The sequence below is a fragment of the Lissotriton helveticus genome, chromosome 12 (genome assembly GCF_964261635.1).
Source record: "Lissotriton helveticus chromosome 12, aLisHel1.1, whole genome shotgun sequence".
In the NCBI taxonomy this organism is placed as follows: domain Eukaryota; kingdom Metazoa; phylum Chordata; class Amphibia; order Caudata; family Salamandridae; genus Lissotriton; species Lissotriton helveticus.
Genome location: NC_136073.1, coordinates 633,515,203 through 634,490,377, shown reverse-complemented (window position 1 = coordinate 634,490,377; position 975,175 = coordinate 633,515,203). Strand labels below are relative to the sequence as shown.

Here is a 975,175-nt window from a genome sequence, read left to right as displayed (position 1 = left end):
GACGAGAAGGTAGCACTAGGGTGGGGCACTCATGTTTATTTAAAAGGTGCTTGGGATTTAACTCTAAACCACGAAGGGAAAGCAGCTCCTCGGCAGAGTACACCCAGGTGGATGGGCGCCCAGCAGGTGGACTGGCCCCTGGTCCCGGCCGTGCGCGGACGGGCGCAGACGGGCTTGCCTTTCGCCGGCGCGCCCGCTGCGCGCATCCGCTCCGCGTTGTTGCCTGCATCGGGTTTTAAGGAGAGAAAGGTTGGAGCGCTAGACCGCTCACCTCCTCCGACCGGAAGTGCCTGAAACCCCAGGAAGTGTCACTGCCAATGGGCTCCCTCCACAACTCATCTTATTAATGAAATAATTCGGATGATTTGCGCAGCATTACAAATTGAGCAAAAGCTGCATTGTGCCTATCAACCAGAAGAATCAGGAGTGGTCAAACATATTAATGGCACATTTAAGTCTAGACCATCAAAAGTGTGTGCATCTACAACACTGAAATGGCCAGACGTTTACCCCTGGTATTGAGGAGTCTTGGAAGCATTCTTGATAAAAAGACTGGATTAAGTCCTCACGAAAATTTGATGGGGAGAGCAATAAGACAAGCAATTGTACCAGCAAACAAACTAATGAATATTACTGATGACCTAGTGCTTGATTATTGCAAAGGATTGGCTGATATGGTGCATTCTGTGTCTCATCAGGTTGGAGAAACTGCAACCACAACACAGCCGGATCAAGCACATGATTTGACATATTGGGAGGAGGAAGTCGTGTTTAGAACCCAGATGGAATAGACCATACCAAATTAGATTAACAACTACAGCAGTAAAGTGTGGTGGCTTGCTAAACTGGATTCATGCAAGTCACACAAGAAGAGTCCCAAGTCCACATGAAAGACAAGAAGAAGAGCAGCAACTAGTAGAGAAAAGAAAAGAACCAGAAGCTGAATGACATGAAGCTATAGAATCTAGTGTTACAGATTCTGAAAAAGCTGAAGAAGAACCAAGCACAAGTCGAATAAAGTGGGCATCAGCTACTGGATCTCAAGAGACTGCTGTTGAGAAAAAAAAGGAGAAAGTGACTAATGAGAATCAAGAGCAAGTGCAACAAAGAAAATAACTGAATAAAAGAACTTCCGAACTTGACAACGAAGGTGAAGAAGCAGTTCAAGTTAAGAAAGCAAGAAAAGGTGATGTGAGGCCAAAAGGAGTGAAAAGACTGAATTAAACTCTAGACAATAAATGAAATATCAAGTCAAACTACACAAAGTGATTCAGAAGAAGAATTGGTACGAAAAACAAAAAGAATAAGAATTCAGAGTAAGACATACACAGCTACAGAATGGACATATGTGGTGTTGGAAGAAATTTAAAACACATATAAAAAAGAAGAAGGTGGTCCTGATCAAAGTGATGAAAGCAAATCGAGACCACCTTAAAAGGAACTGTGAAAATTAAAATGTAATAAATGTGATGAAGACTATTTATGAGTTTCCAAAAGAAGATGTATGATAGAAAAAAAAGAAAAAGGGGTGAAGAAGAGAGGCATAAAGTGTAAGCATTCACTACTTTAGATGGTCTTTGGAAACGTTTTTAAAGTTTTGAAAAGGTTGAGGTTTATTCTTAGATTTTACATTTTTTTAATATAGTGTCTAAAATGGCAAATGTAACAGAGACTGGATATCAAAATCATAGTTTTAAAGGTAGATGTATTAATGCTTGCTTATGTGGTGTCTTATTACTAATGTTGGTGTGTTTAACACTGATACCATTGTCTGTCTCAGAGTGGGTGACTTTGCATCACCTACCTTTAACTCATGGTGTGCCTTGTAGTGTTTTAACCAGTTTGTTCTATGAGAGGGAAGGACTAGAGTAGTATTACTCTAATTTTGATTTAATATTTCCAGAAATTCCTGTTAGGAAAGATTTGGAAAATGTTTATGGTCCCATTAATGCAGCATACATGGGAGATTTTTTCATTAGTAACAAACCAATAGATACAATAGATGCACATAGAAATGATCTAACTTGTAAACTACGACATGAAGAAATAGAATTTATGAATATGGTAGAAAATAGAAGACAAGATTTCAGAAACAAAGTTGCTGAGCAAAAGTCGCATGTACCTCCACGGGCTTTCATAGTGTGATTACAAAAAAGATGAGACTTACCCTGCCATGACTCTAGATTTTCAAAATAGTGGAAAGCTTTGTGTGCTTAGAGAAAAGACTGATCTTAATGTTGAAAATACAACCAATGCTTTACTTCTATCCCTGACATGAGTAAACATTTTGAGGGGTATATTAAAAATAGGACAGAACTTCATGAAGATTTGACTGAAATGAAGGGTAATGGGAGAAACGTGGTAAGAGTTTTACCTCAGTGGGAAATTGGTTTTCTACTTTAGGGAGAAGCTCATTATGGAAAATATTAATATCTGTTACTTCAATAGTTATAGTGATATTAAAGATTATTGTGATTTACAAATGTTGCAAATGTAGAAGGAAAGAGACATCAGATCTTAAACGTACAGCTAGAAAGAGAGAACAGATAGAATTAGGGGACATGAGAGGAAATTAAGTTGAGATCATGAAAAACTTCGATGGAAGAATGATAAAACACGAACGAAGTACAGAATTTTAAATAAGCGGCAATTTGTATTTGTAGGGTATTTTTATGATGGCTCAAAAACACCATCAAGGGGGGGATTGATGGAGCAGAGTTTTGCGGAAATAGAACCTGCTCAGATTGAACCCTCAGTAACATTCATTAACAGTGCGGTGTGACAAATATTATTAAAGAACGCTAAAATAAGGGGAAATGCTTTTGCTCATGTGTGTACTAATGCATGGAACTAGGTCACAAGTGCCTATTGCTAAAGAAAATAAAACTAATGCTGTTTTTATGCAGGTTAATAATGGTTGCTAGGAAATATAATACGGGTTGCGCATGGATGGGTTAGTGCATTGCTGGGATCGTGGGCAATGAAATTACATTCCATAAAAATAATAAATGTGTGTATTTACTTTCTTTAATAAACCATGCATGGGCCTACTTTCCTGCAAACTAATTTGGGGTCAATATTTGGTTGAAAACGTAAAATGTCCAAAAGAAGGATTCGAATGGGAAGAGAGAATGCAAAAGCTAAATGTGACTTTCGTGGTGCACTGTGTGACTGTCAAACTTCGGAAAAGAAATTAAGATATCAGTGCAAACAAACAACGTCCTTCAAAAGATGGCCGAAGCAAACAATGGAAGTGCAGAGTTGCAACATGTAGTGAACAGCAGGAAATATTTACTATGATTATGTTCAAAGTTGTTTACTAAGAAGAATATGTTGTAATGCTGAATGTTCAAGACAGAGAGAAATTGAATAAAATGGTCATGATGAGTGGTGTGACAGAACACCCTCATCATTAGCCAATGAGAGACAGAGTTTGTTCTCATATTGAAACATATGTGGGTTAGACATTTAGGTATTAGGGTATAATTGAAAGTCCCCGGTGGGTGTGGTTGTTTGGTCGGCTGGTGTTTAGGTAGCGGGAGATTGTCGCTGTTGTCAGTTTGCGGTCTCCAGATAGAGGCCTACCTGTTTTCTGATTCCTGACTTATGCTTTGCCACTCTGCTTTTCTTGAGCTGCCTTACTGGGCTTCTAGGCAAGAGGGTAGTTTTCCCTGATTTTTGGGTTAGTATGGGCAATAGCCTGAATTTGCATATTTATTTGCAAATGTATTTTGTCTCTGAAACTTTTCTCTCTTCACCTATCCACTCCTTCAATGCATTGTTTATTTGACATAAGTTTGTTTCTATACATTGCTAATATTTCCTCTGCGTGATAATCTTTATTTTTGCATTGTGTGACTGTCCTTGAAGAGCATTCATTTCCAATATTATTTACGATAAACATTATAAATTACAAACTGAGTCGGTTATTTTTTTAGTAATATAAATAGGTACATAATTATTGCTATCAGCTTCTCAAGGTTCCTCGCCACAAATATATACATATTATAAAAGGAAATGCTGGTTCTATTACGTAAGGTAATTAAGGCATAAACTTGCATCACACCGAACCCCAGCGTGAAGGGATTAGTTGGGTAGTGTAAATAGGCATTTGTTTGTGAAAAATGATTGATCCCTGATCACTCGATCATCATCAGATCTTATTTGAAATTGCTTGATAACCCTTTGTTGTACAGCGTTTTGTTATTTACATTTTTATACTCTTACACTCACTTGAGCACTGCATCGTTTGCACTTTGTATATAATAGTACATTGATGATTAAGGATAATTTGGAGAATACATATCAGCAAAGAAACCCTTGTCATACCTTTTCAGTTGAAATTAAGAAATAATCTCTATACTGTATTAGTCATTACATTGAATGCAGGAGTTACTGACTTGTGGTGTGATTTCCACCTACTAAATGATGGCCACTGCACTTTGTATGAAAAACATTACATTTCATATATGTTCTTGGGAACGTGAGTACTGGACCTCTCTTTTTCTGCTCCTTGTCCCTATCTCTGTGAGGTGTGCACTGCACTTTGTATACAAATATAATAGTTACCCTGGTCCCAGTGGGCGTAAAGGGTTGTCCTTGTTACACATTACTTATCTGTGAGTAGAGGGCCAAGCGGATCCATGTATAGGCTGAAGATGACAGGAGACAGTATGTAGCTCTGGTTGTGGGGGGATTGGGTGGGGCAGAGGGGAGAGAAGGGGACTTCAACAGTGATGGGGATCTTTTGTGACCTGGATTTGTCCATGTGAACAAACCGGTGTTGGTTGGAAAGATATGGGGAGAAGTTAAGGACATTTTCGGTGATTCCCGTTCGAGACTTCAGGATGGGTATGAGGGTGGGATGGTCCACTGTGTCAAAGGCTGCTGAGAGGTCCAGCAAAAAGGCAGGGGTCATCTTAATCTGAAGTCAAGAGGGCATAATGTACGAAGCGTACGGTATCGGTTTCTGTGCTGCAGCGTGTGTAAATATACCTCATTTATTACCACTGGAAGCAGTTTACAATCATGCCCCAGGTGTTAAAATACTTAGCTGGGTGAAAATAGAATGTAATCGTGATTTAGAAGCATGTGATTGATAAGGCACCTGTCTCTGATTTAACATAAATGATAAAACGGCACAAATACTTTTTTTGCATTTTCTCCTATTTTTTTTTAAACTCCTAGAACCCTTACAGAAGATCAGCTCGTGGGTCTGTATGTATTCCTGTGCATTTATTAGCTGTACAATTCATTTGAACTCAAATCCGTCACTCGTTAACAGTTATAATCTTTATGTTTGATCACTAAAAGAATGAAAAAATATCAGACATTACAACTAAGTACAAAATGCATCAATGTATAGTCCATTTGCTACATTGAAAAAGCTGCTTTAAAAGCAGTGCATACAAGAAAATTCCGTACTGACATCAGCAAGCAGTGACTATAAAAATCTTAAATGGTTTTCTTGCTCGACATGTGACATGTTCTTAAACATCTCAAATACAGGTATTTCACATTATTGTCTTTTAAAAGTCTAACTGCTTTTAAGTATTCCAAAATAACTAATTGCTGACCTAATAACAGCTACCCTGCCCAGGATTCAAAAGTCTGAAGCATCAATCCATGACTACAAACTTTCTGCCTTGTGAAGCGATTCCAGCACACTGTGAAATGTATTAAAACAAAATACATAAACTGGAGCATAAAAAGAAAAAAGCATCATTGCGTCATTACGTTGGGAGTCAAATGCACCGTCTCCCAGCTGGGGTTCCGCTTGAGGCAAATGACAGTCAGGCCTGATTTTAAATCAGTTCCAGCGTTCACATGATTGGCTTTGACAGTCTTTCTGGAAACATTTACAAGCCATCAAAACCAGTATTTCAGAAAACACTGACGAAATATTACCCACTCCCTCCAACATTTTATTCAATTGAACATGATTAAAAGCTAATAAGAAATTAAGCCTGGTCATCGCAGGGATGTTCTCCGCAATTAATCAGTAAAGACAAACCACTAACTAAACTTGCATTCAGCAGGTCACTTTCTGCACGTTCCGGCTCCTAAGACCAAATGTAAAAGGTAAATAGCTAAAAAATTGAAAATGTCTAGTTTTAGCCAAGCTGATGCCCAGCAGTGCACTTGATTTAGCACATTAAGCACACTGCCATCCAATTTACTCTTGTGCTAAATGTAATTTTTAATTGCTCATCTGTATCAATTGAAACAGGTCCACTATCTTCGCTTCAGATTAGTATAAATTGTCAACATGGGGCATTGTGTTTATGAGAAAACTGTTAAAACCTTAGCTCCCGCCATAATTCCAATTAAATATATTAAAAGACTCCACTGGGGATAACAAATGAAAAAAAGCAAAGGACTGAAAGGCAAAACGGGCAATGTGAAAAGGCAGTTTGTTAAAGTTAAATGGTTTCTTCGTCGGCTTTTCTTGTGGGCAAAAAATACTCAGATTTTTGCAGTGTTTTAGGATTTCATAAACATAAAATGGAACACACCATGTAGCAAATAAAATCTTAATGTTCTCCCATCGGACCACCTTATATATGTATGTCCATGATCTCCTAAAGATAAAAGAAAATTGAAAAAATTCCGCTGTACATCACACCCAAAGCCATTTTCAAGGTTCATCCTTGGTGCGATAAAGGTTTTGAAACCTGATGCATTTCCCTAAAGTTGAGGGGGAATAATTAATGGAGCCGTTTAAACGCAGCCCAAAGCAGTTCTGTCAACAGATTGCTGCTATCTTACATCACCGGTCCATCATGCTAAGTATCATCTCTGGCGTGAGCTCCCCATTGGGAACCTCCACTGAATTCGGTTGCGCTCGTGCATCTTCCAAAGGATCAAGGCCTGGTTCTTTCTTTACTTCTACAATAATGTTCTCGATGGCACCAGTGTCCTGGTCTTCCACTTGAATGATTGCTGCAGCTGTAGAAGAGAAAGCACACAATTCACTATAGCATATACAGTGTTTGTAAAATGAGAGAACAACTAGTCTAGTTATAACTGATAAAGCCAAAACCTTATCACAGTGAGCATATAGAGTGCTTGGTTAAATGAGAAACCAGCTGGTTTATTTACAACTGATAAAGCTAAGTTTTCACCACAGCGACAATTATGGGATGTGTAGGACCATAAGAACAAGTTACTTACCTTCAGTAACGCATTATCTGGTAGAGACAATATTCAGCTTCAGATTTCTTACCTTTGAATTTCCCAAGCGTCCGACTCGATCCGGAAACCTTTCTCTGAGCAGTACCCCTGCACGCCGCTCGGCTCAGCATGGTGTCGTCAGCACCAGATATGATGTTGCTGTCACCTATACAGGCGTCAATCAGGTGTGCGGACATCAGTTACTTCTCACTGTTTCCGTGTCAGAAGCGCAGAGCCATGAAATGAACTGACTAGCGCGTGTCAAAACTAGCGCCCTGAAAAGGGATCAAACCTAAATGAATCCGCAGAATGACGAGGCATGGGTGGGTCTGTAAGGAATCTGCAATTAGATATTGTCTCTACTGGATAATGCGTTACCAAAGTTAAGTAACTTGTTCATCTGATGGAGACGTCTTGCTATAGAGTTAGCGTTGAAGAGATACCCAATCCATACTTCCTGGTGGTGGGATGCAGACAGATTACTAGACTAGAAAGTCCTGCAGGACCAAAAGGGTGAAATGCCCGTCCCTGCTGATCTGACTGATCACAAGGCAGTAGTGTTTAGCAAACATGGGCAGTGAAGCCCACGTTACAGTCTGGCAGGTCTGGTATTTCCATGAGCTAGCCCAAATGTTGAGTGAGAAATGGCCCAATAGGCATGCAGTGTTCACCGACCGCAATGCCAGGCTGGCAGAAGAAAACATTTTCTTCCCAAGTGCATCCAGCACATTGGATTACCTGTCCTGGGGAGGGGAAGGGAAGGCGCTGTGGGAGGTCGAGTCTTGGACCACTAAGCTCTCAGGAGTAGGATGTTGACTTTAAAAAACTTGGGTCACCCGGTACAGGGAGATGGCGGCATGCTATACTCCTGTTCACAGGAGCCCCTGCGCTAGGCTTGGACCATGAACTTAGAAGGACATGCGTTAGAGCCTCATTAAAGGGTAAAAGGGGTTCAGATAAGGAAGCCCCAGGCTTAAACACTTCAGTAAAGAGATTAGTCTTGACTGAGAGCAGCTCCAGGCCAAGGACCACTGCTGCACTCTTTACCACCATAGCATAAGACGTTTCCTCCTTCATAGCCACAGTAGGTAGAGAGCCTTCCAGTATCTGAAGAGGTGTCCAGACCACTGGCCTCAGCAACCTCCTTATACCAGTCCAAATCCTCACCAGGATTGTCTAACTGTTCTAACTTCTAAAGTGACCAAAGTTCCTTCCCACATGCCAGAAACCACTTAAAAATATACAGGCAACGAACACGAGCTCAATTGGCGCTAGAGTCGACGTTCACCGGATTTGCAGAGAAACAGAATGGGGTTGGCAGCACCGTGAGGATTTACTTCGGGACCAGCACCAGGGAAGGTCGCATTCGAACAATCGGCGTTGACCCCGATCTGATGCATGAGACCCCACAGGCACAGAGGCTGGAGCAGTGGGCACGGAACCGGATGGGGCTTCACCGACCCGCATGGTCCAATGGCGCACCAGAGGAGTTGGCCAGCACAAATACTCGTAGCATGGACTCGCTAAACTAGAGCGGGGGTCGCTCTGGCTCACAGACACAGGGGTGGTGAGGAATCAAAGCTGGCTGCGCAGAACCATGCCTTGAATGTCCATGTTCCTCCCTCATCTCACCACTCCTCAATAGACAAAGTAAAGTCGAAGTCCTCCTAGACTTCTTCTCGTGCCTCTTCCCCAAGTGTCACGTGGACCTAGAGTACCACGAACAGAACTTGGGGCACCTGGAGTGGTACTGCAACCTTCTCTTCCTCGATCAGGACTGGACTCAGAGGAGTCATGCTCGATGGCGTCAACTGCTGGGCCGCATAGAGCATCATGGACTGCTCCATCGAGGCCTTCAGCGCCATGGCCCAGCAGTCCGAATAAGATGTCAAATCCTGGTCGCGCTCGAGACACCATAAGCACACAAGATGTGGGTCGATGACCAACATGGCGCTGTGACAGACTTCTAGAGGGAATGCCTCAACAAATTTGACAAAACGGCAAAAAAAGTCTGGCAAAAAGAGAGAGGTGTAGGGCTTCTCCGGATCAGCACTAACTAGCGTGGAAAGAACTGACATCCGCGTGCCTTGGTGGTGCCTATATAGGTGACCGCAACATCATACGCGATGTCGAGGACGGCACACGGAGCAGAACGAATAGTTTACCTGTCGGTGTAGTTTTGCAGCTTGAGGATCTTTCTGGATTCACTATGCTGTGCGTTATTCCGCGGTCTAGTGGTTGGGTCTAGAATCGTAGTCTTTTCTTTCTTTTTTTCCCGTAACCCAGGTAGGCGTCGACGTCCCACCTTCTGGTGTACTTCCTGTGACGTCGGCACGCTTCCTGCGGAAGCTCCCACCTTCTGATTTTAGTTTGTGTTCTGTTCGTGAATCCGTGGCAATGTTTTCAAGTTCTTCCTTAAAGTAAATGATTTTCCACTTCGCCTCTTCAAGTGTCTGTTTGTATATTAAACCTTGTATTTCCACCTTCTTCTCCTGCCTCATTTTTCTGGCGGAGGTGGGTGGGTTCGCTAGTGAATCCAGAAAGATCTTCAAGCTGCAAAACTACACCGACAGGTAAGAAACTATTCGTTTTGCAGCGTGAATTTTTCTGGATTCACTATGCTGTGCATAGATTTTGTAGCGGTTTGTTAGGTTTGTGGCGGCTGGGTGGAAGATGAGCGCTGGTTGTTGAATATGTGTTGAAGCACTTTCTGTCCTACTTGTGCTTCCTTGTTCATTTGTATATCCACGCAGTAGTGCTTAGTGAACGTGTGCATTGAAGCCAATGATGCCGCCAGGAAGGCTATTGTTGCTCCCTTCTTTCTGGTAGAATGGGCTTGTCCCCCCTCTGATAGTTCTGGCCCTGCCTGATTGTGGCAGAATTGTATCGTTAGAGCGATCCATCGTGCAATGGTGTCCTTTGTTACTGGTCTACCCAGGAAACTGGTTGCGAAGGACACAAAGAACTGCTTTATTTTCCTGTGCTCCTTCGTCCTTTCTATGCAATGCATCACTGTCCTCCTTGCGTTTAGAGAATGCAGTGCCCTCTCTGCGCTTGTGGATGGTTTCTGAAAATAGCTCGGTATTTGTATTGTTTGGTTAATGTGGAACCTTGACACCACCTTTGGCATGAAGTGTGGGTCCATTCTCATTACCACCCTGTCATTGTGTATTTGGATGTAGGGCTCTTGCAGCGTTAGAGCTTGCAGCTCGCTTACCCTGCGCAGCGAGGTGACTGCCACCAGGAAGGCTGTCTTCATTGTTAGCATTTGTAGTGAGGCCTTGAGGATGGGTTCAAAGGGTGCTTTCATAAGCTCTGTTAGAGCTAAATTAAGGTTCCATGCCGGCGGCGGCATCCTCTTTGGTGGTGCGATCTTTTTTGCCCCTTCAAGGAATCTCTTTACTACTTGTGATGTAAAGAAGATCCTTCCTGTCTCTCCTTTTGTGTAGACTACTATCGCCACTAGGTGTACCCTCAGCGAGGATGAGCTTAGTTTTGCTTTCAGCAGGTGTGTGAGGTATCTTAGCACCACTGATTCCCTTGTCATCTTTTTGTGCAGTTTTTTCCTGCTGCACCATTGTGGGAACCTTTTCCATTTTGCCACATACCATTTTCGTGTGGTAGGTTTCCTTGCCTCTCGTAGAACCCGCAGGGTGCTCTCGGGTAGTCCTAGATGTGCAAACTCTATGTCCCCAGGAGCCACGCCGCTAGGCTGAGGCTCTCCGGGTCTGGGTGCAGTACTTCTCCGTTTTGCATGGAGAGTAAGGGGCAGATGTATCAACCGTTTTGCGACTCGCAAAGGCCGAAATTCGCAGGATTTCGGCCTTTGCGACTCGCAAAGCACAAGTTACTACTTGTGTAACGATATATCTGTAAGAGACATTAGTTAGTGATAGATTCCTTACCTTATAATATCCCCAGGCGTCAGACTGGATCCGGAAATTTTTGCGTAGCAATACCCCTGCGCGTCGGTAGGCGTCGTCCGCGTCCGTCGTCGCCGTCGGAGTACTTAGACGCCGCCCATGCGCGCCGACGTCAGTTCTGATACACAGCTTTTCCGCGCCAGATACGCAGAGCCATGATAGAACCAACACTGGTGCCAAGAAACTAGGGCCCTGAAAGGGGATGACCTTAACCCTAGATATCGGTTCGCAGAACGGGGAGGATGGGTGGGTCGGTAAGGAATCTATCACTAACTAATGTCTCTTACAGATATATCGTTACACAAGTAGTAACTTGTGCATCTGAAAGACACGTTAGTGATAGATTCCTTACCTTAGAATAGATAGCCCAGCAATACCAACCCCGGTGGTGGGTCTGCGAACCAATAATCACACCAGAAAGTCCTGGAGGACGGAACGGCCAAAGAAGCCATCCCTCCGGACTTGACTGTCCAGGCAGTAGTGTCGCGCGAACGTGTGCAACGAGGCCCACGTAGCTGCCTGGCAAATGTACCCCCCGGCCCAGGGTAGTAGTAGTCGCCGTGGCCCGAGTGGAATGAGCCCTCAATCCAAAAGGGGGCTCCTTCTTAGCCATGGAGTAACATGCCTGGATACACAAGATGATCCACCGGGAGAAGGTCCGCTTGTGTACCGCCTTCCCATTCTTAGCGCCCACGTAACCAACAAAGAGTTGGTCATCCACCCGGAACTGACGTGTGCGATCCAAGTAAAATGAGAGCGCACGTTTTGGGTCCAGACGGTGGAGCCGCTCTTCCTCTTTAGAGGGATGCGGAGGCGGAAAGAAGGTTGGCAAGATGATGGACTGCCCGATGTGGAAGGCCGAGACAACCTTGGGCAGGAAAGATGGCTTGGTACGCAACACAACCTTGTCCGGATGGACAGAAAGGAAAGGAGGAGTACAAGAAAGGGCCTGGAGCTCACTCACTCTCCTGGCAGAGGTGATGGCAACCAGGAAAGCAGTCTTCAGAGTCAGAAGGCGAAGAGGACAGTTGTGAAGTGGCTCAAAGGGAGCGCACATCAGGAAAGTAAGAACAAGGTTCAAGTCCCACTGGGGCATCACGAAGGGAACAGGAGGGAACATGTGTGTGATGCCCTTAAGAAATCTATTTACAATAGGCACTTGAACAGAGAAGGCTGATCAGGCAGCCTCAAGAAGGCAGAAAGGGCAGAAAGGTAGCCCTTGACAGTGCCCAGAGCAGAGCCCTGCTGGGCAAGAGACAGAAGAAAGAGGAGAACCTCAGAAAGGGGGGCAGAGAGTGGGTCCACAGCCTTTGTTGTGCACCATGCCACAAATCTCTTCCACCAGCAGGCGTATACCGACTTTGGGGAAGGACGCCTGGCTGCCAGAATGACATTACAGACTTCAGGAGGCAAGTCAAATGGCCTCAACTGTCGCAGCTCAATCTCCAAGCTTGTAGGTGGAGACTGGACAGGTTCGGATGGAGGACCGTCCCCTGCTGCTGCGACAGAAGGCCCTCCCGAAGAGCCAGACGAATCGGGGGATCGACTGACATGCTGAGTAGCTCGGGATACCAGTATCTTCGTGCCCAGTCCGGAGCCACAAGGATAATCTGGGCCCGGTCACGCCTGATCTTCTTCAGCACTCTGGGCAGAAGTGGTATAGGCGGAAAGTCGTACAATAGACCGCAACTCCACCCGCGACGAAAAGCATCTCCGAGCGAGCGCCGCCTTGGAAATTCCAACGAGCAGAACTGATGACATTGCGCGTTCTCTTCGGTGGCGAATAGATCTAACCAAGGCTCTCCCCACTGCTGAAAGAGGCCTTGCGCCACGTCCGAGCTCAGACGCCATTCGTGATCCATCATGCACCGACGGCTGAGTTCGTCCGCCCTGGCAGTCAGAGAACCTGCCAGGTGTTAAACCACCAGGGTCACGCCCTGATGTTCCAGCCACTGCCAGAGGCGCAGAGCCTCCTGGCATAGGGTCCACGACCCCACCCCGTTTGTTTTTCTGCCGAGATGCCGCCTCTGGAGGTCGGAGTTCCGCAGGGCTCGATTCTGAGCCAGTCGCTCTTCAACATTTATATGACCCCTTTGGCGGCACTTGCGGAGGATTGTGGAGCCCAGATCGTGTCATACGCTGACGACACCCAACTCCTGTTCACATGCGACAGGGGTCACGACTTTGATGGGGCATCCATTCGGGGCTGCCTTGGGGCTGTATTCGACTGGTTTAGTCGCCACAGCCTCAAGTGCAACTCCGATAAATCCGAGGTGCTCTTCTTCGGATGCCCCGCTGACCCCAAAAGGAAGGAGTGGTGGCCGCCAGCCATGTTTCCTCCTGTCAGCGACTCAGGGGCTGCTAAAAACCTGGGTATTCAGGTCGATAATTGCCTCTCTTTCAGGGCTCAGGTGTCGGGCCTAGCCGGCAAATGTTTTGCCATCCTGAGGATGTTGAGAAAGTTCCAACCGCTCCTATCCCTGGAGCACAGAAAGACCACCGTCCAGGCTTTAATTGGTTCGCGGTTGGACTACTCCAACGTCCTCTACGTAGGACTACCACAATACCTTCTCTCACGTCTCCAGGTTGTGCAGAACTCGGCGGCTCGTGCCATCTTTGGCCTCACCAGGAGAGCCAGGGCCAGTGAGCTCCTTAGAACCCTTCACTGGCTGCCCATGAAGAAGCAAATTACTTTCAAGGCCCTGACCATCGCTTTTAAAGCCGTTCATGGCACAGGTGCCCGCTATCTTCAGAAATGGATCAGTTTCTATTTGCCATCTAGATCCCTGCGCTCTTCTACTCAGGCCAAGGCAGTTACTCCAAGGATACGTCGTGCCCGCTGTGGCGGGCACTCGTTCAAACATCTCGCCCCCCGGCTGTGGAACGACCTTCCTCTTTCTCTCAGATCTAGTTCCAATCTTCTGGCTTTCAGGAAAGATCTAAAAACCCTGCTTTTTTTGCAATAATCACCACCTTCTGAATTATGCCCCTTTCATTTTGCCCTATTTTTCCCATCTCTGGACCTTTGAGGCTCCGACAGCGCCGGGACTCTCCTCGGAGTAGCCGTGCGCTATAGAACCACCCCCTTTAACATAACATAACATTTGTTGCAGTACCACATGGCGGTGGTGTTGTCCGTGAACACCTGCACTACACTCCCCCGGACAGAGGGGAGGAATGCCTTCAGTGCTAGACGAATCGCCCGTAACTCCAACAGGTTGATGTGGAGCCGGGCCTCCGCCGGAGACCAGAGTCCTCTGATCTCCGCCTCTCCCATGTGGCCACCCCAGCCCTGGAGGGACGCGTCCGTCACAACTACGTGCTCCGGGTGGGGTAGGGAAAGGGATCTGCCTCTGACCCAATCGCGGGCCGTGAGCCACCACTGCAACTGTCTTGCAGTGCCCTCCGAGATCAAGACATGGTCGGACAAGTTGCCCTGATGCTGGTCCCACTGAAACTTCAGGTCCCACTGCAGAGCCCGCATCCGCCACCGGGCGTGACGCACCAGAAGGATGCAGGAGGCCATCAGTCCCAGAAGCCGCAGCGTCAACCTGGCCGAGACTCGGGATAAAGGCTGGAAGATTGGAATCAGAGCCTGAATATCCCGAACCCGCTGTTCGGGAGGGTAAACCCGAAACTGCGCCGAGTCCAGAACCGCTCCGATGAAGAGGAGCTTCTGAGAGGGACACAGGTGCGACTTCGGCACATTGATGGAGAACCCCAGCAAGTGCAGGAGGTCGGCCGTAGTCTGGAGGTGGCTGACGACTGTCTGGGGCGAGCCCGCCTTCAACAACCAGTCGTCGAGGTAGGGGAAGACTGACACCCCTAACCTGCGCAGATGAGCTGCGACCACCGCCATCACCTTCGTGAACACCCGTGGGGCGCTGGTAAGGCCGAAGGGGAGCACGGTAAACTGAAAATGCTCGTGGCCTACCGTAAACCGCAGGTAACGCCGATGGGCCGGCAGGACGGGGATGTGAAAATAAGCGTCCTGCAAGTCCTACGCTACCATCCAGTCTCTGGGGTCCAGGGCAGCTAAGACCTGAGCCAAAGTCAGCATCTTGAACTTCTCTTGTCGGAGGAAGCCGTTGACGTTCCGTCGATCCAAGATAGGGCGCAGGACCCCCTTGCCCTTCTTGGGCACCAGAAAGTAGTGGGAGTAACATCCACACCCTACTTCTGGCCCAGGAACGCGCTCGATGGCCCCCTTGGCCAAGAGGGCCGTGACTTCCTCTTGCAGAAGTTGCAAGTGAACCCCCGACACGCGGTGGAATTGCGGTGGCATGGCTGGAGGGGTCGCCTCGAAGGGGAGGGAGTAGCCCCTTCGGACAATTTGCAGCACCCACCTGTCCGACGTGACAGTGCGCCAGTGGGAGTGGTGATGGCGAACCCTGCCTCCCACAGGCGTCACATGGGCCTGAAAACTCTGAAGGTTTTGAAGCAGATGCTGCGGAGGGAGGTGTGGACTGGCCTCGCCGCTGACCCCGACCGCCGCCACGGTGGTTACCACGGCCGCCACCGCGCTGCTGGGCATTCTGCGGTGCGTGGCTGGCAGCACGTGTGGGGACGCCCCTTCCGTGGCCACGAAAGGAGCGAAAGGCACCCGATTGCTGGCGCGTGGCCGAAAGGCCTAAGGACTTGGCCGTAGCCCTGGAGTCCTTAAAGCGCTCCAGCGCATGGTCTGCCTTGTCGCCAAAAAGGCGACGGCCATCGAACGGCATGTCCAGAAGAGTGGCCTGGATATCGGCCGAAAAGTTGGCGGACCTCAACCAGGCGTGGCGTCTAACTGCCACCGTCGTTGCCATCGCCCTACCCAGTGAGTCCGTGGTATCCAGCCCACACCGGATAGAGTATTGTGCCGCATCTCGACCCTCCACAAGGGCTTGGGCGAGTTTAGCCCGGACCTCCTCCGGGCATTTGTGGCAGCACGTCCGCAACCGTGTCCCACAGGGTGTGGGTGTAGCGGCCCAAGAGACACGCGGTATTGACAGACCGCAGTCCCAAACTCAGGGGCGAGAACACCTTCTTTCCAAACTGTTCATATCTCTTTGATTCCCGATCGGGCGGGGCCGTCGGGAATGCGGTCTGGGAAGTGGAGGCCTGGATAACCAGGCTCTCGGGGGTGGGATGGGTGGACAAAAAGCAAGGGTCGCCCGGAGCCGGGCGGTAGCGTCTGGCCACGTTCCTATCCACAGGCGGACCTGTGGCGGGCTTGGACCAAGTGCCCACAAGAACGTCACATAAGGCTTTATTAAACGGCAGCAGAGGCTCACTGGAGCTTGCCTGCGGTTTAAGAACCTCAATGAGGAGGTTAGTCCTCACGGCCGCAACGGGGAGCTCAAGGCCCAAGGCCTTGGCTGCCCTCGTCAACACTACGCTATAAGCAGCCCCTCCTCCGTAGCCACGGTGGGAGGGGAGACAAATCCAGTGTCTGGCGAGGTGTCAATACCACTGGCCTCCCCAAGCTCATATGTCCAGTCCTCTTGAGACTGGCACTCCTGTGCCAGAGGGTCCTCAGACCCCTCCCAATCACCTCCGTCACCAGTCTCCTGTAACCCAGGGTCAACAGACTGAGCCTCCTCATCGAAATAAAAATCTCTAAAGGCCATTTGAAGCGGCGCCCAACGGCGCCGTTCCGGCGCCAGAGTCGGACTGAAGGGAAGATTGGGGACGGCGTCCACAATGGGCGCCGGGGGCGACACCCTCGGGGCCGGCGCCGGTGAGGTCGACCGGCGACGCCCCGGATCCGGTGAGGTCCTGCGGCGCCGGGACCCAAGTCGCCGGCGGCGCCGGGGCTGAAGCACCCGGCGGCGTCGGGGCCGAAGCGCCCGACCCGCTAGGGCCTCCAGCCGGGACCGCTGGGCCCGAAGGCGCCGCGGGACCCGGCTGAGGAGGGAGGGACCTCATGGCCATGAGGTACCGCTCGACCTCCTCCGGCGTCGCGCCGTGCCGTGCCCAGGGACCCGAAGGTGTGGGGCAGGCGGCGACGCTTGCGACTCTTGGAGCCGCGTGGGCGGTGTCGCCCGAACCCCCGGCCGCATCGTGCGAGCGTCGGGGTGGGTCGGAGGAGTGATGATGCCGCTCCGACCTCTCATGCCTCTTACCTGAGGACTTGGATCCCGACGACCGATGTCCACTCCCGGAGCTGCGGGGACTCCGACCCCGCGACCGGTTCCTCGACCTCCCGAGGGACCGGGACCTGGAATGGGGCGGGCCGACTGCCGGAGCTCGAGCCGCTTGCAGGACCGCTCCCGCCTAGCCTTCGACGTCAGGGCCCGGCAGTCGGAGCAGGTGCGGTCGCCGTGGTCGAGGCCTAAGCACTTCAGGCACCGGCGATGGGGGTCCGTGACCGACATCAGTCGGTCACACTTCGAACAGGGCTTGAACCCGGGCATCCCTACCGTCAGAGTCGAAGACTCGAGTAGAGAAATGATCAAAAAGATCAAAAAGTTTAGTCAAAAAATGACAAGGGGTAGAGCTTCTCCGGATCTGCGCTAGCTGGCGCGGAAAAAAGAAGAACTGACGTCAGCGCGCATGGGCGGCATCTAAGTACTCCGACAACGTCATTCCGGCGCTAACGACACCGGACGCGGAGCCGCCTACCGACGCGCAGGGGTATTGCTACGCAAAAATTTCCGGATCCAGTCTGACGCCTGGGGATATTCTAAGGTAAGGAATCTATCACTAACGTGTCTCTTTCAGATTGGTTGTTTTTTATGTTTTTGAATGTATCAAAAATTCGCAAATTAAGAAATCGCAAAGATTTGCGATTCCTTAATTTGCCATAGCATTTAAGGAATCGCAAATTTTGCAATTCCTTAAATGCAATGTATGAAGCATTTTTCTTTTGCGAATTTTTGTTAAGGAATCGCAAATTACCACCAACTTGTAGTTGATGGTAATTTGCGAAGTCCTCAACAAATGCACAATTTTGCTTTTTTTTTAAAGTGGCATGTGACGCACACACATGCCCATGGGGCATGTATGTGCGCCATATACACACACATGTACATTTCAGGGGTGCAGCAGGGTGTCTTTCAGACACTCCTGCACCCTTGAAATAATTCTCAAATTGCGATTAGCAAATTGCGAATTCGCAATTTGAGAATTAGTTCAAAATCATTCCTATGGGCCTCCTGGCCCATAGGAATACATGGGAAATTATTCCTTATTTGCGAATTCGCAAATAAGGAATCGCAAAAAAATAGCGATTTTTTTCATACATTCCATTTTGCGATTTATAAATAGCGATTCCTTAAAAATCGCTATTTAGGAATCGCAAAATTGAATCTTGATACATCTGCCCCCAAGTCTTTTCTTTTCCCGAACTTGTGGGGTGGTCCCTGTGCCATTTCCATTATTTGTGAGTACCAGGTCTGCCTTGCCCACTGTGGTGCCACCAGGATCAGTGTCATGTTGCTGGTTCTGCACTTGTTGAGTACCCTGGGTATCAAGGAAAAAGCGTAGGCAAATGTTTTCGACCAGCTTATCCATAGGGCATTCCCCTGGGATCGTACCCCTGGTTGCCTGGATGCGAAGTTTCGGCATTTTGCATTCTGGCGCGTTGCAAATAGGTCTATTGTCTGTGTTCCCCACCTCCTGAATAGCCTTTGCGTTTCCTGTGCGTTGAGTTCCCACTCGTGGGATGCTGATGTCTGTCTGCTGAGCCTGTCCGCTTCCACACTGTCCTTCCCTGGTAGGTGTATGGCTAGCAGATCTATTTTGAGCGGGATGCCCATCTCCATATCTCCTGTGCTAGGTTGGATAGTGGGGCTGATTGTGTTCCTCCCTGCTGGTTGATGTAGAACATCGTTGTTGTGTTGTCTGTTTGTATCAACACTCTCTGGTTGTACAGTTTTTTCTGGAAGGCCTTCAGGGCGAGGAACACATTCTTCAGTTCCAGATAGTTGATGTGTCTGACCGCATCTGCTGGAGTCCACAGACCCCTCACCCTGAGCTTGCTCATATGTGCTCCCCATCCCATCTGGGATGCGTCTGTGGTGATGGTCACCGTTGGAGTTGTTGGTGTTAAAGGCTTCCCCTTTGTGATGTTCTCCTTGTTCCACCATGTTATCTCCTACTGCACTGCGTGCGCTACAACCACTAGATCTTCCCAACTTCCTGTAGCTTGTGACTATTGGTGTTGCAGCCATTCCTGGAATGGTCTCATGTGGAGCCGTATATTGGGGACCAGGTGTATGCAGGACGCCATCATCCCCATGATCTTGCTCGCTGTCCTCAATGTCAGAGCTCGCCCCTTCTGGTAGAGGCGTGTCTCCTTCAGTGGGGCCAGTGTTCTCTTGTCGCTGGGGAACACTTTGCTCTGTATGGTGTTGATCTGTGCCCCCAGGAAGATCTTCACTTGCTCTGGTTTCATTGAGGATTTTCCCCTGTGTATGGAGAATCTTAGATCCGTTAGCAATTTTTGTGACCCGCTGTGCGTGCTCTTTGCAGGTCTTGTGAGAGCTTGCTTTTATGAGCCAGTCGTCGAGGTAAGGGTATACATGAATCCCTTCCCTCCGCAGGTACGCTGCCACAGCTGCCAGGCATTTGGTGAAGACCCTTGGTGCGGATTTTAGTCCGAAGGCCAGGGCTGTGAACTGGTAGTGTTCTTTGTTGATGGTAAATCTTAGTAGATGCTTGTGTTGCCTGTTCATGGGAATGTGCAGGTAGGCATCTTTGAGGTCTAGGGTGGACATGAAGTTTCCGTCCCTTATCTGAGGAATGACCTCCTGTAGGGACGTCATTTTGAATTTTTGCGTCTTTATGTACTTGTTCAGGAACCTTAGGTCCAGGATGGGTCTTAGCGTTTCGTCCACTTTTGGTACCAGGAAATAGTTTGAGTACACTCCCTTGTTCCTTTCTCTGAATGGGACTGGTTCGATGGCCTCCTTTTGGAGGAGTTCTTGTGCTTCTTCTAGGAGTAGCGCTCGCCCTTCATTTTGGTTTTCTGTTCGGCGGTCTCTTTTCCAACTCTATGCAGTATTCGAACGGTATGATGTTGAGTATCCATTTGTCTGTAGTTTATTTTCTTCCACTCCTGGAACAAATGTTTTAGCCTGCCTCCTACTGGTGTTACATGTTCGTTGACGTTTGATTTGTGTAACCCTCTCTTTTTGGTCTTGTTGTGCACCACCCTCGGAGGAGTTGCGTGGGTGGGCACGCTTTGCGTGGCAGGGTCACTTTGAGGTGGGTTGTTGGCCCCCTCTTCTCGTCTGTCCACGACCATTCGCCCTCCCGCAAAAGGACTGGCCCCGAGGCTGGTACTGCCAATTTTGTTTTTGCTGTCCCTGCTGGGCTTGACTGTCGCCCTGGTGGGTTTGCTGGAATGTCTGGTGTGACGTTCCGGGCTGGTTTCCACCTCTTCCGTTCGGTCTCCGTGTCGGGGTATCCCTTCTCATCCCTCTGAATTGTAAGGCCCCCATGGACCTTGCACTTTCGTTTTCTTTATTGAGCAGTGAGTTTTTCATCGCCCCAAACAGTGCCTCTCCATTGAAGGGAGTGCTCAGAATGTTCTGTACTTTTGGCTTGAAGCCTGAGATCCTTGAGCCAGGCATTTCTTCTCTCTGTGATTCCTATCATCATCAGCCTGCTGGATGTGTCAGCCCCATCCAAGGCTGTTTTCAGGCAAGTATTTGCAATGTTCTTTCCTTCCTCCACCAGGTGTGAAGCTCTTTGCTGATATTGCTCGGGGAGGTGCTTGAGCAGCTGTCCGACCTCGTCCCAGTGTTGGTACTGGTGCCTGTTCAGTAGGGCATTTGAGTTTGCCATGCGCCAGTGTATCGCTGCGTTCCTCTCTATTTTTCTCTCAGTTAGGTCCATCCTCCTGCTTTCTTTGTCTGGCGGTGGGCCTGATGTTGTTGGGATGTTTGCCCTCTTCCTGGCTGTTGGCGCAATAATGGAGTCCGCTGCGACGGATCCTCGGATGTAGGGAGGGTCCTTAGAGGAGTGCTTATACTTCTTCTCTGTCCGAGGCGTGACTGACCTGCATGTCACTGGGTCTTTGAACAACTCCCTCCCTTGGTCCACGACACTCTGAAACATGGGGAGGAACAGGCTCCTTGTTTGAGTGGGGAGCAGGGTCTCCAAGAGGAAGTCAGCCTTTGGTTTTTCCTCATCTAGCTTGACTCCAAAAGCCGTTGCTGCGTTCCTGATGACCATGTTATAGGCCCCAATGTCATCTGGCTGCGGATGTCTCGAAGGATACACCTCCACGGGCTCTTCTGGATTTTCGGCATCGAGGTCCTGCCACGCCAGGTCCTGTGTCATCAAGGATGCCGAGCCGAAGCTAGTTCCCATATCATCGTCGCCCTCTTCCTCGTAGTAGAGGCCCTCTTCCTCTGGTTGTTCCTGGGGTTCGGGTGTTTTCGGCGGCTCTTCGGCGTCAAACTCCTTTTCCCCCTCTATTTTGATGACGGTGGTCGACGGCTTCGACGGAATCGTGAATCTTTTCATTTTCTCGTCGGACTGTCTCTTCCTTTGCAGGATGTTCTCCATTTCAGTCTCGACCCTTCTCTTCTTTCTCTCCAGCTCGGCGACATGCTCAGCGTCAAGCGTTTCGGCCGATCTCTTCGACGTAGACGTCAACGTCGAAGCACCCTTCGAGTCATTCTCTTTCGAAGTCGAGCGGTCCTTTTCGGGGACGTGCTTCGACGACCTTGGCTTTTCGCCGGTCCTCGCCGCCTGGGAGTCCTTTTGGAAGGATCTGCTGGGCTGCTTGTCCTTGGATGCAGCTACGGCCGTCGGAATTTTTGGCGCCGGTGCTCCCTTCGACTCTGTTTTTCGAGAGTCTGGTTCAGGCCTTCGAGGCTCTATCGAGGGTTTAGGGGTCGACGTCTCGCCTACCTCTTTAGACGTTTTGTTATCAGTCTCTACGACCGTGTAGTCATCTGGTCCCTCGACAATGTTGTCCTCTTCGTCGCTGGAGAGGCCCAGGTTCCGAAGCGACGGATGTTGGCCCTTGCCTTGCATGTCGTAGTTGGCTCTTCTCTGTCTCTCTCTAACCCTGAGTGTTTTCGGGGTGAAGGCGGAGCAGGCATTGCAATCCTTGTTCTCGTGGTCGACCGGCAGGCAGAGGTTGCAGACCGGGTGATGGTCCTTTTGCGCGTATTTGTGGTGGCAGTTACGGCAGAATTAAAAAAGTTTCTTGTCCATTCCTGCGCTCAGGAGGCCCCCTGTGTGAGCATTCTGTGTTGGACGTCAAAGATCTCGAAGTTCTCCTCCTTCTTAGTCGTTCCGGCTTGGTGATCTTGTTCTTCGGTATCTTCTCCAAACTTTTCTGTGAAAATTTAGTCTTTTTCCTCTTCTTTCTTCCCCAAAACTCTGGAGCTTCTCGGAGACGATCCAGACCCAACAGTGGAAAAAAGTATCTTTAGATGGCGCCCAAAGGTGGGAGCTTCTGCAGGAAGCGTGCCGACTTCATAGGAAATACACCAGAAGGTGGGACGTCGACGCCCACCTGGGCTACGAAAAACAAAATAAAAAAATCTACGATTCCGGACCCAACCACTAGACCGCGGAATAATGCACAGCATAGTGAATCCAGAAAGATTCACGCTGCAAAACTGAGGTACCAGATGGCGTATATGATTACTGGTCACGCGAAAGGTTCTGGACCCAGTCTGACACCTGGGAATATCGAAAGTAAGGAATCTGCAGCTAGAATTCGATCGGATACTATTCTGACTGGAGAATTTTTAAAATATTTCTTAAAGTGTTTGAAACACAAATTGGTGCTACTCTGCTGCATAATTCCAGTGACCCTGCATATAAGACAGTCCATTGGGTTTATTTATTTATTTATTTATTTATAGGCTTATAACGCGCCGGCATCACACCCGAAGGTGTATCTCCGCGCGGTGCTGTGAAGTAAACAGGTCGAGCAGCGCTCCTCCTAGAATAGTGCTGTCTTTAGGCATTTCCTGAAAACTAAGTGACTAGGGCATTCTCTGAGGGAAAGGGGAAGATTGTTCCATAGACGTGGGCCCATGATGGAGAGGGCGCGGCCTCCCTGTCTGGTTTTGTAATGTCTGGGAACCTGAAGTAACAGTTGGTTACTGGACCTGAGATTGCGGGAAGGGCGGTGATACACACATTTCTCTGCCAGATAGTGAGGTCCCAGGTTGTGGAGACTCTCATGTACCACACAGCAGATCTTGAATTCCACCCGTTTCCGGATGGGAAGCCAGTGGAGGGCCTTGAGGAGGGGCAGGGACGGCGTTCTGGGGGGGGTATTAGTTACCAGCCGTGCCGCGGTGTTCTGAACCACCTGCAATTTATTGAGCACTCCTTCGTTGGCTGCTAAGAATAGGCCATTACAATAGTCCAGGCGGCTCAGAACGAGGGCCTGGACCAAGGTCTTCCGTGTATTGTCTGGTAGAAGGGGGAACACTTTCCGAAGGAGGCTAATAATGTGGAAGCAGGACCCTGCCGTGGTACTGGCATGATGGAAGAGGGTAAGGTCATGGTCTAAACGGACCCCCAGGTTTTTTACTACCTGTTTCGGGAGAGGGGCCTGACCCAGGCTGGGGGGCCACCAGTCGGGGGTCCACAGGATTTTTGCCTCTCCGAATAGCATGACCTCTGACTTTCCCACGTTACACTGGAGAAAGTTCTTGGCCATCCAGCTGGCGATCGCAGTCATGCCGTTGGAGAAAGCTTGTCTTATCTCCGGGGTAAAGGTCTTAAAAGTGAACAGCAGCTGCGTGTCGTCAGCGTAAGAGATAGGCATAAACCCGAAAGACCTCGTCATGTTGGCCAGAGAGGAGACATATACGTTAAACAACGTAGGGCTGAGACAGGAGCCCTGCGGGACTCCTCTGATGATACTGGCAGAAGTGGAGCTAAAAGAGCCCATATTCACCTTCTGGGTACGCTCAGAGAGAAAGCTGGTGAACCACGCCAAGGCAGATCTGTCAATGCCTATCTCCTTTAATCTGGTGAGGAGGATGGCGTGGGATATGGTGTCGAATGCTGCGGATAAGTCCAGCAGCACCAACACCACTGACAGCCCTCTGTCCAGGGACAGGCGTATGGCATCCGTGACGGAAAGAAGAGCCGTCTCGGTGCTATGCCTAGGCCTGAACCCGGACTGAGAGTGATCCAGACTGCCAGTCTGCTCAATGAAGCTGGAAAGGTGGTGATTAACATGCTTCTCCATCAGTTTGCCGACGAACGGCAGAAGGGAGATTGGCCTCAGATTGGTCATGTCTGACCAGGGGATGGAGGTGTTTTTCCTGATAGGCTTGACCATGGCCTCTTTCCACTCCCGGGGGACCAGTCCCTCGGAGAGGGAGCGGTTGATCACCGTCAGAATGGAGGGATTGAGGACACTCCCAATGAGGTGCATGACACGGGCAGGTACAGGGTCCACTGGGTTGCCTGATTTAATGGTCCCAATCAGGGAGTTGACTTGGTCCAAGGTTATCTCGGGGATGAAGGACAGCACAGCTGGAGCAGCGCAGGCTATTCCAGGCTGAAGGCTAGAAGAGGAGTCCTTTCCATCAGCGGATGGACTTGATTGGGAAATGTTTCGATAAATGGCATCGATTTTATCGGAAAAAAACCCAGCAGTATCATCACACAGTTTTTGGGTCAGCACTTCTGGGCTGTCGCAAGCAACGGGCTTAGTGAATGTGCAGAGAACCTGGTACAGCAGTTTAGGGTCATTGCCAGCCTCAGAGAGTTGGGAGACAATATGGGACTTACGGGCAGCTCTGATGTTTTTGTGATAGAGTCTCATGGCTGAGCCATAACGGTCTCTATCGACAGTGCTGCGCGAGAATCTCCAGGATTTCTCCAACTTCCTGCAGGCCTTTTTCTCCGCACGCAGTAAGTCCGAGTACCATGGTTCCTGCTTGCGGTCAGAGCGCCGATTGCAGCGTCTTAGGGGGGCAATAAGGTTGACCGCCGTACTCAAGGCATCATTGAATTTGGACAGGGCCGAACTGGGGGAGTTTGAGGGAAGAAAGTCAGGAGGTATAAAAGCCGTTTTAAAAGTGTCAGCGGACATCTTGTGCCACTGCCTGCGCCATAACGGAAGGGGGGCAGGGAGGGGATGTTCTTCGGAGAGAATGGGGAGGGAAAAATTAATTATAAAGTGGTCGGTCCATTCCACCTGCGTTGGGGGATAACAAGTCAGGAAGTGCGAGTTGGACAGAATTATATCGAGGGTATGGCCAGCCTGATGGGTCGGACCCTGGTTGCACTGTTTAAAGCCTAGGGCCGATAAGTCAGCCAGCAGGTTGCGCGCTTCTGCATTGTCAAATAGTTCACTGTGGACATTGAAATCTCCAAGGAGTACAAAATTGGTCCCTATGCTGATATGAGGAGCTAGTGTCTCCAGAAGGAGGGTCGAGGCCTCGGTATAGGGGCCCGGGGGGCGGTACACCAATGCTCCCTTCCAGCAAGCTTGAGATGTGGAACCAATTTTGAAAACCAGAATTTCAATGTCACTAGTACAACATTGGTCGAGAAAGGTAACAGTGAAAGTGTCTTTATAGATTACAGCGACCCCGCCACCGGTTTTGACAGGGCGGTCTAGCCTAAGAATCTTGTACCCCAAAGGGACCCCCAAGGTGATAGCAGGGACCAGGTGGGGTTTAAGCCAGGTCTCCGTACAGAAGCAGTAATCAGGGCGGGTTGAGTGAATTAAGTCCCAGACCTCCGAGTGATGCTTCGGGAGGGATCTTATGTTACAGAGTATGCTGTTGCCCCTAGGGGGCATGGGGCTACGGTCATCAGGGGTAGGTGTGCCTACAAGGGGAGGACAAGGATATGACTGATAGTGACAATGCTTGCAGGAAAACGGGCCCCCGGGACATGGGCCGGAATCCTGTGCGCAGCCTTTTGGCGGCGGGTGCCACAGATTGCTTAAGTCATTAGAAGAGTACCTTATTCTGTCCGCTACACTACAGGTAGAGGCTGCAGAAATAGGGGTCATGGCCCCTGGCCCCGTTCGGTCACGGACGGGCACAGACGGGCTCCTCTCTGGCTCGTCTCAGGCGCGACTAAGGCGCCCACTGCGCGCAACCGCTGCGCGCTTGGGCGACGAGAGGGCTTAAATGCCCTGCCTGATGTGATCTGCTAGAGCGCTAACAGCGCGATAGTCTGGGTGGGGTCACTGGCTCTTCCTGTCCCGCCCTCCGCTCAATCGGCACTGGTTACCGTGTCGGAACGGGGCGGGGCAGGGGAAGAATCGAGCGCAGGCCCAGGAAGTCAGCACAATAATAACAGTGAGTATCCCAATATTTTTTAAAATGTAGTAATCACAGATTAAAAGTAAAACTGTGCAGGTTAGTGTGCCTGTTGCAGTTGTGCTGTTTAACATGCAGATTTTGTGTTTGAATTCTGGAATAATTGGCTGTGCTTTTCATCCTTTTAAGGTCAATAAATAACATTCTTTAATTTGTGGACTAGTTCCATCTATGACATAGTGCCATCAGACTATCATACTATTATAAAGTACTGCACGCTTTCTTGAAACGCAGTAAAAGGTTGTTGTGAAATAAACTAATAGTGTGAATACTGTTGACAGTTTATAGTTAATTTGACTTTTGATTAAGGATCTGAGAACCTTAATCAAAAGTCAAATTAACTATGAAAGGTCAACAGTATTCACACTATTAGTTATTTCACAAATGCCTCTTGGAGCAGGATCCGGGAGCGCCTCTAACCATCATACTTGTGCATGGTATTTACCATCACTTTTCCAGCACGGAGCAGGAGAAAAGGCATATCTTTATGTAACTAATTTCCAATGTTACGGTGGGACGGCCAGCTTCTTTTTCTTTTCAGGAACACCCGGGGCTGCTTCCTACATCGCACAGGCTCGGGCTGCTCCATTCTCCATTGGCCCGGTCTGCTGACAACAACGTACGTGAGGGCCCCGCCTAAGGCTTGTGCTTCGAGGAGCGGGCGTTCCAACCGCAACTAGGCTACTGCCCTGCTGGTAAATTCCACCACAGAGCCACAATTGCAGAAGGCAGTGGGGGCGCGAATAAAAAGAACGCACCCTGTATGGGAAGATCAGTCCTGAAATTGCTACACTCCAGGAAGGCAGCAGATATTTTTACAGCTGCCCCAGAATCTGCCATGGTGGAGATGCTGTTGGAGGCGGTACAGCTTGGGCTTTGAGGGCGGCCCGATGGAGATTCTGCTAGGGGCGAAGAACAGCGTCTTACTACACAGCTGAATACCGAGCAACGCGAGGTGTCGCCTTCTATGGGGGGACCAGCCCCTGTAGCACACCCAACACCTCAACAGCCACCGGCTTCACAGGTATGCCAAACAGAGAGGAGTGCTGGTGCTTTTGATATATGCCTGAATACTGTGGACTCTATTATCTCTGCAAACACAGTCAACAGCACAGGTCCTGACTAGTTGAAACTGCTAGTCATAAGGAAGCCAGTTTACTGCCTGAAAACGACCGGGGGTGCACAAAAATAACAGCACAGGCAGATACTCCTCTCTCAGAGCCATTGTGGCCCTTATCCGCTGATGTACTAGATCTAGAGGTTGATAAGTACTCAAATGATCTCTCTAATGATTTTTCTCCTGAGCAATCCGCTCTAGTGGATACTTCACCTTCCTCATGTTTCCCCTCGCCGAATACAGAAGACTCATCAGTTAGAGGGCTCAGCTAGCCTTCCTTCCGCTAAAATGAAACGCAATTTTAAATCTGCTAAGTCTATCAGATGTCCTAAAATGTTAGCTGAACATTTTTATAGGGCACAACTTCAAGGTACTGTCTCAGGGCACTCCAAAACAAAGACAGAGAGCAGACCCTTACGTAAATGGGTCACTTCAAAGAGAGAGGTCAAAGCTATCATCTCAAGTCTTTCTAACACTGGACAAGGTGCGGGACTTAATAATAGTCAAAATGCCTCTCCCTACCAAACTGCAAATAACACCATGACGCACGCACCGAAAAGCGATCTGTTGACTGTGGGCTCTCCTCTTCTACTTTCTGCTATATCTAATCCAACAGAATATGAAACTTTATTATCTTTAAGCAAGGTGCCAGGTGTAGCTGCAGCAACACCGGCGATTGCAGAACCACCTGAACCGTCACTAAACACCATTCTGCAGGCACTTCTGGCACAAGGAACCGAGGCTCAGGAACACTATGTACAGCTTAGAGCAGACAATGCTATGATTCCGCAATAATTAGCAGCAGTAACCAACAAGGTGGCCACTCTTACTAACAACATGATGGAATTACAGCAACAGTTAGCAGATAATGAAGAGGCAGTAACACAATCCACTAGTCTTGTCTGGGATCAGGATAGTCAACTTGTGGCCGTGCAAGGGAAAACTGAGGACATGAAAAACCTGCAGCGCCGGAACAATCTAAGAGTGTTTGGAAACCCAGAAAGGAGGGCTTTGATCCGCAGGCTTTCAGTGTTCAGCTATTCCAGAAGGCCTTTCGTGATTTAGCTGATTGGGACTGGGACTCTCAAATCCAAAGAGCTCATCGGCTACTAATCTTCCTGAACCAAACGGAACATGTTGGCAACTTCTTACCTCGCCAGGGTATCGCCATCAAAGTTAGACCTACTTCACCTGTGGTTGTCGAGTCAGTTTCTCACTGTGAGATCAGATCTTTGAAGGATCATGATGGATAAAAGATGGAAGATGCGGCAGCTCATTGACCCTTGGAAAGCAATCGGGGCCCAGGTCTACTTGCAGGAACCGGCTCGCTTGAAGTTTATCAATGATGGCCATTCACACATCCATCATTTGGATAAGGAGGCAAAACTGGTGCTGTCTAGATGGCAGCAACATTCTAAAGAATGATCTGAACAGGATGAACGCTCTCTTTACAAGAAATTTTTATTTTATTAAACTTTATTTATTCTGAATAAATAAAGTCCTGTTGCACAAGTTACTACTTGTGTAACGATATATCTGTAAGAGACATTAGTTAGTGATAGATTCCTTACCTTAGAATATCCCCAGGCGTCAGACTGGATCCGGAAAATTTTGCGTAGCAATACCCCTGCACGCCAGCAGGCGTCGTCCGCGGCTCCGCGTCCGTCGTCGGCTACGTTAGCGCCGGAATGACGTCAGAGTACTTAGACGCCGCCCTCGCGCGCTGACGTCCTTTCAGATGCACAGTTTTTCCGCGCCAGATATGCAGAGCCATGATGGAACCAACACGGGTGCCATGAAACTAGGGCCCTGAAAGGGGATGACCTTAACCCTAGATATCGGTTCGCAGAACGGGGAGGATGGGTGGGTCGGTAAGGAATCTATCACTAACTAATGTCTCTTACAGATATATCGTTACACAAGTAGTAAGTTGTGCATCTGAAAGAGACACGTTAGTGATAGATTCCTTACCTTAGAATAGATACCCCAGCAATACCAACCCCGGTGGTGGGTCTGCGAACCAATAATCACACCAGAAAGTCCTGGAGGACGGAACGGCCAAAGAAGCCATCCCTCCGGACTTGGCTGCCCAAGCAGTAGTGTCTTGCAAACGTGTGCAGCGAGGCCCACGTAGCCGCTTGGCAAATTTCCTGCTAGGGCACACCTTGACCCAGGGCAGTGGTAGTCGCCTGGCCCGAGTGGAATGAGCCCTCAGCCCAACAGGGGGTTAGGGGGTTCCTTCTTAGCCAAGGAGTAACATGCCTGGATACACAAGATGATCCACCGGGAGATGGTCCGCTTGTGCACCGCCTTACCCTTCTTAGCGCCCACGTAATCAACGAAGAGTTAGTCATCCACCCGGAACTGGTGTGTGCGATCCAGGTAGTAAGAGAGCGCATGTTTTGGGTCCAGACGGTGGAGCCGCTCTTCCTCTTTCGGGGGATGCGGAGGCGGAAAGAAAGTGGGCAAGGTAATGGACTGCCCGATGTGGAAGGCCATGACAACCTTGGGCAGGAAAGAGGGTCTAGTCCGCAATACAACCTTGTCTGGATGGACAGAGAGGAAAGGAGGTTTGAAAGAAAGAGCCTGGAGCTCACTCACTCTCCTGGCAGAGGTGATGGCAACCAGGAAAGCAGTCTTCAAAGTAAGAAGACGGAGAGGACAGTTATGGAGCGGCTCAAAGGGAGCACACATTAGGTAAGTAAGAACAAGGTTCAAGTCCCACTGGGGCATCATGAAAGGAACAGGAGGAAACATGTGTGTGATGCCCTTCAAAAACCTATTTACAATTGGGGACTTGAACAAGGAAGGCTGATCAGGTAGCCTCAAGAAGGCGGAAAGGGCAGAAAGGTAGCCCTTGACAGTGCCCAGAGCAGAGCCCTGCTGGGCAAGAGAAAGAAGGAAGAGGAGAACCTCAGAAAGGGGTGCAGAGAGTGGATCCACAGCCTTTGCTGTGCACCATGCCACAAACCTGTTCCACCTGCAGGCGTATACCGACTTTGTGGAGGGACGCCTGGCTGCCAGAATGAAATTACAGATTTCAGGAGGCAAGTCAAATGGCCTCAACTGTCGCCGCTCAATCTCCAAGCTTGTAGGTGGAGACTGGACAGGTTCGGGTGGAGGACCGTCCCCTGCTGCTGCGACAGAAGGTCCTCCCGAAGAGCCAGACGAATCGGGGGATCGACTGACATGCTGAGTAGCTCGGGATACCAGTATCTTCGTGCCCAGTCTGGAGCCACAAGGATAACCTGGGCCCGGTCTCGCCTGATCTTCAGCACTCTGGGCAGAAGTAGTATAGGCGGAAAGGCATACAATAGACCGCAACTCCACTCGCGACGAAAAGCGTCTCCGAGCGAGTGCAGCCTTGGAAATTCCAAGAGACCTTGCGCCACGTCCGAGTTCAGATGCCTATCGTGATCCATCATGCACCAACGGCTGAGTTCGTCCGCCCTGGCGTTCAGAGAACCTGCCAGGTGTTGAACCACCAGGGTCACGCCCTGATGTTCCAGCCACTGCCAGAGGCACGGAGCCTCCTGGCACAGGGTCCACGACCCCACCCCGCCCTGTTTGTTGCAGTACCACATGGCGGTGGTGTTGTCCATGAACACCTGCACTACACTCCCCCGGACAGAGGGGAGGAATGCCTTCAGTGCAAGCTGGATCGCCCGCAGCTACAGAAGGTTGATGTGGAGCTGGGACTCCGCCGGAGACCAGAGGCCTCTGATCTCCGCCTCTCCCATGTGGCCCCCCCAGCCCAGGAGGGACGCGTCCGTCACAACCACGTGCTCCGGGTGGGGTAGGGAGAGGGATCTGCCACTGACCCAATCACGGTCCGTGAGCCACCACTGCAACTGCCTTGCAGTGCCCTCCAAGATCAAGACATGGTCGGACATGTTGCCCTGATGCTGGGCCCACTGAAACTTCAGGTCCCACTGCAGAGGCCGCATCCGCCACCGGGCGTGATGCACCAGAAGGATGCAGGAGGCCATCAGCCCCAGAAGCCGCAGCGTCAACCTGACCGAGACTCGGGATAAAGGTTGAAAGTTCGGAATCAGAGCCTGAATATCCCAAACCCGCTGTTCGGGAGGATAAACCCGAAACTGCGCCGAGTCCAGAACCGCTCCGATGAAGAGGAGCTTCTGAGAGGGACACAGGTGTGACTTCGGCACGCTGATGGAGAACCCCAGCAGGTGCAGGTGGCTGACGACTGTCTGGGGCGAGCCCGCCTTCAACAACCAGTCGTCGAGGTAGGGGAAAACTGATACCCCTAACCTGCGCAGATGAGATGCGACCACCGCCATCACTTTCGTGAACACCCGTCGGGCGCTGGTAAGGCCGAAGAGGAGCACGGTAAACTGAAAGTGCTCGTGGCCTACCGTGAACCGCAGGAATTGCCGGTGGGCCGGAAGGACGGGGATGTGAAAATACGCGTCCTGCAAGTCCAACGCTACCATCCAGTCTCTGGGGTCCAGGGCATCTAAGACCTGAGCCAAAGTCAGCATCTTGAGCTTCTCCTTCTGGAGGAAGCCGTTGACGTTCTGTAGGTCCAAGATAGGACGTAGGCCCCCTTTGCCCTTCATGGGTATCAGAAAGTAGTGGGAGTAACAACCACATCCTACTTCCGGCCCAGGAACGCGCTCGATGGCCCCCTTGGCCAAGAGGGCCGTGACTTCCTCTTGCAGAAGTTGTAAGTGATCCCCCGACACGCGGTGGAATTGCGGTGGCATGACTGGAGGGGTCGCCTCTAAGGGGAGGGAGTAGCCCCTTCGGGCGATTTGCAGCACCCACCTGTCCGACGTCACAGTGCGCCAGTGGAAGAGGTGATGGCGAACCCTGCACCCCACTGGCGTCACATGGGCCTGAAAGCACGGACTAGGAGGGTTTTGAGGCAGGTGCTGCGGGGGAAGGTGTGGACTGGCCTCGCCGTTGTCCCCGACCGGCGCTACGGCGGTTTCCACGGCCGCCACCGCGCTGTTAAACATTCTGCGGTGCGTGGCTGGCGGCACGTGTGGGGGCGCCCCTTCCGTGGCCACGAAAGGAGCGAAAGGCACCAGATTGCTGGCGTGGGGCCGAGAGGCCCAAGGACTTGGCCGTAGCCCTGGAGTCCTTAAAACGCTCAAGCGCACGGTCTGCCTTGTCGCCAAAGAGGCGACGGCCATCAAACGGCATGTCCAGAAGAGTGGCCTGGACATCGGCCGAAAAGTTGGCGGACCTCAACCAGGCGTGGCGTCGAACCGCCACAGTCGTTGCCATCGCCCTGCCCAGTGAGTCCGTGGTATCCAGCCCACACCGGATGGAATATCGCGCTGCATCTCGACCCTCCGCAAGGGCTTGGGCGAGTTTTGCCCGGACCTCCTCCGGACATTGTGGCAGCACGTCCGCGACCGTGTCCCACAGGGTGTGAGTGTAGCAGCCCAAGAGGCATGCGGTATTGACTGACCGCAGTTCCAAAGTCAGGGAAGAGAACACCTTCTTCCCGAATTGTTCATACCTCTTGGATTCCCGATCGGGCGGAGCCGCCAGGAATGCTGTTTGGGAAGTTGAGGCCTGGATGACCAGGCTCTCGGGGGTGGGATGGGAGGACAAAAAGCAAGGGTCGCCCGGGGCCGGGCGGTAGCGTCTGGCCATGTTCCTATCCACAGGCGGACCTGTGGCGGGCTTGGACCAAGTGTCCACAAGAACGTCACACAAGGCCTCATTAAACGGCAGCAGAGGCTCTGTGGAGCTTGCCTGCGGTTTAAGGACCTCAGTGAGGAGGTTAGTCCTCACGGCCGCGACGGGGAGCTCAAGGTGTAAGGCCTTGGCCGCCCGCGTCCACACTACACTGTAAGCTGCCCCCTCCTCCGTAGCCACGGTGGGAGGGGAGACAAATCCAGTGTCTGGCGAAGTGTCAAGTCCACTGGCCTCCCCAAGCTCATATGTCCAGTCCTGTTGAGACTGGCACTCCTGTGCCAGAGGGTCCACAGACTCCTCCCAATCACCCTCGTCACCCATCTCCTGCATCTCCAGGTCAACAGATGGGGCCGGTTCGTGGAAATAGAAATCTCCAAACTACGTCGAGAGCGGCGTCCAGCGGTGTCTCGCCGGAAACGGACCGAGGGTAGGATCGGGGACGGCGTCCATTGCAGGCGCCAGGGGTGACACCCGCAGGGCCGGCGCCGGTGAGGTCGACCAGCGACGACCCGGATCCGGATCCAGTGAGGGCCTGCGGCGCCGGGACCGAAGTCGCCGGCGGCCGAAGCACCCGACCCTCTAGGCCCTTCAGCCGGAGCTGTTGGGCCCAGAGGCGCCACGGAACCCGGCTGAGGAGGGAGGGACCTCATGGCCATGAGGTACCGCTTGATCTCCTCTGGCGTCGCGTCATGCCCAGGGACCCGAAGGTGTGGGGCAGGCGGCGACGTCCGCGACTCCGTCGGAGCCGCGTGGGTGGTGTCACCCGAACCCCCGGCCACATTGCGCGAGCGTCGGGGCTGGGTTGGAGGAACGATGACGTCTCTCCGACCTCTCATGCCTCTCACCTGAGGACTTGGATCCTGACGACCGATGTCCACTCCCGAAGCTGCGAGGGCTCCGACCCCGCGACCGGTCCCTCGACCTCCTGTGGGACCGGGACCTGGAGCGGCACGGGGCCGACTGCCGGAGCTCAAGTCACTTGCGGGACCGCTCCTGCCTAGCTTTAGACGTCAGGGCCCGGCAGTCGGAGCAGGTGCGGTCGTCGTGGTCGAGGCCTGAACACTTGACACCGGCGATGGGGGTCGATAACCGACATCAGTCGGTCGCACTTGGAACAGGGTTTAAACCTGGGCATCCCTACCGGCACCGTCAGAGTCGAAGACTCGAGTAGAGAAATGATCAAAAAGATCAAAAAGTTTTGTCAAAAAAAGACTAAGGGGTAGAGCTTCTCTGGATCTGCGCTAGCTGGCGCGGAAAAAAGAAGAACCGGCGCCAGCGCGCGAGGGCGGTGTAGGAAGGTAGATCCCTGACTATGGTTGCCCCCAACTTTTTGCCTGGTGTTTTGCTGGTTTTCTGACTTAGTTGACCTGGGGCCCTGCTATTCAGGACCCCAGGCCTACTGCTCTCTCTGTAAAATGGATTCCATGTACCCTAGGTACATATCTAATTGGATACTGAGTCACCTTATCAGTCCCTGTACAGTGTACCTTAGGTACCCAGGGCATAGGTGTAACCAGGGCCTACCAGGGGCTGCAGCATGTATTATGCCACCCCTGGCTGGCCATCCAGATCTGACACAACTGGCTGCACGACAGCTGGGGCAAGGTGGTGTAATCACCCTTTGCTTTAGATATAGTATACCTATATCTAACCCTAAAATGGACACACAGATCTCCTATCAGTCACTCCTATGGCAGGCCTTAACAATCCTGAAGGCAGAGTGCTTGGAATCGTGTGAGATAGTGCTCTGGCATGAGCTGAGCCTGTCTGCGGCTTTCGGGATCCATCCCTTAGCCGTTTCCATGATATCGCATACCATATACTCTTATGTGCATTATAATCCTCGCGGTTATATGCCAACTCTGGTATCGCTTTATCAAAACATGTCGAGTAAGGTGTCATACGAATTGGAATACTAACCCCTCGCCAATTCTGGCGACGGGGTTAGCATTCCACCCTTCTAGAGGGACACGACATGTATGTAACCTGTAACCCCGGTTAAAGTTAGACAGAGCCTTAGCTCCACAAAATGGATGCTGCCACCGAGACACAAGTCTGCCCTCCTGCTGCTGGGAGTCCTCCCAGCCCAGGAGGCAAGGACAAAGGGTTTCCTGCCAGGGGCGGTGCCAGCACCGTCCCAGACAGGATTTTGTGTATTCTAGGTAGGCAGGGCTTTAGAGGAAGGTGACTGCAAGTGGCACCCCGGTGCTCACTGTGCATAGGCCGGCTGGAACCAGTTCCAGGGGCACTCCAGCCCCTGGCCTGGGGAAAGCCCGCCAAAGGAGAGGGGTGTAACCACCCCCCTCCTAGTCCCACCCATAGGGCAGGACTTAGTCGCGTGCCAGCCCCTTTTTGCAGGATAAAGGTAGGAACTGGCCCCCTTCCAAATCAGATCATCTTTGAATCCTGAAACTACTTTCCACGAAAGGAACTCAAGACTTCTTCCCAAGATTCCCCCTTGTGACTAAGGAGTAGTCACCCTGCAGCAGCAGGCACCAACCAAGCATCGCGGTTTGTTGCCAGTCTCTCCTTCGGATCAAGACTGCTCCAGCACGACGAGAACCGGCTTCCCTGGCACCTCTGACCTCAACCTACATCATCAGCCCAGCTGTGATCCGTGGGTGTGATGAGACCTCGAGGGACCGGCCATCTTCAGAACTGCACGACGCTTGTCCAGCACGACTCCCGAGTGACCCTCGACTGAGTGCTTTGGGGTAAGAGAAGCCCCGACCCTGAGCAGCTCCAGCACCGAAGTTCAGCCCCCCTGCATCCACGAGATCTGCGTGGGGCCCTTCTGCTCTTTGCTGCCAACCGCGTTGTCCAGGTCACTTGCCCGTTGGCTAGTGACCCCTTCACGACGCTCCACGACGACAACTACTGCTGGTCTGGTTGCTCCAGACTAGCCCTTGCTCCCCTCCAAAAGAGGAGCACCCTGGACCCTCCTGGTCCACTCAAGACGCCATTTTAGGTCCACCGCGTGGGCCTTGCATTTGCCAAGACTTGTTGCCCAATCCTGGGTCCAGCGACGTCGACAGCAAGAACCTTCGTGGGCCAGCTCGCACCTCCATCCTGGTCGCCGACAACGCCTCCTGGTCCGAGAGACTGCAGAGCCCAGCAGCGCCCACTCACCTGGCTGAGGTGACTTCGTCCGGTGCCATCCTGGTGCCCACTCAAATCACTGGCTAGTGATTCAGAACTTGGTCCCCTCTGCTTACAGGTTTCTTCTTCCCTGATCCAGGCTTGGATCACTCCGAACTTTCTTCACTGGCCGCCTGCCAGCAACTCTTTCTTCAGGCTCCTGGATCTTCAACGAGGGTTTCCGACGCAACTTCAACCCTATACAGCCGCAGCCCCTGGGCTAGGTAACCTGAGTACTCCGGTGCTCCAGCATAGTCCAACACCCTAAGTGTTCGGATCCACTCTTGTTTTCGACCCACCTAGTCGGGTTCGCCCGAGAACAGTAACTTTGCAACTGCTAGCCTCCATAGACTTTTTCCCGCCTTACGCGTGAGAGTTCCCACTCTGCACACGACGTCCACAGGCCTCCTGCATCTAATCTCAGTGTTTAGAATTGTAGGCCTAGCGATTCCTAAGTCTAGAAAAGTACTACTTACCTGCTAGCAAGTTCGCATTCCACTTACTGAGTATATGGTTTTTCGTGCCCCTCGGGCATTTGTGTAAATTGTGCGACTTAAAGTATTTTCGTAAGAGTTTTGTTGTGTGCTTAGCTCCCTGACTCAAAGAGTTCAGGGTAGTCTTGTTATAAATAAATATCTGTTTATTTTCATAACAACTTGTGTGGTGTCCTTTCACTTGGTGTTCAAGGGGTAATGTGATGGTAAAACAGCTGGCTTAACACGCCCTCTAGAGTTTTAGCCTTAGACTGCTCGTATCCATGCTACTAGGATAGCTGGTCTATAAGGTTGACTTACAACCAATCATCAATAAGGGTTGTTTGGACTGATACATAGTGATCACTAGAATAGTGAGCACTGCATATCAGGTCAACTTCTCACATTGGTGAGCAGCGGTTGGGATTTGAGCTTGCTGTTGTTTTACCACACATATCCTAAGAATATCATTTGAAAGATCACATAAGTACTAAGGTACATATAACTTAGCTTAGAATACTCTGAGTTCTACTGAACCAGCTGTTGTAGCTCCTAGGGCCTAGCACACCCTAAACTACAACTCTAGCAAGGGATCAGTAGGTAAACATATAGTGTAGGTAAGTGCACCACTTACACCTCACTAGAAAAGCATGTCTACCCATGGAGAGTCTACTGAGACTCCCCTTGTGGCAGTTGACCCTCCACAGGTCACTTCAAGATATGCAGCTCTCAGTTTCCAGGAGATGAGACAAGTGTGTACCTCCAGGAAACTGAAACAGGGGTCTAACCCCACCATTCCCTTTCTGATAGGTCTCTTAGAGACATATGATGCGAGAAAGATTTCTCAGCTACATGGGAATATGCCAGCCTTAGAGGGTACCACTGGGGATCCAGACCTCCACAACACTGTAAATGCAGTTGAGGAGGAGGACCCTGAGGAACTCTCTGGGGATGAGGCAGACAAAGGTCTTGAGGTAGTCAGAAGGCTAACTAGGGCCAACATAGACTTGCTTGGGCTAGGATCTGGGGGACCCCCAGTACTGACCCTAAGTAGGCCTAACCTTGGAGTTAGGAGAGATAGATCTCTTTCTAGGGACTCCATTAGATCTCTGCACTCTAATGCCTCTTCTCAGAGGAGAAGGAACTCTCCCCAGAGGAGATTGACTTCCCCTCAGAGAAGAGAGCATGAAGCAAGGATGAGACAAGCTAAACTGAGGATTGAAAGGGAAGAACTTGCCCTGGCCAAAGAGAAGCTTGCCTTTGCTAGAGAGCAGCAGATGAGTGGGACAGTTCCCACTGGTGGCAGCAATCTCCCAAGAGATAGAGAGAAGGGTTTAGATACTAAACACCTGACTAAGATAGTGCCCCCCTTTAAACAAGGGGATGACATCCAGAAATGGATGGCTGCTTTGGAGAGGGCCTGCACTGTGCAGTGCATTCCCCAGAGTCAGTGGGCAGCTATACTGTGGCTCTCCTTTGATGGCAAAGGTAGAGATAAGCTCCTCACTACTAGAGTTGAGGATGCTAATAATTACCAAGTCCTGAAAAATGCACTGGTTGATGGGTTTGGCTTAACCACTGAGCAGTACAGGTTGCTGTTCAGGGATACCCAGAAAACTCAGTCTCAGGATTGGGCTGACTTTGTTGATTGTGCCACTAAGGCTTTGGAAGGCTGGCTACTGGGTAGCAAGGTTACTGACTTCACAGGATTGTATAATCTTATTATGAGAGAGCAAGTCTTAAATAATTGTCAGAACCAGTTATTACACCAGCACCTGGTAGACTCTGATCTGACCTCTCCACAAGAATTGGGTAAGAGGGCAGACAAGTGGGTCAGAACCAGGATTAGGCCTAAGAACCAAGGTGGTGACCAGAAAAAGGAATCAACCAAGCCTCAAGAGAAGGGTGGGAATAAATCTTCAGATCAAACCACATCAGGGCCCCAAAAATCCTCTGAGGGGGGTGGGTCCCAGAATCCTTCTAATAACCAGAAGAAACCTTATTGTTATCCCTGTAAACAGGTGGGTCATTTGAAAACTGACAGCAGTTGCCCAAAGAATAACAATAAGGAGAACATACCCCCAAGTAACATTCCCAAACCTCCTGTTACTATTAGTAGTAATCCCCCAGGTGGTGGGAGTGCCCCCAAGAATTTGGGTGCATTTACTTTGGGAGTTCCTGGGGACTCTGGCCTAACCAGGTCCCCAAACTTACATACTCTTGTCTGTGAGACTGGCATGGGGTTTGCCAACTTCAGAACTTGTCTCAACACTTTGGGCAAGTACAGACAGGAGCCCCTCATCAATGGTATAAAAGTTGAGGCCTATAGAGACACAGGGGCTAGCATCACTATGGTGACTGAGAGTCTAGTCCCCTCAAGGCAACTTTTACCTGGTGCCACATACCAGGTGACCAATATTGATGGAGTACAGAGAGATCATCCCATGGCAGTGGTCAATCTCAGCTGGGGAGGTGTCACTGGCCACAAGAGAGTGGCAGTGTCACCAAACTTGCCTGTAGATTGCCTACTGGGGAATGATTTAGAGCTCTCAGCCTGGGCTGAAGTAGAGCAAGAAACCCATTCTAAAATGGTAAACTTCCATGGTAAGGTTAGTGGGGCAGTGGTAGCCACAGCCCCAGTCCAAGATGTCCTCCCTGAACAGATCAGGAGGGCTGTGCCAGTCACAGCCCAATCTCAGACAACTTCCTTCCCAGAACAGGTTGTAAAGGCTGTGATGGTCACAGCCCACACCCAAACTGAGCCCCCTCCTGAAAAGGTTGGGAGAGTTGTGATGGCCACAGCTCAAACTCAGACAGATGATAGTGTTGTGAAGCCTGAAACTATGGATCACTCCACTCAGACAGAGAGCATTGAGGAGGAAGAGAAATCTCCCTCCCACCAGACTTTAGGAAAGGATCAGCCTACTCAGGGAACTGATCTGACCCCTTGTGAAGGAACTGCCCCAGAGGTAGTCAGGCCTAGCCTGGCAGAGCCCCTGATGTCAGTGGACCCTTCCAAGGTGGGACCCAGTCTGGAGCAGGTAACCTGCCCCGCTCTACCCTGCCTCAGTCAGCCCAGGGCTGTAGAGGTCAGGGAGGCCAGTGGTGGACCCAAAGGGCCCCCTGTCCAAAAGAACTTCCCAATCAACAGATTAAGGGCACTGAAGCTAGTAATCCTAGCCAAGTGAAAATAAAACAGACTCCTGAGGGATCCCCCTTAAATTTAGTTAGGGACCTCCCACAGATGGACACTGTTGGGCACAGCCAAACCTGGGACCTGAGGGCCCCAAACCTGACCTGTCCCTCCAGTAAGCCAAACAGAGGGACCCAACCTCCAGCTGTAGGTAGCCAGAGGTTGACCATGAGAGCCCAAAACAACTCAGTCTTTGAAAGAAAGGCCTCTATGGTGGAAAATGATTGGAGGAAGCTGAGCCCAAAATTAGTGGAGCCTCACTTCAGTACTCCATTTCAGCACCAGCCTTTTACTTTGCCAAAGCACACCACAGGTAGGGATTCCCTATGGTGGAGACCCTCAGACACCCTTAGGGTGAGGGATTGCTTAGTGGACCATGAGATAGGGGGTAACCATGCCAGTGCTGGCACTTCCTTATATGGCCACTCAGGCAATATAGGCTTACCTGGCAAGGATAGCCTTATCTCCTTTCATTTGGGGGGGGGTTATGTAGGAAGGTAGATCCCGGACTATGGTTGCCCCCAACTTTTTGCCTGGTGTTTTGCTGGTTTTCTGACTTAGTTGACCTGGGGCCCTGCTATTCAGGACCCCAGGCCTACTGCTCTCTCTGTAAAATGGATTCCATGTACCCTAGGTACATATCTAATTGGATACTGAGTCACCTTATCAGTCCCTGTACAGTGTACCTTAGGTACCCAGGGCATAGGTGTAACCAGGGCCTACCAGGGGCTGCAGCATGTATTATGCCACCCCTGGCTGGCCATCCAGATCTGACACAACTGGCTGCACGACAGCTGGGGCAAGGTGGTGTAATCACCCTTTGCTTTAGATATAGTATACCTATATCTAACCCTAAAATGGATACACAGATCTCCCATCAGTCACTCCTATGGCAGGCCTTAACAATCCTGAAGGCAGAGTGCTTGGAATCGTGTGAGATAGTGCTCTGGCATGAGCTGAGCCTGTCTGCGGCTTTCGGGATCCATCCCTTAGCCGTTTCCATGATATCGCATACCATATACTCTTATGTGCATTATAATCCTCGCGGTTATATGCCAACTCTGGTATCGCTTTATCAAAACATGTCGAGTAAGGTGTCATACGAATTGGAATACTAACCCCTCGGCAATTCTGGCGACGGGGTTAGCATTCCACCCTTCTAGAGGGACACGACATGTATGTAACCTGTAACCCCGGTTAAAGTTAAACAGAGCCTTAGCTCCACAAAATGGATGCTGCCACCGAGACACAAGTCTGCCCTCCTGCTGCTGGGAGTCCTCCCAGCCCAGGAGGCAAGGACAAAGGGTTTCCTGCCAGGGGCGGTGCCAGCACCGTCCCAGACAGGATTTTGTGTATTCTAGGTAGGCAGGGCTTTAGAGGAAGGTGACTGCAAGTGGCACCCCGGTGCTCACTGTGCATAGGCCGGCTGGAACCAGTTCCAGGGGCACTCCAGCCCCTGGCCTGGGGAAAGCCCGCCAAAGGAGAGGGGTGTAACCACCCCCCTCCTAGTCCCACCCATAGGGCAGGACTTAGTCGCGTGCCAGCCCCTTTTTGCAGGATAAAGGTAGGAACTGGCCCCCTTCCAAATCAGATCTTTGAATCCTGAAACTACTTTCCACGAAAGGAACTCAAGACTTCTTCCCAAGATTCTCCCTTGTGACTAAGGAGTAGTCACCCTGCAGCAGCAGGCACCAACCAAGCATCGCGGTTTGTTGCCAGTCTCTCCTTCGGATCAAGACTGCTCCAGCACGACGAGAACCGGCTTCCCTGGCACCTCTGACCTCAACCTACATCATCAGCCCAGCTGTGATCCGTGGGTGTGACGAGACCTCGAGGGACCGGCCATCTTCAGAACTGCACGACGCTTGTCCAGCACGACTCCCGAGTGACCCTCGACTGAGTGCTTTGGGGTAAGAGAAGCCCCGACCCTGAGCAGCTCCAGCACCGAAGTTCAGCCCCCCTGCATCCACGAGATCTGCGTGGGGCCCTTCTGCTCTTTGCTGCCAACCGCGTTGTCCAGGTCACTTGCCCGTTGACTAGTGACCCCTTCACGACGCTCCACGACGACAACTACTGCTGGTCTGGTTGCTCCAGACTAGCCCTTGCTCCCCTCCAAAAGAGGAGCACCCTGGACCCTCCTGGTCCACTCAAGACGCCATTTTAGGTCCACCGCGTGGGCCTTGCATTTGCCAAGACTTGTTGCCCAATCCTGGGTCCAGCGACGTCGACAGCAAGAACCTTCGTGGGACAGCTCGCACCTCCATCCTGGTCGCCGACAACGCCTCCTGGTCCGAGAAACTGCAGAGCCCAGCAGCGCCCACTCACCTGGCTGAGGTGACTTCGTCCGGTGCCATCCTGGTGCCCACTCAAATCACTGGCTAGTGATTCAGAACTTGGTCCCCTCTGCTTACAGGTTTCTTCTTCCCTGATCCAGGCTTGGATCACTCCGAACTTTCTTCACTGGCCGCCTGCCAGCAACTCTTTCTTCAGGCTCCTGGATCTTCAACGAGGGTTTCCGACGCAACTTCAACCCTATGCAGCCGCAGCCCCTGGGCTAGGTAACCTGAGTACTCCGGTGCTCCAGCACAGTCCAACACCCTAAGTGTTCGGATCCACTCTTGTTTTCGACCCACCTAGTCGGGTTCGCCCGAGAACAGTAACTTTGCAACTGCTAGCCTCCATAGGCTTTTTCCCGCCTTACGCGTGAGAGTTCCCACTCTGCACACGACGTCCACAGGCCTCCTGCATCTAATCCCAGTGTTTAGAATTGTAGGCCTAGCGATTCCTAAGTCTAGAAAAGTACTACTTACCTGCTAGCAAGTTCGCATTCCACTTACTGAGTATATGGTTTTTCGTGCCCCTCGGGCATTTGTGTAAATTGTGCGACTTAAAGTATTTTCGTAAGAGTTTTGTTGTGTGCTTAGCTCCCTGACTCAAAGAGTTCAGGGTAGTCTTGTTATAAATAAATATCTGTTTATTTTCATAACAACTTGTGTGGTGTCCTTTCACTTGGTGTTCAAGGGGTAATGTGATGGTAAAACAGCTGGCTTAACACGCCCTCTAGAGTTTTAGCCTTAGACTGCTCGTATCCATGCTACTAGGATAGCTGGTCTATAAGGTTGACTTACAACCAATCATCAATAAGGGTTGTTTGGACTGATACATAGTGATCACTAGAATAGTGAGCACTGCATATCAGGCCAACTTCTCACAGGCGGCATCTAAGTACTCCGACAACGTCATTCCGGAGCTAACGACGCCGAACGCGGACGACGCTTGCCGGCACGCAGGGGTATTGCTACGCAAAATTTTCTGGATCCAGTCGGACGCCTGGGGATATTCTAAGGTAAGGAATCTATCACTAACGTGTCTCTTTCAGATTAGCATTTTTCAAAACTGACCCTTAACTGGTATGATAGGGGAATTGGTCTTCCAGACCTTAAAAAATACTATTGGGCATCTCAGCTGGCAGCCATCAACCATGGGATCTATGGGCACCCAGAAGACCCCGGGTACGCTATGGACAGGTGGCTGCTCCCAGGGGGTGATTATACTAGAGCGCTATATTCCAAACTCCATAGATTCCCACTGACTGGTCCTACTGCGCACGCTGTCCAGGTATGGCACACAGTCACCAAATACCTGAAATGGGAGAATAAACTCAAACTAGCCACACCATTATGGAGCTCGGAGAAGTTGGGAAGTCTCTGGAAATCCAAGGGTTTCGATAAGTGGGACCTCATAGGGATCTCACGAATCAAAGACATCTGGGGGGGAGGGACAGTTATACCATTTGAGTCTCTCAAAACACAGTACAGCCTGACAGACACTGAGCACTACCGATACCTCCAAGTCCGCCATGCATTACTCACTCACATCCCTAGAGACACAGCACTCCCAGAAGCCTCCCCCCTGGAGGACAGGGTGCTAGATGGACATCTCCCAGAGAAGACCATATCACTAATATACAGAAAACTGATTAACAGCATGGAAGACCCATTGCTGACGCTCAGGGGGAAGTGGAACGGAGACGGATTAGAGCTTGATGATGAAGACTGGCAAGAGTCGGTTTCCTCCCCACGAGTAGTTGCAATCCAGGCCAGACTGAGATTACTACAGCTCAAAATACTGCATAGAATCTATGTAACGGGACCCGGCCTGGTACTTATGGGACGGGCGGAGAGCGCAGAAGGGGGTGTGGGGGAACTAGGAACGTTAATCCACATACTGTGGAACTGCCAGCAGATACAGTAATACTGCAGAGACATCCACCACACACTGCGGTCTGTACTGGGGGTCGACATGCAGCCAGAAGCCCGAAGGTGCTTATTAAATGTCTGGGAGCCCACAGATCAACATCTACACTTCGCAATGGGCAACGCTAGCATATATGATAGCAAAACGTAACATTGCTCAGCAGTAGGGTGCTAGTCACCCGCCCCAATTGAGGAGGTGGAAGGAAGATTTAGATTGGTGCATGTACAGGGAGAAGTTGGTCTTCATTGCTAGAGGATGCCCTGGCGAATGGCTTAAGGTGTGGGGAGCTTGGAACAGTTATAGAGGTGACATCTTTCTTCCACCTGTTCCACATAATGATGCCGACGTTATTGATACCCCTTGATCTACTTAATATTATAACGGTAAGGACTTTTGTATAATATTCAATGTCACTGTAAGAGATGAAGTTGCCTGCTTGTACTCAATTGATGTGCCTTTTGTCAAACTGTTCAATAAAAAGAAATATATATTTAAAAAAAAGTGACAGTCTATGCCACTCAGGAGAGACCAGGAGGAACCGAAGATGGATGCCCACCTATGACCAGTGTTGCAGGAGCTGAAGGTGCCCTTGAAGTTGCAACTGTGCGGACCAGGCGATGCTGTGGAAGACCTGGAGCCGTTTACAAACTGTTCCACAGCGGATGTCAAGAGCCAGGGGGTCGGTGTCCGTCGGAAGCACCAACAAGCCTTGGCGTCAGCAATAAACGTAGCAGACAAAAAAGGTGCAGTGTCAGGACCAGCAAGGTCCAAGTGACTCACCATGAGTCCCTAATTCAGAGCAGGCCTGAACACGCAGGGGAGCCCACTGGAGGTAAAAAGACCCTCCAGAGGACCCACAGGAAAGAGGCAAAGGAGACACAAGAGGACCTCAAGCAGCTCACCAAGGATGAAGGCCCACAGTGCACAGGATGTGGTAAGGATGAAGATCTTGGTAGCAAGAGAAGATGGAGGCTGGAGCTTCTAGGGGCCCGAAGATCTCTGGAGGAGAGAGTCAACAAGCCTTGGCAAAGGGAAGTCGATGCAGTACACAGGAATACTGCTCCGGGAATTCCGAAGAGGGATACTGGCTTTGTAATCTACCGTGTGTTCTCGGGGTCGGGTAGGACTTGCAAACACAACAACAGGGATACACCAAGGGTTAGTTTCCCAATAGTATTTATTGGTTTGTAAGCATAATGAAAAGAAAGCAATAAAGAAATACTAAAGTGTAGTCAACGATACCCATTAGCCGCCCCAGTTCTCAAGTAGGGCTAAGGTCCAACCGTCCTCCGCATGAACACCGGTCCCGGTGTTCCTCCAACGGAGGGCACTGTGCAAAGCAACGGCCGGAAATGCCGCTCGAAAGTGGCTAATGGGATCTCTTGGTATCCTGTGTACCACTCTGGTGAACAAACAGGTAGGGCGCTATCATAGACGAACACGGGAATGCCCAGCCGGGCACTCTACCGCGTTGTTCGTAACGGGATGTCAGGGAGCAGCCGCTCGACCTCCCAAGCCCTTAGCCCATGTAACGGGACGCCAATCCTTACTCCAGTGTAGTGCTCGAATGTCTGACGCACCTACACCCACTGTTGCGATCCTGGGCTATCAGCACACTACACCCAAGCAGAGACGCGGCAAACACCTCCGTGGTGTGCGTCTCTGCCCAATCCTTTCTCGGGAGCGTATCAACAAACGCTCGACCGAGACGAGGTAACGCGAGCAGCCGCTCCTTCTTACCTCCAAAACGTTGCTTCGAATTCCAAACAGAGTTCTCGGAACAGGAACAGGAAGCACAGGTCCGTAGTCTGCACACAACAGAAGGCCGCCATGGATCTCAATATCCGACGCCATTCCATGAGTGGGTACGCCTTTTATGGGCGTTGCTGATCTGCACGCCGATCGCGCACAGCATGCTGGCTCCCGTAGTTCCTTCCCCTGTGACAGGCTAGGCTGCTGTTACAGAATCACTGCGTGCGCGGGGAGGGTGGGGCGGGGAGTTTCGGAGGGATCCATGACAGGCTTCAAGCTGTGAAGACAGTGCAGGACTTGAGGTAGTTGCAGAACCACCACCTGTGTGAAGCTTTCAGAGTCCGTGGGATGTCAGAAACAGCAGACCGGTCAGCCTTGTTGCAGTGTCTGCTGATGCAGGGGAGTGACTCCTTCCCTCCAAGGGCCCCCATCCTGACCCAATACACTAAGTCTTGTCTGGGAGGTGGTCACACCTCTGTGTGACAGGAAACCTATTGTCCTGCCTTCCCCTGCTTGATCTTGGCTCAGCAGCAGGAGGGCAGAATCGGGTCTTTGGTCGGCAGCAGCCATACTTTGCTGTCTGGGTCTAGAAGACTGGTACCCGGGAGCACTGAGGGCCTCACAGAGGAGTTTTACAGTACATGGAAGAAATTAGTTACGTTCTTGTAACTACAGTTATCCATTATTGGTATCTTTTATAGATTCACACAGATTTCCCCTTTTTCTTGTTGTCCTTCTTCATCTTCATCTGTAGATAGAAGCTGTTGCACAGATACATGAGACATAGGAAGGGGTGGAGGCTGACTTTGCACCACAGGAGGTGTAGAAAACGCTGGACCCAGAGATGGTGCAGATGTAGGAAACCTCTTTTTGTAGTCTGTCAGAATGAAATGTAGATCAGTTAACAGAGCAGAAGGAAGACAAACGATCTCTGGCTGCAGTTGCTGCTGACATCGTTGGTCAGAGTAGTCTGTATGTTGGTCATAGAATTGGTTTTCATCATCGGAGTCTTCTTGTATTTGACATTCAACTCTGAGGGTCTCTGTGTAGCCCCAAACAAGTGGTCTTCGTCCGAGTCCTCATCATCATCCAATAAACGAGTTAGCAATAAGGCTTGAACCCTACTAGGAAAGGTTAATGAGGGTGTCATTTTCTCTCTCTGAAATTTTGCTGGGAAAATAGTTTTCCTGCTCTGATGTCACTGACGAGGTCATCGTTGGTACACATACCGTCGTCGAGAAACAGTCAACAGGCATTGGTATCGATGCCCCAGACGTAACTGGCGCAGATGACAATACTGTCGTCGATAATGCATCTCTCGTCATTGAGGCAGTCGATGACGCAATGGGAGAAACCGTCGATGAGAGGGACGACTTGTCGACGCAGGCACCCCAATTGACGAAGCACTCACCGGCATCAGAATCTTAATCGACGTTGACTATTTCTTGACTATCTTTATCGTTGACGACAAAGGAGCTGGACTCGTCGATGACGATGAAATAAACGCCAACGAGACTGAAATTGTGGCAACGGTTGTCGTCGAGGAAGTTACTATGCCGTCAGTCAGTGGAGTTCTTGGTGTCGTCGGTACTATCATTCGACGAGCTGTCCGTCGACAGGGCTGAGAAAGGCTTTTAAAAGTATGTTTCACCTTCACCGGAAGAGTAGGAGGGTCCGAAGCTGATTTCTACATGATTTTTTGATAGAAATCAAACTTTGATGGAAAGGAGACCCGCTGGAGGGCAGATTTTGTTTCTTGGTAGCCTCTGAAGACTTTGTGTGTCTTCTTTGAAGGTTGCTAAGAGGAGTGAACTGGAGAGACGTCCAGTGGTCTTCTTTGAGGAGTCTTTGAGGAGGATCTTGAGGAACCTTCACGCTCCTCAGAATATACAGGGTCCTCCCTGTCTTTAAGCCTCTGCAGCCATAATTACAGCCTCCCCTCACAGTCCTTTAAAGTCTTTGTAAAACAAGTGCAACATACCTTGCAATCCTTTGGTTTGTGATCCGGCTAAAGGCAGTAAAGACAGTCTTTATGGGGGATCATCAATGTGCAGTCTTTTCTTTCTGCAGGGACCAAAGGGACTAAAAAGGCGTTTTAGGTGTGTCCGACATGAAGAAATCAGAGAAATTCACTCAGGCAACGGAAATATAGATGAAAATACGATGAATCCAAGAGAAAACCTGAAGACAAAGATAATTAGAAGTCAAGATGAGAAAACTGAGCACAGCTCAGTGGAGACTCCCTGAGCACGACATACTGTAGAAAATCTGAGGTACTGGTGCTCCTTCCAGGAAGGTTCTAAAGGGTGGCGTTAGCTGATTTGTTGTTTTCTTAAGTTTGGTCCTTTTTTAAATAAGGACTTAGATATGTTACTAAATATAAGGCCTAAGGCCTGTTACCTTCTATGTCTAATGTGACATTACCCTTATAAATGTACCGGGGACTCCCATCTCGACGACGGGGAATGATTCAAGCATGTGAATCTATGAAAGATACCCTATACTGGATCATCATAACTCCAACACTGTTTACGGTGTTGGGGTATGGTTCCAACATATTTGATACCAAACATGAAAAAAGGTTTGTTACAGCCAGTTTAGAGTAAACCATTGCGTAATGACGCATGGCCCCTCTATGTATCGTAACGGCTGATGCACTTACAAACCTGGAGAATGGACTCCGTGGGTTGTAGGGGTGTCCTGCTCATGCAGAGGTACACTCACACTTATAAACAAGTACCCTGCCATCAGGATTGAAAGGCCTTCCTTAGGGGGGACATAGGTTTTAAGGGCAGTGACCTCAGATATAAGGAAACCTATATCTGTTGTAAGTGGTGCTAGCACCAGCTTACACGGGCTGCAATGGCAGGCCTGTAGTCATAATTTGAGTGGTCTCCCATGGGTGGCATAATACATGCTTCAGCCCATGGGGGACTCCTGGTGCACCTATGCCCTGGGAACCCAAGTACCATATAATAGGGACTTACAAGGGTACACCAGTAGCCAATCTGGGGTGTATCCAAGTACTCACCATTTCCAATTTAAGGAAGAAGCACAGAGACTGGGGTTCTGATTAGCAGGGTCCCAGTCAGACTAGTCAAAAAACATAACGACACCAGCAAAAAATAAATGGGGGGGGGGGGGGACCATAAAAGCAGATTTTACTTCTCTACAAACCTGCTATTAAGCAGGAGCATACCTCAAACCTGTGCCCGGTGGAAAAACAATTGATTGTCTAACCGAAAGTAATCCACATTCTTCAATTAGATTCTGTTTCAACAGCACTTGTGCTGTCTAAATTAGCAGCTAAAAAGGATGGCTTAAAAAGCTGCAATGTTAGAGGCTGGTTTGCTGATGAAGGGCAGAGTCAATTGAGAGGTGGAATGGTGGCAACAGGCTTTTGGGGTACTAACTCAAATGCCATTGTTGACACAAATATAATTTTAAAATCAAGAGCTCTATCACCATACAAAAAAATTAATGGGTTAGTCAAAACTGCAGCCTGATCTGAAGCTTCTTTCCTGCATCCTGTGTAAAGATGGCCTCCTGTAAATGGACACACCTTCTGGATTACAATCCAAGGAGGCCCTAGCTACTCCAAAAACTTTCACAAAGACAAGAAACTCACTGCTAAAATATGGGTTATGCTTCAACCAATTAAGTACTATGGAGACCTAATCAAACCACTCCCAAAACAGTTCTGCCTTACCCATTTGTAATACCTTTAGTGCTGATGAAATTACACAAAGAAAGAAATCTGTAACAAATATTTAACATCAGAATTAATATTGAGCACATGAAAAGGTATGTGAATTACGTACGCTGAACTGGTTTTGACTGGTTTAACTTTCCAGGTGGTCGACCTCTTCGCTTCTTTGTAGGCGGTGATAAGGGAGTCATGTGCTCTATCTCTGGCTCAGCTTCAATTTCTACTGGCAACATTTCCTCCTCTTCATGGTCATCTAGTTCAGGCTCTGCATTTTCCTCTATGAACACACAAATCAGAATAATAAGTTCAGTGAAACCAGTCATTTAGTAAGAACTCACTGTCTAAGTGCTCACATTCACTGGGAGGCCCAATGTAGAGGTTTACAGTGAAACCGTAGATAAATATTGCACCAAACACATGCCCAAATCATGCAGAGTAGCTTTCTAATCAGACTGGAGAACTTCCAGAAACAGGCTTATATTTGAAAAAAAATTAAATTAATAAAAAATATATATCTTTTCTCAAACACACATTTTCCTGCTGTGTTTTTTTTTATGGCTATCATTTGGTTACATAGAGCATTTAAGCTTCTGTTGAACAAAAATGCTATAGCATCCACAGCTTTCAGGAGTGTGAAGCAGAAGCATGTGCTTGGACTGCTTTTAGGTGGAGATTCGAGGTTAAAAATAACATGTGTACTTCAGGTATTTACTTTTTGTAGTTGTGGATGTCTCTTTACCAATAATGAGAGGCTGGAACATTTTGGAAAACAAACTCTGTTAGGACTCTGCCCACACGCATGGGAAATACCTCCCCATCACAACACACAACCATCTCAGTGTCTTATTTTTTTCCATGATGTAGAGAGTAGGCATAAATAGCCTAGAAGCTACAGTGAGATTCTAGTGGTTCATGTTAAGTGAGACTGAAACACAGTACAGCAGTGCTCACAGTGAGCAACTTACTTCCAATGCTCCACTTTCAATTTCATGCATGGGACTCTTCTTAAGCATTTCGAAAAATGAGGTGGAGGAGAGTTCAGCCAAAGGTGTATTTTAGCATGGCATAGCCAAGGAAAGCATAATTTTTTAAGTGAACATTCACCAAATGGTATAATGCGGTATCCCTCTTAGCAAGGGCCAAATGCAGGCCCATCATATGGTACGAAGCATTATCCATCTCAGCTGGAGACAAATGTAAACAATCGAACAAGTTACTTACCTTTGGTAACAATATATAAGAAATATAGGTTAGTTATAGATTCCTTACCTTAAAATGACCCCCAGGTGTCAGACTGGATCCGGAAGGTTTTTCGACAGCAGTACCCCTGCGTGTCGGAAGGTAGCATCCGTCGGCTCCGTGTTTGTCGTTGCGGGCGTGGTGGCCAGGATGACGTTGCGGTAGCTACATAGATGCCACCATCGCGTGCTGTCAGTTCTGTACACGACTTTCACGCCAAAAGCGCACAGCCATGCAAGACACTGACCACTGGTGCACAAAACTAGGGCCATGAAAGGAAGTCCTTAACCCTAGAAGTCAGTTCGTAGAATGGGGAGGATGGGTGGCGGGGGTAAGGAATCTACAACTAACCTATGTTTCTTAAAGATATATCGTTACCAAAGGTAAGTAACTTGTTCATCTGAAAGAAACAGCTAGTTATAGATTCCTTACCTTAGAATACATACCCCAGCAATACCAACTCCGGAGGTGGGTCTGCATATTAAGTTCACACCAGAAAGTCCTGTAGAACAAAACGGCCAAAGAAGCAGTCTTTCCGGCCTTGGCTGTCCAGGTAGTAGTGTCTAGTAAACGTGTGCAGCGAAGCCCACGTAGCTGCCTGACAGATGTCATTAAGGGGAACTCCCTGTCCCAAAGCAGTAGTAGCTGCTGTCGCCCTGGTGGAATCAACAAAGAGCTGGTCGTCCACCCGGAATTGTTTGGTGCGATCCAGGTACAAGTAAAGCACAAGGTATGGATCCAGACAGTGGAGCCTCTCTTCCTCGTTCTAAGGAAGCAGAGGTGGAAAGAAGGCAGGAAAAATGATGGTTTGGCCAATGTGGAAAGAAGTAACCACCTTGGGAAGAAAGGAAGGTCTAGTTCTGAGGACGACCGTGTACAGATGGACAGCCAGAAAGGGAGGTTTGGAAGAAAGAGCTTGCATCTCACTCACCCTGCACGCAGAGGTGATGGCCACCAGAAAGACAGTTTTCAAAGTTAGAAGCCTGAGAGGACAGTTATGTAGCGGCTCAAAGGGAGCACACTTAAGATATGCAAGAACCAAATTGAAGTCCCACTGGGGCATTACACGAATGTAACAGGAGGAAAAAGAGGAGTAATGCCCTTAAGGAAGCAATTTACAACAGGGGACTTGAAAAGAGAAGGCTGATCAGGAAGCCTAATGAAGGCTGAAATGGCCAAGAGTTAGCCCTTTAGAGTGTCCAGAGCAGAGCGCTGCTGGGCCAAAGAAAGGAGGAACAAGAGAACCTCAGAAAGAAGGGCGGAAAAGGGTTTCAGAGCCTTTGCTGTGCAAAATTGAAAAAACCAATAGCAAGCTTCTATTTAACCAAAAATAAGATGGTGACCAAGAGATGCGAAGCGAATCGCTGATATCACGGACCGCAATTTCATCGAAAATCAAAGCATCACAAAGAATTGATGATTCCGTTATTCACCATGTCTTAAATTGAGTGCATATCTGGCACCTAGATCCATTTGCAGGAAACTTTTCATTTTCAACTATATAACGTATTGTGCCGTATAACGCCCAACAAGGATTATGTCCCAGGTCTACGAATAATATTTAGCTCTACCTACAGGAACGAGAGAGATTTTCTCCCCATAGGATTCAAGTTCATCGAGGTCTGAATTCAGCCCCTCGCTTATGATCAACAAAAATAGCTACCAGTAGGACCTACAGATTCCTCCCTAATGAATTTTATGGCAACCTTTTTGGGCAATGGTTTATGACAGTTAATCGTCATTCAAGTTTTCATCCATTTGATTACTTTGCAAAAGACGGTTCCCTGATGAAGGCAGTAGTGCCGAAACACGCGTAGTCCCCATCTACCGCTTGTCCTACTCAAGTTTTCATCTTCTGCTTGTCCTATCTAACCTATTAAGGATTATTCTAAATGATTATTGAAAGCACTAACTTGATGATAACAAAAAAGATTTTTCTCTGTCATCATCCCATTTTATGTGCTGTTGTTCTCATTTAATATCAATATTTAAAAACCTTTTTTTGTGTCTTGAACAAAAGAATCTAACTTAAATGAATGAACAAACAAAGCTGTTTATATAGATAAAAAATAAATTGAAAAAGGAAATTGCTACTTACCAGTATGCATCTGTTCTTGGCATGTAGAGCTGCAGAGTTACACACTATGCATAGATGGCCACCTAGTGTTGGGCCCGGATGTTTGCAGTTTGTTTTGTTGTAGAAAAGTCTTTGGAAGTCACGGGATAGGGGACTCCTCCTTTGGAGAATACTGCGCATGGGCATCGGCTCCATCCCCAGATTGTTTTTTTCCGCCACCGGGCTCGGATGTGTTTCCAGCGCTCTGTGTTGGAACCGATTTCCTTCGGCACGCAATCCTCACCAACTTACAGAAATTAAGTTTTGAACGCTTTTCCAGTCGACGCTACTCTTTAACCTTGAAAACTTCGATTCCGGTCGTCGTCGACGGCCTGACTAGGCCTGGACTCCAGCTCATGGAAAGGACGCCATTTAAAAAATGTCCTCAATGTGGGTCGAAGTTTCCCCACACCGACCTTCATGAAGTGTGTAACTTTTGCTTCTCCCCGGAGCACGAGGCCAAAGACTGTTCCGCTTGTGCCTCTTTCCACTCCAAGAAGACTATCCGGGACTGAAGAGCGAGGCGAACAATGGCTCGATCTTCAGCTTCGATTCCGGACGACATCTTCGAGGAAGGCGTCAATGTTCCAGAACAACATGACGTTGATAGCAATTCCGAGGCAGAAGACTCCGAAGTCGAAGAAAGCGCTCCAGCACAGCGGGTCTTAAGTAAGACAGTCGACCCCAACCCTTCCTTGACACACCCAAAGAAGGCCTCAGCACACCCTCGCGTGCACACAGACACACTGCTTCTACTGCCCCACCTTCGGGCACGGCTAAGAAGCTAATAAAGCCTTCAGGTGACTCGGGCTCGAGTCGGCCTTCGCACGGTGCCGGCGCACACTTACCAGCACTGAAAAAGACAACTTCACCGGCCACGCCGACATCCAAACAATTGGCGTTGAAACATACCACTACTCCTTCTGCACCGGAACCCAGGTCGGAAGCAAGCAAACCCGCTTTAGATTGGAAAAAAACACCGGAACCGAAAAAACCATTGGATAAAAAAAACATACCGGAGCCGAAAAAATCCTCGGAACCGAAAAAAGCTTCGGAGCCGAAAAAGACTCCTGCTTCTCCGGTTAAAGACATTGCCAGAATACCTATTGTTTGAATACCTAGGCGTCAAACTCACTACCAAGGACACCCCACCCATCAAATTCCACACCATCTACCACCCTCCAGGAGAGCATACCCTTTCCCCCGAATAACTAACAGACCTAATAACACGTTTCTCGTTGACAGACACCAAAGATGTGTTCTTGGGTGACCTCAATATCCACTGGAACGACCCAGAAGACTCCACTGTCCTGAACCTTTTCAACCTTCTGGAAATATTTAACCTCAAGCAACTCTGCAATAAACCAACTCGCATCAAAGGTGCAACACTAGATGCGATCAAAACAAACAACAATCTGATCTCCTTGAGAGAGATTACTCCCATTGACTGGTCCGACCACCAACTCATTCTGTTCAAGATTGACACACTTGCCTGCAGCCTCCAACCTATTTGTGTTGTCAAACCTAAACTCTTAACCAGAAACATCAAAGAAATACCTTTATCCGAACTTGAAGCCAAGATTCATCCCCATCTTCAACTCCATCCCTCATCATTGACGGCTGATGACCTCACTTCAACTCAAGAATGACCAAGTAACTCCTCTCAAACAACTGAGGAGAACCACATCAAAACCCTGGTTTAACGTGGAGTTGAATGATGAACGGCGCCAATTCAGAAAAACGGAAAGGTCTTGGAGACAAAACCCCTCGTCCCTGCACCCAACACATCTTAGATCTGCTTGACGGTCATACAAAAAAACTAATCTTCAGTGAAAAGGCATCTTTTTTTCGCAGCCAACTAGATCTGGCGAAAAACAGACCAGGAGAATTCTTCAACATTGTTAACAGCCAAACTAACTGCACTCCCTCTCAAGAAATCGAAGCCACCAATGAGCGATTGCCACCTTCTTCATCAATAAAGTCTCTAAAATTGATCAATCCTTCTTACAAACTGCTAATCCCCTTTCCCCCTTAACCTGCCCCCCTTCAACCTCCCTGGACCACTCGGAAAGAGCTCTTAACAAGGACAATCATACCTTCCTCCAGCTAAAGAACAATGCCCATTGGTCCGACTTTGAGCTAATGTCGGTAAACGTGGTCTTCAATATAATTTCCAATCTAAAACCTTCCTCCCACACCATGGACCCCTTCCCTTCCACAATCATAAAAGAACTCAACCACACCATTTCCCCTTTCTGGACAAAAATCATCAACGCCTCTCTCACCTCAGGCTGTGTCCCAGACTCCCTTCAACTAGGACAAATCACACCCATTCTCAAGAAACCTGGGGCTGATCCTAATGATCTTAACTTCAGACCTATCTCTAACCTCCCATTCCTTGTAAAATCATTAGAGAAATGTGTTCTCCTCCAACTAAATAAACACATTGATGAGTTCAACCTCCGACGCCTTTCAAACTGGTTTCAGAAAAGGCTGTAGCACGGAAACAGCTATGCTCAACGTCTCCGACGACATTCACAAGGCCCTAGACGAATATGATGCCTACCTACTCATCCTTATTGACCTATCTGCGGCATTCGACACAGTAAACCATCCAGCCCTTTTGGAGACCCTGTCGAAACGGTCCGGCATTAATAGCACAGTACTAACATGGTTCACCTCCTTCCTTCAACACCGCTCGCAACAAATTAAAATTAACTCCTGTCTCTCAAAACCAACTAAAGTCACACTTGGGGTCCCGCTCGATCCTCCCCCCGTCCCTCTTCAATCTCTTCATGGAGCCCCTCACAATCATATTGACAAAAGCCGGAGTGAATTACCACCTTTACGCGGGCGACTCCCAAATCTATTTCAGGATCAAGTCTCCCAGCGACATCCAACTCAATACCACCCTAACCGAGATCCAAACTTGGCTCAACGTTAACTACTTAAAGCTCAACCCAGACAAAACGGAACTAATCCTATTCTCTCCAAAAAGTAACCATCGTCCAATCTGAGAATGGCTCAAGAATCTGGTTGCCCTAAAATGCCCCTTACCCTATCCGACTCAGTTAAGTCTCCAGGCATCACCCTTGACAAGAACTTATCAATGGAGGCCCACATCAAAAACTCTGAAAAAGTGCTCTTTTCTCTCTAAAACCCCTCAAGAAACTGAAACCTTTCCTACCCCACGATGACCTCAAGACAGTAGTCCAATCCCTAGTTCTCTCTAAAATCGACTACGGGAACGCCATCCTTACAGGGACTCCAAAGCTCACCTAGCCCCTCTAAGAGCAGTGCTGAACATTTCCGCTCTACTCGTAGCTGGAGTTAAAAGATTTGAACACATCACTCCAGCTCTCAACTGCCTCAATTAGCTTCTATGGAAGGGAGATGTATCTATAAATTGGCCTGCATCACACACAAAACCATTCACTCTCCTGCCCCCAACTACCTAAATAACAAACTGATTAGAGCAGGTCAATCCAGAACACTAAGAAGCTCCAACTCACTCCTTCTTATTCCTCCGAAATTGAAAAACAAAACCCCCCAATACCGATCGTTTTCTGGCAACGCTCCCAGGATATGGAACGCTCTTCCTGGAGTCCTCAGATGCAACCCCTCCGTCTCTTGTTTCAAAAGGGACCTGAAACTCCAACTCCAATGTCAACTAACCTAGTCTTCTTTATCCAAGTTGTCTCCTCTCTCCCTGGATATTCAAGGATAGTGGGTGACCGGACTATGTCATTCTCGCCTTTTCTTTCATTGCTCTCTCCCCCTTTGCTGCACTGCATATTTATTTCCCATGCTTATTTTTTTCTGTGGTTTGCTTCCTTACTGCCGGCCTACTATGTAATGTAATGTCCTTCTGCTGTTTACTGTGTGTTTGTACAGCGCTCCGATACCTACGGGTCAAGCTAGCGCTATATAAAACTTTAAAAATAAATAAAACCACTGTGAACTCTGGTTGGGGAAGGGAGAGGGATCTGCTGTCGAACCAATCCTGGTTCGTCAGCCACCAGCGGAACAGGTGTGCAGTGCCCTCCGAAATCTGGACACAATCGGACAGGTTCCACTGATATTGGGCCCACTGGAACTTCAGGTCCCACTGCAGAGCCCGCATATGCCATCTGGCATATGCGGTCTACCAGCAGGAAGCAGGAGGCCATCAGGCCCAGTAGCCTGAGGGTCATCCTGACCGAAAAGCGGGATAGAGGCTGAATGATCAGAAACATAGCCCCAATATCCCAGACTCGCTGCTCGGGAGGATAGACCCAAAACAGTGTTGTGTCCAGAACCGCTCCGATGAAGAGGAGCATCTGAGAGGGAGTTAGGTGTCACTTTGGCACGTGATAGAGAACCTGAGCAAATGCAGGAGGTCGTCCGTAGTCTGGAGGTGGGAGACGACAGCCTGGGGCGAGCCTGCCTTCAGCAGCCAGTCATTGAGATAGGGGAAGACTGCAACCCCTGGTCTGCGCACATGAGCTGCGACCACTGCCATCACTTTCGTGAACACCCGAGGGGCGCTGGTAAGGCCAAAGTGGAACACGGTAAACTGAAAGTGCTCGTGGCCTACCGTGAATCGCAGGTGATGCCGGTGGGCCGGGAATGTGAAAATAAGCGTCCTACAAGTCCAACACTACCATCCGGTCTCCAGGGTTGAAGGCAGGCAGGACCTGAGCGAGCATCAATATGGATTAGTTACTTACCTGTAATCCTAGTTCTCTTCCAGGGGTATCCTCATCAAAGTCATAAGCATTAGAATATTCCCGCCTATGCGCGGGACCCCGGAAACACTATATTATATGTACCCTATTTATATATATATATATATATATATATATATATATATATATATATATATAAGCAATTGCAGCCAAAATAACCATAGAGCTGCATTATGCTGTAAAGAATTTCCACCATACATGAAACATATGCATTAGAAACATGAAAAACAACATCAAAGATTGTTTTGAAACTGTTTTAATGCTGAAAAAACTGTAGAAATTCTCATTATATCCTGAAAGCGTAGAAAGCTCCCAGGCTGCATTGCAAACACACAGTCTTAAAGACTGAAAAGCTAACCTGTAGCTGCATGCTACAAAAAACTGACACTGTGCCTTTAAGGCACTCATGACCCCCAGTATCCCATCATGCCTCAGGGGCGACAGTTGGGTCAGTTGTTCTTTTCGGACACTGAAAAACCATGGAAACAAATAGGTTAACAATATCTCCAAATTAATAAAGATCCTTTGCCCGGGGAGGCGGGAGGGTTGCTTATGACTTTGATGAGGATACCCCTGGAAGAGAACTAGGATTACAGGTAAGTAACTAATCCTTCTCTTCCAGGGGATCCTCATCAATAGTCATAAGCATTAGAATAGAATAGCGAGCCTCACCTCATCTCCCTGCGGGCAAAGGAGTAACAAAACAGCAATAACATTACCAAGCCTAGAAAAACTAAGCTTGTACAGGCCGCAGGCTACCCAAATAGATTGCTCAAAGAGACTTGTCCTCCTTGAGTATCAGTCCTGGAATCAGATTCTAGGCAGTAATGCCTTGTAAAGGTATGAACTGATCTCCAGGTTGCAGCCTTGCAAATCTCTGACATAGGGACATCATGCAGGAAAACTACTGTTGCTGCTTTCCCCCTAGTAGAGTGTGCTTTAGGTGACAAAAGTAAGGGCTTGCCTGCAAGCTGATAAGTCAATTTAATACAGGAGACGATCCATCTGGAGATGGATCTTTTGGCAGCTGAAAAGCCCGTCCTCAGTGGACCGTAGTTGATAAACAATTGGTCCGTCTTCCTACTCTCTTTGGTTTTTTTCCAAATAAAATTTAAGGACTCTTTTGAGATCTAAAGAGTGCAGCACCCGCTCAGGCGGGGTCGTAGGGTTTGGAAAAAAGAAGCAAGAGAAATAGACTGATTTATATGAAAATCAGAGACAACCTTAGGTAAAAAGGATGGACGCGCCCTCAAGATTACTCTGTTATGATGGAAAACAGTGTAGCGTTCTTTTGTACATAGCGCCTGTATCTCATTTACTCTGTGCGCTGATGTAATTGTAACAAGAAAAGCGGCCTTCCACAATAGGTGTTGCAAGGAAGCTCTGTGGATGGGTTCAAAGGGTGGGCCCATCAACTTAGACAACACTAGGTTTAATTCCCACGGAGGAGAAGGGTTTCTAACAGGGGGGTACACTTTCTTCAACCCCTGTAAGAAATCCTTGACCACCTCCATCTGGAAGAAGGAGGGCTGAGTAGGAGACTGCCTATAAGCCGTGATGGCCGAGAGGTGCACCCTGATCGAAGCATATTTAAGACCAGACCTTGCTAAGTACAACAAGTAAGGCAGAATCACCTCTTCCTGTGCTGAAGAGGGATCAAAGTGACGTTCTCTGCACCAAAGAAAAAACCTCTTCCACTTAAACGCATACGACGTTCTCGTGGAGGGTCGTTTTGCTTCCTTTAAAATGTGCATATAATCAGATGGCAAATTTAAATGTCCGTATTGTATGATCTCAGGAGCCATGCTGTTAGGTGCAGTGAGGGAAGGTTGGGATGAAGAATCCTCCCCCCCCATCTTGGTCAACAGGTCCGGCCTGCAGGGCAGTCTCCTGGGTGGAAGGACCGACAGCTGTAGAAGGTCCGGGTACCACCACTGCCGAGGCCAGTCCGGGGCTACCAGGATCATGGTCATGCTGGATCTGATGAGTTTGGACACCACCTTCGGAATCAGGGGCAGGGGAGGAAATGCGTAAGCAAATGTCCCTGACCAGTCCATCAAAAAGGCATTCCCCCTTGTCCCTGGATGGTGGAATCTGGACGCAAAGGCGTGGCATTTTGAGTTTTCGTCGTCCGCGAACAGGTCTATTTCTGGATGACCCCAGCGATGGAAGAGGTATGCCACCACCTCGTCGTGCAGCACCCAGTCTGGCTGATCTTCGAAGTGCCTGCTGAGTGCGTCGGCCTTGATATTTAGCTCTCCTGGGAGGTGCACCGCCACTACTGTGAGGTTCCGGGCAAGCAGCCAGTGTCATATGGCTTGTGCCTCCAGAGAGATAGGACGCGACCGAGTTCCGCCCTGCTTGTTCAGGTAGAACATGGTCGTTGTGTTGTCCGTTTGAATCAGAACTGAGTGTGATTCGAGAGCAGGAAGGAAGGACTTCAGAGCCAGATGGACCACTCAAAGCTCCAGCATGTTGATATGGTAGGTCTGTTCTTTTGCTGACCACCTTCCTTGAATCTGCAGACACCCCATGTGTGCTCCCCAGCCCTGGAGAGACACGTCTGTGACTATAGACTGTGTCGGGAGAGGTTGGTGAAAAGGCACTCCCACCAGAAGGTTGCAAGGGTGAGTCCACCATTTGATGGAGGTCTTCGTCACCTGGGAAAGATGGATCCGGTCTTCCCAGAGCCCTGTCGACTGATCCCATTGATCCTCCAGAGCCTGCTGCCAAGGTCGCATCCTCAGCCTGGCGTGAGGAATCAGGAAAATGCAGGACGCCATGGAACCCAGCAGAGACGCCAATTGACGCGCTGTTGGATTCTGGGACTGTAGTAGAAGTTTGCACTTCTGCTGCATAGAAAATAGTATCTCCTCCAAAGGATACGCTTTTCCCAGTTTTGTATCCAGAACGGAGCCCAGGTAGTGTATGGATTGGGTCGGTAGTTCCACTGACTTCTCCATGTTGACGTGGAGGCAGAGTCTGTGCAATTGTAGCAGGCAAAGGCGGAAGTCGTTATCTACCTGCTGCGGAGATAGGCCTTTTAGGAGCCAGTCGTCTAGGTAGTGGTAGACGAAAAATCCTTTCTTGTGCAGGAAGGCTGCCACCACTGCCATACATTTGGTGAAGACTCTGGGCGCTGACTTTAGCCCGAAAGGCAGGACCCTGTACTGGTAGTGCTTGGTGCCTATCAGAAACCTTAAGAAATTCCGATGTCGCGTGGCAATTGGAATGTGGAAGTAAGCATCTTGCAAGTCCATCGAACACATCCAATCTCCTACTTGCAGGTGTGGACATATTTGGTGAAGAGCAAGCATGCGGAACTTCTCCTTGACTATGTTCTTGTTCAGAACACGAAGATCCAGGATGGGCCGGAACTTGTTTTCCTGATCCTTTTTGGGGACAAGAAAGTATCTGGAGTAGACTCCTTTTCCCCTTTGAGAGGGAGGCACTTCTTCTATAGCTCTTTTTTGGAGAAGAGCCTTCACCTCTTTTCGGAGCAGATCGAGTTGGTGCGGACAAGATCTCTTTGGGGGAATGTCCTGTTGAGGCGCACGGAAACGAAGAGCATATCCATTGCGCAGTGTATTCAGCACCCACCGATCTTTCGTGATGCTGTCCCACTCTGCCAGATGTTTTGAAACACTTCCTCCCACTGGAGTAGACAACGGCGCCAGAGGAAGCCAGTGCTCATTGTTTTCCTCCTCTAGTAGAGGACTGCTGGTGACCTCCTCTACCTCGGTTGGCTTTACCACCCCGAAACTGGGTCTTGCCCTGGGGTTTGTTCTGGGACCACTGAGGGGTTTGAACCCTCTGTTGAGCCCCTCTGCCTCTGTTGGTCTTGAAACGCCGTTTGAACTCTTTCTTTTTCTCTAGGCCGACTGCCTTGACGGTGTCGAACTCGGCTTTCATCCGACTCATTTCATCATCCGTGTGCTGGCCAAAGAGAGATGTGCCGGTAACCGGGAGGTTCAGAATGCGTTGTTGCGCATCGGGCTTGAGGCCCGTCAGGCGCAGCCACGAAGAACGTCTGGCACATACTCCATGAGCATAGGTATGTCCCGCCAGTATCGCTCCATCTGCAGCAGTGCTAATCATTTGATTAGCTACAAGACTTCCTTCCGTCAGGGTCTCCTCGAAGTCTTGCTGGTCCTCCTTAGGTAATTTGGATTTAAAACGTTTCATTGAGTCCCATAAGGCTCTGTCGTACCTGCCCAAAAGCGCAGCCGCGCTAGAAACCTTCAGTGTCGAAGTGGCAGAACTGCAAACCTTGCGGCCCCACGAGTCTTGCAACCTGCTGTCCTTATCAGGAGGAGTTGAGGAGGATGGAGAGACTGAGTGGGTCTTTCGTGCTGCTGCCACAACTACTGAGTCGGCGGGAGGGTCCGTTTTCACAAAGGTCGGATCAGATGGTGCGGCCTTATACTTTTTCTGGATCCGAGCCGGCACCGATCTTACTGATGCTGGAGCTAAGAACACATCATTGACAGGATCCATGATCCCTGGGACCAACGGTAACACTGGACGAGAACCCGACTTTTGGTGAAGGGTCTCAACGATCACAGTCGTGGAGACCTGTGGCACAGACATCTCGATGTTTAATTTCAATGCACCCCTCTGTAGGACATCATGGTAGGTGTTGATATCCACCGGGGAAATCCTAGAAACAGGGCTATCCACCAAGGTAGGAGAGTAATCCCGCGTGGAAGAGCGGGTAGAAGAGGTAGAAGAAGTAGCTGGTGTTCAAGCTCTTCTTTCTCGGGATCTTCTGGCTGGTACCTCCCGCCTAGGGGAACGATTGCGTCTCGTGAGACCTCCCAGAACGCTCTTCTCGTGCAGGGGAACGAGATGCGGCTTGTCTCACAGGCGATCTTTCTCTGCGCCTGGGTGGACTGCGTCTATCCGCTTCGTCGACCAGTCTTTGCAGAGGAGATCTGTGCACTGGGCTGAGATATTCCTGCAGCTGTCTTGTGGCCCCCGAGTCTCGCCAATGGTGAAGAGGCCTATTCCATCTGGGAGACAACTGCACACCCTCAGTGGGGGGTCTGCGGGCAGGACTTCTAGATCTGCGAGGACTTCTGGATCTCGATCTGGAAGAACCAGAAGAATGACGGGAAGCTGATTCAGTCACTAGGATCACTGAAACCTCCCTGGATCCTCGTTCATGGTGTCTCGACGTCGATCTGGAGCGTCTCGACGTCGAATCCTCAGAAGGTGCATGTCTTGACTGAGCGATGATGAGCTCTCTTTTTTTTTTTGTGTCCTCATTTGCCTGTACCCCATTACCAGAAATTATATAGCCAACCACCTATTCGTGCGACGGAAATGGAGCGCACTCTCCACCACCATAACCTTATACACCAGCCTGGCGGGAGACTAGATCTGGGTTAACTGAGGCATTGATGACGAGTGGCAAGCTGCCAAACCCATCCCAGACTCCGTCAAGGTAGAAACTACCACCAGGCCCAGCTCATATCTATCGAAACCACCACAAAGGACCTTGGAGTTTGGAGTCATAATCATAGGACCCGGGGGAAAAAAAACCAATAAAAAAAAAATACCCCGGTGTTGGACACTCGACCACTAACTCCAAAAAATCAAAAGATTCCAAAAGGTGAGGTTGTTGCTACTACATGGTCTGGCCAGATCGGCTTTTTAGGTTTCATATAGGGATGATAACCAGCTGGCATGTGTTGGCGCCTTAGAATCGACCCAAAATTTACATATCTGTCGCCGCGCGAGTAAGATTGCATAAAACAACAGCGGCCTTGCTAAGCCAGTGACATTGTCATCCATCCCAGAGATTACCAGTGTTAATGTGCAGGGTAAGGTTGCTTTGAGTATCGAGCCCAAAGTAGACAGGACTTCTGCCCAGAAAGCCTTGATTGGGGGACATTCCATGAACATGTGAACATCTGAGGCGCCCTGGAGACTACACTTGTTGCAGCATTTTCCGGGTTGAAACTTCGCAAGCCTTTGTGGTGACCAATAGGCTTGATGAACCGAGAACAGGTGATTCCGCCTCAACCAAGCAGGCTTGACAGTTTTATAAAGAAGAGCGAATGATCTTATCCACCAGTCCTCCCCTCGAAGATCCATGTCCTCAGCCCACAGTTCATCTGGGAGGTCAAAGTCCCCATCCACCTCCTCCAGGATTGCCCAATACCAGTGCGCCACCTCCTTGCCCCCCGGAGGTTTCTCCACAAGCTGTTGTTCTAGCACACTACACCTCCCCACTAGGGCGTTATTTTGAAGGAGCTCTCTAGACCAGCTTACAAGTTGTATAATCTTGGGCCGACCCTTTCATACAATTTGTCCCACTGTATTAGTACCCCGCCTGTTATTAAGTCACACCATCTCAGTATCCCCCCTCTCTTAGGGGTATCGAGAGGTTGTTGCCCAGGCACGGGGGGAGCCCCGGAGACCCCCAGATTGGAGCCAGATTTGAATAATAAGCCAACCCTGCCGTCCTCTTAATCCTTGTCCAGGCCCTGGCCAGTGACTGCAAGACCTTCACCCTCACCTTTTTGAAAAACTTCTGTTCCCCAAATTTAAATAAAAAAACGTCCATTGGCAAGCCTGTTCCAGTTAACATGGCCCTGTACATTCTCCCTGCTGATGAGTCTGTTGGAGTTTTCAGCAACATTCTGGAGAATGATAGCTGAAAGGCCCAAGCGTAGTACTGTTATGTTATGTTATGATGAATTTATTGAGCGCACTGTCACCGTGAGTTTCCTGGCGCTAAACAGACTAGGAGAGGGGAAAGAGGAGACAGAAAAGATGAGAAAAATTAGTGGGGGGGAGGGAAAAGTAGTGTTTTTAATGATTTCCTGAAGGAAAGGAGGGAGCAAGAAGACTTAAGTGGGAGTGGGAGGGAGTTCCACAGCTTAGGTGCTAGGCAAGAAAAGCTGCGGCCGCCCGATCTAGAAAGTTTGAAACGAGGAACAACTAGAAGTTGGAGATGAGTAGACCTAAGAGTGCGAGAAGGACGGTAAGGGGTGATTAAGGACTTAAGGAAGGCAGGGGAGGGGCCAACAAGGGCTTTGAAGACCAGACAATGAACCTTAAAAGTGATTCTGTCACTGACTGGTAACCAGTGAAGATGGCGTAGCAGAGGTTGAGCCGACTGCCATTTGGGGATCCTGAAAGCAAGCCGAGCTGCCTGGTTTTGCACGATCTGTAACCTGGCCAGCTGAGATTTGGGAAGACCGTAATAGATTAAGAGTTGGAAAAGTCCAACCGGGACATCACCAGGGCAATTAGGACTTGCAACAAGGCTTCAGGCGACAGGAAGTGAGCGACTTTCCGTATCCTGTAGAGCTGGAACATGCAGGAAGATGTTACTGCGCTCACTTGTGCCTTGAGAGAGAGTCCGGAATCAATCAGGACCCGAGGCTTTTTACACACCCAGCAGGAGAAGGAGGTGTTCCGAGCTCAACCGGCCAGTACTGAGGGCCCCAAAAAGGGGCACTTCTCCCAGGAAGGAGAAGCTCAGTCTTGCTCGGATTGAGCTTGAGTTGGTTTTGATTCGTCCAATGCTGGATGTGCAACAAGACTGTCTGAAAGTTTTTGGCGGCGTCGGGAGTGGTGAGGGGAAAAATAATCTGTAGATCATCCGCGTAGTTGAACACGGTGATGTCCCACTTACCTAAAGAGTGAAGGAGGGGTTGAAGATACAAATTAAAAAGGAGGGGAGACAGGGAAGAACCTTGAGGGACCCCGCAAGATGATGAGACGCTGGTGGCACGGAAGGGGCCCATGCTGACTGCCTGGGATCTCTCCTCTAAAAAGGATTTGATCCAGGACAGAGCAACCCCACAGACTCCGGCGGACTCGACACGGTGGATTAAGATGTTATGGTCCACCGTGTCGAATGCCGCCGATAGATCGAGCAAGACTAATGCCAGGGGTTGCCCTCTATCATCATTGCGTCTAAGGTTGTCCAACACGGCAAGGATCACAGCCTCCGTGGAATGGGCTGGTCTGAACCCAGCCTGGTTGGGCGCCAAAAAGTTGGTCTCCTCAATAAAATGCGAGAGGCAGGTCGTAACGTGAGCCTCCAGTATTTTAGAAAAAAAGGGCAAGAGGGATATAGGGCGATAATTGGTCAGGGTCGCTGAATCAGCGCCAGGTTTTTTTAAGAGAGGCAACAGCACGGCCTCCTTAAATGAACTGGGAACTATGCCCGAAGAAAGGGAGGAGTTAAGAAAAGGGAGAATGCAATGTGGGAGGGTTTGGCAGATATCGCGGAGCACAGAGGGAGGGCAGCAGTCCTTGGGGGATCCAGATTTCACGCGAGTGGACAGTTTAACAAGAGATTCCAAGTCAAGCGCGGGGAACTGAGGGAAGGTAGAAGTGTTTAAAAGGGGGGTGCTACAGTTATTAGGGGAGGAACGTAAGGAATGGAATTTTTAATGGCAATGATTTTGTCGATGAAAAATGAATTTAAGGCAGTGCATGACTCTGAGGAAGGGGATGAGCTCGGAAGTGTCCTGGCGTCCGATGTCAGTTCGCCAAGGACTTTAAAGATCTCCTTGGATCTGTTGGGGGCTGTTAGAATTCTATTGGAAATAAAAGCAGTCTTGGTAGAAGTGATTGTGGCTTTGTAAGCTTTACGCGCGGAGACGTAAGCTTCCCTGTCGGAACTGAGATAGTTGCGCCGCCATCTACGTTCCAGTCGGCGCAGCTCCAGATGTTGTAATTTTAAAGTGGAGTTGTACCATTTGTGGGACTTGTTGGGGTGTGTGCGGGAAAAACGGGAAAGAGGTGCGCATACGTCGCTAGCCGTCGTGAGCCAATGTGAGATGTTGGCGTCCATGGTGTTGACATCTAGGGAGTCAGAGAGTACAGGCTGAGTCTTCGCGAGAAGAGCGAGGAAAGCGGATGGATCGAGAGACTTCCAATTTCGAGCGACCCCTCCGTGCCGGGAGGGGGGCCTGACCCGGCCCTTTATAAGAATGGATGACGCGATCAGTAAATGATCAGACCAGACACAGGGGGAGATGGTCAAGTTGGAGAGCGACACCCCCTGTGTCCAGATATGGTCTAGAATGTTGCCCCCAATATGAGTGGGGGAAGTGACATGCTGCGTCAAGAACTGTATGTCTTTAAGAGAGAGCCCGCCCTTTTCCCTCCTCCTCCTCAGTTTCTTCCAAGCAATCCTAGTGGACTTGTAGTTCCAAATAAATGAGTTGATCTCCTGTTGACATTTCATGATTTGCTTTGGCTCAAAGGCTAGAGGAATGCTGTTAAAAATGAATGTGAGCTTAGGTAAAATTGACATTTTTATTAGACTCACTCTCCCGTAGATGGTCAAAGGGAGAAAGGTCCATGCTTTTAAAAGCGCCCGACATTCACGGGAAACCCGATCCAAATTGACCTGTGCTATATTCCCAACCTCCTGGGTGATCTTAATTTCCAAGTAGCGCATTGAGAAGGTTAGGTCCAGTTGTGTGTTGTTGATATTCCACACCATTATCTCCGTTTTCCCCACATTTATCTCATACCCCGAGATCTGCCCGAATTCTTCTGCTCTCCTGATTACTGTCTGGAAGGCCTGAACGGGATCTGACGTATAAATAAGGATGTCATCCGCATACATACTCAGACACTTCACCCATCCGCTATACTCAAAAGGGGTGATATTATGTTCCTCCCTCAGTATCTGCACAAAAGGCTCTAGATATAAGTTAAACAGGAGTGGGGAAAGGGGACAGCCCTGCCTGGTTCCCCGTGATATTTTAAATGGCTCTGTGAGTGTACCTTTGACTAAAAGCTTAGCCATGGGGGCTCTGTACAGGAGCTGGATGGTTCGACAGAAGTTCTTGCCTAGCTGAAACTTCCTTAATACTGCCGCCAGGTAGGGCCAATTGACCCTATTGAAGGCCCTAGTGGCGTCTAGGGTTAATGTAGCCAAGGGTAAGGTGAAAGTTGTGGCGATATCTATCGCCGCAACCAGGTCCCGGGTTAAGTCTGCCAACTGGCGCCCCCTAATAAAGCCCTTTTGATCTTCATGAATTATCGAGCCGATCTCACTTGCCAACCGCGCTGATAACACTGCGGCGAAGATCTTATAATCATTATTTAAAAGCGAGATCGGCCGATAGGACCCGCAATCAGCTGGGTCCTTACCCGGTTTCAGTATGAGGACTATGGTTGCTTCACTCCACGAGTGCGGTGGGACTAACCCATTTATAAAAATGTCATTAAATAGCGCAGTCAATGTTGTTACTAGGACCGGACACAAAACCCAGTATAATTCCCCGGGTAAGCCATCTGGCCCTGCCGCCTTCCCTTGCTTCAGTTGACCTATCGCCTTACTTACTTCAACCTCCGATATATCCCTGTCGAGGCGTTCTGTCTGATCACCTGTAAGGGTGGGCAGTTGGATCCTGCCTAGCCATGAGTTTCTTGCCAGGGGATCATCTTCGATATCCTCAGTGTAAATATTTTGAAAGAACTCCTGAAAAGCGCTACCAATCTCAGTATTGGTAGTCCTGACGGTTGGGTCCCCCTCCTTTCGAATTCCCCTTATAAACTTTTTTGGATTGATCTGTTTTTATCTTCCAAGCCAAGACCTTACCAGCTGCCTCCCCATATTCAAAATTCGATGATGATGACCGCTCGACGTCGACCGGTGCTGTTCCACCGTCGACGGAGTCTTTTCCTTCGACGCCAACTGTCTCTGTGGCGCCGGTGGATCAGGCGATCTCGACGTCGTATGCCTCCAACGTGAGGAATAGTCCCTCGACGTCGAGCGGCGTGATGCTGTCGACGACGGAGCTGCCTTTGGCTTCGTATGTCTACATGACGACGGCGGAGGTGTATTGGTCGCCCTCGACGCCGAACATCGATGCGACGTCGACGAAGATGTCCTCCTCGACGGCGGAGGACTTGGGGCTCTCGACGTCGGTCGCTTAACCTGCGACGACGGAGGTGAGCCAGCTCTCGACGCCAAACGTCGTGATGACGACGAAGGCTCCTTACCCCTCGACGCCGAACGTCGCCTGGTTGACGTCGGCGGAGGTGTAATGCCCCTCGACGCCGGTCGCCGCCTGGTTGACGATGGCGGAGGGGTCTTACCTCTCGACGCCGATTGTCGCTGAGTTGACGATGGCGGAGGGTCTTGACATCTGGACGACGACATACCTGTTCTTGACGGCGAGCCCGCCGTCGACGGTCGTTTTTTCGACGAATGACCCACCGTTTGCTCCTTTCTCAGCGCCGAGCCCGACGCTGAAGCTTCTCTGGGCCTCTTGGAGCTCTTTTTGGTTGGAGACCTCCCTCTAGAAGACCTATGGGCTAGCCCATAGACACGAATCCTCTCTCTGTCTTTTAAAGTTCTTGATGACAGAGACTCACAGTGAGGGCAGGTCCTTGGGTCATGGTCTTCAGGTAAGAACAGGATGCATACCTCATGGCTGTCCGTCTTTGCCTTCTTTTTGCCACAAGAAGGGCATTTGTCAAAAAGGGAAGGCATTTTCAGAAGAAAAAGCCTACCAACAAGAGAAAACCTACTTGACTGGATGAAAAACGTCGAAGTAAGGTAAAAAAAGTAGAAATCTGAGAGAATTTTCTGTCAGAAAACAGAAAAGAGTGGAGCTGTGAATCCAGGATCCTTCCTGAAGGAGCCAGAAAGAACAACTGACCCAACTGTCACCCCTGAGGCATGATGGGATACTGGGGGTTAAAGGCACGGTGTCAGTTTTTTGTAGCATGCAGCTACAGGTTAGCGTTTCAGTCTTTTAGACTGTGTGTTTGCAATGCAGCCTGGGAGCTTTCTATGCTTTCAGGATATAATGAGAATTTCTACTGTTTTTTCAGCATTAAAACAGTTTCAAAACAATCTGATGTTGTTTTTCATGTTTCTAATGCATGTGTTTCATGTATGGTGGAAATTCTTTACAGCATAATCCAGCTCTATGGTTATTTTGGCTGCAATTGCATATATATATGTTCACAGTTGCCCCCAAGGCGACGCGCACTCCAAGTTCGGCATGTCTCCGGTTTTGGAAAGTAAGGCACACTCGGCATCTGCAGTGCCTGACAAGGTTTCGGGTCTTGCACCCTTCTTCATAGGCTCTCTGCTCCCCCAATGACTGCCAACATACGGATTTGCCAGACTGTGTCCCAAATTTTATTCACATCAAACAATCACAGGTGAGTTCCTTTATTACAGATGCATTGTGGGGCTGGAAGTCCAAAAATAACACCCCAGTGGGCTGGAAGCAGTTCAAAAGGGTAAAGTAAAAATATGTCACGGGTGTGCCCCGTGCATCTTCCCATAATATGCCATATGCCAGGGTCGTCTTGCTGCGCTGAACAAAATCCAGCAGCGGAACCGTTACAATCAACGGCGATGCGCTTCACGGCCGGGCCGGCCGTTACATATTGAAGTTCACAGTTGCCCCCAAGGCGAAGCGCACTCCAAGTTCGGCATGTCTCCGGTTTTGGAAAGTAAGGCACACTCGGCATCTGCAGTGCCTTACTTTCCAAAACCGGAGACATGCCGAACTTGGAGTGCGCTTCGCCTTGGGGGCAACTGTGAACTTCAATATATATATATATATATATATATATATATATATGAGTATATATATGTGAGGCACATATAATATAGTGTTTCCGGGATCCCGCGCATGGGCGGGAATATTCTAATGCTTATGACTATTGATGAGGATCCCCTGGAAGAGAACTTGAACTTCTCCTTCCGGGGGAAACGGTTGACGTTCCGGACATGCAAGATAGGACGCAGGCCACCTGAAAGTAGTTGGAATAGCAACCACGACCTACTTCTGGGAGAGGAACTCGCTCGTTGGCTCCCTTGGCCAAGAGTGCAGAAACTTCCAATTGGAGAAGGGCCAGATGATTCTCCGACATGCGATGGTACTGAGGTGGCATGGCGGGAGGGGCAGTCTCGAAGGGGAGGGAGTATCCCTTTCGCACTATTTGCAAAACCCACCTGTCCGACATGATGGTGCGCCCGTGGGGGAGGTGATGGCGAATCCTGCCCCCCCACTGGCGTTTGGCGGCCCTGAAAGGTCAGACTAGGAAGGTATGGAGGCTGCTGCAGATGGGGCTGTGATGGACTGGCCGGCCGGCCCCCAGAACCACCGCGGTGGTTCCCATGTCCCTGGCCGTGCAGTGGCTTAACAGCTTGTGCTGGCCGATGGGTTTGGCGGGGCACCCCTTCCGTAGCCACGAAAGAGGCGAAAAGCAGACTGCGCAGGGCAGGTGGTGGAGAGGCCTAAGGACCTGGCCGTAGCTCGAGAGTCCTTAAAGCGCTCTGGGGTGTTGTCTGCTTTGTCACTGAATAGGCGACGGCCATCAAAGGGCATGTCCATAAGCGTGTATTGGACATCCCCTGAAAAAACAGTTGACCGCAACCAGGCGTATCGTCGAAGGGCTACCATCGTGGAAATGATCCTGCTTAGTGAGTCGGCAGTATCCAGCCCACAGCGGATGGTAAACTTTGCTGTGTCTCTCCCTTCGGCTACTGCCCGAGAGAGTGCGGCCTGGGCATCCTTCGGGCACAGAGGCAGAACTTGCACAACCGTGTCCCACACGGAGTGGGTGTAACGGCCTAAAAGACATGCAGTGTTTAGCGACCGCAGTCCCAACCTGGAGGAAGAAAACATCTTCCCAAGATGGTCCAGCTTTTTGGATTCGACCAATAAGCTCTCAGAGGTGGGGTTTTGGGAGAGGAAAGTGGGGTCACCCAGGGCCGGGCGGTGGAGTCGGGCAATCATCCTGTCCACAGGGGCCCTTGTGTTAGGCCTGGACCAGGTTCCCAAAAGGATGTCGGTTAGGGCTTCATTAAACGGCAGCAGGGGCTCCGAAGAGCTCGCTGCCGGTTGAAGCACCTCTGTCAGGAGTTTAGTCCTGACTGCCACCGTAGGGAGCTCGAGACTAAGAGCCTTGGCCGCCCTAAGCAACACCACTGCATACGACGCCCCCTCCTCCGTAGCCATGGTAGGAGGAGACAACATACCAAGGTCTGGTGAGGTATGTGGACCACTGGCTTACCCCAGTTCCTCTCTCCAGTCCGGTTCATAACCTAAACGGTCAGTCAAAGGGTCTCCAGACCCCTCCCAGTCCTCACCCTCCTCTGGCTGCCAATCTGGTCTCAAAGAGCCAGGGTAGAAAAGGGCACAAAAGTTCCCTTTGGTGCCGGATCTGGCGTCGGTTGGCGTCGGTCGACGTCGGTCCAGCTCCGTTTCTACCTCGAGGTGCAGGCCGGAGTCGCCGCAGGCTGGGGACAGAGCTGACGCCAGCTGCAGACGTGGTGCGGGTGGAATCGGCGTCGGGGAGGTGTAACAAGGTCGACCAGCGCAAATTCGGATCCAAGCCTGGATCCAAGGGGACCCTGCAGTGCCGAGGCTGGAGCCGCCGGCGTCGAATGTCCAGGGCCCCCAGCCGAGTCCGGGGGTCCAAAGGCGCCCTGGTTGGGTCGGGCCTCCCACAGATGGCGTGCATCGCTTTGTAAAAATGACGAAGCTGGGCAGGGTCGCTTCAGGTCCTGGAAAGGGTGGGGGGGGGAACCCGGAGTCGGCCCTTCGGGCTCCGCACGCGGGAGGGGCACCACCCACATCCCTCGTCGCGTCGGCCAACGGACGGGGAGAAGTCAAAGACAGACGATGCTTCTTCGACTTCTTCTTGTGCTTCGACTTACCTGACCCCGAGTGCAAAGACTTGAAAGAAGAATGAGGGTGTCTACGTGACCGGTCCCTCGACCTCCAATGCGTCCGGGACCTCAAGCGGCACGGAGCCGACTGCTGGGCCTCGAGAAGCTTTCGGGACCACTTCCGCAAAGACTTCGAGTTCATGGTCCGGCAGTCGGAGCACGTCGTGGTCGGGCTCCAGTCAGAATAGGCACACGCGGTGCAGATCTGTTACCGACATAAGTTGGCTACAGGAACCACAAGCCTTGAAGCCGGGCATCCCTCGTGCACCAGGAGTCGATGGACTCCAAAAACGATGTCGACAAAAGTTGAGAAAAAGTCAGTCATAAAAGTGACTGGAAGGTACCGCTCTCTCCGGATCTGCGCTTGCTGGCACGGAAAAAGAAAGAACTGACGTCAGTGTGTGAGGGCGGAATCTATGTAGCAACCGCAACGTCATCCCAGCGACCACGACGCCAACGATGAATGCTGAGCTGACCAACGCCACCTCCCAAAACGCAGGGGTACTGCGGCCGAAAAACTTTCTGGATCCAGTCTGATGCATGGGGGTAATTTAAAGGTAAGGAATCTATAACTGTTTCTTTCAGATATTAAAAGTGTGCCATAAAGAAAATGAATGTCAAGGAAAGAGTTTGTAACTGGCCAGTTGTGGAGATATATTTTGGAGCAGTTGGAGGAATGATAGAGACTAATGAGGTAGATGTTAGAATATTTTGTTTAGGTGACATTAGATAGTATTACAGTTGAGACAGCAGAGAAAAGGAACCCAAGAAAACATGGTGATTTGGTAAGAAATGCCACAGGTCAAAGAAATGTTTAAGAATATTCTTAGGAGCTTATGTCCAAACAGCCTGTACTTCATCATTGACCAACTAAATACATAAATTAAAAAACGTATAAAGGTATGGTAAGGGGAAAAAAAAAAGGGATTGCTAAGTACAGGCAGGTAATGCAAATGGTATTAGAACAAAAATATCTACCATGTTCTGTAACTTTGTAAAGGAGGGTTTTGCTCAGAAGCATGAAATTACTGCATTAGCTGTTTCACACAATACAATGGCATGACTACATTAAATCATTATCAAGCTACTAATGGAGCAGAGGACTACAAAAACTGTTATTTGTCATAAAGTCTTTTTAAAGTCTCGCATCAAATTACTTAAATTACTGCAAGGATTAGTAATAGTAAATCGACAGGACCAGATGGTGTTTCAAAGTTTGGTTGTTAATGTAAATCCCCTTATGCGGTCTCATATACAGCGTCCAGATTTCCTGGAAAGGGACGACTATCAAACTCGTTTTAAAAACAAGGGTAGCATTCAAGATTCCGCAACGTTGTAACTTCAATATAACTGCTCAAACATTCAAAACATTTGCAAAAATATTTTTGAGGCACTGGGAGAATGGGTATAACCTGGGGAACATATCCAAACTGAACGGGTTGAATTTAGTCCTGGGTGGGTCACCAACCATCAGATATTTATCCTAAATGATAAAAATGTAAAAGTATTCATGAAACGGAAAACGTTCTGAGCAGTTTGTGGACTACCAACCAGCATTTTATAGTACTGATTGTCGATAAACTAGATGGTTTATCACGGTTATGTGGGTTTCTTGTCACCTCCACGAAAAAAACCTGGGCTCAAGTGCAAATGGATTCCAAAAAAACTAAAGTCTGGAATTATGTAAGCTGGAAATGGTTTAAAGTAGGGATGTTCCTTTGTTCCTTTACGGTTTACTTTATTTCTATCAGATTTGCCCTCAGTACTGAGTAGGATTAATGATAAAGTGGAAGTTAGAGCAAGCAACATTCTATGTGGATGATTTGGGGCTCATGGGCCTCATGCTGATAGAGTTTCAGACTGTGTTAAATGTGTTACCAACTTATTGTGAAATAAATAAGACAAAAAAAGGTGGGCATGGTATAACTATTGTAATTTAGAAAAAGTGGATCACTTAAGTTCACTGTAGAGAATGAATGAGTCTTTAAAACTAAATGCTACAAATATTCAGATCTAATTATTGATAAGGTCATTAATTAAGAACACCAGAATTTGTTCTAAAAAAAATGCCTTATCTGCTTTGAATGGGTTATGCAGATTTAATCAGTTATTTGATGGTCATTCTCTTCAGTCAGCAATGTCTACTTGCAAAATATTTATTTATTTTAACATTTCTAAAGCTCTTGGTTACGCCCACGGCGTGTCCCCGCGCTGAACAGACTCGGTAATTAGAAACGACTATAGTCACTTCACAAATTTTTTTACCAACTAATACATTCCTGTGGCTCTCCTTTACTTTAGTAAGCAGAGGAAAATAGCCATGTTTTTTACTTCTTCCTAAATTTACCTTCGCACGATTCCATTCTTATAGTTTCCGGGAGCCCGTTTCAATACTTTGCCACAAGATAACTGAAGGACCGTGCCCCCATCCTGGCACTCCGAACTCTAGGAACCTTCACTAGCGACCTTCCTTTTGATCGCAGATTGCGGCCTGGGATATATTGAGAAATTAGATGATGCAGGGAACGTGGTCCTTTTTTTGCAAGTATTTTATGGCAGTAGCACATTGACTTAAAAAGGACCCTTTCCTCCACCGGCAACCAGTGCAAGTCTTTCAGGGCTTTCCTTGTGGAAGCTCTTCTAGGGAGACTCAATATAAGCCTTGCAGCCGCATTTTGCACCACCTGTAATTTGGCTACCCCCCTTTTATGTGCTCCCAAATACAGTATATTTCCATAGTCCAATTGTGCTGTCACCAGGGCATGCACTATGGTTTTCCTTGCAATAGGTGGTAGAAGGTCCAGCATTTTCCTCAGAATTTTTAGGATTCCAAACCATTTACCCACTACTTTCTGTATTTGGGCCTCAAAAGACAGTTTAGGATCAAACCAAATTTTTAACTTCCGTTTTGGGAGTAGGAAATTGTCCCAATGTTTTCGGCCACCATGCAGAGGACCATATGTTCGGTGCATTGCCCACTATCATTACCTCTGTTTTATTACTGTTCAATTTCAGGCAATGATCGGACATCCATCCTGCTACCTCTTCTAAGCACCTGGTAAAATTGAGCGCTTTCGGTTTATTGTTTCCTGATAGTGTCACAATTAGCGGAGTATCATCAGCGTACGATACGACGGTAACATGATGTTTTTCCACTAACTCTGCCAGTGGTCCCATATACAGATTAAATAACGTGGGACTCAAAATTGATCCTTGTGGGACTCCCTGTGGCAACATGATACTCTTAGAAAGTTGTGACTGCTGTAAAACTTGGAAACTGCGTAACGATAGGAAGGATGTCATCCAGCGTAATACGGTACCATCTATACCGCATTCCTCTAGTCTATTCAGAAGCAGCCCATGTGAGACGGTATCGAACGCCGCACTTAGGACCAGTAAGATCATTGCTGTGGTCTGCCCCTTATCCACGCAAAGTCTCATTGTGTCAGTGGCCAGGAGCAGAGCTGATTCTGTCGAGTGGGCTGTTCTGAAGCCAGACTGGGAGGGGTGTAGTAGATCATTTTCCTGGATACGATTGGTTAGCGGTTTATTAGCTACCTTTTCTGCAATCTTTGCGACGAATGGTAGCAACTAAATTGGGCGCAGATTTCTAAGACTACTTGGTCTACTGACGATTTTTTTTTCAGTGAACGTACTATTGCTTGTTTCCAGCTAGTGGGGACTTCTCCCTTCTTGAAGGAGGTAGTAATGAGCTCATACATGTACGGCATTATAAGATCTGCTCCCATCAGTAGTTGTTCTGGGCGGGCCGGATCTCGGGGGGAACCGGAATTCCTTTGGCTATTATTTTTAATTCTTCTAGTTCTGGCATTTTAAATTCGTTGAACCAGTCCTCTGTAAAATTCCTCTCTTTCTTAGCTGCTGAGCTCTTCCCCTGGCATGCTTTTACTGGGAAGGCATTATATATTTTCGCCACCTTCTCTGCAAAGAATTCAGCAATTTTATTGCAGATTTCCACTGAGGAGGTTCCTTCGTCCATTTGGTTATCATAGGATTTGAGCGACTTTAGTATAGTGAACATTTCTTTGGATGAACGCCTCGCTTTTTCTATTTTCCCCGTATAGAACTTGCACCTCGTTTTCTTAATTAATGTATGGTATTTTTTAATTTCACTTTTATATTGATCTTTGGCCTTGTCACATATGTTTTTACGCCAAATCCGTTCCAGTTTCTTGCACTCTTTTAGATTTGGCAAGAATTTCATTATACCAAGGAGCTGATGGACTCTCTTAGGACTCCTAGTGGACCAGGGGGCTATCTCATCTATGGCACCGGTTACCCATTTCTCAAATTGGTCATTGGCCATATTTATATCCGTTCCTAATATCGGTTTATTTTTTGCCAATGCCTGTGAAAAGGAGCTGGGATTAAAGCCGATCCATTTCCTATATGTGGCTTTTGCCCCCAGTCCTTCTATCCTTAAACTACTGACATGTATTGAGAATGGGATTAGATAGTGGTCCGTCCAAGGGATAGGCCACGGTGATTCCACCTCTATTTCCTTTTGGTTAGTAAAAATAGAGTCAAGATTATGGCCCTTTTTGTGCATTGCTGATTTCACCTGTTGAATAAGGTTCATTGCCATCAGATCACTAAATAGGGATTGGACTTCCTTGTTCTCATTATTATCAAAGTGCAAGTTCAAATCCCCTAGTATATAGAAGTTTTTATAGCGTAAGGCAGGTTGAACGGTTCTTTCTCCTAAGCTTGCTATAAATTGGGCAGCTGGGCCAGGTGGACGGTATATTAGGAAGCCTGCTATGGTCATATCATCCGTCACTGAAAGTTTAAAAAGGAGTGCTTCACAGTGTTCTATATTTGCTTCCCTTATACTACACTTCAAGGATGCTTTATGAATAGTTGCAGTTTCTCCCCCTCTTTACTTCCTATCTTGCCTTAGAATGTCATAGCCCTCTGGGAGAGCATTTACGATATCCGGATCAGAGCTATCATTAAGCCAGGTCTCTGTTAGAAATACAGTGTCTGTTTTTTTATCTTTTAAAATGTCACATCTCGTATTTATGCCAATTATTTCATATGGTACTGGTGATTTATACCTCAAGTCAAATTCAGATAAAAAAAAAAATACATTTATAAAACATATATGTTATCTAGGCAAAATGCAGTACCACTATAATTTCTACAAATTCAGCATGGATTGTGCAATTTAGAAGCAGAAATACTAAAACGCACATTTATTACAAGGTAGTTAAGGATTAGTTACTTACCTGTAATCCTAGTTCTCTTCCAGGGGTATCCTCATCAAAGTCATAAGCACTGAATATTCCCGCCCATGTGCGGGACCCCGGAAACAATATAAAAAATATATATGTAAAAAACACATATATCTCGCTCCACATATATGTATGCACATATATCATTTTTCTCACACCAATGCAGCTCCACGACTGAGGCTAAAAACAATGTAAACACATATACATGCACTGCAATTAGTAAGGAAACAAAAAACACATTAGGTCAAATAACCCTTGAACTTTGTGTTTTAATGAGTAAAATCACTCATAAATCCTGAAAATTGCTTATAAATAGACATTGTTAGCCCTCAGGCTGCATTGTAAAACAATAGCATAGAAAATGAAACCATTTTCAACAAAAAACTGGCACCGTGCCTTTAAGGCAGCCATGACCCCAGGCTTCCCATCATGCCTCAGGGGTGACAGTTAGGTCAGTTGTTCTTTGCATAACCCTGAAGACAGGGCTCAACCACAAGAGTGACATAGTACCAAATCTCATTTACCTGGGGAGGCGGGTGGGTTGCTTATGACTTTGATGAGGATACCCCTGGAAGAGAACTAGGATTACAGGTAAGTAACTAATCCTTCTCTTCCAGGGGATCCTCATCAACAGTCATAAGCACTGAATAGAATAGCAAGCCCATCAACCACCTGCAGGTAAATGAGAAGTACATGACCCAACAAAAACCATCACAGCCAATAACTCAGCTGTTAAACAGATTCCTCAGTGAGGCTTGGCCCACCTGGGTATCTGCTCTAGTGTCAGAATCAAGACAGTAATGTCTGGTAAATGTATGGACAGACCTCCAGGTCGCCGCTTTACAAATCTCAGACATGGGCACATCATGTAGATAAGCCGTAGTGGCCGCTCTACCTCTGGTTGAATGTGCTTTAGGAGTAAACCCCAGAGGTTTCTGCGCCAATTGGTAAGCAAGCTTGATACACGAAACGATCCACCTGGAAATGGAACGTTTCGATGCTGCATGGCCAGTTCTGATCGATCCGTAGTTAATAAACAATTGATCAGAATGTCGAATAGACTTGGACCTGTCCAGATAGAATTTCAAAACCCTTTTCAGGTCCAACGAGTGTAAAGCCCTCTCAGCTGGAGTAGAGGGATTAGGAAAGAAAGTGGGTAAAGAGATAGACTGATTGACATGAAACTCTGACACCACTTTCGGCAGGAAAGAAGGGTGCGTTCTGAGCACCACTCTGTTCAAATGAAAAACTGTATACGGTTCTTTAGTACATAGGGCCTGAATTTCGCTCACCCTACGGGCTGACGTAATTGCTACCAAAAAAGCCGCTTTCCAGGAAATATGCTGTAAAGTAGCTTTATGAATGGGCTCAAAAGGAGGGCCCATCAACTTTGATAGTACTAGGTTCAGCTCCCAGGGAGGAGAAGGAGGCCGTACAGGAGGATACACCTTTTTCAGACCTTGCAGGAAATCTTTTACTGCTGGCAACTGGAAAAAAGAGGTTTGCGAGGGTGATCGCCTATAAGCAGTTATAGCGGCTAGAGCACCTTAATGGAGTTAAACTTCAAACCTGCTTTGGCCAGATACAGCAAGTATGGAAGAACTGCTTCTTCCTGACTCTTCACCGGATTGTGACCATTCTGCACACACCACATATAGAACCTCTTCCACTTGCATGCGTAAGAATGTCTCGTGGAAGGACGTCGTGCTTCTCTCAGAATGGACATGCAGTCTTGTGGCAGTCCTAGATGGCCGTACTGAATGACCTCAGGAGCCATGCTGCCAAGTTCAGTGATGGAAGGTTGGGATGGTGAATCCTCCCGTTCATCTTCGATAATAGGTCCGGCCTGCAAGGAAGCCTCTTGTGAGGAGACACTGACAGGTGAAGTAGGTCCGTGTACCACCATTGCCTCGGCCAGTCGGGGGCAATCAGGATCATCGTTGTGCACGAGTGGTTCAGCTTGCTCACCACCTTCGGGATCAGCGGAAGTGGTGGAAAGGCGTACACAAATTCCTCTGACCACTCGATCAAAAGAGCATTCCCTCTCGTTCCTGGTCGGTAAAACCTTGAGGCGAAGCTTGGGCATTTGCCGTTTACGTCGTCCGCGAAAAGATCTATGGAAGGACGACCCCAAGACTGGAAAACGTCGTCTAGCACTTCGTCGTTGAGAACCCAGTCTTCTCTGTCCTCGAAGTGCCGACTTAGTGCGTCCGCCCTCACATTCTGCTCTCCTGGGAGGTGGACTGCTTGAACAGACAACTTGCGAGCCAGAAGCCAATGCCAGATGCTCTGAGCTTCTAGTGACAGTGTCCTTGAGCGTGTCCCTCCCTGTTTGTTTAAATAGTACATAGTGGTGGTGTTGTCTGTTTGTACTAGAACCACCTTTTCCTGAAGCGAGGGAAGGAACGCTTTGCGAGCCAGGTGGACTGCTCTCAACTCCAGCAAGTTGATGTGGTAGGTGCTTTCCTTGGGAGACCACAGACCCTGCACCTGAAGAGGGCCCATGTGCGCCCCCCAGCCTTGTAATGACGCATCTGTGATGATCGTCTGTGTAGGAGGAGGCTGATGGAAGAGAATTCCCACTTGCATGTTCTGCTTCTTCATCCACCACTGAATGGAGGACCGTGCCACCTCCGACAAAGTGATCTGATCGTCCCAGCGATCTGATTGCTGATCCCATTTGTCCTCCAGATCCTGCTGAAGAGGACGCATCCGAAGCCTGGCGTTCGGTACCAAGAATATGCAGGAAGCCATCGATCCTAAGAGAGAGGCTATCTTTCGCACTTTCTGAGACCTGTTGCGAAGAACTTGCTGGCACTTGAGTGCTATTGAAGACTGTCTCTCCTCCGAAGGAAACACTTTTCCTACCTCGGAGTCTAGCAGAGCTCCTAGGAAGTGAATCTTCTGAGTGGGATGGGAGACCGACTTCTTGTAGTTGACATGCAGGCCTAGATGTTGACAAAGTTCTATGCATGTCCGAAATTGATTCCTCACGCTGTCTGGAGTTGGACCTTTCAACAGCCAATCGTCTAAGTATGGGTATACGAAGACTCCCCTGCGGCGTAGAGCTGCCGCTACCACTGCGACACACTTTGTGAACACTCTGGGGGCCGACTTCAACCCAAACGGGAGGACTTTGAACTGGTAGTGAGAGGTCCCCACCCGAAAACAAAGGAATCTTCAGTGGTCTGGACGTATCGGGACATGAAAATATGCGTCTTGAAGGTCCACCGAACACATCCAATCCCCCTTCCTGAGATGTGGATATATCTGGTGAAGCGCCAACATGCGAAATTTTTCTTTTCGTACATGTAGATTGAGCGTTCTCAAGTCCAGAATGGGCCTGTATTCCTCTTTCTGGCCCTTTTTTCTGACCAGAAAATACCTCGAGTATACTCCTTTCCCCCTTTGCACCACCGGCACTCTCTCGATGGCTGATTTCTCGAGGAGTGTCGCTACTTCTTTCTGTAACTTTTGTAGCTGGTGACTTGATGTTGACATCGGAGGAACGGGTGGAGGTAGACGATGGAAACGAAGACAGTACCCATTCTGCAGCGTAGACAACACCCATTGATCTTTTGTAATGGTCTGCCACTCTGTCCTGTGATGCGCAATGCTTCCCCCCACTGGAGTGGACAACGGCGCTGGGGGAAGTGAAGGCTCATTGCTTCTGCTGAGATTTATTGAAGTTGTTGCCTTGTCGCTGATTCCCATTGCCTTTGGAATTGCGCTTGCCTTTGTATTGCGACTTTTGTTGACCTTGCTGGTTCTGGCCCTTCTGCCATTGAGGGGTTTGAACCCTCTGCTTCGAAGAGCCCTTGTTGTCCGAACGGAATTTCTTACGGAATTCCTTCTTCTTTTCAAGCCCCACGGCTTTGAGGGTGTCTAACTCCGTCTTCATCCTCTGCATCTCCTCATCAGCACTCGCTCCAAAGAGAGACTTGCCTGAAAAAGGAAGATTTAGAATCCTGGCTTGAGCCTCGGGTTTCAATGCTGTTAGTCGCAACCATGAGGATCTCCTCGCTGTGATTCCATGCGCATAACCATGCGCAGCCAGCGTTGCGCCATCTGCCGCCGCTCCTATCATCTGATTGGAGACTTGACCGCCCTCCAACAGAATCTCCTCAAAATCCTTCCTATCTTCCGGAGGAAGTTTCTCAGAAAATCTCTGAAGTGAGTCCCACAGAGATCTATCATACCTGCCAAGCAGCGCCTCAGCATTAGAGACCTTAAGGAAAGAAGCCGAGGTGTTACAAACTCTTCTCCCCCATGAGTCTTGCTGCTTGCTGTCCTTATCCGGCGGTACTGTGGATGACGAAGCTACCGCATTGGATTTTCTAGCCGCCGCAATGATTACTGAATCAGGTGGGGGATCAGATTTTAGGAACAAAGGATCCTCCTCAGGAGGACGATACTTCTTGAGAATTCTAGCTGGGACGGACTTCACCGTTGCCGGAGTCAGGAAGACTTCATTCACTGGGTCCATTATACCCGGAACCAACGGCAACAACGGTTTGGGTGTCGTTCTGTGCTGTAGGGTTTCAAATATGACTGTCGTCTTGATCTGCGGAGCAGTCATAGGCACTCCTAGCTTCAGGGCTTCCCTGCCCAAGATGTCCTGGAACGAGAAGATATCCTCAGTTGGAGATACCCTCGAGCGTGGACTGTTCGTCAAGGTCGGAGAGTAATCCCTGTGAGAACGGTTCCTCGAAGAACCTGAAGAGCTACGGGTCCTCCTGGACCTAGATCTTCTACTTGAACGTGTTCTAGATGGAGATCTATCTCTGTGACGAGATTTTTTCGCACTTGAATGTCTAGAACGAGACTGCTCTTTACGGGGAAGAGCCTGGTCTCGATATGCCTTTAGCCGATCAGCCATCGCCTTGTCCTCGGCCCAGTGGTGAAGGGGTCTATTCCACCTTGGAGAAAGATGAATAGAAGGAGATTTGTGAGTGGGATCCTGCACAGGTGAACGTGGCCGTGAAGGTTGATCCACTTGATCCTGTTGCGATCCTGCAGGGGACTTGGATCTCTCCCTAAGTGAACCGCTGTTTCGTCCACCTGAAGACCCGCCACTGTGAGATGATGAGGAAGACGAGGATCGGCTCCTTTGAGATCTAGAGGAAGATCCCGACCGAGATCTCCTTTCTGCGATCCTCCTTTTCTTGGCAGGGGGTTCATGCACCGGAGATTGTCCCACCTCCGCAGCCGATGCCGATCCTGGAGAACCGAATTGAGACCGAGACTGGTCCAATGGTTCACCTTCCGTCTCCTGCAGCACCTGCCTCAAAGGCGACCTCTCCTGTGATCTTGTAGGAGTGAGGCTCACTGGCTGGGAAACACTCTGTTCTCTGGCTCTCCGCTGATCCATAGACAGTGGCTGCATCGACGCCGAGCGCTGAGCTGATATACGCTCTCTCGACGTCGACCGTGGCTTCGTCGACACCGATCCCTTCGGCATAGAGCATCTCGCTGTTGAAGGACGTCCACTCGACGACGACTGAGGCTGCTTCGACGCCGATCGCCTGTGCTCTGTCGGCGATGGGGTGTGCCTCGAGGCCGAATGCCGCTTGCTTGAATGCGACGGAGGCTGCCTCGACGTCGAACGCCATTGATCGGGCGTCGACGTGGGCTGCTTCGACGTCGATCGACTATGTGTCGACGAAGGCTCCCTCGACGCCGAACGACCATGACTAGTCGTCGACGGAGGATGACTCGACGTCGAACGCCGTTGACCTGGCGTCGACGGAGAATGCCTCGACGTCGCAGCATGACGATGCTGCTTCGACGTCATGTGGATCGCCGTCAAACTCTTCCGCTTCGACGGCGACCTATCCCTCGACGCTGTCTGTCGCGGAGGTACCTTGGATGTTGACGCTGAAGACATCTTCGTCACCGTCGACGCCGACTGCGAACCGGTCGGGGCTTCTTTCGACGTCGACCGCGTCTTCCGACTTTTCTGCTTCTTGGGAGATCTTCCTCTCTCAGAAAGCCCATAAACACGAATCCTCTCACGTTCTTTAAGAGTTCTGGATGATAAAACCTGGCAGTGTTCACAGGTTTTCGAAGAATGAGAAGCTGGTAGGCACAGGATACACACTGAATGAGTGTCAGTCTTGGCCATCTTCCTTCCACATGAAGGGCACTTGTCAAAGAGAGAAGGCATCTTTGACAGAAAAATCACCTTTTTTGAGCCCAAAAAAGGTAGCAGTAACACCCTAAGTCCAAAAGACGTCGAGTGAAAGCAAAAAATTGTAGTTAACAAGAGTATTTTTTGACAAAAAGCCAAAAAGAAAAGGGAGCTGTTTCACAAGGGTCCTGACTGAAGGAGCCGGAAAGAACAACTGACCTAACTGTCACCCCTGAGGCATGATGGGAAGCCTGGGGTCATGGCTGCCTTAAAGGCACGGTGCCAGTTTTTTGTTGAAAATGATTTCATTTTCTATGCTATTGTTTTACAATGCAGCCTGAGGGCTAACAATGTCTATTTATAAGCAATTTTCAGGATTTATGAGTGATTTTACTCATTAAAACACAAAGTTCAAGGGTTATTTGACCTAATGTGTTTTTTGTTTCCTTACTAATTGCAGTGCATGTATATGTGTTTACATTGTTTTTAGCCTCAGTCGTGGAGCTGCATTGGTGTGAGAAAAATGATATATGTGCATACATATATGTGGAGCGAGATATATGTGTTTTTTACATATATATTTTTTATATTGTTTCCGGGGTCCCGCACATGGGCGGGAATATTCAGTGCTTATGACTTTTGTAGGAGAGTAGGGTCTGCAATCCTATGATCACCCAGATTTTTTGCTTTTTGCTGCACTGGTTTACGACTTTCCCTGGCTGTGGGCCTGCTAATCAGACCCACAGCCTAGCTGTTCTCTCTATCCAAATTGTACTCAGGTACTGAATTGGCACTGGGCCCTCTCCAAGTCCCTGTACCCAGGGCTGAGGTGCACCCAGAAGTCTCCCAGGGGCTGAAGCATGTATTGTGCCACCCCTGGATTGACTAACTAAAACTGACACAACTGGCTGCACGACAGCTGGGGCAAGGTGGTGTACTCACCCTTTGCTTTAGATATAGGATACCTATATCTAACCCTAAAATGGACACACAGATCTCCTATCAGTCACTCCTATGGCAGGCCTTAACAATCCTGAAGGCAGAGTGCTTGGAATCGTGTGAGATGGTGCTCTGGCATGAGCTGAGCCTGTCTGCGGCTTTCGGGATCCATCCCTTAGCCGTTTCCATGATATCGCATACCATATACTCTTAAGTGCATTATAATCCTCGCGGTTATGTGCCAACTCTGGTATCGCTTTATCAAAACATGTCGAGTAAGGTGTCATACGAATTGGAATACTAACCCCTCGCCAATTCTGGCGACGGGGTTAGCATTCCACCCTTCTAGAGGGACACGACATGCATGTAACCTATAACCCGGTTAAAAGTCAGACAGAGCCTTAGCATCCACAAAATGGATGCTGCCACCGAGACACAAGTCTGCCCTCCTGCTGCTGGGAGTCCTCCCAGAGCAGGAGATAAGGACAAAGGGTTTCCTGCCAGGGGCGGTGCCAGCACCGTCCCAGACAGGGTTTTGTGTATTGTAGGTAGGCAGGGCTTTAGAGGAAGGTGACTGCACGTGGCACCCCGGTGCTCACTGTGCATAGGCTGGCTGGAACCAGTTCCAGGGTCACTCCAGACCCTGTGCTGGGGAAAAGCCCGCCAAGGAAGTGGGTGTAACCACCCCCCTCCTAGTCCCACCCATAGGGCAGGACTTAGTCGCGTGCCAGCCCCTTTTTACAGGATAAAGGTAGAGACTGGCCCCCTTCCAAATCAGATCATCTTTGAATCCTGAAACTACTTTCTGCGAAAGGAACTCAAGACTTCTTCCTAAGATTTCTCCCTTGTGACTAAGGAGTAGTCACCCTGCATCCGCAGGCACCATCTAAGAACACTGCGGTCTGCTGCCAGTCCTTCCTCCGGAATCCGACTGCCCAGCTCGACGAGAACCGGCTTCCCTGGCACCTCTGACCTCTACCTGCATCATCAGTCACGCTGAGATTCGTGGGTGTGACGAGACCTCGAGGGACCGGCCATCTTCAAGACTGCACGACTTCTTTCCAGCAAGCCCGCCGAGTGAATTCCTGGTGAGTGCTTTGGGGTCCGAGAAGCCCCCACCCTGAGCAGCTCCAGCACCGAAGAGCAGCCCCCCAGCATCTCCACGATCTGCGTGGGGCCCTTCTGCTTTTTGCTGCTCACCGCGTTGTTTGGCTACTAGCCCGCTGGCTTGTGGCCTTCCTGACGACGCCCGACGACATTTCTGCTGCTGGTCTGGTTGCTCCAGACTGGCCCTTGCTTCCCTCCATCGGAGAAGTACCCTGGACCCTCCTGGTCCACCCAAGACGACATTTTAGGTCCACCGCGTGGGCCTTGCATTTGCCAAGACTTGTTGCCCAATCCTGGGTCCAGCGACGTCGACAGCAAGAACCTTCGTGGGACAGCTCGCACCTCCATCCTGGTCGCCGACAACGCCTCCTGGTCCGAGAGACTGCAGAGCCCAGCAGCGCCCACTCACCTGACTGCGGTGACTTCGCCCGGTGCCATCCTGGTGCCCATTTAATCACTGGCTAGTGATTCAAGAACTTGGTCCCCTCTGCTTTCAGGTTTCCTTCTTCCTTGATCCAGGCTTGGATCCATCGAACTTTTCTTCACTGGTCGCCTGCCAGCAACTTCTTCCTTCCAGGCTCCTGGTCCGGCAACGAGATCCCCGACGTCTTTTCAGACCTATGCAGCTGCAGCCCCTGGGCTAGGTAACTTCGGCACTTCGGTGTCCCAGCATAGCCTCACTATCCTAGGGTCAGGATCCACTGTCGTTTTCTTCCTACCAGGTCGGGTTCGCCCGTGAACACTAACTTTGCCTTTACTAGCCTCCATAGACTTTGTCCCGCATCCCGCGTGAGAGTGCACACTCTGCACCCGAGTCCCCTGGGCCTCCTAGTAGTAATCTAACGATTCCCTAGTCAAGTCCTAGCGATTCCAAAGCCTATTAGAACTGTTACTTACCTGCTAGTAATTCGCATTCCACTTTTAAAGTATATGGTTTTTCGTGCCCCTCGGGCATTTGTGTATACCGTGCTAACTTAAGTATTTTCGTAAGAGTTTTGTTGTGTGCCTAGCACCCTGTCCTCATAAAGAGTACAGGGTTGTTGTGATTCTAATAAATACACTGTTTATTTTCATAACACTTGTGTGGTGTCCTTTCACTGGGTGTTCAAGGGGTAATGTGATGGTAAAACAGCTGGCTTAACACGCCCTCTAGAGTCTTAGCCTTAGACTGCTCGTATCCATGCTACTAGGATAGCTGGTCTATAAGGTTGACTTACAACCAATCATCAATAAGGGTTGTTTGGACTGATATATAGTGATCACTAGAATAGTGAGCACTGCACATCAGGCCAACTTCTCACATTGGTGAGCAGCGGTTGGGATTTGAGCTTGCTGTTGTTTTACCACACATATCCTAAGAATATCTTGTGAAAGATGACATAAGTACTCAAGGTACATATAACTTAGCTTAGAATACTCTGAGTTCTACTGAACCAGCTGTTGTAGCTCCTAGGGCCTAGCACACCCTAAACTACAACTCTAGCAAGGGATCAGTAGGCAAACATATAGTGTAGGTAAGTGCACCCCTTACACCTCACTAGAAAAGCATGTCTACCCAGGGAGAATCTACTGAGACTCCCCTGGTCAGTGTTGACCCTCCACAGGTCACTTCAAGATATGCAGCTCTCAGTTTCCAGGAGATGAGACAGATCTGTGTCTCCAGAAAACTGAAGCAGGGGTCTAACCCCACCATTCCCTTTCTGATAGGTCTCTTAGAGACATATGATGCCAGAAAGCTTTCTCAGTTACATGAGAACATGCCAGCCTTAGAGGGAACCTCTGGGGATCCAGACCTCCCCAACACTGATTCAGCAGTTGAGGAGGAGGATCAAGAGGTACTCTCTGGGGATGAGGTAGACAAAGGTCTTGAGGTAGTCAGAAGGCTAACTAGGACCAACTTAGACTTACTTGGGCTAGGATCTGGGGGACCCCCAGTACTAACCCGAAGTGGGCCTAACCTTGGAGTTAGGAGAGATAGATCTCTTTCTAGGGACTCCAATAGATCTCTGCACTCTAATGCCTCTTCTCAGGGGAGAAGGAATCCTCCACAGAGGAGATTCACTTCCCCTCAGAGAAGGGAGCATGAAGCTAGGATGAGACAAGCTGAACTGAGGATTGAAAGGGAAGAACTTGCCCTGGCCAAAGAGAAGCTTGCCTTTGCTAGAGAGCAGCAGATAAGTGGGTTAGCACCCACTGGTGGCAGCAATCTCCCAAGAGATAGAGAGAAGGGTTTAGATACTAAACACCTGACTAAAATAGTGCCCCCCTTTAAGCAAGGGGATGATATCCAGAAATGGATGGCTGCTCTGGAGAGGGCCTGCACTGTGCAGGGCATTCCCCAGAGTCAGTGGGCAGCTATACTGTGGCTCTCCTTTGATGGTAAAGGTAGAGATAAGCTCCTCACTACAAGAGTGGAGGATGCTAACAATTACCAGGTCCTGAAGAATACACTGGTTGATGGGTTTGGTTTAACCACTGAGCAGTACAGGTTGCTGTTCAGAGACACCCAGAAAACTCAGTCTCAGGACTGGTCTGATTTTGTGGATTGTGCCACTAAGGCTTTGGAGGGCTGGTTGCTGGGTAGCAAGGTTACAGATTACACAGGATTGTATAATCTAATGATGAGAGAACAAATTTTGAACAATTGTCAGAACCAGTTGCTGCACCAGCACCTTGTTGATTCAGATCTGACCTCTCCCCAAGAATTGGGAAAGAAGGCAGACAAATGGGTCAGGACAAGGATCAAGCAGAACCAGAACCAGAACCAGGGTGGTCAGAAGAAAGCAGACCAGAAGGGTAATGTTAAGAATGAGCAAAATGACCAGAAGTCTTCACCAGGTCCCCAACAAACCAAAGAGGGTGGGGGTCAGGCTTCCCAGAAGAAGAAGACTCAAGAAGGCCAGTCCAAAAGGTGGTGCCAGTACTGTAAAAGTAAATCTCACTGGTTTAGTGAGTGCACCAAAAGAGGAGGAGGACAAACTCCTGCCACTACAGCTCCTAAAGCAACTGCACCCCCTAGTACAGTCAGTAGTGGTAGTGTCACTCCCAAGGCATTAGTTGGGTTAACCTTGGGTACTGAGGGGTCTGACAACTTAGTTGGCACACTCACTCAGGCTGTCCTTGTCTGTACAGGGGATATGGATATGTCCCCTGAAATAGGTCCCAATACCTTGGGCAAATACAGGCAGACACCTTTGATAAATGGCAAAATGGCTCAGGCCTATAGGGACACTTGTGCCAGTGTCACCATGGTGACACCTAACTTTGTGGACCCTGGACAGATCATGCCAGGTACTGATTTCCTGGTGACCAATGCCAGCAATGTCACTACTAGTCATAGTGTGGCAATTGTGGCTTTCTCCTGGGGTGGAGTGAAGGGACAAAAGAAAGTTGTAGTCAGTTCAGACCTCCCAGTTGATTGTTTGTTGGGCAATGATTTGGAGTCATCACAATGGTCAGAAGTGGAGCAGAGGACTCACATGGAGATGTTAGGCTTGCCAGCACATGTGCTTGCTGTGACTAGGTCACAGGCCAGAAAATGCCCCACTGAACAGGTGCTGGGTCCTGAAATTATGGACCAGACACCTCCCAAGAAGAAGAGCAGTAAGGGTAAGGCTTTGCCTTCCCCCTTGCCCCAGGTTGAGGATCAAGTCTCTGAGGAGGCTGATCTGAGAGAGCTGAGGGAAACTGAGCCTAAAGAGCTTGAACTTGATCAAGTTGAGTTTCTGGGCTCAGGGGGACCCTCCAGAGCAGACCTGGGGAAGGAACAGTTAAGCTGCCCTTCCCTTGAACCCCTCAGACAGCAGGCTGCTGCTGAGGCTGCAGGGAATGCCACAGGTGCCCACAGGGTATACTGGGAAGATGGACTCCTGTACTCTGAGTCAAGAGACCCCAAGCCTGGTGCAACCAGGAGGCTGGTCATCCCCTTGTCTCTGAGAGGTTTCCTTCTCACCTTGGCCCATGAGATTCCCCTTGCAGGTCATTTAGGTCAGACAAAGACTTGGGACAGGCTTGTCTCACACTTTCACTGGCCCCATATGAATGAGAATACCAAGGAGTTTTGTCGCTCATGTGTCACTTGCCAAGCTAGTGGTAAGTCAGGTGGCACAACAAAGGCCCCCCTCATACCACTACCTGTGGTGGGGGTTCCCTTTGAAAGAGTGGGGATTGACATTGTTGGTCCAATGGAACCCCAGACAGCATCAGGACACAAGTTTATACTGGTGGTGGTGGACCATGCCACCAGGTATCCTGAGGCTATTCCCCTTAGGACCACTACAGCCCCTGTAGTGGCAAGAGCCCTAGTTGGAGTGTTCTCCAGAGTGGGTTTCCCTAAGGAGGTCGTTTCTGACAGAGGTACAAACTTCATGTCAGGATATCTGACTGCCATGTGGAAAGAGTGTGGTGTGAACTACAAGTTCACCACACCCTATCATCCACAATGCAATGGGCTTGTTGAGAGATTCAACAGGACCCTCAAAGGGATGATTCATGGACTACCTGAAACTCTTAGGAGAAGATGGGATGTCCTGATCCCCTGCCTCTTGTTTGCTTACAGAGAGGTCCCACAGAAGGGGGTTGGCTACAGCCCTTTTGAGCTTCTGTATGGGCATCCTGTAAGAGGACCCCTGTGTTTGGTGAAGGAAGGATGGGAGAGACCTCTCAAAAAGCCTGCAACCAACATAGTGGACTATGTACTTGGTCTCCGCTCCAGGATGGCTGAGTATATGGAGAAGGCATCTAAAAACCTTGAGGCCAGCCAGGAACTTCAAAAAGCTTGGCATGACCAAAAGGCTGTACTGACTGTGTACCAGCCAGGACAGAAGGTGTGGGTGCTGGAGCCAGTGGCCCCAGCAGCTCTGAAAGACAAATGGTCTGGGCCCCACACCATCATTGAGCAAAAGGGAGAGGTTACCTACTTGGTGGACCTTGGAACTCCCAGGAGCCCTCTCAGAGTGCTCCATGTTAACAGGCTCAAGGCATATGTTGACAGGAAGGACATGAGCTTGCTCATGGCCACAGATGAGGGACAGGAGGAAGAGAGTGACCCTCTCCCAGACCTGCTCACTCAGAATCCTGATGATGGATCAGTTGATGGTGTTGTCTTTTGTGGCAGCCTCACTGAACATCAGCAACAGGATTGCAGGCAAGTCTTGCAATCCTTCAGACATATGTTCTCTCTGACACCCAGCCAAACTGATTGGTGTACCCATGATGTTGACACTGGAGACAGTCTGCCTGTCAAGAGTAAAATCTACAGACAGCCTGATCATGTTAGAGACTGCATCAAAACTGAAGTGCAGAAAATGTTGGAACTGGGAGTCATTGAGCCCTCAGATAGCCCTTGGGCTAGCCCAGTAGTTCTAGTGCCAAAGCCTCACACCCAGGGTGGTAAGAGAGAGATGAGGTTTTGCGTAGACTACAGAGGCCTCAATGCAGTCACTAAGACTGATGCCCATCCAATACCAAGAGCAGATGAGCTTATAGATAGATTGGCTTCTGCCAACTTCTTAAGCACATTTGATTTGACAGCTGGGTATTGGCAAATCAGGTTAGCTGAGGAAGCCAAACCCAAGACAGCATTTTCTACCCCTGGAGGGCATTATCAATTTGTGGTAATGCCCTTTGGACTGAAAAATGCACCTGCCACCTTCCAAAGGTTGGTGAATCAAGTCCTCACTGGGCTGGATGACTTCTGTGCAGCATATCTGGACGATATTGCTGTCTTTAGCTCCACCTGGGAGGATCACCTGGTCCACCTGAGGAAAGTGTTAGAGGCCCTGCAAAAGGCAGGCCTCACTATCAAGGCCACAAAGTGCCAGATAGGGCAGACACAGGTTGTATACCTGGGCCACCTTGTAGGTGGAGGCCAGGTTCAGCCACTGGAGAGTAAGATACAGGCCATCAAGGACTGGACTCCTCCAATCACCCAGACTCAGGTTCGAGCTTTCTTGGGCCTGACTGGGTACTATAGGAAGTTTGTCAGAAATTATGGGTCCATAGTGACCCCCCTTAATGACCTGACAAGCAAGAAGATGCCAAAGAAAGTTCAGTGGACAGCAAGCTGTCAGAAAGCATTCAATGACCTAAAGCAGGCCATGTGCACAGCACCTATCCTCAAGAGTCCAGATTACTCCAAGCCATTCATTGTCCAAACAGATGCTTCTGAGTTGGGTGTGGGAGCTGTTCTGTCTCAACTGAATTTTGATGGTAATGATCAGCCTATTGCTTTCATTAGTAGGAGGTTGACACCCAGAGAGAAAAATTGGTCAGCTATTGAGAGGGAGGCCTTTGCTGTGGTCTGGGCCCTGAAGAAGCTGAGGGCCTACTTGTTTGGCACTCACTTCACCATTCAGACAGACCATAAGCCCCTCTTGTGGCTAAATCAGATGAAGGGTGAAAACCCCAAACTGCTTAGGTGGTCCATTTCCCTACAGGGGATGGATTTTACAGTGGAGCATAGACCTGGGACTGATCACAGCAATGCTGATGGGCTCTCCAGGTATTTCCACTTAGAGCAAGAAGACTCACCTGGTCAAGGTTAGTTTATTGTCCCAAAGTTTGGGGGGGGGGGTCATGTAGGAGAGTAGGGTCTGCAATCCTATGATCACCCAGATTTTTTGCTTTTTGCTGCACTGGTTTACGACTTTCCCTGGCTGTGGGCCTGCTAATCAGACCCACAGCCTAGCTGTTCTCTCTATCCAAATTGTACTCAGGTACTGAATTGGCACTGGGCCCTCTCCAAGTCCCTGTACCCAGGGCTGAGGTGCACCCAGAAGTCTCCCAGGGGCTGAAGCATGTATTGTGCCACCCCTGGATTGACTAACTAAAACTGACACAACTGGCTGCACGACAGCTGGGGCAAGGTGGTGTACTCACCCTTTGCTTTAGATATAGGATACCTATATCTAACCCTAAAATGGACACACAGATCTCCTATCAGTCACTCCTATGGCAGGCCTTAACAATCCTGAAGGCAGAGTGCTTGGAATCGTGTGAGATGGTGCTCTGGCATGAGCTGAGCCTGTCTGCGGCTTTCGGGATCCATCCCTTAGCCGTTTCCATGATATCGCATACCATATACTCTTAAGTGCATTATAATCCTCGCGGTTATGTGCCAACTCTGGTATCGCTTTATCAAAACATGTCGAGTAAGGTGTCATACGAATTGGAATACTAACCCCTCGCCAATTCTGGCGACGGGGTTAGCAGTCCACCCTTCTAGAGGGACACGACATGCATGTAACCTATAACCCGGTTAAAAGTCAGACAGAGCCTTAGCATCCACAAAATGGATGCTGCCACCGAGACACAAGTCTGCCCTCCTGCTGCTGGGAGTCCTCCCAGAGCAGGAGATAAGGACAAAGGGTTTCCTGCCAGGGGCGGTGCCAGCACCGTCCCAGACAGGGTTTTGTGTATTGTAGGTAGGCAGGGCTTTAGAGGAAGGTGACTGCACGTGGCACCCCGGTGCTCACTGTGCATAGGCTGGCTGGAACCAGTTCCAGGGTCACTCCAGACCCTGTGCTGGGGAAAAGCCCGCCAAGGAAGTGGGTGTAACCACCCCCCTCCTAGTCCCACCCATAGGGCAGGACTTAGTCGCGTGCCAGCCCCTTTTTACAGGATAAAGGTAGAGACTGGCCCCCTTCCAAATCAGATCATCTTTGAATCCTGAAACTACTTTCTGCGAAAGGAACTCAAGACTTCTTCCTAAGATTTCTCCCTTGTGACTAAGGAGTAGTCACCCTGCATCCGCAGGCACCATCTAACACCACTGCGGTCTGCTGCCAGTCCTTCCTCCGGAATCCGACTGCCCAGCTCGACGAGAACCGGCTTCCCTGGCACCTCTGACCTCTACCTGCATCATCAGTCACGCTGAGATTCGTGGGTGTGACGAGACCTCGAGGGACCGGCCATCTTCAAGACTGCACGACTTCTTTCCAGCAAGCCCGCCGAGTGAATTCCTGGTGAGTGCTTTGGGGTCCGAGAAGCCCCCACCCTGAGCAGCTCCAGCACCGAAGAGCAGCCCCCCAGCATCTCCACGATCTGCGTGGGGCCCTTCTGCTTTTTGCTGCTCACCGCGTTGTTTGGCTACTAGCCCGCTGGCTTGTGGCCTTCCTGACGACGCCCGACGACATTTCTGCTGCTGGTCTGGTTGCTCCAGACTGGCCCTTGCTTCCCTCCATCGGAGAAGTACCCTGGACCCTCCTGGTCCACCCAAGACGCCATTTTAGGTCCACCGCGTGGGCCTTGCATTTGCCAAGACTTGTTGCCCAATCCTGGGTCCAGCGACGTCGACAGCAAGAACCTTCGTGGGACAGCTCGCACCTCCATCCTGGTCGCCGACAACGCCTCCTGGTCCGAGAGACTGCAGAGCCCAGCAGCGCCCACTCACCTGACTGCGGTGACTTCGCCCGGTGCCATCCTGGTGCCCATTTAATCACTGGCTAGTGATTCAAGAACTTGGTCCCCTCTGCTTTCAGGTTTCCTTCTTCCTTGATCCAGGCTTGGATCCATCGAACTTTTCTTCACTGGTCGCCTGCCAGCAACTTCTTCCTTCCAGGCTCCTGGTCCGGCAACGAGATCCCCGACGTCTTTTCAGACCTATGCAGCTGCAGCCCCTGGGCTAGGTAACTTCGGCACTTCGGTGTCCCAGCATAGCCTCACTATCCTAGGGTCAGGATCCACTGTCGTTTTCTTCCTACCAGGTCGGGTTCGCCCGTGAACACTAACTTTGCCTTTACTAGCCTCCATAGACTTTGTCCCGCATCCCGCGTGAGAGTGCACACTCTGCACCCGAGTCCCCTGGGCCTCCTAGTAGTAATCTAACGATTCCCTAGTCAAGTCCTAGCGATTCCAAAGCCTATTAGAACTGTTACTTACCTGCTAGTAATTCGCATTCCACTTTTAAAGTATATGGTTTTTCGTGCCCCTCGGGCATTTGTGTATACCGTGCTAACTTAAGTATTTTCGTAAGAGTTTTGTTGTGTGCCTAGCACCCTGTCCTCATAAAGAGTACAGGGTTGTTGTGATTCTAATAAATACACTGTTTATTTTCATAACACTTGTGTGGTGTCCTTTCACTGGGTGTTCAAGGGGTAATGTGATGGTAAAACAGCTGGCTTAACACGCCCTCTAGAGTCTTAGCCTTAGACTGCTCGTATCCATGCTACTAGGATAGCTGGTCTATAAGGTTGACTTACAACCAATCATCAATAAGGGTTGTTTGGACTGATATATAGTGATCACTAGAATAGTGAGCACTGCACATCAGGCCAACTTCTCACAACTTTGATGAGGATCCCCTGGAAGAGAATTTAGATATTCCATCAGCTGTTGCAATGTGTTGGAGGGACCAATAGCATACTAAAAAAACAATGCCTAAAGCTTGCCCATTTTCACTTGAATTAGTTGATAACATTGGGATTGACTTTCACAAGGTAGTAACTTTCCATGCTGTACACAATACTTTGAGGAAGAAAGTGTAAATATGCTTTTGTTTTTGGGTGTTACAAAGAATATAAGTGGTAAAGAAAACAAATGTATTCAGCGTTTGTTAAATCTAAAGACTAGTTGTGGTATTCCGGTGTATCTATCATTAGCTATGCAACAGACTACATGTAGAAGAATTGCAATATGGGCAAGCCCATTAGCTCTAAAGCTGAACTCTCCAACAGACTAGGAAACCAGTGGAGAAAGATTAATCTGTCACAAAAGAAAACATACAGTTGAATGCATGCTCTGCTGCTCTACTCTAGGTTTATTCGTGAATGGAAAATTCATATTAAGCCCTTTTGTTTTTTTTAATCAGACAAAAGTTAAAACTATTTACATACCTTTTGGTTAGTTTTGTGAGTGTATCAAATGCTATTTATGTCTTTATTTCTACCACATTGGGAAGTAGATTTTAAAGGTCAAATTATTATTATTATGCAAGAGGTTTATGTGGACATAAAAATCTTTATAAACATTATAAAAAATTAAAAAAAATACAGTATTCAGGGAAGGTGTGTAGTGTTATGCAGGTGGATTTCCTGTGGATAAAATAAACAGGAAAGGGTGGTTGGAAAGCCAGGAGTATGGTACCATGCAGGACAGATACGTGTTACTTACCTTTAAGAATAAGTTTGCAGCTTGGGGCGCGTGTTCTACAATGCTGTGGGCTGGAGGTGGGACTCAATTTTTCTAAACTCACCCATCTGTCAGAAGGCAGGAGACTCTGAGCTAGTGCCAGGCGGGTGGATACTAAGCAGCTGTGAAGCTCGGTCCAAGAGCGGCCGTCTGAGCCCGGAGAAGGCTGGGCTCTTCCCGTTTCATCTTTTTACCGAGGACTGTGCTGCCAGGGTGAGGGTAAGTGACCTTGAGGATATTTTTATTTTAATATGCTATTACGGGAGCTATGCCTCATGAGTGGTGCCCTAGCACTGTCTTCTTTTTTTGGGGGGTCCTGGGGGGGATTGTCGGGCTCAGGATTCTTTGTTTAAATCAGTTTATTGAATTTTGTATTACAATCTTTGTATGCGGGTTGCACATCTGGTATAATACCTTGCATAGTATAAATAAGTGCAGCATTACAGGACTTGCACACAAGTTATACAGTAGGTGGTTTGAGCAGTTAGTTGTAGCAAAAGAGATGTATAAGTAATAGTGCTTATAAGGATGACCAGTAGCAGTTTACTAGTCCAGATAATCTGTGTACCCCCAAATAAACAGGTGAACGGAGTAAAAAGAAAGAGAAACCATAACCTAACATAAGTAGACCCTCTGCTCATTTTGGCCCACCCCTCAATTTTATTACAACGTTTTGTATTATTATACATTCATATGCAAGCATTTGAAAAAATGATCAGGCACATTCACAAGCAATGGGTATTCCATTAAAAGCACAGTTGTCATACATAAAACAGTCAACATATTGTATACATTGTATCTATTACAATGCAGTGAGCATTCTGATGCAGACTTTTATCAATAGAAGGGGAGAGCAGTTCCTTGCGTTTTGCATCCGGCCTTGTCACGGTTTGCGTCTCCAGCTTTAGTAGTTTGCGTTCGATTTTTCCTATGGCGTCATCAAGGTGCCTACGGATATTCCACCTGATTCCAGGGAACCACCCCCTCATGGTTACCTTAAAGGCCTCACTTTCAATGAGTTTGTTATAAGTGGAGCCCTCATTGAGTTCAAAGAATATGGCTGATGCATAATTTACTGCTTCCAGGAATGGCAAATCCTCCAGGGCAGAGGCTAGGAGGCAGAATTGTGGTATGACCTGCGGGGATGATGTTTGGGGGTAGGGGTGAGTTCCAGGCAGTAACCATAATGGATAATTTGTCTTACCCACTTGTCTGTTGTGATTGAATTCCAGACAGGTAGGAACTGTGAGAGACGTCGCCCGACAGGAGTGGAATGATCGGGGGTAGTGGAGGGAAGTCACTGTTTGGTGGTAGGGGAAGTGCGGGTGGAGTTTCCCCTGCCTCTTCCTCTATTGTTATTACCTCTGTATCCTCCCTGAAAATACCCTTTGGATGAGGAGGATTGATTGGGGCTTTTAAGAGACGAGGAGGTATTTTCTGATGCAGCCGTCTTTGAGTCACCCCTATACAAGGAGTGACGAAAAGAACCTCTATTAGAGGGAAGGTTTAATGCCCCCATGGTTTTAGCAGGATAGGTGTCTTTCTTCATTTTTTTCAATGAGGAATCGACTGTGGGGCCAAAAAGATGTTCTTGATCAAATGGCTGATTAAGAAGTGCTGACTGTACTTCTTGTTTGAATCCTGAGATTTGAAGCCAAGCGTGTCGGCGTAGCAAAAGCACAAGTTACTTACTTGTGTAACGATATATCTGTAAGAGCCATTAGTTAGTGAGATTCCTTACCTTAGAATATCCCCAGGCGTCAGAATGGATCTGGAAAGTTTTTCTGCTTAGCAGTACCTCTGCGCGGCAGTAGGTGGAGTCCTGCGGCAGTCACTGGTGTCGTAGGCGCCAAGATGACGTCATGGAGAGTAGTTAGGCGCCACCCATGCACAATGACGTCAGTTCTGTACACAACTATTCCGAGCCGAAACGCAGAGCCATACAAGATACTGACAATTGGTGCATACAACTAGGGCCCTAAAAGGGATGACCTTAACCCTAGTAATCAGTTCGCAGAATGGGGAGGATGGTCGGGGCGGTAAGGAGTCGATCACTAACTAATGTCTCTTACAGATTAACAAGTTACACAAGTGAGTAACTTGTGCATCTGAAAGAGACACGTTAATGATAGATTCCTTACCTTAGAATAGATAACCCAGCAATACCAACCCCGATGGTGGGTCTGCGAAAGAGATTACACCAGAAAGTCACTGCAAGGGAACATCACGTCCCAAGGCAGTAGTTGCTGCAGTTGCCCTGGTCGAATGGGCACGTAGCCCCACAGGAGGCTGCTTCTTGGCCAAGGAGTAACACGCTTTGATGCACAATACGGCCCACCGCAAGATGGTTCGTTTGTGTATGGCCCTACCGTTTTTGACGCCCGCGTAGCCAACAAAGAGCTGATCATCCACCTGGAACTGCTGTGTACGCTGCCGATAGAATGCGAGCGCACGTATTGGGTCCAGACGGTGGAGCCTCTCCTCTTCCCTTGAAGGATGCAGAGGCAGAAAGAAGGTTGGGCAAAGTGATTGTCTGCCCGATGTGGAAGGGCGTGACAACCTTGTGAGAAGTTGGCCTGATATATGATGCTCACTAGTTCTAGTGATCACCTTGTATCAGTCCAAACAACCCGTATGGTGATTGGTTGTAAGTCAACCTTATAGACCAGCTATCCTAATGGTAGCATGGACAAAGCAGTCTTAGGCTAAACTCTTTTGGCATGTGAAGCCAGCTGTTTTACCACAATATAACCCCTTGAATACAAGATGAAAGGACACCACACAGGTTGTTATGAAAATAAACAGTATATTTATTAATAACAACACCTCTGAACTCTTTATGAGGTTAGAGGGCTAAGCACATGACAATCTCTTGAGAAAAATACGATAAGTTGCACAAAATTACGATGGTGCCCTAGGGGCACGACAAACCATATACTAAGTAAGTGGAATGTGAAAGTCGATAAAAGGAATGGAGCTGTCCAGAGGCTGTAGGATCGATGGGACCACACTACACTAACGCTAGGTAAGTAATAGGAGGCCCACGGAACGCGTGTGCAGAGTGTGAACTCACACGCGAGATGCGTAACAACGTCTATGGACAGTACAGTTCAAGTAAAAGGTGAGTACGGACAATCCTGACTAGGTAGGACTAAAATGACTGTGGAACTGGACACTAGGACAGTTAAACTACCCTTGAGCACCGAAATGCTCACGTTACCTCACCCACGGGCTGCGGGTGCATAGGTGTCAAAGTGTGTCGGGTTCTCGCGTTGAAGTCAATGGAGCCTGAAAGAAAAGATGCTGCAGGCGACCAGGAGGAAGATGTCCGGTGCGATCCAAGGGTGGATCGGTGAAGAAGAGGACCTGAAAGCAGAGGGGACAGTGTTCAAAGTCACTAGCCAGTGACCAGTGTGGAACCAGGAAGGAACCAGGTGCTGTCGTCGCGATCAGGTGAAGAGTGGACGCTTGACTCTGCAGCCACGTGGACCAGCAGGTGTCTTCGACGACCAGGATGGAGGCACGAGCTGTCCCACGCAGGCTCTCGCTGTCGGCAGTGTCGGATCCGGAATTGGAGTCAACAGGCCTTGGTAAAGGCAACCCACGCGGTGAGTGAAAAAGGCATCTGGTGCGGACTAGGAGAGTCCGGGGTGCCCCTGTTTTGGAAGGGAGCAAGGGCCAGTCTGGAGCAACCAGACCAGCAGCAAATATTTCAAAGTTAGTCGTCTAGGAGGCCACTAGCCAGCCGGCAAGTGACCAGACAACGCGTCGAGCAGCAGACAAGCAGAAGGGCTCCACGCAGATCTCGTGGATGCTCGAGGGCTGATCTTCGGTGCAGGGGCTGCTCGGGGCTGGGGCTAATCAGTCCCCAAAGCACTTGGTCGAGTTTACCTCGGGAGTCGTGCTGGAAGCGAAGTGCAGGTTCGTTCAAGATGGCCGGTCCCACGTGTCTAGTCGCACCCACAAGTCTCAGCTTTGCTGCAGATGTAGGTAGAGGTCGGAGAGGTCTGGGAATCCGGCTCTCGTCGGGCTCTGAAGTCTGGATCCTCGAGGGAAGACGACAAAGTGAAGCCGCTGGACGCTTGATGGTGCCTGCAGTTGCAGGGTGGACACTCCTTGTGTCCTGTGGAGCAGAACGTCGAAGGCCAGAGTTTCTTCTTGATGAATAGTTCAGGATAATCTAATTTGGAATGGGACCAGCTCCTACCTTTATTCTCCTAAAGGGGGCTGCACTACTGACTAGGTCTCTCCCCTGGGTGGGACCAGGAAGGGGGGTGGCTACACCCCTATCTTTTGTCCGGTTTCCCGCCAGAGCTGGGGCAGGGATGCCCCAGCAACTGGTTTGAACCGGTGTATGCACAGGACACCTTGTGTGCCCCAGGCATGTCTCATTCCTTTCAAGCCTGTCCTACCCAATACACAAAATCCTGTCTGGGGTGGTGCTAGCACCTCCCAAGGCAGGAAACCCTTTGTCCAAGCCTCCCTCGCTGGAAGGACTCCCAGCAGCAGGAGGTCAGACTTGTGTCTGTGGTGGCAGCATCCATTTTGTGATGCCAAGGCTCGAGTTAACTTTAACCGGGGTTCACAGTTACATACATGTCGTGTCCCTCTAGAAGGGTGGAATGCTACCCCCGTCGCCAGAATTGGCGAGGGGGTAGTATTCCAATTCGTATGACACCTTACTCGACATGTTTTGATAATGTTATACCAGAGTTAGCATTTAACCGCGAGGTTGATAATGCACTTAAGAGTATATGGTATAGCGTTATCATGGAACAGCTATTGGGACTTGGTTCCGCAAGCTGCAGACGGGCTCAGCTCATGCCAGAGCACCATCTCACATAATTCCAAGCACTCTGCCTTCAGGATTGATAAGGCCTGCCATAGGAGTGGCTGATAGGAATATATGTGTCCATTTTAGGGTTAGATATAGGTATACTATCTCTACAGCAAAGGGTGTTTACACACCTTGCCCCAGCTGTCGTGCAGCCAGTTGTGTCAGTTTTAGATGGCCAGCCAGGGGTGGCATAATACATGCTTCAGCCCCTGGTAGGTAGGCTCTGGGTACACCTATGCCCTGGATACCTAAGGTACACTGTACAGGGACTGATAAGGTGGCCCAGTACCAATTGGTAAATGCACCTAAAGTACATGGTTGTCAATTTAGAGAGAGAACAGCTAGGCTGTGGGTCTGATTAGCAGGCCCACAGCCAGGGAAAGTCGTAAACCAGTGAAGCAAAAAGCAAAAATCTGGGGTGACCATAGGATTGCAGACCCCACTCTCCTACAAACCTTTGGTAAGAAAGAAGGACGGGTCCTCAGAACCACCTTGTCCAAATGGACAGAAAGGAAAGGAGGTTTGGAAGAAAGAGCCTAAAGCTCACTCAATCTTCTGGTAGATGTGATAGCTACCAGGAAAGCCGCCTTTGAGAGTAAGAAGATGTAAGGGACAGTTATGAAGGGGCTCAAAGGGAGCGTGTAGGAGAGTGGGGTCTACAATCCTATGGTCACCCCAGATTTTTGCTTTTTGCTTCACTGGTTTACGACTTTCCCTGGCTGTGGGCCTGCTAATCAGACCCACAGCCTAGCTGTTCTCTCTCTAAATTGACATCCATGTACTTTAGGTGCATTTACCAATTGGTACTGGGCCACCTTATCAGTCCCTGTACACAGGGCATAGGTGTACCCAGGGCCTACCAGAGGCTGAAGCATGTATTATGCCAACCCTGGCTGGCCATCTAAATCTGACACAACTGGCTGCATGACAGCTGGGGCAAGGTGGTGTAAACACCCTTTGCTGTAGATATAGTATACCTATATCTAACCCTAAAATGGACACATATATTCCTATCAGTCACTCCTATGGAAGGCCTTATCAATCCTGAAGGCAGAGTGCTTGGAATTATGTGAGATGGTGCTCTGGCATGAGCTGAGCCCGATTGCAGCTTGAGGAAACAAGTCCTAATAGCTGTTCCATGATAACACTCTTCACATGATCGCGACGACGACATCTGGTTCCTTCCTGGTTCCACTCCAGTCACTGGCTAGTGACTGTGAACATTATCCCCTCTGCTTTCAGGTCTCCTTCAACAATCCACCCTTGGATTGCACCGGACATCTTCCTCCTGGTCGCCTGCAGCATCTTTTCTTTCAGGCTCCATTGACTTCAACGCGAGTACCCGACGCACTTTGACACCTATGCACCCGCAGCCCGTGGGTGAGGTAACGAGCATTTCGGTGCTCAAGGGTAGTTTAACTGTCCTAGTGTCCAGTTCCACAGTCGTTTTAGTCCTATCTAGTCAGGATTGTCCGTACTCACCTTTTACTTGAACTGTACTGTCCATAGACGTTGTTACGCATCTCGCGTGTGAGTTCACACTCTGCACACGCGTTCCGTGGGCCTCCTATTACTTACCTGAAGTTAGTGTAGCGTGGTCCCATCGATCCTACAGCCTCTGGACAGCTCCATTCCTTTTATCGACTCTCACATTCCACTTACTTAGTATATGGTTTGTTGTGCCCCTAGGGCACCATTGTAATTTTGTGCAACTTGTAGTATTTTTCGTAAGAGATTGTCATGTGCTTAGCCCTCTGACCTCATAAAGAGTTCAGAGGTGTTGTTATTATTAAATATACTGTTTATTTTCATAACAACCTGTGTGGTGTCCTTTCACTTGGTATTCAAGGGGTTATATTGTGGTAAAACAGCTGGCTTCACATGCCAAAAGAGTTTAGCCTAAGACTGCTTTGTCCATGCTACCATTAGGATAGCTGGTCTATAAGCTTAACTTACAACCAATCACCATAAGGGTTGTTTGGACTGATACAAGGTGATCACTAGAACTAGTGAGCATCATATATCAGGCCAACTTCTCACAGAGCGCACATCAGAAAAGTCAAGACAAGATTCAAGTCTCACTGAGGCAATATGAAGGGCACCGGTGGAAACGTATGCGTAATGCCTTTAAGGAAACAACCGGATACTTAAAAAGAGAAGGCTGATCTGGAAGCCGTAGAAAGACAGAGATGGCCGAAAGATAACCTTTGAGAGTGCCGAGAGCAGAGCCCTGCTGGGCCAAAGATAGAAGGAACAGAAGGATCTCAGAAAGAGGGGCAGAAAGGGGATCCACAGCCTTCGCTGTGCACCATGCCACAAATCTGTTCCCCCTAAAGGTGTATACCGTTTTGGTGGAGGGACGCCTGGCTACCAGAATGATATCACAGACTTTGGGAGGAAGATCGAAAAGTGTCAACTGACGCCGCTCAATCTCCACGCATGGAGGTGAAGGCTGGACAGGTTCGGGTGGAGGACCGTCCCCTGCTGCTGCGACAGAAGATCCTCCCGAAGAGGCAGATGGATCGGAGGATCGATGCTCATACTGAGTAGCTCGGGATACCAAACTCTTCGAGCCCAGTCCGGAGCCACAAGAATTACTTGGGACCGGTCGCGCCTGATCTTCTTCAGCACTCTGGGCAGAAGTGGTATAGGCGGAAAGGCGTACAAGAGACCGCAACTCCACTCGGGACAAAAAGCGTCACTGAGCGAGTGCCGCCTTGGAAATTCCAGCACGCAGAACTGCTGACATTGCGCTTTCTCTTCGGTGGCGAATCGATCAAACCGAGCTCTCCCCACTGCAGAAAGGGACCTTGCACCACGTCCGAGCTCAGACGCCATTTATGATCCATCAAGCACCGGCGGCTGAGTTTGTCCGCCCTGTAGTTACAAGAACCTGCCAGGTGTTGAACCACCAAGGTAATGCCTTGACGCACAAGTTACTACTTGTGTAACGATATATCTGTAAGAGACATTAGTTAGTATTAGATTCCTTACCTTAGAATATCCCCAGGCGTCAGACTGGATCCGTAAACTTTTGCGTAGCAGTACCCTTGCGCGTCGGTAGGCGTCTTCTGCGGCTCCGCGTGCGTCGTCGTGGGCGCCGTGATGACGTCGTCGGAGTACTTAGACGCCGCCTCCGCGTGCTGACGTCAGTTCTTAGACACAGCTTTTCCGCGCCAGAAACGCAGAGCCATGTTAAAAACCAACACTGGTGCCATTTAAACTAGGGCCCTGAAAGGGGGTAACCCTAACCCTAGATATCGGTTCGCAGAACGGGGAGGATGGGTGGGTCGGTAAGGAATCTAATACTAATGAATATGCTACTTACCAGTATGCATCTGTTCTTGGCATGTAGGGCTGCTAACATTCATATCTTATGCATAGATCGCCGCCTAGTGTTGGGTCCGGATGATTGCACATTGTTGTCCTGGAAGAGTCTTCGAAGTATCACGAGATAGGTGGCTCCTCCCCTGGACTACAGTGCGCATGGGCATCGACTCCATCCCCAGATTGTTTTTAGCCATTGTGGCAGAGATGGAGTGAAATAGTGTAAAGGATGTCCATGCTAATGATGAATTTATAGAGAGTATCTGCAGCCGCTACGGGCACCGGGGAGGAGGGCGGGCGATATGAATGTTAGCAGCCCTACATGCCAAGAACAGATGCATACTTGGTAAGTAGCATATTCAGTTCGAGGCATGTGGGCTGCTAAATTCATATCTTATGCATAGAGTACACAGCAGTCCCTACATTAAGGGCGGTTGCCCGTGCCAGCTGCAGAAGCTTGAAAAAGTGTCTTGAGAACAGCCTGTCCTACAGCTGCTTGCTGTTTTGAATGCACATCTACACAGTAATGTTTGGTAAATGTGTGTGGTGTAGACCATGTGGCTGCTCTACAAATGTCTTCTAAGGGAATGTTCCCCAGGAAAGCCATGGAGGCCCCCAATTTGAGTGTGGAGTGCGCCCTTGGGGGTATTGTTAAAGTACGTTTAGCCTTTTGATAACAGATTTGAATGCACTTAACAATCCATCTGGCTATTCCTGCTTTGGAAATGGGGTTGCCTTTGTGCTGTGCTGAGAAGGCAACAAAAAGTTGTCGTGTCTTTCTAAAGTGTTGTGTTCTGTCAATGTAGTACATTAGCGCCCTCCTAACGCCTAATGTATGAAGCATTCTTTCTGCTACTGTTTGTGGGTTTTGGAAGAATGCAGGCAGGTCAATAGTTTGGTTGATATGAAACTGTGACACCACCTTAGGAAGGAATTTGGGGTTAGTGCGGAGCACTACCCTGTTGGAATGTATCTGGATGAATGGCTCTTGGATTGTGAGCGCCTGCAGCTCACTAACACGTCTGAGCGATATGAGAGCAATGAGAAAAGCCACTTTCCATGTGAGAAACTGAATCTCGCAGGAGTGCAGTGGCTCAAAAGGTGGGCCCATCAGCCTAGTGAGGACCACATTGAGGTTCCACACTGGAGCTGGTGGTGTTCTTGGAGGAATGACTCGCTTCAGTCCTTCTAGGAAGGCTTTAATGGCAGGCACCCTGAAAACAGAGAGGTGTTGCCTATTCTGGAGATAAGCCGCTATGGCGGATAAATGTATCCGAATGGAAGCGTACGCTAGATTGCATTTGTAAAGATGTAACAAATAGCAGATGATGTTAGGAATGGATGCATCTAGCGGGTTGATATTGTTGTCTGTACAGTACATGACAAACCGCTTCCATTTTGCTGCATAGCAAGCTCGGGTAGTGGGCTTTGTTGCCTCCTGGATGATGTCCATGCATTCTGGAGGCAGGTTGAGGTAGCCAAATTCTAAGACTTCAGGAGCCAGATCGCCAGATTGAGCTGTCGCGGATCTGGATGCTGAATGTCGCCATGGTTCTGCGTCAAGAGCCTGGATGTGAGATGCAGCCTTTGATGCGGTACCACGGAAAGTTCTAGAAACGTGGTGTACCATGGTTGGCGTGCCCATGTTGGAGCAACCAGGATGAGAGTCATCGAGTGTTGCTTTAGCTTTCTTGCCACCAGCGGAATGAGAGGCGCTGGGGGAAAAGCGTACGCAAATTTGCCTGACCAGTTCATCCATATCGCATTCCCTTGCGATTCCGGGTGAGGGAACCTGGCGGCAAAGCTTTGGCATTTTGCGTTTTCCCTTGTGGCAAACAGGTCTATCTCTGGATGACCCCACTGCTGGAAGTACGGGTGGAGTACTGATGGATGTATCTCCCACTCGTGCATTTGATGGCTGTATCTGCTGAGCAGATCTGCCATCTGATTGTCCTTTCCTGGGAGGTGTTCCGCCATGAGGAAAATGTTCCTCTGAATGGCCCACTTCCACATGCTCTGAGCCAGATGAGACAGCTGTGGTGAGTGAGTACCTCCCTGCTTTTGGATGTAGTACATGGCTGTCATGTTGTCCGTCCGGATCAACACGACTTTGTTGCACAAATGTACTTTGAAGGACTTTATCGCCATGAAGATTGCCATCAATTCCAGGTAGTTGATGTGCAACTTCTGCTGCTGGGTGGACCACAGTCCCTGCACAGTGTAGTGGAGCACATGAGCTCCCCACCCTTGGAGAGATGCGTCCGTTGTTAGGATTATCTGTGGCACTGGCTCTTGGAACGGTCGTCCCTTGCAAAGGTTGTGTGGATTCCACCAATGCAGAGAATTGTATGCCCGACCGGTCACCAACACTAGGTCTGTCAGCTGTCCCCGAGCCTGTGTCCACTGATTTGCCAAGCATTCTTGGAGCGGGCGCATGTGCAACCTCGCGTGCGGGACTATGAAGATGCAGGAGGCCATCATGCCTATCAACTGCATGAACACTCTCGCTGGCAGGGAGTGTTGCGGTCTGAACTTTTGGATCAGCGACTGAATGCTGTTGATTCTGACTGGGTTTGGCTGAGCCATAGCAGTCAGGGTGTTTATTGTCGCGCCCAGATACTGCCGCACATGGTTTGGCTGAAGGTGCGACTTCGGGTAGTTTAGCGAGAACCCCAGGCTGTGAAGGAGTTGAATAGTGTGGGACATGTCCGCGGCGCACTGTTGTTCCGACTTTGCTTGAACAAGCCAGTCGTCTAGGTACGGGTAGACATGTATGTTCTGTCTCCTGAGGTGCGCCGCCACTGTCGCCAGACACTTTGTAAACACTCTGGGGGCAGTAGTCACCCCGAAGGGTAGGACTTTGAACTGATAGTGCCTGTTTTGGATGGTAAACCTGAGGTATTTTCTGTGGGATGGGTGGAGTGGGATGTGGAAATAAGCATCCTTGAGGTCCAAGGTTGCTAGGAAGTCCCCTTGATTGAGCAGGGGAAGGATTTGTTGCAGTGTCAGCATGTGAAAGTGTTCTGACAGTATGTACATGTTGAGGGGGCGTAGATCCAGAATAGGTCTAAGGGATCCGTCCTTTTTTGGGATGAGGAAGTACAGGGAATAGACCCCCTGTGCCTTCCTCTTCCACTGGTATGAGCTCGATTGCGCCTTTTTGCAGCATCACCAGTACTTCCTGCTGCAATAAGTGCAAGTGCTCTGCCGACATAGGACGGTGTCTTGGGGGAATGTTGGGAGGAGTGGATGTTAACTCCAAACAGTAACCGTACTGGATAAGTTTTCTCACCCACCTGTCTGTGGTGATGGACGTCCAGACTGGCAGGAACTGCTGGAGTCTCCGCCCGACAGGTGTTGTATGGGCGGGGGGCAGTGACAGAGAGTCACTGTTTGTTGGCGGCAGAGGAACGGGAGTTGTTGTTCCCTCTGCCTCGGCCCTTGGCACTGTTACCTCTGTAACCCCCTCTACCCTGCTTGGGGTACGAGGATTGCGCACCACCCTTTGTGAATTGTGTTTGTTGACCCAAGTGTCCTCTGGTAACACCACGTGCTCCTGAGCGACGAAAAGTGCTTCCCCTGAATTGTTGTGACTGAAGCGCCCCCATGGACTTAGCAGTCTCGTTGCCCTTTTTAATCTTTTCAAGGGTGGTGTCTACATCTGGACCAAACAGTCTGTCAGGATTGACGGGCTGGTTGAGGATTGTAGTTTGAATGTCAGGCTTAAATCCAGATATACGAAGCCAAGCTTGTCGCCTTAACATGACGCTAGTGTTAATTCCCCTAGCCGCTGTATCTGCCACATCAAGTGCACACTTTATTGCAGCGTTTGAGATAAGCTTTCCCTCTTGTATGAGCATTTCGGCTGCTTCCTTAAACTCATCAGGTAGGTGTTGAAGGAGCTGTTCTAGGGTGTCGTAATGCGCCCTATCGTATCGTGCCAATAGTGCCTGTGTGTTTGCTATACTGCCATACATTGGCAGCTTGCGCAGCCACCCTTTTGCCGGATGCCTGAAGCACCTTCGACTCCTTGTCTGGGGGAGGAGCTTCACCCGTGGTTTGGGAGTTTGCCCTCTTGCGGGCATTGGCGACCACCAACGAGTCCAGAGGCAACTGTCCCCGAATATAGGCAGGATCTCCAGGTGCTGGCCTGTATTTTTTCTCGATACGTGGGTTCACCACTCTCGCCCTGGTAGGTTCCTTAAAGATCTCCGGGGCATGTTTAAGGACACCTTTAAGCATAGGAAGTATTTTAACTGTTCTTTCAGAGACAGAGAAAGTGTCAAACAAAAAATCTTCCTCCACCGGGTCAGCATGCATGTCCACATCATGATTTGCTGCTGCCCGTTCTATTAAAGCATTAAATGCTGCAGAATCCTCTGTTGGAGATGTACGTGTCCCAAAACCTTGTGGATCTTGTACCACCTGATGTCCACCTTGGTCCCCAGTGTCGTCATACGAGTCCTGCAGAACATCAGGGTCATTGTCAACTGGGAAATTGTATTGGTCATCTTGTCCATCATCCTCTCCTCCTGATTGGTTGGGTGAAGGAGATGGACTTCTTCTTGGTGGTGGCAGAATAGGTTCAACAAGGGCAGGAATGTCCTGTTCCGGCCTCTTCTTCTTTAGTGGAATAACATAGGATTCCAGCGGTTGGGAAGTGATTTTCCTCTTGTAGAGGGTCAATTTCCCTGTTTGGGCATCGATGTAATGCTCAGAATGGTCTTCTGAGGCTTAATGTTGATCCGAGCGTCCCTTTTGCGTCGAAGGATCCGACGTGTTAGCGATTTTCGGCACCGATCTTGGTGCAAATGCTTTCGGTGCCACCCTAGGTGGCAGAGTGTAGAGAAGCTTGGTCGAGGTCTTTGGAGGCGATGCCGTTGACGACAAAGTCTTCTCCCGAATACGTTTGAGGGAGTCGGTCACCTGCTTTGTGAAGGAGGCAGAGGGTTTGGTAACCGACGGCCGATGTTCGGTGGCGTCGGACTCTCCCGGTGTGGTCGAGATTTGCCTCGACGAACCTTCGGCTGCAACGTGTCGCGGCTCCGTTGGAGTCTTAGGCGCCGACGCCGTTGTAGTGCCTGCGGCCTTCGGGTCGTGGCTTTTAGTGGACTTTGATTCTACTGCGCGTTTACTTGACGGCGCCGTAGGAGCGTCCGAAGGCGTGTCAACAGACTTAGATGTCCGTGCCGGAACAACTGTGCTTGACACTTGATGGACGGCCTTCTTAGAGGATGGTTCCTTCCGCACCTTTTGCGACGCTGTCGACTCGACAGCCTTCTTCGACTTCGGTGGGCCTGAGGGCGACGGAGCCGATGAAGGAACAGGCTTCGATATTTTTTGTTGGACGTCGGCCATTTTAGGTTTGGTCGATTCCGAAGGTTTCGGTTTCGATTTTGGCTGGACGTCGGCCATCTTTGGTGCCGTCGGATCCGAAGGTTTCGGTTTCGATATCGGAGATGGCGGCTCCGCTTGAGTGTCCGTGGCCGGGCCAGAAGGCGGGGCCGGGGATAGCGGTGCAGGGTCGTGGGTAAGGCCGAGTGGCGATCCCGTGACCTGAGCCTGAATAATGTAGACTTCGGGGCATAGCTCTTCCTCTGAGCTATCTTCCGCGGCCCCATAAACTTCTTCGTCGTCCCCTACCTCCTCGACGTATTCAAGGTCGTGGCTTTGTCCCTCGACAAGTTCCTCGGGATCGGCTTGGACCTCCGTCGACGGTGGTGAAATCTGGAGATGATGGCTGCCGCCGTCTTCCGCGGGGTCGTCGAATATGTCGTCTGGTGCCGGCGCCGCTCGCTGGGCCTCGAGGCGCGCCGCGCGCCGATGCTTGAGCGTCTTCTTCGACCTGAACTTAGAGCAGGCCATGCAGTTTTCTTCGTTGTGGTCCGGTGATAGGCATTTATTACAGACCGGATGCACATCGATATGTGGATATTTGGATCCACAGACGGGGCAGAACTTAAACGGGCTCCGCTCCATGTTAAGTTCGTCGGGTCTTGCTGCGACGAGAGGGACTCGATCGAAGAGTTACTTGACTCCGTAGATGTCCGGCTCAGAGAGTCGGACGACGCTCGAGACCGTACGCAAACAATACCGCAGGTAACGAAGGCCTTTTGGCCTTAAGAACAAAGTAGTTTTCGGTTCCGACACGGAGACGTCGAAACCACATCCGAACCCAATGGCGGAAAAAAACAATCTGGGGATGGAGTCGATGCCCATGCGCACTGTAGTCCAGGGGAGGAGCCACCTATCTCGTGATACTTCGAAGACTCTTCCAGGACAACAATGTGCAATCATCCGGACCCAACACTAGGCGGCGATCTATGCACTAGATATGAGTTTAGCAGCCCACATGCCTCGAACCTAATGTCTTACAGATATATTGTTACACAAGTAGTAACTTGTGCATCTGAAAGAGACACGTTAGTATTAGATTCCTTACCTTAGAATAGATACCCCAGCAATACCAACCCCGGTGGTGGGTCTGCGAACCAATAATCACACCAGAAAGTCCTGGAGGACGGAACGGCCAAAGAAGCCATCCCTCCGGACTTGGCTGTCCAGGCAGTAGTGTCTTGCAAACGTGTGCAGCGATGCCCACGTAGCAGCCTGACAGACGTCTTGTAAGGGCACTCCCCGGCCCAGGGCAGTTGTAGTTGCCGTGGCTCGGGTGGAATGAGCCCGCAATCCAACAGGGGGCTCCTTTTTAGCCAAGGAGTAACATGCCTGGATACACAAGATGATCCACCGGGAGATGGTCCTCTTGTGCACCGCTTTCCCCTTCTTAGCGCCCACGTAACCAACAAAGAGTTGGTCATCCACCCGGAACTGGCGTGTGCGATCCAAGTAAAATGAGAGCGCACGTTTTGGGTCCAGACGTGGAGCCGCTCTTCCTCTTTAGAGGGATGCGGTGGCGGGAAGAAGGTTGGCAAGGTGATAGACTGCCCGATGTGGAAGGCCGTGACAACCTTGGGCAGGAAAGATGGCGTAGTACGCAACACCACTTTGTCCGGATGGACAGAAAGGAAAGGTGGAGTACAAGAAAGGGCCTGGAGCTCACTCACTCTCCTGGCAGAGGTGATGGCAACCAGGAAAGCAGTCTTCAGAGTTAGAAGGCGGAGAGGACAGTTGTGAAGTGGCTCAAAGGGAGCGCACATCAGAAATGTAAGAACCAGGTTCAAGTCCCACTGGGGCATCACAAACGGAACAGGAGGAAACGTGTGTGTGATGCCCTTAAGAAATCTATTTACAATAGGGGACTTGAACAAAGAAGGTTGATCAGGCAGCCTCAGAAAGGCTGAAAGGGCAGAAAGGTAGCCCTTGATAGTGCCCAGAGCAGAGCCCTGCTGGGCAAGAGAAAGAAGAGAAGATAAGAACCTCAGAAAGAGGGGCAGCAAGAGGATCCACAGCCTTTGCTGTGCACCATGCCACAAATCTGTTCCACCTGCAGGCGTAAACCGACTTTGTGGAGGGACGCCTGGCTGCCAGAATGACGTTACAGACTTCAGGAGGCAAGTCAAATGGCCTCAACTGTCGCCGCTCAATCTCCAAGCATGGAGGTGGAGACTGGACAGGTTCGGGTGGAGGACCGTCCCCTGCTGCTGCGACAGAAGGTCCTCCTGAAGAGGCAGACGAACCGGGGGATCGACTGACATACTGAGTAGCTCTGGATACCAGTACCTTCGAGCCCAGTCCGGAGCCACAAGGATGACTTGGGCCCGGTCGCGCTTGATCTTCTTCAGCACTCTGGGCAGAAGTGGTATAGGCAGAAAGGCGTACAGTATACCGCAGCTCCACTCGCGTCGAAAAGCGTCTCCGAGCGAGTGCCGCCTTGGAAATTCCAACACCCAGAACTGATGACATTGCGCGTTCTCTTCGGTGGCGAATAGATCTAACCAAGGCTCTCCCCATTGCTGAAAGAGGCCTTGCGCCACGTCCGAGTTCAGACGCCATTCGTGATCAATCATGCACCGACGGCTGAGCTCGTCCGCCCTGGCGTTCAGAGAACCTGCCAGGTGTTGAGCCACCAGGGTCACGCCCTGGCGTTCCAGCCATTGCCAGAGGCGCAGAGCCTCCTGGCAAAGGGTCCACGACCCCACCCCGCCCTGTTTGTTGCAGTACCACATGGCGGTGGTGTTGTCCGTGAACACCTGCACTACACTCCCCCGGACAGAGGGGAGGAATGCTTTCAGTGCTAGACGAATCGCCCGTAACTCCAACAGGTTGATGTGGAGCCGGGCCTCCGCCAGAGACAGGAGGCCTCTGATCTCCGCCTCTCCCATGTGGCCTCCCCAGCCCTGGAGGGACGCATCCGTCACAACTACGTGCTTCGGTTGGGGAAGGGAGAGGGATCTGCCGCTGACCCAATCGCGGTCCGTGAGCCACCACTGCAGCTGTCTCGCAGAGGCCTCCGAGATCAGGACGTGGTCGGATAGGTTGCCCTGATGCTGGGCCCACTGAAACTTCAGGTCCCACTGCAGAGCCCGCACCGTCACCTGGCGTGATGCACCAGCAGGATGCAGGAGGCCATCAGCCCCAGAAGCTGCAGCGTCAACCTGACCGAGACCCGGGATAACGGCTGAAAGATGGGAATCAGAGCCTGAATATCCCGGACCCGCTGTTCGGGTGGATAAACCCGAAACCGCGCCGAGTCGAGAACCGCTCCGATGAAAAGGAGCTTCTGAGAGGGGCACAGGTGTGACTTCGGCACATTGATGGAGAACCCCAGCCGGTGCAGGAGATCTGCCGTAGTCTGGAGGTGGCTGACGACTGTCTTGGGCGAGCCCGCCTTCAACAACCAGTCGTCGAGGTAGGGGAAGACTGAAACCCCTAACCTGCGCAGATGAGCTGCGAACACCGCCATCACCTTTGTGAACACCCGTGGGGCGCTGGTAAGGCCGAAGGGAAGCACGGTATACTGAAAGTGCTCGTGGCCAACCGTGAACCGCAGGTAGCGCCGGTGGGCCGGCAGGACGGGGATGTGGAAATAAGCGTCCTGCAAGTTCAACGCTACCATCCAGTCTCCTGGGTCCAGGGCAGCTAGGAACCGAGCCAGTGTCAGCATCTTGAACTTCTCCTTCCGGAGGAAGCCGTTGACGTCCCTTAGGTCCAAGATAGGGCGTAGGCCCCCTTTGCCCTTCTTGGGTACCAGAAAGTAGTGGGAGTAGCAACCACACCCTACTTCTGGCCCAGGAACGCGCTCGATGGCCCCCTTGGCCAAGAGGGCCGTAACTTCCTCCTGCAGAAGTCGTAAATGATCCCCCGATACACGGTGGTTCTGCGGTGGCATGGCTGGAGGAGTCGCCTCGAAGGGGAGGGACTAGCCCCTTCGGACGATCTGCAGCATCCACCTGTCCGAAGTGACCGTGCGCCAGTGGAGGTGGTGATGGCGAACCCTGCCCCCCACTGGCGTCACATGGGCCTGAAAGCACGGACTAGGAGGGTTTTGAGGCGGATGCTGCGGGGGAAGGTGTGGACTGACCTCGCCGTTGTCCCCGACCGCCGAAAGCACGGACTAGGAGGGTTTTGAGGCGGATGCTGCGGGGGAAGGTGTGGACTGACCTCGCTGTTGTCCCCGACCGCCGGGACGGCGGTTCCCACGGCCGCCACCGCGTTGGGTATTACCCTGCGTAGCGTGGCTGGCAGCACGTGTGGGTGCACCCCTTCCGTGGCCACAAAAGGAATGAAAGGCAGCCGATTGCTGGCGCGGGGCCGAGAGGCCCAAGGACTTGGCCGTAGCCCTGGAGTCCTTAAAGCGCTCAAACGCATGGTCTGCCTTGTCGCCAAAGAGGCGACGGCCATCAAACGGCATGTCCATCAAGGTGTTCTGGACATCGGCCGAAAAGTTGGCAGACCTCAACCAGGCGTGACGTCGGACCGCCACCGTCGTTGCCATCGCTCTACCTAGTGAGTCGGTGGTATCCAGCCCACACCGTATAGAATATTTGGCTGCATCCCGGCCCTCCACAAGGGCTTGGCAGAGTGTGGACCGCTCCCGCCTGGCTTTCGAAGAGAGGGCCCGGCAGTCGGAGCAGGCCTTGCCGTCGTGATCGACGCCTAGACAAGTTAAACACAGGTGGTGAGGATCCATGACCGACATCGTGCAATCCTCGCAGTGCTTAAAGCCGGGCATCCCCACGGCACCAATCGGAGTTGAAAGACTTGGAGAAATGATCAAAAAACGATCAAAAAGTTAGTCAAAAATTGACTAGGGTTACTGCTTTTTCCAGATCTGCGCTTGCTGGCGCGGAAAAAAGAAAAACTGACGTCAGCACGCGGAGGCGGTGTCTAAGTACTCCGACGACGGACGCGGAGCCGCAGACGACGCCTACCGACGCGCAAGGGTACTGCTACGCAAAAGTTTCCGGATCCAGCCTGACGCCTGGGGATATTCTAAGGTAAGGAATCTAATACTAACGTGTCTCTTTCAGATGTTCCAGCCATGTCCAGAGGTGCAGGGCATCCTGACAAAGGGTCCAGGACCCCACAACGCCCTGCTTGTTGCAATACCACATGACGGTGGTGTTGTCCGTGAACACCTGCACCACACTTCCCCGGACAGAGGGAAGGAATGCCTTCAGTGCAAGTCAGATCGCCCACAGCTTCAGAAGGTTGATATGGAGCAGGGACTCCGCCGAAGACCAGAGCACTCTGATCTCCCATGTGGCCTCCCCATCCCAGGAGGGACGCATCCATCACCACAGTGTGCTCCGGTTGGGGAAGGGGGAGGGATCTGCCACTGACACAATTGCGATTTGTGAGCCACCACTGCAACTCTTGTGCTGCGCCCTCCGAAATCTGGACGTGATCGGACAGGTTGCCCTGATGCTGTGCCCACTGGAACTTTAGGTCCCACTGCAGAGCCCGCATATGCCACCTTGCATGTGTCACCAGCAGGATACAGGAGGCCATCAGTCCCAGAAGCCGGAGGGTCATCCTGACTGAAACCCGGGATAGAGGCTGAAAGAGCGGAATCATAGCCTGAATATCCTGGACTCGCTGCTTGGGAGGATAAACCCGAAACAGCGTCGAATCCAGAACTGCTCCGATGAAAGGGAGCATCTAAGAGGGACTCAGGTGAGACTTCGGCACGAAATCGAAAATATTTTCTGTTAGCATAAACTGAAGCCATCTTGTCTGTGGCATCCATTTTGTTAGCTATGTAATTCTTCTGTCTTCACTGCTGCTTGCACTCTATTCTGCTTGAGTCATCAACTTTAGTTAACTCCTTCTGTACTGGGCCAAAGCAATGTATATGCTGAGCAAAGGCCTGTAGCTGCTGAAATGCACCTGGTTAAAGATGTAACTGTCCACTATTTGTGGCTGCTGTACGCAGTTCTGTTCCCCCTCCCACTTTGCTGACTAAGTGATTACTCATCTGCCCATGTCTGGCTGTAACTATTTTTGTGTAGGCCTGTACCTTCTATTAGTATCTACATGCTTACTCTGCAACAAAGTCTGTATATAATCACCATGGTCTGTGTAATCAATGTACTAACTCCTGGGACACTTGAAGGCATTGTATTGACGTAGTCCTACTCATGAGTGATTAATAAACGTGTTATTTGAATTCCAGCTTCAGTGCCAATCTCCATTTTGTTGGTCTATGGACCCGTGGACAAGATAAGGGTGAACCCTGCACCGGTGTGCTCATTGAAAGGCACATTTCTTACCAGTAGACATCTGTCTTGGCATGTAGAGCTGCAGAATCACATGCTATGCATAGATAGCCATCTGTTGTTGGGCCCGGATCTTTGCAGTTTGTTTTTCTTCGAAGAAGTCTTTACATTCACGAGGCCTGGGACTCCTCCTTTCGGTGATAATGCGTATGGGCATTGACTGCATTGTTACACTGTTTGCCGTCATAGGGTGATAATGGAGTTAGTAGTGTATAGAGATGACCATGAATATGTATTTAAGAAGTATTGAATTAGAAGATTGTAACTGCAACAGGTATAGGTACCCGGGTGGGCGCATGTGACTCTACATGCCAAAAACCGATGTCTACTAGTAAGTAACATTTTTCGTTCGAGGCATGTGAGCTGTAGAACACATGCTATGCATACACTACACAGGAGTTGTTCCCAAAGCGTTGGATAACCTCTAGCTGTTGCAGTTGCCTGAAATAATGTTTTGAGTACTGTTTGGCCTACATTAGACTGTTGTCTGGTGAACATATCTATACAGTAGTGTTTAGTAAATGTGTGTGGAGTAGACCATGTTGCAGCTTTGCAGATATCTGTAATGGGAATATTGCCTAAAAAAGCCATAGTAGCCCCCAATTTGCATGTGGAATGAGCTCTAGGGGGTGTAGGTAAAGTCCTTTTTGCTTTAGCATAACAAATTCGGATACATTTTACTATCCATCTTGCAATGCCAGACTTTGAAATTGCATTGCCTTCATGCGATGGTGCAAAAGCAACAAATAGTTGCTTGGTTTTAAGAAATGGTTTTGTACTTTCAATTTAATAAAGAAATGCTCGTTTAACGTATAATTTGTTAAGAGCTCTTTCAGCCACTGAATCTGGTTGAGGGAAGAAGCGGGCAACTCTACAGATTGGTTCAAATGAAAGGCAGAAAATACCTTTAGTAGAAATTTTGGGTTGGTATGAAGAACCACTTTGTCATTGTGTAAGCGAAAAAATTGTTCTTCGATTGAAAATGCCTGTAGCTCACCAACTCTCCTCAGTGATGTAATGGCTACAAGGAAAGCAACTTTCCATGTGAAAAATTGCAGCTCACATTTGTGCAACGGTTCTAATGGTGGACCCATTAATTTAGTAAGGACAATTTCTGATAGATACATCTGCCGTGTGGATTCCTCACCTTGTGAATATCCCCTTGCGTCAGCAACATTCGGAAATTCTTTTTGTAGCTTCGCGCCGACGAGGATCCGGACGTCACAGAGGCACGGCATCGCTTGCGACTCCGCTGACGTCACCGACGCCTATAATAGGCCCACGCCGGCGTGATGACATCAGTTCCCTTTTTTCCGCGTCGTCGACGCTAACGGTTTTCTGGGATCGTACTGTAGCTTTCTAGTAACTTAGTTACTCTTGTTCTATTATTACGGTTTCTATTTTCTTCGAGATGTCGTCGAAGAAGTCTGGCTTTAAGGCTTGCGGAGAATGTGGCAAGACAATGTCTATTACTGACCCGCATGAATGCTGCGTCTGGTACCGGAGTTCCGACCATGACGTCGAGAATTGCCCTTGTTGTAAGAAGATGACCCCAAAGGCCTTACGAGAAAGGGAAACGAAACTCCTCGTGGCAAAACTGAAAAGTAAGAAAGTTAAAAAGACTTCGAAGTCTCGATCTCGACGTTCGAGGTCGAGGTCTCGATCGAAGTCGCGCTCGGAGTCGTCTTCAGCTCATGTTTCAAGATCCTCAAGGAAAAAACATAAGAAGAGGAGTCATGAATCACGTCATCACTCAGGAAAGGACTCTGGTTCGAGGCCGAAGTCGCAGGTCAAACTTCTTAATAAGGAAGTGGAGGTTTCGGCGTCGGAGGATCAGGACTCTGTTGGTGAAGCTTCACATCCGAATTCGCCCGAGTTACCGAAGCAGGTCCATTCTCCAGATCCAATCAATCCTTCTGGTCAGGAGGATGAAGGTGAGGTGCAGGCGGCTGGTGAGGCCGAGGTTCCGGTGCCTGCGGGTTCGTCGACCCCGGTTCCAGGACTCGAGGAAGAGGTCGACGTTGTGTCGACTCCGCCTCCTCGGGAACAGCCCGGAGGACCGTATCCTGATTTTCCGGCTCCAGGTCAGGATCCATCCCATTTCCTGAACGCCATGTTTGGTGTTTATTCTAGGGCGATGTACCCGTCTGGTGCACCTGTTGGTCCCACGGGTCCTATGTCTTTTAACTTGGGTGTTCCCCAAGCTTATGCTCCTGCGCCCTTCATGCCTTTTATGCCGGCTCTACCACCGCATTGGCATTTTCCGACACCGCCTGTGTCGTCGACGCCGAAGCGTACGACGCCGACTCCGGTTCCGTCGACGCCGGTGCCTACGACTCCGAAGCAGGAATCTGTTCGACCTCGTTTGAAACGACCTCATCCGACTTCGGGTTCGACGCCGGCCCCGGCGAAGTCGATTCCGGATCCTTCGACTTCTATCGTGAAGGAAAGGTCACGGAGAGAAGCCCAGAGACTTCTGGAGGAAGAACAATATCGATATGCAGATATGGAGGAAGGAGAGTTACAGGATTCTGAAGATCCTTTTGAGGACCTGAATGAGGTCAGTGGGCTTGAACTGTCCCCCGAGTGGGATTTGGCTTCAGAGGGTCGAATGTGCCTTCAAAGGATGTGGTACCTTATCACACTTATCAAAAATGCGTCAAATTTGTTGAACATTACTCTGCCCGCTGCTGATTATAAGCCAAATCTTCTGACTGAAGTTCTTCATTCACCCTCCTCTATCATTGAGCCAATGTTGCCCTTTAATGATGCGTTAGCTGTACCCATCTATGAGGTTTGGAAGAAGCCTTTGTCTGCTCCTGCAGTTTCTAGGACAGTGGCGAGGAGGTACAGGGTTGCACCTGGTGACCCTGAATTTTTGTCAACACACCCCCTGCCTGAGAGTTTAGTTGTGCAGGCTGCCTGCTCGAAGAGGTCTGCTGGTGCTTTTCCGCAGGTTCCTGGGGATAAAGAGTCCAGAAAGCAGGATCAGGCTGCCAAGAAGGTCTTCTCCTCAGCCAGTATGGCGTTAAAGTCAACCAACGCAACTTGTCTGATGGGACGGTATGTCCATGCCTTAATGGATTCTGTCAAACAGTTGGTTCCGAAAATCCCTGAGGAGGATAGAAAGGATTTTCAGGAGGTGATATCGGACACTCAGGCGGCTGCGAGGCAGGTGATTCAGAGTGGACTGGACACTGCTGATTCGGTAGCGAGGGTCATGGGCTCTTCCGTGGCCACTAGGAGGGCCGCATGGCTTAAAACATCGGAGTTCTCTACAGATGTTCAGTCTGTTATGATGGACTTGCCTTTGGATGGTCCAGGATTGTTTGGCAAGAAGGCTGATGCTGCCTTCGAACGTTTTAAAGACAGTAGGGCCACTGCGAAATCTTTGGGCCTTCAGTCCAGGGGTACTACTGGAAGGCGTTTCAGAGGATTTGGCAGATCTTCCTTTCGTTCCTACAGACCATCTCAGCAGCAGCCACAGCAACAGCAAGATACGCTGTACAAGTCGTACAGGGGCAGGCAAAGAGCCCGTCCTAGAGGCCGTCAAGCTTCCTCCTCCTCCTCCTCTTCTTCCCCTTCCCAGCCCCCTGCCAACGCAGCAAAGCAGCCCTAGATCCGCCATTCCGGATCATGTGGTCCCAGTGGGGGGTCGGCTTACCCATTTTCTACAAGATTGGGAATTGATTACATCGGATCTTTGGGTTCTCAATCTTGTGGAGAATGGCTATGCTCTTCCTTTTCAGGAGTTTCCCCCAAATTACCCTCCTTGCCAGGGTTATTGTTCGGAGGACCATCTGCTTCTCTTGCAGGAAGAAGTCCTGGCACTGTTTCGAAAAGGTGCGATAGAGGTGGTTCCGGAGCAGGAGAGGGGTCAGGGGTGCTACACCCGGTATTTCCTGATCCCCAAATAGGATGGCAGACTTCGGCCAATTCTGGATCTCAGGATCTTGAACCTTTACCTGAAACAGGAAAAGTTCAAGATGCTCACTCTTGCACAGGTTCTTCAAGCGCTGCTGGAAGAAGACTGGATGGTGTCAATCGATTTGCAGGATGCGTATTTTCATATTCCCATCTTGAAGTCGCACAGAAAGTATCTCCGTTTTACGGTTAGGTCGCAACACTACCAGTTTGCGTTCCTTCCGTTTGGCCTTACTACTGCGCCTCGAGTCTTCACCAAGGTGATGGCAGTGGTGGCAGCTCATCTCAGGAGGTCAGGGATACCTGTATTCCCGTATCTGGACGACTGGCTGATCAAAGCGGTGTCGCCGGAGAAGGTGCTCCATCATTTGCAGGAGACAACTCAGTTGTTGCACAGGTTGGGTTTTTCGATAAATGTACCCATGTCTCACCTGGTGCCCTCCCAGCGCAACCTGTTCATAGGTGCGGTACTGGACACTACTGTGTGTCGTGCATTCCCTCCTCCTCAAAGGATTCGCTACATACAGGAAATGATTCCTTTGTTCTACAATGGAGCGGTCGTTCCAGTCCTGAAGGTTCTTCGCCTGCTCGGTCTGATGGCTTCTTGCATTCTGTTGGTCAGTCATGCACGCTGGCACATGAGGGCACTCCAGTGGTGCCTCCGCAGGCAGTGGTATCAGCACAACGGAGATCTCAGGGAGTCAGTGAGGATCTCCAGAGAAGCTGCAGCGGATCTGTCTTGGTGGAGCGTGGAAGGCAATCTGTCACAAGGAAAGCCTTTTCAACTTCCTCCATCGGTGGCCACAGTGATAACGGATGCATCCACTCTCGGGTGGGGTGCTCATCTGGGAGACCTGGAGGTCAAGGGTCTTTGGTCTCCAGAGGAAAGGTTGCTTCACATCAACCTTCTAGAGTTGCGGGCGATACGTCTGGCACTCAAGGCCTTCCTCCCTTCCCTTCCCTTCCCTTCACGGTGTGTCAGTGCAGGTCCTGACGGACAACACGACCGCGATGTGGTACATCAACAAGCAGGGAGGAGTGGGGTCGCAGTGTCTCTGCAGAGAGGCTCTGCGCCTCTGGTCCTGGGTTCAGGACCATCAGATATGTCTGATGGCAAATCATCTGGCCGGGGTTCAGAACGTTCGTGCAGACAGTCTCAGTTGGCAGTTCTCTGCCGATCACGAGTGGAGGCTTCACCCGGAGGTGGTTCGCGACATCTTTCTGATGTGGGGGACTCCTCGGGTGGACCTGTTTGCCACTCGCGAGAATGCTCACTGCCTGTCATTCTGCAGTCTCTAGTATCCGATGCAAGGAGCCTTGGGGGACGCGTTTCAGTTGAGTTGGAACTCGCAACTCCTTTACGCGTTTCCTCCCATAACTTTGATTCCTCGGGTTCTGATGAAAATTCGCCAAGACCGGGCCCAAGTTATATTGATCGCACCAGATTGGCCAAGAAGGGTGTGGTACTCAGACTTTCTCCACCTCTCCTCTCACCCGCCGCTCCGTCTCCCTCACAGGGCAGATCTCCTCTCCCAGATGGAGGGGCAGGTTCTACACCCCCACCTCCAGACCTTACACCTTCATGCTTGGAGATTGAACGGGGCAACCTGAGTTCTTTTTCTCTCCCGCCTAATGTAGTGGATGTCATTTTGTCAGCCAGGCGTGACTCCACTAAGTCCATCTATTCTTATAGGTGGTCAAAATGTGTTACTTGGTGCAGGGAGAAGTCTATAGACCCTTTGAGGGCCCATTTATCTGATGTTCTCCAGTTTGCCCTTTCTCTGGCACAGCAGGGGCTTGCTGTTGCCACGGTGAAGGGATATCTTTCAGCGCTGTCGGTTTTTATCTGTTTGCCTGACCAGCCCTCTCTTTTTAAATCTCCTGTAGTTTTGAGGTTTTTGAGGGGCCTCACAAATAAGTTCCCTCCTACTCCTTTTATTGTGCCTCAGTGGGACTTAAATCTTGTATTGACCTTTTTGATGGGTGCTCCCTTTGAGCCTCTTCACAAATGTCCTATGAGGCTTCTGACTCTCAAAACAGTCTTCCTCATTGCTATAACCTCGGCAAGGAGGGTAAGTGAGCTTCAAGCTCTTAGTCACAAGCCCCCTTTCTTGACCATTCATGCTGATCGAATGGTTCTTAGGACCAGGGCTGCTTTTCTGCCTAAAGTGGTGACTCCTTTCCACCTTGGTCCATCTATTACCCTGCCTACCTTTTATCCACCCCCACACCCTTCCAAGGAGGAGGAGAGATTACACCGTCTGGACCCCAAGAGGGCGGTGTCTTTTTACCTGGACAGAACTAAAGACTGTCGATTGGACGACCAGCTCTTCGTTGGCTTTGCTGGCTGCAAGAGAGGAAGAGCAGTCCATAAGAGGATTTTGTCAAGATGGATCGTCCTCTGTATTAAGATCTGCTACTCTTTGGCCGGTAAGGAACCACCAGAGGGTATAAGGGCTCATTCTACTAGAGCTAAGTCTTCGACCTCTGCATTAGCTAGAGGTGTGCCTGTAGAGGATATTTGTAGAGCGGCAACTTGGTCTTCCCTCCACACATTCGCGAAGCATTACTGCTTGGATTCCGAAGTGAGGAGGGACGGTCACTTTGCACGCTCTGTCCTCCAGGATTTCCTGGTCTAGAAGAGTGGACACCCTCCTCTGGGAGTGGGGACTGCTGTGGGACTCTATTCACAAGGTGAGGAATCCACACGGCAGATGTATCTATCAGAAGAACAAGTTACTTACCTTTGGTAACGCTTTTTCTGGTAGATACAATATCTGCCTGTGGATTCCTCACTGACCCACCCGCCTCCCCGTTGTCCACTCTTCTATGCCAGAGTTTCTATTATGTATTTGTTTATTTCAAATGTTTTGTTGCATTTGCTTCACACTGTGTGTGTGTTACCTTGATATTTGTACTGCGTTAACTGTGCATATATCTACTGTCATTGGTCCGTCCGTGTGCCTCGAAGGCACGGAAAAAAGGGCGGAACTGATGTCATCACGCCGGCGTGGGCCTACTATAAGCGTCGGTGACGTCAGCGGAGTCGCGAGCGATGCCGTGCCTCTGTGACGTCCGGATCCACATCGGCGCGAAGCTACAAATTTTTTTTCCGAATGTTGCTGACGCAAGGGGATATTCACAAGGTGAGGAATCCACAGGCAGATATTGTATCTACCAGAAAAAGCGTTACCGAAGGTAAGTAACTTGTTCATTTAGGTTCCACGCGGGTGCAAGTCTTGGTGGAATCACTCATTTTAGTTCTTCCATGAATGCTTTAATTACGGGGACTCCGAAAAGAGAGAAATGCGGTCTGTTCTGCAGATATGCAGCAATGGCAGCTAGAGGTAACCATATAGATGTATACGCTAAATTTGAGCATTGTAAATAGAGTAAGTAACATATGATGCTTTCTACTGAATCATCAAGTGGGTTAATATGGTTGTTATTGCAGTATATTACAAATTGTTTCCATTTGGCTGCATAGCAGGCCCTAGTGGTAGGTCTTCTAGCCTCTTTAATGATGTTCATACAGTCTTGTGGGAGGTTTAGATAACCAAACTATGATTTCAGGAGACAGACCGCAAGATTGAGCTCCTTTGGCTTTGGATGCCTACGGTCTCCATGCCTGTGCATGAGGAGATTGGGTGTGAGGTCCAGCCTTTGATGTGGTACCACCGACAGTTCTAGCAGGGTTGTGAACCACGGCTGCCAAGCCCATTTAGAAGCAATCAGAGTCAGGGATGCTTGACTGAGCCTCCTAACCACTAATGGAAGCAGTGGGAGAGGCGGAAAAGCATAAGCAAACCTCCCTGACCAATTCATCCCTAGGGCATTGCCTTTGGATTGTGGATGTGGATACCTGGCAGCGAAGTTTGGGCATTTTGCGTTGAGGTGAGTCGCAAACAATTCTATTTCCGGAACCCCCCCACCGAAGGAGAACTTGAGGATGAAGTTCCCACTTATGGATCTATTGCTTTTGCCAGCTGTGCAGGTCTATTTGATTGCTTTTTCCTGATAGGTGTTCTGCCACGAGATAGATCTTTTGAGGAATGGCCCACCTCCAAATAGTCTGTGCAAGATGTGACAGATGGAGAGTGTGTCCCTCCCTGTTTTGGTACTTAGTACAATGCTGTCATGTTGTCTGTAAGAATCAAGACAGCTTTGCACTTGAGGTGGGTCTGAAAAGCTTTCAGTGCCAGGAAAATTGCAAGCAATTCTAGGCGATTGATATGCAGCTGCTTCTGCTCCAGACTCCTTGGATGGTTAGAGTCTGGAGATGTGCTCCCCAACCTGTTAGCGACGCGTCTGCCATTAAGATCGTATGTGGAATTGGGTTGCTGAATGGCCGCCCTTTGGACAAGTTCTGTGGATTCCACCACTGCAGAGAGCAATGGGTGCGGCCGTCCACCAACACCAGATCTTTCAGTTGACCCTGTGACTGATTCCACTAACTAGCTAAACATTCCTGAAGGGGACGCATTTGAAGTCTTGTATGTGGGCATATTGTAATGTAGGTTGCCATCATTCCTAGCAATTGCATGAGCACTCTTGCAGGAAGCGGTTGGTTGGCTTGGAATTGGGAGACAAGGGTTTGAATTGAATATGCTACTTACCAGTATGCATCTGTTCTTGGCATGTAGGGCTGCTAACATTCATATCTATGCATAGATCGCCGCCTAGTGTTGGGTCCGGATGATTGCACATTGTTGTCCTGGAAGAGTCTTCGAAGTATCACGAGATAGGTGGCTCCTCCCCTGGACTACAGTGCGCATGGGCATCGACTCCATCCCCAGATTGTTTTTAGCCATTGTGGCAGAGATGGAGTGAAATAGTGTAAAGCATGTCCATGCTAATGATGAATGTAAGAGTGTGTCTGCAGCCGCTACGGGCACCGGGGAGGAGGGGGGGCGATATGAATGTTAGCAGCCCTACATGCCAAGAACAGATGCATACTGGTAAGTAGCATATTCAGTTCGAGGCATGTGGGCTGCTAAATTCATATCTATGCATAGAATACATAGCAGTCCCTCCATTAAGGGCGGTTGCCCGTGCCAGCTGCAGAAGTCTGAAAGAGTGTCTTGAGAACAGCCTGTCCTACAGCTGCTTGCTGCTTGGAATGCACATATACACAGTAATGCTTGGTAAATGTGTGTGGTGTAGACCATGTGGCTGCTCTACAAATGTGTTCCAAGGGAATGTTCCCCAGGAAAGCCATAGAGGCCGCCAATTTGCGTTTGGAGTGCGCCCTTGGGGGTATTGTTAAAGTGCGTTTAGCCTTTTGATAACAGATTTGAATGCATTTAACAATCCATCTGGCTATTCCTGCTTTGGAAATGGGGTTGCCTTTGTGCTGTGCTGAGAAGGCAACAAAAAGTTGTTGTGTCTTTCTAAAGGGTTGTGTTCTGTCAATGTAGTACATTAGCGCCCTTCCAACGTCTAATGTATGAAGCATTCTTTCTGCTACCGTTTGTGGGTTTTGGAAAAATGCAGGCAGGTCAATAGTCTGGTTGATATGAAACTGTGACACCACCTTAGGAAGGAATTTGGGGTTAGTGCGGAGCACCACCCTGTTAGAATGTATTTGGATGAATGGCTCTTGGATTGTGAGCGCTTGCAGCTCACTAACACGTCTGAGGGACGTGATAGCAATGAGAAAAGCCACTTTCCACGTTAGGAACTGAATGTCGCAGGAGTGCAGTGGCTCGAAAGGCGGGCCCATCAGCCTAGTGAGGACCACATTGAGGTTCCACACCGGAGCTGGTGGTGTTCTTGGAGGAATGACTCGCTTCAGTCCCTCTAGGAAGGCTTTAATGGCAGGCACCCTGAAAACAGAGAGATGCTGCCTATTCTGTAGATAAGCCGCTATGGCGGATAAATGTATCCGAATAGAAGCGTACGCTCGATTGCATTTGTAAAGATGTAACAAATAGCAGATGATGTTAGGAATGGATGCATTGAGCGGGTTGATATTGTTGTCCGCACAGTAAATGACAAACCACTTCCATTTTGCAGCATAGCAAGCTCTGGTAGTGGGCTTTCTTGCCTCCCGGATGATGTCCATGCATTCAGGAGGCAGGTTGAGGTAGCCAAATTCTAAGACTTCAGGAGCCAGATCGCCAGATTGAGCTGTTGCGGATCTGGATGCTGAATGTCGCCATGGTTCTGCGTCAAGAGCCTGGATGTGAGATGCAGTCTTTGATGCGGCACCACGGAAAGTTCTAGAAACGTGGTGTACCATGGTTGGCGTGCCCATGTTGGAGCAACCAGGATGAGAGTCATCGAGTGTTGCTTTAGCTTTCTTGCCACCAGCAGAATAAGAGGCGCTGGGGGAAAAGCGTACGCAAATTTGCCTGACCAGTTCATCCATATCGCATTCCCCAGCGATTCTGGGTGAGGGAACCTGGCGGCAAAGCTTTGGTATTTTGCGTTTTCCCTTGTGGCAAACAGGTCTATCTCCGGATGACCCCACTGCTGGAAGTACGGGTGGAGTACTGATGGATGTATCTCCCACTCGTGCATTTGATGGCTGTACCTGCTGAGCAGATCCGCCATCTGATTGTCCTTGCCTGGGAGGTGTTCCGCCATGAGGAAAATGTTCCTCTGAATGGCCCACTTCCACATGCTCTGAGCCAGGTGAGACAGCTGTGGTGAGTGAGTACCTCCCTGCTTTTGTATGTAGTACATGGCAGTCATGTTGTCCGTCCGGATCAACACGACCTTGTTGCACAAATGTACTTTGAAGGATTTCATCGCCATGAAGATTGCCATCAATTCCAGGTAGTTGATGTGCAACTTCTGTTGCTGGGTGGACCACAGTCCCTGCACAGTGTAGTGGAGCACATGAGCTCCCCACCCTTGGAGAGATGCGTCCGTCGTCAGGATAATCTGTGGCACTGGCTCTTGGAACGGTCGTCCCTTGCAAAGGTTGTGTGGATTCCACCAATGCAGAGAGTTGTATGCCCGACCGGTCACCAACAGTAGGTCTGTCAGTTGTCCCCGAGCCTGTGTCCACTGATTTGCCAAGCACTCTTGGAGCGGGCGCATGTGCAACCTCGCGTGCGGGACTATGAAGATGCAGGAGGCCATCATGCCTATCAACTGCATGAACACTCTCGCTGGGAGGGAGTGTTGCGGTCTGAACCTTTGGATCAGCGACTGAACGTTGTCGATCCTGACCGGGCTTGGCTGAGCCATAGCAGTCACGTTGTTTATTGTCGCGCCCAGATACTGCCGTACATGGGCTGGTTGAAGGTGTGACTTTGGGTAGTTTAGGGAGAACCCCAGACTGTGAAGGAGGTGAATAGTGTGGGACATGTCCGCGGCGCACTGTTGTTCCGACTTGGCTTGAACAAGCCAGTCGTCCAGGTACGGGTAGACATGTATGTTTTGTCTTCTGAGGTGCGCCGCCACTGTCGCCAGACACTTTGTAAACACTCTGGGGGCAGTAGTCACCCCGAAGGGTAGAACTTTGAATTGATAGTGCCTGTTTAGAATGGTGAACCTGAGGTATTTCCTGTGGGATGGGTGGAGTGGGATGTGGAAGTAAGCATCCTTGAGGTCCAAGGTTGCTAGGAAGTCCCCTTGATTTAGCAGGGGAAGAATTTGTTGTAGTGTCAGCATGTGGAAGTGTTCTGACAGTATGTACATGTTGAGGGGGCGCAGATCCAGAATAGGTCTGAGGGATCCGTCCTTTTTTGGGATGAGGAAGTACAGGGAATAGACTCCTGCGCCTTCCTCTGCCACTGGTACGAGCTCGATTGCGCCTTTTTGCAGCATCACCAAGACTTCCTGCTGCAATAAGTGCAAGTGCTCTGCCGACATAGGACGGTGTCTTGGGGGAATGTTGGGGGGAGTGGATGTTCACTCCAAACAATAACCGTACTGGATAAGTTCTCACCCACCTGTCTGTGGTGATGGACGTCCAGACTGGCAGTAACTGCTGGAGTCTCCCCCCGACAGGTGTTGGATGGTCGGGGGGCAGTGACAGAGAGTCACTGTTTATTGGCGGCAGAGGAACGGGAGTTGTTGTTCCCTCTGCCTCTGCCCTTGGCACTTACCTCTGTAACCCCCTCTACCCTGCTTGGGGTACGAGGATTGTGCACCACCCTTCGTGTATTGTGATTGCTGACCCAAGTGTCCTCTGGTAACACCACGCGCTCCTGAGCGACGAAAAGTGCTTCCCCTGAACTGTTGTGACTGAAGCGCCCCATGGACTTAGCAGTCTCGTTGTCCTTTTTAATTTTTTCAAGGGTGGTGTCTACATCTGGACCAAACAGTCTGTCAGGATTGACGGGCTGGTTGAGGATTGTAGTCTGGATGTCAGGCTTAAATCCAGATATGCGAAGCCAAGCTTGTCGCCTCAACATGACGCTAGTGTTAATCCCCCTAGCCGCTGTATCTGCCACATCAAGTGCACACTTTATTGCAGCGTTTGAGATAAGCTTTCCCTCTTGTAGGAGCATTTCGGCCGCTTCCTTAAACTCATCAGGTAGGTGTTGAAGGAGCTGTTCTAGGGTGTCGTAATGCGCCCTATCGTATCGTGCCAATAGTGCCTGTGTGTTTGCAATACGCCATACATTGGCAGCCTGCGCCGCCACCCTCTTGCCGGATGCCTCAAGCACTTTCGACTCCTTGTCTGGGGGAGGAGCTTCACCCGTGGTTTGGGAGTTTGCCCTCTTGCGGGCATTGGCGACCACCAACGAGTCTAGAGGCAACTGTCCTCGAATATATGCAGGATCTCCAGGTGCTGGCCTGTATTTTTTCTCGATACGTGGGTTCACCACTCTCGCCCTGGTAGGTTCCTTAAAGATCTCTGGGGCATGTTTAAGGACACCTTTAAGCATAGGAAGTATTTTAACTGTTCTTTCTGAGACAGAGAAAGTGTCAAACAAAAAGTCTTCCTCCACCGGGTCAGCATGCATGTCCACATTATGATTTGCTGCTGCCCGTTCGATTAAAGCATTAAATGCTGCAGAATCCTCTGTTGGAGATGTACGTGCCCCAAAACCCTGTGGATCTTGTACCACCTGATGTCCACCTTGGTCCCCAGTGTCGTCATACGAGTCCTGCTGAACATCAGGGTCATTGTCAACTGGGAAATTGTATTGGTCCTCTTGTTCATCATCCTCTCCTCCTGATTGGTTGGGGGAAGGTGATGGACTCCTTCTCGGTGGTGGCAGAATAGGCTCAATAAGGGAAGGAATGTCCTGTGCTGGCCTCTTCTTCTTCAGTGGAATAACATAGGATTCCAGTGGTTGGGAAGTGATTTTCCTCTTATAAAGGGTCAATTTCCCTGTTTTGGCATCGATGCAATGCTCAGATTGGTCTTCTGAGGCTTGATAGTGATCTGAGCGGCTCTTTTGCGTCGACGGATCCGACGGTTTTGGCACCGATGTTGTTGCAAATGCCTTTGGGGCCACCTTCGGTGGCAGAGTGTAAAGAAGCTTGCTCGAGGACTTCGGAGGTGTGTCCACCGATTTTGGAGCCGATGGCGTGGAAGCCGTGGACGACAAAGTCTTCTCCCGAATACGTTTCAGGGAGTCGGTGACCTGCTTTATGAAGGAGGTAGAGGGTTTCGTAACCGACGGCCGATGTTCGGTGGCGTCGGAGTCCCTTGGTGTCGACGGTATTTGCGTCGACGAATCTTCGGCTGCAATGTGTCGCGGCTCCGTTGAAGGCTTTGGCGCCGACGCCGTTGCTGCAGATCCGGCATCCTTGTGCCGATGTGTTGTGCCAGCGGCCTTCGGGTCGTGGCTTTTAGTCGACTTTGGGTCGACTGGGCGTTTACTTGACGGCGCCGTAGGAGCGTCCGAAGGCGTGTCAACAGTTTTAGATGTCTGCGCCGGAGCAACCGTGGTCGACGCCTGATGGACGGCCTTCTTGGAGGAGGGTTCCTTGTGCACCTTCTGCGGCGCTGTCGACTCGACAGCCTTCTTCGACTTTTGTGGGCCGAAGGGCGACGGAGTCGATGAAGGAGCAGGCTTCGATATTTTTTGTAGGACGTCGGCCATTTTAGGTGTTGTCGAATCCGTAGGTTTCGATTTCGGCTGGACGTCGGCTATCTTGGGTGCCGTAGAATCCGAAGGTTTCGGTTTCGATACGGGCAATGGCGGCTCCGCTTGAGTGTCCGTGGCCGGGCCAGAAGGCGGGGCCTGGGATAGCGGTGCAGGGTCGTGGGTAAGGCCGAGTGGCGATCCCGTGACCTGAGCCTGAATACTGTAGACTTCGGGGCATAGCTCTTCCTCTGAGCTATCTTCCGCGGCCCCATAAACTTCTTCGTCGTCCCCTACCGCCTCGACGTATTCAAGGTCTTGGGCCTGTCCTTCGACGTATTCCTCTGGATCGGCCTGGACCTCCGTCGACGGTGGCGAAATCTGGAGATGATGGCTATCGCCTTCTTCCGCGGGGTCGTCGAATATGTTGTCGGGTGCCGGTGTCGCTCGCTGGGCCTCCAGGCGCGCCGCGCGCCGATGCTTGAGCGTCTTCTTGGACCTGAACTTAGAGCAGGCCATGCAGTTTTCTTCGTTGTGGTCCGGTGACAGGCATTTATTACAGACCGGATGCACATCGATGTGTGGATATTTGGATCCACAGACGGGGCAGAACTTGAACGGGCTCCGCTCCATGTTAAGTTCGTCGGGGTCTTGCTGCGACGAGAGGGCCTCGATGTCCGAGGAGTTACTTGACTCCGTAGATTTCCGGCTCAGAGAGTCGGACGACGCTCGAGACCGTACGCAAACAATACCGACGCAGGTAACGAAGGCCTTTTGGCCTTAAGATCAAAGTTTATCGGTTCCGACACGGAGACGTCGAAACCACATCCGAACCCAATGGCGGAAAAAAACAATCTGGGGATGGAGTCGATGCCCATGCGCACTGTAGTCCAGGGGAGGAGCCACCTATCTCGTGATACTTCGAAGACTCTTCCAGGACAACAATGTGCAATCATCCGGACCCAACACTAGGCGGCGATCTATGCATAGATATGAATTTAGCAGCCCACATACCTCGAACATTGTGTATTCTGGTCACAGTTGGAAATGCTAGAGCTGTTTGAGTATCTACAGAGTCCCCCAAGTATGTCTGAGACATGGAGGGCTGTCAATGTGATTTCGTCAGATTGACTGTGAAGCCCAGACTGTGTAACAGTTCTAGCGTAATCTGTGTGTGCTGGAGACGTTTTTGGTGGGAGATGGCTTTGATGAGCCAGGTGTCCAGATACGGGAAAACATGTATTTTTTCTCTCTTAAGATGAGCTGCGACTATTGCCAAACATTTGGTAAACATTCTGGGAGCAGTGGTGACTCCGAAAGGAAGCACTCTGAACTGGTAGTGATGACCCGCTACCACAAACCTTAGGTATTTGCGATGAGCGGGATGGATTGGGATGTGGAAGTATGCGTCCTTTAAGTTCAGAGTGGACATAAAGTCGCCCTGTTGCAGCAGTGGAAACACTTGTTGTAAAGTGACCATATGGAAGTGGTCGGAAGGAATGTAGAGGTTTAAGTCCTTGACATCCAAAATGGGTTTGAGTGACACGTCCTTCTTGGGAATCAAGAAGTAAAGGAAATAGACGCCTTTCCATTGATATTTTAATGTGACTGGCTCTATTGCCCTTTTCTCCAGAAGAGATTGAACCTCTTGTTTTAAAAGGTAAAAGTGTTCTAGAGACAGTTTGGGTGCTTTTGCTGGAATGTTTGGAGGGTTGTAGGTAAGCTCCAGGCAATAACCAGATAGGATAATTTGTAATACCCATTTGTCTGATGTGTTGGTATTCCAGACTGGGAGAAATTCAGTAAGACGTCCCCCGACAGGAGTGGAATGGTCTGGGGGTAGCGAGAAAAAGTCACTGTTTGGTATTTAAAGGGGAAGTGCATGTTGAGTTGCCTTTACCTCTTCCCTTTCCATTGTTTCCTCTAAATCCACCTCTGAAATAGCCTCTTGAGGAGGGCGATTGACTATTGCCCTTGTGAGAGGAGGAGGGATTTTCGGTTGATATACTCTTTGAGCCTGCCCTATAATAGGAGCGATGAAAGGAACCCCTACCTGAAGGTGATCCCAAAAATCCCATGAACTTAGCGACCCCAGTGTCTTTTTTCATCTTTTACAGAGAGGTGTTAACTGCTGGACCAAAGAGGTGTTCCTTATCGAATGGTTGGTTAAGAATGGAGGCTTGCACCTCAGGTTTGAAACCTGAAACTCTCAACCAAGCATGTCCGAGTAGTAGGCCCGGGCCGCTGTGTCTGCTACGTCTAAAGCGCATCTAATAGAGGTATTAGTAATGAGCTTGCCCTCTTGAATAAGATCATAAGCCTTAGATTTGTGCTCACCAGGTAAAAATTGCATCAGCTACTCTAACTCGTCATAGTGGGCTCTATTGTAACGAGCTAATAAGGCTTGAGTATTAGCAATGTGCCAGTGATTGGCTGCCTGCGACGCCACTCTTTTGCCTAAAGCATCAATTAACTTGGACTTCTTATCAGGAGGAGGGGCTTTAATTGTGGTCTGCGAGTTAGTTCTTTTGTATGCATTAGAAACTACAAGAGAGTCTAAAGGCACCTGACATTTGATGTAGACAGGGTCAGTAGGTGCAGGTTTCTCTTTTCTATCTTCTCTAGGTGTGATTATTCTTGCCCTTCCAAGATGTTTAAAAATCTCGTCAGCATGTTTAAGCACTCCCCTTAACATCGGTAATGTAGGAGTGGTTCTTTGAGTGGTACTAGGGGTTTCAAATAGAAAATCCTCTTCTAAGTTTTCTTTATATAATTCCACCCCGTGATAATGAGCAGCCCTGTTAAGTAGCTCATTGTATCCTATGTAATCATCAGGTGGAGAGGGTTTAGACGGATATAGATCCGGGTCATTATCAGTGTTGTTGTCATTATCATAATGTTCCCATGGGTCAGGGTCTGCTGGACTACCCTGATCATGGTCCCCATCCCCCTCATACTGTGGGTCAGGTGATGGTGGTGAGTTTGTAGGTGAAACGAACAATTTTGGATCAATGAGTAGAGGAGATGGAATGTAAGGTGGGGAAGGGTTAGTGCTCACATTTTTCTTTTTCAGAGGTATGTGGACATCCTCTTGAAGGCCCATTTTCCTCTTTAGATGTAATTTGGCAACATGCCCAGTATCTGGATTTATTTCCAGCTCTTTTTGTTTCGGATCTGAAGATGGAACTTCGGAACGAAGTTCTTTAGAGAGAGTCTTTAATAATGTGGCCAGCGTCCAACCACTTGGTCATTTTAAAAGCAGAGGGACTTGCCGTGATAAAGGCTCGGTGGAGCAGAAACACGTTTCTGTTTGCATGTCTCAGAGATATATAAAATGCTTGAAAACATCACAGCAGGTGTTGGTGTACTACTTCTCAGGAGAAAAGGAGTGTTTGTTGGGATGTATCTACGAGAGGCCCTGTGCTCGTAACACTGACCTGCCCTGCGCTCATAACACTGACTCGCCCTGCTAGCGGTCTGAGGCTCTTGTTCACAGAGCAAGTGTGTTGGATTAAAGTAAAGGAGCTGACCCGCCCGTTTTTGCCGAGTAATGACAGGATAAGCCTACTGGAAATCGTTGTGAAAACTGACAAGAAGGAAGATTTCGACTTGCTGGCTGGGTGTGTGGATAACGTGAATCCTGATATGTACAAGCGGAAATTAACAGGTCGGCAAACTAAATATGGCGCAAATAATGTACTAATATCAAAGGAAAGATAGCAGGCATGGACATTGGACTTAAAAAATGTAATCAAGCTGCTTTCTGTAATGAAATTTTTCACTTTATTGAACACTCTGAATAGTAATATGAGCAGAGTCATCAAACCATGTGGTCATTTTAAAAGCAGAGAGACATACCCGTGATCAAGGCTCAGTGGAGCAGAAAGGCATTGGGGCAGTGAGCTACCTGTTTAAATATCTCAGAGTTATATAAAGTGCTTGAAACAATCAAAGCAGGTGTCGGTTTACGACTCAGTAGAAAAGGAGTGTTTGCTGGGAAATATATATATATGTTTGAGGGTACTTCGTAATTTTAATTCTTTAAACATACATTTATATACATGTATTTATTTATATGCTCCAGGGTCCCGCACATGGGTGGGACTATTCAGTGCTTATGACTACTGACGAGTTTCCCCTTGGAAAAAACTACTGGCTTTGCAGTGTGTTTTAGACATGTTGTGCACCATGGCGCAGAGTGGCATGGAGTGGACTGTATTGGGGTGGATCAGGGCGTGGAGATGAGGGGTGTGGATAAGAGCAGAGTGGAGATGAGTGGTGATGAGTGGTGTGGATCAGAGCGGGCTGGATAACAGCGGGCTGGATCAGAGTATATTAGAGCAGAGTGTATTAAGAGTTCAGTGGAGTAGATGAGGGGGAATTGGATCAAGGTAGAGGGGATTAGAGGGAACTGGGTTAGAGTGGAGTGGATGATTGTTGCTCTGTCTGGACCCTTGTCTGAAGTCCTTCTGTTTGCTCTCTCCCTTGCCTGGTAAGTCTTTGCTTTGGTCACAGTTAAAGGAGGCATATGCACAGCTACCTTCTAAGGCTCCTAACTCTGAAATCAGTCTTCTGTGAGGCGGTAACATCTGCCAGGAGGGTTTGGGAACTGCTCCATTCTTACCCGACAAGCTGGTTCTTCGAACGAGGGCACCTTTCTTGCCATAGGTGGTCACACCTTTTCACATTGAGCAAAACATCACTCCCTCATCCTTCAAAAGAAGAGGACAGGCTCCACAGCCTGGATCCAAAAAGAGCGGTAGGGTTCCATATTGATAGCACCAAAGAATTACAGGTGGGGATTCAAATCTTTGTTGGATTTGCAGGAATAAAGAAAGTGAAACAATTCAGAAGGGAACCATCTCTAAATGGATTATCCTCTGCATTAAGATCTGCTATGCAATGGCCAAGAAACAGCCGCCTGAGGGCTTACAAGCTCACTCTACCAGCGCTACAGCTGCAACCATTGCATTTGCTAGAGGAGTCCCACTCCTGGACAAGGTAGGCAGCTACGTGGGCATTATTGTGTACGTCTGCTAAACACTATTGCCTCGACAGTCAGGTCTTTTGAGATGGGTATTTTGCCTGTTCGGTCCTCCGGGACTTTTGAGCTTATAAGTGTTCGCAGACTCACTTACGGGGAGTGATTGCTTTGGTATCCACTGTAAGGTAAAGAATCAGTGGCTAGAAGTCTATCAGATGAACAAGTTACTTACCTTCAGTAAAGCTTTATCTGGTAGAGACTATCTAGCAACAAATTCCTTACTAACCACCCCACCCTGGCTGTTCTGCGAATTATCTTTTCATATTCAGAGATCCTTTTGGACCTCACATGCACACTAGTCATTCCTCCTCAGCTTGGCTCCATGCTTCTGGTGCAGACAAAGAAGTCAAGAACTGAGGTCAGCACGCGGGGTGGCATTTATTTACACACTGCGCACTTCACTTCGGGCATGGACAACGCCAACAAAGCCAAGCAGAGATGAACAATGCAATCTACAGGCATGCAAGGGGGACTGCAACAAACATTTCCGGATCAAGTCCGACACCTGGGAAAATTCTAAGGCAGAGAAACTGCGGCTAGATAGAATCTTTATTAGATGAAATGTCCCCGAAGAGAAGTGACTTGATCATCTGCATTAATCTGTTCAGAAATATCCTCGAAATATCCTCCAGTGATTAAGTCCTCTAGATTCAGTACAACCACCAAGCGATGTCTGCAAACAGTCCCAAAAGGCCAAGTAATTGGTCAACAATGGGCATTAGAAATATTCAGTAATATAATTTCTATAGTGAAACTAAAACCAAGGGATCGAGATTGTATTTCAACAATAAAGTGATTTTATAAATGGTTTTCAAAACGTGCATGAGTGTAGCTTTGCTAAACAATCATCTTACCACTGTCAGAGGAATTCTCTTTTTTTGATCGCATCTTTCTCTTCCGTCCTCGCTTTCCTTTCTTGGGCATTGGCTCTGGTTCTTCGCCCCCATTTTCTCCATCTGTCCCATCTGGTCCAGTGCAGTGATCAGAATGCCTGGCCATTGTGTTCTGATCAATATAGGAAAACAAAATAAAACAAACTAAGTACTCTACTTCCACTGAAATTATTGTATAAAACACTAGGTTGGAAAAACCATGCTAAAGAACAAGTGATATGTGTCTCTTAATAGCAATATAAATGAAGAATGGTCAAATTAGCACTGTAGCACAATGATAAAGTGAAGCACAAACAAGGCAGGCAAACACACTAACATACACGTGCATAGATATGAAAGCTGGTCCACGGTCGATTCCTGTATCCCACAGACACACATTAAGACAATAAGAAAATGGCTAACACACAGACACATTTTACCTCAATGTAAAAAATCAGTAAACACGATTTGGAAACTATTTCAACTACTGCTGAACGAGTCGCCTAGGCACAAGGAACATTTTCTTACCTGTAACTCCAGTTCTTTTCTAGGGGTATTTCCATGATAAGTCATAAGCACTTGAACAGTCCCGCCCACGTGCTGGGACCCCAGAGCACTTCTTTAGAGACATCTTCTTAAGTGGAAATGTTTTCGCCTTTCTTCAAGAAGGCCTGCAAAGACACTTAAGAGATAACAAGCATTTACAATGCAATAGGTCTCGCAGTTGTTAGAGTTTGAGCTATTGGCATTGTAAATGGCAATGTCTTTTATTTATGTGTTGGTTTTTAAAACATAAATAAAAGGCATTGTCATTTACAATGCCAATAGGTTAAACTCTCGCAAATGCGAGACCTATTGCATTGCAAATGCTTTTTTTTTATGTAGTTGTCTGTGAAGTTACACTTGCAAGTCATGGAGCACGCCCAGGTCAAGCAGAATCTGTGGTGTTTCTAGACAACTGAAACAGCCAATTGTTTTATGGCCATTTCTTGCAGGGGCTTCACAAAAAACAACCACGAGGACTGACAGGGGAGACCCCTCAGCAATCCTGCATATTAATGTTTTAGGAGAAAAGATAGCTGCAAAAAAATACTAGGCGTGACCGTCTGGACAAGATTGGACAAAACCAAAGAAAAACAGCAGTCTTTTCCACGTTTGGGGTGTCTTTAAAGCCCTAGCCTAGCAACATTTTAACTGCACTATGCATCGGCACTCTGCATCTGCACTCTGAATCTTGAATCTGCACGCTGCACTCACACTCTGCACTCTGAATCTTGAATCTGCACGCTGCACTCACACTCTGAATCTTGAATCTGCACGCTGCACTCACACTCTGAATCTTGAATCTGCACGCTGCACTCTGAAACTGCACTCTGAAACTGCACTCTGAAACTGCACTCTGTAAGTGTGCTTACCCCTCTTCTAGTGCACTTCCTCAGAGGTAAGAAGCACTATATACATTCAGCTACAATACAATACACGCCTTTCGCGAAATTATTTTCTTCCTTTGGTTGTCTGCCCTGGACTATATATATATATATATATATATATATATATATATATATATATATATATATATATATATATATATATATATATATATATATATAGATATATATATATACTACGTGTAGAAAACAAAAAAAAGCTTAACACAAAAAAGAGACAGGACGCTTTATTACAGTTTTATAAACATCAACTTTATCGACTGTTAACACCTCTCTTGGATCCGAAAAACCCAAACAGGAAATCACGATGATCATCACAAAATATGTAATTGCGCAGACAAAGCTTGAGAATACTTTCATCGTTAATAGCCCATAGCCAACAGCAAGATCTCAAATACTCTGTACCCAACAATACCTAGGGTACACTGCTAGATTGATTTAGTATGGCACTGGAAGGGGAGGTGTGTGTACGAGGCCTATCATACTGTCTTCATAAATGTAAAAAGCCTACCTGTTGTGCTGTTCGGTAACTTTGCCCTACGGCTCCGACAATATTTGCTGAAAGAACAAGCGGGAGGCGGCTCGGGCGCAGCACGTCTTCCGGACACGTGCGCGTCCACAGAGCTGAGTCGGCTCGTGCACAGGCCAGTAGCGGCTCGTGCACAGCTCTAGACTCCCTTGCCAGTGAACACGGCGACTATAGAACTTGCTGGCGGGAGCGCTTCGCGCTCCAACGCCAGCTCGACCTAAAAAACAATAATGCAGCTTAAAAAAATAGGCTAAAATGCCTGTATCTTCATCTTGTAGTGAAAAAAGAGAGCCACATTTTGTGCCATTTTTGTGGTGTTTGACCCACGGAAAACTGCTTCACAAAACCCTTTTTTTCATGATAGATGAAAAGGAGAGGACAGAAAGCCCATAGGCTGCCATTATACATCAACACATTAGAAGCTGTGCCTTTAAGAATCCAGAGATCACCAGTATTCCATCATGCACAGCCAGTGGCAGTTACTTCAGTTCTTTTTTAAGGCGATGAGAAGTGAATGCATATTCCATGTTATGGATCCGTCTGTGTATTCCACCGGGGAGGAGGGCGGGTTGCTTATGACTAATCATGGAAATACCCCTACAAGAGAACTGGAGTTACAGGTAAGAAACTGTTCCTCCTCTTGTAGGGTATTTCCATGTATGGTCATAAGCACTTGAATAGATTAGCAAGCCCACCCCTACCAAACACAGTGAAAGAGACAGATAAGTTGTTGTAAATTTAAGAAAATAGATTCCGAAGGGAAGCCTGCCCTTCTTTTGCATCTGCTTTGGCATCAGAGTCCAGGCAGTAGTGTTTAGCGAAGGTATGAACGGACTTTCAGGTAGGGGCCTTGCAAATCTTAGCAATGGGTATTTTACGAAGCAAGGCCGCAGTAGCTGCTTTCCCTCTGGTAGAGTGAGCTTTAGGATTACTGGAAAGGGATTTGTTAGCTTTTTGGTAACCAAGTAATATACAGGAAACAATCCACCTGGAGATGGACTGCTTGGAAGTCGAAAGACCTGTCTGGAGAGAGCCACAATTTACAAATAACTGGTCAGATCTCCGTAGATCCTTAGTTTTATACAGATAGAATTTTAAAAGCCTTCTAACATTCAGGGAATGAAGAAATCTCTGACCTGGAGTAGATGGATGTTGGAAAAAAAAGTAGGTCAGGAAATAGTTTGGTTTACATAAAAATCCGAAACCACCTAAAGGAGGAATTCTGGATGAGTCCTCATAACCACTTTAGAAGCATGAAAAACCGTGTATGTTATGTTATTAGGGACTTATAAAGCGCACGGCTACTCGAAAGAGTGTCCGGGCTAAACCTTCAGGAAAAGGGCTAATAGTGGGCTCTAGGCTAGCTGATTTACACTATAATTGAAATAGCCAGGTTTTCAATAGCTTCCTAAAAGGAAGAAGATCCTGCATCTGTCTGAGTTCCAAAGGAAACTTATTCCAAAGCTGTGCTGCTTGAACCTGAAAGGAGCGACCACCAATTTGAGTATGGAAAGATTTGGGAATGCAAGCTAACTGAAGTGCAGCAGATCCCAGAGCACGACGTGAGTAATAGAATTTCACTCTCTTCCTAAGGTACGGGCCCCCATCCAATGGAGAGATGTAAAGGTTAGGCCAAGGTCTTAAATATTATCCTCTTATGGATCGGCAGCCAGTGCATGGCTTGCAGATGGGTAGACATTCGTGTTCTGGGCCCGAGCATAAGTATTGCCCTAGCCGCAGCATTATGGACCACCTGTAGGCGTGTCAACAAGTATTCAGGGATTCCCAAATAAAGACTATTGACGTAGTCCAGTCTGGATAAAACTAGCGCCTGGACCTCAGTTTTGCTGTGTGCTACCGACAGAAGGGGCAAGAACTGCTTACGCATTTTAAGCATTCCAAAACAAGAGCCCACTACAGCTTGAACCTGAGAGTTCATGGACAAGTTATCCTCAATCCTGACTCCCAGATTTTTGACAGACTTAACCGAGGCGATGGGGGAGACATGTCCTGTGGCTACCAATTCCGCCACACGTTATCTAATGGAAGACTAAAGAGGATTATTTCCGATTTAGCTGGGTTACACTTAAATTGGCGTGATTGGAAACATGAAAACACCTCTCAACGAGGCAGGCGTTTATTGCTTCTCCTTTGAAGTTAGACTTCTTATCATAGGTGAATAGCAATTGTGTATCGTCGGCATACAATACAATTGTGGCTCCGTGGGCTTCTGCCAGATGCGCCAAAGGGGTCATATAAAAGTTTAAAAGTGTGGGACCAAGGATTGAGCCCTGCGGAACCCCCTCCTTTAAGGAAGGAATGGGCGCTGCAAAAGGGGGAGACCGGACCGTTTGTTGGCGGTTATCCAGAAACAAGGCGAACCACCGGAGTACCATGCCCCCACAACCACATTCTTGAAGTCTCAACAAGAGCTGATCGTGACCTGAAGCCGGACTGACTCTGGTGGAATACTTGATGGGTTTCCGCATATGTGGTGATGACACCATTACCATATGGCTCTTGACAGCAAAGTGCTTGGATCTCACTAATACTGCGGGCTGAGGTGATAGCTACAAGGAAAGCGGTCTTCCAAGACAGATGTTGAAGAGAAGCTCTATGTCTGGGTTCAATGGGCTCTTGCATAAGCCAAGAGAGGACCACATTAAGCTCCCAAGGAGGAGAAGGACTTTTAAAGGGGGGACGTTCTTCAAGCCCTCCAAGAAATCTTTGATGACAGAAGTTCTGAAAAAGGAGGTTTGTGAAGGGCATTTCCTGTTGGCAGTGAGAGCTGCCAAGTGAAGCTTAATGGAAGAAAATTGAAGGCCAGATTGTGCTTTATGAAGCAAGTATGAAATGCTGACACCTTCCTGGCAAGAGGTAGGATCCCCATTCTTCGATGAGCACCAAATACAGAATCTCTTCCATTTATGAGCATAAGTGGAACGTGTGGATGGCCGCTTAGCATCCTTAAGAATGTCCAAGCAGTTCAGGTAAGTATAAAATGTCCATACTGCACTAGCTCAGGAGCCATGCTGCCAAATTCGAAGAGGAGAGGTGGGGATACACCATCTGTCCTCCGAATTTCGTGAGTAGGTCTGATTTGCATGGAAGCTTGAGATGTGGACGGATAGACCGGTGAATGAGGCCTGTGAACCATCACGGACGTGGCCACTCCGGGGCTGAGTATCATTTTGGCCCGTGACTGTGAGAGCTTGATGAGGACTGCCAGGACCAGGCGAACTGGAGGAAAGTGTAGAGAAATCTGACTGACCAGTTGATCCATAGGATATTCCCCAGGGTTCCCAGTTAGTAGAAACTAGACGCGAAGCTTTGGCATTTGCAGTGGCGAACAAATCGACCTCCATAGTACCCCATTTTCCAAAAATATCTTGGACCACGTCGTCGTTTAAGACCCACTCGTGATTTTCCTGCTGGAGCCTGCTGAGAGAGTCGGCCTGAGCATTTTGAACACCTGGGAGGTGAGTTGCTGTTATGGTCAGGTTTCTGTCTAAAATGCCACTTCCAGGTCGTTTGGGATTCCTGAGATAATGATCTGGATCTAGAGCCTCCTTGTTTGTCGAGGTAGAACATTGTTGTTGTATTGTCCGTCTGGATAAACAAGGAGATGGCACGGAATGATGGCTGAAAAGATTTCAGAGTCATTTGAACTGATCATAGCTCTATCAGATTGATGTGGTAAGTGGATTCCTTGTGTGACCATTTGCCCTGAATTTGAAAATGAGCTGTATGGGTTCCCCATCCCAGGAGAGAGGCATCCTTGACTAAGGTTTGAACATGTATCTACTTGTGAAAAGGAATCCCTCGTAGGAGATTGGTGAGCAAACACCACCATGTGATGGACCAGAGGGCGTGTTGAGACAGTTGAATCCGGTCTTACCAATCTCCTGTGCACTGGTACCATTGGTCTTCCAGACTTTCCTGCAGGGGTCTCATGTGGAGACGTGTACTTGGGGTGAGGCATATGCAAGATGCCATCGAGCCCAGAAGAGAGGGAGGAGACCTTCCTTCACAGTTGGGTGAGGCATTGTCATGAGATCCTGAGCCTTCCGAAGGATCGATAAGCGCCTCTCCTCCAAAGGGGACACGTTTGCCCTATGAGTATCAATGGATGCTACCAGATATTGTAGGCACTGTACAGGCGTCTAGGTAGACTTTGTTTGGTTGACATGAAGACCCAATCGAAGAAGGTCGGAGGTCCACTGGAAGTGTAGCTGATCCTCCTGATATGTGGATGCCTTCATTAGCCAATCGTCTAGATAGGGGTAGACTAACACCTTGTGTTTCCTCAGATGGGCAGCTACCACCGCCATGCACTTGGAGAAGGTCCTGAGTGCAGATTTCAGGCTGAATTTAAGTATGCAGTATTGGTAGGGGTTGTTCCCCACTGCAAACCTCAAGAACTTGTGATGCTTCCCTATGATGGAAATGTTAAAGTATGCATCTTGCAAGTCGATTTCGATGTAGCAGAGGTAGTTCTGGTGTAATGCTAGCATCCAGAATCTCTCTCTCCGAATCCACTTGTTGGCCTTCCTTAGATCAAGAATGGGTCTGAACTGGTGACTCAAAAAAGAAGTTGACAAAAGTCGCTCAAAAAGTTCAGTCAAAAAAATGACTGGAAGGTACCGCTTTCTCAGAGTCTACGCTGGCTGGTGCGGAAAAAGAAAGAACTGACGTACGCATGCAACGTCATCTCGGCGACCATGACGGACGCAGAGCCGACAGGCGCCACCTTCCGACGCGCAGAGGTACTGCTGACTAAAAAACTTTCCGGATCCAGTCTGATGCCGGGGGTAATTCTAAGGTAAGGAATCTATAACTAACGAGTTTCTTTCAGATACCTTTGATCACAGGGATTATGAAGAGAGGCTGTGTTTTCTATTCTGCGTGGATGCCGCAATAGCTGTTAGGTGTATGGTGATTGAGGTATAAACCAAGCAGGACTTTTGAAGATGTAGAAGGTAAAAAATGATATCCTGCACCTCAGAGGTGATTGAGTTAGTTATTTAGGGTACAGTAACACATAAAAGGTTTCCAGTTAGCAGTGTAGCAGGTGGTTTACAAGCTTCTCTCAGGATCCACGCATTCCAGTGGCAATCAAACTCTGACTTCAGTAGACAAATTTCTAGGTTGAGCTGGGTGTCTGACTCTGCCCTGATCTGGAGTACGAAGGTCTGGCCTGTTGGGAAGCTTCTTGTGCAGGTCAACGGACATAGAGTAGGGTGGAGAACAATGGTTGTTTGGCCCATGTCAGAGCCACCAGGATGGGGTAAGGGGTGTTTATCTCAACTTTCTGACCACATTTGGAATCAGTGGGAGAGGAGGAAAAGCATAGGCAAAAATCCTTGACCAGTTGATCTACTGTGCATTCACTATGGATTGGGGTGTGGAAAACTTGGGGTGAAGTTTTGGCATTTTGCATTTTTCGCTGTGGCAAACAGATCTATGCCTGGGGTGCCCCACCCAAGTAACTATGGGATAGGACTTGTGCGTGGAATTTCCACTCGTGGACATGTTGCTGTGTCTTGAGCAGCTCTGCAAAGTCGTTGTCCACTCCCGGTAAGTATCCTGCCAGGAGATAAACTCTGATGGTTGGCCAGATTTGTTGGGTTCGGCCGACAGAAGAGGCAAGTGAGTGCCCCAGTTTCCACAGGCAGAACATGGCAGTTAGGCTGTCTGTATGCACCAAGACTATTTTGCCTTTGATTTGGAGGAGAAACGCCCACAGTGCTGGTTGAATGGCTAAGAGCTCCAAGTGGTTGATGTGGAAACCCCACTGATGAGGTGGCCAAAGACCTTTGACCATGTTGTTAGAGTGTGCCCGCAGCCAGCTAAGGATGCGTCTGTGGTGATGGGCACTTCCAGAATAGAGACAGCAAAGGACCTGCCCTGTCTGGCAACAAATTGTTGTACCACCAATGCAGAAAGTGATATGTGCTTGCCATTACCAACACTTGACCTTTCATGTGACCATACACTTGTGACAATTGGCTGGAGAGCCACTCCTAAAGTAGGCGCCTATGAAGCCTGGCATGGGGCACTATATCAATGCATGAGACCATCATTCCCAGAAGACTCATAACAGTGCAAATTGAAATGTGAACGAGTGTCTGAAAAAGAGGTGGCAGTTGTAGGGAACACCGCATTCCCTGATGGCTGGGTAATGAAACTCCCACTACTGAATTGACGACTGCCCCTGGGAAGGCTTGGACCTTAACAGGTTCTAAGTGGGACTTTGTGGCATTCACTGAAGCTTTGAAGGAGGGAGACTGGTTGGGGTGTGAGCCAGGCATTCGTGTCTGCTTGCATTCTTGATTATAATGGTTTTCTTATAACAAAATAAAGTGGACAAATATAGATGCAGATGTTGGGTATTTGATTGTGTTCATTTAGGATTAGAAATACGGTCTATGTTAGTTTATCACATGAATAATTTGGGTATGATGTAAGCACTGGTTCTTGAGGGAAGGGTTACAATGCATTTTGGGAGATGGAGTTTGTTGCATAAACAGTTTGTAGTTCAGCTAGGCACAGATACACGTGATTAACCACCGGAGGGAAGTTAGGAAGGAGGATAAACCTGAACAGATTTTGAACAATTGATGCTGTTTCTCACCGTAAGAGATGAGCGCGCCTCGGCACGCAATTAAATTGAAATACGAATAGTGTTATGGAACTTGGTATGCTGTTTAAAAAGGAAACGGGCATCTTGTAAAATCAGCACTACAATGAGAGACGCATTTCAGCATATGTCACGGTAAGCGTGATTAGAAGCAAAGTTGAGTAAAGGCAAATGAATTGGTAACAAAATGTTAGTTTAACATATTAAGATTCACTGATTATATACAACATTTTTAAGTATATGGGTGTTTTGAAAAAAGGATCATTGCTTACAACATTGGAATAAGTGTCTTAAAATATATTTGCAATGCTGTTTTTAATGACTATTTGTAAAAAAATTGTTGAGAAAAACTGAAGTAATTTAGTTGTCAGTTGTATTGGGAGTATAATGCTAATGCTGATAGCATCATGTAAAATTATTTTCTTGCATTTTAGATACCCCTGATGAAGGGATTGTTATCCCGAAATGCATTGGGTTTCTTTTAATAAAATCGTGACATGTGGAACTCAATGGCGCTTCTGTAATTGTGAGAACATCGTCGCATGCTACTGGAATGAATAAAACAGATTGAACAAACATTGAAACAAAGAAGGATTAAACGTAAAGGTTGAAAAATATGGAGAAATAGAGGATTTAAATAGTAGAATTTAATTCATTCGATTCATTCAGTGATATGGCTGTGCAGTTTGGTGGAATCTTAATAGGTTCCCCTCGTGTTTTGTTGCATTCTTGATCAGCCAAGTGTAGAAGTGATGGACTATGTGGATTCCCTTCCTCAAGGGAGCTGCCACCACTGCTTAAAATATAGAGAAGTCCCTTGCAGCCATTGAGCCTTTAAAGGGCAACGCTTTGCACTGCAAGTGTTGACCATTGACCATGAAGCGTAGATAGCTTAGATGAGCTGGGAGGCTAGGAGGAATGTGAAGGAGTAGTTTCTGTCCTGTAACTCCAGTTCTGTAGTAAGGGTATCTCTGTTATAGTCATAATCTAGTGAATAGTCCCGCCCATGTGCGTGGACCCCGGAGCAATCAAAAATAATCTCTTAAGTTGTCAAAAAATGCAGAACTGCACAGACACTTAAGAGAGAATTTAAAGACAGATAATGCAGCCTATATCCACAGGCTACACTGTCCAGTACTTCAACTAGAAATTCCACCAAAAATCCACAAACAGCACAGCCTGTCCAGATTTCTCCACAGAAAAAAACCTTGCCTTAACAGCAAAACCCTCTGGAATGATAGAGAGGAAGAAAATGGACAGACAAGCCCCATAGGCTGCCATTATGTGGCTCAGAACAGGATACTGTGCCTTTAAGAGAACTTCACAGTATCCCAGAATGCATTGCAGGTCCCTTTTACTTTCAGTTCTTTTTGAAGGCGTAACACGCCAGACCTGTAGCATTCCTTACATGAATATCTCTCTCCACCGGGGAGGAGGGCGGGCGCTTATGACTAGAACAGAGATACCCCTACTGCAGAACTGGAGTTACAGGACAGAAACTACTCCTTCTGTAGTAGGGGATCTCTGTGTATAGTCATAATCTAGTGAATAGAATGGCAAGCCCATCCCCACACCAAAGCGGCGGTGGAGAAAAGATGAAATAACACCACTACTGTGCGAACAGATTTCGCAGCGAAGCCTGCCCAACCTGAGCGTCTGTCCGGGCATCAGTGTCCAGACAGTAATGCTTAGCAAAGGTATGGACCGGCTTCCAAGTGGCTGCCTTGCAGATTTCTGCAATTGGAACATTACGTAGGAAAGCAGTCGTGGCAGCTTTGCCCCTGGTGGAATGAGCCTTAGGTTTACCCCCTAAGGTCTTATTAGCCTTTTGATAACACAATTGTATACAGGACACAATCCACCTCGAGATAGATTGTTTTGAGGTAGCAAGACCGGTCCGGACTGATCCATAATTGATGAACAATTGGTCTGACCTACGAATATCCTCGGTTTTATCCAGATAAAATTTAACACCGACCTAACATCCAGGGTATGCAAGGACCTTTCCGCTGGAGATGAAGGATTCTGAAAAAACGTAGGTAAAGTTATGGTCTGGTTAACGTGGAAATCAGATATAACCTTTGGAAGAAATTTAGGGTGAGTACGCATAACAACCTTAGCAGCATGAAATACAGTATAAGGTTCTTGGCAACACAACGCCTGAATTTCACTCACCCTGCGGGTCGAAGTAATGGCCACGAGGAACGCCGCCTTCCAGGACAGGTGCTGCAACGAAGCCTTATGAATAGGTTCAAAAGGCTCCTTCATCAATCTGGACAGCACCACGTTCAATTCCCATGAAGGCGAAGGATGTCGGACAGGAGGGAACACTTTCTTCAAGCCTTCCAAAAAATCTTTGATCACAGGGATCTGGAAGAAGAAGTCTGTGAAGGGCATTTCCTGTAGGCAGTCAGCGCAGCGAGATGAACCTTAACGCAATGAACATTAAGGCCAGACTGCCCCAAATGTAGAAGATATGGAAGGATGACATCTTCCTTACATGTTGTTGGGTCATAGTTCTTGGACTTACACCTGATGCAAAATCTCTTCCACTTGTAAGCATAGGAAGCCCTAGTGGAAGGTCGCTTAGCCTCCTTCAGTATGTCCATACAATCTTCTGGTAGATTCAAATGGCCATATTGCACTATCTCAGGAGCCATGCCGCCAAACTCAAAGACGAGAGGTTGGGGTGCACCATCTGCCCCCCGAACTTCGTGAGAAGGTCCGGCCGACACGGCAGCCGTATGTGAGGAAGAAGAGACCGCTGAAGCAGGTCCATGAATCACCACTGCCTGGGCCATTCCGGGGCAATCAGGATCATCTGCGCCCTGGACTGGGACAGCTTGATGAGCACCGCCGGAATCAGGGGAATGGGTGGAAAAGCATACAGAAAGCTGTTCGACCAGTTGATCCATAACCCATTCCCCAGCGTCCCCTGCTGGTAGTACCTGGAGGCGAAGTCTCGGCATTTGCTGTTTTCGGCGGTGGCGAACAGATCTAAGTCTGGAGTCCCCCACCTTGCGAATACTTCTCCTAGTACTTCGTTGTTTATGACCCATTCGTGGTTTTCCTGAATCAGTCTGCTCAGTGCGTCGGCCTGAACATTCTGCACACCTGGTAGATGGGTAGCCGTTATCGTCAGTCCTTTGGCTAGAAGCCAGCGCCAGATCGCCTGCGCCTCCTGCGACAGAGTGCGCGTTCTCGAGCCCCCCTGCTTGTTGAGGTAATACATCGTGGTCATATTGTCCGTCTGTACAAGCAGAGAGTTGGTGGTGGAAGGACGGATGAAAGGCCTTCCGTGCCAAGTGAACAGCTCTGAGTTCCAGGAAATTGATGTGATACGTGGACTCAGTCGGGGACCACGTTCCTTGAATCTGTAAGTCTCCGGAGTGCGCCCCCCAGCCGTGGAGAGACGCATCCGTCACGATAGTCTGTTTGGGAATGTCCTTGTGGAAGGGAACCCCTCTGAGGAGATTCTCCGCTGAACACCACCACTTCAGAGACTGAAGAGCATGCAGAGACAGTCGTATCTTGTCGTCCCAAGATCCTTTCCTCTGATCCCACTGATCCTCCAAGCACACCTGCAATGGTCTCATGTGCAGCTGTGCGTGTGGCGTGAGGAAGATACAAGAGGCCATCGACCCCAGTAGAGAAGACACCGTCCTCACTGTTGTAGATGGAGCGGTCATAAGAGCCTGAGCCTTCCGAAGGAGTGATAATCGTCTCTCCTCCGAAAGAGACACGCTTGCTGACAGCGTATTGATGGAGGCTCCCAAGTACTGTATGCACTGGACAGACGTGGACATGTTGATGTGCAACCCCGGCTTGTTCAAGAGAACGCACATCTTCTGGAAGTGTGCTTGAGCTTCAGAGAAGGACGAGGCCTTGATCAACCAATCGTCCATGTACGGGTAGACAAACACCTTGTTCTTCCTCAGGTGTGCAGCTACCACTGCCATGCACTTAATGTTCTGGGCGCAGACTTCAGCCCGAATGGCAGTACTGTGTACTGATAATGATTGGCGCCGACTTGGAATCGCAGAAACTTCCTGTGTTTGTGTGCAATGGGCACATGGAAGTACGCATCCTGTAGGTCTATAGCACATAGTCAGTCTCCCTGTTGCAGCTGAGGATAAATCTGATCACCGGTGACTATTTCGTCGTCGTCTTAGTCAGCGTCGTCGAGTAATCGATGTCGAGAGGTGGCCCGGTGTCGGCGCCCGCCGTCGAGAGAGAGGCGCTCGCCGTCGAGAGAGAGGCGCTCGCCGTCGAGGAGGAGGCCCTCGCCGTCGAGGGGCCGACGCTCGCCGTCGGGCCGACGTTCGACGCCAAAGAGGCGCAGAAGGAGTTCTGGCGCCAGGAGTCAGTCTAGCCGGCGCCAGGTGCCGATAGGGGATTCTCCAACGCCCCAGCCTAGAAAGGAAGGCGGATCACCGGGCTCGGTGTACTCTGAAGTGTATACACCTTCTAGGCCGAAGTCGGTTACGCCTCCTCCTCCTTTGCCCAGGGGACCTCCTCCGTGGGCTCCCACCCCGCCTCCACTTCCACCTCCACCTCCACCTCAACCTCAGCCTCAACCTCAACCTCAACCTCAGCTTCCGGCTGACAGGCCTCCTCCGATTCCTCAGAGGACGGCTTCGCTGCCTAGATATCCAACGCCTCCTAAGGGGACCCCTTGGCCAAGGGCCCCAGCCAGGCCAAAGTAGCCGACTCCTGTGAGGCCGGCGGAGCATCCGAAGCCAAGGAGGTCGCGGTCTCGCTCCGGTCGGAGGGAGAGATCGCGGAGTCGTCACAGGTCATCAACGAGATCAAGACGGCGCCACAGGAGGCGCAGATCACGGTCCCGCACGGACTCTTCCGGGACCAGAACCTACTCACCGACTTTGTCGGAATCCCCGGGGACGAGAGTGTCTCCGGTGGACGACATCAGCACATTCCAGGATGTTCTCCTGAGAGGTGCAGCTAAGTTGGGTATCACGGTGACGGTGCCTACTCCCACGACGTCCGTGATTTTCGAGACACTTCATAAGCACCTGTCTCGACCTTTACTGCCTCTAGTACCAGGATTGGTAGAGCCCGCAGAGGAGTTGTTTCTCACTCCTGCGGTGACTAAGGCCGCTCCCTTAAGAAGTACAGAGCCCCGGATTCTGACCCGGCTTTTCTTCGGATGGATCCGACTCCGGACTCTGTCATAGTGACAGCGGCTAGGAAACAACATGCCACCTCCCAGTCTTCTACTGTACCTCCTGATAAGGAGAGCCGATGGATCGACTCGGCAGGCAGAAAGGTCTGTGGGACGGCATCTACTGAGATGAAGGCGGCTAGCGCTGCGGCTTTGCTAGGGCTATACGATCGTGCCCTATGGGAGTCCCTCCAGCAATTCGCTGAGTTCCTTCCCGAGAGAAGAAAGAGGATTTTCAAGAGATCCTGAAGGAGGGGATGCTGGTGTCGAACCAGCTCATCAGCGCGGCTGCTGATGCGTCTCTTCTGGCGGCCCATGGGCACTGTCATGGTGTCAACCAACGCTTGGCTTCGACTTACATCGCTCAAGCGGGAAGCTCAGCAGCGGGTGGCCAATCTGCCTTTCTCGGGGGAAACCCTGTTTGGCAAGCATGCGGATGACGAAATGGCCCGCATGAAGGCGGAGGCCGAGACCCTGACGGCGGTGGGGTTGGAGAAGCCCAAGGAGAAGACGACCTACCGCCCATTCCAGAGACGGTTTGGGGCGCAGGGCAGAGGGCGTGGGCAGACTTCGGGACAGCAGCAACAACAGCAGCAGCTCCGGAAGCCCTTCCAGAAGCGCCAGAAGGGTAGAGGCGGCCAGCAGTCCGCGGCAGCGAACAAAGGCCCAGCTGGGTCTCGACCCGGAGCAGTTACTTCCCCTACATCAGTTACCCACTCCGGTGGGGGGAAGCATTCAATTTTTTCTGGCAGAGTGGAGAAAAATTACTCAGGACAAGTGGGTGCTGAATATTGTTTGCAATGGATACAGTCTTCGGTTGACCAGCCCGCCTCCAGCGATTCCACTGGTCAGCTCGCAGTTTCAACTGCGCGAGCTCCAGGCGGAGGCCGATATTCTGTTAAGAAAAAGGGCGATAGAAGACGTACCTCTGTCTCAAAGAGGGAGAGGTCTGTACTCCCGGTTCTTTCTGGCGATGCTGTTGGATAATCGGGACATGAAAGTAGGCGTCTTGAAGGTCTATGGTGGTCATGAAATCCCCGCTGGATAGAAGACGCAGGATTTCCAGTAATGTCAGCATGCGGAAAGATTGGCTTTTGATGAATTGGTGGAGCGCCCTCAAATCCAGAATGGGTCGCCAATCTCCGGTCTTCTTGAGTATGAGGAAGAATCGAGAGTAAAACCCTTCTCCTCTTTGATGCACCGGGACCACTTCGACTGCACCTTTTTGAACAAGAAGACAGACTTGATGGTAAAGCTCCTTGAGGTGTGGAGGAGGCGGGCCAGATGGTGGAGTACGAGGAGGAATCTCGAAGAACTCTAAGGTATGACCCCTTCGTACAATGTCTAAAACCCAGCGGTCCGAGGTGATGGAGGACCACTGAGAATAAAACAGAGATTCGACCTCCAACACCTTGGGGATGACAAAAGTCATTGGCGCTTAGGAGTGGATCTGCGATAGGAGGACTTTCCCTTATAGGGTTTGGAGGACTGCTGACGATTGGACTGCTGCTGATTGGATGCGTAACGCTGGTTGCCCTGATTGTAGGAGCGGTACTGTTGTCCTCCTCGAAAAGTGGAAGAAGTGCCGCGTCCGCGCGCACTTCGAAAGGGCTGCTTCCGGAATTGCAACATGCCCAATGACTTTGCTGTATCGGTGTCCTTCTTAATGGACTCCAGAGCGTCATCTATGTGAGACCCGAATAGCGATTCACCATCATATGGCATATCAAGGATCTTGGATTGGACTTCCTGCCGGAAGGAGGTGGATTTTAACCAACCCTGGCGTCGGAGGGCAGCTGCACTTGCAAGCAGACGGAAATCTGTACCAGCAATATCAACAGCACAGTCTATCATTTCTTCCGATGCCCTCTACCCATCCTGAAGAATCTGCTGAGCGTCCGCCTTGGTATCAGATCTACTAGAGCAGATATGTCCGACCACATCTGCCGGTCATAGCGTCCCATAATGGCTAAGGCATCGGCTGCTCGAACAAAAGTGGAGGCCATGGTAGAAAACTTGCGGCCAATAGCGTCTAGGCGCCGATCCTCTATCGGGAGGCGCGGTGATTTGAGACGCTGGGTTCCGGGCTCTACGCTGTGCAGCTTGAGTTACTACTGAGTACGGCTTAGGGTGAGAGATCAAGCATGCCGGAAAACCGGTTGGGGCTTTGTATTTCTTCTCAAGGCGCGGTACTTGAGCAGGTAACGTGTTTGGAGCCTGCATGAGTTTAATGCCTTCCATCCAAATAAAATAGATTATTGGAATCGTGTGGACTTGTTTGTAAGGCTTATTTTTAAAATCGTAGAGGAAACAGTCCTCCTCACGTTGCGTTCTAGGTAATTTGAAACGCTGAGCCGCTTTATCCATTAGTAGATGGAAACTGGCGATATCCATAGGAGGTGAATCACCAGAGTCTCCTGGTGGAGGAGAGGGCGTCTGCATTCGGTAATCGTCCCACTCCGCCATACCGTGTTCGCCTGCATCCTCATACGAATCCTCAGGGACCTCTCCGTCCTCTCGTTCTGGAATCGCCTCATCATCCGCATCCTGCGGATAAACAGTCGTATGAATTCTGATGGACGTCTGAACCTGGGGCGAAGTTGTGGGCGGCAAAGTTGGTGGAAGAGACGGTGGAGGCAGTACAACGGCAGCAGGAGATTGCACAGGAGTACCTTGCGGCGTTGCTGGGAAACTACGGTTGTAATTGTCCAGCATATGCTGGAGATTGGAGATCAAGGACAAGGGCAACGTAGCCATAGGGACTTGGACAAACTGTTCCTCAGGTTGAGAATCTTGGTCTCCGCCATCTTCGTCAGTGTCAGACTCCTGACTTTTGATGATCAAATCAGAGGGACTCTGGGCTGCCCCAAACGTGTCACCTTCATTCTCAGAATCAGTGTAATGCTCAGAGGTAGTGGCAAACATTGGAGAAGGTGGTTGCAGCTGTGGAGCAGATAACTGGTGGCACGGAGCCTTACTGCGACGTTGGGGAAAATCAGCAGTGCCAGAGGATCCCGAGGTCTTCAAAGGCACTAAAGGCAACGAGGCAAAGGAAGCCGGTGCCACCGTCGACGCTATTGTCAACGGTGCTGATTCGACTGTCGACTAAGACAATTTGGAAGAATCCATCGTCGACGGTGTGACCGTCGACGGAGTCGCCGTCAGAGGTACCGTCGACGGGCGATCCATCGTAGACTAAGTCGTCGACGGTACAGTCGTCGACGTAGACGGAGCCCTCGTCGACGGGGCTTTGGTCGACGGAATCTTAGTCGACGAGGAAGATTTCTTAGAGGTTTTCGTCGACGAGGAATTCTTCGTCGACGAGACAGGCTGGGAAGGCAAAGATACTCATCGACGTGAAGGCTGACGACGAGACCGTCGTCGACGAAGAAAAAGCTGATGTCGTCATCGACGATGAAGACATTGCTGTTCTCGTCGTCGGAACGCTCGTAGACGCTCCCGTCGACGACGGAACTCTAAGAGGCGTGGAAACACTCCTAGAGGCAGCAGAAGACGCCTGAGAGCCAGGTCTCGTGGGCGTAGCGGTAGTAGGAGTGGTAGGAGACACCACAGAAGCCAGAGGCAGGGCCAGTTTCTTCTTTTTGAGGAAAGGAGAAGGAACATCCTGTACACTACCACGCTTAGAGGCTGCTGTAGAAGGACCAGATTGAAAACTTTCTGCATCTGACAGAGCAGAATCCTTGTCTTTAAGACGTTGGAGCCAAAGGAGAAGACGGCCTTCTCTGTCCTTCAGAGTCTTTGTAGAAAAAGTACTACAGAACTTGCAGCTGCCAACTTCATGATCAGGGTATAGACAAATACACTTCTGGTGGGGATCCTTTTCAAAAAGACGCAGCTTCCCACAAGAAGAGGAAGGTCTGAATAAAGACTTCTTACTTGACATGTAGAAAAGAACTGCAACTAGAAGATTTGAGGTAAAGAACTGAGCAGAGCTCAGGGAGACTCCCTTCACACGACGTGCAGTAGAAAATCTGAGGACTGGAGCTTCTGAGGAGAAGGTTCTAGAGGGTGCTTGCGCCTGATTGGCTGTAGTTTGGACTAACATAATGACACTAATGTGTTACAAATTGTTTTTTCTCTTTACCATGCATTCCTATGTAGGAATTGTTTTGGAGATTTTTCAGTTGTATTTTCCTCTTCTTTATTATGTATTATGTGTATATATATATATATATATATATATATATATATATATATTACCCACTGGCGGTCGCCAGTAGGTAGTTATAGTTAGGATCGTTTTCCATAGGAAATCCGCAACATTCTGTTGGGAAAAACTTTGGCGCCGAATGAGGGATCTGCCTGTAATTTTCCTTAACTTTGCCTCGCTCCGCTCCTTCCCTGAAAGTTTCGGGGGGATCCGTCAAGCGGGGGCAGAGATAAAAGGGGGGTCCTAAAAAACATGTTTTCCCCATGTTAATTTCCATAGGTCGGTTGGACTCACTTTTAGCCCGAACGGCTGAATGGATTTCCACCAAACTTGGCAAAATTGTAGGGACTGGTACCCCGATGTGCCTTTGCTATGTCTCAAGATATATGCTCCAGTGGTTTTTACGAAAATTAACTTTGAGAAAATATATATTGGGCTATATATATGTTAGAGCCCAAATGTAGCCCAATATAGCCCAAAGATGGCCACCAGAGACAAAAAAAATAACAAATGTAGCCCAAATATCAGCCAGATGTAGCCCAACTATAGCCCAATGACAGAATGTCCCAGAGTGTTCTAAAGAACAACTAGAACGCTAACAGTCTTACTTATGACAAAAGTATGGCACACCTGAAGTCATCTTGATTGGAATAAAGTGGTAACACTTAATACATTTAATTTGAAAAGGAACAAAATGAGGGGTTTCATTTTGCCATAGAAATTTTATGTATATATATATATATATATATATATATATATATATATATATATATATATATATATATATATATATATATATATATATTCACTGAAAAAACCATAGGTTTCTCACCAGTTATAGTTAGGAATTAGCATTTAAAAAACCTATTAAATTCACTGAAAAAAACCATAGGTTTCACACCAGTTATAGTTAGGTGGAAATTTTACTCGCATAAAACCATTGAAATTCCCACGTTATAGTTAATTGGACTCACTATAACTTGCACGTGCAATGCACTGCTGATGACGTCACATATTACATCACTCATGACATGGTCAGTGACATCACTCATGACATCACTGATGACATCTCAAATGACATCACTGATGACATCATCCAGTGAATGTGTATCTTTCTGAAAAATAAATATTTTTTATATATGTATATCTAAAGGTTGATGGAAGAATAAATGGGTAAATAAATGTCTAAATGGATTTTTTTTGTGTAAAATTGATTGGTTAACTGACTTATTAAATGTATCTTAGTGAATACATATATTAGCGAGTAATGTTTAAATATTTAAAATATCTGTATCTGTATCTGTGTCTCACTTTGTGTATAAGTGGCTGCATGGGTTGGTAAGTAGCTACATGAGTGTGTATATGGGTTATTAGTTGTTTTTTTGAGTATCAGTATCAGTAACTGTATGGTTCGGTGGGGGATATTACTTAGAGCACAGATGCATGAATGAGTGACTCACTATTTGTATGTATTTTGAAGACAGCATGTGTGCAAGACTGTATGGGTGGATGATTGTGTGTATGGGTGAGTTAGTGAGTATGTGTTTTTATAATTGATTGTTTAAGAGTAAATATGTTTCCGTTTCTGTAGAAGTATGTGTAGTGGTGTGTATATAGCAGTATAATCAAGTAAATGTTTTTTTGATAGTTTATTTGCATGTGTGAATTTGTGTGTGAGTAACTATATGGATGAGTATTAGTGTGTAACAGGATGTATAGGTGTATGAGTACATATGATGAGTATGTACATGCATGAGTGACTATATAGAACTGTTGGTGAATGAGTGGATGTGTATGTAGATGTTGGAATTACCTAATAAGTTGTTGTAATTGGTATTGGTTTCTCCTTTTTTAAGAAAATGTTAGTTTCTATTTTTGAATGTGTGTGTCAAAGGTTATTTTATGCTGATAGGAGGTCTGCCACTTTGTCACAAGGATGTTGTGATCAGTGATGTCATTTGAGATGTCATCAGTGATGTCATGAGTGATGTCACTGACCATGTCATGAGTGATGTAATATGTGACGTCATCAGCAGTGCATTGCACGCGCAAGTTATAGTGAGTCCAACTAACTATAACGTGGGAATTTCAATGGTTTTATGCGAGTAAAATTTCCACCTAACTATAACTGGTGTGAAACCTATGGTTTTTTCAGTGAATATATATATATATATATATATATATATATATATATATATATATATATATATATATATATATATATATATATATATATATATATATATATTTATTTAGCATTATTGCTATTTTATGTACCGTGGGACTCCCACTTCGACGACGGGGAATATTCAAGCATGTGAATCTATGAAAGACACCCCTAATACTGGAGAAACTGATGTATACAGATCACTGGAAATTGATTTGACGAAAAAAAGGACAGTATGTAACTAACTCACAGATATTACAGTTACAGATAGGGCACATCATAAACCTTCTCTCACCCAACTATTTACAGCTTTCCCATTATAGTCTCAATAACTGACTTAAATCCTAGCATTAGTGTTAAAAGCTACGAATCAATATGCTACCATATCCTTCGGAAAACTAAAAAAGTTAATTAAACAGTCTGGATGTAAACTATTGTTTTAGTATGGGATGTGGTAGATCATTGGAATCTACAAATATTCAGGTGGGTGGATTTATTCTTAGTATTCTCCATGGCACCAACCTGTTTCCACAATTCTTGATAAATTGTACAAGAAAAAAATAATAATGAACTAAAATACCTTGAGAGTAAAGCGGATCATTTGTAATTTTTTCCAAACATCTTTTTAATTGTATGTTTGTGCCCTTCAATCACATTACAACTTAAAACAATTAATACTTAATCTCACCCCATTTCCGTACCGAAGTAGTATCCAAACAATCTCAATGTAGTTTAATAAACACTCCCCCCATTCCCGTACAAGTGTTCCATCTTCAAATATCAAGAGAAAACTGTACCATCACTCTCCAACTTAAAGGGCATAATTCCCTAATTGCCCTCAAATTCAGGCGGAGCTCCTTCCACTCTGCGCATTAAAGGCTTTTTAGCACGAAGCAACCATATGCACGTCTACAAAACAACCTGGTGCTTTTTAGTTATTGATCAAAGTTGGAGTTCCTGAACAAGAAAAAACAGCAAACACCTCTCTTTTTTGGAGGGTGGGGTGTGGGGAGGGAGGGGGACGAGGGGGACGGGGGGGGGGGGGGGACAACATGTGAGAAGAAAGACTGAGGCCATCCCATGGTCGTGTTCCTGGCATAAGCAGGGAAAAGACAGCAAAACAAGTAGGGGGAGGAGGGACAGTATCACCAAGGAAGACAACTATAACACATGCATACTCATGGAGGATATACTCAACAGGAGGGGCAAAGACATTCAGGATGGCGATAACAAACAAAGTCAACAAATAGAAAACAAGCACATGTGAATGGCACAAACAAAGCCAGTGGTAAGCTATGGGTGTAATGCATTCCTAGGTAAGCTTTCTGCATATCACAATACGGCTTTGCAAACAGACAGCTGTGCTGTCTGGTAGGTTTTGACCTCAAAAGAAAAAGCACAGTCACAAGATCACGAGCGGAGAAAATAAATGACTTACCCTCCGTGTAAATGTTTTTCCACATTTTGAACACACAAAAGCAGCTGGAACGAAGTTAGGGTCATGATAGCGTTTGAAGTGCATATCGAGGAGCTGCTTCTGCCGGAAAGTTTTGTCACAATGGCTACAGGCGTAGGGCTTTTCTCCAGTGTGTGTTCGTTTATGCATGATCATATGGCGCTCCTAAAAGAGAATAAGACCTTTAAAAATTGAAGCACCTATTTCAACATATATTTAGGCTAATAGAGGTAAAACGCTCGAGAGAGGGGCGCAGTACTAAATCACATCAGTCTCTGTTGAAATAAACACGATGCACAAAACTAAAAATTGAAGCATTTGGTTAGTGGTGTTCATACAGATGAGCAACTTATACGGCAAAGCAGCACTCCAACTTAACTTTAGGATGTAAATATGTGAATCCTCTAGCAACAATCGCTTAAAAATTAGCACTAAACACATGAACTTGAAATGGGTCGCACATGCCTGATCTAGGTTATTAACATCATGTTATTCATGAAGACCACTGGAAGGAAGTGGCTACTGGCTACTCACCTTGGGTAGTTCCCTGCTTCCCCCGGGGTCCACCAACCTTGGATACTAGTCCCGTTTTGGAACTCACCTCGCATTCCATTAATTTGGTATAAGGTTTGGCCCTCCCTGGTCGGGCCCTATGTGTTTTTTCTAAGCTACTTACCTGTTTTCTAAGTATTCTTTGTGTGTAATTCAGATCTCAGGGTAGGAGAAATACCAAGAAAGGACTGTAGTAATAAATATAAAGTATTTTTCTACTCACCTGGTGTGGTTCTTTGTATGAAAAGCAACTTATACGGCAAAGCAGCACTTCATCTTAACTTTAGGATGTAAATATGTGAATCCTCTAGCAACAATGGCTTAAAAATTAGCACTAAACACATGAACTTGAAATGGGTCACACATCCCTGATCTCGGTTATTAACATCATGTTATTCATGAAGACCACTGGAAGGAAGTGGCTACTGGCTACTCACCATGGGTAGTTCCCTGCTTCCCCTGGGGTCCACCAACCTTGGATACTAGTCCCGTTTTTGGAACTCACCTCGCATCCCATTAACTTGGTATAAGGTTTGGCCCTCCCTGGTCGGGCCCTATGTGTTTTTCTAAGCTACTTACCTGTTTTCTAAGTATTCTTTGTGTGTAATTGAGAGCTCGGGGTAGGAGAAATACCAAGATAGGACTGTAGTAATAAATATAAAGTATTTTTCTACTCACCTGGTGTGGTTCTTTGTATGAAAAGCTTACTGACCAACATAGTGGTACATGCAACTGCTTTACACCCCACTGGATAAGCCTTAGTTGCTCTCCAGAGCTATCTTTTGAGAGCTTTGGCTTTCAGAGACTTTTTTTTAAAAATAGTTTCATTTATTGATTTTTGGCTTTTGGAGATTTAAACCCTATCTCCAAGGGTTGCCTGAACTCAGTGCCTCACTATAGGTAGACACTATATACTGAGTCAGCCTACATTGGTGGTACAGCGATTGGGATAAAGACTTTCATTGCTATACCACTTTATCCTAAGTAAGGTTTCCATAAAAAAAACACTACTACCCTTGGTAATTACACAATACTTATAGGTATGATTTTTTTTGCTAAACGTTTAGGTAGGTGTCAATGGTCTAGCATAGCCCTTTTTCCAAACATGAAAGTTTAGATTGCTGGAGTAGAGTAGGCTAAACTAGCATCAAGTCCACTACTGGGGAATCTAGCCAGACTAAGGAGTGAGTATAGGTACAATGCCCTTAGGTTCAATCAACTCAGGACGTTATGCAAATCTAGAGCACTTAAGACGGGTAGAAATCCCGATAGGTCTTTTCTGTTATAATTACAACTCGAAGATGACATCCAGAATTCTGAGTCCTCACTGAAGGAAGAAGGCCTTGGAGAGGGAGGTGAACATGAAGAGCAAGAGGTACACAGTGCCACTGGCCCCATCAATGAACGTAGTCAGGAGGAACCTTGTGTGAAAAGCTTACCGACCAACATAGCGGTACATGCAACTGCTTTACACCCCACTGGATAAGCCTTAGTTGCTCTCCATAGCTATCTTTTGGAGCTTTGGCTGTCAGGGACTTTAAAAAAAAAAAAATAGTTTATTTATTGATTTTTGGCTTTCGGAGACTTAAACACTATCTCCAAGGGTTGCCTGAACTCAGTGCCTCACTATAGGTAGACACTATATACCGAGTCAGCCCACATTGGTGGTACAGCGGTTGGGATAAAGACTTTCATTGCTATACCACTTTGTCATAAGTAAGGTTTCCATAAAAAAACACTTCTACCCTTGGTAATTACACAATACTTATAGGTATGATTTTATTTTGCTAAACGTTTAGGTAGAGAGACACTCGAGGTGAGACTGAGTGTGCGCTAACGTCCGTAATATTGCTGTGATTTTTAAACTTGGACTGTATGTTTTTAAGGTCACACATGCTTTTAAATTGCACTAGCTCTTGATAGTGAGCTTTTTACACAACGTAAGAAGGGGAAGTATTACTAACCTCTTTTTGCCTGCTCGCCCCGGTCCACCCCGGCTGTGTGCCGTTTGTGTGGAGGGCGGAGCAGAGTGTGTCACATCCGGTCTGGCATGCAGAGGCGCTCCTTCCACCTCAATTCCCCCCCTCTATTTACATCAATGTGCCCGCGACCGCGCAATGGACGCGCCGATGGCACGCCAAAGGCAAGCCCGGCTGCGCCCGGCTGGGACCAGGGGCCACGAACCCTGGCCCTGTGAGGTCTTTAGAGCGAATCAAGTACTCTAAAGAGGCACTACTAAAACTGAACAAGCCAATCAGCGCTAACTGCAGGCATACAATATAGCCTGATAACAGGGCACTAACATGCAAGCACTGCAATACTACTTTTAGCCGCCAGACACACACCACAGGGGAACCAAAAACACAGCTGGCCCCACTCAACTGTAGATCCATGGCTAAACACAAGTACGAGATGCACGATCTACTAGAGGAAAACTCATTAGACGCCTTGTTCCTGACCGAAATATGGCTTAATGAAACCTCAACACCTGATGTGATAGACGCCATCCATAACGGCTACTGCCTAATCAGGCGAGATAGGGTAGGTCAAAGAGGAGGTGGAATTGCCATAATCCATAAAGAAGAGATAAAATGTGAGGTCCAACAAAGTGACCTAGATAGCTGCGAGGGACTCTTCTTCAAGATATCAAAAACAAAAGAAAACACCATAACAGGCTTCCTCATCTACCGCCCACCCGGTCACAGTACAACATTTACGACAAGTCTGGAGGATAAAGTAGTCCATCCAGCACTGAGATATAACACGTTTTTGGTATTAGGGGATTTAAATATACATTTCGACGATACAGACAACAAAGAAGCAAATGCTACTTGCAAAGACCTTCTCGCACTTAATCTTATACAAAAAGTGGAGTCACAAACACATCAAGGGGGGCACATTCTAGACCCGATATTTACCAATTGCACTGAATTTAAAATAGGAACGCCCTGGCCAATTCTGTGGTCCGATCATTATTTAGTCCCTTTTTCCTTACCCTCTCAGAGAATGAAGACAACACCATAGAGAACCAATCACTACTAGAAAGTGGGCTAAATTTAACTCCACCTCTTTCTCACGAACTCTTGAGACTCAGAAGCCAATGTTAGACCCGGACATTAAGAAAGCCAATGACCAGATAGAGACCTGGATTACCAATGCTCTAGATGAAGTGGCACCCTGGAGCACAAGAATACCAAAAAGACCTAAGACAACGGCCCCTTGGTACAACAAGGAATTAAGAAAGGCTAGGAAAGCATCAAAAAGAGCAGAACGAACCAGGAGGAAAGATTACTCTAACAAATCTAAGGAAGATTATAAAAAGGAACTGAAAACCTATCACTCACTGATTAAGAAAACCAGGTGTGAATTCTACACACACAAAATAGACACAGCCAACAACTCACATAAAGAAATATTCATCATCCTAAAATCCCTTGAAATTCAAAAAGAAAAAACAGCCGATATCCCAGACACCAAAGAAAGCTGCAACGAGATAGCTGAATTCTTTTCTAACAAAGTAACTAAAATATACGAGACCTTTCCGGAAGAGGCACGGCTAGGGACTACCATGCACGCTGGTGAAATGACAACCTCAGTTAAAGTAACTCTAGAGAGTTTTACAATACCAGAAAGCACGGAACTACAAGCCATAATAAAAAGTATAAAATCAGGTTCGCCCAGAGACCCGGCGCAACCTGATAAAATGAGGGAGGGGATGGAAACAATCCTACCCTACATTAGGGATCTCATTCTGAGCTCCTTCCAGACGGGTATAGTCCCTAGGAAATGGAAGCAAGCCATTGTTAGATCGCTGAAGAAAAAACCCACTCTAGATTTCACCAGACTAGACCATCTGCGCCCAATCTCGCTTCTCCCATTCGTGGCTAAAATTGCAGAAAAAATCATTAATAAACAGCTAGTGGACCACATCAATATGAACGACTTAATACATCACTCACAATCAGGCTTTAGAATGGCACACTCAACAGAATCAGCACTGTTAATGGCGACAGAGGCTCTGAGGAAACATGTGGATGAGGGACAAACAGCTGCGCTGATCCTTTTGGACCTCAGCGCGGCATTTGACACCGTCCTTCAGAGATTAGAGACCTGCGGCATTAGGAGTACAGCCCTGAAATGGCCGACTTCATTCCTAGAGAAACTGAGCTTCCAAGTGGCCCAAGGTACACACCTGTCTGATAGCTACCCTCTGCCTAAAGGAGTACCACAAGGATCAATATTAAGCCCCACACTCTTTAATCTGTATGTGGGTCCACTGGCAGACTGTGTAGAGAAACACGACGTGTCAATAGTATCCTATGCTGACGACACAGAACTAATTGTAAAGCTATCCCAAAACAAAGACCTGGCAGCAACTCGATTTGCTAATTGTCTTTAAGAAGTGGCTGACTGGATGTCAAACCACTGCCTCCGGTTAAATGGTAATAAAACGGAGGTATTAGTGGTAGGGAAGACAGCCACCATTTGGTCACCTGCTTGGTGGCCAGAAGTACTGGGCCAAGTCCCCCTCCCCAAAGCTGAGGTGAAAAACCTTGGAATCTGGTTAGACCACAAACTATCCTTCGACAATCAAATCCAGAAGGTAACGGGGAAATGCTATGGTGCCATTAAAACCCTCAGGAAAGTTATAGATCTACTTCCTGCCAATACTAGAAAGACCATAGTCCACGCAGTCATCACCTCACAACTGGACTATGGAAATGTATTGTACCTAGGAGCCTCAAAAAAGTGGCCTAGCCAAACTACAACGTGTACAAAATGCCGTGGCACGGTTGTTTCTCAGTCTCCCAAAGAGAACAAACACTAGGAAGGCCCTGGACACCCTACACTGGTTGCCAGTAGAGAAAAGAGCCATGTTCAAGGCGATGTGCTACTGCCACCGCATCCTCTCTCACAAGGGTCCTAGATACCTGCAACCACTGCTGACTAGATACATCCCCGGTCGTAACCTAAGGTCCATGAACTTGGCGTTAGTATAAGTCCCCAGAATCTTCAAAGCCTGTACGGGAGCCAGTTCCTTCAGGTACCTGGCAGCCAAAATCTGGAACACCCTACCAATCTCGACAAGGTTGGAACCCAGCGAAAGAGTATTCAGGAAACAGCTGAAGACTTGGCTATTCTCCAATACATTTGAGGGAAGACTGTAGGACACTCAGAAACACCTTCACTCATCTTGATTATGTCTTAGCGCGGGGACACACCGTAGGTGTAACCATGCGCTCTACAAATGAATAAATAAATAAATATAAATAAGTAGGTGTCAATGGTCTAGCATAGCCCTTTCTCCAAACATATGAAAGTTTAGATTGCTGGAGTAGATTACACTAGACTAGCATCAAGTCCACTACTGGGGAATCTAGCCAGACTAAGGAGTGAGTATAGGTACAATGCCCTTAGTTCAATCAACTCAGGACGCCAAGCAAAGCTATAGCACTTAAGACAGGTAGAAATCCCAATATGTCTTTGTGAGAAGTTGGCCTGATGTATGATGTCCACAATTCTGTGGGCACCTTGTATCAGTCCAAACAATCCCTTATGGTGGTGGTTGTAAGTCAACCTTAATAGACAAGCTATCCTAATGGTAGCATGGACTAAGCAGCCTAAAGGCTTAACTCAAGAGGGCATGTGAAGCCAGCTGTTTTACCATATGCAATCCTATAATATCAAATGAAAGGACACCACACAAGTTATATATTATAAAAAAATATATATTTATTACTAGAATAATCCCCTATACTCTTTATAAGTATAGAAGCACAAGCGTTTAAACAAAAGCACAGTTAAACATATGAAAGTTACACAAGTATGGATGAGGCCGGTGGCCACTCAAACCATATATCAAAAAAGTGGTATAAGTATCACTTTACGAACAGTGGTAAGGCCTGGGGCCTTGGGAATCGCTGGGACTACACTGGACTAACAGCAGTTAGGACGGGAGAAGCCCGCGGGATTCGGGTGGAACGCTAAAAGCACACGCATGCACCAAATGCAAAGTCAATGGTGCGCAAACGTTATCGAGTTATAGTTTTAGGAGTCTTCCGACTGGAATAGAATTACCACACTTTAAACTTAGACACTAGAGGTGTAAACCACTACAAGAGCACCGGTGTTAGATCGTTACCTCACCCACAGGAAGCGGGTGCATAGGTGCCAAAGTGTGTCGGGTTTTGTTGTGTAGATCTATGGAGCCTGGAGATGAAGATGCTGCAGGCGGCCAGGAGAGAAGAGTCCGGTTGGATCCAAGAGTGGATCGAAGATGTAGAGTACCTGAAAGCAGAGGGGACAGAGTCTGGGTCACTCAGCAGTGACCAGGATGGAACCAGGAAGGAACCAAGCAATGTTGGGCGCAATTAGGTGGTTGATGGGAAGCTTGTCTCCGCTGCCACGTGGACTCTGGGGCATCGAGGGCGTCCAGAAGTGGATCACGAGCTGTCCCACGAAGGCTCTCGCTGTCAGCGGTGACGGCTTCCGGATTGGAGTCAACAAGCCTTGGCAAAGGCAACCCACGCAGGAATGGAAAATCGCTTCTCGTTCGGACCAGAAGGTCAGATAGATTGCTCCTTTTCAGGGGAGCGAGGGCCAGTCTGGAGCAACTAGACCAGCAGTGTAAATTCTTTGGTTCGTCGGTTCTGGGGCCACTAGCCAACGGGCAAGCGACCGGACCAACGCGTCGAGCAGGAAAATGCAAAAGGGCCCCACGCAGCACTATGTGTGGAGGGGAGATCTTCGGTGCAAGAGCTGCTCGGGGCTGGGGCTTCTCAAACCCCAATGCCCAGCTTCGAGGGTGCCTTGGGAGCTGCACGGTCAGCACTTCGTGGTTTTTCCAAGATGGCCGGCCCCACGCTTCACGTCGCCTCCACTGGTCTCAGATTCGCTGGGACTGTGGATCGGGCTGTTAGAAGTCAGGGGAGCTGGGTCTCGTCGATCTCTGTCGCTCGAGTTCCGGCGGGAACTGCAACAAAGCAAACGTTGAGGTGCTGGATGGTGCCCGTTTGCACAGGGTGGTCACTCCTTGACCACAAGGGAGATTCTTCAGTCTTCCACGTTGAGTGGGATGTCGAAGGGTCCAGAGTTTCGTTTCAAAGTTTCAGTCAGGATGATCTGAGGTGCATTGGCACAGCTCCTACCTTTATTCCAAATCAAGGGGCTATATCTCCTGCTAGGTCCCTCATATGGGTGGGACCCAGGAAGGGGGTGGTTACACCCCTTTCCCTTTGTCCAGTTTTGCGCCAGGACTGGGGCTGGAGTGCCCCAGAACCGGTTTGACTGGAATTTGCCTGGGACACCTTGTGTGCCCCAGGCAGTGTCTACTTTCATTCAACCCTCCCTGCTCCAATCCACTACCTCCTGTCTGGGGAGGTGTAGCACCTCCCTGTGACAGGAAACTCTTTGTCCAGGCCTCCCCTGCCCGGTTTCGGTCAGCAGCAGGAGGCCAGACTTGTGTCGGGGCAGCAGCATCCATTTTGTGATGCTGAGGCTCTGGTTAGGATTAACCGCGTCTTAAGTAAAGTAACATGTCTTCTCCCTCTAGAAGGGTGAAATGCTACCCCCGTCGCCAGAACTGGCGAGGGGGTAGTATTCCAAAGTGTAGGACTCCTTACACTACATGTTTTGATAAAGCCAAACCAAAGTTAGCAATAACCGCAAGGATTATAATGCACCTAAGAGTATATGGTATGGCAATATCACTGGAACAGCAGTAAGGAAATGGCTCCGAACGCTGCAGACAGGCTCAGCTCATGATAGAGCACCATCTCCCATAAAACCAAGCACTCTGCCTCCAGGATTGTTAAGGCCTGCCATAGGAGTGACTTATAGGTATATGTGTCCAGATAGGTTTAGATATAGGTATACTATATCTAAGCAATGGGTGATTACACCACCTTGCCTCAGCGGAGTGATCAGCCAGTTGTGTCTGTTTGGATGGCCAGCCAGGGGTGGCAAAAGATATGCTGCAGCCCCTGGCAGGCCTTGGATGCATCTATGCCCTAGGTACCTATAGTACACTGTACAGGGGCTGATAAGGTGACCCAATCCAATTTAGTTATGCACCTAGGGTACATGGAGTCCATTTTAAAGAGAGAGCAGATAGCCTGGGGCCCTGATTAGCAGGATCCCAGGCCAACCAAGTCGAAAACCAGCTAAACACTGGGCAAAAAAAATCTGGGGTAACCATAGTCAGGTATCCACCTTCCTACAGTCTTTTCTGTTGGAATTACAACTGCAAGATGACATCCAGAAGTCTGAGTCGTCACTGAAGGAGGAAGGCCTTGGTGAGGGAGGTGAATATGATGAGCAACAGGTACACAGTACCACTGGCCCCATCAATGAACATGGTCAGGAGGAACCTGGAGGACTTTACACCTGTAGAGGGGGGTACTGATGGTACTGGAAGGGTTCATGACAGTAGGCCCACTTTCACTTCCCCTGGGTTGCTTCACAGGATTCCTAGGAAGAGGTCTTCCTCAGTATCATTGCTGGATCCACGGATTCTAATTTAGATAAGGCCATCCTAGCTAGAGGGTACAGTTTGCTCAAGCTTGAGAAAGCCAAACTCATGCTGAAGAGGGAGTGGTTGGCCCTTGAAAGTTATGCCCTAGAAGTGGTGAAAGAGAGGAAGTATTTGGGGGGTTCACCCCAATGGTGGCAGCACTAAAGAGACTACACACAGGGAGGAACACATTGACTCTAGGAATCTTTGGAGGATAGTGCCCCTTTCTAAAACTTGGGAGGATATCCACAAGTGGATTACTGCTATCGGGAGGGCCTCCTAGCAGTAAGGGAAGAGGATGCAGACAATTATGAGGTTTTGAAAGAGGCACTTATTGAAGGGTTAGGAGTTACTTGTGAGGAATACAGTATTAAGTCAGGGATACCCAGAAGGCCTCATCAGGGTTGTAATGTAAAGAGTAGAAAATCAAAATCCAACCTTTAACATCCCCAAAAAATGTACATTATAAATTACACGTAAATAGATCTAAAGGTGCGGATGGTATCCCCTGATGATGTCCCGGATGGGGATGAAACGTGTTGGCTGTGAAAAGTATTAAAGGCTGTGAAAAGTATTAACTGTTTTTCAAGTTGGCTGACATTGATGATTGATTGGATGCAAAATAAAGAAAAGAATTTGACAGCAGACACTTAGAGGATCTTCTTTTGAAATTTTATACTTAACTGTGGAAAATTTCTTGAAAATAGTAACGCTCATTCTAGATTAGAGGGTCTTGTGGAGTGAGCCTTTGCTATCCTTTCCAAAGTTCGGTTAGCTTTGATGTGATAGAACTGTATCGCAGACGATATCTATCTTGCTATAGTGGCCTTTGTTATTGTAGTCCCTTCTCTGCCTTGGCCATTGACAAAAAACAATTGATCAGTTTTTCGAATGTCCGCTGTTCTCTGAAGGTAGAAATTCAGGCAACGTTTGACATCCAAAGTATATAGTGTTTGTTCTGCAGGCGTTGATGGTTGCGGAATGAAGGACCGGAGGCTCATTGAAGTGGAATTGTGACGGCACTTTAGGAATAAATGTAGGATTGGTCCTTAGAATCACAGGATCGTCTTCAAATATTAATAATAAGTTTTCCTAATGATGAAAGCTTGGATTTTGCATTCTCTTCTGTTTGAGCTAAGGGCCAGCAAAAGGGTGACTTTCCACGTTAAGAATTTCATTCAGCTTTGTGGATGGGTTTGGATGGTCTTCTCATGATTTGTGCAAGGACCACATTGAGGTTCCATTCTGGCGGATGTGCTCGCACTGGAGGAAAAGTACAGACCGTCACTTCATAAATTGTTGGTCCCTTCTTAGTGAGCGCAGTACGCCCGACTGCTTGGCGATGCGCTCACCTCTAATGATAGATTTGAATGCTTCCCACAGTGTGGAGAAGGCGTTTACTGTGCCTGTGTTTACTGTAAAGTACTCTGTTATGACAGAACGGACTGCATCTTTGAAGCCCTGGTCCTGAAGTGCTCCAGGGGGGTTGTCTCCAGCTGAAGGCCCTATTAGGAGCACCCGGGTGCGAGAGCTTGGGTAGCGCTAGGGCATGGTCGGAGAGGGTTAGAGCAAGGTGGGTAGCACCGGACACCCATGCATCTACATCCCTCGATGTCAACCAGTAGTCCATACTGAACCGGGTGGGGCCAGCTGCGGACATGCACGTGCCCTCTATTTTGTGCAAGTGGCGGCGCCGCCAGATGTCTACCAGCTCGTGGCCCTTCATGATAGTCTGCAGTTGCACCGCAGCCCGTGTATGGGGTCGATGAGAATCCCCGATCTGTCCTTGTCCGGGTCCAGTTTTACATAAAAGTCTCCTCCCCACAGGACAGCGCCAGGTCTCAGAGTCTGTCAGGCGCCACAACTTGCTGAAGAAGTTTGGGTCGTCCATGTTAGGGCCATTTACCAAGATCAGCCTGACCAGGTGTCCCCCCCCAACACACCTACCACAACAACGTATCTCCCTTGTGGGTCGCAAAGCGCAGTGTGCGTGCGCCAAGGTAGTCCTTTTCTGAGAATAATCGCAGTGCCTTTCGCATAGTTGGAGTAGCCGGCAATACATTTCTCTCCTATCCACCCCGCTCACATTCGCACGCAGTTGGTTCTGCTCAGATGCAACTCTTGCAAAGAGCAAATGTCGGCACCATGGCAATTTAGATCTGCCGCAACCAGCTGCGCATTTCTGCAGTCATTCAGGCCACAAACATTCCATGTCACACCGTTAACAGACCCGCCCAGACATACGATGGCCCTGTACCTTGTGTACCTGCATTAAGGCTGTCGGTCACATGGCGAAGGGAGACCAGAGAGGGGGAAGAAGGGGAAGGAAGGGAGAGAGTACAGAAACATCGCAGCCATTCTGCGCTTCTCAACACCCAAGAAAACCACCCCCCTCCCACTAGAGCCTCCCAACATGGCTGAAAAGTGATACCCTTACCCCAAAAATGCGTCAAGTAGCCAACTGTTAGGAACAACGTAGGACTCATCCCAAAGGGGAACACTAGAGGCTCGGCATATCCCAGCTGGTTGATGCTGGGTGGCTAGGCAAAATGGGCCTAGTAGGAAAATCCCCACAGGCATCTGGGCAAACATGTTAAATCAATAAAATGTTGTAAGGGTGAAAGCCATCCTGAGAGAGGGACAAGCGGGGGGCTTACCCCATCAGACAGGAGGGATTACATCACAGAAAGCAGGTACACAAGGAGGTACACAAAACCGTGGGGTGCAGAAATCCTAAGTCAAATGGGAGCTTATACAGGCCGATTCTAGCTTGCCAGTGTGCGTTGACTAGGGTTTGGCTGGCGGTGATGGGGAGCAGGTAGTATTTCTTCTCCTTGTGGTTTTGTGTACCCCCTTATGTCAAAAGGGAGCTTATACATGCCTATTCTAGGTTGGCAGTGTGTGTGGACTAGGGTTTGGCTGGCGCTGATGGAGAGCAGGTAGTATTTCTGCTCCCCGTGGTTTTGTGTACCCCCTTATGACAAAAGGGAGCTTATACAGGCCGATTCTTGCTTGCCAGTGTGCGTTCACTAGGGTTTGGCTGGTGCTGATGGGGAGCAGGTAGTATTTCTGCTCCCCACAGTTTTGTGTACCCCCTTATGACAAAAGGGAGCTTATACAGGCCGATGCTAGCTTGTCAGTGTGCGTTGACTAGGGTTTGGCTGGTGCTGCTGGGGAGCAGGTAGCATTTCTGCTCCCCACGGTTTTGTGTGCCCCCTTATGAGAAAAGGGAGCTTATACAGGCCGATGCTACCTTGCCAGTGTGCGTTGACTAGGGTTTGGCTGGCGCTGATGGGGAGCAGATAGTATATCTGCTCCCTGTGGTTTTGTGTACCCCCTAAGTCAAAAGGGAGCTTATACAGGCCTATTTTAGTTTGCCAGTGTGCGTTGACTAGGGTTTGACTGGCGGTGATGGGGAGCAGATAGTATATCTGCTCCCTGTGGTTTTGTGTACCCCCTAAGTCAAAAGGGAGCTTATACAGGCCTATTTTAGTTTGCCAGTGTGCGTTGACTAGGGTTTGACTGGCGGTGATGGGGAGCAGATAGGATTTCTGCTCCCCGTGGTTTTGTGTACCCCCCCTATGTCAAAAGGGAGCTTATACAGGCCGATTCTAGCTTACTAGTGTGCGTTGACTAGGGTTTGGCTGGCGGTGATGGGGAGCAGATAGTATTTATGCTCCCTGTGGTTTTGTGTACCCCCTCATGTCAAAAGGGAGCTTATACAGGCCTATTCTAGGTTGGCAGTGTGCGTTGACTAGGGTTTGGCTGGCGGTGATGGGGAGCAGGTAGTATTTCTGCTCGTGTACGCACTTATGTCAAAAGAACAAGTTACTTACCTTCGGTAATGCTTTTTCTGGTAGATACAGTATCTGCCTGTGGATTTCTCACCTTGTGAATATCCCCCTTGCGCCAGCAACATCCGGAAATTCTTTTTGTAGCTTCTCGCCGACGACGTAATAGAGGCACGGCATCGCACGCGACTCCGATGACGTCACCGACACCATAATAGGCCCACGCCGGCGTGATGACGTCAGTTCCGCCCTTTTTTCCGTGCCTTCAAGGCACACGGACGGACCAACGACAGTAGATATATACACAGTGTACACAGTACATAAATGTCAAGATAACACACACAGTGTGAAGCAAATGCAAGAAAGCAAATGAAACCGAACATTTCCTTGACAATAAAATATATATACAATACAAAACAGCAACTCAAGTATAGAAGAGTGGACAACGGGGAGGCGGGTGGGTCAGGGAGGAATCCACAGGCAGATACTGTATCTACCAGAAAAAGTGTTACCGAAGGTAAGTAACTTGTTCTTCTGATAGATACATCTGCCAGTGGATTCCTCACCTTGTGAATAGATTCCCACAGCAGTCCCTACTCCCGGAGGAGGGTGTCCACTCTTCTATACCAGAAAATCATGAAGGACAGAGCGCGCAAGATGACCGTCCCTCCTCACTCACTATCTAAGCAGTAATGCTTTGCAAAAGTGTGGAGGGAGGCCCATGTAGCTGCTCTACAAATGTCCTCTACAGGTACACCCCTAGACAAAGCAGATGTTGATGACTTTGCTCTAGTAGAGTGAGCTCTTATACCCTCTGGAGGGTCCTTACCCGAAAAGGAGTAGCAGATCTTGATGCAAAGAATAATCCATCTTGAAAGAGTGTGCTTGTGCACTGCTCTTCCTTTCTTGCAGCCAGCAAATCCCACAAAGAGCTGGTCATCCACACAATAGTATTTTGTTCTATCGAGATAAAAGCTCACCGCCCTCTTAGGCTCCAGACGGTGTAGTCTCTCCTCCTCCTTGGAAGGGTGAGGGGGGAGGATAGAAGGTAGGGAGGGTAATGGGACTGTCCTAGATGGAAGGGAGTTACCACCTTAGGCAGAAAAGCAGCCCTGGTCCTAAGAACCATTCGTTCAGCATGAATGGTCAAGAATGGGGGCTTTGAACTATGAGCTTGAAGCTCACTTACCCTCCTTGCCGAGGTAATTGCGACCAGGAAGACCGTCTTAAAAGACAAAAGTCTCATGGGACACTTGTGCAAGGGTTCAAAGGGAGAACCCATCAAGTATGTTAAGACAAGATTTAAGTCCCATTGAGGCACAATAAAGGGAGTAGGAGGGAATTTATTAGTGAGACCCTTAATAAATCTTAGAACCACAGGAGATTTGAACAATGACGGCTGATCCGGCAAGCAGAGAAATGCCGACAAAGCCGAAAGATAACCCTTAACTGTGGAAACAGCAAACCCTTGTTGCGCCAAAGAAAGAGCAAACTGCAGAATATCAGACAAATGAGCCTTCAAAGGGCCAACGGATTTCTCCCCGCACCAAGAGACAAATTTAGACTATCTGTACGAATATATAGATTTAGTGGAGTCACGCCTGGCAGAAAGAATGACATCCACCACATCATGTGGGAGAGAAAAGGAATTCAGGTTGCCCCGTTCAATCTCCAGGCATGAAGGTGTAAGGTCTGGAGGTGGGGGTGTAGAACCTGCCCCTCCATCTGAGAGAGGAGATCTGCCCTGAAAGGGAGACGGAGCGGCGGGCACGAGGAGAGGTGGAGAAGATCTGTGGACTACACCCTTCTTGGCCAATCCCGGTTGTGCTGATACCACTGCCTGCGGAGGCACCACTGGAGCGCCCTCATGTGCCAGCGTGCATGGTTGACTAACAGAATGCAGGAAGCCATCAGACCGAGCAGGCGAAGGACCTTCAGGACTGGAACGACCGCTCCATTGTGAAATAAAGCAATCAACTCCTGTATGTCGCAAATCCTTTGAGGTGGAGGGAATGCACGACACACAGTTGTGTCCAGTACCGCACCTATGAACAGGTTGCGCTGGGAGGGCACCAGGTGAGATTTGGGTACATTTATTGAAAAACCCAACCTGTGTAACAACTGAGATGTTTCTTGCAAATGATGGAGCACTATCTCTGGGGATTGGGCCTTGATCATCTAATCGTCCAGATACGGGAATCCCGGTATCCTCGATCTTCTGAGATGAGCAGCCACCACAGCCATCACCTTGGTGAAAACTCGAGGCGCAGTAGTAAGACCAAACGGTAGGACCACAAACTGGTAGTGTTGTGAACCCACCGTAAAGCGGAAATACATCCTGTGAGACTGCAGGATATGGATGTGAAAATATGTATCCTGCAAGTCTATTGAAACCATCCAGTCTTCTTCCATCAGCGCCTGAAGAACCTGTGCAAGGGTGAGCATCTTGAACTTCTCCTGTTTCAGGTAAAGGTTCAAGATTCTGAGATCCAGGATTGGACGAAGCCTGCCATCCTTCTTGGGGATCAGGAAATATCGGGAGTAGCATCCCTGACCCCTTTCCTGCTCTGGAACGATCTCTATCGCACCCTTTTTCAACAGTGTCTGGACTTCCTCCTGTAGGAGTAACAGGTGTTCCTCCGTGCAAAAACCTTGGCAAGGAGGGTAATTCGGAGGGAATTCTCGAAAGGAAAGAGCATACCCATTTTCTACGAGATTGAGAACCCAAAGATCAGATGTAACCGATTCCCAATCCAGTAGAAAATAGGCAAGCCGACCCCCTACAGGACCCACATGATCCTGAATGGCGGATCTAGGGCTGCTTTTCTGTGGCTGGGGGGTTGGAAGAGGTAGAGGAGGAGGAGACCTGACATCCTAGAGGACGAGCCCTTTGCTTACCCCTGTAAGACCTATACAAGGGGTTCTGTTGCTACTGCTGCTGTTGCTGCTGACCTTGCCGGTAGGGGCGAAAGGAAGAACGTCCAAAACCTCTATACCTTTTGGTAGAAGAACCCCTGGTTTGCTGCAGTCCCAATGATTTGGCAGTAGCCCTACTGTCCTTAAATCTCTCTAAGGCTGCGTCAGCTTTTTTTCCAAAAAGTCCAACACCATCAAAAGGCAGATCCAATAATGCGGCCTGAACGTCCACCGAAAAGTCCGATGACTTCAACCAGGCTGATCTCCTAGAGGCAACAGCGATTCCCATGATGCGAGCAACCGAATCCGCAGTGTCTAGCCCACTCTGGATTACCTGGCGTGCAGCCGCCTGTGCGTCAGTCAACACTTCCTCAAAATCCTTTCTGTTGTCATCAGGAATTTTAGGAGCCAACAGACGCAGCAAATCCATAAGGGCATGATATGTATCTCCCCATAAGACAAGTGGCATTAGTTGACTTTAAAGCCATACTTGCTGAAGAAAAGGACTTCTTAGCAGTATGGTCCTGTTTTTTGGCATCCTTATCCCCAGGCACTTGGGGAAATGCGCCCACAGTCTTTTTAGAACAAGCTGCCTGAATTACAAGACTTTCTGACGAAGGATGAGACGTTAAAAATTCAGGGTCCCCAGGTGCCACTCTATACCTCCTTGCAACACTTTTAGAGACTGCAGGAGCCGTTAGAGACTTGCTCCAAACCTCCAAAATAGGCTCAGTTAAAGCCTCATTAAAAGGAAGCAACGGCTCAATCACAGAACTAGGGGAATGGAGAACCTCAGTCAGGAGATTAGATGTAAATTCGACCATAGGCAAGGTTAAATTCAAAAGTTCTGCAGCCTTCCTCATGACCAAGTGGTAAGGCTTAACATCCTTTGAAGGAGCATCAGATACAGATGGCAGCTCCCATTCAGGAGAGAACTCCAAACCACTAGCCTCCGCTAGATCTTCAAAACAATCATCCTGAAGCTCACCTTCCTCAATCTCCGCTTCAGCCTCCCTATACCTTTGTTCTTCCAAGAGACGCTGAGCATCCCTCCTGGACCTCTCCTTTAACAGCCGCGCCGTCGGATCCGTGAACGAGTCTGACGGAGCCTGGATCGACGTCGGGATCGACTCCGAAGGCCCAGGACGCGGTTCACGAGGTCGACTCGGAGCAGGCGACGTCGGTACCGGCGTCGACGACCTCGGCGGAGCCGAGTACTGCCAAAGCGGTGTTAGAGCCGGCATGAAAGACATAAAGGGAGCCGGAGCATAGGAGTGGTGAACTCCCAAATTAAAAGCCAGAGGACCCATAGGACCCGAAGGTGCACCAGAGGGGTACCATTGCCTGGAAAAGACACCATACATAGCATTAAAAAATGCCGATGGGTCTTGACCCGGGGCCGGGAAAGGAGGGTGAGAGCCCTCAAACTGACCCCATATAGGTTCTGGATTCGCCTCCTTTTCCACAGGAACCGAACCTTCACCCATAGGGACCTCTTCATCCTCTCGAGCCGGGGACGGCACCGGAGATGGATTCGGAACCGGAGTCGTTGAACGAGCTCGCGATTCTAAAGGCAAAGCCTCACCTTCTGGTTCCAAGTTCACCAGCGATGGGGAAACAAAATCCTTCCCATGCCTCTTCGTAGGCGACTTCGGTCTCGAGTCCGAACTCTTACCGGAGTGATGTCGAGACCCATGCCTTCGTTTCTTATGTTTTTTCTTCGACTTCGAAGCATGATCAGAAGAAGACCTCGATGGTGACGCCGTACGGGATCTTGACCGCGACCTCGACCTCACCCTTTTCGAACGACATCTCGAAGTCTTCTTTTCCTTACTTCCTCTCAACTTCGCCATCAGAAGCTTGGTCTCCCTCTCACGAAGCGCCTTTGGGTTCATTTTTCTACAAGAAGAGCAGCCGTCGACATCATGGTCCGGACTCAGGCCCCAGATACAATCCTCGTGCGGGTCGGTGATCGACATCATTTTGCCGCACTCTCCACAAGGCTTGCACCCGGTCTTCTTAGTAGACATCGCTGGAGACACAAAGAAGAAAGAAAATCGAGAAGATAGCAACAAAGTTACTAAACAGCTACAGAGATTCCCCGAAACCATTAGCGTCGACGACGCGGAAAAAAGGGAACTGACGTCATCACGCCGGCGTGGGCCTATTATGGTGTCGGTGACGTCATCGGAGTCGCATGCGATGCCGTGCCTCTATGACGTCGTCCACGTCGGCGCGAAGCTACAAAAAGAATTTCCGGATGTTGCTGGCGCAAGGGGGGATATTCACAAGGTGATGAATCCACTGGTAGATGTATCTATCAGAAGGGAGCTTATACAGGCCTATTCTAGGTTGGCAGTGTGTGTGAACTAGGGTTTGCCTGGCGCTGATGGGGGAGCAGGTAGTATTTCTGCTCCCCGTGGTTTTGTGTACCCCCTTATGACAAAAGGGAGCTTATACAGGCCGATTCTTGCTTGCCAGTGTGCGTTCACTAGGGTTTGGCTGGTGCTGATGGGGAGCAGGTAGTATTTCTGCTCCCCTCGCTTTTGTGTACCCCCTTATGACAAAAAGGAGCTTATACAGGTCGATGCTAGCTTGCCAGTGTGCGTTGACTAGGGTTTTGCTGGTGCTGCTGGGGAGCAGGTAGTATTTCTGCTCCCCACGCTTTTGTGTATCCCCTTATGGCAAAAGGGAGCTTATACAGGCCTATTCTAGTTTGGCAGTGTGCGTTGACTAGGGTTTTGCTGGCGTTGATGGGGAACAGGTAGTATTTCTGCTCCCCGTGGTTTTGTGTACCCCCTAAGTCAAAAGGGAGCTTATACAGGCCGATGCTAGCTTGCCAGTGTGCGTTGACTAGGGTTTGGTAGTATTTCTGCTCCCCACGGTTTTCTGTACCCCCTTATGACAAAAGGGAGCTTATACAGGCTGATTCTTGCTTGCCAGTGTGCGTTGACTAGGGTTTGGCTGGTGCTGATAGGGAGCAGGTAGTATTTCTGCTCCCCACGGTTTTGTGTACCCCCTTATGACAAAAGGGAGCTTATACAGGCCGATGCTAGCTTGCCAGTGTGCGCTGACTAGGGCTTGGCTGATGCTGATGGGGAGCAGGTATTTCTGCTCTCTGTGGTTGTGTACCCCCTAAGTCAAAAGGGAGCTTATACAGGCCAATTGTAGGTCGGCAGTGTGCGTTGACTAGGGTTTGGCTGACGGAGATGGGGAGCAAATAGTATTTCTGCTCCCTGTGGTTTTGTGTACCCCCTCAGTCAAAAGTGAGCTTATTCATGCTTATTCTAGTTTGGCAGTGTGCGTTGACTAGGGATTTGCTGGCGTTGATGGGGAGCAGGTAGTATTTCTGCTCCCCATGGTTTTGTGTAACCCCCCCCGTGGTTTTGTGTACCCCCTAAGTCAAAAGGGAGCTTATACAGGCCGATGCTAGCTTGCCAGTGTGCATTGACTAGGGTTTGGCTGGCGTTGATGGTGATCAGATAGTATTTCTGCTCCCCACGGTTGTGTGTACCCCCTGTCAAAAGGGAGCTTATACAGGCCTATTCTAGTTTGCCAGTGTGCGTTGACGAGGGTTTGGTAGTATTTCTGCTCCCCACTGTTTTCTGTACCCCCTTATGACAAAAGGGAGCTTATACAGGCCGATTCTTGCTTGCCAGTGTGCGTTGACTAGGGTTTGGCTGGTGCTGATAGGGAGCAGGTAGTATTTCTGCTCCCTGTGGTTTTGTGTACCCCCCAAGTCAAAAGGGAGCTTATACAGGCCTACTGTAGGTCGGCAGTGTGCATTGACTAGGGTTTGGCTGACGGAGATGGGGAGCAGATAGTATTTCTGCTCCCTGTGGTTTTGTGTACCCCCTCAGTCAAAAGTGAGCTTATTCATGCTTATTCTTGGTTGGCAGTGTGCGTGGACTATGGTTTGGCTGGAGGTGATGGGGAACAGATAGTCTTTCTGCTCCCCGTGGTTTTGTTTACTCCCTAAGTCAAAAGGGAGCTTATACAGGCCTAATCTTGGTTGACAGTGTGTGTTGACTAGGGTGATGGTGTTTGTGTACCCCCTTTGCAGCTCCTTAATCATTCTAACATATAATTTCTTCACTAAGCCTTTCTGTTTTGGACCAAAGAGTGTTACCCTAGTGTATTGTCATCATGTACGATATCTTTTTCACCTTTTTAGGGCTCGCAAGCGAAAGGCCCTTTTACTAGGCTTTCAAAAATGGACCTTGAAATTCCACATACCTCGTGCATGTGCATTTCAAGGTCCATTTTGATTGGCTTTGCATGCGTGCTGTTTTATAACAGAACACGCAATAGGCCATTGGCGGTCTCGTAGCTCCGCCTATGGCCTATTGGTGTCTGTTACGCGCACCAAAGCCCATATGTCTTCAATTATGGCGGCCAGACTCGGCCGCCATAATTGAAGACATATGCTCACAGTGGCGCACGGCGCCACCACAAACAAGCTTTTTTTTTAAAATCTATTTCACGGCCAAAGCAACTAAACGCTGACGTCTTGTTTCATTTCTGACGGTGGCTCGGTATCGGGGCTCCTGAGGGTCCTCCTTGTCTAGACACTCAGCGCCCCACCGAGCGATGTGTCTCTACATCTGTGAGCCAAAACCGTTCCCATGGCAACCCCATCACCATCAGGCATGAAGAAAGCCCTAGGAAGGGGGATGAAGGGGCTGCTTGGGGGAGGGGGCAGGATGCTGTAGGACACAGAAGTGAGATGGATTCTGAGAACATGTATGTACATACCATGGTCACGACACTCAATGTTTCAAAGCAGGCCTCTCAAAGGCCAGTACACGTGGGGTAGAGTCAGTCAATCTACCAACTGGACCATGCCCCCAGTCGGCCTGGGGTTAACTGTCAGGTGTCAGGCGAGTGAGGTGCGGGGCCAAAAGGGATCGACGTTCAAGCATGTTCCTTCTCTCACGAAGAGTCTCAAATCTCGCCCAAATAAATGCACTCTCCCCCTCTCACTGTCTCTCTCTATCGCTTTCTCCTTCTCTCTGCTTTTCTCTCTTTATGTCGCTGTCTCTTTATCCCCTCAATCTTTTTTATTTCTCTCTCACTGTCTCGCACTCACCCCTCTCACTTTGTTTCTCTCTGCATCTCCCTTTCGCTTCCCTCTCTTGCTCGACCCCACCTCTCAGTTTTTCTCTCTGCTTCTTTGGCTGTCTCTCTGTCTTCTCTCCTTTTCCCGTTTTTTCTCCCCCCCTTCCCTCTGCTTTGGACAGTTATTGGTCACTTGACTTGATTTGTTCTGTAGTGCAGAATTAATGTAGCACTGTATAACCCTGGCGGGGATGTAAGGCACTATCTTCCTCGCTCACTCTCTTTCTACCCATCGTTTCCTCTTTCTCTCTGCTTTTCTGTCTTTCTGCCACTATCTCTTTTTTCCCTCACTCTTCTTCATTTCTCTCACTGCCTCACACTCACCCCTCTCACTTTGTTTCTCTCTGCCTCTCCCTTTCGCTTATCTCTCTTGCTCTACTCCACCTTTCAGTTTCTCTGTCTTTGCTTATCTGGCTGTCTCTCTGCATTCTATCGTGTTCTTGTTCTTCTTTCTCTACCCCTATCCCTCTGCCTCAGACAGTTATTGGTCACTTGACTTGATTTGTTCTGTATTGCAGAATTAATATAGCGCTTTATACCACTGGTGATGATGTAAGGTGCTCTCTGATTGACAACAGGGTCTAGGGAGGCTCTTTCGGTGTGCATGGCTGAAAGAATGTGGGATGTAATCTGGCTTTTATGGGAAGTACTGAGCGTGATTTGTGTGAGGATCAGAGACATTGTAAAATCATTGTGCGGCAAATATGTACCTGCCCTTAAATCTGAAATGGTGGAAAAAGATGGGAGTACAGATGGGGTCGTGCATGCGAGTGCACAAGGACGTACCTTCGGGAGGGGGGGTGTTTGTGGTGCTACAGCCCCCTAATAAATGAATTTTCTGGTAAATAGTTGGGTACAGATGCTTTAAGTCGGGTATGGTGAGGTGTCTGTCGGATTTCTCCAGGAATGTTTGCAAACAAAAAATACACTGTCTCCCTCTCGGTTTTGAAAGTCTTCATAAATGTTGGTTATTTTACAAAATATTGTGTTTTCTCTCACTTAGTACCGCTACCCATCCTCATTTGTCTCCCTTTCCACTGCCACTTTAGCCCCTCTCATGCACCCTGCTTGTTGTATAATTATTATAACATTAAATGCCTGCGCAATGGTTAGCAAATCTGAAGCTCACCCCCCCAATCTTACTGACCAAAGTACACCTCTGTGCAAACCCGTGCCCCCTGCGCTTTAGCAGCGTGCTGTCTCACAGCTTCAAGGAACTATAAACAGCCAGGTTTGAAGGCTTTCAAAGTTTGAGGTGGTTGTCAATTCTTCTTGCAGGAATTGAGTTTGAGGTGCCGACCTGGCCTGAGAAGGAGCTTGCAGCAGTGCAGGACTTCCTGAAGGAAGTCATCCTGTGTGAAGTTTAGACATTTTGGGGGGGGGGGGGGGGGGGGGGGGGGGGGGGAGTGTTATTTAGATATAGCGCGAACTAGACCTGAAGGCATCAGAGCGCTTTACATGAGCACCAGTTGTGTAACAGACGGACACATACATTTTTAGGTCTCACTGAACCAATGTGTAAGCCACAGCTTTCCAAACTTTTTATGTTGGGGACACACTTTTTGGAGATGCATAATGTTTGGACACAGTAAGGCAGTGTAGCGAGCCCGAACCACCTAAGGGGGATTCGGGGGCGGTTATCACTCTCTCTCTCTCTCTCTCCCTCCCTCCCTAACTGTCTCCCTCTCCGTCTCCCTCCCTCCTTCCGTCTCCCTCCCTCCTTTCGTCTCCCTCCCTCCTTTCGTCTCCCTCCCTCCTTCCGTCTCCCTCCCTCCTTCCGTCTCCCTCCCTCCTTCCGTCTCCCTCCCTCCTTCCGTCTCCCTCCCTCCTTCCGTCTCCCTCCATCCTTCCGTCTCCCTCCATCCTTCCGTCTCCCTCCATCCTTCCGTCTCCCTCCTCCTGTCTCCCTCCTCCTGTCTCCGTCCCTCTGTCTGTCTCCCTCCTCCTGTCTCCGTCCCTCTGTCTGTCTCACTCTGTCTCCCTCTGTCTGTCTCCCTTTCTCTCTCGGTCTCCCTCCCTCCCTCTCTCTCTCTCTCTCTCTCTCCCTCTCCCTTATTTATTTATTTTATTTTTGCATTTTTATATGCATAAAAATCCCTCTCCCTCTCTCTCTCTCTGTCTCTGTCTCCCTCTCTGCCTCTGTCTCTGTCTCCCTCCCTCTGTCTCCGTCTGTCTCTATTTGTCTGCCCCTGTCCCTGCCTCTATTTGTCTGCCCCTGTCGCTGCCTCTATTTGTCTGCCCCTGTCCCTGCCTCTATTTGTCTCGGTCTGTCCCTGTCTCTATCTCGGTCTGTCTCTCTCACTCCCTCTCTCGCTGTCTTCCTACCTCTATCTTGCTCCCTCAGTCTCACTCTCTCTCTGTCTCCCTCACTCTCTCTGTCTCCCACCCTCTCTCTCTCTCTATCTCTCCCTCTGTCTCTTGTCTGTCTCCCTCCATCTGTTGCCCTCCCCATCTGTCGCCCTCCCCCTCTGTCGCCCTCCCCCCTCTGTCGCCCTCCCCCCTCTGTCGCCCTCCCCCCTCTTACTATATTCGCTGGTTCACAAAATTAATTTTCATTCGCAAAAAGACGGTATGCAATTTGCACCCACTTTTTGCAATTGGGAAATCCGTACATTAGGCCCTATAACATTCTGAATTATATTGCATTTTTCATATATTACTCTCTCATTAAAAGTCCACTTTAATGCATTTTGTTATTTCTCAGCTCCTCCAAACGTGCTAGCAAGCAATAAAAGAAATGCGTTACTTACCTGTAACTGCAGTTATCCAGTATTGGTGTCTTTCATAGATTCACATGCCTGAATCATTCCCCGTCGTCGAGACGGGAGTCTCCGGTACATAGAAAAGTAATGTCTTATAGACATACATAGAGAATAGTAGGCCTAAAGGCCTCACCTTAGTAACATATCCATGTCCTTTTGTAAAAAGGACCAAACTCTAGAGAAGAGCCAATCAGCGATCACCTCCCTCTAGAACCTTCCTGGCAGGAGCCTCAGTTCCTCAGATTTTCGTACGCACTAAGCTAAGTAGGCGTGACACAGACAGTTAGGTGAGTCCTTCCAGGGGAGGCGGGAGGGTTGCATGTGAATCTATGAAAGACACCAATACTGGATAACTGCAGTTACAGGTAAGTAACGCATTTCTTATCCAGTATTATGGGTGTCTTTCATAGATTCACATGCCTGAATCAGAGTAGCAAGCAATGCAGACTGCACATTTCTGATGGAACAGCATATACAAGTCCTTAGATAAGACACATCATGCGAGCAAGAACCATCATTAGACCTCCACAATAAGTATTACAAAAGAAATGTGCACACCAGAGTAGGATGGAGGGACGGAGGAAGGCTCACCTTACTGAAAAGATGGCGTAACACTGATTGTCTCACTGCTGCATCATTCATCAGCTCCATATCCAGGCAGTAGTGCCTAGTGAAGGTATGCGGCGAATTCCATGTTGCCGCCCTGCAAATGTCAATGACTGGCACCCCTGCAAAGAGAGCTAAAGAAGTGGACATGGCTCTCGTGGAGTGCGCTCTCACTTTGGAATGCAATGGCTGTCCAGCTTGGTCATGACAGAAAGCAATGGCTGCAGAAATCCATCTAGAGATGCTCTGCTTGGCAAGCGGTAGACATTTTCTAGGTCTGCTGTAAGCTATGAATAGCTGGTTAGATTTCCTGAATGTTTTCGTTTTGTCAGTGTAAACTTCAAGCATCGCTTGAGATCCAAAGAAAGCAACGATCTCTCAGCTGCCGTGCTTGGGTTCGGAAAGAAGGAACGCAGAACCACAGGTTCATTTAGGTGGAAGTCCAACGGGACATTTGAGATAAACCTAGGATTGGTTCTCAGGATTGCTCTGTCGTTATTAAACTGTAGAAAAAGATCCTGGATTGAAAACGCCTGTAGCTCACTGACCCCCCTTGTAGATGTGAGCGTCAGGAGGAGTGCTGATTTCCACGAGGCATACTTTAGGTCAGCTCTGTGCACTGGTTTGAACGGATGTTTCATGAGCTGGTTAAGAACCACATTGAGATGCCAGGCAGGTGGCAACATCCTTACTGGCGGGAAAGATCTGTATAATAGTTTTAGAAATTGCTTAATCAACCCGCTTGACCAGAGCGATGGACTCGTTGAAGTTCTTTATAACGAGATATTGCCGCTAAGTGTACTTTAATGGAGGAGTGGGCTAGGCCCGACTGTGCCAGATGTAATAGATAAGGTAATATTTGCTCCGGTGATGTGGAGAAAGGCCGAATCCCGTGATCTGCACACCAAACACAAAAGCGCTTCCATTTCAGGGAATACGTCTTGGTCGTGCTATCCACCCTTGCTCTGGCAAGAATGTCTACAGTCTTGTGGAATATTCAGATTGTGGAACTCTCTGAACTCAGGAGCCAGGCGACTAACCTGAGAGACCTCAGATCCAGATGTTGAACTTTATTGTTGTTCATTGTAAGCAGAGATAGATACTGCCGCAGGTGGACCGGCGGCTCCAGGGATAGACGGTGGAGCTCTGTGAACCAATGTTGCCTCGGCCAAGTTGGGGCTATTAAAATTAGAGTACAAGGCTCCACCTAAATTTTCCTGAGGACTCTGGGAAGCATTGGGAATGGCAGAAAGGCGTACGCAACGACGTTGCGCCATGCGATGGAAGATGCATTCCCTAGAGACCCTGACTGGGGATGCCAACTTGCGAAGTGTGGGCATTTGGTGTCCATTGTCGTCGCAAATAGATCAATTTGCGGCGTGCCCCATCTGGAGAAGATCTGGTCGATAATTTGTTGATCTAGCTCCCACTCGTGTGACGATGTTTTCTGCCTGCTCAACAAGTCGGAGAGCACATTGTCCGTGCCTGGGACATATTCCGCTCTTAGGGTTATATTGTGGAGTATGAGCCAATTCCAGATTATTTTTTGCAACTCGCGATAGTGTGTCAGCGAGCGTGTCCCTCCCTCTTTATTGAGGTAGTGCTTAGTCGTGGTGTTGTCTGTCCGGATGAGCACCAGGGAATGTTTCATTCTTGGCAGGAAAGCTTGAAGGGCCAGGAAGACTGCCCGCAGTTCGAGCAGATTGATATGTAGTTTCTTCTCCATAGGAGACCACTACCCGCTTATCTGTAGCTCTTGCAGAAAAGCTCCCCAGCCTTCCAAGGAGCCGCCTGTTGTGACAACATGAGGAGCAGCCGGAAGCAGGAATGACAAGCCTTGAGAGAGGTTTTGAGATGACATCCACCATTGCAGGGCTCCGACCATCTGAGGATTCACTTTTATGTGGTCGTCGAATGACCCTGTGCATTGGACCCACTGCTTCAAGAGCGCCTCCTGTAGATTCCTCATTCGTAGTCGACAGTGAGGAATCAGGAGGATACACGCTGACATCCCCAGGAGGGATTTGAAGTGACGGACTGTCAAGACTTTCTTCGAGGCTACTATAGCAGCTAGTGCAAGGGGCTTGTACATCCTCTCTCTGGATGGGAAAGCTTTTGCTGACCGTGTGTCCAGGGTTGCACCTAGGAAACTGATGCACTGAGAAGGTTGTAGGACCGATTTTCCTGATTGAGGGTGAGACCCTAGCAATCGAAAAGCTTTAAACAGGCGTTGGAAGACCTGGACGCGTCTTCTAAGGATGGAGTCCTGACCAGCCAGTCATCCAGATACGGAAAGACTTGGTGATGGCACTGTCTGAGATATGCCACCACCGGGGTACGACATTTCGTGAATATGTGCGGTGCAGACTTGAGCCCGAAGGGCAGAACGCAAAACTGCATGTGTCTGCCCGCTATTGCAAATCGCAAGTACCTTTTGTGATTCCTGAGAAATGGGATATGGAAGTAAGCGTCCTGTATGTCTAAGGACGCCCTAAAATCCTGCTGTTACAGTAGTTGCAAGACCTCCTGGATCGTTACCATGCGAAACGACTACCTCTTAGGAATTTGTTGAGGGCCCTAAGGTCCAAGATTGGTCTCCACTTCTTGTCTTTTTCCTGGATCAAAAGAAGCAAGAATAAAACCCTTTTCCCTTCTGAGATGGAGGTACTCTCTCTATTGCTCCTTTCTGCAGCATAATCGAGATCTCTCATAGAAGCAGCCATAGATTTTTGTTATTTCCGCTGTCCTGTACCTTGAAAGGACGACCTCCCAAAAGAGGATTGCTTGTTTTGCTGTTGTTGGCGCTGTTGATATTGCGGTCTACTCTGGCCTGAAGAGCAGGAAGACCTGTATTAATAATTTCCTCTGTAGGAAGACTGTCCTCTTCCTCTATTTCTACAACAGGACTGGTTCTTATACTGTAGAGTGCCCAAAGGTCTCGCAGTGTCTGCTTCATCAATTTTTCGTGCCAAATAGTAACTGGCTAACATATGGCATGCCCAAAATCTTTGTTTGCACCTCAGGACGGAAAGAGGTTGCCTTTAGCCATCCTTGGAGCCACAAGACTGCTGCTCCAGCCAACTGGCCGAACCCTGTCATAGCGATATCCATCACGCAGTCTATAGTTTCTGACGTCGATGCTTCATCATCTAGCAGAATCCTCTTTACTTCCTCTTTGGATGAATCTGGCAATTCCGACAGCTAAGGGCTATGTGTGCCCACAATTGCCTATTATAGCGTCCCAAGGGCGCTAGGGCGTTCGCGGCCTTTACAGTCATTGCCGATATTGAGGAAAACCTGTTCCCAATGTTGTCCACTCTTCTTACCTCCTTACCAGGAGGAAGCGACAAAGGGGCCGAAGGATTCCTGGAGATCTTCTAGGCCGCCTGTGTCACCACGGAGTCCGGCTTAGGATGCCCTGTTAAACACGCGGGTGCTGTATCTGGCGCCCTATACTTCTTATCCAACTGAGGGATCACTGGTGATACAGAGGAGGGGTTCTGCATGACCTTTACCCCTTCTGACTATAGGTAATCGATAATCGGTATTGACCTTACTGCCTTCTTGAGAGGTTCTGTGAAGTCATACAAGAAGCAGACCGGTTCTTGAGAGACCATTGAGATCTTAAAACGTTGAGCAGCCCTCTCTACCACATTATAAGAGATTCCCAAATTGTCAGAATTTCCCTCGTCGACGGGTCCGCCGATGAGATCGGCGTCATAGACTATGCCGTCGTAGACGAGCAGTCATAGACGAGGCCGTCGTAGGCGACATCATAGACGATCCGTCATAGACGAGGCAGTCGATGAGGAGCCATCGTAGAGGAGCAATCGTAGATGAGGCCATGGTAGACGAGGCCATGGTAGACGAGGCCATGGTAGACGAGGCCATGGTAGACGAGGCCATGGTAGACGAGGCCATGGTAGACGAGGCCATGGTAGACGAGGCCATGGTAGACGAGGCCATGGTAGACGAGGCCATGGTAGACGAGGCCATCATCGACGCCGTAGACAGGCCGTTGTAGACGAGCAGTCATAGACGAGGCCGTCGATGACGATGCCGTCGTAGATGAGCCATCGAAGACAAGCCCTCGTAAATGAGGCCATCGTAGATGAGGCCATCGTAGACGAGGCCATCGTCGACGCCATAGACAGGCCGTCGTAGACGAGCAGTCATAGACGAGGCCGTCGTCGACGACGCAGTCATAGACTAGGCCATCGTAGACGAGGCCATCGTAGACTAGGCCATCGCCGATGCCGTAAACAGGCCGTCATAGACGAGCAGTCATAGACGAGGCCGTCGTCGTCGAGGAGCAGTCGTAGACGAGCCATCATAGACGAGCCGTCGTAGACGAGCCATTGTAGATGAGCCATCGTAGATGAGGCCATCGTAGATGAGGCCGTCGTCGACGCTGTAAACAGGCTGTCGTCGACGCTGTAAACAGGCCATCGTCGACGAGCCGTCGTCGACGAGCCGTCGTCGACTAGCCGTCGTCGACGAGCCATCATAGACGAGCCATCGTAGACGAGCCATCGTAGACGAGCCATCGTAGACGAGCCATCGTAGACGAGCCATCGTAGACGAGCCATCGTAGACGAGCCATCGTAGACGAGCCGCCGTAGACGAGCCATCGTAGACGAGGCCATCGTAGACGAGGCCATCGTAGACGAGGCCATCGTAGACGAGGCCATCGTAGACGAGCCCATCGTAGACGAGGCCATCGTAGACGAGGCCATCGTAGACGAGGCCATCGTAGATGAGGCCGTCGTCGACGCTGTAAACAGGCCATCGTCGACGAGCCGTCGTCGACGAGCCATCGTCGACGAGCCGTCGTAGACGAGCCGTCGTAGACGAGGCCATCGTAGACGAGGCCATCGTAGACGAGGCCATCGTAGACGAGGCCATCGTAGACGAGGCCATCGTAGACGAGGCCATCGTAGACGAGGCCATCGTAGACGAGGCCATCGTAGACGAGGCCATCGTAGACGAAGAGGCTGTAATAGGCAATGATGATGGTTTCTTTGTCGACGATCCTGTTGACGATGTTGGCTTCTTAGTCTTTACCTCAGGAGGAATAGAAGACGCCTTCCTGAAGGGTCCTATGACCAGAGGAGGTGATTTTGACGGCTCAGAAGTCGCCTTTTTTACATGATTTTTCTCCAAAAGCAAGTCCTTTACTCTCCTTATCCACAGAGTGAAGAGATTTTTAAGAACTGTGCCCAGAAGACCCATGAGTGGTCTTTTTGAGGGCCTTCTCAGGATGTTCCCCTGAGGAATGAGTCTGAGGAGATTCTCTTCTCTTTTGAGGTCTCCTAGACGTTGAGGATAACGCCTCATCACGGTCACTGGAGAAAATAAAAAACCTCCTTTCTGGTCTTAGTGTTTGACACCATATTAAAAATCACCCTTCACAACCTCTCAAAAACTTACTTGAGAAAGTGCGACATACCTTGTAGTCTTTGGCCTGTACCAGACCTTCTTTAAAGAATGTATTTGAAGATAATCCATAGTAGAAAAGAATCCTTGACAACAAAGTCATTTAATGGAGTGAAAAAACACAGAATCTGAGCAGAGCTCAGAGGAGACTCCCTTAGCACAACGTGCGGTAGAAAATCTGAGGAACTGAGGCTCCTGCCAGGAAGGTTCTAGAGGGAGGTGATAGCTGATTGGCTCTTCACTAGAGTTTGGTCCTTTTTACAAAAGGACATGGATATGTTACTAAGGTGAGGCCTTTAGGCCTACTATTCTCTATGTATGTCTATAAGACATTACTTTTCTATGTACCGGAGACTCCCGTCTCGACGACGGGGAATGATTCAGGCATGTGAATCTATGAAAGACACCCATAATACTGGATAACTTCTCTATTTTATGGCCTCCCCAGGACATGTCATTTCACCTTCTCTTGCATAACGTTGGAGTTTTGCATTCTTGCACTAACTTTGCGGTGGTGTTTAAAGAACCCAACCTATTTATTTTTATCACCAGAGACAAATCGGGTGTAATCCAATTCATTCTAAATCATTAATCACATCTGCTTGTATGTTTAGTATACACATATGCACATTTCAATGCATGGGTCTTATTCGCACATACACCAAGGAAGTAGTCGGGCATTAAATTACAGCAGGAATCTTCTCACTACTTCAAATGTGCTCTGTTAGTTTACTTAACAAAGGCACTCGAATTACCACAGTGGTGCGGCTCATCACTGAGGTCTCCGCAGTCATCGTATCCATCGCACACAAAGCTGACATCAGACACTTCCCATCTGTCACCACACCCCAGCTTCCCGGGCACACACACAGCCGCACAGAGTACTTTGCAGGTCTTTAAAAGACCATTTACTTGTTAATGGGGCTTTGTTGTGAATCGCCCGGCCCCCATAGAGCAGGGTGTCTTGGAGTCCGCGCTGCTGTGGCGGACTCCGAGACACTCTTTCAAAGGAATGCCTCCTAATTAGCAGCACTTATGTGCTAATTGCTCTTAATACTGGTGTCATCCTGTGACACACCCACAATTTGCAGGGGACACAGTACTGTGTCGGGACACACAATTTGGAAAGCTCTGGTGTAAGCATTGTTCGGCGAGATTATAGTAAGGCTTCCGAAAAGTCTCCCCAAACTGCAGATTCGATACAGTTCATGTGAGCCACGCGTGTGCACATCGCCAGCCACATCCCACACCATGCCTCGGCATCAGACTTCAGAGGAAGCCGCTCCCCCGCCCCCCCCCCAATCAGATCTCAAAGGAAGCCGCTGCCCCCCCAATCAGACCTCAAAGGAAGCCGCTGCCCCGCCCCCCTCCGCGCAATGCCAGAGCTTGTTTTTCTCGATTTTTTTCTGGTATTCTTTGCGGACTGGCCGCGCGGCCAATGCTTCATTCCACCTACCACTTTACACTGACTTGTTCACTTTCCTTCCATTTCTATCTCCTCCTCTCAGTCTCCTCCTTCGTGTATTCCTCTTTGTCAATCTCCCTGTCTCCCATTCTTCATCTTCGATGCATCTTTTATTTTCTTACATGCTTGTGTACTTTATCCTTTCTTCCCCTTATTTTCTACAACTTTATCACCTGTATTCTCATATCTTCTTTATTACTGCCTTCCTTATTTGATTTCCTCTTCTTTATTCCACCTTCCTTGTTCTCGGTCCTGTTTTCTCTTTCTTACCTCATTCCTCGTTCTTTGCAACATTGCCCATCCTCTTCTATCTTTCTTTCTCTCTGTGCTTCTGCCTTTCTCTGTCTCTCCTTCTGCTCATTACTTCTAGTGTCCCCCATGTGCAGCTTTCCGTCTTTATTCCTTCCATTCTCTTCTTCTATCCTGTCGATCTTTACCCTCTATTACTTCCACCCTGCATGCCTGCCTCTACTGCTTCCTTCGAGCTTTATTTCCTTAGTCTTTATTCTGTCAATCCACTTCTATTCTCCTCCCTCATAACCTCCACCTTTTATCCCTCTCTTCTCTCGCTGCCCCTCCTCCTTCCTTATCTCATTTTCTTCCTCCTCTCCTTTCCTCCCTCGTCTTCCCCTCTCTTTCTTGCTTCCTCGGTTCCTCCGTTCGTGTCCGTGTCGGTGTCCAGCCCCCTCTCCCTGGCACCTCCGACCTTTCCCGCTGCCTCCTGACCGCCCTGACAGTCGGGAGCTGGTGCCTGCGGGCGCAGAGTCCATCACTGCAGTCCCCCCTGATTAAAATTCAGCTCCGCCCCCCAGACTGCAGCACTACACAAATGGAATATTCTACATAATTTCCGAAAATGCTTGTTTTTTTGACCTTGTGTGATGTAACTAGTGTTCATTTAAAGCGCTGCAATACCTTCCGATAGAGTTCGCGCTAAATAAAAGTGCAGAAAAAACACACAAGAAAAATCAAATGCTTTAAAGCAAGAAAGGAACACCTCGGTGGGTGAGTCCCCCAGCTGGTGTCACAAGGCCCCCATAGGCAGAGCGGATGTTTCTTGCCATCCCCAGAGCCCAGCTCTGCTGATTATCCAGCAGCTACTAGGCCTTACAGTGACACCTCGTCCCCCAGAAAACCCTCAACCCCCTCTCCAATCTCACACCTCACCAAAGAGCCTTTGATCAGCATTGAACAGGCCAGTGCTCCCCCCTGGGGCGCCATCTCCGGCCATTAAAAGACCCAAAGCGTTGAAGTATAACACTGCATACCGTAGCCTGGAAAAGGCACTGTCTCCGCACAGACAGCACCTCCGGGACCATAGAGCGCTACAGCTAGCACGTTTCACTACGGTGACGTCACTAGCTTATCTCACCCGACGCTGCACAGGCAGAGTGAGCTGGACTGGGGGCAGCTTTATGGAGCACAAGCTGGACCGGAAGAACACCAGTTACATTCACATTCATTTTATGTTATTATTTTTATAGGAAAGGGGAGATAAAGTGATTTGCCCAGAATCACAGGATGTTGAGCTAACGCCGAGATTGGAACCAGATTCCCAATTCCAAAGTGATCAGCTCTGGCCGTAGCACCACATCCTCCCCCACATTAGACTAAGCCCCCACCCCGTTCAGTATTGGCCTACACATTGTGGGCAGTTTCTGAGAATGTCCGATTCCCAGTTACGCCCCAAGGTGGGCTGTAGGTAACTGTGCACACAAGACAGCCAGCAGTTCCCAGAGTTAGAAGAGCAGGCCAGGGAGGCAGACCCCTGCCCCTACATTATTTCAGCAATATGGAAGGGAACCAGGTGCCCTCCTCACCCCCAGCCCCCTCCCCAACATCCCACACACACTCCAAACAATACCACTCAGTGCCACATAATTACAAGCCACACAATTACACTGCACTCAATGCAACATACACTCCAAATACCACTCATTGCCACATAATTACAAGCCACATAATTACACTGCGCTCAACGCAACATACACTCCAAATACCACTCAGTGCCACATAATTACACGCCACATAACTACACTATATATCGCCCCTCACTCTACCAATCGCCCTCTCCATCTATCAATCTATCGCCCTCTCCATCTACCAATCTATCGCCCTCTCCATCTACCAATCTATCGCCCTCTCCATCTATCAATCTATCGCCCTCTCCATCTACCAATCTATCGCCCTCTCCATCTATCAATCTATCGCCCTCTCCATCTATCAATCTATCGCCCTCTCCATCTATCTATCGCCCTCTCCATCTATCAATCTATCGCCCTCTCCATCTATCTATCGCCCTCTCCATCTATCTATCGCCCTCTCCATCTATCTATCGCCCTATCTATCGCCCTCTCCATCTATCTATCGCCCTCTCCATCTATCTATCGCCCTCTCCATCTATCTATCGCCCTCTCCATCTATCTATCGCCCTCTCCATCTATCTATCGCCCTCTCCATCTATCTATCGCCCTCTCCATCTATCTATCGCCCTCTCCATCTATCTATCGCCCTCTCCATCTATCTATCGCCCTATCTATCGCCCTCTCCATCTATCTATCGCCCTATCTATCGCCCTCTCCATCTATCTATCGCCCTATCTATCGCCCTCTCCATCTATCTATCGCCCTATCTATCGCCCTCTCCATCTATCTATCGCCCTCTCCATCTATCTATCGCCCTCTCCATCTATCTATCGCCCTCTCCATCTATCTATCGCCCTCTCCATCTATCTATCGCCCTCTCCATCTATCTATCGCCCTCTCCATCTATCTATCGCCCTCTCCATCTATCTATCGCCCTATCTATCGCCCTATCTATCGCCCTATCTATCGCCCTCTCCATCTATCTATCGCCCTCTCCATCTATCTATCGCCCTCTCCATCTATCTATCGCCCTCTCCATCTATCTATCGCCCTCTCCATCTATCTATCGCCCTCTCCATCTATCTATCGCCCTCTCCATCTATCTATCGCCCTCTCCATCTATCTATCGCCCTCTCCATCTATCTATCGCCCTCTCCATCTATCTATCGCCCTCTCCATCTATCTATCGCCCTCTCCATCTATCTATCGCCCTCTCCATCTATCTATCGCCCTCTCCATCTATCTATCGCCCTCTCCATCTATCTACCGCCCTCACTCCCTCTACCGCCCTCACTCCCTCTACCGCCCTCACTCACTCTACCGCCCTCACTCACTCTACCGCCCTCACTCACTCTACCGCCCTCACTCACTCTACCGCCCTCACTCACTCTACCGCCCTCACTCACTCTACCGCCCTCACTCACTCACTCTACCGCCCTCACTCACTCACTCTACCGCCCTCACTCACTCACTCTACCGCCCTCACTCACTCACTCACCCGCCCTCACTCACTCACTCACCCGCCCTCACTCACTCACCCGCCCTCACTCACCCGCCCTCACTCACTCACTCTACCGCCCTCACTCACTCTACCGCCCTCACTCACTCTACCGCCCTCACTCACTGAGTTAGAGAAGGAGGCGGTGGAAGGGAACAGCAGATCAGCACAGGAGAAGAGAACAGGGAGTTAAAGAAGGAGGCGGGGTAGAAGAGAGCAGCAGATCAGCACGGGAGAAGAGAACAGGGAGTTAAAGAAGGAGGCGGGTGGAAGAGAGCAGCAGATCAGGATGGGAGAACAGAACAGGGAGTTAAAGAAGGAGGCGGGTGGAAGAGAACAGCAGATTAGCACAGGAGAAGAGAAGAGAAGAAACAAGTTACTTACCTGTAACTTTAGTTCTCCAGTATTGGTAACTTTCATAGATTCCCATTGCTTGTATCATTCCCCGTCGTCGGACTGGGAGCCTCGGTAATAATAAATATATATATATATAAATATATACTTAGGTAAATACACCCTAATAGGTGTAAAAAGTAAAAAATTAGGCCTAGGCCTCATTATATTTTGTAGCCTATAGGTGTCCTTATGTAAAAGGACCCAAACTCACATTAGCACCCAATCAGATTAGCCTCACCCTGTGGAACCTTCCTGAGAAAGCTCAGAGCCTCAGATTTTCGTAGCCGTTGCTTTGCCACATAATCACCTAGCCCAGAAGTGAGCTTTCCCAGGGGAGGCGGGTGGGCGCATGGGAATCTATGAAAGTTACCAATACTGGAGAACTAAAGTTACAGGTAAGTAACTTGTTTCTTACTCCAGTATTGGAACTTTCATAGATTCCCATTGCTTGTATCAGAGTAGATAGCAGTTAGCATACCTCAAACATTTCGTGCATAGTTATAGAACCATTATAAACCAATGATATTATACATCATAACAACATATAAATCAGTAACCATATCATAATAAACGAAATGTTTGAAAAAACAGGAGGAGGGAAGAGAGGAAAGCTCACCTCTTACTGGAAGAGATTTCTCAGGACTGCTTGTCCAACAGCCGAATCCCCCTTTGCAGCCGCCTCCAGGCAGTAGTGCCTCGTGAATGAGTGAGTACTGCTCCAGGTGGCCGCTCTGCAAATATCCTTTATCGATACTCCAGCAAACAGCGCTGTTGACGATGAGATCGATCTTGTGGAGTGCGCCTTCACCTGTCCTTCCAACGGTTTGCCTGCCGCCTGGTGGCAGAAACGGATCGCACTTGATATCCATCTGGAAATTCCCTGCTTTGACAAAGGAAATCCTTTTCTTGGGGCCCCGAAGGCCACAAACAGCTGGGGCGTCTTCCGAAATCCAGCTGTGCGTTGCAGATAAAATTTCAGACATCTCTGAACGTCCAGAGAATGAAGTGTCCTCTCAGCCTGAGTGGAAGGCCGAGGAAAAAAAGAATTCAGAACCACCGGTTCATTCAGATGAAAGTCTGTCGGTACCTTCGGAATGAATTTGGGGTTCATTCGTAGGATCAATGTATCATTCTTGAACTGCAAGAAAGGTTCTTTGATAGTTAAAGCCTGTAGTTCCCCTACTCTCCTTGCAGATGTGAGTGCCAGAAGAAGCGCCACTTTCCATGATAGGAACTTCAGTTCAACCCTATGAATAGGCTCAAATGGCGATCTCATCAGTTGAGCCAGGACCACATTCAAGTGCCAAACCGGAGGTGGGGGCCTGACTGGCGGAAAAACTCTAAACAGCCCTTTCAGGAATTGCTTAATTACCCTTGCTGATAGTAAAGAAGGGCCCGATCTTGTCCTTCTGTACCTGGAAATAGCTGCCAAGTGGACCTTGATGGAAGCATGAGCCAGACCTGCCCGTGCCAAAGATAGAATGTATGGCAAGAGCTGATGCGGAGCTGATGAGAATGGATGCACTCCATCCCTCTGGCACCATAAATAGAACCTTTTCCATTTCGCTCTATATGTCTTATTAGTGCTAGGAGCTCGTGCCTGTGACAAAATGTTCCTGCATTCTTCTGAAATGTCTAAATCCTTAAACTCTCTGTGTTCAGGAGCCAAGCTGTCAACTGAAGCGAGCTCGGGTTCGGGTGGAGAACCTGGCCGTTGTACATTGATAGAAGGGTCTGGTTGGGGTGCAGATGAATGGGCCGCTTTTCCGATAGAAGAAGCAACTCCGTGAACCAGAACTGGCGAGCCCAGGCAGGCGCTATTAGTATCATCCTGCACTTGTCCAGCTTGAGCTTCTTGAGGACACGAGGAATCAGGGGAAATGGCGGAAAGGCGTAAACAAATGCGCCGGACCAAGACATCAAAAGGGCATTCCCCAGTGACCCTCGATGGTGTTCCCTGCTCGCATAACACCGGCATTTCTTGTTCCTCGGTGTTGCAAACAGGTCGATCGCTGGGGTTCCCCAACGGGAGAAGATGTCCTTGACCACTGTGTTGTCCAGTTCCCACTCGTGTGAGACTGCCCTCAAGCGGCTTAGCGTATCTGCCTTCGTGTTGCATACTCCTGGAAGGTGTTCCACCACGAGCGTGATGTTCTGTGAGATCACCCACTCCCACAGCAACTGGGCTTCCTGAGAAAGCAGTTGTGATCTTGTGCCGCCCTGCTTGTTGACGTAATGCATTGCGGTGGTGTTGTCCGTACGCACCAGGATGGCCGAATTTGAAATCCTTGGAAGGAACGCCAACATTGCCAATCGAATAGCCCTTAGCTCCAGAACGTTGATATGCAAGCGACGTTCTAATGGTGTCCAATGGCCACTGACCTGGAGATCTTGCATGACCGCTCCCCAACCCTGAAGGGAGGCGTCTGTGGTAATGACGCGAGGAGCCGGTGCCGCTCTGAAACTGAGACCCACTGCGAGGTGAGATTTCTTCATCCACCATGAAACCGTCCGTTTCATCTGCTGGGTGACCGTTACCTTGTCGTCGAACGACCCTTCCACTTGTCTCCACTGAAGGTCCAGTTCCTCCTGCAAGGGGCGCATTCGCAGCCTGCAGTGCGGAATCAATTGAATACAGGATGAAATCGACCCTAGAAGAGATTTGTACATCCTGACTGTCATCCAAGTTTTCCTCTGCAGCCGAGCGGCTGAAGACATGAGTTTCAACTGTCTCTCTTCCGATGGGAAGGCTTTGCACAACTGAGTATCGAGGATCGCTCCCAAGAACTTCACCATACCTGACGGTTGAAGAACCGATTTCTCTCTGTTGAGTTGCAAACCCAGATGAATGAAGAGGCTCAAGCATGTGTCCACTGCTTCTGTTGCCTCTTGGAAGCTTGGTGCCTTCAGCAGCCAGTCGTCTAAGTACGGGAATACTTCCAGCGACTGTCTTCTCAGAAAAGCTGCTACCGGGGCCAGCACCTTTGTGAATATCCGAGGAGCGGATTTTAATCCAAATGGGAGCACCATGAACTGGAAGTGACTCTTGCCCACTGTGAAGCGAAGATAACGTCTGTGAGCCGGATGGATCGGGATATGAAAATAGGCATCTTCCAGGTCTAGTGTAGCCATGAAATCGCCTGGATTCAAGAGGCGCAATATGTCCTGGAGTGAAATCATCCGAAACGACAGCTTCACGAGATAGGTATTGAGCTCCCTTAAGTCCAGGATCGGACGCCACTTTAGTTTCGTTTTTCGGATCAGAAAAAATCTTGAATAGAAACCTTCTCCTCTTTGTGATAGGGGAACACGTTGGATCGCCCCCTTCCGAAGCATTTGTTGAACTTCCAATTGCAGAAGGTTTAGATGTTTTGAAGTAGTGGCGTGGGGAGCTCTTGTAGGTGGAAACTCCTGGAATTCTAGAGTATGCCCATGTCGGATGATGTTCAATACCCACTGATCCGATGTTATTTCTTCCCAGCTGCTCAGATGTTGAGATATCCTGCCGCCCACTGGAGATACCAGAGGCGGAGGAACAGTTGGCAGAGTCAGGAGGCCGCTATTGACGCTTGCCAGCGTCTTTGCCCTGACGCCCCTGACGTCCACGAGCGTTCTGACGAGAGAACGATTGAGACTGTGACTGTCTCTGATAATATTGATTGCCGTACTGTGGTCTGTACGACTGCGACTGCTGCGAGTATCGCTGTTGTTGATAACCACCTCTTGGAGAAGTGAAGCCTCTTCCTCTCGCTCCACGGAATGGTGTCTTTCTATATTGTAGGTTCCCCAGAGCCCTTGCTGTCTCTGTGTCCTTCTTTATTCCCTGTAGGGTGTCATCGACATGTTTCCCAAATAACATGTCCCCATCAAAGGGCAAGTCCAGAATCTTATTTTGGACCTCTGGTCGAAAATAGGTCGCTCGTAGCCACCCCTGCCGTCGAAGAACAGCCGCGCTGCCCAGAGCACGGAAAGAAACGGTGGCGATGTCCATCGCACAATCAATCATCTCAGAAGAAGACCGTTGTCCTTCTTCCAGAAGTTTCCGAGCTTCAGCTCTAGGGTCATCCGCCAGTAATTCCACATAGTGCGCAACATCACTCCACATCTGGCGGTCATATCTTGCTAGAATCGCCAAGGCATTGGCCGCCCTGACCAACAAACTAGCCATAGAAGAAAATCGCTTTCCAGCGTTGTCTAACCTTCTACCCTCCTTGTCCGGTGGAGTTGTGAGGGTGGCCGAAGGATTCCGTGATTTCTTCTGCGCCGCCTGCGATATGACTGAGTCTGGTCTAGGTTGTCCAATCAAGCAGGCGGGACTGTCATCCGGAGCTTTATACTTTTTCTCCAAGCGTGGAAGTGTTGGAATGACTGTCGCTGGAGACTGCATCACCTTCTTTCCTTCATCCCAAATGTGCTCTACAATGGGAATCGAACGCACTGTCTTACGGTATGCCTCTTTAAAATCATACAAAAAACAATCCGTAGATGTTGCCGGCATGGCTAGCTTAAAGCGTGCCGTGGCTCTTTCCATCAAGCTGAAGAAACCTCCCACATCCGCCGGAGGTGAATCTACCGGGTCCGGCACCGGAGAAGCCGGATCCTGTGCTATATACTGGTTCCATTCGTTATCAGGATTCTGATCCTGGTTCTGTTCATCCTCATCCGAGGTATCATCCTGGACCTGTGTCTGCCGAGGATATTCCCTCTCCTCTTCCCCCTGTGAAGGGGCCACAGACTGAACTGCCATCACCTGAGGCTGAACATGCGCCTGACCTTCCACTGGTCGCGACCCTTGCCTGCTTCTATACTCCTCCAGCATTGCTCTCAAGTCCGTCAAAAGACTCATAGGCATTGTAACCGTGCCCTGTTGTGCCTGAGTTTCCTGGTATGCGACCTGTTGTTGATGTCGCTGCTCCTGCCCATAATAGTACTCATCATCCTGGTCAGAATCGTGGTATTTCAGATGCAACTGAGATGGGCTATATGCATCCCCATACATCTCATTCTCCGAGTACTCATCCTCATCCAACAACAGGGCTGGGGGTAATGATGACACCTTTCTAGGTGAAGTCATATCCGGCGTTATTCTCCTCTTCCTGGTGCCTCTATCACCTGCCGTCGACGGCATCTCCATAGTCTGAACCGTCGTCGACGGGACCGTCGACGAGACAAACTTCACCGTCGACGGGATCGCCATCGTCGACGGGCTCGTCATCGTCGACGGGTTCGTCATCGTCGACGGAACTGCCATCGTCGACGGGCTCACCCTCGTCGACGAGATCGTCGTCGTCGACGAGATTGCCACCGTCGACGGGATAGTCATCGTCGACGGAATTGTCTTCGTCGACGAGGTGGTAACCGTCGACGTAGTCATCGTCGTCGACGCTGTAGTCGACCCAGTCTTCGTCGACGGCATCGTCGTCGAAGTCCTCGTCGACGCTGTCGTCGTCGTCATCCTCGTCGTCGATGGATGGCTCGTCGATGTATGAGGAGACAAAGTCACCACAGAGGCTTTGGCGCCTTTTTTGACCACTGTTGAAGCCTCTACAGTTGGTTTCTTGAAGGACTTAGAAACTTTCTCCTGATGTGAAGGCCCAGCCGAGCCCTCATCCAGTTTTGCCTTCAGCACCTGAGGTGCTAGCCTTTCCCTCTCCTTTACACTCACGTGAGGAGATTCGCTAGGCCCGGGCTTGCCAGACCTATCAGAGGTCCCACGCAAAGCCTTTGAGGGGGGTTCAGATGAAACTTCCTCAGATGGTACACCCCTCTTCAAAGATGTCTTGGAAGATGATGATCTGGCATCTTCATCATCACTAGAAACCACTTCTTCCTTCTTTTCCAACTTTCTCAGCCAAAGAAGTAACCGACCTTCACGATCTCGAAGAGTCTTAACAGACATCATCCTGCATATCTTACAACCCTCTGGCTTGTGGTCAGGGTATAAACAGTATATACAATCCTTATGTTTATCCTCAGTATAAAGTCGTTTTTTGCCACAAGTGGCACAAGGCCTGAAAAGGCTCTTCTTTTCCTTATCAGCCATAGTAAGAATTTAAAGGAATCCTGTCAAAAAACAGCTTAAATAGTACCTCAACGTAGAAGTTAGAGCAGAGCTCTAAAGAGACTCCCTGTCATCAACGATGCGGTAGAAAATCTGAGGCTCTGAGCTTTCTCAGGAAGGTTCCACAGGGTGAGGCTAATCTGATTGGGTGCTAATGTGAGTTTGGGTCCTTTTACATAAGGACACCTATAGGCTACAAAATATAATGAGGCCTAGGCCTAATTTTTTACTTTTTACACCTATTAGGGTGTATTTACCTAAGTATATATTTATATATATATATATTTATTATTACCGAGGCTCCCAGTCCGACGACGGGGAATGATACAAGCAATGGGAATCTATGAAAGTTCCAATACTGGAGTAACAGGGAGTTAAAGAAGGAGGCGGGTGGAAGAGAGCAGCAGATCAGGAAGGGAGAACAGAACAGGGAGTTAAAGAAGGAGGCGGGTGGAAGAGAACAGCAGATTAGCACAGGAGAAGAGAAGAGAACAGGGAGTTAAAGAAGGAGGCGGGTGGAAGAGAGCAGCAGATCAGGATGGGAGAACAGAACAGGGAGTTAAAGAAGGAGGTGGGGTGGAAGAGAGCAGCAGATTAGCACAGGAGAAGAGAAGAGAACAGGGAGTTAGAGAAGGAGGTGGGTGGAAGAGAGTGAGGGGGGTAGAGTGAGGGCGGTAGAGTGAGGGCGATAGAGAGAGTGAGTGAGGGCGATAGAGAGAGTGAGTGCGATAGAGTGAATGCGATAGTTAGAAAGAGTGAGGGCGATAGATAGAGAGAGTGAGGGCGATAGATAGAGAGAGTGAGGGCGATAGATAGAGAGAGTGAGGGCGATAGATAGAGAGAGTGAGGGCGATAGATAGAGAGAGTGAGGGCGATAGATAGAGAGAGTGAGGGCGATAGATAGAGAGAGTGAGGGCGATAGATAGAGAGAGTGAGGGCGATAGATAGAGAGAGTGAGGGCGATAGATAGAGAGAGTGAGGGCGATAGATAGAGAGAGTGAGGGCGATAGATAGAGAGAGTGAGGGCGATAGATAGAGAGAGTGAGGGCGATAGATAGAGAGAGTGAGGGCGATAGATAGAGAGTGAGGGCGATAGATAGAGAGTGAGGGCGATAGATAGAGAGTGAGGGCGATAGATAGAGAGTGAGGGCGATAGATAGAGAGTGAGGGCGATAGATAGAGAGTGAGGGCGATAGATAGAGAGTGAGGGCGATAGATAGAGAGAGTGAGGGCGATAGATAGAGAGAGTGAGGGCGATAGATAGAGAGAGTGAGGGCGATAGATAGAGAGAGTGAGGGCGATAGAGAGAGTGAGGGCGATAGATAGAGAGAGTGAGGGCGATAGATAGAGAGAGTGAGGGCGATAGATAGAGAGAGTGAGGGCGATAGATAGAGAGAGTGAGGGCGATAGATAGAGAGAGTGAGGGCGATAGATAGAGAGAGTGAGGGCGATAGATAGAGAGAGTGAGGGCGATAGATAGAGAGAGTGAGGGCGATAGATAGAGAGAGTGAGGGCGATAGATAGAGAGAGTGAGGGCGATAGAGAGAGTGAGTGCGATAGATAGAGAGAGTGAGGGCGATAGATAGAGAGAGTGAGGGCAATAGATAGAGAGAGTGAGGGCAATAGATAGAGAGAGTGAGGGCGATAGATAGAAAGAGTGAGGGCGATAGATAGACGTTACGTTAAAATATTTGTACCGCGCACTTACACCAACGGTTTCTTGGCGCTCTTAACAAACTGCAGAGATCATGGTGAAGGAGTTACTCATATGCTGACTGAAAAAGGAGGGTTTTTAGCTGTCTGCGGAAGCAGTCATAGCTGGGACAGAGACGGAGTGTGGAAGGCAAGGAGTTCCAGGTAGAGGGGGCTAAAACAGAGAAACTAGAACCTCCATGCTTTTTCCGTTTAAATTTGGGGACCACAAGGAGATTGAGAGATGTGGAGCGGAGGGCTCTAAGGGGGATGTAACGAGTCAGGCAAGATGATACAAAGGCAGGAGCTGCCTCAGTAAGTGCTTTAAACACCGTACAACCCATCTTGAAGAGACACCGCTTGGAAACAGGGAGCCAGTGGAGGCTGCGAAGGAGGGGGGTAACGTGATGGTGCTTGGGTTGGTGAAAGATCAGGCGAGCAGCCTGATTCTGCACCAATTGCAGCTGATGGAGGTGGCATGCCGGGGTCCCCACATACAGCAGGTTGGCGTAATCAAGCCTGGAGGTGATGAGGGCGATGACCACTAAAATCAGGGCATGTCTTGTAAGAAACCTACTAATTTTGCGGATCTTCCTGAGTTGGAAAAAACAAGAGGAAGTAACTGATTTTATTTGTGGTCTCATCGAAAGATCTTCAGAGATCATCACCCCCAGGCTCTTCACTGTGCTCACCGGAATAGGTGCCATCCCTAGGGATGGTGGCCAAAAGGTGGTGTTCCACGGATTAGTGGGCCCACCCGTGAGTACCAGCTCAGTCTTTGAGGGGTTTAATTTTAGTTGGCTATGACACATCCACTCTGAAATAGCCAGCATAATGGACTGAAAATTAAAACAGGAGGAAGGGTGGGAATCGATGGGAAAAATTAACTGGAGATAGTCTGCGTAGTTAAAGACTGTGACCGGAAAATTTCTGAGGGAGACTAGAAGGGGTTGGAGGTACAAATTAAATAAAAGAGGAGATAATGCAGAGCCCTGAGGGACCCCGCAGTTTAAAGATATATAGGGTGCAGAGAAGGAGGACAAGTGGACAGCTTGAGTACGCTGGTCGAGAAAGGAACTTAACCAGTCGAGTGCCACTCCCTGTATGCCAGCATTGTAGACACGGTCGATCAGGATGGCATGATCGACCGTGTCGAATGCCGCTGAAAGGTCTAAAAGGACAAGGGCCTGAAAGATGTTTTTATCGGCGCCTGTCCTGAGGGCATCCATGACTGCTACTATTACTGCCTCGGTTGAGTGGAGGGATCTGAATCCAGCTTGTTGGGCATCCAGGAAGGAGGATTTCTCTATGAAAGAGCTCAGACAGCGGGTAACATACGTCTCCAAGAACTTTCCAAGATAAGGGAGAAGGGATATGGGTCGGTAGTTACTTAGAGTGGTGGGGTCCGCGTTGGTTTTTTTCAAGATTGGTAAAACAGCTGCTTGTTTAAAGGAGCGAGGGACCACTCCAGTGGCCAAGGAGTTGTTAAGCAAGGCTAGAGGAGGGTCCGGACAGGCCAGAAAGGCTTCCCTCAAGATCATAGGAGGGCAGCAGTCATTGGGTGAGCCTGAGCTAACTTTAAGAAGCAGTGAAGAGAATTCTTTTAAAGAAATAGGCGGGAACTCTGTCAAGAAGCTAGTATTCCTGGGGGGGGGGGGAGGAAGGGAGGAAGGGACAGAAGGGATAGGGATATTGTTTTTTATAGTTATATAATTTTTCAATAAAATAAGAATTTAAAGAATCACAGAGGATTTGGGTTGGCTGAGGTTGGGGAGTAACCCTATCCGGCAGGGAAAGCTCATTGACGATTGAAAAGATCTCTTTGGTCTTATTATTGGAGTCAATTATCTTTAGGGAAAAATAGGCAGTTTTGGCTGTGAGGATCGATTGTTTGTAAGACTGTAAGGTATCCACATAAACAATTTTAAGCAGCGGATCGTAGTTGCGCCTCCAACGACGTTCGGCTTGCCGAAGGGCAAGTTTGTCGGCTTTAAGTTGGTCGGAGAACCAACGTTGAGCGTTGTGGGGGCGCTTGGCTTTAATTGTTTTAAAAGGGGCAGCTTTATCGCTGGCGAGGCGTAGCCATTCATCCAAATGATCAGCCTGATCAGCCAGTGAGATCGCAGGGGTAGGTGAGGTGGAGGCCAATATGGTATGAAAGTCTGACAGATTAGCCCTTTTCCAGTTGCGAGCAGAGAGATTCTTTGCAAGGGGAGGAAGGCAGGTAGTGTGGAGGTGTAGATGAAAGGAGATAAGATAATGGTCAGACCATGGGCAGGGAAGAACACCAAGGGAGGAGATGTCTAGATTAACCGTCCAGACCTGGTCCAGGGTGTGACCTTTCTGGTGGGTAGGGGTGTGGACGTGCTGGTAGAAGTTCATACTGGTTAAAAAAAAAAATCGGTAAATTCCACAGAAGATTGACTTTCACGGACATCAGACGGCCAATAATTAAAATCGCCGATAATCATAATATTGGCGTGATTGATCTCTTGATAGAGAGAGTGAGGGCGATAGATAGAGTGAGGGCGATAGATAGAGAGTGAGGGCGATAGTTAGAAAGAGTGAGGGCGATAGATAGAGAGTGAGGGCGATAGATAGAGAGTGAGGGCGATAGATAGAGAGTGAGGGCGATAGATAGAGAGTGAGGGTGATAGATAGAGAGTGAGGGTGATAGAGAGTGAGGGCGATAGATAGAGAGTGAGGGCGATAGATAGAGAGTGAGGGCGATAGAGAGTGAGGGCGATAGATAGAGAGTGAGGGCGATAGATAGAGAGTGAGGGCGATAGATAGAGAGTGAGGGCGATAGATAGAGAGTGAGGGCGATAGATAGAGAGTGAGGGTGATAGAGAGTGAGGGCGATAGATAGAGAGTGAGGGCGATAGATAGAGAGTGAGGGCGATAGAGAGAGTGAGGGCGATAGATAGAGAGTGAGGGCGATAGATAGAGAGAGTGAGGGCGATAGATAGAGAGAGTGAGGGCGATAGATAGAGAGAGTGAGGGCGATAGATAGAGAGAGTGAGGGCGATAGATAGAGAGAGTGAGGGCGATAGATAGAGAGAGTGAGGGCGATAGATAGAGAGAGTGAGGGCGATAGATAGAGAGAGTGAGGGCGATAGTTAGAAAGAGTGAGGGCGATAGATAGAGAGTGAGGGTGATAGAGAGTGAGGGCGATAGATAGAGAGTGAGGGCGATAGATAGAGAGAGTGAGGGCGATAGATAGAGAGAGTGAGGGCGATAGATAGAGAGAGTGAGGGCGATAGATAGAGAGTGAGGGCGATAGAGTGAATGCGATAGTTAGAAAGAGTGAGGGCTGTAGGAGAGTGGGGTCTGCAATCCTATGGTCACCCCAGATTTTTGCTTTTTGCTTCACTGGTTTACGACTGCTAATCAGACCCACAGCCTAGCTGTTCTCTCTCTAAATTGACAACCATGTACTTTAGGTGCATTTACCAATTGGTACTGGGCCACCTTATCAGTCCCTGTACAGTGTACCTTAGGTATCCAGGGCATATGTGTACCCAGGGCCTACCAGGGGCTGAAGCATGTATTATGCCACCCCTGGCTGGCCATCTAAAACTGACAACTGGCTGCATGACAGCTGGGGCAAGGTGGTGTAATCACCCTTTGCTGTAGATATAGTATACATATATCTAACCCTAAAATGGACACATATATTCCTATCAGTCACTCCTATGGCAGGCCTTATCAATCCTGAAGGCAGAGTGCTTGGAATTATGTGAGATGGTGCTCTGGCATGAGCTGAGCCCGTTTGCAGCTTGCGGAACCAAGTCCTAATAGCTGTTCCATGATAACGCTATACCATATATTCTTAAGTGCATTATCAACCTCGCGGTTAAATGCTAACTCTGGTATAACATCATCAAAACATGTCGAGTAAGGGGTCATACGAATTGGAATACTACCCCCTCGCCAATTCTGGCGACGGGGGTCGCATTCCACCCTTCTAGAGGGACACGACATGTATGTAACTGTGAACCCCGGTTAAAGTTAACTCGAGCCTTGGCATCACAAAATGGATGCTGCCACCACAGACACAAGTCTGACCTCCTGCTGCTTGGAGTCCTTCCAGCGAGGGCGGCTTGGACAAAGGGTTTCCTGCCTTGGGAGGTGCTAGCACCACCCCAGACAGGATTTTGTGTATTAGGTAGGATAGGCCTGAAAGGAATGAAACATGCCTGGGGCACACAAGGTGCCCTGTGCATACACCGGTTCAAACCAGTTGCTGGGGCACTCCAGCCCCAGCTCTGGTGGGAAATCGGACAAAGGATAGGGGGTGTAACCACCCAGGGGAGGGACCTAGTCAGTAGTGCAGCCCCCTTTAGCAGGATAAAGGTAGGAGCTGGTCCCATTCCAAATTAGATTAATCCTGAACTACTCTACAAGAAGAAACTCTGGACTTCGACGTTCTGCTCCACAGAAGACTGAAGAAATCTCCCTTGTGGGCAAGGAGTGTCCACCCTGCAACTGCAGGCACCATCAAGCGTCCAGCGGCTTCCCTTTGTCGTCTTCCTTCCAGGATCCAGACTTCAGAGCCCGACGAAACCCGGATTCCCTGACCTCAACCTACATCTGCAGCACAGCTGAGATCCGTGGGTGCGACGAGACATGTGGGACCGGCCATCTTGAAAGAAATTGCACTTCGCTTCCAGCACGACTACCGAGGTAAGCTCGACCAAGTGCTTTGGGGACTGAGAAGCCCCAGCCCCGAGCAGCCCCTGCACCGAAGATCAGCCCTCCAGCATCCACGAGATCTGCGTGGGGCCCTTCTGCTTGTCTGCTGCTCGACGCGTTGTCTGGTCACTTGCCGGCTGGCTAGTGGCCTCCTAGACGACGAACTTTGAAATCTTTGCTGCTGGTCTGGTTGCTCCAGACTGGCCCTTGCTCCCTTCCAAAAGAGGGGCACCCCGGACTCTCCTAGTCCGCACCAGACGCTTTCTCCACTCACCGCGTGAGTTGCCTTTGTCAAGGCCTGTTGACGCCGATTCCGGATCCAACACCGCCGACAGCGAGAGCCTGCGTGGGACAGCTCGTGCCTCCATCCTGGTCGTCAAAGACACCTCCTGGTCCACGTGGCTGCAGAGTCAAGCGTCCACTCTTCACCTGATCGCGGCAACAGTACCTGGTTCCTTCCTGGTTCCACACCGGTCACTGGCTCGTGACTTTGAACACTGTCCCCTCTGCTTTCAGGTCCTCTTCTTCACCGATCCACCCTTGGATCGCACCGGACAACTTCCTCCTGGTCGCCTGCAGCATCTTTTCTTCCAGGCTCCATAGACTTCAACGCGAGAACCCGACACACTGACACCTATGCACCCGCAGCCCGTGGGTGAGGTAACGAGAGCATTTCGGAGCTCAAGGGTAGTTTAACTGTCTTAGTGTCCAGTTCCACAGTCGTTTTAGTCCTACCTAGTCAGGATTGTCCGTACTCACCTTTAACTTGAACTGTACTGTCCATAGACGTTGTTACGCATCTCGCGTGTGAGTTCACACTCTGCACACGCGTCCCGTGGGCCTCCTATTACTTACCTAAGGTGAAGATAGCGTAGTCCTAGCGAACCTCCAGCCTCTGGACAGCTCCATTCTTTTTATCGACTTTCACATTCCACTTACTTAGTATATGGTTTGTCGTGCCTCTAGGGCACCATTGTAATTTTGTGCAACTTATCATATTTTTCTTAAGAGATTGTCATGTGTTTAGCCCTCTGACCTCATAAAGAGTTCAGAGGTGTTGTTATTAATACATATACTGTTTATTTTCATAACAACCTGTGTGGTGTCCTTTCATCTGGTATTCAAGGGGTTATATTGTGGTAAAACAGCTGGCTTCACATGCCAAAAGAGTTTAGCCTAAGACTGCTTTGTCCATGCTACCATTAGGATAGCTGGTCTATAAGGTTGACTTACAACCAATCACCATTAGGGTTGTTTGGACTGATATATGATGCTCACTAGTTCTAGTTATCACCTTGTATCAGGCCAACTTCTCACACTGGTGTGCAGCGGTTGGGATTTGAGCTTGCTGTTGTTTTTACCACATGTAATCTTGAAATATCATTTGAAAGATCACATAAGGTACTCTAGGTACATATAACAAGCTTAGAAATACTTTGAGTTCTACTGAACCAGTTGTTGTAGTAGAAAGGGTCTAGCACACCCTGACTACAACTCTTAGCAAGGGATCAGTAGGAAAACCCATAGTGTAGGTAGGTGCATCACTTACACCTCACTAGAAAGCATGTCTACCCATGGAGAGTCTTCAGAGACTCCCCTAGTGGTTAGTGACCCTCCACAGGTCCTTTCCAGATATGGAGCTCTCAGTTTCCAGGAGATGAGACAATTGTGTACCTCCAGGAAACTGAAACAGGGTTCTAACCCTACCACTCCTTTTCTGTTAGGTCTCTTAGAGACATATGATGCCAGAAGGGCTGCTGACACAGACCCCTCTAATCCAGATAGGAGCATGCCCCCCTTAGAAGGTACTCGTGGTGATCCAGATCTCCCTGAAACAGAGAATGTAGATGAGGAGGAGGAAGAAGAGGAACCATCTGGGGATGAGGCAGACAAAGGTTCTGTGATAGTCAGCAGACTCACAAGGGCCAATTTAGGCCTACATAGGGAAGGAACTGGGGGACCCCCAGTGCTGAACCTAAGCAGGCCTAACTATGGAGTTAGAAGAGATAGATCTCATTCTAGGGACTCCAGTAGATCTGTGCACTCTCGTGCCTCTCATGCATCTGCTCAGAGGAGGATGACTTCCCCTCAGAGGAGAGAGCATAAGGCAAAGATGAAGGAAGCTAATCTGAGGATCCAAAGGGAAGAACTTGCCCTGGCCAAAGAGAAGCTTGCCTTTGCTAGAGAGCAACAGTTGAGTGGGGTAGTCCCCACTGGTGGCAGCACTATCCCTAGGGATAGAGAAAGGGGTTTTGATACTAGAAACCTGAGTAAAATAGTGCCCTCCTATAAGACAGGAGATGATATCCACAAGTGAATAACTGCTTTGGAGAGAGCCTGCAAAGTACAGCAGGTACCCCAGAGTCAGTGGGCAGCTATATTGGGGCTCTCCTTTGAAGGTAAAGGTAGAGATAAGCTCCTCACTGTTAGAGATGAGGATGCTAATGATTACCAAGTCTTGAAAATGCACTGATTGATGGGTTTGGCTTAACCACTGAACAGTACAGGTTAATGTTCAGAGACACCCAGAAAACTCAGGCTCAAGATTGGATTGACTTTGTGGATTGTGCCACAAAGGCTCTGGAGGGCTGGTTACTGGGAAGTAAAGTTACTGATTACACAGGATTGTATAATCGAATTATGAGAGAGAAAATCTTAAATAATTGTCAGAACCAGTTGTTGCATCAGCACTAGATTGGCTCAGATCTGACCTCGCCCCAAGAATTGGGAAAGAAGGCAGACAGATGGGTCAGGACAAGGGTCAAGCAGCAGAACCAAAACCAGGGTGGTGGCCAGAAGAAAGCAGACCAGAAGGGTAATGAGAATAAGCAAAATGACCAGAAGTCTTCAACAGGGCCCCAACAACCTAAGGAGGGTGGGTCCCAAAATTCCCAAAAGAAGAAGAATGATGGTCCTAAGAAACCATGGTGCCAATACTGTAAAAGTAAAACTCACTGGTTTAGTGAGTGCACCAAGAAAGGCCAAGCTCCTACCACTACTGTCCCTAAGACACCTGCACCCCCTAGTACAGTTAGTAGTGGTAGTGTACCTCCCAAGGCTATAGTTGGGTTAACCCTGGGAACTGAGGTGGGTTCTGACTTAGTCATAATTCCTACTCAGGCAGTTCTTGTTTGTACTGGGGACATGGATATGACCCCTACTGTAAGTCCTAGTACTCTAGGCAAACACAGACAAACGCCTTTAGACAATGAAAAAATGGCTCAGGCCTACAGGGACACATGTGCCAGTGTCACCATGGTGACACCAACATTTGTGGACCCTGACCAGATCATGCTAGGTTCAGATTACCTAGTGACCAATGCTAGCAATGTCACTACCAATCACAGTATGGCAGTTGTTAATTTCTCCTGGGGAGGGGTAACTGGCCTCAAAAGGGTTGTAGTTAGTTCAGACCTCCCAGTAGATTGTCTTTTGGGCAATGATTTGGAATCCTCACTGTGGTCAGATGTGGAGTACAGGACTCATGTAGAAATGCTAGGTCTCTCCTCACATGTCCTTGCTGTGACTAGGTCACAGGCCAAGAAATGCCCGGCTGACCAAGTGCTGGATCCTGGGAGAATGGACCAGACACTACCCAAGAGAAGGAATGGTAGGGTTAAGGCAGAGCCTTCCCCCCTGCCTCAGGTTGAGGATCAGCCCTCTCAGGAGGCTGACCCAGAGACCCCAGAAGGAACTGTCCTAGAAGAGCTTGAACCTGATCAGGTTGAGTTTCTTGGGACAGGGGGACCTTCCAGGGCAGACTTGAGACAGGCCCAATTAGACTGTTCCTCTCTTGAACCCCTCAGACAGCAGGCTGCTGCTGAGGCTGCAGGGAATGCTACAGGTGCCCATAAAGTATATTGGGAAGATGGACTCCTATACTCTGAGGCAAGAGACCCCAAGCCTGGTGCTACCAGGAGGCTGGTCATCCCCTTGTCTCTTAGAGGTTTCCTTCTCACCTTAGCCCATGAGATTCCCCTTGCAGGTCACTTAGGCCAGAACAGGACTTGGGACAGACTTGCCCCACACTTTCACTGGCCTCATATGTCTGAAGACACTAAAGAGTTTTGTCGCTCATGTGTCACTTGCCAAGCCAGTGGCAAATCAGGTGCCACAACAAAGGCGCCCCTCATACCACTACCTGTGGTGGGGGTACCCTTTGAAAGAGTGGGGATAGACATTGTTGGACCAATGGACCCCCCAACAGCATCTGGGCATAGATTTATACTGGTGGTAGTGGATCATGCCACCAGGTATCCAGAAGCTATTCCCCTTAGGACCACTACAGCTCCTGTTGTGGCCAGGGCCCTGCTTGGAGTTTCTCCAGAGTGGGGTTTCCTAAGGAGGTTGTCTCTGACAGAGGTGCAAACTTCATGTCAGGATACTTGACTGCAATGTGGAAGGAGTGTGGTGTCAATTATAAATTCACCACACCCTATCACCCACAATGCAATGGGCTTGTTGAGAGATTCAACAAGACCCTCAAAGGGATGATAAAAGGGTTACCTGAAAAGCTTAGGCAAAGATGAAACATCCTTTTACCCTGCCTCCTGTTTGCTTACAGAGAGGTCCCACAGAAGGGGGTTGGTTACAGCCCTTTTGAGCTTGTGTTTGGGCATCCTGTAAGAGGGCATCCTGTAAGAGGACCCCCTATGTCTGGTGAAGGAAGGATGGGAGTTACCTCTCTAAAAGCCTAAACTTGACATAGTGGACTATGTACTTGGTCTCCGCTCCAGGATGGCAGAGTACATGGAGAAGGCATCTAAAAACCTTGAGGCCAGCCAAGAACTTCAAAAACCTTGGCATGACCAAAAGGCTGTCCTAACTGTTTACCATGCAGGACAGAAGGTGTGGGTGTTGGAGCCAGTGGCCCCAGCAGCTCTCCAAGACAAATGGTCTGGACCCCATACCATCATTGAGCAAAAGGGAGAAGTCACCTACTTGGTGGACATGGGAACTCCCAGGAGCCCCCACAGGGTGCTTCATGTAAACAGGCTCAAGGCATTTGTCAACAGGGAGGACATGGGCTTGCTCATGGCCACAGATGAAGGACAGGAGGAAGAGAGTGACCCTCTCCCAGACCTGCTCACTCAGAACCCTGATAATGGATCAGTAGATGGTGTAGTCTTTTCTGACAGCCTCTCTGAACATCAACAAGAGGATTGTAAACAGGTTCTTCAATCCTTTAGAAAAATGTTCTCACTGACCCCCAGTCAGACAAACTGGTGCACCCATGAGGTGGACACTGGTGACAGTCTGCCTGTCAAGAGTAAAATCTACAGGCAACCTGACCACGTCAGGGACTTCATTAAGAAAGAAGTCCAAAAGATGTTGGAATTGGGAGTCATTGAACCATCAGAGAGCCCTTGGGCTAGTCATGTAGTTCTAGTGCCAAAACCTCACACCCAGGATGGTAAGAGAGAGATGAGGTTTTGTGTAGACTACAGGGGTCTCAATGCTGTCACTAAGACAGATGCCCATCCAATACCTAGAGCAGATGAACTGATAGACAAGTTGGCTTCTGCAACTTTCTTAAGTACATTTGACCTAACAGCTGGTTATTGGCAGATCAGGTTAGCTGAGGATGCCAAGGACAAAACAGCATTTTCTACCCCAGGAGGTCATTACCAATTTGTGGTGATGCCCTTTGGTTTGAAAAATGCACCTGCCACTTTTCAAAGGTTGGTGAACCAAGTTCTCACTGGGTTGGATGACTTTTGTGCAGCATATCTAGATGATATTGCTGTCTTTAGTTCCACCTGGGAGGATCACCTGAGGAAAGTTTTGGAGGCCCTGCAAAAGGCAGGCCTCACTATCAAGGCCACCAAGTGCCAGATAGGGCAGAGTCAGGTTGTGTACCTGGGCCACCTTGTGGGTGGAGGCCAGGTTCAACCATTGGAGAGCAAGATACAGGCCATAAAGGACTGGGCTCCTCCAACCACCCAGACACAGGTCAGAGCTTTCTTGGGCCTGTCTGGTTACTATAGGAAGTTTGTCAAGAATTATGGGTCCATCGTGACACCACTTAATGAACTGACAAGCAAGAAAATGCAAAGAAAGTTCAGTGGACAGTTAGCTGTCAGAAGGCATTTGATGACCTAAAGCAGGCCATGTGTACTGCACCTATTCTCAAGAGTCCTGACTACTCCAAAACCTTAATTGTCCAAACAGATGCATCTGAGTTGGTGTGGGAGCTGTTCTATCTCAACTGAATATTGATGGTCATGACCAGCCCATTGCTTTTATAAGCAGAAGGCTGACCCCTAGAGAGAAACGTTGGTCAGCTATTGAGAGGGAGGCCTTTGCTGTGGTTTGGGCCCTGAAGTAGTTGAGGCCATACGTGTTTGGAACTCACTTCAAGATTCAGACCGACCATAAGCCCCTCTTATGGCTAAATCAGATGAAGGGTGAAAACCCCAAACTTCTTAGGTGGTCCATTTCCCTACAGGGGATGGACTTTACAGTGGAGCACAGACCAGGGACTGACCATGGCAATGCAGATGGTCTCTCCAGGTATTTCCACTTAGAACAGGAAGACTCACCTGGTCAAGGTTAGTTTAATGTCCCTAAGTTTGGGGGGGGGGGGGTTATGTAGGAGAGTGGGGTCTGCAATCCTATGGTCACCCCAGATTTTTGCTTTTTGCTTCACTGGTTTACGACTTTCCCTGGCTGTGGGCCTGCTAATCAGACCCACAGCCTAGCTGTTCTCTCTCTAAATTGACAACCATGTACTTTAGGTGCATTTACCAATTGGTACTGGGCCACCTTATCAGTCCCTGTACAGTGTACCTTAGGTATCCAGGGCATAGGTGTACCCAGGTCCTACCAGGGGCTGAAGCATGTATTATGCCACCCCTGGCTGGCCATCTAAAACTGACAACTGGCTGAATGACAGCTGGGGCAAGGTGGTGTAATCACCCTTTGCTGTAGATATAGTATACCTATATCTAACCCTAAAATGGACACATATATTCCTATCAGTCACTCCTATGGCAGGCCTTATCAATCCTGAAGGCAGAGTGCTTGGAATTATGTGAGATGGTGCTCTGGCATGAGCTGAGCCCGTTTGCAGCTTGCGGAACCAAGTCCTAATAGCTGTTCCATGATAACGCTATACCATATACTCTTAAGTGCATTATCAACCTCGCGGTTAAATGCTAACTCTGGTATAACATTATCAAAACATGTCGAGTAAGGTGTCATACGAATTGGAATACTACCCCCTCGCCAATTCTGGCGACGGGGGTAGCATTCCACCCTTCTAGAGGGACACGACATGTATGTAACTGTGAACCCCGGTTAAAGTTAACTCGCGCCTTGGCATCACAAAATGGATGCTGCAACCACAGACACAAGTCTGACCTCCTGCTGCTGGGAGTCCTTCCAGCGAGGGCGGCTTGGACAAAGGGTTTCCTGCCTTGGGAGGTGCTAGCACCACCCCAGACAGGATTTTGTGTATTGGGTAGGATAGGCTTGAAAGGAATGAGACATGCCTGGGGCACACAAGGTGCCCTTTGCATACACCGGTTCAAACCAGTTGCTGGGGCACTCCAGCCCCAGCTCTGGCGGGAAACCGGACAAAGGATAGGGGGTGTAACCACCCCCCTTCCTGGTCCCACCCAGGGGAGGGACTTAGTCAGTAGTGCAGCCCCCTTTAGCAGGATAAAGGTAGGAGCTGGTCCCATTCCAAATTAGATTAATCCTGAACTACTCTACAAGAAGAAACTCTGGATTTCGACGTTCTGCTCCACAGAAGACTGAAGAAATCTCCCTTGTGGGCAAGGAGTGTCCACCCTGCAACTGCAGGCACCATCAAGCGTCCAGCGGCTTCCCTTTGTCGTCTTCCTTCCAGGATCCAGACTTCAGAGCCCGACGAGACCAGGATTCCCAGACCTCTCTGACCTCAACCTACATCTGCAGCACAGCTGAGATCCGTGGGTGCGACGAGACACGTGGGACCGGCCATCTTGAAAGAAACTGCACTTCGCTTCCAGCACAACTCCAGAGGAAAACTCGACCAAGTGCTTTGGGGACTGAGAAGCCCCAGCCCCGAGCAGCCCCTGCACCGAAGATCAGCCCTCCAGCATCCACGAGATCTGCGTGGGGCCCTTCTGCTTGTCTGCTGCTCGACGCGTTGTCTGGTCACTTGCCGGCTGGCTAGTGGCCTCCTAGACGACGAATCTTGAAATCTTTGCTGCTGGTCTGGTTGCTCCAGACTGGCCCTTGCTCCCTTCCAAAAGAGGGGCACCCCGGACTCTCCTAGTCCGCACCAGACGCTTTCTCCACTCACCGCGTGGGTTGCCTTTGCCAAGGCCTGTTGACGCCGATTCCGGATCCAACACCGCCGACAGCGAGAGCCTGCGTGGGACAGCTCGTGCCTCCACCCTGGTCGTCGAAGACACCTCCTGGTCCACGTGGCTGCAGAGTCAAGCGTCCACTCTTCACCTGATCGCGACGACAGCACTTGGTTCCTTCCTGGTTCCACACCGGTCACTGGCTCGTGACTTTGAACACTGTCCCCTCTGCTTTCAGGTCCTCTTCACCGATCCACCCTTGGATCGCACCGGACATCTTCCTCCTGGTCGCCTGCAGCATCTTTTCTTCCAGGCTCCATAGACTTCAACGCGAGAACCCGACACACTTTGACACCTATGCACCCGCAGCCCGTGGGTGAGGTAACGAGAGCATTTCGGTGCTCAAGGGTAGTTTAACTGTCCTAGTGTCCAGTTCCACAGTCGTTTTAGTCCTACCTAGTCAGGATTGTCCGTACTCACCGTTAACTTGAACTGTACTGTCCATAGACGTTGTTACGCATCTCGCGTGTGAGTTCACACTCTGCACACGCGTCCCGTGGGCCTCCTATTACTTACCTAAGGTGAAGATAGCATAGTCCTAGCGAACCTCCAGCCTCTGGACAGCTCCATTCTTTTTATCGACTTTCACATTCCACTTACTTAGTATATGGTTTGTCGTGCCCCTAGGGCACCATTGTAATTTTGTGCAACTTATCGTATTTTTCTTAAAAGATTGTCATGTGCTTAGCCCTCTAACCTCATAAAGAGTTCAGAGGTGTTGCTATTAATAAATATACTGTTTATTTTCATAACAACCACTGTGGTGTCCTTTCATCTGCTATTCAAGGGGTTATATTGTGGTAAAAAAGCTGGCTTCACATGCCAAAAGAGTTGAGCCTAAGACTGCTTTGCCCATGCTACCATTAGGATAGCTGGTCTATAAGGTTGACTTACAACCAATCACCATAAGGGTCGTTTGGACTGATACAAGGTGATCACTAGAACTAGTGAGCATCATATATCAGGCCAACTTCTCACAAGGGCGACAGAGTGAGGGCGACAGAGTGAGGGCGACAGAGTGAGGGCGACAGAGTGAGGGCGACAGAGTGAGGGCGACAGAGTGAGGGCGACAGAGTGAGGGCGACAGAGTGAGGGCGACAGAGTGAGGGCGACAGAGTGAGGGCGACAGAGTGAGGGCGACAGAGTGAGGGCGACAGATAGAGAGAGTGAGGGCGACAGAGAGAGAGAGTGAGGGCGACAGAGAGAGAGAGTGAGGGCGATAGAGAGAGAGAGTGAGGGCGATAGAGCGAGAGAGTGAGGGCGATAGAGCGAGAGAGTGAGGGCGATAGAGCGAGAGAGTGAGGGCGATAGAGCGAGTGAGGGAGGGCGATAGAGAGAGAGAGAGTGAGGGAGGGCGATAGAGAGAGAGAGAGAGAGTGAGGGAGGGCGATAGAGAGAGAGAGAGAGAGTGAGGGAGGGCGATAGAGAGAGAGAGTGAGGGAGGGCGATAGAGAGAGAGAGTGAGGGAGGGCGATAGAGAGAGAGAGTGAGGGAGGGCGATAGAGAGAGAGAGTGAGGGAGGGCGATAGAGAGAGAGAGTGAGGGAGGGCGATAGAGAGAGAGAGTGAGGGCGATAGAGCGAGAGAGTGAGGGCGATAGAGCGAGGGCGATAGAGCGAGAGAGTGAGGGCGATAGAGCGAGGGCGATAGAGCGAGAGAGTGAGGGCGATAGAGCGAGAGAGTGAGGGCGATAGAGCGAGAGAGTGAGGGCGATAGAGCGAGAGAGTGAGGGCGATAGAGCGAGGGCGATAGAGCGAGGGCGATAGAGCGAGAGAGCGAGGGCGATAGAGCGAGGGCGATAGAGCGAGAGAGCGAGGGCGATAGAGCGAGAGAGCGAGGGCGATAGAGCGAGGGCGATAGAGAGAGAGTGAGGGCGATAGAGAGAGAGTGAGGGCGATAGAGAGAGAGTGAGGGCGATAGAGAGAGAGAGTGAGGGCGATAGAGAGAGAGAGTGAGGGCGATAGAGAGAGAGAGTGAGGGCGATAGAGAGAGAGAGTGAGGGCGATAGAGAGAGTGAGGGCGATAGAGAGAGTGAGGGCGATAGAGAGAGTGAGGGCGATAGAGAGAGTGAGGGCGATAGAGAGAGTGAGGGCGATAGAGAGAGCGAGGGCGATAGAGAGAGCGAGGGCGATAGAGAGAGAGAGCGAGGGCGATAGAGAGAGAGAGCGAGGGCGATAGAGAGAGAGAGCGAGGGCGATAGAGAGAGAGAGAGTGAGGGCAATAGAGAGAGAGAGTGAGGGCGATAGAGAGAGAGAGTGAGGGCGATAGAGAGAGAGAGAGTGAGGGCGATAGAGAGAGAGAGTGAGGCCGATAGAGAGAGAGAGTGAGGCCGATAGAGAGAGAGAGTGAGGGCGATAGAGAGAGAGAGTGAGGGCGATAGAGAGAGAGAGTGAGGGCGATAGAGAGAGAGAGTGAGGGCGATAGAGAGAGAGTGAGGGCGATAGAGAGAGAGTGAGGGCGATAGAGAGAGAGTGAGGGCGATAGAGAGAGAGAGTGAGGGCGATAGAGAGAGAGAGTGAGGGCGATAGAGAGAGAGAGTGAGGGCGATAGAGAGAGAGAGTGAGGGCGATAGAGAGAGAGAGTGAGGGCGATAGAGAGAGTGAGGGCGATAGAGAGAGTGAGGGCGATAGAGAGAGTGAGGGCGATAGAGAGAGTGAGGGCGATAGAGTGAGGGCGATAGAGTGAGGGCGATAGAGTGAGGGCGATAGAGTGAGGGCGATAGAGTGAGGGCGATAGAGTGAGGGCGATAGAGTGAGGGCGATAGGTAGAGAGTGAGGGCGATAGGTAGAGAGAGTGAGGGCGATAGGTAGAGAGAGTGAGGGCGATAGGTAGAGAGAGTGAGGGCGATAGGTAGAGAGAGTGAGGGCGATAGGTAGAGAGAGTGAGGGCGATAGGTAGAGAGAGTGAGGGCGATAGGTAGAGAGAGTGAGGGCGATAGGTAGAGAGAGTGAGGGCGATAGGTAGAGAGAGTGAGGGCGATAGGTAGAGAGAGTGAGGGCGATAGGTAGAGAGAGTGAGGGCGATAGGTAGAGAGAGTGAGGGCGATAGGTAGAGAGAGTGAGGGCGATAGGTAGAGAGAGTGAGGGCGATCGGTAGAGAGAGTGAGGGCGATAGGTAGAGAGAGTGAGGGCGATAGGTAGAGAGAGTGAGGGCGATCGGTAGAGAGAGTGAGGGCGATCGGTAGAGAGAGTGAGGGCGATCGGTAGAGAGAGTGAGGGCGATCGGTAGAGAGAGTGAGGGCGATAGGTAGAGAGAGTGAGGGCGATAGGTAGAGAGAGTGAGGGCGATAGGTAGAGAGAGTGAGGGCGATAGGTAGAGAGAGTGAGGGCGATAGGTAGAGAGAGTGAGGGCGGTAGAGAGAGAGTGAGGGCGGTAGAGAGAGAGTGAGGGCGGTAGAGAGAGGGTGAGGGCGGTAGAGAGAGGGTGAGGGCGGTAGAGAGAGGGTGAGGGCGCTAGATAGAGGGCGCTAGATAGAGAGGGTGAGGGCGCTAGAGAGGGTGAGGGCGCTAGATAGAGACAGTGAGGGCGGTAGATAGAGAGAGTGAGGGCGGTAGATAGAGAGAGTGAGGGCGGTAGATAGAGAGAGAGTGAGGGCGGTAGATAGAGAGAGAGTGAGGGCGGTAGATAGAGAGAGAGTGAGGGCGGTAGATAGAGAGAGTGAGGGCGGTAGATAGAGAGAGTGAGGGCGGTAGATAGAGAGAGTGAGGGCGGTAGATAGAGAGAGTGAGGGCGGTAGATAGAGAGAGTGAGGGCGGTAGATAGAGAGTGAGGGCGATAGATAGAGAGTGAGGGCGATAGAGAGAGTGAGGGGGATAGAGAGAGTGAGGGGGATAGAGAGAGTGAGGGCGGTAGATAGAGAGAGTGAGGGCGGTAGATAGAGAGAGTGAGGGCGGTAGAGTGAGGGCGATAGAGAGAGTGAGGGCGGTTGAGTGAGGGCGATAGATCAGAGGTCTTCAATCTGTGGGGCGCGACCCCCAGGGGGGTCGTGGAGTCCTGGGAAGGGGGTCGCAGATTCTGTCAGAGAGTGCAGTTCCTGTGCCTTAGTGGCGTCGGACTGTTTGAGGGTGCTCACGGCAGAGGCCTAATTCACACTGAAGGGTGAAAAACATCAAAGCCTCATTAACAAGTAAAAGTTCTTTTAAAGACCTGTGAAGTACTCAGGCGTGCCTTTGTGAGTGTCCCTGAAGCTGTTTCAGCACGGCTCACATACACGAAGAGGTGGGCTGTCGGGGGAGGGGGGGCTGGGGGAGGAGGTTGCAGCCCTTTGAGTTAAATGGCACACCTGGAGCTGTGGGTCACACAGTTTATTTATTTATGCGGATTTAACCGGAAGGTGTCAGAGCGCTTCACAATAGGAACAGAACTGATACATGAGAACATTACAAGTGAACAAATTACAAAAGCAAACGTTACATTACATGAGGCAAAAGTGAAAATCGTAGCAAACAAAATACAAGAGGTAGCAAACGGTGCATTACAGGAGGAAAAAGTGACGTGTGCAGGTTACAAAAAGCGTACAAAGTACAAGTAGAGGTATAATACTGCAATAAATAGAGGACACTCAAACACAAGAACAAACGTTACATAGGCAATGCTGGCACTTGTAAAGTAAAGTACAGTAAAGAACGTGAAAGGTCCTCCCCCCCCCCCTCCGACACATCCCATAAATCATTGGTTCAAGTCCCAGGAGCCCTCATATCTGTTCTTCACTGTGAGATGTTGTTACAGCACAGAGATGCCCTCCCATGACAGAGGAAGACGCAGAGAGATACCGACCCCCCCCCCCTCCCATGAGAGAGGCACAGAAAAGGTGGGTGGATGGATGGATGAAAAGGTGGATGGATGAAAGGGTGGATGGAAGGATGAAAGGGTGGACGGATGAAGGATAGATGGAAGGATGAAAAGGTGGATGGATGAAGGATGAGTGGATAGATGAATGGATGGAAGGATGGATGGATGAAGGATGGATGGATGGATGAAGGATGTTTGTATGGATAGAAGGATGAAAGGGTAGATGGATGAAGGATGGATGTATGGATAAAAGGTTGCATAGCTGAATGATGGATAAATGTGTGAAAAGGTGGGTGGATGAATGATGGGTGAATGGATGGATGAAAGGGTGGATGGATGAAGGATGGTTGGATGGATAAAAGGTTGCATGGATGAATGATGCATGGGTGTGTGAAAAGGTGGGGGATGAATGATGGGTGGGTGGATGGATGGATGAAAGGGTGGGTGTATGAAGGATGGATATATGGATGGAATGATGAAAGGGTAGATGGATTAAGGATGGGTGGTTGGAAGGATGAAAATGTGGATGAAGGGTGGATGTATGGATGGATAAAAGGTTGCATGGATGAATGATGCATGGGTGTGTGAAAAGGTGGGGGAATGAATGATGGGTGGATGGATGGATGAAAGGGTGGATGGATGAAAGGGTGGATGGATGAAAGGGTGGATGGATGAAAGGGTGGATGGATGAAAGGGTGGATGGATGAAAGGGTGGATGGATGAAAGGGTGGCTGGATGAAAGGGTGGCTGGATGAAAGGGTGGCTGGATGAAAGGGTGGCTGGATGAAAGGGTGGCTGGATGAAAGGGTGGCTGGATGAAAGGGTGGATGTGTGGATGGATGAAGGATGGATGTGTGGATGGATGAAGGATGGATGTGTGGATGGATGAAGGATGGATGTATGGATGGATAAAAGGTTGCATGGACGAATGATGATGGATAGGTGAAAAGGTGGATGAATGATGGATGAAAGGGTGGATGGATGTAGGATGGATGTATGGATGAAAGGGTGGATGGATGAAGGGTGGATGTATGGATGGAAAGCTGAAAGGGTGGATGGATGAAGGATGGATGGATGGAAGGATGAAAGGGTGGATGGATGAATGATGCATAAAAGGTTACATGGATGAATGATGCATGGATGTGTGAAAAGGTGGGTGGATAAATGGTGGATGGATGGAAGGGTGGATGGGTAAAGGATGGATGTATGGATGGAAGGATGAAAGGGTGGATGGATGAAGGATGTATGGATGGATGGAAGGATGAAAGGGTGGATGGATGAAGGATGGATGGATGTGTGGAAGTGTGGGTGGATGAATGATGGATGGATGTGATGAGATCTAACAGGCGCATTTATGTTTGCCAAAAGTTGATGATAAGGAGTACCAGTTTCTAGAAACTTTTGTCGGAAGGGGGTCCTTACGCCTAAAAAGGGTTTACAAGGGGGTCTCGGCATCAAAAAGTTTGAAGACCTCTGCGATAGATAGAGAGAGTGAGGGCGGTAGAGTGAGGGTGGTAGAGTGAGGGCGGTAGAGTGAGAGAGTGAGGGCGGTAGAGTGAAAGAGTGAGGGCGGTAGAGTGAGAGAGTGAGGGCGGTAGAGTGAGAGAGTGAGGGCGGTAGAGTGAGAGAGTGAGGGCTGTAGAGTGAGGGAGTGAGGGCGGTAGAGTGAGGGAGTGAGGGAGGTAGAGAGAGGGGGTGAGTGCGGTAGAGTGAGAGTGTGGGCGGTAGAGTGAGGGAGTGAGAGTGAGGGAGGTAGAGAGAGGGAGTGAGGGCAGTAGAGTGAGGGCAGTAGAGTGAGAGAGGTAGAGTGAGGGAGTGAGGGCGGTAGAGTGAGGGCGGTAGAGTGGGTGGGAGCTGCAGGACTCTCCAGACCTGGGATCCTGCAGAGGCAGGGACTGTTCCAGGGCAACAGTGGGAGCTGCAGGACTCTCCAGCCATGGGGGCCCTTCAGAGGTAAAGACTGTACCAGGGCCATTGTGGGAGCTGCAGGACTCTCCAGACCTGGGGGTCCTGCAGAGATAGGGACTGTACTAGGGCCACGATGGAAGCCACAGGACTCTCCAGCCCTGGGGCCCTGCTGAGGAAGGGACTGTATCATGGCAACAGTGGGAGCTGCAGGACTCTCCAGCCATGGGGGCCCTGCAGAGGTAAAGACTGTACCAGGGCCATTGTGGGAGCTGCAGGACTCTCCAGACCTGGGGGTCCTGCAGAGATGGGGACTGTACTAGGGTCACGATGGAAGCCACAGGACTCTCCAGCCCTGGGGCCCTGCTGAGGAAGGGACTGTATCATGGCCATGGTGGAAGCTGCAGGACTCTCCAGCCATGGGGGGCCTGCAGAGGTAGGGAGTGTACCATGGCGGGAGCTGAGGGACTCTCCAGCCATGGGGGCCCTGCAGAGGCAGGGACCGTACCAAGGCCACGATGGGAGCCGCAAGGCTCTACAGACCTGGGGGTCCTGCAGAGGAAGGGACTGTACCAGGGCCTTGATGGGAGCTGCAGGACTCTCCAGACCTTAGGGGCCTGCAGAGGAAGGGACTGTACTAAGTCCAAGGTGGGAGCTGCAGGACTGTCCAGATCTGTAGACTGTGCACGTGGTGTGTGTGTGTGTGTGTGTGTGTAGGGAGGGGCAATGTTTTGGTGGGAGCTGCAAAGGTGGTCTGACCTGAGGGGACCTGTGAAGCAGGGGCTATTCTGTCTTATTGTGGGCTAAAGGGTTGTTCTGTGGGAAGGAAGTGCACTGGTGGGACCATGGGGTGTTCAGGTCTGGTCGCTGATGGTCCGCAGAGAAGGGACTGTACCACTACTGGTGCAAGCTGCAGGTGTTCAGACCAGTGCACCAATACCTCTAGGAGTGACATAGTGGTGCTTTACAAATGTTGATTGTGGCCCTGCAGAGGAGGGACTGGGGGCGGGGGTCCAAGGGTTTCCAGACCTAGTGGTCTTATAGAGGATGGGCTGTACCACTGGTGGAAGTTGCAGAGGGGGGAGGAGGGGCGCTGTACCACTTCACTGCTGGAGCTGCGGAGGTGTCCAAGTCTGGATACCGTCTTCAGGAGGGGGCAGTACCACTGCAGTAGTGCAAGGCTTGTGAGTGCCTGACCCGAGGGCCCTTCTAGGGATGGACCTGTGTGGTTTGCCTAATATTGGTGCCTGTGATGCGTAGTGCCGCAGACTGGCCCTACGGGGAGAGCGTAGGTCTGGAGGAGGGAGGGTTGCAGTGCTTTACTGATGTTGGTTCTGCTCTCCTGAAGTCAGCAGCTGGGATGGAGGTTGTGCGTTTTCTGTACATGTGTAGCTTTTAAGGGCGTTTGGAAGTGTGGAGACACATTTTTTTTTTTAAATAGCACTTTTAATTAAATCCATCACAGACATAGACCACTTCATCGACCATTGGATAGACAAGCTTACCACTGAAATCCTCCTCGGTGCCCCCCCCCATTCCCAACGATCCCCAATCTATATAAATTACTGAGCTACAGTGACCCTGACCCCCACATTCCCAACAATCCCCTATCTATATAAATTACTGAGCTACAGTGATCCCCCCCATTCCCAACGATCCCCAATCTATATAAATTACTGAGCTACAGTGACCCCCCCCCCCGTTCTCACTTTTATCCCGCTTATGAAGTCTGTCCCCAAATAACCTAACTCCTTCAGCGATAAAGAAGGGTCTGCCGATGCCTCCACTCCATGGGGCTTGGTTCTCCCAGCGACCGGTTCCCTCCTCGGAAGCCTCCAGTTCACCTGCTCTGGGCAGCACCCTGTGGTTGTCACTGGGTCGCAGCCCTCATTGGCACATGGGCTCCATATCCACGTCATGATGAAGGCAGAGGTGGCTGAGCTCCAGAAAGAGCGGCTGCCATGTTCGGTGGTGTGACAAAGCAGGCTAGAATATGGGCCGCTGAGCCAAACAACTATATAGCGGTCACTCCTAAAGCTGCGCGATTAAATCGCACGGAAAAAAAATACATCTACATCAGCTCCAGCTTTCATACCTTAGGCAAGATGTTAATGGCTACCAAAAGAGCTTATGTTCGTCCAACCGGAGGCGGTGATCAGTGAAAGGAAGTCAGTTACAAGCAGTCCCTTATATAAATATAGATCTGTCTGGATAGGTTGGGAGAACACAGTTCCGCTGACTAGCAGTTGATGAGCCAATGAATAAAGTGTTTACACATGTTATGTTATAAAATTTCATAGAGCGCGCAGCTGCCCCAGCGAAGGGGCGTCCCGGCGCTAAACTCCAAAGCAGAAAAAGAACCACGAGCGAAGTTGAGGATGAGCGTCTCCAGCCAAATATTTACAGAAACAGATGAGTTTTTATAGCTTTCCTGAAAACAGACAGACTTTGAATTTCTCTAATGTAGGATGGAAGAGCGTTCCAGGCTTTAGCTGCCAGGAAGCGAAAAGAACGTCCTCCCGCTCTACTATGTTTGACCCGAGGCACTTCGACCAAATTTTGGCCAGCAGAGCGTAATGTACGCAAAGGAGCATACAAGTTCAGAAGCGGGCAGAGCATCTTGGGAGTAGTCAGTCTTAAGATTTTAAACGAAATACAGAGAGTCTTAAACTGTATTCTTTGGGCTACGGGTAGCCAGTGGAGCCTTTGGATGGTCGCAGAAATCGGGCTTAATTTAGGCAGGCCTACTAGAACTCTGGCCGCTGCATTTTGAATGCGTTGCATTCGTACGATTTCTGCCTGATTTACACCCAGCAGTAATGAACAGGCATAGTCAAGTCTCGACATCACTGTGGCCTGAATTATCATCTGCCTGGTCTCAGAGTCAATAAAACAAAAAGATGCACACAGTTCCCCTGGAGTGGGGTAATATCGTAGTACGGTATGCTGTCTTCCTCTCTGCATGAGGTGCAAAGGCGTTAATGTACCTAAGTGAAACAGGGAAAGGTATCCCTTGTCGGAACTAGGGATGCCTCACACAACAGGCTGGTTTAACGGCTGTTGTCATGTCACCAGCTAGTCGTATCGTGTCATCATCGGCTTCCTGCTCCAACGTCAAGCCGGCGCTGCAATGCCTGACGGGTAGCACGAAGTGCTACACTTTTGTGGAGATCTTTTGTTCCTTGCCGGTGAATGAGTGGGTGTGAGGGCCCTAGTGTGTGAAGTAGTGAGCGTGAGTGAAGTGAGTTAAAAAAGGTTGGTGTGGTCTACTCCCTTGTCTTTATTCGTGTAGTTCACCACCTTATTAAAACGAGAGGGGCAATGGGACTACAGTAGCTAAGAAAAGTTAGTCCCGTTCAACCCTCATTTGTGAACAGGTCAACATGTTTCATGCCCTATTGGCAATTCTTCAGGACCAACAAAGTGCTCATAAACTTAGTGATGTGCCCCGCATAAGGCTGAGGCATATGAAGGATACAACCTGGACGGTTGCCGAATCCAGCCAAAGGGGGGTTTCTGCGTCATAAGGATACCCTGTGGGGAGAGAAATAAACTTCAGCTGGTGATTCTTATCCCCAGGTTACCCAAAGGGGGATTCAACTTTATTTCCGTTAAACAATACAGGATTATAAAGTGAGGAGAGAGGAAGGACAGAAATTGGTTACTACGCATAAAAAATATAATTGAAAACAATGCTGGGTAATAGGGTTACAGCAGACATTAAGTGTCTCAACCAACTGGTTGTGTATTTAGACATTACATTGACAGGATCTGACGCCAGCCGGCGTTTTACTAAAAGTAGAAGTAGAACGGGGTATTGGACAAGAGTCCGAAGTTCAATAGGAACTTACCCTCACTGGCGGTCGTTAATGCCCCAAGGCTGCTCCCGTGGGGTCTGCGTGATTTGGCAGTTATCTGGAGGGTATACAAGGTAAAATCAATTTGATTGTGAGGTAATTAGCCATTCGAGGGGGAGGGGGGGTAGGTGGGTTGGTATATGCCAACGGGTGGGACATCCGGGGAGGAGTAAGCGACCTAAGCTAGATCAGCGGCGGTCTCACCAGGAGCCCGGTGGTCCCAGGAAATTCACACCACCCGAAGAGGTCGCAGCCTGGATGGGGGCCGAGGCAACGAGTGGCGGGGCCCCGCTGGTCCCGCGGTAGCACTAGGTGCGGCAGCAGCCGCTTGACCGGTGGGGGAGGCGCCGCTTGCCACCACCCCCGCCCACCCTCACGACCCCATGCGACCCAGTGACCCTGTCACCTGCTCAATTCCACCAAAACGGTGCATTTCGGTCGTGTGGCGGGGGCGGGGGGGGGGGGGGGGAAGCGTGCTCGTGGACGCACATCTCAACTCCCACCCTGGCGGTCGGGACCCCCACGCTCACAACCTGGTCACCCAACTCTGCAGACGGCCTCGGAGGGGGCCGAAACCTGTGGTCCCTAGGGGATGGTGCGACAACACCGGGGACCCAGCCAGGGCGTCAGGGCTCCTGTCAGTCCAGGCGCCCGCCTCACAGCGCTACCGGGCCAGTCACCTTACCTCATAGGAGCGGGCGGGTGACCTCTTCACCTAATCCCACGTTCCAGCGCGATGTATCGCGTAGAGCAGCCGTGGGTGTCTGTCCGTGGCGCTCGTTGATATACATTCGGGTCAACACCGGAGGCGTATCTGGGCAGCAACTCGGCCGCAACGTTGCGCCGGGATGACGTCAGAGCGCCCTAGTGTCACGGCCCGCCGCCATCTTTGAGAGGGGTTGAGAGAGCGGAATTCAGGGTAACCGGCAAGGTGGCCGTCCCATACCAATAAAGGACGTGTTGAAAAAGGGCCAAACATGGTAGAATATTCAAGTTCTAAAAACATTCCGTAGCTGTGAGGTAATTAATCAGACAGGTTTGCTAGGTGATTAAAGAGGATTCGTGTCAGGTAGCAAAGTCTGAGTAGCTGAGTGGCGTGCCATTTTGCGATGGGTCAGGGAATCCCTGTCGATGTGCTTGTGCGGGCTACGGTGATTGAGGCAAGCCCTAGGTATGGTATGGTCGCAAGGCATTAATGAGCTAGAGTCAATGTTCGGTGGAGTGGCTCATTAATCAGGCAGTGAACGATTCAATGGCATTAGTGGTCACCTATTAGTGGTCATCTGGGTGATAGGCACCTGGGTGGTTTCCGCTATTGGTGCGGATGGGCGGCTGTGGGAGTAACTGTACACTCAAGGTGTTGTGTTGGCAAGGAATGTGCATGTACTGGCAACAGAATTGATTGTTCTGGGAATTCATGACCAGGACTGGGGAGAGGCAATCTATCTAGACAGTGTGTTCCACGGGACGGAATCATTGAGCCCCTCAGTGTCTAAATGTAAGCGGTGTACCCATCTTTGTTCCATCCTATATAGGGCCTGTTGGTTTAATGAAGGATGCCATTCTAGCACGACCCATTTAATGTCCTCAGCCACATGCTCCTGTTGTTGGCAGTGTGCATAAAGGCGGGTATGTGTTTTTTTGCAGCGAATGTTGCTGTTATGTTCCATAATTCGTATTTTCACTGTGCGGGTCGTCATCCCAATGTACTTTAGTCCGCAGGGACAGGTCAGCATATAGACACAATTACTGCTGTTGCAGTTGGTGTGTCGGTTCAAACACCATTTGAAGGTCTCAGAAAGTTGGACTGTTTTAGTTTGTGTTGTTTGAGAACACACCACACAATTGCCACACCGGTAGTGTCCCGTGACAGGGGGCAGATCCCACAGAGTATTCTGCGGACGGATGTGAGTCTTCTTTGGTCGAGTATGGACTAGTTGGTCCTTCAGGCTGCTGGTTCTTTTGAAGGCGAACCGAGGGCGAGGGATGTCCAAAGACACAGAATTCAAAATGCCCCAGTGAGCATTCACTGTTTTCTTGATGTAAGGGGAATTTTTCGTGAAGGATGTCACGCAGGTGATGATGTCCTCTCTTTCTTTGATATGGGTTTCCAGAAGGGATTCTCTGTTGTTGTTCTGGGCTCTCTTCATGGATCGTTTCAATAGTCTAGTCGGGTAGCCCCTCTCCTGGAGTTTGTGTTGTAAGGATTGTGCCTCGCGTTGGTAATCGGAGATGGCGGTACAGTTTCTCCGGAGTCTGAGAAATTGTCCAAACGGTAAACTGTCCCTCAATGCCTTGGTGTGATGGCTATTGTAGAGCAAGAGGCTGTTCCTATTGGTCTCTTTCTTGTAGAGAGTAGTGGTGATTCCTGTGGGGTCTAACATGATTGTCAGATCAAGGAATGGTATAGAGTCCTCAGCGATCGTCCCTGTAAATTTCAGAAAGGGATCCTGTTGGTTGATCCAGGAGCAAAAAGCATTGCAGCTCGTTCGATCCCCCTTCCAAAATATCAGGATATCGTCTATATAGCGACGCCACAGGGTTAAATTCTCGAGAAATGGGTTGCGTTCAGGGGAATAGATGAAATAGTTCTCGAATGTGGCCATGTATATACAGGCCACGCTCGGCGCGAAGGTCGAACCCATTGATGTCCCCCGGATCTGGTGGTACAGTTGTGTGTCATACTTGAAGAAATTTTCCGTCAAAGCTATGTTAGCCAATTCCATGACGAATGAGATGGGGGTGGGGGATGTCCATTCCTCCAGTCTCAGAGTGGATTCTACTGCCTCTAAAGTTGCCTGTTGTGGGATGTTCGTATACAAGGCTTCCACGTCTAAGGTCAGTAGTAGGTCCACATCAGTGCTGCCGTCCATCTCGTTAATTAAGCGAAGGACATCTCTGGTGTCTTGAAGATATGAAGGAATTTTCTTCACTACCGGTTGTAAGAAAACGTCACAGAACTGTGACAGCGGTTCCAGAAGAGAGCCGATGCCGGAGACAATCGGTCTGCCGGGGACGGGGGTGGTGCCTTTGTGGATTTTGGGGAGGGTGTAGAAGTATGGTGTGATTGGATCCAGAGTCGTGAGAAAGTCAGCTTCTTTCCTGGTAATCCATTCATTGGTTTCCCCCTCGATCACTAGGCTCATAATGGAAGTAGCCAAGCGTTTGGTCGGATCCACAGAGAGGGGCCTATAATGAGTGGTATTAGAGAGTTGTCGTCTGCATTCCAGGTCATAGTCATGGTGATCCTGTAAGACTGTGGCTCCCCCTTTATCTGCTTGTTTGATCACAATCGCACCATCATTACCCAAGGTGATTGAGGCTTGTCTTTCCGCATTCGTCAGATTGTGGAATTGGTTGATGTGTGGTTTTTGTTTGAGGCTTGAGAGAACAGCTCGCTCAAAAGTCAGCACCTCTGGAGGGACCATCCCATCAGTGGGGGTGAAGGTGGACGGTTTCCTAAGGCCGGAATCCAGTGTAGGGGGTTGGTGTGTCCCATCGAAGAAGGCTCGTAATCGTATCTTCCTGAAGAGATTCTTAATCTCAATCATTTCCTGGAAACTGTCTGGGATGGGTGTAGGGACAAAACCCAATCCTTTCTCCAGGACGCTGGTTTCTGCAGGGGTCAAGGTTCTCGTAGAGAGGTTAACAATCAAACTCTTCTCCCTCTGGTGGTGAAGCTCCGTGTTTCCATCATGTTCGGAGGTGCCGATTGGTCGGACCACTGGACACCTTTCTGCCCTCCTCGCTTGCGCCCTCTTCCTCTGCCCCAACCTCTGCCTTGAAAAGGTGGCGGATTCAAAGGGTAGAATTGAGGTGGACCCTGTGGAAAGAAGGGATATTGCCAAGGCGGTGCCATGTGAGGGGGGCCGTGGAACATTGGGCCCGGTTGGTACCCTTGTTGCCAATTTGGTTGCTGTTGCATCCGGTTGTTTCTGGGGGTTTGACCTCCACTCGAGTCACTGCTAGAGGATCCTCGTCTGTTGTTCCCGTCCGAGTTGTCGTCTGAAGAGTAGTTGGTCTTTTTACTCTTGAAATCGTCTTTGAGATAAGGGTAAACCTTCTCTTTATCAAACTTGGAGATGTCTTTCTGTAGTTTATCTGTTTTCTGTTTTAACAGATATTCGTGATGGTCTGCCATCTCTTGGTTGAAGTCGGCCAATTTGGAGGTAAAGGCGGTTTTGCTGTTCTTATTAACAGCACTCTTCATTGTAGCCTCTATGCTTGAGATCTTATCCTGTAGGGCATCCGCGAGACGTTTCGCTGTTTGGGATATCAGGAATAGCAGATCTTTAGTACACTTCCAAGATACCTGGCACCAGTCCGTTTTGAATTGTTTGTCTATCAGGAACAATCTTGGTATGATGTTCACAATCAATCCTTGTGGGGCTATGTTGTATCTGAGGTATTCTGTCATCATCACCCCGTGCAGCGTGATCCTTATCAAATACTTTTTCAGCTCCATGAGGGTAGCCCAGTCATCATTGGATGTGCCCGAAGCAGAGGCAGTGGGATTATTCAGTATCGACGGAGCTGCTCTCAGTGCTTCGGCTATGGCATCCTCTTCAAAGCTAAGGCCCGGTACATCCTCCATAGTGTTGGGAGGGTGAGCGGGAAGGTAATACAAATAATGAATCAACCACAAGCAGATATATGTGGTTGAGGTGTTGGGCCAAGGTAGTGAAGAAGTTTCACTCTTGGTAGCCTAAATAGTCCCGTGGGGGTGACCCACGCAAATTCAGTCAACAACAGGGAGGGACATTGGGGGGGACAATATTTATAGGGGTCGAGTGTGCGTGTCCCATCAATCTATAAAACAAAAAGATGCACACAGTTCCCCTGGAGTGGGGTAATATCGTAGTACGGTATGCTGTCTTCCTCTCTGCATGAGGTGCAAAGGCGTTAATGTACCTAAGTGAAACAGGGAAAGGTATCCCTTGTCGGAACTAGGGATGCCTCACACAACAGGCTGGTTTAACGGCTGTTGTCATGTCACCAGCTAGTCGTATCATCATCGGCTTCCTGCTCCAACGTCAAGCCGGCGCTGCAATGCCTGACGGGTAGCACGAAGTGCTACACTTTTGTGGAGATCTTTTGTTCCTTGCCGGTGAATGAGTGGGTGTGAGGGCCCTAGTGTGTGAAGTAGTGAGCGTGAGTGAAGTGAGTTAAAAAAGGTTGGTGTGGTCTACTCAATAGTCTTTATTCGTGTAGTTCACCACCTTATTAAAACGAGAGGGGCAATGGGACTACAGTAGCTAAGAAAAGTTAGTCCCGTTCAACCCTCATTTGTGAACAGGTCAACATGTTTCATGCCCTATTGGCAATTCTTCAGGACCAACAAAGTGCTCATAAACTTAGTGATGTGCCCCGCATAAGGCTGAGGCATATGAAGGATACAACCTGGACGGTTGCCGAATCCAGCCAAAGGGGGGTTTCTGAGTCATAAGGATACCCTGTGGGGAGAGAAATAAACTTCAGCTGGTGATTCTTATCCCCAGGTTACCCAAAGGGGGATTCAACTTTATTTCCGTTAAACAATACAGGATTATAAAGTGAGGAGAGAGGAAGGACAGAAATTGGTTACTACGCATAAAAAATATAATTGAAAACAATGCTGGGTAATAGTGTTACAGCAGACATTAAGTGTCTCAACCAACTGGTTGTGTATTTAGACATTACATTGACAGGATCTGACGCCAGCCGGCGTTTTACTAAAAGTAGAAGTAGAACGGGGTATTGGACAAGAGTCCGAAGTTCAATAGGAACTTACCCTCACTGGCGGTCGTTAATGCCCCAAGGCTGCTCCCGTGGGGTCTGCGTGATTTGGCAGTTATCTGGAGGGTATACAAGGTAAAATCAATTTGATTGTGAGGTAATTAGCCATTCGAGGGGGAGGGGGGTAGGTGGGTTGGTATATGCCAACGGGTGGGACATCCGGGGAGGAGTAAGCGACCTAAGCTAGATCAGCGGCGGTCTCACCAGGAGCCCGGTGGTCCCAGGAAATTCACACCACCCGAAGAGGTCGCAGCCTGGATGGGGGCCGAGGCAACGAGTGGCGGGGCCCCGCTGGTCCCGCGGTAGCACTAGGTGCGGCAGCAGCCGCTTGACCGGTGGGGGAGGCGCCGCTTGCCACCACCCCCGCCCACCCTCACGACCCCATGCGACCCAGTGACCCTGTCACCTGCTCAATTCCACCAAAACGGTGCATTTCGGTCGTGTGGCGGGGGCGGGGGAAAAGCGTGCTCGTGGACGCACATCTCAACTCCCACCCTGGCGGTCGGGACCCCCACGCTCACAACCTGGTCACCCAACTCTGCAGACGGCCTCGGAGGGGGCCGAAACCTGTGGTCCCTAGGGGATGGTGCGACAACACCGGGGACCCAGCCAGGGCGTCAGGGCTCCTGTCAGTCCAGGCGCCCGCCTCACAGCGCTACCGGGCCAGTCACCTTACCTCATAGGAGCGGGCGGGTGACCTCTTCACCTAATCCCACGTTCCAGCGCGATGTATCGCGTAGAGCAGCCGTGGGTGTCTGTCCGTGGCGCTCGTTGATATACATTCGGGTCAACACCGGAGGCGTGTCTGGGCAGCAACTCGGCCGCAACGTTTCGCCGGGATGACGTCAGAGCGCCCTAGTGTCACGGCCCGCCGCCATCTTTGAGAGGGGTTGAGAGAGCGGAATTCAGGGTAACCGGCAAGGTGGCCGTCCCATACCAATAAAGGACGTGTTGAAAAAGGGCCAAACATGGTAGAATATTCAAGTTCTAAAAACATTCCGTAGCTGTGAGGTAATTAATCAGACAGGTTTGCTAGGTGATTAAAGAGGATTCGTGTCAGGTAGCAAAGTCTGAGTAGCTGAGTGGCGTGAATGGCGCGCCATTTTGCGATGGGTCAGGGAATCCCTGTGGATGTGCTTGTTCACCGGCAAGGAACAAAAGATCTCCACAAAAGTGTAGCACTTCGTGCTACCCGTCAGACATTGCAGCGCCGGCTTGACGTTGGAGCAGGAAGCCGATGATGACACGATACGACTAGCTGGTGACATGACAACAGCCGTTAAACCAGCCTGTTGTGTGAGGCATCCCTAGTTCCGACAAGGGATACCTTTCCCTGTTTCACTTAGGTACATTAACGCCTTTGCACCTCATGCAGAGAGGAAGACAGCATACGGTACTACAATATTACCCCACTCCAGGGGAACTGTGTGCATCTTTTTGTTTTATAGATTGATGGGACACGCACACTGGACCCCTATAAATATTGTCCCCCCCAATGTCCCTCCCTGCTGTTGACTGGTCTCAGAGTCAGAAAATTTTAAGACCGGTTTCAGACTACGCAGGATGCCAAAACAGGTGGCGGCAACTTTCTTTGTATGGGTGGAAAAGCTAAGAGTCGAATCTAGCCAGACTCCGACATTTTTCACTTCTGTCTTCGGTTCTGGAGCCTTCCCCAAAGTAACTGGCCACCAATAGTCTCCCCATAAATAGGTGTTCCTGCCAACCAGTAGAACCTCAGTCTTGGCCACGTTAAGCTGTAAGCAATTGGCTGTCAACCAGTCAGCCACTGCAGACAGTCCGGCTCTAAATCTGACATGATCTCCGGTTACCTCCTCCGATAGGGCAACCATCAGCTGCGTGTCGTCCGCGTATGAGACGATGTTAAGGTCCCATAACTTGCCGACCGCAGCAAGCGGCTGCACATAAAGGTTGAACAAGGTGGGACTCAAGGCAGAGCCCTAAGGAACACCCTGCTCGATGGAATATGCCTTAGAAAGAAAAGGAGGGGTAGAAACACGAAAAGATCTTCCTGACAGGAAAGATCTAAACCATGTAAGTGCCAGATCCGTGACCCCCGCTTCCTCGAGCCGATGGAGTAGGATCTGATGTGAAACAGTGTCAAAAGCGGCCCTCAAGTCCAATAGGACTATTGCCGCCGTTTGACCCTGATCAAGAGTTAAGCGAAGATGCTCAGTCATAGCAAGCAACGCTGTCTCAGTGCTATGACCGGCGCGGAACCCATGTTGAGTATTATCCAAGATGTTATTGGTATACAGTAAGGTGGAAAGAACAGAGTTTACATAGGATTCCGCAATCTTCGCTGCCCATGGGAGCAGGGAAATCGGTCTAAAATTTTCCGGCTTCAGAGGGTCCAAAGTAGGTTTTTTTAAATATAGGAGAGACCCATGCCTGCTTTCATTTAGCTGGGACGATAGCCGTAGAACAACTGGCCCACACTTACGTAAATGTGCGAACAGGGGATACACACCCCGATGGGCGGGCAAATAATGAGCCTGCGCACACATCAAGCGAAACACGCATGCGCAAAGCGTAGGGGGTACAGAGCTCGATGGGGTACAGAGCTCGATAGGGTACACAGCTCGATAGTACACCGGCACGGCATTCACGGGACATGGTGGAGTCACATGAATGCAACTAACAGTGTGCCACTTCACGAACAGAGCAGTTAGCCGTCCAAGTGCAGGCCCTGTGTCTGCTAAGGAGCCGAGCCTGCAGAGGCAGGCAGCCTGCTTCGGTAGCCTGGGGCACACGAACGTGCCTGTCCAGTGGGTTGAACTTGAGAATGATTGAGAAACACAAGAAGCTGATGTACAGCTTGTGTGTGTGTCAGCTGCAGTAAATATGACCGCGGCCCCACCGATTCAATTGCCGAGGGAGGGAGTGAGTTGCGCAGCAACAGTTGGTAAGTCAAGGTCACTAGAAGTGGCCGTGCCGGTAGTTTACGGTATTGTCAACATGCGTCAGGGGTGTGGAACTCAATCTGCACCAAGAACGTGGCGGAACACCCATGCAGAGTTTGGCTTGACAGCACTGCAGACTTTGGTTTTTCAAGTGTGTAAGGATGAGTAGCATCGCTCATTCACCCCCAGGAGTGCTCCGGAAGCCAGCCCCTTAATCTTAGATTTATGTAATCGTTTAGTGGGCCAACGGATGTGGGGCTGCAGTGCTGTGCCTTTGCCATACTCGAGAACATCAGACCTGCCACATTTAGTATGCTGCCAAGCTGGCTGTGTTTTTGTCCAAAACAGTTTCTCTTACCTCCTTGACTGGGAAATTGTGTGGAAAAAAAGACGTTGCATTTTCTTTTTCGAAAGACAGACCTAGGGTTCCGTTTTCTGGAGAAGAAAACCAAGGCAAACGACACACACTCTTTGTCTCTCATTTTGCCCAGCATGTTAGGATACTTGTGGACTTTTGCTGTCCACAGCAACAGTGCTTTACATGCTAGTCGCAGATGGGGATTTGGTGTCCGAGGGGCCCACTTCCCCCAAGTTGGATGGATCCTGCAGGGACTTTCTTCCCAGCATCTGCTCTAAGCAACACTTTCCACCAGCAGAGCCGAGCGTGGCTCCTTGTCAGGAAACCACTTCCCCTGACCTTTAATTCAGCGGGTTACCGTCGAGATGTGCTTGAGAACCACCAATATTCGGCATGTATTTTGTTACACAGCCGGAGTAAAACGATGCCCTTCATCCACAAGATAGAATAGGTGGGGAGCTCTGTCCGTGAGAAGGAAGAGAGCCATGAAATCTGAATGCTCAAGTGTCACAACTTAGGTGATAAACAACCGGTTTTATGGCAGTTTCAACTGCTACCGATTCCTCTGGATAGTCCTGCGGAATTTTTATCCAAGGCCAAAGGTCAACCTGCAGGTTATAGTGGCTTCTCCTCGAGAAAAGAGGTTGCAGCTGAGCTGGTTAGAAAATAAATAAATAATTAGAAACCGGTGATTTTTGGGGGGGGTTTGTTGCAGTTTTATAAATTGGGAACTCAAGCCGAAGGTATCGGAGCACCTTACATAGGCACCTGTCACATTTCAAAAAGGCGCTTTCATTTTTGTATTTAGGCAGGGGAGATAAAGTGATTTGCCCAGAATCGCGTGGATGTTGAGCGGACGCTGAGACTTGAACCTGCTTCCACAGTCTACAGATCTGGCCCTTACACCGCACCCTCTTTCATAGATAATAGATACATCGGCTTTCCACTTCAGTCTGCACACAGCAGTCGATTGAGCTAATAGTATGTAAGAAACACACGTGTTTTTTAAATGTTTCAATGCAGTTGTGTTTTAAGAGGTGAACTAAGATAGCGCAGAGCACTCACAGGAAGAAATCCGCAGCTGAGCCTGGCACAGGAAGAGATCTCTTTATGAGTTGAGCGACTGACTAGCAGTTGATGAGCCAATGAATAAAGTGTTTACACCTGGCAACGTAGAACAACTGGCCCCACCTACACTTACGTAAATGTGCGAACAGGCGATACACACCTCGATGGGGGGGCGAATAATGCGCCTGCGCACACAACATCAAGCGAAACACGCATGCGCAACGCAATGCGCAAAGCATAGGGGGTACAGAGCTCGATAGGGTACACAGCTCGATAGTACACCGGCAGTCTGTGCCGCCCAGCAGTCGACGTATGTCTCCATTACGCCAGACTCACCCTTCGTGCTGTGCGCGGGCAACTCACTCTGGGCAGAGGAGTGCTGATGGCACTAAGCAGTGCCGCTCGTCTCTCTCTCTCGCTCGCTCTCCTTTTCCGGCCAGTTAGTCGAGGCTGGGGGAGGCGGCGAAGCCAGCACAGTCTCGATCCAATGTCAGAGCAGATCGCCCAGCTCTGTTGCGTACGCTCGGATCACTGCTGAGCCGCCATCTTTCCTTCACTCTCGGCTCCACGTCCCATTGGCCACAGCTCAATCCGTGAGCTGCAGGCGGTCCTGGGCTCAATTATTCAATGCCACAAGTGTCGTGTGACATTCCTCCATGTTTAGGGCTTTTGCGGTCTTCCCGGGATGCTGGATTTGTAATGGATCGTCCGTCCTGCCTGCAGAGCCTCACGAGGTGGCCGCCATCTTGCAGCCAGCACTCTAACACCCCTCAACTGGAGGAGGTGGAAGCACAAAAAAATAGGAAAAATAGGCTATGTACCAGTAAATTGTCAAAATTGTGTAGAAAATGTAAGTTTTCTGACAAAGGTCTGCCTGCTTCTTAAAGCTGGGAAGATGGTGATTTTAGCACCACAAACCCTTCTTTGATACCATTTGCAGGGAAGAAACAATACTTTCTTCTGCAGCACTTATTCCATGTCCCCCCCAAAATTCCAAATTTAGCTGTATGTCTCAGTCCCCTCAATTTTCTTTGTCAGGTTGTTGGAAAGAAAGAATTCACATTTGGCGTGGATACCCTATGTGGACAAAAAGTTATGGGGCCAAAAGCGCAAACTACCCCAAATAGTCAAAAAAGGGCATCAGAGCGAAGGAGTTACATTATTTTATTATTGTGTTTGGGTGTGAGGGTTGCGGTCCTACGTAAAGATGTTTTATGTTAAAATTTCATGAACCACTAACAATAAATCTTACAAATTGGTGTAGAGTCCAAAACAGAAAAACAGAACACTTTTTAAATCAAAGAACAATTACATTTATTTCTTGAATATACCAATACAATACTAATTTAATGTTGTACAGCCAAAGTGTGTTTCGTGGCTTAATATGAACTGCTGCTTCTTCAGGGCTTAATCAAATCCCCTCACGTACCAATAGAGAAGGCATATCCTTTCTAACACTGAAAAGTTATCTGTTAGTTCCACCACCACATTAATCCGTTCAAAACCAGCCAATTGGAAAAGGATAATGTTAATTACCCAGTAAGCATCTGTTCTTGGCATATATAGCTGTAGATTCACATGCTTTGCATACTCCTGACATTTAGTTTTGGGGCCGGATGTTTGCAAGCTGTTTTTCTTCGAAGACGTCTTTACAGTTACGAGGTAGGTGACTCCTCCTTTTGGTGATAGTGCGCATGGGCATCGACTCCATTGTTAGATTGTTTTCCCGCAGAGGGTGAGAATGGAGTTAAAAAAAGTAGAATAGAGATGATCATGCGTATGTATGTAAAGTAAGAGAGAACTGCAACAGGTATAGGTACCCGCGGATGCGGGTGGGCGCATTGGAATCTACAGCCCTACATGCCAAGAACATGTTTACTGGGTAAGTAACATTATCCATTCGAGGCATTTGAACTATAGATCACATGGTTTGCATAGACGATATAGCAGAATTCTCCCAAAGTGGTGGCTAAACTGTAGCTGTTGCAGTAGTCTGAAATAGTGTGCTAAGTACTGCCTGGCCTACATTAGCTTGTTGTCTTGCTAACACATCTACACAATAGCTATTGGTGAATGTGTGGTGTATGTTGCAGTCTTACAAAAGTCAACTTTGGGAATGTTTCCTAAGAAAGCCATGGTAGCCCCTGTTTAGCGAGTGGAATGCGCTATAGGGGGTATTGTTAAAGTTCTCTTTGCTTTTGCATAACAAGTCTGAATACATTTAACAATCCACCTAGCAATGCCTGATTTGTAAATAGGATTGCCCTTGGTGGAGCAAAAGCAACAAAAAGTTGTTAAGTCTTACAGAATCACTTTTTTCTATGAAGTATAAGAGGGCTCTTCTGACATCTAAAGTGTGTAGAGCTCGTTCTGCTATTGAATCTGGTTGAGGAAAGAGCACGGGTAACTTAACAGATTGGTTGATATGAAAGGCAGAAACTACCTTAGGTAGAAATTTAGGATTGGTACAAAGAATCACTTTGTCTTTGTGAAGCTGGAAGAAACGTTCTTCTATTGTTAGTGCCTTTAGCTCACCCACTCTCCTCAATGAAATGATTGCAAAGAGGAAAGCGATTTTCCACAAGAGAAATTGCAGTTCACACCTATGCTTGGGTTCAAAAGGTGGGCCCATTAATCGTGTGAGGACTATGATAAGATTCAACACTCGGGCAGGTGGAAGTCTTGGTTGTATAACTTTTTAGTCCTTCCATAAAAGCTTTGATAACTGGTACTCTAAAGAGAGATAAGTGTTGCCTGTTTTGCAGATACGCAGCTATCGCAGTGACATGTAAATGGATATAAGTGTAAGCTATTTGTGACCGCTGTAACAAATAATATATGATATTTTGTATGGAAACATCAAGAGGATTGATGTTATTATTCCAATGTATAACAAAACACTTCAATTTAGCTCTTGTAGTAGGTCTTCTGGCCTCTCTAATAATGTTCATACAGTCTGGTGGAAGATTCAGATAACTAAACTATGACTTCAGGAGCCAGATCACTAGGTTCAGTTCTTTGGGATCTGGGTGTTTGATTTCTCCATGGCTCTGTGTGAGGAGATTGGATGTGAGATGCAGCTTTTGATGTGGAACTACTGATAGCTCCAGCATGGTCGTGAACCAAGGTTGACGGGCCCATGTGGGAGCTACTAAATTCAGTCTGAGGAATATTTGCCCGAGTTTCCGAACCACTGATGGAATGAGTGGGAGAGGCGGAAAAGTGTAGGCAAATATCCCTGACCAGTACCTCCATAGCGCATTGCATTTGGAGAGTGGGGGTTGAACCCCTAATTTTGAAAGTGCGTGAGGAGAACTTGAGGGTGAAGTTCCCACTCGTGGATTTGCTGCTTCTGTCTGCTGAGAAGGTCAGCAATCTGATTGTTTAATCCTGGGAGGTGTTCTTTTAGGAGATAAGATTTTGTGGTGTAAAGCCCATTTTCAAATGTCTTGAGCTAGGTGTGACAGTTGGATAGAGTGTCCCCCGACCGTTTTTGTATATAATACATAGCTGTCATGTTGTCGGTGCAAACTAGGACAGCTTTGCCTAAAAGATTAATTTGAAAGGCTTTGAGCGCTAGAAACACTGCTAGCAGCTCTAGATGATTTATGTGGGGAGGTTTTTGCTTTTGACTCCACAAGCCTTGAATTGTGTTTGTGGAGATGAGCTACCCAACCAGTGAGCGACGCGTCTGCCGTTAGTATGGTCTGTGGAAGAGGGTCTATGAAGGGCCGTCCTTTTAACAAGTTTTGTGGGTTTCACCTCTGCAGAGAGCGAGGAGTACGGTTGTTTACCAACACTAGATTGATTAAGAGACCCTGCGACTGGTTCCACTAACTTGCTAAGCATTCCTGAAGGCGACACATGTGAAGCTTGGCATGGGGAACAATCATGATGCAAGAGGCCATCATTCCCTGCAGCTGCATATACACTCGAGCTAGTAGTGAGTGAATGGGCTGAAATTGAAGAATCAGAGCCTGAATATTGCAAATTCTAGCTGTATTGGGGAAAGACAGAGCTTTTTGAGTATTTAAAGTGGCTCCTAGATAGTTTTGAGTGTTGGAAGGTTGACGATGCGATTTCAACACATTGACTGTGAACCCCCAGTTGGTGCAGTAGCTGCAGTGTTAAGTGAGTGTGCGGAAACACTTTGGGTACGTACTGGCTTTGATGAGCCAGTCGTCCAAGTATGGGAAGACATGAATGTGTTGTCTTCGTAGGTGAGCAGCGACTACTGCCAGACATTTCGTAAAGACTCTGGGAGCCATGGTGAAGCCAAATAGAAATACCTTGAACTGGTAATGCTGCCCCGCTATCACAAATCTGAAAAATTTGCGATGAGCGGGATTTATTGGAATGTGGAAATACGTGTCCTTCAGGTCTAGAGCAGACATAAAGTCGCCCTGTTGTAACAGTGGGAGCACTTGTTGCAGGGTCACTATGTGAAAGTGGCCTAATTGTATGTAAAGGTTTAATTCTCTGAGGTCTAAAATAGGTCTGAGAGAACCATCCTTTTTGGGTTTGAGAAAGTTCAAGGAGTATACACCCGACCTCTGATATTGCAATGGTATGGGCTCTATGGCTCCCTTCAAAAGGAGAGAATGAACCTCTGGTTTGAGGAGGTGTATCTGGTGACATTTTGTGTGAACGTGGAGGAATGTTTGGAAGATTGTTAGTAAGCTCCAGACAATAACCAGAACGGATAATTCCCTAGCACCCATTTGTCTGTTGATTGCCAGATAGATGTTACATGATTGGGGGGGAAGGGTAGGCACTGTTTGGCATTTGAGGGGGAGATGTCTGTGTGTTGGAACCTCTACCTCCACCTTTGCCATTGTTGCCTCTGTAGTCTCCTCTGAAGAAAACCTGGGAAGCAGAGGGCTGATAGTTGCCTTTATACGGTGTAGAGGCAGTGCCTGAGGAGCTATTCCTGGACCCCCATGATAGCAGGAACGCCGAAAGGAACCTGGACCAGAAGGGGACTGTAGGGCTCCCATAGGTTTTGCCACATCTGTGTCCTTTTTCATCTTTTCTAAGGACAATAATTGCAAAAAAGATTAATTACAGGGACAGAGACGCAGTCCTCCAAGCAGCACGGTCAAAAGGTGACATACAGTACGAAAAAGCCCGAATCAGTTCCCCCCCCCCCCCAACCCCCCCTCCGACTTCACGCTACAAGTTCAGCCCCAACAGAGGAGCTTTGAATAAATGAGAGACAGGGAATTCCAGTACAAGATGCTCTATCTGGCAAAACTGAGTAATTGTAGAAGAAAAAACCTGGCACTTTACAACACTGATGGAAGCCTGGACGTGGCTGGACAGGTGGAGCACAGTGAGCAGGAAACGATCCAAAGCACCAAAACGAAGCTGTGAGATTCCTGAGTAGAGTTCGGAGACAACGGAATTGCAGGTGGGGAGTACACCAGAGACTGATCCATCGGATCAACGGGGGCAAAGAAATTTGGGAAAATGAGCAACTAGAAAGGTGAGAGGGAACAACAGTTTTAGCATACCAAAGGGGGAATACTACATAGAGCAGAGAGGAATGATATGTACAGTCATACGAGAACTGTACCAAAGAGGCAAGCTACCCAGTTTAGATCCTTCTGGCCTGGAACCTTTTGGGACTAAGCAATAAAGTGGTATATTGACAGGGGGTGTAAAACGTTAAACCGGTACAGTGTCCTGTAGTAGCTAGGACATCCCTTTTCTGTTTAATGTTCTGGTACGACAGGTGCTCTGCGGGTTGGGTAGTTGGGGGAAACACAACTAAGATAGCAGGGTGGGGGAAGGGTCACAGTTACACAAGGTTCTATGTTGATATATGCGTTGCCCATACACAGACCAGAACGAGAGGTCAGAGTAGAGACAGCAGGGCCACGGGGCTAGAGCAGTCTCTAGCTAGCAGGCAGGTGAAAAGGTGGGGAGCTAAACAAGCACTACAATGGTCGACCCACAGATACAAAGAATGAAAGTCTGGTCCTGGAATGTTAACAGCCTAAACGGCAAAATCACGAGGTCAGTAGTAATGAACTTCATAAAAAACACATGCTCCAGATATTGTCCTATTGCAGGAAACACAACTAAAAAGGCAGCCAATGTAATGCACTAAATAGTATGGGATATACACTATTGGCGCATGCAGGGTATACAACAGGATCTCGAGAGGTGGGGTAACTAGGTAAGAAGTAATTCCCCTTTGTGCCCAAAGAAACCCTGACAGATCACTGGGGAGATTTGAAGTGGAAGGCAGTCATTGGGAGGGGCGATTACTCAAATTCTGCTCGATCTAAGTGCCACCTAAGCTGCAGACATCAACATTAAATGACTTGGTTGCGTTACTCCTGGAGGGACTATTAATAGTAGGGGGAGATATGAATGACAGGATCTTCGCAGACATGGATGGACTGGGGGGCGGGGGTCATTAACAGGGCGTATGTTGGGAACTCTAGGAGACTTCCTAGACACTATGGGATTGGGCCATATATGGCACCATCACCCGACACTTAAACAATATGCACACGTCAACAGCTCATGGAGGGTTCTCCAGGTTGGACTTCCTGATCACACAGTTCAACTACCTGGGACACTTTAGGGGAGTAACACATGTTGCGCAGGGTATATCTGACCACTTTCCAGTAGGGGCTCCGTTGATAGGTCAAGAAAGGGACCACATATTACCACCAAGGATCGACCCAACGAACCTAAAAGATGCACAGCTAAAAGACAACATAAGACTTGGTGTGGAACAGTTCTTCATAGAAAATTTGAGATCAGTAGACTCCAGGGCAACGATATGGGGTGCGTTCAAAGCTGTAACACAGGGCTACACCGGGCCCAAATAGGTGCCCAGAAAATGGAACAGGTATTACAATGTCACCCCCTAGAACGGACCATAGTAAACTAGAAGACCAAGTAAGAAAGGGGGGGGGGGGGGGGTAGGAGTCCCAGCAGGGGCGGAACATCGTATAAGGCTACACCAATGGGAGCTAATGGAAAATAGTGCTAGGGCACAGGTGTTGGCCACACAACACAGATTATATGAAGTGGGAGACAAAGCCAACAATGGTTAGCATGGCTAGAGAAAAAATAAATGGGTCCCTGGAATCATAGACAAGGAGGGGGTGTGATTTGAAACAAGGGCACAGATAGCAGAAGCATTTGCAACCTATTATTAAGCACTATACGCGCCCTGGACAAGGTGCTCCGAAGCAGACAGAGGACTTAGTGGGACAAATGCATCTCTCTATATGCAGATGATATTCTGCTATATGTAAAGAAGCCGAGACAGTATCGACAGGATACCCCAAATCTTTCGTACCATCGGGGAATACTCTGGGTACCGAAAAAATTGGGACAAGCCCCTGTTCCCATTGGTAGGCGCCCTCCCAAAACGAACATCCAGGTGTCATGTCCCATTGGAGACGAAGGGGTTCAACTATCTTTGGATACATATGTCAAGGAACCTGCAAGAGTTCTATGAACAAAACTTGGCAATGCAACTGAGGACATTTATTAGAAACACCGAGCGTTGGCAGACCCCTTCCACTTACTTTGATGGGCCAAGCGGCACTATTCAAGATGATGACACTACCCCACGTTATGTGTCTTGTAGAATACACCATATCAGGTACCGCCACTCTTTTTCCAGAAACTTGAGGCCAAACTAAAAACCCTGAACTTGAGTGGAGGAGCACCCCGCATTGCCATGCGTAAATTGCAGAGAGGGGTATATGACGGGGCTGGCGGTACTAGATGTCAAACTGTACTACTGGGCCTCACAACTAGTAACAGTGTATGGGTGGGCGATCGGAGACTGAGGGGGACCAGCATATAGAGTTGACAGAGCCGCAATGGGAGCCAAAGGCCACCTACCTTTGCTCTATAAAAGGAAGGCAGAGCTAAACCTTCCTATACACACACAACATTGGGGAGAGGAGCCACAAAATACCCAGGTAGGGAGGATAAGTTAACAGCAATGACCCCGCTTTGGGACTGTAATAAACTCAAAGTAAAGGGGTTATGTAGCACTAGTAAATGGGAGCTTACTGGAATGGAGTCCCCGGGTGATGTCTGGAGAGGCAGACCTACATTACGCTCGATACCATACAAAGGGAATATGAGTTGCATAAAGGTGAATGGCTGAGATATTTACAGCTAGGACATGCAATAAGGAACTATATCCGGAAAGGGGGGGAACTGGCGGAAGTGTTGCCCCTGGAAAACCCTTTAACAAAACCCCTGGAGGAAAAGGTAATTTTGCTCATATATAGGAAAATAGTAACTAATACCCCAGACCCCCTGAGAGCAGCATGGGAAACTGATTAAGGCCTCATCGAAGACTAGGAGTTGAAAAAAGTCAAGCAGGGCCCCAGAGAAGTAGTCATGCGATCCCGATTCAACTAAAAGTATTCCACCGAATATACTACCCTGAGCATTACTGTATCGATTAAGTGGGTGAGTAACGCACTATGTCAGAGAGGGTGCAGACAAGAGGGTGCCTACTACCATTTGTTATGGGAGTGCCTGGAATATTGGAAGACAGTAGGAAAAACTGTGGCGGAGGTTGTTGAGGTGGTGGTCGCAGTAAAGCGGAAGCGGCTCCTCCTGTTGATCTCGGGCGATGAAACATGCCCAAAGTTAAGGCTGGCTCTACCGGCAGCAGTGGCAAAGCGGAATATTGTATTTTTTTGGGGATCCCCAACATTGCCTAGAGTGGTAGACTGGGAAAGCAACCTTGACTGGTGCAGGCAAGCAGAGTACACAATCTACCCGAGTAGAGGATGTCCGAAGAAGTGGGAAAAAATCTGGGGGAGCTGGCAGGGCTATAGAGGATTACGAGAGGATGGGAACGGAGTGACTCTGTTGCCTCTATATGTAGACTATTCATGTATTACCAAAACCTCTTAAATGTAAATCTGTATACCAGAAAATGCGTACATTTGTATTCTGTATTTCTGTTGTTTGACAACAATACAATAAAAAGATGTTTAAATAATAAAACAATGTGGCTGTCGAGGTGGTTGGACATGTGACCGCCAACGCCGTTGGTATCTACGAAAACAGTGTGCATGGACATTTTCCCAGACTGAACTGCCAGGACAGTTCCTCTATGAAATAGAACAAACACAACCCAGGACAGGTTTTGCCCTTATTAGGGGTAATCAGATAGGTATAGCTTGGCACCAGTGGCACTGCATGCACAGGACCCACGTTTCTGAAGAACCATCCCACTGAGGCCATCACACTAAATTATGCCAAAAAGTGCTGGATGGAATGCTTCAATTAATCTCAGCCACTGAACATTACTCTGGCCTCATCCCAATCCATTGTTATTTTGCACAACATGCCCCTTTAGTTTGGGCCCAGCCATATGCAAATACATCTTGACCCTGCTGGAATGGGATTCAGCCTGAGCAACAGCCAGTGGCTGAGTTTAATTCAAATAGTCTATCCATCACCATGTTTTTGATGCCCCAAGTGTGATGGATTTACAGCTTAGTCGAAGGTATTCAGGTACTGAAATTGAGGTACAATTTCCATAACTCTCAGCTACAGTATATTATGCCATCATGTACTACTAAGAATAACAATTTTATGTACAATACTCACTCATCTAAGAAAAGAACGCTTCTGGGAATACATGGAGATCAAACGTCACATATTCATGAGGTGCATTAATCAAGCAACAGCACCACACAATGGTTTTGGATGAGCCTTAAAAAGAGAAGTGCTTCCAGTGAAAGGACTTCAACCCAGATATAACAAACTACTTAATTATGTCCGAAGTATAAATCGAAAGCTGTAACGAAAAGTCAGAAAGGGGAGTTTGGTAGAACATGTTTTATTTGGAAAACCAAGACACTTCAAGAGTGAAACACATTAGCATGAAAAGACCAACCGTAGGCAAACTGCACACATTCACTTACTTGTCTGCAAGCGTATTCACACTGGTCGCACTTATAGCGTTTCTCGTTCTTATGAGACTTCTGATGTTGGATGAGGGCATATCGCTCATGGAACACAGCATCACAATAACGACATTTTCTTCCTAGCTCAATATAGGAATGCTGTTTTCTCAAATGGACACCTACATGCAAGACAAAAATAAGCCTTCCAATATATCCTTTGAGCAAATAAAGAAACATGTGCAAGTACTCTCCTTTATTTAGTGATAGGATTTGTATTTTAGATCAACATTTTATCATGCTGCTTTTGCCTTTTCATCCCCAGGTCGGGTTGTCTTCTCTCAACTAGTCTTCACATACATATCGAACTGCTCCCTTTACTTAATCAAAATGACTTTGCCCACAATGGTGGTTTAACTCCTCCGCCACCTATTTCTATTTCATGTGCCTGTAGTTCTTAAGGACATCTGGCAGTTAAAGATCAAAAAAATGTATGGAAATTAGTCAGAACAGTTATACTACTGAAAATCACTATTGATGAGTATCCCCTGGAATATAAGTTACTTACCTGCAACTGCAGTTATCCAGTATTGGTATATTTCATAGATTCACATGCAAGAATCATTCCCTGTCGTCGAGATGGGAGTCCAACGGTAAAATATTCAAGCAGTGCTTTAAAGATTTCATAGGCTATAATGGCCTTAAGCCATGTCAATAGTAGCCTATGTCCTTTTTAAAAAAGGACCTAATGTTGGAACCCAGCCAATCAGCTGCCAGCACCCTCCAGAACACTCAGCAGAGGTAGATTCTCTCAGATTTATTAAGCACAAGTGGGAAGTAAGAATCCCAAAAAGTAAAGAGATCTTCCTCTAGGGGGAGGAGGGTGGATACATCTATGAAAGATACCAATACTGGATAACCACAGTTACAGGTAAGAAACGTATTTTCTTATCCAGTATTGTGGTATCTTTCATAGATTCACATGCCTGAATCAGAATAGCAAGTGTGAGAAGTTGGCCTGATATGCAGTGCTCACTATTCTAGTGATCACTATGTATCAGTCCAAACAACCCTTATTGATGATTGGTTGTAAGTCAACCTTATAGACCAGCTATCCTAGTAGCATGGATACGAGCAGTCTAAGGCTAAGACTCTAGAGGGCGTATTAAGCCAGCTGTTTTACCATCACATTACCCCTTGAACACCAAGTGAAAGGACACCACACAAGTTGTTATCAAAAATAAAGTGTATTTATTTATAACCGGACTACCCTGGCTCTTTATGAGACAGGGAGCTAAGCACACAACAAAACTCTTAAAGAATTACTGAAAGTCGCACAATTTACACAAATGCCCGAGGGGCACGAAAGACCATATACACAAGAAGTGGAATGCGAAGTTACTAGCAGGTAAGTAATACTTTTCTAGACTGTAGAAACGCTAGGCCTACAATGCTGAACCCTTGGATTAGAAGCAGGAGGCCTAGGGACGCCGTGTGCAGAGTGGGAACTCTCACGCGTAATGCGGGAACAAGTCTATGGATACTAGCAATTGCAAAGTTACTGTTCTCGGGCGAACCCGACTAGGTGTGTCGAAAACAAGGGTGGATCCGAACACTTAGAGTGTTGGACTATGCTGAAGCACCGGAGTACTTGGTTTACCTAGCCCAGGGGCTGCGGCTGCATAGGGTTCAAGTTGCGTCGGAAACCCTTGTTGAAGATCCAGGAGCCTGAAGAAAGAAGTTGCTGGCAGGCGGCCAGTGAAGAAGTTCGTGGTGATCCAAGCCTGGATCAGGGAAGAAGAAGACCTGTAAGCAGAGGGGACCAAGTTCTGAATCACTAGCCAGTGATTTAGGTGGGCACCAGGATGGCACCGGACGAAGTCACCTCAGCCAGGTGAGTGGGCGCTGCTGGGCTCTGCAGTCTCTCGGACCAGGAGGCGTTGTCGGCGACCAGGATGGAGGTGCGAGCTGTCCCACGAAGGTCTCTGCTGTCGACGTCGCTGGACCCAGGATTGGGGCAACAAGTCTTGGCAAATGCAAGGCCCACGCGGTGGACCTAAAACGGCGTCTTGAGTGGACCAGGAGGGTCCAGGGTACTTCTCTGAAGGAGGGAAGCAAGGGCCAGTCTGGAGCAACCAGACCAGCGGTGTTTGTCGTCGTGGAGCGTCGTGAGGGGGCCACTAGCCAACGGGCAAGTGACCTGGACAACGCGGGGAGCAGCAAAGAGCAGAAGGGCCCCACGCAGATCTCGTGGATGCAGGGGGGCTGAACATCGGTGCTGGAGCTGCTCAGGGTCGGGGCTTCTCTTACCCCAAAGCACTCGGTCGAGGGTCACTCGGTGGTCGTGCTGGACAAGCGTCGTGCAGTTCTGAAGATGGCCGGTCCCTTGAGGTCTCGTCGCACCCACGGAGCACAGCTGGGCTGATGATGTAGGTTGAGGTCAGAGGTGCCAGGGAAGCCGGTTCTCGTCGTGCTGGAGCAGTCTTGATCCGGAGGAGAGACTGGCAACAAACCGCGATGCTTGGTTGGTGCCTGCTGTAAATGTATATGTATGTAAATGTATTGCGTCTTATATAGCGCACGTATCACCCGAAGGTATCAAGGCGCTTGCTTAGGGAACCCGTCCTGGTATTCCCCTGTGAGATACCCCGGAGGAGAGACTTACAGCAGACCGCGATGCTTGGATGGTGCCTGCTGCTGCAGGGTGACTACTCCTTAGTCACAAGGGAGAAATCTTGAGAAGAGTCTTGAGTTCTTCGTGTAGAAGGTCGGTTCAGGATTCAAAGATTGATCTCATTTGGAAGGGGGCCAGTTCCTACCTTTATCCTGCAAAAAGGGGCTGGCACGCGTCTAAGTCCTGCCCTATGGGTGGGACTAGGAGGGGGGTGGTTACACCCTTCTCCTTTGGCGGGCTTTCCCCAGATCAGGGGCTGGAGTGCCCCTGGAACTGGTTCAAGCCGGCCTATGCACAGTGAGCACCGGGGTGCCACTTGCAGTCACCTTCCTCTAAAGCCCTGCCTACCTAGAATACACAAAATCCTGTCTGGGACGGTGCTGGCACCGCCCCTGGCAGGAAACCCTTTGTCCTTGCCTCCTGTGCTGGAAGGACTCCCAGCAGCAGGAGGGCAGACTTGTGTCTCGGTGGCAGCATCCATCTTGTGGAGCTGAGGCTATGTCTGACTTTAACCGGGGTTACAGGTTACATACATGTCGTGTCCGTCTAGAAGGGTGGAATGCTAACCCCGTCGCCAGAATTGGCGAGGGGTTAGTATTCCAATTCGTAGGACACCTTACTCGACATGTTTTGATAAAGCGATACCAGAGTTGGCATTTAACCGCGAGGATTATAATGCACTTAAGAGTATATGGTATGCGTTATCATGGAACAGCTATTAGGACTTGGTTCCGCAAGCTGCAAACGGGCTCAGCTCATGCCAGAGCACCATTTCACATTATTCCATGCACTCTGCCTTCAGGATTGTTAAGGCCTGCCATAGGAGTGACTGATAGGAATATATGTGTCCATTTTAGGGTTAGATATAGGAATCCTATATCTAAAGCAAAGGGTGATTACACCACCTTGCCCCAGCTGTCGTGCAGCCAGTTGTGTCATATTTGGATGGCCAGCCAGGGGTGGCATAATACATGCTGCAGCCCCTGGTAGGCCCTGGGTACACCTATGCCCTGGGCACCTAAGGTACTCTGTACAGGGACTGATAAGGTGACTCAGTATCCAATTAGGTATGTACCTAAGGTACATGGAATCAATTTTAACAGAGAGAGCAGTGGGCCTAGGGTCCTGAATAGCAGGGCCCCAGGTCAACTAAGTCAGAAAACCAGCAAAACACCAGGCAAAAAGTTGGGGGCCAACCATAGTCAGGGATCTACCTTCCTACAGCAAGCAATACCCAAAATTGTACTGTTAGAGGAAGGAGGGAGACATGTAAATCATAACCCCCAAGTTACTGAAATTTAACAGTGACATCTGTAACCATCTATATACTCTTTCAAATTCTATACAGCTTTAAAAAGATGCCTAGAAACAAAACATACTTAAAAAATACTTAAGATGTATCCAATGAAGTATTTGGTAGAATAAAATAGTAGAACAATTAAGACACTGATGAACTTCCGGCGTTATACAAAAAATTACATTAGCGACAGATAGCAAGCCAAGTTATGCATGTTAAGTAAGATATATAAAATTCCTCTTTTATCAAAAGAGGCCTTCCTTAATTGAAGAGATGATGCATTACCGCTTGGCACACAGCTGCACTCTCACGTTGTGTAGATTGGAGACAGGAATGCTGCGTAAAAGTGTGGACTGTCCACACCTTTATGCAGCATTCCGGTCTCTAATCTACGCAACTTGAGGGTGATGGCCAATGCATTTGCTGCCCTGATCATAACTGCAGCTATAGAAGCGAAACGTTTCCCTAAAAGGTCCATCTTGTACCCTTCCTTATCGGGAGGAGTAGTGGTAGGGGTAGAAGGGCTCTTGGAAAGTCTTTGTGCCGCTTGAGAGAGGAGTCTGGCTTGGGGTGCCCAATGAGGCAAGATGGACACCTCTGGCGCCTTATACTTCTTCTCAATGAGGTAGCACAGGTGGTATGGTTGTTGGTGTCTTCATAATTTTGATGCCTTCCTGTCATATATGGACTATAATTAGTATGGAGAGTACAAATTTCCTGGTGTCCTTGGTCTGCTTGACCGTAATGAGCAGATTAAACCTGCTGGCTGCCCTCTGCATTAAAATATTAAATCCCCCAGGGGAGAATCTAATGAGAAGTACGGAGGAGTGGAGGGAGTTGGTATGACAACCGTCCCAAGTATCAGGAGCAGAGATTGAATCCAGCAGCTCACCTTCTTCTCTATCGTCATCCGAAGAGGAGGCATCCAGTGCTCCAGGGCCAGTTGGCCCGGGTCAGGAGTATTTACAGGTGTGATTGGCCGCTGAGCAGCTGGTGTACCTGGAGAACTGACTGAGGTACCGGACTGTCTGGCTGATCCTGTTGTGGCGGGAACTGCGGCCGGGAATCTGCCAACATAGCCTGCACATCCAGTATAGATGGCGGTTGCAGATGAGCCATGTCCCTGGGACGCAGCTCTGGCCGAAAACCATATGAATCGTAACGGTGACATGGACGAAACAGTTAAGTATGCAAATGACATGGAGCCATATATCCCTGCTGATAGTATTGTGATTCATCATGGTAGTCTTCATCCTCTTCTTCCTTATCGTTCTGACATTTTACTTGGAGCTCAGATGGACTGTGAGCCACACCATAAAGACCATCCTAGTCATTATCATCTTCATCATATTCCACATACCCCCCCCCTCCCAGCAGATGCAACAGGATTAACGGTGAAACCTTACTGTATTCCTGCATGATTGGACGTAGGAAAGTCTTGGTCACTCTGGTAACCTTAGTAACCCTCGTCAACGGTGGCGTTGATGGTGCAGATATAAAAGTGAAAGAAAATTCCATCGGCAACGGTGTCGTCATCAAGGGTGTCAACAGTCTTCGACGATGGAGTTTTCTATGTAGATGGGCTTCTGGAGACTCGTAGACTGTACCGGAGCCAGGATTGCCGTAGTCGTCGACGATGTAACACTCATTGTCGTTGACGAGTGATTTTTTAAAGAGATTTCCGCCCCACAGGAAGAGGAGGCTCTTAGGCAATCACTTTCCTTACTAGACGATGTAGAAGGCACGGACAACTCAATTTCCTTAGAGTGTTTAGCTCCTTTGTCTTTTTTGGAGCTCTTGGTGCCCTGGTAAGGCTTATGATGTTTCCTACCTTCCCCTGAGGAACGCTCTTTAGATCTGGACCTCTATGAGATGTAGAGGATCTCTCACTCACCTGCTCCTCCGAAGGCATCTGGTGTTTTGTGGTCTAAAGCCAGAGCAACAACCTTCCCTCTATATCTTTGAGGGTTTTAGACGAAAAGGTGCAGCATATTTTGCATTATCTCACCTCACGCCTTGGATAAAGGTAGTAAATACACTCATTATGTGGATCATCCACATGGACGATTTTATTGCCACAGGTCTTACATGGGCAGAAAAGGCCTTTCTTGGCATACATGATGCCAAGATTTGTAAGAGTTGTAGAAAAAGTGAGTAGCACTCATGGAGACTCCCTTCCATACGACGTGCGGTGAAAATCTGGGAGAATCTACCTCTGCTGAGTGTGCTCGAGGGTGATGGCAGCTGATTGGCTGGTTTCAAACATTAGGTCCTGTTTTTAAAAAGGACATAGATAGGCGACTATTGACATGGCTTAAGGCCATTATAGCCTATGAGATTTTTAAAGCACTGATTGAATATTTTACCATGGGACTCCAAACTAGACGACAGAGAATGATTCAGGCATGTGAATCAATGAAAGATACCCCAATACTGGATAACACTAGTGCTAGGGCCTGCTTAACAGGGTCCCAGCATGCCCTCAGTCAAGTTGGCGTCAGGTATCTGGGAATAAGTTATGTGGGAACCATGCAAAAAGGGCACTTTCCTACACCCGTCATGCCACCTCAGTTTGAACCAAGCCATATGCATATATAAGAGTCTTGTCCTTGCTTCAATGGGAACAGTCAAGCCCAAAGTTTGCGATAGTGGGGCAAGGTGTTTGGTTCAGTCAGCCTGGTGCAATGTGTAAAGGACGTGATGGACCACCTCCGGATGAAGCTGCCACGTGTGTTTGGCTAAGACTGTCCGCACGCACATTCAGCACTCCGGCCAAATGATTTGCAATCACGCAAATCTGATGGTCCCGTGCCCAGGATTAGAGTCGCGGAGCCTCTCTGCTGAGACGTTACAACCCTACTCATCCCTGCTTGTTGATGTACATCACGATAGTGTTGTCTGCCAGGACCAGAACTGGCTGTCCTAAAGAGCCTGTATCTATTTAAAGGAAGATCAAGCAGAGTGGCTTGCACATCCGGAGAACACCCCGAACTTCTCAACCAGGCATGCCTCCTGGAAGCTACTGAAGAGCCCATCAACCTGGCGACAGAGTCTGCTATATACAGACCCAACAATCACTTGACGGGCTGCAGCCTGCGTATCAGTCAATACCTCCATAAAGTGCCCTAGTACATCATCCGGCAGCTTAGGAGCCACCTGTTTGGGCTGAGTCCATCAAAGCGTGGATATAACTTACCAACAAGCGTGTGGCGTTCATAGATTTTAAGGCCATGCTTGCCGAAGAAAACATCTTTTTAGCTGACTGCTCCAGCTTTTTGGAGTCCCTATCCCCAGGGTGGTTGGGAAGGATCCTGCCGACTGTCTGGACGAACATGAAGCTGAACCACCAAGCTCTCCGGAGAAAGGTGAGATTAGAATCCCACGAAGCAGGCTTATAGCGTCTTGCCACTGCACTTGAAACTGCCGGGGCAGACAAAGGCTTCTGCCACAGTTTTAAAATTGGCTCTGTTAATGCCGCATTGGAAGGAAGCAAGCTCAACCACCGAAGCAGGAGAGGGCAAAACTTCAGTCAGATTATGAGACCTGACCCAAACTGTAGGCAACTGCAGATCCAACAGGGCAGCAGCCTTGCTGATGACAGTGTGATAAGGAGCCACATCCTGAAAAGGCACTGCATTAGGGGAAGATAGCTTCCAATCCTGGGAAGTGTCCAAACCACTGGCCTCCTGAAGAACCTCAAAGTCATCCCCAGAGACAAGGATTTCCCCCTCTTCAGCTTGCTCCTGCTGTCCCAGGAACTCCTTTTCTTCCAGCAGCCTTTAGGCCTTTCTCCTGGAGCACAACTTCGGGGTTGGTGGCGTCAGGCATAGCGTCGGTGACATCAGCGTCGAATGAAGAACCTCAATAGCGGTCAGCCGAGCTGCACGACGCCGGGAAAGAGTCTGCTCAAAACCAGACAGCAACAGTGATTGTGGTAACGTCAGAGGATCTCAGCACCGGGAGGTGCCAGGATGGAGTCATTAGCATGTAAGGCACTAATGGTGCCGGAGCATAATGTTGGGGGATGCCCAAATTATATGCAAGCAGACCCACAGGCCAGCCTGTGTGCCAGATGGGTAAGCCGTTTTGGCAAACATGCCAAACATCACATCAAGAAAATGCAATGGACCCGAACCCGGACGCAGAAAAGGTAGGTAAGGATCCGGAGCCGCCAGGTCGGGATCCGACCGAGGCCAAGAGGTGGGTTACGGCTGCGGCGCCGGTGACACCGGGGCTGGGGCAGAAGAAGCCGGAGGAGCTGGAGACCACTACCTGGGTGTCGACAAATCCCTTGGCATCGGAAGACAGACCGGAGTCGCCTGGGGGGAAGGAGAGAAGGTGAGATGTCATCTTTACTATGACGCAGCTCTACCGGAGATGCCGATCTCGAAGACTTGCCTTTCGAAGAACGACACCAGGACCCATGGCGACGCGTCTTTTTGTGCTTCTTCGACGACCTCGAGGTGTGGGGGGTTTGTCGACTTCGACTTGGAACTTTTGCGACCTCTCTTCTCCTGTCTCGCCAAGGCCATAAACAACTCCTTCTCCTTAAGTGCCTTTGGATTCCTCCTTCGACAAGACGCACACCCTTCGACATTGTGATCGGATGACAGGCACCAAAGGCAATCTTTGTGGGTGTCAGTGATGAACATATGACTCCCACACTCCCTACAAGGTTTGAACCCCGAGTTCTTTTGTGTAGCCATAGCACTGCTACACCACAGATGGAAAGTGAAGCAATGTAATATCCTAAAGAAATGGAAAGTCCCAGAAATAACCGTTACGCGTCACGAGTGCGGAAAAAGGGAACGGACGTCACCACGCTGATGAGATCTTCTTATTGCTCTGTTTATACAAGTCGCGAGCGGAGCCGTGCTATTGTGACGTCCTTGTCGACATGTGAGAGCTATGAAAACGTTTCTGAGGAATGCTGGCGCAGGTGTAATTCCAAAGGTGAGTAATCCACAGGCAGATGTAACCATCACAAATTTCTATACTCCTTTTTAGGGTGACAGGGTAAAATAGAACCCTAACGTATTCTGGTTTGGTCACAGACAACAGAAGATAATAAGGAAGAGGATTTTCTCTCAGGAGTTTATTGTCTGGTAAAAAAGATCCAAACTTCCAATCTGGTCTCCTCTTCACCTGCAGCAAGGAGCAAGAATGACATTCTCAACAGGCTTCATGAGGCAAGAGACCAAGACATCAGTGGGTCATTTCAATCGTTTTGTTGAAAGGGTGTCTTTGCGCCTTGTTCCTGTCCAAGGAGATTCTAAAAGAAAAATACTGGGATCTGGTGACTCTAAACATTTATAGAAACAGTAACACGTGCTCACTCAAGGGAAGATTTTTAGAAGTTAAACCATCCCCAAGCCTGGAGCAGTATTGGGATACAAGAACTAAACCACACGATCGGAAGCTATTCTTCCAATTTAGTGTGGGCTCACTGCCAATAAGATCCTACACAGCAAGATGAGTCACCCTAGACGACAGAACGTGTCCCGCTTGTCAGGCCCAACTGGAGTTACTGGCCCACCTATTGTGGGTCTGCCCAGCATATGAAGCCCCCCGTCGAGTGTGGCTCACGCAAATTTGTAGGTCACTGGGCACCAGAAGGAGTGGTGATTCGCAAAGAATATTGTGTACGGACACATCCCCCATTGCTATTGCAGTATCAATTTTTCTGGGATAGACCTGGGCTATTAGATCGCAGTCACTCCATGGACATTGAAGGTTTTTATTTGCCAAATCTAATTTGCACAGGCACATATAACAAATGTGAATACGTGTAACCGCTTGTGATTCAACCTCTGTACCTCAGTATTATTTACTATTATGAATTGCAATTGCTTTTACACTTTAGCTATTCCAGTCGTTTTAAAACTCTTTTGTGTTTTATTAACCCTGATCTCAGTTTTTAAGTACCATAAAAATGGTTTTAACTGTGTTTTTGTATTATGTCTCATTAATACTTATAGTATGTATTGTGCTTTTAAGGCATAAAAGTCGAATAAAGCTTGTTGGATTGGACTTTAATACTTTCCTTGCTGGCTTGTTTGTGACCAGGTGGAAGACTGCTACATCATACACTGGTGAACGTCTAGACAATATTTAATCAAATGTACAAGGAGGAAGCTCTTCAGACAAGATTCTAAATCCATAACCATGGTAGCATGAACAGAAGGAGGGAGCAAGTGTCTTGCATTTGCAACTGGATGGAAGTAATCAAATTCAGCAGAGGGGAGTACATCTTCTTAAGACTCTTTCAAATGTCACTTGCCACACAGTATGCACCCATCACCTTTTCTCTCATTGAATGACAATTTTATCTCTCTACAATCTTGTAGGAGTGATTCCTTTGAATACCTTCGATCAGTGACAAGTGGAAGTGCTAGCTATCAATCTGTAGAAATAGGAGCAAGTGTGAGAAGAACAAGTTACTTACCTTCGGTAACGCTTTTTCTGGTGGATACGGTGTTTCTGCCTGTGGATTCCTCACCTTGTGAATATCTCCTTGCGTCAGCAACGTTTGGAAAATTCTTTTGTAGCACGCCGGCGTGGACGACGTGATAGGAGCATGGCATCGCGCGCGACTCCGACTGACGTCACTGACTCCTTATTAGGCCTACGTCGGCGTGATGACATCAGTTCCGCCCTTTTTTCCGTGTCTTCGAGGCACCCGGACGGACCAATGACAGTAGATATATACATATACAGTGTACACAATACATAATATCCAAAATTACACATGTAGTGTGAAGACAATGCATGAAAAACACAATATATCCAAATATATATACACACAACTATATATATATATATATATATTTATCTCGGCAAAGTGATCCTTCACCACAATGCGCTCAGCTGCGGGTGCTCTGCAAAGGGGCTGAATCCTGGCCCATCCAAACAAGTTTTCCAAGGATGCGGCACACAGGTAAGGTAGTTTATCACAAAACGTATCTTTATTCACTCCATGCTCGGACCAACGCGTGTCAGCCTAGCATAGGCTTTGAACAAAGCCTATGCTAGGCTGAAACGCGTTGGTCCGAGCATGGAGTGAATAAAGGTGTGTGTGTAGGTGTGTGTGTGTAGGTGTGTGTATATATATATATATATATATATATATATATATATATATATATATATATATATATATATATATATATACATATACATATACATATACATATACTAGCAGCCCGTCCCGACCTTCTCCGGGAGCAATCAGGCTTCCCGACCCCCGCCTGCCCCGACATTGTCCAGCATTTCGGGGCCCCGACATTGTCCCCGAAGCCTTAAAAAGGCGACATATGATAGTCACAGCAGTGCACTATAATGTAAAACCGTCTCACTGTATTGCAGCTATTACTCCAGCCTTCGCCTGGAAATTACCATTTCCATGTGTTTAGAGTGGGGATAAACGGAACCAGATTTCCTGGCTTTCCTTCGGGCTGCTTGCTTTCCCTGTCCCCGCCTGCCCCGACCCCCACCTGCACCTGCACCGACATTGTCCCCCGGAGCCTCGAAAATGCGACATATATGATAGTCACAGCAGCGCGCTTCGGGCTGTTTGCTTTCCCCGTCCACATGAAAAGTACCACGAAAAAAGGGCACATTTAAACACGGCTCCGAGGTTGACGGATCACTTTCACCTGTGGGGTCTCTTTGAGCGGGGTTTACCCTTGACGGAGCTCGGCGTGGCGAGATTCCAGCATGGTAACTTAGTGCCCGCGTGTCAACCTAATGACCCTTAAAGCTGAAACGCGGGCGCTCTGCAGTGAAACTTCCTGAGCTGTTATGAGCGTGATCGTGGTAGTTTGGAGCCTTACATCACCCTGTCCCCCGCCTGCCCCAACCCCCGCTGCCTTACCTCAGCCGCCGCTCCTCAGTCCACCGCTCCTCGCCGCTCGTCACCGCTCCTCCCCCGTGCCATGTCCGCTGCTCCTGGACGCCGCTCCTCCCCGTGCCCCTGACGTCAGCACGCAGGTCGCAGCCGGCGCTACTTCGAGGGGACTACTTTTTTTATAATGTAAATTTTTTAAATATAACGTATTTTTTAACTTTATATAGCCTATGTCCATCTGCACACCCTGAGGATTCCAACGATGTATCGGGTGTGTGGATTGGCGCTGTGGTTCCCGAGTTTACCCGCCTCAAAGCCTCAAAGTTCTTCCTTTATAATAATAGTATATACACATATATATATATATATATATATATATATATACACACACACATATACATACATACACACACATATACATATAAATACATACATACACACACACATATACATACAAATACATTTAAATATTGTCATAAACTCCGGTATAGAAGAGTGGACAACGGGGAGGCAGGTGGGCATGTGAGGAATCCACAGGCAGATACCGTATCCACCAGAAAAAGCGTTACCCAAGGTAAGTAACTTGTTCTTCTGATGGATACATCTGCCAGTGAATTCCTCACCTTGTGAATAGATTCCCACAGCAGTCCCCACTCCCGGAGGAGGGTGTCCACTCTCCTATACCAGAAAATCCTGGAGGACACAACGCGCAAAGTGGCCGTCCCTCCTCACTTCGGAATCTAAGCAGTAATGCTTCGCAAAAGTGTGGAGCGAAGCCAAAGTCGAAGCTCTACAAATGTCCTCTACAGGTACACCCCTAGACAAAGCAGATGTAGAAGACTTTGCTCTAATAGAGTGAGCTCTTATACCCTCTGGAGGCTCCTTACCCACCAGGGAGTAGCATATCTTGATGCATAGTATAAACCATCTTGAAAGTAAGCGCTTGTGCACAGCTCTTCCTTTTCTGCAGCCAGCAAATCCAACAAAGAGCTGGTCATCCACTCGATAGTCTCTTGTCCTATCAAGATAAAAGCTCACCGCCCTCTTAGGGTCCAGACGGTGAAGTCTCTCCTCCTCCTTGGAAGGGTGAGGGGGAGGATAGAAGGTAGGTAGGGTAATGAACTGTCCTAGATGGAAGGGAGTTACCACCTTAGGCAGAAAAGCAGCCCTGGTCCTAAGAACCATTCGTTCAGCATGAATGGTCGAGAGTGGGGGCTTTGAACTAAGAGCTTGAAGCTCACTTACTCTCCTTGCAGAGGTAATTGCAACCAGGAAGACCGTCTTAAAAGATAAAAGTCTCATGGGACACTTGTGAAAGGTTCGAAGGGAGAACCCATCAGAAAAGTTAGCACAAGATTCAAGTCTCATCGAGGCACAATAAAGGGAGAAGGAGGACATTTATTTGTAAGACCCTTCAGAAACCTTAGAACCACAGGAGATTTAAATAAGGACGGCTGATCTGGCAGGCAGATAAAAGCTGACAAAGCTGAAAGATAACCTTTGACCGTAGCCTCTGCAAACCCTTGCTGAGCCAATGTAAGTGCAAACTGAAGAATATCAGACAACCGAGCCTTCAAAGGATCAACAGACTTCTCCCCACACCAAGTAACAAATTTAGACCATCTATAAGAATAGATAGATTTGGTGGAATCACGCCAGGCCGATAGAATGACATCCACCACGTCATGTGGGAGAGAAAAAGAAATCAGGTTGCCCCGTTCAATCTCCAGGCATGAAGATGTAAGCTCTGGAGGTGGGGATGTAGAACCTGCCCCTCCATCTGAGAGAGGAGATCGGCCCTGAGAGGGAGACAGAGCGGTGGGCACGAGGAGAGGTGGCGAAGATCTGTGTACCACACCCTTCTTGGCCAATACGGGGCGATTAAAATAACTTGGGCCCGGTCTTGGCGAATCTTCCTCAGAACCCGAGGAATTAAGGGTATGGGAGGAAACGCGTAAAGGAGTTGTGAGTCCCAAGTCAACTGATATGCGTCCCCCAAGGCTCCCTGTATCGGAAACTGGAGACTGCAGAATGACAGGCAATGGGCATTCTCGTGACTGGCGAACAGGTCCACCCGAGGAGTTCCCCACGTCCGAAAGACGTGATGAACTACCTCTGGATGAAGCCTCCACTCCTGGTCGGCTGAGAACTGCCGACAGACTTCTGCACGCAGGTTCAGAACTCCGGCCAGATGATTTGCCATCAGACAAATCTGATGATCTTGAACCCAGGACCAGAGACGCAGAGCCTCTCTGCAGAGACATTGCGACCCTACTCTTCCCTGCTTGTTGACATACCACATCGCGGTGGTGTTGTCCGTCAGGACCTGAACCGACCGACCGCGAAGGGAAGGGAGGAAGGCCTTGAGAGCTATACGTATCGCCCGCAACTCTAGAAGGTTGATGTGAAGCAACCTTTCCTCTGGAGACCAAAGACCCTTGATCTCCAGATCCCCCAGATGAGCACCCCACCCTAGAGTGGATACATCCGTTATTACCGTGGCCACCGATGGAGGTAGTTGGAAGGGCTTTCCTTGAGACAGATTGCCCTCCACGCTCCACCAAGACAGATCCGCTGCAGTTTCTCTGGAGATCCTGATCGACTCCCTGAGATCTCCGTTGTGTTTATACAACTGCCTGCGGAGGCCCCACTGGAGTGCCCACATGTGCCAGCGTGCATGTTTAACCAGCAGAATGCAGGAAGCCATCAGACCGATCAGACGAAGGACCTTGTAGACTGGAACGACCACTACATTGTGAAATAAAGGAATTATTTCCTGTATGTCGCGAATCCGTTGTGGAGGAGGGAATGCCCGACATACAACTGTATCCAGTACTGCACCAATGAACAGGTTGCGCTGGGAGGGCACCAGGTGAGATTTGGGTACATTTATCGAAAAACCCAACCTGTACAACAACTGAGTTGTGACTTGCAGATGATGGAGCACTTTCTCTGGAGATTCCATCTTGATTAGCCAATCGTCGAGATAAGCGAATACCAGAATCCCTGACCTTCTGAGATGTGCCGCCACCACAGTCATCACCTTGGTAAAGACTCGAGACGCAGTAGTAAGACCAAACGGAAGGACCTCAAACTGGTAATGCTGCGATCCCACCGTTAAACAGGGATACTTCCTGTGCGACTTCAGGATTGGGAGGTGAAAATATGCATCCTGCAAGTCGATCGACACCATCCAGTCTTCTTCCAGCAGCGCTTGAAGAACCTGCGCAAGGGTGAGCATCTTGAACTTCTCCTGCTTCAGGTAAAGGTTCAAGATCCTGAGATCCAGGATCGGACGAAGTCTGCCATCCTTCTTGGGGATCAGGAAATACCGGGAGTAGCATACCTGACCCCTTTCTTGCTTTGGAACCACCTCTATTGCACCCTTTCTCAACAATGCCAGGACTTCCTCCTGCAGAAGTAGCAGGTGGTCCTCAGAGCAAAACCTTGGCAAGGAGGGTAATTCAGAGGCAATTCCCGAAAGGGAAGTGCATACCCATTCTCCACGAGATTGGGAACCCAAAGGTCCGACGTGACAGATTCCCAATCCTGTAGAAAATAGGTAAGCCGACCCCCTACAGGACCCGCATGATCCAAAATGGCGGATCTAGGGCTGCTTTGCTGTAGTAGGAGGGGGGTGGGTAGAGGAAGACGAAGAGGAGTAGGAGACATGACGTCCTCGGGGCACGAGCTCTTTGTTTTCCCCTGCAAGATTTATACAACGGATTTTGTTGCTGCTGCTGTTGTTGCTGTGATTGCTTGTAGGGACGAAAAGAAGATCTTCCAAAGCCCCTATATCTTTTGCCCACAGATCCTCTAGTTTGCAAACCTAAAGATCTGGCTGTAGTCCTGCTGTCCTTGAACCTCTCCAATGCAGCATCAGCCTTTTTACCAAAAAGGCCTGAGCCATCAACGGGCAAATCCATTAAAGCAGCCTGAACATCCGCAGAGAACTCGGAAGTCTTCAGCCAAGCAGCTCTTCTGGTGGCAATCGAAGACCCCATGACTCTAGCCACCGAATCCGCTGTGTCCATACCACTCTGTATGACCTGCCGAGCAGCAGCCTGCATGTCAGAAACCACTTCATTACAGACAGCTGCTTAACAGTATCCATCAAAGCATGGATATATCGACCCAGCAACAAGTGGCATTCGTAGATTTTAGGGCCACACTGCCCGACGGTCCTGCTTCTTGGAGTCCTTATCACCAGGTACCTGGGGAAAAGCACCTGCAGATCTTTTAGAACAGGCAGCTTGTAGAACCAAACTCTCTGGTAAGGGATGAGTAGACAAAAATTCAGGGTCGCCAGGAGCCAATCTATAACGCCTTGCAACAGCTTTAGAAACTGCAGGAGCCGTAAGTGGTCTATTCCATACCTCCAAGACGGGATCCGTTAGAGCCTCAGTAAAAGGAAGTATAGGCTCAACCACAGATGGAGAATGGAGGACTTCAGCCAGAATGTTCGATTTATCCATACTAATATTATAAAGAGAGAGCCCAATCCTTTGAGGCGGGTAATCTCAATAACCACAGCACCAATCACAACACCCAATACAGCGTTGGAAAGGGCAGTTGCAGCAGAAGGACATAGGCTATGCAGACGGCCACCATATACATTTAAAAGGTAAAAGAACCGTGCCAGCAAAGTAGTCCCTTGTGGGCGTGTCTGCGTTGTGCTGTGGGTGTGGGCGTGACTAGCGCTGGGGGCGTGTGGTACGGCCATCATATCGTGGGCTGTGGGCGTGTGCTGGGGGCGTGACAAACGCTGGGGGCGTGTGTCCGTCCTTCATGCCATGAGAGTCGTACAAACAAGCGCCAATTACGTTGCTGTCCTGCATCAAGGGGGCACGCTGGGGGCGTGAGAAAATCTGGGGGCGTGTATCCGGCCTTCATGCCATGTGAACGCAATTGCGCCGCATCAAGGGGCTCGCTGGGGGTGTGAGAAACGCCGGGGGCGTGTGCTATGTTCTGCCCTTCATGCCATGTGGGTCGTACATTAATCAAAAGATTGTTTGCTGTGGCCGTGTGCTGGGGGCGTGACAAACGCGTTCAGCTAGAGGCGTGGTAAGTAACGTTACTGCAGCCTCTCCTGCGCGCTGTTACTGAACTCTCTCATTCAACTAAATTACACGCACCTGCTACCATCAATCAGGGCTCTAGCCGGGCTCAGGCTGCGGATCAGTACACTAATTACACGCGCCTGATAACATCAACCAGGGCTGCCGCTGGGCCTCAAGCGGGGGAACACGCAAATGAGCGTGTCTGCAGGGACAATTACTGCAGCCTCTCCTACTCGCTGTCACTCAACTCTCTCATTAAACAGATTTACCCACGACTGATAACTCTCTCATTCAACGACATTACACGCGCCTGCTAACATCAACCAGGGCTGTAGCCGGGCTCAGGCAGCGGATCACTACACCAATTACACGCGCCTGCTAACATCAACCAGGGCTGCAGCTGGGCCTTCTCCATCCTGATTCTAATGAAACAAAAAATGTTGTCTACCGCGAGATTTTAAAATAAATTGCCCTTGCCAAATACACACATTACACACATTCTATTTCATACCCGGACAACGTTGGGACGGGCTGCTAGTACTCAATAGATGGCAAAGTCCAATTCAACAGTTCTGCAGCCTTTTTAATTACCACATGGTAGGGAGCCACATCTTTAGAAGGAGCATCAGACACCGTGGCCAACTCCCAATCAGGAGACAGTTCTAGACCACTTGCCTCTCGTAGATCGTCAAAATAATCCTCCTGATCTTGAAGCTCACCTTCTTCAATTTCAGCTTCCCCATAACTCTTCTCCTCCAAAAGACGCTGCGCTTTACGCCTCAACCACTCCATTCGAACCGACGATGTTGGATCCGGTATCGACTCCGAAGGAGCCGGAGCCGGCGTCTAATGCGGAGCTGGCGTCAAATGTGGAGCTGGAGAGGGCCTCGAACCTCGAGTTGGATCTCGAGGTTGTTCCGGAGCCAGTGAAGCCGTAAACTGAGTCGATGACTTCGGCGGCGCCGAGAGATGCCAAGGTGGAGCCAGAGCTGGCATAAACGGCATGAACGGCGCTGGAGCATAGGCTTGGGGAACCCCCAAATTGTATGCCAACGGACCCATGGGACCAGCCGGCGCTCCAGAGGGGTTCATGGCTCTCGCATAAACACCATACATGGCGTTTAAAAAATGCGAAGGGTCCTGTCCTGGACCCGGAAAAGGAGGGTACGAACCCACCAGCTGCTCCTGAGGAGGCTGCACCGGAATCGACTCCTCTTGTTCCTCAGGTTGGTGAACCGGAGTCGTCGAACCCTGAGCAACAGGAACTTCCTCTTCTTCCTCATGTCCCGAAGACTGAGACAGATCCGGAGACGGATTCGACACCAGAGCCGGTGAATGCTCCCGTGACTCCAAAGGCGAGGCCTCACCTACAGGATTCTGAACTGGAGAGGGAGATACCATGTCCTTACGATGCCTTCTAGAAGACGACTTCGTTTTCGAATCAGACTCCTTACCGGAATGGCGCCTTGAACTATGCTTCTTTCTCTTATGCTTTTTCTTAGATGATCTGGAAGCATGTCCCGAAGTCGACTTCGAAGCCGACCTCGACTTTGACTTTGGGCGTCTCGATCTCGAACTCTTCCTGGCATCTTTACCTTTCAATTTGGCAACAAGAGGTTTTGCCTCACGTTCCCGAAGAACCTTTGGGTTCATCTTCAAACGTGATCCGAACCCAGACACCATAGACAGTCACCATGCGGATCTGTAATGGACATCATCTTTCCGCATGAATCACACGGCTTAAACCCAGTCTTCTTCGACAACATCACGACAGAAGACAGCAACGCCGAAGATACAGAAAAACTCACAATAGTAACAAAGTTAATATCAACTCAACAGAAGATCCCTCGAAACCGTTAGCGTCGACGACGCGGAAAAAAGGGACCTGATGTCATCAACCCGACGTAGGCCTAATAAGGAGTCAGTGACGTCAGTCGGAGTCGCGCGGGATGCCGTGCTCCTATGACGTCGTCCACGCCGGCATGCTACAAAATAATTTTCCGAACATTGCTGACGCAGGGGGATATTCATAAGGTGAGGAATCCACTGGCCGATGTATCCATCAGAAAGTGGCTCTATATATACTGGACTAGAATGAAGTACAGTGTGTATAGAGTCCACCAACCCCAGAAGTATAACAGAGGTTAAAGTCAGAACTGACCTTACTCTCCAAAGTGGTAGCTTGGTCGAGCAGTAAGGCAGTACCAGAGGACAGTGTAAAGCATTTGTTGTACACACTCAGTCAGAAAAAGGTTTCACGCACTCAAGGACTGAACTCCAGGCCAATTGTTTTTATATCCACAGATATAGTTGTTTTATTTTTAGAACCAACAGTTATAAAAATATACTTTTCTGGTTAGGAGTACTCTCATTTAAATACTTTGCAAAGGGGCAATAAAGGTTGTACACACAATGATTACAGTATTAATAGTAAGCAACACAGTCCTGAAACACACTTTAGCAATGAGTTTTCTACAAATAAGTACAGTTGATTACTTTATAGATTACTTTGGAAGGTCCAGGACTAGGTCTTAGATTCAGTCCTGGGGTTTAAGCTGAAACCAGATTAGCATAAACGTTTTAGTTACTGTCGTGAATTTTCATGAATATAAAGCGTTTTTAAAAGTTCACACTCAGAAACTTTTCAATGTAAATCTCACACTGTTATTCAATGGGAGGAAATTCAGGTTGAGGGTCAAGTACGATTGCGTTATTTTTGTAACCGAGCACTGGTCTCCTAGGGCCAGCTCTAGGGGCTTAACTCAAAACAGGTAGGTAATTGCGTTTCAGTATTTCGTATGATTTTTAAAGAATATTTGCAGTTTTCAAAAGTAGACACTTAGAAGAAATTTCATAGAAAAGCAGACAATGGGTTTCCTATGGAGAAAATACAGATTACTAGTAAACCCGCTAGGGATTACTTTTGCGGTTCAGTACTGGGCTGAAAGGTACAGTACTGGCTTCTCCCCTGAACCCAGCTGAGTACTTCGGAATTTGGTTGATTTTATAGGAATATTCTCCGTTTTCAAAACTTCACACTCAAAATGAGAATGTTATCCAATGGCAGGTAAGTGAATTACCGGTTTCCAGGTGAGTACTTGGTTGTTGAAGGTAAGGTTCTGGGCATAGACTCAGGGGTCTCCAAGAGTCAGGTAAGTACAGTGAGATCAGTCCCAGCGGAACAGGGGCGGCCGGGTGCAGAGGTAGGTAGGCCCCATGATATCCAATGAGGGAAAGGGGGCCTTCGGTTGGTGACTGCTGGCTAGCAGGCCACGCGGCTCTGGGAGCTGGGCTCCTGGTCACTTGCTCAGGGCAAGGAGGGGAAGTAGGATAGGACAAAGAGGTCACAGCCAGCGGCACTCGGGCGGTTGGGTGCAGGGTGCTTTTGAGCCGTCGGGCGCTCAATGTTATCCAATGAGGATCTTGAAAAGGGAACAAATGCTGCAGGCTCGAGACGGAGACTCTCCAGGGGCGACCAGCACTTTGAGAGGTAAGTTGGGATGTTGCGGCACAGGGAGGCACAGGGGGCTGTAGGGCGCCGGGTGCAGGGGTGTTGGAAAAGCTTACCCTCCACTGGTCGCGGTTGGGGTTGCCCCTGGTTCTGAGTCAGCAGGCGTCATCTGGTTCGTCGAGGTGGGTCTTTGGGCACTAGACTTTGGGTCCCAGTCGCCGGGGGGGACGTCCTCGTGGTCTTTGTTCGGTTGGGCCTGGCCCGGGCTCGGCTGGTGCAGAGTGGGTTGGTCCGGAGCTTCCTGTCTGGCGCCAGGTGGGTTGTTGCAGCAGAGCCTCTGCTGATGGGAGTCACAATCTTCAAGAGGGTCAAGGCAGGCAGGTCCTCTGGGTGTCCCAAGGTTGCTTTCTGCGGGGCTCGCCGGGTTTAGGCAGGAGCAGGTTCCAGATCAACAGGCCGGTAGGGCTGGGGCCAAGTCAGTTGTTGTTGTCCTGTTAGCAGCTGCATGGCGGGTCGTCGTCTTCTTGAGCTTCTTTCTTCTTGGTATCGGAATCTGAGGAAGGAAGGTTCAGGGAGCCCCTAAATACTAAATTTAGGGGCGTTACAGGTAGGGCAAGGGCAGGGACCAATGGGTCCCTGTCCTGGGGTGAGGACACCCCCTAGCCTGCTCCTCTCCTGTGGGAGGGGGGCAGGAGCCTAGCTGGGATTGGGCAGGGCTCCCCATCTACAAGATGGCCGGAGCCCGGGGTCGTGCTTCACCTCGCCTCCTCCACCTGAAGGGTGGAGGCGAGCGGCCCGGCAGCGGCCCGGCAAGCCTTCCCTGGCGGCCCGCGGACCTTGCAGACATCGTACCCATGTTTTAAAAACACATTTTTTAAGAGTGTCTGCAACTGGAGCGAGACTCTGCTGCTCTGTGGGGGTCGGTGATTCATTCCGCTGATAGGCAGAGCGGTGCTGCAGGGGCCTAAGAGGTGGGATACAAGAAAGCCCCATTAACATGCATATGGTCTTTTAAAGACCTGTGAAGTGCTCGGGTGCGGCTTTGTGTGTGTGTGCCCGGAAGCTGTCTCAGCCGGGCGACACACAGGGTGAGATGTCGTTCCTATGGCAGGCTGACTCATCGCTGAACATAGGGCTCGCAGCATCAGTCTAGCAGAGGGAAAAGGACTGCAACCCCAAAGCTAAGAAGTCAGCAGCAAGAAATTCCTCAAGTTGGGGGCGCAGAGGGGAGCTACCATGACTGACATTACTATTGTCAAGGAAGGCTGGGAGTAGAAGAGGGTTAAGTGTAAAAACGGAAGCATTCGCTCTGTGTCAAAAACAGTCAATCTCAACAACATGGAAGCAGTTCTGTGACCACATTTAGAGGAATGACTAATCGATGAAAAAGGCAGTGAAGGGATGAGAAATGTGTTGTTTGACCAGCAGGGTTGACGGTCAAGTGACACATGAATTATATATTGTGCCTGGAGGGGCACAATGTCTGTTTCTGTAATGTGTGTCTTCTTTCCTGTGTTATGCAGGGCAAGATCCGTTTCTGCCTTGTTTCTGCAAAGATAGTTTGCCTCTTATGGACAGGGTAGGGCGGTGTGTTGTTTTTGATTTGTAACAGATGATTTATTTTATAAGGGGTTAGCTGTTTTTGTATTCACTTGTCTGCAAGCATGTCTCTTCTGGCAATCCTTCTTGAAATGAGGACTTTGTAAAAGTAGTGTTGTTTTGTATTATTTTGGTCAGCCCGTTTAAACGCAGAAGCCTACCATAATCTGTTTTAGAAATTAAACATTTACAGTGTTTTGTTCCCATCAACCAAAAACAAATTTGTGTGCACCCTGCCAGCCGTAAGATTTTCATCGCCAACAAAACAGAAAATGAATGATTTGCTTCTGTTTTGCTATTATTGGAAGGAATTGTTTTGTTTCTAGCATTCAAATCTACTGATTCCTGAGGCCCAGCTCTGTATCCTTTGTTGTGGAAGGTATTGATGACATCTAATATCGTTTTCCCATGGGTACACAGTGGGTATTTTTCACTTGCTTTTTGCACCCTCTCGGCATCTGAATCTGGAATCTGGAACTCACTCCCTCCACCGCTCCGTGTCACCATTTCTATCCGGATCTTCAAAGCGGACCTCAAATCTCTTCTATTCCAAAGACACTTTCAGAACTAATTTATAAAAATGCATAAATAAATAAATAAATGACAGAGGGTGACAAAGGGAAGCAGAGGGAGGGAAGGAGGTAAAGGGAGGGAGAGGGAGATGGAGGGAGGGAAACGGAGGGAGACAGAGGGAGAGGGAGGGAAAGGGAGGGAGACCGAGAAATGGAGACCGAGAAATGGAGACCGAGAAGAAAACAAGTTACTTACCTGTAACTTTGGTTCCCCAGTATTGGTAACTTTCATAGATTCCCATGCTTTTGTATCATTCCCCGTCGTCGGAATGGGAGTCTCGGTAACAAAAATACCATAGCTGTAGGTACAAAAGATAAAGGCCTAGGCCTCATTCCCTTTTGTAGCATATCACCCTCTTTTTGTAAAAGAGACCAAACTTAGGCATCAGCCAATCAGAAGTGCCTCACCCCTTAGAACCTTCCTGAAGGAACCTCAGATCCTCAGATTTTCGTAGCCGTTGTGTACTTAGACACCATATCTGTTGTAGGCTGAGCTTTCCTCGGGGAGGTGGGTGGGCGCATGGGAATCTATGAAAGTTACCAATACTGGGGAACCAAAGTTACAGGTAAGTAACTTGTTTTCTTACCCCAGTATTGGAACTTTCATAGATTCCCATGCTTTTGTATTGGAGTAGCAAGCAGTTAGCAACAAAACCACATTATGCATCATATAATTATAGCAATAGGCAACCTGACATAAAGATACAAAATGTGTAATACGGAAGGTGGGATAGAAAGGAAAGCTCACCAATTATTGGAAGAGGTTCCGCAGGACAGCCTGTCCTACTGCCGCATCATCTTGTTGTAAGGACTCCAAGCAGTAATGCTTGGTAAAGGTGTGAACGCTGCTCCAGGTAGCAGCTCTGCAAATGTCTTTAATCTGTACCCCGCGAAGAGGGCTGTCGAAGAAGCCACAGATCTTGTGGAATTTGCTCGAATCCTGCCAGTCAGAGGTTTTCCTGCAGCAGTGTGACAATGCAGAATGGCACTCATGATCCATCTTGAAATGCCCTGTTTGAAAGTGGCAGGCCCTTGCTTGGACCTCCGAAGGCAACAAATAACTGTGAGGATTTCCGAAATCCCTTAGTAAGTTCCAAACAAATTTCAAGCACCGTCGCACATCTAAGGAATGCAATGTTCTTTCTGCTGGTGTAGCCGGTTGAGGAAAGAACGCCTTCAGAATGACCGGCTCATTCAAGTGGAAGTCCGAGGGCACCTTAGGCATAAACCTAGGATTAGTTCTCATGATTACAGTGTTTCTCTTGAATTGGAGGAAAGATTCTTGGATAGTCAAGGCCTGCAATTCTCTAACACGCCTAACCGACGTGAGAGTGAGGAAGAGAGCCAATTTCCATGAAAGGTATTTCATGTCAGAACGATGAATTGGTTCAAATGGGCCTTTCATGAGTTGAGAAAGGACTAGATTTAAATGCCATGTAGGAGGAGGTGGTCTCACTGGTGGATAGACTCTGAACAAGCCTTTAAGAAAGTGCTTAACAATTCTGGAAGACCACAAGGAAGGCCCAGACCCAGTCCTTCTGAACCTCGATATTGCCGCCAAATGGACTTTAATCGATGAATGGGCTAGTCCAGACTTAGCCAAGGACAGCAGATAAGGCAGGAGCTGATGAGGCTTGGAAGTGAAAGGATCAATATTTTCTCTCCTACACCAGCAACAAAATCTTTTCCACTTAAGACGGTAAGTCTTGTTCGTTGAAGGAGCCCTTGCCTGGGAAAGGACCTCCTTAATCTCTCTTGAAATGGGTAGATTCATAAACTCTCGCTGCTCAGGAGCCATGCTGTCAGGTGTAATGACTGCGGATCTGGGTGCCAAACTTGTCCTTCGGACATTGTGAGGAGATCTGGTATAATCCTCAAAGGAAGAGGAGGGGCTATCGACAACAGATGGAGTTCCGTGTACCAGAACTGTCTCGGCCAAGCAGGGGCTATCAGGATCATCCTGCACGGCTCCACCTTGATCTTCCTGATGAGCCGTGGGATCAGAGGTATGGGAGGAAAGGCGTAGACAAATGTCCTTGACCATGCTATCGAAAGCGCACTCCCCAGAGAACCTCGATGGTGAAGCCTGCTTGCATAAGACCGGCATTTCTTGTTGGTCGGTGTGGCAAAAAGATCGACCTCCGGTCTGCCCCACTGGCTGAATACCTCCTCCAAAACTCTCTGATTCAATTCCCATTCGTGGCTGACTGAGGATGACCTGCTCAGTCTGTCGGCATTTTTGTTTAGGACCCCTGGCAAGTGTTCTGCCTTCAGCGATATCCCGTGAAGGATCGCCCATTCCCAGATCTGTTGAGCTTCTTGCGACAATGGACGAGATCTGGTTCCTCCTTCCTTGTTCACATAGTGCATGGCCGTGGTGTTGTCCGCCCTGATAAGCACTTGCGAACCTTCCAGGCGAGGAAGAAAAGCTTGCAGAGCCAGTCTTATCGCCCTTAGCTCCAAGAGATTGATATGGAGACGTTTCTCCTGGGGCGACCAATGACCGCTGACATGCAACCCTCCAATGACGCGTCCGTTGTCACTACTTGTGGAGACGGGTCGCTTACGAAGGATAGACCTTGGGACAAGTTGTTTTGATCTGTCCACCATAAGGCCGCTTTTTTCATCATTGGAGTGACAGTCACCTTGTCCTCGAAGGAACCGTGGACCTGTTTCCACTGGTTGTCTAGTTGCTCCTGCAGAGGACGCATTCTTAGTCTGCAATGGGGAATCAGGGGAATACACAATGAAATCACTCCCAGTAGAGACTTGTAGAGGCGTACTGAAAGACACCTTCTTGCTTGTAAGTCCCGAGCCAAGGTCTGTAATTTCTCCCTCCTTTCCAGAGCAGGGAAGGCTCTTGAGAGCTTTTAATCCAAGATGGCTCCCAGGAAGCGAGCCTTTCTGGACGGGACCAGGGAGGACTTTTCGTTGTTTAGAGTGAGTCCCAGATTCTGAAACAAATTTGTACAAGCCTGAACAGCATCCAGCGCTGCCTACCTGGACGGAGCTTTCAACAACCAGTCGTCCAGGTAGGGGAAGACTTGGAAATGGTTCCTTCGCAGGAAAGCTGCTACTGGCGCCAGCACCTTTGTAAAAATCCTCGGGGCTGAGCGGAGTCCAAAGGGTAAAACCCTGAACTGAAAATGGCTCTTGGCTACTGTGAATCGCAGAAACCTTCTGTGTGCTGGGTGAATCGGAACGTGGAAGTACGCATCATCGAGGTCGAGCGTGGCCATGAAGTCCCCTGGACTGATTAGCTTTAAGATGTCCTGGAGAGAGACCATCCGGAAGGACAGGGAGATGAGATAGGTGTTTAGGTTCCTGAGGTCTAAAATGGGGCGCCATTTCTCTAGCGTCTTCCTCACCAGGAAGAACCTGGAATAGAATCCTTGTCCCCTTTGGTTTGAGGGGACCGGCTCTATCGCTCCCTTCCGAAGCATATGTTGGACCTCGAGCCGCAGGAGACGCTGGTGTTTCGATGGAATGGCTGCCGGGGGGTTGGGTGGAGGGACTTGCGTGAATTCCAAGGTATGCCCTTTCCGAATGATGTTGAGCACCCAAAGGTCCGATGTTATCCTGGACCAGTTTTGAAGGAATTTGGTGACCCTGCCTCCAACTGATAGTAGTTTGTAGACTGGCCCTGCCGCTGTTGATAAGGCTGACGGTATTGCTGGGAACCTGAGTCCGTGGAGGAATAGCGCTGCTGTTGAAAGGATCCCTTGTAGTTACTACCTCTGCCTCTGGATCCCTTAAAAGGAGACTTGCGGTATTGAAGGGTCCCCAAGGACCTGGCAGTCTCTGTGTCCTTTTTTATTTCTTGAAGAGTGCAGTCAATGAATTTCCCGAATAATGCCTCACCATCAAAGGGAAGATTCAGGACCTTGTTTTGGATCTCAGGCCGAAACCAAGTAGCCTTGAGCCATCCTTGGCGACGGAGGACCGCCGCCCCAGCCAAGGAACGAAACGCTGTTGTTGCAATGTCCATTGCATAGTCAATGATCTCCATTGACGTCGCTTCTCCCTCTTGCAAGATCTTTTTTTACCTCTGATGTTGACTCCGGAGGCAGCTGGTCATGGTACGGGCGACAGCACACCAAAGTTGGCGGTCGTATCTACCCAAGATCGCCAGGGCATTTGCAGCTCGCACTAGCAAACTCGCCATCGATGAGAATCTTTTCCCCGCATTATCCAATCTCCGCCCTTCCTTGTCCGGAGGAGTTGTTAAGGGAGCAGAGGGGTTACGGGAGTCTGGTCTTGGATGATCCGTTTAGGCCGCCGGACCATCGGCGGGTGTCTTGTATTTCTTATCCAGACGCGGTAGCACAGGGACCACCGTCGCTGGGTTCTTCATAGCCTTTAGGCCCTCCTTCCACAGATGATCTACAATAGGAATGGACCTAGTTGATTTCCTAAAGGTTTCCTTGAAATCATAAAGGAAATAATCCGTAGTCACCTTAGGCAAGGCCAATTTGAATCTGCCAGCTGCTCTCTCCATCAACTGATGGAAGCCCCCAATGTCAGCTGGCCGGGAATCAGCCAGATCCGGAACTGGTGATGAGGGATCTGGAATGATATATTCATCATATTCAGTATTAGGCACAGAGTCATGATCCGACTGCTGAGCCTCATCCGAGGAATCATCATGGGCCTCTGCCAGCCCGGAGGAATCCTGTTGGAAGGATGTTTGAGGCTGAGGAGAAACTTGAGCCGGTAAATTTGGCGTCACTGATGAGGCCGAAATCACTGTAGGTGCAGCAGGCGCCGTCGGGACCAGAATTGGCCTATTCGCTTTAGATTTGTAGTCCTGCAGCATCTTATGCAGATCTTGAAGAAAAAAAGATGGCACTGTAACCATATCCTGCCCAGAATGGTGTTGCGTCTGGGCCGTCTGATGATGACCAACTTCCTCGTGGTCGTGTTCGCCCTCAGAGTCCGTCTCCTGGCACTTGACTAGAAGCTGGGAGGGACTATTGGCATAGCTGTACGAGTCTTGGTCATCCTCCTACCGACTCCCCCTCTTGAAAAAGCATGGTTGGTAGTAGGGGAGACACACTCCTCGGAGAAGTCATCTCCGGCGTGATTCTTGTTACGGAAATCGTAATTCTCTTTTCAGAGGACAATATCGTCGACGGTTCCGTCGTCGACGGTTGTACATGCGTCGACGAGATCGGGGTCGTCGACGATAAAACTGTCGACGCTCCAGCTGTCGTCATTGTCAAAGTCGTCGATGCCCTCGTCGACGAGACCGTCGTCTTCGAAGTAGTCACCATCGTCGTCGGCAACACTGTTACTTTCGGCGTCTTCGTCGACTTCGTCGTCGGCGGCGTCTTCATCGTCGATGCCTTCGCCGTCTGCAAATCTTCGGTTAACGCTGATGAACCCCTGTCGACGATAGCAATTTAGATTTCGATTTTATTCGTCGACGGAACCTCCGTCGTCGACGTCTTCGGCGTCGAGGACTTAGAACTCCTTCTAAGAAGAATGGGAAGAAGGTTTCTTGAAGGCTGAGGCAGTCTTCTCACCTTTGGAAGGCGTAGCAGGTCCTACCCTCTCCTTTTCACCTCGATGAGGAGATTTGCTGGGACTCAGGCTCTCAGACTCACCGGGGGTCTTTTTAGAGGCCTTACAAGATCTTTCCACAGAAGGAGAAGGGGAACCCCTACCCCTCTTCACTGACCTTCTTGAGGAAGACATCGACGCTGCATCCTCACTGTCACTAGAGACAGTCTCCTTCTTGGATTTCAGCGTCTGGAGCCATGTCAAAAGTCTACCCTCACGGTCCCGGAGGGTCTTGGTCGAAAAGGTGCGACAGGATCTTGCGGTCCGCAGCTTGGTGGTCAGGATAGAGGCAATAGATGCAGTCTTTGTGCTTTTCCTCCACAAAAAGCCTTTTCTTGCCACAGGTGGAACATGGCTTGAAAAGGGCCTTTTTCTTCTGCATTTCAGACATCCTAGAAGGCAGCTAACAATCCTGAAGTGAATCTGAAAGATTCTGAAGAAAAAATCCTGAAGAAATTCCTTTGAAGAGTAAAAGTTGAGCAGAGCTCAAAGGAGACTCCCTAAGCAAATCTAAGGCTCTGAGGTTCCTTCAGGAAGGTTCTAAGGGGTGAGGCACTTCTGATTGGCTGATGCCTAAGTTTGGTCTCTTTTACAAAAAGAGGGTGATATGCTAAAAAAGGGAATGAGGCCTAGGCCTTTTTCCTTCATCTTTTGTACCTACAGCTATGGTATTTTTGTTACCGAGAGTCCCATTCCGACGACGGGGAATGATACAAAAGCATGGGAATCTATGAAAGTTCCAATACTGGGGTAAATGGAGACAGACAGAGGGAGGAGGGCGACAGAGGGAGGCGGCGTGAGGGAGGCGGGGGAGGGAGGCAGAAGTGAGGGAGTAAGGGAAGGGGAGTAAGGGAAGGGGAGTGAGGGAAGGGGAGTGAGGGAAGGGGAGTGAGGGAGTGAGGGGAGTGAGGGAGTGAGGCGGAAGTGAGGGAAGGGGAGGGAGGCAGAAGTGAGGGAGTAAGGGAAGGGGAGTGAGGGAAGGGGAGGGAGGGAGGCGGAGTGAGGGAGTGAGGGAGTCGGAGGGAAGGAGGCGGAAGTGAGGGAGGGAGTGGGGGAGTGAGGGAAGGGGAGTGGGGGAGGGAGAGAGGGAAGGGGAGTGGGGGATGGAGTGAAGGAAGGGGAATGAGGGAGGGAGGGAGTGAAGGAGGCGGAAGTAAGGGAGTGAGGGAAGGGGAGTGAGGGAGGGAGTGGGGGAGTGAGGGAGGGAGGCGGAAGTGAGGGAAGGGGAGGGAGGCAGAAGTGAGAGAGTGAGGGAGGGGAGTAAGGGAGTGAGGGATGGGGAGGGAGTGAGGGGAGGGAGAGAGGGAAGGGGAGGGGGGGAGAGAGGGAAGGGGAGGGAGGGAGGGAGAGAGGGAAGGGGAGGGAGGGAGGGATAGAGAGAGGGAAGGGGAGGGATGGAGAGAGGGAAGGAAGGGGAGTGGGGGAGGAAGAGAGAGAGGGAAGGGAGTGAAGAGGGAGACTGGGGGAGGGAGAGAGGGAAGGGGAGTGAGGGTGAGGGAAGGGGAGTGAGGGAGGGAGATGGAAAGGGAGTGAGTGAGAGGGAAGGGGATGGAGGGGGAGGGGAGAGGGAAGAAGAGGGAGGGTGAGGGAAGGTGAGGGAGGGAGAAGGAGGGAGAGGGAGGGGGAGGGGGAGAGGTGAGGAGAGAGAAGGAGTGAGACAGTCAGAGTGTGGGAGAGTGAGGGAGAGGGAGTGGGGGAGGGAGAGAGGGAAGGTGAGTGAGGGAAGGGGAGTGAGGGAAGGGGGATGAGGGAGGGTTAGTGAGGGTGAGGGAGGGTGGGTGAGGGGAGTGAGGGAGAGGGAAGGGGAGTGAGGGGGAGAAGAGAGGGAAGGCGAGGGAGAGAAGGAGAGGGAGAGGGAGAGAAGGAGAGGGAGAGGGAGAGGAGAGGGAGAGAAGGAGAGGGAGAAGGAGGGAGAGGGAGTGGGAGAAGGAGGGAGAGGGAGTGGGAGAGGTGAGGAGAGAGAGAGAGACAGAGAGAAGGAGTGAGACAGTCAGAGTGAGGGAGAGAGAGGGAGTGAGACAGTCAGAGTGAGGGAGACAGAGGGAGTGAGACAGTCAGAGTGAGGGAGACAGAGGGAGACAGGGAGAAAGGGGGATGGAGGGAGGGAGACAGAGATAGAGGGAAGGAGACAGAGAGAGATAGAGGGAGAGAGCGATAGATATATAGAGAGAGAGGGATGGAGGGAGACAGAGAGAGAGAGAGAGAGAGAGAGCGAGAGATGTGTGTATGCCGGGTCTGGTGGCTCAGTGGACGAAGGCGTCCGCTGCAGGGACCTGTGTCCAACCTCATGGTCACCGTTTTTTTGTTGTTGCTCTAGCCCCGCCCCCCTCCCCCCGCCCCCACCGGTGCGGCCCTCGGACACAAACCACACTGTATATTTGGCCACCGAGAGAAAGTTTCTGAATACCCATGGTTTAGACCCATAGTCCCCAACATAGGGAGTATGCATCAACCCGTGGGACAGTTTATAAATACCTACAACCAAGCGTAGTTCAAATGGCCACATTTGTTAAGGATACGACGGACCTATTTTACAAATTACAAATATTAGACATCACATTGGAAGAACATCTGATACTATGTACAATGGATGTGGGGGCACTTTATACCTCCATAACCCAAAACAAGGGTATTGAAGCAGTTGAACATGCTCTTTTACAAACGAACCTAGAAACGGACATGAAGGGGTTTATCATGGAATTACTAGAATTTACATTACAGCACAGCTATTTTAAGTGGAAAGAACAGTTCTTTAAACAACTAACTGGAACAGCCATGGGAAATTCAGCAGCTCCTGCCTACGCGAATTTATTTATGTCTCAGTATGAAAAAGAACACATATTGACAAAGGAGCCATGGAAGACACACACAAAAATGATTCTACGTTACATTGATGATGTATTCTTAGTATGGAATGGTTCAACATCAACACTGACTCAAGCCATTGAGGATCTTAACAAAACAGACGACCGCATCCAATTTACATGGGAAATACAGGAAACTACCATAAATTTCATAGATGTGGAAATCAGCAAAACCGAACAAGGATTCAAGACGGACCTCTTTCGTAAACCAACAGATAGGAATAATGTTCTGCACTACCACAGCTTCCATCAGGAAAGTCTCAAAAACCACCTTCCTTTTTCACAGATGTTAAGAGTGAAACGAATCGTCTGTACAATAACGACAGCAGAACTACGCATAGAGAAAATGGAATTAAGATTCGAGGAAAGGGGGTACCCCAAGGATATATTGGCAGCTGTAAAACAAAGATGCAACCAAAAAAACAGAGAACAGCTACTTCAACACAGTAAGAAAAAAATCTAAAACCAGAATAGTAGCAGTATCTAAATACTCAACCAAGAGCAAAACATTTCAAAACATCATAAAAAGACATTGGACAATATTAACGCAGGAAACAGATTTCAATAACATTTTCTGCAAGATGCCAATCTTCGCCTAACAAAGAGCAAAAAACTTGGGTGAGATCCTCAAATCAAACACAACACAAACAACAGTCAAATATAGTGGAACAGTCCTGTGTCATAATTGCAACAATTGCAACAACATACTAAAAGGAACTACCATAACACATCCAAGAAAAGGTCACAGTATCAATTTAAAGGTCACAGCAACATGTGATACGAAGAATGTTATCTACCTACTGAAATGTCCCTGCGGCTACGGATACGTGGGGAAAACAGCCAGAAAAGTAAAAACAAGAATAAATGAGCATAAATCTAACATCAGCATGCCATTTTATGGAAAAAGCGCACACTCTCAGCCAACTTCGGTATGTAATTTTGGAGGTTATCCCGTATATAGAAGGGATGGACAATAACCAACAATTACTGAAAAGAGAGAACTTTTGAATATATTCCCTAGAGACCCTCAAGCCTCACGGAATGAATGACAGAGTCAAATTTAGTTGCCATTTATAGACTTTCATGGTATTAAGTTTATCCCCCTATTCCTGTGTAACTGACGAGTGTGGACAGTACCTGCAGTTCGGGGGAGCTGAACGCCCGCTGCTTTCCCGCTGCCGCACCTTCAAGATCCTCGGTGTGGCCGCTGTGAGGCGTGAGGGACTACAATCCCCATAATTCCCGGCATGTCCACATCGCGCTAGGAGGCGCATTAAATCTGGGACAGCCCCGTCTTGCGGGACGCCGGGCGAAGCCCGGGCAAAGGACGGGCCGTCTACGGCCGATCAAGGCTGGGCTGGGCTAGCCCTCTAAAGTCTTCACTTTTGGGTAAGCCCTCTCTTGATCCATCTATCTCGTCCCTGACTGCTCCTGATATATTTTCTGGATATGGAGGGGGGGCGTTGCCTTACGCCTGCTCACGCTGGGGGAAGACCAACTGGGACCCTCGATGACTTTTTTTCTAGAGCTGCCGGAGTTGTGGGTAGAGAAATCGCTCTAACAGAGAAGCGTTTGTCCATGGAACTTCTGAGTGCCAAGCGCTCCTCCTTAGGCGGTTTGATAAATGCTATCTCACCGGTCAACTCCGCACCAACTACTCTACTCACGTGTAGCCCTATTGACTTGGATAAACTTGACCTACAATTTGATTATCTCTCAGGGGGTGAGGCCGCTCCACCTTTGAATGTTTCTTCCTGTAGTAGCGCCTCCTCCGTGGGGTTTTACCCGATTGAACCAAGGAAAAGCCTACAGCCAATAGATACTCCTTTGGCTCTAGAAATAGTACCATCATGCTCAAAGCTAAATGGGAAAAGGAAAAGGAGGGGGGACGTCAAGTGTGTAGAAAACCCAAGGTTTCAAGGATTTCTATCTATCCAAATGTACCACTCTTAAAGAAACCTAGTAATATATCTAAAAAAATGAAAAAGTCCACTAAAGTCCCATTAGTCCCTAGTGCCCATACCGGGCAGATGGAAAAGACAGCCACAAACCCCAAAGAAGAGGACGAGTTAGTGCTATCTTTTACCAACATGACGCACTTGTTGCGTTCGTTTACCCGCCCCTGATTGAAAGGCTGAAAGCTATAAATAGGAAGATTGATAACCTGAGCGAATTAGTCAATGATAACACACGTAGGCTTGATGTATTAACATCATCTAAGTCAAGCATTGATAAGGGGAACTTGTCGAGCACTAACATAGATCCTAAAGCCCCTATACCAAACACCATAAATACGGCTCGCACAGGCCGTATAAGCAATACTGCCCAAATTCTACTCCCTTTAGCAAGTAAACCCCAAGAACCAAATCCAGTCACCACTCTACTATCTGATACAGAGAAGAATAAGGACACGGGGGGGATTGTAGAATCCAGAAGGACAGCACAGGTTGCCTTGCCAGTAATCAACCTCCCGCCTGAATCAGCACCCCTGGTATTAGTGCTAGTGAACGTCCCTGTTTTGAATGAAGGCACGAGGGAGAACTTTGGCCAGCTAAAAAACAAGGCGGTTCACTGGATTACAAAGAACACCTCAGAGGGCAATATCATCTGGCGGGATATTATTATGGCTCGTAGAGTGTCATGGATAGGGAAAACTAAAAAGAACAAAGCAGGGGATTGTATTGTTTTGAATTTTAGAAGACCTGACCCTGTTAGACGTATCACGAGTGCGATGTCGTTTAATGCTAGGGCACATTGGAGGGGTATTGACATTCTCCCTCTTGAATACTTTTACAGGGAGTTGAATAGATCTAACCTAAGCAGAGCAAATGACCAGGGATACAATAGGCATATGCAAAAACCAACTAGTCACGGCTGGGAAATTCCTACTAAATTTTTCTCTAACCACCAACGTAGAAGAGCAGATGCACACCTCCCTAGCTTTGAAGGGATTAATCGCTACTCGGTTTTGAGGGGGCTTGATGGAGTCGACTGACGACAAACCAACAGAAATAGGGAGGATTTAAGAACAGGCCTAGAAACTGTGGCAGAAGCAGCTGTGGTATTTTGTGAGAGTTACCCCCACAGGGAAAAGCCCTTGCTGGAGACATTGGAGGTACCTCCCCAGATTAGAACTGAACATCAAATGGTAGATAGTGAGGGTGGTTGCATATTAGGAAATCTATCTAATGATCAACCAGGGGCATCCCCTTTGAAAGGAACGAGGTTTGCTTTCTGGGATATTGCAGGACTCCGCTCAAAAATAGACAATCCAATTTGGTCTGACTTTATTAAGGACATAGACATACTGTGCCTCCAGGAGACTTGGTCACGTGAAGCCATTCATATCAACGGGTTTAAAACATTCCACGTACCAGCAAGTCCTTCCAGACATGGGAGGTGCAAAGGCGGTCTGACTGTCTGTATCTAACCTGTTGGAGGTTTTATCTGTGAAATCGGAGGGTTCATCTAGTGAGTATCAAATTATTGTAATTCAGGTGACCCCCAAGGCAGAGGTAATAATCATTAACATGTATAACAATACTGAAAAGGGGTTGGTTAATGAGATGATAAAAGCCCTTATTAAGGAAACTAGAAAGTTGGTGGATAATACAGCGAGGGACTCTATCCTGATATGGGGAGGCGATTTTAATCATCATCTATGCAGGCAGTATCAGAGCGGTTGTGGCGATCATGAAATTTACAAGTCGGAAAATCAGCCACACTTTGAGCACAATAATGGGGGTGATGCACTCAACGACATGATGGCCTCTTTTAACATGGGTTTCGTAAATCTGCAATGTAGCTCCCCGTTGGATTTTAGTCCCACATATGTGGGGAGAGGGCATAATACATTGATAGATTTTGTCACAATCACTAACTCCCATTCTAACCGCCTAATTGATTTTACAACCTACACTATTGGATTGAGCGACCATCTCCCTCTCGGCTTTGGTATCCAGCTCCCTGCAAGCAAAGACTGTTCCATGATAGAAAGATTGGCCTGGACAAGTAATTGTAGTTTAAGCAAACAGAATTTTAAGAGGGCATTGAGCAAAAATCCAATAATTCAGGTTGAAATAACCCAGTGCAGGTGTGAATATAATTTGGCAAGAAAATCCCGGAAACGTAATATAAAGAATGAAGCCTGGGTAATTTTACACGAGGCTTCATTGAAAAGGGACGGTTCTGCCTTTGGGCAGCTGTCAAGGCTCCGTTTTTTAATTCAGGAGATAATGCCAGATTAGAAGTAGCGATATCGGAAGACTCTTGGACAGACTTCTTCGCAGAGGTCTATAACCCGGGTGGGGTGCAGAAATTGGTAGATATGGGGAGAAAAACAGTGGGGGATGGTGGGGGTGGCTTTACCCCAATTGACCTACAGGCATCTGTATATGAAATTCAAGATGCCATCGCTCAAAGTTGTGGTAATAAAGCGAGTGGTGACGGTATCCCTATCGGTATCCCCATCGATTTATTTAAATATCAGCCTGAGCTATGGTCCCCGCTATTAAAGCGTGTTCTTGATGCTAGTTGTGAACTGGGATTTATTGATACTTGGCCGGAATCAAAAATTATTCCTATATTTAAAAAAGGGGATCGGGAAAATCCCGCGTGTTACCGCCCCATATCTCTCCTGGACTCCTTCATGAAAGTTACAGGGAGGGTAATTTTAAATCGTCTACAACAATGGGCTGAAGATAACAACATCTTAACCCATGTGCAATATGGGTTCAGGGAGGGGAGGGGTACCGTAGAACAGGTTTTAAATTTCTCTATGCTCCTAGGAAAGTACACCCAGGCTAAGGAAGGCAAACTTTTCGCAGTGTTTGTCGACTTAAGCGCTGCGTTTGACTGTGTTATTCATGACCAACTATGGCAGATACTGAGGGACATGAAGGTGGAAGAAGTGGTAATGTCCTTTTTAAGACAACTTTATGCTGGGGCCAGGGCCAAAGTTAGGTTTGGCACAAAAGGAGAATGTACCAAGCCTTTTAAGGTAAAACGGGGAGTCAGGCAAGGGTGTGTACTCGCCCCATTTCTTTTTAATCTATATACGAATGATTTAGAAAAAGAATTAGTGGCTGAAGTACGTGACTCCCCACAAGTTAACCACCAACAAATTGTGTCCCTCTTGTACACAGACGACGCCGTGATTATGTCACGGACACAAAAAGGTTTACAAGTGGCCTTGAATACATATCTAAATTTCATGGACAGCAGGGGCCTTAAATGTATCCAAAACCTTTGTAATGACGTGTGGAAGATCTAGGAACAAAGAGTGTCGTCTGTTTGCCGGGAATGAAAAAATCGCTAACACCAAATCTTTTTCTTATTTAGGTATTGTGCTTGAAGAAACTGGGTTCTGGGGGTCAGCCATCAGAAACAGGATTTTGATGTTTAAGAGCTACAGCGGCACTTATGTCGTTCTCTAAAAAGAGACCTCCAGAAATTTTGTTAAAAATTTACCAAGCCAAGTGCATCAGCACAGCCATTTATGGAGCAGGTATCTGGGGTATCGACATCGACAAGTGTTATGAAATACAAAAGGTTGAGAATGTCTTTTTAAGATTTATCCTGGCAATCCCAGTAAGCTCCCCTGTTTTTAATTGTCATGCAGAGCTGGGGATTCGATAAATCACTGACCTGATTAGCATACAACCGGTCTTGCTTTGGCACCAAATTTGGACTACTCCTGTGCTTCTGTTAAATAGAAACATTATAAAGGATTGCATGGGGCTGGACAAGGCCTGTAAGATACCCTGGCGGATGTATATTCTTAAATTTACCAGGGACTTTAGAAGACCAGAGTATTACCATCAACCAGACTCACTGCTTAAGATTTCAAGAAAGGACTTGAAGCAGTTATGCTGGTATCATGCTGAATCCCTGAGACTAGGTGTGGAAATTAATAAAAAACTCGTAATACAGCACCATCTCACCCTAGTCACATACACAATTCAGCCCTATTTAATTTGGTGCCTGGAGGCTTATGATCGCTATCTTTTAACAAGGTTCAGGTTTGATGTTTTCTTTAGTTTAATTTCATTCCCTAAAGTAAATGATTGGGGTAGAAATTTGAGTAAATGCCCATGCGACAATTTGTCTACCCAATCTACGCTGCATGCAATATGTTTTTGTAAATGTTATACATTGGAAAGGTCTAGATGGATCAAACCTTTTTAAAAAAAACATGGTACTTGGAGGCAATGCCGCCCAGCTTTACTATTTTTATTGTCTTTAAATGATGTAACTTGTGTAGCTGTTATGCTGGGTTTTTAAAAAAAGTATTTTAAAGAAAAGGAAAAGCTTAATCACCTCTTAAAATATATGTACTTTTTAAACTGTAATGTTACTGTAATGAACTTGTTGCTTTTATGATTTTATGTATTTTAAAATCGAATAAAGCTTTTTCATTCATTATCCCCCTATTAGAAAGGTATTTCGCTTATTTTTCTGTTTTTTATTTTTAAATGTGGATGTATATGGTGAAACTATAGCACAAGTTACTACTTGTGTAACGATATATCTGTAAGAGACATTAGTTAGTATTAGATTTCTTACCTTAGAATATCCCCAGGCGTCAGACTGGATCCGGAAATTTTTGCGTAGCAGTACCCTTGCGCGTCGGTAGGCGTCGTCTGCGGCTCCGCGTCCGTCGTCGGCGTCGTGATGACGTCAGTTCTTAGACACAGCTTTTCCGCGCCAGAAACGCAGAGCCATGTTAAAAACCAACACTGGTGCCATTGAAACTAGGGCCCTGAAGGGGACAACCCTAACCCTAGATATTGGTTCGCAGAACGGGGAGGATGGGTGGGTCGGTAAGGAATCTAATACTAACTAATGTCTCTTACAGATATATCGTTACACAAGTAGTAACTTGTGCATCTGAAAGAGACACGTTAGTATTAGATTCCTTACCTTAGAATAGATACCCCAGCAATACCAATCCCGGTGGTGGGTCTGCGAACCAATAATCACACCAGAAAGTCCTGGAGGACGGAACGGCCAAAGAAGCCATTCCTCCGGACTTGGCTGTCCAGGCAGTAGTGTCTCGCAAACGTGTGCAGCGATGCCCACGTAGCTGCCTGACAGATGTCTTGTAAGGGCACACCTCTGCCCAGGGCAGTGGTGGTCGCCGTCGCTCGGGTAGAATGAGCCCGCAGTCCAACCGGGGGCTCCTTCCTAGCCAAGGAGTAGCAAGCCTGGATACACAGGATGATCCACCGGGAGATGGTCCTCTTGTGCACCGCTTTCCCCTTCTTAGCGCCCACGTAACCAACAAAGAGTTGGTCATCCACCCGGAACTGGCGTGTGCGATCCAAATAGAATGAGAGCGCACGTTTTGGGTCCAGACGGTGGAGCCGCTCTTCCTCTTTAGAGGGATGCGGTGGCGGGAAGAAGGTTGGCAAGGTGATAGACTGCCCGATGTGAAAGGCCGTGACAACCTTGGGCAGGAAAGAAGGTTTGGTACGAAGCACCACTTTGTCCGGATGGACAGAAAGGAAAGGTGGAGTACAAGAAAGAGCCTGGAGCTCACTCACTCTCCTGGCAGAGGTGATGGCAACCAGGAAAGCAGTCTTCAACGTCAGAAGGCGAAGAGGACAGTTGTGAAGTGGCTCAAAGGGAGCGCACATCAGGAATGTTAAAACCAGGTTCAAGTCCCACTGAGGCATCACAAACGGAACAGGGGGAAACGTGTGAGTGATGCCCTTAAGAAATCTGTTAACAATAGGGGACTTGAACAAAGAAGGCTGATCAGGTAGCCTGAGAAAGGCTGAAAGGGCAGAAAGGTAGCCCTTGATAGTGCCCAGAGCAGAGCCCTGCTGGGCAAGAGAAAGAAGGAAGAGAAGAACCTCAGAAAGAGGGGCAGAAAGTGGATCCACAGCCTTTGCTGTGCACCATGCCACAAATCTGTTCCACCTGCAGGCGTATACCGACTTTGTGGAGGGACGCCTGGCTGCCAGAATGATGTTACAGACTTCAGGAGGCAAGTCAAATGGCCGCAACTGTCGCCGCTCAATCTCCAAGCATGGAGGTGGAGACTGGACAGGTTCGGGTGGAGGACCGTCCCCTGCTGCTGCGACAGAAGGTCCTCCTGAAGAGGCAGACGAACCGGGGGATCGACTGGGTAGCTCTGGATACCAGTACCTTCGTGCCCAGTCCGGAGCCACAAGGATGACTTGGGCCCGGTCGCGCTTGATCTTCTTCAGCACTCTGGGCAGAAGTGGTATAGGCGGAAAGGCGTACAACAGACCGCAACTCCACTCGCGACGAAAAGCGTCTCCGAGCGAGTGCCGCCTTGGAAATTCCAACGCGCAGAACTGATGACATTGCGCGTTCTCTTCGTTGGCGAATAGATCTAACCAAGGCTCTCCCCATTGCTGAAAGAGGCCTTGCGCCACTTCCGAGTTCAGACGCCATTCGTGATCCATCATGCACCGACGGCTGAGCTCGTCCGCCCTGGCGTTCAGAGAACCTGCCAGGTGTTGAGCCACCAGGGTCACGCCCTGGCGTTCCAGCCATTGCCAAAGGCGAAGAGACTCTTGACAAAGGATCCACGACCCCACCCCGCCTTGTTTGTTGCAGTACCACATGGCGGTGGTGTTGTCCGTTAACACCTGCACTACACTCTCCCGGACAGAGGGGAGGAATGCCTTCAGCGCTAGACGAATCGCCCTGAGCTCCAACAGGTTGATGTGGAGCCGGGTCTCCGCCGGAGACCAGAGGCCTCTGATCTCCGCCTCTCCCATGTGGCCTCCCCAGCCCTGGAGAGACGCGTCCGTCACAACTACGTGCTCCGGTTGGGGAAGGGAGAGGGATCTGCCGCTGACCCAATCGCGGTCCGTAAGCCACCACTGCAGCACTCTCGCAGTGCCCTCCGAGATCAGGACGTGGTCGGATAGGTTGCGCTGATGCTGGGCCCACTGAAACTTCAGGTCCCACTGCAGAGCCCGCATCCGCCACCTGGCGTGATGCACCAGTAGGATGCAGGAGGCCATCAGCCCAAGAAGCCGCAGCGTCAACCTGACCGAAACCCGGGATAACGGCTGAAAGATGGGAATCAAAGCCTGAATATCCCGGACCCGCTGTTCGGGCGGATAAACCCGAAACCTCGCCGAGTCCAGAACCGCTCCGATGAAGAGGCGCTTCTGAGAGGGACACAGGTGTGACTTCGGCACATTGACCCCAGCTGGTGCAGGAGGTCTGCCGTCGTCTGGAGGTGGCTGACGACTGTCTGGGGCGAGCCCGCCTTCAACAACCAGTCGTCGAGGTAGGGGAAGACTGAAACCCCTAACCTGCGCAGATGAGCTGCGACCACCGCCATCACCTTCGTGAACACCGTGGGGCGCTGGTAAGGCCGAAGGGGAGCACGGTAAACTGAAAGTGCTCGTGGTCCACCATGAACCGCAGGTAGCGCCGGTGGGCAGGCAGGACGGGGATATGAAAATAAGCGTCCTGCAAGTCCAACGCTACCATCCAGTCTCCTGGGTCCAGGGCAGCCAGGACCTGAGCCAGTGTCAGCATCTTGAACTTCTCCTTCCGGAGGAAGCCGTTGACGTCCCGGAGGTCCAAGATAGGGCGTAGGCCCCCTTTGCCCTTCTTGGGTACCAGAAAGTAGTGGGAGTAGCAACCACACCCTACTTCTGGCCCATGAACGCGCTCGATGGCCCCCTTGGCCAAGAGGGCCGTAACTTCCTCCCGCAGAAGTTGCAAGTGATCCCCCGATACACGGTGGTTCTGCGGTGGCATGGCTGGAGGAGTCGCCTCGAAGGGGAGGGAGTAGCCCCTTCAGACGATTTGCAGCACCCACCTGTCCGACGTGACAGTGCGCCAGTGAAGGTGGTGATGGCGAACCCTGCCTCCCACTGGCGTCACATGGGCCTGAAAGCACGGACTAGGAGGGTTTAGAGGCGGATGCTGCGGGGGAAGGTGTGGACTGACCTCGCCGCTGCCCCCGACCACCAGGACGGCGGTTCCCACGGCCGCCACCGCGTTGGGTATTGCCCTGCGGTGCGTGGCTGGCGGCACGTGTGGGCGCACCCCTTCCGTGGCCACGAAAGGAGTGATAGGCAGCCGATTGCTGGCGCTGGCCCGAGAGGCCTAAGGACTTGGCCGTAGCCCTGGAGTCCTTAAAACGCTCAAGCGCATGGTCTGCCTTGTCGCCAAAGAGGCGACGGCGATCGAACGGCATGTCCATAAGCGTGCTCTGGACATCTGCAGAGAAGTTGGCGGACCTCAGCCAGGCGTGGCGTCTGACCGCCACCGTCGTTGCCATCGCTCTACCCAGCGAGTCAGTGGTATCCAGCCCACACCGGATGGAATATTTGGCTGCATCCCGGCCCTCCACAAGGGCTTGGCCGAGTTTGGCCCGTACCTCCAACGGACACTCTGGCAGCACTTCCGCGACCTTATCCCACACAGAGTGGGTGTAACGTCCCAAGAGGCAGGCGGTGTTAGAAGACCGCAGGCCGAGGCTAATAGAGGAGAAGATCTTTCCATACTGGTTATACCTCTTGGATTCCCGGTCCGGGGATGCGGACGGGAATGCGGTCTGGGAATTGGAGGCCTGGATGACCAGGCTCTCGGGGGTAGGGTGGGAGGACAGAAAACATGGGTCGCCCGGGGCCGTGCGGTGGCGTCTGGCCACGTTCCTATCTACGGGCGAACCCGTAGCGGGCTTGGACCAAGTGCCCAGCAGAACGTCGGTCAAGGCCTCATTAAAAGGCAGCAGAGGCTCGGCCGAGCTTGACTGCGGTTTAAGGACCTCAGTGAGGAGGTTAGTCCTCACGGCCGCGACGGGGAGCTCAAGGCCCAAGGCCTTGGCAGCCCTCATCAGCACCACACCATATGTTGCCCCCTCCTCCGAAGCCACGGTAGGAGGGGAGACAAACCCAGTGTCTGGAGAGGTGTCCAGGCCACTGGCCTCCCCAAGGTCTTCTGTCCAGTCCTCACGAGACTGACACTCTCTGGTCAGAGGGTCCTCAGACCCCTCCCAGTCCTCTCCTTCACCCATCTCCTGAAATTCAGGGTCCTCAACCAATGGGGCCTGTTCAGCAAAGTGAAAATCACCCAATGGCGTCTGGAGCGGCGCCCAACGGGGCCGTCCCGACGGCCGAACAGGAACGGAAGGAGGACCGGGGTCGGCGCCGCCCGAGGACGGCACCGGAGGCGACACCTGAGGGTCCGACGCCGGGGAGGTCGTCAGATCCACCGGCGACGAACCAGATCCCGAAGGAGGACCAGCGGCGTCCTGCGGTGCCGGGCCCGAAGGCGCCGGCGGCGTCGGAACAACTGGACCCCTCGGCGCCGGGCCCTCGGCGCCGTCGGGATAACAGGGACCTGCGGCGCCGGGCCCGAAGGCATCGGCGGCGTCGGGGCCGGAGCCGCCGACCCGCTAGGGCTCCCAGATGGGTCCGCTGGGCCCGGAGGCGCCGCGGAGCCCGTCGGAGGAGAGAGTTTCCTCATGGCCATGAGGAAGCGCTCGACCTCCTCCGGCGACGCGTTGAGCCCAGGGACCGTAGGGTATGGGGCTGGACGCGGCGCCCGCGACTCCGACGGAGCCGCGTGGGCGGTGTCACCCGAACTCCCGGCCGCATCGCGCGAGCGTCGGGGGGAGTCCGAGGAGCGATGACGCCGCTTGGACTTCTTGTGCCTCGACCCGGAGGAGTGCGGCCTACTCTCGGAGCTGTGGTGGCTCCTGTCCCTCGACCTCCCATGGGATCGGGACCTCTCGCGGCGCGGGACCGACTGCCGGAGTTCGAGGCGCCTACGGGACCGCTCCCGCCTGGCTTTCGAAGAGAGGGCCCGGCAGTCGGAGCAGGCCTTGTCGTCGTGGTCGACGCCCAAACACGACAAACAGACGCGGTGAGGATCCGTGACCGACATCAGCCGGTCGCAATCGTCACAAGGTTTGAAGCCGGGCATCCCTATCGGCACCTTTTCGGAGTCGAGAGACTTCGAAACAGTAATCAAAAAGGATCAAAAAAGTTTAGTCAAAATTGACTAGGGTTACTGCTTTTTCCAGATCTGCGCTTGCTGGCGCGGAAAAAAGAAGAACTGACGTCAGCACGCGGAGGCGGCGTCTAAGTACTCCGACGACGTCATCACGGCGCCGACGACGGACGCGGAGCCGCAGACGACGCCTACCGACGCGCAAGGGTACTGCTACGCAAAAATTTCCGGATCCAGTCTGACGCCTGGGGATATTCTAAGGTAAGGAATCTAATACTAACGTGTCTCTTTCAGATAATGAGATTTAAGAGCATATGAAGTGGGCAAATCACGATACTGAGTATGGCATTACCAACATGATTTTTGTTTTTTTAGATCATTATTTTTTGTTTATTTAAAATTAAGGGAAGATTTCAACATGACATTAGTCTATACGAGTAATTTATGGTTTACCCCTAGGTTTACTATAGCAGTGATGAAAATATACTTTCAAGATGGCGCTCACTTAGAGTCCTTCACTTATATTTATCACTTCTAACAGCTAACATCACTTCCGGTATTAAGATACTTGTCCGGTCCACTTGTAAACAAGCGAATACCGGGAAGAATTACAGGCGCGATAGAGAGGACGCGAGATTTAAAAGTTTTGCCACATCTTTTATTAAAGTAAGTTGATCTAGGAGAACGGGGGAAACCTTAAAGTCTTGAGTTTGGATTTGTAACACTCACGTTTATATTTGTTTTTCGTCTGCATCACTATTAAAATAACAATGCACACTATAGACGTATACGAACTATCGAGCGATGACTAACCAATTACACAACGGGTTTTTATGAGGAATCTTAGCTCAGTTTAATTTCACACATTTATTCGATATGTCTCCACCTTTCACTCAATCGAAAAAAAAGATTGATTTCACTATTACCAACACCACGATGAATGAAAAGCATAGAGCACTTGGAAAAGAGTCATTTATTTACGGTTTATTCAGATTACCTCGTGTATAAACGGCCGCATTTTGTTTCTAGAACTATTCTCTGATGATGGCTAAATGTGCAAGCCGAAATGCATTGGAATAACAAAGAAAATGGAAATGATATAATAAAAAATGGAATAATGAAAAAAAAACGCACGCTAAAAACTTTAGAAGAGTTGTTTTATGAATAAAATTCGTCAAAAGTATAAAGCACCTACAACCCTACTTAAAGGGACTAAGGCAGTGACCGGAGGACGGCACTCCAAGGTCAGGGCGACGCAGCTACCCACACCAGGTTCGTAATCCACGCTGCGTCTCCAGGCCAGCGGACTCTCCAACCAGAGCAGCGGAGAAAGGGGAGCCCCTCCAGACTTCAGATGGCACCCAAGGGTGCCCGCTTGTAGTATATATGCAGGATTATGTGGCGGGCGGGTTGGCCGGGAGCCTTAGGAGCTCACGTCCTGTCGGCCATGTTGCTTGGCCACGCCAAACCAACTCCATTTTTAGATTGTTTTACGTTTTGCGGGTGAGGGTGGAGTGAAAGGATAGTGTATCCCAAGTATGGGATCATGTAATATTGTAATAAATAAAATATACAAATGCATTAGACACAAGTCACTGGGGAGAAGGGTGGGCGCATGTGAATAAACAGCACTACATGCCACAAACAGATGCTTACAGGGTAAGTAACATTCACCATTTGGTGGCATGTGGGGCTGTAGATACACACGCTTAGCATAGAATACAAAGCAGTCCCTCTTATAAGTGGTGATTTACTTGTGCCAGGTGCATTTGTGAAATAATGTGCGTAGTCCTTCTTCACCAACATTAGCTTGTTGTCATGCCATAACATCTACACAGTTATGTTTTGTAAATGTAAGGGGTATAGTCCATGTAGAGTGACAGTAATCCATTTAGCTGCATAGCATGCACGGGTTGTGAGCCTTCTTGCTTCTTTTAAACTATCCATACAATCTTGTGGTAGATTTAGATATCCAAATTCTAAGACCTCAGGAGCCAAACTGGAAGATTGAGTGATCTGGGATTTGTATCTCTTACTGCTACCTGGTTCTGAGAGAGTAGGCCCTGTCTGTTGGGTAGTAGCTGATGTGGGAACTACTGCCAGTAACGTTTTGTACCAAGGTTGTCTGGGCCAGGTGGGAGCAACAAGGAGGAGCGCCAGGGATGTCTGCCGTAATTTGTGAATCAAAATGGAAGCAGAGGGAGAGGTGGAAAAGGTTAAGCAAATATATCTGACCAAGTGATCCATAGGGCATTGCCTTTGGAATGTGGATGTAGGAATCTGCAGGCAAAAGTTTGGCATTTTGCTCTCTCTGGTGTTGCAAACAGGTCTAGGTCCGGTTTTCGCAGTTGTCATAAGAACGGGTGTAGGACGTGTATGTTGAGTTACTATTCGTGTACTTAATGGCGTATCCTGCGGAGGAGATCCGCCAAATCGTTGTCCACTTCTGGAATTTTTTGTTAGCACAAAAAATGTTTTTTGTTGTAGATCAAATTTTTATATTTTTTTATGCTAGGAGACAATGAATATGCTACTTACCAGTATGCATCTGTTCTTGGCATGTAGGGCTGCTAACATTCATATCTAGTGCATAGATCGCCGCCTAGTGTTGGGTCCGGATGATTGCACATTGTTGTCCTGGAAGAGTCTTCGAAGTATCACGAGATAGGTGGCTCCTCCCCTGGACTACAGTGCGCATGGGCATCGACTCCATCCCCAGATTGTTTTTAGCCATTGCGGCAAAGATGGAGTATGACAGTGTTAAAGATGTCCATGCTAATGATTGAATGCAAGAAGCAATCTGCAGCTGCTACAGGCGCCGGGGAGGAGGGTGGGCGATATGAATGTTAGCAGCCCTACATGCCAAGAACAGATGCATACTGGTAAGTAGCATATTCAGTTCGAGGCATGTGGGCTGCTAAATTCATATCTAGTGCATAGAATATATAGCAGTCCCTCTATTAACGGCGGCCGCCCGTGCCAGCTGCAGAAGTCTGAAATAGAGTCTTGAGAACAGCTTGTCCTACAGCTGCCTGCTGTTTGGAATGCACGTCTACGCAGTAATGTTTGGTAAACGTGTGTGGTGTGGACCACGTGGCTGCTCTGCAAATGTCTTCTAAAGGAATGTTTCCCAGGAATGCCATGGAGGCTCCTAACTTGCGTGTGGAGTGTGCTCTGGGTGGGATTGTTAAAGTGCGTTTAGCTTTCTGATAGCAAATCTGAATACATTTAACGATCCACCTGGCTATTCCCGCTTTGGAAATGGGGTTGCCCTTGTGCTGAGCTGAAAAGGCAACGAATAGTTGTTGTGTTTTTCTAAATGGTTGTGTTCTGTCAATATAATACATCAACGCCCTTTTAACGTCCAAGGTATGGAGCATTCTTTCCGCTACCGTCTCTGGATTTGGAAAGAATGCGGGCAGTTCAATTGACTGATTGACGTGAAAATGTGACACCACCTTTGGAAGGAACTTGGGGTTAGTGCGGAGCACCACCCTGTTGGAATGAACCTGAATAAATGGCTCTTGTATTGTGAGCACCTGTAGCTCACTAACACATCTGAGAGACGTGATGGCAATGAGGAAAGCCACTTTCCATGTCAGGAATTGAATCTCACATGAATGTAGAGGCTCAAAGGGTGGACCCATCAACCTAGTGAGGACCACGTTGAGATTCCATACTGGAGCGGGTGGGGTCCTGGGAGGAATGACCCGCTTCAGCCCTTCTAGAAAAGCTTTAATGGCAGGCCCCCTGAAAACAGAGAGGTGCTGCCTGTTCTGAAGATAAGCTGCTATGGCTGACAAGTGTATTCGAATGGAAGCGTACGCTAGATTGCATTTGTAAAGATGTAACAAGTAGCAAATGATGTTTGGAATGGATGCATCTAGCGGATTTATGTTATGCTCTGTACAGTAGATGACAAAACGCTTCCATTTCGCAGCATAGCAAGCTCGGGTAGTGGGTTTTCTTGCCTCTCTGATGATGTCCATGCATTCAGGAGGCAGATTAAGGTAGCCAAACTCTAGGACTTCAGGAGCCAGATCGCCAGATTGAGCTGTTGCGGGTCTGGATGCTGAATGTCGCCATGGTTCTGCGTCAAGAGCCTGGGTGTGAGGTGCAGCCTTTGATGCGGTACCACGGAGAGTTCTAGAAACGTGGTGTACCATGGTCGGCGTGCCCACGTTGGAGCAACCAGGATGAGCGTCATCGAGTGTTGCTTTAGCTTTCTTGCCACCAGCGGAATTAGAGGTGCTGGGGGAAAAGCGTACGCAAAGCTGCTTGACCAGGTCATCCATATCGCATTGCCTTGCGACTGTGGGTGAGCGAACCTGGCAGCAAAGCTTTGGCATTTTGCGTTTTCCTTTGTGGCAAACAGGTCTATCTCCGGATGACCCCACTGCTGGAAGTACGGGCGGAGTACAGATGGATGTATCTCCCACTCGTGCATTTGATGGCTGTACCTTCTGAGCAGATCCGCCATCTGGTTGTCCTTGCCCGGAAGGTGTTCCGCCATGAGGAAGATGTTCCTCTGAATGGCCCACTTCCACATGCTCTGAGCCAGATGAGACAGCTGTGGTGAGTGAGTACCTCCCTGCTTTTGGATGTAGTACATGGCTGTCATGTTGTCCGTCCGGATCAACACGACTTTGTTGCACAAATGTACTTTGAAGGACTTTATCGCCATGAAGATTGCCATCAATTCCAGGTAGTTGATGTGCAACTTCTGCTGCTGGGTGGACCACAGTCCCTGCACAGTGTAGTGGAGCACATGAGCCCCCCAACCCTGGAGAGAGGCGTCCGTCGTGAGGATGATCTGTGGTACAGGCTCTTGGAACGGTCGGCCCTTGCAAAGGTTGTGTGGAGTCCACCAATGCAGAGAGTTGTATGCCCGACCGGTTACCAACACTAGGTCTTTCAACTGTCCATGAGCCTGCGTCCACTGATGTGCTAGACATTCCTGGAGCGGACGCATATGCAGTCTCGCGTGCGGGACTATGAAGATGCAGGAGGCCATCATGCCTATCAACTGCATGAACACTCTCGCTGGGAGTGAGTGTTGGGGTCTGAACCTCTGGATTAGCGACTGGATGTTGTCGATCCTCGCCGGGTTTGGCTGTGCTGTGGCAGCCAGAGTATTGATGGTCGCGCCCAGATACTGCCGCACGTGGGCAGGTTGGAGGTGTGACTTTGGATAGTTTAACGAGAACCCCAGACTGTGAAGGAGGTGAATAGTGTGGGACATGTCCGCGGCGCACTGTTGTTCCGACTTGGCTTGAACGAGCCAGTCGTCCAGGTAAGGGTAGACATGTATGTTTTGTCTCCTGAGGTGCGCCGCCACGGTCGCCAGACACTTTGTGAACACTTTGGGGGCAGTGGTCACTCCGAAGGGTAGGACCTTGAACTGGTAATGCCTGTTCTGTATGGTAAACCTGAGGTACTTTCTGTGGGATGGGTGGAGTGGTATGTGAAAATAAGCATCCTTGAGGTCCAAGGTTGCGAGGAAGTCTCCCTGGTTTAATAGTGGAAGAACCTGTTGTAGCGTGAACATGTGAAAATGTTCTGAGAGTATGTATAGATTGAGGGGGCGTAGGTCCAGAATGGGTCTGAGTGAGCCGTCCTTCTTTGGTATTAAGAAGTACAGGGAATAAACCCCTGTGCCTTCCTCCTCCACTGGCACGAGCTCTATTGCTCCTTTTTGCAGCATTACGAGAACCTCCTGCTGCAACAAGTGCAAGTGCTCTGCTGACATAGGAAGTTGTCTTGGGGGTATGTTGGGGGGAGTGGACGTTAACTCCAAACAATACCCGAACTGGATAAGCTCCCTTACCCACCTGTCTGTGGTGATGTGTTTCCAGACTGGCAGGAACTGTTGGAGTCTTCCCCCGACAGGTGATGGATGGTCGGGGGGCAGTGACAGGGAGTCACTGTTTGTTGGCAGCAGAGGAACGGGAAGTATTGTTGCCTCTGCCTCTGCCCTTGGCGCTGTTTCCTCTGTAAACACCTCTATTCTGTTTGGGGTAAGAGGCCTGGGCGCCTCCTTTATGGAAACTTGTCTGCTGTGCCAAGTGTCCTCTGGCAACACCCCTTGTACTTGAGCGACGAAAATTGTTGCCCCTGTATTGCTGAGACTGAAGTGCACCCATGGACTTAGCTGTCTCAGTGTCTTTTTTAATCTTCTCAAGGGTGGTGTCAACCTCCGGGCCAAACTGTCTGTCTGGATTGACGGGTTGGTTGAGGATAGTTGTTTGGATCTCGGGCTTGAACCCTGAGATGCAGAGCCAAGCCTGACGCCTCAACATAACACTAGTGTTCACCGCCCTTGCTGCTGTATCTGCAACATCAAGCGCACATTTAATCGCAGCATTAGAAATGAGCTTGCCCTCTTGGATCAACATTTCAGCTCCTTCTTTGAACTTGTCTGGAAGGTGTTGCAAAAGCTGTTCCAAGGTGTCATAATGCGCCCTATCATATCTAGCCAACAGGGCTTGTGTATTGGATATGCGCCATGTTTGCAGCCTGTGCTGCCACCCTTTTGCCCCCTGCCTCCAGCACTTTTGACTCTTTGTCCGGGGGAGGAGCTTCACCCGTTGTCTGTGAATTCGCCCGCTTTCGGGCATTGGAGACGACCAAAGAGTCCAGAGGCAACTGGCCTCGTATATAAGCAGGGTCCCCAGGTGCCGGTCTGTATTTCTTCTCTATACGTGGGTTGACCACCCGTGCCCTGGTGGGTTCCTTGAAAATGTCATTGGCATGTTTGAGAACCCCTTTAAGCATTGGCAGTGTTTTGACAGTCTTTTCTGATGCAGAGAATGTATCAAACAAAAAGTCAACTTCCACAGGGTCGGCATGCATCTCCACCTTGTGATTTGCAGCCGCCCGTTCAATTAAGGCATTAAATGACGCCGAGTCTTCAGTAGGAGAAGTCTTTATTCCATAAAGCTGTGGGTCACTAACCACCTGTTGGTCACCCTGGTCACCAGTGTCTATCCATGAGTCCTGCTGTTCATCAGGGTCATTATTGGCAGGGAAGGTATACTCATCATTCTGTTCATTTCCATCCCCATCTGAGTAGGTGGGTGAAGGTGTTGGACTCCTCCTAGGCTGTTGAGGAATGGGTTCCACAAGCTCTGGAGTATCTGGTGCAGGCCTTTTCTTTTTTAGAGGGATTACATGGAGTCCACCGGCTGGGATGTAATTTTCCTCTTGTAGAGCAGTAATTTGCCCGTGTCGGCGTCGATAAAATGCTCCGAATCGTCGTCCTGCGAAAGTGGTCGAGCAGAGCTTCCAGTACGCTGAGTCTGCTGCAGCCCCTCTGAGTCATCGGGCACCGTACGAGGTGCGAAAGCCTTCGGCGCTACCTTTGGCGGCAGAGTATAGAGGATTGGCGTCGAAGTCTTCTTTAGCGGGACAGCCGCCGTTGGTACCGAGGACGTTTTCGGTTCCGACGCCTTGTCCCGTATCCTCTTCAGGGAGTCCGCGACCTGCTTAGTAAAAGAAGCGGACGGCTTCGTCGATCCGACCGAGGCCCTCGATCCACCACCAGGTGATGATCCGAGCGTTGACGACTTCTGTTTGGGCGCGGACGCACTCTCGACAGCAAGGGTCCGGTCCCCTGTCTTGGCCTTAGGCGTCGACGCCGCCGGCTTCGGATCGGCAGGATTTCCCCTTTGCATCGTGGTTTCAGAGTTCGGCACGGCAGTCTTGGGTGAAGGTTTCTCGACAGTCTTCTTCGACGTCGACTCCACCACCTTACTCGACACATGCTAGACGACTTTCTTTGAGCCGGCCTCCTTGGCCCCTTTGGGTGCCTTTTCGTGGTCGACTGCCTTTTTTGGCTTGGAAGCCTCCGAAGACGACGGTTTTGAAGCCGTCTCTGCCGTCTTCGGTTTCGATGGTGTGTCGGCCATCTTAGAAGAAGTCTAAGCCGATGGTTTCGGTTTCGTTTTCTGTAACGGAGGCTCCGCTGAAATGTCTGTAGCCGGGCCAGAAGGCGGGGCCGAGGACTTAGGTGGAGGGTCGTGAGTAAGGCCGAGTGGCGATCCCGTGACCTGAGCCTTAGTTCACTGCTCCATCAGGATACAAGCAAGCCGGGCCGACGACGGCTGTAATGCCAGAAACCGGTCCCCGGAAGCTTGTCTCCTTTCTGGTGAAGAATTGGCTTGGTAGTTTGGTCTGCCCTGTTCCCTTGATGCACTGGGCCAGGGACAGACTAATTTGCATATAGCCAGGTTCTGAGCTGGGATGGGGCAGTGAGCTAAATAACGGTGATGGATCAAGCCCTGATCTTTGGACTGGGTAAGAGTGGTCTGCTTAATTCAGACACTCTGTTCATCACCACCCTCTTTTCTGAATCGTTTTTGGCCACTATAGGTGTGGCAGGGTATACTCAGACATGAGTCCCTTGCTCACTGCTCCATCAGGATACAAGCAAGCCGGGCCGACGACGGCTGTAATGCCAGAAACCGGTCCCCGGAAGCTTGTCTCCTTTCTGGTGAAGAATTGGCTTGGTAGTTTGGTCTGCCCTGTTCCCTTGATGCACTGGGCCAGGGACAGACTAATTTGCATATAGCCAGGTTCTGAGCTGGGATGGGGCAGTGACCAAAATCACGGTGATGGATCAAGCCCTGATCTTTGGACTGGGTAAGAGTGGTCTGCTTAATTCAGACACTCTGTTCATCACCACCCTCTTTTCTGAATCGTTTTTGGCCACTATAGGTGTGGCAGGGTATACTCAGACATGAGTCCCTTGCTCACTGCTCCATCAGGATACAAGCAAGCCGGGCCGACGACGGCTGTAATGCCAGAAACCGGTCCCCGGAAGCTTGTCTCCTTTCTGGTGAAGAATTGGCTTGGTAGTTTGGTCTGCCCTGTTCCCTTGATGCACTGGGCCAGGGACAGACTAATTTGCATATAGCCAGGTTCTGAGCTGGGATGGGGCAGTGAGCTAAATAATGGTGATGGATCAAGCCCTGATCTTTGGACTGGGTAAGAGTGGTCTGCTTAATTCAGACACTCTGTTCATCACCACCCTATTTTCTGAATCGTTTTTGGCCACTATAGGTGTGGCAGGGTATACTCAGACATGAGTCCCTTGCTCACTGCTCCATCAGGATACAAGCAAGCCGGGCCGACGACGGCTGTAATGCCAGAAACCGGTCCCCGGAAGCTTGTCTCCTTTCTGGTGAAGAATTGGCTTGGTAGTTTGGTCTGCCCTGTTCCCTTGATGCACTGGGCCAGGGACAGACTAATTTGCATATAGCCAGGTTCTGAGCTGGGATGGGGCAGTGAGCTAAATAACGGTGATGGATCAAGCCCTGATCTTTGGACTGGGTAAGAGTGGTCTGCTTAATTCAGACACTCTGTTCATCACCACCCTCTTTTCTGAATAGTTATGGTACGGACGGGGCATAGCTCTTCCTCTGAGCTATCTTCCGCGGCCCCATAAACTTCCTTGTCATCCCCTACCTCCTCGACGTATTCGTCTAGGTCCAGGCCCTCCACGGCCTCTCCGTAGTCGGCCTCGACCTCCGCCGATGGAGGCGAGATCTGAAGCTGAAGCTCTTGCTCGTCTGCTTCGGGGTCGTTGAAGATGTCCACCGGGGCCGGTGCGGATCGCTGCCTCAAGGCGCGCCACGCGCCGAATCTTGAGCGTCTTCTTCGACCTGAACTTCGAACAGGCCATACAGTCGGCCTCGTTGTGGTCCGGCGACAGGCACTTGTTGCATACAGGATGCACGTCGATGTGTGGGTACTTCGAACCGCACACGGGACACTTTTTGAACGGACTTCGTTCCATTGTAGTTACGTCGGGGTCTTGCTGCGTCAAAGGGCCTCGATGACCGAAGAGTCACGTGACTCCCCAGAAAACCGACTCGAAGAGTTGGAGTATACATGAGAACCGAACGCCAACAATACCGACGAGGTTAGAAAGCCTTTTGGCCTTCAGAGAACAGTTTTTATCGATTCCGACAGGAGACGTCGAAATCACATCCGAACCCAATGGCGGAAAAAAACAATCTGGGGATGGAGTCGATGCCCATGCGCACTGTAGTCCAGGGGAGGAGCCACCTATCTCGTGATACTTCGAAGACTCTTCCAGGACAACAATGTGCAATCATCCGGACCCAACACTAGGCGGCGATCTATGCACTAGATATGAATTTAGCAGCCCACATGCCTCGAACCTATAGAGATCTGGTCATCCTCCCCCAGTTTTTGCAGGTAATACATGGTTAGTAATATTGTCTTTTTTGATTAAGACTACTTTGCTTAATAGATGAAACAGGAATACTTTCAGGACTAGATGAACAGCGAGCAGCTCTAGGTGATTGATATGTAGTAGGGATTTACAATTTCCAGTGCCCATGTACAAACCTTTGTTGTAGGTGTGCATCCCATGCAGTCATTGAGGAGTCCGCTGTTATGGTTATTTGAGGAATTGGGTTTAAAAACAGCCATTCCTGTCATAGATTTTTGGTGTTCCACCATTGCAGAGACTGGCAGACTTGATGCTGATCCACACTAGATCGTCTAATTGACCCTCCGCTCGAGACCATTGTTGCAGAGGGTGTAAATGGAGTCTGGCATAAGGTATTATGGCCATACATAATGCCATTGTTCCTAGGAGGCTCATAACTGTTCTCACTGATAACCAATTTTGAGGTTGAAACAGTAAGACCAGGTTGTTAAAGGTTTGTACTCTGGCTGCTTTGGGTAGGCTACTGCTGTGACATTTTAGTATGGCTCCCAAGTAAGGCTGTGTTTGAAGAGGATACAGGTGTGACTTTACGGCATGTATTGTAAAACATAGTTGATGTAGTAAGTTTATTGTTGTTTGAGTGTGTTGCAAACAGTTGTGATATGTATTGCTTTTGATGAGTCAGTCATCTAGATATTGAAAGAAGTGAATGTTTTACCTTCACAAGTGGGCTGCTACCACTGCTAGACATTTGGTAAACACCCTGGGTGCTGTGGTGACCCTGAACAGAAGGACTTTAAGATAAAAGTGTTATTCGTTTAAGGCAAATCTGATGTATTGCCTGTATGGTGAACGGTAAGTCTCCCTGTTGGAGAAATGATATGATGTCTTCAAGAGTGACCATATGAAAAAGTTCTGAAAGAATGTATTTGTTTAGAGGTCTGAAATCTAATATGAGTCTTAGAGCTTCATCCTTTTTGGTTATAGGAAGTAAAGGGAGAGGAGTTGGCCTAACGGCTAGGGCACTCGACCTCAGACCTGGGCATCTGGGTTCGAATCTCAGTAACGACGCCAAAAAAACCTCCTGTGATTCTGGGCAAATCACTTAATCTCCCAGTGCCTAAAAATGAATGTGTGTCCTCATGTAACATAACTAGTGCTATGTAAAGCGCTCTGATACCTGATTCAGTTCGGGTCTAGTTCGCGCTATATAAGACTCTGCAAAAAAAAAAGGGAATAGACTCCTGTGCCAAGTTGTAGTGGCACTATTTCTACTGCTCATTTGTTCAATAAAGCTCGAATTTCCTCTTTGGGTAGCTTTTGATGGTCTGTTGATACTCTGTGAGTGTGAGGTGGAATGTTTGGATGTCACTGACGATGGAGTTGTGCACTACCAGAATATCCAAAAAATGAAGCTCAATCAGTTTCTTCGTTGCAAAAGTCTTTATTTAATATAATTCCAAAATATAAAAGCAACAGCCTGTTTGGATTTGTTGAAGTGAGCTCCAGATAATAACCATGTTGGATAATATCCAACACCCATTGATCGTATGTGATATTTATCCATATGTGATCTGGGGGGTTGACGATAGGCGAGTCAAGCCTTGCTGTTGGTAGAGGAATTGGTTGTGTTAAAACCACCTTTACTTCTGCCTCTATTATTGTTTCCCATGTAGAACCCCCAATAATATCCTCTAGGAGAGTTTTTTTCAGTTTGTGCTTTATTATAGGAAGTGGATTTGTCAGTGGAGGTTGTTTTTAATTCACTGCGATATGAGGAGCTACGAACAGTGCCCCTATGAGACTGTGTTTGCAGGGTTCTCATTGACTTAGATGTCTCATTGTGATTTTTAATCTTTTCTAAGACTATCTACCTGCGGTGCAAAAAGATGCTCTCCATCGAATAGAAGGCCTAGTAAATTATTTGTACTTCTGGTTTAAAACCGGATACTCTTATCCAGGCATGTCTTCTTAATATACGGCTAGTGTTTATTCCTCTAGCTGCTGTGTCAGCAGCATCAAGGGCACATCTTATGTTTGTATTATAAATAAGTTTACCCTCTGCTGCAATTTGATATGCCCTTTTTAGGTTGAGCCTAGACCAGCGCATGCGCTGCTTGCTCGACTTTTAGTAAAGGGGTTAAAAAAATGCTGCCATGGCCGGCCTAGAGCTTGAGTGCATGTGCCCGGGCGCACGCTTTGCGCGCCTCTCTCCGCGCTTCAATTTCCTCCCCCTCCACAGATCTCCACTTTCGCGCGCACACTCCAGTTCGTGGCCGTACATCTTGTTTTTATCTACTTTTGCACCTGCACTGAGAGTGCATCAGTGCATGTGTCTGCAGTCTCCTTCAGCCCTGCACTCCTCCTGGTCTCCAACTCTGAGTTGTTTTGATTCAAGACAACCCTTCTCCTGCTTCACGTTGATCCTTTACCTGCTGTCTATTGCATCTTGACCCACACAGGGGCCCCCTTGGCCCCCCCTTTCTTCTTCAAAATCTGTCGGTCCTCTGACCTTGATTACGATCTGCTTTCCATTTCATCCGTCTCTCCCCGCTGCCTTACTGCTTCCTCCATCCTGCCCTCCCACACTCCTCACTACTCAGTCAGGCTCTTTTAATCCTTGTTTTCATGGCTGCTATTTTTTTTCCACCAGTCTGAGTCCCCCTGATCACTGTCCTGGTTTTGCCCATCCGTGCAGTTAGCTGGCCATGGCTGTGCACATTTTTTGTTTTTTTTATAAGAATGCGAAACTCGCAAGTTGGAGCTGACTTTTTAGTTTCAAGATGTGCGGGGAGCACGCCTCGCGGCCGCACGTCTTGTTTTCCTTTTCGCACTCACCAGCCTAATACTAGTTTTAAATGGGTCCCGGTTTCCTGCAGCGCTTCCTTTAAAGTTACCTTGTATACAAGCGCTAGGTCCACGGCCATTTTTATTATCAATCAATCAAAACAATTATATAGCGCACTACTCACCCGGAGGGTCTCAAGGCGCTTGGGGGAGGGGGTCCGCTACTGCTCGAACAGCCAGGTCTTGAGCTGCTTCCTGAAGGAGAGGTTGTCTTGGGTCAGGCGGAGGTGGGTCGGGAGGGAGTTCCAGGTCTTGGCGGCCAGGAAGGAGAAGGACCTTCCTCCTGTGGTGGCTCTTCGCATGCGGGGGACGGCGGCGAGGGCGTGGCTGGTCGATCGAAGCTGGCGAGAGGGAGTGTAGAAGTTGAGGCGGCTGTTGAGGTATCCTGGGCCTTGGTTGTGTAGGGCTTTGTGTGCGTGGGCGAGGAGACGGAAGGTGATTCTCTTGTTGACCGGGAGCCAGTGCAGGTCTCTCAGGTGTCCGGAGATGTGGCTGTGTCGGGGGATGTCGAGGATGAGTCTTGCTGAGGCGTTCTGGATCCGCTGGAGTCTCTTCTGGAGCTTGGCGGTGGTTCCGGCGTAGAGGGCGTTGCCGTAGTCCAGTCGGCTGGTGACGAGGGCCTGGGTGACCGTCTTCCTGGTCTCGGTGGGGATCCACCGGAAGATCTTGCGTAGCATGCGTAGGATGTTGAAGCAAGACGAGGAGACGGCGTTGACTTGTCTGGTCATGGAGAGGGAGGAGTCCAGGATGAAGCCCAGGTTGCGTGCGTGGTCTGTTGGTTTGGGTGCGCTGCCCAGGGCGGGCGGCCACCAGGAGTCGTCCCAGGCGGAGGGCGAGGAGCCCAGGATGAGAACTTCCGTCTTGTCTGAGTTCAGTTTCAGGCGGCTGTTCATCATCCACTCGGCTACGTCTTTCATCCCTTCGTGTAGGTTGGTTCTGGCGGTGGCGGGGTCGTTGGTGAGGGAGAGGATCAGCTGGGTGTCCATGTTCAGCATGCAGCGCCCTCCGAGGCGCTCAAGGCTTATCACGCGCCTGGACTAGTGGAATAGAAAGAAGGCGGACACCCATTGGTCATGGCCCTAGTAACATCTTCCTTGCAGGGTCACAGGGTTGTCTTAAATGCCGATCAAACCCGCCAACCTTGACCCTAGCAGGCCTTTTGAAGAGAGACATTGGAGTCAGCAGCAGGTTTTCTCTACCTGTCACAGCTTTGTTGTGTGTCCCTAATGTGTTTCACACTCCTCGCTGGCTCTGTCTAGACGGAAATCAGTCTTATTTACAAACCTCACCGGGCTGCTTTGTGGATTAATAGCCAGTCACAGCACGTGACTTCAGGGCAACATGGGAGTCTGTCTGATTACCTGCGCTGCTCTCTGCTGCGGCCCCGTTCCGGTCTGCACTGACTGAGCACCTCAAAGATGAGTCTGCGCTGGAAAGAAGAGGGTGAATCACGGGCCAGCTGTGTATGCCGCAGCCATTGCTCAGCTGTCTGCAGGAAGCCGCATACCAGATGGAATTACTGCGAGGCTGGTGCCTGTTTAATGGCACGTTCAATGGTTAATACATAAAAGCCATTGTTCGAACATGACAGTTTGACACTCTGAGAAGACAAGATTCCGATGATTACACATTTAGCCGGCGGTGACGCAATCTTCCGTGACCGTGTACATTTCAGCAACTCCCCCCCCCTTCCAACCACGCACTACCTCGTAGGCTCACTCGTTGCCCCTCCGACAGTGCTCTTCGGCGCCTTGCAAGGGGTATAAAGTGCTACTTTAATGCACTTAGCATTACGCTGCTTGGTTCTTCCGCCCCTTTCTCTCCTTTCTCACGGTCCTAGCTTTACAGTGCATGTTCATCCCCGTTCACACTTCCCCGTTCCTTTCCTTTCAGTCTCACCTTCGGTTTATTTTTCCCTTTCTCTATCATTGACTGTCCTTCATTTACAGCCTCCCTCTCGTCCCTATTTTTCTTTCTGCCCCCTTCATTAAGCTCTATTTTCTGTTTGTCTTTCATTTCTTTACCAAAGTCCATCTCCTAGCTGAGCTGCCATAATGACAATGGAGTAATGCGGCAGTGTTGCTGTCCTATGCTGCCGCATCCTCACCTTTTGGTGCGTCTGCTGCATATGCATATTCCCTCTGCCTGGATGGAATACATGTAGAAGTGTCTTTATAAAATATGAAATCTGCATTGAAATAAATAATGGAATCCGTACTTCAGAAAAACAAACCCTTGCGCTCGAAGTGGACTGTGTAGACATCCGTCTGTGCTACACTGGAGCTCTGAGCTCCACGCTGTCCCGCCTCGCCCCAAGGGTTTCTTACAGTTTGGTGACTTTTTGACCCCCACCCCTAGTAGATCGGTCTGTCTCCACCTTCCCAGCTCCCACGATCTAATCGAACAAGACAACAGCAGCTGCTCTTAGCCTGGAGGAATGTCACACTGGTGTCCACATCTCCTCTGCTCCCCCCATGATAGTGCCAGGGGACACCAGTGTCCGAGTCCCATACCTCAGCCTGCCCCCTCTAGGGAGCCACCTGCCTGCTTTTATGGAAGCTTAGTTATATATAGCGCCTTCAATGGAAAACAAGCATTGGCATAGCCAATAGGTCTCGCCTTTAGGACCTTATAAGTGTTTTGCTATGCAACAGTTAATGTTGTTGCACCAAGGATATTGTGCTGCATAACTAAATACTTATAAGGTCCCAAAAACGAGACCTAATGGCTATGCCAATGCTTGTTTATGTTCTTCTGGGAGATGTTGTAAAATTTCTTCCATTTTGTCTCAGTGTGTCCTATCACATCTTGATAATAGGCCTATTGAATTATCAATCCCCGATTATTTAGATGATTGGGCTGCCACTCTTTTCCCTGCCGCATCTATAAGTTTGCTCTCTTTCTCTGGTTGTGGAGTGTCACCAGTTGCTTGAGAGTTTGCTCTTTTGGAGCAGTAGCTACAACCAAAGAGGCTGGTGTAAGTTGACTCCTAATGTAAATAGAGTCTGCTGGAGAAGGCTCATATTTTTTATAAGCTCTAGGAGTGCTAATTCTAGATGTGGCAGGGTTATTGAATATATCAGAAGAATGCCCCAGCATTCCTTTTAACATAGGGAGATACTATGTAGATGTCTGTGTTGAAGAAAGCCTCAAACAAAAAAGCATTATCTATTTCCTCAGTATGTAATGGTATATTATGGAAGTTACCTGCCCTACTGATATGCTCACGATATGTAGTGGCATCATCTGGTGGAGAGGGTTTAGATGGTTAAAGATCAGTATCTGTATTTGTAAGAAAGTGCCCTATGTTGCATGGTTGCCCCCTCTTTCTGCTAAACTGCTTATGTGCTTTGACGGGGTGTGCCCTGGGTTCCTGCCAAAGAGGTACCCAGTGTCTGTGTTCTTTCCCTAAACTGCATTGTAAACAAAACCCAATTGACACTCTCTGGCCACAGATCAGTCCCTTGTAAATGGTACCACAGGTACCAAGGGCACTGTGGCCAGGGATGGCCTGTAAGGGCTGCAGCAATTATTGTGCCACACTTGGAGGCCCTGTACCTTTACACACACACACACACACACACACACACACACACACCGCCCTTGCAGGCTGTGTGTCGTGGTGCAGAACAAAGTAGAGTCGACATGGCACACATACCTGTGTGCCATGCCTACAACCCACTGCCCTGGCCACCCCTCTAGCTGGGTGCACTATACCAGTGGTGATGGTAAAGGTGCATGAGCCCTGTACCCCTAGTGTCTAGACTAATTCTTAGACATGGTGAGTGCAGTAATGCCATTAAGAGTATATGGTAAAGGAAGTTTGTCATTAGGAACTCCACAGCACCATAATGGCTTTACTTAAAAATGGTAAGTTTGGTATCAAACTTCGCAGCACATAAGGCCAAGTTGCCAGTGTGGGATTTAATAAGAAAATGCACACAGAGGGCATATTAGAGATGCCCCCTGAAAAACGGCTTGACACTAGTGTCCAGGCTGAACGGCTGCTCGCCAGCTGCCACCACCAGACATGTTTCTGGACCCCTGGGTCGAGAGCCTGCTGCTCTCAGGGGTCTGAAACAATGCACATCCGTCCGAACAAGGTGCCAAACTTCCATCCCCAGAATGGGCAGGATCCACAAAGGGGAAGCTTCAAAGGCTTGCCGCCTTTGTGAGCTTCCCCAGGCCTTTGCAGATCCCAGCAACTGGCAGCCACCGGTTCTGACCCCCACTTTGGGCGGGAGAATCGGCGGGGAAACCAAGTGAGGAAGGGAGGGAGGTTTGCCCGCATTTGCCAACCCCACCCTCCTGACACCAAACCAGTACCCTGCAACAAGCCGCCCTTGCGCAGCTGCGGGTGTACTTTGGGTGCTAAAACGGAACCCCTTTGCCCTGAGCTAAACCCCAGGAGCTTTGCTCCCACAACCTTGAGGCCTGCTCATGGTACCCTCTCGATGGCTGATTTCGAGGAGTGTCGCTACTTCTTTCTTTAACATTTGTAGCTGGTGGCTTGACGTTGACATCGGAGGAACGGGTGGAGGTAGACGATGGAAACGAAGACAGTACCCATTCTGCAGCGTAGACAACACTCATTGATCTTTTGTAATGGCCTGCCACTCTGTCCTGTGATGCGCAATGCTTCCCCCCACTGGAGTGGACAACGGCGCTAGGGGAAGTGAAGACTCATTGCTTCTGCTGAGACTTATTGAAGTTGTTGCCTTGTCGCTGATTTCCATTTCCTTTGGAATTGCGCTTGCCTTTGTATTGCGACTTTTGTTGGCCTTGCTGGTTCTGGCCCTTCTGCCAGTGAGGGGTTTGAACCCTCTGCTTCGAAGAGCCCTTGTTGTCCGAACAGAATTTCTTCCGGAATTCCTTTTTCTTTTCAAGCCCCACGGCTTTGAGGGTGTCTAACTCAGTCTTCATCCGCTGCATCTCCTCATCAGCACTCGCACCAAAGAGAGACGTGCCCGAAAAAGGAAGATTTAGAATACTGGCTTGAGCCTCGGGTTTCAATGCCGTAAGGCGCAACCATGAGGATCTCCTCGCTGTGATTCCATGCGCATAACCATGCGCAGCCAACGTTGCCCCATCTGCCGCCGCTCCTATAATCTGATTGGAGACTTGACTGCCCTCCAACAGAACCTCCTCAAAGTCCTTTCTATCTTCCTGAGGAAGTTTTTCAGAAAACCTCTGAAGTGAGTCCCACAGAGATCTATCATATCTGCCGAGCAGCGCTTCCGCATTGGAGACCTTGAGGAAAGAAGCTGAGGTGTTACAGACTCTTCTCCCCCATGAGTCTTGCACCTTGCTGTCCTTATCCGGCGGTACCGTGGATGAGGATGCTACCGCATTGGATTTTCTTGCCGCCGCAATGATTACTGAATCAGGCGGGGGATCAGACTTGAGGAACAGAGGATCCTCATCAGGAGGACGATACTTCTTGAGAATCCTCGCTGGGACGGACTTCACCGTTGCCGGAGTCAGGCAGACTTCATTCACTGGGTCCATTATACCCGGGACCAACGGCAACAAAGGTTTGGGTGTCGTTCTGTGCTGTAGGGTTTCAAATATGACCGTCGTCTTGATCTGCGGAGCAGTCATAGGCACTCCTAGCTTCAGGGCTCCCCTGCCCAAGATGTCTTGGAACGAGAAAATATCTTCAGTTGGAGATATCCTCGAGCGTGGACTGTTTGTCAGGGTCGGAGAGTAATCCCTGTGAGATCGGGTCCTCGAAGAACTTGAAGAGCTACGGGTCCTCCTGGACCTAGATCTTCTACTTGAGCGCGTTCTAGAATGAGATCGGTCTCTGTGACGAGATCTTCTATTACTTGAATGCCTAGAACGAGACCGTTCCTTGCGGCGGGTAGCCTGGTCTTGATACGCCTTCAGCCGATCTGCCGTCTCCTTGTCCTTGGCCCAGTGGTGAAGAGGTCTATACCACCTTGGGGAAAGACGAATAGGAGGAGATTTGTGTGTGGGGTTCTTCACTGGTGAACGTGACCGTGGAGGCTGATCCGCTTGATCCTGTTGCGATCTTGCAGGGGACTTGGACCTCTCCCTATCCGAATCCCTGTTTTGTCCATCCAAAGATCTGCCACTGCGAGATGCTGAAGAAGATGAGGATAGGCTCACTAGAGATCTAGAGGAAGACCTCGACCGAGATCTCTCTTCTGCGACCCTCCTTCTCTTGGCAGGAGGATCCTGCACTGGAGATTGTCCCACCTCCGCAGCCGATGCTGATCCTGGAGAACCTAACTGAGGCCTTAGGACTGGTCCAATGGTTCACCCTCTTTCTCCTGCAGCACCTGCTTCAAAGGCGACCTCTCCTGTGACCTTGCAGGAGAGATGTTCACTGGCTGCGAAACGCTCCGTTCCCTGGATCTCCGCTGATCCATCGACGGTGGCTGTATCGACGCAGAGCGCTGAGCAGATAAACGCTCTCTCGACGTCGACCGTGGTTTCCTCGACGCCGACCTCGGGTGGCGATGACTGTCCTTCGGCATAGAGCATCTCGCCGTTGAAGGCTGTCTACTCGACGACGACGACTGAGGCTGTTTCGACGCCGATCGCCGGTGCTCTGTCGGCGACTGGGTGTGCCTCGAGGCCGAATGCCGCTTGTCTGAATGCGACGGAGGCTGCCTCGACGTCTAACGCCATTGATCGGGGGTCGACGTGGGCTGCTTCGACGTCGATCGACTATGTGTCGACAGAGGCTCCCTCGACGGCGAACGACCATGACTAGTCGTCAACGGAGGATGTTTCGACGCCGAACGCCGGTGGCCAGGCTTCGACGGAGAATGCCTCGACGTCACAGCATGACGATGCTGTTTCGACGTCAGGTGGCTCGCCGTCGAACTCTTCTGCTTCGACGGTGACCTATCCCTCGACGCTGTCTGTAGCGGAGGTACCTTGGATGTTGATGCTGAAGACATCTTCGTCGCCGTCGACTGCTTCTCCAACGCCGATCGACGCCGAATGTGAACCAGTCGGGGCTTCTTTCGACGTCGACCGCGCCTTACGACTTTTCTGCTTCTTGGGAGATCTTCCTCTCTCAGAAAGTCCATAAACACGAATCCTCTCACGTTCTTTCAGAGTTCTGGATGATAAAACCTGGCAGTGTTCACAGGTTTTCGAGGAATGAGAGTCTGGTAGGCACAGGATACACACTGAATGAGTGTCAGTCTTGGCCAGCTTCCTTCCACATGAAGGGCATTTGTCAAAGAGTGAAGGCATCTGACAGAAAACTCACCTTTTTTAAGCCTAAAAAAGGTAGCAGTAACACCCTAGGCCAAAAAGACGAGGAGTGAAAGCAAAAAATTGTAGGTAACAAGAATATTTTTGACAAAAAGCCAAAAAGAAAAGGGAGCTGTTTCACCAGGGTCCTGACTGAAGGAGCCGGAAAGAACAACTGACCTAACTGTCACCCCTGAGGCATGATGGGAAGCCTGGGGTCATGGCTGCCTTAAAGGCACGGTGCCAGTTTTTTGTTGAAAATGGTTTCATTTTCTATGCTATTGTTTTGTAATGCAGCCTGAGGGCTAACAATGTCTATTTACAAGCAATTTTCAGGATTTATGAGTGGTCTACTCATTAAAACACAAAGTTCAAAGGTTATTTGACCTAATGCGTTTTTCTTTTACTTCCTTACTAATTGCAGTGCATGTATATGTGTTTACATTGTTTTAGCCTCAGTTATGGAGCTGCATTGGTGTGAGAAAAATAATATATGTACATACATATATGTGGAGCGAGATATGTTTTTTACATATATATTTTTATATTGTTTCCAGGGTCCCGCAAATGGGCGGGAATATTCAGTGCTTATGACTATTGATGAGGATCCCCTGGAAGAGAAATATATATATATATATCATTATTGCTATTTTATTTACCGTGGGACTTCCACTTCGACGACGTGGAATATTCAAGCATGTGAATCTATGAAAGACACCCCTAATACTGGAGAAGAAAACAAGTTACTTACCTGTAACTACAGTTATCCAGTATTGGTATCTTTCATAGATTCACATGCCTGAATCATTCCCCGTCGTCGAGGGGGGAATGATTCAGGCATGTGAATCTATGAAAGATACCCCAATACTGGATAAGAAAACAAGTTACTTACCTGTAACTACAGTTATCCAGTATTGGTATCTTTCATAGATTCACATGCCTGAATCATTCCCCCCTCGACGACGGGGAATGATTCAGGCATGTGAATCTATGAAAGATACCCCAATACTGGAGAAATATATATCTACACACATACATACATACCCTCCCACCCACTGGGGTCACGACAGACAACCAATAACAAAACCAAGTGAAGCTACAGTTATGCATGGTTTCTGTAGTTCCGAATCTCACAAATTAACAAACAAATGCTACATACAATCTTACCCAAGTCACTTTTCCTTGCAATCACTGTGTCACAGTGGGGACAATGGAATTTGGCCACATTCTCTGTGTGCTTCTGTAAAATGTGCATCTTCATTGTGCCGCTCTGAGTAAATCTGGCATGGCAAATATAACATTCGTATGGCTTCTCACCTGAAACAAGATAGTGCACAAATATTTAGCACTTTGACCAAGGACAGACTACATCTATGCACACATTTCATCTGTACAAATGGTATTTAGAGACACAACTAAGGGCCAATTAGCTATTTGCGACATTCGCTGGGCAATGAATGCAGAGCAACTGATGTCAAATTCAATGAGGCAGTACGTTTGGGATATTGCTGCTGATGAGGATATCTCTTTACCTTTTTTTTTTTAGTTCAAGAATATTTTATGTTAAAAACAGAATTTAACACTGGAAAGTTAAAAAAAGAGTCACAGATTTAAAATTGTAAGCATCTCTGTAATACAACTGCAGCTGAAAATCAAAACACTGAACAAATAATGTCTAAAAGAGAAACAAACAAGAGACTATAAATGATTAGTAGCAATCCCCTAGTTAGTTTACTAGAAACGTGGGTACACATTGGCAGAGGTACCAGTAAAGGAGCATTTATACATATGCAAATCTAAATTCTCATTCCACAAAAATGATATAGAAATGCCATCTAGAAAATTAAGTGTACCTACAATAGGATTTTCCTTATGTTTCTTCGAATGCTCATTTACATTGCAATTTGGAGACACCTTCAGTTAAAAACACCCACTAAGTTGGAGAATCAAATTTCTATCAGATGGAAATAAAACTTTGATCGCCGGCCTCCAAGACTTCAACTAGCCACATTCAACAGCATACTTCACTGTGGCTGATGAAGAAACATTCTGAAAAAATACAACACATCACTAGCACGTTTGGTGGAGCCTTTTACTGCATCGCCTTCAAAGATAACTGTGTAGTCATCAGGGTTCTCCAAAGAACCTAGAACACAAGATAAAGATATCTTGTGGTTACACAACACCCACAGAAGGAACTCTGTCAGACCAGAGATGGCAAAGTGCAGTAAGGTTCCAGGATTTCACATGTGTAGGAAGGTAGATCCCTGACTATGGTTGCCCCCAACTTTTTTGCCTGGTGTTTTGCTGGTTTTCTGACTTAGTTGACCTGGGACCCTGCTATTCAGGGCCCCAGGCCTACTGCTCTCTCTGTAAAATGGATTCCATGTACCTTAGGTACATATCTAAATTGGATACTGAGTCACCTTTTCAGTCCCTGTACAGTGTACCTTAGGTACCCAGGGCATAGGTGTACCCAGGGCCTACCAGGGGCTGCAGCATGTATTATGCCACCCCTGGCTGGCCATCCAAATCTGACACAACTGGCTGCACGACAGCTGGGGCAAAGTGGTGTACTCACCCTTTGCTTTAGATATAGTATACCTATATCTAACCCTAAAATGGACACACAGATCTCCTATCAGTCACTCCTATGGCAGGCCTTAACAATCCTGAAGGCAGAGTGCTTGGAATCGTGTGAGATGGTGCTCTGGCATGAGCTGAGCCTGTCTGCGGCTTTCGGGATCCATCCCTTAGCCGTTTCCATGATATCGCATACCATATACTCTTAAAGTGCATTATAATCCTCGCGGTTATATGCCAACTCTGGTATCGCTTTATCAAAACATGTCGAGTAAGGTGTCATACGAATTGGAATACTAACCCCTCGCCAATTCTGGCGACGGGGTTAGCATTCCACCCTTCTAGAGGGACACGACATGTATGTAACCCCTAACCCCGGTTAAAGTCAAACAGAGCCTCAGCTCCACAAAATGGATGCTGCCACCGAGACACAAGTCTGCCCTCCTGCTGCTGGGAGTCCTCCCAGAGCAGGAGATAAGGACAAAGGGTTTCCTGCCAGGGGCGGTGCCAGCACCGTCCCAGACAGGGTTTTGTGTATTGTAGGTAGGCAGGGCTTTAGAGGAAGGTGACTGCACGTGGCACCCCGGTGCTCACTGTGCATAGGCTGGCTGGAACCAGTTCCAGGGTCACTCCAGACCCTGTGCTGGGGAAAAGCCCGCCAAGGAAGTGGGTGTACCCACCCCCCTCCTAGTCCCACCCCTAGGGCAGGACTTAGTCGCGTGCCAGCCCCTTTTTACAGGATAAAGGTAGGAACTGGCCCCCTTCCAAATCAGATCATCTTTGAATCCTGAAACTACTTTCCACGAAAGGAACTCAAGACTTCTTCCTAAGATTTCTCCCTTGTGACTAAGGAGTAGTCACCCTGCATCCGCAGGCACCATCTAAAGAACACTGCGGTCTGCTGCAAGTCCTTCCTCCGGAATCCGACTGCCCAGCTCAACGAGAACCGGCTTCCCTGGCACCTCTGACCTCTACCTACATCATCAGTCACGCTGAGATTCGTGGGTGTGACGAGACCTTGAGGGACCGGCCATCTTCAAGACTGCACGACTTCTTTCCAGCAAGCCCGCCGAGTGAATTCCTGGTGAGTGCTTTGGGGTCCGAGAAGCCCCCACCCTGAGCAGCTCCAGCACCGAAGAGCAGCCCCCCAGCATCTCCACGATCTGCGTGGGGCCCTTCTGCTTTTTACTGCTCACCGCGTTGTTTGGCTACTAGCCCGCTGGCTTGTGGCCTTCCTGACGACGCCCGACGACATTTCTGCTGCTGGTCTGGTTGCTCCAGACTGGCCCTTGCTTCCCTCCATCGGAGAAGTACCCTGGACCCTCCTGGTCCACCCAAGACGCCATTTTAGGTCCACCGCGTGGGCCTTGCATTTGCCAAGACTTGTTGCCCAATCCTGGGTCCAGCGACGTCGACAGCAAGAACCTTCGTGGGACAGCTCGCACCTCCATCCTGGTCGCCGGCAACGCCTCCTGGTCCGAGAGACTGCAGAGCCCAGCAGCGCCCACTCACCTGACTGCGGTGACTTCGCCCGGTGCCATCCTGGTGCCCACTTAGTCACTGGCTAGTGATTCAAGAACTTGGTCCCCTCTGCTTTCAGGTTTTCTTCTTCCTTGATCCAGGCTTGGATCCATCGAACTTTCCTTCACTGGTCGCCTGCCAGCAACTTCTTCCTTCCAGGCTCCTGGTCCGGCAACAAGATCCCCGACGTCTTTTCAGACCTATGCAGCTGCAGCCCCTGGGCTAGGTAACTTCGGCACTTCGGTGTCCCAGCATAGCCTCACTATCCAAGGGTCAGGATCCACTGTAGTTTTCTCCCTACCAGGTCGGGTTCGCCCGTGAACACTAACTTTGCCTTTACTAGCCTCCATAGACTTTGTCCCGCATCCCGCGTGAGAGTGCACACTCTGCACCCGAGTCCCCTAGGTCTCCTAGAAGTAATCTAACGATTCTATAGTCAAGTCCTAGCGATTCCAAAGCCTATTAGTACTGTACTTACCTGCTAGTAATTTCGCATTCCACTTTTAGAATATATGGTTTTTCGTGCCCCTCGGGCATTTGTGTATAACGTGCTAACTTAAGTATTTTCGTAAGAGTTTTGTTGTGTGCCTAGCATCCTGTCCTCATAAAGAGTACAGGGTTGTTGTGATTCTAATAAATACACTGTTTATTTTCATAACACTTGTGTGGTGTCCTTTCACTGGGTGTTCAAGGGGTAATGTGATGGTAAAACAGCTGGCTTAACACGCCCTCTAGAGTCTTAGCCTTAGACTGCTCGTATCCATGCTACTAGGATAGCTGGTCTATAAGGTTGACTTACAACCAATCATCAATAAGGGTTGTTTGGACTGATATATAGTGATCACTAGAATAGTGAACACTGCACATCAGGCCAACTTCTCACAACATGCTACACACCCAGTACCAGCACATGATGCATGTTAATCTTTACAATACCAGGAATGGTATCCTACCAAGTTACTTGGAGTATATATTTCATAGCACTATTTCAATGGGGTGGAGTGAAGTTAGGGCGAAATCAAGTATTTTCAAACGAAAAGATTCCTTTTTAGGTCTCGCCTAGGCAGCACTTGTTGCACTCCTTCGAGACATGCTGTAGTCAAGATATGCAAGATATACAACAGCGGTGATGCACTCAATATTCTTTGTGAACTTGCTTTATCAATGAATCAAAAACTTCTCAAAGTTGATGCGAGCCCTCTGTGGTGGTTTCACCCCTCCACACATTCAAAATTGGAACAACAAATCTAGGACAAAGTCTTCGACAGAGAACACACTACCTTGTGCACACAAATTAAGTGCTTTAACACAATGTTAATCAATAGCTTTAAATCACAAGTATTACACAAATAGACAGTTATCAAATACACAAAAAGTTGCACATTTACGAAAAAATTAAATAGAATGACTTCATGTAGATTCAAGTCTTCAACTTGTTTTATGCACAGATTAAAACTTCGGCAAATTTTCTTGAAGATTAATAAATTCAGTAATGCATTCGGACATGGATTTCATCACTCCCAATGCATTTCGGGTGCAAAACCACCCTTCGTCAGGGGAAATTTATAAATGAACATATGTACAATATGATAACTTAGTTATATATAACAAGAAGAAGAATTGGCCTTTAATCTCCAGGATGGTAGGTAATTGCGACTCAAACGAGTGGCAGGTGCTAAATGAGTGACTTTTGACCATGAATCATTGCCATAGGGATTAACCATACATGAAGCGTGATAAGAAACGAGAGATAGAGTAAAGATGTGACTGATAGATCAGAAGCAAGCCGTGAATATAAAGCCCAATTAGACATGCCTTAATCAATCACCTGAAAAACATACTTATCACCCGCGCTAACAAACTAAATGGAATATTAAAACCAAACACAATACCTCCATTGCAATGCGAATGCAATAATGTCAGATTGACTGCCCATACAAATATTCACTGCCCTGTGAGTCAGGGTATCTAATACAACCAGGGAATCCTACCTGCCATAAAAACACGAAACATGCGTAAACACTATAGCCATCACAGACTCAACTTGAATTATGCGGAGTCAAAAGAATGTCAGCCTGTTACTTAATTATGCAAAGAATGTTGGAGCCCAGTGTTCTGCCCAAATACTCGTGATAAATAGAGAAGTCCTCTTCCTAAAAGTCTGCAACAAGCTGCAAAAACGTCAAAGAGAAACGCAGTGAATTACCACTTAAAATAAAACCCAGTGAAAATCAGCAGCTAGTGCCGAGTTTAGGTACACGTGGTGGCTTAGCAAAATTACAAAAGCAAGCGGATGAACAGCAACCGCCTAGTACATCAAATCTTTATGGAAAATTAATCGTGGCTTGCCTTACGCCGGGACCAGGTCTTGTACTGTAAAAATAGAAGAAACGACCATAGAAAACCTCTCGCTCACCTATTACGAGCATTAATGTACTCAAGTGAAAGTACACTTACCGAACCGTGCCGCGAAAAGTATCCCTTGCGTGTTGCAAACCTGGGTGGTTTAGTGCAACCTTTGCATCATGTTTTTAAATCAACGAGGCGTCCCCAGTAAATTACGTAACGCGCAAGCTAAGCATGCAGAAAGTGAAAATGAAAATAAAGGTAGGACTGCAGTAAAACATTCAATAGTTGAATGTGTAAATGTGTGGCCATCTTGATGGTCAAATACAAACATGGAGTACTTCTACTCCAATGATTTATGACAATAATGCAGCTTAAAAAACGGACCAAAATATTAGTATGCACAATACAATTGTGCTATAGTAAGACCCTGAAAAAATGAAAATAGTACGAAGCATCGAGTCATCACATTCTGATAAATGTGAAAATATGTTGCTATACAATAGAGACATGAATATGTACTAGAGTGTTTCCTACGTTGTAAATTCTCTGGTTATAAAATGATTTAGTACACATCCAAACTACTACCTCCTCCCTCCTCCCCTCCCTCCCCACACACACCACCAGAAAATCTCAGTTTAGATAATGCACAAGTGGGGCGAGATACTTTGGGGCCAACATGAGTTACATTGCTTATGCTTTTCACAATACCCTTCTGAAGAATAGTGTCAGCTGATGTCTTGCTCATGTGGCCCAATAACACACACTGCTGATTCTACCAAAGGTATGTCTTTGATATATGTGAAAATCTAGCGAAAGAATTCTGGGTTAAGGAAGGCCCAGAACACTAGCATTATGGGCTTTGCAAGGAATTCATTTATTGATTTCTGGATGTGAGTGGTACACTAAAAGTGTACACTTTAAGTATATTACACACCTCCAAAGAGAATACAAAAGAATATTCAAACAGGTTTGTGCTTGTGCCATTACACATTTGCAGACTGTCCACGGAGCCACATGTCAACCAGTGATGGCTTTCTAGTGTCATATCCCTAAAGAACAAGTTACTTACCTTCGGTAAAGCATTATATGGTAAAGACTATCTAGCTTCAGATTTCTTATTTTTGAATTTACCATTCGTCTGGCTGGATCCGGAACCTTTATCTGAGCAATACCCCTTGAGCGCAGCGTCGGGTGGCTCCATTCGGGTCCATATGACGTAGGAGGCGTAGGTAGCGTGGGTTATCGTCACGGTGTTTATATAGGCGCCAACCAGGCACGCAGACATCAGTACTTTTCATTTCTCCCATGCCAGAAGCACAGAGCTACAAAATAATTGATGTAGTCGTGTGTAAAACTAGGGCCCTGAACAGAGGAGTAACCCTAGCCCTACAATATTAGTCCGCAAATCGGGCAAGCATGGGTGGGGCTGTAAGGAATCTGTAGCTAAATAGAGTCTAACAGATAATGTGTAACAGAAGGTAAGTAACTTGTTCATCTGATAGAGACTTCTAGCTGCAGATTCCTTACCTTTGAATTAGATACCCAAGCCATACTATCCCGGCAGTGGTCTGTAGATCAATATCCTATACTAGGAAGTCCTGCAGGATAGAGCAGGCAAAGTACCTGCCCCGGCAGACATGACCGTCCAGGCAATAGTGCTTTTCAAACATGTGCAACAATGCCAACATTGATGCCTGACAGATGCCTTGGATTGGGACACCCCAAGCCATGGCCGTAGTCGTAGCCTTTCCCCTAGTGGAAAGGGCCCTTAATCCCTCAGGGGGCCGCTTCTATTTCAAGGCATAACAGATCTTGATGCAGAGAACCACCCAGCGAGAGATGGTCCTTTTCCGCAATGCTCTTCTCTTCTTTGCTCCCACATACCCCACAAGAGCTAGTCGTCCAACCGAAATTCTTTAGTGCGACAATGCTCATTTTGGGTCCAGGCGGTGGAGACGCTCCTCTTCCTTAGAAGGATGCAGGGGAGCAAAGAAGGTGGGCAACATGATGGACTGACCCAGACGGAAAGGGGTCACAACATATGGTAAAAAAAGATGCCCGGGAGTGAAGCACCACTTTGTCGGGAAAGGAGATAAGATAAGGAGGCGATCAAGATGACGCCTGCAACTCACTCATTCTCTGGGCCGTCGCCACTAAGAAGGATGTTTTGATGGTCAACAGCCAGAGGGGACAATTGTGTAAAGGCTCAAAGGGAGAGCACAACAGATAGGTGTGGACCACATTAAGTTCCCACTGCGGCATAACAAAGGGCGTAGGTGGAAACAGGTGAGCCAGCCCTTTCAGAAATCTATGCACAATGAGAGATTTGAAGAGAGGGCTGGTTTGGCAGCTGCAAAAAGGTAGACAGAGCATTGCGATAACCCTTGAGCGTTCCCAAAGCAGAGGTTTAAACATTGGAATAATAACCTGAATGTCCTGGACTTGCAGCTCGGGAGGATAAGCCTGAAACTGCACTGTGTCCACAATTGCCTCAGTGAAAGGGGGCATCTGAGAAGGTGTCATGTGTGACTTCAGCACGTTTATAGAGAACCCCAGCGAATGCAGGAGGTCAGGCGTAGTCTGAAGGTGGGAGAAGACTGCCGAGGGCGACTTCAACTGCCAGTCGTCACGATAGGGGAAGACTGACATCCCTAACCTGCGCAGATGAGCTGTGACTACCGGCATCACTTTTAACACCTGAGGGGCACAGGTAAGGCCTACAACCCACTGCCCTGGTATAGGTCAGCTACCTCTCTAGCTGGGTACACTATACTAGTGGTGAGTGTACAGGTGCATGAGCCACGCACCCCTACAGTGTCTAATCCAATTCTTAGACATTGTAAGTGCAGTATTGCCATTAAGAGTATATGGTGCTGGGAGTTTCTCATTACGAATTCCACAGGACCATAATGGCTTTACTTTAAACTTGTAAGTTTGGTATCGAAATTCTCAGCACTTTAAACCCACACTGATGCCAGTATGGGATTTAATGAAAAACGCACTGAGAGGGGATCTTAAACCTGAAAAACGGCCAGCCTCTGGTGGGTTACCTGCACGTACCGCAAAATCCAGCGCGCCGTGAGGGGAACGGTCAGCACACTGCAAACCACGCCGTGAGGGGAACGGCAGAGGTCCCAGCTACTCCAGCAGTCCCAGCAGCCCCAGCACACGCCGGTCCCACCAGCAGTGGGACACTACAACTCCCAGCTGCCCTGGGGACCGGCGCAAGATCGATGACGGCACCAAGGCGCCCGGAGGCACTTTAAGAGGAAGGAACGCCTCTCACCCCGCGAGTCGCGCGCGGGAGAAGCCCGGGACAAGGGCGGGGCCATCTGTTGCCATCAGGGGCCAGAGGAGGCCGGGTCGGGCCACCCCTCTTCGCAGGGCGCCACAATTATGGGTAAGAGAAAGCTACACACATCACTGGACCAGGGGGGAGTAAAATCCAAAATACCCAGGAATGCTTCAACTATTTTATCCTACTTAACATCAGCAGTGGGCGCCCTGTCATCAGAAATTGCTACAGCAGAAAAGGAACTAGGGTTGGACCATAATGTTATTGAGCTATTAGGCTCCCCTAGTGCGATACCCATTCTGGAAAATCACGTCCCATTGGAGCCCTGGGTAGTCATCGACAACCGAAAGGGGTCAAAGGATTCTGCTATTTCAGCCGTAGATGCTGTAGAAGCCTGCCTAACAAGGAACATCTCCAGTAAGTCCCTGACTTCGACAGTGGTAATTAAAGATCAATCAAAGCCCCAAAACCAGTCACAGAAAAAGGGACAAAAGGGAGGTTCAAAGCATAAGACTCATAGCAATAACTCTAAGCTGCTTGTAGACCAAGGAGACATATGCAATTTAGAGTCCATTATTCGGGACCCTAAGGTCAATAGCCCATTGGCTACTGACCTCAAGACCCCTAAAACTCTCCCTAAATATAGTGTTTAGGGGGCAGCCATGAACCAAGACGGACTCCCACAATCTACGAAGAAGGACGAAAGAACGCCAAGCAGAGGAGACTACAGCAAACAAATGACTTGGCCTTAGCCCTACCGGCTTGTCTGCAGTTTCCAGAGATCCTGTGCTAAAATTCGCATTGTCCTGCAACCAGCATCCTCCAGAACCCCTGGGAGGAACGACTGCCTTCAACAAAGACCGGATCTCCTGTGAACAGCAGCTCTGTTAAATTTTTTTTTTAAAAACGCCCAAGACAGACTCTGAGCCTGCTGAGTACAAAGAAACCTGACACCTAGAACCACCACTGTACATGACGCCTTCAGCCCAAATCCGGGTGGCCCACCGGTCCCAGCAAGGTCCCCCTGTGCTCCAGAGTCCGAGTGCATCATTGGTTGACCCCTCCAGGGCTTCCTAACGTCACCCACAGCCTCTGCACAGAGACCCCCACAAATATGAGTGGCCCAGTAAGGTGAAATCCAACCTCAAAAGACACTCCTGCATCCAGCCGCCCTGCGCCCAGAAGAAGAGAACCCGAGCTGCACCTACGTCCTTGAGCCCTCCAACTTACCTACCCAGCTGTTGGTTCCTCCCAGAAGTCTTCCTGGACCGAGCCGGCAGACAAAATCCAAAACTAGCAACTCCCATTGAAAATAACAGGGTACCCGCCGCCAAAACAGCACCCTGCACCTGCGGGTGCACCTTGTGTTCCAACTCGGATCCCCCTTGGCCCCGAGACTAACACCAGCGGCTTTGCTCCTACAACATTGTGGGCTGCTTGTGATCAGCTACCAACCGGAGGCCGCCTATACCCAACTGGATAACATTGGGCCTCCGCACTCTACACCCGCCTGCCCTAGTGCACCTGAGGGCGCTTTGAGTGCATACTTGACCCTGGAGGAACCCTGGTTGTAACCCCAGAATACCAACTCCCAAACCAAAGTACTTACCTTGAAACCGATTACCAGATTTCTTCCCATAAGACTGCATGGACTGCTTTCTTGTGAAAATTGTTCCAAGTGTGGAGTTGGTTTTGTATGAGAACTTGAAAAACTGCAAATATCTAAAAACTGCTTTACTTACCTTTTCTCTAGGAAATGTCCCAGTGTGATATCTAGGCACAGAGTAGAAAAAGTAATCTGAGAAGTATTCAAAAGTAATATCACAGTAACTTCCACTGTATTGAAAGTATTTACAACCCTGTAATAAAGTCATTTTCATTCAGCTTGCTTGTATTGTTCAACCTACCTTGAAAAGTATCATTTACACTTACCTGTACCAGGCTTGCTTGGTTCTAAAAAATAAATATAACTAAAAAATATTTTTATACAAACAAATGAGTCTGAGTGTGTGACATCATTTGCTGCCTGAGTGTGTACAACAAATGCTTAACACTACCATGTGATAAAGCCTTGCTGCTCTCCCACCCTACCACAAAAAGAGAGTAATGTGCTATGTACTTTTACCTCTGCCTACCTCATTTTGGTATAGTATATACAGAGCCAGCTTCCTACAGATGCTCAGTAGCCAAATATTTATTCCTACAGCTAGGAGAGCCATCCATGTGTTCATGAGTTAGTTTCTCATAGTAAACGAAACTGAGCATTTCATGTCCGAACGGTGATACACTGTACTGTCTTATACTGTAATGACAACTGATGAAAGCGATAAAGGAGCTGTGAAAATATGGTTCAGCATTCAATCCTTGTGCTAAATTAACATCCAAATCCAGAATCCTTTATATACGAGCACAAAGTAGGTCAAATGATATTACATTATGGAAAGAGCACAATGGTTTTGACTGGTGCAAATTAGCAATAAAAATATATACCAGAGTGAGTCCTCATGTGTCGTTTCAGTTTGTATGTATCTCTGCTGGCGTAGCTACACAAGCTGCACTGGAAAGGGCGTTCTCCAGTGTGAGAACGGATGTGGCGCTTCAATTTGCTCACCTGAGAATAAGAAAACATTTGCATGAATATACTGTTGGGCAAAATTATTTTTTTGCAGTTAAAGACAAATTTCTTTTAATAGCCTCGAGTGCTAAAAACAGGATGGTCACGTACCGAACAGTACCACTTAGGGGCTAAAAAGTTTCCAACGTCCATATCCTAGCATTGGAAGGCAGGGACAATTGTCGCCTTTGCACCAAGGACTTCCACACTTTGTGTCCTTACCTGAGGCTGCAACAAAATATGCTTCTGCTGTCGTCCTAAGGCCTTCCCGTAGGAGATTAATATTATCATTGGAAGCTGTTGCCACTGCTAAATCGTGGAGTTTTAGTAAGACCTGCAGGAGGCCCAGAAAGCACAATACATCTTCCTGAGGCCATGCAAAACAGATACCTAGAAAGGGTAGACTTCGTTTTTTCAGTAGAGTGTGTCGGGGTTGGATTTCTGCTTGGGAAACAAACCATGGACCAGCAAAAAGGGACTCAAAGCACCACATTTCCTATCACTCTCGATTGGGGGGCGAGAGAAACACCCTCCTCTCGCTACCATACAGGAAGTCCAGATGGAGAGGATCATCACTTTCGAAGAGTCTCCCATACGGAATGATGGACTATGCAACAATGCAATGGAACTTGTTCCTCTTGATACAGAAAATCAAAATGAAACACAAATTTCAATTCAACCGAACAAGGTCTACATCAACATGCCTCAACAAGAGCAATCTACAAGTTCAACATAAGCTGCTGAGCTACCAAAAATAGATCGAACAGCATCTGGCTATTTCATCGACTTTGATACCTTTCCATTGGATCCGAGTGAACCTGAAACAACGTCAACCGCAATTTCTCGTGAACAACAAATCAAAGACTCTTCATTCTCTTCTGGTTAGGCTTAGTAACAATTTTCTGCCTACTAATTAATGGAACTCGGGTTACTGGATATTTAAATATAAAATAGATGCCAACTTCTTTTTTTTGTATTATTTCTCAATCGAATTAACCTGCAAGCTAAGATATGAGCAAAAGTGTGCTTTTCAAGAAGGGAAAACATCTGCGATGCTGGGAAAAAAAAAATTCCCAGAGCACCAGTTATACTTGTCCCGGTCATGATATCCCTCTCCCAATACACACTCACGAGCAGGCTACTTCCTGATCGCACATTGATGCCATAGGAAGGAATAGTAATGCCCAAAGAGAGGCTTTTACTTCTTAAATAAGCAGCAGTAAAACAGCGCATTCTTACAAGCAGTGCGTTATATCAGGTCCACCACACCCAGTAAAACCGAACCTTGTTGTTTAAATAGCACCTCAACTTCTTATCAGAGATAGAGTGCGCTATATAGGCAATTGCACTACAATGCTTTGCGCGGATTGAAGGGATTTAAAGTCCGGAGTCTCAGGGATAAGATTTCAGTAACAGGGCCCCTGGAGGAGAGGCCATTCATGTGTGACGCACAACCCGTAGTGCCAAACTGTCATAAGAGGCTTGGGTTATGCACAACACGTCACCCGGTAGCCTCTTCGGTCGTACGTGCCAACATTTGGGAACACCTCGGTTTGATTTCTAGGTAAGGGAACTGGGGCGGCACAATGTCCCTATTGGTTTACAGTAAAGTGCATGAAGCTAGAGAGTACTCATTCTGCCAAAAATGAAACAGTACACATTTTGCTACTTTATAGGGAACATGTATGGCTGCATAACAAAGCACGTACGTACAAATGTGTCAATGAAGAAGGAAGGGTGGCGGCAAGGGTTACCTTTTAGCGGTCAACGTTGGAAGGACGCTACTTTTGGAAAACAAGTAACCTGATACTAGAATTCAGCCTGCCGTCCAGCTGGCACACTGCGCGCTGCTGATGATTGCGCTTGCTCCTGAGACACATAGGCTATAGGAGGGAACTTTGAAAGTTAAGGCGGGACATACCCGACCCTTTGGCCATTTGCGTGCTTTCTTTTGTGGAAGCCTTACGCAAATGGCCAATCAATTGCGTGGCCAGAAGAAAAGAACAAGCATTGAAAATGCAATAGGTCTCGCCTTTGATTAAGTTAAAGACATTTGCTTTGCTAATGATATTGTATAGCAAACCAAATTGCTTCAACTTAATGAAAGGCGAGACCTATTGCATTTTTAATGCTTGCAAGGGTGGCTCTCAGGACAAAGGCGCGGCCTGGTCACAGAGAGCAGGCAGTGGGTGACCACATAAAATCAATTTTGGTCAGACTGTCTGAGGCAGGACATGGTTCAAATAGTTACGAGGAAAGGTTAGGCAAAAATTCGATTGCGATCCTTAGCTAAAGCTCAGTGTCTTCTGCATCCTGGCGAAAGCGGATGTCTGTTTACCAGAAAGATTCCCACCAGTATTACATATAAGTTTCAAATTACTCATGAGAGGAGAGAGCCTTGGGGGATTTCACCTGCTATCGAGAGGAGTCAATAGGAACTCCTGTGGACAATTAGGCTGTATTTGTCAGTTATTTAGGGCAGTGCTTTGAACCACATTCAATGTGCCAGCATTTTAGGGGGTTGTGCAGAGCATGGTACTGAATGCTTCAGAGAAGGTAAGAAAGAGAAAGAGGTGAAAATGTATGCAATATGCAGGCTGCCGACCACTTGTCGTGTCAGTAACATGCCGGACACCCAATCTGCAGTATGATGACATCTCCACTCAGCTTCCTGGTCCACACTTAATAGCCAGCACTCACACTCCTCCCATTCCAAAAACACAGCATCATGATATAGGCTGAGCAAGGATAGACAGAAGCTCAAATAGACAAGAACACACACTCATTCACATGGACGACAGGGCCTGACCAATGAAAGCAGGCACGAGGGGGCCACAAACTGCACCACAGATTTTAGCTCCAAGAGCAGTCAGGGTGTGCCACCTGACAGCTGATATGGTCCTGGCTCACAAACTAAACAGGTCAGAGAGTGGCCCTCGAAAGCCTGCAAGTTGTGACCATAATGCACAAACTCAAAAGGGTAGCATCAGAGCTCAAGCATTGTTACTGCTCCCACTGGGAAGGGGTTGTGTGTGTGTGTGGGGGGCGGGGTCCACAGGCCCACTTTCTCCCCACCCGAGGGGTGTCCCAGACAGCACAATGACTATGCCCCACCTATTTGTGACACACAGTCAGTCTGCCCAAAGCCAGATCATTTGCCTCTCTGCCTGTGTCCAAGATGCATATGAGTGCAGAGACAAAGTGTTTCCTCATTTGCATGGGGCCAGAACGCCTCTTGAAATTGTGCCGGCGCTACGTGTGTTCTGACGCAATCTGTGTTACAGATGGGCCACACAAGTATCACCTGCCCCTTCTGTAATACTCCTAGTATGCAAAAGCAGACAGACACACACACAACCATTCCGCCTTTGGGACACGTTTTGTAATACGGCCCCTGGACAGTATCAGAGTCTAAGCTCAACCAACCATTCTTTGTGTTTTAATCAGACTATTTTCCATTTTGGAATTTGTTGTTTCACTTTTCCTCTCAGAAATATAGTTTTAAAATTCACAGTTCACTTACTTTGTGTTTGGTAAAAGTCAGTACTGAACAAATTGGTTACATATTTAGAGGGCCATTTAACAATTACTTAGATGGCAAGGGAGATGAACTATGCCACAGTAAATGTGCTAAGAAATGCAGTACTGGACCATGTGCGGGCACTAGTGGGAACAAGTGGAGGGCTGCTTACACATGAAAGAGATGGATTGGTGGCATCCACTCCTGTGCAGTGAGGGTGGAAAGACTGCAGCAACAACAAGTTAAAAGACATTCACAAAAGCAGTGGACTAAACCCCAGCCACTGAAAGGAGGGGGGACACCCAGAGACCCTTGAAAGACATACTCAAGGAAATGCATACATTCAAGAAAAGAGACAACCACATACACTCGGGAGACTCACTGAAGTAAAAGGGGCCCAGGGAGAGGAGTCACTTTCGCAGTTTTGTTTATAAAGCGCGAACCCAGCCCTGAGGTATTGGAGCACTTTACATGAGCACCCGTTATATTACACAATGACATTCATTTTCGGTAATCACGGGAGATTAAGTGATTTGACTCTTAAGGTAAAATTCTCAAATGCCGAAGAGGGAATACCAGGGGACAGCACATTGACAGACAAACTGTTTCCACAATGAGAATCATGTAGAGTGCCAATCCACGGGCACTGTCCCTCCAACAAACACACATATTCCGGGCAGTAGGAAAACCTGTCTCAGACCCAGCCCTTTGACCTCTTGCCTACCTCTTCCTGCCAGGCCTGCATTCTGACCTCCATACGCAGTCAGACAAAGTTTCTTTGTGTGTCCGCCTCACACACAGAGGGGATGGGGGGGGGGGCTGAGACAGAAGCAGCCCGCGCATCCGCTGTCTCAGAGAGCAGGGGCCGTGAGCACAGATCTCACCGCCGCCGCCATCTCTTGCCGTTAGAGATGGGGGTGGGCTGTACGTGAACACAGGGGCGCGCGATGATCACTGCGGTTTGTTGTTGTGGTTTGGGAGGCATAGAGAGCCCAGCTGCTTCCTGGACCTCCGAAGGCAGCGTTTAAAGCCAGCCCGTTGATGAAACTACGTGCATCGTAGACACTAGAACGTGAACGATACGGTCACCTCCGTTTTAAGTGTATGAAACCTACATGTGAAGAGCGCGGCTTGCACCCTTTACTGACCCTTTCCTGTACCTAGAGTCCCAACAGCATCTAAAGTGGTTGGACAGAGCAATCAAGCTTTGTGAATTCTTTGGAGAGATTACTAAGTGGTAAACATAATAAAAGTAACATCACATTGACCTTAAACCCCGAGGACTACAGAAGCATAAGCGATTAAAAATGAACAAGATGTGCGGCGTCAATATTGGTTATGTAAATAAAAAAAGCAACAAGTTGGCGAGTCGCGTGGGATAGACTTGCGCCGCCATTATTTAACAAATAAAACAAGCGCGGTACCGCAAAGGCAGCCCTCTGTTTATTTTCGCATCGCGCTTTCACTTTAAGTGAAAGCGCGATGCGAAAATAAACAGGCGGCTGACTTTGCCAAAGTCGAGTGAGATGAAAAAAGTGCGTACCAACTAATGAAGGAGAGAGTGTCACGCCGCCAGTAAACGATCCAATCCTGGTGGGCGGGGTCAAAAGGAGACAAGATGGCAACAAGGAGGGACTAAATAGCCTCCTTCACAATCAGAAGCCACCATTTTGCATGGAAGATGACGCTAAACAAGTAAAAAGATGGGTGGGGTTTCAAGTCCCCTTCCAATTCCGTATTGATTTTAAGAAGCTCTCGAATGCCAAGAGCAGCGCATTTGCGCTGCTATCACCAGCTGAGACCTAAAAACATGAGGTAAAGATGTGTGAGAGGCTCAGGCGAGACCTAACAAGAAGAAATACGACAATTCCAGACACAACCGCTAGATGGCGGAATAATGCACAGCATAGTGAATCCAGAAAGTTTCATGCTGCAAAAAACTTGCTGCGGCCTGTGGCTCTTGGCAGGACGTAGCGGGGCACCCCATCATTAGCCACAAAAGGGGCGAAAAGCAGGCTGCGCAGGGCGAGGGGGAGAGGCCCAAGGGCTTGGTTGTAGCCCGCGAGTCCTTGAAACGCTCTAGAACGTTGTCTGCTTTGACGCCAAAAGGCGACGGCCATCAAAGGGCATGTCCATCAAGGTGTTCTGGACATCCACTGAAAAAACAGTCAACCTCATCCAGGCGTAGCGACAAAGTGCTACTGACGTTGGAATGGTTCTGCCCAGAGAGTCGGCGGTGTCCAGCTCTCAACGTATCACAAACTTCACTGCATCGCTCCCGCCGGCAACAGCCTGGGAGAGCACTGCCCGGACCTCCTCCAGGTACTGAGGCAGCACGTGTACCACCGTATCCCACAATAATAACGGCCCAAGAGACACGCAGCGTTTATGGACCACAGTCCTAAGCTGGCAGAAGAGAACACTTTCTTTATAAGGTGGTCCTGCTTCTTGGATTCCCTTTCCGGTGGAGCGGTAGGGAAGGCGCTTTTGGAAGTGGAGGCTTGGGCCACCAAGCTCTCAGGGGTAGGGTGTTGGGAAAGGAAAGTAGGTTCGCGTAGAGCTGGGCGGTGGCGTCTGGCAATCATCATGTCCACGGGAGTCCCCATGTTGGGCTTGGACCATGTGCCCAAAAGGTTGTCGGTGAGGGCCTCATTAAACGGTAGCAAGGGCCGGTTGAAGCACCTCTGTCAGGAGGTTAGTCCTGACCGCCACCGTAGGAAGCTTGAGGTTAAGAGCCTCGGCCACCCTACGCAACACCACTGCGTCCGACGCTCCCTCCTCCGTAGCCACGGTAAGAGGAGACAACATGCCACGGTCAGGAGAGGTGGCCAAACCACTGGCATCCCCCAGTTCCTCTCTCCAGTCCTGCTCACTGTCCACCTGGTCATTTAGAGGGTCACCTGACCCCTTCCAGTCCTCCTCCTCATCATCTGGGTGCCATTCTGGTTTAAAAGGGGCCCCAGGAGTGAACAGGGGCATTAAAAACCCTCTCAGCGCCGGATCCGGCGTTGGATGGCGCCAGTCCACGCCGGGATGGAGACCGGGGTCGACGCGGTAGTGGTGCCGGAGGAGGCGTAATCAGGTCAACCGGCGCTTATCTGGATCCAAGGAGGGGACCTCCCCAACAGAGTCCGCAGGGCCCGAAGACGGGTTTGGGCCGCCCACAGATGGCATGCATGGCCACGTAGAACGTACACAGGTGGGCGGGAGTCGCTCCGGGTCTCGAAAAGGGAGAAAAACGCAGAGCCGCAGGAGGGGCACCACCTGTGTCCCTCGTCGGGGAGAAGTGGAAGAGCGACAATGCTTCTTTGACTTACCCGACCCAGAGTGCGAAGACTTGGAGCCCGAATGATGGTGGCTCCGCGACCGGTCCCTCGACCTCCCTCGTGACGGGACCTCGAACGGTGCGGAGCAGACTGCCTGTACTCAAGTAGCTTTCAGGACCGCTTCTGCAAAGCCTTCGGAACCATCTACCGGTAGTCGTGGTCGCGCTCCAGGCAAAAAAAGGCACACGCGGTGGCATCCGTCATCCACATCATACGATGACAGGAACCCCACGGCTTGTAGTCGGGCATCCCTCGTGTAGCGTAGCAGTCGAAGACTCGAAAAAGAAGAAGTCAACAAAAGTCAAGAAAAAGTCAGTCAAAAAATGACTGGAGGTACCGCTCTTCCCAGATCAGTGCTGGCTGGCGCGGAAAAAGAAAGAACTGACGTCAGCGTGCGAGGGCGGCATCTAAGTAGCTACAGCAACGTCATCCCGGCGACCACAACGCCAAGGACGGAGCCGACCGACGCCACCTTCCGACGCGCAAATGTACTGCTGATGAAAAACTTTCCGGATCCAGTCTGACGCCTGGGGGTAATTCGAAGGTATGGAATCTATAACTAATGTGTTTTTGTTTCAGATTAAGACACTCAAAATGCCCTAAACATTGATTTCTCTGAAACTAGGGTTGGTGGAAGAGTTTCACAGAAAGATTGGGATGAGGTAAACACAATCTGTGGTAATATGACAGCAATAGCCATAGATGAGCAGATTTAAGGATATAGAATCTAATAAAATCACCTATTAAGATAAAAGGACATTTGAAGACCATTTCCTAACTATGATAGGGAATTTTACTGCAAATTAAACTACATGAAACATACTTATGTAAAATATGACAAATTGCCCCATTTCACTTTTTTTTAACCAAAAAAGGAAGCTTTTCTCTCCACAGCATAATAAAAACAAAATATATGAACTCTAACAAACTAAGCCACAATTCAGGGAGAAGACAAATACATTTTTAATGTGAATCATGCTTCATATTATCTTTACTCTCAAATATAAAATTTGACAACATTCAAGTTGTTTACAAAGCCTTCAGCCCATTCAGGTGACGAGGGAAATTAAAAAAAAAAACTTACCTCCACACTTGCATAATCACACATGGAGCACTTGAAAGGCTTTTCGTGAGTGTGTTTGTAACGCCGATGCCTAACCAACTCGCCACTGGTCACAAAGGCCATATCGCAGTCAGTGCATTTGTGAGGTCGAGTACCTAAAAGCATGGCACAAGTACAGATCTCTTAAGTGCAATTTATCAGTTTCTGATTTCAATCATCAGTTGCTCAATATCACATGCAACAAAAATGTTCACAATTAAGCTGCAGATGGAATTCTACATTTAAAGTAATTGAGTGTTAGAAAAGTATGCCTTATTCATATACAAGTCTTGTCTGTTGCAAAAGCACTAGCATTTTATCCAAATAGTTAGCTATAACAGAGACAAACTTCTTTGTGTGATAGCTGGAGACAGACTTCACATTCTCTTTCATGGAATTCTCCGATTTTCATTTACAGTGAAGTACCTGCATGTGCTGAATCCCAGAGCACATTTTTAAATAAATATCCAAATGCAAAAATGTATAGAATAGAGAAATTCTACCTCTAGAACGAATAGTTTTCTTACCTGTCAGTATAGTTTTGCAGCTTGAAGATCTTTCTGGATTCACTATGCTGTGCATTATTCCGCGGTCTTGTGGTTGGGTCCGGATTCATTTTTTATTTTTATTTTTTTCGTAGCCCAGGTGGGCGTCGGCGTCACACCTCCTTGGGTGTATTTCCGGTGACGTCGGCATGCTTCCTGCAGAAGCTCCCACTCTTGGGCGCCATCTTCGGATTCTTTTTTTCCGTGTTTGTTTTGTTTCCGAAGTAATGGCAATGTTCCATTAAGTGATTTACCGCTTGTAACCTTGAAAGTCCTTTCTTTTTTTAATTTTTTTAAAATGTCTCTGTTTTTAACCACCTTTCCCTCTCCTGCCTCATCTTTCTGGCGGAGGTGGGTGGGTTCGCTAGTGAATCCAGAAAGATCTTCAAGCTGCAAAACTATACCGACAGGTAAGAAAACAATTCGTTTTGCAGCGTGAATCTTTCTGGATTCACTATGCTGTGCATAGATTTTGTAGCGGTTTCTCATTTCTGTGGCGGCTGGGTGGAAGATGAGCGTTCGTTATTGAATATGTGTTGGAGCACCTTTTGTCAGACTTGTGCTTCCTTGTTCATTTGTATATCCACACAGTAGTGCTTCGTGAACGTGTGCAATGAAGCCCATGTTGCCGCCAGGCATATGTCCTGTATGGGTGTGTTAGCCAGGAAGGCTATTGTAGCACCCTTTTTCCTAGTGGAGTGGGCACGTGTCCCTTCTGCTAGTTCCTGTCCTGCTCGCTTGTGGCAGAGCTGAATTGTTCGTGCGATCCATCGTGCAATAGTGTCCTTGGTTACTGCTTTCCCCATGAAACTGTTGGCGAATGACACAAAGAACTGTTTTGTTTTTCTGTGTCCCTTCGTTCTCTCAATGTAGTGCATTTATTTTATTTATTTTGAAAGTTTTATATAGCGCGGACAAGATCCTTGCAGATATCAGAGCGCTTTACATAGAAGGGGTACATGAGGGAGCATAGTCAGACAGATAAATCAATAGAACAAACAGTACAAATAGGTGGCTGCAAAGCCAATCATGTGAGTAATAAGACAGCTAATACAGATAAGCAAAGGGGTCAAACATGTGGTACAGATCGGTACAGAGTATTAACAGAGTTCGAGATAATAGTTCAAGTGTATTTAGCCATGAGGATAGCTTTTACTTCATTTTTAAAGAGTGTAGTGGAAGAGATAAGCCTGGTTTCGGGAGGGAGTGAGTTCCAGATCCTAGGCACCATTCCTGAGAAGGAGCGCTTATATGTTTTTTCCTTCCGGAATCTTCGAGGTTTCAGCAGAAGATTGTTTGTGCCTCTAGTGTTTCTAGCTCCGCCAGAGATTGTCAGCTTCTGAGCGAGGTAGCCGGGTGAGTTTAGGTGTACCGCCTTGTGTGTCATGCAGGCGATTTTCAGATGTATTCTGGCTTCAAAAGGTAGCCAGTTCAGGGATTTCAAGTCAGGGGTAATATGGGAGTGCTTTTTTGACCCAGTGATGAGTCTCGCTGCAGCGTTTAGAGAAGCTCTTAGGGGTGCGGTTGTAGTTAGGGGGAGTCCGCAGAGGGCGATGCTGCCGTATTCTATTCGAGGGAGGACTAGTGCTTGTACTGCGGTTTGGAAGTCTTTGGCTGGGAGGAAGGGTTTAAGTTTCCTCAGCGTATTGATTTGGAAGTTCGCTCCCTTTGTTGCCTTGCTGATATGTTGCTGCATGTTGAGATTGGTGTCGAGTGTTATGCCTAAAGATTTTGCTGAGTCCACGATGGTGGGTTGGACATTAAGTGCGGTTAGGTGTTTAAGCCAAATTTGAGTGATGGAGATCTTCGCTGGGGGTGAAATCAGAAGGAACTCTGTTTTCAGGGCATTGAGTTTGAGATGATTATCGGCAAGCCAGGATTGGGTGCCTCTGATCGTTGAGTTCAGGAGCAGGATGTCTTTGGGGGATTGTAATTTGAGATAAAGTTGGGTGTCATCGGCGTACATGTGAAAGTGTACATTGGATGCTTGTAGCAAGGTGGTCAGAGGTTCCATAACTAGGTTGAACAGAGTTGGGGATAGAGAGGATCCTTGGGGGACGCCTAGCGTTACAGGTATTGGCGAGGACATCAGGTTGTTGCTCTTAAATTTCTGAGACCTGTTGTGAAGAAAGGAAGTGAACCACTTGAGAACAGTTCCAGATAAACCCATTCTTGTGTTTAGTAGTTCTAGTAAATTCTCATGTTTAACGGTGTCGAATGCTGAAGAGAGATCAAGAAGGATGAGGAGGCAGGTGTCGTTTTGGTCTAGCATTTGAAGTGCGTCGTCAATTATGTGAGTCATAGCAGTTTCTGTACTGTGTCCTGCTCGGAAGCCTGACTGGTGAGGATTGAGGAGATCAAATTGTTCAATGTGTTTAGTCAATTGTAGTTGTGCGCATTTTTCCAGCAGTTTGGCGAGAGTGGGAATATTGGTAATGGGACGGTAATTGTTGAGATCAGAGGGGTCGGCTGTAGGTTTCTTTAGAAGAGGTGTGACTTGTCCAACTTTGAGAGAGTCAGGTATGCTTCCTTGTTGGAGAGAGCTGTTGATAATTTTAGTCCAGAGAGGGAGAAGCAAAGGAGTAATGTCTTTTACTGCGGTAGCAGGAAGGGGGTCCGTGAGGTGATTGGATGGTTTCAGGGTGCTGAGCAGTTTGCCAATTTCTTCTTCCGTGTATGTGCCAAAGGTTGACCATGTAGCATTGTTTTTTGGTTCAATGGGTGCTAAGCACTGGGGTTTGGAATAGAGGCTTGCGTCAATGAGGAGATCGCTCTTTATGTTGTCAGTTTTTTGGATAAAGAAAGCAGCGAAGTCTTCACAGGAGGGTGCTTCACGCCCAGTGTTGAGTGGTAGGGGTTGATCCTTGGATTGTGATCTGATTAGCTCAGTTTTCTCGGGCGGTTTTTTGCTTGGTCGAGCTGGAGGCTGAAGAAATCTGATTGAGCGTTTTATTTTCCTGAAGTAGGCGTTTCTCTTTTCCTTCAGAGCTTTTAGGTGCAGTGCAGAGGGAGCTGATCTCCAGGTGCGTTCTGGCATTCGCATGTCTCGTCTATCCTCATTGAGACTCCCGTCGTACCATGGATTGGAGATTTTAGTAGAGACTCTTTTTAGCTGCATAGGTGCAGCCTCATTAATTAATGAGGTCATAGCGTTGAGATAGTGGTCAGTCAGGGTTTGAACGTCCGTAGCGCCTGTCAGTGGGAGTAGGAGATTGCGACTGTTAGGGGGCAAAGAGCCTGGGTTGAGTTTTTTCATGTCTCTTTTCCAGACTTTGGGCTTGGCGGGTTGAGCCGGGTTAACTTTAACTTTTTCATTGATGAAGAATGTGACAATATGATGATCTGACCAGTCACAGGGTTGGATGGACTCGAGTTGGATAGAGTCCTCTTTGGAGATGATCAGGTCGAGGATAGATCCTTTCTCGTGGTTCGGGCTGTTACATATTTGGGTGAGGTTAAGGGCATCGAGGAAATTTTTAAGACTATTTACCACCGCGTCATTGCAATCGTTCCAGTGGAGGTTGAAGTCACCAAGGTATATTTGGGTGAGCTGCCGTCCGGAATTGGTTGAGATCATATCCATGATTTGTTGGGAAAAGGTGAGGTTGTCCCTGGGTGGGTGGTAAATGCTGTGAAGAGAGCATATCGGTTTGCCTTCACTAATAATGTCGAGGCAGATGTATTCCCAGGATGTTGGGGATGGTAGGGAGGTGGAATTGACTTTCAGAACAGAGAGGTTGTTCCTGTAGATGCATGCGATTCCACCCCCTATTTTGCCTGATCTGTCGAGCCTGATAATGTGGTAGTTGGGAGGAACCAGAATGTCCATTATAGGTGACGAAGATTCAGTTAGCCAGGTTTCAGTCAGGATGATTAGGTCAAGGTCCAGCGATAAGAGGAGATCAGCAATGGCGGCGGAATGTTTCGAGGCCGATCTGCAGTTGAGGAGAGTGCATTTGAGACGGGGTGTGTTGAGGGTGGTAGAGGGTTCTAGAGAGAGAGGGACTTTTCTAAGGTTATTGGGGATGGAGAATCTGCTGTTTAGTGTGGGGGGTCTAAGGGGATTTGAGTGTATCGCGGGAATGGTGAGGTGTGAGGTGGTTGCGTGATTTTGGGGGGCTGGGTCATAGGAGCGGAGAAGGGTGAGTGTGTCGAGGTCAGAAGTAGGGTTGTGGGTGCGACGAGGGCGGTTGTTGCGATTGCGAGCTGGGATTGAGGTCCGGTGTGGAGAGAGTTGAGTGAGAGAGTTAATCGGAAGGGAGGGGGACAAGTTGGGCGGGGAGGTGTAGGTGTGTGAGGGGTTGCAGGGGCGACGAGGGGGACGAGGGCGGTTGCTGCGAATATGAGCAGGGATTGACGCCCGGTGTGGGGCATGTTGCGTGAGGGAGTCAGCCGGAGGGGTAGGGGAAAAGTTGGGAGGGGAGGAGGAGGTGGGTGAGGGGTGTATGGGGTGTGTGGAGAGTAGTTCTTTGATGATGTGTATGTCTTCTTTGATCTGAGTGAGGGTGGCCATGATGTTGTCCATCGTGGGGTAGGTGGTGGAGGTGGGGGTGGCAGTCAAAGGTGAATGACTGACCAGGGAATTCGCGTGCAGGTGGGAGAGTTCTGGTGGGCTGGTGTTCGAGCCGGGCTGCGTTGTGTTAGTGTACGGGATGGTGTTAGGGAAGAGAGAGGTTTTGGGCGGGAGGGGTGTGGATGAGGTAGGGAGGAGGTTGGTGATATGAGTGGGGGCATTGATGGTAGGCGGGGGATCAAGGTGTAGGCTGGGAGACTGATAGTAGTGGTGGGGGTGCAGGAAGGGTAATGGGGGCTGAGAGTAGGAGGGGAAATGGGATTGGAGATGGTCCTGTTGTGGGGAGGGGGAGTTAAATTAAGAGGAGGTGTGTTCTGCGTAGTTAGTTAGAGGGTAATGGGGACTGAGAATGGGGGGGATAAAGGGAGGGATTTGTCGATGTGCGCGTCGTTCTGGTGCAGAACTGGGTTAGGTGTGTTGTGGGTGGGAGCTGTGCTGTCAGGGGTGAGAGGAGTGTTAATGACAGCTGTGGGTGTGAGAGGAGTGTTGATGGTATGTGTGGAGGTCCGAGGGTTGGTAGAGGTGGTGGGGGTGTGAGTGGTGTATGAGGGGGAGCGATCTGTGTCTGTGTTTGAGGCGTGTATGGCAACTGCCTGGTGCTGAACTGGGATAGAGGGGTTGTGGGTGGGAGATGAGAGGTCAAGGGTGGTAGGTGTGTCCCTGATTGAGGAGTATGTAGTAGCTAACTGGCGCTGAAATAGGTTGGAAGGGTTGTGGGAGCTGTGAGGTCATGGTTGGTGGGACTGGAGGAGATATGAGTGTTGGTCCGCGAATTGGAGAGGTGCTCTTTGAAAGTGGGGAACAAGTTGTCTAGTAGTTCCAGGTTCCTGTCTGTGGATTGAGATAGGACAATCCCGTTATTGTAAATAGTGATGGTGGCTCTGCCTGGAAAGAGTTGGGATGGTGTGATGGAGAGAGTTAGGCTGTGAGCTGATTTCCTAGTGGAGGAGACGGTGAGTAAGGTGAGGAACGCTTTTCTCCATTGAGCTCTGCGTGTGGTGTGGAAGATGATATCGGTGTTCAGGGATGATATCGGTGTTGCATGACTGCCCTTCTGGCGTCCAGGGTGTGCAGAGCTCGCTCTGCGCTAGTTGTTGGTTTTTGGAAAAAACTCGGTATCTGTATAGATTGGTTCATGTGGAATTTGGACACCACCTTTGGCATGAAGTGTGGGTCGGTTCTCAACACAACCCTATCATTATGTATTTGTATGTAGGGCTGTTGTAGCGTCAGTGCCTGAAGTTCGCTTACTCTGCGTAGGGACGTTATTGCAACCAGGAAAGCTGTTTTCATAGTTAGCATCTCTAGGGAGGCCTTGTGAAGTGGTTCAAAGGGTTCTTTCATGAGTTCCGTAAGGACTATGTTCAAGTTCCATGCCGGTGGAGGCACCCGCTTTGGTGGTGCGATCCTTTTTGCTCCTTCCAGGAATCTTTTCACCACCTGTGAAGTGAAGAAACTCCTGCACGTTTCTCCCCTTGTGTAGGCGACTATCGCTGCCAAGTGGACTCTTAACGAGGATGAACTTAGGTTATTCTCCAGCAGGTGCGTGAGGTACTTTAGCACCGTGGAGTCCTTCTTCATTTTATTGTGAAGTTTTTCTCTTCTGCACCACATTGTGAACCTTTTCCACTTTGCCACATAGCACTTTCGAGTGCTGGGTTTTCGTGCCTCCCGAAGAACCCTTAGGGTGCTTTCTGGTAGTTTCAAATGTGCAAACTCTATGTCCTCAGGAGCCATGCCACTAGGCTCATGCTCTCTGACTCTGGGTGCAGCACCTCCCCGTTCTGCATGGAGAGCAGGTCTTTCCTTTTGCCGAATCTGTGGGGTGCACACTGTGTCATCTCCATTATCTGCGAGTACCATGTCTGTCTGGCCCACTTCGGCGCGACCAGTATCAGAGTCATGTTGCTCGCTCTGCATTTGCTCAGCACTCTGTGCATCAGTGGTATCGGGGGAAAAGCGTAAGCAAATGTCCCGGACCAATCTATCCATAGGGCATTCCCCAGGGATCCCTCCTCGGGCTGTCTGGATGCGAAGTTTTGGCATTTTGCATTCTGGAGTGTGGCAAAAAGGTCCACTGATGGCGTTCCCCATCTGTCGAACAACCAACTTGTCTCTTGGGCATTGAGCTCCCATTCGTGGGATGCCGATGTCTGTCTGCTGAGCCAGTCTGCTTGTATGTTGTCCTTCCCTGGTAGGTGTATGGCCAGCAGGTCTATCCTGAGTGGGATGGCCCATCTCCATATCTCCTGCGCTAGCGATGAAAGCATGGTGGACTGTGTCCCACCCTGCTTGTTGATGTAGAACATCGCTGTGGTGTTGTCTGTTTGTAGCAATACCTTGTGCTTGTACAGTCTCGTCTGGAAAGCTTTCAGTGCAAGGAAGATGGTCTTAAATTCCAGGTAATTGATGTGCTTTGTCGCATCCGCTGGTGTCCAGAGACCTCTCACTTTGAGTTCCTCCATGTGAGTGCCCCATCCCTTGAGGGATGCGTCTGTGGTGATGGTCACTGTTGGTGTTGGGGGCGTTAGAGGCTTTCCCCTTGTTATGTTCTCCATGTTCCACCATGTCATTTCCTTTTGCACTGAGTGCGTTACAACCACTAGATCCTCCCAACTGCCTGTAGCTTGTGACCATTGCTCCTGTAGCCATTCTTGAATGGGTCTCATGTGGAGTCGTACATTTGGTACTAGGTGGATGCATGATGCCATCATACCCATGATCTTGCTCGCAGTCCTCACTGTCCGAGCTTGCCCCTTCTGGTAGAGGCGAGTTTCCTTCACCAGCGCTCTCGCCCTCTTCTCGCTGGGGACCACCTTGCCCTATAAGGTGTTGATCTGTGCTCCTAGGAAGATTTTCACTTGTTCCGGCTCCATTGATGATTTCTTCCAATGGATGGAGAACCCCAGGTTTAGGAGTGTGGTCGTCACTGTGTGTGCGTCCCGCTTGCATTTCTGGTATGACTTTGCTTTCACTAGCCAGTCGTCCAGGTAAGGGTATACGTGTATTCCTTGCCTTCGTAGGTGCGCTGCGACTGCTGCGAGGCACTTTGTGAAGACCCTTGGTGCTGACTTCAGTCTGAAGGCTAGTGTTATGAACTGGTAGTGGTTTTCTCCGATGGTGAACCTGAGCATATGTTTGTGCTTTCTGTTCATTGGGATGTGCAGGTAGGCGTCTTTGAGGTCTATCGTGACCATGAAATCCCCGATTTGCAACTGTGGGAACACCTCTTGTAGGGAGGTCATTTTGAACTTTTGCGTTCTTATGAATTTGTTCAGGAACCTTAGGTCCAGAATGGGTCTCATTGTTTCGTCTACTTTTGGTACCAGGAAGTACTTGAATATACCCCCTTGTTCCTTTCCCTGAAGGGGACTGGTTCTATGGCCTGCTTCTGCAGGAGCTCCTTTGCTTCTTCCTGAAGGCGCTCTAGCTGTTTGTTTGCTAGTTGTCTTCTTTTTGATTTTCTGCTTGTTGGCATCCCCTCCAACTCTATGCAGTATCCAAATTGGATGATGTTGAGAATCCACTTGTCTGATGTGATTTCTCTCCATTCTTGAAGGTAAAATCGTAATCTTCCTCCCACTGGTGTTATGTGGTCGTAGGTGTCTAGTTTGTGTAACACCTGATCCCTCCGTACGTGTTGCCCCCTGGGATCTTTCCTGTGGGGGGGCACACGGGGTTTTGCGAAGTCACTTAGAGGCGGGCTGGTGGCCCCCTCTTTTATTCTGTCCACGTCCATTTCCTCTCCCTCGAAAGGACTGGCCTCTTGGCTGGTATTGCCAGGACTGCTTATGCTGACCCTGCTGTGCTTGTGAGTCTGTCTGGTGCGTTTGTTGGAAAACCTGGTGTGATGTACCCGGCTGGTTTCCACCTCTGCCTCCGGGCCTCCGTGACGGGGCACCCCTTTTGCTACCTCTGAACTGCAATGCTACCATGGATCTCGCAGTTTCGTTATCCTTTTTCAGTTGACTGAGCTTCTCATCAACTGTTGTTCCAAACAGTGTTTCGCCGTTGAACGGTGTGTTCAGGATGCTGTGTTACACTTCTGGTTTAAAACCTGAAACCCTGAGCTAGACGTGTCTCCTCTCCGTGATGCCCATCATCATGAGCCTGCTGGAGGTGTCTGCCCCATCCAGGGCCGTCTTGAGGCAAGAATTTGCCGCGTTCTTCCCCTCCTCCACCAGTCTTTCGGCCTTTTGTTTGACCTCCTGGGGCAGGTCTTTCACCAACTGACCCAGTTCCTCCATGATCTGGTACATGTGCCTGTTGATCAGGGCGTTGGAATTTGGCATGCGCCATTGTGTTGCGGCATTCCGTTCAATCCTTCTGCCCACCAGGTCCATCCTCTTGCTCTCCTTATCTGGGGGCGGCCCAGAAGTAGTGGGCACGTTAGCCCTCTTTCTTGCTGTGGCTGTGATGATTGAGTCTGCTGAGACCGTGCCCTGAATGTAGGGTGGGTCTTTTGAGGAATGTTTGTATTTTTTCTCCGTTCTAGGAGTGACCGCCTTGCATGTTGCGGGCTCCTTGAATGCTTCCCTTCCTTGGGCCAAGACACTGTCGAGCATGGGCAGGTACTGGCTCTTTGTTTGAGTGGGGAGCAATGTCTCCAGAAGGAAGTCCGCTTTCTGCTTCTCTTCGTCGAGCTGGAGTCTGAATGCTGCTGCGGCAGTTTTTATCACCGAGTTGTAGGCTCCGATGTCGTCCGGCGGCGAGGGCCTCGAGGGATACGAGTCGACCGCCTCCTCTGGGCTTAGGGTGTCGACCTCCAGATAATCCACCTCCAGTGAGTCGGAGGGAGCCAACCCGGCGTCCGTCCTGTTGTCCTCTTCCTCCTCATAGTCGTAACTATAGTAGGGACTCTCTTCGTTTTCCTGGTCGTCGATCTCCTCGACGTCCGGTGCCTGTTCATAGGCGTCATCGTCTTCCTCCTCGACAACCTCCACCACCTGTGGCTTTGTCTTGTGGGGAATCGTGAAGGCCTTCATCTTGGCGTCGAATTCCTTCTTCCGCTGCAAGATATTTTCCATTTCGGCCTCGAGGCGCCTTTTCTTTTTCTCCATCTCGGCTGCGTGTTCCGCGTCGGATGGTTCAGCCGCCCTTTTTCGGTGGTTGGCTCGGCGCCGAGCTGGTCTTCGGCGCCTAAGTTTTCGACGGCGAACCGTGTTTCGGCGTTGGTGCTTTAGGGTCCTTCTCCCTCGATCGATCCTTTTCGGGTACGATTTTCGACGGCTTTTGCTGTTCAACAGCTCTCGGCGCCGGGGACTCCTTCTCAGAGGATCCGCTGGGCCTGGGTGTAGCCGCGGGCACCGGCGCTTTCGAGGCCTTGCCCTCGTTCTTTTGAGACTCAGGGTCTCTCGTGCTCTTAGGGGCCGTAGAGTCTCCTACCTTATCAGAAGTCTTGGTGTAATCGGTCTCTACGACCGTGTAGCTGACGTCTTCGGCGGCAGCGTTGTCCTCTTCCTCGGAAGACATCCCCAGCTCGTAAAGGGATGGAGTCGGGGATTTTTCCTGCAGGGTGGCGTGCGCTACCCTCTGCCTCTCTCTCACACGAAGGGTCTTCGAGGTGAAGGCGGAGCAGGCGTTGCAGTCCTTGCTTTCGTGATCTACCGGTAGGCAAAGGTTGCAAACCGGGTGCTGGTCCTTCCGCGCGTACTTGTGGCGGCAGTTATGGCAGAACTTGAACGGCGTGTTGTCCATCTGAGCGCTCAGGGGCCCCCAGGTCGTACGTTAGTCGACGGGCGTCGAAGTTCTCGAAGATTTCTCCTTCTTCTTCGATGGCCCTTGGTTGATTAAGTCTCCTGGAGTCTTCTGAGATGTTTTCCTTCCAATTTCTGTATTCTTCTTCTTTCTCCAAAAATGTCTGGAGCCCAAACGGGAACGATCCAGACCCGACCGCGGAAAAAAGAATCTGAAGATGGCGCCCAAGAGTGGGAGCTTCTGCAGGAAGCATGCCGACGTCACCGGAAATACACCCAAGGAGGTGTGACGCCGACGCCCACCTGGGCTACGAAAAAAAACAAAAAAAAACAAAGAAAAGACTACGAATCCGGACCCAACCACAAGACCGCGGAATAATGCACAGCATAGTGAATCCAGAAAGATTCACGCTGCAAAACGAATCATTCCAATGAGGTCAAAAAAGAAAATCGGCCACCAAGTACAATTAGACTAACATTACCACTTCCAAATGACGCTCCTAAAAAGCTACAAAACAACTTTAATAAGCTGCTGTATCCTATCATGCACAGCAAGGTCAGTCACATACAGTTGGTTTTCGGCTCACCATACAACATAATCTTTATAAAAGGATTGCTTTTGATTGAGAAATTCCTCCCACAGGTTTTGTTTTTTTTAAATTCTCAAGCCAACTACCTTCTTGTAAGCTTTTTTTCCCCGAAGACGTTAGCTATATATGCTATCCAATTTCTAGGTCTCTTTGCATGAGTGTGCAGTAGTTGCTGACAGTTCTGGATTGAGCTACAGTTCAATAGAAGGAATGTCTGTAGAAAAAAAAGCCTAGACGTGCTCCTCCGCCCACCCTTCCCCCCAATTGGTAAAAGTGGCAAATTAAGGAAGTGTGTTTTCCCTGTGAATGTGTTCGCTGTGAAGGGTGGTCTCATGGCTTGCCCTTAAACCAGTCTGGAGGGGGTGTTACATTTGAGCAGTGTTAAAATCACAGGGGAGTCCAGATCTACTGACCCTCACCTAACCAGTCAGTTGAGGAGTTCAAAATCAGATGTCTGATGTCCCGTTTAACATATAAATGCAAGCTGTGACAGGTTTCACCCAATTGTTGGTTCAACTGGTTACGTCATGGTCAAGAAAGGTGCAGGTTGTCGCTAAAACTGGTGTGGATGTTCTTTATGTAAGCCTAGAGCTGGGATATTAATAGGGAGTTCTGTTCTTTTCTACAGCGATGGGAGTCTAGCTCAGAATGGTTGTGTGAAATCAATCTTCATGTGTAAGGGGTGTTTTACTTGGCCCAGTGACAGAAAATTTGAATGATTATGCTGCTCTACTGGTTGGTCTCTTTGCATCTTTCAATATGTTCATACATTCTTTCAATATATTTATACAGCCATATTGCATTTACTGAAGAGCCATTCTACCAATTTCAACGATGCCAGATGGAGATGCAACTGCATGCCCTTAACCCTAGAAAGAAAGTCTGGTGTGCAAGCAAGTCTCTTAGGAGCCCTTTATGATACCTGCAGTAGATCAGTGAACTACCATTGTCTAGGTTATTCCCTAAAAATGAGAAAAGCATTGGTCTTAGAATGCTTCAACTTTTTTAAAGTGGATGGTATGAGCGCAATTCAGGGTGGTGCTGGGGTGGCAAGCATAAAGAAATCTCCCTGATCAATTCATGAAAATAGCACTGCCCCCCCCCCCCCCCCGACCCCCCCTTACGCCTCGGTACCCGGTACCTAGAAGCAGATATTTGGCATTTTGTGTTTTCTGCTGTGGGTGTGAAAAACTCTGTTCCCCGACAATGTATTAAAGGACTTTACTTTAAACACCATCTTGTGATTTTCTTGGTAGATATTGGACTAAATGTTCACTCACAGAAGAGGCATTATTCTGATTGACAGACCTCTTGGAATGGGCAATCTTGAACTGAATCGGTTTACAGTGTAAGGGTTCTGGATTAGCTCTCTTTTGACTAATGTGTGACAAAAAAGGATGCCAACCTCCTTCTCTGATCAAGATGCCGGTATACCCTATATTCTAGGTTTTTTTTCATTGTGCATCTCAGGTAGGACTCCCCTGAGCACATTAGTATTCTCTTATCCATCACAATTTTCTCTCCTCACTATAGATGCAGGCAAAAAGGGGCACCAGAGGAAGGTAGGGATCCTTGGCCCTGATGAATGCTCCAGACCCGGATGGGCTTATAGGGATGTGCACAAACATGTTGGCCTGACTATTTTACAGCAGTGTGAGTCATTGCTCTCCTACTACCGCCCCTCCAGATTTTACCCTTACCCAATATACCCACTAGTAAAGGCAATTAGCAGGGATACATTAAGGCAGTGGTCTTCAAACTTCTTGATGCTGCCCGCCCCCCGAAAAAAAACTCATCTGGGCCCACCCACAATTGTTTCACACTTATGCTGCTAAATTGGTAATCTTTAAATAAGTCTAAACCTATTTAAACATTGCAGTTCAGCTCTCTCACCCTTTTTACACATACTCCCAGTCAGGATATACATGACAAAAGTCATTTGTGATGGCCCATTACACATTGGCTTACTGCCGCTCATGTTAAGACTCAAAGGAAAGCATGATGCTTCTCTTGGCCAAAGACTGCCCCCCCACACTCCCCCCCCTCCCCATCACTTAAGCCCCCCCCCCCCAGTTTGAAGACTTCTGCATTAAGGTATTTTTAACTTATCTGGATCCCTCTATTGTCTGCGCAGAGTCCAAACAGGAGGGGAAGTTAGCCCTGGAGGCCCTGCCCTTACAGGGTGGGGAGAGGATGAACTTCCTTCCCTCTCTTTAGCACTCCCACAGAGATTATGTGACTGTCCAAATGGGACCTTTTGGTTGTCTGTCTCTAGGCAGGAATACCAATTGCGTATTCTACCTGAAGCTTCTGTACTTTTTGTGGTAACCACGTCAAGAATACCAGCGTCAAATGGGTCAAACTTTTGACTAAAGTAAAAGCAGATTTCTGACCTTCAGCCCAAATTATTTTGTAAGAGGCTGCAAATAATTGAAGATTTTTAAAACGGTCTGCAGATTGTTGCCCAGATCAACAAGTTACTTACCTTTAGAAACACTCTGTTGGATAAGCTAACTGCAGATTGCTTATCTAATGATATTCCCCAGGTGTCAGACTGGGTCCTAAAACTCAATTGCTGCACTCCTGCACGCCAATAGGTGAGGTCATTCCACTTTGGGAGCACACAGTGAAACCGTATATATGCTTGTTCGCACCCTAAGAGGCAGATCGCATCAGCAAATTGGCCTTACTAGTATTCAGATCTCAAATGAGGGACTTTTTTTTACATGGAAGAGAGTCTATTCCACAGAACGGGGAGGTGGGATGCTGATGGGGAATCTATGGTTAGAATATCTACCAAAACGATCATTACCAAAAGTAAATAATTTGCCCTTCAGATGTATACTTCGAAACGCAGAATCCTCACATTATGAATAGATACCAAAGCAGTATCTTCCCAGATGGTGGGTCTGTGGAATGACTCCGATAAGAAAAGAAAAAAAAAGTCTTTCAGGACCTTACGAGCAAAACACCCATCCGACTGACCGGACTATCAGGCAATAAGTACTTCGTGAACTTGTGCACTGATGCCCAGATAGCATCCTGACAAACGTCTACAACAGCAACGCCACGTTCTAGAGCAGTAGTAGCAAGTGGGATGAGCCCCTAATTCTTCAAGAGGCTGCTTCTTAGCTAACACATTGCAGCTTTTAATGCAGAGCACCATCCTAAAGATGGTTCTTTTCTTTGTTCCTAAGTAACCCACAAAACGTTCATCATCCACCCAATGATCCCTGTACGATCCATGTAGAAACTGAGGGCTCTCCTGGGGTCCAAACGATGGAGTTCCTCAGACTCCTTTGAGGGGTGAAGCATAGCAAAGATAGTCAGACCGATAGCATGTCCCACATGGAAAGGTTTGAACACTTTTCTAAAAAATGTCCCTCAGTTTTCAACACCAGATTTTCTGGTAAAAATGTTCCGTACAGATCCTGGACTAAGAGTGCCTGCCGCTCACTAATGCGAAAAGCTGACGTATCGCAACCAAAAATAGAGTTTTTAGCATCAAGTGACGTAGTGCAAAACTGCGTATTGGCTGAAATGTGGTGCACATTGGAAAAGTGAGAACCAAATCCAAGTCCTGCCAATCACACATGGGCTTCAGTGGAAACATGCCGCAAACCTTTGAGAAATCTCATTACAATATGGGGGTTAAAGGAAGTGGGCTGATCCGCCAACCTTAAGAATGCTGAAAGGGAGGCACAATCTTCAAAAGTGCCTACTGGACTAACAACAAAACAAACACTTCAGACAGACTAGCTTGTGGTGGGTCAATCTGATAAGCACTGCTCCAAGTCACAAATCTGTCCCACTGCCAGCATACAGAGTTCGTAGATGGTTTCTTACAGCCAGAATATCAGCAACCTCAGGAAGAAGCTCAACGGAAACTAGCTGCTGCAGCTCAATCTCCACTAATGGGGGCGTAGTTTGCAGAAGCCTGGATGCAGGACCCTGCCCTGTTACTGCAACAGCAGGTCCTCTTGAAGCAAAAGCTTGATCGGAGGACAGATGCTCTGGTCTAAAAGTTCTAGATACCACACCCTCCTGTCTCAATCCAGAGCCACTAGGGAGACTTTGACCCAATCAGTCTTGATCTTCAGAACTCGAGCCATGGAGGAGTTGAAGGGAAGGCATACAGTCTATAGCTCCATTCTAGGTGGAACAATGGTGTTTTGGGGGGTAACATATTTCCCTTGCACACTGGTGCAAAACAAAAAAACTTGTCAGACTAGAGCAGTCTGAAGGCACGGATGAAAAGGAAGTGACGTCAGCACACTTGAGTGGCACTCATGTGCCGCCCAGCTTGTCGGTGAGAGCTGCATGATACCACCTACCAGCGCCTAGGAGTACTACTTTTTAGTTTCCAGGTCCAGTTTGGTGCCCAAGGTAACATTCACAAGGTAAGGAATATATGTGGTTAGAAATACCCATTAAAACAGTTTATTGTCACAGGCAGCAGAGACAGTCGCTGTTTCAGTTAGAAGCGCAAATCATGAGGTTAGAGTGTCTGGCTCGAGACAGAGAAGGGGCTGCGACACGTCGGCAGCTTCACCTAGTTCAGCAACAATACCAGGGTGAGCTCTTGGACGAGACGCGGGGAGCGCAGCTCACCACAGAGTAGAATTTATCAATGGGGAGACAAGTTCGGGAGACTCCTCTATAGGCTATGCCAACAGGCACAAACATACACTCCACTTCCAGGTATCCGTGATTCCAATAGCGTACTGGTGACAGACCCTATGGTGCTTTCGGATAGTTTCACGGCATATTACCAGTCGTTATATACAGCCCGCAAAGTTCTTGATACCCCCGTAATTGTACAGTTCTTTGATGATATCCCTCCGAATGACTTCTCTGCAGAGGCTCGGAGGTCCCTCAAGCCCCCTCTGACACTGCAGGAACTCACCACTGCACAGGCTGATCTGCGCACTGGGAAGGCACCTGGCCCAAACGGCCTCCCCAGGCAATTTTACAAAACCTACATGGCCCAGCTTGGCCATACTTATAGGGCAGCCGCACAAGAAGAAGCCCAGGCTGCATGCATGCCCCCAGACTGGAGGCACGCAGAAATCTTTCCGCTTCAGAAGCTGGGTCGACCTCCGGAGCTCCTTGCCTCCTATCGCCCAATCTCCCTCTTAAACGTTGAGGCGAAGCTTCTCGCCAAAGTGCTTGCCACCAGACTCCTGGCTCACTTTCCTGATCTGATTCACCCGGCGGAGGCGGGTTTTACGACCCGGCGCGCCACACAACATAACTTACTTTGAGTCAACAATGCGATCACCGCCGTGGATTGCCTTCATCGCCCAGCGGCTCTTCTTTTGGCCAACATCGACAGATCGTTCGACTCAGTCAGTTGGACCTATTTATTTATCCTCCAGGAGCATTTAAATTTCGGCCGCAAATTCATATCATACATACTTATGTTATGCCATGGACTGACTGCATCAATGCGTATAGCTGGTAGTGTGTCTCCACCCTTCTCAATTGGCCGAGCACCATGCAGGGTTGCCTACTTTCTCCATTATTGTTTGCCTAGGCCATCGAGCCGCTTGCGGCCTGGGTACGTCTGGATGGCCAAGTCAGGGGCTTTGAGTAAGCCACTGAAATCTCAGATCAAATAGCACTGTATGCAGACAATGTTCTCTTCTTAATGACAGATCATCATAGGTCAGGCCCCCAAATCTTTCAAATCATGAGGATATTTGGTGAGACTTCGGGTCTTTTTATGAATATGAATAAGTCCAAACTGTGGACTCTACGTGGTCCTCGGGCGATTATAGATGGGCTGCGGATCTCTATCGGACACAGGTTGGCATGAAATATCTGGGGGTCTTCATAACGGACAGACAGGAGCTCTCCAAGGGGCGAAATATTGCCATGGTTCTGGCTAAGGTTAAAACAGAGCTAAGTCTAGGCGTGTTTGCCCTTATCCTTGTATGGCCGTTCAGCAATCTATAAATATCTCTCCCATGGCTCCAAATACAAAATCACCCCTACCCCATTCCGCAGATATGGTTCAGACGGATCAACTCCATGCTAAATGGGTTCCTGTGGGGGTGTGGAGCGGTCAGACTGGTGCTTCGCACCTTCTTTCTCGCCACTTATTGTGGGGGGATCGCGGCCGACGATGTGCTGTCGTACTACGCGGCCTCTCACCTACAAGTTCTAAATGACTGGTGTCATGGTCCAAGAGACGAACCAGCATACGCCATTGAGAGATGGCTGCTAGGGGACACTTCACTATACAAATAAATATTCGGCAGTCTGAATACCTGCCCCGCCCCCCCTTCCCGGCCACTAAAGTACTATTGACAACATGGCGACAGTTACTTCTCCGTATAGACTGGCTGAACAGTCTTATGCGCGAGGCCCTACTATAGTGTAATAGCCTCATTCCACACTTGCAACACCTACAGGGCTTCAAAGGCTGGGACCGAGTCGGAATTTCCTCACTGGGAGACGTTCTCCAAGGCCTCACTCTTAAATCCCTTTCAGACCTACATGCTGCAAACTCAATTCTACAAATATGTACAATCCCGCACGCCTTTGCACCCTATCCTAGCGACCTTACAGCCCTTCCTGAAGTTAGCCCACTGGAAGGGAAACTCCTCATGAGGGACCTAGAGGACCATAAAATCTCCAAAATATACCAGGCACTAGTCACTCATAGCGCCTCCACGCTGGAGACACTTAGAGAAACCTGGCAAACTGAGATGGGTCCTATTGACAACAACGACTGGAGAGAGGCTCTTGAGTCCCCTGTGGGGGCTGTAGTTTCTTCGCGCTTGAGTTTGATCCAGCTAAAGTACTTACATAGAGCATTTTACACACGCCAGAGGTTTTGGAGGGCAGGGCTCATTGCCTCCCCAGCGTGCTTACGCTGTGGGGCAGAAGAAATTACATTCTTACACACGGTATTGACATGTCCAGCTCTTGATAGGTTCTGGAAAGGAGTATTTCGGTGCCTGGGTGAGTTGCTGGGGTGTACCTTACACAGCACACCATGACTTATTACATATTTCTGAAGAGGTCGGGGGCAACAGGTACAAACGCCACCTGCTGTTCCTGGGCCTGACCTTGGCTAAACACAACATAGCCCTCTCTTGGAAAGCAGAATCCCCACCCCTGCTGGAAGTTTGGAAACAAGGATTAGATTTCTGTATGGGGTTGGAGGAGCCTGTGTTTAAGACTCGGGATGTCCTCAAAAACACGCATTCATATGGCAGTACTGGGCAGACTACAGAGGCATTGCCCTGACACCACAGCCCACATCTTCAGACTTATAGCTTGTAGATGAAAGAGGGGCTTAAACAAACCAAGGTAACATTAGGTGGTACCACTAAGCTTGAGCCTTAGTTGGGTTCTAAAGATGTTTTCTTTTCTTAAATATCCACTGTGTTCTGAGAAGCTAGTCCTAACGAAGACCTACACATAGTGAGTCCATGACAATATGAAGATGTTGGATCAGTCACCTCTAGAACATTATAACACTTGTCCTTCTGAATGTCTTTCACAAATGTTTGAATGAATTCCCACGAAGATCAATCATAACAGCCCAGCAGCTTTCAGTGTTGTTCACGCTGTTGCACAAAAATTTCTCCCAATGCAACCAAAGCCTTTGCTCTTCCTTTCCGTAGGTGTGGATGCCTGGCATTTTCTGTCCACTGATACAAACACCAAATCTGGTTTCAAGCCTGCTCTGCAATCTTGTTCAGGAGGCTTATATTTAGGTAGATTTTGGTCTGTTACTTTTGTTTTTCTAGTGTAAAAAATATATACTCTAAATTAACAGAATTCAGGGACAAGAGGGAGAAGAGCTAGCTTCAAACCCTGGCAAAAGTCAAAGGAATTACAGTACAGATGGGAAATTATCCCTTAGAAAGCAGTTTCATCTCTTCTCTTCTCAGAACCTCAGGGGCTGTGGTAATGTCATGTATAGGAAAGGAACTGAACATAGACCAAGGAGTTGAAGGAAGTGTAAAAGGCGGTTAATCAATGTTAGTGCTTCTATCAATGCATCTTCTGTAATGCGATGCCTTAAACATTCTCTTTCTTGTAGAAGGAGGTAGATCCTCAAGCAAGTGAATAATTCACACTACTGACAGCCACAGGTTAAGGTAGACCTCGGACTGGAAAGAAGACCAAGGCAACACTTTGCACAATTATCAATTTTGAAGGAAACTCATGTTCACTTAAAGAAGCTTTTTCTATTGGGTCACTAAATAAAAGTGAACATTGGAGCAGGAGAGTACAACATATCTACTGACCCTCACCTAACCAGTCAGCTAAGGAGTGAAAAATCAGATGTTTAATGTCCCATTGAACCTATAGATGTAAGTTGTGACAGCTTTTGCCCAATTGTTGGTCAACTAGTTAGGGGATGGTCAAGGGAGGTGTAGGTTGCTGCTAAAACTAGTGTGGATGTTTTTTATAAGAGCATAGAGCTGGCATATTAATAAGGAGTTCTGTTCTTTTCTACAGCGATATAGTCTAGCTCAGAATGGTTGTGTGAAATCAATCTTCACGTCTAAGGGGTGTTTTACCTGTCCCAGTACTCGGAGTCGCTTGTATACTGTGAACCATGTCCTACAACATTTACCCACAGACAGTTTAAGTATTGTGAGGTCTCCTGAGAGTTGATCTGTGGTGTAGAGGTTTGAAAGTGGTGTGTTTCTTTTAAAGTATTTAATGAAAAGCCAGCAAGCTAAGCATCAGTTCGTGGTTGTATCTGGTCTGGGTAGTGATCTTCCTTGGTTTGAATGCTCATTAGCATGACAATACTCCTTCGTTACCTTGGACATGCCCAAATCCTTTGCCTCTTTATAAATCTGACAAAGAGAATACAGATGATAGAAAGTTAACAGCTTGACTGCTTCTACCCATCAAATAACAGATAACTTACATCCCCGGAACAGGCATGCAATATTGCAAACAAACAGTGCATGAAGTTCAAAACACTATGCATGATACAAATGGTTTTCCATGATATGGGTCATTATTTTTTTACATCTCAAAAAAGACAGAACATTTGAATGATTATGCTGCTCTACTGGCTGGTCTCTTTACATCTTTCAATATGTTCATATATTTTTCAACATATTTATACAGCATATTGTATTTACTGAAGAGGCAATCTAATCATTTCAACTATGTCAGATTAAGATGTAAAGAGAAGTAAAGAATTTTTCTCATCACTGAACATTTATGCTCAGATGTGGTCAATTTCTGTACTGAATGAAGCAATACTGAAGGAGAAGATTCAAATCTTGCCAGCAAAGGAATTCGAAGTCAAGGGATAGTTTCAAATCAATGTGAAGTTCGAAAATGTCTTTTTTTATGGCAAAAATGTATTGACACAAAACAGGGATTGCCACTCAAACACGTAAACCCGCCACTGTACATTTGATACACACACCACCCATGTGTGTACCAATATACACATGCTGCTAGCCCAATGTTTTGGGAGTACACATAACAGCAGAACTATAAACAAAATGGGCCAGTAGGTTTCACTGTCAGGCAAAAATATCTGGCCAAGCTTTTTATATTCCAATGCCCTATATAACCACCACTTTATGAGCTGTAATCATGGCAGGGACAGTAGCCTCTGCCCACAATGAAGGCACACTTGTTGCACCCCTCAAGGTCACTGGACGGGTCCAGGACTAGTCATGGAGAGGCCTAGACCTCTGTGCACACGCTTGGAATAGTATGAAGAAAGGGACAACATAAAAACAGGATACAAGTTATGCATGAGGTGGGGCACTTAGACTCGTGACACAGGAGAATGCCCATATATGATGCAGAGGACATTCCAGTGTTATCAGTTCTCAGCTAGCAACATACACACTGGAGGGCATATGTACTCTCGAACACTGAGAATGTTTAAAAGTAAATTGCCAAGACAATTCACAAAATGCCTCCAAATAAATTAAAGGGATTAGAACAAGATCTATCCAACACTATGGCACAGCGACAGTGCTGGCTTATTCAGAGTCTCATTGTGATAAAAAAATAAAAGCTGCACGAAACTGAGTCCATACATAAACGTAGACTGCAATTAGTCAAAGACTTGACTGAAATATAACTCTGGTATTTTAATTAAAATAAGAAATGTGGCATAATCAGAGCTTTGATAGAATTCATACCTCCAAATCATACAAAAGAGTAATAATAGAGCTCAGATATAGAATGAGCACTGCAAACAATTGTCACCTCCCTCTATGGCACCAAATGTGACAGCGGATTTTTATACAAAGCAAGTAGATTTCTCAAGTATCCAATCTCTTGTACAAGTAGAAATTTTATAAAATATCACATCCCCGACAGTGAATCTTAATTATTATATTATGCCAAAACAATTATCAACTGATGTGGTGCCACAGCACGTTTGCTGTATTTTAAACAAAGTTCAGACTTTAATGAAATATTTATTTCTTCCATGAATACTTTACCTGTGTGCGTGTTTAAGTGATTCCGCAGGAGCGTGACTGTTCTGAACGCCCTACCACATAAATGACATTTGTGTGGTCTTTCATCGGTGTGGCTTTTCATGTGTCGATCAAGGTTAGATCGCCTGGGACAGGTATAACTGCACAGCTCACATTGGAATGTTTTTTTTACACCTACAAATAAAAATTGCAACACTTAAAAATGATAACCCACTTTCTATACAACCAAAACAGCTATTACTAAAACCATTAACAAGGATAGATATTAAACATTATTATTAAGACGTCACTCATTTAACTATCAGTCATGTTGGCTGGAATGGCAGGCGGATGCCGAGGGATGAGCCTTCAGAGGCAATCTACTGGTACTGAGTTTCCCAGAGGACGCATCTCAAATGTTTTCTGGAATGATGGCTACAGGACTTAATCCAAGAAAAAACTGTCAGCGTGTTTTATTATTGAGCAAACGATTTGTTGTTGAATAAACTTATAGGACTTTCACTAAAAAAATCATTAAAATGCTATGGGATAGGGACACGGTTTAATAGGGAACTTCCAGAATAAGGATGTTTTAGAATAGAACAGACTGGACCAGACCCCAGACTTGACGAGATATTATCTCTACAACAAGTCAAAGATGACCTCCTAACTCTACTTGACCTGATTCTACACCAACCCAAAATCAAACGATATGAACAAGACTAACACAAACCTCCACAGTGACCACTCCAAATTCACCCAACAGCTGCACGAACGCTCTCCGAAACATCAGCCCCTAAGGTGGAGAACAGAGCCCTTCCCGAAAGCTCCACTCGTCCGATCCGAAGGAAAAAACACTTATCGGCTGAAGATATACTCTCCCTACTCCGCTCCTATGATGTTCCGCATCTCACCATTAACAGACTTCTAGAGGTATAGTTGTAAGAAAGTGGCTCTATATATACTGGACCAAAGTAAGGTACAGTGTGTATAGAGTTCCCAGTCTTCAGAGGTATAGCAGAGGTTAAAGTTAGATATAACGTTACTCTTTAAAGTGGTAGCTTGGTCGAACAGTAAGGCAGCATTAGAGGACAGTGTAAAGCATTTGTTGTACATACTCAGTCAGCAAATGGTCTCACACACGCAAGAACTAAACTCTAGGCCAATTGTTTTGTATCAAAAGATATAGTTGTTTTATTTTAGAACCAACAGGTATCAAAATATACTTGTGGGGTGCGCATCTGTCTTGGTGACAGAGGTGAGTGCTTTAAAGTCCACACAAAACCTCATCTCTCTCTTTCCACCCTGTGGATGAGGCTTGGGGACCAGAACCACTGGGCTAGTCCAGGGGCTCTCAGAGGGTTCAATAACCCCTAACTCCAGCATCTTGTCGACCTCAGCTTTGATGCTTTCCTTGACTTGGTTTGATTGTCTATAAATCTTGTTTTTGACAGGGTTACTGTCACCAGTGTCCACATCATGGGTACACCAGTTGGTCAGACAAGGGGTCAGGGAAAAGTGACTAGCAAACTGTTGCAAGACTGGCTAGCAATCAGTCTGCTGTTGGGCAGAGAGGGTGTCTGAAAAGACCACTCCATCCACTGACCCATCTTTTGGGCTATAGGAGAGGAGATCAGGAAGAGGTTCACTCTCTGCTTCCTGTTCCTCATCAGTCACCATCAGCATGGTGATGCCAGCCCCATCATTGTAGAGCTTAAAGAGGTTTACATGGATAACCCTTTTGGGTGTTTGGGTGTCCTGCTTGTCCCGTGGTCAACTAAGGAATATGCTACTTACCAGTATGCATCTGTTCTTGGCATGTAGGGCTGCTGACATTCATATCTGTGCATAGATCGCCACCTAGTGTTGGGTCCGGATGATTGCACATTGTTGTCCTGGAAGAGTCTTCGAAGTATCACGAGATAGGTGGCTCCTCCCTCGGACTACAGTGCACATGGGCATCCTCAGATTGTTTTTAGCCATTGTGGCAGAGATGGAGTATAGTACAGAAAGAGATGTCCATGCAAAGAGTGAATGCTGCAGCTGCGACAGGCACCGGGGAGGCGATATGAATGTCAGCAGCCCTACATGCCAAGAACAGATGCATACTGGTAAGTAGCATATTCCGTTCGAGGCATGTGGGCTGCTGAATTCATATCTGTGCATAGAATGTATAGCAGTATCTCCCCTAGCGGTGGCTACCTGTGTCAGCTGCAGCAGTCTGGAAAGAGTTTTGAGAACAGCCTATCCTACAGCAGCTTGCGGTTGTGTTGTTGACCATGTGGCTGCTCTGCAAATGTCATGTAGAGGAATATTTCCCAGGAAAGCCATGGACGCCCCTCGCTTACGTGTGGCATGCGCTCTAGGGGGGACTGTTAAGGTGCGTTTTGCCTTCAAATAACATATTTGTATGCACTTAACTATCCATCTGGCTATCCCTGATTTTGAAATAGGGTTACCCTTGTGTTGTGGCGAGAAGGCAACAAACAATTGTTTTGTCTTGCGAAATGTTTTAGTTCTGTCTATGTAATATAGCAGAGCTCTTTTGACATCAAGGGTATGCAAGGCCCTTTCAGCTACTGTTTGTGGGTTCTGAAAGAACACCGACAGGTCTATAGTCTGATTGATATGGAAATGGGATACCACCTTTGGCATGAACTTAGGGTTTGTTCTAAGAACTACTCTATTTGCATGTACTTGAATGAATGGCTCTTGAATAGTTAGGGCTTGCAGCTCACTAACTCTTCGAAGCGAAGTAATGGCAATAAGAAAAGCGACTTTCCAAGTAAGAACTTGTAGTTCGCATGAGTGCAGTGGCTCAAAAGGTGGTCCCATTAGTCTGGTTAAAACAATGTTTAGATTCCAGACTGGTGAAGGTGGGTGTTTTGGAGGAATTACGCATTTGAGTCCTTCCATAAATGCTTTAATTGCTGGCACCCTGAATAGTGAAAGGTGTTGCCTGTTTTGCAGATATGCTGCTAACGCAGCTAGGTGTATTCTGATGGAAGAAAAAACTAAATTGCAGCATTGGAGGTGCAATAGGTAGCAAATGATGTTTTGAGTGGAAGCATCAAGAGGGTCAATGTCATTGTTATTACAGTAAATGACGAAACGTTTCCACTTTGCTGCATAGCATGCTCTGGTAGTGGGTTTTCTTGCCTCTTTGATAATATTCATTCAGTGTGGAGGCAAGTTGAGGTATCCAAATTTTAAGATTTCAGGAGTAAGATCGCCAGGTTCAGCTGTTGTGGATCTGGGTGTTGGATTTCGCCATGGTTCTGCGTTAGAAGACTGGGTGTTAGGTGCAGTCTTTGATGAGGCACCACTGACCGTTCTAGGAACGTTGTGTACCATGGTTGCCTCGCCCACGTGGGAGCAACTAGGATTCGCGTCAGCGAATGTTGGCGCATTTTGCGTGCCACCAGCGGTATTAGTGGAGCTGGGGGAAAAGCGTACGCAAATTTGCCTGACCAGTTCATCCATATCGCATTGCCTTGCGACTGCGGATGTGGGAACCTGGCGGCAAAGTACTGGCATTTTGCGTTTTCGCTTGTGGCAAACAGATCTATTTCCGGGTGTCCCCACTTCCGGAAGAATGGTTGGAGCACTTTGGGATTAATTTCCCATTCGTGTATCTGTTGGCTGTGCCTGCTTAGGAGGTCGGACACTTGGTTGTCCTTGCCTGGGAGGTGTTCTGCCATGAGGAAAATGTTTCTTTGAATGGCCCATTTCCACATTGCTTGAGCTAGGTGCGACAGCTGTGGCGAGTGTGCGCCTCCCTGTTTTTTAATGTAATACATAGCGGTCATGTTGTCCGTCCGGATCAACACAGTTTTGTTGCGCAAGTGTGTCGCGAAAGCTTTCAGGGCTAGAAAGATGGCCATCAACTCCAGGAGGTTGATATGCATTTTCTTTTGCTGTACAGTCCAGAGTCCCTGCACTGTGTAGTGTAGGACATGGGCTCCCCATCCTAGTAGGGATGCGTCCGCTGTTAACACTATTTGTGGGACAGGCTCCTGGAACAGTCGACCTTTGCAAAGGTTTTGTGGATTCCACCAATGCAGAGAGTTGTATGCACGACTGGTCACCAACACTAGGTCTTTTAATTGCCCGTGAGCCTGGTTCCACTGCCTTGCTAGGCACTCTTGTAGCGGGCGCATATGTAGTCTGGCGTGAGGGACTATGAATATGCAGGAGGCCATCATGCCTATTAGCTGCATAAACACTCTAGCTGGTAGTGAGTGTTGGGGTCTGAACTTTTGTATCAGCGACTGCATTCCCTGGACTCGTGCTGTGTTGGGATATGCTTTTGCTGACAGTGTATCTATTGTCGCTCCCAGGTACTGTTGGACGTGGGAGGGTTGTAGGTGTGACTTTGGGTAGTTTAGTGAGAAACCTAAACTGTGCAGTAGGTGTATGGTGTTTGACATGTTGTTGGCACATTGCTGGGCTGTTTGCGCGTGTATGAGCCAGTCGTCCAGATAAGGGTACACATGTATGTGTTGCCTTCTGAGATGTGCTGCTACTGTAGCTAGACATTTGGCGAACACTCTTGGAGCTGTTGTCACCCCGAATGGCAGGACCTTGAACTGGTAGTGTTGCCCCTGAATGGTGAACCTCAAGTACTTTCTGTGAGCAGGGTGTATTGGAATATGAACGTATGGGTCTTTGAGGTCTAGAGTTGCTAGGAAGTCTCCCTGGCGAAGCAACGGTAAGACTTGCTGGAGAGTGAGCATATGAAAATGCTCTGACAGAATGTAAAGGTTGAGGGGCCTGAGGTCCAATATTAGTCTGAGAGACCCGTCCTTCTTTGGAATCAGGAAGTACAGGGAGTATACTCCTGTGCCCTGATGTTGCAGTGGGACTGGTTCTAAGGCCCCCTTTTGCAGCATACTGATGACCTCTTGCTGAAGTAGCGTTATATGTTCCTGTGACATAGGATGGCGCACGGGTGGTATGTTGGGTGGAGTTGAGGTGAGCTCTAGGCAATAGCCATGTTGGATAATTTGCCTGACCCACTTGTCTGTGGTGATATTTAACCAGACTTGTTGAAATTGTTGTATTCTTCCCCCGACTGGTGTTATGTGGTCTGGGGGGAGTGTCAAGAAGTCACTGCTTTGTGTTAGTGGAGGATCTATTTGCATTGCCTCCACAACCTCTGCCCTTGGTATTGTTTCCTCTATAACCACCCCTGCTGGTGTTTTTGTTATATGTGGTTTGTGTGTTACTCTTGGAGGATTGCTGTGATGTTCCTCGCGCTCCTCCCCTATAATTGGAGCGACGAAAGGAGCCCCGGTGTTGTTGGGACTGAAGAGCTCCCATTGATTTTGCAGTTTCTGCATCCTTTTTCATTTTGTCCAGAATTGAATCAACTGCTGGACCAAATAAAAAGTCTGGGTTGATTGGCTGATTAAGAATTGTAGATTGGACCTCATTCTTAAAGCCTGATATACGAAGCCACGCGTGTCGCCTTATGAGCACGCTGGTATTGATGGATCTGGCAGCTGTGTCTGCTGCGTCTAGTGCACACTTAATGGATGCATTGGTGATGAGCTTTCCCTCTTGTATAAGTTCATCTGCTTGTTGTTTGTAGGGATCAGGTAAATGTTGGATAATTTCTTCCAAATTGTCGTAGTGCGTCATATCTGGCTAGCAAGGCCTGTGTATTCGCCAGGAGTTTGCTGCCTGAGCCGCCACTCTTTTGCCTGATGCCTCAAATATTTTGGATTCTTTGTCTGGAGGTGCAGCCTCACCAGTAGTCTGTGAGTTTGCACGCTTACGTGCGTTTGAAACCACTAAGGAATCTAGGGTTAGCTGTCCTTTGATGTATGTAGGATCTATAGGTGCAGCTCTGTATTTTTTTTTTCAATTTTAGGGTTTATGACCCGGGCTCTAGCAGTGTCCTTAAAAATGTCACCTGCGTGTTTTTACACCCCTTTTAGCATTGGGCGTGTTCTAATGTGTCTTTCAGATGTTGTGAGTGTATCAAAGAGGAAGTCTTCCTCAATAGCATCAGAGTGCATCTCTACATTGTGGTAGGTTGCTGCTCTATCTAACAGAGAATTAAATGAAACTGTATCCTCTGTGGGTGATGGCTTAGTAAGGTATACTGCAGGGTCTGTAATAGGCAGAATCCCTTCATTGTCTGGTTCCCCTCCTCCATCCCATGGCTGTGTATCTGGCTCTGTATGTGGGTTTTGTTGATAACCAAACCCTACATCTGCGTCCTGATCCTCATAAGGGTTGTAGTCAGAGCGTGTTGGTGAGGTTGGGGTATAAGGAGTGGTAGGCATAGCAGGAGTGATAGGTTCAAAGAGTATAGGAGAGGTAGCACAGTCTCTCTTCTTTAGGGGGATCCTGGGAAGGTCTTCAGTTGGTAGAGGCCTTTTCTTTTTAGTGTAGACAGTCACTTTACCAGTGTTGGGATCAATGTAGATTTTAGACTGGTTGTCTGTGGAGGGATCTGGGGGAAGAAGCTCCTCTTCCACAGTCCTTGGTTTTGGTGTTACAATTTTTGTTTTTTGTTTCTTTGGGTCGATGGTTTTTGGTGCCTCGACCGCTTTTGGTGGTTGTATCGCTTTCGGTTGTTTTTCAACAGGTTTTGTCTGTTGAACATCCTTTGCTGGCTTCACAACTTTTGTCGGACCGAGCGGATTTGTCGGTTCGACAGTCTCTTTATTTTGTTTTGGAGCCTGCTGTTTCGGGTCGACGCCCTTCTTCGGGTCGATGGGCTTCGGCTCGACTGATTTATTGTCGTCCACCTTCGGTTTCGTTTTCGGTTCGACTGCAGTTTTGGGAGTAGTCCGTGTTCTGTCGTCGATTGGTTTCTTCCCCTTGTCGATACCTGAGGCTGATTTGCTCGATTCGACGTGCTTTTTGGGGGTCGATTCGACGTGTTTTTGTTTTTGTGTCGAATCAACGTGTTTTGGCTTCGAGGTGGACTCGACGGCCTTCGACTTGGAGCTCGACTCGACTGCTTTTGTCTTGGATGTCGACTCGACGGTCTTCGGTTTCGAAGGTAGCAGTAGTACTGTGGCCTTCGGGTCGACGCCTTTTGGCTTTGATACCTTCGGGTCGACGTAATTCGGTCCGAAGACAGTATTGTCGACAAGTTTTGGTTTCGATGGAACAGATGTTGTGTGACGTGTCTCAGAGGGCTCTCTCGATATGTTCTTAGCCGGGCGTTATGGCAGGGCTGTAGAACGAGGTTGTTGGTCTCGGCTAAGGCCTGCTGACGATGCCTCGACCTGAGTCTCTGATAGAGGTGTAGTGTCTATATGGGGCGGTGTACTCACGGTTCGCCCCTCGCCGTCATCGGAGTTGTCTCCAACTGCTACGATGTCCTGATCATAGTCCTCGAGATCGACTATCAGTTCTCCCTCCTCGGGGTAATATTCGGAGCCGGGCTCCGAGTATTGTCCGTCGTCTCGATCTGAGTCGTCGGCGCTCGCTAGATCTTCTTCGTCCCCGAAGATGTTATCGGGCTCTGGTGCCGCCCGTCGCATTTCTTGCCTCGCCGCCCGTCGATTCCGAATAGTCTTTTTTGATCGGAACTGGGCACAGGCTAGGCAACTATCTTCATTGTGATCTGGAGATAGGCATTTGTTGCACACTGGATGCTTGTCTGTGTGCGGAAACTTCGAGATGCATTGAGGGCAGTACTTGAACGGACTGCGTTCCATCGACGGTCGGTCCACGTGGCGTCGAGAAGGCCTCACGGCCCGATTCGACGACTGGAGTGCAACCGAGTTGTAAAAAGTGTATCGGCACCGAGCGCTGAACAATACCGACGGATCCGAAGGCCTTTTGAGAAGTTTTATTGATTCCGAACCTGGAGAGTAGGAAAGTACATCCGAACCCAATGGCGGAGAAAAACAACCTGAGGATGGAGAGGATGCCCATGCGCACTGTAGTCCGAGGGAGGAGCCACCTATCTTGTGATACTTCGAAGACTCTTCCAGGACAACAATGTGCAATCATCCGGACCCAACACTAGGCGGCGATCTATGCACAGATATGAATTCAGCAGCCCACATGCCTCGAACGTAAGTGACCTCACTCTTTTTTCTAGGATAGGGTAAGGGCTCTCCATCTATCCTGGAGAGCTCTTGGTGCCACTAGTTCCAACACCCACACCTGTTGCCCAGGTTGAAATTGAACCAGTGCAGCTTTTTGGTCATACCAGGGCTTCTGAAGCTCCTGGCTAGCCTCAAGATTCTTGGATGCCTTTTCTATATACTCAGCCATTCTGGACCTTAGGCCAAGAACATAGTCCACAATGTCTTGTTTGGGTTCTTGGAGAGGCCTCTCCCAACCCTCTTTCACAAGACAAAGTGATGCCCTTACAGGATGACCAAACAGAAGTTCAAAGGGGGAAAACCCTACTTCCTTCTGTGGCACTTCTCCTATAAACAAAAAGCAGGCATGGCAACAGGACATCCCATTTCCTTTTTTCAGAGAGTCCCATGATCATACCTTTCAACGTCTTGTTGAATCTCTCAACAAGGCCATTGGTTTGTGGATGGTATGGGGTAGTAAACTTGTACTGCACATCACACTCCTTACACATGTGCTTCAGGTAAGCAGATATGAAGTTGGAACCTCTGTCTGAAACCACCTCCTTAGGAAACCCTACCCAGGTGAAGACACCCAGGAGGGCCTTAGCTACTGCAGGAGCTGTAGTAGTCCTAAGTGGAATTGCTTCAGGGTACCTAGTAGCATGATCCACTACTACAAGAATGTATTTGTTCCCTGAGGCTGTGGGAGGTTCAAGTGGACCCACAATGTCCACACCTACCCTTTCAAAGGGAACCCCCACCACTGGCAGTGGTATCAGGGGGGCCTTTGGGTGACCACCTGTCTTGCCACTGGCCTGACCAGTAATACAGGAGCTCACAAACTCCTTCACCTTTTGATGCATCTGGGGCCAGTAGAAGTGACTAACTAGCCTTTCCCAAGTTTTGGTTTGCTCCAGATGTCCAGCGAGGGAGATGTCATGAGCCAAAGTTAGGAGGAACTCCCTGTACTTCTACGGCACTACCACTCTCCTGGTGGCTGGAGGAGTGGGGTTTCTTGCCTCAGCATACAGTAATCCCTCTTCCCAATAAGCTCTGTGGGTACCACTGACATCTCCATGTGCTTCTGAAACAGTTCCCTCTAGGGTTTCCAAGTCCTTTTCCTGAGGAGAGGGGTCCTGAGAGGTCTGCTGTGTAGAAGCTGGTTCCACAGTCTTCTTGCTTTTTCTCTTGGTTTGTAAGGCCATACTTTCAGGCTCCAAACCTACTTGTTCACCCTTCTTTTTGCTCTGTGCTTTTGTTTGCACACACCCCAATTCAGGGATACCCAGCATGGCTGCATGGGTTACTTGCTCAACTTCAGCCCAGGCTGAGGTTTCTAGGTAATTTCCAAGCAGACAGTCAGCTGACAACTTCTGAGAGACCACTATCTGTTTCAGGCCAGTAAACCCCCCCCCCAGCCTAATGTCACCATAGCCATAGGATGATTAGTGGTAACACTGTCAGCATTGGTGACTGGGTACGTTCTCCAATCAAGGATTGCTCTGGGGAAACCAGTGTCTTTACTGAGTAATCTACAAATTCTATCCAGGACTGGGTCTGGGTTTTGCGAGCCCCCCTGAACCTAATTCTGTACTCCTCAGTAGTGAGCCCAAAACCCTCAATCAGAGTCGTCTTCATGAGATCATAGGACCCTGCATCCGGCCCAGAGAGGATCAGAAGCCTGTCCCTGCAGTTACCAGAGAACAGTTCCCACAGGAGTGCCCCAAGAGAGGTTTCTTTAACTTTCTCATATTACAAGCCCTCTCAAAAGACCATGAACCACTTGGTGATGTCATCACCTTCCTCAAATTTAGGGACAATCCATTTGGGGATTTTAGGATCATAAGATTGCTCTTTATCCTTATTATTGGTATTGCTGCCACCAGAGATGGGTGCTAAACCCATCTCTTTCCTTTCCTTTTCTAGTGCCAGGAGTCTGGACTCTAGATCTAATCTCTTGGCCAACTTTGCTAAGAAGTTGTCCTCTTCATTGGGGCTCTCCCCAATGTGTTCTCTGTGACCTGGTTCACCGGTGTGATTCCTAGGCTCCCAGAGATTGACTCTTGGAGTCAAGGGTATTGGAACCCTCACTTCCCTAGAGATGGGGGGGGAGGGTCTTCTTCTTCTTCCTCTGATATATGAATATAACATTGAGCTCAATGTGTTTTGCTAGATAAATGCAGTTGATTACTTTATGGATTACTTTTTTAACCACAGGACTGGATCCTAGACTCAGTCCCGGGACATATGCTGTAAACAGTTAAGTAAAAATGTTTTAGTTATAGTAGTGAATTTTAAAGAATATAAATGTATTTTCAAAGTTGACACTTAGAAACTTTTCAGTGAAAACCAAGCAGTGTTATCCTATGGGAAGACATTCAAGTTACTGGTAAGTACAGTTATAATGAATGAATATCTTTATTCGGCAATTTTTCACCATAAAAGAATGCACATACATAAACATTTCATACCAATAAAAGATTATAAAATACAGTAAAAACATGGACACATCATTCATCATATGGCAATCAGTAAAAATCATCCTCAGCTAGTAATATCTTCAGTTTGTGGTTTCAGTAACCGGGAACGTGTCAACCACGCACTTCCTAAAAACTTAGCCACCCCACAGATCATACTGGCAGATGAGGAATCTGTAGAAAGGACACGTAGTGCCTGGCTGTGGCACCTCAGCCCCATTTCCCTGCAGACAGGTTTCAACCAAAATTTCCGTGCCCCTTTGTAAGCTGGGCAGGCAAAAAACAAGTGAGCCACCGATTCCTTAGGGGCCGCACAGCCCGGGCAACCATGGGAGCAAACATCTGTATTCAGCCATCTCACCGTAAACTCATTCACCGGGAGCGTCCCATATCGCAGTTTAAGGTACAGCGCTCGGTCCAATGGTTTGGTTATTAAGTCTAAAAAGGGTTCCAGTTTACGCACAGACTTAATAGACAAAAACTGGTCAGTGAGTGAACCCAAATTCATAGACCTCATAGTATTATTCTGTACCCAATCCCAGTACAGTTTTTTTAAAACGTCTTTTGGTGGTGGTGACTGCGACTCCCATGCCTCTCTAAGACCCAAGCTAAAAACCAATTCTTTCAATTTGTTTAACCATCTTATTTTTTTACAGGTATCCAATAGTAGCAGTTCATCCAGCCCTTCTGCGTACTTTGCGAGCTCCTCAGTTCTTCTTAGTCGGGACCAGAATAACAATGGGCGAAGCCTCACTAAATCCTTTACTGTTTTCCTGCCCAGATCTAATCTAAGAGGGATCATAGGGGTGGAAGTGGGGAGAGCTACCACATTCCTAAAAAATTTGTTTTCCGCTCTCATCAAGGCAGAAACCCCTTCAAATCCCCACAGTTCAGAGCCATAGAGTGCTGCAGGAAGGATCTGGCCCTCGTAGATGGTCATAGCTGGGGAGACCGGTTTGCTGGTTGACTCCCGAATCTCCTTCAACGTCACCCCAGATACTCTATGATGGTTTAATAGCATCTTAGACAAATGATCCTTCCAAGTCATGTGACTGTTAATTCGGACACCAAGATAGTCAAAAGACTCGACCAGCTCAAGGGGGGCGCTATTAAGCACAAAATTATTTCTAAATCTTCTTGAGGGTGCAAAAGCCATCAGTTTGGTTTTCGATGTATTGATAGTTAGACCTCGATTGGTACAAAAGGAGCTAAACCGATTTAAGAGTTTCTGCAAGCCCACCGGGGATTTAGAAATTAATAGGGTGTCGTCAGCGAAGAGAAGTGTGGGGATTTTCTCCCCCGCCAGGGATGGGGCATCCGACTCCTCCCCCATCAGATGGTCAACCACTCCATTTACGAATAGGGAGAAGAGGGTCGGAGCCATGACACAGCCCTGACGCACTCCTCTTCGCACAGGGATCCTATCAGTAAGTTGACCCTGGGATCCCCATCTCACCCTCGCATAATTCCCTTCGTGCAGCTTGACGATTAGGCTCAGAAGACCACTGGGAATACCCATCTCTCCTAGAATTCCCCAAAGTTTAGTACGAGGGACCAGGTCGAAGGCGGTTTTAAGATCAATGAAGGCCATATACAAACTACCCTTCATGATAGTAACCGCCTTCCAATAGATGGCATACAATCGAAAGACCTGGTCCATCGTACCTACCTTCCTTCTGAACCCCGCTTGTAAATGGGAGAGAATACTAACCTCCTCTATCCAATCGCCTACTCTTGAAATGATGACCCTGCCGACCACTTTCTGGATTATGTCTATCAGACTGATGGGTCTGTAATTTGCAGGGTCATCTCTAGCCCCCTTCTTGTACACGGTAACTACCTCGGCCCCTTTCCAGGAGTCTGGAACCTGGTGTCCCCTCATAATCAGGTTCATTATAATCGCGATTAGTTTAGCCCAGGCCTCAGGCTCCACCAACAATAGATCCCCTGGGATCCCATCCTGCCCAGCGGCTTTTTTGGGGGTTAGGTGTCTAATCGCCAATACTACCTCTCCCGTTGAAAACTGAAGCTCGGTATCATCCACGGGGGCCCCTTCACCCAGGCTATTCACCCCAGGACTAGTTGTTTCTTCCGAGTCTCCATATAGGGATGAGAAGTGTGTAAACCATTGCTGGCAAGTTATATGATCAGACAATGGTTGCGATTTTCTCTGCCTTGATCTATTAACTAGTTCCCAAAAGAGGTTTGGATTCCTACCACTCACTGCATTGGAAAGATCCTGCCAATGCTGTTCCTCCCACTCCCGTTTGGCCGATGACAGTTCTTTCAGGTAATCCTTCCTGGCCGCTCTAACCAGTGGAGGGTCCCCTGAAAGTAGAGCTTCTGTCAATTTTTTCCTTTTGCTTTTACAAAGTTCATTATACCAAACTTTGCTAAGAGTAGAGGGTATAGCAGGAGCCCTATTACTTTTCCCCTTTGAGATAAAAAATTTCCCAACTTGGTCTATTGTGGATTTATAGGCAGAGTCAAGGGAGGGGTATTGGGAACCAACGGTCCTATTTTCACCAGCCCATATTTCTAAGGTGGAAGACAAACCCTCAACCATTTCTTTGATGCTCCCTATGTCGCCCTCATTAAGCTTAGCCTTATCCCATTTCAATCTACGGTTGTTATTAAATGGGATAACTTCTTTTGTTGTTTTTAGGGTGACCATTGCACACCTGTCATTCCGAATGCCCCAATGGAATTTACAACACAAGGGGTTGTGGTCACTATCCTGGCTTGGAACGACCTCCATATCAATTAGGTCCGGCCAGAATCCAACATCCATTAGGATGTAATCGATTCGGGACGGACCGGAAAGTCTATTAAAGGTCCAAGCCCCTGACTGATCTGATAAGGTCCTGCCATTAAGGGCTCTTAGTTTATGGTCCCTTGTCAGTGCATTAATTTGTATGGCCCTAGACGACCACTTCCTAACAGGGGACAGGGAAAGAGTTGGAATAGACCATTTTGAGTCCTCCTCTTCGATTCCTAAAGGGTCGTCTCCGAGGAGGGGTTCAAAGGTACAATTAAAATCACCCCCCACCAGAATTTTAGCTAAGCTGGGGCAATTGGCTAAGGCCAAGTCCAGGGATGTTAGGGTCAAAGAGGGGGAGTCACCCTGTGTCCCTCTTGCATAAACATTAAAAAGGTCAAACCTATCAACAACCTCCCCTCCTTTTGCCGAGAGGTGGAGTATATCATTACACTCCACGATATGTCTTGTAACCACCCAATTCAGATCTATTTTTATCCAGATAATGAGCCCGCCCGATGGTCTGCCCTTGCCCTTACTTACTGCGGGCACACAGTGGGTGGTATACCCCGATTTATGTAATGGAACTAAACTCCATGTCTCCTGGAACAGGCAGACATCAAACTGCTCAATTTGTATATGCCACTCTGGAATATCTAACTTCCTCTTTAGCCCAGCAATATTCCAAGAGAGGAGGTTTATTACCCTCCTTCCTCTGGGCATGGAAGTATAATCCACCATTGGCAACCTCTCATTAACAACCCTAGTCAAAGGGCACCCCCCCTCCTGGGCCAATGAAGTCACGGCTACAGAACAGTCCACCGTACTCATCACGGGCCCAATTGGCCTAAAATCCTCATTAATGACAATGGTGGTCACCATGTGGTCTGTAGGTAGAATAGCTTCTTTAGTAACAGTGCTACCCCAGATTGGACGAGGATCCTCCACCCCTAGAGATTCGTTGTCAGTTTCCCCCCCCCCATGGCCCCACCTTCAATCGCAATCTTCCAGCCCTGACAGCTGAGAAAACCGATTGTAGGTGTCCAATGGGGTAAAGGGCATCAAATGGTTCATGCTGGGACCTTGGTTCTGCCTATGTCCATGAGGGACTATGGACCAGGCGGAGTGTAGATCGGGCACCCTAGTCAGCTGATGACCATACTGAGGTTGATTATTAATATAGGGCGGAATAAAGGGAGGCCTATAAAGTTGTGGTCTGTTTAAATATTTAGAGTTGGTAATTTTTGCCCTGGGATAAAAGTATGTTAAAGCCCGTGGGATAACACAGGTTTCCCCACTCCCAGGTGGCCAGTTTAGGATGTAATCAACTGCCCGAGGGTCTCTAAAGTTGACCACCACTAGGTCCCCCTCAATATCTTTAGTTCTACTCCCCAGCCAATTGGTCCGTCTAACATGAACTATGTCCCCATCTATATTAGGTGCTATCGGCCTGTGCAACCGCAACCAATGGATAATTTTATTTTTAAGGTCGACAAATCCCTCCTTCTTATTTTCAGTTAGCTGCGGGACCCCAGTTAGGATCGCCACATAGGGCACAGCTTCAGGGGGGATCTCTATTGGTGGAACCCTTTTCTGAGGCATTCTGCTTTTCCCATCATCCCCCTGTGCACTCTGATTGCTACTCGTCGGGGCCTTTAGAGATGGGTTGGAGGGGTCTGCTCCCAACCCTGTAGCTGGGGCTTTAGGTTGTTTAGGCTGCGGTGTATTATGGGTTGGGGGCACAGCTCCCCCCGGCAGCTGGCAATTTTGCTTAGCCGGAGCAGGGACAGGAGGCATTCTAGATTTACTTTGAAGTCCGGTAGAAGGGGGTTTGGGATGTACCGCCACACTTCCTTTATTTTTGGTATGAGTAGACATACTAGTTATGGCGGCTTCCAATATGGTTAGTCTAATTTCCACCTTTTTAATTGACTCATTAATGGGTAGAAGGAGAGATCTTAGCAAGAATTCCAGATTCCCTGTTACTGAAGAAGGAAGTGCAGGTGAAGTGATAGGTGGGGCGACTCTAGTGTTCTTATCGAGAGCCTCAACTTGTATGGTTACTGAAGATGGACTATGACCCGGTGAATCAACTACCTGTGGAGTATGTTCCTGGCCTATTACTATAGGAGTCTCAGTTGTAACCGGGATTATTATCCCTTTACCAAAATCAGTGTGCGATGTTTTTGCTTTACCTGCTACCACCCTTTGCTTCCTTCTTTTTTTACTAGGGGGCGGGCGGTGGATCTGGGCTGCAGGAAAAATATTAACTTCCTGCTTCCTAGCTTTGGCTTTATCGGCCATACAACTACCACTAGGGGTGGGTGAAACAGTTATAACATTATTATTATCTGCAGGCAGACAAGGAGTAGCTACAAAGTCACGAAACAATAGTGGGACTCCATCTTGACTTACATTATCCTCACTTAGGCCAGTCATATCACCTTCACGATTTAATTCAAGTAGGCTATCGGTGAGGGGTCTGTGTTTCATATTTTCAACAGAGCGACGCCGCTCTGCCCTACGCTCCGCTAGGGTGGAATCCTTTTCTCCCTCGCTCCTCTTGGGAAAATAGTTCTCCAGGGATCCATTGCGTAACCTTGATTTTTTCCCCGGGGTTTCTTCCTCTGTTGCCTTATCCATTATATGATGAACAATGTCCTCCGGACTGCAAGCGAAAGAGAGCAGGCCCAGCCCGGCCTCCTCCGGCCCCGGACGGCCACAGACGGTCCCGCCCTTGTCCCGGGCTTCTCCCGGTCGCTCCCGCGCGCTCCCGCGCAGCGGGGGTTCGGCCCACCTTTAGGTGTTGTAGCTATGTGATAGGCGGGGGGGCGTGGCCAGCGGGGAGAGCAGCCCAGGTGTTGCTAATTGGGCGTGCAGGGGCTCCTGGTCGCTGGAGTCCCCTGCTAGCTCGCAGCCCCGCTGGTTCTCTTACCTACCCCCGCACTCCTCCTTGGCTCCTTCTGGTCAATCCTTTGGTGGACGACGCGCTGCGGGACCCGCGGAGCGGGTCCGGCGAGTCGTGGGGGTAAAAGCAGGTCCGCTGGGCAGCTGGTGTAACGCGCTCCTCCTTCAAACAGCAAGGTGCGTGGAAAGTGTCCCACAAACACAGGGACAACAGCAGCTTTAGGCTCCGTTGGCGGGGGGCGTGGCCAGCGGGGAGAGCAGCCCAGGTGTTGCTAATTGGGCGTGCAGGGGCTCCTGGTCGCTGGAGTCCCCTGCTAGCTCGCAGCCCCGCTGGTTCTCTTACCTACCCCCGCACTCCTCCTTGGCTCCTTCTGGTCAATCCTTTGGTGGACGACGCGCTGCGGGACCTGCGGAGCGGGTCCGGCGAGTCGTGGGGGTAAAAGCAGGTCCGCTGGGCAGCTGGTGTAACGCGCTCCTCCTTCAAACAGCAAGGTGCGTGGAAAGTGTACAGTTATAATTACTTTTTCAGTTCAGTACTGGGCTAAATGTACAGTACTGGCTGCTCTCCTGATCACATGTGAGTAATTCGGAATTCCTTATTCAGCTGATTTTAGATGAATATTTTAAAGTTTCAAAACTCCACACTTCCAAGTGAAACCAGTCAATGTTAACCTGTGGAAGGGAAATGAGTTATCACCTTTTAGGGAAGTACTCGACTGGTAGAGTTAAGGTTCTGGGCATAGACTTAGGGGTCTCCCACGGTCTCCCAGGGTCGGAAAGGTACAGTTGTTACACCCTCAGCGTCACAGGGGCAGCCGGGTGCAGAGAGAGTAGGCCCAATGCAATCCTATGGAGGATAGGGGGCCTTCTGTTGGTGGCTGCAAGCAAGTAGGCCACGCGGCTGTGGGAGCTGAGCTCCTGGTCACTTACTCAGGGCAAGTAAAGTAGAGTAGTTGCTGCACTTCCAGCGGCACCGGGCGGCTGGGTGCAGGTGGCTTTGGAGCCGTCTGGTACTCAATGTTAATCAATGGGAACATTAAAAAGTGAACAAAGGCTGCAGACTCGGGGACGGTGATTCTTCAGGTGCGACCACCACTTCGAGAGATAAGTTGGGATCTTGGAGAAGAGGGAGGTACCCCAAAGGAAGGCACAGGGGGCCGCAGGGCGCCGGGTGTGTCTTTTGGTGTCGGGAAATCTTACCCTCAGCTGGTCGCGGTTGGAGGGGTCCCTGTTTATGAGGCTGCAGGCGTCGTCTGGTTCGTCGAGGAGGGTCTTTGGGCCGGGACTCCAGGTCACAGTTGCCAGGGAGGATCTCGTGGTCTTGGATCACTCGGGCACGGGCCGTGCTCGGTGGGTAAGGAGTGTGCTGGATTCGCGGTTCCTGGCTGGCACCAGGGGTATTGCTGTTTGAGCAGAACCACTGCTCGTGGGAGTCACAGTCTTTTGGAAGGTTCAAGGCAGGCAGGTCCTCCGGGGTTTTCGCAATTAAGTCTAGTATATTCAGTAGAGACCTAGTCGACTTCAGTCCTACGTCTAAACCACAGGATATACTATTCCAATGCGCAGAGCCTATTGGGAATATAGGAACTACACTACAGTACCTTACCGTAAAAGCACAGAAACCACAAAGAGATCAGGTTTTCAGGGTATTGAGATGTTTTATATAAATTGCATCATTTATATATACCCACATATAAGGAATTTTTGTATATACACGGCTGCCAACAAGGTGAAAATTAAAGAGAGATGTGATCAAGTGACATATTGTGCTCAGTGACACAGTTGAGTGTGTAATATGTGCAAGGTGATTACAATATATACAAGTTTGGAAGAGGCCAGGGTAAACAGAAGCACAATGACCCTGCTGTTGTGTCTGAAGGTGGATCCCTTGACCGTCAGTGGGCAGGCATTGCAGTGACCACATTTGTAGTGACCAATTATTGGTGGCAAACCCAAATGGCTTCTCAAGTTCAGTGGTCTTCTGCCTGTCAGACGTGCTTAGGCTGGCGGACGTAATGTGGATGCCTGGTAGGAGTCACAACTGCCTTTGCGTTTGATTACCAGACTTGGCCCCATAAATAACTCTGCAGGAGAGCGGAACATAGGTTATATTTAGAAATGCGCACTATCCTTTAACTAATGAGCACGAGTAACTGGCGCTTTCATTTTGGGTTTTTTCACAGAAGTGAACGTGTATTTTTACCTCACTTCAGAACCCGGATTAGCGTGACTGGCTCAATACGAGATCTATATGGGTGAGTTTTTTGCCACGTACCTTTGTCGAACCTGGGGCTGTCTAATTAAACCTCTCCCCTTGATTGCCCCCTTAACTTAACGTGATGGGTATTATCTCCAAACTAAAGGGGAGCAACTAACCAGCGCTTTCGTCTTTTCAAATTCAAATTCAAAATATCTTTATTTCGGCATAGTTGCCATAAAAGAGTCACTACACATTCATATAATAAAAAAACATTTAACATAAAGAACAATCGACTAAAATACATTCATAATAAAAGTAAATCAAAGCACAAACATCAATAAGATACTAGAAAAAGAAAAAGACCCCCACTAGTTGCTATATTATTCCTGTTTTTATGAATAAACTTTATTCACAACTGTTGACCCTTTTTTTTTCCTCAGGAAAAAGATTGAATATAAGAATCTACCAATACTAAATATTATTGTTTGGTTTGTTAGTTATAAGGATTCTCAGAGCCTGTGTACATGATCTCACACCCAACAATAGGCATATTGGTTTTATCCATCTTTTCCTGGCCAGTACATAAGCAGGACAAAAGAAGAAAATATGAGACTCATTTTCAATCTGGTGGCATTCACACATGGAACAAATTTCATCAATCACTAAGGATGGGGCATTAGGCCTCTTTGCCCAGCGTGCCAAAGTTGTTTTTAGTAAAAGATTCCCGTACCTTAATTTTAAGAATAAAGTTTTGGCAAGAGGGGGCTCTATCTCATCCATAAAGGTCTCAAATAGTGGTGCATTCTTAAAGCTAAGAAAATGTGTTACTATGGTCCCAGCAGTTGAGGCACTTGTTGTCATATTAGCAATACAGCTCCAGAAAGCCCTTTTTAGGGCTCGGGGCGGAGCGCCGAGATCCTATTAGTACAGAAAGAAAAAAAAGTGTGTTAGGGGCTTTGGAAAGACACATTCCAGACTTTTTTTTATTATCTGAATGGTGATTTGTCTTCGCAGTGATGTATTTTTAGTAGTCTTGATGCTATTGGGCAGTTGTAATTTTCCGGCGCCATTTTGGGCATTTTTCCTGCGGTTACGTGCTCGGAAGTGCATTCATCTTAATTAGGAGCTGTCAGGGTGGCCGTGTAATGCATTCCAGATGGTGTGCGCGTGTTCACCATAGAGCAGTGCGTTTGTCGGGCGCGCGGCGCGTCCTCCTCACTGCTGGCTGGGAGCTGATCGCGGCGCATGCTGCAAGCACTTCCATTGGACTCATGGGAAATTCACTTTCCGAGGCGTCCAGTTAGGTCATCACCGTCACGGTGACAGCATGGAAGAAAGTCAGCTCGAGGCTCATGCCATGTATCAGGCTGGCACGAGCGCCCATCTTTTCGGAATTGTCATTCCCAGCCTTGTGCGCACACGCGAAAGACGCACGTTCGGCATCTGGGCAATGTTTACAAAGCGCGCGCGGTTGTTTCATAAGAGCAGTTGGAGGCTGGTTCCATTGAGGAAGCAACTGGATAGCCAGACATCCCCTGAACCTCAGGGAACGGCAGTCCTCTGTCTTTGCTCTCGACGATGGCTGCCCCTCGAGTACTCCCTTTCAAATTAAAGGAGAGGCATTCAGAGACTGACAATCATACCCATTTTAGAATCTGCATTGAAAAAAATAAAAGCAGTACCCCATTTAAGCGTTTCTGAGTGGCAGTGGTCAAACTACCCTCTTCATGTTAGCTAAAGATGTTGCATAGACATGCAGATGGTGTAGCCAGATTTGCTGGTTTAATGTTCTCGGTCACAATAGGACCGCGTAATTAGTTTTTGATATAGCGCTGAGAAGTCCGCGACTTTAGCTGAGCTGTTGTGGGATACATTTCCAAAATATCCGAAAGTCGATGCAGATATAACTTAAAATGTACCAAGACAGCATGAGCGTTCAAAAACCTCAGCAGTAATGAAGTACGCGTGTCTTCTACGCAATCCATTGATCAAGAAAGTTAAACTTTGTTTCTGAAACATTTCAGCACACATTCCGTGGAGAAAACAGATTCTTTCAAGCGCGGAAGGTTACACTCATAGGCACGCGGACCCAGGACTACTCTCCGCCAGGGGACCCCTCTATTCCCCCCCCCTCCCCCCCCCCTGTCTCGTCAGCCGGTGAGAGCAGACAGTGGCGCCTGCGAGCGGCGCAGCTGACTCTCATATGAGCCCATTGTAGGTGTGACAGCCCTCCGAGAATGCCATAAATTCTCCCAGAGGTGCCGTTTCAGGCCTCGGCTATATTAATGGTAAAGGCTGCAAAATATTTGCAGAACGTTTTTTTTTTTTTGTTGCTCGCTGTCTGTGGGACTGCCTCTTTACAGGTTTAATTTTCAACATTTCTAAAGATTTTTTTTCCGTCTGAGACACAGTCAGAGCAAAATAATTGCAGTAATGAGCTAAGGCAATCTTCTGCAGACACGCCATGGCTCCAGAGAGGCTGTAGGTGGGGGCAAGGCGGAACTTCTATCATAGAACACATATCACTGATTGTTCACAATGATGTCTTCATAAACCACTTCTGGCATATCCTAGGCGCCTTCCTGGCGCTCTCTCTCTCCCTTCCCCCTCCCCTCTCGCGCTCTGTCCTTTATTTTGTGTTTTCTTCCTTGCTCTGCCTTTCTTGTCTCTGTTTTTTTATCTTTCTTTTGCTACTTGTTCTTCATATCTTTCATTATTTTTCTCTTTATTTCTGATGTGGTGCTTCTGTCTCTCATTTCTCTGCCTGTTTTTTATATTTTCCACGTTTGTTTCTTTTCGTCTTGCTTTACTTCTATTTTTTGTTCACTACTTATTTGTTCTGACTTTTAAGACTTCTACTCCTCAAACGCTTTCTTTTGTTTCTTCTTTCTTATCTATCCATCTATTTATCTATCTTTCTCTCACCTTTTTTACCCTTTTCTCTTTTTTCTATATTTCTTCCTACCTCCCCTCTTTTATTTCAAATATCCTTGATTTTATCTTGTTCACTAACTACCATCATTTATTCCTTCCTTCCTCCCTCCATTTCCATGCAACGTGCTCCCTCCATTTCCATTCAATATATATATATTCTTCGCTATAAAGTTAGCCCCTAAGAGAATAATGAGTGGAGTGACTTGTACGTCCGCTCGCTCCCCCTCTGCGATGCGTCAGTCCGTACATTGCATCTTCACTGATCGAAGTTACTGCACTGAATGCTGCTTCATGCAATGCTTCTGAGGGCTGACACTGCGCATGTAGTAGTGAGTAGTGAGTAGAGTAGAGTAGTGAGTAGAGTAGTGAGTGCAGAGTAGTGAGTATAGTGAGTAGAGTAGTGAGTAGAGTAGTGAGTAGTGAGTGCAGAGTAGTGAGTAGTGAGTAGTGAGTAGAGTAGTGAGTGGGACATCACAGGCAGCAGCTGTGCAAGCTTCTTACACTCACAAGGAGACCACAGGCAGCTGAGTTGCAAGCTTCTCCCACTCACAAGAAGGACATCACAAACAGCAGCGGTGCAAGCTTCTCACACTCACAAGAAGGACATCACAAACAGCAGCGGTGCAAGCTTGTCACACTCACAAGAACGACATCACAGGCAGCAGCAGTGCAAGCTTCTTACACTCACAAGGAGACCACAGGCAGCAGCGGTGCAAGCTTCTCACACTCACAAGAAGGACATCACAGGCAGCAGCTGTGCAAGCTTCTTACACTCACAAGGAGACCACAGGCAGCTGAGGTGCAAGCTTCTCCCACTCACAAGAAGGACATCACAGGCAGCAGCAGTGCAAGCTTCTTACACTCACAAGGAGACCACAGGCAGCAGAGGTGCAAGCTTCTCACACTCACAAGAAGGACATCACAGGCAGTAACGGTGCAATATTCTCACACTCACAAGGAGATCACTGGCAGTACACACCACATGAACATACTCCATAACACATAGCAACAATACATTGGCATTTACAATGCCATTAGCTCAAACTCAAATAAATCCGAGCCCGATTGCATTTCTAATGCTTGTTAAAATTAGTTTCGAGTTGGGCGGTAATTGCTCAGGGTTCTCCCAGAAGTGTTTTAGGCCTATTTTACTGAACCAGTTTTTAACGTGCTTTAACCATGGGATAGTTTTTGAATTATCTAACTCCATGATTTCTTTTAGCCCGTCCCTATAGTCGTGTAATTCTGGCACCCGCCATAGTCTGACCCATAACATCAGTGGCCGGATTATAGTGTGGTGATCGGTTCTTTTGATGTTTAGGTCTAATTGAAGGGGCACTAGAGGAGTGCCTCTTGGGACCCTTACCAGGCTTCTCATGAATTTATTGTCCAGGACACTAAAAGTATCCTTAGACCCTGGTCCCCATATTTCTGCGCCATATAACACTGCTGGTTGTACCTTAAATTTAAAAAGTTCAATCGCCGGAGACACAGCTTTGCTAGTGCTCAGACTTTGCTCCCTAAGGATTGGCTTTGCATTCTGAGCGAATGCCACTTTACTTTTTTCCATTTGTGCTTTCCATGAAAATTTGGAATCCAATGTGACCCCTAGATATGAGAATTGGGAGACCGATTCTAGTCTTACTCCTTCCAAGAATAAGCAGCCTTTATCAGTTTTTGTTGGATTTAGGGTCATACATTTAGTCTTTTTCCCATTTATCTCCAGTCCTTTCTTGCTACAGTATTCGCTAAAAGAATTCAGTAGTGCCTGGAGTCCTTTCTTAGTTTGGGAAATCAAAATAGTGTCATCAGCAAATAGTAGAGATGTTACCCTTTCTCCATTCAATTTTGGAGAATCATTTTTGCATCCCTCTAGGTGTGACGGGATGTCATTCACAAAAAGAGAAAAGAGCGTGGGGGCCAGTACGCAGCCTTGGCGAACACCGCGCTCGATAGGGATTTTTTGGGTTAGTTCCCCACTTGGGCCCCATCGAATTTTCGCAAAATTCCCTTCATGTAACTCTTTTATCTGAACTAATAAACTAGTTGGCATCCCTACTCCACTCAGCATTTTCCATAAGAGGTTGCGTGGCACTAAATCAAATGCTGCCCTCAAATCAACAAAAGCAACATATAAGTGACCCTTTTTAATTAAAACGTATTTCCAATAAAGGCAACAAAATCTAAATATCTGATCAATTGTGCTTACTTTACATCGGAAACCAGCTTGGAATTTAGTTAGAATTGCATTTCCCTCCATCCAATCACTGACACGAGATAGAATGTGTCGTGAGTAAATTTTATGGAGGATATCCATCAGGCTGATTGGCCGATAATTGGAGGGATCCATCCTATCCCCTTTTTTAAAAATTAAAACAATTTCAGCTCCCCTCCAACTTTCGGGGAAATCTAAAGTAAGGGATAACTTATTGCACAAAAGGTTAATGTATGGTACCCATACTTTTAAATCGTGCTTGTATAAATCCCCAGGGATCTTGTCTAGACCTGGTGCTTTGCCAGACTTTATTTGGTTAATTGCCAGCTCGGTTTCTCCTAAAGTGAAACCCAGGCAATCTGTGGGGTGATCGTAGCATGGGACATCCGAATCCATATGAGCATCATCATATTTTTTATAAAGACTAGTAAAGTGATTAGTCCATGTTAGCTCATCCAGGTAGATGTCCTTGGCCACTCTCCCTATGTGGTTTCCGTTGGCTACTAGCCTCCAGAAGCCTACGTTATCTCTTGTTTTAGCAGCCAGCAACATATCAGCCCATTTTTCTTCCTCCCAGGCTATTTTAGATACCCTTTGAACTATCTTATAGTTATTCCTTGCTGTTTTTATGTCCAAAGGGGACTTAGATTTGATTGCTGATAAAAGAGCCCTTTTGGATTCTCTACAGGATCTGCCATACCAAGGTTTACTATGAGACAGATTCTGTGTCTTTTGTTGGTTCTTCTTGGGCATTTTAGTAACTACAATTTTTATTTCATTAAAAAAGTTTTTGTGTAGTGACATAAAGTGAATTGGATTTACCTCCTCTATCATAAGACCTATGTATAAACCAAAGGTTTCTGCAAAGAGAGTGTATATTTCTGCGAGGATCTCACCATGGTCTAGTATAAATGGCCATTGGAGTGCTCGTCTGTTGCTTATATGGATCTCAGCGTTGTCGATATTACTACCATCTGCTAGAGGAGAGGAAATTACTCCTTCGAACAAGGAGGCTTCCATTGAAAGACTTACAGGAAAGTGATCGCTTTCTAGCCTATCCTTTACCTCAAAGTCTAGAATGTTCGGCCAGATGGATATGGAAGCAATCACAAAGTCCAAATTGCTTCTGCAATTATTCCTACTAAAGGTTGGTCTTTTCAAGCTGTCAGACGGAAAATGTCCATTGCAAGCCCTAAGGCAATACTCCGTACATAATTTTGTTATTTGGAGTGCCAAAACCGAACATTTTACGGGTTTCGAATTCTCCAAGGCAGGGATATTATTGGCTTGATCTTCCTCTTCGAAAATATCACATAGACCCAAGATTGGTTCATAGTTACAATTTAGATCACCTGCCAAGATAACATAGACCTCCCTACCCTCTAATGTATTTAAAAAACAATATAATTTGGATAATGTTAGTGAGTCTCTTGATGAGGATGTTGGTCTATTATAGACATTTATTAGGACAAATTTTTTCCCTTCATATGAAATTATTTTTAAAGCTAATATAGCAAGAGAATTTGCATCCAACACCTCAATTTGTACCCTTAGGTTTACTTTCACCCAAATTAAAAGTCCACCCGAAGGCCTTCCACTTCTAGATTGAATAGCACCTATTCCAAAAGACTTATAACCAAGTCTATGTGGTGAGACTACTGCCCAAGTTTCCTGTAGCAAACAAAAGTCAAAAACATCAATGAAGCTTGCCCATTCTGGGTCCCTTAAGTTTTTTACAACTCCAGCTATATTCCAAGAGACCAATTTTACAGGCTCCCTTGTTCTAACTAGGATCTCTGGGGCTAAGTTAGATAACTCCCTTTGTCTAACTGGGATCTCAGGTTGGGTCACCAAGGGTACTTCCCCAGTTGTTAACATTGTACGGCCCTCCCCCTGAATAATTCCATCCCTCACAACCAGATTGAAAACCCAGTATTCCCCAACACTTCAACTCCATTGACAACACCCTTTACTTTCCTCGCCCCCCATACTCAAAAAACATCAATCACAATCATCTAGGCCACTAAATATGTCAAATCTATTCATGGTCTCTAGAGGTGTGAATGGTTTTAGATGATCCATTCTCCTGTTGTTTACATTGTTGGGTCTGGCTGGTACATAGTTCCACCCATAGGGATCTGGGGTTGGCAGGGGATAGGGCACATATTGGGGGTTCCTGACACTCTGTGCAATCAAGGGATAGGTGTTCAGATAGGTTTGTGATGTTATAAGATTGGGTGGTTGGTGCTGGGTTGGAAACACCACTGATCTTGGATAAAAGTATGTCAATGGTCTGGGAATTTTACGATTATTACTGTTACCTGGTGGCCAATTTAATATAAATTGTATGGCATTTGGGCCCCTGAAGTTTACTACCACCACATCACCCTCGGTATCCTTGGGTCTGCCCCCCAACCACTGAAGACGGCGAACGTGGACAATGTCGCCACTGATGTTATTTATAAGTGGCCTAAATAGACTCAGCCAATGCATAATCTTGTTCTTCAGTTGTGCAAACCCCTCCCGCTTATTTGGTTCCAACACAGGCACCCCTGTCAAAACTACAACAAAAGGTACGGCCTCTGGTGGGAGTTCTGGGAGTGGAACCCGTTTGGGTCTCCCCCAGTTGTACCTAGTACCATCCGCCTCCCTTGTTGGTCTCCCCGATAGTAAACTCGCCATGCCCTCGTGTGGTTTACTGGCTGGGATAGCCGAAATCTGGTCGGGTTTATCTTGTGGGAGCTTGGAGGGTGGGTTATGATGTTTGGTAATCTTATTTTCAGGGTGCTTCGAAGTAGATGGATTCGTATTCTGAGCAAGTTTTGGGGCAGTTACAATAGGTTGGATTGGCAATGTAGTGGATTGTAAGACATTACTTGCAGCTGATTTAATGGCAGCTCCCTTACTTCCCAATTCCCGTTCGATTTTCCCTAATCTATCCTCCACTTTGTTCAGTCTCTCTAAGATTGCAACTGAATAGCTTCTGATTAAGCTCTCTATACTGTGCAGTGTAACGAGTTCCTGAGCTGCTTGGGGCACGTTATCAGCCACACTAATATCTAGGCTGGCCACCTTATCTATCAACATGCTCGATGAGGGTGGAGGTAGAGTATTAATTCCTTCTGTCGTGGCTATTAAGGCCTTAGCACTTTCAGCTGAAGTTTTTGACTTTTTTCCAAAATCAGAATGGCTCAACTTTATTTGTTGTAATTCCCCTATTTTCCGCCGTTTTTTATACGGGGGTGGGCCATATGTTTTAGGCATAGGCATTATTTTTTTACCCCTATATCGCGTTGTTTTGCCTGGAATAGGAGCAGGGGCAATCGGTGGCTTCATTGTTTTAGGAGTGCTAGTATGATTAATAGACGGGGGGCCATTCATACTCAATGTGGGGCAAGTGTTGTGTATATGCGTGGTATCTTTCAATGCTATTGACTGGCTTTCCAGCAAAAATACACTGTCATTAACATTCTGGCTGCCCTCATCAGAAGAAATAGCAGGTAAGGATGAAACAATCACTGGCCTGTTCTTCATGCTTTCTACAGAACGGCGGCGTTCCGCTCGTCGCTCTTCTAGGGTGGTTCCCTCGATGTTAGCAGCAGGCTTTGTAAAATAATTGGCCAGAGTTCTATTTAGCAAACCCCCTTGCTTATCCGGCATAGCTAAATCAGAGCTTAACAGAGAAAATGACATTTAGCAAACAATGACAGCTATTAATAATCAAGCACAGTGGACCCTGTTACAATGAGGCAGGAATGGCTGTAGGCCAGAGGGTTGTGCCCAGTCCAGTCTCTTCAGGCCTCTGAGGGCCACATAGGGCCCGCCCTTTGCCCGGGCTTGGCCCCGGGCGCTCCCGCGCAGCAGGAAACTTGGATTACTTATATAGTAACCTCCAATTGAGAGAGGGGGGCGGGGCGGAGAGGGAGAGCAGCCCAGGTGTGACGGGCGCGGGTTATCCAGGGACTCCTGGGAAAGAGAGTCCTAACCCGATTGCTCGCAGCCCTCCTGCCCAGGTCCTCCCAGGCAGCAGCTCCCAGACGTGGATCACAGACCCCAGACGATGCGGGACCCGCGAAGCGGGTACCGCGAGTTGTAGAGATTAAAAACAGTCCGTTCGGCAACAGGCGTCAGCAACAGGCGTTAAGAGGGTCGTCTTTTCAATTTTCACTTAATTGAACGCATATTAATTACCATTTCTCATGGGTGATTCCTAAGCCACATGCACTGGACCAACTTGGGGTTGTTCAATTAATTCTCTACCCCCTTGCCTCTTGGTATTGCCTCTTGAAAGTAACATGTTGGTCAATACATTCAACTCTGACCTGAACTTATTATAACACCCAGAAATTAACATGATGGGCCCTCTAACAACACGGACTTGAGCTTAACCAGGATTCAATCTGGTTATTGTTAGGCGAGTTGTTACCACTTTGGCCTCACTACAATGGTAATTCTTTGTGGTTGTTGGAACACACCGAACTTTTAAATTCAATGTCCTTAACGCGTGTTCTATCTGCAGGCTGTCATCCCTCTCCCTCACCATAGTCCTGATGAAGACCCGCTTTGACTATACAATATCGCGCATATAGGGTTGAAACGTAGACGGTACCTCCCGGTCCATTTCAAGACCTTGCTTGCAAAAATATTGAAATTGAATAGAGCAGCAGGGTCATTGTGCTTCTATTTACCCTGGCTCTTCCAAACTTGTATATATTTTAATCACCTTGTACATATTACGCACTCAACTGTGTCACTGAGCACAATATGTCACTTGATCACAACTCACTTCAATTTTCACCTTGTTGGCAGCCGTGTACACAAAAATTCCTTATATGTGGGTATATATAAACGATGCAATTTATATAAAACATCTCAATACCCTGAAAACCTGATTTCTTTGTGATTTGTGTTCTTAGGGTGTTTGCACTGCAAACGCTTTAACATTAAACTTGTGCATAAAATATCTTGTTTTAAATTGAATTGTATTTATAAGAAATATTTGGTTACACCCAACAGAACCACTGTACTTTTTGCTTTACTATACCCAGGTTCTCAGGGACACAGGGTCACCCCATTGTTTGCTGAGTAGGCCTAACTACCAAGGCATACAGATGCCAGTTAGGGCAGGGAACAGTTGTACACTTGGGCCACCTGGTCGGTGGAGGCATACTGCAACCTTTACAACCCAAGAGCCAGGTCATCCTGGGGTGGGAAGCTCCAACAACCCAGACCCAAGTCTGTGTATTCCTTGGCTTGACTTGGTACTACAGGAGGTTTGTGAAAGGGTGTGGATCCAGTGCGACACCCCTCACAGAACTCACCTCCAAGAAGATGCCCAAAAAGGTAAACTGGACAGTTAGCTGTCAAAAGGCTTTTGACAGCCTGAAGGAGGCAATGTGCTCAGCACCAGTTCTCAAACCTCCAGACTACACCAAGCAGTTCGTTGTGCAAACTGATGCCACTGAGCTAGGGATGGGAGCGGTCCTAATTCGGATCATTGACGAAGGCCAAGACCAGCCTGTTGCTTTTATAAGCACAAGGTTACTCCCCAGGAAGCAGTGTTGGAGTGCCATTGAGGGGGAGGCCTTTGCTGTGGTTTGGACCCTGGAGAAGTTGAGACGATACTTGTTTGGTGTTCACTTGACAGTTCAACCTTACCACAGACCTCTCAAATGGCTAATACAAATGAAAGGTGAACATCCTAAACTTGTGAGGTGGTCCATCTCCCTACAGGGAATGGATCTTACAGTGGAACATAGACCTTGGACTGCTCATGCCAATGCAGATGGACTTTTCAGGTACTTCCACTTAGACAATAAAGACTCTGAAGGGAAAGGTTAGTCTCATCCTCTTTCATTGGGGTGGGGGGTGGGGTATAGCAAAGTGCCTCTTTTTGCATGATTGCCTCACACTTTTTGCCTAATGTTGATGTACTTTGACTAAGTGTGCCCTGGGTTCCTGCCAACCAGGTACCCAGGGCCTATGTTCAGTCCCTAAACTGTACTGATGCAAAACCCAATTGGCAACTCTCTGGCCACATGTAAGACCCTTGTAAAAGGTACCACGGGTACCAAGGGCACTGTGACCAGGGAAGACCTCTAAGGGCTGCAGCACTTATATTGCCACTCTTAGAGGTCCTGTACCTTTACACCCACACACTGCCATTACAGGCTGCATGTTCAGGTGCAGAGCAAAGTGAAGAGTCGACATGGCACAAATCCATGAGTACCATACCTATAGCCCACTGCACTGGCATAGGTAGACCACCCCTCTAGCTGGGTGCACTATACCAGTGGTGAGGATACAGGTGCATGAGCTCTGTACCCCTACTGTGCCTAAGCCAATTCTTCGACATTGTAAGTGTAGTAATGCCATAAAGAGTATATGGTGCTGGGAGTTTGTCATTAAGAACTCCACAGCAAAATAATGGCTTTACTGAAAACTAGGAAGTTTGGTATCAATCTTCTCAGCACATTAAAGCCACTCTGATGCCAGTGCGGGATTTATTGAAAAATGCACTCAGAGGGAATCTTAGAGATGCCCCCTGAAAAACAACCTAACTCTAGTGTTCTGGCTGAGTGGCAGCTCGCCAGCTTCCACCACCAGACATGTTTCTGGACCCCTAGGTCTAGAGCCTGCCACTCTCGGGGTCCTGGGACAAGGTGCCAAGCCTGCTCCCCTGGGACGGGCAGGGTCCACGAAGGAGAATCTTCAAAAGTTTGCCGTGTTTGTGAGCTACCCAAGCTATTTGCTGCTCCCAGCAAATGGTCCCCACCGGTTCTGACCCCCACTTTGGGCAGGAGAATAGGCAGGAAAACCGAATCAGGAGGAGAGGTATGCCCACCTTTGTCAACCCCACCCCTCAGGTGGGGGGAGGCGAGGTGAAGAACAACTCTCAGTCCCCACCATCTTGCAGATGGGGGAACCCAGCCAACCAGAGTGAGGCTTATGCCCGCCCTCCCACTGACGGGTGGCATAATAGGGGGAGAAGAAGAAGACTACTGATTTGGCCCCCAGCTCTACCGACCTGTCCCAACCTCAACTGACTACAGCAAAATCCTGTTGTGTCCAGCATCCAGCAGTTCCCAAGAACCTGGAGGACCTGCCATGCCTACCCTAACCAGACTTTGTCTCCTGTAATAACTGGATTGGCTCACCAGCAGACTCCGGCTCTGGCCAAAGAAGCGAGTCTGCACCACTCTGAGCCAGACGCCCACGGCCCTAGTTCGAGTGGCCCAACACCACGAGCAGGTCTCCCCGGCGATCTTGACCTGGGATCTGGTGATCCCGGACCAGAAAACCAACTCCAAAATGTAAGTACTTACCATTAAACCGATAACACTGCAACCGGGTCATACGGGGTGAAACTGTGCACAGCGGGGCCGACGGACTCCATTCCCCAGGCTCCTCCACTCCTTGCTCCCTGCTAGTCATCGCCAGCTGCGCCCGGAGGCCCTTTTAACCACCGGCGGGTTCTCGCAGTGTGGGACACTCCAGCAACCGGGGTGAGAGAGCCATGCACAGCAGGTCCGACGAACTCCATGCCCCAGGCTCCTCCGCTCCTTGCTCGTCATTGCCAGCAGCGTCTGGAGGCGCTTTTAACCACCGGTGGGCTCCCGCAGCGAAGGACGTGCGCGGTCGAGCCCGGGCCAAGGGCGGGCCCGTCCGCGCCCGAAGGAGGCTGGGCTGGGCCACCCCTCTGACACGTTCCATCCACTAAGTTCTGTTGAGGTGAGTCATACATACCTAATAACTGGGAGTGCTGAAATACCACGTTAGGGGTAAACGTACAATCATAACAAGCTCCCGTCCATTTACCGCCATAGACAGCATGCTGGAGAGAGCAGTTAATATTGTTGCCACTGAGATAGAGTTAACCGAGAGGCGACTGTCCTTGGGACTGGCAGCTCCACAGACTGCTCATTTAGCAGGGGAGGGTCAAGACGATTGTATTAGCCCCCACACGCCGAACTTATTTGTCAGCACCACCAGGCACTCACCAACTTTGGGAAATGGCTGTAACAAAGAAAGTAATCATGTTAATGAGGGCAATGGGGCTATTGAGGGCTTCCCAGCAGTGGCTTGCAACAAGGATATCGTACCAAATATGGAGGTCTCCCAAAGCCAGTAATCACAGGGGAAAAAAGAAAAAGAAAACTGACTAAACCCATCAGCTCCAAGAGGAAACAACCTCCCCGTTTAAAACAACAACGCACCGCCCTGAGCTCATGGATTCAAGGTCTGGCGACCCCTGTGAACACGGAGACTGCTGATGTCACTGTCGATTTAACGTAATCTGAAACATTAAATCACTCCATCCACACTCAGACTGAGTCCACAGCAGCCCCTCCTACTCGTTTTAGACTTGGTGATTCATCAATTGACATTAAAGTGGATACTGTACATGAGCGGAGACCTCGAAGATAAGAATTACACTGCACTTTGGAAACGCTTAGATTGTTTGGAGTCATTGACAAAAAGTACACACACCAATATTCCTAAATCGACCGTCCAACAAGGGGAGGTCTCCAAATTGCAGTCCTTTAGTGCAATGAGCTCAAATCAACAAAGGCAATTCCGGACACCTATGCCCCTTCCCTCTATCAGTGCCTGTGATACTTGTAGCAAAGTCAAGGAATTTTTTTCATCTAAACCCATTCGTGCCAGAAACAAATCACAGACTACAGGATGCACTAATAGTCCATACCCTCCAACTCATCCAGCCGATTATGCTGCCACCACAAATCCCGCAAATAAAGCCACTCCAGGGTGTAACACTCCAAGCGTGACCAGCACTATCGAAAACCATGCTAGCGGGAGGTTTGCTGAGGCCAGTAAAGTCCTTAGCCTACCACTGGCAGCATGTCCCTAGTCTTAGCAGGCGTCCCACCACCCTAAGAAAAGATCAGACTGAGACTTGGGAACAATTGCGAAATAAAAGTGCTGGTTGGCCTGTCAAAAAAAGGGTTTAGGGTGACAAACATTAGCGACATCATAATGGTACGTAGGGTAGGGTGGGTTGGATCCTCACCAAAGAACATGAAGGGAGACTGTGTTGTCATTAACTTTCGACGACTGCCACTGGTAAGATCGATACTAATGACACAGGAACTCAGCAGAACTATCCCAACTCTTATATGGTCACTGCCCCTAGATTTTTTCTAAAAAACGACCGGGGCCAAACACCTTTGTAATTTCCCCGCATGCGGTGCAGAACAGGTTTTCCGCCCTGTCTGGTTTACACAGCCTGGATTGACTGTTGCCTATTCTAACATTAGTTGAGCCAGTTCCCACTAAACCCAAACTCAATTCCTTAGGTAATGACATTTCAGAACCACATGACCCAAACTTACATGTGCTAAGCTGGAACGTTGCCACCTCAGCTTCTAAAATAGGCTGTGAAGATTGGGTAAACTTAGTCCAAAAATATGACATCCACAAGTTTCAAGAAACTTGGGCCATAAGGGATTTATATTTAGAAGGGTTTGCATGGTTTAACAACCCAAAGTAGGCCGCCTATCTGGAGGACTTTCTATTTGGGTCAACATTTCCTCAGTTGGTAGTGCTAAGACTCTTGCCACAAACAACAATAACTTTCAAGCCCTGATCTACACAGGGGGTCCCACTTTGCTTCATTAACTTTTATAACAACAACTCCCCGCCCTACTGTGTGCGGATGGTGCGGTCCTAATGGGCTGCACACCGAACGCACTGCACACTTTAGTTAGGGGCTTTGTAGATTTTATGGCTGGTTTAGATCTTTGCACTCATTTTAAAAAATTGTTTATAATAACCTGTGGTCCCAAAAAGCACCCTATCAACTCAATTAACACAGGATCTGAACGCTCCTTACTCATTTGCACCTTCTCCTATTTGGGGCTAGTATTTTCAGGCAATGTCTCTTGGGCAGCCCATGTGGTTCATAGTAGGAGTAAATTTCTAAAGGCCACAAACTCAATTTTGTGCCTCCCACAACATAAAAGAACTGAGGTAGTGTAATCTATAACTAAAATGTATAAAACACAGTGCATCCCCACCGCAGCATACGGTGCTAAAGTTTGGGGCTTTACAAAATGCAGTAGTATTCAGGGAGAGGAAAATATATTCTGTAGGAAACTTCTGGGGGCCCCAATTTCATCCTCACATTTTGTTTGCCACAAGGAACTAAAACTGGTTTATATTGAAGACTATATTAGGGCTCCTCCTGCCATATTTTGGCTAAAGGTTTGGCAAAACCTGTCAGCGACCTTAACAAGAGACATAAAAGCTGATCGCCTTAAATGTGGTACGGGCCTGATTCTGTTTTACCTACCGGTTGTGTGCTATTGCTGGCCCGCTGCTCCTGGGGGTTCCTTGACTCACTGCCACTGCCTCAGGTTGGGACGCTGCTGCTGACTGCTGTTTGGCGTGAGGCACGGGTGCGTGGGGGACCGCCATTACCGTTGACAGCGCACAGACTACAATACCCAAAGTTCTGTGCGGCGCGCACGGCATCGCTGAGCGCCAGGAGGAGCTCAAAAGGGGCCCAGGGCTCCCGCGGGGTGGGAGCTCGCTTCTGTTTTACCTACCGGTTGTGTGCTATTTCTGGCCCGCTGCTCCAGCTGACTGCTGTTTGGCGTGAGGCACGGGCGCGTGGGGGACCGCCATTACCGTTGACAGCGCACAGACTACAATACCCAGGGCTCCCGCAGCGCGGGACAAGCGCGGGTGTGCCCGCGCCGCGCCAAGGGCGGACCCGTCTGCGCTAGTCGGCGACAGGAAGAGGCAGGGCAGGGCCACGCCCCTGAGCTGTTGCATAGTCCTCTTCTATGCCGCATATTGAAGGGCACTCTGTTTTGGATTTCAGTCAGGTGATATCAAGGAGAACAGCGCTCGTTACCAGAAGGCGCTGAGAAGGGGCCAGGGCGGGCCCTTATGAGACTGGTAAGGTTGGGCTGGGCCACCTTATGATCCTTTGACTATTGTTACTTTCTTGGTGTTAGGATACTGTATTAACTCATTGATTTGGGCAATGTCTTCAGGGGGGAAGAGGCCCTCATGTAAGTGCAAATTAGGGGCGGGAGGGGTCGCGGGAACGCTTGATGCCTTCCTGTCTAGAGCAGAATCGGTTTTGATGCATGAGATTCAGATAACCGAGCGAAGGCTATCCTTAGAACCCTTACCTCCAAACCCAAATTTGAGGGTAAGTCCCCAGGTATTGGCGACATGTATAGGCCCCCAACCTTCACCCTCTCCAATGGTCGAAGCCAGCAAAGTTGTGGCTCTGAGATCTTATTGGAATACCCACCTCCTCCCGCTACTAACTCATGCCCAGTAATGGTTACCACACAGGGCAAAAAAGCCCTGCAGGCTGGCCAAGGTGAACCCCCATCGAAGAAAAGGAAAGGACGGGCCCATCTAAGGCTATTCCACAGTCTACCGCTGGAGAGAAACGGAAGTCAGTACAGAGGGAGCAGGATGGATGTATCCAATCTAATCCATCTGGCAGAGAAGTCAGCAGCCCAATAAACATGTCTGAGGTTTCCCTTTATAAGCGACTGATGCAGGGCATGGTCGATCTTCTCGCACCCCTGACACAAATTAGAACAGGTTTTATTACAATCTCCCCCCATCCAAGCCACATCTCAGATAGCAGGTAGGTGTGGGGATTTACATGGGGGAAGTGGTGAACAGCCAGCAAGAGGGATGGTCCTGGAAGAACTAAATGTCCCTGGTCTAGCCTTTGATTCTAGTCATCCAGCCACAGATCTACAGGGGGGAGGGGGAGGGGGGGGGGGGTTTGGCCTTCTTTAATAGGGCTGAAATCCGCCTCAATGACTTCCCGATTACATCCCTCCTTCCCATTGGGTCCCTTAGATGCTCCAAATGAGCCCTCCTTTTTGCACCTTCCCCCGGAGGCCACCCCTTATACCATAGTTTTGGGCAATGTCCCTAAGTTGGCGCCGTTGGTAACTGAAGGCTGGCCGGCTCTAAAAAATAAGGCCTCACACCTACTGAGTTTAAGGACGGGGCTTAACAACCAACTGTTTAAAGAATTTAAAATGGTTCACAGAGTCCCCTGGGTTGCGCAGGCGCACAAGTCACTCCGGGGTGATTGTGTGGTTCTAAGCTTTGGTTCCCCTGGTTGGGTTCAGCAAATTCTGGAGAGGACGGGGGCTGTTATTGCCCGAGATGGTATTTCTGTCCTTCCCCTGGGGTATTTTTACCGTCCTATACTCGTTCCTTGCTATGACGGAAGGCGAAGGCCCTTGCAGCCACTTGGCCATAGCAACCGTTCCATTCCCCTTCATAATCGATTTAATGCCTTAGCCTCACTTGAAGATATTGACTGACTGCCGAGCTCTGATATTAGTACCCCCACTGGACACCGTCCTCCCAGGGTCACGAAGAGCCCTGGACACGGCCCCTCCTCTTGCAAAACTCCGAAGCTCCCCATCAGATACAGAGAAATCCCTCTAGCGAGGGATGCAACGCAAACTAATTAAGGGTATGAAGGTAGAGACTGTTCTTTTCATGAAAGACAGGATAGGGAAGTGCAGGCAAAAAAAGGTCACTCAGTATCCATCGGGCCATACACTTATTCAGTCCCCTCCGGGTTGTGGTATTCAGGTGGAGAAGGAACCAAAGTCCCCCTCCCCCCCAGGGTATTCCAGGTTAGACTATCCTCTGTCCATTATGACAGTTGGTTCCTGGAACATCGCAGGTTTACAATCCAAAACTGTATCGGAGGAATGGGTCGGGTTTGTCGAACAGTCTGATCTTCTGGCTCTCCAGGAGACCTGGTGTGTAGACCAGGTCCACCATCCTGGGCTTTTAAAATTCTCGAAGCCAGCGATAGGGGGGCAGAGGGGTAGACCTTCTGGTGGTCTCATCTGCTAGGTGAGACAGCAAAGTGGGTTAATGGTTGAGGAGGTCACCATTGACAGCCTGGATATCCTGGCCCTACGGCTTCGGGTAAACCACGCCCCGCAATCCTGGTTATTAATGTGTACGCCAGAGGACTTTCGGGAGGGAAGCGCTCCGAGACGGTTGATCACCTGGAAAGCCTCACAGAGCATCGGAGGGCAGGGTGCAATTTGATAATTATGGATGACTTTAATTGCACCTTTGAACCGTTGGATTCAGAGGATTGTAACTTAAGTGCAGATGAGGACAAGCAGTGGGGAATTCCGTGTTTAGATCTGTGCCCAGTTAAGAAATGGACAGAAGCAGCCCTTCAACTTAAAGGGTTGTGTTTGGAAAGGGGTGTGCGTGCCGTTAATGGGAGGACCGACTGATAGGATGGGTGCTTCCACTTACAACAACAGTGGGAGGAGTAGTCGCATTGACTATATTTTCCTAAATGTTGAATCCTGGAACTCCTTAATTGATATGAGGGTTCAGGTACGGCCGGAAAGTGACCATGATCCACTGATCCTGCTAATAAAGGCCTGGACATATTACAACTACCGTATAGAGCAGCTAGGCGATCCCCTGCCAGCAATTTCCCTATCTAAGGACATGAGGAGAGTAAGATGGTCCAAGATTATTGACAATGAAGGGGATCTCGCTGTAATGAAGGACCTGGTTGCCCAATCAATCTCCATCTTCCAAAGCTGCCCCACACAGGCGAACATTGATTTAATTTCCCTGCTGGTCCATTGTGACCTGTTCTCCAATTTAAAAAACTTTTTTACTAAAACATGTAAAAAAAATATATAAAAAAAAGGTAGAGGTTGGGGCTATAAAGGCCTCCTGGTACAATAAAAACTGCAGAGAGTCGTATTGCACGTTGTCTAGGGCCATCAGATCCAAAGACATGGGTGAGGTGAAGGCCGCCAGGGCCAATTACAAGGCAATCCAACTTAAGGCTAAAAAAGAGTGGGATGAGGATCGTTGGAACGATCTTCTCCTAGCGAGCAAAGAGAAGAACATGACCAACTTCTGGCAGCTGGTGAAACGGGGGAGCGACAGGACACCTTTTAAACCAATCAATTATGTCCCGCCAGATCAGTGGGCCGAGAATTTTAAGGCCCAGTTCTCAATCACCAATACCAATTTAGATGGATTCAAAATAACCTGTCCAATTCCAGCTTTGACATTTAGCAACTCTGAGGGTGAGACTGTCCTTTCCCTTGTTCCAAGAGGCAGGGCCCCGGGCCCGATTGCGTGCCTCCGGATTTATTCATCCATGATAAGGACAACTGGGTGATTTATATTGCTTACTTGGCTAATTCCATTGCCAGTGGTGTGCGTATCCCTGATACTTGGACTGGAGCGGTAATCATACCGGTTTACAAAAAGGGGGACCGAGCGTTGCCAGGTAAATACAGGCCCATCAGCTTGCTAGATTGTATACAGAAAATCGTTGCTAGTCTAGTCTTATGCCGGATCCAATCATGGGTAGACGATGCTAAGATTTTATCCCCCGTGCAGGCAGGGTTCCAGCCCTGTACTAGCACAATCAACCAGGTATTGAGGTTTGCGATGATATATTGGAGGGTTGTCCTCGTAGGTGGTGGCACGCTATATGCGGCATTTATGGATTTAAAGTCAGCTTTTGACCTCGTCCCACGTAATAAAATGTGGAGAGCCTTCTTAGAAGTGGGAATGCCCCTGGAGCTCCTATCGATGCTAGTTAAGCTTCATGATTCCAACTATGCCCAGGTTAGAAGATGGGGTTCACAAGGAGAGGTCACTGACAAATTCCCGGTGAAAAAGGGCGTGCGCCAAGGTTGCGTCCTCGCGCCTACCTTGTTTTCCCTATTTATAGACAGGGTAGGGCAATTTAATTTAAGTATTTTTATTGGTGTCTTTTGATACATACTACAAGCCCCTATTTGCCCACTGCTTTTTATAATGTGCATGGTCTACAAATGTATGTATTTCTGATGTTATTTTGACCTGTGCTTTTATGGATATTTTATATCCGAATAAAGATTTATTGAATTGAACGGACTGCTTTTCTGTGAAAAAATCTTTTAAGTGTGGAGTTGGTTTGTATGAAACCGTAAGAAACTGCAAATGTACAAAAGCTGAATTACTTTTTTCTATAGGAAATGTCCCAGTGCGATATCTAGGCATACCACACTGAGTAGAAAAAGTAACTTGCCACACCCCAGCATAGATCCAATAACAGGTCTATAGTACGGTGGATAATCAATGTTTTCTTTTTATGGCAAGTACTGTATAACGAGGTCTGTTTTGAGTGATGCTTTTATGGATGTTTTTTATACTTCTGAATGAAGTTATTTACCAAAAGTAAACTTAAAAAGTAATCTGAAAAGTAACATACAAAGTAATCTCAAAAGAAACTAAAGTAATTTTGACTGTTGACTTACCTGTAAACAATCGCATCCAACTGCATTTCAATTGTATTTCAACAGCAATATACATGCATAGTTACATGCCTTTTCTCTAGGAAATGTCCCAGTGTGATATCTAGGCATTTCACACCGAGTAGAAAAAGTAACTTAAAAGTAATCTGAAGATTAACGTACAATGTAATCTCAAAAGTTAATGTAAAGTAATTTGACTGTTGACTTACCTGTAAACAAACCAATTGCATCCAAATGCATTTCAATTATTGTATTTCAACTGCAACACACCTACAAAGTATTATTGCACTTACCTGCACCAGGCCTCACTTGGCTCTAGAAATAAATAACTAAATATTTCTATACAAACAAATTGGTGTGTGTTCAGTCTTTGTGAATGTGACGTCCCTTCTTGCCAGAGTGTGTACAATTAATGTTAACACTACCCTCTGATAAAGCCTTACTGCTCGCCCACACTACCACAAGTAGAGAGTAAGATATTATCTACTTTCACCTCTGCCTACCATTGGGGATCCACTGGACTCTGTATATATATACCAAAGCAAGGTATAGTGTGCACAGAGCCAGCTTCCTACAGTAGACATATCCCTTTAGCACTTAAATCATCAAGCCTGGCTACACAAGATATGGGATATTATGAGAATGGAGGAGATGGCTGGCTCTACAGCACGGGGTCCAAAAGCTTTAAACAAAAAAAACCAAAAAAAAAAAAAAAAGAAGACTGTGCCCCAGTTTTGGGTTATTTAGCCCAAAAATGTATTGAGCAGATTTGCCTTAATCACTTACAAGTACGTTGTATTACACAAGACAACACCAGGAAATGAGACAGCATAAGGAGGGGCACTTCAAGTGTGTCCTTTCTATAGGTTGCTAACAGCGCAAGTACATTTAATTTAGCAACTAGAGCTTATAGTAGTAGGTCAAGGTCAAGGTTTATACCGGTTTGTGTTTTTTTGTTCTATTTACCTGCAGACTGGTGGATCTTAACACTTAAAGATACAGGGGGGAAACAAGCAATGGCAAAGCCCACAAGTCTCACCTTTGGGCCTTGTTGGCTTTGCCAGTGGTTTTTAGCGATACTAATACTATACAGCATACCCCCATGCCATCTAGCATGGTTAAAGAGAAATGTAAAAAGCAGCCAATGATGCGGCAGTAGGCAACATTTTGTAGGCAGTACAACACTTGCCAACAAAATGACACAGGTGTTTTATTTTTATTTATTTGCCGATTCCAGTTAGTTCAGTAAATAATAAGAAAAACAATTGCAAAAGTGTTTTATTAAGCATGTGTGGGAAGCAACACTGTGGGCTAGAAGCAGTGGGTGCCACAGATGAGGGGATGAGAGCTAGGAGCATCACGGGGGGACAGTGGGGGAAGCAACTCAGAGTATGGGTTGGGGGGGAAAAAAGCAAATAGGAGAGAGAGCAGTATGGAGTTCTGGGTGGGGAAGAGAAGCCAAAAGGACGACAGAGTGCAACTGGAGCCTGGCGGTAGAAGCACAAAGGCAAGAAAGGAATGTAGGAGGAGAAGGCATATGGGGGCAACGGGGGAGTAGCAAACGGGTGAGAGAGCAACAGCGAGCGCACTGGAAGTAAGAGAAGCACACTACGGAGACCAGTGGCAAATTGATGCATTCTTGTGAGGTGCTTAAAACAAAAGTAAAAAAAAAGGAGTTACCTAAAAGTAAGCAACAGCAGGACACAAGTAAATTGTCCATGCTGCACTGGATGAATAGACAAAAGATGGACAGGGCAAGCCATCAAATAAGCAGACAAACAAAGTGACAGCAAAGCCAAACAATGGTACGCCATGGGTAGGCTGAAGCCCCTCTGTTCTTGGAAAGCCGATAATGTGTTTAAGGCAACCAGACAGTTGTGCTGTCTAGTAGGCTCGCTCTAAAAAGATTTATATCCTAAAGAGCAGCAGACGACAGATGCTGTGAGACTTAGGGCCATATGTAGATAATCTACATTTACCGATTCTAAAATACCGAATTTTACAGATTCGGTATTTTAGAATCGGTAAATGCTATGTAGGAAAAAAAAAAAATCGGTACAATTCGGTAATTACCGATTCGGTATTTACAGATTCGGTAATTCCCATTCATTCCTATGGGCCTGGAGGCCCACAGGAATGAACGAGAATGACCGATTCGGTAAATACCGAATCGGTAATAGGGAGAAGACTTACAAGGGTGGTAGGGTGTCACACTGACACTCTGTTGCACACCTGAATAGTGCATGGGTGCACATGTGGCACACATACACGCCCTAAGGGCATGTATGTCTGCCACATGGCACTTTTGGAAAAGCACAAATTTGCTTTTTCAAAGGTTTTCGATATTTACCACCAACTTGTAGTTGAGTGCTCCCTATATTAAGGATTCGGTAATTTACAGAATCAGTATTTAAGAATTCGGTAATTTACTGATTCCTTAAATTACCGTTCGGTAAATTACCAAATCCTTAAACCTGCCTCCTACATCTCAAATGCCCAATACCGGTCGGTAACGGACGAAATTCGGTAATTTCGGCTGTTACCGACCGGTATTGGGCTACCTACATCTGGCCAAAAATCTGTTCTATATTATCTGGACTTGGTTCTTAAAATAGACGATTTTGTAGTGCAAATCCTATTCCAGGAAATGTAATCTAGGCCCAGATGTAGGTAAAATAGATTTACCGATTTTTAATTACCGAATTTTACCGATTCGGTAATTAAAAATCGGTAAATCTAAGAGGTGGATATGTAGGTATTCCAGATGTGCTGGAATACCGATTCTGAAAAATTCGGTATTAATCGGTATTGCCCATTCATACCTATGGGCTTTGAAGCCCATAGGAATGAATGGGCATTACCGATTCGGTATTTACCGAATCGGTAAATACCGATTTGCACAAGGGTGCAGGGGGTGTCACTTTGACACCCTCTGGCACCCCCAAAACAGGCTCGGGTGCCATGTGGCAGGCATACATGCCCTAAGGGCAGGTCTGCCTGTCACATGGCATAGGTGTGCATGCACACATGTGCATGCACACCGGAATCGGTATTTTACCATCAAATTGGATTTGATGGTAAAATACCGATTCTGTAAGGCCTCTGGGACTCTGAAGAGTCCCACCTACATCTCGGTGCCTCAGAATCGGTAAATTTACCGATTTTTTATTTTACCGAATCGGTAAAATTACCGAATCGGTAATTTTACCGATTCGTTAAAATAATGCCCCCTACATACCTGTCACCCATATACCGGTCGGTAACGGCCGAAAATACCGATTTTCGGCCGTTACCGACCGACCTACATCTGGCCCCTAGTGATTCATATTTTGGGTCTTAATAGTTTGGAAATTTGAGTTAGGTCAAACTAAGAAAATGTGACTTTACCCAGCTTCTACAAATCTCTCCTGAACGCTGGATCATACATGTTTTCAAGTCTTATTTGCCTCAGAATGTGATAGATACTATATGTCCATACATAATAGAAAACAATCTATGCCTCATCACCTAGCCACTGAGACATCATATTCCATTTCTCAAGTCAGGAGAACCTCACCTATCTCAAGCCAACCATCACCTCCCTTACTCCGCCAGCTCCCAGTAAAAAAGACAATTTTGCATGCACAGAATTAAATAGGTCCCCTTTAAATAATTGTCCATTGTTCCAAACAAATTATTTGCTATGGCAAGTATACATTATCTTTTCATTTATTTTGACACACAGACAAACTCGTCATCAGTATTTACCTTTCTTTTTAATTTTTGTCGGCTTTGGTGGTTTCATGTTTCCAACGACTTTCTCTGCATTAACATCAGAAAGCAAACCTTCCTGCTGTTCCTCTTCAAAGTCATACACAGACACATCAACATCTTTGCCTTCCTCTGTGTAACGCAGTTTGCTTTTTTTCATTCTCTTTAATTTTTTGGTTGGTGGTTGATAGTCTGGATCTTTATGCCAGGTATTTTCTTCCTGGGGCTGAAGATCGGTTTGTTCCAAAGTCTCAACTTCACCATTTGCACCCACCTTCACCACCTGGAATCCTTCTGGTAAGGGTAAGGTATGACAGATCATAGGCTCTCCATCCTGAAGGCCATCTTTATTAATTTCATGTTCAAAAGCAGCATGAAGCCCTTCTACTGTGGTAGTGCCATCCGAGACATTCATCGACATTGGCACTTGGACAAGCTGAAGCTCCCCAAGGTTTATAGGCTGTTCTTCCATGTTGACAACCTGCAGTGTGATTATCTGGGTATCATCCACAGACGGGTCACCTTCCTGATGGATTCCTCCCTCCAGGACTTCAGTCTTCATCTGGAGCAGTGTCGGATCAAGCTGTTCCATCATCACCATCTGAACACTGCTATTGATATTGTGAGTCACCTCATGTCCATCCATTTGAGTTTGTACCATGCCACATACTTCATCCTCTTGCCCCCCTTCCCTGCGTCGATGATAGGTTTTTCTTTCTTTGCCTTTCATGAAGGACTCAGACTCATCCATCATGGCTGCCACCAACTCTTGATCCATTGTGTCAATCTTAGAAATAAAACACAATTATAAATCAGCATAATTTAAACACAAAAGGGATTAGCTTTTCTGAAAAAGAACCTTATTCTGCATATGAAAGTGATACTATTTGCAATTTTTTACTGAGATCAAATGACCCACTCCTATTACAAAGACATTGTAAGCTGTGCAAGGCCAGAATTATTTGTATAATATCCCTGTTTTTGTTACCAAAGTAGCATTAGAATCAGTCCAATGAGTACTCCCCCAACTACTACTGCTTCCATTCATGCATTTACCATTGTGACCCGGCTCCTGTACAAAATAACTGTCTCTTATTGTTCAAATGGAAACATTATTGGGTTAGGAAGGGCAGTGCTATCCACTGGGAGAAGACTGCAATACAAGCCTAAAGAGAGAGTAATAGCTATATTTATTGAAATTGAAAAGTTGCAGGAGAAAAACAAGTGCTGGTTTTTAAGTTGGTTTAGTAAGCATACTACTTGAGAAAGCCAAGGTAAGCATCATATAACAAAAAAAAAAAACATACAAGAAAACCTTCCAGATAAACCAAAAATAAAATAAACAAGCATTTACAATGCAATGGTTTCGCCTTTGGAAAAGTTAGAGCTATTGGCATTGTAAATGACAAAATTTGTATATGTGTTGGTTTTGTCATTTACATTGCCATTAGCTTAATCTCTCGCAATGTGAGACCTATTGTACCCTACGGACGAGCTCAGCAGACAGCAATTACTACCACACACACACCCAGAGCCAGCCACACACACACACACCCAGAGCCAGCCACACACACACGCCCAGAGCCACACACACACACACCTGTGTGTGTGTGTGTGCTGAGTTGTTGGGCAAATGTGTCATCTGTTTATTTGAATGGACATGTGGGAGAGGAAGAACAACTCCACAATATTCAGGTGTGAAGGGAAGCACAGAAGAATATTTTCCCTAAAACAAAAAGACCTACACAATCTCACAACTTCCAAGTGTGATGTGATGTTTTGCAGGTTAAATAATTTGCCATGCTTGATGCAGAAATGTGCAAAGTTAGTGAAGGTCATCCTCAACTATCAGTAGCGCACACTTTGGGAATATCTTTAGAACAGAATTGTCAGGTACTCTGTTGGGAGGATGAGGGAAAGAAAACATTTGGGAAGTGTGCTCCAGTCATCGGCAGGACAGATGAGGCTGGAGAAAAAAAATGTGAATGGAGCCCAGGCAGCTCAAACAATGATCACGGTGGTGGTACTAACAAGCAGGGACGTCTGCCCCTCAAAATGTAGGGCCTGGTGACGTATAACTATGTCCCTTTGAAGCTGAGGTGGGTATAACAGTAGAAGCCCAGGGATTTGGTTCGGTTTATCCAATCTGGCACTAGCATACTTCCTAGCCTGCTCATATTCTCTGCTTGGCAGTCGACCAGAACGTGCTAGGAGTTAATGTTGCTTAGACAGAATTTTGTGACACCACTCAAAGCTTCGTTGAACGAAACAGCTCAGTTTTGTATTCGTAATGCCGATCCCACCTACATAAACCTCAGGAAGGCACAATGATGATTTCTGCTAGTATAAGCTGGGACAAAGTAGCCATCTTAAGCTGCACAGAGCAGAGTTGTCGCCCTCCAGACTCTTGGGGGTGAAGGTGTGATCCTGTTCTGTGCATTGCTTGTATGCAGAGCTGAGACCACTTGCGCAGCTTGGCATGAGCAGTTCTGCAGGTGTGCGAATGTGGTCTTCCTGTACATGACTGCATTATGGAGAGATGCTGGACGTTTTGAAGACCCTGGTCTGGTCCCTTCTACTTCTTTTGCAGTTATTACCTGCCAAAAAAAGTAAACCAGATTGAAACTGATGGAGTAACTCTAGAGCCACAGAACATGTTGTGACCTCAGGGCCTTCGATTTGGTGATACAGCCTTCCCCTAATTAGTTACCCCGACAAAAAAAAACCTCTTTTGGGTCCTGCATAATAACTTGTGTACCCCGCACTGCCTCCTCCTCTTCCTACCATCACCCACTTAAAGCGCCTTGATTCAAGACCAGTCCAGAGCACCACTGATCTCTCACACGAACATGCTTTCACATGACCACACTGCAAGTACATGCCCTTTCTAACCAACCTCTTCCTCGCCTTGTAGCGTGATACCAATCCAGAAGAGCACTCCAACCCCCCCCCCCCCGTTCTCCCTCCCCCCCTCCATTCCCCCCGCCCCCCGGTTCTCCCTCCCCTCTCCCCCCCCCCCTAAAGGGACACGAAACGTTATACAAAGGAAGTTTCAATTGTAAGAAATCCAAGAAGAAAAATGCAATGTATGTGCCCAGTGATGCAGAAGCGCGTGGTCAGAGAGCTTGTTTCAGTTCCCATTTTTCACCTTAAAAAAGAAACGGACGAGTGTGCACACTCAAGCTAAGGGAAGTGGGCGGGCTCTTTCGTACTAACAAGACTTAGTGCAAAACGCTAAAATGCGCCTACTTTGAAAACACGTTCACATACGAGATGAGGGCGAATTAATAATGTAATGTTCCCTCGTCCTCTGTAGAATCCTTCCACCCACCGCTCTAACCTGCACCGGCCGTTCCTGGCTAGGCGTGAGGGTACCCCTTGTTTGGAAACGGACACAGGCCGTCGGAGTGCTGCTGTGTCGTCTGCCTCATTCCTGGTCCCTCAGTTGAAAGCTGTACCAGCTAGGATCTAGATTTGGCTAGCCTTGTAACATTACCTTGGTGCTGCATTCTGGGCTCCGGTTGCATCATGACGACTGATGCTTCCTAAAGAACTCGTTTTTCTTGTATTAGCTTGTGCTTTCTGTTAGCAGCATCCTTGCCCAGGCTCGAGGTATCACTCTGTCGCCTTCACTGTCGCCTGGTAAGTACGTAGCATGGATGCCCTTGGCAGTTGTCCCTCATGGTAGGGTGCACCGGAGTAGGTGTCTGTCAAGCTGCTGCTGTGTATGTGAAGGGCTTCTCCGTCAACCAGAGCACAGATGCTGCTGTATCAGGTGTGGGGGGCCTGGTTTGCCTTAATGTAAGGAATGCAGCTTAATCCGAGTACAAGGACTTTCACTGGCACCCGCGTAGCCCCGTTTCCTTCTCTCTGTAGTTGGCAGGTATCGGGGACAGTACTGTTACCCCATCTCCTCCTTTCGCTTCCACCGGTGGGCCCCTCCGCTTCTGAATGCCCCCCCCCCCCCCCCCCCCACTGATGCTTGCGCTCTGATCCCATTGTACCCGCACACACTTTGTCATAAGGGTTCAGTGTCGGTGAGAGTTTTTGGGTTATGCTCGCTGGGGGCACATAGGTTGCAATCCATGGCTCGCACCCTTACTGGCCCCTGCACACCATAATGCGTCCTCTAAATGGTTGCTTCACCAGAGCCTTAGAGTTGCTCTCGGTAACCTTTAAGCATTGACACACGGAGAGTTGGAGACAGACCCTTGTCTGCTGTCTCCTGGACAAATCGAACGAGACCCCCACAGGGCTGCATAGACTACCTGTGACTAGTTGGCCCCAAGTCCTGTATTCTCCTGTGTGCGAGATGAGCTCGCTTTACCAATTTATTCATTTTTATGTAGTGCGTACCCCACCTGAAGGTACTATAGAGCTTTATAACCGCATTAGATGTTACAAAAGGCTACATAGATTTTTCATTATCCAGTCCATACAAATGTAATGTAATGCAATGACATTCAAATTCAAATCAATAAACCCAGAAGGAGAGTATGAATCGAATTACTTATCAAGAAGGCCCGTGCTCAGACCTGTCGGTTCTAGATGCGAGCCCCCCCCCTCCCATCCAACAAAAATAGAATTCCCTTTCATTACAATCTCACAGAGCACCTTCTCACTTTTAAGAACATCTTTAAATTCATCCTGTTTACCACAACAGTTTGTCAGCCCTTCGCCTCCATGCAGTTGTTTAATTAGCGACGTCTGTTCCAGTGTTAAGAGTTGCTATGTAACCTGCTTAAACTTGGAAATGCACTTTCACGAATTTTAGTTTCGAGTTATAAGGCGACCAGTCCTGAGCTGACGTCTTGCCAGAAGGTACCCGAGGGGAGGGGGCACGGGCTCACGGACAGCGGGAGGGAGGGCGGGTTAACGGGCACACGGACAGCGGGAGGGAGGGCGGGTTAACGGGCACACGGACAGCGGGAGGGGGGGCGGGAACGGGCTCACGGACAGCGAGAGGGGGTGGCGGGAACGGACAGCGGGACATCGCACAACCTACCCCTGCAAAGGACACTTCCAAAATGGCGAAAAACAAAGCTTTAAAAAAAAAAAAATAATAATAATAACCACCGCCCGCCGCCGCATGACATGGGCAAAAGCCTAAAATTCTCGGGAACACCCACAAATCTGCTCCGGCATTGACGGACAGATCTCTGTTCCAATGGCTAGCCTCCATTTATGGAGCTAGCCAATGGAACAGAGGGGCGGGACTACATACACATACAGATTTCGCCTGCGCGAAAAGCTGCGCAGTGCGCAGCTTTCAACAGGCGAAACCTAAAAAGGGGGGTGATTGGGCATAGTCCATGATACAGCTTCTTTGAAATAGTGCATCTCGCACTGTAACGGCCTATAAATGGTTCTCTTTTTAGCTAATCAAATTCTATATCAACATATTTCAACCTCCCCTCACAGTTACAGGCTATTTAGGCAATACAATGCCTTGCACAACACAAAGTTATTAAATGTTAAAACCTGTTGAAGCATGCCTTTCAATCTTAAAAAAATACAGTGGCAGTCTCAAAATCGGCATAGGGATATACCATGGTGAGCAAGGATAAAGCTCCCTCTTCTGAAATGGTGCTCAGATAACTTTTCAACCATAAATCCAGCAGTTTTGTAATTAGTCAACTGCACATTCAGCCCTCCTTCACATGTACTTTCACCATATGCATATCGCCACAAAATAATTAACCATATCAAAACACATGCAGTCCTTGAATTTGCAGAAGAGTTTGTGCTTACTCAGCTACATTTGCCTACAAGAAGCTAGAGACGTTTTTTTCTTCTACCTGATGCATAGCAAGGATTTAACTACACTCATGTTATGTTTTAACATCAACAATGATGTGAAGGGGCGTGACCAAAAAAGAGGGCAGCGTAGATGTGCCATGTTGAAGCTCCCAACGTGGAGGACCAAATATATGATCGATCCTGTGGCACTGCTTGAGCCAAGTCCCTGCAGAGTGAGGCGTTATACCCCTGCACCATGGCTGCATTTAGGGACAGGGCCCCTATGCTTGGCAGCGGGCCGGTGGACGGTTATGAGACTAGGCCGATGGTAGTCTGGTGCGACACTGTGCTATCAGGGGTCGGAGTTACCAGGGAACAGACTGGAGTGCACGGAAGCGAGATGCTTGCGCTGAGTGCCGAGAGGTGGCACCTGGGCTATCGGTGAGCTGTTCCCTAGCCGCTGGAGAACGAAGGATAGGCGAGGCAGGGTCTTGTGCTGCAGCGGAGGAACGGGAAGGCATCCCGTGTGAGTTCTCAACAGGCGGATCGCCAACAGGGAACCAATCTGTATAAGGTGCCTCTGCCCTATTCAGAACTGCCTCACGCCTGGAAGAGGGTGTGGATGGCTCCCAGACACAAATGGGCGGGAGCAGGCTGCATTGGTCGCACGCGGCACAGCGAACCGGCTTTGGCACCCCATGCCCCTTCTTGTATCTGATGGAGGTGGTGTGTACTGGCAAGCACACGAGCACACACAGCACGAACGGAGGAGTGGGCCACTGGACCCGACATTGTGGCAAAGACTGACGTAACTTCTGGGAAGAGGGGCCTTTGCTGTGGCACAGACTGCTACCTGAGCGTGATCCCTAGAGGGTGGCAGTGACGAGGGGCCTGGAGGATGCAGAAGTCCTCACGGGTGATTGGTTCGGGGGGGCGTGTGGGAAGGGGTTGTGTCTTAGGACTACCCTACCACGAGTTGCGAGCCAACTAAAGGGCACAGGTGGTCTCCCGTGGGGGGGAGGGGGGGGCCACATTGATACCGCCGGGCTCACTGAACTTACCCTGAGAGCTTTTTACCACCTGCAGGTGACGTCTCAAATGTGGCGGCCCATCCTATTGCTGGTGGGTTGGAGTGCAGCGGCAGGACATCTCGGGTGTGCAATACTGCCCGGAGGAACCTGGCCGAAGAGCATATGCCCAGCTGAAAAGGCACCAGACTAGAGGGTGCCTGGCCCACAGGTAGAGGCCCGATGGCACAGAATTCGACATGGTAAAAGACAAGGGCTCAAAAACTGCGCAAGCATGGTACCCGGCTCTCAGGATAAAGGAAAGGGACCCAGGATGGCCCATGAGCCCGCAGACCGTACACCAGACACGGAACTGACTGCGATACAGAGCTCCCCAACAGGCGCTGAAATCAAAAATGGATGCCATGTCCATGGACATAAAACACCTTTGGCTAGACCTCCGCATGGTAGCCAAAAGAGTCAGGAACACTGAAGAGGACGTTGTTTCTCCTAAAAAGGAGATTAAGGGCTTACAGGCTGTTGTTGAAAGACTGAAAGGATTAGTTACTTACCTGTAATCCTAGTTCTCTTCCAGGGGTATCCTCATCAAAGTCATAAACATTAGAATATTCCCGCCCATGCGCGGGACCCCGGAAACATTATATTATATGTGCCCCAGATATATATATACACATATATACACACAAGCAATTGCAGCCAAATTCACAATAAAGCTGGATTATGCTGTAAAGAATTTCCACCATACATGAAACATATGCATTAGAAACAAGAAAAACAACACCAAAGATTGTTTTGAAACTGTTTTAATGCTGAAAAAGCAGTAGAAATTCTTATTATATCCTGAAAGCATAGAAAGCTCCCAGGCTGCATTGCAAACACACAGTCTAAAAAGACTGAAAAGCTAACCTGTAGCTGCATGCTACAAAAAGTGACACCATGCCTTTAAGGCACTCATGACCCCCAGTATCCCATCATGCCTCAGGGGTGACAGTTGGGTCAGTTGTTCTTTTCGGAGACTGAAAAACCATGGAAACAAATAGGTTAACAATATCTCCAAATTAATAAAGATCCTTTGCCAGGGGAGGCGGGAGGGTTGCTTATGACTTTGATGAGGATACCCCTGGAAGAGAACTAGGATTACAGGTAAATAACTAATCCTTCTCTTCCAGGGGATCCTCATCAATCGTCATAAGCATTAGAATAGAATAGCGAGCCTCACCTCATCTCCCTGCAGGCAAAGGAGTAACAATACAGTAATAACATTACTAAGCCTAGCAAAACTAAGCTTGTACGGGTCGCAGGCTACCCAAATAGATTCCTCAAAGAGGCTTGTTCTACTTGAGTATCAGTCCTGGAATCAGATTCTAGACAGTAATGCCTTGTAAAGGTATGAACTGATCTCCAGGTTGCAGTCTTGCAAATCTCTGATATAGGGACATCATGCAGGAAAGCTACTGTGGCCGCTTTCCCCCTAGTAGAGTGTGCTTTAGGTGACAAAAGTAAGGGCTTGTGTGGGAAGTTGGCCTGATATATGATGCTCACTAGTTCTAGTAATCACCTTGTATCAGTCCAAACAACCCTTATGGTGATTGGTTGTAAGTCAACCTTATAGACCAGCTATCCTAATGGTAGCATGGACAAAGCAATCTTAGGCTAAACTCTTTTGGCATGTGAAGCCAGCTGCTTTACCACAATATAACCCCTTGAATACCAGATGAAAGGACACCACACAGGTTGTTATGAAAATAAACAATATATTCACTAATAAAAAACACCTCTGAACTCTTTAGGAGGTCAGAGGGCTAAGCACATGACAATCTCTTAGGAAAAATACGATAAGTTGCACAAAATTACAATGGTGCCCTAGGGGCACGGCAAACCATATACTAAGTAAATGGAATGTGAAAGTCGATAGAAGGAATGGAGCTGTCCAGAGGCTGTAGGATCGTTGGGACCACGCTACCCTAACTCTAGGTAAGTAATAGGAGGCCCAGGGAACACGTGTGCAGAGTGTGAACTCACACGTGAGATGCGTAACAACGTCTATGGACAGTACAGTTCAAGGAAAAGGTAAGTACGGACAATTCTGACTAGTTAGGACTAAAACGACTGTGGAACTGGACACTAGGAGAGTCAATCTACCCTTGAGCACCGAAATGCTCTTGTTACCTCACCCACGGGCTGCGGGTGCATAGGTGCAAAGTCGTGTCGGGTTCCGGTGTTGAAGTCTATGGAGCCTGGAGGACAAGATGCTGCAGGCGACCAGGAGGAAGATGTCCGGTGTGATCCAAGTGTGGATCAGAGATGCTGAAGACCTGAAAGCAGAGGGGACAATGTTCACAGTCACTAGCCAGTGACTGGAGTGGAACCAGGAAGGAACCAGATGTCGTTGTCGCGATCAAGTGAAGAGTGGACGCTTGACTCTGTAGCCACGTGGACCAGAAGGTGTCTTCGACGACCAGGATGGAGGCACGAGCTGTCCCACGCAGGCTCTCGCTGTCGGCGGTGTCGGATCCGGGATTGGAGTCAACAGGCCTTGGCAAAGGCAACCCACGCGGTGAGTGGAAAAAGCGTCTGGTGCGGACTAGGAGAGTCCGGGGTGCCCCTCTTTTGGAAGGGAGCAAGGGCCAGTCTGGAGCAACCAGACCAGCAGTGAAGATTTCAAGGTTCGTCGTCTAGGAGGCCACTAGCCAGCCGGCAAGTGACCAGACAACGCGTTAAGCAGCAAACAAGCAGAAGGGCCCCATGCAGATCTCGTGGAAGCTGGAGGGCTGATCTTCGGTGCAGGAGCTGGTCGGGGCTGGGGCTTCTCAATCCCCAAAGCACTTGGTCGAGTTTACCTCGGGAGTCGTGCTGGAAGCGAAGTGCAGTTTCTTTCAAGATGGCCGGTCCCACGTGTCTCATGGCACCCACGGGTCTCAGCTTTGCTGCAGATGTGAGTTGAGGTCGGAGAGGTCTGGGAATCCGGGTCTCGTCGGGCTCTGAAGTCTGGATCCTCGAGGGAAGACGACAAAGTGAAGCCGCTGGACGCTTGATGGTGCCTGCAGTTGCAGGGTGGACACTCCTTGCCCCCAAGGGAGATTCTTCAGTCTTCTGTGGAGCAGAACGTCGAAGTCCAGTTTTTCTTCTTGTAAAGTTGTTCAGGATAATCTGATTTGGAATGGGACCAGCTCCTACCTTCATTCTCCTAAAGGGGGCTGCACTACTGACTAGGTCCCTCCCCTGGGTGGGACCAGGAAGGGGGGTGGCTACACCCCCTATCCTTTGTCCGGTTTCGCGCCAGAGCTGGGCAGGGATGCCCCAGCAACTGGTTTGAACCGGTGTATGCACAGGACACCTTGTGTGCCCCAGGCAGGTCTCATTCCTTTCAGGCCTGTCCTACCCAATACACAAAATCCTGTCTGGGGTGGTGCTAGCAACCCTTTGTCCAAGCCTCCCTCGCTGGAAGGACTCCCAGCAGCAGGAGGTCAGACTTGTGTCTGTGGTGGCAGCATCCATTTTGTGATGCCAAGGCTAGAGTTAACTTTAACCGGGGTTCTCAGTTACATACATGTCGTGTCCCTCTAGAAGGGTGGAATGCTGCCCCCGTCGCCAGAATTGGCGAGGGGGTAGTATTCCAATCCGTATGACACCTTACTCGACATGTTTTGATAATGTTATACCAGAGTTAGCGTTTAACCGCGAGGTTGATAATGCACTTAAGAGTATATGGTATAGCGTTATCATGGAACAGCTATTAGGACTTGGTTCTGCAAGCTGCAGAAGGGCTTAGCTCATGCCAGAGCACCATCTCACATAATTCCAAGCACTCTGCCTTCAGGATTGATAAGGCCTGCCATAGGAGTGACTGATAGGAATATATGTGTCCATTTTAGGGTTAGATATATGTATACTATATCTACAGCAAAGGGTGATTACACCACCTTGCCCCAGCTGTCATGCAGCCAGTTGTCAGTTTTAGATGGCCATCCAGGGGTGGCATAATACATGCTTCAGCCCCATGTAGGCCCTGGGTACACCTATGCCCTGGGTACCTGAGGTACACTGTACAGGGACTGATAAGGTGGCCCAGTACCAATGGGTAAATGCACCTAAAGTACATGGAGTCCATTTTCACAGAGAGCAGGAAGCCTGGGGTCCTGAATAGCAGGATCCCAGGCCAACTAAGTCAAAAACCAGCAAAACACTAGGCAAAAAGTTGGGGGTAACCATAGTCAGATATCCACCTTCCTACAGCTTGCCTGCAAGCTGATAAGCCAATTTAATACAGGAGACGATCCATCTGGAGATGAATCTCTTGACAGCTGGAAAACCCGTTCTCAGTGGACCGTAGTTGATAAACATTTGGTCCGTCTTCCTACTCTCCTTGGTCTTTTCCAAATAAAATTTAAAGACTCTTTTGAGATCTAAAGAGTGCAGCGACTGCTCAGCCGGGGTCGTAGGGTTTGGAAAAAAAGAAGGAAGAGAAATAGACTGATTTATATGAAAATCAGAGACAACCTTAGGTAAAAAGGATGATGTGCCCTTAAGACTACTCTGTTTTGATGGAAAACAGTGTAGGGTTCTTTTGTACACAGCGCTTGTATCTCACATACTCTGCGCGCTGATGTAATTGCAACTAGAAAGGCGGCCTTCCATGATAGGTGTTGCAAGCAAGCTCTGTGGATGGGTTCAAAGGGGGGGGCCCATCAACTTAGACAACACTAGGTTTAATTCCCACGGAGGAGAAGGGTTTCTAACAGGGGGGTACACTTTCTTCAACCCCTGTAAGAAGTCCTTGACCACATCCATCTGGAAGAAGGAAGGCTGAGAAGGAGACATTCTATAAGCCGTAATGGCCGAGAGGTGCACCTTGATCGAAGCATATTTAAGACCAGATCTTGCTAGGTACAACAGGTAAGGCAGAATCACATCCTCCTGTGCTGATGAGGGATCAAAGTGACGTTCTCTGCACCAAAGAAAAAACCTCTTCCACTTAAACGCATAAGACGTTCTTGTGGAGGGTCGTTTCGCTTCCTTTAAAATGTGTATACAATCAGGAGGCAAATTTAAATGTCCGTATTGTAGGACCTCAGGAGCCATGCTGTTAAGTGCAGTGAGGGAAGGTTGGGATGAAGAATCCTCCCCCCCCCCCATCTTGGTCAGCATGTACGGCCTGCAGGGCAGTCTCCTGGGTGGAAGCACGGACAGCTGTAGAAGGTCCGGGTACCACCACTTCCGAGGCCAGTCTGGGGCTACCAGGATCATGGTCATGCTGGGATCTGATGAGTTTGAACACCACCTTCGGAATCAGGGGCAGAGGAGGAAATGCGTAAGCAAATGTCCCCGACCAGTCCATCAAAAGGGCATTCCCCCTTGTTCCCGGACGGTGGAATCTGGACGCGAAGGCGTGGCATTTTGAGTTTTCGTCGTCCGCGAACAGATCTATTTCTGGACGAACCCAGCGATGGAAGAGGTCTGCCACCACCTAGTCGTGCAGCACCCAGTCTGGCTGATCTTCGAAGTGCCTGCTGAGTGCGTCGGCCTCGATATTTAGCTCTCCTGGGAGGTGCACCGCCACTACTGTGAGGTTCCGGGCAAGCAGCCAGTGCCATATGGCTTGTGCCTCCAGAGAGAGAGGACGCGACCGAGTTCCGCCCTGCTTGTTCAGGTAGAATATGGTCGTCGTGTTGTACGTTTAGATCAGAACTGAGTGTGATTCGAGTGCAGGAAGGAAGGACTTTAGAGCCAGATGGACTGCTCGAAGCTCCAGCATGTTGATATGGTAGGTCTGTTCTTTTGCTGACCACCTTCCTTGAATCTGTAGACACCCCATGTGTGCTCCCCAGCCTTGGAGAGACGCGTCTGTGACTATAGACTGTCGGAAGAGGTTGGTGAAAAGGCACTCCCACCAGAAGGTTGCGAGGGTGAGTCCACCATTTGTTGGAGGTCTTCGTCACCTGGGAAAGATAGATCCGGTCTTCCCAGAGCGCGGTCGACTGATCCCATTGATCCTCCAGAGCCTGCTGCAAAGGTCGCATCCTCAGCCTGGCGTGAGGAATTAGGAAGATGCAGGACGCCATGGAACCCAGCAGAGACGCTACTTGACGCGCTGTTGGATTCTGGGACAGTAGTAGAACTCTGCACTTTTGCTGCATAGAAAATAGTCTCTCCTCCGAAGGATACGCTTTTCCCAATTTTGTATCCAGAACGGAGCCCAGGTAGTGAATGGATTGGGTCGGTAGTTGTACTGACTTCTCCATGTTGACGTGGAGGCCGAGCCTGTGCAATTGCAGCAGGCGAAGGTGGAAGTCGTTCTCTACCTGTTGAGGAGATGGGCCTTTTATAAGCCAGTCGTCTAGGTAGGTTTAGACGAAAAGTCCTCTTTTGTGCAGGAAGGCTGCCACCACTGCCATGCATTTGGGGAAGACTCTCGGCGCTGACTTTAGCCCGAAAGGCAGGACCATGTACTGGTAGTGTTTGCTGCCCACCAGAAACCTCAAGAACTTCCGATGTCGCATGGCAATTGGAATGTGGAAGTAGGCATCTTGCAAGTCCATTGAACACATCCAATCTCCTACTTGCAGATGTGGACATATTTGGTGAAGAGCAAGCATGCAGAACTTCTCCTTGACTATGTTCTTGTTCAGAACGCGAAGATCCAGGATAGGCCAGAACTTGTTTTCCTGATCCTTTTTGGGGACAAGAAAGTATCTGGAGTAGACTCCTTTTCCCCTTTGTGAGGGAGGCACCTCTTCTATAGCTTGTTTTTGGAGAAGAGCCCTCACCTCTTTTCGGAGCAGATCGAGTTGGTGCGGACGAGATTTCTTTGGGGGAATGTCCTGTTGAGGCGCACGGAAACGAAGAGTATATCCATTGCGCAGTGTATTCAGCACCCACCGATCGTTCGTGATGCTGCCCCACTCTGCCAGATGTTTTGAAACACTTCCTCCTACTGGAGTGGACAACGGCGACAGAGGAAGCCAGAGCTCATTGTTTTCCTCCTCTCGTCGAGGTAGAGGACTGCTGGTGACCTCCTCTACCTCGGCTGGCTTCACCACCCCGAAACTGGGTTTTTCCCTGGGTCTTGTTTTGGGACCACTGAGGGGTTTGACACTCTGTTGAGCCCTTCTGCCTCTGTTGGTCTTGAAACGGCGTTTAAACTCTCTTTTTTTCTAAGCCGACTGCCTTGACGGTGTCGAGCTCGGCTTTCATCCGGCTCATCTCGTCGTCCGTGTGCTGGCCAAAGAGATGTTCCGGTAAACGGGAGGTTCAGAATGCGCGGTTGTGCATCGGGCTTGAGGCCTGTCAGGCGCAGCCACGATGAACGTCTGGCACATACCCCATGGGCATATGTATGTCCCGCCAGTATTGCTCCATCTACAGCAGTGCTAATTATCTGATTAGCCACCAGACTTCCTTCCGTCAGGGTCTCCTCGAAGTCTTGTTGGTCCTCCTTAAGCAATTTTGATTTAAAACGCTCCATGGAGTCCCATGAGGCTCTATCGTACCTGCCTAAAAGCGCAGCCGCGCTAGAAACCTTCAGCGTCGAAGCGGCAGAACTGCAGACCTTGTGGCCCCACGAGTCTTGCAACTTTCTGTCCTTATCAGGAGGAGTTTAGGAGGAGGGAGAGACTGAGTGGGTTTTTCGTGCCACCGCCACGACAAATGAGTCGGCGGGCGGGTCCGCTTTCACAAAGATCGGGTCAGAGGGTGCGGCCTTATACTTCTTTTGGATGCGAGCCGGCACCGCTTTTGCCGATGCTGGAGCCAGGAACACATCATTGACAGGATCCATGATCCCTGGGACCAACGGTAGCACTGGACGAGACCCCGACTTTTGGTGAAGAGTCTCAAAGATCACTGTCGTGGAGACCTGTGGCACAGACAGATCGATGTTTAATTTCAGTGCACCCCTCTGTAGGACATCATGATAGGTGTTGCTATCGTCCACCGGGGAAACCCTAGAGACAGGGCTATCAACCAAAGTCGGGGAGTAATCCCGTATGGAAGAGCGGGTAGAGGAGGTAGGAGAAGTAGCTGGTGTTCGAGCTCTCCTTTCGAGAGATCTTCTGGCGGGTACCTCCCGTCTAGGGAAACGATTGCGCCTCCTCTCGTGAGACCTCCCTGAGCGCTTTTCTCATGCAGGGGAACGAGATGCAGCTCGCCTCACAGGCGATCTTTCTCTGCGCCTGGGAGGGCTGCGTCTGTCCACTTCCTCGACCAGTCTTTGCAGAGGAGATCTGTGTACTGGGCTGACATATTCCTGCAGCCTTCTTGTAGCCCCTGAGTCTCGCCAACTGTGCAGAGGCATATTCCATCTGGGAGACAACTGCACACCATCAGCGGGAGTTCTGCGAGCAGGACTTCTAGATCTGCGGGTAGGACTTCTGGATCGTGACGGGGATCTGGAAGAACCAGAAGGGTGACAGGAGGCTGATTCAGTCACTAGGATCACTGAACCATCCCTTGATCTCGACCTAGCTCGTTAATTGTGTCTCGACGTCGACCTAGACCGTTCATGGCGCCTCGACGTCGAATGCTCTGAAGGCGCATGCCTCGACTCCAATGACAGCAGGTAAGCAGAGCAGCCTAGGTGCACAGGGCCTCCAATTGAGCACGGTGCGGCGAGAAGGGTGGGGTGCATCAGCCTCGCTGCGCAGGTGCGAACAAACGATATTGCTGTGCGTAATGATGTGGTCTCTGACCTCATTCAGTCTCATCTCTGTCTCATTTTAAAGACCTGCTGGACCGTACTGTAGGCCTGAGCCAGCAGGCAGCACTGCCCTACAGACACCTCTTTAGCGCGGTGCTGTGAGAGGGGTGGGATGCATCAGCCAGACTGCACACGTGCGAATAAGCGATATTGCCATTTGTTATGATGTGATCTTTGTCACATCTCTGTCTCATTCTAAAGACCAGCTGTACCATAAGGTAGGCCTGAGCCTACGGGCAGCGCTGACCTACAGACACCCGTTCAGGGCGGTTCTGCGGGAGGGGTGGGGTGCATCAACCTGAGTGTGTAAGTGCGGAAAAGCGGTGTTGCCGTCCGCAATGATGTGATCTCTGACCTCATTCAGTCACATCGGTCTAATTTTAAGGACCTGCTGGACTGTACTGTAGACCTGAGCCAGCGGGCAGCGCTGCCCTTCAGGCACGTGGCGTTGGCTTTTAGGGCACTGTAGTGAGCTCCTTATTCAGTGCACATGCACACAGGCTCCCGTCACTGCATTACACGCGAACATTATGCTTCTAACATGCGCAATATTCCTTTGTATGTGAACCTTGCCATAACATATTATTTAACCTTGTGTATTCTTGTGCACTCCAACTCCTCTTTGAACCACGATTACCACTAACAATTGGTTGATCGTACTTCAAAAACAAAGGATGCACTCAACTCCTATTTTCTATCAAGCTTGAAATAAACCTTCATTTACCTCCAGACGTTTACACCATAAAATTATTTCTCCCTTTACAGAAATTCCATAGATTGGCTCAAGACGGGCTGAGCGGGAGCTCTCCCCGCAATGATGCCCTGAGCCTTCTAACACCTTCCATGGCAATATCAAGACACTGTTCCATTTTGGAGACCTGGTCTACCATACAAACATACCCGAACTAAGAGCTTGCACCACCACGTCGTGGGACACACAAGTGATCGCAAGTGAGCAGTGAAGTCTTGGTGTGTAAGACCTACAATTGAACACAGTGCGGGATGGAAGGGGTTGGGGTGCAGCACCTGGATGCACAGGTGCATGCAAGCGATTTTCCCGCAGCTAATAATGTAGGACTATATTATCAAAGAACAGCGATAACATTATCACTACTTTAGCGACAGGAAACTGCCGCTAAATCATCGATAAGGGGTTGATAATATGCCCTTGTGAATTCCCATAGAAGCCCAGGTTCACACCAAAACTTGAGCTTCTAAGGGAATTCACAAGGGCATATTATCAACCCCTTATCACCGCTTTAGCGGCAGTTTCCTGCCGCTAGAGCGGCCATAATGTTATCGCCCTTCCTCCATAATATGGCCCATAATCTCTGGCTTCATGTATTTAATTTTAACGACTTCCTAAACCGCACTCTCTCGCAAACCCCAGCGTCCTAGACAAACGGGTGACGGAGGGTAAACACTAAGGACAGAGTGCAATAGGCCAACGCTCGATCTCCTCCTCCCTCTCTTCTTTGGTCTCCCCCTTCCACCCACTCCCCCTTCCTTCCATTTTCACTATGGTCCTTTCATTCGAACTAGCTTTCTTTACCTCTTCCACATAGCACCCATACTTATGTTTCATTTTTGTCTTGCAGGTTTCCTTCGCTACTTCCACTGGAGTCCAACCCATGTTTTTTTTTATTATACTGTTCTATTAAAGTTACATATCTATTTATTTCTGTTTTAATAAAAGTCCTTTTGAAAAAAACTGAGTGTATGTCTTCTTTTTCTAACAACACTTGTCTATTATTTATTGTGATAATCTTCTGTTTATAGGAGATTTTCAAGACAACATTATTTAATATTAGAGTGCACCTACAAAACATAATCTAACTGTTAGACAAATGAAGCCAGGGTAATTGTACAACTGCAAAAGTTCTAAGAGTGTATCACTTTATAACTCCACAAGTACTGCCCGTGTGATGACAGAACAAATAAGGCACTGCCTAGGACCACCGAGGCTTCAGGGACTGCCGAGACCCAACCCTGCATCTATATCTATACTACTATTATAAAGAGAGAGCTGAAACCTTTGAGGCAGGTAATCTCAAGAAGTACAGCACCAATCACAACTACCAATACAGCATTGTAAAGGGGAGTTGCAGCAGACATAGGCTACACAGCTGGCCACCATATACAATAGAAAGGTCAAAGAACCTTAGGGGTAAAGTAGTCCCTTGTGGGCGTTGGCGTTATGCTGTCAGAGATGGGCGTGTCAAAGTAGCGATGGGCGTCTCAAACTACACTTCACATTACTCCTTTGTGGGCGTCACCGTTGTCAGAGGGGCATGGCCCAAAACAAAAAACAAATAAAAAATGGGCACGGATTTCACTGTGTGCGCCCATTCACGCACCATTACTGATAACACTCACAGTACTTGCCGCGCTAACTGCAGACTTGCCGCGCTAACAAAAACAAAGCTTTACTCATTTGTGAGCCTCTGCGTTGTCAGAGGGGGCTGGCCTAAAAAAGAGGGGCGTGTCTTTCACAAGCGCGGAATTCACTCGGCGCCACATTCACGCCTTTGTGGGCGTCACCGTTGTCAGGAGGGCCTGGCACAAAAAAAAAAAATGTGCGTGGACTTCACTGTGCGGGCACATTTACGCTTCATTACTGATAACACTCACAGTACTTGCGGCACTAACAAAAACAAACCTTTACTCATTTGTGAGCCTCAGCGTTGTCAGAGGGGGCTTGCCTAAAAAAAGGGGCACGGCTTTCACAAGCGCGGAATTCACTCGACGCCACATTCACGCCTTTGTGGGCGTCACCGTTGTCAGAGGGGCCTGGCACAAAAATGTGCGCGGAATTTACTGTGCACACATTCACGCTCCATTACTGATAACACGTACAGTACTTGCGGCGATAACAAAAACAAACCTTTACTCATTTGTGAGCCTCGGCGTGGTCAGAGGGGGCAGGCCTAAAAAAACAGGCGCGGCTTTCAGAACCGCGGAATTGACTCGGCGCCACATAAATTAGGATTTACTATTACAAACATTGCACACATTACATTTCATCCCCGGACAACGTCTGTACGGGCTGCTAGTATTTAAATAAAGACCCGGAGTATGGCGATCCCTGGACTTAAGTTGGCCTCGAAGCCCCGAACAATTAGTAAACAAAACCCGGTAAGGTGGCGCTCTCCTAGACTGCAAAACGTCTCTGTGCCCTTCCGCGCCCAATTCACATGTAACATTAAGATCCCCAATCCTACAGAGACCCCGCAATACAATATTTGGATTGGCAACGAAACACCCACCAGGGGCCTTATTTAAAAGAACGGGCGAGACCCCACTTTTATTTTTTGTTCTTTCTCTCCATTTTTACCATCCGCATCCCGTCTATTAAATCGATACAAGGTTTTCCTCCTCTCGCTTCAAGTAGTCGAACACGTATTTGCTAACACAGGGTGGAAGCCATGCACCCGCCCTCTAATAGCAAACACAAATGTCCAGCGAATGCACACCCCGAGACATTGTAGGAGCTGCGCCTGAGAGGTCGCCCTCCCTAGGACCATAATGCATTTGTTAGTATAAACGCATACTAACACTACTTACACACGTGTAGTACAGCGACCAGTGTAGTGAAGCAGAGGAAGCACAAAATATAAAAATATAAAAATCGTACCAGAAGTCGGATGACATCGCTCAATGAGCCGACGACCCTGGCATGAGTAGAAACAGCTACACTAACAAAACGGGTCTTTAGCACAACGCAAGCAATTTTTAAATATTGGTGAGTAGTGACTTCTTTTTGCCTTTTCCCGCTCGTCGCCAAATTTATGTACTGAAGAGGCAGACAGCAGTGGATCCAATAAGTAGATTTATTACAAGAAAACTAGACACCTGAAACAACCACCAACAGGAGCACACAGCAAAGCAACCGTCTAATCCAGCACCGTGTACAAACTCCGCAAGGTTCCCCTCATGACAGCCCTACATTCTAACATTACATACGGAGGGCCATATTATCAATGAACAGCGTTAAGATGATCGCTGCTTTAGCGACAGGAAACTACCACTAAAACGGCGATAATGGGCTTGATAATATGCCGTCGAAAATTCCAATAGAAGCCCATGTTCTGGTGTTAACATGGGCTTCTATTGTCAGTTTCCTGCCGCTAAAGCAGTGATAATTTTAACGCCATTTCTTGATAATATGCCCGTTAGATTCTAGTGGAATAACATACTAACTTTCTACAATGACTTACAATGGAACACTACACAGAGCACATGACTTTACAGCAATGAGCTCATGGTTTCATCCACGAGTTTTGAGACCAGTAGGGGTAAGTCTTTCGCTTCCCACTCCCTATACTATATAAACGTAAACTAACACTTCTTCCACAGTTATGCTACAGCGCCCAGAGCACATCACTTTACAGCAATGATCTCACAATTTAGGCTCACGGTTTAATCCCCGAGTCTTCACACCAGTAGATAGGAAACATGCTTTTAAAACCAGAAACATGCACCCTATTTTTCAGTGTATAATATAACAGCCAATCATTTCTATTCTTTGTTTAAAAACTAAAATGGTGGATAAGATGCAGTTTTGAACGGCCCATTTCACATACAGACACCTTCTGAGTGCATCCAGACCTCCCTTCAAGATGCTTAGAGTGTGGATTGTGGGACACAGCTATATTTTCTGGAGCCAAAGGTAAGCAGAAAACAGAGGTATTGACAAAGACCTCACTTTGCCAAATGTAGACATTAAATGGATTGGACAGAGAGGATTTAAGTGGCACCAATTGATGCCATTGGTTAAAACCTTTTTGCATCTCCAACACCCTGACCTCATAATTGTGCACTGTAGTGGCAATGACCTAGGCACTTTGACTGGGGTAGGTCTGGAAATGCTTATGAAGGACACCTTTGGAGAATTGATGTCACTTTTCCGCCAATCTGCCTTTGTCTATTCTAACATATGCCAAAGACAAATGGAACTGGTCCAATCAATTTTATCCACAGATTGAGAAAGCTAGGAAACATGTCATAAATCCGTTTCTGCTTATCTCCGAGATTATAGGATGGGGTCCATTCACCACAACAATCTGCGTTTTAATAGGGATGCCATCTATAGGAGAGATGGTGAAAATTTTACAGATGAGGGTAACAGAGTCTTCCTCATCAACTTTAGACGCTGCATAGTGTAGGAAGGTGGATATCTGACTATGGTTACCCCCAACATTTTGCCTAGTGTTTAGCTGGTTTTCGGCCTAGTTGGCCTGGGGCCCTGCTATTCAGGACCCCAGACTAATTGCTCTCTCTGTAAAATGGACTCCATGTACTTTAGGTGCATTTACCAACTGGTACTGGGCCACCTTATCAGTCCCTGTACAGTGTACCTTAGGTACCCAGGGCATAGGTGAACCCAGGGCCTACCAGGGGCTGAAGCATGTATTATGCCACCCCTGGCTGGCCATCTAAACAGACACAACTGGCTGGTAAGACAGCTGGGGCATGGTGGTGTAATCACCCTTTGCTCTAGATATAGTTACCTATATCGAACCCCAAAATGGACACATATATTCCTATCAATCACTCCTATGGCAGGCCTTATCAATCCTGAAGGCAGAGTGCTTGGAATTATGTGAGATTGTGCTCTGGCATGAGCTGAGCCTGTCTGCAGCTTGCGGAACCAAGTCCTTATAGCTGTTCCATGATAACGCGATACCATATACTCTTAAGTGCATTATAATCCTCTCAGTTAAATGCTAACTTTGGTATAGCATTATCAAAACATGTCGAGTAAGGTGTCATACGAATTGGAATACTACCCCCTCGCCAATTCTGGCGACGGGGGTAGCATTCCACCCTTCTAGAGGGAAACGACATGTATGTAACAGTGAACCCCGGTTAAAGTTAACTCGAGCCTTGGCATCACAAAATGGATGCAGCCACCACAGACACAAGTCTGACCTCCTGCTGCTGGGAGTCCTTCCAGTGAGGGAGGCTTGGACCAAGGGTTTCCTGCCTTGGGAGGTGCTAGCACCACCCCAGACAGGATTTTGTGTATTGGGTAGGATAGGCCTGAAAGGAATGAGACATGCCTGGGGCACACAAGGTGTCCCGTGCATACACCGGTTCAAACCAGTTGCTGGGGCATCCCTGCCCCAGCTCTGGCGCGAAACCGGACAAAGGATAGGGGGTGTAACCACCCCCTTCCTGGTCCCACCCAGGGGAGGGACCTAGTCACCAGTACAGCCCCCTTTAGCAGGGTAAAGGTAGGAGCTGGTCCCATTCCAAATTAGATTAATCCTGAACTACTCTACAAGAAGAAACTCTGGACTTCGACGTTCTGCTCCACAGAAGACTGAAGAAATCTCCCTTGTGGGCAAGGAGTGTCCACCCTGCAACTGCAGGCACCATCAAGCGTCCAGCGGCTTCACTTTGTCGTCTTCCCTTCAGGATCCAGACTTCAGAGCCCGACGAGACCCGGATTACCAGACCTCTCCGACCTTAACTCACTTCTGCAGCACAGCGGAGACCCGTGGGTGCCACGAGACACGTGGGACCGGCCATCTTGAAAGAAACTGCACTTCGCTTCCAGCACGACTCCCGAGGTAAACTCGACCAAGTGCTTTGGGGATTGAGAAGCCCCAGCCCGACCAGCTCCTGCACCGAAGATCAGCCCTCCAGCATCCACGAGATCTGCGTGGGGCCCTTTTGCCTGTTTGCTGCTCGACGCGTTGTCTGGTCACTTGCCGGCTGGCTAGTGCCCTCCTAGACGACGAACCTTGAAATCTTCACTGCTGGTCTGGTTGCTCCAGACTGGCCCTTGCTTCCTTCCAAAAGAGGAGCACCCCGGACCCTCCTGGTACACTCCAGACGCCGTTTCCACTCACCGCGTGGGTTGCCTTTGCCAAGGCCTGTTGACTCCAAATCCGGATCCGACACCGCCGACAGCGAGAGTCTGCGTGGGACAGCTCGTGCCTCCATCCTGGTCGTCGAAGACACCACCTGGTCCACGTGGCTGCAGAGACAAGCGTCCACTCTTCACCTGATCGCGACGACAGCATCTGGTTCCCTCCTGGTTCCACACCGGTCACTGGCTAGTGACTTTGAACACTGTCCCCTCTGCTTTCAGGTCCTCTTCTTCCTCGAACCACCCGTGGATCGCACCGGACATCTTCCTCCTGGCCGCCTGCAGCATCTTTTCTTCCAGGCTCCATAGACTTCAACGCAGAAACCCGACACGACTTCGCACCTATGCACCCGCAGCCCGTGGGTGAGGTAACAAGAGCATTTTGGTGCTCAAGGGTAGCTTGACTCTCCTAGTGTCCAGATTCACAGTCGTTTTAGTCCTAACTAGTCAGGATTGTCCGTACTCACCTTTTTCTTGAACTGTACTGTCCATAGACGTTGTTACGCATCTCGCGTGTGAGTTCACACTCTGCACACGCGTCCCGTGGGCCTCCTATTACTTACCTAAAGTTAGGATAGTGTAGTTCCAGCGATCCTACAGCCTCTGGACAGCTCCATTCCTTCTATCGATTTCCTTATACCATTTACTTAGTATATGGTTTGCCGTGCACCTAGGGCACCATTGTAATTTTGTGCAACTTATCGTATTTTTCCTAAGAGATTGTCATGTGCTTAGCCCTCTGACTTCATAAAGAGTTCAGAGGTGTTTGTTATTAATAAATATACTGTTTATTTTTTATAACAACCTGTATGGTGTACTTTCATCTGGTATTCAAGGGGTTATATGTGGTAAAACAGCTGGCTTCACATGCCAAAAGAGTTTAGCCTAAGACTGCTTTGTCCATGCTATCATTAGGATAGCTGGTCTATAAGGTTGACTTACAACCAATCACCATAAGGGTTGTTTTGACTGACACAAGGTGATCACAAGAACTAGTGAGCATCATATATCAGGCAAACTTCTCACACATAGGTTCTTACTTTTAGGTACCAAAATCTCTCAATAAACACAAGGGCTCTTTTTAGAGCCACCTAAGATCTAAACACATAAGCTTAATGTATATTTAAAAAATATTAAAAAAATGTTCGCTCACCCAACGCGTTCACAGCAGGAGGCCGCACTGAGCGCCGCGTGCGCGACTCCTCATTTTACCGTTTTTACCCGGGCCTATATACAACGTTGCGGACCTTTACTAGTGAAGCCCTGTGGGGTGGAGTTCCCGGGGGGGGGGGGGGCTTTGAGCCACCCCCCACCCATCTATTTTGTAGCCCAGGGAATTGCGGTCCCCGGGGCTAGGGGGGCTGTGAGCCCCCCCCCCCACACACATATTTCATAAAAGCCCCGGAGGTGGCGGTTCCCAGGGCAGGGGGGCCCCTCTGGGCCCCCCAGTACATTAAATATGTTTGCCCCCGGGATTTGGCCCTCCCCGGGGGCTAATTAATAAAGAAGCGCGGGAGCCGGGCTTCGGTTTTTTTCCATGGCAGGATCCGTGCACCCTGTGCGGATTTTCGAGTTTTTAAAAAAAAAATTTTTTTCCCTTGGGGTCCTTGTGGGACTCCCTAAACATGCCTAGGGGGTCAGGGAGTTTCTACCCTGCCCCCTTTTTACGTTTTGCGCACTTGTTGCACTGATTTCTTGTGCCTCAGTTCTACCGAGGCACAAAATAGCTGCCAACAATTCCTGGTTTGGAGTGTTGACAGCAGTAAGCATGCAGCTCGTGATTGGGAGGGTGCGCGCAGGGTGCGCGGACCCACCGCGGCCATAGATACATAAGTGATTTTACTTTTGATTTTCTCAGCAACTACTAAACGGATTTACACCATTTTACAAAAAGTGCTCTTTCTGAAGCAAGGGCTACATCTTTGCCAAATTTGGTGTAATTCCGTTCTGCAGTTCGGGCTCTAGCCGTGTCTAAAGTTTCCTATGGAAATTGCATGGGGAAAACGCGTTTTTGGACTGTCCTTTTTTCTCAGCCCTTGCTTGACAAATCACCCTGAGACTTTCAGGAAAGGAGCAGACCGGAGCTGGCCATAAGTTTTAAAAATTTCGCGAAGATTCGTCAACGAGCGCCAAAGTTATTGCAAATCGAATGTTGTGGATTTCCTATGGAAAACAGGCCTAACTATAACTACCTACTGGCGACCGCCAGTAGGATGGAGATAAAATATATATATATAAAAATATATATTTCATTAACTTGGCTGGCGCTTCTTTGACCGGTGCAGTACTCCTCGGCAGAGCCCCACCGTAATTTATGAATACACCTCCTTTGCAGGAACGAATACGCACTCACAGGATCTTCCGTGTTTTCAAATTTTAATCTTTAGCAGTTTCCAGCATAGTGTAAATACCGACACGTTTCGCCACCAAACTGGAGGCTTGTCCACTGTGAACAAAAAAAATACGGAATGCATATTCATTCCTGCAAAGGAGGTGTGTATATAACTGAATTCCTTCCAAGAAAAGATCGGAGGCCACAAGGGGAATTCGAAGCAGAAAACACCTTTAATAGAAATTCAGTGGCGGCGGATGCATTTCGGCATAGGTTGCCTTCCTCAGAGCCCAACACTGTCCCTGATTAGCTCCTCCTGTGTGAAATACCATCTTGCACCCGAGTCCCCTCCCCCTAATGCAGTCGGCACACCAATGAATGTTCGCGTTGATTGTGACGAACTCCATGTCCCAGCATGCACCGTATGGGCATTGTCGAGTCGGTGGCATGGGGGAGTGGGAAGAACATTATGCCGTTGCAAGTTCCAGGTGAGTCGGGTGGGTTATGGACTGCCTCGGGTCCCCTTGATCTGCTGCGCCAGTCCTTGCAGGATAGTGAATGGGTGGCGGCAGTCAAATGGAGACACACGCCCCGTCGAGATATATATATATATATATACATACACATACACACACACACACACACCAAACCCCTCCAGTCAAGAAAGGTAGAGGCCACGCAGGGGATTTCCTCGGAGATGTGTATTAAAACAGCATTGTGGCATGATGCATTTCGGCTGCCTTCAGCCTTCTTCGGATGCCGCTGTAGATCAAAGTAATGCCCCACCTGCGTCCTTTAATAGTCCAGCTCCTTCCCATTGGCGGGGGTTTCTGACCGTCCCTCATCACCTGACAAGCAAACTACGGGAGTGCTGGAAGTACTACATCTCCCAGGTGACACCTTGCTGGAACCGATGCTGTGAGGGAATGGACTTGTTAGTATCAGTCCAGTTGAATACATGCAGAGCAGGAATAGGGCGCAGAGTGTCTGATACTGGAAATGTCTTTGATGAAAAAACAAACTCTCCATCGAGTCCCCATAACATTCCAGCCTCAAAAATAAGTTACCACCGGGCCATGAACAGGAAAACAATGCTACCTGCTCCTCGTAGAATCACGAGCTGTAAGCACAGAAGCCCTAGCTTTTCTCACTCTTAGAGGCGGGCTGAGGTAAATCCAATACCTTGGAAACGAAAACGGTGCTGCCGCAGAAGCCAGTAATACCTCAGCCAACTTGTAGGATGGGGCCTCTAAACAAGCCTCTGGCCGGCGTGAAAATATGCACCAAACCCCTCCAGTCAAGAAAGGTAAAGGCCACGCAGGGGATTTCCTTGGAGATGTGAATCAAAGTAATGCCGCACCTAGATCCTTTAATAGTCCTGCTCCCTCCCATTGGCGGGAGTTTCTGACCGTCCCTCATTATATATATATATATATATATATATATATATATACATACATATATACATACATACACATACATACACATACACACACATATATATGTACATGCACACACACATACATACATATTTTACAGTATATTTAACAGCTGGGATTTAATAGTGTACTTTTCAAACTCCTATTTTGGTAGTGAGTTTGCAGAAAAATCATCTTCAAACACTATTTTATGATTTCACAAAGACAGCGGAGATCGCAATGAAGTCGGTAATTGCGATCCCCGCGGACAGGTAACAATAACAGAAAACAAAATCAGACATTCAATGACCACCAACACATCCAAAAATAATATGCGCAAAATCCATTCTGAAAATTGAACTACACATATTACTACATACATACTTCTTTCAAAGCACGTTTAAACTAATTTGTCTACTAAGTTTCTTTAAAAACCATATTTCAGACCTATTCTCCATTTTCACGGTTATTCAAGATGTCGGTAACCACTACGATTGCGCCTTTTCCATTAAGTCTACAACACATATAGCCACATACTTCAGTACTTTTCACACATGGGGTATCCTACAGTATTCTCTAAAATCATGTTTTTCTACAGAGTTTCTATAAAAACACCATCTCTAAAACCTATTTTCTGTTTTTGCAGTGACTCCTGAGATCTCAAGGACATCGTTAAACTCAATCCCCGCGGACACATTGCGAAAATTCAAAGAAAAAGCAGGAATTCAATAGCCACCACCACATTTAAGAATTAGAACAATCTTACTAATAATTCTAACCATCACACTAGATAAATGTTTTTATGGAGTTAATTAAATAGTGATTTATCAGTATCTCAACACCTCGATAATAGTCTGTATTAATGATTCACTCGGTTATGTGAGTGCATACTAAGTCTGAGTGGGTCTGTCACTGCATATATAAAACTGAGTGAATATGAGTAGACTCATGAGTCTTTCAGTAAGTGGTCACTGGCTGCATAAGTCTCGGCGTGCATCTCTCTATCAGTGAATATATCAGTGGAAGTTAAGTCTCTCAGTGGGTCTATGAGTCGATGCATGAATGTCTGAGTGAAATTCGGGGTGCATGAGTGGGTGCAGGAGTGTCTGAATAGGTCTGTGGCTGTACGAGTCTCTGACTGCTTATGTGAATGGATACATGAGCCTGTGACTGGATCTATGAATTGGTGCATAAGTGTCTGAGTGGGTCTGTCCATCAGTGAGCATGTCAGTAGAAGCAAAAGTCTCACACTGGGTCTGTAAGTTGGTTTATGAGTGTCTGAATGGGTCTGTACAAGTGACTGAAAGTGCGTGCATGAGTACCTGAATGGGTATGACAGTGGGTACATCAGTATCCGAGTGGGTATGTGTGAGAAGTTAGCCTGGCATATGATGTCCACTAGTGCTAGTGGGCACCTTGCACCAGTCTAATCGACCCTTATTGATGGTTGTAAAGTCAACCTTATAGAAAGCTATCCTAGTGGTAGCATGGACCTGCAGTCATCAGGCTAAGACTTCAGAGAGCGCATTAAGCAAGTTGTTTTACCAATTATAATCCCTTGAGTACCAAATGAAAGGACACCACACATATCAAATATATATGTATTTATTCTAAACACAACCCTTCTGCACTCTTTATGAGGTCAGAGATAAAAGTACAATACAAGTTACTTAATTAGCATACGATAAGTTGCACAGTATACGTTTTGCCCTAGAGGCATCACAAACCATATACTAAAATAGTGGTATAAGAACCACGTCTGAGATAGAAAGTAAGCCTAGGGCATCGCTGGGGCTACTCTAAACAACCAAACGTTAGGAAGTAGGAGGCCCATGGGAGACACGTGCAGTGTCTAAACACAGCCGCGAGTTACCATTGACTTTCTATGGGAAACAAACAAGTTACAAAATGTACAATTTAAGGTCACTTCCAGGTGGACTATGATGAACTATGATGAAACCCCTTTACACTAGGACACTTCAAGAGCCAAGACTCACCGGAGCACTCGTGTTACCTCACCCAGGGAAGCCGGATGCATAGGAGCCTTTTGGTGTTGGGTTTCGTCGTCGTTTTCAATGGAGAGCTGCAAAGAAGTGCTGCATGCGATCAGAGGAAAAGTTTCCGGGTGGATCAAAGGGTGGATCGAAGATCTGAAGAACCTGAAAGCAGAAGAGACAGAGCCTAGGTCACTTGCCAGTGATCAGGATGGAACCAGGAAGGAACAAGGCGATCTCGGGTGATTCCAGGTGAAAAGGTGAAGTTTGTCTCTTCAGCCGTGAGGTCCAGGAGGTGTCGACGACGACCAGGAGCTGGATTCGAGCTGTCCCACGAAGGATCTAGTTGACTGCGGTGTCTGTATCCAGATTGGACCCAAGAAGCCTTGGCAAACGCAATCCGCACAAGATGTTGAGAATGGTTTCGGGGCAGACCAGCAAGGTCTGTGGCGCTTCTCCTTTGTAGGGAAGCTGGAGCAAGCCTGGAGCAACCAGGAAAGCAAGTTAGATTCAAAATGGAGTCTTCAGGGGGCTCACTAGCCAACGGACTAGGAACCGGGAAGACGCGTCGAGCTGTAATGCAAGAGCGGGCCCCACGGGACACTCGTGGAGTGTGGAGGCCTGAGCTTCGGTGCAAATGGTGCTCGGGCTGGGGCTTCAAGTACCCCAATGCACAACTGTGAGATTCCTCGGGAGTCGATGCAGTTAGCAAAATGCAGGATGTCCAGGAGTTCCGGTCCCACGTCTCTCGTGTCCGCCACGGGTCTCAGCTTTGCTGGGAACTTCGAGCAGCGTCAGAGATGTCTGGAAGTCTGTGTCCTGTGTCGCAGAGTCTTCGAGTTCCGGCGGGAGCCTCGACAATGCAGACCGGCAAAGTTGCTTGTGGTGCCTGTTTGAACAGGGTGGTCACTCCTTGACCACAAGGGAGAGGTCTTCCGTCTTCCAGTCGAAATGGAATGTCGAAGGTCCAGGATATATGTTTCAAAGTTTCATCCAGGGTAATCTAAAGTCCTAGGGACACAGCTCCTATACTTATACTAAGTTTAGGGGTTGGACTACCTGAAAGGTCCCTCCTATGGGTGGACCTGGGAAGGGGGTGGTTACACCCCTATCCCTTTGTCCAGTTTCGCGCCGGGGCCGAGTGCCCCAGCAACTGGTTTGAACCGGGCTATGCATGTAGCACCTTGTGTGCCCCAGGCAGTGTCTGGAAAGCATTCATTGAATGCAGCCCTCCCTGCCCCCAATAGACTAAAGCCTGTCTGGGGAGGTGCCAGCACCTCCATGGACAGGAAACCTATTGTCCAGGCCTCCCTTGCCTGAGTTTCGTTCAGCAGCAGGAGGTCAGACTCGTGTCTGTGGCAGCAGCATCCGTTTTGTGATGCTGGGGTTCTGTTTAACTTTAACCGGGTTTACCAGTAACTACATGTCTTCTCCCTCTAGAAGGGTGGAATGCTAACCCCGCCGCCAGTACAGGGGGGGGGGGGGGAAGAGGGTGAGGATTCAAAAGTGTATTACACCTTACACGACATGTTTTGATAAAGCCAAACCAAAGTTAGCATTAACCGCGAGGATTATAATGCACTTCTGAGTATATGGTGTGGCTATCATAGAACAGCTATAAGGAGACGGTTCCGAAAGCTGCAGAGGGGCTCAGCTCATGCTAGGGCACCCTCTCACATAAAACTAAGCACTCTGCCTCCATGATTGTTAAGGCCTGCCATAGGAGTGGCTTCTAGGTTACTATGTGTCTATATATAAGGTAGATATAGATATACTATATCCAAGTAAGGGGTGATTACACCACTTTACCCAGGCTGTGTGAACAGACCTGTGGTGTCAGTTTGGAAGGCAAACCAGGGGTGGCACAATACATGCTGCAGCCCCTGGTAGGCCTAGGGTGCACCTATGCCCTGGGTACCTAGGGTACACTATACAGGGTCTCACAAGGGTGACCCAGTAACCAATCTGGTATGTACCTAAAGTACATGGTATCAATTTAGAGAGAGAACAGCTAGGCTGTGGGCCTGATTAGCATGGCCACAGCCAGACTAAAGTCGAAAAACCAGAGAATCAGAAGTGGGGGTAACCAGAGGAAGCAGACCCTACTCTCCTACAGTATGTGACTGGATATACAAGTGTGTGAGTGGGTATGTGAAGGGGTGTATAAGATAAGTGTCCGAGTAAATATCTGAGTAGGTACACAAGTGTGTGAGTCCTGGCTAATATATATATATATATATTCCAACAGGAAACAACATCCGGGAACCCCCAAATGAATTTGCAGTGGCACACCACGGACCAGGCACAATAATACGTTTTATTGTCTCACAAAACAGAACAACGCGTTTCGGCGAAGCCTTTATCAGGTCAATGACCTGCACCCAATTTCCCTTAGAAATACAGGTCAGTGTTCATGAAGACTGAAGAAACATCGCAACTTCAAATTAAACATTACTCAGGAATTTTCATCCAATCTGTACAAATAATAGCACCAATACTTTGCTGTATAATTCATCATATAGTACTGTACAAATGCTCATGAATTTAAAAATGATTATACATACATTGTACAACCAGCCAGTGCTCTTCGGATCACGAGGATGTGGCGTAGTCGCAAATATCTAACAAATTAAATAATCTATTTTGGGCACAACTTGTGTAGCTAACATCCCTATTCCTCAAACATTGGGTCAGAGTACCTCTACTCTGACCCCTGACCTTTGCTTTTTTCAGATTTTCAGCCCCAGGAACCGTTCCAGATCAATAAAATGGAGGTAGCAACTTTCTGTTCAGGTTCAGTCTAGCTAATCAGGGCATTCCTGTCGGCGTGTGCATTCATGAGTAATCGCGAAACAGTCACGAAATATCTGCAACCAGTGATATCACTATAATTTTTGGCATAAATTAACCAAAAACTACTGAACGGATTTACATCAAATACGCAAAAGGCACTTCCTTGAACCAACATCTACCTCCATGCCAGATTTGGTGTAAGTTCATTCAGCAGTTGGGGCTGTAGATGCGGCTAAAGGTTGCTATGGGCATTAAAATTACAAACGCACCCTTATTTCGCAGCCCACTGCACGGATCACCCCCAAACTTTCCGTGACAACCAGAACCTATCTTGACACTTTTTGGGGAAAATTTCATGAACATTGGTCAAACGACATCAAAGTTTTAGGCAAGTCAAAAAATCTTTTCCTATGGAAAGTAGGTCATACACTAAAACTACCTACTGGCTATATATCTCAGCCCCACTCCTGTTTTCAGCATTCAAGAAACGGGTATTGACACACTGGGCGAGAGTTTTATCTGTAATTATTCACAGAAGGTTCTTGACGTGCTTTGGTAGTAAAACCACCTTGCTTACATAGCGAGGTGTCATTACAGAGTTGTTTTTATATTGTCATGGTAACCATGTTCTAGACATGGACAGAAAATAAATACTATAAACTTCCATTTGCATGTAAAAAAAACACAGTGTAATACATAAATTGAATTACATTAAATATCATAACTTCAAATTAAATGAATTTGCTTATACAGTGGTACCTGTTAGGTTGACAAAACACCTATGTTAGACGAATAAGGGCATGTCTCTATTCCTCCTCACAGGGTCCAAAATCCATAGTAGATAGTGCATCTCCCAATGCCGGCCAGCCCACTAATACTGTGTCTTCACGTTCACTAGGTGTGAAAAAATAAGATAAAATTCAAATTCAATACAAAATACTGCGTAAAAATACTGGATGTAGAGCTAACTGACACCCAGTGGGCGAGAATTCACTAATCTTCACATATTTTAGCTACTATTCAATATTCTGCACTAAAGTAGACGACCAAACAAGTCTTATGTACACATATAGGGTTGGACAAATTTTATTCTGCGGGGGTGTTGGATGTTATACCTACACAATCCTACACTTTCAAATAAGGACCACGCAAGTATCATGCAAACTATGCTCATGAGCAGTATACTGACAAAGTGTCTAATCTGAAGATGCACAAAATAATTTTAACAAAATGTAGAAAACAAAATAAATTAAACCATGACACAGATTCATTATCATAAACTAGGGCACACTACTCATGGCTTCTAAAGAACGGTAAGGATATCTACAAATATGCAAATAATTTTTCAGCCCAGTTTAATCCAAGTAGAATTTTGTTTGTCAAGATTACTATATGCCATGATTCAAGTCTCCTAAATTGCAGCTCCCTGTTCCCTACTCAAGGATTATTTTGTATTGAATCTATGATATAGTAGACCAATTCATTGGCATTGCCAATATGATGCTCATGTACATGGCGTGCAATGTATAGCTTTTGTCATCATTGGCTATGGCCAGTAGGTGTTGTAGTATTCTAACATGACCCATGTGAACGGTACTCCTACGTACAATTTTGGACATGAACATTGTAGCACAAAGACCACATACTCACTTCTGCAATTGAAAGCCACGCCTATGGTTATGGGGGTATTTTGTAAAGGTGTCTGAATAACCTTGGTGTTTCGGCCAGATCGACAAGCTTTGCATCTGTGTCATTTTTGGAAACCTGCACCACCCCAAGCCAAACGACGTTGAAGTTATTTTGTGGGCAATTCTTCACCAACTCATTACTCATCAATTTTGCTTGTCTAAATGATATTAAAGGGGGGGCGTGGCCAAGATGGCGACCGGAGCAGACGCGTAGTCGGAGAGCTCCCCGTCCCGATCCCCCTTCAGTGCCCCTTGCTCATAGCTAAGCCCCCTGCAGACCGGGCGAGTGGCGGTCCTGGGTGAGCGGTCCAGCGACGACCAGGCCGATGTCAAGGAGGAGCCTGTGCTCCGTCCCGGGAGCCGCACCCAGAGCAGACCGGTGAGAGGCCGCGGCGAGGGTCGGGCCCGCCGGTGGCGCACCAGCGAGCAACTCCGGGGCCCTGCACCGCCTGAAGCCCAGCGGGGTGCTGCCTCCCGGTGGCCGCTGCTCGGCCGCAGCAGAGGGGTAGACTGCGGTTGGCGTGCCTGGGCCCTGCCGGCTCCGGCCAGTCGGAGCGAACCCAGTCACAAGACGCCGCTAATCTAGACCCCGGCTTGGGCCTAGGCGGGCGAATACAGCGGAGGCGGCTCAGCGCGGCCCCGGGCGGGCTGCAGAGGTGAGGAGCGGACGGCGGGGCGACCCCCGGGGATCTAGCAGACCGTGCCCCAGCCGGAGCGGGGGGTGCTTAGAGGGAGGCGCCCGAGGCCGACCCACCGCACCACGTGTGACCGCCGCCAGTGAAACCGAGGCCTACAGACCCAGCGCTACTTGAGGCGGTGCACTAAGGCGACCGGGAGGCGAAGCGGCTTGGTTGCGCCCTGTCCGTGGGGCCATACGATCTCGGGGGGCAGTGATCGAGCCCCCGGCGCGGGACCCTCCGCGGCCTACCTCGGGGGGCATAAATCGAGTCCCCGGCGTGGGGCCTACTGCGGCCTGCCTGGCGCCTGGGGGAAGGGCGCAGCTGAGGCGCGGAACCGGACGCGGGCGAATACCACAAACCACCATAAGGGGCCGCGAAGTGAAGTGGAAGCCAAGCAGCCTTCGGAGGCCTAGCAGCTGGGCCCCCGGCAAGCGGAGCAGAGCGGGGAGTGGAGGCCCCCTGGGTGGCAGGCCGGCTGCAACGCGAATTGGAGCCTAGCAGGGCTCGCATGAAGTGAGCGAGGTGAGCTGCGGGGTGGTCCATTGGCAGCCAGAGAACAAAGCCACAGTGGAGATAGAGACGGCACTGCCCTAAGAGACTGCATCAGGGTCGGGGGCAGGAATTGAACCCCTGAGTACTGGGGGAGCCTCCCTGTCTCAAACCCAGACAACTTGCGGGGGTGACCCCCAGTGAAGCCACAGATTCGGCGGTGTCGGCCTGTGAGAGTGGCCCTTTGAAAGCGAGGGGCCCAATCCGGAAGAGGACTCCGCGCGAAGGGGCACCGGACGCTTCAGGAGTGGCCCACGGAGCCCCGGGCGGGACTGTGAAGAGCACCATGTCGAACCGCAAAGGAGGACGGTCAATCACCGACATGCTGACCACGGGCACCCCAAAGGGGGCGAAGAGCTCGGAGCACAGCCCCCCACCGCAGCAACCTAAGGTGCGCTCGGAAGAGGAGATTCCTATCACAAGGGCCTTCATGGAAAAACTTTTCAGTACACTAAGGGAGGACTTCCAAACCCTTAAACAAGAAATGACAGGGGAGTATAAGAAGCTCAAGCGGGACGTAGATGGCCTAGGTGAACGCGTAGTGGCCGTGGAGAAATCGCTGAGCAACAGAAGTGGCGAGATCGAACTCCTGCAGCAGGAGATCATTCGGCTCCAGGACCAACACACAGACCAACAGGCGCACAACGAGGACCTCGAGAACCGCTCCCGACGCAATAATATACGGGTCCGGGGTGTGCCATCCAAATCAGAAGGAGACGACGTAGCAGCATTCCTACAGGAGCTATTCCGGAGCATTTGGGGGGAGCAGGAGGACTTCGTGATCCGGATCGATCGAGCACACCGGGTGGGCCTGACACGCCGGGCCCCAGCCCCACCGCCTGACATCCTGGCATTCCTGCCGGATTACCCTCTGAAGGAACGCATTCTCCACATGGCGAGGCAGAAACAACCTCTCCAGTTCCGTGGCCATGCGGTGGCGTTATATCAAGACCTGTCGGCCATCACGCTGCAGAAGAGGAGGTCGTTTAAAGTGGCCACGGCCTTCCTGAGAGAAAAAGGAATCCCTTACTCCTGGGGCCACCCCTTTAGACTTATCTTTAAATGGGAAGGGGTCCTCCGGCAACTTCGATCTCTCCAGGACACTTGTGCGCTGCTGGGCATCACCCTAGAGGCAGAGGACGATGAAGAGAACTCATCCAGACGGTCCTCCCCGGCACCCTCCCAGTCCAGAACCGGGGACGGATGGCAACGAGTGAGACGTAGACGGACCCACAAGAATGTCCGCAAGCCAGACCCCGAGACCATAGCTCAAGAACACGCGGCTGCGGTCCGAGTGGTCGCCAAGGACACTTCCACGGAGCTGTGATATGCCTACATGAGGGGGTGTGAATGACTATCTTCGCATACCGGTGGGCCTTGCGGGACGGGACGGGGGCGACCGGGGTTGCCTCGACGACACGCTTTCCCCCTTTCGATCTGATAACCTCACCACAGGTCCAGCTGGACAGTTGACTGGCCCTGGGACAATGTTTGCTACTGACTCACTCACAGTTGGGTCAGAGGGAGGGGAACGCGGGAGGGAGAAGTGGGAGTTTGGGGTGTAGGGGTGTTGGGGGCGGGGAAGGAGAGGGGAGGGGGGGGGGGAATCTCCTTGTCCATGGGCTTTTGAATCCGCAATACAGATCCATGGGCGGACCCACATCAGGAGAGGTACGGCCTCACCACAGATGCCTGCAGGCCAGATGCCGTGCATAGCTGACCCTGCGACTCACTTACAATGACACATTCCTTGACAATTCTCTCGCTTAACGGGAGAGGTCTTAATAACCCGATCAAGCGCAAAGCGGTGCTGTCCTTCTTGGAACACTCGAAGGCAGACGTCTGCCTCCTGCAGGAAACCCATTTGGTACCTAAGGATCAACATAGACTAAAGTACCGATCCTTTCCCTGGCAGTTTTTCTCGTCCGCCCATAAAAAGGTGGCAGGTGTAGCGATACTGGTAGCCAAATCCTTTGGGGGGGAGAGTCCTGCAGAAAAAAGCTAAGGTTAAAGGGAGGTTACTTGTCCATCGCTTCCAAATAGCGAGCCACACGTTGCTAGTGGGCTCTGTATACGCTCCCAACGAAGGTCAAGAGAAATTTTTGCACACTGCCTTAGAGGCAGCGACAGCCACCACACACCCACACTTACTACTCGGGGGGGACCTCAATCTTGTGTTTCACAACACTGCAGACCGCTCTGGCCAGCGGTTCGGCCAGGTCGGGGTGCTGTCGGCATCGGGGCACGCGCACATTTCGGATCTAGGTCTCGTTGATCTGTGGAGACATGCTCACCCACACACGACGGCGTACACGTACTACTCAGCGGCCCACAAAACGTACGCGCGGCTGGATTATTTCTTGTGTTCTTCCCAACTGACCTCTCGGACACAGGACGTAGAGATACTTCCAGCCTCTTTATCTGAGCATTCGCCAGTGGTGGCGTCTTTTCGCGTCGCGGCCACGCCAGGTCCCCAGAGGCATTGGTGACTGCGAGATAGTCTCTTGCGGGCTCCAGCCGCACTGGAACGGATCAAAACAGCGCTCGCTCAGTTTCTGATGCACAACGCCAACGAGGACACAACTAAAGCCACGCAATGGGCGGCCCTTAAAGCGGTCCTCCGCGGTGAATTCATTTTGCTAGCTACAGCTGATAATAAGGAACGTGCACAGAAGAGAGCCGAACTCACTCAACGCGTGGCGGAACTGGAGCGGATGCATCAGCGCACCGGGGCGGCACGGGCGTGGCGCCAACTGTGCACTGAAAGGAAAATGCTGGCGGCCCTGGACCAGGACGTGGCGGAGTACGCCGCCATGCGCCTCAAACATGTGTTCTACACCGGAGGAGACTGCTGCGGGAAACTGCTGGCGAGTAGGCTGTGGGAGCAGCGCCAGAGGCAGCATATACGATCCCTCCAGACTAGCCAAGGTGCCGCCATCACCGAGGATGCGGCCATCGCCGCAGCCTTTGGCGACTATTACGCTGCCCTCTACGCCGCTGACCATCTCGACCCACAGGTTAGCCTGGACTACCTGCAGGGTGCGACGCTCCCATCCCTGAATGAGGCGCAAGCAGAGTTTCTTGACCGCCCCATAGGCCTGGAGGAGGTCATTTCAGCGATTTCCCGCCTTAAATTAGGGAAATCCCCAGGTCCGGACGGCTACACGGCGGCCTTTTATAAAACCTTTTGCTCGCAAGTGGCCCCCCTGTTACGCGACCTCTTTAACACATTCGATCAGCCCGGCGCCATACCCCCTGACCTCCTAGAAGCGGCCATCTCAGTAATACCCAAACCCGGGCACGACCCCACCTGCTGCAGCTCATATCGGCCAATCTCCTTGTTGAACATCAATCTGAAGCTTTATACCGGCATCCTTGCAGGTCGTCTAGCACCATATATGCAGCAATTAGTGGAGCCTGACCAAGCGGGCTTCATCCCACAAAGAGACGAGTGACAATAGCAGGCGGGTTCTTCATCTCATCGAGGCCGTGGCACGCACGAGACCGGGCTGTATGCTTCTGACCATCGATGCAGAGAAGGCATTTGATAGGGTGCATTGCCCCTATCTAGACCTGTTGCTACAGCGCTTCGGAGTAGGAGAGACCCTCCGCAACCGTTTATTTAATTGTTATCTCCGGCCTAATGCAGCAGTGCGGGTTAATGGACATACCTCCCCGCGGTTTGCAATCGGCAGAGGGACCAGGCAGGGGTGCCCACTCTCCCCCCTCCTGTTCACGCTCTATATGGAGCCATTGGCACAGCGGGTGCGGCAGCACAACCTTATTTCTGGCATTCCCTTCGGCGGGGACACGCGCAAGTTAAGTCTATATGCGGATGATATCTTATTATCCCTGACCGACCCAATGCAATCCCTACGGGCCCTCTTTGTAGAGCTCCACACCTTTGCGCTAGCGTCGGGCTTCAAGATCAATGTGGCAAAATCGGAGGCCCTGAATGTATCGCTATCACCGGAGGTCCTGGAGGACGCCAAGGCGGAGTTCGACTTGCAGTGGTCGGAGACCACCATCCCTTACCTGGGGGTCCTGTTGGCGCCGACGGTGCAGGCCACCACGGTGGCCAACTACACTAGACTTAGCGTGAAACTCCAAGACAACCTCAGGAGGTGGAAACACCTCACCCTGTCATGGCTTGGCCGGATCGCGGCCACCAAGATGACCCTGCTGCCCCAGATTCTTTACATATTCCAGACCCTCCCCTTGCGTCCACTGACGGGATGGCTGCAGAAGACTCAATCGGAGTTGGCTCGCTTTGTCTGGAACGGTCGACGCCCGCGGTTTAAGCATGCGATTGCTACGCTCCCTCCTGAACACGGTGGTGTGGGCATACCAGATCTCACGCTATACTTCCAGGCTACGCAACTGCGCACCTTAGTGGAATGGCACCAACTGGAATCCGGTAAACACTGGCTCTTTCAGGACCAGGCGGTCGCAGGCCGCACACTGCAGGGCGTCCCGTTCTTGCCGCGCGCCCACAGACCCCCTAACTTGTACGCCTCAATAATCACTAGCACGGTCCTCAATGTGTGGGACAGGGTGGCCGTAGCCCGGGGGCTCACCTCCTTTCCCTCCCCGATGACTCCGATCTTCGATAATCCAGACTTCACACCTGGCCTAGATTCTAGAACACATGCAGCCTGGAGGGCGACTCCCTGCAGGGGTGTGGGACACATGTTCGACCTCAAGGGCATTCTCCCTTTTCAAAAGATGAAAGAGGACTATGGTATTCCCGAGACTGACCGCATGCCTTACCTACAGATCCGCCATTGGGTGCTACATCCTTCGATACAACCCGGGGCACAGCGCCACCTCACCCCATACGATAAGTGGCTGCTGACACGCACATCCGACAAAAAACTGATGTCAGACCTCTATCGGCACCTGCTCCTCACCAACATACATACCTACAACGCAGGAAGGGTCAGATGGGAGAGAGACTTGGGGCATCAACTCACAAGGAAGGAATGGGAGGGAGTGTATTATAGGGCTAGACACTCGGCGCACCACACAGGCCTCACTGAAACCATGACCAAAATTGCCACCTACTGGTACCACACACCCGAGAGACTACACCAATGGGATCCACGAGTTAGTGACCGATGCTGGAGGGGCTGTGGGGAACTTGGGACGCTGGAGCACCTGCTCTGGAGCTGTGATAGTCTCCAGCCCTATTGGACCCCTATCCTTGATTTAATGGACTCACATCTGGACACGCAGCTGCCTAGATTCCCGGCCTATGTCCTGCTAGGCCTTCCCAACGCCCTGATGTACCCCCTGAAATCCTGGATGGGGAGGCTTATTGCACTGGCGTTGGGGGCGGCAGTCCAGAATATAGTCGCTCACTGGAGGGCCGTTCAGCCCCCACAACAGTCAGACTGGCTACATAGGCTCTGGGCGATTCTGGGAATGGAGAAGCTGTCTCTGACCACGGCAGGGAAAGGGGCAGAATTTGCAGAGCTCTGGCGCCAGTTTCTGACTCTGCTGACTGGAGAATTCCGGGAGCTAAGCTGCCCACGCTACCTGCGACTGCTACGCCTTGCAGACACGCCACTCCCGGAACCCAAGACGCAGCCGCGCAGACGCAAGGCACTAGCTAGCACTATACTGGATAGCGCACAATAAGAAGGGGACTGACTATGGTTTTGGTACTTGCTCAATGGACAAGGAGAGGGGGGTGGGGTGGGAGGGGAAGAGTTGTTGTTCCTTTCTTCTGTTTTTTCTGTTCAGTCTTGCTTCAAATCGGCCTCATATACACCCACATAGCGTTTCTTGAGACGCGGCCGGCCCGGCTGGGTTGTAGGCGGCTTGCTGTGTTAATCTTAGCGATCAATACTCTTGATGGTCATGTATACACATTGGCACTGTCTGTGACCGCCTTGTACTCGGGCTGGCGCAGATGGCTGTATGAGATGCACTGCAACGCTCCCTTTTTTTTGTGTGTGGCTCAATAAAAAGATTTAATACTAAATGATATTAAAGTGGTTTGGGGTATGCTATGGCCAATCACTGGGTCACTCCTAATGAGTTTCCAATGTCTAAGCAAAATGCACCTCAGTCTCTGATGGTAAGCTGAGTATCCTGTGATTAATCGAGCCTGACTGGTATCTCCTGCAAGTGACTTCCTTTTCCGAGTACTGAACAATAATCTTCTCTTTTTAGCATTTGCCTTCTCCTTCGCTATGTGTAGAACTGTCTTACTGTACCCTCTCAAACAGAGTCTTTAATTTAGTTCTTCCTGTACCCCTTTCAGGGTTTCTTCACAACTGCAATTGCGCTTCATGCAGGCATTTTCCACGTAGGGGATACGTTTTTTTTGTTTGGTCGGGTGAAAACTACTAGCATGCAGTGTAGAGTTGCCTGTTGTAGGTTTCCTAAATGTCTGTGTGTATTCTATTGTCCTTTACATACACAACTAGATCTAAAATGTATAACTCTTCCATGGTTAAGTTGCTTGTGAAGGAGAGGCTCAAATAGTTGGTATTTAATCTAGCTGCAAATTATCTGGTGGTTGTGGGTGTTCCCTTTCAAAGAATAAACAGGTAATTGATATATGGGGTCCATAGAACAATGTTCTCAACCATTTACCCGCATATTCAAACGCAAGTACCTGCTCCTCCCACCAGCCCAAATGCAAATTAGCATTGCTGGGGACGAAGCAGGTACCCATGGCCATCCGCCAGATCTGTATGTTGACACCACTCAGCCCACCATCCCAATGCGCCCTGAATGCGAGGGGATAGGCAGATTTTGTCGTTGAACGACCCTGAGACTTGCCGCCATTGTTTGTCCAACTCTTCTTGGAGAACTCGCATGTGTAGCCTGCAAATCGGGGATCAGCTGAATGCAGGACGATGCCATGCCCGGAAAGGATTTTAACATTCGGACAGAAGCGGACTTTGAGCGTAAAAGAGCTACCATCTTGGTAATGCGATCTTGACGCTCCTGTGAAACAAACACCTATGCCAGATGAGTCTATTAATGCTCCTAGAAAGACTCTTTGTTGCGCTAGACGGACATGCGATTTCTCATGGTTGATTGAAAGACCAAAGGCTTGAAAGACAGACAGGCAAGTCTGAGTGTGTTGTTTTGCGGTAAGAAAGGTTTGGGCCTTTATCAAGCAGTCGTCTAAATAAGGGTAGAACTGTATGCCCTGTAGGCGTAGATAAACCGCCACCGGAGCATGATCTTTGTGAAGACTCTCGGCGCGGAACGAAGGTCGAAAGGTAAAACTTTGAATTGGAAGTGTTTCGATCCCACTGTGAAACAGAGGTACTTCCTGTGTCTGTGATGGATTGGCACATGGAAGTATGCATCTTGGAGGTCGATTGTGGAGAGATTTAGGAACTGTAATATTTCCAGCAAGGTCAGCATCCGAAATGCTTGGGACTGGATGAATTTGATGAGGGCTCGTAGGTCTAAGAGAGGGAGCCACTTTTTCTTGATAAGGAAAAAGCAGGAATAAAAGCCCTTGCCTTGATGTAAGCGAGGAATCACTTCGACTGCCCCTTTTTTTTTATCATAACTGCGACTTGTGCAAACAGTTCCTTCAAGTGCGCTGGAGGGGGGCCAGATGGCGGGCGGTTGGGAGGAAATTTGAGAAATTCAAGAGCGTGGCCCTTTAAGATGACATCTAAGACCCAACAATCTGAAGTTCTTTTCCACCAATTGCAAAAGCTTGGGGAGATTCGACCTCCAATTTTCAGAGCAGGAGAACACTTGATTTGTGGAAAGTCACTGTTTTTTAGAGTTAGCACCTCCTCTGTAGTTGGTTTTCCGTCATTAAGGCCTGGAATCGGATTGTCTATTCGGAGGTTGATAGGAGTAGTGCTGCATATTTTCACCATAGGAGCGGTACTGGGAGGAGCCACGAAAATTGGAGGAAGTACCTCTGCCACGTGCTCGACGAAAGGGCCGCTTCCGGTACTGGAGAGATCCCTGGGCACAAGCAGTGTCCGTGTCTTTCTTAATGGACTCCAAGGCGTCGTCCACATGTTTGCCGAAGAGGGACTCACCATCAAAAGGGAAATCGAGCACTCTTGCCTGCACTTCAGGCCGAAAAGCTGTAGCCTTAAGCCAGCCTTGCCTCCATTAGACTGCAGCCCCTGCGAGTTATCTGAAGCCCGTTGAGGAAATATCTACGCCACAGTCAATAATTTCAGAGGATATTTTCTCGCCCTCTTGCACGATCTTCTGTGCCTCTGCCTTGGAGGATTCCGGAAGTAGGTCAACCAAAGCCGCGATCTCTGACCACATCTGACGGTCGTATCGCCCGAGAATGGCTAAGGAGTTTGCCGCCCTGAACGTTGTGGCCTCCATAGTGGTGAATTTCTTCCCAATGGTATCCAGGCGGCGACCTTCCTGATCCGGTGGAGACGTTAATGGAGTGGCTGGGTTACACAACCTCTTTTGTGCAGCTTGCGTAATGACCGAGTCAGCCTTTGGTTGTGACACAAGGCATGCAGGTGAATCCTCAGGCGCCTTATACTTCTTGTCAAGGCGTGGAAGTACTGCCGGGATGGAGTTAGGCCGTTCCATTAGTGCGAGTCCCTCTTTCCATATAAAATCAATTATTGGAATGGTGTGCCCTTGCTTTAAAGGTTGATCCTTGAAGTCATAAAGGAAACAATCCTGTTGTTTGACTACCATGGGCAGGTGAAAACGCTTCGCGGCTCTCATCATTAAGTGGTGGAAACCCCCAATGTCCACTGGGGGAGAAGCCAGGGGAGAAAGAGGAGGAGGAGACGGGGTCTGGGCCCGATAATTGTCCCAATCTGCCAGGACAGCGTCTTCAGCCGTGAGGTCCAGGAGGTGTCGACGACGACCAGGAGCTGGATTCGAGCTGTCCCACGAAGGATCTAGTTGACTGCGGTGTCTGTATCCAGATTGGACCCAAGAAGCCTTGGCAAACGCAATCCGCACAAGATGTTGAGATTGGTTTCGGGGCAGACCAGCAAGGTCTGTGGCGCTTCTCCTTTGTAGGGAAGCTGGAGCAAGCCTGGAGCAACCAGGAAAGCAAGTTAGATTCAAAATGGAGTCTTCAGGGGGCTCACTAGCCAACGGACTAGGAACCGGGAAGACGCGTCGAGCTGAAATGCAAGAGCGGGCCCCACGGGACACTCGTGGAGTGTGGAGGCCTGAGCTTCGGTGCAAATGGTGCTCGGGCTGGGGCTTCAAGTACCCCAATGCACAACTGTGAGATACCTCGGGAGTCGATGCAGTTAGCAAAATGCAGGATGTCCAGGAGTTCCGGTCCCACGTCTCTCGTGTCCGCCACGGGTCTCAGCTTTGCTGGGAACTTCGAGCAGCGTCAGAGATGTCTGGAAGTCTGTGTCCTGTGTCGCAGAGTCTTCGAGTTCCGGCGGGAGCCTCGACAATGCAGACCGGCAAAGTTGCTTGTGGTGCCTGTTTGAACAGGGTGGTCACTCCTTGACCACAAGGGAGAGGTCTTCAGTCTTCCAGTCGAAATGGAATGTCGAAGGTCCAGGATATATGTTTCAAAGTTTCATCCAGGGTAATCTAAAGTCCTAGGGACACAGCTCCTATACTTATACTAAGTTTAGGGGTTGGACTACCTGAAAGGTCCCTCCTATGGGTGGACCTGGGAAGGGGGTGGTTACACCCCTATCCCTTTGTCCAGTTTCGCGCCGGGGCCGAGTGCCCCAGCAACTGGTTTGAACCGGGCTATGCATGTAGCACCTTGTGTGCCCCAGGCAGTGTCTGGAAAGCATTCATTGAATGCAGCCCTCCCTGCCCCCAATAGACTAAAGCCTGTCTGGGGAGGTGCCAGCACCTCCATGGACAGGAAACCTATTGTCCAGGCCTCCCTTGCCTGAGTTTCGTTCAGCAGCAGGAGGTCAGACTCGTGTCTGTGGCAGCAGCATCCGTTTTGTGATGCTGGGGTTCTGTTTAACTTTAACCGGGTTTACCAGTAACTACATGTCTTCTCCCTCTAGAAGGGTGGAATGCTAACCCCGCCGCCAGTACAGGGGGGGGGGGGGGAAGAGGGTGAGGATTCAAAAGTGTATTACACCTTACACGACATGTTTTGATAAAGCCAAACCAAAGTTAGCATTAACCGCGAGGATTATAATGCACTTCTGAGTATATGGTGTGGCTATCATAGAACAGCTATAAGGAGACGGTTCCGAAAGCTGCAGAGGGGCTCAGCTCATGCTAGGGCACCCTCTCACATAAAACTAAGCACTCTGCCTCCATGATTGTTAAGGCCTGCCATAGGAGTGGCTTCTAGGTTACTATGTGTCTATATATAAGGTAGATATAGATATACTATATCCAAGTAAGGGGTGATTACACCACTTTACCCAGGCTGTGTGAACAGACCTGTGGTGTCAGTTTGGAAGGCAAACCAGGGGTGGCACAATACATGCTGCAGCCCCTGGTAGGCCTAGGGTGCACCTATGCCCTGGGTACCTAGGGTACACTATACAGGGTCTCACAAGGGTGACCCAGTAACCAATCTGGTATGTACCTAAAGTACATGGTATCAATTTAGAGAGAGAACAGCTAGGCTGTGGGCCTGATTAGCATGGCCACAGCCAGACTAAAGTCGAAAAACCAGAGAATCAGAAGTGGGGGTAACCAGAGGAAGCAGACCCTACTCTCCTACAGTATGTGACTGGATATACAAGTGTGTGAGTGGGTATGTGAAGGGGTGTATAAGATAAGTGTCCGAGTAAATATCTGAGTAGGTACACAAGTGTGTGAGTCCTGGCTAATATATATATATATATATATATATATATATATATATTCCAACAGGAAACAAGATCCGGGAACCCCCAAATGAATTTGCAGTGGCACACCACGGACCAGGCACAATAATACGTTTTATTGTCTCACAAAACAGAACAACGCGTTTCGGCGAAGCCTTTATCAGGTCAATGACCTGCACCCAATTTCCCTTAGAAATACAGGTCAGTGTTCATGAAGACTGAAGAAACATCGCAACTTCAAATTAAACATTACTCAGGAATTTTCATCCAATCTGTACAAATAATAGCACCAATACTTTGCTGTATAATTCATCATATAGTACTGTACAAATGCTCATGAATTTAAAAATGATTATACATACATTGTACAACCAGCCAGTGCTCTTCGGATCACGAGGATGTGGCGTAGTCGCAAATATCTAACAAATTAAATAATCTATTTTGGGCACAACTTGTGTAGCTAACATCCCTATTCCTCAAACATTGGGTCAGAGTACATCTACTCTGACCCCTGACCTTTGCTTTTTTCAGATTTTCAGCCCCAGGAACCGTTCCAGATCAATAAAATGGAGGTAGCAACTTTCTGTTCAGGTTCAGTCTAGCTAATCAGGGCATTCCTGTCGGCGTGTGCATTCATGAGTAATCGCGAAACAGTCACGAAATATCTGCAACCAGTGATATCACTATAATTTTTGGCATAAATTAACCAAAAACTACTGAACGGATTTACATCAAATACGCAAAAGGCACTTCCTTGAACCAACATCTACCTCCATGCCAGATTTGGTGTAAGTTCATTCAGCAGTTGGGGCTGTAGATGCGGCTAAAGGTTGCTATGGGCATTAAAATTACAAACGCACCCTTATTTCGCAGCCCACTGCACGGATCACCCCGAAACTTTCCGTGACAACCAGAACCTATCTTGACACTTTTTGGGGAAAATTTCATGAACATTGGTCAAACGACATCAAAGTTTTAGGCAAGTCAAAAAATCTTTTCCTATGGAAAGTAGGTCATACACTAAAACTACCTACTGGCTATATATCTCAGCCCCACTCCTGTTTTCAGCATTCAAGAAACGGGTATTGACACACTGGGCGAGAGTTTTATCTGTAATTATTCACAGAAGGTTCTTGACGTGCTTTGGTAGTAAAACCACCTTGCTTACATAGCGAGGTGTCATTACAGAGTTGTTTTTATATTGTCATGGTAACCATGTTCTAGACATGGACAGAAAATAAATACTATAAACTTCCATTTGCATGTAAAAAAAACACAGTGTAATACATAAATTGAATTACATTAAATATCATAACTTCAAATGAAATGAATTTGCTTATACAGTGGTACCTGTTAGGTTGACAAAACACCTATGTTAGACGAATAAGGGCATGTCTCTATTCCTCCTCACAGGGTCCAAAATCCATAGTAGATAGTGCATCTCCCAATGCCGGCCAGCCCACTAATACTGTGTCTTCACGTTCACTAGGTGTGAAAAAATAAGATAAAATTCAAATTCAATACAAAATACTGCGTAAAAATACTGGATGTAGAGCTAACTGACACCCAGTGGGCGAGAATTCACTAATCTTCACATATTTTAGCTACTATTCAATATTCTGCACTAAAGTAGACGACCAAACAAGTCTTATGTACACATATAGGGTTGGACAAATTTTATTCTGCGGGGGTGTTGGATGTTATACCTACACAATCCTACACTTTCAAATAAGGACCACGCAAGTATCATGCAAACTATGCTCATGAGCAGTATACTGACAAAGTGTCTAATCTGAAGATGCACAAAATAATTTTAACAAAATGTAGAAAACAAAATACATTAAACCATGACACAGATTCATTATCATAAACTAGGGCACACTACTCATGGCTTCTAAAGAACGGTAAGGATATCTACAAATATGCAAATAATTTTTCATCCCAGTTTAATCCAAGTAGAATTTTGTTTGTCAAGATTACTATATGCCATGATTCAAGTCTCCTAAATTGCAGCTCCCTGTTCCCTACTCAAGGATTATTTTGTATTGAATCTATGATATAGTAGACCAATTCATTGGCATTGCCAATATGATGCTCATGTACATGGCGTGCAATGTATAGCTTTTGTCATCATTGGCTATGGCCAGTAGGTGTTGTAGTATTCTAACATGACCCATGTGAACGGTACTCCTACGTACAATTTTGGACATGAACATTGTAGCACAAAGACCACATACTCACTTCTGCAATTGAAAGCCACGCCTATGGTTATGGGGGTATTTTGTAAAGGTGTCTGAATAACCTTGGTGTTTCGGCCAGATCGACAAGCTTTGCATCTGTGTCATTTTTGGAAACCTGCACCACCCCAAGCCAAACGACGTTGGAGTTATTTTGTGGGCAATTCTTCACCAACTCATTACTCATCAATTTTGCTTGTCTAAATGATATTAAAGGGGGGGGCGTGGCCAAGATGGCGACCGGAGCAGACGCGTAGTCGGAGAGCTCCCCGTCCCGATCCCCCTTCAGTGCCCCTTGCTCATAGCTAAGCCCCCTGCAGACCGGGCGAGTGGCGGTCCTGGGTGAGCGGTCCAGCGACGACCAGGCCGATGTCAAGGAGGAGCCTGTGCTCCGTCCCGGGAGCCGCACCCAGAGCAGACCGGTGAGAGGCCGCGGCGAGGGTCGGGCCCGCCGGTGGCGCACCAGCGAGCAACTCCGGGGCCCTGCACCGCCTGAAGCCCAGCGGGGTGCTGCCTCCCGGTGGCCGCTGCTCGGCCGCAGCAGAGGGGTAGACTGCGGTTGGCGTGCCTGGGCCCTGCCGGCTCTGGCCAGTCGGAGCGAACCCAGTCACAAGACGCCACTAATCTAGACCCCGGCTTGGGCCTAGGCGGGCGAATACAGCGGAGGCGGCTCAGCGCGGCCCCGGGCGGGCTGCAGAGGTGAGGAGCGGACGGCGGGGCGACCCCCGGGGATCTAGCAGACCGTGCCCCAGCCGGAGTGGGGGGTGCTTAGAGGGAGGCGCCCGAGGCCGACCCACCGCACCACGTATGACCGCCGCCAGTGAAACCGAGGCCTACAGACCCAGCGCTACTTGAGGCGGTGCACTAAGGCGACCGGGAGGCGAAGCGGCTTGGTTGCGCCCTGTCCGTGGGGCCATACGATCTCGGGGGGCAGTGATCGAGCCCCCGGCGCGGGACCCTCCGCGGCCTACCTCGGGGGGCATAAATCGAGTCCCCGGCGTGGGGCCTACTGCGGCCTGCCTGGCGCCTGGGGGAAGGGCGCAGCTGAGGCGCGGAACCGGACGCGGGCGAATACCACAAACCACTCCATAAGGGGCCGCGAAGTGAAGTGGAAGCCAAGCAGCCTTCGGAGGCCTAGCAGCTGGGCCCCCGGCAAGCGGAGCAGAGCGGGGAGTGGAGGCCCCCTGGGTGGCAGGCCGGCTGCAACGCGAATTGGAGCCTAGCAGGGCTCGCATGAAGTGAGCGAGGTGAGCTGCGGGGTGGTCCATTGGCAGCCAGAGAACAAAGCCACAGTGGAGATAGAGACGGCACTGCCCTAAGAGACTGCATCAGGGTCGGGGGCAGGAATTGAACCCCTGAGTACTGGGGGAGCCTCCCTGTCTCAAACCCAGACAACTTGCGGGGGTGACCCCCAGTGAAGCCACAGATTCGGCGGTGTCGGCCTGTGAGAGTGGCCCTTTGAAAGCGAGGGGCCCAATCCGGAAGAGGACTCCGCGCGAAGGGGCACCGGACGCTTCAGGAGTGGCCCACGGAGCCCCGGGCGGGACTGTGAAGAGCACCATGTCGAACCGCAAAGGAGGACGGTCAATCACCGACATGCTGACCACGGGCACCCCAAAGGGGGCGAAGAGCTCGGAGCACAGCCCCCCACCGCAGCAACCTAAGGTGCGCTCGGAAGAGGAGATTCCTATCACAAGGGCCTTCATGGAAAAACTTTTCAGTACACTAAGGGAGGACTTCCAAACCCTTAAACAAGAAATGACAGGGGAGTATAAGAAGCTCAAGCGGGACGTAGATGGCCTAGGTGAACGCGTAGTGGCCGTGGAGAAATCGCTGAGCAACAGAAGTGGCGAGATCGAACTCCTGCAGCAGGAGATCATTCGGCTCCAGGACCAACACACAGACCAACAGGCGCACAACGAGGACCTCGAGAACCGCTCCCGACGCAATAATATACGGGTCCGGGGTGTGCCATCCAAATCAGAAGGAGACGACGTAGCAGCATTCCTACAGGAGCTATTCCGGAGCATTTGGGGGGGAGCAGGAGGACTTCGTGATCCGGATCGATCGAGCACACCGGGTGGGCCTGACACGCCGGGCCCCAGCCCCACCGCCTGACATCCTGGCATTCCTGCCGGATTACCCTCTGAAGGAACGCATTCTCCACATGGCGAGGCAGAAACAACCTCTCCAGTTCCGTGGCCATGCGGTGGCGTTATATCAAGACCTGTCGGCCATCACGCTGCAGAAGAGGAGGTCGTTTAAAGTGGCCACGGCCTTCCTGAGAGAAAAAGGAATCCCTTACTCCTGGGGCCACCCCTTTAGACTCATCTTTAAATGGGAAGGGGTCCTCCGGCAACTTCGATCTCTCCAGGACACTTGTGCGCTGCTGGGCATCACCCTAGAGGCAGAGGACGGTGAAGAGAACTCATCCAGACGGTCCTCCCCGGCACCCTCCCAGTCCAGAACCGGGGACGGATGGCAACGAGTGAGACGTAGACGGACCCACAAGAATGTCTGCAAGCCAGACCCCGAGACCATAGCTCAAGAACACGCGGCTGCGGTCCGAGTGGTCGCCAAGGACACTTCCACAGAGCTGTGATATGCCTACATGAGGGGGTGTGAATGACTATCTTCGCATACCGGGGGGCCTTGCGGGACGGGACGGGACGGGGGCGACCGGGGTTGCCTCGACGACACGCTTTCCCCCTTTCGATCTGATAACCTCACCACAGGTCCAGCTGGACAGTTGACTGGCCCTGGGACAATGTTTGCTACTGACTCACTCACAGTTGGGTAAGAGGGAGGGGAATGCGGGAGGGAGAAGTGGGAGTTTGGGGTGTAGGGGTGTTGGGGGCGGGGAAGGGGAGGGGGGGGGGAAATCTCCTTGTCCATGGGCTTTTGAATCCGCAATACAGATCCATGGGCGGACCCACATCAGGAGAGGTACGGCCTCACCACAGATGCCTGCAGGCCAGATGCCGTGCATAGCTGACCCTGCGACTCACTTACAATGACGCATTCCTTGACAATTCTCTCGCTTAACGGGAGAGGTCTTAATAACCCGATCAAGCGCAAAGCGGTGCTGTCCTTCTTGGAACACTCGAAGGCAGACGTCTGCCTCCTGCAGGAAACCCATTTGGTACCTAAGGATCAACATAGACTAAAGTCCCGATCCTTTCCCTGGCAGTTTTTCTTCTCCGCCCATAAAAAGGTGGCAGGTGTAGCGATACTGGTAGCCAAATCCTTTGGGGGGGAGAGTCCTGCAGAAAAAAGCTAAGGTTAAAGGGAGGTTACTTGTCCATCGCTTCCAAATAGCGAGCCACACGTTGCTAGTGGGCTCTGTATACGCTCCCAACGAAGGTCAAGAGAAATTTTTGCACACTGCCTTAGAGGCAGCGACAGCCACCACACACCCACACTTACTACTCGGGGGGGACCTCAATCTTGTGTTTCACAACACTGCAGACCGCTCTGGCCAGCGGTTCGGCCAGGTGGGGGTGCTGTCGGCATCGGGGCACGCGCACATTTCGGATCTAGGTCTCGTTGATCTGTGGAGACATGCTCACCCACACACGACGGCGTACACGTACTACTCAGCGGCCCACAAAACGTACGCGCGGCTGGATTATTTCTTGTGTTCTTCCCAACTGACCTCTCGGACACAGGACGTAGAGATACTTCCAGCCTCTTTATCTGAGCATTCGCCAGTGGTGGCGTCTTTTCGCGTCGCGGCCACGCCAGGTCCCCAGAGGCATTGGTGACTGCGAGATAGTCTCTTGCGGGCTCCAGCCGCACTGGAACGGATCAAAACAGCGCTCGCTCAGTTTCTGATGCACAACGCCAACGAGGACACAACTAAAGCCACGCAATGGGCGGCCCTTAAAGCGGTCCTCCGCGGTGAATTCATTTTGCTAGCTACAGCTGATAATAAGGAACGTGCACAGAAGAGAGCCGAACTCACTCAACGCGTGGCGGAACTGGAGCGGATGCATCAGCGCACCGGGGCGGCACGGGCGTGGCGCCAACTGTGCACTGAAAGGAAAATGCTGGCGGCCCTGGACCAGGACGTGGCGGAGTACGCCGCCATGCGCCTCAAACATGTGTTCTACACCGGAGGAGACTGCTGCGGGAAACTGCTGGCGAGTAGGCTGTGGGAGCAGCGCCAGAGGCAGCATATACGATCCCTCCAGACTAGCCAAGGTGCCGCCATCACCGAGGATGCGGCCATCGCCGCAGCCTTTGGCGACTATTACGCTGCCCTCTACGCCGCTGACCATCTCGACCCACAGGTTAGCCTGGACTACCTGCAGGGTGCGACGCTCCCATCCCTGAATGAGGCGCAAGCAGAGTTTCTTGACCGCCCCATAGGCCTTGAGGAGGTCATTTCGGCGATTTCCCGCCTTAAATTAGGGAAATCCCCAGGTCCGGACGGCTACACGGCGGCCTTTTATAAAACCTTTTGCTCGCAAGTGGCCCCCCTGTTACGCGACCTCTTTAACACATTCGATCAGCCCGGCGCCATACCCCCTGACCTCCTAGAAGCGGCCATCTCAGTAATACCCAAACCCGGGCACGACCCCACCTGCTGCAGCTCATATCGGCCAATCTCCTTGTTGAACATCAATCTGAAGCTTTATACCGGCATCCTTGCAGGTCGTCTAGCACCATATATGCAGCAATTAGTGGAGCCTGACCAAGCGGGCTTCATCCCACAAAGACAGACGAGTGACAATAGCAGGCGGGTTCTTCATCTCATCGAGGCCGGGGCACGCACGAGACCGGGCTGTATGCTTCTGACCATCGATGCAGAGAAGACATTTGATAGGGTGCATTGCCCCTATCTAGACCTGTTGCTACAGCGCTTCGGAGTAGGAGAGACCCTCCGCAACCGTTTATTTAATTGTTATCTCCGGCCTAATGCAGCAGTGCGGGTTAATGGACATACCTCCCCGCGGTTTGCAATCGGCAGAGGGACCAGGCAGGGGTGCCCACTCTCCCCCCTCCTGTTCGCGCTCTATATGGAGCCATTGGCACAGCGGGTGCGGCAGCACAACCTTATTTCTGGTATTCCCTTCGGCGGGGACACGCGCAAGTTAAGTCTATATGCGGATGATATCTTATTATCCCTGACCGACCCAATGCAATCCCTACGGGCCCTCTTTGTAGAGCTCCACACCTTTGCGCTAGCGTCGGGCTTCAAGATCAATGTGGCAAAATCGGAGGCCCTGAATGTATCGCTATCACCGGAGGTCCTGGAGGACGCCAAGGCGGAGTTCGACTTGCAGTGGTCGGAGACCACCATCCCTTACCTGGGGGTCCTGTTGGCGCCGACGGTGCAGGCCACCACGGTGGCCAACTACACTAGACTTAGCGTGAAACTCCAAGACAACCTCAGGAGGTGGAAACACCTCACCCTGTCATGGCTTGGCCGGATCGCGGCCACCAAGATGACCCTGCTGCCCCAGATTCTTTACATATTCCAGACCCTCCCCTTGCGTCCACTGACGGGATGGCTGCAGAAGACTCAATCGGAGTTGGCTCGCTTTGTCTGGAACGGTCGACGCCCGCGGTTTAAGCATGCGATTGCTACGCTCCCTCCTGAACACGGTGGTGTGGGCATACCAGATCTCACGCTATACTTCCAGGCTACGCAACTGCGCACCTTAGTGGAATGGCACCAACTGGAATCCGGTAAACACTGGCTCTTTCAGGACCAGGCGGTCGCAGGCCGCACACTGCAGGGCGTCCCGTTCTTGCCGCGCGCCCACAGACCCCCTAACTTGTACGCCTCAATAATCACTAGCACGGTCCTCAATGTGTGGGACAGGGTGGCCGTAGCCCGGGGGCTCACCTCCTTTCCCTCCCCGATGACTCCGATCTTCGATAATCCAGACTTCACACCTGGCCTAGATTCTAGAACACATGCAGCCTGGAGGGCGACTCCCTGCAGGGGTGTGGGACACATGTTCGACCTCAAGGGCATTCTCCCTTTTCAAAAGATGAAAGAGGACTATGGTATTCCCGAGACTGACCGCATGCCTTACCTACAGATCCGCCATTGGGTGCTACATCCTTCGATACAACCCGGGGCACAGCGCCACCTCACCCCATACGATAAGTGGCTGCTGACACGCACATCCGACAAAAAACTGATGTCAGACCTCTATCGGCACCTGCTCCTCACCAACATACATACCTACAACGCAGGAAGGGTCAGATGGGAGAGAGACTTGGGGCATCAACTCACAAGGAAGGAATGGGAGGGAGTGTATTATAGGGCTAGACACTCGGCGCACCACACAGGCCTCACTGAAACCATGACCAAAATTGCCACCTACTGGTACCACACACCCGAGAGACTACACCAATGGGATCCACGAGTTAGTGACCGATGCTGGAGGGGCTGTGGGGAACTTGGGACGCTGGAGCACCTGCTCTGGAGCTGTGATAGTCTCCAGCCCTATTGGACCCCTATCCTTGATTTAATGGACTCACATCTGGACACGCAGCTGCCTAGATTCCCGGCCTATGTCCTGCTAGGCCTTCCCAACGCCCTGATGTACCCCCTGAAATCCTGGATGGGGAGGCTTATTGCACTGGCGTTGGGGGCGGCAGTCCAGAATATAGTCGCTCACTGGAGGGCCGTTCAGCCCCCACAACAGTCAGACTGGCTACATAGGCTCTGGGCGATTCTGGGAATGGAGAAGCTGTCTCTGACCACGGCAGGGAAAGGGGCAGAATTTGCAGAGCTCTGGCGCCAGTTTCTGACTCTGCTGACTGGAGAATTCCGGGAGCTAAGCTGCCCACGCTACCTGCGACTGCTACGCCTTGCAGACACGCCACTCCCGGAACCCAAGACGCAGCCGCGCAGACGCAAGGCACTAGCTAGCACTATACTGGATAGCGCACAATAAGAAGGGGACTGACTATGGTTTTGGTACTTGCTCAATGGACAAGGAGAGGGGGGTGGGGTGGGAGGGGAAGAGTTGTTGTTCCTTTCTTCTGTTTTTTCTGTTCAGTCTTGCTTCAAATCGGCCTCATATACACCCACATAGCGTTTCTTGAGACGCGGCCGGCCCGGCTGGGTTGTAGGCGGCTTGCTGTGTTAATCTTAGCGATCAATACTCTTGATGGTCATGTATACACATTGGCACTGTCTGTGACCGCCTTGTACTCGGGCTGGCGCAGATGGCTGTATGAGATGCACTGCAACGCTCCCTTTTTTTTGTGTGTGGCTCAATAAAAAGATTTAATACTAAATGATATTAAAGTGGTTTGGGGTATGCTATGGCCAATCACTGGGTCACTCCTAATGAGTTTCCAATGTCTAAGCAAAATGCACCTCAGTCTCTGATGGTAAGCTGAGTATCCTGTGATTAATCGAGCCTGACTGGTATCTCCTGCAAGTGACTTCCTTTTCCGAGTACTGAACAATAATCTTCTCTTTTTAGCATTTGCCTTCTCCTTCGCTATGTGTAGAACTGTCTTACTGTACCCTCTCAAACAGAGTCTTTAATTTAGTTCTTCCTGTACCCCTTTCAGGGTTTCTTCACAACTGCAATTGCGCTTCATGCAGGCATTTTCCACGTAGGGGATACGTTTTTTTTGTTTGGTCGGGTGAAAACTACTAGCATGCAGTGTAGAGTTGCCTGTTGTAGGTTTCCTAAATGTCTGTGTGTATTCTATTGTCCTTTACATACACAACTAGATCTAAAATGTATAACTCTTCCATGGTTAAGTTGCTTGTGAAGGAGAGGCTCAAATAGTTGGTATTTAATCTAGCTGCAAATTATCTGGTGGTTGTGGGTGTTCCCTTTCAAAGAATAAACAGGTAATTGATATATGGGGTCCATAGAACAATGTTCTCAACCATTTACCCGCATATTCAAACGCAAGTACCTGCTCCTCCCACCAGCCCAAATGCAAATTAGCATTGCTGGGGACGAAGCAGGTACCCATGGCCATCCGCCAGATCTGTATGTTGACACCACTCAGCCCACCATCCCAATGCGCCCTGAATGCGAGGGGATAGGCAGATTTTGTCGTTGAACGACCCTGAGACTTGCCGCCATTGTTTGTCCAACTCTTCTTGGAGAACTCGCATGTGTAGCCTGCAAATCGGGGATCAGCTGAATGCAGGACGATGCCATGCCCGGAAAGGATTTTAACATTCGGACAGAAGCGGACTTTGAGCGTAAAAGAGCTACCATCTTGGTAATGCGATCTTGACGCTCCTGTGAAACAAACACCTATGCCAGATGAGTCTATTAATGCTCCTAGAAAGACTCTTTGTTGCGCTAGACGGACATGCGATTTCTCATGGTTGATTGAAAGACCAAAGGCTTGAAAGACAGACAGGCAAGTCTGAGTGTGTTGTTTTGCGGTAAGAAAGGTTTGGGCCTTTATCAAGCAGTCGTCTAAATAAGGGTAGAACTGTATGCCCTGTAGGCGTAGATAAACCGCCACCGGAGCATGATCTTTGTGAAGACTCTCGGCGCGGAACGAAGGTCGAAAGGTAAAACTTTGAATTGGAAGTGTTTCGATCCCACTGTGAAACAGAGGTACTTCCTGTGTCTGTGATGGATTGGCACATGGAAGTATGCATCTTGGAGGTCGATTGTGGAGAGATTTATGAACTGTAATATTTCCAGCAAGGTCAGCATCCGAAATGCTTGGGACTGGATGAATTTGATGAGGGCTCGTAGGTCTAAGAGAGGGAGCCACTTTTTCTTGATAAGGAAAAAGCAGGAATAAAAGCCCTTGCCTTGATGTAAGCGAGGAATCACTTCGACTGCCCCTTTTTTTTTATCATAACTGCGACTTGTGCAAACAGTTCCTTCAAGTGCGCTGGAGGGGGGCCAGATGGCGGGCGGTTGGGAGGAAATTTGAGAAATTCAAGAGCGTGGCCCTTTAAGATGACATCTAAGACCCAACAATCTGAAGTTCTTTTCCACCAATTGCAAAAGCTTGGGGAGATTCGACCTCCAATTTTCAGAGCAGGAGAACACTTGATTTGTGGAAAGTCACTGTTTTTTAGAGTTAGCACCTCCTCTGTAGTTGGTTTTCCGTCATTAAGGCCTGGAATCGGATTGTCTATTCGGAGGTTGATAGGAGTAGTGCTGCATATTTTCACCATAGGAGCGGTACTGGGAGGAGCCACGAAAATTGGAGGAAGTACCTCTGCCACGTGCTCGACGAAAGGGCCGCTTCCGGTACTGGAGAGATCCCTGGGCACAAGCAGTGTCCGTGTCTTTCTTAATGGACTCCAAGGCGTCGTCCACATGTTTGCCGAAGAGGGACTCACCATCAAAAGGGAAATCGAGCACTCTTGCCTGCACTTCAGGCCGAAAAGCTGTAGCCTTAAGCCAGCCTTGCCTCCATTAGACTGCAGCCCCTGCGAGTTATCTGAAGCCCGTTGAGGAAATATCTACGCCACAGTCAATAATTTCAGAGGATATTTTCTCGCCCTCTTGCACGATCTTCTGTGCCTCTGCCTTGGAGGATTCCGGAAGTAGGTCAACCAAAGCCGCGATCTCTGACCACATCTGACGGTCGTATCGCCCGAGAATGGCTAAGGAGTTTGCCGCCCTGAACGTTGTGGCCTCCATAGTGGTGAATTTCTTCCCAATGGTATCCAGGCGGCGACCTTCCTGATCCGGTGGAGACGTTAATGGAGTGGCTGGGTTACACAACCTCTTTTGTGCAGCTTGCGTAATGACCGAGTCAGCCTTTGGTTGTGACACAAGGCATGCAGGTGAATCCTCAGGCGCCTTATACTTCTTGTCAAGGCGTGGAAGTACTGCCGGGATGGAGTTAGGCCGTTCCATTAGTGCGAGTCCCTCTTTCCATATAAAATCAATTATTGGAATGGTGTGCCCTTGCTTTAAAGGTTGATCCTTGAAGTCATAAAGGAAACAATCCTGTTGTTTGACTACCATGGGCAGGTGAAAACGCTTCGCGGCTCTCATCATTAAGTGGTGGAAACCCCCAATGTCCACTGGGGGAGAAGCCAGGGGAGAAAGAGGAGGAGGAGACGGGGTCTGGGCCCGATAATTGTCCCAATCTGCCAGGACAGCGTCGTCGTCCTGATCCGTACCATTCCAGACATCTTCATCACCCGTATCAGGATGTGGAAGAACTGGTGATTTTGCCTGAGCAACAGGAAATGACTCTTGCGCTGAAGGAGGCGGAGTAGGAGAGGCCTGCGAAGAAGGTGGAAATCGACGATTGTAATCGTCTAGCATGTGCTGAAGGTTTGAAATCAAAGACACTGGTATCTGTGCCATAGGAACTTCGTGGTCAACATCCAACTGGTCATCACAAACTGGGAAAAGTGACCCCCTGTCATCATTATCCTCTTCCTCATAGTCCTGATACTTTATATGGAGCTCCGAAGGGCTGCTCGCAGGACGAAAGGTGTCATCAACGTAAGAACCATCTGAAGATTCTTCCTCCGCAGGCGCAAACAGTTGAGCAGGGGGGCCAGAACCACCTTGAATAAGACTCAAAACCAGCGGAGCGGGGCGTTTTACAGTAGTGGCTGTCACCACAGTAAAGGATGCTGCAGTTGCCAAAGAATACTGCTCCGTCGACGAGCTCGTGGTCGAAACAGTCGTCGAGGGTCCAGACGTCGACGAAGAAGCAGAAGCAGTCGACGGAGCCAAGGTTTTTCTCGTCGATGGTACTGCCGTCGTCGACGAGGTCTTTGTCGTCAACGGGGCCATCGGCGATGATGTGGTCGTCGACGAGGAACTCGACGTCGATGAGGCTACCGTCGACGAAGGTGGAAGCGTCGATGAGTGACGCTTCGACGAAGACTTCGTCGACGAATGTTTCTTTGCCATGGTCGTCGACGAGACGGATTTCTTCGCCATCTACGAGATCTTTACAATGGAGGTTATAGACCTAACCTCTTGGTCCCTCGTAGACGATGCGGACGTCGTCTTCGTCGACATAGAGCAGGTTGTCATCATAGTAGGTATCACGTCGACGGATCTTGTCGTCGTCGACGGGTGCGTCGACGAGCTGGCGCTCGTTTTGGACGACGGGGGCGCAGATTGGGACTGAGACGCCAGAGAACCAGGTCCCGTAGGAATAGAGGCCGGCAGATCCCTTGGGGAGACGGACTTTTGAGCGTCCACGAGCTTCTTCTTTTTAAGAAAAGGAGAAGGCATCTCGGTCTCCGACCCACGCTTCAGAGAGGTCTTGGACTGGCAGGAAGACACACTCTCTACATCAGACACAGGGATGTCTTTAGTCTTCAACTTCTGTAGCCACAGAAGGAGACGGGCCTCTCTATCCTTCGAGGTCTTTGAAGAAAAAGTTCTGCAAAACTTGCAATTCCTCACTTCATGGTCCGGGTACAGGCAGTAGATGCACTTTTTATGAGGGTCCTCAAGGAAAAGGCGAAGTTTACCACAAGCAGAACAAGGCCGGAACAAAGATTTCTTAGTAGAAGACATGCTGAAGATAAAATGATTGTAGTTTGAAGAAACTGAGCAGAGCTCAGGGAGTCTCCCTTCACACGACGTGCGGTAGAAAATCTGAGGTCTTGAGCTTTTGAGGAGAAGGTTCTAGAGGGTGCTACAGCCTGATTGGCTGGAATGTGGACCATTATAATGACATGGATATGTTACTAAAGTGAATCCTCCCTTTAGGCTTCTATGGGCCTATGCTGTTCTATGGTACTTTTTAATTTCTTATTTATGTCTATTTATATATATTTATGTGTATATGTATATTTATGATGTTTTCTATATATTTATATATATTACTACTATTTTATGTACCGTGGGACTCCCACTTCGACGACGGGGAATTATTCAAGCATGTGCATCTATGAAAGACACCCTAATATTGGAGAAATATTGTTATACTAAGAAGAACTTCCTGTAAACAGTGAACATGGATGTATTATTATCATTTCATCAAACAGATGTGCGTTTTAGGTGGGAAACTACCTTCACATCGCAGTCATCACACCGCGATGCCATTAAAACGCGGTTGTTACAACGACCGCATTGTAATCATGCAATGCCATTACTACGCAAGTTATTATATCGACTTGCAGTAGTAAATGGCACACTAACATAAGGAATAGTATAGTTTACTATTCCAACACCTTCCCTACTGTTGCGTAGGCTGGAGTTGGAATAGTAAATTATACATTCCTAATGTTAGCACGCCATTCACTGCAAGTCGATGTAATGACTTGCATAGTAATGGCATTGCGTGGTAACAAAGCGGTCAATGTAACGACCGCATTGTAATGCCACGTGATTAATGACTCGCGTAGTGTTAAGTCCTATTCGTTTTTGTTAGTTATTTGATTTGCACTAAAGAGGATATGCTTGTGGCTCCACATTCTGTGGCTCCACTTAATGTTTTAATGAGGTACTATCAAAGCACTGACCAACAACCAAAAGGGTATCCTGGTATCACCTTCTGAAACATTACAGATTTGAAAGACAATATTATGTTGTGTTGGAAGACAAATGTTACAAAAGAAAAAAAAAAAAAGATTGGAGTGTCTCGCCAAAGGGTATCTAGGCGGTTTTCCAATAATGTATATCTTCTGCTTACCTTAGTGAAGGCATTAGGAATATTTGTAGTAGGTGCAGGGAATATTTGTAGTAGTTATTTCCCCAACTGACGCTTACTGTGGCAGACTTCATTGATTTTGCAGCATGCACTAAATTATTTTGTAGAGCATGCACTTGAAAACAGCATATTGATAGAATCAAGGGTAAACAAATATCAATCGGTTTAGGAAGATGAGAAGAAATCATAGCTGCTACACAGAAATAACATCCTCAAAAGAATGCATTCTATAGGGACTCCCACTCAAAACACATGAGGACGGAACCCTTCGAACCTCTGCACATGGCCACTAAATCCCTCTGCTGTTTGCAGCAGAGGGATTTCCTTTTTAAGTTGAGCCTGGGCAGCGCATGTTCTGCTCTGCAGCATGCTGTATTGGAGTATGACATAGATGCCCCGTCCATATTAGTCATTGGCTTGTGTCATTGGCTAGTGGAGAAGAAAACAAGTTACTTACCTGTAACTACAGTTATCCAGTATTGGTATCTTTCATAGATTCACATGCCTGAATCATTCCCCGTCGTCGAGGCGGGAGTCCCACGGTAAAAATATATATACAATAGCAGTGCCTAAAACCATTAGTAGTAGGCTAGAAAAGGATAAAGGCCCAACTAGGCCCAAAACTTAGTAGCCTATCTACCTCATTATGTAAAAAGAACTGAAAATGTAGCCTCAGCCAATCAGCTAACCTCACCCTCTAGAACCTTCCCAGCCCAGGCAGTTCTCCTTAGATTTTCCCAGCACAAGTGAGAAGTAGTATCCAAAATAAAGAACTGCCCTGCCGGGGAGGAGGGTGGGTGCATGTGAATCTATGAAAGATACCAATACTGGATAACTGTAGTTACAGGTAAGTAACTTGTTTTCTTATCCAGTATTGGGGTATCTTTCATAGATTCACATGCCTGAATCAGAATAGCAAGCAGTAATAACCATATCTGTCGGTAGAGGAAGGTGGGAGACAATCCAAAACCATATATCCCCACACAACCTGGAAGGTACTAGAGCAAGAACATATTTCAGTACATATGCATAATCATGAAAATACCTTCATATAATATACAGTGTATTAAAAAACAGTATTTCAGAACAAATGTAACAATAGAAAACAAGAAAAAACACCATTAAAGTCTAACCTCAGTGAAGAAGATGCTGCAACACTGCTTCTCCCACTGACGTATCTTCATTTACCACCGACTGCAGGCAATAGTGCTTGGTAAAAGTATGCACACTTTTCCATGTAGCAGCACGGCAAATGTTTTCCAGGGTCACTCCTGCAAATAGGGCTGTAGACGCTGACATCATCCTGGTGGAATGCGCCTTAACCCTTCTTGTCAGGGGTTTGTTCGCTTTCTCATGGCAGAAGACAATGACAGAGGAAAGCCATCTGGCTATAGTTGCCTTCGTCACGGCCTGACCACGGGTAGCTTGGCCATAAGCCACAAACAGTTGGGTAGATTTGCGCAAATCTTTTGTCTTTTGTAAATAGAATTTGAGGCATCTTTGGACATCCAAGGAATGCAGCATCCTTTCGGCTGGAGTCTTGGGGTCTGGAAAGAAAGTTCTGAGTTTCACCGGTTGATTGATGTGAAACTGAGTCGGAACTTTGGGAATAAACTTAGGATGAGTTCTAAGTGTCACACAATCCTTGGAAAAATGTAGGAAAGGTTCCGATATAGTGAACGCCTGTATCTCACTTACTCTTCGGGCTGAAGTGAGGGCCAACAAAATAGCCACTTTCCAAGTCAAGAATTTAAGTTCTGCTTTATGAATTGGTTCAAAGGGTCTTTTTAGCAATTGAGATAACACAATATTGAGATCCCACTCAGGAGGAGGAGGCCGCACTGGAGTGAAAACTCAAAATAAACCTTTAAGGAACGGTTTTATTAAAGAGGAAGAGCATAAAGATGGTTTGCTGTAACTCTTTCTGAATCTTGATATGGCCGCAAGGTGAACCTTAATGGAAGAAAAAGCGAGACCTGATCTAGCCAGAGACAGCAGATAAGGTAGAATCTTCTCCGGAGGAGCCTGTAGTGGATGGACATCATGTTCTCCGCACCACAAACAGAATCTCTTCCATTTGAAGCGATAGGTTCTGATGGTAGACTGGGCACAAGCCTGAGAAAGAACAACTCTACAATCTGGAGAAATGTCAAGGTCCTTAAACTCTAGGAAGTCAGGAGCCAGGCGTGCAAGTGCAGCGATTGAGGATCTGGATGCAGTACTTGACCTTCCTCCCGTGTTAGCATTGAAAGTGTCGGCTTGAGGCGCAGTGGAGGTTGATGAGAGAGTATTAGAAGCTCTTGGAACCAATACTGTCTCGGCCAGCGAGGAGCAATTAGGATTAGAGAGCAACGCTCCCTCTTCATTTTCTGTAGGACCTTTGGAATGAGAGGAATCGGTGGGAAGGCATACGCAAAAATTCCGGACCACCTCATCAACAGGGCATTTCCTCTCGACCCTTGCTGGTGGAACCTGCTGGCAAAATATAGGCATTTGCTGTTCTGTTGTGTGGCAAACAGGTCCAGCGTTGGTGTGCCCCAGAGTTGTTCGAGTTCCCACTCGTGACATCCGGAGAACGACCTGCTGAGATCGTCGGCCAGAGAGTTCTGAATTCCCTGTACATGCTCCGCTCTGAGGGAAATTTTGTGATGGATTAACCATTCCCACATTTCCTGCGCTTGCAGTGACAGGGCCAGAGATCTTGTGCCCCCTTGTTTGTTTACGTAAAACATGCTGGTGGTGTTGTCCGTGCGCACCAGCACTGCAGAGCCTGCAATTCTTGGCAGGAAGGCTCGCAAGGACAGAAAAATGGCCCTCAACTCGAGGCTGTTGATGTGTTTGTGCTTGTACTGATGAGACCATCGTCCCTGCACTTGAAGGTCTTGTAGATGGCCTCCCCAACCCTCCATGGAGGCATCTGTCGTCAGAGTAAACTCTGGTATGGTCTGAAGAAATGTGAGCCCCGGAGACAAATTGTTCTTTGACGCCCACCATAGAAGAGCCTGTTTCATCTTGGGCGTGACCTTGATGCGGTCTTCGAATGATCCGTCTGTCTGCCGCCACTGCCGCTGCAATTCCTCCTGGAGAGGTCTCATTCTGAGTCGAGCTAGTGGGACTAGATGGAGTGCAGAGGAACACATCCCTAGCAGGGAAACAAACTGTCGGACCGAAAGAGACTTTCTTGTCCTTATTTGACTTGCCAGCTTTGTGATCCTGTCCTGACGAATTTGGGTCAAGAAGGCCTTGCACTGAAAAGTGTTCAATACTGCTCCCAGAAATGTCAGAATTTGTTTGGGTTGCAGTTGAGATTTTTTGACGTGGAGGGTCAGGCCCAGATTTGAGAACATTGATAGGGCACTTTTGACCGATTGTCTCGTTGAACTTTTTGTTGGACTCTTTATTAACCAATCGTCGAGGTACGGGAACACTTGTATTCCCTGTGACCTCAACGCAGCTGCAACCGGAGCTAGAGTCTTGGTAAAGATTCTCGGTGCAGATTACAGGCCGAAGGGGAGCACCTTGAATTGAAAATGGACACCAGCCACTGTGAATCTCAGATACTTGCGGTGGTTTGGGTGTATGGGAATGTGGAAGTAAGCGTCTTCCATATCCAGGGAAGCCATGAAATCTCCTTTCATGAGGCAATTGAGGACATCCGTGAGCGTCACCATGCGGAAACTCTGTTTTTTCAGATATTTGTTTAAGTTTCGTAGATCCAAAATTGGACGCCACTCTCCTGAAACCTTTTCCACAAGGAAGAAGCGAGAATAAAACCCTTGATTTTTCTGGGATGTTGGAATTCTTTCTATCGCATTCTTGTGCAGCATCTTCATGGCTTCCATGTATAACAAATGAAGACGAGGGGGGGGGACCCCTGGGCGGTGATGTTGGAGGTTTCTGCAAGAACTCCAGAGTGTGTCCGTGTTTGACTATGTCCAGAACCCACTGATCTGAAGTTATCTTCCGCCACTGTTGATAAAAGACGGAGATCTTGGCGCCCACAGGGAGGGAAGGAAAGAAGGATGGTGTCCGGCAAAACTCACTGGCGCTTATTTGAATCGCGTCCCTGGTAGTTAGAGCGTCGTTTCCCTCCTTGACTAGAGAAACCCGCTGATGATGACTGCCGATAGGACTGTTGGTAGTACGGCTTATTCTGAGTTTGATACTGGCGGTTTTGCTGATTCTGATAATGTCCTCTGGAAGAAAAACCACGGCCCCTCGCTCCTCTGAAAAACCCTCGCTTATACTGTAGTGTACCAAGCGATTTGGCCGTATCAGTATCCGTTTTGATCGCAAGCAATGCTTCATCTATGTGCTTGCCAAACAATAACTCTCCATCATAGGCCATGTCAAGTATTTTGGTCTGGACTTCAGGTCTGAAAGAAGTTGCCCTGAGCCATCCTTGCCGTCTGAGAACTGCCGATCCAGCCAATTGTCTAAAGGCTGTATTAGAGATATCTAGGGCGCAATCGATAATCTCTGAAGCCGCCCGCTCGCCTTCCATGACAACCTTCCGGACTTCTTGAACACTGTCCTCGGGAATAAGGTTGATGAATTCCGACAGATCTGACCACATTTATCTGTCATAACATGCTAAAATTGCCAAAGAGTTAGCAAACAGTAGCAGCGGCATTAGCTGAGAACTTTTTTCCAATCGCATCCAATCTTCTGCCCTCCTTGTCAGGAGGTGTTGAAATTGGTGCCGCTGGATTCTTGGATTTTTGTTGAGCCGCTTGTAAAACTACTGAATCAGGTCGTGGGTGACCGATCAAACACGAAGGAGTATCCGGTGGTGCTCGATACTTCTTGTCCACTCTTGGAAGAACCGCCGGGATGGAAGCTGGCGTTTTCATTATGTTAATCCCTTCCTTCCAAATATATTCAATGATAGGGATAGATCTGGATACCCTTCTATACCCTTCTTTGAAATCATGGAGAAAACAGTCAGTCTGCTCAACCGAAACTGTAATTTGAAATCTAGCAGCTGCCCGGTGCATGATGTTATGAAAACCTCCTATGTCTTCTGGCGGAGAATCTGAAGGTTGTGGTAAATTAGGAGAGGGCATAGGAATGATGTAATCATTCCATGGTTCCGTAGGCGTGGAATCCGGAATTTCACCATCCTCTCTTTCATCCTCATCTGGAGAGGAGACGTCAACATCATCACCCCCAGTCCCAGGGTCAACCTCCTGCCTTGGAGACTGTGAAGGATGTGGGGGGGAACTCCTCGGCATTTCCACTGGCACAGGATTCGTATTAGGCAGAGTTGGCGGAAACCTCTGACGATAATCAGCCAGCATGGCCTGCAAGTCCTGAATCAGAGAAGACGGAAGATGGGCCGTGTCCTCTGCGTGTTGTGGTTCATGATGACAAGGAGTTGCTAAATTCTCCTGGTAGTAATGAACATCATCATCATCTTCATCCTCTTGATATTTTATGTGCAACTGGGATGGGTGATGGGCCACTCCAAAAGGTTCTTCATCATCCCCTTCATCATCAGAGTCTTCCTCCACGTAGTTTTCCAAAATATGTGAAGGCAAAAGGGGAGATATATGAGAGTAACTCTGCCTCTGAAATGACTTGATCTGGAAAAGGGTGTATTGTACCCTTACAGGAGATGTGGGCAAGAGATGAGTAGACGGCACATTCAAAGAAACCAGTGCTGCTGTCGACGGTAGAAGAGAAACAGATGCGTTCGTCAACGGTATTGTCGTCGACGGCATCGTCATTGCTGTTGTAGTCGTCGACGAGGCCTTCTTTGAAGTCGTCCTCGTAGACGAATCCGTCGACGGACTCTTCGTCGTCGAGCCTGTCGTCAATGGAGCTGAAGTCTTCGTCGACGGGCTCGTCGTCGACGGGGACTTCGTCGACGGGGTCTTCGTCGACGGGGTCTTCGTCGACGGGGTCTTCGTCGACGGGATCGTCGTCGCCGGAGTTGTGGAAGCCGTCGGAAGTGATGACGAATGCTTCGTAGACGGTGATTTGGTCGTCGACGGAAGACCCGTCGACGACGGGGTTTTCCTCAATGATTTTTTATCAGATGAGGAAATCCTGACGGACATCACAGGAGACGTAATTGCTGAGGTGGTAACCGTACTTGAAGAGGTAGAAGACGTAGAATAGGTGGTGACAGTAAGAGAGGACACCAAAGAGACAGCTTTAGTGCGGATTGTACTCACAGTTGGTGACTCTGTTGACGCAGCACTCTTTGTGGAATCAGAGGTTTGTGAGAGAGTTTAGGTTTCTTCAGTCTCTCAGGAGAACACCTCTCTTTGGAACTGGCTCTCTTACTTGAGGTAGAGGCTCTGTCCTCGTCATCTGTGGCAGACGACTTCAACCACAAAAGAACTCTTGCCTCTCTATCCCTGATGGTCTTAGGAGGGAAGGTTCGACATATCCTGCAATCCTTCACAACATGTGAAGGGTGCAAACAGTAAATACAATCAGAGTGCTGGTCGTCCACATGTACCCTCTTCTTGAAGCAGGAACCACAAGCCTTGAAAAGAGCCTTCTTTTCAGACATCTTGAAGAAATTTGAAGAAAAACTGAGTAGGCACTCAGGGAGACTCCCTTACACACGAAGTGCGGTGAACATCTGAGGAGAACTGCCTGGGCTGGGAAGGTTCTAGAGGGTGAGGTTAGCTGATTGGCTGAGGCTACATTTTCAGTTCTTTTTACATAATGAGGTAGATAGGCTACTAAGTTTTGGGCCTAGTTGGGCCTTTATCCTTTTCTAGCCTACTACTAATGGTTTTAGACACTGCTATTGTATATATATTTTTACCGTGGGACTCCCGCCTCGACGACGGGGAATGATTCAGGCATGTGAATCTATGAAAGATACCCCAATACTGGATAAGTGTGGCTCAAATGGTTAGAGCGGCAGACCCTGATGCAGAGGTCTGGTCCGGGACCAGGGTTCAATACCCGCCTCGGCGGGTCTTCGGCTCAATTTCCTCGGACCTGATAATTCTCGCCTCGGTGCCTATTCTAATCATGGGTCCCACTCTGCAACTCTGGGCAATAGCTTGCTTAATCTCCACAACGGCCCCAACAGCGCTGGGATGCCTGGCTTCACCTTGGGTGTGCCCAGGAGTGGACATTTCACAGGGAAAAAGCCAGGAAGGGTTCCTAAGCGGTATACGGACAGCGCCGGAACACTTGCGTTGGAGGTAGCTGTGCGCTTTACAAATGCCGGCATCATTTCATTTCATTGTCCTTCGTATATGCTGGCTTCTGATTCATTAACAGGCTTGTTAGTCCCTCCTTAGTAACGCTGTGTCTTCATTTGTAACCTCCCATGAGGACTGGCCCTTTTACTTCGGTTGTTGCACAGTAAGTCTTTTTAGGTCGAGCCTAGCAGCGTGATGATCTGCGCTGCTTGTAGTATCTGATCAGGTTGCTTAGGCTACGCCCAACGCTTTCTATTTGTTCTTTCTGATGCTTTTCTCAATTCCTTTATTGCTATTGGCAAGTCCTTGCCCTTTGGTCCGTCTTTGGATGAGTTTTTCAATTTGTGGCGAACATCCATGTTACTTGGCCCCTTACATTTCGATTGCATTTCCAGTGTTTTCTGCACTCTTTTCACACAAGTTGTCCCATGTGGTGAACATAGCAGCTCTGTCTTTTCCAGGGCAGCATGTTTCAAAAGTCCTTTGTTTCAATCTGAAACGTGTGCAGTGGGGGGAGCAAAAACATATATATACAAAGGACTTTAGAAAGTTTAGAAGTCCCATGTTTATGTATGTTTTCTATCCCACCCAACAAAGCACGTTTCAAAAGGCCCATGTTTATGTTTGTTTTCGCTCCTCCCCCCACACAGCACGTTTCAAAAGTCCCTTAGTCGCTTATTTATGTATATTTTCACTCCGTTTCGAAATGCTTTTTGTGCAGTGCCTCCACTTTAGGCCTGGAGAGTGTCTAAGGCACGGAAGCGGTTGCCATGGACGGAAGCTTTAGAAAGGTAAGAGCTAGGGATGACATGGCACAGTGCGAGCTTCAAGCAGAACGAGTCCCCTGGTGACCCCACTTGTTCCAGTTTGAAGGCATACTGGTACCAAGTACCAGACACCAACACTCAGACACGAGATATTCCAGCATAGCTCACTTGATACAGGCACACCAGAATGCAACACACGGCTCCCTCCTTACACAACAGTACAAATGCAAGGCACAGTCACATCATCTCCTTCATTCATCAAAGAAAAGGTGAATTACATATTCAGCAGCGCTAGGACTTCTGCCTCACACCACTACACAGCAGAGCTGATCAATATACTCATATTGGAGAAACAATCTATTCGGTTTATCACTCGGCGTCTAAACCCCATGTTTGCTCTTACAGAGGGCCACAGTACTGGATGGGACCCATAAGCGGGTGCCTCGAAGCCCCACCTTGGCACAGCTGCGCAGCTCTCAGCTCAGGATCAAGGGGTCTCTTCATCCCTTTCTACCATGCAGCAGTGCGGCTCTAGAACGAAGTGATTTTCTGCATGAGCAGGAAACGCATAATTCTGAATAATAGTGGTTACCTAAACGGTTGGTGTAGTAGTGAACTCAGAAACACTGACAACTTAGCAGATACCCACACGGGAACACGTCATGACAACACGTCCCCCAAACTGAGATTCCAATAAGGCCTGGACAAGCCCCACCCTGTGAACTGTCCGACATAGGGAGTCGCTGAACAGGGCTTCCAGGGTGTGCATGCTGACGGGTGACACTTGTTCTGTCGCCAGGGCTGGTGGTAATGTCAGCAAATGCCAGACTTAATAGATAGGATATGTTTGCGTAAGGAAGACAGAGGTAAATGTACATGAAATACTGAGAATGGAGCACAGAGTTATATGATTGATAACGGCTAGGCAGTGATGTAGTTGGGTAAATATAATTATGACATTTAAATACTTTATTTTTAACTTTTCTCAGGTGGAAAATATTCTTGCCATGGAGTAAGCCCGTATAATTCATTTACTAATAATAGGTAACAATTTCACGTTGATGTGCTCTTCACATGTAGAATCGGTAAAGTGTTTGTGAGTAGCAGCTGGTGTTTCTTTTTCAAGATGTTGATATTTTTGTCCACACTATGAGCCATTCCTGAATACAAAACATAGGTGCATTCGTGTGCGTGAAAGATGCTGTGAAAGAAGCAGATTGTAGAGTGGACGAACGCGTATTTACCAACAGCGCCAGTAGGTGCTCATGCTTTTCATCTCCAGCTGGGCCAAAGTTAAGGGGCCCTCAGGCCTCCTTTTGTTTGAATATCCTGACAGGGGGCGGCCTGGAACCTCGCTCTTAAATGTAAATACCACAGAGGGGAACCAAGGCACACAGCTTGTTATCTCTTCACAGGTACTTAGGAGAGGCAGTGTTTGCCTTAGTTCAGTCTCGGTTTATAGCAGATATGCATGCACTATAAGAATGTCAGGTGTGTTGGTCTGTCCCAGTACTTATACAAATAACAATTTCAATAGCACTATTTTATTTCTTTTATAGCCCTATGCAACCCTATGCAGGGTGTCAGAGCTCTGTACATAACATACACATTATACATCGACAATAAATCATGGACATGTGAAAATCAATGTACAAACTGAGTAACATGAGACAGGGTTAAAAGGTGTAGGAGTCAAATGTCGTTCATAGCTCACTGTGCTATATTAGAAGGATTCCAGTTTATGAACTGCAGGTAAAAAAAGATCTCCGTGTTAAAAGCAGTAACCCACTTTATCATCTACAAAAAAAAAATCTGTCATCTGCAGTTTATCTGATGTGCTTTGCAGGAGACACATTAGCCCTCTATGCTACTTTGATTCAAATCTGGGACTTCACAAAACACAGATCTCTCCAAGAAATGCTTTGACCTCCAGAGTTCTCATCATTATTATTCCCTGAGATTTACTGGGCACATCTGCAGCAGGTGCCTCAACCCCATAAAATAATTAAAATGCAGAATTTGCAACCATTTAAGCAGAACTGATCTAATGCCATGATTCTCCTTGTTGCCAATTTCTGTGACATGGTTTAAAAAAATTATATTATATATATATATATATATATATATTAGTTGAGGCCCAGATTTTATGTTGGGATTGTGCCACTTTTTGGGCACAACCCGGATACCAAATCTCATTTGTTAAATCTCATAATGTGATAAAATGTAAATTAAATGTAGGAGCACAGGAGGAATTGGTTTGGTGGTTAGAAAATTTGGAAGCATGGAATAGCAGAGCAATTTTCGGAACAATACCAGAAGCGAGCGGTTTAGGTTGGGGTGCGAGACTAGAAAGTCAGCAAACAGGAGGACGATGGAATATGGAGGAAAGAGACGATCATATAAATTGTTTGGAATTGAGAGCAAGAGAATTGGCAATTCGCAGTTTCAAGAGGAGGATTCAGTAGAGGTCAGTTTTGTTGAAAATAGACAACATTTCGGCAGGTCAAATAAGGTAGCGGATCTAGTAAAGGAGTTTTGGAAATTTTGCATAGAACACAAGAAAAGAGCGACGGCACAGTATCTGCCAGGGAAAGAAAATTTGGTGGCGGACGGGAACTCTCGTTATTTGAGGGATTTCAGTGATGGGCAACTGAATCCTTTGTATTTCAAGAAGATACAGATGATGTTGGGACCTTTACCAATAGATTTATTTGCTTCAAGGATAAGGAATCAGTTAGAGAATTATGTGAGTTGGAGACCAGATCCAAATTACATGTTGCTCGCCCCTCAGATAACATGGCAATGTACTTAACTAGAATGAGACGAAAGTGGAAACAAAGCCTTCTATTTCAGTATAGGGCTGGTACAGCGAATTATCAGTCATGTTTCCCACTGGGTTTTAACATTAATTTGGATACTACCCAATGTCTTTGTGACAGCAACTCAGGACAGTTGATATTACAATTTGTTTTCGGTGGGTTTTAGGTTATATATTCCAAACATTTTCTGGTTCCTTTTTAAATAAATGAGGAGATGGACATTTAATAGAGGCATATGAATTGTTACTTCACCTTAAAGATAAAGCTGAGACAAATTATTTGGGTGGCTTTTTAAAAGCTGCTGTATCACATGGGTCCATGAAGGGAAACAGCGTTTACAACGTTGCCATTACATTGCATTCCTTTTGAAACGCGTTCGTTACAATGACCGCATTGTTAGAACGCGATAACTTTACACCGCAATTCATTAGATCGACTTGCTGTAGGGGGCACTCTAACCTGTTGCGCACGCTTGAGTACTATTCCCAAGTCCAGTGCGCCCCCTACAGCAAGTCGATCTAGTGACTTGCGATGTAAAGGTATTGCGTTCTAACAAAGCGGTCGTTGTAGCGACTGCTTTGTAATAGAACGCAATGTAATAGCATGCGTGGAAACATGCTATATTCCTACATGAATACTATATAGCGCTGATGCATGATTTTGCACTTTATTTACTTGTGAGGGAGCTGGATTTCTAAGTGTTTTCATTCATTATACAACATATTATGTATGTTATGGTTTTTAATGTAATGAATTGGATGTATTTTTATTATTGCACTTTTATGAATACAACATGGATTCTCAAAGTTATTTTGATTGATTTGGATTCATTATGAAATTTGTTTCCAACATCACTACAGAGGTCAAATCAAATCAAATCAAAAATAGCTTTATTCGGTATTTTAACAAAAAAACATAAAAGCATACAAAATACAAACGTAGGCAGACTAAATAGCTTTTCTCATTAAAAAACTTCTTACAAAAATACATATCATGACGACAGAGCAAATGAAGTTCATTAAAATGCATAAAAATTTCTAGAATTCATTAAAAAGACTCTTGGAATTGATACAATCTGCTGTATTACGTATTATCTGATGCAATAAGGTGCACTATAATACGATTTTTCAATTTTTTGTTTATCCATAAAGTCCTAATCATTTCCCATTGTCCCTCTGCACTTTACAGTAAAAGCCAAACATTTTATCACTGTCACTATGGTAAGTTCATCTTGCATCATGTACAGTCTGACCAGTGCAGTTTTACAGGTTCTCACACCCCATGACTTTAACAATGGTACCAGATATCTTTTTCTCCCCCACTGGTAATACTTGCAAAAGAAAATGCAATGTAAATTTGACTGTTTGGATAGGTCATCACACGGGCATTTTTCCAAATTAGCCGACCAATCATTCGGGACAGGGAATGATATAAACCTGTAAAAAGACTCCGTCCTCATTCGAGTCAGGAGCATTCGGTGGTAACACGAATAGGTTGGGGCTAAGTAAGCGTGAAGGCCTGTACCATGTAGGATGTTACAATGGGCTACTATGGTGGACTTGTGCCCATCTAGGTACCATCTACGTTCCTCTAGTAAGTCAAGACATGCCACTTTTAGATCTTTTTTTGCTATTTGTGAGCATGATGTGGGATTTAGGTAGAGATCTGGTTTACCAATAGAAAACAAAAACTTTTTCACGTAGGCCAACCATGGCTGCTTACTGGAAGTAGAATGGTTTAAACAGTCCTGAATTACTTCTCTGTTGAAACCTGTATCATCACATGTCCAGATCTTGAGCCACAACATCACTGGTGCTATTTTTATCAGGTCGGTGATGTGGACCCTATCCAGTTCGTTGTGGCAAACGGTAGTGGACGTGGAGCGGGGGACTGATAATAAGTACCTCAGGAAAGCATTTTCCACTGTTTGAATTTGTGTGCAATCTGCTAAACCCCAAATGCCGGCCCCATATACAGCGGTGGACACACATTTGGCTGCGTAGATCTTAAGTAATATATCTACGGGTTTCCTACCTAGTCTCTTCGCAAATTGTTTAAGAGCACCTATCGTGCGTGAGAAGGCCAGGTTCCGGGAGGTTATTGCTGTTGACCATGTACCCCTGTTGTTAAATATGATGCCTAGGTAGGAAAAAGTTTTGGTCGTAGCTATCTTAGTGTTATTAACGAAGGTTTTACAGTCTGGTATATTTTTCCTCAGAGTGCATGACATTGTGAATGTTTTTCCCTCGTTTATTTTTAAGCCTCTCGTGGTCATAAAAGTTGAAAATCCTGTTAGTGCTTTCTGGAGACCCAACTGCGTGCGAGCCATGATCACGGCATCGTCCGCATATAATAATAGTGGTACTGAGGTCCCGTTTATTTTAGGGTAATCCACTTCAAGATCTTTTAAAAAGTCTGCTATCTCGTTAATGTAAAGATTAAAAAGAAATGGCGCAAGGATGCAGCCCTGTCGAACACCCTTTGCTACGGGGAATTTTTTAGTTCGCTCACCATTTTTGCCGTATCTGACCATGGCACCTGCGTCTCTATATAATTCCTGTATAAAATGTAGAATATTTTTATCTATCCCCAATTCAACCAGGGCTTTCCATAGCAAGCTATGGTCTAGACAATCAAAAGCCGAGGTTAAGTCGACGAAAGTTAAAAACAAATTCCCTTTTTTCCTTCCAATGTACTTATTTGTTATTAAGGCCAGGTTTAAACCCTGCTCTACAGTGCCTACGCCAGTTTTAAAACCATACTGTAGTTTTGATAGGATCCCTTTGCTCTTAGACCAGGTTTGCAATTTGGTTAGCAATACTCTGCCTGCCACTTTCATCAGTGTGTCTAGCAAAGAAATAGGGCGATAGCATTTTGGGTCCTGTCTGTCCCCTTTTTAGGGCTCGGACTCCTCCCTCTGGGGGAGGAGTTTCGAGATCCTAATGTTATAAGAAAAAAAAGAAGAAGTATCCTTAGGGCCTTGGTGAGAGGAATTCCACACATTCCTTAGCGTTTTCTGTCATCTGGCCAGTGATTCGTCTTCCTTGTGTTTTCGTTTTAATAGGCTTGAAGTGATAGGGTAAATGTAGTTTTGTTCCGCCATTTTGGGCATATTTCGTGCGTGCTCGCGCAAAGAAGTACATTAATTATAATTAGGAGCTGTCAGGGTGGCCGTGTAATGCATTGCAGATGGTGCGCGCGCGTTCACCATCTAGCAGTGTGTTTGTCGGGCGCGCGTCCTCCTCACGTGCACACAGGCATAGACGCCGTGTGCGGCTCCTTCCTGCCGGCCCGGGGAGCTGCTCTGCCGCTCTATCGTTCACCCCCGTCTCCCCGCCTGATTTACATTTATTTTTTGAAGTGCGTGCTTTTTTTCCCCCTGGCACCCCGGCCCCTTTAACATATCCCGCGGTGTAATTTATCACCGCCGCTAGCCCAGAGTGTAACATACTTTATCATTAGAGTCGAAGCTCTATTCTGAAGACGGCAGCAAATGGCCGACAAGATTTTTTTTTTTTTTTTTTGCGTGCGCGAAAAAAAAAGGAGCCGCGGCATTACAGTCAGACGAGGGGAGACGAGACTGCAGCTCTCCTTCGTTTTGATTAGTATTCATAGAGCATCTGACTCCAGAGAGGATTAATAGACTCTGATGCCTAATATCCTGGAGAACAATTAATTTGCCCACAGTTTTGTCATGGTTGAAAGTCAAATGCTGGAACAGATCGATGCACTGAGCTGCAAGCTGAAGCACTGCAGCCTTCTGCTGGAGCGGAATTTTAATTTTTCCATCATCGTTTCCCCGCCATCCCTCGCGCGCCGGTTCCTAACAGATCTCCGTGCTCACTTGCATCATTTATTGGTCTTCAAAGCAAAGGTGTAGTTTGATTTTTGCAGATACCTGATGCTTAAATGTAAACCGTTTTAAAGAACGAAAAATGCATTGTACATTTTTTAACCTTCCGCCACCACATGAAGTGTAAAAATTGAGAAATTATAAAAGAGAAGAGCAACCTAGAGCCAGACTTTTTAAACTGAATCTCACTTTGAATCGAAAAAAATATATATTAACCGCAGTGTTTGAGTGGAATTAAAAAGTAAATACATCATTCGCACACTCAAGAACATAACATGCAGCGCCGCACCTGAGAATATTTTAAGGCACACAAGTCTAACCCCTATGAATAGAGCAGTGTGCATAAACACCGTTTATTTTGGCAAGAATAAGACCAAAGCGAGGTTCTCTAGTTTATTAGAATATTTCAAGTTGGTTTTATGCCTAAATTTGACTTTCAGTCTACATAAAAATGTCCTCTAACATGCATCACAGTCGTTACATTTCACTGCAATGGGCCATAACATTGTCAAATAAACTAATGCAATGTTATTGTTTTTAAAGACTGGAAAGAATATTACATTGTTTGAAGTGAACATTTTAATAAAAGTATTTTAACGAGAAATAATACTCAGGCATTTTCCTTGACATACTAATCCACAGTGCATGTGTGCACAGCCGTAGTGAGTAGAGTAGTGAGTAGAGTAGTGAGTAGAGTAGTGAGTAGAGTAGTGATTGGAGTAGTGATTGGAGTAGTGATTGGAGTAGTGATTGGAGTAGTGATTGGAGTAGTGAGTAGTGTAGTGAGTGCAGAGTAGTGAGTAGTGAGTGCAGAGTAGTGAGTAGTGAGTGCAGAGTAGTGAGTAGTGAGTAGAGTAGTGAGTAGAGTGGTGAGATCACTGGCAGTACACACCACATGAACACACTCCACAACACATAGCAACAATACATTGGCATTTATAATGCCATTAGCTCAAACTCAAATAAATCCGAGCCCGATTGCATTTCTAATGCTTGTTTAAATATTGGAATTATTATGGCTTCATGCCATGTGTCAGGAAAGCCCATTTTGCTATACGCGTTTATTACATTTGCTAATAAAGGAGCCCACAGGTCTACGTTATCTTTAAATAAATCATTGGGGACTCCATCTGGGCCGGGGGCTTTTAGATTTGCGCTCTGAGAGATTGCTAGTTCGACCTCTGAGGGGATGATGACTATATTTAAAGGGAAACTATGTTGCATCACTGGCTGATCCACCTGCCTATTGTTAGAATCATATTCTGGGGTCAGGGTTGTTAGATCTTTTTTATATAAAGAAGTAAAATAATCAACCCAGACATCTTCCGTTATGGCGATTTCCATCGAATCAGCCTTGGTGTCCGTGGAGAAGAAAGGGGCATTAATTTCTTTCCAGAAAGAAATATTATCCCTTACGGCACTTGCCTTTACTAGAGCTTCACAGGCCTGGTTTTTCAATTCGTCCTGTCTATCGCGAAGGGTCTGTTTACAGAGGTAGTAATAGAGTTTTTACAGAAAATCTTTGCTACTAAAGGATTACCTAGTATAATAGTTTGTGATAATGGAACAACTTGTGTGTAGTAAAATGACTAATTACTTAGGACAGCTTGGAATTAAACAAGAGAAAAACACCCTTATACAGTCCATCTTCTAATGGCCAAGTAGAATGTGTTAATAGAATTTTTTTTAAAGGTGTACAATTAGCTGTAGCGTCTTGGTTACAAGTACAAGAGTTAATCAGAGACAAATTGTACAGCTATAATAATACTATCAATAAAGTGACTAGATTTTTCCCTTTTTACTTGATGAGGGGGAAGGGAAGGAAACACTGTACTGACACCTACATTTGGAAAGCTATATAATTCTGAGAAAAGGTGCAGCAAGATTGATGATAATGGAGTTATTGTTAACAAGAATTGTAGATAAACAGAAGATGGCAAAGAGTTATCATGAAGCTGTAAATAGAATTAGAAATAAAATAGTTGGAACAGGAGATTAATTATTAAAATGTCTGTTAAAGTACAGAAAGGAGAATCTACGTTTACCTCATGAGCCTTTCTAAGTTGAAAAAGTTACTAGTAGTGCAATTGTGTTAAAGGATAAGGGGTGGTAGAGTTAGAGTTAGAGTGACGGAGCTATTGAAACCCGAACAAGAAAAACAGAAAGTCATAGCAGTGGTATGATAAGTGATGGAAACACAAATGAAAAAAAGAATGATTTGGTAGATGGTGGTAATATTAATCACAACAGTATGCGGGACAATCACAACTTAAACAAGAGTGTAGTCGTACCTACTGAACCAGGTGTCTAGTCATAATGCCCAAGATTGAATTGTTTCAACTTCAGGCAGGATGCCAAAAGGTACCAAAGAATTTTGATGATTTTCTATTAAATTGTTTTGTTTAGTTAAAGAAGGGAGATGTTGGAATATTATATATTATAATTAAAATAATTGGTTTAACTATTCATGGAGTGCCGTTTTATCTTTGTTGAAAATTGCATTGAAGATCCAGGTTTATTGCTTATATACATTTGGAGACGCTCTTACGAATTTCAGGTCTACATCAAAACCGATACCAGGTATGGTCCGTAACTCAATTGACATCTTTAGCAACCTAATGAATTGAAAACACTATGCGTTGAAAGTAAAAGATCTAACAAGAAGAGAGACAAGAGAAAGCAGATCCTGATTTAGTAAATAAATTGCAATTGTAATATAATTGTGTTGCGATGAAATCTGATAATGAATGAATGAAAGGGCTTTTGTAATGCGCATGGCTACCAAAGGCCTCCCAGCGCTAGAAGACACACCTAAACTAGAAAATAGTGACACCATCAAGAGAAGAGAAATGTTTTGAGGAATTTTCAGAAGAGAAGATGGTTTGCCTAGAGACGGATACAATCTGGTAGTTGATTCCTTTGAGCAGAAATGACAGAAAAGAGACGACCCCCACTCCGAGCTCGATTAAATCTCGGAACAATGGCAAGATGTTTCGACTCGGAGCGAAGGGTTCTTCTAGGGGCATAGAGAGAAACGATAGATTGGAGAATCGGAGGCAAATTAACCGCTAGTGATTTGTGGACGATACACAAGGCCTTAAATTAAACTCTTTTGTTGACAGGCAGCCAATGCAGTGCCCTAATGTGCAGCTCAGCAGATTCTCTGTTGTGGGCATGCATCAAAAGTGGTGCCGCACAATTTTGGACCGTTAGAAGTTTTTTTATGGTCAGACAGGAGGAGCCCTAAGTAAAGCGCATTGGTGCAGTCAAGCCTTGATAAAATCAAGGCTTGAACCAGGAGTTTCCTGGCATTAAAAGGCAGGAGGGGCAGGATCCTCCTAATCATCTTGAGCATGCCATAGCATGAGCCAGCAACCCTGGGTGCCTGAGTCTTGAAGCTCAGATTATGATCAAGCCAAACTCCCAAGCTTTTAACTTGGTCTTTGGTAGCAGGCATATCTCCCATACATTTCGGCAGGAGGGAGTCATTCTCCGAACCGGTAGTCTTTCCCAGAAATATCAACTCAGTTTAAGCCGAATTCAGTTTATTTATTTATTATTTTATTTTTTACATTTGTATGGCGCTACAGCTACCCAAAAAGGGTTTCCCGGCGCCTGTGACATTCGATTAGATTGAAGGAAAATTGCTGAATTGTGGTATTACTGCAGTTGCTTCTGGAACAGCCAGGTTTTTACGTGTTTCCGGAATTTCGTATAGCTTTCTTCTTTCCGGATCTGCGGGGGGAGTGAGTTCCATAGAGTGGGCCCTCTCACAGCAAAAGAACGCCCTCCCGTTCTTTGCAGTTTGAATCTCGGAACAGCGAAATTCGCTGCTGTTTGGGATCGAAGATTTCTTGTTGGGAGGTAGGGGGAGGCCAAAGCTTGTAGGTAGCCGGGCGCAGTTCTGGTTTTAATTTTAAACATATATATCAGGGTTTTGAAGCTGATCCGATGTTCTATCCTGAGCCAGTGTAAATCATTCAGATGTTTTGATATTCTATCAAACTTTGGGATCCTACACAGGAGTCGTGCAGCAGCGTTTTGGATCATTTGGAGTCGTTTGATCACTGCTAGGTTTGAGCTCAAGTAAAGAATGTTACCGTAGTCAATGCGTGATGTTATTAGTGCGTTGACTACGGTTTTTTGGGTGTTTTGGGGCAACATCCAAATAATTTTCTTTAACCATTTTATTATGGTGAAACAGAGGGCAGCCACTTTATTTGCCTGCTGTTTCATCGACAAAGTATTGTCAATAATGACTCCTAGATTTCTTACTTGTGTGGCTGGGGTGGGAAGGTTACCCATCTCTGGTGGCCAGTGTAAGGGGCACCAAAGCTCTTTATTTCTTCCTAGGAGGAGGATCTCAGTTTTGTCCCCTTTTAGCTTCAACTGGTTGGTAGTCATCCAGTTGAAGATTTCCTGAAGACCATTTTTCAGAACAGATGGGGTTGAGGGGTTTGACTCAGATAGGGAAAAAATGATCTGAGAGTCGTCAGCGTATGACATTAAGGTAAGGCCTACGCTGTCAGCTAGATCGGCCAGTGGTCTCAGGTATAGATTAAAAAACAGCGGGCTCAAGATGGAGCCCTGTGGGACTCCATAAGGGGTGGGGAACGTGTCTGAGCACGCAATGCTGGATTTGATCTGAAAAGATCTGTCGGTTAGAAAAGACTTTATCCACTGAAGGGCCTCATTACGGATACCAATTCTCTCTAGTGTGGTCAGGAGAATTTTGTGTGATATGGTATCAAACGCCGCACTCAAATCTAAAAGAATGAGTGCGACTGTTTGACCCTCATCCAGGAGCTTTCGAATTTTTTCCGTCACACCCAATAGAGCGGTCTCCGTTGAGTGTCCTGCACGGAAACCTGATTGCGATGGGTGAAGGAGGTTGTTATTCTGCGTGAAGGAAGTGAGGGTGGCATGGATATGTCTTTCCATCAATTTAGAAAAAGCGGGGAGTAATGATATGGGCCGATAATTTGATAGGACCGTGGGGTCGGCTGAAGGTTTTTTCAATAATGGAGTCACGATGGCGTGCTTCCAGCTTGACGGGACAGTGGAAGTTAGAAGGGAAGTATTTAGCGTGTTTGCTACAGTGGTTAAGGGGGAGGTGTCAAGTTGTTTCAGAAAACGGACTGGGAGAGGATCACAGGGGGAGCCTGATGAAATGGACTTCAAAGACATTTTTAGGGAGTCCAAAGTTATAGGGGGCCATTTCTCAAGAGAGTTTGTTTTCTCCGGGGTTTTTAGGATATACTGCTCTGAAACGTTTTCCTGGGGTCTAGCAGTGAAGTTTGTGACAATGATTTCTATTTTGTCATTAAAGAATGTCGCCAGGTCTTGACATTGTTTTTTTGTTAACGGGTGAGCTGTAACCGTTGTTTGAGCACCTGCTAGATCCTTTACTATGCTAAATAGGGTCTTTGTTTTGTTTGTGGCATTGTTGATGGTGTTTGCCACATAAAGGGCTCGGGCTTTCCTACAGGAGGTAAGATACACATTTCTTGCATTGTTGTATATTGTTTTATTTTCATGGTTGTAGTCTTTGCGCCATTTCCTTTCTAAAACTTTGCATTTAGATTTTTCAGTTTTGAGAAAATCATTAAACCAAGGGGCAGGGGGGCGGTGGAAATTTCTTTTTGCCTCCGTTAAAGGAAGGCATTGGTTTGCTGCTGTTTCTAGCCACTGGTTGGTAGTTATCGCAATATTTTCCATATTTTGGTCATGGGAGGGGGTGCTAATTGTAAGTGCGTTGTTCAGTCTATTCATATCTAATAATTTCCAATTTCTCATGGATTGCGCAGGCCAGGTAATATTCCTGGGAGGAAATGGTCTAGTTAGGCTAAAACTAACGAGATGATGATCTGACCAGCATATGGGGCTGGTTTGTGTCCATTTTAGGTCAGGGGTATTAGAAAGTTATTAGTTTAAGATAAGAAGAGTCCATCCAAGCCGAAACTTTCTCCAGCCAATTAGCCAAGATGAACTTATTGTTGTTCATCCGATTGAGGGACACAATAAGCTGAGTGTTGTCAGCGTATGTGACAATCTTAACCTCAAACGGCTCAACAATCTCAGCCAAGGGGTTCATATAGACATTAAAAAGTGTAGGGCTCAGCGAAAAACCCTGGGGAACCCCACACTGTAGTGGCATCCAGTCAGAACTGGGGTTGTTCTCAAATACAAGGAATGAGCGACCCGCAAGGAAAGACTCCAGCCATTTATATAAAATACCTGTCACTCCAATCTCTAAGTCTTACCAGCAGGAGTTGGTGGTTGACCGTGTCAAAGGCTGCGCTGAGATCAAGTAAAATGATCGCAGCAGAGCCTCCAGGATCAAGGATTTTCCTGGCTCCACGACAACTGATGGAACGGTTTCAGTACCCTGCTGGGGCCTAAAGCCCGTTTGAGAGGGGTGAAGGCATAGATTTTCCTCCAGAAAATCTGAAAGCACAGAATTAACAAGCCTTTCGTAAATTTTAGCAATCCCAGGAAGCAACGATATTGGTCAGTAATTAGAAAGGACTCCGTGATCCAGAGAGGGCTTCTTCAAAAGTACTTTAACCCTAGCCTGTTTCCAATGGGAGGGGACAATCCCAGAGGAGAAAGAACTGTTAACTAGGTCTAAAAAGACTGGGGCAACCGAATCAAACACCTGATAGAGAATGCGAGGGGGTGCCGCACCACAGAGGGTTGGTCCCATCTCCTGGAACAAGAAGGGGAGGAAAGGTCAGGTAGATATCCTGAATTTTCTTATGGAAAAGGAGCGCCAGCTCCTTGCAATGGGCAGCTGCGTCTTCGAGGGGTATGGAGGGCTCAGGAGAACGTATGAGAAATTTCGTAATTTTAAAAATTTCACGGGAAGAATTCGCCGCTAATAAAATGGTTAGTAAAGAAATCAGATTGGGCAGATCTGATCTCTGCTTTGTAGGCCTTGACGGATTCTCTATATTTGATTTTCTCCCGAGTTGAAAACTCCTTTCTCCGGGTTCTTTCACGGCGCTTTCAGAGCTGTTTCATCTCGGAGTTTCGGGGAGTAACAGGCAGCACCCCGGTTTTCTCCTAAAAGACCACTTTTTGGGAATGTGGCTATGTAACGATGTCTCTAGCCATTGATTAATTTTAATGTTATCTGACTCCGGATCATTACTAAGCACAGGCCTCCCACGGTCGAGCGAGGACGTCCAGGCGTCAATGGAAAGTTTAGCCCAGTTTCGGTTCCAGGTTTTTTTCCCCGTTCCCTTAACTGTCCACCCTCCTCTGGAGACCAGGCAAAAAGGACCAAATAATGATCAGACCAGGGTAAAGGAATAGGTTTATCCACTTTAAGGTCATTAATGTTAGAAAAAAAGAGGGCCCAGAAGATGACCCTTTTGGTGGGTAGACCCGAGCACTTTATGCTTCAGTGCTAGTGCATCCAGGATATCAGTTAGCGCCTCAGATTCCGGATCGTGAGCCTGATCAAAATGAATGTTAAGGTCCCCCAGAACGGAAAAATTGGAAGTAGAGCTAACTGATTTAGCTAGGATGTCTGGAAGTTCCTTGAAACTGACACAGGGGCCGAACGATCAGTAAATGAGCGTACAGGAGAAAGAACACGTGGGGGAGAAGCCAATCAAAGAAACAACTCTCACATTCAGGGATCAAACTGTCGGTGATTTAATGTGAATGATCTTAACTTCAATATTACTTCTAGTATTAGCAAGGAATCGGTGACATTCTTAGATGTGCAGGTTTTTTTATCTAACAATGTTCTTAGTACTATCCTTTTTAGAAAACCAACAGCGGGAAACACTATTACACGCAACGAGTGCCCATCCACAACATTTGATCAAATCAATACCATACGGTGAGATGCTTCGCATCCACCGTATTTGTAGTAATGATAAAGATCATGAAACAACAAGAAAGTTTATCTAGATTTGTGGATAGAGGATACAGCACTAGAACAGTAGAAACCACCATAAGAAAATCACGGCAAAAAGCTAGAAGTGATCTCCTTAAGTACAACCCAAAAATAAGTCCTATTCAGAGTGTAGATACCAATCCAGTTCAGTTAGTATTGACATACTCCAAACAGGAAAAGGAACTAAGGAGTATAGTCAGACGAAATTGGCACTTTGTGCAGGATGACCCCATTATTGGAGACTTGATGCCCGCCAATCCATTGATAACTTATCGTAAAGGTATGAGTTTGGGCACAATTCTAACTAAAAAAAAGCCAGGAATGTCTTGGAAAAGAACCCTGGCGGCCTACCAGTAGGGGATTCTACAAATGTCTTGCATGTAAATCATGTCAACATGGTGTGAACACTAAGAAATACACCACGGTTATCCCAAGGGCAACCAGGAAGATCAAGCAACATCTCACATGTAAGACAGAATATTGTGTGAACATCCTGGAGTGCGATTGCCATTTGAAATATGTAGGCAGCACGAAGCTGCAGGTTCATAAAAGAATCTTGCAACATTTGCGTGCTATAATAAATAAAGATCAGAGCTATCCGGTTGCGAGGCATTTTGAGGCATGTCACAATAGTAAACCTCAATGCTTAAAATACTACGCAATTGAATCCATCCCAGTAACGAAAAGAGGAGGGGATAGAGAGGCCTGCATGCGAAGAACTGAAACGAACTACATCCTTGAATTCGATTCTAAATGGCCTGGAGGATTGAACACCACAGAAGCCCTTCACACATATTTATAATTAAAAATCTTTTATATGTGAGGTCGCCAAGGGGAATGTATGATAGGAAGAGTAGGCATATATCACCCAACATTGTGGTTAGGACAAATAGGAAATTTGGGTACTACATTGCTATATTTGCACATTTTGTATTTAAACATATTTATTCTTTTTATACGATTAAGAATTTTTAGAGAACATCTTACAAGTGCAATATATATACTATGACCCATGATTGATTTTAGCCGTCTTTTAGATATTAGGGTAGATTTTTATCCATATGTCTTTTAGATAACTGGTTTTAGTCATGTCACCGATATCCTTTTTTATATTAGGTTTGTTCTTATAATGTTGTTTCAATTCACTTTTTACTTCACCATCAACTAAGGTGTTGTGCAAATGAATTGATTTTGATATATTGCCAATCACATCAAGTACTGTATGAATTACTATGAAATTGTCACTCTGATATGATATCATGAAATTCACTCTTTATCTATCCATCGTAACATTGGATAATGAATTGAACCAGTATATTTATTAATTGAAAATTGATATTTATTCGTGGTTTTATCATTTTTTATAAGCATGATTCACTTTAGTTGTATTGCACTGCTGCACTAGGCCACTTTAGTAGTATCATTGTAGGGGATCCTTCTTTGAACGAGAGACAACATATAAATATTGGATAGACACAATATGTATGTAGGTGTCTACCCAGAAATAGTAGTCCTATTGGATATGACAGGGCCATAGTGCTAAGTGACTCAAATAAGGTTTATACATGTATGTATATTTCCTGTGCAGTTCTATTATAATTGATAATGATTGTTTTTGTAGTTTCATTAATTCTTTTGAAACAATAGAACTTTTTAGTTTCTTTTTTTAACAAAACAAAATTCTAGTTTATGCACGTTATGGTGAGCACGTGTTAATTTTTGAATTTAAAACGCATGTCAAACGGACACAGGTCTAATGAATTATGTTTTGGAATAGGGAACTAGCATTTAAGCTGGTAGTACAAATGTGATTGAAACATGTTACTATTGTTGTCCAATCATAATCATTAACAAATTAAATGATTTACAAGCTGTCTTTTGCACAAACAATATCATATTTATATGGATAGAAGTGAGAAACTGCATTTGACGTTTTTTAACAGTATTTATACTGAAAGTATTTTTTCTATGTCCATTTAGACATGTGATGCACTTGCACTTTAAAATGGGCTGAGCATATTGCATTGTCATGTGACCAAGGCCGCAGGGACGTTCGAAACGCGTCATGACTAGCTGTTTATTTGGGAAATAAACTGTATGCTGCAACAAAGTTGGTTCATGCCTTGAATTTCACCTGAGGGGTGGAGCGTTGCGAGGTATTGTATATATATATATATATATATATATATATATATATATATATATATATATATATATATATATATATATATATATATATATATATATATATATATATATATATATATATATATATAAATAGCTAACCCCCACCTCGTTTTACTGCTCAGTCTGGCCTCTTGATAACGTAACCTGAGGGGAGAGTAGAAACTGCAGCAGAATCTGCGGTGCTGGTGAGCCAGGTTTTCGTTAATAACAATACATCAAATTTGTATTCCTCCAGGAGAAGCCTTAATTCGATAGAATGTTTAGGTAAGGAGCGACAATTCAACATAGACATTTTAAAAGTCATGTTGTTAGAAGGGGCAATAATAACAGCTGGCTCAATAGAGGGCTGAAATATAAAAGGACAGTGCAAACATTTAGGCATCCCAATATCAGGTGCCATAGAATGGCTGCAAGTCCCAGAGACACTCACTCTGAGCTGGAGTAGTTGAGAATAGGAGTACACGCGCTTACCTCTAACCGGAGAACCAGGGGTCCTGGCGCTGATGGGCTTGCCTTAGGGGCGCGCGCCGCGCACGTGCGCGTCATCCGCCCCTTATGAGGAGTGGGGAATCGCTGGTATCGCCACAGCTGGGAGGCAAACCTAGGTTGCTTTACCTTAAAGGTCCCCCCGGAGCATTGAACGCATCTCCTTGTCCCCGAATACAATTACAAGACTTGCTTAAAGCGCAAAATAGAGTGCAGGTAACAGAATTAAAAACAGTTCTTTACACAGCCTAAGAACGTTGTATTAAAACAAACAGAGAAAGACAGCGGTAGCAGCCTCTATACCTAATCGAGCCACTAATACAGCATTAGGTGGATAAAGGTGGCAATATAGTGCTTTGGGGGAAGAGTCTAACATGGTAGAGGCGCATAAACAACTTAATGCAGCCACTTGCTACTGCAGAGTGGATAAACAGGTGATGGAAACTGCATGGTCACGGGTTTATTTAAGACTTCAAAATTTGAGAGATCAAGGCCTCCTTAGTCAGGAAGAACACCATCTTCGTAAGCAAGATGATTCTGTTACACCAGTATTTTATTTGATACCAAACATACATAAAATCTGAGAAAATCCCCCAGCGTGCCCAATTGTATCGGCCATAGATAGCGGTCTAAATACGTGGATAATTTCTACAATGACTTTATTAAGAGCCTCCCGTCCTATGTTCAGGATACACGTGCTTTTTTTTCTTCACAATGGGTGCATAACCTCCCATGGAAGGAAGACTATATTCAGCTTACCGCAGTCGTCACCTCGCTATACACAAGCATTCGTCACGCAGATGATACGAGGGCTGAGAGCTAATTTTTAGGTACGAGACCTCAAACTCTGGCAGCACACTAAAATGTTGCTTGCCAAGTAACCTTTTTTCTATTCAGTGGTGACGTTTTTTAACAGAAATGCGGGAACATGCTTCTCCCCCAGTTATGCACATTTTTATATGGGCTGGTGGGAGGAGCAGGTGGCCTGGTCAGAATATCAAGCAGAATGGGATGACCCGGTCATTCACTGGAGTCGGATCATAGACGGCCTGTTCAATGTTTGGAAGGGCACAGAGGAGAGTGCTAAGATGTTCTTGGGAAAAAATTAGGTAAACAACTTTAACTTCACTAAAAATGTCTGCAAATCTGGGGTAAAAGTTCTTGATTTGACTGTGTATGTTGTAGGGGACCGGTTAGAAACTGAACTGTTCAGAAAAACGTCAGCCGGCAACACCCTACTAAATGCTTCAAGTTTCGATCCCCATAATCTCAAAAGAAGTATCCCATATGGGGAATGCCTCAGTGAGGCCGAATTGCAGCAATAAGTTGGAGAAAGACAAGGCGCTTCAGGACCTAAAAGAGCGGTTTAAAGATCGGGGGTACACAGAAGGGTGTCTGCAGAAGGCGATCTTCAAGGCAAAATCAAAACCCAGAGAAGCGATCCTGTTCAAAAGGCAGAGGAGCTAGAAGCATAAGAAATCTGACCCCCATTTTAGACTCCTCGGTATTTACAATGCACAGGAGAGGGGTATGGGATCTGCTTTCATGGTCACCCCCACTGTTTGCTGGTGTCATTAGGTTTACTGATTAATCTGACTAGGATCCCACTAATCAGGACCCCGGTCTCTGTGCTTCCTCCCTAAATTGGAAATGGTGAGTACTTAGGTACAACACAGATTGGCTACTGGTGTACCCTTGTAAGTCCCTGGTATATGGAACCCAGGGCGTAGTAACACCAGGGGTCCCCATGGGCTGATGCATGCATCATGCCACCCATGGGTGACCACTAAAAGTTTGACTACAGGCTGCCAAAGAAGCCTTTGTACACTGGCGCTTGCACCACTGCTGACAGATATAGGTTTCCTTATATCTGAGGTGATGGCAGGGTGCTCTGTTACAAGTGTAGGGGTGCCCCTGCATGAGCAGGACCCTCCTACAACCCACAGAGTCCATTCTGATGGGTTGTTAGAGCATAAATCATTACGATATATAGAGTGGCCATGCATCATTTACACAATGGCTTACTCTAAACTGGCTGTTAACGTACCCTGTTGTGTTTGGTATCAAACATGTTGGAATCATACCCCAACACCGTAAACAGTGTTGGAGATATGATTCCATGCACTGTAAAGCTCCTACTGGAGGCCCTCAGTGCTCCCAGTACCACTGTAAAGCTCCTACTGGAGGCCCTCAGTGCTCCCAGTACCTGTCTTCTAGAGCCGGACAGCAAACTATGGTTGCTGCAGACCGGAAACACAATTCTGCCCTCCAACTGATGAGCCATGCTCGAGCAGAGGAAGGCAGGACAATAGGTTTCTGTCATAGGTAGGTGTGACCACCTCTCAGACAGGACTAAGTGTATTGGGGCAGGATGGGGACACTTGCCAGTACCACTAGACTGCTTTGAAGGGCACATTTGCTGCCCTCCCTGCATACTCCAGTTGGAACCAGTTCAGGGAGCCACTAGCTCCCTCTCTGGAGCAAAACTAGATTTAGAAGATGGAAGTATCCTCCCCCACTGTCCAGCCCATCCTGTGGGAGGGAGCCCTGAATCGTCCCAACCCTTTCCTTAGGGCACTTACCTGTGGGTGGTTCCTTTTTTTACAAGATTCAGATCCGAAACCACTTCATCTTCAATTGCCAGGGCACGTTGGACTTCCCTGGACTTTGCTTTGAGAACCGAGACTGCAACTGGGAAGACACGTGCTGCTCCTGGTCTCTTGGTGATCAGTTGACTGTTGGGGAGTGTTTGATTTGCTCAAACGCTCCGTCCATCATCCCCTTTGGTATCGTTTTGTTCGCTCTAAGTTGGCAGGGTATGCCCAGACGTGGGTCCCTTGCTCTTTTTGCCACTGGATTCAAGCTAGCCTGGCTGATTAACCAGAAACCGGTCCCAGGATGCTGGTTTCCGGTTCAGGGAAGACATGGCTTGGCAGTTTGGGATGGACTGTTCCCATGAGGTACAGGGTCAGATTGATTTGCATATGGCCATGTCTGAACTGCGGTGGTGGAGTGAGCTAAAGAATGATGATGGATTAAACCCAGATCAGTTGACTGGGGGCGGGTGTTTGATTTGGTCAAACGCTCGGTCCATCATCCCCCTTGGTATCGCTTTGTTCGCTCCTGGTCTCGTCATCCCGGAGGTCTTCGGTACCGATTGAAGAAAATCTGATTTGTAAAGAAGAAGAATACATTTACGGACATTGAAATATAATTTTGTAATTTTGTGCTCGGGGAGGGTATTGTGTTTTAAGTGTTATCTGCACTTGCGGGTAGAGGTAGGGTTGAGAGGTGACCAACTCTTCTTCCCCTTGGAGCACCGACATAGTTGAACATTTAATAGTGAGACCTAGATATACAGTAGAGCGCCCATTCGCCTACCTGGTTACCTAACAATCAGTTTGAGTCTTCTGGGTCATCTGCACCTGTGTTCCATACAGGTTATTCTACAGGACTGTGGACATCCAAGACACCTGAAGGAATCTCCCTTGAAGTGAACGAGTCTCTTCCCTGCACCTGCAAACACCACTACGAATTTGACCGGTCTTCTGTTCCTAACCTCCTACGGACTCCGAAAGGTTCAGCAACACAGGTGAAGGTTCTGCAACTCCCGAGACCTGGACTGTCTTCATAGAAAGTTTTAAGCCAGGATCCCTCGTCTGAACTGCTGGAGCACTACCCCTGTGCAGCGCGTCGACTTGTTGCCAAGGCTTGTTTACTCGCTTCACCAGAGACCTTCGGACTCCAAGAAGGTCCAGCATCAAGCATCTCATGCAACCAAGATCTTGGCCTGCACCGCCTCCTCTACATCGTGGGCCTTCATCCTTTTGTGAGCTGCTTGAGGTACTCTTGGGACTCCTGTGCTTTTGGCCTGTGAGTCCTCTCTAGGGTCTTTTTGTGCTTCAGTGCTTGCTCAGGCCTGCTCGTGGTGAGTCACTTGGACCTTTCTGGTCCGGACACTGCACCTTTTTCACATACTACGTTGGTTGTGGAGGCTATGGTTTGTTGGTACTCCCGACGGACACCGACCCCCTGGCTCTTGACAGCCACCGTGGAACAGCTCGCAAACGGCTCCTGGTCTTCCACACAATCGCCTAATCCGCACAGTTGCAACTTCAAGGGCACCGTCAACTCCTGCAACACCCGAAATTGGTGGGCATTTGTCTTCCGTGCCTCCTGGTCACTCCTGAGAGGCATAGACTCTGTCCCCTTTGCTTACAGGTACGTCTCTTCTTGAATCCACCTTTGGGTTCCACTGGATTCTCACTTTTTTCACCAGCGGCATCTTCACTTAAATCCTCCATTGTGATCTACGCGGTTTCCGATGTCACTTCGCATCTATGGAGCCGGCGTCCCTGGTGTAGGTATACTGGTTCCTGGGGTATCCACTGGTGGGGTGACTCTCCAACCTTCCATCTTCCACAAGGTTTCTTCAGGGTCCTTCTTGAACTGCAACCGCGACTTACCTGCTGACTTTTATTGAGCATGCGGTCGTGTTGCCACTCAGCACACAGCCTCCATTGGGTTCCTGGGTACTTACCTTGGGTGGTTCCTTAGGTCCCTGACTCTTACCCCTCTTCTGGGTCCAGTCTCAACTTATGTCGTGGTTCACATTCCACTATTTTAGTATATGGTGTGGTCTGCCCCTGGAGACCACTGTGTATTTGCGCTACTTCTGTGTTCTACTATCAAAGTATTGTGTGTAGCGCCTTCAGGAATTCAGAATGACAGATTCTGCCCTGAAGCTCCTATCCTCGTTTTTAACATATAGGTCACAGAAAGTAAAGCTGGACCAATTCTACTCAAACTCTATTTTCACTCTTTGTGGAGTTCCACAGGGCTCCTCATTGAGTGATATATATATATATATATATATACACACACACACACACATACATATACATACACACACACATATATATATATATATACATATACCCCAAATCAATCCATCCACACCAACGAACTCCCAGTTGCTCGGAGTCTACCGGTAATGCAAGAAAGAGGAGCCGACCCAAATTGCAAGTGAGCAATTAGTATTTTATTCTTCGTGAAGCTCGCCCTGCCAGCATAACGTTTCAGCCTGCCCAGAGGCCTTGATCACATGACGCCAGCCTGGGAGGGGTTACTTTTTAAAGTGCAAATGAAACATGGTTTACAATTGGATGATGTGCAAAGGGTTTGAATACCACTGACAACAGACTATAGATAGGCATAGACAGATCGCAATCTTATGTTAAGAGATTTTTTCATAAAATCAATTTCACCATGTATCATGATTTATAATAAAATCATTTCAATGTTATATATGCAAACAGTGCGTTTAAGGAATATGCATTAAAAAAAACGAGCATAACATAGATAAAAAAGACTCAGGTTATGTACAAATGTGCAAATATGCATTATCAAATGTTAAAACCTGAAGTCTGATGAGGTAGTTAACTGCATACTGCAGAAAAGATAGCATCAACATATAATATGTCTACAACTACTAACCCCTGTCAATAATTATTGCGATCCGCTGTCGTGCATCGTTGGCCCCTGTTGTTGAGTCTCAAACCAAGCACCGCCCAAGTGGGCGTTCTATTTAAGTGAATATGTTGCTTGTAAAAAACCTATAAGTAAACCATGAATGTGCAGCTAGTGAGATGTGTGACTTTGGAAAGAATAAAAAATGAAAAAAACACATTTTTTCTTTTTTTTATGTTAATTGAACTAATAACTACGGCAGATTGGCAAATAATGGAAAGCGCCCTGACTGTTCATCAGAAGCCAGCTATGAATATGCAAAAAACAATACAAAAAAATATCAAATGACTGGACTGCCTAGTATGTAGGCTAAGACGTGTTCCTTACATAAAGTCAAGTCAAGATGATATAGGTGGTAGTATATAGCAGCTTACAGGCACGTGTAGAAATCCTCTGAGGCATTGAGCCCTGTTGGTGTCTTGCTATCTAATTCTAGGATGTATCTAGTTTCTGTCGCTCGCAAGATAGCCTCTCTGTTACCCCCTCTTCTAAGAGGACCAATTGCATCAATCACGTAATATTGCAACAAATCGCTTCTATTATCGTGATGATCTTTAAAATGCCACGCAACCGGATATGCAGCGTCGCTGGTGTTGATGGCCCTAATGTGCTGGAGTATCCGTTTGTGCACCTGCAACTTGGTGCTACCAACGTAGCGCAGACCACATGGACACTCCAGCACATATATTGCAAAATCGGTCTTGCAAGTAAGCTGCTTAGTCATTTTTATGGGGGTCTCAGAAAAAGGCGTGGCGACTTCGGTCTTATTGACTCCCTGCTTGCATGCCTTACAGCTTGCACACTTGCGGAAGCCTCTGCTAGTGTGAAGCCAAATGACGGGGGAGGACTTCCGGGCTGGATTTAACCAGGGCATCACTCAATGAGCGTGCTTTTCTGAAAGTTGTCAAAGGTCTGGGTGACATGAGCTCTCCTATAATTGGATCATTGCAAACAAGACTCCAATGTCTGTTGACCATTCTCCTAAGGGCTCCATATTGTTTGTTGAAAGTCCAAATCAGCCTGGTAGGCTGTTTGGAATCTCTTTCGACCTTTTTCCTAACTTTTTTGTGAGTTAGAACTTCCTGTCTAGGGAATGCATTCTAGGGAATGCATTTGCTTTTCTTATAGCATTGCTGATGTCGGTCTCCTTATAGCCTCTAGTTAAAAACTGATTTTGCTGGCCTGTTGGGCTACTGAGCACTCATGTTCTGTGCTGCAAATACGCCTAATACGCAACATTTCCCCGTAGGGGATGCTGCGTATTAGATGAGCTGGGTGGTGGCTGGTAGCGTGCAACACAGTGTTGCCAGACGTTGGTTTTCTGAAAAGCTTGGTTTCTATATTGCCATTTACAATCATGATCTCTATGTCCAAAAAGTGTGCTACAGTTTGGCTGATGTTGGACGTGAACGTCAAATTGAAAGCATTGGAGTTAATACGGTCTACAAAAACTCCTGCTTCTAACAAGGATCCACGCCATATTAAAAATAGATCGATATATCTGACCCACTGTATGATGTGCTTACTACAGATCTCGTGGTAGTCACCATGGAGTACCTGCCTCTCCCAGTAGCCCATGTGGAAACAGGCATAACTGGGAGAGAAGCAGGCACCCATAGCGACGCCCCTGATCTGTTGGTAGTGTTGGTTGTTAAACATGAAATAGTTGTTGTTCAAACAGTGGTTGATCATGGCTACTAGCATTCTGTTGTGATTTAACATTCCCACTGGTCTGAAGTCCAGATAGTATTGGACTGCCCTGACACCATCCTGATGGTAAATACTGGTGTATAATGATGTTACATCTAGGGTTATCAGCCACCAATCGGGATCCCAAGTCAAGTTGTTAATTTTTCTTAGGAAATCTCCAGAATCTTGAATAAAGGAGGGTAATTCACTCACAAACCCTTGTAAAAATGAGTCAATGTAGATGGTGGTGTTCTCCAACAGTCCTCCACGAGCAGAAATAATGGGTCTGCCCGGGGGTGTGGTAGCATCTTTGTGTGTATGTATATATATATATATATATATATATATATATATATATATATATATATATATATACATACATATACATATACATACATACACACACACACATATATCCCCCCCCCACTGGCAAAGCTGGTTAGATCATTTGGATTGGAAGAAATATCCTATGCAGATCATACACAATTAATTGTGTCCATCACAGTGGATATAGAGGCCTCAGCTGCCAATTTTAAGGATTGTATGAAGGCGGTGGCATCATGGATAATGAACTATCTTCAACTGAATAGGGGGGGGGGGGGTGACCGAGGTTTTGATCTTTGGTAGCCAACACTCTATATGGACCTATTCATGGTGGCCAGAAACGCTCAGATCATGTCTGTGTCCTGTCGCCTCGGCAAAGAATCTTGGTGTCATAATTGACAACAAGTTGTCTTTCAAACTCCAAGTTTCATTCAATTTCGGCTGTCATTCAAAAACTTCATTGGCTTCCAGCAGAGAAACAAATTTTGTTCAAGGCCTTATGTATTTTTCATAAGGCGCTTCGTAACTTCAGCCCGGAGGTAATCAGACATCTCTTCCAACGACATGTCCCCACTAGACAACTGCGTTCCGCCAATAAAAAAAAAAAAGCTGTTGGTTGTTTCCAGGTGCAGGAGGGTAAGATGGGGAGGAAGAGCTTTTGCTGTAGCAGCTTTTAAGCTTTGGAATATTCTCCCTCTATTGATTTCTTGTCTTGAGTTACATCTTCCTTTTTGCAATTCGTTGAAGACATGGCTTTTTTACTTGTAACTATGTATTACTGAGGGCTTATGCTCCTGCCAGTCAGTATAACTGCTTCAGCGTCTTGAAGCCTTCAGGCATTTTTTTGTGCTTTATAAGTTGGTCATTCATTCATTCATTCATTGTGGTTATATCTCCAAGTAGGAGATTTTGCAGTGTGTTAGTGGGGGTTTATTATAAATACAGGGGTGGCGTGGCCAAGATGGCAACAGAGTAGGACATGGATCTCAATCTCCCAAACAACGGTTCTACCTGGCCTCCTCGCCAGCCTGAACAGCCTTAGTGGGGACATAAAGCAAAGTGCGAGGGGCTGCAAAGAGACCTTGGAGACCCCCAACTGCACCCACGAGGAGAATGGAGGCAGTGGTTCATCCCAGCAGACAGAGGAAGACAGAAGCTGGAGGAGGCATGCCTAGTGTGCCAGAGTGTCGAGACCGCCCGGGCCAGCACCCAACGAGCGGGGAGAGATTGGCCCTTGCCCTGGGTGGAATCCTGTGGCCCCCGGAGACTTGGCAAGCATAGACAAGGGCAGACTGGTGGAATCGTACCAGAGCCCGACAAGAGCTGAGGAGCTGGAGCGGCAGAGGTGCCGGAGTGACACCGCGGAGCTATCCCGGAGGATGCCGTGCCGAGAAGAGGCAAAAAACACAGTTGATGGATAGAATGTAGAACAATGTCATACATTCACCCCAGTACAGAGATCTGGGCCTAAATCCATCGTTTGTTTGCACTCCACACCACCCTGGGTTAGACACTGGCTATATACAAATCAGCTCTGACCCTGTGCCTCATGGGAACAGTCCAGTCCGAACTACCAAGCCATGTCTTTCCCAGACCGGAATCAAGCATCCAAGGACCGGTTTCTGGCTATCAGCCTTCATCAGCCTGGATAGCTTGACACCAGTGGTGTGGAGAGCCTGGGACTCACATCTGAGCATACCCAGCACACTCGGGGTGAAAATTGCAAAAAACACAGTAGATGGATAGAATGTAGAAGAATGTCATACATTCACCCCAGTACAGAGATCTGGGCCTAAATCCATCGTTTTTTTGCACTCCACACCACCCTGGGTTATACACTGGCTATATGCAAATCAGCTCTGACCCTGTGCCTCATGGGAACAGTCCAGTGCCGAGAAGAGGCAGCAGTGGCCGGAAAACCTCGAAGAGAGACCGCGCATTACATACGGGGGTCGCTCAGGGAGAACAAGAATTCGGCAGCTGGAGACACTAGACCCCGATGAGGCGTTGGACAGGTGGGGGCCTAGCTGGGCAGCGAGTAATCAGCGGCAACTAGAGGGAAGACATGCCCATAGGACAGTAGGTGCCAAAGCGAATCAGCATGATATAGGAGACTGCCACAGGCCCGCATTAAAGACCTGGAAGCACCCAGAGGAAGCCTGCTGGGGACGAGTCGTGGTTCGGTGGTGCTGGAGAGACTGTATTGCTTCGCCCTCCCAAATAACAGAAAATACTGTACTCCTATACAAAGACACAAACACAGCGAAGCAATGAAAACACCAGGAAAGGGATTTCACTCATAAAAATGAGGCACATCAAAGACTGCTTTCAAAATAAAGAATTGGGTTTCATTTGCGCAACACTCTCTAACAAAAAGGCTTTCCTAGAAGTCAAAAGGAAAACATTCAAATGTATGTATGTATGTATGTATGCATGCATGCATGCATGCATGCATATGTGTATATATATATATATATATATATATATATATATATATATATATATATATATATATATATATATATATATTCGCGGAACTTCGTTGCTTCCTCTGCTGTCTTTAGGAACAAAACGAAACTGGCCCTCGATCACATGACGTAGATAAAAAAATGCCACCACCTTTTAAAGTGCAATCATGAGTCATCTGACCACAGGGCCTAAGAACATAACCAACAGAATACTGCCCGATTTCAAATATAATTACAAAAAGGAGTAAAACATCTCTTTTGCGCAAGTAATATTGCCTTTAAAAAAGTTTAAGGTCCTCCCCAAAAAATCCATAGTAAGGAAAACCATATTTACACAACTCCAATAATATTGCTCACGTTATGCTTATCAATATCCCTACATATTGCCATGCACCTTAATTCTGTGTGCAAATATCCGCAAATTAATAAATAGAATAAAATCACAATAAATAAATAATCATACATATCTTAATATATATCATTCATATTGTGATTTCACTAATGTGCAAATCTGCTGCTGTAAGTGCAAAATTACATTTAGAAAAGTGCAAGTGTGCTTATAATGGTTGTAAACTTTGGGGTTGGGAAATGGCGGGTCAAGTACAGCCCATGTGGGCTCTCTAAAATTACTTGAAACCACTGAATTCCAACTGCCCTATTACCGTGGTCACATACTCTATCATGCAGTATTAACAAAGAAAAACAAAAGCAAAAGAAAATCAAGAATGAATATTCCTATCACCTCGTGTGTCTAATAGACAAATACCACTTCAATTGTACTCTTTTTTTTTTTTTTTTTTTAAACAGCAATTTTATGTAATAATGACTCCCTTTCTCAGCATGATGGCCTACTACTTACTAAAGTTAATACCCGGGGTTATCTATAAACACCTTATTTGCCTGTCTAGCTCATGTCACCCAACTTAATTTCTCATAGGCACGTATATGCAAGTCTTCAGTGGTGTTTAAACCGTTCGGTGTCTTGGATTTAATTCTATGATGTATTTAGTCTCCAATAATCTCAAACGGGCCTCCCTGTCTCCCCCTCTTCGGAGTGGTGGGACCATATATATTGCAAAGTAACTGAGGCTCCCAAGATCCCCTGCGTGGTGGGAGTGGATATGCCTTGCCACGGGGTAAGCCTCATCATGATTATTAATCGCCCGTATGTGCTGGAGTATGCGTTTGTGGACCTGCAACTTGGTACTACCCACATATTGCAGGCCACACGCACACTCCAGCACATAGACGACGAACTCCGACTTGCAAGTGATTTTCTTGGTAATGGGTTTCGGTATCTCACTAAATGGGGTCATGTAGGTTGTTTTATTCTTGCCCATTTTGCATGCCTTACATACAGCACATCTAATGAAACTCTTGCTGGTTTGAAGCCAGTCTTTGCTGTTAACAACCTCTGGACTGCTCTTGACCAACATATCACTCATAGATCGTGCACGGCTGAATGTGATTGCCGGCTTGTCTGGTAGAGTTCTGCCAATGACGGGGTCCCCCTAGACTACATGCCAGTTCCTCCTAATGATGTTCTGCAATTGTTTGTGTTGCCGGCTATATGTTGTAATTAGCCTGGGCTGGTCCGGTTCTCCATCCCCCCTACTAAGGGTCTCCCCCAACCCCTCCTCTCGGTTTGGGTGACGGGAATACTGGTTGGCCTTGGTAATGGCTTTATTAACCACTGATATTGCATATCCCCTTTCAAGAAATCTTTCTTTGCTGCTATTCTGGGCTTGGATACAAGTCTCGTCCGTGCTACAGATCCTCCTGATCCTCAGCATCTCCCCGTAGGGGATGCTTCGGATCAGGTGGGCCGGATGGTGGCTGGAGGCGTGCAAAACTGTATTTCCCGCTGTTGCCTTCCGGTGTAACCTAGTCTCCATTTTGCCTCCCTCAATGTAGACCTCCACATCTAGAAAATTTACCACAGACCTACTAATTTGACCAGTAACGTTCAGATTCAAGTTGTTAATATTGATGTCCGAGATAAATCTTTCTGCATCCACATCTGGCCCACTCCAGATTATGAAGAGGTTGTCAATAAACCTATACCAGGCTATGATGTTATTTGACATGAGCCCCTCATATGTGGTCCTGAGGACCTGCTCCTCCCACAGCCCCATGTGCAAGCACGCGTAGCTGGGAGAGAAGCAAGCACCCATCGCCACCCCTCTTAGCTGCTGAAAGACCTGGTTTTGAAAGAGGAAATAATTGTTGGTAAGGCAAGCTTGGATCATTTCACTAATCATTGCGGTTTAACATCAGAGCTGGTTTGCTGCGTAAAAAGTGCTCCACTGCTCGTATCCCATCCACATGGTTGATACTAGTGTACAGAGAAGTAACGTCTAGAGTGATGAGCAAATAGTCCTCCTGCCAATTTATTGGACGTATCTTGTCCAGGAAGTCCCCCGTGTCCCGTAAGTATGATGGTAAGGAACTCACATGTTCCTGAAGAAAATGGTCAATATATCAGGAAGTGTTCTCAAATGTCCCCTGTCTGGCCGAAATAATCGGCCTCCCTGGTGGTTTTGCAGGATCTTTGTGCACCTTCGGGATTAGGTAAAATACCGGAATCACAGGGTAATTAGTCTTTAAAAACTTAAACTCATCCACACTCAGCAAGCCTCTGCTCTTCCACGTATGTAGTTTAGAATTGAAGCCTGTCAGTTAGGTGTTTCAAGGCCTCCTCCATGTAAAAACTCGTAGGCCAAAGGACGATATTTCCACCCTTGTCCGCTTGTCTAATGATAACTTTGTTCTCACTTTGTAATTTTTTCATTAGACTCCCATATACATTGACGTGCTTACGGTTCCTGTTGTCATTTGTGACCGTCTTCTTGTGTAGACTCATGATCTCCGATGTTACCAGTTTATTAAAGACATCTATACGGTCATGAATAAGCACAGGATTAAACGTGGACTTGGGTTTAAATTGTGTTGATCCTGGGGCATTGGTTTTTAATGGCATGGTGATCCCCGCAATGTTGTCCTCTGTGCTACCTTCTAGGAGCAAATCCTGTAAGTCGCAGTGAAGCTCATAATCCCCAGCTGATACTGTTGAGGAACCGGATGATCCAGTGTCACTTGTTCTCACTGTGCTTCGTGACGTGTTTTTATTTAAGAGATGGAATTTTCTTAATTTGAGCTTTCTGATGTATTTGAATAAATCTAACCTTGTTCTGGCATAGTTAAAACTACTCGGCAGACAGCATGACAACCCCAACGATAGTGTGGTAATTTCTTTTGGGCTTAACTTGATAGCAGTCAAGTTAATTACTGTCAAGAGTTTTACTTCCTTGCCCCTTCATCGGCGATTCCATCTTTTCTGAGTCTTCTTTCTGGGTGCCGGATTCTCCCCGCTGTTTGATTTTCCGGCACTGCCTGCGCTTCCTGCGTTTGCTGTTGCGCCTTTGTCTTGCTTGGAGTTTTGAGTGTGAGATCTCAGGGTCTGTCTGCGGTCGTGTCTCAGGCATTCCACTTCCTGAGCTAACGACCGTTTTGTAAACCCCAATCGCTCACTTGCCACTCGCTGTTCATTCTTACAGTCGCTGCCTGGTACTGAACTTAAGTCTGACTGTGATGTAGATGATGCGGCGTATTCCTTCGCACCAATAGCCGTGTTTTGAACTGGGGGGATTGGTCTATCATTGGGGGGCGGGGGGTCATATTTCTTCACGAATGTAAATATGCGTCCGTTTTGATAGTCCAATTATCCCGCTGGAATTTGTAGGTTTTCCGTTTTTTAATTACATCTTCCTCTTTGGCTAATCTCACAGTCATCTCATCTCTATACTTTTTCTCCAAAGAAGCATCACCCAGCGACGTAATCTGCCCATTTAAGTCCGTTATTTTATTTTGTAAGCTCACACCATCACTTTCAGCATATTTAATTAAGATCCTCAACAGTCGGCTGGAGGAGTCCAGATTACATTCAGCCCACTCTAGCAACATATTGGGGTCCGGGTTTTCGAAGCTAGGAGCTAGCATGATTCGCAAGCCGCGTGGGATTCTTCCTACCTCCAAGTATCAGGAGAGGGACTTTTGCTCCCACCACTTGGCTTGTTCCGTACGCATTGCCTTTTCCAGCTGCTTGAAAAGATCTTTCATCTTGCAGCCCCCAGCTTCGGTTTGTGTCAGGAACCTTTGTACCCGAGCTGGCAATATCGGGGAGTCATCAAACATATCGACTGCCACCTCCTCTCGGCTTCTAACTACGTCAACGGCAGCCATTGTGTTGCACCTTGCGTTTTTGCTCCCAGAAGAGCGAGCCCGCTTCCTCCAATGGCGCCGCTCGCACTACTGGCCTTACTCCCACACCGGCACGATGTTGTTCACAATCACCCTCAAAATGATACATACACATATACATATACACACATACATACATACATACACACATACAAGCAATAGTAAAACACTTTCAAATAAGCAAATGCAATTGTTAAATGCATGAAATAGACTACATGGAATAAAAAAACAAGCAGATAATACTGGACATCCACTGCAAGAAATCAGAAAGATACACACTACATCCATCAGATGATTATAACCACTGGAAACATGAATGTGCACACAGACACACACAGATCACACTGCCAATAATCAAAAGAAAAACATCACCAGCTGCAACCACGCATGTTAGCCTATTCCAGACAGGGGAATTCACAGCAGGGGATACTCAGCAAGCCAGATCCATTCAGGTCCAAACCCCAGTTTCCAAGTCAACAAACCCCAGTTTTATAATCTCAAAGCACGAGACGTTTTACGAGAGGACCTCCATTGCGCCAAGAAACTTACTGGAGTTGGCCACTCTCCATGCAAGCATTCCAAAGGCAAGAGTTCTCACATATGCTTCTGCGCTCTCACATGTTCCAGCCCCTTACCTTAAAGCTTGAGAAATTAGAAAACTATCTCGAAAAGTACAGAAAACAATCTTGAATGTGGATAGCCTAAACAACTTGAGTGATCTGGGGGCCTGCTTGTGTGCGCAAAGCTCAAGTTAGACAGAGTCAGAATTCAAGATGGCATGTCAAAGCCAATAGTAATAACTTCATAATACCTCCCAATATACAACATAATGCACATTTGACCACCACTGCTTTTAACACTGCACTCCAAGACAGAGAAGTACATTTCACACCTCTTTCTTATGCTTTCAAATGCACATCCCACTCATTCTGTTCCTGGCAGGGCTGTGGAGACAAGAAAGAAATCTTCAAGGAAAAATGCACATGCAGGAAAAATGATGTTGCACATTCAAGAAAATACCTAAAGTCAATAAAAATAATGGTAGTCAAAGGTAATCACATGGATCCAATAGATGGGAGTTCCTCTGGCGCTATAGAGATGCGGTTGGCCCATCCTCGGGTGCTCCTTGGCTAGAGGAGGTAGTGGTAGCGAAGAGACGCTGTATGCCGGGGAGTATCTGGGTGTGCAACAGTGGATGACAGCTGGGACGACAAGACCCTGATCCCCCGGGACAGGAGTGTGTCCGGCTGGGCCACAAACACTGCACAGTGGCTAGAGGAAAGCTGGGTCCACTAGGTAGCAAGAGGAAATAGGCACATGCCCGCACAGATGACTCGTGGGAGTCCGGACCTGGGGAGCATAGTGAAAGCCTCAGTGCGTGAAGAGAGTACCCCAGACACAGCCGAACTGGGTTGGAGTCCTTGGGCATGACAGGCATGACAGACATGAGCTGACCTGACCTCCCCCCCCCTCCCACCCCTCTCCCATGAGGCCTTGAGAAATAGGAGATCCAGTGGCTGCTCCAATCGTTGAGGAGTGCCCAGGGAGAGGAGGTAGAAGGCTTGCACGAGCGGAGCGCACTGGCCCAGGAGACTCAGACACTGTGCATTATCTGCCAGTGAGGAAACCATAGCATATTGAACCAGGGAGAGGAGTTGGAGACGGAGAGGTCTCCAGACGTACTACCACTGACCCAGTAGAGCACGGAAGAAGGGGTAACAAAGTGGCTAAGTGTCGAGGAGCAGAACACGGGTGGAGGGGCAGCAGAGCATGGAGCTATGTGACTCAGATTGGTGCAACCTGGGAAAGACGACAGGAGATCCCACTTTCGCACCAGAGAGGAGCAACCCACGAGAAACCCTTGACCTCCCAGGTAGGTAGCTCCCTCCTCCGCTGCAGCGCCAACAGCACCACCAGTGCTCATGCCACCCTTCTGCTGCCTCCTCGTGCTCCTGGTGCCCCGCACCCGATTGCCATTGCTGCCGCTTCCTTCTGCCTGTGCCCCTGCCCGTTTTTTCTGTACCCTGTGTGCCTGTGCCCTGCCTGTTTTTAGGTCGAGGACCGTCGCACTGCGTAGCAGTGGGCGGAGTCCGAAGATTTTATGAGTTTAGGTTAGAGGGGCTTGAACTCGCCTCTCTACTCCATTGGCTGGCTTCCTAAACGGAAGCCAGACATTGGAGGAGAGGGGCGTCACTCTGTTGAAGCTCCGTCTCTTTCGGATTCTGGGGCGTGTTTTTTGCGTTCTTTCGCCCTGTGACGTCATCCGTCACTTAGAACGCCAAAAACACGCCCCGATGCCGAAAATTTCTGACGTTTGCTGCCGCCATTGTTGCCCGGAACAGCCTCGCTGCCACTCCAGGTAAGTTTTCTTTTGCCCCGGATTGTGCCGTTTTATTTCCGCTCAGCAATGCTCATGTCCTACGTGAAAAACTAAAAAAACAAAAACAAGGCTGTTCCCATGGTGAACTGAGTCTGTGTTCGCTCCAAAGCTTCCCACGGTCGACACACGATCGTAGGCTGGCGCCAGAGACTGCAGTGACATCGAGTGCCCAGTGTGCTTCCGGTGACCCCTGTCCCCTCGCCGTGCCGTGTGCTCAGCTGGACACCCATGGCCCTCGTGTGCTCATAGAAGGGTGTTCAGTGCCCGCCTACACATGCACTGTGCCGTGGATGTAACGCAGACTTTTTGAAAATATTATAAATTATTACCTTTGCCTTCGTATTCAGAAGTAGTCATTGGGGACTGAGCCCCTCTGTCACGTTTGATGTGAATATGTCATTGTCCATGTGTCTCTAGCGGTCTCTGTGCACTGCGCCCTCCTGTGTCTCTGGCAGCACATGTGCTATGCTTGGCTCGCCTGTGTGTCTGCCTGCACAGATCCGTGCAGTGCGCAGCTACCCTGTGTCTCTGGTTGCACAGATTTGTGCTGTGTGTAGCCCCCCATGTCTCTGGCTACACAGATGTGTGCAATGCGTGCCTCCGGTTGCACGATGCATGGCTCCCCTGTGTCTCTGCCTGCACTGATCTGTGCTGTACGTGGCTCCCGTGTCTCTGGCTGCACAGATCCGTGCTGTGCGTGGGCTCCCACGTCTCCAGCTGCACAAATCTGTGCTTTGCGTGCCCACCCTGTGTCTCTGCCTGCACCGATCCGTGCCTTGCGTGCCTCTCCTGTGTCTCTGGCTGCACAGATGCCTGGCCCCCCTGTGTATCTGCCTCCACCAATCCGTGCTGTGCGTTGCTCTACCCTGTGGCTCTGGCTGCACAGATGAGTGGCTCCCCGGTGTCTCTGCTTGCACTGATCCGGGATGTGCGTTGCTCTCCTCTGTGTCTCTGGCTACTGTGAGCGGTATATGAAATCGAACAATTGTTATTAATCATGGGTGTTGAAGTAATTAAATAACGTGGAATAAAGAACACGCGTCGTATATTTTCGTACTAGCAATTAAACGTAAAAAGTGTCCTGTTTGAAAAATATATATATGAGAAAACCTACAATGCTGTGTATATTATCGTTCTATATTTGATTTAATTCACAAGTTACCTGAATATTGTTTTTCTTTGAAATAACTCTGTGATCACTGTATAATGTGGTAAATGTGTGTTTGTTTAGGTGAGCGAGTATGCATATTGTCAGGGGTCTCCATATGAAAGCATGTGTATGTTTGTGTGTGTAGTTGTATGAGTTTGCCAGCATGAGCGTATTTAGGAGAAAGCTTGACTGCATGTGTGTACGTGCATGTCTGCGTGTGAGAGCACGTGTTTATGTTTGAGTGTGGCCGGTAGGTGAAAGCGTGTATGAGTTGTGTCTTTGTATCCGTACTTCTGTGTGTAGTTCCGGTGCCACCTCTCTTTCCCTGGCCTGCAGTCCCCTTCATGTAATCAGGTTCTCACCCTCAAGGAAACATCTTTTCCTCTGCGTGTTCCAAAATTTGCATATTTATGGGCGTGTCTTCTCGAGAGGCAGAAGTGGTAGCTTTGTGTGGGTCTGTTCTCGCCGAGGACTGCACTCTCCCTGTTTGCTCTTGCTTTTTATTGCACCTGCATGTCGACAATACTTTTTGAGCCCGATAACAGCATGTCATGACTATCGGGAGGTGGCCTCATCCCGTTTCACTCCTTGCTTAGTGGCACGTGGGACCTTGTTTTCTGCACAGGCACATAAAACAGCAGTGGGTGGCCTGTTTGCAGGATGGACGGCAGACATGCTTTAAGGCGCATCAGACCCCAAGCAGGAACCGGCACATGCCTCGCCATCGGGGCGTGCATTACCAGTTGTGCTCTGGAAATAATTTCCCATGCTAGGGGAAACAAGTCCTGTTGATTCAGGTAATTAGACCCCGATTATTGCTGCAAGGTCTTGGTGGTAAATGCTCTTTAAAACCCATCGTTAGTATTGAATTAGAAATCTTTCCGATGTATAGAAGGCTAATGTAGCCTCTTAAGTTAATGTCTTGTTTTGAAGTGATAGCAAAAGGGGTTCAATGACATCTTGGAGATGTGGTAAACCACTGTTTGCGTTAAGCCACATGCATATTATATTAAGGCTCACATCATTTGACCCTTCAAACCAATTTGGTTTTCTCAAGGGGTGCTCCTGGTAGGGGTCATCTCAAGGCCAGGCAAATGAGGCTCACAGTACTGAATTACACAGTGTGAGTACTCCTGCATTTGAAGAAGGATGTACCGCTGAAGCCCTCATCAGTAATAACAAGCATTTTCATAGCCAATAGGTCTCGCATTTGGGACCTTATAAGTATTTTGTTATGCAGCACAATATCCTTGGTGCAACAACATCAACTGTTGTATGGCTAAACACTTATAAGGTCCCAAAGGCGAGACCTATTGGCTATGCCAATGCTACGAGATGACCAGGAAATCAGCACTGTGCCAGCCCCTCCCGAGCTCCCAGACGCGCCCCTCCCATGTCTCTCCCACCACACTTGCTGCCTTTACCAATGTTTCAGCAGTCACCTTTGTTTGGGAACATTTTGGGATTTTGATTCTTTCGGTTTGGGCCTCCCACGTTCAATTTTATCTGTGGTATAAGTTTATGTTCATTTGTCCTGACCTTTGACCTATGTTTTTACCCTTTAGGCTCCTACCTTTGAATTTGACTTTGAACTTGTGCTTCTAACCAACCAATGCCATTTGCTTTCTGTTATCTGGTTCTGATTTGTGACAAGCACCTGCGTTGTCCTAGTTGCGACCGCTCTGTGTGTGTGAGTGTGTGTGTGTGTGTGGGGGGGGGGGGCTCTGTGTGTGTGGGGTGGGGCTCTGTGTGTGTGGGGTGGGGTGGGGCGGGGCTCTGTGTGTGTGGGGTGGGGCTCTGTGTGTGTGGGGTGGGGCTCTGTGTGTGGGGTTGTGTGTGTGTGTGGGGGGTTGTGTGTGTGTGGGGTTGTGTGTGTGGGGGGCTCTGTGTGTGTGTGGGGGGGGGCTCTGTGTCTGTGTGTGGGGGGGGGGCTCTGTGTCTGTGTGTGGGGCTCTGTGTGTGTGTGGGGCTGTGTGTGTGTGTGTGTGTGGGGGGGGGGGGCTGTGTGTGTGGCTGTGTCCACGAATACTCTCTACTACTCTCTAATGCTCACCTATTGCCATTGTAAATGACAATACCATTTATTTATGTTTTTAAAAAAAAAGAAAAAAAATGCCGAGACCATTGCATTGTAACCCTGTGTGCCTGTGCCCTGCCCGTTTTTTAGGTCTCGCGACCTATCGATGCGCATGCGGAGCGAGAATTCAAGTGGCGAAAATTCTCGTGAAACCACCAGCTTTTTGCTGGCGTTTTCATGCAGTTCATGTGAACCACGTGTTCAAACATGAACGCGCATCAGCTTCCCTCCATTTGCCGCACAGCACATCAAAGGGCTTCGCCCAGCGTGCGCTCTGCGGCTTCTCGGCTTCTCCTCCCCTAATTACGCCGCACACAGCCTTCCTTGCATTTCTCCTCCCCCTCCCCAGCCAGCTTCCCCCAGGCCGTGTTCCCTCATCTCTCGCACCCCCTCGGCTCCCTTTCTCCGATTCCTCTCCATTTGTTCTTCCTTCCTCTACCTTTTCACATCCTCTCTCTTTGCCTGTCCTACTTCCTCTTCATACCGCTACACCTTCAGTATTTGCACAGACTGTGACTCCTCAAACGACCCACCACACCTGGCTGTGTGTGTTTTACTATGTCACCCTCAGATTTTTCACGATCACTCTGTCTATGCACGAATAAAATGCCTTTCTGGACCAGTCCCATTAACGTCTTGCATGTGTATGCTGGCCCATTAATTACTGGAATCAACATAGCCTCTAACAGCCATGAGCCACGCACTCACCTGCTCTCTGCTGAACATTTCACCGCCAGAGAGGGACAGGCATGTAGAGAAATCGGAAAAACACCCGACAGGCTGGTGCTATTACTATCTTCATAGTTCCCTTGCGCCCTGTCTGCTGCAGCCACTGTGACCAACTCCAGCTGCCTGTTTACATACTGCGTGCCAGCGAAAATAGTCCTACCTCTCTGTCAAGCCCCGCCGCCAGCGTAATGATGTCCCCGGTTTCATTGTTGATGGTAAACATGTTGGACGACGGGGTGCTGGGGTTCTGGGACATGATTTTGTACCTCAGCATGCCATTTGGCTGTTTGGGGTCGTCGGCATCAATGGAAGTCACCGTCATCACGTAGGTTCCTAACATCAGAACAAATATCCGTGAGCCTTAAATCAACAGTTAACTCGCTTACCAGGGGCCGCTTAAGACAACCACTTCCTTTAACAAGACACTTTTCACCTCCACGAGCCCCGGGGCCCACAACACAGCCAGGGCGGCGTAATCGATACCCCCGCATCACCGGCCACTTTAGGGTGCTTTATTTTGTTTTGTGCCTTAGCAAATAATGGAGTGTCAAGATGAAGACCCCCTCAGCAGCAACAATAATGACGTGTGTTGGGTTTTGGGCACACTGGAGGACGTTTGAGCGAGGTTGAAAAACAGGTCACAGGCAGCACGTGCATTAACATTGTTAGCACTCTTAAACAAGCATTGGCATTGCCAATAGGTCTCGCTTGTGGGACCTTATAAGTATTTAGTTTTGCAGCACAATATCCTTGTTGCATAATCGGATATTGTGCTGCAAAACTAAATACTTATAAGGTCCCACAAGCGAGACCTATTGGCAATGACAATGCTTGTTCTTTCTGTACCCTGCTGTGAGACTGCCTTGCCTTTTTCCCTGTCTAGGTTTTTGCCGATTTTTCCCGCCACTGCCTCCCCTGCGGCCCCGCCCCCCATGCCCATTCGCTGCCTGGCATCCCGCCTCTTGCCTCCCAGCTGATCCTCCCTCCCCACCTCCCCTTAAATGGCGGTCCTCACACTACCCATGACACCCGCTACAACGCCAGCACCCTCATCGCACTCAACCACGGACGCACCACCAACTGCTACAAGGCCACCCCCAAGCGCACCCACGGCCCCTTAACTTGCCAGAACTGCAACTTCTCCTGCAACAACGACGCCGAGACACCCATAGCAACGGAACCCAACCAACTGCGATGCATCCTGCTCAATACCCGCTCCGCACGCAAGCACGGCGTCGAGCTCTGGGACCTGCTCACCACCACTTCCCCAGACGTCGCCTTCTTGACCAAGACCTGGATGAACGAAACCTCCGCCCCAGACATCGCAGTGGCCATCCCCGACGGATACAAAATCTCGCGTAGGGACCGCACCAATGGAGTGGGAGGAGGCCTCCCCATCATCCACAAGAACACCATCAAGGTCTCCACAAACACCGACGACACCCTCACCACCGCCGAACACATGCACATCAAAATCAACACGGACCCCAAGACCACCCTCATCTACAGACCAACCCGGCCCACGTCCCCAATTCTGCAACTCCATCTCAGACTTCATCAGCACACATGTTCTGACCTCCACCAATTACATCCTGCTCGGCGACCTGAACTAAGATCTAGAAAACAACGACAGCAATTCCTCCACCCTGGTTGACAACCTCGCCACCCTCGGACTGAAACAGATCGTCACAACCCCAACCCACATTGCCGGCCACACGCTTGATGCCATCTTCACCGCCAGCCCCCACGTCACCTTCAGTCACACCTCCGAGCTCACCTGGACCGACCACCAATGCGTCCACTTCACCCTCCAGAAACCAGTCACCCACCACCGCACTCCATAGATCCCCCGCCGTCGCTGGGGCAAAGTCATCAAGGGGCGACTGGAAACTCACCTCTCACTCAACCCACCAACCAGCCCCGCCGACCCCGAGGAGGGGGCCCGCACCCTCAGGCTCTGGATGGAGGACTGCGCCAACACCATAGCACCTATGAAACAACACACCGACAGAGACACCAGACAGAGAGCCAGCTGGTTCACCCCGGAGCTCTTAGCCTCCAAGCGCACCTGCCAGAAACTCGAGATCATCTGGCTCAACGATAGAACTCCCGCCAACCGCACATCCCACAAAGACGCCATCCGCAACCACCACCACCTCATCAGGACCACCAAAAGAGCCGCATTCAAAAAACGCCTCGACGACAACGCCCACAACAGCAAAGAGCTATTCAATATCGTGAAAGAACTCTCCACTCCTAGCTCCTGCACCAACGACATCCCTCCATCGCAAGCCCTGTGCGACACCCTCGCGGCCTTCTTCCACCGCAAGATAACCAACATCCACAACAGCTTCAACCCCCGGACGCACCCTACGGACCCCGCAACGATGTACCCCCCCCAAGCCCCACCGACCACGACCCTCTGACCACTTGGACCAACGTGAGCACCGAAGACATAACTAAGACCATGAGCACCACCCACTGAGGCTCCCGTCTGACCCTCTCCCCCACCACATCGCCAACAAAGCCAACAGCCTCATCGCACCCACCTGCGTTAAATTATCAACCTCTCCTTCGGAACGGCGACCTTCCCGGAGAGCTGGAAGCACACCGAGATCAACGCCCTCCTGAAGAAACCCAAGGCTGACCCGGGCGACCTCAAGAACTTACGGCCCATCTCCCTGCTTCCGTTCCCAGCGAAAGTCATGGAAAAGATCGTAAACACCCAGCTCACCCGCTACCTAGAAGACAACAGCATCCTGGACCCCTCCCAGTCAGGCTTCCGCAGAAATCACAGCACCGAGACCGCCCTCAACGCCGCCAGACGACATCAGAAACCTACTCGACAACGGCGAGACAGCGCCCCTCATCCTTCTGGACCTCTGCCGCCTTCGACACCATCTGCCACCACACACTACGCACACGCCTCTACGACGCAGGAATCCGAGACAAGGCCCTGGACTGGACCACCTCCTTCCTCACCGACAGAACCCAGAGAGTCCTCCTCCCCCCGTTCCATTCCGGAACCACCAAAACCATCTGCGGCGTCCCCCAGGGATTCTCCCTCAGCCAGACGCTGTTCAACGTCTACATGGCCCCCCTCGCTCGCATCGCCAGACTACCCGACCTCAACATAATTTCCTACGCAGACGACACCCAGCTGATCCTCTCACTCACCAAGGACCCCCTCACCGCCAAATCCAACCCACACCAGGTCCTGAAGGCTGCCGCCGATTGGATGGAGGCAAGCAGGCTCAAGCTGAATACGGACAAGACTGAGATCCTCATCCTCGGGCCCAACCCCTCAGCGTGGGACGACTCCTGGTGGCCAGCATCACTGGGAACCCCCCCCGGCACCAACCAACTACGCACGCAACCTAGGAGTCATCCTTGACTTCAAGCTCAGCATGACCAACCAAGTCAACGCAGGTCTCCTCCTCCTGCTTCCACACCCTCCGGATGGTCTACAAGATCTACAGATGGATCCCGACGGACACACGGAAAACCGTCACCCATGCTCTTGTCAGCAGCCGACTTGACTACGGAAACGCCCTCTACGACGGAGACCCGTCCAAGCTCATCAACAGACTCCAAAGAATACAGAACGCCTCAGCACGCCTGATCCGTGAGGTCCCGCGCAGGGACCACATCACCCAGCACCTGAGAGACCTGCACTGGCTCCCCGTCGACAAAAGAATCACCTTCAAACTCATGATCCACGCACACAAAGCACTCCACAAGACCGGCCCTGCCAATCTCAACAAAAGACTCGCCTTCCACGTACCCAACAGGAAACTCTGTTCCGCCGACCTGTCCCTTGCCGCCGTCCCGCAGACCACAGAACCACTTCCGGGGGCAGATCATTCTCCCACGGCGCCGCCAAGTCCTGGAATGCCCTCCCCCTCCACCTACGACAGACCGCAGACCTCCCAGCCTTCAGAAGACTGCTCAAGACCTGGCTCTTCGACCACTAGCGGCAGCTGCCCCCCTCCCCCCCAGCACCTTGAGACCCAAGCGGGTAAGGAGCACGCTTTACAAATCCCTTGATTGATTGATTGAAACGGCGTAAGGGGGAGGGAGAGTGCCCTCAAACCACTGGAACAGATACCGCCAAACCAAAAAGGGGAGTGACAGCGAGCAGGGATGTGCCCTACTACAAGGAGATGGTGGGGGTGGAGTACTGATGGCGTAGGCGATGGAAAAATTAGGAGGTACTCTGAAGGACTTGTTTGCAAAGCTGGGGGCCCCCCAGGACAGAGAAACGCAGAAGGGGCACCGGCAGAACAGCCTCACCGTTGGGAGAAAATATGGAGGCCCCAGTCACACGTTCCTACATGGAGACTCTTCTCCTCTCTACAAAAGGACTTGCAACAAATCAAGTGAGACCTCGCGGGTGAGCTACTATCAATCAAGAAGGAGGTGACCGAAATTGGAGAGGGAGAGAGTAGATGCTCTGGAGGGACGGGAGAACAGACGAGATGAAGAAATTGACCAACTGTAACAGGAGATCCTTAGGCTTATGGGCTTATGGACCAGCAAATTGACCTCCAGGTGCATACAGAAGATCTCGAGAACCGTACTAGACGGAACAACATTCGGATCGGGGGGGGGGGCTGGACGGGAAATTTGGAAGCTTACGACACCTAGTTGTTTGCCCATATCTTGGGTGACACTCCGGCAGCCTAGATCAGTCTGGATAGGACCCACAGGGTTAAACTATGGAACTCTGGGCATTCACAAGCAACAGATATCATCACGTGTACCCACAGCTTCCCCCTGAAGGAATGGCAACTGAAAGAGGCAAGAGGATAATCGCCAATAATGTTCAGGGGACACACTTTGCAATTCATGATCTTCTAACTCATGGGGACATCCCTTTAGTTGGACTTTCCATTGGCAGGATCTGCTTCAACACCTCCGCTCTCTGGCCCAGCTGAGATGTTCCAGAGCCATCTGCCTTCTGTAGTGTTTTTATCGAAATAACAGGATATAAATTCATTCCCCCTGCAATGCAGGGCTCTTGGGTCGAAATATTTTTTAGGAAAGCCCGCAGTTGTGATCTTTTAATGCACCAGCACAGCACTAGCTTTTGATAATTGTTAAACTTTTATTAACCCCTTCCGCGCTCATTAGGAGCTGAGCTCGTCATGAGTTGCGCCGCTCGCACGCTCATGACGAGCTCAGCTCGACATGTAACGCGGTATTTTTAAAAAGTCAGCGCACAGCGGGAAAACCGCTAGCGCTGATGCGGTTAATAAGCATTGACCAAGCCAGTATTCCTACCCCACATTCAGCGCCAGGCAGTCGCAGAGTTGCAGTGCATTTCTGCTCTGTCTCTGCACCACGTTTCTATATGTGCGTCCTCTGTTCTGTGCTCAGATTTTTACTCCTTGAGCAGGTGGTGTTACGATGCACCCTTCCTGCTGGTTTAAGAAAACTGCTGCCATATAGTGACTTCTCCGCCTTGATAGCTGGCGGATGAGAGAGACTTTGAAGTCCCCTTCCGATAGATCTATTTTGTCGTCCAGAGTACATTTCCACATATCTTAAAAAGGAGAAGGAATTTGCGGTTCTATGCAGCGCCTGCACTGAACAGAAATTCTTGCTTCACGAAGGAAAGAAAAAACAATGACATTTACCATGCTAATAGCTTAAAATAATGTCATTGCAAGACCTATTGCATTGTAAATGCTTGTTTTCCAAAGTGCCTAGCTGTAGATTTTGAACCCTAACTCTGCCTGCACCCAGGGAAACCTAGAAAACCTATACATTTTTGAAAACTAGACACCCAGGGGAATCCAGGACGGGGTGACTTGACTGTCTCTCACCAGGTTCTATTACCCAGAATCCCTTGCAAACCTACACATTTGTAAGAACCCCCTCCCCCCCACACACATTTTCCTCACATTTCTGTGGAGGAAAGTTCTGGAATCTGCGTGGATCCACAAAATTCCAGCCATCCGGCGTTCCCCAAAGTCTGAGAAAAATGGAACCTCACTTGTGTGGGTAGGCCTAGTGCCCACAACAGGAAACGGCCCAAAACGCAACATAGACACAACACATTTTCACAGTGAAAACTGACTGACTTTTTTTGCAAAATGTCTAGCTGTAGATTTTGAACCTAGCTCTGCTACCACCTAGGGAAACCTGGTAAACCTATAAATTTTTTAAGACTAGACCCCCAGGGGAATCCAGGATGGGGTTAAGTGACTGGCTCTCACCAGGTTTTGATACCCAGAATCCCTTGCAAACCTCAAAATGTGTCCCCAAAAACATTTCCTCACATTTCTGTGGTGGAAAGTTCTGGAATCTGTGTGGATCCACAAAATTCCACCCAGCCCGCATTCCCCGAAGTCTTATGAGAAAAATTGTGCCTCACTTGTGTGGGTGGGTCAATTACCCGCGACTGGCAAGGGCCCAAAACCTATTGAGGCGACTTTAAAATTACCTACCACAAAGCAACCTGGTTTTGAAAGTAGGGTCCCATGAGTTTTGGGCCCCGTGCCCGGCGGCCATCTAGGGAAACCTACCAAACCCACACATTTCTGAAAACTTGACACCCTGGGGAGTCCAGCAAGGTATGGCTTGCATGGGTCCCCCAGCATCACCTGCAAACCTCAAATTTTGCTGGGAAAAAAAAAATCACTTTTTTCTCAAGTTTGGGAAAGTCCTGGAATCTGCGTGGATGCACACATTTCCTAATACACAGCATTCCCCGAGGTCTCCCGATCAAAATGGTACCTCACTTGCGTGGGTGGGTCAATTACCCGCGACAGGCCAGGGCCCAAAACCTATTGAGGAACAAAAGAATAGCGCTCTGGGGGAGATTGTAAGAGCACAGACGGAGAAGCTCTCTGCAATCTGCACTAATGATTTAGGCCCTGCCCAGGCTGATGTGGTTTACGCAGAGACAATTGATAGGATGGCCGCTCTCTTTCTTGATTCTCACGGGCCAACCCAATCTAAGAACAGGAAATCTACAGTCAAGTGGTGCAACCAAGATTGTAGGGGGGCCAAATCTAATCTGATATGTGCCATCCAGACCAGAGATACAGCCAAGGTCCGCTTAGCACGAGCTGAGTATAGGGGAGCATTATTGGTGGCAAAGAGGGCCTGGGATGCTCGCACTGGGAGGAGCAGAAGCTGGATAGCCAGTCTAAAAATGGCCAGCAGTTCTGGACCTTAGTAAGAAGAGCAAATGGTGGTGGCACCGAACCAATACCCAATCATATCACTGATGGGGAATGGTTTGACCACTTCAGGAGGCTATATGAAGGGCCAGGGGCTCCAGATAACAGCAAGCGGTCTGCATATTGCACTCCCCCCCCTGACCTGGACAATTGCACACCTTGCAGGGCTAATCAATGGCTGGGCCGACCCACAAGGCAGAGGAGGGAACTATGATGAGCCGCATTGGTCCTACCATTCATAGATTCTGTTCCTCTTAGTCCCGCCATGTGTCTTCATTCAACCATGGCCTCGCTTCCCTGCATGTTTTATTTCCAACACACAATCCGGGTGCCTGTATCTGTTCCTCTCTTGCAGGTACCTTACCTTTTCGAACAGCCCCACGGGAACAGACTGCGGGGCCCTGTCGTGTTACTCTTAGGGTAAGCACGAATCCAGTCATCTACTGCTTTGTGATAATCTCTTCGTCCAATCAATTGAATTGTTCAATATGTTTTTGATCCAAGATTACACTGCCCAATTGTCAGGAATGGACCTACTACTCTTAATACGCCCACTAGTGTGTAATTCTGGAATATCCCTTTCATAACGTTTCATGTATGTGTGTTTTATTGAGCGCTGAGGATACTTAGTATTGTGAAATAATGCCACTATCAATGCTAACTGGCGTACTTCTATACATTTTTTCTAGGTCTCCCCTCTAGAGCAGGACCAATTGGCCTGCTCCTTGATTGACCCAGTGAGGTTGTATCTTTCTTCTTCATTTTTTGTCTACCTAATTCTCACTGTGTAGTACCTTACACATGAGGTCCTGAAGAATTGCCAGACAGGCAAGCAACATGTCGACCTTTTTAGAGGGTTGAGTTAGCCCACTGTAGACTAAGCAGTTCCTTTCTCCCCTCCCACCCTTTTAACCAAGGGAGTCAGCCACGTTAATAAAGTCCCTTGTGGACCGACTCACCTTCTTTTAATCTCACTATTCCCTCACGACTACACCTTCACCAGACCCCTTACACGCACTCAAACCATTGGCTGGAACAAAAGATCTCCAACAAAGAGCGCCTACGGCGCCCGTCAGACATTGCAGCGCCAGTCTGACGAGGAGCAGGAGACCAATGATGAAGCATGACACCTAGGCTTCTAGGTGTGTGAGGTCTTCTAGTTCCAACAAGGGAACACCTCGTTCCCTGCCTTTCGTTCTACCTCCATATCTTTACACATACTTCCTTAACCATCCCTGGGGAACTTTGTATTCTTTTGCGTAATAGTTGACTGGACACATACTCTGGACCCCGTTAAATATTGTCCACCATTGGTTCCCAATTTTGTATTGAGTACAATCCTTTGAACCTTATATGGATTTTATTAGAAAACCCAAAGACAGGGCTTTATACATTCAGTTTAGATTGGGAACTTTACCGGTACGGGAACGTACCTCCAAGTGGAAACCTCCCAATCAAACATCCGCCATCTGCCCGTCTTGTAATGATGCACTCGAAACCATTCCGCACCTCTTTTTTGTGTGTAGTGCCTACAATAAACCAAGATCTAAATGGTGAAAACCCGTCTGTCGGCAGCTCAAGACTAGGAGTCATGCCTTTGCCCTAAGAATCCTTCAGACAGATCCTAGCACTACACTGGTTTGTGGGGTAGCCAAATTCCTTAGCTGGGCATGGGTGATTAGACTCAAAGAGTTAAGATAAAAAAGTTTACAAGGCTGTTAGGTTTTTAAATCACGATCAAAGCTGTCAAATGGTTTAATGTCTTTTATTCCTGTTTTTTAACTATTTATTATTGGTTCTTAAAAAATATGTACTGTATTTCACTTGTGTCGTGCTTTTATGATATTTTTATATCGAAATAAAGCTTTGATCCATCGTATTGAGGCGACATCAAAATTACCTATCACAAAACAACCTTGTTTTGCAAAGGTGGTCCCATGAGTTTTTGGCACGGTGGGGGGCAGAAAGAGTGGCATTTTTGGGGGGAGATGTAGGCATTGGCATGCCCATTCTGGGCTGATCTCTTCCCCCCCCCCCCCGAATTAAAAATAAAATAATTCCTGAGGCCTATTGGGCCTTCTGATAAGGGGTTGTTGCCACAATATGGCTCCGGGGAAGGGCAGAAAGGCTGTGGTAATTGTTGTTGGGGTGGGGCATTATCATGCCCATTCTGGGCAGCCCCCACCCCTACATTATGAAAATAAAAAAAATTCCTGGTGCCTAGTGGACTTTCGCCCGCCCCTCCCCCCCCGGGCAGTTCAGGGCTATTGCCCCCATCCGGCCCTGGGGGGGCAGAAAGGCTGTTGCATTTTTTTGGGGGGTGGGGCTTTGGCCTGTCCATCTTGGCCTGCCCCTACCCCAATTTAAAAAATCCCTGGTTTCTAATGGGCTTTCTGCCCGATCGGGGACTACTGCCCCACCTTCCCCCCAGGGGGGGCAGAAAGACAGCTGTGCCCAAAACAATATGGGGGGGAGCAAAGACCCTTGCCCAAGGGGCCGCTCCCCCCTCCCTGGTGTTAGTGGGTGGATCCCTGCTTTGGGTTCGCCCTCCTGGGCAGATCCCCCAAGCAGGGATCCACTAGGGAAGAGTACCATTGGAAAGGGAGATTCCCCCTTTCCAACAATACCCCTCCCAAATGTTTCGGTGCTCGGGGGGCTCAGAGAGCCCCACGAGCACTGAAACTCTAAAACTGTTTCTGTTTTCAATCTAATGGCGACAGTGCGCCATGCGCGCGATCATCATTACATTGAAAACCAGGGAAGGGCCTCCGGAGGTTGGGGAAGCTCTTCCCCCACCTCCCGAGGCCCCCCAAAAAAATAGAAATCCCTCTGCTGTTTACAGCAGAGGGATTTCGTGCCCCTGTCCTCATGACGGAATGGTTCCGTCATGAGCACAGGAGCACTGGTGCTCACGACGGAACCATTAAGTCATGAGCACTGAAGGGGTTAATGAAACCCTGTTTAGCACATGGAAAAACAAAATCCCACTAAACAAAACCAAAAAGTTACCTTAGAGTGAGAATTTGGGTGAAAACCCAGTCTCAGTCCAGTGGAGAAAGGGAAGTTGGGGAACGTGGATTCCTTCACCCGTCTCTCCCATCAACCCCCCCCCACCACCACCACATGCAGCTTATCTTCAGGCGGGTCCCTGAGTCCTGGAATCCTCTGACAGCTCATCTAGCAGGGCCTTCCTCTGATGCTATGAACTCCAAGTCTCGTTTAGCACCGCCACCCCCCCCCCCCCAATCTGGCGGGCACTCTTCTCCACCGATGTCTCCTGTTCTCTCGATCACTCCACCTCCCGGTCCCTCTTACTCTAAATCTCGAGTGTCAATCTGTAACAGTTTGCACGCCTCAGCCAGAGAGCGGAGGTGTTGAAGCGGATCCTGCCAATGGAAACTCCACCTAAAGGGATGTCCCCATGAGTTAGAGATCTTCTCTCTCAAGAAGGCTGTTACCTGATGGCACTCCCTCCTCGTCTGGAGTGTGGAAGCTGCGGGTCCTAGAACAATTGCAAGGTGTGTCCCCTGAACATTATTGGTGATGATCCTCTTGCCTCTCTCAGTTGCCATTCCTTCAGGGGGAAACTGTGGGTAACCTGCAGAGCCCTGCCTCCGCGGACCCTGGTGTCTGCACAGACCTGCAGCTGCGCCCCTACTACGTGCTCAGCTTGCGTTTTTAGTTGCCACAATGGGAACCTTTTCCATTAATTTAAACGTATTTCAGACTAATTTTATTTTCTCCGCTGATTCCAATATCACGTCCTGTAGTGAGCTGAACCCGAGCTCTGGTCACCTTGTAGGCAAACAAAACACTGAAGACGGGGTTGTTCCCATTCTCAGGCCTCGCAGCCGGAGAGCAGTGGCATTTTCAAGCGTCTGCGTCTCCCTTCAGAATAATGTCTCTTTGACAGTGCTGGACAAGGTCAGGAGAGGAGAGAGGTGGGTGTGTCTCTAGGAGGCGTGGGTTGTCAACTAAATGTACTCAAATGACAATCACGTCTTATAGGCGAACGATGCACTTCACCAATAGAAGACAGAAATAACAAGTTGTCGATCATTCGACCACGAGACTGGTGTGCAAAAGCTGTCTTTTACACTTCTCAGTGTGTGACCTTGTGCTATCCGATGTCCCTCGAGTGTCCGAACTTTTGAAAGAATACATCGCAGTATTTAGCTCTAAGAAAGTCAAACTAACCAAGCGCTCGATGATTGCACGTTTTCAAGACTTGGGATTTCCTGTAACAACCAAATGTATTCTGGGAGTGTTACTCCTAGGTCGCCTCAATTGAACTACATTTCCATGCTTGTCGGTTCGGGGCTGGGCTGACATAAGGTGTCCCTGGAGGCACTGGGCCATCTGTTCACTCATTAAACAAGGGAGGGCGAGGGTGAGAAGAAACACGCCTACTAAAGATAAGAAATACCTTCACGACGGCTGAAAAGCAGACGATCCAGTCCGGACGAAAAGGAGAAAGGACGGAAACCGAAAAGGCTCAGTTCAAATCAGAGGCCGCCGTTTTACATAAACTATGACGCCAGCCAATGAAAATAAGGGGCGGGGCTTCAAGTCCACTTCTGAAATTTCATCCACAAAATGTCTCGCAGAGCGAGCAGCGTATGCGCACTTCAACGCTAGGCAAGACCTAAAAAGGGTCAGTTTTCACTGTGAAAATGTGGTGTGTCCACGTTGCGTTTTGGGCCGTTTCCGGTCGCGGGCACTAGGCCTACCCAAACAAATGAGGAACCATTTTTCTCTGAAGGATCCACACAGATTACAGAACTTTCCACCACAGAAATGTGAGGAAAATGTGTTTTTTTTAACAAATGTTTAGGTTTGCAAGGGATTCTCGGAAATAGAACCTGGTGAGAGCCAGTCAAGTCACCCCATCTTAGATTCCTCTGGGTGTCTAGTTTTCAAAAATGTATAGGTTTGCTTGGTTTCCCTAGGCGACGGCAGAGCGAGGGTTCAAAATCTACAGCTAGGCACTTTGCAAAAAAGGGTCAGTTTTCACTGTGAAAATGTGGTGTGTCCACATTGCGTTTTGGGCTGTTTCCGGTCAAGGGCACTAAGCCTACCCACACAAGTGAAGTACCATTTTTATCAGGAGAGTTAGGGTAACACAGAATTGTAGAGCAACTGTTATTACCTATTGACTTTTGATGCATTTCTGCCTTCCAATGAAAGAATGTGTAAAAAAGCAGTCATTTTGAAAAATGAGCTATAAAATTCTCATGCTAGTACGAGTACTCACAATTTCGGAAATGTGCAAACATCTACGGTTTCTAAACTCTATATTTTGTTCCAATTTCAGAAATACATAGGTGTCTTTCATACCAATTTTGCCATGTATATATTTTCCCAAATTAATTGCTATATACCAGATACATAATAAAAAACCATTGCAAGACACTGCTCAGTTATTGGCTTTGTCGGGTTCTTGGTGAACCTACAAGTTCTATATATCCCCACAAGCAGAAAGGTCCAGCGGATGTACTGGTATATTGCTTTCAAACAGCTGTCATAATTAGAAGTTGTTACAGGTGAAACAAATAGCCATTTGTGTCAACGTTTTCAACTAATTTTCAATTTTTCCTATATTCAACTGTTAGTTTCTGTAAAGAAACCTTGAAGGATATACACAAATGACCCCTTGCTGAATTCAGAATTTTGTCTACTTTTCTAAAATAGCATTCCAGGATCCATTATTACTTTCATACCCAATTCTACCATTAACTGCAAAGAGGTTTTCTGACAAAAGTTTGCTTGTCCCTGAAAGCTGGGAAGATAGTGATTTAAGCACCACAACCCCTTTGTTGATACCATTTGCAGGTAAAATACCAGACGCTTACATCTGTAGCCTTTTTTTCCCCCCAAAAAAATATTTTGCTGTATTTTGGCTAATTTCTGGGTCCCCTCCAGTGGAATCCACAAACCCTGGGTACCTTTAGAAACCCTATGATGTTGGAAGAAAAGGACGCAAATTTGGCGTGGATACCTTATGTGGTCAAAAAGTTACAGGGGCCTAAGCGTGAACTACCCCAAATACCAAAAAAAAAAAAAAGGCTTAGCACGGGGGAGAAGGCCTAGCAGCACAGGGGTTAATTTTACAGCATCACAAGTGCTACGCAGGGGTGCATTAGGCAGACGGGCGGCAGGGAGACAAAGGGAGCAAGGGGAAGAGGGATACATGGAGTCTCCTAAGGCTTTCATTGCAGGGGGGGGGTTAAGGATTTTGACCCATAATGTTAAAGGGCTTAATTATTCATACTTGGAACACATGCGGACCGCCACCTGCCTACTTCAGGTAACCCACCTTAAAACTAGAGACTGGCATATATTACAATCTAGAGCATTTCCACAGCAGTTCTTCTCCTATTTGCCCGAAAGGCTGCATGGGTGGCGGTGCTCTGCTCATGCTCCTTTAGAGGGAAGGTGGCGCCAAAGGTTACCGAGATCAAGGGACACCTGCTGTGGTTTTGTATTCATTTGGGCCAACACTTTCTGATCACAGGCTCGATTTGCACCCCGAACGAGGGCCAGGAACAATTTTTACACAAAGCAGTAGCAGAAATCATGTTGGCTGAATATCAGTGGGTGGTTCTTGGGGAACTCCATAACCTTGTGTTTCACAGTAAGCTAGACTGCTCATCACAGAGACGGGGGAACGGGAGCAATCTCTACAAAGGGAGCTAGTTGGTTACTGGAGCTAGACCTGAGGGACCTAAGAAGAGAACGCCATGCATGTGATTACACCTTCTACTCCCATGCACATAAATTCCACGCTAGGCTTGATTACTTCCTGGGCTCCTGTGATACTCTACATGCAACAACCTCGATTGAGATAGAACCTCGTGCCCTGATCACTTTGTGGTCCTTCTGGAACCGTCCCTCCCTCAGGGCAACCCCAGCCCCAAATCTGAAGGTTGCGATAGTCTCTTACTGCTTGACCAGAAGTGATCAAGCAAATTAGATATGTAATAGTGAATTACTTAACGGTTAATGATACATCGGAGGTGAGCGTCGCAACAGTCTGGGACGCAAAGAAAGCAGTGCTGCGGGGTGAATTTATATTCATCTCCGCTGCAGATAATAAGATCAGGAAGGAGAAACATGCGCAGCTTCAACAACAGGTGCGGAAACGTAAACGCATCCACAGACATACTGGGCCACCTAGAATATGACAACTGGAGGCTGCTAGAAAAAAAATCTAGTGGGGCTGGACCTGGACAACGCACTTTTGCATCTCAAACACGCATTTTATGTGGGGGTAATAGAGGTTGACGGTTTTTAGCGAATAAACTGAAAGGGCAGAGACAGGCCTCTGTGGTCGAATCTCTGCAAAGGGAGGACGGTACCTTAGTCGAGGGAGACAAACAAGTGGTAGAGGGGTTCAGGTCCTTCTACGCTTCTTTATATACGTCACAAGACCTTTCTGACCTAGAAATTAAGAGCTATCTAGTGGAAGCCTCAGTGACACAGCTCACGGAGGAACAGATGGCGAGCTTGGAGACACCAATAAGAGTGGAAGAGGTTATCTCTGCTATATCTTGGTTAAGGAATCGCAAATCGCCTAGGCCAGACGGATACCCTGCTGCTTTTTACAAGACATTCTGCAGGGAACTCGCACCTCTGCTAACTAGGGTTTTTAACTCTTATCACAAGCCCAGATTTCCTTCACCCCTCTATGGCAGAGGGTCCCATAACTGTGATAGGCATTGTCTTTGCTGGGTTTTGCTATGGTTTTGCTATGAGGGTCTTATCAACCTATATCCCTTATAAAATGTTGACCTGAAACTGCTAACAGGAATATTAGCATCTCGCCTCGCACCCCTTATGCCAGGATTGGTGGAACCGGACCAGGCCAGGTTTATCCCGGCCAGGCAATCTATGGATAATACTACGCAACTGAAGGACAAGGTCAATCGCAACTCGAAACAACGCTCTTCTCCAGAGACCCAGAGAAGGCATTGGACTGAGTCCACTGGCCCTATATGGCAGCGACGCTAACACGTTTTAGACTACGAGAGGATTAGGGCTTGGTTTTAAGCGGCTACGGCACTCCATCCCCTCTGGTGAAAGTCAATGGTCAGAGTTCAGACCAGATGTCAATTTACCGGGGGACAAGGTAGGGATGCCCTCTGTTGCGCCCCCCCCCCTCGCCAAATATATGAGCCATTCACTCAAAAAGTTAAAGGTCATTCAGGGATATCGTGGATGCACTTCAGAGGAGACAAACATCATATCTCCCGCTGCACAGACGGCGTGAAGGCAGAATTAGAAGATCGGGGAGGTCGCTTCAAAGTTTCCAGGACAAGGTGAGGCAGTATGGGGCGGTCTCTGAGTTTCATATAACAATTCAAAATCTCAAGCACTTGGAATCAGGGTGGCTCCTGAGACCCGAAAGGTCCTCTCCCAAGCACATTCAATTTAATGGGCCCAACGATCTATTTAGTATCTGGGTCTTCAACTCACCTCAACTGTAGCAGAGGTGAAGACTCTGCATTATAGAGCTTTGCTGGGGAGAGTAAAGGCTGATCTCTCATGCTGGCGGCTTTTATTAGCCATCATGGATTGGGAGAGTTGCAGCCATGAAAATGATAGTCCAGCCCAAACTCCTATACCTATTCCAGACCCTCCCATTACAGCCCCCAAAGGGGACATTAAAACATCTACAAAGCAAAATACAGACGTTTGTGTGGGCTGGTAGACACCACGGATGAGCAGGGAGCATAGCTGGCATACACCACTCAGAGGAGGATTAGGGGTTCCATGTCTGATTCATTACTACCAGGCCTCGAAACTCAGGTAGCAAGTTGAATGGACAAGCCCTGAATCAGAAAAGAGATGGCTGTTTGACAGGGCACTAGCAGAAACGGATCTGTGGAAGGTCTTCTTCCTCACACACCGTCCAGTGAACTATCTCTGGTCTCCTCACACACACTTCAAGTGTGGGACTCAGTGACGAGCCGAAAGGGGTCTATGAAGTTACCTCCCCCCACCCCTCGCTCCGGTGATGGGAACCAGAGACTTTGCCCCAGGCCTCAATGTCACCTTCAACAGAAATCCTTCCCGGGCACACAAGGTATTAAAATGTCAATAATCATCTCAAGATCACAGGTGTTATTTTAGTCCACTTTTCCATAGACAGCAGTTCAGGATCAATGTTCAATCCAAGTCCTTAGTACAGGCAGTAATCCATATGATACAATCCATCTGATAAATTAAGGTTTCTTCACCAATGCAGCTTGATACAGCCGACCCTGCTTAACTTCTGAGATCAGACAAGATCTGTTGCTTTCTAACATCCTGTTTAGTTCACCATATCGTACAGAACCAATTTTGACTCATTACGTGTGCCCTGGACTGTTTTGTTTATATATACAAATATGTTTTTATAACCAGATAGGTGTTATCCATGCATAGATACAGGTTTAACTATTTAAAAAGTTAACATAATATTTGGAGATTAGAATTTTGAGTAATACTTAACATATTTATTGTTTAATGCATGGTATTATTACCATATATTCTACATGCTGTTTGTCATTATAAGAAGCTAGAGAAGCATAGTTTAGCTGCTATGTGAAATGAATTTATGCCATGTAACTAGTTCACTATAGCCACACACAAAGCTGCTGCAGTCTGTTTTGAAGTATGTTGCGTGTGTTTTGAAGTAAGTCTACTAAGTTTATAGTCACATGGTATTTTGGATGCCTCAAAATTAAAAAAAAGAATGGTGTCTCTTCAATATTAGAAAAAGACTAGCAAAATCCGAAACGCGTTTGATCCGTTCAGAAACAAAAAAATCAAGTAGATTAGATTCCACCCGAGTATGTCTTCATCTGTCCTTGGAGGCTTTCAAGGAATGCTATATATATGTATATATTACCTACTGGCGATAGCCAGTAGGTAAATATAGTTAGGATTGTTTTCCATAGGGAAATCGCAACATTCTATTGGGAATAACTTTGGCGCCGGTTGAGGAATCTTCCTGAAATTTTCCTTAACTTTGCCTTGCGGCGCTCCGCTCCTTCCCTGAAAGTTTGGGGGGGATTCGTCAAGCGGGGGCCGAGATAAAAGGGGGGTCCCAAAACGTGTTTTCCCCATGTTAATTTCCATAGGGCGGTTGGACTCACTTTTAGCCCGAACGGCTGAATGGTTTTCCACCAAACTTGGCAAAATTGTAGGGACTGGTAGCCCGATGTGCCTTTGCTATGTCTCAAGATATGTGCTCCAGTGTTTTTTACGAAAATTAACTTTGAAAAAATATATATTGGGCTATATATATATATATATATATATATTAGAGCCCAAATTTAGCCCAATGTAGCCCAAAGATGGCCACCAGAGAGAAAAAAAAACAAATGTAGCCCAAATATCAGCCAGATGTAGCCCAACTATAGCCCAATGACAGAATGTCCCAGAGTGTTCTAAAGAACAACTAGAGCGCTAACAGTCTTACTTATGACAAAAGTATGGCACACCTGAAGTCATCTTGGTTGGAATAAAGTGTTAACACTTAAAACATTTAATTTGCAAAGGAACAAAATGAGGGGGTTAATTTTGCCATTGAAATTATGATTAGTGCTGAAGAAAGAAAAATTAGGGCACATTTTGAGTGACTTCTCAAATCCTCTTATATTTCATTAAAAAAATTCTGATATGGAGTCTCCCAAGATGGCCACCAGAGACAAAAGAGCCCAAATGTAGCCCAAATATCAGCCAGATGTAGCCCAACTATAGCCCAATGACAGAATGTCCCAGAGTGTTCTAAAGAACAACTAGAACGCTAACAGTCTTACTTATGACAAAAGTATGGCACACCTGAAGTCATCTTGATTGGAATAAAGTGGTAACACTTAATACATTTATTTGAAAAGGAACAAAATGAGGGGTTTCATTTTGCCATAGAAATTTTTATATATATATATATATATATATATATATATATATATATATATATATATATATTCACTGAAAAAACCATAGGTTACACACCAGTTATAGTTAGGAATTAGCATTTAAAAACCCTTTGAAATTCACTGAAAAAACCATAGGTTTGACACCAGTTATAGTTAGCTGAAATTTTACTGACATAAAACCATTGAAATTCCCACGCTATAGTTAGTTGGACTCACTATAACTTGCGCGCCTGCAATGCACTGCTGATGACGTCACATATTACATCACTCATGACATGGTCAGTGACATCACTCATGACATCACTGATGACACCATCCTTGTGACAGAGTGACAGACCTCCTTTCAGTGTAATGTAACCCTTGAAACACATTCAAAAATAGAAACTAAAATTTTCAAAAAAATAGAGATACCCATACCAGTTACAACAACCAATTCAGTAATACCACCATCTATATACACATCCACTCATTCACCAACAGTTCTATATAGTCACTCATACATATATTCAATCATATGTAGTGAAACACCTATACATCCTGTTACACACCGACAGTCATCCAAAAGTTACTCACACACAATCACACATGCAAATAAACTATTGAACATCCATTTATTTGCATATACAGCTATACACACACTACCACCTTACTTCTAAGGAAACTTACACATACTTACTGTCTTAAACAATCACTTATAGAAACACATACTTATTTAAACAAGAACTCTTTCAATCTCTCACTCTCACATATACTCACTTATATACATCAATACTCACATATACTAGATTAAAACATATGTAGTTACTGATAAAGACACTAGTGAGACAGTCATTCACTCACTAACACACACATATACACACTCATCCACCCATACAGTCCTGCACATATGCGGTCTTCAAAACACATACAAACAGTGAGTCAGTCATTGATGCATCTATGTGCTAAGTAACACCCCCACCAAACCATACAGACACTCATACTGATACTAAAAAAACATCTAATAACCCATATACACACACATGTAGCTACTCACCAACCCATGCAGCCACTTATACACAAAGTGAAACACTGATACAAACATTTAAATATTTAAACAATACTCGCTAACATATGTATTCACTAAGATACACTTAATAAGCCAGTTTACCAATCAATTTAAAAAAAAAATCCATTTAGACACTTATTTAAACATTTATTCTTCCATCGACCTTTACATATACATATATAAAACATATTTATTTTTCAGAAAGACACACATTCACTGGATGGTGTCATCAGTGATGTCATGAGTGATGTCACTGACCATGTCATGAGTGATGTAATATGTGACGTCATCAGCAGTGCATTGCAGGCGCGCAAGTTATAGTGAGTCCAACTAACTATAACGTGGGAATTTCAATGGTTTTATGTCAGTAAAATTTCCAGCTAACTATAACTGGTGTCAAACCTATGGTTTTTTCAGTGAATATATATACACACACACACACACACACACACACTATTTGCACATAACAGATATAAGTACTAGTGATAGCCATCGTTTACACACAGAATACAGCCATGTTAACATTATTTGGTGGGGATTCCCGACATAAATCACAAATATTAAAAATGAAAAGGGATACATTTGTGTACAGAAACCAAGTCCTAAGTTTGCATACAAGAGATAAAAGTTGAGACCACACTATATCTCCCAGTTTAATGTACTAGGCTGTGCCATAAGACAATTAGGATGTATGCAATAACATTGCAATCTAATCACATTTGGGGCACTAAGCTGCGCCATGGCTCTAGTTAAATGAGGCGTAAAGACAGGCCACATTTAAATTCAAATATCCATTACCATTTCCAAGCTTTATTTCGATCTTTGTAGACCATAAAAGCCAAAGTTAAAATACATACATCACTGAATTTGGACAATAAAAACATCAGTAAACATTACAGAATATAGCCATGTGCAATAAATTAAACAAATTTCATAACAAATACATTTAAATATCCCTTCAGCTCATCAACGAACAGGCGCACTAACTTTTGATGCGAATAATTGCGCACCGGTATACAAAGACCAGTACAATGTGACGTGTATTTTAAGACTCTAGACGGACAGAATAGGTAAAATCCGTACACAACCTATCACCTCTACAACCAACAAGTAAGCACACATGCGGTACACTAAGACACCAATGGCAAACCGCAATAAACAAAACAATTATCGATGAGCATACGTTTGTATGTCCAAAGAAAGAATGGGGAGGGGGCAGAAAACAGCACGGGCAGCTCACACCACATCTCAACTACAACAGTCCCATGGATAGCTTCAAGTTGCGCCAAGAGATGAAAAACGACTGTGTATTCAGTAGAGAAGAGATGGACGGTGTAAAGAGCCGGATCTGGGTTTCATTTCGCATTCGGGTCCACCTAACGTGTACTCCAAAAATGCCAGTATAACTTCCAGAATGCCTTAAATACGTTTTTCAATTCTGAAAATGGGCAGCACGAGAGCGTGAACTGTCATTCTAAGTTTGAGTGCACTGCACCCCTCGAAGTCCACTAATTCTTAAATACTTCTACCCTTGCATTTTTTTAACATAAAATAACACTCTGGTGGTCTTGAGGTACCAAACAGGTGATTAACTTTCATTGGGTTTACTCGCTAGCTTCAATGACCACTTCTCGTCTTTCACCTTCGCATTATTTTTTATTTTTTTTGCATTACTAAACGGCCTTATTCGCAGGATTCTGTACACTGCGACTATGTTATCTTCTTTGGTACCCCTCCACCCGTCTCACTCTCCCTCACATGTCCCTCCTCTCTCGCCGCCTCTGTCTCGAATTCATGGCTCCCCCTGCCTTTCTTCCGCGGCTCCTCCTTCCCCGCCACCCATGTTCCGAATCTGACAGCTCAGCTACGGTGTGCGTAGCCGCCAGGGGTCGGTGTGCTGCAGGCCTTGCCGCTGCCGCTCTGACATCGATAGAGGGAGACAGAGACGCGGCCTCCACCATGACACCTAGAGGCGGCCGTTGTTCCTGCAAAACATATTCTCACCTGCCCACTGCGAGCTGGACCAGCCAAACCCGAGCCTCGGACGGCGCTGGCGGGTCTCTGGAGAAAACGTTACAAGTACGAATAAGACCCGCACACAATAGCCCGTCCACACGGCGGCGGCAGCGACACCCATATAAAACAAAATGGCGGGCGACTTCTCTGCGCATGCGCGGGGCCTGCGAGCGCTGATGGCGGCGGAGACGGGCACATACGGAAAGAGGTCACAGGAGATCGCAGAGCATCTCGGGACTCCAAAGCCTAAGTAAACTGAGCGCCAGTTTCGAACTTGTGTGACGTGCAAGCGTCATCGTATCGCCTTGATTTCAGAGAGGAAGAATATGGACGAACGCACTTGCACACTGAAAGAGCATGGACATAAACGAAGCACTGTAACAACGCACGGGTTGATGATGAGGGCAATGGAACGCTCACTATCCCATGAAGCCAGTCTAACTGGATCTCTCCCGAACTTAAATAAAAATGCCTTTTAGTATGACAGTTGACATGCACAAGTGCCCTATATAAAACATGTTTATTTAGTCTAAATCCTCCTTTTCAATTTTACAGCAGTAATTATTTGTATTCTGGACAGGTTACACTTTAATAAATATTCCATAAAACAGCATTAGAAAAGAATTTAAAACATCAGATCATTATCATTTAATACATTTATCCATTATAATATTAATTTCACCATACTTGTCAACTTGCCCTTCTAAAAAGCTGCATGCGTCCACAAATGTACCTAAGATTACTCTTTTGCAAATTTGCATCATCTTTCAAAAATATTCTTCTCCATTCACTTTAACTGGATCACTTTCTTGAACATCTGGCCTCGCCCTCTTTTGAGAGCCACCAAGTTGACTGGTATGGTTCTGGTTTAGCAGTGACAGTATTGTTTTAAGGTCTCACCTAGACAGCGCTACGCTGTCACGCTGTGTTCAGGATATGGGCATGAAGCTCCGCCTAATTTTCGCCCATCTTTTTAATTGGCTCCTGTTCCTGTCCTTTGTAAATGGTGGCTTTTCATTGGTCATTAGGCTTAGTAGTCCCTCCTTAGTACCGCCTTGTCTCTTCTTGCAACCTCACAAGGACCCCCCTGTTACATGTGTTGTTACGCCCTAAGTTTTAATTACGCAAAATAAACAATTGATGGAGGGAATGAAGGGAGAGGTGTGGCGCCGCAGCCAGGGCGACTGACGCTGGAATCTGGGGATCACGGTTCGATCCCCGGCTCCGGCGGCAGGTTAGCCCAGCACCATGCGACTCTGGGCAATAGCTTGCTTAATCTTCCCGACGGCCCCCAGCGCCTAGAGACCCTAACGGGTGATTGTGCGCTATACAAATGTGGATTATTATTATTATTATTAATGCTGGACAATGCAAGCATTCAACCCCAGTCACAAGGATCTGGGTTAAATCCATCATTCTTTTGCTCACCACACCACCCAAGTTTAGACCCAGCCATATGCAAATCAGTCTTGGCCCTCTTCCTTGTCAGAACAGTCCAACCCGAACTGCCAAGCGAGATCCTCCCTGGACCGGAAACAAGCATCCTGGGGTAGGTTTCAAGGCATCATCCTTCGTCAGCCTGGCTAGCTTGAATCCAGTGGTGTAGTGAGCACGGGACCCACGTCTGGTCCTATCTTTCCCACTTAGGGCAACACATGCAAAAGAAACAATTTATGGACGGAATGCTGGACAATGCAAGCATTTACCCCTAGTCACAAGGATCTGGGTTAAATCCATCATTCTTTTGCTCATCACACCACCCCAGTTTAGACCCAGCCATATGCAAATCAGTCTTGACCCTGTTCCTTGTGGGAATAGTTCAGCTCGAACTGCCAAGCCAGGTCCTCCCTGGACCGGAAACAAGCATCCTGGGACCGGTTTAAGGGCATCACCCTTCATCAGCCAGGCTAGCTTGAATCCAGTCGTGTAGTGAGCACAGGACCCACATCTGGGCATACCCTTCCCACTTAGGTCGACATATGCAAAAGAAACAATTGATAGACGGAAAGCTTGACAATGCATGTATTCACCCCCAGTCACAAGGATCTGGGTTAAATCCATCATTCTTTTTCTCACCAAACCACACCAGTTTAGACCCAGCCATATGCAAATCAGTCTTGACCCTGTTCCTTGTCGGAACAGTCCAGCACGAACTGCCAAGCAAGTTCCCCTCTGGACATGGGTCCAGTGCTCTCCATGACACTGGAGTCAAGCTTTCCTGGCTGATGAGCGGTGAAACCCCTAAACCGGTCCTAGGATGCTTGTTTCCAGTCCAGCGAGGACTTGGCCTGGCAGTTCGGGCTGGACTGTTCCCATTGGGCACAGGGTCAAGAGTGATTTGCATATGGCTGGGTCCAAACTAGAATATCATGGGGAGCAAAAAAACAATGGATTTAAACCCAGCTCTCTGTACTGGGGTAAATGTATGACATTGTTCTACATTCTGTCCATCAATTGTTCTTTTTGCAATTGTCACCCCGAGAGCGACGGGTATACCCAGACGTGGATCCCATGCTCTCCATGCCACTGGAGTCAACCTATCCTGTCTGATGAGGGGTGAAACCCCAAAACCGTTTCTAGGATTCTTGTTTCCAGTTCAGGGAGGACCTGGCCTGGCAGTTCGGGCTGGACTGTTACCATTGGGCGCAGGGTCAAGACTGATTTGCATATGGCTTGGTCCAAACTGGAATGGCATGGGGAGCAAAAAAACAATGGATTTAAGCCCCAATCTCTGTACTTGGGTGAATATATGACATTTTTCTACATTCTGTCCATCAATTTTTCTTTTTCTATTTGTCACCCTGAGTGAGACGGTATACCCATTCATGGATCATCTTGCTGATATGGGGTGAAACCCCGAAACCGGTCATAGGATGCTTGTTTCCAGTCCAGGGAGGACCAGGCCTGACAGTTCGGTCTGGACTGTTACCATTGGGCGCAGGGTCAAGACGGATTTGCATATGGCTGGGTCCAAACTGGAATGGCACGGGGAGCAAAAAACAATGGAATTAAGCCCAGATCTCTGTACTGGGGTGAATGTATGACATTGTTCTACATTCTGTCCATCAATTGTTCTAGGTTTTAATTAGCGCATCAAGGCACTATTTTCTTAAAGGCCTTCAGACAGGACACTCACTTGAATGAATGAATGAATGAAAAGTATTTGTTATTGCTCGACAGCTACTCAAAAAGAGTGTCCCGACTCTGACAGAAACGTGTGGCAGGGATCTAGATACGCAGCTAAGTTTTTAAAAGCCATGTTTTCAGGTGTTTCCTAAAAATGGAAAGTTCTGAGATGGCTCTCAGTGTAGCAGGGAGTCTTCTTATGCCTGTGCATCCAGGAAACCAAATGACCTGCTATCCATATGGTCCAAACGTACTTTGAGGGGACGGACAAGGTTAGAGTAAGAAATCTTAAAGATCGTGCTGTAGTGTGTCAATTAACTAGTTTGGTAAGATAGCTTGCTCCTTTTCCATGAACGGCCTTAAAAAAACAGCAAGGGATTTTTAAATTTGATCCTTTCTTTCAATCACAGCCAATGGATGGATTTAAGAAGGGAGGACATATGAGACCTTGGTTTGGGTCTGATGGTCGCCCTGGCAAAGGTGTTTTGCACTACTTGCAGGCGCTGAATAAGGTAGCTGGGAAGGCCCAGATACAGGATATTAGCGTAGTCCAGTCTTGACATCACCATGTCCTGGACCACTATTTTCCTAGTATCTGTTGTCAGAAATGGAAGGCATTTTTTTAACATACACATAATATCAAAGCAGGTGCCAACCAGAGTTTGGACCTGGGCCCTCATGGAAAGGGCATTATCCAGAAAAACGCCTAGGTTTTTCACAGATGTCTGCTCTACGTGAGACAGCGAATACTCTTCCAGCCACCATATGTTCCAATTACTAACTGCAGGTTGGCCAAAGTAGACAATCTCAGATTTATCCGGATTGCATTTCAGATGATTCACCTTGAGCCAATGGAGCACCTTTGTAAGACATGCTCTGATGTTAACACCGTCGATATCAGTTCCTTTTTCACAGGTGAAAATCTGTTACATGTTGTCTGCATAGGATATAATCTTAGCACCGTTTGCCTCTGTTAAGGATGCCAAGGGGGACATATATAGGTTAAAAAGAGTCTGGCTAAGAATAGAGGCTTTGGAATTCTTACATTCATTAGGGCATGGGGGCTGAAAAAGGAGGAAGCCATATTTCTTTCGCTTTGTCCTGCAAAAAAGAGGTCAACCAGGCCAGAGCTGTCCTACCAATTCCCAGATTCCTCAAACTGTCAACGAGTCTCTCTGGTGAGATACACTATCGAAAGCTGCAGACAGATCAAGTAATATCAGAACGGCCCTATCGCCCTGTTCCAATTTTTCTCTGATATACTCAGTCACTTCCAAAGGGCAGTCTCAGTGCTAAAATTAACCCTGAAGCCAGATTGAGACAGATCTTAAATGTTTTTTTCAGATGTTTACCTGGTCCTAAACTAGGTTGGAAGTAGTTACTTTACTTGCTAGCATATCTCACATTTAGACCTTCTATACATTTCCCTTCATCAGCTCCACATAGAGTACAACCTAATCCAGAATTAATTAATAATTCTTTGTCACATTTCAAAGCTACTAATTGTATATATGGACATAGCTATTTGAATGTATTTGTGGTGCTGTCTTGCAAGCAATGCATTATGGGTAGGGTGGATTTACCATATCTTCTGCAGTGTGCAGTACCATATGTGACCAAAAGTTTATGATGCTCACTAGGGACCTCTAGAAGCAGCTTGCGGTACTGCACCTAGACAAGCAGTGCTGGTGCCTTGCTTACTAGGGACCCCTAGGAGCCGCTTGCGGTACTGTACCTAAAATGAAGTGCTTGTGCTTTGCTCCCTATGGACCTCTAGGAGCAGCTTGCGGTACTGGAGCTAGACATGCAGTACTGGTGACTTGCTCACTAGTGACCTCTAGGAGCAGCTTGCGGTACTGCACTGAGACATAAAATGCGGGTTCCTGGTTCACTACGCAAGCAATTGCAATGCACTAGTTCTCACGTGACTGAAAGTATGAGCCATTGGCGTTGCATTATTATTTGTAAAACCAATACCTCAAACTATTAGTAATGCAAGACCTATTGCATTGCAAATGCTTGTTTTTTTCTTGCTTGCATTTCTGCCTTAATGGCACAAAAAAACCAGAACCGCACATGTCCATGTTTTCCTCACTCCTGAATGCTACACTATTAACTACTTAACATATGTTATCCATTTTACTTTCTCCTTTGCTATCACCAGTGCGCATAGGTTGGGCAACTGTCCTAATCACTTTGGACCTGCAAAGGCACTGCATGTGCAGAGCCATCAAAAGAGGGGGGCTGTGATTATATTTCCCTGGGCACAGGTTTGAGGTTTTATTTCATAATGGCCAAATTATTTTTTGATAATTTTCATTATTTCAAGTCCTACTCTTCCTGGTTGCAGTCTTTAATATTGAGGTAAATCCTCAATTTGAAAATGATAAATAAACAGAAAAAAGCACCTGCATCATTTGTATCAATCAATCAAAATCTTTATTCGGCCTGAGCCATAAAAGTCAGAGATAAATAGCAATTCTCGAAAAGAAATGCCAAGAGAATCTGAATTTCATTAAAGACACAGAGGCTAACATTATTCATTATTACTTTAATGCCACTCCACACCCCACTTGAAAGAACATTACATCATAAAACAAAAGCAATCTAGAATACAACATCCATACAGTATGAATAGTCCAGGCACTGAACAATCTTCCTCTTTTAAATGCTAAACTAGCTCCCTCCATTCTTTTTTATTTATTTTTATTTTATTTTGAAAGTTTTATAGAGCGCGAACCAGACCCTTGCAGATATCAGAGCGCTTTACAAGCAATGAAATTTATACAAAAACAGTACACAATAACAGTATATATCAAGCAGTAAGAGATATAAAACATAATACAGAAATACACAGTACAGAAATACAGACGTGTGGATATAGTGTGCATAAATAAAACAGACAAGAGAGGTAGATCAAAAACTGAATCCTGAGTTGAGCTAAAAAGAAAAAAGATCTCACCGGATTGGGATGTGAGGGTGGGATAATGTTGGCCTCCGTATCTTTGATGAAATTCAAATTTTATTGCCATTTTATTTGGAGAATCGCAATTTCATTACAAGACCGGAAGCTACCATTATGCATGTTGGTAGCCCTCTAATACAACATCAGACGTGTTCAACTGGCATTAGACCATTCTGTTCTCATAATATCTTCCAGACTTCCACCTCTTCAGAAGGTTTGAGTAGCTAAAGAGAACGAGCAGGATCCTTTTCCAAATTAACACCAGTTTGCTGCATGGAACATTTCACCCATCTTGAGATAGAAACTGTGGTAATAGCTTAAGAGGGTTTCAGAAATTAAATCAAAATTTGATCAATATCATCAGGTCAAAACTCACTCATTGAGAATCATATTCTCTTGTGCAGCTCACTACATACAGTTCCTTGCATGAATCATCTCTTGGACAAAGTTATCCTAAAGGTGTCATAGCACCTGTTACTTACCTTCAATGATCCAAGTTCCTTTTCATGGACTAAGGTCACTAAATTCTTCAAATTGTTATATGCTGGTAAAGGGTTCCTAGGCCCTAACATCTGGGAAGATCTCCTGATCCTTTCCATGAAAGATATTTCAAAGTCCCTGACTGCACCAGAGGACATTCCTCTCCATATACGTCTTTCAACAGACCCGCCATAGCAGGAAGAAGAAAAGCAAAATGTCACAAGCAAGTTCCAAAATTATTTTAAACCACACTTGAGAAGTCCAAAACGGGGTTATCAGTATAAATGAGCATCTCTCTTGTCTCATTTTCTGAAGGACGCTCTCAGTTATTGTGAAGGGTGGACACGTGTAGCCGTTTGTTCTCTTCCAACTCTGAGTGAATGTATTCACTGCTGGGGCTCCTGGATCTGGCATCCAACTGTCATGCTGGTTCAGTTGAAATGTCAGTCTGCTCGCAGAAAGGGCCTACCTTCAGAGGACCCCAAAACCAAGATAATTCCCTGAAACAATCCTTGTTCAGTCTTCTCTCGCTGTAATCCCACACAATTCCGGAATTCCAGTTCGCAGATAAATTAACCTGCCCACAAACTGATTTTGGGTTCTAAGCGAAAAAAATCCAAGGTTTCTTGGCTAAATCTGAAAGATCCAAGGATTATGAGCCTCCTGAGCAATTTTTATAAGCCATTCACAATAATATTGCTCTGCCTTGTAAACAATGCCTGAAACTCTAGAGAGGATAAAGACCTGCTGTTAACTCCAAATAATTGAAATTATGCTATTTTTCGGAGTTTGACCATAATCCACCAGTTTTCTGTACACCCATCGTGTGCACCCCAACCAGTTAAACTCGCATCTGTTTCCAGAATAAAGTCTGGCACACATCCAAAGAATTCCCAGCTATACAACGCTAGATGCCTTGTATAGCCGGGTATTCTTTGTATGTTCGAGGAACTGGTTTGGTGGTTAGAGAATTTAGATAATTCTCTTACCACCAAACCAGTTCCTCCTTTTCCTCCTGATCAAGAGATATCTCGTCTCCATACCATAAACCTCTCTGAAGGCCCCTTGCCTTATCCTTTGCAAAAAACCACCACTGGGTACGGGCTCCCAACAGCAAGGCCAAGCCACCAATTATTACCAAACAAATAAAGTGCCAATACTGTTCTCCTTATTCATAAACAAAATTACGAGCACGTATGAATTAAACAATATGTGTCATAACAACTTATATCCAGAATGAATCTTTATTGTTTTATCTTCTCAATTTTTAGTTCATTATTTTGGTTAATTTTTCACCAATTTCATATTTCAAAAGGCCACTGTACAAAACAAACAATAACATTAATCAAACATTTTAAAACATTTCCTTCTCATCATTCACAGTCATACTCACACTAGCTTCATCCCTCATTCGTACTATCATTCACCTACAAACACACAACAAAACTTTTTACACTTCAATTGTATTATTCACAACATGCCATAGACCATTTGTTTTCCCATATTTTACAAATTCTGAAAGAGCATTTAGAAGATCTTATCGCTCTTTATAACGGTCTACGCGTTTTGAACTCGTAATTGGTTCTGGAGTTCTCATCAGGACCTCCGGCTGTAAAAAGAAGCGGGGGAGTGGAGACCTTTCTTTAGTACTTAATGTTCTCTCACATAATCAAAAAACTAGCTCAACCACCTTGTGCTACCACTTCTTACCTTTTTATAAACGAGGCTTGTCTCTTAGCCATGTCAACCGCGACGCTGAACACTCTGTAAAGAAACGTGCCATATGGTCACCTCAGTGTCAATCGTGGTTACACCCACACATTCTTACAATCAGTATTTCAACTTACTAGTTTTCAGAAATGCGCAGTCATACACTGTTGTATTTCATGCCTGGCCCGTTGTCCGACAACGTAGGCGCCCTGACTAGCACACGCAACGCCACACACACACGCAACGCCACACACACACGCAACGCCACACACACACGCAACGCCACACACACACGCAACGCCACTCACACACGCAACGCCACTCACACACGCAACGCCACTCACACACGCAACGCCACTCACACACGCAACGCCACTCACACACGCAACGCCACTCACACACGCAACGCCACTCACACACGCAACGCCACTCACCCACGCAACGCCACTCACCCACGCAACGCCACTCACCCACGCAACGCCACTCACCCACGCAACGCCACTCACCCACGCAACGCCACTCACCCACGCAACGCCACTCACCCACGCAACGCCACTCACACACGCAACGCCACTCACACACGCAACGCCACTCACACACGCAACGCCACTCACACACGCAACGCCACACACACATGCAACGCCACTCACACATGCAACGCCACACACGCAACGCCACTCACCCACGCAACGCCACTCACCCACGCAACGCCACACACACACGCAACGCCACACACACATGCAACGCCACTCACACATGCAACGCCACTCACACATGCAACGCCACACACGCAACGCCACTCACCCACGCAACGCCACTCACCCACGCAACGCCACTCACCCACGCAACGCCACTCATCCACGCAACGCCACTCATCCACGCAACGCCACTCATCCATTTGCAAAACGAAAAATGTCAAACTCTTCTATTGCGAGACCTATTGCATTTTCAATGCTTGTTGTCTAGGCTGCTTACTAGCATCTTTACAACCCTGTACATGGTGCCGGCTATTTCAAAACAAAGTAAACCTCCCTTTCCATTCATTGTTTCACTATTATATGTTTCATGAAACACCAGTAGAAAGTCAAGTAACGTGCCCCCGCCCTCCTGTATTCCTTTTCCTGCAGGGCCAGGCACGAAATACAACAGTGTATGACTGCGCATTTCTGAAAACTAGTTAGTTGAAATACTGATTGTAAGAATGTGTGGGTGTAACCACGATTGACACTGAGGTGATCATATGGCACGTTTCTTTACAGAGTGTTCAGCGTCGCAGTTGACATGGCTAAGAGACAAGCCTAGTTTATAAAAAGGTAAGAAGTGGTAGCACAAGGTGGTTGAGCTAGTTTTTTGATTATGTGAGAGAACATTAAGTACTAAAGAAAGGTCTCCCCCCTTCTTTTTACAGCCGGAGGTCCTGATGAGAACTCCAGAACCAATTACGAGTTCAAAACGCGTAGGCCGTTATATAGAGTGATAAGATCTTCTAAATGCTCTTTCATAATTTGTAAAATATGGGAAACCAAATGGTCTATGGCATGTTGTGAATAATACAATTGAAGTGTAAAAAGTTTTGTGGTGTGTGTGTAGGTGAATGATAGTACGAATGAGAGATGAAGCTAGTGTGAGTATGACTGTGAATGATGAGAAGGAAATGTTTTAAAATGTTTGATTAATGTTATTGTTTGTTTTGTACAGTGGCCTTTTGAAATATGAAATTGGTGAAAAATTAACCAAAATAATGAACTAAAAATTGAGAAGATAAAACAATAAAGATTCATTCTGGATATAAGTTGTTATGACACATATTGTTTAATTCATATGTGCTCGTAATTTTGTTAATGAATAAGGAGAACAGTATTGGCACTTTCTTTGTTTGGAAATTATCCTTCGCAAAGTACAATAGAGTAACAGACCACAAAATATTGCCTGAATTGAAGATGATAGTAGATCTAGTAGCCTTGCAAGCTCTCTTAGAGTTGCAGCCTGAAGCAGAACCATGTTGACCATACCTATTGTGAACTTTAAAAATGTTCAGAGTGTGAAGGGATGAGGATCGATTTCTCTGTGTTCACTATGAACTCTAGATTTACCTGAAGGCTTTTGTACAATAATTGAGATTGACACGGGGACATAAAGAGAATAACGTCAAACTAAAAAAAACATGCATGCGCCCCTTTCTCTCTCTTACAATGTTGAAGAAGCACCATGATGCTGAAGAAAGACCAAATGCAAGTGAAAAAAATTGATAAAGTCCATTCCGCCTGGTGAACTGAAAATGAGGTTGGCAATCCTTCACCATGGGGATTGTGAAAATAGGCATCCTTCTGATCCTATTTACCAACTAATTATCTCTGCAGCAACATGCTCTTAAAATATGGATCTCTTCTATTTTGTAGTGTCTGTACACCAGGAATCGGTTCGAATTCCTTGGGTTTAAAACAGATCTTCCCCTGTCATTTTTCTCTACCTGGAAGAGTGTACTTATGAAAACTCTTCTTTCTTTGCACAGTTCTAAAATTGCTCCCTTTAACAAAATAGATGTTACCTCCTTGTGTACTACGTTTTGTTTATCTGCATTTAAAACCAACTCCCTTAGAGGAGTATACTGAAAAGGGAGGGAGTTCCTGTGAAATCTAATCTGAAACCTTGGATGGTTTCTAAAAACACATGGATCCTGTGTAATGGCTTCCCATACTTGGGTAAAATGTTTAAGTCGACCAGCCACTCTTCCCCAAGAAGAAGAATGAGAAAACATAGTACTCTCCCTGGTATCCGAAGAGACCTTGACCCTTTGCCCAGGGTTTTCACCATGTCTTTGCCGAAAATGAGCCCATTAGATTTCTCTGTGGTCTCTTTCTCCACCAAATCTCCCAACTTGGGGTCATTTTCTTTAGAGCTGCCTTGCTCTTTCGGGCTTTAGTCCTGCGTTGGTGTTCCCCAGGAGAACCATATTGCACAGGCGCCAGTCTCTAGACTCCAATTCTAATGGAAGCCCCTAAAATATGCCTCTTTGGACATATCAATGATCCTTGTTGGTGGCCCGACAATTTCAAGGAAGCGATCTTGACATTTGTTGAGGAATCTCTCAAGACCCTTCCTTGGGGCCTTGTCAATCGGGCGTTAGGCGTACTCATCATGGATGACTGGCATAGAACATTTGGCTATGAGGACATTCTTCCCTTCTTTCTCTAGTGGAAATCCGATCCACCTCTCAGTGAATTTGCTCACATGTTCACCCGCTACCTTTTAGCTCTTCTTGGATGTTTAATACTGTGGGGCGAGAACATATTCACTCCTAAAGGATTTCTGAATCCTTCTTTGGAGGAAGAAAAAACGTGATCATTCTTGATCCTCACTGACTTGAACAATCATCTCCATCAACATCCCCTTTGAGATCGAATACATACTTGTTAGACCTGGCACCATTGGTGTGGGTCTCCCTTCCATTTTTTGCTGTTACCTCCTGTATTTTTGCTGTGTTTTGCTGGTCTAGATGCTTTGGGCGCTTTGCCACTGCTATTCAGTGCCAAAGTGCAAATGCTCCCTTTTGTAAATTGTTGTAATGTATTAGCGACTCCATGGTTGGCTTATTTGATTTACTTGTCAGACCCTAGTACAGTGCAACATGTGTGACCAGGGCCTACAAATCAAATGCTGCTGGTGGGCTTGCAGCACTGGTTGTGCCACCCACAGAAGCAGCTTGTAAAATGTGGCTCAGGCCTTCCATTGCCGAGCCTGTGTGCAGCCTGGGGCTGCCATGTCGACTTGGCAAGTGCACCCACTTGCCAGTCACGAAACCTTCCCTTTTCTACATGTTAGTCACCCCTAAGGTAGGCCCAAGGTACCCCATTGGGCAGAGTGCATTATATGTAAAAAGTAGGACATGCCCTGATGTGTATGGCATGTCCTGATAGTAAAGTACAGCCTATTTCGTTTTTCACTATTGCAAGGCTATCTGTTCCCATAGGCCAGAATGGGCAGTTTGATTATAACATCTTATAATTATAAATGATCCAAGGAACAAGATAGGACAATAAACTTTAGTATGTCTGAACTCAGAATGTTAAAATACATCTTTTAGTTTGTGTGATTTTTACATTCTGTGTTTGAAAATACCACTTTTAGAAAGTAGGTATTTTGTGGCCTAATCACCCAGCATGCCTCTGCTAGGTTTATGTATTCCATGTCTGGTTTGTGAGTGACAGGGGGCTGGAGAGGGCCTTGGCTCCAGAAGTCTGATGGATCAGGGCTGGGCAGAATAGGGCCTGCATTGAATAGAGAGTGGGGGGCGGAGATTTCCTTTCACTAACCTGAGCCCACATAGAATAGAGAGTAGGGGGAGGAGATTTCCTTTCTGCTACCTGGGCCAGGTCTGCTTTCAACAATGCTGTCGCCACCTCCTGCCAGGAAGCTGCACAGAACTGGTTTTGGCGGGGCACAGGCACCCTCTGCCTTCAGAGGATAAATGATTTACTGGTATAAATATTGGGGCCTGTTAAAAATGGGATTTCTGGTTGGCTAGGGCTTGCACCTAAGCCAGGCAGAAACCACCATTCTAGTCAGGGCAAGGGAGTTACACGCTGAAGATAACCCCTGCTCAGCCCCTTGGTAGCTTAGCGCGAACAGTCAGGCTTATCCCTGAGGCAATGTGTAAAGCGTTTGCGCAACACATACACACAGCAGCAACACACTAGGCACACCACAAAAGAAACTCCACACAAGGTTATATATAAAAATAGCCTTTGTATTATCCAAAACACATTAGAGTAGTAATCACACAATATACTCTGTGCCCACTGGCACTAGGCAATATTTACAGGGGATTATACACACATGACAGGGCCAATTGGGCTACTGTCAGAACCACCACATAGCACAAATGGTAAATTTAGAGCACAACCAGTAACTACTGGCAAACCACTGTACTCAGCATTATATCCTGCAACATAAATCATATTATGCAATCAGTATCACATTCGGTGTAAAGCACATTACATACCAACCTCCTCAGCCTAAACACATTAGACAATAACTTCATAAGCACAAACCACATTAGGCAATAATATCCTCACCTGCCTAAACACATTATGCAATACCCTCATAAGCATAAACCTCAGATTAGGGAATAACCTCCTAAACATAAACATCAGAGGCATAAATCATGGTGCATAAATCACATTTATCCTAGTCACCACATAAAATCACATTAGGGCCTGACGCCCGAACAACCCAACAATGACCCTCTGGCCAACTGGCCTTCTCAGAGGGCTTAAATTCCCTATGTCCCAAAATGTCAGGGCTGGCTGCCAAAGCAGCAGAATCCACAGTGCACAATTGTGCTGGCCTAAACGTTGCAGCTGCTGCTATTTGCGGTGCAGAAAAGGGGGTGGTGATGAACGGAGTGTCTGAATTAAGCAGACCACTCTTACCCAGTCCAAAGATCAGGGCTTGATCCATCACCGTTATTTATCTCACTGCCCCATCCCAGCTCAGAACCTGGCTATATGCAAATTAGTCTGTCCCTGGCCCAGTGCATCATGGGAACAGGGCAGACCAAACTACCAAGCCAATTCTTCACCAGAAAGGAGACAAGCTACCGGGGACCGGTTTCTGGCATTTCAGCCTCTTCGGCCCGGCTTGCTTGAATCCTGATGGAGCAGTGAGAAAGGGACTCATGTCTGAGTATACCCTGCCACACCTATAGTGGCCAAAAACGATACAGAAAAGGGGGTGGTGATGAACGGAGTGTCTGAATTAAGCAGACCACTCTTACCCAGTCCAAAGATCAGGGCTTGATCCATCACCGTTATTTATCTCACTGCCCCATCCCAGCTCAGAACCTGGCTATATGCAAATTAGTCTGTCCCTGGCCCAGTGCATCATGGGAACAGGGCAGACCAAACTACCAAGCCAATTCTTCACCAGAAAGGAGACAAGCTACCGGGGACCGGTTTCTGGCATTTCAGCCTCTTCGGCCCGGCTTGCTTGAATCCTGATGGAGCAGTGAGAAAGGGACTCATGTCTGAGTATACCCTGCCACACCTATAGTGGCCAAAAACGATACAGAAAAGGGGGTGGTGATGAACGGAGTGTCTGAATTAAGCAGACCACTCTTACCCAGTCCAAAGATCAGGGCTTGATCCATCACCGTTATTTATCTCACTGCCCCATCCCAGCTCAGAACCTGGCTATATGCAAATTAGTCTGTCCCTGGCCCAGTGCATCATGGGAACAGGGCAGACCAAACTACCAAGCCAATTCTTCACCAGAAAGGAGACAAGCTACCGGGGACCGGTTTCTGGCATTTCAGCCTCTTCGGCCCGGCTTGCTTGAATCCTGATGGAGCAGTGAGAAAGGGACTCATGTCTGAGTATACCCTGCCACACCTATAGTGGCCAAAAACGATACAGAAAAGGGGGTGGTGATGAACGGAGTGTCTGAATTAAGCAGACCACTCTTACCCAGTCCAAAGATCAGGGCTTGATCCATCACCGTTATTTATCTCACTGCCCCATCCCAGCTCAGAACCTGGCTATATGCAAATTAGTCTGTCCCTGGCCCAGTGCATCATGGGAACAGGGCAGACCAAACTACCAAGCCAATTCTTCACCAGAAAGGAGACAAGCTACCGGGGACCGGTTTCTGGCATTTCAGCCTCTTCGGCCCGGCTTGCTTGAATCCTGATGGAGCAGTGAGAAAGGGACTCATGTCTGAGTATACCCTGCCACACCTATAGTGGCCAAAAACGATACAGAAAAGGGGGTGGTGATGAACGGAGTGTCTGAATTAAGCAGACCACTCTTACCCAGTCCAAAGATCAGGGCTTGATCCATCACCGTTATTTATCTCACTGCCCCATCCCAGCTCAGAACCTGGCTATATGCAAATTAGTCTGTCCCTGGCCCAGTGCATCATGGGAACAGGGCAGACCAAACTACCAAGCCAATTCTTCACCAGAAAGGAGACAAGCTACCGGGGACCGGTTTCTGGCATTTCAGCCTCTTCGGCCCGGCTTGCTTGAATCCTGATGGAGCAGTGAGAAAGGGACTCATGTCTGAGTATACCCTGCCACACCTATAGTGGCCAAAAACGATACAGAAAAGGGGGTGGTGATGAACGGAGTGTCTGAATTAAGCAGACCACTCTTACCCAGTCCAAAGATCAGGGCTTGATCCATCACCGTTATTTATCTCACTGCCCCATCCCAGCTCAGAACCTGGCTATATGCAAATTAGTCTGTCCCTGGCCCAGTGCATCATGGGAACAGGGCAGACCAAACTACCAAGCCAATTCTTCACCAGAAAGGAGACAAGCTACCGGGGACCGGTTTCTGGCATTTCAGCCTCTTCGGCCCGGCTTGCTTGAATCCTGATGGAGCAGTGAGAAAGGGACTCATGTCTGAGTATACCCTGCCACACCTATAGTGGCCAAAAACGATACAGAAAAGGGGGTGGTGATGAACGGAGTGTCTGAATTAAGCAGACCACTCTTACCCAGTCCAAAGATCAGGGCTTGATCCATCACCGTTATTTATCTCACTGCCCCATCCCAGCTCAGAACCTGGCTATATGCAAATTAGTCTGTCCCTGGCCCAGTGCATCATGGGAACAGGGCAGACCAAACTACTGATGAAGCAAAGCTTCGCATATTTTGCGGACTTGCTGTACTCATGAACCTCGTTTATGTGTAACAAGGTAACAAGTGTACGTCTTACTAACATTTATATTAAGTTTGAATAAGGGATAAGAAGCTTGCCTATGTGTATTCCTAACTATTTTAATCCGTGTCTGTAAAATGGCCGCCGCTTGTATTTAGTTACTGCGCATGCGTCAGCCACACTCACGTGTCCTGACGCGTCTGCAGAGTTGGAGGGAAAATTATGCGCATGCGTAATACATAGCTTGGCCCAATGTGGTACTGCTCGTGCCACTGCTTTTGTCACCGTTTCTATGTAGCTAACATTTAGACTGCATAAGTATATTTTTATGATGATAAGTTGAAAGTACAACCCTGTGATGTGATTTCATAATGTTATTTCTATGTATTAATTTGTTCTCGCTTACTTTTCATGTACCGCGGGGAATGGGGGTCCGAACTGATTGGGAGCCATATTGACGGTCTCTTCTGCGCATGCCCATGGAGCATTGAAAGGTGGCCACTTTGGACAGTGGAACTCAGCCAGCTGGCAGCCACAGTCAAGATGCGCCTGGGAAAGCCACCTCTGCGCTACGAGAACGGCGAATGTTGCTCCTCATGTGTTACATTGTTAACTTGCCATTGTATTTCTGCACAGTTTCTCATGGGAACCCCAATCTTGCTAGGCGGTACCCAAATATGTATAGTAGGCATACAAATCTTGTATTCTGATTGGTGTGTTACCCAAATCCTACCTTAGGACCAATCCAAATTGAGGGATTCTGACACTTTGCAACATTGGGGGGTGGTACACCGTCCCAAAGAGTATATTTACCCTGGGTTCACCTAGGGATTTTGTCCGACTTGTCTGGTTTAGCTGACCTGTCACTGACCCATCATACTCAATAGGTGACTGAAGATACAGAGAGCTGCGGAGCACTCTGTCCGAAATTGACCATAGACTAAGGTTTTACTGAACCTTAAAGTGCTGGCGAAGCACTTTGCTGGGAGTTCGTTGACCCAATCGGGGTCTTGATCGATAGCTGCAGAGAGGGTGGAGCGCAGGCGTTGCTTCCAAACTGCGGGTGCGGTCCTGTCCTGAGAGGTCCTGTCCTGAGCGGTCCTGTCCTGAGGGTTTGCTGTCCTGTCCTGAGGTCCTGTCCTAATTCCTAATCTGAGGGTATCCTGTCCTGTCCGGGGTGTCCATTCTGCACCTGCTGTCCTTTGAGGGGTATCCTTCCTTGAGGGTTTTCCTGTACTTAACTGACCCGTGGCCAGGGTTTGGTTTCCACACCAGTCTAGGTAAATACTGCTCTAAGTTCTTTAAACTTGCACCTTTCTATATTTCTGTCTTTTGCTTAAATAAAGACACACCTTTGCACATGTTGATTTTTCCATGCTTTTGCCGCAAACTATTGAAAACGTAAAGTCATTTGCATAATTTTCTTGATATGTTCTCATGTCACCCTACCTTTTAGAAATTATATTTTGCATTGCAGTTTGTCATTTTCTGATATGGTCTAGAACCTCCTTACCTAGACTGTTTAAAGGTCCCTTCACTTTAAGTTTAGCGTGTTACTCCTTGTAGGCTCTCCTATAGTTACCCATGCATAGTCTGTCCATGCTTAAACATTTCTGAGATTATATAGTATTTTTCCATTTGCATTTTCATAACAGTATTTTGATGATTACTCTGTCTTTATTTCTCTATAGTTATATCATTTACATCATCCTAGTTATTGAATGTCTTGTTCTTGTATATCTTATGCACAACGAAAACGAACTTTAGATAAACATTTTAAAACTTCCAGTTGTCCGTGGTCATTTAAACAATATTGAATGTCATTTGAAATTGCATTTGCTGCCTTTCCTTTTACAGCTAGGCCCCTGATCCATTGAAGTCATAGGTACCCGTGTCGGTGGATGGTAAGTCGGGTACACTGAGTCATAACGATAGGGAACACGCACACAATTGGTAGCAGCCCGTGAAGTCGCCTGGTCAATGAATAGTGTGAATTGAAAGTATATGGGCCCTGAAGCCGGAAACGGCGTAATCATTGGCTGGGTGACCTCGCGCGCTCTATCAGTTTTCTGGTAGATCAGAGGATGGTTAGGGACTAGCTAAAGGTTAGGCAGGATTAGTTAGACTAGTTGAGTCGGAAGCTGCTAGTACATTAATGCTGCTAAAAGAGCGGCTGTTCAGAGAGAGCTGATCATTCTCTTGTGAATACGCTGCTGAAATTCATGAATTGCTGTATTGTTATTATTCTTGTTCTTATATTGTTATATGTATTAATCCATGCATTTGTAAACCGTCTCGTATTGTGTTGTCCGAACTCCCCGGGGAATTGAAAGGGCAAGTGGTGAATAGAATCCATTGTCCTGAGGTCACAGGCTTAAAGGAAAGTTAGGTGCAGGTTAGGATAACCGGGAAGCACTAACTAGGGTTTTCTGAATACATGTGTGAATAAATGTCAGTAACGAGGTTCATTGGCAAAATTCCCATAGTGGCGTAACCTAGTAAGGGTCACATCGAAAAAGTAGCAGGTTCCTCGGAGCTTGGGTGAAAGCAAAGGGGTCCGCTGAGAAACCTTAGACTCGGAACATATCACGGAAAGAAGTGGATGAGTTTAGGGGAATAACAGGTTCACTGATGCTAGAGTGAAGGGTAGGCGGAAGAGATCTGCCCACAGCGCGTGAAAAGTAAATGGAAGTAGTTTACTTGCAGCGAAACAAAGCTATCCTGTCTAGACACTTGAGCACTGTGGCGAATGTGTATTTGTTGTAAAATAACCAAGCACTGAGCACTTTAAAAGGAAAGAAAGTTTCCGTTACCTTGTGAAGGGAGGGAGTCAGTCGCGAAGCGTCTCTGACGTCACTCCGTGCCGCGCTGGGATTGGTAGAAACAGCGGGCGGGTAGCGGGGCTGGAATTGTAAAGGAGGGGTGAAGCGCCGAGGAGTGAGAACTGTCTCACGAAGGGGCCGCGCACCCATTGGCCGAAATTATTTGAACGCGCGCACCTCATTGGTTGCACGCAATTGCAAGGCGCGTTCTGATTAGAAGTAGCTTTGTAAACAAAGTTAAGCGTAGAAATCGTATGTGGCACTCGTATTGTCCAGAGACTAGACCCGATCCAATAAACCAAGGGTTTGAGAGGGATCAGTGGAAAGCCAATAGATACGATATTATGTACGGAGGAAAGAGAAAGATGTCCCTTGTAAGTCGGGTAAAGAATTATTTCAAAACGGACAAACCGATTAAATCTAGAGAAGGCGTTATTGTCCCGCCACCGAATACTCCTGCCTCATTCATGATGTTTGACCGAGGGTACAACACCTGTGTGTGGTTGGAGAATTGGGTGAAGTACACAAAAGATGATGGAGTATTGGCTTTTCCGTTAGACGGTACTTTTAATGGTAGAATTTTATTCAATTTGAGAACCCGCATGAATGAATTACATCCCAGACCGAGACTAACGCAGTATGAGGCATTAGAAGAATGGGAGATTGAGGCTTTTGAAAGGGAGAAACCCCGAATGGACAAAGGTCTGACTAAATGGTACCCCAGGCTGAAACAAGAGACCAGGGATAAGAGGATGAAACAGTGGAGGCAGAGCATGATTGTTGAGGGTCTGTTTCCTATGATGCCAGCATGTACCCCGTCGGGGGGAGAAAAAAGGACAGAAAAGTGTAAGCATTGGGGAGCCCTTGGAGAGTCAGATGATGAATTGTTAGATGACATTTTTACGAGAAGTCCGCCCCCTTATAATGAGGGAGCCCGAACTTCCAGTGCAGGAGAGAACCACCAGCGTCCATCTATTAAGGAGGAGGACAGATCCCTATGTAGGGGGGGAGGGGGCCAGGTAGTGCCCTATTTTGAGAAGCCCGAGCCCCCGGAGGTACGCAATATATATCCTAGAATGCCCGAGAGCTCAGAGGAAAAATATTCCCGTGAAAGAACATTTTTCCCCAGACCTCTGTATGAAAACGAAGAAAAGCCAGTAAGTTCAGGAGTACCCTTTTTGCAGCCTCCATATGGGGAAGAGCGTAGGTCATTTGGCACAGGAACTTTGTTCCCGAAACCAAATTATGGTGGGGGACCAAGTGAGACGCATCCTACTGCCCCGAGTTTTACGCCTCAACTGACCCCACAGATGATACCTGACCGAACATTAGGAAGAGTGTTAGATGAAAGAGAGCAAGAGGCCATAGCTAAACAGAGGTCAGAAATAATTCAGAAAATTTCCCAGTTAAATACCAGTCCTAAAGCTTTGACTATTCCGGTAACAATCGGACCAGTGGTTCCGTTGTACGGGAATAATCAAGGAGGTCTGAACCCTCCAGTTATGAACCCGATAATGGCCTCACCGAGGCAAGAGCCCCTATTGATAGACGATCAGTCCAGTGAGTGCGAGTCTGAAGTTGTGTTCTTGGATCTACCAAACAAACAGACCGGAAAGGGAGTGCAGAAGAGGCATAATCCTTTTGATACGAAAGAAATTAAATTAGAGTCAGCAACGGGTACCAGGAGTGTCTCTTTGGTAACGCCGGAAGAAATTGAAAATTGGAGTCGGGAATTAGAAAAACAGGCTCCACAAACGAAACCTTTAGACCTCTACAAACTGAGAGTAGAAATAGAGGAATTAATGGCAGGAAATGTGGGGCTAGATAGACTGAACACCTATTCTGAAGAAGAGTTGCTGTTCATGTGTAAAAGCCTTACCCGGAGTACTAGGGTGCTCCACGAAAAACTGACAGACACCGCAGCTAGTATGGGAATAGATATATCCAGATCAAAGCCCTTGCAGAAACCATACCGAGCTGAGTTCTCAGACAAAGATTTAGAAAATTTGAATGTGTCAGGAAGAAAGTCGCAGATTAAAGAGTTGCTTGCAGTTTTGCAAAAATGGGGAGACGTGGAAAAATGGAAAACGAGGTGGGCACATAAGAAAGAGGAGGCCCGCTCCAGACAAGCTACCCCTGAGTTCCCTCTGAGAGAAGTAGACAAGCCCGAAACTTTATGCCCCATGCGCGAAGTACCCGGTGGGAGGTATGTGCACGTTCCATGGTCCAGACAGGATATTGTGTCCTTTACTAACGATTTCCCGAAACTGCGGGAGAAGCCAGTTGAATGGTACCGGCAAGTGGAAAGGTTTGTAAAGGTGCAGAAATGCCTGTGGAAAGACCTGGATGGGTTTTTCGACATTGTGGTCCCGGTCGATCTATGGACCGAGTGTAAAATAGCCATAGCCTGGCCTAGTGAGGAGTATACAAGAGATAAAGAAACAGGGGAACCTTCGAAGGAAGTCATGAGAAAGTATGAACAAGTAATTCAGCACTTGAAACTAAAGGTGCCAGCTAAAGAAACTGATTGGACCAGGATAGATAGAACAACGCAGGAAAGAGAGGAGACAGTGCACTCCTATTATGAAAGGCTGTTACAGGTGTTTAAAACATACAGTGGTATAGATAACATCGAGATGAAGGACATGACGCACTTCATTTACAGGTTTGTAAACGGTTTAAGACCTGAAATTTGTCAGTGGATAAAGGATAACAAAATCTGTTGGCACTCCAAAAAGGTAGATGAGGTCCTGCGGTACGCAAAGTACTGCGAGGACGAGATGGCAGAAAAGAAAAAGGCTCTCAAGGAAAAAGTGATGTGGGCTCAGGTGAAGCTCGCAGAACAGCAGGAAAAGCAGTTGAGTAACATGGTCAAAAATGCAAAGAACGAAGGCCCTGGGGGAGGGGGAGGAGGCAAGCCCCGGCCCAAAATGAGCAGGGAGGAGGCTATGAAGAAATTTCCCTGCCATCAGTGCGGCGAAATTGGACACTGGCGCAACGAGTGTCCTTACTTGCCCGAAGATAACCCCAAAACTCCTGATTTAACTCCACAGACGCAGAAAGAGAGACCAAGAAAGACTCAACCACAGGTAAAAACAGTTCAGGTGCCCCGAGCACCAAAGCAAGTATACAGGGGAAAACAGGCAGAGGGAGATGAGATAGAAGTCTGGGAAAGCAATGAGAACAGAAATGCAGCAACTTCGCAGTATCTTCTAAATGATACCTTCCTTTGTGATGACCAGTACTGACGGGGCCTGAGAGGGGAGGACGAGGAGTGCGTACTTGGCGCCTCCTTGCCGGTAGACCAGTCTGGACCATACATTGAAGGAAAGGTTGACGGAAACGATGTCACCTTTCTGTTGGACACTGGCGCTACCCGTTCTACTGTGAGAACAGTGGACGTTCCAAACCTACCCCTCTCGGGAGAAGCCATCCAAGTAGTGGGTGTATCTAATCAATTGATTAGTACTCCTGTTACCAAGCCCATGGAGATCTCAATTGGAAACTTTAAGGAAATGCATAGATTTGTCGTTTGCGACACCAGTCCAGTAAACTTACTGGGACGTGACTTGCTGTGCAAAATGAACTGTACCATTTTTTGCACACCAAAGGGTGTTGAAATTCAGACCCCAGATGAAGACGGCATTTATAAATTAATGTTAGTCCGCCCTGACTCGGAAATTAAACGAATGACCATGCAGGATTTACCCCAAGAACTCCAAGAAGCAGTGAAGCCAGAGGTGTGGGACTTTACTGGGAAAGATGTAGGGTTAATGAAAAATGTGGACCCCATACAGATAGCAATAAAGGACAATGCGGTATACCCCAATACTAAACCCTACAGGATGAATGCAGAAGTGAAAGCTGGTGTTGCTGTGGAAATAAAGAAATTGTTAGAAGGGAACATCATACAGGAGGTGATGAGTAGCCCATGTAACTCTCCGATTATGGGCATTAAAAAGCCTAGTGGCAAATACAGAGTAGTACAGGATTTACGAAAAGTTAACAAGATAGTAGTTCCCTGTTGCCCTATTGTCCCGAACCCAGCAGTGATTCTGTATCAGATTCCCTGGGATGCTGAATGGTTCACTGTGATAGACCTGTGTCATGCATTCTTTTCCATTCCTTTGCATCCAGATAGCAAATTTCTTTTCTCATTTGCCTTCAAAGGTCACGTGTATTGCTGGAACCGGGTCCCTCAAGGGTATACAGAGAGCCCCTCTATCTTTAATCAGATCTTGAAAAAATGTTTGGAAACTTTGGTCTTACCTGGGAACTCTGTCTTAGTGCAATACATAGACGACCTCTTGGTGGCGTCTAAAAGTCATAAGGATTGAGGGGCATATTACCAACCAATAGAGATAATTTTTGTCTCTAACTTATTTAGAGACAAAAATTATCGCCGCAAATCGGCGATTTTTATCGCAGATAAACCTTGCTATTAGCAAGGTTTATCGCAAATGCGATAAAAAACGGCCGCAATGCATGAATATCGCTGAAAAGTCAGCGATATTCATGCATTATCGAGCAAATGCTCTTAGCCATGTTATCCACCTCCCATTGGATAACATGGCTAAGAACTGCTCCTGGGCAAGTGTTAGCTTTTGGAGATATTCGCGCTTAGCGCGAATATCTCCAAAAGTTGGTAATAGGAGATAGCGATGTTAGCGACTGTTTTCAGTCGCTAACATCTTGGCACGCCCACTTTGCATGTCATTAGTGATAAATATCACTGACATGCAAAGCGGGGCCCAAGATGGTCACTATCTCCTATTAGCTGTCGCTAACTGGTGTTAGCGACAGCTTGGTAATAGGGAGATAATTTTATCTCCGCTTTCTTGGCTTTTAAAGCCAAAAAAGCGGAGATAAAGCCCCTTGATAATATGCCCCTGTGTGATTGACACCATTGCCCTACTGAATCATCTGTGTGAAAAGGGACATAAAGTGTCCCCTGACAAGTTACAGTTTTGTGCAAAATCGGTGAAATATCTGGGGCACCAGATAGAAAAAGGTGTCAGAAAAGTGACATCGGAAAGAGTGAGGATAATTCAAAAGATGCAGTTACCCCGTACTCAAAAAGAGATCAGAATGTTCCTGGGCGTGATAGGATACTGCAGGCAGTGGATTCTGGGATTTGCAGTCCTAGCCAGGCCCTTGATAAAAATGACCAAGAGAGGAACACCCGAAATTGTAGAATGGGATGATGAAAGCTTAACAGCCTTCACCAAACTGCGAAATTGTCTGTGCACAGCCCCTGCACTGGGAATGCCAGACTACTCCAAAGAGTTTGCCCTGTTCTGTGACACTCGCGATAATTGCGCATTGTCAGTCCTAACTCAAGAACATGGCACAACGAGAAGGCCTGTGGCATACTTCTCTGCCACCTTAGATCCAGTGGCTGCTGGATTACCAGGTTGTCTGAAAGCAGTAGCTGCTACCTGTGCCAGTTTAGAACAGAGTGAGTCAATTGTCATGGGACATCCGGTAACTGTGTATGTTCCGCATGGAGTGGTAATTTTGTTGACCAGAACCAAAACTCAGTATCTCACCCCTAGTCGGCTGACTAAATATGAGAGGATTCTTGTGGGTGCTGCAAATGTAAACATTGTTAGGTGCAGTATTCTGAACCCAGCCACCTTACTTCCCGACCCAAAGGATATGGAAGGGGGGGTGGATGATGAACATGATTGCATAGACTTAACAGAATTCAACACCAAGCCACGCCCAGACATAAAAGAAACGCCCTTGCCTGAGCATGACAAAGAATTATTTGTAGATGGTTCATGTCTAAGGCATGAACGAGGAGGCCTGAGTGCTGCGTATGCGGTAGTATCCTTAGAGAAAATCGAGGAAGCAGGTTACCTATATCATATCAAGTCTGCACAAGTAGCCGAATTGATTGCTATGATAAAAGCTTGCCAAATTGGGAAGAACATACGCATAACAGTGTATACTGACAGTCAGTACTGTTATGGGGTTGTGCATGACTTTGGCCAGTTGTGGTTACAGAGGGAGTTCCTGACTTCATCAGGTACCCCCATTCGAAATGGAAAGGTTGTTCAGGACCTTTTAGAGGCAATCCAGTTACCAAAGGAACTGGCAGTGGTAAAATGTGCTGCTCATAAGAAGAGCATGGACAAGGTATCACTGGGAAATGATTATGCTGATCGAGTGGCCCAATGGTGCGCAAGAGATCGGTATATTGTAAATCCGAAACGAGGGGGGCCAGGAACCAGCTGCCAGCTTCAGGTGTTTGAGGAAGTGCCTACATGGGATGAGGTGAAAGAGTGGCAGCAGGCGGCACCTTGGCAAGAAAGAGAGAAGTGGAAGGATGATGGGTGTCGACCAAGGCGTGTGGATGGTGTCATTATAGGTCCAACTGGTATGCCTGTGTTACCTAGACACCTACTTAGCACAATGGCAAGGTTGATACATGAAGGATCACACATTGGTAGGGACGCCATGATTCTAGTGTTCCAACAGACTTGGTACAGTAAAAAGTTCAGGAAAGTAGCAGAGTCCCTCTGCCAGAGGTGCCTGACATGTCAAAAGATGAACCCAGGGAAAAAGACTGTAGTGGAACTGGGAAAAATTGGGAGGTCCGGGGGTCCCTTTGTAAGGATACAGGTTGATTTCATCACCATGCCCCGTTGTGAAGGGAAAAGATATGTCCTTGTCATGGTCTGTTTATTTTCCAAGTGGGTGGAAGCTTTCCCTACTCCCCAAAATGACGCAAAGACAGTAGCTAAGTGTTTACTAAAAGAACTGATACCTAGGTTCGGGGTGCCAGTCACTATTGAATCAGATCAAGGCTCACATTTTCATAATGACGTCATCGATGAACTCTGTAAGGCCTTTGGAATTGCACAAAAGCTACACTGTGCCTACCGTCCAGAGGCTTCTGGAGTGGTGGAACAAATAAATGGAACTATCAAAAACAGACTAGCAAAACTGTGTGATGCAACTAAACTGAACTGGGTGAAGGCCCTGCCCTTGGTCCTGATGGGACTCAGAAGTATTCCTGATCGCAAAACAGGCCTAAGTCCCCATGAAATCATTATGGGAAGAGTGATGAGACAAGCATGGGTGCCAGGAAGCAAACTGTTGAGTATTACTGATGATTTGGTGCTTGAATACTGCAAGAGATTGGGTGACCAAGTGCGTTCTATCTCTCGCCAGATCGGAGAAGACGCCATCCTCAATCCAACGACTCCTCTCCACAAACTGGTCCCGGGGGACTGGGTGAAGATAAAGAAGCACACTCGGAAGACCTGCCTGGAGCCAAGGTGGGGAGAAAAACGTCAGGTGATTCTGGTTACTACCACAGCAGTCAAGTGTGCCGGGGTTCCGCGTTGGATACACGCCAGCCACACCCAGAAGGTACCACCAGACGAAGTGCCTGAAGCAGAAGGACGTCCAGCAGAGGACTCTGCAGGAGCCAGACCAGAAGTAGCTGACAGCGTACAGCCCAGTACCAGTCAAGCTGCAGAATCAGCAGATGTTGGCCCAAGAATAGTTGACAACGAACTACCAGGAGCCCAGCCTGCTGAAGGAGTCCAAGGAGCTGAGCCAGAAGTAGCTGAAGACGAGCTGCCAAGCATATGGCCAGAAGAGTGGATTCCATTGATTGACCTCACTGAAGACCCTATTCGAACAAATGAAAGACTTTGGGAAGGTAGAGAGTGGACTAGTCAGGAAAAGCAAGGCATAGGCGAAGAGCCTCAGAATCTTGAGATTCACATCAAAACTGAGGAAGGAGAAGGTCAGACAGGGACAGAGCACGTGATTGGTACAGAACCAGTGAATAAGACTGAACAAGTGCCCGATACTGAACAAGTGAAGGATCTTGAACAAAAGAGGAATACAGAACAAGTGATTGATACTCCTCCACTGACACCTGATATCGGGAAGGGACAGACTAGACATAGTGTAATAGTTCGAGCAGAAGAAAGTCCAGAGATCGAAGTGCTTGAACAGGATCAGATAGAATTAGAAGAACGTGTTCAGGAAACAGAATCAGAGACACTTGAAGAACAAATATACAATATACCTGAACAAGGTCAGATTAGTACCCAGGCAGAAGAAACAGATACTAGCCCTGGAATTAGTCAGATAGAAGAAGAAGAAATTGGTTCGGAATTGCCACAAGCTAATGAGAATAAGAGGGCAAGAGAAGGAAACGAAGTCCAAGTACCAACCAAAAGACTTAAGAAAAGAAAGCATCTTGAGCCTAAATACATAAAGAAATTGAGATTGAGAATAAAAACAGTAGAAGAAAAACGTGCAGAAGAAAGGAGAAGTGCTCGTATAGCAGAACAACCAGAAGACTCTTCCAAAAGAAGGAGTGATCGGATAAAGAGACAAAACAAAAAGTACAAGTCACCTGAATGGACACTTGTGTTAGAAGAGCTTGAAGATCTCGATATCACTGACGTAAGCGACGGAGAGCCCGTCCCTGAGTACTCTGACGAAGAGGAAGAAGAGCCACCGTGAATTTGCACAAAGTAAGATACTCGTGTAAAGTCACAAAGAGGGGTCGAGAAACTTCTTCTGAGCCAAAATGTCTGATTCAAACGTGAGTGGTAGACCTAGTCACAGCTGTTGCAAAACTTGCTGCAAGGTATGTGTCTGTAGTGTAGTTGTCCTGATATTACTCTGGATAGGACTAACAATTTTCATTCCCTTTGCTGTGAGTAAAGATACTAACATTGTCCCTACTGAAATTGTAAATACTGACAGTGAGGAGCTGACAACACAGAGTGTAGCTAGACATGAAAGAGCACTGAGACAAACAAAACAAGACTTAGAAGCATCAGATGAGGAACTACATTATCATAGAATCAAAAACAGGACACGCTTAAATGTTTTCGCAAACTTGTTAATACACTATGTAGAGACTATGGAAATTGAAGATTGCTATGTCTGCATGAAGCTACCTACTTCTGTAGCTGAAGGCGTGACATACCATCACTTGCCACTGACATACGGAATTTCCTGTAGCATTTTAGCTAGTTTATTTTACAAAAGAGGACCGTTACAGTACTATTACTCTAACAATGACGTGATCTTTTCTGAGCTTCCTATACGTGGGAACTTGAATCCTGTACATACCAAAAGTGACGCAATACGATACATGGGAGATTATTTCCTGACTATAGGTAACATTGACATAGCGGACGCACACAGAGATAACTTGACTTGTTCTTTGCATGAGCAGGAAAAGATGTTCCTAAACATGGCAGAGAAAAGGAGAATTAAAATACAAAAGAAGGCTAATGACGAAAGTCAGAAAAAGCCAAAGTGGGCAGAGAACATGGAAGGCACCTCAACTGGTGGGGCGGGTCCTGCTCTGTTGCTGGATTTTGAAAAGAAAGGCAAGCTATGTCTTCACCGCGAGAAGACTAGCTATTATAATAACATTTTCATTGGTTCCAGTGAATGCGAACATAATTACAAGGTAATTGGAGGTTGGGGTTTCAAAAATGGGTCAGAGCCTGTGTTTCCTGGAATTTATTATATTTGTGGGGACAAGGCTTATTTCAAATTGCCGGATCACTGGTATGGAAGTTGCTATTTTGGCATTGTCTTCCCGAAAATATACCATGTGAATGGGGGTGCTGGAAGCAGTGAAAATACTAATGGCTTAGTGCGTAGTAAAAGAGAAAGCATAGGTGAAATAATGGGTAGTATTTTCAGTGCACTGATACCTGGAGTGGGAGTGGTTCTGAACACTCACAGAATTTGTAAATTGTCTACTATAGTGGATGTATTGTCTACTGAGACAGCTCATGGATTTCTGCTGGTCAACACCGAAATGGTTGCGATCAGATCAATGGTTTTGCAGAATCGACTTGCTCTTGACACCTTATTAGCGAAAGAGGGCGGAGTCTGCCGGATGTTGAAGGCGCAACATTGTTGCACTTATATTCCGGATAAAAGTGTGCAGCTCAAAAGATATGTGAGAAACATTACTAATTTGGCAAAGGAACTCAGACCACTCGAGGTTGATAGTGCCTGGAAGAGACTGGTAGATGGTCTCTCAAATGTAGGTCATTGGTTCGCTAGTATAGGTAAAGGCTTATTGCTCAAAGTACTGATGCCAATTGGAATTATAGGTCTCATCCTATTTTTCATATTTGTCTGTTGCAAATGCCGCAAGCACACAAAGAAGTATAAAGTGAATGCGAGAGAAGAAAATACAAGAGGAGTGAAACGGAGTGTGGATGAGCTCGAATTAGAAGAGATGAATAATCAGATCTATAAAAAGGTGAAGAATTCTCACCCTACCAAAAATGAACGAGAAAAGTTGGAACGCTTGCTGGAAGAGATTGAATTGTATAAAGTGTGAAAGAAAGTTGGCATCTGGTTCCATTTATTTTGTGATGATAGTAAATATCATCAAAGAGGGGATTGATGAAGCAAAGCTTCGCATATTTTGCGGACTTGCTGTACTCATGAACCTCGTTTATGTGTAACAAGGTGACAAGTGTACGTCTTACTAACATTTATATTAAGTTTGAATAAGGGATAAGAAGCTTGCCTATGTGTATTCCTAACTATTTTAATCCGTGTCTGTAAAATGGCCGCCGCTTGTATTTAGTTACTGCGCATGCGTCAGCCACACTCACGTGTCCTGACGCGTCTGCAGAGTTGGAGGGAAAATTATGCGCATGCGTAATACATAGCTTGGCCCAATGTGGTACTGCTCGTGCCACTGCTTTTGTCACCGTTTCTATGTAGCTAACATTTAGACTGCATAAGTATATTTTTATGATGATAAGTTGAAAGTACAACCCTGTGATGTGATTTCATAATGTTATTTCTATGTATTAATTTGTTCTCGCTTACTTTTCATGTACCGCGGGGAATGGGGGTCCGAACTGATTGGGAGCCATATTGACGGTCTCTTCTGCGCATGCCCATGGAGCATTGAAAGGTGGCCACTTTGGACAGTGGAACTCAGCCAGCTGGCAGCCACAGTCAAGATGCGCCTGGGAAAGCCACCTCTGCGCTACGAGAACGGCGAATGTTGCTCCTCATGTGTTACATTGTTAACTTGCCATTGTATTTCTGCACAGTTTCTCATGGGAACCCCAATCTTGCTAGGCGGTACCCAAATATGTAAAGTAGGCATACAAATCTTGTATTCTGATTGGTGTGTTACCCAAATCCTACAGGACCAATCCAAATTGAGGGATTCTGACACTTTGCAACATTGGGGGGTGGTACACCGTCCCAAAGAGTATATTTACCCTGGGTTCACCTAGGGATTTTGTCCGACTTGTCTGGTTTAGCTGACCTGTCACTGACCCATCATACTCAATAGGTGACTGAAGATACAGAGAGCTGCGGAGCACTCTGTCCGAAATTGACCAAAGACTAAGGTTTTACTGAACCTTAAAGTGCTGGCGAAGCACTTTGCTGGGAGTTCGTTGACCCAATCGGGGTCTTGATCGATAGCTGCAGAGAGGGTGGAGCGCAGGCGTTGCTTCCAAACTGCGGGTGCGGTCCTGTCCTGAGAGGTCCTGTCCTGAGCGGTCCTGTCCTGAGGGTTTGCTGTCCTGTCCTGAGGTCCTGTCCTAATTCCTAATCTGAGGGTATCCTGTCCTGTCCGGGGTGTCCATTCTGCACCTGCTGTCCTTTGAGGGGTATCCTTCCTTGAGGGTTTTCCTGTACTTAACTGACCCGTGGCCAGGGTTTGGTTTCCACACCAGTCTAGGTAAATACTGCTCTAAGTTCTTTAAACTTGCACCTTTCTATATTTCTGTCTTTTGCTTAAATAAAGACACACCTTTGCACATGTTGATTTTTCCATGCTTTTGCCGCAAACTATTGAAAACGTAAAGTCATTTGCATAATTTTCTTGATATGTTCTCATGTCACCCTACCTTTTAGAAATTATATTTTGCATTGCAGTTTGTCATTTTCTGATATGGTCTAGAACCTCCTTACCTAGACTGTTTAAAGGTCCCTTCACTTTAAGTTTAGCGTGTTACTCCTTGTAGGCTCTCCTATAGTTACCCATGCATAGTCTGTCCATGCTTAAACATTTCTGAGATTATATAGTATTTTTCCATTTGCATTTTCATAACAGTATTTCGATGATTACTCTGTCTTTATTTCTCTATAGTTATATCATTTACATCATCCTAGTTATTGAATGTCTTGTTCTTGTATATCTTATGCACAACGAAAACGAACTTTAGATAAACATTTTAAAACTTCCAGTTGTCCGTGGTCATTTAAACAATATTGAATGTCATTTGAAATTGCATTTGCTGCCTTTCCTTTTACAGCTAGGCCCCTGATCCATTGAAGTCATAGGTACCCGTGTCGGTGGATGGTAAGTCGGGTACACTGAGTCATAACGATAGGGAACACGCACACAATTGGTAGCAGCCCGTGAAGTCGCCTGGTCAATGAATAGTGTGAATTGAAAGTATATGGGCCCTGAAGCCGGAAACGGCGTAATCATTGGCTGGGTGACCTCGCGCGCTCTATCACTACCAAGCCAATTCTTCACCAGAAAGGAGACAAGCTACCGGGGACCGGTTTCTGGCATTTCAGCCTCTTCGGCCCGGCTTGCTTGAATCCTGATGGAGCAGTGAGAAAGGGACTCATGTCTGAGTATACCCTGCCACACCTATAGTGGCCAAAAACGATACAGAAAAGGGGGTGGTGATGAACGGAGTGTCTGAATTAAGCAGACCACTCTTACCCAGTCCAAAGATCAGGGCTTGATCCATCACCGTTATTTATCTCACTGCCCCATCCCAGCTCAGAACCTGGCTATATGCAAATTAGTCTGTCCCTGGCCCAGTGCATCATGGGAACAGGGCAGACCAAACTACCAAGCCAATTCTTCACCAGAAAGGAGACAAGCTACCGGGGACCGGTTTCTGGCATTTCAGCCTCTTCGGCCCGGCTTGCTTGAATCCTGATGGAGCAGTGAGAAAGGGACTCATGTCTGAGTATACCCTGCCACACCTATAGTGGCCAAAAACGATACAGAAAAGGGGGTGGTGATGAACGGAGTGTCTGAATTAAGCAGACCACTCTTACCCAGTCCAAAGATCAGGGCTTGATCCATCACCGTTATTTATCTCACTGCCCCATCCCAGCTCAGAACCTGGCTATATGCAAATTAGTCTGTCCCTGGCCCAGTGCATCATGGGAACAGGGCAGACCAAACTACCAAGCCAATTCTTCACCAGAAAGGAGACAAGCTACCGGGGACCGGTTTCTGGCATTTCAGCCTCTTCGGCCCGGCTTGCTTGAATCCTGATGGAGCAGTGAGAAAGGGACTCATGTCTGAGTATACCCTGCCACACCTATAGTGGCCAAAAACGATACAGAAAAGGGGGTGGTGATGAACGGAGTGTCTGAATTAAGCAGACCACTCTTACCCAGTCCAAAGATCAGGGCTTGATCCATCACCGTTATTTATCTCACTGCCCCATCCCAGCTCAGAACCTGGCTATATGCAAATTAGTCTGTCCCTGGCCCAGTACATCATGGGAACAGGGCAGACCAAACTACCAAGCCAATTCTTCACCAGAAAGGAGACAAGCTACCGGGGACCGGTTTCTGGCATTTCAGCCTCTTCGGCCCGGCTTGCTTGAATCCTATGAATATATTTGCGGTGCAGCTGTGAAGATAACTGTTGGCACTGGCACTCACTGGGCCCTTTGGGTCCCCACTGGGACTCTCTAAATCAAAACATGCCCAATTGTTGCAGTTGCCCGCTACGGCGGCGCAACTGAGGAAATAAAGACACACTGGCACTTCGGTGCCCTCTGGATCCCCACTGGGGCCCTAAAAACAAATATGGCCAAAATGTTGCAGCTGCCCGCTACGGTGGTGCAGCTGTGGGCCCAAATTGAGGCACTTGCACTTCGGTGCCCCCGGGACCCCCGTTGGGGCCCTCCAAGACAAATGTGCCCCCAAACGGTGGAGCGGTCCGCTCTCTTGCAGGTCCGCTCAGAAAATAGGCACTACTACTACAGTGCCTCATGAGCACTGCCCAAGCACGGATTCGAGCCCCCTTTACCGTGCTCTCCTGGGACTCTGCTCTCCTCTCGCAGCTGGTCCCGGGCACCAAAACCTTGTCTGGGCTGGCCGCTCCTCCTGGGCCTCTCGGGACCCCTGGGGACTCCAACGAAGGTGCAGGGCTCTCCCTCTCCTCATGGGAGCCCCACTCAGGCACACCCGTACTTCTGGCTCCACTTCTTCCCTGCCCCCGGCATCAGAGGCCCCACCCACTGTCAGGCAAGGCTGCCTGGCTCCCGGGTCAGGCCGAAACGGGTCGCAGCAGTGATTTCTCAGCCACAATGTGGAGTGGGCTCCTGCCTTTAAAAGAAAAGCATAAAGTGGGGTGGGCACCCGCTTCTAAAATATTCATAAAGCGGGGTAGGCTCCCACTCGTCATGCAAAATGTGGGGTGGGCTCCCGCTGAAGAAAGCAGCAAATGCAGGGGAATCCCCATGTCGGGATTCCCTCTAAAAGGGCTGCAGCTCCACGCTGCAAAGCCCACGCTCTCCTCTTTGGCAAATTAAAGTATAGTGCTCATGAGGTGCTAGGATCCTGGTCTTCAACAGAAAAGGTCCAAAGCAAAGTTTCTAGGGGTACAGCTGGGCCCAAGGAGGCCAGCACACAGGGCCCTTCAGCAGGGAGGCAAGCCCCCGTAGCGGTTCCTCCTGGGCTCCCAGCAGCAGCAAGCCCCCAGAAAGTCCAGGAACAGCACTACATTTCATGGGGTCACAGCCCCTATATTTATATCACCGCTTGGCTTTGTCGGCCCTGGCACAGGGCTTGGGAGAACCAGCAAAAACTGGTTCAGGGGGGAATTGGAGCACTCTGTTTACCAGACTCCTCTTCCCCTTTGTCAGGTGGGGGTTCGTGATCATACACATCACAGGGGTCGGAGACAGCATTGTACAGGCCAGGCACAATCCTATTCAGGGTCAGGTGACTACTCCTCCCACGACTCCAAATGTAGATGTGCCATTCAACCTAGTGCTGACTCACCCTGACCCTCCTGGAGCCACACACACCTCACCAGCCCCAGTCACTCAACAGCCAGACATGCAATTCACATCAGGCAGGCAGACACATAGCACACATAAATGCCTACTTCTAAAAGTGGTACAAAAGGGGGTGGTGATGGACGGAGCATCTGAACCAATCAAACACTCACACCCAGTCAAAAGATCTGGGTTTGATCCATCACCGTTCTTTAGCCCACGCTATATGCAAATCAGTCTGACCCTGTTTTTTATGGGAACAGTCCAGCCCGAACTGCCAAGCCATGCCTTCCCTGGACCTTTTTCTTTGAATCCAGTGGCAAAGTGAGCAAGGGACTCACGTCTGAGCATACCCTGCCACACGTATGGTGGCCAAAGCGGTACAAAAGGGGGTGGTGATGGACAGAGCATCTGAACCAATCAAACACTCACACCCAGTCAAAAGATCTAGGTTTGATCCATCACCGTTCTTTAGCCCACTCTGCCACCCCAGTTCAGACATGGCTATATGCAAATCAGTCTGACCCTGTGCCTCATGGGAAAAGTCCAGCCCGAACTGCCAACTGCCAACTGCCAACTGCCAAGCCATGCCTTCCCTGGACCGGGCTAAAGAACGGTGATGGATCAAACCCAGATCTTTTGACTGGGTGTGAGTGTTTGATTGGTTCAGATGCTCCGTCCATCACCACCCCCTTTTGTACAACTTCTAAAAGTGGCATTTCTAAAATAGTGACTATAAATCTGCGCACACCATTGCGCAGCATTTATTATTACCATTCCAAATATATTAAACTTGACCACGCTGCTCCTCTCATATCAGGAATTACCACTGAAACACTTATCAGGGAATTCCCAATTCATTCCTATGGGAGGGTAGCCCCACAGTAGTGAGAAACCAAAATGGCTGTTTGTCACTACCAGGACATGTCACTCACTTAAGGTATATGTCCTATCTTTTACCTACAATGCACCGTGCCCATAGGGCTAGCTAAGGCCTATCTTGGGGGTGACTGACATGTAGTAAAAGGGGGGTCACAGACATGGCACACACTTTAGGGGCCCTGTCACAGCAGCACTAACACTGCGCGCAAGGCCCTGCAATGGCAGAGGCCTGAGATAGGTTTGAAAGGCTACTTTGGTGGGTGATGCAATCAGCACTGCAAGCCCACCAGTAGCATTTAATTTACCAGTCCTGGGTATATGAGATACACTTTACAAGGGACTGACAGGTAAATTAAATATGCCAAACAACTGTAGACCAAGCTTACCATAAGTAACACAGAGAGCACACGCACTTTACACTGGACCACAGTGCTAAAGTGCCCAGAGTCCTAAAACCACCAACATCATGTCAGAAAAAAGGCTAGGAGAAAGGCAAACAGTTTATGGATGACTCTGCAAAAGGGCCAAGTCCAACAGGGCCCAGACCCCAGAAGTGTAGATCACTTCTGGGAATCAAGACGAACCTTTACCAAGGAGAAGAACCAAAGAAGCTGAAGGAGGAGACTGCCCCAGTGCTGTTTTGCTATTTCTGGGTTTGGCCTGCATTGATTACTTTATTGTCAAGGAAAGGAGAAAAGGAACTTTGTGTGTGCTTTTACTATCTTGATGAAGATATCCAAGGGCTTGAACTGTGCTTGCCTCCTGTTCTGAAGTCTCAGGGACACAAAGACTTCACCACCAGCTCCCCCTAAATTTCCTTGCTGGGAATTCTACCTGCATAGAGGTGCCCACTGTTGTTTGGGCCCTCTGAGAAGACTTTGTGGCGCTGGGAGCTGGAAGCGCGACGCAATGAGGAGAAGTGTGTTGCCGCTGCAGCAGTTGCCGTCACATCGCCGAAGAAGCGTGCCGCCGCCGCAGCTGCTCGCCGTAGCATCACCGACGAAGCGTGTCGCATCACCGGAGAAGCATGTCACTGCCCCGGAGGTTGCCGTCGCATCACCAGAGAAGCATGTCGCAGGGCCTGTCGTGGCTCAGAAGTTACTGAGTTCACCGCACGACCATCGGGCATGCACGCATCGCATCCAACGTTGTTGCATCGCATCAAGGACGCCATTTGGTTGCATCGCACCGAACCGTCGCATCGCATCGAGGCGCCATCTTGTCGCATTGTCACTGGGCCGCAGTAAGAAATGATGCATCCACTCCCCTGAGTGTAAGTAACGGCGCATCAACTTCCCTGCGACCCTTTTGCTTGTTTTGCGTGACGAATCTAAGGTACTTTGAGAGTAAAGTGTCACATTTACCATCTACATTGAACTAAGCTATTTCTACCATTTTAAAGTCTATTTTTGATTACAGTATTGTGGATTTATTGTCGCTTGGTCTTGTGTTAAGTCTAGTAAAGGTTACTTATTTTTCTAAACTGGTGTGGTGTCCATTTGTAGTGTTTTCACTGTATTACTGTATGTGTTCACAAATGCTTTACACACTGCCTCTGAGATAAGCCTGTCTGCTCGTACCAAGCTACCAAGGGGGTGAGCAGGGGTTATTTTAGAAGTGTAGCACTTTGTGTGTGTGTTTAAGTCGACCACCCACTCTTCCCTGAGAAGAAGAAGAATGAGAAAACATAGTACTCTCCCTTGTAGCCGATGTGACCTTGGCCGTTTGCCCAGGGTTTTCACCATGTCTTCACCGAAAATGAGCTTATTAGGGTTCTCTGTGGTCTCTTTCTCCAATAAATCTCCAAACTTGATGTAAATTTCTTTAGAACTGTCTTTCTCTTTCAGCTTTTGGTCCTGCGTTGGCGATCCCCAGGAGAACTATAGCGCACAGGTGCCAGTCTCTAGCCTCCAAGTCTAATGGAAGCCTCTAAAATATGCCTCTTTGGACATATCAACGATCCTTGTTGGTGGCCTGACAATGTCAAGGAGGCGATCTTGACATTTGTTGAGGAATCTCTCAAGACCCTTCCTTGGGGCCCTGCCAATTGTGCGTTAGGCATACTTGTCATGGATGACTGGCCTAGAACATTCGGCCTTGAGGACATTCTTCCCTTCATTCTCTAGTGGAAAATCCGTTCCACCTCTCTATTAACCTACTCACATGTTCACTGGCCACCTTTTAGCACTTCTGGGATGTTTAATACTGTGGGCGTGAACATATTTACTCCTAAAAGATTTCTGAATTTGTCTTTGGAGAAAGAAGAAACTTGATCTTGATCCTCACTGACTTGAACAGTCATCTCCATCAACATCCCCTCGGAGATCGAATACATAATCCTCATAAAGCTCATCATCATCTCTTTGGAGATCCTCCTCCTCATACTCAATTTCTTGAATGTCCATGTCTTGTGTGTCTCTCAGGACATCCATCTCCATTGTGACGCATGTTTTTGTGCCACATAGGACACAGTTCCTCCATTGTGCCACCGGACACCCCTCTTTTCTGTGCCGCATAGGAAACAATTCCTCTGTTGTGCCACATCGGACACCTCTCTTTTTTGTGCTACATAGGACACCATTCCCTTTTGAGCTGCTTGGGCCTCCTTATTAAGGGTAAAGACCTTTTCGCAATATGATTGGTAGTCCTTCTGTCATACCTCCTTTATCGCCACAATTGGAGACTCCCTCAGAAATAGACCATAATTTACTGTCAGAATCACTCTTAGCTTTCTTCTTGAGCATTACTTGCCAATGGTCTTGAGTACACAGAAACACTTCTCATGTTGGAATAATTACTTAAATATCTCCTCATTAACTTTCCCCTCTGGGATCTCAGGAGATGCCCTGTCCTCCTCGGGCATACTATAAATAAGCTAATAGACTGTCCTTCCCTGGCATAATGTAAATAAGATGCATGTATATAAAAAAAGGCGCAAGTTATAGGTTTAAGGTAAACCTAAATGAATAAACTCTCCAACATAGAAAAGGGCTTTAACTGAGAACTTACAAGGAATATGACCTGTAAATTGGCTTTAATGAATATCTATTCACCATATCTAATCACCAATTTATTCTATGGAAGTAAAAAGAGCTTAATCCCCAAGTAAAACAAAGTTGCAGGATGTCGCCTGTGATGCCGCCTAACAATTAGCTGCTCGTCTGGATAGCTTGAAACTATGATTTGAAGGCCAGATATTGAGTTTTCCAAGCTTTTCATGTAAGAGGTATGCATGCGCTGCAGTAAGGTCACATATATTTGTCTATAAGCGTAATACACAAATAACCATTTCTCTAGCACTTACTAATAAGTACTTATTACCATTTAAAGGAATCTTAGAATAAAGAAAGATTAAGGAAAAAACTGTAAGTTTCTACTCCTAAATCTTATGGTTTGCATACAGCTCATTCATGCAGGTTCATAGCTCACTGAGCTATATTACAAGAATTATGATAACGTATGACCCTCAGGTAACACACAAATCTCTGCAGCAAAGGTTGCAGGCCACTGAGCTGTCTACATAAAATACAAATCTTTGACCTGCTTACTGCACGTTGTGCTTTGTAACAGGCTCTTTAATGCTCAATGCTATTTTATGTAACAGCAAAACTACTGGGAATATAAACACCAAAACGGTTGGGAATAATGGGAAGATATTTCCATTGACTGGAAACCAAAGTTATGTAAAAAAAAAAAAAAATTATTAGCAATAACAATATGACAAGCTTGTTAAGATGAAGTAGTACTTATTTGAACGAGGAGCAGCATTTAAAAGAGGAAGATTGTTCAGTGCCTGGACTACTCATACTGTATGGATGTTCTATCTAGATTGCTTTTGTTTTATGCTGTGATGTTCTTTCAAGTGCTGCATGGAGTGGCATTAAATGAATAATGCCTAATGGTAGCTTCCGGTCTTGTAATGAAATTATACAGTACGGGTGCTTGCCACAAGAATTAAAATACGTTGCTATTAAGATCAGCATTAATCATAAAAGCATAAAACAATATATAATTGCTGTATACAAAGTGCCATGTCCACAGACCTAAAACAAAAAAACATTTGCATTACAAGGGCCATGATTTAATGTTGTGAATTAAAAAGGGCTAAAAAGCATTAAAATAGTATAAATACCACAGGGGCGGAGGCAGGTTCTAATTCCTTTGTCGTCACTCAAAGGATTGAAACATGGTTGGTGCACTACCAAAGATGGGGAACCAGGAGGCTACATTTGTGTGGTAATGAGATGGTGCTAACCAGAGGTCAAAAAAGGTCTAAGAGACACAGAGGTATGGGGATCCTGTTCCCACAGTGAGGGGGTGGTCAAAAGTTCTGGCTAAAGATTTCTGTCCAACGGTGACCAAATGTTGTGCAGCCTGGCTCCCTCTGTAACCTTTCCTCAGTATCTTTCTATCCTGCAGTTGGCTGGGGCAAGCTTCCCAAAGCTTTTCTTGGCCTTATGCCCCCAAAGGAGTGGCTGACATTTCGGGCCTCAGGATACTCCCATTGGGTGCGCTACTGACATTCTGGGAAAAACCTCACTAACCATGCATATTTATGCACCGAACATTGTAAACCATTATACCTGCAAAGCGTCATACATATTAAACTTGTCAGCTTTAAAGTGGTGTAAGTGTTTTTATTTGAGGGCAATATTCATCTGTTCTTCCTCTCCCATCTGAGGACTATGGAAGTGCTGTTCCTCTCTCACATGTCCCTTCAAAGAGACAGATGACACACCCACTCAATTACTCAGCAAACATTTACACATTGACACTTTCATCATGCTGTTTACCTTCCAAAAATTTCCCCCTGCCCTCCGTTCACATTTCATCAGTAACCCAGCTGCTTCTGTCACTGTTCAGTCTCAAGTGACGGTTTTGATGCACATTGATTGTGTATTTATACAGGTACTTGCCGCTCTGTACAGCCCCTCACAGCACACGTAGACTACTCTTCTTTAAATCATAAATACATGTTCTGCTTAACAGTAAGGCCTGGCCTTCTCTCTGTGGATTATCACCCCATAAGGAGGAGGAATAAATTGAAGAGCATGCCAAACTCTCTACAGAGGCTGCCAATCAATGCACTGCTGCGTATTTGCATGCCATGATTATTCTCTATGACCCATTCAACCACTTGCCACAGGTACCCTTGCCCTGCCCCATTCGTCTGCTCCACTGCCCCCTTTATTTAGCAACTGTTAGTGCTCTCAGATTTCATATCGGGAATCTCTATACTGTCTGTATGCAATAAAAAAATTCGCAAGGGTCCCTATTGTATGCCGCACGGAAGGGAGGAGAGGCAGTAAAATCTTGGGGAGCCTTGCCTGCAAAAACACCACCACATGCTCCTTGTTTTACCTTTCAATACCATAACCTCAGTAGGATTGTATGGTGCCCCCTAGTGTTTTGTAATTTAAACTGTCACAAACCTGTTCACCCCCCTGTCCCCCATGTTGCCCCTATCCTTTTTGGGGTGCATCCCATAAGGGAGGAGGGGAGCAATAAAATCTAAGGATAGCCCCCCTAAAATTCCAGGAAGACATGTCATTCTTTGCCCCCTTCACCCTCCATAGTGTACCCCCAAACCCTTTTAATCCGTTTGCTGCTTCGAACGTTCCGCCCTGAGGTAGTGCTTGCGACGGCCATTGGCTGACACCCGCAGCGAACGGGTGAATACTGCTCCCCCAAATGTGATTGCCCCCTAAAATCAGAGAGTGTATGGGGGTGCAGTAGAAAAAAATGAGGTACCTCTCCATAAGTTGTGATCACTATAATGACCCCATCTGTGTTCTGAGCAACCACTGCATGAGTGCCCACCTTTGCCCCCACTCCGCTAATGCCTCACTTCCCCTTACTTGCTTAGTGCCCCCGGCTCCTTCATCTATGACCACTTCTTAGTCACTTAGACCCCAATCATCAACCCTTGCTCTCCCCTACACATTTTCCCCTTTACTCTAACTCCACCCAATCTGCCTAGGCTTCTCCTAAACCCCCTCCTCACTTACCAGATGCCACCCATTTTCACCTGTCAATGTTCCCGACCCTTATCACACCCATTTTAATTACTGACCACACTGCAATGCACCATTCGCCAGGGGAGACATCACCCTTACGTTACACTCATTCTCATGTTTTACTTACCAATTGGCCAGGTAGGCCTACCTCCAACTTACCTCTGCTGTGCCACCATCAGTACCCTGGAGCCGAACCCGGGGTTTGAACCCTGGGTATCTGTCTAGAAGTCAGAAACTTACCCACTGGACCACACTGGTTTCCATGTCAGTAGCCTATCAAATTGTCCCTATATCATGGTCATCCTTTTCATGTGCAATGGAAACCACAGGTAATGTCACCAGGGCCTGTATGTTGCTTATAGTTACTACTGCAAAGTTATAGGACACCAAGGACCTATAGATCAGTGGCAGGTCCTGTGCCTTTGGTAACAAAGGCTCTCACAGGACAGGGGTTCAAAAGCTGCCAATGCTCTCAACATATCCTAAGGAGGTAAACTTTCAAATTGTGCTTTTATTTTCATTTGCTAACTTTATTTTCAATTTGAAAAATAGAGTAGAAAAGTGGCCACTCTTTATGGTACGTGCGGCACCCCAAAATTTCAAATCTTTTCCCTCGTGACTTCCCACCAACCCCCTTTTTCTCAAGTAGGAGCAAAAGAGAAAAATACTTATCTTTCTTTATCAATGTGTTCTTTCTTTGTCCTTTCAATTGGGTGAATTTTTAGAGTGCAAATGTGTCCTCAGGGGGTAAAATTGAGCACAAGAATGTGCGGAAGGTGCTACACTGATAGTAAAAAAAATTGGATGGTGCTGATTTTTCATTTTGGTGTGAGCCGATATCTCAAATCAGGGGCTTAGTGTCTGTAAGGTTGGCTAGGAATAAAGATCAGGTATGAGCTCTGACTAATGAAATGATGGGTAAAGTTTGAGGCAAGTGAAACTCCCTTTAATAGGTTCAACAAGAAGCTAGAAAGGTTGTTCTCTTCAAGAGGCAGAAAAGGGCAAAGTCAGGCCTTTGCTCTAGCTGGTCTGCATCATGCATGCTGCAGCAGGTAGGTACTGGAGCATCACTGGGCTGGGCAGGGCAGGGCAGGGCAGGGCTAGGCAAGGCAGGGCAGGGCAGGGCTGGGGCTTTAAACATCCCCTCCCTTCCTTTCAACGAAGCCCCCGAACGCCCATGTTCTATATAGAGGATGGCTGCAGGCAATTTGGGACCCTGCTAAATGAGGGTGATGTCCCCAAGTGCAGTATTTGAGTGGCAAAATCCTTAGCCTAAGATTGGCTGCTTTTGAATTTGGCTGAAGATCTGATGTTGGAGACAGTATCACGGCGCAAGCCTCGACCGTCTCAGAAGAAAGTATGCATGGGAGGACATTATTTGCAAAGGACAGGCCTCTTCTCAGTCACATTCTTATGCTGCAGTTGCCGTGTAGCGTTACTAGAGAGCAGCAGTATGAACATAAAAGCATACTGAGGCTTTTCTCCTGCTTGCTGACATACCTCTTGCACATGTTTGTCTTGCAGGGCTTACGGAATGAAGAACTGTGATGATTGAGTGAATGAGTAATGAGGAATGGCCGGCCTATATTTGTGGGGAAGGGGGAAGGTTTGGAAGGTAAAGAGCAAGATGAAAGTGTCTAAGGATGCATGTTTGCTGAGTGATTTAGTGAGTATGTCACCTCACTTTGAAGGGACACGTGAGACAGTAACAGCAGCTCCATAGTCCTCAGTTAGGAGAGGAAGCATAGATGAATATTTCTCTCAAATAAAACCACTTGCACCACCTCAAAGTTGTCAAGTGCTATATGATCCTTAGCAGGTGTTAAATATGCATGGTTAGTGAGGAGTTTCCCAGAATGTCAGTAGCGCACCCTTTGGGAGTATCCTTAGGCCAAAAGGTCAGGCCCTCCTTTCTGGGTATGAGGGCAAGAAAAACCTTGGGAAGCTTGCTCCAGTCATCTGCAGGCTTTAAAGATACTGGGGAAAAGTTACAGAGGGAGCCAGGCTATACAACATTTGCTCACGATCAGACAGAAATCTTTAGCTGGGACTTTTGACCCCCTTCATTGTGGGACCAGGATCTCCATACCTCTGTGCCTCTGACACCGTTTTTGACCTCTGGATACCACCATCTCATTACCCCTCAAATGTTCCCTCCTGGTACCCCAGCTTTGGTAGTGCACCAACCACGCTTCAATCCTTTGATTGATCACAAACACCATTCCTTTCTGCCCTACGTTCACATTCCATCAGTAACCCAGCTGCTTCTGTCACTGCTCAGTCTCAAGTGACGGTTTTGATGCATATTGTTTGGGTATATATACAGGTACTTACCGCTCTGTACAGTCCCTCACAGGAAACGTAGACTACATTTCTTTAAATCATAAATACATGTTCTGCCTAACAGTTAGGCCTGGCCTTCCCTCTGTGGATTATCACCCCATAAGGAGGACAAATAAATTGAAGAGCATGCCTATCTCTCTACAGAAGCTGCCAATCAATGCACTGCTGCGTATTTGCATGCCATGATTATTCTCTATGACCCATCCAACCAATTGCCACAGGTATAAACACCCTGCCCCATTTGTCTGCTCCACTGCCCCCCTTTATTTAGCAACCGTTAGTGCTCTCGGGAATCTCTATAGTGTCTGTTTGCAATAAAAAATTCCCAAGGGTCCCTATTACATGCTACACGAAGGGGAGGAGAGGCAGTAAAATCTTGGGAAACCCATCGGCAAAAATACCACCACTTGCTCCTTGTTCTACCTTTCAATATCATCACTGCAGTAGGATTGTATGGTGCCCCCCTAGTGTTTGGTAATTTAAACTGTTACAAACCTGTTCACCCCCCATATCCCCCTGTTGCCCCTATCATTTCTGGGGTGCACCCCATAAGGGAGGAGGGGAGCATTACAACCTAAGGATAGCCCCCCGAAAATTCCCAGAAGCCTTGTCATTCTGTGCCCCCTTCACCCTCCATAGTGAATCCCCAAACCCCTTTTGATTCTGCTCCTTTAATGTGATTGCCCCCGAAATCAGAGAGTGTAAGAGGGGTGCAGTTAAAAAAAACTAGGGTACCCCTCCATAAGTCCTGATCTCTGTAATCACCTCATCTGTGTTTTGAGCAACCACTGCATGGGTGCCCACCTTTGCCCCACCTCTCTTCCCCTTACTTGCTGAGTGCCCAGGCCCTTCCTCCATCTATGACCACTTCTTAGTCACTTTGGGCCCAATCATCATCCCTTGCTCTCCCCTACACCTTTTCCCCTGCACTATGACTCCACCCCATCTGCCTATGCTCCTCCTACACCCCCTCCTCACTTAATACATACTACCCCTTTCAGCTGTCAATGTTCCCGACCCTTGCTCTCATCACACCCACTTTAATTACCAGCCACTCTGCAATGCACCATTCGCCAGGGGAGACATCACTCTAACGCTATACACACACCCAGACACACACACACACACATGCACGCGCGCAGACACACAGACAACACAGTGGGTGTGCGCTCCATAAATCTCAAGATACTATGTATGTTCCCGGGGCATATGTGTGAACTACCCCTCATTAATCTACTCAGTTCAGAGATCTGCTCCACTTCACAACAGTTGACCTGTTGATTACTTTTGCTGTGAAATACATACACTTAGATGCGAGCACGCTCGCTACATTTCCTGAAAACACACACATAATAGCACGTCATTCAACGTGCGTTGTCAATGAAGCCCTCAGACTGTGTGAACGCCCTCTGGATCAAACCAGACAATGGTTATTTTACACCAACTGTGTTAAAAGAGGACTCATCACTGGTCCACCATGTGACACAAACAGAAGAGCACTGATTTTGAAATGCAAGTGCAACTTTTTTCTCTCCCTGTGACAAGACTCTCCTTGACGCGCTCTGAGAAGGAATATTAGCACTGACTGTTTGAAAAGTGACGGTAAAGAGTCCACATAACCCCCCAGTGCATGAATCTTCATGGCTGGCAGGCACCGTCTTGACTTAGAAAAGATGAAAGGCCAAGGTGGGCCCCGCAGTGACCTGAGAAGGCTCTCTGTGCATGACGTAAATACAGCACGACAAAGCAACCCCCACCTCCATGGAACTCACCAGTGGCTCTTTGGAATGGCTGGCACCCGCTCGAATTATGCACTGCCCATTACTTCTCCGTACGATTGGCCGGCCTGCTGCCTTACCATTCTTTTCATTGTGCACAGCCTTAGCGGGCAGCTGTAAGAAGTTGCCCTGGTATATGATGTTCACTATTCTAGTGAGCACCTTGCACCAGTCCAAACAACCCTTATGGTGATGGTTGTAAAGTCAGCCTTATAGACCATCTATCCTAGCGGTAGCATGGACAAAGCAGTCTTAGGATAAAAATTCAGAGAGCATGTGAAGCCAGCTGTTTTAAATTATCAAAAAAATGCGACAACCTGCACTCCACTCTTTATCTTTCTTTTTCCCTTGATCAAATAATCCAATAATTTAAATATGGTGCCGTCTCAAGTCCTGGTTACCGCCTCCCGGGTCCTAAATAAATCACAAAAAAGGACAGGAAACCTGTCGTATGAGACGCACTATTCACTGGTCCTCCATTGGAGCCTTACCAATTTCCTGGAAATATTTCACAATCCTAATTGTTAGTGTTCTGTAACAATAATCATATATACATGCATACTAAACAGCAGCACCTCCTGTTTAGTATGCATGTATATATGATTATTGTTACAGAACACTAACAATTAGGATTGAGAAATATTTCCAGGAAATTGGTAAGGCTCCGATGGAAGCAAGCTGTTTTACCATATGTAACTCCTTGAATACCACATGAAGGACACCACACAGGTTATATTTAAAATATATATGTATTTTTTACTGACACACCCCCTCTGAACTCTTTATGAGGTCAGAGGACAAAGCACATAACAAGTTACTTAATTATCATACAATAAGTTGCACAATATACAGTAGAGCCCTAGGGGCACGTAAAACCATATACTAAAATAGTGGTATAAGAACCACGTCACCGACAAGGAATAGGCCTAGGGCCTAGGGAATCGTTGGGGCTACACTGTATTAACAAGAGGTAGGGAGCAGAAGGTCCACGGGATGCGTGTGCAGTGTCTATTCACACACACGAGTTACCATTGAGAAACAATGGGAACGTAAGAGTTAGAAACTAGTTCTTTTAGGACACTTCTGGATGTACTAGGAGAAAGCCACAGAAAACTAGGACACTAGGATAGTCAATGCCTACAGGAGCACCGGAGTGCCCGCGTTACCTCACCCACAGGAGCCGGGTGCATAGGTGTCAAGTCGTGCCGGGTTTCGTCGCTGATTCCTATGGAGACCTGTAAAAAGATGCTGCAGGCGACCAGGAGAGAAGTGTCCGGTTGGATCCAAGGGTGGATCGAGGATGAAGAGTACCTGAAAGCAGAGGGGACAGACCAGTAAAGCAAAAAGCAAAAAGTGGGGTGACCATAGGAAAGCAGGCCCTACTCTCCCACAGCAGGAACCATTGGCTTTTGAGTGGGTCAACATAAGAGCAATACTAATAACAACTGACATAGAAGAAGGACAAATAGACGCAGTGACATGTCTGATGGGCCCCAATACTTCGGTGATTCTGCTGCATTCTGGAGAAAATTGCCCTTTTGATGAAAGCACATCCTTTCCTTGAGCATGTAGCACTAGTTAGTGAGGCGCTTGATGAGCAAAAGGAATCTCATATTGCAAAGGAGTAGCTGGACAAGCATCTACTTTACGTCACCAGCCACTGTGATGTTCTTGAATCCGATGCCTGTGTTCATCATTTGAGAGGCATGATAACCCCACCTCCTGAGGGGGGAATCGCTGTGCACTAGCACGGGACGTGGTGTAGCTGTCTTGGAAGTTAATTACGTTGATGCGGGTTACTTAAATACATGCAAGTCAGAGCCAAAGTAAATAAAAATAAGAAACAAGATGAAAACATAAGTTGCAGCCCACAGCTGATCATGTTTTGTTCTATGCCGCCTGCAGAATGAAGTTAAGCAGTTGGCCGCCATGCTAAAACATGAAACGTGGCGGCCATGATGAGGGCGCTGTGGGGATCAAATAAAAGGTGCGCCCTCCAACAATAAATAATGAAACTCTGGGGCACCATGCTGAGCCGCGCGGAGGATGGGGCCACTTATAGAATGTGTAGATACCTAGTTTGACTCGAAAAAGTAATGAATTTTCCGATCAGGCATTGTTAATCCGATGGCTGTTAAAATGAAACAATTTAGTTCTAACAGTAACTCGCAAAGGTTTACGCATAGCTGATAATTTAATTTTCAATTAAAATATGTGTATCAAAAGAATACAAAATCGTCATAATTAGAAAAATACGTTTTTAAGTAACTTGGAAACTATTTAAATCCAATCGGATGGAGGTTCAGTGATGCTTCCTTTTATGTTGCTTTTGGCAATCTTCTTTTTCACTCCTGTTAGGCAAAATGAGAGAATGTGGTCTGACGGTTAGAGCTGCCAACTTTTGTGCTGGAAACCAAGGTTCAAGCCTCGGGGTCGCATCCACATCCTATGATTCTGGGCAAATCACTTAATCTCTCCATGACCACCGCTATATAAATCTGCATTAACAAAAAAACAAGCACACAAAAACAAAGCAAGCTGTTTAAAAAAAATAACAGCGAGACGCAAGTGCGAACAGAGGCATGCCAGGATATCCATTCCGCCTCGTACGTCACAGAAAGGACTTAATAAGCAAGCATTGAAAATGTAATAAGACTCGCATTTACGTGAGACCTATTGCATTAGAATCTGAAGTGCGGTGGGAAGAAGGCACAAATGGGAGTAGGGGGCTGGGGTGGTCTGAGAAGTCACGGACTGCGGGAGGGGTGGGGGAAGGCAGGGGAAGAAAAATACTGTTGGAAGTAAAGGGGCTGGTAGCCGTGAAAGGATACGAATGAGGAGAGACTAACAAGCCTCAAACCAATCGGAAGGCAGCATTTAAGACAAAAGTCAATGGGCAGAGAGTGGGCGGAGCTTCCACAAAGCTTCCACGCTACAGTATATACTGCATGCCTCGCTAAGCAATGGCAGAGCTACAACGCTAGGCGAGACCTAAAAAAGGAGCCCGGGACGATCCTCCCTGTTATAGACCAATCTCCCCCCTAGATTCTGCATCTAAAATACTGGGGAAAGTAATTCTGGATCGCCTAACAGGCTATCTCGATCAGGTCAATATCATCTCTGATCTGCAGTATGGCTTCAGGCAGGGGAAAGGGACCCTGGACCAGTGCCTTAACCTGCACTCAGTCATCGGGAAGTACACCATCGCCAAGAGGAGAGTCTTACATTTGGCCTTCATGGACTTAACCTCAGCTTTTGACTATGTCAACAGGTCTAAGCTATGGCTGGTGTTACGTGATCTGGGGATAGGTGCGGAGCTGGTATCCTTTTTGCATACTGCCCATGAAAACACCAGAGCAGCGGTAAGGTACAACGCAGATGGCAGTTTGACAAGCTCTTGATAAGTAAAAAGGGGGTCCGGCAGGGGTGCATATTGGCACCTTTACTATTCACACTATATATTAACAAATTGGGAGAATCCCTAGCAGCTTGTTGCAAATTTATACCCAGAGCTGGTTCCAAAATGATTCCTGCACTTCTATATGCCGATGACACGGTTCTACTGGCTAGAACCGCATTGGGTCTTCAACATCTTTTAAACTGTATTATAAGTTTTATGGAGTCGCTAGATTTAACTCCAAATTATAAGAAATCACACACTATGACTATAGGTTCCGTAAAGGCGGACAAGGCAACATTTTATTGCAAGGGGGCCGAATTCACCAAAGTGCCAACATTTCCCTACCTAGGGGTAGTTTTTGATGAGAAAGGATCTTTGTGAGAAGTTGGCCTGATGTATGATGTTCACTATGCTAGTGAGCACCTTGTATCAGTCCAAACAATCCCTTATGGTGGTGGTTGTAAAGTCAACCTTATAGACAAGCTATCCTAGGGGTAGCATGGACTAAGCAGTCTTAGGCTTAACTCAAGAGGGCATGTGAAGCCAGCTGTTTTACCATATAAAATCCTGTAATATCAAATGAAAGGACACCACACAAGTTATATATTATAGAAATATATGTATTTATTACTAGAATAATCCTCTGTACTCTTTATGAGTCCAGAGGCACAAGCGTTTAAACAAAAGCACAGTTAAAGATACAAAAGTTGCACAATTATGGATAGGGCCGGTGGCCACTCAAACCATATACTAAATAAGTGATATAAATATCACTTTACGAACAATGGTAAGGCCTAGGGCCTTGGGAATCGCTGGGACTACACTGGACTAACAGCAGTTAGGACGGGAGTAGCCCGCGGGATTCGGGTGCAGTGCTGAAAGCACACGCATGCACCAATGCAAAGTCAATGGCGCGTAAAAGTTACAAAGTTACTGTTTTGGAAGTCTTCCGACTGGAATAGAATCAAGCCACTTTAAACTAGGACACTAGAGGTGTAAACCACTACAGGAGCACCGGTATTAGATCGTTACCTCACCCACAGGAAGCGGGTGCATAGGTGCCAAAGTGTGTTGGATTTCGTCGTGATCTATGGAGCCTGGAGATGAAGATGCTGCAGGCGGCCAGGAGAGAAGAGTCCAGTTGGATCCAAGGATGGATCGAAGATGTAGAGTACCTGAAAGCAGAGGGGACAGAGTCTGGGTCACTTGGCAGTGACCAGGATGGAACCAGGAAGGAACCAGGCAATGTCGGGCGCAATCAGGTGTTTGTCGAGAAGCTTGTCTCCACTGCCACGTGGACTCTGGATCACCGAGGATGTTCAGGAGTGGATCACGAGCTGTCCCACAAAGGTTCTCGCTGGCGGCGGTGTCGGCTTCCGGATCGGAGTTAACAGGCCTTGGCAAATGCAACCCACGCTGGATTTGAAGATCGCTTCTTACTCGGACCAGCAAGGTCAAAGAGGTTGCTCCTTTTCAGGAGAGTGAGGGCCAGTCTGGAGCAACCAGACTAGCAGAGCAAATTCAAAGGTTCATCGGTACTGGGGCCACTAGCCAATGGGCAAGTGACCGGACCAACGCGTCGAACAGGAGAATGCAAAAGGGGCCCACGCAGCTCTCGGTGAGTGTGCAAGAGTGATCTTCGGTGCACGAGCTGCTCGGGGCTGGGGCTTTTCAAACCCCAATGCACAGCTTCAAGGATGCCTCAGGAGCTGCACGGTCAGCACTTTACAGTCTTTTCAAGATGGCTGGCCCCACGCTTCACGTCGCATCCACGGGTCTCAGATTCGCTAGAACTGTGGATCGGGCTATTAGAATTCAGGGAAGCTGGGTCTTGTTGATCTCTGTTGCTCGAGTTCCAGCGGGAACTGCAACAAAGCAAACTGTTGGGCGCTGGATGGTGCCTGTTTGCGCAGGGTGGTCACTCCTTGACCACAAGGGAGATTCTTCAGTCTTCCACGTCGAGTGGGATGTCGAAGGGTCCAGAGTTTTGTTTCAAAGTTTCAGTCAGGATGATCTGAGGTGCATTGGCACAGCTCCTACCTTTATTCCAAATCAAGGGGCTGGATATCCTGCTAGGTCCCTCCTATGGGTGGGACCAGGGAAGGGAGCGGTTACACCCCTTTCCCTTTGTCCAGTTTCACGCCAGAGCTGGGGCTGGAGTGCCCCAGAACCGGTTTGACTGGATTTTGCATGGGACACCTTGTGTGCCCCGGGCAGTGTCTCGTTTCATTCAGCCCTCCCTGCCCCAATCCACTATCTCCTGTCTGGGGTGGTGTAACACCTCCCTGTGACAGGAAACCTTTTGTCCAAGCCTCCCCTGCCAAGTTTCGGTCAGCAGCAGGAGGCCAGACTTGCGTCTGTGGCAGCAGCATCCATTTTGTGATGCTGAGGCTCTGGTTAGTTTTAACCGCATTTACTGTTACCCACATGTCTTAGCCCTCTAGAAGGGTGGAATGCTACCCCCGTCGCCAGAACTGGCGAGGGGGTAGTATTCCAAAGTGTATGACACCTTACATAACATGTTTTGATAAAGCCAAACCAAAGTTAGCAATAACCGCAAGGATTATAATGCACTTAAGAGTTTATGGTATGGCAATATCCTGGAACAGCGATAAGGAAATGGTTCCGAAAGCTACAGACAGGCTCAGCTCATGCTAGAGCACCATCTCACATAAAACCAAGCACTCTGCCTCCAGGATTGTTAAGGCCTGCCATAGGAGTGACTTATAGGTATATATGTGTCCAGATATAGGTTACTATATCTAAGCAAGGGGTGATTACACGACCTTGCCCCAGCTGAGTGATCAGCCAGTTGTGTCAGTTTGGATGGCCAGCCAGGGGTGGCAAAAGATATGCTGCAGCCCCTGGTAGGCCTTGGATGCACCTATGCCCTGGGTACCTATAGTACACTGTACAGGGGCTTATAAGGTGATCCAATCCCAATTAGTTATGCACCTAGGGTACATGGAGTCCATTTTAAAGAGAGAGCAGATAGCCTGGGGCCCTGATTAGCAGGGTCCCAGGCCAACTAAGTCGAAAACCAGCTAAACACTAGGCAAAAAATCTGGGGTAACCATAGTCAGGCATCCACCCTCCTACAATCTTGGTGCCTGCAACTTTTACTTAAAAAGAATATCTTAGCCCGAGTAGTAGGTGCCACCTTGAATTTTGCTAAAAGAATAGGGTCAAAGCCATAACTTGCACTATGAAAGGTCTACAATGCAAAATGTATCTCAATGGCTACGTACGGGAGTGTCATTTGGGGTAACAAGGATGTGAAGGGGATTCAGGTGGCCGAGAATAATATCATGCAAAAACTCCTTGCATTCCCCAATGTAACCCCTGTATTTAACCTCCATCAAGAATTGGGTGTGGGTTACATTTCAGACATGATCACGGTTGCCCCACTGCTGCACTGGCTCAGAATTTGGGCAAGCCCAACCCCAAATCTAAATCAACTTATAATTACTGACTGCATCTCACTGGAGGGGGCGTTATTTATTCCCTGGCTGAAATGCATAAAGGACCAGACCAGGTGGCTCAGCAGTCCTAACCTGTTCTTGAGTCCAGGGGCTTTGGGCAAGACTGCCATTAGAGAATTCAAAAAGCAGTTTTTGGACAAACGGCAGAGGTTTGGAGAGGAGGCGGAAACCGTCTGTGAGAAGATTTGCAATATTGAGCTCCTGCCCTCAGATGCAGCCATATTTATGTTATGTTAACAAAGCACACCATCGCTTTGTTTTGAACAGATTTGGTTTGAATCTGGTCCCCTGGCTTCTGGCATTTCCCAAAGGCTATTTCAAACCTGGTTCACTTAAACCCTGCCCCGTGATCATTTTTCAGATCAGGATTCATTAAATGTTATGTTTTTCTGCGCCCACTAGTATTCCCAGCTCAGAAATCATATTTTACCACTGCTTAGAGACTGGGAGTTTCACTGGCAGTTCAACCGCTGCGCACTGTTTTAAAAGGAGGCACAAGTCAATTAACTACACACGCAACCTTACCTGCACCTTTCGGGGGCGCGCAGAGTCTTTCAATCTTCTGTTGTGACGAGGCTGACTCTTTCCGCGTCAGAATTGCTGTGCAGCAAACCTGAGCTGTGATCCAGCGCTCCTATAGAAAATCTGTCTCACCAACGCTACCCTACACCATAATACTCACCATTAATCATAAATCTCTCATGCAGGCCCATAAACTAACGAGACATGATTTTGAGCAACTGAATGATGTGACCTAATTAATCAGAACCTATTCACAATCTAATTACACATTTATAAACAACTGCAGTTTATCATTTCTTACCATGGTTTTAAGCATTTATCATATTAATTAAGTCACTTAGGCAAATGGATCAGCTGATGGTAACTAGATCATGAATAAACAAGACCAGCTTGTCGTTTCAAATCTAATTTTTTTAATCTTTATTATTCAAGAAAGAGCATTTTATTAAGAATCTTTATTTATTAGCAATTTTATCAGCATTTATTAAAATAAATGAATCATTGAACTGACATCTTTAAAGCAAATTAGCATATATGAGTTAAAGCAAAATAACAGTTTCCATTCCCTAAACGTATTTCCCTCTCTAAAACGCACTTCAGCTAAAAGTTAAAGTCATTAAGCCTATTATCCTTACGCGCGCCAAAAGTCCATCAGCACGACATGCCCTTCTGGAATCGGAAAGCGAGAAGCGCCCTCCTGCCCATGGGGGCATCTTTTATACCTTTCTAACTAGCTAATCTCACTTAAAAGTATACTTTCTCTGCCATCCAGTGTCCTTATTGGCTGACTGATGTCAGCTCATATGCTGTCATCATCTTTCTCCAAGCCTAGATCGGGCTTTCTTAGAGTCCATTGTCTCTCATTCTCAAGTCACGCAGTTTCCTCAAAAAGAAACATTTTACAAGTTACAGGCCGTGATTTCCTTAGCTTGTCAAACTTTGCCTCTTCCTGTCCTTGGGTCAATCTCACCAAGAGCACGTAAAACAATGTTCATTCAAACTTGCAAATATTTTTTTCAACGTGGAAAAGTTTCCATGCAGGGCTCTTGCTCTCTCTGTACAGGACTTGTCAATGTCATCTTTCGATGTGCCTTTAGGCCTCACCCAGAAACTATTATTTAAACAAACACAAGACATCAATTAATTAGAGAATTGAGACCCATTCTGTTACCCACCCTCTTTGCTAATTATTAACCCGTTAATTTATGTTACCTAGCTTAAGCACAAGCCACAGAATTCTCCACAAACTTATGCCACATAAAGACGAAAAGACATAACATAAGCACACAAAATAAGCACATGCCATTAATTGAACAGCCGCATTTAATACTGACAAAGACAATAGACAAGGTTAGTTTATTATTTTCAACACACTTGCTTTTGCAACAAAGAGCACATGTATTAATCCCTTGTGTCATGTAAATGCATTTTAATCTAGGTTGGTTAATAATTCACCACAAATCAATTAATACGGTTATTTATTATGGAATTTTAACTTTGCGAGGCAGAACAAAATATTATTCTGAATCTCGTTCCATTAACTCCCTCATCTGGTGATTTCAAAATCACCAAACTACACCCAAAAATTTAGCAAAATTTTAACCCTTGAACATGTTTTGATAATCACAGTATTAGTATTTCTAAACTCTTGTATCAGCTGTTTGTTTGTAACTCTCATATTGTGACCTACGAAACTCTTCTAATTCAATCTCCTTCTCCTGTTCTTTTCTGAGCTTGTAAATCCTCTTCTGTTCCCTAAGATACTTCTTTCTCTTGTGTAACATGCAACTAATTTTTAACAAAAGAACCACAAAAACTATAGCTAATAAAGGATACAATATTTTGCCTAAAATTGAACTACCTATCTCTTGAAACCAGTTTCTGATTGCTGCAAATCTTTTGCTCAAGCGTTCTGAAAAATCTTCATCTTCTAAAGGTATAATTTCCGAGTGTAACTCTGTAATATTCTTGATATACATCTCAATATTCGGACTCTTATCTGGAATGTAGGTACAGCAATGCTGAACATGTAATATTCCACGAACTCCTCCCTCTTTAGCTAACAGAATATCAAGGGCAAGATGGTTCTGCATAACCATCGATCTCATGGCAATAAGTTCAGTGTCAACTAATTGGAATCCACTAGCAGTATCAGTAGACAATCTGTCAACAATTGTAGACATTTTTCTGATTTTATCTGCATTCAAGGTTATACCCACGAAAGGTATTACTGCACCAAAAATATCTCCCATAATTTCTGAAAAACTTCCCCTTCTGAATCTACTCAGATGATTGTTAATTTCAAATGAACCTTCTGCATTTCTATCTACATGAAAAATCTTTGGGAAAACTAAACCAATATAGCAAGTGCCATACCAGTGATCAGGAAGGTTGTAATAGGCTTTATTACCACACACAAAATAAATTCCAGGAAAAATTGGATCTCTACCACCTTTAAATCCCCATCCACCCAAGATCTGATAAGTGTCTTCGCATTGACTGCCACCAACAAAATAATTATCAAATAATATGTTAACTCTCCGAATACAAAGCTTGCCACTAACAGGTTTATCTATGTGAATAGCAACATTTTCAATTATACCATTTAGCTTTTCATCCTCAATTTGCCAAAACTTGGATTTGTTTCAAATCTCATTACGCTTATAAATTGCTCTTCTCTCTTCAACTAAGTTTAAGAAAGATTTCTCTTCATCTCTCAATTTACATGTTAAATTATTCCTAAAAGCATACTCATATGTAAGTTCATTAGATACAATGAAAAATTCCCTCATCTGTTTAGCATGTTTATGTTTATTCAAGCTCTTATCTACTTTTAAGTTTGCAAACATTTCGTCATTGTTGGAATAATAATACTCCAGACGACCTGTCTGATAAAACAAACTAGCTATACCACTACAGGTAATGCCATAGGTAAGGGGAAGCATATTATATGTGACCCCTTCAGAAACAGAAGCAGGCAATTTTACACAAATGTAGCAATCCTTAACATCCATAACTTTAACATATTCAGATAATAATCTTGAAAAAGTATTACTAGAAAAATCACCAACAGATCTATCTTGGTGGATCTCTGGTTTGTGATCAATAACTCTGTTAGTTTTGCCTACTACATTATTGTTAACTTGTTTAGCCACAGCTTTACTTGTCATATTAGCTTTGTAATCTTCTTTATCAATCCCTAAAGGAAAAATGACAGCTAAAATTAACTAAACCAGAACTATTAAAATCACACAAATAGAAGACATTTTACAGCATCTCCTTAAGATTAAACATCTCGATTTGTTGTTAGTATAAGGCATCTTTACTTTGACACAAGAGCCTCACAAAAAAAATCAAATTTAAAAATTAAAATTAAAATACACCCCCCTGTTTTTGATTTTTTTTAAAGAAAACCCTACTTTCTAACAGCTTTTCTTCGACTTTGCGTCTTACATCAATGTGTTTTTCCAGCTAACACAATTTCTTCGACCTTGTGCCACCTAACACAATTTCTTCAGCCTTATGCCAAATACAAATTTTCAACTAAATATGGAAACAAAATCAGTCATTATCACTTGTGTCATCTATATCTTCCTGACTACTGCTATTCACTTCCACTACTGGTGGAATTATTATATAAGTCCACTCAGGGGACTTGTATTTCTGGTTAGGCTTTACTACTTTTTTTGCTCTACTGCTAATCACTTCTATTTTCTTTCCTGCTTGATTTATCTTGTCTGTATCACTTTTCTGACTTGAGACTTCGTTAATTTGCTCTTTTGATCTGTTCACCAATTTGAATCTTAGATTTCCATTTTCATTAGGCCAATTATCTCCTTTTCTCAATATTTTCTTTTTGGGTTCAGTCGCGTTACACTCTGCTTTCCAAGCTCTTTTTCTAAAATTTCTTATTTCGGTTTCTTCATCACTTTCATCTGTATCGCTTTCTGAAATTTGAATTCTAGATTCAGGTACTTCTTTACTCGGCAGTTTCACTCTGTTAGGAATATCATCCTTATAGCTGGTACTTGGTAACTCGTCTTCTTCTGGAATTACTTCCAACTTCCCAGTTTCAGAATCTTCGTTCCTTCTTCCAGAGCTTCCAATCTGCTTTTCAATACTCTCCTGATCTTGAATTACCACTTGATCAGACTCTTTTTCTGCTTCTTTTTCTAGAAGATCTTCATCATCTTCAGAGTCTTATATCACAATTTCTTCAATTTCTTCATTCAACGCCTCATTCGCAATTGTATTTTCAAGATGTCGACTTTCCTGTCGATCTTCAGTATCTGGATCTTTTTCAGGTTCTTCTTCAGAATCTGAATCAGCTGTAGTATCACCTTCGTCAGGATTTTCAGGTGGAGGTACACAAATGGCGTGACTTGCATGAATCCACCTCTTCAATCCTTTGCACTTTACTGCATTAGTTTTAACAAGTATCACCTGTCTTGCCTTTTGCCACCTGGGTACTAGGCAGTTTCTTCTTCGGTGAACTTTCGTCCTGACCCAGTCACCTGGTAACAGAACATGAGCTTGTTCCTTTTCTCTCGTTAACACTTCAGTTCTCACCTGTTGGAACACAGAAGTCACGACGTCAGAAAGGTTCTTGCAATAATCCAAAATGACGCTATCATTTATACTCATTACTTTGCCAACTGGTACAAAAGCTTGTCTCATGACTCTGACCATGAGTATTTCATGTGGGCTTAAACCTGTCTTTTTATCTGGAGTACTTCTCAAAGACATCAAAACAAGTGGAAGTGCGTCAGTCCACTTCATTCCTGTAGCTAGACACATTTTGGCTAATCTATTTTTGATTGTGCCATTCACTTGCTCAACAACACCTGATGCTTCTGGCCTGTAAGCACAATGCAACTTTTGCTTAATGTTCAGTGCTTCACAAACCAATTTTAGCAATCTGTTTTCAAAATGTGTTCCACGATCAGTCTCGACCGTCACTGGAAAACCGTACCTTGGTATGATTTCCCTTAAAAGCAATTTAGCAACAGTAACTGAATCATTGTGACGTGTTGGGAACGCTTCCACCCATCTTGAAAACAGACAGATAATCACTAGGACGTATCTCAATCCATTGTGGCGTGGCATGCCAATGAAATCCATTTGCAAGCTGGTAAAAGGACCACCCTTCCGTCCTATGGTTCCCATACTCACAACTGTTTTTCAGTTTGGGTTGAACTGTTGACAGATCAAACATCTCTGACAAAAAGATTCTGCAATTAGTCTGAACTTTGGATTGTACCATGTTTGTCTAAACAACCTAATCATTGAGTCTCTTCCAATATGTCCTTGACCATGATACATTCTGGCCATGTCAGCAATCATGCTATCTGGCATAACTGGTCTGTCATCTTTGTAAACCCAAATGTCATCTTTCTCTCGCTGTCTGCAACCTGCCTTTAACCATTTGTCTTTTTCCTCATCATCTGCCTCATCTTGTAAATCTTTTACTCCTTGCCATGTCTCAACTACGGAAGTTAGCATGAGTGAGTTCAAAACATGTTCATTGTTTTTCTCCCGATTGATTGACATATTATTTTTCGCGCAAAACTTCGCAATCTCATCCGCATAAGCATTAACTTTTGTTATATTATCCTCTCCCCTTTTATGTGCTGTACATTTCACGACAGCAATTTTCTCTGGTAACTGAATTCCATCAATTAACCTTTTATTCAAATCAGCGTTTCTTATTGGATTTCCCGCAGAAGTTAAATAACCTCTTTGAGACCAGAGCTGACCATAGTCATGGACTATGCCATATCCATACTGACTATCAGTCACTATGGTAACTTTTAAGTTTTGACCTCTTTCCCATGCACGAATCAAAGCAATCAATTCTGCTACTTGAGCTAAACGAATTCCTTAGAGACAAGCGGCTTCAATTACTTCTGCAACTGTGCAGACAGAATATGCTGCTCTTAGAATACCTTCATCTGTTCTTAGGCATGAACCATCAACAAAGTAAACAAAATCTGATTCAACTAATGGGACATCTTTAATGTCCTGTCTGGGTTTAGTACAGTATTCTAAAACATCGAAGCATTCATGATCAATGTCATTCTCGTTTTTGATTTCTGTTACAGTACCATCAGGCAATAATGTGGAAGGATTTAAATTTACACATCTCGCAATCGAGACATTATCTGATCCCAAAATAATTTTCTCATATTTGGTTAACCTGTTACTTGTCAAATGCTGTGTTTTGCTTCTAGTAAGGAGAATTTCAACTGAATGAGGAACATATACTTTTACAGGCAATCCCATGATTATTCCCTCACTCTGCTCAAGACTTACACTTGTTGCAGCTACTGCTTTTAAGCAGCCTGGTAATGCTTTTGCAACTGGATCAAGAACTGCTGAGAAATAAGCTATTGGCTTTCTCAGTTTTCCATGTCTCTGTATTAGAACTGACAATGCACATCCTTCCCTTTCACTGCAATACAGCTCAAATTCTTTCTTGTAGTCTGGCATACCTAAAGCAGGTGCTTCACATAGACTTTTCTTTAACTGCTCAAAAGCCTCTAACTCAGTATCTGTTAGGGTAATCGGGTCTTTTATGTCTCCTTTTGTCAGTCTCTGCAGTGGTTTTGCAATTACTGAAAATCCACTAATCCATTGGCGACAATAACCAACCATTCCTAGAAACATTCTGACCTGTCTCTGTGTTTTTGGAGGTTGCATTCCCTGAATCATTTTAATTCTCTCAATTGTTACCTGCCTGATTCCTTTTGCAATTCTGTGACCAAGGTATTTTACTTCTTGTTTGCAAAACTGTAATTTTGCAGGAGACACTTTATGTCCTTCATCTGCCAAATGATTTAAAAGAGTAATGGTATCTGTTACACAGTTATCTCGTGTTTTTACGGCCACAAGGAGATCATCTATGTATTGCACTAATGGTGATTTTCCAGGCAAATCTAAATTTTCCAAAGATTTCTTTAGCAACTGATTAAAAATAGATGGACTCTCTGTATACCCCTGTGGGATACAACACCATGCTCGAATACGGTCCTGGAACCTGAACGCAAATGTTTGCTGGCTTTCTGGATGCAATGGAACAGTAAAGAATGCATTGCAGGAGGAGGAGCTTCGCGGGCATCCAAGATGGTCACGTGAGCACAGAGCTCCCGAGACCCGCGCCGCCCTTCGCAAATATCCTGACTAAATCCTGATTCTGAAGATGGGCTTTTGAAGGCGACCTTTGGCTGACCTCAATATTCTTTTCCAAATTGAAATCGGACGTCGGGAGCCGCTTTAACATCGACTCGAACTTTTACGGCCTGCCCCGGGACGGGGCTGGGGGCTCTGCTGATCTTCAGGCCGAGGAGTAGTTGAACAAAAACGGCCTGAGGGGTTCTCCCCAGGGCGGCCTTATTTCAACTTTCAGTTTCACTTTCCTACTCCGGGTTCTGCTTGACTGGCATTCTCTCTAGATCTACCCCGGATCCGGTTTGATATCGCTCTACTGTTTAGTGCCCTCTTCCGTGAACGTCTGGTCTCTTGCCCTGTTGGCATTTTTCGTTACTTTGGCCCACTTTCGTATACTTTTGGCTTCATTGAGATCGACCATTTTTACCAGGTCCCGAGGGCCCCTTCAGGGCGCTATTTCCACTATGGCCACCAAACCGGACAACGAGAAGCGCAAGACGAAAACGCCTCTCCGAGGGGGACAAACTCAAACCAATGTGATGGATCGCTATACCCATCCTAAAGGACCCCCCTGCGGCACTGGCCGTACTCCTGAAGACCCCATGATGGATTCTGCGGCGCTTACGGAGGTTTAGCTTCAGGACGTCATGAGCGCCATCACCAGAATGAAGGCCTCCATGGGACAACAGTATGAGGCCCTCGCCTCCAAGATTGATACGGTGGCGGTCGATGTCATGCTGATTAGAGCGGACCTGGCGAAGACCAATGAGAGGGTCAAGGCGTTGGATTTGAAGACCTCCAGCCTGACTACTGATGTCACAGACATACAGACTGAGATCGGCAACTTGCGTTCTTCCTGTGACTTGATGGCCCGTCGGCTCGAGGATTCTGAAAATAGGGCCCGGCGCAATAATATACGCATCGTAGGTGTTCCGGAAAATCCCGAGGACGCTCCCACCGACCTCATGGTGGAAGACCTGGTCCTGAATCACCTCGCCCCCGCCGGACTCAGTAAATTCTTTGCGGTTGAACGGGCCCATCGATCTCCTGGCGGGAAGCTGAAGCCGGGTGCCCCCCCGAGACCCATCATTGCCAGACTCTTCCACTTTCGGGACAGGGACGCTATCCTTCGAGCTTCTCGGGAGGGCGGCCCTGTGAAATTTGAAAACACCACTGTGAACTTCTATCCCGACTTTACTCCACTTGTTCTGCGGCAGAGAATGGGGTTTCAGGGAGTGAAGCGACGGCTGCGCTATTTGGACCTTAAGTATGCTATGTTGTTTCCAGCCAGACTTCGGATCGAATATGAGGAACGAACGTTTTTCTTCGATCGTCCGGACAATGTCAGTGACTGGCTTGATTCCTTGCCGAAAAGGGATAATCGAACTGAGCACCCCGGTGGCGCCGACGGTGGCTCGCCGGAGCAAGAGTGACATTGTGGTTCCCGACGTCTGAACTTTCCACCTGTTTGTCTGCTGAGTTTGGATAATTGTTCTTTCGTTCTATTTTAGGTTGGCCCGAGGGTGGCGGGGGTGTAAAAGGGTCTCTTCCTCCTCCTGGGTTCTTTGTGTAGATTAGTTTTATGATGGGGCGACAGGCACATTGCAAGTTGGGGAGGCTTTTGGCAGGGGTGCAGGGCGGGGGGTGTTGTAACAGGTTCAAGTTGGGGGGCGGTGGGGGGGTGTTTGTGTGTTTGTTTCTTTTCACAAGGCATTGTATTGTTTTCTCATTTGCATCCATCATTGGGTCTCGTGGGGGTTCTGCTCTGTTTCCTTCTCGGGGATGGGGGCTAGTGAGTTGAGGCTGTTGTCTTGGAATGTTAACGGGTTGGGAGACAGGATAAAACTTGGGGTGGTGCTGCAGTTCCTTAGACGTCACTCCCCCGATATTGTCCTTTTACAGGAGACGCATTTAATTGGTAACGCATGCCAGGCTATGAATAGACGTGGATACCGCCTGGTCGCTCACTCTGAATTCACCTCCGGCTCCAGAGGGGTGGGCATTCTAGTCCGGTCCTCTCTCCCCCTTGAAATAGATGAGATAACACTTGATGACAGGGGGCGCTACGCGGCGCTCATTGGTAGATGGGAGGGTAAGACACTTTCTATACTCGCAATGTATGTCCCTCCGGGCCTGCTGTTGTCCACCTTTGCTGACCTTGGGCGGCTCATACTGGGGCTTCCTGAGGGTCTTTTGATTCTGGGCGGAGACTTTAACTCCGTGGTCTCTGGCATTTCTGATCGCTACCCTTCTAGGGATTTACCTAGGTCTCAAATGTGGTTGAATGACTTGCTGGAAACCTTTGGACTCGTAGATAGTTGGAGATTGATGCACCCCACGCAGCTGCAATACACTTTTCACTCGGGGGCCCATGGTAGTCTCTCCAGGTTAGATTATTTTTTAATGCCAGCAGCCCAATCATCCTCCATCAGAGAGATTCGTCATCTTCCCAGGGGCATTTCTGATCACTCCCCCCTGTGGCTTTGTGTTGAGGCTGGAGTGGGTAGCGAGGGTAGAGTGGCTCCTATAAACCCCTGGTATCTTCGCAATCCTAAAACCCGCTCTGAACTGATAAAATCTATTGACCATTATTTCAATGAAAATGTGGGGTCTGTTTCTTCCTCTGTTTCCTTGTGGGAGGCTTTCAAGACGGTCATCCTCGGACATTCTCTGTCGTTGATTGCTGCCGCCTAGAAGGCTAGTATGAGGAACTTGTACGCCTCGAAACTGACATAACTGTGTTTGAGAGTGATCTTGCAGATGGTGTTACTCATTCTAAATTGCATTCCCTCAGTCTGAAACAAGCTGATTATAGAGCCCTTGTGACCGATGCGGCGAAAGTGATGAACAGAGAGCAACAAGGCAGGATATATGATGTGGGCGACAAGGCTGGTAAACTGATTGCGTGGCTGGACAAGAAAGAAAGAGTGCATTGTGTCGTCCCTGTGATTGAAAGGTTGGATGGTGAGTGTGTCACTGGTATAGTTGAATGCTTTGTTGACCATTTCCGAACTGTGTATGCCTCAGTCAGCGATAGGGATGAGGCGGATTCCCAATTGTTGTTGTGGGACATTGCACTGCCTCGCCTTTCTGATGAGGATAGAGATTTAATGGATGCGCCTCTTACGGTAGATGAAGTTGCTATCGCCATCCGTTCCCTTCGTTCTGGTAAGGCAATGGGCCCTAATGGTTTGCCCATCGAATTGTACAAGCTGCGTCCCGACAAAATGGCGCCTTACTTAAGGGGTATGTTTCTTGAGGCTTTCGACTCTGGTTCCTTTCCCGTTGATCAGCGCTTAGCTACCATCGTTGTTATCCACAAGGAGGGTAAGCCGCGCGATCGTTGTGCCTCATATAGGCCCATTTCATTACTTAATGCCAAACCCAAAATACTAGCCAAATTGCTAGCTACTCGATTGATTAAGGTGATTAGCGACTTGATCCATCCGGATCAATCTGGTTTCATCCCACACCGGAATACCGCCCTTAATCTTCGGAGACTTCACGGAGTTCTCGGGAGAGCTGGGACTCTTACTGAGCCCGCCATTTTGGCCTCCTTGGACGCCACTATGGCATTTGACACGATAGAATGGCCTTATCTTTGGGCGGCTCTCTCCAAATTTGGGTTTGGTCCGACATTCATCGCCTGGGTGAGGCTTCTCTACGAGCGGCCCCTGGCCCAGGTGGTTGTTAACGGGAGGGTCTCTAGTGTTTTTACACTTGGGCGAGGCACTCGGCAGGGTTGCCCGCTGTCCCCGTTGTTCTTTGCCCTTGCCTTAGAACCATTGGCGGAGTGGCTCCGTTGGGAGCCTTCGATGAAAGGCATTCGGTGGACTCCCGACTTTGAGGACCGAATTTCGCTATACGCGGACGACATCCTCCTATACCTCACGTCCCCTCAGAAATCCCTCAATGTGCTCTTTGACGTTTTGACCTCTTTTGGTCGGAACTCGGGTCTCATTATTAATTGGGCTAAATCATGTGTTTACGTTTTGGCTGGGAGTCTTCCTCCTCTGCCTCGTAGATTCCCAATTCAAGTAACTGAGACTGGCTTCAAATACCTGGGAATTTATGTTACTTTGGATCCTACAGTTCGCTATGAACGCAATTTGCTGCCCCCTCTCCAACGGCTTAAGCTTGACGTTGCACGATGGCGTCAGTTGCCTCTGTCGCCACTGGGCCGTGCAGCTCTTTTTAAAATGATGTTGATGCCCAGATTTTTATATGCACTCCAGAACTCTTTTGACCCCATTCCTTCGGGTTACTTTCGTGAAGTGGAGAGCCTGCAGAGGCGGCTGATTTGGGATGGACGTGCGCGTATTGCTCTGTCTAAACTTACGCTTCTGTGGTATGATGGAGGCATTGCCCTCCCAGATATCAGGCGCTACTATTGGGCTTCCCAATTGAGTGCGATCAACCACGCAACTTACGCTCCCGGTCCTACCCCGGCCTTTGAAATGGACAAACATCTTTTGCCAGGTGGGAATTTCAATAGGGCGCTATATTCTAAGGGGCTTTATAGAACATTGGCCGGGCCCACTAAAATCGCTGTACGAGTGTGGCATGATGCGAATGCAGCCTTGGGATGGTGTGATAGACTGACCCGCGCAACTCCATTGTATGAATCTGAGGGTTTGGGCAACCTGTGGAGGACGAAAGGCTTTGACAAATGGGATATGATTGGCCTAAGCAAGGTGGACGACCTCTGGTCTAAAGGAAATGTTAAGACCTTTGAGGTGCTTAAGACGGAATACGAGCTTGGAGACAGGGAATTTTTTAGATATATTTTTTAGACAGCATGCCCTGCTGTCAGTCTTTGCTGTGGGGACTGATATTCCTGAATCCTCGCCTCTCGAGGACCGTATTCTGGATGGCTACGTACCTGATAGTACAATTTCATTGATCTACAAAAGGCTGATCAATAATAGAGCTGATCTGCTTGTGCGCCTCAGAGCTTTATGGATTGGAATTGGATGACGAGGACTGGCAATCTGCACTGTCCTCGCCTAAAGAGGTTGCCATACCTGCCCGCCTTCGGTTCGTCCAACTTAAGATCCTTCATCGTGTGTATGTCACTGGTCCGAGTCTGGTTCGAATGGGTTATTCTTTGGATGGGCTATGTAAGCGCGGCTGCGGCATGACTGGCACCTTTCTTCACATCCTATGGGAATGTCCCGAGGTGGCTGAGTTTTGGTCCCGAGTGCATGCAATTATGGAGAGGGTCACGGGGGTTTCGCTTCTACCGAGGCCCGGCTCTGTCTCTTGAATTTGTGGGAACCAAATGATTATAATACTGCACAGACCAGCTGGGCTACCCTTGGCAACATGATTGCAAAGAGGGATATTGCACAGCTATGGGGCTCCCATAGCTCACCCACTGTATTGGCATGGAAGGAGAACATGGACTGGTGCATGTTTAGGGAAAAGACTGTGTACCTGTCACGGGGCAGACCCAAAAAATGGAACAGAATTTGGTCACAGTGGAATGCTTATCGTGGAAATGTATGTATTCCCCCACAGGATCTTACCCTTGATGTTCCCTTGTCCCCCTAAATGACATTCCAAATAATTTGCACCAATTGTATATATTGCATTGTCTCCTCGCTGCCCCCCCTCCTCGCTATCGATTTTACTTATTTCGCACGTACTGTACTGTTCGGAGCTGCGCCCGCATGGACTCATGATCACCTTACTGTTCGATGCCTTGTGAACTGTGTTATGTTGTTCTTTGTTAATTTCAATAAAAATTTTCACAAAAAAAAAAGAATGCATTGCAAAGGTCTATGACTGTATACCATTCTGCATCATGCGGAATCTGATAAAGAATTACCGCTGGGTTTGGAATAACTGGACAACATGGAACAACTATCTGATTAACCTTTCTCAGGTCTTGAACTATCCTGTACGTTCCGTTTGGCTTTTTCATACCCATAATCGGTGAATTACATGGGCTACTTTCAATTTCTTTCAAAACACCTTGTTTTATGAAATTGTCAATTACAGGTATTACACCTTCAATAGTTTCTGTCTTCATTTTATACTGAGGAATGTTTGGAAAATCCACTCCTTCTCTTACTGTAATTTCATCAAACCCATTTCACTTCCTGTTAAATCCCAAATTTCAGCTTTGACTGTCTCTTTTAATTCTTCAGGTAGATTATTTTTATCAAATGCAGGAAATAATTTACTTTCCTCTGCCTCAATCATTAACATCGTTAACCTGTAAAGCCCATCTTCTTCTGGAGTTTGGAGCTCAATACCATCCGGTGAGCAATAAATCTTGCAATTCATCTTGCACAATATGTCCCTTCCTAACAAGTTTACAGGACTGCTGTTACAAACCACAAATCTATGTTTGTCTGTAAATTTGCCAATTTCAACCTTCACTGGTTCTGTTAAATCTGTTTTAATTTGCTGATTAGCTACTCCAACTACTTGAATCTTATCACCCGAGAGAGGTAGGTTTTCTATTTCTACTGATCTAACAGTAGAACGGGTAGCACCAGTGTCCACAAGAAAAGTGATTTCTACATCATTCACCTTCCCATTTACAAATGGACCAGACTGATCTACCTCAAGAGTGGCTCCAAGCACACACTCTTCCTCCTCTCTCAGGCACCGTCATAAGTAATCATCAGAATCACTCCCTACATTTTCATTCAACAAATATTGTTGAGAAACATTTGATACATTCACTCGTGGTGATCTGTTTACCTGTTCACCTCCGCAGAATCCCGTATCTGTATTGTACCCCTGCACATTTACACAATTTGGAAGTGGCGGTTGTGGAATCTGACTCTGCTGATTCACTACCTGTCGCTGTAGCTGTTGCTGTAGCTGTTGCTGTAGCTGTTGCTGCAGATTTATCTCATTCTGCATCTGTGGATTTAATGATGCATTTTTAAAATTTCTGGGCGGATTTTTACATTCGCGCTTCCAGTGTCCAATTTCGCCGCAATTAAAACATGGGAGTTTCTGTTTTAACTCTTCAATATTTCCCATCAATTTCGGCTTATTAAAATTACCTTTGAATTTCCCCTGATTCTGATTAACATTTTTGTTTTCCAAAGTTGCTATCTGTTGTTCAGCCACTTTTACCTGTGCCCCCATAGCTTTCTCTTTTAGCTTCTTCTGCTTTGCATCTATTTCATCACTACATTATTTTGCTTTTCTCAAAATATCATCAACTGAAAGTGATTGCCAGCCAACTATTCCAGACCCAATCATTTCACCAATTTCAGGTCTTAAGCCATAAACAAACCTGTAAATGAAGTGGCTCATGTCCTTCTCACTCAATTTTTCATAACCACTGTATTGTTTAAATACCAGTAGTAATCTTTCATAAAATGAATGTACTGATTATTTTGGCTCCTGATTTGTCCTGTCAATTTTAACCCAATCTACTTCTTTTGGGGGAATCTTATTTTTCAACCAGAAAATTACCTTATCATACAGATCCATAACATCTTTTGAAGGAGCACCTGTTACTCTATCACGGAGAGGTTCTTCTTTGGGCCAATCTATAGAAATTTTACATTCTGTCCAAAGATCTGACGGGACAACAATGTCAAAGAAACCATCAAGATCAATCCACAGAACTTTTGAGACCTTAACAAATCTGTCTACCTGACGATACCATTCCACAGGTTTCTCTCTCAGCCGAGGAAAATCATTTGTAAACAGCAAAATGTCCTGTCTTGACCAAGGTACATGCACATAACCACCACCAGCAATTTCTCTCATTGGAAGCTGACCAGCTACCTCTCCTCTTTCTCGCCTTTCTTCCTCTCTTTTCTTTGTCCATTTTACTCTCCACTTACTTAATTCACCTAATCTTTTTAGAAACACAATTAATTCTTTTATGTGAATAATTCTTCCAGTGGTATTCATGCTTTCAATGTCTTTTTCAGAAAAATCCACTCTAACTCTTTCCCAAATTTTTCTGTCTACTCAAATCAATTTCCAATTCAGTAGCTAAATCCTCTAATTGATCATACTTTGTTTTCGTTTTCCATTGTATGCTTTTGCAAATAAACAATAATTCATCATCCTGATATTGCTTTAAATTGTCAGGCCCAATTGTGCCAATAATTAATTCCTCCAAATCCGCTTTCAGTTTTGCAACATCAAGTAATTTAGATTCTGAGCTCTGTGGGGATTGCGTTAAATCTATTTTATTTATGCTCTTCTCTGGAGAACCAGAATCAGATTCTGCACCAGATGGAGTTTTATTCGACAAACTTTGATTAAAAGTTAAGTCAGGCATCATTGTTTTCTCTCTGTGAATTTCTGATAAATCTGAATAAAAATTTTCAGCCACCTTCTGAATTTCTGCATTTAATGGAATAGTTAAAGCTGAGTGTCTAATTTCCCTTTGATAAAATACTGGTTGAACAGGCCCAATCGTTACTGGTACCGTTACTGCTTCCATGCTTTTAGTTAACTTCTGTATTAATTCATCTTTTGATCGGAAATATTCTGAAGTATTTGGAATTTCCTCAAATCTTTCTGTTCTCATTACATTTCTTGGGGACACATTTCTATGAACTGGGGTTTCAACATAATTTCTGTTTTCACCAGATATACTAGAATTAGTTCTTGTTTCTACTCTTTCAGGAGTTTTTGCATTATTTGGATTTAATCTGGGTGATGTCTCATTAACAACCTCTCTAGGAGGAGCACTTGGAGAAGTTCCTGGAGTAACCATCGGGGAAGACCATGTACAAGCTGGTTGATAAGGAGGAGGTAGTTTGGGTTTTGTCATATAAATCTCTTCTAAAACTGCATCTTCTAATTCACTTTCTTCAGCATTATTATTTTTCTTTTGTGCTTTATTCTGGCTAATTACCTCACCAGTTCTTGCTGGATACAAACCATCACATGCACTACGTCTCCATCGACGCATTCTATCTTCATGAGTTTCCCTATTAATGTCCAATCTAGTACCTCTTGTTATGCCTTTATTCTCTCGTTCCAATTCAAACATCTCATCCTCCCATTCAGCTAAAGCCTCAAATTGTGTAGGTCTAGGCCGTGGATCAAGAGTCATCATTTTGTCTCTTAAGTTTTTCATAACTTTAATGTTAAACGATCCATCTTCCGGCCATGCTAAAACACCATAATTCTTGGTATATTCCATCCAATTGTCAATCCAAAGGCAAGTATGATAACCATATTCACCTTGCATATAAGCTGCGGGTGTTTTATACTTGTGAAGTAATCTTCCACCTCGCGTTTCAATTTTCTTGTCAAATTTCAATTTATTTTTCAATTTCTTAAACCATGAAAGCTTCTTTTTCTCTTTAATGTAATAATAATCCATGTTTTAAAACGATTCCGCTTACTTTAGAATAGATCGTAAATGTTTCCTGGTTGTTCCGCAAAATCAACCAATCCGTGCGCGAAACACACCAACAAGCCAATCAAGTTAAGCTACGTCACCACCTTGCTCAACCAATAGAATTACTGCTTTCAGGATGAACCAACCAGCTGACAGCTCGTCTTAGTCACGTGAACCAATCAGTGCGCTTGCTGTGACATATGCTAGCCAATCACAGCGCAAACCCTGTGACGTATACTGACGCTGCAGCTTCTCGTCTCTCACTCCTTGAGCTCACCCCTCCTTCACAAAATATTTTCACAGCGCCATTTTAACAAGACTTTTCAATGAATTCAGTTAGTAACTCCACCAAAACAAACTACTTGTCTGTTTCGCTAAAATAAAGTGATAGCTTTTTCAGTCACTCAGATATTCTTTTTGCGTGGAATAGACGTCGCTATTCTCACAGAATATTTTAATTCGTTGATAAAGTAAATAGCCTTACTCTACCCTTCTTGCAGGTAATAACAAACTTGTTTCTCTCTGAATGTACATAAAGTAGCAATTCAAAGTTTAACTCAATCGATATTACAAAATCATTTACTCACATTCAAACAGAAAAATCCCTAACCATGTATACATGTATCTTGGCAGGACACTAACCAACAAACGAAAACCTCATTTACCAGTAAGATAGACAACGCTTCCTTACCTTTCACTCAAGCTTGGATAAAATCTACTACTCTTTTCACAGTGAATTTTAAAACAGGCACCAAGTCCTTATACTCAAAAGCTAGAATTTCATAGACAATCCTCACTATGCATTTTACCTTACACACCTAGAATCCCTAAACTTGTGCTGTACGTCCACAACACTAGTGATATATGACAGTACCACTATTTTGAAACAGAACAAATGCACTGTGCAACATCACCTGTTACACTACTCTTGCCGGCACAACTAAGAATTTTCACACTGCTGGAAAAAACCTTTCGACTACATATAACAACTGAACAAACTCATCAAACTTAACATATGTTAAACATTGATCCTATGTAATTACCATGTAGCATGACAGTTACCATAGCAACCGTAACTCTGCTACCAAGGAATTGATCCAGCTCTCCTATAGAAAATCTGTCTCACCAACGCTACCCTGCACCATAATACTCACCATTAATCATAAATCTCTCATGCAGGCCCATAAACTAACGAGACATGATTTTGAGCAACTGAATCATGTGACCTAATTAATCAGAACCTATTCACAATCTAATTTCACATTTATAAACAACTGCAGTTTATCATTTCTTACCATGGTTTTAAGCATTTATCATATTAATTAAGTCACTTAGGCAAATGGATCAGCTGATGGTAACTAGATCATGAATAAACAAGACCAGCTTGTCGTTTCAAATCTAAGTTATTAATCTTTATTATTCAAGAAAGAGCATTTTATTAAGAATCTTTATTTATTAGCAATTTAGGCAGCATTTATTAAAATAAATGAATCATTGAACTGACATCTTCAAAGCAAATCAGCATATATGAGTTAAAGCAAAATAACAGTTTCCATTCCCTAAACGTATTTCCCTGTCTAAAACTCACTTCAGCTAAAAGTTAAAGTCATTAAGCCTATTATCCTTACGCGTGCCAAAAGTCCATCAGCACGACACGCCCTTCTGGAATCAGAAAGCGAGAAGCGCCCTCCTGCCCATGGGGGCAATTTTTATACCTTTCTAACTAGCTAATCTCACTTAAAAGTATACTTTCTCTACCATCCAGTGTCCTTATTGGCTGACTGATGTCAGCTCATATGCTGTCATCATCTTTCTCCAAGCCTAGATCGGGCTTTCTTAGAGTCCATTGTCTCTCATTCTCAAGTCACGCAGTTTCCTCAAAAAGAAACATTTTACAAGTTACAGGCCGTGACTTCCTTAGCTTGTCAAACTTTGCCTCTTCCTGTCCTTGGGTCAATCTCACCAAGAGCATGTAAAACAATGTTCATTCAAACTTGCAAATATTTTTTTCAACGTGGAAAAGTTTCCATGCAGGGCTCTTGCTCTCTCTGTACAGGACTTGTCAATGTCATCTTTCGATGTGCCTTTAGGCCTCACCCAGAAACTATTATTTAAACAAACACAAGACATCAATTAATTAGAGAATTGAGACCCATTCTGTTACCCACCCTCTTTGCTAATTATTAACCCGTTAATGTATGTTACCTCGCTTAAGCACAAGCCACAGAATTCTCCACAAACGTATGCCACATAAAGAGGAAAAGACATAACATAAGCACACAAAATAAGCACATGGCATAAATTGAACAGCCGCATTTAATACTGACAAAGACAATAGACAAGGTTAGTTTATTATTTTCAACATACTTGCTTTTGCAACAAAGAGCACATGTATTAATCCATCGTGTCATGTAAATGCATTTTAATCTAGGTTGGTTAATAATTCACCACAAATCAATTAATACGGTTATTTATTATGGAAGTTTAACTTTGCGAGGCAGAACAAAATATTATTCTGAATCTCGCTCCATCAGCTGCCAAGGGACGCTCTCCAGCATGGATGTGCCTGGAGCCACGCAGCGTTGTCGTAACAGAGTGCTGCCATTTTGTGATTGGCATCTGCATCCAATCAGCGGGATTTGGTTTGCCCAGTATTGGTCATCCAGCACAGCGTCGAGTAGGTGTCCTTTTTTTGGTCATTGCTGGTTTATTTGTGCCCGCGTTTCCTGGTCGTGACTGTTCCTGTACGTCAAGCAAGTTTACATTTATGGCTTTTTGGTTCCTGTTTTGGATCTTGTTCGTGGTCTGATTGAAGCTGCATAACATTCTTGGCTGCGAGTGCTCCTTAAAATAGAAAGACAAGCGGGGAAGGTACTTTTTCAAGCCTAATGTGATGTGGCATTTGTAATTTTCTTTCCTGAATCTCGGCGTACATCCAAAATATTGTTGGAGTTGTAGCAACTTGTGTTTGACTGTCTTTACCTTTGCAAGTGAAATGTTATTCATTCTATCCATTGATGCTGCATTTTGAATTTTGAGTACACGCTTGCTCAGTGCTCATTTATATGTTATGTTTTTTTTTGTATTTGCACATGTGGTGTAGGTATTAGTCTAGTTGCTTGCTGAAGGGAAAAGATGTCTCTCCAATGACTTTTGGTGGGACTTTATGTCTCCCAGTATTGATAGTCGTTAAACTGCTGCCATAGTTTTTTGTCTTACTTTCTTGGGGGGTGCACAAGTTGAGAGTGTGCCCAGAGCAGTACTACTCGGGTGAGAGGTCGCTCACCGATGATGGGTTATAGGTTTAACAATCACAAGAAGAATAGTAAAAGATTTTGTATTCCTTAGAATTTATTTTGTAGTATTTTTCATCTATAGAACGTTGTTTTAGTGATGCCACATTTATTTTAGGTCTCCTTACAAAAGGGAGGTGCTTGTATTTAAGTGGGTTGGGGTCACATTACACTCCCACACTGCATTCCCTCACATGAGGGAGGTTCTGGTTCCTTGGTGGGTTGTTTCCCATTTCTATGTGTTGTAGTTACATTATGTACATATTGTGTTGAGTTCTGTGTGTAAGTCTCCATGCGCTACATTTCTCGTCTTGTCGTTGTGTAAGTCGGCATGCGCTTCACTTCTTGTTTGTCTAGTGTGTAAGCCGCTTTGCGCGACACATGTTTTTACTGGTTGCGTAAGTCGCCTTGCGCTTCTCGTTCTGTACACATGGTGTGTTATTCACCTAGTGCTACACTTGTACTTTGTTTTTGCACCTTACACAGGGTAGGTCTCATGGGTCGTGTCCCATTCACATTTAGTTTTCACCCTTTCAACAGTGGTGGGTCATGGGTGTTGGTCTAGGGGTGTGGTCCACCCTTTGCTATATTTTACCCTTTTTTAATTGTTTTATTGGGGGAGAAAGGGTTATATTGCTTTTCAATGTTTTCAGACTCTTGCAAAGTTGTATTTTAGGTTGCTTCCCAGAGTCTTTAACGTTTTCTCTATTTATGTATATGCTTGTTTATAGTTCTTCCCAAGTTATATAGTTATTTTCATTTTTCATTTAAAAGTAGGGAGATATGTTATATCCTGATTATTTAAGTACACATTTCCCAGTTTAGCTATCTCCCTGCTGCTCAGCCAGTGATGACAGTGGAATGTTGGTGTGACTGTGATGCTTGGAATGCTTGGGTGCCTATTGATTGAGCAGCCTGATGTTGAGAAACTAAGGTCTGCAAGGGATGAACAAGGGGAGACAGTGCATTATCAACTTTGCCAAGTGTGACTCTGGTTTCATCCAAAACTTTAGAGATTTAATTACAAAAATTATTCAATAGACAGGTCACTGCTTCCACAATTTTTTGTTTTAAGGGCACCCACAGTTCCTCAAAGACCTTGATGTCTTTAATGTCCATGCTTGCAATGCCCTCCCTTTTTTTTACTTGAACTATTTTCCTGTTCATTTTCTATTGTTTTTTAGGAACAGGATGGCCACTTGTATCTGCGCTATGGGTGGGGACCATCAAGGCCATATTCCTTGTGTTATGGTCAGAAGCAGTGTGTTATAGCCTGATTACATGTTTCCCAGTTTAGCTATCTCCCTGTTGCTCAGCCTGTGTGAGTGTTGACAGTGGAATTTTGGTGTGACTGTGATGCTTGGGTGCCTGTGTGGATGAGTGGTGACAGTTGGAAGAAGGGCTGAGCAGCAGGCAGGCTGCTCCTGGTTTGGCTGGTGTAACAGGATTATCAGGATTAGGGAGAAATGTACTTCAGGTCCTGTAGGGAGCCTGTGGATGCGGCTTTCCTCTTCCGCATGGTGCTCTTGACATATAAACCCCCCTCCCAAGTGTAGTGCAGAGTGATAACGCTGACCCTGAAGAGCGGAATAAGTACTCACATGTACAATTTCTGTGATCACTGTCCAGCGTTCAGCCATAAGCCAAATCCTTAACCTCCTAGCTCCTTACAGGTGTTAATCAAAGCAAAGAAAAGCAGCTCCAGCCGTTAACGTCAGCTGCTGGCCCGCTAACAAGGAGACAAGAGAGTGGGCTCAGCCCGTCAACGATCAGCCACAGGCGGGCACGGAGAGGCCCGCCCTCGACCCTGTTGCAGCCCAGGCAAGGCCCGGGCATGCTTGTGCGCTGCCTGGGCTATGGGAGTCCCAAACTTTTAAGGCGCCTCCTGGCACGATGATGATGGCAGCGTAGTGTTGCAAAGCAAGCTGGGGGCTTGAGTACTGCCCCGGTGAGCTTTAGCGGTAACGGGCTCAGTGTTCTCTTTGAGGGATAAACTCCTGCAGCCGAAGATGGGAGTAGAAACCTCTCACAGCATCACAGCATCACCTCATCCCTCACTTCCCAGAGAGAACCCTTATCAGTCACAGCAGAAGTCCTCTCTCTAGAGCCTGGACACTGAGAGTCCACACTGGGCCTGCAGCACATTACCTCAGACCATTAATCTGAGCCTCCTCGGCCACCTTCACGGCTCTTGTTGCTCGGTGACAGCACAGGACCTAAGTAACCACCATCTTGGATTAGGAAAAGGATAGTGGACGGTAAAGGAAAGTGGCCATCTTGAATTGGTAGAGCTGATACTTCCCAAGGCCTTCTGGGAAGAAGACTATTGAATCATGGGAAGGCAAGAAGGCCCCAAGAAGAAATAAATATATATCCAGTGAAGGGAAGGTAAGAATATAGTGCCCCAGCATGTGAAATTAGGAAACCGCAGTTCCAAACCGGAGCGGCAGCATTCCTATCATGCAAATTGTCAGATAACGGGCCGCCGCGTTGATATGCGGCGTGCCTGATACAGAAAGAGAACAGACACCGCGGGGACATACCACAACGCCAAAATAGCAATAGCGGGCCGCCTCGCAGCACCGTGAGGCACCTGAATAAAAGAGGGTGGCACTGCGGGCTGTATCGCGGCCTGCGAGGAAGAAGTGGGCAGCAACGCGGGCCGAAACACTTTCGCAATACAACAGTAAGCCCTTTAGTTAATTGAGTGCTCCAAAGAAGCCAAGATAGGTCAATAAATAAGAGGGGAAGTTGTTGGCAATTGAGAATTTAGAATTGAGTGAACTTCAGCCTTGGGAAGACCCTTCAATTGGTCTATTGACAGAGATGCCAACAACTGTTCGCTGAAGTAGCAACAGGAACAGGAGCTGAATCCTCTACAGAATGACGAAAATCATGGCTCCTAGACAGAGAACGATCCTGCTTTTTAGAATGTGTGTGGTGGGATCTGTGCCTTCCGTCCCTATAATACACTGAGCAAGAGTAAGGAGACAGATGACTTCTCTTTTTTGAAGACTTTTCAGAATCCATCACCAATCACAAAATGAATGGCTAAAATAAAACTAAATACTTGCCTTCCTTCCACCGAGCCTACATTATATGCACTTGTGGTGCCATTAATGAGGTTGACGCCTTCCAATTGAACTCAGAGGTAGAGAGTCCCAAGTATAGTCAATGCTCTAGGTTTCCAATGTATTTGCAATGCAAGGGGGAAACGAGGAGGCTGGGGTGTGTGTTGTAAGTTTCTCTGCATCCCCACACCAGCACGTCATAGTATGTCACAGGATGGTCGCAGAGGTCAGACCCCAAAGACATTAGATACGGCCTGCTGACCAACCCCCAGAATGTGAAGATGGTAGCCTATCTAGGAAATCTGAAAATGGTACACAGCATGGACAAATGAGAAAATCTCTGGTTTGAATCCTAGCGAGGCCAACACACCCTTCCTTTAAGCGTTGGTAAATTGAGTAGCATTGATTTGGAAATAGTAACTTATGTTTTTCAGCCATGGAGCACTGAATAAAAGATAAGTTATTGTTATATGCAGATTGTTAAGCAACTTTGCTGTCTGTATTTGATAGTGCAAACCTAAGCCTGCTGCACCCTACAACAAAGCAAACACAATAAGATGATGGACGGAGTGCTGAAACTTTTCAGACACTCACCCCCAGTCACAGATCTGGATTGAATCCATCATCAATCTTCAGCTCACTTCGCCACCTCCTCCTTGTTTTTGCTTTGTGCACCCTACAACAAGGCAGTTGATGAAGGGAGGCAGGAGGTAAATGGGTGTAAGACCCTTCCCCCTTAATGGAATGGTGAGTTAAGAGCTGTGCAGTAAGAGTTAAAAACAAGCACTGGCAAAGCCAATAGGTCTAGTCTTTGGGAACTATTGACTTTGCCAAAATAGCTTTTAGCCATGCTGCACAAAATACCCTGCGCTGCGCAGCGTGGGTAAAGAATTTAAAAAAAAGCCTTTGATGCAGCTGACTGCGTCATTTTGGAGGTGTGCACCCCACGCATGTCCGTGCCTACAAAATGGTAAGAAAAGAGAGATGCAGGCTCTAGCATACGCCTTTCTGGGACATAATTAATCACCCACTTTTTTTACAGATAATGAAGTGCCGAAACTTGAAGTTGAGATTCGTGTAGATTTATGGGTGCCCGTCTTCACACTCATTTTTCATCCCAAAGTTACTGCTGCTTCCATCACCCTCACACCTTAGATATCAATCTGGCTGGCACAAGTATATAGGACCAACTGCCGAACATAGAAGTAGATGACGTTGCAAACACAATCAAAAAATGAGCCTCAGGGAAAGCCCCAGGCCCTGATGGGGTACCAGCAGACATTATTAAATATCATTTAGATCTATGCGCACCTCTTCTAACAATTTTTTTCAGAAGCGTAATGAAGGAACAAATTACTGATTCCTGGAGGACTGTTCTATTTAAAAAGGTGGATTGGCAATCACCATCGAGTTATAGACTCATATCAATGATTGATTCCAGCATTCAGATTCTTGGAAGGGTTCTTCTGGCGCCTGGAATATTGGGCCACTGAACACAAAATCCTGTAAAATGTCCAATTTTGTCTTAGACCTGGGGTGTATCTAATATCAGGCAAGTATTTATGGGCAAAAAAGGGTCTCTTCACTTAGCATTTATAGACCTATCTAGTGCCTTCGACTTAGTAAATTGCGCAAAACTCTGGACTCTGATGGAATCCATGGGGGTAGAAGCTGAACTCCTCCTGTCGATTTTTTTTTTTTTTTTAAATATTTTTATTGCGAAAACATAGAAGGCACAGGACCACATAGCCTCTCAGGCCGAGCAAGGGAGGAAACATCGGCATGCAATGTTCAAGGTAAAACAGAGACTCCTACTGTTGATTAAACTGCTACACCATGATCTGATGGTAAAGGTTCGCTGTAGACTGCGGGGCAAATTAGCCCCCAAATAAAATGCACACGGGTGAGACAGGCTTGCATCCTTTCTCCCTTCCTTTTTCTGCTATACATTGAAATGTACAAAATCCTGGCGGAAGTAGGGAAGGATATTACCTGAATGGGTGGTCAATCAATCGCCATATTACTGTATGCAGAAGATGCTGTATTAATTGCCCACAGGGCAAATGGGCTGCAAATCCTACTGGATTCATTTTAATCTTACATGTGAAACCTAGATCTTAGGATAAATGATACTAAATCGTTCATTATGACTAGCGGGCCTCACAGCACCAAAATAATTATGGGAAATTCAGTCATGGAAAAATAAATGATTTTAACTATTTTGGGATTCTCTAGCTCCTTTTTTTTTAACTGGAAATCACTTTTAATTGCTAGAGCATATTCTTTTAAGAGAAATGTTGAGGCAATTTTTTTATACTTTCAAAGGTTAAGCTAGAAACCAGTCAAAGAAATGAGCCACTTATATAACACTAAATGTATTGCTGCAGGATCATATAGAGCAGGTGTATGGGGGAATGCACATTCGGAAGTCCTCCAGTGGTCTGAAAACAATTTTTTTCAGAGATTACTAAGGATTCCACCGGGGACTGCTACTTTAATTTGCCACGAAAAACTAGGCCTTACCTATATGCAAAATACCATAGGTCTTGCACCTCTATTATTGCCCTTCCAGGTACTTACTACTTGATGCAGGCCAACAGACCCCTGGGGGAAAGAGGAGGAGGGGTGGCCGCTGTCATTAAAAAAGAATCGTCGGCCATTTCTGTTGCCTCCTTTGAAATGAGCTCAGTGGACAGTAAAACTCACCTTTCCCAAGTTCACGTTATTGTGTATACTGATCTACAGACTTACTATAGACTATGCGAAAATATTGCTAATTGGTGTCTTGAATTACTGGCCTTCAGAGGAAGGTGAGAGTCAGGGCGCTAAAGAGCTCACCGACCTAGTGACTAATCTAAATCTAGAAGGACATATAAAGGAACCGACTCACATTAAAGGACACACATTAGATCAATTATGGACCTCTAACTTCTCGGTCCACGACAGAGGCGGTGTGTCCATTGGGGGTGCTGGGGCGTTGCCCCACTAATGCCACATGGCCCCATTCCACGGTGACACTCCAATTCCTGCAACTGTGTTGAAGTTAATAAGCTCACGCTAAATTGGTCCGGGAGACCGGGCCACGCCTGATGCAATCGGAACTGAAGGGGGTGGGGCCGCGCCAGCAAAGGGTTTGAGTGACAGACTGTGTCACTGACAGCGCCAGCAGAGTACGCATGCTCGAGTTAGGGCTAATCATTTTTATTACAATCTCGAACAGGCGCACTGTCAGCCACTAATACTGCCCTTAGGAGAGCCATGGACCGGAGCAGCAGCTCCCGGGGAGGGGGGGGGCATCCCTGCTCTAGCCAATCCTGGTGTGCTAATGCAGTGCCTGGATTGGCTGAAACACCGTGAAGCCTGAGCCTGGGGGAAGGCATAAAAAGGATTGGGTGGCAGGTGCCGCGCGTGGGTGGTGTCACTCCCGCAGTTGGTTAAAAAGTTATGGCCAATCACTGTGGCTTATGTGAAGCCATGCAGACAGTGATTGGCCATTTCGTTTGTGATGTGCCACGCTCGTGTTGTTGCAGCGCAGCAGTCCGTCACAGCGCCAGACCAGACCTCGTGCTGGTGACGTCCTCCTACTGTCTGCCCAGTCCAGTGCAGTGTCTAAGGCCTACTGCTCGTGCTCGCTCGTGTTGTGTGTGCAGTGAGTCAGGCTGATCTGTACTTGGTCAAAGTGCAAGTTGGTGGTTGGTTACATCATTCGACGAATCAACAAGAGTAAAGCAAGAAGAGTGGGAGTCCGCCGCTCGGCCCTTAAATGAAGTTTATTTCGTTTGTTCCCGGCATGGCCCGAGCGAGGGCTGGAATTCATTCTTTGCGCTTAGGACGCAGCCTCCGTGGAGTTCAGAAAGGCCCCGTGCAGATATCTGCTGATGCATGCTAATCGCTGGTCCAGAAAAGAACATTAGGCACTGCCACAAAATCAAACACCACCTTTAATGATGCGGACACTCTTCCCTTCTGTTTTTTTTTTCTCGCCTCACAACTTAATATTAACTCTTTTGGGCAACCCGTAGCGTCTAACAATCTTTGCCTGCTTCTGCAATTATAAAATCAATGGTCTATGACAAGAAAAGACTAATGATGTCGGGGACATGGACAGAGAAACCCGAACTGTAATAATCCATTAATATGTTTGGGGGAGGGTCCCTGTATCAACTAAAGCCATACAATTCTCTCTCACCCCTTACTTTGCATATTTCTGGACACTTGTGGTTTTTTTCTTCACTTTTACGCTACTTTTGTTTGCTTTGCGCTGACAGTGTTTTAATGAGGGGTTGTAACCGCTTTAGTGCTACCACATTCATTGCTAAGACTGTGGGGGCTTGGCTGCTGCTTTATCTTTCCTCTTACCCGGCATTTGGGTGCTCCTTGCGCTGTTGGTCCTCTCGCCGCCGCTCCCTACCACCCGAGCAGGCCGCCGAGAAGAGGACCACAAGACCCAGGCTCCTTAGCGGCTCCCCAGCGGCGGAAGTCACCACGCCACCTGAGCGCCCGGAGGCGCTTCAAATACCGGACAGCCCCCGCGTCGCGGGCCCGAGTGCGAACTGCGCCGGGCTAAGCCCGGGCAAAGGGCGGGCCATCTGTGGCCGTCCGTGGATGGAAGAGGACAGGACAGGCTACCCCCTTTCATTGCTAGAGGAGCCTCCTACTGATCAAGCCATATTCCAAAAGGTACTGTAGCTATTGGAACTTAAATCCCTAGTGGTAACCATTGTATTAAGAAGAAATTGGACAAACAGGAGGTCGCATTGCTGTTGTGACTAGGACTTTGCTGTTTTCTTAATATTTACATTGTGAGACTTCCATCTCCAGAATGAGTAATCAGGGGAAAAAAGTAAAAATACCAGCCACAAGATCGAACACTAAGCTGCAGGCAGTAGAATCCCAGCCCCTACCCACCTTGACTGCAATTGACAAGATGCTGCAACAAACAATTGGTGTTGTGGCTACTGCTATTGTGAATACTGAGAGAAGGCTATCAATACCACCAACACTACACATTCAAAATTAGGGAGGCGATATCTCACTTACCATGACTGATGCTTTAGAGGCAAATTCGTACTTATCATCATCGTATATAGACTTGCCTTGTAGCCAGATACCTATAGAGACTTCTATAGATGTCCAGGATTCTCCGATCATTTTGACTTCCCCCTCTCCTGCGATAACGCAGGATGCACGCAAACCACATCCCAGGAAAAAGAAAGAAAACATTCCCCAAAAAATGGGCAAAAATAATTTGGCAAATCATAATTTGGTGACCCCGACTGCTAATTCATCGTTCCCGGCATCAGGAATACCGTGCTGGGTCACCAACATGGTGACCGACTTACAAGCATGCTTGGAGCGGACTATCGTCGCTCAACTTAAACCCTTATATAGAGCCAGCCAAACCATTGGGAAGTGCTCTACCTTCTGTGGGTGACACCACCCTTAAAAATATTTTTGGTGGTGGGGTAGCCGGGAAAAAAAATCCCAATGCACAGACTAATAATGAACAGATTAATAATGCAGGAGTTCCACCAAACATCCAGAAGCCGGCACATGCTCCACCCCATCCTCTGCCCAGTATGAATACCAATGACCAAGCCCATCGAGCAGCGGGAAAGCTTACAAATGCCAGAAACAAAGCCACCCCAATGTCTAATGAGGGCGAAAAGGGGGGTAAAATTGGCTCATCGGTGAAAAGGAACATAACATCAAGAGCCATTTCCCACCAGCTACCAACAATAAATCTTCCCCCAGAAGCCCAACTGTATGTGGTAGTACTTGCAGGAGTGCCACCTCTAAGTGAGGGGAAAAGAGAAAAGGAGAATGAGTTAAAAAAACAAGTGCATTCAATGGCTTAGCGTAAATAGACCCCTGCCACTGAATGTCTCAGGTGAAATACTGTCGGCTAGAAGAGTAGGCTGGATTGGGAGGGGACCTAAGACAGTAGCAGGAGATGTCATAATTCTGAACTTCAGGGACATCTCTGCTGTAGAATATATCTGTGACGCCCCACTTTATAGACTAAACACCCAAATATGTCCATTACAACTTTCATACTTCTACCCTACTCCTAGTCTGGAACCGTCCCACCCCAAAAGAGTTCATTATAACAGGGATTGTCAGCTCCCATTGCATAGAACATCAAATGGGCGATTCGCTAGGGAGGGTATGTCTCTCTGTAGCCCCCTTTTTCTCCTTCAACCACATTGGAATAGGTTCAGCGTGCTGGAAGAGGTAGACTGACTCAAAGTTAAGGGAAACCCCCCTCCTCAAGATACCAATGAAATCCCTAGAAGGGCAGGGGTAATAGAGGAAAACAACCCATCACCCATTCTCAGGGAGGAGTTAATAACCCACTTTTCCTCTAGGGAGAAGACTAGTGATAAAGGGAACGAGGAAGTAAATGATCCTGAAAAAATAGTAGAGGGATGTCTAAAACTGGTTTCCTGGAACATAGCTGGGCTTAAAAATAAATTGCTTACTCCGGAGTGGGCCGCTTTTATGGCAACACATGACATTTGCCTGATGCAAGAGACCTGGGCACTGGAGGAGAGCACAAGCCCGACCTTTGCAACTTATGATGTTTTGGCAGTGTCCACAGGCAAAGGTCGCCCATCGGGTGGGCTATCAATTTGGATAGGCTCTCATTTGGGTATCCAGGCGACTCAAATCCAAACAAATTCCAGGGATATCCAGTGTGTTTTGTTAAAACCTCCAAGTAAACCTCAAGTAGCTATAGTTAACATTTACTCGAGGCCATCTAGGAACGGGGAGGAATCAAATACAATTAAAGACCTTAACACCTTCATCCTTGCGTTAGACCCCTCCATTGAAATAATTCTCAGCGGTGATTTTAACTGCCAATTTGAGCCGCTGGGTACCCTGGAGTTGGGTGAACAAGATGAAGTGGATGCACTGTGGCATATCCCTGAGCCTAATATCACTCCAGTCAGGGCATGGACCCCGTTAGTGCTACAAATACAATCTTTCACCCTTGCAACGTCTCTACGGGCATGCAATGGAAGAATAGACCCCGACCGCCCAGGCACTGCCACGTTCAACAGGGCAAATAAGATTTCCATCATTGACTATGTTATGGTGGAAGCGGAAAATTGGGATAAGCTGACGGAATTTAGGGTTGTGCAAAGGCATGATAGTGTTCACAATGCCCTGGTTTTAACTTTCAAACCCGGGTCCTTTGGTCTAACAAACCCTGTCCCTAACACAGACATGGAGTCTCCTCCATTCATGGTGTCTAATAATAGAAGGAGGGTTAAATGGCCTCACTTAGTAGACTCACCCTCACAGCTTGCAAAAATATATCAGCTCGCAATTCCCCTCATAACTCAGATGGGTGACTCGACTTCTGGGCAGCACGCAGTAGATACACATAGGCAGTTAGCAATGGCATTGGGGGAAGTATTCCACCCTATAAGTAGAAGTAAGCGGAGTGTTCCTAAGATGCACCCTTGGTTTGTTGATGCCTGCAAGAAATCAAAAAAGGAGCTCCTTGCGGCAATCAAGTCCAAAGATAAAGCAAATATCAGGGCAATTAGACTATCGTATAAAAAGGAGATCATCAGGGGCAAGAGAGAGTGGGAGGAAACCAGGTGGGAAGAACTGAGAGGTGCCCTCCTGGCAAGGATTCCAAATTATTTTGGGCAATAGTAAGCTCTGGCGCGAGAAGGGGAGGAGAAACTCTCCTACCAAATATCGCCCCTTCAACTTGGGAGGCGCACTTTGCAGCGCTTTACACAAGTCCGGAGATTGGCACCCTTGAATATACAAACAAGGCCCGGACACCAGAGTCAGATAGTGCCCCTGGGACTCCATTGGCCACAGACCTCCCGCACGAGTGTCGACTGCGGGGGGCCATGGGCCTGGGCTACCAGATGGGCCAGCGGGACACTGGGGAGAGGACGGGCTCTGGAAACATTGAAAGCATCTCACTTAAGGAAGTGGAATCTGCAGTTGCTAGGCTGCTCCCAAATAAAGCCCCAGGCCTCGATAGACTACTAGGCGACCTTTTTCGATCTTAGCCTAAAATATGAGCTCCGTACCTTGTTGTATTGTTTAACGCGGTTCTCAGGGGTGCTAAGCTCCCGGACTCCTGGGCGGGCGCTGAGATTGTCCCCATTTTTAAAAAGGGATGCCCTTTAGTCCCATCGAACTACAGGCCGATTAGTCTTCTGGAAACTACCCAGAAACTGATGGGCCGGATTCTCCTGGACAGATTATTGGGATGGATGGAGGAGTTTGAAGTATTAACTACCCTCCAGGCCGGTTTTAGATCTGGAATCTCGACCCTGGACCAAATTTTTAGGCTGCAGGTCCTCTTCTGGAAGACAGTAAAAGTAGAGGGTGGCAGCCTCTACCTTGTCTTCGTAGACCTGCGGGCCGCTTTCGATCTTGTGCCCAGGGAGAGTCTATGGAGGGTCTTGAAAGAGCTTGGCCTCCCGCCCTATTTACTAGATGTCCTGAAGCGCTTTCATGCAGGGAACTACGCCCAGGTGAGGTGTGGGAAGAACGAAAAATTATCAGTCCGTTTCCCCGTAACTAGAGGTGTACGACAGGGCTGTGCCCTGGCCCCTACGCTCTTTAGTCTCTACATTAATGGTTTGGTGGGGGAATTAGCTAATGTTAGGGATAGTGATGCCCCGTGGTTGGCAACAGGTCGGGTGCCCGCCCTGATGTTCGCAGACGATACTCTGCTGTTGTCGCGAACATCTACGGGCATCCAGCGGGTTCTGGACGGGTTTGTTTCTTTTTGCGCCTCGAGGGGCCTGGAGATAAACTTGGAGAAGACCAAGTTCATGGTCTTCGGTCCCCCGAGGCGCACCCTCCCGGGCCCCGTGCTAAATGGTACCCCGCTTGAACGGGTGAGAACCTTTGTTTACCTGGGCGTCACCCTGACGGAAGATTTTGGTTGGGGTCCACAGGTATATAAATCCACCCTGAGGCTTTCGTAGATCGTAGGGGGTATAGGCAAGTTCCAAAAAGCAACCCAATTCAAGCCAGTTGCCCCTCCCCTCGAGATCTATAGTGCCCAAGCTAGGCCAACTGTCATGTATGGCGCAGAACTCTGGGGTCATAGGAACACACAAAGCCTCCTCAAAGTGGAGCATGCCTTCATGAGGAACTTGGTGGGTCTTCCCCAGAGTACCCCACTCGTACCTTTGAGATTAGACCTTGGTCTAGAGCCCATCACAGAACTGATAGCCGCTCAACCTCTCCTGTATTGGAGAAGGCTCTGGACAGCACTGGAGCTAGTGGATTATAGAGACGAATTTTCTGTAGTTTGGGAGAGGTTGAAGAGCAAGAATACACCCTGGCTACTACACATTAAAGCCCTTGCATACAACATTGGCCTGCCCCAATTATGGGAAACCCCGGAGGTGAGCTGCCCAACGGTACAGAGAAAAGAGCTGCTGGCCTCTTTGAGATATCACAACCTAAGTTTGCTATATAGCTCGACAACCACGGGCAGGCTGACTATAGAATTTTTGCAGGTAAAACTCGCACCCAAGAGGGAGGAATTTTTGGATCTAATGCAGCCTTCATTAGCAAGAAAACTGTACACCCAATTAAGACATGGCTGTCTGCCTATTGGGGCTTTAACTTGTTCAAGGGCTGGATGAGAAGATGGAATCTGCCCAGCCTGCAAAAGCAGTAAAGAAGACATTGTCCATGTTTTGTTTTTCTGCCCAGCATATAGCAAATTACGGAGATGCTGGTTGTCACCGCTGTGTAGAAACTTGGGATTAAAACAATGTGCACAAGCCTGTAGAATCTTAAGACATGACACATCCCCCCTTATTGTGTTTTCGGTTTCCCGTTTCCTATATGGTATGTGGCGCAGAAGGGCTACCTTGATTAATTGTGATAGCCTATGTTGATTGTTATTTCTTTTCTTCTTTGATAACTTACTGTTTAATAATTTTTTTAACCTAATGTTTTTACTATTTATGCATTTTATCCTAGTGTATGTATGTATTTTATCTGCACTTTTATGGTCCACGACCGAAATAAAGTTATCAAATGAATGCTTTAGTGCAGGGGACGACTCTGGCGTTCTTCCCACCAGCTTTGTAGTGCAAAGGACGTCGACGGGTCGTCCTCTGTACTCGAAAAGAAAAGCTTAGTGGTCGTCCTCATACTTGAAAAGAAAATGTTTCGGGTGAAAAGACCACAAAGTATTAAAAAGAAAAAAATAATCCTGATGCGAGGGAAATGGTTCATTATTTTCTATATTGCGTAACGTCACCACGCACACCTAGCTTGCTGACATCACAGCAAAATAAAATGAAAGCAGACTCCACTACTGATGCGATCTGCTTTAGCTTTTGCTCTGTGCCAGGGGACATAACTCTCCCACGTCCTCTTTCCAGCACTTTCTCTGCGAGTTGATCCCTGCTGGGGGTTCACACTATTTTTGATTCGTTTGAAGGTGGGGTGACAGGCCCCTGGGCATTGACCTGTGCTTTCCTCTGGGCAAAGAGTGTTTAAGGATGGATGGATGGTTAACTCAGCTTACATCCATGATAACTTTCAGCACAGGGCATTGGGTCAGCCACTTCCAACATAATCTCTGTTGCCTACCCCATATGTATGTGACTTTCAGTATTTTTCAGATCCACCTGAAAATTAGTGTGCTTTAGTGCCAGGATTGGCTGTCAATTCCTTCGGTTTTCCATTTTTTACTCGAATTTCTCTCCTCAGTTTTTTATTTTCAATATTTTAGAGCATAATACGGCTCCCAGACATGCTAACAGACGGCATGCTTGCCACTCATTACATCTGCAGTGTGCCACACCCAGCAAGGACACTGCCTCCATTCCAGGCCACTGCCGTAGGGTGGTATTGTCCATAGTGTCACTGCTCTACCATTCCAAGATGCCAACCATTTGGTTATAAATGTAGCGGCTATGCTGGAACTTCAAAACAGAAAAATGCCATGCATGATAAAATTGCCTCCTGCTGTTATATTTAATTGTATTTGTTATAGAAGCATACGCCTGCCATGGTTAGACGGCAGCATGTTTTCTTTTTTTATCTTGCTTATGGTGTTGTTTGTGGTTATGCAAGCCAGTGAATATAAGAATAAGTCGGGGAGTGGCTGAATGGACACCAGTTATACGTCGAGTGGCAGAGTCCATCCACGTATGGTAACCATTCATTGTTTAATAGGGCTCTTTCATTTAAAAGCCAGACCTATTGGCATTGGCAGTGCTTCTTAAGTACGCAAGAGACATTACTTTAAAGTAGATATTATTGTTGCTAGTTTAAAAATCTTTACAGTGCTGGAGCAAATAAGTAGTAAATCTTTGCCTAATTTAGTTGTAAATTTGGAGGTGGGGTCCAATGTTATGTGTCCACATGCAACATGCGTGCCGCTAGGACGCACCTCAAAAAAAAAATGCATTTAACTGTGGTTTTCAGCACTTGTTAGATCTCGAAGGAATGATTTAGTCCAGCCACGCGCACTGATTCATGCCTTTGGTGAGCTAAAGGTGTGCTCTGAGGGGCGCCATAAGGCCTAAAGTTAGTTTGCGCATAAAAAACTGCTGTCGGCCCCCAGTCAGGGGCAGCTGACGTGCCCTGGGGTTTACTGCCACGCAGTTTCACCTGCCTTCTCACTTTTTCCAACACTTGCAGCTAAGGCCTGAAGCATTTGATGTTCCCTAGCCTCCAGCAGCCCAGGCACACATTCTGTCTTCCTAATTAACGCTCTGTCTTGTGACGGAGGGTGAAAAGAAAATGGTTTGCACTTATAAATAAAAATGAAGCACAACGTGCAACCACACTTGCCTCTTCAACCACTTTCCAAATAAAATATGAAGGGCGCAAAGGGCCCTGCGTTAGCATTTATTTAAATCAAACTATCATTTTTTTTAGTCCTATTGTTGTTTTGTATTACCAAGAATCCATTTCTTGAGAAAAATTGAGGAATACATGCAATGTGAGCTAAGCCACGGATCATGTTTTTGATTGAAATGTGAATTTTTCATTTTAAAATAAACAGTTAAATATTTCCCTTAGACTGAGTCTAGGTTCAATATGGCGGGATCCATAGCAGATTTTACGACATCCAGACAAGATACATTTGCATAAAATGAACCTTGCTAGGGTAATTAGCATAGTTGGTTGATATACTGAATATTGGATTCACCCCTCCAGAAGTGGGATAAATACCAATGTATTAGATTTTACAGGGTAGGCTTGGACCGAAAATAGTCTCAGCACCAAAATAACATTGGCCCACATCAGTCAATCAGATAACAAAAAAAAGTGTCCCCCATTTGCAATTAGGGCACTTTCAAATTCACAAAGACAAGTGCTATGCAAGGTATTGGAGACTGCTTGCATATGATCTTGCTGCAGGCAATGTTTGTGGTAACAGGAAAATCAAACTAAAAATGGGTCACCAGGCCATAAAAAAGCTCAAGAAACCTTCAAAAACCCTGTCCACCAACAAGCCCACACACTGACCTATCAGATCAGCCCCTCTGACACTGCCTGATGGCCCCATAGACCACCCCAACCGTGGATGTTCATTGTCTTAAAGCATCACTGAATTTGAATTGCTATGAATTCAAAACGTTTACAGGGTTCATTAGACCCAAGTACATGAGTTAAAAATGTGTACAAAAACACATTGTGCTAATATTAAGACCAGCACCCATCCAGCAGTTTGGGATGGACTAGACCCCTGAGGAACAGGATCAGTTCTCATTTGCATAAAGAAAATGTTTGTTGTATCTGATGTCTTAAATGCAAATAACCATCATACGTAGCCATGCAGTCCAGTATAGTGGATTAGTTGGTGGCAAGTCCAGCACCTCTGACCAGTCTTAGGGGCCGATTATGATCGCGATCACTGAGGAGGAGGGAACGTCCGCATGGGCTGCGGCGTTCCCTCCTGTACGATTAGGATGTGACCGCCACCCTGGCGGTCACATCCTCTATTACTTACATTGCGGCGGGTGCGGCTTCAAGCTGCACCCGCAGCAATGTAAAAAATGCAGGTGTTGCATTTGTATGCAGAAAGAGGCAGGCACCGCGCGGTGCCTGCCGCTTTCCGCACACAAATGCAGGGGGGTACCATAGGTACCCCCCATGTGCACCCCCCACCCCCACTTCACCTAGGGGGCCCGCAAAGGGCCCCCGCAGTGATGTTACACATGCTTTTCCACGGCGGAAAAGCCACCGCGGAAAAGCATGTTTCCCATCCCATCCTAATCTGGCTGACGGTGTCTGAGAGACACCGTCACCATATTAGAGCTTTTCCGCCGCGGTTGTAAGCCAACCACGGCGGAAAAGCAGCGGACGGAAACCAGGACCCACCAGCCATCCTAATGTGGCGGTGGGTCTTTGGTGGGTCCGCAGCGGATTTTCCGCATCCTCCGGGCCGGCGGTGGCTTCCGCCGGCCCAGAGGATGCGGAAAATCCGCTATCCTAATAAGACCCTAAGTGTGGTCAAAGAAGGACAGGTGCAAGCCTGGATATTTTCTCATTGTCGATGTAGAATTTCTAAATTAATTCTTGTGTTTTTAGGATGTCTCAGAATTAGCTGGGCATGTGTGTGTCAGGAAAAGATACCTTTTTAATGCACCGCTTGTAACCCTGATTCCGACGCACACAGGGGTTTACTTTGCACCCACTAGAAAACTAGTGGAGGAGGCTGAAAGAGGGCCGAGGCTGCTTTTCTTCATGTGTCCTCAAAAAACGCAGAAAGACACAGCACAATTCAATGTTACCACCAAGCCAGGCTTGCTTTGCTTATAATCCAGTACCGAAAGAAACCCGCACAGTTTTATCAATGCACAGCACTTTCCTTGAGGCACAAACACCCCGGTTCCGTGTGCCCTGTCACCTAGAAAACATGTCTTACAAGTTACAACCTGCTGTGTGAGCGCAGGGAAGTACTCAGCTCGGAAGCACTTCCTCAACTTAAGTTATTTGACGGAAACAACCTGAGGTAACTTGTGGCATTAAGTAATGTCCACTCAGCTTATCATCCTTGCACACTCAACCATTAAGTTATGATGGCCCTTATTCTGCACTTTTTCTCAAAGGGCTTTAGCAAGCGGCCTGACGAGAGAGAATAAAAATGTCACAATAACGCTGATGGTTAATGTTTTTCCTAGAGAGAAATCCGTTTTGTCTAGTGGAAGTTTGGACTCATGGAAAGGTAACGCAGAAAGTTAATGTGCATGCTGCAAAGAACATGTAACTGATGCAGATCACAAAATGCACATGATGTAAATAGGTCAGTGAGTCACTGCTTTTGTCAGACAGATCCTTTTGTTACTTGCAGGTTGTCAGTTAAAATCCTAACATACAACAGAGAGCTATTAACTGTCATCTAAGAGCTGCATGCAAACTGCAAGGTAAAAATTGTAGTGGTATGTTTCCCCCCACCAGTCTTTGTTTGATTACCCTAATGTTTCAAAAATAAATTGTTATATTTTTATTTTCAGCACCTGGTAAAGCCTGACAACCTGAACCACTGCCTAATTTTTGGGCAATTTTTGGGCAATTTTAGGACGGAGAACAAGAGGCTCAAATCTCCTTTGCTGCTCTTTCATCCCGGCTACGACCCAGCAAACAACCGTGAGAAAGGTAAGGAAACTGGTGATATTTTCTTTTAAATTGGAGTTAGGGCTATGTTTGTGGTCACTCTACATGGTGGTTGGGGTGGGTGCACATTCTGAACATTGTACCCTCAGTGGATGGAATTTAGTAATACTGAGCCTTAGCCCTGTGCTTTGGGCAATAACGGTTGTTAAAGGCACTATCTATTCCTTGCCTTCTTCAAGTCCCTCAAACAGTGTCTGTTTCAGTGCCTTCAGCAACCAGTATGGCACACAGAGGAAGCAGGCAGTAAGGCTGTATTTTTCGCAGTCCTGTTGTCCAAAGGAGAGCTGTTGGAGATATATTGCGGTAATGCACAAGATATATGTATTTGTACTGAAATTTGAAATTATTGCACCCAATCTTATACGTTGTACTTTGACTATTGACAGGCTTCTTTCATATTGGTAAGGACAGCATCGACATGATGAATACAGTAGAACAATTAATTACACAGTCATTCCATGCACGGCCACTAGGAGAGAAACTACAGATAAAGAGAATAGGACCTGATCGGCCTGACCTACAACTGCAACAAGTTACCCAGGACAGAGGAAAATCTTACAAACGTAACTTCTCAAACACCTGGTACACAAAAGCTAATTGGTTTACAGGGTGCCCTTCAAGAAACAAACTGTTCTGCTTCCCCTGCTTGCTGTTTAATGGTGACTTTCCTTGGACAAGAGTAGGAGTAAAAGACATGAAGCATCTGTCTAAAAAAATAAAGAAGCATGCACACTCAAGAAAGCATATGGAAAACGTGACGAGACTGGGAATGTTGGGAGACGCACCGATTGAGCAGCACATAAACTATGCATATCCCCAAACAATACAGAATCACAATGAAACACTTGATAGGAATAGACACATACTATCAAAAATAATTGATTGCATTAGTTTCTGTGGTGTTTTCGAACTGGCATTAAAAGGCCATGATGAATCAGAAGGTTCCACAAATCCTTGAATATTCTTAGGCATTGTGGATTTAGTAGCAAGCATAGACAAGGAAATGGAAGCACATTTAGCAAGTGCTACAGTCTTTAAGGGCACCTCTAAAATGATACAAAATGAACTCCTTGAGTGTATGCTAGAAATTATGAGAAGCCATATTGTCCAAGAGTTGCAAAACACAGACTTTGTGGCTATTCAGGCTGATGACACCACTGATGTGGCCACACAAACACAGTCCGTATTAGTCTTTCGGTACCTGGACAATGGCTATAATGTTGTGGAGAGGTTCTATGGTTTCACTCATTTAAGAGCCTCAACTACAGAAACCATTACTGCAGCTATACTGCGTCAACTGAACTTCATTTTTCCAGAGGTGCATAAAAAAACGTATTGCACAAAGCTATAATGGTGCGTCCGTAATGAGTGGAAGCCATGGTGGACTATAGAAAAGAATTAGAGATGTGTACCCGTATGCTCATTATGTGCACTGTTACGCCCACCAACTTAATCTTATCATGCAACAGGCAGTATCAAAGATCTCCGAGACACAAACTTTCTTTCAGGATGTAGGAGGCATGCCAGCATTCTTCTTATGTTCCCCAAAAAGAATGGAAGCACTTCAGGAGATTGTGGACAAAAGGGTTCCAAGGGGAGCCTCAACTCGTTGGAACTATAACATTCGTACAGTCTAACTAAAATTTTCAATATAGGGAGGACCTTGTGAAATGTTTTGAAGCCATAGAAGCCAATGAAACCTTTGATTTCAAAACTCACAGTGAAGCCTGTGGCTTTGCTAGAACACTAAAAGATATAGAGTTTCAGGTCTTTCTGTTTTTATTTGAAAAGATAATGTCAGCTGTCGAAATTTTATACAATCAGTTACAAGGACGAGACATAGATACTGTCTTTGTGAAAACATATACCGCTGAGTTTGTCGAAAGCATAAACCAAGTGAGAGATGAGGTTGACAATTTAGACAGCCAACTGCCAGCGACTTCAACTTTTTCAAACCACAGGAAAAACATCACCACTCTGGTCCGAAGTGCAAAAGAGATATGTGACATTGTAATTGTACAAGAGCGTTTTGCTTTCACAAAACATTTGGGGAGTGCCACATTATTGGAAAGTAAATACTTTGCAAAATGTGATGAATCCTTCCCTGAGCATGCTCTGCATGAGGCTGTAGAAGCTTATACAATGCTCAACCAAGAGGACCTGAAAACTGAGTTGACTGTAATGTACTCAATGCCTGTGTACTGGTAGGCCAAAGATGCCAGGTCTTTGCTGTCTTTAATTCATGAACTTAATATGGAAAAGACATTTACAGAGATAGGGGCTTTACTAAAAATTGTCATTATCACTCCTATGACAACCTCAGAGGCAGAATGATCTTTTTCCGCCTTAAAGAGGATTAAGACATTCCTGAGGTACACCATGCTTCAGGAAAGACTCAATGCATTGGCAATGCTCTCTATAGAGAGCAAGCTTGTTCAAAATATCGCTGACTTTAACATTCAAGTAATTGACAGACGTGCTGAATTTAGATACAAAAAGTAAACATGTTGAATGGTGCTAGTTTGTGACCTGTTTAGTTCTTTGTTTAATAAAAAACATCTGTGAGGTACTCAGAAATGCATTATATCTGAAAGTCTGTTATGAAGCTCTGTGGTTATACTGACTAAGCAGTTACCTATGTTATATGACATCTCTTTAATAATGTAATAACTGCACTTTCACAATTGCTTTATTAACCTTCCTTCTTTCTCCAATTTGCTTGAAAATGCACCATTTCCCCACTATTTTTTCAAAATTTTCTCGGGGGAGAACGCCCCGAACCCCCCTTAGGTTGTTCGGGCTCGCTCGCTACGGTGAAGTATGACAATCATTTTACGCCTCACCACTTGCAAATGTCACCGCCCGCCACTTGTCCACGACCTACTGGTACTGCCCTGCGCATGGTCGGATCACCATCTCATTTATTTCTCTATAAATGGTCTATCCATAGTTAATTCACCAAGCAACACGAAACCATTGACCAGAAATTGGAACCGTGCTCGACTTCCTGTGTTCCTCCACATGCTGCAATCTACTCTGCCGCCCATAACAAACAATGTTAATGAGATGGAGAGAGCCATCTCCAATTGGCAATTACAAGCATGTGAGGTGCATGCCCCATTACAGAGGAAAGAAAGATCAACGAGGAGACACAAAACTTCCAATTGGTTCACTGGGGAGTTAAAACATGTAAAACTTAAAACGTGCCAGGCAGAACGGAAATGGCGGAGAAGTTACTCTCCGACAGGAAAAGGTACGAAAAAGCACTCACTGATTACAAGGCTGCTATAGTGGAGGCGAAAAAGGTTTTCTATTCGACCTGGGTACTTAGTTCTAGTAACAAATCTAAAGATATTTTTAAAATCGTCAGAGAGCTCTCTATCCACAACCAAATTACTCTGGCCATCACCTCCTCCCAGGTCCTGTGTGATAAGTTGAACATCTTCTTTATTAACAAAATTAAGGCTATCCAGAATTCTATCTCTACTAGCCATCAGAAATGGAAATCACACAAGCAATATGAAAATTCTACAACAATGTCCAGCTTTCAAACAATTACCCCAGATCAGCTGGAAGAACTCAGAAACATGATTCAGTCTGGCTCTCCCAATGACTATTGCCCTGTTTGGGTACAAAAAGAACTACTCTCTCATTTTCCGGCTACCTTCCTCTCCCTTCTAAACACCTCGCTGGAGCAAGGGGTAGTCTCACTCGCCTTCAAAGAGGCAGTGTTAGTGCCATTACAAAAGAAAGTTGGAGTAGACCCCAACCACCTGAGCAATTATAGGCCTATCTCGTTCCTTCCTTAACCGACCAAATTACTGGAGGCACATGTGGCAAAACTACTGTGTGCCTTCATAGAAGAATCTGATTTTCTAGATTCCCATCAGGTGGGGTTCAGGCCATCTCACTCTACCAAATCAGTTATCTTAAGTGTTAAGGGCAATCTGAAAGAAGGAGCAGACAGGGGGTGTACACAGGCCCATGGTATTATTAGACCTGTCCGTGGTATTCGATACTGTGGATCACTCCATCTTAGCGGATAGAATGGCAGGGGCAGGTCTGAGAAGCACAGCTTTGGATTGGATGCTCTCAGTTCTGGGAGAATGCTCACAGTCTGTTAGACTGGAACCCTTTAATTCCTCTTGGGTCAACACCACTTGTGGGGTAACTCAAGGGTCATCCCTCTCCCCTCACTTGTTCAATATATATATCTGTCCTCTGATTCACGCTCTTCAAGAAAGGGGAGTGGAGATATATAACTATGCAGACGACATGCAGCTGATCTTCCCGCTTGACAAAACAAATGTCGCCACAGAACTTTTCCAACACACTATGCTTTTCATCAAGGAGTGGATGACTCATAATTATCTCAAACTAACCTCTGATAAAACAGATAATTATTTCTAATAACAGAATAGAACAGTGGACACCTGCACACTGGCCTGCTGCATTGGGTACTCCTCCCGTACCCAAAAATTCAGTAAAAAGTTTGGGAATCAAGATGAATGATAATCTTTCCATGCAGGAACAGATCAACCTGGTCTCATCCTCATGCATCTCTCAATTGAGGACCTTCAAGAAAGTCAGGAAATGTTTCTCCAGAGAGGGAAGCATAGCTATTTTTCTTGCCCTGATAATGTCCGGGCTGGATTATGCCAATTCCATTCATCTGGGACTCCCTGCCTACCAAACTCACAGGTTACAGCTCATCCAACATCAAGCGGCCAGGCTAGTCTATCAGCAATCTAGATATTGCCACACTAAACCACTTATGCAGCAGCTCCAGTGACCCAGCGGTCTATGTTCAAGACCGGTTGTATGGTCTTTAACGCACTTCGTGAAACAGGCCCTAAGTTCATATCCACTAAGATCTTAAGATATTTCCCCAAACGGAATCTCAGATCAGCCACCATGAATATGCGGACTATCCCGAGATTTAAGCGCAAGAGAATGGGTGGCGTGCGCTTTTCGGTACTAGGCCCCACACTCTGGAATAGATATCAGACTAACACCGGAATATACCAGCTTCAGGAAAAAACTTAAAACATGGCTATTCACTCAAGCCTACTGTTAGAGCCCTGAAGGACAGCTTCCCTCTCCCCATAGTGCCAAGAGACCATTGGTATACGTGCGCTTTACAAATTCCCAAAACATAAACATTGTGGATTAAGTCCTAGACAAATCCAGAAGCAGTGCTGTTTTTTTTACCTTGTATTTCTGACTGTCTTGCCTTGAATGTTGTGGCACGAATCCCTTGCTTATCTATTTGAAGGAGACTTTTGAATTAATAAGCGTAAAAGAGTTGTTTGACAACGTAGCATTGATTACCCAAAAAAGTAAAAAGGAAGTCAAATTTTGTTTCCTTAAATATCGATTGAATTTAAGACTCCAGAAAGCACAGTCCATGGTAGCATTTACAAGATATGTAACGATTTTTACAACAATAATTGTAGAACTATACATTCATTGTCTGGGTCATAAACCCTATTTGTCACTGCTATCTCTCCCTTCTTAGATTTTTTTATGATACATTTTAAGGTAGCCTTTACCGCTCAGTTTGTCTCGTCTCAAGATTTACCTCATTGCCAGTGTGACCAAACTACTAAACAAAGCCCTAGCCATTTTATTTTGTTCTGCTCATTATATGCTGATCCCAGACTTGAAGTTTTATTGCCTATATTACGGAAATCCAACCTGAGAACTCACATGGAGGGCTTGACTTTCCCTTCAAAATCTTTCCACTATTGATACTTGCTTTGTTCCACTAAACTTCATAAGAGGAGCAATAGCGATTAGAAAGAAATATGAGATGATCCTTCTTTAGCAAACACCCTTCAAATGTGCCCTCCATTTACATACCGTCAGTAACCCAGCTGCTTCTCTCACTATTCATCTCAAATATCCTGTTGGATGCACATTGCTCGGGTATACAGGCATTTACTGCTCTCTACAGTCCCTCGCAGCTCACACAGACTATACTTCTTTAAATCATAAATACATATTCTGCCTTACAGTCAGGCCTGGCCTTTCCTCTGTGGATCATACCAAATATAAGGAGGACAAATAAATTGAAGAACAAGCCAAACTCTCTACAGACATTGCCAGTCCTTTTACTGCTGCCTATTTGCATCCTATGATTATTCTCTATGGCCCTTACAACCAATTGCCACAGGTATCTGTTGTGTCTTAGACACCAGGAGCCAGGATGTATATTCAAGACTTGTTTATTCAGTATTCAGTTCAGGTTACAACATCTCTGTTCTCCAGCCAGCTTAGTGTGGTACCAGCCCCTCCAGGAGCAGCCTGCCTAGCTGCTCAGCCCATCTCTAACTGCCACATTCATCCCACTCAGACACCCAGGCATTCCACGCATCACAGGCACACCAACATTCTAAGACCAAGTCACACTCTGGCTGAACAGCTAGAGGCAGCAGGGCTAGAGTACATGTTATGCGAGTAAGTAGGATATAACATTATCCCTTTTTCTTTAAACAAAAGCAAAAAGGAAACAGGAGAACTAAGCCCAAGTAGAATAATATAACGAATCTCAAAGATGCAGCAAATGGACAAAGCATCAAAGAAGATTGAACCAGAAAAATAAGAAAAATCAATAATAGTACAAATCTCTAGAATACAGCAATGAAGACAAAACATCACAAGAGAAAAAACCATTAGGTAAAGAAAGGATGGTTAAAATAAATACAATGGAATAGCAATATCCCCCATCCCCCTTAAAAAGAGATTTAAACATTTTGAAGCGTAAGCTATGTCATAAAATTAGAAGAAATACAGTTCATATCATATTGAATAATACACAGTGACATAAAGCACTATAGAGCAAAAGGGTAAAAGACTCCACAACACTAATGCCCAAAAGCATAACATTGAAATAGAGCTAAAGTTAGTTTACCCTGCGACTTCAATCCCAAGAGTAAGGGAAACAAAAAACAAATGGGTCGTCACCCATAGAACCAACTGTAAAGGTATGTACTGTTGTACTGCATGCAACTGTAACAGGGATAATAACCCACAACCAACCCCGCTTAGGAGTTTAACTAGGTACACACGTATGGGAAGTAACCCATATCACAAACCCCTTGTAGAGGTTACATACCCCATGAGGGAGTAACAGTCTAAATAAATGGGGAAATTAAACCCACAACCATCCTTCAAGTAAGGGAACTGTGTGATAACCACCCACAAGAAATAAATGAAAACACATTCTAAAGGAAATGTAGACCTGTGGCATCACGACTCCAAAAAATGCTGAAAAAGAGACATCTTAAACTCTAAGTAATTAGAATACTAAAACATAATAACATCATGCTGTAGGCAAACTAGAAAGCCCACACGTGGCACGCCGGTGAGCGACCTCTCACCCGAGTTGTGCTGCACAGTGGGAACACAGGTAAAGTGTGCGTCGCCATAAATACATACTTTGGTACAGAAGAAGCATGTAGAGCAAAAGCTCAAACAATGACAAAGCAAAATAATAAACACATTACAATTTCAAGCATGTAAAATCACAACAGAGACCAAAAGTTTGTATGAAAAAGAATATATGTGTATCAATTGGATCATCCCGAAAAATTCACCATAACCTGTAAAGCGAGGCATTGACCATGGTGCTTGCATAATGTATGGTATAATGTAGACTAAACCGAATTTTAGATAACAGCTAATTGTTCAATACTGTTCTAATAGTAGCAAAGGTTCCGACATACATGAAACGGAATATGCCTCCAAAAACCCACCGTGACGCTTAAAAACAAACATGTGGAAAGTGTAAGGAATAAAAAGTCTCCCAAACGACGCCCCAATCAGGTTGTGGAGAAAAGTGTTAATAAGCTCGTAAAAGAAATGTGCTAGACAAAACCAAAACCATATTAATGTTACCACCGTGATACCGGAAGCCAAAAACCCACCAAAAGAGTCCAAAGTCTTTGAAACCACACGTAGTTCTGCTCGTTGTAAAAATACTTTAAAAAAAAACCAAGCAAGCACACATACCATAAGAAAGTTCCCCAAAAGTTTCCAAATCCTCTTCTTTGTTTGTAGTCTGCCTGACGTCTGGTAGAAACTTTACAAAAACCAACAAACACAGCCTGGTTGGCAGTAACGAAAGAAATACAATCACCAGATGGAGCATGCCAGCCGCAAGATGGTGGCACGCTATCCGCTTCATGCCGGGTGGCTCACAGCAAGCAGAAGCTGGAAAACGTCCAAATGCAGCTAAGAAACACCATGCTGCAGCAGACGTAACAGAAGCTCTCACAGGAGACCCGTGCCACAACGAGATAACGGTGAGGTGCGCGCACCATGGTTTTGATTTTGAAATCCAAGTAAACTGCCTGCATCAATTTAGAAGTGCGCAGTATTTCCACAGACGAAATCACGAGGACGTGTGACAAAAAAAATCTTCATACATGCTTTAAAAATATATCATTGCGCTAAACTAGCATGTAAAAATGGCCCATTACACAAACAGCCCAGTCACGCAGGTTCAAATGTCAGCAAAGATCTCAACCTACTACTCCTATTTGACCACCTGGACGTACACACGTTGGCAGTAATATGTGGCCCATGCAATACTCACGAGATGGAACTTACATCATGCCACAAACGGCAGTTAGGGAGTTCTAAATATTCCTTCTGTGCAGACTCTGCACGCAGACATTTGTGACTTCTTGAGGAAAACACATAACAAGTGTACCAAAAGGTTTCATTTTCTCAGTCACTGTGGTCTTTGAAGATGGCAGTGGAAGATTTTTTTACCCCAGTCACTATGGTCTTTGAAGATAGCAGTGGAAGATTTCTTTACTCCAGTCACTATGGTCTTTGAAGATAGCAGTGGAAGATTTCTTTATCCCAGTCACTATGGTCTTTGAAGATAGCTGTGGAAGGTTTCTTTAAATCACTGCAACAGTCAATCTTGCACCAACCTTTCTCCATCAGTGCATCCACAGCACGCTGTATGCTCTTACATCTTTTGAGTATAAATTCCAAATTGTGCCTTAACCTTAAAGACACTGAGGGCACTTTAACGCAATGTGGCTGGAACACCAACACCTGGTTGTAGAGAGGCTACCCATCCAACTCACAAACACTTTTGTACGTTACCATGTGGCCGGAACACCAGATGTGGCTGTAGTTGAACTCCTCCTTCAACTCACTGTAAATCTTTTTGTGGCTGGAACACCAACGCGGTTGTAGTTTAACTACTCCTCCAACTCACTGTTGCTGTAGTATTCCCAGGCTGTAGTGTCAGTTGTGGGGGCCCTGCTCGTTGGGGCTGTCCATTGGAAGGACACTGGTGGGGCTGGGGCTGGCTTGCCTGGAAATACTTTCTTTGTAGATGTAGTTGCTTGTAGGATCTCTTGGTATCTCTTGTATTTCCTTAGTTTTTTTGTTTCTTTGCTGTACCAAGAGTCTTTAGGGTTCAAGTCCGCTCGTCGCCAAAAATATGTTGAGTGTGGTACCAGCCCCACCAGGAGCAGCCAGTCTAGCTGCTCAGCCCATCTCTAACTGCCACATTCATCCCACTCAGACACTCAGGCATTCCACGCATCACAGGCACACCAACTTTCTAAGTCCAAGTCACACTCTGGCTGAACAGCTAGAGGCAGCAGGGCTAGAGTACATGTTATACGAGTAAGTAGGATATAACAGTATCCTTTCCCTGTCCCATTCATCTGATCCACTGCCACCCTTCATTTAGCAAATGTTAGTGCTCTCAGATTTCATAGCAGGAATCTCTATACCTTCTGTTTTTGATCGAAATTTCCCAAGGGTACCTATAACATTTCACACAGGGGGAGGGGAGGCAGTAAAATCTTGGAAAGTCTCCTCACCTGCAAAAATACCACCACATGCTCCTTGTTGTACCTTACAATACCGTCTAACTCATGAGCAACTAAGGGTCCCATTAGTAGATCATAGTCCGGGTTAGGAGACACCGTATTGCGGAGACACAAATCCAGAACCCATTCAAAACCACAATCCAGGCAATAGAAAACAGGCTGCACGCATGTAAAGTACAAAAACTGAAAAGATAATCCATATGCCACACTCAAGGTAGCCAGGGGTAGCGTTCCATAGTATTCAAGCATCCGGTTATGAAGCTGGAGCAGCCGGGACAGGTTGTCGTGTCACAGATTGTGCAGCCTTTTTTGAGCAAGCAAATCAACAGCAGTATATTGGCAGCCAAGGCGAAAATTAACGGCAAACCGCCAAAGAGGCTGGAAAAAATTGAATGAAAAAATGCCGGTATCACACCAAATATAGTTTGGAATGAGGTCACAAGGCCAGAACTTACTATTTTAAACAAGTGCACCAAGCCCGTGGTCGACGAGGCATTGAAGACAGTGTGAATCAAGGCACCGAAATGCAGGGGGAGATCAGTGTTTAAAAGGGCATGCACCTCAGTGCGAGTGTTTGCCACGTGAAGGACAAATGTTTCACGCGAATAAGTAAAAGCGACTTCTTTTTGAGACAAAAGAGCCCTTATTCGACTCTTCTTGTTGAACTCTGCTTTCAAGGTCGGAATGGAAGGCCAGATGGATACATCGAGCTTCCCATGCGGAGGAGGGAATAGGACATTCTTGCAACAAACTACACGTTGGGAGATAGTCAGAATGTACGGAATCCCTGCCAGCATACCACAGCAATCTTCATTATCTAAAAGCAAATAACTACAGTTTGCTAGCAACGTGAACGTCGGAGTCATGGTCGGGACAGCATTCCCTTTTAAAATGCAGGCTAAGTTTGGTGCATCCGAATTGCAAGAGCCGTGCTATTGGATGTTCCTGCAAACTAATGAGTGATCAGGTGTTGAAGTGCAATCCTCACCATTCAAATAAACTTCTTTACCCTCCCTCAGTCACCTATAGGTGAATGGCAGAGACCAAACCTCATGGAGATAAGCGCTACTCAAAGGTTCATATCTGCCTATGGCATAATACTTCATACATGAATCAAATTTAAATAGGGGAAAAGGCAGTGTTATTAACCCATGAATGAGCCATACAGCTGAATCATATTCGGCAAAAGAAAAAGGCAATGGTTCTAACTTTTCAATAGGCAAAAGTGAATACGCAGCATCCTACATAGACATGAATTGTTGCTTCACAGTCAAATGAAAGGGTAAAAATAGAGAAGAGGTATTCATGTAGTCCCAAGGCACTTTACCAGCCTTTAACGTTTGTAATGTCCAAGCATATTGCATAATGGAACGTAATTGATTTTGGCCATGGTACAAAACAGACACTTCATCCGGTACTATATCAACAACAGATGAAACAATATTATTCAATGTGTAGATTCTGGAAGAAAGGGTGTTAATGCTGTTATCAACAACTGCAAGCACTTTTTCTAAATTCGGCTGGTCAATTGCACGCAATCTAGAAGCTGCTTCTATTTGAGATAGTTTCCAAACTTCGTTGTAAACAGCATACAATCCATCAATCCATCTCTTTGACCTGCCTCCTGCAGGGCCTTTAACAAAATTATTCGGATCAACATCTTCAGTTAATTTGGACAAATGGAGTTTAACTCACCCTAAGGTGGAATGTTGAAACCAATTTTAACATAATTTGCCTACTGAATAGGTAGTAACAGTATGGTCACTCTCAAAACGGAGATCCACACTAACCTGTGTATAGCCAGGGGCCAGTCCCAGAAAACAATGTTGCCATAAATCTGAACTTTTTTGCCATTACAACCAACCTTGGGGATCAAAACTGGAAATGTTAAAAGACGAATTTAGTATCAGAGACTGTATAAGGAGCATTTAATTGTTTAGACGCAGCCAATCCAAAGCAGGTGGTTTGTGAAATAGTCAAATTCAAAAACAACATATGGTTCGGGATGAGACATGCACGATGCAAAGCCTCGGTGCCTTGTACCTCCCAACCCTTAGAATCCCAAACAGATTTAAGATCAATAGTATCTTTCCACAGTTCATAGCGCCTGATTGCTAATTGGTCAAGAAAGGACTTAGAATATAGTAATTTAGTGTGGGTGAGTCTAACTTTGGAACAGGACTTAGGAGTCATCTTAAAATAAAATGCATCAGGATTAGATTGATTAAAATCAGTAAAATATGTAAACTTTTTCAAAAGAGTTTTTGAGCTGCCCACAACGGGAGCTGGACAATGTTCCCATTGTGTGTAATTGACCACATTCCTAAATGTGTTTGCTTTGTGCAGAAAATGATTGCCATAATGTTGGTAACAAAAAAAAACAGCATAGTTGGCTGAGTCTAAATACAAATCTTCAGCATCAAAAGCAGTATAATATTTCAAATCAGAAAACAGAGCCTCTACGGCCTGGACATCCCAATCATCAGAGCGTATATTTTGTTTAACCACATCCCCCACTGAAACACATACTATATTGGGAACATTAATAACCTCTATGGGGCCGTGGATCTGAAATTTAACAGCATTCCATACAATCCCATCTAATACGGGCCAAGCTACGATGTTAACAAAAGTTAGGTCCCTGATATGAGAGGAGGAGTGGGAAGCCAAAGTTCAATCAATTAGTGTAATTGAAGTTCTTTCTTTAACATAGCGGCCATTAACAAAACGGAAAAAATACACCACAAATCCAATTGACATGAATAAAAAAATTGAAAAAGAGCCTTAGCCAAATGTAAGTCCAAGGAGGTATAAAAAATGTTTTTTAAACCAAACAGCAAAAATTGAAATTTTTGATGGGAACTTTGATGTAGTCGAGTCAGTGCTCACTATGCCACTGGAGTCAAGCTATCCTGGTTGATGACGGCTGATAGCCAGAAACCGGTCCTAGGATGCTTGATTCCGGTCCAGGGAAGACATGGCTTGTCAGTTCAGGCTGGACTGTTCCCATGAGGCACAGGGTCAAGACTGATTTGCATATGGCCATGTCTGAACTGGGGTGGCGTGATGAGCAAAATAACGATGGATTAAACCTAGATATGTGACTGGGGGTGAATGTTTTACCAATGTGCAACATTCCGTCCATCATCTTGTGTGTTTTGCTGTTCGCCCTATGTGGGAAGGGTATGCCCAGACGTGGGTCCCGTGCTCACTATGCCACTGGAGTCAAGCTATCCTGGCTGATGACGGCTGATAGCCAGAAACCGGTCATAGGTTGCTTGATTCCGGTCCAGGGAAGACATGGCTTGGCAGTTCGGGCTGGACTGTTCCCATGAGGCACAGGGTCAAGACTGATTTGCATATGGCCATGTCTGAACTGGGGTGGCATGGTGAGCAAAATAACGATGGATTAAACCCAGATCTGTGACTGGGGTTGAATGTTTTGCCAATGTGCAACATTCCGTCCATCATCTTGTGTGTTTTGCCGTTCGCCCTATGTGGGAAGGGTATGCCCAGACGTGGGTACCGTGCTCACTATGACACTGGAGTCAAGCTATCCTGGCTGATGATGGCTGATAGCGAGAAACCAGTCTTAGGATGCTTGATTCCGGTCCAGGGAAGACATGGCTTGGCAGTTCCGGCTGGACTGTTCCCATGAGGCACAGGGTCAAGACTGATTTGCATATGGCCATGTCTGAACTGGGGTGGCGTGGTGAGCAAAATAACGATGGATTAAACCCAGATCTGTGACTGGGGGTGAATGTTTTGCCAATGTGCAACATTCCGTCCATCATCTTGTGTGTTTTGCTGTTCGCCCTATGTGGAAAGGATATGCTCAGACGTGGTATAATTTTATCTAAACTTTTAAATGTAAATATGTATAATTTTACCTAAACTTGTATTTATATGTCCAGTTTGCTTTTATGACAATCGTCGAATAAAGCTTGTTTGACTTGACTTGACTTGACATCATTCACGTGACAATCACATACACCTTTTCATACACTAGTAAAATCTTTCATCACTCTTTGTAAAATACAGAGTATCATATTTGAATCCATTGACACAGCAACACAAGTATCTAAAAACCCACTCACTGATTCCTAGATGTATACACACATCTAATCACTTACCTGTAGATTCACTCATACATGTTGTCAATGAACAATAGAACACTATCAAAAATACTTATACACATATATCAACATTAGACACCAGCACACAACCTATTCACATATGAAGTTATCCTACTCACTTATGCAAACAATGGATCATACTTACATACTTACTTAGCTACACACTTATACAAACACCACTTCATCTATTCATTTAGATAGTAAGTCATACTTAGTGTATTATAAAATCATTATTACAAGTATACAGTTATCCATATAGTCACTCACACAATCATTGAGTCTTATGTATACTTATTTATGTAAAACAACTGACACATACACTGCCTTTTATTTTTTTAGTTTGTTGGACATGTACCATTGAGAAATATATTTGCTCATCACCACACCCATAAAGATATTCACTCATCCAAACAACTGTTAGAACATGTAGTTTTAACTTCATATATCTACTGAAGCCACTATTCACACATCTGTGGGCAGTCATGCACCCCCACCGAACCACACATACATTCACTCTCCCATACAAATACTCAGTTAACTAATCGATAACTAATATAGACTTTCACATAGCTAGTAACCAACTGGAGAACCAGTTTACACAACAACTGACAAAGTGATACAGATATTCACACAGTTTAGTCAGTATCCTCTATATTTAGTGAGACACTATAAATTGTTAAAGTAAACAGTCAATTACACTGCTACTAAATCCTCCATCCAAATATTTATTTTTATATATCCACTCATTCTTCAATGTAAATTGCTATATATATAATGCATATTTAAATAACGAAGCAAACCACATTCACTGGATGATGTCATCAGTGATGTCATTTGAGATGTCATCAGTGATGTCACTGACCATGTCATGAATGATGTAATATGGGACATCATCAGCAGTGGATTGCGGGTGCGCGAAATATAGTTAGTACAACTAACTATATAGGAGGAATTTCAATGGCTTTGTATTAGTGAAATGTCCAGCCAACTATCACACCCCTAAAACTTATAGTTTTTTGAGTGAATTTCAAAGGTTTTTTAAATGCTAATTCCTAACTATATAAGGCCTGAAACCTATGGTTTTTTCAGTGAATATATATATATATATATATATATATATATATATATATATATATATATATATATATATATTACCTACTGGCGGTCACCAGTAGGTATATATAGTTAGGATTTTTTCTCTATGGGTTTTTTGAAAATTCTATGTCTAATAACTTTGGCGTTTGTGGATGGAATTGGCTGAAATGTTCAGGAAAATGGCACATTTTGTTTCTGAGCAGCCCTTGAAAATTTGGGGGGGGTTCGTCAAGGGGGGGCCGAGAAAAAAGGGGGGTCCCAAAACGTGTTTTTAACATTGAGTTTTCCATAGGGCGGTTGGCCTCACTTTTAGCCCGAACGGCTGAATGGATTTGCACGAAACTTGGCAAAATTGTAGGGACTGGTAGCCCGATGTGCCTTTTGTAGGTCTCAATATATGTGCTCCAGTGGATTTTGAGAAATTAACGTTTAAAAAAAGATATATATCTGTAACAGCGGACCTGGCAGCGTCCCAGGACGCGTACTTTACGCGCAACGGAGCTTTGTGAAGCGAAGCTGATTGTTTCTCCGGCGTCTGTCAACATTCCAAACAGTCCGTAGCGGCCGCCATCTTGTCTCTCGGTAGGATCGAGAGACAAGAGGAGGCCAAAGCGAAGGGGCAAATGACCATAAGGGGGCATAGTACATTGTCGCTCACCCCCTAGGTTTGATGTGGAGGTTTTAAAAGGGCCCCGCGGGGCAAAAAAAAAAAAAATAATAATAATCGAACAGCTGAATGGATTTGCACGAAACTTGGCAAAATTGTAGGGACTGGTAGCCCGATGTGCCTTTGCTAGATCTCAATATATGTGCTCCAGTGGATTTTGAGAAATTAACGTTCAAAAAAAGATATATATCTGTAACAGCGCACCGCTTCGCGTACTTTTCGCGTTACGGAGCTTTGCGAAGCGAAGCTGATTGGCTCTCCGGTGTCTGTAAACATTCCAAACAGTCCGTAGCGGCCGCCATCTTGTCTCTCGGTAGGATCGAACAGCTGAATGGATTTGCACGAAACTTGGCAAAATTGTAGGGACTGGTAGCCCGATGTGCCTTTGCTAGGTCTCAATATATGTGCTTCAGTGCATTTTGAGAAATTAACGTTCAGAAACAAGATATATATCTGTAACAGCGCTCCGCTTCGCGGAGATAAAATTATATGTGTATTACCTAGCTGTTGCTAACACCAGTTAGCGACGGCTAGTAGAATATAGCGACCATCTTGGGCCCCACTTTGCATGTGAGTGATATTTATCACTAATGACATGCAAAGTGGGCATGCCAAGATGTTAGCGACTGGAAACAGTCGCTAACATCGCTATCTCCTATTATCAACTTTTGGAAATATTCGAGATAAGCGCGAATATCTCCAAAAGCTACCACCTGCCCTGAGCAGTTCTTAGCCATGTTATCCAATGGGAGGTGGATAACATGGCTAAGAGCATTAGCTCGGTAATGCATGAATATCGCTGAGTTTTCAGCGATATTAATGCATTGCGGTCGTTTTTTATCGTATTTCCGATAAACCTTGATAATAGCAAGGTTTATCTGCGATAATTTCTGACGGTAAAAAAATCGTTGCTAAGCATCGTTAGGGATAAATATCGCTTAACTTTGGTAATATGCCCCAACGTCTGTTAACGTTCGATTCGAAGGAAATCAGGAAGTGTTGAAAAACATTGTCTGCGCCATCTTGTCTTTTTTCAAATGCCACACTTTTGTCGTGCACGGCAGCCATTTTAGATGCCTTGACCAGACCCACTCTGTGCACGCTGTCGATCCTTAGCATGGCTCCCCACCCTCGCAAGCATCTCCCCCAGGCAGTGGTCACCCCCGCTCTCTGTCTTATGCATGGGTAATAAACCTCCCCCCATCTGCGCTGCTCTTCCCTGAGAATCACACCCTGTGCCCGCCCGACACCTCCCTTTCGCCCTATTCACTACCGCACCCTCTGACACTCCTTTTCCTCTGTGTCCGATTGTCCAGGCTGGTCCTAGGGTATCAGCTAGCCCTGCAGATGTAGTTTATGGCCACAGCTGTAAAGAATCACCCCTCTTCAAAGGAGTTATAGTAGATCAAGGCCCACACTCGATGAGATCCGTCACAGCAGAAGCGTTGCTATTATCTGAAAACCATCCTGTATTGTGATTGGGGAGGGGACCGAGCCTGAAGCGGAAGATTCCAGGGATGACTCTTTGTACATCAAAGTTTTTACAATTATGTGTCACATTAAAAATATATAGCACTCCGACAAAGTAGTAAGATTATAAAACTTTAATAATTTATAAATATATACAAGAAAACAAAAATAGTAATAACATATAAACATTTTTAGGGAAAAACAACGAAGTAGCGGTCGGCTGTGCGAATAGTCCCAACGCAGCACAACGTCCAGATTTCCGGCGTGGGGCGTCGCGGGGGGTGGGTCATCAGTAGCAAACTGTTGTGCGAATAGTTCCAAGGCAGCAGAACGCGCTGAAATCTAGATGACACTAAAGTGATGTCTAGTAAGTTGCCACCCAGCAAATAACGGCATGGGGCGTCGCGGGGGGTGGGTCATCAGTAGCAAACTGTTGCGCGAATAGTTCCAAGGCAGCAGAACGATGGCACCAAGGTGATGTCCAGTAAGTTGCCGCACTGGTTTTGGTATCCTACAATGCTGCTCCGAATAACGGCGCGGGGCGCCCCGGGGGAGGCGGTGAACGGGCCTCTCCAGGTGGAGTGTCATCTGTTGTAGTGGGGCGCCCCTTTACCGTTTCAGTTGCCATTCCGTCCGTTTTTGGTCCACTGTGTCAAAAGCCGCAATTCAGCTGAGTTGCGCCCACTCTTGCGGTGCAGCGATAGGCGGCTGTCACAGGACTCTCAAAATGGCGGCAGGCTGTTTCCTTTTTGGGCCTGGTCCACTGAAATGGCCCTGGGACACCTTGGAAATCGGACGCTTGTCTGCTAGGTCTTGGACCCCATTCTCGAAAGCGTCCCCTCCGCCTTGAGAATTCATCAAAAGTTTTGGGGGCTCCGACTCCTGCAGGCTTCTGGTGGGGAGCGGCTGCCATGATTGCTCGCGGAATGACCACGACTGAGCTACGAGATGGTGGTGCTCTCATGCTGACGCCAGCTTCAGTCTGAAACATCCAGAAACAAGGTGGGGCTTTCATCGTTTGGGAAATAAAAAAGTTTTCATCCAATGAAAAGTGTTGTTTTTAGGTCACATGATCAAGCCTTCCATCATTAGGAAACCAAAAGTAAAATGAACCAATGAAAAGTTTTATAAACAAGTCACATGACCTGTTATGCGGCATAGGGTGTAAAATGCGGAGAAAATACGTTGGCACGTGAGGCGGCGTCAGTAGCGGACCGATGTGCGAATAGGCCGAAGGCAACACAACGCGCCAAGATCCGGATGGCACCGAGGTGGTGTCCAGCAAGTTGCAGCACTGGTGTGGCCATCCTACAATGCTGAAAGTCGGCGTGGGGCGCCCCGTTGGCACGTGAGGCGGCGTCAGTAGCGGACCGATGTGCGAATAGGCCGAAGGCAGCACAACGCGCCAAGATCCGGATGGCACCGAGGTGGTGTCTAGTAAGTTGCCGCACTGGTGTGGCCATCCTACAATGCTGAAAGTCGGCGTGGGGCGCCCCGTTGGACTGTGAGATGGTGTCAGTAGCGGATCGATGTGTGAATGGGGCCGAAGGCAGCGCAACAATATTTTCGGAATAGAAGACACCACTAGGCGCTGAGATTCCAAGATCCGGATGGCACCGAGGTGGTGTGTAGCAAGTTGCCGCACTGGTGTGGCCATCCTACAATGCTGAAAGTCGGCGTGGGGCGCCCCGTTGGCACGTGAGGCGGCGTCAGTAGCGGACCGATGTGCGAATAGGCCGAAGGCAACACAATGCGCCAAGATCCGGATGGCACCGAGGTGGTGTCCAGCAAGTTGCAGCACTGGTGTGGCCATCCTACAATGCTGAAAGTCGGCGTGGGGCGCCCCGTTGGCCTGTGAGTTTGCATCAGTAGCGGACCGATGTGCGAATAGGCCGAAGGCAGCACAACGCGCCAAGATCCGGATGGCACCGAGGTGGTGTCTAGTAAGTTGCCGCACTGGTGTGGCCATCCAACAATGCTGAAAGTCGGCGTGGGGCGCCCCGTTGGCCTGTGAGTTTGCGTCAGTAGCGGACCGATGTGCGAATAGGCCGAAGGCAGCACAACGCGCCAAGATCCGGATGGCACCGAGGTGGTGTCTAGTAAGTTGCCGCACTGGTGTGGCCATCCAACAATGCTGAAAGTCGGCGTGGGGCACCCCGTTGGCCTGTGAGTTTGCGTCAGTAGCGGACCGATGTGCGAATAGGCCGAAGGCAGCACAACGCGCCAAGATCCGGATGGCACCGAGGTGGTGTCTAGTAAGTTTCCGCACTGGTGTGGCCATCCTACAATGCTGAAAGTCGGCGTGGGGCGCCCCGTTGGACTGTGAGATGGTGTCAGTAGCGGATCGATGTGTGAATGGGGCCGAAGGCAGCGCAACAATATTTTCGGAATAGAAGACACCACTAGGCGCTGAGATTCCAAGATCCGGATGGCACCGAGGTGGTGTGTAGCAAGTTGCCGCACTGGTGTGGCCATCCTACAATGCTGAAAGTCGGCGTGGGGCGCCCCGTTGGCCTGTGAGTTTGCGTCAGTAGCGGACCGATGTGCGAATAGGCCGAAGGCAGCACAACGCGCCAAGATCCGGATGGCACCGAGGTGGTGTCTAGTAAGTTGTCGCACTTCTGTGGCCATCCTACAATGTTGAAAGTCGGCGTGGGGCGCCCCGTTGGCCTGTGAGATGGCGTCAGTAGCGGACCGATGTGCGAATGGGGCCAAAGGCAGCGCAACAATATTTTCTGATTTGAAGACACCACAAGGCGCTGAGATGCCAAGATCCGGATGGCACCGAGGTGGTGTCTAGCAAGTTGTGGCACTGGTGTGGCCATCGTACAATGGTAAAAGTCGGCGTGGGGCGCCCTGTTGGCCTGTGAGATGGTGTCAGTAGCGGACTGATGTGTGAATGGGGCCAAAGGCAGCGCAACAATATTTTCTACAATATTTTCGGAGTAGAAGACACCACAAGGCGCTGAGATGCCAAGATCCGGATGGCACCGAGGTGATGTCTAAGTTGCGGACCGATGTGCGAATGGGGCCAAAGGTAGCGTAACAAGATTTTCTGTATGGAAGATACCACTAGGCGTTGAGATGCCAAGATTCGGATGGCACCGAGGTGATGTCTAGCAAGTTGTGCCACTGGTGTGGCCATCGTACAATGGTAAAAGTCGGCGTGGGGCGCCCTATTGGCCTGTGAGATGGTGTCAGTAGCGGACTGATGTGCGAATGGGGCCAAAGGCAGCGCAACAATATTTTCTGACTGACACCACAAGGCGCTGAGATGCCAAGATCCGGATGGCACCGAGGTGATGTCTAAGTTGCGGACTGATGTGCGAATGGGGCCAAAGGCAGCGTAACAATATTTTCTGTATGGAAGATACCACTAGGCGTTGAGATGCCAAGATTCGGATGGCACCGAGGTGATGTCTAGCAAGTTGGTGTGGTCATCCTACAATGCTGAAACCCGGCGTGGGTCACCCCATTAGCCTGTGAGATGGCGTCAGTAGCGGACCGATGTGCGAATAGGCCGAAGGCAGCACAACGCGCCAAGATCCGGATGTCACCGTGGTGGTTTCATAGTTGAGAGGCTCTTCATCTGCAGTGGGGCGCCGAGATCCGGATGGCACCGAGGTGATGTCTAGCAAGTTGCTGTACTGGTGTGGTCATCCTACAATGCTGAAATGTAGTGGGGCGCCCATTTACCGTTTCAGTTGCCATTCAGCTGAGTTTCGGCTGCTCTTGATGCTACAGCGACAGGCGGCTGCAAGAGGACTCTCAAAATGGCGGCCTGTTCTTTGGATTTGGGCCTGGTCCACTAAAATGGCCCTGGGACACCTTAGAACTTGGACGCTCGATTTTTTTTTCCTTTCCTGTACATGCAAAAAAAGGTAAATGCCCGGTACGTTACACGCTTCATCTGCCACGATGAACTCTCCAGAGGAACCGAAAAAAAATATAGTTGTGGTAACTATACCATGCATCGTCATATGGAGAGGTGGCACCAATTAATTATAGTGCTGCATAAAAGAGAGATTTGGAGGAGAACCCCTGACCTGCTAGTACATTCATCAAAGAAGTGGCACTGAGAGCTTCAGAGGCAAGGGAAACGGTCCCAAATATTTAGAAGAACTTTGGAAAGATTAAAATGACATGTTTAGATTGTGGTAAATTAATTTCATGTGGACAGATGAGTGTTACTCTAATAAATACAGCATATGAACATCATCATAGTCGATGGTTGGTAGAGACATTTTGACTATATCCTGGACCTGCCCGTCCTCGCCCAAAATGGCGCCGGAATAAATGGGACTCGTAACTCCTTGTTGTGTACTGGTTGCAGAACCTTGAAATCACGAGATACGTATGCAGTTTTGAAGCACATGGCGGGCGGGGACGAGAATTGATTGAATATTTCGACATCCCTATTGATATTAAGTTCTGATGTGTTATTGATTACTGTACTGTTGAAAGTTCGAATTAACGTCACCCATGGTACTTGCCCGCAAATGTATATCTAGATAATTTTATTGTAACTGGCCCTGTCGTATTTTAATTATAAAATGTACGTCCACCGATTCCGTAACTGTTAGACACCTTAGTTCTTGCAACCTAATGGCCCGCCCGTTACGTTCCTCTACAGTGTAAATGTCTATTCATCATATACGATTACAGTTTGCTCCGTGGCAGGCCCACGTGGTTATAGGCTCGTATTTGTATAATGAAATTTTCACAATAAAGGTTTTTAAAAGAAAACATGGTAGTAGTATATACATTGGTAAAGTTTTTAATAATAGTCACTGTTTTAGAATCATTAAAAGGCAAGTGAAATAAAGCAGACCAATTACATGAAGGGTAAAAGGTATAATACGAAGGAACGCAGTAAAGATAAATGGTCAAGGGCTGTTGTGTTTTCTATTCCTGCAACATAAAGTGATCTATAAGAATCTCATATTCAGGCGTATCGGCGACTAAGACAGCAGGTCGACCCTCTTTTGCTCAACGGCTCCGTCATGGGACGAAGAAACGCTCTTTTTCTCGAAAAAAGAATATATTTTACTTGCAGGACAGTTGTAAAATTTCCGGGAAAGTACATTAGCCTGGAACATTATAACATATATTTAAGAAAAAATTATGTTCGGAAGTAATTAAAAGCGTAATTTTTAGGTGATATGACCAAGGCTTTCATCATTAGAATGAGAAAAGTAAAATGAAACAATGAAAAGTTTTATTAACAAGTCACATGACTTGTTATGCTTACGTTACGCGCTGCGCGCCCCGGATGACTTCCGGATGCGCTAACGCGGCGCGTCATATGACGCATTACGCGACAACGCAGGTCCAGAATATAGTCAAAATGTCTCCACCAACCAGCGGTCGAAACACAACCCCTTTCAGCAGGCTAAATAGTTCTGTTAAATGACAACAGAAGGGACAGGCAACAAGAACCATCAGTCAAAGAGGGGAGGGCTAGTTCTTCTCTACCGGGTTACATTGGGGCGCTACCGGAACTGATCGAATTGGTAGTCTACAGTGTTTCTGGATGTTTCAGACTGAAGCTGGGGTTAGCATGAGAGCAGCACCATTTCGTAGCTCCGTCGTGGCCATTCCGCAACCAATCATGGCAGCCGCTCTTTATCGTTATTTTGGGCGGGGTGGGTGGCGGAGCCGAGCTGTTTTGCAGCCATCATTGTGTGGAGTTCAGTTCATCTCACTAGTTTTGTATTTGTCATGAGGGGTTGTTCCTAATGTTTCTATTTTAGCGAGGTCAAAAAGAGATCCCATTAGTGGCCTACTGATTTTGCTCGATTCCTTTTCTTTTTTTTTACACGATTTTTCGTTATCTGCAAAGACTAAACAGAGTATTGCGACTCTGTGTTTGTTTGTAAATAGAGAATGAACCAAAGAGAACTAATTCTAAAATAGTAAATACTTGGATAACAATCAATCAAATGGAGAGAGAAGCAGGCACGACGGATTACAACGGGGGCAAAGGCCTGCGTTAACTACCTTTCACTATCTGCAAAGAGAGAGTACTCCTAATAGAAATGAGGGGGGGGGGGCACCATTCAAAGCAGATCAGTGTGCATAAACACGAAAATGTTTTCACTTACCACGTACTTGACATTCGACAGCTTATGATATTTGCTAATAAAAAACCATTGAAATTCACTGAAAAAACCATAGGTTATAGACCATATATAGTTAGGAATTAGCATTTACAAAACCTTGAAAATTCACTGAAAAAACCATAGGTTATAGACCATATATAGTTAGGAATTAGCATTTAAAAAACCTTATTTTACTCACACAAAACCATTGAAATTCCATATATAGTTAGTTGCACTAACTATATATCGCGCACCCGCAATCCACTGCTGATCATGTCACATATTACATCATTCATGACATGGTCAGTGACATCACTGATGACATCTCAAATGACATCACTGATGACATCACTGATGACATCTCATTTGACATCATTCTTGTGCTAATACGATAAACCTCTTCAGACTCTAATATAACCTTAGATACACTCAGTGTATACAGACACTCACACACTGCCACTCATCCATGGAGTTACTCACACACCCAGTCAGTCATGCAAAGAAACAATCTCACCTCCATTTCTTCAACTATACAGTTAAACACACCTTACTTATTGAAACATATACTAACACATATTTACTCTCTTATACAATCCCTGATACAAGTTCACAATGATCGATACAACCACTCACTCATTCAGTGGCTCTCATGCACAGTTATTTATATATGCCAACTCTCACATGTACTGTGTTTAACATATGTACTTACTATGACATGTAGCATTGAGATATCCATTCACTCATCAATACACTCATGCACACAGTCAACTGCCCATGTAGCTGTTTCCACATGCAGTCTTGAACTCATACACCTAGTGAATAAACTGCTCACACATCTATGCATAGAGTCACACAACTTCCAGCCACCCCCACACAAACTCAATCTGCCATAGAAATACTTGGGCAACCAATTAATAACACATATAGCCTCTCGTATAGCTAATGATCAACACATGCAGCAGTTTACAGAACAACAGACATAATGATGCACAAATTAAGACAGTTTAGTCACTAACCCATGCACTCAGTGAGACACATTTAATCACTCACTCATACATTCAGTCATGCACCTACTAAATCCTTCGTCCAGACACTTATACATCTACTCATTCTTCAATATGTAAAACATATTTAAACTTCACAGAAACACACAGTCACTGGATGACGTCATCAGTGATCTCATCAGTGATGTCATTTGAGATGTCATCAGTGATGTCATCAGTGATGTCACTGACCATGTCATGAATGATGTAATATGTGACATGATCAGCAGTGGATTGCGGGTGCGCGATATATAGTTAGTGCAACTAACTATATATGGAATTTCAATGGTTTTGTGTGAGTAAAATAAGGTTTTTTAAATGCTAATTCCTAACTATATATGGTCTATAACCTATGGTTTTTTCAGTGAATATATATATATCTATATATATATATATATATATATATTCCGAATATTGTCGCTTTGGCAAAAAAAGAAGCAGTTCGCCAACAGTGTCCAGCAACAAAGAGTCGACCCAGAAGTGCTGGTGCAAAAGGTGGTTTAATTACGTGAAGCCAGCGCTGCCGCCATGACGCGTTTCGCCTCCAGGGATGCCTCTAAAAGACAAAGTCTGCCAAACATTGGTAACAAACAAAAAAAGAAAAGACAACCCGGTTCAGGGATTCTTTGTCTGTGGCCGCTGTAAAGCGTGTAGATTCAGTCACAGTACTAAAGAGATCAAGCTATCTGAAATGTGTGAACCCTACAAAATCATGAAACATGTTTCCTGTCAGACGGAATATGTGGTTTATGCGCTGAGATGTCCCTGCAATAAGTTTTATGTGGGAAGCACTATTAAACCGGCCAAAGACAGGGTTTTACAACACCTAAGGGCCATAAAGAATCATGATAAACAATACCCAGTGGCCAGGCACTTTGCCTCTCACCACCAAAGTAACAGCAATCTTCTCTCATTTGTGGTACTATACCAAGTACCCATAAGAGAGAGAGGTGGTAACAGATTGCAAGAACTCAGACGGCTGGAGTCTAGGTTCATAATTAAATACCATACTATGCAACCCCAAGGACACAACGGAGATGAGGCATTAGGGGTACACCTTGGATAAATATTGAATGTTGAATTGAAACCTATTTAGCCAGAGCTGCTTCAAAGAATCATTGTTTTTAAATGGTATGAATGTATAAAACACACACTAGTATGACCGATAATCACTGTATTTATTATTTTTTACAGGTACCGATATCATTAATTTTGGGAGAATGTGAGACAGCTCAGTCAAGACAGAAAGTGTGTGGCGCAATGTATCAAGTGGCAGTCTGTGGAAAGGAGCTATGATCCTAGAATCAACGTATGATTTTGCTTTATTTAGTGACTGACAAGAGCAAATTGTGTAGAATGGAATGATACATGCAAACCGGAAGGGATGCATCCGAACATTTTAGCCCACTTGGGCATAACTACACACAAGCACATGAGTATGATGATGTATCGTTATATGACTTAATAGCGATAAATATGCTGTAAGCACAGAGACCCTGGTGCAACAGTGATAATTCTGGACCCAATTTAACTCTATTGTTTGTACTGCCTTTATATTTAATTTAGGTGCTCTACTCAGATGCCAATAATTTATAAAGTTATTCAATGTGATTACCAATGTATATTGCAAAATGAAACTCGATAATTATATTGCCACGCACTACTGAAAAGCACTTTTGAATCTGTCTTCACAGCTCCAGATAAGAGATGAAATGGTAGTCTGTTGATTATGTTTATTGTGTACTAAGATCACATGACACACCTTTAAATGCTGGATGTAAACAGACACAATTACTCGTGAGCAAGGGAAGTGGTTCCCGAAACGCGTTGAGTGGGCTGTGAAATAAAAACACCAGTTTTTTTAACTTATTTGCTGGCCTGGACGTCGTTCTTTACGAAAAGGGAACGAGTGTGGTGGAATATATATATATATATATATATATATATATATATATATATATATATATATATACATATATATACATATATATACATACATATATGATACACCCCCCCCCGCCAGTCCTTGCAGCGGGGGGAGCATTCCACCCTTCTAGAGGGAGAAGACATGTAGTTACTGGTAAACCCGGTTAAAGTTAAACAGAGCCTCAGCATCACAAAATGGATGCTGTTGTCACAGACACAAGTCTACCCTCCTGCTGCTGGATGAAACTCTGGCAGGGGAGCTCTGGACAATAGGTTTTCTGTCCAGGCTTTAGTGTATTGGGGCAGGGTGGGTTGTATTCAGTGAATGCTTTTCAGACACTGCCTGGGGCACACAAAGTGCTCCATGCATTTCCCAGTTCAAACCGGTTGCTGGGGCACTCATCCCCAGCTCTGGCGCGAAACTGGACAAAGGGGAAGGGGTGTAACCACCCCCTCCCCAGGTCCACCCATAGGAGGGACCTTAGAGTTAGTCCAACCCCTAAACTTACTATAAGTATAGAACCTCAGTCCCTAGGACTTTAGATTACCCTGGATGAAACTCTGCAACATATATCTTGGACCTTCAACATTCCATATCGACTGGAAGACGGAAGAAATCTCCCTTGTGGTCAAGGAGTGACCACCCTGTTCAAACAGGCACCAACAGCATCTTTGCCAGTCTGCATTTTCGAGGCTCCCGCCAGATCCTGAAGAATCTGCGACACAGGACACAGATTTCTAGACATCTCTGAAGCTGACCCGAGCTCCCAGCAAAGCTGAGCCCCATAGCTGACATGAGAGATGTTTGGACCTGAACTCCTGGACATCCTGCATTTTGCAAGCTGTGCCTACTTACAGAGGTATCCTGAAGTTGTGCATTGGGGTGCTTGAAGCTCCATCCCCGAGCACCTTTTGCGCTGAAGCTCAGAGGCCCACACTCCACGAGTGTCCCGTGGGCCCGCTTTGTGCATTTCAGCATGACGCGTCTTAGCGAGTCCTAGTCCTTGCTGGTCTGCACCGAAGCCAATCTTGACATCTTGCATGGATTGCGTTTGCCAATGATCGTTGGGTCCAATCCGGATACCGACACTGCAGTAAACTAGATCCTGTGTGGGACAGCTCGAATCCAGCTCCTGGTCATCGTCAACGCCTCCTGGACTACGTGGCTGAAGAGACAAACTTCACCTTTTCACCTGAAATCACCCAACATTGTCTGGCAGCTTCCCACCGCCATCCTGGTCATTGGTAACTGACCCAGACTCTGTCCCTTCTGCTTTCAGGTTCTTCAGATCTCCGATCCACCCTTGGATCCACCCAGACACTTTTCCTCTGGTCGCCTGCAGCACTTCTTTGCAGCTCTCCATTGAAATCGACAACGAAACCCGACATCAAAAGACACTTATGCACCCGGCTTCCGTGGGTGAGGTAACACGAGTACTCTGGTAGTCTCAAGGGTATTGGTATCTAAAAGGATTCCATCGTAGTTATCCTAGAAGTTTCCTTAAATTGTAAATTTGTAACTTGTTCGTTATGTTATGTTATGTTATGTTAGGCTGTATTTATAAAGCGCACTGACACCATAAGTTTCCTGGCACTGAGAGAGTGCAGAGGTCGCGGCAAGGCAGGCTAACCGGATTTAGAGAATAGCCAGGTTTTTAAGATCTTTCTGAAATTCAGTAGAGAGCTACTGGTCTTAATTGAAAGAGAAAGGGGATTCCACAGCTTAGGTGCCAGGTGAGCGAATCTACGGCCACCTAGCTTCTGGAGTTTGATGGTGGGGACGACCAACAGATGACGGTAAGTCGACCGGAGATTGCCGGCCGGCCGGCGCTTCACTATGAGAGCTTTCAGGTAGTCTGGCTGTTGCAGTAGAGGGCTTTGAAGATTATGCAGCCGGTCTTGAAGGCGGCCCTCTGTTCGATTGGTAACCAATGCAATCTGCGCAGCAAGGGCCTCGCTGATTGCCATTTCGGGGTTTTATGAATTAGTCTTGCTGCCTGGTTTTGCACGATTTGAAGACGGCGGAGCAATGACTGTGGCAGGCCAAGGTACAGGGAGTTGGAAAAGTCCAGGCGGGATAATACCAGGGAGATCACAACCTGCACCAGCGCCGCATGCGAGAGCAGGTGGGAGATCTTACAGATTTTGTGCAGCTGGAACATGCTAGATGGAATCACTGCCCCCACCTGAGCTTTGAGGGAGAGATCGGAATCGATAATTACCCCAAGGCTCTTCACCGAGTCAGAGGGTGCGGGGGAAGGGCCTAGCTCGCTTGGCCAGAACTGTGGGCCCCAATATGCCGCGCTGTTGCCTGGCAGAATGAGCTCCGTTTTCCCTGGGTTGAGCTTTAATTGGTTGTGATTCATCCACTGCTGTATGTGGAGCATCACAGCTTGGAATTCTGCTGCGGTATCGGGGAAATCTAAAGGAAAGATGATTTGCAGATCGTCAGCGTAATTGAAAACAGTGATCTTCCACTTCTTTAACGAGTGGATCAGTGGCCGGAGGTACAAATTGAACAATAAGGGTGAGAGGGAGGATCCCTGAGGGACTCTGCATGCCGTAGGTGCCTTAGTAGCAGTGAAGGGGCCCAAACGAACCGATTGTACTCTGCCCGAGAGGAAGGACTTAATCCACTCGAAGGCAGGGCCCTGGATGCCAGCCTGTCGTTTCCCTTAGAAAGTCAATGGTAACCCGCAGCTGTGTTTAGACACTGCACGCGACTCGCCTCTAAAGACTTAGCCTGCAGGCTGCTCTCCACAGCTACCCCTAGGATAGCTTTCTATAAGGTTGACTTTATAACCAACCATCAATAAGGGTCGTTTGGACTGGTGCAAGGTGTCTCACTAGAGTAGTGGACATCATATACCAGGCCAACTTCTCACAGGGAGTAGGTGGGTGTGGCCAGATCAAGGTGCGGAAAGAGTGTGACAGGGTAACAGGTGTTGAGTGAGGTGGAGGGTAGAGCGAGGAAGGGGTTTAGTAGGAGCTGAGATTGGGTGGGCTCAGTAATGAGTAAAAGTGGTTTTAGAGGAGCATAGATAGATGGGTGGGGTCCCAGTGACTAAAAAGGCATTCCTAGATGGAGTAGGAGGCTGGGGCACTCATCAAGAGGAGGGATCAATGTGAGCACACTTTCAGTGGTTCCCTCCACAGTTGGCTCAATTACATAGGATGCGCCTTATGGTGGGGAACCCAACCTTTTTTTGCGACACCTCCCTAGATTCCTTGATTTCGGGGGGGGGGGCAGCATTAAAAGGGGCTTGGGGTGTATTATGAAGTGTGTAGGGGGCACAGAAGGACACAGCTTCTGGGTGATTTTTTGAGGGCTAACCATAGTTTTTATTGCTCCCCTCCTCCATTATGGGGTTTATCCCAAAAGAATAGGGAAAACAAGGGGGCTAGAGGACAAACGGGTTTGTTACAGTTCATATTACCAGCCACAGGGGGGCACCATAGTATCTTACTGTGTTATGGTATTGGAAGATACAACAAGGAGCATTTGGTGGTATTTTTTGCAGGGGAGGGGGCTTCCTAAGATTTTACTACCTCCCCTCCCCCGGTGTGGCATGTTATAGGTACCCTTGGGAAATTTTGATCGAAAACAGATGGTATAGAGATTCCTGCTATGAAATCTGGGAGCACTAACATTTGTTAAATGAAGGGTGGCAGTTGATCAGATGAATGGGACAGGGAAATGATACCTGTGGCAATTGGTTGTATGGGCCACAGAAAATAATCATAGCTTGCAAATAGGCAGTGGTCCATGGACTGTCAGTGTCTGTAGAGAGTTTGGTGTGTTCTTCAATTTATTTGTCCTGATTATGTCCACTCATATGCCGACGACACACAGCTGGCGGTTACTCTCAGCGGGGATGCGGAAGTAGATGCCCCCAGGTTTCAGGATGGATTGAAGGTGGTGGCTAGCTGGTTGACAGGGAACTGTCTCCAGCTGAATGCCACTAAAACAGAAGTTATGGTTGTCGGTAGGGGAGCGGAACTCTGGGGTGATCAATGGTGGCCATCTGAGCTGGGACCATCTCCGGCGCCGGTTCTGGAGCTGAAAAATCTGGGAGTGTGGATAGACTCGGGTCTGACTTTCGTTGGACATACTAAAAGAACAGCGGCTGGTTGCTTTGGTCTGTTGAGAGGCTTAAGACCTGTTCTTAAGTACTTTGATGCCCCAACCAGACAGTTAGTAATCCAGGCCACTGTCATCTCTCGCCTGGATTACGCGAGTTCTCTTCTCGCCGGGGCCAATCAGGCCGAGCTTACTCGATTACAACGGGTACAAAATGCCGCAGCCAGGGCGATTGTCGGCCTCCCTAAATTCTGCTCGGTGGCGAACGTTCTTCGCTCCCTACATTGGCTCCCAATAAGGAAGCGTATTCTTTTCAAGGTACTCTGCCTGGCTTTTAAGATCTTGAGAGGCATAGGCCCTGAAATCCTGTCTGGCTCTCTTTCCCTTTATGTCCCTACTCGCACTCTTCGCTCCCAGGGCCAGGCCCTGGCTGTAGTCCCCAGATACAGGCTTTGCCGCATGGGCGGCCGCTCCTTTGGTGTAAAGGCGGCATCAGCCTGGAACTCTCTCCCGGTGGAATTGCGCCTGTTAGAGGATCTTATGGCTTTTAGGAAAGCCTTAAAAACATTCCTGTTTTAGTCTCTAACCCCCAGCCTGTGTTATGTATTTTAGAGTAGTCCTCCCTGGTTCCCCTTTTTTAGCTGTGTTATGTTTTTTATGCACTCCCTTGTCAAATGCGCCAGGACGCTCCTTAGTTGGAGTAGCTGTGCGCACAATAAAAACCAATAACATAACATAACATAACATAACATGTTTGGTATGATCCACAGAGGAAACTCCAGGCCTATCTGTAATGTAGCAAATATAGTTATGATTTAAAGAAGTGTAGTCTGAGTGAGCTGCGAGGGGCTGTACAGAGCAGTAAATGCCTCTATACCCGAGCAATGTGCATCCAACAGGATATTTGAGACTGAACAGTGGGAGATGCAGCTAGGATACTGACGGTATGTAAATGGAGGGTACATAGCAAGGGTGTTTGTTGTCACTCAAAGGATTGAAACTTCGTTGGTGCACTAGCAAAGCTGGGGTTCCAGGAGAGAAAATTTGAATGGTAATGAGATGGTGCAATCCAGAGGTCAAAAAAGGTGTCAGAGACACAGACGTTTGGGGATCCTGGTCCCACAGTGAGGGGGTGGCCAGAAGTTCCTGTTAAAGATTTCTGTCCAACGGTGACCAAATGTTGTGCAGCCTGGCTTCCTCTGTAACCTTTCCCCAGTATCTTTCTATCCTGCAGTTGGCTGGAGCAAGCTTCCCAAAGCTTTTCTTGTCCTCATTCCCCCAAAGGAGTGGCAGCATTTTGGGCCTCAGGATACTCTCAGAAGGTGCGGTACTGACCTTCTGGGAAAAACCTCACTAACCATGCATATTTATGCACCAAACATTGCAAATCCTTACACCTGCAAAGCCTCATATCAAACTTGTCATCTTTAAAGTGGTATAAGTGTTTTTATTTGAGGGCAATATTAATCTGTGCTTCCTCTCCCATCTGAGGACTATGGAAGTGCTGTTCCTCTCTCACATGTCCCTTCAAAGAGACAGATGACACACTCACAAAGTTACTCAGCAATTATTTACACATTGACACTTTCATCTTGCTGTTTACCTTCCCAAAATTTCCCCCTGCAGCACAAATACAGGCAAGCCATTGTTCATTACTCATTCCCTCAGTCATTCCAGTCCTTCACTCTGTAGGCCCTATAACACCAACTTGAACAAGAAGTATGTCAGCTAGCAGAACAAAAGCCTTGGGGCCAGATGTAGGTAAATACCATTTACTGATTCTAAAATACCGAATTTTACCGATTCGGTATTTTAGAATGGGTAAATGGTATGTAGGTATTAATTTGGTAATTTTTACTGAATCTGTAAAATTCGGTAAATACTGATTCGGTATTTACTGAATCGGTATTCCCCGTTCATTCCTATGGGCCTCCAGGCCCATAGGAATGAATGGGGAAAGGGGGGAAGACCTACAAGGGTGGCAGGGTGTCACATTGACACCCTGTTGCACCCCTGAATAGTGCATGGGTGCACTTGTGGCACACATGCATGCCCTAAGGGCATGTATGTCTGCCACATGGCACTGTTTAAAAAGCACAAAACGGTTTTCGTTATTTACCACCAACTTGTAATTGGAGGTAAATAACGAATCCTCACAGGTGAAAAGCACTCACTTGAGTGCTTCCTACATCTCAGATTCGGTAATTTACCGAATCGGTATTTAAGAATTCGGTAATTTACCGAATTCTTAAATACAGATTCGATAAATTACCAAATCTGAAATGTAGCCACCTACATTCCAAATGCCTAATACCGGTCAGTAAAGGCCGAAATTCGGTAATTTCGGCTGTTACCGACCGGTATTAGGGTTCCTACATTTGGCCCTTGGTGAGCTATTATGTTCATTCTGCTGCCCTCTAGTAACGCCACATGGCAACTGCAGCATAATAATTGGACTGGAAAGAGGGCTTTCCTATGCAAATAATGTCCTCCCAGGCTTACTTTCTTCTGAGACGGAAGCCGGCTTTGCGCCGTGATACTGCCTCTAACACATGGTTTGTCAGCAAATACAAAAGCAGCCTATTTATCTTAGACTAACGATTTGCCACTCGAAGTCCGCACATGCTGATGTCACCATTGTAGGAGAGTAGGGTCTGCTTCCTATGGTTACCCCCCACTTTTTGCTGTGATTCTCTGTTTTTTCGACTTTAGTCTGGCTGTGGCCCTGCCAATCAGGCCCACAGCCTATCTGTTCTCTCTCTAAATTGATACCATGTACTTTAGGTACATAACAGATTGGTTACTGGGTCACCCTTGTGAGCCCCTGTATAGTGTACCCTAGGTTCCCAGGGCATAGGTGCACCCTAGGCCTACCAGGGGCTGCAGCATGTATTGTGCCACCCCTGGTTTGCCTTCCAAACTGACACCACAGGTCTGTCCACACAGCCTAGGTAAGATGGTGTAATCACCCCTTACTTAGATACAGTATATCTATATCTACCTTATATATAGACACATAGTAACCTAGAAGCCACTCCTATGGCAGGCCTTAACAATCCTGGAGGTAGAGTGCTTGGTTTTATGTGAGAGGGTGCCCTAGCATGAGCTGAGCCCCTCTGCAGCTTTCTGAACCATCTCCTTATAGCTGTTCTATGATATAGCCATACCATATACTCTTAAGTGCATTATAATCCTTGCGGTTAATGCTAACTTTGGTTTGTCTTTATCAAAACATGTTGTGTACGGTGTCAAACACTTTGGAATACTACCCCTCTCCCCACCAGTTCTGGTGGTGGGGGTAGCATTCCACCCTTCTAGAGGGAGAAGACATGTAGTTACTGGTAAACCCGGTTAAAGTTAAACAGAGCCCCAGCATCACAAAATGGATGCTGCTGCCTCAGACAAGAGTCTGACCTCCTGCTGCTGGATGAAACTCTGGCAGGGGAGGCCTGGACAATAGGTTTCCTGTCCAGGGAGGTTCTGGCACCTCCCCAGACAGGCTTTAGTGTATTGGGGGGAGGGAGGGCTGCATTCAGTGAATGCTTTCCAGACTCTGCCTGGGGCACATAAAGTGCTCGATGCATAGCCCGGTTCAAACCAGTTGCTGGGGCACTCAGCCCCAGCTCTGGTGCGAAAATGGACAAAGGGAAAGAGGTGTAACCACTCCCTTCCCAGGTCCACCCATAGGAGGGACCTTTCAGGTAGTCCAACCCCTAAATTTAGTATAAGTGTAGGAGCTGTGTCCCTAGGACTTTAGATTACCCTGGACGAAATTTTGAAACATATATCCTGGACCTTCGACATTCCATTTCGACTGGAAGATGGAAGACATCTCCCTTGTGGTCAAGGAGTGACCACCCTGTTCAAACAGACACCACAAGCAACTTTGCCAGTCTGCATTGTCGAGGCTCCCACCGGAACTCGAAGACTCTGCGACACAGGACACGGACTTCCAGATATCTCTGACCCGACCTTCGTTTCCAGCAAAGCTGAGACCCGTGGTGGACACGAGAGACGTGGGACCGGAACTCCTGGACATCCTGCATTTTGCTAACTGCATCGACTCCCGAAATAACTCGCAGTTGTGCATTGGGGTACTTGAAGAACAGCCCGAGCACCATTTGCACTGAAGCTCAGGCCTCCACACTCCATGAGTGTCCAGTGGGGATTACTCTTGCATTTCAGCTTGACGTGTCTTCCCGGTTCCTAGTCCGTTTGCTAGTGAGCCCCCTGAAGACTCCATTTTGAATCTAACTTGCTTTCCTGGTTGCTCCAGGCTTGCTCCAGCTTCCCTACAAAGGAGAAGTGCCACATACCTTGCTGGTCTGCACCGAAGCCAATCTCGACATCTTGCGTGGATTGCGTTTGCCAAGGCTTGTTGGGTCCAATCTGGATACTGACACCGCAGGCAACTAGATCCTTTGTGGGACAGCTGGAATCCAGCTCCTGGTCATCGTCGACACCTCCTGGACCTCGTGGCTGAAGAGACAAGCTTCACCTTTTCACCTGAAATCACCGACATTGGCTGGCAGCTTTCCATCGCCATCCTGGTCACTGGCAAGTGACCCAGACTCTGTCCCTTCTGCTTTCAGGTTCTTCAGATCTTCGATACACCCGGACACTTTTCCTCTGGTCGCCTGCAGCACTTCTTTGCAGATCTCCATTGAAAACAACGACGAAACCCGACACCTATGCACCCGGCTTCTCTGGGTAAGGTAACTCGAGTACTCCGGTGCTCCCGTGGGTATTGACTCTGGAAGTGTCCTAGTTTAAAGGTGTTTCATCGTTGTCCATCCGGAAGTGTCCTTAAATTGTAAATTTGTAACTTGTTCGTTTCCCATAGAAAGTTAATGGTAACTCGTGGCTGTGTTTAGACACTGCACGTGTCTCCCATGGGCCTCCTACTTCCTAACCCTTGGTTGTTCCTAAAAGCCCCAGCAATTCCCTAGGCCCTAGGCCTACTTTCTATCTCAGACGTGGTTCTTATACCACTATTTTAGTATATGGTTTGTGAGGCCCCTAGGGCAAAACGTATACTGTGCAACTTATCGTATGCTAATTAAGTAACTTGAATTGTACTTTTACCTTGACCTCATAAAGAGTGCAGAGGGGTTGTGTTTAGTATAAATACATATATATTTGATATATACCTTGTGTGGTGTCCTTTCATTTGGTACTCAAGGGATCATAATTGGTAAAACAACTTGCTTAATGCGCTCTCTGAAGTCTTAGCCTGATGACTGCTGGTCCATGCTACCACTAGGATAGCTTTCTATTAGGTTGACTTTACAACCACCATCAATAAGGGTCAATTAGACTGGTGCAAGGTGCCCACTAGAACTAGTGGACATCATATGCCAGGCTAACTTCTCACATTGGTGTGCAGCGGATGGGATAGGAGCTTGCATTGTTTTAATAAATAATCTTGAGAATATAATTTGAAAGATCACATTAAGGTACATATGAATCAAGTCTTATAATACATACGTTCTGCTGAACTTGGCAGTTGTAGGTGGTAAGGCCTTAGCACACCCTGACTACAACTTCTAGAGAGGTTCTAGTAGGAAATCAAATAGTGTATGTAGGTGCACACACCACACCTCACTATTCATGTCTTCAGGAGCATGAGGTAGTACCTCTCTGCCAGATGTCAGCAATGTGCAGACAACTAAGTATGACACTTTCACTTTTCAAGATTTGAGAAGCTTGTGTGTTGTCAGAAAGTTAAGACAAGGACAGAGTCCAACCACCCAGCACCTAGTAAATCTTTTAGTGACAGATGACTTGGAAAAAGCATCAAACCCAGATCCACAAGGTAGCAGGGAGGGGGGCATCCCTCAACAGAAGAAGATCCTAGTGGGAATCCCCACCTGGATGAGGAAGCTGATGATGAGTATGTAGACCAGGATGAGGTTAATGAACTGAACCTGGGAAACACAGGACTATCTGGAGGAGGAGATTGCATAGGAAGGCCTCCCTCCAGACCTACAAGTAGGCCTAATGCTGAGCACAGAAGACCCACATCACTTTCAACTGGATCTGAACATCTGACTCATCAGTAGGGTTCAATGCCTCTGCTCAAATGCGAATGACTTCCCCTCAGAGAAGAGAGCATAACGCTAGGATGAAAGAAGTCAGGCTTAGGATCAAGAGGCAAGAAGTTGCCCTTGCAAAAGAGACCCTAGCTCTTGAAAGAGAGAAGAAATTGTGTGGGCTAGAGCCTACTGGTGGCAGCAACAACCCTAGTGGTAGGGTAAGGTCTCATGACCATAGAAACCTGAACAAAATTGTACCTCCCCATCAGATTGGAGATGACATCCACAAGTGGATCACTGCATTGGAGAGGGCCTGCAAAGTACAGCAGGTACCCCAGAGTCAATGGGCAGCAATTTTGTGGCTCTCCTTTGCAGACAAAGGCAGAGATAAGCTCCTCACTGTTAGAGAAGAGGATGCTGACAACTACTATGTCCTGAAGAGTGCTCTGATAGATGGGTTTGGCCTAACCACTGAGCAGAACAGGTTGCTGTTCAGAGACACCCAGAAGACACAGACTCAGGACTGGACAGATTTTGTAGATTGTGCTACTAAGGCTCTGGAAGGCTGGTTACTGGACAGTAAAGTAAGTGACTATACAGCATTGTATAACCTTATAATGAGAGAACAGATTCTTAATAATTGTCAGAACCAGTTATTGCATCAACACTTGGTTGACTCTGATTTGACCTCGCCCCAAGAATTGTGTAAGAAGGCAGACAAATGGGTCAGAATCAGGGTGAAGCAGAAGGTACAGAACCAAGGTGGTGACCAGAAGAAGCAAGACCAAAAGGGTGGGGAGAAAGCAAAAGACCAGAAGTCTTCTCAAGGTCCGCAAAAAGCTTCTAATGGTGGGGGTTCCTAACAATCCAAAAATAAAGAAGGTCCAAAGAAACCTTGGTGCAAGATTTGTAAAGTAAATTCTCACTGGACCAGTGATTGTGCCACGAAGGAGACAGCTCCAGCCACCATTGCCCCTAAGGCAACTGTTCCCCAGTTCAGCTACAAGTGGTGGTTCTCAACAGAAGGGTGTAGTAGGGTTAACCCTGGGAACTGAGATGGATTCCGGCCTAGTCAGAATACCAACTTAGCTATTTTGATCTGTGATGGGGACATAGCCATATCCACTACTGTGAGTCCCAATAACTTGGGCAAGTACAGACAAACTCCTTTAATCAATGACAAAATGGCTCAGGCCTACAGGGACACATGTTCTAGTGTCAGTTTCAGTTTCAGAGTACTTTATTTGGTTAAAAATTAATAATCATAAAAGCATACAGCATAAAATGTCATATACACTATAGTTTTACACATAATTCCCTATCCAAATCAGGATTTCTTGTGAACAAACAATAAGCAGTCAAACCAAAAAGAGATTTAACAATTTAAAAACAGTAAAAAGTATAAAAGGCATGTAAAGCTATGTTTGATCTATAAAGGAAAAAGCACTTGGCAACATCAGTTAGAATTAGACTTCATTGGATTTCACATCGCCATGGAGTACTTCATACGGGAAAAAGTGTCTGTGCTTTATGGATGGTCATTGGGACGATATCCTTATCCTATCAGTTCAGCGTGTGTGGTAAGTCATAACGGTTGAAGGTAGGTATCCTGTAGCTACTCTGTACGGGACCTCTCCCTCCCTTCAAGTAGTTTTTCTCTACGCTCCATCTTGAGGGTGGCGGGTAAGCGATTCTAGGATAAAAATCGCACAGTTCCCTTGTTACTATTGGCCCGTCTCCTGTTTGTGGCTGCCACCTACGAAGAAATGGGACGACCTGGTTATCCCTGAAATTTACAATAACCAGGTCTCCAGCTAAGTCCTTGGGACGGGATCCTACCCACCCCACCCTTCTTACATTCAGGATACTACCATTAATATGTAATGGAAGGGGTCTATTTTTGGTGAACCAAAATGATACCTTGTTTTTAAGGCCCTGATAACCTTCAACTTTCCCCGTTGTAAGCTCGGGAACTCCCGAAAGGAAACACACAAAAGGTGCTGCCTCTGGAGGGAGGTTTATACAATTAGTTTTTCTTTGGATATTACCCTGATTGGCAAAAGACCCCTCAGAAAATGTGGCTACGTTAGTCAGTCCTGCTCTAGGAGCAGAGCTCGATACTTTTGGTAGTTCTTTAAGTACTTCCTTGGCTTTTGAAGCTAATAAACTAGGCGACTGGTCGGTATTGGGCCATATTGCTAGGCATGTTGGAGGCAGTTAAGTTCTGAGTTTGCTTGTGCCCAGACATTCTATTTGTAGGCATGTTTGCCTTGATGGATTCTTCTATCATCGTGACCTTTTCCTCTATTCTATCCATCCTTATTATCAGCGGGGATATTAAGGTTTTAATCAGCTCTTCAAGCTGGGCCAACGGTAAAATAGATACAGGAGTCTCCAATGTTGGACATGCCTTAGATATTTCTGGAGTGGTGGCAATGACCCGTGTGGGACTTGGGTTTATTTTATGTAGTTTTGCTAGCCTCCCTATATCTTCCGCACCTTTACGCTTTCTGTTGGCAAGAGGGACCTGGGGGGGGACTATCGGTTGATTGTTAACTTTGTCTGTTATTAGGAGGTGAGGTTCCAGAGGACTTTTATTTAGTTGAGATGATGCATTAAACTGGGGGCTTCTATTCTCCATGGGGCTTGCCGGAGCACCAGAATTCTCCTTTTCCTGTTCTATTAAGATGTACCTGCTGTTACAGATTTCATTTAGTTCCCTTATTAAGGAGGAGTTGGCTAAATCTGTTGGCATCGTGGGGGATCGTATACTGAGTGAAATATTTATGGCAGGACTATGTTCTACTCTCTCTAATGCCGATGATACCCTGGTTAGATAGTGGTCCAAAGTCCCCTTGATTGAACCGTTCTGGGACATAGTTTTTTTGGCGGCCCCTTTATAAGACATGGTGCAACGGACTATTGAGCAATACACAGTTACAAAGTCAGGTGAGTAACTTAATTACCAGTATTTTGACTCTTTAAGGAAACCAAAAGAGTTTGTAGGTAGTCTCTAGGGGCGTATCCTTTAATCCACAAAACCAAGAGAGGTTGCCGACCCGACCTCCTCTGGCCTTTGATGGCCGTAGATGGCCCGCCCTCTGCCCGGGCTCAGCCCGGCGATGCCCGCGCGCGTCCCGCGACGCGGGAGGAAGGGCTGCCTAAAGTACTCCTCCGGGCGGAAGCCCCAGCTGTCGGACGGCGTCCCCGCGAAGCAGGGGACGCTGGGAGTTATGGTCTTTGCTGCCCTGCCCCTCTCGGCGGCCGCGGTTGGTCAGCGGCGGCGGGGGCAAGCAGTGGTGACTGGAGACCTTAAGATGCAGCAAACCAGGTAACGGGATCCCCAGGGCCGGTAAAGAAGTTCCCCGCTCCACCGGAGGAAGGGCTGCCTAAAATACTCCTCCGGGCGGAAGCCTCAGCTGTCGGACGGCGTCCCCGCGAAGCAGGGGACACTGGGAGTTGTGGTCTTTGCTGCCCTGCCCCTCTCGGCGGCCGCGGTTGGTCGGCTGCAGCGGGGGCAAGCAGTGGTGACTGGAGACCTTAAGATGCAGCAAACCAGGTAACGGGATCCCCAGGGCCGGTAAAAAAGTTCCCCGCTCCACCGGAGGAAGGGCTGCCTAAAGTACTCCTCCGGGCGGAAGCCCCAGCTGTCGGACGGCGTCCCCGCGAAGCAGGGGACGCTGGGAGTTGTGGTCTTTGCTGCCCTGCCCCTCTCGGTGGCCCAGGTTGGTCAGCGGCGGCGGGGGCAAGCAGTGGTGACTGGAGACCTTAAGATGCAGCAAACCAGGTAACGGGATCCCCAGGGCTGGTAAAGAAGTTCCCCGCTCCTCCGGAGGAAGGGCTGCCTAAAGTACTCCTCCGGGCGGAAGCCTCAGCTGTCGGACGGTGTCCCCGCGAAGCAGGGGACGCTGGGAGTTGTGGTCTTTGCTGCCCTGCCCCTCTCGGCGGCCGCGGTTGGTCGGCGGCGGCGGGGGCAAGCAGTGGTGACTGGAGACCGTAAGATGCAGCAAACCAGGTAACAGGATCCCCAGGGCCGGTAAAGAAGTTCCCCGCTCCACCGGAGGAAGGGCTGCCTAAAGTACTCCTCCGGGCGGAAGCCCCAGCTGTCGGACGGCGTCCCCACGAAGCAGGGGACGCTGGGAGTTGTGGTCTTTGCTGCCCTGCCCCTCTCGGCGGCCACGGTTGGTCGGCGGCGGCGGGGGCAAGCAGTGGTGACTGGAGACCTTAAGATGCAGCAAACCAGGTAACGGGATCTCCAGGGCCGGTAAAGAAGTTCCCCGCTCCACCGGAGGAAGGGCTGCCTAAAGTACTCCTCCGGGCGGAAGCCCCAGCTGTCGGACGGCGTCCCCGCGAAGCAGGGGACGCTGGGAGTTGTGGTCTTTGCTGCCCTGCCCCTCTCGGCGGCCGCGGTTGGTCGGCGGCGGCGGGGGCAAGCAGTGGTGACTGGAGACCTTAAGATGCAGCAAACCAGGTAACAGGATCCCCAGGGCCGGTAAAGAAGTTCTAGTGTCACAATGGTGACACCCAGCTTTCTGAACCCTGGACAGATCATATTAGGTGAGAATTACCTAGTGACTAATGCTAGCAATGTCACTACCACACACAGTATGGCAGTTGTTAATTTATCCTGGGGAGGGGTAACTGGCCTAAAGAAGGTTGTTGTTAGCTCAGACCTCCCTGTAGAATGTTTGCCTGGCAATGACCTAGAATCTTCAGTCTGGGCTGAAGTGGAGTATAGGACACATGCAGAAATGTTAGGCATCTCAGCACATGTGCTTGCTGTGACTAGGTCAAAAATTGCAACACTGAACAGAAACTATATTCTGGAATAATGCACCAGTTATCTACCAGGAAAAGGAGCAGTAGGGTTAAGGCATTGCATTCCCACCTGCCTCAGGATGAGGATCAGCCTTCTGAGGAAGCTGATTGTGAGCCTGAAGAAGGAACTGTCCCAGAAGAGCTTGAGCCTGATCAGGTTGAGTTTCTTAGGACAGGGGGACCTTCCAGGACAGATCAGTTGGACTGCCCTTCTCTTGAACCCCTCAGACAGCAGGCTGCTGCTGAGGCTGCAGGGAATGCTACTGGAACCCATATAATCTTTTGGGATGAATGGCTCCTGTATTCAGAGGCTAGAGACCCCAAGCCTGGTGCTTCCAGGAGGTTGGTCATACCTTTGGCATTCAGGGGCTTCCTTTTGACTCTAGCCCATGATATTCCCCTTGCAGGACATCTTGGCCAGAACAAGACTTGGGACAGGCTTGTCCCTCACTTTCACTGGCCTCACATGTCAGAAGACACAAAGGAGTGTTGTCGATCCTGTGTCACCTGCCAAGCCAGTGTCAAATCAGGTGGCACTACAAAGGCCCCACTTATACCACCACCTGTGGTGGGGGTTCCCTTTGAACGTGTAGGGATTGACATTGTTGGACCAACGGACCCCCAAACAGCCTCTTGGCACAGGTTTATTCTGGTGGTAGTGGATCATGCCACCAGATACCCAGAAGCTATTCCCCTTAGGACCACTACAGCACCTGTTGTGGCAAGAGCCCTTTTGGGAGTTTTCTCAAGAGTGGCCTTCCCTAAGGAGGTTGTTTCAGATAGATGTGCAAACTTCATGTCTAGTTACCTGACTGCAATGTGGAAGGAGTGTGGAGTGAAGTTCACCACACCCTATTACCCACAGTGCAATGGTCTAGTTGAAAGATTCAACAAAACCTTAAAGGGCATGATTAAGGGTCTCCCTGAAAAGCTCAGGCGGAGATGGGACATCCTACTGCCCTGCCTTTTGTTTGCTTATAGAGAGGTCCCACAAAAGGGGGTTGGCTACAGCCCTTTTGAACTTTTGTTTGGGCATTCTGTAAGAGGATCCCTTTGTCTGGTGAAGGAAGGATGGGAGTTACCTCTCAAACTTCCCAAACAAGACATTGTGGACTATGTACTTGGTCTCCGTTCCAGGATGGCTGAGTATATGGAAAAGGCATCCTAAAACCTTGAGGCTAGTCAGGAATTGCAAAAGGTCTGGCATGACCAAAAGGCTGTGCTGACCGTTTACCAGCCAGGACAGAAAGTGTGGGTGTTGGAGCTTGTGGCCTCATCAACTCTCCAAGACAAGTGGAGTGGACCCCACACTATTGTTGAACAGAAGGGAGAAGTCACCTATCTGGTTGACCTTGGAACTAAGGACAGGAGGAAGACCTGCTCTCTCAGAACCCTGACGATGGGTCAGTTGATGGTGTAGCCTTGGCAGGCAGCCTCACTGATCAGCAGCAGAGTGACTGTAGACAAGTTCTGCAGACATACAGACATATGTTTTCACTGACTCCAAGTCAGACTACCTGGTGCACTCATGAATTGAACACTGGGGACAGTCTGCCTGTTAAAAGTAAGATTTACAGGCAACCTGATGATGTCAGGGACTGTATCAGGACAGAAGTCCAGAAGATGTTGGAATTGGGAGTCATTGAGCCCTCAGAGAGCCCTTGGGCCAGCCCAGTAGTCCTTGTGCCTAAACCTCACACCCAAGATGGTAAGAGAGAGATGAGGTTTTGTGTGGATTACAGAGGCCTCAATGCTGTCACTAGGACAGATGCTCATCCAATACCCAGGGCAGATGAGCTCATAGACAGATTGGCATCTGCCAAGTTTTTGAACACATTTGACCAGACAGCTGGCTACTGGAAGATCAGACTAGCTGATGATGTAAATACAGCATTTTCAATCCCTGGTGGACATTATCAGTTTGTGGGAATGCCCTTTGTCTGAAAAATGCACCTGCCACATTTCAAAGGTTGGTGAACCAAGTCCTCTCAGGCCTGGATGACTACTGTGCAGCTTATATAGATGATATTGCTGTCTTTAACTCCACCTGGGAAGGTCACCTGATCCACCTGAAAAATGTTTTGGAGGCCCTGCAAAAGGCAGGCCTAACTATCAAGGCTACCAAGTGCCAGATAGGGCAGAGTCAGGTTGTATACCTGGGCCACCTTGTACGTGAAGGCCGGGTTCAACCCTTGCAAAGCAAAATCCAGACCATAATGGACTGGATTGCTCCAACCACCCAGACTCAGGCCATAGCTTTCTTGGGCCTGACTGGGTATTACAGGAAATTTGTCAAGGGCTATGGTTCCATTGTGACACCCCTTAATGACTTAACTTCCAAAAGAATGCCTAAGAAAGTTCAGTGGACAGTCAGCTGTCAAAAGGCATTTGATGACCTGAAGGAGGCCATGTGCACTGCACCAATTCTGCAAATTCCACACTACTCCAATAATTCATTGTTCAAACAGATGCTTCTGAGTTGGGAGTGGGGGCTGTGCTATCACAAATAAATAAAGATGGTCAAGACCAGCCAGTATCTTTTATTAGCAGAAGGCTGACCCCTAGAGAGAAACGTTGGTCAGATATTGAGAGGGAGGCCTTTGCTGTGGTTTGGGCACTGAAGAAGCTGAGGCCATACTTGTTTGGTACTCACTTCAAGGTTCAGACAGACCATAAGCCCCTCTTATGGCTAAAACAGATGAAGGGTGAAAATCCCAAACTGCTCAGGTGGTCCATTTCCCTACAGGGGATGTACTTTACAGTGGAACATAGACCTGGGAGTAACCATGCCAATGCAGATGGACTCTCCAAATATTTCCACTTAGAAAAGGAAGACTCAACTGGTCAAGGTTAGTTTAATGTCCCTGCGTTTGGGGGGTGTTGTGTAGGAGAGTAGGGTCTTCTTCCTATGGTTACCCCCACTTTTTGCTATGATTCTCTGTTTTTTTACTTTAGTATGGCTGTGGCCCTGCTAATCAGGCCCACATCCTAGCTGTTCTCTCTCTAAATTGATACCATGTACTTTAGGTACATACCAGATTGGTTACTGGGTCACCCTTGTGAGCCCCTGTATAGTGTACCGTAGGTTCCCAGGGCATAGGTTCATCCTAGGCCTACCAGGGGCTGCAGCATGTATTGTGCCACCCCTGATTTGCCTTCCAAACTGACACCACAGGTCTGTTCACACAGCCTGGGTAAGGTTACTTAGATATAGTATATCTATATCTACCTTATAAATAGACACAGTAACCTATAAGCTACTCCTATGGCAGGCCTTAACAATCCTGGAGGCAGAGTGCTTGGTTTTATGTGAGAGGGTGCCCTAGAATGAGCTGAGCCCCTCTGCAGCTTTCGGAACCATCTCCTTATAGCTGTTCTATGATATAGCCATACCATATAGTCTTAAGTGCATTATAATACTCATGGTTAATGCTGACTTTGGTTTGGCTTTATCAAAACATGTCGTGTAAGGTGTCAAACACTTTGGAATACTACCCCCCCACCAGTAATGGTGGCGGGGGTAGCATTCCACCCTTCTAGAGGGAGAAGACGTGTAGCTACTGGTAAACCCGGTTAAAGTTAAACAGAGCCCCAGCATCACAAAATGGATGCTGCTGCCTCAGACACGAGTCAGACCTCCTGCTGCTGGACGTAACTCCGGCAGGGGAGGCCTGGACAATAGGTTTCCTGTCCAGGGAGGTGCTGGCACCTCCCCAGACAGGCTTTAGTGTATTGGGGGCAGGGAGGGCTGCGTTCAGTGAATGCTTTCCAGACACTGCCTGGGGCACACAAGGTGCTCCATGCATAGCCCGGTTCAAACCAGTTGCTGGGGCACTCAGCCCCAGCTCTGGCTCGAAACTGGACAAAGGGAAAGGGGTGTAACCACCCCCTTCCCAGGTCCACCCATAGGAGGGACCTTTCAGGTAGTCCAACGCCTAAACTTAGTATAAGTATAGGAGCTGTGTCCCTAGGACTTTAGATTACCCTGGACGAAACTTTGAAACATATAATCTGGACCTTCGATGTTCCATTTCAACTGGAAGACGAAAGACATCTCCCTTGTGGTCAAGGATTGACCACCCTGTTCAAACAGGCACCACAAGCAACTTTGCCAGGCTGCATTGTTGAGGCTCCCGCCGGAACTCGAAGACTCTGCGACACAAGAATTGGACTTGCAGATATCTATGACCCCGGCCTTTGTTCCCAGCAAAGCTGAGACCGGTGGCGGACACGAGAGACGTGGGACCGTAACTCCTGGACATCCTGCATTTTGCTAACTGCATCGGCTCCCGAGGTAACTTGCAGTTGTGCATTGGGGTACTTGAAGCCCCAGCCCCATGCACCATTTGCACTGAAGCTCAGACCTTCACACTCTACGAGTGTCCCGTGGGGCCCACTCTTGCATTTCAGCTTGACGCATCTTTGCGGGTCCTAGTCCATTGACTAGTGAGCCCCCTGAAGACTCCATTTTGAATCTAACTTGCTTTCCTGATTCCTCTAGGCTTGCTGCAACTTTCCTACAAATGAGAAGCGCCCAGACCTTGCTGGTCTGCACCGAAGCCAATCCCGACATCTTGCGTGGATTGTGTTTGCCAAATCTTGTTGGGTCCAATCTGGATACCAACACCGCAGTCAATTAGATCCTTTGTGGGACAGTTCGAATCTATCTCCTGGTTGTCGTCAACACCTCCTGGACCTCGTGGCTGAAGAGACAAGCTTCATATTTTCACCTGAAATCAGCCGACATTGGCTGGCAGCTTTCCATCGCCATCCTGGTCACTGGCAAGTGACCCAGACTCTGTCCCTTCTGCTTTCAGGTTCTTCAGATCTTCGATCCACCCTTGGATCCACCCATACGCTTTTCTTCTAGTCGCAAGCAGCACTTCTTTGCAGCTCTCCATTGAAATCAACGACGAAACCCGACATCAAAAGACACCTATTCACCCAGCTTCCGTGGGCGAGGTAACACGAGTACTCTGGTAGTCTCGAGGGTATTGGCCCTCCTAGTGTCTAAGTCTAAAAGGGTTCCATCGTAGTCCATCCGGAAGTATCCTTACATTGTAAAATTGTAACTTGTTTGTTTCCCATAGAAAGTCAATGGTAACCCGCAGCTGTGTTAAGACACTGCACGCGTCTCCCGGGGAATCCTACTTCCTAAACCTTGGTTGTTACTAGAAGCCTCAGCGATTCCCTAGGCCCTAGGCCTACTTTCTATCTCAGACGTGGTTCTTATACCACTATTTTAGTATATGGTTTGTGAGGCCCCCAGGGCAAAACGTATACTGTGCAACTTATCGTATGTTAATTAAGTAACTTGTATTGTACTTTTACCTCTGACCTCATAAAGAGTGCAGAGGGGTTGTGTTTAGAATAAATACATATATATTTGATATACCTTGTGTGGTGTCCTTTCATTTGGTACTCAAGGGATTATAATTGGTAAATAAACTTGCTTAATGCGCTCTCTGAAGTCTTAGCCTGATGACTGCTGGTCCATGCTACCACTAGGATAGCTTTCTATAAGGTTGACTTTACAACCACCATCAATAAGGGTCGATTAGACTGGTGCAAGGTGCCCATTAGAACTAGTGGACATTATATGCTAGGCTAACCTCTCACAAACATCATTTACCAGTGTCCTAAATTGCCTGCAGTAACCCTCTATACAGAAGCTGGGCGTTCGTGGGAGTTTGTGGGCATTCTTCAAAGGAAGGAAGGGGGTGTTTAAAGCCCCAGCCCAGCCCAGCGCTACCACTAGGATAGCTTTCTATAAGGTTGACTTTACAACCACCATCAATAAGGGTCGATTAGACTGGTGCAAGGTGCCCACTAGAACTAGTGGACATTATATGCCAGGCTAACTTCTCACAAACATCATTTAGCAGGGTCCTAAATTGCCTGCAGTCTTCCTCTATACAGAAGCTGGGCGTTCGTGGGCGTTTGTGGGCGTTCTTCAAAAGAAGGAAGGGGTGTTTAAAGCCCCAGCTCAGCCCAGCCCAGCCCAGCGCAGCACAGTGATCTGATGTGAAGCTCCATCCTTTTTACCTGCTGCAGCAGGCATGATGCAGACTTGCAGAAGTAAAGGCCTGCCTCTGCCCTTTTTTCCATCTTGAAAAACACAACCTTTCTAGCTTCTTATTGCACCTAATAAAGAGACTTTCACTTACCTCAAACTTTGCCCATCATTTCATTAGCCAGAGCTCATACTTTACCTTTATTCCTAACCAAACTCACAGGCACCAAACCCCTTATTTGAGAGGTCAGCTCACACCAAAATGATACATTATCACCATACAATCTATTTTACTATCAGTGCAGCACTTTCCTCGCATTCTTGTGCTCAGTTATACCCCTGGAGGCCACATTTGGCTCTACAATATACTGAATTTAAAGGAAAAAGAATGATACATTCATAAAGGAAGATAAGGCTTTGCCCTATCGCACCTACTTGAGAAGAAGGGGGGTTGGTAGAAGTTTATGAGGGAAAAGATTTGTAATTTTGGGGTACACGTGCCGAAAAGGTTTGCCATTTAGTCCCTCAGTTTTTCCATGTGAAAAAAATAAAGTTAACAAATGAAAACAAATAGCACTGTTTGAAAATGTACCACATTAGGATACTACGACAGCCTTGGCAGGATTCGAACCCCCATACTGTGAGAGCCTTCAGCACCAGAGGCATAAGACTTACCATTGAGCTATAGCTCCTTGGTGTTGAAAGTCATTGCAGTAGTTACTATAAGCAACATAAAGGCCCTGGAGTTGTTGCGTGTGGCTTCTATTGCACATGAAAAGGGTGACCATGATATGGGGATGATTTTATAGGCTATGGATATGGAAACTAGTGTGGTCCAGTGGGTAAGTTTCTGACTTCCAACCAGACACCCAGGGTTCAAATGCCGGGCTCGGCAGCTGGTGATCAATGGTGTCACAACAGAGGTAAGTTGGAGGTTGACCAATTGGTAAGTAAGATGTGTGTGTGTGTGTGTGTGCATGCGTTGTTAAAGAGTGGGGAGATGCATGCTAAATGGTGGGTTGCAGAGTGGTTGGGAGTTGGTGGGTGTGGCCACAGCAAGGGGAGGAAAGAATGTTATCGCGTAACAGGTGTTGAGTGAGGTGGAGGGTACAGCTTGGAAGGGGTGCAGTAGGAGCTGAGGCAGATTGGGTGGGGTCACCAAGGAGTAAAAGAGGTGGTAGGGGGAGCATAGATAGATTTGTGGGTCCCAGTGACTATAAAGGCATTCCTAGATGGAGTAGGAGGCTGGGGCATTCATCAAGAGGAGGGCTCAAAGTGAGCGCATGTTCAGTGGTCCTCTCCACAGATGGCTCAATTACATAGGTTGGACCTTATGGTGGGGAACCCAACTTTTTGTTGCTACACCCCTCCCCCTACATTCCTCTAATTTGGTGGGGGGGGGGGGCAGTATTAAAAGGGGCTTGGGGTGCATAATGAAGTGTGTAGGGGGCACAGAAGGACACAGTTTCTGGGTGATTTTTTAGGGAGCTAACCACAGTTTTTATTGCTCCCTTGCTCCATTATGGGGTGCACCCAAAAAGAATAGGGAAAACAAGGGGGCTATGGGACGAATGGATTTGTGACAGTTTCTATTACCAGCCACAGGGGGGCACCATAGTATCCTACTGCGGTTATGGTATTTGAAGGTACAACAAGGACCATGTGGTGGTAAGTATTCAGGGGGAGGGGGCTTCCCAAGATTTTACTGCCTCCCCTCCCCCTGTGTGGCATGTTATAGGTACCCTTGGGAAATTTCAATTGAAAACAGATGGTATAGAGATTCCTGATATGAAATCTGAAAGCACTAACATTTGCTAAATGATGGGTGGCAGTGGAGCAGAAGAATAGGACAGGGAAAGGATATCTGAGGCAATTGGTTGTATGGGCCATAGACAATAATCATAGCATGCACATAGGCAGCGGACCATGGACTGGCAGTGTTTGTAGAGAGTTTGGTGTGTTCTTCAATTTATTTGTCCTACTTAATTTTGGTATGATCCACAGAGGAAAGGCCAGGCCTAACTGTAAGGCAGCACATGTAGTTATGATTTAAAGAAGTGTAGTCTGAGTGAGCTGCGAGGGGCTGTACAGAGCGGTAAATGCCTCTATACCCGAGCAATGTGCATCCAACAGGATATTTGAGACTGAACAGTGAGAGAAGCAGCTGGGTTACTGACGGTATGTAAATGGAGGGCATATAGAAAGGGTGTTTGTTGTCACTCAAAAGATTGAAACGTGGTTGGTGCACTACCAAAGCTGGAGTTCCAGGAGGGAACATTTGAGTGGTATTGAAATGGTGCTTTCCAGAGGTCAAAAAAGGTGTCAGACACAGAGGTATAGGGATCCTGGTCCCACAGTGAATGGGTGGTCAAAAGTTCCTGCTAAATATTTCTGTCCAACGGTGACCACATGTTATGCAGCCTGGCTCCCTCTGTAACCTTTCCCCAGTATCTTTCTATCCTACAGTTGGCTGGAGCAAGCTTCCCAAAGCTTTTCTTTGCATCATTACCCCAAAGGAGTGGCTGGCATTTTGGGCCTCAGGATACTCCCAGAAGGTGCACTACTGACATTCTGGGAAAAACCTCACTAGCCATGCATATTTATGCACCAAACATTGGATATCCTTGCACCTGCAAAGCCTCATATCAAACTTGTCAGCTTTAAAGTTGTGTAAGTGTTTTTTTAGGGAAATATTCATCTGTGCTTCCTCTCCCATCTGAGGACTATGGAAGTGCTGTTCCTCTCTCACGTGTCCCTTCACAGAGTCAGATGACACACTCACTCAATTACTCAGGAAACATTTACTCATTGACACTTTCATCTTGCTGTTTACCTTCCCAAAACTTCCCCCTGCAGCAGAAATACAGGCAATCCATTCTTCATTACTCATTCACTCAGTCATTGCAGTCCTTCACTCTGTAGGCTCTGCAAGACCAACATGAACAAGAAGTATGTAAGCTAGCAGAAGAAAAGCCTTGCTGTGCTATTATGTTCATACTGCTGCCCTCTAGTAACACCACATGGCAATTGCAGCATAATAATTGGACTGGAAAGAGGGCTGTCCTATGCAAATAATGTCCTCCCAGGCTTACTTTCTTCTGAGTCTGTTATTTTATTTTGATTGGAAAGGATAGTGGAGGGATAGAAGAGTGAAGAATATAGACTATTTTTAGGAGGTCATAGCAATAGGAGGAGGCTTGGATTGAGTAAAAAGGGATGTGGGGTGGAAGAGTCAGAGGGAAGAGTTTAGAAAACCTCGTTTTGGAGGATCGGTATAGTAAAAGAGGTGTCAGATGATGCTAGGAGGGATAGAGTAGGGGAGAGTCTAGAAAAGATTCATAGTAGTGGTATGGGGTTGGGATGGATTAGAGTGTTGATGTAGAGGATATATTGATAGAGGTATGGGGTGAGAAATAGGGTAGTGCATTGGAACAAGTAGTAGAAAGAGGTTTGAGATAAGTCAGAGTTGAGGTAGAATATATTTTGAGACAGGCATAGGGTGAGAAATAGGGTAGTGCATTGGATATGCTGAATTAGAGGAACGTAATAAATATATAAACCAATATGCTATTCCTCCCTGAGCACAATTCAGTTAATAAAAATCCAATTCCAATATTTGAATCTTAACAAACAATTATTTCAATAATAGATACAGCCACTTAACAAGATCTTCTTCATATAATCGTTCATGTATCACAGTTCAAAAAATAAATTCTTCTTCATGTAACCAGGGGCCAGATGTATCAAGCAAATTCGCATTCGCAAAGGCCGAAATTCGCAGAATTTCGGCCTTTGCGAATGCGAATTTGCTAAATGGAATGTATGAAGCAAAATTTGGTGCAAAATAAGGAATCGCAAATTTTGCGATTCCTTATTTTGCAATTGCATTTAAGGAATCGCAAAGTTTGCGATTCCTTAAATGGAATGTATGTAGCAAAAAAAAATTGCAAAATGCCCTTAAGGAATTGCAAATTACCACCAACTTCTAGTTGGTGGTAAGTTACGAGTTCCTTGAAAAATTCACATTTTTGCATTTTTCAAAGTGCCATGTGATGCACATACATGCCTTTAGGGCATGTATGTGCGCCACATGTGCACCCATGCATATTTCAGGGGTGCAACTGGGTGTCCTTTGGACACCCCTGCACCCTTGAAATTATTCTCAATTTGCGATTAGCAAATTGCGAATCGCAAATTGAGAATAACTTCCCATTCGTTCCTATGGGCCGCCTGGCCCATAGAAATGAATGGGAAATTATTCCTTAATTGCGATTAACAATTTGCTAATCGCAATTAAGGAATTTTAAGAAATCGCTAAAAAATATCGAATTTCTACATACATCCCAATTTGCAGTTCCCAAATAGCGATTTCTAAAAAATCGCTATTTGGGAATCGCAAATGATGGTGATGATACATCTGCCCCCAGATTTTTATTCTGTCTAAGGTTTGGACATATCCAATATGTTCTTTCCTTCTAATTGCCAAATGATCCAAACAGTACAGCCAGAATCATCTTCTCAATTGTAAGTAATCAAATCATGCGTAAGTAATCAAAATGTGCAGCCAACACGTGTTTCGTCATACACAAGTCAGTGTACATATGACTTCATCAGGGCTGCAACCCAAAATAAATAATATCAACATCATACATTTAACGTAAACAATCATGTATTATGACATTTATGAGTTCATGTCTTAATCAAGAAGCAAACTAAGAAGAAGGATCAAAAAGAAAGTCCCAAAATACCACCAATATAATTATCCAAATTGTGATGAACACAGATATCGGGCCACTCAAAGCACAAAGTCACCCTAGTGCACACAGAACCCAAGAGAAAAGATAAGTGATTAGATTCAGAATTGTTCACCTTTTGAGTAATACTCCTAAATTTCGCATGATTGGATTACTTACAATTTAGAAGATGAGTCTGGCTGTACTGTTTGGATCATTTAGCAATTAGAAGGAAAGAACATATTGGATCATAACTTTGACAGAATAAAAAACTGGTTACATGAAGAAGGATTTACTTTTTGAACTGTGATACATGAACGATTATATGAAGAAGATCTTGTTACGTGGCTGTATCTATTATTGAAATAATTGTTTGTTAAGATTCAAATATTGGAATTTGATTTTTATTAACTGAATTGTGCTCATGGAGGAATAGCATATTGGTTTGTATAGTGCCCACTTGTGAGTATTGTGGGGTTGTTTGGTAACCAGTCACCCCCCCCCCTTTAGAAGCACTGTATCTTACTTAGTAATTGTTACTGTGCCCAAACTAACGGTAAAGCGCCCTTTCTCAAACCTGGTTACCAAGAATCTGTGTTTAGTTCTAGTAATAAATATATAGATCTGTAAGTACATGGAAAGTATATAGACCCATAAACGAAGTAAGTATATGTAGATTAAAGATAATGCTAGAGGTATAGGTTGAGAAATAAGGTAGTGCATTAAATATGATTTTTTAGGAGAAAAGTAATAAATATATAGATCCAAGCTCATGGAAGGTATATAGATGCATAAAGAAAGTATATGTAGATTAAAGATGCATTAGATGAACTCTGGTTTTCAAGTGTTGTACTTAAACATTTTTTTTTAAACATAAGTATTCTACATGTTTATTCAAAGCAATACACATATATAGTTACTTATCTATAGCACAAATAAATGCTTATATGCAGAGGGATATGCTGTATATTTCTGTTTGGGTATGGTGCTTATGTGAGGAAGAGCCAATTCTTGAGTAGGCTTCTAAAGATAAGGTGGTTGTCCGTGGATCTTATGTTGGTAGATAAAGAGTTCCATAGTTTGGCTGCTTGAACGGAGAAGGATGTGCCAACCATGTTTTTTTTCTTGTATATTGGGATTTTGAGGCGAGGTACCACTCTAGAGAGGAGGTTCCTTTGTTGAATGTGTTTGGTGATTTTATTCCTAATGAAGAGTGGTCCCTTTCCATGTATCGCTATGTGAGTGATACAAGGGAGCTTGAATGTGGATCTTCTTGCAACCAGTAACCAATTCAGGGCTTTCAAGGCAGAGGAGATGTGATCTTGCGGTTTGATATGCAAGAGTAGTCTGACAGCTGAGTTCTGAATTCATTGTAGTCTTTTCATAGTCTTTAAAGCTGATTCGTGGTAGAGGCTATTGGCGTAATCGAGTTTGGACAGAACAAGGGAGATAGTAACTTAGACCTCGAGTAGAAATCCCAAATGGGGGAAGATTCGTCGCAGAGTTTTTATAGTAACACAGCTTGATCTTGCTAGTTTGTCCACTTGGGCATTCATCGATAGCTTGGAGTCCATGGTCATTCCGAGGTTTCTTACTTCCTTCGATACTTTAGGCAGTGATCCCAGTTCATCAGGTGGCAAGTGGGTCATAATGTTTCCAATCGCTACACGTGAGTATTTCTATTTTGGAAGTCATCTTTTGATCCATGGCTCATAGGCAACTTAAAATTGGCGAGTTTCCAATGTCTTAGGGGCATTCCAGTTGAAGGAGTATTTGTGTGTCATCTGCATAGTTATAGCATGTGAGGTGAAATTGATTGATTGGTACCTGTAATGACTTCATGTAGATGTTGTAAAGCATGGGCGAGATGATAGAGCATTGAGGGACCCCTGCTTTAGTGGAGTATGGTTTGGACGAGAAAGGTGGGGTACGGATGACATTAGTTCTGTTCCGCAGGTAGGACGCGTTACAGTCTAGAGCAGTCCCTTCTATGCCAGCTTTGAGAGTCTTTGTATCAGAGTGTCATGGCCAACCGTGTCAAAGGCATCCGAGAGGTCCAAGAGGAGCTGCGCAGCAACCCCATTGCGGTCAACTATGTTCTTCAGATCATCCCAGATGGCAAGGAGGGCAGATTCTGTGCGTCTTTCCCGATGGAAACCTGTTTGAAAGTCTCAGAGCATGGCATGCTCTTCATTTAATTGTGACATCTGGGTGAACACTGCTCTGTTTATTAATTTGCCCAGGAAAGTTCCATTTGTAATGGGTCTGTAAGTGTCAGGGTCCAGCGGGTCCAAGTTCATTTTCTTCAGTAAAAGGTGTATGTATGACTTTTTGAGTTATTCTGGAAATATTCGAGTAGTTAAGGAATCTGTGTTGATTCTTTTTACTAGGGTGGCAGAAGAGGTTGTTAGAAGAATTGTCTTAAAAGTTTGCGGTGGACACGGGTCAGAAGTGCTGCCGGCAGGCCTGCTTGCTTTGACCAGGTCCATACATTCATTGTGTGAAATGCATTGGAAGCAACGGAGAGTGTGGGTTTGAGTATTCTTGGATTGTTATTTTGTAAAAGGGTTAGTGCTGGTGCTCTGTTTGAAGTATGAGTCCTACGTGACTGCTTTGTCCGTGTAATGATTTGCCAGTTTGTCTGTGAAATCTTGAGTAATGGGATGAGTTCTTTCTAGGTCATTTGTTTTTTGAAATTCATTGAGATTTTATATAATTCTTTATTTGCACATTTAGCTTTTTAAATTCTGTCTGAATTGTACCTTTTATTTGCTTTTTTGATAGCTGACCCGTATAATATGTTAATGTTCTGTAGGTGAAGTTTGTCTTGTGTGGCATTTGTTTTGAGCAGAGCATGTTGCAGCTTTCTAATTTATTGTTTTATGTCTTTTATCTCTGTATTTCTCCAAGGTGTTTGTTTTATTTTGTTCTATTGTGTGGTTTTGAGTGGTATCAAGAGATCAAAAGCTTCCTGTAGCCACTCATATAGTTTGTGAATAGAATGTATTGTTTCCAGATCTGTACTGGGTGTTAGTTGTGTTTCTACGTGTTCCAAATTGAATTTGTTCCACAGTAGATAGGTGGATGCACGTAAGGGGCTTTTAGGTGAGTCGCTTAGTGTTGTTTTATGTTGGAAAGCAAACAAAGGGTGGTCTGAGCACGTGACTGGAGTTATGAAAAGTAACTAGTTTAGTATTAGCAAAAATGACATCTAGGATGTGTCCAGAGATGTGTGTGGGTTTGTGGATGATCTGATGCAGGTTCAGTGCGTCCAGGCCAATGAATATTGTTTTCGTATGGGCCATATTGGGTTTGTCAAACCAAATGTTGAGGTCACCCAGAAAACATAGGCCAGAGTGTATTGTTATCATGTTTGAAACTGTGTCTAGAAGTGTGTCTGGGAATATCCCCTTGCTAGCTGGAGGTCTGTAAAGGAGCAGGAAGTTACAGGAAGAAGACGGTGTAGGATTGCATCTGGTGAGAAGAGCCTGACAAATTGTTATTGAGATGTCATCAACCTTAGTGATATGTAATGTTTGCCTGAAAACAGCCAGGCCACCTCCTTTTTTGTCTATACATTTTTGGGGGATCGTTTGATAGCCTAGAGGAATGGCTTCATGCAGGACTGCAGCCATATCATCTCCTCACCATGATTCAGTTATGAATAATATGTCTGGTTTTGCGGCAAAGAGAAGGTTGTAGATGTGATGTTTAGAGAGCGATAGAGTGTTTATTAGTAGACAGTTTAGAGATGTGCTTTGGAGACAGTGAGACTTTGTTTTGCTGAAGAGTGATCAGTATTATGTGGGTTTGTATCAGGTGTGTTTTTAGTGCTGGTATTAGCAGTATTAGGATAGCAATCGTGTAGTGTTCTGTAATGTGGTTCTCGTCTGGCAGGCTAAAAAGGCATTTTGATGGGTCTGTGTGAGTAGGTGGTGGGGACGACGTTTGAGAGTGAGTTGAGGTACTGTTGTTTTTGTGGTGTAACCTTGTTGTGCAGTAGACATGGTGAAGCAAAGTTGTGATGTGTGACACGTTGCTTACATGGTTTGCGTGTGTTTAGGGCGGAAGGTGTATAAGTTAGGGGTGATGGTGCATCATGTGAGTCATCTAGTAAAGTTCTAAATTGTCCAATGGCTGAGAGGCGGTTAGAAGAGAGTTGCTGTGTTGCTGTATGTGTGTTCGAAGGGAAAAGCGCTTACAGCGCTGTCTCCACAACGCAATGCCATTAAAACGCGGTTGTTACAACAACCGCGTTGTTAGTATGCAATACCATTATATTGCAAGTCGTTACAACGACTTGCAGTAGGGGGCGCACTGGTATTGGAATTAAAATCAAACACCTTCCCTGCTGTTGCGCAAACTGGAGTAGGAATAGTAAGTAAAACTATTCCTAAGTCCAGCGCACCCCCTAATGCAAGTTGTTGTAATGACCTGCGATGAAATGGTATTGCGTACTAACAACGCGGTTGCTGTAATGGTATGCGATCAAATCGCATGCGTTGTAAGAGCTATATTCGTATTCAGTGTGGTGGAAGAGAAAAAGCATGGCATAGTAGTTTGTTCATTTGTGTGGATTGAAAGGTGGGTGTATGATTGTAAGTATGAGGTATTGCGCTTGAGAGATTTTGTCGTGCTGTAGTGCGTGATATGTTTTGTTTTTGGGGAGTAGTGAAAAGAGGTACTGATGTATTTGTTTTATGAGATGTATTTGTTTGTATAGTATTGTTTGTGAGTGGAAGTTGTGAGGTAAAGGGGGTGGTGATGTGTTTGTGAGTGGAGCGTATGCTGTGTGTAGGAGGGGATGAAGTAGAGCTAAGACTGTCTTAGACTTGTTTGCTGCAAAAGTTAAAAAGTGTGGTGCTGTAGAGTGTGAGTGTTGTGTTATTGTGATAGAAAGAAGAGTAGGGTGTTGGTTGGACAAATTATGTGTTCTTGTGTGGCAAGGGAATTTTTAGGGTTTACAGTGAATATGGGTTTTTAGGTGGCAAGGGAATTTTTACGGTGAATATGGGGTTTTAGGTGGAAAAGCAATTTTTCGGGTGAAAGAGGGTGTATGGGTTTTTGGGTGGTAAGGGAATTTTTAGACCAGGTAGAAGAAGTGGGGCCTTCGGGGTCATTTACCGTCCGGTACGGAGTGCCTATGGTGCTCGAGGATAGCACATCTAGGGAGCCCCTGGAAGTAAAAGCCCGGGGTGTACTAGGGTGCTAGGGGAGCACTGTGGGAGGAGAAGCCAGATGCCAAAGCTCTACTCAGCCCAGCCACAGCTACTGTTTTCACCTATTTCCCTCTGTGCTCTTCTGCTCTGTTCTGCCCCCTCCTGCCTTCCGTCCTGTTCTGCTCCCCCTGCCACCCCAACATCTCTATGAACTTCCTACAATCACAGGAGGTTTTTTTTGCAAGAGGCACGTCATCCAGCTGAACCCAAGCTGAAATTAGGCTTTAACCAGTGCAACAGCAAAGTAACAGCAATGCAACAAACTTGCAGTTACCCTCAATCAACAACCAGAAGAACCCAGAAAGAAGCTGGTCATCAGTGCCAGCAGTCGCATGATCTGCCCTTCATCACACCAGACTGCGGGCAGAATGGTAGCAAAGACAACCTTAAGACCTAGAAGGACAGGGGCTCATGGATTCCATTGACATCAAGCGTCAGAGAATTCAGAATGACAAAGATCAAGAGACACTCATAGAGCAACCAACAGCCTCTAGTCTCACAGTGTCCCTGGTTCCCCAGGCAGTTTCCAGAGGTAAAATGGTGGAAGAGTCCTTGTTTGCTTTCAGAATCCTGATTACGGACTTCTTTCAAAGGTCGACAATCCGAGGATCAGCTCCTGGTAAAGGGGCTAACACCCTAGACCCACCCAGAAGCTGCCATCACTACACTAACTCAGTCAATAACAGACCCCTCGGGAGGCAGTTCAGAGAGAACATTGAGCGCCACGCATAACCGACCCTAAGCGCATGAGCACAGTCCGGAGCAGCCAGCTCCACTGATGACGCCCCCAGTCTTGCTGACTCTTCACAAGAAGACTCTTTCAGCGAAAGCTTACTGCAACTATAACTGCTTCAGGTAGAAGTCATTCCCTGTTTTGGTCTAGTCCACAGGTCCCATAGCCCTTCTGGAGATTTCAGATCAGTTCCTCTCAGGCTTGGATCTGAAAGATCTAGAACACAGCAAACCAAGCTTAAATAGCTCAACTATTCCAGCCAACTCTTAACCCAGATGACCCAGCTCTGACTCAGGATGGAAACACCTTGCCTGGCTCTGCCGACGGTCAGTTGAGGTCAGAGTCATACATCCATCCGGATCTGCCTCCTGCAGGCTTAACAGAGGATCAGAAGGGGCTTTGATTACCTCAGCAATACTCAATTCGTCAACTTTATCTTCATCCTCACCCAGACTTCCCTTATATGCGTCAAGTCTCCTCAAGGAAACATCGACTGAAATACGGCCCGTAGCCCAAGACCTGTGTATCCTGAGTTCTAACTCCCCCCTACCCACACCCCCTGGCAAGCCAGTTTACTCAGTCCACGGTCATCATCTATCAATTAATAACTCTCCCAATTCAATGACACAAACAATGGAAGTTTGTCCCTCCCTGTTGAGCTCAATTAATTCCATGGCCACTGTTTTATCCTATCAATCATCCTAATTACATGCTCAAATAGACATCTTTAGCTCCCTAGTAACCCTCATCACTGGCTTCAACAGTAAACTGGACACCCTGAAATGTATGATCAAGCATGCGACAACCATGGCTGAACTGGCTGACCTTTCTATAAGTCTGATGAGCACCTGTCCGTGCTCCCCAATTCTAAACAAACTGCCCACCCTGCCACAAGCTATGAAAACCTTGCTGCAGGATTTGAAGTCACTGCTCTCCCCTCCAATCTACCAGCAACAGAGCATGCCTTACAGTTCCCTCCCAGGTAAACAGATGAGTCGGAAGGTACCCTAAAACTCCTTTCTACAAACTCAGGCTTAGAGCCTAGAACTAGTAATGTTGCCTCTTCTTCTGTTCTGTTGACACCTGAACAGCCGCTTCATCAGCCTACTGGCTCCCCTCTACAGCCTAGCACCACACTGCTGGCAAGACTAAGCAAACGCTCCTGCAAATGACTAAGGAAACAAAGGAATAAAACACACAGAGCACCCACCACAATAAAGCAGGAGCTGGTATACCCCATTTTCACCAAGTTCAAATTAAAAAAACCTCTCTCTCTTCTGATTTATTAGCACACCCCCCAGAATTATGCTTAAATCTTCCATCTGCAAAACCTGCCTTACTGGTACATCAAACATCCCAGGTTCCACCAGAAGCAGCAGCAAGCGCTTGCATCAAATGGCTCTTAAGACTGGGATACAGAGAGTAGTTTTCAACAAACAAGGGAACTCGACAATTGGCTAAGGACCACGGGTTATCAATTATAATTCAGGAAACAATGGTCCTAAGCTGATAGTAAGTTTTCAAAAAGAATTGAATATAGACCATGATAGGTTGCTATATATAAATCCAATGTCCAGCCGGACAAGGAGTTTTTATTCATACAATGTCTGAGAATAAGTTAATGATAAGTAAAACAAACATGTATACTGGGGCACAGTCTGTACCCTGTAACAAGGGAGAAGTGCGGGGGAAACGGAATAACAAATCAAACAATTCAGACAAACAACAAATACAGGCAAAGACTTAGAGCTGTGGCAACTTGCAAACATGAAAAAATTACAGCAAGTTTAGCCAAATAGTGACCACAACAATTAGGCAGAATGGACATTTGTGGCACTACTTAGAAATGTCGACGTTTCGATCCCAAGCTCATTAATCAACGGGATCATCGTCAAGACTAGAAGATTACATTTGCCTGGTTTATGTACTTAACGCCATATGCTAGGTCGTTACGATATCACACGGTGCAGATTAAGGTGGTATCTGTTGGTTGGGCGGTTTTTGGATTAAGCCGCTCAGCGGTGGAAATTGGTTGTTCGTTACAACCCGTGGAGCCCAGAGCTCTTAGCAAAGGTGGGCCGGGGGTTGATACGGTGCGGAAGGGGGTCCTCCGTTGTCCGTAGGGAAGTTGATAGCGTTGATGCGCTAGGATCTTGGTTATTTGCTTCCGAACTTGAAATGCAGCAATGTCATTCTATGAGTCAACACCACCAGTGTGCTGTGTGGTACCAAGCGCGATGGCAGGCACTCCAGTGCCGCACCGTATCAACCCCCGGTAGAAGTAAGCAAGAACCAAAATCTGCTCAGACCACTTTCCTTTTTTCCACATGTTTGGTAATTATCCTGGCACATACCACAGTCTTCAAAGGCTGAGCCATAAAAAATTGAGAGAGTGAGTGCTAAAGGATATCCAACAGTGCTTCTGTACCAGCATAATCCTTTGACTCAATCTATACTAAAAAGCAGACAAGGAACTCAATGCTCAAAAAGAACTGCTATGCTCACTCGCACAACTTCTCAGGGAAAACCCAGCTGAAAGGAAACAAGCATTGATAATGAATCGATTTTGCCTATGTAATAAATTAAGAGCTGTTTTCATCAATCATCGTCCGGGAGAAGAAAAGAGCTTCCTAACAGATAACACGGGAGCAGAGAGGATGTGGTACAGTGCCCAGAGCTGCTGATTTAAGAGCTGAAGATTCCGGTTTGAGTCTTGGCGGCGCCGCACAACATCCTGTTAATCTGTGCAAATCACTTAATCTCTCTGTGTGATAAATTGTTATATAAGTATGCAGCAAGAGCAAAAGGCAAATCTTTATGAAAATATAGTTCCACCAAAGTGAATGTTAACAGTATTTCGGGGGTGGAAAACTGATAAGAGAAGCAGATGAGGAACAAGCATTGGTGAACTCTGAGAGAACACCTGGTGGTAGAACATGGCGGCCGCGTAGCGCGTAGGTCGCAAGCTCCAGAAGCTCCTGGCCGAGTCTAGCCATGCATTGTGCCTAAACTTTTCATAATCTTATTATAATCGGCGAGCATTACAGAACCGTACCTCTCTGCTTCTATGTGACTTAACTGGGGGTTTAGCCTGAGCCCTCCGAGCTCTGTTTCGTTTGGTGCCTTCCAGAAACTGGACAGCCGTCCGCGTTGTGTCTCGGCCGCCCTGGAGCTCAGAAAGAGCTGCAGGGCGGCACCATGAGGCTATCCCCAGATGAGCAGTGGCACGTCAGCACATACGCTGTAGGTGCACGCCTGGGCTGCTTGGAAGTTGGAGCTTCCTCGAGGCAGCCAGCCGCCATTACCAGCATCAAGGTGGAAAAGCTACAGGACGCGAAAGGTAGGAGACCAACTGCGGAGATCCTGTTTTGTGGTTCTGGTGACCATGTTGGAGAGGTTTCTTTAGTTAAGGGGGAAAGGGAGGAACAAAGTAGACAAAGTGAGTGTATTGAGCAAAAAGGGGGACAGCTCTTAGAGTGCGATTCAGCCTGCCCTGGCCTCACTACTGTATCTTCCAAGCGCCCACAAAAGGGGTCACCCAAGTGTATCTCGAAGCAGGATATGAAAAAGAAGGGCAAAAAACTAAAAAAGAGAGGTGATTTATAGAGCTTAAAATTAAGATCATACCATCCTTACGCTCTTTCTTTAAAGTCCAGCCTTCAGTACTTGCCCTAAAAAGACCCTCACAACCTGCACCAGTAGATTCAAACTTAAGCTCAAGTGCAACTGCAGGGACTATAGCTAGTATGGCTACTGATTCTACCCCCATTGCTATGGAGAGCGGTGTGGAGAGTGGTATAAATTCAGGGCAGGAGAGCGCCGAAATGAATGGTCTCGTAAACTTTGTTATATCTGAACCCCCTGATGGAGTATTATACCAAGGGGTGAATAACTCTACTGCCACCCTAGTTATAGGTCACATGGGTCATGTCACTGGCAGTGACCATGTTGAAAATAGGCCAGACACTAGTATCTTGAGCATTACAAGCCCATATATAAGTTCAACAATCAGATTAGCTCCTAGTAGTAAAGATCTGGATATTCAGTCACCTCTGGTTAACTCATTAGAGACAATGATGGGGAGCCTATCGGCAGAAATAAGGAGCAGGTTCACGAAATCTGAGGTAAACCAGCATGAAATTCGCGGATTTTGTGAAACTCTGGAAAATAAACTAGATACGCTAGCAGATAGGACATAGATCCTCGAAGACACAGTGGAGGAACTAAAAAAGGACCTCATCAACAATAGAATGGAACTTCATGCATTGCACAAAGAGGAACAGGGGCTTCTGGAAAAGGTTGAGCAGTTGGAGAATAACTCTAGAAAAAACAATTTGAGGATACTTAACGTTCCGGAAGAAAAAGAGAGGGAGGACCTAAAAACATATGTAGTAGCTCTCATAAAAGCAGCAATTCAGGTGGATGAAAGCGAGATGGAGATTGCCAAAGACATTCAATGAATGAATACACAGGGACCCGGGAAAAACAAAGGCAAGGAAGATCCTGATTAACTTCCATACCTATGCTCTTAAAGAAAAAATATTGATAGCTATACCAAAACTTAAAACCCTAAAGGGTCCTGATTTTTCTTTTGAAATACAATCAGATCTATCACGAGCCACCTTAGATAGACAGTGGGAACTTAGGAGGTGTATGGATGATTTAAAAAAGTGGGGGCCACTGTACAGCTCATATTCCCAGCCTCTCTATGAGTTATGTGAAGATGGAGGGAACAGAGGAGGAAGCTAGTCAAAAAAGAAAAGGTTCTTAGGTTCTTAGGTACTCGTATTGAATATGTACTATGTATTGAGACTTGGCGAGACGGGGGGCAAATGGAGCAAAAGTCTAACTTGGACTAACACCATGTCCAAGAGGAAGAAGCAGGGGTGGGTTCTCCAGGGGAGTGTGGGGGAGGGAAGGGTGTCACAGGGTGGGGAGCATATGGTAAAAAATAATAAAAATTCCTCAAACACCTCAGTATTAGTTCTTACATCTAGACTTACAATATCAAAGATATGTCCATACAGATATTGCCTCGGAATGTTAATGGGTTACGAGTGAAGGCCAGGCTACTCCAATACCTAAAAGACTCCCCCGCGCAAATATTGATCCTACAAGAAACACACCTATTGAAAAAGGAATGTCTAGATATCTTTGGAAAATTAAGATGGGTACAACAAGTTTTTTGTACAGATCAGAGTGGGAATATCAGGGGTTTGGCCATAATAGTAAAAAAACAGACATAAGTTTGGGGAACACGTACAAAAACAGACAAAGGGGGCAGATGGAATATTGCAGAAGCCAAAATTGATGATAGATCATTGACGCTAGTAGGCTATTACGGCCCGAATCATGATGATTGTAAACCATTGACAAACCTATTCTCTAATCTCTTGGATTTCACTGGTCCGATAATTATGGGAGGGGATTTTAATTTTGTATTAGATTTAAAATTGGATAAATCAAGTAAAACTAGACCCCAAATTCCTGTGCACTATTGAAAAACTTGATGACTCAACATACAATATGTGATCTTTGGAGAGAAAGAGTAGGGAACTTACAGGGAATATCTTTCCACAATAAAAAATATGGCAGTAGGTCAAGAATTGACTATTTCCTTGTTAATTGGGGTCTTGGAGAGGATATTTTAGCCCATTTATCAGATCACTCAGCAGTACTTTTAACTCTAAAAAACAGCAGTGAGTGTGAAGAGATTAGGTGGACACTGGATCGAACTATACTAATAGATAACGAAGCAATGTAAAAACTTAAAGCTGACGTTAGAGATTTCATAGAGATTAATATAAGTTCGGCATCAAACGGAATAGTGTGGTACAGTCTAAAGGCCTTTATAAGGGGCAACATCTCCAGTATAACAAGCCATAGAAATAGGACATACAGAAGAGAAATATCACAACTAGAGGAGGATATGAAAAACATAGAACTAGAAATAAAAAGATCTGAATCAGAGGAGAACAGAGAGGAGCTTGGAAAGCGGCTACTACTTAAGAAGAATCAACTATCGGAGATTCTCCAATTAAGAGTTAAGAAAAGGTGGGAGACCAGTAAGCTGGCACACTTTGAGTATGGTGAGGGAGCGGGAAAACTTTTAGCCTGGAAAGTCAAGACAGAACGGAATAGGAATAGGATTAAGGAGATCAAAGAAGAATGGTCTGGAGTTATACTAACTAGGGAGACAGAGATAAGAGAGACTTTCAAAGACTTCTTTAGTGACCTATACACAGAAGAAAAAGAGGATATTGTAGGCACTGAGGTAGAAGATTGGCTTGACGAATCCATTAGACCTATAGATATTAGTCAACAGAATATTCTAAATCAAGAAATTAGTAAGGAGGAAGTAGTTAAAGTAATTCAATCCAGTAAAGGGGGTAGAGTGGCAGGGCCAGATTGCTTCCCAATCGAGAGGTACAGGATCTTAGTTGATGATATATCCTCACTCTTAACATCAGTGATAAATGAGATATTAGGTCAGGGAATACAATTACCAAAATCGTGGAACGAGGCTAAAATTACCCTTATTTTGAAACCGGGTAAAAATCTTGTATCCTGTGAGTCTTATAGACCAATATCACTTTTAAATTCAGATTATAAACTTTTTACTAAAATTTTATCTGACAGGTTAGCCAAAATTGCGGGGTATGTAATACATGAAGACCAGAGAGGTTTTGTAAAAGGAAGATACCTACATGAGCTCTCTTATGAGCTTGTCGGGCTATCGATTTTGCAACCTGCTCTAGTACACCATTAGCTAGAACAACAGTGGACGCCTCTAAGGCATTCGACAAGGTCCGATGGTCCTACCTGTTCTCTGTTTTAAAAAGTTATAATTTGGGTGATCCTTTCTGTCAGGCCATAAAGCTAATATACAAAAATCCAGTTGCAAGAGCATTGGTTAATGGCAGATTATCTTCTTCCGTCAAGATCCTTAGAGGCACAAGACAGGGTTGCACCCTTTCCCCTCTTTTATTCAATTTATATATGGAACCCTTGGCCTTTAGAATTAGACATTCAATTGACATTCCACCATTTTGTCAGGGTAACTGGGTTATAAAAGTTGCATTATTTGCTGATGACCTCATGGTATACTCTTCCAATCTAAATGCTGCTTTACCCATTATTTTTCGTATAACGATAGAATTTGGAAGAATATTGGGGTATTCTGTAAACAAACTCAAGACCGAGGCTATGATATGGAAACAAGTCAGCTGCAATCCATTACTTAAAAAGGAGATACGATATCTCGGTCTTAGAATAGTCCAGGACATCAATCAAATTGCTGAAACAAATTTAAGAAGAGTGTTCAAAGAGATAGCTCAATTAATGAAACATTGGATGCACCTCCCTTTAACCATTCTAGGGAGAGTCAGCCTGGTAAAAAGGAGTATCCTGCCGAAAATCACTTTTATATTTAATTCACTACCGTTACATTTTAATAAAGCTACCATACACAATATCCAGCAAGCAATCAATTCTTTTATTTGGGCTAACAAAGGGATTAGAATTTCTTGGAAGAAGCTACGTAGAAGAAGGGAGAAGGGGGGTCTATCTTTACCTGACATTCAGCTGTATGCGATTAAAAAACTCGAGTGCTTATAAAGATCCCTGATGGATCCATAATAGGCTCAATGTTCTCAGCCATGCTAAAAGAGCAAAAAATAAAACCCGACAGCTTTCTTTTTAAATTTAGAGATCCTAAATTCTTCAAAAAAGTTAAATTGAAGGTACTGCACTCGATGGCATCAATGTGGTATCAAATACAACGCCTGCTGTAAATAGATTATTATACTCATTCTGCCCCGATCTGGGATTCCCCAGGGACCCCTGAGTGTCTTAATGATAAATTGGCGTTACCAATCAGAGAAGCCAACCTAAACATCTGGGGAGACCTGTCTAGAGATGGACATTTGTTACCTTGGTATGACTTAAATGGTTTGATGATGGACTCCCTCTCAAAATTCAAATACCTACAATTAAAAAGTTGGGCGCAAAGCAAGGCATCGTCATTGGGCAACATCCTGGAAGACAAACTGATAAGTAAGCCGCTGGGAAGTAAAGAAGTATCTCATTGGTATTGGCGCCTTCAAGACAGCATGGATGGAGAATTCACTTTGGCGGAGGAGCTGTGGGGAAAGTACTTGCCTGGTGACCAGTTGCAGAATATTTGGCAAGTATCTATGCACACTCTTTACAACACAGTTAAACTGGCTTTTTTAAGAAGAAATCACCTTTTCTCACTTCATAGGGCTTACATATCACCAGAAAAACTATCTAAGATGGGGAAAGGAAGCCGAACCAGCTGCGCGAAATGTGGGTTGGAAAAGGCAGCCGATGTCCACATGTTCTTCCTATGTCCAGAAATCAGCGAGTTCTGGAGAAAAGTAGAAACAACCATGACAGGTATTTTGGGTCGGCTAATAAAGGTAAGCCTTTTACTGGTTATCTTTGGGGTGGATGAAGAGTTAACAGGAACCCCTAGAGATTTGTTGTTTTACGCTGTATTACTGGCCAGAAGGGAAATTTGTTGTAAATGGATAAGTAACATAACTTCACAGCACTCGGATTGGCTGGAATCCCTAATATATATTTCTAGAATGGATCTCTCAGGGAAAATGTCCAAAAAGAAGGCTTTCTGGAAACCATTAACTGTTTGGTTGGAAGGTGTATGAAGTAACGGTTGAGGTCATATTTTTAATACTAGTAGTAGCTCACGTCCAATGATTACACCGGCTAACACTCCTGGACTGCTTCAGCGCCTTTACAGCTTTTTTGGGAAAATAAAGCAGTGCCGGTATAATACCGGGTGTGAGACACAGCCGCAGAAAGGTTGGTGTTTATTGGAGTATGCCCGTTGGCGGTTGGTAACCCTCACAAACGATAAGGGCAGAAAAAAATGACATTTGTCTCTTTTTCTGAGGTGAATGAGGACAAAGAAATCATTTTTTTTTAAAAGCATTGGTGAATGCAGGAAACTATGCTACAGCCAAGAGAAATGGAGGAAAGGTAAGTGACACGCACAGGAACCTATGAGAAGCTGGGAAAGAGAGGAGGCAGGATGTAACTTCCTTTAAAGTTTATATTAAAAACAATAGTTTTCTCAACCATCAGCGCAAGAGCTGTGCAGGCAACACCTAAGCACAACATGGAAAACATGACTCCAGCAAGACTGAGATAAACAACTCCGACTGGGGCTCGTTGTCAACTGTTCTCCAAGCAAGAAGCACCCTGTGACAAAGTAATCCAACAAATAAAGGGCAGCGCCTGCACAGGGACAACTTCCTCTGTGCTCCTGGAACATATACGGGCTCATGCAAAAACTTGAAAATGAAAGACCCGTACCCTTTTGGAAGGACCTTGATCTTCTTATACTACAAGAAACCTGGGCTCAATCAACTGCCCCTCTAACAGGCTAGTTTCAGAAACCACCCATTAAAGCCAACAGGTATGGTCGCCCAATGGGTGGCACCTATATCCCTATATCATTGCACAATATAGCGACAGAGATCACACTAAGTACCCTGGGCTCAAGCAATCCATCTCAGCATTTTCCAACACACCAAAGTTCACTTGTTCTTGATCATTAACATCTACATCAATCCTAATAAATCTAGAAAGAAGAAAGACACTGAGAAACCTAGCATCAATTCTAACTGACCTCAAACTAAACTTTCCATCTGCAAACATCTTGTTCTCCGGCAATTTCAATACCAACCTATTTGGAGCAAGAACAGGCCGTGAGGATAAAAGTCTGGATATTGAGTATGAATTCCAAGCTCAAAACTTTCCTCCAGTCACTTGTCAGAACAAATTAGCGAATTATTTTTAAACGAGTGGGACTCCCTAGGTCTCAGGCTCTGTAATGGGCGCTTCAGCAGCGATATATCCCCCGGTAGGACCAGAACTGCGGGTATGTCTATCTACTATATAGACTTTTGCCTTGGTATGTTCGGACTCTTCAAATACATTGGAGATTTCTCCCTAGAATCTCACGTTGACAGCAATCACAGACCGCAGTACATCAACCTTTCCGTTAGTCCTTTAAAAATGGAGGCAGCACCATCCACCAGCTCGAAGGTGTGGACAGAAAACCTAAAATGACTGAAAGGGGACAACAAAATCAGCCAGGAAGTTATGCCAGGGATAAGAGTCCAACTCTATGCAGTCACAGCCCAACGCAACTCTCCCATCAGACAGTGGACTCTCTTCATCGATCAGATCCTTCAGGAATTCAAAGTTAAATTTACATCATGTGCCAAGCCAAGTGACCTCCTTCCTCCGAAATTTAAATTGACAGAAGACTTGAAGTCGCTGAAAAACGAAGTTAACTGCATAATGTGAATTCTCATTAGCCAACCCTCCTCACCAGCCTCAAAACATAGTCTGAGCAAATCAAATCGCTCTTCAGGAGAGCAATCTGGCATGCCAAAAAGAGGTAAAAATTAGGACTTTTGGCTCCGACTGTTAGTTCCAAGTAAGGAAAGGAGCACAAAGATTTTGGTAGCTGAAGAACCAAGCTACAACAGGGAGCAGGAGAGGCACCAACACAAACATCCCTGTACCAGCGTGGGTCTAATTTTTGCCTGCTCATTTCTCAATACTACCCTACCTCCAGCAGTGATTTATCTGCGCCTCCGAAAGCTACCAAAATGCCCGGTTCTCCAAAAGTCCTCAACACTTGCAGCAACATGGAGGAACTTTGGGCACTAAAATTGGCAAGTCAGCGGAAAGATGGAGCCCCAGGTCCTAATGGGCTACCCACCGCTTTCTTTGCATCCGACCTCGCTTTCTGGTCCGTGGTGTTAACATCTCTATTTAAACAATGTTTGTCAACCAATACAATCCCAGACTCTTGGAGAGCATCCATAATCCATCCAATTTTCAAAGGAGGCACGAAATCAGACCCTTGCCACTATCGGCTCATTGTTCTAATTGATAACGACGCTAAACTTTACACCAGTCTGTTACCTGATTACCCTAGATCCTGGGCAGAGGTTCATCAGATCATACCTAAGAATCAATGCAGCTTTACAGATAAATGTAGCACCTCCTCGAATTTGATAACTCTGGCCCTCATGTTATGCAAACCCAATCACAAGCAAAAGGGCACTTTATTCCTGCTTTGGGGACTTTAAAGCCGCTTTCGACAGCATACCAAGAGGGCCTATTTGGTGTAAAGTGCAGGATTGGGGTCTGCCAGGTGCCTTGTTGAGAGCAATAGTACAGCTGGATACCAACACTTGGGTATGGATCAAACCAGGAGAAGGTCCCTATTATTTCAAGGACGATACACACAAACTCTGGAATGAAGCAAGACTGCATGCTGGCCCCCTTGCTTTTTAACTTGTACATAGACGACATGTCAAAGCACCTTGATAAAGCAAACTACTACCTCCCCAAACTAGGAGGCCAAAGCATAACACACTTGCTATACGCAGACGATCTGGTGCTCCTAAGTCAGACAAAGATCTGCCTCCAATAGCTACTGTCCACTCTACATGTCTACAAGGGAAACATCCTTTACAACTAAACTTTTACCACGCAGTGCTGTTACAATGCAAGTATTACAACGAAAACCTTTACAACGCATTACACTGGGGGGCGCTCTAGGATAGGGAATAGTTTTAATTTACTATCCAACACCTTCCCTAGTGTCCACAGGGACTGGAGTTGGAATAGTAAATTTAACTATTCACTATCCAGCACCCCCAAGTGTAATGCGTTGTAAAGGTTTGCGTTGTAATACTTGCGTTGTAACAGCATGTGTGGTAAAAGCATGCGTTGTAACGTCATACATCCGTCTACAATGTTGAAAACATGTTAGAAATTGATCAAGCAAAGACAGCCCAAAACCATATCTAGTTAACTCGGGCAGCTTAAGGTCATCAGGCTCCATCACAGCAAGGACTCCAAATTTCTGGGAATCCTTCGAGATGGCAAATGGTCATTTACATTTCATCTACGCTCTATAAATAAGAAGGGCTCCAGCTTAAGGTTCGCTGTCTCAACTATCTCTCTGAAGCTACAAGGCCCTAGCCTCGATCCTCTCCTCCAAGCGAGGACAGCAAAAATCATCCCAACACTAATTTACGGGAGTGAAATGACCCTGGGCAGGGAAGCTGGGTGAGTAGACACATTGGTTACCAGAATCTACAAAGCCAATCTTCACCGTCCACAGAAAGCATCACCGGTGCGAGTGAACATCACATAACAGCACTGGGCCAGAGACAGCTGCTTCCCCAACTTCTGTCACACGCCCCGACGGCAGCCTCCTATTCCATGCAGGGTTTAATCTGGTGCAAACATGAGCATTCCGACCCGAGATTGTCAAACAGGCAACATCTTGACAACAAACGGATGGAATTTTCACTGTCTGAGGCCTGGAGCAAACATCTCTCCCACCAGGTCTTTAACAAATTAACATCACTCACGGTCAAAAAACAATTCAATACTGGAGGACCCGACAGCCTTACACAAGTGCTCCAATGCGTGCTCAGTAATTAACTCCTATTCTTCCACCAAGCAGCAGAACTATATTAGCTGTACTTACCCCATATGGATAAAGCACGGATCATGGCTTTAAGACTGGGCGCGTAGAATCTCTGTCCTGGTGCCGCTCAGCTACTCACAACTCAAGCTGCCACTTATGGGCTCAAGAAAAAGAAACCTTTACCTACATTTTATGTATCTGTCCCCAACTGCTGCAGCACAGGTGAACTTTTCTCTGTGCTGGCTTTATTCAGTTAGCAGTGCGCACCTGCCGGCAGCCTAAATCCTTCAAATCCACTACTAAACACCACAACTGTTACATTTCTCCAGATGGCTGCGACTAAACTGGACCCTGCCGACCTCACCTGTGCAGCGGTAAAACGCTCTCGAATGTTGCAATTATGGCTCCTTGCATCTACCATCACTATGCGCATAACAAGGGGCTGGCCAAACCCGTCATAACAACGTCATGTCCAGCACGCTGAGCTGAAGACTAATCACACAGCAGTTTTCGCATCACTGTCCACATGGGTCATGTTCACCCACGTCATTTCACTTTCTTGCACACTGTCCTTTTGCATTTCCACTGCTGCCATAATAGTTTTAAAATATCAAAGCCGCTGCTCTATTTTCTGGGGTTGGCCATTGCCCAAAGTTTTTAGAATATTTGTTCCCACTCTTTGCACTGATCCCCCCAAAAAAAACTGTCTGGACCGCATTAGGCTGGCCTTTGAAAAAGAGAATGTTCGCTGGCGTAACGAAAAGTGAGGGGGCCTCCATGCACGGTACTTAGGGGGCCCCCCTCCGGGCTCAATAAGGAGCTCTCTCGGCCAGAGTTCAGTGCCGAGGGGGCCCCTTGGAACTAGGGGCCCTCCGCACCGCGTGGGCTGCGGGGGCCTGTATTACGCCCCTGAGAATGTTGTGACCTTTTCTCGCTGGCCTGATGCGTCACACTTAGGCCAGTGTTCTGCGGAATTGGCACATTGTTTGTAAATCTTTGCGTAAAACTTGGATTTATTTTATGCACTGCCTGTTGTTTTAACCACATCTAAACGTAGATTAGCTGAACCCTTTCTGTCCACCTTCTCAGACCTGCTTTGCAACGGGTTTGCATTCTGCGTATCATGGTTACTGCACTAACTCTATGCACAAAGGTTTACTTTGCTATGTGATAATAATAATATACTTTTATTTGATTTATAAAAATCATAAAAGGGTGGGTCTTACCACCATACAAACAGCATGTACATCGTAAAATCGGCATAAAAACAGCATTAAAATCACAAAAAAGGGTAAAAAAGCATTATCTTAACAAACTTACGCAAGTATACAATCGCAGTGTAAAGTTTTAAGGATATGGCTAGGGGGGGATATGACTATCTCATTGGAACTGCAAAACGACTGATGATTGTTCTAAGAAAAAGTGCAAATACTTTGGGGAATAAGTGAGTTCGGTGGGAGATACACATTTTGACTCAGATTAGAGAACACAGCCTGAAAAAGTGAGATTAAGGGGATGTCCATTAAGAAAGGAAGTGGGGGTCCAGGGGCAGCCATGATAAGAACGGTTGGTCAAGATCGTCTTTAATTACTTCCATGTTTTCTAGCTCTTCTGCAGCATGAGCCAGAAATTTTATAGTTTTGCAGGCTAGTTGTATCCGGGACCCGCTAAGGCATTCTATCACAGCCGCCCTGCAAGTTCTCACCTGTGCTTCTCTTAGAAGTGGTAGCAAAAGCGTTTTCCTTAGTTTATGCAGTGCCAGGCATATGCATATTAAGTGCAATAAAGATTCTATTGCGTTGCCACAGAGGCAACAGGCAGAAGTTGACCAGGACCGTTGCCACTTGGGGGTGAGGTCTTTACTCGAGAAGCTTCCCAACCTTAGAAGGCTTAATTTCCTCTTATAGTGGTCCCTGAAACAATCTTGCAGGTATGGTTGAGGTTTCAGATATTTGTAAGTTGGCAACACAATCCAGGCATGGCTTTTTCCTGCCACTGCGGCTTTTTCCATTAGCAGCGATGCTTCTTTGATGGCTTTATTGGTAAGGTGTTTAAAAGCGTTGTATGATACAGGTAAGAGCCAGGATTCTTCCAGCTTTAAAGAAACGAGCGCTTGCCTAAGAGATTTGTATGTTGAATTGGAGGACACGGCCTGTTTTTCGACCTCTAGCCAGCAAATATGGGCTAGGGTGTTATCTTCAGCGTCCCTCGTGCGCCAGTAGTACTTGGCCAGAGCACCTTGTCTAGCCGGAGTCTGATTGGTTAGTCCATATTCCAAACGCATTTGGGCTTGTGACATGTGTCTCGGGATCAAAAAAAGGCTTTTAAACAGTCTGGATTGGGCTAGATTTAGCACTGTGGAGTCCCTGGTTGCCATCATTTCTGAGCCATATGTGAGCGATACAAAAGGGGGTGGTGATGGACGGAGCATCTGAATCAATCAAATACTCACACCCAGTCAAAAGATCTGGGTTTAATCCATCACCGTTCTTTAGCCCACTCTGCCACCCCAGTTCAGACATGGCTATATGCAAATCAGTCTGACCCTGTGCCTCATGGGAACAGTCCAGCCCGAACTGCCAAGCCATGTCTTCCCTGGACTGGAAACAAGCTTCTGAGGACCGGTTTCTGGCATTCCAGCCGTCTTCAGCCTGGCTTGCTTGAATCCAGTGGCAAAGTGAGCAAGGGACTCACGTCTGAGCATACCCTGCCACACTTATGGTGGCCAAAAGCGGTACAAAAGGGGGTGGTGATGGACTGAGCCTCTGAATCAATCAAATACTCACACCCAGTCAAAAGATCTGGGTTTAATCCATCACCGTTCTTTAGCCCACTCTGCCACCCAGTTCAGACATGGCTATATGCAAATCAGTCTGACCCTGTGCCTCATGGGAACAGTCCAGCCCGAACTGCCAAGCCATGTCTTCCCTGGACTGGAAACAAGCTTCCGAGGACCGGTTTCTGGCATTCCAGCCGTCTTCTGCCCGGCTTGCTTGAATCCAGTGGCAAAGTGAGCAAGGGACTCACGTCTGAGCATACCCTGCCACACTTATGGTGGCCAAAAGCGGTACAAAAGGGGGTGGTGATGGGCGGAGCATCTGAATCAATCAAATACTCACACCCAGTCAAAAGATCTGGGTTTAATCCATCACCGTTCTTTAGCCCACTCTGCCACCCCAGTTCAGACATGGCTATATGCAAATCAGTCTGACCCTGTGCCTCATGGGAACAGTCCAGCCCGAACTGCCAAGCCATGTCTTCCCTGGACTGGAAACAAGCTTCCGAGGACCCGTTTCTGGCATTCCAGCCATCTTCAGCCCGGCTTGCTTGAATCCAGTGGCAAAGTGAGCAAGGGACTCACGTCTGAGCATACCCTGCCACACTTATGGTGGCGAAAAGCGGTACAAAAGGGGGTGGTGATGGACGGAGCATCTGAATCAATCAAATACTCACACCCAGTCAAAAGATCTGGGTTTAATCCATCACCGTTCTTTAGCCCACTCTGCCACCCCAGTTCAGACATGGCTATATGCAAATCAGTCTGACCCTGTGCCTCATGGGAACAGTCCAGCCCGAACTGCCAAGCCATGTCTTCCCTGGACTGGAAACAAGCTTCCGAGGACCGGTTTCTGGCATTCCAGCCGTCTTCAGCCCGGCTTGCTTGAATCCAGTGGCAAAGTGAGCAAGGGACTCACGTCTGAGCATACCCTGCCACACTTATGGTGGCCAAATGCGGTCCAAAAGGGGGTGGTGATGGACAGAGCATCTGAATCAATCAAATACTCACACCCAGTCAAACGATCTGGGTTTAATCCATCACCGTTCTTTAGCCCACTCTGCCACCCCAGTTCAGACATGGCTATATGCAAATCAGTCTGACCCTGTGCCTCATGGGAACAGTCCAGCCCGAACTGCCAAGCCATGTCTTCCCTGGACTGGAAACAAGCTTCCGAGGACCGGTTTCTGGCATTCCAGCCGTCTTCAGCCCGGCTTGCTTGAATCCAGTGGCAAAGTGAGCAAGGGACTCACGTCTGAGCATACCCTGCCACACTTATGGTGGCCAAAAGCGGTACAAAAGGGGGTGGTGATGGACGGAGCATCTGAATCAATCAAATACTCACACCCAGTCAAAAGATCTGGGTTTAATCCATCACCGTTCTTTAGCCCACTCCGCCACCCCAGTTCAGACATGGCTATAAGCAAATCAGTCCGACCCTGTGCCTCATGGGAACAGTCCAGCCCGAACTGCCAAGCCATGTCTTCCCTGGACTGGAAACAAGCTTCCGAGGAGGGGGGGGGGAGAGAAAGTGATCAGATTAACCAGGATGAAAAACTCTTACATCTACATTTAATCCCCAATTAACAGCATTTCTCTGAAGCAGTGGCCAGTCTGCTGCCCTGCCACAATTGCCAGGGTCACTTATATCAGTTTCATGTATTAAGGTTTCTGCCGCGCATGTGGGATATTTTTTCATGCACTCTGATCCATTCACTGTATGAACAAGGACTATTATAATATACACCCAGGCCTGGGACAAATGTAGGGTGAATGCTGGGGTGTATGGGTACTTCCTGAGTAATTGAAGGTGTGAAAGAGAAGGGTGTAGGTGGTTAGAGGACTGCATGCGTAGTGGACAGGGGTTTGTAGCAGTGCATGTGTTAAAGCCTGTGTCACTGCATAAGTACTTGGGTACTGACTGAATGATTAGAGTACTGCAAGGAGAGTGCCTGGATGAAATTATAAGTGTGTGGGTTTTGGTGCAGTGTTTGGATTAGTACATGGTGCTGGATGGCTGACTGGAGGAGTGCATGGGGAGTGACAGGGTGATTGCTGGAGTGTATAGGTACTGCCTGGGTAATTGAAGGTGTAAAACACAAGTATGTAGGTAGTTAGAGGACTGCATGAGTAGTGGAGAGGGGGTTGTAGCAGTCCATGTGTTAAGGCCTGCGTCACTGCATGAGTACTTGAGTACTGACTGAATGATTAGAGTACTGCAAGGAGATTGCCTGGGTGAATTTATAAGTGTTTGGATGTTGGAGCAGTGACTGGAGTAGTACATGGGGCTGGGTGGCTTACTGGAGGAGTGCATGGGGAGTGACAGGGTGTTTGCTGGAGTGGATAGGTACTGCCTGTGTAATTGAAGGTGTGAAAGACAAGTGTGTAGGTGGTTAGATGACTGCATGCGTTGTGGACAGGGGTTTGTAGCAGTGCTTGTGTTAAGGCCTGGGTCACTGCATGAGTACTTGGGTACTGATTGAATGATTAGAGTTCTGCAAGGGGAGTGCCTGGGTCAATTTATAAGTGTTTGGGGTTTAGCGCAGTGAATGGATTAGTACATCGTGCTGGATGGCTGACTGGAGGTGTGCATGGGGAGGGACAGGGTGATTGCTGGAGTGTATAGGTACTGCCTGGGTAATTGAAGATGTGAAAGACAAGTGTGTAGGTGTTTAGAGGAATGCATGCCCATTGGAGAGGGGGTTGTAGCAGTCCATGTGTTAAGGCCGGATCACTGAAATAATATCGACTGCCAAAATATCGACTACCCAAAATATCGAGGAAAAAATATCTACAGCCAAAATATCGAGTTTGTATGTACAAACAGGTAAGTACAAAAATATCGAGTACAAAATATCGTTTACAAAAATATAGTTGTAAAAAATATCGACTTTAAAAAAAACAATGTTTAATTACATTAATATAAAAAATTAATTACTAAAATATAATTAACAATACTTAAAATAACTTTTAATAATTAAATAATTAATGAAAGTAAAAAATAATATTTTTTTATCATATTTCTTAAAACATATATATATATAGTAACAAAATTTAATTAAATAATAGCCAATATTATTAACGTACAAATACAAAAGAGTAAAAATTACTATTCCCACTCCAGTGGGTGCAACAGTAGGGAAAGCGTTGGATAGCGTAGGGGTTAAAATTACTATTCCCACTGCAAAGAGTGCAACAGTGGATATATGACATTACAACGCAACTTTTACAACGCACTACCATTACAACGTAAGTATTGGTAAGTATATAATAATTTTTTTAATTTAAATTATTTAAAAATATTTTAATATAATTTAATTTATTTTAATTTCATTAAATTAAATGAATGTAAATTTAATTTTACTTTATTTTTATACTGTACCCCTGTACCCCAAAAACCCAAAACTGACCCTGAACCCTAAAAATACCCCTTTACCCAAAAACTAAAAACTGACCCTGAACCCTAAAAATACCCCTTTATCCAAAAACTAAAAACTGACCCTGAACCCTAAAAATACCCCTTTACCCAAAAACCCAAAACTGACCCTGAACCCTAAAAATACCCCTTTACCCAAAAACTAAAAACTGACCCTGAACCCTAAAAATACCCCTTTACCCAAAAACTAAAAACTGACCCTGAACCCTAAAAATACCCCATTACCCAAAAACTAAAAACTGACCCTGAACCCTAAAAATACCCCTTTACCCAAAAACTAAAAACTGACCCTGAACCCTAAAAATACCCCTTTAATTTAACATAATTAGCAATTAATCAATTAAATTAAATTAATTACCAATTACATTTTAATTAATTAACAAATATGTTTTAATTAACAATTAATTAAATATTACTACCAATTAATACATTTACATATTTAATTAATTATAATTAAATTACTTCCCACCCTATTCCCCTATAAACCCACAACCCGCTACAGGAAATAAATTATTTTAATTTACATAATTAGCAATTAATTAATTAAATAAAATTAATTACCAAATACATTTTAATTAATTAACAACATTTTTTAAATTAACAATTAATTAAATATTACTACCAATTATTAAATTTACATATTTAATTAATTATAATTAAATTACTTCCCACCCTATTCCCCTATAAACCCACAACCCGCTACAGGAAATACATTATTTTAATTTACATAATTAGCAATTAATCAATTAAATTAAATTAATTACCAATTAAATTTTAAATAATTAACATATATTATTTAATTACCAATTAATTAATTATTACTACCAATTAATAAATTTACATATTTAATTAATTATAATTAAATTACTTCCCACCCTATTCCCCTATAAACTCACAACCCGCTACAGAATAAAATTACACAATAATTAAAAAAAAATCATTAATTAAAAATAATTATAACATAAAATGACACTTTTCACACATATTATAACATAAAAACACTATAAATAATTAAATATTATTTAAAAAACGATATTTTTTACTATCTAGATTATATGCTTGGATATTTTCACTTTCTATATTATTTACAGTCGATATTACTTCACTTACCTTAAAAACGATATTTTGGCTGTCGATATTCTGTCCTGTCGATATTTTGTCCAAACGATATTTAAAACTCGATATTCTGTCCAAACGATATTTTGGAGTCGATATTATGTCTGTGCACCGTTAAGGCCTGGATCACTGCATGAGTACTTGGGTACTGACTGAATGATTAGAGTTCTGCAAGGAGAGTGGCGGGGTGAGTTTATAAATGGTTTGGTTTTGGTGCAGTGCTTGGATTAGTACATGGTTCTGGATAGCTAACTGGAGGAGTGAATCGGGAGTGACAGGGTGTTTGCTGGAGTGTATAGGTACTGCCTGGGTAATTGATGGTATGAAAGACAAGTGTGTAGGTGGTTAGAGGACTGCATGCGTAGTGGACAGGGGTTTGTACCAGTGCATGTGTTAGGGCCTGGGACACTGCATGCATGAGTACTTGGGTACTGACTGAATGATTAGAGTTCTGCAAGGAGAGTGCCTGGATGAATTTATAAGTGTTTGGGTTTTGGCGCAGTGTTTGGATTAGTCCATGGTGCTGGATGGCTGACTGGAGGATTGCATGGGGAATGACAGGGTGTTTGCTGGAGTGTATGGGTACTACCCGAGTAATTGAAGGTGTGTAAGAGAAGTGTGTAGGTGGTTAGAGGACTGCATTCGTAGTGGACAGGGGTTGCAGCAGTGCATGTGTTAAGGCCTGGGTCATTGTGTGAGTACTTGGGTAGTGACTGAATGATTAGAGTGCTGCAAGAAGAGTGCCTGGATGAATTTATAAGTGTTTGGGTTTTGGAGCAGTGAATGGAGTAGTACATGGTGCTGGATGGCTGACTGGAGGAGTGCATGGGGAGTGACAGGGTGTTTGCTGGCGTGTATAGGTACTGCCTGGGTAATTGATGGTATGAAAGACAAGTGTGTAGGTGGTTAGAGGACTGCATGCATAATGGACAGGGGTTTGTAGCAGTGCATTTGTTAAGGCCTGGGTCATTGCATGAATACTTGGGTAGTGAGTGAATGATTAGAGTACTGCAAGGAGAGTGCCTGGGTGAATTTATAAGTGTTTGGGTTTCGGCACAGTGTATGAAGTAGTACGTGGCATTGAGGCATGTGAGGCATTTATGTCCTCCATTACACTTAATAATAACCAAGTCTTCAAAGGCACACTCCTTTATCGCCCCCCAGGCTCACGTAAACGCTTTCTCTCAGCCCTCGACGAAATGATCGAGCCTCTGGTAGGACCTTCTGATTACACCATATTAGGAGATTTCAATTTTTACCTAGAATCCCCCACTGACAAAGATACCATCCAACTCACTATGGATCTGCAAGCGGTGGGATTACATCAGCTAGTATCAGTCCCTACGCACCAAGAAGGCCATACTCTCGATGGACTATTCACCAACAATTCTGATATTTCGTTGCTCACGGTTCTCCCCCTGACATGGTCAGACCATTACGCAGTTATTTTCATTCTTAAGGCCCACTACCCTCAACCGCCACAGTCCAAAGCCCATGTCTCTCAAACCACTCAAGATTGGAAAACCCTAGACATTCCTTTACTTACCCACACCCTTACTACTTCTCCATATGAGGCTTCCTCTAATTCCACCCAAGCATCCAATATGTATCATGATTGGCTTCAGGATGCTCTTAATTTGGTAGTTCCCACTAAATCCATCTTCCCTAATCGATCCACTCCGTCTGCTCGATGGTTTTCAGAGGACCTCAGACTTCAGAGACAGTATTGTAGGAATCTTGAGAGACACTGGCGTAAACATTACAATCCCCAGGATAAACAAATGTATAAAGACGCCATAGCCATATATAAACGTTCCATAGTTACCCACAAGAGCGCCTTCTTTCGATCCCAAATTGAGTCTGCTCAAAATTCCACCAAGAAGCTGTTCCAAGTAGTCAACACCCTCTCCATTCCCTCATAAGGTCCATCTATTGAGACAGCTCAAGATTTATGTAATTCCTTTGCGAATTTCTTTGCTACCAAGGTCACCAATATATATTCATCTTTCTCTTCCTTAACTCACCCTGAAGGTCCTGATTCCAATCCCCTGCCTACACAGCCAGACCTACGTTTTCACATTTTCACTCAGTCTCTGCTGAACTGATCAGTAAATAGGTTGTTACCATCAAGTCAGGCTCTCCCCTAGACCCGTGTCCATCTTCCATAATCAAACTTATCTCCAAGGTCATTACCCCCTCACTCACTGACATTTGTAATTCCATGTTTCTCACAGGCGACTATCCTGAAATATGGAAAAAAACAGTTATTAAACCTTTGCTAAAGAAACCATCCCTTGACCTCTTAGAATCAGCTAACTACTGACCTATAGCTTGCCTTCCCTTTCCTGCTAAGATATTTGAATCTCTCATGAATCACCAGCTTTCTGAATATATCAATCAACACCAACTTTTAGACGACACCCAGTTTGGATTTAGGCAGGGTCACGGTACGGAAACCGCACTGATAAAAGCATCTGACAAGATCAGGGCAATCTTAGATCAAGGAGGGGCGGCGGTCCTCATACTATTAGATCTCTCCGCAGCCTTTGACACGGTTGATCACTCCACCTTGATCAACCGTGTCTCAACCTTGGGAGTTAATCACCTAGCTAAGGACCTTTTTGCTTCTTTCCTGGCTAACCGCACCCAATCTGTGAAACTGGGCACTTTCTACTCGCCCATCTTCACCTTGCCGTGCGGGGTGCCCCAGGGATCATCGCTAAGTCCAACACTATTTAACATCTATGTGTCGGACTTGGCAAGGGTCATTAAAGCACACGGGCTGAGTTTAACCACCTATGCAGACGATACCCAGTTGGTGCTGGCCGTGCATAAGGATGGGGCAGCGGTTGCTTCTAGATTCCAGGCGGGTATGCTAGCCACAAGCTCCAGGATGTCGAGGAACTGCTTAAAATTAAACTCGGACAAGACCGAGGTTATGACCTTTGGCAACCTTTCCCCTGGATGGTCCGCCATCTGGTGGCCAAACGAAATGGTTCCCCCTCCAAAACCGGTTGCCAAGGTCAGAAACCTCGGGATCATGTTTGATGAAAAACTTTCATTCCACCACCACGCGAACACAGTGGTTTCTTCCTCCTTTTATACGCTAAAAAAAATCAAGAAGCTGCTCCCATATTTACTGGCATCTGTAGGAAAAACCCTTATAACTACCCTAATCTTTTCCAAGTTGGATTACTGCAACGCCCTTTTTTTGAATGCTCGCGAACAGGTCCTAAATAAACTCCAATCTATCCAAAATGCGGCAGCTAGAGTTTTACTTGCCATCCCCAAATATAACTCTATCACTGCGGCCATATGTCAACTTCATTGGTTGCGTGTTAGAAGCCGCATAAAATTCAAAGCACTTTGTATAGCTTACAAAGCGATTCACAACTCAGGACCACGGTTCCTTAGGAATGCTTTTTTGATTTATACCCCCGACAGATCCCTCCGCTCATCATCTACTTGTCTTTTACCAGTCCCACGCACCAGAACCACTTCTTGGGGAGACAGACGATTCCCAGTGGCCACCTCTAGGCTCTGGAACACCCTCCCTCTGTCCATTAAATCTAGCCCCACCCTTGCCATTTTCCGAAAACAACTGAAAACTTGGCTTTTTAACCAATGATCATCTTCAGCATCTGCCTGTCGGATTAAGAATCCTATGCGCCGAGACACCTTAGGGTATTTGCGCCCAATACAAATCTACTACTAAACTAAAATAAACTAAACTACGTGGTGCTGGATGGCTGACTGGAGGAGTGCATGGGGAGTGACGGGGTGATTGCTGGCGTTTATGGGTACTGCCTGGGTAATTGAAGGTGTGAAAGACAAGTGTGTAGGTGGTTAGAGGACTGCATGCGTAGTGAACAGGGGTTTGTAGCAGTGGATGTGTTAAGGCCTGGGTCATTGCGTGAATACTTGGGTACTGACTGAATGATTAGGATTCTGCAAGGAAAGTACCTAGGTGAATTTATAAGTGTTTGGGTTTTGGCGCAGTGTTTGGATTAGTCCATGGTGCTGGATGGCTGACTGGAGGATTGCATGGGGAGTGACAGGGTGCTTGCTGGAGTGTATGGGTACTACCTGAGTAATTGAAGGTGTGTAAGAGAAGTGTGTAGATGGTTAGAGGACTGCATGCATAGTGGGCAGGGGTTTACAGCAGTGCATCTGTTAAAGCCTGTGGCACTGCATGAGTACTTGGGTACTGACTGAATGATTAGAGTACTGCAAGGAGAGTGTTTGGGTGAATTTATAAGTGTTGGGGTTTTGATGCAGTTTTTAAATTTGTACATGGTGCTGGATGGCTGACTCGAGGAGTGCCTGGGGAGTGACAGGGTGATTGCTGGAGTGTATAGGTACTGCCTGGGTAATTGAAGGTGTGAAAGAGAAGTGTGTAGGTGGTTAGAGGACTGCATGCGTAGTGGACAAGGGTTTGCAGCATTGCATGTGTTAAGGCCTGGGTCACTACATGAGTACTTGGGTACTGACTGAATGATTAAAGTACTGCAAGGAGAGTGCCTGGGTGAGTTTATAAGTGTTTGGGTGTTGGCGCAGTCTTTGGATTAGCACATTGTGCTGCATGGCTGACTGGAGAAGTACATGGGGAGTGACAGGGTGATTGCTGGAGTGTATAGGTACTGCCTGGGTAATTGAAGTTGTGAAAGAGAAGTGTGTAGTTGTTTAGAGGACTACATGCGTAGTGGACAGGGGTTTGTAGCAGTGATCAGTTCGTCCCACGTGGAAGCAATAGGACGTTTGTTGCTGGGATATGGAAGTTTCCAATTGAGTCTTAAGCCTTTGGACAAGGCCTGGGCGGCAAATTCTGTTCCACTCACGGAATTTGCGGAATTTGGGTAATTTCGCGTTCTGCGGGGAACACGAAATTGCCCAAAATTCTGCGTTCCGAGACTTCGTGAAATTTTTTGCTTGTTCGCGTTCTCAAATGCGTGTTCACGAGATATTTTCCTCCGAGCATGCAAACAACGATTGCAGACAGTAAAAAAGCATCGCGAACAAGCAATATTGCTTGTTCGCGGAATTTTTGCCTGTTCACAGAAATTTTTTACTGTTTCGCAGAGATTTTCATAACGCGACTATGCAAATTCCGCCAACCCCTACTTTGGACTTGATTTAAAAACGTGAGTTATCCCTTGGTAAATAACTGATAGTAACTTATCTTCTGGTAACTAAATATTAACTGTTATAGGGTTGTTGTCACTAGAGCAACTCGTCCTGACACCCACTTCAAGGTTGAAATTTCCCAAACCCAGAGAAACTATGATATAATAAAACATTGTTGAGCATCCTTGCTCAGTGAATGTGGGAGTTTGCTCATCACTACCACGTACAAGTCAATTTACACTTTGCAAGTTGCGCACAATGAGACGGTTTTATGGCGCTAACAGCCTGATTCATGAAGCGAAATAGCGCCCGCAATGGCTGCGAAAACGCAATTGCGGGTGCAAAACACGGAATCGGCATTCAAGTACGAAATAGCGAAATCGCTAAAAAATAATAGCGATCGGAATAGCGATTACGCTGTAATAGTCGCAGACTCCGGGAAGTCGAGCATTAGCGATACGGAAATAGCGACCAACCACGGAATCTGTGAAATGAATAGCGAAACGCAATATTGTCTCAATCGGCATTCATGAAAGAAATACATTAGCGAAAAAGCGCTAAATCGCACGTTTGCGCGGCGCAATTTAAGGACAACTCAAAGCAGGTGGTAACCATAAAAGCCATGATTAACCAAAATTTGAAAAACTGTTAGCCAATCACCAACAGGTCCAGGCCTGACCAATCACACATAAGGACATTCAGCAGCAGCATTAGGCGTTCCACAATGCCTGGGATGTACATGGTGGTGAGGCGGCGAAGGCTACAGCGAGCAGCACGGAGGAGACGCATGAGGCAGGCAAGGATTTACCGGCAGCGGGTCACCTTGCTGGGCCAAACCAGAGAACAGATTTATGCAAAATACAGGCTGAATGGGGAAATGATCACCTGGCTGATACAAGAACTCGACCCCATCATGCAGCACCCAACAAGGCGAAACAATTCTGTGCCCACACATGTGCAGGTATTGTGCAGCCTGCACCTCCTGGCCTCCGGCAGTTTCCAGGGCATAGTAGCCGCTGCTGGGGGGATATCCCAGCCCACCATGTCACGCTGCCTCCACACTTTTGTTGACGCCATGCTCAGCCAGCTCCACCGGCACATCACATTTCCCACGAGCCAACAGGAATTGGACCTGACAAAACTACAATTTTATAATGTTGCCCATTTTCCCCATGTCCTCGGCTGCATAGACTGTACCCACGTCGCCATCTGCCCACCAGCTGGCACGGAGTATATGTACCGCAACAGGAAGTCCTACCACTCCCTCAACATACAGATGGTCTGCAATGCCAAGACCATCATCACTGACATTGTGGCCCAGTACCCAGGGAGTACCCATGACTCCTTTATCTTCAGGCACAGCGGACTCCACACACGACTGATCAGGGGAGAGTTTGGGGAAGGACACCTACTTGTTAAGTACACTTTGTCGACAATGTCACATTGCTATGAAGTAACTGCGCTGCACAGGCAATCAACATCTGCTCCTCTCATTCAGGTGACAGTGGCTACGCCCTACGGGAATACCTCCTGACCCCTTACCTCAACCCTGCCACACCTCAGCAACGGCGCTACAATGTTGCGCACATCCGGACAAGGAACTGTATTGAAAGGACATTTGGCCTGCTCAAGAGCAGGTTCCGTATACTGCACAAGACAGGTGGGGCCATGTATTACAGTCCTGCAGCGTGCTGCCGCATTGTGGCTGTCTGTGCAATGCTTCATAACATTGCAACCAAGCGCCGGATACCAGTTGACATCTCAGGCAGTGAATCTGAGGGGGACGACCGGCCACCAGCACATGCGCACCATGCACGCGGGGAGAACCCAGCTGAAGGCCACAGACGTCGCAACCACATCACAGCTAACAATTTCTAGCCCACCCCCTTCCCCCACCCCACATATCACAATTGCATGCAAAATGTAATGATTACACAAGGCGAATGTGTGCAGCAAAATAAATGTATTTGTTTGATTCACAAGAAAAAAGGGTCATGGTAACAACTATTTACAAAATGCAGTATTCCTGCATACTGCATGTGAAGGTTCATGGCAGGCTTAGCTTCAGCCTGCGCCTGTGTCCCTGACACAATGTCATTGGCGCCTCCGGCGCACAATTCCCAGGCGCCTGTGAGGCTCTTCCTCACCCTGGGCAGCTGTACCAGGCGTAGCCCTGGTGCTGCGCCTAGGTGGGGGTGCCTGCGTGGCAGAGTGGCTGCTCACACTGGAGGCACCCTCACTCGCATCGTCTCCCCCCACAATGGCCGGTAGCACAGGTGTATGCAGTGCGGTAACGGCGGTGGTCAAGTGCTCCAGCACCCGGGTAATGTCCTCGCAGCACTGGACCAGTTGGTGCTGCTGGGTCAACGAGCGCCGCGACAGCTGGGTGGTGGCATTTGCTGCCACATAATTTGAGCGACTATAGGTGGACAGCCGGCTCAACAGCTGGTGGTGGCGCCTGCTTGCAACACTGCGGTGCTTCACCAGCGCTGCAGTATTGTCCTCCATTGCTGCCGTCATGCGGTCCATGGCCGCCGTCATGCGGTCCATCCGCTCGCCGACTCCCGCCACATTGCGGCCAATCTTATGCAGCTGGAGCTGGATGGCTCCTTGCTGCTGCGACTGGCGCTGGTTTATTCGGAGCATGCGGCGCTCCACGCTCATGCAGGCATGGAGATGCCCATTGCCCCTCCTGCTGTGCGGCCGCTGTGTTGCGGATGTGGCTGGCCCAGATCTGGTTGGACGAGCTGCAGGTGGTGTAGCAGCTGGTGTTGCAGGTGCGGCAGGCACTGGAGGCACATTGGTGGGGTGACTGGCTCTGGCAGCCGGTGGGCCTGCAGATGTTGCAGCAGGTATGGTGGGGGCTCTGGTCTTGGCAGCCGGTGGGCCTGCAGATGTTGCAGCAGGTACGGTGGGGGCTCTGGTCTTGGCAGCCGGTGGGCCTGCAGATGTTGCAGCAGGTAAGGTGGGGGCTCTGGTCTTGGCAGCCGGTGGGCCTGCAGATGTTGCAGCAGGTAAGGTGGGGGCTCTGGTCTTGGCAGCCGGTGGGCCTGCAGATGTTGCAGCAGGTACGGTGGGGGCTCTGGTCTTGGCAGCCGGTGGGCCTGCAGATGTTGCAGCAGGTAAGGTGGGGGCTCTGGTCTTGGCAGCCGGTGGGCCTGCAGATGTTGCAGCAGGTACGGTGGGGGGCCTGGCTGCTGGTGTTTGCGCAGCGGCAGGGGCTGGTGGCTGGGTATCGGGTAGGGATTCCTCCTCCTGGGCCTCCTCATCGATCAGCAGCCTCTCGCTGTCACTGCTATCATCCGCACCTGTGAGGGTAAGTGGATACTCATTAGGTGCATGTGACTGTCAGACGTGCAGATGTTACATGCATGCTGGGTGTCATTCCCTGGATGGCTGTGGATTTGCGCACTTTGGAACCTTTCTGGCCGCATTGTGGTACTACTACATTGTGGACATACTACGTCTCCCACAATGCTTCAGGGCATTTCCTGATGCACAACATAGGCATGACTAAGGGCCAATGAGTGAGCCTATTTGGTCAGGGACGGTCATAGGGGACAGGGTCGCAGGCGCATGCCACTTACCTTGGGTGTCTTGGGTGGGGCGGGAGGAGTCCAGAGGGGTCACGCCAACACACGCCTCCCTCTCCAAGGTGTTCTCTACCTGGTCCTCCAGGGGGATGTTGGGTGGGACAGTCGGTCCACCACCTCCAGTGCCTGAAGCCTCACCAAGGCGCTCCGCCACCCTCTCCTTGGCACGCCCTCGGAGGTCGTACCAGCGCTTTTTCAGCTCCTCCAACGACCTGTCCGCAACGCCCACAGAGTTGACGCTGGAGGCAATCCCCACCCAGATCCTCCGCTTCTCCTGCTCTGGGACCCTCCTTGAGTTGGCTCCAAAGAGCTGGTCGTGGTTGGCCACCACCCCTTCTATAAGGTTCTCCAGCTCCTGCTCGGAGAACTTCAGTTTGCGCTTGCGGCCAGCGCTGGTGCTGGGGCCAGGGAGAGGTTCGTCGGACATAGCGGTCGCAATTTCGGCCGGTTCGGGAGTCGCTAACGGAGGTTTAGCGGCAGCTTTCCGTCGTGAACACTCGAATGATAGCGTCACTGTGGTGTTTGGGGGTGGGATTTGGCTGCTTCCTGGTTGTGATGTCATCACAGTGCTCGGAATGCGTCTTCCCGTTTTCCAGATCCCGCGAGAATGCGACTCGCAATCCCGTGCGATCGGGATTGCGAGTCGCAATCCCGTGCGATCGGGATTGCGAGTCGCAATCCCGTGCGATCGGGATTGCGAGTCGCATTCCCGATCGCAGGTAGCCGGAAATAGCGATTTTTCTGCGTTTTTTGTAGGTCGCTAACGGCTTTAGCGCCCGCGTGCGAGTCGCTCTTTTTTCCCCGAAAAGTACATGAATGCCGTTTTGCGTTTCCTCAATAGCGAGTCGCTATTAATCGCTATTAGGGACACGCAAAACGGCCCGTACATGAATCAGGCTGTAAGCCCCTTAAATCTATGGGTAGTAAAATATGATTATCTTCCTGAGGTAAATTTAAAGGGCTGATAGGCAATGATTTTGACCCATTGTTGGCACTAAACTCCCCTCCATTATAAAATTAGAAGCCAGGTAAGACTCCCCGCAAGAAATGTGGATCTTAGCAATAGTGAACAAAGGACCAAAATTATAATTACCTGAACAAAAATTGTTGTTACAAAAATGTATTTTACAAAGGTGAGCAGCAAACTAACCCCAACTGCTGCTGTTGGTGGCTGTCAATTAAATTGTGTGGTTGCTTCCACTCATGATACAAAGGTATGGCATTAACTGACTGTAGTACATGAAAACTACATAACAATCAGGGCATTTTGTTTCACACCATGTTTAGAGGCTGTAAGCTGATTAAAAGCCTGGAATGAATGAGCGTTAGATCTTTTCAAACGCTTCAAGCTTATAAAATGCCCAATTGGGCCTCCGCAGGGGGGGTAAGGAGGGGCGCTTGCCCCCCCTGGAGCGACCCTCCTTGCCCCCCGCGGACGCCCATGACCTGCGGACGCCATTGCAAACCGTGACTTCAAGACGGGGTTCTCACTCTCTTTCCTCTCCTTTCTTTTATTTGCTTCCCTGTGAAATGGATCCAAAAAAGAAAGACGCTTTTGCTGGAAATGTCGTATTTTTCTGACATTTTAATTCCAAAGTGCAGCATTGAGAATAAAAGGCTAAAAATATGAAAAATAGATAAATAACTAAATAAAGTAAGACAGAGTGGTAGCAAACTGGCCAAACTGATTTTATTCACACTGAAACACATTAGCGCCACTTTTACAGAGTTTGCCAGTGAAGCGCTATTTTGGTTTTCTTGTCTTTGTTTTCCCTGGACTTGGAACTAGTGCACCAATCCTGGAGGTACTGCAACATGTGGATTGGAAAACAAAATGTGTGCTGCGGCTCTGCGTACAGGGATGTGGTCTTTTTACCATACTGCTTACGGTTTGTAAGGATATAAGCAATGGCCATTGAAATGGGTCCATTCAGGGCCCTGTAGTTGTGTCCTTAACTTTTCAAGCAAAAGCACTCACTGATTTCTGAGTAGTGAGTGTAAAAGCATTAAGGTAACCATGTTGTTCCTGCTTACATTTCCCATGGTTTGCAACATTTTGCATTCCCTATAAGTGTTTGCTTTTTCCAGGATGTTGTTACTTTTTAGTTTTGTAGGCCGCATATTGCTCTTGTCTAGTGCGTAATTTAAATTGCGCATCCAGGTGTTTATAGCGGGCAACAATTGGGTCGTAGTTGAAAACAGTGGGAGTTTTTCTCAGTGGGGCAGTACGGTGTTCAGTGTAAATGTAAATGTAATGTAAATGTAGTATACTTGTAAAGCGCACAGCTGCCCCAGCAACAGGGCGTCCCGGCGCTATATAACTCTGGGGAACCCGTCCTGGCTTTCCCTGTGGGATGGTCCCTTGCTGGGAGTCCCCAAGGTGGAGCCAGGCATTCCCGGAATTGGTGGGGCCGTTGTGGAGATTAGGCAAGCTAATGCCCAGAGTTGCCGAGTGGAACCCCTGATTAGAGTAAGCACCGAAGCGAGAATTATCGAGTCCGCTGACCAAGGTCCACGACCCTGCCGCGTCGGGAATTGAACCCTGGTCCCAGGCTGACTTCTGCTCTCAGGCCTGCCGCCTCTAACCAGTGAGCCACACTACTCCACGGGGGGGGGGAGGATGTGGCACTATGGTCAGAGCTGCTGAATTTGGAACTGGGAACCAGGTTCAGCCTTAATAACCAGCCCACCAGACCACTCTCCTGGGAGAGCACAAGCACAGGCTAGACCTTAGAAGGCTTCGCAACACCTTAGAAGTCCTGGTGTCTTCGCACCAGCAGGTGGACCCTAGTATGACAAGTGTAGGTTAACCTTCAAGGACTGTCCACCACTATCCATACTGAAGTTCACCTCCAGTCTTGCGGGTAGGCCTATGAAGCAGCACACCCTAGGACAACAGTCACTGAGGTCACAGGACCCTTGAGAAGGGCCAGCTCTAGGGCGGTGCAACCAGTGTGACCGCACCGGGTGCTGACTTTAGGTGAAGGCATCATGTTTGCAAGTATATTATGGTATTAAAAATGCTTGCTGCCTCCTTTCTGGCTTCCAGCAATTTTCGGCAACAATAAAAATTTCATGATGACTCTGGTGATTAATGTTCTTCCTATAGAGAGATCAGAATTTTGTCTAGTGGAAGTTTTGACTCATGGAAAGGTAGCTCAGAGGGTTAATGTACCGGCTGCAAAGAACATGCGCCATGCAGATCACAAAGTGCACGTAATGTAAATAGGTCAGTGGGCTACTGCTTTTGTCAGAGAGATCCTTTTGTTACTTGCAGTTTCTAAGTTAAAATCCTAACTTAGAACAGTGAGCTATTAACTGTCATCTAAGAGCTGCATACAAACTGCAAGGTATAAATTAGAGCGTTATGTATTATTTTGACGTGTGTACACATGCTAACAGTCTCTGGAAAGATTTTGCCTTATTAGTACCAGTGTAACATACAAACGCAGCAGTGAGAAAGATGACCAGTCAACCTTTACAATAGGCCATCCACTCCGCAGCAACACAAGTCACATTTTATATTAACTTTTGATATGTTTGAGTTACAAACAATTTATTAGTTTAAATGGTCAGATCATGCAGCAGATCTTGCATTATGAGGTAATATGGCAGAGCAGTAATTTTAGAGAAAACATTTGCTAACTAGGATATTTTGCCATTCATGTTTGAACTGCTGTTGTTGAAAAAGGGTGAAGTGCTGATGACAGAAACTCCATGGCTCAGAGACAAATGGCTTGTGTTTCCACATTTTATTGTATTTAGTACATTCTGTGATTAGAAGCATATCCCTAAACGTGCGCACGATGTCAGTTTGACATTGACTACACGTAGAGGGACTCTAAGTTTCTTTTAAAAAATATAGTTAACATTTGGACCTATACATTTTATTTTGTATAAATTAATTGAATGTGTGTAAAATGTAGCAATGCCCGGGGAATTCTAGTAAAGGGAGCACCCACTGGCAAATCACTAGCGTGTGTGATTGCTGCATTATTTATTACTAACTTTGATGTTGTGCTTTAACTTTGGATAAAAGTTATCATGAATTCTAGCACCAAGAAGCCAATATTGGTAAATATGTGTGCTACAAATAATCCCTAACATACACTGTGCATACAGTATTTTTAATCTGGTGCTTTAATCATAGGCTGTTTTAAAGTATTCTGATAAAAATCGAATCGTGCTGAAGACAGCCTTGATTGGTGTTGGATCGAGGACCCAGAAGTCTGCACACCTAGCAGACAGAGATAAAGCATCTTGTCAGAAAGTTTAGCATTTTCCCTACAGGTGGTGTTTGTTGGCCTGTGGCAGGGTCAGTCACATGTCCTGGATTCCTGGCATTTAATTGAGCCTATCCTAGTTCTGTGTCCCAGTGTTTCTTGTGCCCCAACTGGCACACATCATGTCGGAGGATGGTGATGACGTTAACATTTTGCCCCCCCCCTGGAAATATGTCTGCGGACGCCCACATTATTTAAAGCCAATATACACTGAGTGCCACACTGATACATAATAAGTGCTAAATAGCTGGTGGCTGTACCTGTACGCCGCAGATTACCTCAAGTATTTAAAAATTATAGATAGTAAGTGAATGTCAATTACTGCCGGTGATATAAATACTTCCGATTGATATGCAGAATTAGAGCATGAAGTGACTGTGGCACAATGAGGCTGCTTAAAAGTCACAGCATTTCATCTAAAGCCATGTTCAAAGGCTTTACGTTAATTCAAAGTCCTAAAAGAATAAGCGCTAGGTCTTGTACAAATGTTACAAATAAAATGGCCAATGCACATTAACCCATGCCGGTATAATGCGTGTGCCTGCACATAGCAAATTTCATCCTGAGGTGATAAACCGCCTTATAACAGAGGGTGGCCAGGTAATGTTAACAAATGGAGAAACCGGCAATAAAGATAAGGGCAACAACGCAATGCAGCCAATATCTTACATGATTTCACAGCTCCAAACCGAACAGCCATACGGGAGGCAAATTATAATTTCTTTTTAAAGGGAGAACCTCGTGTTTTATTTAATACTCTTCAGATCGATACTTTTGCTCCCCCCAGAAGAGCCAGACAATTTAAAGAAGCCTGAAGGCACTAGTAGCATCAAGCAGCTGGCATAGGAAGGGCATATAACAAGCCAGCTTCTCCGTACAACACTAGCCAAATTAGTGCCATCCCCAGCCAGCTGCCCAAGCTGCACCCTCCTTACTGTCCACAGTTCACACCAGCCAGACCCCCTGTAGGTTGGACCCAAGGCTTTTCTGTAGAACACCATGGCCTACCAGAGAATGCTGGAAACAGTTGAGGAAATCAGGAGTTGAAATAAAGCTGCCATCTGAGGCTATGGCTACTCTGTACTTGCACCATAACACCCCAGAAACAATAAATTATTCATTTACAAAAAAAGATTATTCAAGTGCAAAGGTATTTCCGCCTCCACCCCCGTTTAACCCTGAGCGCTGAAGAAAGTTGGTTTCTCTGTAGCTACACCAGTTCTCTAAAGCACAACTTTGGACCTAGTTTTTTTTTTTTATTCAAAAGTTTTTATTGGTAGTTTCAAAATAAACAAAGCGGAAAAATGCCGGACAATACATACATTGAATACATAGAAGTCATTTGTATTGGGGGTTCTGGTCAAGATGGCGAGCGGGTAGGACACAACACAAAAAAAACAAAAAAAAACTCCTGTGATTCTGGGCAAATCACTTAATCTCCCCGTGCCTAAAATGAAAGTGTGTCCTCATGTAACGTAACTGGTGCTATGTAAAGCGCTCTGATACCTGATTCGGTTCGGGTCTAGTTCGCGCTATATAAAACTCTACCAAAAAAAAAAAATAATAATATATATATATACATTTGTGGTACATGGTAATAAAGTTGTGGTTATCATATTCGGCAATTGGATGGAGGATAAAAGCACAGACAATCAATCAGGAGCAAAACGTAAGTTAACAAACATTAAATAATATAATAAAGAAAATCACAAAATTTGAGTAAACATTTTGTGTCCATGGGATTAGTAGTATCAGTGAGATGGTCCACAAGTTATTGAAGTGTCTGACCAAAAGGAGTAATTAACCAGCTAGATCGGGCGAGGAGCATTGGCGGATTTAAAATGAGGTGAAGTGCAGGCGACCGGGGTCAAGGGTGTATGTAGGAGGTTCAAGGTGGTTTATGGGCGTTAAAATAGTTGTCAAGAGCGTCCCACATTCGTCTCCGAGGGGGTCGCCATGGTGAGTGTTGAAGTGATATATTGTCCGCGCCTCTTAGATTGATTACCCAGTTTAGCCAGCAGGCAAAAGAGGATTTACGAGTATCAACTTTCACTGCAGCCATGAGGAGGGAGTCTAATAGGGCCCTATCATTGTTGTCTAGGGACGTGGCTTTGAGGAAACCAAAGACTAGGTAGGACAACTCTCTGGGGGGAGAAAGAGAGGATCTGTCAAAGCTCAGCTCACCTGAGTTTCTGATCAGTTCTGATGGAGATTAAAGACAGTCCGACCCCACCCTGAAACTGCTTGTTCCAGCACACTAGTTTTAAACAGTGCACTAAGAACCAGGAGCTCAAGGGATGGGGGGAAGTGGATAAAATTAAAAAAGAGAGACAACGCCGTTCTTGCGTTTCCACTGTTGAAGTGCTGCTAAAATCTGCGGCCCTCTCTGACTTCTGTAGAAACTGGTGCCTAATGAAACATAAACAAAGAACAGATAAGTGCAACCTATCCCTAAATGTGTTCCTGACTAACCCTTAATCTATTAGAAATTCTCTTCTAAAAATACCTCTTGGATCCTGGTCTCTAGCTTCCAGGTTTGGAATGTATTACTGTTCTGGGATGTGCTTTCTATTACTGTAAATCTTCTGTAAAATCAAACGAATATCATTATCAGAATTACCAACATCTAACATTCACCTTAATATAACTAAAGCCTAAATGCTTAATAGCAAACTCACTTTTCGCACATTTCCAGACTTTTTATAAAACAAATACTGTACTTTTACATCAGAATACAGCAGGTAATTTGTGCAAGTCCTTGATTTACTGTTGGCCTTGCTGTCAATGGTTTCCTCTGTTCGATTCTTAAAAGTTCCATGTAAAACAATGTTTATTTCACAAAGTTCCACAAAGTATTCTTGTAACAAAGGGTTTGAACCACAAAGTTCGTAGGAGATATCTTGTTCCAAATTGTCTTTACATGAATCCAGAAATCGCTGTCAAAGTTCTTTCAGGTAATAAAAAGTTTTGCACTTACTTGTTGCTGAAAAGTGATACTGATCAGTCTAACCTTGTCCTCTTTCTCTTTTGCAGGTCAATTGCAGTGGACAGAAGAGGGGCGAAGGCAAGAAGGAGCCGGAAACCGGAAGAAGGAAGAGCCAGCAGCCGCACCCGTTGAAGCCAGTGAAGGTCTGGAGAGAGCAGGAGTGCCAGCGCCCCTCTTCTGTCCACTGCGATCTTGTAGTGTAGTTCCTATATTCCCAATAGGCTCTGCACATTGGAATAATATATTCAGCAGTGTAGACGTAGGACTGAGGTTATCTAGGTCTCTACTGACTATATTAGACTTAAGGTTTGCCAGCTAGCTCAGAGGTCACTAGAAACTTTTTCGAATAAACAAGGAGGAGTTTAACCTCCCTGGATAGACAAGAAGGGATTAGCTTCTGACAACCATAAAACATGACAACTTTGCTCTCCCTGAATAAGAGTGTATCTCTAGAGTCGTGTGAAAACAATAGCCAGCTATTTCACTCAGTCAAATGTGCGTACTTAGTTTCACCAGAATGCAGAGAAAAGAGAGACGGGCGTTTTCAATAAAAGGTGTTATTTATTGAGCAGTCTTCTTCCTCATACAAGAGAAATGAATTGCCACGATTGTAATACTCATGGTAAAGTAAAGTGCGTACAGTAAAAGGAGGATTATAAAATAATACTGTAAAAGCATTGATATGGTTTCTTAGCCATATGATACTTTAAAATAGATAAAATATATACATACATATATACATTGACTAATTGTTCTCAACTGGTGCTTCTAACTACGCCTACCCCGGTGTACCTGACCTAAGCCTAATACGTGGGAAGGAGTAAGGAAGTAGCAGTTTAAGTTAAGTTTGTTTTGCCAAGAATCTGACTCAAGAATTCTCTCTAAGGCTTTAGTCAGTTCCGTACCTGGGTAATAGAAAGCAGGAGGTCTGGTATCTCTTTCTCAGGACTCGATATCCCAGTAACCCGCGAAGGTATCTGGAAACACCGGAGCTGGATTTCTCGGCAGGAGAAAAGATAGCGTCTCTCTCAGTGCGTCAGGGAGGAGGGGCAGCATCCGTGGGCTCTCGCATCAGCTGGGCTTTCGGGCAAGTAGATAGCTGCTCTGCTCCAGAATCACCACCGTGTGTTTGCTTAAGGCAACGTTGGTATATTTATACCTGAAAGGTGCCTGGGTTTGACGTAAGGTTGGACATAAGACGTCAATAAAGATGTCACTAAGAACTGGCCGTTCTTACAGTGCTTTACAGGAGTTCTAGGACGAAATCAAAACAAAAGCAAGGGGGATTTCCCAGGTTGCTGGAGGCTTGGTTTTGTTTAGAGAACTCGGTGTGCTTACTAGGGGGAGAGAAGTAGCCTTGCTTAATGTAACAGCATGTGCTACGACTGAATTATGGATATGATTATTATGCCGTTGTATGGATATTATTGATTATAACCGGACAAGGGCATAAAATAGGAATATCGATTCGGGTTTCCTAGATAAAACACTACACCCACGCCACGAATTAATGTCCATCATTACTAAAACTTAAGCAATAGTAAACATAAAAGGTGCATGTGTATACCAACCCACCCCAAAATACATTTTTGCATTTGAAATTGTGTATGCGAAATACATGAAAATGATTATAGGTACTGTACGCTTTTCAAGCAGTGTAATCATTCACTAAAAAGGATGCATATATATATATCGGCATGAATGATTTGCGAAATTTACACATGAAATGGCTCTTAATACAGAAAAGTTGCTGTAAATGTGCTATAGGCTGACTTGATATATTGTCTTTAGAGTTCCTAAAATAGAAGCTCTGTTCTCTAAGAATAGTTCTACTTCAAGCAGAGTACATGTGCCAGAAAAAGGGTAAATATTTTGGAATCGGGAAAAAAAATAATTTGCTTTCAGGGGAGAGAGAAAAAATATAGTTCCAAATATGTTCAGTAGCTTTTGTTTATCAAAGCCGAAGGCCGAATTCAGAGTTCAGGGAACGCTGTTTACTAGTTTGCTTAAAAGTTATTCTTTTTGTTCGGGGGAAAACATCATTTCAGACAGACTTTCAAAAAAGTGGTTTACCGCTTCAGGTGAAAGTTCGACCAAGTTGGAAAATGCCGCAACTGTGCAGTCGTGAGCATGATTGCTATCATCGATGACGGGATCAGCAGTGCTCACAGAAGGTCGTACCTGGGTGATGTTGCGCTCATCTCGTACTTCACTACCCTTTATTCGCAGTGGTGAAGTCTCAACGAATGCCGTCATCTGGATTGGTAACCGCTACAGGACTTAGCAAAGTATCTGTATCCAATGGTACTGCTGATTGTAGTGTAAGACAGACGTCCAACACGCATTCTTCTCCGCATAGCATACATCGAAGCACAGTTAAGATACAATTCTGCCAGATGGGTCTGAATGAAAGAAACCAGGTAATATTCAGATCTCTTAGCCGGGCTAATCCAAGGACTTTAGCTATGCGGTCCCGATAGCGTATAGCTAGGATCGTTTCTTCCATTGTTGCTGGAGTCTTGTCTGCGTTTTGGCTTGCCATAACGAAGCAGAAGTATCAAAAATAGAATGCCTGCTACGAGTCCCAACAGGAGTGGTAGGCCGCCAAAGCCAGAATGGACAAAATTAGGAAAAATGCCCAGAACTGTTGTGAAGGGTGTTAACAGTCCCGAAAAAATTGTCTTAAATATATGTGGGATACCGCCAGTATCAGACATATTTAGGATTTGGCTTAACATTTCTGCGAAATGTAGGGGGCAATTTGCTGATAAAAGGTTATGTATCTCTGCCGTTGTCCTTGCGACTTGCAGATCATACGTTTCTTTTGATGACGTCAAGGGCACAGTTGTCTGCAAAAGGACAGACTTCATTCTGCTTAAAGTATCAATTCGAATAGAAGAGATATTCAAAAATGGCCAAATGTTTTCCTCCCTGTCTGGAGTGCTGTTTGGAAACAATACTTGCATACAGCAAGTGACCATGGAACTAACGCTCATGAGATAAGCTTTTCCTGGCACCATGCCACAACATCTGTGGTCCACTATTAGAATATAGCTCCCGTTAGAAAGCCGTCTAAAGAATGGCTCTATTCGAGTTGCAGGTGTGCCATGCTGGTGACATGAAAGGTTATTTGAAGTCCCCTCACAGGCCCCATGCAGGTTAATACCTTGACACAGAAGTATACCACTTAGTGATCTTTTACAATTATTACCACTAAAAAATACATTCTGTTCCTTTGCACTATAACATGTGTGTGTGTAAGGTAATTTCCATGATGACTTAATGTACCCTTTACCCAACCTTTCATACTGGCCTGCTGGTATATACTCTTGACAGAATTATTATTCCATGTATTATCCATTCAATGACAGGTCTTTCTGACATTGTCAATGGTAATCTCTCAAGTTTTTCAATGCTCAGAATTGTATATTCTGCTCCTTTCTGTGCCAAGCTGATTTGTGTATCAGTAAGGTTAAAGATAGAGAAGAATGACGTTGTGTTGATTAAACGCCAAGGCACGTAGCCTGAGCGCAGATTTTGTAACGTCCAGCCTAGCTGTACAATAGAACGTGATTGGGACTGACCGTGTTGTAACATTAACAAGTCCTGCTCTATTATATCTATAGCAGATGATACAATACTGTCCAGTGAATATATTCTGGAAGACAGAGTCATTAATCCATTGTCCACAACAGAAAGTGATTTTTCCAAATGAATACGGTCAATTTCCCGTATTTTTTCTGCTGTTTCAATTTGCGTTTCTTTCCAAGCTTCGTTGTAAGCTGCATATATACCGGCCGCTATGAAACGTTTTTGACGCTATTTGCGTGGACCCATTATGAAATCACGCAAGTCAGCACCATCTTTAAGTAAAGTCAAGTGTTGCTTAATTTCTGCCAGTGTGGATTTCTGTAGCCATTTGAGGCAGAGTTTTCCTACACTGTATGTTGTAACTATCCCTGGATGTTGTCTCTGGGAGTATCTAGGGTCTGGCCTGGTCAATTTGAACCCCTGTGTTCTGTTCAGGAATCTATCTTGACAGTTATTTGTGTCTGTGGGCCAGATCAACCATTTTTTCCAATCAGGATGTGTTCTGTTTTAGTTAAAAATATGGGATACGTCTATTTCAACATCTGTAGTGCTATTACTGTCAGGTGTTGGCTTTGGAATAGACGGTTTGTTTAAGTCTTTAATTTTGGCTAGGCCAAGACAGGTTGTCTGTTGAATGGTATCATTAAAAAATATAATTTGTTCTGGGATCATGCAGGCTCTAAATAATGATTCTATACCTTGGACCTGCCAATCTTTGGTACCCCAGATGGTTTTTGTTTCAATTTGTTTTTCCAGAAATCAAAACCAAATGTAGTCATTTGTTCATAAAATGCTTCTGAATAGATTAATTTAGTATTTGTCAACATTGTTTTCATTCCTGTCTTATTTAACATTTTGAAATAAAAGGCTTCTGCTTCACTTGTGTTAAATCCTGAAAAGTATGGGAATTTCTCATAAAATGTTTTTGAACTGCCTTTTGGTGGAGTTGCACAATGTTCCCATTGATTATACTTTAAAACATTTCTAGGTTGAGCAGATTTATGCAAATAGTGATGTGCAAAATGGTTGTAGCAGTACATGTCTTCATAATTAGATGAACCCTGCAAGTAATCATGTTCTGTAAATTTTGCTGACATTACTAAATCTGACATCATATCATTAATACTTTCAAAGTCCCAATCATCAGAGAATGTGCTCGGTTTTACAAAGTCACTCAATGAAATCTTGAACAGGTGTGGATACTTCAAGAGCTCGACCGGGCCATAAATTTCGTATTCTGTTTTGTCCCAAGCTACCCCACCGGGTATTGGATTGGCTGTGACATTCACGGATGATAGTTTTCTTTTCTCGATGTGAGATGACTTGTGTGGCTTTAGGACCAAGTTGATGTTCTGACTTGCTGTGTCCATTGTACTGTATTTTCCCTCAATGAATTTTCCTAAATAAAGAACCATGGTGAGCCAAAGCAGGAGGAAAAGTACACCTAACACAACCCAAAATTCAATCCATGGAGAAATCAGATAGGTTTCTTTGAGTTGATGAAAGAGTTCTGTTACTTTGTTTTTAAAAGATTTAGTTGTTGGCTGTTCTTCAGGCTCGCTTGGATCCTCAGAAAAGTCATCGAAATTGATGAAGTAGCCAGATGCAGTTCTATCAATTGTTGGAATCGCTTCCGGATTTTTATTTGCTTTTGGAATTTTCTTTGTTTCATTAGCATAGTCTGTGGCTACATCGTTGTAGACAGGTGTTTCTTGATGGACTGTTTCAATTTGGGCTTCAAGAGGCACAAGTTCCATGGCATTATTGCATAGTCCCTTTTTAATCACTGCAGGTTTTTCAAATGTGATTAGTCTCTCAGTTTGAACCTCTTGGATTGTTGCTAGATTTGGTCTTCTGCTATTTCATGGGAGTCCACTGGGCCTACTACTTATTATCGGCCACATGATTGTGGTTTTACCAGGTCGATGGATACAACTCGGCTCTCCTTTTTACCAGCAAGGGGCGGTAGTACAACTGATCTTGTTCCGTTGACAGCTAAGACAGGTACTGTTTTTCTGTAAGAAGGCCCAAATTCCTTCTTCACCGCGATCTTCTCTCTGACCAGATCCCCAATCTTTGGAATCCAGACAGGCCTTGCTGGGACAGGTGGTTTCTCTTCAGTGGCTGTTGGCTGCTGTTTTAGCTTTACGTTGCTCAGGTCTTTTCTTGTTTCATTTAAGTCCTGTAAAATAGCCAAACGATCTTTGATATCAAAGCATTTTTCTTCTACCACTGAAGTCTGACTATCGAGGTCCTGAATGTGCATTCTAGTCCCGAACAATAGTTCGTACGGACTGAAACCTTTTAGAGAATTTCTTGGCAGATTATTAAGACTACGTTGGACACTTGTTAAATGTTGGACCCACCCACATCCCGTACCTAATACCCTCGCCGTTATAGATTGCTTTATGTCTCGGTTTTTTCTTTCCACAATCCCGTTTCCCTCAGGATGGAAGGGACAAGAGTACCGCAATGCAATGCCCATGCTGGTCATGGCCTCCTTATAAGCTCGAGAGCTAAAAGCAGGACCCTGGTCAGAATGCAGCATGCCAATTGCGTATGTGCCGATATAGACTCGCAAATCTTTTATAACAGTTCTGGCGTCAGCCGAGCGCTGGGGCCACATCCAAATGAATCTAGTGCAGGAATCCACTGCTACCATGATATATTTATAGTTGCCATCCCTTTGTAAGGGACCACAGTGGTCCAGGTAAACACATGCTAAGGGTTTATCTGAGATTAGAAGGGGCGTCTGTTCTGGTCGTTTCACTGTTGATACTTTCATCCTTTGGCATATTTCACATTCTAGAACATACTTCCTAGTTTGTTTTCTCATGCGTGGCCACCAATATCTTTGTTTTAATAACGATACTGTGGCGGAAACACCAGCGTGTGCAGAAGCAAGCCCTTCATGTGCCGCTGTAATTAGTCCTAACCTGTGTTCCATGTTTGGAATTGCCCTATCCCCCACTCCAGGGATTCGAGCAAATGGAACATTATTTGCATCAGTTATGTATGAGTACTTTACTGTAAAGCCTTTCGGGAGTGATATTATATCATCTTTACCGTAGCACTGACAGCTTGCAATATATCGCTGTCTACTTTTGTTTTTGACCGGGTGATAGCAGCTACGGAAGCCGTTTGCACAGCTGCCTTCGCGGCTTCATCAGCCAATGAATTCCCGGCAACGTGAACGCCATCACGTTGATGACTCGTGTATGGATCACGTGAGTCTTTTGTAGTTCTTTCTGTAAAAGAACTACTTGTTCCCAAAGCGTTTTATGCTTGATTGTGCCATCTTTTGCGCCTTTGAAACCGTTTTGAACCCAGTTCTGCAAGTATTCATTATAAGACTGGACGCAGTAATATGAATCGCACACTATTAGTGTGGGGAAATCCGCGATCGGTATTTTCAAGCGCCATCTTAAATGCTAGTAGTTCAGCTCGCTGAGCTGCACAATCTCCTAGAGATTGTGTTTTAGTGACAAGTGGTCTAAATTTTCCTTCGTGCCAACGACCTTTAACAATCGCGCACGCAGCACTGTAAGCCTGCTTACCCCCAACTGCGGGTTGTGCTGATCCGTCTGTATATATTATACAGCCGTAGTGCTCTAGAGGCAGGATTTCGGTCGCCAGAGGACATTCATATTCATATTGTAGAAATTCTTGTGTTTTCAAATTAGGATCAAATTCGTAAACTACGTCTGTTGCAACAAGAGAATTAACCCATTGGATCCATCTCGAATGTAGCGCTTTAGCATTTGGAATGCTTGCCTTTGTTACCGCTTCTAGGGCTGGTACTGGTGTAACGATTATTATTCGTTTACCTTGTGCTAGAGTTCTTTCTGTTGCTACAGCAGTCTGAACCGCAGTAAGAATTTTTTCCGTTAAACTAAGTTTCATTTCAGCTTTTGTGTACAAATGTGATTTGTATGCTATTGGTACCTTTTCTCCCTCATTAGAGGTCAGGTACGTGAATCCGCATCTTCCTGGGATGACTCGGATTACAAGGTTGCGTGTATTATCGCGAGTTTGCAATTTTGTTTTTGCTAACATGTCTGTTTGCAATGATCTCAACATTTCTGTGTGTTTTTGAGTCCAATTGATTGGTTTAAAATCAGGTTTTATTCATTCATAGAGAGGTTTAACCCTCTCTGCATAATTTAGAATGTAAGTTCTTCCGAAATTCAGGAAACCTAGTATTGATTGTAAGTTCCTCAGCGTTTTTGGTGCTTGGAGTACAGCACACTTCTCTAAGAAATTTTCTGCTAGGCTTTTGCCTTCACTTGATAATTCATATCCTAAAAACAGGACAGTTAGATGGCCAATTCGTGACTTTTTACAGTTGAATTTGTAACCCTCTGCTGCGAACCCAAGTATTATGGTGATCACTCTTTTCAAGTGAGTATACAAGTCATCATCTGTCAGATAGATGTCATCGACATAAGATAATGCCTCATCATCATACATTTGTATTAACTCTGTTACTCTTGCTGAGACTAATCCTGGGCTGTTCTTGAACCCCTGTGGGAGTCGACAGAATTTTTCTGCGAGCCCATTATTGAGAAAACAGTCAAATACCTGCTTTCAGGTGCAATGTTTTGCCAAAAAAATCCATTAGAGATGTCTAATGTTGTTTTTTATTTTTTGCGCACGATGTTATTCATTAGTGCTGCACTGTGTGAGTTTTGTACTGCAAATGTCTTGCAACATGAGTTAAGGTGTCTGTAGTCCAAAACTAGACGATATGAATCGTCTGGCTTGGAGACAGGAAACAAAGGATTGTTCATTTGTGAGGTGCATGTTTCAATCACCCCCTGGTATTCAAGTTGATCTAAGATCTCCCTGACCTGTTTTTTAGCTTCTTGCTTAATTGGGTACTGCCTTTGTGCAGTTGGTTGACATTTTAATTGGATTTTGTGAGGAGGAGAGTCCTCATCCCATCCTACATGATTTTTATATAATGCAGGAGCTTGGGCTACTGCCCACTTTTTTGCAAGTGTATATTTTTTATGAATTGGAATGTGATTTGAGAAGGCAGGCATAATCATTTCTTCGCCATGAGGGCACTCCCTGACAAACTCTGGTGGCCAGTCCTTTTCAGCTAAAAGGATGTCATAGCCTTTGGAAAGGTTATCCCAAAATAGTGTGGAAAAGTAAATTTTGCCATGTTCTGTGTCCCTACGTGTTCCCCATCTTATGTTATGTGTGCATGATTAATATGCATATGTATTCCCCATGATCGATTAAAGACGCAATTACAGTTGTGTCCATCTCTAGTATGCCTCGTGAAAGCTACGAGTATTAGGCCTATGTAAAGTTATGTTGCCACGTTTCCCAGTGTGCACGTTATTACATTGTAAAGTCTCCGTTTCTAGGCCTCAAAAGGGCCCGGACTCAGATTCAGCTCCTGTCTCCTGAACCCTCGCTGAGGAGCGATACAGCCCCCACCTGTATCCCTGACCCTTCACTTACTTCCTGCCTCACAGTGCCCGGCTCAGCCTGGCTCTGCCTGCCAGTCTGCCAAGAGTATGTTATGATTCTAGTTATCAGTCCAGCCCTCCTTCTCTGCATTCCTAAGCTACTGAAACGTATCAATAGTTTCCGTCATGGTCTAGCCTTTACGTCTCCATGTAAGAGAAATACTGAATTAATGGTCATTTACTATTCCTTTACACGCACTACATGTAGAATAATGCATGCACCAGTCTTAGAGTCTGTTAGCCTTTGCCCTGATAACTTTTGGATTCTATCAACATGTTCTCTAAACATCAGATACTAGATAGTGTTTAGGTACATGTCGCCCTGACTCTCCAGACTTTCGTCTCCTCCTCTAGCGCAGAAGTCATAGCCCCCAGCTTCTCCTAGTAACACGTCATTGCCAGCTTGCGCGCACCACTAGGTCAGAGGTCCCGGCTCCTTAGGTAGCCCCCTCCATGTTTCCGCCCCATTTATGACATATTCTGTTACGTTTACATCACATGTTCCTGTATACGCCTCCTGTTACACCTACTTTCTTCCTTATCTTTCGCGACCGCTACAGGCCCTGCCCACTGCTCCGCCTGCTGTATCTACTGTAATGCAATTGTTTTAGTATATATACTTGTGTACTGTTATTAAAGGGCAGCGAGCTCATTCCAGATCTTGTCCGTGCAGGTTGTCCTGTTCCTGTCCTTTATGCTGTATTAAACCTGCAAACTCCTACTACCTCGAATCTTGATTCTTATTTATTGAGCTATCTGTTATTGTTATATCCAGTCAAAAATAGAGGTATTATTTATTTATTTACCACATAATGGCGCCCGAATAGGAACTTGCCCTTTCCCCACGCGCCGGTGAAGCCACGCAAGCTCCCTGATCCTCTGCAGCCGTGACGGAACCATACCGTGCACGTGCAGATATTTCTGCTTCAAGTATCCCTCAGGCCCACGGAGGAGACGGAGGTTGCGGTCCAGCATCCAGACGAGGCGGTGGAGGAACGCGGCGAGTCCCGACCAGAGCCCAAGCCGAGAGTCCAAGGTCCGAGGTATCCGGAGGCCCACCCGTAACAGAAGTCCGAAGTTCGTCCGTCCGGCGTCGAAGCAGTCCAGTCCAGTCCGAGGCCTTCCGTTCTTGCTGCCCGGTGAGTACCGTTGCTGGGGTAGTATCTAGACAGGGTCAATCTAATTGTCTCTGGTCCGTGGGTTTGGGGTACACAGACCCAACACGAAGTGTCCACTTAGGTGGATGCGGGTCCTGACGTGTCTCTTTATGAGACCGGTAAGTTTCGTACTGTTTTAGCAGTGCATCTAGTTTCTATTCTAGTCCGTTCTGTTCTCGAGAAATTCATGTATTCTGTTTTCAGCATTCCAGGTAGTATTCTGTCCGAACTGTTATTTCAAATGTCATTCATGTATTTCAATGTCGTGGTGTGAAAGTGGTGTTTTTCAAAGTCATTATTGTGTTCATTGTGTATTGTATTGTGTCTAGACTCCAGCTCAGTCATGCCATTGTTTTCTAAGTTACGTCAGTTAAAAACTAGGAAAGGTCTGTTAGAAGAAGCAGTTCCTGTCCCGCCTAGGGACAGTCCAGGTCATTTTATGTATCAAAAGCATGGCATAAGTGCCATATTATATCTAGATTTGTGGGTGGAGTACACCAAACAGTTAGAAGAAAAGTATAGATGGCCCGTATCGGGTACATGGGATGCCGAGTGCATCATGCGAGTAGAAGAAGCATTATGGAAAAAGAAAGCCAGACAGTCACAGAAAGATGCCATCGAGTTATGGCGCAAAGAATCTCATAAAAGAACGGAAAAAGAAATCAGAAAGTCAGAATTAAGTAGAGAATCCTTAGAAAGAGCCCAAGAAAGGGAACTAATCGAAATAGGTGAACGAGTTAAAACCGAACAGTCAGACAGACAGAGGAATGCCCTTATTAAGGGTATGTACCCTCTTCTTGCCGAGGGCTTGCCAAAAGCAACCCCGGAGGCATCCAGTAATTTTCCGCCACCCTTAGTTCCGACCAAGCTACGTCACAAACCGACCGCAGCTGATATTTTTCTCTCGTCCTATTTGGACGACACAGTCCCAGAATATGCAAATCCTGTTCCGCCAGCTCCTGTAAATAATGTAAATCCTGCTCCTCCAGTCACCGGGGCACCTGTTACAGTACCTGTTACGGTACCCCCGGTCCAGCCCGTAGTACAAATTCCCGCCACGTCAGTCACCTTGCCAGCACGAAGAGTATCAGTCGATGATTCCAGTATAGGGGCCGCAGGAGGAGGTCCTCCTGGTACGCCGCCGCCGAGTAGACGTCTAGGAGCAGTCGAGTTACATGAACGTGCGTTACAGCGTACGCCCAAATATCAGTCTATTGCAGAAATCAGGCGAGTTCTTACTGAATGCTGTTATGATCCAGTCCCAGGCGAGGATAGTATGGTTATATATTCCGTACGTATAAGGCAGGTGTCCGAGTATTTGGTCACCCTACCGAATATGAAAGAAGATCTAGACAGAATGTATCGTTTCATTCGTACTGGACAAGATCCAGAAAGTATTGGTGAAGTCATGTCTCACAGAAAATCTGAGATCCAGTTCATGCTATTAAAGTTTCTGATCAATTGTTTAATACGGGAACAAGATTCCCCGACTAAAGATCCGGTCGAAATGAAAGTTCTGACAAAATGGAGTGATAATATAGCCGAGGGTAAGCACAAGACACTCAATAGTATAGAGAGTATGTACAAGAAAATACGTAAAGAAATAATAAGGTTACACGAACAACGCAGAGAAGCACCAGTAAGCGAAAAAGAAAATGACTCTCCTACTGAGGAGGTAGAGGACGAGAATACCGCCAGAATAGCGTATGTAGGTAAATCTAGATTTCCAGACCGACATTTACGCCTAGAACACAAGAAAACTGTTCCTCTTCCAGCACCAGAACAAGGTTCTCTAGAACAAGTATTTCAAGGTACCGATCACATTCTGAAATCACGAATTGGTTATAGTGAATTAAGTACTATGCATGAACAAGAACTAGCCCGATCAGCAGTCCGATGGATTACTGATTCTACCACTTTTCCAGACGAAATAGTGGCACAAATGTTTCTGAAACTGCCCCCAGCCGAGCAGCGACTGGTGGGTATGTATATGATCCAGCACCTCATTACACTGTATGAGGGTCAACATTCTGATCCAGGTCCGTTACATGATATTCTGAACGAATTACTCCAGTATAGATGGAAAGGTTTAGGTACCGATTTAATTAGTGTCATTCTAGAACAGCGCCACAAATATAGAACGTTTTTGAACCCACATTTTGTTCATGTCTCACCTCCAGAAAGTAAACCGTTTTACATAGACAGACAGCATCCGTTACGAGAAGTACACCCAGTTAGGACAGCGGGTGGTGAAATGCAACGAGTATTTGTTTACACCCCAGTTACCAAGATGGAACTCTTAGAGATGAAGAAATTAATTCCCTGTCACGACAAAGATCCAGCAGGGTTCCACCGAGAATTAAAAGACATGCTCCGTATGGGAGAATACACGTATCCAGATATTATAAAAATGTTAAAAGTCCTGTTGCCTGCGGGCATATACGAAAAACTCAAGGAAAAGGATTGGGAGGTGGGAGAGAAAAAGATTGATTAGACAGCTCTAGAAGCTGAAGATAAGATACGAGTACCAGGTACCGGTCTTGGAGACAAATGTAAAGAATTACCAGAACTGTTAATACAAGTTTTGCCTAGATTATTAGCCACTAAAAAGGAAGACTGGGATGCAATCTCAGCATGTAAACAGAAACAAGACGAAGACACTAGTGATTTTTACTCTAGATTTGAGAAATGTTTTATAATAAACAGTGGTTTGAAGACGAGTAGCGAGTCATACCCTCATCTTTTTGTTACTAAACTAGTCGAGAATTCAAGTCCACAAGTTAAGAATCGAGTTTTGAAAGTCGAAAGTACTTGGCAAGCTAATACTCCGTCACAGATGCTTCAGATGCTTCAGTATCACCAGAATAGAATCAGAGAAGAACAAGATCATGAAAGGAAACGTATGAAAGACACAAAAATGAAAGTATTAGTTGCACAATCTGTTCCTCAAGACAGTCAGAAGAGGGGTCCGAATCAAGCCAGTCATCCTGCAGCTCCCGTTAAAGGGACCTGCAATTATTGTAAACAGCCAGGTCATTTTATAAACAAGTGTGCAGTTCTGAAACACAATATAGCTACTGGTAAAACTAAAGAAAGACCACGTCCGCCTAGACAAGAACAAGTTTCACAGACTTCTCAGCCACAGAATGCACAACAGACAGTTCCAGCACCGCAGCCTATTGCTGCAACACAGCATGTTACACAGCAGATGTATCAGTATGCACAGTCCGAGTATCCAGAGTACCAGCAGTACTCATGAAACAGCCTAGAGAGGGAGGTAGGCTTGCCTCTCATCGAGATACCTGTCGATCAGGAGGGTCCCTATGTTCACAGTCAAGTATTAGGGAAAGACAGAAAGTTTCTGATTGATACAGGGGCAAGTAGGACTACCATAAGTCACGACGAGGTTCCAGGGGCTCCGCTCTCAGGCTCTAGAAATGTTTCCCTTGGATTTTCAGGAAAGCCTATTGTAAACGAGATATCAAAGCCAGTTACTCTAGAAGTAGGTCCATTGTCCCGAACTACTGATCTATTGCTTACGAAGTCATGTCCAGAAAATTTGTTAGGCATTAAGACACTGAAAGAATTAGGTGCAGTTATTTGTTGTTCCCCAGAGGGAATACGTTTGTTTTTACGTGACTTCAAGGGTCACTATGTTTTACGAGATTTTGATCCAAGATTATTGAATGTCCCCCAGCATCTATGGGCGCAAGGTCCAACTGATGTTGGTTTTATGCAAATCACACCCCATCGTGTGACTCTCAAGCAAGGTGTAGTGTTACCACGAATCAGACAGTACAGACTGCCACCTGAGGCTGTAGCAGCCTTATCCAAAATTATTGACGAGCTCATGGCTCAAGGAGTAGTTGTAGAAACTGACTCCAATGTATGTAATTCTCCGATCATTCCAGTCATGAAACGTACTGATCCAAATGCACCCCCAGTATATCGATTAGTGATTGACCTTCGAGAACTCAATAAATGTATCATTCCCCAGTACCCAGTTGTTCCAGATATTTCTTCCCTATTGACAGCCATTGATTTTGAAGCCACATTTTTCACAGTTATAGACCTCAAGAACGCATTTTTTAGTGTCCCAATTCATCCAGATAGCCAGTACCTTTTCGGTTTTTGTTTAAATGGAAGGAGCTATAAATTCACACGAGCTCCTCAAGGTTTCACAGAAAGTCCTAGTATTTACAGTCAAGCACTTAAGAGACAACTAGACAACATTCACATGCCAACTGACACTGCCCTGCTCCAATATGTCGATGATCTACTGATCACAGCCCGTTCTGAACGTGGTTGCGAGCGAGCATCACTCACAGTTCTGTATTTTCTAGCTGAGATGGGACACAAGGTGTCCCCTTCGAAGCTTCAATTCTGTGTCCAGCAAGTGATCTACTTAGGCCACTTACTGTCCAAGTGGGGTAGGCAGTTGACACCCGATCGTATCCAGTTAATAGCGAGTCTTCCTCAGCCCAAGACCCAGAAGGAGGTACGTGCTTTTATCGGCCTTACTTCTTATTGCAGACAATGGATTCCTCAGTATGCATTTCTAGCCAAGCCACTGATACAGTTAACGACACAGGAGGCAGCCGTATCGACTGTTCTCCCTTGGACATCTGAACATACACTTAGTTTTAATGAATTAAAGAAAGCTTTATGTCAAGCTCCTGTTCTAGCAACACCGAACTACAGTAAGCCTTTTACACTTTTTGTCACAGAACGTGACGGTACAGCATTATCTGTTCTCACACAAAATCAAGCAGGACAATACAAGCCTTGTGCTTATTTTTCGAGCACATTAGATCCAGTAGCCCAGGCTCTGCCTGCGTGCCTCAAGTCAGTTGCAGCCACAGCACTAGCTATCAGACAAAGTGATTCCATCGTATTAGGACATTCCCTGACAGTACAAGTTCCACACTCCGTGGAAGTTCTTTTAAACCGAACACAGACCCAGCACTTGACAATTGCACGTTTAACAGGTTATGAATTGACACTGTTCCAGCCACACATAGAAATCAGACGCTGCAATGTTCTAAATCCTGCTACACTGTTACCATCAGTTACTTCAAATCCTGCCACACATGACTGTGTGGAAGTAGTTAACACCATGACTAAACCAAGACAAGATTTGACAGACATTCCATTACCAGATCCCGACCTGACACTTTATGTTGATGGTTCATGTATGAGAACAAGTACAGGAGATCTAGTAGCCGCGTATGCAGTGACTACTGACACTGAAGTTGTAGAGACACACCGTATTGACACCCTGTCTGCTCAAGCAGCAGAGCTAGTTGCTCTGACCCAAGCCTGCATACACGCCAAGAACCTGAAAGTTAATATTTACACAGATTCACGCTACGCATTTGGAGTTGTACACGACTTCGGAGTGCTCTGGCAGGAGAGAGGTTTCATGACTTCTCATGGAACCAAGATTCAGCATGGTCTCCTCATTCAAGCTCTGTTAGATGCAATACATTTACCGACAGCTATCGCTATCATGAAGTGCAAAGCACATACTAAGGTTACTGACATTATTTCCCAAGGTAATGATCTAGCAGATCGAACAGCCAAGCTTACAGCTCAGACTCCAGACATACCAGTTAACAAGACACCGACATCCATTCTAGAACGGACTACTTGTATGACAGTTAAGGACCCCACTCAAGATGTCATAGATATCCAGTCACATGCTACTCCCGATGAAATCAAGAAATGGTCCGAACAAGGAGGGGTCCAGACAGATCAAGGATGGTTAACGAAGGGAAAAGCCACATGGTTGCTCCCCGACTCAATGGTTTAAGTCATTATTAATACTGCACATAGTCCTGCACATTTAGGAGAAAAAGCCATGTTAGACAGTATCCAGAACATTTGGTTTAACAAGCATTTACGAGCTGCAGCCAAGCAGAAAGTCCGTACTTGTATGATATGTTGTCAATTCAATCCAGGTAGAAGTGTCCCGGTGGAACAAGGTGGATTCCAGCCCCCTGACCACCCTTTTGAAGTCCTCCAGATGGATTATATTCAGATGGAGCGATGTCGAGGTTTCAAGTATGTCCTTGTAGTTGTATGCGCTTTGTCCAGGTGGACAGAAGCATATCCAGTCCCAGATTACACAGCCGCGACCACTGCCAAGCAGTGGACTCCCAAGGGTCGTATATTCTGATAACGGCCAGCCATTCTCATCTGAATTAATGAAGCACGTTTCCCTTTTGTTAGGGTACCAGTGGAAGTTCCATTGTGTACGCCATCCAGAAGCAGCCGGTCTCGTAGAGAGACATAATCAAACCTTGAAAATACGTATTGCTAAAATCTGTCAAGAGAAAGGTGTGGACTGGCTAGTAGCTCTGCCAGTCGCCTTATTTTATATGCGCATGGTCGCACATTCCAGATCAGGTCTGTCCCCTTACGAGGTCGTATTCGGCCGCCCCCCTAATATGTGGGGTACACCTAGACCCCGAAGTATTACAGATGTTTCCAGTAATATGCTGACAGATTACCTAGCTTCCTTGATGTCTGCCCTACACTCTTGTCGTTCACAGGTTGCCGCTGCATTTCCAGACAATACCGAGGTGAAACCGCATGAAATCGTTCCAGGGAGCTTGGTTCTCGTGAGGAATTTCGATCGTTCAAGTCCGCTGGAGCCTCGCTGGAAGGAGCCGAAGCAAGTCCTCCTGACCACCCGTACTGCCGTCAAGCTGGAAGGCAGGAAGGGGTGGGTCCACCTGTCTCATGTTAAAATATTTCACGGACTAAAACCTAAAAACATTTCCAAGGATTGCCAGGATTTTAAGGACTGCCAAAATACTATTCTCAAGAACTGTCCCGCAAATGACATTGATACTAAGCCCTCCCTGTTAGAGGAAACTCCGCAACAGGAGTATAAACGTAAGCTCCGGTCTAGTAAAATAAGTCAGCCAGTTTAATTGTCTAAGTCCTCCCCTAGGTGAAACGGTTAGACAGGTTTCTGACATGTATAAAATAGACCCCCATAGTGAGAGAGTTAGTCAAAACTCAATCCGATGTATCGTCTTTCTGAGTTTCATATTATTTTTAAGCTTGATGTTTACCTGCACAATTTATGCATTTCATTTATGTTTTTCAATTTCCCATGTAAATAAGTCTTCTAATGCTACAGTAGAGCACACGTTTAGTGATCTGCCTCCTCATGAACTATCTTATCGTCTTGCTATGCGCAATAACACCTTCATCCGTATGTTACATTATTCACACCAGACCAGCAATGCCACTAATTGTTGGGTGTGTGGTCGACTCCCCCCTTTCCAGACATCGAAGGGAGTTCTGCCACTCTTTCCTTATCCATTTTCACATAATGGTTCGTGTGGAGCATGGTCCACGTTAACGTCATCCTCAACTGATATGTCCCTTCTAAACAGTACATGTTTTCCAGACAAGCAAGGTCTTCCCCATAGAACCGGGTTAGATCTAGAAAATGAAGTTTATAATTTAGGTAATTATTCTTCGAATTTCATGGTCCTGAATGTTCAGTCTGATCCTACTCCAGACTTACCTGCTATTTCAGTACTACCAGTCAAAGGCGAATTATGTGTCCGAAAGAATGGTTCCGCACATGTAGGACATAGTGATTGTACTACTATTGTCAAGTATAGTGACAGTGGGAAATCTATTTTTAAAGCTTCACGTCATTCTTATTTTGTTTGTGGTCAGACCGCATATGTTCGTCTGCCCCTCGATCGGGATGGAACCTGTTACATTGCCTTCCTACTGCCACCAGTTTTCCTAGCACCATCCGATTATCATAGAAACACACATCTAGTACACATTAGACATAGAAGGGAGATCGAGTCCCCGATTGTCGATCAAACTGAAACTGCTCTAGAACAGTATACAGATTTCAATAAAGGATTTTTCTTCTTTATAGGCCCTATCCAGAATAGTAAGCTAATCCGTAGGTTAACCAGAACCCTTGAAGCAGTAGTGAATGAGACTGCCTCTGCTCTAGGTAACTTAACCGAAGAGCAATCTGCTATGAGATTTGTAGTTTTGCAAAATCGTCTCGTCCTTGACGTCATATTGGCCGATAGGGGCGGGGCATGTAGAGTCATCGGATCTAGTTGCTGCATTTTTATTCCAAATAACGCGCCGTCTGTTTATTCAGCTATAACCAGACTTCATAAAATTGCCCATCAGTTACACCAGGATCCAGGCACCTGGACATGGTCCGGTTGGTTTTGGAGTATAGTTTCTGCCTGGGGATGGAAAGTATTGTCATTCCTAGGTATTGCAGTAGCGATCATATTCAGTTGCTGCCTCTGTATACAATGTGGCCCTGCGATTTGCGGCATTTGTGCTACCTCTTGTATTCCTAATCCTAAGTCCCGTCCTAAATCCCGTTCCAAGACAATTCGAGACGAGCAAATGATACTGTATGAAATGATAGATGGTATCATGAATATTGATGTTTCCTGATGGAAACGTAGTGACAAGGAGGGAATGTGGAAAAGTAAATTTTGCCATGTTCTGTGTCCCTACGTGTTCCCCATCTTATGTTATGTGTGCATGATTAATATGCATATGTATTCCCCATGATCGATTAAAGACGCAATTACAGTTGTGTCCATCTCTAGTATGCCTCGTGAAAGCTACGAGTATTAGGCCTATGTAAAGTTATGTTGCCACGTTTCCCAGTGTGCACGTTATTACATTGTAAAGTCTCCGTTTCTAGGCCTCAAAAGGGCCCGGACTCAGATTCAGCTCCTGTCTCCTGAACCCTCGCTGAGGAGCGATACAGCCCCCACCTGTATCCCTGACCCTTCACTTACTTCCTGCCTCACAGTGCCCGGCTCAGCCTGGCTCTGCCTGCCAGTCTGCCAAGAGTATGTTATGATTCTAGTTATCAGTCCAGCCCTCCTTCTCTGCATTCCTAAGCTACTGAAACGTATCAATAGTTTCCGTCATGGTCTAGCCTTTACGTCTCCATGTAAGAGAAATACTGAATTAATGGTCATTTACTATTCCTTTACACGCACTACATGTAGAATAATGCATGCACCAGTCTTAGAGTCTGTTAGCCTTTGCCCTGATAACTTTTGGATTCTATCAACATGTTCTCTAAACATCAGATACTAGATAGTGTTTAGGTACATGTCGCCCTGACTCTCCAGACTTTCGTCTCCTCCTCTAGCGCAGAAGTCATAGCCCCCAGCTTCTCCTAGTAACACGTCATTGCCAGCTTGCGCGCACCACTAGGTCAGAGGTCCCGGCTCCTTAGGTAGCCCCCTCCATGTTTCCGCCCCATTTATGACATATTCTGTTACGTTTACATCACATGTTCCTGTATACGCCTCCTGTTACACCTACTTTCTTCCTTATCTTTCGCGACCGCTACAGGCCCTGCCCACTGCTCCGCCTGCTGTATCTACTGTAATGCAATTGTTTTAGTATATATACTTGTGTACTGTTATTAAAGGGCAGCGAGCTCATTCCAGATCTTGTCCGTGCAGGTTGTCCTGTTCCTGTCCTTTATGCTGTATTAAACCTGCAAACTCCTACTACCTCGAATCTTGACTCTTATTTATTGAGCTATCTGTTATTGTTATATCCAGTCAAAAATAGAGGTATTATTTATTTATTTACCACAATAGACCCCTTACTTTCCTAGTTTTATCTCCCTCTATACGTAGTGTTATCTCGTATATTTTATGAGGTTTGCTAACTCTGCTGTCTGCAGTTTCCACTTGAATGTATTCATTCGTGTCCACTGTCTCCAGATGATTCATCAGGATCTTGCGAGCTATGGTCACTTCTGCTGCGCTGTCTAGCACTGTCTGGGCCCACTCTCTGTTTTTCAGCTGTGTCCTCAGTATCCTCGGCATGTTTGAATATTTTAATGCTGGCTACCTTCTTTTTTGGAAATTGTAATTTTTTACTTTGATGAGCAGGTTCCTTGTCTTTGGACTTGACGTGCTCTTCCCTTTGTTCTGACCGTCCTCTTCTTTCCGATTTCTGCGAGGAAGTCTGAAAAGATCGAGAGGGACGTGTATCAAGATCTTGATATCTATCAGGTTTCTTTAGATTATCCCTATTTCTAAGGTTGTATCTTTTCTTAGAGGGCTCCCTCTGGGGAGACTTGTGTCCTTGGTCCGGAGATCTTTCTCTCCGCTGAGGAGACCTTCCTCTGGACTGGAATCTTTTTTCTCTGGGAGTGGATTGTTTATTTCCATCCCAGCTCTTTTTTGGAGTGTTTAGATTATTTTTAATAAATATCTTTTCAGGATTTTCAGTTAGTTGGGGTTTTACGGGTTTCCCACCCAAACTATCTCTTCCTAGTTCTTCCTAGGATTTTTCTATGATTCTGGCAAGTTCAAATGGCTGTCCTGCTATATCTGTTTCCTTTAATTTCTGGAGGAAAGTTATATCCTCCGTTGCCAATTGAACCAACTCTCTATATGCCTTTGTTAATTCTTTTATTTTAACTAAGAGTTCTTCGCTAGACATTTTATCAATGTCAGGTTGTGGTGTGTAGCTGGCTAGAACCGACCACGTTGCTCCTGGTCTACCTACTGGACCGAGCCTGGTGATGTGATTATTATGTTTTAGGGCGCCTTTAAACCAGAGCAGGTGCTCTTGGAATTTTAATGGGATTTCCACCTCCTCGAAAGGAGTGTATTCATCCGGAGGGTCCTCTATTTTCTAATAGTGGAATTCGTGTGTGACAGCATTCGCTGCTGGAAAGTTTATCCATGAATAGAATACCTCTGTCTGCCGATATTCATGTGCCTCAATTACGAATACGACTATACCACCTCTCGATGTTAGTCCATTCTCTATAAGTTTAAGAGGTATAGTTTTTCTTATGTTGACCGGAATGAGTATAGCATTCGGGTCATTCTGTAGGAGACTTGTGTCATCCTCTAGGAGTCGAGCTGCTATTCTAGCTGTCTCCCTTTCTTCTTCATTTTCTGTCATTTTTACTGACAGAAAGGTTTTTGTTGCAGATCAGGTTTCAAGGAAACAAAGATTAGGTGTACAATATTTTTGGAACACTATATCCTTCAATGTTGACTAAACCAAAAACTATACATAGAAATCTCTTCCTACTAAGTTCCGGCGGATTTTTAACCTTTTACCCACTCCAGAAGTCTTTTGGAGTATTTACGGGAAAAAGGGTCTGTGTGAAAAAGCACGACTGAGTTACTCTAACGTCTTGCATTAGATTTATCGCCTTACCAAACGTTGGGCGCCATGTAGTGTAGTTCGTATATTCCCAATAGGCTCTGCGCATTGGAATAATATATTCAGCAGTGTAGACATAGGACTGAGGTTATCTAGGTCTCTACTGACTATATTAGACTTAAGGTTTGCCAGCTAGCTCAGAGGTCACTAGAAACTTTCTCGAATAAACGAGGAGGAGTTTAACCTCCCTGGATAGACAAGAAGGGATTAGCTTCTGACAACCATAAAACATGACAACTTTGCTCTCCCTGAATAAGAGTGTATCTCTAGAGTCGTGTGAAAACAATAGACAGCTATTTCACTCAGTCAAATGTGCGTACTTAGTTTCACCAGAATGCAGAGAAAAGAGAGACGGGCATTTTCAATAAAAGGTGTTATTTATTGAGCAGTCTTCTTCCTCATACAAGAGAAATGAATTGCCACGATTGTAATACTCATGGTAAAGTAAAGTGCGTACAGTAAAAGGAGGATTATAAAATAATACTGTAAAAGCATTGATATGGTTTCTTAGCCATATGATACTTTAAAATAGATAAAATATATACATACATATATACATTGACTAATCATACTCAACTGGTGCTTCTAACTACGCCTACCCCGGTGTACCTGACCTAAGCCTAATACGTGGGAAGGAGTAAGTAAGTAGCAGTTTAAGTTAAGTTTGTTTTGCCAAGAATCTGACTCAAGAATTCTCTGTAAGGGTTTAGTCAGTCCCGTACCTGGGTAATAGAAAGCAGGAGGTCTGGTATCTCTTTCTCAGGACTCGATATCCCAGTAACCCGTGAAGGTATCTGGAAACACCGGAGCTGGATTTCTCGGCAGGAGAAAAGACAGCGTCTCTCTCAGTGCGTCAGGGAGGAGAGGCAGCGTCCGTGGGCTCTCGCATCAGCTGGGCTTTCGGGCAAGTAGATAGCTGCTCTGCTCCAGAATCCCCACCGTGTGTTTGCTTAAGGCAACGTTGGTATATTTATACCTGAAAGGTGCCTGGGTTTGACGTAAGGTTGGACATAAGACGTCAATAAAGATGTCACTAAGAACTGGCCGTTCTTACAGTGCTTTACAGGAGTTCTAGGACGAAATCAAAACAAAAGCAAGGGGGATTTCCCAGGTTGCTGGAGGCTTGTTTTTTTTTAGAGAACTCGGTGTGCTTACTAGGGGGCCGGAGAAGTAGCCTTGCTTAATGTGACAGCATGTGCTACGACTGAATTATGGATATGATTATTATGCCGTTGTATGGATATTATTGATTATAACCGGACAAGGGCATAAAATAGGAATATCGATTCGGGTTTCCTAGATAAAACACTACAATCTGTTCTCAGGTAAGTGGGAGGTAGACGAGCACAAGCACTGGGTGAGGCTCAGGGGCTGCCTTTTATAGACAGGGCTGGGTGTGGTTCGAAGGGCTGGGTGTGGTTCGAAGAACTGGGTGTGGTTCTCACAAGCAGGTGTGCAGAGCTTCAGTTATTATGCTAATGAGTTGAAGTAACACATGGCCTAGGGAGGAGTGCTCTAAATAAGCCTTGGTAAAAGCAAGGTCCAATGTGTAAACAAGACAGCAATGTCCAAACTTGTGAATACATTGAGCAACATACACAGATGTCTTAGGGAGGGGCTGAGATAACAAGAAAGGCTTTCAATAGTATGTTTAAAGAGAGCTTTTACAGAGACCACTAGTGCAATGAGAGGGGACATGCTCTTTGCTGTGCACAAACCCTAACAGTCGCCCCCCTCAAAGGCCCTCCTACTGGACGGGGTTTCCCTGGATTTTTTAGATAAAACTGTCTAATCAATAGTGGGGCATGAACATAGGACACTGGTTCCCATGAATTCTCAGTTTCGTCATATCCTTTCCATTCTACTAAATAAAACAGACGTCCATGAATTCTTTTTGCGTCTTTTATGCTTTTCACTTCATATTCTAGATTTCCCTTAATTGGTATGGGTGGAGGTGGTGGTTCGGGTCGGGTTTGTGGGTTGTACGGCTTAAGCAAGGACACATGGAATGTAGCATGTACTGGGTATTCTTTTGGTAAGTCCAATTTTACTGTTACCAGGTTTACTATGGCAGTTATACTAAAGGGTCCAATGAAACGTGGTTGCAGCTTTTGGGATCCCTCTATATTTAGGTTCTTTGTGGTGAGCCATACTTTGTCACCGATTTTATACATTGGGGCCTCAGATCTGTGTTTGTCTGCTTGTCTTTTCATGCTTTCTTTGTACTTTAATAAATGTTTCCTGACCTTGTCTTGTATGTCACCTAATCTCGTTAGTCTATCTGTTACTGTAGGCAACAGGGAATCTTCTAACAAAATGGGTATAGCTCTCGGATGATATCCCTGCATGAAATAGAATGGTGAGCAAAGTAGAGCTGCATGCTCAGTATTATTATAAACAAACTCAGCTACAGGGAGAGCTTCCAACCATTCACTAGAATAATCAGCCAATAAACAACGTAGCATTTGAAGTAAGGTTTGGTTCAGTCGTTCAGTTTGTCCATCTGTTTCTGGATGGAAAGCAGTGGATAATGCCACATCTATTTTCAGTTTTTCGCATAATTTTTTCCAAAATCTAGAGTTGAACTGGCTACCTCGGTCTGACACCACTTTACTTGGCAAACCATGTAAACGCACAATTTCTGTTATAAAAATATTGGCAAATTCTGCCGCAGTTGGCAATTTCCGTAATGGTACAAAATGTGCCATTTTAGACAAAAAATCCACTATCACTAACACTGTTGTGAAGGATTTTACTGGTGGTAAACCTACAATAAAGTCTACACTCACAGTGTGCCAAGGTTGTTTGGGTGTTGGCATTGGTATTAACAAACCGTCAGGAGCCTTATGAGAAGATTTATGTCTTGCACAAACTGGACAGGTAGTGACAAATTGCTTAATGTCCTTACTCATATTATCCCACCAAAAGTGCTTTCGCACATTTTCCAGGGTTTTTACCCAGCCAGGATGACCTGCCAACGGTGAGGCGTGATGCCAAATTATCACCTGTGTTTGTAATTCTGTGGTGGGCACTAACAGCATGTTGTCATGATACAATAAACCTCGTTGTATTGTGTTATGGGAATCCTTTAACCAATCTTGAGGTGCTATTTGCATGTGTGCATTATATAGATCTGTGATGAAATCCCTCTGTTGTACTGGTGCCAGAAGTTTTTGGGGAGGAATAATGGGTTCTCCTATTTTGTCTTGTTTCATGTCTGAGGTATGTCCGTATCTAGATAACACATCAGATTGAATTTGTTGTGCACCTGGTCTATAGGTTATAACGAAGTCAAATGTACTAAAAAAAATTTAACCAGCGCATCTGACGTGGAGTTAGTGCTTTTAGTGATCCAAAAAACTGTAGGTTCTTACGATCAGAAAAGATGGTAACAGGGTACTTGGCTCCCATTAAATGGTGCCTCCATTCAGAAAAGGCTACTTTGATAGCTAATAGTCCTCTTTCAGCCACAGTGTAATTTTGTTCAGCTGGTAATAACTTTTTGGAATAGAAGGCTATAGGATGTAATTGGCCATCTACTGCATCTCGTTGAGAGAGAACTCCTCCTAAAGCAACTTGTGAAGCGTCCGCTTCAACAAAAAATGGCAAGTCAGGATCAGGATGTTTCAGAATTGGGGCTGAAGTGAACTTTTGCTTCAGGAGTTGAAAGGTGTGTGCCGCCTCATCAGACCAAAGAAATCGTTGCCCTTTCCGCAACAAGGTGGTTATTGGGGCCACAATATCTGCAAAATGAGAAATAAACCTCCTATAAAAATTGGCGAAACCCAGAAATTTCTGAACATCCTTCACAGATGATGGTTCTGGCCAATCAGTAATATCACTAATTTTCTTTTCATCCATAATTATTCCTTGAGGTGACAGGCAGTATCCTAAAAAGTCCACTTTGCTGACATTAAAAGTAAATATTTCTAATTTAGCAAAGAGATGATTTTCTTTTAACTTTGATAATACTGCACGAACATGTTGGGTATGTTCTTACGGGTTCTTAGAGTAAATGAGGATGTCGTCTATGTATACTATGACACAAACGTCCAGGAATTCGTGTAGGACCTCATTTATAAAGAAATGAAAGGCCGCAGGGGCATTACACAACCCAAAGGGCATTACTGTGTACTCAAATAGACCAAACTTTGTCTTGAAAGCTGTCTTCCACTCATCCCCCTCGTTTATTCGGACCAGGTGGTAAGCTCTCCGCAGATCTAGTTTAGTGTATACAGTAGAATGTCTTAATTGATACAACAACACAGGAATTAGAGGAAGAGGATATTTATTTTTTATTGTAGCCTTATTTAGTCCTCTATAGTCGATACATGCACGCAGAGATTTATCCGGCTTCGGGATAAAAAAAAGTGGAGATGACACCGGAGATGTGGAATGTCGGATGAACCCAGACTGTAGTAGGTCGTCTAGGTAGGTTCTTAAATATTTGGTCTCTTCGTCAGTCAAAGCATATACTCTGTTATTAGGTAAAGGGGCACCTGTGATAAGATCTATACGGCAGTCATATGACCGATGTGGGGGCAACACACTAGCCTTCGCTGGATCAAAAACGTCTTTAAAGTCAGAATATTCAGGAGGGAGACTTGGTTTGTCTTGTGTAACACTAGCACAGTGTATTACTGTGCTCTGTTCTGTACCTGCTTCTTGATAGCAATTGGTTCTATAGAATGAGGAATCCAAAGTAACTGTTCTGTTCACCCAATCAATTTTTGGGTTATGAGTTGTTAACCAGGGTACCCCGAGAATCAAGCCAAAATTAGGGGTATCTATCAGATCAAAGCTAATCATCTCTGTGTGCCCGTTTTGACAGACCATGACAAGGGGACTTGTTTGTTTTGTGATTAATCCAGAGGTCAATTCTGACCCATCCACTGCACATACTGCTTCTGGACAAGGCTTTAGGCAGATAGGAAGACTTAATGTGTTAGCTAACTTATTATCCACAAAATGTCCTGTTGCTCCTGAGTCCAGTAGGAAAGGGAGAGAATGTCTAACTTGGGTAGTAACAATTAAAAAAATCTGAATTATGAAATGCCTAGGTATGTACGGTACCATGAAGGCTGCAGAATTAGAGGTTTCATAAAGATGTTTTCTCGAACAAGTAACCTCCCCCCCTTGTCGAGCTTAATCGTTTCAGGGCTCAGTTTCAAGGAGTTTATTATCTGTGTCTTTCTTCTCATGTCTAATAAAAGTTAACCGCGATTCCAGTTTGGATTTATCTCCCTTTCTTTCTCCTAGTCTGTGTTCCAATTTCACGACTAAATCTACAAAGTCAGAATAGTCTTCTGGCAAATCAACGAAATGAGCCAGCGCGTCTTTTACCTCGTCTCTCAAACCTTTATAAAAAAGGGAGACACGCTTTTCTTCTGGCCAACGTATCTCGGTGAGTAAACGATTAAAACTAGTGAGATAGGTCAATAAATCCTTGTAACCTTGTTTAAGATTTAAAAGCTCATTATCACTTGCCTGCATAAAAGTGTGTTTTGCAAAAAGGCTGGTCATAGTACGTTTAAATTGATTCCAATTATGGAGGATGGGATCATCTCTATCCACGAAAGGAATTGACCAATTGGCTGCTGTACCGCCCAAATAAGACAAGACGAATGCCACGTTCGTAGCATCAGTAGGGAACTGTTGTGGTTTACAAACAAAGTGTAATTGACATTGATTGATAAAAACATGGAATTTGTTACTATCTCCATGAAAACGTTCAGGTGCTGCTAAAGGCACAGCATTAGGAACATTAACAGTAACCTCAACTGGGGGAAGGAAAGTTGTATGTTTTGCTCGCACCCCTATCTCTGAGGAGGTTTTAAATAAAGGCGTAAAAGCTGTGTTTCACTGAGAATCCCTAGGTTTATACCTGCTTAAATCCTGTTTTTAAAAAGGTGTTTTCCAACTTTAATTTCTCTATTTCCTCTTGCATATTTGCAAGATGCCAGGCACTGATTCATTATGGGCCAAGTCCTCGTTTAGGGCCTGCGCCATATCCGTGGCGTCAATGCCCTCTATGTCTTCCCCGGCATTCATCGTCCAACATAACTGAATATTTTAAAGGCTTGTGCTTCTGTCAAAGCCCAGCTCACCTGAGTTTCTGATCAGTTCTGATGGAGGTTGAAGACAGTCCGACCCCACCCTGAAACTGCTTGTTCCAGCACACTAGTTTTAAACAGTGCACTAAGAACCAGGAGCTCAAGGGAAGGGGGGGAAGTGGATAAAATAAAAAAAGAGAGACAACACCGTTCTTGCGTTTCCACTGTTGAAGTCACTGTGAAGTGCTGCTAAAATCTGCAGCCCTCTCTGACTTCTGTAGAAACTGGTGCCTAATGAAACATAAACAAAGAACAGATAAGTGCAACCTATCCCTAAATGTGTTCCTGACTAACCCTTAATCTATTAGAAATTCTCTTCTAAAAGTATCTCTTGGATCCTGGTCTCTAGCTTCCAGGTTTGGAATGTGTTACTGTTCTGGGATATGCTTTCTATTACTGTAAATCTTCTGTAAAATCAAATGGATATCATTATCAGAATTACCAACATCTAACATTCACCTTAATATAACTAAAGCCTAAATTCTTAATAGCAAACTCACTTTTCACACATTTCCAGACTTTTTATAAAACAAATACTGTACTTTTACATCAAAATACAGCAGGTAATTTGTGCAAGTCCTTGATTTACTGTTTGCCTTGCTGTCAAAGGTTTCCTCTGTTCAATTCTTAAAAATTCCATGTAAAACAATGTTTATTTCACAAAGTTCCACAAAGTATTCTTGTAACAAAGGGTTTGAACCACAAAGTTCGTAGGAGATATTTTATTCCAAATTTTCTTTACATGAATCCAGACATCGCCGTCAAAGTTCTTTCAGATAATAAAAAGTTTTGCACTTACTTGTTGCTGAAAAGGGATACTGATCAGTCTAACCTTGTCCTCTTTCTCTTTTGCAGGTCGATTGCAGTGGACAGAAGAGGGGCGAAGGCAAGAAGGAGCCGGAAACGGGAAGAAGGAAGAGCTAGCAGCCGCGCCCGTTGAAGCCAATGAAGGTCTGGAGAGAGCAGGTGTTCCAGTGCCGAAGGATCTGTTCTCAGGTAAGTGAGAGGTAGACTATCACAAGCACTGGGTGAGGCTCAGGTGCTGCCTGTTATAGACAGGGCTTAGTGTGGTTCGAAGGGCTGGGTGTGGTTCAAAGAACTGGGTGTGGTTCTCACAAGCAGGTGTGCAGAGCTTCAGTTATTATGCTAATGAGTTGAAGTAACACATGGCCTAGGGAGGAGTGCTCTAAATAAGCCTTGGTAAAAGCAAAGTCCAATGTGTAAACAAGACAGCAATGTCCAAACTTGTGAATACATTGAGCAACATACACAGAAGTCTTAGGAAGGGGCTGAGATAACAAGAAAGGCTTTCAATAGTATGTTTAAAGAGAGCTTTTACAGAGACCACTAGTGCAATGAGAGGGGACATTCTCTTTGCTGTGCACAAACCCTAACAGGATCTTTTTGAGGAACTCGAAGACCTTATCCCAGAAAGGGGGCACGCACTCGCAATGGAGTATAAGATGTTCAAGGTCACCGTCCACCACTTTACAGTTCGAACAAGTTGCGTCAGTTCTGATGTTGTGAGCGAAAAGACGTGCTGGTGTCCAAAAGGCTTTGTGAAGAAGCCAGAATGTTGTCCGGGAAACTGTACTGTAGGGCTGATTTTGTGTCGCATGGTAGATTCCCAGGTTGTGACCCAATCTACATCAGATATAGGGAAAGAGGAGTGTGATTCCCAGAACTGTATGATTTGTTTACTAAGATTGGAGTGCTGCGGGCGTAGGATTTTATAGATCCAGGACACCTGGTGGCCTAGTCTGTTTAGCCTAGAGAAGTAGGACGGGAGAGAGGGAGGGTTTGCAGAGAATTGTGCTCTAGTGATTGCCACCGTAACCTTCAGGAAGATATAACATTCTAGTGGGGCAAGGCTATATTTGGGTTGGAGTTCTTTGAAGGAGAGGGGGTATGAACCCTTGTATAGTTGGTGTGGGAAAAAATACCCTTTTTAACCCAGATATTATTTTGCAATGGTTTGCCCTTGTACAGCACGGAATGGTTATGCGAGATCGATTCCCACGAGAGCGTCGAATACTGGCATCCAAGAGTTTATATTCTTTTAAAAGGGCGATTTTTGTGTTCTGGAATATCGATTTCGAGAAAGTCGTTGTGTTCAGATTTGCTGATAAAACAGCCACTGGAGCAATGTTTTCAAAAAGGGCTTTTTCTATCTCTAGCCAAACGGGGCTGTAGTCGGCAGGAGGTGGCAGCCAGTAATTGCCCTGCTTGGCGAGAAAAGCAGTTTGGTACAGTTTAAAGTCCGCTAAGTTGACCCCTCCAAGAGATTTGTCCAGGTGGAGTTTTTTATGCTAATTCTTGCTCTTTTCCCTTTCCAGAGAAATTTTGTGAGTATGGCGTCTAATTTGTGGTGGAAGTCCTGGGATAAAGTAAGGGGTAACATCGTGATGAAGTAGTTCACTAGAGGGAAGATCATCATCTTGATGGTATCAACTCTCCCCCACCAGGTTATGAAACGAGGAGACCATCCATCAAGTTGCGCTTTTATTTTCTCCAAGGTTTTTTTTCGTTGCGTTGGGGGGGTTTCAAGAAGGGTACTACCAAATTCAATTCTGAGGTATTTAATGAAGCCGGTCTGCCAGGACAGGCCAGAGCTTCGCAGCATGTCTCTGGTGCCGTATATGTTCAGGGGTTTAACCTCAGATTTATTCCGATTCAATTTGTAGCCTGAGTGAAGAGAGTAATTTTCTATAGTGGACATGAGAGCCGCGATGGAGGATTCAGGGTGTTCTGTAACCACCAGGATGTCATCCACATATGCGGCCAACTTTATGCGTAAGTCACCGAATTCCACGCCCATGATATCGTCATTTCGTTTTATATCCGCGATGAGGGGTTCAAGGACCAGGAGAAATAGAGCTGGTGAAAGAGGACAACCCTGTCTAGTTCCTTGTTCTAAGCAAAATGGTTCCGACAGGGAGCCATTAATGGCAATCCAGGCTGTCGGGGAGGAGTAAAGGGCCATTACCATATCAATATAGGGCATCCCCAAATTAAAAGATTTTATGCATTGTTTTAAAAAGACCCACAATACCCTGTCGAACGCTTTTTCCACATCCAGGGTGATGGCGACAGAGGGAGCGGCTGTTATTTTTGCTTTTTCCAGAACGTGACAAAGTAGCCTCGTGTTATCGTTGGACAAGCGGTATTTAAGAAACCCCACTTGTGAATTGCTAATTCGTTTCAGGAGAAATACATTGAGTCTGTTGGATAGGGTTTTTGCATATATCTTACAATCCAGATTTATGAGCGAGATTGGGCGGTAATTTTTTGTTAAAAGATGGTCCTTGCCCTCTTTCGGGATGACAATTATGGTGGCCTCACTCATTGACTTATAGACACCACCCTTTACAGTAAAGGACTGGAACAGTTTCAGTAGGACAGGGCTGAGGATATTTTGAAATTCTTTGTAGAAGCTGGCCGAGAAGCCATCAGGGCCCGGAGCTTTACTGCTCTTAAGGGATTTAATGGAGTAAGAGAGTTCCTTGTCCATGAAGGGGGATCCTAATTTGGAGCTGTCTGCGTCAGAGAGTTTAAGGAGGTTTAACGAGTTTAAATAATTGGTGCATGCTTCTGGGTCAAAAGTCATCTTGCTTTTGTAAAGGTCTTCGTAGAAAGCCTGGAAAGTATCTAAGATTTTGTTTTGTTTAGTGTGGATATTACTCGCAGGGTCCTTTATTGAGGCTATGTTGAACTGTTTTTATTTGTGTTTGAGGTAAGACGCAAGCAATTTCCCTGCTTTGTTACCCTCACACAGTTTCAGTGCTTTGAATTTATTTATCCAAACACCAGTGCGTTTGCTCATAATTGCATTGTAATCGTACTTTTTTTTAGTGAGCAGGTCTAGAGTGGAGTTATTGTTTAAGTCGACCGAATGGGAGATTTCCAGAGCTTTGATGTCTCTCTCAAGTGTTTCTAGTTCTGCATTCTTTGTTTGTTTGTGCCCGGATGCCTATAATGACGCCCCTAATTGCGGCTTTGAGTGCATCCCACACAACAGAGATGTCCGAGCCTGGTAAGTCGTTCAATGTAATGTAATCGCAGATGGCGTTCTCTATTCATTTTTTGTTTACTGGGTCTGAGAGGATGTCATCATTAAAACGCCAGCGTTTCGGGAGTAAGATAGATCGTGAACCTGCAAGCTTAATATTGATACATGAATGGTCTGAGACCAGTTTGGGTGCTATGTCCGTTTCCTCGATAGGGTGTGTGAAGGGGCTGGAAATGAGTATGTAGTCAATTCTTGAGTAAGAATTATGAGGGGCCGAATAAAATGTGCAATCTCTCCCGTCTGGGTGTTGTAGACGCCAGGAGTCGCGTAAGTAAAACTTGGAACAGAGGCGGTTGAGTATCTCATAGGATCATGAGGGGTGATAAACACATTTGGATTGGCGATCCAGAAACGGGTCTAGAGAGAGGTTGAAGTCCCCACACAATATCAAGAGCTCATCTTGGGGAATACCCTCAATGGCTGAAGAGACAGATTCCCAGAACTCAGGGTCGTCAGAGTTCGCCCCGTAAATGTTTACTACGTGGATGGGGTCTTCATCTCTTAATAGGTGTGTAACCAATAGTCTGCCATCGTTGTCTTGAGTTGAGTGTGTGAGATCATGGAAATGTTAGACTTTTTTTAAACTAGGGTGATTACCCCCCTCTTTTTGTGGACGGCTGGAGAACAAAGGGTTTATGAGATCCAATGATGTTTAATGAATTCAGTGTCTTCCTTTGACAGTTTTGTCTCTTGAAGTAGGATGATATCCCCTTTGGACTTTGTCAAATAATCAAAGACTTTTCTACGCTTTACTGGATGATCAAGCCCCTTGACGTTTAAGGACACTATATTAAGGCTTTCTGCCAGGGTTTTGGCCTGAGTCATCTGACCGGTAGGTGTCGCAAAGGAAGTGGCCAGCTTATATTGAATGCTGCAGTGTAAGTGTTGGGACCGATGTAAAACGCAGACTAGGCATGTGCGTCCAGGCTGAGGACCATTAGTTGGAGGTTTCGACTCATGATAGATAACCTATGGTGACCGTTTTTGTGACAGCAAGATGACTAAGACGTGAACGATACTACTTTTTAGAACTGGGTAGCAACAAGCAGAAGAAAAAATAGAAACAATAAGGAAACGACCAAAATTACATTTATTGTAAAACCCCTTGTTCCCTCCTCCCTTCCCCAAAAACCCTTGCTCCCCCCAACCCTCCCACCTCTCCATCCCAACCCTCAGATAACTCAAACTTAGGAGCTGCGACGGCAGAACCGTCTAAAGACACACACAAGTATAAAGTAGGGTGTTATCTCAAGAGGAGAAACAAACTGAGTGAAAGCCCCAGTATAACTGTGCTATAATCTACATGGTGTCAAACGTGGAACTTAGAACATAGATGGAACTCTGGCATATCTCAAGTGTAAGTTAGCCCATGTGAGCACCTTTGAACCGCTTTGAACATCTCTGAAATAGGGTGTCCATATACGAGAGTTAGGAACGTAACTACACATATGATGAGTGGAACAATATACTGGCCTATGCGAGTTAACTAGGGCTACTTATCTCCAATCCAGTAACATTTTTAGAATCTGGAACATATCTTAACCCCAGGCATACCCAAGTACATTTTAATACATGTGTGAGTCTATTAACAACTTGGAATTCTTTTGAAGGGTGTAAGCTCTTACAAGGAATAGGAACTTGACTGTTCATACCGGGTGAACCACCATAATGATCCATGTAACATAACCAGGGCTACATAGATCTAACTATACTAGTAGGCTGTCTCGATTGGGTGACCACCTCTGCATGACCTGTACTTACATTACAGCCTGAACTAAATATGTAGATTGGCAGAAACTTGTGACTAACGAGCAGCATGGTGAGCCCTTTGACTCGGAGAAAGAGAAAGTAAACAAAAGTATCAGTGGAGCCCAACAATCAACAGTTCATCGGCCAGAAGTGTCGTGGTTTGGAGTCTTGCTTTAGCTAGGGCAATGCCATTAAGTCGTAGCTTTACCATCTTTGCATTTAGCCTGTTTGCCAAAACAATTGTCAGAGGTATGCACTCCTCGGTCTCATATGTAGCATAGCCAAACATCAAACCCTGATCTCCTGCACCAATATCCTCTTCGTTTCTGTCCAAATGTACATTTGGACATAAGACATAAGAACAAGCCGCTCCTGCTGGGGAGCGGGCGTGAAAACTTTGTGGGGGCATTGTCGGCTTCTAATCTTACCTGGGCGACCCTGGACATCGCGGCTCCCTGTTCTGCTCTCCTCCGCTGCCGCTCTTGATCTTGTGGCCGCCGAGAGGGGAGAGCATTCCTGCCGCCTTGCCGCCTACAATACCCAGCCTGCCTTGCTTCAACCCGGGGACGCCGGTTGCAGCGTCAGCGTCAGTTTCCAGCGCCCGGAGGTGCATAAGAACAAGCCGCTTCTCCCGCGTCGCGGGACGCGCGCGGGCGACGCCAGGCTGAGCCCGGGCAGAGGGCGGGCCGTCTGTGGCCGTCCGGGGCAGTACGAGGCTGGGCTGGGCCACGGACCCTGGCAGTATCTATTAATCATCGCACAGTGAGACTTTTTAACGTTTTTAACTCGTAGGACGTTGAGTTCCTATTATTGATTTATTTGTGTGTTTCATGATCGCTTCCGTACTTTTATTGTATTTTTGCTAAACAGGCTTGGTTTAAAGCTCCGATTATGTCTAAAATTAAATCCACTAAAACCCCTTCAGCACCAGCAACCCTAGACAACTACTTAGTTAAAGTAGTTAATAAAATTAATAGTGAACGACGACGCTCCCTAAGTCGTGTTAGCCCCCCAGGGTCTCCCTCTACTTTGTCAATTTCTTTGGATTTACCAGTCCTAGATATTACCCAAGATTTTGGAATAAAGGAGGTAATAAATAATTATATACTGTCATCACCGGCCCATGACCAGGTCGTGTTGGATGACTCTCCTGATACCCCGGACCACCACTCACCGGTCCGAAGAGTAGTCAGGGCGTGTCGAAAGTTACCAATTAAGCGAGGGGGGAATAGAAAGACCAAGAGACCGTCAACACCTCCCAAAAGCCCCGCTGGAGAAGATGTCCTGGGAGGGGATGGAATGACTAAATTGAATTCTGAGCAATTTGATATTTTGGTGAGAATTATTGATGGTAAATTTGATAAACTGGTCAAACCCTTAATGGCTAAATTAGACCAGATGTCCAAAGAAGTAGTCAGGCTGGGCGAACTTTTGGATACTCATATTACTTCGGCTGGATTGTCTAAGTCCAGCGAGGTTGGTATGAGGGGTGGGAAAGACGTAGTAATTCAACCCGTAGTAATTCAACCTAAGGAGGGGATTGAGGCAAGTAGAATAGCCACGTCACTCCAACCGCCCTCAGTTAACCAAGAAAATCCGGTACCTAAAGTTGCCGAAAATAATGCGGGATGGTCTGAAGTGAGAAGAAGGCGTTTTATCAATCTCCCTCCAGACTGTGCTCCATATGTGGTTGTTTTAACCAATGTACCACAGGCTGATACGTACATGTCCCACCCCCAACACGAATCTCACGATTCGTTGAAAAATAAAAAGGTTTCCTGGTTGCACAATCAATGTGGGTTTCCAACTGCATTTGCTAATGATATACTAAGCACTAGAAGGGTACACTGGATCGGCAATTCTACCAAGAACTGTAGTGGCGACTGTGTTATCATTAATTTTAAGTACCCACGACACGTCGCCACAGTCTTGCTTAGAGCAGCCTCCCTCCCGTCCAATGCTAATAATGTATGTGCACGCCCGCTTGGCTTCTTTTATAGCCATCTCATCAAGACACCCCCGAAGGATAGTAACTCAGTTAGGGAAATTATGCCGAATCAGCGTCCAGGGTTAATTATTCCTTTGCATAATCGTTTCCATGCCTTATGTCGCTTGGACTCGACGCCCAGTCCCCGTGTGTGAGGATATGAATAGACCTGTTTCTGAAAGTATTAATGTCATTGAAAACATTGAGGATTTAACGGTTTCTGTGTTAGCCAGGGAGGTGACCCCTCTCACGGTACATAATGGTGAGGCTTTATTAAGCAGCAATCACAGGGATGGAAATAGCCCTAATGAAATCACGGTCCCAGATGGGACTAACATAGGGGTTAACGGGATATCCATCGTCAGCTGGAATGTTGCAGGTCTAAAATCCAAGGGGAAGGTTCTGGGCTGGCAGAATTTCATCAATGCCTATGACATTTTATGTTTCCAGGAGACTTGGTGTAGGGAGGAAGTTAATTATGAGGGGTATGCATCATTCCATTTGCCCGCGCACGGGACTGGACCGGGTAGGGCAAAAGGGGGATTATTGATATTGGTCACAGTTAACCGTGCAATAATAGTAAAAAGGCATATAACTGTAGGAGAACATGCACAGATTCTTTGGCTGTTAGAGGAACCAAACCATTATATCTTACTGGTAAATTATTATAACAACATTTTTGATGGTACCAGGGCTGTAGGGGTTCATGATTTGGCTAGTTCCATTGAAAATTTGAATATTGAAGTTAACGTTTCCTTTGATATGATTTGGGTCGGGGACTTCAATATTCCTTTGTGTAATTCGCCATCAGGAAAAATATGTGGATTTAGTGATGAGTCTGGGGTGGACGATTTGCATTTTGGTCATAACAATTATGGAGAGGCGCTAAACTATCTAATGGGCTGCTATGAGTTGGAAATCCTAGGCCACCCGAAAGATGAAAATGGACATCCCATTCCGACCTTTAAGAACCAGCAATCCAGCTCAGTAATTGATCATGTGATTGTGTCCTCTAATATTATTCCTTGCTGTGCTCCTTTGAGGGTTGAATTAACCAATATCAGTGATCATAATTATGTCATACCTGAAACTACCTTATGGGGAGGTTGTCATGCTGGAGTGGGTAATACGGTTTCCAATGTGGAACCACATAGACCAAACGGAGTTCGTTTAAGATGGGCAGGGGATAAAGCCAGCGAACTAATCGGTGCTATTGTCAGGGATTGTCTAACGGACATTTCTTTTATCCTTGACAATAGCACAGATTTAAAACAGGTTGTAAATGTTTTTAATGATATTAATAAAATTATTAATGCCAGGTTCACTAAACCGAAAGGTGGCCAAAGTAGAATTGAACCCGGGTGGTTTAACCATGTGTGCACCAGTCTATTAACTAAATTAAAATTAGCTCTTGCTAATAAACCGAGGGACACCAACTCTGTAATTAAACTTAGATTAGAATATAAGCTTGCTCTAAAGCAGAGGAAAAAGGAGTTACAGCAGTTGGCTTGGGATTCTTTAAATCAGGCAGCTGATTTATCTAACAGCACCCTTTTTTGGGTAACTGTTAACTCTCCTTTTCTTAAGGATGAAATTACCCCAGCACTAACCTCGAATGTCCCGAGTGACGGCTGGATTGTACATTTTTCAAATATATTTGATTCTAACAGTAGTATGGCCACCAACCAGGGTAGATGGCCTGTGTTACCTCTGGACATTACACCTAGTGAGGTAGAATCTGGCATACATGCTAGCAAGGGGGGAAAAGCCCAGGGCCCGGACGGGGTGCCCATAGATGTATATAAATCAGCCCCCGAGATGTGGAGCCCTCTCCTAGCTATAGTTTTTAATGCTGCCATATGTACCGATGCCCCCGATACATGGGGGGAATCCATTATTATACCGATATATAAAAAGGGCAGCAGGCCGGATGTAAAAAATTACCGACCTATCTCTCTCCTTGACTCCTCAGTTAAGATCATGAGTAGAGTTATGTTAGCTAGGTTAGAGGATTGGGCCGAACAAGAGGGTATCCTTGCCGATAGCCAGTATGGATTTAGAAAAGACCGGGGCACAATCGATCAGTGTTTAAAGTTAGATTCACTGATCGGGAAATATACCGCAGCCAAAACCGGCCCACTTTACCTCTGTTTTGCAGACCTTAGTAGTGCTTTTGATATGGTTGACCACTCAATCTTATGGTCAACGTTACTACAGTTAGGAGCACCAGAGGGTATAGTTTATTTTCTGGCTAGGCTGTATGGGAGACTAAACACATGTGTGCATTTTGTCCCCAAAGGGGAATGCACCCCAAAATTCAATATCAAAAGAGGGATCAGACAGGGCTGCGTACTGGCCCCCCTCCTTTTTATTTTATTTATTAACGGAATCGACAAGATTTTAAAAAGTGTTAAAGCTGATGCCCCACAGGTCAAAGGCTCCCCGGTACCGGTGTCATTATACGCCGATGACGCTGTTCTGCTCTCTAGAACACCAATCGGACTACAGCCCCTGATTGATCGATTTTCTACCTTTATTAAGGATAGGAAATTGATTATCAATAAGGGGAAAACCTACATAATGGCATGTGGGCTCAAGAATAAATCTTACAATTGTTCCTTTTTTATCGACAAAGATAAAGTGCATCAAGTAGAAACCTTCTGTTACCTAGTTATCACCTTTTCCAAGGATGGAAAGTGGCATAATGAATTTAAAAATATCCGAATTAGAATGGCTAAAAATGCCCACGGCGTTTTTAGGTTTGCAGCAAAAGTTGGGGACCGACGAACCAGAGATATGCTTAAAATTTATCAAGCAAGGTGTATTAGTATTGCTCTATATGGGGCAGGTGTCTGGGGACACAACTGTGCGTACACTCTGCAGCTGGAGGAAAATACATTTCTAAAAAAGCTTTTGATGCTGCCATCCTCTGCTGCCACCGAGCTGATCCATCGAGAATTGGACATTAATTTTCTGATTGATCAATTATCCTTGAGGCCACTTATGATATGGCGTTCAATTTGGCATCAAGAGGAAAAATCTTTCTCCAGATCAATCATTGAGGATTGTTTCTCATTGGACAACATTTAAAAAATCCCCTGGTTGAAATACGTCATTAGGTGTTTTTCTGAGATTTTTAACTTAAACATCTTGGTTGACCCCAAAGGAGCTTTGTTAATATCCAAACAAGAGTTAAAAACTACATTTTTATCCTTTGCTGCAAGAAAACGGGCAGTTGCCAGCGGATCTTTATCCACTGTTATGCTTTATAACAACTATATAACCAGTGAAGGTTTTCCTATTTATTTAGTTTGGGTGACTAGGCCAAAACATAAGTATGTGCTGACTAGACTAAGGCTTGGTATTGCGCATCACTTAGTGGCCCTGCCCACCCTTAAGAAACATCCACAGGGGCCATGTATGTGTGACAGCGTATCCAAACAGAGCACTTTGCACTTTCTTTTGATCTGTAAACTGTATACAAATTTTCGTATCGCATTTTTAAAACCTATGTTTGTAAAATATGGCATACGTACAGTAAAACAGGCTATGAGGCTAGTTTTTAATCTACAATATGTCGATATCTGTTTTTTTACGGCTGTGTTTTTAATTCAATCAATTAGGGCCAGGAAAAGTATGTGTTTTTAATTAATTTTGCAAGTCATATACTCAGTTGGTTTCCCTTGTCTGTAATCTGCTGTATTTGTTACGCTATGTATGTATTTTTTGTGCTTTTATGGTCATTTTTTATATGTACCGAATAAAGCTTCATGAATTGAATTGAATTGACTGCCAACACTTCCTGGTTTGAAGTGTTGGCAGCCAATTATAGCCAAGCTCATGCTGGGGGGATTAGGCTCCGTCCAGCTATCGAAACTTTTTATTTCTTAAATTTCTCAGAAACTACGGAGCGGATTTACACCATTTAACAAAAAGGGATCTTTCTGAACCAAGGGCTACCTTTTTGCCAAATTTGGTGTAATTCCGTTCAGCAGTTCGGGCTGTAGCCGTGTCTAAAGTTTCCTATGGGAAATTGCAAGGGGAAAACACGTTTTGGGACCCCCTTTTTTTATCGGTCCCGCTTGACGAATCACCCCAAAACTTTCAAGATAGGAGTGGACCGGAGCACCCCACGAGTTTTGAAAATTTTGCAAAGATTCATCAATCAGCGCTAAAGTTATTGGGAATAGAATGTTGCGATTTTCCTATGGATGATAGGTCCTAACTATAACTACCTACTGGCGATCGCCAGTAGGTAATATACATACATATATATATATATATATATATATATATATATATATATATATATATATATATATATATATATATATATATATATTTATATTTATATTTATATTTATCTCTTCAATCAACCTTCTTGGTGCTTCAATTATTCAACCTGATCTGATTACTGGAAGCCGGGATGTGCCATCCTCAGTGTCAAAGACTTTCGAAGAGAGTGAAGAGGTAATAGCAGTCACTGAGTTTTCAGGTTCTGTCTTTCCTTCACTAGCTTGGTCAGAAGACTGATGAATCAAATGCTGAAAGAGAGAAGAGTCTCTCGTAGCAGACTTTCCAGGATGCGGGGCAGTCGCCATGTGTTCCATGGTGGACGGTGAGCAGTCAAAATATAGATTTTTTTAATATCGACATACAGTAATATCGAGTTTTTTATATCGTAAGGACAGAATATCCATGTCAAGAATATCGTTGACCAGAATACCGACCTTAAGGTAAGTAATATCGTTATTTTTTAATCGAAGTAAGTAATATCAAAGTTAATATTATGGAAGTAAGAAATATCGTTAGCAAAAATGTTGTTGTTAATAATAATATCGATATTTATATTAGTGGTATATATTTTATATGTATGTTTAAAAATTTTTACAACGTAGTTTTATTATTTTTAAATATACGTATTAAATGTTTAGAAATTAGTAATTTTTTTAAGTAAATTTTGCGTTTTAGTATCAGAGTGGGTTGTGGGTTTATAGGGGAATAGGGTGGGAAGTAATTTAATTATAATTAATTAATTAATATATTTGTATTTATTGTTATGAATTATTAAGGTATTGTTTATTAATTATTAATTGTTAGGTAATTTATTAATAATTGATTAATTTATAATGACATTAATTATTTTCATGTTTATGTGTACCGGGTTGTGGGTTTATAGGGGAATAAGGTGGAAAGTAATTTAATTATCATAAATGAACTAATATTTTTTAATTTATTGTTATTGATAATTAATTTATCGATAATCAATCATTAATTGGTAATTATTTTTTTAATTGATTAATTTATCATTATAATAATTATAATTAATGTATTATTATTTTTTATTTGGTATTGTTGTTAATGAATGTATTGATAATGTATTATTAATTGGTAATTAATTTTTAATAATTTATTAATTGATAATTAAATTAATTATATTTATTTCTATGTGTAGTTGGTTGTGTGTATGGGGGAATAGGGTGGGAAGTAATTTAATTTTATATAAGTAAATAATAATTTAATGTTATTGTTTTTTATTATTAACTTCTTAGTTAAGTTAATTTGTAATATGTTATTTATTTTTCAAAAATTATTTAATTATTAAGTATGTTAATTTAACCCCCACGCTATCCAAATTTTCAACACTGTTACATTCACTGGAGTTGGAATATTGATTTTTACCCCTACACTATACAACACTTTCCCTACTGTTGCACTCCCTGGAGTGGAAATAGTAATTGTAACCCCTATGCTATCCAACACTTTCCCTACTGTTGCACTCACTGGAGTGGGAATAGTAATGTTTACCCCTACGCTATCCAACACTTTCCCTACTGTAGCACTCACTGGCGTGGGAATAGTAATTTTTACCTCTACGCTATACAACACTTTCCCTACTGTTGCACTGTTTGGAGTTGGAATAGGGCATTTATTACCTCTGCTATGTAATACTTTTTTAATTATTTAAGTTAATATAGTATACAATTAATATTAAAAAGAGTAAAACATATTTTACCTTTTTTAAATGTGTTATTGATACTTATTTAATTTTTTTATATTATTGTTTTATGTGTATAGATGTATTTATAATTTATATGATATTTAAAAAAACGATAAGTTATTAAAGTAATTATTAAAAATTATTAGTAAGTAAGTATATATATTATGTATTATCCACACTGCAATCCGATGCGTAACACTCCTTTGAACAGAGAAAACACTGGAGTCGCGGCCACGGATTTCAAATGTGTTTATTGACACCACTAGGTCCAAAGCGGTTCGGAGTTACCTCACTCCTTTGTCACGGGCAAAGATTAGTGCAACATCAGTTTCATTTAAAGCAAACAGTGCATGTGTTTGTGCAATAGATATAGAAACAATACTGTTGTTCTTAGTCCAGTCAATAACGTTTTACATATATCAGTCATTGTTGAAGGGTGCCGACTGCATAAAATACACTCATAATTAATGCACAAAAAAATTAAATATACATTTCATTGTTACGCAAATAATAGGGTATCTAAATCTGCGCCTTAGACTGCTGACGGGTTAAAAAATATAATAGACACCTTAAAAATAGTTACCTTCATGCGCAGTGCCTGATAGCTCGAATTTATAATAATTCAGAGTTAATCATCATTAAAACCACAGTGTTTGGGGGTACTGCCCAAGTGGGCATAGGTCCACTCAAGCCCAATACATGATAACTAATGTCACGGCAGGTCACTTCTATTAGTCAGACTAACGTCAAATTGAAGCCCAAGTGGGCGAATGTTAATGACATGTATCACACATCATAGCCACCAGTACACAGTAACCATAAACATAGGGATCATGCTCCAGTGAGGGAAGGTGTCTGTGGTCGGTAAAGGAAAACCAGCAGCCAATTAAAGTAAAACAGTTTTGAAAAAAACTCCTCTGCACTCTCACTTGATATCTGTAAAATAATCAGACAGAATAATCCTATTAAAATCCATTACTTTGTGCACAAAAATACATTCTAACTGAACACAAAACATTTAAAAGACAGATCAGGAGAACATGAAAACATTATCTCTACAACAGGGTTACAAATGTACGGACATCTCCTCGTCAAGGTTCCACCCTATGGGGATAAAGTGTTATACTTAACAATCATTTTCGATTCCAACCTCCTAAGTTCAATGGTTCTATTACCTCCCCTTGGTCTAGGTGGGACACTATCCAGGACATAGAATCTAAGAAGGTTGTCATTCTGATTATGGTATTCCCTGAAATGGCGGGCAACAGGATACTGCTTATCATTTATCTTTATTGCCCTTAAATGTTCAAGCACTCTCTTTTTTCCTTTGTGAATGGTGCTCCCTATATAAAATCTGTCACAAGGGCACCTCAATGCATAAACAACGTATTCACTGCTACAGTTGACATGTTTGTTGATGATTAAAGGGGCTTCATTTTTACAGAGTTTAATGGATTTACAACTTCCCTGTGCTGTACATGTACCTTGATGAAGGGAGACCATGCTCAGTCTCTGGGAGCTCTTTTGGTGACAACAATACCAAAATGTCCTTCGTGAGCTACTTCAATTATGTTCTGTCACAGACCCTCAGGATTCAGGATTCTCGTCCCCTTTCGCCCAACGTTTAATGGCAGAGGCGCATATACCACCATAGACTTTGTATTGATATCAGCTAGATATGGTGGGGAGGTGCAAGCATTTACAACCCTTGACACCCCTTTAAGTGATCATTTTCCCTTAACTATTGAGATTGTACAACTAGGCAAAGATTTACCCAAAATAAGCGTCCCAAACAAGGAAGCTCGGGATATAGTCCTTAGTCGGCAGAATGGTTATACTTTGAAATGGAGTAAAGTAGTGCCCGAAGATTTTATGAATAATGTGATTAAAAAATGTAATTTTAGCATTAAATCGTGTCTTGATGACAATGCGGATGATTCGGTTATCGTGACTAATTTTAGAATAATTGCTGAAACTATTAAAAATTCCCTATGGGTAGAGACACATTTTTTTTTTTATTTCTCGAGCTGGGTGGATACAGCCTGTACCAAGAGCTGTACGAAACTTAAGCTTGCCTTAAATGCTCCTACCAGAGATACTAATCTTATAAAGGAGCTAAGGAAGGAGTATAAGAAAAATCTTAAGATAAGGAAAGATACTATCAAAAAGGAAGCATGGGATGCATTGTGTGAGGCATCCCAGAGTAAAGATTCGGCGGCCTTTTGGAAAGTAGTAAATGCTCCCCTCTTTTTTGATCAAGCAAAGGCCAGGGTTGAGATAGCTATTTCCGATACTGAGTGGGTCAAACACTATGCAGAACTTTATAGTGCTAAAATCGATCATGACCAAGCCCTTATTGATGACACCGAGAGGACTAAGACAGCACAGACCAGGGTCAAACTGGAATTGGCTATTACACTGAGTGAAGTAAATATGAGCATTAGAGATAGTGCTGGAGGCAAAGCCCCAGGCCCCGATGGCGTTCCAGTTGACTTTTACAAGAGCAACATGGATCTTTGGGGCCCACTGCGTGTTCTTAAGGTCTATTATCCTCATGGTGTGAGTCAATATTAGTTCCAATATTTAAAAAGGGTGACAGATCGAGTTGCAAATGCTATCGCCCCATTTCTCTTTTGGACTCTACCATCAAGATTTTGGGCAGAGTAATTTTAAATAGGTTGCAATCTTGGGCTGACGAACGATTGATAATAAGAGACCTCCAATACGGTTTTAGGAAAGGTTTAGGGACTATTGATCAGTGTCTCAATTTGCATATATTATAAGAAAAGTACACTAAGGCAAGGGGTGGCCACATCTTTTTAACATTTATTGACTTAACGTCAGCTTTCGACTGTGTCACCCATTTCAAACTATGGCTGGTCCTCCAGAAACTAGGAGTAGAGGAAGGTATAATTAATTTCCTTAGGGAACTCTACTCGGGGGCTACAGCGTGGGTTAGGTATGGAAAGAATGGTGAATGTACTGATTCATTCACCATATCGAGAGGAGTGCGGCAAGGCTGCATCCTTGCCCCATTTTTGTTCACAATATATATCAATGATCTTGAAAAAATATTGTTAGATGAGTGTGGGGACATGCCACTAGTTGGGAAAAGGTCTGTCCCGGCGCTCCTATATGCTGACGATGCAGTTTTAATGGCCAGGACACCGCGGGTCATGCAAATGGTGGTTAACACCTTTACAGGTTTTATGACTAACTTAGACCTGAAGATTAACTGCACGAAGACCTTCAGTATGACATATGGCCCAGGACAACATAAAAAGGGTAAAACAATATTTGTTGGCTCAAGACCACTTGAACAGACCCCGATTTTTCCATATCTTGGAGTACTGTTTGACCAAACAGGCCGATTGAATGATGCAATACAATCGAGGAGATTACTGTTTTGTGAATGTATAACAGCCTTGAAAACCTTTAGTAGAAGACTGGGAAAAAACCCAATTGGGGAGCTTTTAAATGTGTACAGAGCAACTTGCGTGGCAGTTGCTACATACGGTGCAGGGGTTTGGGGGTATGTAAATACAACATCAATACAGGTGGTGGAGAACAACTTTTTTAAATCCCTCTTAGCGGTACCATATTGTGTCTCAAATTATGTTAGTCACGCTGAGTTAGGGGTACCATATATAGAAGATATCATCAAGGTTGCACCGGTACTCCTGTGGCACAGAATTTGGTCAATTGAGGAATGTGTGTTCAATCGCTGCTATGAGCCTAGAAAATGTTAGTAAGGTGGCGTGGTTAACCTACGTAAGAATGTTTTTTATCAAAATAGGGCATAGGGAATACTACGATGACCCCACAAGTGTGTGCGACATATCTAGGAAATTCCTAAAAGATGTTTGCATGAGGTATTTGTGCGACCTTAGAACTAACATAGAAATGGCAAAGAAAACTGTGGTCGCACACCAATTGATAATGACTTCTGATCACATGCAACCGTACATTAAACTAAAAATGAGTGATTTTGAAAGGTTTTTATTGACGCGTTTTAGATTAAACCTGTTACACCGATCCCACAGCTTCCCTGTTATGAATTTCTGGATTAAACAACTAACTAAATGCCCTTGTGACGATCTGTCGGAGAAGTCAGATATTCATATCCTCTTTTTCTGTAGATTTTATACCACCCCCAGGAAAAGATGGGTTGTGCCCCTGTTGAAGATTATGGAATGTACTCAGTGTCGCCCTGCATTTTTAGCACTCCAAAAATTGGATAATATTTTAACTATTGCATATTTATCTGCATATCTTAAATCTGTTTTTAGATTTCGAAGGACAATCATTTGAATGAACTAAATTAAGATGGATTTATTTTATCTTTGTCATAATCTAATCATGCTATGGATATTGTGTAATGTGATGATTTTTTATATCTGTACTTTTATGGTTGTTTTTTTCTGATAACCGAATAAAGTTATACTTGACTTGACTTGATTCAGGCAGGCCATAGTTTAATGACAGCAGAGTCTAAGCCATCTCCACCTTGATCAAACTTCTTGGATGGCCTGACTAAGTGAGGCCCATCGGAGACTTAGCTACCTGCCCACCTACCTAATTTAGATGTGTGGGCATGTAGCCATTTCTCAATGCCCGTCACCACCAGGAAAAACCTGTCTGTAAGGTGCACTGAAGAGTACTGAATGCCCCTTGCAATGAGATAATACTCCCATGGCGAGGAGGGCATTGTTTTTAGTTGTAATTTTCAAAATAAAATCTCACTTTGGGATGGCTGGAACGCCCCAGGTCACAAATATGCTATCTATTCCCTCAAATAATCACTTGTGAGTTGTGAATGAGAGATCTTCTATGAATTGAAAACGTGAGTATTCCTGTATGATTACAATCAGATGATGTCCTTTATCGAGTAGACCAAACAAATCAATTGCTATGCTCTCCCATGTATGCTTATGAAGTTCTGAAATGCTGGGTATGTTGAGTAACATTTGCAGTAAGGCAGTCGCATAGATGACAGTCCTTGAGTTCCTTTTCAATCCTCTTATCTAAATATGGAGACCATACTCAGTCTCTGGGAGCTCTTTTGGTGATAACAATACCAAAATGTCCTTCGTGAGCTACTTCAATTATGTTCTGTCACAGACCCTCAGGATTCAGGATACTCGACCCTGGCGGTTTAACACCTTCCTGAGATATGGACAGTTCATCTTTTGTATTTTTGATATTCACCATCACTGGTGAGAGGTTGAGTGTGTCGGTTCCTTGGCTGATATGTAATTATATCTTTCAACTTCAACATGTCAGTGATGATCTGGGCTAACAATATAGCAGCTGGTGTAATAAATTATACAATGAAGTTAATGTAGGCTTTAGCCATCTTGGATGGAGTACCCTGACTTTGTATAGGCACTCTGCAAAAGTAGTCATCAGGGTCTTGATCCTTCCCTGAATGATGTACAGTGGTATAATTTTCTGTTCTGCTCGTAATTCCCCGCCCACAGAGACTGTTCACCTTCAATCAGCGCCGGGACACCCCGTTGGGGTAGCTGTGCGCTTTATAAAAGACACAATAATAATAATAATAATTGTACTTGTATAATCGTAGTCCCCACCATTCAATCAAGGAGGCATCTTGGCTTTTGGATTACCAAAGGTTGTCAGTAAAGCTTGATGATCAGTTACCAGCATAAAAGGCTTTCCGTATAGGAATACATGGAAATGTTCACAAGCCCATAGCAAGGCTAAACTTTCTTTCTCAGGTTGTGAGTAAGCACGTTCTGCCTGGGACAAAATTCTCTTGCCACATGCACAATATGCCTTCAAGCATGGGGGTATCCACTGTGTTGTGCAAGAATAGCGCCTAACCTGACTAGGTTAGCATCAATAACAACCACTGCATAAAGCTTTGGATTGAAGTAGGCCATTTCAGCAGCAGTTTCATTGGCTCATTTGATTTTCTTGATACCCATTCTTGTTACCACTTATATTAAACATTTTCCTTTGTTAACTCTCGTAATAGAGCTCTTATAGTAGGAAAATCGTGTATGTGTCTTGAGAGAGTACCTGGCCAAGCCAAGAGTTTCTCTCAGCATATGTTATCTGAATCAATCTGATAAGCATCCCTCAATAGCTCTAAGACGTATAGCTTCTTCATCATTAAATTAATTGAACTTACAGTGCTTGATGAGTGTATCGAGTCTCTCCACATAATCATCAATGATTTCACCAACTTTTTGGCACTCTTGACTGAATATGTGTCTTTGGTAATAAAGGTTTGGTATTAGATTAAACTTGAGATTCAGTGTTTCTTTGCTATGACTGTATGTGAGTTTGTCATCAGTTCGCAACATGTTCTTCATGACTTCTTTCACACCATCACCTGCAAGATTTTTGACATACTTGATAATAATTTTGTTATCAGTCTTTTCAAGTGCATCAATGAAATCGTGAAATGTCTCTACCCACACAGGCCATCTATCACCAATATTTAGCTTGTTGGCTCTATCGAAAGGTGGTGGTGGATTCAGGAACACAGCAGCATTTTAGATCAGTGTGGAAATTAATGACAGCGCTGGTGGATCACTGCGACTTAGTTTAGACAACTAATCTGTAACACCTTGTGACGTGTTGGCCTCTGACTCATCTTTCATTTTTTTCACAGATTTAATTGGGGTATGTATCTTGAAGAGTAACTGGCCATGTCAAGAAATAGATGTATCTTAGAAAAATCATTTGTGGGGATCAGCTTTTGACAGTGCTGGGAATTTTTCAGAATCAGGTGTCATACCCCCATCTGAAAACATATAGACAAAGAACTTTAACTTTGTCTTGTGGAACTCATTCTTGTCTGCATTAAAAGTCAGTAAGTAAGTGAGAGCTTTATCGTGCACCTTGTGTGCAGCTCCAAAAATCAATATGTCATCGCTATAATTGAATGCATTCACAACAGGTTGTATGACACATTAAATGATGTCTCGGAAAAAAGTTCTGTAGCTGATGACATCCCACCTCCTCCACTCTCTCCCGTTTTTCGGTGTCACTTTTCGGAACGGTCCATATTGGCTGTGTATCCATGTACTCTAGAGGCCGCTGCATGCTAATAGATACGTAGGTGACTATATAGGTGGTAGGAGATATGAGCAAAGAGGGGCTGCCAGGGTCCACTATGTGTCAACCTTGTTCTAGAGATTGTTGTCTTGCAGGCAAAGCCTCAGAGGCATCAGAGTCCAGTTTAACCAGTCCATCTACCACCGCTACCCAGGCCTTGGCTGTCTATAGTGTGCCTATGCAGCGTTGAGTCTCCTTTAGTAGTATCCTCCTTTTGCAACCCGCCCACTTTCCCATTTGCTTCCTTCATGAAGCTAGTCTAGGCCCTCTTGGTGACTTCCAATTTCTGGTGATTTTTCATTTGGCCAGGACATATGCAAGATCTTGGAATTTCTCAGTAACTTTAGTTTTGGCTGTGTGTGGGAACCATCCTAATAGGCAATGACCTGGGTAGTAAGGGATTCCTTGTCAATGGCAGCCTCAACCATGGGTGTGATCTCTTCCCAGTAAATGCTCAGGCTGGGGCAATATCAGAGCAATTGCAATATATGTGCATCTCTTTCCCTGCATTGGGAGCAAGCTGCCTCCTCTACCTGGAAGTACTTTCTAATCCTCACAGGGGTATGGTACGATCTATTCAGGATATAGTTATTGATTAATTTAAAGTAAGCATTTCTTGAGACCTTTGGTGTTCTTTCCACTATGTTGTCCCAATCCTTGGCAGGGATTGGAATTCCTAAATATTCCTCCCACTGTACTAGCAGGCACTCCATTAGATGTTGTAGATTGCTGCATATCATTTTATATAGACAAGAGTCCGTCTGAACTGTGGCTGCTGATGGGGGCTACATAATGACAGCAGCTCAGAGCGAGCAGTTCTGAAGATCCGATGCCCCAGTGTTTCCTGAAATCTGGGGTAAGGGCCCTGTGCTGAAGAAAATGTCCTTCAGCCAAGTTGAATTCTGCACAAAATTCATCGCACTGGTGTAATTCAGAGTCTTCAAATAGATCCCCCACTCTGGACACCCCTGCTGCAGTCCATTACTCATGGGATGCCAAAGAAATATAGAAGGCGTGGTATTGTTTCCATTTTCAGGAGAGCCTCTTGGACCGCCACTGACAGCTGCAGTGTCTTCCAAAACTCTGTGGAGGAGCAGAGGGAGTGTATCGCTCTAGCCACATTGCCCTCCAAGAGGTCAGTGGGGTCATGGCATATAATGGTATATCTTTACCCCTTAGGTACGCCAGGCAGCTGGGTTCCCATTGTTATTGTTCTAGTTCATCTGGGGGGTCTTGTGTAGCATCATGAGGAAGAGTCTGGACTTCTGGCAATTTTCTCTCAAGCCTGATGGCAGGTCAAAGCACTCTAACATGTCCGTAGCTCCCCTCAGGTCCTCCCTGGTATCACAGAGAAAAATTGGGAGGTCATCTGCGTACAGTGCAATGTGGTGTTGTGATCCAAGTATGTCCAGTCCCCTATAGTCCTGTCCCATTTGCTAAAGGCTCCATAGCCAGTACGAAAAGCAGGGGAGACAGGGGACATCCATGTAGTGTTCCCCCCTCCACCCTCTGACTCGGAGAGATTGTTTTCCAAGTCTGCACTCTGGCAGTCAGGTTCATATAGAGAAGCCTCGTCTACATCAGGAAGCCTCCACCCAACCATATGTGCCTCAGCACCTCATACTGAAAATGCCATTCAGCTGTTGAATACCTTTTCTATACCTACCACGAACACCGCCGATATCGTCCAATCATAGTTGTCAGGGTCCAATATGGCCAGGAATTGTCTGATGTTTGTAGCTGTGTTCCGGCCTGGGATGAATCTCGCCTGGTCGGGGTGGATCTGTTTAGGCATGAAGGGCAATAGTTTAGCTGCTAGTATCTTACTTAATATTCTGTAGTCAATATTTAACATTGACAGTGGCCTGTAGGCTGTGCAGTCGTGCTCTGGCTTCCCCAGTTTCAGGATCAGAATTATAGTGCTTCTCTGGTACTGTCAGGTGGATACCCCGTGGCTCTAGCCACGTTGTACGGTGCATCCAGCAGTGGCACCAGTTCTACCAAATAGGTGGCACAGAATTCTTCAGAGAACCCGTCCATGACCGGAGTTTTGTTACGAGCCATATACTTAGTGGCTGCTCTCACTTCCTCTGGAGTGATATCCTCACCCAGTTCCTCCGCTTTCTATTCTTCAATGCGCTGCAGACACAATCATTCCAAATATGCTCATATTGTTGCTGTGCCATGCGTTGGAGAACTACCTAACAGGTTAAAGTAATACTAAGAGAAAAGATCATTGACTTCCTCTTGAGTGTACAGCGGTCCCCACCGTCATTCTCTAATTCAACTACAGGTGAGCCATATTTGGTCAGGTTCGCGAGCCAGGCTTGAAGGGTCCCAGACTTGTCACAGTCGTCTTGCGTTCGGTCCATATACTGCTTGTAATCAAAGCATCAAAGTCTCTTCATCTACGACGCTACGTCCTACTTAGCATCCTGTAGCCTAAGTTGGAATTATGGGTATCCCGCCGCCTCAGCTCAACTTCTTACAAGCCCTGAAACACAGCGATCACCTCAGTCAGGAGTGCACTTCTAACCTCCTTAGTCTCCGCGATTGTTATCCTCCAAGTCCTCGGAATCAGCAGGCTGATGAGACAAGGCCACCTCCTGATCTAACCGAACCCAGAAGGCTATTATAGCCTGGGTCCAGGAAGGATCAAGCGAGGGCAGAATGATAAAATAATAAACAGGAAGGAAAGGAAGGGAACAGCAGGGAGGGAGAACTGTAACGACAAAAAGAGAAAAGAATAATTGTCTCGGTTCTGGATTGGGGTCTAGATACTACAATGCTTAGTAAGACTTTGTATCCTATACCTGTAACAAAACTAAAGCTAGGCCCTGAAGATACGTCTCTTCCCCCACTATATGATTCTGGGTATAGGTCTGAAGCGTATGTGTGTTCCACCTGTAATGAAACAGCATATAAAGGCTTAGAGTGGAACCAACTTTCCTGACAATAATGTAAGTAATTGGTTAAGTACATACCATGCTTAGATTGATGGTAGCCCTGAACGTGATTCCCAATAGTGGATCGAGTTTATACTGAAACAGTATTCATGAAGAAGCAAAACAATAGAACGGGTTACGTCACCCTTAAATGAATAACGATAGTACCTGAATTGGTCTTCAGATCTGTCTTCCGAAGAAATGGCACCCCCTGCACGAGCCGGTGCAAGAAGGCTCAGCCAACAGGGGCGCTTGAAAGAGAAGATGACCAGCTTGGCGTTCCCCGCACGAGCCGGTGCAAGAAGGCTCAGCCAACGGGGACGCCGTAGTAAACAATAATGGAACAGACTTGGCGCACCCTGCACGAGCCGGTGCAAGAAGGCTCAGCCAACAGGGGCGCATAAGGGGTGGATGATAAGCTTGGCGTTCCCCGCACGAGCCGGTGCAATAAGGCTCAGCCAACGGGGACGCCGGATCAGATAACAACCCACACAATTTGAAAACACCTTGTTGTTTTCACAAGGCTTGATGGCTCAAAACGTGCACAGTAATCTTTCCCCGCACTTGCTTGCAAAACTTAATTGCGTGCAGGAACACGGACTTGCCCGCCAGGAAGGAAACTAGACCTTCCCTAACGAGCCGCATGAAACAAGACTATTTAGTCGAAACGCTAAGGAATGCGTGACAGCACAGGAGTACGAAGACACAAGAAAACAGGAACTCAGAATAACGCAGCTCACCACACCAGGTCCGGAGTCAAAATATCCGACGTGCAGCGTTGTCTGAGTCCTGCTTTTATACTCCGCCCACCTCGCTAAGCCTTCTGGGACTTGTAGTTTTGGCACCCAGGATCGTCTTAAAGGGCGCTCTATCAGGGTGCATTTGGGCGCTTAACAGCGATGCACTGACCACACAGGACCACCTCAAAGCCACCCCACTCTACCTGGGGAGAGGTGCCTGTGCCATTGTTGTCATCAAAGTATTGGAGTATTTGTTCCCTAACCACTTCCCTAAAAGCCTGGGCCTCCAAAGATTCTGGCTTGAGTCTCCAGTTAGGAATGGAGGACCTGGGTTGGGTCCACTTCAAACACTGGAGGACAGGATTATGATCTGATATGTTTGGGCCAAGCATTCAACAGTTTGGACCAAGCATTGTACATCTGCAGTACAGAGAAATGTTTCTAGGCGAACGTGGACCTCGTGCAAAACAGAGAAAAAGGAATAGGCTCAGTCGTGGGGATAGGGTTCTCCAGGAATCATTGAGTTTCCAGTGTCTTACCAGTCCCCAAAGGCCTGGGCTATGCGCAGCGTCTGGGAGTCCTGCAATGGTGGGTGTGATCTGTCTAATTGCATATCTGTTATGCAATTAAAGTCCCCTCCCATTATCATAGGGGTCATCAGGTATGGGCCAAGTGGCATGTTAAACGTGCAACAAAAGTGGACTGATCTAAGTTAGCGGTACAAAAGGGGGTGGTGATGGACGGAGCATCAGAACCAATCAAACACTCACACCCAGTCAAAAGATCTGGGTTTGATCCATCACCGTTCTTTAGCCCACTCTGCCACCCCAGTTCAGACATGGCTATATGCAAATCAGTCCGACCCTGTGCCCCATGGGAACAGTCCAGCCCGAACTGCCAAGCCATGCCCTCCCTGGACCGGAAACAGGCCTCCGAGGACCGGTTTCTGGCATTCCAGCCGTCTTCAGCCCGGCTTGCTTGAATCCAGTGGCAAAGTGAGCAAGGGACTCACGTCTGAGCATACCCTGCCACACTCATGGCGGCCAAAAGCGGTACAAAAGGGGGTGGTGATGGACGGAGCATCAGAACCAATCAAACACCCACACCCAGTCAAAAGATCTGGGTTTGATCCATCACCGTTCTTTAGCCCACTCTGCCACCCCAGTTCAGACATGGCTATATGCAAATCAGTCCGACCCTGTGCCCCATGGGAACAGTCCAGCCCGAACTGCCAAGCCATGCCCTCCCTGGACCGGAAACAGGCCTCCGAGGACCGGTTTCTGGCATTCCAGCCGTCTTCAGCCCGGCTTGCTTGAATCCAGTGGCAAAGTGAGCAAGGGACTCACGTCTGAGCATACCCTGCCACACTCATGGCGGCCAAAAGCGGTACAAAAGGGGGTGGTGATGGACGGAGCATCAGAACCAATCAAACACTCACACCCAGTCAAAAGATCTGGGTTTGATCCATCACCGTTCTTTAGCCCACTCTGCCACCCCAGTTCAGACATGGCTATATGCAAATCAGTCCGACCCTGTGCCCCATGGGAACAGTCCAGCCCGAACTGCCAAGCCATGCCCTCCCTGGACCGGAAACAGGCCTCCGAGGACCGGTTTCTGCAATTCCAGCCGTCTTCAGCCCGGCTTGCTTGAATCCAGTGGCAAAGTGAGCAAGGGACTCATGTCTGAGCATACCCTGCCACACTCATGGCGGCCAAAAGCGGTACAAAAGGGGGTGGTGATGGACGGAGCATCAGAACCAATCAAACACTCACACCCAGTCAAAAGATCTGGGTTTGATCCATCACCGTTCTTTAGCCCACTCTGCCACCCCAGTTCAGACATGGCTATATGCAAATCAGTCCGACCCTGTGCCCCATGGGAACAGTCCAGCCCGAACTGCCAAGCCATGCCCTCCCTGGACCGGAAACAGGCCTCCGAGGACCGATTTCTGGCATTCCAGCCGTCTTCAGCCCGGCTTGCTTGAATCCAGTGGCAAAGTGAGCAAGGGACTCACGTCTGAGCATACCCTGCCACACTCATGGCGGCCAAAAGCGGTACAAAAGGGGGTGGTGATGGACGGAGCATCAGAACCAATCAAACACTCACACCCAGGCAAAAGATCTGGGTTTGATCCATCACCGTTCTTTAGCCCACTCTGCCACCCCAGTTCAGACATGGTTACATGCAAATCAGTCCGACCCTGTGCCCCATGGGAACAGTCCAGCCCGAACTGCCAAGCCATGCCCTCCCTGGACCGGAAACAGGCCTCCGAGGACCGGTTTCTGGCATTCCAGCCGTCTTCAGCCCGGCTTGCTTGAATCCAGTGGCAAAGTGAGCAAGGGACTCACGTCTGACCATACCCTGCCACACTCATGGCGGCCAAAAGCGGTACAAAAGGGGGTGGTGATGGACGGAGCATCAAAACCAATCAAACACCAACACCCAGTCAAAAGATCTGGGTTTGATCCATCACCGTTCTTTAGCCCACTCTGCCACCCCAGTTCAGACATGGCTATATGCAAATCAGTCCGACCCTGTGCCCCATGGGAACAGTCCAGCCCGAACTGCCAAGCCATGCCCTCCCTGGACCGGAAACAGGCCTCCGAGGACCAGTTTCTGGCATTCCAGCCGTCTTCAGCCCGGCTTGCTTGAATCCAGTGGCAAAGTGAGCAAGGGACTCATGTCTGAGCATACCCTGCCACACTCATGGCGGCCAAAAGCGGTACAAAAGGGGGTGGTGATGGACGGAGCATCAGAACCAATCAAACACTCACACCCAGTCAAAAGATCTGGGTTTGATCCATCACCGTTCTTTAGCCCACTCTGCCACCCCAGTTCAGACATGGTTATATGCAAATCAGTCCGACCCTGTGCCCCGTGGGAACAGTCCAGCCCGAACTGCCAAGCCATGCCCTCCCTGGACCGGAAACAGGCCTCCGAGGACCGGTTTCTGGCATTCCAGCCGTCTTCAGCCCGGCTTGCTTGAATCCAGTGGCAAAGTGAGCAAGGGACTCACGTCTGAGCATACCCTGCCACACTCATGGCGGCCAAAAGCGGTACAAAAGGGGGTGGTGATGGACGGAGCATCAGAACCAATCAAACACTCACACCCAGTCAAAAGATCTGGGTTTGATCCATCACCGTTCTTTAGCCCACTCTGCCACCCCAGTTCAGACATGGCTATATGCAAATCAGTCCGACCCTGTGCCCCATGGGAACAGTCCAGCCCGAACTGCCAAGCCATGCCCTCCCTGGACCAGAAACAGGCCTCCGAGGACCGGTTTCTGGCATTCCAGCCGTCTTCAGCCCGGCTTGCTTGAATCCAGTGGCAAAGTGAGCAAGGGACTCACGTCTGAGCATACCCTGCCACACTCATGGCGGCCAAAAGCGGTACAAAAGGGGGTGGTGATGGACGGAGCATCAGAACCAATCAAACACTCACACCCAGTCAAAAGATCTGGGTTTGATCCATCACCGTTCTTTAGCCCACTCTGCCACCCCAGTTCAGACATGGTTATATGCAAATCAGTCCGACCCTGTGCCCCATGGGAACAGTCCAGCCCGAACTGCCAAGCCATGCCCTCCCTGGACCGGAAACAGGCCTCCGAGGACCGGTTTCTGGCATTCCAGCCTTCTTCAGCCCGGCTTGCTTGAATCCAGTGGCAAAGTGAGCAAGGGACTCACGTCTGAGCATACCCTGCCACACTCATGGCGGCCAAAAGCGGTACAAAAGGGGGTGGTGATGGACGGAGCATCAGAACCAATCAAACACTCACACCCAGTCAAAAGATCTGGGTTTGATCCATCACCGTTCTTTAGCCCACTCTGCCACCCCAGTTCAGACATGGTTATATGCAAATCAGTCCGACCCTGTGCCCCATGGGAACAGTCCAGCCCGAACTGCCAAGCCATGCCCTCCCTGGACCGGAAACAGGCCTCCGAGGACCGGTTTCTGGCATTCCAGCCGTCTTCAGCCCGGCTTGCTTGAATCCAGTGGCAAAGTGAGCAAGGGACTCACGTCTGAGCATACCCTGCCACACTCATGGCGGCCAAAAGCAGTACAAAAGGGGGTGGTGATGGACGGAGCATCAGAACCAATCAAACACTCACACCCAGTCAAAAGATCTGGGTTTGATCCATCACCGTTCTTTAGCCCACTCTGCCACCCCAGTTCAGACATGGCTATAATCAAATCAGTCCGACCCTGTGCCCCATGGGAACAGTCCAGCCCGGACTGCCAAGCCATGCCCTCCCTGGACCGGAAACAGGCCTCCGAGGACCGGTTTCTGGCATTCCAGCCGTCTTCAGCCCGGGTTGCTTGAATCCAGTGGCAAAGTGAGCAAGGGACTCACGTCTGAGCATACCCTGCCACACTCATGGCGGCCAAAAGCGGTACAAAAGGGGGTGGTGATGGACGGAGCATCAGAACCAATCAAACACTCACACCCAGTCAAAAGATCTGGGTTTGATCCATTACCGTTCTTTAGCCCACTCTGCCACCCCAGTTCAGACATGGCTAAATGCAAATCAGTCCGACCCTGTGCCCCATGTATCGCTTTGTTCGCCCTAAGTGTGGCAGGGTATGCTCAGACGTGAGTCCCTTGTTCACTTGGCCACTGGATTCAAGATAGCCTGGCTGATGAGGATTATGAATCCGAAACCGGTCCCAGGATGCTTGTTTCCGGTCCAAGGGAAGACATGGCTTGGCAGTTCGGGCTGGACTGTTCCCATGAGGCACAGGGTCAGACTGATTTGCATATAGCCATGTCTGAACTGGGGTGGCTGAGTGAACTAAAGAATGGTGATGGATTAAACCCAGATCAGTTGACTGGGGGTGAGTGTTTGATTTGTTCAAACGCTCCGTCCATCATCCCCTTTTGTATCGCTTTGATCTAAGTTAGGGCCATATATATTCACAAGATACTGGGCCCAGCATTTCAATTGTCCCCTTACCACTACATATCGGCCCTCAGGGTCTTCCAAAGTGTCTATATGTAGGAATAACACTCCCGCCCTAACCCAGATCAGCACCCCTCTAGCATACACAGAGCATTTGGTAACACCATCGCCTCTGTAACGCCTTCACCTCCTTCACCATGGGATGTGTCTCTTGCAGTAGTGCGATTTGCACTCCTCATCTATTAAGGCAAGAGAACACTTTGTGTCTCTTTGACATAGTGTACATGTGTATATGTTCCAGGACATGCATGTGTAGGTTGGTGGTGCTGCCATCTACTAATGCGATGTAGTCTGTAAATGTGTTCCACCCTCCCCCTGCCATTGGTCAACCAGCCTCTGAGCATCACAAACATAGTGCACAGCGTGGTACAACTCAAAAGTCCCCAACAGATAAACCAACAACAATTTCTCTAAACCCCAGGACAAGTATGTGGTCGCTCCATCCAAACAAATAAACTGGTATTAGAAAATCGAGGGAGTTCTCCCATGGTTCTGTGAGTAGGGGGGATGATCAGCTGGTCCCCTCAGGCACTCACTCCTCTACCCAGTGAAGTCCAAAGGATACATTGATGCTGCCCTAAAGGAGTAAAGAAATCTTGCTGGTCACTGCCCCATAATACATTCGGGAATTCCCCCCCATTTATCCATATGTGGTTGTACAAATAATCATATGAGGCCATCGGATGATCGCAGAGCTAATTGAGCCACAATCCGAGTCCAAATCTGGTTCTGTATTCTCTCTTCTGTCGATGGACCTGTATTGCCCCCACCTGCACTACACTCTGCCGTCCCATTTTTGCTTCAGCCTGCGATGCTGCCGCTAAGCTATGCAGTGTCTTTGTGCTTCCAGAGCGAGAGTGACGTGCGCCCTGTCTCAATGGATCGCCAATAGGCCCCTGCTGCAGGTGATGCTCTAGCCAGTCCCAAAGATCTTGAGGCACCCGGAAGAATTTCACGCCATCTTGCCCCACCACCCCCAGTTCAACCAAAAAGAACATTGCATAAGGGGGGCTGAGCTGGCGCAGCTGCCTTTTGGCTTCCTGGAACGAGGCTCTCTGTTGTTGCACCTCCCAGGAAAAGTCCAGGAAGATCCGGACAATGGCGTTGTCTGCTCGGAATTCCCCTTTGTGGCTAGCCTGGGCTAAAATGTGATCTTGGTCTTTGAAGTGCAGGAGTCGGGCCACCACCGGCCTTTGGATGGGCAGACACGCTGGCACCTGATGTGCCCTTTCAAGGGTGAAGAAAGTAGAAAGGCCCTCTTGTGCTACTTCCATTCGTATCCACTTCTCCAAATATGTGATCATACAAGCTCCTTTTACTTTCTTTGGCAGTCCTACCACTCGTATGTTGTTATGGCATGAGCAGCTTTCTGTATCTTCTTTCCTGAGTTCTAGGATACGTATTTTGGATTCCACAGTGCTCATGTGCTCGGCTGTTTTGGCAAGTGTAGACGGTATTTCTGCCATTGCAAGCTCAGTAGTGGTGACTTGCTACTCCAGGAGCTTATGGTCATAGCGCAGGGAGCCCAAGTCAGCACTCAGGCTGTCAATCTTCATTTCAAGCACTGTTCTGGATGCAGTAATGTCCTGTAATGTATCAGATAGTGAGGGCTCTTTCCCTATTGCCTGAAAGGTAGGCACTCCTTTATTCTCCGTTGCAGCCCCTCCAGCTTCCTCAGGGTCGAACTCGCATCACAAGAGGCAGGATTCAGCCTCATCCTGAGGTCAGGGGCCGCACTCTACTCTCTTCTTCTGCGGGTAGTAGGGGCCGGGCCACCTGCCGGTCTTCAGCCCAGGTTTGGGGCCTCGCTTCCGGTGCTACCCACCTCAGCACTATTCACCCAGCTCACCAGTCTCACCCCTTTAGTCGCTCCAGTGAGGGGGCTCATCATCATGAGGCTATATCTCTCCATCACAGCTCAGTGCCAAATTCTCAGGTCAGTGACTGCAGGGGGGGAAACCCTCCAGCATTCTGCTCCACATCCCTTTTCTTTAGCTGAGCCAGGCTCAGCAGTAGCAGGTCCAGTCTCCCTCCCCAGGACTCCAAGGTCTCAGGCCACCATCATTTTGTCTTGTGGCCCGTTCAGCAGTTTTCAGTCCACCAGTTATTTGTTGCCTTGGGAATGGCTGTATTATTGTTTGTGTTTATTGATTAATTTATGTGAAATCAATTGGTGTGCCACAGATCTCCCCAATGGCATGTGTATATAACTGAATTATTGGTAGTTATCGGTAGAAAAATTATTGGTAACGTCAGGGTAATTAATTGTACCTCGTACGTAAATAAATGAGAGATTTATCTCTCCATATTCTTTAGTGTTTCATCCTTTAGATGTTTCATGCCCATATAAAGGAGGGTCATTTGGGCATAACCCCCCCTTTTTGTGTCTTGGGAATGGCTGATTGCAGGTACTGTGGGTGCGTTAGTTATGGCTCATCCCTGGGGATTTACTAGTGTCCCCGAGTTTGGGCATAGGATGACAGGATGGCACTGGATGGGGTATCGGCCGAGCAGAGCTCTGAGCAATGCTGCTCATTCCATTGGCTGTCAGCTATGCTGGATAGCTGGAAACGTGACTCTTTTCGCTGCCATCTGAAAAATGTCACTATACCGAGAGTCGCTCTCTGCTCTTTGTTCTTTGAAGTCCTGTGAAGTTGTTCTGAGTCTCACTCTGCAGTTTTGGTGGGTGGCCAATTCATGTATGAATGTCTCAGTAAACACAAATTCAGGCACTTCTCTCTGAGCCTCTTCACCAAGTGCTGTAGTATGATGACTCTCTCTAATGGATTCTGTAAGTCATTTATTTCTTCTCTTCTAAATGTCAAATTGCATTTTCTGACACCTAGTTCATCTCTACCTGGTAATGCTTCTGTTTGCAGCGTTAGTCTGCAAGTTAGGATTATCAGCAGCAGCATTTCATAATCCTGGTTGAATCTGTCTTCAGCATTAACACTCTGTATACTGTACAACTTTATCTTGCTTGGCATGCGGTACCTTTATGTATTGTCTGACCAGCAGGTTCTTGGCCATCGACATGTAGATTCTTTGTAGCGCTTTAGTTGTCTTCAACTGCTTTACATCAGTGGGAGCTGGGCTTGGACTCCACAAGCATGAAGCATCAATTCCGTACTTCTAAAGCGACACATGAGACACGCACTGCACTTTGCTTGGACCACGGCAAACTCTCTGGGAAAGCACATCACTCTTTTGGTTACTTATCCCCTATCTTGTTGCTAGTTGTAGCACCCTCTCCAGCCTGGGTACCCGCCAAAGATTATGCCACACATGGAGCTTAAAATGACATGCCTTTATTTGTCTGTATGTAACTCTGAACTCAACATTCTAAAACAAGCTTTCACTGCGTTACTCTCTGACACCTACTTCACAGCTCGACTCAGTCCATTAGAAGCCAAAAGGGTTTCGTCATAAGACTCGCAAGACACTACAGTTACCTATCCAAAATCATAATTTTCATGAAGGTGCTATGTTGTCATGGATTGTACTACCACTTTTAAATAGGGTTGTAAATATGTTCATGAATAATGTCAAAACTTCTCAAAATGCTGCTATTCTTCTTGTGACAGTGTTTCAATTCCAAACATGGTGGCTATTCACAGTATGGGATTCACTGTCACCTCTTATCAAGAAGCAGTAACTATGTGGCTAATAAGAAATGTAAGTTCTCCTCATTGCAGAAACGTTAGCGATAAGAACATAAGACCATTTTTTGCATTCTGTTACATGGCTAATTTTCACTATTATCTTTCTTTCTACATGGTCAAATGGTTCACTGACAGAATATAGACCACAAAAACATAGATGTAAAAAATATCGAGGTAAAAATATAGAATGCAAAAATATTAACTCCATATACTTGAACAGATAAGTATAAAAATATCGAAACAAAAATATAGTTTACAATAATATAGTTGTTTTAAATATCACATTTTTAATATATATAATTTAAAATAATAAAATAAACATAAACTGAATACTAACTTTAATTCATGAAAAAATATAATTAAATGTAATTTGAATACAACAAATAAATGTTTTAAAAAAATGTAAACATATATCTAAAATTATACAAATATAAAAAATTAAAACTAACATTTTCTTTAATAATATAATTTGAAAATCTTAAATAGCAAAACATGATCAAATATATATGAAAACATATTCAAATATACAAAAAACATAACATATTTAAAAAGTGAGTACAATTAATTTAAAATAAGAATTAAACAACACACATATCCTTCAGTTTAATTAAAAATAAGTTACAAACAAAAAATGTTGCAAATTAAATTATTATTATTGTAAAAAATCAAACACATACTCATATGAATTGCAACAGAAAATAAATGATTACAAATTATATATACATTTCCACCACATAAAAAGAAAACCTTTTTTAAACTAAATAAATATAAACATAATTACTTCCACCTAAAACAACACAACCGTAACAAAATATTTAACACCACACAAAAATAAGATTTCCTATTCTAACTACAATAAATATAATAATGTATCAACTATAACATTACAAAATACTACAATTTACTATTCCCACTACACTTAAAACAACAATATAATTCATAGTTAACAGATAAGAAAAAGCAATTCCCTCTCCAGTCAGTTCAAAAATAGGGAAAGTGTTGGATTGCGGAGCGTTAAAATTTACTATCCCATTCCAGTCAGTGCAACAGTAGGGAAAGCACTGGATTACGAAGGGGTCAAATGTACTATCCCCACTCCATTCACTGCAATTGTGGGGAAAGCGTTGGATTGCGGAGGAGTAAAATGTACTATTCCCACTCCAGTCAGTGCAACAGTAGGGGAAGCTTTGGACTGTAGAGCGGTGACATTTACTATTCCCACTCAAGTGAATACAACAGTAGGGAAAGTGTTGGATAGCAGAGGGGTGAAATTTACTATTCCCACTCCTGTCAGTTCAACATTAAAAACCAAAAAAAATATCTTCAACAAAATAAAAATATTTTGAAAACAAAGTAAATAAAAAATATATAAATATGTTGAAAAAATATATATATTTAAAAAATGTAAAAAATAAAAACATATTATAATGTTAAATACATAACACAAACACCTACAAATACTATTACAAATAAAATACAAAAATGATTTTCATACAAATAAATACTTTTATTTAGAAATAATTTTGTAACAAAAACATTAATTATTACATACATTTTGTTTGCTTACTTCCCACCCTATAACACCACTAAAGTCACGACCTACACCTAAAAATGTATTTACACTTTTAATATAAACAGTCATCAACAAATTAATTTTCATTAATTACATATTCATTGGTAATTAATTATAATTAATGTTCTCCCCACAATATACACCCACAAAACACACAACACAATTAATTATTAAATTAATACGTATTATTCATTTTTTAAAATAATGAATTGGTTAACATTGATTTGCATCCCCCTATACCCTTGCAAAACACAAAACCCAAATCTAAAATGTAAAAAAATGCACAATTAACATAATTGATTATCAATTAAACAAATATTTTTGATTAAAAACCAAATTATAATTTACTCAAATTAATTACTTTACTTCCTTTATCCCTATAATCCCCACAACCCGCCCCTAAAATTGAACTTGAAAAATATTTGTTACACAATTCAAATGTATTAAAATGTTATTTAACAACTAATTATGAATTACGGGAAATTAATTTACTCCCCACCCTTTACTCCTATAAAACCTAAACCCACCCCCCCAAAATTATCAACTAATTAATTATTATAAATTATTAGCTAATTATTACATAATTAGAAATACATTACTTTCCACCCTTTCCCCATGTTAACCCCACAACGAGCACCTAATAATAAATTACACAATTACCATAATGAATTTCAATTAATGCATTAATATTAATAAACAACCAATGAATTAATGACTTACCACCCTTTACCCCTATTACCCCCACAACCTGCACCCAAAAAACTACACAATTACAATAATTAATGTTCTATTAATTAAAATGAACTAGCAAATAATTATTCAATAATAAAAAATAAATGACTTCCCACCTTTTACCCTAATAAATTCCACAACCCACACATAAAATTAACCCAATAAAATGTAAAAGCACAATTAACACCATTAAATATCATTTACATATTTATAATTAAATACAAAATAATCATTACATTTTTATAATTAAATTACTTCCAACCCTATTCCCCTATAAACCACAACCTGCTACGGAACTGAAAGGTGCAAAATTGAATTTAATTAAATGTAACAACTACTAGAAATTTAACACATATATTAAAAAACATAAACAATACTTATATTAAAAAAAATTACAATACATATGATTCAATTCAATTATTAATCTTTATTTGTCTTCTTACAATAAAACCATAAAAGTTATTACATTACATACATTCTAAATATATACTAAAATACATACTACTAATTAAAAAATCGATATTTTAATCAACTATACTTTGCAAACGATAATAATGACTTGTATATTTTAAAATCTCTTTCCTTCAAATCGATTTTCGTGCACTCGATATTTGCATTCCATAATGATTCCATCTCAATATTAATGCAGTTTGAATTTTTTGCATTGATATTCTGTTTCATTACCTGGTCAAATATCTGAATTTGTGGACACTCACTCGTCTGTTTGCTATCTATTGCCATTTGAATCAAATTATCGACGAGGGCCATGCTTACACAAATAGGTGTAACAAACACCTTTGAAGAGATTCCTCCTTCAAGTGGGTGTAAGTCATGCCAATATTGCTCATTACCCACTTTCCACAGTTGTAACTTTTATGTGCAGGCATAGAAAGATGCACTGTATGCTTTTTGATGTTCAACACAAAAGTGATGAACGGTGACCTTTGGGCTTGTGTCGAGCATGCAGAATGTAAAAGTTAATTCTTACCTTTTTCCACCCTGTTCGCGCACATAAATGTACTCCAAAGCAAGACAGGAGTGGGGGGATATTCACAAGGACCCAACTCCGAATTATCCCCACCCTAACGCAACAAATGTGTAGATAGAATTAACACCCCATTCACAAGCTGGTGCAAACTGCAGACATCGCCTGTATTGCCGCGATAACTGCCCCAAAATATATCACCACAGTGGACACCATCAACTAAACATAATGAGATGCAGAGAAGGCATTCCCGTGCAAAAACACATGAAAAATCCACAACACCACTTTCACAACAAAATGCAAGAACCTCGATGCCAAACAAAAACAGGCGATATGCCGCGGTAGCGGCAGGAAATTAACACCTACTCATTGCTGGTGTAAAGTAGGACGACTACCTGCAGCAGGAAAGGGAGCCCAGCCAAGAGCCACACCAGAAGATCCACAGATGCCATAGAGACAATGATCATGCAACGCGGATACCCATGAGGGCCACAACACCCACCGCAACCACCCCAGGGCCCAACTGGCCCTCCCCCCGTACATACAAATACCGTGCACGACACAAGAGCCACAACAAACGCACAATGATGCACAGCGCCATAATAAATACACACTTGTGACAAGAAAGAGAAACAGTCACACAGCAGTGAAGTAACAACCAACAACTTTATTTAAACAAAACACAAAGCAGCAATGCAGAAGACTCCTGTTGGGTCCGTCAGGGACAACCTCGACGTCACAGCCTGGAAGAGAAAGCACAAAATCAGGACGTGTGTCATGCGCACATCAAAGGAGTGAGAAACAGAGAAGGAAAGTGAGCCAGAGAGAGAAAGAGAGGGAAGGAAATCACGGGAGGTAGAGTGAGAGAGAGAGAGAGAAGGGAGATAGAGTGAGAGAGAAAGAGAGAGAAGGGAGATAGAGTGAGAGAGAGAAGGGAGATAGAGTGAGAGAGAGAGAAGGGAGATAGAGTGAGAGAGAGGGAGAAGGGAGATAGAGTGAGAGAGAGGAGGGAGATAGAGTGAGAGAGAGAGAGAGAGAGAGAGAGAAGGGAGATAGAGTGAGAGAGAGAGGGAGAGAAGGGAGAGAGAGAAACTGCCGCCCCTGTGCACACAGGTCCCACTGCTCACTTGCTGCCACTGGTGTGTCCATCAGTAGGCACACTGGATGCCCGTGCAAGCTCCAGGCCCCTGTCACGCCACCATTGCACGGTTCGCATCATCCGAGTCCGCCCCATGGCCCAGCATGCCCCACACATGACGCTGAGTCCTGAGTCATCAATGGCAGAGTCCACATCAGTGCACACATCATCATCGCAGGTTGCACACCTGCTCATCAATTATGTGTGCCACCAACCCTGTGCAACGCCAGTTAGCGGCATGTGGTGGTAGGCCTGTGTCAGCCGTAAGGCTTCGAGTGCCACTAACCCTGTGATACGCCAGTCAGCGCCATGTGGTGGTAGGCCAGTGTCAGCTTCAAGGCCTTGAGTGCCACTAACCCTGTGATATGCCAGTCAGTGCCACATGGTGGTAGGCCGGTGTCGGCTGCGAGGCCTCGGGTACCATCCAACCCTGTGCGCAGCAAATCATGAGCTGTTTATGATGGAGCACCGTAGAGCGTCCGCCATCCAGTCACCACCGGCAGAGGAAAATGTGACGTTGCATGGTCACATGGCATGTGACACCTATGCCAGATGGGTGTGTTGTTTGTGCAGACCTGCCCTCAGGGAGTGGCCGTGACATGCTGACAACTAGACCAGTGACCTGCACACCACCAGTGAGTGCGCCTGCGACAGGTAGCTATGTGGGCCCCCCTCGGAGAGTCAGCGGAGTGGTCTGGCCTGGCGTACGCTGGACCAGTGCAGGGCTTGCAACAATGACTCGGGGGCTCTGGGCGTGGTTCAGTCCCTGTCCAGACAAGGAAGTGACTAATGCGTGTGTCCCTGTTGTGGTGTCCACGGCACCCGGGACACAATTAATTAATTGTGGGTTTCTAAAGCGCTAGAATCGACTCTCGAAGGAGTATCTCTGCGCTGTAGACCGCTGGGGAACCCGTCCTGGCTTTCCCTGTGAGATGGTCCCTACTGGGTATCTCAAAGGTGAAACCAGGCATCCCCGGCGTATGTGGGGGGCCGTTGTGGAGATGAGGCAAGCTAATGCCCAGAGTTGCCGAGTGTGATCCCTGGTTAGAGTAGGCATCGAGGCGAGAATTATCGAGTCCGCAGACCCTGGTCCTCAACCCTGCCCCGTCGGGAATAGAACCCTGGTCCCGGGCCATCCTCTGCTTCCTGGTCTGCCGCTTCTAAACAGTGAGCCACACCACTCCACCTAACCAGTGAGCCACACCACTCCACGGCAATAGGCAATGTAGCACATGGTGACAGGCATATCACTAGATGAGCATCCTTGACGTAAGGGAAATCACTGTCCCCACTTTCATCCACACATTCATGCAGGAATGATGAAAGACATGACACAGCAGTGCGTGACTGGATGTTCATTGCCTGTGGAGTGTTGCAACTGGAGCGGTACAGGGCCATGCCAAGCACAGCACACAATATGCGCTCGTGGACGGCAAGCCAGAGTCCATCAAAGGATGACAGGTGCTGCGGAAGAGGAAGGGAACAGTCCGCAGTCTGGTCGCTGTGTCATTGGTCATCAAACAGGATATGGCAGTCCATGTCACGGTCCAAAGTGAGTGCAGCGGAGTGTATCGGAGGTCAGTGGGAGGTCATGAGGCCATGTGCGGCACCAAGCAGAAACAGTCCAGGTGGCGGAAATGAATGCTAGTGCCTCCTTCTGATCACAATCCCATCCATGTCTTCATCCCCGTATGTGTGCTCTGCCCCACCTGTGGGTGTTGCAGTATCGGCTGCGGCACTGTGTAGCAGTGGCATATCAGGTGCCAGAGTGGATACCCCTGCCACACTGTGAGGCACTGACACACCAGGGGGTGGAGATGTAGACGGTGTGGGGGAAGCAGCATTCATCAGTGCCACAATTTGCGGCAGCAATGCCATGATGAGGATCTGCAGGGCATGGTAGATCCCAGCTACATTTCGCTGATGTGCAGCGGTGGTTGGTATCCTTTCTACCTCCATCCGCACCATGTCCTCCATGGCTCATTGGAGACCGTGGAGCGGGCTGTGGGTGTTTATTAGGGACTGGAGCTAGTCCCTGATGGGACCTAGACACCCATGAATGGCGTCCATTTTGGCAGCCAAGAGGCCGAACCCCACCCGCAGATGCTCAGTGTCTCCCTCAGTCCCTCCAGCACATGGTGTTGGAAGGCCATGGTTTGTTCCTGGGCCTCTTGGGGGAGTGCCGGGGCTGCGGGTGCCTCCTGATGGGTGCTTTGGGTAGTGGGTGGGGTCTCCTCAATGTAGCTGGGCTGACCTGATCCTGGAGGTGAGTTGCGGATGATGTCCATGATGTTTTGGAGGGTTTGGGTGTCGATGCTGGCATTGTCCTCCTCGTCATCAGTGAAGAGTGGCTGGCACTGCTCTGCAGGGGTGTAGACGGTGCCCCTGCAATGTGAAGGGAAGATGGTGTATTATAATGTGTCCACATGTACGTAGGCGCATGGTACATGTTGACATTCAGACAGCATGGCATTGTGACAGTGTGTGGATCAGGGCCATGATCCAGGGTCATTGTGAGTGTGCACTGCTTGATTGTGCATGTGTGCCATTGTGCCCACTCCACCCGTCCCCCCAGTGCCTAGTGCTCACTCACCTTGTTGTGGTTCTGTTGTGTCCTGTCGAGCAGTGTCCGGTCCCCCGATCCAGCCACAGTCTCCAAACTGATGACTGTTGACACCAGCTCCTCATCCAGCAGGAGCTGTGGCGCTGGGCCCCCACCTCCAGTCTGCATTGCTGCCTTCTGGTTGGCTGCGAGTTTCTCCTTGGTCTTTCGCTTGATGTCAATCAATTGCCTCTTGGCCTCGTCCATTGACTTCCTGTGCTCTCCAACGTCATTCACCTTGTCCACTATGTTACACCATATCCCATTTTGTGTTCCCAATGACATGTTGGAGGTGACAAACAGTTGTTGATGGTGTTCCATCACCTCCGTGACTGGGATTCTGTTTTCCTGCATACTGAACTTCATCTTCCTCTTCTACTTGTCCTTGCCCATTCCTGTTCCCGAGGTCCCAGGCTCGTCGTTCGGGGTGCTTGTGGGGTTGCGCTCGTCCTCTGCAACTGCTCCGGCTGCCTCCATGGTGCTTGGGTGTTGGTCAGTTTGTGTTTGAGTGTTTTTCCAACTTTTATAATGATTTTCCCCACCTGCCATGCGTGTATTGCAGGCCTTTTGCATTGGGGTTTGTGTTTTTATCGCCCTAGAGGTGGTTGTATCGCGGACATTGGCCGCGGTTTCGGGAGACTATCGCATGCTACCGCCTTGTTGTCAATTCCACGTTAACGCAGGGTTATTTTCCCGCGATCGGCTGCAATATGTAATGGGGCGTTAGCTTTTTTTGGTGATGTTTAGCACACGCTCTTGTGAATATACCCCATGGTGTACAATTTACCATAACTCCCCCGGGGTTTGTAGATTTGTAGAGATTTTTAGGTTGTGATTCATTCACATGCGCCAGTCAAACGCTCAAATGTATGCTTGTGCAGGGCGTACGTTTGTGCTCCCTGTGGCATTCCACAACGTTAAGTGTATTGAAGAAGGACCATACATGAAAAAATCTTTGATTCACGTAGATTTCCATGTATACATCTGGATTTTTTTAACTCCTCCAAAATGTGGAAATCAATGCAAATAGCAGGAGAAAACCTCCACTCCATAAATGTTTATATTTATTGTATGAGTTTTGTATGTATACACACATACACACACACAAACACACACACACACACACACACATATATGTATTTATTACCTACTGGTGTTCGCCATACGGTAGTTATAGTCAGGACCTATTTTCCACAGGAAATCCGCAACATTCTATTTGGAATAACATTGGCGCTGGTTGATGAATCTTTGCGAATTTTTCAAAACTGGTGGGGCGCTCCGGTCCACTCCTATCCTGAAAGTCTTGGGGTGATTTGTGAAGCGGGGGCTGAGAAAAAAGGGGGTCCCAAAACGTGTTTTCCTCATGCAATTTTCCATAGGTATCGTTCATTGCGGCTACAGCCCGAACGGCTGAACGGAATTACACCAAATTTGGCAAAGTTGTAGTCCTTGGTTCAGACTAGTGCCTTTTGCTTATATGGTGTAAATCCGTTCAGTAGTTCCTGAGAAAATTAAAATTAAAAGTACATATATATCTATCGCCTCGGTGGATCCGCGCATCTTGCGCGGATTATAAGAGCACCGTCCCGATCACGCGCAGAATGCTGATTGGCTGTGAAGTGGTTGTCAACATTCAAAACCAGGAAGTGTTGGCAGCCATTTTGTGCCTCGGTAGAAGCGAGGATCTAGAAATTAGTGGAACAAGTGTTTAAAACGTATAAAGGGGGCAGGTAAGAAATATTTTGACCCTCTAGACCTGCATAGGGGGTCCCAAAAAAGATTTTATTTTTTTTGAAAAACAGAGAAATGTGTGCTGCGTGCATGGATCCGCCATAAAAAAAATAAAAACGAAGCCTGGGCTCCTGTGCTTGTTTAAAAATTAGCTACGTGGGAAGGAGAAATCCCGGGGTCTAAAATATTGCATTTAAAGTGGGGACCGAGAAAAAAGGGGGGGGTCCCAAAACATGTTTTCCCCATGCAATTTTCCATGGGAACCGTTCATCATGGCTGAACGAAATTACACCAAATTTGGCAAAGTGGTAGTCTTTGGTTCAGACTTGTGCCTTTTGCTTAAATGGTGTAAATCCGTTCAGTAGTTCCTGAGAAAATTACAACTAAAAATACATATATATCTATGACCTCAGTGGATCCGCGCATCTTGCGTGCACTCTAAGCGCACCGTCCCGATTACGCACTAATGCTAATTGGCTGTCAAGTGGTTGTTAATATTCGAAACCAGGAATTGTTGGCAGCCATTTTGTGCCTCGGTAGAAGCGAGGATCTAGAAAATAGCAGGACAAGTGTTCAAAACGAATTAAGGGGGCATGTAAGAAATATTTTGATCATCTAGATCTGCTTAGGGGATCCCACCTAGACCCCTAGGGTCCAATTTTTAAAAAAAATGTTGGGGAAAAAACTGAGAAATGTGCGTTGGATGCATGGATACACCGTAATAAAAATAAAAATGACGCTCCTGGGCCTGTTTAAAAATTAGCTACCTGGGAGTGCCAAATCCCGGGGTCTAAAATATTATATTTGATGGGTGTCCAGAGGGGCCACGTAGCCCGGGGACCGCCATTCCTCGTTGCTACAAAATAAATGGGTGAGGGAGCTCAAAGGTCCGTCTAAGCCCCGAGGATTACCACCCTCTGGGGCTTTTTATAATTTGAGAGGGGGGCCACGAGGTCTCCATTCTGGAGCAGTCGAAAGCCTTGGGGAACACCACTCCCCAGGAGCAGCTCCTGCTGTGTCTTGGGGTGTCTACCCCCGGGAAACTGCTGTTTGGTATGGCAGGGCGGGAGTTGAGGTTCCCGCTGTGTCATAGCAAACTTGAGGTCATATTACCAAGTGCCATTTTGCCGCAATTTTGTAAAAAAAAGCCATAAATGCGGTGAAAATTATATCGCCCTATTTACTAGGTGACGCTAAGATGCATTAATGCATGTTAGCAGCCGGTTTGCTAAGGGCTCGCCTCGTATCTCCAATGAGTTGCAATGTAGGTGTTCTCAGGGGCAAGGTAGGTGTTTCTATGAGAATATAAAAAGGAAGAGGGAGGAATGACAATAGCGTTGTATTTACAAGGCGGCCCTGGATTTGAGGACCGATAGGAAAAGTCTTGCTAATTGCGGTTTATGTCGGATCCTAACATCTGTTCTGAAGTAGACTTAAGCATATGTGAGGTGGATTGATATGTAGAGTCCACAGTCTTATATTAATAAGCTTTTCACTTGCGAACATAAATTATCGCTGTATGTCTCGCGATATTGGGGACATATTTTCAAGGACAGCGTTAAAATTATCGTCGCTTTAGCGTTTGGAAAGTGTCGTTAAGGCGGCCATAATGGCTTAATAGTAGGCTTTTGAGAATTCCAATAAAGCCCAGGTTTACACCAGAACATGTTAACTCTGTCCTTGATAATATGCCCCCAAGTTTGCTATGGCAGGGCGACAGCCTCGGCTCTCACTCTTGCGTAGCAAACAGCAATGTTGAAAAAATCTTCCGGTAAGATAACAAAGGATTTTGAAGTTCATTATCGCCGTTTTAGTTGTAGCTTGCAGCCATTAAAGCGGCGACAATTTTAACACCGTCCTTGTAAATATGCCCTAAGTTTGTAATGTCTACAATCCCATCTCCCATTTAAATAGGCACGAAGAATTTAGTAAATTGCATTGTGAATCCTGAAGCAACATTGTCTAATTCTGATCGATAAAGAATTGAAAGAGTTGTGTACTTCTTTTGCTCGTAATGTACATTGGGACAAAGTTGCAAGTCCCATGCGTCACTATTGCATCACTTTTAACATGGGAAAAGTGACGCGAGAGTGGCGCAAGGGGCTTGCCAATCTGCTACACAGTGTCTTAGTTTGCTTTCCTCTCTGTCCTGTAGAGGATCCTGGGTAAATATAACGGTTTCTGTACAGCTAGTACCTTTCAACCCTACCCCCAAACTGCTTACTGCCTGTTATCATAATAGCAGTTCATGGAACACTTAAGTGAGCACACAGGTTACAAGTTCACCACACAATGTCGCTAATCCAAACAGTTACTGTGCTGGAGTTTTTAAAATGTTCCATAGGAACCATTAATCGCAGCTACAGACTCTGGTAAAGAGCTGGTAAAGAGTTAGCCTTAGTATTATACTTCTAGTTATAAACATAATTTCTATTTTTAATTGTTTAATGTTTTCTAAGCATATGATTATCACACTAAATAATAGTAAAATGTTGTCAGAAAAAGAAGACGTATAAACAACAATAAATAACTAGAAACGTAACTTTAAGTTAACAATATAATAAATAACTAGAAACATAACTTTAATATAACAATATAATTTTAAAAAATGTGAAATGGACTCCAATAGAAAAAGGGTAGGTAACCTGCAAAAAAAAAAAAAAGAAAAAAGTGTTTAAAATTAGATCGATGTGACTGAATGAGGTCAAAGGTCACAAATTAAGGTAACACTTGGCAATATTTGTTAATTTGCACGTCTACAGTGTGCCTGATACATTCCACCCCTCTTATAGGCCCGTGTTGAAGAGGTGTCTGTACGGAAGTGCCTACTGCATCGGATTTACAGTATGGACCAACAAGTCTTTAAAATGATTCAGAGATGAGACAGAATTAGGTGAGAGATCACGTCATTATGCAGGACAAGCATTTAATTGGAGGCATTGTGTATCTAGGCCGCTCTGCTTACCTTGTGCAAATACTGTGGCGAACAGAGTTCACAACATGAGTTTTGCTTTGGTTCTACACTGCAGACTGTATTTAATTCAGCCTCGATTTTTTTATCGGCAGAGTGGACAGCAACGTCCATAACTTTAAAAGAAAAAGAGAAACAACGTGAGAGAGAGTGAGAGAAAGAAAGAGAAAGAGAAAAAAACTACATTAAAAGTGTGAGAGAGAGAAAGTAATAGATGGAGCAGGAGAGGTAGTGTTAATACTGGAGAAAATCTTCGTACCTCACCTTTTTGCCTCCGTTGTGTGTCCAAGCACTTGCAGGTTCATACTGCACTCTCAAATTTAGTGATCTCAAAGATAGTATAGAGTTAGTAATAGCAGAGTGCACACAACTGCACAAATATATTTCTGCTTTATGTCTTTGGACTCTCAGGATACTGTATTACATCAATTTTCACTGCAAGGTGGCGTGTGTGCGCTCTTTTTCTCTCAGAGCACTATACTCCATGCACTCCCACTGCATATTGGTGAGTTCTCATTACTGCGTACCCAGACTGTTGCACCCATTCACTCCCAGAGTCTGGAGGTGTGTGCCTTTTCTTGCGCACTCAGACTGTTGCAACCTATCCATTCTCAGTGCCAGGAGGTAATAGTACATTCCTACGCAGTCAAGTTGCTGCACAGTACCCACTCTCTCCGCACACAGGTGACTTCTGGTTGCTTCGGAAACAAGCTTCTTTGCTCACCTTGTGCCAGTGGCGTGATTCAAAGAGGGTGCACCACGTTTCGAAGCAGCCTTCTCAGACTTTGTTACGATGGCCACGCATCATCGCAGAATCCTCGAAAGTTGAGCTTTGGAGGTGTTGGGGGGGCGCCAATTTGTGAACCACAACCTGTTAGATAAGAAGGAAGATAACATTGTGCGTCATTTCTTTATCAAAGGAGAGAGGAAGTGGGAGAGTGACTGAAAAGAATATTTGCAGCTCACCTTTTTGTCACCGGTGTGTCTTTCACCACGTGCCGGGACCTAATGCACCCTGAAGCTCTACATCTAAAAGATAGTGAAAGAAAGATGTTATGATTGGTAATTGTTTGTATCTTAATGTGGAGTAGAATTACATCGCCCTTTCACACACCTTCCCTCCGCATTACAAATACAACTATTTGTACAGTTCCAACTTGTTTGATAGGCTTTGATTTTTGAACAATTAGTATGGTAGTAATGATTTCCATCCGGTTGTGAAAGCAAGTGGTGCGCAGTGATACACGTGATTTCAGTCATCAGGAGCGACGGACATTTGACCGATTATAAAAACTTTCCTGCTATTGGAAAAAAAAATACAAATGCAATAATATACGGTATATAGGTCTGCGCACGCCTAAATCGCTGCGTCGCCTTTTTGAATGTAGTCTGCTGCACCCCATCTACTCCCTCCGCTGCGCACCCAGGCCTCACTGCTCCCCTTTTCGTGGACAGGGCACCTTCTACATCATGCAGTACCGCTCTGCCAACAAGAAGTCTCATATATTAATATCTTGATATTGCTATGGTTAAAGACATACCTATCTTCATCGCAGGTTCCTCACCCGCTCAGTCCTTGCAGTACCACTAACTCAGTGACCAAAGAGGCCATGCACGTGATAGTGGGCCCCCCTGTTCGGTGGTTCGGGCCTACATGAGGCATTCGAACCACTAGGATGGGCCATCACAGTGCTTGCAATGTGAGCAACTCTGAAAAGGTGTAGAGCACGTGCGCCCTGACTTTTTTATTGATAGGGTCACGTGTGTAGTGACGCATGTTCTGGATGGGCGTGATCTGGGTGTATACCAGCCATAAGGGAGTGCGTGTGTGCTGTTCTGACAACTAGACCTGGAAGTAAGAAATCACTACAATGGAAATCTGGGCCATGTAGCGTTCTTGTGTTTTTCTGGAAGCGCAAGCGGAGTGGGCTGGACTAATGTATGCCAGTGCTGCGCGAGGCTGTGAACGATGACTCCGGAGCTATGGGCGTTGTTCTGTCATGAGCTGTATGAGAAATCAACTGATTCGGGTGTCCGTGTTGTAGTGCTGCTGTCACCCGGGTCTTACACGTAAATGTGTCATTATATCTGTAAAGTCCCACAATATGGCTAACATGGAAGGTACGGGGTATCATTGACCTTATATTCATCCATAGTTGCACACATAATAGATGGTGGACATGACGCATTTCTGCGAATATGAATGTTTGTTGTACATTCAGTGGAGAGTTGTAGCTGTAGTAATACAGGGCTGTGAAAGGTTTAGGTTGCAGTTTTTGGCACATGAAGGGCAGATTATATATATACGTATGTGGTCATTCAGGTGTACTGTCGAACTTGGTTCTGGAAATCAGTGTTCGAGGCTCGGAGCCGCGTCCATATCCTGTTATTGTAGAGTAATGACATAATCAACGTGTGCCTGAAAATGTACTGTAAATACGATGTTCATGTAAATTGTTGATATAGTTTTAGGTCGACTTTGCGCTATATAAATATGCTAAAAAATGTTTTAAAAAAGAAATAGTACACATTTATAAATTGACTATACAGGTTCTTTGCATTATTGTAATGATCTACTTTGTACGTTCGTATTTGTAGAATGAGCGAGAGAAAGTTATATAATCAAAGTTTTTGTTATTGGCAGAGGGAAAATGATTGCATACGCTGTTTACAGCACAATATAATGTGGTAGGGCACAGGAGCAGCAGTTTACAAACATAATAAGTACACAAACACAGGTAGATAGTTGAAGTGGGTACGGGCACGTGTGCTTGACTCCATTGTATTACACAGATATTCAATAAAAAAACGGTTTATGACTTCTGCTGTACAAATGTAGGAGCACTATATGTGAAATAATATACAGAAGATTCTATCATCAAGGGTTTATGAGTTGTGGTGTACTATAGTAGGATCGGTTTGTGTGGAGCCTGCGATGATGCGTGGTTCAGGCAGAGGGCACTGGTAAGATTGTCTTTTGGCAACTGAATTTTGCCTTAATAAGGCCACGTGGCGATTATTTATGGTGCACTGAGTTAGTGGTACGTCTGGTGCTCAGCATGTGCTCACCCAGCGATGATGCGTGGTTCGAGTGGTCTGTACTCAAAGCATTGAGTGTTGCATACTGGACTGCATGAATTTTGAGGGGGAAAAAAACTACCATCAATGGTTATCAATTGCTCTGCAAACTAGGTCTACAGATTGCTCCCCATAACAAATTAAACAATTGCATTTCACGCAGTGAATTCTAACTTTCTTAAAATGGGTACATATGTCTGGTGGCGATGTTGAAGGTGATGCCCCGGAGGTACTTGGTATTGCCTGTGGTGGAGGTACATTTTGGCACTGTGTTCTACATTCTTTGTTAACATAGTTCACAGGATGCAGGGATTAAAGGTGCTTGTGCATACTAGCAGTGCCAGAAGAGTATTTTTTGTCTGTGCCTTAAATAAATCAAGGGTAAATTCCCCACTATCTGTAGTGTAGATAGAAAGCTGGATTCAAGTTGTGAACCCTACTGTCCATAGTGTACATCAAAGCCACTAGTCAGCACAGTTATAGAATAATGCTTTTTTTTCACTTATTTGAACAAAATCTGAATACATACAGTATAATTGTCTCTGCATTAAGTAAATCAAGGTTGAATTTCCGACTGCAAAGCTGAATTCAAGTTGTAAACCCTGCTGTCCGCAGTGTAGATCTTAGGGTGGACTGCATCATCTGTAATCATGATTGAAATGAAAGATAGAACATGTATAGAATACATTGTTGTGCAGTGAGTTAGTAGTACCGAAAGAATTGAGCATGTGCGTACCCTGCGATAATTCGTGGTTCAGGGGGGTCGCAGTGGTATAATGTCTCTTGTCTACTGGAATGCATCATGTACAATCGCCATTGTGCTCTCCACTAATTAACTTTGCTTTGTGTCCTGACTGCGAGGGCTGTTCCGCCCTGAGGCGCTTACTTGGGACCTAGGAGCCCGTGTGCTCCACTTCGGATTTCTTCTGTTTGCTTAAGGGAGAGAGGCGTTTCTCGCAAGCAGCGGGAGCGGGACTGCGAGGCCCAGAGGTGCTAGCGCTTGTTCATCGCGCGCACCTGGTGCCTCTTCCCGCCCCCTCCCTGAAGGCTATTTTACATCTCGCATTGCCTGCCTTCACCTTGTGCTCTCCACTAATTAACTTTGCTTCGTGTCCTGACTGCGAGGGCTGTTCCGCCCTGAGGCGCTTACTTGGGACCTAGGAGCCCGTGTGCTCCACTTCGGATTTCTTCTGTTTGCTTAAGGGAGAGAGGCGTTTCACGCAAGCAGCGGGAGCGGGACTGCGAGGCCCAGAGGTGCTAGCGCTTGTTCATCGCGCGCCCCTGGTGCCTCTTCCCGCCCCCTCCCTGAAGGCTATTTTACATCTCGCATTGCCTGCCTTCACCTTGTGCTCTCCACTAATTAACTTTGCTTCGTGTCCTGACTGCGAGGGCTGTTCCGCCCTGAGGCGCTTACTTGAGACCTAGGAGCCCGTGTGCTCCACTTCGGATTTCTTCTGTTTGCTTAAGGGAGAGAGGCGTTTCACGCAAGCAGCGGGAGCGGGACTGCGAGGCCCAGAGGTGCTAGCGCTTGTTCATCGCGCGCACCTGGTGCCTCTTCCCGCCCCCTCCCTGAAGGCTATTTTACATCTCGCATTGCCTGCCTTCACCTTGTGCTCTCCACTAATTAACTTTGCTTCGTGTCCTGACTGCGAGGGCTGTTCCGCCCTGAGGCGCTTACTTGGGACCTAGGAGCCCGTGTGCTCCACTTCGGATTTCTTCTGTTTGCTTAAGGGAGAGAGGCGTTTCACGCAAGCAGCGGGAGCGGGACTGCGAGGCCCAGAGGTGCTAGCGCTTGTTCATCGCGCGCACCTGGTGCCTCTTCCCGCCCCCTCCCTGAAGGCTATTTTACATCTCGCATTGCCTGCCTTCACCTTGTGCTCTCCACTAATTAACTTTGCTTCGTGTCCTGACTGCGAGGGCTGTTCCGCCCTGAGGCGTTTACTTGGGACCTAGGAGCCCGTGTGCTCCACTTTGGATTTCTTCTGTTTGCTTAAGGGAGAGAGGCGTTTCACGCAAGCAGCGGGAGCGGGACTGAGAGGCCCAGAGGTGCTAGCGCTTGTTCATCGCGCGCACCTGGTGCCTCTTCCCGCCCCCTCCTCCTCCTCCTACTTAGCTTAGCTATCCTACGCGAACGCGTGCGGACAGAAGCGCGGACGAAGACCGGACAAAGAGCAGGCCCTCTGTGGCCCTCAGTGGCTGAAGTAGGCTGGGTTGGGCCAACTTCATAACATTTGATTATCAGAGTTTATTTTATTTTATATTCTATTGATTTTTATAGGCGTTGGCAACTGCTGCACATTCAGTGACTCTGTATACGCGTCCCATTGATCCTGTGATTTGACAGTATTTATCTCATATTTTAACTCGTTCACTTGCACTATATACTTTTTCACTTTTCATAACTTGATATCGTCTGTAATATGACTGCAAAAAAGCTTAGATCTGGAAGACTGTTGGGGGGAAGATCAACAGCTAAGACCAGATCCAACCCACTTCGAAATAAGAATGTTTCAACAATTCAGCTGAAAGGTCAAAATCAGATATTCCAGCTCTGGGAGAAACCGGTAGATAAGGTGCCCCTGGAAAATACTGCTTTTAATAAGGGTGTCTCCTTAATTTCATCACCTAATTCATCGCTTAATCAACTCCCGAAGGAGGTGGAATTGGGAAATCTTAATTTAAGTTCATATACTACTGTGGGTATTCTATCTACTCCTTCTATACCTTTGGAGAATGATAAATGTTTAATTTCTAGCCCAGATAACCCCAAAAATACCAAGACTCCCTTAACATCCGTAAATGTCTTGCATAATGGCACACTATTCCTCTCCAAGTTGACGGAGGATACTAACGAAGACTCACAGTCCCTGGATATTGACCCAGTGTTATGCGAACGTTATTTGGTTGATGTACCTAGGGTATTGCTAGATGTTGCAAAGACCCCAATTGGTGCTACCCCTTCTGGTCTCCATCTTTATAGTAGTACCCCCTCCTCTAATTCCCAAGATCTTTCCTTTCAGACAAACATGTCGAAAAGTCCAATGCTCAATATAACAGGGATTGAGGTTCTTAATGATCCTAGTTTGAAATTATCAGAGAAACCTATATCTGAATTTCTGATTTCCTTGGAACATTTGCTATCCTCAATTCTAACGTTATTGAACAAATTTGTGGGTAGCTCGGATTGTGTATTGGATTCTGTTACCCACATTTTAAAGGCTTTATTATCAAAACCTTGTGAAAGGAGCTGTGGCTCAGACTCTCCTATTACAACATTTCCCCAAAAAATTTCAGCTAAGGCACCTTGTTTGTTAACTGAGAATATACTTGTTGCACCTGTGTTGAAGGACTTATGTCCTATTTTGAAAACATCTGCTTATAATTGTATAAGTGATTTTGTTCCAGATATTGTTTCAGAGGAAAATAGTGTTGTACTGCCAGATGCCAATGCCGAAAAGGCATTATATCCTATTTTCGATCCAGATTTTAAAGGGCCGGAATTGGAGGAAAAAGTGGAAAAACAAGGAAATCATAAAGGAAAAAAAAAAGAGGAAGTCTCTCCGGAGATTTAAAAAGAGGAGGCAGAGACAAATTCTCTTTGAGAATTCCCAAGTTTCCTATAAATCCTCCTCTATTGAGGTTGAGAATGATAATGGAGCTTTGAGGCATGACTCAACTAGGTCGTCTCCTAAATTTTCAGGGCCTTCCGCTATTTCTGATGAAATTATTATTAATTGTTCTAATTTAAATTCGAGAGAACAGGGTGCAGAAAAAGAAAGGCTCATGGTCCACCCTCCAGCGGTGGAAGTAAGAAGTTCTGCCCCCGTGGTATCTACCTCTCTAAACCCTACTGCCCCTTCTTTCCACATACGGGCAGAAGGGGTAGTCTCTGGTCAAAACTCTGTTTATAAGATGATGGAAACCCGTACTGACTCATTGATTTTGGACTTTGTCCCATTATTTGACCTTGACTTAATGTTGAATAGATCTTTTTTGCTGAAATGCTGTAAAGACATCGAGGGATTAAAATTAATTAAATCAAGCGATATTGATCTAGTAACAATATTGGGAACAGGGTCTATGTCATTTATCAGGGTACGGTTTTATTCAAACCTGATAGTGAATCTTATACTAAATAAAGCAGAAATTTTCCAGAGCCAGGGGATTGATGTGGCGCCTCTTACCGCCACATGTGCTGATAATCATAATGAGAATGGCTACCATGGGGGCTCGGGTCAAGTCGACTTCTCTCAACCTTTTGATGATTTAAAAATTCGTGTCTCAAAAACAAAAAGGATAGTTACACATGTTATTCCCCCCCAATAACAATAAATAGGGGTATAACTGAAAATGAATAGCAATGGAATTGGTTACCTGGTGCTCTGTCATCCAAGGTGACAGACAACCCAAGATTGTTTTCTCACCTTTAGCAGTATCTTTTCTGTTATCTCCTGGAATGCCGCTGGCATTAATAACAACCTTGAAAAATTATTGTACCTTTTTTCTTTGAATGCCAACGTAATCTGCATCCAGGAAACCTGGTGTATTGACAAATTGAACATAGGGAAAGATTACTTCGTATTGGAGGTGGCGGCAACCCCCTCTAGTAGAGGTCATGCAAAAGGGGGAATTGCTTGCCTATTATCCAATAGAATAAAGTGGAGCTTCTCCCACCATATAGACCCCAGTAACCTTTTCCAGGCAGTGACTCTTTCCAATTTAGATAAAACTGGAGAGAGACACCCCCTTGTTATAATAAATGCCTATATTCCGCCAGGTGATCCTTTTAATACTTTGTTGAAACACATTTTTATTTTTATTAGACAAATTAAAGAAATAGCCCCTCTCTCTAATTTCCTGTTAGTTGGTGACTTAAACTGTAAAGTTTCCAATTACAGTTTGGAGCTATTCAGGAATAAAGTAAAAGAGGAGGTTTTGTTGATTCCCCAAGCCCTCTTTCCAGACAATTTAAAAACAAATAAACGGGGTAAATTGCTGCTGGAAGAATTATACAGTACGCAGGGACTTATAGTTAATGGTAGGCTCCCATCCGATGTTCCTGCAAACTATACTCATAGTTCCTCCAATAGCAAATCAATTTTAGATTACATAATTGTTGACCACTCTATTTTCTCTCTCTTAAGGGATTTGGTTGTTATAGAAACTACCCTTAGTGACCATAATGTTATTATGCTAACTCTTCTAGTAGATCGCCCCAATTCTGACACCTGGGTGCTTGATAGGGATGTGGTCACCTTTCAAAAAACAGGAAGATGTTTCTGGGATCATAAAGCTATGAAGGGCTTGGAACCTATTCTTGAAAAAACTCTATCCAATCTAAGCAATTGGCAGGGGGTGGAACAGTCCTCTTTTGAGGTTTTTATGAAGGAGATCATCTCTGCCGTTAAAAAATCGAATTTAATTAGGAAAAAAAACACCCTTCCTAAAGTAGTTGTTTCCCTTAATAAGGAAATAAATAAATTGGTGAGGGAACAATACATATGTGGAGCAGTAGAAAGATCTCAGAAAATATCTCTCCTTAAAAGAAGGAGAAGTAGGATAAAGAAAAAATTGAAAAAAGAAAAAGAGGACCTGTTATGGATTGGTTTGCGGGAAGCTGCTACTCAAGGGAACTCTAGACAATTTTGGACTCTCATTGGGGAGGGTTGCGGCTCTAGAGTGCGCCCACTTCCAATCCCTATTTCTGAACAAACCTGGGTCAACTACATCCTAAGTCTGTATGCTAAGAATGATTTGCATGTGAAACTTAGGGGAATTGGGGAAGATACTAATTCTATAATTGAATGCCCCTCAGAATTATCTATAGAATTGGCCATTAGGGATATGCGTCCATCAGGTGCTATGGGTCCTGATGAACTCCCGATATCAGTTTTGAAACAAAATCCAGCGTCCTGGAGTAAAATCTTATTCCCTCTTTTCAGGATTTGTTATATTAAAAAATCTATTCCAGGATCCTGGAAGGGGAATATTTTGGTCCCTATGTTTAAAAAGGGCGATAGAAACTTACCCATTAACTATCGTCAAATAGCTCTCCTAGACGCAATTGGGAAGGTCTTTTGTAAATGTTTATTATCCCTAATTAACGATTGGGTGGCACAAAAACAAATCTTACCATTAGAACAAGTAGGCTTTCGTAAAGGTCACGGAACTCTGGATAACCTCTCCGCTCTTCAGACAATTACAGATAAATATATAAGGGTACGTGGCGGAAGAGTTTACGTGGCCTTTATAGATTTCTCCACAGCATTCGACAAGGTTGATCGCCCATTGCTGTGGAGAAAGCTCTCTGCTATGGGAATGCCGCCTCAACTACTAGATATGATCCAGGTGCTACATACAGACACCTGGTGACAGGTCCTGCAAGGAGGAGACAGGGGCCTCTCCAAGATTATTCCTTCATGTAATGGCCTTAAGCAAGGCTGTCTCCTTGCCCCGTTACTCTTTTCATTATATATTGCAGATTTACCTGCCTCACTTTCTTCCTGTGATGGTATAGCTCCAATCTTGGGCGGAAAATACATTTCATGTATGTTATACGCGGACGACATCATAATATTGGATCTCACGGCCAAAGGTCTCGCCAAACGCCTCCTTGCTCTACATCAGTATGCAGACTCTCATTTTTTAAAAATTAATGCATCCAAGAGCAAAATTATGTGCATCTCAGGCCGGAAAAAACATAAATTTAGGAACTTTACCTGGTCTGTGGGAGATGACAAACTGGAGGTAGTAAAGAGTTATGTTTTCCTCGGAAAATTAATTTGTGATAATTTAAGTGCTAAACCCCATACCGATAACAGTGCCCGGAAGGCTTTATCCCAAGGGAGAAGCTTAAGCGCATTGTATTCGGCAATGGGAAGAAGGCATTTTTCACATTTATTGGAGGTCTTTAGGGCAAAAGTCCCTTCCACTCTCCTGTATGGTTTAGAATTAATTGATATTAAGTACTGGGATTTTTTAAATAAGGTGGAGGGAAAACTGCTAAGAAGCATATCCACTATCAGTTCTGCCTGTTCAGTGGCGGCCTGCAGACTTGAGTTTGGTTTGCGCAGCAGCTGGGTGCAGGGCCTGGCAGCTGTGGTACGTTGGGTCGCAAGCATAGCCAGAGGAGAAGAGGGGACTATGAGGTTCCTCTTAAAGACTGAACTACTGGGAAGTTTAGGAGAACACTCCCTAATTGTTAATAATTTTAGAAAGGCTGTATCGCTCTTGCAGTTGGAAGAGAGCACCCTCTTTTCTTTACTCGTATCCCAGCTAAAGTCTGTCTTGAAAGAAGCTACCTGGGACCTTAGCTATAGACTAGACACTACTTTAATTCTTGCTAAGAAGGGTGTTAATCCCCTTACTGATTCTTTCACAAGAAAATTCGTCCAACCTTACGCTACTTGGAATTTACCTCATGGTATTCGGAGATTTTGGTTTTTATTGAGACAGGATTTGTTACCCCTAAATAATCTTTTGTTTAAATGGTATGGAGTTCCTGCAACTTGCAATTTTTGTCATCAATCTATTCAAGACCGAACGCATGTACTTTTCATATGTCCAGTGCTGCGTCCTTATCGCAGCAAATGGTTAAGACAAATATGTTTGCAAATGGGTATTGTAAATGCTAATTCTTTTATGTTTGCCTTATATAACCCCCCTAAAGAGAGATTCTGTTTCTACATTTTTAATTTTTTTAAATGTTTTTTAGATATCTTTTGAAGAATGGCATGCCTATTAATGTGTCACTTTGTGTTGCAGTAATTGCTATGATTTGTCTACTTTCACTGTGAATGGCATTTTGTATTGTATTCTTTTCTTATGTGGACCTCTAAGGAGTTCCAAAACATAATAAAGATTGAAATTGAATCGCCATTCTACCTGAATCGTGAGCCCTTACAATGTAGCTCGAAGGCAGTAGTCATCACTGACATCAAGGAATTCTTTTAGTCGTATCTTTTAACAAAATCTGAGGACATAAAGTACAATTATCTCTACCTTAAAAAAATCAAGGCTAAATTTCATGCTGTTCGTAGCATAGATTCAAAGCTGAATTCAAGTTGTGAACCCTACTGTCCACACTATAGATCGAAGGCAGTAGTCAGCAGAGATATTGACAAATGATTTTAGTCAGTTATTTGAACACAATCAGAACACACACAGTACAATTGTATCTGCATTAAATAAATCAAGATTGAATTCCTTACTGTCCGTACTGTACATGCAAAGCTGAATTCAAGTTGTAAACCCTGCTGTCCGCAGTGTAGATCGAAGGCAGTAGTTGACACAGACATCGAGGAATGCTTTTTTTGTCACTTTTTTAACAAAATCTGAGGACACAGTACAATTGTCTCTGTCTTCAATAAATCGAGACTGAATTCAATGTTGTCTGTAGTGCTGATGCGCTTCTGGTATCAAGTGGTGAACTCTGTTGATCGCAGTGTACATTTGAAGGCAGCACTCAGTACAGACATTGAGGAATGTTTTTTGTGGCATCCTTTAACAAAATTGTCTCTGCCTTACATAAATAAAGGCTAACTTGAATGCTGTCCATAGTGTAGATGGAAAGCTGAATTCAAGTTGTGAACCCTGCTGTCCGCAGTGTAGATCGAAGGCAGTAGTTGACACCGAGGAATGCTTTTTGTCACTTATTTTAACAAAATCTGAAGACATATAGTACAATTGTCTCTGCATTAAATAAATAAAGGCTGAATTTCCTACTGTCCATACTTTAACAAAATCTGAGGACATTGTACAATTGTCTCTGCCTTAAATAAATCGAGACTGAATTCAATGTTGTCTGTAGGGCTGATGCGCAACTAGCATCAGGTTGTAAACTTTACTGACCGCACTGTAGATTGAAGGCAGTAGTCAGCACAGATATCGACTAAGAATTTTTGTCACTTATTTTAACAAAGTCTGAGGACATAGAGTAGAATTGTCTTTGCCTTACATAAATCAAGGCTAACTTCAATACTGTCCGTAGTGTAGATCCAAAGCTGAATTCAAGTTGTGAACCCTGCTGTCCGCAGTGTAGTTCAAAGGCAGTAGTCAATACAGACATAAGTCTGAGGTGCTGTAGCGCTGAGTTCGCAATGGGCCTGTATCGAGGAGGCACGTGGTCATGGTGGCAGCCATGTGGAAGGGTGAGGACCTTCACTGTGACTGTCTTTTCTCTTTGCAAAAGTGAACCTTGCCCAAGCCATAGGCTAATTATTTATACTCTTACGCTGCAGTTGCGTACGTTGGACCAGCCCACTCCGCTTCTGCTTCAAGGGGGGGGAGATAACACAGCTACATGACCAAGATATTCCCCAGAGTCTGAGATAATATGGTTGCGTCTACTGTGCAGTACACTACAGGTATCAATACTATATTTTCACATGGAAAAGTTTTTTGTTTCTATAATGAGTTGTGTATAGCATTTCTCCGGTACACTTGGGATTCTGTAAATATTGTTGATGTGCGAATTTACTCCCTTATACATAGTTGGTTGTCACATCTCTGAACATTCAGCTATTGTGATATCTTGGGAAGGTCCCTTGTCCTGTTTTGCGCGGTCTCTGAGGTAGTAGGGGGGAGGGATCCGGGGGGGGGTTGTTGTGGTAGTGGTGGTGCTGGGTGTTGTGATTTTCTTGTGTGTCGGAGGTGCATAATTAGTACCTCTATCACATATTCGTCTTTAAATATGGGTGTGAGTTGGGTGTAATTCACGCAGTAGATAGTCGAGTTCTTTACACCAGTCAAATGTTGATGTTAATTTGATACTAGTAAGTGGAGTTATCACCTGTTTTTTTAGTGGTTTGTGGCGATTTTGTTGGTGGAAGGAATCAATTGAAGAGTGATGATATTTGCAGTTTTTAAAACATGGTAGATGGCGGAACCTAGATACAAATGCACCTGATAAACAAATTGCCAATATTGTTGAAAATTCCCCTTGTCTAAACCCTTAGGTGGGGATCATGTGCACACCGATACGACACCCGCCAACACAATGCCAGTTCTAAACAGAACTAAAACATGAGTTAAATGAAAGCACAGGTGCACCATAAACCGAACAAGTTCTCAAATTCAATTATAACAGATTCACAAATATGAATGCCCAAAAAGTCAGTTTTGTTTGGATGATTTATTTTTCAACAGAGAGAAAAAAGGACAGCCGACGCGTTTCGTCCCAGCCGGGACTTCTTCAGGGCAAGAGATAAATAAATGTCCAGGGTAAGGTGTAAAAAACCAGTTGGGTTGCAGTCCGCTCTGTCAGTCTCTACTCCAAAGTAAATAGTAAGTATCCACGTGGATAGTCATGAAACTATGCAATCATGAGGTATCATATATATACGGGGTCTTGGCAAACGTGCTATAATAGACTATCAAAGCTTTATAGGAGAAATATTTTGAAATCCAAGTAGCATAAAGAAATTAGTATATAGTGCACCATCAATACGATGTGCACTGCAATCTAAGGATATCCAAGTGCCCCTTGTGGCGGAGATCCTGACATCAAAAGTAATCTCTCATGATTCCTCCTCCGTAATTCTAGGAAAAGCTGGAAAAAGCGGGAAATGACCGCCCAGACGTAGAGTCCCCTCAGTCTGAATAACGCCTGATGGTCAATCAGGCGTTATTCAGACTGAGGGGACTCTACGTCTGGGCGGTCATTTCCCGCTTTTTCCAGCTTTTCCTAGAATTACGGAGGAGGAATCATGAGAGATTACTTTTGATGTCAGGATCTCCGCCACAAGGGGCACTTGGATATCCTTAGATTGCAGTGCACATCGTATTGATGGTGCACTATATACTAATTTCTTTATGCTACTTGGATTTCAAAATATTTCTCCTATAAAGCTTTGATAGTCTATTGTAGCACGTTTGCCAAGACCCCGTATATATATGATACCTCATGATTGCATAGTTTCATGACTATCCACGTGGATACTTACTATTTACTTTGGAGTAGAGACTGACAGAGCGGACTGCAACCCAACTGGTTTTTTACACCTTACCCTGGACATTTATTTATCTCTTGCCCTGAAGAAGTCCCGGCTGGGAAGAAACGCGTCGGCTGTCCTTTTTTCTCTCTGTTGAAAAATAAATCATCCAAACAAAACGGACTTTTTGGACATTCATATTTGTGAATCTGTTATAATTGAATTTGAGAACTTGTTCGGTTTATGGTGCACCTGTGCTTTCATTTAACTCATATTTGCAGTTTTTACTAGGTTGAGATGGGGATGATAATTAAAAAAGATAGAAAAAACAGATATGCTTAATGAACATTATAATTAGGAATTATCATTTAAAAAACCTTTGAAATTCATTGAAAAAAACAATAGGTTTCAGGCAGGTTATAGTTAGGAATTATCATTTAAAAAACCTTAGAAATTCACTGAAAAAAACATAGGTTTCAAGCAGGTTATAGTTAGGAATTATCCTTTAAAAAACCTTAGGAATTCATTGAAAAAAACATAGGTTTCAGGGCTGTTATAGTTAGCTGGACATTTCACTCATACAAAACCATTGAAATTCCAATGTTATAGTTAGTTGTACTAACTGTAAGTCTTGCGCCCGCAATCCACTGGTGATGATGTCACAAATTACATCATTCATGACATCTCAAATGACATCACTGATAACATCACTGATGACATCATCCATGTGACAATCAGATACACCTCATCATACACTAGTATAACATTTCATCACTCACTGTAAAATACAGAGTATCATATTTGAATCCATTGACACAGCAATACAAGTATCTAAAAACCCACTCAGTGATTCCTAGATCTACACACACATCTAATCAATTGCCTATAGATTCACTCATACATGTTGTCAATGAGCAATATAACACTATCAAATATACTTTTACACTTATATTAACATTACGCACCAGCACACATCCTATTCAGTTATGCAGTAATCCTACTCACTTTTGCAAACAATGTATCCTATTTACATTTACTCAGCTACACACAAATAGCACTTCATGTATTCATATAGATAGTAACTCATACTTAGTGTGTTGTGAAATCACTATTACAAATATACTGTTATCTATACAGTCACTTATGCAATCAATGAGTTTTATGTACACTTATTTATATACAACTGTCACATACACTGACTTTTATTTTTTCTACTTTGTTGGACATGTACCATTGAGAAATGTTTTTGCTCATCACCACACCCATAAAGATGTTCAGTCACCTAAACAAGTATTATAACACGTAGCCTTAACCTAATATACGTACTGAATTAACTATTCACATATCTTTGGGCAGTCACAGATCGCCCACCGAAGCCCACACACATTTACTCTCCATTACAAATAATCAGTTAACTAATCAATAACTAATATAGTCTTTCACATAGCTAACGTACCATAGAAAATAACATATGGAGCTATACTTACCAATAACCCCAATACCAATTACCCAATAACCAGTCAGTTGGCAGTGAAGAAAAGTTCAATCGTTTATTATACAGAATACTCTATAGAGGAGCCTCTCCCATCCTCACCATCTAGGTGCGTGGAGAAGACTGCTGGCTTACATTCAAAACAACACATATATACATTCAGCATAGCGCATGAAATACCGTAGATGGAAAAACACTACTTGGCTCTTGGCCCTCGAGGAAGGACCATATATGGCACACATGATTAGTACAAAGCTCTGCTTTAGTTATTTTTGGGGAGGTCAGTAGGGGTGACTCCCTTTCGTCTCAGTGCCCGGTAGTGCAGGTCCGGCGCCTTCAGGAATGCGCTTATCGCACCCAAAGCCAGATGCGACCTTGAGTCCCAGGACAGGGGAAGAATAGCGTGTATTCAGCTGTCTCCAGCAAATCAACTAAGCTAGGGCGTGACAGCCATTGGAAGGTAGCACATGATCACTGTTCGTGCCTAACGCAAACAGAAAAAATTGGGTTTTTATAGTTTTCAGCCTACTTGATGAAACCAGAACACACACAGCATATACCCTTAGTAACTAAGCTAAAGAAGTTATAGATTACGTTCTATGCATACCTCTATGCATACCTGTATATTTAAGGATATATAGATACATCATGCTAACACAATATATATCTACGACCCATACCACTACATAGGGTCAATCGGAGCTTTATCCCTCAGAACCACCCTTTTAGCATGATGTAGCTAACTAAAGAGAAGTCAGTCTTCAAAAATTCCTTCATCAATCTGCATTAGGTCTTTTATTTCTTGCTGAACTAATTGAGCCTTTACGGCCACAGGGGATTGAGTGGTCATGGAAGAGGCAAGTTTAGTAGCACAATAAGTACAACAAGCTGGCCCACAATGTATACATAGGCAGCAGGGAAATATGACACCCACTATGCCTGCTAGTATCATCAAAATTTTCCTTCCCCAAGTGGACAATAGGCCCCAGAACCAACCAAACAAAGACCAGGTCCCTGTATCTGCATGTGCTTCGGATGCCAAGCGGTGTAGCTTCTGGATAGCCAAATGAACAGAAGGGGCGGAGTCAGGGATATATACGCAGCAGGAACTGACGATCACACGGCATTCTCCTCTTCGATCAGCCAAGATAACATCTAGAGCCATTCTGTTCTGAAGCGAGACACGTCTCGTAGCTTGAAGCTCTACAGTTACATTTGTTAATATACTTGCGGTGGTATTGATTACACTTTCAACTACTCTAGACAAACGCCTTACTTCCTTACTGGTGATAATGGGTCCCCAAATAGGAAATACTCCCTTCATTATATCAATGAAATGTTGCTCTGCAGTATCCGTTTGATCAATGTCAGTGGTGTCTATTTCTTTCACATTTCTAATGAGGGGTAGGCCTCGCTTCTCTAATCGATGGTCCTTTTGATAATTAGCAGGAGCTATATACACTGGAGGGTACAGGAAAGACAGATAACAACGACCCGCCCAACTACGAGGAAGCCATGTATATGCATTTTTTCCACATACAAAGTATACATTAGGAGGGGTCAATAATGGAGGGCTACTGAAAGTGCGCAGCCGATAAGTATAATTACACTGGCTCTCTCCTACTGATATTTGTCCTGCCCCCTGAATACAGAAAGCTGAAGTACTGTTTAGTATAGGTACTGGGATTGCCTTATCATCTGTGAAATTTCTTTCTTTAAATTGTTGGAAATACTGGGTGAAATTAAACTCTGCAAAATCTAAGATCTCATTCCTGAGCCAAGTAACATTTTCATACTCCGTGTACATATTCATACAGGCATTTGGATCTAATGACCTTTCTCCATTATTTCCCTCGGGGTCGAAACCCTGGTGCAATTCTGTGTATGCCAAAATCATCTCATAGTCTTTCTCAGAATAACGAGCAGTATCTACAGTATAGTGCACATACATCATGTACAACAATTTAAACCAAGCCTCACAACTTCCTAAATATGATAAGGAGAAATAAATAAATAAATCATGTCTATGCATTGCGGATGGCAAAAGGCCACAAACCCAACAATTGGTAGTATTCGTTGCACTGTGCGTCTGATGAAGCATTTCTAAAAAAAAATGTATTGTAGGTTTAACGGTGCCTTTCTTTATGTGGAGCCAAGGTATAAAATAGATGCCCTGGAGATGGGGTCGTTGTTCCCAGAATAGTAGGCATAGGATGGCGAAACTCCAAATATACAAAAACATTCATTAATATCATAAACAAAACCGTAATAGTAACCACAAAGGCTATCTTCACACGCATGGTCCAACTGGAAAAGACGGGTACATATGTAGGGTAATAACGGGGTGCAAAAGGTCGTTCCTCCTCAGGGACAAAATGTGCAAAGGGATACATGCTAACTAAAATTCCAAAAACATAAACTTGGGCAATGCAGTCCAACCTGCCAGAGGGTTCTTCTTTCCTGTGTCCGTTTAGAGCCTCACAGGCAGGCTCCTATCGTTCATCAAATTAAACCAAAAAATAAATCCTCGCATTGGAGTTATGTATTCACACAACTCTTGAAGAATACACAACCTGGGCCCTTTCACAAGAAGTTCAGTCTTTCTTTCTGAACAGAGCAAACAAAATGTTCCAGGTTCTCAACGTGTTCAGTCCAGTGTCCCGCTCAGTACCCCAGAAAGGTTTCTCACAAACCCTATTACTCAAGTCTTTCCCTGTCTCCTGCCATTTTCATCTGGGGTACCGCGTTGTTTTCTGGGCCGCAGGTTGTACCGAGCATGGCCAGGTGTCTCCTGGTCAGAGAACAAAACAGCGGAAGGTGCATCCTCTGCAATAGGAATATCATGAACTCGTTGATTGACAACAGAAGCAACAGAATCCGGGGCAATTGCTGATTGAGATGCCAAAACCCTTTCCGAGCCCGGTACTCTTTCTCCTTGTCCTTCTCCGATTTCCAGGGCGTCAGAAAAAGGAACAAAATGAGGGGCTCGTTCACTCCCCTGGGTCAAAATTCCTTCCTCATTTCTATGATAATATGGAAGCAGGAGGGACACTTTCTTCACATGGGATATGTGAATCCAATGCCGCTTGCCGTCCACCTCACCGCCGTCCGTGTAGCCAGGAGAATTTGATGGGGCTTTGACCAGCGAAGGTCCGAACTGGATTTTCGCTGATAGTTTCGGTCTAGGACCCACTGTCCTGGTTCCAAGCGATGTCCGGGACCCCCCGGCAGGGGCTGCAACACTGCTGACACCTGTTGATGAATGGAACGGATATCTTTAGTCAAAGCATACAAATAATCTGTCATCATAGGGTATTCAATATCTCCAAACAATGGCTGGTCATCCAAAGATGACCTCGTAAGGTGACAAACCAGATCGGGAATGTGGGGTAACTCGTAAAGACATCAAGGCTAATGGTAGGGCATCGGGCCATTTCAGCCCAGTACACTCTTGAATTTTGGCCATTTTTAATTTCAGAATTCCATTGTATTTTTCAACCAGTCCCGCAGACTGTGGGTGTCGGGCTGCATGAAACTTTTGCTTGATTTGTAATCCATTACAAACATGACCGATAAGCTCTGCATTAAAGTGTCCCCCGTTATCTGTCCAGATCACCCGAGGTAATCCATAGCGCGGGAAAAACTCCTTTATTAAAGCCTCTGCTGTTGCTAAAGCAGTATTTTCCTTGGTCGGGTAGGCCTCCACCCATGTACTACAGGCACATACCACGACCAAGACATATTTCAGATTATTCACGTGGTCCAGTTGGATATAATCCATTTGGAGCACCTCAAAGGGCAAAGATGGTGGTGCAAAGTTCCCACTCAGAACTGGTTCCCTGCCCCCAGGGTTGTGTCGCAAACAAACCATGCAATATTGTACCAAATGGGCAGCAGTTTTAGAAATATTAGGATTATTCCACACGGGGTCCAAAAGAGCACAGATGCCTTTTGCCCCAATGTGTGCTGGGCCATGTGCCATGGTCACTATATCATTAACCAATACATTGGGTAGCATCCACCTCTGTTTTTCAGTCAAATCAACCCAGCAATCGTTTTCATCTAATCTTCCCTCTTCTTTTTCCCAATGGGCCAATTCAGCGGGAGTAGCTTCTTTCTGTATTTCCCGAACACTTTCCATAGTATTATCAAACATTTCTGTCTCCGCCACCCAACTAGCGGAGGTAGCTAGAAACATTGATGACATTTTAGATTTTGCAGTTTCCTTCGCTACCTGATCAGCAAAAGCATGTCCTTCACCCACTTCATCCACTGCTGTTTTATGTGCGCTGCATTTAACTCCAGCCACCTTTTCAGGTAACGTTAATGCTGTTAGTAATCGTAAAATCAAAGGACCATGTTATATTCTTTGACCATGGGAAGTGAGAAAAACTCTCTCTGCCCATAGGCGGCCGAAACTGTGAGCCACGCCAAAGGCGTATTGGCTATCTGTATAAATGTTCACTCTCAATCCTTCACTCAACTCATTAGCTCGAAGTAATGCCACTAACTCAGCTGCTTGTGCTGACTGAAAGGGTACTCGAGAAGCCTCAACTACAGTGTGGAGGGTCGTAATCGCATACGCAGCTGTTGTCGTGCCATCTGGTAACTTGAAACAAGAGCCATCGACATACAATTCCCCTTGGGGGTCAGATAGAGGAATGTCTGTAAGATCTACCCGTCCCTTCGTTTCTTCTTCGGTCCGAAATATACAATCATATATGTCCTTTGTTTTTTCATCCGAAGGGAGGGGTAGCAACGTGGCAGGATTTAGAGTGGCACACCGCTTAATTGTAATATGGGGAGCAAACAAAGTCAATTCATAACCAGTAAGACGAGCACTCGTACGGTGCTGAGTCTTTGTTTTGTTCAATAATGTGTCCACAGTGTGCGGTACCATCACTGTGAGGTCAGTATTCAGAACGAGCCTCTCCGACTGTCGAATGGCCACCGCAACAGCAGCAGTAGCCCTTAGACAGCTAGGAAGCGCTCTGGCGACATTATCCAACACCGCCGAGAAATAAGCACAAGGTCTTTGCTTACCACCAAATCCTTGTGTTAGCACTGAAAGCGAACAACCGTCCACCTCATGTACATAAAGCGCAAAAGGTTTTCGGTAGTCAGGAGTACCCAAGACGGGTGCAGAGCAAAGCACAGATTTCAAAGAGTCAAAAGCTTCCTGACATTCATCGGTCCAAGGTAGGGGTTCATGCACATTTTTAGTGGTTAAGTACAGGAGGGGTTTAGTAAGACGAGAAAAATTAGGAATCCATTGCCGACAGTAAGAGGTTATGCCAAGAAATGCACGAACATCACGCTGAGTATGAGGTACAGACATGTTAGAAATAGTAATCACACGTTCAGGAGTTAGTCTCCTCCCCTCTTTTGACAGTAGATGACCAAGATAAGTCACCTCCTGTAGACAATATTGGAATTTGGAGAGGGATACCTTTTTACCGTTGGCTGCCAAATGAGATAACAATTTAACCGTGGCTTCCTTGCAGTCGTCCTCAGTATCGGAAGCCACCAACAAATCATCAACATACTGGAGGAGCACGTTGCCAGGGGATAGGGTCAATTAATCTAATACTGCTTTCAAAGCCTGACTATAAATGCTAGGACTCTCAGTGTATCCCTGTGTGCGTGGCAAATTCAAAAGCTGCGCCCAGATAAAGAGAAGCCAAAAATATGACGGCTATCAGGATGGATCGGTATGCTGAAGAAAGCATTCTTCAGATCGATAACCGAGAAATACTTTGCAGTGGGCGGAATCATGGTTAGAATATTAGTGATGTCAGAAACCACCGGATACTATGGCACCACTATTTTGTTAATTTCTCATAAGTCAATTACAAAACGATAAGTATCAACGTGGTCAAACTCATTTCCAACAGGGGCCTTCTTTAAAATTGGTAATATAGGGCTATTGCATACACTTTCTTCCACTACACCTTTATCAATCAAATCCTGGATAATAGCAAGAAAACCTTTTCACCGGTGAAATCTTGTACTGAGGTATGCGAGGCAAACAAGCTTTTGGTTTTAATGTGATAGAGACAGGCGGAATTTTTAATAAACCGACATCCGTAGCTCCCGTTGCCCACAGAGTCGATGGTATAGCAGCGAACTCCGGAGGGAGGGGTTCATTCTTTTTTTTTTTGTGAACATTTTTATTGAAAAGTAATAACAACAATAACAAGTTACACAAGGCAAGAAAGAATCGGGAATACAGTCATGGGTCCATGCACTTGGCGCTTCAGCATTGTAGCATACATATCACAGTCACGGTGTTTCGTGGGGTGGGGGCAGCGAGGAAACCAGTAGCAATACAATTTATTTAGTAGTCTGAATGTCAATCAGGGGGACAAGGTATCATCGGGAACAAATCTTGAGGGGGGGTGCATATATTACCACGGTATGCGTTCCATTGTGACCAGATTCTGCCCCACTTCTTGGGTCTTCCACGCGACAAATACACAGTCTTCTCGCGAAACATGCACCAGTCCACATTCTCTGCCCACAATGTTACGGTCGGAGGCCTACGGGAACCCCAGAGCTGTGCAATGTCTCTTTTGGCAATCATATTACCAAGGGCCGCCCAGGTAATCTGCGCCGTATTGTAGTCATTGGGTTCCCAGACATTCAGGAGGCAGCGCCTGGCCTCGGGCAGTAGCGCCACCCCGGTGACCCTCTCCATGACGACATGCACACGAGACCAAAACTCGACCACCTCCGGACATTCCCACAGAATGTGGAGAAAGGTACCAATCATACCGCAACCACGCTTACACAAATCGGCAGAAGAGTAATCCATGCGCACCAGACTCGGACCAGTGACATACACACGGTGGAGGATCTTAAGTTGAACAAATCTAAGGCGTGCGGGTATGGCAACTTCTTTTGGCGAGGACAGAGCAGACTGCCAGTCCTCATCATCTAATTCTAGACCGTCGGCAATCCATGAGGCCCTCAGGCGCACAAGCAGGTCAGCCCTGTTATAAATCAGCTTCTTGTAAATTAATGAAATAGTGCTGTCGGGCACATGTCCATCCTGAATACGATCCTCAAGGGGTGAGGATTCAGGGATATCCGTACCCACGGCGAAGAGCGACAGGAGGGCATGTCGGACCTGAGCGTATCTGAAGAATTCTCTGTCCCCAAGTTCATATTCCGTCTTAAGTGCCTCGAAGGTCTTAACAGTGCCCTTAGACCAAAGATCCCCCACCTTAGTGATTCCAATCATATCCCATTTGTCAAAGCCTTTCGTTCACCACAAATTACCCAGACATTCAGAGTCATACAAGGGGGTCGCGCGGGTGAGTCTATCCTTCCATCCCAAGGCCGCATTCGCATCGTGCCACACACGTACCGAGACTTTAGTGGGTCCAGTCAGTGTTTTACAGAGCCTCCTGGAGTACAGCGCCCTAATGAAGTTCCCCCCCGGCAGAAGGTGTTTATCCATTGCGAAGGCGGGGGCGGGACCGGGAACATACGTTGCGTGATTGACCGCACTTAACTGGGAGGCCCAGTAATAGCGCCTGATGTCGGGAAGGGCGATGCCACCGTCATACCACGGAAGCGTGAGTTTAGACAGAGCAACGCGTGCACGACCATCCCAAATCAGTTGCCGCTGTAGACTCTCCACCTCCCGAAAGTAACAAGAGGGAACGGGGTCAAAGGAGTTTTGGAGCGCGTACAAAAATCTAGGCAGCGACATCATTTTAAAGAGAGCCGCTCGACTGAGCGGTGACAGTGGCAAATGACGCCAGCGTGAAACATCTAGCTTCAGCCGTTGAAGAGGGGGCAGCAAGTTGCGCTCATGGCGAACGGTGGGGTCCAAGGAGACATATATCCCCAAGTACTTAAAACCGGTCTCCGTTACTTGAATCGGAAATCTACGGGGTAATGGGGGGAGACCACCAGCCAAAACGTAGACACAGGATTTAGTCCAATTAATAACGAGACCCGAATTCTTCCCAAAGGAGGTAAGAACATCGAAGAGTACGTTTAAGGATTTCTGGGGGGAAGTTAGATATAGGAGAATGTCATCTGCGTATAGCAAGACACGATCCTGGAAATCGGGAGCCCACCGAATGCCCTTTATAGAAGGCTCCCAACGGAGCCACTCCGCCAACGGTTCCAATGCGAGGGCGAAGAGCAATGGAGACAGCGGGCAGCCCTGCCGAGTACCTCGTCCGAGTGCGAAAACACCGGACGCCTTCCCGTTAACCACCACCTGGGCAAGGGGCATCTCATAAAGAAGTTTCACCCAAGCGATGAACACGGGGCCAAACCCAAATTTTGAGAGGGCCGCCCAAAGATAGGGCCATTCGATAGTATCGAAAGCCATGGTAGCATCAAGAGAAGCTAAGATGGCCGACTCAGTGAGAGTCTCTGCCCTCGCGAGAACTCCGTGAAGTCTCCGAAGATTAAGGGCGGTGTTCCGATGAGGAATGAACCCTGACTGATCCGGATGGATCAAGTCCCCGATCACCTTAATCAAGCGATTAGCTAACAATTTAGCTAGAATTTTGGGTTCGGCATTAAGCAAAGATATAGGTCTGTACGAGGCACAGCGATCCCGAGGCTTACCCTCCTTGTGAATTACCACAATAGTGGCGAGTCGCTGATCAGCGGGAAGGGAACCCGAGCCGAGGGCCTCAAGGAACATATCCTTCAAGTGGGGTGCCATTTTGTCGGGTCGTAGTTTATAAAGTTCAATGGGTAATCCATTGGGGCCCATTGCTTTGCCTGAGCGGAGGGAACGTATAGCCCCCGCTACTTCGTCCGCCGTAAGGGGCGCATCCATGAGGTCTCTGTCATCTTCGGAAAAGCAGGGCAACGCAATGTCACGAAGCAACAACCGGGAGTCGTCCTTGTCCCTATCACAGACAGAGGCATACACCGTTTGAAAATGGTCAACAAAGCACTCAACAATCCCAACAGGGTCGGTGACACACTCACCATCCAGCCTCTCAATAACGGGGAAAACACGATTCACTCTTTCTTTCTTGTCCAGCCACGCAATCAATTTACCGGCCTTGTCACCCACATCATACAACCTGCCCTGTTGCTCCCTGTTCATCACCTTAGCCGCGTCAGTGACAACGGACCTATAATCGGCCTGTTTCAGACTAAGAGAATGCATTTTTAAACGTGTTACTCCTGTATCAAGGTCACTCTCTAGTGCAGTTATCTCAGTTTCTAGGCGCACCAGCTCCTCATTTTTAGCCTTTTTGGCAGCAGCAATCAGTGAAAGAGAATGCCCACGAATGACAGTCTTAAAAGCTTCCCAAAAAGATACAGAAGAAGAAACAGACCCCACATTATCATCGAAATAATGATCCATGGCTTTAACAAGTTCAGAACGGGTTTTTGGGTCACGAAAGTACCAGGGGTTAATAGGAGCCACTCTTCCCACACTGCCCACACACACCGCAAGCCGAAGCCACAAGGGGGAGTGATCAGAAATACCCCTGGGAAAATGGCGAACCTCACTGATGGAGGAGGATTGGGCCGATGGCATTAAGAAATAGTCTAACCTAGAGAGGCTACCATGTGCTCCAGAATGGAAGGTGTACTGAAGCTGTGTAGGGTGCATCAACCGCCAGCTATCTACGAGCCCAAAGGTATCAAGGAAATCGCTCAGCCACATGTGGGATCTAGCCAAGTCCCTGGGGGGAAAACGATCAGCAGTACCAGAGACAACGGAGTTAAAATCCCCTCCAAGGATAAGAAGACCCTCAGGCAGCCCCAGTAGGACCCTACCCAAATCGGCATATGTGGAGGCCTGTAGGCCCGGGGGGATATATATCGTGAGTATGGACAGTGTCTTCCCTTCCCATCTACCCGTGAGCGCAGCATAGCGCCCTCTATCATCAAGTATAACTTCATCAATTTCGAGGGGAGAGAAGACCGAATAAGAATGCCAACCCCCCTGGAGCCAGAGGTGAAACCGGAGTGAGCAACTAGGCGGTATCCTCGTCTGTTCATGGCTCGACACATATTCCCTATAAGATGCGTCTCCTGTAGAAGAACTACATCGGGTGAATGGCGCCTAAGAAACTGCAACACTACCCCTCGCTTTATCCTGTCTCCCAACCTATTAACATTCCATGATAGGAGTCTCAACTCACCACCCCCCATCCCCAAGAAGAAGCAGAGCGCCCCACACACGGAACCGGAAGACCGAGACAGTGAGAGAAAACAGTTGGATGCCTTGTGAACAAAAGCAAACACACCCCCCCCCACCCCCCCAACTTAAACCCGTTACAACACCCTCCACCCTGCACCCCTGCGTTAGACTCAAAATCCACCCCAACTTGCAGTGTGCCTGTCGCCCCATCAAGAAACTAATCTACACAAAGAACCCCAGAGGAGGAAGAGTCAAGTCAAGTCAAGTCAAGTCATAAAATTTGTATAGCGCACTACATACCCAGAGGGTTTCAAGGCGCTTAGGAAGGGGAGGAGGAGAGACCCCTTCACCCCCGCCACCCTCAGGCCAATCCGAAGGAAGGAGTAAAGAATCATTGTCCAAACTCAGCTGGATAAGTAGGAAAGTTCAGACATCGAGATCCACAAGTCACTCCCGCTCCGGCGAGCCACCGTCAGCGCCGCCGGGGTGCTCAGTACCATTGTCCTTTTTCGGCAAAGAATCAAGCCAGTCACTGACACTGTCCGGGCGATCGAAGAAAAACGTTCGTTCCCCATGCTCAATGCGAAGTCTGGTCGGGAACAGCATAGCGTACTTAAGGCCCAAGTCCCGTAGACATCTCTTGACACCCTGGAATCCCATTCTCTGCCTCTGAACGAACGGGGTAAAGTCCGGGTAAAAGTTCACGGTGGCATTCTCGAATTTCACAGGGCCCTTATCCCGAGAGGCTTGCAGGATGGCATCTCTGTCTCTGAAATGGAATAGTCTAGCAATGATAGGTCTCGGGGGGGCACCCGGCTGGACCTTTCCGCCAGGGATTCGATGTGCACGCTCGAGCGCGAAGAATTTAGTAAGTCCGGCGGGAGCGAGATAGTTGGAGACCAGATCTTCCACCAGGAGGTCGGTTACAGAGGCCTTGGGATTTTCAGGGACCCCAATAGTGCGCACGTTATTGCGACGGGACCTGTTTTCATAATCCTCCAGACGACGGGCCAGAACATCCCGGGAAGAGCGCAGGTTCCAGATCTCGGTCTGGATGTCCGTTACATCAGTGGTCAGGCTGGAAGTCTTCAGGTCTAACTCCTTGACCCTCTCGTTAGTCTTTGCCAGGTCTGCTCTTATCAGCGTAACATCCACGGCCACTGTGTCGATCTTAGAGGCTAGAGCCTCGTATTGCTGCCCCATGGCGGCCTCCATACTGGTGATGGCGCTCATTACATCTTGCAGCGACACTCCTGGTGTCGTACCGGAGGCAGCCTTAGAGTCATCAGGCGTGCGGCCAGCACCACTGGGGGATCCCTTCAATTGAGAGTAGTGATCCATGATGTTCGTCTGGGTCTGTCCCCCTCGATGAGGCGTCTTGATCTTACGTCTCTCCGACTCGGGTCTGGTGGCCATATTGGAAAAAGGACCCCGAAGGGGCCCGCGCGACCTGGTAAAAATGGCCGGCCTGGATGTGGTCAAAAACAGTGAAACCAGCCAAAATCAACGTAAATGCCGATAGTGCGGGGGAAAAGGTGAGACACCAGGAGAACACACCACGATGTGGGAGCACCAGGCAGGGCCAAGGGTAGATCCAAGCAGCGTTACAGCCGATCCTCCCTGGGAGTAGGAAAGCGAAACTGAAGTTGGGCAGGGGACCCCTGGAGGAGAGACCCCTCTGGCCGTTGTTGTTCAACTACTCCCCGGCCGGCAAAGGAACCGAAACCCCGGTCTGGTCTCGGGGCGGGCCGCAAAGTTCAAGACGGCATAAAAGTGGAAGAGCACTGGTTTATTCCCAAAGCAACAGCTGGACCTCCTCCTCATCCAATTCCCTTCCCCCTCGGGACAAACCCTCTACCGTCTCGATCTCCGCCTCGTCCCCTTATAACTTGCTGTAACAATACTCGTGTCTTAAGATCCTTTGCTTTTTTTTCTGACTTATCCTTACTCTCATTTTCACTATGTTTGTAATACTGAGCCATGCTTAGTATAATCGAAGGTGTGTAAGTGGTCCAAGTACTCTCAGCGGCTTGTAGCCGTGCAGAAATCTCGGGTAACAGATAGGTCACAAAACAATTAACAAATAGCTCGCAAGAGGGACTTTGCTTTTTGGCCGTAATCTCTTTCTGGCAGGATCTCCAAGGACCAGGAGCCCCGGAATCCAGCACACCTGTACCTCTACGCTTACAAAACTCCTCGCGGCCCCCGCTTCGCGGGAGCCGCTCGCAGGAGGGACTTTGCTTTTTGGCCGTAATCTCTCTCTGGCTGGGACTCCAAGGACCAGGAACCCCGGAATCCAGCACACATGTGCCTCTATGCCTCCACGCCTACAAAACTCCTTGCGGCTCCCGCTTCACGGGATCCACACGCAGGAGGGACCTTGCTTTTTGTTCATAATCTCTTTCTGGCAGGGACTCCAAGGACCAGGAGCCCCGGAATCCAGCACAACTGTGCCTCTACGCCTACTGTGCTACAAAACTACTCGCAGCTCCCGTTTCATGGGACGCGCGCGGGTGCATGCCGGGCGAAGCCCGGGCCAAGGGCGGGCCAGTTTGAGCCCATTCGAGACTAGGAGAGGCTGGGCTGGGCCCCCCCTTTGCGGCCTGCGATACCAACGGCCGGTTTGCCTCTCCAGTAAGTGGATGTACGATTGTTAGGAGAGACTGCGTTGAGCCTGCTTGCTGCTCTGCGGTCATTGTTTGCCATTACGGTCCCAGGCGGGTCTGTATTTACTGAGTTGCCACATTACGGGGATGAGGACTCCAACTCCCAGCGTCCTCCACCGTAAGCAGCGTGTCATCATCCAAGCGCCGGGCGGCGCTTTAAATTTAACTGAGGGCTCCCGTCCGCGCCTGTCATAGCCCGGACGAGGCTGGGCTGGGCAACCCCCCGAACACCAGCAGACTGTAAGGACACCGATAATTTGATGGTAATTGTTGTGCCAAACTGACTGTCTATTAGGTCATAGCTCGGGGGTAGGCTAGGTGAATTTGGTAACTACTTATAGTGAAACTTATTGCTTTAATGGCCTTACGCACAAGGAAAGGGAGGAGGGTAGCGACGGGGGGTTCTATCAACGGGATACGAGATCAATTTATAACCAGGGCAACATCAGTGCTAGAAAATGAAATAGCCCTGACAGAACGCCTCCTCTCACTGGAACCAATGTATCAGAGATGATCAGCTCTGGGAAATATAATGTCGGCCATCTCACCAAACCACTTGGAAATGCATGCGCACAACAGAGACAATAATGTGGGTGACAGAAATGAACACCAGATAGAGAGGCTGCCTGATTCACCTGACTTACCTGTAATAAATGAAAGTAGTCCTGTTGTTTCAAGTAATAATTCTCTCGTGGATGATACATCTAATGATGCTGCCCCACGTTCCTCAACAAGGTCTATATTTAAACAAAATCTTAAATCCCACACCAAATTGCAGGAACAGTATCTACTGCTAAGAGGAAACGTGGAGGTGCCCTCCAAAAAGGAAGGTGCCCAAAGATAATAAAAACGTCTAAAGCAACTAAAAATGGCACAGAAGAGACCCTGGCCCCTCAAGCTACCCATTGTCATCATTTGCATTGACACCTACCCCGTCCTTAAACTTTCCAACTACAAAGTCGGTCGATCTCACCTTGCCACCATTGCAAACTGCTGAGGGTTTGTTGGCACATGTCGAGCAATTGATTAAGTCCTTAATTTTACTCCTTTTAGAAAGGACAAAGATAATTAGTGAAAGACTGGGGAAGCTCGAACAGACTACCGTAGATAATTTTGGCACCCTGAAAAAATTGCTTGAGTGTACACCTAAGCAAAGTATAGCGGTAGATTATATATCACAAGAAATAGCAGGTATAGCTCCACGCTTGTCCACCTCGACTGTAGTTAATGTACCCCCCCTTGATATCAAATAGAAATAGCCAAGCTGCCACACCTTTAGAAGGTAGGGTGTTGACTCTAGAGAGAGAGGGCCGACCAGGGGCGAGGGAGGAGAGGTCGTCTCAGGGGCATGGTGTAGCGAGGCAGACTAAGGAAAGCATACCTGTAGCTAAGGAAACACTTAATACCATCAAGCAAAAATGTGTGCTAAGATGTATTGACTTACCTCCAGATTCCTTTCCATATGCAGTTGTACTTACCGGGGTCCCTGAGTTAGAGAATGGAAAAATAGAAAAGGTAACTTTCTGGTTAAACAGGAATAGACCTCTTCTGAGCCACATAGACGGCAAGATTTTGTATGCTCGAAGAATAAGTTGGGTGGCGCGAAGACCTAAGGACATAGCTGGAGACTGCATTATTGTCAACTTAAGGGATAGACGAGTGGTTGGTCATATTTGTGATCTGTAGTATCAAAGAAGCAATAGTGGTATATACACTCATGACTTAAGCTATTTTTATTGCCCAATTGACTCTGTAACATCTAATCCTAATTTTAATCCTTTGGGGCACAACGAGCAGGAATTTGGGTTGGGTATAAAAACCAATTCAATATCCTCACTACTAATCGTTTTGAATTGCTAGACGGGCTAGAAGGAGTAGATTGACTGAGAACAGCAGGACGTAGTATACCATTAGGCTTTAGCACTACGGACAATAGAATAGCAAGTGTGTGTAATGAGGTGTCCTCTGAAAATTCTAAGGCGTTAGAACCCCTGAGTATTAGCGATATGGCCCTTGACTTCCCCCCTAAAAGTAATATAGAGGATTTAACCCTTAATTTTACTAACACTGAGGTCTTGATTAACGAGACTAACAACGAGAGATCCAACGTTAGAAGTTATGTACATCTAACTCCTAAAGGGAAGATGCACGATAAATACATTGCGATAGAAAATCAGGATGACAAAACTAAAGGCAAATCCAGGATCAGTAAAGTTTTATGTAATAGCATAGAGCCTATACAAGTAGCAGAAGATAATAATGAAAGGATAAATGATAACACATCCGACACAGGCGCAAAATTAAATATAAAGTTAGCGTCCTGGAATATTGCAGGCATTAGGAAAAAATTAAGCGATCCCACGGGGCAAGAGTATATTGATAACATCGCAATTGTTTTATTTCAAGAAACATGGGCCATTGAAAGCTCGTTTAAAGTGGGTTATAAAACTTTTAGTATACCTGCCACTACTTTAACTAAAGGAAGACCGTCTGGGGTCCTGGTAATTTGGATAAAAATTAAGTTGGGAATTGACTTTAAGCAAATTGATTCCAACAGCCAGGACATATTAGGAGTTAAGATTATAGACCCCAATAAAAGGGAGGTTTGCATCCTGAATATCTATAGCAGGCCATCCGCTGCCAATAAAGAAGTGGAAGTTATTGAACAGCTAGACAAAATTCTCTCTACGTTTGATCAGAGAGTAATGGTAATTATTGGCTGGGACTTTAACCGTAAGTTTGAACCAATAGTAGGCCTAGAAAATATTTTTGAGGCAGAGGATAATGCAAATAATATTCCTGCAATTTAGACCAGCCCTGCAGTCTGTTGCTCGCTTGCTGTAGCACAGTTATTGCGATTGGCTGCTGCCCATGGCCTACGTGCTTGTAATGGGCGCTTACCATCAGATAGTTCAAGCCAGCCGACCTTTAAGAGGGGCAGTTGTTACAGCCATATAGATTACGTTATGGTCTCAATTTCACTCTGGTCTATGGCAAGTGATCTTGTAGTGGAAAACCGCATAGAGAGTGATCACTTTCCCCTTAGTTTGACGCTTAGTGCATCACTATTCAACTCTAATGGTAAGAGGAAAAACAGCCTCATACATAACGAAACGGAGCCTATTGTTTCAAACAATCGTAGAGCTCTGAAATGGCCGCTAGTATTAGGGAACGAAATTACTGTTAAAAAAATCTACGAGACATATGTAGAATTAGTCTCCCCATATGCCAATCTTCCAGCAAAAGAGATTCCTATTATGCGGATTCACGATAATATGTTACAGAGAGTAGTACAAATATTAACTAAAATCCCAAAGCCCTCAAAAAATGGACAATCAGAGTTACCACTTAAAGGTGACCTATGGTTCAATAAGGAATGCCGCAATGCTAAAAAGGAACTTACAGAGGCAGCAAAAGGTAATGATGTTTTAGTGTTAAGGGAGAAAAGGAGGTGCTACAAGGGCGCAGTATTTAAGGCAAAGAAATGCTGGGATGAGCACATTTGGTCTGAGTTACTTCATACATGTAAAATAAATGACCAGGCCACGTTTTGGCGCTTGATCGCAAAGGGCAATAGAATTTGAACTTGCCGAAGGGACCTGTATCTAGACGCCAACACTTGGGTATCTCATTTCTTCAGATTTATAAGCTCCCACTGATAGCGAGGCCACCCTTGATAATGGTGTCCTAATTTACAACTTAAGTGAGACACCTTTGACTTTTAGCATGTCGGAAACTGTGGGAGACATCAATGCTATAAAACCCGGAAAGGCCCCTGGGCCGGACCGGATGCCTGGGGACCTTTGGAAGCATGAGAATATGATATGGGCCCCGTACATTAATTGCCTGTCTTATGCCATCGTAAAGGGTGCTCCTATCCCTGATTCATGGCGGGCGCAGAGATTGTAGCCATTTTTAAGAAGGGCGACCGTATGAACCCGGCGCATTATAGACCAATTAGTTTAATTGATGTCCTACAAAAGGTATTTGCAAGGCAAATGTTAACTAAACTGAGTTTCCGGATTGGAGAAAACAGAGTTTTAACCAAGTACCAGGCAGGTTTTAGAGAAAAAATCATCACTATCGACCAGGTGTTTAGGTTTCTTTGCATTATCTGGAAGTATACTAAAATAAAAAGGGCACATTTGTACATTGCATTTGTCGACCTCAGGGCAGCCTTTGATCTGGTCCCCAGGGGCACCCTTTGGACAAGATTGAGGGACCAGGGCGTCCCTGGGGAACTTTCGGCACGGATCGTTAGGCTCCATGAGGCCAACTATGCTAGGGTGAGATGGGGTCCAAATGGAGAATTGACAGACCTCATTAACGTGAACAAGGGTGTAAGGCAAGGATGTGTGCTGGCCCCAACATTGTTCTCTTTATATGTGAACGATATACCAGACTCCCTCTTGTGCTGCGAACATGATTCTCCCAAGATGGGAGGGGCCCACGTACCTGCACTGCTGTTCGCAGACAATACTATTTTAATATCACAGACACCCAAAGGCCTACAAAATTTACTTGATACTTTCAGATTTTATTGCGAAACTAAAGGTCTGGTGATTAACTCGTCTAAAACCAAATATATGGCGGTAAATTTTCACAGAACTTTAAAAAAAACCTTGACTGTGAACATGGAAAGGATCGAATATGTGCACAATTTTAATTATCTAGGCATTCCCTTAGACACTAAATTAGATTGGAGATCGCAACTAGATAAAAGTAAAACTACCCTTACTCAGAACATAGTCCCAATAGCAAGGCGGCATAAGAGTAGCCAACCCAAGGCGGTGTCCCCAGCTTTAGAGCTATATAAATTCAAGGCACAATCTGCCTCTCTTTATGGGGCAGAACTATGGGGTTACGCGGCAAAAGATACTTTAAGGCTACAAGAGAATATTTTTCTCAGGAAATTATTAGGTATCCCACGGCGTACACCTTTACTTCCCCTCATAATGGATCTAGATATTCATCGTACTGACGACCACGCGGTCTTGAGGCCCCTACTGTATTGGGTTCGCGTGTGGTCAACAGACGAATTAGCCGATTTTAGAGAAGCTCTAAAAGAAATCCTGAGAATAAAAAATAACATGAGGTTGGCATGGCTGACCCACATTGAGGACTGGTTCATCAAGCTGGGGTTGAAACATTATTGGGAAGACCCTTAAAGTCTTACTTCAAGTTGTAAAAAGGTGTTAAAACTAAGTTACTGGGCGTTTGTATTAAATTTCCACTCAAATAACCCTAAACTAGGCACTTTATCACTGAGGTATATCGCGATGAAAACAGACAGTAGATTTGAGCCCTTTATGGATGAAATTCTACCAGGCCTCGCTAAATCCCTGTACCTAAAATTTTGCTATGGTATTCTGCAGATTAAAGTAAATACTACTAATTGGATGTGTAACGCCGGAAAGGTCGACGTGGTTAGTTGCGAATTTTGTAACACTGGTACAAAAGAGGATGAATCCCACGTACTATTTTTTTGTCCTGCTTACACCCCACCCTAGAAGAAAATGGATAAAATCTATTTGCCGTCTTCTGGGATTTAGACGTTTTAGTGAGGCGGAAAGAATATTTAAAACTGAAACCACTCAATCGATTGTCTTTAGCATACGTAGATACCTCTTCTCTGTCGATCTAGTAAGGAGGAGAAGGGGTTCAAAGTTGTAGTATAACCCCTAGATGAGTTAAAACAAGTGTTTAAAGGTATGATATGGATTTATGAATGTAATGTCGGTAATGCAAAAACATTTTTTTTTTCTTTTTTATTATCTTTAAAAAAAAATTAAATAACATGATGTAATCATAGTTGGCTTAAACGAATTGATAATATTGTAAGGTTATGACCATGATATTTCTGGATGTTTTATGATTTTATTCCAAAATTGTATTTATTTTTTTAAATACTTGCAATAACCTTATTGGGCACCCAATTAGTATACTAAAATCTCCGTTGGAAGAGATGGGCGCGGATTTTGTAATTTGATTGTTTTTATTGTATGTACATCTTTTATGGTTTTTTACAACCGAAATAAGGATTATTGAATTGAATTGAATTGATTAACAAATAATCGTACACCGCCTTCCACAGACAAATCCTGTCCACTAAAGTCAATAAACACCCCTTCAATTTTAGTAAAGAAATCCGACACACTCTCGTCCTTTTTCTGTTTATACGCTGTCAATTTATCCCAGTCTACCTTACGAGGCGGAATCAAGGAGTGCATGTAAGTAATAATCCGACCTGGCAAAGCCAATACTTCAAGTCTAGGTTTATCGCCAGGCTTTCGTTCCTTGTCCCAGTCCTTTATCTGGTCCCAAGTCCCTCCTAACTCTGCCACATGATCCTGGTCATGCACCTGGCGCCATACGTCAACGGGGACTAGTAAGCCAAAAAATAACTCAATGTCAGCTAAGGTCAAGACAGCTGAAGAGGCTGCCTCTGTGAGTTCCTTATAGTAGGCAGTAGGGTTTTTACGAGGGTCGGGAAGTTGCGCTTTCAGGGAAAGGACCTCACTCCTTTTGCAAGGGGTGTAGACCCATTGCTCCTGAATCCGTGCCTCCACACGAGCTCTAGTTACCTGATTCTGATTATCTCTTAACTCTGGTATCTCAGGATGATAAATAGGATGGACTTCCCGCATAGGCTACTGGGAATCCAAATTAGGACATTTCAGATGCAGTCGCCCTCTATATTTCACTAGAGTCTCTACATTCCTATACATATCTTCCAAGCCTAATTTAAATTTATGAGCCCGGTCCAAAATATCATACATTACTTGTGGGGCTCTTCCATCCGGAAAGCACTGTTCCCACAAGGAAATAAGACGGGTAGCCATATGCTCCAGAGTGTGTTGTTGCATAACAGGCTCATAATCTCTAAGAGTACTCCATATATCGGTAATAGTATACACAGGGTTCCGCATCCATTGGGACGCCTGATTCCCGACTGTCTGTTTCTCTTCCACCCCTTCTGCTGATCGTGTGTACAATCACCGTGCATCAAGACCCCCCGGACAACGAAAGGGAGTTTGATCGGCTAAGGTGGGGGTCGTGCTTGAAGACTGGGAAGCCCAAATTGAGAAGGGGAAGACAGAACAACCATAGCTACAGAAGGAGGGGACAATGTCTCCGGTATTAGAGTAGCCGATCCCAATACTGAGGGAGACAAAATGGATGAAGTTCCCGGAGGGGCAGAGATAGGAGCCAGGACAAAAGCCGAGGCCACTGGGGCCGAAGCTGGAGTCAAAGGGACTGTAGGATATATGCGTTGTGGGGCATAAGGGGGAGGTGGACGTGCATATAACAAATCCTTTATCCCATCTTCTGGTCCGGTCCTAGTTACATAACTTTTATCCACCTGCAACGTGTGTTGTCTATTTGCGCAATCAATATTTTTCTCAGTCTGATCCTTATCATACGCTATGGCTTTTTGTGTGATCGTCTGACCTCCTTTCATTTTGCATAACTTCTCCTCCCAAATGCCACATATTCAAAGAATCAAACATTGCTTGACGACTACGTTTAGAAAATAATCAATCCTGCAGGTAATTAATTTTTTTCTCATCAAAAGACCCGGTTAAAGGCCATTGTAGTTCCACATTATCTTTGGTATACATGTGCCATAATGTATTAAACAACATAGGCGGAAGACCATGTTTAACATACATATCATAACTCGGACTACCCTCTGGCGGGGCAGGTTGACTTTGATCCAATCGTGCGCCCTTTCGGCGACATCAGCATCCAAAACACAATTTAGTAAAACACGACATCCTTATTCCTTGACAATCTGATTTCATTCAGAAAAACGATCTTTCAAACATGGCCATGTTCATACGTTCTCGCACCCCATTCACCAATCAAACTTCAAACAAGACAATACAAACAGAAACAGGTTCAAAGGAAAAATTCAAAGCGACATGTCTTCTTCAATGCAAAAGAACGGAGCCCGTCGACTCCCGTTTATGGAGAACCAATCAATGCAGATTTTCGGACCAACAAAAACCAAAATCAGGCAGTCCGGAGACTACCAAGAGAGCATCAGACAGGGATTAACCACAGACGGACCTACAGACCATCCCGCAATCTTCCTGGTTCACCCTCGGGACTATTCTGACTAAGCCCGCTGCCTTAGCGTCGCTTCAGATGTGTCCCAAAGGCTACCCAGGTACAACCACAAGCTTTTCCGAGAGCAGTCTGGCCGGGTGCACACCACACGTGTCACACCAAGGCGTCCGATCGGTATCTCTATTATTCACCAAACAAGTCCGTGGCGCATCTACCCGTGCAGCCATGATGCTGCCTCGTCAGACCCCCAAAGTTCTCCGAGGTACACCGACCACCAAATCAAATACAGTTAACTGCTACAAAGCGCTGCTCAACAGCGTATTTTCCAAAAGCCACTAATCACAATTCACTCACCTGGTGCATGCAGGTACAATTTCGTATTCTCCACTGCCAACTCCTGGAGACCAACGCGGTCAGCTCCTGGGTTACGCCCGTAGGACTCCAGCGAAGGGTCACTAGCAGCTGGGGCTCCCTGATCGCGAGAGCGGAGTAAGTCAGAATCTTTGGTCAGTCCATCGACTCGACCAGAGCTCACCTTTTCTTTGTCCTTTTCTACCCGGTTAAGGGAGGACGATCGCAACGCGGAGTCCCACCAGAGTCGCCAACTGACGTACCATAGAAAATAACATATGGAGCTATACTTACCAATAGTCCCAATACCAATTACCCAATAACCAGTCAGTTGGCAGTGAAGAAAAGTTCAATCGTTTATTATACAGAATACTCTATAGAGGAGCCTCTCCCATCCTCACCCATCTAGGTGTGTGGAGAAGACTGCTGGCTTACATTCAAAACAACACATATACTTTCGGCACAGCGCATGAAACACCGTAGATGGAAAAACACTACTTGGCTCTTGGCCCTCGAGTAAGGACCATATATGGCACACATGATTAGTACAAAGCTCTGCTTTAGTTATTATTGGAGAGATCAGTAGGGGTGACTCCCTTTCGTCTCAGTGCCCGGGAGTGCAGGCACGGCGCCTTCAGGAATGCGCTTATCGCACCCAAAGTCAGATGCGACCTTGAGTACCACGACAGGGGAAGAATAGCGTGTATTCAACTGTCTCCAGCAAATCAACTAAGCTAGGGCCTGACAGCCATTGGAAGGTAGCACGTGATCACTGTTGGTGCCTAACGCAAACAGAAAAGATGGCGTCTGTATAGTTTTCAGCCTACTTGATAAAAACAGAACACACACACAGCATATACCCTTACTAACTAAGCTAAAGAAGTTATAGATTACGTTCTATGCATACCTGTATATTTAAGGATATATAGATACATCATGCTAACACAATATATATCTACGACCCATACCACTAACATAGGGGAAATCGGAGTTTTATCCCTCATAGCTAGTAACCAACTGGTACAGCACTTTACACAACAACTGAAAAAGTAATACAGATATTCTCACAGTTTAGTCACTATCTAATATATTTAGTGAGACACAATAAATTAGTCAAGTAAACAGTAAATCACACTGCTACTAAATCCTACATCCAGGTATTTGCATATGCACTCATTCTTCAATGCAGATTGCTATATATATATATATAATATATATTTAAATAACGAACCAAACCACATTCACTGGAAGATGTAATCAGTGATGTCATTTGAAATGTCATCAGTGATGTCACTGACCATATCATGAATGATGTAATATGTGACATCATCACCAGTGGATTGCGTGAGCGAGAGTTACAGTTAGTACAACTAACTACAATGGAGGAATTTCAATGGTTTTGTATGAGTGCAATGTCCAGCTAACTATAACACCCATGAAACCTATGTTTTTTTCAATGAATATTATTGGGCTCAACATCAGACCTGTATCCTCTTTACCTTAATCTACATTCTGGTGTTGTCCATCCTTGATATAATAATGGTCTTCTAATGCAAATCAAATGTATGTGTGTGTATATATATGATTTTAGGTTTTATATTATGGATAATATATTTATTGATATTAATGAATTTTAACGTGAATTTCAATCAATTGCAAAAAATGATCTCTTAATTTGACCTAATGACGATCTGGTGGATGATTTCTAGTTTCTATTTATTATTTTTTCCTGTAAATATTAGTTATATTCAGGTATTCAATAATGATCCCACTAAGAAAACCATATTTAGAATATTTATTCATATGTGTGTGTATATATATATGTTTATGTATTTGGAAGACTATGTTAGCTGATCCTTTACTATTATTGCTATACTTGATCCAGGCGATGAACTTTTGTATCTTTTGCTTTGCGCTTATAAGACTTGCTTAATAATTGCATCCCCAATATCATCTAATTTTAATTAATCACAATGTATGGCTATAAGTAGCCACATTTCACTATTTGGACATTGGGTATTTTTTACCATGATCAATTGTTTGTTGTCATATGAGTAAATCTATATGTGGATTAGAATTTGGGCACTTGCCCCGGATTTTCTTCTTGATTAAGATTACCACATAAGGTAATTTTTTTTGGTCCAATTAATTTCAACAAGATTTTAACTTTTTGCATTAACAGTGTTTAATTAGTGTTATTGAAACATTGTCTGTTTAAAAGGAAATTTATTGGACGTTCTGATTTGCACATATTGCATTATGCACTTTATAAATGACTTAGTCTGTTTTCCCTCTCTATGTGAAAGATGGGAGGTTCAAATTTGTTTCATGGTATTTATGGGTGAAATCTTTCCTAAACACGTCATGTGATCAAGGCCGGGGAAACTCGGTTGAAACACGTCATGTTGTGTGAAGGCTGGAATAAAATGCAGTAAGAAACTTCAAAAACCTTGTGGTGGTCCGTTCCTGGTCTAGCAGTTTGCCGAAAGGGAGTTTGCTTTCTTTCCAGGACTTGGTTCTCATATATATATATATATTCACTGAAAAAACCATAGGTTATAGACCATATATAGTTAGGAATTTGCATTTACAAAACCTTGAAAATTCACTGAAAAAACCATAGGTTAGAGACCATATATAGTTAGCTGGACATTTTATTGACATAAAACCAATGAAATTCCATATATAGTTAGTTGCACTAACTATATATCGCGCACCCGCAATCCACTGCTGATGATGTCACATATTACATCATTCATGACATGGTCAATGACATCACTGATGACATCACTGATGACATCTCAAATGACATCACTGATGACATCACTGATGACATCTCAAATGACATCACTGATGACATCATGACACACCAATACCAGTTACTACATACGCACTCACTGATTCCTACGTCTACACACACATTCACTCATTCACCCATACAATCACTCATACATACAGTCACTCATTATTACAACACTATCATATGCACTCATACACCTATGCAGACACTCACACACTGCCACTCATCCATGGAGTTACTCACACACCTAGTCAGTCCTGTAAAGAATCAATCACACTTCCATTTCCTCATCTATACAGTTAAACACAGAACACCATACTTCAGTGACATCACTGATGACATCACTGATGACATCTCAAATGACATCACTGATGACATCTCAAATGACATCACTGATGACATCATGACACACCAATACCAGTTACTACATACGCACTCACTGATTCCTACGTCTACACACACATTCACTCATTCACCCATACAATCACTCATACATACAGTCACTCATTATTACAACACTATCATATGCACTCATACACCTAGTCAGTCCTGTGAAGAATCAATCACACTTCGATTTCCTCATCTATACAGTTAAACACAGAACACCATACTTTTCACACATATACTAACACATACTTACTCTCTTATACAATCACTGATACAAGTACACATTGATATGCACAGTCACACACCTCCCATCCAGCCACACACACACTCAGTCTTCCATACATCCACTCATTCTTCAATATGTAAAACATATTTAAACTTTACAAAAACACACAGACACTAGATGATGTCATCAGTGATGTCATTTGAGATGTCATCAGTGATGTCATCAGTGATGTCATTTGAGATGTCATCAGTGATGTCATCAGTGATGTCACTGACCATGTCATGAATGATGTAATATGTGACATCATCAGCAGTGGATTGTGGGTGCGCGATATATAGTTAGTGCAACTAACTATATATGGAATTTCATTGGTTTTATGTCAATAAAATGTCCAGCTAACTATATATGGTCTCTAACCTATGGTTTTTTCAGTGAATTTTCAAGGTTTTGTAAATGCAAATTCCTAACTATATATGGTCTATAACCTATGGTTTTTTCAGTGAATATATATATATATATATATTCACTGAAAAAACCATAGGTTATAGACCATATATAGTTAGGAATTAGCATTTAGAAAACCTTATTTTACTCACACAAAACCATTGAAATTCCATATATAGTTAGTTGCACTAACTATATATCGCGCACCCGCAATCCACTGCTGATGATGTCACATATTACATCATTCATGACATGGTCAGTGACATCACTGATGACATCACTGATGACATCTCAAATGACATCACTGATGACAACATCCAGTGACTGTATGTTTCTGTAAAGTTAAAATATGTCTTAGATATTGAAGAATGAGTGGATGTATAAGTGTCTGGATGAAGGATTTAGTAGGTGCGTGACTGACTGTATGAGTGAGTGATTAAATGTGTCTCACTGAATGCATGGGTTAGTGACTAAACTGTCTTAATTTGTGCATCATTATGTCTGTTGTGATGTAAACTGCTGCATGTGTTGATCATTAGCTATACGAGAGGCTATATGTGTTATTAATTGGTTGCCCAAGTATTTCTATGGGAGATTGAGTTTGTGTGGGGGTGGCTGGAAGGTGTGTGACTCTGTGCATAGATGTGTGAGCAGTTTATTCACTAGGTGTATGAGTTCAAGAGTGCATGTGGAAACAGCTACATGGGCAGTTGACTGTGTGCATGAGTGTATTGATGAGTGAATGGATATCTCAATGCTACATGTCATAGTAAGTACATATGTAAAACACAGTACATGTGAGAGTTGGCATATATAAATAACTGTGCATGAGAGCCACTGAGTGAGTGGTTGTATCGATCATTGTGAACTTGTATCAGGGATTGTATAAGAGAGTAAATATGTGTTAGTATATGTTTCAATAAGTAAGGTGTGTATAACTGTATAGTTGAAGAAATGGAGGTGAGATTGTTTCTTTGCATGACTGACTGGGTGTGTGAGTAACTCCATGGATGAGTGGCAGTGTGTGAGTGTCTGTATACACTGAGTGTATCTAAGGTTATATTAGAGTCTGAAGAGGTTTATCGTATTAGCACAAGAATGATGCCAAATGAGACGTCATCAGTGATGTCATCAGTGATGTCATTTGAGATGTCATCAGTGATGTCATCAGTGATGTCACTGACCATGTCATGAATGATGTAATATGTGACATCATCAGCAGTGGATTGCGGGTGCGCGATATATAGTTAGTGCAACTAACTATATATGGAATTTCAATGGTTTTGTGTGAGTAAAATAAGGTTTTCTAAATGCTAATTCCTAACTATATATGGTCTATAACCTATGGTTTTTTCAGTGAATTTTCAAGGTTTTGTAAATGCTAATTCCTAACTATATATGGTCTATAACCTATGGTTTTTTCTGTGAATTTCATTGGTTTTTTAACAGCTAATATCTGTAGCTGTAAAATGTATTCTTCTTTAAATCCAAAAATATATTTTATATGTTTATGAATAATTTTTTTTTTAAATATTTTTTTTTCTTCGTTCCCGCTTCGCGAATCGGGAAGCTTCCCGTTAGCTGACCTTGATGCCGCGAAATAGACCGCGAGCCGGTAAACGTTTCTTTACCGCAAGTGCCGCGTTAGAAAACAACATCGTGACGCCTCCCGTCCGCATGACGTTTCACGTTGTCGCGTGATACGTCATATGACGTGCTACGTTAGCGAACTGGTACGCGAAGCGAGTCGCAAAGCGCAGGTTTCTGGAAGCAAACCGGGAGGCCCTGCAAAGCGCTTAACGTAAACACAGCAAGTCATGTGACTTGGTAATAACACTTTTCATTGGTTCATTTCACTTTTGGTTTCCTAATGATGTAAGACTAGGTCATATAATCTAAAATGAACACTTTTGATTGGTTGAGAACTCTTGTTTTTCCCAAATGATGAAAATCCCTCCTTCTTTCCTCACTCTGACTTTCATCATTGTGAGAGAAAGACCCTTTGTGATCACTGAGCAATGGCTTCTTTAGTAGCTTCAGCTGGTGCTTCCCCACCACCTCCACCACATCCAAGGAAGAGTGGACCACCTGCTCAAGTTGTAATTCAACAAGAAGAAGAAGAAGAGGAACAGGAGGACGAGCACGAAGAGAGGCAGTTTTTGCCTGAGCAGCCCAGGACGTCTCACCGGAAAGAAAACTTCATTTGGCAATTTTTTTAAATTCCCAAAGGTCAGAAAAAAGTAAATGCAAGATACGTAACTTGCCATATATGTCAAGATAGACTGTCCAGAGGGACCGACAAAAAATACAGTTTCGGAAACTACACAATGCATCGCCATATGACTAGGTGGCATCCTAACAACTACAGTGCTGCACAGTTTCGGAACGACCTAGATAATCTCCCTATTATGGCCAGAAGATCTGTTGTACCGGAAGTAACGGGACCAGAGGGCAGGGAGATGGTGCCAAATATACAAATGAGATTTGGTGATGTAAAACACATCTGCGCATTTTGCGATGGATTCATTTCCTACGGAGAAAAAAGCATCACTCTGATCAACAGAGCTATTGACTATCATATGCAAGTTTGTCCGAAACGCCCAAAATAATAAATACTTCTTTTTTTTGTTTTGTTGCTCCTGTTGAGCCCTTTACAATGAATCGTTTTCATTGCCCCCTCCAAGAAAAACCCAAAAAAATATAAAACTGTTCCGAAAAATTCAAAAACAGTAAAAAAATGTTCAGAAAAATAAAAAAAAAGTTCTTTTCAGAACTACCTCCCCGTTATTAAAAAATTGGTACAATATTTGGAACTGTGCCAACCTCTATTTCTCTTAGTTCGCTTCCTAGTTCGCTCGCTGGTACGCGAACCGGAAGCGAACCAAAAACAGTAAGTATAAGGGAAGGAAACAGACACTTATGTTAAAAGAAACACAGCTATAAGGGAGTAAACTAGAGATACCATTACCCGTAATCCACTGCTGATGATGTCACATATTACATCATTCATGACATGCTCAGTGACATCATCAGCAGAGGATTGCGGGTTTTTTGGCAACATGCCTTATCCACGGTTTAATAACGCTGCCTTTTGCTTTATATAAGTTTTCAAATTGTATGAAATATATACCAATAGGTCGTTATGAACCTTTAGGTAGTGCTTTTCTTCATGAGGTCTGGTCGCTTCCATACACATACAGATGTTTCAAAGATGATCAAGAAGTTTATCTGAATGGAGAGGAATGCACTGAGACGCCAGATCATTCACTAATGTGTAGGCACATACAGTTACACGGTTCATGCAACAAACACCGACCAAATATGGCTTGCGTGTTGCAAGGCACGCCACTTCCTGCTATCATCCCCACGTTCAAGTTGTTGGAAAATGGTAGTTATTTGATGCTCAATAATGAAGATTGTTCTGAGTTAATTAAAAGTATTCCTTTTATCGTAACAGTAAGTGAACGGGTTATTTGCTGCAGAAATGTTCTATTTCCTCCCACACATGAACATAGGGAGTTTTCAATCTGGCCACAAATACCAACCTTGGGACACGTTTCAACGGCATGGCAAGAATAAGAGCTCTTTTGTCTCAGAGAGAGGTGGCCTTGAGTTCGGCCCGTGAAACTTTCATACTTCACATAGCGAACACCCATACAGAGGTGCACACCCTTTTCAATTAAGATTTGCCTTTCAATTTCAACAACATGTTTCCGACTATCTTTAACGCATCCTCCACAAAGTCCCTGGCACACTTTTTTAAAGTTGTTACCAGTGGTCTCGTGACTTCATTTGAGAAAATCTTTGGAGTCATCCCTGCTTCCTTTCATTGTATTTTCTGCACTCTGGTTCGTAGATTGGCATTTTTACTTGCATTACCAGCGGACGCTCTTGTGCTTTTTTACATTTTTAAATATGGATGTCCCTCCTATGCAACCTCCGACCCTGCAGCTGCTGACACTGTTCCGCAATCGCATGCTAGAATATTATGGCACAATGCCGTTGGCGATATTAAGCACGGCATATGGATTATCTTTTCGGTTCTCCTACTTCACCTGTGTCCAGCCTGTATTTCACTGCCTGACCTGTGATTTCGATTGGGCCATTGATTTGTGTCTCTGCGGACCGGTTTCTCCTGACGTCGACTTTAATCAGCTGATGACTCCTATCATTACTCACGAGTTGGTTTGTCCTGGCGAAAGGATTATGGCTGTGGCATTGATGCATGGACTACTTGGTCCCTGGAATTTACTGGCGGCAGCACAGTCTTTCTTGGAACAGAGCTTTCTTGAAAACCCACCGAGCTGTCCTCTGATGGTGATAGAGGATCCGGTGCTGGGAGAGCACGTATGTTCTTTTCCGCTTTTAAATTGGATGGCTGAACTGTTTTCGGATGAAGACGGTGACTTCCTATTGGAGGCTGTTGCAGCTTATTTTGCATACACAGTTATGTCATAGACCTTTTTCATGTTTGATATGCTGAGTACTAGCATTTCATGGACAATTCATTGACTTATTTGTCAAGTTTTTATTATTTACCTTGCCTATTGGCTTAAGACTCGATAAAGTACTTGGCTGTTTTATTTTTCTTTAGCATTAAATTTTCCTAGTTTTTAATGCTTTACCTTGCGGACCGTCCACATATAAACTTGCAATCTGCTCTCATGAGATGGCACTTCTATTATCTTATTCAGTTCGTTTCCGGATCATGAGGAGGTGTCATCTAGGTCCTGGATATCTTTACACCGTGTTAAGTTAGCATGGGCTCATTACCGGTTTAAACGCCATTTTTCCTTTTTTGCAACTTCTGCACACGACACTTAGTTGTTGCTTTAGCTTTCCACCTAGTAGTTCATCGTGGTTTACATGAGAATAATATGTTATTGGTCTACTATCTGCTTTACTTGTTAAACTATATCTGTACAGCGAGTGCTAAAGTTTCAAGAACAACACGATACAGAATTGTTATGAGGTCTGATCTCCACGACTTCATACTCATAACATAAGTGCAACTTCTGCCAATTCTGGGCATGAGGCGGGTTTTATATTGCTTTGCCGAACACATACACAACAGTTGATGCGGTTCACATGAAGAGAGAGCTGGTGTATGCTGATGTGATTCCTTCAAATCTAAGACACTAAAGTATGGGCACGCCCTAAACCAACACAAAGAGACCTTCTTAGCAAATAATATAATATGTGTATTAGGGAGGGTGAGATATAAGCAGCCGCGGGCCGTGGAGGGAGTTACGATGGGGCAGGGAGGCGGGGAGGGGGAGAAGCAGGGTGGAGCCCTCTCTACCTTGCCCCTCCCCCTCCCCGCCTCCCTGCCCCACCGTAACTCCCTCCACGGCCCGCGGCTGCTTATAAGTGTTGCTAACTCTTATTCATTTACAGCATGTTAACATACTGTCACCATTCGCTTTTTATGTACTAGTAACTATGCTGGTAATTTTGCTACTGATAATATGTGTACTTGTATTCTCCACCCTGCTTCTCCCCCTCCCCGCCTCCCTGCCTCACCGTAACTCCCTCCATGGCCCGCGGCTGCTTATAAGTGTTGCTAACTCTTATTCATTTACAGCATGTTAACATACTATCACCATTCACTTTTTATGTACTAGTAACTATGCTGGTAATTTTTCTACTGATAATATGTGTACTTTTATTATCTAAGGTACTACGCCTGAGAAGACGGCATTAGTAAATAAACATTTCAAATACACATCTGTTCTTCTTAACTCCATGTTCTGGTTTCTAAGAAATCTATAACGACCGACTGTTCATGAGTTCCACGTATCCTGAGGTACTATAAGTTCATATTCTGGATTGTCTAAACATTGAGAGTTTGTTATATCCAATGTGACACTGTACCTAGCTTGCTAAGGAGTTTTTGATTACTAACGTGAGTTTTGGGACACCCTAATTCGCCGAGGTTCCAATCCTCTGTCCACAGTTCTGTGTGAGAACAGAAACCCTGCGACAGGGGCACCCCCGACCCTTGCTGGAGCTTCATCACACTTGCGATACAACTCCAGCAATGCGCCACCTTTACGGCACAGATACATCACGCATCTGTGCTGTTTTTGCCCCATGATGCGCCGCATTGTAAATGCAGCACACCATAGGTGACGGAACAGCGGCACAAAATGACTAACACATCCCTGGTGATGCGCCAGTCATCATAAATTTATCCCTATGCTTCTTATCTTGTTAGAGATGAACCGCCATATGTATCATCAAAGTTATTTGCATTTCCTAAATAGCGAACTTTAAGGAATAAATAGCGATTCTTTACCATTCCTAGTTTGCGATGAGCTATTTGCTAATTAGCCGAATGTAGCCCAATGAAGCCCAATGTAGCCCAATGTAGCCCAAAGATGGCCGCCAGACACACAAAAAAACAAATGTAGCCCAAATATCAGCCAGATGTAGCCCAACTATAGCCCAGTGACAGAATGACCAATCAGCTTCGCAAACCTCCGTTACGCGAAGCGGAGCGCTGTTACAGATATATATCTTTTTTTGAACGTTAATTTCTCAAAATCCACTGGAGCACATATATTGAGACCTAGCAAAGGCACATCGGGCTACCAGTCCCTAATATTTTGCCAAGTTTCGTGCAAATCCATTCAGCCGTTCAATTATTATTATTATTATTTTTTTTTGCCCCGCGGGGCCCATTTAAAACCTCCACATCAAACCTAGGGGGTCAGCGAGGATCTACTATGCCCCCTTATAGTTATTTCCCCCTTTGTTTTGACCTCCTCTTGTCTCTCGATCCTACCGAGAGACAAGATGGCGGCCGCTACGGACTGTTTGGAATGTTGACAGACGCCGGAGAACCAATCAGCTTCGCTTCACAAAGCTCCGTTGCGCGAAAAGTCCGCGAACCAGTGCGCTGCCCGGTCCGCTGTTACAGATATATATCTTTTTTTAAACGTTAATTTCTCAAAATCCACTGGAGCACATATATTGAGACCTACAAAAGGCACATCGGGCTACCAGTCCCTACAATTTTGCCAAGTTTCGTGCAAATCCATTCAGCCGTTCGGGCTAAAAGTGAGGCCAACCGCCCTATGGAAAACTCAATGTTAAAAACACGTTTTGGGACCCCCTTTTTTCTCGGCCCCCACTGGACGAACCCCCCCCAATTTTCAAGGGCTGCTCAGAAACAAAATGTGCCATTTTCCTGAAAATTTCAGCCAATTCCGTCCACAAACGCCAAAGTTATTAGACATAGAATTTTCAAAAAACCCATAGAGAAAAAATCCTAACTATATATACCTACTGGCGACCGCCAGTAGGTAATATATATATATGTACTAGCATTTCATTGACAATTCATTGACTTATTTGTCAAGTTTTTATTATTTACCTTGCCTATTGGCTTAAGACTCGATAAAGTACTTGGCTGTTTTATTTTTCTTTAGCATTAAATTTTCCTAGTTTTTAATGCTTTACCTTGCGGACCGTCCACATATAAACTTGCAATCTGCTCTCATGAGATGGCACTTCTATTATCTTATTCAGTTCGTTTCCGGATCATGAGGAGGTGTCATCTAGGTCCTGGATATCTTTACACCGTGTTAAGTTAGCATGGGCTCATTAACGGTTTAAACGCCATTTTTCCTAACTATATATACCTACTGGCGACCGCCAGTAGGTAATATATATATATATATATATATATATTACCTACTGGCGGTCGCCAGTAGGTATATATAGTTAGGATTTTTTCTCTATGGGTTTTTTGAAAATTCTATGTCTAATAACTTTGGCGTTTGTGGACGGAATTGGCTGAAATTTTCAGGAAAATGGCACATTTTGTTTCTGAGCAGCCCCTGAAAATTGGGGGGGGGGTTCGTCCAGGGGGGGTCGAGAAAAAAGGGGGGTCCCAAAACGTGTTTTTAACATTGAGTTTTCCATAGGGCGGTTGGCCTCACTTTTAGCCCGAACGGCTGAATGGATTTGCACGAAACTTGGCAAAATTGTAGGGACTGGTAGCCCGATGTGCCTTTTGTAGGTCTCAATATATGTGCTCCAGTGGATTTTGAGAAATTAACGTTTAAAAAAAGATATATATCTGTAACAGCGGACCGGGCAGCGCTCCAGTTCGCGTACTTTTCGCGCAACGGAGCTTTGTGAAGCGAAGCTGATTGGTTCTCCGGCGTCTGTCAACATTCCAAACAGTCCGTAGCGGCCGCCATCTTGTCTCTCGGTAGGATCGAGAGACAAGAGGAGGCGAAAGGGAAGGGGCAAATGACGATAAGGGGGCATAGTAGATCCTCCCTGACCTCTTAGGTTTGATGTACCATTTTGCCAAGTTTGGTGTAATTCCGTTCAGCCATTCAGGCTGTAGACGTATCTAAATGTCAATAATCGAACGGCTGAATGGATTTGCACGAAACTTGGCAAAATATTAGGGACTGGTAGCCCGATGTGCCTTTGCTAGGTCTCAATATATGTGCTCCAGTGGATTTTGAGAAATTAACGTTCAAAAAAAGATATATATCTGTAACAGCGCTCCGCTTCGCGTACTTTTCGCGTTACGGAGCTTTGCGAAGCTGATTGGTTCTCCGGCGTCTGTCAACATTCCAAACAGTCCGTAGCGGCCGCCATCTTGTCTCTCGGTAGGATCGAGAGACAAGAGGAGGCGAAAGGGAAGGGGCAAATGACGATAAGGGGGCATAGTAGATCCTCCCTGACCTCTTAGGTTTGATGTACCATTTTGCCAAGTTTGGTGTAATTCCGTTCAGCCATTCAGGCTGTAGACGTATCTAAATGTCAATAATCGAACGGCTGAATGGATTTGCACGAAACTTGGCAAAATATTAGGGACTGGTAGCCCGATGTGCCTTTGCTAGGTCTCAATATATGTGCTCCAGTGGATTTTGAGAAATTAACGTTCAAAAAAAGATATATATCTGTAACAGCGCTCCGCTTCGCGTACTTTTCGCGTTACGGAGCTTTGCGAAGCTGATTGGTTCTCCGGCGTCTGTCAACATTCCAAACAGTCCGTAGCGGCCGCCATCTTGTCTCTCGGTAGGATCGAGAGACAAGAGGAGGCCAAAGCGAAGGGGGAAATGACCATAAGGGGGCATAGTAGATCCTTCCTGACCTCTTAGGTTTGATGTACCATTTTGCCAAGTTTGGTGTAATTCCGTTCAGCCATTCAGGCTGTAGACGTATGTAAATGTCCTATGGAAAATTGCATGGGGAAAACACATTTGAAAGTGTTGAAATTTAGAACCAATTAAAATGTTACTTTGGTTTTGTATTTGTGTGTGATGAAAGTTAATTGGTTATGTATATATGTCAAATGAGAGGAAACCACAGCCATTTTGTGATACTACTGTCTGAGGTACATTTGTGAGGAATTTTTGGTGGTGAATTTCTGGTGTTTGATTTACACAGTACTAACACTTCTCCTACTTTTAAAAAGGTGAGTTGTTAATTTGTAAGGGGAACTATGTTGTACACTTGAAGATAATTTGAAAAATGTTTTCTGTTATTTATTTGCAGTCCTTCTGTTATACTAAATACTTGATAAAGTTAGTTTTATATTATGTATTACTAAAAACGATAAATGAAAGTGATTATTTTTTTCTGCAATTTACAGCAAGCAATTTCAAAATAAAATGGCTCACAATGAAGAGACCGTGGCAATTTCTTTGTAAGGGGAACTATGTTGTACACTTGAAGATAATTTGAAAAATGTTTTCTGTTATTTATTTGCAGTCCTTCTGTTATACTAAATACTTGATAAAGTTAGTTTTATATTATGTATTACTAAAAACGATAAATGAAAGTGATTATTTTTTTCTGCAATTTACAGCAAGCAATTTCAAAATAAAATGGCTCACAATGAAGAGACCGTGGCAATTTCTTTTGAATTGTCCACTACACTGATTGAAATTGAGAGCACCAATAATGAAATATTGTCACAAGGAGGAGATGACTTGTATGATTCCATTAGATTGATTGAAATGGACAGCACCAATAATGAAATATTGTCACAAGGAGGAGATGACTTGAATGATTCCACTACATTGATTGAAATTGAGAGCACCAATAATGAAATATTGTCACAAGGAGGAGATGACTTGTATGATTCCATTAGATTGATTGAAATGGACAGCACCAATAATGAAATATTGTCACAAGGAGGAGATGACTTGAATGATTCCACTACATTGATTGAAATTGAGAGCACCAATAATGAAATATTGTCACGAGGAGATGACTTGAATGATTCCACTACATTGATTGAAATTGACAGCACCAATAATGAAATATTGTCACAAGGAGGAGATGACTTGAATGATTCCACTACATTGATTGAAATTGACAGCACCAATAATGAAATATTGTCACAAGGAGGAGATGACTTGAATGATTTTTTTGATCAATCTGTTGATGGCGAATTCATCGAATGTTTGGAGACCATAGAGTTACAAGAATCATCATTGCAGACTTTTCATGAGGAAATTGCTGATGAGGACATGTTACTAGTTCTTTCAAATTTAGAAAATTCTGAAGAATAAATTTATATTTAGAAATCAAAAATTGTTTGAGACATTATTCATTTTTATTTTTAATTTATGAGGTTGTAGCGAAGTGATTGTAGTATAAAATGAGACTTATAGTATAGAGTGCAACATTTTTATGTTACATGGTAAGTTTACTCATATTTACTTCCCTTCTGCCACTATATTATCTCCAATGTGTATTTGACATCTCTTCTTCATCTCCGGCCTCCTTTCTCTCACTGTGTGTCTCCGATGCATCTTATCGCTGCTATTTTGTGTAATTACAGAAGAGAGTAAAATAAAATAGTTCGGAACGTGAAAAGGGGGCAAAGTAGAGTACCCCTCACCCCCTAGGCCTTTTCAGGCGGTCCCAAAAGGATCAGTTTCTGCTTTCCTGAGAGATTATGGTATGAGTTCCATATACCACAATAATTTGCATTACAACATGCAAGATATCTATCTCCTATTACCAACTTTTGGAGATATTCGCGCTAAGCGCGAATATCTCCAAAAAGTTATACCTGCCCTGAGCAGTTCTTAGCCATGTTATCCAATGGGAGGTGGATAACATGGCTAAGAGCATTAGCTCGGTAATGCATGAATATCGCTGACTTTTTAGCGATATTCATGCATTGCGGCCGTTTTTTATCGCACTTGCGATAAACCTTGATAATAGCAAGGTTTATCTTCGATAATTTCTGACGATGCTTAGCGGTAAAAAATTCGTTGGTAAGCATCGTTAGCGATAAATATCGCTTAACTTTGGTAATATGCACCAACGTCTGTTAACGTTCGATTCGAAGGAAATGAGGAAGTGTTGAAAAACATTGTTTGCGCCATCTTGCCTTTTTTGAAATGCCACACTTTTGTCGTGCACGGCAGCCATTTTAGATGCCTTGACCAGACCCACTCTCTGCACGCTGTCGATTCGTAGCATGGCTCCCCACCCTCGCAAGCATCTTCCCCAGGCACTGGTCACCCCCGCTCTCTGTCTTATGCATGGGCAATAAACCTCCCCCATCTGCGCTGCTCTTCCCTGAGAATCACACTCTGTGCCCGCCCGACACCTCCCTTTCGCCCTATTCACTACCGCACCCTCTGACACTCCTCTTCCTCTGTGTCCGATTGTCCAGGCTATCAGCTAGCCCTGCAGATGTAGTTTATGGCTCCAGCTGTAAAGAATCACCCCTCTTCAAAGGAGTTATAGTAGATCAAGGCCCACACCCGATGAGATCCGTCACACCACACGTGTTCCTACTATCTGAAAACCATCCTGTATTGTGATTGGGGAGGGGACCGAGCCTGAAGCGGAAGATTCCAGGAATGACTCTTTGTACATCAAAGTTTTTACAATTATGTGTCACATTAAAAATATATAGCACTCCAACAAAGTAGTAGGAATATAAAACTTTAATAACATATAAATATATACAACAAAACAAAAACAGTAAAAACATTTAAACAACGAAGAGACCGTGGCAATTTCTTTTGAATTCCTGATGAGGACATGTTACTAGTTCTTTCAAATTATGAAAATTCAGAAGATGTTGCCTGGGGGTGGGTCGTCAGTAGCAGTCTGTTGTGCGAATAGTTCCAAGGCAGCAGAACGCGCTGAAATCTAGATGGCACGAAAGTGATGTCTAGTAAGTTGCCGCCCAGCAAATAACGGCGTGGGGCGCCGCGGGGGGTGGATTGTCAGTAGCGGTCTGTTGTGCGAATAGTTCCAAGGCAGCAGAAAGCGCTGAAATCTGGATGTCACGAAGGTGATGTCTAGTAAGTTGCCGCCCAGCAAATAACGGCGTGGGGCGCCGCGGGGGTGAGTGAGTCCAGTAGGCACCACAGCTATTCTTACCGGCATTGCAGAATTACTGCTGGGGACAATGCCTGTGCTGTAGCAGGGTCACAGCAGAAACAAAAAGGATTCTGTTGAAGATGTTGTTGGTTTTCAATTTGAAAACAGTTCTGGTGTCAATTGCTATGCTAATGTAGTGGTTAATGTTTTGTTTTCTCTAGAAAATGTAAAAGAGGGGGAGGCAGTCCAAAGTTCCGTTAAAAGGGCAAAGGAAAGGATCGGTGGTTTGAACTATCAGTCAAAAAGGGGAGGGGGTGCAACAATTTTTCCTACCGGGTCACCCTGTGCTTTCACCGGAACTGAGGTCTGCAGGATTCTAGTAATTCAAAGTGAGGCTGGCGCCAGCATGGGAGCGCCGACGTCCCGCGGATACAGTTTCGTCACTCCACGGGCGATCATGGCAGTCATTCCCCATCGGGGGTGTCTGCGGGGGTCGGAGACTCCCGCGGCTCCTCTAGAATCTTCAAGGTCGTGGAGGACTACGGTGGTGGAGTCAACCATGACCGGGCCATTTCTTCATGCTGGGCCCGCTCTTGCCAGGTCGACCGCCATTTTGAGAGTTCGGTAGCTACTGGCGATCGCGGGGTCAAATGAGCGGACGGGCTCCACCCTGCCGGGCGAGACGTTGCAGTATGGCCACAGTGGAAGAACCCTTTTCCGGGCGCCTGGAGCGCTGAAGGTGCAGCTGGGAAGCCTCCACCTGGGGAGGCGGGAGAGGCCTGTTCGCACCGTCTCTCCCTCCCAGTGCACCCCACGGCGTCTCGCTTGAGATTTGTTATGGCCGGACCAGGCGATGAGGACGAGGGTGGGGGGGTCGGAGGCATGTGCAAGACATCCCCCCCCAGTGTTGTCGCAGCCATTATTCAAGAAAGAAGAAGTGTCCCGTCCGTCTTCGGGCCGGGCTTCCGGTGGATGTCGGCCGGACGCCCCTGGCTCTGGCCCCATGAACGGGTTCCTTGGTTTATCGGCTGCAGCCGGATCCCGTCGGCCTCGGCCCCCCGACCGTTGGTGGCCGGACCGGAAGAGCATGTGGCGGGACTACCTGAAACTGTCAAGGGCCACCGCGGCCGGACTGGGAGAGAGAGGGGAGGGTCGAGGAGATATTCCCCCCCCTGCAACTCTTCAGCGTTGTAAAGGCAATCCCCTGGCCGGGTCCCGCTGGCCTCGGCCTCTCCTCCGGCTACACCCTACGTTAGGATCTCCTGGCCGAGGCGTGGCAGCAGGACCCGCCTTATATGGGCTGCTCCCGGCTGGGCGTAGCCGCAACCCTGCCCCACCTTGGAAGTTTCCAGAGTGGGGGCGGATGTTCTACTGACTTGCATTTTCCCTAGTCTATCGATTTTTTTGGCGTGGCAGGCGGTGGGACAGCGAGGGGTGATTTGGTTTCTCTTACTGTTTTTCTGGTCTCTCACCACTGGCATATTTTAACGTTTTCTTGTTTCTAGGACATTACTAGGTTTTATCATTACGTTATGTTATCGTTTCTTTGTTCGTTGTTTAATAAAAGTTCATGTTCATCAGTGGCCTACTGATTTTCGTTTTCCTATTCTTTTCTTTCCAGGTTGTTTCATGCTAAAGTTTCTGTTAACAGGATACAGTGATCACTTCGTTATTATTGCATATGTCCTTTTCACTAGGGGTGCTCTCTGGTCGGGCCAGATGACGTATCTCTAGTAAATGGTCCGGGTGAAACAGGTGCATCAATCAGTGGGGAGTAGATAGGCATGACAGATTACAACGGGGGAGAAAGGTCCGCATTACGTACCCTTTCACTATTTGCAAAGATTTTCCTACGTATATTTGCAAACAGGGAATACCTCCAAAAAGAACCAATTCCCAAACAGTCAATGTTTGGGGAAACAATCAATCAATGAGGAACGAAATAGGCACGACGTGTTAAAGGTTTGCGTTACCTACCCTTCACTATCTGCAAAGGGAGAGAGAATATTCCTATTCTTCCTCGTTTGCAGGCAGAGAAGATTCTTAAGAGAACCAACTTCGAACAATTCAATGCTCGATTCAAACAATCAACAAGGGGTACTGTGAACACAAATGAACGCCGCTTATGTACATACACATTGGTATTATCAACAGGTTGTTCCTAATGTTTCTATTTTAGGGAGGTCAAAAAGAGATCCCATTAGTGGCCTACTGATTTTGCTCGATTCCTTTTGTTTTTTTACACGATTTTTCGCTATCTGCAAAGACTAAACAGAGTATTGCGACTCTGTGCTTGTTTGTAAATAGAGAATGAACCAAAGAGAACAATCAATCAAATGGAGAGAGAAGCAGGCACGACAGATTACAACGGGGGCAAAGGCCTGCGTTAACTACCCTTCACTATCTGCAAAGAGAGAGTACTCCTAATAGAAATGAGGGGTGGGGGGCAGCATTCAAAGCAGATCAGTGTGCATAAACACGAAAATGTTTTTACTTACCACGTACTTGACATTCGACAGCTTATGATATTTGCTATTAAAAAACCATTGAAATTCACTGAAAAAACCATAGGTTATAGACCATATATAGTTAGGAATTAGCATTTAAAAAACCTTATTTTACTCACACAAAACCATTGAAATTCCATATATAGTTAGTTGCACTAACTATATATCGCGCACCCGCAATCCACTGCTGATCATGTCACATATTACATCATTCATGACATGGTCAGTGACATCACTGATGACATCACTGATGACATCTCAAATGACATCACTGATGACATCACTGATGACATCTCATTTGACATCATTCTTGTGCTAATACGATAAACCTCTTCAGACTCTAATATAACCTTAGATACACTCAGTGTATACAGACACTCACACACTGCCACTCATCCATGGAGTTACTCACACACCCAGTCAGTCATGCAAAGAAACAATCTCACCTCCATTTCTTCAACTATACAGTTAAACACACCTTACTTATTGAAACATATACTAACACATATTTACTCTCTTATACAATCCCTGATACAAGTTCACAATGATCGATACAACCACTCACTCATTCAGTGGCTCTCATGCACAGTTATTTATATATGCCAACTCTCACATGTACTGTGTTTTACATATGTATTTAGTATGACATGTAGCATTGAGATATCCATTCACTCATCAATACACTCATGCACACAGTCAACTGCCCATGTAGCTGTTTCCACATGCACTCTTGAACTCATACACCTAGTGAATAAACTGCTCACACATCTATGCACAGAGTCACACACCTTCCAGCCACCCCCACACAAACTCAATCTCCCATAGAAATACTTGGGCAACCAATTAATAACACATATAGCCTCTCGTATAGCTAATGATCAACACATGCAGCAGTTTACATCACAACAGACATAATGATGCACAAATTAAGACAGTTTAGTCACTAACCCATGCATTCAGTGAGACATATTTAATCACTCACTCATACAGTCAGTCACGCACCTACTAAATCCTTCATCCAGACACTTATACATCCACTCATTCTTCAATATGTAAGACATATTTTAACTTTACAGAAACATACAGTCACTGGATGTTGTCATCAGTGATGTCATCAGTGATGTCATTTGAGATGTCATCAGTGATGTCATCAGTGATGTCACTGACCATGTCATGAATGATGTAATATGTGACATGATCAGCAGTGGATTGCGGGTGCGCGATATATAGTTAGTGCAACTAACTATATATGGAATTTCAATGGTTTTGTGTGAGTAAAATAAGGTTTTTTAAATGCTAATTCCTAACTATATATGGTCTATAACCTATGGTTTTTTCAGTGAATATATATATATATATATATATATATATATATATATATATATATATATATATATATATATATATATATATATATACTAGCAGCCCGTCCCGACGTTGTCCGGGTATGAAATAGAATGTGTGTATTGTGTGTATTTGGCAAGGGCAATTTATTTTAAAATCTCGTTGTAGACAACATTTTTTGTTTCATCAGAATAGGGACGGAGAAGGCCCAGCTGCAGCCCTGGTTGATGTTAGCAGGCACGTGTAATTGGTGTAGTGATCTGCCGCCTGAGCCCGGCTACAGCCCTGGTTGATGTTAGCAGGCGCCTGTAATGTCGTTGATTGAGAGAATTATCAGCCGCGGGTAAATCCGTTTAATGAGAGAGTTGAGTGACAGCGAGTATGAGAGGCTACAGTAATTGTCCCCGCAGACACGCTCATTTGCGTGTTCCCCGCTTGAGGCCCAGATGCAGGCCTGTTTGATGTTAGCAGGCGCGTGTTCCCCCGCTTGAGGCCCAGCTACAACCCTGATTGATGTTATCAGGCGCGTGTAATTAGTGTACTGATCTGCCGCCTGAGCCCGGCTAGAGCCCTGGTTGATGGTAGCAGGCGCGTGTAATTTCGTTGAATGAGAGAGTTCAGTAACAACGCGCAGGAGAGGCTGCAGTAACGTTACTTACCAGGCCTCCAGGTGAACGCGTTTGTCACGCCCCTAGCACACGGCCACAGCAGACGATCTTCTGATTAATGTACGACCCACATGGCATGAAGGGCGGAACATAGCACACGCCCCCAGCGTTTCTCACGCCCCCAGCGTGCCCCTTGATGCGGCGCAATTGCACTCACATGGCATGAAGGCCGGACACATGCATCCCAGCATTTCTCACACCCCCAGCGTGCCCCTTGATGCTGCGCAGCAACGTAATTGGCGCTTGTATGTACAACTCACATGGCATGAAGGGCGGACACACGCCCCCAGCGTTTGTCACGCCCCCAGCACATGCCCACAGCCCACGATGTGATGGCCGTACCACACGCCCCCAGCGTTAGTCATGCCCCCAGCCCACGCCCACAGCACAACGCAGACACGCCCACAAAGGACTACTTTTCTGGCACGGTTCTTTTACCTTTTAATTGTATAGGGGAGTTGGCCTAACGGCTAAGGCGCTCGACCTCGGACCTGGGGATCTGGGTTTGAGTCTTGGTAACGACGCCAAACGTCCTGTGATTCTGGGCAAATCACTTAATCTCCCCGTGCCTAACAAAAATGAATGTGTGTCCTCATGTAACGTAACTGGTGCTATGTAAAGCACTCTGATACCTGATTCAGTTTAGGTCAAGTTTGCGCTATATAAAACTCTTCAAAAAAAAATATGGTGGCCGTCTGCATAGCCTATATCCTTCTGCTGCAACTGCCCTTTCCAGCACTGTATTGGGTGTTGTGATTGGTGCTGTGGTTACTGAGATTACCCGCCTCAAAGGTTTGGGCTCTCTTTATAATATTAGTATGGATATATATATATATATATATATATATATATATATATATATATATATATATATATATATATATATATATATATATATATATTACCTACTGGCGATAGCCAGTAGGTATATATAGTTAGGATTGTTTTCCATAGGGAAATCGCAACATTCTATTGGGAATAACTTTGACGCCGGTTGAGGAATCTTCCTGAAATTTCCTTAACTTTGCCTCGCAGAGCTCCGCTCCTTCCCTGAAAGTTTGAGGGGGATTCGTCAAGCGGGGGCCGAGATAAAAGGGGGGTCCCAAAACGTGTTTTCCCCATGTTAATTTCCATAGGGCGGTTGGACTCACTTTTAGCCCGAACGGCTGAATGGTTTTCCACCAAACTTGGCAAAATTGTAGGGACTGGTAGCCCGATGTGCCTTTGCTATGTCTCAAGATATGTGCTCCAGTGGTTTTTACGAAAATTAACTTTGAGAAAATATATATTGGGCTATATTGGGCTATATATATGTTAGAGCCCAAATGTAGCCCAATGTAGCCCAATGTAGCCCAATGTAGCCCAATGTAGCCCAAAGATGGCCACCATAGACAAAAAAAAACAAATGTAGCCCAAATATCAGCCAGATGTAGCCCAACTATAGCCCAATGACAGAATGTCCCAGAGTGTTCTAAAGAACAACTAGAGCGCTAACAGTCCTACTTATGACAAAAGTATGGCACACCTGAAGTCATCTTGATTGGAATAAAGTGTTAACACTTAAAACATTTAATTTGCAAAGGAACAAAATGAGGGGGTTCATTTTGCCATAGAAATTATGATTAGTGCTGAAGAAAGAAAAATTAGGGCACATTTTGAGTGACTTCTCAAATCCTCTTATATTTCATTAAAAAAATCTGATATGCAGTCTCCCAAGATGGCCACCAGAGACAAAAGAGCCCAAATGTAGCCCAAATATCAGCCAGATGTAGCCCAACTATAGCCCAATGACAGAATGTCCCAGAGTGTTCTAAAGAACAACTAGAACGCTAACAGTCTTACTTATGACAAAAGTATGGCACACCTGAAGTCATCTTGATTGGAATAATGTGGTAACACTTAATACGTTTAATTTGAAAAGGAACAAAATGAGGGGTTTCATTTTGCCATAGAAATATTATATATATATATATATGTATATTCACTGAAAAAACCATAGGTTACACACCAGTTATAGTTAGGAATTAGCATTTAAAAAACCTTTGAAATTCACTGAAAAAACCATAGGTTTCAGGCCTTATATAGTTAGGAATCAGCATTTAGAAAACCTTTGAAATTCACTGAAAAAACCATAGGTTTCAGGCCTTATATAGTTAGGAATTAGCATTTAAAAAAACCTTTGAAATTCACTGAAAAAACCATAGGTTTCAGGAGTTATATAGTTAGGAATTAGTTTACATTTGAAATTCACTCAAAAAACTATAAGTTTTAGTGGTGTTATAGTTAGCTGGACATTTTACTCATACAAAACCAATGAAATTGCTCCTATATAGTTAGTTGTACTAACTATATTTCGCGCACCCGCAATCCACTGCTGATGATGTCACATATTAGATCATTCATGACATGGTCAGTGACATCACTGATGACATCTCAAATGACATCACTGATGACATCACTGATGACATCATCCACGTGACAATCACATACACCTTTTCATACACTATTACAATTTTTCATCACTGTTTGTAAAATACAGAGTATCATATTTAAATCCATTGTCACAGCAATACAAGTATCTAAAAATCCACTCAGTGATTCATAGATGTATACACACATCTAATCACTTACCTATGGATTCACTCATACATGCTGTCAATGAACAATAGAACACTATCAAAAATACTTATACATCTATATCGACATTAAACAACAACACGCATCCTATTCACATATGAAGTCATCCTACTCACTTATGCAAACAATGGATCATACTTACATATTTACTTAGCAAAACACTTATACAAACACCACTTCTTCTATTCATTTAGATAGTAAGTCATACTTAGTGAAATATAAAATCCTTATTACAAGTATACAGTTATCCATACAGTCACTCACACAATCATTGTGTCTTATGTATACTTATTTATATACAACAACTGACACATACACTGCCTTTTATTTTTCTAGTTTGTTGGACCTGTACCTTTGAGAAATATATTTGCTCATCACCACACCCATAAAGAGATTCCCTCACCCAAACTGTTAGAACATGTAGTTTTAACTTCATATATCTACTGAATCAACTATTCACACATCTTTGGACAGTCACACACCCCCCACCGAACCACACACACTTTCACACTCCCATACAAATACTCAGTTAACTAATCAATAACTAATATAGACTTTCACATAGCTAGTAACCAACTGTAGAATCAGTTTACACAACAACTGACAAAGTGATACAGATATTCACACAGTTTAGTCACTATCCACTATATTTAGTGAGACATTATAAATTGGTCAAGTAAACAGTCAATTACACTGCTACTAAATCCTCCATCCAAATATTTATTTATATATATATCCACTCATTCTTCAATGTAAATTGCTATATATATATAATGCATATTTAAATACCGAAGCAAACCACATTCACTGGATGATGTCATCAGTGATGTCATCAGTGATGTCATTTGAGATGTCATCAGTGATGTCACTGACCATGTCATGGATGATCTAATATGTGACATCATCATCAGTGGAATGCGGGTGCGCGAAATATAGTTAGTACAACTAACTATATAGGAGCAATTTCATTGGTTCTGTATGAGTAAAATGTCCAGCTAACTATAACACCACTAAAACTTATAGTTTTTTGAGTGAATATATATATATATATATATATATATATATATATCACTTAGACCTTAACTTATGCCACTGTGAATCATTGCTTAATAAATATCAAACAGTAAGGTATCTAGACTTTACTGCATAAAAGGCATGTGTAAATCAGGCTCTAAGTGCATTAGGCCGATATTATGTGTGTAGTACTGTGCACACATGTTTATATTCCTGTCTCAAGATAATTCCGACAGCTGGGTTTGCAGGACCAGATTTAGTGATGTTGAAGCATGAAGGAAGAGGATAGTTTGTATTCTTAGAAATTTTCCGTAAACTGGGGAAACCAGCTCTTGCTCTGCTGCTCATATTATTTACTTATTCAGTAGTGATTGCATGTGTTTTTAAATACCAAATTTGCCCTGCCAGCATTGCCTACTAACAAGGCAATTTGGTGTGGGGGGCCACCAATCAATATAGGTTGGCCTGGTCCTAGCATGGTCCCCCGTAGTTACAGCCCTGGTTTTCCATAAAATCAATCAGTGCAGCACACACCCTTAAGGAGTCCGGACTAAAGACTTCTGCTGAAGGAGGGTTTTCAGTGCTGCACGTTCAATGGGAGGTTTGGACATATAGGCCATAAGTAAGGTCTATGAATGAAAATCCCCAATTCATTTATATAGCATTGAATGAACGTCCAGAGTACCATTTTACCATAAATACATTAGAAAGGAAATAACGAAAGAGCTTTCTAGGCATCAGCTGTGTGTGTCTATCAAAGCCATATGACTTGAATTAGCCATGCTTGGTATCATGAGTTGCCAGAAAACCTTAGTAAATGTTGCCCCTAGTCTTTCACGGATGTTGTATCTTTATTTTGGACTACTAAGAAAATAAGGTGACCATATTTTGAGACCTAAATACCAGAACATACCACAGACAGAGTTAACACTGCAATTTACATCGACCCTGGAGCACAGAAATACTTAAATGACAGCATTCACTGGCATAGAATATGTATGACAATAAGGCACTAAAAATCCAATTTTAGCTAGTATTTTGGGGGTAATAACATAAAGAAAATCAAGGTCAGTTGATACTGCAGAAAGATGCGAGTCGTTGTTCTGGGAAACCGTTAGTGGCTGTTTGTGGCATGTGATTTGTCTCCCTTTTGCTGGAAGATCTACTTTTGAAATACGTTTCATCATGCATAAAGCAATAACGGGAAAGGGTCAAGTTTTCCTACAAATACATTTTATGAGATACTCTCTGTAGGAGAGTAGGGTCTGCTTCCGATGGTCACCCCCACTTTTTGCTCTGATTTACTGTTTTTTCGACTTTAGTGCGACTGTGGGCCTGCTAATCAGACCCACAGCCCAGCTATTCTCTCTCTAAATTGATACCATGCACTTTAGGTACATGCCAGATTGGGTATTCGGTCACCTCTGTGAGCCCCTGTATAGTGTACCATAGGTACCCAGGGCATAGGTGCATCCAAGGCCTACCAGGGGCTGCAGCATGTATTATGCCACCCCTGGCTGGCCCTGCAAACTGACACCACAGGCTGATCACTCAGCTTGGGTAAGGTGGTGTAATCACCCCTTGCTTAGATATAGTATACCTATATCTACCCATATATATAGATACATATGCACCTATAAGTCACTCCTATGGTAGGCCTCGACAATCCTGGAGGCAGAGTGCTTGGTTTTATGTGAGCGGGTGCCCTAGCATGAGCTGAGCCCCTCTGCAGCTTTCAGAACCATCTCCTTATAGCTGTTCTATGATATAGCCATACCATATACTCTTAAGTGCATTATAATCCTCGCGGTTAATGCTAACGTTGGTTTGGCTTTATCAAAACATGTCGTGTAAGGTGTCAAACACTTTGGAATACTACCCCCCCACCAGTTCTGGTGGCGGGGGTAGCAATCCACCCTTCTAGAGGGAGAAGACATGTAGTTACTGCTTTACCCGGTTAAAGTTAAACAGAGCCCCAGCATCACAAAACGGATGCTGCTGCCACAGACACAAGTCTGACCTCCTGCTGCTGGACGAAACTCCATCAGGAGAGGCCTGGACAATAGGTTTCCTGTCCAGGGAGGTGCCAGCACCTCCCCAGACAGGCTGATGTGTATTGGGACAGGAAGGGCTGCATCGGCAGATGCTTTTTGAGACACTGCCTGGGGCACACAAGGTGCTCCATACATAGCCCGGTTTAAACCAGTTGCTGGGGCACTCCAGCCCCGCTCTGGCGTGAAACGGGACTAAGGGAAAGGGGTGTAACCACCCCCTTCCCAGGTCCACCCATAGGAGGGACCTACCAGGTAATCCAGCCCTTACCTTAGTATAAGTATAGGAACTGTGTCCCCAGAACTTTAGATTATCCTGGAATGAAACTTTGATACAGAACTCTTGGACCTTCCACATTCTATTCTGACTAGAAGATGGAAGACATCTCCCTTGTGGTCAATGAGTGACCACCCTGTGCAAACAGACACCACCTGTAACTTTCTGGTCTGCTTTGTTGATGCTCCCGCAGGAACCCAAAGACTTAGCGACACAGAAGCTGGACTTTCAGACTTCTCTGGCTCCGACCCGCATCCACAGCAAAGCTGAGACCCGTGGCGGACACAAGAGACATGGGACCGGACACCCTAGACATCCTGCCTTTTGCTAACTGCATCGACTCCTGAGATAACTCGCAGTTGTGCATTGGGGTACAAGAAGCCCCATAACCAAGCACCATGTGAACTAAAGCTCAGCCCTCCACACTTCACGAGTGCCACGTGGGGCCTGCTCTTGCATATCAGCTTGACCTGTCTTCCTGGTTGCTAGCCTGTTGGCTAGTGAGCCCCTTGAAGACATTCCTTTAAAACCAAACTGCTTTCCTGGTTGCTCCAGGTTTTCTCCAGCTTCCCTGCAAAGGAGAAGCTCCTCAGACCTTGCTGGTCTGCACTGAAGCCCGTCTTCACTTCCTGCATGGATTGCATTTGCCAAGGCTTGTTGGGTCCAGTCCGGATACCGATACTGCAGTCAACTAGATCCTTTGTGGGACAGCTCTAATCCTGCTCCTGGTTGTCATCGACACCTCCTGGTCCTCGTGGCTGCAGAGACAAGCTTCACCTCTTCACCTGAGATCATCGCGACATTGCCTGGTACCCATCTTCCTGGTACCTTCCTGGTCACTGGCTAGTGACCCAGACTCTGTCCACTCTGCTTTCAGGTTCTTCAGGTTCTTCAGATCTTCGATCCACCCATGGATCCACCCGGATACTTTTCCTCTGGTCACCTGCAGCACTTCTTTGCAGATGTCCATAGAAAACATTGATGAAACCCGACACCAAAAGGCACCTATGCACCCGGCTTCCTTGGGTGAGGTAACACGAGTACTCCGGTGCTCCCGTGGGTCTTGACTCTCGAAGTGTCCTAGTCTAAAGGTTTTTTTTCGTAGTCCATCCGGAAGTGCCCTTAAACAGTAACTTTGTAACTTCTTCGTTTCCCATTATAAGTCAAAGGTAACTCGCGACTGTGTTTAGACGCTGCACGCGTCTCCCGTGGGCCTCCTACTTCCTAACCTTTGGTTATTTGGTATAGCCCCAGCGATTTCCCAGGCCCTAGGCCTACTCACTGTTTCAGACGTGGTTCTTATACCACTTTCTTAGTATATGGTTTATGATGCCCCTAGGGCATAACTGTATTTGTGCAACTTATCGTATGCTAATTGCGTAACTTGTGATGTACTTTTACCTCTGTCCTCACAAAGAGTGCAGAGGGGTTGTGTTCGAAATACATACATATATATTTGATATATACCTTGTGTGGTGTCCTTTCATTTGGTATTCAAGGGATTATAATTGGTAAAACAGCTTGCTTCACATGCTCTCTGAAGTCTTAGCCTATGATTGCTGGTCCATGCTACCACTAGGATAGCTTGTATATAAGGTTGACTTTACAACCACCATCAATAAGGTTCGATTAGACTGGTGCAAGGTGCCCACTAGAATAGTGGACATCATATGCCAGGCTAACTTCTCGAACTCTCAACAAAAGATTATGGGGTATATTCACAAGAACATGTGATAACTATCGCAAGAGTAGCGTAACGCAACTTTTAGCGTCGCAGCCCATCGCGGGAAATTAACCCAGTGACAACGTGGAATTCACAGCACGACCGTAGCATGCGATAGTTTGCCTACACCGGGGACAATGTCAGCGAAACAACCACCGCGACAGAGATAAAAACACATTCCCCAACACGACAAAATCTGCAATGGTCACAAACGCGAGAAGAAAATAGTGACAACCAGCGCGAGGGCAGCAATACTCACGCACAATGCGGTAAAATGGTACAAGATCAGCACACCGAAAATGCCACTGAACAAAAATCATCAACAACGGAGTATGACGAATGCCCCCTGGCCAACTGCAGAGGACAACATGTACACCACAACATTCATGTACCGTGGAAGAACAGAACCGACAAGCACACTGCACGAAAGAGACCAGTGGCAGACATAGCAGAGCCACAGGAGCGACACACCCACTCTGCAGCATACGCACACAATCAGGAGAGCACCCCAGCAGTGACAACATCCCGGGTCAAACAGCATCCCCACCACATTTGAACAAAGGACACAACTGGTTCAGCAAATGTGCACAACCTGCCAAATCACATCTGGAACGCAGGGGAAAATCAAAATGTACAAGTACAAGCTGAGACCTGCAGAAATGTTTATTCACAAATGCAGTGCCTTTGGACATTTTCTACAGTCGCATGATTGCCATGGAGGGTCACAATGTGACGTGTTCATGAGAAGTAAGTGTCAATGATGGTATTCCTATGGGCCATTCCTGCCGCTGCTGCAGTGATATGTGGGCCACCTGCCCCATCACCACAATCATCGGCCTGTACCTCTGGAACTGGGATCCATGGGGCCCTGGTGCATACACAGATGTTGTACAACACACAACATGCAACGATTAGCTTGCACACGATGTCTGGGCTGTACAGGAGCTTCCCACCTGTGCCATCCAGGCACCTGGAACGTGACTTCAACATGCCAAATGTGCGTTCAACAATGCCCCTGGTACATATGTGGGCCGCATTGTACTGCCTCTGGGCGGTGTGTTCTGATCTCGGAGGGGTGTCATCATCCAAGGATAGAGGGCATATCCTTGATCACCTGTGACAGTGCAGGGAAAATAGAGTCAATACTTGGTTCGGCAAGATGTGATGGCAGGTCCACCAATCCAGTGACGCCTGTGCTGACTGTGTGTGGGGTGAGTGTTCGCCAGCCCGCAGGGATGAACTGATGCTGGCAACTACACCAAAAGTCTGTATAGGGTGCAGGGGTAGGCCAGGATGACCATGGAGTGTTGTGGTTGTGTCTGGTAGGTGTGCGTGTAGTTTGACATGTTGAATATGGTTTGGTCACGTATGCATCCCCACAGTTCTGCATTGTGCTGTAGAGGCAATGGGATGTGTGCTGTGTTGACTTGGTAATTACCAACGAGCAGTCTCGTTCCATATGTGCCATCCTGGAAGCGCTGGTTGATGATGGACTGTCGGAAGATGAAGGAATCATGCACCCTGCCTGGGTAGTTGGCGATGACTTTGGTGGAGAGTCCCTGGTGGTCCACTATTGCCTGCACATTGATGGAATGCTTGTGCTTTCTGTTGCGGTAGTGGTGTGCAGTATCAGGGGGCACTAGTGGGACATGTGTGCAGTCGATTGCCCCCAACACGGCCAGGAATCCGGCTATGGCATAGAAGCCTTGCTTGGTCTCCAGCTGTTCCTGCGCAGTATTGGGGAAGTGAAGGTACTGGGGTATGAAGCTGAGGATGGCATCCAGGACAGGTATGATGAACTTTGAGAGGGCTGGCTGTGAGACCCCTCCGACTCTGGCAGTTGTTGGTTGGAAGGTACCAGAAGCCAACAGGTGCAGCACAGCCAGCAGCTTTGTCTGCGGAGGGATGTTGGTTCTCTGCTGTGTTGGGACCATCAGCCTGTGGGCATTGAGGGTCAGGATGCGGTGAATGGTTGTCCATTTGAGCCATTAGTGGGCAATGACTCCCTTGGGCGTTAGGTCTGTGAGAGTTGTGTATTTTTGGTAGGTCTGCTGTCTTACTCTACGCTGCCTCTGTGGTGGTCTAGGGGGTGCGGGTCCGGGTCCAGGGGGTGGTGGCGGTCCTGGGGGTGATGGTTGTGGGTGTTGTGGCCCTGTTGGGGCTCCGAGCTGCATGATGAGTAGCTCTATGGCTTCTTTCATTCTTCGGTGTGGCTGTGTGTGGGGCTCCGTTGCCTACTGCAGGTCGTCGTCTGGCCTTAGACCTGCGTTAGGCAGGTGTTAGATAGCAGCGACTAACTATGCATGAATTGCTGCTGCCTGAGTTTCCTGAGGCTCCCGTCCTTCTTGGGGGTCGTCCGATTGAATTACGTAGATCGACCTCTGGATTCGTTCCAAAAGTAAAAAGCTAATGAGAGACATTAGAAAATATTTGTGTCGTCTTACGGAGTGACTAAGAACTCCAGTGCACATTTGTATTAAGACCGTCACCAGAACGTTCAGTGAAGAAAATATGGAATAAATATTGATACGTCGGTGCAGCGAGATCCGATTGTTTTCGTGGAAGCAAACCTGTATGACACTTTCGAATACGGTTGCTTTTTCCCTCCTCAGGGGTCAACTTTTGTATATCTGTATTGTCCTGAAGATGGTCTCTGAATTAAAAAGATAGAGACCGAAACATCGACCTACGCTTTTTCCTCTATTGATTTGTGTATTTTATTCCTAAAGAGGAAAAGTGATACAAAATGTTACAAAGGTGTTATTTAATTGTATATGGTTTTCCTTCTTGTTACATTGTATATATACATTTCCAGTACCCTTTTCAAACTCATAAAGTGAATACTTTTTTTACATACACCGGTTTCTGTGCTATTTTGCTTCAGTCAATCCATATTTATTGTAAATTTGTGTACTGTTATGCTATTGTTTAGCTGGGGTCAGAATAATACAGGCCTAAGATTCATTTCCTATTAAAATTTGAGAATTTAATTTTACTCAAACAAAATCCCTTGAAGGCAACCCTTACCTTATCATTTATATAGCCCAAGCCCTCAAGGGTATACTGGGTTTCCCACTTTGTGTATAACTCTGCTTATGGCGTGTTTTCAGTTCGCTTCACTGATCTGTCAGTTTATTGTGAAAATGGTGTCGCTGTTTTTTCTTGTGTTTCTGCACGGGAATGCCTACTCTGCATCTCATTAGCATTAGTTGGTGGTGTCCGCCGTGGTGTTAGGCTTTGGGGATGTTATCGTGGAAATTCTGACAATGCTGTAGTTTTTACCAGCTTGTGAATGGGGTGTTAATTCTATCACCACTTTTGATGCATTAAAGTGGGGATACTTTTGAGATAAATCATTGTGTATATGCCCCTGGGTGTTACAGACTAGCTTCCCAATTAATTGTGTCATTCTACAAAAAGAAATCAATGGGTGGGACACCCTTTTCCATCCAAGTCGCTAAAATAATTAATTTGCTTCCAGCAAGGATGCAAGCATTGCTAATCACCTAGAATGAAGAAGAATGGTAAGGATGCTTTTTTACTGATAAGACAGACCAGCAAACTAGGAATCATGGATTACTAGCAAAATACCTAAAATTGAGCCCAAATGACACCCCTCCAACATCACACAAACAAAACTGGTGAGATTGCGAGAGCCTCATTCTCAGCAACTTCAACCATATCAGAACCCATCAAAATGGATCCACAAATAGAACAATATACACAAGGAAATAGCAACAAGCACTGTCAATGACAATAGGTTATAAGATTCTTGTTCTAATGCATTAACCCTGAACACACTGGGTTGAGCCAGCAGGGCTACAGTTGTAAAGTAGTCCTGAACACACTTCAATGCAAGCACTCAAGTTAAGGCTGATGTAGGCTGTTTGAAAAATATTATTGATGCAGACTCACAGCCTACTCAATGTAGATTGTGAGCAGCCGGTCTGTTTGACAGATGTACTTTGAAAACCCTGAAAAGGGTATTGGTTCACAACCTGGAGTTGTTCTACTACATGCTAAGGTACCCCCTGTTTCTTTAAGGCCCAAAAGGAGGGGGAATAAATAAATACAAAATAGAACAACCTCTTGTCAGGCCTATCAGATTTAAGAAGTGGCAATGGCTCTACTCACAATGTTTGATATACAGCATAGATATACAACAGAGAAAAAAGACTGACTTTCATTTGGATTGTATTTTATTTATCAAAAAACATTATTTCTGTATCTTTTTTGTTTTTTTATATATATAAATATTTTTTCTTTATAAAAATTATTATTTCATTTGTGGATACATAACATGGAACATATTTACAATGACATTTCAAAATAAAGGAAAAAAAACATTCAATTTTTTCTTTGATCATGAGTTATTATTTCAGTAACCCCCACAAAAGAAGACCAACTAGCCCATTAGTGGTGAATTAATATGGTGAAATTTAAAGTAATTTCAGTGGTGGATATTTAGTCAGTTATTTGGAGTGAGAAGGATAGCGGAGGGATAAAAGAAGAAGAAAGGTTTGCATTCATACAGCACTTGTTACCCCTGATGGGTGTTGAAGCGCTTTTCTGGCGAGTATCACGCCACTCTGGACCCATAAAGGATTAGTGTTGAAAATTAGTATAGTAAAATATGAAGTAATTTGAGTAGTGGATATGTTATTCAGTTATTTGGGTAGAGAAGGGTAGGTGGCAGGATAGAAGAGGGAAAGATGTTTGTATTTATATTGTTGTTGTATAGCTTTATTTCGAAATATTTCATTTCATAAAAGCATTACAATAAAAAACGAATGTAAAAATGAGAACAGTTATACAATTTGGCCATCAACACTGACAGATCTCAAAAGACAATATAAAATATACAACATTAGTAAATAACATCCATCTAAAAGCATTTGTACAAACACATAGTTATCATCCTTAAAAGAAAAAGAAAAAGGGACACAACAATAAACAGCGGGGCCGGTGAAGTGTGGATTGGTACCTTTTACTGGAGGATCATTCTCCTCGCGGATCTAATCCTCCAAGCCCACCCCAGGAATTTTGCCAGGCCACAAGCAAGCAGTGGGTGAGGGTCTGATCTTAACAACTGTAGGGCCTCCAGGTGTGACCGAGTGCCCAGCCTCGAACAGAGCGGTTTCAACCATCTGCGGCGAGGAGCAGCATAAGCTGGACATTCGAACAACAGATGGGGAATGGATTCATCCCTATTCGTACAAAGAGGGCAGGTTGCTATGGTTTGCCAAGGTGGTTTCCAATTGGCTGTCCTTGTGCCTAAAGGCAGAACCCCAACCCTGAATTTAAAATACAACGCCCTATCTGCTGGGTTCAAGATCACATCAAGGTAGGGTTTTCTGAAGGGACGGCATTTGGTAACCAAAAACTCCACAGCAGATCTACACAAATTAGAGTGGTTCGTTCTCTCATTGTCCACCCACGACCAGAATATTTTCTTTAACAACTGTTTGGGTGGTGAAGATCTATTGGCCCAAGCGTCATCCAGGCCTAATTCGCAAAGGAGGCGCTTTACTTCCCGGAGCCAACCGATCTTACACCAACCCGGGGTTGAGAGAAGATCGCTTAGTGCATCCGCATAACTTGAGAGTTCAGGGACATTCCATATGCGGGCCCACAAAAGAAGGGGACGTAGCTTGGCCTGGTCGGATATGGATCGTGTTCCTGTATCAAGCAGTAGAGGGAGAGTGGGAGAGCTATGGGGGAGCCTCATTAGATCTTTGTGGAACTTGTTCTCAAGATGGAATAGAGTGTCAAATTTCTGGGTACCCCATAACTCGGCCCCGTACAGTGCCGCACTCACAGCTTTTGCCTTATAAATATCTAATATCACCCCGATAGGTTTTAGGGATGAGGCACGGTGTTCTTTTAGTAGGGCGCCCGTAACCCTCCTATGTGTCAAGGTGATTTTTTGGTGGTGCGCCTTCCAACTCATGGAGTCACAGAGTCGGATTCCTAAGTAATCAAATTCCCTGACCCTTTCTAATGGTACTGAGTCCAGAGATGGCGGGTGGACTGTCTTCCTCGGGGGATTCAACACCAGGAACTTGGTTTTACTGATGTTAATAGCCAAGCCCCTGGCGTCACAAAAGCCCTGGAACCTCGTTAGCAGGGTTTGGAGGCCCATCGGGGATTTCGAAATCAACAGGGTATCGTCTGCAAACAGGAGTGTTGGTATCTTCCTGCCCGCCAGGGAGGGAGCATCTGCTGGTAGTTGGAGAAGGTGCTCCACCACTCCGTTTAGATATAATGAAAACAGAGTGGGGGCTAGCACGCACCCCTGACGGACACCCCTGTCTACAGGAATGCGAGGGGTCTTTTGGCCCTGCGTACCCCATCTGATTTGGGCGAAATTGCTTTCATGGAACTTGATGGTTAAAGCCAACAAATACGCGGGCATACCCATACCCTCAAGTACAGCCCACAATTGGTTGCGTGGGACTAGGTCAAAGGCAGTCCGCAAATCAATAAAGGCAAGGTACAGACTGCCCTTGCCTAGCTTGACCACTTTCCAATAAAGCATTAGGAAACGGAATGTCTGCTCAATCGTGCCAGTTCCGGATCTGAAACCGGCCTGAAAGTCAGACAAAACCTGCATTTCCTCAGCCCACTGTAGAATCCTCCCCAAAACTACCTTCCCTGCTACCTTCTGGGTGGAATCAAGCAGACTTATAGGTCGGTAGTTGGCAGGGTCGTCCCTGCAGCCTTTTTTAAAAATGGGGACGACTTCCGCACCCCTCCAAGAATCCGGGAAGCCGCCGCCCTCCAGGGCCTCGTTCAGGAGTTTGGCAATAAATAAACTCCACACCTCTACATTACTTCGAAGCAAATCGCCGGGGACTCCATCTGGGCCTGCCGCCTTATTGGGCACGATACACCTAATTGCTATTTCAACCTCCCTAGCTGAAAAAGTGGGGTCCAAGTGAGGGCTGTTGTCTGATACTATATAACTAGGACCCCTACTTGGACCCAAGGCCCCCAGGGAGTTAGAGTAAAGTTTTGAAAAATGGGTCAGCCAGACATCCCCTGTGATGTTACATGTTAGCAGTGAATCGACAGGCCTATCCCTACCTCTAAGCAGGGCCCAGAAAGCCTTTGAATCCTTTCTGGAGCCAGCCTCCATTAGTTCGCTCCAGAAATTGGTCTCATGCGTGTCCCTTGCCACAGCTTGGGTCTTTTTATATTTTTTCCTAGCTAGTGAGATCAAAGCCGGATCTTTCGAACTAACCGCCAGGATAAGATCACTTTTTGCCAGGCGGCAGGCGGGGGAGTACCATTGGTCTCTACCCCTAGTCACAGTTCTCTGCTTGGCCCTGCCCATCCCCTGAGGAACCAAAAACAGATTGCTAAGCGATGCAATGGTCTCCGTAAATGTCACAAGAATGGGAGTATCGGAATCCAGCGCACCCACAACACACTTTGCTTCCATCATTATGGACTTTGCTTGAGCCATTCTTAATTCGTCAGAAGCAACCTTAGCCCATTTCAGGCGCCTCCCGCAATTAGATGGGACAACTTCATGGGATGATTTCCAAATGGGACGGGGTGATACTGAGTCCCCTGTCTCCCACGGGTGAGCAAGTGATAGGACCAGGGGATTGTGGTCACTATCCGTGGTTTGTTGGACATCCATATCAAGGAGGCATTCCCACAGATTGTAATTTAGCAATATATAATCAATTCTGGAGGTGTGGCCAACCCTATTGAATGTGTGCGCACCCCCAGCATCTGACTTGGAACGGCCATTTGTGGCTCTAAGGGCATATTCCAAGCAGAGAGCGTTGATATCAATGGCATTCTGTGTCCATTTCTTGATGGGGTCAAGGGCAAGCAGAGGGATGCCTCTCTTGACATCATCCTCCCATGTGTCCAGAATGTCATCACTGGCCAGTGGTTCGAAACAGCAATTAAAATCCCCGGCCAAGACAATAAGGGAGTCGTTGTGGCAGCCAGTAAGCTCCTCTTCAACTCCAGTTGAGGACAGGGGGGAGGAATTCCCTGCCCTGACCCCCCTGAGGTACAAGTTGAAAAGTTCTAGAGTCTTGCCCCCCGGACATTGGATAGTGAGTCTCAAAAGATCTGGGGATTGGGTATTTATGTGTTTTACAATAAGCCCCAGAGATATACTGACCCAGATAAGAAGGCCACCAGAAGGGCGGCCTTTCCTGCCTTTGGACCTGGAGGCCGGCACAGAGTAGGTCGTGAAACCAACCCTGTGCAAAGGCTCCAAGCACCAGGTTTCTTGTAGGAGGCAGATCCCGAAGGGCTCCATAAAGGAAATCCAGTCTGGTTTGTCGAAGTTCCGGGCAAGCCCTGCCACATTCCAGCTTAGGATCTTAAGCTGGGAAATATTTGCCGAGATTTCGCCAGACTGGGGCGCAGAAGCTGGGGAAGCAGCGTAAATGCCACCAAACCGGAAAGGCTGGAGAGCAGCTACAGATGGCGAGAAATCAGGGGGTATCGTGCTTGTAACTGAGGGAATACTGGTGGTGCAGTCAGGTATGGAAAGGTGCGCCAGGTCCTGTGAGGAAGAGACCTGGGTTAAAGGCTGGATCGAAGGGGCAGTACTAGACACGCCCCCGGTAGTCAACAGAGGGGAGCTCCCAGCTTCCAGTGGAAAGGCATTGGATTTAATTGGTAATACTGGTGCTGGGGACGTTAGGAGTCAGTCGACATCCTCAAGGCTGCCAAACCTATTTGAAGTTGTTATACCAAACCAACCTCTATTTGGATTATGCACCTTGGAAGGGAACCCCCAACTGGGCTGTTGGGGGACCATAGACCAATTACCCCCCTGTGGGCATGGAGCACGGGGTGGATAGAAAAATGACAAAAGCCTCGGGGCAATGGAGGAGCCCCCATCTTGACTCCCCCAAGAACAGATATGATTGGCCGTGAGGACGTCATCAAAGGTTACGACTACACAGTCACCGGGGGTCGATTTCCTTGTGGTTCCCACCCACGGAACTCTACGTACCATTGTGACTCTGCTCCTCCTACCATTGGGAATAGGTCTGTAGGTATTGAGCCAATGCATAACCTTGTTGTGTAGGGAATGCTGGTGTTCGTGATGGCCATTCTTAATTTCCGGAACACCCGTCAAAACCACCACATAGTCATTGGCTTCAGGAGGAAGATCAATGTATCCTCCTCGAAAATTACTCCTGGTGGAAGGACCCCCAGAAGAACGAGTGGGAAATTTATTCTGAGAGGCCTGGGCAGGGCGGGAGCTAGAGCTAACGAAATTCTGTGCTCTCGGGGCAGCCGACTTGGTACGAATATGTGGTTGTATGGTTGGAGCATTTGAGGTATTAGCCCTAGGCTGAGGGGGCGGGTTTGCAGTAATAACTCTCCTAGTGCGAGGTTTAGGAATGGGTTGGGTAGGACAAGGCACAATAGGATTAGGTGGCAAATCAGGGATAGCTGTAGGAGGTGGGGTAGGAACCTGGGGAACCATGTTGCTATCTATCAAACCCTGGCGTTCAAGGCCTCTCAGGCCAAGGGTGGCCAAAGCAATAATGCTTTTCTCCATCTCGAGGAGGTTGTTCTCTATTCGGGAGAGCCTTAAATCCAAGGGAGATAGAAGATTTTTTAGGGAGTCCCAAACCACTCCTATGAATTCCCTCTCCCTCCCTTCTTGGTTATTCCAGCCCGGGTCTATTCTCTCAGTTATTAAAGTGCTTCCAGTTACCACAGGGGCTTTTCCCGCATTATTATCGCCACAACAAGCCAGTGGGGAAGAATAGGGCGTATCAGGGCTACCATCAGCTAATATGTTGTCAACGATGGACAAGTTACCCCCCTGAGTTGTCGTCTTTTTCCGTGGGGGAGTTGCGCTGGGGGAACGCTTTCTCTTATTTGGATTTGCCGGAATACTATCAAGTCCACCGTATGAGGTGGAAGCAAGAGAAATATCAAAGGATTGTGAAGTTGAGATGGGAGGAGCAGGAGGGCTACCCACAGTAAAGGGCAGGCCCTCTGGCAAAGCGAATGAACACAAAGGTGTGGGGGGGATGAACGAAGCAGGAATATCATGAACATCAACCAACGTTAAAACTCCCACGGGATTACTGGCACGATTAGGGGTAATAGCAGAGGCTATGTGACCAAGGGAGGATTTCTTACGGGTAGCAAATTCGAGTGACAGCTTCCTAGCAGCTTCCAAATCGAGCGACACTCTAGTTTGCAATTTATTGATTTCTTGGTCTATGGCAAAGTTTGTCCGTGTGATGAAATCGTCCATAGGCCCATTTTGGGCCGGCCCTCCCTTGGCCGCCCTATTACGAGTTACACGGGTACACATGTGAACTAACAATAGCTAGCAACCGGGACAACAAAAAAAATTAGGCAGACACTAATCCCGGGTTACGGGAGGAGGGCGGAAGAGGGGGGGCCCAGACCAGACCGCTCAAACCTCGAACGGCCTCAAACGGCCCGCTCTTTGCCCGGTCTTCATCCCGGGCTGCGTCCCGCGCTGCGGGAGTGCTGGGACTATAAGTAGGTAGCCGAGTAAAGCAGGGGGGCGTGGCAGCAGGGAGAGCGGACCGGAAGTTGGGAAATGGTCTTGCAGGGACTCCTGGGCAATGGAGTCCCCTGCACGCTCACAGCCCCGCTGACCGCACTCACCCGGTAGCCTGCAACAGTCCTTCTCCAAGTGTTCCAGTGACCAGAGGGGCGAAGCGGCACCCGCGGAGCGGGTGCGGCGAGTAGTGGTTCCAAGTCCTGCAAATGCCGCGGTGGTCTAAGATTCCCACCAAAGTGCCTCTGTGCTCAAAAGTGCGTCCCACAGAAGGAAAAATGGGAAGGGATTTTAAAGCTGCAGAGGGGCGGGGGGCGGCAGCAGGGAGAGCGGACCGGAAGTTGGGAAATGGTCTTGCAGGGACTCCTGGGCAATGGAGTCCCCTGCACGCTCGCAGCCCCGCTGACCGCACTCACCCGGTAGCCTGCAACAGTCCTTCTCCAAGTGTTCCAGTGACCAGAGGGGCGAGTAGTGGTTCCAAGTCCTGCAAATGCCGCGGTGGTCTAAGATTCCCACCAAAGTGCCTCTGTGCTCAAAAGTGCGTCCCACAGAAGGAAAAATGGGAAGGGATTTTAAAGCTGCAGAGGGGCGGGGGGCGGCAGCAGGGAGAGCGGACCGGAAGTTGGGAAATGGTCTTGCAGGGACTCCTGGGCAATGGAGTCCCCTGCACGCTCGCAGCCCCGCTGACCGCACTCACCCGATAGCCTGCAACAGTCCTTCTCCAAGTGTTCCAGTGACCAGAGGGGCGAAGCGGCACCCGCAGAGCGGGTGCGGCGAGTAGTGGTTCCAAGTCCTGCAAATGCCGCGGTGGTCTAAGATTCCCACCAAAGTGCCTCTGTGCTCAAAAGTGCGTCCCACAGAAGGAAAAATGGGAAGGGATTTTAAAGCTGCAGAGGGGCGGGGGCGGCAGCAGGGAGAGCGGACCGGAAGTTGGGAAATGGTCTTGCAGGGACTCCTGGGCAATGGAGTCCCCTGCACGCTCGCAGCCCCGCTGACCGCACTCACCCGGTAGCCTGCAACAGTCCTTCTCCAAGTGTTCCAGTGACCAGAGGGGCGAAGCGGCACCCGCGGAGCGGGTGCGGCGAGTAGTGGTTCCAAGTCCTGCAAATGCCGCGGTGGTCTAAGATTCCCACCAAAGTGCCTCTGTGCTCAAAAGCGCTTGCTACCCCTGATGGGGTTTTGAAGCGCAAGTAGGACGTTACTCTGGAACCCATCAGGATTAGTGTTGAATTAGTATGGTGAAACATGAGAGTAATTTTAGTGGTGGATATGTTAGTCAGTTATTTGGATAGGGAAGGGTTGGGGAGGGGTAGAAAAGGAAAAAGGTTTGCATTTATATAGCACTTGTAACCTTGATGGGGTGTTGAGTCTCTTTATTGGCGAGTAGCAGCTACTCTGGAACCCAATAAAGGATTAGTGATGAATTAGTATAGTTGAATATGGAATTTGAGAAGTGAACATGTTAGTCTGGTAATCTTGATTGAAAAGGATAGTGGAGGGATAAAAGAATGAAGTATTATTATTATTATTTTTGAGGTCTTAGCAGTAGGAGGAGGCTTTTGGATGAGTAAAAAGGAGTTTTGGAGGGGAAGAGTCAGAGGGAAGAGTTTAGAAAGGTTTGTTTTAGGGGATCGGTATAGTAAAAGAGGGGTAGAGTAGGAGAGAGTCTAGAAAGGGTTATTTTGCCGATCATAGTAGTGGTATGGGGTTTGGGATAAATGAGAGAGTGGATGTAGAGGATATATTGATAGATGTATAGGATGAGAGATAGGGTAGTGCATTGGAAAGAGTAGTAGAAAGAAGTTTGAGATGAGTCAGAAGGTTGGGCTAGAAGATATATTGAGTGAAGTATAGGCTGAGAAATAGAGTAGTGCGTTGGAAATGCTAAATTAGAAGAAAGTGATAAATATATAGATCCATAAGTACATTGAAAGTATATAGATACATAAAGGAGGTAAGTATATGTAGATTAAAGATATTGATAGTAGTGGTATGGGGTTTGGGATAAACGAGAGAGTGGATGTAGAGGATATATTGTAGATGTATAGGATGAGAGATAGGGTAGTGCATTGGAAAGAGTAGTAGAAAGAAGTTTGAGATGAGTCAGAAGTTTGGGCTAGAAGATATAGTGAGCGAAGTATAGGCTGAGAAATAGGGTAATGCATTGGAAATGCTAAATTAGAAGAAAGTGATAAATATATAGATCCATAAGTGCATTGAAAGTATATAGATACATAAAGGAGGTAAGTATATGTAGATTAAAGATATTGATAGGAGGCACAGGATGAGAAATAGGGTAGTGCATTGGATATGCTTTTTAATGCGAGAAGTAACAGACACACAGATCCAAGTACATGGAAGGTACATAGATGCACAATGGAAGAATGTACATGTAGACCAAAGATGATTTTTATTTATTTATTATTATTATTATTGTTTCTCTCAACAACATAATTATGTTACATGTTTATACAAAGTATGCACAAAGATAGGTACTTATCTATAGTGAAAACAAATGTTTATATACACAGGGATATGCTGTACATTTCTGTTTGCGTATGGTGCTTATGTGGGGAAGAGTCAAATCTTGAGTAGTTTTCTGAAGATAAGGTGGTTGTTGGTGGACCTTATGTTGGGGGGTAAAGAGTTCCATACTGTGGCTGCTTGAACAGAGAAGGATGTGCCACCCATGTTTTTTTTTCTTGTATGGTGGGATTTTGAGGCGAGATGCTCCTTTAGAGCGGAGGTTCCTTTGTTGAATGTGTTTGATGATTTTATTCCTGATGAAGAGTGGTCCCATTCCATGTATTGCTTTGTGGGTGATACAAAGCAGCTTGAACGTGGATCTTCTGGCAACCGGTAACCAATGCAGGGCTTTCAAGGCAGGGGAGATGTGGTCTCGCGGTTTGATATGCAAGAGTAGTCTGGCAGCCGAGTTCTGAATCCGTTGTAGTCTTTTCATGGTCGTTAAATGTGATCCATGGTAGAGGCTATTGGCGTAATCGAGTTTGGACAGAACACGGGAGATGTTAGCTTGGACCTTGTGTGGAAATCCCAAATGAGGCTAAATTTGTTGCAGTATTTTTATAGTGACAAAGCTTGATCTTGCTAGTTCCACTTGGGCATTCATCGACAGCTTGGAGTCCATGGTCATTCCGAGGTTTCTTACTTCCTTCTATACTTTAGGCAGTGATCCCAGTTCATTAGGCTATGCGGCAAGCAGGTTGTAATGTTTCCAATTGCCACACGTGAGTATTTCAGTTTTTGAAGCATTCAATTTGTGATGGCTCCAAGTCATCCACTGATCCACGGCTCTGAGACAGCTGAAAATTGGTGATTTTCCAATGCCTTTGGGGCATTCCAGTTGAAGGACTATTTGCGTGTCATCTGCATAGTTATAGCACGTGAGGCAATGGAATTGTATTAATCATGATGAATTGGTCATATTTTTTTACTGTATTATGTTATTTGTGCAGGCACAGTAATATTAAATGAGAATTTGTTAAGTACATGAAATAGGCTTATTATATTTAAGGAGGTACTGCTGTCTGAAACAAATCCATTTTGGACTGAATAAATCAACCTGAGCAGCCCAGTAGGAACTTCCTAGCTAGTATCTTGCTAAGGATTTTATAACCTGTATTCAGTATAGACGGACACCTGTACCATAGTGCAACAAGAATCCGGTTATGGCCTAGATTTTGTCTGCATACAGTTTATCCCTAATGTTTGCAAAAGCGTGCTCAGTCCATTGGGTCAACTGAAAAAGCCCAGATTTAAACAATACAATTCAACAATTTTGAGGAGCACAGTAAACTCTTTTTCTACAGGGTCTATATTGATCTTCTTAAAATGTATAGAGTTTATACATTGCTCATGTGTAAGTCAGATGACAGTTAAAAGGCATTTAATAGTCATACAAAAAAAATTCCAATCACGATCATATTGTTTTTCATCTTCTTTATTCATGAAAAAACAGGTGGAGAATTCCAAAAAGAAACAGCCTACACGTTTCGTCCCCTTTCACATGGGACTTCTTCACGGCTGTTTAAACATAAGAACATACAGACAAACAGTATATTAGAAAAATAATCAAGCACAAATGTTCATAATGTCAGACAGATATTCTACTGTAAGCATCTATTTATTCAGATGTCAACTTTCATTACTTAATCAATTGAAAAGCAAATTCTTGTTCCAACACCATATTTACATAAACAAGACAAGACACAAATTATAACTTAAGTGCACTAATGCACAGTGTGATGCATCATTTCCAAAAGCTACTAAAATCATCATATTACACCCTGGTGATTTTGGAAAATGATATACAATACACTAATATACAATACATCATTACTAAAGGCTGATATAGACACAGTATTCTTGCCGTGTAGCTTTAAAACCTATGTACAACAGCTATATACAATAAAAATAGTTTTACCTACCTGCCACACTTGTGTAGGTGCAACTAAATTAAAACTCTACTTAACAAACCCTATTAACGGTAGGGACGTTTTTTGTGCTAACTACTTCCTTCATGAGGGGTATCTGTCTTAGTATATAGCTCTCTTCTATTTTGACCTTAGAAACAAACCTTCCGCTGTCATTCAGTTCGCTAGTTTTTTTATTCATTTTGAATTAGTCTCATCCTTATTCCTCATTATTCTGTTTTAATTGAGCTAATTCTCACGTCCAATGTGACCAAATATTATTCTAGGTAGTGCCAAGCGTCCTGACTATGTTTTACAAGCTGGGGTACCATTTTATCAGGAGTCGCTACCTTATGTTCTTGTGTATCTATTCCCTTTAAGCAAACAGGAAAGTTGGAGAGACTCACCAGCATCTACTCTTATCGGAAGTCTTATCTTCAAACAAACATCTGGTGGCATACACTCCTTATATACTTTTTTAAAAGACCTGAACACAAAGACACAAATGGAGTACTCTAATTTCCAATTCTATACAAGATAATCGGTCAGCATTATTTCAAACCCGCACGCAGAAATAAAACACACCCCATAGTCTCATACCTCAAAAGATCTTCTTCTGTCGATCAAGAACTAGTTAGGCATATGTACAGCACTGCTGAGTTCGCACACAATGTCACGCTCCCTTTTCTTTGCTAACAATATAAAATGTGCAATTGATATCCTGATAACCCTTAGAAATGACTACATTTCGAACAACTGCTATTCATCAAGCCTAAACATATACCCATTGCTCGCCTCTCTTTGTGATCTGCTATTTAGCAATCCAAAGCGAAGAGAATAAATCGATGTGTATTTGAAAGTCCTTTCCTCATCATGCCACAGCTTTCACCAGCCACTTTCACATGTCTTTTTTTTTTTTTTTTTTTTTAAACACCTTTATTTAGCAGACCACATCAAACATTCCTCGCCTACAACCCATCGGGCCAGCAAACAGTAAAAAACCTGGTTAGTTACATAAAATAAAGACACAGCCCAGAACCGTCAACCCGGGGGTACGGCGGCGTTGCTGAGTGGACATATATGAGATCCCGATGGATAATGAGGGATTAGGAAGGTCATATTTTACAGTTTAACACGTATGATAAGGTCAAATTGTATAAATTTCCCCAGAAAGGGAACAAACAGAAAACATCCCCTCTTTAACTTGGTCGATAAGTTACACGACTGCCAGGTTCAGAGCAGTTCAGGTGCAAGTATGGTACCCAAACGCATGTGAGCGCTTGGAGTCAGGTTGCAATGGGCTGCCTTATATTTCCAGTGAGCTAGACTGCGTGGTCAGCGGGGGCTCACAGATGTTTCCCCTGTACTCGTTCCACCTGGACCATATTTCCACCCATTTGCGGGGACAGCCTCGTGAGATATACACCGTCTTCTCCTGCAGCATGCACCAGTCCATGTCACATTTCCAGTCTCTCAGTTTCGGCGGGTTGGGATCACCCCACAGTCTAGCGATGTTCCGTTTCGCCACCATCAGCCCCAGCGTGACCCAAAGCCTCCCTTTGTGTGATAAGTCCGTTGGTTCCCAAATGTTGAGCAGACATCTTTTGGCCTCTAGCCGTATTTCTACCTCCCACACCTCTTGCATGCAGCGCACCACTCTCCCCCAGTACATTTGCACTTTTTGACACCCCCAAAGGATATGAAAGAAGGTACTCTCCGCACCACATCCCCTTCTGCAGAGTCCGTCCCCACCTTTTCCCATCAACTGCAGCTTCGTACCTGAAATATAAATTCTGTGAAGTATTTTCAGTTGAATTAGTCGCAGTCGGGCCAATATTGCCACCTCACGGGGAGAGGCAAGAGCATAGGACCATTCCTCCTCATCAATTTCTAACCCATCAGCCGTCCACTTCTCTTTTAAGGGAAGGAGTAGGTCGGGGGAGTTATTGAGTAATTTTTTGTACGTGAGGGATATAGCATGTTCTGGCATAAGACCATCCAATAGCCTGTCTTCAAGAGGTGAGCATAGAGGCAATGTAGTGTCAGGCGGAATGTTTGTCTGAAGTGAGTGTCGCAACTGTAAGTATCTGAAGTATTCGGTGTGCGCCAGTTCGTACATCTCCTGCATGTGAGCGAATGTGTGAATACCTGTAGGGCCCCAGACGTCTTTAATTTGGGAGATCCCAATCAGGTCCCATTTCCGGAACCCTTTAGAACGACCCAGGTTGCCTAACTTACCCGAAGCCCATAGCGGTGTAGCCATGGTGAGGACCCCGGACCAGCCTAGTTTTTTCTGGGCTATGTGCCAAATCTGTACCGAGTGTTGCGTAGGTCCAGTGAATTGGTGTTTACCCCTTTTAGAGTAGAGTGCAATTTCATAGTTCCCCCCCGGGAGTTGCCATTCACATGTCTTTTTTGACCCAATGGGCGTGTAGTGTCCCCTAAAGCAGAGAGAATATCACAAACATTAGGTGTCCACACTAAAATTCCTTTTGCATCATAGCAAGAGTTTAACAGCACTGTCGCCATGCAGAGGAAATAGCCTGTTACCTTGGAGTATCTCCAATACATTGATGTCGTCCAAGCCTTTTATCTTAAAATGATGTGTGCATGCTTCACATTAAGGGGCTTATTAGGATAGCGGATTTTCCGCATCCTCTGGGCCAGCGGAAGCCACCGCCGGCCAGGAGGATGGGGAAAATCTGCTGCGGACCCACCAAAGACCCACTGCCACATTAGGATGGCTGGTGGGTCCTGGTTTCAGTCCGCTGCTTTTCCGCCGCGGTTGGCTTAGAACCGCGGCAGAAAAGCTCTAATATGGTGACGGTGTCTCTCAGACACCATCAGCCAGATTAGGATGGGATGTGAAACATGCTTTTCCGCGGCGGCTTTTCCGCCGTGGAAAAGCATGTGTAACTTCACTGCGGGGGCCCGTTGCGGGCCCCCTAGGTGAAGGAGGGGTGGGGGGTGCACATGGGGGGTACCTATGATACCCCCCTACATTTGTATGCGGAAAGCAGCAGGCACCACGCGGTGCCTGCCTCTTTCTGCATACAAATGCAACACCTGCATTTTTGACATTGCTGCGGGTGCAGCTGGAAGCCGCACCCGCCGCAATGTTGGAAATAGAGGATGTGACCGCCAGGGTGGCGGTCGCATCCTAATCGCACAGGAGGGAACGCCGCAGCCCATGCGGACGTTCCCTCCTCCTCAGTGATCGCGGACGGACGCAAGTCCGTCCGTGATCATAATCGGCCCCTTTAGTGTGGCAAAACCAACAAATGTCTACTTTCAAACCAAACCCACATTTACGGGCTATACCTCTGCACACTGTTTTTGGCTCTTATATGTCGAAAAACGTATGCGCAATGTGACTCGGTCAGAGTCTCCCCAATGAATAGAAATATGTACTTCAACAGCCGCTTCCGGCAGCTAAACCTACTTGTTCCAAACCCTCTTGTAAACAGGGTAATGCCATATCAACAATGCATTTTCTCTCCCAGCGTCACCACCCATATTTCCAACTCCATAAGCAAATCGATTTTCGTGCTTCCTCCCAAAAGGTGTCCACACATACATCCCATATACCGTAATCCGTCTGTTTTTAATAAAAACGTGCAATGTATCCATTATGCGCCTCCATACGTCCTATACTCTTTGCAATGTATGATGTGATGTCTAAGGGATCTGGTCCTGTTCTAGGTAATGAAAAAAATCTGTGCCTTACTTGTGAGGGAATTTAAATTCAGCTGCCGCATTATCAGGGTAGCATCTCTCGATGCTTTTGTTTAAATGTTGATAGTAGCCGTAGAACAACCTGTAAATTTCTCATTGAGAAAAAAGGATAGGGTCTGGTCTTGGTTTAATGGATGTGACGGGAGTGCCTTAATGTTCAGAATCAACCGTGCCAACAGCCTGGTAGCTTCAAACCCCTGAGTGTGCATTCTTGCCACATATGAGAAATAGTCAATACATCACAACTTCTAAAACAGGGCAGAATGTTTCTGTCTCGCCTGCCAGGGAGGGTTCCTCCTGCAGCATTTGCATGGCTTCCCATTCCAGTTCAATCAGGGAATTTTCCAAGGTCTGTACCTCATGTCTCACAGTCCTCTCGGCCCCCACCCCTGCCTGGACAAATTGTCCCTTGGTAAACACTTTAAAAGCTTCCCATTCCACAAGGAGTGAGGAGGTCGACCCATCAATTTAGCGAAAATATTTATTGATGGCCATTCCCAGTGTGCCTAGAAAGACTAGGTCCTCCAACATGGTGCCTTGTGGACACCGTCTAGGTAGAGGTGAAACCCCTCAATCCCACTTAACACCCAATGCTATGGGCTGAGGGATATTAAGGGGTCCTTGGTGTGCTCATTTGGCAGCAAAGAAGAGGAATAGGCCCCAATGTGGACATCAGTTTTGACAGCCACGATGCCACATATTGTAAAATGTTGGGAACCTCTGTGTTTTTTTAAGACCAGTAATATGGTTGTTACTCCGCCTTCCACACCCGTGCACATCCTCTGACCCCCTCCCTCAACAAAGTGGATCTGGTCTGAGAGGTCCTATACTTGTTCGCTTAATTCTGCTGTTTTGCTTTGTATCTCCTGTCGAAATAATTTGTTCTGACTGATGCTTTCCCCCAATCTGCATTGGTCTTCCCTAGAGAACCACAAATCCATTTCCATCAAGCCCACCTTATCTTCTAATACCTCCCTGTTCTCCGTTGTTTGGCTAATTGTCTACTTTTCCTGGGGGACCCATCTACTTTCCTATTGGGGTCCTATGTTCTTGGTCTGGTCAGCTCCAATCCCACTCCCTTTATGCTTGTGGACATTCTGATCAAATTGTAATTGCCCACTTCCTGTAAATGGCTTGGTTTTGCGACGGGATTCCCCCCAGAGGCACAGTGGATTCCTCCACAGCTGTGTCTCCTGTTGTATTAAAATATTAAAGTCACTGAATAGTGGATGTCTGGTTGCTCCTTATTGGTCCTTACCTGTTCTTCCATAGTAGATCATAGGTCAGTCCATCTCCCTAGCAACATTCACCTTGGGAACAGGAAAGGCACAAGCAGTGGCCCAACACCACCACAGGCTCTCTCCAACTTGTGGGTCTTGAGTGCCCCCTGGGGAGGTGCTTCCGGTGCAGTAGGCCCCTCTCAATAACGAATGCCACATCATGAGGCAAGCCCCCCGCTAACGTTTCCCTGTGATCCCCTTCCTCACTTGCTGTGAGCACTCCAGGACCAGGTTTGAGGGCCACACCTTAAACTTTCTCCTATATCGCAAAGTTTTAACATTTGGTGTAGGCTTCCTGGACTGTACACATTTGCTAAGCTTAACATGGTCCATATTTGTAACAAAAGAGACGACAAAATGTTGACAGTCCAAAAAATTGGTTAGAGTGCAAACAAGCGCACAGCTAGGCGCCAGCTATACCAGCATCAGCAGGGGTTGCCCGTGGACAGATTAAGTAGTTCTTAATGACACTTCTTAACTTTGATCTGTGACTCACAAGCCACAAGACAAAAATGGAAGCTACTAAATCACAGTGCAAGGAAATAAGCATTGGCAATTCCAACAGGCCTCGACTATGAGAGCTTTTGGCGTTGTCAAGCATCACGGAAGAACACTAATCAAGAAATCAATCAGTACTTGGTCCATGCTCTAGGGAAGAATACAAAAAACATGGAGATGAAGTGAAGACAACATGTGAAGACATGCACTCACCTATTAAAAGGAAGAAAATAAGAGTGACAAAGAAGCCAAATAAATAATATAGGATGGTGGGGGGCTAAAATGTCCCTTTTAGAGATTTTTATTTTCAAGCAATAGACTGTCGCAAGCGGCATCGCATGCATGCTGTCCCAAGAGAGACATAAAGATACTATGGGACTTCTTGAATTGTTGCTAAGTATCAATGTTTGTATATTACTGAGTTGTGTGTTATGTATTCCTTTATAGTTTTAATTAGCCAAATAAAGATTGCTTGATCGTGATGATGATGACTATGACACAGTTGTGGGTGGGAGTCCAAGGGTGGCATAGTTGAAGAAAGAGAAATTATAACAAGTGCAGAGGAAAAAAACAAGTGACAAATGGAACGAGTGAGTAAGAGGGAAATTAAAGTACAAAGAAGGAAAGAAAGATGGAATGGAGAATAGAGAAGAAAGAAAGACTAGGGGCAACAATGATAGGGGCCCATACTAATGGACTTTAATTACATGCTTCATTCACCCATTTAATGAGCTATAGTTCAAAGTAGGGGTATCTAATTTTGACACGTCGAAATTAAAAGGAGCAAAACATAATTTTGAAAAACGGTTGCGGATTGTGATCTGAGTAATGAAAGGCACGAATCGTCTCTATAAATTTAAAACAGGAGTCAATGCATATTTAATTCAAAATCTCCTGCAAAGATGATTATCCGTATTTAGAAATGTAAGTGTTATCAACATTAAGAAAGCAGAAATATGCTGCTGTTATCGATTGTTTTTAATGTGCTTTAATTGCTGCTACAATGTATGTTAAACAAAAGCGGAATGGCGATGTGTATTTTATAAAATAAGAAGCGCAATCCATCAGTAGATCATCTCTGCCGGGACTCGAACCCGGAACCTCTGGATTAGAAGTCCAGCGCGCTCGTCCATTGCGCCACAGAGACATCGCTGCATGCTCAGCATCAGCATCAGAACTGAAAAGGCATACACCGCCAGCATCACTGTATCATTTTGTGAGCATTTTTGCGTGGACCTGGGAAACAGCAAAAATCTGGACTGGAGTCCAACTTGCCTCTTAAAAGCATCCGATGAATCTCTTTCCTTTTGTTCAGATCTTCCTTCGGAATATCTTCCTGGTCACATGTCGAACGTTTTCATACAAGCATTTCCCTGCAGTAGCACCGAAGGAGGAAAAAACTACGAACATCAGGCGTGCGATAAATGTGACGTAGATCAGCTGGTACGAAAGCTCAGCCTCTACAGTTTATACTCCATTCGCAATTATTGAAATGCTGATCGTTTCTTTGCTAGATTTAAAATGTCGTATGTAGCACTGTAGAGTAGAAAGAGAGGAAAACGTCTTTTAGAGAACGCCCAAAAAAACGCTACATCCATTCTCTGTACAAATGGGTTTCTTTTAGAATATTTGCATCAAGGTAACACCATCTCTCACGATTGGGTTTCCCGTTAATCGATAACATGGACTGCTCAGATTTCAGAGGCTACCTAGGTCAGTTTCATGTATTTCTGCTTTAGTTTGGAAACGCACCAGACGGAAGAAACAAGCATTGACAAAACCACGGCGTGTGTATAAACACTTGTTTTCAGCGTTCGTATGTCAACCTAATATAGTCTAGGTACTGTAGCCCTGGTGTGCTTCCGCTGAACTTGTTAGACTAGCACAACTTCTAGTCATAAATTGTAGGTTAAAAGTCTAGGAGTGAAGCCAGTGTCCACATACATGCACACTCTGACATAGACTACTCACTTGCAAATAGGTAGACAGAGAAACATTTCTTCAGACGCGCACAGAAGCACTATTCCTGTGAGTATGTTGTGTTTGTATTGGGGCAGGCTGCAAAATGTAGCTGTTTCTGGGGGCAGAGAGTTGGAAGACATGGTGAACTGGCGGCATTACCAGTGAGTGGATGTGCCTTCTGAAATATACGTACGTCGGCTTTGGATACATTATATTAGGGCCACACTACATTGATTAGGTGACACAGCTACATAGGTTAGTTAGATCGTTCAGGTTGCACAGTTATATAGTTTATATAGTGCTTACATAATTCAGAGTTTGTGGTACAACACCTATGGTGGCATTGATGTATCAAGTGGGCAACTGCAAGGATTAATATATAGACTACAATATAAAGGTGAGAAATATGAAATCTTAATCTCGTGTAAGAATTAAGGAAGGGGAGTGAATGCTTACATCTTTGGTTAGTGCTGATGTCCCGTCTGGAAACCACTACCTTTCGAAAATCAAGTACTTTAAACCAAAAAACGGAAACACTTATAGTCTGGAATTCCATTCTACCTGCACTAGAGATACAATTCTCCTATTTGGCATTAAAAACAGAGAACTCAAAGGCCTACTGTTCCAACATCACATCTTTCAATCACCAGCACAATAAGACAACATATCTATTGACTGGGGGTGAATGTTAGATTTGCTCTGCATTCCGTCCATCATCTGTGTGTCTTTTGCTTGCTCGCCCTAATGTGCACTGAGTATGCCCAGATGTGGGTCCCGGGCTCACTGTGCCACTGGATTCAAGTTAGCTTGCCTAATGAGGGGTGATGCCCTAAAACCGGTCCCAAGATGCTTCTTTCTGGTCCAGGGAGGACCTGGCTTGGCAGTTCGGTCTGGACTGTTCCCATGAGGCACAGGGTCACGACTGATTTGCATATGACTGGGTCTAAACGGGGGCGGCATGGTGAGCAAAAGAACGATGGATATAACCCTGATCTATTGACTGAGGGTGAATGTTTGATTTGCTCTTTATTCCGTTCATCATCTGTGTGTCTTTAGTTTTCTGGCTCCAAGTGCGCTGGATATGCCCAGACGTGGGTCCCAGGCTCACTGTGCAACTGGATTCAAGTTAGCTTGGCTGTGAGGGGTGGTACCCCAAAACCGGTCCCAGGATGCTTGTTTCCTGTCCAAGGATGACCTGGCTTGGCAGTTCGGTTCGGACTGTTCCCATGAGGCAGGGTCAAGACTGATTTGCATATGGCTGGGTCTAAACTGGGGTGGCATGGTGAGCAAAAAAACAATGGATTTAACCCAGATCTATTGACTGGGGTGAATAGTTGATTTGCTCTGCATTCCGTTCATCATCTGTGCATCTTTTTACATTTTGTACAAGAGCACGAGCAAAAGAGAAACAACATAACCCACGAGACAATTACTGCAATGGAAAAGTGTGAAATTCCCAGATCAAGTATGGGGTTAATCCCCCTCAAAACTGCATGTTAAATGATAAGAACAATAAGCCCTCATAGTTCTTTAAAATGACTCGGAAATAAGGCGCCCAATCACTATGTAAAACATATGGACAATCAATGGCCTGAGGACAAGATAGATGGAATATTAGTGCAAGTCAATCTGCTAAAGACCGAACTATGGGGGATATCTGAACAGGTACTAGAAATAAAAAAAAGAAAGTGGACCAACTGAAAGCATATTCACAAGTACTGAAGATAAAGGTGGGAACACTGTCTGTGCTCACCAGAGACTGAAAAACAGGGCTGCGGATACAGAAAGCTGGTCAAGGAGAACTAACCTAAGGCTCCTAGGGTGCCTGGAATGAGCAAAAGGAACAGTGACAGAAGACGTCCTGGATAAATGGATCTTACAGACCCCGAAACTGCAGGGGGTGACACCATTCTTCACTGGGGAAAGGGCCCATAGAGCACTGCTGAGGTCACCTCCACCATTAGCACCACTAAGGTAAATATTAGCTCAAGAATCAATTACTAAGAGAGAGGGAAGTAATATTACAAAGCTAAGAAGAAGAAGAGCTAAGGACCTTTGGATGATTTTCAGACTTTCACGATATTCCCAGTCTGTAGTCGGGGAGTGCAGAAATTCTGGAAATCAATAAACTGGGTAAACAAACTGAGGAGAAGACACTGAAACCCCACCCCGTCAATATTCTCCACCAACCTACACCGCACCTTGGCCTTTTGTCCTCCTAACTCGTTGCTGGGTCCAGAAGTTACAATTTTGAACAACAGATGCTGAAACATATCATTAATTTTGAGTCGCACGGTAGCATGCTTTCCAGAATATGACTAAAACTGATTGGGAAGCAATCAAATCTTTACAGGCAAATGAGAAAATAATAATAAAATCAGCTGACAAAGGTGGTGTGATTGTGATCCTCAACTTTGAAGACTATGAAACTGAGGCATTGAGACTGTTGGTGGCATGTACACACTACATACCAATCATGAGAGACCCTACTGGTGAACTTCAAGATCTAATCAGGGCAATGATTACAGATGCAAAGAAAAACAAAATGGATAACTAACATAGAAGCTGAGTTCCTGATTAATCTCAAACCAAGAACTCAAGCATTCTACAGTCTGCCTAAAATTCATAAGGCTCAACGTTCACCCCTTGGACGCCCGATCGTGTCGGGTATTCAATCATTGCTGGAACCGTTGTCACAGTTTGCTGATTTCCTTCTAAGGGAGAGTGTCATCGATCAACCATCTTTTCTGCAGGATACCACTGATATCCTTACCGCTCTGGAGCCTTTGGAATATGATCCATCCAATCAGTTCCTGGTTACTATCAATATTGAATCATTATATACCAGCATTCCCCAAGATGCCACACTGGTGGCAGCAGCATGTGCACTTGGGGGACGTGAGTGATTCTAAGATACAACACCGTCTTTTGTTCTCAAGTGTATCAAATTGGCTCTCACTAGGAATTTCTTTGGCTACAAGAATTAGTTGTACCTTCAAATCCCTGGGACCTCAATGGGGGCAACTTTTGCCCCAAGCCTGGCATATATCTACGTCAGTCAATTTGAAGCGAATTTTATACATTATGTCTCTTTTCCATTTTGTCAATATATATCTCTCTGGAAGAGATATATTGATGACGTACAGTGTATTTGGACAGGACCTGAGGATCGATTACATGACTTCTTACAATGGCTGAATGAAGTCGCTAGCTGTCTACTTTTCACATGGAATATAGATAGACGATCGGCAGTCTATTTGGACCTGGATATTACAGCAAAGGACCAGAAACTATGCAATACTGTCCATCAGAAGCCGACAGATAGAAACTCACTACTGTACTATCAGTCGTTCCATCCCAGGGCATTGTGGGGTAATCTCCCGGTGGGTCAGTTTTTAACCCCTTCGATGCTTGTGACGGAACCGTTCCGTCATCAGTCACGGCTGAGCTGTGCTGATGACGGAACGGTTCCGACAAGACCGCACCCTGTTCTGGAATGTCCAGCACAGGGGCGGAATCGGCGCCGCACGGAAGCGGTTAAGATATTGCATAAACTGTACGGATACAGACATGTAAGCTGCACAATCTGAGTGTCTTGCTCAACGCTTTAGGGAAAGAGCGTAGCCATCTAAGATGATCAAGAGGGCACACAAGAGAGCATTAAGTACCCCAAGTAAGGCTCTCCTGGAAATGAGTAGCAAAACTAAAGATGAGTGCCTCCCAGAAGTGACCACCTTCGACCCCTTGTCTACTAAAAATCAGACAAATCATCAGGAAACATTTGCATCTGTTGGACACAGGTCCGAAAAAAATGCCCGAACCAAGATTTGCCTTTAAAAGAGCTACTAATTTGAGGGACAGGCTGGTCCACACTCTTCGATATAAACCATGAAAACAGGAAAAGGGGGTCCCGCCGGGACATTTCCTTTGTGGGAATTGCACAGTCTGCAACTTGACTCAAGCATCCAAAAGTGTCATCTTGGCAGACGGGAGGACCTGATTCCAAAATAAGTTCAGCAATTGTAACACCACCAATGTTATTGATCATCTCACTTGTGAGGGCGGGCTACATTATATTGGTCTGACCTCAAGGAAAATTAAGGTGCAAGTTCAAAAACACATTAACACCCTCAAGGCAAAAAAACTCACTACCAGTCTTGTCTGCCACTTTCAAGAAGCTAACCATGACTGCAGGGATTTAAACTGGACAGTATTGGAAAGAGTAATAGGGGAAGCACATACTATTGACAACCTGTTGGTCCAAAAGGAGGCTTGCTGGATTTCCTCTGAAAACGCAGGCAAGGAGAGTCTGAATGATTCTATCGAATGGAATAGGGTGGGCAAGTAATGTCATCTGCATTAGTTGTGACACACTGTAAGGAGGTCATTTCTACATGGGTGTATAACTTGCCTTTGGCGCTGGCTGGAGGTACATCAGCCTCTAAAGGGTGGAACCAGAGTGTGAGATGCGCAAACCAGGGCGATTATACCTGGGGACAGCCCCTATGCATGTCTATTGATGCACGATGAGTGTCCACTGGGTCACGAGTATGTAGGTAATTATTTAGTGTCTCCTACTGATGTATATCCACCTTAAACTTAAATATAAAGGATATATACTTTATTCCCCTGCCCCGTCTCTCTACAGGCTAGCTTGTCTCTTAAGGTCTTCCACTCAACGTCTGGTACTATGCCCTTATTCCATCCTGGAGTGGTGTCTGGGCATCTTGATATATACTGATGATGCAGAGTTGACACTTTTTCACATAGAATCACCAATGTTATCCTTTGGGAGGAAATTCACTCAGCAGGTAAGTAGTGTTATCGTTACTTTTACTTACTCAATGGTGGATCCTGGATCCAGTACTAGTGCATCTCCTGTAAACAGTTGAAAGAATGCGTTTAAGTCATACAGGCGATTTTTAAGGAATATTTGTAGTTTGTGAAAATAGACACTTAGTAACTTTTCTGGTGAGAACCAGAAAATGGATTCCTAGGGAAGGAAATACAAGTTACTGGTAAGTAAGGTTAGAAATACTTTTCAGGGTCAGTGCTGAGCTAAAAGAGTCCCTTGCTCACTTTGCCACTGGATTCAAGCAAGCCGGGCTGAAGACGGCTGAAATGCCAGAAACCGGTCCTCGGAAGCTTGTTTCCGGTCCACGGAAGGCATGGCTTGGCAGTTCGGGCTGGACTGTTCCCATGAGGCACAGGGTCAGACTGATTTGCATATGGCCATGTCTGAACTGGGGTGGCAGAGTGGGCTAAAGGACGGTGATGGATTAAACCCAGATCTGTTGACTGGGTGTGAGTGTTTGATTGGTTCAGATGCTCCGTCCATCACCACCCCCTTTTGTACCACTTTGTTTGCCATAAGTTGGCAGGGTATGCTCCGACGTGAGTCCCTTGCTCACTTTGCCACTGGATTCCAGCAAGCCGGGCTGAAGACGGCTGAAATGCCAGAAACCGATCCTCGGAAGCTTGTTTCCGGTCCAGGGAAGGCATGGCTTGGCAGTTCGGGCTGGACTGTTCCCATGAGGCACAGGGTCAGACTGATTTGCATATGGCCATGTCTGAACTGGGGTGGCAGAGTGGGCTAAAGAACGGTGATGGATTAAACCCAGATCTGTTGACTGGGTGTGAGTGTTTGATTGGTTCATATGCTCCGTCCATCACCACTCCCTTTTGTACCACTTTGAGCTAAAAGATGCAGCACTGGGTTCTCTCCTGAAAACAGGTGAGTAAATCGGAATTCGTTGTTCGGATGATTTAAGGTGAATATTTGAAAGTTCCAAAACTCCACACTTCGAAGAATTTCCAAGTAAAACCAGCAATGTTAGCCTATGGGAGGAAATTCAAGTTACTGGTAAGTATGGTTAGAATTACTTTTCAGGATCAGTACTGGGCTCAAAGACGCAGCACTGAGGTCTCTCCTGATAACAGGTGAGTAAATCGGAATTTGTAGTTCGGCTGATTTTAGAAGAATATTTGTAAGTTTCAAAAATCAACACTTAGAAGAATTTCCAAGTGAAACCAGTCAATGTTAGCCTATGGAAGGAAATTCAAGTTACTGGTAAGTACGGTCAGAATTACTTTTCAGGATCAGTACTGGGGTCTCTCCTGATAACAGGTGAGTAAATCGGAATATGTAGTTCGGCTGATTTTACTTCGGTCCAGTATATATAGAGCCACTTTCTTACACCATCACGTCCCTCCACCACTGTGCAAACACACCCTGTGGCGCGTTTTAAGTTGGGAGAATAAGTCCTCTTGAAACCTGAGGGTCCCTAGGGTCAAACTAGCCCACTAGGTACCTCCAATAAGCGCCACAGAACTGCCTTGCAGAGAGGTGTAAAAAGGGGCATGGCCTCTGAACACATACTGGAGATACCCGTTGGGCTATTTGGCCCTCAGGGACCCTCAGTATTGAAAGATAATTAATTCCCCAACTTAAAACACACCACAGGTGCGTTTGCGCAGTGGTGAAGGAAGGGGACATGGCCTGAGGTGATATGTCTGCAAACACACCCTGTGGCGCGTTTTAAGTTAGAGAATGAATTCCTCCTCAATCCTGTGGGTCCCTTGGAGCCAACTAGCCCACCAGGTACCTCCAGTATGCGCCAGCAGGCTGCATTGCAGAGAGGTGTTCAGAGGCCATGCCCCTTTTTACAACACTCTGCAACGCAGCTCCATGGCGCTTACTAGAGGTACCTGGTGGGCTAGTTGGCCCCCAGGGACCCTCAGGATTGACAAGAAATTAATTCCCCAACTTAAACCACGCCAGAGGGTGTGTTTGCACACATGTGAACTCAGGACCCACCCCCTCCCTTCACCACTGTGCAAACGCACCCCGTGGCGCATTTTAAGTTGGGGGATTAACTCCCCGTGAATCCTGAAGGTCCCTGGGTGCCCACTAGCCCACCAGGTACCTTCAGTAAGTGCCACAGAGCTGTGTTGCAGAGAGGTGTAAAAAGGGGCGTGACCTCAGAACACCTCTCTGCAACGCAGCCCCCTGGCGCATACTGGAGTGCTACAAAAAGGGGTGTGGCCTCTGGCACAATGCCGGTCTTTTTCTTTTTTTTGTTTAGAAGGGGGGATTTTTAATAAAAAGTTCAGGAAGGGGGCTGCGTGGCCCCCCTCTCATGGCCCTAATCGGCCCGGGGAACCCATCCCCCGGGGCATGGCCCTTTTTAAAAAATAATTTCCATATAGGAGGGGGGGCTGCCTTGCCCCCGTCCTTAGGCTATTTATGGCCCCGTGGACCCCATCCCCCAGGGCCGGCCTTTTGTTATTTAATTTTTTACTTAATATTTTTTTATTTTGGGGAGGGGGGCACGTAGCCCCCCTCCTGGGCCACTTGTATTCCCGGGGACCCCATTCCCCGGGTTTGGCCCACTCTGTTGGGGAAAGTGGGGGGTCCCCAATCCCCCCATTGTCTCGCCGGCTCCCCGCATCCTGTGGGAGCCGGCTTTGTTTTTCCACACGGGAGCCGCTAACATGCTGCCCCCCCTGTGGAAAAGCCATCTGCTTTGCTATTTGGAAGAGAGAGCAGGTTTCCTGCTCTCTCTTCCAAATAGCAAAGTAGTTTGCAATGACAGGGTGGGAGTCGTGAAGCTCCCGCCCTGTCATCGCAAACTACAGTGTCCCAGGGGTGGGCACCCCGCATATATTAGCAAAAAGGCGCGGGGTGGCTTGGGGGGGTCTTTGAGCCCCCCACTCTCTTATGTTTAAAGCCCCGGGGGTGGTGGTCCCCGGGGCTGGGGGGCTATGAGCTCCCCACACAATTTATAAAAAAGCCCCAGGGATGGCGGTCCCTTGGGATGGGGGGCCCTATGGGCCCCCACCTAAACTAAGTCATTGCCCCTGGGATTTGGCCCCCCCCGGGGGCTAATATCTAATAAAGCACGGGAGCCCGCGTTTCTTTTTTTTTTTTCATCAGCAAGATCTGCGTACCCGAAGCTTTCAGGATAAGAGCAGACCGGAGCTGGCCATAAGTTTTGAAAATTTTGCGAAGATTCGTCAACCGGCACCAAAGTTATTCCAAATAGAATTTTGCGGATTTCCTATGGAAAATAGGTACTAACTATAACTACCTACTGGCGACTACCAGTAGGTAATAGGTAATATATATATATGGACTCATCGCAAAAATTAACGCTCATATTGATTAAATACGCTGATATCGATAGGGCACGTCTACTTACTGAGATCAACACAATCAATGAGGAGCTAGAGTCAATGGGATCGGCTGAGGAAATAGCCAAACTTCGCAAAGACATGTTGGTTTGCATCAAAAAAGAAGAGGAAAAAATAAAAGAACGTAAAACCCAAAAATTTCAAAGAGACAAAAATGACTATGAACTTGGGCAAATATTTACGTTCGCTAAAAAATACGATGCCATGCGTAAGTCTCACTATAAGAAAGGAACATCTACAACCACAAATATAATGAGTAATCAAAGAAGAAATGTTGGTAATAGTGAGACATCCTCAGTGGGTCAATGCTCCTCAACGGGCAGTGAATCTGAAACGGAATAGGCGCGATCTCAGTGGGGGAGCCACTAAAAATAAACCATCCCCAGGCGAGGAAATTAATTTTTAATGTGAAGAGAGGCTGGCAACTCTCAGACCCAGAGGTCCACGGAACACAAACCGCAAGTGGACAAACTACAAACAGGGTCAGAGACGCAAAGCAAACAGAAAACACTGGAAGCAGCTACAAAAATAAAACGAGGGGCTATTGGAGGAAAAGATAAATCAAACAGTTGTCAACTTATCTTCGGTCACTCTAACTGCAGAAGAAACTAAAACTTTGAGCCTAGGTTTACCATATTGTCCTACCTATAACTTTGATTATGCTAATGTCAGGATGGACATTTACAAAGGGATACGTAAACTGAAATTAAAGAAATTTCAACGTTGAGGAAAGCACAAAATAGTGAAGGTAATTCTATACAGGAGACAACGTCATCTGGTCAGTTATCTGAAACCATAACTGACTCAAATCTCATCAATGAATTGGAGGAACTATGGAATGAGACAGCTAGCCTAGGCATGACGGAAATGCAATCATCCACTGCAGTTACATCTGAAGGGGCCGTCAAGACTGTTGGGTTGACTAACTTTAAACCTAAATCCACATTCACGCCCATTGCTGTACACGATTCAATAGACACATTCCACGATGTTGTGACTAATAAAATCAAAAAATTGAAAAAAATTATAAACATGACAAAAAAACATTATCGTGTTCAAGACACCAAATTTCACCAACTCATGACTAAACTTAAAACCAATAAAGAAGTTGTCATACGCAACAGCGACAAAGGTGGCAATATCGTTTTATGGTCGCAGCAGGACTGCAAGGCAGAGGCGTTCAGCCAGCTAAATGACAGAAGTTGCTATATACGCACCAGCGTAACCAGCTTGAAAGCAACATATCAGACCTATTATAACAAACTGTCTACATGGCGCCAGAAGAATCTCATTAGCGACGAGGAATATAACTACTTGAGAAAAGATAATCCCACCTTTCCATCAATATATTTCATTTAAAAAATCCATAAAGACGCTAAGAAACCTCCAGGTCGCCCAATCATCACTGCTCGTGATAGCCTACTTGAGAATACCTCTGTGTATGTGGATTTTTTCTTAAAGGGATTTGTAAAAGCGCTTCCGTCATATGTGCGGGATACCAGTGACTTCATCAATAAAATCAAAGACATTCCATGGGGTCAAGATTTACTACTTATCGCACTTGACATATCAGGGCTATACACGAGTATCCTACATGACGATGGCATAAAGGCCATACAATTTTACCTGGCCCAAAGATCCACAGTACATCGGCCACACAGTGAAATATTGATTGCTATGATTAATTTTTGCCTGCACAACAATATGTTCATGTTTAATAACTTGCTGTTCCAACAGATCAAAGAAGTTGCAATGGGGGCCAGCTTCTCCCCCAGTTACACCTGCCTTCACATGGGCAGGTGGGAGGAGCTGGTCCTTAGGGTGCAATATGCTGAAATTATGGAGACCAAAATTGAAGCCTGGCTCCGTTTTATAGATGATTTGTTCATAGTTTGGCAAGGAACAAAAGATGAGGCTGAACAATTTGTCACTAAAATCAATCAAAACTCCTTGAACCTTAGATTTACAGCTACCATCAGTGAGACCATGGTTAATTTCTTGGATACCCAGGTTTTCGTTCAGAACAACAAATTAGAAACCAGGCTCTACCGCAAAGAAACGGCGGGTAACTCCATTTTACATGCTACGAGTGCCCACCCATGCCACCTGGTCAATAGCATTCCCTACGGTGAAATGCTCAGGTTGAAGCGCATTTGCAGTACTGATAGTGAACTCACAGCAGCCCAAGAACAGAGTAGGAAGCAATTTCTGAATAGAGGTTATTCATCATAAACTTTGGAACAAGTTATCACCAAGACCAGATTGCTTGATCGTGACCAATTACTTGGTGCCAAAACGACATGTAGAAACCACTCCCAGTGTCAATTCAGGTCGTGAAACAGCTAATATACCAGAGTTCCGCCTGATAATGGGTTATAGTAGTCAGCACAAAGAAATCAATAAAATAGTACAGACTAGCTGGCCGCTTGTGCTCAATGACCCGGTAATTAGACCCCTGCTACCGCAGAGGGTGTCCATTACCCATAGTCATGCACCATCCATGAGGGATTGTTTGGTCACTACAAACCCGCAAATGATTGAAAATACCTCTTGGCTGCAGACACACAAAGGGTTCATACGCTACAAAACATGTAAAGCATGTACACACCGAGTCAATACTACATCCTACACAGCTCCTTTCAGTCAAAGGCCTTACAAAATAACCAAATTACTAACCTGTAAGACTGAGTACACCGTTTATGTTCTTTCATGTCCATGAGGCCTTCGCTGCATTGGTAGCACTGAACTTCAGGCCCACAAAAGAGTCCTTCAACATCTCCGTGCTATAACCAATGCAGATAACACTTACCCAGTAGCGAGGCACTTTAAGGAATTCCATCAATCCAACAATAGGAGCCTCAGCTACTTTCTGATCGATGCTCTTCCACCTAGCAGACAGGACGGAGACCGTGAGGGTAAACTCAGAAAGCTAGAGACTAGGTACATCTTACAACTAGATACCAAACATCCAAATGGACTGAACATTACGGAAGATCTATATACATGTCTTTAACCATCAGTACTAGAACCCTTTTGTCCACCTTTTCAACTTTTCAACTCCCTTCAACCCTTATATATCAGTCACACTAATTCCTTTGCCAGTGATCTTATTCCAACACAGTTGGGAAATATTATGGTATGTGATTTAATTTAGCTACTTGCACATACATAGGTCGGGCATTGGTAAGCAATTTTAGGATTATTTTACAGATCATATATATATATATATATATTTATTACTATTTTAATATTTATATATTTATGTATGGAGTATTTAATTTCTGCAGTACATGAGCACTGTATATGTCCAACTGGTTTTATGAGGTTTTATAGCAAATGATCCATAGACTGGGGCGAATATCGGGGGGATGTTGGAAAGCAATTTGGTGTATCATATTTATCTCTACCTTTAAAAATGTATTTATACTGTTTTTGTTACACATTAGGAAGTCATGATCTGCTACTGTATTTTACCAACATATGAGTAGTGCCACACAGGTGCAATATCCAGAGCACGATCGTCTTTAATTGATGATATAGGAAAATGAATCATATATTCAATGCGGAGCTTTATGATATATGTGTTGTTAGCAGAAGCTGAATTTTTGAAAAAATTTTGAATGATCAATTTGCACTTTAGCAAAGAATTTGCACTTTTGCACTATGGTTTTTTAATCCACGCGAGCCAATATATATATTTGTTCCCATTAGGTCATTGCACAAAAATTGAGAAAGATTATTGTTGGGGACTGTCTTCATATTTATACTATTACAGTGATAATTTTATATGTTATTTAACATTTTAATCAGCCTCTTGGAAATGTATTGTACATGCATAGCGTACTGTTTTGTTGGAGGCGATGAGTATGTTTTTCTAGCTCTATTATGGGCTAATCACGTGGTCGCGATGGAAATCATGCACTGTCACTTTAAATAGCACTCTTTGAGCAACACCCATTGTCGAGTGAGCAAGCGGCTGTGGCTGCGAAACGCGTCTTGGCATAAGGGAAAAATAAAACATCCTTGAAGCACTTACTTTAGGTCCGTGTCCAGATTGCGGCGAGCGGCGCTTATCATCAAGGCAGCGCAAGTCAAACTTTGGAGTTGTTGCATATATATATATATATATATATATATATATATATATTACCTACTGGCGGTCGCCAGTAGGTATATAGAGTTAGGATTTTTTCTCTATGGGATTTTTGAAAATTCTATGTCTAATAACTTTGGCGTTTGTGGACGGAATTGGCTGAAATTTTCAGGAAAATGGCACATTTTGTTTCTGAGCAGCCCCTGAAAATTGGGGGGGGGTTCATCCAGGGGGGGTCGAGAAAAAAGGGGGGTCCCAAAACGTGTTTTTAACATTGAGTTTTCCATAGGGCGGTTGGCCTCACTTTTAGCCCGAACGGCTGAATGGATTTGCACGAAACTTGGCAAAATTGTAGGGACTGGTAGCCCGATGTGCCTTTTGTAGGTCTCAATATATGTGCTCCAGTGGATTTTGAGAAATTAACGTTTAAAAAAAGATATATATCTGTAACAGCGGACCGGGCAGCGCTCCAGTTCGCGTACTTTTCGCGCAACGGAGCTTTGTGAAGCGAAGCTGATTGGTTCTCCGGCGTCTGTCAACATTCCAAACAGTCCGTAGCGGCCGCCATCTTGTCTCTCGGTAGGATCGAGAGACAAGAGGAGGCGAAAGCGAAGGGGCAAATGACCATAAGGGGGCATAGTAGATCCTCCCTGACCTCTTAGGTTTGATGTACCATTTTGCCAAGTTTGGTGTAATTCCGTTCAGCCATTCAGGCTGTAGACGTATCTAAATGTCAATAATCGAACGGCTGAATGGATTTGCACGAAACTTGGCAAAATATTAGGGACTGGTAGCCCGATGTGCCTTTGCTAGGTCTCAATATATGTGCTCCAGTGGATTTTGAGAAATTAACGTTCAAAAAAAGATATCTATCTGTAACAGCGTTCCGCTTCGCGTACTTTTCGCGTTACGGAGCTTTGCGAAGCTGATTGGTTCTCCGGCGTCTGTCAACATTCCAAACAGTCCGTAGCGGCCGCCATCTTGTCTCTCGGTAGGATCGAGAGACAAGAGGAGGCCAAAGCGAAGGGGCAAATGACCATAAGGGGGCATAGTAGATCCTTCCTGACCTCTTAGGTTTGATGTACCATTTTGCCAAGTTTGGTGTAATTCCGTTCAGCCATTCAGGCTGTAGACGTATGTAAATGTCCTATGGAAAATTGCATGGGGAAAACACATTTGAAAGTGTTGAAATTTAGAACCAATTAAAATGTTACTTTGGTTTTGTATTTGTGTGTGATGAAAGTTAATTGGTTATGTATATATGTCAAATGAGAGGAAACCACAGCCATTTTGTGATACTACTGTCTGAGGTACATTTGTGAGGAATTTTTGGTGGTGAATTTCTGGTGTTTGATTTACACAGTACTAACACTTCTCCTTCTTTTAAAAAGGTGAGTTGTTAATTTGTAAGGGGAACTATGTTGTACACTTGAAGATAATTTGAAAAATGTTTTCTGTTATTTATTTGCAGTCCTTCTGTTATACTAAATACTTGATAAAGTTAGTTTTATATTATGTATTACTAAAAACGATAAATGAAAGTGATTATTTTTTTCTGCAATTTACAGCAAGCAATTTCAAAATAAAATGGCTCACAATGAAGAGACCGTGGCAATTTCTTTTGAATTGTCCACTACATTGATTGAAGTTGAGAGCACCAATAATGAAATATTGTCACAAGGAGGAGATGACGTGTATGATTTCATTAGATTGATTGAAATTGACAGCACTAATAATGAAATATTGTCACAAGGAGGAGATGACTTGAATGATTCCACTACATTGATTGAAATTGAGAGCACCAATAATGAAATATTGTCACGAGGAGATGACTTGAATGATTCCACTACATTGATTGAAATTGACAGCACCAATAATGAAATATTGTCACAAGGAGGAGATGACTTGAATGATTCCACTACATTGATTGAAATTGACAGCACCAATAATGAAATATTGTCACAAGGAGGAGATGACTTGAATGATTTTTTTGATCAATCTGTTGATGGCGAATTTATCGAATGTTTGGAGACCATAGAGTTACAAGAATCATCATTGCAGACTTTTCATGAGGAAATTGCTGATGAGGACATGTTACTAGTTCTTTCAAATTTAGAAAATTCTGAAGAATAAATTTATATTTAGAAATCAAAAATTGTTTGAGACATTATTCATTTTTATTTTTAATTTATGAGGTTGTAGCGAAGTGATTGTAGTATAAAATGAGACTTATGGTATAGAGTGCAACATTTTTATGTTACATGGTAAGTTTACTCATATTTACTTCCCTTCTGCCACTATATTATCTCCAATGTGTATTTGACATCTCTTCTTCATCTCCGGCCTCCTTTCTCTCACTGTGTGTCTCCGATGCATCTTATCGCTGCTATTTTTTTTGTAATTACAGAAGAGAGTAAAATAAAATAGTTCGGAACGTGAAAAGGGGGCAAAGTAGAGTACCCCTTACCCCCTAGGCCTTTTCAGGCGGTCCCAAAAGGATCAGTTTCTGCTTTCCTGAGAGATTATGGTATGAGTTCCATATACCACAATAATTTGCATTACAACTGTGGTAAATAAATAAATAATACCCTATTTTTGACTAGATTTATAACATAACAGGTAGCTCAATAAATAAGAGTCAAGATTCGAGGTAGTAGGAGTTTCTGCAGGTTTATTACAGCATAAGGACAGGATCAGGACAACCTGCATGGGAATAGGACAATAAGGCCCGGCAGCTGCCGGGGCTGGGTCTGGGATGAGCGCGCTAACATTCAATAACAAAACACAGGCATATATACATAGCGCGAACACATAGCATTACATTGCAGTAGGCGTAGCAGTGGGTGGAGCAGAAGGCGTGACGCGTAGCAGTCGCGAAAGATAACAGTAAAAAGAGGTGTAACTGGGAGTATACATAGACATGTGATGAAAAACGTAACAGAATATGTCATGAATGGGCGGAAACATAGGAGGGGGCTACCTAAGGAGCCGGGACCTCTAACCTAATGGTGCGCGAAAACTGGCAATGACGTGTTACTAGGAGAAGCTGGGGGCTACGAACTCTGTGTTAGGAGCAGAGACTAGAGTCTGGAGGGTCGGAGCGACATGTACCTAAACCCTATCTAGTATCTGATGTTTAGGGAACATGTTGATATAAACTAGAAGTCATGAGGGGAAAAGCTAACTTGATTCTAAGACTGGACCATGCATTATTCTACATGTAGTGCGTGATGAGGAATACTAAATGACCATTAAATACAGTATTTCTCTAACATGGGGACGAGAAGGCTAGACAATGACGGAAACTATTGATGCAGTTCAGTAGCTTAGGAATGCAGAGGAGGAGTACTGAACTGATAACTGGAACTATAACATACTTTTGGCAGACTCAGAGGCAGAGCCAAGCTGCACCGGGCACTGCGAGGCAGGAAGTAAGTGAAGGGTCGAGGATACAGGTGGGGGCTGTATCGCTCCTCAGCGAGGCTTTCAGGAGACAGGAGCTGAATCTGATGTCCGGGCCCTTTTGAGGCCTGGAAACGAGGACTTTATTATGGAATAACGTGCACACTGGGAAACGTGGCAACATAACTTTACCTAGGCCTGATATTCGTAGTATTCACGAGGACTGGAAACTAACATACTAGAGGTGGACACAACTGTAATTGCGTCATTAATCAGACATGGGGAATAACATATGCATATTGGTCATGCACACATAACATATGATGGATGAGGCGTAGGGACACAGAACATGGCAAAATTTACTTTTCCACATTCCCTCCTTGTCACTACGTTTCCATCAGGAAACATCAATTTTCATGATACCATCTATCATTTCATACAGTACCATTTGCTCATCTCGAATTGTCTTGGAACGGGATTTAGAACGGGGCTTGGGACTAGGAATACAAGAGGTAGCACACATGCTGCAAATCGCAGGGCCACATTGTATACAGAGGCAGCAGCTAAATATGATCGCTACTGCAATACCTAGAAAGGACAGGACTTTCCATCCCCAGGCGGAAATTATATTCCAGAACCAACCTGACCATGTCCAGGTGTCTGGATCTTGATGTAACAGATGGGCAATTTTATGGAGTCTGGTTATAGCTGAATAAACAGACGGCGCGTTATTTGGAATGAAAATGCAGCAACTAGATCCGATGACTCTACAGGCCCCGCCCCTATCGGCCAGTATGACGTCAAGGACGAGACGATTTTGCAAAACGACAAATCTCATAGCAGATTGTTCTTCGGTTAGGTTACCTAGAGCAGAGGCAGTCTCATTAACTACAGCTTCAAGGGTTCTTGTTAACCTACGGATTAGCTTACTATTCTGGACAGGTCCTACAAAGAAGAAGAAACCTTTATTGAAATCTGTATACTGTTCTAGAGTAGTTTCAGTATAATCGACAATTGGGGACTCCCTTCTATGTCTAATGTGTACTAGATGTGTGTTTCTGTGATAATCAGATGGGGCTAGGAAAACAGGTGGCAGTAGGAAGGCAATGTAACAGGTTCCCTCCCAATCGAGGGGCAGACGAACATATGCGGTTTGACCACAAATGAAATAAGAATGACGTGAAGCTTTGAAAACTGATTTCCCACTGTCACTATACTTGATAACAGTAGTACATTCACTATGTCCTACATGTACAGAACCATAATTACGGACACACAATTCGCCTTTGACTGGTAGTACTGAAATAGCAGGTAAGTCTGGAGTAGTATCAGACTGAACATTCAGGACCATGAAATTCGACGAATAATTACCTAAATTATATACTTCATTTTCTAGATCTAAACCTGTTCTGTGGGGGAGACCTTGCTTGTCTGGAAAACATGTACTGTTAAGAAAAGACATATCTGTTGAGGACGACGTTAACGTGGACCATGCTCCACACGAACCATTGTGTGAGAATGGATAAGGAAACAGTGGCAGAACTCCCTTCGGTGTCTGAAAAGGGGGGAGTCGACCACACACCCAACAATTAGTGGCATTGCTGGTCTGGTGTGAATAATGTAACATACGGATAAATGTGTTGTTGCGCATAGCGAGGCGGTAAGAATATTCGTGAGGAGGCAGATCACTAAACGTGTGCTCTACTGTAGCATTAGCAGACATATTTACATGAGGAACTGGTAAATACAGATAGAACGCATAGCTGGTGCAGGAAATCATTATGCTGAGAAATAATATGAAACTCAGAAAAACGATACATTTGATTGAACTTTGACTGACTCTCTCACTATGGGGGTCTATTTTATACATGTCAGAAACAATTTAACCGTTTCACCTAGGGGAGGACTTATACAATCAAACTGACTGACTTATTTTACTAGACCTTAATTTGAGCTTATACTCCTGTTGCGGAGTTTTCTCTAACAAGGGAGGGGTTGTAATAATGTCTTGTGCGGGACAGTCCTTTAAAACAATGTTCTGGCAATCTTTCGAATCCTGGAAATCCTTGGAAATGTTTCTGGAGACGGATTTCAATCCATTGAAAAGTTTTACATGAGAAAGATGGACCCACCCCTTCCTGCCTTCCAACTTGACGGCAGTTCGGGTGGTCAAGAGGACCTGGCGTGGCTCCTTCCAACGTGGTTCCAGCAGACTTGATCTGTCGAAATTCCGGACCATCACAAGGGAGCCTGGAACGATCTCGTGCGGTGCCACCTCGGTATTGTCCGGAAAGGCGGCAGCAACCTGTGAACGACATGAGTTGAGGGCAGACATCAAGGAAGCTAGGTAATCTGTCAGCATATTACATGAAACATCGGTAATACTTCGGGGTCTAGGAGTACCCCACATGTTAGGGGGGCGGCCGAATACGACCTCATACGGGGACAGACCTGATCTGGAATGTGCGACCATGCGCATATAAAACAGAGCGACTGGCAGAGCTACTAGCCAGTCTACACCTTTGTCCTTACAGACTTTTGCAATGCGGATTTTCAGAGTCTGATTATGTCTCTCTACGAGACCGGCTGCTTCAGGATGGCGTACACAATGGAACTTCCACTGGTACCCTAACAAAAGGGAAACGTGTTTCATGAGTTCAGATGAAAATGGCTGGCCGTTATCAGAATATACGACTCTAGGGAGTCCGTATCTAGGGAAAAATTCACGAACCAACTGCTTGGCAGTGGTCGCGGCTGTGTAATCTGGGACTGGATATGCCTCTGTCCACCTGGACAAAGCGCATACAACTACATGGACATACTTGAAACCTCGACATCGCTCCATTTGAATATAATCCATCTGGAGGACCTCAAAAGGGTGGTCAGGGGGCTGGAAACCACCTTGTTCCACCGGGACACTTTTACCTGGATTAAACTGACAACATATCATACAGGTACGGACTTTCTGCTTGGCTGCAGCTCGTAAATGCTTGTTGAACCAAATGTTCTGGATACTGTCTAACATAGCTTTTTCTCCTAAATGTGCTGGACTATGTGCGGTATTGATAATGACTTGAACCATAGAATCGGGGAGAAACCATGTGGCTCTACCCTTCGTTAACCATCCTTGATCTGTCTGGACCCCTCCTTGTTCGGACCATTTCTTGATTTCATCGGGAGTAGCATGTAACTGGATGTCTATGACATCTTGAGTAGGGTCCTTAACTGTCATGCATATAATCGGATCTGGAGTATGTGTCAGGTTAACTGGAATGGCTGGAGTCTGTGCTGTAAGCTTGGCTGTGCGGTCTGCTAGATCATTACCTTGAGAAATAATGTCTGTAACTTTCGTATGTGCTTTGCATTTCATGATAGCAATGGATGTCGGTAAATGTATGGCATCTAACAGGGCTTGAATAAGGAGACCATGCTGAATCTTGGTTCCATGAGAAGTCATGAAACCTCTCTCCTGCCAGAGCACTCCGAAGTCGTGTACAACTCCGAATGCGTAACGTGAATCTGTGTAAACATTAACTTTCAGGTTCTTGGCGTGTATACAGGCTTGTGTCAGAGCGACTAGCTCTGCTGCTTGAGCGGACAGGGTGTCAATACGGTGTGTCTCAATAACTTCAGTGTCAGTAGTCACTGCATACGCGGCGACTAGTTCTCCTGTACTAGTTCTCATACATGAACCATCTACATAAAGTGTCAGGTCGGGATCTGATAACGGAATGTCTGTCAGGTCTTGTCTTGGCTTTGTCGTAATGTTAACTACTTCCACACAATCATGTGGGTCAGAATTTGAATTAACTGATGGTAACAGTGTAGCAGGATTCAGAACGTTGCAGCGTCTAATTTCTATGTGTGGCTGGAACATTGTCAATTCATAACCTGTTAAACGTGCAATTGTCAAGTGCTGAGTTTGTGTTCGGTTTAAAAGAACTTCTACTGAATGTGGGACTTGTACTGTCAGGGAATGTCCTAAAACTATGGAATCACTTTGTCTGATAGCTAGTGCTGTGGCTGCAACTGACTTGAGGCACGCAGGCAACGCCTGGGCGACTGGATCTAATGTGCTCGAGAAATAAGCACAGGGCTTGTATTGACCTGCTTGATCTTGTGTGAGAACAGATAATGCTGTACCTTCCCGTTCAGTAACGAAAAGTGTAAAAGGCTTACTGTAGTTCGGTGTAGCTAGAACTGGAGCTTGACATAGGGCTTTCTTTAACTCATTGAAACTAAGTGTATGGTCAGATGTCCAAGGGAGGACAGTCGATACGGCTGCCTCCTGTGTTGTTAACTGTATCAGTGGCTTGGCTAGAAAGGCATACTGGGGAATCCATTGTCTACAATAAGAAGTAAGGCCGATAAAGGCACGTACCTCCTTCTGGGTTCTGGGCTGGGGAAGACTCGCTATTAACTGGATACGGTCGGGTGTCAACTGCCTACCCCTCTTGGACAGCAAGTGTCCTAAGTATACCACTTGCTGGACACAGAATTGAAGCTTCGAAGGTGACACCTTGTGCCCCATCTCGGCCAGAAAATACAGGACTGTAAGTGATGCTCGCTCGCAAGCACGTTCAGAACGGGCTGTGATCAGGAGATCATCGACATACTGGAGTAGGGCAGTGTCAGTTGGCATGTGAATGTTGTCTAGTTGTCTCTTGAGTGCCTGACTGTAAATACTAGGACTTTCTGTGAAACCTTGAGGAGCGCGTGTAAACATATAGCTCCTTCCATTTAAACAAAATCCGAAAAGAAACTGGCTGTCTGGATGAATTGGAACACTAAAAAATGCATTCTTGAGGTCAATAACAGTGAAGAACATGGCTTCGGAATCAATGGCTGTTAACAGGGAAGAAATGTCTGGAACAACTGGGTACTGAGGAATAATACATTTATTAAGCTCTCGTAAATCAATCACTAATCGATATACTGGGGGTGCATTCGGATCAGTACGTTTCATGACTGGAATGATCGGAGAATTGCATACATTGGAGTCAGTTTCTACAACTACTCCTTGAGCCATGAGCTCGTCAATAATTTTGGATAAGGCTGCTACAGCCTCAGGTGGCAATCTGTACTGTCTGATTCGGGGTAACACTACACCTGGTTTGAGAGTCACACGATGGGGTGTGATTTGCATGTAACCTACATCAGTTGGACCTTGCGCCCATAAATGCTGTGGAACATTAGACAATCTTGAATCAAAATCTCGTAATACATAGTGACCCTTAAAGTCACGTAGGAACAGTCGTATTCCCTCTGGGGAACAGCAAATAACTGCACCTAACTCTTTCAGTGTCTTAATGCCTAATAGGTTTTCTGGACATGACTTAGTAAGTAACAGATCAGTAGTACGGGACAATGGACCTACTTCTAGAGTGACTGGCTTTGATATCTCGTTAACGATGGGTTTTCCTGAAAATCCAAGGGAAACATTTCTTGAGCCTGAGAGCGGAGCCCCTGGAACTTCGGCGTGACTAATTGTGGTCCTACTTGCCCCTGTATCGATCAAAAACTTTCTGTCTTTCCCTAATACTTGACTGTGAACATAAGGACCTTCTTGATCTACAGGTATCTCGATGAGAGGCAAGCCTACCTCCCTCTCTAGGCTGTTTCATGAATATGACTGGTACTCTGGATACTCGGACTGTGCATACTGGTACATCTGCGATGTAACATGCTGTGTTGCAGCAATAGGCTGCGGTACTGTAACTGTCTGTTGTGCATTCTGTGACTGAGGAGTCTGTGAAACTTGTTCTTGTCTCGGCGGACGTGGTCTTTCTTTAGTCTTACCAGTAGCTATGTTGTGTTTCAGAACTGCACACTCGTTTATAAAATGACCTGGCTGTTTACAATAATTGCAGTTCCCTTTAACGGGAGCTGCAGAATGACTGGCTTGATTCGGACCCCTCTTCTGACTGTCTTGAGGAATAGATTGTGCAACTAGCACTTTCATTTTCGTGTCTTTCATACGTTTTCTCTCGTGTTCTTGCTCTTCTCTGATTCTATTCTGGTGATACTGGAGCATCTGGAGCATCTGGGACGGAGTATTTGCTTGCCAGGTGCTTTCGACTTTCAAAACTCGGTTTTTAATTTGTGGACTTGAATTCTCGACTAATTTGGTAACGAAAAGATGAGGGTATGACTCACTACTTGTCTTGAGACCACTATTAATACTGAAACATTTTTCGAATCTAGAATAAAAATCACTAATATCTTCATCTTGTTTCTGTTTACAGGCTGAGATTGCATCCCAGTCTTCTTTCCTAGTTGTCAATAATCTGGGTAAAACTTGAATCAATAATTCTGGTAATTCTTTACATTTATCTCCAAGACCGGTACCTGGTACTCGTGCCTTGTCTTCAGCTTCTAGAGCTGTCCAATCGATCTTTTTCTCTCCCACCTCCCATTCTTTTTCTTTTAACTTTTCATACACCCCTGCGGGTAACAGGACCTTTAACATTTTAATGATATCTGGGTAAGTGTATTCTCCCATACGGAGCATGTCTTTTAATTCTCTATGGAACCCTGCTGGATCTTTGTCATGACAGGGAATTAATTTCTTCATTTCAAGAAGTTCCATCTTTGATATTGGAGTGTATACAAACACTCGTTGCATTACGCCACCCGCCCCTTGGACTGGGTGGACTTCTCGTAACGGATTCTGTCTGTCTATGTAGAATGGCTTATTTTCTGGGGGTGAGACATGAACAAAATGCGGGTTCAAAAACGTTCTATACTTGTGACGCTGTTCTAGAATGACACTAACTAAATCGGTACCTAGACCTCTCCATTTATACTGGAGTAACTCGTTCAGGATATCGTGTAACGGGCCTGGATCAGAATGTTGACCCTCATACAGAGTAATGAGGTACTGGATCATATACATACCCACCAGTCGTTGCTCGGCTGGGGGCAGTTTCAGAAACATTTGTGCCACTATTTCGTCTGGAAAAGTGGTAGAATCAGTAATCCATCGGACTGCTGATCGGGCTAGTTCTTGTTCATGCATAGTACTTAATTCACTGTAACCGATTCGTGATTTCAGAATGTGATCGGTGGCTTGAAATACTTGTTCTAGAGAACCTTGTTCTGGTGCTGGATGATGAAAAACAGACTTGGGTTCTAGGCGTAAATGGCGATCTGGAAATCTGGATTTTCCTACATACGCTATTCTGGCGGGATTCTCGTTCTCTTCCTCTTCAGGATCAGAGATACTTTCTTTCTCGCTTACTTGTGCTGCTTTACGCTGTTCGTGTAACCTTACTATTTCTTTACGAATTTTCTTGTACATACTCTCCATGGCACTGACGGTCTTGTGCTTACCCTCGGCTATATTATCACTCCACCTTGTCAGGATTCTCATTTCGGCGGGATCTTTAGACGGGTAATCTTGTTCTCTTATTAGACAATTGATCAGGAACTTTAATATCATGAGCTGAATCTCGGCTTTCCTTTGAGACATAATCTCGCCAATACTTTCTGGATCATCCCCTGTACGGATGAAACGATATATTCTGTCTAGATCTTCTTTCATATTCGGCAAGGTGACTAGATACTCGGTCACTCTCCTTACACGTAAGGAATATAAAACCATAGTATATTCGCCTGGAACTGGATCATAGACACATTCGTTAAGGGCTTGCCTGATTTCTGTGACAGACTTATTACTTTTAGGAGTACGCTGTGATGCTTGAGCATGTAATTCGAGTGCTGATAAACGCTTGTGTGGCGGCGGGGTTTGAGGAGTAGCTCCTCCTGCGGCCCCTAGACTGGAGTCGTCTACTGAGGCTCTACGTCCTGGCAGAGTGGGAAGTGGAACTATAGGCTGGACCGGGGGTACCGTAACAGGTACTCCGGTGTCTGGAGGAACATGAATTACCTGGTTTACAGGGACTGGCGGAGCGCGAACAGGATTGGCATATTCGGGGACTGTGTCGTCCAAATAGGACGAAATAAAAATATCAGCTGCGGTCGGTTTGTGACGTAGCTTGGTCGGAACTAATGGCGGCGGGAAATTACTGGATGCCTCTGGGGTCGCTTTTGGCAGGCCCTCGGCAAGAAGAGGATACATACCCTTAATGAGGGCATGCCTCTGTCTGTCTGACTGTTCGGCTTTGACTTGTTCACCTATCTCGATTAACTCTCTTTCTTGGGCTCGTTCTTGGGATTCTCTACTTAACTCTGACTTTCTGACTTCCTTTTCCGTTCTTTTATGAGCTTCCTTACGCCATAACTCGATGGCATCTTTCTGTGACTGTCTGGCTTTCTTTTTCCATAATGCTTCTTCTACTCGCATGATACATTCGGCATCCCATGTACCCGATACGGGCCATCTATACTTTTCTTCTAACTGTTTGGTATACTCTACCCATAAATCTAGATACATTATGGTGCTTATGCCATGTTTCTGATACATAAAGTGACCTGGACTGTCCCTAGGCGGGACAGGAACCGCTTCCTCTAACAGACCCTTTCTAGTTTTTAACTGACGTAACTTGGAAAAGAGCGGCATTCTAAACTTGAATCGGAACACAATACAATACACGAAAAACAATAACAATTGGGAAAACAATTCAGGCATACCATGACATTGGAAATACATTAAACAATATCATAACATAACAGTTCGAACAGAATACTACCTGAGAATACTGAAAACAGAAACAGAACAGAATTCTCGAGAACGGAACAGACTAGAGTTACTGGATGCACTGCTGTAACAGTACGGAACATACCGGTCCCATAAAGGAACGCATCAAGACCCGTATCCACCTAGGTGAACACTTCGTTTGTGGGCTTGGGTACCACCAACCCACGGACCAGGAGTCAATTTAGACTGACCCTGTCTAGATACTACCCCAGCAATGGTACTCACCGGGCAGCACGGAACGGAAAGCCTCGGACGGGACTGGACTACGACGGACTTCGGACTTCGGACTTCAGTTACGGGTGGGCCTCCGGATACCTCGGACCTTGGACTCTCGGCTTGGGCTCTGGTCGGGACTCGCCGCGTTCCTCCACCGTCTCGTTCGGATGCTGGACCGCCTCCTCCGTCTCCTCCGTGGGCCTGAGGGATACTTGAAGCAGAAATATCTGCACTTGGCCGGTATGGTTCCGTCACGGCTGCAGAGGGTCAGGGGGTCGGCGTGGCTTCACCGACGCGTGGGGAAAGGGCAAGTCCCTATTCGGGCGCCATTATGTGGTAAATAAATAAATAATACCCTATTTTTGACTAGATTTATAACATAACAGGTAGCTCAATAAATAAGAGTCAAGATTCGAGGTAGTAGGAGTTTCTGCAGGTTTATTACAGCATAAGGACAGGATCAGGACAACCTGCATGGGAATAGGACAATAAGGCCCGGCAGCTGCCGGGGCTGGGTCTGGGATGAGCGCGCTAACATTCAATAACAAAACACAGGCATATATACATAGCGCGAACACATAGCATTACATTGCAGTAGGCGTAGCAGTGGGTGGAGCAGAAGGCGTGACGCGTAGCAGTCGCGAAAGATAACAGTAAAAAGAGGTGTAACTGGGAGTATACATAGACATGTGATGAAAAACGTAACAGAATATGTCATGAATGGGCGGAAACATAGGAGGGGGCTACCTAAGGAGCCGGGACCTCTAACCTAATGGTGCGCGAAAACTGGCAATGACGTGTTACTAGGAGAAGCTGGGGGCTACGAACTCTGTGTTAGGAGCAGAGACTAGAGTCTGGAGGGTCGGAGCGACATGTACCTAAACCCTATCTAGTATCTGATGTTTAGGGAACATGTTGATATAAACTAGAAGTCATGAGGGGAAAAGCTAACTTGATTCTAAGACTGGACCATGCATTATTCTACATGTAGTGCGTGATGAGGAATACTAAATGACCATTAAATACAGTATTTCTCTAACATGGGGACGAGAAGGCTAGACAATGACGGAAACTATTGATGCAGTTCAGTAGCTTAGGAATGCAGAGGAGGAGTACTGAACTGATAACTGGAACTATAACATACTTTTGGCAGACTCAGAGGCAGAGCCAAGCTGCACCGGGCACTGCGAGGCAGGAAGTAAGTGAAGGGTCGAGGATACAGGTGGGGGCTGTATCGCTCCTCAGCGAGGCTTTCAGGAGACAGGAGCTGAATCTGATGTCCGGGCCCTTTTGAGGCCTGGAAACGAGGACTTTATTATGGAATAACGTGCACACTGGGAAACGTGGCAACATAACTTTACCTAGGCCTGATATTCGTAGTATTCACGAGGACTGGAAACTAACATACTAGAGGTGGACACAACTGTAATTGCGTCATTAATCAGACATGGGGAATAACATATGCATATTGGTCATGCACACATAACATATGATGGATGAGGCGTAGGGACACAGAACATGGCAAAATTTACTTTTCCACATGCAAGATATCTATCTCCTATTACCAACTTTTGGAGATATTCGCGCTAAGCGCGAATATCTCCAAAAAGTAACACCTGCCCTGAGCAGTTCTTAGCCATGTTATCCAATGGGAGGTGGATAACATGGCTAAGAGCATTAGCTCGGTAATGCATGAATATCGCTGACTTTTTAGCGATATTCATGCATTGCGGCCGTTTTTTATCGCATTTGCGATAAACCTTGATAATAGCAAGGTTTATCTTCGATAATTTCTGACGATGCTTAGCGGTAAAAAATTTGTTGGTAAGCATCGTTAGCGATAAATATCGCTTAACTTTGGTAATATGCACCAACGTCTGTTAACGTTCGATTCGAAGGAAATGAGGAAGTGTTGAAAAACATTGTTTGCGCCATCTTGCCTTTTTTGAAATGCCACACTTTTGTCGTGCACGGCAGCCATTTTAGATGCCTTGACCAGACCCACTCTCTGCACGCTGTCGATTCGTAGCATGGCTCCCCACCCTCGCAAGCATCTTCCCCAGGCACTGGTCACCCCTGCTCTCTGTCTTATGCATGGGCAATAAACCTCCCCCCATCTGCGCTGCTCTTCCCTGAGAATCACACTCTGTGCCCGCCCGACACCTCCCTTTCGCCCTATTCACTACCGCACCCTCTGACACTCCTCTTCCTCTGTGTCCGATTGTCCAGGCTATCAGCTAGCCCTGCAGATGTAGTTTATGGCTCCAGCTGTAAAGAATCACCCCTCTTCAAAGGAGTTATAGTAGATCAAGGCCCACACCCGATGAGATCCGTCACACCACACGTGTTCCTACTATCTGAAAACCATCCTGTATTGTGATTGGGGAGGGGACCGAGCCTGAAGCGGAAGATTCCAGGAATGACTCTTTGTACATCAAAGTTTTTACAATTATGTGTCACATTAAAAATATATAGCACTCCAACAAAGTAGTAGGAATATAAAACTTTAATAACATATAAATATATACAACAAAACAAAAACAGTAAAAACATTTAAACAACGAAGAGACCGTGGCAATTTCTTTTGAATTCCTGATGAGGACATGTTACTAGTTCTTTCAAATTATGAAAATTCAGAAGATGTTGCCTGGGGGTGGGTCGTCAGTAGCAGTCTGTTGTGCGAATAGTTCCAAGGCAGCAGAACGCGCTGAAATCTAGATGGCACGAAAGTGATGTCTAGTAAGTTGCCGCGCAGCAAATAACGGCGTGGGGCGCCGCGGGGGTGAGTGAGTCCAGTAGGCACCACAGCTATTCTTACCGGCATTGCAGAATTACTGCTGGGGACAATGCCTGTGCTGTAGCAGGGTCACAGCAGAAACAAAAAGGATTCTGTTGAAGATGTTGTTGGTTTTCAATTTGAAAACAGTTCTGGTGTCAACTGCTATGCTAATGTAGTGGTTAATGTTTTGTTTTCTCTAGAAAATGTAAAAGAGGGGGAGGCAGTCCAAAGTTCCGTTAAAAGGGCAAAGGAAAGGATCGGTGGTTTGAACTATCAGTCAAAAAGGGGAGGGGCTGCAACAATTTTTCCTACCGGGTCACACTGTGCTTTCACCGGAACTGAGGTCTGCAGGATTCTAGTAATTCAAAGTGAGGCTGGCGCCAGCATGGGAGCGCCGACGTCCCGCGGATACAGTTTCGTCACTCCACGGGCGATCATGGCAGTCATTCCCCATCGGGGGTCGGAGACTCCCGCGGCTCCTGTAGAATCTTCAAGGTCGTGGAGGACTACGGTGGTGGAGTCAACCAGTGACCGGGCCATTTCTTCATGCTGGGCCCGCTCTTGCCAGGTCGACCGCCATTTTGAGAGTTCGGTAGCTACTGGCGATCGCGGGGTCAAATGAGCGGACGGGCTCCACCCTGCCGGGCGAGACGTTGCAGCATCGCCACAGTGGAAGAACCCTTTTCCGGGCGCTTGGAGCGCTGAGGGTGCAGGTGGGAAGCCTCCACTGGGGAGGCGGGAGAGGCCTGTTCGCATCGTCTCACCCTCCCAGTGCACCCCACGGCGTCTCGCTTGAGATTTGTTATGGCCGGACCAGGCGATGAGGACGAGGGGGGGGGGTCGGAGGCATGTGCAAGACATCCCCCCCCAGTGTTGTCGCAGCGATTATTCAAGAAAGAAGAAGTGTCCCGTCCGTCTTCGGGCCGGGCTTCCGGTGGATGTCGGCCGGACGCCCCTGGCTCTGGCCCCATGAACGGGTTCCTTGGTTTATCGGCTGCAGCCGGATCCCGTCGGCCTCGGCCCCCCGACCATTGGTGGCCGGACCGGAAGAGCATGTGGCGGGACTACCTGAAACTCTCAAGGGCCACCGCGGCCGGACTGGGAGAGAGAGGGGAGGGTCGAGGAGACATTCCCCCCTCCTGCAACTCTTCAGCGTTGTAAAGGCAATCCCCTGGCCGGGTCCCGCTGGCCTCGGCCTCTCCTCCGGCTACACCCTACGTTAGGATCTCCTGGCCGAGGCGTGGCAGCAGGACCCGCCTTATATGGGCTGCTCCCGGCTGGGCGTAGCCGCAACCCTGCCCCACCTTGGAAGTTTCCAGAGTGGGGGCGGATGTTCTACTGACTTGCATTTTCCCTAGTCTATCGATTTTTTTGGCGTGGCAGGCGGTGGGACAGCGAGGGGTGATTTGGTTTCTCTTACTGTTTTTCTGGTCTCTCACCACTGGCATATTTCTAACGTTTTCTTGTTTCTAGGACATTAATAGGTTTTATCATTACGTTATGTTATCGTTTCTTTGTTCGTTGTTTAATAAAAGTTCATGTTCATCAGTGGCCTACTGATTTTCGTTTTCCTATTCTTTTCTTTCCAGGTTGTTTCATGCTAAAGTTTCTGTTAACAGGATACAGTGATCACTTCGTTATTATTGCATATGTCCTTTTCACTAGGGGTGCTCTCTGGTCGGGCCAGATGACGTATCTCTAGTAAATGGTCCGGGTGAAACAGGTGCATCAATCAGTGGGGAGTAGATAGGCATGACAGATTACAACGGGGGAGAAAGGTCCGCATTACGTACCCTTTCACTATTTGCAAAGATTTTCCTACGTATATTTGCAAACAGGGAATACCTACAAAAAGAACCAATTCCCAAACAGTCAATGTTTGGGGAAACAATCAATCAATGAGGAACGAAATAGGCACGACGTGTTAAAGGTTTGCGTTACCTACCCTTCACTATCTGCAAAGGGAGAGAGAATATTCCTATTCTTCCTCGTTTGCAGGCAGAGAAGATTCTTAAGAGAACCAACTTCGAACAATTCAATGCTCGATTCAAACAATCAAGAAGGGGTACTGTGAACACAAATGAACGCCGCTTATGTACATACACATTGGTATTATCAACAGGTTGTTCCTAATGTTTCTATTTTAGGGAGGTCAAAAAGAGATCCCATTAGTGGCCTACTGATTTTGCTCGATTCCTTTTGTTTTTTTACACGATTTTTCGCTATCTGCAAAGACTAAACAGAGTATTGCGACTCTGTGCTTGTTTGTAAATAGAGAATGAACCAAAGAGAACAATCAATCAAATGGAGAGAGAAGCAGGCACGACGGATTACAACGGGGGCAAAAGCCTGCGTTAACTACCCTTCACTATCTGCAAAGAGAGAGTACTCCTAATAGAAATGAGGGGGGGGGCAGCATTCAAAGCAGATCAGTGTGCATAAACACGAAAATGTTTTTACTTACCACGTACTTGACATTCGACAGCTTATGATATTTGCTATTAAAAAACCATTGAAATTCACTGAAAAAACCATAGGGTATAGACCATATATAGTTAGGAATTAGCATTTAAAAAACCTTATTTTACTCACACAAAACCATTGAAATTCCATATATAGTTAGTTGCACTAACTATATATCGCGCACCCGCAATCCACTGCTGATCATGTCACATATTACATCATTCATGACATGGTCAGTGACATCACTGATGACATCACTGATGACATCTCAAATGACATCACTGATGACATCACTGATGACATCTCATTTGACATCATTCTTGTGCTAATACGATAAACCTCTTCAGACTCTAATATAACCTTAGATACACTCAGTGTATACAGACACTCACACACTGCCACTCATCCATGGAGTTACTCACACACCCAGTCAGTCATGCAAAGAAACAATCTCACCTCCATTTCTTCAACTATACAGTTAAACACACCTTACTTATTGAAACATATACTAACACATATTTACTCTCTTATACAATCCCTGATACAAGTTCACAATGATCGATACAACCACTCACTCATTCAGTGGCTCTCATGCACAGTTATTTATATATGCCAACTCTCACATGTACTGTGTTTTACATATGTACTTACTATGACATGTAGCATTGAGATATCCATTCACTCATCAATACACTCATGCACACAGTCAACTGCCCATGTAGCTGTTTCCACATGCACTCTTGAACTCATACACCTAGTGAATAAACTGCTCACACATCTATGCACAGAGTCACACACCTTCCAGCCACCCCCACACAAACTCAATCTCCCATAGAAATACTTGGGCAACCAATTAATAACACATATAGCCTCTCGTATAGCTAATGATCAACACATGCAGCAGTTTACATCACAACAGACATAATGATGCACAAATTAAGACAGTTTATTCACTAACCCATGCATTCAGTGAGACACATTTAATCACTCACTCATACAGTCAGTCACGCACCTACTAAATCCTTCATCCAGACACTTATACATCCACTCATTCTTGAATATGTAAGACATATTTTAACTTTACAGAAACATACAGTCACTGGATGTTGTCATCAGTGATGTCATCAGTGATGTCATTTGAGATGTCATCAGTGATGTCATCAGTGATGTCACTGACCATGTCATGAATGATGTAATATGTGACATGATCAGCAGTGGATTGCGGGTGCGCGATATATAGTTAGTGCAACTAACTATATATGGAATTTCAATGGTTTTGTGTGAGTAAAATAAGGTTTTTTAAATGCTAATTCCTAACTATATATGGTCTATAACCTATGTTTTTTTCAGTGAATATATATATATATATATATATATATATCATGCCACAAGGTTGCCCTTTTAGAATGTCATGCACCTCAGGGTTTCCGCACACTGAATCTCAGGCGGTAACAACGATAGCGTGCCCCACGCTTTCACGGAGCCATACGCGTTTCGAGCTTCTTGAGCTCTTGATCACTGGCGGGGAATGAGGCAAGAAGCGATGCTATACAGAACATGTTTTTAATTGAATATAAAGTCCCGCCCCAGTGGGCGTCATCATAGGCATTGTGGTTAATGTAGTCCAAATACTGCCACCAAAGACTTTGTATTGTTCTCTCACCAAGTGGTTTGCTCGCTTCTGCCACATTCAAAGTAAAATTCCATCAGGGTGCAAAGCATGCCGGCACCCCTATCAATGCTGCCAAAGTCTTTCTGAAGTTCAAGGCCCCTTCGGTCCCACAACAGCGCTTAGAATATAAACACCAGGGAACGCCCTTATGGCGTCAGGACATCCACGCGACTGGACCAGCCGCTTAACATCATGCCACAAGGTTGCCCTTTTAGAATGTCACGCACCTCAGGGTTTCCGCACACTGAATCTCAGGCGGCAACAATGATAGCGTGCCCCACGCTTTCACGGAGCCACACGCGTTTCGAGCTTCTTGAGCTCTTGATCACTGGCGGGGAATGAGGCAAGAAGCGATGCTATACAGAACATGTTTTTAATTGAATATAAAGTCCCGCCCCAGTGGGGGTCATCATAGGCATTGCGGTTAATGTAGTCCAAATACTGCCACCAAAGACTTTGTATTGTTCTCTCACCAAGTGGTTTGCTCGCTTCTGCCACATTCAAAGTAAAATTCCATCAGGTTGCAAAGCATGCCGGCACCCCTATCAATGCTGCCAAAGTCTTTCTGAAGTTCAAGGCCCCTTCGGTCCCACAACGGCGCTTAGAATATAAACACCAGGGAACGCCCTTATGGCGTCAGGACATCCACGCGACCGGACCAGCCGCTTAACATCATGCCACAAGGTTGCCCTTTTAGAATGTCACGCACCTCAGGGGTTCCGCACACTGAATCTCAGGCGGCAACAACGATAGCGTGCCCCACGCTTTCACGGAGCCATACGCGTTTCGAGCTTTTTGAGCTCTTGATCACTGGCGGGGAATGAGGCAAGAAGCGATGCTATACAGAACATGTTTTTAATTGAATATAAAGTCCCGCCCCAGTGGGCGTCATCATAGGCATTGTGGTTAATGTAGTCCAAATACTGCCACCAATTTTACTTTGAATGTGGCAGAAGCGAGCAAACCACTTGGTGAGAGAACAATACAAAGTCTTTGGTGGCAGTATTTGGACTACATTAACCACAATGCCTATGATGACGCCCACTGGGGCGGGACTTTATATTCAATTAAAAACATGTTCTGTATAGCATCGCTTCTTGCCTCATTCCCCGCCAGTGATCAAGAGCTCAAGAAGCTCGAAACGCGTATGGCTCCGTGAAAGCGTGGGGCACGCTATCGTTGTTGCCGCCTGAGATTCAGTGTGCGGAAACCCTGAGGTGCGTGACATTCTAAAAGGGCAACCTTGTGGCATGATATATATATATATATATATATATATATATATATATATATATATATATATATATATATATATATATATATATATATATATATATATCTATATACACCCACCCACACACACACCCACACACACGCACACACACCCACACACACACACACACACACACATATATATCTAAAGCAGCTCTGTCCACTTCTATATTCATCCTGACAGAAGCATGTCCTTATCTAATCACGCTGCTGAAACATAATCGCTCATATACTTATCCTGCTGTCAACTACTAGCACTCTAGGAACCCAGTCACTGTCTATGCACTTGCAGAATGACTCAGGCATTGAGACAAGCAGTGGTAAGTCAAATGTGCATAATGTATGCGGTCCCTTAACCCCACGCAGACTACTGAGTCAGTCCTGCAAAAGTCCAGGTAATGGTCATGCTTGTCTGGAATCACACTGTGAGTCTGTGTCCACTCCTACAATCATCCTGACAGAAGCATGTCCTTATCTAATCACTCTGCTGAAACATAAGTGCTTATAAACTTATCCTAATGTCCACTACTAGCACTCTATGAACCCAGTCACTGTCTATGCACTTGCAGAATGACTCAGGCATTGAGACAATACCTAAGCACTTATAAATTAACTGAGCACTCTGTTTGCAGCACTGTCATCATTCTAGTTACTAGTGATGTTCTTATAGAATGACCTAGGCACCAACACAAGTACACGGACAATATTCTGTACACAATCCCTACAAACCTCTAAGCAGATACATACTATTGGTACACTCCACTAAGTACTGAAGTAGTACTCATGCAGCCTAGGATACCTCCTGTGAGTCTCATGCAGTTCGTCAATCAGCCATCCAGCACTACGTTCTTATTGTATCACTCTGCCAATACCTCAGCACTTATGGGGCGGATTTACAAGCCTCCTGCGCCACCAGTACGTCACTTTTTGTAACGTAGTGATGGCGCTGGGGACTCCTTCATATTAATCACACACAAGGGGTATATAGAGTACACAATTACAACAAAGGAAAATTCTCCAATTTGAAAAAACTGCCTTCACTCACATACCGAGGTATGTGACTGGCTTCATCATAGGGTCTGCTACAAACGCCCTGGTGTAGCCACATCCAGGGAGGAGCATTAGGGAGGGGGAAAAAATAATAAATTCCACACTACAAGACGTACAACATACTCAGTCGGTACGTGAAACGAATAACATACATGAGTGATGCAACGTGCAGTGAACACCTCGTGGATAAACTGTTAGTGCGACAAAAAAGTGCAGTAAGGATGTTTTTTAAAACTAATTAAGGGTGTCAATAGAAAGAATTGCTTTATTAGACCCAATTTGATACCCTTATTAGGATTAAAAATATGAAAGAGGATGGGAAAATGTCTTATTGCGAAATAAAGGTTCCTCAAGACTTCCCTCCTACCACTGCTGAAGTCAACATGTTTCGACCGCTTCAATTGTGCCTCGAGAGGTCACTTCGGTCTTCCTCAGGACTGTCGCAGTCAAATCCACTTATTACCCATGCCGTAATTCGGTCACGGTGTCTCCCGAATAGAGTAGGTCTCGTAAATCCGTACTCTTCCGGGTCTTCCGATCATTCAGTGGAGATAAAATCCCCAAAATTAAGGGGAGAGCATTCACTGGAAAAGAGTTAAGAATAAGAATAATGAGAGGGGTGCAAGTATCAATCCCCCATTTTTTATTCAATTTCTCCCTAAAATTTCTGTTTTTCTAACTAGGGTTTTTCTCCAACCTAATGAATGAACTATGCTTCACCAACGTTCCACAATCGGAATTAATAGTATGTTATTGTAGCCTGGATTTTTTTCAAAACATTCAAGGTGAATAACTTTGATCACTTAGTCTTGATTCAAAGTATTCGCTAAGCGATATGGTAATAAACTAAGCAACACACTCACGTGCCCCAAACTAATCCTGGGACCACCATGAGCCCACACACCCTCCACCAACAAACCACTCTGAACTAGGCACATCATTAAAAAAGCCTCAGATGAGGCTTGTAATCCATACCCCAACCGCGACGTCAGACGACGGATGCGGAATAGGCAATGGCTTCCGGTAAATACACGAACGGACACCGCGTCTCCTATCTACGCGGTGCCTTAAGATACAGGATTTATTGGGCAGGGCTAGCCTAATAGAACGGTAAGGAGTACGGGTGAGGGTTGGAAAGATCGGCGCCCCCCCTTGTGTTTTGAATTATGTGGGATCGGCAGAGGGGTTGACACTAAATACCATTTACCCTCTATTCCTTCTAGATTGTGTTCACAGGCAAACCCCCCTGACGGACACCAGTTCGAGTTTGTGTAGCACATAAACTCGGTAAGTCTTGTTCACCTATGGATTACAAGCCTCATCTGAGGCTTTTTTAATGATGTGCCTAGTTAAGAGTGGTTTGTTGGTGGAGGGTGTGTGGGCTCATGGTGGTCCCAGGATTAGTTTGGGGCACGTGAGTGTGTTGCTTAGTTTATTACCATATCGCTTAGCGAATACTTTGAATCAAGACTAAGTGATCAAAGTTATTCACCTTGAATGTTTTGAAAAAAATCCAGGCTACAATAACATACTATTAATTCCGATTGTGGAACGTTGGTGAAGCACAGTTCATTCATTAGTTTGGAGAAATACCCTAGTTAGAAAAACAGAAATTTTAGGTAGAAATTGAATAAAAAATGGGGGATTGATACTTGCACCCCTCTCATTATTCTTATTCTTAACTCTTTTCCAGTGAATGCTCTCCCCTTAATTTTGGGGATTTTATCTCCACTGAATGATCGGAAGACCCGGAAGAGTACGGATTTACGAGACCTACTCTATTCGGGAGACACCGTGACCGAAATACGGCATGGGTAATAAGTGGATTTGACTGCGACAGTCCTGAGGAAGACCGAAGTGACCTCTCGAGGCACAATTGAAGCGGTCGAAACATGTTGACTTCAGCAGTGGTAGGAGGGAAGTCTAGAGGAACCTTTATTTCGCAATAAGACATTTTCCCATCCTATTTCATATTTTTAATCCTGATAAGGGTATCAAATTGGGTCTAATAAAGCAATTCTTTCTATTGACACCCTTAATTAGTTTTAAAAAACATCCTTACTGCACTCTTTTGTCGCACTAACAGTTTATCCACGAGGTGTTCACTGCACGTTGCATCACTCATGTATGTTATTCGTTGTACGTACCGACTGAGTGTGTTGTACGTCTTGTAGTGTGGAATTTATTATTTTTTCCCCCTCCCTAATGCTTTGCCCTGGATGTGGCTACACCAGGGCGTTTGTAGCAGGCCCTATGATGAAGCATGTCACATACCTCTGTATGTGAGTTAGGGCAGTTTTTTCAAATTGGAGAATTTTCCTTTGTTGTAATTGTGTACTCTATATACCCCTTGTGTGTGATTATTTGGTTTACTCCAGGGGGCCTGGGGTATTGGAGTCTAAACAATTTGGGCCCTCTCCCCTTTTGTGTGTTGATCGACTCCTTCATATTTACAAGGAGGGGAAAAGCCACCCTGCGTGGCTTTTCCTCTCCTTGAAAATACGACCCATTCAAACGCAGCACTTTGCGTTGAAGGGGCGTTCCACGGGTGTTGCTGTGTCTGTTCCCACACAACACCCATGGAATAACACATCTCAAGACTAACGAGAAAGTGTAAATCTGTAGATACTTGTGAATGGTGCGCCACCCTAGTGGTGGTGTAGCGAGGCACAACATGGAGAAATGTTTTCATTTCTCCTCGTTTTTTCCTCTTTTAATGCATGCTGCATTCCCCAGCACACATTGAAGGAGGAAAATGCCTTTAGTTTTTTTTTTTTGTCTAATCTTTTTTATTAGCAGTTTTTTGGAAACATTACAAGAATGAATATCACATTGCATTGGACATTTTCGCAGTTGCAGCACAGTAATTGGGTATGCCAGGCACGCTTCAATGGGCCTAGCAGTTTGTACTAATGGGGTACAACAACCATAAGTGATATCAGAAGGGGAAATACCCACCCAGTACTGGCTAAACACATGCTGTCAGGGCGCCAGCCCTAGAATGAGTCCATGACTGTCCACACGCTAAGTCCCCGTGTAATAGCATAGTTGGGGGATGAATCTTCCCAGAACCAATTTTGTGCACAAGATAGACTTTTATAAAACAATTGGAACCAAACATTGAAAGAAAACAGAAAGGAACAATTGCAGCGTGAGGAAAAAACACCAGTATCTATTGGTCTCTCCTTCCTCTCCCCCCTCCTGGGCAGCCCTCCCCCGCACGTGCTCATTCCCCAGTCCTAGCTAAATTACACACCTGAAGCCCATGCGCCCCCAGTAATCATGGTCAGTATCTAAGTGAAGTGTCGAGCTGGAGATCATCCCAGCCTACACCCCTCCAACCCCTCAAGGGAACCACTCAGTCCTCCGCCTCTCCTGCGCCCCCAGCCCCCCATCTCAGGGCCGGCTCTAGGCTCACAGAGGCCCTGAGCAGGGAGTGTAGGTAGGGGGCCCAAGGCCGCCAAATCCCTGCCAGGGGCCGCCACGCAAATATGTATCTAAGGATATATATTGGCGTGGCGGCCCCTGGGGTTTGGCGGCCCTGTGCAGGTGCACAGCTTGCACATGCCTTAGGCCGGCCCTGCCCATCTTGCTGCAAAGTGCCAAGCATGCACTCCCAGCGCTCCCCATTGGTTCCTTCCGGAGTCCCACTGTTTCCTCCCTACGTATGGCCGTCCACTCCGCCCGGGCCAACGCCTGAAGGGAGAAGGTCCATGCCTGTACACTTGGTGGGTCACTCGCCTTCCAGCTCCTCGTAATGAGATGCGTAGCCACCACTAATCCCAGGTCTAAGAAGCGAGAGGGCGCCTTATCTTTAGGTGGTCTTTTAAATTGATGCAATATGTATTCCGGCCACTCCAGGGGTATAGTACGCCCAGTGCATCTGCGGAGCAGCTCACCGATCGCACTCCAGTAGGAGCCCAACCTGGGGCAGCTCCATAAGAGGTGAAGGAGCCCTGCATCTAGTTCTCCGCATCTAGGGCAGGATGCGTCCGCGCGGTGGAAACATCTGTTTATAAGCGCTGGCGTAAGGTAGGCTCTGTGAACAACATAAAGTTGTATTTGGAGGAAACGCAGATTTCTGGGGATGCGCACTGGGCTTTTGAGTATTCTGTCCCATTCCTTGTCAGACAGTGGCCTGCCCATATCCTGCTCCCATTTGTCCCTGAGTGGGGACAAGCTAGTCCCTGTGTGCACACTTAACGATCCCGCAAACCAACGTACCAGGTGCCTTCCCCTCCCCATGACATGTAGATATTGTATTGTTAAATATTGTGCGGGCTCCGAGGTCATGTCTCCCCATTCGGTCGTCATCTTTGCCACTGTGGATCTGTGTAGAAGGAACCCCCCGGGAGGGAGTCCGTCCTCCGAGACCAGCATCTCATACGGCACCAGCTCGCCGTCTCGATAGAGGTCTCCCAATGTCTGTACATCCGCCTCTTTCCAGTGGTCCAACATGGGTTGCGCAAGAACTCCGTTGCCTCCCAGAAAAGCCTCCAGAGGCACCGCAGGCGCATATGTGAGTACTCTTCGGGTAAGAAAGAGGGCTCTGCGAAAGCACTTGTATGCCACCGCCAGCAGCAGCGGGGTGGGCCTCACAGGTGCCGCCAGATGTTGGAAAAGATTAGTGATGCGCTCTAACGAGTACAGCGGCTCCATTGTGGCGGTGTCTTCCCTGCCTCTGTCTGCCAGCCAGTAGGCGATCCACTGGAGTTGCGCTGCTAAGTAATAATGCTCAAAACAGGGAGCAGCCAACCCTCCACTATCCGTTGGTAGGAACAACTTTGCAAGCGCCAGCTGGTGCCGGGACGTGCCCCAAATTAAGTCTTGTAGCATCACATTGAGCGACGAAAAGAAGGAGGGTGGCACATAGAGAGGCAAGTTGACAAAATAATACAGGAGTCTGGGAAGCATAACCATTTTTACCAGGGCCACCCTACCCGTCGTGGTCAGCGAAAGGGTAGTCCAGAAACACATCTGTGATCGACGCACTGCCACCGCTCTACCCAGGTTGCCGTCAAACAGGTTAGCTGACTGCCTATAGACCGGTATCCCCAGATACCTGTAGGTGTCAGCCTTCCATTGGACCCTTGTGTCTCCAAGACAGTACCCCGGGTCTTCTACCTCTGCACTGAAGGCATAAAGGCAGTACTTGCACGCATTTAATCTAAGCCTCGAGACAACCGCAAACTGCTCCAGCACCCGGGCCAGCCTCCCCGGCACGCGTGTCACATCTTTAATGAACACAAGCAGGTCATCCGCATTGAGCGAGACCTGGTGAGTCTCGTCTCCCATTGGGATCCCCGCTCCCAGCGTCTGCCGCAGTGTCGCCGCCAATGGCTCCACCGCCAGTGCGAACAGCAGCCGGGACAGGGGACACCCCTGACGGGTGCCCCGGTCCACCGCCACCGACTCAGAGATATATAGGCCCAGTCTCACCCGAACCTCAGGGTTCGTGTAGAGGAGCTGGACCGCCTGCAGGAAACCTTCGCCCAGATCGTAGCGCGAGAGCACCTCAGCTAGGTACCTCCATTCCAGGCAGTCAAAGGCCTTTTCCAAGTCAATTATCAGGCACCCCACCCTGGGCCATTCACTTGTTGCCTCAGTCGCCACCCTAAAGAACCTCCGGAGGTTCAGGGATGTAGATCCCGCTGGCACAAACCCGTTCTAATCGGGGTGCACAAGGTGGGGGACCACTGCCGCGAGCCGCTCTACAAGAATGTTCGCGAAAATGTTATAGTCCGCATTAAGCATTGCTAGTGTCCGTACGAGCCTAAAGCAGTGTGGTCCCTAGGTAAGGAGACTAGAAATGCTTCCCGCATGGTCGGGGGGAACGAGCCTTCGTCTATGGCTTCGTTAAACAGCCGAAGGAGTAGGGGTGCCAAGATGTCCCTGTTTGCCTTATAATATTCCGCGGGCAGGCCATCCGGCCCAGGGGTTTTGCCAGTCGCCATGTCCCCTATTACATCTCCCACTTCTTCCAGTGTAAATGAAGCGTTGAGCTCGCCCCTATGGCCCTCAGATGCCTCGGGTAAGACAAGAGCGTCCAGGAACGCGTCCAGCGTGTACCGGGGGCCTGTGCCTCGAGACCGGTATAATTGCTTATAATGTTCGGTCAGAGCACGGCGGATTTCTCTCTGAGTGTATACCATCTCCCCCTCCGTAGTGCGCAGCGCACCTATAGGGTTTTGACGCCCTTTGCTTTGCACCAACCAGGCCAACAACCGGCCAGCTCTGTCCGTCGTGGCGTTTGTCCTGGCCGTATGTGCCGCGTAATTATGACAGCGAAGCTGCTCCAGAAGCGACGCGTGCTTTGTGCGAAGTTCACCGAGCACGCGCGGGTGCTCCCCTGATCTCTCGCCCTCCCTTTCGTATCGGAGGAGCTCTAACTCCAGGTCCGTCAGGGTAGCTGATAACTTTTTCCGTATGTTCCATGTGGCCCCCATGCAGTGCCCGCGAATAGCTGCTTTATGTGCCTCTCACTCTACCAGTGTGTTGCTCGCCGTCCCGCCATTGATCTCAAAGTAAGTTAAGATAGCCGTGCCTAGCGAGGATCGGAACTCGGCGTCTTCAAGCGCGGCAGGCTGCAGCCGCCACGTGGATACTGGTGGACGGTCTGCCTCCCAGCTGACCCTGAACCACAGGGGGTTGTGATCGGAGTGCGATCTTCCTAGGTATTCTGTTTTGGCGAGGAGCGGGAGTAGCGATTGGGTGCCTATTATTCTATCCAGGCCGACGTGCAGGTCATGGACCGGGGAATAGAAGGAGTAGATTCTGTTGTGAGTCCCTTGCTCACTTGGCCACTGGATTCAAGATAGCCTGGCTGATGAGGATTATGCATCCCAGGATGCTTGTTTCCGGTCCAGGGAAGACATGGCTTGGCAGTTCGGGCTGGACTGTTCCCATGAGGCACAGGGTCAGACTGATTTACATATGGCCATGTCTGAACTGGGATGGCTGAGTGGGCTAAAGAATGGTGATGGATTAAACCCAGATAAGTTGACTGGGGGTGAGTGTTTGATTTGCTCAAACGCTCCGTCCATCATCCCCTTTTGTATTGTTTTGTTCGCCCTAAGTTGGCAGGGTATGCTCAGACGTGAGTCCCTTGCTCACTTGGCCACTGGATTCAAGATAGCCTGGCTGATGAGGATTATGAATCCGAAACCGGTCCCAGGATGCTTGTTTCCGGTCCAGGGAAGACATGGCTTGGCAGTTCGGGCTTGACTGCTCCCATGAGGCACAGGGTCAGACTGATTTGCATATGGCCATGTCTGAACTGGGCTGGCTGAGTGGGCTAAAGAATGGTGATGGATTATACCCAGATCAGTTGACTGGGGTTGAGTGTTTGATTTGCTCAAACGCTCCGTCCATCATCCCCTTTTGTATCGCTTTGTTTGCCCTAAGTTGGCAGGGTATGCTGAGACGTGAGTCCCTTGCTCACTTGGCCACTGGATTCAAGATAGCCTGGCTGATGAGGATTATGAATCTGAAACCGGTCCCAGGATGCTTGTTTCCGGTCCAGGGAAGACATGGCTTGGCAGTTCGGGCTGGACTGTTCCCATGAGGCACAGGGTCAGACTGATTTGCATATGGCAATGTCTGAACTGGGGTGGCTGAGTGGGCTAAAGAATGGTGATGGATTAAACCCAGATAAGTTGACTGGGGGTGAGTGTTTGATTTGCTCAAACGCTCCGTCCATCATCCCCTTTTGTATTGTTTTGTTCGCCCTAAGTTGGCAGGGTATGCTCAGACGTGAGTCCCTTGCTCACTTGGCCACTGGATTCAAGATAGCCTGGCTGATGAGGATTATGAATCCGAAACCGGTCCCAGGATGCTTGTTTCCGGTCCAGGGAAGACATGGCTTGGCAGTTCGGGCTGGACTGTTCCCATGAGGCACAGGGTCAGACTGATTTGCATATGGCCATGTCTGAACTGGGGTGGCTGAGTGGGCTAAAGAATGGTGATGGATTAAACCCAGATCAGTTGACTGGGGGTGAGTGTTTGATTTGCTCAAATGCTCCGTCCATCATCCCATTTTGTATCGCTTTGTTCGCCCTAAATTGGCAGGGTATGCTCAGACGTGAGTCCCTTGCTCACTTGGCCACTGGATTCAAGATAGCCTGGCTGATGAGGATTATGAATCCGAAACTGGTCCCAGGATGCTTGTTTCTGGTCCAGGGAAGACATGGCTTGGCAGTTCGGGCTGGACTGTTCCCATGAGGCACAGGGTCAGACTGATTTGCATATGGCCATGTCTGAACTGGGGTGGCTGAGTGGGTTAAAGAATGGTGATGGATTAAACCCAGATCAGTTGACTGGGGGTGAGTGTTTGATTTGCTCAAACGTTCCGTCCATCATCCTCTTTTATATCGCTTTGTACGCCCTAAGTTGGCTGGGTATGCTCAGACGTGAGTCCCTTGCTCACTTGGCCACTGGATTCAAGATAGCCTGGCTGATGAGGATTATGAATCCGAAACCGGTCCCAGGATGCTTGTTTCTAGTCCAGGGAAGACATGGCTTGGCAGTTCGGGCTGGACTGTTCCCATGAGGCACAGGGTCAGACTGATTTGCATATGGCCATGTCTGAACTGGGGTGGCTGAGTGGGCTAAAGAATGGTGAGGGATTAAACCCAGATCAGTTGACTGGGGGTGAGTGTTTGATTTGCTCAAACGCTCCGTCCATCATCCCCTTTTGTATCGCTTGGTTCGCCCTAAGTTGGCAAGGTATGCTCAGACGTGAGTCCCTTGCTCACTTGGCCCCTATATTCAAGATAGCCTGGCTGATGAGGATTATGAATCCGAAACCGGTCCCAGGATGCTTGTTTCCGGTCCAGGGAAGACATGGCTTGGCAGTTCGGGCTGGACTGTTCCCATGAGGCACAGGGTCAGACTGATTTGCATATGGCCATGTCTGAACTGGGGTGGGTGAGTGGGCTAAAGAAGGGTGATGGATTAAACCCAGATCAGTTGACTGAGGGTGAGTGTTTGATTTGCTCAAACGCTCCGTCCATCATCCCCTTTTGTATCGCTTTATTATTCTATTCAGGCGGACGTTCAGGTCATGGACCGGGGAATAGAAGGAGTAGATTCTGTCTGTGGGGTGCTGCACGCTCCAGAGGTCACCTACCCCCCAATGTGTGAGCCAGTCCTTAAACGCTTGCGCGGTAGATGTCACTGTCACAGCTCGAAGGGGAGGGAAGGACCTGTCTAAGTGCGTGTCCAGTATCATATTGAAATCCCCCCCTAGTAGCCAGGGCAGTCCAGCGTATGGGTGAAGGATGTGGTTTAAACCCTCTAAGTTGGAAGACTGCTCTGTATTCGGGGCATAGAGGGAGCCCAACAGGATTTCCTGGCCATTCAGTCACCCCCGCGCCAATGTGTACCTGCCCGCAGGATCCACCAACACGTCTGTACAGGTAAATGGGACACCCGCTCTTATCCAGATCAGCGTACCACACGCGGGTGCAGAGAAAGTTGTACCAAATATCTGGCCCCTCTAACGCCTGCGTAACTTTTCTATCTCGACCAGGGTCATATGTGTCTCCTGGAGAAGGGCTATCCCCACCCCATGACGTTGTAGGTAGGAAAACACTGAATAACGACGAGAGGGGGTGTGCATGCCGCCAATGTTCCAGGATATTATGTTAGTGTGTGTCATGTGACAGATCTGTTCGCACGCGCTTCGGGCCAGGGGAACGCCTCACGAGGGGTCTTGGAGTGCCTGTGTGGGAAGGAAGACCAGTGTGCTGCATTGAAATCATGTGAACGGTCACAAACAATATAACAAGAAGGGCGCGTCCCCGGGAGGGCATACGTCCAAACAGTAACAAAATCCACCTCACCTTAGTGGGCTTGACTCAGCGTGTTTGCTGATTGGGTGCGTGTGCTGCCAACAATCCCATTACTCTGTGTAGGAGAGTGCGGTCTGCTTTCCTATGGTCACCCTATTGTTTTGCTTTTTGCTTCACTGGTTTTCGACTTAATGTGGCTGTGGGCCTGCTAATCAGACCCACAGCCCTGCTGTTCTCTCTCTAAATTTCACACCATGTACTTTAGGTACATCACCAATTGGGATTTTGGTCACTCTTATGAGTCCCTGTACAGTGTACTATAGGTACCCAGGGCATAGGTGCACCCAAGACCTACCAGGGGCTGCAGCATATCTTTTGCCACCAATGGCTGGCCATCCAAACTGACACAACTGGCTGATCACTCTGCTGGGGCAAGGTCGTGTAATCACCTCTTGCTTAGATATAGTATACCTATGTCTAACCTTATATCTGGACACATATGCACCTATAAGTCACTCCTATGGCAGGCCTTAACAATCCTGAAGGCAGAGTGCTTGGTTTTATGTGAGATGGTGCTCTAGCATGAGCTGAGCCTGTCTGCAGCTTTCGGAACCATGTCCGTCTAGCTGTTCCAGGGTATTGCCATACCATATACTCTTAAGTGCATTATGACCCTCGCGGTTAAATGCTATCTTTGGTTTGGCTTTATCAAAACATATCGTGTAAGGTGTCGTACGCTTTGGAATACTACCCCCTCGCCAGTCCTGGCGATGGGGGTAGCAATCCACCCTTCTAGAGGGAGAAGACATGTTACTTCCACTAATCCCGGTTAAAGTTAACCAGAGCCTCAGCATCACAAAATGGATGCTGCTGCCACAGACACAAGTCTGACCTTCTGCTGATGGGAGTCCTTCCAGCAAGGGAGGCTTGGACAATAGGTTTCCTGTCACAGGGAGGTGCTAGCACCACCCCAGGCAGGAGATAGTGGATTGGTGCAGGGAGGGCTGAATGAAAGGAGACACTGCCTGGGGCACACAAGGTGTCCCATGCATAGGCCAGTTCAAACCGGTACTGGGCACTCCAGCCCCAGCACTGGCATGAAACTGGACAAAGGGAAAGGGGTGTAACCACCCCTTTCCTGGGTCCCACCCATAGGAGGGACCTAGCATGTAATCCAGCCCTTAGATTTGGTATATAGGTAGGATCTGAGTCCCAAGACTTTAGATAATCCTGACTGAAACTCTGATATGAAACTCTGGACCCTTCGACATCCTACTCGACGTAGAAGACTGAAGAATCTCCCTTGTGGTCAAGGAGTGACCACCCTGTGCAAGCAGGCACCATCAAGCGCTTAATGGTTTGCTTTGTCATTGCTCCCGCCGGAGCTTGAACACAGAGCCTGACAAGACCTGGACTTCCAGACTTCCTTTGACCCGATCCACAGCCACAGAAAAGCTGAGATCCGTGGAGGCGACGCAAGACGTGGGACCGGCCATCTTGGAAAGCCAGCGAATTGCTTTCCGTGCAACTTTTGAAGCACCCTCGAAGTTGTGCATTGGGGATTGAGAAGCCCCAGCCCCGAGCACCAACTGCACTGAAGATCACCTCTCCACACTCACCGAGTGCTGCGTGGGGCCCTTTTGCATTTTCCTGCTTGACGGGTCCATCCGGTCACTTGCCCGTTGGCTAGTGGCCTCTGTGACAAAGAAACCTTGAATTCCAATGCTGGTCTGGTTGCTCCAGACTGGCCGTTGCTCCCTTGAAAAGGAGTAGCCCATCAGACCATGCGGATCTGATCCAGAAGCCATCTTTGATTCCTGCGTGGGTTGCATTTGCCAAGGCCTGTTGATTCCGAATCGAGAACCGACACTGCCAACAGCGAGAACCTTTGTGGGACAGTCTGTGCCCAGCTCCTGGTTCTCGTCGACACCCCCTGGTCCACGTGGCAGCGGAGACAAGCATTACAACATCACCTGATCGCATCCCGACATCGCCTGGTTCCTTCCTGGTCACTGGCTAGTGACCCAGACTCTGTCCCCTCTGCTTTCAGGTACTCTTCATCCTTGATCCACCCTTGGATCCAACCGGACTCTTCTCTCCTGGTCGCCTGCAGCATCTTTTCTCCAAGGCTCCATAGAACTCCACGACGAAACCCGACACACTTTGACACCTTTGCACCCGCTTCCTGTGGCTGAGGTAACGCGAGTACTGCGGTGCTCCTGTAGAGATTTACACTCCTAGTGTCCTAGTTTCCAGTGGTTAAGTTCTAGTCCAGTCGGAAGACTCCTAAACCTTTAACTTTCTAACTTTACGCACCCATTGACTTCTATGTGTGCACGCGTGTGCATTTAAACACTGCACCCCATCCCGTGGGCCTCCTGCTCCCTAACTACTGTTAATCCAGTGTAGCCCCAGCAATTCCCAAGGCCCTAGGCCTTACCATTGTTCATGACATGGTACTTATACCACTATTTTAGTATATGGTTTAGCGGGCCACCAGGGCCTATCCATATTGTGCAACTTATTGTATGTTATATTAAGTTCCTTGTTATACGCTTGTGCTTCTGTGCTCATAAAGAGTACAGAGGGTTGTTTTAGAAATAAATACATATATATTTTAAATATATGACCTGTGTGGTGTCCTTTCATTTGGTATTAAAAGGATTGCATATGGGAGGGGCGTGTCCAAGATGGCGATTGTGTAGGACGTGCTTTAAGTCCCTCCGACGCCGCACCTGCTTTAGCTTTGTCCAACACGCCTCCGGGCCCAGCATAGACGAGGCCGCCCTGAAGTTTTATGCTCCGGTGCCGGTTGGGGACATTTTGAGCCGCCTGCGGACCTCCGTGGACCTACTGGAGGGAAGATCGGTCCCTGCCCGCTGAGAGGCCTACCGCGGGGCTGGATCGTTGGAACCGGGGTCTTGCGTGGCTCGCTGTGGCGACCCGGGGGACCCTTCCTGCCACGATTGCGGCGGCCGCTACCTGAGGCCCTTGAGCGACACCCCGGGAGGTGGCGGACACAGCGGTTGCTGTCCGCTTTTGCCCAGGCGGCCTCCTTGCTGTTCCCCAGGGTGTGCCTCCGGGCGGTGACTGGGGACAGGCCGGCAGGGCACCATAACTGAGGCCGGGGATTGAAGATCGGGCCGGGCCTGTCGCCGCAGCCGCGGCCCGCCCCGACGGCCTGCTGGTCGGACTGTGGCACAGTGAGGGTTGGTCGCGATCCTTGGCGACTCCTGACCCCCAGCCGGGGGAGCCTCGGGAAGCTTCGGAGAGCCCGGGATGTGAGAGCTGGGCCCTCGCTCCATCCGGGGCAGAGCTGTGGAACCGGACCCGAAGGAGGGGCCTACCGGCTGCGCGGGGCACCTGGGTCACTTACGGCCCACGGAGCCTTCTTGCTGAGTGGTGCTGCCCGGCTTGGTGACTTGGAATACAGCCGAGGGCTTACCCCCGTGCCCGCGCCTTGTGTCTCCCGGCACGGAGGAGTGGGTCCCGAGTGGTGAGTGGCGACTTGGCGGACCTCGGCCGCGGAGAGAGTAGCCTACCGTTTGGACCCCCCGTGAAGGGGATCGCCTACGCCCGGTGCTGCTGAGGTGAGTGCCCGCTACGCCACGCTCAGTGGTGGGGTTCACTGCGTTACTTGAGTCTGGGGACCTCCGGCCTGTGGGCCCTTCTGCTGCATGGGCTGACGCTAAAGGGGTTAGAGAGCCTGACGTTGGCATTGGCATTGGAACTGACTCTACCTGCTACCAGCCCTGAGTGGGTGGCAATCTACCTTCGGTTCGCCGATACCCCCGACCTGCTGCATCGCTGCGTTCATCGCTCTCCGCTTGTGCAGCCCTCGCCCTCCTCCCTGACTGGACTCTGGCCTTCTGCCCCTTGAGAAGATTTAGAGAGGCGATTCCGGCGACACCCACCTGGTGCGGACAATTAGCGTACTTCTGCCTCCTGGGCCCAGCGGGACACGAGGGGGTAGCGGCCTGCTGTTGCTGCCTTACTGGGGGAACCGAGTCACTCCCTGCTCCCACCGGCGGAGATCCCCCTGCCTGCACATCGCCTGGGGCATCTGCTGGCCTTCTGTGGCATCGCCGATGATAGGGCGTTGGGATTGAGTTGGGGGACCTCCTCCCCCGGCACACAGCCGGAGAAACCATGCACTAACTTGGCCGCCTGGGGGATCCGCCCTCCTTCGGACTTGGGGCCTGCAGGAAGCAGCGACGACTGCGGAGCTTTTGGGGGGTCTGTCGGCGGACCCTCCGGCGGCAGAGCTGCGGAACTGCCGCTCCTTTTGGCGTGGCTGATCTGACGACGTTGAGGCAATGTCCACCAAGCCTCGTAAGGAGAAACCGGGCAAGGACGCCCCGCCAAGGGTGTCTCAGCCGACGGCATCACCTGGCCCTAGCACCTCGCCTAAGCTAAAGGACGTTGAAGCACCGGCCACTAAAGCCTTCATGCTCTAACTTTTCTCCGCGATTAAGGAGGATATCTCGGAGCTCCGCTCCCAGCTTACCTCGGACCTCCGCGAGATGAGGAGGGACGTAGATGACATTGGGGAACGAGTAGCTACCCTCGAGGACCATGACCTGGGTATGGCCGGCGAGGTGCACCAGCTCCAGCAAGATGTGATCCGCCACACGGAACAGAATTTAGACCTTCAGGCCCACGCGGAGGACCTGGAAAACAGGTCCCGTCGGAATATTATCCGCATCCGGGCGGTGCCCTGGGATGGAGAGGCTGGAGACCTGCGAGGCTATGTGGAGGCCCTCTTCCTGCAGATCTTGGGAGAGGAAGAACTCAGCGAGGTCCGTATGGACAGGGTCCATAGAGTTGGCTTGCCGAGGAGTGGTGGAGCTCCCCCCCTGATATCCTGGTTTGCGTCCACGATTTCCAACTGAAGGAGCGCATACTTCGGAAAGCACGTGGGATTCCCTCATTGCAGTTTTGGGACCATCGTCCTCAGCTGTTCCAAGACTTGGCGACCTCGACACTTCAGAAGAGACGCGAATTCCGGCCTGTCACCACTTTTTTGCGTGATCAAAATGTGGCCTACTCTTGGGGCCACCCCTCTCGACTCATCTTCAGATGGCAAAATAGGTTGGTCCAGATTCCCTCACTGCAGGCTGCCAAGGACCTCCTGGGTCTGGAAGACGCGGCCCCCTCCCCGAGGGGCGGGGGCTCCCCATCGCGGCGGAGACGACACTCTCCATCCTGGCAAAGAGTGGGAAACGCGACCGCATTGAGGAGACCAGATCCCACGACCAGCTTGCAGGACAGGGGAGCAGCGGTGGCCTCTGTGACCACAGTGACGGTGGCCTCGTCACAGGGCATCTCTGGAGCAGCCTGAGCCTGGAATGGCTGAATAGATGGCGTCGGAGGGGCTCCTCCGCTTCAGGTACCGTGGGTCCTTATGTACTTTTTGGGAAGACACCCCAGTCCGGACCACTGGGGGGGCCACTGACTCTCACCCAGGCCCCCGTGCTCTGAGGGTACCTGTAGACTACCAAGCCCTGGGACTGGCGATCCCTCTGACCTGTATAGCGAGACTTTCTTTCGAACTTCTCCGTTGCTTTCTCCTGTTCGGTTGTTCTTTGGCGGGGATTGAGGGGTTGGGGGGGTGGTGATTGGTGGGGGGCTCTTGCGGGAGGTGGCGGTGTTGGGATCGGGGGGTACGGTGGTGGTGACCAAGATGTATGTAAGCGGATAGATGTCGAATGGTGGTGTGCTGTGTTTTTGCCTTCCAACCCGGCAGGTCTGGGCTCATGGGGAGTATTATGGCCGAGAAGTGAGGGGGGGGACCGGAAGGGGTGTGGATTACCATACATTCCCCTGGATTGGGCTGTCTGTGGCTATGCATGTTGGGATGCATGGGCACGACGTGCCTTTTGGAGGTCTTGGGCGGAGGAGAATGAGAGGTCTTTTTACTGCATAAGAATGGCAGGGGGTGAAGCCTTCAATGTGTAATGCCACTTACTATAGGAACATGGAACGTGAAAGGTTTAAATTCCCCGCAAAAACGACAGAAAGTTTGGAAGTATGTGCATGATCACCAGCTAGATGTGGTGGGCCTCCAGGAGACTCATTTGGAGCGTAAGGACGAGCTCCGCCTCAAACATAAAAAATTCCCCCTTATTTACAGGTCGTCAGCTTCCACGAAGCATAGGGGGGTGGCCCTTCTCTTCCGGTCTGCCCTGCACTTTCAGCCTATGGGCGTGCGCAGCGATAGGGAGGGTCGTTGGTTGATGGTCAAGGGCTTGATGTATGAAAGAATGTGCACCTTTGTGGTAGTGTATGCTCCGAATGCGGGCCAAAATAACTTTCTCCAAGACCTGCTGCGGAAAGTGGATGATTTTGTGGAGGGTGACCTGTTCCTGCTGGGGGACTTCAATCTAGTTTGGCAGAAGGAAATGGATAGCTCTCATACTCAAAGATCTGATGCTGGAGTGTTCTCCACTAAAACGCAGCGCCTGATAGGTGACCTGGGGCTGATGGATGGATGGCGCTCTCTACATCCCCAATCTTGGGACTACACCTTCTTTTCCCACGCCCATCACACTTATTCCCGTCTGGACCATATCTTCTTGAGCCAAGCTCTTAGAGGGGATGTCCGCGACGCCCGCATGTTCTCGCTCTCTGTCTCGGACCACAGCCTACTCGTGCTGTGCTTAACCTGGTCGGCGAGGGGTGACGGTCTCCGGAAATGGTACTTCCCGGCCTCGCTTGTTCGGGATGAAACTTCCTGTAAGGGGCTGCGTAAGGCCATGCGTGAATTTTTCGATCTTAATCCCGTATCCGATACGTCGATATTCACCACCTGGGATGCCTTTAAGGCATCGATGAGAGGCACCTGCTTGGCCCTCAATGCCAATCTTAATAAACTATGACGTAAGGAGCGTGAAGAACTGGAGGGGGAACTCGCAACTCTTGAACTGGCCCATAAACAGAACCCTTCTCGATTGACTCTTCGCCAGTTAACGGCGGTCAGGGGGAAGCTCAGGGCTCACTATAACAACAGGGCGGAGTTTACTCTGCTCAAACTTCGACACCTCTCCTATTCCCAGGGGAACAAAGTAGGGAGACACTTAGCTCGCCAGCTTCGGGATAAGCGAGAGCGGGAGTATGTTGGGGGCATCCAGGATGCGGCGGGGACTCTACACCATCGGGACGGAGTCAAGGCTGATCTATTCGGGCGCTTTTACGCGGAGCTCTATAGGGGGGAGGCCTCTGACCCTGAGAGTCAACGGACCTACCTGGATGGTCTTCCGCTGCCTCGGGTCTCCAAGGAGTGGAATGAACTACTCGAGGCCCCGTTTACAAAGGAGGAAGTCCTGGAGGCTATTAAATGCCTGAAGCCACATAAGGCACCAGGGCCGGATGGCTATACTGCTTTGTTCTATCAGACTTTCGCGTCGGAAGTGGGCGACTTCCTAGTTTCCCTTTTGAACGCCATGGCGGATGCCGGGGAGACGTCGGGATCGATGGCTGAGGCAGTGATCTCGATTATCCCCAAACCGGGGAAGGACCCGTCTAAGTGCTCCTCTTACCGCCCGATAGCCCTTCTTAATATCGATGCCAAGTTGTACTCCTCTATCATTGCAGGGAGGCTCCAGGACCTGATGCCGGCGCTCATTCACCCAGATCAATCTGGATTTATTAAGGGTCGCCAGACTCATGATAACACGAGAAGAGTCATCCACTTGATTGAGAAGGACCATAAGTTTAAGATCCCGGCGGTCCTGGTGGGCCTTGATGCCGAAAAGGCCTTTGATCGAGTGGACTGGGGCTTCCTCTTCCACACTTTGGCCGCTTTTCGCTTTTCGGCTAAATTCCTCTCGATGGTGAGAGCAAACTACAGCGGCCCTCGCTCGAGAGTCACGGTGAACGGCCACCTGTCTGCGTTTTTCACGCACTCGCGAGGCACCAGGCAGGGCTGCCCCCTTTCCCCTCTGCTCTTTGCCCTGAGTATTGAGCCGCTAGTGCTAGCTGTTCGGGAGCACGAGGGGATACGTGGTCTCCCGTTCACGGGAGAGCAGCACAAGATTACCCTATTCGCTGATGACGTTCTCCTCTCTATTATGGATCCGGCCCATTCTCTCTCCAACGTCCAGCAGGTTCTGCTGCGCTTCGAAAACGTGTCCGGCTTCAAAGTCAATTACGGCAAATCCTTTGTCCTTAACCATACGCTCTCCCCAGCTGAGGTGGACAGATTGCGGCCAATCACTCCCCTGTCTTGGGCCCCCCATTCCATCCTGTATTTGGGGATCCGGCTGACTCCCTCGATTGGGCAATTGTACTCTGCAAACTTTCCCCCGTTACTGGCGCAGGTCCGAGCAGACTTTGAGCGCTGGAAACCGAAATACATTTCGTGGCTGAGTAGAATCCACGCCCTCAAAATGGTCGTTCTCCCTAAATTCTTATATCTTTTTCAGGCACTCCCTATCCCACTAGAGGCAGACTTCTTCCGGCGGCTCAAGACTCAGATGCTGCAGTTTGTCTGGCAGGAGGGCCGAGCGCGGTTCTCCTTTGCTACCCTCCGCCAATCTCGGAGGGAGGGAGGGGTGGGTCTCCCCGACATGGTCTTATATTACAAGGCGGCGCAGTTGCGGGTCTTGGTCGAGTGGTCCCAACAATTTTCGGAGAAACACTGGCTGCACATGGACAGGAGTGTAGCGGGCAGATCGATCTGGGACTTGGCGTGGAAACCCAAGGGAGACAGACCCAAAAAACACGTACATTAGTATACCCACCGGCACCACCCTGAAGGTCTGGGACACACTGGCCGGCGATGATCGCTGGACTACATTCCCCTCTCCCTTCACGCCACTTCATTTTAACCCGGCCTTCCCGCCGGCATTGCAAGAGGGACCCTTCGACGTTTGGAGAGAGGGTGGATGCCGTGCTCTCACGCATTTGTTCCACGGCCATACTCCCCTTACCTTTCACAACTGTATGCGGGACTACGGGGTGCCGCCCACCGAGCGGTTCCGCCACGTCCAGCTGCTCCACTGGGCCACGTCCCATGCGGTCAACGACGCTGCCACGAGACCCCCCTCCACTTTTGAGGCTTTTCTGCTGCGGACCTCCTCCATGACAGGAATTATCTCTTTCCTTTATAACCTGCTGCTTACCTCCGCGGTGTCACCTCGCCCCCGTTATATGGGTACTTGGGAGAACCTCCTTGGACGCGATATCTCGGACGGGGAGTGGTCGCACCTGTGGCGTGACATTGCTGCGCATAACCATTCGGTGGAACTCAGGGAGGCCCATCTTAAGACTCTCATGGACTGGTACCTGTATCCTGCCAAGTTGCATTGCATTTTCCCGTCCTCTTCTGATAGATGCTGGAGGGGCTGCAGTTTCCTTGGTGATTTCCGCCACATATGGTGGGACTGCCCGATCATCCGCCCCTTCTGGGAGGAGATTCTATCCCATATTAAAGAGATTCTAGGATACCCTGTGGCTGACTCAAGGGCACACGTCCTGCTGGGCCTTCGAGACACGGAGCTAGAATACCAGACCCGTGCAGACAAAAAGATACTGTGGTTGTTGTCTCGGTGCTGCTAAACTCACGCTGGCTGCAGCCTGGAAGAAACCGGAGGCTCCGGCGATCTCCCTGTGGCACGCGAGGCTGTGGAAGCTGCTGAGCATGGAACGGGTAGCGGACATCTTCCTAGGCAACTTCAAGAACTTTTTGTTCCGCTGGGGCCCCTTGGTACGTTTCCTTTCCGGAGGACTCCCATCAGCGGTTTGTCCGTCCACGATTCGAGCCCTCCACTTATTCCAGGTGTGAATGTTGTGATTAGAGTGATTGCCAGAACGAATGCTGTCACCACCACTGGGGAAGGGGGGTGGGATGTTCTTTGTTCCCCGTTATTCTATTGACAATTTCATTGTCAATGAGGCAGGCACAGGTCCTCAGCAGCGGGCAAAACTCTTTCGGAATGGCTTCTACCTAACTGAACTTCCTCCCCGCTAAGACTTTTGGTTTGTAATTCCCTACGACCCTGCCTGCACCATCTACTGCCTAATGGTATGCTCCCCCTAGCTGGGTGCTGCTCGCTCCACTGCCCTTGCCGGCCTGGCGACTTGCCTCTCTGATTGCCCCCTGTGTGGGAAGTTGTGCGGAACTGTCGCTTTCTTTTTTTCCTATGTCCTCTCTTCTTAAAACAAAAAAATACAGATTTAAAAAAAAAAAGGATTGCATATGGTAAAACAGCTGGCTTCACATGCCGTCTCGAGTTTAGCCTAAGACTACTTTTGTCCATGCTACCCCTAGGATAGCTGGTCTATAAGGTTGACTTTACAACCATCACCATAAGGGTTGTTTCGACTGGTGCAAGGTGCTCACTAGAATAGTGAACATCATATACCAGGCCAACTTCTCACATTGGTGTGCAGCGGTTGGGATTTGAGCTTGCTGTTGTTTTACCAATTGTAATCTTTGAGATATCATTTGAAAGATCACATTAGGTACCATAGGTACATATAACAAAGCTTAAAATACATAAGTTCTACTGAACTTAGTTGTTGTAGACCAAAGGGCTTAGCACACCCTGACTACAACTCCTAGAGAGGTTCTAGTAGGTAAACACTCAGTGTAGGTAGGTGCACACACCACACCTCACTAGACATGTCTGGCACAGGTGAACCCTCCAGTTCTCTACCTGTGGTAAGTGACCTTCCCAGGGCACCCTCCAGATATGATATGCTCAACTTCCGAGAGATGAGGTCATTGTGTACCTCAAGGAGGTTGAAACAGGGTTCCAACCCTACCATACAGCACCTGATAGAGCTCCTAGAAGCAGCTGATCTTGAGAAGGCCTCTAAACCAGGTCCCCTAGATAATACAGGTGAAGGAGTACCCTCTGCAGAAGATGACTCCCTGAACCCAGAAGTAGATGAGGCAGAAGAGGAGGAAGATTCAGAAGATGGAGGAGATAGCCAGGTCCAAGTCAGGAGGCTTAGCCGGGCTAACCTAAGCTTACTTGGGAATGGAGAAGGGTTGCACCTTCCCAGGCCTAACAGTAGACTTAATCCAGGCAATAGAAGGGAAAGATCTCCTTCCAGGGAGTCTCTCCTCTCTAATGCCTCAAGGGGTTCTCAAAGGGGAATGGCTTCCCCTTAGAGAAGAGAACATGAGGCTAGGATGAGAGCCGTCCAACTTTAGATAGAAAAGGAGGGAACAGGATTCCACTGGTGGCAGCAATATCCCTAAGGATAAAGACAGGTTCTATGATCATAGAAACCTGAGTAAGATTGTGCCCCCCCTACAAAGATGGGGATGACATCCACAAGTGGATAACTGCTTTGGAGAGGGCCTGCATGGTACAGCAGGTTCCCCAAGGTCAGTGGGCAGCAATCTTATGGCTCTCCTTTTCAGGAAAATGAAGAGACAAACTCCTCACAGTTAGCCATGAGGATGCTAAAAACTACACTGTCCTGAATAGTGCTCTAATTGATGGGGTTGGCTTAACCACTGAGCAATACAGGTTGTTGTTCAGAGATACCCAAAAGGCTCAGACTCAGGACTGGACAAACTTTGTTGATTGTGCCACTAAGGCTCTGGAAGGTTGGTTACTGTGAAGTAAAGTTAAGGACCATACAGGATTGTATAATTTGATCATGAGAGAACAAATCCTTAATAATTGTCAGAACCAGTTGTTGCACCAACACCTGATTAACTCAGATCTGACCTCTCCCCAAGAATTGGGAAAGAAGGCAGACAAATGGGTCAGAACCAGGGTTAAGCAGAGACCCCAGAGCCAAGGTGGTGACCAGAAAAAGGCAGACCAAAAGGGTGGAGATCAGAAACAAAAGGACCGGAAGTCTTCTTCAGGCCCCCAAAATACTTCTAATGAGGGGGGGGTCCCAAAATTCCAAGAAAAAGAAGAAAGAAGGTCCAAAGAAACCTTGGTGTAATTACTGTAAAACTGCCTCTCACTGGTTTAGTGAGTGTACCATGAAAGGTACAGCCCCTACCACTGCAGCCCCTAAGGCAACTGCACCCCCTAGAACAGTCAGCAGTGGTAGATCCCAACCCAAGGCTATAGTTGGGTTAACCATGGGTACTGAGGAGGATCCTGGCCTAGTCAGGATTCCAACTCAGGCTGTCCTGATCTGTGATGTGGACATGGCTATGTCCACTACTGTGAGTCCCAATACTTTGGGCAAGTACAGACATACACCTTTGATAAATCATAAAGTGGCTCAGGCCTACTGGGACACATGTGCCAGTGTCACTATGGTGACACCTAACTTTGTGGACCCTTGAAAGATTGTACTGGGTGATAATTACCTGGTGACCAATGCTAGCAATGTCACTACTACACATAGTGTGGCAGTTGTTAATTTCTCCTGGGGAGGGGTAACTGGCCTCAAAAGAGTTGTGGTAAGTGCGTACCCCAGTTGAATGTCTTTTGGGCAATGATCTAGAAACCTCAGTATGGCCAGAAGTGGAGTATAGGACTCATGCAGAGATGCTAGGTATTTCAGCACATGTCCTTGCTGTGACCAGGTCACAGGCCAAAAAGTGCTTACATGAACCTGTGCTGGATCTTGAAACTATAGACCAGATACAACCTAAGAGAAAGAGCAAGAGGGTTAAGGCAGTGCCTTCCCCCCTGCCTCAGGTTGAGGATCAGCCCTCCCAGGAGGATGATTCTGTGATCTAAGAGGGAACTTTCCTAGAAGAACTTGAGCCTGATCAGTTTGAGTTTCTTGGGGCAGGGGGACCCTCAAGGGCAGATCTGAGGCAGGCCCAATTAGATTGTTCCTCTCTTGAACCCCTCAGACAGCAGGCTGCTGCTGAGGCTGCTGGGAATGCTCAAGGTACCCATAAAGTGTATTGGGATGATGGGCGCCTTTATTCAGAGGCTAGAGACCCCAAGCCTGGTGCTTCCAGGAGGTTGGTTATACCTCTGCCATTTAGGGGTTTCCTTCTCACCTTGGCCCATGATATTCCCCTAGCAGGACACCTGGGCCAGAACAAGACTTGGGACAGGCTTGTCCCTCAATTTCACTGGCCCCATATGTCAGAAAATACCAAGGAGTTTTGTTGCTCCTGTGTGACCTGCCAAGCCAGTGGCAAATCAGGTGGCACAACCAAGGCCCTCCTCATACCACTACCTGTGATGGGGGTACCCTTTGAGAGAGTGGGGATAGACATTGTAGGACAAATGGACCCCCAAACAGCATCTGGGCACAGATTTATACTGGTGGTAGTGGATCATGCCACCAGGTATCCAGAAGCTATTCCCCTGAGGACCACAACAGCTCCTGTTGTGGCAAGGGCCCTACTTGGAGTTTTCTCTAGAGTGGGGTTTCCGAAGGAGGTTGTCTCTGACAGAGGTGCAAACTTCATGTCAGGATATTTGACTGCAATGTGGAAGGAGTGTGGTGTCAACTATAAGTTCACCACCCCCTACCATCCACAGTGCAATGGGCTTGTGGAGAGATTCAACAAGACCCTCAAAGGGATGATAAAAGGGTTACCTGAAAAGCTGAGGCGAAGATGGGACATCATTTTACCCTGCCTTCTGTTTGCTTATAGAGAGGTCCCACAAAAGGGGATTGGCTACAGCCCTTTTGAGCTTTTGTTTGGGCATCCTGAAAGGGGACCCCTATGCCTTGTGAAGGAAGGATGGGAGTTAGCTCTCAAAAAGCCTAAGCAAGACATAGTGCACTATGTACTTGGTCTCCGCTCCAGGATGGCTGAATATATGGAGAAGACTTCTAAAAACCTTGAGGCTAGCCAAGAACTTCAAAAAGCTTGGCATGACCAAACGGCTGTGCTGACTGAGTACCATCCAGGACAGAAGGTGTGGGTGTTGGAGCCAGTGGCCCCAGCAGCACTCCAGGACAAATGGTCTGGACCCGACACCATTGTTGAGAAAAAAGGAGAGGTCACCTACTTGGTGGACCTTGGCACCCCTAGGAGCCCCCACAGGGTGCTCCATGTCAACAGACTGAAGGCATATGTTGACAGGGCATACATGGGCTTGCTCATGGCTACAGATGGGGAACAGGAGGAAGAGAGTGACCCTCTCCCAGACCTGTTGACTCAGAACCCTGATGATGGGTCAGTTGATGGAGTGGCCTTGGCAGGCAGCCTCACTGACCAGCAGAAACAGGACTGCAGACAAGTTCTGCAGGCCTTTAGACATATGTTTTCATTAAAACCTAGTCAGACTAACTGGTGCACCCATGAGGTGGACACTGGTGACAGTCTGCCTGTGAAGAGTAAGATCTACAGGCAACCTGGCCATGTCAGGGACTGTATAAAGACTGAGGTGCAGAAAATGCTTGAGTTGGGAGTAATCAAGCCATCAGAGAGCCCCTGGGCCAGTCCAGTAGTCCTTGTACCAAAACCTCACACCCAAGATGGTAAGAGAGAGATGAGGTTCTGTGTGGACTATAGAGGTCTCAATGCTGTCACTAGGACAGATGCTCACCCAATTCTCAGAGCAGATGATCTCATTGATAGATTGGCTTCTGCCAAGTTTCTGAGCACATTTGATTTGACACTTGGCTATTGGCAAATCAGGTTAGCTGAGGATGCCAAGGCCAAAACTGCTTTCTCAACCCCAGGAGGTCATTATCAATTTGTGGTAATGCCCTTCGGTTTGAAGAATGTACCTGCCACTTTCCAAAGGTTGGTGAACCAAGTCCTTACTGGGTTGGATGACTTTTGTGCAGCTTATCTGGATGATATTGCTGTCTTCAGCTCCACCTGGGAGGATCACCTGATCCACCTGAAGAAGGTTTTAGAGGCCCTGCAAAAGGCAGGCCTAACTATCAAGGCCACAAAGTGCCAGATAGGGCAGAGTAAGGTTGTGTAACTGGGCCACCTTGTAGGTGGGGGTCAGGTTCAACCACTGGAGAGTAAGATCCAGACCATCAAGGACTGGGCTCCTCCAACCACCCAGACACAGGTCAGAGCTTTCTTGGGCCTGTCTGGCTACTACAGAAAGTTTGTTAAGAACTATGGGTCCATTGTGACACCACTTAATGACTTGACTTCAAAGAAGATGCCAAAAAACGTTCAGTGGACAGTTAGCTGTCAAAAGGCATTTGATGACCTGAAGAAGGCCATGTGCTCTGCACCTATCTTAAAGAGTCCTGACTACTCCAAAGAGTGTATTGTCCAAACAGATGCTTCTGAGTTGGGGGTGGGAGCTGTGCTTTCACAACTTAATGTAGATGGTCAAGACCAGCCCATTGCTTTTATTAGCAGAAGGCTGACCCCTAGAGAGAAACCTTGGTCAGCTATTGAGAGGGAGGCCTTTGCTGTGGTTTAGACCCTGAAGAAGTTGAGACCATACTTGTTTGGCTCTCACTTCAAGATTCAGACAGACCATAAGCCCCTCTTGTGGCTAAATCAGATGAAGGGTGAAAATCCCAAACTACTCAGGTGGTCCATTTCCCTACAGGGGATGGACTTTACAGTGGAGCACAGACCAGGGACTGACCATGGCAATGCAGATGGTCTCTCCAGGTATTTCCACTTAGAACATGAAGACACAACTGGTCAAGGTTAGTCTAATGTCCCTGCATTGGGGGGGGGGGGGGGGTATGTAGGAGAGTAGGGTCTGCTTTCCTATGGTCACTCCATTTTTTTGCTTTTTGCTTCACTGGTTTTCGACTTAATGTGGCTGTGGGCCCTGCTAATCAGACCCAGAGCCCTGCTGTTCTCTCTCTAAATTTCACACCATGTACTTTAGGTACATCACTGTTGGAACTGGGGTCACCAGCTCCCCGAGGGTAGCATGGCACGAGCGGGTAGGCATCCGAAAGCTTACGTGTAAAGCGACCATACAGCACACGCAACCACTGAGACAGTAAAAATGGGCACGCAATGAGTGACGCCACTCCAGTTAGTTTGTATAAAAATTAGATAACTTTTATATAGAGCAGAGTCAGGGTAATCAAAAATTACAGTATCAATTACTTATTAGTTTTCTTTCAGAATACATATATTTCAACACTTTGTAATAAATACTCAGAGGAATAAATATTAAATATCAGATAAATATTGAATATTAGATAATATTAAGTACAGATAACCACAGGCCTGACCTCAGCCTTGCTTCTTATCAGAACCTGTAAGGAATAAATCACAAAAGGCAACTAAATGACATTACATCATATTGGTTCTCTAGGCATTTTTCCCACTTCTCACCAAGCAAGGGTGAGTGTTCCACAGCAATAAACATGTAAATAAATAACTGTAGGCTTCCAGTAAATGCGGCACTAAAGGGGGGAAAACATTTCATTAAGAATAAACATCCCCTTGTGCAGGATTAACCATTTTAAGAATCACTCCCAGAAGGAATGAGCATTAAGCAGTTCCATAGTAGAAATAGAACTTTTCATTAGTTATGCACCAACATTTCATCCAGGAAGTAACCACTTCTCTGAGCAGAAGTGAACATTTAATAACAGGTGAACCATGCATAAGGCCTAGGCTGAGCAGGACACTAGGCAACATATGGATAATCCCTGGGTTTGGGCCTAGCCCTCGCTAATACTCTTCATCCTGGTACTGTAGGCATTCTATTACATCCTCTAATCAGGGGTTAACCTTTTATGAATCGAGGCCGATAAACTGTGGGCCTTGGGACCTCTAACACAGTCCAATACCAGGGTAAACACCCCCTTAATCTAGAAGGGACCTTTTATTAGGAATTATCCTGTTCGCAGGTAATAACAGCATTTCATGTAGAGCCATTCATATTCTCAATGGCAATAACTTGTTTCAATAAAGGTTAAAACCTTCAATTAGCAGAAGTAACCATTTCCTTAATCAGGAATAAACAGGTCATTAGAACCCAGGCCCCATTAGAAAGTTTGCGCAGCAAGCTCCTCGAATCGGCAGGGCCTGTAATAAGGTTTTCCTAGTTCCTGCAGCTTAAGAATAACAGCCCCTTATGCAGGACTAAACATTTCAATTACCCAGAATAACATTCTCCTCAAGCAGGGATCAACCTCCTATTAAATATATCCAAACCCTGTGCCTAAGAACCAGTAAGGCAATGGCACGTGAGCAGGAATTCTCAGGTTGGAACAAAACCTTTCATTAGACAGGCACAATTAACCAATTCCTTGCTCGGCAGTTCTTGACGCGGGAATAAAACATTTCCGTATCCAAGAGTATCCCTGTTGGTAGGTAGAAGTTAGAACACTGGGGCAGGAGTATAAAACATTCCATTAGAGATTAGGTAACATCTCATTATGCAGGGACAAACCATTACCTGCAACACTGGAAGAACATTTCATTGATCAGGGCTACCCATTCCCTTAAATGTAAAACATTTAATTGGCACAAGTGAAACAGTTCCACTCATCCGGTACAACCTTTCCTTGGGCATAAAACGCTTTGGCCCCGCAACAGTACTCTTTTAGGACCTGCCTAAGGGCAGGTAAGGCCAGCCAGACCCCCAAGCGTGTCTTTTGGGGCCTTGGCCCAGTTCCAGCACTTACATGGGCCGATGGGGGGCCAACGGGGCCCAACTTCAACTTTCCCTGGGGGAGGGGCGAACTTGGATCCTTTCGCGGCCTCCCGCCCTCCTCCCCGGGGGTTTACCTCTCTTCGGGCCTCTTGCGGTGGTGTGCAGCCGGTGTGGAGGGCTCCGGCCCTCTGGTAGGCCTCACACGGCCTGGGGATTCACCCTCGGCCCCTTCGGGGATTGCGCTGGCTGGTGGGGGCTCTCGCACTACTCCTGAGCCCTCCGGCGACAGCAGGATGTTCCCAGGTCTTCCGTAGCACCCACGGCCCGGAAACCAATCAAAAGGCGGCTTCTGAGGGGCCCGGCCACAGCGGCCAATGACGGTGCAACTCCTGTGGGCGCGGCAGCCAGGACCAATGGATGCGCGGCGATCAACGGGGGCGGGGCAGAGAACGTGCCCCGTCACGTGAGGCAGAGGCCGGCTTCAGGCCTAACGAGGCCTAGTGCGGCCTGACTAAAATTCCGGCGGCCCTCTCCTGACACCGAGAGCTGCCACAACGGGACACGCAGCGGCCGCGAGGCTTCCCAGTTAATCACGACGGCCTCCCAAGGCTCCGGGGGCCGTCGCAAACTCTTCACGCAGGCGGGACGGTCGCAGCCCACAACACCACAGCGTTTCACAGGACGTGGCAGGTAAGCGCTTGAAGGGGCAACACAGCGCTCTTCAAAGGGGCCTAGCGCCAAGGTTTCACGGCGCTGGGCTCAGTCAGCAGGACACGAATGGCAGTGCTTCTCTGGGGGCGATTACCACAGCACTTTATCGGCAGCCTCCAGCACTACTCAGGGGCACAGTAGATATGCGCTTGAGGCACAATTACAGCGCAGGGTAGATATAGCGCTTGGGGACAGTCTACCATAATAGCGCTTCTGAGAGGGAGGCACAGGGGGAATCCCAGCACTCTGCAGGCACAGCACTTCTCGAGGCAGCAACCTCCTCCAGCATCTCAGTGCTCTTCACAGGGACAGCAGGAGAGCACTGGGTTGTTTATTTAATTTGGAATCAGATCAGCAGGACCACCAGGACAGGCCACACAACAGTGGCAAACCAGCAAAAGGGGTCCCAGGTGGCGTCAGGGTGCGCAGGGAGCGACACAGCGCCAATACCTGGTTGTCTTCTCAATAGTCCTGTGGTGATTTGGTTTCTTCTCGGCGCTTTATGTTTCTTGCGCCCTTGTAAATAGCAGTCTCTGGGTTCCTTGAAGGGTGGGGTTGGAGTTGATGGCTGGTATCAAATCTCCTCAGCCGGTCTCCTCAGGTGGACTCTGGGTTCCCCTCCCGCCGGGCCAGATCAGGGGGTAAGTTCAGGATTCCTCAACACTTGGAAGGCAACACCTAAGCCTTGTCACTTCCAGTATCATAGGTCCCTGACTAGGCCCCACTGCCTAAAACTCCTGCGTAGGTTCTTCCCCAGGTCTGTGCTCCCTCAATCTGACAGGAAAGTTTCCCTCCCTTTCCTTATATAGTGCCAGTTGACAGTTGGCAGTGGCAGTTGGCGTCACCTCTCCTGTTCCAGAAGGTTCCAGGAGGTTCTAGGAGGTTCCACCATTCTGGCTATGGGCAGGCTGGCAGGCTAGTATAGATACATTGTTTGGAGGGTTCCAGCCAGCTCCTTACCACTAGAATGCGCCCACAAAGACCGCACTTCAGTAGCAGGGGTCAGTGGCAGCCATGTATGGGGAAGAGGGCACCTGCACCTTAAAATTAGTTTAACATTAAGCAGGGCATCTCGACTGCACAAGGCCTATTCACTTTTGTTACAATGGGGGACATCCTAAATTAAGGGAATAAAAAGCGAAAAATTTCTGTGGAAAGGGCCAAGTCCTACACGTCTCCCCCCAGCCAAAAGCCAGGGTAGACCGATCGTCACCTTGATGGGCTTCCCTGCTTGGGGCGGAAAAAGGTGGACGCAGGCCCGTTACTTCAATGGCATCCGCTAGCTCTTCACTAATCAAACCACCACACTGGTGTTCCCCAGTGGGATGCGGCCAGGACTGACCTCCAGACAATCCAGAAGCCTCTGGCCCTTGCTTTCTCTCCGAGTGGGGGCAGTAGCCCCAGGCCCGTGGTACTTTTGGACCACTCTTCTTCTCAACCTAGAGTCTAAACCCTTAGGTTGAACTGGTGACAGGGGTGAGTCCTCCCTCTCCCTGCTCCCCCTCTCAGAGTTCTGCACCCTCCCAACTGGAGTAATACCACTAAGAGTCACAACCGGGGGGACACTGATTACAGAGATTCCTCCCGCCAGGTCAGGCAACCCCTGAACCTGGCCACCCAACCCGGGATCTGCACCCTGTGGCTGGACCGGTGCCAGAGGAGAGTCCTTCCTCCCTCCTCACCCCCTCTCAGAGTTCTGCACCCCCCCAACTGGAGTAGTACCCCTGAGAGTCACACCGGTAGGGTCCTTAGTTACCGGTACCCGACCCTCCAGGTCAGGAAACTCCTGAACCTGAAACCCCAGTCCAGGTTCTACACCATGTGACTGGTCTGAACCCGAACCTCGGGTACGCTGCCACCATTAGGAGTACCTTGCGCACTTAATTCCAAGGCTTTCAGCTCTAACTCTTTTAGCTGAAGCTGGTGCGCCAGCTTCCTTTCATCCATTGCAAGACTCTCACTCTCCCTCTCATGCTCTAGCATCTTCGACGACGCACACCCCCCAGATACTCTACTCCCTGCCCCAGAACATCTTCCCGGTAGCACATTGTCAGACACAACAATGTTGAGTAGGCCTGGGTCTTCTGGTGTGCCCGCCTCCCTGGGTGTGACCTGCCCCTCCTGTTCCCCATCCCCTCTCCCCTCTGGGTGGGCTCCTACCCATGCCCTCAAAGCGGTACCGAGTTCCTTCTTCCTGGTTCTCCGCCCAACAGGCACCCCCATCCCCTGACAAATCTCCATTATGCCAGGTGGGGACTCAGATAAATCTGGGAAAAGATACCAGGACGTGGGTGACAGGATTAGGTCAAACAGGTCTTGATACACTCTACAGGCTAGACAGTGGAGGGGTCAATTACTTAGGCTTGCACACACAATAGGTGTGTAGCCTAATTGCTGTGCACCCTGTCTCACTGGAGGGTGCTGCATGGTCACAGGTCCTGGATCTCACCGCTCGACACCAATATGTTGGAACTGGGGTCACCAGCTCCCCGAGGGTAGCATGGCACGAGCGGGTAGGCATCCGAAAGCTTACGTGTAAAGCGACCATACAGCACACACAACCACTGAGACAGTAAACATGGGCACGCAATGAGTGACGCCACTCCAGTTAGTTTGTATACAAATTAGATAACTTTTATATAGAGCAGAGTCGGGGTAATAAAAAATTACAGTATCAATTACTTATTAGTTTTCCTTCAGAATACATATGTTTCAACACTTTGTAATAAATATTCAGAGGAATAAATATTAAATATCAGATAAATATTCAATATTAGATAATATTAAGTAAAGATAACCACAGGCCTGACCTCAGCCTTGCTTCTTATCAGAACTTGTAAGGAATACATCACAAAAGGCAACTAAATGACATTACATCATATTGGTTCTGTAGGCATTTTTCCCACTTCTCACCAAGCAAGGGTGAGTGTTCCACAGCAATAAACATGTAAATAAATAACTGTAGGCTTCCAGTAAACGCGGCACTAAAGGGGGGAAAACATTTCATTAAGAATAAACATCCCCTTGTGCAGGATTAACCATTTTAAGAATCACTCCCAGCAGGAATGAGCATTGAGCAGTTCCATAGTAGAAATAGAACTTTTCATTAGTTATGCACCAACATTTCATCCAGGAAGTAACCACTTCTCTGAGCAGAAGTGAACATTTAATAACAGGTGGACCATGCATAAGGCCTAGGCTGAGCAGGACACTAGGCGAAATATGGATAATCCCTGGGTTTGGGCCTAGCCCTCGCTAATACTCTTCATCCTGGAACTGTAGGCATTCTATTACATCCTCTAATCAGGGGTTAACCTTTTATGAACCGAGGCCTATAAACTGTGAGCCTTGGGACTTCTAACACAGTCCAATACCAGGGTAAACACCCCCTCAATCTAGAAGGGACCTTTCATTAGGAATTATCCTGTTCGCAGGTAATAACAACATTTCATGTAGAGCCATTCATATTCTCAATAGCAATAACTTGTTTCAATAAAGGTTAAAACCTTCAATTAGCAGAAGTAACCATTTCCTTAATCAGGAATAAACAGTCATTAGAACCCAGGCCCCATTAGAAAGTTTGCGCAGCAAGCTCCTCGAATCATCAGGGCCTTTAATAAGGTTTTCCTAGTTCCGGCAGCTTAAGAATAACAGCCCCTTATGCAGGACTAAACATTTCAATTACCCAGAATAACATTCTCCTCAAGCAGGGATCAACCTACCATTAAATATATCCAAACCCTGTGCCTAAGAACCAGTAAGACAATGGCACGTGAGCAGGAATTCTCAGGTTGGAACAAAACCTTTCATTAGACAGGCACAATTAACCAATTCCTTGCTCTGCAGTTCTTGACGCGGGAATAAAACATTTCAGAATCGAAGAGTATCACTGTTGGTAGGTAGAAGTTAGAACACTGGGGCAGGAGTATAAAACATTCCATTAGAGATTAGGTAACATCTCATTATGCAGGGACAAACCATTACCTGCAACACTGGAAGAACATTTCATTGATCAGGGCTACCCATTCCCTTAAATGTAAAACATTTCATTGGCACAAGTGAAACCGTTCCACTCATCCGGTACAACCTTTCCTTGGGCATAAAACACTTTGGCCCCGCAACAGTACTCTTTTAGGACCTGCCTAAGGGCTGGTAAGGCCAGCCAGACCCCCAAGCGTGTCTTTTGGGGCCATGGCCCAGTTCCAGCACTTACATGGGCCGATAGGGGGCCAACGGGGCCCAACTTCATCTTTCCCCGGGGGAGGGGCAAACTTGGAGCCTTCCGCGGCCTCCCGTCCTCCTCCCTGGGGGTTTACCTCTCTTCAGGCCTCTTGCGGTGGTGTGCAGCCGGTGTGGATTGCTCCGGCCCTCTGGTAGGCCTCACGTGGCCTGGGGATTCTCCCTCGGCCCCTTCGGGGCTTGCGCTGGCTGGTGGGGGCTTTCGCACTTCTCCTGAGCCCTCCGGCGACAGCAGGCTGTTCCCGGGCCTTCCGTAGCACCCACGGCCTGGGAACCAATCAAAAGGCGGCTTCTGAGGGGCCCGGCCACAGCGGCCAATGACGGTGCAACTCCTGGGGGCGCGGCAGCCAGGACCAATGGCTGCGCTGTGCTCAACGGGGGCGGGGCAGAGAACGTGCCCCATCACGTGAGGCAGAGGCCAGCTTCAGGCCTAATGAGGCCTAGTGCGGCCTGACTCGGATTCCGGCGGCCCTCTCCTGACACAGAGGGCCGCCACAACGGGACACGCAGCGGCCGCGAGGCTTCCCAGGTAATCGCGACACCCTCCCAAGGCTCCGGGGGCCGCCGCAAACTCTTCACACAGGCGGGACGGTCGCAGCCCACAACACCACAGCGCTTCATAGGACGTGGCAGGTGAGCGCTTGAAGGGGCAACACAGCGCTCTTTAAAGGGGCCTAGCGCCAGGGGTTTCACGGCGCTGGGCTCAGTCAGCAGGACACGGATGGCAGTGCTTCTCTGGGGGCGATTACCACAGCGCTTTATCGGCAGCCTCCAGCACTACTCAGGGGCACAGTAGATATGCGCTTGAGGCACAATTACTGCGCTGGGTAGATATAGCGCTTGGGGAGAGTCTACCATAATAGCGCTTCTGAGAGGGAGGCACAGGGGGAATCGCAGCACTCTGCAGGCACAGCACTTCTCGAGGCAGCAACCTCCTCCAGCATCTCAGCGCTCCTCACAGGGACAGCAGGAGAACGCTGGGTTGTTTATTTAAGTTGGAATCAGATCAGCAGAACCAACAGGACAGGCCACACAACAGTGGCAAACCAGCAAAAGGGGTCCCAGGTGGCGTCAGGGAGCGCGGGGAGCAACACAGCGCCAATACCTGGCTGTCTTCTCAATAGTCCTGTGGTGATTTGGTTTCTTCTCGGCGCTTTATGTTTCTTGCGCCCTTGTAAATAGCAGTCTCTGGGTTCCTTGAAGGGTGGGGTTGGAGTTGATGGCTGGTATCAAATCTCCTCAGCCGGTCTCCTCAGGTGGACTCTGGGTTCCCCTCCCGCCGGGCCAGATCAGGGGGTAAGTTCAGGATTCCTCAACACTTGGAAGGCAACACCTAAGCCTTGTCACTTCCAGTATCATAGGTCCCTGACTAGGCCCCACTGCCTAAAACTCCTGCGTAGGTTCTTCCCCAGGTCTGTGCTCCCTCAATCTGACAGGAAAGTTTCCCTCCCTTTCCTTATATAGTGCCAGTTGACAGTTGGCAGTGGCAGTTGGTGTCACCTGTCCTGTTCCAGAAGGTACCAGGAGGTTCTAGGAGGTTCCACCATTCTGGCTATGGGCAGGCTGGCAGGCTAGTATAGATACATTGTTTGGAGGGTTCCAGCCAACTCCTGACCACTAGAATGCGCCCACAAAGACCGCACTGCAGTAGCAGGGGTCAGTGGCAGCCATGTATGGGGAAGAGGGCACCTGCACCTAAACATTAGTTTAACATTACGCAGGGCATCTCCACTACACAAGGCCTATTCACTTTTGTTACAATGGGGGACATCCTAAATTAAGGGAATAAAAAGCGAAAAATTTCTGGGGAAAGGCCAAGTCCTACACGTCTCCCCCCCAGCCAAAAGCCAGGGTAGACCGATCATCACCTTGATGGGCTTCCCTGCTTGGGGCGGAAAAAGGTAGACGCAGGCCCGTTACTTCAATGGCATCCGTCAGCTCTTCACTAATCAAACCACCCCACTGGTGTTCCCTAGTGGGATGCGGCCAGGACTGACCTCTAGACAATCCAGAAGCCTCTGTCCCTTGCTTTCTCTCAGAGATGGGGGCAGTAGCCCCAGGCCCGTGGTACTTTTGGACCACTCTTCTTCTCAACCTAGAGTCTAAACCCTTAGGTTGAACTGGTGACAGGGGTGAGTCCTCCCTCTCCCTGCACCCCCTCTCAGAGTTCTGCACCCTCCCAACTGGAGTAGTACCACTAAGAGTCACAACCGGGGGGACACTGATTACAGAGATTCCTCCCGCCAGGTCAGGCAACCCCTGAACCTGGCCACCCAACCTGGGATCTGCACCCTGTGGCTGGACCGGTGCCAGAGGAGAGTCCTTCCTCCCTCCGCACCCCCTCTCAGAGTTCTGCACCCCCCCAACTGGAGTAGTCCCCTTAGAGTCACACCGGTAGGGTCCTTAGTTACCGGTACCCCACCCTCCAGGTCAGGAAACTCCTGAACCTGAAACCCCAGTCCAGGTTCTACACCCTGTGACTGGTCTGAACCCGAACCTCGGGTACGCTGCCACCATTAGGAGTACCTGGCTCACATAATTACAAGGCTTTCAGCTCTAACTCTTTTAGCTGAAGCTGGTGCGCCAGCTTCCTTTCATCCATTGCAAGACTCTCACTCTCCCTCTCATGCTCTAGCATCTTCGACAACGCACCCCCCCCAGATACTCTACTCCCTGTCCCAAAACATCTTCCCGGTAGCACATTGTTAGACACAACAATGTTGAGTAGGCCTGGGTCTTCTGGTGTGCCTGCCTCCCTGGGTGTGACCTGCCCCTCCTGTTCCCCATCCCCTCTCCCCTCTGGGTGGGCTCCTACCCATGCCCTCAAAGCGGTACGGAGTTCCTTCTTCCCGGTTCTCCGCCCAACAGGCACCCCCATCCCCTGACAAAACTCCATTATGACAGGTGGGGACTCAGATAAATCTGGGAAAAGATACCAGGACGTGGGTGACAGGATTAGGTCAAACAGGTCTTGATACACTCTACAGGCTAGACAGTGGAGGGGTCAATTACTTAGGCTTGCACACACAATAGGTGTGTAGCCTAATTGCTGTGCACCCTGTCTCACTGGAGGGTGCTGCATGGTCACAGGTCCTGGATCTCACCGCTCGACACCAATATGTTGGAACTGGGGTCACCAGCTCCCCGAGGGTAGCATGGCACGAGCGGGTAGGCATCCGAAAGCTTACGTGTAAAGCGACCATACAGCACACACAACCACTGAGACAGTAAAAATGGGCACGCAATGAGTGACGCCACTGCAGTTAGTTTGTATAAAAATTAGATAACTTTTATATAGAGCAGAGTCAGGGTAATCAAAAATTACAGTATCAATTACTTATTAGTTTTCCTTCAGAATACATATGTTTCAACACTTTGTAATAAATATTCAGAGGAATAAATATTAAATATCAGATAAATATTCAATATTAGATAATATTAAGTAAAGATAACCACAGGCCTGACCTCAGCCTTGCTTCTTATCAGAACTTGTAAGGAATACATCACAAAAGGCAACTAAATGACATTACATCATATTGGTTCTGTAGGCATTTTTCCCACTTCTCACCAAGCAAGGGTGAGTGTTCCACAGCAATAAACATGTAAATAAATAACTGTAGGCTTCCAGTAAACGCGGCACTAAAGGGGGGAAAACATTTCATTAAGAATAAACATCCCCTTGTGCAGGATTAACCATTTTAAGAATCACTCCCAGCAGGAATGAGCATTAAGCAGTTCCATAGTAGAAATAGAACTTTTCATTAGTTATGCACCAACATTTCATCCAGGAAGTAACCACTTCTCTGAGCAGAAGTGAACATTTAATAACAGGTGGACCATGCATAAGGCCTAGGCTGAACAGGACACTAGGCGAAATATGGATAATCCCTGGGTTTGGGCCTAGCCCTCGCTAATACTCTTCATCCTGGTACTGTAGGCATTCTATTACATCCTCTAATCAGGGGTTAACCTTTTATGAATCGAGGCCTATAAACTGTGGGCCTTGGGACCTCTAACACAGTCCAATACCAGGGTAAACACCCCCTTAATCTAGAAGGGACCTTTCATTAGGAATTATCCTGTTCGCAGGTAATAACAACATTTCATGTAGAGCCATTCATATTCTCAATAGCAATAACTTGTTTCAATAAAGGTTAAAACCTTCAATTAGCAGAAGTAACCATTTCCTTAATCAGGAATAAACAGTCATTAGAACCCAGGCCCCATTAGAAAGTTTGCGCAGCAAGCTCCACGAATCGGCAGTAATCGGTAATAAGGTTTTCCTAGTTCCTGCAGCTTAAGAATAACAGCCCCTTATGCAGGACTAAACATTTCAATTACCCAGAATAACATTCTCCTCAAGCAGGGATCAACCTACCATTAAATATATCCAAACCCTGTGCCTAAAAACCAGTAAGACAATGGCACGTGAGCAGGAATTCTCAGGTTGGAACAAAACCTTTCATTAGACAGGCACAATTAACCAATTCCGTGCTCGGCAGTTCTTGACTCGGGAATAAAACATTTCAGAATCCAAGAGTATCACTGTTGGTAGGTAGAAGTTAGAACACTGGGGCAGGAGTATAAAACATTCCATTAGAGATTAGGTAACATCTCATTATGCAGGGACAAACCATTACCTGCAACACTGGAAGAACATTTCATTGATCAGGGCTACCCATTCCCTTAAATGTAAAACATTTATTTGGCACAAGTGAAACCGTTCCACTCATCCGGTCCAACCTTTCCTTGGGCATAAAACACTTTGGCCCCGCAACAGTACTCTTTTAGGACCTGCCTAAGGGCAGGTAAGGCCAGCCATACCCCCAAGCGTGTCTTTTGGGGCCTTGGCCCAGTTCCAGCACTTACATGGGCCGATGGGGGGCCAACGGGGCCCAACTTCAACTTTCCCCGGCGGAGGGGCAAACTTGGAGCCTTCCGCGGCCTCCCGCCCTCCTCCCGGGGGGTTTACCTCTCTTCGGGCCTCTTGCGGTGGTGTGCAGCCGGTGTGGAGGGCTCCGGCCCTCTGGTAGGCCTCACGTGGCCTGGGGATTCTCCCTCGGCCCGTTCGGGGCTTGCGCTGGCTGGTGGGGGCTCTCGCACTTCTCCTGAGCCCTCCGGCGACAGCAGGCTGTTCCCGGGCCTTCCGTAGCGCTCACGGCCCGGGAACCAATCAAAAGGCGGCTTCTGAGGTGCCCGGCCACAGCGGCCCATGGCGGTGCAACTCCTGGGGGCGCGGCAACCAGGACCAATGGCTGCGCGGCACTCAACGGGGCGGGGCAGAGAACGCGCCCCCGTCACGTGAGGCAGAGGCCAGCTTCAGGCCTAATGAGGCCTAGTGCGGCCTGACTAGAATTCCGGCGGCCCTCTCCTGACACAGAGGGCCGTCACAACGGGACAGGCAGCGGCCGCGAGGCTTCCCAGGTAATCGCGACGGCCTCCCAAGGCTCCGGGCGCCGCCGCAAACTCTTCACGCAGGCGGGACGATCGCAGCCCACAACACCACAGCGTTTCATAGGACGTGGCAGGTGAGCGCTTGAAGGGGCAACACAGCTCTCTTCAAAGGGGCCTAGCGCCAGGGGTTTCACAGCGCTGGGCTCAGTCAGCAGGACACGGATGGCAGTGCTTCTCTGGGGGCGATTACCACAGTGCTTTATCGGCAGCCTCCAACACTACTCAGGGGCACAGTAGATATGCGCTTGAGGCACAGGGGGAATCCCAGCACTCTGCAGGCACAGCACTTCTCGAGGCAGCAACCTCCTCTAGAATCTCAGCGCTCCTCACAGGGACAGCAGGAGAGCGCTGGGTTGTTTATTTAAGTTGGAATCAGATCAGCAGGACCAACAGGACAGGCCACACAACAGTGGCAAACCAGCAAAAGGGGTCCCAGGTGGCGTCAGGGAGCGAGGGGAGCAACACAGCGCCAATACCTGGTTGTCTTCTCAATAGTCCTGTGGTGATTTGGTTTCTTCTCTGCGCCTTATGTTTCTTGCGCCTTTGTAAATAGCAGTCTCTGGGTTCCTTGAAGGGGGGCGGTTGGAGTTGATGGCTGGTATCAAATCTCCTCAGCCGGTCTCCTCAGGTGGACTCTGGGTTCCCCTCCCGCCGGGCCAGATCAGGGGGTAAGTTCAGGATTCCTCAACACTTGGAAGGTAACACCTAAGCCCTGTCACTTCCAGTATCCTAGGTCCCTGACTAGGCCCCACTGCCTAAAATTCCTGCGTAGGTTCGTCCCCAGGTCTGTGCTCCCTCATCTGACAGGAAAGTTTCCCTCCCTTTCCTTATATAGTGCCAGTTGACAGTTGGCAGTGGCAGTTGGTGTCACCTCTCCTGTTCCAGAAGGTTCCAGGAGGTTCTAGGAGGTTCCACCATTCTGGCTATGGGCAGGCTGGCAGGCTAGTATGGATACATTGTTTGGAGGGTTCCAGCCAGCTCCTGACCACTAGAATGCGCCCACAAAGACCGCACTGCAGTAGCAGCCATGTTAGGGGAAGAGGGCACCTGCACCTTAACATTAGTTTAACATTACGCAGGGCATCTCCACTACACAAGGCCTATTCACTTTTGTTACAATGGGGGACATCCTAAATTAAGGGAATAAAAAGCGAAACATTTCTGGGGAAAGGGCCAAGTCCTACAATCACCAATTGGGATTTGGGTCACTCTTATGAGTCCCTGTACAGTGTACTATAGGTACCCAGGGCATAGGTGCACCCAAGGCCTACCAGGGGCTGCAGCATATCTTTTGCCACCCCTGGCTGGCCATCCAAACTGACACAACTGGCTGATCACTCAGCTGGGGCAAGGTCGTGTAATCACCCCTTGCTTAGATATAGTATACCTATGTCTAACCTTGTATCTGGACACGTATGCACCTATAAGTCACTCCTATGGCAGGCCTTAACAATCCTGAAGGCAGAGTGCTTGGTTTTATGTGAGATGGTGCTCTAGCATGAGCTGAGCGTGTCTGCAGCTTTTGGAACCATGTCCTTCTAGCTGTTCCAGGGTATTGCCATACCATATACTCTTAAGTGCATTATGAACCTCGCGGTTAAATGCTATCTTTGGTTTGGCTTTATCAAAACATGTCGTGTAAGGAGTCATACGCTTTGGAATACTACCCCCTCGCCAGTCCTGGTGACGGGGGTAGCATTCCACCCTTCTAGAGGGAGAAGACATGTCACTTCCACTAATCCCGGTTAAAGTTAACCAGAGCCTCAGCATCACAAAATGGATGCTGCTGCCACAGACACAAGTCTGACCTCCTGCTGCTGGGAGTCCTTCCAGCGAGGGAGGCTTGGACAATAGGTTTCCTGTCACAGGGAGGTGCTAGCACCACCCCAGACAGGAGATAGTGGATTGGGGCAGGGAGGGCTGAATGAAAGGAGACACTGCCTGTGGCACACAAGGTGTTCCATGCATAGGCCAGTTCAAACCGGTACTGGGGCACTCCAGCCCCATCTCTGGCATGAAACTGGACAAAGGGAAAGGGGTGTAACCACCCCCTTCCTGGCTCTCACCCATAGGAGAGACCTAGCAGGTAATCCAGCCCCTAGATTTGGTATATAGGTAGGAGCTGAGTCCCAAGACTTTAGATAATCCTGACTGAAACTCTGATATGAAACTCGGGACCCTTCGACATCCTACTCGACATAGAAGACTGAAGAATCTCCCTTGTGGTCAAGGAGTGACCACCCTGTGCAAGCAGGCACCATCAAGCGCTCAGCGGTTTGCTTTGTCGTTGCTTCCACCGGAGCTTGAACACAGAGCCTGACAAGACCCGGACTTTCAGACTTCCTTCGACGATGCACAGCCACAGCAAATCTGAGACCCGTGGAGGCGTCGCGAGACGTGGGACCGGCCATCGTTGAAAGCCAGTGAATTGCTTTCTGTGCAACTTCTGAGGCTCCCTCGAAGTTGTGCATTGGGGATTGAGAAGCCTCAGCCCCGAGCACCAACTGCACCAAAGATCACCTCTCCACACTCAACGAGTGCTGCGTGGGGCCCTTTTGCATTTTCCTGCTTGACGCATCTGTCCAGTCACTTACCTGTTGGCTAGTGGCCTCTGTGACGACGAAACCTTGAATTTCCAATGCTGGTCTGGTTGCTCCAGAATGGCCCATGCTCCCCTGAAAAGGAGCAGCCCATCAGACCTTGCGGGTCTGATCCAGAAGACATCTTTGATTCCTGCGTTGGTTGCATTTGCCAAGGCCTGTTGATTCCGAATCGAGAGCCGACTCCGCCAACAGCGAGAGCCTTTGTGGGACCTGGTCCACGTGGCAGTGGAGACAAGCTTCACGACATCACCTGATCGCATCCCGACATCGCCTGGTTCCTTTCTGGTTCCTTCCTGGTCACTGGCTAGTGACCCAGACTCTGTCCCCTCTGCTTTCAGGTACTCTTCATCCTCGATCCACCCTTGGATCCAACCGGACTCTTCTCTCCAGATCGCCTGCAGCGTCTTTTCTCCAAGGCTCCATAGAACTCCGCGACGAAACCCGATACACTTTGACACCTATGCACCCGCTTCCTGTGGGTGAGGTAACGCGAGTACTGCGGTGCTCCTGTAGAGATTTACACTCCTAGTGTCCTAGTTTCCAGTGGTTAAGTTCTATTCCAGTCGGAAGACTCCTAAACCTTTAACTTTCTAACTTTACTCACCCATTGACTTCTAAGTGTGCACGCGTGTGCATTTAGACACTGCACCCGCATTCCGTGGTCCTCCTGCTCCCTAACTACTGTTAGTACAGTGTAGCCCCAGCGATTCCCAAGGCTCTAGGCCTTACTATTGTTCGTGACGTGGTACTTATACCACTATTTTAGTATATGGTGTAGCGGGCCACCAGGGCCTATCCACATTGTGCAACTTATTGTATGTTCTATTAAGTTCCTTGTTATACGCTTGTGCTTCTGTGCTCATAAAGAGTACAGAGGGTTGTTTTAGAAATAAATACATATATATTTTGAATATATAACCTGTGTGGTGTCCTTTCATTTGGTATTAAAAGGATTGCATATGGTAAAACAGCTGGCTTCACATGCCCTCTTGAGTTTAGCCTAAGACTGCTTTTGTCCATGCTACCCCTAGGATAGCTGGTCTATAAGGTTGACTTTACAACCATCACCATAAGGGTTGTTTGGACTGGTGCAAGGTGCTCACTAGAATAGTGAACATCATATACCAGGCCAACTTCTCACACTCTGTACCCCTAACACCTATCGCCTGGGATTGTGGAGGTTGCCACCGAACTCCTGATATCCGCAGCCACACCTGGGCGACGCGTGGCACCCGCAGGGGATCTCTCCAAATAATTAAAGTCAGCGCCTGGTATATGCAGCCCCGGAGCTATACCCTCTGCCCCGCAGCCCGTCAGGATTACATAGCCTTACAGAGATACATAAGGGAAAGCAATTGCATCTTAATAATATCTCTTCCTTGCGCCCAGCAGCGGTATAATGCAATGGAGCATCACTAGTAACTCTCGAGCTAACAGCAAGGCCCCGTCTTTTACTTTCACCCCAAATCACATCACATAAGAAGGTCAGCTGTCTGTGGTGTCACCACAGGCATGGCTACGTCTCCAGAGAGTACAGTTGAAGGGGATGATGGGCTGCTCATATCTGGCTCACTGCGTGCCTGCAAGGTCTGTCGGTCCGCGCCGTGTAGTGCTCCCATATTCACGACCGCTTCAAGAGCTTCCTGCCGCTCGAGCCGCTTTTGTTCCAGACTGGGCGCTGCTGGGCCGATGCCCTGGCCCCGACGGGCTCCTCGTTTCCTGCGTTTTCTTGATCTTTGCACCTGCCATTCACCGCCCCCTCCGCAGTCTCAGGCCGTGCGCCCTTCCATTGCCCCGTTTCTTCCAGCCAGCCCCAGACACCCGACGGCGCGTCGAAGAAGTGGGCCCCATCTTTGGTGATCACTCTGAGCCGGGAGGGAACAGCAAGGAATACGACAGTCCCAGGTCCCGCAACTGCTTCTTCACCGCCAGTATGTGCTCCTCCACCTCTGCACTGTTGCCGTGTAGTCAGGGAAGAACATCACATGGCTGTTTCCCACCATTAGGGTGTCCAGCTTCCTTGTTTCGCGCTGCACCACATCCCGATCACGGTAATTGAGCAGCTTGAAGAGGACTGGGCGAGGTCGGGCTCCAGGTTGAGGCTTCTCCCCGGCACCTTGTGCGCTCTTTCCACAGGAAAGTGCGGGGACAACACCTCCGAGGGCAGGAGGTTTCGCAGCCAAGACTCGGTATACCGCTCCGGGTCCTTCCCTTCTTTGCCTTCTGGAAGCCCAACCACTCGAACTTTGTTGCGCCGGGAGTGCCCTTCCGCATCTTCCACACGATCCTCTAGCACATGCACCCGGTCAAAAATGTCCTGAAGCGCCGAGGTGTGTTGATGCACCACCGGCTGCAACTCCTGGAACGACTGGCGCTGCACGATGACTGTGTCCACCAATTTGCGTTGGTCGGCGTGAAGTAATGTGAAGTCTGACGTTACCTTATCGATTCGTGTCTCAAGTGATGTCTTCGTCTACTCCAGCGTGTTGCCAATGCGCTCCACTGCCGCCAGTACGGAATCCAACTTGGCCGCAAGGACCGCCGCCGGACCCAGATTGTCGCCTTGTGAGCCATGCGGTTGACCCGGTCCCTCCACGACCTGCTGCTTCTGCAGGGTTTTATCCCTTAGCCTGCCCATCGCGAGCTGCTGCGCAGATGGCATCAACACCTGCTGACAGCCGCCCGACCTCCAGCGCCCGGCCCCAATTTAGGTCACCACGAGGAGGGCACCTCTTCCAGCCCAGCGCCGGCAGTCGCCGCCGGGGAGACGCCAAACCAGTCCAAACGCCAATGCAGTGGCGGCCCCAGCCCCTAACAGTCTGATGTCTCTGGTAGCAGACCAATCAGCACCACACACTCCAGCGGGGATGCGTTCCCTCCGATCCTCCAGTGGCCTCGCACCAGTAGTCCGCTGCGATTGATTACCTTTATGTCTCCTCTATAACTCCCAGTAGCATAGGGCACAGCGCCACTGCAGCGATATCCAGTGTGCTTTACGCAGACCTGAATTCCCAATGCCGTCCCCAGGCACGGCACTGGGCTCAGTTCAATGGCAGCCGTCCCAGGAACAACACCAGGCAAGCTGACACCAACAGCAGCGAAAGTGGCGCCAATAGCGACAACAAAATGGCGTCCAGGACTCGCCGTACCAAGCTGCAGGCGCACAGTCTTGTTACCACAGTCACGGCCTGAGGTTAGTAAAAGCGGCCACCCAATCAACTTTGGTCAGCACCCAGCACTGCAGCTCGCGCCAACATCACTGTCAGTTGTGGGGCATCCGTGTCCGCCAAATCTCAGCCCTCGCCAGCCGGCGTCAGCCCCACATACACCTTCAGTAACCACAGCCCACAAGAATGGCGCGCTTGCGTAGTCCCAGTTGCCTCCTGCGCAGCTGTCACCGCACACAGGTGTTCCCAATTGCGGCGCCTCAGTGATCCCAACAGCAGGGGACCCAGCGACACATCCAGCGAAAGTCACACACTCCACAGGGCCCCAGTCGCCTGCCGCCTTCTCCCCGCAGGATGCTGAACATACTCCAGGCGCAGGGGACCAGAATGGCTCTCTCAGCTCCTCCAAAATGGCGCCCGGAGCTCAAGGCGCTGGCCTGAGGGCGCGAAACTCAATCCGGTGGGGCTGTCTAGCTGCCGTGAATCACGGGCATCCTTCCCGCCGCGGGCGCCAACCAGTCCCGGGATCTGTCTAGGGCGGTGTCACTTGAGCCCCGTAGGTCTACTGTTTCCTGGGCAGACACCATCAGCCGCCTCCAGCCCTCCTGCATCCCCCTGCAGCCTCTCTTCTTAGGCTATATCAGTTTCACTCCCAGGGGCAGCCCATTCCTGTGTGGCAGTCTTTTGTGGTGCGAGCTGTTCTGGCCACCAGCGTAGGCCCCTCTCTCCTCACCTCCAGTTCGATATCAGCTCCGTCTACTCCTAGGCGGGCGGACAGCTCGCAGTTCTCTCCCCACTGCTCAGGTGGCAGCGGGCGCCACACCCGGGCCGCCGAGCTCCGCGCCTGCCTCCTGCACTGCCGGGGATGGGGTCGGCCTCCTGGTTCAGCGCCGCTGTGGGATCACCCCCAGTTCGCCTCAGGTCCCGCTCCTCGCCGCCTGTGTGGGTTCCGCAAGTCGCCGTTCCAGGGGCACCGAGGCGGGAGCTGCCGCAGGCCCGTTTCCGGCTCCGGGCCTCAGGGGGCCGCCAGGCCTTGGTCTGCGCCTGCCTCTGGCGCCGCCTCACACCGCGTCCTCTCAGTGCACGGCCCCCATCACTCCGGCCAGCCGCCTCGTCTCTCGCTTCACCAGGCAGTGCCGATTCCGCTACGTGACTCACGGTCCCCCAAGGGCCCAGGGCAGCGTCAGGCAGCCGGAGTCTCTACCGCCGCAACAGCCGCTGTGATGGCCGCCAGTCACCCTGCGCGGTGTTGCCCTGCGGACCGCTCTGCCACCATCCACCGCGTCGTTGGAACTCCGGCCGCCTCTGAGAGCTCCCGCTTCGTCCCCGCACCAGCTCCCTGTAGCACAGACTCTGGGGGCACCTCCAACAGGGTAATTGCAGGATAATTAGGGGTTTCTAAAGCGGAGCTCTACGCGGACATGTCCGCCATGTTGGCTAGCTAGCCACGCCCCCCAAGGAAAATGCCTTTAGTGATTGTTTTTGTGCAGGAAGTAGTCCCTTCCTGCACAAATACAATCTCCCCACGACACAGATATCCTTGCACCATGGTGCAAGGGTGCCTGCGTCACTGCATGGCTGCACAGAATTGCGACATATTCATTTAAATATGTCACATCCCTGTGCTTCAGAAGTGCCGCAGCGCGGTGCAGCTAAACAGCTTGCAGTGCCATGCTGCAACACTTCCTCATAGATCTGCCCCTATAAATTCACCATACAGTACTAATGCGTTCTTTCAGTCAAGCATGCTCTACACATACATTCAACCAAACTTTCAGACATTACCATGCAATTATAGTTCTTTTTAAAACCAGATAAGGTAGTTCTGAACTTTTTTTTCTTCTGTTTTTGGTTTTCTATTTTTTTTGTAGTTTTTTAACAATGTTGTCCTTTTTTTGCTGTTTTTTAAAAAGTGAACAAAAATGGAATTAAGTAAACAGTTAGCTTTTGGAATTCAACATCATTCCCCCCCAAAAATAAAAAATTCTGGGCAAATGTCTACTGGTGGTGCTGAAGTGGACGCTCCGGAGGTGCTAGCAATGCCTGGTGGTGGATTTTTTGCTGCATGCCTGATTTCTTCTTATGCCAGATTCTTTGGGTGAATGGTCTGCAGATGTTTATACATACTCGCTGTTCCACAGAAGTATTTCTTGTCACTGCCTTGAGATAGGACCCTGTCACACAGCAAGCATGTGACTTTTCTTGCGTTGACGTTTTTTTCTCCGGCAGGAAAGGTGAAACATTTCCATACCATTGATTCAGGCCTCTGCTTGGGTGGATCTTCCTCCAAGATATCTTCATCTGAAGAATGATGAGGAGCTTGCGAACCAGATGGCATTTCTCCAATGCAATTTTTTTGAAAACAGCCAACAATTCCAAAACCAGCTCTGAAAGAAGAAGAGATGTCTCTCATCAACTCCTCCAAACAGAATAATTAAAATGGGTGTGGTCCTTCAATAGTTACAGTGGGAAATGTTATGAACCAATCAAATCTTTTTTTTTTTAGGTCACATAGGATCCGCGCATTGTGCACTCATGAAGTGTGCACCCGACGCGACTTCGCGAAAATATATTTAAAAATAATATAAGTTTATTACAAGTAGAAATATATTATTTTTATGAATTCCTTTGCAATTTTCAGAAAACATATATAATGTTGTTTAATAAATAAAATATTTATAAATAAACAGTTAAAAAACTGTAAACATTCAATACAAAAAAATAGGTATAACTACTATTGCACTTAAAAATTAGCATTTAAAAAAACTTTCAAATTCACTGAAAAAAGCATAGGTTTCAGAGATGTTATAGTTAGAAATTAGCATTTAAAAAACCTTTCAAATTCACTGAAAAAAACATAAGTTTCAGAGACGTTATAGTTAGGAATTAGCATTTAAAAAAACCTTTGAAATTCACTGAAAAAACCATAGGTTTCATGAGTGTTATAGTTAGCTGGACATTTCACTCGTACAAAACCATAGAAATTCCTCCGTTATAGTTAGTTGTGCTAACTATAACTCGCACGCCCGCAATGCACTGCTGATGATGTCACATATTACATCATTCATGACATGGTCAGTGACATCACTGATGACATCACTTATGACATCACTGATGACATCATCCAGTGACTGTGACTTGTTCACGGCTGAACAAATTCACTTTATTTGCTATTTTAAGTGCGGCGATAATTTCAAGCCACACTACTCCTGTGTTGTGAGGGGAAATCCTATTAGGGACTGCTGGGCTAGTTTCCAACAAAAACATCCATTTATCCGCAATGTAAGTATCCAAATTCTGTGGTTATGAAAAAAGCGCCGCTGACACGCGACCTCTCCGCCTCACGCCGGACTCCAAATGCGATATATATATTACCTACTGGCGGTCGCCAGTAGGTAGTTATAGTTAGGACTTAGCTACCATAGGTAATACGCAACATTCTATTGGGAATAACTTTGGCGCCGGTTGAGGAATTTGCGTGTAATTTTCCAAAATTTAGGCCAGCTCCGCCCCGCTTCTTCCCTGGAAGTTTTGGGGGGATTCGTCATGCGGGGGCCGAGAAAAAAGGGGGGTCCCAAAACGTGTTTTCCCCATGTTAATTTCCATAGGACGAATAGACAAGGCTACAGCCCGAACCGCTGAATGGAATTACACCAAACTTTGCAAAATTGTAGGGACTGGTATGCAGAAGTGCCTTTTCTATATTTGGTGAAAATTGCTCCAGTGGTTTTTACGAAAATTATCTTCAAAAACACATATATATCTATATGCGCGCTTCCAGTGCTTACCGGTACGTGTACCGGGGAGCGCACCCGGCGCGCCACGGGAGTGCGCGAGCGGAAAACTGATTGGCTCTCGGGTGTCTGTCAACATTCGAAACAGTCCGGAGAGTCCGCCATCTTGTGTCTCGGTAGAATCGAGACACAAGAGGTGAAGAAAAAAGGGGGGACATAAATAAAAGGGGGCAGGGTAGATACCCCCTGACCCCCTAGGTTTTCTGAGGGGGGCCTAGAAGGGCCCTGAAGGGCAAAAAACGATTTCTTTTTTTTTTTATTTCGCGGGGTAAGCGCTGGGTGCGTTCCCATGTATGCTTCCCAGTACACGTACCCTGAGCGCACCACGGGGAAAAATCAGTGTAACAATTAGAGTAATTTTTTTTTAGAGTACTTAGAGGTAGGGTAGCTCTGAAAAGAGCTGTTGTGTTATGTGGGTGTTTTTTGTACCTACAAGTAGGTACCGATGCAGAGTCTAAAATTCAAGAGGAAGACTCTATTCCCCTCATCTGTAAAATGTACACCATCTCTCCTATAGATGCCTTGCATGTTGAAACGCAAGTTGTTGTGGTATATAGAACCCATACCATAGTCTCTGAGGAAAGCAGAAACAGATGTATTCACATGTTTCCTTGCTTTCTCAATCTGTGGACAAAATTGGTTGGACCAGTTCCATTTTTGCCTTTGGCATATATTAGAATATCTGTGGGTCTAAGAAAAACCATCTATGTTAACTATGTGTGTCCTGACCTGTTTCTTATGTGCATCCTATGTGTAGATATGGCATACAACAGAATATTTCACCATGTGAAAAGTTTCCATCAGTTACACGCTCAGTGCCACCCTTTCCATCATCTGGGCCACTTCACAGAGTGGAGAGTCCATGTTGTAACCACTTCACCAAGTTTTAGCAATGAAATGTCTAACCCAGTGTGCGTTGGGACTCTAAAGGTTGTCAGCTGGCATATACTAGTAACTGAAAGCAGTGCATGAACAAAGTGTGAGTGATGAGAAAAGTGCTCTATTAAAATTAGAGAGTGTACGCAAAAAACGCTTTATTCAATGGCCGTACACTTCCAATAGATAAAAACATTATAAGTGCAAAGAATCAGTAGGTTCAACAAATAGCTACTGGCTGGAATGTTCAGGTCGACATGTTCCTGCAGTTTTAATGATCCACACGGGTATCTACTGCTTCATCAGGACCGTTACTAACTTTGCTACTGCTTATAACTTTATTTAATGAAAAATCAGAATAAATGATAATTATATCACCTGATTCGTCTTCTCAATCCTCCTATGTAATGGGGCAGTATCCAAACGCAGGAGGCAACAAGTCAAAGACACAACATAGACAACAAAGAGGTAAAGAAAACATTAATCATATTAGTTAAGTTATCTAACATAAAGCTGTTCTCGTTGTAATAGCTCATGTATAAGTTAGTTCAACATAACCCATCTCGGTCTGATGGGGTATACTCCGGCTCACCTTGAGTGCGAGAGCAATGTGCTTCTCCTCACCTGGCTACAGCTCAGGTTGTTGGGGCACCGCTCTGTTAGTGAAGAGATGTAGGTAAAAAGTGAAAATGACCTTCGCGACAGCTAAACAGTATTAAATAGACTCTGCCTGCAAACTATGTAAATTTACATGTAGTTTCTACAGATGGAAAGAATGAGTGCCATACATCAAACAGACTGCAATTGATGAACTTTCATAATCGGCAGAATGGGTTATCAAAATGCCGTCAGAATATGTGCCAACAGGCGTTTCTATAAAACATCTTGCGCCCATTTACACCAGCGAAGATAGTATATACGCAGGGAACGTTTGAGAGCCTGCCATGTAGAAAACATGCTGCTGTCTCGGCCGCTAAAACAATCAGTTTGCTACAGGCAGGGCAATAGGAATGGGTGAACAAGGCAGATAACGTTCACCCCGAGTAAGAAACTACAACTAGAAAAGAGCTGATTTCATCATTGCTCGCAACAAAAACACAGCGGACCTCCGCCGGGCATATTAAGGCACGCACCTGTCCGTCGGTACTCCACGCGGCCATCTGGGCTGTTTGGGGAGGTACCTGGACCGTGCCGGTGGCCATTTTTGTTTCTACTTGCTGTGATGCGATTGGTCTCTTGCTGCATCAATGTGCCGCGACAGGGAGTATAGGGCAGGCACAGAGTGAGATGACACACAGGCACAGAGTGAGGTGAGACACAGGCACAGAGTACCCTTTAAGCGAAAAGATGCAAACTGTGAGCAGACACAGGTGACATTATAGAAACATTTGAAAATATAATTCCTTATTTCATACAGACACTCAGTGTGATCCTTGTTACAAATGTTAAAGCCATACATTTTACCAAATGACACACACAAAGAGAGAGATGGGGCAGGCACAGAGTGAGATGACACACAGGCACAGAGTGAGGTGAGACACAGGCACAAAGTACCCTTTAAGCTTAGAGATGCAAACTGTGAGCAGACACAGGTGACATTATTGAAAACTGTGAAAATATAATTCCTTATTTCATACAGACATTCAGTGTGATCCTTGTCAAAAATGTTAAAGCCATACTTTTTACCATAAAAAATTTACCAGAGTGAGATGAGACACACGCAAACAGACAAATGACACACACAAAGAGAGAGAGATGGGGCAGGCACAGAGTGAGATGACACACAGGCACAGAGTGAGGTGAGACACATGCACAGAGTACTCTTTAAGCTTAGAGATGCAAACTGTGAGCAGACACAGGTGACATTATTGAAAAATGTGAAAATATAATTCCTTATTTCATACAGACACTCAGTGTGATCCTTGTCAAAAATATTAAAGCCATACATTTTACCAAATGACACACACAAAGAGAGAGATGAGGCAGGCACAGAGTGAGATGACACACAGGCACAGAGTGAGGTGAGACACAGGCACAAAGTACCATTTAAGCTTAGAGATGCAAACTGTGAGCAGACACAGGTGACATTATTGACAAATGTGAAAATATAATTCCTTATTTCATACTGACACTCAGTGTGATCCTTGTCAAAAATGTTAAAGCCATACTTTTTACCATAAAACATTTACCAGAGTGAGATGAGACACACGCAAACAGACAAATGACACACACAAAGAGAGAGAGATGGGGCAGGCACAGAGTGAGATAACACACAGGCACAGAGTGAGGTGAGACACAGGCACAGAGTACCCTTTAAGCTTAGAGATGCAAACTGTGAGCAGACACAGGTGACATTATTGAAAAATGTGAAAATATAATTCCTTATTTCATAAAGACACTCAGTGTGATCCTTGTCAAAAAAAGTAAAGCCATACATTTTACCAAATGACGCACACAAATAGAGAGATGTGGCACGCACAGAGTGAGATGACACACAGGCACAGAGTGATGTGAGACACAGGCACAAAGTACCCTTTAACCTTAGAGATGCAAACTGTGAGCAGACACAGGTGACATATTTGACAAATGTGAAAATATAATTCCTTATTTCATACAGACACTCAGTGTGATCCTTGTCAAAAATGTTAAAGCCATACTTTTTACCATAAAACATTCACCAGAGTGAGATGAGACACACGCAAACAGACAAATGACACACACAAAGAGAGAGATGGGGCAGGCACAGAGTGAGATAACACACAGGCACAGAGTGAGGTGAGACACAGGCACAGAGTACCCTTTAAGCTTAGAGATGCAAACTGTGAGCAGACACAGGTGACATTATTGAAAAATGTGAAAATATAATTCCTTATTTCATACAGACACTCAGTGTGATCCTTGTCAAAAAAAGTAAAGCCATACATTTTACCAAATGACACACAGAAAGAGAGAGATGGGGCACGCACAGAGTGAGATGACACACAGGCACAGAGTGATGTGAGACACAGGCCCAAAGTACCCTTTAAGCTTAGAGATGCAAACTGTGAGCAGACAAAGGTGACATTATTGACAAATGTGAAATTATAATTCCTTATTTCATACAGACACTCAGTGTGATCCTTGTCAAAAATGTTAAAGCCATACTTTTTACCATAAAACATTTACCAGAGTGAGATGAGACACACGCAAACAGACAAATGGGGAAACATCCTTACAGCAAAACTTTTACAACGCAGTGCTTTTACAATGCAGGTTTTACAACGAAAACCATTACAACGCATTGCGCTGGGGGGCGCTCTAGAATAGGGAATAGATTTAATTTACTATCCAACACCTTCTCTAGTGTCCACGGGGACTGGAGTTGGAATAGTAAATTAAACTATTCACTATCCAGCACCCCAAAGCGCTATGCGTTGTAAAGGTTTGCGTTGTAATACTTGCGCTGTAACAGCATGCATGGTAAAAGCATGCGTTGTAACGTCATACATCCATACAAATGACACACACAAAGAGAGAGAGATGGGGCAGGCATAGAGTGAGATGACACACAGGCACAGAGTGAGGTGAGACACAGGCACAGAGTACCCTTTAAGCTTAGAGATGCAAACTGTGAGCAGACACAGGTGACATTATTGACAAATGTGAAAATATAATTCCTTATTTCATACAGACACTCAGTGTGATCCTTGTCAAAAAATAAAGCCATACATTTTACCAAATGACACACACAAAGAGAGAGATGGGGCACGCACAGAGTGAGATGACACACAGGCACAGAGTGAGGTGAGACACAGGCACAAAGTACTCTTTAACCTTAGAGATGCAAACTGTGAGCAGACACAGGTGACATTATTGACAAATGTGAAAGTATAATTCCTTATTTCATATAGACACTCAGTGTGATCCTTGTCAAAAATGTTAAAGCCATACTTTTTACCATAAAACATTTACCAGAGTGAGATGAGATACACTCAAACAGACAAATGACACACACAAAGATAGAGAGATGGGGCAGGCACAGAGTAAGATGATACACAGGCACAGAGTGAGGTGAGACACAGGCACAGAGTACCCTTTAAGCTTGGAGATGCAAACTGTGAGCAGACACAGGTGACATTATAGAAAAATGTGAAAATAAAATTCCTTATTTCATACAGACACTCAGTGTGATCCTTGTTAAAAATGTTAAAGCCATACATTTTACCAAATGACACACACAAAGAGAGAGATGGGGCAGGCTCAGAGTGAGATGACACACAGGCACAGAGTGAGGTGAGACACAGGCACAAAGTACCCTTTAAGCTTAGAGATGCAAACTGTGAGCAAACACAGGTGACATTATTGACAAATGTGAAAATATAATTCCTTATTTCATACAGACATTCAGTGTGATCCTTGTCAAAAATGTTAAAGCCATACTTTTTACCATAAAACATTTACCAGAGTGAGATGAGACACACGCAAACAGACAAATGACACACACAAAGAGAGAGAGATGGGGCAGGCACAGAGTGAGATGACACACAGGCACAGAGTGAGGTGAAACACAGGCACAGAGTACCCTTTAAGCTTAGAGTTGTAAACTGTGAGCAGACACATGTGACATTATTGAAAAATGTGAAAATATAATTCCTTATTTCATAGAGACACTCAGTGTGATCCTTGTCAGAAATGTTAAAGCCATACTTTTTACCATAAAACATTCACCAGAGTGAGATGAGACACACGCAAACAGACAAATGACACACACAAAGAGAGAGAGATGGGGCAGGCACAGAGTGAGATAACACACAGGCACAGAGTGAGGTGAGACACAGGCACAGAGTACCCTTCAAGCTTAGAGATGCAAACTGTGAGCAGACACAGGTGACATTATTGAAAAATGTGAAAATATAATTCCTTATTTCATACAGACACTCAGTGTGATCCTTGTCAAAAAAAGTAAAGCCATACATTTTACCAAATGACACACACAAAGAGAGAGATGGGGCACGCACAGAGTGAGATGACACACAGGCACAGAGTGATGTGAGACACAGGCACAAAGTACCCTTTAACCTTAGAGATGCAAACTGTGAGCAGACACAGGTGACATATTTGACAAATGTGAAAATATAATTCCTTATTTCATACAGACACTCAGTGTGATCCTTGTCAAAAATGTTAAAGCCATACTTTTTACCATAAAACATTCACCAGAGTGAGATGAGACACACGCAAACAGACAAATGACACACACAAAGAGAGAGATGGGGCAGGCACAGAGTGAGATTACACACAGGCACAGAGTGAGGTGAGACACAGGCACAGAGTACTATTTAAGCTTAGAGATGCAAACTGTGAGCAGACACAGGTGACATTATTGAAAAATGTGAAAATATAATTCCTTATTTCATACAGACACTCAGTGTGATCCTTGTCAAAAAAAGTAAAGCCATACATTTTACCAAATGACACACAGAAAGAGAGAGATGGGGCACGCACAGAGTGAGATGACACACAGGCACAGAGTGATGTGAGACACAGGCACAAAGTACCCTTTAAGCTTAGAGATGCAAACTGTGAGCAGACAAAGGTGACATTATTGACAAATGTGAAATTATAATTCCTTATTTCATACAGACACTCAGTGTGATCCTTGTCAAAAATGTTAAAGCCATACTTTTTACCATAAAACATTTACCAGAGTGAGATGAGACACACGCAAACAGACAAATGGGGAAACATCCTTACAGCAAAACTTTTACAACGCAGTGCTTTTACAATGCAGGTTTTACAACGAAAACCATTACAACGCATTGCGCTGGGGGGCGCTCTAGAATAGGGAATAGATTTAATTTACTATCCAACACCTTCTCTAGTGTCCACGGGGACTGGAGTTGGAATAGTAAATTAAACTATTCACTATCCAGCACCCCAAAGCGCTATGCGTTGTAAAGGTTTGCGTTGTAATACTTGCGTTGTAACAGCATGCATGGTAAAAGCATGCGTTGTAACGTCATACATCCATACAAATGACACACACAAAGAGAGAGAGATGGGGCAGGCATAGAGTGAGATGACACACAGGTACAGAGTGAGGTGAGACACAGGCACAGAGTACCCCTTAAGCTTAGAGATGCAAACTGTGAGCAGACACAGGTGACATTATTGACAAATGTGAAAATATAATTCCTTATTTCATACAGACACTCAGTGTGATCCTTGTCAAAAAATAAAGCCATACATTTTACCAAATGACACACACAAAGAGAGAGATGGGGCACGCACAGAGTGAGATGACACACAGGCACAGAGTGAGGTGAGACACAGGCACAAAGTACTCTTTATTCTTAGAGATGCAAACTGTGAGCAGACACAGGTGACATTATTGACAAATGTGAAAGTATAATTCCTTATTTCATATAGACACTCAGTGTGATCCTTGTCAAAAATGTTAAAGCCATACTTTTTACCATAAAACATTTACCAGAGTGAGATGAGATACACTCAAACAGACAAATGCCACACACAAAGATAGAGAGATGGGGCAGGCACAGAGTAAGATGATACACAGGCACAGAGTGAGGTGAGACACAGGCACAGAGTACCCTTTAAGCTTGCAGATGCAAACTGTGAGCAGACACAGGTGACATTATAGAAAAATGTGAAAATAAAATTCCTTATTTCATACAGACACTCAGTGTGATCCTTGTTAAAAATGTTAAAGCCATACATTTTACCAAATGACACACACAAAGAGAGAGATGGGGCAGGCACAGAGTGAGATGACACACAGGCACAGAGTGAGGTGAGACACAGGCACAAATTACCCTTTAAGCTCAGAGATGCAAACTGTGAGCAGACACAGGTGACATTATTGACAAATGTGAAAATATAATTCCTTATTTCATACAGACATTCAGTGTGATCCTTGTCAAAAATGTTAAAGCCATACTTTTTACCATAAAACATTTACCAGAGTGAGATGAGACACACGCAAACAGACAAATGACACACACAAAGAGAGAGAGATGGGGCAGGCACAGAGTGAGATGACACACAGGCACAGAGTGAGGTGAAACACAGGCACAGAGTACCCTTTAAGCTTAGACTTGTAAACTGTGAGCAGACACAGGTGACATTATTGAAAAATGTGAAAATATAATTCCTTATTTCATAGACACACTCAGTGGGATCCTTGTCAGAAATGTTAAAGCCATACTTTTTATCATAAAACATTCACCAGAGTGAGATGAGACACACGCAAACAGACAAATGACACACACAAAGAGAGAGAGATGGGGCAGGCACAGAGTGAGATAACACACAGGCACAGAGTGAGGTGAGACACAGGCACAGAGTACCCTATAAGCTTAGAGATGCAAACTGTGAGCAGACACAGGTGACATTATTGAAAAATGTGAAAATATAATTCCTTATTTCATACAGACACTCAGTGTGATCCTTGTCAAAAAAAGTAAAGCCATACATTTTACCAAATGACACACACAAAGAGAGAGATGGGGCACGCACAGAGTGAGATGACACACAGGCACAGAGTGATGTGAGACACAGGCACAAAGTACCCTTTAACCTTAGAGATGCAAACTGTGAGCAGACACAGGTGACATATTTGACAAATGTGAAAATATAATTCCTTATTTCATACAGACACTCAGTGTGATCCTTGTCAAAAATGTTAAAGCCATACTTTTTACCATAAAACATTCACCAGAGTGAGATGAGACACACGCAAACAGACAAATGACACACACAAAGAGAGAGATGGGGCAGGCACAGAGTGAGATGACACACAGGCACAGAGTGAGGTGAGACACAGGTACAGAGTACCCTTTAAGCAAAAAGATGCAAACTGTGAGCAGACACAGGTGACATTATTGAAAAATGTGAAAATATAATTCCATAGTTCACACAGACACTCAGTGTGATCCTTGTCAAAAATGTTAAAGCCATACTTTTTACCATAAAACATTTACCAGAGTGAGATGAGACACACGCAAACAGACAAATGACACACACAAAGAGAGAGAGATGGGGCAGGCACAGAGTGAGATGACACACAGGCACAGAGTGAGGTGAGACACAGGCACAGAGTACTATTTAAGCTTAGAGATGCAAACTGTGAGCAGACACAGGTGACATTATTGAAAAATGTGAAAATATAATTCCTTATTTCATAAAGACACTCAGTGTAATCCTTGTCAAAAATGTTAAAGCCATACATTTTACCAAATGACACACACAAAGAGAGAGATGAGGCAGGCACAGAGTGAGATGACACACAGGCACAGAGTGAGGTGAGACACAGGCACAAAGTACCCTTTAAGCTTAGAGATGCAAACTGTGAGCAGACACAGGTGACATTATTGACAAATGTGAAATTATAATTCCTTATTTCATACAGACACTCAGTGTGATCCTTGTCAAAAATGTTAAAGCCATACTTTTTACCATAAAACATTTACCAGAGTGAGATGAGACACACGCAAACAGACAAATGGGGAAACATCCTTACAGCAAAACTTTTACAACGCAGTGCTTTTACAATGCAGGTTTTACAACGAAAACCATTACAACGCATTGCGCTGGGGAGCGCTCTAGAATAGGGAATAGATTTAATTTACTATCCAACACCTTCCCTAGTGTCCACGGGGACTGGAGTTGGAATAGTATATTAAACTATTCACTATCCAGCACCCCAAAGCGCTATGCGTTGTAAAGGTTTGCGTTGTAATACTTGCGTTGTAACAGCATGCATGGTAAAAGCATGCGTTGTAACGTCATACATCCATACAAATGACACACACAAAGAGAGAGAGATGGGGCAGGCATAGAGTGAGATGACACACAGGCACAGAGTGAGGTGAGACACAGGCACAGAGTACCCTTTAAGCTTAGAGATGCAAACTGTGAACAGACACAGGTGACATTATTGACAAATGTGAAAATATAATTCCTTATTTCATACAGACACTCAGTGTGATCCTTGTCAAAAATGTTAAAGCCATACTTTTTACCATAAAACATTTACCAGAGTGAGATGAGACACACGCAAACAGACAAATGACACACACAAAGAGAGAGAGATGGGGCAGGCACAGAGTGAGATGACACACAGGCACAGAGTGAGGTGAAACACAGGCACAGAGTACCCTTTAAGCTTAGAGTTGTAAACTGTGAGCAGACACATGTGACATTATTGAAAAATGTGAAAATATAATTCCTTATTTCATAGAGACACTCAGTGTGATCCTTGTCAGAAATGTTAAAGCCATACTTTTTACCATAAAACATTCACCAGAGTGAGATGAGACACACGCAAACAGACAAATGACACACACAAAGAGAGAGAGATGGGGCAGGCACAGAGTGAGATAACACACAGGCACAGAGTGAGGTGAGACACAGGCACAGAGTACCCTTCAAGCTTAGAGATGCAAACTGTGAGCAGACACAGGTGACATTATTGAAAAATGTGAAAATATAATTCCTTATTTCATACAGACACTCAGTGTAATCCTTGTCAAAAATGTTAAAGCCATACATTTTACCAAATGACACACACAAAGAGAGAGATGAGGCAGGCACAGAGTGAGATGACACACAGGCACAGAGTACCCTTTAAGCTTAGAGTTGTAAACTGTGAGCAGACACATGTGACATTATTGAAAAATGTGAAAATATAATTCCTTATTTCATAGAGACACTCAGTGTGATCCTTGTCAGAAATGTTAAAGCCATACTTTTTACCATAAAACATTCACCAGAGTGAGATGAGACACACGCAAACAGACAAATGACACACACAAAGAGAGAGAGATGGGGCAGGCACAGAGTGAGATAACACACAGGCACAGAGTGAGGTGAGACACAGGCACAGAGTACCCTTCAAGCTTAGAGATGCAAACTGTGAGCAGACACAGGTGACATTATTGAAAAATGTGAAAATATAATTCCTTATTTCATACAGACACTCAGTGTGATCCTTGTCAAAAAAAGTAAAGCCATACATTTTACCAAATGACACACACAAAGAGAGAGATGGGGCACGCACAGAGTGAGATGACACACAGGCACAGAGTGATGTGAGACACAGGCACAAAGTACCCTTTAACCTTAGAGATGCAAACTGTGAGCAGACACAGGTGACATATTTGACAAATGTGAAAATATAATTCCTTATTTCATACAGACACTCAGTGTGATCCTTGTCAAAAATGTTAAAGCCATACTTTTTACCATAAAACATTTACCAGAGTGAGATGAGACACACGCAAACAGACAAATGACACACACAAAGAGAGAGAGATGGGGCAGGCACAGAGTGAGATGACACACAGGCACAGAGTGAGGTGAAACACAGGCACAGAGTACCCTTTAAGCTTAGAGTTGTAAACTGTGAGCAGACACATGTGACATTATTGAAAAATGTGAAAATATAATTCCTTATTTCATAGAGACACTCAGTGTGATCCTTGTCAGAAATGTTAAAGCCATACTTTTTACCATAAAACATTCACCAGAGTGAGATGAGACACACGCAAACAGACAAATGACACACACAAAGAGAGAGAGATGGGGCAGGCACAGAGTGAGATAACACACAGGCACAGAGTGAGGTGAGACACAGGCACAGAGTACCCTTCAAGCTTAGAGATGCAAACTGTGAGCAGACACAGGTGACATTATTGAAAAATGTGAAAATATAATTCCTTATTTCATACAGACACTCAGTGTGATCCTTGTCAAAAAAAGTAAAGCCATACATTTTACCAAATGACACACACAAAGAGAGAGATGGGGCACGCACAGAGTGAGATGACACACAGGCACAGAGTGATGTGAGACACAGGCACAAAGTACCCTTTAACCTTAGAGATGCAAACTGTGAGCAGACACAGGTGACATATTTGACAAATGTGAAAATATAATTCCTTATTTCATACAGACACTCAGTGTGATCCTTGTCAAAAATGTTAAAGCCATACTTTTTACCATAAAACATTCACCAGAGTGAGATGAGACACACGCAAACAGACAAATGACACACACAAAGAGAGAGATGGGGGCAGGCACAGAGTGAGATTACACACAGGCACAGAGTGAGGTGAGACACAGGCACAGAGTACTATTTAAGCTTAGAGATGCAAACTGTGAGCAGACACAGGTGACATTATTGAAAAATGTGAAAATATAATTCCTTATTTCATACAGACACTCAGTGTGATCCTTGTCAAAAAAAGTAAAGCCATACATTTTACCAAATGACACACAGAAAGAGAGAGATGGGGCACGCACAGAGTGAGATGACACACAGGCACAGAGTGATGTGAGACACAGGCACAAAGTACCCTTTAAGCTTAGAGATGCAAACTGTGAGCAGACAAAGGTGACATTATTGACAAATGTGAAATTATAATTCCTTATTTCATACAGACACTCAGTGTGATCCTTGTCAAAAATGTTAAAGCCATACTTTTTACCATAAAACATTTACCAGAGTGAGATGAGACACACGCAAACAGACAAATGGGGAAACATCCTTACAGCAAAACTTTTACAACGCAGTGCTTTTACAATGCAGGTTTTACAACGAAAACCATTACAACGCATTGCGCTGGGGGGCGCTCTAGAATAGGGAATAGATTTAATTTACTATCCAACACCTTCTCTAGTGTCCACGGGGACTGGAGTTGGAATAGTAAATTAAACTATTCACTATCCAGCACCCCAAAGCGCTATGCGTTGTAAAGGTTTGCGTTGTAATACTTGCATTGTAACAGCATGCATGGTAAAAGCATGCGTTGTAACGTCATACATCCATACAAATGACACACACAAAGAGAGAGAGATGGGGCAGGCATAGAGTGAGATGACACACAGGTACAGAGTGAGGTGAGACACAGGCACAGAGTACCCTTTAAGCTTAGAGATGCAAACTGTGAGCAGACACAGGTGACATTATTGACAAATGTGAAAATATAATTCCTTATTTCATACAGACACTCAGTGTGATCCTTGTCAAAAAATAAAGCCATACATTTTACCAAATGACACACACAAAGAGAGAGATGGGGCACGCACAGAGTGAGATGACACACAGGCACAGAGTGAGGTGAGACACAGGCACAAAGTACTCTTTAACCTTAGAGATGCAAACTGTGAGCAGACACAGGAGACATTATTGACAAATGTGAAAGTATAATTCCTTATTTCATATAGACACTCAGTGTGATCCTTGTCAAAAATGTTAAAGCCATACTTTTTACCATAAAACATTTACCAGAGTGAGATGAGATACACTCAAACAGACAAATGCCACACACAAAGATAGAGAGATGGGGCAGGCACAGAGTAAGATGATACACAGGCACAGAGTGAGGTGAGACACAGGCACAGAGTACCCTTTAAGCTTGGAGATGCAAACTGTGAGCAGACACAGGTGACATTATAGAAAAATGTGAAAATAAAATTCCTTATTTCATACAGACACTCAGTGTGATCCTTGTTAAAAATGTTAAAGCCATACATTTTACCAAATGACACACACAAAGAGAGAGATGGGGCAGGCACAGAGTGAGATGACACACAGGCACAGAGTGAGGTGAGACACAGGCACAAATTACCCTTTAAGCTCAGAGATGTAAACTGTGAGCAGACACAGGTGACATTATTGACAAATGTGAAAATATAATTCCTTATTTCATACAGACATTCAGTGTGATCCTTGTCAAAAATGTTAAAGCCATACTTTTTACCATAAAACATTTACCAGAGTGAGATGAGACACACGCAAACAGACAAATGACACACACAAAGAGAGAGAGATGGGGCAGGCACAGAGTGAGATGACACACAGGCACAGAGTGAGGTGAAACACAGGCACAGAGTACCCTTTAAGCTTAGACTTGTAAACTGTGAGCAGACACAGGTGACATTATTGAAAAATGTGAAAATATAATTCCTTATTTCATAGAGACACTCAGTGTGATCCTTGTCAGAAATGTTAAAGCCATACTTTTTATCATAAAACATTCACCAGAGTGAGATGAGACACACGCAAACAGACAAATGACACACACAAAGAGAGAGAGATGGGGCAGGCACAGAGTGAGATAACACACAGGCACAGAGTGAGGTGAGACACAGGCACAGAGTACCCTATAAGCTTAGAGATGCAAACTGTGAGCAGACACAGGTGACATTATTGAAAAATGTGAAAATATAATACCTTATTTCATACAGACACTCAGTGTGATCCTTGTCAAAAAAAGTAAAGCCATACATTTTACCAAATGACACACACAAAGAGAGAGATGGGGCACGCACAGAGTGAGATGACACACAGGCACAGAGTGATGTGAGACACAGGCACAAAGTACCCTTTAACCTTAGAGATGCAAACTGTGAGCAGACACAGGTGACATATTTGACAAATGTGAAAATATAATTCCTTATTTCATACAGACACTCAGTGTGATCCTTGTCAAAAATGTTAAAGCCATACTTTTTACCATAAAACATTCACCAGAGTGAGATGAGACACACGCAAACAGACAAATGACACACACAAAGAGAGAGATGGGGCAGGCACAGAGTGAGATGACACACAGGCACAGAGTGAGGTGAGACACAGGTACAGAGTACCCTTTAAGCGAAAAGATGCAAACTGTGAGCAGACACAGGTGACATTATTGAAAAATGTGAAAATATAATTCCATAGTTCACACAGACACTCAGTGTGATCCTTGTCAAAAATGTTAAAGCCATACTTTTTACCATAAAACATTTACCAGAGTGAGAGGAGACACACGCAAACAGACAAATGACACACACAAAGAGAGAGAGATGGGGCAGGCACAGAGTGAGATGACACACAGGCACAGAGTGAGGTGAGACACAGGCACAGAGTACTATTTAAGCTTAGAGATGCAAACTGTGAGCAGACACAGGTGACATTATTGAAAAATGTGAAAATATAATTTCTTATTTCATACAGACACTCAGTGTAATCCTTGTCAAAAATGTTAAAGCCATACATTTTACCAAATGACACACACAAAGAGAGAGATGAGGCAGGCACAGAGTGAGATGACACACAGGCACAGAGTGAGGTGAGACACAGGCACAAAGTACCCTTTAAGCTTAGAGATGCAAACTGTGAGCAGACACAGGTGACATTATTGACAAATGTGAAATTATAATTCCTTATTTCATACAGACACTCAGTGTGATCCTTGTCAAAAATGTTAAAGCCATACTTTTTACCATAAAACATTTACCAGAGTGAGATGAGACACACGCAAACAGACAAATGGGGAAACATCCTTACAGCAAAACTTTTACAACGCAGTGCTTTTACAATGCAGGTTTTACAACGAAAACCATTACAACGCATTGCGCTGGTGAGCGCTCTAGAATAGGGAATAGATTTAATTTACTATCCAACACCTTCCCTAGTGTCCACAGGGACTGGAGTTGGAATAGTAAATTAAACTATTCACTATCCAGCACCCCAAAGCGCTATGCGTTGTAAAGGTTTGCGTTGTAATACTTGCGTTGTAACAGCATGCATGGTAAAAGCATGCGTTGTAACGTCATACATCCATACAAATGACACACACAAAGAGAGAGAGATGGGGCAGGCATAGAGTGAGATGACACACAGGCACAGAGTGAGGTGAGACACAGGCACAGAGTACCCTTTAAGCTTAGAGATGCAAACTGTGAACAGACACAGGTGACATTATTGACAAATGTGAAAATATAATTCCTTATTTCATACAGACACTCAGTGTGATCCTTGTCAAAAAATAAAGCCATACATTTTACCAAATGACACACACAAAGAGAGAGATGGGGCACGCACAGAGTGAGATGACACACAGGCACAGAGTGAGGTGCGACACAGGCACAAAGTACTCTTTAACCTTAGAGATGCAAACTGTGAGCAGACACAGGAGACATTATTGACAAATGTGAAAGTATAATTCCTTATTTCATATAGACACTCAGTGTGATCCTTGTCAAAAATGTTAAAGCCATACTTTTTACCATAAAACATTTACAAGAGTGAGATGAGATACACTCAAACAGACAAATGCCACACACAAAGATAGAGAGATGGGGCAGGCACAGAGTAAGATGATACACAGGCACAGAGTGAGGTGAGACACAGGCACAGAGTACCCTTTAAGCTTGGAGATGCAAACTGTGAGCAGACACAGGTGACATTATAGAAAAATGTGAAAATAAAATTCCTTATTTCATACAGACACTCAGTGTGATCCTTGTTAAAAATGTTAAAGCCATACATTTTACCAAATGACACACACAAAGAGAGAGATGGGGCAGGCACAGAGTGAGATGACACACAGGCACAGAGTGAGGTGAGACACAGGCACAAATTACCCTTTAAGCTCAGAGATGTAAACTGTGAGCAGACACAGGTGACATTATTGACAAATGTGAAAATATAATTCCTTATTTCATACAGACATTCAGTGTGATCCTTGTCAAAAATGTTAAAGCCATACTTTTTACCATAAAACATTTACCAGAGTGAGATGAGACACACGCAAACAGACAAATGACACACACAAAGAGAGAGAGATGGGGCAGGCACAGAGTGAGATGACACACAGGCACAGAGTGAGGTGAAACACAGGCACAGAGTACCCTTTAAGCTTAGACTTGTAAACTGTGAGCAGACACAGGTGACATTATTGAAAAATGTGAAAATATAATTCCTTATTTCATAGAGACACTCAGTGTGATCCTTGTCAGAAATGTTAAAGCCATACTTTTTATCATAAAACATTCACCAGAGTGAGATGAGACACACGCAAACAGACAAATGACACACACAAAGAGAGAGAGATGGGGCAGGCACAGAGTGAGATAACACACAGGCACAGAGTGAGGTGAGACACAGGCACAGAGTACCCTATAAGCTTAGAGATGCAAACTGTGAGCAGACACAGGTGACATTATTGAAAAATGTGAAAATATAATACCTTATTTCATACAGACACTCAGTGTGATCCTTGTCAAAAAAAGTAAAGCCATACATTTTACCAAATGACACACACAAAGAGAGAGATGGGGCACGCACAGAGTGAGATGACACACAGGCACAGAGTGATGTGAGACACAGGCACAAAGTACCCTTTAACCTTAGAGATGCAAACTGTGAGCAGACACAGGTGACATATTTGACAAATGTGAAAATATAATTCCTTATTTCATACAGACACTCAGTGTGATCCTTGTCAAAAATGTTAAAGCCATACTTTTTACCATAAAACATTCACCAGAGTGAGATGAGACACACGCAAACAGACAAATGACACACACAAAGAGAGAGATGGGGCAGGCACAGAGTGAGATGACACACAGGCACAGAGTGAGGTGAGACACAGGTACAGAGTACCCTTTAAGCGAAAAGATGCAAACTGTGAGCAGACACAGGTGACATTATTGAAAAATGTGAAAATATAATTCCATAGTTCACACAGACACTCAGTGTGATCCTTGTCAAAAATGTTAAAGCCATACTTTTTACCATAAAACATTTACCAGAGTGAGAGGAGACACACGCAAACAGACAAATGACACACACAAAGAGAGAGAGATGGGGCAGGCACAGAGTGAGATGACACACAGGCACAGAGTGAGGTGAGACACAGGCACAGAGTACTATTTAAGCTTAGAGATGCAAACTGTGAGCAGACACAGGTGACATTATTGAAAAATGTGAAAATATAATTTCTTATTTCATACAGACACTCAGTGTAATCCTTGTCAAAAATGTTAAAGCCATACATTTTACCAAATGACACACACAAAGAGAGAGATGAGGCAGGCACAGAGTGAGATGACACACAGGCACAGAGTGAGGTGAGACACAGGCACAAAGTACCCTTTAAGCTTAGAGATGCAAACTGTGAGCAGACACAGGTGACATTATTGACAAATGTGAAATTATAATTCCTTATTTCATACAGACACTCAGTGTGATCCTTGTCAAAAATGTTAAAGCCATACTTTTTACCATAAAACATTTACCAGAGTGAGATGAGACACACGCAAACAGACAAATGGGGAAACATCCTTACAGCAAAACTTTTACAACGCAGTGCTTTTACAATGCAGGTTTTACAACGAAAACCATTACAACGCATTGCGCTGGTGAGCGCTCTAGAATAGGGAATAGATTTAATTTACTATCCAACACCTTCCCTAGTGTCCACAGGGACTGGAGTTGGAATAGTAAATTAAACTATTCACTATCCAGCACCCCAAAGCGCTATGCGTTGTAAAGGTTTGCGTTGTAATACTTGCGTTGTAACAGCATGCATGGTAAAAGCATGCGTTGTAACGTCATACATCCATACAAATGACACACACAAAGAGAGAGAGATGGGGCAGGCATAGAGTGAGATGACACACAGGCACAGAGTGAGGTGAGACACAGGCACAGAGTACCCTTTAAGCTTAGAGATGCAAACTGTGAACAGACACAGGTGACATTATTGACAAATGTGAAAATATAATTCCTTATTTCATACAGACACTCAGTGTGATCCTTGTCAAAAAATAAAGCCATACATTTTACCAAATGACACACACAAAGAGAGAGATGGGGCACGCACAGAGTGAGATGACACACAGGCACAGAGTGAGGTGCGACACAGGCACAAAGTACTCTTTAACCTTAGAGATGCAAACTGTGAGCAGACACAGGTGACATTATTGACAAATGTGAAAATATAATTCCTTATTTCATATAGACACTCAGTGTGATCCTTGTCAAAAATGTTAAAGCCATACTTTTTACCATAAAACATTTACAAGAGTGAGATGAGATACACTCAAACAGACAAATGACACACACAAAGATAGAGAGATGGGGCAGGCACAGAGTAAGATGATACACAGGCACAGAGTGAGGTGAGACACAGGCACAGAGTACCCTTTAAGCTTGGAGATGCAAACTGTGAGCAGACACAGGTGACATTATAGAAAAATGTGAAAATAAAATTCCTTATTTCATACAGACACTCAGTGTGATCCTTGTTAAAAATGTTAAAGCCATACATTTTACCAAATGACACACACAAAGAGAGAGATGGGGCAGGCACAGAGTGAGATGACACACAGGCACAGAGTGAGGTGAGACACAGGCACAAAGTACCCTTTAAGCTTAGAGATGCAAACTGTGAGCAGACACAGGTGACATTATTGACAAATGTGAAAATATAATTCCTTATTTCATACAGACATTCAGTGTGATCCTTGTCAAAAATGTTAAAGCCATACTTTTTACCATAAAACATTTACCAGAGTGAGATGAGACACACGCAAACAGACAAATGACAAACACAAAGAGAGAGAGATGGGGCAGGCACAGAGTGAGATGACACACAGGCACAGAGTGAGGTGAAACACAGGCACAGAGTACCCTTTAAGCTTAGAGTTGTAAACTGTGAGCCGACACAGGTGACATTATTGAAAAATGTGAAAATATAATTCCTTATTTCATAGAGACACTCAGTGTGATCCTTGTCAAAAATGTTAAAGCCATACTTTTTACCATAAAAAATTCACCAGAGTGAGATGAGACATACGCAAACAGACAAATTACACACACAAAGAGAGAGATGGGGCAGGCACAGAGTGAGATGACACACAGGCACAGAGTGAGGTGAGACACAGGCACAGAGTACCCTTTAAGCGAAAAGATGCAAACTGTGAGCAGACACAGGTGACATTATAGAAAAATGTGAAAATATAATTCCTTATTTCATACAGACCCTCAGTGTGATCGTTGTTAAAAATGTTAAAGCCATACATTTTACCAAATGACACACACAAAGAGAGAGATGGGGCAGGCACAGAGTGAGATGACACACAGGCACAGAGTGAGGTGAGACACAGGCACAAAGTACCCTTTAAGCTTAGAGATGCAAACTGTGAGCAGACACAGGTGACAATATTGACAAATGTGAAAATATAATTCCTTATTTCATACAGACATTCAGTGTGATCCTTGTCAAAAATGTTAAAGCCATACTTTTTACCATAAAACATTTACCCGAGTGAGATGAGACACACGCAAACAGACAAATGACACACACAAAGAGAGAGAGATGGGGCAGGCACAGAGTGAGATGACACACAGGCACAGAGTGAGGTGAAACACAGGCACAGAGTACCCTTTAAGCTTAGAGTTGTAAACTGTGAGCAGACACAGGTGACATTATTGAAAAATGTGAAAATATAATTCCTTATTTCATAGAGACACTCAGTGTGATCCTTGTCAGAAATGTTAAAGCCATACTTTTTACCATAAAACATTCACCAGAGTGAGATGAGACACACGCCAACAGACAAATGACACACACAAAGAGAGAGATGGGGCAGGCACAGAGAGAGATGATACACAGGCACAGAGGTAGATGAGACACAGGCTCAGAGTGAGATGAGACACCGGCACAGAGTGAGATGAGTCACAGGCATAGAGTGAGATGAGACACGCAAAGAGAGAAATGACACACACAAAGAGAGAGATGGGGCAGGCACAGACTGAGATGAGACACAGGCACAGAGTGAGATGAGACATAGGCACAGAGTGACATGAGACACAGGCACAGGGTGAGATGGTACAGGCAGAGAGTGAGATTAATAATGAAACTGTACTGCACTGTTGCTGTGACACAGTTGCTGTGGTATAAACTTACTTATGTTGTAAACTAGTGTTTATATCGTTTACTTATTGTAATTGCTATGTAGTATGTTTGTGGTGGTCTATAATATGTTAATTTTTCTTTACCACAGATTGTAATCATCTATAGAAAGATAAAAGAATATGCCGACGAAGGAAAGACAAAAAATATATAAACATGATTTATGGTCCAAGAAAACACAAATAGAAGATTCATCCAAAACACAATCTTCAGTGAAAAAAAGAATGCTCCTGGTAAGCAAACAAAGGAGTTTTTAAGGAAATTAATGAAATGTAAAAAAAAAAAGATGTTCTTTCAAAGAAAAAAAAAATCTGTAAATACAAAGAAAAAACTGTGCCCCTCAAAAAATGTTAGACCTGTAGAAGGAGATGATATTCTCTATAGCAATAGACGGAGAAATCAATGTATTGACATTTTTTATACGAATTTTTTTTATAACAGAATTGTTTTAAATTTATAAAAAATGTTAAGATGTATCAAAAGAAGAGTGCTTTTTACAAGAAAAAAAAGCATAGTAAAGATTGTGGATCAGGCATTTAAAGTGAAAAATAAATTATATGGTTTAGTAATCAATAGAATTCGTACACTAGATAAGGTAATCAAAGTTTTCAAATCAAAATGTAAGTGGAAAAGAGTAATTAATCAGACTAATTTTTGTGATGTTTTTTCTGGAGAATGGAAGCATAGTTCAAGTTGTGAGCCATTTTTTAATGAAGAACGTTACTTTCAGGATAATGATTTGGTGCATGCAGTTGACACCAGTGGTCTAGCATATGAGGTGAAGGACGGTTGTCCGGTTGAAAAAGAAAAAATTGTGCCTAGAAATACAGAAGAGGTGTTAGCTGATGAAGTTTTAGGGAGATGTCCTAAGGCTCCAGTGTATACTTGGAATTGTAGTAGTATTTGTAGTGTGCGACAGGATTCAATTGATTTGTTTCTGAATTTCTTACGGACATATACTAAGAAAAGTCTAAAACAAAAGATGAAGATTTTGCAAGAGTTAGATCCTTGTAGAGTGAGAGAAAAAACAGGTTTGCATGGGCATTCACTGGCTTGTCTTCCAAGAAAAGTATGTCAGAGTGTTTTTCACCATTTTAGGATGTTAGCAGTGCATCATAATAAAGTGAGGAAATTAGTGAGAAGGGTGTATTATGCAAAAAGTCCAGCACTTAAGCTAAAACAGTTAAACGGTGCTCTTTTGCATGGAACTGAATTAGATGTGAAGAACATTTGTGAAGAAATTGAGTTTTGTTACTTTGGTGAAAAAGAGGACAGTGCAGAAACTGATACAGTAATAGAAGGTACTGTGGAAGAGAATGTACAGATTTTAAGTACAGAAAAATTTGAACATGAAATTACAAAGTTTAAGGTCAATTCAAGTGAAAGGCCTAATTGTTCTTGTGTGTGTTGTCGACGAACTCATTATAAGAATCAGACTAGATTAGTTGATTTATATGTAAAAAGTGAAATGAAAAATAATGATGAGTGGAAGGATTTTGCAACTTATTTATTGGTAGAAAATTGTTTTGATTTGGGTTCTGATCAACGTATTTGTAAATATTGTTATAATAAATTAAATGAAAACAGAATGCCTGCTAGAGCTGTTCATAATAATCTGGAGTTGGTAGACATTCCTTCTGAATTGATGGATTTAAATACCTATGATTCTATTCTGATTCAATGTGTGCATCCTTTTCAGGCTATTGTTCGCATGGAGCCTAAGACAGGGAAATTGCCTCCTTCAGATTTACAGAGAGGATTAAAGGGAAGAGTTGTTTATTTGCCTCTAGATTTTAAGAAAAATATTGATACAATTGGTGTAGAAAAAGTAGAAGAGGAACCTCTGGTTATTCTAGTTAATGGTGTTCCAACAAAGAGTAAAAAAATCTGGCAAGAATTAGTGGATGTTAGGAAAGTCAAAAAGGCAACGTTGTATTTGGTAAAAAAATAATCACTACTACAAAAATGTATATGTTGGAGAAGAGGAAACAACTGTAGAAGAGGACAGTGATTTCTCAGCAGGGCAATTTGAAAAAGTTGATGTCTCTAGAAGTGAAGAAATTTATGAACATTATAGTGTTCATCCATTGCATTCCAAAGAAGTAATGGGGAATGCTATTGACTTGTTTCAAACGAAAGAAGGAAAAGGAAGTCCCATTAGTGTATGGGAAGAAAGTTTGGAAGCTCGTTGTTTTCCACAGTTATTTCTAACAGGTCAAGGTGGACGATATGACGACCGACCTGTTCAAATTCCTGCATCTGAATACCGGACTTTAAGATTATATGCAGAAGATCCAAGGTTTCATCAATGCATTCCATATTTGTTTCATCTACTGTTTGAGAGTGACTTGTCTGGACTTTCTTATGCAATGAACCATATACTGAAAAGTGGAGTACATCTGCAAAATGTTTCGGCAAGGGACTTTATGGATAAAGTCAAACTGCAAGACAGTATTTTGAAATCTCACCTAATTAATCTCATGGCATGTCAGCGTGGTACTAACGAGTATTGGTACCGTCATCATGGGGAATTGAAATGTATGCTAAGAAACTTAGGAACTCCTACATGGTTCCTCACTCTTAGCTGTGCTGAGTATGCTTGGGAAGACTTACTTCAATTTCTACGCGAGGCAAATGCAAACATTGAAAATATTGAATACAAGACACCTGGAGAACTGTGCTCTTTGGATCCAGTTAATGTATGCAGGTATTTCAATCATAGGTTTGAAGCTATGATATCTTTTATCACAAACAAAAAAAATCCTCCGCTTGGAGAGGTTTTGGATTTCTTTTGGAGAAAGGAGTATCAAGCAAGAGGTGCTCCTCACATACATATGCTGCTATGGATCAAAGATGAACCCAAATTTGGAACAGATTCAGATGAGAAAGTGATGAGTTTCATTGAACAGTATTCTACATGTGCTGTTCCGAAAAGTACAGAAGAAAACAATTTAAGACATCAAGTTTTATGCTTTCAAACCCATCGTTGTGGAAAATACTGTCGTCGAAAATACAAATCCAAGGACAAGTGCTACACAAAATGTCGTTTTGCATTTCCACGTCCAGTAACATCGAAAGGAAGAGTGAACAATTTTATGTCTTCTCTGCGACATACTGTGACAAGAAAATCACCGAAAAATACATACAACCTAAGAAGAAATGAAGAGTCCAAATACATAAATGACTACAACCCAGTCATTTTGTCCATGTGGAATGCTAACATGGATATTCAATATGTTGCTGACAACTCTATTGCTGTGTCTCGATATGTGACGTCTCACATCACAAAATCAGAAAAGACGGGACTGAAGGAAATGTGGGAGGAAATTTCACATGAAAAGAGTCTAAGTAAGAAATTATATAGTTACAGTCTGAAGATGTTGTCGCATCGAGAAATTGGAGCATATGAATGTTCTGATCGGTTATCATCAGCAAGTCTATATGCCAAATCTAGAACAATCATTTGGGTGAGTCTAGGTCTTGCTGCAACACGAAACCGAGTTTTGAAATCTGTACAAGAAATAGAGTATTTGGCGGAGAAAGAACCAAACAGTACAGATATTTTGAAGACAAACATGTTGGATACATACTATCCAAATAGAAGTAGTCATCTTGAGAACGTTTGTCTCTATGAAGTTCTGCAAACCTATACTTTTAAGAGGAACATCACAGAAGATATCAATAAAGGTTTATATGCTGTAATTGGATGTGAAGGATGTCTGGTGAAACAAAGAAAAGGCCATTTGATTAATCATCGAAAATTGAGTTGTGAATCTTCTGACAAAAGGGAATTTTACTATTTAGCTCTTTTGCAACTCTTTAAGCCATGGCGTACAGAAGAGGAACTATTTGTAGATTTTCTCAGTTATGAAGATTCGTTCAATGCAACTAAGGATACCATAGAATGTCCTGTTTTTTCAAATTATCTGCAAATGTTGAACGAGGAAATACAGCAAGAAGCTACAATTGCAGCAGAGATTGCTAGAGACAGTTCTCAAGACAGTCAGAGTTCTGCTTTATTGAGTCAGGATCCACTAGGAGGACCAACTATCCAAAATGAAGCTGCCACTACCATGGATGAAGTGGACAGAGCCATGGAACAAGCTCAGGAGGATGTAGTTAACTTAGAAGATTTGGAAAAAGAACTAAACGTTGAGCAGAGACAAATATATGACAAAGTCACAGAACAGATTGAGCATGGTTTATGTTATGAGAAAAAAGAGTGCTCATGTACATCATTTATACCTGTCCGACTGTACATGAGTGGAGAAGCATGAACTGGAAAACGTTTTCTGATTAAAGCAATTGCAACTTATCTGCAGAAAAGAAGGGAGTCATCGCTGTCTTGTGTTGTTACCGCTCCAACTGGGTTGGCAGCACATAACATTAAAGGGATTACTTTACATCGTTTATTGATGCTGCCAGTAGAGCATGATAATAAATTACAATACCACAAGCTATCTGGAGAAGCTTGTTGTGAAGTTTCAAGAGTCCTAAAGAAAATAAAACTTCTTAGTATTGATGAGGAAGCATGGTATCAAATGTAATGCTTGCTTTTGTGCATTTAAGAATGCAAGAAATTCTTAAAACAGAGTATGATGTGTTATTTGGAGGCAAACACATCATTGTTTTCGGAGATCTACTGCAGCTAACTCCAGTGAAAGGACAACCAGTGTTTAAAATGCTTACGCATGAAGATACCAGGAAGTGCTTAGGAAGCATAGGAAATGTTAACATATGGTTAAATTTCAAATATGCAGAACTGCTTCAAAATATGCGACAGGCAAAGGATGAAGATTTTAAAAATATTCTACAAGATGTAAGAATTGGAAAAGTAAGTGAGCATGGCAAAGAAGCTTTACATGCACGATTAATTTCAAATTTGTTTCCAAACGAAAACATTCTCCCAGAGAATATTTTTAAGAAAATTCCTGAAAAAAAATCTGTCATATGCTTGATGCCAACTCTGCAAGAATGTTCAATCTTCAACAACAAAATGTTAAAGTTAGAAAATCAAGAGATTGTGACACTGGAAGCTATTGATAAAATAGAGCACGAAGGAGCAACTATTATTTTGTCAGAAAAGTTGAAATCAAAATTGGATTCTTTAGAGAAGACAATATCTAAAACTGCTGGTTTGGTAAAGACTCTGTATGCATCTTTAAACTGTCGTATAATTTTTTCGACGGAATTTACATGTGGAAAGAGGTTTAGTAAATGGAGCAATGGGTCATGTTGTTGATTTTGTGAATTACCGAAATAGAGATGGAATTGAATTTATAAAAATTAAATTTGATGGTATTGAAGAAGTACAACAAATCAGTCGTTGTTCTGCTCGATTTTTGCTTGTGAAAGATTTATCTGTCCGCCGGAAACAGTTTCCTGTTTCTTTGGCATATGCGGTGACTATGCATAAATCTCAAGGTTTAAGTGTAGATAGTGCTTTGGTGAATTTTGGAAGTTCTGTGTTCAAGGAGGGTATGGCATATGTTGCTTTATCTCGAGTCAGAACTTTATCTGGATTGTACTTGATTGATTTTGATGAGACAAAGATTAGTGCAGATCTAAATTGTGTAAAAGAATATAATAGGTTAAGAAGAGAGTATGCTCCAAATTTACCTCAATATCCTCTATTTGAAAAGCGTGTAGTAGGTCGAAAAAGAAGAAATGAGAAAAATTGTAGTGAAGTTGTAGCAAAAAGAAAAAAAGTAGATGAACCAGTAATTGTAAGCAGAAAGGAAAAGGATTCAGTTAAAGATGTTGTTGGATTTCAGTTTGAAAACAGTTCTGGTGTCAACTGCTATGCTAATGTAGTGGTTAATGTTGTTTTTTTCTCCAAACTGTACAAGAACAGATTGTAGAAAATCGTGATCAAAGATTTTGTTGTTTGTTGAATTCTGTGTTTGAGAAATGTAGCAGTGATAGAACAAAAATACAAAGTGTTTCTGAAATTTGAAATGTTTTAGACATATGTTCTGGTCTAAATCAATTTTCACAGAATATTCAGCAAGATTGTCAGGAATTTCTAATGTATATGCTTGTTGTATTGCAAGATGAAGGTATAGATGTAGAAAATCTTTTTGGCCTTTCTTATAAATGGCAGCATAACTGCGACAATTGTTCCTTTTCAAGTACTACTACAATAGACACTGAAAGATTTATATATTTGACTTTACCAGACTGCAAATCAGTGTCTTTTAATAATCTAGTTAGAGAAGCAAATCAAAACATGGTCTGTACTCAATGTAAATCTGCAATGCTATCAACATTATTTATACAAAGATATGGACAGTATGTAATTTTAATGTTCCAACGATGTAGACCTGATGGAACTAAAATGACAACTTTAATTAAAAATGTTGTGGCTTCTCAATTATCAATTTCAGGAAGAACCTTTGCAACTGCAGCAATTATTTACCATGATGGTCCTTCGACAACATCAGGACATTACACAGCTTATTTAAAATGTCAAAAAGGCAAGACTAATTGTAATGATACTCAATTGACTTTCAAACAACGTTTGCCTTCTGACTTACAAAATTCTTACCTAGTGTTCTTACAACCAAAATTTTAGGAAAGGTAATTGGCCCATGAAGATTGGAGTAGTTAATAAAACTTAGTTTGCTGTTCAAAATTACTTTGTGAGTGAGAGTGATCAAGATAATAAAAAACTTGTAGTTGTCATAGAGGTAGTGTAAGTGTATCACATAGTGAGTGATATCAGTATTATAGGAAATGATGATCATGACTGAGCCACAGCTGGAAATATAACTATTGTTACATGATGTAAAAGATGTTTGAGCTTTTCTTTCAGAAACTCGGGTAAATGGAAGTTTAACAGTACTATTGAGTAATTTCCAAAGAAAAGGACTTTCCATATACTATTTGGCCTCGTGGAAAAGTAAGTGAATCGGAAATGAGTTAAGATATGTTTTTTCTACGTTTTACATTATTTATTGAAACGTTGTATGGGTTTTTTAAACACAATCTTTTTGATTGTGTTTTTTTGCCCGCTGTGACATGATGAGTAGTATTGAACTCACTGTTTTAAGTGAAATTCAATATATTCTGAGAACAGCAAAAATAAACCATATAACATGTTGTACAAGTTATTTTGTATTTTGCATTATGAAATATATATTATACTCCCCTTGTCTCACGCTCACTCACCTTTTTCCACCCTCTATCACCCCTCTTAACTCACCCTCACTGCCCTTCTCTCACCCTCCCTCACCCCGTTCCATTTCTCCACTTCCCTCACTACCCCTCATTCCCCATTCCTTCACTGCCCTTTCCCTCTCTCCCATCCACCACTTTCCAGCTGTCAGTCACTCTACTTCACTCCCCTTCCCCTTCTTTCCTTCCTTTGCTCCCTCAGTAATTCCCCTTCCCTTGCTCACCTTACTCCACTTCACTCACTCCTTCTGTCACTCCCTCTGTCCTCTCACATCCTCACTCCCTTCCCTCACTCTCTCACGCTTAGCCTCACTCTCTCCGTCCTCTCACTCTCTCACTCCTCTTCCGTCACGCTCACTCCCTATAACTCACCCACACTCCCTCACTTACCTTTCTTTGCTCCCTTACTCAGTCCTTTTCTCTCACTCTTTCCTTCACTACCTCTATGTCCTCACTCCCTCAGTCCCCTTGTCTTACACTCACTCGCCTTTATCCACCCTCTATCACTCCTCTTTCCTCAACATCACTGCCCTTCTCTCACCCTCCCTCACCCCCGTTCCCTTACTCCACTTCCCTCACTTATCCTCATTTCCCATCCTTAACTGCCCTTCCTCTCACTCTGCTCCCGCAGTAACCTTTTCACAGTCCCTCTGCTTCACTCCCCTTCCCTTCTTTCCTTTCTTTGATCCCTCAGTCATTCTCCTTCCCTTACTCAACTTACTCCACTTTACTCACTCCTTCTCCCACTCCCTCTGTCCTCTCACTTCCTCACTCCTCTTCCCTCACTCCTTCTCTGTTACCCTCACTCCCTCTGTCCCCTCACTCTCTCACGCCCCTTTACTCACCCTTACTCATCTTCCATTCCTCATTGTTGTGAATGCACCCTCACTCACTCCCCCTTCCCTGTCACTTACTCCCCTTTCCTTACTCCCCTTTCTTCCTTTAGTTTTGATAACTCACATTCCTTTAGTATCTTACTCACCTTCAGGTCATTTCTCTCTCCCTCTCTTCCTCTCTGTCACTGAATCTATCTGATTCATTATCCTCTTAGTAATTTGCTCTCCCTCTATTTCTTTTTCCCTCTCTCTCTCCTTCACCATTCCTTCGTTTCCCTTTCTGTGTCCTTCACTCCTACTTTATCTCTTACTACCCTTTTATAACTTTTAATCTCCTGCCTTGTCTCTTGTATTTTGAAATATATATTATAAATATGATAACTTACTTTTTTTCTCTTCCACAGATATTAAATTTAGTAAAAATATGTAATTAAGTTTACATTACTTATAAGGTAAGTTTGACAAACAAAATTTACTTTCTCATCACTCTTTTCCTTAACCTCACTACTCTTCTCTCACCCACCCACACCCCCCTTCCCTTACTTCGCTTCCCTCACTTATTCTCAATCCCCATGTTTACTCCCCTTTCCCTCACTTCCCTCCCACACTCATCTTCTTTCAGTCTCCCTGCTTTACTTCCCTTCCCCTATCTTCCCTTCCTTCGATCCCTCACTTATTCCCCTTTCCTTACTCACCTTACTCCACTTCACTCATTCCTTCTGTCACTCCCTCTGTCCTCTCACTTCCTCACTCCCCTTTCCTCACTCTCTCTCTTAGCCTCATTCTCTTCGTCCTCTCACTCTCACACTCCTCTTCTGTCACGCTCACTCCCTATAACTCACCCGCACTCCCTCACTTACCTTTCTTTGCTTCCTCACTCAGTCCCTTTCTGTCACTCCTTCCTTCACTCCCTCTATCCCCTCACTCCTTCACTCCCCTTGTCTTACCCTCACTTACTTTTATCTACCCTCTTTCACCCCTCTTTACTCACGCTCTCTGCCCTTCTCTCACCCTCCCTCACCCCGTTCCCTTACTCCAGTTCCCTCACTACCCCTTATTCCCCATCCTTCTCTCCCCTTCCCTTTACTTTCATCCCCCACTCACCTTCTCTCAGTACCTATGCTTCAGTCCTCTTCCCCTCTATTTCCTTCCTTCGCTCACTCACTCATTCCCCTTGCCTCACTCACCTTACTCCACTTCACTCACTCCTTCCCTCACTCCCTCTGTCCTCTCACTTCTTCACTCCTCTTCCCTCACTCCCTCTCTGTTACCTTCACTCCCATTGTCCCCTCACTCTCTCACGCCCCTTCACTCACTCTCACTCACCTTCCATCCCTCATTGTCGTGAATGCATCCTCACTCACCCCCCCTTCTCTCTCGATCTCTCCCCTCTCCTTACTCCCCTTTCCTCATTTAGTTTTGCTAACTCACATTCCTTTAGTATCTTACTCACCTTCAGTTCATTTCTCTCTCCCTCTCTTCCTCTCTGTCACTGAATCTATCCACCTCATTATCCTCTTAGTAATTTGCTCACCCTCTATTTCTTTTTCCCTCTCTCTGTCCTTCACCATTCCTTTGTTTCCCTTTCTGTGTCCTTCACTCCTACTTTATCTCTTAGTACCCTTTTTTGACTTTTAATCTCCTGCCTTGTCTCTTGTATTTTGAAATATATATTATAAAAATTATAAGTAATTTTTTTTCATCTTCCACAGATATTAAATTTAGTAAAAATATGTAATTACGTTTACATTACTTATACGGTAAGTTTGACAAACAAAATTTAGTTTCTCATCACTCTTTTCCTTAACCTCACTACTTTTCTCTCACCCTCCCTCACCCCTGTTCCCTTAGTCCACTCCACTCATTTATTCTCATTCCCCCATGTTTACTCCCCTTTCCCTCACTCCCCTCCCACACTCAACTTTTTTCAGTCCCCCTGCTTTACTTGCCTTCCACTCTTTTCCCTTCCTTCGCTCCCTCACTCATTCACCTTCCCTCACTCACCTTACTCCACTTCACTCACTCGTTCTCTCACTCTCTCTGTCCTCTCACTTCCTCACTCCCCTTCCCTCACTTCCTCTCTCTTAGCCTCACTCTCTCCGTCCCCTCACTCTCTCACTCCTCTTTTGTCACGCTCACTCTGTATAACTCACCCACACTCCCTCACTTACCCTTCTTTACTCCCTCACTCAGTCCCTTTCTGTCACTCCTTCCTTCACTCCCTCTGTCCCCTTACTCCCTCACTCCCCTTGTCTTTTTTTTTTTTTTTTTTTTTTTTTTTTTTTTTGAAAACCTTTATTGTACAAAGAAAGCTCACAAATACGGGCCTACAACCCACTAGGGCTGGCCACCACATGGTAGACAACGTAGTAAATGAAAAACAAATTTTCAACAGGATATGTCACCAGGAGCACAGGAGAAACAATAGGAGCATCGAGCAATCAGCAAGAACAGGACAATAAAAGGTTAATTTTCTAATGCGGGGTGGGGAAACAGAAGAATCATGGGCCGTGCAAAAAACAACCAGGGAGGGGCCGCGGCAAGCCGCCATCTTACGGTCACAGAATGACAAAAGAGGCCATACCAACATAGCTATCAAAGAGTATAAACGTAATCGGAATATAAAGAAACGACAATGGCATCAATCAAACCGCACCTACCCGTCGCCGCCCCCACCCAAAATGAGGAGACATGATCAAAAAGGCCCACATAATAAAAGACAATACGATACGCATCCCAACAAAATAAAAGGACCCCCATAAAGGAGGAAAAAGGGGAGAGGGAAAAAGGGAACGAAAGAAGGGACTCCCACCAAACCACGCACCCCCAGGAGTGAAAGCAGGATAATAGAGTCCGGCAAGCGACATAGCAAAAATCGATACCGAATTACCCAGCGAGCTACAATCAGATACATACCGGAATACGAAAGTCACAGAAACTCCCCAGGGGGATACAGGAGGAGACGGAGTCCCGGAAAAAGTGAACACACAAGAGCCATAGAACAAAAAAGAGAGGAAATAAGGGAGGAAAAAGACCCCCCAATACAGACAGACCCCCCCCAACCCACCCCTAAAGCCCACCCTGCACCCCTGCAGAAGGCTACGGCCTACCCCCCCGCAGCGTGCCTGTCGCCCTAATTAGAACCCGAAATATAGCGGAGCAAAGTTAAGTCGGAAACAAAGACAAAAATGGGAAGGGAAGAGAAGGAAACGAGGGATGGGAAACACACACAGACATACACGGGGGAGGGCCGGGAGACAGGAGTAAACGCACCCAGCCACCCGCCTGAGTCGAGGAGCCAAGTCCCCGGGAAGCCAAAGAACATCGGGTTAGAGTCCAGGGGCACCAGTCAATCACACAGAACCATACCGGGACAGGTTGACCATCCAAACCAGTGCAAGACTACCGCACACAGATGCCAATATACATTAGCCCTGTCCTTGTTTGTCCAAAGTGGAAACGGTCCGATCCAGCGAGGACCAGGTTACGAAGAACAGGAGACAGACAGCAGGAAGATCCAACGGCAGTCCGGAAAAGGCACGTAAAGTGGAACACGGACGATCCAGGAAAGTCACGAAGTGTAGCAAACGATGCAGGCACAAGTCCAAGGATATGTCCAGAAGAACCGACCCATCTGGGCCAGCACAGGAGACATCGCCGGGCAGCAGCGACCGAAAGGAAGCGGGAGAGTCATGAAGGCCAGGCCAAGTAAAATCCAGCTCCCGGGCCCGAGAGAACGAAGGTAGCGCAGGAGGAGGAGGCGCCATCAAGTTCCGTACAGCAGCAGACGCGGTCGGAGCCGGGGCCAATTCCGCCAGGATAATTCCAGCCGCACCCCGCGGCGGCACAATCACGTCTGGCCGTGGGGGCTCAGGAGGCCCGCCGTGAGGAACCATCTCCGAAGCTAGGATAGGCGCGGTCACACAGAGCCGCCAGGAGAGCAGGGTGTCCAGTAACTCCTTAAGTGTAGGAAAACATTCACAGTATCGGGCACCCGGGCCATGCGGCGGGCCCCCAGCGCTCGCCCAGGCCCGGTCAAGACACTCGGGGTCGGCCGCCATTTTGAGAGTCCGACAAGGCAGCGCGGCTGTAAATCTCCGCCGAGGCGGCAGTAAGGCAAACAAAGTCCCGCTGACCGGCAACAGAGCACCCCGGCCA

General features: G+C 46.6%; 1 protein-coding gene, 1 long non-coding RNA gene and 1 other non-coding gene across 3 annotated transcripts; 1 reads left to right on the top strand and 2 right to left on the bottom strand.

The window, feature by feature from the left end:
- Positions 1–5,220: 5,220 nt before the first annotated feature.
- On the bottom strand, positions 5,221–518,081 carry CTCF (CCCTC-binding factor). Its single transcript, XM_078670971.1, has 12 exons — positions 517,822–518,081; positions 423,110–423,244; positions 391,472–392,261; positions 348,884–349,054; positions 327,008–327,141; positions 318,954–319,074; positions 307,883–308,032; positions 243,579–243,739; positions 157,239–157,421; positions 135,646–135,796; positions 49,775–49,939; positions 5,221–6,948 (listed from the first exon to the last, which is right to left on the bottom strand). Exons 3-12 carry the CDS (start codon positions 392,250–392,252, stop codon positions 6,770–6,772), a joined length of 2,196 nt encoding a protein of 731 aa, XP_078527097.1. The 5' UTR covers positions 392,253–392,261; positions 423,110–423,244; positions 517,822–518,081; the 3' UTR covers positions 5,221–6,769.
- Positions 518,082–597,304: 79,223 nt separating this feature from the next.
- On the top strand, positions 597,305–633,326 carry LOC144798397 (uncharacterized). The gene is made up of 3 exons (XR_013603532.1): positions 597,305–597,594; positions 607,395–607,536; positions 633,124–633,326. It is a non-coding gene; the product is annotated as an uncharacterized LOC144798397 (long non-coding RNA).
- A 227,164-nt stretch (positions 633,327–860,490) lies between these two features.
- Positions 860,491–860,564, bottom strand: TRNAR-UCU (transfer RNA arginine (anticodon UCU)). The gene has a single exon. It is a non-coding gene; the product is annotated as a tRNA-Arg (tRNA).
- Between the last annotated feature and the right edge of the window lie 114,611 nt (positions 860,565–975,175).

What these genes read in the sequence shown, in the direction of transcription:
- CTCF (XM_078670971.1), bottom strand. Translation starts at nt 392,252, where the DNA reads ATGGATCAAGAGTTGGTGGCAGCCATGATGGATGAGTCTGAGTCCTTC. An exon ending in GACAAAAATTAAAAAGAAAG is followed by an intron (nt 349,055 to 391,471) that starts GTAAATACTGAT and finishes TTTTATTTGTAG; the next exon opens with GTGTAAAAAAAACATTCCAA. An exon ending in GTGAATACGCTTGCAGACAA is followed by an intron (nt 157,422 to 243,578) that starts GTAAGTGAATGT and finishes ATTCTCTTTTAG; the next exon opens with GAGCGCCATATGATCATGCA.